We start from the raw sequence: 1,037,146 nt of genomic DNA, 5'->3' as shown, positions 1-1,037,146 counted from the left end.
CCATTTAATCTAACTTTGTAACCGAAAGGCGTGAACGCACGTTTATTGTTTGATGTTATTCAGTTCTCAGGGGTTTAATTGTGTCTTTAAATATCCAACAACAGATCAAATACTGGGCTAGGGTGAGTCCGACTTGGTTACGGAACGCATAATTTATATTTAGAAATTTTACCTGGCCTTGCCACCTAGGAATTTAATATTGTCCACCGACGCTAGCTTCGAAAATATGTGGGACGCCTATAGTGCGTGATTAACACAAAGTATTGCCGGGGCCAAAAACCGCTCCATAACTCACTCTTGTCATACCAACGTTGAACATAAATACAAGAGTTCAACCACTGACTGTTCAAATAATTTTCAGTATGAATTTACTCAAAAGTTTTCTCGCGCAAGTTGAAGGAACAATAAAAGTTTTATGAATTTAATGTTGGTTACCTAATTAAAAAATAAACGTGAAACCGGAAGCACGCCAAGTTTTTCATGTTTCTATATAGATTTTTTTGTGTATTTTTTCTCTCTCAAAAATGTAAAAATATCCGACAAGGACGAAGACAAAACACAGCTTCACGGAACAAATTAGCAAGTTATTTTTCCAAAGTTACCCCCTACCGTAAGCTAAGGAAATAATAGGGTCCATCCGGCGAAGGGCCACTTTCATGTTTTCATTATCCTTAGAGTATGAAAACATATGTCTCTCGTTTTCGTCTGTCTGCCGTCTGTGTAGATTTTTATTAAAACAGATAATCTGGGAAACTACCGGACCAATTCTTGTCATATTTCATATGGACATTAGAAATATCGCATAGATGATAAAACGCTAATCAAAATTTATCATTCCCACCAACAATGGAATGACGTCACCCTACTCGTACACTTGTGGTTTATGAATCCGTCTTGATTTTTTACCCTAGACGTCCAAATTTATGGAAAAAAATTGCTATCGGAAGCATGGTAGTTGTTACTAAAATTTTTGTGAATTTCCAGAATGTTGATTTTGAAATTTTACCACTAAAATCCATTAACAATGTTAACAGCCGAATTGCAGAAAATTTTAGTTAACAAATTTAGTAAAACTACTACAAACAACTGAAATAAAAAAATTATACTTAGTAGACTCAAGGAATTTTACTTGACTTTCCCTTATAAATTTTTGCAAAATTAAATTTTTGTAAAAATTATAAAAGAATGTAGATCAAGTTAGCTTTGAAATTTTATAAATTTTGCCGTCACGTTATGATGATTCACAACTTTGGCTTCACCTATCATAAATATAAATGATAACTTAAATTTCTTAGTATTTTTCAATGTGTGTTTCCCAATAAGTAGGCAACCAATAATTCAGGTAGAATGATAAATTAGTACCAACTTACAAATTGATATTCAATATTATACGTGTCCTAATTATCTTTTGATAAACACTGGCGTCCGATAACATTTGCGTCAACAGTTAAATTGAAACTGCTGACGTAAGCATCATAAGTAACCAGAGTACAAATTAAAAAAATCACCCGATATTTGGTAGTAGTTTAATTATTCTTACGTTCGATAGATTTTTTCGTTTATCCGTCGAGGGTAATAAAGTAGAAACTGGGGCTCGAGGTACCCAGTGTTGCTCAAAACCCATAACAGCTTAAATTCCATAACGGGATGTTTTCTCAATGTCTTAATACATGCCTAACTTCAACTGTTTATGTTTTACAATAAAAGGAAATGAAATTTGATTAATTTTGACAATTGAGCAAAACGGGATGAATATAGTTTTGGACGAAATGTTACCATAATAATTATTGCTCTATTATTATTAATTAGACGCAAGCGTGACATTTTCGAGACAATGGGGTGACCTATTTTTAATTTGTGCAAAAAAGGGCTGCACCAACACTCATGAATGTGCGTAAAATCCATGTAAAAAATACGACGGATTAGACAGTAAACAAATACAAACTAAACAAAACTACGGTAGATTCGTAGACTACAAGTACAGGAATATATTATTTCATAAAATTTAGACATTAGTTATGCAATATAATAAGCAGAGTGCATCAGATTGTTGGTGGGGATGATTAACTAAATTTTAGTTAGCGTTTTACCATCTACATGATCTATCTAATATAGATACAAAATTTGACAACATTCGATCCAGTAGTTTCAGAGATTTATCTGTCTTAACACAAATCCACACAGACGACAGAGTACAAACAGATGGAAATGGGAGACCACTTTTTCCGTACTCTAGGTCATCAAACGTCGAGAAAATATGACAGCAGCAAGTCGCCCTATAGACACAGGATTAATGTTACTTTGGAAATATCAAACTGGTTTATAGTCGTTAGTATATAGAAGATCCAAGATAAAGGAAGTCTCGTGACACAAAATTTTCGAATAAATAAAGGAAAATGAATCAGAAATAAAAAATATGGAATTGGAAGAAGTCTAGAATGCACAAATAAACGAGGCAGACTCCAACGAACGTTATTTTTTAGGTTAGTATATACAAAATATTTAAAAAAATAATACTCGACAAAGATGGCAATGTTACTTCAGTTGAACATCCTAAAGATTCTACAGGTTTTAAAGAATATAAAAGATGTAAAAGAAGTTTGAGAAAATCTGGGGATTTTGAGTATTCTGAAATTCTAGAAATTATTAGGCTTTCAGAAGGTGTTACGAATTTCAACATCAAGATTTTAAAAATTTTAGAATTTTATCAGTTATGGATAATTTTAGAGATGTTAGAGATTCTCCACATGCAAAAATTTTATAATGTTATTCTAGATATTTAAAACATCCTCAAAATTTATAGTTTTTTTAAGAACAAGAAATTTTAGAACTTTTAGAATCTTAAATGCCTTAAAATACTAAGCATTCTGACGAAGTTTTATATAAGGTATTTGAGGAAATTTTTATGGTCTGTTTTACGAGTATGGCATATTATTGTTATTAAAGACATTAATTGTGGAAAATCTAATAATTTCGTTACAGTTAACAGAACTTCTTTGTGAACATATCCCATGAAAATATTTTCTACAAAACAAAGAAACCGATTATAACTTCCAAAGCCAACTTATATTTTCTTGGAAACGATATCACATTGAAAGAACTTCTTAGAATTTTCAAAAATTTTTGATATTTCAAAGGTTCGGAAATTTTGAAGATTTTGCAAGACTGAAAATTTTCAAAAATTTGAGAGATTTTAGTCATTTTGGGCATTTCAGAGATTCTGGTTATTACGCAACTTTAGAAATTGAAGCAGTTCCAAAATTTTATATACAGGCTTGCTAAAAAGTATGGATACAGCTAACTATTTCCAGAACGGTTTATCAGAACTCATTGAAATTTGGTGTACAGCTAGAAGTAATTAAACTCTTCTGAAATATTTTTGAAATTTCCAACATTTCTTTTGGAGATACAAGACCAACTTGATTTTTTTTAAATGGCACGAGGGGTCAAATTTAATATTTTTGATCAAAGCATTTTTTTCTGCAATTTGCACTAAAAAATAAAAAAAATAACTCAATTTTAGTTTTTTAATAAAAAAAATCTAAAATTGAAAAATATTTCTTTTACAAAAGATGCTCAAAATGTTCTCCATTCTGGGCTTCCTGGCAATAATAATTTCGTTGAGCAAAGTTTTCCAAAGAATCAATTAAAGTATTAGCTAGTCTTATATCGTCACATCCAACCTTTATAATAAATAAATAAATAAATTTATTGTCCAACAGGCATTGTTGCCTATAATGGATACAAAAATTAAACATTAATACATGCGATAAATACATAGTAAATAAATATATACCTATAACGTAAAAGACTCTTCATCCGTTCAGTTTCAATTAAATGTAATTTAATATTTTTCTAAATTGTGTTGTTTTAATATCTTTTTTTTTACCTTTTAGTACAAATAAAGAAAGACATGTGTTGCATACTGTATGCAGAAAAATATGTTTTTTTTTTAATATCAAATTTGGTCCCTCATGCTATTTTAAAAAAATCACGTTGGCGTTATATCTCCATAACAAATATTGATGGAAATTTGAATAATATTTCAGAGGACGCAATTTAAATACTTTTACTCGTGTATCAAATTTCATTGAGTTCTGATAAACCGTTCCAGAAATATTTAACTGTATCCATACGTTTTAGCAACCCTGTATATAAAGAATCTAAAACTGCTAGAGATTTTGAAAATTCATAAACTTATGAAATTCAAGACTTTGTAAACTTTCAGATGTTACTCTAGAACTTCAACAACTTACAGAGATTTCAATATTTAAAATTTAAATTAAGTTCGTTTTCGGGATTTTGGACTAATTTATACATCAAACCAAAATATCAGAACTTAAATTGTATATCAACATTCACGAGAGTACAAACGTAAATATTAAAGATATTTGAAAATTTTTGAATTTTCATTGCTAGTAGGTTTTTTGAGTATTTTAACAATTTCAGATATTCTAGAATTTTGGGGATTCAGAAAGATATTAGAATCAGAATTTGTTTCTTTGGTACATGTTAGGTACGTATTTTCATTTCTGTTCCTTAAATAATAATGTATTCACGTATTCGTTTTTACCTTGATTTCTTCTTTTATGGCCTCATTATTGCACTGGTTTGTTTCTTGTTTTTGTCTAAACTGCAAATATATTAATATTTAAAAAAATTAAACCAAAACCAAGCGGACACTACTAATATACAAATTATGTCTACCAATAAAAATAAAAAATAACAAAAGAACTTCCGACGTATTTTGGGAAATTTGAAATATTTCACGTTAAAAAGTTTACTTTCAACAACTAAATGAAAATATTTATAATGAGTAATGAACTTGTAAACCCAAAGGTATCAAATAACAATAACTACTACTGAACATGATATCATACTTACTGAATAAAAATAATTCGTTTAAATAAGCACTTTATTTACAGCCCTAGAGTCGTATTTATCAGTTATTTCTCTAAAAACAACTTACGAAACCTTACAAAAAAAAAATATATTTTGTTGGATGTTTATGGAACACAAACATCTAGTAACAATAATCATTGTCAATTTACCTTTTTTTTATTTTGTCAGGAATTTTTTAATGAATTTTTAATCTACAGTTCCAAAATATTTACATAGGTCAAAGTTGTACCACAAAGGACCTGACCAAAAAATGATCCAAAATACAACTTCTAATTTATTCTACGAGATTTTTTTTATTTTGGGTCCATGCACACACGTGCTTTCTAGGTTAAATTATTATGGCTACACATTCTGTTCCATTTTATACAAGTCATGCTGGATCAATAAAACATATTTTTTGCAAGACTGTAAACATTTGATATGCGTCTTCTCAAGAAAACTCCCCCCAATGTATGCTCTTGTCGTTTTCAGAAGTCCTTAAAGATGTTTAAATAAATCTCTACATTTTTTATCATTGCATGACTGTAGCAGTTCTTGAAACGAATTCGTGCTGCACGTTATTTACTCGTTGTTTGTCGGCGAAAAAACCTGAGTTGAGGAGTATTAGTTTTAAGGTTACTGTCACTACTTAAGTGTCTTCAGTTCCACAGTAAAATATAGTTCGCTGTCACCGACTGAGTTAAAAATATTTAATTAAAATTAGTAGAACAGAGTGTTTATTATTTTGAGTTTCTAATTTGTGATCTCCCTCAATGCATTTATATTTCAAACACGAAAAAATTTAAAAAATAATGATAGGAAGTTTAAATACCACCAAATTAGAATATTCGGTTGAAATTTACTTTATTAAGTTAGTTGATCCAAAATAGAAAATATAACTGTTCAAAACACATCCAACCATTATTTTCCACGCGATCCTGAACCCCTACATTCATCACAAACGGTAACAAGATCAGACAAAAAAGACACCATGAAAAGTCACTCAGGAAAAATTTACCTAAGGAGAAAATCACTGAATTGTGGAGACTGAACACAGTTTTATTGAGCTTTTTTATTCTGAGAAAAATAGAGCTAAACCTTTATTTGTAAGTTTTTTTCTCTGTAAATTTGTAATCGTAAATCTTGGAGCTATCATGCATATACTGTTTCCAAAGAGGGGTGAATTTTGCTCTTAATTTGTTACAATTATTAAATTTGTTAAGAGTTTCAATTATCTATATTTTAAGGAGCTTAATTAAATTAGGATTTTATAAAATTTTCTTTAATGATTGTACAACTTCCACTCTTTCCAAATTAACTATTGTTTATTGTACTGTGTTTCCTCCTACCTGATTCATTATTTCCCAGTCGTCTTACAAAAAACATACTTTTGAATTTTTTACAACGTTTTTCTACCGTTTTTTGTAGCGTTCGACTACTGAAAAAATAATACCCTCTCGTCACGGTTTCCCTTCAATGTTTCACTCTCACGTCCTTTTGTTCAGTATTCAACCCTTTATCGACCTGTTTTTTTAATTCCAAGATATTAACAGTTTGAAAAACACGGTCGTGTAAAATGTTCAGCGTATTCGTTGTAATTCAGTTCGTCCTTATACTCAAACGTCATCAACATTTTTCGAGCTGAAATTAGAAATTGATTTTCCGGATCTTTGTTCATCACCGATTGCCGGTTTATCCCTCTTAAATACCACAAATCATTGTTTTATGGCAGCGTAAGAAAGACATTGATCCTTTATCGTCTCCGACGATTCTTCACAAAGTTCTTAACGGATAGCTCCTTCAAGAAAAACCAGTATTTAATCACCCTTCGATTGTTAGTTTTATCAAAAATGTGAAACGACCTCATTTGAAAATTGTTCGCAAAGTTTTTTTGAAAGTTTTTTTTTTGTAATAAAGACAACAAAACTTTCTAAAAGGCAATTCAAAAAATAGTATATTATTAGCCAAGGTTGCAGAGCCAAGCATTCTAGACCGAGCGCAAATTAGAACCCGAGACGCGCAGCGTCGAGGGCTCTGAAGCGCGAGGTCTAGAAGTGGCTTTGCAACCGTGGTTAATATACTATTTTTTTCACTAATAGAACCCATAAGACAATAAACTGAAAAAATAAACGTTCAATTTTTTGACGCAACATGATTTTGTTTTGATTTCTAATCAAACTTAATCTTAAATCTTCAACACAAAGAAAACCGTTTATACTTGTCGCTGAGTTAATCATTTTATCTTCTACCGTCGACCAACTACCGTGCGTATACTCAAGTAATGTTTGTAGCACACATTTGTTCATTTTTTAAGAAATAATCACATCAAACATTGCGTACATAACCTCAATTTTTCTTTTTGAACCGGTGGTCGCAAAAGTTGTATTTGCTACCTCTAAATGAGTCGACATTTGCATGGGTCATGGCTGCTAGTGAAAAAAATTATTTATGCATTACTCTCGCTGATAGTCGTATGGCACTTTCATGCACCACTCAGACACTCGCCCACGAGTTGTATTTGCGTTACTTATGCCATCAGTGAATTTTGGGACTTGAAAGATAAATAACCATTAATTTTTATGTGCTAATGGTAACAGTATGCATTTTCAACACTGATAATATTATCAGTCCATCAGTACAATTTAACATAAAAATATGTTACTAATAAAAACTACTGTTTACTTTGATTTTGTTACATCTGGGGAACAATGTAATTTTATGATGTTTACACAACGTTTTTTGTTATAATTCGGTTAAGTTAGCAAGAAAATTTCATATCTCAGGGCGATCGATATTTTATATTCGAGTTGTTGTTTAAACTTTCGCGTCTTAAATACAATTCAAATCTCGATTCTTTGAAAAATAAAAAAAAATGATTTTATTTGTGATAAGTAAATAGATAAGTAATACCGGCAACAGTGTAAGAAACTCAAACTCTTATGACATTATCTATTTTTTAGAATTCTTGTAGAGCTTGTTTTTCTAAATTCATTAACGTATCATACTTTAATCACCCATACCTAATTCCGCCGCTGCCTATGATTCGAACGCATTATGTTAATGGAAATTAATTCTTATAATTACTCGTGACTTGCTTCATTTCAAACATCATAATATTTGGCTTTTCCAAAACTGTTTGCAATTTACCCGTAAAGGAAAAATTAATAAACAACTTTTTTTCTTATAAAAAAAAACATGTGAACAAGCATGTGGTTTAGGAATTTTTTCCACATGATAAAAAGTCCGTTAAATACATTTATTATATGTACGCAAAATTAAAAAAAATACATTTGATTTTTTTTAAATGTCATGTATTTAATAACATTATTATATAATATTATCATGTACAATAGAAGCTGCACATTATTTTACTGCGCTATTTTCGCGCTAACGGAAATAGTAAGTATATGATTCCATTAGATAATAATATTATCTAGTTACATATTATGTACACTACATTCAGACATCTATTCATCTTGTTAACTGATATAAAGATCTCCTTGCTATTATTATATGGCTGCCTATAATGAGAACTTCAACATTCCGTTGATCCCTCTTCATTACTCCGGTTTCTATCATATCAGTTTAATACAGTTTCCAATCTTCCGATATACTAAGCACTAGTGTTTCATTAAAACTTCCAAGAATTTATTTTGAAAGTAACAATATTGCCTTCATATACAAAAGGGATCGAATGTCCCCTTGTCAGAAAATTAATTAGAAATTGAATAAGTTTTGCTTTGCATCAAGCTCAATTGTTGCTTATTTTGATCCTTCACATTTTAACTGTTCTTAAAAATATGTGACAGTAAATTTATTAATTCATTTTTTAGTTTCATTAATTTTTTTCTAAAATAGGATTTACTTTGCAAAGACCACAAGACCATCAGACGGAAACCGAAGACCTACTTTTTCATATTCTAGAACCTGTGACAGTTTATCATGTTCTTGAATAACTTTTTTTTTTGGTATTTTTCGTAAAGTTCTTTTAGCAATAGTGGCAATAATGTTTAAACAGGTTTGATCCCTCAGGTAAGATGGATAAAGTGTATAATAAACTACTCCATAAAATTTACACACGACCATTACAAAACCATAAATATTTACCACGCTATAAACAAAATAACATTAATCTACGCACAAAAAAACACGAAATGATACATAAAATGCAGTGCAAAGCTTCAATGACGCAAAGCCGTAACAAAATTGGAAATGACTGTAATGAAATAAACTGATAACTAGGGAGAGGCGGCTTTCGATATGACAGGACTAACGTGACGTATCATGCATAAACCATCCCCACAACTATAATTTCATTAACTACTCACACCTCTGCTATGCTATGGCTAAAGCTGAAATGGTAAAACGTAGGACGGTGCTTTAATTTTGTAGAACTGCATATTATTTTGTGTTTAAAATATTTGTACACTGACTTTACCTGACTTATTTTCACGTCAAAATGATGAGCAAAAAGCTACGTTTTTAAAGTTGACTCAGATAATCTGTAAATTGTTTACAGATTAATCCACGAAAATATAGGTTTACCACATCAGGCAGTCATTGACACAAAAATTGTTACAAGCATTTTAGCCAAATTGTAGCACTGTCTCCAGCATTAAATGTTTTCGTCTGGATGTTTCATAGACACTGTTTTTTTTTTTCAGCAGATTTTTGTTGACGGTTGGCGATCATTTGTAAATAATACTGACGCAGATGTTTTTATTTCTTAATATTGTTCTTTTATACATTGTATACTGGCTCCAGAGACCGAATTATTTAAAGCTGTTCGACTCTTCCGCCAAACACAAAAAACACAAACTGAATAAATAATTCTGAAAGATATTACTGAAGCACGAAGAATACTTGATCTTAGGCCGTGTTTTCACTAAATATTTATTTGTTAAATTTTGGAGATGAATTAACTTCCTGAAGGGAATGAATAAATAAATTTTAACGATGAATATTGTGTAATCAAATCAGTGCTTGCCAAATTTTGGAGAAGTCGTTGGCACAAACTACAAAACTAAACATGAAAGTAGAGTATGTGACGCTACATACTGATATGAAATGGTTTGAAATGACGTCACCATTTTTGTGGAAGGGTTATTTAATTAATCTATTATTATTATTTAAAATTGTTACACTTGCGTTATGTTGTTGTAAACTGGATGCAAAAATCTCTAAGATAACCCGTAATAAATCTACATGTAGAATCATTTTTCCTTGTATTTGTTTGTTTGGCACAATCTATTATCTTATTTTTATTTCATTGTCAATACCCTGCATTTAACACCCTCCTATGTACTCAAATATTCTGTCTAGGTAAACTACTAACGGTGGTTTTGCTTTGTTTACCGCCACCTTAGGGGATGGTCGGATCTCTGGTCAATGAACTGCGATACATTCACTCACCCCATTTTGCATTTAAACACCTTGACAGCCAGTGATACATGTTTCGCCGCTTTTGTTCAAAATCACAATTACTATTTAGTACAAAATAATATCAATTACTATAACAGTTATAGCTAGTTTACAAAAAGCTGAATACCTTAAATTTCTCAACTTAACATATTAACTAATATTTTACTTCATCCTCCTGCAGCTAGCGCAAGCTATAATATTAAAGATTTAAGTCACTCCACGAGTCTATTAGAATTTCAAAATTTGTATACAACTAATTATGTCATTTTATGAATTAATGAAGTGTCAGCTCAAATGAAAATAAACGCGTTCTATGAAAACTGAGCTGCATCAGCAGCAAGTGACAACCACTTAGATGCAATACTGCTTCATTTATTTTGTCTGGGTTATTTTCGTAGTTCTCTAATAAGTAGGTTATTATTTGTTTACTTGTAGTTAATTATTTTTATTATTATTACAAACGTTTATAATAAATAAAAATAATAAACATAATGCACCTATAAACTTGTAAATTTATAAAATATAAATCACATTCTTTTCAGCTATTCAAAGTTTTTTAAAATTTTAGTTTTTATTATACGTATCATATAATATATTAGAGAGAGGGCGCCACATATTTTATCATGGGCTGCAATTATTATTATGCTACAATTTTCTGTAGTCCAATAAGTTGAGAAAGAAAACTGTAGCCATAAATTTATAACTATTAAAGTTGCCTAGAAAAGATTAACTAATATCAGATAAAATAAGAACAACAGCAGAAACCGTATGTTTTAACTGTCGACTAAAGCACAAAAGAGAGACACTAAAGACGAAAGAAGAAAAAACTGAAATTGTAGTCTGAATTCATTAGAGTTTTAGGCAACAGATGGCGCTGCAGCATTTCTTTTACAACTTAAATCAATTAAAATAATTTACCACATTTTGTATGTTATCTATGGGTATTTATTGTAAAGAGTTCTGAATATTTTTTAAGGCTATTAAGTGAACTGACTTTCTTCGATCGCGCGCCATCTGTCAGGAATGTGATGACAAACAGAAATCTCTTTTACCTTGAGTCAATGACAGTTCCGTTGACAATTGACATTGTGCCATTGTACATTTGTGGTGTTTGAAAATCCGTAAGTTTGTGTAAAAGTTATTGCAGTATTTACGGATTATTGTGTTAAATTATATTGAAATAAATTATCTAAGACATCGATAAAAATGTCTGAAAAACCAAAATTAGATCTTGGCGTTCTTGAAGAGGATGATGAATTTGAAGAATTTCCCGTCGAAGGTAATTTGAGGTTAGGTCGATGAATTGCAACAAAATTTAATACCTTGTTTCAGACTGGACGGCAAAGGATAAAGATGAACAGGACATAAGTGTATGGGAAGACAACTGGGAAGATGATAATGTGGAAGACGACTTTAATAAACAATTAAGGTGAGTTTGGACAAACACTATTGAAAGGAAGAGTTGATAATGATTACTATTTACAGGGCCCAGCTCGAAAAACAGAAGGCGAAACCCGCACCAAAATAAAATTTACGTTTTGTGTTAGTAATTAGGAAATTAATGTAAGGAGAACAATAAACATTTTTTCATACATTCATTTTTATTGAAAAAATATCCTGAAGGTTAGAAAAAATCAGTATCATATCTTTCAGACTCAGTTCTGGAACCTACGGCGCAGGAAAGTAGTGCCTGAATACTTCGTTCTTCGCCGCTTCCATAAATATATCCATTAGCCTACAACAATTAAATGAACAAATTACAAATTTATTTGCTAAATAAATCTCACTTTGTCAATAGCGCTCTTCAAATTAAGTAAACTTTTTTCTGAATTCACATTCAACAAAACAAAGGAAACCAAACTGTAATCTTGAACTAATTCAACCAAAGAAGCATTGAGTTTCTTGTATTTATTAGTGAAAGGACCATCATCCAGCAGCTCTAGTAAGTAATCCAAATTTAAAACGTCGGTATAAAAGTCAATATTGAAGTCCAGCTTATCAGCGTTTTTCTTAAGTAGGTCAGCCTAAAAAATACATATTAATAATTGCAAAAACTGTCGCTAAATTTATGATTTACTTTGGTTAAAACGTTCACGTGAGGTAGCGCGATTTGCATCATTGTAGAAAGGCTTAAAAGTAAAGTAGAAATAAACTTGGCAGGATCTGAACAATAATGTGAATCCACCATGTGAACAGCGCACAAATGATACCCCAATTTTTCCAACTTCTCAAATATTTTTTTGATAGAACCGTGATGTGTGTAGAGTTCAACTTGACCAGGCATATCAAATATTAAGTAACTATTTTTGATCTGTACTAGTTTATTTAAAAGCCAGTCGAAGTTTTCCTCCAAGTACTCCATGCAGTACATCAATGCTCCATTGGGTCCTAATTTTAAAGTATCCATCACGTCTTCAACAGTAACCAACTTCATTATATCTATTGCAGGTTTATAATTCATATTTTCATTAGCCGGATCTAAATTAACCACTTCAACTTTCCTGTTTAACTTATCTTTGTAGAAATCATAGACTTTTCCACAATAAGTGGTCTTGCCTGACCCCGGTGGTCCAATAACCACTTGGCCAAAATAATTTTCAGCAACCTTAGTTCTTTTTGGGGCCAACATCTTTATCGCATGAGTAGTTTTTAATAGCTCTAGCAATACCAATTACTGTGTCCCGTTCGTAGCTCTTCAGACTTAAAAACACCAACAACTGCTTCTTGATGTTCAGCTCCTTTGTGAGAAATCGAGCTGCCGCCTCTCCGTAGATATTGTCTTTACCAAATAGTTGATGCACTGAATAGATTGGTTCCACTAAACAAATTCCGTTTTCTGTGTGATCTACTGCCACGCAGTATAAATCCGCTAGTTTTCCGAACTGGGTGGCAATAATCAAATTTTGGTTGGTGAAAGTTCCGATGACAAATTCTGTGTGGACTTCGTTGATGGTTGCTGCAAAGTTGAAAATGTTTGAGGTATTGTCGCTTAAAGACAATGAATTGATTAATGATGAGACGTCCATAGCGTCAGCACATAGTGACTTCGTAACTTCGTGTACTTTTCAGTGGTTTTGTGCTTACTATTTCGAAAAAGTGAGGTTAGATAATGAAATGAAAGGTTGCCATTTTATATAGCATCATTTCGGGGTGCATATGCAACGCACCATACACTGAAGCTGTGTCGTGGCGGTTATTTTATAAAGAAAATTATTTGTAGATATGTTTTGTATGTCTTGTTTATATTGTAACTACCATAAAAATATCGCAGAGGTAATTTAGTCCAGTGGCACTAATGTTTAAAGCTAATATCCGCAAAATCAAATATTTGTTTTAAATATTCAGCTCAACTTCACTGTTTTAGCGAGAAGGGGAGAGCCAAACTCTGAACATGAATATCCATACCCAATATCAACCTATTTTTCTAAAGAAATAAAAATGTTTAAACAAATTTACATTTATTATTTTTGTATACCTACATAGAGTTTGTCCATGTGATATACTATTAGCTTAAAGCTAAACACTTAACAGGTGAAGAAACTTAAAAACTCTCGACATAAAAAAAGAACCTTTAAAAAATCTGAAATCCCCACCTTGGAACTTATTTATACACCATCTTATCAGTTGATGATCTTAACATGGCTGAAGTATCTGATTAACATCAAACTAGCGAAGAATCCGGATTAAACCAACTTTCAAACAACTAAAGCCGCATTGAAATTGGTTCATCCATTTGGCAACACGGTGCCACAAACAGATACGCAGACAGACAAAGGTCCAAACTTACTATCAAATAACACAACTATTAAAAAAAAATATTTTTGTTAATAATTAATTGTAAGATGTTTATTATCATCGTCACTAGTAAAGTTTTATTACAAACGTTCAAAACATGCAAAAACAAGCAATAAATCTCTCAACAAAGAATGTTACAAAAAATACAAAAAAGAAAAAAAGATTGATGGCTTCATTATCAACCATGAAATCACGCCTGGAAACACTGACAATAATAATATGATATAAAAAGTAAGAACAAGAGATATATTAACATAAGGTAAGCACCTACTTTATGTTAATATATCTCTTGTTTTTAAATGTCTATCAAACAATAAATACTTTAATTAAATAGAATCAAACGAAAGAAACTGAACAGCTTAAGATTTTTAAATATGATAAAGTAGGTACTACAGGGTAGAAAATAAAAAAAAAACAGTGGGCTCATTTAAATAATCGAGCACTATTATTTTATTTACATAAAATAAAATATTTTAAGTTAATTTTGGACAGTAACAGAAAAACCACTAAAACTGAAGATGTCACACTCTAACAAAACTACATTCTTCAGTTTCCATTTGGATTTATACCAGGTCACTATTAATAACTGAAACAAATTTTTGTATTGGCAATTCTGAATGATTGGCATGCATGCCAGAATGTGTGTTCCCAGTTGTCAATTTTGACATGAACACGCCAAACAAACGTGTTGATTGGTTCAGACGGTAGCAGATATTTACTTGATGTCAAGTTTTATAGTACTGGAAACTGTAGTTGGCAGACCTATTTATGGATAAACACCTGCACAGGAGCGTGCGGAAGATGAGTCAAGCGAAACGGTACACTGAAAATCGGACCAGACCTTTTGAAGAATTATTTTATTAATGTTTTGTATACAAGTATCAATTTACTTATGCAACTAATGCTGTTTTGGTAATTTTTGGAATTTTCTGAAAATAGTGGAAAGTAAAAAGAAACTCTTGTAGTACTTACAAGTATGTTTATTAACAGGCAAAAGTTTCATCATCAGTATCACTGTCCTCATCATTTACATGAATAATTATTTCTGGGAAAGGCTTGTTGACTAAGAAACTGTCTTCAACATCAATAACACGCCTGATGCAGTTACTGCAAAGTATGGAGTCAATTTTCTAGTTTTTTTTGCGAATTGTTTCCACAACCGACGAACTTAATGAAGGTGTAATGTTGGACTTACGTAACCAGTGTTTCAGTTAACTCCAAACTAGTTCAATAGGATTTAGCACGCAATGATACGGAGGAAATAACACTGAGCAAGACCAGATATCAAACGAAACAACATTAAGGGTCAAGTGACATTCACTGTGCCTTTTATATGTAGGTATACCCAGATAAATAATAATACAATGGTATTCCGAAATTGCTTCGACCTTTTCTGCCTAGGCTGTGAGCCCTACTTTTACAACCGCTTCGCTTGACTCATCTCCATCTCGCTCCTGTGCAGGTGTTTATCCATAAGTAGTAGGGTAATAAACAATATTTGACAGAAATTGAATATGAATGCAATGATAAATCACAAGTAAAAACTCATCATGTCATTTGCTAAAACAAGACTTATGTCAGCAAGTACTAGCTCCGCCCACCCGCCCTTTATTTACTCAGAGAGCAGTACTTGCTAGTATTTATTAAGATAAGTCTTATTTTGGCAAATGATATATCCTCTGAGAAAATAGGGGCGGGTGGACGAAGTTAGTGCTTGCTCAGATAAGACTGATTTTGGCAAACGCCATACCCTCTGAGAAAATAGCGGGCGGGTGGGAGGGGCTAGTACTTGATAAGATAAGACTGATTTTGGATAGGATTAGTTCGGCAAAATTTTGAGATGTCATCAATTTTTTGGGAGAGGGTAACGAGTAAATTTTGCTTAACGATTTACCATGACTACGATAACCTTAAAAGATTTATAAGATTTCCGAGCAATCGGTTTTGCAGTTTCAAAGTTATTTTGAAAAATATTCTTATAAAGTTTTAAATTTTTTCTAAAAATTCTGGATGTCTAGGGTGAAAATTCGACACGGATTCACACACAACAAGTACAAGAGTATCTTATTTTATGCAATTAAAAAAGCTTTTAATTATAAATTTTGGAGATGACGTTATCAAATTGTTTCTGGGGATAATTAGCCAAATTTTGGTTAGTATTTAACCATCTACATGATATTTCTAACATTTGAGTACAATCGTCCAGTAGTTTCGGCCATTATGTGTCTAATAAAAATGGATACAGACAGACAGACAGGCAGACGGAAACGGGAGACCACTTTTTTCGTAATCTAGAGGTTATGACACGTCGGGAAAATATGAAATTGTAATACGGCCGATGGACTCGATTACTATACTTCCTTAGCTTACGCTCGGGAAGTAAATATCATTAATTTAACTAGTGATTGTTATTTTATTAAAAACCATTCACTCTTGACACAGGATGTTCAAATTAGCTAAAAAAATGAGACACGTAATTACAGAATTAAATTTAATTTAAGAACGTAACCGAAAAAGTTCAAATCATAGTAAAAATAAAAAATAAATGCTCTTAGGTATTTTATTTTTCATTTTAAACTGCGAAATTTCGGATGTGTGAAGATCAAATTTTAGAAACATTTTTATATGCAATTGACCTTTCCCATTTAAACGAATTATATCGTAAACAATAAACATATACATATATTTTGAACTTTGAGTTGCGACCTTGAACTTATATTTTGTTATCAAATATTATATTTATCATCCTTAAGTTTTTTTAGCGACAAAAATTTTAAATTGTTTTCAAGAATTTTTAAAACATTACTTAATACATTAATTTTTATTTTTCTTTATACTTTAAAATTGTGCTGCTCTTTTTTTGCAAGTTAACACATCAGCTACATACAGATTTGTCACCACGTACTTTAAACTGTTCATTAAAGCAAATTCACGATTTCATTTTATTTTCTTTAGTATTTATAAGTAATCTGGTATAAATTAAACAAGCAGATTAGTTAAATGTATCACCATTAATATGAGTCGAAAGAATTGTATTTAATAAGAAAAAAAAAAACGAAAACAAATGTTTGAAAAAAAATAAAAAATAACATTCTAATACAGTTTTGCAAAAACTGGATTTTCAAATTATATGTATAAAATTAATAATGGCGTACCACTGGACATAACTTTAGGATAAGGAAGTATGAAAAATTGTTAAAATAACTTTTATTAGTATTAAAAATTCAGGACGGGTTCATAAACCACAAATATGAATATAGGAATATGCTAATTTATAAAATTTAAAAGGAATTTACTATAAAACATTGAACTGACGTCATCAAATTGTTGGTGGGGATGACTAGACAATTTTTGGTTAACGTTTTGCGAAACGGGAGACCTACTTTTTCGTATTCTAGGGGTCGTGAAACATTGAGAATACTTGCAAATAGCCATTCGTTCGATGGACCCTATTACAATACTACTTTTTTATTTACACTCGGGAAGTAAAATTTGGGTAATGTTTCAGTCCATGAATACGGTTCTCGTTGGCACATCTGCGATTTAATCATTGTAATTTATGTTATGCTTTAACCTAACAGAAGTGTCATCGTCCCATAAAATTTTATTTTCATTTTAAATTGGATAATAATGTTTTCATCGTAATTTTTCTTTAAAATAACAGATGTGTCAACTTCCCATTAAGTTTTATTTTTGTTTTAAATTAAATAATAATCAATTTAATGAAATGCATAGCGAAACGTGAAAATATTAGACGTTCGAAATTTATGTTAAACCATCACAGTGATCATTAATAAAGTTGATTCCATGATTTTTTCCCTTCAATTGTTATTAGGTACATATTATCAATTCATCCTCATTCATTATTATCATTGGAGACACAAACTTCGAGTTGTTCGTCTTCTACATCATTATCTGAATCCTCTAATAAATAAAGTTCTTTGTAGCCTATTTCTTCTCAGTCCCTTTTACCTGTCTTTTTAGTCTCCTTGGTTTTTTATCGTCTGTAACTGTACCAAGTTGGAATCAAAAATGATCTCCTTTTAAAACCAGATGTTGCATTCAAATTAATACTAATCTTCTGACTTTCTTAACACGGTTCCTTGTACCAAAATTAAAACATTACGAAATCAAATTTCGCGTAAACGTTTTGCTTTTGTTATTTTGTTACCTGTCATTTCCGATTGTTGATTGACATTATAAGTAATTTCAGTCGTTATTTACAATAACAGTGATTTATGTTACAGCCGCCGAAAAGGAGGCATAACATCACGAACATGAACACGGCGCCAGACCGAAGGTCAAGCCATGTATGTTCCGAGTTATGCAATGTGCGTTTCGGCAAGATAACAGACAATGCTTTTTGTGGTACCTTTTAAATAATTCATTTGAACAACCATAAAGAATAATTTTACAATAATAAATTTACGCAACGCTATAATGTGGTATACCAACCAAATTCATCCCCTCCAAAAACCGATGACGTCAACCCAAAATTCCAGTAGCGTAAAAATGCATCCCTAGTTTGGTATAATGTTGTACGGTTCAACCAAACATGCATATGGAATTTTGTCAACACAATAACAGGGGGAAACTAATTACATATAATTATATACCAACTTCCTCCTATTAATTCCCCACAAAATCGGTCCTCTTTATGCTTAACTAATTTTAATTTTCCGTTGTCACCGCTGCGGTTTTCCTCAATCTAAAACACCCATCTTATCATGTGTACAATTAATTTCCACGACTAGATTTATAACTCCAAGATAACGAACACTACAAACTCGTGCTTGTCATAATACTCACACAAAGACGTCGCCGTTTCAAAGCGACATTTGCGCGCCATACTTCTGATGACGTAGTCACTGAACCAGGTTCGCTACATTCCAACGTACCCCGTCACGAAAAAACGACTCAGGTCGTACCATGGTCGTACGAAGGTACGTCGAATCAGGTAGAAATTACATCGTAAACCAACAAGTACAGTTCCATAAAGTGCTCGCTCCGTGAATTACGTGATGGTCGTGCTGTTGTTACAAGACTAACTAGCAATAAACGATAAAAAGTAAGTACTTCTAGAACTGTCTCATTAGTGCAATCAATAAAACGGAAACTTCTGCGGCATTGCTTAATTAGAAACTCGCTCAGTGTGATAAAAGTTGGATGCGTAACGAAAAGGTGCATCAAGGTTAGCTTGAGTCACTATTTAGTAGGGTTTAAGGACAGTGGCGTCGGGGTGGGTAGGGTGTTATTAAATGTTGTAGTACGAATTCCAAAAAACATACACTGTGTGAGCAAAAATTTCAAAAGTGTGCTAAATTTGTTTAACTGTCAATGAAACGTCAAAACAAAGCAGGAAGTCGTAAATACTCTTTAAACATATTTTATTTCTAAGTGTAACGACTTATTATATGTTTAGGATAATTATTAAAAATGATGGCTTTGTGGTAAACAATGATGAACTATGTTTTCATGTTTGGTTTCACAGCAATTATCACCCTATTTTGCGCTATACGATTTCACGTTCAAAGTCCACGAACGACTCTGTTACATTTTTTCTTGTGTAATCGAACAGAGGCATTGTTGAAGTACAAAATGTTTTCATTCCTTCCTCAACTCTTGTTACATTCCATTTTGAAGTTATTAGTTTCGAATTTTGTACACTAAGCGCTAGTTTTTAGACAGCAATCAATTAAAAATTAATGCCCTATTAAATGTTAAGTGGCGTTCGGATTTAACTTAACAACGCACCGGGACCCTGCTTATAAAAGCCTTGTTAACTTAATCTTGCGATTAACTGAACATGTGATTAAATTCTACAAATCCACCTCTCGAGATCAGGACATAACGCGCCATTATATAGGTGTAATTAGGCATTCATTTTTAATGTTCTTTGTATACAGCAGCCCATAACGTTATAAATTACTCTAATACAAACAGTATTATAATTTTTATCAATGAGGGTTACATGTAGTACTTGCACTTTGTCTTTGTAAAGAACACAAAACCGGTAATTGATTTTTGATAAAATGACTACATAATTAGTATCTACATAATAATGTTATGAAAAATGTGCTGATCATGGTGTTCCAACGCAACATAATAATTAAATCATTCCTTTAAAAGAACTGCATAGCAGATAAAGGATCTACATACAAAGAAAAAGTTTATTAAGGTACATCAAAAAATATCATAGCGCTTCCTGGTTGACCAGAAAAGGAAACGACTTCATCTCTTTAGTACTTCGATGTTGAACATTGCGTTGCTTTTTTTTCCAAAAAAAAAATAAAAACTTTCCTCGTTTCTGAAGTGCAAACAGTGCCGATAGATACGGGTTGTGTTTTAGAAACGCACAGAAATTTTCTCAGAACGTTATTTTTGTATCCACTAAAATTTTACGACGTGATTATAGGCGACTTAACAGTACAATAGCAGGGCTAGTCATTATTATAAAATGAGCTTTGCCTGTTAGCTTTAGGGATTGTAGTTAAAAATATTTATTTTGGATCTGAACCCTTCTTTTTCTACCTGGCCATCCTAAATCCTCCTTTTGTGTTCGCTTTCATTCTAATACTTCGGTACTTTTACCAGTTTCCATCACTCTTCAACCGAATTGTCTTTTCGCCTCAAATTTCTGAAATTTTCTCTTCTCGGCAAGCTCTCAAACCGAAAACATCAACTAAAATCTAACCACGAAAAAGTAAGTCCCACACATACCTGCTACTCTTACAATTATTTTTTTGTAGTGAAATACGAGTTTTAAATGTTTGATAGCAAACTGAGTTATACAATTTCAGTGGACACAAAAAGTATAGTATTTTTAGCAACTAATCTTGCACTAAATATTAATTTGATAATTTTTCGTTGTCAACTTTCTAGGAAAGATTAAGCAATACTAATGTTCTGAGTGTTTGTTACTGGATTATAAGGGTTGTCATTACCTACAGAAATTACATCTAGTACTAGGGGGTAAAAAGATAAGCAGATCTAGTAAGTATTTCATATAAATTTGTAAAAAAATAAAATAATTTCTCAACAAACTCCGACAGGCAACAACTGTTTATGGTATTAATTCTTTAAATTATATAGAAATTTTTCTGACCGCTGCGCGCAATTGTCCCTTGCTCTCAAGTAATTTATTCAATTAAGATTAATATCGTGCCCACATTTCAGAAAAGTGTGTTCTGTTGTTTTGAGATCAGTTGCAAAATATTGTACGAATATTAGTTTCTATTATAAGAGTGGGAGTAGACTTACATTACAAGCACAACAAGACAATCAAATTCTGAGATAATGTTAACAAATTTTTGAGGGACTACTTAATGATTAGTGGATACACGTAAAATTTCAAGTTGTAGTGTCGGAGATTATCTATTGAAGATATTTATTGCATATAGACGAGTAAACGGAAATTGGAAACCTGCATTTTCCTATTCTACGAGCTATAAAACTTAAAAAAAAACATATTAGCCTAATTTACTTTCCTCGACTATTATTCGGTAAGTAAAAAAGTGGTTGAAGGTAACTTAGAACTTCTCTCGTCGCTGAAATACATTTGATTGTTTTTATGGTAACCCGTATAAGTTAAAAAATAAATGATACTAGTTACAGTGTAAGAAAAAAAAGTGTAAGACGAAGATGGGATTCAAAACTACGCGGGTAGAGCTCAAGTTCAAGGCCTAAATTTGTGTACCACTCATGTGGCAAATATTGGACAAACTTTTTTGTAAATTAATTATAATAAAAAATTAAGGCGGATTCATAAACCACAAGTATAGCAGTATGTTATTTTTATAAAATTTAAACAATATGATGATATTGATGGTTATCATCAGACAAATTTTAGTTGGCTTTTCACTATATACACGATATTAATTAGCAATATATGGGTCTTCAATTGAAAAACGCATCAAGTTGGCCTTGATATTGTGTAAACATTGTTAAATATGTATGAAACGTTAACCATATTTTATCTGTTTATTCCCAGCAACAACATGATAACGTCACCTCAGAATTGTACGTAGTAAATGGGTTTTAAATTTTAAAAATAACGTACTCCTATACATGTGGTTTATGAATCTGTGTTGAGTTTTTACCCGAGACACCCAGATTTTTGTAAAAAAGATCAAAATTGTATAACAACATTTTGTAATTCAATTTTGAAACTGCTCTCAAATCTTGCAAACGTTTTAAAGTTACCGTAAGCATGATAATTTTTTAATGAAAATATATCTGTTTATAAGAAAAAAATTATGCCGAATTAACATGCAAAATACACTGACCGGCAAAAAAAACGGCCACCCTGAAAAATTTCGCAAAACTACTTTAAAAATTAATTATTAATTTAGCTAGTGATTGTTATTTTATTAAATAACCATTCACTATTGACACATTATGTATAAATTAGCAAAAAAAAGAAGACAAATAAAGGCTAAATTAAATTTAATTTCACAAAATAACAGAAACAGACCAAGTACGATATTTTCTTAAATAAAAGAATAAAGGAGGCTGTTGTTATAAACAGTGTTTTTCATCATTTGATTATAAGTTTGGCAATTAATAAACGTTTTTCCGCGAAAACAATGCCATTAATTCTAACAGACGTCTCTCAAATTGTTCTGTTTCTGTTATTTTGTTAAATTAAATTTAATTCTGCGTTTATTTGTCTTCTTTTTTTGCTAATTTATACATCATGTGTCAATAGTGAATGGTTCTTTAATAAAATAATAATTTTGAAAGTTTGGTTTTGCGAAATTTTTCAGGGTGGCCTGTTTTTTTGCCGGTCAGTATATAGTGAATAGCATTTCTATTTTTTAGAATACTTAACAAAATCTTCAACCAATTTTTTTAGTATAATTACAGCTTTTCTGTATCAAATCCCAATTATACGCAGCTTTATGAATTAATCAAACACATGCATTTTTCCCCACGTTTTCTTCTGTCAAAAATACAAGTACAACTTATGACTTTTTCAATCGAATACGTTGCATATAAAATTTGACAACATCGGACGACACAAACAGACGACAGAAAGCAGACGGAAACGGGGAGCTATTTTTTCACACTCTAGTGGTTACGAAATTTTGAGAAAACATGACTCGCAAACTAAGAAAGGCAGAAAATTTAGATTTGGTGTAACTTTCACTTTGATTTTAGAGTATACAAATAAAAATAATTAAACAGAGAAAGCAATATTAGTAACATTAGAAGTTGTATTTCTTTCAAATGGTTGAGTCGGAGGTTGTGTATGAGTATGAGGAGACTGTCTGTCTTTAAACTTGTACAAATTATTGTAATTCAAATGATCTAAAACAAGAGAATGCGTGCTTGCTGGTGAATGTTAGATTTTGTTGTCAGCGTCTTTATAGATAAATATGATTATCATAATGACACTTGAATTTTAACTCCAAGACACTGGAACTAAATTTCTTAGTGGAACTTCTAACTGCGTTACTTCCATTAAAAAGCAGGAAAAACAATGTCTTACAAGTCAAAATTGTTAATTGAGATGAAACGTCCATTGTCAAAGCTTCTAGTAACTATGTTTTTGTTATTTCTTTTATAGATGCGAATTCTTCTTTGCTTGCTGCTTGTCATCCCGGCAGTACTAACAGCCGCCACCCATACCAATTGCATTATTGGTTGCAAATGCGACGAAGACGTCATAATTGCAAGAAAACTGAAAATCCGAGAATGCGACAGTCCGCTTATTCTCACTAAGTCCACGCTTACTAGTGTTTCCAAGAAGATTACCGTGATCAGTTATAGGAATGTTGTTATCAAACGTATCGAAGGTGACGCATTTACTGGCTTTAACGAACTTGAATCAGTAATTATCCAAGATGCAAATATCGAGTCCATTGACCCTCGAGCGTTTGATTTACCCGAGTTGGGCACAATCACATTTACAAAAACCACGTTCGGTGAAAGCCCGAATTTGAACTCGACGTATTTGGAGGAATTGATATTCAACGACTGCAAATTATCGCGAGTGCCAAACTTGGATAACCTACCAGGGTTAAGTTTTCTGAGTCTAACTAACAACTTGATCCACACCATTGATGAAAGTACCTTCAGCAAAGCCGAGAACTTGGAAGAAATCAATTTAGCTAACAACAGTATCTCTGAGTTGTCGCCGAATCTATTCATCAATAATCCCGACTTCAATGTTCTCAATCTAGATTACAACCCTTTGAAATCGTTCGATTTTAATTTCGAGTCAGACTTAGAATTCTTGTCTTTGAGACACTGTAAGTTAACGACGTTCGATCGTCGCACTTCAGAAAATCTCAGTTTGCTTAGCTCTCTAGACTTAAGCGGAAACGAGATTTCTATTTTGCCACTCGACGCTTTTGAACCCATGAAGGATCTAAATAACTTGGATCTATCAAACAACAAATTGGTGGAACTGGACGATAACATTTTTTATGAGAACAGCAAACTCAATAGAATCATCATGGATAACAACCCGTTCCACCGCTTGCCACATTTCGAAACCAAAGAAAAAACCTTCCAAACGTACACATTTTCATGTAAGAACTGCAGTCTGAGGTCCGTCAAAGGTGTATTTGATAACATGAGAGGTCTCGTTACGCTCGACCTATCCTACAATAAACTCAAAGATATCGACGGAGTGTTCACCGAGATGTCGGGCATCAAGGAAATATTTTTGTCCCATAACAAAATTTCCAGTATTGGGGTAAATTCCTTTAGAAAGAAATCGGAACTTGAAACTTTAGATTTATCCAATAATCCACTGTTGCCTCTAGATCCTGTATTCTTCACGTCGTTGCCACTACTGAAGAAACTAAATGTTAGCGGTTCTGGTTTGAAATCATTGTGGGCTAACCACAATGCAATTCTTCCTTCCATGGAACAATTGTTTGTTGATCAAAATCGCTTGCCCGGAATTACTGTAAGTGACATGAAAGTACTTCCGAACTTGAAGCTGATTGATGTACACGGAAATCCACTTCGATGTACTCAGGATTTGTACGACCTAATACGATATTTAACGGAGAAGTCTATTGTTCCCCAGGACCCAACTGTTCGAACGCACGAAGAAACAAAATACGACACCACAATAATCTTTAGTCCGAAACGAAACTGGAAGTCTATCCTCCCGACTGGCTGTCCGTTCGAAGATGATCTTATCGGCAACAAATTGATTAACAAGGATGAAGAGGATTATGACGACGATGATGATGATGACGAAGAAGAAGATATTGATGGTGATGACTACACAGCGTATGACAAAGTGGAAGAGGATGAAAACGAGAGTTTTGAAGAGTCAGTAACCACCGCCCGTGGTTTTAATTTGACGAAGATGTCTTATATTTTGTCAATTTCGTCCGTTTTTATTTTAACAGCTCTTCTAGTTCTGTTTGTCGCCGTGATGGTGACCCTTATGATTTTGAAGAGAAATAAATCTTTCAACATGCATAACGGCAACCTTCCAAGAGTGAAGATACCGTTATGGCATACAGTGCAAGGTCATAAGAAGCATAGTGGATCTGTGTATCGACCGCTAACTGAAGAATTCTCTGGATCGCGTACCCCTATTATAAATCGATACGAATTTAAACAAATTCCACAAGTTCATAATTCACAATCACAATAAGTTAGTGATGTATTAGTGTGAAACTGTGTATCTGATTAATTATATTATTTACTTTTGTTGTTAATTTTATTGCGCTTACTGTTTTAATTGTACGTAGGTCTTCTGAGTCGTTAGTTGTACTTAATCAACTTATGCCATAAAAATCACATATAACACTCTCAGTGATATGTAGATAATGATAATAAACTTCTAGAAATGGGTATATTTCTCTTATTGCAAAAACCCATAATAAACAGTGTAGAGGAATTAAGAGGACACGAATCATATAAGTATAGATTACGCAGGTATGTTCTGCATCGTGAATTTAAAACAGTTTGTGAAGCTAATAAATTAAAATACAACGTTAAACTATTTGTAGAGATAAAAGTTTGTTAGCCTTTTATCTGTCTGATAACTTAACTATTTTTTTAAATGGAGAACTACGTTGTTGCCTGAGTATTTATTGTTTATTTGATTATTACTCAACCACAGTTTCCTGTTAACAGAGTTACTTGCATTTAATTGGAATAGTTTCACTGCAAAGAACTTACTAATAACTTATCAAGAAGTAATAATAAGTTCCCGAGCTATGCATCAATTTATGAAAACCATGACTGCAGCCATAAATTTGTTAAGTCTTCTTCTTAATTAGAATATCATTTGATAAATTTAAATATCGTGTTATTTAAAACTGAAGGTCCCACAATATTTTAATACACGGAATCGCAACCAGCAGGTAACGATAAAGGCAGAGATATATTTTTATCTCTCTTTTATACATTAACTTTGACAACCATTATTGGGAATACACAACTTGAGGTGCAATGATACAATATAATAAAAATAATTGCTTAACTTGATAAATTTTGACAAAATTTATTTACAAATAAAAAAAAGTTCAAGATGATAAATAGCCTTCGAAAAAGCGAATACAAATCCATATTTAAAGCTAAATGTGAATGTAAATAATGCATGTGGTTATTGGATTATATACTGATTCCTGGTATCATCATTATATCGTCGACTCTTTTAGCGGCTGCCTATTTTTGTTTTTGTTTTTTTTGCTTATAAGTGTACCTACTTCTTGCCAACTTTTCTTAATTCAATTTTTGCATAATTAATTAACAGTTCATGATCAATTTGTATCTTGACTGTTTAATTTTCAAATCATTCTTACTGTTCACTGGAACAGGAGCCTATGGGACTATCCGGAAATTGGGATTTTTCCAGAAGGTAAAATTTTAGCCTGATCATAGGACTCTGAGATTCTTTCAAATTACTTCAAAAATTAGACACATGGAGTCCTCGAGATTTTTTCTTATTGCTTCTTGCAAAAACAAAACAAAACAAGTCCCCGAGATTCCTTGAAACTAATTCAAAACCAAAACAAAAGAAGTCCCACAAATACTTCCAAATTACTTCAAAAACCAGATAGAAGAGGTCCACGAGATTCTTTAAAACTAATTCAAAAGCAAAAAAAGTGGTCTCCGAAGTTTTTCAAACTACTTCAAAACAAAACATAAGGGGTCTTCGAGATTATTTCAAATTATTTCAGAAACAAGGCAAGGGAACCACAAAATTCTTTCAAACTACTTCAAAAACAAGACACAAGTTGTCCCCAAGATCCTTTCAAATTACTTCAAAGACAAGACATTACAAGTAGGGACGGAGTCGACCATCTGGAAATGAAGCAAAATTTCGGTCTTTCAGGCGCCGGTCCAAATTTTTTCCGCGTTGGTTCATCAGGTTTGATCCGACCCTGACTCCGAGATTCTTTCTAATTACTTTAAAAACAAGGAATCTCGGAAATTCTTTCAAACTACTGTGGTAACCCAAACTTCCCGCCTTAAAAATTTGACCTTGAAACAGTTTGAAAGGCCCGCGAAAAATTTAAAAATTCAAAGTTTGGCCTTGGCTATGATCGTCTAACAAATAAGAACCTACGTTGTGTGTTTTTTTTTGTTTTTGAAAAATGGCGGGAAGACGTTCTTTCATACAAGTGCATACACTGTCGAGAGCGCAAGAAATAATAGACAAAAATTGTTTTGGAGGGGGGGAAACGGCACCACCCTCACAGGGGGAAAGACGCTGCGAAGAATTGACCAGTAAAGTGAATGACGCGCGAAATTTGAACTCAGTTCATAACACGAGACCCGTATTTCAGTTCCCCGTGTAATCCTTATGGGTGAAATCGAGGCGTCACTTTAACGCTTAAATTGTACCATTAAAGTAATTTTCTTATATATCCCACTACCTGTACCATTAAGACTGATATTTTTACTGTTGATCTTGATACCAAACATGAACGGAACCGGTAGTATTTAATAAATATTTAAATTCAACTTTTACCACTACATTTGCCTCGAACGTATGTCGTACAGTGGTTCATACTGCCATTGACTTCCCCCTCCACATAAATGGCTTTGATTTTCAGGTGCTACAGATACGGCTGTGAATTTAAAATAATACATAAAGGAGATCTCATATTTGCAAATGTTTTCCATCAATTGCCAAATTTTGATTTAAGAATCATCATCAATCCCAAGCTTTTTACTTTTCACACATTTTTGCTAGAAAAGGAAAAACTTAGCATTCCTGATTAAACCTTTCATGTACAAGTAAAAATCACTCTCATTTTAGTACGAATTGGGTCTGAAACACCCATTAAAAAAAAAAATCACAATTTAAAGAACAATTTATTTCAAAACAAAAAAAAAGTATTTTACAATAAAAAATTGCACTTCCTAATGCAAAATCTGATTCACTTTTGGTGAAAAACTGACCCACAAACTGTTTTCTTGATGGGCCATTAAAATAGTCCTCGGACACTAATAGTTCTTCGACACTGTGAAGTAGATTTTCTTCAGATCTTTCTAGTTCAGGGCCCAATAGCAAAAGCAGTGCTTCGCTCCTATCAGTTTGTCCTAAGCTTTCATGAAGTTGTACCTCAACATTAGCTGTTTTTAGGCTGACTTGGGGATTAAAAGAATTTTCAGAGACAACAGCTCGGACCTCAGCTGATTCACTTTTCTTCAGATGTACGTCTCAAGCACGCAAATTATTGGTCCACAATACATTATAACGTCCGTGTAGGGCAGGTGTAGCCATATGATGATATACAAATGCACCTCTTGGGGTTTCACATGTTGCCTCTCTTAAGGAATATCTATGCATAATAAAACAAAATACGTCATAATTTTACTTGACACAGAATTTATCAATATACATTAACTTACCATAATCTTCTCGCATTCTAGCTCGAATAAACTCTTCAAGCACATTTAATTCAGTATACCAATTGACTTTCGCTACATTATTTGACTGTAAAGAATTTTCTCCAACAAAAAAAAATGGCAATTGCCCCTATTGTTAACACATGTCTTTCTGTCATTATTAATAACAAATACAAAAAAAACCAGTCCACAGATACATACAACCCAATGTGAATCAATATCACAGAACTAATATATCATCCAAAAATTGTGATTATGATTGTTTGTTGTGAAAATACGAAATCAACTGTCATATTTTGGGGATTTTCACGATCTAAACGTCACTAGTACCGCAAAATATTCGCGTTCTTTTTCTTTCCCAAGTGTTTCTGGATTTTCCGTTTCACTCATGCGCAAGACGTTAGAAACGATGTACGTTACTTCGATGGATAGCGTTGTTTTTAATTTGCAATATATCTTTAACAGAAGCTTTTTATATAGTTAAACCTTTAGCAACAGGAAGATAATTGTACAGTCTTTATCGCTTGTAGCATGAACTAGTTAAGATTTCTACCTATGCGGCGTATTTTGTCTGTAAAATCAAGCTCCCATAAGAAACCCATAGTAGAATTTTTGAATTATGAACTGCCGCGCATTCTAAATTCTAACCTTACTTTACTGGTCAATTACCCCTCAGCGCAAAAACCCCCTTTGGTTTTATTCCCGGACGACATATTATTACATTTCAAACACCTTAAGATATGTGAAAGAAACACACAAGCGAATTGACTGAAAGAAAAACACTCGCGAATTGACTGAAAGAAAAGCACTCGCGAATTGACCGACATACACACACGAAAAACGAACAAACGGAAATTCTGTACATCTGTTTGGAATCAATGCAAATATTTGAATATCACAAATTTAGTAAAACAAAGCAAAAGCTGAATCAAGTAACTGGATGCAAATACACAAGTTATTACAGGCGTGTGGCGGCCGATCTCCTTTTCCTTTTTTTTTTTGTTACGGCAGTTAACAGGAGCACAAGAAAAGTACCCCTGGAGCGTTGTAGCATAAGCGGAGTCTGAGCTACCGGTCTGGAACTGTTCTCCCCCCGCGACGGTGATTCTATCTATCGCAAAGCCTACCCCACACGCATATCCCATGACGAACTTTGCCCTGCGGAACTAGGCCATTACGGTCGTCCAACCCGCAAAGATCTCGACTATTGGGCCAAATCGAGAAATTCACAACGTCGGCGGCCGCCCCCTGAATCTATCCAAACCTGTGGACTTGTACAGGTGGCGCGATAAATCTCGCCAGCTCGACTAGGAACCAAACCTCGCTTCTGCCACGTTTTCTGTGTCATTTAACCTCAATTCCATTTTAAAACATTTATCAATCTCTTATAACTCTGATGTTAACAACAACTGAACAAGTGTTAAAGTTTCAAAGAGCAATAAACAACATTTAAATTCGCCATACAATCTTGTGAAATCTTAAACAACAAATAATTCTTATGTGGGATTAAAGTTGGACATCAAATAATTTATATGATAGAAAACATTCATCAACAAAGTATTTACAAAACAAAACTTAGCAAGGATTTATGAGACGAAAGATCTGGTGTGAAATAAACTTGTACAAATAGAAATGTTATGTGAGGTTAGAACTGTAGAACATGAAATTTACGTTCAATTAAATTTATACAACAAATAAAATTACTGAGGTTAAAATTGTGAGATTAAAGAAATATTGTATGATGTGAAAATTTGCAGAGTTAACAAAATTTACATGAGATTAATTTTTGCCACACTTTATCAACGGTTCAAACAAAGAGTTTACATTATGCCAAATTATATCATGATCTAAATGATTGGTTACTTCAAAAATAATTTACTTTGAGAAGTTAAAATACTACGAACTGGTTACCCCAACAAAACACATAATAAACAAATACAAAAATATCCAATCATCGCTCCGAGGGAAAAAGCGTCTCGGTGATGTAAATATCCAAAATCGTTGCGAGGAAAAAGCGTCTCGGTAATGTAAATTTTCTGTAGCGTTGGGGGCATGCCTTAATTAATTAATCAATCTGGCGTTGCGAAACATGCCCCGATGAATTAATCGTGATAACGATGATAACCACCTAAGGGGAGAAAATATCATAACCCCCCGCCAGTCCGCAGTATAATGAACTTGTTTAACTGCCGTAAATGAACTATTAGCAATCTTGTGTGAAGAATTTAGAAGTGTTATAATGTAACACTTACGTATATGCATCCAGAGACCTATTCGTAATTAAACACAAGGTGTTTTTCCTGACTAAGTGAATTTCATGAAATCTTCTAGAAAATGGTTAATTTAAATAATCCTGATTGTTAAATTGTGTTTGCACTAGCTGACTATTAAGAAAAACTAGCTTGATTGGTGAATTTACAAACAAAGAAACAGATTCACAACACGTGTTCGCGTCCGACCGGAAGTCTGCAATTTTCGATTAAAAGGGCGCAAGAATTTACCGCGCGGGTTGGGGACAACTGTATCATTATGAAAAATACGTTTGATCGTCGTTAAACAAAGGCTTCCTCCCGTTTTATTAACTACCAAACCAACTAATTTAAACCTAGCGCTTACCACGTGGTCACACACACACAGCCACATTCGTAATGAATCTACCATGCGGTTTTTCTACCAACCCTCTAACTGAAATTACCCTAGCGCTACGTGCTGCCACCTACTCAAAGATCATGCAAACTAACTCCTAAGCGCTACGTGCATTAGACCATCCATGCATATTTGGTTGCCTATGTTTAAGGATTTCCTTTTTGTGATTGAACTCTTTTTTTTTTCAAATTAAAATTATTCAAATGTGATTTCGCGCCGTTGTCAATTAATTCAGCGCGAAAAGTTTGATTTAAATTCGGTCACCACACTACCTACGTCAAAAACAAAACAAGGGACCCCCAAGATTCTTTCAAACTACTTCAAAAACAAAACAAAAGAGGTTCCCGAGATTCCTTCAAAACAAAAAAGGTCCCCGAGATTCTTTCAAATTAGGTACTTCAAAAACTAGACACAAGAGGCCCCCAAGATTCTTTCGAATTACTTCAAAAACAAAACAAAAGATGTCCCCGAGATTCTTGAAAACTACCAAATACTAGGGGTCTCCAAGATTCTTTCATACAACATACTCCAAAAATCAAGCAAAAGTGGTCCCTGAGATTCTTTCAAATTGCTTCAGAACCAAAGCAAAAAGGATCCTCGTGATTCTTTGAAGCTATTGCAAAAACCAGACGCAAGAGGTTCCCGAGATTCTTTCAAATTACTTCAGAAACAAGACGAGAGAACCACAAGATTCTTTCAAACTACTTCAAAAACAAGACACAAGTTGTCCCTGATATTATTTCAAATTGCTTTAAAAAGAATTCACAAAAAGATCCCGTAGATTCTTTCAAATTGCTTCAAAGACAAGACGTTACGGGCAGGGACAGATTCGGCCATCTGGAAATCAGGAATTTTCCAGCGGAGTCAGTAGCCGTAATACCACAGAGCACTGGTGAACGAATCCAAATTTTATATACTGCCGGTTCCAATTTTTCCCACGCTGGTTCAGCAGGTCCGATCTACCCCTGTTCATATGACTCTTCTAAATTACTTCAAAAACTAGACATATGAAGTGCTTGAGACTCTTTCTTTCTAATTATGTATTTAATAAACAAAACAAAAAGGTCTCCGAGAATTCTTTCAAACTACTTCAAAAACAAAACACAAGTGGTCCCTGAGATTCTTTCAAACTACTTCAAAAACAAAACAAAAGGGGTTCCCGAGATTTTTTGAAACTACTTCAAAAACCTGACATTAGGGGTCCCCGTGATTCTTTCAAATTACTTCAAAATCAAATCAAAAGGTCTCCTCGTGATTTCTAAATTGTCCCCTCGTTGGAACACCGACTAACGACTGGCGATGACAATTAGCTTCATATTAGGATTTGGACTCGATTTTTTGAAGGTTAATATGAAATATACATATGTTGTTATAGCATCCACGTAATTCGTTTGTAAGTGAAAAATTATCAGACACAAAAATGCGATAATAGTCCTTGTTGGGACTTCTTAGGCGATCTGGCTTTTTAACATGGTACAGTCCTCATATTTTAGAATATCTTCAGTCCCTTAAAATTATTAAAATAGTTTTTGCATACGCACTATATGTATTGCCTTATTCGGAACGGTCAATGTTACAAGTGTTACTGGCATCCCTGCCGTTTAGTGAGAATTAGTTAAGTTGGCAATGACCAACATTAATGTACTGTGTATTTTGGTACTTGTAGAATGTTACACATGTTTAGTTATTAAAGTTATACTTACAACAAGCCTCTTTCTTATAACAAATGAAACATGGTGTCAGTGTGGGATTAATAATAATGGATTATTAGGAAAACGATCAGCCACCTAAACAAATACAACAGATGGATGTATCGTAAGTACAAGTTCCCAAATTGAGGTTAGGATAACCACGTGCAAATTCAAATACTGCAAATTCACAAAAATCCAAGTCATCTGAAGAAAGTAACAATAAATACTAACATGGCACAAGAAATGGGAATGTTTCGAAGGCCCCCAGAGTTGGATTTTTCAACAAACGTATCGTTCAAATGGGATTTATGGAAACAACAATTTGAACTTTTTCTAATGGCAATTTCGAAAGAGGACGAGACAGAAAAAAGGAAAATAGCGATCTTTCTCAACGTAGTAGGGGAAGAAGGAGTAAAAATTTACAATTCCTATAAATTAGGTGAGCAAGCAGACTTAACTCTCGCAATTGTTTTAAATAAGTTCGGAGACCATTGCAAACCGAGAAGAAATGTGATCTACGAGAGGTACTGTTTCCTGAAAATAAGACAAAAGGAAGGGCAGAGCTTTGATGCCTACGTAACTGAATTAAAAAATGCAGCGATGAAATGTGAGTATGGAAACCAACAAGACTCCATAATTAGAAATCAAATCATATTCAACGTAAGAGAAACACGTCTACAGGAACAACTAATTAACGAAAAAGATATTACGTTAGAGAAAACACTAGAAAAGTGCAGAAATGCCGAAATAAGTAAATTCCAAATCAACGAGTTTTCCAAGGGAAATCAGTATCCTATGGCAAATGTGTCAGCGATCAACAAGAAAAAACAACCAATGAAGCAGATGAAAACTGGGAAACCAACTACGAAAATAATTAATAACTGTAGAAATTGTGGACAAGTCAGTCACCCAGTAAACCAATGTCCAGCGTTCAATCAAAAATGTAGGAAATGTAAGAAACCGAACCACTTCGCCAAAGTATGCAGAAGTAAAACCAACAGCAACTATAGCGTCCATGAGGTGGAGAATGAGGAGGTTAATATGAGTAGTTTGCAAATTCTAAATATTAATATTGATGGAATCACTGCGGAAGAAAACACTTGGTACGAAGAAGTGGAAATTCAAGGTCAAAAATTAAATTGCAAAATTGACACTGGTGCTCAAGTATCAGTACTTCCGTATAATGACTTCAAATCACTGAACATGAAGAAGAAATTGCAGCCTACAAATGTCACACTAGTAGCGTATGGAAATAAAAACTTCAAAATTACTCCAGTTGGACAAGTAACACTGAAACTGAAAGTTGGAAATCAAATAGCAGAAGTTAATTTCGTCGTCGTTAACCCTAGTTCTGGTGCTATTCTTGGGTTACAAGATTGTCTAAAATTGCAATTAATTTCCAGATCAACCAAAGTAAATGAGCCACAGAAGTACATTCACGAGTTAACAATGGAAATGGTTACTGAAAAATACAAATCAATCTTCAATGGCATTGGAAAAATTCCAGGAACACATCACATCACTGTAAGCTCAGAAGTCAAGCCAGTAATTAATCCACCAAGACTGGTCCCTTTAAGTCTACATACAAGATTGAAAACAACTTTGGAAAAATTCAGCAAAGAAGGAATCGTCAGCAAAGTCAGCAAACCAACGAAATGGGTGAATAATTTGGTAATCATCGAGAAACCAAATGGTGAACTACGCCTGTGCCTTGATCCAAAAGATCTGAACACTGCAATTCAGAGGGAAATATATCAAATTCAAACACCGGAAACCATCATTGCACAACTAAGCAACAAAGAATATTTTTCCGTCTTCGACATGTGTCAAGGGTTTTGGCAAATTGTTTTGGATGAAGAAAGCTCCGAGTTATGTACGTTCAATACACTTTTTGGTCGATATAAATTCAATCGTCTTCCATTTGGTCTAAAATCCAGTCCAGAGGTATTCCAAAAGAAAAATGAAGAAATGTTTGGAGATATCCCAGGAGTACACGTGTACTTTGATGACATTATAATCTCAGATGGAAAGCAGAACCAAATTAAAGAAGAAACAAAAAATGATCAAGATCTAAAACAAATTTTACATTTTTATGAACATGGTTGGCCTAATAATGTTAAACAATATTCAAAGGTAGTTAAACATTTTTGGAAAATTAAACATGACATTACAGTTAATAATGGTATTATATATTTTAATGAACGAATTGTAGTTCCTCAATCGTTACAAAGTTATATGTTAAAAATTTTACACGAAACCCATCTAGGTATAGAAAAAACCAAAGCTAGAGCTAGAGAAGTATTGTATTGGTTAGGCATGTGTAAAGACATATATGAATATATATCAGGCTGTGAAATGTGTGAGAAGTTTAGTAGAAATCCGCAAAAGGAACCTCTTATGTCGTATGAATGTCCAACGCGACCATGGTTTCGAATTTCAGCTGATATAGCTTATTATGCTGGTAATGAGTATCTTGTTGTGATTGACTCATATAGTAAATGGATTGAATTGAAAAAGTTGAAATATAAAGATTCTCATGAGTTAATCAAGCATTTTAAAGAAATTTTTTCACGACAAGGTATTCCTGAAGTCCTTATTGCAGATAATATGCCATTTAACAGCTTTAATTTCAGAAATTTCGCGAATCAGTGGAATTTTAAAGTCATTACTACTAGCCCAAATTATCCGCAATCTAACGGACTAGCTGAGAAAGGTGTAGGAATAGTAAACAATTTGTTTCGAAAAAATACTGATATAGACTTAGCACTGTTAGAGTATAGGACAACACCAATTGTAAATTTAGGATTTTCACCAAGTCAGTTACTAAATAATAGACGTTTAAGATCAAAATTACCTGTCAATAACAAACTATTAAATACTGAAAACATAAACCCGAAATATGTACATGATAAATTAAAATCTAGTCAGATAAACCAAAAAAAGTACTATAATAGAAGTGCAAAAACATTGTCTTCATTTGAACCGGGTCAAAATGTGTATGTAAAGAATCATAACAATTGGGAAAAGGGAAAAGTAGAAGATAAGTACGACACACTGCGGTCTTATATTGTAAAAACTGAGCAAGGTCAAGTGTTTAGGAGAAATAGACGTCACCTTCGTGAATCGAAAAAGGAGTTTGTTCCGCGTGGTAATGTTGTCGATCCAATTTCTGATTCTGAAAATGAGACATGTACCCCTAGTATGAATAATTCGACCCCTTTTAAAACTGTGTCATCCCCAACAAAAATTAATAATGATGTAAATGTATGTTCAGGTAAGGAACCTGTAAGTCGACCTCACAGAAATAGAAATATGCCATCCAAATACAAAGATTACGAAGTGTACGGTGTTCCTTCAACCTTCAAATAGTTTTGTAATCTTAGTGAGGGGGGTGTTACAAGTGTTACTGGCATCCCTGCCGTTTAGTGAGAATTAGTTAAGTTGGCAATGACCAACATTAATGTACTGTGTATTTTGGTACTTGTAGAATGTTACACATGTTTAGTTATTAAAGTTATACTTACAACAAGCCTCTTTCTTATAACAAATGAAACAGTCAATAAATTTCTTTCTTCTGAATACCCACCCAGCAATTGGGACAGATCGATTCGAATCTCGCTCCATCTGTAGCTGAGCCAGGAAAGGAGACATATTCATGACTCGGATAATCCAGTAGTCAGAATAACCCGTCTTGCTTTACACACTTCCTTAAGCTATATTTCACTCTTCTTTCATACCGGTTGTTTGTCATAGCTTTGCTTTTGCTCACATTCTTTAATTCTCAGAATTTGCCATGTTTGTTTAATTTGTTAGTACTAAGTAGTTCAGGAAATTCTAAATGACACAGAGATACCGAGATTACTTTCATTTATAACTGTAGTAACTTTTTTTTACAGAAAGTGTTTTATGTTGTTGCGTTATAATTTCCCACGTGTTTCAAACACCGTAAGAAAAAAATAGCACAATAGGGAACTTCAAAGTTGCAGAAATCTAATCGTAGAAATAGTTGAAAAGGGAACTTTTTTATTCTATTCTCCAGTCTCGTATAGAGCAAAGACTTGTTTGTGAGCCAGGGTACAAAAATTTGTACTTGGTATAAAATAAGAGTAGGATTTCAAAATCGAGTCTAACTTGCCTCAGGGGACTGCGTATTTCGCTTTTTTTCGGCTTTCTTTGCTAATTTCTAGATGACAGTTGGTTTAGACCCAAGAAAATTAGGAGCGCTCTAGGATAATTACTTTTACGTGCACTCCAAATCTCTGGCTCTAATCTTAATCTATTTAATCTTTTATCACAGCATTTAGGTCAAGATGATTGTAAATCAAACTGTTGTAAACGCTGCGGCACTTTATTAAGTCTATACTACTAATACTAAAATAGTCGAGCAGACACAAATTATGAGGCGCTTAATTAACGTGTGAAAAATAAACTTACCATTCCTGTTGGTTAGAAGAACGTGTCTTAAAGTCGAACATACTTAGTTTCAGTAACATTTTGACACAAATGCAAACAGTCTTAGTGAAATTAATAAATATAGGAGTGATTATTTTAAAAAAGTCACAAAATTTTGTCCATTAGATATTTCTAATCGGAGTCTAGAAATTAGAAATGGGTTTCAAAAATTTTGGCATAAAAACAAAAATTAACTTTGACCACAAGACGCAATAATTATGTCGAAAATAATCACAATTAAAGCTAAACAGCATTTTATACGAGCTCTCACGTTCAGATGTTCATTTGTTCAATTTTTTTCAGAAAAATGTCAACTGACCAAAAAATTGCATTGTTGATCAACTATATGTATGCTGTCTAAGCCAAAATATTCCATTGTTAACGCTTTAGCAGTCGCTGAAACTTGAATAAATGAAGGTAGGAAATTTCACCTCTAATTACTTCATAATGAGGGCATTTTTCATAAAAATCCTTCCTGTCCATTCAACATTTCATATAACGCTGCGTCTAGCCTTCCGGTATCGACAAGTTCTGACGTCATCTGCAATGTATTTCGAAAGAACAGCCCCAGGGAGTTGCCGGAGTTACGCTGCACGTTTATGTAAGACCAAATACACTGTAGGGATACGAAATCTTGACAAACTGGGAGCCAATTACATAACCTGCAATCCTATAATCCAGAGCCACTCTTACGTGTTCGGTAATAACATAACCACCAGAAATGTGTAAAACCTATTTTTTTTTCAAGTTCATTGTGAGAATGCGGCGCCTTATTATTATTCCATTAGTCAGCAAATAATGTAAAGTGGTTTGTTTATAATTTCATGATAGCGAAATGGTCGGAGTTTTATTTATACACGGGACTTACCCAGGCCCTGTCACTGGGATCCACAGTTTTATGTCTCCTTGAAAGAACCGTAGATTGGCTACTTTTTTCATGACCGGAGCGAAGCTTGAACCCAGGTCAACGCAACGTCGATCGCTAAAACCATACTCGAGGCAGAGAAATATGCCACGAATCGTCCTCATTGGTTTTTTGGAGATTCTAAGGGACGTCTAAATTTTGAAAGTAAACTACAATCTTGTAAATTAAAAAAAAAAATAAATTATGCAAAAATATTCACGATTCCGATTAACGCTTATCAGTATTTGCTAAAGTGTTAGTATTACTGTTTATATTTTCCTTTAATCTGTGCAGCTTCGTAATCCAGGAAAACTCATTTTCTTGAACATGTAGTGTAGGTTGAACGTTTTAAAATTTTATTTGGTTTCCAAGGCAATTCCTTTTGTAACAAAAGTGATTTCTTTTGTAGTATAAATTTAATGAAAATGTCACTTTCTTGCTCCTCTTTAATATATCTCGGTTTTACATCTTGGTTCATTACGTAAGTAGTGTCTTTTTTCGTTTCTTTGGTTGTCTCGTTTCCTGGAATGCATGCAGTCATAAATAAAAAGCCGGGGTATTAAACAAGAAACGCAAATAGCTTACTTACCCATTAAAATAAAGAGCTCATTAAGCCTAATTTATTATTTATCAGTAAACGTTTTATCTTTGATCTATTGTTCATGTTGTGCTTTCGAAGCTTTTAAATAAAGTTCAAAGAAAATTCTTCAAAAGCGAAATCTATGATCAAGTTATCATTTTTGCATGAGAGGGAGGTCAAATAAATAGTCTTTTCATGACACAACGAATCATCCCGATCGCATCGTGCAAAATATATACAGGGCGAGTTACTAAACACACTCTCCTCGATATCTCTCTAAATCTCACTGATTATTAGAAAAAGGAAAAAAGTCGAAGACTAAAGTTGTACAGTTCTCTAAGAAGCACACACTAAAATTATTTTCAACTATACCGAGTGTTCTACACAGTTGAAATAAACACCCTGTATACAAACCGTTTACTAATGCGGCAAAAATACAGGGAGTTATTCTTTCGTATATACGGGTCGACAAAAGTAATATGAATTAATAAAGTAGGTATTATTTTGTCCGAAAATCATCCAAGGACAAAAAAATGTTAAAATAATCCAAGCAATAATTCCATGAATTTTTGCCACATGGTTGGGAAATACCCTGTATATTTACATGCTCTGAGTGACCTCCCAGGTTATTCCAATTTTCTTCATTCGCTTTTTGGTGGTATAAATACGTAAAATATGGTCTTAATATACAGAGTGCTTATAAAAAGTCCCTACAATTTTTAAATATCGATGTTTCAGTTTTTTAGCACATTATGTTTTTACTATTGCATCTTATTCTGTTTTTTGTTCCCTTTGTTTTTTGTTAACAACAAATGGAGCAAGTAGATGCAGTAATAAAATATAGGTCTTTGATTTGAAAGACTGAAACATCGATATTTGAAAATTGCGAGGTTTAATATATTTTTTATAAACAGTCTGTATATTAAAATCTGATTTAATTGATACCACTACAAAGCACGCTTATATCTCCATAAAATATCGCACCATAAATCTTAAAAATGATATAATTAGGATTTTTTGTTGTAAACCTTTGCATTGCTGAAAAAATCAATTAAATTGGAACAACGTGACATCACACTACAATTTCAAAAATAAGCGAATGAATGAGTTATCGAGGTGTGCTAAATCAAACAAAAACTTTTGCGAAATATGGTACTAATAAATTCTTAGTGTTCGAAAAAGAAAAATTTGTCTGAAGTTGTTTAGCAGAATTTTTCACGCCTCTGAAGCACAGTCAATAAAACAAGTTAATTTTTTTAGCTAAATTATAAAATTTGATTTCGAAAACTGTATTCTTGTCTTGCAATAACCCCATTTAGTTTTTAAAAAAAGGGGGTTATGTTATCAACGTTTTAGTAGCGACAGTTATTACCATTTTGAGTAGGTATAGGTGATTCCTACTAATTAGAACAGTACTATGATAATAGTAGAATTTTAGCAGAATGAGATAAGCTGTTTTTGATAATCAATAAAATATACTCAGTGACATGGAAATCAGAACACCCACTAATAAAATTTGAAGTGACTCAAAAACATAACGTTGTGCTGATGTCGGACCAAAATTTTTGAAAAATTCAGTTTGAAATGAAATTTCTTGAAAATTGTCATTTTTCATTTTATCAGTTCTGGAAAAATTATTGGAATTTTTGATGAAATAAAGCCTAAAGTTGTAATCTACAAGAACCAGGTGAAACCTATAAGAAAATGCCTTTGAGTAATTTCCGATTCGTGCTCGGAAAGCGCTGAAAAAATTCCACAGTGGAGGAGGGTATTGACAATTTGAGATTTTTGAAAAGTTGCTTAAAAATATTCAAAAAATTTTTGGGATATAAGTGTCGACAGCTTATTTGAAAAACAGAAAGTATTAATGCTCCCGGACTAAAATTTTCGAAAAATTTGGTTTGATAATGCATTTTTTTTGCCTCGAAAGTTGACAATTTTTCATTTGATTAATTCTGGTATAATTGCTGGAATTTTCGAAGAAATGGAAGCGAAAATAACTTCTACAAATCTAAATTCATAAAAAATGCCCTTGGCTAATTTTCGAAGTGTTCGAAGGACAAAAAATGTTGTTTTTTTATTTATTTTTTCGGTAGTGTCGGAGATTATCTTAATTATCGTAACAGGTACTAGCCCCGCCCACCCACCCTTTATTTTTGTAGAGTATGTCATTTGCTAAAATCAGTCTTATCTTGGCAAGCAAGTAGTACTGCGCATATGGCAGAAAAACTGATCGTTTACTTTTCTTACACTAATACACATGTATACAAAAAATTATTAAAATGTTCTTACTACTACTGGGTGTTCTGATTTCCATGTCACTTAGTATAAATTACTTCATTCTAAAATTTTTTGAAAGACTCTCTGTATACAATTCTAAAAAATATGAATGTAAAGTAGAGTCCATCAAAGAGTGAACCTTGACTTTACATAGTTTACAGCCCTGATCTTCTCTCCGATTGCTCACCTGAAAGGAACAAAGTTCTATGAACCAAATGTTTAGATGAAGACATTTTAAGTTATAATGGGCAACTCAAAAGCAAGCAGGCGTGGTAAATGATCACCATTGCAGTCCAGAGCAGTTTATTGGGGACTTCCTGTAAACACTTTTGGAAACAGAAAATCAGTGTTCACTATTTGGGGGCCTCTACTTTCCGAAGAAATAAAGAGGGTAAAGAAGCATATTATTTTTCATATTTGATTTAGGATGTATTTGGCGAAATTTTGAGACGACGTTATCACGTTTTTCTTGAGATTTAATAGACGAATTTTGGTTAGTTTTTCCTTGTGCAATATACATAAAATATTTTTAAAATTTCAAAACAGTCTGTTCGGTAGTTTGGGAGATGGGTTATAAAATCGTTAACAAACACAGACAGATGGATAGACGGAAACGGGGAACTACCTTCTCATAATTTACAAGCTATGAAACATTTAAAATTAACATAAATTAAAATATTTCTCTACCTTACGCAGAGAAACTAAAAATGTGCATATGTAAACTGCGGTGCAACTAATCTATTAATTGTCTCTAATCCATGTTGTAAATTTTTGTATTATATAAATTATCAACCCTTAGTAGAGTCACTTGTAATGACTGGGACTACTATACCTTATTATGAATGCTCAAAAAATCGTTAGATAAACACATTTTTAAATTTCTGGATAAAATACTTACAAATAAAATTACTCCACACGTTACATAGTACTTAACACATCGAGGTCAGTAACTTGGTACCTGCATACTGCATACCGCTGCAGTTTACATAGACCTTTTCTCGGTCCACAATACATCTTGTGTTATTAAAAAGTTCAATTACTGGGTAAACCCCCCCCCCTGTTATTCAATAATAAATAACACTGGTCAACAAAATTCAATTTTTTCTCTCTAACTTTGACATAATTGTAATGTTTTCGTTTAATTTGTCTCTGTGTTTGTAACAAAGGGCATAAACCTTACAACTTAGCTCAATTAAAAATAAAAATGCATGTTTGATGTTAAAAACAAAAAAGCAGGTAAAACAATTTAATTTTTGTATCTTTAACGGCAAAAAGTGATGTATTAATAAAAGAACAACCATAATTAAGAAAAAAACAACGATTGTAGTTTAAAAAACGAAAAAAACAAAAGAAACAGCTAAGACCGACGTTTTTTCGGTTGCCTCCTATAGATTTGATTGGAGCTCTCTCGCTTGATGGTCCCGCAGTATTCTGCGAGCATTTAGGTGTTCCATCGATCTTGGTAACGTTTTTGTATCCACAAAATGCCCAGATGGAAGCGTTCTCTATGTCCGTCACTCACGTCGTCATAATTTTTGGGGAAAAAATCAAGATGCGAATACATAAAATGCACTTTTAAGAATATGTTAATTTAAAATTTTTTATATGATGATAACATGTTTTTTATTTACTAAACGTAGTTTTATTATTGTTTCCCAAGAAGTTTGTAGCAATTTGATCACAAAAAAATACACCTTATAGAAAGTTTCCTATTACTTAATAGTACGATTTTTGTATTTTTCAAAGGATAATATTGAAGATTACTTTTAAATGAGAGCTAAGTTTGGGTTTAGCCGTTTATAATATCATTTAAAATTGTTAATTAAATAATAATTAGCTGCTATAATAAAAGTTAGAGCTTAGCTGTTGACCAGTGTAATTAAAACAAAAAGCAGATGACGGGGAAATTTAGAATAAAATTGTGCTCACGTCACGGGCCTCTCCCATTCGGTACGAACCCCACCCACTTTTCTCTAATGACTTAAGTATTCACGATTTATTACGTGCTAGGTGCGTCAGACGAAGACGTCTGATGGGCACGTGACGTCATGTTGACGAAAATTTTAAAACCATAATTATATTTTATCATTTTTTTGGCATTGTGAATTTAACGAAAACGTCTCTTTCTTGCCCCTTTTTAATAATAATTTCGCTTTATAACTTGATTTGTTATTAAGTGGTGTCTTTTTTTGATTATTTACCCATTAAAATAAAAAGCTCATTAGCCTTAGTTTAGCATTTATCAATAACCGTTTTACCTTTTATCTCCTGTCCATAAAACTAGTTTGTATGCATCTGTGCTTTCGGAGCTTTTTAAATAAAGTTCAAAGAAAATTCTTCAAAAGCCAAGTCTGTGATCAGGCTATTATTTTTCCATGACAGTGAGGTCAAAGAAATAACCTTTTTTCATTACACAAAGAATCATGTAGAATTCAAAGCCAACACTGCTTAGTCCATCCCATCGTGCAAAACATATCCATAAAAATAAACAAGAAGTGACGTCACTATTCCGGTTCAGTGATTTAAATAATAATAATTGCATGCTTTGAAAACCAATTGTGATTTATTAATCTGTCTGTACAGGTATGTCTGTTACACTTGCGTGTACGTATTCCCACAGCCATTTGCCTAATTGAAGGGAATTAATTACGCGGAGGGATGATGGCCATAAGGTAAACATTTTTTATGACCCTCCATTAATACTTATTGCAGCGAAATTGATAAAATTTCAGTAAAGCGGTCCAAAACGCTCCATTTCGGAAAGGAGAATTCAATCGATCCGGCGCTTGATGACGTCTTCGAGTGGTGGGGAGCGCCAGTGACGTCATGTCGTCTTCATACTAGTACAACTAAATGTCGAACAGATAGGGAGACGTCAATACCGCACTTTTCAAATCAGTGTATTTAGTTTAATGTGAGATTTTTTTTGTATGAGTTGGGATAACAAAATCAAAGGAAATGTTACAAAGTGCTCGGATCGTCTGCACTGCGGTGATACTGGGTATTATTCTAGTTGAATGTAAGTACGTGCGTAACAGCAACATTTAAATTAGTTGTCTATTAATATTATCGTTTTTTTTATCACTGGGTGTATTAAAATTGATTATGTAAGTCGGTGCTCACCGGTAGCACTTCCGTGCTTGACGCAACAAAATCGATTTAACCTAAAACTAATTCTGTTTTTATTATTGGAAATGGTCGATATTAAGGTAAGAATAATGAGGATTGATGACGGGACGAGGTGGAAAAGCGCTAGACCATTGGCTACTACCTTAAATTCCAAAATATTGAAGCTTAAAATAGAAGATCCCCTTCTTTCTTGACCTCCATAAGTCTCAAACAGGGTCTACATTTTCGTATTGACTTAGAAACTTGTTTTATCCTCACGGGAACCTTTTTCACTTGAACATTAAATTTAGAACATCAATCAAAGTGTGCCAACGACTGAAAAATTAAAAAAAAAAACTCATTGAGGTCAACTGGTTGTTACGTATTTATGATAACCCCCAGATTCGTCTTCATTAGATATAGATTCCTTACATGCTATCGATTCGCGTAAAAACCACCTTACTTATTCTTCCACACTATTTTCATAATTAGATTATGTTCCTAAATCGCGGCCTCGACGACAGCCAAAGGCACTTAAAATAATGGTATTAAAGCCGCAGACAATCAATAAGTATTAAAAGGTAATCAACCTAAGAAACTGTTAACAAACTACTCATAAAATAGAGCCCCTTCGATCAGAATGAAACTTCGCGTGCTCATCTGCTGTTCGTTTGCGACCTTAAAACTGATCTACCATGTCAGGTCCGACAATTAAATACAGCCTTGGTGAGTACCCATTGCGACACTGAACTCGTTAGGATATCGATGTTATGGTCAACTTTTTCATATGAATGCCTTCATACTTCTAAATTCGTGGCAGCATTTTAATTGGGATGAGTCAAATTAGGGCGCTTCAATCGATGAAAAATGACGAAACTAAGTAGAGCAGGAGGACATCTTTATATCTGGCAGGGTTCAACACCCTGTCCGGACTTTGTGGCGACGTTTTGGCGTCATATTAATCCCTAGTACGGAGGATGTTGATCATTGGATTTTCCAGAAGCTCCCATTCTCGCCGATGTGAATAAAGAGCACGTGCTGAGGCTTAGTGATGCATCTGATAAAAGTTACAAAAAAAATTAGTTTGATTTTTTGTATTAAAAAAAAAGAAAACTAAGTCGACTTTAGGGAGTGTCCTCAATGAAAGTACACCAAAAATGTTTTTTTATTGTCCTGGAAACAACAAAATCCAACAGTCCTACTCCGTTTGAACAATGACAGTTTGTTCCTTTCGTTAAGAATGGACCACAAAAATGATAATTTTTCTAAGTTTTGAAATGAAAAATAAAGGGGGTTTAGAGTCACCACAGGAAAGATTGTGAATAATGTGAAGGATATCCAGACGGAAGCAGACAATTTGTACAGTGTGTGATATCTCCGGTATGGCCAAGGACTGCTAAAACAGGTTAAGACAATATCACATTTCTTGAAAGAATACGGCCTCTATTTGCATTTATTAATATTTAGGAAATATATTTCTTTAATTGTCCAAACGACCTTTAAATGAATTACGTACGAATTTTGCGAATATTTTTGTTATATACGTACGTAATTGCAAACACGAAAAGTCTAATTTTTGTGTTTTAGGCAATGCGAGACATGGAATGGATCAGTTTGTGAAAGATAAATCCATCGAATGTTATGAATGTAATTCGGAATATGATCCTAGATGTGCCGATCCATTTGATCCTTATACTATAGGAAAAGTGAACTGTTCGATGAAAAGACCTTTAAATCATATTAAAGAGAAACCAACGCTTTGTAGAAAGACTATTCAAAAAGGTAAGTAGCGAGGTATTGATTTATTGTTTAGCTGGTAAATGTAAAATGAGCGCAGTTAAGAACCCTTCCTCGAGTTAATTTTGGTGGTTATTTTATCACTTGCAAGGTGTACAAATGCACACAAAAACTCAGTCAGTTTATTGATAATTTACTAATGGACCGAACTTTTCACGCCTCTGAAGCACATTCAATTAAACAATTCCAGTTTTCAAATAAACTATAAAATTTGATTCTGAAGAAGTTTATTTTTTTGTTATGGTAACCCTTATAAGTAAAAAAAAATGTGATCAAGTTATCAACTTTTTACTAGAAAGAAATATATCAATTTAGATAGGAAGAAAGAAATGACATATGTATGCCATTTTCAATTCAATCAATAAAATAAACGGAGTGACTATTCGTACACACAGTATGTACGAATAGTACAAGAGCTATTCATACACACTGTGTGTACGAATAACTACAGCGCTAATCATACATACAGTGTGTATGAATAGTACGCACGCTGTTCATGCTCACATACAGGTACGTCCACATACAATTGATACCAACACCTGTTCACACCATTTGTTTACTCTCTTTACTGTGAATATTCTGTAGTTTGATTACGTTGAATATTTTAATGATCATCGTCAAATGAATAGAAATTTTGTATATTGGTATCACTCAGTAATTAGGCGTACTAACACAAATCAAACAATTGTTTTAAAGATGTAAGGATAACCTCAAAGCTTTTGGCGCTACAACTTCAACTTACCTTCAAACTCCAGTTCAAATTTAATGATTTTAATGAGTGTTGCACATCTGTTCTAAAACAATATGGTATAGTTATGCTCTTACAAATCTGTGGCCACAAGCCACAAGTCGCAAAATAGATCTACAAGTGACAACGAAGAAAAAGCTGTATTACGTCAAATACAAGCAAAATCGTAACCCTGACAGGCATTAGAAATAAATCCAAAAGACTAAGTGGTAGGTACTTCTATGTATTAACATAAAAAACAAAACACAACAAAACAGTGCTAACAGACTTAACTTTTATTTTTTGTACAAAATATTTTTTTCAAAAAAAAACTTTTAAACAAAATAATGGAACTATTTTTAAGAAGATTATAAGAACTAAAAAAAGATTGTTTAATTAATAGAACATCTCCAAGTGTTCAGTATCATACTAAAGATTCTCGCTTTGACTGTAAACAGTACAAAACCTTTCGGTTTTCGCCTGATATTGACACATTTCTTATGACATCGAGACAGGTATGCCGCACAAAAAATATTTAGTACTGATCCCATCCGACATCTTGTTGCAAATTCTGCAGTGCAAGTTCTTGATTTTTTTATCTAAAAACGGAGTAGAGCGGAATAATCGGGTGCTGAAAAATCTTTTTGGACTAAAGATTCGAGTACATGCACTTCATTTAAAAAAAATTCTGATTTGATTAATTTTGGCCCAGTAGGTGAATGGGAAGTACTTAGTATATTTACTAGTGGATTCGTAAAATAAATCAATCCCTTCAAATATCAACTTCTTTTTTTCATAATTTGATTTTAAACTATATTTTTTGGAACCCCAAAAGTTTTGTTTTTTTCTTTTTACTCCTACAGCCGTTAACAAGTGACCTTTAGGGCGCCCACAACGAACCATTTTTGGAGGAAGTTTTGTTGCTTTTAATTCAAACAAAAGTTCTTCATTTAGGTTGGTTTTGGAGGATGGAACAATATTTATTTCTTTTTGCCAGAGAAGACTCGTTCATTTTTTGTAAAGAGGAACTAGATAAAATATCACATTTTTCACTTTGATTCTACGAGATGGTATTACTAGTAGATTTCTGTGCATAGATTTCATTGTTAGCAAATATTTTTGCATTCGTTAATTGAACAGCATTCCCTTGATTTTGGAACATTAGTTTTTCTATTCTTTCCTCATTTGTGTTTGTTGCAGTTTCTTGGTTTTCATTATCCTGATTATTTACATTGTGTACCACTGCATTTTTCATATTGGCATTTTCTGTTACTCCTAGTTTTTTGCTGTTATTGTTTATTTCTTCCAATGAATTACTTTGATTTTCAATCAAGTCTTCATGGTAAATAATCTGTTCTTTCACATTTTTTTCACTATGTGAATAACCATTTACCTCTGTGAAATTCATTTCAATTTCTTCAATATCTGCATTAAGCATTTCGTTTTGTTAGTGACTGCATTTTCAGATGAACTTGCCACTTCACATATAAGTACCTCTTTATTCATTTCGTAATAATTAAGAAGCAATTTGGCCTCTTCCATTTTTTGCTTATATTTTTCAGTCCCAAACTCGGATATAACAACGGCAAGTCTAGAACATAATTTTGCTGCTTCATATTTTTTTTTAGCACTAACAGCTGTAGGTGTTGGACATGCAAAATCCAATATTGTCACTTGTTGGCATGCATCATTTGCATACAGATTTTCAATATTGCTAGACGCTCTGTGATGACTTAAATAAACATTCTTCTTCCAACGATTAAGCATCAAATTTTCGTCATACGGATTCAAACCCAATTTTTCTCTTAAAGCCAAAATGTGGCAACATGGCAATAGCATTTAGTTAGAAAAACTGCAGTCACATTTGTCCATTTTTACTTTTATTTTGGGATTTGCATTTTTTTTAATATATATTCTTCGTGTTCGTTTAGTTCTAGATTTTCCTTAATTTTGTATCTTACCATAAAAGAAAATTGTTGCAGTAAATGTTTCCAAGCAAAAGGAGTAATTAAGCTATGATATTTCGTGAACTTTCTTTCTCTTTCAATTGGCAATGAAGATAACACCTTCTTGAAATCAGTGAAAAACTGCTCCAAAGAAGACATTGTTTCCAAATGTTAGGCAATGACGACGATATGCACAGACTCACTGCTCCTTTATGTCGTGTCAATTTCTTTCATAGTATGCCGTAATGTTGGGAAAATTGAAACTTATTAAATTCTAGTTCTATATACTCTTCGTCACTATGGCTGTATGTTATTCTCTGTATCAAATTCAGGCACTGTTCTCTATGAGCAGACGAAATCTTCATTTTATCCATAGTAATTTCCCTTCGAAACGTCTTTAGGGTCCTTCATGTCCTTTTCAGTGAAAGTAGTTTTTGTTGGCTCCCATTTGCATTTTCTTTTTTGAATAATTGTGTCACTTCGCCTAAAGTAATTTTGTCCTCATCCACCAACAAAAAAGAACACATAATGTCCAATTCCATCAACAGTAAGTACAACGGCATTCTCAGGTTATTGAGTTTGTAGGTGGCATCGCACATTAATATTTCCCGAAAGTACTTGAACATTTGTTTCATTGTCTTACTTTGATAGTAAATTGCTCTTAGAAGTCTTAGAATGAAAAAAAAAAACTACGGAGTTTTTGTCGCTATTTCGGAAAATTTTTACTGAGTTTCCTTCTTGAATAGGTTTCGGGAACTTTGAGTTTGTTTGTGTTTAATGGTGCTTTAGCAATTCACTTTATATTTCTAATGTCTCTCAGGGTTAGGATTTTGTTTGTTTTTGATTTAATATAGTTTTGTGCGTCTTTTGAATTGGCGTTCATTTGCATAACATGCACCATTTCTTCTTTGTCGCTTGGACCCAGTTTGCGATTTCTATCCATAAATTCGTAAGAGGATTCTTCTAGTCTGTGATTATGCTGATTGTTAATTTCTGTAATGCATAACTGATGATTATTATCGTTAATACTTATTTTTATCCTAGCTGGATCTTGCAACGTTTTGTGTCTTCTTTGGCCGCTTGATCTACTCTTAAAATTTTTCCCTCCTTTGGCGCATGCACAACCAATTTTATAATATAGCACCTCATTACTACAGTTAGCGGCCTTTTTCTTCCTTACTTCGGAAATTGTTGTACTACTTCTTTTGTAAAAATATATATAATTCATGTCTTCGTAATTTTTTAAAGTTAGCGCCCGCTCTTCGTAAGTTTCGAAAGTATTTCCGGCTGTTAACATATTGTAACTTTATTATCTTGTTATGGAAAAGATATGCTGTACTTGTAAAAATTATTAAACTTGATCTGGAATGTCTAGAGTTTGAAGGTACGTTGGGAACATTTGTGGCGGCAAAAGTTTGAAGTTATACTTATATCTGCAAAGCTATGATTGGAATTGTGTTAGTACGCGTTATTACTGAATAGTACTGATATACATACACATACCTTTTATCTATATGATGATGGTCACTAAATATTTAACGAAATCAAACTGAAAAATAGGCACAGTCAGAATCGTTTGTGTGTGGGTGTACAATTGTGTGTACGAATAGCGCTGTAGTTATTCATACACACAGTGCGTATGAATAGCTCTTGTACTATTCGTACAAACTGTGTGTACGAATAGTCACTCCGTAAAATAAATTGCTCTCATTTTTTAATTTTGAGATACAGTCTATAATCATTATTAAATTTTTGGAACGAAAAATAAATTATAATTAACGATTTAACGATAAAGTTTGTAAGAAATATTGGAGCAATTCGACGTTACCACATTTTTCGTGATAATGAATTGACAAATTTTTATGACCATTTTATCATATACATGACATTCTTAAAATTTATCTAAATCTCACAACAATCTGGAACCTTCGGAGATTATTTGCTTGATAAAGTCGCCAATACACGACAGAAAGAAACACGGAAATGGGAGACCTAATTTCTTATTATTTAGGAGCTATAAATCGTCAGAAAAACACGAAATTATCCATTTGTCAAATGCACTCTATCATAATAATTTCATAGTCTGAAAATAGACTTCACCTTAAATATAAGAAAAAAAAATTATCTAAGGTTATCTAAATAGAAATTACCTCGCCTAAGTACAGTCCAGCAATAAAATTCAATGTTGCGAAATTTTATTTATTTAATCATAATTATAACCAACTGTGTGGACTATTAAAGTACAGGTAAAGGAGGATGCTGTGCGTGTGTTTCAAGTGAGTATTTCATTAACAAAATTTTGTGACGACATTTTATCAAGGACACGTACATTATTTTGAATTGTAACATTGTAGCACTAATAATAATAGAACTGTGTATTTATATTCTCGGAAGAATCGGTTGACCCGTTCTGGATTTATAGAAAAAATCAATTTCCTAATTCATTTGTTTTGTGTCATTCTGCATAAGTAATATTATGAATGCTTCGATAAAACACCATAACATATTTATTTCAATATTTTGCGCATTTTAGGTAGGATTTATTCCGAAAATTTTGAGATAACGTCATACATTTTTTTGGGAGGCGGTAAACGGATAAATTTTGAATACGGATTTACCATGCTTACGACAACCGTAACATGTTACAAGATTTCAGAGTATTCGGTTTTGCGATTTCAAAGTTAAATTGTAAAATATGTTATACAATTGTGATTTTTTTCCAAAAATCTGCATGTGTACGATAATATCTCAAAACGTATTTATAAATTACACATACAGGAGTATGTTATTTTATAAAATTTATATAACATTTATTCGGCAAAATTCAAAGATGACGTCATATTTTTTGGGGAGGATTAAAAGCGATAAATTTTAATTAACTACTTATACAAAACTCACTTGACACATACCTTGTAAAACTTTTATGACTTAAGCGACTTAAGCCAAACTACCCTTATAATGGACCAGAACCGCAAGGATTATTACTGTTCATTTTTGCCATGTAAGGTGTATGTCAAGTGAGTTTTGTATACTATACCTAATATCACCTCAAAACGTTTGGAAGATTTCAGTGCATTGGGTTTTGAAATTTCAAAGTTAAATTGTAAAATGTTATAATCCAATTTTGACTTTTTTTTTCAAAAATCTGTATGCCTACGGTAAAAACTCGACATGGATTTATAAACTACGAGTGTAGGAGTATTTTATAAAATTAAATAATATATTTACTATTGTAAATTTTGGAGATCACGTTATCCCATTGAGTGGCGGCCATCATTAGACAATTTTACCATCTACACCATTGGGTCGTTTAATCAATTTAAGAGTAGGGCACAATAAAATATCTGAACATTTTGAAAAACCGGCAAAATGTTATAATGCAAATTATATACAGCGTGTTCAACAAGTACTGTTTGCATTGGGGAGAGAATTAATCAATTTTGAGAGAATTTTCTTGCCCTGCTATTGCCAAACCTGACTGAAATACTTGGCGCCATGTCATTTTTAAGCGCTCAATAAAGCTTGGTTATGACATTTTAAAATAATCATTGTGAGTTTTGACAACAGGAAGGAAGGTAGAATGACACGCTGAATTATACCTTGAGAGCGGTAAAAAAGCAATTAAGGTCAGCCATGGATTTTTGAAAGTTTGTCTTTATTGAATTTTCAGTTCAAGCTTTCAATGACTGACGAGAATAAAATTTTATGAAAGACAGATCAAAAATCCGTGGCAGCCTTTGATCGTGTTTATTATTGTTCTTTCGGTATATTGGTACATAATTAATTTAAAAACGGCTACCAAAAATTTGGCCTACAAAAATAAATACCTACTCTTTGTCAAGTATTATAGGTTATGGCCTAAAAAGTTTTAGTTGCATTTCCTTCGTCATATTTAATAGAGTTATACAAATTTGTTAACTAAGAAAAAGAAATCTATTACAAATAACTAATCGCGGTGATTTACAGATGGTATTGACAAAAATGTACCCACGTATAAATAAATTATATCTTCACGTTAGCATTAGAAATATGTATTTTAAAGTTATTGTTTGTAATTCGTAATAAATGTTTGGCAAGTTTTCGTAGTTATCTACACGATATTCCTAACATACATATAAAATTTGACAACAATCGATCTAGACCATTGATCTAATAAAGGAGTGGATGGAGCGTTGTATACGTTTCCATACGCGAGCGAGTGTAATCAACATAAGAAAGAAATAGCTAGAGTGGTTATGCATCAGTGGGGAAAGGACGGCTGACCACGTACCACGTGCTGGGTAGCAAGAAACGCTTCATTTGCACGGGAATTAATACGTTTTCTTACGAAATTGTTCAAACAATCAATTATAACAAACGTCTGTTAATGAAAACTATATTTGTACAGTTTACATTAAAATTATGTGTAATATGAAACAACAAAAATCATGTTAAGTGGTGGAGATAGTCTTTTAATAAAATGAAATGTATAGAGAATGTACAATATATTACGAATTTAGTTAGTATAATAATCTTCTACAAGTTAACTAATCTTGTAGTCTATGTTTATTGGTAATTTTGAAATTTTTAGGATAAAAATAATTAAACTTTCGATAAAAGTGACATGGTGCCTAATTAAATTAAACATATTAAATTGTGTGGAATTTCCTACTAAAATCTATTTTCTAAATCCACGTACAAATAACTAAAACAATAATCAATAGATATAAAATTCCCTCTTTTTGTAGCAAAAATCCGTTTTTTTTCGTAACTCGGAAGGTTTAGGGAATCTTAAATTATTTACGAAATCCTTCGTCTGTATATGTGATTATTACTTATGAAATGAAACAGGATTGCTTTCTTTGCACGTTCTATTCAATTATACGCACAACACGATTTCACGATGTTTAACAAATAGTCCAATAAAATACAATTTAAGAAGACTCTAGACATTTAAATAAGGTAACTTGAGCCTAAAAAACGTAAATTTGCAAAAATACACCTTCATACACCATGCGACAGCACGAAAGAAACCTCCAGAAACACAGTGCTCTGTAGTTTCGCATCAATGTTTTGCCACCCAGAGAGCCCTATCTCTGTCCCACTGTGTTGACAACGCGCGCCTCTCTCTAAGTTACTTCCATATAATATTATTTCTATGATCTAGACAGACAGACAGACAGATGGAAACGGGAAACCTACTTTTTCGTACTCTGGAGGTCATAAAACCCTATAACAATATTTTCTTAGCTTGCGCTCAGGAAGTAAAAATAGATATAATATCAGTCATAGTGTAACAAAAAAAGTGGTCCATGGGGCGATTGAACCCTCGACCTTCACATTATTAGTACGACGCTCAAACCACGGCACACTATTTTGAATTTTTATTACGAAAATCCGGGCGTAGAGCAAACAATCAAGGCGGATTTATAAACCACAAATACAGGGAGTATGTTGTTTTATAAAATTTAAATAGCATGCACCAAGGAATATTTTGTGATGTAATAAAATTGTGCGGGGAATCAAACAAACTTTGGTAAACGCGTACCTTCTGCCTGATATACCTAAAGTATCTATAAAGTTTGACAACATTCAGTCCAGTATTTTTGTAAATTATCTCCCACAGACGACGGACAGACGGAAGGGGAAGACCTATTATTTCAGGCTAGAGGTCATAAAATTGATCGATCCTATCATTTTTGTAGTTTAAGCTAGGTGAAGTACAAATTAAACTTTTTAGACGTAAATTCTGAATAAACGAAGCTAAAATTTAATGACTGTTTATTAATCTAAAAAAAATCTGTTCATAGCCAGGTAGGAAAAGCACCTTTTGTATATGAGAAACGTCAAAAAAAATAGAGTATATTACGAAAAATGAGCTTAATTTTTATGCAAAACACTTGTTCTAATGGTGATAAATTTATTAAAATTCCATAGTCTTTTTCCTGCAAATGTTTGTTTACAGGATAATCAAATTTTTATATTAACACTTGATAACCGATTAACCGCGATAAGTGATAACCACTTAAATCACTGCGGTGATTACATTACCAGAACAACAATTTTTATCTAAGTTTGTTATTTTTCCGAAACAAAATCAACTTGTTTGCGATTGATATGCTGTGATAATAAAATAATGCCAATTTTCCCTTGAATGAAATTTCTAAAATGTCGATAACCTCACCGGGAGCATGTGCATGCGTCACACCTTTTCATCAGAATTTACTTGTTTATTCTCTTTAGGCGAAAGGAAACCGGTTGGAAGTAGACTAAATATTGATATAATTTAACAATAACGCAAGCCTTCATTATTTCTCCGTTAAATACTAATTTACTTTTATCATTAAAAAAAAAAAATGAGACAGGGTATATTCAACTTGGTAGTTGTTATATCAATATTATAATAAACAATAATAATTCCGTAGCATTCGTCGCCAGAAAAAGATATTTCCATCAAACCGAACAGAGGAAAGAAATTTGAACTTTTTTATTAGAGGGTTACGGCAGATAATAATATTGACCTACTTTATGGATTTGGTTACTTTGAGATGATCACAGATAAAATTGTGAAAAGCACATTAGCACAGTATTCACTGTGTTGTCGTCTTCTCATACATTATTTGTGCCTGTTCAAATTATGAAAAATTAGGTTATTGAAAAAACTCTGGCATTTTTAACGCGGTATCGAATTATAATACACTAAATTGAGTTGTTGTTCTTAACGAATTTGATACGATATCTCTATGCACACAAACGATTGTTTGCCTAAATTAAAATAGCTTAATGTATTGGCAAACTTGCTAAATATAGTTATTACCTAATGAATTGTTTTGAGAACATCATATATCACGGAAAGATGATAGATGGATCTTTTACATTTACTTTTTTGATGCATATTATTATTTACTGGCATTATGTAATTTATTTATTATTTCTATAAATTAAATTTAAGCTATTATTCTGAAAGAAATAATAAAACACCGGGCTATCAGTTCCGGGAAGTTTTTATTTTGTCCTTGATGTTTTTTAATATTTTAATTTGTTTTTGAGTCTTAAATAATAATTAAGTAAAACTATAAAAGAACCTACAGGACAAGGTTTAGTGACAATCAGTGTATCGTTATAATTTAAAATAAAATAGAGGTGGGACCACTGCACAACTGACAGATCACAAAAGTGATTTGTAAGGTTATGTTTAAGCTGATTATGTCAAACTGAATACAGTAGTGCCACCTAAAGTTTGACAAGAAACAACAATTTTTAATTCGTTGTATTTTTGAGCAATATAAAATGTTAATTAAAAAATTTACACCACTATGGAATATAACAATAAGAGCTACGGTGAACATTATCTACGGCGTACAAACCATTTCAATTACTTCCTCTTTCGTTAATTAAAAACATGAATAAGCAAAACATGGAGTCTTTAGCTGAATGGTAACACAATACACAGGATTAAACAACTGTAGTTTTGAGTTTTAGCTGTAAATTAAATCGTAGCATTTTTGCGATACAAGTTATCTTATGAAAAATCAACACCGACACTTTATAAGCTACAAATGTAAATTTAATGGAAGAAACTCAGTATCAGATGCAATGAATGCACAAATTTAATGTACTGGACTTCCTGTCATTGACGATGTCCATATTGAACCAGTATTAATAACATTTTCAATGGATTCTTTGATCCTAAAATGATGGCGGTCTGTTTCTAACACCACCCTTTAAAGCTTTAACTTATTCGGTCCGGATCTGAATTTAGTGTGACACAAGCGGCGCCATATCTAAAGATAGCTTTATTGAAAATTATTGTACATACTATTTTGCACGTACATTTTTAGGAAGTGCTTGTGTGACGAACATACAAGTAAGTGATAATTAAAAACCACAGAATGTACTCGCACTGCGTGAAGTCTATTAGTTCTGGATGTTTTATGTATGTTGTCGGCATGATATGCGATCAAAATAGTTTTAAATAACGACTTTATTTTGTTCGGTGACATTAAAGGTTATGTAAATGCTTCTAAAACAATTCATATAAAAATTTAATGTTTTTGGTAAAATAAATTAATATTTAATAAATAATAAATAATTAATATTAAAATAAAAATCTATAGCCTTGAGAAATTGCCATATTGTGTTGAATTATTATAATTTGCAGAAATAAAGTCACCAGGTGTTTACTGCTATTGATTTAGTAGTAGCTGAGATAACATATTTCATATCCATCTACCGATAAATGTTTGTATGTACAAGAATTTGTGGCTGTTATGATTATAAATCATTATGTGTATCAAGCTAGCCTGGTGAAGAGGTACCCCAAGACTTGGTGTTAAGTCCTCTGTTATTTATTGTTTTGTTGTTATAAGAATGGAATTTTGAATAACATGTATAAAATTTTACACAAAAAAGAACATCGGAACTCACTTCACACTGTTTAATAATTAATGTGGCGCTAAAGTATTTCAAAAATAGCGCCACAATATTTTTATTACAACTTGCTACAATTAGCGTTTTCACTGTATATTATACTAAGATAAGAAATGGCTGCTGCATATTGTATGAACTAAGTAAATAGATGTAAATTATATGCGCCTTTCGGCCCACCAACACTAAGATAATATCAGCCGTTTGAATATTCAAGCAAAAGAGTAAGTTTCAACTAGGAAATGGGACTTTTTCCACTACCTAAATTAATAGTCAAACATTTCTAACACCAATGAACAAACCAGTAAACGAATGAAAATGCGCCCAATTTCCATACAAACACCAACAATACTTTGGTTTGCTTTTTCTAAAAATAATTTATGTATATGTATTACGTACATTTAAAAATTTGTAAAATGATTTATGCAGAACTTGCGTCCAATTCGATGCTAATTTTTTAAAGATAAGTGTGTTTTGTAGTATCAAAATAACGGTAGAAAAAATTTACATTTGAAATAAGAGGTTACTGTCGAATTTTGAGAATGACGTCATACATCTTGTGATGAACGATTGAAACAACAAATCTATCCATACATTAATTTAGAAAAATAGCTTCAGAGGTTAGTTTTGAGATGACGTCATGAATTTTCCGAATAGTCGAACAAAAAAATTTTGTAATGCTTAAATTAGTGTGGTATCTGTCCAAAATTGCAAAAAGTACCAAAAGGGCATGCCATGGTACACATTTCAAGTGACAACAAGACATATATTAGTTATTTTCTCTTTCGTCATTAACTACTATAATTGATTGTTGTAGAAATAATCACCATATGATCGTCTAATAGTAAAGAAGTATAAATGTTCTGTATAAAAACGTGTTGGAACATTTACCCTACATTCTTAAAATATTAATTTGTCCAAATGTCAAGAGACCACTAACTAGTATTTACATAAATGTCAACAGACACTACAGCGGTAGCGTTATTCCCCAATTTTGAGTAGCGTGTCGGTGAAACAATCAATACCTCAAAGCCAACATGGCACCTAAGCAGCACCTACACGTGCCAGTCACGTGCCATTAACATGTGCTCATTATACTTGTGCTAAAAGACACGACGAACTCTCATTAAGCTGAACTTTGCAACTTGTAACTAATCCAGGTTATTTTTCAGTTCAAGGTAACATCCGAGTAATCCGAGGATGTGGCTACATTCCGGACGATCGGGACGACAAGGAGTGTGTTATGAGAAGTGGGACACATGATGTTCATGTGACATACTGTTCCTGTAAACATAACCTTTGCAATACTGGAAATTTCCAGTCTAGTCCATCTAGGATAACTTTAGGAGCAAGTATTTTGGTAATAACGAGGTTAATCCAGATGGCATAACTGTAGAACGAATATTAAAAGGAACAAAATCATATTTTGTGAACACACCTTAAAGTAAATTATTTTGGTAAAGGTTACACGCACAACGTTCTGTTCCGAAATCGATGAGTTATTTTTGGTCTAAGATGTAAATAATGCAAAAGGTATCTAAGGTTGTCGACAAAATATGAAAACAACAATACGAGAGCCTATTCATTACCGGATCTAATTTACATCTTTTAGAGATAAGCGAAGTAACTATATTTTGGTTAGTAAAGGGATAAAAGGAGTCGAGATCCTTCCGAAGCTAAGCTTTTGTAGATATGATAAAGATTTTCATTATTACAGCTAAGCTGCAAATAAATTAGGAGGATGACATAATTACCTGTTAAGTGAACAGGTTTTGTCCATTACGTTAGTGTAACATAGTGTTAACTGTAAACTATATAACTCTGGGTAACTGTATAACTCTAAGAAAAAATAGAGACTGCCATTCGATTTGTGTTAATCAAGACGCTTCTCCAAAAGGCAATAATTTTCATCTTGAGCAAAACATTGGAGAGAATGTACTAATAACGGTAGCTACCTCTTAAATGATCAAACAAACATATCTAGGTAGTAGAAGAGGTTTTTTTGGAGAAGAGTCATTTGATAGGGTTAAAATGTGCAATTCAATATCGCAACGCTCTGCAAATGAAATTTCTGTTGAAAGTCACATGTATGTCGTACATTTCTACATGTTTTTTAATGAAAAAAGATGAAGAATGTGTTTAATATGCGTGAAACACTGCCAGTTTGGCCTGAAGTGCCATAATAGTCATCGCTTGTCCGCTAGGTTAAGTTAAAAAAAAGAAAGTCGTCTTATGAAATGTAATTTATTAGAATTGTTGACATTGCACTAGATCTATGAAATTGTAACTACGCTACAGTGTGTTGGAAGATTTATTTGTACAAGACTTCACTCTCTAACACGGGCTCATTCCTTCTACACCTGACACTTGCTGTTGATAAATAAATTTCCAATACACTTTATTATGCCTTTTGAAAAAAGAACGCTGTTTACTTATAATCATAAGTGTATTTTAGTGACGTATTATTTTACTAAGTACAAAAAAGACGGAATTTTATTAAATTGAATAATCTATTTATTATAAATGTATATAAAATTTGTTTCATAAATGACGAAATTTTAAAAATTATGCATGTTGTGAATAAAACATTTTTTCTCTCTATTTAACAGAAGGGATATTTTAAATATAAAAGATGTTAAATGTGTTTCTCGTGGAAACTGACTATACAGTGTATATAAGGATATAATATACAATAATTGGATCTATTTCGGGTCGTATTTTTTAAAGTATTTATTTTTATGTTGGAAAAATGCTGTGCACGCTGCTGTTTGTCATTGTACATGTTCTGTATGTCAAAATAGATTTCAAAATAAACATTGTTTCACTCACGAAATGTTTTCACATTATTTATTCACTGACCCCGGCGCCTCCACCAATACGTACCTTTGTTTCTTTACTCCAATCCGTGGTGGGAGAATAATGGTGTGGCGGATAGTTGTCGGAAATGCACATCTGTGCGCGCATGACGTCACGCTAGGAGCATAACAGGACAGAAATGTCGAAGAAAATACTCGTGAAAGCTGCCTGATTAAACCAATGAGTGCGGATAATGACGTTTGCTTTTCTCAGTCTGTGTTAAGAACTTTTTTGAAAAACATACCAGATGTTAATGAAACGTGTGAAGAAGAAAATACAATTTTACGTGCATTTGACAACTCTCAAATAGATGTGACTTCTGTTGATCAGAGAAATGACTCTAATTCAAAAATTTTGTCTTCTAATAACATTATTAGCTATGAAGGCTTAAAATATGTAGCAGGTTATATTGCACATAGGTTTAGGGATAAATATCAGAATTTGGGAGTTCAAACTCAACATTTATTCTTTGATCACACTGCACCGGATTGGCTGCAATTTATTTCAAAAGGGCATTTAATGTATCCAAGTTCTGATCTTCTTAAAGCAGCAACAACGATGGAAACTGAATTTCATATTTTCCATGGAGATTCCCTGAATAACGAAACTTTAATATTTAACAAATTAGCCAACAAAACAATTGAAAAAATACCAGATATAAATATTCCATATGAAGTCATTCTCTGTCTAGCTCGAACTAGAACTTACATACGACTGAAAGAGTTAAACAGAAAAGTCCATTTTATAAATAATCAGCGAAAATTAAACCGAAAAATGTCTAAATTTACAAACGCAAAAAAATAATGTAAAATGACTTTATGTTTAACATTTTAATAAGAACATTTTTACATAATAGTTGCCAGAATTTTTAATTTGTACCTTACTTTGTTTTAATGTATATATTTTTATGGGTATCTTATAATGAAACCATATATTAATATAAAATAGAAAAACAATAAATTTTACATTTAGTAGTTACAGTCATTCTACTTCACACAGTTTTATTCGCTTTTATGTAAGTTGTCAAATTTACATATCCATCTAATTGCGACTGCTCAGTTTGCAATGGATTAACACGGTCGTTTCAAGCAGGTCTTTTGTATCTTGTGATCAGCAAATGACAAAAAACAGTACATATTGTAGTCTATTAAAGTTATAAAATAAAGGATTTGCAGTAAAATATTGATATACGTTCTTTTTCATATTTTAAACAGGTACGCACCGTGGTTGCTTATGATTGTTTCTGCAGGGTTGCTCCGAATCTGACGTCACACGGCCGAGAAAGACAGAGCTAGTCATGCGCACCGCCACACCATTATACTCACACCACGCTCCAATCCATTCAATTATTGGCTAAAATTTTGTGGTTTGTATATGGTTCATAGTGATATATCGTTGTTTTTGTGAAATCTTACATACAAGGGGTGAGTTGTGTTATTCAGCTGTTTATAAAAGGTCATTTGGTTGTATAAACAATTTTCTCACCATTTAAGTGTGATTAATATAAGGTAACTTTTGTAATCATAAATTTGCTGGATGGATCATATTTAAACAGGTTGTCAATAATACATAAATGTATAAGACCAATGACAATTACTCAAGCAGTTGACTGAAGTTCTGTCACATATTTTGTAGTGAAGGCTAATTCGACATGGCATTAACTTCCAGTCTAAATTTAGGACGATTATGAATTTTACCATGGAAGGGAAATCGTTGCCTATTATTTGATAATTGCTTTGATTTAATAGCAGAAGTTGAATTCGTCCTAAATGTAATATTAGCTTTAGATTTGGATCTAGACTTAGATCTTAGATTTCTTTTATCGAAGGCTCTGCGTATACATACGTATGCACTTAAGGAGTAAGTTAAATAATTATATTGTTTGCTTTATATGAAGCAATTTTGAGGTTTAAATTTTATTTTGTCGATTGTACTTCATTCTTCTTCTTTTCAGTCAATGGCTAAATTTTATTTTTTTATAGAGCACATTGTTGTTATCTTCTTATTATTTGACTTTCGTATTTTTCATTGGGTGATTTTTAACTGTATCACCATATGTATTTTCCAACAATTTAAAGCATTGTTTATGCCAGTTTTTTCGGTTTTTCCATTTTTCAGTATTTTCATTTATGAGTCAAATGATATGACCCACTAGGTAGTTAATGCTGCTAATTATTGTACGACATATTTTAGACAAATAAAGTTGTGCAATCCGTCCAAATCTTTAAAATTTTGATAATAAAATAATGGTGTTTGAATAATCTGACGCGTGTTATAGCCAACAATACAATAATTGTCACTGTTATGTGTTGGCAACTGTGTTGTAGGTGTTGATTTGGACCATTTGATTGAACATTAAGCTTTAAATGCATCATTAATTTAATACGTCTACAATAGACGCCTCTCGACCTAAATCTGTAATTAGATATTTAGTGGGCTACATGTCATTTCAGTTGACTGGCATTTGTGCTTAAATGTGTGTGTCTGCACGGAATAGTCGGTAATGTGAGAAGAACAACAAGACCATAATGCCTAAACCGCAAAGCAGATGGCATTAAGTTTATTTGTGTGTGACAGCGAAATTTTCTGTTATAATTATAATTAAGATCCTCCATATGTATAAGACAATAGGAATTAAATTTGTCTAACCACTACTTTATATCGGGTGAGCTACATAATTCGTGATCGTAGTTGGCTATGTTTTAGAAAACGGATATCGGTATTTATTAAACTCTTGACGTATTTCTCTCTAGCTGACAAACAATTGTAGGTAAATGTTAAGACTTTGACAACTTAATGACTTTTTCACAGTCGTATCGAACAAGTGTAGATTGAAGTTAAAATAGTCTAAATAAAAGCCTGGTCAAAAGTGTTACGTCACCAGATTCTTTTTTTTCGCATGTCGTTTCTGAAATGAACTTTGAAAGCTGTGATTCATTTCATCAACTCATGTGAATTTATAACCTTTAAAATCAGTTTGACATCGAAATGACAACTATCTCGAACAGGATGACAAACACTACGACATACGGAAAAAAATACAATAAATTAGAAGGCAGATCAGATTTTTTATTAGACATCTGGAAATCAAGATGACAATCTGAATTTGTATCGATATGCGATTGATTTTGTATTGAATTTGACACAACGTAAAAGTGAGATTGTACGGGATTTATGTGAGACTAACTCGCATCCAAATTTTATATACCTACTTTTAAATTAAGTAAAATTTTGGTTTTTCAGACGCCGGTACCGGTGTGAATGTTCCTCGCGCTAGTGCAAATTACTTCAAAAATTAGACAAATTTCAAACTCGTTCCTCCAAAACAAAAAGGATTCACGAGATTTTTCAAATCATTTAAAAAACACAAGGGGTTCTCAAGATTCCTTCAAACTACGTCAAAAACTAGGCACAAGGGATCCCCGAGATTCTTTCAAACTACTTCAAAACTAGAACAAAATGGGTTCCCGAGATTCTTTCAAACTACTCCGAAAACCAAACACAAGAGATCCCCGAGATTCTTTCGAACAACTTCAAAAACCAAATGCGAGGGATCACCCAGATTCTTTCAAACTATTTCAAAAACCAAACCAAAGTGATCCCCGAAATTCTCAAACTACTTCAAAAACCAGGCACAAGGGGTTCCCGCTATTCTCTCAAACTACTTTAGAACCAAAACAAAAGTGATCTCCGGGATTCTTTCTAACTATTTAAAACAGCAGATACAAGGGGTCCTCGAGATTCTGTCGAACTACTTCAAAAACCAGACACAAGGAGTCCTCGAAATTCTTTGTGAAACTACTTCAAAAATAAAACAAATGGGGTCCCGAAATTCTTTCTAATTACTTCAAAGACAAAACACAAGGAGTCCCCGAGATTCTTTTAAACTACTTCAAAAATCAGACACACGGGTCCTCGAGTTAAATGATAAATGAAGTAAAATTTCGGCCCTTCAGGCGCCAGTCAAAAATTTTTCCCAAGCTGGTCCATCAGGTCCCATCCGTGCTTGGATCGCAACTTGATGAATAAATACAGCACTTCTAAAATGCTTATTTCTACTACTTTTAGTCAGAATTTTTGTGCTCAGTAATTTTAATTGAGAATATACGTCACAGTTTACAAATACAAAGAAAATTATTTTGGATAAATCAAATTACAACTTTTCCGAAACACATGAACATCCAGAAAAAAATTGAACTAAAATAGCAATTACAAAACAAGTTATCATTTGTTCTACATTTCGCTGAACTTGAAGTTATTTGAATTTGCGAGAGATGTAAGATTCTACAAATTTATCTGAACAATACCATTGAATTAAACAACAGAGCAACAAATTTGATATGTTTTAGTACTGTTTGAACCAAAGTGACTACCCGAGTTGTCTATGTGGTGTCACTAAACGTCGGTTTTGGATTTCTTGTTTACCGTACACACAAATACATTTGAGATTCTTTACAATAGATGATGATCATCGGGCAAGTTGGAGAATGAAGAAAGAAATTGCATGAAGTTCTTATATTTAATGTACTTCTAACGGTAAAATTGTTTCTTTATTTCATGCAATCTTTAAAAATTTTGCATTTTTATTTTATTCTTTCATTTGTGTATTTTATTAATGTTAAGGCCCCAATTTTTAACACATTATTATATGTCATTCTAGAATACTTTGGCCATGTTTTAGATGCTGTTTAAATAATTATATTTATATTATAACGATGTAAAATAAATGTTAATTTACAATATTCGATAAAAATTTACTTATTTGGACTGGATCGTTTTTTTTAAGTTATTGTTTACTTTTCATAACCTTTGTATTTGATATTCAAAATTTAATTTGAACATTGATTAGTTTTGAAAGGAAAGACTGAAAGTTATCATCAGTTAAATTAGTATCATTATGGGTTCGAAACGTGGAGGAATATTTCGTGCTTATTTTGTGGTATCAATTAGATGTTCTATGACTTGAATGTTGAATGTATTCTCGGATACTCCTCTCACAGTGGTGTGTGTACCAAAACCATGTTATCGTGCTTTCGAGCACAGTTAATAAGTAAGTTTATTATATCATACGGGGATTCGATTCACGGTGGAATCTTCATGAACTTAATTTGGTTTAACCAGTAACTTAAGTTCTTTTTTGTGTAAAATTTTTAATAAATGTGGCTTAATTAAATGTCGTTATTTTTTTTGTCATTTTAGTGCTTGCTTAATTACTATTCTAATTTCCAAGAATATTAGACTTAAAATGCACCCACCCTAGTCTAAAGGTGATAATTTTCCTCTCATTGTCATTGTTCACCTAAATGTTTATTCGCAATACCGGATTCCTCGAGCAGAAATCAGGCATCTTCTGTTTGTCTCCTTATGAGACCTCTAGATATCGCGTAAGTACCTATATCGGGGTGGTTTGTATGGAGCTATGGTAAATAGGTACGAAGAAACAGAAAGACGAGGTTTGTTTTTAACAGCCCTTGGATTAAATTATTAAAGATGTTCCCTCCATGTTTTTGCATTCTAATTACGCATTTGAACGCATACCGCCATTTTAAAACACAACAGCTCTATTTTGATGACGATCACAGTTCATAGTTACTTTTTAAAGTTTTCGCGGGTTTTTAAATTTTTGTACATATCTCAATTTTGGTGGGGTGTTTGGGATATCACAAAATCTACATATATTTGAATCAAACGTTTTTTAATACTTTACTTTTAATGTTGAAGGATAATAATAACAATAGGTTTAATAGCATACTATACCATACCATACGGAGTTTGGCTTAATTTGACGTAAATCACTGTTGACATAACCCTTAACTAATCACATTTTGTCGCTGAATATCGACAAATCAATTATGATAATATAAATACATGGATCTCTGCTGCACCTGGTTAATTTTGATACCGACAGGTGGATACAGAATGATATGAAATAAAATAAACGGAATATGAATATTTCTTTATAACTAGATTATTATATTCTTTCATAAGTATTTTATGTATCACTAGTCCTATTGGTCGAGTATATATAAGTTTTCAAGATGGCAGTGGTAGAGGGAAATTGGAGCAACAGGGTAGTCTTTGTTGGATGAATAGTTACTTGTTTCACATTTTTATCCAGGTAATGTTCTTTGGGAGGGTATGAAAGGAGATTGTTTTCAACGGATTTTTGTTAGTGGATAATTTAGTGCCCATTTTTGTTCAAAGTCTTCAGACATCCCTGACGAAAGATGTGAAGCAATTTTTTTCTTCGGTTACGACTATAGTTGTAAAATGAAAGCTTTACTATTTTATAACAAATATTGGTGAAGAAGGAAAACCAATAAAACTCTAAAATTAAGTAGGCATGTTTATTTTACAATCACAAAGTTTTATAAATATTGCTGTTCGTTAAGATTTAAAAAAATTTATACACAGTAGTAACAGTGTTTTCTAGAATAGAAAACGTCGTAAAATTCTATATGTACAAGTTGAGCTAATATCTATCATCCTTTATAACAGATCACTCATTCGTTCTACAAACTGATAAAAGACACAACTGACACAAATCATGCAAATGAAATTGGAAGATAACATAATCGACGGTTTAACTAAGTATACAAGTATACGAAAATATACACGTAAAAAAGAAATATACAAATATACACGTAATTACAAACGAGAAACTAAAAAAAATGAGCAAATATAATAAAGCAACATATTGCATACGTTTTAAGTACAAGGAATAGATAAATTGCACTTAACAATAAGCAAATGCAATATAGTACGGTACAAAATGTTAGTTAAGTTGGATGCGTCGTTGAATTCACTTAAAAATATACATTTGTTTATAGTTAATATACAAAAAATATCTTTGGTATACTTATCTAAAATTTCCATTCATAACAAATTTATTCCTTTCAATAGTTTTATCAACAATTTCATCTCTCGCCATTAAAAGCTGAGCTACTTCACAAGTTCTGCGAAATGATGGAAATAAATAAATTCTCCTAATAAGTAACAAAATCTGGAATGAAAGTAAAAAAAGAACACAGACATGTTTTACATATTATCTGGAAGCGCATAGATGATTAAATATTTTCTTCACACCGGCAGGTTTTACTTTTTCCAACAATAAAAATTGTCTAGACAACGAAATTTTGAAGTTAGCGTTAACACTGAATCGTAGAAATTTTGAAATGGATTTCAAGAATTGACATCTTAAAAATTGCGTCTGATCGACTCCTGATATGTACACTAATCTATATAATATGAAAACCTGTCTCAATATCCAAATACAAGTAATAAAAAATATCAGCTTTCCGTATTGCACGCATAATTGCATATTTTCCCGATTTCATTGCTTTTGATATCAATATGATATGTGTCTGTTCTCGTCGTCACTTGTATTTGCAGCTGGGGTGAGAGCCAGGTTCGTAGTATAAACTGTACGTTCTGATTAAGTTTTAATCAATAATTCGGTCAATTAATTTAATTGTCTAGATAATGTACATCAATTTCGGCGTAAAAATTCCTACCAAAAACGAGTAGTAGTGAAAAAAATTTCGATTGATACAGTATTCAGTCTTCTCTTTTACAATTGAAACTTAGTAACCACTAGAGTCCCGCGCACACTATACGTGCGTCGCCATAGTGCCTCTCTTTATCGTCGCCATATTGGAATTTGGAACTATATACTGACTCGTTGGCGAATTCGGCAGCCGCGTCACCTGCGGCACCGATCCGTTAGCACCGTTCGCAACCACTGTATTCGCTACATTAGCACTAGCAGTCATCATTGCACTAGAACTAGCTATCCGCGAGTTGTCCCTCGAGTACGGGGGCGGCGCGGGGGTGGCCGCGGGGTTGGCCGTGTTGGGCGTGGGCAGCCCCACGTTGGGGTTCCTCAGGTGGGGGTTCCCGTACGTGGCACTGAACCTCGGGTCTATGTAACCCATGCCCGGCAGACCCCCGTTGGGGATGCTCTGGGCCGCCCCCATGTGGATGTCGGACAGGTCGCTCAGGGGCAGGTTCTGGCTCGACACCGGGATCTGGTGCGACTGCAGCGAGTTGAGCTGAAGACGCGTCGACTGGAGGCTCTCCCGACCGGGGTCCAACGATGACGAAATGGGAGGCTGCATCATTGGGGGGTTGTAGTCGCGGGAGTAGTCGACGTATGGCACGTATCCGTTGTTGTTTTGGCCGTCCTACAAAACAACAAATGGTAACAATGGAACTCAAAAAGTTGATGTGTTTGTTACCTTTGGCGGGAAGCTGGGTTCGGTGTAATCAGCAGAGTACCTATAGATTTCTTGCCCTGAAACATTGACGGGGCCAGCTAAAGGTACACCGATTCGCGTTATAACAGACTCACTTCCTGTTTCGGATTCGGCCCCTGGAATATAATCCATATCACAATGTACGTTACTATTCGAAGATCCGGTCCTGAGATCGAGTTTCAAGTCGGAGATATTGGAACTACGGTCGGATTCTTTGCATTGCTTTTCTATAGTGTTTGCATCAGCTGGAAAGATGCAGATCAGTTAACTTTAGAAGCAGAGATTGGGTATCAGATGATTACAGGGACTGTCATAAGGAAGCCACTTGTGTCTAGTGCACTACTCAGTCCTGTACGTTTAACGAATTCAAAATCAATTCAAACGAAGGATCTTCACAACAATTTAACTAGTCATCCCATATCATTTATTGTAATACGGTATAACATTCAATGTTTAAGCTTTAGTTGGTCATTGATAATGTTCCACACGTAGTTAGATACTAATAATATTATTATTATTTAAAACAAGAACGTGTCACAGATCACAGTCATTTTCAAAATCAAACAAACTTAGTGACAAAGTAGATTCGCAACAATAGCCTACACTTCGTTCGTCAAAATTTTGGAGCTTTAACCACTACATTTAAGTGTCAAAATAGAATGTCACGTGCTATTAGCATGTTCGTAGTGTAAAAAAATGACAAAACTAAAAATATAAGGTTACAATATTTAAAGGTATTTCACACTTTGTGACAGTGGGATAACATTGATGTCCACGATTTTTTAGCCGCGATTATATGACAGTTGACTTTTTGTCTGCTGAATTGAAAATCCAGTTAATAATCTTTCTACAACCATAATCATCATAAGGTTTAAATTACCAGTTAACACACTCATAAAACAGAAACTAACAATGCCTCCTAATGAGTTGTAGGAGGAGGTAGTGCAAGATCGGATAGTCCCATTATTTCCTAGATTAAGGCAGTCGATGATACTTCAGTGTACTGGTCATTTGTGTCCCCTTAGAAATATATAGCGTGCCATTGTTGAAATTTCTAATCTAAGTAGGCAGGTAATATAGGCACGTATGTGTATGCGGGTGAATACGTTGAAAATTGGTCTTATCAACGACACGACTTTTTTCCCAAAATCTACCTAGATTAGAAATTTAAAGAATCGCACGTTACACAATTGTATATAAGTGTGAAAAAAAATGGCCGCTTGAAATATGTTTTAAGCATACTGAAGACAATTTTAAGCTTTACACACGTAATTTGTCAATATTATAGTCTGACTTTGCTTCTAAAATGTAGAACAACATGAAGTACCAAAAAGCCTTTTGACCCTACATCATTTAAGACAACGTCTTTATAAGTTTAATTAACAAAATATATTCTTCAAACCTACAGTGTAACAAATCCGTTAAAGGCCATGAAGAATTTTTTTGAATAATGGATCAAAGCATGCGCTACTGTATTATTAAAAAAAGAATGAACTAAGATTGACAGAAAATCTAAAAATGGTCAGCCTTAAGGCACATTTAGGTGTGAAATTAAATCCTGTCCCATCTCAAATACAACGGATGCACAATTGAAAAAATCGTCAAAGTGGCGTTGCTTTTTGATAGAAGAAAACGTACCGAAAACGCGTGTGTTTTCTTAATCCGTACTGTTGTGTACAATTGACATTTCCGCATTGTCAGTTGTCATCGATTAAATTTTGGGTTTTTTACAGACGTACTTCACAATGTTTATAAAAAACCAAGGCCAATTTGATTTTTCAATTGAACACCCGATACTTGTGTTCGATTTGTAGTTTTATTTTTCTGATTTCTCTTTCATAGTGTCCGAATTGTGTTTACAGGGAATTCTCTTCGCCTCTGAAGTACAACAAGTACCTAATGTAATAATTTCAGGAGATTACGTCAACTGTTTAGTGTGGATGACTATATATTATATATGAAACGCAACAAACTTAAATGAGCTACTTCTGAAATTTCAGAAATTAATTAATGTATTATTATTAATATTTTTACGAAATCGCACGATCAATTCTGAACAGTCAAAGAATAAGAAGTCATCAGTTTTTTCTGGGCATAGACATATTAAATTTGGTAGTACTCAAAAAGTATAACTATGACACATTCTTATAATTTATAAAAAAAATTAGGAAACTCGATTTTGAAATAACTGACAGAACAAATCTTTCGGAAAAGTAAAATATAATATTGGAACTATTTAAAATGTAACAATTTTTTCATTCGTTGTTCCGTTAATTTAAAGTTTCAAATCAAAACTTAATTTATTTATTTTTTTGTTTGATAGCTAGGTTTTATAGTTTACAGTTAAATAAGAACTGAAAATGGTAAAGATTAATTGACACATCTGAAAAATTCAGCGTAGGCAACTAAATTTCAGGTTGATAACCTCCCGATTTTTTTGTTGTTTGTTGTTTCCAGTGTAGAGTTGGAAAATTAAACACTTTAACCATATTGAGTATAATATCTCATTTTAACACGAAACTTGTGCCTTCCCTTCCTCATATATCTCGGATAATATAAAATATCTCAATTTTCCAACAAACTTTTTTTCATTTACATAACCGAATCGCTGCTACAATGAAACCCGCCCCGAGCGTTCGCCCGATTGCGATTTTCCAAAAGCAATAGTTGCGAGTTAGTTTAGATGACAAATTTGCAGAAAAAATTCAATTCAAACTGCGAAATATATTTGACGATACGTAAAAAAGTTATCTGTTTTTCAATAACATTTACTTTAAAGCTGGCGTGTCGGAAAATACGAAACAACGAATGCGATTCTAGCTATTACTTAAAACCGCGTGCAAGTTGTATTTGAAATGAAACTTTTCTAAAGTTAAGTTAAAAACGATTTAGCAGCGAATCGTTAGGAAATGGTCAAGAGAAGGTCAGCATGCATTTTTAACCGATTTTGCAGCGGTATTTTTACTTTTCCGTATAAATTAATTGACTAGGGAACGTGTAATTGAGCTGAAAGTTTAATTTGACGTTAAATTTCGTAATGTGAAGCTCCATTATTGAGGAGTTAGTTTTCCGACTACATACAAACTCCGGGTGAGATTCAGAAAAGTTTGTATTTTCACACTTCAGTTCAGTGAAAAATGAGTTTTTTTGCTCCGAATTTCGGTTAGGTCCCAACATTCAACATCACATAAATTCATTATGAAACAGTTCCTGCTACCATTTAAGTCGACGCATAACCAATACTCACTCTCTGGTGGCGGCTTCTTCTTGTTCTGCTTCTGACACAAGAAAACAACCAGAACCACGATAAATACAAGTATAACTAAAGCTGCGACGCCGACGATTATGATAAGTGATGGGACGCTCTCTGCAAGCAAAGACTCCATTACACAAAAACCCCACCAATAATCACATCCCATACTTTGCTGCATCAAATTTATCTCGACGACGTCGCTTCCATATGGATTACTGACGCTGCAATTATACATTCCAAAGTGTTTCTCCTGAGACTCCCTTATTACCAATGTAGATTTGATGCCCTCGGGCGATGGATCTTCCAGTATCGAGTAATCCTGGTCGCGTAGGTCGACTTCCCTACCGTTGAAGGTCCAAACGATGCGTTCCGGCGGCGGAATCGAGAAAATCGTGCACTCCACACGGACATTATCTCCTTCGATGCCGAACTGGGTCCGATGGCTGACTATAGACGGCGGGCCTTTGAGGTAAATTGTGGCGTCCGCGCCGATTTCCGGAAATCCGGGAACATGGGCCTTGCAAAAATACCTTCCGGCCGTCTCGTGATCGACCCGCAAAGTCAGATTGGGGCTGTTGTGGATGATTCGCTTGTGCTTCTCGTCGTACCACGATATCTCCGGAAAGGGATTACCATCGACGTCACAGGACAGGGTGACGCTGGCTCCAAGGTCGGCCTGGACGGAACGGGGCTTCGTCCGGAATTGCGGACCATCTGAAATTTATAAGCCGTGAGAATTTTGTTGCGGTGTGTGGAGGAAATTGTGCATGCTTGGTTACAAGCGAATGTATAAATTTATAGAAGTTTTATTGCGGTGACCAGGTTCGAAATGACTTGAAGCGGATGTCAAAGGAGAATGGATTAAAATTTGTGGATGCGATTTTGTCCTACATTTTTTTTTAAAGAAATTGCGTAATAGGACACTTGTTTGTCGTAGGAAATGGAAAGATCGCATGTAAATATTCTAGTGGAAGAGAAAACAAAGACTCGCAGTAAATGACTTGTTATTCTACTACCAGGAGTAAATAAAATGAAAATAAAACAGTGATTTAAAAATACTGAGCTTCGTCGACAGAGAGACGATAGTTATAACATTCAGTTAATTAAAACTCAAGATATTATTGAAATGGAAATGTACCATCAAAAGAATATCAGTAAGTAAATCGTTAATCCGTAAAATCATCAATTACAGAAACTCGGTAGAAGCTTAGGAGTCGTCAAACGTAGAACAGAGACATATATACACACGAATATTACCTCATTGTTTGTATATAGCTATGTAAGTACTCAACTTCCGATATTATCACTTTTTTAAGGCAAAGAGAAATTGGACTTTTTTACTGCACACATTTTGCGGAAACATTCCTTTTTCTTAAGGTTACAATTTAATTTACAGAATCCGGGATAGGTTTTTTTCTGTAAATTAAATTGTAGCTCTGAGTAAGAGGAAAGTTCTTTAGAAACGTCGACAATAAAGCACATAATAAAGAAAAAAATTCAATTTCGCTTTATCCGTAAACAGTGTAAAAAAAATAGGAACGTGAACAACACCTTGATTGTGAACTGATTTGATCACAGTCTAGAATTGTAGAAATGCTAACTCACACAAAATAGTCTTCGTCTTATCACGATTTTTGAACTTTTGTTTTTTTTACCCATTTTTAATAAACTTCTGAAAAACTCAATATACCAACCACTAACTAAAAATATATTTGAAATTGTCAGTATCGATAACATTTGTTTTTCTCAAGATGAACAAAATGGGTTATGTTAGGTATTATGAATGACTGCAATGTATTAAAAATTTGACTGTTGACGTGAGTAAATTATTTTGTTCCAAACAAGAAAGTTTAATTTAAATGTTAATCGTGTCAAAACTAAGCAGTTGTAGCTCCGGTAGTAAAGTAGAAATGTTTTGACAAGAACAGATCAATAAAACGTCGCAGTAGACATAAAAGCCTCCGGACAAGTCCATTTGCGAATTTAGGGGAAGGAAACTGTACTGGTGGTACCTCGTGGTTTAGTCTAACAGTAATCCCTGATCCACAGAAAATACAGTTCCTTACAAAGAAAATCACAATGACTTAAATCATTAAAATATTTACACCAATCCTCACAGTGCCAAAACTTTGCTTCATCAGATTAATTTGTTTGAATTTTGAATTTGGGGTTCAATTAATGATTTTATTTGGTTGTCTAGTAAGTATATTTCAAAACTCAAAACATTCGTTGTAAAGCAAATTTTCATAAACTACTAATAAAAAAATACAAAAATGTACTTACAACTAATATCTAAGGTCTCACTTTCTTCGCTTTTTCCAACCGCATTATGTACTTCGCATTTGACGATAGCATCGTGATATTTCCTGGTTGCATTGTGTATCACCATTTCGGTCGTGTAGCCTCCAACTGACGGCTCATCGTTCACGAACCACCTATAGGTGACGTCCGCAGGGTTGGCATCGGCGTGACACCCAAGGCTGACCTCCGCCCCTTCAGGAATCCGCCCGTTTGGGGAAGCTCCAGATAAAATAGAAACCGTCACCTTCGGTGCATACTTCACCTGCCAAAAAAAGATAAAGTTTACAGATGTTTTAATTCTCTGGACAAAGAATATAGTTACTAGAGCAGAAATTTAAAAAATCACACGGTATAATGTAAGAATAGAAAACTAGAAGATACAAGGAAGCGATAACTTGTCCTCTGCTTTTCTGTTTATTAGAATCTGAAATTTACATTTCAAGTTCGTTTAGAAATAAAAAATCTAGTTCAGCGTACTTTCCCTAGAAGCAGACACCCGGCCATATACATAATATCCATAAACGCGAAATATGTGAGTTCCTCCCGCCGCCACCTCCCACGGAAGCCCCATTTAAAAACCCCACCCATCCATCACCACACCAAGTTCGTAAACCCTACTGACCTCCAGCTTCAATTTAGCCGATCTGTGCGTCCTCTCCGCCGTGTTCTGGGCCTGGCAAGTGAACGTGGTGTTGTGGTGGTCTTTCCTGGGCGTCAGTTTCAATATCGACTTGGCGGTGAATCTCCTCCCGTCCGACAGTTCCTCCACGATATATTCAATTCCGTCTGTTAGGACGTTTCCCAGGCCATCAATCCACGTTATTTCCGCCGCCGGCTTGCCGCCGTGACTTATGCACTCCAGTTCTATTTCCCTGTCTTCCGTCGTGACCAGGTAATCCCCCTGCACGATCTTGGGCGGGTCGGGCGGCACGAGCACCGTCACCGTGGCGAAGTGGCTGCGAATGCCGGGCTGGCCCTGGGGACCGGGCGACACTTGGCATTGGTACTTGGCGTCGTCGTCCAACATCACAGGGTAGATGTCCAGGGAATAGTCGCCTAAACAAAATCAAAAACTACTTCAGACAATCGAATGGTAAAAGACTGACGGGGACGGGAATTGAATAAGCTTAATTTAGACAGGCTGAGAGAATTCCGATGGGGTACGGTGCTCGGGTTAATTTGGAAGTCGTTGCGAAGTTTCTAGACGGGCCAGTGGCGCAGCGGGCTGAAGGTTCGAGCTAAAAATCCCAGACTCTCTAGTTTTAATACTCGGGAGAACAGGCGGATTTGCGTAGAAGTTCGATGCAAAATCAATCGAACCGCGAAGTGAGGTGTGAAACGAACACGAAATAACGGAAAAGTTAAGACATTGTCAAACATAGTTAAAAATTTAAATGTATAAAACTGGCAATATCGTTACCCTAGTTGTCCAAAATTGGTTTAATTTGTATTATTTCATTAAGTTATTTATATAATACGTATATTATCAAAAATGGGGTTGCTACAGTTTGGAGACGACAGTAGCGACAGAATAATAATAATAATCATAATTATTATTGTCCTATCATTACTTGGTCTTAGTCGGGCCGGTCATTTCCGAATCAGTGGTGGGTCTTAAAATAATAAAATTTTTCACATAGATACTTTGAGAATAAAAAGCCTTATCAATGGGTCGTTTATGAATCTAGGAAAGGCAATGTAAAACTTGACGGGTTTAACAGAAAATTGTAGGTTGTCATGCATGTGACAACATTTTCAGGAGTTACGTATGCGATTGAACTTCGATTTTTGTCAATCCGGTGTATTTAACATTGTAAAATGTTGCTATTTAGTCGCGTTTGTGTTTTTGATTGTCCTCCACGTTAACGATGGTGACGTGTCGCTGTCCAGGGTAAATATGGCGCCGCGAGTGTCCCAATAAAAACGGTCCAAGTGATTGGCGCACCTACAACACGTAACGAGTTCATAAAAGGAGAGGCTTTATTACGGTCCTGCGAAAACGTTTTGTTCTACTGGGAATTCTAAAGGTTAATGCTTACCTACGTTTTAAGGGAAAGGTCTACAATTTTCTACAAATTGCTAAAAAGACACTGATATTAACTCTTTCCACTTCTTTTATGAGATACTGTTTTTTTACGGCCTCACGGATATTATGTTTTATCATTATTGGCCGGAGACACTAACACATTTTTATCTTTTGCAGAGAGAATCGTCGCCTATAAAAGATTCCCCCGTTGACCAATCAGACCCAAATGGTGTTTATTAAAATCCCCTGTTTAGACCAGCCTGCGTCGACCATTAAATCTGCACGTTTTCTTTTTACAGCCACCGCTGGAAGTGAACATGGCTATTAAGAAACTTTCAGAAATTTACCACAACTACGAGCTCTATCATACTGGCGGAGGAAGATGTAACACAAGTATAGGATATTTTCGATTCTCGCCCAGTCTTTAGCGGAACTTTACGATTTTTGTACAATAAGTAATGTTGCAATTGCACGCGTCATGACCAACTAGAGCAGAAATTTAAAAAATCACACCGTACTTTGCATCGGAAAATTCTGAAGCTTTCGAATGCAAGATCAATACTGCTGGTTTGATATTTATGATATGAATTTAAAACCATGGCCACCACATTCAAGTTAAAAATATCCCTACAAAAGTATTCGTTAAATTATTAATTGCATCACGAACTTGAATCTGACTGGCTTCGTTGAATTTGAATTCACCTGTAGTAACTACATAAGTTGTTAATATATTCCAAGTTCGATCTAAATTTGACTTTGGTATGAGCCCTTTGGTGGTCAAAGTCGACAGTGTGTTTTTTCTAGTTCTTGGGCGTGGTTGACTTTTTTGCTCACCAAGTTATCGCATTTTCCAAAGTCGCGAGAAATAATTTCAGTTTCGTGCAAAACTCCTAATTTAATTTTCATTCGTTTCTCCAGCGTGACAAGCGCCTCTTGAAGATACATGACATTTAAATAAGATACCGAACTCTGGCATCCCACACAAGAAAGTTGGGAATTTTTATGCACCAGATGGCGTCTCCTCCCCGAAGTTCTCTTTAAGAAACACTTCGCAGCAGATTCTCCAGATCGCCGTAGGTGTGCTAACTTTTCGTCCACAGTTCGTGATTTCGTTTGTGAGTAGTGTTTTCCATGAAAGGCGTTCCATGACGGCGATATTTCGTCCGCACCAACTTCGGTTACATATATCAAAGAGCCTGCGGGAAAAGGAAGCAACTATCGCGCTCCCGAAGGAGATATTACTTGAGTGTCCGGATCATACATACAGGGAACAACACGCCGGAGTCCTGCCTCGGCATAACCTATGACATAACAAGCAGCAGCGCTCCAGTAGACTGTCCTGTGCAGATAACGGCCCTTACGGACCACTCGGACAATTATGTCGTAAAAAATAACAGCACCATGGTCTTGGCGGGTCAAATGATCGTTGTTATCCCAATTTGCGCCGAATTTACGGCACAACTTGATGAGTATTGGAGAATGGCTACATCCACTAGCTGAATTATGACGGTCTGATCGCGTTATCTCACGAGTAACTATATTAAGCAGACCTTAGCAACTTTAATGGAGAAATTTTATTACGGCTTAAGTACACGCGAAGAATGTCGTTCATCTGTGTAAGTGCTCGAATAAGTTTAATGGCGAAAGTAAGGCACGTCGCGGGGCTATATCGCGATAAGCTAGAGGCGGGTAGACAGAGAGGGCTGAACCGAAAAATTTACAGTCGGGGCGATGATGTGAGGCATTGACCGGAGATAATAAACGAGTTATTAATGCCATGCGACCCTTGCCACCAAATAATAACACTTATTACCACACTAGCAGACATAACAGGGACCGGTCATCATTATATATACACACACAACTGCATTTGCCAAATATATCCAATTATAGATGCAAGAACACTCAAAAACAAAAATACGGTTTGGTTATTATGGTTTTACCGATGCGCTACTAACACGAGCGCTCTGCGGCTTTTCTGCTCCAAGAACCACGTTAAGCTTGCACTCGACCACATTTCAGCTATCTTTTTTCGGTATTATCCTTGGAAAAACGGGTTTTTAAAAGAAAACACGTCAAGCATTTACGGAGACAACAGATCGACAAGATCACAATTTTGATGTCATAAGTTTGAAAACAGTTACACAAAAATAAAATTATGTGTTTCACAGATATTAAGTGAACTTAGCACAGCTTATTATACAAAAAAAAAAATACATCATTCTTCAATCATAAAATACCTAGTATCAAGATCCTAATAAATGCGAATATTAAGTATATACAGTAATAACTAAGTAGAAGTCTAAGAAGATCTGATCATGTATTTGGGTTTTTCTGGTATTTTCCAGAGTAAATGTACATGAAAATTGGTTTGTTGCAGATTATAATATATAATGTCGATTGAGCATACAGTATTAAGTTATTGTTTTGTCTTGAAATAAAAAAAATAATTTAAAATTGTAGATAACATGTGAGCACAATAAATTTCCAAATATCACAACATGTCATAAATGGAAGCCTCAAAATCTCCACGAATCAAAACTCGCAAATTTCCTTGAAACAATCTCTTGTCGGAACCTCAAAGAAAAATGAACAGCCGGTATTTAATTAAAATTTATGTAAATCGATGCTTACTGCCAATATTTCCCTTCAAAAGTTGCAAGACCCTTGTGTCAAAGCGTATTTAGAAAAACATTCAAAAAATGTTATATGGGACAAAAATACGCTGAGAAAAAATTATGTACACAGAGACTATTTCTAGTATTAAAGAAATTGTATAAAACCAATTTATACATTTTGTAGTGGACGAAACTTCTGATGCTTGAGGGCGTTACCTTGCCAATCTAATAAATCCACTCTTTAGTAATAAGTAGTAACCAACGTGGTTTATACACCTGTTTCTTCATCGAACCGACATAATACAGTAGATAATCTATGTAAGTACAAGTTAGTCCGTGACCTGTTTAAGGTCGTTAACTGTAAACTTGCTTCCTACTTCATATACATACTTTACGAACTGTATTGCCCATACATTTTCAATGGGATTAAGATCAGGAGTTTTTGCAAGTCGTGGTAATAATTTTACATTTTCATTGTAGCCGTTTCTTGGACAGAAATCGATTTTACTATATCTTATTTCCGACAGAATAGGCGACTAGGCGTCCCTTACGATTTATAAGTTGAAAACAGTGGTGAAAACCGCTGTCCGAAATTTGCATAAATTTGCAGACATTGGTTTTAAAAGATTCGTAACGAAAATTTTCAGAACGTTATTAAAAAAGCTAGGTTAATTTACCTCCCTATAAAAATGTAGGCATACAAAATACTCAAAAATTATATCGTGATAATTTTTTGTGCCTCACCTTATATCTCAATGAGCACAACAAAAACAATGAATAAGATAAATACATAACAATTTAAAGTTAAAAAAATCAATAGAACAAAAATCTAGGAAGCTCATCAATACTAGGACTGCAGAACATGCCATTTAAAAAATAATCAATAATTCCAAATTAAAATGAAGCGAGTTTTTCCATGTGACATGTCAATTTTTAGGTTATTCTCGAGTGGATCGAGCTGGAAAGTTATTTTCCACTAGCTGTATTTTTTCGATTGAATTTTAAATACACTTAAAGACGAAACCTGCACTTGTGAAAGTGACTATGTTGTGTGTGCTACTTTAGACACAGCCACAACTCCAAATTGCTCCAAACCATATTTCAATACGACATATTTAACAAACAAGAAAATGAACAAATTGCTGGAAACTAAAACATCAAACCATTAATCGAAATTGAAGCATATTCGTTTCAGGGGAAACTCGGAGGAAAATTCAAGAGTCGCAGCTGTAAATGGAATTCAGGGTACGACACTTAGTGTGGGAATGAGCAACAAAGCAAGCGTATAAAAGCTATAAATAGAGAAAAACAATTACATTCCAGTAATTACAAAGTAAAACACGGAAGAAAATCTGAAGCTGCATTAATTATTAACGTCTCTATTTACATGAGGTTTGTGATGTTGTGTTCAATAAAAAATAAACAATCATGAAACATATAATCAAGAAAATATCGAGGTCTCTTATTAGTTACCTGCTCAAATAGCGAAAATAAAACCTTACGGTTGACTTATTCTGATTGTAGTTTTGTTCTGGTAGTGTAAAGGTGTGTGTATTTGTGCTATTGGCAGCTCTGTAGTGGTTTATTCAGTCTACGCACAAGTTTTGTCGACTTATTGTGAGAAATCACCAGAGAATATACCAATACGGGTTTAGCGCAGGCTGTTCATGCGACTTTCACGTGATTACTGCATCTACTTGGACGATTCAATAAAATCGAAAATTACAATATATGCAACACGTGGGTTAAAGTCTTATTATATTCCACTAGTTGCATAAATAACTATTAAGTCTTGCGTTGTTCACGAGCCGCCACAGTCGTTCATTGCGCCCGAACATTTTTCTACTTGCGAAAGTTCGTTCGCTAAATAAACAGCGTAATGGATGGAGGATTCTACAGGCGACCACAACTCGAAATTTGAAACTGCAACTCCCAACTTTAGTCTCATGAGGAATCACGATATTTTATCTGTATCGCGCAACCTACGTATATAAAATTTCAAGAGGGATTAAACTGTCCGCGTAACTTCATTAAACTGTCCTGCCAGTTCGTTGATTAAGTGGATGAACGTTGTACAAATTGAGTGTAGATTTACGCCGATATCTGTTTATACGTAAATGGCGTAATTTATACTTGAAGCTGGTGCATTTTTTATGGACTGGGGTGTTAGGCTTCGGCTTAAATCGCTCCTTGAGGGATGTTTCACTTCTTAATCTGGACTCCTAAAAAATTCAGAAGACGAAGTCAAGGTGTTTTAGTGACATTTAAACGGCACCCGCAGGTGTTATTATGGCGAAGTGTGCAAGTTTGGGAGACTAATTGTGATAGGGAATGGTGAGTGACTAAACAAGTAAATGGGTTCTTAAAATCAGGGTAGGTTGACATTTACGTTATGAGTTTGTAAAACACTAAGGACAATTGAAAGTTGTATTCAATTTGGGTTGCTAAGAAACGAAGTTGATAATTACCGAGTATGACCCAGAGAAGGTTGTAACAAATTACTATATTTGAATGGCTTCATTGATCGGAAAGCACGTAACTTCACTCGCACTTTTTTTGTTTACAGTGTACTTTATATTCGATTATGGAGCTTCTAATGGTTGGGTGGTGATTACCCAATTGTCGTGGGCTTTAAAATAATTCTTTCATGCTGCCATTCATTCAAAGGTCATACACCAAAATTTTGTTTTTTACAGGGACTACTCTACTCTAAAATATATTTAAAGCAGAAATCTCCTTTAAGTACTAATAACAAGGTTAAGTTCAAGTGTTTATGTTTATAGATCGAAAGAATGTCACGTAGAAGTTAGTTTAATTTGAATTTGTTTGTCCCCTTAAACAGAGGACTAAAATTGTTAATTAAGCCACAATCGGACAAAATAAAACACGATATCGGATATAAGGGTTTTCTACGTTAAAAAATCAAGGCGGATTCATAAACTACAAGTATAGAAAATGCAAATATGTTGATGACCATTGATTAAAAAACTTTCATGTCCGACATCATTTTTCTCTGTTCAACTAAGGCATCTAAATCTATAAAAATATAGAAGCTGTTGGACTACAAAAACTCAACAATGATGTGTACCATTCCGACGAAACACTTGTAAAATATCCCGAAATGACTTCAGTCAGACTCCGTGAAAAATATTTTGTATTTATTTTTACACTCTCGTAAAAACAAGCTTGTTTTTTTCTCCGGTTATAATTGTAAAAAAGTGTCATTTTTGGAAGCAACAATATAATTTGTTTTCTTATTATCAAAGTGAATTTTATATTTATAATAATGAGAGCACGTAAAAGGAGCCACTTGAAACGCCCCTGTTCGCGAAGTGTTCTCTGTCTATTTTGTCGTTAATAAAGGACTCGAATATTCTGAGCAGCAAGTGAAAAAATATGAGACATATTAATTTTCCTGAAGCAGGAGCAACACGGCGAGCTTTTGTCGCAAGCTTGATAAGATCCGACTTCATTAGTGGCTCTAACAATTCGTCCGAAATGTCCTCGAAGATTTTTTCCGCTCGAATGTGTCAGATGCCGTACTTTGCATTTATTAAAAGTTATGAAACTAGGTTTTTTTGAAGTTGGTAAAAAAGCGGCCTAAAAGGATTTTTTAAAACCAATTTAAAATTAATTGGAAAAGTCTGGGTTATATGAAAGATCGTAAGCTTTCTTGTGCTTAATTTATTAAGCTGCAGACGATATTACGCGAAGAAATGTTTCTTTGACATTAACCCGATTCGCGTTCGCGGAACTCCGGCGCCGTAAAGGAGCTTAGAGTAAGTGCAAAGCTGAGGAGACATGTATAATACTAGAAACAACTCATCATGTAGCTCTAAAAGCTCGGCTAAAAATACGCCCGGGATATGCACGGCGTAAATACATTTAGTTCCTTCCGTTTTGCATTGACAGAATATAAATGCGCCCCAACTGAGACGATTTTCCTCCCTAAAGCGCGACAAACAAAACTTTTCCGAGTAAATTCGTATCGAGAGTTCTAGGAAATTTCGAATGAAGGTGTCAATGCTTATGTATTTTAGTAATTAGACGGAACTGTTCTAATTAACGTCGCACGCGGCGACCGGTAAACTTTGGCAGTCTAATATTTGTTCTGGGAATTAACAACACGTGTCCAAACGCCCTTCAAATCACAACTTTCTCAAGTTTGTTGACTTCATTGCTGTATATAAATATGGACTCAAGGAAATTACTTGGAAGTTGAGAATCCTCGATGTTTAAGTAGGAGAGTGCGACGATTAATCCTCGGAAAAGGAGAAGGATAATCATCTAGAACGAAAAACTTACCTACGCGCAAGAAAACTACAAATTATTTTACGCAAACGCTCGAGTGGGAGAACTGACAGCTTTGCTCTTTCGGCGCTTTGGAAAAGTTGCCAAGTTTCCTCGGCTTCCGATAAATAAAGACTCGGGAAAAGCCCCAATATTTTCCTTTGTACATAAAAACGGGAAAACCTATTAACTCCGTCCAATCTGTTAATTATTCAATTAACGACACAACACACAGCTTTCTTTCACAAATTCCACAACTCCACTTTTAAACCCATTTAGCATTAGTAACAAAGCTCATTCAATTCAAGGTAAATCCCCTTTGTGTAATTTGTAACCACCTCCCCCGTTGGTAATCTCCCGTTTTCATCAATCAAAACTTTTTTGAAGTTGCTGTTAATAAAACGTCATTTCGAGCGAAATAAATGAAGATTGGATTAATTAGAAAGGCGGGGCAGAAAAATTTCACCACCTAATTGTACCCACAATTCAACCATCAGCAGATTTTTCTAGATAACGAGAATATAGATAGCACGTTTACCGCAGACATCCACAAAAGAAAAAGAAATACCAGAAGTTCATTCAACCAAAATGGTTCGATGGCAGATAAGCAAAATTGCAATTAAAATAAGCGGGGCTTTTTATCAATGCCATAAAGGCAGGAAGTACAACGCTGTTAAGATTTCTTAAAATTCCAACCTCGGTACTTGCAGTAAATGAAAAATACTCCTTCAGTTTATGATTCATTGGAGCGCGCAATTGTCCACGTACTCATTTTCGCGTTTCAGGTCGGTAATTTAGGACAGATTTCAAGACTGCCTCTCCTATAGAAACATAACTCATAAGGAAAAATTGAGTTTCATTTTTGATTGTAAATTTTTCTGTAATTTTTTTGCTTTCAATAATGATATAAAAAAAATTAAGCGATAAAACTTTATTCCATTGATAGCTATTTCACTCAACACGTCGATACAAAACTTTTCGTCCACTGAATGACTCAATGAATAAAACATGACTGAAAATGACGCCCACGTACTCCACATTTTTGAGATCATCCTTTTGATTACAAATCAATACTTAGTACCTAATTTGGAGGAATCTACTTTGTGCGTAATATCATATATTTCCGTCAATCAATAAACCAATGATTGATAACAATGATAAAAAAAACAATTTTTGGTCATTTTATCCAAATTAAAATATACTTAACCCGGCAGCTACAGTAACCGCGGTTGATGACATTCACTTGACAAATTTAAAAAACGACTGTTTTATCCAATTACCTCAATATCCAATTTTCTTTTTATTCTCTCTGTTGATGGCGATTAAAATGTAAATTATTTCAATTTTATTGTTGGCTTCTTTCAATTTTTCTATCAAGCCAAGTATGAGTAAATGTAATAAAATGTGGATTGCTTCTGGCTATAGTCACTGGGGAAATATTTTAATGTATTTCAACTGTATATAAATAACCTGAGCCATAATTTTGAGTCATTTGATAGATGATATAAAACGTATTGAAAATATTTATGTCAGTATAAATATTTATCAGTTGCATCACTTGTAATAGTGACGATCTAAGCGTTATTCATCTAATAAGTACATCGGATGAGCGTGTTTTATTGAGAGCCGGCCAGCAGTAAAAATTTCACGTGCTTTGTAAGGTATTAAAGACTCTATTTATTGCTTCAGTAATAATAATGGTTCAGTTCGGCGTGAAGTACAATTTTGTACATCTATATAATCTGAAGGCATCTGTAAAGACAAAATTTTCACTGAAAAAGAATTAATTAAATCATTTACAGTTTAAAGGAACAAAGGTTGACATATTTTAGAACCCTGCCTTACCCCACATGGTGGATTAAGTGGGAAACTAAACTTATACAAATTAATAGGAAAAAACAAATTTTAGTCAACGAATGTTGAAGAGACCGTACTTAGATTACATTCTTCTATGATAAACCGTAAATACAGCGTTTATAAATAACAATAATATTTAACTTTAACTGCAAATTTCTTTCACTACCCATCACAAACAAGCTGTGATGACTGACGTGTAACATCACTTTGGTAACCTGATTACAATTCATATTTCGAGAAGGCAGCAAAAATCAACACCCGTTTCATGTGCCAATCATCCATAGACAGCTGTGTATGTACACTAGATTCCTAAAATGTCAAAACACCACTCACTTTGCTAAAATTACACAAATAATATTTTTGGTATCACATCACGGTGAAGTGAGTCAAGGATTCAGGTTTTATTTATGTTAATCAGAAGGTTTACGAGGGCTGATTTCACAAAAAAAAAAGATATTTCGGAAGCGTAAAATGACAATTTAAATAGAGAAAATACGTGTTACAACTCTACAATTACATTATTAATAACTAAATCGTTTTGAAATTTTACTAAAATTTTGATAGTGATACTGATAAACCTGAGTTTGTTCATTGGTATGTAGGTTAAATGTTCCAAATTTTAGTGGGTCATAAATGAATAAAATTAATAAAGGTTAATTATTATTATTATTATTATTATTACGTGAGAAACCAGTCGAAAAACATTTCCAGTGTATTTTTTTAACGTTACAGAATATTTTCCAGGAATAAGTTTTTATAAAATATTTAATAATATTTTATAAATGTACATTGTTTCATCTCAACTGATCTGCAATTATCACTTTTAAACCACTATCAAAAGAGATTCTGCAAAATAATGCCGATTTTGGAAAGTTGCAAGAACTTTTATCATTTTTTTAAACACAAAATTGCCATTGCGTGTTATGCGATAATTGATTGAACTAAACCATCTGAGCATTTTGAAGAAATTTTAAATTTGAAATATTTCTCGAAAATTTGGCTTAATTGGTGATTCACAAAATCAAAACCTCACTCCTATATGAAACTAAATTCCGTAATTTAGGTCAGAATTTTACGAATACAAAATCTCAAGTTTAAATGTTACAATAATCTTCAGTTGAGGAATTTAGTTGTTTTCAAAGACAAAAATTTCCTAAATTCTGCGTTTTTATTTTCTTTACATCTATTTTCTTTTATTTTTACTTTCCAAGCGTAAGCTAAGGAGGCAGTGTAATAGGGTCCGTCCGACAAATGGCTACTTTCATGTTTTGTGGACGTTTCATGACCCCTACAGTACGAAACAAGTCTATCTATCAGTCTCTCATTTACCTATTGGTCATCTGTGTCGACATTTATTAAAATGGCATTAGGGGCACTTCTGAATCAAACTTGTTAAATTTAAAGGGTGTTAAATTGTAAATTTCCATAGTAACGAGTTAAATTCGTAAATCTAATTGGCTGTTTATTTTTTAACAACCTTTAAATTTTATTCTACCCAACCGATTGTTTTAAAATTGTATGTGTGTTACGAATATCGTTGAGAGTTATGGTGTTCTGAGGATTTGAGGAGTATGGTATTCTAAGGATTTGAGGATTGTTGTGTTCTGAGGATATGAGGATTATGGTGTTCTGAGGATTTGAGGATCATGGTGTTTTGAGGATTATGATGTTCTGAGGATTTGAGGATTCATGTGTTTTGAGGATTTGAGGATTATTGTGTTCCGAGGGTTTGAGGATTCTGGTGTTTTGAGGATCTAAGGATTATGGTATTCTGAGGATTTGAGGATTATTGTGTTCTGAGGATTTGAGGATTATGGTGTTCTGATGATTTGAGGATTATCGTGTTCTGAGGATTTGAGGATTATGGTGTTCTGAGGATTTGAGGATTCTGGTGTTTTGAGGATTTAAGGATTATGGTGTTCTAAGGATTCGAGGATTATTGTGTTCTGAGGATTTGAGGATTCTGGTGTTTTGAGAATTTGAGGATTATGGTGTTCTGAGGATTTGAGGATTATGGTGTTTTGAGGATTTGAGGATTATGGTGTTTTGAGGATATGAGGTGATGTAAAAGACTAATACAAATTTGTCTGATCATCTCCACTAACACTGTAATGACGTCACCTTTCTTAGTAAACGTTATTTCAGTTTGATAAAATAATATACCCCTGCATTTGTGCTTTATGAATCTACCTTCCTTTTGTTTATTATTAATATAATTTTTAGTGTTTAAATTGCGCGGTTCGAACCACGGCGGCGGTTCCAATTTTTTTATTGATCAAATCAAGAACGGTGCACCTCATTTTTTTAATAGTAGTATTACCCTGCACGAAATTAATCCGCCTGTTTCTGGAATGTTGATTGGAATATTTTACAATGGGAAAACTCACTAGAAATACAGACATAGCCTTGCGCTCTACCAATGAATTATAATTAATCCGTTTCCAAGGACAAGTGCACTTCGAACCAAATATAAACAAATTAACAGCGTGTGTTTTCGTAATATAATGCCTTCGAATCATAGGCAGTGGCTCTGTATGAGTGATTAAAGTATGATACATTAATGAATTCAGAAAACAAGCTCCACAAGAATCTCTACAAAAACATATAGCTAAAGGACATTTATAGGATGTCAATGATGTTATTTAGCTTCTTACACTGTTCCTGGTTCATAAAAGTTCGCAAAATATTTTTTTTTATTTTTCAAAGACGTGGGTTTCATTCAGGGGCGAGAGAAGTCTTGTAGAAATAACCTTCGACCCATTTTTTTTAGTTTCTTTTAAAAAGTATACAATGTATATAATCTTATCAGTTGTAGTGTCAGTTATTATGTAGTTGTTTTATAGGAAACTAACCTGCTTTATCAATATGTTTTTGGAGCATTGTTAATCAAGTTTCCGTTTCCTATCATTAGTGTAGAAGTGCGAACCGACTCCGCGCCAGACCAAATATAAACAAGTCAACAGAGTGTGTTTTCGTAACATAATGCGTTAGAATCAAAGGCAGTGGCGAAGTATAGGTGATTAAAATATGATACATAGGACACTATTTAAAAAGCGTTGACAATCCACGTCACTGGAATTGGCAATATTGCGGTAAGTCTTATGGCCTCTCAGGTTTTAATTGTAAATGCTATATTTCTTACACAGGTAGTAGTTTTGAAGTAATTCTGTTATGTACTGAGATAAAACAACTTGTCTATGAACTAAAAAATTTAGTGTCTTGAGAAATTGATTGTCAAGATTTTCATAAATGTTGAGAGAAAAGAGTAATAAGGAATTTAGATCTTTTGTATCGAAAAAGTTGTTGCTTTTCCGGTCAAGTGAAATTATTTTCAAAATTTGGGAACATGAAAAATTTTAAAAATAAAAAGAGCTCAAGACTGGGAGCGCTAAAATGAAGAAAGAATGTTTTTGAGGAACGGTCCATGGTGATAGGCGAAAAAAAAACAAGAGAAAGAAGAATAAGGCGGTTACGAAAAATGAGAAAAACATTAGACCAGCAGCTGTATTCGACAATGGAATAAAAACTGATTGTTACAGCAGGATATTAGGCGACTTCGGATGCTGGAAAACTCAAAAAGTAAAACAAGAGATTCATTCAGAAAGAATCTCTTGTTTTACTTTTGAAATTTTTTGTCGTCATTCTAACCGAAGGATGACAAAAAATATATATATGTAACTGGAAAAAATAAATGGAGACGTTGCAAAATGATTGTTGGGTATTATAAATGTCTGTATAAACAGTTGTACGTTTCTGGCTCAATCAAGTAACACGCCAATGGATTTAAACCGAGTTTTAACAAATGAAAAGGCATGCATTAAATTAATCATTGTATCACAACCTTGTCGTCAGTGAACTGTGTCTATCATATTTGATCTTAATAATCAAACCAATTTAAACAAAGCGGTCAATTATATTACAGTAACTACAATTTTATTACATTGGAATGCAGGAGATTGCAAAATAATTCTAAAATATTTGCAATTTTTTGGCATTTTTGATTAATATACTGGAAACTAATACTGTAGCGAAACAGAATTGACAGAGAGATTTGCCAGCAAATTGAAAAGATCTGATTAATTCTTTAAGCAAATAAAATTTATCCAACACGAAAATTCACAATTAAAGACACAAAACAATCTCTTCTCAAGGGGAGTACATGTTATGGGTTTAGTGTCCTACGTGTTTAATTGTAACGTACACGCTCCTAATAAACATGTTGACATAAAAATGTTAACTGATCTTGAAATAAATATTGACAATAACCCCGGTATCTTTTGCATCTAAATAAATATAAACTCTGACAATATTCCAACACGCTAAATGTCAATTGCAGCTGTCGATTAAATCACTACATTACCAAAGAGTCGGTAAAGCTAAGTTAAGATCTCGGTGATGATTTCGTGCGGCGAATAGGCCCGTTTTCTTTAAAAATGCATTCGATTTAGGCCCGTCCAGGATTAAAATAGATTACAGTGCGTTATGAGGGTGATTGATCGCCCAAAATGACTCTCGTTAACGTCAAAGCTTAAATTGGTGGGAAATTTATGTGGTGCTCACCTTCTTCATCGCTGCCAATCATGGAGTACCTCTCGAATCCACTGAGATTCCTGTGCGTGCCGAGCCCGAAATCGTCCTTGGTCCACTGCAGGATCCCGGTCTTGTCGATAACCCTGCAGGGCAGCGTCACCCGCGACCCGACGACGGCCGTTTGATCTTGGGGCTCCATCGCGAACTTTTGTTCGCGGATCTGCCCAGCCGCATTCACCAGACACAGACCGGCTATCCGCAGGAGAAGCAGCAGGAACTTGTGTGATGATGCCATCTTGATTGTCTTATTTTATCTCTGGAATGAAGGAAGGAGCCATTAACTTTGGAATTCTTTGAATCGTATTGTTGTTCTTACAATAGGTGGGAACTAAATGGGGAAAACATTATTTAATTCAGGTAGTGATTTAAGTTTTTGTCTTCGGGACTTTCATTACGCTGTTCCAGACAAAAAGAAATTTATTTCGGGCGGCAAATGAAACGCGGCTCTAATCGGAAACGTTTCCATTATGCTATTTTTGGACGAGTGTAGGGGAGACACGCTAAACAAAATGCTTGAGTAACTCACGACAATTTTCGAAACACGTAACCCTCAACTTAGCAATCTTATGAGATACACAAAAATCAATTTTTTTTTTGATAAAAATTTAAAAACACTTGTATAGTAAAAGTTACATTGTGTTTGGTTACATCTCACTCGAGATCAAATCTAATATAAGTAAATTCTTTTATTTGTGGTAACAATTTTGTCGTATTGAATAAGATTCTATACCCGTCAAGACATATTGGAAGCTTCGCCGCATGATCTGCCAGTTCAATTGGAGTGTGCAACAACTGCATCCTATAAGAATGGAAATTCTCCCAGCTAATGGTGGCTTTGAAGCTCCGTGAGGAATCCCCCGACACACAAGCTTCCATTGTCGCATTTAAGCTGTACATATTGCACGGTGCTAATTAAAATCGGTGAGCTTTCAAGGATCCCCTCGCCACGATCTAATCTTCTTAATCTTAGATCGGCTTTAAGGTGGCGGAAATAGACGCGTGTAGGGACGGAAACGGATATGCTAACGTCGCAACTAGACGCTGCAGGAACTCTATCTCGTGTAAACAAACGCTAAAAGCGTGCACGTGTCACTAATTGCCCAGATTACCGCTAATTGCCATGCGACAGTTTGTTGTTTTGTTAAACAGCGTCTACACAATATTCGCCAGTACCAACATTTTATCGTATAAATTAGATTTAAATAGATATTAAACGTCCTAAGACCTTAAATGGCTTTATAATTAAAGTCGGAGAGCTGAAAGAGCCAGGTCGTTCTGCAGCGTGACGTGTCATCAAGCTCGAAAAAAATTCGACGGGTAATTTGGTGTAATTAGTTGTGACTGTACAAATTCTGCCTGGGGAGTTGACGTGGTAAAAAGTCACTAGCCGGGAGGAACGGCAGAAATTAGCATAAAGGATCTAATATTCGGTCTAATTTAAGCGAGATAGTAATTACGACGGTCTATAATAAGTTGTTGCCCAACTTTTTTTTTAGTTTAAAGTAACTGTCAGCGATGTAAAAAAGTACTGACAGCTTGTACAACATAAATATGATGATTTATTGAGGACCACAGACCTATAGACCTTTTGAATCTATTACTTTTTGTGGAGAGTACAAAGGTTTAACAAAATTTTTAATTCCTGAATCATTCTTTTAAATAATGTAATTTGACTTAGCCATTAAAACAATTAAAATGATTACATAATATTTTAATATCGAGACTTTTAAACAAATTTTAATTAAAAATAAATCGAATTAATGATGGCGCGCAGGAAACAGCACCAAAAAACGTTAATAAACAGATAGAACAAAAAAAAAAGGATTTCAAATTTATGCAATGAGTTAATACGTTATAAATGTTTAAAATTCAGACTATTAGGTACAAAATCCACACAGGACTCAACTATTGTATCAGTGAATAGTGGCGACATCATCATCAGATTTTAGCCCGAGCTTACACAGAATCAGGAATTTTAAGATGCCCATTTCATAGTTAATTATCATGAAAACTCACACACAGAATAAACGCTTTTTCAAATGTTTTGCACCTAAAATTGGAAAGCCTGTTTATACTTCCTATATAAAAATTAAAAAATTTAGAACAACTGAGAAACGCTAATTACTGATAATTTGATGGAGCAAGGTTCCATTAATATTTCGACCATTGTTGAAATCCAAGAAGTCGAAACTTTTTTCTAGATTTCATAACCCCTAGAGTATGAACAAATGGAGCTCTAATTTCCGTGTCTGTCTGTCTGTCTGTCTGTCTGTCGTCTGCCTGTCTGTCATGTGTGTCGATTTTATTAGACCGATAACTGACCAATTGTTGTCAAATTTTATATACAGAGTACTCAAGAAATGGCGCAAACTCTACGCCACGTTGTTGGTTAAAGACTGTCTATTCAGTAGAGAAACAATAATTTAAAAAATCCCTGGGCCCGAATTCAGAAGACGCCATATTTTAAATCACAACTCTGTGTTCATTATTCAAAATAATTTTAGAGCTATGTGGACTTTATCCATCGATTTTTCATTTTATGATGTCACAAAAGAGTTAAAAATTCATCAAAATAAATGTGACAACAGTGGCTAATTTTTCAAAATTTTTACTCGATCTATCTATATTGATAATTTTTAATGATTTTTCTCCAACTGAGACTTGTGAGCTTAATAATGCACCATTGAGTTGGTGAGCTATTTTTTAGGAATATTCCGTCCTTGATAGAACACTAAGCAAATTTCGTTTAATCATCCCCACCCAACAATTTGATGACGTCACCGCAACATTTTGCTTAGTAAATGCCATCGAAATTTTATAAAGCAACAGACTCCTGTACTTTTGGATTATGAATCCATGATGCGTTTTTATATTAGGTATAAAACTACACTCTGACTGATATTACCTATATTTTTTAACTTATAGGAGAAGCTGGATTCGCAGTACTGCCCGTCAAGAACTTCTGATTAAATAACCTTGGACCATTATTTTTATTTTTAAAAAATAATAATGTTGTAATTAGTATTATAAAGTGGATATTGAAATAAATATAAAAAAGTTGCTGATTTAAAACATAACATAATTCGCGATCTATATCGAGTTTTTTTTTTAGGAATAATTACGGATTTAAATCATTCTTCTTTTTTATTTTCTTTTAAATTTTTTGAAAATATTTTCTTTTAATTTATTACTTTCCGAGCGTGAGCTTTTGTTTTCTCGACGTTTCATGACTCCTAGACCAGAAAAAAAGAAAAAATAGATCTCCTGTTTTTGTCTGTCTATCGTCTTTCGTCAGTGTCGATTTTATTAAAAAGATAATTCCCAAAATTGTTACTGACTGATTTGTTATCAAGTTTTATTTGTACTTTTGGGATACTGTGTAGATGGTAAAATAATAATTGATAACCAACATTTGTTAAATGCTATGTAAATTTGGCAAAATAACGTAGTTCTATACTTGTGGTTTATGAGTCCACCTGTAGTTATTTAACTTAAAAAATAAAAATAAAAAAATAAAATTGGTAAAATAAAAAAAAAACAGTTACCGATAACAAAAACAAACAACACATATTTATAGCAACATAAATGAAAATATGTAATTTCTCTTATTGTTGCAGAAATACGATTCAACCGTAACACCGGGTCGCCTAGTTCTGGTGAATGTGTGTTAAAAAACGTGGAAAATAAAAATTAAAGTAACTTCATAAAATATACATCGTTATCAAAAACACAATAAATGTAATTAATTAAAACTCGTAACTTTTGATTTTTCCTGACTATTTCACAACTACTGGATTGATTACCAAATTTTGAAGGCAGCCGAATATTTCTTGGTTTGCGCTTAAGTCTTATTTTTATTCAGGTTTATGTGGGGAGATATCATTATTATATTTTGTTAAAAAATGCAATAATTATTTCAGCAAATTTAAGTTTCAATATATTCTCAAAAAATCAAATGCTTAAATTCAGCTGTGTGTATAAATATTACTAGGTTGTACAATACGTCAAGATACATAATTCTTTTTGAAGCAGTAAATTGACCTTACTACATTCGTGTCGTATTAGTTGGAAAGAAAGAGATGGGTTTTCATTTCTATTATAATAAATGACAAAGGAAATTACATAATGGTCCTTTTTGAGAACAATATCCTGTTAATTAATTAGATATTCAAGGAATTATGGTCCAGCTACAGTTACATCTGTCACAGACCCGTAGCACATCAAATGTGGAATCCAATTTAAGAATGTACCGTTCCTTGAACGTTTGATTTTGCTAATTAATTGAAAATGGGTCCGCTGTGAGAATTCTTCCTTTTTTTTTTAAGAAGAAACCAAGGAGCCAGTTTTTGCTGCCGACCGGGAAATCTACTCGAAATAATTGCGCGTAAAATTTGGAGCGTCCAGCTTTCGCCTCAAGTCAGCTAATCACACTTATTTAATGGAGTTATTTCATTTGAATTATTAGAAAATAAGCGTTGTTCTTACAGGCGGTAGTTAATCATAGTTTTTTCTCCCTTCCAAATTGACACCAAATAATGAAACTTGATGAATCTGTGGAAGAGATTAGACTTTTATGGTGTGTGATCAAAATCCTAATAACAACCTTGGCTTTTAATAGTCGCCTAAAAACGCCGACCATGGATAATTCTCTTAATTCAGTTTTTGACCAGCCACACATCCAGTTCTCTCTCTGGTGCAGCCAGTGTCGGCGAGCCCCCGGTTTGTCAAAATCAATGTCTCGAAGTTCGATTCAACCAGTTCGAATCGCTTCAATTATGCAGCGGAGCGTTAAAGAATTTATTGAGGCTTGTTTTTACAAATCATTTTTCTTCTTTACCTTATCCATGACCGTTACGATTCCGATTCCGTTTCAGTTTTATAAACTTATTGAAATGTCTTCGGATTGGGAAAGAAAGTCGAAATTAAGCCAATTGCGTCTGTCTGAGCGGCACGTGACGTTATTAAGAAATAAATTGACAATTGTCATTGATGGATAGGTAATTGGAGCGGGCTCGTTTTGTCGCGAATTCCGAAAGAAGCTCCAATAAAACCAAAGTAGCGTTTTGGTAATAAATGCGGTTGTGTATTTGTTACACAATGAAAAATTTGCATATCCAACACAATTCACAAATTCAATAATGCCCTGATACCGGAAGGGAACTTGCTGATTCAATTAAAATGGATACACGACATCAGATTTTCACCGAAATGTATTTTTCCAGGGAGAGGACGCGGAAAGAGTCGGAATTAACAAATTCCCAAATTTGTTTACGATGGGAACCGAATTACGGCCACGACTTCTGGCTAATCTCATTTTAATTATTACAACTAAAATAACGTGTAATTTGGTTTAACTAAAATGGAGAATTTGGATTAATCGTTACATTTGTGGCATACGATTAAATTATTCACCGTAATAAATCATCCGGTGGTCGATAAATTTGTGGGGAGTTTGGACAACTTTTGAACTTGTGCAAACTAATTTATAATTAGCGCAGCTGCTGATAAAAGTGCATTTTATATGAGCTTTGGCATTAAGGATTAAGTCATTAGCGGGATTTACCGCGAGAAGTACGAGTTCGTATATTTTAAACGAGATGCAAATGTAGTGCAAGCCAGAATAAATAAGGCTTGAGATGCAAAGAGACTAAAAAGTATTACTTTCTGCGAGATAACATTATTACAGTTTTTTTACCACGATATGCCAACATCGGTGTTATTTTATGGCTTGAGGTTTCAACGACGCTCCAAAAATACAAAAATACAACTTTTAAGCGACCATGACGAGATTTAGTCCGGAAATAATCAGATGCAATGGGCACCAATTTCATAGAAGGACGTAACCGCATAGATACTTATTAACAAAGGTACAAAACCCTGTCTTTTAATTAAACTAGTTATATAGGTCACAATAAATACTCAACTGTGCACTACTGACACTTATTAGTTACTTTAGAGATAAACACGAACATCAGAAATATAGAAACTGGAAGATCTGATACTGTTAACACTGAAGGAAATTATAACAAGACGGAGAAAATTAACAGGTTCTACAGATTCCCTATTACTATTAAAGCACTAACGTTTTGCCTTTTATTAAAAATCGATTTTTCAATATTTTACACTATTATGCAGGTGTTCTAACATCCTCTTTTCTGAAGACTACCATATACTGTTGAAAACATTATTTAGCATAATCTAATGCAACTATCTTCAAGTATACAGGGTGTTTAAAGATTATACACATCTATCTTTTCATTCGTCGGATTATCAAAATCAAATAAGTTACCAAAAAAAAACTGCTGACCTAACCTGACCTGATCTTGAATATTAAGATGGTCAATTTTCAATCCAAATTGTGACACGCTGTATATTTTAAAAATTCTTCAATTAATTAATTTAAACAACCTAAGAAATGTAGAAATAATTTCAAATTTGTAAGTTAAAAGGGTCTTCATTTCAACGCGATTTTTAAATATTAATCTTTAATATTTTGTATATGATTCTATGGTGTAAAATTCTTCTCTTCATAGTTATATAATTACAACGCTAATTACCAAACTATTGCTGCTATTTATAGTTGCCCTCCCTAGCTTCCACTTTCAAAAGAAAGATCAAAACACCTCCGGCCTCAAATTCCTCAACAAAAAGTTACCTTAATTACACACCCGATACTCATCTTTTCAAAATAATTAATATCTCATTAGCACTTACACTGCTGCAGGCCCCATTCAACAGGAAATGCGCCTCCACCATTCAGTAACTAAGAACTCCAGTGGGAGTTTAACTACTGTTTTTATTTACTTTCATTCCCGTTAATTAGGAAGACGACGCGGAGGCGTTGTCGAGACGTCTCCCGATAAACTTATCAAAAGTGATCCGAGCCGGGGGGCGGTAGGTGGCTGCTATTCAACGGAATCAGCTACATATCCGTGGCGCAAAAGAAACATTGCGTCATCAACCACTGGAATCTTTAATTACGCGAAAATTCCACACCAATACTGTACAGTCAGCTGTGACTAATTAATCAGTTGTACAATTGAATTCCGCTTGTCTATTTAACAAACAGGAGAACATTCCTGCGGTGCCTAATCGAGATCTGTCCTCGCCATGATGAAATATTGTTCCAGGAGCGATCCCAGGTGAAGCGCCCGTAATAATGGAAGTCATTTATTAGGAATTGTTTACACTGTGAGGGAGAGGGGTGACACTACACCCAGGGCCGTGTCTAGGGGTAGCCGAGTCTGCATTGCAGACAGACCAGCCCTAGATCCCGTTTACGATAGATATCTGCTTCGTAGAAAGAAAAAGGGTTGCAGACAAAATTAGCCCCACATGAACACGAATAATTTAATTTTTTTTTAATTTCTCAGATATACTCAGGATTTTTTTTTTGCTGCTCTGTAACAAGAAAGGTATAAAATTGAGTATTTAAGGATGGGGCCCTTTTCTGGGCCCGGTACTGGCCCGCAATTCTTGGTCTACGTTAAGGGAGCTTCACCGTTTGAGTAATGTCCGACTCACCTGTCAGTTCATGAAGAATGAGTCGTTTGTTACGGAATATTAATCGATCATTGAATTTCCTCCCTTCTGCGTCACTAGATAAGTTTATTTTAGAATACTTCCGCTATCATGAAACAAACCCCCTTTATAAGAGTGTTTTCATAGTAAACATTTCATGACGTTTAACTGGATAAAAGTAAATTTCTAAATGAAACATAAACACGTGCCTGGATCCTTCCGCTCTTTCATTAAATTCGCTACTGTACCTTCGGTGCGGTTTATTCATTAAAAACTATGCAGTTGTTTTGTTAACAGACCCTTTCACTACCTGCTAAGCGCTCAACGTGAGATTTACAACGCAACAACAATATTATTCCACGATGTATCGTATAATCGTTTTTTGATGAATAATATATGAGCTCAAGTTGCCCAACATTTCTTTAGTTAATTAGAATTACACATTCTCACCTCATTTTCATACTGCCTAGAGTATGAAAAAGTAGGTCCACCGTTTCCGTCCGTCTATGGTTTGTTGGTGATTTTATTAGACAAATGATCTCCGAAACTACGAATTCGTACAGAAGCAAAGCTCGCCGCAGCCGAACAAAAATCATTCCACGTCTTTAAACCGACCCAGGGACAGAATCCAGAACCTGAGCTTTTTATCTGTCTCTTGGCCATTTTGTCTCAGTTTTGGTTTTAGCCGCTTCTTAAACTTGTCCTTCATTATCTCCCCTCGACACCCTTAATTTCTTGTAGCATCTGCGACGACTGTTGGGCAGGTCGTTATTTAATTCAATTTGTATCCAGCCGCGGCTTGTTTCCCATTGACACTGTTCTCAATTATTCCGTTTATAGTTGCAAGAAGTGGTGGGTATTCCAAACAAGCAGAGCTTTTAACGGATCATGAGGTTGCGACTGCATAATAACAAAACGTGGCCCAGATGGAAATTAGCAGTTTATGTTACACATAAGCCAATCTGCAGTTTCCTCCAGACATGCGGGAAACTGGTTTTTGTGTTTGAAACTTCGATACTTCAGTCGATGCTGAAAATGTGGTAAATAAGGTATTTGCATGCAAATCATTTCATAAAAATTCGATTTTTTTTTCGGAATGATTGTTGAAATAATAGGCTTGTGTGAGCATCAGAGGTTTACTGGGCTAAAACGAATTTTAGGAGAGCAATGTGGATTTTTTGATGCAAAATTATTCAAATTGCGTTTTTTTTGTACGTCAATTACGGAACAAAAATGACGTTGTTATCGATTCGGCCCACTGGAAAATGTTCTCTGCAAAATCAATTTACCGGTGCGGAGGGCGGTGCTCAGTAATGAAATTATTTAATCGCTCAAAGTCAAAAATAGTTTAGTTTTTTAAGTGTTTTTAATTCTATCAATTATTATTATGCATAACACTTTTACCGAAAGACATATTTAAAGTCACCTAAACTCAAAAATTACGAAAACATTCTCTATTACGTAAAAATGCTTTGCTGATGAGAAAAAAATATATCCAAGTCGATGCGGGGGCTGATTTTTGAAATATCCGAGTTCAAAGCTACATTCTTGGAAAATCTTAAAATTTGCCACTCTAGACAACCTTGAATGAAGAGAATTTTTTGGTATTTTTTGGACGACTTTCAGAAAAATCAAAATTATTCAAATAACTCTCAATTATTGAAAAAAACAGTTTTTCATAAAGTACGTGAAAAATTGTCAAAACATTCAGAGAGGTATATGTTGAAGAAATTAATTGAAAAACTAAGTTTGCTAATGGTTCCAAACGAAGATTAATTCCAGAAACTGAAAATCCCAAATTATTGATTATACATAAATAACACTTTTCCTGAAGGACATATTTAGCGTCCGTTCGGTGAAACGAAACTTAAAAATTACGAAAAACTTCTCTATTATGTAAAAATGCCATGTCGATGAGAAAAAAATACATCCAAGTCATTACGAGGGCCAAATTTGAAATATTTGAGTTCAAAGTCAAATTCTTGAAACATCTGAAAATTTGTCATATATCACTTTTACAGTCGGAATTGTCGAATTGATACTTTAGACAATGTAGAAATTGACTGAAGAGTATTTTTAGGTATTTTTTGGACGACTTTCAGAAAAATAAAAATTTCAAATAATCATTTTTGAAAAAAAAAACAGCTTAACGTTTTCTCTACCTTTTATGATCTCTAGACTCCCTAGAGTATAAAGAAATAAGTCTCCCGTTTCCGTCTGTCTGTCTGTCTACCTGTCTGCCGATTGTTGTCAAATTTTGCATTTAAATATATACATTAGGAATATCATGTAGATGGTAAAACGCTAACCAAAATTTGTTTAATCATCCCCACCAATAATGTGATGACGTCACTTCAAAATTGTACATAGTAAATGGGTTTTAAATTGTATAAAATAACATAGTGCTACACATGGCGTTTATAACTCCGTGTTGAGTTTTTACCCGAAAGGTCCAAATAAACAACATTTTACAATTTAATTTTGAAGCTGCAAAATCTACTGCTTTGAAATCTTCCAGATGTTAGTTATGATAAGCGTAATAAATTTTTAATCAAAATATATTTGCTTATATCCTCCAAAAAATTGATAACATCAACTCAAAATTTTGCCCAATAAAACCCATCAAAAATATGTCCAAAAGATGATGAGTCTATACTTGTGATTTATCATTAAATTCTACCCAAAATGTGCAAAATATAATGAGTTTTTACTTGCGATTTATCATTGAATTCATATTTTTTAGATTTGCTTTAAGAGGTGGCTCGAAAAATTAATTAATGAGTCAATTTATTTTATTCATTAAATCAGGAACCCCTCACTCTATTTTCCCAGAAAATTTTGGGAATACAATACTGTTATTTTTCAATTTCCATTTTAAACTAAATAAAATAAGACAGTGAAATAGACAAAGGAGGTGGGCGGGGCTAAATTTAGCTTTTTTCTAGCAAGCAGTAGCCCCGCCTGCCCACCCTTTCTTCGTTCCAGTGACTGCTCTTAATTTTGTTCAGTCCTATCTTAGCAAGTTTTAGCCCCACCCACCCACTCTTTTTTTTTCTTAGAGGATGTGTCATTTACCAAAATCAATCTCATCTTAACAAGTACTAGTAACGCCCACCCGCCCTCTATTTTCTTAGAGGGTATGTCGTTTGCCACAATCAGTCTTATCTTAGCAAATACTAGCCCCACCCACACACGGTCTTTTCATTCAAACAATTTCATCTCTCTTCAATTGAGATCCACCTTTCATTCGGACTAGATAAAATAAATCACTGAAATGGAGGCAGGGTGGGTGGGCGGGGTGAATTATATGTTCGTTCAATCAGTTTCATCTTAGCAAGTACTACACTGCACCAGTCCAAGTTGATATATGTGTCCTCGCAAAAATGTTGATGACATCATCACAAAATTGTGTAAAGAAAAAACTCAACTCGAAAATGCTGGATATGTTTCGTTATAATTCAGAAGCGAGGGAAGTCCTGTCGAAACAACTTTCGACCAATTTTTTTTCTATGACAGCTAGAAATTAATATAAAGAGGATATTAGCAGCCTCTAAAATGCTTTGAAACTCTTTCATAAATAACACCCCAGGAATTGCTAAGATATTTTTAAGAATTTTTGAAAAATATATCCGCATATTTTAAAAAAAAGATATTAGGGGTTCAAACATTCATCAAAACTCTTTCAAAACTAAAACAACTCCTCGAGATGTTCTCAAATTCCGACAATCGTTTCACATTCTTAAAAAAAAAGATATAAGACATTCCCAAAGTTCTTTTATACTGTTTCTAAATAAAACGCAAGGTCCCCAAGATCTTTTCAAATTCTTTCAAGACAAAACATGAGAAACTCCGAATATTTGTCATAGTCTTAAAAAGACACTAGGCGCCCCTAGCAATGTTTCAAATACCAAGGATACCGAAGTACTTTCAAATTTTAAAAGCAAAACACAAAACAATGTAAAAATTCTTTGAAACTTTTTCAAAAACACTCGGGACCTCTGAGGTTTTTTCAAATGCTTTCAAATGTAAAACACCAAGTTTCAAGTGTTTCAAGCGAGTCTTCCTAAAAAAAGAAATTGATGACGTCAGGACAAATATATCAATTTCGATGAGATAGCGCAATGGTAGTAACAAGAGCCCTACATTGCCAGAATTTGGGGATACTGAAGTAAGCCACTTTTGACTGAATCAATGAAATAAACTGTTTCATAAAATTAAAATCATAAAATTGGATTCAATATTTTGCACATTTTAGATAGAACTTATCCGGAAAAATTTTGAGAGATTAGAGAAATCAGTGGACAGACGACAGACGCCAGACAGACTGAAACAGGAGACCTACTTTTTCATACTGTAGGGATTATAAACATGGAATTAGTTATTCGTTAAATAGACCCAATTACAACACTTCTTTAACATCCATTCGAGAAAAAAAAGGACTATCAAAGATTCAAGTCTCACAAGGGGTATAAGAATGTTAAATAAACCAAAGTAGACCTATTCATGGTACCGTAGAATAACATGTTAAAAGTTCTGTCCCCCTTTTCCCATCCCTGTACGAACGTCTTGTTTTCCCCTTCGATTACCGGCATCCTCCTCCTCGACCTGTTCTCGCAAATTACTTATCGCAATCGATCCCGTACGGACTCATTGGGTTAACTAATCCATCCTAACCTCAAATATCATTACGTATACGCCACTATAATTACGTCAAATTAACTTAAGTGCGCCAGTGGGCTTCGTCAGCGCCACCAATGCAACCCATGAATAATTCCGCTAAATTTTAGATGAAATATGAGCCCAAATAATTAGAGTGGTGCTGACAAGGCCATTAAAAATCCCACGGCCGTTACAATATCAAATTTTTGACCGAACCCTTGAATGGAGTAATTTTAATTAAAACGTAACTGCCGTCCCGGCAAAGTGAAATAATTTGTAATCGACGTTATTACGAATTACGGAGCAGTAGGTATATATATTAGAGAGGGTCAAGATACGGACATGCCTCATGCATTTCCAATTGCAATAGTTTATAGAAAACCGTGAATCGTAGCCAACGAGCAAGAGACAGTAATCGAACTGTCTAGAACGGCCTGAATTAAAGATGGCCCGATAGAGCTATTCTCGTGCAGAATCCTAAACAGTATTGATTTGCAAAAGTAGCCTTACCAGCTCGGATTACCTGCCAAGCATACCCCATTGTTGACACAGGGCGAAATTGTTTGCAGGCCGCAGGATCGGAAGCCGTGAGCTTAAAGTATGAGCTGCGGAGTGGAGTGCGAAAGATCAAATTATTGGTAATAGAAGAGAATCATTTATCGTTACACTTACTAATACCGCCACCAAAATACCGGTTTTGGGGTAAAATTAGTGTTTACTCTCCTGCAATAATAACACTGTTCTTCCAACAACTCGCTATAAATTTGCAAAGGTAATTTAAAAAAACGTTGTTGGAAGGTCTAAAATTTGTAGTAGCTTTATAATGAGCTCTTCAAACAAATGCATTTACACACGGTGACAGATATTGCAGCGTCGCCCAACAAAGTGTTTTGCTAGTAAGGGTCACAGTCGCTTAACAACGGTGGCGTTAATGTCCGAGCTGTCGCGTGTCGGTATTCTCTCGCTGAATTTATTCTAAAATGGGTGCATAAGTACAAAGTTTAAATTGAACAGATATTGTTATTACTAATTATCGGCTCTATTGATTACACAAACTAAGCAACTTGTAGAGAAACTCCTTTAGGGCAATAATTGCATGTTTGTCCACTGTTGGTTGCAATCTGTTGTTTTTGATTTTCCGCACGTGTTTACAACATACATAATCATAATCGGTTTATTATTACATTGTTAGCTTCTATCAACTACCTTTACGGTTTTGTTAACTGTTAGGTTAATATAGGTGAGAAATAAAAGCATGGCTATTTTGAGGGACGTTTGGTTTAATGATTTTTGGCATTTCACAGGAGGTACAATACGATATGCAGGTTTCCCGTTTTGCTCTAATTTCTGGTAATTTATAGACAATCCAACTGTTCCCACCTCTGTGATTACACAGTAGACGTTAAAATATTTAGAAGCAAAGTGATTTCAGGGTTACAGAATAGTAAACTGTCTCCAAGTTGATGACGATAGTTTAAAACATTAATGTATGAATTAATTTACTTTGTCTGGAGTCTCAAACCACAACGTTTTCTTATATTGAACAAATCAAATTAATTTATTAAATTTGTCATCCATATTTCTACATTTATAAATACTTGTTACCTACAACATACCAAATTTTGTTGTAATTCTTATATTTTTTGAACGGGACTAATAATGTGCAAGGTGGGAATGAATCTAGCATGTTCTGTCCTCATGACTAAACAAATACACGGACACTTTTTGAAAAAATTGCATTTTTTAAAGTAATTTTCGATAATACAAAGTGAACAGTTTTTTTAGAACAGCATCTTTTGTAGGTACTGGAGTATTTATATTCATTTTTAAATTCTAAAAATTAAAATTGAGTATGGCGTACTTCTGATTTATAGTTTTCGAAATATTGTTAATACAGTTATTATAAAATTTAAAATAAAGATACCCAGTAAATTAAAAAAAAAATCTTTAAAAACCATGTATGAACTCTTTATTAATTAGTCAATGTTCCGCCACTGGTCTAATTCTAGTTGTCAGATGATGATGACCAGAGCGCGAACATCAACATTTGTACTGTAAACATCAAGGCCGGGAATTTACGTTGACGATTATTGTTCCGAAAATTTGCCTTAAAGCTTAGCTCCACCCTTGCAACAGATGTACAAGTATGGGAAAACAGAAGATCGCCTACAAACTACCCAATGATTCGATAAATGAAATAATACGCCTTCAGATAAACTCTCAGGTGGATCGTTCATGAAAAAGTGCGGAGTATATTTTTTAGAAATACCTGCCATCGTCAGATTTAATACTAACTTTTTGGGTCAGGTCATGTTAGGTTAGGTCAGGTTAGGTTAGGTCACAAAAAGTCACGTCACGTCACGTCACGTCACGTCAAGTTACAACCAATTTAAATAGATCTCGATGAATTCTTTATTTTATATACTCCGTGGTCTGTTGATTCAAAAGCTTTTGACAGATTAAAAAAACAGCACCACTCCTTTTTGTCACTCTCCATGTTCTTCTCTAAGAGAGAGGGGTATTAAGAATACTTCTTTCTTAACCCTTCTCTCTTTGCCTCCCACTCTTAACTAGTCTTGTTTGTCCTTCTCACTTAAGCTTTCTTTCTTAACTCTCCTCTCGTTGGCCCTCTCTCTTAACTTCTCTGTTTTAAACTTGTCCCTTTGCTGCTTTTTCTTTGCTCTTCCCACTTAACCCCCCCTTTCTTTGCCTCTCTCTCTTAACCCTCTTGTTTGCCCCTCTTTCTTTACCCCTGTCTTTTAACTTCACTCTCTTTGCTCCTATCTCCTAATTCCTGTCCTCTTGTCTCTTTCTTAACCCCTCCCTCTTAACCCGTCTTTCTTTCTTTTCCTAACTTATGTCTCTGCACCCTTCTTTTCTGCCTCTCTCTCTTAAGTTCTTTCCCTTTGCCCCTCGCTCTTAATTTCTCTTTTTTGCCCCTCTCTCTTGGTCCCTTTTCTCTCAACTATTCTCTCACTGGCCCTTTCTCTTAACCCATCTCTCTTTGCCTTTGTCTCTTTATTCCTCTTGTTTTTCCTTTTCACTAAGCTTTCTATCTTTGCCTCTCTCTTAACCCTCTTTCGTTGTCTCTCTTTTTCCCATTTCCTTTCTAACACCCGACTCTCTCTCTCCCTTTTTTCTCTTTTCTCAGTTGTGTAATTAAAAATCTATCCTTTTCTTGAATAGTTTTTTTTTAATTTGTCACCTATATATATATTTTTTCAATTATCTTAGAAAATCGCACATCTAACTATCAATATTACATGATGACATCTGTAGGTACTAAGGAAAAAGTACTTGTTTTTGGTTTGACAGGATTTTTACTTTCAACAAAATCGCTTCTTTGAAATGAGACATCAAAATAGTCGCTGAATAAATAGCTTATAGTAGAGTCCGGTAGACAGTGAATATTGACTTATATGTTTATTGAAAGCATTCGCTAAACTGCGCAGGATTATAATAGTCGGGTTTGCCTGTTTTAGGGTTGCTTGCTCGAAAATATAAAAGGATTTTGCGAATCGGACGTTTTTGACTAATAAAACAATACTGGACATAACGGTGTTTATGGAAAGAGATGTAGGTATAGAAAAATTCCAGGTTCTATTTCTACATATCGAGTGCCTCCCAAAAATTATTTTATCTTTCATTGTGCAAGAATAAACTGAAATAGTTTTTCCTGAATTTTAGTGTCTTTTTATTGCCGAATTCATAGAGCCTTTGTTCCTTGTAGACAAATTATCGTTACTATAGTCCTAAACGTTTTATTGAGAGCTTCTAATAAACGCTTTTCGAAAAAGAAAATCAATGTTCACGATTTCCAGGACTCCATTCTATAACAATGGCTAGACGAAGACCACGCAGCGTTTGATGTATTCTGAGGGTAAAAAATTTTGTATTATACTTATTTTGGCCTTGGTAATTTTTTTGAACTTTATAAAAATCATGAAAGGTAGAATTATTAGTACATATTATTACAAATAAGTATTATCCAATCATGAAAGTCTTAAAGCCTTGCATAACATGTGTTGGAACTCAGTTATAACCTAATTGTTATTTAATTTCACTAGTTGTTAAATAACCTCTGGAACAATAAACTAATTAATTATTTCTATTGAAGATGTTTATTTTCGCACAATGAAAGTGTTTTCTCACCATGTAATTTTTCGAAGTAGAACTTGTATTGAAATCTATGCTAAAATTTTTATTAAAAACCATTTGTTACCAAGTTTGCTTCTGCGGCCACACAAACTATACAATTTTTCTAGACCACAATCGTCTTTTCAATTGTTTATCGTTCACGAGAACATCAATTTCCGTTACGAGGCTTTGTGCAGTGTGCAGTGATGAGATTCCTGTGGTACCACTCTAAATTCAAAGCATAATAAAACACGACAAACAATACTTTGTAGATAACAGCTGTACGATACACAATCACCAGAAAATGAGGATAAATCAACCAAAAATAACCATTTAACTTGGTTGCTTTCCTTGATGAGCCGCCGCAGCGCCACAGGCCCAGATTTCCGAAGCGATTAGTAATTTATTTGGCGCGATGACACCCACAGCATCTCGGCTAAAGACGGGGCGTCGAAAACCCGGCTTTTGTTTAACGTATTGAAGGTCTTTGTGCAAACACCAGTTAATTACAGTCGACGCCACCACTGGACAGAGCTCAGGAGTGATCTATGCCTTACTTGTTGCTACTCCTGATCTGTGACGTTGAGTTATTGCATTTCGGGACTACTCGAGACTATAAATCCAGACTATTTTGCTTTATTTTAATTAGCACGAGTTTTTCTCAAGGATCGATTAAGTCTTACAGGATTAATCCGTCCATATGATTCATGAAGCGCTTTAAGTTTTTACTGCAGCTTAGGGATTAAAGGTTTATTACTCGAGTAATTGCAGGATAACTGAAGTAACAAGTTTTTACTAACGAGATTTTCCGGGGTGATCAAAGTGCGCCAGAACTGCATGCAGAGGGAAAATTTAATTAATCAACGTCGTCATGGAGCTGAAAGAACATGTAATTTTGTTTGTTTGCAGAAAAGTTTTTAACAAACACCTCTAATCAAGAGTAGTTTTGGTCGAATTAAATTTATGATAAAGCCTCAGACTGACGGGTAGCAAAAAAATACCTTTGCATAATCCACAAACAAAACAGACTTAAAACTTTCAAAAGCACGGAAAAATAAAAAGCTTCTCAGTTGGATTAATCGAGCAGGAACGTTCGGAAACTTAAGAAACTGGAATCAATATCATGAATTTGCAAACTTTTGCATACTACGTGCAGTAAGTATTTAAATAATTTGCATTTCCTTGGTAAGGTGGAAATAATTTAAAGGTAAAAGAAAACACTTTCTGAAGAGGACAGGTCTCTAGAGTGGACCGTATTTGTCTTTTTAACACATTTAACAGTAGCTTCAACAAAATATTTAATCATCGTACATGGAAGCTTCTATTTGAATTGCAAATAGATGTTACACACTGTAAGCTCTACGTGCCTTAATTTCGCGTATCTAACACATTATGGTGTCAGCAGTGGGAAATAAAAACAAAACAGTATTGTAAGCACTTTTTTCATTGCCACAAAACTAACGAAAGCTCAATTTCCCACTGTAGCATAATTAGCAAACATCGTAATCATTGTGCAAGTACTTTTTTAACCATTCTGCAAATATATTTTGTTCATCAGGCTTACCGCCCGCTCAATTATTTTTGGTGGATTTAACTTTTTGAAACAGAAAAGTGCTCTATTTTTAAGGCCACTAGCGTATCAGCGTAATAGGAGGAAGGGAAGTCCTCTGTATATTTATTTTACACCCCGGTTTATAAAATTTGTTATTTTTAGTTTTTATACATGTCTATTGTGTATGCAGACGTATCGCATTTTACGTCAGTCAAACAAACACAGGAATCAAAAGCTTTTATCGCCTTTCTGTGAAAAGTTTAATATTTACATTCCACATTCAACTACTCGGCTAGTTTTTAGTTACAGTCCACGAAGTGGCTATTTACATAATGGCAAGACGACGAAACAGCATCCAAACAAAACTTAAATAGTAAATATCTATAACGAATTAGTTTTAGTGTTGAAAAATCGCGGTCGCGTTTTGTAAAAATACTTAAAAAAAATATTAATCTTTAATTTAACCGGCGCAAACATGACAGTCTCTGTTTATTTTAGTTAAAATGATTTGCTGTTTATTTATACGTGTTTTTTGAATTTATGATAAACAAACCTCCCATGCTTATATAAATATGCAAATTTCGAAATTACAATAGAAACAAAAATTTCATCAGAAAAATTCAATTATTTTCTCATTTGTTCTCGCTCCGGGACAATTTCTCATTTCATGTAGAAAGGCATTTTATTTTCTGTAGCAATTTTTATAATGAGACGCAATTTTTTTTATAAAACTGTTCTTTTGTACTGTAGGAGAATCAATCTGCATAACTTTCATTGTAAACAAGACAGATAAAAAGGAAAACACAGCATACATCGACTCAATATTAGTTTTCATCGGTCGAAGCAAAACAAAAAATACGATTGAACTCTGAGAGCGGAAACTTTTATTTATTCATAATACAAGATTCAAATGCGGACGACCAGGTAGCTTGTCGCTAACAAAGAAAAACACGGTGCAGGCAACATACTGGGAAATTCAACTCGATTTTGTTCTTTTGCTCTCTTTCGGAATAGGAGATTTTTTAAATTGGCTGTCCTTACGAGGGACACTGTTCGCCGCGTGACACCCTCATATCAGATGCATACAAGAGTGCTGCATTTTTCTTGCGTTTGATCTATTATTCCTGGTCCCCAAGCAATCGCAAAAGTGGACAACGCTACAACCGCTTGTGAAAGCACTTTGATGTCAAAGCGTTTAACAGCAGTTTCACGCAACAGGAATGGACTAAATAATTTAGTTGCAAGAAATAAGTTGAACAAAACGGAGTTCTTTCGAATTTCTTCTGAGAATACTTTTTGTTTTTGTTGTCAATATGTATCTGAATAGTGCGTTCATAAATTTATTCTCATCATATCTACCTAACAGTTCTCCGAAGTTGAGAAAATACTTCAATATTTATATGTGAAAAGTTCTTCAAGTTTTCTAGACAAAAGCATATTAATACCCAGAACGCTGTTCATGTTCCTCTTTATACTATGTGCATAAATGAAACAAAATGAACTACTACTATGTATTATTCATACTTTATTGTCCAACAGAAAAGGAAAGCCACGATAGTAGACTAAATTAAAAATGAAAAAATTAAAAGGTAATAACAATTACTCATGATAACGCGTAAAGACTTGTTAGCACAGTTAGCTAAAGTAGAGTCTGCCAAATAGTGAACATTGACTTTCTGTTTCCAAAAGTGTTATCATAGGGTTTCCACCTCAACAAATTTCTCAGGATTATAACAACGATGATTAATAGAACTAGAAAGCAAGCAATCCGAGATGAGCTGAGGGTTGTAAATTATGATCCTAACCTAAATGGTTTACAGGTTTACAATAAACAGAAAGTCAATGTTCACTATTTGGAGGACTCTACTTTACATTATTAATAGGTGCGTTAAACGTTAACTATTTATAATATTCGACCAAAATTCCTGAACGACTTTTTCTCCAAACCATCAATTCAATGTGGAAAGTGTATTTTGCGAAAAAGTGAGACGAAGAAACATTTTCCTTATGTGCCTTTTTATCTTTCGATGCCGCGTTAGATCGCTAAGACAAAAAATTTTGCAATATATCTTGAGATCGTCAGAATAAGCAAGAACGGGACAATTGAAAGACACTCACTAAGTCATTTATGATTAGTATAAAGAGTAATGGTCTAAGGTTAGAACCCTGCGGAACGCCACAATTAGGAGTATTTAAATGAAGAAGGTCTAAAAGCATCATTAGAGTTATAATCATCTTATGCAAAATTTGCGTAAATCATGAATCTCAGTTTATATGAGATATTTATGTCAACAAGAGAAAAACGCATTTTCCGAAAAGAAAAAAAAATGGAATTATTTTCCATCAAAAATGGACAAACTCTTTTATTATTTAAGTTGAAAGATACTTACGCGTGCTATTTTACCTTAAATCACAAAGGATTATCTTTATTTAAGAGAAAAAAATTGTCCTTTTTAAATTTAAAAACGCCCAAAATTCGTCTCAAACTTATTTTTTGAAAATCACATGAAACTGTATCATCTTATGCTAAATTTTATGTAAATTAGGTACAGAAACTTGTTTTTGAGATATTTCTTGACATCTGAGGGACAAGTCAGTCAAAATATCGTTCAAATCTTCCCTTTATAAAAAAATATATAAGAAACAATTATTATTTAAATTTCCTGATGATTTTGCCCTTTTTTTATAAACCAAGAACGGCCTAATAATTTCTTCAACGAATTAAAGGGAAAATCTGAAAAATTTAGAACTTTTTCGCGTCTTATGAAAAATTCGCCATAAATCACAATTACGGATTTATTTTAAGATATATCTTCAACTGAGAGAAAAAAAAAACACGTTTGTTTAGAATTAAAAAACTCCTCATTATCGAAAAATGACAAAAATTGTATTTTTTTTAAATTGCTAATAGGGCCTTTTAATGTAGATATATTTTGAAATACGACAGAAAATGCATTTTTTGACGAGTCGAAGATATGTTCCAATTTTTAAAAAGAAAGATCTATTATTCTGAAAATTGTTCAAAAATACCACACCTCAGGTCTTAAAATGTTGCATAAGCTTATATCAGACATTCCTGTCACTGAGAGAGAAACACGCATTTTCTGAAAAACAGAAAAAAATTTGAAATTGTTTTCTATCAAAAATGGAGATTTTTTTTAAGTTGAAAAATACTCTGATATTTTACTTTAAATTACAAATATGGATTTATTTTGACATCATCTTTAACTAAGAGAAAAAAAATCACCTTTTCTAAAATACAAAAATTGCTCATAATTCGTCTCAAACAGAATTTTTTTAGTCGTGTGAAACTGGATCAACTTATGCCAAATTTGATGTAAATTACGAATAGAAACTTGTCTTTTGGATATATGAGGGAAAAGTCAGTCAAAATATCGTTCGAATTATCTCTTCATTCCATCATAAAAAAATATAACAAACGATTATTCTGAAAATTTTCCAAGATTTTCCGGTTTCATGCAAAATTTTTCATAAACCAAGAACATGGCCAACATTTCATTCAACTAAAACGGATAAAAGGTGTTCCGAAAAATTAAAAACTGCTCAAAACTTGTTCCAGCATTTTTTTTAGGTTGAAAGAGAAAGCTCGAGATTGTTCCTACCAGCAATACAACCTCATGTTTGAAGTATTTCTTCAACTAAACCAGAAAAAGATCTTCTGAAAAACTGAAAAGTTGCTCGAAATTTATTCCAAGAAAAGTAGAATTTGTTTGTAAGTTAATCTCCACATGTTTAGGTAGGTATGCAGTTTTTAGTTGAAATTTTAATGTATTTTTGAAGACTCGTCTGTGGTAGAATTTTCTTCTTGTGTGATTACCGTGAATTTGAAATTTTGTTTTGAAAAAAATCAAAAACAATCTTTCAAAATCAATGGCTGTTTTTGATCGTGTTTTTTTTGGGTAGTATTACTATTAGTTTCATTTCTGACCCAAGATGGAAACTTATAAGGTGAATTAGAAGAAACTTTTGGAACATTTTGATATGGAAGCATATTCAGAATGATCCACGACTAATAAAGAACCTCCCTGAATTCCAAGTAACCCAAAATACACAGTTTATAATTGTAAGAAAAGTATTGTTACGATGATCGGTGATTAAAATCGCCGTGGGTTAAACTCAACAATTGATTTCCTAGTAGCTCAAATTCACACGACAAACTATTATTATATTATGTACAAAATAATTCCGGCGCAACTTGACTGTACTCTCGTGGACTGAATTGACTGAATAATCCTCGTTCCCGAAGGTGGTCTCTATTTGAAGCCATACTTCCCTTCCAGAAGTTCCGCAGTCGAGGTCTTTCTGGATTGTCCATCGCGACTTCCGCTTCCAGGCTTTTCTTTGAACGCCGCCTGACTAGAACCCATAGGCGTCGTACCGGGGCGGGGTACAGACTTCTTTAGCAACAGTATTAAACTTAGTAACCTTAACACCCCGTCGCAGTTTTGACAAAAACCGCTTGAAATTTTCAAGATTAACGTCATCAAAACTGTATAGAAACGATCAATCGATTACAAGATATCTTCACAAAGTTGAGGAAAGTTGGATTGACGGCAAAAAGTTGACAGCAAGTGAAAAATGGAAAGAATCTTGCGGTACAAGAGCTGAGAAATAATGTTGATTATAATAATTGATATTGTGTTGTTGCGACTCGTTCGCAAACTTCATCCTCGTGAGTAATCGCCATCATTGCATGTTCGCTGAATAATACACCCTCATGACTCATTTTGGCGGCTTCGTCATTCACGAAACAATTAGCTGTTACATATAGCCAACAATTGATACGGGTTTTTCGTTCCCTTGGATCTAAATGCTAAGTGGAATCTTAGCAGGTCTGAAGTTGCTTTCCGCCAAGAAAAAATGTTCCGCTTCCACTACATCATGCTTTTTGCTAAGGAGGGTCAGAATAACAAGGGACTACAATATAAGAGGTCGTGGTCCTGCATACTCCACGTTTTTCCTGCAGCCCCTGCGATCAATGCACGTCGGTCTGGATTAAACTTGTACAAAAATAAACAAAAGAACAAAGAAAGTTTTAAGCTTTAACACAAAAGTTGGGTAAGAAGAGAGCGCCGTATCCCTCCTGCCTAAAAATTCCCGGTTATTTTTGTCCGAATTTATCAGAGGCCGCAGATATTTTCGCAAATTAATCATGATATCAGTCTTTCCAGTACATGCGGATGTGCGTGATGAATAAATCCGGTGAAATTTTTGCGTGACCAAAGTGCAAAGAGACAACGGCGCGACATTTTTGCCGTAACGACCACCGGCAACGATTCCATTTAAATGCGTTTGCGAATAAAAATTGTGAAATATCGCCGGCTGGCGTATTAACAATATTATTTATCGAACGTAACAGCCGCCGACTCCCTGGAGGTGGTAATAAAATTAAGGTTTATTATTAATAACTGCCACACAAAGCACGATAAGTAAGTAATAGAAAAGGCAGCCACGAGCTAAATAGATTGCTCTCCAACAATCCAGAAGACCCCTTTTAACTGATTGTGCAAGGATATTGGGAATACGGCCTTTATAATTAACTCGCTAAATACGATAGCGATAGGAGTATCAGGAGATGCAAACTTCATTGGAGACCACACCTCAAAAGCTTCTCCGATGGTCGCCGGAGCTTTCACTGCGGTTTCCTACTGTCAAGGACGGTATTATTAATGGCAGAGGTATATAGTACCCGGTTTATGCTAAATCGAGTAGGGACAGCTATCCAAACTTAATCGTCTAAAACAAAATACTTTGTTACAAATAGGTTTCAAAGCTATTCGCATGGCATCTATCCGAAAAATGAGAAATAGGTTTCACTCATATGTAATAACAATAATAATAAATGTTATCCAACAAGTGAATTGAACAAACGTCTAATAATAATAAATAAAAATTCGAATCATAATAATCCCAACTGAGAAATCGTATACACTGTGAAACAAATTTTTGTGACAACCAGCTTAGGAACCAGTTGTTTACATTTTTCTAAACTTGTGACACATAGACCAAAGAAATCCAAAGTGTTCACACTCGAAGAAATGGAGGGTTCTTAGATGATGTTGAACACAGGGATGCGTATTTGTCCAAAATTTCCAAAATTTGGCCAAATTTCGGACACGAAGACTCAAACTCAGAACATTTACCATCACCAATAACTAACTCTGTTCCTGCTATTGACTTTTTTCAGAAGTACAGAATATTACGGCCTGAAAGGATTTCACACAAACGGTCGTTTATCAATTACAAGAACAAAAAATGCACAGCACAACCTGTGGGAGTTAACACTTTTCAACAATTTCTAGGCCTTCAAAATCCAGAAGAATACATGGGTCATAGTTTTAGGCATTCGAGTACAACTCTACTAGTAGAGTCTGGGGCAGATTCAACAGTTGTAAAGAGACACGGTGGCTGGCGTTCGAATAGTGTTGTGGCAATATACATAGAGGATTCTAATAAATAATAAAATCGAAATTTCGGAAAGAATTATTATTTCAAACGCTTTGATTTTGCAATTTTGAAATCATGAACTCCTTATGAAGGTTACTATGGAGTTAATAAAGTCAATTTAAATTGTCAAAACGGAATAAAATAATAAAATAATAATAATTTGTCAAATATAACACTAATATCTATTAAAACAGTAAGTAGCACCTTCAAATTACACCCAAATTTCTAAAATGAAATAGAAGACCAAATTAAATTCACTTTTGAAACATAAATATTTTGGATTAAAACCGAATGAATGCCAACGTAATTCTAAAAAATTTCCATCACTTGTCCAAATAATGAACTCTTATATTTTACCAAAATATCTCACAAACTCTACCTCTTTTCAAAAACTTCATACAATTATCTATTGTGCAGCTTTAGCTTGTATACATACAAATACATAATAATTACTAACACCAATCAATCCTATTCTACTCCACAATGGGAAACAAGATTAAATTATAAAATTAATAATATTAGAAAACAACTAGGTCAACTCACACAATATCTTAGAAGAGTTAGAACACCACATATCACGGAAAATAATTTTCACCCAATTCATTACGATGAATACAAAACAATACTATTACAAATTAAAGGACATTTTATTACAGAAACTTAGCCTATACCAGGTGTCTGAAAAATGGCAGATTAAAAAAAAAATTTGATTATTTTTTGTAAAAGTTAGTCATCAGTAGTTGCTAAGATAAGACTGATTTTGGCTAATGAGAATTAAATACCCTCTAAGAAAAAACACGGTGGATGAGCGGGGCTAGTACCTGCAAAATAAGGCTGATTTTGGCAAATCCTCTAAGAAAAGAGAGGGCAGATGGGCGCGGCTAACCACTTGCTAAGAGTGATTTTGGCAAAAGATATATATACCCTCTAAGAAAAGAGGGCGGGTAGGGCTATACCTGTTAAGACTGATTTTGGAAAATGACATATTCTCTAAGAAAAAAGAGGGCGGGTGGGCGGGGCTAGCCACCTGCTAGGTTAAGAGTGATTTTGGCAAAAGACATACCCTCTAAGGAAACAGAGGGCGGGTACGGCTAATACCTGTTAGGACAGGTTTTGGCAAAAACATATTCTCTGAGAAAAGAGAGGGTGGGTGGGCGGGGCTAGGACCTGCTAAGATAAGAGTGATTTTGGCAAGACATACCCTGTAAGAAAAGAGAGGGCGGGTAAGGCTAGTACCTGTTAAGATTGATTTTGGCACATAACATATTCTCTAAGAAAAGTGAGGGTGGGTGGGCGGGGCTAGTACCTGCTAAGATAAGAGTGATTTTGGCAAGACATACCCTCTAAGAAAAGAGAGGGCGGAGAAGGCTAGTACCTGTTGAGACTGATTTTGGCAAATGACATATTCTCTAAGAAAAGAGACGGTGGGTGGTCGAGGCTAGTACCTCGTAAGATAAGAGTGATTTTGGCAAATGAGATACCCTCTAAGAAAAGAGAGGGCGGGTGGGCGGGTATAGCCACCTGCTAAGGTAAGACTGGTTTTAGCAAATGACGTATCCTCTAAGAAATTTAATTAAATTCTTATAAGAAAAGACATTAGAGGCTCTAAAGCACTTTCGAATTCTTTCCAAACAGGAATACCTAGAACCTTAAGATTGTTTTAAATTTTTCAAAAAAAAAACGGGGTCCAAAATTAACACAAATGCAAGTCAGGTCAGAAGAATTTTTCAAAAATAGAATACCAAAGTCCTCCAAAATTCTTTTAAATAATTTACAAAACAAATCTCCATGGGCTCCCAAAAATGTCAGAAGTAATTTTTTTATTATTTTTCCCAAACTCACCAATTGCGGTATAGCGAAAATCTTAAAAGATGCAAACAAACACATCACAGAAAAAAAATTAACAACGCAGTTTTTTAACAATGGAAAATTATTCTATCGAAATTTAACTAAGTAATACAAACAAAACTCAATTAATTTTAGACTTCCATGTTGCCACAACTTTGTGGTTAAAACTTTAATATCAAGAATTTGAATTTAATAAATCTGTTCAATGTATTCCTCACATATCCAACCAACTATCCACAGTTACATCAACGAACGATAATCAAATAACACTTGACGAATTCATGAGTGACATCAATAGAACACAAAGCTGGAGGTCACCAGGACCAGATAAAATACATCACTTTTGGATAAAAAAAAAATCAATTGTATACACAGTCATTTAATAAAACACTTAAACCAGGTCTTTTTTCGTCCATCCACATTTCCAATATTTTTATATCATGGTGTAACATATCGAAAACCCAAAAATGAAGACACAAAAAATCTATCAACACTGAAGAACAAAAGGATGTATTAAAGATTTCCTTTGCTTGCAAAGAATCATAGATTCCATCATCTGTGAACAAGCTAGGAAATAAAAGAGAAACATAGGTTCCATTTTTATTGATTATAAATTATAAGAAAGCTTTTGATTCATTTCCGCTTCCTGGTTATGCAAAATTCTGCAATTATAAAAAGTTGATCCTAAAATATATGCTCGTTTCAAATGTTCAATGGAATTTTGAAAAACCACCCTTCAAATAACCTTAAATGATCAAACAATTCAATCAGATCCAACAATGATCAGAAGAGGAATCTTTTAAGACGATTTCTTTAGTCAACTGTGTTTTTGTTTAGCAATAACCCCTTGCCGACACCTTGAACAGTTGCAATTATGATTTCAATATAATAATTAACATTAAACAGAAAGTAGACTAAATCACTAGCTATATATGGATGGTATAAAAATATAGTAGAAAAAACCAGTTGACAAATCTAATACAGCTAACAGAACAGTTTTCCGGTGACATTGGAATGAGTTCAAAAAAATCAAGTTTGGATGCAGAACCAGAAAGGTTTGTTTGCTATTCAGGACAAGTAATACATACCAAGAATTACTGAAAATATATAACTAAAGATCCAAATACAAGAAATGATACTAAATCTTCAGGTGTAGTCTCAAATAGTTTAGTTGCAAATTTGAAATATCTACACTTAAATGATTAGGAGTGTTGCCTGAATGCCGGTCATTTCCGGGCTAGTGGTGGTCTTAATAATAATAATCAACAACTACATTTATTTGCCAACAGGTATTAAGAACTAAAAACAAACTTAATCTTCACCAATTCTTGTACAAAAAAATTAGAAATTACGATTTTATCTAGTATCAGTAATCGAAACACCAGATTTTCTGTAAAGACCAATTGCTGTTAGTTTATAAAATTTAAACATTTTTACCACACAAAAGTTGGTGGTGACGTCATGAAATTGTTGACTTGCAAACCGAAATATTTTCCACGATGTTATTTATAAACAATAAAAATAACAGTGGCCCGAGATGTGTAGATCAAAAATAAAAAAAATGAGGAAAGAAAGAAAAAGCAAACAAAAGCCAATTGGAGACGAATCTAAATTTAGTGAAGCAAACAAAGAACGTATTTTTTTAATTTTTAATTTGTCTTGCTTTGTTTTTACTGTTTCATGAAAAGTTTGGAACAATCGAGATTTTTCGTTTGTGTTTTGCTTAAACTGAAAGTCTGCCACCGCAACAGGCTACATGGCATCAAATTAAAAGTTGGACGGGTATTAATTTAATTTAAATTTAACGAAGCTGCGACAATTCATTGTGTTATAATAGGACGTCAGGAGAGAATCCTTTTGACAGTTTATAACGCACGACGGCTTCAGACTTTATGTTTGTCATTTTCCATTGACAAACATCCGTCACAACCCCGAGTCAACCGGATGGAATCGTCGCTTTTTATCTCCCCGGATTTATTAACACTTTTCCGTGTTAAATCTAGTGTGGTCTAAAACGCAATTCGCTTCTTTTATACATTTCGTCTGGATCTGATGATAATCTATACATTTCTGTTTTTGTAGAGGCATCTGGTTGTTATTTGAACTTAATGGGCGGATATAAACGCCGCGCTGAGATAAACAAGTCGCCAAAAAGGGAATTAAATGCTGTCCAATTGGGGGATTTGTTACAAAGTCACAAAGCGATAAATCAAAAACCTTTTTAGGTAATAAAAAGTACGGAGGAAAACTATAACAGTCGGAATATTTCTCCTTTACAGTCAGGAAGGCAATTTTCGCGCGATTTATTGGAAGAACAACGTTCGAACGATTTCAGTGCCATTTTCACGTGTTATGTGCCACATTTTCATCGGTTCAGCTCCACAAATTCAATTCTTCCAGCATTAAAAAAATTACCAGCGACGCCCGCCCGACTTTTACCGTGAACTGTGGCGCGATGCTCACTGAAATGTCGCCGAATCTTTTTGTAAGACATTCACCTAATGCTCCCTTACTCTGGAACAGTATATCTCGGGCCCTTGGAGGGCTTCTTCGAGACGACACATGTCCAAATTGAGCCTCGGGGAACCATACCGGAAGTTCTGGTTTAGCCAAACCCCAAGAAGGGATTCTTGTTTTAATAGGTTATGCAGATAGGGCCTAATGTACCAGGTGGTAAACTAATTTTGTCTCAATTAGCATCTGCATTCCCTCCTCTGGCGAATACTGATCGTGTAAAGAATTTATTCTTTTAATTATTTTCAAGGCGACGGCCTGAAATTGGCCATAAATATTCACGAAATTTTAATTAAAGAAAAAACGCAAGGAAATAACTGAATTCCTCATCTGAAACGCCACAGTTGGAACTGCATACAATCCGACGTTGCTTATTCATAAAACGCCATTCGTAAGACTGTAAAAATAGTTTGTAAAACTACTTGAAACAAAAAACCTTTGTCGGTATTCTTTAACTCTGCGTTAAAGTATCAGAAGATGTTTAAAAATCAGTCAACTGTTTATTTGCTGTTTTTTTTTCCTTTTACTAGATGAATCGTTGCGAGCTTGGATTACAGACTATAACAGATTGAGCTAATACCTCATTAGAAAACCATGTTGGTTTAAAAAATGAATAAGAATAGGAAAAAAAGGTGTAATTAATGCAAATTGTGAATACAGAATTTCAACAAACAAAATGTTCTAAACCTATGCCAAACTATGATTGATGCTTGTAGTGGATACTTTTACAACGTTGACTTTCAATCGAGTTCTGTTATGAGTACAAATATGTGCTTAACTGAACAATGTGTTGACGTCTACTCCAATGTATTTACCTAGAAGTTTTGTTATGTACCTAATGTACTATTATAATCAGAAAACCATAAATTTTGGAACAATAGTAAGCAAGAAATAATCCCAGTTTCTACTAAAATCTGAAGTGTCGATATCGGTTAATATGCTGTACCGCGGTGTTTCTGAATTTAGGTTACAATAGAAACACTTCATTTACGTTCCATAGTTACAAACTTCCAGAAAGCATTGATTGGATAAGTGTTTCACTTGACGATTTATTGGCCTTTCAAGTTGATTGTGCAATTATTTTGGTTTTTACTCTTCTTGATACACCCAAGGGTACGTAACTCACTTTTGAGGTTTTAAAAAGGAAAGATTTGGGACCGTTTTCATGTTCTATCGATTCAGAAAAACGTTCAGATACTTGAATGTGAAGTCGCTGCCTCCCCGGGATCCGAAGCAGTTCCGACTAGCGAGGTATTGCCGCCAGGGAGGCCACAGGGTGACCTTGAGCTGGTTTTTATTTTTTTATTTCTGGAAGATCTTTTGTAGATAATTACTAAGGGGGAGATTCTCGAAACTCGATAAGGCCTTGCAAGGATCTGCAAATTCAAAACCATAGCAACATGTATTGTTGTTGCATTGTATTTGCAGTTTCGATAGCGATTTGCAACTTATCGGAGTTTCCAGAATCTCCCCCTTAGTTTTTTATATCTAGATTTGTAACTGGTGGAAATAAAAGCCGAATATACATATAATAATACACACAGCCACAGTACCCTTGGTTTCCACGTTCGTTCAGTTATATACAACACGCAGAGAATATTGCTGAAATATTTTTGTAAAGTAACTGTGATTAAAATTCAATGCGAATTCGCAAATTACAAGAAGTCGGTCATTACGCTGGTGGTGGGGATGATTAGACAAATTTTGGTTTTAGTTGATATTCTTAATATATAGGTATACATACAAAATTTGACAACAAACGGTCCAGTAGTTTCGGAGATTATCTGTCAAATAAAAATCAACACAGGACAGATAAACGGACAGGCACACGGACAGACGGACGGACGGACCGACAGACAGACAGACGGACAGACCGACAGACAGACGGACAGACGGACGGACCGACAGACAGACGGTCAGACAAACCGGTAGACAGACAGTGACAGACAGATGAAACGAGAGACCAAGAATGGAGGAATTGAAAAACTGAGAAATCAAGAAACTGAGAAACAAGAAATTGTGAAATCGGTGGATTCGCAATAAGCGAAAAATTTATAGTTGAGAACTCGAAAAATCGAAGTACCTAAAATCGAAAAATCGTAAACTCGAAAAATTCCAAAAATCTAAAATCATACAAAAAAAAAACGAAAAATTGAGCATTTGAAACATCAAAATGAAAATTCGAAAAATCGAGAAATCAAAAAATTCAGAATCAACAAATGGAGAAATTGAGAAATCAAGAAACTAATAAATCGAGAAATTGAAAGTTGAGAACTAAAAAAACTCGAAGTATCTAAAATCGAAAAGTCGAAAAATTCCAAAAATCTAAAATCATACAATAAAAAAATACGGAAAATTGAACATTTGAAAAATCGAAAATGCAGAATCAAAAAATGGAGAAAATGTGATCTCGAGAAACTAAAAAGTCGAGAACCCGAGAAATTGAGAATTCGAAAAATCGAAAACTTTACAATTACAAAAAGAAACTGATAATCTAGGAATCGAAAAATTGGAAAATGCAAAAAAATTCGAGAAATTGAGAAATGAGAACTCGAAAAATTGAGAAATTGAGAAATCGGGAAAACTATAAAGTTGAGAACATGAAAAATCGAAGTATCTAAACTTGAAAACTCGAAAAATTCCAAAAATCTAAAATCATACAATAAACAAACGAAAAATTGAGCATTTGAAAAATCAAAATGAAAATTCGAAAATGGAGAAATCAAAAAATGCAGATTCAAAAAACGGAAAAATTGACAACTCGAGAAACTAATAAATCGAGAACTCGAGAAATTGACAATTCGAAAAATGGAAAATGCAGAGTCAAAAAATGGAGAAATTGTGATCTCGAGAACTCGAGAAATTGAGAATTCGAAAAATCGAAAACTTTACAATTCGAAAAATCAGGAAACTGATAATATAAAAATCGAAAAATTAAAAAATGCAGAAAAATTTGGGAAACTTAGAAATTAGAACTCGAAAAATTGAGAAATTGAGAAATCGAGAAAATTACAAATCGAGAACTCGAAAAATCGAAATATCTAAAATCATACAATAAAAAAAAAAAACAAAAATTTAATCATTTGAAAAATCAAAATGAAAATTCGAATAATCGGGAAATCGAAAATACATAATCAAAAAATGGAGAAATTGAGAACTCGAAAAACTAATAAATCGAGAAATTGAAAGTTGAGAACTCGAAAAATCGAAGTATCTAAAATCGAAAAAAGGAAAATTCGAAAAATTCCAAAAATCTAAAATCATACAATAAAAAAAATAAAAATTGAGCATTTGAAAAATCAAAATCAAAATTCGAAAAATTGAGAAATCGAAAAATGCGGAATCAAAAAACGGAGAAATTGTGATCTCGAGAAACTAAGAAATCAAGAACTCGAGAAATTGAGAATTCGAAAAATTGAGAAACTGATAATACACTTATAGAAATCGAAAAATTGAAAAATGGAGAAAAATGTGAGAAACTGAGAAATTAGAATTCGAGAAATTGAGAAATTGAGAAATTGAGAAAATTAGAAACCGAGAATTCGAAAATTTGAAACAACAAAAACTGAAGAATGGAACAATCTAAAAAACGAAAAATTAAAAATTCGAAAAAATCGAAAATTCGAAAAAGCAAAAATTTTAAAAATCTAAAAATCGATTTACACATCGAGAAATTGGGAACGCGAAAAAATAAAAAAACTGAAAATTCAAAGAATCGAGAAATCGAAAAATCAAACAATTGAAAAACCGAAAAATTGAGAATTCGAAAAATAAAAAAATCAAACTGAAAATTCGAAAATCGAAAAATCAAGAAATTTAAAATCGCGCAGTCGAAAAATCGAAAAATGGAGAATCAAAACAAGTGTATAAGTAATTCTAAAAGCTATGACAAACGACAAGTATTGAGTCATAATATTTTGCATATTTCAGTACTTATCAAGATAAGACTGATTTTGCCACCCTCTAAGAAAATAACGGGTAGGTATATCATTTGGCAAAATTAGTCTTATCTTGACCCGCCCATTATCTTATCAAAGAGTCATATGCCAAAATCAGTCTTATTTTGGCAAGCACTAGCCCGCCCACTCGCCCTTAATTTTCTTAAGGGATGTTATTTGGCACTATCAGTCTTATCTTGGTAAGTACTTGCTAAGATAAGACTATTTTGGTAAGTGACGCACTTTTTAAGACACTAGAGGGTGGGTGGGCGGAGCTAGTATTGCATAAAATAAAACTGATTTTGACATTTTCGACCATTTTTCACGCATTTTCGAAAATTAGTTAAAACCATTGACTTGTAGATATCGACATCCAGAAGTCGTTTTGGCAAATGACGTACACTTTAACAAAATGGAGGGTGAGTGGGCGGGGCTAGAGCTTACTAAGATAAGACGGATTTTGGTAAATTAGCTACCCTCGTGAGAAAATTATAATAAAATTATATATATAATATTTTTATTAAACATTTGCGTGTGTCATGTCAGCGATTAGGGGTCGTCATAATAGGAATTTTTATCTATTTAAGCAAAATTTTAAGATGACGTCATCATTTTTTTTTTTTGGATTTTTGGATAAACGAATACATTTTGATTCACGATTTTTACCATGATTACGATAATCATATGCAAGATTTCAGAGCTTTCGGATCTGCAGTTTCAAAATTAAATTGTAGAATATTGTTACACAATAATGATTTTTTTCCAATAATCAGGATGTCCAAGGATTCAATTTCAAGTGCAGGAGTATCTTATTTTATAAATTTAAAAACAAATCCACTATTGTAAATTTTGGAGATGACGTCATCCCATTGATGGTGGGGATGAATAGCCAAAATTTGGTAAGCGTTTTACCATCTACACAACAATCCTAACATGCACACAAAATTTGACAATAATCAGTTCGCTAGTTTCGGAGATCATCTGTGTAATAAAAATCGACGCAAACAGACAGATGGAAACGGAAGACCACCTTTATCGTACTCTTAGCTTACGCTCAGGAACTAAAAACGAGTGTAAATTCATCGATGCAAAGCGAATGAAGCGTTTAAGCCGTTATTTTATTAATATCTATTGTTTATTTAATACCTATGTATTATTTAAAATTGCTAGATCGAAACTTTCAATTGACTCAGACTCTATAATTAACCGACCAGTTACTATCAAAGTTGGGTAGAAATCACAAAGTTTTGTTAGTTCAAACAGCTTCATTCTTCGTCCTTTTCTGTTCCTAAATATAGACGCGTTTGAAAACTCTATAAACATGAGAATTTAGAACCAAAAAATCACAATAGTCAGTTTCGATTTCTCTCAAAATTCCTTAATTGGATTTCGCCCCATTATTTAAACATAAAAGTCAAAGCTCCACCGTTAATCTCCGATATTCCACGACTTACTTCAAAATTTGTTACTTGAGTGATATCACTTCATTCTATTTATTCAAATGTGCAATTTAAATTCAACAGTGCAGTTTTAATGTCGAAGCTTTAAGATTAACGCTAAAGTTTCACGACTAATGTGCTGGATTTCAAATTAATTAAGAAACCCGGACTTTTTTACTGCGCTTTCGAAAACAGAGCTTTACGAATTATGGCTAACACGAGGTCAACGCAATTTAACATACAAAACATTACGTATTACTAATCCACATTCACTAATTTGCATAATATTAACCCTGTTTGTGTATTTGCAAAATTCATGTGCTTTTAGTGTTGTAGACTGTGCAAACAGAGTGCGATCGAAGGCTTTTGTTTTAAAATTCTGGGTTGCAGGTGTTTTAAATATAGTACCGATAATAATTTGCAAGCTTTGTGACATTTTGCTCTGTACGACTGTGATTTTTGAATAAAATTTTTGTGGAAATCCTGGATTTTAAACCATTCAGAAGCGACGACTTGCTTTAAAATGGAAATATGAACGTAATAAAACGAACAATTAATCAATTAAATGTAATTGTTTTAATTGACAAAACATCGTCAGTAAACAGTAAACCAAAAGGAGTGACATTTAATCATGAATCAAAACATTGCGTTCATGTTTGTTAAGGGTTTGTAAAGTCTGTTTGCATTTTATTGTTTGCCATTATTATTATTTTTTGTCTTTCACTCTTCACAACAACGGTTTTTAACAATAGTAATGACAACGATATCGTTAATAAATATTAAAAATACAAATGGACCTAAGTTTTAACTTATTGGACATTGGACTTGATGCTGATTTGCTACATTTATTGTTATTTAGAAATAATATTATGACGTTGCAACATTTCCGACTTCTGTCATTAAAACTTAAAAACAGTACCGAAAATTATCAACTATTGCAGATCGGCTGGGGACTTTTCAGTGTGTCGATTTGGCAACAGGAAAAAATTCGCCACTGCGCCAGCGCTGATATGTCAGCAGCGTTAAAATTCGGCGAAGGAGCGCTTTTTCCAGCAGGGTTGAAATTCAGGCCGGCAACAGTAGCGCGCTGGAGCCTTCCACCTCAGAATCAGAACGTTTTCGATCGTCTGGTACATGGTGTAATTAAATTCAGGAGGAAAACGTGAATAATTAAGGCGCCTGGAAAAAACCTCTTCTCAAAAGGTCTTAGCCGGTAAGAATGTCGGATAATGGTTTAAAATTTAATACACGGTAGTGAGCCGTTTGTTCAGGGGCGTACGTGTGACGGCTTAGCGGAGTCCCAAGGGGTAAACCGGAAATTGTGCGAGTTATTATGCGAAGCGGTTTACGCCCCCTCGCAGCGAAGGGTGAAACACGGCTATTGTTATATTGTCAGCACGCCATGACAGCAGATAGAAACGTCAGACACGGAATTCTGCATGTGTATTTTCGGTATCAATCGGCAGCTTTATAAAATTTAGATATGAAAAAATTTTTCGGTTTCTGCCCGACTTTATATTTTATTCATTCTCGCAGAAATGTCATTCCATTTTTATGGCGCCGTAAAGATGGCCAATTCGCTTTCTTGTTATCAATCGTTATTTTTGTCTAAACGTGACTTAAATACGAATCCGAAGGCAAAGGGTGGAATTATGTGAGCAGGAAAAGAACTAGAGTGCGGAGTAATCTCTCGGCTGTAGACAGTGACGGTTCCAATTTATAGAAAGCCGATGCATCATTCTTTTGCCACTTTATTTATCTTTAGATTTTCTCGTCAACTTCTTTTTAATTTCGACGCTCTAAAGTCGGAACGTGAATGCAAATATCGCACGGCGGACGAAAGAATAACCAGCGGCGTGTCAAAGCTCTAAAAGCACTAAACTCTTTACCGCTTGCGTAAAATTAAGCGAAGTACACACAACTTTTAAGACCGATGTTTAATGACAGCGCAAGGTTCGCAAAATAACTCAAATACACAGCGTATTACATCGGCACCATTACACGTGACGATAAAAATATACGAAAAAATACTGGAAGAGACATAAAAAGTGTTGAAAAAATAAACTGAATGACGTACAAACCGGTTTTAGAAACCAACCTACACTCGCAGGTGGGATCACAATTTTGTACTTATGTAAATATAAAGAAGTTGGTTTACTTAATATAAAGTAGAATAGGTTCCACCTTAAGCAAACATATACAGAAATCCGAAATGTATAATAACGCCTGCATTTTTTTTTATTTACGACTAATACCACAGGACAAACAGGAAATAATCTCAAGAAAAAACTTCACTATTTCGAGTGGAAAATGTTTGTAAAGGAGTAAAGACTGGCAATACATCCACATTAAAAGGAATCTGGCTATATTATACATATATTTCGTTCTAAACGTGACTTAAATACGAATCTGGAGGCAAAGCCTGGAACCAGGGTGAGGAGTAATTTCTTGGCTGTGAGGTTCCAATTTATAGAAAGCCGATGCATCATTCTCTCGCCACTTTATTTATCTTTAGATTTTCTCGTCAACTTGTTTTTAATTTCGCCGCTTTAAAGTTCGCGAAGGCGGAATGGGAATGGAAATTTCATCCGGGTGACGAAAAGAAAACCGCGAACGTGTCAAAGCAATAAAAACACTAAACTCTTTAGCGTTTCCGTAAAATTAAGCAAAGTATTCGTTACAAACTTAGTAAAATCAGTTTTTCAAATAAAATTAAAACCCTTCAGAAGTTCCAAAGTGTTTGAAACATTTCCCGGCGCTCATTAACATTTAGCCGGGTCCTATAATTGAATAAAAATGCCCTAATCAGAACAGACGCTCTTATAATCGTCGACGAAATCTCTAATTGAAAACATTATCACCTGTACAATCTCGGCAGGATCCCAACAAATCTATTTAAATTAAACCGAATTCATTCGAACATGTCCCGCTTAATTTCCAAATGGAGCGAAATTGGCGTCAAAAGCGAGAAGAAGAGCTTCCGTCGCATTTCCCTCAAGCTTCATAACAAAGCTTTCAGAAAAAGTAACAAACATCCTGCGTTGTTGAAAACGCGGAGGTTCGAATAAAAAAACCTTATAGAACGCGGAAACAACGCCAGCGTTAGTTGTGTAATGCTCTCAAATCGGTTTGCAACAGGGAATACCTCAAAGAATGTTCGATAACAAAGAGCACATGCATGCATCTGAAACGTTTCAAAACCTCATGTCTGATAGATTCATGGCTCATTGTGTGCAGGTATTCTCGTCTGGTAATGATGGAAATGTCAACGACTAGACCACTACCCTCTCGTATCGACGTTCCAGCAAATAACGCCGCCAAACTTGATATTTTCATGGAAGCTTTTCTAACTTACCTAAATAATTGCTTTATTTCAAAGCATTTCAGGCGAGCGGTGCAGAATCGTGGATGCAATTATGTTATCTGGAACAAAGACACTGCAATTAATTTTAATAACCGTAATGTCGTTGGAAATCAAACCAAAACTTTAAATGTCGTTTGTAATTAGGGCGCATCTCGGGTTTCATAAGAAATTGCGTCGCCACAAGGCTCCAAGATTTTTGACGCGATATACTTCCGGTTCTGAAATAGTGAATGAAAACTGACTATATCAATCGTGATGGGTTTATCCCCTATACTAGACAGTGTTATGAAAGCTTCAACGTACTAAAAGGAACTGCGCGCTTGAATGGAGTAATAAAACCCGAACCCAATACAAGTAGACATTTTGTACATAATTTGTTAGCAAATTAGAAAATTCATAGCAATAACTTTGCTTATTTTCTTATTTGTATGTAAATTTTAAACACTTGCTAGGGATATTAACTTCATAACACTCAGTCTTAAAATACAATATAGCGCCAGTTATGGTCTTAAGTTAAGAATCTGTTGAGTCATAAAAAAATAATGGTGAAAGTCGTAACAATTTTAGAATAATTGTGACAAATTAATAGCATTACGGTGCATTACACAAGAGGCTGAACGAATTATCGGGAAGATCTGTGTTATCCACGTGTTGTCCAAGGCAAAGAAAGAATTAAAAGATTATATTTGCTGAAAGTTCAATTCCATATTGATTTCACATTAATGCTTACTTTGAGGTGTATCATTAAACGACCTAATGCGATTCGGTATATTTTAAAACCCTGAATAACAAAACAAGGAACAATTTAATGTTTCGAAAAATGTACTATACAGATTTTTATTCAATAGAGGAATTTTTGCAGTTTAAAAAAGTACATATCTTGAGTCTGACATTTATCTGATTTTCCAGTATTAAAAAGGACGTCGTAAATGTACATTCAGGTCGATCATAATACATAACAAAAGTTCTAAAAATAAATAAAAAAAAGAATAAAGATATAGTTGTCGTTAAGTGGATTAAACGACGTCATGAAGTATTTTATTCCCGTTTTATAAAGTCGAACATCGTATTTATAGCGCTGACCTAATGATAAATTGAGTCATATTAATGGAGGTATGGCAACTGTTCACCAAGCTGAAAGTCGAGGTGAATAATATGCCGAGATCCAAACGAGTTTCACCAAATTTATTTTGCTGTAAAACAGATACAAAAGTTATGACGTTATTTTATGGTAATGTGATTCACTTTATCACGATACTATTATTTAAAGTAACAATTTTGATTTTTTTTTCAAAATCTGAATATCTAGGGTAAAAAATCAAGTCGGATTCATAAACCAAAAGTGCAGAAATATGTTGTTCTATAAAATTTAAGTAACAGTTACTATGCACAATTTTGAAGTGATCTTTTCAGGTTATTGGTGGAGATGATTAGAGAAATTTTGGTTGGTTTTTAGTGTTTCAACATCCACACGTTAATATATATTTTAGGGATTTATTTTATTTTGTCAGTAGAAAAAAATCGAAACTCTTCTAAAATATTCATAAAATACCAATCTTTTTTTTTTATTTCTGTTTGACGAAAGTCTAAGAACATCTGAACATCTATTTAGGTTTGTGTGGTATTTTTCTAAATAAATGTATCTGAAAATCTGTTTGTTACAGTTGATATTAGCCAGTTTGATTTGCCAAAAGTTTAACTAGGTATACGTCGACTGAGCATACAGTACTTCATACCTGATATTGCCAAGTAAAGAAGGGGGCAATAATTTCACAAAATATTCCTAATTCATTCATAACTAGACACTGAAAACGCCCTGTGGTAGTAAATTTTGTGAAAAATGCCCAAAGTGATAACAACTTTAATAAATTCATGGTTAAAAAATTATCCCCGAACTTATTTCAACTGACGAAAATGTTTTTTTACAAAGCATTTTTTTTACTTATTTTGCATATTTTTAAAAGGACAGTTTTATCTTGTTTTTCTTTTGAAATAATAAATTTTTAGGTTTATTTTTTACATAATACGTGAGCGCAAGTTCCAAATATCACAACATGTTTCAACAGAGCTTCATAAAAGGAAATGTCAAAATCTCAACGAATCAAAACTGTTGCAAATTTCCGTGAAACAATCCCTTACCGGAAATTTAAGGTAAAATGAACACCAAGTTTTTAATTCAGATTTATGTAACGCGATGCTTGGTTTCAAAACCTTTTTAGAAAAATATTGTAAAAATGTTATATCGGATGAAAGCATGATCAGAAAAAAATATGTACCAGATATTTACAATGAAACTATTTCTAGTATTAAAGAAATAGCAAAAAAACAATTTATATATCTTGCAGTGGAGGAAATTTCTGATGTTTGTGGGCGTTATACTGTCAATCTTCTGGTAGGTTCAATTTCTAGATTTAGCAACTTTTCGAGTTTTCAATTTTTAATTTTTCCATTTGCAATTTTTCGTTTCAGTTTCTCATTTTCTTTATTTTTACAATTTTCCAAAATTTTCAATGTTCCAATTTTAAATTTTTTTGTTTTTTCAATTTCACTTTTTTCAATTTTTCGTTTCGTCGGTTTTTCAATTTGCAATTTTTCAATTTTTCGTTTTTTTTTCTTTAATTTTACAATATCTCTTCGGGTTTTCATTTTTAAATTTTCCAGTTTTCCGATTTTCCAACTTTTGGACAATTTTTAGATTTTGAAGTTTTTCGATTTGAAATTTCACGAGTTTTCAATTTTTAATTTTGCAATTTTTAGATTTTCGGTTTTTCATTTCTTTAGTTTTTCGAGAAAAACGAGAAAGTACAAGTTATTCTACGTCACTTACTTAAGCCCCACCCACCCGCCTCGATCTCAATTGTGACGACTTTTTCAGAGGGGCGGAGTTTAATTGTAACATCAATATTTCTGTCGAAAATTCTACCCTTTTAAAAACATTTCATATGGTAATTTTTTGTAGAGAAATGAGGATTTTGCAAGTAAACTCCGCCTTTCAGCTCACAATGAATAAAGCATTCATCACAATTGACAAGGGGTGGGTGGGTGGGGCTTACATTTTGTCCATTTATTCTTAACATACGAAGTCTTCTTTTCCCAACAAGAAACTGGAAACATGTTTAACTTTCCTGTTGTTGAAAGAAAACTCTATATATATTTCTTCGTACTCTAGAGGTCATGAAAGGTCGAGAAAACGTAAAAGTAGAGGGTCGGCTGACGGACTCGATTACAATACTTCCTTCATTTACGCTCGGGAAGTAAAAACAGTCATTGAAAGTATCATCAAGTGAAAGAGGTAATTGATAAAAATGCTGGTTACAAGCTCCTAGAAAACATCTGTTTAATTTTAAATTGCGAATCACTAGATATTAATGTAGAAATACATTTGTTGATGTACAAACAAGTTTTTGTTCATACAAAATGTTACTGACAGATAGAAGATTTTACAACGAAAATTTGGAAAAACATTCGGTTGTTAATTGTAACTCAAAAAAAAGTGTAGTTTACAGGGTGTTTATGCTTTATGTGAAAATATGTTATAGGTAAAAATTTTATCATTGACATTTGTCGTATTAAATTCGCTCTTTATCCATTAAGCCAAGTTTCACTGATCTTTTCTATATCTTTTATAACTAAGTACATATATCTTTGTCTTTATTTCCCATTGCAATTTTTTTGTGATCCTGGAGTTTAGTGTTCCATTTAGTGCGTGCCCTGTGATTCTACAAACTTCTTTCGCTCTCAGTTCTCGCATTTACTTTCTTTAGATTTCCGGATTCACTCTTTCGCCTATTCCTCGGCTATGATCCACCGCTTTGGTTTTCTTGTGTCTTACATTTTTTATTGGCGCAGCCTCACCATTGCCAAAAGCATATTCTATATATTTATGTTCTTTTACTTTTTCTTTTCTTCTTTCTCCCCACATCAATTCCCTGCAATTCGCCCCTGCTTTGGTCGATATTTTTCATCTCGTACACCTTTTCCGGTTGCCGACAATTCCTTTCATTCCTTTTCGCTTCATTGCTACCATATTATTGGCAAAGGTCAGTGATCCTAAACCCCACAACATCAAAATTTCCTTCTCCCAAAGAAGTCAATAAGTGGCAATGTAATTTCAGATCACCAGAACAAAAGTTTTTACATTCCTTATGACGTGTCTCGCTGCATCCCTTTTAACGGAGACGTTCCTTGGGCCATTTGTGACGGAGTATTCCTGCTTTATGCGGCCGCACATCCAAGTTCTGGATGACGGGATCTTCGAAATGAAACTTTCGAGGGAAACTGCACTAAACTGTTTCAAGCGCAAATATGTCAGACATAAAATTTAGTGTCTGTGCTGTAAAATATGTCGGCATTATGAATAAACGCTCTGTTGATAACGACAAAGTGCACACAAAAGAACGTAAGTTGCCATTGAAATTTGAAAATCAATATAACACGGCTGATATACAACAAAAGTACCGGGTGATAAAAAGGAAGGCGACGTGTAGGGTGGATACTTAAATTTTTTTCGAGAAATTGCTGGCAATAAAGAATGAACGAAGAGTCCCTGAAAGAAAATAGCGGGAAATCTACTTTGACTTTGGTTAGTAAATATTCACTATAAATTGAATAAAAATGAACGGTCTGTCCTATCGGCCGCGCTAATGGGATTCCTTATTCGAGCGTTCTCTATTGATTTCTGCCTTGATAAATAAGTAAACCGGTTTTTGTACAATGTATCTGAATGTTTTCATTTACGGGCCGGCTTCGTCTTAATTAGTTATATCCAATCGAATTTGACATGGGAAACATGGGACGTTCCACAGACAGCACTGAGACGGTATCAATTATTTCGTATTGTAATAATAATTTCATTTCCAGACACCTTACACGGACAGCCTCGACCAGACCACCGTCACGGATCTGTGAAGCTAAACCTAAACGAAACACTCCCTACCCACTACTTTTGATGTTTTTCTACACGTATAAACGCTGTTTCATTTAAGCCAAGCTGCCATTTCGTCATAGGATCAAACGAATAAAATGAAACAAGAATGACGTCCAAAATTGGTTATATTTCATTTCGAGCGCACCCTACCGTTTTTCCGCGTCCCATATGAAATTCGCAATCAAAATTCATATTTTAAAACGGATCTATTGAATTATAATCCTCATAGCAACCCAATTTCGCAAAAGATGTGGCCGAATCAGTCAGACGTGAAACTGTGTGTACGCTCCGAAATGGATTAAACGCTTCAGTTTTTCAATGTAAGGTAAGTATAAAAAACAGTTATTGGAAACAGACGTAAAAAATCCACTTAGGAGCCGCTGCATGTCTTAGTTACTACAGTCGATGTTGTAATGGGTTTAATTTGCTGTTGACAGATGTAAAACCCATTGGGTGGGTGGTAATCGTCCAATATTCTTCCAGGAAAATTTATTGATTCAGTACTGTGTTAAACCGAGCTCGTTTTATAGTACAACGTCACAAATTTTGGATAATAAAACAGTAATCGATGACGTGAATCATTAAGTTGCGTATTATTATCGTCACTTTTTGTTTAATCGAACGCTTATTTAAATTAAGTTTATGGTTTCTTTTGCTTAACTGTATATTAATATAGGTACTTTTTTTTAATGACCTGACCTTTAATTGACTCTATTAGTGGGTGTGTTTCGTAAATAGCTGCGAACAGTTCTGGGACTAGGTGCTAATCGATGTTTTGATTAATGGTGTTAAAGGTCAATGGCGGTATCCGACAACTTGCTGGCGTCCAGAAAAGATCAAAGTGATAATGGGTGATTCCCTATACATTATAAATATACCACGTGTTTCTTTGTTTCTTTTATTTGATACAACCCCTGTATTTTTTTTCATTTTTATGTGAATAAATGACATGAGTGTCAATTTTTCAAGCTACTAGATTGTCATCAATAAATATGAATTTTTCGTCTATTTTATGGAATAACTTTTTAAGTATTGAATTTAGAATATTGGTTGTTTTTGACTTTTTAGAAAAAACCAATCTTTCCATTTATCAAAAACTATACCTCGTGTTCCATAAAAAATAACATTAATGTCATTTCCGGTTCTACCGGAAGTGATAATAAAAAGGTGAGGTTGCCTTCACATAGATCATTTAAAATGATACAAATTTGCTCAAAGAACTACAGATTTATCTTTAAGAACATAAAAGTTACAGGGGTTTTATCAAATAAAAGAAACACCCTGTATAGCGCTGAAAAGGCCCTAAGCCTCAGCAGCGCCTCACACACCATATCTTAAGAAAAACTGTTACCAACCAGCTTAAATAAATGTATTTTTGACTTGACTTTGACCCTGTATATATTTATAACTAAATTCTAATCAAATAAAATATTTAATGGACAGTCATTTTACTTTGCAAGCGTAAGTTAAGGAATGAAACGAGCGTGAAAAAGTAGGTTTTCCGTTTCCATCTGTCGCCTGTCTGTGGTCTGTTGGCGATTGCATTAAGCTAATAATCTCCGAAACTACTGGTTTGATTGTTGTGAAATTTTACGTGCTATGTAAAAATATCGTGTAGATGGTGAAGTGCTAACCAAAATTTGTCTGACTATTCACACAATTTCCTGACGTCATCTCAAAATTTTGCAAAGTACGTTCTATTTAAATTTTGTAAAATATAATATACTAAAATATCAAATCTGTGTCTACGAATCCGTCCTTATTTATTTTTTTGTTACACTACAACATCGATTAATTTGAAATCTTGCAAACATATTAAGTTATCGTAAACATGTTATGTTTATAGCCTCCAACAGCATGATGACGTCATCTCAAAATTTTGCTTCATAAATCCTATCTAAATTGTGCAAAATCTTAAAATCTAAATTTATAGTTCATGCATGCAGTCTCATTAATTGTTTATTAGAAATAGAAACAAGTTAAACATCAAAGTTGTATGGTAGTTTGAGGTCTACAATACAAAATTATTTTGACTATCGAAAATCTGGAAAAATTTTATTACGCTTTTGAGCAGTTGTAAGTCTTTTCTTCGATAAATAGATTAGGTCTCCATAAGGTTTGAAACATTTTTTTTTGACGATATGGTATCTCATTCAGCATACAAAACATCACTTATCTTGTAAATGAAATTTTGTTCTTCGTCAGAATTCGATGTTCGTATATTTTTGCCAAGTTGAAAGTGACAGTTCTGTGCGTGTGTGGCGCCACCTATATGAGCGTGAAAGTTTGGTGTATCAACTGGCTGTGTATGTTGACAGAAGGGACTGGTTTGGTTCCAGTCCGCACTATGGCGCCACTAGCGCGTGCGGTTAAACCGCACGTGTGTCATTGCCTTAAATTAATCGGTTTAGCGCTGATGTGTAGCCGACACGTAACCGACTACGGTGACTAATCGCGTCACGTGATTTATTATTGCACTGGCGTACGTAGTAGTATACAGCTTCATTAATGTATTATTAATCGTGATACGAAGTTAAATAATTTAGTTATAAATGTCGTTTGAATCGTGCATTAGCTGATACAGGTTTACGCTGAAAATTTTATGAATTGGGTGTAATTAATCATGATTTGGATGCTAAATGGGTTCGTTTTGGTCGTGCGTGATGGTTGTTCTGGCGCGCGCACCGTGCTTGCTGCGTTTGATGGATTTTTTGAGGAGCAGCCTGCGATATTAACCTTTCGACCTCAAAGAAATTTAATAATAACTTCAAGCCTTTGTTTTTGACATTCATTTTGCGCAAGACTCTGTAATGCTGCAACAATTCTGCCTGGTAAGCGGCATTTCTCGAGTAACGAATTACTTTCCTGCATAGTTTGGGGCAACATTTTAGAAGTCGTTTTAGAATTTAATTTTGAATTTGAGCGTTTCGTCAAGTGTAAACAGGAAGGATTTCATATCGAGTATAGCAAATGAACTGTGAGAATTGCATTGATTTCATTCTGCTCCGGCTCACAATCACCAGTCATCGTTTTCCAATTTTAATTTCCCGAAATGAATTTACATGCAATTTCATTCCGTTCTATCATCTGAGATACGTTCGCCCCCTGCAAATATGTTGATTGACTCTTCGATTGCAGGCAAATCTTTGGAAGGTATTAATTTGGAACAGAGCGATTTGATAGCAGTCTGAAAACGTTCCCTGGAAATCCTTCAGCCTTTTGAGGTTTGTAACGAATGATGGAATCCTGAACGAGGAACGACTCACGTTATAACTAATTCATTGCCATTTTGTGATTTGTATACGAATTTCAAATTCAAAAGGATTCTATTTCCTGAAATAAATTAAATCCTGGCCGGCGACAACTTTTGTGCTCGAAATTGCCATAGAACGAAAATTAACAATTTTAATTAACTTTGTGGATTAAATCCCGCGAAAGACGACATTAATCTGTTATTATTGCATTGACCGCTTTAACTTTAATATGTCGAAATGTGAGCTTTCGTACAAAAATCCCACGGAGACCACCATATTCCGACACCAATTTCGCTGTCTTCTCAGTCACGATACTCCAAACAGCCCTATCATTTTCCCTTTATTACCAATTGATTTGTCTAAGAATCTATTAGTTACAGACGGCATTTAATCCGACTCCACATAATAAAATGTCGGTTGTCGGAAAGTTCGTGAGTTCACGTAGCTGTGCGTACGATAATAGACCAATCTAACATTCAACTTCCATCTTGTACCAACTAACAAGATAACTATAATTTGTACAAGGTTTCGGAGCCAATAATCCGTGGCTTGTAATTTGAATTTTTAATATGCAACCACGACTTTTATCCTTGTCATACTCCGGCTTAATAGCCATGTTAACATCCGTTTTAATATTTCGTTTCTCCATTAAAAACGCGCACAAAAACAATACCCACGATAAACATCACGGCATTATCTCCGTTATGTGCCACACTTGTAATGATTGTAATACGAAGATATAATTAAACGGGCCTGTACAGAGGAGGTTCTTTTATTGTGTCGGCCACGTTGGATTAGCTACCGAACTGCCGGCTTATTGCGTAAACTCTTGGTCGTTACAAAAATAGCTTCATTGTGGAGTAAGCATACGAGCATTATTAAACACCTCCACTGTACAACCCCAGACTGCTAACGTCCGTTAACGACTGCCCTTTCGAAAGCCACTTTTCAAACAAAAAGGTCATCCCAAATTTTTACTCGCTTCCAAAGGGACTATTTGCGGTGCCATCAACACATAAAATTCAGCAGAACTCACAATACTTTCACAAATGCTAAGTACAAAATTGCTGTGGAATACCACACCTTGCTGATGAATTTGCTTGATTTAAATGCGTCATCAAATTGTTGGTGGGGGTGATCAACCAAATTTTGGTTAACGCTTTACCATCTACGTAATATTCCTAATATACATACAAAATTTAACAACAATCGGTCCAGCAATTAGGTACGTGTCGAATAAAAATCGACACAGACGACAGACAGACAGACAGACAGGAGGTACTAAATAAATTTAAAAATGCGAAGCCCTTCATATGTATTTCAGAATTCTGATAACCAAAGAACTTACTTCGAATTTATACTATAATATAAGTTGACGTGCGGCCAAACGTTCTAAAATCAACATCAATAAGACTTTACCTCCCAAATATTCGAGCAACTGATTATATATAATGATATGACTTAAAAAGACCTTTACAAGCCTATTACATTTAAAATATTCACACCTGCTTGAAAAGCATGTGCGTGACTTAATGAAATTTTGAGAAACAATCTAAACACAAAGGTTTTCTGAAGTGATAATTATACACATCAAGTTCAACTCGGATAAAGGTACACAACTAAAAAAATACATAACTAGGGGCGTGATCGTCTAATCTTTCCACACCAGACAAGTTTCGGCTGTTTTAATCAAAGCTTGATAATGATCCTCGACTTTATCCATGCTATAATTACTAACAGACTTAGATGTTCTTAGTAAGCGAAAAATAATAATACAGAAAAATTAAATTTTAGTTAAAAATGTCTATAATTCACGTTTACTTGCCAATTTTTAAGAAAGATTATAAAAAATGCACACATCGTGCTGAAAATAACCATAAAAACCAATTTCGTTTTAAAATAAAAGATGCTGCCCAACAATTCAATATCGATTTAAGTATGAAATATTCACTCATAAACTTACTTATGAAATATTAAATATCCGTTTATTCAATTCGATGAGATAATTTTATTTAATGAGGAAATTTCCGTGAGTTTCGTGCTGCAGTAAGTCATAGTTTTTCCCCGGAAAATCATTAATCATTGAAATGCACATAATTAAAAAATAATCTGAAACTTTTTAAAATACTTGATTTTGTAGGAGGAAAGTTGTCACTTGCATACCTAATTGTACGAGGAATTTTAATTTAAAATTTCTTGGGAGTTTGCAAAAAATTGAAAATATTACTGTTAAAAAGAGAAAAAACAGACGTTTTTTTATACTTTTGTATAAAATATAATTCAACGGGCAATGTGATATATATTACTAAGAATATATTTAATGCAGGTAAATCCCATTTGTGCTGAATGTGAGTCACCAGCTTTAAAATGTTATTCCATTATTTTGTATGATTTATTGCAACTGGTGGTCCCATACAGAACCACTTTATACAAAATGACAGGAGGAAAATTGTACACTGTTAACTTATTTAGCAAAAGTTTGACGTCCAGATATATTGATTTGAAATGTACCTACAATATTTAAAAACAGCAGCATAAACAATTAAGACAGTGGCTTTATAAAGTCGTAGACACGATTTTTTTTTCCGACTAAGCATCGGAAATGCCATGTGCTGTACAGGAACAGCAGGAAACAGACATCCCGCCTATTAATTAAATTTCAGGAATCCGACTCAGATGATTTTCACTCTTCTCTAAAATGTGTGAAAGATTATTTAACAATACGCCACAATGAAAATAATACACGTTGAGTTATAGACGTGAATATTTTCAAATTGATTTGAACATGATAAATACTCCATTAGTAACAATAATTTAATTAGTATTATATCAGTGGCATCTATTAATTAATTTGTATTATTAAAACGATATCAAATAGTAGTAATAAATACATAAATAGAAAATTGGTTTTAACATCAATAAGTACATGCATAATGTATGCTTTGATAAAATAATTTTCAACTTCACCGAATTTATGAAACGTATGGTGTTGAAGTGTCATTCAAAGGTACGGGAATGTGGGGTGAAATAAGTTTTAACCGAAAAAACACCAAAAAAAATTTAATAGAATTTAACTATTACTGCAAAATTTGTTTGAGTCTACTAAAAAAACTGCATTAATTTCAACATTAATCATTATTATTATTAAGTTTGAGGTTTCATTTTTCTGGTCAAATATACAACCACTTTTGTGTACCAATTTTGTTTCTTAGTAATTGACAACCAATCAGTCCATTAGTTTTGAAGATTATCTGATAATAATAAGTGACGACGGTGCAATGTTACAAATTATAAAAGCATCTGTGTTAAAACTCGTAAGAAATTTAACAATTTTTATATACGGGTGACTGACAAAAAACTTTTCAAAAACCTGTTGCTATTTTCTACCAGATTTGAATAAACGATACACCAAATAAAATCGTTCTGAAAACACTATAATATAAGTCCATTTGATTTAATAAAAAAAAATTCTTATGCACTCGTATTTTAAAAACCAATCTCTGCAAAAGTAAACAAACAAATATACAGTGCAATTAGAAAAAAAACAAAGCTGATTGTCTGTCAAAAGTAAACGTCATTTTTTTTTGTAGATCACTGAAGTATTTTTGAAACGATTTCATTTGGTTTTCGACCGAAAATAAGCAAAACAGAGCGTCAAAGATTTTTTTGTCAGTAACCCTGTATTATGTATAAATTTGGAGTTCGAGCTCAATATTTTTAGAATAATTATTATCTTGATAAAAAGAAAATTAAATGTCGGGATTTTTTTGAGCGCTACTGTATATATTTTTTTACGACAATAAATAAATAATAATAATTATTAAACAATAACTAAAAAAAATGTTTGAATAATATGATAAAACTGATACCTTTTTATAGTTTTGTACGACAAGGTAACAGAAAGCACAAAAATCAAGACCTCCTTTTTCAGATATGGCGGAGCTGAAAATTTTTTTAAATGGCCTTGCATCATTTAACAAAATGAAAATTTGTTGTACACTGTTGATCAAAACATCTTTGTGTATGAATATACCTTTTGTTTAAAAATAATTTTAAATTGTAGGCTTTAAATGGGTTGTATCGCTCTGCTAGACGGTTGAAACACCCTGTATATCTAAATTCCCCTACATATAAGCAAAAGAATTGTTGTTAATAAATGTAAAGTTTTAATTTTCGGCTAGAACTGTTTTAAGAAATACTCCTACTACATAGTCAAAAAAATGTAACTATATATTACATAATAAAAATAATATTTACTAATCAGAACTGTAAATAGATGTTAAAGCATACATATATGACGGACGATCAAAAAGTTTTTAGATTGGAATTGGCCATATTTGTCATGTTTTTGATTAAACTGCAAATGTCATGCATAACCTCATTTGTATATCAATAATTTGAATTTTGAACATTTGCATTTTAATCAAAGACATGAAAAATACTTCCATGGCCAACTCTAACCTAAAAACTTTTTGATCAGTTATAAATTCGATGCCTTAAAACTTAATATTATTTCATAAATAAGCTAAAAATAGTAATTACTGTTTACTAGACCTACACAATAGCCCGGGACAAAACCGCCCCGAGAAAATAGCTTCGACAAAATAGCCCAAGATCTAAATATTTCCATAAGTGAGCAAAAATATCACACACAAAAAATATACAGGGTCTCTCTTTTATTTGATACAACCCCAGTAATTGTTTTATTTTTAAAGATAAACCTGTAGTTCTATCACTTCCGGTAGAACTTTTTTTAATGGAACACAAGGTACATTTTTTCCTAAATGGAAAGATTGATTTATTTACTACAGAAAATCAAAATCAACCCATATTTTAAAATCAATAATAAAATAGTTATTTAGTAAAATATCTCAAAAATTTTCCATTTAATTCACAATATAATTGTATGTAATTTTATAAAAGTAAAATGGCAACACTCCACGCACCTAATGCGTGAATACCTCCGGCTTACTTTCTGATTTCTTAGTAACGATGGTGACTGAAAATAAAAAGTAAACCAACAAAAACATTTACAAATTATAAACAAAAACACAACCAACAAAAGAAAAATTCATTAAAGCATAACCAACTAAACACTAGAGAAGATGTTCAAAATTCCTGCCTTGGTCATACGTAAAAAATGCCTGCCTTGGTCATACGTAAGCTCGTAATGTTTCCAATTTTTAATCATATTTTGTAAAAGATAGTCATCAGTACTTGCTATGATAAAACTGAGTTTGGCTAACGTCATAACCTCTAAGAAAAGAGAGGGTGGGTGGGCGGGGCTAGTACCTGCTAAGATAAAACTGATTTTGGCAAATGACATGCCCTGCAAAAAAAGAGAGGGTGGGTGGGCGGGGCTAGTATCTACTAAGATAAGACTGATTTTGGCAAATGAGATACCTTCTAAGAAAAGAGAAGGCGGGTGGGCGGGGCTAGTACCTTCTAAAATAAGCCCCATTTTGGCAAATTGCATATTCTCTAAGAAAATAGAAGACGGGCAGGTGGGGACAGTATCTGCTAAGATACGACTGGTTTTAGCAAATATAATAATTAAATTATTATAAGAAAAGATACTAGGTTTACAAAAATTTACAGATTCGTAAAAAGTAAAGCACTAAAAGCCAAAAGATTTTTTCAAGTTCATCCAGCAACAAAACACCAGATTCCTTTGAATTTATCCGAAAATAAAACATCAGAGGACTGCGAACATTTTAAACGCAGAATTTTGAAAACTTTGACAATTTTTAATAGATCAAACTGCGTACTAGATTTTTGCTGATTTGTACCTTTTATCAAATTATTACAAAAACAACACAACAGTATTTTTGTACATTCTAACTGAAATGGTAATTAAACATGATCATGGGCGAGAGAAATATTAACTAAAAGTTTTATTACTAGTTATTCTAATAATGAATCTGTTGTTTAGTTCTTAAAGGTAGCAAAAGAACCAATTTTAAAATCATTATAACTCCACCAAAATGTGAGAAGGAATTGTTTTACTATTTTTCCAGACTCACCAGTACCAGAGAGTTAATCCGCCATTTTCCATACACCCGGTATATGCACTCTTCAATGGAAAATTTAAAAAACTTGAAAGTTTGAAACTTTTTATAAATGAAAAAGAATTCCCAGTTTTTTTATAGAAAAATATATATTGTATGCATAAAAGCATTTCTACTTAATTATTTCCTGACCTCACCTGACCCGACCTGACCTGACCTGACCTGAGCTGACCTGACCTGATTCGACCTGACCTGACCTCTCTATTCTGTCAAATAAACAAGTTTTAAACATTGCTGTGAATAAATAAAAATCTGACCTCCGCTGACCCGACCTGACTCGACCTGACCCAATCTAACCTGATCCGATCCGACTTTACCTGACCTGACCTGACCTGACCTGATGGAAATGACCTCTCTATTGTCTCAGATAAACAAGTTTCAAACATAAGTGAATAAATAAAAACCAAAAAGTACATTCTAAAACATTTGTACTTTTCCAAATAAAAATTAATATATATTCTTTTATTAAAACAAATTTATGCCGGGTTATTTTGTCGCTGGGCTATTTTTTGGGGGCTTTTTGACGGGTAATTTTGGTGGGTCACGGTTCTAAGTATCTTAATTTCTGCAACTTCTTGCTTTTCCTCAGTGTCGTAATGATAAATGATAAGTGATAAGTGATAAGAGATGGAAATCGCAATTGACAGTCTGTTATGAGACCCCCAATAGTTTCAATACTTCAAAGCAAACTTCATATCTTTACCCACCATGCTATTTCAAAATTTTCAGACATCTGTTCATATTAAGGAAGCGGCAGGTGGAAAGCTCATTTTATTTTAAATCAGAAATAGTTAACATCAAACACGATTAATATCAGAAGACATTAAATAAAAACTTTTCGTGATATAATCTCGATGATATCAAAACGAGAGTGAGTTGAAGCAAAATGAGCCCTGTTTCTAGGTTTAATTAGCTTCCGATTAATTGTGATCCACACTTCCAACCCACCCGATTTCATCTACTGGGGGACTTAGTTGATGTTATTTCGAAGGCATCTTCTCGTTTTTGACAATAATCCATCCCCAGATATATAGCCCCGTCGCAGAATTACCAAGTGACGCCTAATATCTCCATTTATTAGGGTCCCGGAAACGAAGTAAGGCCGTTTGACATTCCAGCAGGATCTCAGGGATACATTAAAGTACAACAGTAAGATCGGAATACGTCTCGTCCGTTCAGTGTTGCGCATTTACGGGGAATTTCGGCCAGGATTCGCTGTTCGTTTTCCAGCAGACATTTCAATCGGAATGGGGCTCGAGCTCATATATTCAGGTTAGGTTAGCTGCCCCTCTGATTTACTAGCTACAAAGCAGAGGTCTTCACTATATTTTCCAATGAACGGATTACGGATTGTATCGGACATGAACGGTCCATAATTTATCGTGTTTGTTCACTGATTCATTCGATGGGTGACAATTATCCGATACGCACCCATCATTTTTGCTCACCCGTTTGTTTGCCGGCGAAAGTCGGCTTTTTAATATCCAGGTTTAATATTAGTCGGGAAATTACACAAAGACAGGGTTAAATAAATAAGAAAGGCTTCATCGCCGCGTTCATGCCTCTAAAATCTCCTGCATTTTTCACAACGAGAAAATTAAATATTTGAAACCGACATTAATATTTCAATTATAATCTGAAAAAGGCCGTTCCATTAAGTTCTTTTATTAACTGTCGCGCATAATGAAAGGCTTGAAGAGTGTTTAATTTTTCAGGCAATGTCACTATAGAGTTCGAAGGAGATAATATCCACCTAACTTAACACCAAGAACTGACTTCACTAAGTTGAAAATAGTTTTCCAGTTTCAACCACACGCCGAACAGAGAAGTATTCCGTCATAGAAATACCGCCGTTTCTCGAGTTTTACTTATAGTTTGAAAGAGATAACTCTAGTCGGAGCCAATGACTTGCCACCGGAAGTAATCAGAACAATCCTAGAATTTCTAGAAACCCACGGAACTCAGATATAATTTGATTTTGTTTCAAAAGGAATTGAAATTTACTGGTTCCAGAAGTGAGGTGTCTTTGTAAAACTAGACTTTAATAAAATTCACTTGATACTTTATCCTCGCCGAGATACCTTCATCCAATATTAAGATTGCTTAACACTGAGAGAATCTTGATTACGAGCGAACCGGAATAACTGCCACAAACATATTTTTTTAAATTCAGAGAGACAATTATTTAGATGTGGTCTACATTTCGTAACAAGGTCGCACAAGCGTGTTCCACAAAACTTCTCTTTGAGAATAAATTACTTGAAGTTCTTTACACAACAGTGTTAGATTAGAAAGATCACAGATAGAACACGTGAGTTTCGTCAAATTTCACAAGGAATCAAGAAACTCTTTTGAGTCCCTCATTGAAAAAACCATCACAACAATGAAGTTGGCGAATGAAAACGGAATTGTTAATGCCGCTTTTGTTGTATTTTTTCTTTGGTCAAAGTTCGCTGATTGTAAATACAAGAGAAAAAGTTCGAGTATTTCAGGATTAGTTTCGCGACCGAGGTGATTTTTGTGCGAATTTGCTTTGCTAAGCTTGTTTTGAGCGTTCCAGGATGATTGGATCCGTTTAATTAGTTACTTTCAGGATTATTAACCAGGTCTATAAATTTCGTAAATGCCTCTAAATTAACGTAACGATGTACACAGGGGAATAAAGATCAGTATCATCAACAAAGTAATTTGTTCGGCGACTTAAAACTGACCAGATTTGAGAGTACGGTCCGAAAGTGGTAATTATCCTCCCTTATCTCACTAATTATAAAAAAGTACAAAGTAAATTCAAATCGTGATCCCGAGATCGACTTTTCCAGATAGCAAAAGCAATAGTGAACAAAGTAATTCGATCTAATCTGGTGGTATTTTCGAAACGTTCTCTTTGTCGCTGTTACTATTCACTGAATAACAATACAATCCAACAACAAATAGGGTTTCGCGTATAAAAATCGTGAAATAATGAATTTTGTGCTTTCTTTTTCTCTCAAAAGCAGCCTGCCAAACATAATCGACTAGATCGAATTGTTGTCATTAATTCTGTAGCCGACGAGAAAACAAATTAAACTAATTTTCTCTGTACAAATAACGACTGCAGTACGAAATGACGGTGCATGGCATTTTAACCGCTCCTTCTAATAACTGTTATTAAGTAAATTCGGAGCATCCCGAAAATTCCTTAAAATCACAGGTGCGGAATGAGGGCCCGGAATCATTAACGTCTCCCCAGAAAGGAAATTGTCGTTCGAAGGAACTGGTATCACGTTAATTGCAACTCCTTGCAATTGCATGCAACGAGATACTGCATTAATAATAACAAGTCTCATTTGAATAGCAAACGTCGAAGAAAGTTTCTGCAAGAAATCAGTTTATTCCAAAGTTTGCACGGTTTTCTTTGTCTCCTGAACGTTCGACCTTTAACACAACAGAAGATTCATCTTTAACAAAGCTGTCGCTTTCAGTAGATAATGCCGTTTTAGGTGAAAGGTAGACACAATAAATCTCGATTCAGATGTTTCTCAAACAATCCCCTAAATTAAACCATTCGAAAAGAAAAATCTCCGACAAATGGACGCTACTTCCACGAAAATGGATTATTCGGAAAGCGGATTAAGCCGATTTAATTCGAACGCCGCTTACATGAAGAAAATATGAAAGCATAGATCTGTTACTAGTTCTGTTAGGCTGTAATCAATAGTGGAGAAGCTTAAAGCAAACATCACAGTTTGAATTCGGGAAAGTGGTCAAATGGTGTTGGTCTCTTATTCATGATACATAAAAAGGGGTACTTTTGCTGCAGATGCCAAATAACACCAATAACATTCACAAACGTACTTCTACGTAAATGGACACATAATATGGCTGCTAATTGACAGCAACATCCATTAGGATATTACAGGACACAGTGTGCTAATTGAAAGCCGATTTCATCAAGTCCTTTGACAGAACAACTCAGCGAATGGAGTGGACAAGTTCATGTATTTTACCTCTGTTAAAACTTTTGATCGCAGGTGAACGCTTTTATGGAACGAATTTAGCTTATCAGATGGCGTCTAATAAGGAAACCTTTGATCCGTGGACAGCATCACAAGGATAACTTCAAAGAAACGCCCAATCAAGATACCAGCCCTTAATAACAGTTTTGTTTAAAACAATTACTCGGGCTGTATCGGCTTCAGAAAGTTATAATCTATTTTGAAATTTTCATTTTGTTACGACGCCTTATAACAAGTTTCTCCGATATGAGATTATTAAAGTTACTTTAGGAAAATCTTTTTCCTATATTTAATAAAAAGACGTCAAAAGTTTCCATCCGAAACTTTGTGAATCAGCTCCTGATTAATATAAACGTTGTATCTGAAAGCTTCAAAGTAAACAGCCGCATTATAATAAAGTTCAATCGCATTTTTTCCTTCGGGGACCGCGACTGGAATCCTGCAGGAAAACTTCATCGGCTGCAGGTGCCAGCTTTTCCCATTACCAATTTTTGTTTATCCACGCTTAAAACTTGCGTTCCTAATTATTCCACGTAGATTACATTCATCCCAGCTGAAGCAAACTCTAGGTGCTCGCACATTCGCTGAAACACACGATCAGTCATCCTGTTCCAGGATCTTCCAGGTTTGCATATTAACAACGCGTCGAAACGTGAAAATTACCTAACGATTTTATGAATAATGCAAGACGAACTGTTTCAATTATGCATTCATACAGTGATGCTAATATTTAGATATCTTTCGCGGATTCAGTGCTTGCCAGACACGCTCGTAATGAATGTAGACAATGTCTTATATTTCATCTGCTATAATGCACTTATTCCTTTGTCTCCCGGAACATAAACACCGCTGAAATTTATTTAATGTGGGGAGACATGATACATCGTCAACGCTGCATTTTTTAAATCCGGGAAGCAGAGTAACACGGAAATAAAGCGACTTCGAGGTTTAGTGGATGCCATTTTTGAGATACATACCTTCCACATCATGAAGAGTGAGGGAAGCCTGAAACAAGAGGAAAATATTTCAGTCATGTTACAAACACTAACACCTAGTTTAAAATATCCGTAAAAATTATACTGAGCTGCTCGAAATGGTTGTCATTTCGTAGTTCTTGGAAATTTCAAACTATCTTTTGCCGCAACATTTAACCATTCGTGTTTATATCAAAAATTCATACTCAAAAATTGTAAAAAATGCTTAAAATATGCGGATGGTCTCAACACGTCGCATGTTTTTTAAAAACACAGATTTCAATCATATTCAGATTTTCCATAAAATATGAGGACTGTAGGCGACAAACGTCGACCTTTTGAATGAATTATTGGCTTATGAATGAATAAAGAAATCAATACATTTTTTGGTTACCTAATTCGATTATACGAAAAGGTTCTATTTGATTAAAGTGAAAAATTAAATATGTGTGAACACACAAAAACCATATTATTTTACTGCACACTCTCACACTTTTCCATGGGGTCCTAAGACTGACTAAATTGTTCGACAAAAAGTAGATCCAATCGGTCGACAAAAAATAATGGGGGTCCTAAACAAGTTAAAATAGTCGACAGAAGATGAAGCCGGTTCTAAGACAGGTCAAAGGAGGTCAAACTGTCCTAGAAACGGCATCACTCACTTTTAGAACATTAATTAGTATAATTATTATTGTTGCACTAATTCGTTGCTACGAAAATAACGTAAAATCGCCGTCAAAATCACGTCGGTGCGTCTGTAGCTCCGGAAAATTCCGCGGCGGATTCCGGGCTTGTTAGCGAAACGCATCAAAGATGAAGGTTTAAGGGCTTAATTTTTGGAAGACAATTTAATCAGAGCCTATACATCAAGGGGTTAAGAACGAAAGAAAAGCGTCTCGAAAGTTAATATTTATTTATCCTTTGTCTTGTTTTAATTATTCAGCTGTAGGGGGCCGGACAGAGCCGGAATACTAAAACTAGAAAACGAACTGTCGCCGGTTTAAATTACAAATTTTGTTTGTTTAAAAGCATCAAGGGTACCGACGGAATGTAAAATTTCAGGAATCCCCAAGACACAAAAATAAATAACACCTCTGAGAGAACACACGAAACTTGGATGTTAAATTAATTCAAATATTTTTTTCAGTTAAATGTACGGAGTAATAACATAAAAGTTTATTATTATGATCGCTTCGACCCCCATTTTCGCAGGGGTTAGCGAGGAGTACTTGATGAAACTTTATAGAAGATGTAATTTCTGTCGTGGCATGTTGGGAATTTTTGTATTAATTTTCTACAGCGTCGAAGTCAGGAAAAAAACTAAAAGAGGTTACGAACTATTTCCGATAATTAAAATTAATCTAACGAAGTGGTGCAGTGGAAGCGTGCACTGAGGAAAATGATAGCACCGGAAAAACTTTCCGACTCCTCTTTATTTTAATCACCACTTGATTCCCAACTATCATAATGACAGTGTATTGGTAGCAGGTAGAATCCCGTGCCAGGGATCGAAACCCCTAATCTACTGACTCAGAAAAGACCCGACTAAATCTGCGTCTCAGAAAATGTGCAGCACGACATTAAAGTATCCCGTTTCATGCACCCATTCCCTTCACGCGATCTGTTTTCACGCTAGCGTGAAAATAACCTCCGTTCCGGATCCGATATAGTTCCAGATAAAAAATTCCAGGATTGCAGCAGATGTCATAGCAACAACCAGGATTAGGTCCTTACACAGAGAACTTGAAGAATTTCAGTATTTATACCCCAGTTCGCTCAAATAAACGAGCGAAGGACTGAATCGGAAAAATCGAATCATATTGTGATGGTACACAAATGTGAATTGGTCCGGATGTCCGGTAAAAATGTGATCTGAGTCGATTTGTCGCGGAACGGTCGTAGCTTAGGGAGGATTTGTGGGGCTTTACGTTGCATCCTGGCTGTTATTAATAACGAATTTATTTGTGTGGAGTTCATTGATGCGGCACGAATAAGTGACAGATTTTGTAGCAGCTTGTTGGGAATCATAAATTTCGAGTTTGGTGGGAAATCTGCCTAAATTCCAGCGTTTCGATAAATCAGTCGGCCTGATAGGAGGGTCAGCGTGGCTAATGCATAAACGTCGGGTATGTACAATACTAGCGATTATTTTATATTGAATTAATTCCGAGCGGGGAGAGTTTGACATTAATTCATATTTTATTCACTTTTTGCGCGGCCGCGCTTATATTTTAAATTTTAGAAAATGCTGCCTGACGTGAATAATATTCCGAGTGGAAATTTTATTTGATTTTCCTGGTTTTTCTCGTGTGTACTGAGGTGAAATTATAAGTCTTGTGTACGTGGAGTATTTAAATATTTAAGCTGGAAAAAGGAGCAACTTCAAACGAAATACGCGTTATTTTTCAGGTCGATAAACTTGTTTACGAACATAGACTACAACGGCAGCTACACATCCAGGATTTTTTAATTAAAATGGACCAAATGAGCAACTTTCAGTAATGGGTTTAATTTTAAGGTTATTATTTACACTGTCAATATTTTAGACGTTAATGGCTCTCCTTTATGTAACCTATTTTTTATCAATCGGACACATTGAAGCTGGAAACGTTTACCTACTCGTACTTACTTGAATCATTTTATAAGTACTTATCAGAAGTCGCTTCTCACAATTTTATGTTCATACAAGAGTGCTCATACAACAGTAAATGTAATTACAACTCAATCAGTAATTAGCTCGATGTACACTACAGCAAATGGAATAGGTAACTATGTTTAGAGGTTCCCAAATACAACTTACGCGTATCGATTTTGATGAATATGTAGTGCTACATGTTCACGTGGGCGAGGTAATTTTATTACACGATTTTTTTTTCTATGGAGAGTGGTGTTTTTCTTGTCATGATTTTTAGACAGGAAGATTTAATTTAGTGAACTGGTAACATAAAAATATTGATTAACCGCTTGTAGTTAGTGCTGTCTTACGGAGGTGGTAAAAAATACGAACTTGACTGTGCCCTTAATTGGTATTTACATGAATTAAAATATTTTTTAAATATTTCACTGCTTCTCAACCAAGAAACGACTTAAGTGGGAGTGACGAGATATTTTCAGAGTTACTATCTCCGGAGTCTATCAATCTTGAGAATTTATTTTGTTATTTTGTCACGAATGTCACTTAATTTGGCATGGAGAATATTTATATTGTCAGGCGAATAGTTAACAGACACCAATTAAATATATTCATGGTTGTGCTACTTCATATTTCAATATTTTTATGCAGCATTTGAGCAGCACATTGTTGAGGTGACGTCATTATAAGTTTGGTGGGAAGTTTTATCTCGATGATGATTTCGGAGCAATTATTTAGGTTGGTAGTTTCAAAGATAAAGTGTAAAATTTTGAGAACAAATTTTTGCAATGAATATACAAAAATATTTTGATAAACGACGATAATCTCGAAGCAAGTTTTTAGACCTTAGTGTGTTTTCTATTTTCCAGAACAAATTTTCAATTTTTTTGCCAAAAATCTACACGTCCAAATTAAAATTCCAGATTAATAAGCCACACGTATAGTATTATTTTCTAAAATTTAAACAGGATTTACTTAGCAAAAATTTACGATTGAGTTATCAAATTGTTATTGGGGCGGTACAAACGAATTTTGATTAGCGTTTAACCATCTACGTGACAGTCTTAAAGAAGACCCAAAATTCCACAGGAATCGCTCCAGTTGTTTTTAAGTAAGTTGACGTGTCTTACGGAATAGTCAGCAGATGGCCGAGAGCCAGACAGCAACGGAAGACCGACTTTTTCATATTCTAGAAGCTGCTTAAAGCAGATAATTGATCTTGATTTACATAAGTATAGCTACAATGATTTATTTAGTATACGGAAGAAGTGCACAATATCACTCAAGCTACTAGAGTTTTACCTCTTGAAGGAGTTTTCTAAAATAAGGTGATTTCCTAGAATTCCACAAGACTGAACTTGGGCTAACGCTACACACTTTTCAATCCAGTCGAGCTAATTTTCTTTGAAAAGAGCATTCATGGAGGATTCGTCCATCCCTTTTATAAAAGTGTAGTGAAAAAATACAGCGAACAGAATTTTCTACGGAAATTACTAAATTTTGCACATAACCTCGTACAACAACTACAGAGCCGCGGATTTGCTTAAAGCCTACACCTACCTCTCTGAAAACGAATTTCACGTCTATCGATTTCTTTTTAAATGACTACTTTAAAACCGCTTTTATTCCAACAGTAGCCAAACGAACCGAGCTTGTCATGCACCCCCTAATTGAGTTATTGTCTTGTGCAGTGTCATATTAATTCAGATATAACGGAATAAAGCCGTATCGACTTCACACGTAGTAGAGGAAACCGCCCCTTTGTGTCGTTTCCTTTCTTTCAGAGCCAAACACAGCAGCCCGAGTGAGAGGGCTTCATTCACGTACGTGTGTGAAATTGGTATAATGATTGTGACGCGAACATAATCGCAGCAGTAGCCCCACATTCATTCCACGATGGTGTCAGTGCCGGTGTTTACCGTTTATTACCAACTACAAAAGCAATCCGGGCTCCCTGCATTAATGATCATTTGTTATAGTGCTCAGAGCCTTATACATACAGGATGTCTAGCATAAAAATCCACGGGACACAACCCTAGAACCGGTCCAGCTATTGAAATTCTGTTAACGCTATTGTTTTTAAACACGACGCGTCTTGGCACCATACATATAGAACACTACAATATCTGGGGAGTTCATGTTCCAGCTACAACCAATGGCGTTTGGTCAATTTCAATATCGCAGTCCGTTTGCCAGTTATCCGACCCGCAATTTTATGTGAGCCACCCTGTACAAAGTAATGTCGTCAAGTTTTCACGGGAGTACTCGTAAAACGGGAATTACCCCAACTCACTTTACCCCATTTCGAATCTCGACAATTATCATAAACGCACTGACCTAAATAATCCGTTTTATTGGAGACGCCAGACCTGGAATTTTCACCAAGTATTTACGACCGTCAAATTTTGCACTCGACTCTTTAATTTATCGCTTTCAATCCAGGAAACGTAAAATAAATCCGAAAACCTAGGCGGTAAAATAAAAGTGGTTAAAAAGATGGCTATTAACCCATTCGTAGCCTATGTTCGCCGGCGAAATTGGGGGAAATGCAATATTTATTTGTGCAATTTTCCATTCGGAACGCGAACTTTACTACCCTCGGTGGATGTATTATGAGCTGGGCAATTTTCTAGTGGCGCATATGAGTACGGTGGGCTGCGAAACAAGAGACGAATGAAAAAGCCGGCTTTCCTCCTTCTACGTCCTTAGAAATTTATACGATGACCATAAAATGTATTAGTCGTCAGTTATAAAATATAACTTGGGGTTTATTAATGTCAGGGACGTAGATTTTCGAGTCCAGGAGGTGAGGCATAAACATTAATTTAAACACCTATAGTAGGAACGGGGGCGAAACGTTTATGGTTATGTTTGGGACAAAATTTTGTTGAACTACCCTTACGAATATAAACAGCAACTTGTAAAAATTTTGTGGGGCAGGGTAAAATTTCCATTAGATGAATGAACAAAGTTTGTTTAACAACGCAATCCTTGTTCGTGTTTTAACATAAATCTAAACATTTAATAAGTTGGTATGTAAATATATCCAAATCTGAGTTCAATGAAATAGTAAATACCTACGAGTCCGTACCACGAAAATAGATAACCATCACGACACACTATCGACTACTACATAATTAAACTACTACAATCGTAAGTTCAATATATGCGATGTAGTCAATATCTGGATTTTTACATTCTCAACAAAAAAATTTGGTTATAGAGTTTCGTAATAACCAGTTTCTTCTGACACAAATACTGTAGGTGATAATTCCTCCAAGCACACAGTCACTTCCTGACTATAATTTCGAAAAAAAAATTTTTTGATTAAATGACTCTCATATTTTCAGTATCCAGGATGCACAAAAACACTACCAACAAGCCATTTACCGTTCTCAAAGCTGACCTAAATCTTGACAATAACTGCACAAAAGCAATTTTCTTCTATCTTTGTTGAGTTATAAGACAGTAATTGACAAACGATCAAAGGAAGAAAAGCAAAATATTACAATGCACTGTTTTACGTAAAAATGATGGTCCCATTAACCTATCACTGGAAATTTACAGTTGTCCAATATCGCCGCGTGCTTTCAAAATGCAACGGTATTATAAACTTAAACGTATTGATAAAGCGACAGTTCGACTATATTCCTTATTTCGACAGGGCGGCAAAGTCAAAGTTCACTTTACTGAATAATTTCTATAAATCTAGGCAAATTCCATGAATCACAAATCGACAACTGAAAACTTCATGACTCGGCTGCAATTATTTTTGACTTACTCATTAGTATCCACATGTTATGCATTTAATCTGCAACTGCTGCACCTGAATCCATGTGGGAATAAAATCCCCTAATTATCTATAACCAAATGGCCGAGATCGCGCCTAATAAAGCAATAAATCCATACCGTGGGATTGAAATCCGTTACTTCAACTCGGTGCAAAAAGTCCCACAGAGAATATTAATAACACATCACAGAAGTGGCAATTAAGTGAAATGAACCAAGAAACAAGTTCAGTTAATGTATCCTTCTCGGTTGCGACATTTTTGTGACCTCTCATTTCCGCAATACGTAACTGTTCGAATAAAAACCGTTGTATAAAGGTGAATACAGTATAAAATTTCATTTTAAAAATTAAAATACACGACGAATTCGTCTGCTCAAAGCGGTGTAACAAAACTTTGTACACCAAAACGTGCTAAAATTGTGTATAACTTCAGTGTTCCTTACGATTGCAGGATTTTTTTTTACACTGGCGGAAATTTTTATTAAACCGTGTTTAACATTCTAATTCGTGTTTATTATATATTATTACGGCTACATACAGATACTAATCTCAAATATTAAATTATTAATACAAAGGCGGCTAGAAAATTAAAGGTATCCGTTTCTTTCTCTGTCTTTAGAAAAAATATAATAACACTTTTTCGACGGCCACTTGTTATCTATTCCCAGAGAGTAAGTTAACCTCCGTTCGATTTCGTTTGACGCAGTACCCTTTTTTCCGAAAGCTCAGCCTCTATCATTAAAACTTTAATAATTTTTATGACTTATTTATGTGGTTGTCGGTAGCCCACGTAAACAACATGATTGATTTCATTGTTTTATCATTTGGAGCTACCACATAGCATCACATTAAACCTGGAGAAAATTATTGAATGCCTTCTGGGTGTTTAAATTTACGACGTAGCCCGAAGGCACTAAAAAGTTTGCAACGGCAATAAATACTCAAGTTGAAAGTTTGCTGCACTAGTGTACAGTCGAAACGTTTTGAAAACTCGTCCGAAATAAAATATGTAAATTAAAAAGAACGACATAAAATCCGTCGGGTTCCGATGATCAAACAAACGAGACTAACTTGAAATGCCAAAAATATGATGAATAATTGAAGCACACGCCATAATGAAGAATCGATAAGCCGATGTAAACGGCTTCGAAATTCAGGCGGTGAATATTCATATTTTATAGAATATCGTCGATATAGCAATAGCAATCGTCCTGGCGTCAATAGAGCGCTTTCTTTCGAGCGTCTTCCTTGATTAGCTGCGAGGAAATCGTCGAGGAATTAACGATACGCATTAGAAGCAAAAACAGATAACGAGTCCTGCGAAAATTCCAGCTTCTTCTGCTGATCGCCTGCAATTATTAAATACCGTTCAATAGCAGCTATAAATTCTCCGTTAGAAAAAGCCCTCGGCTTCTGATGGCCTTTGTGTTTGCGCAGCTCGGGCACATTAATCCATCATTAACACACTACAACTCTGGTCCACAAATAGAATACATTCTTCATAAAGTTATTGTCTGTGGCCATTAAATACCTATTTGATTGAATGTCCACAAAGAGAAACTCGCTGTTATCCTTAATCGATTTTACAAAATCCGACTTTTTCGGAGAGCCCGTGTTTCCATTATTGTAATACCAATCACAAAGCAAAAAGTCCATCTGAAATTAGCTTTGTTTTTCGAACTACAATGGAACAGCTAAATCATTGCATTTCAAACAATATCGCCACTTGAAACTGAATGAGCTCTTCTGTCCGTTGTAACCTATTTGTTTTTTGGATAACATTCCTAGTTTCAGTGGCATTGTTTTTAAGAGGATCTATTGTTGCTCTGTCACGTTATACTACACCAGCGCTATATTATACACCACAATGACGGGACAAATTTCGATCGTTATGACACTAGTGTTAAAACTAATTAATTATTTAACATGTGGGAAACGATTGCTTATTAGGGTGAGGCGCGGAGGTTTTTAATTTAGTTGTATTTACATCCAAGCGCCTAGTAAGCAACAAAGAAAAAAGAGGCCAAGTAGATAATTCACAAAATTGTGAAAAACTCAGTTCCTAAAAGCTCTTTAATGTACTTTTTAATATTTATAGAGGAACCGTGACAATTGTGCTAAGTTGAGTTTTTAAAAGGACGTCTCTTGACTTTCTTAATCCCACTCGTCTAAAGCAAAACCCGTTGTATGTAAAAGCATCGCCAACTCATTGATTAATAGACGGAAATGCGCTGCACTTTACTGAAATGGACGGATTTTTAATATCAAAGCTACTTAATTTGCTTTTTTAGTTTGTTACAGTTCCATAGCAAAGATTTTAGTAATTGCATAATTTAAAACCGGAAGATGAACTTTCTGGAGGAGTATACTAAGAACTTTACCTACTTACTTACTACTACGTTACTACATTTAGTTTCGAAGATTCACACAGAATCATCATTTATTCAACAAAAATTGTACTTTTATATATTTTTTAACGTTTCTTGAGCCAAAACAAACAATATTATGCCGAATATTCTAAGTACATTGTAAAAAAATGCAACAACTTAGAAGAACATATTAGATGTCACATGTGAGAGGATATAATGGGGCTTCTATGCAAACCTTACGGAAAATTAACATGGAAAATCGTCAAAATTTAAGGAAAATTCAAAAATTTTGGGGTGAGTTTTTCGGTTTTCTTGCTCACTTCAGGCATCAGAGTAGTAGTAGTTATTTATGCGTGCACCAGCATAGCTCAGGTCAACTGACACCAAGTATCGATAGAATGTAGTGCCGCTTCTAGCTCAATTCAACTAAGGTCAAATTGGTCTAGAACCGGCACTACATAAATACTACCTCTCTGGTGTCTAAAGTGAGCCAGAAAACCTGAAAACTCATGCCTCAAAATATTCTGAATTTTTCTAAACTGCTCATGATTTCCCATGTTAATTTCCCATAAAATTGGCCTAAAACCCCCATCATATAACCTAAACTCAAGTAGTATAAAAATACAAAAAGTACAGTTGTAACACTATTAGTTTTTTCTTAAATTTCTGAAAGATTTCTAAGTTGACATTTTGATCATGTTTTGCCGTCCTGCGGTTTTCCGCAAGACGGTATTTCAAAAAGTACCTAACTGACGAAATTTAAAAAAGTATATCTCGTTGGTTATTGGTCCTTTCAACAAATAGTCAAAAACTCTCCAATTCGCATCTGTCTGATTTTCACAGAGGCCATTATATAAAATAAGGAGAGATTTTGATAACATTGGTCCCAAAAATGCCACAGTATCGTCATCTTGAAGATCTAGCAATTCCCAAAATCGCCTAGTTAAACTAAGACAATCGCTGTTGGAGAAAAATGTCCCCCAGATTTATTGATCTGAGAAGATCATTTTCACATCGTCGGTTTTTGCCCAGGTAACATCAGATAACACAGGATGATCAAAGAAAAGATAAAGATAAAGAGTGGTACAAAATGAAGACAAAAAAAATATTTGTGAGCGTCATTAACTCTATATTAGGGAAACTGTGGAACACATTTTTCAAAAAGCTCCGCTTGGTTCTTAAAATTTTTGAAGATACTCGATTGACTATAGTTTCTTAAGCGGGTGTTCAATTGAAAATGCCATCAAGTTGGTTTTGTTTTCTTGGTAGAAGAAAACATAGCGAAAACATATGTGTATAAATGGCATTTGACAGATTTGCCCAAAAGCGTTAATTTTGTTAGAGGAAAAGTGAGGTTACGTTATACCATTCCGCGTTGTCAATTGTCATGGATTAAATTTCACTTTCATTTCATACATTCTTCTTAATGTTTACAAAAAATCAGCGCCAACTTGACTTTTTCAACTGAATATCCGATTATCCGATATACCGGGTGTCTAGCCCCGACCATCCGCCCTCTCTTTTCTTAGAAGGTATTTCATTTGCCACAATCAGTCTTATCTTAGCAAGTACTAGCCCCGCCCACCCACCCTCTCTTTTCTTAGAGGGTATGTGATTTGCCAAAATCAGTTTTATCTTAGCAAGTACTGATGACTAACTTTTACAAAAAATGATCAAAATTTGAAAACGCCTTTTTCCACACAGAGGAACCGAATATTTGAAACTATGTAAATATACAAGGTGATCAAAAAATGACGGATAAGATCCATGATTAAGAAAGCTCTGAAAAAGCCGAAAAAAATTTTTAACCACCAAACTTTTGAAAATATCAAACTTCAAAGCTGAAGAATTAATCTAGTAATTCTGATTTGTTTTAATAAATTGCATAGACAGTTAACTGATTGGTTATTAATGTGTTGACATACAATTTCTATCCGAATTTTACAGTGCCAATTAAATCTACATTAAAAGATCAGAATTACGGAGTTAACTCTCCAACTTTGAAGTTTAATATTCTCAAAAAATTAGTTAAGGGTTTTTTAAACATTTTTTTCGAGCCTTTCAAAACCTTCTTAACAACGTACGAGCTTATCCGCCAATTTTTGATCACCCTGTATATATCTAAATTATTGCACTAGAGAGAGAGAAGCGATGTTACAGATTTTATTACTTCTCGTTTTGCAAGCTTTTGTTTGAAAATTTATTTCTATTAAAACTTTGATCATTTTCTTGTTAAAATTAGACTGTGTAGAATACAATGACTAGAAAACTTTTCACAATCAAAACCTTATCCAAGCGTTTGAATGTTTTGGCAAAAAGTTCGTTTTAAAAACTAGCAGTAATTTGAAAATCGAAAGGAATTTGAAATTTTTCAAAATCTAGGCAATTTTTTCAAAATTTTGGTAGTTTTCTGCCTTCTAAGAAAGTCTTCCAACGAAGTTTCTCTTAAATTTATTTGAGAATGACATTCATAATATAATTTCAGATACTCAGATTAGTACAAAAGTTAAGCAAGTGTTGAAAAGAATTTTTTTAGGCAAATTCACCAAATTTTCCTAGAAGAATACAAAGTGCCAAAATTCTCGAGATAGAACAACTAAATTAAAGCCACTTCACTGTCTGTTTAATATTAACAGTTAACAATTTAGAGGTTTGAAAAGAAATTAGAACAAGTGTCTTGTATTAACTTAGAAGTTTGTTAAACAGACCACAAGTAAACTTTTTAGAAATCTTCACGAAAACAGACGAACAACATAATTTGAAAATAAAACTGCATTTCAGATCATAGTAATTACGTTTTTAACCTACTGTGTTAATTTTTAAGTGTTTTGAATATAATAATTTATATTAAACGCAAAAAAGTCTATAATACCTCTTAAATAAACTAGTTCCCATAGAATATTAATATTCATTTTATATTAAAATGAACCGTTCATCGAAGTAAAAGGAAGTGCATTCCTCACCTTGACGATTTTTTTCCACATACTAACAATTATCTATGCCACACCTAAAAGTTACTCCTTTATAATAAATAACATTCCATCTACAACTGTTTTTTGTCAGTCCTTACACCATAAATTAAAGTCACAACAAAGTACTTCCAGGTAAAAATAGAACGTATCGATAAAACCTAACATCAAAACTAATACAAGTAAGAGGTGTGGTTTCTACATGCCATTAACTTATGCTTCAAACTATGCAACAGACATTACCCGGGAGAAAATAAACGAATTTTTCAGGGTAATGAAAGTGCATACAATGTAGCGAATCGAAATTAAAAATGGGATCGATAAAAGCTCTAAAAAAGTGGACAAAAAGTAATCATACTTTATTACACAAGCGACGATGTATGACAGCACAGTGACATAAACAAATTCTGTGTCTGCTGAAATCGGCAGGTGTTGCAGAATAGTACATTGCAACAAATTTTAGCTTATTAACTACGTGTCACTCAGGAGCTTGAAACACATAGAAAAAAAAATAGAGCTAAATCATGATAAATTAAGTGCTACAAGAAACAAATATTCAGTTTCATTTTGTCCCTATTTTTGTTAGTATGGTCACAAATTCTAATTGCGCGATGTAGCTCTTTCACATAGCCTGAAATTGTTGGAGTAACTTCATTTCATCAAACAATGAAATATACCATAATTACATGTTTCCTCTTTTGATCTCATTCTGCACTATTCTTGTTTTTATACTTTTTTGGTAAATTACCAAGTACCTTCGTTTTGAAGCAAATTTACCGCTGAAAAAACCGCCTCAAACGCTCTCGCCGCAAGCACCTAGTTAATTCTGAGAACTAGTTCAGCCGATTATCTACCAGATCTTGCCTGCTGCTAATAACAGTTTTAACCCTATTTTTTAATCTCTTATGCGAGAGTTTAAACTGTAAATCGTTACTTAGCAAGTCGTCATATTTAATATTTTAACATCCGAAAGGTGTGCTAAACTGAAGAATAATCATTTTGAGTCACGCAACCCTAATTTTTCGCGTTAATTTTTTTAAATGGTGGCGGTTAAAACAGTTTCTGCGAAAGTCTCGTCCCTCGTTGCAAAGTTAATAAACGTCTCGTGCAGTTGAAAATTGTGGAAAAGTGCAGGACAAAACGAAGAATCAGTTAATCAACAGTAAAAAATAATTACGAACATAAAGCAATTTTCAGTATCATCAAGACTGTTTATCGTTGTCATAAATACACGGAGTATGATCCATTAAATGCAACGTAATACGGAATAAACTAATTATTACTTAATCAAAAAATGTTATAAAGCTCCAAAGCTCGCAAAATTTTTAATATCAAGGGTCACGAGCCATTAATTTAAGGAATTAGGCGTCATTAATACTGTTTATGAGATTTATGAATAAATACTAAAATGTATCATAAAGGCAACAGTCGCTCGGCTTTAATATACTTTTTGTTTTGACGGCCTTCTTTTTTGGTGTCATTTTTATTGACCGCCGATGAATAAATCATCCCCCGAGATAATTGTATCTCATTTCGAAAATTAATGAGTACGGTTTGTATTTATCTTTTTGTATACACATATTGATCACCCCTTTTTTACCCAAACGGTGTGTGTAATTTTTCTTCCGGCGCTATAAAACGGATTAAAGTACTACGGAAAAAAATGACCGAAATAAGTAAACAGGTGTCGGTTTTAACGCTCCCAATACATTCGTTATTACTTATTTAAATTAAAAAAATTACGTTCCGTACAACGTGTTTTTTTGCTTTATAAAAACTGTATCGATCTGGGCGACTTTTTGCGACTAAGTTTCAGGGTGTGCGCAATTGCCCCATTGACAGCCCAGCAATTACAAGTGAAATATCCCAGGATTTCCGGTTCATAAGTAGAAATTAGGAACGTTTTGATATGAGTTATGGCCGTGAAGGTGTTGTAGCTTATTAAGGGTAGAACCTGCATTTGATATACATACATTTAACCGGGACTTGTAGGTATAGGAAGATCACCCAAGGGTGTAGGTTAGTTTAGGTCTGTTTCCAACTTGAGTGAAATTTTCAACTTTGATAATTGTGTAGAGAGGTCAACGCGATTAATCCTTCACATTACCTTTATCTGCATGTAGTGCCGTTTTAATGGAGTTTGTGTAAGGCACAAATCCTCTTAACCGCAAACATCGGAATCTGTGTTATTGCAGTTGCGGCAGTGTTGATGGGATAAAAAGTGGCCGGGAAGATAATGTTGAAAAATGGGACTGTTATATGCGGAATTAACCATCGCGTCTATTTTATGAAGGCAGGCTGATTTACACCAAAGACAGAGGTGAAAAACCCCGAAAACAGGGAAAAACAAATAGAAAGTTATTGGACAAAAAAAAGATCAATTACAGTTTTCAGGTCGTGATTGTCTCCGTGTGTAAATAAAAACATAAAACTCTTGTAAAAGCTTCGATTAAAGCAGTGTATATTAATGATTCCTCTAATTACATACATAGGCGCTTCAAAATATCGATCTTCAAAAAGCACCGATAACAGTCACAAGAACGAAACTGCTATTAGAACACCCATCAAGATTAATGACGATGTCCATAATTTTAATATTGTTTACATACAACACAGACACTGCATTAGTTATTTACCTCACAACGATTTTCTAAAAATTTGGACCTTACTAAACTTAAACTTGTGACACTGGTTTTGAACATTTATGGAAGCCCGTTTTTTTTATTCGGTGTTTTAGAGTCACATCAGAGGGCGTTAATTTAACTTCAAACTTGAAACTGGAACTTGCCAACATTCGATAGTTACTTTCATGGCTGCCAACTAAGGCTGTCAAAATAATTAAATTTATTTTGATGACTTTTTAAAATAAACTTTTCACAATATAAAAAAAAACTCATTATCACACCCGTTCTTTGTAAAAATTCGCCACAAGCGGATTTATCTCAGAAACGTTAAATGAATTCTTTTCTAAATCTAGAAAAGACTAGTGCTATTTAGTGTTAAACTATACACATTAATAAAGTTAATATATTTATCCCCACTATAGTCGACGACATGATCTCAGAAAATATTGAATGAACCTTTCTTGATAGATCTCCTTCTATAACATTTTTTATATTTATTGTTAAGAAGAATATATTAGAGAAAAAATTTCTGGAAGGACTGTGTTGTGATTGGTGATGCAATGTAAAGTAGAGTCCGCCAAATAGTGAACACTGACATATTCAAAAGTGCTTATTGGAAGTACCCAATAAACTATTTAGGATTGTAATGACCTACTTGATATCGGGAGACCTAGGAGGAGTACTATCGGGAATTCAAATTTTTAGAAGTGCTGATTTAGGAATTGTTAATTCTTCTTGAGCCATCGTGTTCTAAGATTCATTCTTGTTTTTTTCTTATTTTCTTTTCAAATTACGAAAACATATATAAACCGTATTAGGGGCTTCTTAAATAAAATTTAAATCAAAATACTTTGAACAGTGACTAGAATAAAATATTTTCATGAAACTAAAACCCCAATTTCCCGTATACGTCTGTTTATCTATCGTCTGTGCCGATTTTATTAGACAGGCAATCTCCGAAACTATTGGACTGACTATTATCGGGTTTAATTTATTACTAAAATTTATTTGAAAATTTGCATAGTAAATGCTATTTAAATTTTATGAAATAACTACCCCAAACTTGTGGTTTATGAATCTGCCCCGATTTATTTAATTTATTACTTAGAAATTATCAAAAAAATAAATTTGTAATATCAAATTTTTATAATTTTTCGAAGAAGCTGTATTTCTTAAAATTAAGTAATTAAAACTTCTTTTGACTTTTCAGGTTGTGTTATAATTCCAAATAATTGAAAAATTACAAAAAATATCTGCTTTGTTTTAAATGCGATTTTTTTCCAACCGTGGTATCTAATGTTAGCATTCACATGTACGTTCTTGTTCATCTATCAACTACCGAAAAAACTAAATCGTGAAAGTCAAAAAATTGATCCAAATTTATTTATAACGAACTTCTCTGGCACCCAAGTCAAATACATACTCAAACTAATCCAATCGACGAGGATAGGATTGGAACTCACAAGTCGCAAATATTGCACAAACATTTTTGTAATATAATCGCGATAAAAAATCGTGGCGGATCCATAAACCACAAGTTCAAAAATATGTTATTTTATAAAATTTTGATAGTATTTGCTAAGCAAAATCTTGACGTGACGTCATCAACATCAACAATCTAATCATCAACTTCGTGGGATCTTTTACCATATGTACACGATACTCCTAACATATATTTGAAATTTGACTACAATCGGTCCGGTAATTTCTTAGATTGTCTCACAAAATCAACACACTGCCGATGATAGACAGGCGGAAGGAAAATGGGAGACCTATTGTATCCTAGGGGTCATGAAATGTCTACAAAACATGAAAGCAATAATTCGCCTCTGTTACAATACTTCCTTGGTTCAACATTTTTTCATAATTCCAAAAATTTTGCGCATGAACTTATTGGGTCTCGAAAGTTGAAATATTTTCAAAAGAGACATCTACACGTCTTAAAAATTTCACGATTCGTCAAGTTTATTAATGTTGTCACTTGAACTGGGACACACTGTATATACCGTCGTCGTCAAAAATGAAGTAAGTTTGGTCTAAACAAAAATAACTTAATATTTGACATCGAAATTAAAAAAAAAAGTTCATAAATATAGAAATGGAGGCTTTCTCAGCTTCACTGATGTGAGTTTCAACAAACAATGAATGCAAATTCGTGAGAAGGAAATTAGCATTTTCATAAGTGACATTTATTATTCAAATATCTAACTGTGAATAAAGCAACTGAGGTTCCTAATTGCCCTTAAGCAGCAAGTGATGCTTCTGTGTTCAGACTTGCCACGTTCTTTGAATTTAAACAGAAAAACTTAAATATTAGATTTTACCATTACTTTTCATCTTAGAGCCGCTGGAGTGTTCAACGTCTCCATTTTTGTTATGAGGTGTCATTTTCAAGCTACTCACACACTAAAAAGACCCACGGGAGAATTTAAAACGTTACCACCTCAAAAATTCATGCATGCGTTTTACCTTCAATTTTTGGAGTTCACTATTTCAGGTAAATCTGCGACGTTAGCTAACCCACGTTTATGCATTGGACTGGTTTAATATTTACCGGATCTGTACCTGTATCACTTTAAAACGGGACGATTCCAAGAAATAATGATCAATACACGTGCCAAAAATAGTTATCAGGTTGACGGAAAGATTACACTATGACTATTGACATTTAGTCGTTATTTATAAAGCCGTATTCTCCCGACAAAAATAAAACTTGTAACGATTTTCCCGAGTGAAAATTTCCCCAACTGCTGCACGCAGTTAGGAATAGTCATTCATAAGGCAACCATAAAAACCACTATCGCGTAAAATTGCACCACACAATTAAGATTATTTCGAACCACGAGCTGCAGCCGGCTCTCGTAAAGCCACGGATTTACAGTTGTCTCGGTTACCCTGTTCCTTATGCCAACAACTCGGATTGCAGGCAACAATAATTGCGGCAATTTTTTTGTGTTTATAAAACTGTGACAGTGCGGTAACTAAAGAGCTTTAAATTATTTATTCTCTTTCAGCTCCTGTATCTGCGAGCGACCACATTTCAGAGCCCTTGTCGCTCATTCAGCAACAGCTTTAAATTAAGACCTTCCATTTTGCATATATTCTTTTCTTTTTATGATCACGTCCGGGTTCCTTTGTTAGCATTGTCGACTTGTGCAGTCTGCTTACGGAATAAGCTTCGCAATCGTGCCTTTGGCACATAAACGTTTGTCTTTTAGATCGGTCTTATCTGGTAAGAAAAACACTTTGCTGCATTATGAATGCGCAAAACCCTTTCCGTTTTTGTTTATTGGCGCGAAGTTCCGCAAGGACGACTCGTATTCCGTCTATTCCATATTAAACAGCCCGCGGCAAATACATGGAAGATAAAACCTATAAGCGACAATGAATTAGGTGGTAATTCCTCTAACATAATCAGAACCGCTTTTACGCTACCATGAAATGTAAATTAACCAAGAATTAACTGGAGGTACATCAGGTAACGCCAAAATTGCGGAATAATGGTAGCTAAGCGAGAGGCAGCGGTGTATAAAATTTCGCATATATTCGCTGGAACTTTGTATCAATGGTAAGAGAAGAACAATTAACTTTCAAAGTACCCGGAGGCATCGATTTCGGCGTCGTCTGTACTTCACAAAGCAGCAATGAGATCAGAAACTCCATTCCGTTTTGTGCGCCTCCGCACTTGCTGTTCTCTTCTTGTTGTTATTATTATTACTCTATGTATATAAAAGATGACTTAGCTATCCTTGTTGCACACAAGCTCACTTGCAACTCATTTTTCCCTTTGTGCCATTCATGATGGAAGAAATTCAGCACATATGAAAACTCCGTGTTCATAAATCCTATTATAGATACAGTTGAAGCTCCTTTTCCGAAAAAAATATTAAATGTAAAAGTTGCAAAGTTGAAAACATAGTTTGGTTCACTTCGGAAATAAATATATACGCGGAACACTCGGTCTGACACACGATTCTTCTAAATTATTCCAAACTTTGAAAGTTAATAATTTATGATATTTATAAACTATACAAGCAGAAATATCTACAAAGCGCATTCTGTTCACGATGTTTCGAGCATTTACTCAATTTGTATTACATTAACAACTTACGTAATTACCCAGCAAAGTTAATCAAATTAAAGTTCGTGATACAACTAACAATTTAACGAAAACTTTTAATAAACAGGTTTTTGGCTTGAATGTGATAATTCGATAACTAGATTGATGAATGAATTGGATCGCTAATTCAATTTTGCCAGATTGTCTAAAACAGATTTAATTATGCTGATTTTCAAAAAGTGAGATATAATAGTCATCCTGTATGAAAACACCAAATTTAAATGAAAAAGTGATTTTTGATTATGATGAAAAAAATTGAGGATGACATATTTTAAGTAATTGAAACTTTTATACAATAAAATAAAAATAGTACATAAATGTCAGGATATTTGTGATTTTCAGCTGGCTCCTGTGAAAACACTGTTGGTCTGAGAGAACTCATATTTTTCAAGTATTTAGTACTGAACTATCATTTTCCTGGAAAAAATAATTCTTGAAATGTGCAAAATTTTCGAAAATAGATCACTGAAATCGTTGCGTTATGGAAAAATTTTGTATAGTACAGAAACTTGATTAGTAGAGTTTATATATAATTTATAAAACATTTTTTTAATAGTAAATATTTTTAATTAAATGTTTACTGGCATAGGTAGTTTAAAAGATTTCTGAGTATTTGGTTTCCAGTTTCTACGCTAAATTGTAACATTTTGATTTTTTTATTAAAATATGGCAAAAAATCAAAGTGGATTCATTAATTACAAATACAGGAGTACTATAATTTTATAAATTTTAAATTAGTAATTATTATGCAAAATTTTAAGGTCGTCACATCAGTCATCATATTGTTGGCGGGGCTGATCAATTTTTGATCAACGTTTTACAATCTATGTGAATGTTACCCTCCTAAAATACTTGGATATAAAATTTGACAACAATCAATCCAGTACTTTTTGAGAAATATACACACAAATGACAAACGGAAACGGGAGATGAAATTTTTCTTTCTCTAGAGGTCCATAAAAAGTTGAGAAAATATGAAAGTAGCCATTCTACGGATGAATACTATTACTATACTTCCTTAGGTTACGCTTGGGACGTAGGTAAAAATGAATCAAAATTCAATAAATTACACATTACATCCGTATTTTCGTCTAAAAATAATTAAAAAATATTAGTAATAATAATAAACAAAATCAAGGTAGATTCATAAACCAACAGTACAAAGGATGTTATTTTGTAAAATTTAAATGATCTTTAATAAAAACATTTTGCGGAGACCTCATTAAATTGTTGATTGGGATGGGAGATGATTAAACAAATGTTGGTTAGCTCCTAATATACATATAAAATTTGACAACACGTCTAGTAGTTTCAGTTTATAATAAAATCGACACAGACGACAAAGGGCAGACAGATGGAAACGGAAGACCACTTTTTTTCGTGCTCTAGGGATCATGAAACGTCGAGAAAATACGAAAGTAACAATATTTCCCTCATTTGCACTCCGAAACGATAAATAAAAATCTGAAACTTTCTGGAAATATAATTCGTACGTTTATCTTTCACGCCAGAAATTCGTGTTTTATTATTTTCATCTCCTCGAGAGATATAATTTTTTTCTCAGAAAATATTAACCTTCAATACCTTTATACAGGATGATTTAGAAATTTCACACTTAACGGTACAATTAGACTTCCACACACCGAAAAAGACTAATTTTGACAGATAAATTAAACGGGAACTGTTGTCAGATTCATTCATTCATCAAGTTTTCTGTAACATCGTAAATGACGAAAACTGTAGATAAAGACAATAATAATAAATATATGCGAGAAAAATTAAAATTTGAGGGCCTATGTCTCGTACATTTGAGCCCAAGAATGTTTGAAATCATTTTTTCTTTGCTCAATAAATAGTCCGTAACAAGGTGAAACAGAGTTAGTGGGCCATTTTTGAATCACCTTGTATATTATATATTTCAAATATTTACAATCCCGTCTTCTTTTTTATGATAAACTTTATTTGTATTTATCGAAGAAGTTTTAGATTGTTTTTGTTATTTTGGACTTTTCACTGTTGTATTTTATGTTAATCCGAACTTAGAATAGTTGTGTTCACTTTTATATATCTTAATTACAAAAATAGAATCAAATTTTATTCAAACGTTGAAATGTCCAAAAGGTTATAAGCATTAACACGCAATGAGTGATGCAAACAGGGAAGAGCGGGGCACAACGGACAAAATTAATACATATTTTTGCGAATTTTTTTAAGGAATTGTGTAAGAGTAAGCTGATAAATATATAATAATTATCGAATGACAATTATATAAAACACGGAGTTCTTTAAGGTTCCATTTTGGGACCGGTTCGATTTTTAATTTACATAAATGATCTTCCCGAATTTAAAATAACTCTTTTTGCTGACGACACTGTGGTTGCAGGTTGACGAAAATAAGAAAAGCTGTAAATTAACAAAAAAATCTGGAATGTTTAAATGATGGAAAAGCTATGAGTATGATACCTACTTAAAATACGTAGGTATATATGGAATCATATAATTATATTAAGCATACTAAATTTTTAGGCATCTACCATTATAGATTACAAGAGACCCTATCTAATACGAAAAAATTATTTAGGTTAAACGTTGAACACAAAGGGTTCTATCAAACATAGGTTAACGGGGGTCATCAAACAAACTATCAGGATTTAAAGATATCACCACTACCAATCTTGTACATTTATCACTGTGTAAACCATGTCGTTCGAGAAATTACAGCATGCAAGGTATAATTCATATCATAAATATCAAACGAGAAGTACTGATTTTGCATTTGAAAGCTTCAGAATTGACGTATTAAATTTTACAATAAGCTGTTATAAAAGTTATGAAAGCTTCGTTTATCAAAATTTCAACAAGAATTTACGTTTTTCCCGCATTCAAGAAAATTTTTGAGAGATTTATATTGTACATTAAAACTTTTTCAGACCCAAGCAAGAGAACCGAAAAATGCAGAAGTCTTAGCCAAAAAGAATAAAAGCGTCCGTACAAACACCGTAAATCCGCATAAAAATGAACCAAAAATCAAGAACCAAGACTCCCTTGTAATCAATATTTTACGATTTTCTTCCAGGTTAATGGAGAGATAAGCAGGTAAAGTAAAAATTATTCAGCTCAAAGGCAATTTACTCTAATTAGTCTTATCAAGATTCGCACTTAATGGGACCGTGCGAATTAATAATCCCGTTTCGCAGCAAAGCGGTTGTTTCGAAAAATTAATAGCAGTTATGTGCAGTAGATGTGATAAACGTTAGCCACTTTCAAGACTGCGCCGAAGAGATATTCAAACTATTGTTTAACACGTCTGGGATGCATTCTGATGACAATAAAATAACTATTTAAAGATTTACAGTTTGTTTTACGTTCCGGCAGCCTATAAAAAATTTATTGGGGATAAAATAAAGGGAAAATTGCTTTTAACTATTTATATTTAGTAGATAGCGTTTTCAGCCATTCAACAAGATTGTTGTAAGGGAAGATAAAATCTGAATTTGTTCACAGATGCTTTTAGTTGATTGAAAATCGACGCAGAGTTGCAGCTAATGATATTTTTCGGACATGACTGATTGCTGATATTTACACTTATTTTAATAGCGGTGAATATTCAAGCGCAACTACGGACCAAAAAAGTGTAATGCGCTTGAACATTCCCGGCTTTAGATAATTTTGACACGTTACAGAATCAATAATCGCAAGTTGCGAATCCCATTTATTTGGAAAATTAATCCATAAACTGTCTTCAGTCGTAAGAATCAATCGATAAAGAATGGGAGTCATTGCGGTTACGAGAGTAGGTGTCGCACAGAGCTTGTTTATGCAACTGAGAGAGCAGCCTTGGTGTATAACTGGTTACATACTTATCTTCAGGCAGGCGCTTCCAAAGCTCAATTATTATATTTCTATAACAACTTGAAGTTCATGCCAAATATACAACGAGTATCAAAAGTACATTCTTAACTGCATTTACTTGCTACAGAGTGTTCGTCAGTGCAAAACTCCCTGAAAGTGGCTTAATTTAAGCACCTTATTTCAGACTTACAACTTATTAGATTATCGATGACCGGCTAAAGCTCTCACTGACATGCGAACCAAATAGTTTACGCCCAAAGAGACACATGAATGCAAACTACGATTCTAGGTTTCTTACTATGCAAATCCATATTTTGGCCCCGCTCAACTTATAAATATTTGAATACCGTGCACGGAGATTGTAAATCAGAGTCTTGGTTAAAACTTAAATATATTACATACACACCACCTAAAAATTTATTGGGCAGCAGGCCTGAATCTTAATGAGGCAATTAATGGCCTGAAAAATTAAAGATTCATACATGCACCCAAAAAAGGACTAATGAATTTGAAGATTCCAAACCCTCCAACAATTAAAAATAAAGTTCTTGCTTCACACAAGATTAAAACCGGCACTTGTGAAATGATGAATGGTTTGAAAGTATTAATATTTTAAGAGATTTGTCTCGCATTCTTGACGGGAAGGTTTGCAGGTCGGGACATTGTCGGAAATTTGTCGCTGATTAAACAGACATTTTCGTTGTGAAGAAGAAATTACTGGTTATGTTTCGTAAAAAGGTAAATGTCGGTATTTTTGTACGAACTTGATGGGTTAATAATAATATTTAATTATTTAGAACGAGGGTCAAGATCAATATTTCATGGGAATATATATTTGGAGAGACACTTTTTTTCACGACGAGTATCATTTTGTAATTAAGATTTTAGAGGAGATCGTTTGGGTATTCATAATGATTTATATTTTACAGTATCAAAATATACAAATTACTTTATCATAAAAAAGACTATTCTAAAATTTAAAATCTACGAGAACAGCGGCAGCAAAAAAAATATTAATAAATTAATAATGTCAAGCTAACATTTCGACGGGATAAATTATTAATGAATAGACAAGAAAATCTGTGCCTGTGGTTTTTTAAACTAGAAGTCGCTTCAATCAAACGCTCAATACTTTTTTAGACGAACGAAATTCAAAAGCACCTAACGGACCGTTTACGTTCAAAAAATTAATTTTCAATTCCTTAATTATAAAACAAAAAAAATACCTCCTCATTAAGCATCGAAAAATGAAAAGCTCGTAAAAACACCTCAAAGAGCCTCTTTTCTCATTTACTGAACAAGCAACTACTACTTTTCTTTACGAAAAAATCCTATAAAACTAATTCACAGGTAAGCGTCAGAAACCAACATTTCTTTGTTGAGAGTGTTCTTTGAGAAAAAAATTGTGGGTGTTTTTATACTGAGCTAAAATATCTTGATAATTTAAAAATGTATTAATTCGACCAAAGCAAAGTATGAAGATAATAACAACAAGAACAAGGTATTTTTTAATTTTTGGCATTTTTTGTGAGTAGACGATTTTTAGATACTATACTTTTTAATAAATAAGATCATATTTCATTTTTTATGGAAACAAATATAGCTATGCAAACTGTTAAATAATTTGTTAAATTTTCTAAAACTAGTGTAACTCGAATTTTTGAAAAATGAATTTTGGTATGTGGCACGTTTATTCTGCACCTTCATCATGGTCTGAAAGTCGTTTTTTATGTTGTATTAAAGGGGACACTAGATTCCTTTGACCGAATTTTGGCTTTCGGTTTACTAGAATTCTTGTTTAATTGATCGTAACTTGGATAAGAAAATGGAGGTTTTCGGTGATACGGTTTCTTGTTCGAGAAATAATTCCATATAAGCTCGTAAAATATAATCCTCATAATTACCCTAAGTGGGTAAATAACGAACTTTATCGAACAAAAAATCAACTACATAATTATAACAGAGCTCCAGATTTTAAGATTATTTTTGCTTTAAATTTTTGAGATCTCTTTGTCAAACGTTGGGTGAACACATATGTCTTAATATATTTCTAAACTTATCAACACTAACTTAAGCAACTAATTTTTTGTTGAAAATTATTCCTTCTTGTTTATTTATTATTATTCTCTAAGAGTAATAGTCCTGCTGAAATTATTTTTAATCAATAGGAAACGAGATGAAGATATTTTTTTACAGAATATTTTCCATCTGTTTAAACGAAATTACCAATATTAACTATAATTATATCAAAAATTTCTATAGCCTGATTTGCTAAATCATTCATTTGGCAGTGGTCGCCAGACTTTAATTTCTACAGATTTCATAAATATTTTCAGTCACAAATCATGATTATAAATAATTATTTATAGCACTAGATAATAAAATAAATTATTTCAAACACGATACTGCAAGTACGCATTGTACTTATTTATATTCTTTCTGGTGTTTCGCAAAGTATACATTCTAAATTATTTTTGTAGGTAGATGCATTAATTTCTTTAAATCACAATTAAATCAAAATTCAGCAACTCCATCCAGATACCTTAAAATATATTTTTTTGCCATAAGTTCAAACAGTAATTTTAATAACCAATTACACTTTTATTCTACGTGTTTCCGAAATTAGCTACAGGAGAAAATATTACTAGATTTTTAATAAAACCTTAAACATATCAGATTTTAATAAGCAACTACTAAACGTATTTGAGAACTTTCTCTAAATTAAAATGTGAACAATCTTTAACTTCCTTATAAGATTTGAAATGTATGTGTCACTAAAAAGACATATTAAAAAGATATTTTCGCAGATCAACACCGCATACATGGAATGTAATATAAAAATACAGCGACATTTCGCTAAGCCCGTTTATTTAATAAAAACAGGAATGAAAATATTCTCTGAAAAATGTTATAATTGAGTTTATTCAATTTAATCTTCTGAAGCAACCTGAAACGGTGTCCCAGGTCCTGATAATAACAGAATCAATATTGTGATTATGCCATACAACAAAGTGGGTGGATGATTCGTGAATAATTGATTGTTTTTCCCAACGACAAAATATCAGTTCCGACATCGGCAATCATCAGATATGAAAATAATTTTACTCCAATACCAAGAACAAATTGATTATTATCGATAGCGCCTTATCGTTGTCCTCGAATAACCCCATATTTTTCAAAAAGTTTTTGTAACTGCAAATATCCGTCATCAAGCTAAAGTGCTCGTTCCAACCACTACAATTTCATTTGATTCATTTCCGAGCTGCTTTTAAACAACGCCGGACTTTATGAAAGTTCCGCAAAAAATACAATTCCAGCCATTCGTCAGTGTCTTCATTAAATTTTGATGTAATTTTGGAAGTGCAGTGGTAACTAGTAAAACCATGCCGATTCTCAGAAGCGTCTAATTTTTAAACATGCTGAACTCGTTTTGTCCATAATCGCATTACGCCGGCTGAAGTTCGGTGTTTTATCAAATTTTCTTGACGGTTGGAGTAAAAACTGGGCCGTAGTCCATTACGGTGACCCTACGTGAATTGGGTTAATCTGTGGAAAACTGTTATTGTACCAAATTGTTTATTATTACGATTGTCCCGTTAGGTCAACGAGCTTTTGTCTTGCATTTTTCATGACCTGAGTTAATTTCTAGAGTGATGACTCGCTACACGTACATTTTACAAAATGCTATAAAAATTCCCTAAGTACGCGGTCCGAGAGCCATAATTTGCTCGAAATGCTTTTATTGATCATATAACTCGCTATGCTAAAACATTCAAAAAGTTTAGATATCATAAAGTCGGGGGAGAATGGGTACAGCCATTAAATGAAATATAGATATGCGCATAAATAAAAAAAGGGGAACATACTAACTTTGTTTTCGTATTTTGTGTATTTCGTTATCTCGTGGGAACATTACGTCATAATTTTCGCAGCTATTAAAGATAATCCGGGAATATTAAGCTAAAATAATTTCAGCGTTTGAGACACTAAAACCCCATTATGGCAATGACCCGTCAGCAACTTTCCCTCTGATCGTCGAAAAAACGCCAACACACGGACGTTATGTTTTAATTAAAAAAAAAAGAGAGGAGAAACAGTAAATCAGAAAAGAATAATATTTTTGCGCATATATGATTCGGGTCAGGTGCTTGCGGATCCCGCTGCTGAAGTTTGCTCAAAAAATAAACCATAGAACAAAAATGAATTTTGAACGGGCCTTAATACCGACGGCTGTTTGTTCAAATACTAAGAGAGAATTTTATTTATATATCGCTGCGCGAAATAAAGGTGGAGTGCTATCGAAAACGGATCATCGAGTTCACTCTGCGTCTCTTTTGTAAATTAAGAAGCAAATATTAGATGCTCTAACAATAACTCAAGTTATAGGGGCCTTAACTTAAAGCTCAGATTCAGACTTCGATCGAATTTAAAATCCACATTTTATATCCCCAATTCTGAGATACGCAAAAACTTCATCGCTTTTTTTTAAGTTTTATAAACCATCACGAGAACGATTTCCTCGCACAAGATGTCGACGTCAGAAGCTAAGTCGACGTTTCCAATTTGTTTGGGTGCATTTTTAAGAATTAAATGCCGGGAAACGTATCGGCTAAACTACTTTTTTTTTTAATTTGAATATTCAATATTTAACGGTATCAGTACAAAAGAATCGCTGAAATTCGATAGTTTGAAAGGGTAACTCATAAAAATTTGTTATCATAAATCAAATCAGACCTCGAACTATCACCGTGTTTTATATTTGTAGTCATACAAAAGTGGAATATCTGATAGTCTACAATAGCTTCGACACTAAATATCCGTTTACAGACAGTTTTATGAGTATTTAAAATTTGTTGCGATTTAAATTCAGCTTATTTTGTGGAATTTTTTTTAAATAATTGTTTTGGATTGTTCACACCGAAATTTGATTTAAACTTACTATTGTGCACTTCTCGATTTGTGAATGAAGCACCTTAAGTTTCAGTTTCAGCGCCAGCCCGTCACGTTTCTCACATAGCGCCTTCAGTTTTATCGAATCTGCATCACGATTGATCTATTAAGTCTCGTCGCTCCTTTCTGCCGCAGACTCCGGCAATAACGTCCTGATTTATCGAAGCACAAATAAAAGTCAGCGAGCTTTCTTCTAAAAATTTCATGTGATAATTTGCTATTCCTATTTTTATAGCTTTGGTGCGTGTCGCCGAGTTCCGATTGCATCAAGATTACACGGAGATAGTGTAAAAAGCTCCGGCGGAGGAAAACCGCAGCTTTAAAATTTTTCAGGCTGGGATTGGCGCGGCCGGAATCGTCCAGTTTCAGTATTGTTGGCAGCTTCCGCAGCTCGCGCCTAATTGACAAAAACAATCTCCGAAGGAAGCTCAACTCGACGTTCACGAATTTTTCAGTCACGAAACACTTTCAGCGTCGATAAGATTAAATGTCAGAGAATAATGATTTTCGGCGTGGAAGTGGCGCTACTTACGGAATTAAAAAAATCCCAAAGTGAGCAAATACTAAATGACACGGAAAAGCAGAGACTGACAGATATTGAAATAATCGAACACATAAATTTCAATACAGGTCACTGCAGGAGCCGCTGAAAAAGCTCGAAGTGTTTATTGTTGAGAAAACACGTTCAGTCGCCGGGAGTTTGGTGCCTGTTCTTTGTACACACAAATTTTATAAATCAATACGTGATTTTTAAAACCTCTTTCGAGATTTTTCTAGAGTTAAAACCGACAAATAATGACCCGGAAAAAATTTTAAGACGCATAAATAATTCTGAATACTTTAATTTTATTCGGATCATAAAGCGAGAAGTATTTTTATTTATTTATTGACCACAATGCTTGAAGCTTAAAGCTCCCACATAATCATCTGTCTTAACAGTGGTAATAAATGAAGTTACCATTTAAATTTAAAGGGATGAAAAATTTCTGCCAACAAAGTGACAGCTCCGTGCCATTGTTTTGGCGAAAAAGCTCACTAATCACAATTCCAAACAAATCAAACTTCATTCACGTTTTTAAAAGTGTTTTCGAAGCACAAATTTGCTTCAGCAGGTCTACATCAATGGGATTGTGAAAAAGGTTAACTACCAAAAAAACCCCGAATTTTGCGCACTGCCAGACTACACTGCTCGATTTGTCAAATATTCACACTCCGGTTTCAGTTTCAGCGAAAGCTCGTCGCGCTTCGCGTATTGACAATTCAATTTACCAAAACCGTATCGCGACTTAGCGGATTATTAAGACGCTGCCATAGATTTCAGCATTTCTGCTTTGCCCCAACAATCCCGTGCTTCTCCGGAAAAATGAGCTTTTGTGTAAAATTTGATGAAACTGGCGCTACTTACGGAAATAAAAAATCCAAATAGAACAAACACAAATTGACACAAAAAGGCACACAGAGTGACAGCACAATATCACAGTAATCGAACACACTAAACCAAATTTCAGCACAAGTCACTGCAGAATCCGCTGAAAAAGCTCCAAGTGTTTATAGTTGAAAGCACGTTTCAGGTCGCCGGGAAAGTGAAGTCCTGGACGTTTTGCATAAAGAGTTCGTGTGCATTGGAAACAGGCGAGTTAATTTGATACCGCGACACGAGATTTTTCAGCGCTGAAAATCGCGTGTTTCAGCGACGTGCACTCCACCACGGCTCGGCGCAGACTGGTTGTGCACCAGTCGAGAGTCAGCAGCGAACTGACGACTGGTTCCCTTCCAGGACAGGGTAGAGAGAGACGGCGAGACGCTAATCAATCATCGTAGAGAGAGAAGAGCGGAGCGGTGTACGTAATTATACGGGAATCAGAAACAACCTTCTTGTAGAGTCGGATCAAGTAGCGCTCTACACTGTTAGTGAGATTGTTGAGACTTGACAAAGGGTGAAACCTGGTTTAATTAGTATAATTAGTTTGACCCTATCTCTGGCTTTTTTACTCGCGGGGCTGCTGCGGTTCCGAACTCCATGCACCTGTGATGAATTGGGTCATCTACTGAAACTCCAGAAAGTGACGCGATACGATGGCTGTGAGCTCAAGCAGGGAAGGATAATTTGCAAAACTACTTCTACGGCGACTAATGACCAAGACGTGACGTAGTACTGAACCTGAACTGAAACGGTTTGCGCTGGTTTTTTAAGAGGATAAAATCACTTGTAACGGGTAAAGTTTGTTGTTTTGGTAAGTTTGACTGATCACTAAAAGAAAAACTGACCTGCAGGTTCTTTCTGAGTACAGATAACGGCTATCAAACCAGTGGCAGTTCTGTTTCTACTTTTATGTTGTGACAGGTGACTCAAGACTGCCCCAGGAGAAGGACACACCTACACGCCTTATTCTCTTTAAACGATTCAACGGTTAACGGTTCAGCAAGGACTAGAATGCAGGATCTCGTTTTGTTGTAATTTATTAATAATCCTTGCATGTGTAAGAATTTTGTAATTATCGCAATGAATCAACTGGTTCATTGCAAAAGTAACTTTCACCTGTAACAAAATTTCAATAAAATATCTTTCTTCTTTACAAATTAATGCTTTGTTGTTTACTGAAACATATTTACTAGATATAATTTTATAGAAATAAATAAAACAGTTCTGCAATCTCTGAAATAAATTGTATTTTAGAAGATAACCTGTCGACGTAAAGTGAAAAGCTGTCGATGTCGACTAAAATTTGTATAAAAATGTCTCGATTTAGTGTAAAGACAAGGAGTTTTCGAAGAGAAATAATAAAAAGCTTGCTTAAAAATTCACTACCACGATACGAAAATTTCAAAATAATCGGTTCTTTAATTTCGTCTGTTTGAATAACCAACAGACGTACGAATTACCGACAGACACACGAACGGAAATAAGTAAATTGCATTTTACATTCTACGACCTGTCAAACACTGAGAACACACGAAATTGGAACATCCGTCAAAGTGATCCATTTACTCCTGGGAATTAAGAAATAAATTTCCTTTGTTTGGAGTATTTCACGTAAAACTTATCTCGCCTACTTCTCCATTTAAGAATAGATAATTTTCAAATTCAACATATACTTGGAAATCTTAAAAATGGTTTTATAAAAATTTACCTGTAGCCTTACCAAAAAACTTCATAACGTCATCAACAAATCATAAATCGAATGTAACATCTATCCGTTCTTATTATCCCTACTAAATACTTGATAAAGTTATCACAAATTTTGTTAGGATAAACTCACTTAAAACATACATATAGCATGGTTCTTTACCTTCAGTTTAAAAATCCATACTTATTTTATTTTAACCCAAACGAGTTATCAAAAAAATAACGTAATGAAATTAATTTGATAATAACAAATGATGGTCGCTCTTTATTTTCTGTAAGTAATATTCCTGTTTTCTGTTTTCCCAAAACAGAAAGTCGATTTATAATCACAAATAATTTAATAATGAGCTTAAAATATTTTGTTGAGCTAATTTTAAATGTAAAAGATCTCTTTGTCACTCATATTTTTCCAAGATCAAAAACAAGATATTAAATTTAAATATTCCTAAGTTAATTTCAGCTTTCATGAAAAGTTTGTTAAAATAATTTCAACATTTATTTCTTTTTACTTAATAGAGTCCATCGGACGAATGACTACTTTCATGTTTTTTTTATGTTTCATGACCCCTAGAGTACGGAAAAATAAGTCACCCACTTTCGTCTGTCCACCATCTGTGTTAATTTTTATTAGGCAGAAAGTCTTCAAAACTACAGGACGGATTCTTGCCAAATTTTAAAGCTATAGACATTATCAATGTTGTGTAGATAGTAAAAGTCTAACCAAAATTTGCCTAATCGTCCGCACCAGCAATGTAATGATGGTAAGGAGGACTTAAATTTTATAAAATAACATAATATTGTACTTGTGGTTGCTGAATCCACCTTGAAGTTTTTCCAGAGGCATCCAAAAAAATCGAAATTGTACAAAAACCTTTAACACTTGTATAAGGGCAGCTCCCACAAGGGCATTCATCACCTCACGTTCGATTATCCCATGAGCTTTTTTATTTCTTACACTGTTACTGCTATTATCTATTTTTGTATTGATCAAATCAAAAACGGTACACATTAGTTTACACTGTACGTGTCGGAATTGACATGCGTCCTTACTGAAATGTTCGTCGGAATATTTTCAAATAGAAAAACTCACTAGGAATACAGGAACAGCGCAATCTTTCGTATTTTTTAAACAATTGTTAACCCGTTTCCTATCATGAGTGTAGAAATTCACTCCAGATCAAGTATACATAAGTTAACAGAATGTGTTTTGGTAACGCGTTCGAATCAAAGACAGTGGCGGAGTAGAGTGATTAAAGTACAATATACTAATGAATTCAGAAAAACAAACTCTCAAGGATCTCTAAAAAAATTAAAGGGTGTTAAAACACATTGATAGAATATCAATAAAAATATATGTACGTATGGGGTTTCGTTTACTTCCTTGCACTGGTACCTTTATTAACTGTATTTGTTTTAATGTAATAGAGGATATCGCAAATAATCTAAAAAATTAAACTTTATAATTTTTCAAAGAAGCAGGAATTCACTTCAGGAGCGAGGGAAATCTTTTTACTTCCCGAGAGCAACAATTTGATGATGTCATCTCAATGAGCCGTATTTTAAAAAGAGTTGAATGTTATACAAAAATAAACTCCTATACTTCCTATATGAATCCGCTTTCAGTTTTTTCGCTTAACGTTCAAATTGTCACAAAAACAATTGCACGGTATAATAACGTTATATTACCAACAGGAGATATATGAGCTCGTGGCTCCGTGACTCAGCGCCTTATTCGGCGAACCGGCGACATTGCGTCGTGGGTTCGAATGCGAACTTGCCCCTTTCCTTTTTTTTTCTTGTACTAGTAATGCGCTGTGACAACTTTTCTTTTGTGCTTAAATTAAGACTTCAGTTGATATTACCTAGTGCTGAAGGACATTTTATCTCGTTGTTATGTCTATGTGCTTTAAATATATTTACATTGTCTGTACGGCGCAGGGGCTGAGGGGGCCTTATTTATCTCGCTGGTTTTTACTTTACAGAGGTTATCACAAAACGAAAATCGTAAAATCAAATTTTATATATTTTTTAGAAAGCTGGATTTTCGGATTATACTTATAGCCCCCTACCAATTTTTTATTAATCAAATTAAGAACCTCGTTTTCTAGAGAATGTGAGAATACCCGCGTCTTTATTTAATTATGATCAAATAAGAATTAATTAATCATTTTAGCCCTCTGTTTTGAAGAAACAACTCATTGAAATCAAACAAATTTCTATGTGACATTCTTTTGATATATAAACATAAACAATCGAAGTTAAGTATCAAAAATTTTTCTTCATCTTCAACTCTATTGTAACTGCGCATTTTTAACAGACATCTTCCTTGATTATTTATAATAGCAAGATGGGTGTCCTATGAGTTATTCTATATTTTAAATTTACTAGACTGTTGCGATCTTGTTTACTAACCGAAAAATTATATAAATTTCCGATTAAGGACAACACTATTTATTTATCTATGTACCTTGCGGATGAAAAATTTGTAATGCTTGAAAAAGGTATCGTTATGGGACTAGTACGTGCATGCCTAGATGCACATGGACACAATTTTAAACTAATCTTGTACGTATTCTTGGTTAATTTTTGTTCGTATTGTTGTTTGCTTTCCATTTATTTTTCAGTAGACTTGTAATTAACAAAACTGACGAATTGCACTGCCACGATTACGTCGAGTGGCACAATTCCTTCTTCGACGAGCGGATCACACAGATAGCCGCAATTACACCCCACCGTGACAAGAAGATTGCCGAGCGACTGCAAATTGCGTGAAGTATCCGGATCCTGATGTTCATAAATTCCGATATTTGACTTGTACATATATATTATATAACAATAAATTTCACGCGCCCCAATGGGAATGTATCTGGCGTCCTGATAAAAATTTTTCCTTTGGATGTTGAAAACTTTACTAGTTTCGTGTTGTTTTGTGTAATTTCCAATTTGTAATGTTGATTGTAACCTACTGGAAAAAGTCCAAAAAAAATGTTTCCATCCATTAAAGTTTAAAATCCAACATATTCAGGCTAAAATCGACTCCTTGGACTATAAATACTTTCAATACATAGTTGGCAGGATTATCGGTTTTGGTACCAGGTGTTAGTAGTCCAACAACCTGTTGTAAAAATATCTTCCACATTTCATTGTCGACAACTGATCTGTTTGGAAACGTCTTTTACAACCAACCGCAATCAAATATATATTTTCAATTTTACAAAATTTAGCAATAAAAAAAACTTTTCTTCTCTCACAAAACCTGAGAAAATTGGTCTTTGTATATTTTCAGAATTTTGAGTAATTAAATTAAATTTATTACTATTTTGTAATAAAACGCTATCTTTCCCAAAAATGTCTAGAACAGTGTCTCTCAAATTAAAATAATAATAACATCAAGTTTTGAATCACATCTCAATCATTAAGGGACAAGTATGAATATCAAGCATTTTCAACAGTTAATGAAACAGAAAAAAATGTTCTTGATATCAAATCTTTTTGCGAATGGATGCACCTTTTTTATTAATTATTTTACTTATCAAATTAGATGTTTCTTCCCTATTTTAGCTGTCAACATCAATTTTCAATTCACTGTCAATATTAAGTCTGATTTGAATTTATAAAATCACTGACTTATTACGCTGCCGGATGTCTCTTTATGCAAATTTTAAATTATGCAATAAAGTGAACACTTGAAGCTCAAATATGGAAAAGACCTGTTTTAAAAATTTATATTTCACCTGTTTATCTGCACCTGATCTTGATTACAAGAATCCATAAAAAATGATTCTAGTCCTTGGTTATAATTGCGGTTTCTTCACACTTTTTAGGGTTTTAGCACTCTTTAAACATCTTGTAAGGAAAGCTTGTGTTAAATATTCTATTTTAGATATTAATTAGTATTAATAAATTCGTTTTTAATAAAATTAGTTTTTTTAATGAGACCTAATTTTTATTATTATGATTTTTTTATTGTTGACCAAAGATATTTTTTGTTTATTATAACAATGTAATAAAAACATATTTTAAAATGATGTAAACTGATGTAGGTAACGTTTTAGCGTTAAAAAACATTTTTTTTTATAAAAAAAGTAATCAACAATTTTATCAAAAATTGCTTTTCATTGCTAGTATAACGTAAAAACACTTTAAACTTTTTTGAAGTTATTTGCCAGTTTTTTCAAATTTTTTTAAATACGAGTGCCAGGCCTTGTAAAAAATTGATTTAAATTGACGTCCTGGCAGTTGCATAATAAAACACGTCACAGAAAATAAACACCTTTCCGCGAAAAAAGGTTTAGGTTCAATATTGTTATTTTATTATGTACACGACACTGATTCATATTGAAGTGTGACATCTGTTAAATATTTTTTAGCACAACTGAACAATTTGATTTTTAATTTAAATTAACAAAAATGTCAGGAGACGTGTTTTTCAGGCGCTTAATGTGACCTTTCATACCACAAAAGGCGGTAGGCGTGAATGCTTAAAATTTTGATGTAACCTTAAAAAAAATTACGAGAACGTTGTTTACTTGTTTTTTAGAACGAGTCCCAAAAGAATGTGGTTGCGTTACATTTTTCTGTTCGCGACCGCTGCAGAAAATTATAAATCAGACTCATCACTATTAATTAAATTCAAAAACAGGGAGTCCAGCGGCAGCAATTTGCCCTGAATCTATTTCCCTCACAATTCCCCAACAGAGCGCTTATAACTGTCCGTTTCGTTCTATAAACGTGACTTTTACTCATCATTAAAAACTCATTATTCAAATTCCGTAATTATATTTCAGGCATGGTTCACTTGGAAAAAAGTAAATAGTTGACGGGAACATCATAAACGTCGTTCACAAAAAAATTATGATTTTTCGAGATCGTTCTGGTGGTGAATATATTAATTTTTTCAACGACGGATCGAAGTTTTCAGTTAGAGCTTTAAACTTCAGGCAATTTTCAAACTTAATAACTGGAGCTAGTGTCACATTGCTTTACTTCTAGCCGTTAGCCGCCACTATGGGAGTTTGCAGCGGATGGATAAATTACGTTTTTGTGAATAAACTTTTATCCTAAGATAGGAACTGTTAGGTCTTATCTGCCTTTTATTTACGGAAACGTTCCGCTGCTATTACGTTTATACTTTTTTTTATCTCAGAAATCAAGCTCAGTTAATGTCGAAGGGTTACTGCGAAAGGATGGAGCATTAAGTGGTAATTTAAAAAAAAAGAACGAGTAGCTATAGGTGCGTTTCTTATAAAAAAAAAAAAACTAACTGTGTACATTAGTTGCGTTGCGTTATAATCTTCGGTGATTCAGAGCAACATCAAGCTGATACGGATTACGAAACAATTTTTAAATTTCGGTGTTAAAATAATGGTATCCAACATCATCATTATCAGCATTAATAGGAAAGCATTTTTTGCCCTAAGTTACATTGTTAATAAGTATAATTTAATTTCGACGACGATAAAGAGAGATTATTATAAATCATTTTCAGTAACAAGGACCCGCAGGGCTCAGCATTAATTAAAGTTTCAAATTTAAAGAGTGAGGATTTATTAACAATTTATTTTTTAATATAAAAATAATTCATTATGAAAATGTAGAACTCGTTATAAGACACGACTGCGCAAAACGACTCACTAGGACGTAGTTTTGATAGTGATCAAGTTCAGCAACTATAAATAATTTTTCAATAGCAAAGAAAACATCTGAATTAATTCATTTTTTAAATAATGGAAGCACTTTTATTACAGATATAATTTGTAGGCAGTCCACTTGAAAAAGAATCTAGTTTTCTGATCTTATCTGTCCTAAAAAATTACAAAATATATTTACTTGTTTGTTTTATTAATTACGACCATCGTAAAAAGTTTATGCTGTTAACTGCTTGGTGTAATTTGTCTTCAGCATAGCAACCACACTATAAAAAAGTATGTTGGAAGGACCAAAGAATTTATCAAATATTTAAAATTAAGTAATCATATTTTTCAGCACTCGTATCTCATCTGCATAACTAAGAAAAAAACAATGATTTGTCTTTTTTAATGAATTTGTCTATTATTGTGTAAATCTAAATAGTTTCAGTTCAAAAAACAAGACGCTAGGTAGTTAAAAAATTACCAAAATAGAATTGATCCGCAACGTTTACCCTGCAGCACACCTGAATGAAGAGGTAGTAATTACCGATGCGTACCTGTTGCATTTAAACTCTATTTCATGTAGTGTTGTAATTAGGAATCTATGACTTCCACGGTCGAAAGCTTGGCGAAATCGAATTATAATCAACTGCAGCGACTAACAAATAGCACATTTAAAAATTACTAACACTCCCGAAGATTAGATAATCTAAATTTACTGATATAAAAACCGTGCTGGTTACCGGAAATAATCTTAGGAGACTTCCATTGTAGTTGATTAGTGACAATAGAATCAAATAACTTAGGAACTGAAGCTTGATTGCAGACACTTCTTTTATCATCACTTTTATGACGCTGCGCCGATTTAAATGTGGAAAGAACTTAGCGAATTTTTATTATACCGAAGATACCACAGAAAGATACTCACAATAAAGTGGGGACAACCTACAATGTTTTTAAACTATACTGAGACATTCAACGAGTTGAATTATATCAAATTTTAATTTAATAAAAACACTTGAAAATCTGTTATTTACATCAATCTAGAGCGTCTTTTTTTAGTTTTACAACTAATAAAAAAAAAAATTAATCTAAAAACTAAAAAATCTAAGACTATGGTTTTATGAAACATAATCCAATTTTATATAAATTACAAGCCTTTTATGGAAGCTTGGTAATGGGTAAATGGTCATCAGTGCGGATTTGTTTTATTCTAGAACCAATTAACTGTAATTGATTTTCAACATGATGAAACTATTTTGTCTCCTTTGACGACCAAATGCCTAAATACAACCCTGAAATTTACGCAGGTTTCAAAATGATACGGGTCGTCTAAAGATTGTTTGATCATTGTTGGGCTAAATGACACTGACGAGACCATAAACAGGAATGACAACAAATCGAAACACAAAGGTGATTAAGAACTTTAAGTCACTAATAACAGCAATAACTGTGTAAGAAAAATCAGGATTTAGTTCAAAATTGACAAGATACCACAAAAGTTCTCACAAATATTTAATAGAGATGCAGGTGTAATGTAAACTCCTCTAATAATCACGTCTAAGTCATTGTAGTTAATGGATGTAAATGCCCTCACGGATTGAATGTAAAAAAGAACAGATGAATAAAAATCATGTTTATGGCCATCAGCACGCCACCCTACGAACTATACTACTAGAGGTAACGCTACGGTCAACACGAAATATTTTGTAACTATTTAAATTTAGTTCTTCATTAAAGATATTAACAAACAGTTAAATTTCGGAAATATCGAGAACAACTGATTTTTATGTTTTTTTTTTTCGTAAATGGCGACTCTGCTTTCTATTTATATATTTTTTTTAATTTATAGAAGTTATCACAAAAAAATATTATAATTTTTAAAGAAGCGGAATGTATCAAGGGCGAGGGAAGTTCTGTTTAAATAACCTTGGACCAATTTTCTAAAAATTCATACATATATCATTACTTTGCACCGTTGGACAATAAACTCATTAGACTCATTACTGATTTAATTTAATAATACTATTTTAAATTTTCTTGCATTTGTTAGGATCGAATTTACACCTAAAATTATTTCGTAATGAACAGCTCTATGTAAGTAGTTTAATGCCTGGTTTTGGCGAATTGTGAGTAGATCTTCTAGAATTATTCAGTTCATCCACAAAATCTGAGAACTTTGCTTCATTGGTGGAAAACGTTTTCAATAATTTAATAGACACTTATTTGCCCTACGGTGCGTCGAGTAAAAGTTTCACAAAAAATCTCTGATAAGAAGTGCGGCGAAAATTTTTTGTTACTTCTTGTTGTGAAACGGAATTAAATGCGCTCTGGCACAGTAACCTTGGTGAGTGTGTTGTTTGGTTGGAAAAGTGGTTTCTTCAGGTGATTTAATTTTGTTAAAAATTATTTATTTTTGTGCTAAAATAAAATGTGCCGTAAGGGATCTTTAGGGATCGGCGCGGAAGGAAAGGAAATCCGGATTTAAAGGGTAAATATTGCTATTATTACTGTAATTTATCCGTTTGTACAAAACATTTGTTGCAATTTAGGTCACAGATAATAATTCTTCAAATATGTATTTATTTTATGAAAAATCTGGCCTTAGCTGATTCTCGATTTTGTTTTCTTTATGGATACTTCTTTGTGATGATATTTAAATTTTGAATTATTTGATAATTTGTTGGTAAATACAATTAAAATAAATTTGATAAAAATAAAAAAAAAATTAAAAATTAACTTCGTTTTTAAAAAGCTATAATTTTTTCTTTACAATTTATTGCCAGATGGACTGTACATTTTTTATAAATTGTTTGTCATTAAAGTAAAATTTGTATTTATTAATAGCAGTTGTAAATCGAAACTTTACATGAATTATTATCATATACGTATTTTAAAATTACGTTTTTCTATGACGTTTCGGGATCCATTCCAATTTTGAGTGAATTTTGTAACAGCACTAAGTAGATATAACTGATTTTAACAATACATACAATTTTACTGTTTGAAGGCCTTTAAATTTCAAAATAGTTATTTGTATATCAAGGCCATAAAGAAGAACTTTTTCGGCCGATCTGAAGTTTGAGGACGAGACGCAGCCGAGGCCTACAAATCAAATGAGGCCAAAATAATAAAAATAAATTTTATAAATTTCTTTATTAACACTGGTTGTATCCCAGGGATGAAAAAAAATCGGTCGTTGAATAATGAATATATTAATCCATACCACATTATTTCACAATCAAAATTGGCCGATATAATTTTATCTTAATTAAAAGAAAAATCCTAAATTTCCACCTTGATTACTAGTGAAGTTATTAATTAGAAAAAAAGCTACATCAACTAACATTGATTTGAAAAATAATTCGTGTATACTGGGTGATTCACAGAAGAGCCATTCCTCGATATCCATTAAATATTGAAAATTAAAAAAAAGTCAGTCACTTAAATTATTTTCTACTATACTCAGTGTGTTGTTGTTGAAAGATTTTCAATAGAACACTCTGTATCTTTTAACACTGGCCTCTTCCTAAGCTTTAGAATCGTAGTCTATTTTTGAAATTCTGATGCGACGCTGCCACGTTCTTCCAATTTTCTTTAAATCTTTTATCAATGCAAAGGTTCAGAAAAAAATCGCAATAGGGTTATTTTTAAAACTGTGTTATATTTTGTAGAGGAATAAACGCCTACGCCCTTAATATTTCTCGATTTTATATCACAAATTTTCGATTTTCCATTTCCTTTATGTTTTCGATGTTTCTTTTAATTTTATCATTTTTCGTTTTTTCATTTCTTCAAATTCGTTCGTCGAATTTCCAATTTTATAATTTTTCAATTTTTGCAATTTTAGGATTTCTCAATTATCCTACTTCTTCCATTTTCAATATTTGGATTTTACAATATTTTTAATCTTTCGATTTTTCAATTTTTTCTTTCCTCAATTTTTCAAGTTTATGAATTTCGGTTTTTAGATTTTTCAAAGTTTCCATTTTATACTTTTTTCATTTTTGATGTTTCATTTTTACAATTTTGTAATTGTTCCATTTTTTTATTAGAAAAGTTAAAAATGTAAAAATAAAAAATGAAAAACAAAAAAATCTGAAAAAGCTTAAAAATCTAAAAAATGAATGAATCGAAAAATTGGAACGAATGAAATATGTATATGAATTGGAAAATCCAAAAATTGTAGAATCGAAAATTTATGGAATCCTCAAAATCGAAAAATTGAAATTTTTTAAAAATTATAATTATTACTAGCTGACCCGGCCACGCGTTGCTGTGGCTAAAGTTTTTGTTATATTACATTATAGTAAACAATCTAAGAGGAACAATAAGAGAACATCAGTCACGGAGTCCACTATGCTTTTTCACACAGATGGTATTTGTAAAAAAATATGGTGATCTCCTTATTTGACTTTCTACTACTATAACCCTTTAGTACAATGAAATTATTTACGAACAAAGACGAAAATGTTGATGTTGGTATACAAATTCACTGGATTGAGATTTGAAGGGGAAGTACGTTGAACACAATATTTCGTTCACTACAAAATAAATTTAATTAATTTTATAGCGTCAACAGCACGTGGTAATTATGCTGTTAAAATGTAGCTTATATGACACGTTCGTAGATTTACCATAGCAGCGCCATCTATTGATTACTTACTCAACCCAGTCGAAAGGTATCGACATCTGTTAGAATCATTTGGAGTTAAAAGATAATTGTGACTGTCAAATAATAACAGACACGTTCACTACAAAATAAATTTAATTAATTTTATAGCGTCAACAACACGTGGTAATTATGCTGTTAAAATGTAGCTTATATGACACGTTCGTAGATTTACCATAGCACCGCCATCTATTGATTACTTACTCAACCCAGTCGAAAGGTATCGACATCTGTTAGAATCATTTGGAGTTAACAGATAATTGTGACTGTCAAATAATAACAGACAAATAATTAGCAATAAATTAAAATTGCGACTATAATTTGAGATTTAAACTATCCTATCTCTCAAGTTGGATCGAACTGCACATGGTGTGCGAATTTTATTATAATCGGTTAAGTGGTTTAGGAGTCCATTGAGGACAAACATTGTGACACGAGATTTATATATATTAAGATTAGATACATATTGAAACGAACACTAGAAAATTTGCAAATCAAAAATTGAAGAAATGAATACATAATTGAAAAATCTGAAAATTGAAGAATAGAAAAATTGAAATCCGAAAAATTGCAAGTCGAAAAACTGAAAAATTTCACATTGAAAAAAAGAATAATTAGGAAATCAGAGCATTGAAAAACCCAATAATTTTAAAGATAAAAAATAAGAAACTGAAACAAAAAATTATAAATCGAAAAACTGAAGAAATGAACAACTCAAAAATCAAATAAATAATTGAAAAGTTAAAAATCAAAGTCATGAAACTGTAAATCGAAAGCTTGCAAAATTTAAAAATTGAGACTTCCAAAAGTTGGAAAAATGGAAAACTGAAAAGTTTAAAAATGAAGACTCGAAGAGGTGCGTATTGTCAAATTGAAGAAACAAAAAAATGAAATATTGAAAAATCGCAAATCGAAAAAGAAACGAAAAATTGGAAAAACAAACAGTTATAAAATTGAAACAATGAAGAATCGAATAATCGAAAAATTCAAAATTCGGAAAATTGAAAAACTGAAAAAGTTACAGATATTGATATTTTAATTTTTTCAAATAGAACACCTTGTTGCTGATAGTTTCCTCACTTTTTCACTTTTTTAAGAGACAGAAAGATAAGAAAAAATAGAAATTCTATTTGGAAAAACTGAAATATCGACATTTGGAAGTTGTTTAGTTTCAGATTTTTTATTGTACATACTGTATGATAAAGTTTTAATTTAATTGACACCACAGTAAAGCCCGCACCTCTGTTTATCGGTCTATGCAATATTGTAACACAGATTGCAAAATTAACCCTATTTTTTTGTGAACCCTGGCATGCTTAAGAAATTCAAAAGAATTGGAATAATATGGCAACGTTCCATAGGAATTTGAAAAATAATATATGGTTATAAATCCTACAACAAGGCCAATCTGAATATGTAACAATATATGGGAGTATTTTATATTACGTCTCATAAAAAGTTTTTTCTTTTAATATTCTTAAATATTGTGTATCTAAATCTAATTTTGTACTGTTGGTCTCCATCGTTTTTAACAATGAGTTTAAGAAAGTTAATTTTAATGGTGTTTGTTGCAGTGGGTTCGTATGCGAGGAAGAGGGGACTCGCTAGCAATAGCAGAAAAAGAAGCCATGAAGGTTAGAATTTTGTATTAGTCTTTATACAGTGGCCGATATTTTAAAGTTTTCATTAGTCTTTCTAAAGTTATTTTTAAACAAGTACACGATTTTTCTACCTTTGTGCTGGGTAATTCCGCCGGAAATTTCTGTTGGATATTTGTTGATTTTTAGATGTATTGCCATTTTATTTAGTTTTTAATATCAATGCTATAATTTTTGTACTACTTTTTTCTTATTTCCATATTTCCTCATTAACTATCACTTTTTAATTTTTGGTGCAGTTATAATAATAACAATAACAATAAACTTTATTCCAACAGACGTTAGTCTATGGTGAACATGATCATATAAATGCAATTTAATTTACTTAAATTAAACCTAAAATTTAAAATTCTAAAATCTAAAAATGCGGAACACTTATGTAATTTATTGTGTACATCGTGCTGGTATTTTTTTTAAACCTTCTAAAATACAGTATTCCAATTTTGACCTAACAAGACTATAATAAAGTTGTTTAATGTATAAAGTATTTTTATATTCTTTGTTATTTCTACAGATGAAACCAAGTGTTTTAATTGCTGAATTAGTAATATCAATGATGTAAGGAACAAATGATAAAGTAGAGTCTGCTATTATGCCTAGATCACGTTATTTAATTTCCTTTCTCTAGCAAAGTTCCATTAATATTGTAATAAAAATTAAATTTTCTGTCTTTTCTGGAAAACGTATTTTTTACATTTTTTCGTATTAAAACTTAATTTATTTTGCACACACCAACACATTAGCTTATCTACATTATCTTGCAATGTCAAACAGTCTTTACTCGTCTTTATTACCTTAGCTATTTTTAGGTCATCGGCATATATAAATACCCTAGAACTAATAACATCATTGACAAAAATAGTAAACAACAGCGGTCCCAGATTTGACCCTTGAGTAATACCGCTATTAACAGCAAAAAGTGTTGACATCATGAATTTCAGCAATTTGTTCGTGGAATTATATTGGTTTATATATTGCAAAAAATCTAGTAGCTTCTGAGTACTGAAAGGTTTGAGATTTATTTCGAAGTACCTACGTGGAATTGTTTTAGAATTTTTCGGAACTGACAAGCTGTATATTTGCAATTGTTGAAAGTCGTTGGCGTCCAGGTTCAAGAAAAAATAAAACGGTTCAGTATCAAAATATCGCACATTTGGCACTATTTCTCGCTATGTTACTTTCTTTCCGTGGGATTACCGCATAATTGTGGAGGTTAGTGTACCATGATTTGTGCTAAAATTAAAATGGCCGTAGTGAGTAATTCTCAGCTGATTACTCGCACATGTTAGAATTAAATATAGAAAAACCGACCAAAACTCGTGATTAAAGTTCATACTTTTATTTTTAGATTGTAGAGATGCCAGTTATTAATGCGACCGTATTATCGCACACTACGTATTCCTAGTGACTGAATTTATGTAATACTCTAATTGTGGCAATCACGCACGTACTTCTAAAAAATAGCCACCATCACGCTTGTCGTAAATTTTTCAAATAAACGTAACATTACACGGCCCAATAAAAGTCTGATTTTTTCCCTCGAATCTCTGGTCTGACATGAATCCCTAAAAGCGAAAGCTTTAAATATTCTCAACAGTCCATTTGAGTTTAAAAACATCTCCCTTGTCCACTTGAATAATCAAAGAAGCTCCTCAAATCTCTGCTCCCGATATTTTATTTCATTTTATTTAACAGAACGGATCCATACCTGGATTAAACTTTGATCTTCAAAAACAATCTCTTCCAGTTCACCGCTCAGGAGGGTATACGTTAAGAAGTAGAGATTTTATCTGTAATTGGCAAAGTTCGTAAAATATGCCGTAAATAAATTAAGGAGCCCCACTATCTCAGTTTCAAAGAGAAGTCACACTAATTAACCGGTTTATCGCGCACCCACGACGTTTCGACACCGACAGCGTCGTCTTCAAGGTCGGTAGCCCCGGCGGAGTGTCAGGCCGCTTTGATTTGACGTTTCAGAGCGTGACGCGGAGAAATGAAGCTTAAAAAGTATTTATTTAAATTATTTTTTCTGGTGCGCTTCGGCGCGATGCAAGTTTTCACAATGAGGGCCAAGTTTAACAATGGCTATTTTGGGCCCAGCTCACCTACCCGTAAAAACTGTTAAACGGAGTCGTTCCTGGCAGCGTTCGCGTTTTCCTCATTCTCATAGCGTACCAACCGTTTGGAAGAAGTAAGACAAAAAAATGCATAAATAATTAATTCGGCCACACATGGGAAACACTTGCGCTCCGCCATATTTCGTATTTTTTATTTGACAGAACCGTAGTGAACGCTTGAATAATGAAAGTGGGCATACCTGCCTGAAAAAAGGATTAATTATGCACATAATATTACAGTTTTCTTCGCTCGAAAGAAAAGGATTTTTGGCGCCTTTGCACCGGCTGGAAATGCGCGAGGTATCTAACCTGGGACATTAATAGCCGTTATTTATAGCATGGGACAGGTTCAGGTTTATAGTTCTTGTTCTGGTACAAGTGAAATGTAAAATTACTCGTTCGAATTGTTTCATAGACGTTTCCGTTTGATCGCTGGAACGAAACGGCGCCCTCTGATAATAATTAAGACCAGAAAAATGTGTAATGGTTAATTTGGATCGCTCGCCGCAATATATTTTTTAAACGACGTCATGGTGGGATCGTTTAGAAAGAAGCAGTTTTGTTCGAACGCCCCTTTCTGGGGTAAGCGTATTATTATGTCGTTAAAATTTGCATGAAAATTTTACTTACCTTCCGCTTATGAAACTGTTTGAGACCGCATCTGTAATGAACAAAACGAAAGCATTAACCACAGTTTAGTTGAAAATACGTACAAAAAATTACTACTTAACCACAAACCTCCCGCTAGTTTATGGGAGCATACTTTTACATGTTTTTATAACTATACCAGATTTACGTTTTTCGCGTTTTTTTTTTATCAAAAGCTTTTGTAATATGATCTAGGTATTAGACCTATATTTCATTCGCTATATAAAGAGAAATAAGATCTCTTAACGTAATCGAGAAACTTCGTGGCCACATGGTTAACTCAAAAATATACTATAAATTAACTTGAATGACTTAATTATTATTGTAGGACAAGACATAATAATCACTCCAGCAGTGTTATCAAATCACAATAACAAATTAATGTCTTTATTACATAGTAAAGGCTTTAACTCTCGTGAATTTACTAAGGATCATTTTCTTTCTTAGATAAATGTGAAATTAATGTCAACTGTTAAATCATGAAACAAAACATTCGTGCAATAAACCACAACTAAGAAAAAAAAGATTATCAGAATGTTGACTTTTGCCCAAATTATAAGTTTCGCTTTTTACACATCCGGGTACATAGAACATTACGAGGATGATTTGAGAGTATATCTCCACACAAAAACTAGCACATTTGTATCTTCCTGTTGTCGTGGTAAAGTGAAGTATAGACCTAACAGAAATCAGTGAGTTTTTACCCAAGTTTAAAACCAAATTATAATAAGGTGTTCAAAAAATATTAGTGTGCGACGACACTAAAATGAAACTATAACAAAAATTATATTTTCATTTCTGAGGCATAACTATTACATTAAGCATCTCAGGGTGTATTTTTCAAAACAGGATTTTTAATAGCGTCATAAACTTTGTGCGAGGATAAATATTTTAAACTCGATATGCACAAGGTGAGACGAACAGAAACATTATTGTTTTTGAAATATCAAAGAACCATAAAAAATCAATCATACACTTTTGTGACATCCTGTGAAAAAAGGTTTAAAAAACCTACTTTTTGACCTTCTTCTTGATCTATTAGTATCGCGTCTTCATTCTGTAATTTTTCTCAGTTGTTTGTTTTCTCCATCTGTCTTACCTACCTACCCATACCATCGTAATCTTCTTGCCTATTATTGTCGCCTGAGAACTTGAACAGAAATTGAAAAGTTCCCAAAACTAATAATGTTGAAAAAATGGAGAAATCGAAAACTTGAAAACTCGAGACATCTAAAAATCGGAGTCGAAAAATTTTTAAAATCGAAAAACCAAGTTGGCAAGAAAACCGCAAAATCCAAAAAGCCAGAAATCGAAAAATCTAAAATTTAAACCATTGAAAAATCAAAATATCGAAAAACTGAAAAATCGAGAAGTTTAAAAATTGAAAAGGCGAAAAATCGGAAAACTGAGAAACCGAAATAGGCCAAAATAAAAAAATTGAATGTGTTAGAAATTGAAAAATTGATAAATCAAGAAATTGAACAATCAAAAGCATTGGAATGTCACAATCTCGATAAATCGGGAAATCAAAAATTCAAAAATCAAAAAATTTTAAAAAAGAAAAATTGAAAAATTAAAAATTAAAGAATTCGGAAAATTAAAAATTGAAATATAGCAGAATCGAAAACTCGAGAAATCGCAAAATCCAGAATTTTAAAAAGTGAAAAGTTGAAAAACCGAGAAATATAAAAATTGGAAATTTTAAATGTTCTTTAAAAATCGAAAAACCAAGATGGCAAAAATCTAAAATTTAAAACATTGAAAAATTTAAAAATCGAAAAATCCAAACATCAAAAACTACAAATTAGGATACCTAAAATCTAGAAATCGAAAAACTGAAAAATCAAAAAATCGAGAAATTGAAACTACAATATCTAAAAATTTGAAAAATTGAAAGATCGGATAATTGAACAATCGAGACATCGAAACATTTGAAGTAAAAAGCAAAAAATCGAAAAACCGAGAAATCGAAAAATTGAAAACCTGAGACATCGAGAAATTGAAAAATCAATGGATCGAGAACTAGAGGAGTCGAAAAGTCGAGAAGTTGAAAAATTGAGAAACCGAAATAGGCCAAAATCGAAACATCGAAAAGTTAAAAATTGACGAATTGGTAAATCGAAGAATCTAAAATTTAAAACATTGAAAAATTAAAATATCGAAAAATTGAAAAATCGAGAAACCGAAACTCCAAAATTTGAAAAATTGAAAAATCGAAAAGCCGAAAAGTAAAAAATAGGGATGTACCGACTAGGGTTGGCTTTAATTATAATATCTTTTATTTTTTTGTCTTTGAGTTTTAATTTGCTTGATTATTAGTCGGATAAGCCGACTATTCGGCCGTTTTTCATCGTCGGCTGGCAGTCGGCGACTGGTCGGCTAAACAGCCGATCGGTCGGCTTTTTTTATTAAAATTAAAATAGTATATAAAACAATTAAACCCGGTTTACAGAACCTCAATTAAATATTTAATTGCGATTTAATTTTTAACACCGCGTTAAAGTACCATGTGACCGACTCTACGCCAATCAGACGTCGCTAATGGTCTTGTTAAATCCGCGATCAACTTAATCTCAGTTAAAATATTGTATAAACTGGCCCTAAATTGTGTTATTCTTTATTTTTGTACTGAGTTACTACAAAAAAAATTAAATGTTAAAATTATCCAAACAAATTTTAACACATTTTTTGGAAAACAAAGGAACTTTAGTTATTCCTTTTATTAAAAAAAAAACACAAATTTTTAAGGTAGTCAGAGAAATAGAAAAAAAACACACTCTCTGTCGCATTTATAAACCGGTTTTAGCAAAGCCGAACAGTCGGCTGACTACTCGGTTTTACTGGCCGAACAATCGGCTAGTCGGTTAGTCGGCCAGACCTACAGTCGGTACATCTCTAGTAAAAAATCAAAAAACCGAGAAATCGAAAAATCGAAACGTTGAAAAATTCAAAAACCAAGACATCAAAAAATGAAAGGATCAAGAAATAGAGGCGTCGAAAAATCGAGAAGTGGAAAAATTAAGAAATCGAAATAGGCCAAAATCGAAAAATCGAATAGTCAAAAATTGAAAAATTGATAAACCAGGAAATTGAACAATTAAAACCTCCAAATGTTCGAATCTCAATAAATCGGAACATCAAAAATTCGAAAAATTGAAAATTTAAAAATTCGGAAAATTGAAAAATTGAAACATAGATTTAAAAACTCAAGAAAACAAAAAATCCAGTATTTTACAAGTTGAAAAATTGAAAAATCAAAAATTTAAAGACGAAAATTTGAAAATTCAAAATGTACAAAATCGAGAAATCAAAAAATCCAGAAGTCAAAAAATCGAAAAGTCGAAGAATCGAAATACTGATAAATCCCAAAACGGAAATATCAAAAAATTGAAAAATTGAAGAAAAACTGAAAAATCGAAAAATTCTAACATCCTAGAATTGAGAAATTAAAAAAGTGAAAAATTTAGAAATCGGAAAATTGAAGAACTGACAATTTGGAAACGTCAAAATTGTGAAAATCTGAAAAATCAAAATATTTAAAAATAGTAAAACTGAAAAGAAGCCAAATTGAGAAATCGTAAAACCGAAACACCTGCAAATTGAGAAATCGAAAATAAAAAAAAAATGAGAAATCGAAAATTTGAGGATTGAAAAAATTGAAAAAGCACAAAACTGAAATACTGATTAATTGAGAAATCTAAAGTTGAAAAATCGAGAATTCGAAACGTCAAAAAAAATCCCAATATCGAGAATAAAAATTCAACGCGTATTCATAAACCACAAGTTTAAGACTATGCTACTTTTTAACATTTAAGTAAGATTTACTCGACCAACTTACAAAGATAACATCATTAATTCCTGGGGGGCATGAACGGACAAATTTTGACTAACGATTTAACATGCTTTCCAAAAATCTTAATGCTTAAGGTAAAAACTCAACACGGATTCATAAACCATAAACGGAGGATATAAAATTTAAATAATCACCATTAACCATTGTAAAATTTGGAGATTACTTCATTTCATTGTCGGGAGGAGAAGACCGATTTTGGTGAGCGTTTAGCCATTTGAAAGTTAATGCAATTTGAAATGTAAATTTTGTCATTCGGGAATATGTATTAAATCGTTAAGATGTTCACTTATTCATTGTAAAGTCCGACCAGATGGTCGAAACCGGTTAATTCCTTGTAGTGGATGTGCATTAGTCAGATCAGCTCTAACGAAAGTCGGCTTATAGATCAAATCGCTTAGATTCGATATTGGCCTGAGTGCGCTGTGGTCTGTAGATCAAACAAGTTCTCAGGCGACGCTATATTGTTCTCACTATGTCTTCTCTTTTGATGAAGTCTCTCATCGTTATTCTTCAGTCTCATTATTCCATTTGATGTTTATTTTCACAGTCAATGCTCTTTTTCAAGTACTTACAATTTTTAACTGCTTGAAACTTGAAGTGTTCTAGTTTGAATATCTTATTGCATGTTCGTCTTTGATTCTTAACTACTGGTAGATATTTTGTGTTTTCCACATTAATGACAAATCCTCTTTTGTTTGCTTCATCTACAATTACTATTAAGGTGTCCTCAATATTCTTGAATATTTTTTTGGGTGAGTAGCAGTTCTCATGTATTATGATAATTATTATTTTATTACTATTAAATTTTGAGCGACCCAAGATTTAAGTTTGCGGGATTTTTATTTACACCACTACCCCAAGATATTAATATTCAATTCAAAAGTTTTATACAGCGCAAAACATATTCAAGCCCAGATACACTTTTTGTCATTATTCACGTCACAAAAGTTAAATAAAATATATTTATTTTTTTATACATACATATAGACCTAATTAAATGAATAAATTATCTCCTGTAGGAAAACTTCGATGGTTCTGTGTAAAGGGTAGTTCTCCTGTGGAATCTTAAATTCATGTAAGTACACAATTTCATGTTTATATTATATCAATTAGTAAAACGCAAACAAGAAATTTCGAAAACAGTAAAGAACCCGAGATATAAAAAACTGTTTAGTTTGTACTTTTTTAGCCTTCTGTAATCGATGTTACGGCGTAGGTTTAAATTTTTAACATTATAAGAAAAAATTATTTCCAAAGTTTAACTTGTGACTGTTTTTAAAGTTGGATGTATAACTTATTCAGTTGTCCAAACCATGTACTCTAAGAATTTTTAAGCCAATAAAAAAATATAAAATTAGTCTAACTTTAATTAAAGGAACCATTTTTTTATTCCGAAGACGACAACTTCCTTGGCGAAACGAAAATTTCGGTGACGTATCTTTAACTAATGAGTTTCTATAAATACATAAACGTTAAACGTGTTGTCATAAAACAGCACACTCTTTTTTTGGGCACTTTTTGTTGATTAAATTTAGATCCTTCGCACCTCCATAAGCTGCTGGGTATCAAAAACTAATGAACCCGAGATTTATTTACCATTTTACCAATTAAACCTTCTTGAAGTATAGCCCACAAAAACTCATACAATACAAAGCTTTTTTTGTGGAGCTTATTTATAAAAAATACTTCAGTTATTAAAACTGTAACCCTAGTGCCAAACAACAAGAAACGAAAAGAATAGGTTGTACATAAACATCTGTAATTTTCTTTTTTTGCGATTTCAAGTGTATCTTGAAAATTATAGTACTGATACCAAAATTTGCCTTGAGAAAACTGATGACGTTTTTTCACATGTTTCACCCTGATTTTTTGTTTTATTATCTCTCCAGAAAGAAGTGTGTACATATAGATTTTCATTGATCCTCTCGGTCATTCAACTATATAACTAAATTAGCTGAAAACTGCATCCCAAGATTCATTTTCTATTTTTTAGAACTAAATCCACAGGATCATTAGGGAAAATTAATGTGCACGGAAATTTATTTCATCGATTTTCTAAATGGCTCATTTAATTTTCCTCTAAATCTGGGAACACACTGTGTTGTGATTAGACTTACATCGTAAATATAAAATTAGAATGTTTATCTTCTTCAACAAGCTGACGGTATCTCAACAACTTAGAAAATACATTTTCTGACATTTTCTTAAAATTTCCGTACGACATTAGAACGAGTGCAATTTGTAACAGAGACGGAGAAAAAAGTGTTAAAATATTCGTAATTTTAAATTCAAACGAGTTTTCATTTCGCCATATTGAGTTACGCTTGTCCTAAATTTAGTTATAAGTTAGTAAAGCGAGTTCAAACAGTGACGGTGTAATAAAAAACAAGAAATGTAGTTGCTATGTTCTATTAAAGCTGTGTAGAAAATTATAAATTAAAATTAGCACAGAGTGTCAAACACCAAAGAGATGTAGCTTTTTTTGTCCATTATATATTCTACATCTGTTCAGTTCGTCCATTTCCCAACGTAATTCGCACGTTTTTAATACTTTGATACTTTCCATTCATGCCTTAATTTCACTTTTTAGCTTTTAATTAAATTCTCGCCGTTAATAATAACTTTCGCTTGCTTCTTTTTTCTAATAATTTTAAATTACACTTATTTATAGTTCGTTTGGTAGTGCTTTAATGAAAGTTCCGTCAAACAAACGAGATTACCTAGGCTTTTGTCATCACGATTCTTATCATTAAAGCTATCTAATTAATTTAAGAAAAAAAACAAACAAAACAAACGTCTGCCTTTGCAATCGACCCACCGATGTGGATAATTAATTTTTGTCACGAGTCAAGGTGTGAAGACCCGCCCTAAAATCGTACCATCTCCAAAAAAGCCGCTTAATTAAAATTTCCAAAGTTTAAAAGTTGACACGGACAAATTAGTGCTGTCACCCGTGAAAGAGTAACCATCATTAAGTCATCTGACCCCGGTTAAAAATTTAAACAAATTCACACGCATAAGAATTGACACGGAACCTTGAAGAATAATTTACGTATCCGCGGTTTAGCAGTGTAGCTTTAAAAATCGAAGCAGGCGATAAAAAACAATGGATCTGGACCAATGGCGATGAGGAGCTGAGACAGGTGGCAGCCGCTTGCTAGATTCCTGTTCGGTGTTTATAATCACTGTACTGGACCAGACAGGTTATACTGAACTCGCCGCTTTATCACACAGGTGTATCCATTCGGGCTGGGCCAACTTGTTGCCTACAGTTTACCAGAAGGTAAAAATACTGCTTTTACAACGTCATGTTAATGGCAGGGTGGTCAACCTGATTTTCGGTGATCGCCAACCCGCATCACTGCACTCGTAGGGGAAACCGGCGACGATTATACACATGTCACTGCGTAGTAGAGCATGTCGGACACGAGCGTCTTTGAAATCCTAGATGACAAATGTATATGACGGTGTTTTATTTGCGGGAAATGGTATAACATCATTAGAAGATTAAGATGTATCTTTCCGCTAGGTGAATGAATTATTTATTTTAAATACCAGACTAATAAGAAAGGAGGAGCGGAAAGAGTCCATCAAGAAAATTAAATGGCTACTGTGAATCCAAAAAATACGGAAAAATCATTTATATCACCAGATCAAGGTTATTATGACAGTTCTACACACTATTTTTAATATATTTGAATGGATGAAATGTGCAGTTAGGTTTTAAGATGTATATTCATTTGTCACTTTGTTTTCTGCAGTTCGTGTTAAAACTCATTAACGACAAAAACAATCATAAAATTTTCATTTATTACATAAATAAAAATAAACGAGTTTAAAAAAAGATACATTTTTAAGCGATTAGTTTAATAAAAGTGACACTGTAGTTATAAATGGTGCTTACATTTAAAAAACTTTTACGGCATCAGCCGTTGGTGAAGTCACTCAGGAAATAACCAGTTTGGCTAAATACGTGGTGATGAAAAGGATTTAACATCCACATGTTTAATTTCTAAAGTAGACTACTTGTGTCCGATCGATTTATTTTACTTTCTAGGCGAAAGCTGATGGAGCTATCGTAGTATAATGTATATTTTCACAATGCACACAATACGGAAATGCAGGCTTCTGTTTACGTCTGCCTAATTGAAATTTTGAGGAAATAAACTGAAGAATTACCTCACCAATTAGGCCGAAACTAAGTGCTCTTGAAAAGTATAGACGGTAAAACTGTAATTAATATTTATTCATTTATTTCTTGTAGAAAACCGAGGATCAACCCAGACTTTTGTTAATTAACATTCACTTGAACTTTGCGTGCTATCATAGTGCACTTTTTTTATAAACTGTTTAGATTTTTTCAATTATACAGGGTGTTCTGTTTTTAAGGTGTAACACACTTGTTAGTTTTTTCAACTCAATGAAAAAAATTATAGTATTATTACCATTATTATTATTGTTATTAAAAAAGTGTAATCCCAATTTAATGGTCCATCAAAATCCGTTAAAAAATAGGGTACTAAGTTGAACTTTTCCATTCAAGCTAAAAACAATAGCATTTACCGAATTTCAATATCTTTATCCATTTTAAAGATATAAGGTCTTGGAGTTTTAGCTGGGACACCTATTAAAAAAAAAAGTTGTGCACCATGCCTCAAAAACAGAACACTCTGTGTAGTCGAAAATAATTTTATGCCACTCGAAGAACCCACAACTTTAATTTCTGAATTTTTTACTAATAATAATTAATACGATATCGAGAATCACGCTCCAAGTGGCTCACCCTATACAGGGTGTCTGGAAAATGACGGATTAACTCTTCAGTACATTATGTACGGGGGTTTAGGGAGCCCCAAAAAATAATAAAAAAATTCTTCATGATGTAGATTACAAAAAACCGTAATTTTATAGAAGTAAAATTGAACACTGCACCCTTCACCTAATGTGTGAATACCTCCGGCTTATTTTCTGATACCTTAGTAACGATGGTGACTGAAATCCACCTTTTATTTTTTTATGTATCCACCAACTAAACACTACAGAAGATGTCCAAAATTCCTGCCTTGTGCATTATAAGTAAGCTCGTAATGTTTCCAAATTTTGATCATTTTTTGTAAAGATTAGCTATCAGTACTTGCTAAGATAAAACTGATTTTGGCAATGACATACCCTGTAAGACAAGAGAAGGTGGGTGGGTGGGGCTAGTAGCTGCCAAGATAAGACTGATTTTGGAAAATGAGATACCCTTTAAGAGAAGAGAGGGTGGGTCCCTGCTAAGATAAAACTAATTTTGGCAAATGACATACTCACCAAGAAAAGAGAGGGTGGGTGGGCGGGGTACTAGTATTTGCTAAGGTAAGAGTGATTTTGGCAAATGAAATACCTTTCAATAAAAGAGAGGGTGGGTGGGCGGGGCTAGTACCTGCTAAGATAAGAGTGATTTTTGGCAAATGAGACACCCTTTAATAAAGGAGAGGGTGGGTGGGTGGGGCTAGTAGTTGCCAAGATAAGACTGATTTTGGAAAATGAGATACCCTTTAAGAGAAGAGAGGGTGGGTGGGCGGGGCTAGTATTTGCTAAGATAAGAGTGATTTTGTCAAATGACATACCCTTTAAGAAAAAAGAGGGTGGGTGGGCGGGGCTTGTACCTGCTAAGGTAAGAGTGATTTTGTCAAATGAGATACCCTTTAAGAGAAGAGAGGGTGGGTCCCTGCTAAGATAAAACTAATTTTGGCAAATGACATACTCACCAAGAAAAGAGAGGGTGGGTGGGAGGGGTACTAGTATTTGCTAAGGTAAGACTGATTTTAGCAAAAAAATTCCCAAAATAAACTCAAAAACAGGTCAAGTCAGAATTTTCTTAAAATAGAACACCAAAGTCCCCCAAACAATTTACAAAAAAATCTCCATGGGCTCTCAAAATAATATACCATGGGTACCCAACAGACTCCCGAATTAAAAAAAAACACTACGTTACTCAAGAGAGAAATTTTAACTAAAAGTTCTGAATGTGTTGTTTAGTTGTCAAACGCAGCAAAAGAACCAATTTTAAGAACATTATTAATTACTCCACCAAAATGTGAGAAGGATTTTTTTTACTATTTTTCCCAGAGTCACCAGTTGATTGTTAAGAGTGTAGCCGAGAGTTAATTGACCATTTTCCAGACACCCGGTATATTATAATATTAATAATTAAAAAATGATAGGATAGTTGTTATTTCGACAAAAATTCCCTCATACTTGAAATACATTCTCATAAATTTTGCTTATTTGACAGTTTATAAAATTTGATTTTGAGATTCTTTTTCAAAACCATAAAGTAAAAAAAATATGAATGAATTGATAAACCAAAAGTATAGACTCATAATGTTCCGCATATTTTGATGGGATGTATCGGGTAAAATTTGGATATGACGTCATCAAGTTGTGGGAAGGGAGGAGATCATGAGTGATTTACCATGGTTACGATAACCTTACAATGTTTGAGAAATTTAGAACCATTCAGTTTTCCATTTCCAAAATTAAATTGTAAAATCTTGTTATACAATTTTGATTTTTTTCCAAAAATCTGGATGCCTAGGATAACAATTCAATACGGATTCATAAAGCATATGTGGTGGAGTATGTTATTTTATTAATTTTAAATAATATTTATTCGGCAAAATTGTAATAACCTTAAAACGTTTGCAGGATTTCAGAGCATTCGGTTTTGCAATTTCATATATAAAGGCCGTGTGACACGATGCTAAATTTATGACAAATTTTTGTACGAAATTTAGTTCGAAAAAATGTAACTAAATTTACAACTAAACAATATATCTCCTGTATGCCACCTTACTAAATTCTCTTGTAAATTTACCATTCGCGCATGCGTAGTGAGTGAAAATTTTCGGGAATTTAAGAAATAGTGTTGGTAATGGTGATTGGTAAGATGCGTTTTTCAACATAACCTCTGTGACATAACCTACAATTTGTTTGTTTATTATTTACTTATTAATCATTTATAATGAATTGTGAGGAAATACTTGTTTATACAACTATTGCTGCTTCGAGTATTGTTCTAAGCTGCTATGCCAATAAAACAAATCGGAAAATTCAAAGAAGAAAACGACGTTCACTATGGAGCAGACCTTGGTTAACAAGGCGACAAGAAGGACGAGATATTTTAAACATGTTAAATACCGATTTGTTGCCAGAAGATCCAATTGCATATCAAAATTTTTTGAGATTAACGGGTGCTCAATTTGTGGGCAAAAGAACTGTTTGGTTATGTTGATTTCATCATGGCGTCGTACCGGTTGCGCCTTATCGTACTGCGCAGTTTTCGTAACAAATTTAGTCAGTATTTAGAACGTGTCCTAAATAATTTCTCACCAAAATTTGCACACAAATTTCGCATGTAAATTGTGTATGACACGGTACAATTTTTTGCACAAAATTTATCTCGCTAAAATTTGTCATAAATTTAGCATCGTGTCACACGGCCTTAAAATTATAAAATGTTATAAAATTTTGATTTTTCATTCCAAAAATCTGGCTGTCCACTCAATACGGATTCATAAACCACACATGTAGGAAGACATTGTTTTATTGTAAAATTCGGAAATGATGTCAACAAATTGTTGGTGGGGATGATGACAAATTTTGGTTAACATTTACATGCCATTCATAATACGGCTTTAACCACAATCGGTCCAGTAGTTTCGGAGATTATCTGTCTAATAAAAATCGATACAGACGACAGACAGACAAACATGAATGATGTTTCCTCGATGAACTCTACTACAATGCTTGCTTTTACAATTTTTCTTGAAAGTAACGTTTGAATATTGCATAGCTTTTAGGGTCGGTTTATTGTATATTTAGCTAGAATTGAAATCAGATGTGCCATTGAGATTCTGATTGGTTGAAATTGATCTCGTGATCTGTCAATTGCGTGATTAAAATTAAGTGCAAAGCGGGTCTGAAATCAATTATTAAATGTACGTGAAGAAAATTGACAGCAGCCCACAAAAATTTGAAATCGGACAATATACTTTGAAATGGACTTTTACGGTTGTTTGAAAAAATAGTTATGCTATTTCTTAATTTTTTGATAAAATTATGGTTTGAATTACATTGTATTATTTTTATTAAAACTAATATATTTTCGTTTGTTAAAATAGTTTATACAAGGCAACCCGATTTATCTCATTAATTTTTATTACATATCTTGAAAAGCTTTAATTTAATTTAATTTAATTTATTTAACTGACAAGCTTTCGAATGTAGAGTGATCCTGTAAGTGATTTTAGAAGTACATACATTTGTTTTAAATTCAAGAGTTTATCTCGACATCGAAGACACTGGAACTAATTGCTCTAAAGTTACTTAAACTGAACCTTCCGCAATTTTAAAGTACTACAAATAATTAAAAAAGCCCAATTTTTTAGATAAAAATACCTACATGAACAGGGCTCAAAACAGGGGTGGATTATTAAATCACATAGCAAAAATTTTGAAACGACGTCATCAGGTTTCTGGAAGGAATGAACCGATGATTTATAAAGTCCACGAGAAACTTAAAGCATGTGTAAAATTTTAGAGCGATCGATGTTATAATTTTTAAGCTAATTGTAAAACTTTGTTGCAAAGTTTTGAATTTTTTTCCAAAGTCTGCACGCACGGAAGCATTATAGTTTGCTATATTTTGTGGTCACGATTAACTAAAGATGGCGTTATCGAATTTTTGGTTGGATTATAAGTCAAATTTTGATTACTACAATGCAGCAACATAAAGTCCGAAAATGTGGAGAAAAATTAAATTACCCATCTAATTCCAATTATTTAAAAAAGGTTTCTTTTATAAATAAAGCTAAAAAGGTTGCAAAACAATGAGCAACGTATTGTAGACCTGGATTTGTACTAAAATAATTACTGTGAATTTTAACAGTTTAATTCAACAATTCATTCATCGCTAAGTGGGTGCAACTCCGCAAATAGTTAAATGGTAATGAAATTAAACAAATTAGTACTAATTTCAGTGAATGTCGAAAGAATTTCACTGAATTCCTGCAATTTTCACTAAAGGCAAAGCAGTTTCAAGAATTCCAGAATAAATATAATTTCAAAATAATTCCATAAAAGCATATAATTAAGCACATTCTGAAAAGTGCGAAGGAGTGAACTTTTTTAAAACTGCCTACGACATAATATTACGTATAGATTATTCCACGTATTACAGAACTGCCTTTATAATTACTAAAATATTTTATGTCTCTGCAAGCAGGTACCTTACTAATTTCGGTAAACGACGGATCTTGTAAGAATTTCGGTAAATTCTACGTAATTTCAATCCCAAGATTCTAAAAATTCTATTCAATGCCCAAAATAGCAACATATTTGTGATCTATGAACTCTAAACTTTTCAAGAATCAAAAACAAAACATTTTTAAATGAAATGAAGCTTTCGCACATGGAACCGCTGAAGCATGTAATATTCATGACTCGTGTAATGAATAAATTTCAATTTTAGAACATTTTTGGGAATTTTGATGAACAAGAGGCGTAGGTGTTCTCTCAAAAGCGGAAATTTGTGTGGAATGTTATTCATTTAATATATTTAAAAAATGTGAAGCTTTTTAAATAATATATGTGTGGGTCTTCTAACAAATATTTTTCGTTGAAATATTTTAAAAAACAAGTTATAATTATTTATATATGCTTTTTTCCACTTCATATATTTTGAAACAATACGTATGTACCTTTCCAGTGTGCGAGAGATACGTCAAAACGAATCTTAAGTTCAAATTGCCCCCGTAGAATATCGATTAAAGTTACAAAGACTCGAAAATCGCACAAAGAAGCGTATTTTCGACTGCGAAAAATACATCAACGAGCAAACCACACTACGTTCTTGCAAACTGTAAAAATGAACCATGCGGTCTCCCTTAATTCCGAACTACAGCGTAACGAACCCATGATTCCAAGAAAAAAAACCAAAAGGTAAACAAACTCGTAAAGTCGGTGGCGATGACGATGGAATTAAAAGATCAGCAAAAAAGTTAAGGGGTTAGCAATTTCGTTTTTCGATTGTGGCTCGTCTGATCGTGTCCAAGTTGTTCGCTTGATTCCCTTCGATTTGTTCCAATCATACAAACATAATGACGGCAAGTTTATGTGAGGAACTGGATAACGGCAGTTCAGTCATGCCGTTTTATGGCCAAAGTTGTTAATGCCAATGGGAATTAAAGGTTTCATTTGGAAGCAGGGTTTTTTAAAAATTATATGGCTTTTTTAACGTCCGTGTTGCAACTGTGGGGTAGACGTAATTATTATACTTCAGATTGACGGTTTTTTATGGAGCCACTTCGTTTTAACTTTTGAGCAGGTAGCTGCGCTCTGAGGCCGCAATAAAATATTGAAATAATGTTCGTAAAAGGGAGACGAGAGCAAAAAATGCGGGAGTACGTCATTTGCTTAGATGTGCTTTAAATTGTGGGTAGTGTTTACATACGAGGAGGATGTAAAAATTAGCGATTTTTTTTAAACGTTGTTTTTGAGGAATGTGACCTTTGCGAAACGGCCTTGGAAAAAGTCAAGCTGAAGCTTTTAAACAATGGAGTAATTTCAGAACGTTATATAATACCGAGTAATTAAGGAGAATACATAGTGAGCCCTCGCGGTGACGCCTACCAAATTGAACAAAATTGTCCCAATTTGCCAAATTTTCGAGTAAAAAACTTAATATTTCTCAGAAGAAACAAATTCTAGCACATTTGTTTATGGTCAAAAATAACTAGTCATCTGGGTAAAAGATTATTATCAGAACAGCGCTTATTATTATTTTATATTCTTTGTCGTAAAAATGGGTTATTTTCAAGCTAATTCAAATAAAATTCATTCAGACATTTTAATTAAAAGTTTTAACTACTAAATCTTGGCTTTAAAATGTTAGAAATTACTATTTATAACTGGGTCCTCAACTTAATGTCTTCATTGTAAATAATATTTGAAACTTAGGGTCTAAATTAGCCCTCAAAACATATCAAACAAATAACATGAATTTCTGCAGTAAACCACTTTGAACTTTCGTTGTGTTTAGAAGTTGATATAGATTATTTAGATTTATTCATAGCAATATAAAAATACGTAGTTAATGATCCGTACAGGTGCACTGATCAGAGTGTTTATCTTTTTACACTTATTACTTACTCACAACTTTCCAATAATAGTTCAATTAAATTCAAATATGCATTTCCTTTATTAAAGAGTGTTATGCTTTTCATGTTGTTATATGCGTTTAAAAACCAGTGTAAGTATACCTGTTTGCTTTCTTGTCAGAGTGAGTAAATAAAGCCACTTTCATATGAATGAAGCGTATGCATAAACATTCTGCCTTCACTTAGGGAGAGATCGAGATAGAAATACCTCTTTTATATGTAAATTTTTATGATAATATTATTTTTACTAAAAACCATTATCAAAAACTTCACATTGGTAAAATTGTTAATCGTACTGTTAAGAGCTTTTTAATATGTTTTTGTTTTCAAAACAATCTTCTACATAAAGAAAGAACACAGTTGATACAAACACATTATTCTAAGAAACCATAAACTGAGAACAGGAAGCAGATACCGCCGATGGTCACAATTTACAAATATTTCCGCTTGTTTAATAACTTTACCTAATTTTTTTAATAAAAAAAATATTTTTTGACATTTTTTAATTAAAAGAAAAACGAGATTTTCTTAATACAGCTTCTTTGTAAAATCATAAAATTAAAATTGCTGTATCGACTCCTAAAGTATAGATAAACCAGTAGAGTGTAAGAAAAAAAATCTAAGGTAAATCTTATACGGAAATTCTCTGGACCCTGGAATACAGTTAAACTAACTCCTTACCAGAATTTTCGTACACACTGCTAACAGAAAATTTAAAAAAGCTGGATGTTCAAGGTAAAAAATAAAGGCGTTATAGTGTGGGCACGTTAAACAAATATAATAAAACCTTTGTTATAATATAAAACAACACGAAATAAAATGGGCCTGTTAAATTTGACAAATCCGCTGAGGAAACCTGAGAGCGAAATTTAATTATGATGAGACGATAGGTAGATATCTGGAGATCCATTGAGACCACCTACGCAATAATGAAGCCTCATATTCATCATCGTGTACCTTTTTAGCCTTACGCAATTTATACGTTATATGGTAGGCATACCGTCCCAGCACACAGTTCCCACTACCTGGCAACGAATCAGTTGCAAATTTTTCGAAATTTTCCTTTTGAAATTCTCTTCAAAAACAAAATAAATAATAAAAAAACAGCAGAGGACCCAAGATTCACATTAAAAAAGGACACTTGGGGTTCCTAAGATTCCCCCATTTTTTTTAAATGTACCTGTATTAAAAACTTTTCTATGGTTTTAACACATTTTGTAATTATTTTTTAACTGAAATAAGACACCAAAGTTTCAAAAATATTCAAGATCCAAATTTATTCCTTCAACTGAATTTGAAATTTTGAACTTTTAACTATTAAACAACTTTTTCAATTGATACACAGCATTATTATTAGCATTTTAAGATTTATTGAAGTTTGAGGACTTCAAAAAGAAAATAAAAAATTATATAGCTTCATGAGATTTTGAAAATTCCTATCATTTTATTAAAGACTAAAAAAAGTTAGCCCCGCCCACCCACCCCCTCTCTATTTCAGGGAACAAATTGCTTTGTAGAAAAAAATCTGCATTTCATTTGCAGTAATTTCATTTTCTTAAACAGAATTATAAATTGTTCAAAATTTTGTCTTGAAAATCTTGTCAATTTTTTTCAAAAACAAAATACATCCTTTAAAAAAACAGCAGGGGCCCCAAGATTGCTTCACATTAAAAAAAAGGCGCTAGGGACCCTTGAGATTTTTTCGAACTCTTTCATAAACAAAACACAAAGGTCCCCAAGACTCACTCATTCTTAAAAAAAAATCATATATTAAAAAAAATTCTGGGGTTGGAACACATTTTGTAATTATTTTTCATTTTTAACTGAAAGAAGACACCAAAATTTCAAAGATATACAATATCTAAATTCATTCATAGCGTTGTTATTGGCATGTTAAAATTTATTGCAGTTTCAGGGCTTCAACGAGTAAAAAAAATGGTAACCTTCATGAGATTTTAAAATTGTCTATAATTTAGACATTTTGTAAAAGAAAATATATTTTTTATTTTGACACTTTTAAAAAAGTTGGTATGGCTAGATAAAATAATGTCCAAAAAAGCGGTTAAAAGTTCTGTGGACTTTGTTAGATTGTAATTCTGTTATTTTAAAAATATAAATTATTTTTCTTTACAAAGAATCGATTTATGAGAAATATTTCTTTTATGTGTTGTTCCTACATATTTTACAATTAGCTTCACAGCGACCAGTAAAACACGTCCTTTGATTGGCCTTGAATTTTTAGTAGTTTTTACGTCCCGAACGTAAGCTAACGTCTACTTTCATGTTTTCTGGACATTTCATGACCCCTAGAGAATTAAAAAATAGGTCGCCCGGTTCCGTCCGTCTGTCTGTGATTTTTGTTCTGCCGTCTATGTCCATATTTATTCTCCGAAACTACCGAACTGATAGTTGTAAAAGTATAGACGCTAATAAAACTCTATCTGATCATCCCCACCAACAATTTAATTATGTCACTTTAAAATTTTGCTCGGTAAATGCTACTTAAATTTTATACTTGTAGTTTATGAATCCGCATTACTTCAGGGGTGACGGAAGGTCTGTCTAATAATTCTTTCATTCTCCGTCAAGACGTTTTTTATAGATCGCGACTTATTGCTGTCCTGTCATAACTATAAAAAATATTTGCCAAATTAGATTTTCAAGTATTTTATGAAATTAAATAGAGATGAACCATTTTATTTAATTTTTTAAAAAACCATAGAAAATAACTTTTTGCGAATTATACATAATAATCATAATATAGGAACTTGTAAAGTTCAAAATAATTTATAAAAGCCTAATTACAGATAAAACGCTGATTGTATCAATATATCAAGTTTTGAATACTTTACAAACAACTCTAGTTTTGATCCTTTCAGCACCAATAGTGTTGATTCTGCTTCTCTGTTTAAATTGCGACAAGTATATTAATAAAGCACAAGTAACAAGCACTCAATTAAATTGTGTATATGTACATATGCAGTATGCATCAAGTTTAATATAGGTAGTAGTGATTTCAGATGTCGATATTACGTTGTATAAATGTTATGCCCTCTGATATATGACGGCAATTTGCACTTTCGTCCATTATCTTCTCTATTTCTCTTATCCATACTAAGGACAGGTAATTTTCATTATGTATACTTACGGTAACTAGAAATCTCATAAGGAAATTAAAATACGGAAATAATGAAGATACAATTTACCGTAATAGTTACTAAAATTTGAATTAATTTCCTTAACTGCGAGTTTTTGTTTAAAAAACTTGATCATAATAATTCTTGAAATTAATATTTTAGCAGTACAAATTTTTGCACCAAACATAAATCTTGTCGAAACTCTCGAAAATTAGTGACATTTAAATGTTAAATTTATGTTTTACAGTGTTGCTGGAAACCTCCACTGTCAGTCTCAGCAACAATGAGCAGCCGAGCACCGAAAGCTCATAGCTAAAAAAAGCTCAACTTCCGCTTAAAAATAGCCAAACTTTTTGAAACAGCAAAAATTTGCCATTTGAAATGCGATTTATAATGAAAATCGTTACTCTAATTACAATGCTTTTAATTGCACCCAGCTGCGAAAACATCATTCAAAATTCAAGGGATGTGTATAGGAGCAGATCTATAATGCAGCCACGGAAAAGCGTTTTCCGAAAATTTAAAAATAGTCACTCAACTAAAAATAGCTCCAATAAAATATGTACCACCGGTAATCAAATTTAGATGAGTCAGAGGGTGAGAGCATGACGAAACCATGAAGTATTAATCACATGTGAGTTGCGTGTTTACTGTACAAACCCTCAACTACGTACAAGTTTTTCCATTAACAGACACATTCAGCATAAACATTTTTATTACGGACGTTTCCTTTAATAATTCACCGCAAGTTATCGTCTACAGAGGTCTGGAGTCCGATTATTCGGTAAGCTGTTGTCGATTTTCTGGTAGGACGTGACAAACAGAAGCGAATGAATCTCCCAAGACGAGTGAAAAGTGAATGTAATGCGAGTCAACTTAATCAAATGAATGCTTAGCGTACCAGATTACCCGTCAACCAAACCCACTGAAATCCTGTACGAAGACCAAGAAACCTTATCAGGCGCAGAAAGTGAAGAGAAAAAACGACCATCCAGCAAATGGTAAAATTAAATTTTTACGGATGGGTCGCTCCAGCAGCATGAAATATAAAAATTGAGATAGCAAGTGGAAAAAATTATTTAAACATTAAAATTAGGAGCTCTGAAGTATATAATTAGCAGCATCTAATAGTGGTTTTATTGTAAGTAATTTTGTAGCCTGAAACATCTAATTACTTTAATTATACTCGATGGACAATTACACGGTAAAGTATCCAGAAAATTGCTCATTTTAAAGCATTCACTTCTAGCATAGGAGCTGTTATGAATTTTATGGGCCTGATACAAATTCTAATCAACATTATGACAAGGTGATGGCCTGTTTTTATTGTTAAGCTTGAGCTTAATAATTTCTTCATTTAGTGTAATCAGCCAGCGATTAAGTTTTTGTGGCTCCAAACACAAAATTAATTTTAATTCTGGCTCCACTCCATATCCTTTAATTAAAATTTTCACTTAACAAAAAATACAAGCATCTAATTCAATTACAGCCGAAAAAAACATTCAAGGTGGTCCTGCTTCGTTACAAGATGGTAAATACAGTAATTGTAAACTAATTAAAAATAATTTATAACTAATCTATTTTAGTTCGTCGTTACACGTTCTGACGTTCGTATTAATCGCTATTTTTTTATTGGAAAAATGTCGTATTATAAATCATGGAAAGGTGACTTTAATCCCCCAAGTATTTACTTTGTTATATGTAGAAGCTAATTAATAACAGTTCATTAGTACTCCCATTAGTTCAAATGTACACAAAAGCAGCCTTGCGTATAAATTAAGCTTAATTAATCGACCTATTTGGGTGCATAAATCTTCCAATTTTTCTCAGTGCGATCAAACATTTTCGTATAATACGCAATAAACAAGAAAAATGTGTAGTAATACAGGAACCTCCAATCTTCATATAGTCAATTAATTACACCTAATAGGTAGTTTACTTGAATGGGTTGTCTCTTCGAATTTTGATTAAGGAAATTGTCAAGGATTATCAATGACGAAACCGTTAACTAAATACTCACAGTTTAATAATTTATGCAAATTTATGTAAAAGATGTGAGATATTTTCGATGCTTCTTTACAACAAAAATGCCTCTAAATAAATAATTGGAATGTGGGCAGTCGAACCGCATCAATTATTGAATTAATAAACGACAAAATCGTGCCTTAGCTACTCAAGTGAGCGTTACTCCGTTGCTCCATTAGTTTTTTGCTCTTTCATCTGTTGCACTTGCCATTTCTTCAGCTCAGGCACACCTGAGATCGATAATAATTTATTTAATTAAATCTTAATTAATCCGCAAGGATGATTGATCTGAACTTCGTCTGCAGCGGGCTTTAAACTCATTTTATCTAAATAATAACGAGCCACCGGAAGTCCAAAATTGTTTTCATCGCTACTTCGAAGAAAAAATTTTAATGACGTATTTAATCGAGGTGTGTGGAGCACAATGCGTTCTTACGGTGCATAAAACGCTTTTCAACTGCAGTCCCTTTGGTGCAGTTTGCTTCAACAACACCTTCAATTGTTTTATGTTCAATATTCAACGTGTTTGGTGCGTGGTAATGCGACAAGGCAGTATTTTCTCCCAGCTAAAGGCCATTTGTGACTACAACATCTGCGGACGACCGCCTAGAGAGCGAAATTTCGAGGACGCCAAGGATGCCGTTCTTAATAGCCGAAACTGGTTGCGTGCTCTTGTAAAAAATTTGATGTATAATCGCGAGTTCTGCAAAATTAAAAATTCGGTTCAACACGTAGGAATCCGGCGCTATTACCACGTTAAAGTGTGACATTTTTGCAGTTGGGGAATTAAAGGGGCAATCGCAAGGTCGCTTCAAAGTATCGATAAGGCATAAATTGTGCCACACACGCGTGAACTTTTTATGATCAACCCAAAATGAGTTTGCGAAACATCTCAATTTACACGTGTTTTCCTTGCCTTAGAATTAAAATAAAGTGTATTGATTTGATGCTTCAATCTTTCCGCAGTTCGTGGGTTGAAACGTGAAAATATGGTGGTAGATTGCATTTTTCAGTTTCAGTTTTGCGGTTAAAGTTTTAAACTTTGTACTTTATTCCTTTCACAACAACATTTGTACTTGTTAGTTAACGTGCACGACATTTTAAAATATACAGTGCCACTATAGTCAACAGATTTAAATGTTTTTGGGTTCTGTTTAATATTCAAACTGTACTCGAAGAAAATTTCCAGCAACAGACCGCATATAAATAAATTGTAGTGTCTGAAAATTAAACTCATTTGCATTTTTTCACTTCGTATACTGTGGTTACACGGTAGCTCGGCACCTGTCATGTGCTCGGGAAAATGCTGAGTATTTACTGAAGAATTTTTAAATTGGTTTCGAAACTAGCGGCCTGAGATTGCTAATACTTTTAGAAAAAATTATCATATTTTATGATCGGAGCGATTAATTCATTAAGAAAATTGATTCTATTGGGATGAATTAATAACAAAACTCGTAAAATAGACCAGAGTTACTTACGGAGGTGAATGTATAAACACGTAGGTCTGTCACTTAAATAATGAAGGGTTTTTTTTTTGTTTGTATTATTTTACCGTTTTAACCAGTTTATACGTCTGTGGCGAAACAATAAATAATTAAAGACATACTACAACATTGACTGTGCTTTAGTGCTTTAGAGGCGAGGAGGGTTCAGTACAGATAACTCTAGGCATACTTTTTGTGTATAATATAATCTTATATACTTTTTTAATAAAGATTTTAATAATTTGAACCAGTGATGTCATTGTCTTGCTGGCGGGGATGGATAATTAAATGTTATTCTCTATTTGGGAATACTTAAATCAGTGTCGAGTTTTGCCAAAATTCGAAAGAAGTTCATTGTGTATGTTCTAGACAAATTATAAAATTTCGTTCTAAAAACATGTATGTCGGGTTAAAAATATCATATTAAACCATAGGAAATGGAGCATGTCACTACGATAATCTTAAAGCAGATCTAAATTTTCCAAATAATCAGTTCGTTAACTGCAGAGATTATCTGTTTAATAAAAACGTCAAAGGACAGATCAAAAAGACAGATAGACGGAAACGGGGACTAACATTCTAGGAACCGTGAAACGTTGAGAAAATATAAATAAGACGTTCGTCAAAGTGATCCTATTACAATCCCTCGCGTAATTTACCTTAGGGAACTAAAAATAAAATTTATAAATTTTACAAAAATAGAAAAATTTCGTCTTATTAGTTACATTTTTAAAATGTATTTTTCACTTAATTTATACATCAAATTTAAAAATACATAAAATGAAAAATAAACATGGAAAATCACGTGTTTTTTGCACGACTCACATAAAAAAAAACAATTTGAAAACGTTTGAGTAACTTTACGAAATTGATACATTTAAGTGATAACACTTCTTTTGCTTATTGTTATTATTATCATTATCATATTATATTTGAAAAAATAATTTAAAACAGTACAAAAAAATCAAGCAGTTATTTAAGTAAACACAAAACATAATCTGTATAAATTTTCGATTTCAGAGTCCACCAAAAATCGACATAGTTCACTATTTTCGATCTGTCTATATAATTTCCGAAAATACTGAACCGATTGTTGTCAAATTTTATCTGAATGTTAGCAATATCCTGTAGATGGTAAAAAATTAACCAAAATTTGTCTAATAGTTCCCAATAAAAATTTGATAACGTAAACTCCAATTTTTTCGTAGTAAACCGTATTTAAAATTTAGAAAATAACATACTCCTGCGTTTGTGTTTATAAATCCTCCGCGAAGAAATTTCTACCTAAAGAACGTTTGACCCATTTTTTGAAAGACGACATATTTTTGACATTCCTTTAAAGAAATATTATATGGTAATATTACGGTACAATTTGTCGATTTTGTCAATTAAAATAGGATGAAAATAAGTGGATTTTTTTGTCCCATTCGCATTTTTTTACACAAAACAAAGCAAACCTAAGATAACACTACTACATTCACTTTAATTTTTGTTTGACAATACCACCAAATAATAACTTATCAATAAAAGCCGAAGGTAATAGAGTCGCAAATAAAAATTTCTAATTTAATTTTTGTTGAATTGGCTCCATTTTTGGCCAGTAGTTAAAAAAAATTGGTTATTGTCTTAAAAACCTAAATTTTTTCCTAAATCATAATAACGTAAAACACACATAACCTGTTTCATTGCAGTTCTTTTGATTTTTATTAAAATTGTTACGCGGCCGTTGATATCTTATTAATTATTATCAGAGATCAAAAAAGGCAGAGATTAGAACTGTACGGCTTTTTGAGTAGCATTACATAAAAATTATTTTAAAATGTACAGAGTGTTTTGTTTCGCAACATAGCATACAACTTTTTTAAAAATAAAGTATCCTATATATTTTTACACTGTGTCGTTAGTCTTTTTCTAGGTTTTATAACTGTAGTTTATTTTTGAAATTTTTTAACGTTATTTTTAAGATCTGTGTTGCACAATTTTATGGAGAGATATACCTGTTTTGTTATGGTATCATTTAAATAAAATTTTAATATTTGGAAAAATTAAATTTTACAATTTTCAAATATCGAGATTTCAAATAAAAGAACCTGTATTTTATTATTGCCTCTTATTCTATTTTTTTCTCTTTCGATCATTGTCTTAGTGTCCCTTAAAAAAGTAAAACATCTTAATGACTCCCTAAACTTTAAATAATAATATAGAAAATAGTTAAGAAAAAGGAAAGAGAACAAAAACCAGAATAAGATACTAAAAAACTGAAATATCGATATTTGAACATTAATATAAATTATTTTTATAAACCCTGTGTATAATCAAAACCCAATTTTATTTAGACTACAATCAAGCGCTTATCTTAATTTATCTCTTCAGAAAATATTATAACTCAGATTTTAAATTAACCCTTAAAATATGCAAAAATTTGGCAAAGTCGCATCAAAATTTCGAAAATAAACAATGATCATAAAGCCTAAGAACATGCCAATAAGAATATATAAAAATATATAGGGTAATCTATCTGAAAAAACTAAGTTGTCATGCTTTATAAACCGAACGCTGTGTATAGTTGAAAATAATTTTAGTATATGGTCATTTAAGAACTGTACAGCCTTAGTCCTAGACTTTTTTCCGATTTCTAATAATATATTAATTATATACCGAGAAGTATCCGCTAACTGACTCACCCTGTATATCGTACATTAAGATTAGGTCACCTTAGAACAAAATAGGTGAAGTTAGGAGTATTGGGACATGAAGCAGTAATATTTAGTCATGATTTTTTACCAGTAACTTTTTTATAAAGCGGTTGTATTTAGATATATCCTCATACTTTTCATCTTTGTTTCTTATTTTGTGTATTATTTCATTCTTCTCTTCTCTCAAAACAGTTTACAGAACGTGTATTTGATCGAGCGAATTTTTTTGAACGATCTAGTCTCAGAAATAAATTTCGTTCTCATATTTCTTCAGGCCCCTTTAGTTTGTGCTGCTATATTGTTTTGTGCGAAACTATTTGGTTTATTCTAATTGTTGTTTTTTATTTCATCTCTCTTCTTTGTTATTTTGTTATTCCTTCGTACCTATATTTTAACTTCGTATGTTCCGTTAATTTCCCTTTTATTACTTATCTTTTTCAAACAACTTTTTATTTTTTAAACAGTTTTCTGTATTGATTTTGACTATATTTCTTTCGTTAGAATTTCCCTATTTCTCACTTTTATTCTTTCATTCTCGTTTCTTTCAACGATCTTTTCACAAAAGTCATTATTTTGATTTTTTTTTCAATTACAGTTTTTCTTTTCTTTGTAATTACTTAAACTTTGGTATGTTAAAAAATATTCTCGTTATTTATCTGGAAATTCTTTTTTTTTGTTTGATCTTAAGTTATTCTGTTACATATTTCTTTTATTCCATACTTCAAGTTTGTATTTTGTCTTGGAGTTTCCTAATTTTTGTTATTTGTCCTTTATAGAATGAAAACCATGTCGTAGTTCTTCCACCTGTCGTATGCTGGTGTTTTCATATATTTTTTTTTTAGTTTTGACACATTTTTGTCGTTTTGTTTTCCGTTGTTTTTCTATTATTTTAATTTATATGTGTATTACTAATAATATCTAATTGAAGTGCACGAACAATTTCACCTAAAAAATCAAATCATGTTTTAGCCAGAATTATTATAATTCTAAATGAGTTGCATTAACAGCAATTTATTCACGTAAAGTCGAGTGTTTCCCATACAACACAGCAGAGAAAGCCTTCATAAATGTCTGGATAAATTTAAACGAATTGTCCTTCTTTTACTAACAAAAAAGTAAGTAGAAACTAGTACAGGTAGTTTATAATCATAACTGCAGTGACATCCTGTACAAGCAAATTCCCAGCTTCATTTTTTAAAATATACAGACTCTTAAGCTCCCACGAATAAATTTGCAAAATACTTATTTCCTGCTTTCTACTAAATAACTGTTTTAATGTCGAATAAAATTAATTTTAGAAAAGATGGAAAGCAAAAAGGCAATCAACATCCACGACCAGATGCAACTTCGAGCTAGCTCCTTTTGGTTTTAAACTTTATACATTTTATGCGCTTTGAAAGTTGCAAACTCTGTTTTTGTTCGGTCTTTGTCGGAAACTGCAGCTAATCTGTTTGCAGTTTAGAAACATAAGTACTACACAAACGTTGCGAAAGCGTGTAGCTCTGAAATCGAGTATAATACAGTCGCGATCAAACCCAGAACTTTCCATGACACATAAACAGCAGTTTGCACCTGCCTCAGATCTCAAATAATTTACCAGCAAAGATAGCTGTCAAAAGGAGATTTGCTTCAGGCGGAAATAATCCTTATTGCCGACGAAATACGTCGGCCTTCTTGCACCTGCCTGCGTCCGCATTAAATCTGTGAGCCGGCCGACTCTCACCCTTATAGCCCTGCGCGTAAAAATCAAGCGCTATCACTGAGGTCCAATTTTACAAGATTTGACATACATTGTGGACCTAATGAACAAAGACAGCGATTGCCCATTTCCTGTATAAGCCGGTCCTCGATGGCGATGTTAAATGCTTTCTCCATAAGGGTTCTTTTAATATAAGCTCGAAAAAAAAGTCCGATTTGATTTACCTGCCTACGCGAACCACCTGTTCTTTGAGATTTCGTAAGTTTAAAACACATGTCGAGGCTTTGGCGTGTCGTAAAACTTGATGATGGAAATCGAATTCTGGCCGTCTATGAATTTAGGATTTTTCCTGGTGGAGGGTTTGATTTATTATTCACTTGCGACGTGCACAAATTAATTTTTGAGTCATCATTGTCGACCCCGGCTGGTGACTAACTAAAAATTAATTGAACGTTACCTCGGCTACCCTTAGTTTAAGGGTTACTGAAAGCGGTGAGTTTATTGCCAATAAACAGTCACTCCAGGTGAGCAGTTAGATTTATGGCTTTTAATCATATCATGAAAATTTCATTATTTACTACTTACTGCGAATCGGACAAGTACAGAGACACTGCAGCTCCAGAACCTATAGATTTTTGTGTTGTAATGATCTGCGTTTCTACATAATATACGTGTCCAAGAGTACAGTGGAAACGCTTCGAGAAGAACAAAAACATCAATAAACTTCGTAGTAGACGTCAAAGCGTCCGGACGTCACTTCTAACACCGTTATTTTCGAATTTTTCCAAAAATAAGCCACAGGGGTCCCCAATATTCTTTAAAACAAAACACTAGGGGTCTCGAAGGATCCTTTAATCTCTTTCATTGAAAAATAATACACCAGGTGCGCCAACATGATTTTATTCCTTCAAAATAAAGGACATTAAAAACCACAAGCTTATTTTAAATTCTTTTAAAAACAAAGCACTAGGAACCCTCAAGATTTCTTTAAATTCTTAAAAAAGACATTAGGGACCCAAAACCGTTTCAAAAACAATAGATGAGAGACCTCAATTTTTAATTTAAATCTGTTCAAAATAAAAGGCACTAGGAATCACACAATTTTTATTTTTTTTTAAGATAGAACATCAGGGGATTCCAAGATTCTTTCAAATTCGTTCTACAACAAAACACCAGAGGTTAAGATCAAGGTTCACTTAATCTCTTCAAAAACAACACACAGACGCCCCAACATTATTTTAAATTTTTTCAAAATAAAATGCACTAGACACCACAAGTTTCTTTCAAATTCTATCAGAAATAAAACATCAGAGGCATTCAAGATTCTTTTAAATTCTGATAAAAATATTTGGAGCCGCAAAAGATTTTGATTTTTTTTCAAAAACAAAGCACAGAGATTCCAAGTTTCTTTAACCCTGTTTCAAAAACAAAACACCAGGGGCCCCAACATTCTTTTAAATTCGTTAAAAATAAAAGAGACTACAGATCAAAAGATTCTATTAATTTTTTTTTTTTAATAAAACACACGGGACTCCTAAGATTTTTTCAAATTCGTTCTAGAACAAAACACCGAAGTGCCTCAAGATTCTTTTAATCTATTTTCTCTTAAAAACGGTACACCGGGGTTCCAAACAGTTTTTCAAATTCTGTACAGTTGGAACCACAAACTTTATTAAAGTTTTTCAAAAATAAAGCATTAGGGATCTTCAAGACTTTTTAAAAAATTTTTCAAAAAATAAATACTAGGGACACCTAGTTTCTTTAAATGCCCTTCAAAAACTAAAGATCATGAGCTTCTAACAGTTTTTTAAATTCGTTCGAAATAAAAAACGCTGCGATTCTATTAATTTTTTAAAAAAACAATATATGTTTTTTCAAAAATAATAAACCAGTGGCCCCAATATTATTTCAAATTCTTTAAAAAACAAAATATCAGGGATCCTCAAGATTCTTTTAAATTCTTATAAAAGACATTTTGGACCCCAAGATTTTTTAATTTTTTTTTTTTTCAAGAACAAAAGATCAGAGACCCCAACCTTCTTTTAAATTCGTTCAAAATACTAGAGATCACATCATTCAAAATTCTTTCAAATTCTCAAATAAGGGCATAAGGACCCATAGATTTTTTCATAAGTTTTCCAAATACCAGGGATTCCCAGGTTCTTTAAATCCCTTTCAAAAACAAAGATCAGGAGCCCCCAATACATTTTTCAATTCGTTCAAAATAAAAAACACTAGAGGTTACAAGATTCTATTAGTATTATTATTATTTTAATAAAACACAAGGGATTCCCAAGATTCTTTCAGATTTGGTCTACAACAAAACATTAGAACTTGAACTTCCAATGTATTTTTAATGATTTTTTTCAAAAATAATCAACCAGGAGTCCCAATAAAATTTTAAAATTCTTTCAAAAATAAAACATCAGGGATCTTCAAGATTCTTTTAAAGTATGATAAAAGACGTTTGGGATCCCAAGACTGCAAGTTTTTTCAAATACAAAACATCGGGAAATCCCAGTTTCTTTGAACATGTTTCAAAAACAAAAGCTCCGAGGCCCTCACGTTCTTTCAAATTCGTTTACTAGTGATCAGAGGCTTCTAACATTTTTTGTTTAACAAAACACCAGAGGCTCCCAAGATTCTTCCAGATTCCTTCCGTAACAAAACACTGGAATCCCTCAAGATTCTTTTAATCTATATCTCTCAAAAATGATACACCAGGGCCCCAAACATTATCTTAAATTCTTTCAACCCACATGCTTCATTCAAATTCTTTTAAAAATAAAACGTTCGGGCGTTCAAGATTCTTTTAAATTCTCAAATAAGGGTGTCAGAGACCCCCAGACTTTAAAACATTCAGATACTCACAGATTTTTTAAATCTTTTTCAAAAACAAGAAATCAGATGGACATCCTCAAGATTCTTTTAAATTCTCATACAATACATTTGGGACCCCAAGATTTTTTCAATTTTTTTCAGAAACAAAACGCCAAGGGCTCCCAGATTCTTTTAACCTTTTTCAACAACAAAAGATCAGGGGATCCACATTTTTTCAGATTTGTTTTACAGCAAAACACCGGAGTCCTCTAAGGTTCGTTTGATCTCTTTTTTTTAAAAAATAATGTACCAGAGGCCCCACCATTGTTTTAAATTCTTTAAAAATAAAAGACACTAGAGAGTACCAAAGGTCCTCAAGATTCGTTTAAGCTTTTCAAAAACAAAACACCAGGGACCACAAGAATCTTTTATATTTGTTCTGAAACAAAACACCCAGAACCTTTGAGGTTCTTTTAAATTCTTTCTAAAAAAAACACCAGCGGCCCTCAACATTCTTTCAGAAAACAATACGAGCTGTCCTGAGATTTTTTCAAATTATTTCAAAAGAGATTATCCGTCTAATAAAACCGCCAACAGACCACGATAGACGACAAATTATAGACAGACGGAAACGGGAGACTTGGTTTTTATACACTAGTAAGTATTACGAAACGTCGAGAAAACATTAAATTAGCCATTCGTCAATCAGGTGGACCCTGTTCCAATGTACAGATAATGAAGGTAATTTTGTAAACATGTCTCCAGAAGAATTATATACAAAAATGAGCAGTATAATAGAGACTTAGTTTGTAGTACGGTAATAACGTTTAATGAGGAAAAGCTCCTAAGAGCTTTGCAAAGTACAGACTCGTGGCATCTAGTTATAACCGTAATGTCCAATTATTGTGTATGTTGTTGAAGTGGAAAAATGTGATATTTTTTTCGTTTTAACTATCCTGGCTGAAATATATTGGAAATATGAATATGTTAAAAATTTGAGAATCTAATCCACATTGGATTCCTAGTAAATTCCCATTTACATTAATTTTGAGTATTTTTTTAATTCAAATTTTACATGTTATTAATATAAAAAGTTACTCAAAATACGAAGCAGGATAACAATGTAGTCTGTTGGTCCACTAAATTTATATGTATATATAATTTGATTTCTATACATCATATAAATAGATACGAGTAACACCGAACAGAATAAATATATCTTTAAGAGTGTTTAAGTTACCTATGAATTTTTCTGTGGCGATTTTGAGACAGATATTGAAAAATGAAAAATTTCAAACACATTTTTTAACAAACCTGTCGGCTACACGATATTTTTATAATCATATAAACGAATAAAATACAATTTACGCAAATTATACTTCATCAAAAATATGTTTTGTTTACTGACTTGTCCTGTACAGAAAAGGCAGCAAAAATAATCCTAATGAATTTTTCTTTGTACATCCATTATTTGAAAATAGCGTGGGCGCCAAAAAATTAAACTTTGCAAGTTGTCGGTGGCGTTACTTTAATATAACAAAATCAGAAGCAGCGAAATTGAAATTTTTTTCTTTGAACTCCAACTCGTGTAACCATGATGTGACGTTAAACAACGTTTCCCCCGGAATGGGGTTGGTCGTAATAAAAACATAATTACTTTACTGTTCAACAAAGAACGCTGAATGAAAATAGTAGATGACCCAGAAGATAAACACGTGTTAAAATGTCACCTTTAAATTTCCATTCGTCCAGCACCCCACTTACAACCATGTAATAAAAGCGTACACATTCGAAATAAAAATAATCGAGTTTAATCTGAATTTAATAACTAGTTCAGGGCTACCTTTCCATTTCAAGCAGCCCAGAAATTCGAGAGCTCGCCGATCCGATCAACACTTTATTCTTCTGCGGCATAAAGCAAAATACAAAACACTAATTAAAACTAAATAAGGTTCCGAATTAACCTCAAATTTACTCTATGAGCCAATTTAAATTAGGCCAGCTAGTGCAAATAAAAATGGGTTTTAATTGGTTTAATTATCTGATACAGGCTGGGTTTTCCAATCTGGGAGCAATTTGATTGGTTCGGTGTTTTAATTAAATTCGCTGTGCACTGTCTTCTTTTGAGGGGGTTTTCGCCTGAGGCAGTGGCGGCGCCACAACAGGTAGTTTCATCGGATTCTAAAAAATATCAACAACGAAATAATAGTTGTGATGTATCATATCTAACATATGCTGTCTGTTGAATGGGATGGTACCACCTAATGGTATAGCGGTGCGATGTCCACATATTATGCATTATTAAACAGCCGAAAACACTGCTTCTTTGAACAAGTTGCTTATTTGTATAATAGCTCTCAACATAGCTGTCAGTCACAATTTATAATATAAATGTTCGACAACTGACCCTTCACATTGTTGTACTGGACAGGATCTTCTTTCAACAATTTCCTGCTCATTGTGAGACAACAGCTTCAAATAGTCGAAAGTAACGCAGAACAGACAATTATTTGTGTGTAACGAGTGTAAAAACTGACTTATTTTGCTCGTGGTGTGACAACTGTTCACTGAAACCAAAGATCGTTTAGTTTTGCTTGAGTTCCTACAAGCTTTTGTGCTGAGGTTGCAAAATTTATTTGGAAATTGTAATTAATTAGTCTTTATTTGAATCGGAGCCAAGTTTTAGACGAAAAATACGTTTAATGTTTGGTATAAAAGAGAGTGCGAAGTTACAAAGTGAAACGAGAATCTTACAACATAAGCACAAAAAAAATAAGTATGCGTGTTATCGTATTATTTTGAAAAGTAGTAGCTCTCATGTGTACATTAATGTGGCATGTTCTTCAAATTATAATTTCCGGTTTACAACCTGTTTAATCCCATGTTCCACACTATTTCAATACCTAGTGACGATCCGAACGACCTCACGTTTACCATCACGCCAAAACTAATAATTTGTTGTAATATTTTATTAATAAAATATGGGTAAAGTAATTAATTACACAACAGTAAACAATTTACATACAAACACAAATGTTACCTCAAATTGTTGATAAACGTAATTGGTAGATAAGCGCCTCCGGGCTTTAATTTAAAGTTAATTTGTGATGAAAAGTACATAGGTTAATTTGGTGAAAGCTTAACTGGTTTTCGGGGTTTTTATAACACAGAGTATCGATTCCGAATGTTTTTGTATTTAACATTAATTCAGTGGCGGCTCGTCAGATGAGGCAAGTGAGGCGGCGCCTCACAGCATATGTCTTAAGAACAGATTGACTTTATAATTAAAAAAGAGTTTTCAATGCATTTTTAGTTACAAAAATATGTTGAAATGGTAAATCTGTATATGATTTTTTATTTTTTACGCTTCCTGCTGACATTTTCCGTTGAATACCGTACGATTTATGCCCCTCGTTATTTAACTGAAGCGGCCAGAACGTCGGTTCACTTGAACCAGCGAAGCCCAATCACAGACACGGATTTCCATGGCTCAGTTCCTATACTCCTATACATGCGTTCGCTCGGAACTGAGGCGATATCTTCGGTGCTTCTCGGCCAATTTCGGCGTACTCATTAAACCATTTTTCCATTTATTTTACAGAACGGTAGGGCTGCGGGGTGCGTGGGTAATTTGTATGAATGTGAATAAAAACCCACGTGTTGATGTTTCGTGTTTTTGTCTCTTTCATAGGTACAGGTGAGTGAAAAATGAATCCCGAGTACGACATCGTCATGTTGCTTCTTGAAACGCCGTTTTTACGGCGAACCGAGCTAGAACGTCGGCAAATTTTGCTAAATATCGACCAGTCAAAACTGTTAATTCATTTAACTTCCATTGATAAGCGACAGAATCGTCAGTACTCGCAAGTCTTTTAAATCAACTTGGTACCTACGAAACATATAAATGGCTCTGCCGTAATATTTACACAACATCCCGGGATAGGTATAACGATTTAAAGAATTTCATCCGAAGTGCAAAGTTACATGAAAGTTCCAAAGTACACATTAAAAATTTCATGGGCTTAAAACGTTTAAAAAAGAACTCAACAACTATTTCCGAATCCCTCCAAGAAAGTTTCAACAAAATTTTGACTTGCAAAAACATTGTTGATTCAATGTGTTATGGGTGTTATTATTAGTATTATTATTATTAGGACCTACCACTGACCCGGGAATGACCGGTATTCAGGCAAGACTTCTATCATTACAAACTAGTAAGACCAAGTAATATTACTATTATTGTCAAACTTCTATCATCGCCTCACCACATCAGACAGTCACGAGCCGCCACTGCATTAATTATATGTAAAAGTTGATGAAACGAAAGCAGGTTTTTAATTGTACAAATAGTGAAAATATTATACGTTTAATTAGTACGTAAATTGATAATTTGGAGCACGGGAATAACGGGGGTTACATACGAATTTATTTGTATAAATGTATTTTAACAAAAATTATGTTATTACTAATTCAGTAATGAAAATGCGTTCTGCTAACGACTTTCGTTTTTCGTTTTTTTTTTTTTTTTAATTTAAACAAAGTTCGTAATAACTGCCGTATTCAAATATATATTTTTTAACAATGTTCTGCAGTCTGTAATGTAATTAACACATTATTAATATTTTTTTTAACAAACTGTTTCTTGATAATATTGTTATTATTATTATGAAAAGTAAATTATTTCCGACCATAAAAGTGGAAACGAAAATTAATTTAATGCGTAAGCAAAGGAAACAAGCAAAGTGAACGGCTACTTTCATATTTCTTCGATATTTTATGACACACAACCGAATAAATCTTGTTTCTTAGATAAATTATAAAATTTCATTTTTACAATCTCAAATTAAAATTAAAGTGTATTGTTTAGTTACAAGTAAACAACTGACATTTTCTGAACAAAATTTTAAATAGGGACAAATACACCCGTATTTGATTTAATCAATAAAAAATAGTTCAGTAATTTTTTTGTGACATCCTGTATCAGCAATCTTAAAAAATTGATCGAAGATTATTTCGACAGGACTTCCCTCGCTTCTGAAGCACAGTCGTACAAAAAACCCTACATTGAATAATTTTAAAATATTTTTTTGCAAACTTTTATTTGTGACGACCTCTATATAATAAAACGAACAGAGATGACACTAGTTACAGTGTAAGAAACACTCTATAAATGTGTTTTAACACTCTATAATTAGAGCTGAATTCATTAATGTATCATACCTTAATCACCTATACTCCGCCACTGCCTTTGATTCGAACGCATAATGTTACGAAAATACACTTTGTGAACTTGTATCCTTAAATATGTTGCCAACCTGACAAAAAATCACAAACTCGGTATATTTCACATATTAGATAAAATTTATTTAGCAAAATTTTGAGATGATGTTAGGAGGTTTTTGGGAGGAGATGAACAGGTAAACTTTGATTAACCATTTTGCATCTTTACAATAACCTTAAGATATTGAGATATCGGAAGACTAGTTTTAGTTGTTATTGAATAATTTTGAAATTTTTCCCAGAAATCTAGTCCTCAAAGGTAAAAAACAAGGACAAATCAACAAACTTAAGTATGAAAGCGAATTATTTTATAAAAATATTCAAGGTTATGTTATACAGGGTGATTCAGAGCACTACTGTATAATTTTAACGGTGGTGCGGGATTTTTAAATTTGTTACATTATTAGAACTGCGTTCCATGACGGTTAATTTCATTAACAAAAAAAAAGCTTGATATCATGAAAAACACATGCTTTTCTTGATTGTTACAGCTGAGTTACCCTGGAAATGCCGCTATTATATATTTCTTTCGTAATATCTAAAGTTTAATTTTAACAAGGTGTTAGAATAAGAATTATTCTTCAACAATTACCCACGGTGGAAAGTAATTTTGATCATCCACAAAATTTTAGGATCCTCTGATGGCCATATTTTATAGAATGGACTATACTGTTGTTCGCATTATTTTCTTATTTTTTGACATAGAATTCGCCGTTAAAAGTATGCAGTAGTGCTCTGAATCACCCTTAATATAGGAGGTGATCGGGGATTACAAAAAAATGTACATTAAATTGACTTTGGAATTGGTAAATTTGGCCGTCAATCATAATTTAACTTTCCCAAGCTTTTTCGGAGGCTGTCTTTTTCAGATTCACAATTTTCCTCCGTCTTTGTCATTTTATTGTTATTAAAAAGTCTTTTTCAAGAATACGAGATAATTTATGTGTTAAGAGAATGATCGACTAACTGATTGTTGACTTATTGGAGGGTATTTCTAGCAGGATGAAGCCACAGCTCATACGAATGATGCAGAACATTTTTGATATACTAGCACATATATGTTATTTTTAGAATGTAGTAATCTACTTTATGAAATTAGGAAGCGGAAAGCTTTTTGTAATTTTGTAATTTCTTGTTGTGAAAAGATGGCTATGTATATTAAGAAAAAAAAGTCAAAATATAAGACCCGCCCACCGACCCTACCTCGATTCTGATGAAGTTTTTTTATTTGTCGTAAGCCAAGGGGCGGAGCTTAATTACAAAATCTTTATTTTTCTACGAGAAATGACCATTTTAAACATGTTTTAACTTTCTGAGAATAAAAAGATCTTCACAATTGAGATGGGTGGATGGGCGGGGTATATATTTTGCCATTTTTTTAAGTAATATATGTAGTATTCTTTGAACAACACTAAACTCAAAAACGTGATTTTAATTTCTCGTAAAGAAATAAGTATTTTGCAGTTAAGCTCCGCCCCCTTGGTTCACGGCGAATAAAAAAAACATCACAATTGAGACAGGGCGGGTGGGCGGGCTTACATTTTGTCTTTTCGTTTTAACATGTGTTGACTTCTTTTCACAACATGAAACTTAAAACATTTAAAATGGAAAATTTGTATAAGGAAATATCGATTTTGCAGTTTCTTGTTGTGGAAAGATGTCTATGTATATTAAGAAAGAGAAAGGCGAAATATAAGCCCCGCCCACCCACCCTACCTCGATACTGATGATTTTTTTTTATTCGTCGTAAGCCGAGGGGCGGAGCTTAATTGTAAAATCCTCATTTTTCTACGAGGAATGACCATTTTAAACATGTTTTAGGTTTCTAAGAATAAAAAAATGTGCACAATCGGGATGGGGTGGGTATATATTTTGCCTTTTTTTCTTAATGTACATAGTATTCTGTGAACAACACGATACTCAAAGACGTGATTGTAATTTCTCGTTAAGAAATAAGTATTTTGCAGTTAAGCTCCGCCCCCTTGGTTCATGGCGACTAAAAAAATCATCACAATTGAGATAGGGCGGGTGGGCGGGCTTACAATTTGTCTTTTCGTTTTAATATGTGTAGACTTCTTTTAACAACATGAAGCTTAAAACATTTAAAATGGAAAATTTGTATAAGGAATTATCGATTTTGCAATTTCTTGTTGTGAAAAGATGGCTAGGTATGTATATTAAGAAAGAGAAAAGCAAAATATAAGCTGTCTTTCGCATTATTGTGCTCGAGGAGATAACCTGAAAGTAGCCATTTGTCAAATGACCTATTTCCCTTAGCTTACGCCCGGAAATTAAACAGAGTGGTTAGTTCATTTTTATCTACTTCGTTAAAAACTGCTGCTAATTAATACGTCGTAATTTCATAGTAAAAACAATTTTAATTATCTTTCTAGAAATATTTCGGTCGCTATTTTGTAATTACAATAATATAAAACTAGTCTGTTACTTTTACTTTCCTCTCGAAAATAAAACTTCACTGAACCCTTGCTAGTTAAATTCGTCCCGAAATCCAATTCCCGTTAAAATATTCACCTCACATCTTTCGAGTTACTAATCCTACAAAGTGAAAATAACAATGTTTGAAGAACTGTTTTCTGGTGCTGTCTGTCATTCGTCCTGTTTCATTTGCACGACATCTTCCACATAGTTTCAATCCGAACGGCAAAAAGTGATCACCAGAAATAGATCGTGCAAATGCAGCGCTGCAGACAAAGCGACAACCCAGGCGTAAAAATGAAAACCTGCCATTCCGTATTACATCCATTCATAAGCTAAATAAAATCCGTCAACAATGAGTACATCCATCAGTTTTGCTAAACCAACCAGGCGTCAGATTGCTCGTTCATTATGATACATCTACCAGTACGTATGTTGTTAATCAACATACGTAACCCACACGCGAGTGGTGGCATGCAACATTGTCCTGCTGGTCTTTGAATTACGGCTTTTCCCATCATAATTACTATTTTAAGTAAAGCCTTGCTTGTGGCATGTCAGATTGTCAATGTTTCATTAATGGGTATCAAAGCAACCGCTCGTTTCTTTCAGCTCTTTCTCACACTGGCGTCTTCTTCGGCGCTTTTTTCCGACCGTTTTGTGGCCGGAGATAATAATTGTCGCTCAAACATTGTCGATAATGGGAATAACAGTTACGTTTAAGAACGACTGCAGGTTGTTATTAAACGGGAATTTCTTGCTACTTGGACCTTGCTGGTACACGCAACAAATTAACGAAATTTCTTTTACAGTTGCCAGCGTTCTGGCACGTTTAAATGCCAGAATGAAGTGACCCTTGAGGGATTTGTTATCGAAGTTCTAGATTTGGAGCTGAGTTGTTATCAGCACAACATTAACAGAATAGTAAATTCCACAATTCACGTAACTTTGTGGGGAAATTATATTATACAAAGTTAATTATAAGTCCGGTACCGTTCCCAAATTTCGAATAAGAGAAATGGACAAATTTGCGGTGTCACGTACATGCAGATGTCATTTCTTTGGTTATCTGAATAGCACTTTTTGCGACCTTTCTCTAACAAGCTCGTGCACAAGTTTTGGCGTCACATCATAATGAGCACTTTTCCGCACTTACGTTACAATAGATAGATAGCACCATCAATTTTTGCAAAACGTCATATTTACACTTTACACATGCTTATGTATGTTATACCTATCCAAATGAAGGTCAACAAGATAATAAAAACAATATTTAGCACAGATTAAAAATGATAACACTAGACACTTTCATTGATACAGACGTGGTTATAAATAACCACAAATAAGGTAAAGAAGAGTGTGAAAGAGGTTGTTAGACGAAAAATTAACATACCCAAAAAACATTTTTAGTTGTAGTCGTAGTTATCTACAGTTAGAACACTATTTTACAACGTAAAATTAAATTGCGCTTGAACTGTTGACGTACACATCATGGCCAACTAGAGCAGAAATTTAAAAAATCACACGGTACAAAGTGTTAAAAAAAGTGAAAGAAATTTAATTAATTGTTTTGTATTTCTATGTGATTGCATCCTGAAAATTTTGAAAATTTACGTTGCCCTCTGAAACTCGGTTAAATTAAAAAAATCTGTAGCGATTATTAATTTTCATTATTCTTTAGTTATCTACACCAAATTTCCCGCGTGCCGACGCATTTAAGAGTGCAATTTGTAAGTAATATTTAAACGTGAGGAAAGGAAATACACTTTTTTACTTTTTCAGATGTAGAGGATATAAGAGAAATATTATGTCTAAAACTGTTAAATCCTACAATAAAGAACTTAGAACTGCCCCTTGAAATGTAAACTTAAAACATGTCTAAAATTGTAAATTTTTGTAGTAATCAAAAAAATTTCCCGTTTAAAAAAGTTGTCTAAAAATTGTGAAAAAATTCAGGAACGTAGATCTCAACATGCTGATTGCAAAAATATGTATAGCGTGTTGATGGTAACGCAGCAATATTTTCGGAAAATTCGGTGTGAACTTCGAATTTTTAAAAATTGCGATATTTTAATGGACGATTTTGGAAGAACAGTTTAAGTTATCGAAGAAATGAAGCCAGAAGTGACATTTTTGAAAAAATCATCTAAAAACTAGAAAAAAAAACTCAGGGATATAGATCCCGACGTGTTGATTCCAAAAAGATAGCGTGTTTATGGTCACAGAGTAATATTTTTTTCGAATGTATCTATTGTTTAAGAATACTTAATTTCTTTTAAAAAAAAATAAGGTTTATTTCTTGAAGTTTGTTTTCAGCAGTGTATGAAGTTATTATTCAATTCCCTTTCAGATTTTTGGGAAATTCGCTGATCCAAACAAATCGCTAATCCGAACACACCTTTTTCCCAATTAATTAGGATTATCGAGGTTCTACTGTATTGTGCAACTATGCTCCGCCCTTCGGTCTAGCAACGAATGAAAAATTCATTACAATTGAGATCGGGGTGGGTGGGTGGGGCTTAATCTTTGTTTGTTGTTTTTTTAATATATAGAATTTTTCTTCAACAACAGGATAGTTAAACATGTTTTCACTTTTCTGTTGACAAACGAAGACTTCGTATATCAAGAAAAAAATGGACCAAATATAAACCCCGCCCACCCACCCATTCTCAATTGTGATGAATGCTTTATTCATCGTGCGCTGAAGGGCGGAATTTATCTGCAAACTCTTTATTTCTCTACAAGAAATTACCATATGAAATATGTTTTTAAAACGGTAGATTTTTTTAGAAAAATATTGATGTTACAATTAAACTCCGGCCTTCGGTCTAACAACGAATGAAAAATTCATCACAATTGAGATCGGGCGGGTGGGTGGGGCTTAATCTTTTTGTGTTTTTTTTTTATTTATATAGAATTTTCTTTCAACAACAGGATAGTTAAACATGTTTTCAGTTTCTTGTTGGCAGAAGAAGACTTCGTATATTACGAAAAAATGGACCAAATATAAGCCCCGCCCACCCACCCCTTCTCAATTGTGATGAATGCTTTATTCATCGTGAGCTGAAGGGCGGAGTTTAATTGCAAACTCCTCATTTCTCTACAAGAAATTACCATATGAAATATGTTTTTAAAAGGGTAAAATTTTTAGAGAAATATTGATGTTAGAAAATTTTATTTTTTACATTTTCAGAATTTTTATTACAAATTTAGTTTGTGTCGTAGAGGAAGATATCAGATATTGAGGAATGTAATTGAAATTTAAGTTTCTTGTTTGTATATTTTTTTAAACAGAATCATTTCAAAATCAACTCAAATTTCAATACTAAACCTCATTAGTAAAAGTTTTCAAATTTTTCTTAAGATTAATTAATTAATAAAGATTTATATCACAAAATAACGCATGTCCACTAAAAATCTGTACTACTTTAAATTATATATTCATGTGATTCGTAATCAAAAAATAATTATAAAAATCACATGGGTTGCTGTCTTTTTATTTCATTTTTGTATATCTAATAGCCGTATGTCAGTCGTCTTTCAAAATTATCAAAAATGGTGTCGCATGAACTTACTCTCCGAGAACGTGTGTATAAGTTTTACACAGAAAATATTGAACATGGAAAGATATTTATTTATAGATAAAACGACGTCGCTAGGTTTTGGGAAAGAGTAATAAACATTCTAACTGAGTCTTTTGGACCACTGAAGACAACTACGTTGTTTCAAAATGAATAGATTCATACTCGTAAATTATATTGCTACTGGGGCCCATTTGGCCATTTATGTGTTCTCTAAATTTCATAAATTCAAAGTACGAAAAGCCAATCACCCTTTCCGTGATATTGTTTATTGATGATTGTATTAAATAGATAATTTCCAAAACTACTGGATTGATTGTTATGAAATTCAAGACCTACTTTAGGAATTTCCTGTAGATGCTAAATTTTTTTAAGGAAAATCTTATTTAAATTGCAAATCTTTGACATACGAAGTTAGTAAATTCAAAAAAATAGACCCAGCGGTAGAATCTGCTGTGAAAATCGTTCGTTTCTACAAATATGTAATTATAAAATCTGGATGGAGCACAGGAGAGCAAGAGGTTAAACAAAATCAACAGCAAGTCTTATTTATAGGAAGGAACAATAAACAAAACCATTAAAATATACCAGTTAACTAGTGCCAACTGCAATAAAATTTTCATACATAAAATAATGGCAAAAAGGCGAAAACATTTCCACAGGCCAAATTGGACATTAAATTTTTATTTTTGGCTAATTGGACCGAATGTTTTTTCTACAAGCACAAATTGAAATTGGCAAATTTTTTGCTTATTTTGGAACTGGAGTTTGATATTTACAAAAATGTTGGACACAACAAAAACGTTTAATTACGAGGTACAATATAAAGAAAGATGTAAGTATATAAAAATGTATTCAAGGGCTTAATATTTAAGTGAAAAATATAGCTACTAATTTGTCCTGCGAAAATGTCCTTTTATTTACCGAGCGTAAACTACGGGAGTATTGCAATGGCTGTTTTCATGTTCATTTGTGGACGTTTTATGACCCCTAGTGTAGGAAATAATAGGTCTTCTGTTTTCGTCTCCCTATTTGCCGTCTGCCGTGTGTTCGCCGTCTGTGTGTTAGACAGATGATCTCTCAAACTACCGGACTGTTTGTTGTCCTATTTTGTTCTAATTTAAGTTTATCACTCCTACGATAGTTGTAGTCTATATTTTAAGTAGTCGGTTCAGTAGTTTAGAAAATTATTTGTGTAATGAATGTCCAAATGCAGTTTTATATTATTATTAGGATGCAGGAAATGTACATATTTACAACGGAAAAATGTTGTTACGTGAAATTTTTGGAATTTTTGGGTTGGGTATAAACAAAATTTGACTTTTCTATAAAAAAAAGTAAATCTGCATCGCTAAACTCATGTCATTTTACCAGTTTTTTTTTTGCACTGAATTTTAATCAATGAAACACTGAAATTGTTACTCGTATGTGAATTTTGTTGTTGTGGTTAACAATAATCAGTTTTAATAAAATTTTGTCTTCCTTGGGGGTGACTGTGTTTGATTCTTTTTTGTTTTGTTTGCCAAAGGTCCACTCACGCCTAAGGGCAACTGCTGCCTTTCCTACGTTGCTCGATCCCTAATAAATCAATATTTACAGGTATTTTATTTATGGTTCGGTTTGTTGGCGGACGCCAGTGAATGCTTTATGACAGTCTAACAATGTAAGTGTTATTAATGTAGAGGTTGCTGTCTATTTATAGATAGTATTGGCGTGTGCCAAGAAATCAAAATACACTTATTTAAGTACAACACTTGAAAATATCAGTTTCTTGGGGGTTGAGGAAAAGGAAAGTCTGCTATTGAGCGGACGTTAATAATAAATGAAAATAAACACTCCATATTTCCCACTTTTCACAACTCGTACTGATTGGGTTTTAAAACGAAGCGATACCCCGTATGGGTTCTTCTAACATATCGTTTTGATGATCAGACAAATTAGGGGTTATGAAACGTCGAGAAAATATAAAAGTAGCCAGTCGCCCGATGGATTCGATTACAATACTTCCTTAGTTTACGCCCGGGAAGTAGAAACAATATCTCCCTCTTACTAATCTATACATATAAAATTGTTTGTCCTGACTGACTGATTCATCAACGCAGAGCCTAAACTACTGCAGCTAGAAACATGAAATTTGGACAATAGTTTCCTTTTGTGATGTAAACACCCACTAAGAAAGGAACTTGGGAAATTCCACCCCTAAAAGGGCGAAAAGCGGTGGTAAAGTTTGTACAAGAAGACTATTTCCTAACCATTTCTGTTGTAAATATTTACGTGAAACTTGGTATTAATGCTTTTCAATACAAATAACGAAACACGTATTTCACCATTTTCCGAAATTCAACCCCTAAGGGGGTAAAAAGTGGTGGATAAGTTTGTACGGGAAAACTACTTCTGTTGCACATTTTCACGTGGAACTTGGTATTAATGCTCTTCAACACATATAATGACACACGTATTTCAGCATTTTCCGAGATTCAACCCCTAAGGGGGTAAAAAGTGGTAACTAATTGTGTATGGGAAAATATTTCTATTGTAAATTTTTGCTTGGAACTTGATATTAATGCTTTTCAACACAAACAATGTAACGCGTATTTCAGCTGTTTTTGAGATTCTACCCCTAAGAAGATCAAATGAGGTGACAAAGTTTATATGAGAAAAAATATTTGTATGGCGATATTTAGTTGAAATGTTGTTAACATTTGTTACTTGAAAATTGGTAATCATGTAAAATTGTTTGTCTTGACTGACTGATTTTAATTCTTTTTTGAAATTCATCCCCAACGGAATATAATTTGGGTGGAAATGAAATGAAAGGATGTAGCTGTAGCAAAAAATATCCTCGAATTCTCCTGAAAGAAACCCAAACAGGCGAAGACAGCTACCCTCAATACCGGCGAAGAGGTTCCGCGGATGGTGGATTCACGATTGAATTCCATGTTGTAACCCTATATAACAGATGGGTGGTACCGTACAATCCACTTTTATCTTGAACTTTTGCTGCTCACATCAACATAGAGTATTGTAACTCTCAAACTCCAACCAGGATTATTTGGTCTTGAAAATGACAATGATGAGGTCAAATTATATGAAAGTGGTCGATATATTAGCAGCTTTGAAACTGTCTGGAGAATCCTGACCCTTTCCTATACATGAACAATTTCCAGCGGTTTTTCATCTCACAGTGCACTTGAAAAATGGCCTGCTGTCTGTTTTAATCCTAACGACTTTAATAATGTAACTGAAAAGGTAAATAATTCACAGAAAACTACTTTTCTAGCATTTTTTGAGCTTTACAAAACGAATAATTTTGCAAAAATCCTTTTTTATGTTGAAGTCCCTTCATACTATGTGTGGAAAAGTACCAAATTTGAGAGACAAAAACGTGGAAAAAATGTTGATGGTTGGCCGGGAGTCAAAAGCGATCAAACTTTGGGCAGAGTGTACACCGTGCACCCTAATAACGCCGAATGTTTCTACCTTGGTCTTCCTCTTCAAGAAATGAGAGGGCCAACATCATTCTCGGATTTAAAAACTATTGATGGTGTCGCTTATCCCGCATATCACTCATCATGCAAAGCTTTGGATTTGTCAAGTTCAGTCAGAGTGTCAAGAGAGTGTTCATATTATATGTAAATGAAATGTACAAGTGTGTGATTTCCTTTAAAGACACGGTGCTGTCTTTAGGAAGACAATGTTTAAAGTATTATGGTTCGCCTCAGCCTGTAAAACGTGAAGAAGTCATACAAAACAGAGACTATCTCAGAGTGATTAGCTATGACATACTTTTATAGGCACAACGAAAGTTTATTAAATACAGAACAATATCAAATTTACAACCAAGTTTTAGATAGGTCAGGTAAATGTCTGTTTTTACATGGCTGCCTACAATATTAGCGACAAAACTATCCAAATATTTTAACTTTTTAAAGAAATATCCTTTAATTTAAAACATGACTTTTAATCAAATCGACAAAAGATAACCCAAATTACAAAATTCATGGGACCCTAACTCCAAACTTTCAGTCCTTATTTCACCCACTTAGGGGTAATTGATGCTTACATAACGAAAGGAACCTTCTGTCCAAATTTCGTGTTTCTAGCTCCAGTAGTTATGTTAATGACTCAGTCAGCCGAAGGACAAATACTTTTATATATTGTTATTAATGAAGACTTGCACAAACTTAAAAAGTAATAAAATTGAAATCAAAAAATAAATCAGCGGATCAAAAATAATCTGTCCTAATTGCGAAAACCACGCAAGCGGAGCTGCGGGTAACAGCTAGTTCCATATAATTTTCCTACACAGTAAGAGCTTATTTCATTTAATAATACAAAGACCTTTAAAAACAATGTCGTCTTTCAATTAAATATTAAGCGCCAAGATTCACCAAGAAAATGAATTCCCCAAGCTCCTTGATCACGTTTTTTTTTGTATTTCTGTACAATATTGTCACAGCAGCAATTGTGAAGTGTTTTAGTTAATAAAACCGTAAGACAAAAAAGTTTACATAACATCAACATTGAAAATTGAAATTGCGCTCCGTTAACACAGCATGTCTGTATTTTATTTTTATAAAGCTCTACATTTATAACAAGCAGAATTCACCTCTTGTGTGTTATGTCGAAGTCATACATTTAATAACTTTAGAGAAATTGAAATTTTAAAAAAGTTAATTAAGTTTTTGCCAGACTGCAATTTCATTTCTTTGTTTCTCAATCCGGCTAGTGCTACCATAAACCATAAATAATACTACTATTTAAGATTAGACAGGGCACAGAGCAGTCTTAAGTATTACTCTTATTCCTATGTCGTTTTTCCTCTTGATTATGTTTCCTAAGATTCCAGCCAACGATATCTTCACATGAAAAACTTTAGCTATATCTTCCTTTCATTTGCAGTTTGCTCTGTGTTAAGACCTTCCAAAAAATTTGGTGTTATATTTATTTACCCATTTCATTCATAGATAAAAATTTCACAGCGATATCAAAGATATCAAAGTTAGTACGTTTACCCCCCAACAAGTTAATGACGTCATCTCAAAAAATTTTTAATATCTCCTGGCAATAAATAAAATGGCAACTGATTTGGAAAAATAAATTCACATTTCGAAAGTGTTGCATACATGTTGCGATGTATTATACCGGAAACCACGACACAAGTGAATTCTGAATATAATTTGCATACTCATGTTAAACAACATTTGTAAATTAATTTCTCGCACAAAATCCTTGCTTTTTTGCATTCTAACTAGAATCTTAATAGAAAACCAACAACGTATTTCTCGTAATGTAACAGCAAATCAACTCGACTCCAACGGTCCTTTTACAGCCGGTAAAGTCGTCACCTTCTAAACTCTCGTAAATAGTATTTTCGTGTTTCCAACCCTATTCTCTCCATCTGACTCACATCTTCGTATCTATCATGCGAAATTATGGCAAGGGGGTTAACCCGCCTGGCTTTGCTTTGGCTATTTATAGATAGGACATGAAGTCGAGGGTTTAGGGCTAATTTTGCCCGTGATGAAAGGAGAAACGAGGGAGAAAGGAAGCGTCTGATGAATCATGCGCTTATTCCGGGGAGACTCCACGTGGTTCACCGGCGTCGAGACGCTTTTTCTGAATCTACACAAATATTTAAAGGGAAAGTTTCCTTTCATACAGATGTTGCTCTCATGCGACGAAACTTTGCCACTTATGGGTATAGAATGTGTACACTTTATAGGGATGCACAAAGCGTCGTGGAAAAAACATCTTCCGGGAGAATAGAAACAGATGCCGAACTATTGTTAGGGAAGGAAGCATTTTTAGAAATGAGACGAGTTGCGTTATTTTGTTAAATGAATCGACTATAGAAACATAATTGAACGTAAAGCTGGGAAGAATTCGCACGTTTTTCTACAAACCTTGGAATTGCTTTTACGTTTCAAAAACGCAGTCGGAATGTCTTTGCGGTCGTGTAACAATTAACTTGCACTTCGCTGCATTATTTAAAAGAGGGAAAAACGAGTTCACGGAAATTGGTTTTCAATGGAAATAATTAATAATGGAATGAATGCATGGATTGTAATGTAAATAGAAAATGTTGATTCTCACTTGCATTAAATTAATACCATAAGTAAAACATGATTAAAATTCGATTAAACAAAATTGGCCCTAAGGGGTTATACAGGCTGTTTTTGAAATACATGCCGTAATTATAACCACGGCATCACGTACCGTACTAATGTGGAAATATAGAAAAAACAAATTAAAAGGCCTACAAAGCTTGCACTTTTTGAATGTGGTATGGATGTAAGCCTTGTTTTTCTAATGTACGATGCACTGTAAATTGTGAAACTCCAACTTCAGCTGGAGCGAGTCGTCGCCTGAGAACTTGTTTGATCTACAGACCAGAGCGCACTCAGGCCAATATCGACTCTAAGCGATTTATCTATAAGCCGACTTTCGTTAGAACTAACCCAGTTGGACCATCTGTTCGGAATTTAAAACGAATAAGTGAACAAAGTTCTTGAACATCTTAACGATTTAATACACAATGTTCCCGAATGACGAAATTTACATTTCAAATTGTATTATCAAATGGTAAAACGCTCACCAAAATTTGTCACCAACAGTAAAATGACGTAATCTCCAAATTTTACAATAGTATATGTAATTTATGAATCCGTGTTGAGTTTTTAGCTTAGACGTCAAGATTTTTGGAAAAAATCAACAACATTTTACAATTTATAGTTATTGGAAGCATGTTAAATCCTTGGTCAAAATTTATCCGTCCATGCCCCCCAGGAATCATCTTACAATTTTGTCGAATAAATGTTATTTAAATGTTAAAAAGTAGCATAGTTCTGAACTTGTGGTTTATAAGTACGCTATTGAGATTTTTCGGCTTTTCGATTTCTCGATTTTTCAGCTTGAAATGTTCCAATTTTGCAATATTTCAATTTTGGGCTTTTTCAATTTTTCCATTTTTCAATTGTCAGATTCCCCGATTTTTTTATTTTCCGATTTCTCAATTTTCCGATGTTTCAATGATAGGATGTTTAAATTTTTGTCTTCTTCAATTTTTTTTCAAAGTTTGACATATCTAAATTTTTAGTTTTTCGATTTCGGCAGTACTTTTTTTTATTTTCCCATTTGTCGACTTCCCATAGTTTCGATTTTTTACTTCTTCAATTCTTCAATTTTTCGATTTTTCAGGTTTTTGATTTTTGAATTTTTGGATTTTTTTAGCTTACGATTTTTCGACTTTGCTTTTTTTAGTTTTTCGATTTTTCAATTTTCCAATTTTTGTATATTTCGATTCTTCGATTTTTGGACTCCCGGATTTTTTTAATTCTCGATTTTTTCCGTTTTGGATTTTCAGATTTTCGTTAAAGTTTAGATTTTTCAATTTTTCAACTTTTCGATGTTTTAATTTTTCAATTTTTAAAGTTCTAGGTTTTTCGATTTCGCGAGTTTTCAGTTCTGCTATGTATATTTCAATTTTTAAATTTTCCGTATTTTTAAATTTTCGATTTTTTAATTTTTTGATTTCTCGATTTATCGAATTCATATGTTCATTGTTCAATTTCTCGATTTATCAATTTTTAAAATTTTAACTTTTCTTCTCGGCTTTCGACTCCCCGATTTCTTGATCCCCTAATTTCTCGATTTCTCGATGTCCCAGTTTTTGAATTTTTCGATGTCTCGATTTTTGGATTTCTCGGGTTTCGATTTTTTATTTTTTGGCTTCAATTTTTCGATTTTCCAATTTTTCGATGTTTCGATTTTTAGTTATCGAGTAATTTTTCTTTTTTTAAATTCTAGAGTTTCGATTTTTCGATTGGTTTTTTCAGTTTTTCGATTTTTAAATTTCAGATTACCGAATTTTTATTTTTTAATTTTTTGATGTTTGGATTTAATAGTTCAATGTTTTAAATTTTAGATTTTTAGATTTCTCGATTTATTGATTTTTCAGTTCTTTAGTATTTCTATTTTTCAATTTTTCAAATTTTGACGTTGTTAAGTTTCCAGTTTTCGATTTCTCAATATTCCAATTTTTGGATATTTCTTTCAATTTTGGGATTTTTCCATGTTCCAATTCTTCGACTTTTCGATTTTTCGACTTCCGGATTTTTCGATTTTTTATTTTTTGGATTTTCAGTTTTTCGATTTTTAAGCTTTAGATTTTTCAATTTTTGGACTGTTTTATATTTCGATTTCTCAATTTATTTACTTTTCGATATTTTAATTTTTCAATTTTTAAAATTCTAGATTTTCCGATTTCTCCAGTTTTCACTTGTTCCATATTTGAATTTTTCAGTGTTCCGAATTCTTAAATTTAAAATTAAAATTTTTTTGGGATCTCGATTTATCAAAATTCGGATGTTTCGATGTTTTAATTGTTGAATCTCTCGATTTATCAGTTTTCTATTTTTAACTTTTCGATTTTTCGATTTTGACCTATTTCAGTTTCTCAATTTTTCGATTTTTCGGCTTCTCGACTTTTTGACTCCTCGATTTCTCGATCCTTTAATTTTTCGATTTCTCGGTGTCTCAGTTTTTGAAATTTTCGATGTTTCGATTTGAGGGTTTTTCGATTTTTTACTTTTCGGTTTTTCGATTTTTCAATATTTCGATTTTTGAATATCCGATTTTTCAATTTTCCAATTTTTTAAATTTTCGAGTGTTGATTTCTCGATTCGTTGTTTTTTTAGTTTTACGATTTCTAAATTTTAGATTTTCGAATTTTTATTTTTTTGATTTTTTGATGTTTGGATTTCCATTTTCAATTTTACAATATTTTAATTTTCCATGTTTTAAATTTTAGACATTTCGATTTTTCGGTTTTTCAGTTCTTCAATATTTTTTAATTTTTCAAATTTTAACATTTCTGAATTTTCAGTTTTCCGACTTCTCAATTAATCTATTTTTTGATTTTCCCATTATCGACTTCCCAAAGTTTCGATCATTCAGTTCTTCAGTTCTTAAATTTTTCGATTTTTCAGGTTTTGGATTTTTGAATTTTCCGATTTTTTAATTTTGCGATTTTTCGACTTTGTTTTTTTTGGCTTTTCGATTTCTCAATTTTTCAGTTTTTTCATTTTTTGGATTTTTTGGATATTTCGCTCTATTTTGTAAATTTTCAGTTTTTCGATTTTTCAATTCATCCTGTATTTTTCAATTTTTCGATTTTTCGAGTTCTGCATTTTTCGATTTCCCTATTTCCAGACTTTTTACTTTTCGGATTTTCAATTTTTCGGAATTTTTAAATTTCCGATTTTCCAATTTTTCGATATTTCAATTTTTCAATTGTCCGATTATTCAATTTCTCGATTTTTAATTTATTTTCAAGTTTGAATTTCTCGATTTTACAATTTTTGTTATTTGAATTTTTCAATGTTTTAAGTTCTCGATTTTTCGATTTCTCGATTTTTCAGTTCTTCAATATTTCTATTTTTAAATTTTTCGATTTTTTAATTTTGCCATCTTGGTTTTTCGATTTTTAAAGTTTTTCCACTTTTGGATTTTTAGTTTTCCTGATTTTTTACGTTTTTGATTTCTCAAATTTTTCGACATTCAGTTTTGGGAATTTTTCAATTTCTCGTTTTTTTAATTTTTCGATTTTTAAAATTTTTGTTTCTTGGACAATTCAGTTTTTAAATTTTTCGGTTTTTCTTTAACTGAGAGCTTATTGTCACGTTATTGCTAAAAGTTTCCCCAATGGTAATATCATACAATGTATGGAATATAAATAACTACCAAAATAGAAGACAATGCTTCTAAAACATAAAAATAACTGCACTTTTCCCCTTTTCTTTTTCTTGGTATTAAGCACAATTAAAGAATTATTTCTTACTTAAAGAAAAGAACAGTTGCATGTCAAAATCGAGTGTAACATGTGAGATGTGATGTTAAGTTTGTAAATAAAGCATCTAAATAATAACTAAGTATTTCCCGCAGAAATTCTGAACATTTAGAGTCGACATTGGCCTGAGCGCGCTCCGGTCTGTGGATTAAACAAGTTCTCAGGCGACGGAGTGCTGATCTCGGGCTCTCCTTCGACGCGTTCCAAAATTTGCTCTTCAGCTTGCAGTATTCTTTCCGTCCTATCACGGCCACGATCGTGAGTTTGAGGCTTGAAGGTACCATCTCGGAGATGCTGTACCAATGATATAAATGTTCGCGCACACAGAATCGCACGCTTCGCGAGAAAATCTGGCGTTTCCATCAGCCACACCATAAAACATTACCATGTCGACACGCCATGAATTGGAAAATTCATCATTGTCAAAGACGTCAACCGAACACACGACGGCAATCCCAGTCGTTATGTGCCATTCATTGAATAGTAGTTATGGTAGGTCAAGAAACACTACCAGTGGCGTGTATCACAATTTATATTTAATTTCAAATATTTTTTTCTAGACTTTGCTACCATTTAGGAATGTGAACTTCACACAGTGCAAGAAATCTTACTGTGAGCTATTTATCATTCTTTTTATTGTACACATTTCAAAATAATCTGTAAACCCTAAATTATTTTGATATTGAAGCTGTAATTTCGTGTCCATACTCTTAAAAACGACATAATACGTCAAGGCACTCTAATAAAGTCTTCCAAATAGTTTGATGAAGTCTACCTTACTATTTATTAGGAGAGGAATTATGGCCTATTATTCGGTGTTGCGGGAACAATAACGTGTATTACTGACACTTAGCAATATTCTAAGTTAGTATAATAATAATTTATCAGGTTTTTATACTTCTATATTAATTTGAGTGGGACATATTTAGCCACTTCTTATTTATTGCAGCTTTCATGTCTGCCGGACCGACTTCGCCGCCTTCCAAACCCAATACACCTCGTTTTAATGGAAACACGTCTTTTGGCCTAAGTTCTGCTGTCACCGGAACGTTGTTCACTTTTAAACTTGGCAGACATTAACAGGAAATCTGTTTTAGACAGAGCGGTGCCGTAAATTAAGTCCTTTTTTCCAAACTGGAATGACGTGCTGGGGTTTTTAAAATATGAATGAACCGAATGTCAGCATTGAAAGACTGGACTGGTTTAGCTCGTAAAAATGAAAAATACCCACCCGTTGCACGTTCACGATCTCTTATAGTCCACATTTCATTTGAAGTTAAATAAAGACAGAACTTCAGTCGCATGGCGGATTTTTTGCGAAACGAATTGTACACAGATTACAAGAACAAAAGATCGTGCGTCACTAGCGCCCGTTTTTGGAGTAATTAAGGGAGAATGTGGGGCCATCTATCATTTTTTGCACCATGCAGCAGGGAGTGTACTAATGTCCGGAGTTAGGTTGGTTTGATTTTTCTTTAAAACGCTGATTGATTTAGAGGCTTGAAAATGGCTCGTAAATTTTAGATTAATGGATAAATGAAGTTGTGTATTTATGATATGTTAATTGCGAACCAACATGAATAAACTGCAAAAAGTTCAAATATGCAGGTCGCATCCGCAATAGTTGCAATTTGAAATTGAAATATCGGCAGGATATTACATGATAATCAACCCCATTAGCAATTCTGGCCCGAAATAATTAAACTTTAATTATTTTCACAGATGAGTAGGCAGATGATTTTGAATATTAATACAGAAATGGCCTGCTTCAAATTCAGTGACGTCGATATTTCAATTTGAAATAATACGAAAGTCAAACTAGATCCAAATTAAATTTTAATCTTTGGGCGTAATTAATTATTATTTATGGTAAACTACGCATGAGTTTTACAGCGAGTATTTATTTGTTGTTGTTTCATCTGAAACGTGAGAAGAGAAAGTGTCCCTGTTACAAGTTAGTCTTTTAAAAAACCTCTATAACTGGTTAACTGCGGAAAAGGAAGGAGTCTACTGGTTTTGCTGCAAGTAGTTAAACTTTCAGGACGACTAAAAATTTATTGAATCAATTTTACTAAGAAGGATGCTGAACATATTTTCCTGTGAAATTGGCCTTTGGTGCTACTTGATTACGTTAAATGTGTAGTTAGCAAGTACAAGGTATCACGTAACAAGTAAACGAGTTTATAAGGAAATTTGAAATTAAGATTTCTTTGCTAAGAAGCTTATCCTTAGCAAAGTTAATCTTGCTAGTACTGCGTTAAGCGAGTTTGAGAGCTTTTACCTGAACTCTTGAGTATGTTTACTTTAGTGATACTGTACTTATTAAAAGTTCTTATAGATCACTATGTAGATAAAGGAGTATAGGAAAATGTAAAGCAAATGTTTATGAACATGATTTTAAACTTCCAAGGAAATTTTAAAATATTAAAACACTAACAAAGACAAAAGAGGAAAATGTATAACTGTCAATGCTTAATTAAAAGTTATCAAAAGAAAACACAAGATGTCAAAGGTACAAAAAGTGAGGGAATGTCTAGAATGGCTGTAAAATAAAATGAAAATCCGAAAACTTTATCAAAAATTTAAGTTACTTCTGTAAGATTAATAAGCTAAGAATAAACCAAAAAATTCGTCCACAGAACTTCGCTCAGCTCTGAAGTACAGCTCAACAAATCCCACCTCTTTGAAAAATTATAAAAATTGTTTGCGATTTTTATTTTCTGATAACCTCTATAAAGTAGTGGTGTAAATAATAATCCTACAGTTTTCTTGACTTGAAATCTTTAATTTTTATTTTTTCTTGTTTCTTCAGTTTTCCGAATCGCAATTTTTAGAATTTTGAAATTAAAATTTTTCAGTATTTCAATTTTCTAATATTCAAACATTTGGGTTTCTCGAATTTTCAATGTTTAATTTTTCAGTTTTTCAATTAGCAATTTTTGTTTTTGGATTTAATTTTTTTTTAATTTTTCGTTCCATCAGTGTTTCAATTTGCAATTTTTCAATTTAATTTTTTTTCTTGAGTTTATTATCTTTACTTGTTTTTTTTAATTACTCGATTTCAATTTTCCGATTTTATAGTTTGTTTATTCACTTTCAATTTTTGGTTTCTTCAATTTTTAGATTTTGCAATTTTTCGATTCTTTAATTTTTCATTTCTTCAAATTTGCAATCTGTAATTTTTCGTTTCGCTTTTTTTACAATTTTTCGATTTTTCAAAGTTCCGATTTTATAATTTTTTGTTTTTGGATTTAATTTTTTTTTAATTTTTCGTTCCATCAGTGTTTCAATTTGCAATTTTTCAATTTAATTTTTTTTCTTGAGTTTATTTTCTTTACCTGTTTTTTTTAATTACTCGATTTCAATTTTCCGATTTTTAATTTGTTGTTTTTTCACTTTTAATTTTTGGTTTCTTCAATATTTAGATTTTGGAATTTTTCGATTCCTTAATTTTCATTTCTTCAAATTTTTAATTTGCAATTTGTCGTTTCGGTTTTATATTTTCTTTATTTTTACAATTTTTGTATTTTTCAATGATAGGATTTTATAATTTTTTGTTTTTTCATTTTAAATTTTTTCAATTTTTCGTTTCTTCAATTTTTCGATTTGCAATTGATTTTTTAGTTTTCACTTTTTTTATTTCTTAAATTTTAGGACATGCAACTGTTCACTTTTTCGATTTTCCAGCTCTTGGATGTTTGAGTTTTTTAATCCTTAATTAATGAATTTTTCGATTTTTTAATTTCTTCAATTTTTCCATGGTAAATTTTTCGTTCCGGTTTTTTGTTTTCTTTGTTTTTCCAATTTTTAGATTTTTAACTGTTCTGATTTTATAATTTTTCTCTTTTCAATGTAAAATTTTTTAATTTGTCAGATTTACAATTTTTCATTATTTCGATTTTAAATTTTTCAATTTCTCGATTTTTCAGTTTTTTTCTTTATTTTTTGATCGGCAGTTTTTTATTTTCCACTTAAATATGTAATAATAATAATAATAATTTTCACCTTTTCAAATTTACGATTTTAGATTTTTCAGTTTTTCAATTATTGGATTTTAAAATTTTTTAATTTATCAGTTTCTCGATATTTAATTTTTTAAGTTTACGATTTTTCAGTTCTTACAGTGTTTTAATAACTGACGATTCTAAAATTTTTTGGTTTTCCAATTTTTCGCTTTCCCGTTTTTTCTTTTTTTTTTATTCATTAATTTTTTAGAATATTAGTTTTGCAATGTTCAATGTTTAGTCTCTTCAGTTTTTCAATTTGCATTTTATTATTTTCTTTATTTTTCCAATTTTTCGCTTTTACAGTTTTTCATTTTTTCGATTTTAGTTTTTTCAGTTTCTCGAGTTTTCAGTTTTTCGCTTCTTCGTTTTTTGATCTGCAATTTTTTATTTTCCATTTAAATATGTAATAATAATAACTTTCATCTTTTCAGTTTTACTGTTTTAGTATTTTTCCATTTCTCAATTATTCGATTTTAAAATTTTTTCATTTTTTCGATTTTTAATTTTTCAGTTTCTCAGTTCCTACAGTTTTTCGACAATTTTGACGATTCTATAATTTTTCGATTTCACAATTTTTGGGTTTTCCAATTTTTCACTTTGGCGTTTTTTTATTCATTAATTTTTTGGATCTCTAGTTTTTCGATTCTCAATATTTGGTGTCGGTTTTTTATTTTCTTTATTTTTAAAATTTTTCGGTTTTTCAATGTTCTGATTTTATAATTTTTCTCTTTTTCAATGTAAAATTTTTCAATTTTTGGATTTTTCAATTTTCTGGTTTTCAATTTTTCGATTTTTCAGTTTTTAATTTTTTCGATTTTAGATTTTTCAAATTCTCGATGTTTCAGTTCTTCGTTTCATCATTTTTTAATCTGCAGTTTTTTTCTTTTCACTTAAATTTTTAATATTAATTATAATTTTTTAAAATTTTCATCGTTATTCAGTTATGCTAATTTAGAATTTTCCATTTCTCAATTATTTTAATCTTTCAGTTTCTCGATTTTTAATTTTTCAATTTTACAATTTTTGGGTTTTCTAATTTTTCACTTTCGCGTTTTTTCTTTTTGTCCATTTTTCGATTCATTAATTTTTTAGATTTTTAGTTTTTCTATGTTTCAACTTTTAGTTTCTTCAATTCTTCGATTCGCAATTTTTCGATTTTCCACTTTTTCAATTTTGCAGTTTTTCGTTTTTTCAGTTTTTCGATTTTGCAATTTTTTTCCCATTTTTTAGGTTTTCGATTTTTAAGTTTTTGATTTTTCAACTTCCCGAATAAAAAAAAATGGTAACTTTTGAAAAATAAAAAATGAAAAAATGGAAAAGTATAAAATGAAAACCTTAAAAAAACGAAAAATTGGAAATCAAAAACTTGAAAAATTGAAGAAACGAAAAATACATTGTAAAATCGAAATATTGAAAATTATAGAAATCGGAACATCGAACAACTGGACATCTAAAAATTTAAAAATTAAAAAGTCGAAAAATCAAATATTGAAAATTTGAAAAATTGAATTAATGAAAAAATAAAGGGAATAAAAGAACGAAAAATTGTGGTATAAAATCGAGAAAATGAATATTAAAAAAGCGGGAATATGAAAAATAATAATGAAGAAAAATTGAAAAATTACAACTCGAAAAACTGAACAAACAAGTTGAGAAAGCAAAAAATGAAAAAAATTAAAGAAAATGAAAAAACGAGAAACTATGATATCAAAAAACTGCAGAGTCGAAGAAAAAGGTAATTAAAAAAACGATGAGTATATTAATAAACCACAAGTATACAGTCATATTTTGCATATTTCAAAGATGATTTATTAGGCAAAATTTTAAGATGACGTCATCAGTTTTTTGGGAGGGGACAAACGATAAATTTTGGTTAATGATTTACCACGGTTACGATAACCCTAAAACGTATGCAAGATTTCAGAGCATTCGGTTTTGCAGTTTCAAAGTTAAATTTCAGTGGAGATGATGAGGCAATTTTTGGCTGGCGTTTCACCATTTACAGCCCTACAATACATACAAACTTTGACAACAATCATTTTCAGAGATTATGTGCCTAATAAAAATTGATACACACGACACAGAGACAAACAGACAAACGGAAACGGGAGACCACTTTTTTCGTGCTGTAGGGGTCATGGGACGTGGAAAAACCATGAAAATGGCAATTCGCCAGAAGGACTCGATTACTATGACTTACTACTTAGATTACGCTCAGGAAGTAAAGCCAAAACAAAGCCAAGAATAAACCAAAAAAGTTGGTTAAGAGAGTAAAACTGGTTTTTATTAACTGTGTTTATAATTTTTTTTTTTTTTGATAATTTCCGGTTTAGTAATTCAAAAATCGAGAAAGACGAATTCTGCTCCTACGTTTACTTACTCTGGAAGTGATATTTATAGATTTGTCATTTTGTCTCGAACCCAGTCTTTAATTCCTGTCCCCACTGAACCCTCCGAAAATTTCTAGCAATTTCCATATCACGCCCTGGCACTAAAAATACCCGCAAGATTTTGTACTGACATTTTTATAAGTTCGTCAACCCTACATCCTGCATTCCCTCTAAGCCTAACACCTTTGGGGGATACGTGAAACCATCGCACGATCCCTTTATAGAAGGGATCACTTTGTATAATTGAGAATTATTATAATACTCGCGACTGAGGACAAGCTGAAAACGCTGCAAACTTGACGTATCCGATGATATTTTGCTTTGATCATGCTTTCTGCTTTGTTGAATAATTAATGCTATTTGTTTCTAAAAGCGAATACTTTTGATTAATTTGATCATTATGGCTGTTGCCACGCCGACGAACATTTTTTCTACACCCAGGAAATGTTTGACGCAACTTCCATTAAATTCCTTATTTTAATTTAAATTGCAGATAATATCGTTCTGTTGCAAAAGAATGCTTCTATTGTCGAGGAATTAATTATCCTTTAAAAGTGCTTAAAATTGCATGCAGTAAATTCTCTCCCAGTTCTTAATTCACCAACCAGCAACTTAAAACGGGACAATTCCGTATTGTACAGCAGAATATTTTAATCTTTTTATTTCCCATCAGCCGGATAAGCAATTGGGGCGGATTCGCTCAGCCGGGAGGAGGATTTTGTTAAAATTCCTAAATAGGGCTTAGGCTTTCTACGGGGAAATATTGTACTTCTAAACAGTTTTTCGCAACGAAAGTGATAACGAGATAAATTATTCTCGAAACATGATTAATATTCCGTAAAATATATAAATATGTTCGAATTTCTAAACTTTATTTCCCTCTCCTCGCACACGTGAAAAACTACCCAGACAGAAAATTTTCAATTCAGTGACTTATTCCCAGTCGGGGAAGTTAAAAATTGACCAGAAAGAGAAAACTTAACTCTTTTTGTAAAAATCTTGTTAGCTTTAAACCGAGCATAAACAAAAGTGTGTTTAAAAATGTAAGTAGGTCCTTATGGCGGGGACAAGTGTAAGGGCATGACCCAGTCGGTCCGGTCCCAATGGACGCATTGAAGCTGTCAACCCTCACCATTTCTAGCACGTGTCGTGTAATTCCGTAGCACTGACTTGTGAACACGGATATTGAAATGCCACTTAAACTTTATATCAAATTCACAAGTGATTCACGGAACCAATTTGTGCACTGTAAAGACATTTATTGATATAAATGTGCTTGATATTAGTTGTACACCATCTTCTTGCACCGCACGACACGTAGAAAGTACCAGTTTATCGATCTGAGAAATAATGCAGTGCTTTTGGTGGCCCGAGAAATTTTTGCAGGTATTATTAAATTATTTTGTGTAGAGGGTTGGTTTATGTGCATGTATTGCAGGTTGGGTGTTTAGTAAACGAAGACTTTTATATGGTATACATGGAATGTGGATCACGCGAAGCAGTCCGATCTTATTTCTTAAAATACACATTTATATGTCGCTTTTTAATGTCAACTAATATTTTTTTTTATGATTTTTGATAAAATATTCAGCTGTTTAATGGGGGCTATAAAAAGTTTCATACCTCACGTAAGAATATTTTTGAAAAATTATTGGATGATAAAATAAATACATTAAAAAATATCCAAGGCTGTTTATATCCTGCTTTTTCTCTCTTTCGGATGACGTTGTCAGAATTTTAATGGAGATAAATATATCAATATTTATAATACACTAGATTTATAGAAACAAAAATAGTCCTGGGTTCTGGAAAAATTAAACTTCAAATTTTAAAAATTAAGAAGATTCAATGTTTTCTTACTGAGTTTTGACATTCTCGATAAAAAATTCTATGGAGAAATAACGTTGCATTTTGAGGTACATTTTAGTTTTTATTCTGTAATCATTAATGAACGTTAGCTGATTTCATGGTAGAATTTGAAAACAGTTTATTTCGTAAATTTAAAGATAAATTGTACAATTTGAATATCAAATGTTGTTTGTCATGTCAGCCTGTAGATGTCAGTGGACATATTAGCCAAATTTTGAGATGCTAACGTCATCGAGTGAGTAGAAGGGAGGATGAATTCTGATTAGCGATGTATCATGTTAACGATAACTTTAAAGTGTGTCAAAATGTAAGACCAATTAATTTATACATTTTTTTTTCTAAAAACTGACTAAAAACTGAGATGAGGTTAATAATGTAATGTGATCAAAACGTTTTTAGATTAGAGTTGGCTATGGAAATATTTGTCATGTCTTTGATTAAAGCAAGTGTCATGCATAACCTCATTTGTTTTTCAATAATTTGGATTTTTGACATTTGCATTTTAATCAAAGACATGACAAATATTTCCATGCCCAACTCTAATCTAAAAACTTTTTCATCACTCGTTATATTAATAAATCGTAGGTAAATAAATCATATTACTTTGTAGGTGTTAAGTATGATTTATTTCGCAAAATTTTAAGACGTCAACACTTTGCAACGATATCTTTGCTGAGAATGAAAAGAACACAACAATCTGTCCAGTAGTTTCGGAGATTACTTGAGACGTGCTAAGCCAAGGCAGGAAAAATTTAGACCAGCGCCTGAAAGCCCTAAATTTTCCTTATGGCTATAGGCGCCTTCGAAAAAAGACCGATTTTCCTCTCTCTCTCTCTTTCGGAGACATCTTTTGTTTTCTATTTGAAGTAGGTTGAAAGAACGTTGGGAATTTCTTTTACCGGGTTTTCAAGTAGTTTGAAATAATCTTGGGACCACTTGTCTTGTTTATGAAATATTTGAAAGAGTCTCGGGGACCATTTTTGTTTTATTTTTGAGGTAGTTTGAAAGAATCTCGAAGATCAATTGTGCCTGGTTTTTGAAGTAATTTGAAGGAATTCGGGGATTCCCTTTGTTTTTATTTTTGAAGTAGTTTTGAACCCATGGTGGGGATCTCTTGTCTTATTTTTGAAGAAATTTGAAAGAACGTTGGGAATCCCTTGTGCCGGGTTGTCAAGTAGTTTGAAAGAATCTCCGGGAACCATTTTTTGTTTTTGTTTTTGAAGTATGTAGTTTGAAAGAATCTTGGGACCAGTTGTTTTGTTTATGAAATACTTGAAAGAGTCTCGGGGACCATTTTTGTTTTATTTTTGAGGTAGTTTGAAAGAATCTTGGAGACCAATTCTGCCTGGTTTTTGAAGTAATTTGAAGGATTTCGGGGATCTCTTTTGTTTTATTTTTGAAGTAGTTTTGAAAGCATGGTGGGGATCTCTTGTCTTATTTTTGAAGTAATTTGAAAAAAACTTGGAAAACCCTTGTTTTGTTTTTGAAGTAATTCGAAAGAATCTCCGAGATCCCTTGTGCTTGGTTTTTGAAACAGTTTGAAACAATTTCGGAGACACTTGTATTTTGTTTTTGAAGTAGGTTGAAAGAATCTCGGGAACCCTTTTTGCTTTGTTTTTGAAGTAATTTGAAAGAATCTGTTGAACCACTTGTGTCTGGTTTTTAAGTAGTTTGAAAGAATCTCGGGGAACATTTTTGTTTGTTTTTGAAGTATGTAGTTTGAAAGAATCCTGGGACCATTTATCGTGTTTTTGAAATAATCTGAAAAAGTCTATTACCACTTATGTTTTGTTTTTGAAGTAGTTTGGAAAAAATCCGAGACCCATTGTGCCTGGTTTTTATGAAGTAATTTGAAGGATCTCAAGGATCCCTTTTGTTTTGTTTTTGACGTAGTTTTGAAAATATCGTGGGAATTCCTTGTCTTATTTTTGAAAGTAATTTGAAAGAATATTGGAAATTCTCCGTCTTGTTTTTGAAGTAATTCGAAAGAAACTGCGGGACCCCTTGTGCCTGGTTTTTGAAACAGTTTGGAACAATTTCGGGGACACTTGTATTTTGTTTTTGAAGTAGTTTAAAAGACTCTCGGGGATCCCTCCTTGTGTCAGGCTTTTGAAGCAGTTTGAGGGATCTCGGCGATCCCTTTTGTTTTATTTTTTAAGTAATTTGAAGGAATCCTGGGATCCCTTGAGTTGTTGTTGAAGTCATTTAAATGAATATCGGGGATCCCTTGTGTCTTGTTTTTGAAGTAGTTTGAAAGAATTTCGAAGATCCTTGAGTTGTTTTTGAAGTAGTTTGAAAGAATCTTGGGAACGCCTTGTGCCTGGTTTTTAAGTAGGTTGAAAGATCCTCGGGGAAGTGTTTTGTTTTGTTTTTGAAGTATGCGACTCCTCATGTCGTTCAAGTAGTTTGAAAGAATTTCGGGGAACCCCTGCGTTTTGTTGCAAAAGGAGATTGAAAAAATCTTGGGAATCGCTTACCTTGTTTTTGAAGTAATTTGAGAGAATCCTGTGGAGCCTTTGTGTTTTGTTTTTGAAGTAGTTTTAAAGAATTTCGTATATCCATTTTTTTGTTTTTGTGACCTCGTTTGCAAGAATCTCGGGGGCATCTTGCGTTTTGTTTATGAAGTAGTTTGAAAAAATTTCAGAGATCTTTTTTCATGTTTTTAAAGTAATTAGAAACAATTTCGAGAATTACAAGTGCTTTGTTTTTGGACTATGTAATTTGAAAGAAAATTGGAGTCCCATAATCAGAGGCGGATTGAGACCTGCTGAACCAGCGTGGTAAAAATTTAGGCCGGGGTCTGAAAGGTCAAAATGTTACTTCATTTAAAAGTATATGAAATTTGGATTTGATTTTTACAACCCCTATTTTTCACTGAAACCAAAATATCACTGTTAATGATAAAACTAAACGTTTTCCAAAAAAAATTCAATTCAATAGAAATAAATAAAGTTAACAAAAATCGGGAATAAAACATCTGGAAAAGATAACGTTCAAATTACATTTTTTTTCTGACAATTTATTAATAACACCTACAAAGTAAAAATTTTCCTTCCTTGCGCTTTGGTGTATCACCGCTACTAGCAGCTCTAGAAAATTTCCGCTCGAACAATCATGAATCTAGTCATACGACTTTATTACAGTTTTTTAAAGCGGGTTTCTAATTTTTCTTTTTTAATTAAAATTTAGGAAAAGTGAGGTGAGCACACCTCAGAAAAAAAAAACTTTTGCAGTTTGTGTGAATGTATGGAGAATTCTTTTTAACTAGAAATTCATAATTTAGGGATTTAGTTTTCGCCACTGATTAACACAGGTTATCTGAATTTTGAAGATTTTTTTAAAACTGGTTTGTTACAATATGATGACCGAAATCTTTTCAGAATTACTGTAATTGTTTGACATTCTCTCAGGAATTCCTCGGAACTATTGGCATTTTTTGGAATTACTTGAAATTCCCTTCACTGAATTTCCCTCTAGGCTTGACATCATTACCCCCTGAAATATTTCTTTAATTAATATAATTTTTGGAATTACTGAAACTGCTTTTCTCGCACTATAATTTACATGGACTTACTGAAAACTTTTGAAGCCCGCACGAACTATTTTAAGATTACTAATGGGATTCTACTGTTTGAAATATGCTCTTTGTATAAATTATTACTATAAATATTTACTGAATTTGAAATAATTTTGCATTAGTGAAATTCATTTCGTAGAAGGATTAGTTAGCATTGACCGGAATTTTAAAAATTGGTGGAATTTTTTGGAACTTTAAGCCCACGTTCCTTCTTTTAAATTATTCTTTTCCAGGATGATCCTTGACCTTTCTCCACAGTTACATTAAATGGTCTTAATTATGTCGGAAATTAAACAGCCTACGATATTTAATATCTCAGAACTTGCTACGTCTTTGGTTTCTTAAAAGATTAAAGACGATCTTCGGTAGGTCCCATTCACTCTATCTCCTTTAGGTTTATTTCTCCGTTCTAGGGAAATTATTAACCTGACGCCGTTGATCCTTTAAAAACTACTTATACTAACGAGGTCATTGTTAAAGATATTCTTTGAAATAAAAGTGGCTCTGATTGTAAATACCGCTTTCGAACGGATTTAACCAAGACAGAGCTTGAACTCAACAATCCAGTAAGAAGTGAGTTTAATGACTTAAAGAAAACATTATTTCTAATGAGGAATTAAATATAAATGATTATAGTACGTTTAGTAGATATAGTTTTTTTTATTATTGAATTTGATTCAAAAATTCTTCTTTGTTTTCCTTTGAAAATCCCTATGGCGTGCTGCAAGGGACTGATCTCAGTCTTATTCGTTTTAACAGTATTGAACACATGGAAGACATTGTTTTTTCCGAGGATAACATAGGTGTGGATTTGTTTAGCTGAATAGATTTAATTAAACAGAAAAAAATCAATAGCGTTCAAAAACTCCGTAAACATTAATGTTAGCTAGGAAATTAAATTTTTAGTTTGAAATATGGGTCTGTTAATTTAATATTTGATACCTTGTTAGTTTAAATTTACAGTAGATTTAATTACGTTACTAATAAAATTATTTAACAACATACGCATATTAAAACCCAATTTTAGGAAAAATGCATACATTCTGAAATAATACAAATTTGCTTTTTTTGATCACAAAAAATATTGACAATTTGCTTGACTTGTCGAATACCTTTTAACTTAGTTTCAAATTTATTCCGCACATTTGGGACATGTTGTTTATAAAATTGTGATAAAACAGAGAAAGCCAAACATAAACTTGGATATAATAAGAATTTCACTTTGTTTTTGATACAAAACGAACACTTTTACCTGGAGGTGAATAACAAGACACAAGAATATTTTTAGCCGTTTTATTGTTACTCTGGAAGTCAACTATTTACCAAAATTTTTTTATTTCGATTTACAAGTGACTCTGTCTGCTCCATCTACACAAATCGAAAGGGTCCTCGAATATACAGAATTGTAAGCATGATAAGGTTAAATACAAAAAGAAATGTATCTCAGCAAATAAATAAGTTTATTATGCAATAAAACAGAATTATTGCTGATATTATTATCCACATTAATTCTGTTATGTCTTTAGATCTCTGTTACTTGTGGATCCCTTTGTGTAGCTTATTTTTAACTTAGACATAAGGCATGTTTCAGATTATTTAAAAATTCCTCTGTGCATAGTTTCTGAGAAGCATGGAACTGTTAGTGACGCAGTAAACATTCTAATTTTTTGTGTACATTAAATATTCTTAAACGCAGTTATATTATTATTACAAGAGCTGATGTCATTACCAAATTGTCACTTTGAATTATTAACGAATCTTGGATATCTGCGTGAAACACAAAATCCGAGTAAAATTTATGACGTGATGGTATCACGAATGTAAGATCTTTGGCGAAAATCGACAAATTGGTTTTATGCATCTGCGGCAGATTTACAAGATTTCGTGCTGTAGGTAGCTAACGCATCACATTAACGTAATACGTAATGTATATTCAGTTCGACATACTATATATATGCATAAAGACGAATAATTGAATAAGTAATGACATTACTCGCATTATTTTGTTGTAAGTGAAGTTAGTTAGAGTCGACCATCCGTTGTCGTAAGGTTCGCAATGTTAAAATATGTCGAGATCTGTTTGTTTCATGTTTTGTTTCTCCGTTCAGTTCCGTATTTTCCATGCAAATATTATACGATGAATAAAATAAATACGGTTTTCTCTTCGGGGATTTATGTCAGAGGTGATTAACAACGTCCTCCGATTTCACAAAGAAAATTTATGTTGCCGGCGGAAATATAGAATTCTGTATGTTTAAAACGTTCTGGACAGTTTTGCATATTTTTAATTAACGGTGCATCGCTGACAATCTAAATAACGTCGCCACATGCAACGCAAAAATTAAATTCATATAAGGCCGTTTTTGTTTCCAAATAAAATACGCTCAAGCTTAATTTCGTCGGTGTTCAGTTTGCGAGTCACAGAGATATGAAAGGAGATCGCTATAGCAATATCCGTGACTGAAAAGAATCAATAGCACTCAACCTTAGACTATTATTTGACAAAAGGAGGTAACGGCAAAGCGGGGATCAATATCGAACCATCACATAATTTATTTTGATATTGTATAAAAATATTTCTTTTGATATTCACATGCGGAATATTTTGTCGATGAAATCGGCGCTTGTTTTAGACATATAAAGGATTTGCGGGACGACGACCGAGGTTTTAAGCTCGGGTGTGGGTGAGAAAATACAAACTATTTTAATCTTGGATGCACTGAAATATTCACTATCATTTTCATACCAGCCGCTTTGAGCACAAAATTTATTAGATGAGACAGAATTACATTTGCTGCAGTGTGAAAATAAATGGATGTTTTGTCTTCGGACAAAATTAGCTGCCCAAGTCACAAAAAATAGAGAATCTATGTGTAAATCTATAGCGCTTTGTAACATAAGTCACTGATTCATAGACGCACAGAAAGAACAGAAAGGTGACGTAATTTAAAACTTCTAGTTTCTGTCTGTTTTGTAGAATCATGTTTCACGAAGAGCTTACATCAAATGTCATTTATTTTAATGTTAAATGCAGCTAAGCTGAAATAAAAACCTAGAAACAAGATTTGTTTAGAAACTTTCAGTTTGTCGTGAATGAAAGTTTCATTAAGTAACTTTTCAACTATGAGCTTACACAAGCATGTAACTTTCTTATCAGATTATTATTTTAGACTTTCAGCTTCTAGCATGAATTATTGTTGCCTATAACTACATGTTAAATTCTTGGAATAGGTCAGACAAGTTTTCGAAACAGTTCGTGATATTTATAATATAGATTACTGTAATCTCAATATTTTTGTTTTTTTTTTTTTTTTTAATTTTCTACCAGAAAACAGCATTTTCGTATTCTAAATACATTTATTAAATGAATTTTTACACTGTCACCAAAAATACAGTGGTTCCGATCACTTCGCGCCCGACATTTTTTTTATATGAATATTTCATAGCAGCTATGCATATTTTATTTAACAATCTTGCAGTATTATAATGTAAATGTTGAGGAATAAGTCCAAAATAATTTACTATTCGAAATAGATCTGTTAAAACATTCAGTATTAAAATAAATCTTTTACGTACTGAGTTCAGCATTAAGGGTACCTTGACTCACAGTAATATGATTTGCTCGCTGTGGTGGAAGGGATCATCTTTAAACTACTGCATTTTTAATTTAATCACATGGCGTTTTACAAATGTTTGGTCATGACTCGTGTAATCTGGATAATTTACATTTCTAATCTCTGGAGTGTAATGCCGTATCTGCAAAATACGAAATCCCTCTGGCGAAACTAACTTTTTTTTTAATAAGAGTTAATATCTGCAAGAAAAAAGGAAACATTCCAGTTGTAAGAGTTATTGATCTTAAACTGAGGTTTTTAGTTAGGGTAATACCAGGATATGGTATTTTTACACTTGTTTGATGTATTTTTTTCGTATTTGGCAAATTAGTATTATAGTGTCCATTTAATTACTGTTAACCATACTATTCCATTGCCTGAGAGTGTATGGTGTTTACGAAACATGCGGCAAAAATTCAGGGATATATTCCTTGGGTCCTAGATTATTTTTGTTGTTTAGATACAGGGCAGTGAGCACCCCCACATATAATAACGTGCTTATGGGTCTTTATTTTGATAAAATATTCTATGAAGTTATCAAAATTTATCCTCTCTTTTTCAATTGATAAAATGGAAAGATTGTTTAGTCGCGCTTAGCTCATTGTGGACCGATTTTATCAATTTCGATTTTGAAAAGCTTCTTTCACACGAAGCCCCCGAAATAGATGGTTAAAAAAAAATTAGACAAAGCGCTAGACTCGAAAGACACTCAGAATAGCCCCATTTTATGATAAATCTGAAAAGCTCCAATGTAGTCCACTGAATCGTTTCTTGGGAAGAAATGCTGACAGTTTCCAAGTGGCGCCTCATTTCCAAACTTCATCCTAGATTTTTGTCAGGTTTGGAACTATTCCATGAACATCTTTTTTTGATCCCGTTAGCAGTGGGATTTCTAAACTTACCGTTGCAATTGCTGTTCCCGTTAACGTTGCTTTTGGAGCTGATAATTTTCACTTCAATGTTTATGCCGTATGTTCAACTTTTGCCGTATTTAAAGAGGTTGTAGATGAAAAGTGGAGGATTTAAGTTGATTAATAAAAAATGTACCATTTTAGACATGTTTTAAGTTTCTTGTTGTCCAAATAAGTCTACACATACTAAGAAAAAAAAGCAAAATGTAGCCCCGCCCACCCGCCCTATCTTAATTGTGATGATTTTTTTTATTCCTCGTGAGCCAAGGGGACGGAGCTTAATTGCAAAATCCTTATTTCTCTGAGAAAAATTAAAAACATGTGTTGTTCAAAGAATACTATGTATTATATTAAAAAAAAATAAAGCCGAATATTTGGCCCCACCCATACCCGCTCCGATCTCAATTCTCAATTGTACTGAATTTTTCATTCGTTGTCAGATCGACGGGCGGGGCTTAATTGCAAGATCGATATTTGCCTACAAGAATTCACCATTTTAACCATCTTTTAAGTTTCTTGTTATGAAAAGACAAGTAGGTCAATTAAAAAAAAAAGGCAAAATATAAGCCCCGCCCACCCGCCCTATCTCAATTGTGATGATTTTTTTATAATCGTCGTGAGCCAAAGGAGCGGAATTTAAATGCAAAATTTTGATTATTTCTCTCTCTCTGCAAAAAATTACCATGTATGACATTTTTTTGAGTATCGTGTTATTCAAAGGATGCCATGTATATTAAGAAAAAATTAAAGCCAAAGATTAAGCTCCACTCATAACTGCCCTGATCTAAATAGTAATGAAGATTTTATATTTGGCAGACCTAGGGGCTTAATTGCAAAATCCATATTTTCTTACATAAATTTACCATTTTAAACGTGTTAAGTTTCTAAAAATAAAAAAAATCATCACAATGGAAAAGTGGTGGATCAAAGTGTTGCCATCGCTCGGTACTTGGCCAAAAAAGTCAAACTTGTCGGAGACAATGATTCGGAGAATTTCGAAATTGATGCAATTGTAGATAGAATCAACGACATGAGACAGAGTAAAACAATTTGGTGTTTAATTGGTCATGTTCTAAATTCTGTTTGTAGAAATAATTGCGGTATTTCTGGAAAAAGACAACGCAAAAAAAACCTCTTATTGAAGCAGTGAAAAAAGACACGTTTGGCTTTTATTTGCCCCGTTTAGAGGCCGAAATCCAAAAAAATAAAGGTTACCTACTATTGGGAAGGGTAAGATTTCAAAAATTGTCAAAATTTTTGAAGCATGAATATGTTTTTGTGTATAGCGGACCTGGGGTGATTTCTATTTTACTACTCTTTCTCGGGTGTTCGATGTGGTTACTGGAGAAGATGTGTTAGCTAGTTATCCAAATCTGAAAGGAGTGAGAGAAAAAGTAAATGCCCTACCGTCTATTGAAAAATGGAACGAAATTCGACCAAAAACTAATCATTGAAATGTATTTGTGCTGAACTAAATAAATGTAAGCGTATATATTAATACTATTAATGGTATTGCATTGCACCATTGCATCAAATTGACATACGTGTCCTTGCTAAAATCTTGATGAACTCATCAGAATATATGCTTCTTTACCTATACTTTAACAATCTTACTTAAATCATCACTAATAATTTAAATTTTGAAATTATAAACTTTTTAAAAAGCAATAAACATTATATTGTTACCATGAACGGGTGATTTAAAAACTGGCGTGGGTTAAACTCAACAATTTATTTCTTAATAACTCGAATTACACGACTGATTATTACACAGCGATTATATACAAAATAATTCCTGCGCAACTTGATTGTACTCTCGTAGACTCAAATGGTTCGAAAACGCTGCTTCGAGAGTTTTTAAAAAAAAAATGAAAATATCAAGCCGTTTGGGTATGATTCGTCACTAATGCAACTCTGCAGCTACCTTATTACTCGATAAAAAGATATCACTACGTAAATACTCTTAACACATAACAAATATGTGTATATAAATAATGCACAGCAATGCTACGACAGTTGCTTTTGAAGCTTTATCGTGAACACCTTCCATATTCTAATTTTTTCAAATGGCTCCACAGTATACTCTCCACTTACTTTGATATTCGAGGTCTAGCTGAAACGATTCGTTACCTTTTCAAATATGGCGAAATAGAATTTGAAGACGTTAGAATCAAACACGAAAACTGGCCTCCACTTAAAGACAGTAAGTCGATTTTTTTAAATTTCCAAGACACTAATTTTGAAATATTTAATAGGCACACCATTCGGTGTTCTCCCCATTTTGGAACACAATGGAAAAGTAGTAGGTCAAAGTATTTCCATCGCTCGATATTTGGGCAGAAAACTCAAACTTGCAGGCGAGAATGAGTGGGAGAATTTGGAAATTGATGCAGTTGTAGATACACTCAACGACATGAAATCAAGTAAAAACATTTTGAATTTTTATTGGAAGTGTAATTAATTCTGTTTGTAGAATTATCGCCAATATTTGCAGAAAAAGATGAAGCAAAGAAGAAAGTTCTTATTGAAGCAGCGAAGAAGGACACGATTGCTTTCTATTTACCGCGTCTAGAAGCCATAGTTAAAAAAAATAAAGGTTATTTCGCGCTGGGTCGGGTAAGATTATAAAAAACATCGAAAATTTTTAATTAGGTCTGTTTTTCTTTGTAGTTGACGTGGGCTGACTTTTACTTTGCTGCGGTTTCTCCGGCGTTTGATCTAGTCATTGGAGAAGATATTTTAGCTAGTTATCCAAATATGAAATCAGTGAGGGAAAAAGTAAATGCTTTGCCGGCTATCAAAAAATGGATTGAAGTTCGACCCAAGACTGATTTTTGAAAGTATTTGCAAATTACAGTTTAATAAACTGCTTTAATAGTAACTGAAATGTTGTGATATCGAGTACCTATGTTACACAATAACATATAAAATAAAAATTTTGCTAATTGATAAACAATTAACAAATACACAATATTATCAGCTTTTAATCGTTACCTTGAAACATTTATCTCAGTGATTACAGCACAAAGTACATTTTCAAATGGCACTGTTTCTACGAAAGAAACTAAATTTTTCTGGTAGTCTCGAATGTCGATTACTGTAATTTTTGGTCAAAAAAAATCCCTCAATGACTCAATATCTTGTTACAAAATTTTTACAGAAAACGGTGTGTGGGAGTACTCGATTCGAGCGGCTTGCGATGAATTCCGGGAAGAATTTCCGAACAACATCGTCTATTTTCATTTTTTCCAAGGATGAATCTATCCAAGCCGAATGAAAAAAATCATCACAACTGAGATAGGGCGGGTGGGTGTTTTTAGATTTAGTCTTTTATTTTAATATAATGTAGACTTCTTTTCAGAACATGAAATTTAAAACGTGTTTAAAATGGAAAATTTGTGTAAGGAAAATATCGTTTTCCAAATAGGCTCCGCTCCATAATTCCAAACCCCATATTTCCTTGCAAACCATTTTAACCATATTTTCAGTTTTTTATTATGAAAAGATGGTTATGTATATTAAGAAAAAAAAAGCAAAATATTAGGAAGTATTGTAATGAAGTCCGTAGGCCGACTCTCTACATTTACATTTTCTCGACCTTCTCGGTCTTTCCTTTCCGTCTGTTTGCCTGCCGTACCGATTTTTTTTTGTATGTTGTTGCAGAGTGATTCTTCTGTAAGTATTCTGTGGCTGTGGGAGTGAATTGTCGTTGTCATTGGTGCTTGTTACCCGGGGCGCACCACCCCCACCGCCCCACCTTTACGCCACCACTGATATAGGACGATAAACATTTTCAAAAAAAAAAAAAACAATACGTTATTAATTCGTGCTTATGTGAAGATTTTCTTCTCAGTGAGTCAAAATTTTTTCAAAATACGAGGTGTTTCTTATTTTATTGCATCACGTCGAATATCCAATGTGTCAAAATCTTCTTCATTTTTCTCTGGAAAAGTGTACACAAATATTTTCAGATGGACCAATAAATAAAAATCTAACTCATTCAAAGACAAAAACTCTTAAAATAATCCAATAATTGTAGAAATGTCTCAAATCGAAGCAAAACTGACAAACTTTTTTGGTCAGAAATGAGAGATAGCAAAAGCAATTTGCGTCGAAAAAACTGCCTTTACTGTATCTCAATGCTACATAAATTTTATAAAATAACATACTCGTATACTTGTCGTTAATGAATCTGCCTCGATTTTTCCCTATGCAGTCAGATTTTATCATTTTTCAAAGAAGCGAAATTCGTTGGACTTTACTTCAGGGGAACGGAAGTTCAAGCTTCTTTAATAGTATATTAAAGAACGAGTTTCATAAGGCAAATATTGAGGCACGAATCCAAGTTTAGAGAACGAGCGGCGAAGCCGCGAGTTATATAAAGGATGAGTGCCTCAATGGCCTTATGAACGAGTTATTTATACAATTTTTTCTACCGCACACGTTTTTTCCCAAAATTTAATTGAAATTTGCATTTTTTTTTAATCTGGGGAATTTTGTCGTGGTTGGTGATGGGTTGGTCTGACACTAACCACGAAATATTTGAGGTTCGAATTTTCACAAAAACAACTGTAATTCGAATCAATTCGAGTTTTTGTAATATAAAATTGGTTAAAATGTCTTGCGAAGAAGTTACGCGTCCGGAAACATGGGAAATTTTAAGTTTACATTTGCCACTGACATTCACCTGACATTTCTCGTCATGGCTACCAATCTTACCGATCTAAATTACACCAGATCTATTAAAGAACGCCTTTCCGCTATTAACGAACTGCTGTGACGTCATTTGCGTGCGTTAATAGCTCTATTAGAAAACCAAAAAACGTGGGCGGTAGAAAAAATTCATTTAAAAGCAAAACATAAGGGACCTCTAAGAGTTTTTCACAATAAAAAAAAAGTAGGCGCCGTTAAGTTTCTTTCAAACCCTTTCAAAAACAAAACGCTATAGTCTCCGGATTTTTTCAAATTTTTTCAGAAACAAAACACCAGGAGTTCCCAGAACACTGAACAATGATAACAGTATTGTATTCCCAAATTTTGGATTTCAGTAAAATAAATTGACTAATTCATTAATTTTTATGAGTCACCGTGTATAAAAGTTTTAAAAACTTTTAATGCAATGATAAACCACGAACATAGACTTATCACATTTTGTACATTTTGGATGGAATTTATTCGGCAAAATTTTGAGATGACGTCATCAATTTTTATCGTTCACGATAAGTTTAAGGCATCTGCAAGATTTCAAAGCATTCGGTTGTGGAGTTCCTGATTTAATCAATAAAATAAATTGATTCTTGTTGTATAAGTAATTCTATGAGTGCGCTATTAAACCACAAATATGCAGTCATAATATTTTGCATATTTCAGAGAGGATTTATTCGACAAAATTTTGGGATGACGTCATCAATTTTTAAGAGGGGAAAAATGAATAAATTTTGCTTAACGACTTACCATGATCACGATGACCTTAACATATTTACAACAGTGCTGAGCATTCGGTTTTGCAGTTTGAAAGTTAAACTGCAAAATATTGTTATACAGTTTTTAATTTTTTTCCAAAAATCTGGATGTTAAGTGTGAAAATTCGACCCGAATTCACACACCACAAGTACAGAAATATCTTATTTTATGACATCCCAGATTACAGACATCAGACAGACAGACAGACAGACAGATTGTGCAAAGAGAGACGGAAACGGGAGACCACTTTTTCCGTACTTTAAAAGTCACGACACGTCGAGAAAAATGGCAATTTGGCCGATAGACTCGATTACTATACTTCCTTAGCTTACGCTCGGGCTGTAAAAAGAAAGAAAACTTTTTCGGCCGATCTGAAGTTTGAGGTCGAGGCGTTGCCGAGTCCTACAAATCAGACGAGACCGAAAAAGTTCTCTTTGACCGAGGTACACACAACGTTTTTTAGGCAACTATACAGTATGATAATTGGTTTTGATGTGAGAATATCTGTTCTCTTTGTTGGAGGAAAAACCCTAGACATTTTATTTAAGAAAATGTTGGTCGAAAGCACAAACCCAAAAATGTGACACTTCATACAAGTGATTGGGGAGTAGATTTTAATGGACGCCTAAAAATTATATTATACGGATTTCATTTTCTAATGATCATTTAAGTTAACAATAAGTGTGAACTGCTAAAATACAGGTAAAGAAGCATGCTATTCTTACGATTTAAGTGACTTTTTCCTAATATAATTTTGTGATAACGTCTTAAATTTTTTATTATGAACAAATATACTAATAACAACATCACTGAGGTAAGAAGTTCCTGATTTAATCATTAAAATAAATTATTTCATCCATAAATTTTTTTGAGAGATTCTTTATAAGTAATTCTAAAAAAAGTAAATGCAGACATAATGCACAATAAAATTAGCAGATTTTAGACAGCATTTATCTAGTAAAATTTTCAAATGCTTTCAGAAAGTTAGATAAACAAAAAAAATTTGGTAAGCGATTTACCATATCTACGATAATCTGAAAGTTTCTGGAATATGTCAGGGCTGTCGGTTTTTTAATTTCTAAGTTAACATGACGTTTCAAGTAAAAAATCTAGACGGTTTAATAAACCACAAGTTTAGAACTATGTTATTTTAAAAAACTTAAGTAGGATGTTCTTCGCAAAAGTTCGAGATGACGTCATCAAATCATGGGTGGGGATAGGCAACCACATTCTGGTTCGCGTGTTACCATTTAAACCAAGCGTAGTGATTATAAAATTGACGATTCGGTTCGGCACTCCCTGATTTATTCTCCCTAAATTGGAAAAAAAAACTGTATGTTCTATACTACCTCAGTTTAATTTGTTTTTATTAATCTGTTGTTTTTTAGCATTTCGTTGTACATGATTTCGTCTACCAAATTCGTAATTTTTTGTTGTAGGATTCCACATCAATGTATGTTTTAATTATTCTCTTAATTAACGTAGGTACCAAAAAGCAATTTAGACCCGGGGTGGAAAGTCAAGTTGGTAGGCCGAAATAAAAAAAATAACGAATTCTGTTCATATTCGGCCTTATATCAATAACGAAAATGAAAACACCCCCAGCCGCCATATTTTATATGCAAAAAGTAAAAATCAAGATGGTAATTACGTCGGGCTTTAATTGATTATATTTTAATGTGTGAACCATGTCAGCTGTTAAAACCTGCCGTCAGATTTTAAAATTAATTAAAACTTCTGGCGTAATGTATAAATTTAGTAAAATATATTTTCCTAGATTCCACTTATTCACTTTTCCGAACGGTTTTAAAACTTTTTCACTTAAGATCGTAGTTAATGCAAGAAAACTTCGCAAATTTTCTAATTATAGTCGCTTCCGCGATGAATTTTTGCCGAATCATGACAGGTCGAAGCGACACCTTTTCGGTTGTCCTTAGCTTGTCTCGGCTTGTTCGAAAGGACTTCCCAAGAAAACTTTAATTAAATCTGAGCTTTTGTAGCTTTTTCTGCTAATTAAAATATTCAATTTTGTTTGTGAACACTTAAACGGCGAACTCAATTCATTATACAAGTTAATTTAAACGCGAAAGTGTTTCGCTGCCAATTCATGCTCAAGGCTCTACTCACGGTCTGTCCTTTTGGGCGAGTCACTAGTTCGTTGTCGTTCGTTCGAAGGTGTTGCAATTTAAACCCCACAGTTCACTCCAAAAATACGACCGAAAGGTAAAGGGGCCGAAAGTGATACCGGAACGCTTTATTTTTTAGTGTCCCCTTACCAAAAACAACGGGTGAACGACTTGGAAGTTTAAAATGTACTAACTAAAAATACATCCAGACACATTCAACTAAGGCTCGTTTAGAATCGCCATTACTGTTCGCTTTAAGCCCACGTATGTTTTGACTTTGATCAGGGGTTGCTAAAATTAGTTCCAATCGGCGTATCGAAGGTTTTTGAGTGAAATTTTCCGGTTTAAATTTAGAGCTGCGGAATTACTTGCAAGTTCACGGATTCTGCACCTAGTGGATCGTCTAGCGGGAGATTTCTGCATGTTTGAACGGACGATGCTTGCGCAATTTTCCATTGGCTGATTTCTTATTTGGTTTTTTGTTTGTTATTTTTTAGTATCCTCCAGGTTTACAAAGTAACTTTTCACTTTCTTAATTATCAACATTATTATAATGTAACAAAGTAGAAAGTTGAAAAACTTTTTTCTTCTTTGGAGACTCTAATCTCCACGGTGTAATTTATTTATAACAGCTAACGTCGTTCTAGAAACTAAAAGAAAATTTTCGCGAGAAAGTCCAGCAACTTTATTTTCTTTGGTCTCGTGTTTATAACTAATATTTATAAAATAATTATAAAAATTAATACAACTAATATTTTCGAATATTATATAAACATCTACGTCAAGATCTGAGTTGTCAGAACATGGAAACTGACCCAAAGCTCTAAAGAGTTTTTTAGTTCAAATTTGAGTTTTTTCTCGGTATTTAACCACACAAACTAGTTTTTTGGGATTTAGAACATTTAGAACATTTAGAAGAGTAACGTCAATATATTCTATTTTGTAGGGCGTCAATTTTTGTACGGGTGGTACAAGCAATTTATTGATATATATATATATAGGTACGTACAAGTCAATTATTGGGATTCATAAAGTCATGAATGTCAGGGTCCGGATGGAATAGCGCTAATTCACGCGATCTCTGTGGAATGATTGCGTTCGGGGCAGTCCTCTCGTCTCGGGTGGAGTGGAACTGCGACTCGCTACGCAATTCGCTCGTCGTAGAAGGGCTTATAAGTTGAAAAGAAGAAAAGAAGAATTAGTGATAACCAAGACCAAAGCTGTTAATAAATAGTAGAATATCCTGCCCTTGGAAAAAATTATAGTTAATATTACAGTAGTAATGAAGACGATTAAAATAATTTTCAAACTTGTTACAAATTATAAAAAAAAATAGAAAATTTATCAAAAACTTAGGAGCAAAAATAATTGAAAGTTGAATCATGTACCATTGAACGGAAGCGGACATGGAATTAATTATTCAGAGGGGACTTTTACACGATATTTGTAAACTATTGGAATTTCTAATTAAGTTTTAAATGTCATTCTTTTTGAAGCCTGATTTCGTGAACAGTTATTGACTTCTTTATCGCCAAATTTTGTGATTGTTATGGACAATGAAATACTATTCTAGGCAAGCCGATAAAGACCCAACAACGGCAACTCGTAAAGATAACAAAATTAAATGCATGAAATACAATAATATCGATATTTCAGAAGGGAAATTCACGAGAAATAATGTATTGACTATTGTCAGAGGATTAAATATTCCCCGAAATATGTTATATGTAGATAAATTGCCAATGACTGGGGACACAGATTAATTAAGACTGCCGCATGTGTATTTAATTCTTTATAGCAGGTATGGAGCGATCTAAAAATAAGAAAAAATCATAAAATACCAAGATTAAGCGATAAAGTCATTGATGTGATCAGACAAAGTCAAGGCTTGTGGAAGAACTGCATTCGACGTAATTGAAATTGAAAATTCTTATGCATCATCGGAGTTTCATTTGTTGTTTTATGAAATTTAATTAACATTTACTCTACAAAATTTTGAGATGACATCAAATTGTTAGTGGGGATGACTAGAAAACTTCTGGTTAGGGTTTTACAATCTACATGATATTCGTAACATACATGTAAAATTTTACAACAATTAGTCGAATAGTTTTGAAGATTTTCTGTCTGATAAAAGCGCCAACAGACCACTGACAGACAGAAACGGAGGACCTATTTTTTCATTCTCTAGGAGTCATAGAACACCAAATCATGAAAGTAGCCGTTCGCCGGATGGACCCTAGCTTACGCCCGGCAAGTAATAAAAATGTAGACGAAACACTGAATGTTACAAAAGTGAACGAAAAAAGTTTGATGCGATTTGAGAAAAAATTAGGACGAAAAATCTGCTCTCCGAAGAAGGGAAAGGAAGGAGAATCTGAAAAGCTTAATAAGAAAGACATTGGAGAAAGGAGAAGATACAGTAAGAGCTATCAAGAAGCCACATTAAAAGAATGGGAAATAATAGCGAAGTAAAAAATGTTACGGGCTAGATGAGTAGATGGAAGGGCCATATAATAAAAAACTTGAAAAACATGAGAATAAAGGAAGGGCGGAACCAAATTAACGACAAAAGAAAATGGAGAAGTATAGTGGAAACAGCCAAGAACTCCAATAGTCTATAAAAGGGAGCAAGAAGAGGAAAAATGTGGAGTAACTTTCCACAAAATATGAATCACTTTCAAACGGTTGCAATTTGTATAGGAATTCTCAAACGTAAATCCAGTTTGTCTTTTTGTTAATCATTTGGAGTAATTTTTTTCCCTTCAATAAGCTCCATTTTCAACGTAATTTTTAAAATTTCAATATTAGTTTTTTCATAGCTCGTCGCCTGAGAACTTGTTTGATCTACAGACCACAGCGCACTCAGGCCAATATCGACTCTAAGAGATTTATTTATAAGCCGACTTTCTTTAGAGCTGATATGATACACATCCACTATGAAGAACCAACCCATTTCGACCATCTGGTTGGATTTTACAACGGATAAGTGAACAAAGTTCTTGAACATCTTAACGATTTAATTGTATTATCAACCGTTCATCAAACTTGTCACCAACAATGAAATGACGTCATCTCCAAATTTTACCATTGTAGATGTAATTTAAATATTATAACATCCGTTAACGGTTTATGCATCGGTGTTGAGTTTTACCATGGACGTCAAGATTTTTCGAAAAAAATCAACAGTATTTTTCAAGTTATAGTTGTTGGAAGCATGTTAAATCGTTAGTCAAAATTTATCCTTTCATGTCCCCAAGGAACTGATGATGTTATCTTACAATTTTGTCGAATAAATGTTATTTAAATGTTAAAAAGCAGCATAGTCCTCAACTTGTAATTTATAAATACGCCATTGAGATTTTTCGGCTTTTCGATATCTGGATTTTTCAAATTCAATTTTCGGTTTTAAATTTTTTTCATTCTTCAAATTTTCGATTTCTCGATTTTTTTATTTTTCGATTTCCCAATTTTCCGATGTTTCAATGATACGATTTCTCAATTTTTGTCCTCTTCAATTTTACGGTTTTTAAATTTTTCAATTTTTCAAATTTTGGTGTTTCTAAATTTTCAGTTTTCCTACTTCTGATAAGATATTTTTTTTATTTTCCCCTTTCTCGACTTCCCAAAGTTTCGATTTTTCAGGTTTTTGATTTTGCAATTTTTCTATTTTTTAAGCATATGATTTCGAGTTTGCTTTTTAGTTTTTCGATTTCTCAATTTTACAATTTTTTAATTTCACAATTTTTTGGATATTCCTTTCAGCTTTGGGATTTTTCAATATTACGATTTTTTTATTTTTTTTTTATTTTTGGATTGTCTAACTTTAGATTTTTCAATTTTTCGACTGTTTTACATTTCGATTTCTCAATTTTTCAACTTCTAGGTTTTTCGATTCCTTGAGTTTTTAGTTTTTCTATATTTCGATTTTTCAATTTTTCGAATTTTTAAATTTTCGATTTCCCAATTTTTCTTTTTTAAAATGTTTACATTTTTCAATTTTTTATTTCTCGATTTATAGAATTCAAATTTTTCGATGTTTTGATTGTTCAATTTCTCAATTTATCAATTTTTAACTTTTCTTCTCGAATTTCGACGCCTCGATTTCTCGATCCTCTGATTTTTCAATTTCTCGATGTCTCAGTTTAAGAATTTTTCGATGTTTCTATTTTTGGATTATTCAGTTTTTCGATTTTTCATTTTTGGCTTTTTCAATTTTTGGATTCTTCAATTTTTCGACGCTTCAATTACTCAGTTATCCGATTTCTCAATTTTTCAATTTTTTAAATTCTGGAGTTTCGATTTCTCAATTTGTGGCTTTTTAGTTTTTTTGATTTTTAAATTTTAGATTTTCGAATTTTTATTTTTTGATTTTTTGATGTTTGGATTTCTCGATTTTTCAATTTTGCGATATTTCAATTGTTCAATGTTTTAAATTTAAGATTCTTTGATTTCTGGAATTTTTGATTATTCAGTTCTTCGGTATATCTATTTCTCAGTTTTTCAAATTTGACGTTGCTAAATTTTCAGTTTTCCGGTTTCTCAATGTATTTCTGATTTTCCCATTTCTCGACTTCTCAAAGTTTCGATTTTTCAGTTCTTCAATTCTTGGATTTTTCCACTTTGCTTTATTGGTTTTTCGATTTCTCATTTTTCTAATTTTTTGATTTCTCAATTTTGAATATTTATTTCAGTTCTTTTCGATCTCCGAATTTTTAAACTTCAGCTTTTTCAATTTTTCGACTTCTCGATGTCTCAGTTTAAGAATTTTTTAATGTTTCGATTTTTGGATTTCTCAGTTTTCCGATTTTTTACTTTTGAGCTTTTCAATTTTTGGATTTTCCAATTTTTCGATGTTTCGATTTTTCAGTTATCCGATTTTTTAATTTTTGAATTTTTTAAATTCTGGAGTTCCGATTTTTCGATTTGTCGATTTACTTATAGTTTTTCGATTTTTAAATTTTAGATTTTCGAATTTTTATTTTTTGATTTTTTGATTTTTCAATTTCTCGAATTTCTGATTTTTCAGTTCTTCAGTATTTCTATTTCTCAATTTTTCAAATTTTCCTAAATTTTCAATTTACCGATTTCTCAATTAATCTATTTACGATTTTCCCATTTCTCGACTTCTCAAAGTTTAGATTTTTCAGTTCTTCAATTCTTCGATTTTTCGAATTTGCTTTATTGGTTTTTAGATTTTTCAATTTTCCAATTTTTTGATTTCTCAATATTAGGATATTTCTTTCAGTTCTTTTCGATTTTTTTTTTTTGGATTTTCAGTTTTTCGTCTTTTAAACTTTAGCTTCTTCAATTTTTCGACTGTTTTATATTTCGATTTGTCAATTTTTCAACTTTTCGATATTTTAATTTTTCAGTTTTTAAATATTCCAGATTTTTCGATTTTTCGAGTTGTCAGATCTTCTACCTATATTTTAATTTTTAAAGTTTCTCAATTTAAAATTTTAGGTTTTAAAATTTTTTTAGATCTCGATTGATCGATATTCGAATGTGTCGACGTTTTAATTGTTCAATCTCTCGATTTATCAATTTTTTGATTTCTCGATCTTTGATTTTACGATTTCTCGATGTCTTAGTTTTTGAGTTTTTCGATGTTTCAATTTTTGGTTTGTCGGTTTTTCGATTTTTGGATGTTTCGATTTTTGAATTATCCAATTTTTCAAGTTTCCAATTTTTTAATTTTTCGAGTTTCGATTTCTCGATTTGATTCTTCAGTTTTTCGATTTCGAAGAGTTTCGAATTTTTATTTTTTTGGTTATTTGATTTTTGGATTTCTCCATTTTTCAATTTTACCATATTTTAATTTTTCAATGTTTTAAATTTTCGATTTTTCAATTTGTCAGTTCTTCAAGATTAGTTAATTTTTCAAATTTTGGCGTTTCTGAATGATCAGTTTTCCGATTTCTCAATTAATCTATTTTTTGATTTTCCATTTCTCGATTTCCCAAAGTTTCGATTTTTAAAGTTTTAAAGTTTGAATGTTTCGTTCAATTTTGTGATTTTTCAGTTTCTCGGTTCTTCAATTTTTCTTCTATTTTGTAATTTTTCGATATTTCACTTTTGGGATTTTTTAAGTAGTATTTCGACTTTTCGAGTTCTGGATTTTTCGATTTCTCGACTTTTTACTGTTTGGATTTTCAATTTTTTGTAACTTTGGATTTTTCAATTTTTTGACTGTTTTATATTTTTTTCGGTATTTTAACTTTTCAGGTTTTTTTTCGATTTTTCAGTTCTTGAATATTTCTATTTTTCAATTTTTCGATTTTTTTATTTTGCCATCCTGGTTTTTCGATTTTGTCCAACAAGAGGTAACATAATTTTGAGTTTCTCGTGAGTCACTGTTGTAACATAACAGAATTTCCGGAATGTACATCCTCTATGAAATTATGTTTATCTGATTTTTTCAATTGGTGAATAGTGAAAAACTGCATAACCCGGGTCTAATCTCTCGTTGGTCTATTTACATAAAGAAAGTTTATTTTGCATTTTTTAAATAAATATTGTTATTACCAACATCAGCTGACAAAATATAATGTTTGAACATTTTGTATAGCGACAATTTGACATATTTTTAGATCAAATTGAGGATGTGAGGCAAAAATAAACAAAAATCCCCCTCTTTCGCTCTAAAACGTCTATATTTTTAAGAGGCAATATAAAAAAAATTCCTTCATTTATATTCAATGCTTAATGGCGTCATTTTTCTTTGGAAACAACAAACAAGGAAGCCCACATTTGAGTCGCTGCTGAGCGTATAATATTCCAAGATGTACCGTAATATGCAGACTTTGGCTTAAACTTCGTTTTATTGTTACTGTCGCCGAGCACAATTTACGCTTAAATCCAAAACGATTTCTATTTCAGGATGTGCTCGTTGGCACCTAAACAATTTGAAAGAACCACAATAACTCAGCTTCGAAGTGAAATAAATTTGGCTGCAGTGACGGTTTATAACTTCCAGCACTGCAATATACTGGCAACTGTTACAGAATTTCCGCAGAATACTCATGTTTTCCAATGCACGAATGAAAATTGGAAAAAGACGAGTCATAAAAGTGACTATAAGTGAATTATGTTTTCTGCAGGAAACGAGTGCAGAACGTCGAACGTAATTGCTGCATTTAGGATCAAATAAGTGAATCATTTTCTGAGGAAAATTGTGTATGTGTGCAGAAATACAACGAATTGTCAGCGGTACGTAATTAAAATTTTAAGTTACGGTTTTCGATGGTTCGTGAGAACAGTTTTGGCCGGAATTGTAAAATGTGCAAGTTTAAACTGCAAACCCTTACGAAACTTTCGTACAAATTGATTTTACTACCATTGAAATTTTATGAGTTCGGGTTTAAAAACTCTGCTGCGACAATCGTAAAAATGAATAGGGTTATAAGCAGCAGTTTAACAACCGAGGAGAAAGAAAATGGTCAAAATACCTACAGAGTAGTAGGTAATAACCTAATTTGTTACACGAGTCTTATTAATTTAATTTAATTAGTTCGAAATCAAGCTCTACGACGACTGATGCTAGATAAATTTATCCAATAATCAGCTAAAGCGACTTTCCACTTTCTAAAATTTAGTCGCTTCATTATGAAAAGCTTTGTCTCATATAATTGGCTGTCTAAAAAAATTACCACACCTATTTGTTACATTTAACGGTTACATTTTTTATCGAGGCAGGAAATTGCAACTGGTGTCTCAAACTCTCAACAAATTGAAAAAAGCATCATCGTGTTGCTCTATTTTCACGCGTGTCCTCCGTGTTGTGGGATTTTTTTCATTCTCCTTTAAAAACTGGCGAGAAACAAGCTAAATAAATAAATCGTCGTGTCATCGGAACTGTGTTCACAGCAAATTTAAAAATTTTACACGCTAGAATAATCGTTAATGAAATTTAAAACTTGAAACGCTTTGACTACTTTGTAATAAATGTAAATTTATTTCAGTGCACATATTCAGCTGCAAAAGGGCCGGTTATGAATTATTTTTACACTCGATATTTCTGATTTAGTGGTGTTAAAACTTGGAAATGGCCTGTAGACCTCGTAGTATAAGTGCTATGAATAGGGTTTGATGTTGTCTATAAAACTGTTAATAATAAAAAATTGTCGCAGAAGTTCTTTGGCTGTGCACCAGGTTATACTTATTCTGCAGAGACGATGCAGAGGAAAGTTTGCTCGTTTATAATTCAGTATACTTGTTCGAAATTCTCAAGTACAAAATATGTTAATCGAAGTTTGTTCTTAGCATTTGCAACATTACAATTGTTTTGTTTGTTGGTCGTTATTGCTAGCATTTCAGATGATAAATATGTGTCGAGCAGATTTTTTTTATCTACATGTGTAAAATGCCTTCCATCTGAACCATTTATTGAACCATGCGGGTTTTTAACTAGTTGTATTATTAAAGGACCAAAATTATGGTGATAAAAATATGAATTTAAAAACATTTACAATACATACCGTCGTAACTGTAATTTAACCTTAATTCATTAACTCTCAATTTTATCTGGACTAGTGTTTTGTTTATCGATAATAATTCTTGAGTTTTTTTAATTTTAAAGGTATAATTAAAAAATTTTACGTAAAAAAAATTACAAATGTTGGATAATAATTTACTGAGGTATTAATTCTTTTAACAATTAAGAAACTTAAAACCGATTCCTCATTCCCAAGAGTTTCTGAACTGAAAAATGATACATTATAATAGACTTAAAACCGTTAAATTAAACAAACGCTCAGGGAATAAGATCTAGCTCAAAAAATTAAGCCATGGAAAGGAAAGTATTTCGTTGAGATTAAATTGCATGAAACTCTTCCACGCAGATAAACAAACAAATATTTTCCTCTTTGTCTGCATTCCTGAAATTATCTAATCTTTCCTAAAGTGGAAAGTAAAAAAAAGCAACCAATTGTAGTTCCATTTACGTTACATCAGTTGTTCGTAAAAAATTAAACGAAACTAATTTATAATTATTTTGAAACTAATAACTTTTACAATGAATCCCATTTTGGATTTGGATTTACCAGAGTCTATTACATTAATGGGGCTGATAATAATTTGTTTACAGAGAAAACATTTCTTGCTGACATGTCAGATCGTTGAAAATTGGTGTCGGTATTATTTACTACAATATAGTGTGATTACAAAAATCTGTTTTAAATATTTTTAAGATATATGTATTAAATTTCTTTGAAAATCAAAGTAAAAGCTTTTTTTATTCATAATGGAAAATTATGAATGAGTATAATATGAATATAGTGCATCCACGAAAATCGTGGTTTTATTATATTGGCTTTATCAAATTCTTCAGTCGCGAAGAAAGAACATCTTAACTTATATCTCTAAACAGATAAATTGGTCCTATTTAGGAGAAGCGTGCCGGCCAAACACAAGAGCCGCTATACCTGAGTTTGGGATCGTGTCATAAATCTGCACCTAATAAACTGAAGCATTCGCTGAAAAGTGTACCAGTGGAGTCAAATTTGTGAAACCACTATTTTCCTGGTTCGCCTATACCTAGATTTATCTCGAGTTCTGGAAAAACTGTTTAATTGTGAAGCTTTTTTCTTCTATAGTTTCAAAAACTCTAATTTAAGATAATTCATTTAGTCAAAAATTTTTTTCGAAATTTCTGTATTATATATAGATCTTCGTTGAATTTAAGTGTCTTGAAAATTTTGTAATTCTTACCAAATTTTGTAGTTACATGTACGTCTGTCTAAAAGTGCTAGAACTAGCTATTTATACCTATTAAACTGTGGAATGCTGTTGAATAAGATAATTATAATGATATTATTACTACTATTATTATTTTTTCATAGTTTTTCCCTTAAGTGTGTTAGGAAACGAATCAAATAATATTCTATTATTTTCATTCTTTTTAGGACTCGTCAGTGACCCGAAAATGGCCGGCATTCAGGCAAGTTTTTTATCGTTACGGGTACCAAATCAAGTAATACATATCATTCCTAGTCAGGTTGTTCACACAATAGAACGACTTTTAAAGCACTATTATTATTTTTATGTTATTATTTTATCAAATTTTTGTTTCCATTTAAACATGTCGAAAAAAGGGTGTCTCTTTTATTTGATACAACCCCTGTAACTTTTTTATTTTTAAGAAAAACCTATAGTTCTTTGAGCAAATTTGTATTATTTTAAAGGAACTATGTGATGGCAACCTCACATTTTTATTATAACTTCCGGTAGAACCGGAAATGACGTTAATTTTATTTTTTTTTATGGAACACTAGGTATATTTCTCCATAAATGGAAAGATTGATTTTTTGTAAAAAGTCATAAACAACTAATATTCTAAAATCATACTTAAAAAGTTATTCAATTAAATAGACGAAATATTCATATTTGTTAATGACAATCTAGTAGCTTGAAAAATTGACACTCACGTCATTTATTTACATAAGTGATCTTTTAAAATGATACAAAATTGCTCAAAGAGCTATATGTTTATCTTTAGAAATAAAAGAAATTTAGGGGTTGTATCAAATAAAAGAAACACGTGGTATACAGGATGAGTTAACAAGCGCGCGTTCCTCAATATCTCATTAATTAGCAGAAATAGGATATTATCGATTTTTTTTGCGGTAGAAAATTTGACAGAAAAAAATTATGTGTTTATAAAAGAGAAGAAGGATAAGAAAAGAATTAAATTATTACAAAATTAAACAAATTTTAGAAAATTAAAAATAAACTGGTTATAAAGAATAGAATTCTCGCATAGAAAAAAGTCTTAAATATGGTTATACAACATCCTTCGTTGTTGTTGCCTAATGAGAATATGTACGAATATACACTGTGTTCTTTAAAAAAAAAAACGAAATCGTATGCTATGTTTCAAAAACAAAACGCTCTGTATAATCGAAAATAATTTTAACGTATACCACCCAAAGAACCGAACACTTTTAGTCTGTGATTTTTCTTATGTACAAAAATTAATAAATATCGACTTATTATATACAGGATGAATCACTAAGAGCACGTTCCTCGTTGGCTCATTAATTTATTAGAAATAAAAAAAAAGTCTAAAACTAGAGCTGTAGTTTTATAAAGACCATATATTATTTTATATTTTGATTGGCCTCCTCTTAGGCTTTATAATCAGAGCTTATTTTCAAAATTCCGATGCGACGTTGGCAAGTGGAATTCCAATTTTCAGAATTTTTTTGTCAATAGAGGGATTCACAAAAAAAATCACAATAGGGTTATTTTTAAAATTTGGGTCACAATATTGTTTGGAGAGATAAAAAACCAAACCGAATTATGCGGTGTAAATAAAATTAGGTTTTAATATACAGAGCGTTTATATAAAAAAAATAATTACAAAGTTACAAATACAATTACAAAGTGTCAAATATTTCACTTTATACCGGGTGTCTGGAAAATGGATTAACTCTCCGCTACGCTCTTAACAATCAATTGGTGAATTTGGGAAAAATAGTAAAAAAAATCCCTCTCACAGTTTGGTGGAGTTATAATGATTTTAAAATTGTTAAAATATGATCTAACCAAGTACTAACCCGCCCACCCGCCCTCTATTTTCTTAGAGAATATGTCATTTGCCAAAATCAGTTTTATCTTTGCAGGTACTAGCCCCGCTCACCCTCCCTCTATTTTCTTAGAGAGATCTCATTTGCCAAAATCAATCTTATCCTAGCAGGTACTAGCTCCGCCCACCTACCCTCTCTTTTCGTAGAGGGCATGTCATTTGGCAAAATCAATTTTATCTTAGCAGCTACTAGCCCCACCCACCCGCCTTCTTTTTTCATATAAGGTATCTCATTTGCCAAAATCGTTTTTATTTTAGTAGGTACTAGCCCCGCCCACCCACCCTTCCTTTTCTTAGAGGTTATGTCATTTGCCACAATCAGTTTTATCTTAGCAACTAGTTTACAAAAAAAGATCAAAATTTGGATTTAATGGATTTTTCTTTTGTTGGTTTTGTTTTTGTTTGTAATTTATAAATGTCTTATTAATTGTTTTTTTTTTTTTGGTTTATTTACTAATGAAAAATAACAGCTTGTTTTATTAATAATAATGCACAAAAATTAATGACTACTCGTTGATATGGTTTTTGTTCTAAAAAAAAAAATAAAAGGTGAAAAAGAAAGTATTCACATATTAGGTTCGAGCAGTGTTGCCAATTGAAATTTCACTTTTATAAAATTAGGTTTTTGTGTAATCTACTACATAAGGATTTTTTTTGGGATAGAAACGCATGAAATTTGTGATAAGACGACATGAAAAATAAAAATAAGAATTCTCTTACTAACTCTAAATTCCTGTCGAAAGTATTTAACGTACTGAAGAGTTAATCCGCCATGTTCCAAACACTCGGTACATTTGAAAATTGTAAAATTTACTTTATAAACACCCTGTATATTAAAATTTTATTTAGCTGATACGATAACAAAACGCGTACCTATCTCTAATTATTAATTAATGAGATATTGAGGACCATGCGCTTTCTGGCTCATATATTTACACAGGATTTAAACTATGAAGGACTTTTGTATAAAATAATTAACACTTTTTTTCAGATTTAGGGGAATTTCAAACATAGTTGAAAAATTAAATTTTTGACAGTGCAAATGATTATATTTTGATGTTAGGACAGTTGTTGTCAGTCTCCTTTTTATTTTTACAGAACTAAATATATTGCTACAAGTTTATGATCTTAATTTTAAATTTAAATTTAATTAATTTCTACACCAACTCTACATATTGTCATTATTAATTATAAAAGTGGTGAAGTAGGAGACAAATATTTGGTTTTCCACATACTTGATCAAGTTAATGAACAAAAAACTTTCATCAAATACACAATTATAAAAAAAAACTGGATGGAGCAGTTTCAACAGTTCAACTAAGTAGTTCTATGATGAAATGGCACTAAATTTGGCATTATATCTGAAAGTTTTCACTTTAATATCAAGCCGAAAACGAAGAGTATTATCCAGGAAGTTATAAAAGTAATCTGGAACAAGTCTCAAAAATTTTGAACGAAAATGTTATGATGAATACTGTAACATTATATTTGGTGATGTTTAAAGTCACACTGTTTGTGTACCCTAGAAACTAATAATGTTATTTAGACATAACTTCCCTCGCACTTGCAGTCAAACATTCAAGTAAATTCAATGTCTTAGAAAAAAATGTTGAGGGGTATGGGATTCGAACTCACGCGCACAGAGCTCAAGTTTTGGTGACCTCAACTTCGGGGGTAAAATCAAGGAATGCTAGTGAAATATGTCCACAGTAATTAAAAAGTTGCTGAAATTCGACGGCCTAAATCACCCGGCCACGACCTACTTGTCTCGTACGTGCGCCAGACTCGGGTACGTGAAGCATTTTTGTGATTAAAAATCACGCTCGAGGAGTAAAAATGAACAGAAATGCTTGGAATTTGTGATAAGACGGCATAAAAACAAAAATACGAATTCTCTTACCAATTCTGAATTATTGCCAAAAGCCTGCTCCCTTAGCATCCGTTGCCATCATCTTATGTATTTGAATTGCCATACAAGTCACATTATTAAAATACAGTTAAAGGACTATGTCACATAAATTTCAAACAAGGTTTATTAGCAAAATTTTTGAGACGACGTCATCAGGCAGGCGATAGACAGGTGGAAGCAAGAGACGGACATTTTCGTATTTTACAAGCTGGAAATAGTGTAGAAAATATGAAATTAACTATTCGTTAAGTAAACTCTACTATTTACAACGTTTAGAAAGTAAAAAATAAAAAATTATATAACCCCTCAAATCGTGGTGATTTTGAAAAATCAATGAAATTTAATGCGCTGTCAGCAAACTTTTCATTGTGCCTGTCAATAATAATTGATAACTGCACTAGTGCATATTTGTCACTGCCATTTGTTTATCGTTATCAGTAACTAAAATGTAAATTTATTTGCTGCGCAACTGGATTAAATTTTTTCAAATAACTAGTTCAGGCAGTTGTATCTTGAGTATATTATAGCCACAATCACTCAGGTATTGTTGATTGGAATCGTTAATTAAATTAAGGTTGTTTTTTCCGACTATCGATCTGTTTTTGTAGTTTTTTAAGAACGAATAGGAACATTTAAATGTCTCTTTCAATATTTAACGTAATACCTTTTTCGAACGTTTTCAACAAATCACATTTAATTCCAGAGATGTGTTTTTTGCTTTATTACAGCACACCGTGTTTTTATCCGCACCGTATTCGGAGACATTTCAGAAGATTCTTCCATTGTTGAAGAATCCTGTTTTTGTGTAATATCAATAATTTGTCTGTTGAAAGAGGTCGTCGGCAATATTGTTATGGAAAATGTAATGGTTACGAGAAAGACGCAGCCATCAGAAAGAATACTAAAGCAAAATAACCATTAGTCGGATGCCGGATTCAAAGAACTAAAAAAGAACGTGTTATTAAAGTCCCAATAAACCTTTCTGAGTGTCTTCGTGCGAGAACCAACTTCTCAATCCGACCCCATGTACTTGTCAATTAGAAGTGAAAACGTGCTCTAGTGCACGTATGGCTCATGAAGAGGGCTTTTGTGTCGATTATAATTGCAAAGTCACAAGGCTGACTTGTAATTATAGGTATCTGGAATGTTTGTATTGTACGACTGCGTCCCAATTGAAAATAATAGCTCCAATATCTTGCTCCTACAGCTTTAAATGGATTCTCTAAAGCACCATTGTTGATCAATAGGAAATTGGTAGCTTTCAAATTAATTGCATCTACAGACAACTACATCTTGACTAAGTGGACAAAAATAAAAAATCGGGGACCGTATCATCAAAAATTAGTGATGCTGTTAAAAATTCACCGTTAGTTTTTATTATAGACGGTTGCAATTCAATTACTGCGAGCAAAGACCACTGCAATCTCATTGAGTGCACATGTTTGTTTTGGAAACAACAACAACAGGATGTTCAGAAAGTTTAGCGCGGGTTGTTTCCTTATCTAGTGCATGTGTGAATAATAAAGTTTCGCTTATTACACGTAGTTTGTTTATTTTTTGGAACCTACACTTCACCACCGCAAGCAGATGAACAAACAGAGAGTGACACAAGTACAAAAGAGACAGATGTTACAAAAATATTGTGGCCGATTGCTAATTTTGTTTGCTGAGTGAGAAATTTGCATTTTGAGTCGGAAATGATGAAGCGAAAGAATTGCTTAGTCATGGCTCTTACGGACAAAAAGTGTTTGATCACTTTAATCGAATTTTTGTTTTGAGGCAATGATGCTGTGTCAGAAACACACACGATGCAACTTTATACATTATTGATAGGGTAAAATTTCTAAAAGCTTTTGGCGAATTATTTATCAAACATTTCAAATAAAGACATTATTTTGTAAGTTTTACTTAAAATCCGATAAGAAGTTATTGTGTGTAAGTTATACGTATTTTATTACCTGCCGAAGCGTTTAAACTAAGATTAAACATGCCTGGATAAAGTTTCTTGGTTTAATATTCTATTAAAACGGCACTAGAAAACTTACTAGACCAACCGTTTCTCTAAGTAGTTAAACTAACAACCAAGTAATTGCAGTTTTATGATTATCGATTTATATAAAAAGATAAAAACTTAACCTCCAACTTTTCAACAGATTTATTTTTTATTTTGTATTGAGTGGCAGCCATTGAATTAAAAAAAAATGCGGTTGGTTAACTTATTCAGTATACGATGTTTTTCTAGAAATCTAATTTTTCGCAGATGTATGTATGTCTGTACAACAGAAGAAGCACCTTGAAAACACCGAACGTAACACAAAATTCTAACTTATTTTGTGGCAACGTTGGCATCATTAAGGCAACAGCAGTTAATTTTAATGCGTATTTCACCAAAGTATATAAAGTATATTCTAATTTTGTAACGTTTCTTTTGTAGGTATTTAAGATTATTTTACCCGTAGCTGGTGGCAGGAAATAAAAACCCGTTTATTGCTTAAAATTTTCCTCCGTTTAATTTCATTTCTCACCAGCCCCCCTAGAAATCCGTGTGTCCGGCTTTAGAATAACCCCGGTGTACCGTCCTCGAAGAGGGAGCTGGTGCCCGAGCACCGCCGCTCCCGACCGAAGGCGCAATCTCTCTGGTGGCGTCTACGTCGGCCAGAGGTGTTACTTTCTCAGCGGCACTAATCGACTCAAGGCTTGGCACCGAGGCACGCCACCCCCACACGTTAACTGCGAAATTCCGGACCGTCACCCTCCGTCCCTCGGAATTTCGACGCAACATCAATGAGACAGTAAAAAAAAGTGTACTACTTTTTTTTATTAATGGGAACTTATTTGAAAACTTTTTAAAATAGCCGTGATACATTATTTAATAAAAAATAAATATTTAGCCCTTATACCAATAAAATATTGAATTTACGCTAGGGAATTATTGTACTAGGGTTTACTTTGCAAAAAATGGCTATAGTGTTAGGGATTTGATTAGACGGACAGAGAAACTCTCACTAAAGTGATTGCTGTAAAATTAGGAACCAATTTTAAGAATCTTGTGTAAACCATCAAACGCTAATCGAATTTGTCTGATGGCCCCCGCCAAAAATTCTATGACCTCAACTGAAAGTTTTGCTACGAAATCCTATATAAATGCTCAAACTTGTATACCTGTGATTTCACCCTTATTTTTAAACTTATGACTGCAAGTTTTTGCAAAAAAATCGTAATAGTACAACAAAATTTTAAAATTTAACTTAGAAATAACAAAACTAATCCGTTTTGAAATTTTGCAGCCTATTTAATGCCATTGTGAACATGGTAAATCTGTTTATCTCTTAAAAAATTTGACGTCATCTCTGAATTTTTTTAATTAATCTTGAAATTTATAGTTTTGGTAAAAAAATAAAATTGTAATGGTGAATTTTACAATAACCTAACATTCTTGTCGATAGATTTAACTTTTTTTTTAATTTTAACAAGACACTGACCTTGATTAGAAAGTTATGAAAGGCGTCGTAAAAGTTTATTAAATAAATGTTTCAAAAAATAGGCTTCAAGACACAACGTTATTTGTCGTAATATGTTTCAGTTTTTACAATTTTTCTTAATACAGGATGATTAGAAAAATTAGTGAATGAACCAATTAAAATTTTTCCAGAATTCTGGGAGCACTATACTATTTTCTATTTAAATAAAAAAATTAAAATTGTAGAAATAACTTTCATAATCTGTCTATGAAACTTGAATTGTATGCGCCATCTAAACAACTTTGGACCAATTTTTATTTGAAAATGCAATTTTACAACGAAATTTAAATGTATCGGGTTTCAACTGAAAAAGTCATCAATTTTGGTGTTGCTTTTTTGATAGAAGAAAACGTGGCGAAAAACGCATGTGTTTTATTAATCCATATTGTTGTGTGTAACTGATATTTCATCGTTGTCACCTGTCATCGATTAAATTTTAACTTTATATTAGACATACTTCATAACGTTTATAAACAATTAAGGGTAACGCGAACTTGAACTTCTGTTGAACACCTCATTGTGAGAGAAAGGACCTTGAAAATTATCATCAGTTAAATTAATATCACAATGGACTAAAAATGGGAGGTGTATTTTATGCTTATTTTATTTTGCAAGAAGTGTCATTTTCTTACATCAGAATTATTTTATCACAATTTGAATGTGAACATTTGTTCTCGAATTATTATTTCCAATTTGACAGTATTTAATAACTTGTAATCTTGATGAACTCATTTTAATTTTATCATTAATTAGAAATAATGTTTAATTTAACCTCATGTAAATTCTTGTTCGAAACTGTTGATAAAATGTGGGAGAATTTAATTTTGCTTGTTTCCGTTCTTGTAATTATAATACTCATTTAGTTAACGTCAAAATTCGGGAGATTTTAACCCTAACCGAAATAAACGCACACTCAAATTCAAAACTATTTTCTCTTTGTCGTTTTCATGTGAATATTTATCTGCTATCCCTACTTTCCAGTCCTGGTGAATCAGGCTGTCTAGGATGGAAGTACACCTCAGGAATGCGACTGTCTAAAATCCATAGCGCGTGTTGTGGTTGTAGCAAGGGCGAACAGACGTTCTCGAGGAGACGCCCTTCGCGCCGCATCGCTATACGACTATTAATTTTTCGCTGTATTTTCAACATACAAAAAAAAAATAGTACAAGTGTTTCACATTTTAATTAAAGCACAATTTTGTCTGGAGTTAGTTTGTCTTGACAAACTTTTAATCATATATTTTAGTCTACAGAGACATATTATCTAAATCTAATAAAAAAGAGAAACTTTAACTCACCTCTAACACGGGATATCTGAGACAAAAAATATACATTATTTACACTATCTGCTACCACTATCAAGACATATATTTACAAATAATTAGTGTCACAGTTGGTTATCGTTTACCTAAAATCACTAGTTATCGTGTAACCAATTTGTCACTAAACATAGCTTTTTTAAATTTAAGTAATAAAAGGTACCGCTTGCGATATAAATATTTGGAATATTATATTAGTTACAAATCACACAAAAACTATGATCTCACAGCCATAAAAATGGTTATATAATAGCGCGTTTGCGCAAAACAGTTTCTTAAAAAGTTTTCCTTATGCTTACACTTATAATTTATAATTATAGTTTTAACTATAATTGTAACAGTTATGCTGACGGCTTAGGACCTTACATTGGCAAGCAGAACTGACTTTCTGTCACGTAAATTTTGCACAAGAATAATTTAGAAATTTTGACGACTTGTGGCAATGTAGAAGATGTTCAGAACTACTTAGTGCATCAGTTAATACAAAAGGAGTTTCTTTTTCAGTTGCGACATAATTAGAGTTCTAAATGACACTGATTGACATTGTAGAAAAATTCTATTGTTGTCAATATAAGATGTAACGATTATGAGTGTTATAATTATAAGACATAGTTATAAGCATAAGAAAAAATTTATAAGAAAAAGTTTTGCGCAAACACGCTAATTTAAAATACGTTTATAATAGGCGACATGTAGTTACAGACAGAATTTTAATTTATTAAAAAATATAAGCTTGTTTTCAAATTGTTACTATAACAACGCACATTGTACTTCCTTGGTTTGTTTAAAAATTTCAATGGCAATTCTAAACAACAAAATTGTGCTGAAAGATATTTATAAAAAAAATGTAATAACAGAGATCCTTAGAAACGTGGGATGAACAAAATAATTAAATCCTGAAACTTGAATGAATGTGGTCGTTCTTTAGAACTCTTGCAAGTAAATTGTTTCTTTTTTGTCAGTTGCTACAAACAGAACACGTTTAAATTACAAAGGAAACACGAATCTTTATTATTTCAGTATTTGGAGTGATTCACGTGAAAAAACCGACACCGCATTTACATAACTCACGAAAAAGATAATTGCTTAAAAAATTTAATTTCGCACACACATCAAAAGGTGTAACCTATAATGAGAATAACATAGAAATTATAGCATTTTAAAATAATCCAACAAATATATTCAGTTCGGACTTTGTAGTACATATAAATATGAAGACACATCTGTTTTCAAAGCTGTTATGTTGATTGCGTCCTGAATCCTTCGTATGTCGCTAAATTCTATTTGTGGTAATAATAATGTACACTGTCATCACGCAAGTAATTACAGGACATGACTTATTAAAGCCGCATGCAATTTTAATATAACTGGTCTTCAAAAATTACTACTAATTTAAACAAACATAATGAAGCTCTGGACCACAAACATCTCAGATGTGGCCAAAGATGCCCTTGGAGGCAAAATTTTCAGTAGTCGCGAACCCCAATTAAATTCGGTTCGCTCCTTTCGTGAAAAATTTTATTGTCTCATTAATCACGTAATATTTTAATAGGCGATTTTAATTAAGTAATTACCGGTTCTTTTCGGTACGCAGAAGAAAGAAATATTTAAAATCAAGCGTCAACCCAAAATAAATTACAATCAAAATTCCATTAACCGAGTAAACAAATTCTACGAAATGAAATTAAGTATAAATTGGATCAAAACCGAGAGATCTTAAAATCGGGACATTCGTTCCGCTTAATTAAAATGTATCGGTAGTTCTGTGGATTTATCGAAGAACCACGGCCCATTGCGGTGTTGTGTCTGCTTGCGAGACGACCTTATCAAGTTTAGATTTGATAACTTCCCTCCCCTGAAGCCATAAAGACATTAAAAAGCCGACAAAGTCCGCGTGAGATATGCCCCCTGTTTCTAACATCGCCGAGGGGCCCAGATTAGACTGGCTGAAAACATGAAAAAAATGTTTCCACTGGTAATCTATGAGCCTCAGCAGGTGTTTTTCACCACGAAGGTCCTCACACCCGCATAAAATACAGGCCGAGGCACTGTGAAATGGAACATTCGGGTCACTTTTGACACAAGATTTACTTTTCAAATTCGGATGTAAATCAAAATAATAAGCAGGTGTATGTACAATATGTAAAATAAGAATGGAATGGTACTGGTGGTTTTGTGTGAATATTCAAAACTGCGGCATGAGTGTGCTATTTTTGGAATGATTAATTACAGTGGGATTAATTAATTAGTTGTGATTGATTATACTTAACATCAATTAATTAGCAAATTAAGTGTAGCAGACAATTGCATGGGAGCAAGTGAAGGTGGCGTTCACGTGCAGTAATTATTTAAATTTAATTTGTTGTATTTATTAACTTGATTAATTTTTGCAGTGACACTTTTTTACGTTTCCCTCTTTCCCATCATAGACTTCTATATACTGAGACAATTAATAAATTTTAATAAGGCATAATTAATCGTTTGAATAATAATTGATTGCTGCCTCATTATCATTTAGATTTATAATCGAACTGTGACAACCCACAGTAACACATAAAAGAAACCATGTTCTAATAATCGTAGCATTTTGTGTGGTATGTTTTATTTTTTTATGGAATTGTGTGTTGTTTCATTTAGAGATTTTTCAACATTTAGTAGGCAAAGAAAATTAAATGAAAACTCGTATGCTCGAAGTAGTTTTTCAGTGGACTTTAAAAAAAATTCTGGAACCAATATTGAATTTTATTAATCTAAAGTTCACTAACAGAAATGTTTGGTATTCTGAAATTTTAAAATTGATTTGCTTGTTTATCCCACATATTACTTAAGTATCTTTGCTGGAACATTGAATGCTAACCGCATATTATTTCCATTCACGGCTGTACTTAAGCATTTTACCATCTACATGTTATTCTTAATATACGACAACACTCGGTCTAGTAGTTTCGAAGATTATCTGTCCAATAAAAATCGACAGAGACACCAGACAGACAAACAGCAGACAAAAGATAAAGAGACGATAAACAGATGAGAGCCGGACGAGCGCTAGATGGAAACGGGAGACCACTTTTTTCGTACTCTTGGCGTCATGAAACGTCGAGAAAACATGACAGTAGTTTACGCTTGCCCATACGCTCGTGAAATACAAAGCGAATGCGTGCAGCCTTATGTTAAGTTGTGCAAATTAGACTTGATGCGGAGAAATGACGGTCGTTACAAATTCAGTGGAAATTTAAATTACTGTTAAAGTAATTATTGCTTTTAAAATGACTCTATTATTAAATAGTTCTTTAAAAGTCTGTTATGGTGAATGCTAGTGGTAGTGATAATTTTCGGTAAAAATTGGTACATAATTTAAGATTTTATTTTTCGCCGTTTTTATAGATGTTTTCGGAAAAATAAAACTAATAAAACATTAGGTCACGCAACCCAAAATACACCCTTCAAGTTCAAGTTACGCAACACGTTTCACTGTTGTCGTAAGCGGTATGAGTAACTTGAGCAGAAATTTAAAAATCACCTGATATGTGTTAAAAAATGTGTTTTGAGATGCAGCGTTATTTTCGCTTTAGTAAGACGTTTTTGTTTTTTAGAACTGTTTGTTAAAATTCGGCATGCAAATTATATGTTACACAACTAAAAATTAATTGATGACGTTTTCAATATTTGGTCGGAAATGATCCTGCCTGGTGTATTTAAATCAAACACCCTCTAAATTTTTCAGCCAACTAAACCCTCCGCGCCCGCATCCTATCCCCACTACCGCGCTTCCCTCTCCACCGTTAGTCGAGTGGAAGGGGAGCCCGCATCGGGTATATATATCGCAGCTCGTCGCCACGTATTCAGTTTATCCTCTGCTTGCACGATAAAGACTTCCGAGATGTATACGATTTTGCCTTTCGTCCGCGCTGCTGAATCTGCCCTGCCAGATTTACCAGTAGAGCTCTGGGCCACCATTTTGAGGTAAGTCATATTTTTATTTTTGTTATTATATTTGTACTAATATTTTGTTTGTTACAGATGTTTGGACCCATCTTCGCTTTTGGCTGCCACCAGATCCAATGACCTATGGGAACGCGTCACCCAAGGAGATCCAGTCTTGAGGAAGACAATCAAGGACCAGCTGGCGTTGGAAAAGCGAAGACGACGGGAGGAGATGCTGAATCCCAAACTGTTGCTCTCCATTACCAGAGAAGGATCCGGAAGGCTGTTTGGATCCAACGGCAACAAAGTTGTTCGGAGACAGTCTTCACTTCAAGGACCAGTTAACATCCAAGGAAAGAGGAAACGTCGCCAGAATAAAGACGTTGGACCTCTTTGTAAAAAAATAATTCAGAGCAATGAACATTGTAAAATAATAAGATGTTAATAAAATTATTGTAAAATTTTTATTTATTTTATTTTAACTCAACGTATAATCAACTCAATTAGCTGCAAATAATTTTGCAAGGAATAGCGTAAAATCTTCAGTAGAATGGAAACTTAAGATCACTGAGCAAGAATAGAAGAATGAGGGACAGTTTTTATTAGAATTCTGTCTTTTAAAGAAAGAAAGTACACACAGAAGTATCACTTTCTTTACCTGGCTAATAAAAATCGACACAGACGACAGACAGAAGACAAAGGGGCGACAAACAAGTGACCGCTAGATGGAAATGGGAGACCACTTTTTTCGTACACTTGGCGTCATGAAACGTTGAGAAACCATGACAATAGCTTACGCATACGCTCGTGAAGTACAAAACGATTGCGTACAGTCTTATGTTAAGTTGTGCAAATTAGAGTTGATGCGGAGAAATGACGGTCGTTACAAATTCAGTGGAAATTTAAATTATTGCTTTTAAAATGACTCTACTATTAAAGAGTTCTTTAAAAGTCTGTTATGGTGAATGCTGGTAGTGTTAATTTGCATACAAGTATGTGTAAAAAAATTTTTCTTCAAATTTTAATTAACAATATACTGAAATGTTGGTTTCGTGTAAAAATAGGTACATAATTTAATATTTTATTTTTCGCCGTTTTTATAGATGTTTTCGGAAAAATAAAACCAATAAAACATTAGGTCACGCAAACCAAAATACATCCTTCAAGTTCAAGTTACACAACACGTTTCACTGTTGACGTAAGCGTCATGAGCAACTAGAGCAGAAATTTAAAAATCACCTGATATGTGTTAAAAATTGTGTTTTGAGATGCAGCGTTACTTTCGCTTTAGTAAAATGTTTTTGTTTTTTAGAACTGTTTGTTAAAATTTGACATGCAAATTATATGTTACGCAGTTAAAAATTTATTGATGACGTTTTCAATATTTTGGTCGGAAATGATCCTGACTGGTGTCTTTAAATCAAACACACCCTAAATTTTTCACTTTTGAATGCGCAAGAAAAAAATACATTAAAAAACGCAAGTCAATTAAAGCCACCGCGCCCGCACCCTATCCCCACTACCGCACTTCCCTCTCCACCGTTAGTCGAGTGGAAGGGGACCCCGTATCGGGTATATATACCGCAGCTCGTCGCCACCTATTCAGTTTATCCTCTGCTTGCACGATAAAGACTTCCGAGATGTATAGAATTTTGCCTTTCGTCTGCGCTGCTGAATCTGTCCTGCCAGATTTACCAGTAGAGCTCTGGGCCACCATTTTGAGGTAAGTCATATTTTTATTTTTGTTATTATATTTGTACTAATATTTTGTTCGTTTCAGATGTTTGGACCCATCTTCGCTTTTGGCTGCCACCAGATCCAATGATCTATGGGAACGCGTCACCCAAGGAGATCCAACCTTGAGGAAGACAATCAAGGACCATTTGGCGTTGGAAAAGCGAAGACGACGAGAGGAGATGCTGAATCCCAGACTGTTGCTCTCCGTAACCAGAGAAGGATCCGGAAGACTGTTTGGATCCAACGCCACCAAAGTTCTTCGGAAACAGTCTTCAGTTCAAAAACCAGTTAACATCCAAGGAAAGAGGAAACGTCGCCAGAATAAAGACGCCGGACCTCTTCGCAAAAAAATAATTCAAAGCAATGAACATTGTAAAATAATAAGATGTTAATAAAATTATTGTAAAATTTTTATTTATTTTATTTTAACTCAACGTATAATCAACTCAATTAGCTGCAAATAATTTTGCAAGGAATAGTGTAAAATCTTCAGTAGAATGGAAACTTAAGATCACTGAGCAAGAATAGAAGAATGAGGGACAGTTTTTATTAGAATTCTGTCTTTTAAAGAAAGAAAGTACACACAGAAGTATCACTTTCTTTACCTGGCTAATAAAAATCGACACAGACGACAGACAGAAGACAAAGGGGCGACAAACAGATGACCGCTAGATGGAAATGGGAGACCACTTTTTTCGTACACTTGGCGTCATGAAACGTTGAGAAACCATGACAATAGCTTACGCATACGCTCGTGAAGTACAAAACGATTGCGTACAGTCTTATGTTAAGTTGTGCTGATTAAAGTTGATGCGGAGAAATGACGGTCGTTACAAATTCAGTGGAAATTTAAATTATTGCTTTTAAAATGACTCTACTATTAAAGAGTTCTTTAAAAGTCTGTTATGGTGAATGCTGGTAGTGTTAATTTGCATACAAGTATGTGTAAAAAAAATTTTCTTGAAATTTTAATTAACAATATACTGAAATGTTGGTTTCGTGTAAAAATAGGTACATAATTTAATATTTTATTTTTCGCCGTTTTTATAGATGTTTTCGGAAAAATAAAACCAATAAAACATTAGGTCACGCAAACCAAAATACACCCTTCAAGTTCAAGTTGCACAACACGTTTCACTGTTGACGTAAGCGTCATGAGCAACTAGAGCAAAAATTTAAAAATCACCTGATATGTGTTAAAAACTGTGTTTTGAGATGCAGCGTTACTTTCGCTTTAGTAAAATGTTTTTGTTTGTTAGAACTGTTTGTTAAAATTTGACATGCAAATTATGTGTTACGCAGTTAAAAATTTATTGATGACGTTTTCAATATTTTGGTCGGAAATGATTCTGACTGGTGTCTTTAAATCAAACACCCTCTAAATTTCTCACTTTTGAATGCGCAAGAAAAAAATACATTAAAAAACGCAAGTCAATTAAAGCCACCGCGCCCGCACCCTATCCCCACTACCGCACTTCCCTCTCCACCGTTAGTCGAGTGGAAGGGGACCCCGTATCGGGTATATATACCGCAGCTCGTCGCCACCTATTCAGTTTATCCTCTGCTTGCACGATAAAGACTTCCGAGATGTATAGAATTTTGCCTTTCGTCTGCGCTGCTGAATCTGTCTTGCCAGATTTACCAGTAGAGCTCTGGGCCACCATCTTAAGGTAAGTCATATTTTTATTTTTGTTATTATATTTGTACTAATATTTTGTTTGTTTCAGATGCTTGGACCCATCTTCGCTTTTGGCTGCCGTCAGATCCAATGACCTGTGGGACCGCGTCACCCAAGGAGTTCCAGTCTTGAGGAGGACAATCAAGGATCAGCTGGCGTTGGAAAAGCAAAGACGACGAGAGGAGATGCTGAATCCCAGACTGTTGCTCTCCATAACCAGAGAAGGATCCGGAAGGCTGTTTGGATCCAACGGCAACAAAGTTGTTCGGAGACAGTCTTCAGTTCAGGGACCAGTTAACATCCAAAGAAAGAGGAAACGTCGCCAGAATAAAGACGTTGGACCTCTTTGTAAAAAAATAATTCAGAGCAATGAACATTGTAAAATAATAAGGTGTTGATAAAAACTGTTGTATAATTTTTGTTTATTTTATTTTATTAAAAAAATAATATCAAAATCTTCAGTAGAATGAAAACTTAAGATCGGTGAGTGAGAATAGAAGAATGAGGGACAGCATTTAATGACAATTCTGTCTCTTAAAGAAAGAAACACACAGAAGTTTTACTTTCCTTGACGATTTTTTTATGCATGGGATATACAATACATACAGTAGATTCTGCAAGGGGGTAAAAATTTTCACCACGTTATCGAGGAAATTTGTCTTTTCTCATCAGTAGTTATTTCATCACATAAAACTTGCAGGAACTTAATGTTTAATTTCTGTTCACGAGTCATCCATTTAGGTGTAGTGGATTATTTAGAATAATCTTTCCGTGTGTACTAAGCACTTTTTTTGAGGGTTTATCTTGGATTAAAATATTCGCTCTCGGCATATTAAATTTCAAATATTTAAGAATTCTCAACTTTGAAATAAATAGTCCAACCTTTTCAGTTTTACACTTAGAATAAACAAATGTAATTTACCCTCCACCTTAAAAACCCATTTGCTGAAAATATTCCCTTTGGTGTTTCCCACAGAGATGGCAATTTTCTTCCAGTGATTTAATTTCGTTTTTAAATAACATTCATTTTCGTACTAAGCCAATGGATATTTGTATAGTTTTAAAGTTCCTTATCATTTGGTGGAATATACATATATATATTTCCAAAGCAACATTTTTCAGCTGGAAAATTCTCAAAATGTATTTATTCTAGCGTTGACGAAGTTCCTAGTTGTCTCTTAAAAGAAAGTGTTTCAATATTCACAACACCATTTCTGCACATTCTCAACTTAGTTCTAAACATTTCAACAGACAGTTGGAAGAAATGACTTGTTGCATCCCATTCATAGACTTGGTCATTCGGCGCTCCACGGAGAGCAAATCTTGGACCTCTACTATTTTAATTATGTATCAGTGATACACTGAGAATTATAAGGTGTCAGAAGCGGTTTCTTTTTTGAGCATTAAAAAACCTTTAACTAGAGGGTTTGTTTGTATCGTCCGTTATATTCCTTGATCCCCAAAGTATAGTACAATATATTATATTAAACAAACTCTTCAATATTTCAACGTTTGATTACAAATAAATTATTGTTTCAACTATTGTGTTGAAAACTGATATAAGATGTTTAGATTTATGTACGGAAATATAAGGATTCATTAATGTTAAAACACTTAGGGCCGGTTTATAGTAGATGAATTAAACATTTAACTTGTATTAAAATTTAACATGCGATTAACCCGTCGAACTGACTATTTGATTGGTTGAATTTGACCCCGTGATCGATTAATTGCATGATTAAATTAATGGAGTGATTAAGTACCTCTGCAAATCGAGTCTTAATGTATTAGATTTTTTCGTAATCAGAACTTGTCTTGAATATGTTGCACTCATTTATATCTGTAATCTTATAGATAAATCTTATTTACCAAACTGAGAAAGAAAATTAAAAAAAAATTACTTTTAAACAGCTTTAAACATTTACGCTGGCATTTATCAATTTTCTCTTTCTGGGAGAAATCTTGTACTAAACACGAGAACGAATGTTATTCCTTAAGGATACTGAAGCTTTAAGTCACAGCATTAGATCACAAATGTGAAGTTTACGGAAAATTAATTATGACTGTTTGAATTAAATGTCGTGAAAATAAATGAGCTGTAGATATGAAGTTTCCAGTTTGATCGATAAGATTGCTCCTTCCTTTTATAGTGTACGTGGCTTTATCATGATTTTGAAGATGGCATCATTATGCAATTAATTTAATCGATATTGCACATGTTCGTCCAGCAAGTAGCTATCAATTTCTGATATTTATCGAACTCGCAAAATCACGACGTCGAACCTCAACAATGGTCAACCTAATCTAGATGTGTTCGGGTCATGATCGTGTCCAGAAGTGCATCAGATTTACACCACAAGATTCTAATAATTATATCTGAAAACAGTTCCAGTTTTTTTAAACAGCGTTTGTTTAATATTTTTCAGAAGACGATTGTTTGCCGGGATCAATTTTTCAGTAGTAAGCAAACAGCGAAATAAACATCCTAAGCTAACAAAAAGAATAAATATTTTCGCTCACTTTGCCCGCTATTCAGCATTTATAAAACGATTATTACCCTACTATAGATAAAAAACGTTCCGCAAGTAATTGTTGGCATTATTAACTTCGCTCCGTAGATCTTATGTTCAAGAATAAATCTTCATTAGTTGTCTGAATTACACGCTTGATTGATGGATTAGCATTCCGGCACGATCAATCAAAAGTTGAAAGTTGTCTATTCAAAACTTTGATTTCAGGTTAATTCGTCGATTTATTCATTAAGGAAACTTCTCAAAAAACGCGACTACCACATTCTTTCAGACTCAAACAAGTTTCATCCGTTGAAAAATGGATGAGGTAAAGTTTTTGGGTCAAGTGATCAGTGAAATTAATTATTCACGCAGATATGGATTCAGTTTAAATCGCGTAGGAGGTTATGTGTGTATTTTACTCATTTACCGCATGTTTAAAAAATAAAGCCGATATTTTCCTTGACATTTGGAAAGATGGGCTTTGTCGACATGGAGAACGAGGAACAATATATTCCACGTCAGAAATAAATGACGAAGTGTGAAAGTAATTAAAAATAGAGAAACCTAATGATTAGTTAAACGTTTTAAATTAAAAATAAACTTTAACAAATCGAGAAACCATACAAATTCCTAAAAATAAAGCGTCGCATTCATAATTCATCATAGCATTCGTTGGTAAAACGTAACAGAATTACAATGCACACGAAAATAGAACGATCGAGTTGATGATACTCAATTGCCTTCCATTTCAAAATAACCGATTCTAAGAAATAATAACATAGTCGACGGTAATAAAAATGTTACACGACAATAGCGAAAGTTGGAATTGTATAATTATATTTTTTGTACACATAGTACATGATAAACTAGAACACACCAATCCTATGTTTTCATAAGTAATAATACGGGCAACCAATGCAGAGGCACAGCATTGGTTTAAACTGTTCAAATGCGTCGTGACGTCATCAACTTTGTAAGAGGAACATATAATATTATTTTAAGGAGAAACCGGACATTGAAAAATGACCTATGACTTTTTTAAATTTTTGTTTACGTTAGTTTTTTTTCTTGGTGTTCTTTAGGTGATTGTTAGTTACTCAAAATAAGCACTTGGTTATTTACAACTATAAAAATTAAAGAGTAAAAAAGATGGCAGTAAATATATCGAGATGACAAAGCGTTTTAAAAAATCGTGTAATAATATTAAGAAAAGTCTCCACAAAAGCTTTTTGTGGAAGAGCGGATGTCTAAATTGAATTAAACACTTCCCGGAGAAATATTTTTCGTCACCTTTCGCCACACATCCATTCAATTACATCTCAATTAGAGAGAATCTCCGGCGGCTTCGTGCCACATTTCATCTAAATCCACGAATTTAAACGCCGATGACACACTTATCGCGGGCGGTTTGTTGACAAAATTCTGTTATTTACGATGATCCTGGGCACAAAATCCCAATAATCACCGAATTACAATAAGTGTGTACTTTGTGGCAGGAGCAAATTTATTGGGTCACATTATCGGTACATGTTTGCCGGAGCACGCACACAGCAAAAGATTATTACATTCCGGGGGCTTTCCTGCAGCATTGTCCCGGAGTGTATCTTATAAAAGCTCTGGTGCAAGCCGCCTCCAGGAATTTTTATACGCAAGGGTGTGTCCAATAAATTTCAGCGTAAATGTCAACTTCACGTGCAAATTTGTTGCAAGTATACTCGGTTTATTGGAGTTTATTGGCTTTTCCAGCTGGAACGATAAATCCAAACGGTGAATTTCACTTTTCAAACGGTTAAGTTAAAAGACCAAACTGATATAATACCCGGTACATAAATTTCTCCCTTTGGGAAAAAACCTTTTGTAATCAAATAATGAAAAGATAATTTCTTACGGTGCACGGTCAATGTATCAGCGATTTATCTCGTACTTTATATTTTTCCGGACTTAATTACCCTCGATTATGCTTTTGTCGCTGGAGTTTTTGTGGGGGCCATTAGAAATTCATATATTGTTACACCGAGGCCGCTGCGACAAAAAATTAATAGAAGACTAACAGGAAACCATAAACTAACATCACAGCGTATTATCTTCCAAAGAAACCCGATTTGATATCTTTTTTATTCCACATAAAATAATTTTACGTCCAACTTCACCGACAGCATGATAAATACGTTTAAACACGACTTTTAAATCGACAAATATAAACACGACAATGAAAGCTGATACTTCGTAGCGGCAATTAAGTTTACGTGCTGAAAAACGACATCTGTACCTCGGCGTTTGCCTTAGAAAAAGTTAACGAGGCGATCGTCCATGTTTCCAGAATCTGACTTTTTGTCTTCAAAGACAGCGGCTGCCTTTACCGAGAATATTCCACCTGAAAAAATCCGACGAGAACCTCTATAATTTCGCTCCACAAGCTGCTATTAAGTTATCAACAGAATTTTCAATTTCTAGGAATCGCACGAAAAAATCAATTTCGAAAAGTAAATGTGTCACCTCACACCCATTTCCTGTAGCCTTCATGTGTCTGTTATGCCGAGTTTGTTATTAATTTTTCAATTATCTGATCCGAAGAATTCCTCCGGGTGATTGAAAAGAGAAGGTTGGCCAACAAATGTCAGACATGGATCGATGCAAACGCGGTGTAATGTCGGTCGGCATTGTTCGAAAAAACCAGCGCAAAAGAATTTTTCGCGAAAAACGGTAGGGTGGCCTGGTTTAACTTTCTCGATACTGGAATGAGGCAATAAATTGGATGTCGAGACTTTAACGGATTTTTACGTTTTGCGATTCTCTAAGTTGTTTTTTTCATTTTTTAACATTTCTCTTTGATCAGTGGCCAGTTGTAATTAAATGAATAGATGTAAAAGCAGGGTGAAATTAAGTACAAAAATTCGGACATAATTATATACCTATCACTAGATAATAAGATATGGAGCATTTTTTACAAATTGCGTGTCACATGCGAGAGCTGTGCACTAAATTTTAACGCAAATGTATTTTCACACCTACGTCACCTAAAAAAAATCTCACACAATGTTGAAACCGTTTTAGCGATGATAATAATGCAGACAGAAAATAAGTAGTCGACAGGACTGTCTGCCTTTCTATTTATATCCCCAACTTCTACTTCCTCCATTCTTATTCTCCCTATCCACAAGACCAAAACGGGAAAAGTGGGGGATACAATCAAACTTTGAACAGTCTATTCTTGTTGTTAAAGATTGCTAAACTCTCAAAAATATCTAGAAATTTACAATTAATAAACTAACTTTCACTATAATTTTTAAGCAATTTTCAGCATCTTATCAAAAATATGTCAGGTTTTGTAGATTCTCGGTTTTGACCAGAAAAGTAAGATTTACTAACTTCTGTTGGAAAAGTGCGAAGTGTATTAGTGTTTTTTTTTAAACATATCAAAATTTCTTGTTATTTTTGATATTCTTTATCTTTCTGTCTAGTCTTTTAAGTTTAGTTCGTGATACAAAAAATTGATATCATTTAGAAAAAATGTTTATTGAAATTTCTATTTAGGTGAATAGATTTCCTCAAAATGTTATTTCAATGTGTTTTACCTAAAAATACTTTTTTTTTCAATTTAACTACAGTTGAAGAACTTTGGACTATCCATTTTTGTTTTTGTAGTTTACTGCAATCTAGACCTTTTGAAACTTGGGAATATTAAAGACCAGGAATAGATCTTAGAAATAAAAGTTAAGGGTGGCGTCTGGTTCGGTTTCGCCCAATACAAAATACATTGAAAACATCGTCGTAGTTTCCGGAATTAGATTTTTAAAATACTGAAATCTCCAACCAAGTCAGAATCTAAGTAAACCTGCATTCTGCTACCGCATCATAGCTCGTTTAATGCCGATTTCTCGTTTCAATAGATTTTGACTTTTCGCGAGTTATTTACCTCAGTCGTGGATTTTTTAATATTATAAATGGTATCAAAAGAAAGCTGACACTTTTCCCCAAGGGACCTCCTATCTCAGAATGCAAAAAACTTCAGCACTTCGTGAAAAAATGCATCAATGTGCCGGTTAAAATGTGATGTAAAAGTTGTTCAACTTTATAATTTTTTTTTTTGTAAAAACTGCATACTAGATATGAATATAAATATGGAGGTCCCCTGGACTGAAGTTTGTTAATTCGAAATATAATTTTTTTAAAGCGATATATCTCATATTTTTAAAATGCAACTCCGGAAACCGGGACGATGTTTTCAATGTATTTAGTATAGGGCTAAACCGAACCAGACGCCAGCCTTAAGAGACATTTGGTTCTGAGATGACAACGTTCTTTACGAAGAGTCAAAATTTTTCAAAGATTTTTTATTACGTTCTGTTAATGTAAGCTGAATCGACCTAATGGAAGAATCTTTTAAATTCTAGATTCTTAATTTTTGTTCATTTACAAAACATATATTTCTCTATAAAAAAAGAGAAACACTTGTAAGTAGAGTGGTGTTCTAAAAGCGAAATATGTACTATGTCTTCCGTTAGAAAGTTTATTTCTCTAGAAACCTGTGCAGATATGACCTCAATGGGTACTGCATACTATACAATATTAAATGATTATTCTAACACCCTATTATAGGCAACATTTTGGAAATTTGGGTAAGGAAGCTCAAAACATTACTTCTAGTCTATGCTAATTACTGATTGTTAAGTACAGTTTCTATAAATGATTATTGGGTCGCAGTTGGTCATGTAAACGTGTCGCCTCTCAGATTTAACTCTACAAAGATCCGTACTAAGTGCCCAAGGACGCATGACAAAGATCAAATATGGACCACACACATGTGTATAACTGGTTGCCTAAACACTTCAGATGTTTTTAAAAAACATAACACAGTCAATGTTGAAAATTTTCATTGTTCTGTTCAAGGCACTCTCTTTTTAATTTCAATAAAGGTTCTGTAACATCCTTTCGTCAATACTTTGACCTGTTGTTCAATTGTTTATTTCTGCTCAAGTCGTCTCAAATCATCAACAATTTCCTTAGATGAAGTCTTCCACGAGATTTCTCTTTGTTGATACTGCCAGTTCGAACAAATCTGTTGATTACATCTCTAATCGACAAAATAAACCATTTTCACAGTTTTCGTTTCCTAGCACAAAAATAAAATTTTCGTACGCAACCACCAAAAGTTCTGAAAATGACTGTTTTGTTGTTCGGAGCTTGGATCAACAAGAATTACTGTAATTCCCACTCGAAAAACATTAAAACAATAAAAACGACGACTTTAAATGACAGATTACAAATGACATTTGACGTTAATGTGACAAGTGAGAACTGTCATAATCATGCATAAACACGGGAATAATTTCAGCAAAGCGGGATTTTTGAAATCCATGGCCAACTACGCCCTTAGAATCATTTATAAAAGCCCTGTATTAGTAACCGCCAACAGGAATTCGGAAGTCACCGAAACCCAACATTTAAAATGACCCTTGATTGGTGAAATCTAAGTAAAGGTCAAGTAATTTTTTCTTTTAAAATTCCACCAACGTCGCAATTTCTTCCAATAGTATAGGGTTTTTATAAATGATTCTAAGGGCGTGGTTAAATATGGATTTAAAAAATCCCGGTTCGCTGAAATTATGCCTCATTATGACAGTTCTCACGTGTCATTAAGATCATTTGTAATCTGTCATTTAAAGTCATCGTTTTTATTATTTTAACGTTTTACAAGTGTGAATTACAGTAATTCTCGTTGATCCTAGCTCAACACAACAAAATAGTCGTTTTCAAAACTCTTACGAAAATTTCTGTTTTTGGGCTAGGAAGCGAAGACCGCGAAAATGGTTTCTATTCATCGTTATGTCTTATTATCTTATTATAAACAAGGATATCTGACCAAATACCGTGATTTGATAATTCAAGAAACCTCGTTGGGGGCTCACATTAGAGATGTAATCAACAGTTCAAAATCGTGAACATTTTTAGTATTTACTGTGATCTTTAACTACTATAAATTTGTTTAATGAATTAGTTTTAATTTTTAAGAAGATATATATTTTCGTGTATATATATTTAGTAAAGTTCAAAACTGAGAGGCGGCACGTTTCCATGACCTAGTTCGACCCTATAATCATTTATAGAAACCCTGTGTAGACAGCAATGTGGCTACGATATTTTGCCGGAAACCGAAAACAAAGTTACGTTAATTTTCATGTTTTGTATTTTCTGACGTTTGTAAACGTGATAGTGCCTTCTAGATTTCTTACTTTCAGATATGTGCTTTCATTAATCCAGATGTTGATACAAAAACGATTTATGACCAGGGATGTTTAAATTTTGAATTTTCTTGGTGTTTACGTAAAATTTTGTTTTGACTTGACAGATATGTCATCAGAGTTAGTAATTCTATCACTATCGTTGTACAAAAATTACCAGATGTAGATAGGGAATTTTATGTGGCCAACAGAGAGCACCAGGTGGCAGACTTTTAATAAAAAAAAACTACTTTACTTATTTCTTTATTGAATTTGAATTAATAAAAATGCAGGAGGGTACATCTTGCGAACGTCTGCTTTTCTCGACGTCTGATCTCTAGAATATGAAAAAATAGATCTTCCGTTTCCCGTCTGTCTATCTGTCGTCTGTCTGTGTTGATTTTATTAGACATTGTTGTCAAATGTTTAATGTATGAAGGAATATTTTGTGGATGGTAAAACGCTAACTAATCCTTACCTAAACATAACAAGTATTAAATACTATTTAAATTTTAGAAAATAATGTATTCTTCTACTTATGTTTTATGAATCCGCCCTGATTTTTTTATCGCAATTACTTTACAAACATGTTTGTGTAATATCTGCCTCGTATTTTACGTAATCGATATCTGGCTTAGGTACAAAACGTCGTGGCCCTTAGGCGTGTCATTTCATTTTTACTTCCCCCGCATGAGCTAAGAAAGTGTTGCAATTGAGTCCAGCGGGCAACTGGCTACTCTCATGTTTTCTTGAGGTTTTATGACCCCTAGAGTTCGAAAAAAGTGCTCTCCCGTTTCCGTCTGTCTGTCGTCTATGTTGATTTTTATTAAAAAGGTAATCTCCGGAACTATAGGAACGATTGTCATCAAATTTTATGTGTAGATGGTACCAAAATTTGATCACGTCTGTTCATTATATTGCGTAGTTAAGATTATATGAATTTTAAGAAATGATATACTCCTGAATTCGTGATTTATGAATCCTCCACGATTTTTTACACAATTACTAGCTGGAGAAAGTGCTTATTTCGGACTTGTACGCTGTACCATGTGGGTTCGAGTCCCAACCCTACCGAGTCTCTTTTAATTCAAATTTTATAATTTTTCGAAAAAATTGAATTTTTTCGATTGTATTTAATTGTAAAAGTTTCTTTTCTCTGTAATTTAACAATCCATGCCTGTTTTTGATTTATTTTGTAGGAGTTATAACAGCATTTATTGACAGAAATTTATTATTTGATCTGGGAAATAGGACTTGTTTGATTGTTTTTCAGAGGCGAGGAAAATCCTGTATTGTATTCTTGAAAACGTCAAAACTACTGGATTAATCTATATTTTTCTATTCTCATAATAACACCAACCAGATTATTTTTCACTTGAAAGATTTTCTCGAGATATTTTTTATTTCCTTCTTATTTTAGCAAGTAAATGACCCTTAAACATCTCCTTGGTTCGAAATTGCTCTTTTTTAAATGCAAACGAAATCAGATAGCCGGCAGTGTTTTCCCAACAATGTAACGACACTGCGAAATTTACGGCATGTACAGTAGGTTTTACGGTGGCTTTTTAATAGACACTGTAAAAGTTATTACGTTATTTTCAAAGGGTACTACATTAGTTTAAGAATGTGTAAATTTATGATCATACGCTATCAAAGTCAGACCATTGTTAGGGCACATAACGGTTACAAAGCGCCACGTTTTGCTCAAGCATTTCTATGAGATGGTCATAATTTTCCGAATATACCTAAGTGACTACACATAATTTTATTGATGATCGATCCTCCTCGAAGGTTACGATGTTATTTCTTGTCATAAACCGGAGGAGGTGGTGTAATAACGTTATCGGATAAAACACAAAATGCGACAAACATGTTTTTACAGCTTTTAAGCTGTTTGTTTACGTCAACATTGTACAGAAGAAAAGCCCTTTTGCGGTGACGGGTACCCATACTTGTATAGGTGTATTTTTCTATACAAGTTTCTATAGAGAAAAAAATAAAAAACGAGTTCTTGGTGGGTGTAGCCCGATTGAAGATAGTGTAATGACATCCAACGACATTTTTTTATGGCCGGAAGTACGAGGCGCGAAAAAATTTCATGCCAGATGTTTAAATGTATATATTATATTAAGAAGATCTGGAAACTTGTTTTACCAAATCCGTAAGCGAGTGCTAAACCAGATTCGCTAATTTCAATATTTAAATAACGTTCGGACGGGGAAATTGCAGAAACTGTTAAGGATAATCTTCACTAATCGTCATTAATTTCAGCTAGTCAAGATTAGGGCGCCAACCACCAAATAAAACGAACGTTCTCGTGCCCATAATGAATATTTAATAAAACTAAGACCGCCGAGATTTATTGGAACAGGAGGATGTGTGGCCTCATTACTGAACATATAAAGAAATTTATGTTAAAACCAATTGCCTACCAATGGGCTTTCGTCGTTAGACACATGAAAATAAATTTTCGGAATTATTAGAATAATGACATTTGATTATGAATGGGGCGCAAGGAAGAGATACATTTATCGTCGGTGTGGTCTGGGCGTTAAATAAGATTAGCGGCGGCATTATGTGCTTTCAAGAAGTCATTTCTTATTCAAACAAAAGGACTGTTTAAGAGATTACCGCCAAGTTGTTTCCGTTTTCTATTTTTGAGCTAAGTGCTCGGGTCAAAGTGGCTATAACAAGAAGAATTAAATCGTTTTGATATTTTCAATTACGGCTATATTTACAACGGACACGTGATCTGAGGTTAATTGCTTGGAGCAGTTCCACTCTTACCTTAAATGAGGTGAGTACATACTAGTCATTTAAATAAACAATCTCGTAACTGTACTTGAAGTGTTAATTAAACACTACCGGACAAAATACTTACGATAATACTCGAGTCTTTATCCACTTGTTTGAAGAAAAAATACAAATGTGAAAACAATCACCGCAGTGCGTGTCAGGAACTATTTCATTGAAAATAATTGCCGTAATGAATATTAATACGCAAATTTTGCATTTTAATGCGCTTTGTTGGCAGCAGAATATATAGGTACGGCTGTTCTATTGTAAAAAATCTTATGTACATGACCATATTTTATAACTTGGCATATTTTTCCTCATAACGGATTTCTGAATGGGGGATTATTTTAATGTTTCGGTGAGGGGTTACTTCACAATATGTACACAATGCGAGTTGGAGGAATTCGAAAATATAATATTTTTAACTCTTTCCGTTGTTTCCAAAATATTTTCACGATTTCCAAGGAATTTTTAGAGTTAATTATTTTTGAGTACCACCAGTGAGTACTAAGTTATAAAATGATTAAGGCTCGGATAATATGCAAAGTGCATATTTTTGCATATTCTGCATATTTAACTTTTTTTTCCCATTTATTGCATAGTTTAATGTTAAGTGCATTTTTATGCATGTTTGCTGCATTTTCCTGGTAATTGGAGAAAATCTTAATTTTAATACAATTTTAACACAGTTGGTTACTGGCAGTATGCAGGTAAATAAATACGGATTTTTTCTAGTAATGCGGACCGGTTTTAAGTTTAAGTCCAGATATGTATTATCTAAGTTATAAGTGTTGTAAGACGTGATAAAAATATAATATTAATGTGTAAAAAAAAATAATTTTCCTTGCATATTTTGGCTACATTTCTCGTATATTTTAGTAATTTTTTGCATATAATGCCAAATTTCTCTGCATATACATGCGCATATTTACATGTTTTTTTCTGCAATATAATTCCGAGCTTTATTAATAACAACTGTGCTCAGCTTGGCGTAATTTAAACCAAACCTTGAGAAATACAAGTCATTTAGTTACAGAAATTTCAACTGTTACTCCACGAGCTTAGTTGCCAACTGCACTCTCGGTACGAAAAATGACGCTGACCTCCTTTACAACATAAATATCTGTGAATTTTAGTATTTTTGTTTCTTTGGAAAAATCTGTCCAAGTCTCAAAAGGATTCATTTCCCACGACCCTCGGTCTGGAAGCATATTAATAATAACACGCAATTACTCGATCATCCCAAATGGGGTCTTCTTCCTGTCTCACCCATGTCTCAGACTTGTCATTACCCCCTGGCATAAACTAACGAGGTGGAATCGTTCGAAATGCGTTAAACTCCAGTAGTTCCACACTGAATTTAGAAGACCTTAACTTAATGCGTCTGCATACCTTGGACTGCTGCTGCCCATATGGCCGAAAGCGTCTGGAACGCGAGTTATTTTTATCTGTAAGTGTTTTTATTCATGTTTTTTGCTTTACATCTCATCACCCCTCGTTTCATATTACGATTTTTTATCAAGCTCTTTCACATCGGACAGCGGCTCTAAATCAGCTAATTGAAGATTTTTATGACCTAATTTAATACTTGGTATGGTTGAGTGCCAGGTAGAAGAGATAGTATCTCATAATGCATTCAAGTTTCATGCATTTGTTAATTTTCTACTTTTGATTTTATCACCCGTTGTCTATTAATGTCTTATAATATCGACTTGAGTGACAAGATCTGATTTATTGCGGTTCAATAGTTGTAAACAAGTCGGTGCCGTGTATAAAAAGTCTTTGTAGAAAATTATTCCAGCACGAAATTGTGTAACGAATATTAATATTCAAGCAGGGTGAGTAATTTACGAACTAAAATGATAATTCTTATCTTGCTACATCGTACGAACACGGTTTTACTGCAGTGCCGCAGCACCTTGAGTGTAGCAACAAAAAAGGCAAAATCTGGAAAAGTCAATTATTCCACAAAGGTACAAATGTGCGTGACTTGAGATATTTATTACCATTAAGACACTCCACAAAAAACGAACTTACAAAGGAAATGTATGTTTTGTAAGACAATTATATTTTATATTGCTTTATAAATGCACTGACCCGAAAAAGTATTACGTACGAACGTACTTATCTCGTTATTAAACTTCTTAGTGGGGCTTTAAACGTGCTTTAAAGCTGGATTTTATACTTTTGTCTGATGGAAATAAACGACTTAAATGAGAGGTTTTCTGCAGCGGGGTTTTAACATTGGTTTTAGTGTTTTTCCTATGCAGGCGTGATAATGTAACGTTGAAAGTTTGCCTTTCAAATAGCGACATTAGCGGATTAGTTTTTTAAGCACAAAATTACTACAAAATGTAGAAAAGATACCAGAACTTGTAACTTAATAAATCAATGTCGTCGCCCACACGGAATAAGAATATTTTATCCAAAAAAGTTATCAGAAGCGGTGACACTACTTCCGTCTAGAATAAAAAAAACAATTACAAAGTTTCAACTGTTGAAAACGATGTATCGATCGGTTTACAATGTTGTTATATCTTTTTGTAAGTTAATAGATCACCACCAACACTGACTTTCATTAAGAAAATCGAATTTGTTTCTTTCTTGAGCAGTTTGAAATTTAACTGTTACTTAACTTAGTAGTTGTTATTATTATAGTTTTCCGTCATGCAATACAAACAAGCTAGTAGAAGAACTAAAGACGTGCAAACTAGACTAGAACGTGAGTTTAATCCTACCAGTACAAAAAGGGAAACGTAAAAGAATGTTCTACTATAGAGGAATTACATACCCGGAAAACTTGTAGAAAGAATATATTACCGGAAAATTTAGAAGACACTTGGAGAAAAACTACTGGGCAAAGGAAAAGAAATACACATATGTTTTATCAATCTAAAGAAGGCTTTAGATAAAATAAAGAAGACCGATGTCTGGGACAGTTTAAGAAAGAAAGGAGTCAAGCTCTTTATAAAGGCGGTCTAAAGGAGATAAGAACACACAACGACGAATCCATTGAATTTACAACGAAAATAGGAGTAATACAAGGATGTGTACTTAGCCCACCAAGGGCATGAAAGTGGAATTGTGGAAGCTGAGGACCATAAAACTCCTAGAAATCTTATTTGTCGATGATGTGGTGATTGTGGCCGAAAAAGAGCTAGAAAAAATACACATGGAAATAAAAATAGATAAAACAAAAACGATGATAATGGCGGCGAAAGAGAAATTCCACAGAATGAACAAATAATCGTACAAGTCAAAAACTATAACTATCTGAAAACATCAGTGGAATATAATGGGAAAATCGACTATAAAATAACAGAGAGAATAGGAAAATTGGAAAGATTATACAATTAAACGTAGAGTATTGAATAGTAGTGTTCCTAGAAAAAAAGTAGAGATTTTGCAATTAAGCTCCACCCCCTTGGCTCACAACGAATGAAAAATTCATCACGATTGAGATCGAGACGGATAGGTGGGGCTTCTCTTCTGGTTTTCTTTTTTAATTAATACATTTAGCTTTTTTATATAACACGATTACTTAAGGACATATTTCACATGTGAATTTCTCATAGAAAAGTAAGGATTTTATAGTTGTTAAGCTCCGCCCCTCGGCTTACGACGAATAAAAAAATCATCAGAATTGAGATAAGGTGGGAGGGCGGAGCTTATATTTTGCCTTTTTTTTCTTAATATACATAGCCATCTTTTTCTTGTTGTGAAAACAAGTCTACACATATTAAAACAAAAAGGCAAAATCTAAGCCCGCCCACCCGCCCTATCTCTATTGTGATTATTTTTTTATTCGCCGTGAATCAAGGGGGCGAAGCTTAACTCCAAAATACTTATTTCTTGACAAGAAATTAAAAGCATGTTTTTGAGTATCGTGTTGTTCAAAGAATGCTAGCCATATTAATAAAAAAAGGCAAAATATAGACCCCCCCCCCCCCCCATCTCAATTGTGATGATTTTTTTATTCTTAGAAACTTAAATCTCGTTTAAAATGGTAAATTTTTGTAAGGAAATATGGATTTTGCAATTAGGCTCCGCCCCCAGGGTCTGACAACAATCTCGATTTTTTTTATGTTCAATTTCTCGACTTTTCAATTTACCAATTCGTTAGATTTTTTGTTTTTCAATCTTTCAATTTTTCCATTCATCAGATTTTTGATTTTTCGATTTTTCGCGTTCCTAAGTTTTGGAATTTTCGAATTTTCGATATCTCGATTGTTTCACTTTTAGAATAATCGATTTTTTGATTTTTCCATTTCTCGGTTTTCGGATTTTTCGTTTTTTCGGCGTTTCGAGTTTCGATTTTTCAATTTTTCGGTTTCCCAATTTTTCGCGAATCAGTTTAGGGATTGATTTCTTGAATTTTCGTATTCTTTGTTTCAGTTTTTCGGTTTTTTCATTTTTTGAATTTTTAAATTTTATATTTTTCGACTTTTCGTTTTTTGGATTTCTCGATTTCTAAATCTTTGGATATTCAAGTTTTAGGATTTTTCAGTTATTTTATGCTTCAATTTTTCGATATTTAAATTTTTAAATTTTTCCATTTTCCGATTGTTGGCGTTTCTAAGTTTTCGATTTTTCTATTTCTGGATCAATTGATTTTTAAACTTTTCGATTTATCATTTTTTTGATTTTTCGATGTTCGATTTCCCGGCCTCTCGTTTTCTCGGTTTTTCAGTACATTTTTCAATTCTTCAATTTTTCTGTTTTCGAATTTTTCAATTTTTGATTGCTCAGATTTTTGATTTGTTAATTTTTCCAATTTATAAATTTTAGAATATTCAATTTTTTTGATCTTTTAATGTCTCGATCTTTTTATTTTTCGACTTCTCGGTTTTAGATAATTCACTTTTTTAATTTTTGAAATTTTTGATTTTTCAGATTTCCGGCTTTTAAATTTTGAAAATTTTCAGTTTTTCAAGTTCCCAATCGGTGTTTGGATTTTTCAATTGTTCACTTATCCAATTTTTCGTTTTTTGTCTATTTTAATTTATTGATTTTTCGATCACTCGATTTCTCCATGTTCCAATTTCTCAATTTCTCATTGTTTCAATTTTTCGATTTTTCGCTTTTTCGGCGTTTCGAGTTTCGATTTTTCAATTCCCAATTTTTGGAGAATCAGTTTAGAGATTTTTCAATTTCTTCAATTTTGGTTTTTTGATTTTTTTTCGATTACTCGATTTCAAGATGTTGCAATTTTTCGATTTTTCAATGTTTCAATTTTTCAATTTCTTGGTTTTTCGATTTTCCAATTTTTTGATTTTTCCATTTCTTGATTTCTCGACTTTTCGATGTTCGATTTCTTGACTCCCGATTTCTCGATTTTTCAATTTTTCAATCCTTCAAGTTTTCGATTTCTAAGGTATTTAAAGTTTTTCTATTTTTAAATTTTCTATTTTTCAACTTTCGGTTCCTCAATTTTTCGATATTTCAGTTTTGTGATTTTTCAAAGTTCGATTTTCGATTTTTCAATTTATCAATTCTTTAATTTTGCTGTTTTCGAATTTTTGGATTCATCAGGTTTTTGAGTTTTCAATTTTTCGCGTTCCTAAGTTTTCGAATGTTCGACGAAAAAATGGCAAAATATAGATACATCGAAAAATAGGAAAATCGAAAAACTGAGAAATCGAAAAATCAAAAGATCAAGAAATCGTGGAGTCGAAAAGTCGATCAATTGAAAAACCGAAATAGGTCAAAATCGAAAAGTTAAAAACTGAACAATTTATAAATTGAGAAATTGACAATCAAAATATCGAAAAATCCAAATCTCGATAAATCGAGAAATCAAAAAACTTAAAAATTCGAAAAATTGAAAAATTGAGAGATTGAATGATCCAAAGAACGAGAAATCGAAAAGTGATGAAGTCGAAAAATCGAAAAATAGAGAAATCCACAAACAAAAAGTTAAAAGTTGAAAAATCAAAAAACGAAAAAATGGAAAAATGGAGAAACTGAGAAACCGAAATGGGCCAAAATAAAAAATTGAAAACCTGAACAATCAAATCTCGATAAACTAGGAATGAAAAATTAACAATTCGAAAAATTGAAAAACAACATCTAAAGCCAGGAAGTCGAAAAATAGAAAGATTAAGAAATATTGAAAAATTAAAATATGAAAAAATTTAAAAATCTAAAATTTAAAAATCCAAAAATTGAAAAGCGAAAATGTAAAAAGGTAGACACATCGAAAAACCCTGAAGTCAAACGTACTCGTAGAAAAGCCGAAGAATTGAAATATTGAAAAATCCTAAAACTGGAAAATCTAAAAACTGAAAAATCGAAGAATCAAAAAAGTGAAGGCGAAAAATAGAAACCTTAAAAAATCGAAAAATTGAAAAATCAAAAACCTAAAAAATCAAAAAATTAAAGAATTCAAGAACAGGAAAATCAAAACATCGATTAATTGAAAAATCGAAAAATTGAGAGTTTATAAAAGTCAAATTTGAAAAATTAAAAAATCGAAAATTTGACAAAATGACAATTGAAAAACAGAAAATCTAAAACCGGGAAGTGGAAAAACCAAAAGATTAAGAAATCGAAACACTTGAAAAATTCGAAAACTTGAAAATAACTTGTAAATTGTAAATAAATAAATAAAAATAATGCAATACTTGTTTTTACTCCCCAATCGTAAGCTAATGATATACTGTAATAGGGTCTTTATAGCATGGTAAAGTATAGCATGAACACTTATGTTTCACGACCACTTGTACAGCTCGTGGGCGTCTCTTCCTTCTGCCTTTCAGATTTTCATGCAAAGCTTGTTATTTCTATCTAGACTTTACGTTCGAAGATTATAGTCGCACTATATACATTCTATAGTTTTAAGTGTCAATAAATTGTTACTGAATAATGAATTTCTAGTTACAAACTTAAATAAAATTTCATTATACACCGGCTGTAAAAACCATAATGGCATTTCCCCCTTTTTTTTTAAATTTATCGATCGAGTTTTTAAAAGTAAAAAGATAAAAAAAAAATAAAAAGAAGTAAATATATCTTTAGGAAGTAGTTTACCTAATAATAAGGTCTATTTAATAATTTGACGATGACGTCATTAATTTTTGATACCAAAATTTCAGGTAAAATGCAAAAACTGTCCCGGAAATATTTGATGTCTCTACGTTTTACGACCTGTGCAATTGGAAAATGTCAATCTCCCATTTCCGTCTGTTTGTCGCCTGTCTGTCTGTTGTCGTTTTTATTAGGCATGCAATTTCCGATTGCTACACGACCAACCGCTGCATAATTATTTTAGAACTATCGTGTGTTTTCTTGTGTTTCCGTACCAATAATTTGAAGCCGTTATCTAAAAATTTTTCTAGTATATAATAATTAATTGCTATTTAAACTGTAAAATAACATATTTTCATCCTTGTGGTTTGTTAGTTCATCTTGATTAACCTAAACATCTACATTTTTAGAAAAAACTATTTATTAGCCCATCCATATTTTTAAATTTCGATAATTTAGTTTTGTTTAGATAGCACCAACATGGTTGGCGAAACGAGTCGACAATTTTTGTATTTTTGGGGTTATCGTTAGTGATTGAAAAAATACTCTTTTATGATAAGTGTTATATGTAGAGTGTGGATGAAAATAAATCACAGGTAAATATGAATCGGTTAAGGTGAGATTTCTGAGTTTAATCTAATATTTTTGTAAAAAAGACGTGTGGTTTGTCAGTTTTTGCGTGGGTTATGCCCCCTGAACATTTCAGATGACATTCGCGTAAAACATTTTAGGACGACGTCATAAAATATTTCTAAGACAAATTCTGGTTGGTGTTTTATCAACTGTGTCGTCAAAATGATCTCGGGCCAAATAAGCGTGGGAGGCAAAACAGGTTTGTGATAGAAAATCTGTTACCAGACAAACATCGATAAATTTTTATTTATTAGAAAACTTTTATGCTTGATTCTGAAATAAATTCCACATTAAAGAAGTAGTGAAGAAAGAATGAATGAAAAGCGAAACCTTTTAAACTGGCGGGATCGATGAGGTACCCTTGAGAATATTTTAATAATAAAAGTTGTTTTAATAAAACGATCTCCTCAGCCAACCTCAATTTTCCCTACAGAGTTTTGTATTTAACGTGGAAAACCGGAGGTCCCTCTTATCAGAATTTTTAAAAAATATTTATTTCTAAACTCGAGAGCTCCGTGTTCCAAAGGAAAGGGATAATGCAGCTCTTTGCTGTGAGTGGAATTAGTTTTTCGAAATTTCGGAGACTATCGATCTTATGACTAAGGCATGTTATTTTAAAATACAACTCTAATTCTACTTAACAGTTCTTTTTCTGTGTAAATATCAAGCCACAACGGCGCTTATGTGTTAATGATAATGATGATTTGTAGTCACAACCATAATACGATTTCGAACACTAAAAATGAAATGTTGACGTTAATAAACAAAGCGGCCTTACGACATGATTTAACGATATTCAAATTTAATTTTTTTGTCGAAATAAGAGGATTAAATCTCAGCCACTAAGAACTTTAAGTAAAAACCCTGTTATAGCCTCATCAGTCAATTTATTTTCAGTACATAAAGGAAAATGCTTGTACGATAATATTAATTAATAATAGCATTATGACATTGTTCATTAATTATTTCTTTGAAAATATATTTAATGCACTCCCTTTAAGGATTAGGCAGCTGAGGGAACGGATGTGGGTTAATGGGAGCATTCTCAGCGTGTATTTCGCAAAATAACTACTTCACATAAAGGAGTGAAAGCCAGCTAAAAGTCCTCATTACTGGCAAGACGCAATATAGGTTGCACCTGCCATTGTGGAATTTGACAAGATTTCGAATCAAGTTTTCACGACGACGTACTCGTCCATAAAAATCTAATCTCCCATACTGAATATAAATCAAACAATTACAAGCTGCAATAATCCATAAACGTCATCGCTTCCATTTTGAAAGTGATGAGCTGAAATTGATGAGGGATAATCCGTTTTCCACTTAAACTCTGATTATGCGATAAGGTGACACTTAGAAGTGCGTAGTGGCCGAGTGAAAAGGGTGATATCTGCTTAATTTGGAGCCAGCTGTTCTATAATCTTAATTATTTTCCCACCTTCTGCTGGATTACCCCTGAACGGCATCTGATTACACGATGAAAGGATATTTAACCGGCAATATGCAGTAATGTCGAGCACGCGAATTTTATTAATGCTTGGTGCACTTAATCGACCTGATAAAAGTCTGGCTGATAATTAAAGGTAAATTGTGTTTGTGTGTGCACCGATCGGTACTCATGTTCAACAACTCACTTAATTAAAAACGTTAACACGGCTGGGTGACTTTTATGAGGTGTTGTACATTGTGAGATGGACTTATCATGAGATCTGAATTAGTTGTTAATGTTTTATGAATTGTTTGATTAATTACTATATTACTTGGATATTGTTTGCTTAACCTTTTTGTGTGGATGATTATACCTGGAAACACGGTAGTGCTGTTAGAAGTTAATTAAATTTTTCGTTTTCTTGACTACTGGAAAGTGCTAACCGTAATCAAATGCGGGAGAGCATGAAATAAGTTATAATTATAGCGTATTCATGATAGCGAAAACTAAACAAGAAACCTTGGTACAGTGAAGTTGTGTTCATTGTAACACGTCAAGGTAATTTGACACTTTTTCTTTTAAATTTGACGCTGCAATCTATTTCTGGTTCTTCTACGAGATGTTATGGCCAAAACAACAATATATAATATTATTTACAGAAATGTTAAGAAACAGTATATATATCTATTCCTATTTTTAAATTATCTATATAATATTATATATATTATTTTTCAGGGAATAAACCTCAGGTTGACACTGCAGTAATACCTGACCTAGAGAACGTCAAGTGTTACGCATTTTTGTTTCAAACTTAAGGTGTTGTCACGATTGTAGGTTGTATTTTTATAATACTTAAGGGCACATTTTTCAGTTAGTTTTAATATCAATTTTATAACTTTTGAGAAGCGACATCAAATTTCTATTTGGAAAAACAAACAAATTCTAGCATTTAGTCATTGCTCCATAATCTCTGTCAAGACTGAATAATTCTGTTATTAATCTTACTGTTACGTATTTCCTTTTAGTATACTTTTTATTTTAACTTTTTAAATATGATCAAATATATTTATTCGCCAGTGTTTTTCGTTGGAGACAAAAGCTGATAGTGCTGACATTAGTAATTATCATAATAAGAGTTTATATTCGTCGAGTTAGAAGCAAAGGAATATAACTTCATTTTCTTTCTTTTTCAGGAGACAGAATAAGCTGATATTATCGTATGTTCATATATAGTCCCAGAGATATGGGACTTGGAAAACATAATTTAATTGTTTACAAATGGCCCTAAACACAAGAGCGAGTAATTACAACCAGTAAAGCAGAAATGTAGTTTTGGGTTTACAGTATCTGCTGAATTTGCTGCATCAGACTGATTCGTACATTTTCATTGAAATTTTAAATAAGGCAACTTTGTTTGAAATAATCTAGTGTATAGAATGACTTCAGCAGTAAGTTCAGGAAATGATGTAAAGAAAAGATAAACTTGCCTCTATTGTTAGCAAGCATGTAAGGATTAATAATGGCCATGATATGCAAGGTTGCAAATAGCGGAAATTCCACTAACATATGTATCTGTAATAAATAGTATGTCTTGCGAATTAAAAAAAAAATATGTAGATAAATTTGAAAATACAATAAGAAGTTCTCCTGTTGTTTAACTTCTTTTTTTAAATACTATACCTCTGCTTTCCGTGCTACTTGGTTTCACGTATTTGTATGGATTTTAAACTTGGGTTTTAAAAAGGACAGTTAAAATATATGAAAATTTTACAATTGCTGCTTTTCTCAGTCTGAACCGGAGCCAAGGCGAGGGATTAGGCTACTCCAGGTACCAATGTAATGAGAATTGAGCTTGGACTGGAGTTGATGATCTTTCGGTCGCTCGCGCTTGATTAGATAATGGCCATTTATGGCGCGTTTTCGGCGAACTGACATAAGCTGAAATCTGTTTTACTTACAAAACTCGGAGCACAACGACGATATACATGTATGCCTGTGTCCATGACTAACAGATCGCTAAATCATCCAATCAAACGCATGATGGAAACAGCTAATAGGGGGGCAGATTATTCAACATTTTTATTATTTGACTATAACAAAACTAAATTCAAATCCAGTATTAAGTGCACTTTAGATATGTATCTCTTGCAGTGCATCATTATAGAATTTTAGTATTTACGATTATGGATGTTCTATTAATTTTTAATTATTTAGGACAATTTTAGTGAATGGTTCCATATTTTTACTTCCAGAGTGTAAACGAAGGAAGTGTTATAATCGAGTCCATTGGACGAATGGCCACTTTTATGTTTTCTCGACGTTTCATGACCCCTACAGTACGAAAAAAGCAGACTTCTGTTTCCGTCTGTCTGTCTGTCTGTCTGGTGTCTGTGCCATTTTCATTAGACACGTAATCTCCGAAACTGCTGCTGGACCGATTGTTGTTTATGTACATTAGAAATATTATGTAGACGGGTAAATGCTAAGCAAAGTTTGGCTAATTGTCCTCACCAACAATTTGATAACTTCATTTCAATGATTGGTATTTTAAAAACATTTGAATGTTACACAAAAATATACTCATATTGTGCACGAATCCATTTTCTATTTTTTCTCTAAACGTTCAAATTTTCGCGAAAACATTTGCAACGTTTTATTCCCAACACTACTTTTTTATTGATTAATTTAAAAATGTGAGAATATTCACGTTTTTATTTAATTATGATCAAATAAGAATAATAATAATCCTATTCAAAACATTTTGTTCCATTGTGGGTTAATTAACAATTTTAGTCTTCTGTTTTGAAGCGGCAACTCATTCAAATTAAGCAAATTTCTATGTGACATTCTTTCGATGTATAAACATAGACAATTGAAGTTAAGCAGGTACGCTGATAATAATACACTCTTTTCCGTTGGTAATTTGCTTTGAATACATTTCATATTGTATGCATATCTGCGGATGGCATCTCCTTGTGGGTTCGAGGTGTCATTTACACCACTGGTTTTTACTATATGTATAAAGATTATCAGAAAACACAAATTTTTTATATTTTTTGTACTTCAAGGGAGAGAAGTTCTATCGAAGTAATCTTGGACCATTTTTTTATTTCTTTTGTTAGATTTATTTTGTATTTTTAAAACATTATTTTCATGATCTATAACTTAAATTAATTTAAAAACGGATTTGTCGGCAATTACTACTCATGTGAAAGAAAATAACATTTTGTCTGTCTATGAGGTATTTTGAGTTATCAAATTTTGTCTCAAAGGCTGTCCCAATTTATTACCTTACGCTTGAGTAATTAGAAACTGTATATGGGTGTGGTTACTTGCGCGCCACGGTTAGTTTGCCCCAAAAAGGTCATAGGACACTTACGAACAAATAATGGATTTTATGGGTTGTCGTTGGCTACAGGTACCTAGCTGATAAGTGATAAATGATAAGAATAATTTCTCAATAAACAGTTTAATTTTTTACAAGTTGAATCTATTGGCAAACAATTTAAGAGCAATAAAAATATCTGCCAATATACCAATATCCAGTTGCCGACATTACAAAAGTTAATTCACGGTGAATTTAGTCGTAGAAAAATTAAGATAAAATCTTTGTATTAGCTGCTTTATTAACAAAGTGTAGAAAATTATCCGGTGTTTAAAATGATGCGCACAGGATTCGCTAGAAAGAAAATTATTCACAATTCGGACAATTTCCCACTAATTGGCACCTCTGACTATGAAAAGCACAACTATTTATGGAATTAACTTTTCAAATTATATGGTAATTTTTTTGGCCCCTGTGCACAACTGTCCCTTATTTCTCCGGTAGTTTGCGCGCAACTGTCCAGCGGCACTAAGTTCACTTCCAAATTTTTCTGCCTGGAGTGTGCAACTGACCCATACTCCTGTATTATATTTCTGGTTTTCCGAATAAATCAGGATCTTAGTACGTACATTATACACTTTTGACGTTTTATTTGCGTTGCCAAAGATATCGTTTTAGTTATCTCGATAAAACCTTAAAAATTCATTGAAAATACAATCGAGTTTTGAATGATTTAGCAGATTGTCCAAAAAAGTTGTAAAAAGTTTCGTCAAGTATTATCCTCTTAAGGATACAACACATAATACATTGTACTTTCCAAAAACGTGATGATTTTTGGTGACTTAAATGTTATACGGTTAAACTAGCCATATACTAAATTGAATACAAGTTCTGAAGACTTCTTAAAAATGTTAATTCACTGTGGACTTCACCAGTTAATAAATCAATGATTCCCAGTTGTTCTCTGAAATCCATAGAATATCTCCCATTTTTGGGAAAATATGACTAAATCATTCTTTGTACACTGGACCTAAGAATGTAATACTGTCTTTTTGACTGAGTAGTTCCCGCTCTGTTAGCTATCTTTCCAAACCACAAAAAGGGTAATATGCCCAACCAGAGAATTTGGTTTCAAAAAGGTGGGGTACCCTCGCATTTTGGCGTGGAAGTGGGAGGGAACGACAACGGCCGTTTGAAATGATTTGAATTTGAAATAAAAATAATTTTTTATGTCAAAAAGTGTTATGTTAAAAAATAAAATAGACCTTTATCAACACTATGATGTACAGGGTGAGTAACTAAGCTCGCGGTCCTCGATATCTCATTAATTTTTGTTTTTAGAAAAAAAAAGTTGTGCGGTTTTTGGGGACTATACTCGAAAATTATTTTTAACTACACTAACACATTTGAACGCGTGACACTTTTTTTATGAAAACCTCCATATATTTTTATATATTCCCTTCATATTTGAAATTCCGAATACGATTTTGTCACGTTATTTCCATTTTGTTAAATTTTTTTTGGCAACGGAAGGATTCACAAAAAATTCGCAATTTGGTTATTTTTCAAAATATGTGTTACAATATTTTGCGAAAGGATAAATAAAGGTAGAAAAATTCGAAAACTTCACAATTTTCAAATATCGATATTTCAGTTTTTTCAAATAGAACATCCTGTATTTTATTACTGTACCCTGTACCTTATTCTATTTTTTGTTCTCATTCTTCTAATATTTCGATATGTTTCTTAAAAAAGTAAGAAAGTAAGTAGAAAGAGTACAATAAATAGAATAAGATGCAGTAATAAAATATAGGATGTTCTACTTAAATAACCTGAAATATCGATATTAGAAAAATGTAATAATTATTTTTTTATGAATGCTCTGTATAAGAAATATTAATTTTATTTAAACCACAACAAAGGGCATATTACTTTTATTTATCTGTGCACAACATATAAATTACAACACAGATTTTAAAAATCACGGCACTGCAATTGTTTTATATATAATAATTACTGGAAACATCGTCAACAATGTACACTAGCCGGCAAAAAAAACGGCCACCGGAAAATATTTTGCAAAACGACACACTTTAAAAATTGTATTTTAACTAATGATTTTTTTTAGCCAATTTGTACATTCTGTGTACAAATTGAATGGTTTTTTAAATAAAATAACAAGCACCAGTTAAATTAATAATAATTTTTAACGCGATTTTGTGAAATATGTATTTCAGGGTGGTCGGCTTTTTTGCCGGTCAGTATATTACATTTACAACGAATTTTTTTTCTTTTAGGGTGAGACTTTCTAAAGTGAGCTTTATTTTTGCTATAAATAAATGAACGATTTACCAGAAAAAGTTACAGACAGATTTACACGAAATTTTATATACCTACATAATTTCCTACTTTTGGAAATGAAGGTTGCTCAACAACTGTTAAGTATATCTTTCTTTGTTTTGTTAATTGGCATCAAAAAACAAACTTTAAGACAACTCAGTATAAAGGTTTCTTATGTAAATACGCTGATCGGAAATTTGTTTTTGGAAAGAATTTTTACAGGTACTGGGCAAATTTATGTTACTTTTTTATCGGTGAGACGCTGGTCGTATCGGGCCAGTTTTATGTTAATACCTACCAACGAAGGACTTACATTTTATTATTTTTTCTCCAAAAGGCAACGATTTGACTGCAGAACATTCAATTCAGCCGCACTAATAAAAACTGGTTACTTCCATCGCAGTAAAGTTTCCTTAAATGTGAGCCGTCTGTAAAAAATCTTGTTAATAGTGTTTTGACACCGTATCCTTCCCCATTAATGTAACTCTTATACAGGCAAAAACTTCTGAAAGTGTGGCTCCAGCCTGACTTTGACATTAAAAAATATTTAAAGACGTGTAAGCCTCTACCTTGCTGCTGACAATTAGTATTCACGTCACACTGTACACCATTGTATAGCTTGTTTAATGGATCCTCTGACATATTTATGCAAAATATTTATCGTCTTACAAATCTAAAGAGTTTACCGAAGTGTTCAGACTGGTCAAGGTGTGTTTGATATTTTATGGGTGAACTGCTCACTAAAATTCGGAACTGTATCTGCACTATTAAAAAACCATTTTTATTGTGTGATTGCGATTGCAAGTTTTGATAATTGGCGCTGAGTTAAAAGCCTGTCCAGTCGGCAAACCACGAGGGACTTTTTTAGTTTGGTGTTTTTATTAGAAGCTCGATATTCATTCGGCTGTCCGAAGTTATAAAAGTCTTTTTTCGTTTGTGCTCTCATCATGGAAACAGCGTTTATTACTGACCAGTGTCAATTCAACTTTTCGTATAGGGATAAATTATGCGCAAACAAAATTGGATTCTCTTGTGGAATTAAAGCTGACCAGCGTTTGAATTTCTTTATTACGTACATACAAAAAAAAAGATGGTTTACCGCACGGTAACAAGGATAATCAAACTCTGATCAGTTAAATCTGTCAAGTGTAAAAGTGAAATTGGTGCGGTGTATTCAGTGTAGTTTTCTCGGCGAGTTTGGACGTAACATTTTATTCACAAATAAATAAAAAATGTATAAAAGGACCGTATTCACTGTGGAGCCATAAAAACATATTTATTCATACAAAATGAGAAAAGTGAGTTATTATTTAAGGTTTATTCACAAGATACAGTGCGGCTGTTGGTGACCTGCTGGGTTCATCTATTTCTTTAAAGACGTTTTGATTGGAATTATATGAAAATAAGTGTTTTTTATAGGGAACTGTTAATTTTAATTAAATATGCTTTATTTACACAGCCACATGAGGTAACAGGTCTCAAAAACTATAAATAGGGTTTTTAACCGTTGTAATAATACATATAATTTGATTTTTAATAATCGCATTTTAATTTTAAATGATAAAAGATTCATTTCAATCCTTATTAAACAAGACTGTGGATAAAATTTGTTAGAAAGAAACGTCAATATTCTGTGTCAAGTTTGCTACCTTAGATATTCAGATTGTTTTAAATTATGTAAAAATTCCACTTTATTTTCTCTTCCAGAAAGACGGAATACACTTTTGCAAAAAACTTGACTCCTGCTTTATTTATTTATTTATTTTTTTGGTTAGTCTAATTAATAAAGCGGTTGTTGTTATTGTTTTAGGAATATAAAACGCTCTTTGAAATTGCATTTTAAATGAACCATTCTGCAGTTTGTTTTTTTGCTTTCCTAAAAAAACAATCGTTTTCATAACGTCAAAACAAACAATAACAGAAGTGATAATAATCAAACACCATTGACAACAATCGACTGACTATTCTTGACAACGGACCACCGTTAAGTTAGCTCATAATCTACCAATCTGATCTCATTAACCGCCCTATGTCTTTGTTCGTTCCCTTGCTTCTATTCAACTCAAAACAGCACCTTCAGTAACGACTCCATTGTGATTTTCCAGATTCAAGTTACTCTGTGCTTTTTTCAAATATAATAAAGTTCAGTTAATTCACGTTGTTTTTATTTTACGGTCTTTGAGTTAACTTGCTTGTAATTCTTTTTTTTTTAATTTTTGAAAAATTTCAAACGTAAAATAAATCCCAAAATAACCACCAACAAACATTTTGATAACGCTTCTACTAAAACCATATAATCATTCTTTCACGTGCTTACAGTCCTACATGAAGGGAGTGTAATAAACCAGAATGTTTTCCCCCTGGAATTTTACCGACTAAACATTCAGCACTCGCTGGTATGCAATTCTGGAAGTCATTTTTCATCTTGACAAACCAATAACGTTCTTTTACATTCGCTGTACTTCTGTCAACATTAAAGGGCCACAATAAGTTGCTAATGAATTCTCTACATTATCCTGCTATCAGATTTGTATTAACATTTCTAACAATTTTATCGCTTATTTTATTTTTTTCTTCAGCCATTTTTTCCCACTCATTTTTCTTTGAAGTAGCATTTTATTAATCACGTCTTTCAACCAACAAAATGTGTTTTTCTTCTGTACTCGCTGTCAAGACTTCGAACTTGTTTTCATCTGCTTTGTACATCGTGTTTTCAGGTTATTTAAAAGAAACTCTGGACAACTCATCGGTGTGATTTATTCAGGACGCTGGAAAATAATTAATTTCGTAACAAAATTCTTACAAAAATAATCCGCATTTTTTAATTTCAGAATATTCGTCTTGCAGGTTCTCAAAAATGTAAAACTCGACATAACTTAACGTTCATTTATCTTTTGACGATTATTGATTTTTTTGTCATTTGAAAACCTGAGGTTATATTTTTGGAGATTTTCAACCATTTCTTATTGTTTTGTCTTCTTAAATCTATTTTTACAAGAACGCTAAGTCCTGCATTAGCTTTGACAAGCTTGGCAAATTGCTATACAGAAACAGACGAATTTCTTTTACGTGAAAAGTGCCTTTAAAGTAGGACATTCTCGCGATATGAAGACATAATGTCTTTATTGTAGCACTTGAAATAAACCAATTTTACTGCCATTGTCTCACTTTGTACAATTCTTCATTTTATTTCTCTTTGATTTTATCAATGGATGCTTTTATTGGGTTTTTAAGAGATATTTATTACAGCATGATGGTTATCTGGAGTGTTCGGACTATTTGTGTGTGCTTCTCTGTAATAAAATGAAATCAGGTTATAAAGTGCAAATATTTTGTTTACTGCCAGCAATTAAATTGTTGCTAAATCATTTTTTAATAATTCATTCAACATGGTGATTTTGCTCCTTTGAAAATAAATTGTAGCTGTTATGTAATTTTCTCTTCTCTACGAACCATTTAGTGATTAAAATTAAAAATTTTTATTTGCCACTGCACTGTTCTGACTATATTAGATGTAAACTCCATATTAAAATTTTAACATGGCGATGATGATTAAAACTCACTTGCTAAAATTAATTTCATCTGTCTTGTAGTCCACTAGCGAAAGATATAGGTAATACAATAAATATTATTGCTATTTTATCTACATTTTAAGAATATCTCGCAGATGGTTGAACACCAACCCATTCTCTTGTTGATCCTCACCAAGAATGTGATGACGTCAACTCAGAATTTTGCTAAATAAAACTTACTGTAGTGTGCAGTTGTGATTTATAATCCAGTTTAACTTTTAACAATGCATGTGCACTTTTTTATAAAAAATCATAATTGTACCTACTGTGTCTTCTCAATTTTTTTTGTATCTGAATTATGTTTAAATTAATAGATTTTTTAGGCCCGAGGCGGAGCCAAGAGTTACAAAAATGTGTACACTACAAAATAAATTTACACTAATTTTTCAGAATACATTAATAAAAAGAGATCCTAAATAAATGCGAGACAAAGTCGACAGTTGTATATAATAATATTCATTGTAACTTCAGAGATTTGGTAAAAACAGTTAATATTAATATTTGTTACAACTTTTGGTTCCTCCTTGAACTACAACTTTCTGCTTCGCCTCGCACATTCCTAAAATGTGAATATTTTTCCCTAAAATAGTAATTTTTCTCTAGATCTGAAAAATATTTCTGAATCAATAAATAAGATAAGACTGATTTTAGCAAATGATAAGCTCTCTAAGAAAACAGAGGGTGGGTGGGCGGGCTTAGTATTTGCTAAGATCAGACTGAACAATATTAAGACTAGTCAGTAGAATGAAGAGGGAGTGAACTTTTTGACTTTTCAAGCATTTTCGAAAATTATCACAAGAGGTGTTATTATTGATTTTTAACTCTGAGTTGTTTTTAGTTGCATTCCTATCATTCTTTTGGAGTCCTTAAAATTAAATATGCCAATTTTTCGAATTTTCTAAATACAACTTTGCCGAAAGCTCTATATTTAACTGAGATTTTCCCGAGCACTTACAAAAATTACCAAAATATTTAGATTTAGATGCTATTTTTGATCTCAAGTTCCAGAATTTGTTTTCGGCTTTATTTTTCAAACTTCTGGGATTTTTTCAGAATCACCAAAATAAAATACGGTTATTTTTGTTTTTTTTTTTGAAAAAGTCAATTTGAAACCGAATATATCGAAATTCTTAATTCGGGACCATCAACAGCCTCAGTTTTTTCGTTTTATTTGGTTGCAATCTGTCTGAATTAATTTTTCTTTCATTTTTTAGACACTTTGCCAAAAGTTTGATTTTTCCGTAAACCCCCTTAAAATTTGAAAATTAATTAATTTAAGAAAAAGTTGAAAGTGGCATGGCCCACCCACCCCTATTTCGTTTTGATCACTCTGAAAGCAAGTTGGATTTTATATAGACAACGGGTGATTAAAAAGTTTTTAGATTAGAGATGGCCATGGAAATATGTCATGTCTTTGATTAAACTGCAAATGTCATGCATAATCTCCTTTGTATTTCAATAATTTGGATTTTTGACATTTGCATTTTAATCAAAGACGTAACAAATATTTCTATGGCCAACTCTAATCTAAAAACTTTTTGATCACTCGTTAATAGAATCTAGGATTACATTTTTTATGTATGTCAAGTAAAAAGGCAAAATATTTACCCCACCCACCCACCCCATCTCAATTGTGATGATTTTTTTTTATTCTTAGAAATTTAAAACACGTTTAAAATGGTAAATTTTTGTAAGCAAATAAGGATTTTACAATTAAGCTTCGCCCCTCAGCTCACGATGAATAAAAAAATCATCACAATTGAGATAGGGCGGGTGGGCGGGGCTTATATTTTACCTTATTTTTCTTAATATATGTAGCCATCTTTTCACAACAAGAAACTTAAAACATGGTTAAAATGGTACATTTTGGCAAGGAAATATGCATTTTGCAATTATGGGGCGGAGCCTAATTGCCAAATGCATATTTCCTTATACAAATTGTCCATTTTAAACATTTTTTAAGTTTCTTGTTATGAAAAGAAGTCTACACATATTACAACAAATAGGAAAAATGTAAGCCCGCCCACCCACCCTATCTCAATTCTGATGATTTTTTTTATTTGCCGAGAACCAAGGGGTGAAGCTTATCTGCAAAATTTACCGGTTTAACTTTTAAATTGAAAGTGATTTCATCGCCACCTACGTTTTAAAAGGTGGATCAGTGGCATCGCATCAAGGTGGTTCATGAGGGTTTTGCCCCATTCGAGTTTTAATTCGTTTTTTCTATATTTCCATATTACTACGGTACGTGATGCCGTGGTTATAATACTACACATATTTCGAAATCACCCTGTATATGCGCATGTTTCCTAAAACTGAGCATATGATCTGAAGTCATAGTCCCAGTATTTAATCAGACCCGAAGTAGAATCGGTGAATACTTTTGCAACTCTCGGCTTCGGTTCGAGTATTTTAACAAAATTCGCTTTAGGCTCACATTTGTTTGGAAATCTCGAGATTATCACATTTAATAAACATACAATTTTCTTAAAACAGTGTCTTCTCAATTTTTTTGTGTACATTTTATAAACCCGAGGCGGAGCCGAGAGTTACAAAAATGTGTATACTACAAAATGAAGTTAGACCAATTTTTTTGAATGGACTAAAAATAAGAGAATCTAAATAAATACGAGGCGAAGCGGAGAGATGTAAATAACAATGTTTACTGTAGTGTGAATATTTTTTACAACATTTGGTTCTGCCTGAAACCTTGACTCTCGGCTTCGCCCAGCATTTATTTGGGAACTTATACATTATTTCGGTTAGAAAACATATTTTTCTTTGAAACAGTCAATTTTTTATGTCTCTCGATTTGAAAAATATTTTTTAATCAATCAAATTTTGGAGTGTTAGGGGATAAAAAGATAGATTTTGATTAATGATTTACTAAATTTACAATACCTTTAACAAAGTTGCAAGATTTCAGAGGATTCGGTTTTGTAGTTAATTTGTAAAATCTTGTTATAAAATTTTGGGAAAATATAGAGTCAAAAACCAAGCCGAATTCATAAATCACAGGTACGACGCTACGTTATTTTATAAAATTTAAGTTGCATTTACCATGTAAAATTTCGAAGTCACTAAATTGTTGGTGGCGATGTTCAGATAATTTTGGTTAGCGTCGTGCCATATCTTACACGAGGACCCGGGTGGGTTAGGTAGCTTCGTGCATGCCTGCTACACCTTGGGTCGTGGGTTCGATTCCCGCCCAGCTCTGGGTGTTGTGTATGTCCCCCGTTCCCCTGTAATTGGGCCACCGGCCTGTAGGGGAACGTAATAAAATAAAATAAAAATAAAAAAATAAAATATTCCTAAAATTTGACAACAATCAGTCCAGTAGTTTTGGAGATTATCTGTCCAATAATACATGTCGACACAGACAACGGGCAAACGGAAACGGGAAGCTTATTTTTCCATTACAGTACTTACTCAGCTTATGCTCGTGGCCTTATTTAAAAATTTTCATACGCGCCATATTTAAAGATGAAAATCTGGAATTTTGCAAACACATTTTTAGTTACCTTCCTTCATACATTATTTTTAAATAAATTGTTCTTTCAATCCAAATTTGTTAACGGTTATTAGTTTTTTTTTTAATTATTGTTAAAATATATTTTAGAGCATTCAGTGTCGTAGTTTTTAAATTAAATTGTAAAATTTTGTTAATTTTTTTTCGCAAAAACCTGAATTTCGAAGGTGCAATATAAGGGCGGATTCATAAATCACAATTTTGGAAAATTCAAATCGTATATTTACTTTGCAAAATTTTGTGATCACGTCATTAGATTGTTGGTGGAAAGGATTAGACAAATTTTGGTTAGCATACCTATTCACAGAATTTTTCATTTTGTACTAGAAACTATGAAACTGCTCTGAAATTTTGTGATAATTTAAGCTTATCGTGGATGATCCATTGATCCCCTTCCAAAAAGTTGATACTCCACTTTAAAATTTTGTGAAATCAATCTTCTTTAAAATGTTCAGAATCGCATACTTCTGTACTTTATTAACACAAGTTATCTTAATTTTTTTACAACGAAACAATTTATTTTACTTTTTGTCATTTTTTTTTTAAATCCTGGGAATACCGTGCTACTGTACTCATCAAAATTGGTACATTTATTCGTGCTGAAAAGTTGATGTTGTCACAAAATTTTATGAAGGAAATTTTTGGCGTGCAGTTTAATAAGCTACTTTTTTTTTAACTTGTAATAGAAACATTTTATGAGTTATCGAAGAAGCTAGACTTGTTTGACTGTGTTTAAGGGACGAGGAATGTTAGGTTTAAATAATTGTAGGCCATATATTTATAGCCACTTCTATGAAACTCGGATAACTTAGTAGATGAATAAGGTGTTGGTCACTTGTGCGCCGCGGTTAGTTTATCCCATGTTGCAGATCTAATCCCCAAAAAGGTCATAGGACACTTCCTCCTGCATCATAGTTCCATGAGTTTCATAAACAAAATTATAAAACCAGAACATTGAAAAACCAAAAAAAATTTAAATCTTTTCAGTTAAATAAGTATATTCTCCCGAAAATACAAAATTACAAAAACAACTCAAGTTAGTGTTGACAATTTTTGTAATTTTGTATCTTCAAAGACGCCTTTAGACGTTTTATGTCCTGTTGTGTTGCCATATTTTCAAAAGCCTGGAAAGTCCCCTTTTCATCACGCAAAACGGTGTGTACAAGATTACTAACGTCAAATACCATTGAGCACCGATGAAACAAAAAGAATTCTTTCCAAAGCTTAGAGGGTTGCAAAAAACGTAGTCGTTAATTTCACAAGTTTGACATCAAAACGCAATGTTTCAAGTTTTGTTTTGCCGCGATTTTTACGTTCGTTGCTACTTGCAATTTTTCATTTCGAATGCACTGACATGCACTGCTTGCGGGTACAACATCTTACATTTCATAGAAATCTTTAATCTGACATACTTAATAAACGTCTGATGGTTCGTTCTAATAAATCAAATAAAATTCTTCCATGTATCGCGTGCATACGAAACCGTTTTTTTGTAATAGACCAAGGCATCGAGCAAATTGTACGTCGACCCACTGAAAACGTCATAGTGTTCTCAGACGGTAGACAATTAGTCTTTCGAAACAATGCAGCTGGAAATTTTCTGAACTTCATTTATGGAATTCATGAATAAGCACGACAGTTACTTAGTGTGCAGCCTATCGGACTGTCGTATCAAAGGACAACGCTTTGAGCAAGTACACTCCGGATTAATTAATCATAAGAAGTAGGCGGAAAAATTCATCGACATGATGTATTGTATTAACGGCAGCTCGGCAGTTTTTTCAGGCAGCAGATATGGAAATGGAATTCTTTGCGTTTCAATTTTGCACACCCACGCGGAGTGACATTAAAAAAATGTATAGCTACAATATACTCGTGCACCTAGCACATGCATGGAACGACACGTTTATTGCTTTCACAAATTTCAGCCACGTCATCTTCGAGTGGAGAATGTATTGACTGCAATAATTGTGAAGTGCAAGCGGTAGAGTAGACGGAACGAGTGGAAGAGTAGATGGATGTTCTAATTGCAGTGGTAGCAGTAACTATGGTAATAATCGTCTGGTGCTTGATTCTCACTGGAAATGGGTGAGCTTCACTAATCCGTGACAGTCGAATGGGCAAGTTGGTCTCCACTGCCTTCACTTTCACGGTTTTCGTAAAAACAAGCTGAGAAATTATGTTTTCGGGTGTGAAAACGACGGATATTTAAATAAAATATGTAAATGTGTAGTATTAAAAGTTTTGACATTGGTTGAACAGATACAGACTTTGCGTTCAACAAAGTAATTAACCTATTAATGAGCGTGTTATGTAAATAAATTTCACACTTAATTTGCTTGGAAACGCAGTGTTTAATGCGATGCTAGAAAACTAGAAATAAAATTGGCAGCAACGAAATAAATTATTACTGTTCGAACAATTAGCAGCGTCGCTCAAAATTTAGTACCTAAGGAAGAGGTCTAGTGCTTAACCAGCAGATGAGACAGTTGTTCTTAAATAAAAACTGTTATTGAAGTGGAACGATGAATTGAGACTGTCTTATAATCAAAGTCTCTTGATTTATTTGCCCTTGGATTTTATTATTGAAAAAGATTTAAATTTATTTTTGTTACTTTCATTTTTACTTCCTGAGTGTAAGATATGTGTGGACTGATAAATTATAGGCAAAGAAGTAGACTATGCGTATATTTCAAGTGAGTTTTCTATAGCGAAATTTTGTGATGACGTGAACATTTTAACAAGGACACATGCATGAATTTTGATAGGTGTAGTACTAATAATAATAATAATAATAGTATTGTATACTCAAATTTTTGGCAAAATGGGGCGGGCCGCTCTTGATTTGATCAATGAAATATATTGGTTTATCCATTAATTTTTTTTGAGTCACCGTGTGTAAATAATTTTAAAAAATTAGTCGAAAGTTGTTTCGACAGAACTTCCCTAGCACCTAAAGTACAATAAAAACATATCCAACATTTTCGATTTAAGTTTTTACCTTACACAATTTTTATTTTTGCAAGGACACGTATCTCAACGTGGATTGGTGCAGTGTAACACTAAAAAAAACAGTATTGCAATCCCAAGATTTTCTAGAAAATTGGAATGAGGCGTTCCTAATTTAACCAATAAAATAAATTGACTCATTCATTAATTTTTTTGTGTCTCCTATTTAAGCAAATCTGAAAATTATAAATGCAATGATAAATCACAAGTAAAAACTCATCATGTTTCCACATTTTGTGTAGAATTTATTCGGCAAAATTTTGAGATGACGTCATCAATTTTTTGGAGGGAATAAACAGATATATTTTGATTGACAATTAACTATGCTTATGATAACTATAAAACGTCAAAAAATTTCAAAATACTCAATTCTTGATTTATTCAATAAAATAAATTGACTGATTCATTAAATTTTTTTGTCATCCTGTATAATAAGCAAATCTAAAAAATATGAATACAATGATAAATTACAGATATAGGATTAGGTATTCAGGAATATTTTGAAGCGACCTCATCAATTTTTCAGGGGGCGAGCAAATACATTTTGATCAAAAATTCACCATGCTTATCTTATGATAAATTTAAAATATCCACAAAATTTCAAAGTATTCGGTTTTGCAGTTCCTGATTAAATCAATAAAATAAATTCACGCATTCATTAATTCACCCTGTATAAGTAAATCCAAAAAATATGAATCGAATGATAAATCACAAGTAAAAACTCATCATATTTTGCACATTTCAGTTAGGATTTATTCGTCAAAAGTTTAAGCTGACGACATCAATTTTTTGGAGGGGATAAGCAAATATATTTTGATTAAAAATGTATTATGTTTGTCTTAGCTTTAAAACATCTGTAAGATTTCAAAGTATTTGGTTTTGCAGATTCAAAATTAAATTGTAAAATGTTGTTTCAAAATTTTATTTATTTTTTTTTCAAAAATCTGGACGTTTCGATTAAAAACTCAACAGGGAGTCATAAATTACATATGTAAGACTATGTTAATTTACACAATTTAAAACGCATTTACTATGTACGATTTTGAAGTGACGTCATCACATTATTGTTGGGGATGAATAGCCATAGTTTCGTTAGCGTTTTACCATCTACATGATGTTCATAATAGAGATGTAACATTTGACAACAACCTGGCCAATAGTTTCAGAGATAATCTCTCCGGACAGACAGCAGACAGACGGGCAGACAGACGGACAGACAAACAGACAGATAGACGGGCAGACAAACAGACAGACGGACTCGATTACAATACTTCCTTCGCTTACGCTCGGAAAGTAAAAATTGATCGAAGGTTATTTCGACAGAATTTCCCTCCCTCTTGAATTCCAACATATCCCGTATATCTGAAAAATTTTTCAATTTTATTTTGCAACATTTTATTTATAAATATATCTTATATATACATTAAAAATAATACAGATAATAACAGTAACAGTATAAGAAATGACAGTTTTCGTCTCCACTCTTGCGGTCGCCACTTTCAGCCATATTTAAAATGTGGACATAGAGACCTGCAATATTTTACCGAACTGCTTATTCAAGGGAAAATAAACTTTCGGTGAATTTTCTAGAATAAATCTCAAATGAAAGAGTATATTAAACTCACTTGACTTGCACCTAGTAAAACTTTACAGCCCCATTAACGGACAATAACGGGCAATTGTCCTCTATATCCGTTAATTGGGCTGTAAATTTTACTAGCTACAAATCAACTGGGTTTACTATACAGAAACATCATCAAAGCAACCGATTTCCTCTAATTCAAGTCGGCCAATAAAGTTGCAAATATGCATTTTGGCACGAATTTGTCTTTCACTGGATAGTTTCTTAACAGACTCCGCCATGCTTTGGAAGAAAACATCAATAGGATGTTCTTGCTTTTTATTAACAAGAGCCGATAGTAATGCAGCTGTATTATCAGCATTTTTTTTTAATATTTCAGCTATAGTATCAGAAGCTTTTTTGCTAGTGGTTTTTCGTCTATCAAGTACTACTTGTGTTGGCTCAATAACACTTTCGGTGGCGGAGTGAGTGCTAGCTTCCATGATGTTTGTATTGAAGATCTCTGCAGTATCATTTTGACAATCATCTAGGTATTTTTCTTCATCTACATCTTCTGTTGACTGACTTTCATAGTGAATATTACCATTTTGTGACTCCGGTCTCCCAATATTTGTCAAAGTCCTAAAAAAATTATCCCCAATTTCACTTTCATTCATAATTATTTTTATTTTTACTTACTCCCTTTCGCAATCAACCTGATTTAGAAATACAAGGTGTTTCTCCAGGTACCATTTCCGTAATTTCTTTGCTCGGGAGGATCCTGTGAGCGGTTTTTTGTTTCTTTTGCGCCTCATGTACGTATCTCTGATATTTTTCCATCGGTTTTTACAATCTTCCACTAAAACAGGCGCAAGTATTTGATACATAACCTCAATCTTCTTTTTGAAACCTTGGTCGCAAAAGTTGAACTTTACTACCTCTAAACAAGTCGACAATGGCATGCTTCATAGCTACTTATGAAAAAAGTTTTACACTCACCTGGTTGTTTTAATAAAGCCGCAATTTCCATCCATACGTTCTCCCTAATGTTAAGGTCTTTATATTCAGGGTGTTTTGGATTATAAAGGCCTGAATGCTCTCGCACTAACTCGATTAATTGAGAATCATCCATTTTCGAAATATAACTAGTACACCTCTCACGACGGCTGATACGACTCAACTGCTCCACAAGGCAGTTGAGTCGTCCGACTCAAACCACCTGAGTAGAGTCGTCTCAGTCGTGCCGCTAGAGTCGCACCATAGCGGCGGCGCGGCTGTAGTCGCTTCAGTCGTCATATAGGAATTCCACCTTTAGCACGATATCAGATTATACTATCCTCAGAGATATTTGGCGTTTATGGCTTTGACGTTTAAAGTACTTTACAGCCGACCCTTCATAAAACTTAGTAAATGTAAACCATGCCACGTGCCAGGGACGGTCGAGACGCGAAGGACCGGACTCAGAGTAATTTTGTTTGTTAAAATTTTTAAAAATTATTGTCTTACATTAAATAGTGACAAATAAATAAAAAAAAATAATAACAGGCCATTTAATTAGTATTTTTGTAACAATTTATTTTTAAATACTTTTCGAAATATTGTAGCAAAAAATTTTGCCGGTGATCCCAAAAACATATATTTGTAAGTAGAAATGCGGTTTGTAGCAGAAGCTACAAAACACAGTGCCTTCTTGAAGAATAAATTCAGGAAAAGATTTAATCTATAAATTAATTTGAGTTATCTTCGACATATTGACACACGTGTACTGTTTTAAATGCTTTCAAAGCAAACTCAAGTTGAAAAGTAACAGGATAACGTCTCAAACATACTTTTAATACACTTAAATAACGGAATTTCCGAAAATAATAAGGGACCGGATTTAAGTCGTTAACCACTTCCAAGAAATACTTCTCAAACAATATAATCCTTAATGCTTGTACCTACCTGGCTTCGGAGCGAATTTGACACAATTATTAGAAGTGTTACACACTCGAAAATTTGAGAAACAATATAAAATAGATGCTATGGCGCGAGATCGTGGATTTAGGGTGATTAGACTTCCGCCGTACCATTGTATATTTAACCCCATCGAACTAATCTGGTCGCAAATGAAAAATAATATAAGAAGGAATAATACGGCACCAAAATTTAGTAGTGCAACAATTGACATAATTAGGGAAGAAGCTTCCAAAATAACTGCCGAAATGTGGGCCAATTGTGTACGACATTCCACAAAAGAAGAAGACCAGTACAGGGCACGGTTGATAACACCGTTAATTATTAATTTAGAAGAGTCGAGTGATGATGACAGTGACTATTTCGATCAATAAATAAGCAGTAGTAGTTAATAAGTAAATAGTTGTGCTGTAATAAAAAATGATTGAGTACAAAGTTACTTTGTTTTTACTTAAAATAAAAAACTCGAAAGGCGCAGTTGTCGGTAAATGCAAAACTCAGTCCTGCCCTGTGCTTTTACCAGAAAAGGTCTTTTCAGGTAGGTATCGGTGAGCGGGTTTAAGACATCCGGTTGTGACGGCCTATTGAATTATAATGGGAGTCAAATTGGTGTGAAGTCATAAACGCCAAATACGTTTGAGGATAGTATAACAGGTATGCCGGCGACAATGTAAAATGCGTGCAGAACGTGGCCGCGAAAACTAGTCGATGTGGGTATAGTAAGTACTTTATTTAGAAATGTATACTACACGTATTGTAATAACAACAACAATCGTATGTACTTCTTGACGAGCATGTGGATTTTCATCGGACCAAATTTGAATGTTGTGGCTGTTGAGAACGGCACTGCGCGTGAATCTTGCTTCATTCGTAAACAAAATGCACTTTAAAAAGTTAAGACGTTCACGACACTGGGGTAACAACCACTTGGAGTAATTTACACAACGGTGTGAAACTCCAACTTCAGCTGCAAGTCGGCGAGTGCTGATGTCGGGCTCTTCTTCGTCGCGTTCCAAAATTTGTTCTTCAGCTTGCAGTATTCTTTCTGTCCTATCACGGCCGCGATCGTGAGTTTGAGGTTGAAGGTACCATGATCTCGGAGTTGCTGAACCACTGATGCAAATGTTCGCGCACACCATTAAGGATTATCATATCGACACACTCTGAATTGCAAAAATTTACCATAAACCAACTCCCGTGAAATAATCTTATTGTAAGCTATTTCCCATTTTTTTTTCTTGCATATATTTCGAAATCACCGTGTATACTATATGGTATTACGCGCTCGTATATATGTTTCTGTCCTTGTTGCCCAGAGTGGCTAGCTTTCGCGACCATCTTTGAGCGTTCCGCTGAATCACCCTGGTACCTTTAGGCAAACATATACGACAATTTAAAATGAAAACTATTTGTTGTTCCTTTTTCAATCGATGGAATTATTTTGAGATAAGAGAAATTAGTCTTAAGTTTATTTATTCCCTTCCCTCGCCCTTGAAACGCAGTGCAACATATCCGCCTACGCTTGGGAACTGAAAAGGAGAATGTGGAACATAAAAATGCAGTTTTTGGTCATTTTAAACTAACCAAATTTTAAATCGAAAGGTATTTAAACTGCGGCAAAATATCATTAAAAAATAAACTACTCTACTTTCCCCTTCGATTGTTGCGGAAGATTAATATAATTGTCGGTCGTCTGAGAACCCTATGACATTTTCCACGGGTCCCACGTGCAATTTGCTTGATGCCCCGACTTATCCCGGCAAAAAATCGTTTTCGAATGCACGCGATATGTGAAAGAATTTAATTTAAAAAGAGCCGAAGCTAATTCCGCTTTCGTGGCTGTGATGATTTAATATTAGTCTGCTACATTGTTGTGGTATCAGCCATTTTCCGTATCCGTTATTTTAACACCCCTGCTGCAATATATCATAAAATATGAGCGATAGTGAGAGGAATAAAAATCAGGAAACAAGGAATCAGATTCATAAATTGCTACACTAATATAATAGCTGAGTCAGGGTAGACCAGAGCGTCCGGCTCACCCCATCTAGCTGCTGCATCTTTTAATTGTTTCATAATTCGTTTTTATGTGGCCCTTAGGGGTTAGAAATGTGTTCCGAGTCCGACCCAGAAAGCAACGATAAATTAATATTAATACGATTCCGCAATATAATATGCAGATGCTATCTCGTAATGCAATAAAGCGACTTATTTTATTTTGACTGTATATGTTTCGTTTTTTCTTAGTTAGTCGCTGGCCTCGTATTGTGTCGTAAATCTGAGTCGTGCACCCTCGAGGGTGAATATTTATCAGTTATCTTTTAGGATATTCGCAGCACTACTCTATGTATCTTATGAGTCGCTATCATTTACACTCTATTTTTAAGATCATCCGCTTGGGTTTGTGGTTTATCTCGTAAGTTGAGGGTGCATTGTTGCATAAGAAGGGCTCATTTTAAAGAAAAACCCTGCCTTTAATAGGCACGCGAAAAACTCCTGCCCTAACACGTCATTTCCCCCGTTTATTGCTACATTCTAAGAATGATTTATTGCTACTATACCGGGCTTGAATTCTTTGTAATCTTTATTGACTTTATTACTGCTAAATTATGTTACGTTTGGACTCAATGATCCATCATAATCATATTAATGAGTTGTACACTCCACGTGTGTAACGTTTTTTTTTTTTCAATAAACCAGCTACTCGCTATTACATTAGAGATTACCTAAAATTAGTTCACCTGAGGCTAAAGTATGAAGATAATAGATCGACAGTTAATTAAATTGAGATGTTTGTGCAGAAGTTCGTGCCTCACTTTTTAGGTGATCTGTTTGATTGCTAACTTTTGATTGTTAAATTTAGAGTTCCGCTCTGATTAACGCAGTCAAGTGGAATTATCATTAAGGATCAGAATTTATAATGAGTAATATTTTTTTTGTAAAAATTAAATTTGTTAGGAAAATTACCAAGACGGCGATCATCGTGAGATAAAAATTTAATTGTCGTACGTGTAGCAGAAGGTGATTTATGAGGTGTTTAATTTTGTTCTGGTAACTAATTCAGAAAAGTGGATATGTACCTGTAAAAAAAAGTTCACAAAGAAATATTAGTGACAGATAAATTACATTAAGTTTAGTAAATCTAAAATCCACTTCTTCGTTTAATATTTAGCATTATAAAGATAGCTGCTGCCAAAAGTTTCTATTTTTGCTCATATTGTGATGAATCGTGTAACTGCATTTTATTTTTGTAACCAGCCCCAAAATTTTAGCTTTTACTCTGTGAAATGTAAAATGCAAACACACAACGGAGATTACAAAAAGTGTAAATTGACTGAATTTTTCGCCTGGTTTTATTTGTACCTGATAAGAATTCGAATCAACTCGTCGAAATGTGCTTGTCACAATTTTTGGAAGATTTTTAGGCAAGTTTTAAAACAATCAACAGTCAAAAATTACCCCTCTCCCGTATGAATTTTTTACCGTTTTTATTTCCAAGCCGCACTTTTCAAAAATATTCGTCCGGACCCGTCAACACGTCATGTTTTGAATCAGCTCAATGAAATGTAATTTTCGGTTTAAAAAAACTCAATTTTTCCATATTCCAACGTTTTTTAAATCAAGCTCGTCGAAATGTGTTTCCCAGAATTGCAAGTTTCCAAAGATCGCAATTTTTCAATACCTCCCACTTTTTGATTTCTTTAAGTGCTTTCCAAGCTTTCGAGACTTTTAAAAAATATCATTTTCAAAACGAAATTTTCGAAACTCTTAGTTGGGGACCATCAACATGTTATACTTATTTTTCGAATCAGCGCCCCGAAAAGTATTTTAGATAATTTTTTAGGAATCTCAATTTTTCAATATGAATTTTGACTGTTTTTTTGAACACCTTTTGAAAATTATCTAAAGAGATTTTCTTGTAGATGTTATTTTTATCTTCATTTCTTCAAAAATTTCAACAATTTTTCCAGAATAGGTAAAATGATAACGTTCGAGGTATTTAAAATTCTCATTTTTGAACCAATAAACATGGTCTGGGACCATCAACACGTTATATTTTTCAAGTCAGCTCGTCGAAATGTGGTTCTTAAAACTATTGGAGAATTTTTAGGGAACTTCAAGAGTCGATAAACTGAAAAATAACAATTCTTCAATATTTAAAAAATAACATTCTTAAACCAGAATTTTTTTTTAAGACTTTTAGTCAACTTTTCAAAAATGTCAATTTTTTTGCATATATTTTTTGAGCATTCCTCGAACATTACCTAAAAAGACTTTCTTGTAGATTACAGACTTCTAGAGGTTATTTTCCGGGTTCATTTATTTGAAAATTACAATAGTTTTTCCAATCGTTCAAATGAAAAATGACTTTTCTCGAGATATTTAAAAATCCCGTTTTCAAACCAAATTTTTTGAAAATATTGGTCGAGGATCAGCAACACGTGATTTGAATTAGCTGGTCGAAATGAATTTCTCAGTATTTTTTGAGGATTTTTAGGCAACTTTTCAAAAATGTCAATTTTTCCATATTTTTGAGCACCCTTCGAAAATTATCTACCTAAAAAGATTTTCTTGTAGGTTTTGACTTGTAGAGGATACTTTCGGTTTCATTTTTTCGACAATTACCACAACTTCTTCAAAAGCAATAAAATAAAAAACGACAATTTTCGAGACAGTATTTAAAAATTTCTTTTTCAGATCGAATTTTTCGAAAATCTTGGTCTCGGACCAGTGCGTTGTTTTTCGAATCAGCTCTCGAAATGTAAATCCTAGAATTGTATATTAAAAAAAAAAACTCAATTTTTTTCAACAGTTTTCGATCTATCGAGACATATTTATTTAAAAAATTTCATTTTAAAACGAATTTTTCGAAACCCTTAGTCCGGAATCATCAACATGTTATATTTTTCGAATCAGCGCCCCGAAAAGTATTTCCCAAAAATTTGTTTAAGAGTTTTAGGTAATTTTTTAGGAATCTCATTTTTTTAATATGAATTCTTTGATTTTTTTTGAGCACCTTTCGAAAATTATCTAAAAATATTTTTTTGCAGATTTCGACTTGTAGAAGTTATGTTCGTCATCATTTCTACGAAAATCCCAACAATTTTTCCGGAATCGATAAAATGAAAAATGACGATGTTCAAGGTATTTAAAAAAAAATCACTTTTGAACCACGTTTTTCAAAAAACATGGCCCGGGACCATCAAGACGTTATTCTACTCCTTTGGAGGAGAATATTTAGATAACTTTTCAAAAATTTCAATTGATCAATACTCCCGTGTTTGAATTTTTTTGGCTATTTTTCCGGCCATTCGAAATATTAAAAAAAAGGCAAAATTTATTTCCCAGAGTTTTTTGAACATTTTTAGGCACCTTATTAAATATCGTTGTTTTTAGACACTTTCTTGTAGATTGCTATTTTTAGAAGTTATTTTCGGCTTGTTTTTTTCGGAAATTGCAACAATTTTTCAAGAAACGATTAATTGAAAATAACAATTCTTGAAATATTTAAAAATTTACATTTTCAAACCAGAATTTTTAAGATTTTTTGTCAACTTTTCAAAAATGTCCAGTTATTGCATATATTTTTGAGGATCATTCGAAAATTACGTAAAAAAATTGTCTTGTAGGTTTCGATTTCTAGTGGTTATTTTCCGACTTCATTTCTTCGAAAATTACAACACCTTTTTCAAAATCGATAAAATGAAAAATGACAATTTGGAAAATATTTAAAAAAGTCATTTTCAAATCAAATTTTTCGAAAATATTGGTCCAGAACCATCAATATGTTATGGTTTGAATCAGCTAGTCGAAATGTATTTCCCAGAATTTTTTGAGGATTTTTAGGTAACTTTTCATAAATATCAATTGTTCCACACACTTTTTGTGAAGAAGTTATAGAAGTTCTTTTCCAGCTTCATATCTTCAAAAGTTACAACAATTGCTTCAAGTCCAATAAAATAAAAAAATTACAGTTTTTCAAATATTTAAAACTTTGAATTTTTCAATACTCCGTATTAATTTTTTCACCCTTTTTGAGCACCCTTCGAAAATTATCTAAATGCGTTTTTTTTTTATTCTGACCTATAGAAGTTATTTTTAGCTTCATTTCTTTGAAAATTGCAACAATTTTTCCAGCATTAATAAAATGAAAAATGATAATTTTCGAGATATTTAAAAAAAAAAAAAATTAAACAAAACTTATTCCGGGACTATAAACGCAATATGTTTTTCTAATCAGTTCGTCCAAGTGTTTTTCCCAGCAAGATTTTTTTGCCAATTTGTGGATAACTTTTCAAAAATCTAATTTTTTCTATATCCCGGCAAACATTTTTTTGGCCGCTTTTCGAGCAACTTCGGAATTAAAGACATTTTTTTGTAAATTGCGACTTGTAGAAATTACTTTCGGCTTTACATTTTCAAAAATTCCAACAATTTTTCCAGAATCAATAAAATGAAAAATGACAATTTTCGAGATATTTAAAAAATTTCATTTTTAGACTAAATTTTTCAAAAATCTTGTCGAAACTCGTCAAAATATATTTATCAGAATTTTTGAGAATTTGTGGGTAACTTTTCAAAAATCCCAATTTTTCTAAACCCCCTCAATATCTGTTCTTCGAGCACCTACTAAAATTACTGAAAGACATTGTCTTGTAGATTTCTTCGAAAATTCCAATCATTTTTCAAGAATCGATAACATGAAAAAATATTTTGGATTACATGGACTTATTTCAATATTTCCCAACGTGACTAAACTAACAAATTACAGCTGAGATTTCAATAAATAAATAGATGGTGTCTGACAGGTATTCATAAATCTCATGGTTCAAAACTGATCACAAATCCTAGTTAAATTTCCTACAAGAAATGCTGCCTTAAATTTCTAGATTTTTGCAGGAAAAATCAAAATTTTATTAGTAAATTCGGAAATATAAACTCCTATATGAATAGGAAAATATCCTGATAGATCAAAAAATCACTAGCCAAAATTTTTCGGTCCGTCCCCATCAAAATTTTGATGACGTCGTAATTGTTTGCTCAGTAAATCCTACATAAAATATTACGCATATAGGTTTTATTAAAATATAGATGTTCTTTATCGTTGACAAAATAAATGTTCAAAATCAGTTTTCATAATTAAAAGACAAAACTGAATTGCTTTGATTGTGCTTCAGGTGTAAGCGGAGGTCCTTCTAAATAACGCTAGACTAGACGTTTTTTTAATACTATTTGAAGTATTTTGCAAAAATGGTGTTCTATTTATTTTAGTAATTTTCTTTTTATCAGACGAAAGCAAAAAAAAACAATAATAAATATGTTCCTTTTTAGCACATGTATTTGCCTGTACTGTGATTTTGGTATTGATTTCCTTGCCATAGTAAATCTAAAATCGCTTTAGAAATATTAGCCACATTAGGGAACGTCATTGTGTTTATGAACGTAAGACGGTTCATCAGACGTCATTAGCTCCTAGTTCTAATAATATCGAGTTAATTATAACCATTTTTTCATAAATAAAAAATCTGATAGGACTATCAAAAAGTCATTGGTCGCTGTTAACATATTCATAGTCACTGGAATAGATAATCCATATCTAATGTCATTAGAAAACTTTCTATACTCCTCATTACAAGGAAGATATGAGACAATCATTAAGCTCGCCTCCTCCAATTCCAGCCTCAGATGATCACTCAAGATAACAAAATATAACAAAACCCAATTAAAATGAATTTTTGTTTTTGACCCTAACGTCAGAATAAAGAAAAATTCAACTCGCACCAGTTAATGGCCCAGTTTTCTCGATATCGTCACAATCGATCTAGATCTTCCAGATAGATGGGTATGAGCACGGTCTTTAAATTTCATTTTAACTACGTTACCACATCGGCAGTCAAAATTAAAAGAATACTTCCATTTAATTATCTATTTAAAATTTTGTTACAATTCGATCACGAGCGCGATAAGTGCATTGTCCAACGTGAGTTACTGCCATAATTTAATTTCAGTACAACCCACAGTGATAACAATCACCAATTAACATCACCCATATGACGTAGAACCGAAGCAAGATTTGCATCCACCTCTAGGAACTATCGCTCGACAGATGAGATCAATTTGTTTCTTGTACTTTTTACGATGTCGCTTGGCGTCTAGAACCAGATATTTGATTGCACTGCAGCTCGACGTCAGGACGATAATTTTTAATTGTGAAACGCTGGAAACGATAACTTGTTAGAAGTAATCTCGATCAGGTTGGGTCGGTGTTTTCAAGACTGACCAGTTTATAACCGCATCCGCAACTTCTTGGCACTGTGAAGGCTTCTGGTCGCCAGACGAGGACAGAACTTGATTCCATTTATTATCTGTTGAGATGAAAGGAGACGAATGTTAATATCGGTGTCACCGGTTGTTGTCCTCTTTCGTTCAGTGCAGTTGAATTCATTACTCGCGGCATTAACAAAACGCAGTTATGTGTAACGTCCTGTTCAAATTGATTTCGCATTGGCTGAAGCTTAAATAAATGAGCTACCACCTAATTGACTACTGGAAGTCAGGCGAAAAGCGGGAAGTTGTATGGGCGCCAATCTGTATAGTAGGGCGTGGGCGGAAAAAGGTCTTTTAATTAAGTGTTTAGGTTTTTTTCCTGATTTTGACATTGTCTTGACGAACTAGACTAGGCGAATAAGAATATTTTATTTTGTAATCATGCATATTTATATGGTAATTAGTTTCCATGGATTGTTGCGTTAACTAGTAGTTCTGGCACAACAGGTGTGTCGATGTTTTAGGCATAGCAAATGTCATCAAGTGTGGAAGCTACTTGTGGTATAAATTAAGACTTAAAACTTAATATTTTATCATAAACTTGCGTCAACAATAGATTCATGTTCTTAGCGTGCTATTTTTAATGATCGTCTTGTCTTAACTTCACTAACTCAACTTGGTAAAATACAACACTGAACGATTTAAAACGGTTTTAGCATGAAATATGATACCATGATTCGCGTCTGTCATATCCTTAAAATTAGCACACTTCAGCAACATTTTTTGTAACTTACACGACATGAAGTTCACTGACTCAACATAATTACTGAAATATATTAAATTTGAAAATCATAGTTCTCTCTAAACTTAAAGTAACTTCAATTTCTGTATTTTTAAAACGTTGAAAGTGGTCGTTAAATCTAAATAAACACTGTGTGTATTTTCACACATAGGCGTAGAAGAGCTAATTAACTTATCATTAATTATTATATATAAACATAAATGATTATTATTCTTAAGTTAATATTGTGCCCTGTTCAAAAGTAAGTATTTAGTTAAAAATATTTAAGTTAGGTTAAATGATTAGATTACCTTAAATAGTAAATACAATCTCAAAGTAAGATCGCGTGTACCCATTTCGATTTCACAACTTTTCTTTTTGGTCAAAAACAAAATTTCAAAAATTGTCAACTCGTTTTTCCAACCACTTTGGCGTTATCTAAATTGATATTTTTTAGATAAAGCCAACGTGATTAGATGTTTATACCATGTTGACGTAGTGTTATGTGTAAAATTCTAAATCAGTAGTTTCAGTGATAAATGGCAAAATTTAATTATAAATTAGCTATTTTTCCAAAAGTTTAGATGCAGAAGGTTGAAAATAGGAGTAGATTAATAAGTCACAGACGAATACACATAATTTTGCACTCTTTAAATAGTATTTACCATGCAAAATTTTGAAGTGACGTCATCCGATTGTTGGCGAGGATGATAATACAAATTTTGGTTAACGTTTTACCATTTATACAATATTCTTAAAAGACCTACAAAATTTGACAACAATCGGTCCAGTAGTTTCGGCGGTTATCTGTCTAATAATTAATAAATATTGATAATAATAAATTCAATATTAGTATCCTTCCTATTTTTAAAAAACGGTGTAACAACCAGAAAATTTGCTTCTACAAATTTACTTTTTTTTACAATAACCCGTAAACGTATCTGTAAAAAAATTGGTCTAAAGAGTTTAGACAGTACTTCCCTCGCTGTCGGAAACGTGACGACTGCATATCTATTATGTTTTTTTTCGCAGTAGATTTCAAAGCATTCGGTTTTCCTGAGTAAATCAATAAAATAAATTTACGTATTCATTAATCCTTTTGGGTCACCCTGTATATGCAAATCCAAAAAATATGAATGGAATGATAAATCACAAGAAGAGGCTAATCATATTTTGTACATTTTAGATAGGATTTATTCAGCAAAATTTTGTGGTGACGTCATAATTTTTTTGGAGGGGATAACCAAATATATTTTGACTAAAAATTTATTATGCTCTTTATACCCTTAAAACATCTTCAAGATTTCAAAGCATTCGGTTTTGTAGTTCCTGAGTAAATCAGTAAATACATTTACGCATTCATTAATTTTTTTTGGGACATCCTGTATATGCTAATGAAAAAACATGAATGGAATGATAAATCACAAGTACAGGCTCATCATATTTTGTACATTTTAGATAGGATTTATTCGGCAAACTTTTGAGCTGACGTCATCAATTTTTTAGAGGGAATAAGTAAATATATTTTGACTAAAAATGTATCATGCTTATCGTAACTGTAAACCATCTGCAAGATTTCAAAGCATTCTGTTTTCCAGATTCAAAATTAAATTGCAAAATGTTGTTTAATAATTTTGATTTTTTTTCCAAAAATCTGGACAATTCGGGTAAAAACTCAATTCGGAGTCATAAACTACATGTTTAGGACTATGTTATTTTATACAATTTAAAGCCCGTTTACTATGTACTATTTTGAAGTGACGTCATTGCATTAGTGGTGGGGATGATTAGACAAATTTTGGTTAGCGTTTTTGTCATGTACATAATATTCCTAATATAAGTACAAAATTTCAAAACAATAAATCACATTTGAGGTAGAAATCGAGATATTTAAAATTTAAGTTTTGATTTTAGGTGAATATTTAATGTTTTCTCCTGAACAATTTTTTTTTGTTGTAGACAATACTCAGGACCACCAATATTTTCACCCAGCGTCAAATGTTTAATCAAGAAATTTAGAAATCGAAAAATCGAAAATTTAGAAACGTCAAAAATTGAAAATTCGTAAATTATAAAAATCTTTGAAAATTGAATAATCGAAAAGTTGAAATACCGCAATACTGAAATAGTGATAAATTGAGTAAGCGAAAAATTGAAAATCGAGAAATCGAAAAATTGAAAAATCGAAAAATTATTGATAAGTCAAAATCTTGAAAACTTGAAAAACTGAAAAATCGAGAAGTCTAAAAACAGAAAAATCGAGAAACCAAAAATTCGATTACTCAAGAAATTGAGAAATCGAAAATTTAAGAACGTCAAAAATTGAAAATTCGAAGATTTTAAGGATCTTTGAAAATTGAATAATCCAAAAATTGAAAAATCATAAAACTAGACCATCAGAAAATTGAGAAAACGAAAAATAAAAAATTGAGAAATCGAGAATTTGAAGAATCGAGAAATAGAAAAATCAAGAAATTGAATAATCGAAAAATTGAACTATCGCAATACAGAAATACTGAAAAACTGAGTAATCAAAAAATTGAAGAATCGAGAAATTGAAGAACCAAAAAATTGAAAAATTCCAAAACCGAAATATCGAAAAATTGAGAAATCGAAAATTTATAAACGTCAAAAATTGAAAATTCGTAAATTTTAAGAATATTTGAAAATTGAATAATCCAAAAATTGAAAAATTGTAAAACTGGACCCTCAGAAAATTAAGAAATCAAAATTGAATAAAAAAAGGAGAAATCGAAAATTTGAAAAATCGAGAAATTGAATGATCGAAAAATTGAAATATCGCAATACTGAAATAGTGACAAATTGAGTAAGCGAAAAACTGAAAATCGAGAAATCGAAAAATTGAAAAATCGAAAACCCCAAAAATCGAAAAATTATTGATAAGTCGAAATATTGAAAACTGGATAAACTGAAAAATCGAATAGTCTAAAAACAGAAAAATCGAAAAACCAAAAATTCGATTACTCAAGAAATTGAGAAATCGAAAATTTAAGAACGTCAGAAATTGAAAATTCGAAGATTTTAAGGATCTTTGAAAATTGAATAATCCAAAAATTGAAAAATCATAAAACTAGACCATCAGAAAATTGAGAAAACGAAAAATAAAAAATTGAGAAATCGAGAATTTGAAGAATCGAGAAATAGAAAAATCAAGAAATTGAATAATCGAAAAATTGAACTATCGCAATACAGAAATACTGAAAAACTGAGTAATCAAAAAATTGAAGAATCGAGAAATTGAAGAACCAAAAAATTGAAAAATTCCAAAACCGAAATATCGAAAAATTGAGAAATCGAAAATTTATAAACGTCAAAAATTGAAAATTTGTAAATTTTAAGAATATTTGAAAATTGAATAATCCAAAAATTGAAAAATTGTAAAACTGGACCCTCAGAAAATTAAGAAATCAAAATTGAATAAAAAAAGGAGAAATCGAAAATTTGAAAAATCGAGAAATTGAATGATCGAAAAATTGAAATATCGCAATACTGAAATAGTGACAAATTGAGTAAGCGAAAAACTGAAAATCGAGAAATCGAAAAATTGAAAAATCGAAAACCCCAAAAATCGAAAAATTATTGATAAGTCGAAATATTGAAAACTGGATAAACTGAAAAATCGAATAGTCTAAAAACAGAAAAATCGAAAAACCAAAAATTCGATTACTCAAGAAATTGAGAAATCGAAAATTTAAGAACGTCAGAAATTGAAAATTCGAAGATTTTAAGGATCTTTGAAAATTGAATAATCCAAAAATTGAAAAATCATAAAACTAGACCATCAGAAAATTGAGAAAACGAAAAATAAAAAATTGAGAAATCGAGAATTTGAAGAATCGAGAAATAGAAAAATCAAGAAATTGAATAATCGAAAAATTGAAATATGGCACCACAGAAATACTGAAAAACTGAGTAATCAAAAAATTGAAGAATCCCAAAACCGAAATATCGAAAAATTGAGAAATCGAATGTTGAAATAACAAAAAGTTGCTATATTCTTCCCAAAAAACTCGATGTCCAGGATAGAAGTTCAATATGGATTCATAAACCACACGTTCGGGACTATGTTATTTTTTAACATTTAATTTATTAGACGAAATTGTAACATAATATCATCAATTCTTGGAGTACGGGGAGAAGGACATAAACGGATAAATTTTGATTAACGATTTACCATGCCTCCGATAACCTTAAAACATCTCACGGAGGTAGAAGAGACCGGAGGGAGCGTACCGTATGCTAGCAATGTAACCATTCTGGCATCGTTCAAGACCCGGTCAGACACCGGTTATGATCTTATTTGAACAAACCGCCAATATTTGCCAGCCCGACGCAAACGCGCACCTACACTCAACAGCTGACAGGATTTGGATTTCCAGTGGCGTACTATCACGTAACACGTGCTGTTTATATGCAGTTGTTCGTTCTTGAGTTTGAATTTAGTTGTGCTGTTTTAGTTTTGGACGCGTTAGTGGTGTTTTTAATTTGAATAGACTTTGATAATAAATGAAGATCATAATAACTTTTAGAGACTTATATATAAGGTAGTCAACATAAAATATGTTGCCCCGCCACTGGTTATGACTGCTAAACACTTAGAGGGTGGAGCTTAGCACAGCGCGCATTTCAAGTAGGGTCATAAACGGTGCCTGAGTCTGTGTCACAAAATTCACGACACCTTCCCTCCGGTCTCTTCTACCTCCGTGAAACATCTGCAATTCATATCATTCGATTTTGCAAAGTTAAATTGTATAATGCTGTTATACAAATTTGATTTTTTCCCAAAAATCTGGACGCCTAAGTTTAAATTCAACACGGATTCATAAACCATAGATGGAAGAGCACTTTGTTTTATAAAATTTAAATAAAATTTACTACTGCAAAATTTGGAGACGACGTCATTCCATTGGTGGTGTGGATGAGTAGACAAATTAAATTTGATTTGGCGACGTTTTATTTGCGATAATCTCTACACATAAAAAAATATAAATAGCAGTTAAAAAAAAAGAAACGCCCATGAGGAAGAATCGAATGCTTAAAAAAGGTTTGTTATACAGTTTGGATTTTTTGTGGAGATCTCATAAACTACAAGTGTAGGAATATAATATGTAATGAAATTTAAATGGTCATCAGATTTTTAGCAGAGACGATTAGCCAAATTTTGGTTAGCATTTTGTCATCGACATACACGTTTGTATAAAATTTAAGACGATCCAAGTAATTTCGAAAATTATTCGCCTAATCGAAATCAACACAGACAGTCGACAGGCTTAAAACAGACGGACGACAGACGGAAACGGGAATCCTATTTTTTCAGTATCTATGAATATTTTGGCCAATTTTCGCCAATTATTCGAAATTTAACCAAAGATATGTTCTTATAGAGTTTGATTGTTTTTGAAATCAGCACGACGAAATTTATAACCCAGAATTATTTGACATTTTCATGAGAGGAGGCATGAAAATTTCGGGAAATTTTCTAAATTTAACTAAAGACATTTTTTTTTATAGATTTCGACCTCTACAAGTTAATTTCGGACTAATTTCTTCGATAACTCCTACCAGAATCGCCCATTGAAATATTAGAGTTTTGGGATTTAAAAAAATATATATTTTCGACCCGATGCTGTGTTTTTGGAATCAGGATGACGAAATTTATTATCCAAAATTTTTGGGATTTTTTTGCCAACACACTCTGCCAGTTACACAAAAACGGAGTCCTATTTGATCGTATTCTATGAGCCAGAAAACGTCCAAAAAACATGAAAACAGCCATTCGCCCGATAGATGGTATTACGATAGTTTCTCCCCTTTTGCTCGAGAAGAAAAAAATGTGAACTTCATTATTTTCTCCCGAAACCCTTCAATTGGTTTTACAGTTTCTAAGACAAATAGCAAAATTTAATTATAAAATTGATTATTTTTATTTATTCAACATTAGGTGAAAAATAGAGGTGGATTGATGAATCACAGGTGTAGCCGCATATAATTTTGTATCTTTTAAATATTACTTTTGAGATCACACCATCAAATTTATAAAATCGCCAATAGACAGACGTAGAGAAAATTCCAAATGGACCCTAGTTTACGCTCGGGTTGTAAAAATAATTAATTTTTAACTATATGACCAAAACTACAGGCTTTTTTCTCGTTGTTATCATTTCGTTGATGAAAATGTATAAAATATTTCAGTTTTAAAATTTTAGTTCGCGTTCTACGTTTAAGCTATATCGGAAATATATTATTTAAAAATTGCACGACATGCAACGAAATGAAAAATGTTGGATTGATTACATTTGCTGTGTCGAATACGTGAACTATTTATTACGGATAACGTTCAAGTTCAGTATTACTGAAGTTTCAGAATTGATCGATTGGTGTTGCTTTAGAAGTGGAATTTTGGAGTTCTTTGAAGAAAAGTGGTAAATATTCAGAATGTTTTTTGATTTAATTTAAAAATTTTATAACTTTTAGAGCAAAGCCAAATTAATTTAAAAAAACTACGGACAACCAATCAAGAGTAACAAACAGACATTTGAAAGAAACAAAAGACACAAACAAATAACTATTATCGGAAAACAATGGACGCCATTTCAAAACTATACTCTGGAAATGAGAGCTAAGTACATGTCGGAGAATACAATGCCAGAGAATCGTTTAGCGCCTAATGTGTAAAGCATTCAAGCTGAAGCAACTAAGAAAGTAGAAAAAAATATTTAATGCTTCTTTCAGATTACCATTCTGGGAAACCGCAATTGTTTCATAACAATGCGACATCCACATTGAACGTTTGAACGTCATTACAAACCTCAATTTATCGTCTGCCTATTTTGGATGAGTACTGGAAATTGGACGTACCCTTGTGCTGCTATTTTCCAATTTGCTTTGGTGATGCAAAGTATACTTTTGACAATACTAAGAGATTTAAGAGAAACTGAAATAGATTTGAAAGCAGAAAATTTAGTTTTTTTTTTGTTTAATTATTGTCTAAACCACAAAGTAGATTGAACACAAAATGGATGTCAAAATTACATTGTTTGATTAGACAGATAAAAATAAACACATAATAGATCCACGTGGACGATAAATTTTGAACTGTTGTCACCACTAGTGAATATAGCATATTTTTAGAAGAGTGGGTATTCTGTAGATGTACGGTTTTAACCATAAATAGCAAGAAAACAGATGGTGAAACATAAGCTTTTTTAAAATGAATGAACATCGATCGGGCTTTATTTTTAGCCATTTACTCTAATAAACACTAATGCGTTGAAATTCGGAGCTTTTTTATTTATATAAAAAAATTCTCACTGAATGGTATTAGCGAGTTAATCCACTATTTCGCGCACTTAATCCACGCTGCAAACAATTTTTTTGTGAATAATTTTACTTTACATATGACACAGATGAGGTGTGACAATTTTGAAGTATTAAAAACCCATCTGATTCGAGCACTAATGTGTGGAATTATGAGTGTCCCCTCGTGCATGAGTTATCACTAATCACACTACCGACCTAATAATTATTGTAGTGTGTTCTTTAGAATATAGTTTTTTTTCTACATTCAATTCATCAATGTACCAGAAAATTATAGCTTAAAATAGCTTCACACATTTTTTCCTACCGCATAGTTGGCATTTAAATTAGATCTGGTATCAAAGCATTGGAAACACATTGCCCAGCAACCATCTCCCTTGATTTATACAGATTCGAGTTACGTCGAGGCTATAATTTAACAAAGACAGTTAATTGTTAGGACACGACGTAATTAATCAAATATCGATGTTGATAGATTTTGATAGTTCGGCACCCAAGGGCATTGACGTTGTGAGTATCCGGCGGACGACAGTTTCATAAACTACAATTAAAATGTTTTGTTGAACTCTTTGTAGTGGTAGCAAGGATCTTTCTATTGTTTAGTGGTCTCAAACAAATGTCTGCAGCATATTTCATTTAATTATAGGTTTATAGGGGCCATCAAAGCGCACAAATACTTAATAAACGTCTGCATGCTTCATGCCTTTTATTCATTGACTTCTCTTATTGTGCATACACCATTTAGCTACTGGCAATTGGTAAACTGCTGTAATTATGAGGGGCAACTGGCAGGTGTCTGATTACATGAAAGTTATCTAGGAAAGGATTACGCAATTACGCCCACATTTTATATCTTGTGGAACAGTTGTGCCACCCCTTCTCACTATTACTGTTTTTCACAGCTGGTTGTGCTCAAACAATGAACTGGGATACAATCCAAAGTAGGAGGAAAAATTTCAGCCATAATCGATTGCATGATTAAGACGCTCGCTTATTTGGACCAGCGTGGTACTTTACGAGAATGGGGATCTAAACCATTGTCCTCATTCAAACGAGGCCTGCCGATCCTATCGCTATAAATAAAGTTTTCTCTAAAAGGCCTACGATCAAAATCTAGCTTCATTTTAGAAACTGAAAGCAGGGAAGAGCAGTATCCGTTGACGCAATTTCTAATAATCAAAATTTTCTCTATAAAAGTAAATAGAAAATTTCCATTAACGAATAATAACACGGAAGTTTGACTTGTTATTTATGAATTATAACACAAAGATATTAAACTAGTTGGAAGTTTTAATACGGTTTAATCTTTCCTGTTGAATAATATGTACTCACTTTCGTAAAACAGACATAATATTTACGTTGTTGCAAGGTTTCACGAATTCGGGTAAAACTGAAACAGGATTCAAATAATAGCTGTTGTTTTGCTCATTTACCTAGTAAATATGCAAAACCGTTCTTGGGTTATGTATATTTATGCAGGGACTAATAACACTGATCTGTAAATAACCTTCCCACAGAAGATTTTTTAATGGAATTTAGCCAATAGTAACTTTGCGACGAATATGTGCCATAGACAATTTCATTTGTTGTATTACTACTGTTGCTAAACACCCTGTATATTGTACATTATTGCTTTGTACCCTGTTATCACCAGTATCTTAACGCAAAAACTATTTCTAGCAAAGTACATGATTTCCAGTAGGTACGTTAGTATTTAATGTCATACAGGGTTTTTAGGTGAATGTTATACAGGGTCGCTAGAATATATGGAAAATTATCTTGTGAAGCAATTGTGCAAATCACCTGAAATTAGGTATAGGGGTACAAAAATGAGTGCTGTAATTATAGAGATTTTTTTTCTGAAAAGCACAATAAATTATTAAAAAAAAAGAAAGACGCCACAGAAAATCCCAAAACTTCAGTGTAACAATTAACGCTGAATTACAGAGTTAGTAGAAAATCAATTTAAACAATAATGAAAAAGGAAAAGTTTCATTAATACAAAATTCATTTGGTACAAGAGCTAAACGAAGATGATTTTGATCGTAGAGTTGAATTTACTGAAATTACTATGAACAGAATACAAGACAGAAATTTTATCAACAGGATTTTTTATTTACTAATCTACGTTTTGTTTAATTATTAATTTATTAAATTATTGTTTAATAATTTATTTTGCCATTTCAAACAGAAAGAAAACATGATTGTGCTATATGTGTAAAAATACATTAATTATATGGTGCAATTTAAAGAAAATCAAGTTGGCTTTGCATCTCGAAAACAAATGAAGCAAAAAACACTTTTTTGATGAATAATGAGAGTAAACTTCTTGTACCCCTATACCTAATTTCAGGTAAGTTGTACAAGTGGTTCTCAAGATATTTGACCGTTTCCATTTTACGATTCTAGCGACCCTATATATGTAAAATCAATAGTTCCGAAAGATTTGTTTCATATAAAATATAATTGATATACGAATTTTGCTCTTCCAGTTTTTCAAAATAAACAGAAAAAATGGAGCAATTTTCTTTTCGTTATTATATAAATTACAGACTAAGTATTGATTAATGCAGTGTTACGATAAACAGAACTTTCAAAATTAATACGGGTGATTTTAAAAGGTAAAAAATCTGAAAAGAAAATGCAACAAATTTAAGAATGCTACCTTATTATTAGCATTTCTTGCCGGCGACGAGTAGTCAATAATCATCACCATCACAATAAAGCGGCAAAATTCACAAGATTTTTAAGTCAACTGTATGCGAGATATTTTATAATAATTATCTTTTCTGTATTTTATTTCCATTTGCTAAACATTCATGTAAGTAATGAGACATGGAATTTTAATAACACAGAAATAAAAATTGAGCCATGCACTGGATTTTCAATGCTAGACCTCCTAAGTCTGGGTTCCCAATTGTAAAAAAATTGACGACTATCTGAAAATTTTGTCAAGTAAATCCTACCTAAAATGTGCAAAATATGATGAACTGTATTTGTGATTTATCACTCCTTTCATATTTTACAGAATTGCTGATACAGGTGACGCCAAAAATTATTAATAAATGAATCAATTTATTTTATTCATAAAATTAGGAACTGATTATCCCCTTCAAAAAATTGACATCTCAAAATTTTGTGGAAAATATGATGAGTCAATATTTGTGTTTTATCATTGCATTCATATTTTTTAGAGTTAGTTATACAGGTAACTCGAAAATATTAACGAATGAGTCAGTTTATTTTATTGATTAAACCAGGAACGGCTTACCCTATTTTCGCAAAAATTTGGGAATATAATACTTGTATTATTAGTCTTAATTTACATCTAACCAGCTTGCTATATGCATATGTCCTTGCAAAGATGTTGATGATGTCATCACATAATTTTATAAAGGAAAAACTCATTTGAGACATACGCACGTCACGCTTCTCTACATTCATGTTGATATTACATACATATCTTTATTTTAAATTTATAGGGGTTTTCATAAAAAAGTAGAATTCCCAATATCAAATTTAATAATTTTTGGGAAAAGTCGGATGTTTGATTGTACTTCAGGGGAGAAGGGAATTTCTACTGAAAGATTATTTTGTTACACGTGTTTTTTACGTCACATGCTGAAGTTAGTTTCTGCATAATTAACGATTGCTGACGGAATTTTAAAGCTGTTTTCTTGTCAAAAAATTTCTAGTTTGATATGTCACTGCTAATATTTGGCTATAGAATTTCTTTCAGAATTATAAAGTTTACAAGGACTGGTTTTTGTGTGGTGCGAAATATTTTAAATTTTATTTCCTATTCGGGTGTTTTCCCATGGTAGGTCCATTAGGTATGTGGACTAGCTGTACTAATTAACAATACTGCTAACAATTTTTCTATGATCTACAACATTTCGTTTAACCTTTTGACTTTTAGAACATGAATTTCCCGTTATTTTATTCTGTGTTATCCAGATGGATACTTTTAAATTTTTAATAAGTTCTCCAATGGAACGGGAAATACGTATATATTTCTGGACAAAAACTGCAGGTTATTTGATAAGTGAAATTTTTCTTTTTACCAATATCATTAATGTAAACACAGAACTGTTATAGTCCTAGTACGGACCCCTGAGCACACTCTATATAAATCATGAAGAAAAGTTCAAAAAACATGTAATAATACCTAGTAATTACTCTCGTCTCTTCATGTCAGATGTGACATTTTTTTAATGAGTCTTATGATAATGGACGAAAAAATGGACACAAGAGACGAAAAGATGACACAATAACCAGCAGAAATTAAAGAACAAATGAAGGACGTAGAAACAAATTTAGAAATTATGAAAAATCGAATGAATAAATTCGAAAATATATAAAAAATGACTAGTAAAACAAAACCCTAGAAGAAGTTTTCTGGAAGCTCTAGCAGAACAGCGAAGTGGAGCCATAGAGTTCAAATCGAGTCATATCACTCATATCTTGAGTACGGTGAGCACGCTACAGGAGAATTATTGTTCATTATTATCTCTGTACAGTTAGTACTTTGGTGTATTCAATAAATAAGTCGTTGAGTTTTACTCCCGCCAATTTAATTCCCGTAAATCGTAACACTATCATATATAGGGCTGGTACAAATATCTTCGTTAAGTCCACAAGTCGGATGATAATAATTAAGATCACAAGGAAAATATTTGCACTTTATTTTACTAGCCCAGAAATGGAAAATTCTGTTGTCCTGTGTAATATAAATATAATGTAAGTATATGTATATCACATGTATATCTCGAACTCACTGGAAGCTTTAAATGAAAGAAAACCATTAACAATTTTTTTGTGGTTTTTACATCAAAGTCATTATTGTTTATCCAAACCATTAATTACCTTAATAATGTTGCTTCATTTATACAAGAATGTACTTCCTCAAATAAAAGGAAATTTTTATTTCAAACTTAAGGTTTCCGTTGACTCTTTTATGAGATTTTGATTTATAACAAGCTTGTTAACTTAATAAAGTGTTAAAATTCAACAGATTTATTTTCCAAAATCATATTTTAAAGCGTCGCAAAAAATTAACAAGGTTTTCATTTTTAATTTGTTTCCACTAAACTGACCCTAATTGGTGCCAAAATACGTTCTACTACAAATATTCCTTAATCCATTTCATTTTTGCCACCATTTTAAAGAAATTTGTTCACTGTATGAAAGATTCTAGAACCATTATCTCTCAAATTAATCATTAATCACGAGAGCTGTATCAGGCAAACCCATTTAACACCTTGAACGGTGATATACAAATAACTGTAATTTATAAAAATGCAAAATTGCAGCATGAAATCCATGCAACGTATAATTTTTAAGCGAACTTTACAAATTTATTATACTAGACGTGGTATTATGCCAAGTTTAGCGCCGTTGCTTACGGCAATTTATGTGTTTGTAGAAGTTGCACGCCTTGGGTGAGGAAAAATGGGTGAAATTGCCTTCACACAGTCGCTAATAACAATAATAGCGAAATAGACCAAACACCGATAAGAACGTGAATTATTCACAAAAACTGCTAAAGGTTTGTTAAAAATCTATGATTATCGACATTATTCATTTTATAGAGTGCTGATATAGTTTTTTTGAAAAACTGTCTGACGGGTCAGTCAAAAATTAATGAATTTATCATGTCGAAATTATTTTCGGTTCGGTGGAGCGATCGAAGACTAATCAACGAAAATAGCAACTGTAAAGCAATTTAGAAAGTTACAGTATTAATTTTCAATTGAAGTGCCTATTGGTTTCAGTAACTACTTTATGAACATCGGTGTTTACTCTATTATTACGTATTTTAATTAGAATTCGAAATATTTGTAACACCAACTACCAAATCTGTTGTTTCATATTATTTGTTGATTTATCGATGAGCGAGCTTTTAGAATGGTAAAAATGTGGTGAGCTTACAAGATGTTCCTGCTTTATAGACGTGGCACAAAATCATATTTTGTGGGTTTTTAATAAGTGCAAGAAAAAAAATATTTTTTTATAAAACTCGTTTGAAAATTTTAAAAGACTGCCCAGGATCATTTAAATTTTTAGTATTATAAGATGCGAGTAATTTTAAACTTTATTACGGCACAAAATGAGATTTTGAGCAGTAAGTATCTCATACAAACAGAGTCAGTTCCTGGCTTGAGGATCCATTTAGGCCAAAAATCCAATTTTATTATATTACCGTCTGTTTCGTGTCAGATACAACAATAATGCTAAAAATTCGTTTAAAAATACCGAGATCTCGGCGCTTCATCCGAATTTTCTTTTCCAAGAACTTTGAAAAAAGACCAAAACGTATGCAACGCATTTCATGCCTGTATTTCATTCTTTATGGTCCGTAATCGATTGATCTGGCACGTTCTTCGATAAAAGCAACGAAACTTCGTGCTCCAACATTATCATATTTAATGGTTTGTGCACCAAAATGCAACAAGGTAGTTCATAAATTCACTCTTCAATTTTCAAGCTCAAAACCAACAAGTGTGTTTTGTTGAAAAAGAATACTTTTATGCACAGTAAATCGTTCAGGGTTTGCTTTTTCAGATTTTATGTTCGGCCATAAACGCTGAAAGTTACTTCGCGATATTATTTCAAGATTGTCAGCTACAGTGGCTGTTAACAAGGCAGAAAACAGGACCGCATCCGTCAGGTGTTCATCAGGAACAACTATCAAGGTCTCGCTTCCCCTTGCAGAAAGGGGAAGCAACCCTTGTCGACACGATCTGCCTTATAGAAGGAAATGCGAATAATCAGGTAGATGTAACTACTGTTTGTTATCTAAACAAGGTTGCAGCTAGTACGGCAAATAACAGTCAATATGTGCTAATGTAGTCATAATAAATCAAAGATTTTATCCATTTGCATGAGCAAAAAGTCATCATTGTGCAATAAACTAATGCGAATGGATTAAATAGCGAGATATCAAGGATCGTTTACTGTTATGCGCTGGTAGAACTGCACCTTGCACCGGAAAATAAACTCTACTGTTTAGAATCATTCTCGTTTTCAGTTAGAAACAAATAAATATTTCATGCCGCATTGTGCAACGCATAAATAATAAACATGATATTGCTATCGTAGTACTGAATAAAGTTGTCAGGACGATTTAAATTATTCTGTAATTGTTATTTTCCGTGCTACGGTCACAATTTTGCAATAAATGCAGCGTGCATTATTAATTTATGCTGGACGTGGTACTTCAACAAGTTTCTCATTTATGTCGTTCAGTTAAACTACTCACATGGTTATTGCAGCGGAACACGTCAGTTCTTACGATATGGGTTTTGGAGGAGATCCAGGAGAGTAATCATCTGAAACAGAAAGGATAATGAGGATATGAGAACGATGTGAACATTTTGCGGAGGTAATAAAAATTCTGGATTTAACTGATACTCGAATAAGCAAATTTTTCCTTTTCTTACATCAATTTGTTCTTTTCCGTTGTCGGAATTTAGCGATATCCAGGACGCATTTATTATTTCGGAGATATGGCAGAGAGTATATAGCATATTGTATATAAATTTGTGTAGAACAACGCATAAAAATATTTTTTGGTGATAATTTTGTGCACTTTTTTAGGTGCCTTAGTAGACCAAGGGCCGATTTCATAATCAAGTTAAAGGAGCTTTAAAATCAGAGGTGGACTTTGATCATGGAAACACATTGTTGAGACAATGGTTTAAAGCTCCCATTAGTTAAAGGTCTTTTATGTTTTGATTATGAAACTAGCCCTTACACATTTAATAATATTAATTATATTCGAGTCGAATTTATAATCTTTTTACTTTTCGAGCGTAGCTAAGGAAGTATTGTAATCGAGTCCATCGCGCGACTGGCTACTTTTATGTTGTCTCGAGGTTTTATAACCCCTATAGTACGAAAAAATACGTCTCCCGTTGCCGTCTATCTGTCTGTCTGCCGTCTGTCGGGATATTTATTAGATAGATACTCCGAAACCACTAGACGGATCATTGTAAAATTTTATATCTGCATTAGGATAATCGTGCAGATGGTAAAGTGCTAACCAAAATTTGGCTAATCATCTCCACCAATAACAGGATGACGTTATGTCTAAAATTTACATTAGCAAATGTTATTTAAATTTTATAAAATAAGATACTCCTGCATTTGTAGTATATGAATCCGTCTTGAATGTTTACCCTAGAGATCCAGATTTTGGAAAAAAAAATCAAAATTGTATAACAACATTCTCCAATTTAACTTTGAAACTGATGATAATCGTTAATCAAAATTTATTCGTTCCTCAATTTTCCGATTATCGTTTGATCGATACTTGAGTTTTGGGATTTATAAATTTTTCGATTCGTCAGATCTTTGATATTTTAATTTTTTGATTTTTCGACTCCTTGGTTTCGTTTTTCGAATTTTATTTACATTTCTCGTTTTTTAAAGTTTTCGGTGTTTATATTTTTCAATTTTTTAGTTTTATTAATTTTTCGCTTCTTCGATTTACTAAGATTTCATGTTTTCGATTACCTATTCAATTTTTCAGTTTTTCATTTTCTTAATTTTTCGATGTTTCGATTTTTTTTAATTTAAATTTTTCAGTTTTTCATATTTTAATTTTGGGCCGTTTCGGTTTTGGGCTATTTCAATTTCATGATTTTTACATTTTTGGATTTTTCAGTTTTTCGGGTTATCGATCGACGAATTTTTCGATATGAGTTTTGGGATTTGATAATTTTTTGAGTCTTCAATTTTTGGATATTTTAATTTCTTGATTTCTTAAATTTTAGATATTTCGATTTCTCGATTTCTCGTTTTTTGCTATTTATCAGTTTTTCGCTTTTTGAATTCTACATTTTTAGATTTTCAGATTTTTCGGTTACAAAATTTTCGATTTTTTAGTTCTATCAATTTTTAATTTTTCAGTTTTTCGATTTTTTAATTTAAATTTTTCAATTTTTCAAATTGTAACTTTTCGATTTAAGGGCATTTCGATTTTGGGCTATTTCAAATTACTGATTTTTACATTTTAATTCAAATTTCGGTTTATCGACTGTTCGATTTCCCGATATTTTGAGGTTTCGATTTTCCAATGTGTCAATTTTCCAATTGTTAGATGTTTCGATTTTTCGATTTTCCAGTTTTTTTAAGTTTCAATTTTTCAACTTTGCGACTTTTCGATTTTTCTACATTTCAGTTTTGGGATGTTTCATTCTCTCGACTTTTCAATTTTTCGCTTCTGCAATTTTTCGGTTTCTTTTAAATTTTGGAATTTTCGATTTGTTGTTTTTAGATTTTTCAGTTTTTAGATTTTTCAATTTTACGTTTATTTATGTTTTATCTTTTTCGATTTTTCAATTTTTCAATTTTTCAATTTTTTAATTTTTTAATTTTTTAATTTTTTAATTTTTCAAGTTTTCATTTTTTCGAATTTTCCATTTCTCGACTTCAATTTTGGGAATGTTTCCATTTCTGGATCCAATGTTTCCATATTTTCATTTTAGATTTTTCGGTTTGTCGCTTTCTAGACTTTTCGATTTCTCCACTTCTGGATCTTTTGATGTTTCGATTTCGCGATGTTTCAATTTTTCGATTTTTCGATTTTTCAACTTTTCTATTTGTCGACTTGTCGATTTTTTATTTGTTTCCTTTTCGATTTCTCGAATTTTCAATTTTCCCGTTCTTCCGTTTTTAGACTTTGTAATTATTTTACCTTTCGATATTTTGATTTCTCGAGTTATCAATTTTCGATACTCTAATTTTACATCTCCCTACTTTTCGAGTTTTCGATTTTTGATATTCCGAGTTTTCGATTTTTCAATTTTTACATTCTTTAACTTCTAGGGTTTTCAATTTTTTCACTTTTTGATTTCTCAAATTTTCAGTTCCATTCTTCAGTTTATTCAAGTTTTCTTTTAATTTATTTAATTTAATTTTTTTTTTTTTCGACTTTTCGATTTTAGAATTTTCGATTTTTCGACTTTTGATATTTCATTTTTTCTGTATATACTTCAGTTCTTAGATTTTTCGATATTCCTCGATTTTTGGAATTTTGATTTTCCGAATTTTCGATTTTTACATTTTTCAATTTTTAGAGTTTTCAATTTTCTCACATGTTGATTTCTCAAAGTTTCAATTCCATTCTTGAGTTTTTCAAGTTTTCCATTTTTTGACTTTTCGATTTTTCAACTTTTGATAGTGCGTCTTTCTATACTTCAATTCTTGTATTTTTCGAATTTTGATTTTTCTGTTTCTCGGTCTTGGATTTGTAGATTTTCGAGTTTTGGGTTTTCCGATTTTTCGAATATTCGTTTTTTCGAATATTTGATCCATGGAATTTTCGATTTTTCGATAGTCGAATTTTTAATTTGTTTCCTTTTCGATTTCTCGATTTTTCAATTTTCCTATTCTTCAGTTTTCAACTTTCCAATTATTATTATACTTTTTGATATTTTGATTTCTCGACTTACCGATTTTCGATACTCGAATTTTAATTCTCCCTACATTTCGATTTTTCAATTTTTGATTTTCTGAGGTTTGGATGTTTCAATTTTTACATTCTTTAGCTTTTAAGGTTTTCAATTTTTTCACTTTTCGATTTCTCAAATTTTCAGTTCAATTCTTCAGTTTATTCAAGTTTTCTATTCGTCGACTTTGCAATTTTATAATTTTTGATTTTTCGACTTTTGATATTGCGTTTTTTCTGTATATACTTCAATTCTTGGATTTTTCGATATTCCTCGATTTTCGAATTTTAATTTTTCGGTTTCTCGATTTTTGTTTTGTAGATTTTCGAGTTTTGGGTTTTCCGATTTCTCTAATTTTCGTTTTTTCGAATATTTGATTCATTGAATTTTCGATTTTTCGATGTTTGAATTTTTAATTTGTTTCTTTTCAATTTCTCAATTTTTCAGTTTTTCCATTTTTTAGTTTTTAGACTTTTTCAATTATTTTACTTTCCGAATTTTTGATTTCTCGAGTTTTCGATTTTCCATACTCGATTTTAAAACCTTTCCCCGTTTTGATTTTTTGATTTTGGATATTCCAAATTTTCGATTTTTCAATTTTTACATTCTTCAGTTTTTCGATCTTTCAATTTTATTACTTTCAGATTTTTTGATTTCTCGATTTTCCGTTCTTTGGATTTTTTATTTTTTGACTTTCCTAAGATTTTTCATGTTTTTGATTTTGGAACTATCGATATTTCGGAGTTGTTATTTACGCTATTGGTTGTTACTTTGGAAAAAACAAAAATCGCAAAATCATAGTTTATAACAAGTGGAATTTATTAAGCTTTACTTCAAGGGCGAGGAAAGTTGTGCCGAAATTAACCTCCTACCAATTTTTTCAAGTTGATTCAACATTCGACTGAAGTTTAAAAAACGAATCGAAAAATTAATTAATTATGAGCTAAAATGTGTTGATGTACATCTGATTCATAGAACCCTTGTTCTTTATAGGCAAAATTAAAGAGGAGCTCAGGGCTGTAAATTATCATTACTATAGTCCTAAACGGTTTATTGGTGGCTCTCAGTAAATAAAAGTCAATGTTGACTATTTGGCGGACTCAACTTTACAATTAATTCAATTTCAAAGAATGGTGTAATAAGGGTGAATTTTCTCTGATATTAACTGGATACCTTCATCACGTACTATGTTTACCACTTGTAGGTAAGTAAGACGTCATCATTTTTACTATGTGCTATCAGTCTATTTAAATTAACATTAATAATTTCTTAAACGCTATCCATGATCAGTTAATTATAAAAATGTAGCGTCATCCATTCCAAATTTGGTAAATTAATTGGAAAGTCAAGAGAAATTAGTTTACTCATGGGGTTATTGGTTACTTTAACGTCTGCATTAGTCCAGGTTGCACACGTATCATGAAAAAACATGAACCACCTAAACCTCATCTCTTACTCCCACAAAATTACTAAAATTCTGTTATTTAGATAAACAAACCTGCTTTAGGTGTGGGCGGAATACCAAAAAAATTCAATTTAGATTAATTGTTTTTCTCTCCAAATTCTTTATTATTTCTGCCTGCTAAGGAACCTGATTTGTTTTCACTGCTGTTTAACCTTCTATCAAAAACCACAAGAAAAATATATTTAAACAATATCTACATAGAAATTACACCTAATTATTATGGATCTGAATTTCAATGAAGCTTCGTATCTCGATCAAAATATTTTTGCTGTGGGTGGCTGCTTAATGGATGATGTTTTTGCATAACGTTGCGAAAGCAAGATTTTCCCTTAACAAGTCCTCGTTGAAAAAAAAACACGACTTTTATGAATATTAGAGACACACCCAATTTGTGCTTTCGACGACGGCGTGTTGATAAAGAATAATTAAATTATCCACAATCAAGCTTGATTTCTATCAACAAATCGTAAATGTTCCGCACGGCTTGATGATACACGGAACTAAAGCCCGCAGCGAAACAGGTCTACTTTTTAACGGCTGCTGCAGGAAACCTCTTCACGTCACAATTGTCATTAGCCTCATTCAGCAGAACCGAGAAAGAAGCACTCGTCGAGTGGTGGAAATTTAAGATTGTAAAGACCGTAATAATGGTCGAGATAAAAATGTAACTTGTAAGTGGATGACCACTTAAGTAATGCAGTATATAATTGACACACAGCCGGTCAAAACAGGAACGGAGAGCTCTAATGGACTCCATCAATTAAAGGTTTTTGTTGTTTGTTTGGGCCACTGCGTTGTGGTCATATCCTGCATTTAATTGTAACTCTTTCGCTGCCTTTATTATTTTATTTTTTATTTGTCGTTCATTAGTTTCTTTTGCGGAATAATTAGGCGTATTATATTCAATTTTCGGCCGTAGAGATAAGCCCGTTCGGAATTGCCATTAGCGATCGGTGAAAACATCAGATGTGTTTATTAATTTATGCTGAATATTATTTACAAAATATATTGATTTTATTTTTAAACAAGATTCAACGGACGATACTTCAATCAAGTCAATTTCCGTTACGAGGTTGGAACGCGTAGGAAAAAAGGCAAAACGTTGCAAGCGACAGAATGTAAACTGGATAACGAGAAAAAAATGAACTGATGCGTCCATCTTTTTGTGCTTCGAATTATTACTGAGTCATTAATGTTCTTAAGGCTAACAAAAACATTTTTAGGTTCGAATGTTTCAGATTACATAGTTGCATTTTCCATAGATAGTTGTTTGGACCGAAAACTCAACTATAAATGATAAATTTAATGGAGCTACGAACAAGAATTGTTCACAAAGCACCCCAACGTGATAAATTCGTGTTTTATAACATTTATCTTCGGAAATTGCATTTTAAATTGTCTCTGGTATGGCTATCCAAGAACAATAGTCGAGTATCAGTACATTAAAAAACGGTACACAATAAACTCCTTGACTGGTAATGAATAAATAGACACTACAGAAACATTACAACCATACAAAGGAAAATGAAAATCAATAAAATAACCGATTTCAAACAGAATAGTATATTACTATACTTGGTCGGTAAGTGCTTTATAACAAATTGGAACAAAGTGAGAGAAACGAAACCCGAAGGGTCGAGTTTTTTCTATTGTCGAAATTTTTTGTACGACCATTAAGGATGGGTAATCCTGTAATATATTTGGTTTACGGATTTTCATGAACAATAAAAATACGTTCTTGTAAAATCAAAGACAGTCATGAATAAATATCAAGACATTTGCAATATTTTTTTTCGATTTCAGTCAAAATGGATTTTTTTCAGAATTAGAAAAAAAAATTAATTTACAGACTCGTAACTCCCAAATGATTAAAGATCTCGACTTGCGGTTTACGTCATTCGTTTTCTTGAAATTTCGAAGAGAGGGAGGGTGATTTTTCAGCCGGACTCTATATCCGTGTGGACCTGAGACGTCAAGGAGTAGAATGGTGTTATTTTCCGATAAAGGAATTTGTGAAAAAATTAAAAAAAATTATGAAACTCCGTAGGTCAATTTTGAGCCCGACTTCATATTTTGTAAGTTCAAATGAGTAAATGATGAACATTTTTGAAATTTGTCCACTTAAATAAAGAATGTGGCTCAAGAGAAACTTTTTTCTGAGGCAAAAAATTCAGGAAAAAATGAAAGTCTAGAAAACTGCTCGAAACTGAGCTTGCAGATCAACTTTATGTATCAAAATCCATTTTTTCCAAGAGTTGTTGAACATTTCGCCAATTTTTCTAATTAACGGACTCATAGTCCTTAAATGATTAAAGCTCTGGTCCTCTGGTTTACGTCATCCGCTTTCTTGGAGTTTCTTAATAGCGTCAGAATGATTTTTCAGCCGGATTCTACATCCGGAGAGATCGAAGAAACCAATGGGTAGAATCATGTCATTTTACAATAAATGAGTTCCTGAAAAAATCCAAAATATACAAGGAGTTCCATACCTTAATTCTGAGCCCAAATTCATATTCTGTAGGATCAAATTAGTAAATGGTGAACCTTTTTCGAATCTGTTAACTCAAATAAAAAAATAGGAGTAGTGTGGCTCAAGAGAAACATTCTCTTGCGAACCAAAAATTCCAGGAAAGAATGAAACTCTAGTAAATTGCCTGAAATTGAGCTTCGGAGAACAACTTTACAGGGTGTTATTGAAAGGTACTAACAAAAAAATTGACAGTTCTTCGCGAAGTCTGAGAAGTCTGAAAAACGTATTTTGTGTTATCAAAATTATAAGGTGAAAATGAACCCTTATCCAACTTTTTTAGACGCTACTGAAGGATAATTAGGTAAAATTAATTTATTTTAGTAAACCCTAGCAACTGTAACAATAATAAAAAAATAAGAGACCCTTTTGTTGATATAGAAACGAAAGATGACCTTTTTATCAGAGGCGTACAACGAATTTAGACATAAATTTTAATAATTTTTATCTCTAAAAGGCGAAAATTTTTACCTGAAGTTTTTTTTAATTTTAGCACCCATACTTCGAAACCAATTGCCGATTTTATTTTGTACATACCTTTCAATAACACGCTATATAATTCAAAATCCACTTCTGTCATCAGTTGTGAAACATTTCATCGATTTTAATCTAAATTAGATCTTTTTCAGAATCTGAAAAATATTTTTCTATTTTGCGGGCTCATAGATCTTAAATGATTAAAAATTTGGACTTCTGATTTGCGTCATCGGCTTTGTTTATAACGCCACAATGATTTTTAGTCAGATTCCATATCTATATGAACCTGAGAATCCTATGAGTAGATTGGTGTTATTTTCAGATAATTGAATCCTTGCAAAAAATAAAAAAACAATTTTTTTAGGGAATTTTTGCCCCGATCTGACCTGACCTGAACTCATATTCTGTAGGTTCAAATGAATAAATAGTGCAAAGTTTAGGAATCTGTCTATACAAATAAAGAAATAGGAGTAATGTGACTCAAGAAAAACATTTTCGTTAGCCAAAAATTTCAGGAGAAAATCAACGCATCGAGAACTGCCTGAAATTGATATTGCAGATCAACTTTTCAGAATCCATTTGTTCCGCCAATTGTTGAACATACCGATTCTAGTTAAAAGGGGTTTTTTCAGAATTTTATATACGGGCTCATACCTCTTAAATGATTAAAAATCGGGGCTTCGGGCTTACGTCATCCACTCTCTTGGAATTTCTTAATAGCGACAGAATGATTTTTCAGACGGATTCGGATGGATCTGAGAAGCCGATGAGTAGAATTGTGTCATTTTCTAATAAATGAATTCCTGTAGAAATCCAAAATATTCAGAAAGCTCTCTAGGTTAAATCTGGGCCCGAATTCATATTCTGTAGATTCAAATTCCTAACTGGTGACCATTTTCGGAATATCTCTACTTAAACAAAAAAATAGGAGTAGTGTGGCTCAAGAGAACCATTTTTGTGAACCCAAAATTTCAGGAAAAAGATGGAAGCGTAGAAAATTGCCTGAAATTGAGTTTGTGGATCAACTTTGTTTGTATTTCAGAATCCATTTCTGCCATTAGTTGTGAAATATTTCGCCGATTTTAGTCGAAATTGGCGTTTTTTCAGAATCTGAAAAACTTTTTTCTAATTTACGGGCTCATAGTTCTTAGATGATTAAAGATCTGGAGTTCTGGTTTACGTCACTCGCTCTTTTGGAGTTTCTTAATAAGGTCAGAATGATTTTTTAATCGGATTCCATATCTGTATGGACCTGAGAAGCTAATGAGTAGGAATGATGTTATTTTCCTATAAATGAATTCCTGCAAAAAATCAGGAAGCTCGTTTTAGATCAATTGTGGAGCTGAGGTCATATTCTGTAGGTTCAAATTAGTAAATAGTGCAACGGTTTGGGATCTATCTATTCAAATAAAAAAATAGGAGTAATGTGGCTCAAAAGAAACATTTTACGAGCCAAAAGTTTCAGGAAAAGGTGAAAGTCTAGAAAATTGCCTGAAATTGAAGTTCTAGGCCAATTCTATATTTCAGAATCCATTTCTGCCATCAGTTGTTAAATAAGCTTTATTCCAGAATTTGAAAAACGTGTTTCTAATTTACGGATTCATAGCTCTTAGATTAGAGATCTGGACTTCTGCTTTACGTCTTGGAGTTTCTTAATAACGTCAGAATATCTTTTCAGCCGGCTTCCAATTCTGTAGGTTCAAATAAGAAAATGGTAGAACTTTTTGGTTTCTGCTTACTCAAATAAAGAAATGGGCCTAAGATGCGTAGGATGGTGTCATTTTCCGATAAATGAATTCCTTCAAAAAATCAAAAATATTAATAAGACTTTATAGGTTAGTTATGAGTTCGGATTTATATTCTGAGGGTTTAAATTAGTAAATAGTGCAACTTTTAGATTTCTGATAGTCAAATAAAGAAACAGGTGTGGCTCAAGGAAAATATTTTTGGAGTAAAAAATTTCAGGAAAAAATACTAAAGATCTCCCTGAAATTGAGTTTGTTCACCAAGTTCAGGTCTCAGAATTTATTTCTACCATCAATTGATGAACATTTCGCTGATTTGAGTTAAATGGGCTTTTTCCGGAATTTGAAAAAACATAAATATTTCAATATACGGGCTCATAGTTCTCAAATGATTAAATATCTGGAATTCTAGTTTACGTCATTCGCCTTCTCTGAGTTTTTTAATCGCGTCAAAAATTTTTTTCACCCGTGGGGATCTAGCAGGCTGATGCGTGGGATGATGTAATTGTTTTATATATGTATTATTTAAAAAAAAAAGCAAAAAAATCAGGGATTTCCATAGATAAATTCTCTGCTCGGATTCATGTTCTGTATCTAGAAATTAGTAAATGGTGCATATTTTTGGAATCCATGTACTCAAGAAAAAAAGTACGAGTGAGATAGCTCAAGACAAACATTGTTTCTAGTCAAAATTTTCAGGAAAAAATGGAAGTCTACAGATCTGTCTGAAATTGAGTTTTGTAGACCAACTTCATATTTCAGAATTCATTTCTGCTATCAGCTGTTGAACGTTTCGCCAATTTTAGTCGAAATTGCGTTTTTTCGGAAAATAGAAAGATTTTTCTAATTTACGGGGTTCATTGCTCTTTAATGATTTAAAATTTGGATTTCTTGTTTGCATGATTTGGTTCCTTGGGGGTTTTACTCACGTTAGCATCATGTTCCAATAAATGAATTTCTCGAAAAAATTCAAAAAAATTTGGTGCAATTTTTTTGGTTCCTGCCTACACAAATAAAGAAATCAGCAGAATGTGTCTCGAGAGACACATTTTTGCTAGCCAAAAATTTCAGCAAAAACTGAAAGTCTAGTGATCTGCCTAAAACTGAGTTTGTTACACCAATTTCCTATCTCCGAATTCATACCTGCCATCGTTACTGAACATTTCGTCAATTTCAGTCAAAATGGGGTTTTCCACAATTTGAAAAAACATGTTTCTAAGTTACGAATTCATAGCTCTCAAATGATTAAATATCTGGAATTCTGGTTTGTGTCACTCTGTGGGGCTCTGACAGGATGATGAGTGGGATGATGTCATTTTCCGATAAATAAATTAAAAAAAAAAATTCAAAAAATTAGGAATCTCCGTAGGTAAATTCTAAGAGTTGTTCTATAGGTTCAAATTAATAAATGGGGCAATTTTTTGGAACCTGTCAAAAAAAAGTAGGAGTGATGTAATTCAATTTCAGGAAAAAATGGAAGTCCAGAGATTTGCCTGAAATTGAGTTTGTAGATCTACGTTGTATATCTCAGAAGTATGGAGTTTTTTCCAGAGTTAGAAAAAAGATTTTTCCAATTTCAAACACATAGTTAATAATGATTAAAAATCTGGACTTCCTGTTTACGTCATCCGCTTTCTTGGAGACCTTAGAAAGGATGAGTGGAATGATGTCATTTTCCAACAAATGAACCCCTGCAAAAAAATCAAAAAATTTCAGGAAGCTCCGTAAGTCAACTTTGAGACCGGACTCATATTCTGTAGGTTCAAACTAGTAAATGGTGCAAATTTTCGGAATTTGCCCACTTAAATAGAGACATAGGAGTAACCTGACTCAAGGGAAATATTTTTGCCATCCAAAAATTTCAGAAAGAAGAAAGTCTAGGGATCTGCCTGAAATGGCGTTTTTTCAGAATTCTAAAAAACATGCTTCTAATTTACAGGTCATAGCTTTCAAATGATAAAAAATCTCGACTTTCGGTTTAGATCACTTCAGTCGGGTTCCAACTTCGTGTGGACCTAACAGGCCGATGAGTAGATTCTATTAGATTCCTAGCAAAAATAACAAACTCCGTAAGTTAATTCTGAGCCCCGTCATATTCTGTAGGTTCGAATAATAAGTCGACGGAGAAAAGTTTCGGAATCTGTCTACTCAAATAACGAAATAAAATTATGTGTCTCAAAAATAAATTTTTGCGAGCCAAAAATTTCAAGAAAAAATTAAAGTCTAGCGATCTGTCTGAAATTGAGTTCGAAGACTAATTTTATATTTCAGAACCTATTTCTACCAACAGTTGTTGAATATTTTGCCTATTTCAACCGAAATGGCGTTGTTTTCAGAATTTGAAAAAACGCAATTGCTCTAAAAAAACTTTCAAATTCCGGTTTATGGCATCGATTCCGGTAGTGATTTTTCAGGCAGATTCCGTATTTTTTTGGACTTGGGTAAATAGAACAGTGTCATTTTCCAATGAATGAATTAATGCAAAAAAAAAAACAGGAAGCTCAGTAGGTTTAGCTTGGTAAATGGGGCCAGGAATTAGAACTGGAATATATTTGAAATGTATCTTGGCTAAAGGAAGGAAAAAATTTTGGTTTTGCGATTATTAATTTAGAATTAATTGTCAGCAAAGAACTTTGTGCAGATCAAGGTTCTGGAAAAATTCTGATAAATATCAAAACAGATGTGTAGAGGCACTCAACCTATTATTCCAGACCACCAGCCCACAGCACACACTACATAATAATGGATTCACTGGTGATGTTTAGAGCTGAATACATTTGATGTGTTCAACTAATTATTTATTCTAATAAAAATCTATAACAGCAGCTGAGCCGCGCTTTATATAATCACTTGTTTATCTTACGTAATCAATTATATGAGGGTTATGTTTATAAGCCTGCATTTGCCTTTCTAATTGACCCGCTCAATTATTGAATGTGAATAGCCATAACAGATTGATGGGTTTCAAATTAAGCGCTTGTTGTAAAAATCACTGGCCTACAAAAATCGGTTGCATAATTGCTAATCAAAACTGTAAATGTCCTGAAAGCCAGACTTTAATATATTGGTCAAATGTCACCGCAAGATGAGAATTTAAAATTTAATCAAATCTGATCCATCATACCTATCAATGGCACCCAATTCCACATCCAAACCTGCAAATGAAACAACGTTTGGCAAGCGTTTCATGTTTTAATAATCTTCTGTGCAGAAGTGATGGAATATTGAAGTGGCTCGCCATCAGACATGCAATCGATAAGTTTGCATGTCAGGATCTTCGTAATAACAATAATTTAGCGGCTTGCTTTATTTAATCTCGACGTCTTATTTAGGGAGGGATTAGGCCTGATTTAAATTTTAAAACTGCCGCGTGTTCGATACAGATAATGGCTCGTTGCACAACTATTAAAACGATCGAAAATCCTAGACAAATCCCATTATGAATGACGCTGTGTTTCCGGCTGATCGCCTCGATGTTTTCTGGTTAAAAAATATGAGAGCATAGCTTTTACGACGCGTAGTCCAATTTGTGACCTTTCAAGCATCAATCAATATGTTCGACAAGGTAATTTGTTAATATAGTCCTACTGAGTTAGAGTGACTTCCCATGGTAGGTACTCTACGTGGTTTTCTAGAAGATGAGTGAATAATGATAGTAATAATGGATTTTCATCGGTCAAACGGTTTTTGCTTAATTTAAACAAATATGAAACAATTTAAATGAAAATTTACAAAAAGTGGCTTCATTTTTCATAATCGTGCCAAAGTATTAAAATTTACATTATAGCTATAAGCTCGCTACGTAGCATTTTATTGTGGAAAATCGTAAGACCACACTAGTGTACGAAATGGTATGAGGCGCTAGCGGAGTTCAAAGATTATCCAGAGAACCCTTAAAACTTTTCCCGAAGGAGTTATACTTTACCTTTTGCATTTTTAACATGTAGTGAATACATTTTACAACAATCGGCCCAGTACTTTCGGAGATTATTCCTCTAATAAAAATCCGTAACGATAGACAGACAGACAGACGGACAGATAGACGGAAACGGGAGACGTATTTCTTCGTACTCTAGGTGTTACGGACCTCCCATTTTTATTACGAATATATTACAATATAATCAATTAATGTTAAATTAATGTAAATCGAGTTCACAAGTTTCCACTGTTTGCATTCAGTGTTTGTATTCAATGACTGTATTTGTATTTGATATGTGACTGTTATCAGAGATCAAGTATTGTACTTTCTTTGTTTTCAAGACATATAAGTAGTAACAGCGACCCATTAGTGTGACCTTGAAAAACCGCTAGGATTTGAGCGACCTTGAAAAAACCGCTAGGATTTGAGACCCGCTAGTAATTAAGGACCGCTAGTAATTAGAGTTAATTAATGCATAATTAATTATCGATTAAATTCGATTTTAATTACGGGAATATGTTTAATAGGTGTGTTTAGGCCTTAATTAGATTCGGGAATTAATTTATTAGAGGGTTTAATCATTATCGTGAATATTAAATGAGATTTAATCGATGATTAATTACCCTTAATTAGTAGCGGTCCTTAAGTATTCGAGGTATGGTAAATCCTAGCGGGTCTCAAATCCAAGCGGGTCGTAATTCTTCGCTGGTCCATTGCTGGTCAAAATGCTAGCGCTTTCACCTTCCGAAATCCTAGCGGTCATAAATGCCGATACTTCCCTCGCTCAAGGGTTATTCGGGGTGCGTGTAAATCCAAGCGGTGTAAAATACTAGCGGGTTTAAAAGACTAGCGCTTTCACTTCTTAAATGATTATTCGGAACACCTATAAAGGGGCACAAGCTCGATACAATGGCAATTGCAATTTTGTATACTTTTTTAGAATGGGGAATTAATTATCAGAGGGTTTTAATGATTATCGTGAATATTAAATGAGATTTAATCGATAATTAATTACCCTTAATTAGTAGCGGTCCTTAAGTATTCGAGGTGTGGTAAATCCTAGCGGGTCTCAAATCCAAGCGGGTCATAAATCTTCGCTGGTCCATTGCTGGTCTAAATGCTAGCGCTTTCACCTTCTGAAATCCTAGCGGTACGCGAACGCGGCGGGAGGGCGGGTGGCGACGGGACGCGGGCGGCGGCGGGACGTGGGCGGCGGCGACGGGACGCGGGCGGCGGCGGCGGGATCCGGGCGAACGGCACGAGGGCGGCGGCGGGCGATGGCGGCGGCGACGCGACACATACACAAGTTTTATTTATTTATTTTGAAGCTAAATAAGAATTTATTATTAGATATATTATTATATTTTTATTATGCAAAAGTTGAAAATGTGTTTGAAATGATTCTACCTCCTGTTACATAGCACCAGCTGGTTTTCGTATATATGTAGACTGTGACATGTACCGGTGGAGTAAATCTAAAGCGCTGTTACCAGATCTATGGGTTTGAAGAACGCCCCCACACTGCAGGGTGGAAGCCTTGCTGAGGAGTTCGGCCGGATGTGTACAAACTTACTTTTGCCGCCCATCTATTATTTGGTAGGGTTTTATAACGAGAAAATGAACATTATTGGTATATATGTTAACTGGCAAACTTTTATTTATATCTCACATATTTCACTTGATTTTGGCATGCAACATTTTTTTTGTTGTATTAAGAAATACCTAGTTATTTAATTATGTTTGATACTAAAAAAATTTTTCAAATTTACAATACAGTTGGAATATGGTCATGCAATAGATTTTTGCAGCAAATGTAGATATTTTTATGTTTTGCGAAACATCATAATCTACTGGTATGAATTTTTAAATATTTTAAATGAAGACTTATGTGACGATTCAATACACGTACATACAATGTATGACATTAACATCGGGAATTTTTTTTTTAACAATAACACAACAACACAATAAGGTTCTCAGTAATATTCGTTCAATCATTTATTTCTTTTTGTTTTAATTTTAAAACTACGAGCAAAATATTTCAGTGTTTTAAAGTCCCACTAAATATTTTGCAAATTCGATTTCTTTAAAGTTAGTAGGTACAACAAGAACATTTTAACGACAATGTACCCATTTATTTCTATTTGGAAACAAATTCATTTTAGGGCAAAATGATTAAATTTACATTTTAAAGTTTTTGACATATTGATGAGTAGGTGTTGCATTAAAATAATTACAACCTTTGTCGGACAGACAGATAAAGAAGAGTAGCCATGATAAATAGAAAACAAATTATTCATTTACTTGTATCTTATAAGTATTCGAGACAAATAACTTGATAACCACATAAACAAAACTGATGAGTAGTCAAATTCAAAATAATCTCTGAACTTTAGTGGAATACAATAGAGCCACAAAAAAATGTATATTACTATTTCCAGCGTAATCGTCAGGTAGCTAGTAATTATTTGTTTTCTTTAGCATTTTTAGATATGCATTTTTCTTTTATGTTCATCAACTATTTTAACTTAGCTATGTATCTAATAAGACAGATACATACAACTGCAATTTGTTGCTTTGCAATTTGTAACATTTTCTTTTACTGTATGCTTCATTTTATACATATATTTTACTTGATATTTAGAGAAAAATAACAACATTTTTGTTACAGATTGTCTGATTCACATTCAACTTTCAAGAAAGAAATACATGTTTTATAAAAAACCAAATTAACAAAAACTAATTCTGCTATATAATAATAAGATTTGTTTGACCGTAATTTCAAAATTCATGGATATTTCGTGTTAAAAAAGAGCAATAAAAAAAAATGACAAATTTAAAAAACAATTAAATAATCTACATATAGACATTTGTAAACTATGTTTATTGCAATCATCAAGCAAATTTTTAATGAACTCTATATTACTTACTACATATTTTGTAGTAGAGAAAGTTTGTCTTTTTTATACAATTTGATTTAACGCGAGTATTAAAGGAAAGTTAACCAATACCAATATTTTGATTTTCGATCATTCGATGAATGAATGCAGTTAGGTCCGTCGCAGTGTGCGTGTATACATACTTGCAACATCCATAATATGTCCTTCGTCTCTGTTTACATCTTTCACTTCAAACATTTTTTACAGCGTTCGAAGTTCCGCTATGTTCGTTCACTAACGAATTTGGGGACAATTTTAATATATTATTTTGTTAGGGGCCCCTTAGACGTAAAAACAAGTTTGCTGTATTTGTATGTACCAACAAAATGGACATACAAAATAACTACAGCACTACATGTAGCAACAAATATGACTTAATAGTTTGAGTTAATTGTATGTGCTTAGATAAATCGTCCCTACACATAATAAAATGTTTGTATAAATTGTTCGTACAAACAGATTTTTTCAATCAAGTCAAAGTAATTTTATATACGAGTATGGTTGATCGTGATGTTATAGCTCAACATGGTTTCAGACTACATGTTACAATAAATCAGCATGTATGTTTGGACAAATCTGTTTGTGCATACGAAAAATTACGTCTAGTTTAGGATGTGCATCAAAAATTTGTGTTATTACTGCAGCAAAACATATTTACAATTTACAAAAATGCAAATGTCTTTGTACACTTTTTTGTTAAATTCGTAATTTTTTTTTTATTGATTTTTTTTTGACACAAAAATTGAAATCTGTTTCATGAATTTTGGAATTTGAGGCTCAAAAATCTTATTATTATATCGTAATTTCCTTAGAGTCAAAAATAAAGAAGAAACCCTGTTGGTTCAAATTTTATAAAACCATGTACCGTTATTTTATGCTTATAGATATATCACATAAAATTAATAAAAAGAAATATGTGTGTCGAACGAAACTTCCGGTAAAACAAATGCATGCTTAAACAATTTTATAAGCAAACAAAAAGTACAGTTTTATGTATGACCATGCATTGCCAAGTTAAAGATTAATATCTTTGAGATTAATGTCGAAAGCTGAATGATTATTTTAATTTTATTAAAAACTCTGTGTTTAGCGTCTGTTACGATTTCAAAATTTTCAAATTTCAGTTCTGAAGGAATTCTACAAACAACTTCAACTTGTACTAAGTTTTTTATGTATGCATTTAGTACTCATACACCTCTGAATGCTAAATCATTACTTTCGATATCGAAGGCGAATACGTCAAAACGTTTTACGTGGTTTTAGAGTAGTGAGTGGTGTTTTCTATGATTTGGCGCATTTTTGGTCGGAGGTGGAAACTACCAGAGATATGTAAAAGACAGATGCGGTTATAGCTTTCCCGATCTAGGGCCAACATCCATGATCTAAGAGTAGCAATACTTTGTGTCGCCTATCCTTTTCTATATCAGCACCAGTACTATAGATTGCCAAGTGTAGGCTACATCGATCACTCTCTAAAAGGTGGTTGTCTTGTTATTGGCCCGTTCTGATGGCGGCAATTATAAATAATCATAACCACCCACAGTCTGAGTGGTCTGACAGGGACCGGCACAAACACAAGAACGGCATCAACGACAAACGTTGCACCAACTGATTGGTTGCGCCGTACAGAGCGAGACCTTCAGATATCGGGTTACCATTATACGTGCTAGAGAAAAAGAGGGAGATATAAACGTACAGTGACATCTTGGCCCTAAACGTATGTCCACGACAACATTAAATATCTGTATCTAGTCTTTTACATATCTCTGGAAACTACCTAAACACAAGCACAAACACACGCAATAGTTCGACAAAATTTTCACCAGATGGTGCTGTTGTTTAATGCAATTTAAAGTCCCTAGATATATATCATAAAGTACCGCAATCATCCGCCGTTTTCTGGAAAAACTACCCACCAACTTTAAATTATTGCAATTATTTGAATGGTATCCAGTTTCAAAACAGTAAGAATCCAACTTGAAATTGTGGTCTACACCAGTGCCAATTGTATTTTGTAGAATATGAAGTTGACTTCAAATGATATAAATTGTAATTCAGATTAATCAGTTCTATTTCAGAAAGCATCACCTGAAATCCAGATTAACTAATTCTATTTCAGAAACGTCATCGTCAGTTGAAATTCAGATTGCATCAAATTTAATTAATGTACCTAATTGTTAGACATTCACATTGTCATTGGAACATATTACAAGAAATGATTTCTATCATGTTTCAATGCGTAATTATTTTTGATTTGCATTTATTACAACTGTGAATTTATGAAAAAATGAATTGAATTAAAATAAATAGTGCGGCTTTGGTATTGGAGAATATGACGGTGCGACATTAAACATTATGTAGAAAGTATTTTTTTTTATATAATTATATTTTTTTCTCACCACTTTGTAAACAAAATAATCTTGTACCGATTGCACTATTGCGTTTACATCCTAATATACAACAACCGGACATTTTTATAAAGCAGATAACCAATTTTTTAATGAGATTTATTCATGAAACTACCTAACAACTAACTAACCACGTCAAATTCTTTAACGATACCTGAGATTTTGCAGAGCAGCTGACATATCGATGCCATTTTTGGGCAAAAATCATATCATCTCTTTTCAATACATTGGTACAGTGCTGTTCTTTATGTAGATATCTAGGGCCTTTAATACAATTAATATACAGGCTGGTCCAAATGAAACGAAACAGACGGGACCGTGGGCGCTGTACATGCTTATGTGAAAAATGCTCGAACAGATCGATTTTTGACTCAAGGGGAATACTGATATCAGCGGTATCATGTCCATTTTTGGTCATCGAAAGCGTTGTCAGAAGTAAAAAAAAAACAACAACAAGGCAGCAACACTACACATCCTTTGCAATGCTGTATCTCGCGAACCAAGCAACAGCATTTAAAAATTCAAACGTTGTTAGAAAGGGAGTTAATAGAAAATTTTCACCAGATGGTGCTGTTGTTTAATGCAATTTATAGTACCTAGATATATATTATAAAGTACCGCAATCATCCACCAGTTTTTTGTGTTTTTATGTAAATTAAGGTCTTGCGAACAACATCAATTGAAATTTTAGAAACTATGTATCAGTTGTTAAATATTGCAGCGTTTTTGGCGGAGTATTAAATAAATAAATAACTAAATATATGTATTTATTTATTTACAGGATACCTATTGATGCAGAACTTTGTGTCTCGATCAGTTGACAATGCAATTTCATGTCTGTAGTTTTGTTTATCTCGGAAAACATAATTTACTTCACATAATATAATAATATAATACATATTATAAAGCAATAAAAAAAAACAACCTATTGACAATGAATTTTTTAAAAACAGCTGATGTGTGTTGCCGCATAAAAAGTAAAACAAAAGTAAAAACCAAGTTTTAGAAGATTTCATTTTAAAAACAAATCTAAACCAAATGCACTAAAATCATATCATATAAATTTTATATAGGATTTTATTGTTGCAGAAAGTTATACATTTTCCTCATAGTTTCCAATGCATTAAATATATTTACGTGTATCTTACAATTAGTCCAGTTGCTTACAACTTATGTTTGAAAAATTTTAAAATTGTGTTTAATATTACAAGACTTATTAGTAGGTTATACAAATAACATTTTACGGCATTCTCTCTTGAATCTATTAAATGATACACTAAAAAATTCTAGGTTCTTACAGTATTGGTTAGCAGGTAAAATCATACTGTTCACGGGAGAATCAAGGGCTTATTTCCTTCTATGATAACTGATAAGGTACAAAAACATATAAGGAGAGCGGACAATTCGAACGGGTACATTAAAATAAATCATTGATAATAAATCTGGCGTATCTACTAAACCATTTACTAATTTGAAGATAAACCACAATTTGTGATAAATTCTACGATTTGCTAAACTACTAATTGGTACATAACTAGCAACCAGATTAGTACTCTCTAAAATGTTTTATAAACCGAGTCCGAGACATTAAATATTTAAGAAAATTGTTTTACACAGCTTCAAAACGTTTGATGTGGGAAGAAAAAAAACGGTGACCAAATAAGAGTGTTGTATTCTAATAAGGATCTTACGAGAGAATTAAATAATAGGACTAAACACGTACATCACTGAAATCAGTAGACCACCTTTTGACACAACCTAACATTTTCCTGCCTTTAGAAATTATTGTATAATAGTGACAATGAAAACTTAACTTACCATCTAGTAAAACACCTAAATCATTCATTTCTTTGACTACAGACTGTCCAGTACCACATAAAATATAAGAACATGGAGATGAAGCAAATTTCCTGCTAAAACAAATAATACATTTACCTAAATTGAGTGACATATCATTAATTTTGCATCATTTTCAATTTTAATTATATCGGATTGTAGGACCGCAGTATCAGTAAGTGTGTGTATGCTCTTAAACAATTTTCGGTCATCTGCGTAGAGAAGCGTATCCGATGTAATATTCGAAGCAATATCGTTATGAAGATATTAAACAGAAGTGGGCCAATGACTGAACCTTGCGGAACACCTGAAGTAACTAGATAGTCATTTGAATTGACTCCATCTAAGTTTGTGTAAACAACATGAACATCTAAGTTATTTTCAAAGGCATCGAAAACATAATTAGCAAAAGTAAAAATATTGATTCAGGTTGATCGTTTTGAAAAAATCCATGCTGACATGGAGTTACCACTGTTTTAAATTTCTCAAAGATTTGAGAAGCTACAATGATTTCAAAATTTTTTGACGGAGTACACTGCAAACTTATAGGTCTATAGTTTTTTATTTGAACATTTAAACTTTAAATCCGATTTAAAAATAAGAATTATAAATGCTGATTTACAGAGAGTCGGAAACTTGCCGGGATTAATAGATCGATTATAGATTTACCGCATCCCTTAAACAAGATTGTGGGAGTCCATCAGGTCCTGAACAGTTTTTGTTTTCAAGGTTTTCTAGCGCACTGAAAACGAAGGAGCTCTCAATTACGATATTGAGAGGTTGATCCACAGGAAAGTTGATATAGTCAAAATTGATGTTCTTATTACTAGTAAATACTGAAAAAAATGTCTAGCAAAGCATTCTACGATTTTCTCAGCACCACACATTTCTCGTAAATGATATTTAGAGGCGACCGTAGGCGCTGTACTGGATTATGTGAAAAATGTTCGAATAGACCGATTTTTGACGTTACTTTTTCGTTCTTTTGTCTTCACCCAGGAACGAAGGGCGGCTATCAAGTCAAAAATCTTAAATGGTAATATAGGTCAAAAAGCATCTTGTTTGGAAGGCCTATTAACTCCCTTTCTAACAACGTTTGAATTTTTAAATGCTGTTGCTTGGTTCGCGAGATACAGCATTGCAAAGGATGTGTAGTGTTGCTGCCTTGTTGTTGTTTTTTTTTTACTTCTGACAACGCTTTCGATGACCAAAAATGGACATGATACCGCTGATATCAGTATTCCCCTTGAGTCAAAAATCGATCTGTTCGAGCATTTTTCACATAAGCATGTACAGCGCCCACGGTCCCGTCTGTTTCGTTTCATTTGGACCAGCCTGTATATTAATTGTATTAAAGGCCCTAGATATCTACATAAAGAACAGCACTGTACCAATGTATTGAAAAGAGATGATATGATTTTTGCCCAAAAATGGCATCGATATGTCAGCTGCTCTGCAAAATCTCAGGTATCGTTAAAGAATTTGACGTGGTTAGTTAGTTGTTAGGTAGTTTCATGAATAAATCTCATTAAAAAATTGGTTATCTGCTTTATAAAAATGTCCGGTTGTTGTATATTAGGATGTAAACGCAATAGTGCAATCGGTACAAGATTATTTTGTTTACAAAGTGGTGAGAAAAAAATATAATTATATAAAAAAAAATACTTTCTACATAATGTTTAATGTCGCACCGTCATATTCTCCAATACCAAAGCCGCACTATTTATTTTAATTCAATTCATTTTTTCATAAATTCACAGTTGTAATAAATGCAAATCAAAAATAATTACGCATTGAAACATGATAGAAATCATTTCTTGTAATATGTTCCAATGACAATGTGAATGTCTAACAATTAGGTACATTAATTAAATTTGATGCAATCTGAATTTCAACTGACGATGACGTTTCTGAAATAGAATTAGTTAATCTGGATTTCAGGTGATGCTTTCTGAAATAGAACTGATTAATCTGAATTACAATTTATATCATTTGAAGTCAACTTCATATTCTACAAAATACAATTGGCACTGGTGTAGACCACAATTTCAAGTTGGATTCTTACTGTTTTGAAACTGGATACCATTCAAATAATTGCAATAATTTAAAGTTGGTGGGTAGTTTTTCCAGAAAACGGCGGATGATTGCGGTACTTTATGATATATATCTAGGGACTTTAAATTGCATTAAACAACAGCACCATCTGGTGAAAATTTTGTCGAACTATTGCGTGTGTTTGTGCTTGTGTTTAGGTAGTTTCCAGAGATATGTAAAAGACTAGATACAGATATTTAATGTTGTCGTGGACATACGTTTAGGGCCAAGATGTCACTGTACGTTTATATCTCCCTCTTTTTCTCTAGCACGTATAATGGTAACCCGATATCTGAAGGTCTCGCTCTGTACGGCGCAACCAATCAGTTGGTGCAACGTTTGTCGTTGATGCCGTTCTTGTGTTTGTGCCGGTCCCTGTCAGACCACTCAGACTGTGGGTGGTTATGATTATTTATAATTGCCGCCATCAGAACGGGCCAATAACAAGACAACCACCTTTTAGAGAGTGATCGATGTAGCCTACACTTGGCAATCTATAGTACTGGTGCTGATATAGAAAAGGATAGGCGACACAAAGTATTGCTACTCTTAGATCATGGATGTTGGCCCTAGATCGGGAAAGCTATAACCGCATCTGTCTTTTACATATCTCTGGTAGTTTCCACCTCCGACCAAAAATGCGCCAAATCATAGAAAACACCACTCACTACTCTAAAACCACGTAAAACGTTTTGACGTATTCGCCTTCGATATCGAAAGTAATGATTTAGCATTCAGAGGTGTATGAGTACTAAATGCATACATAAAAAACTTAGTACAAGTTGAAGTTGTTTGTAGAATTCCTTCAGAACTGAAATTTGAAAATTTTGAAATCGTAACAGACGCTAAACACAGAGTTTTTAATAAAATTAAAATAATCATTCAGCTTTCGACATTAATCTCAAAGATATTAATCTTTAACTTGGCAATGCATGGTCATACATAAAACTGTACTTTTTGTTTGCTTATAAAATTGTTTAAGCATGCATTTGTTTTACCGGAAGTTTCGTTCGACACACATATTTCTTTTTATTAATTTTATGTGATATATCTATAAGCATAAAATAACGGTACATGGTTTTATAAAATTTGAACCAACAGGGTTTCTTCTTTATTTTTGACTCTAAGGAAATTACGATATAATAATAAGATTTTTGAGCCTCAAATTCCAAAATTCATGAAACAGATTTCAATTTTTGTGTCAAAAAAAAATCAATAAAAAAAAATTACGAATTTAACAAAAAAGTGTACAAAGACATTTGCATTTTTGTAAATTGTAAATATGTTTTGCTGCAGTAATAACACAAATTTTTGATGCACATCCTAAACTAGACGTAATTTTTCGTATGCACAAACAGATTTGTCCAAACATACATGCTGATTTATTGTAACATGTAGTCTGAAACCATGTTGAGCTATAACATCACGATCAACCATACTCGTATATAAAATTACTTTGACTTGATTGAAAAAATCTGTTTGTACGAACAATTTATACAAACATTTTATTATGTGTAGGGACGATTTATCTAAGCACATACAATTAACTCAAACTATTAAGTCATATTTGTTGCTACATGTAGTGCTGTAGTTATTTTGTATGTCCATTTTGTTGGTACATACAAATACAGCAAACTTGTTTTTACGTCTAAGGGGCCCCTAACAAAATAATATATTAAAATTGTCCCCAAATTCGTTAGTGAACGAACATAGCGGAACTTCGAACGCTGTAAAAAATGTTTGAAGTGAAAGATGTAAACAGAGACGAAGGACATATTATGGATGTTGCAAGTATGTATACACGCACACTGCGACGGACCTAACTGCATTCATTCATCGAATGATCGAAAATCAAAATATTGGTATTGGTTAACTTTCCTTTAATACTCGCGTTAAATCAAATTGTATAAAAAAGACAAACTTTCTCTACTACAAAATATGTAGTAAGTAATATAGAGTTCATTAAAAATTTGCTTGATGATTGCAATAAACATAGTTTACAAATGTCTATATGTAGATTATTTAATTGTTTTTTAAATTTGTCATTTTTTTTTATTGCTCTTTTTTAACACGAAATATCCATGAATTTTGAAATTACGGTCAAACAAATCTTATTATTATATAGCAGAATTAGTTTTTGTTAATTTGGTTTTTTATAAAACATGTATTTCTTTCTTGAAAGTTGAATGTGAATCAGACAATCTGTAACAAAAATGTTGTTATTTTTCTCTAAATATCAAGTAAAATATATGTATAAAATGAAGCATACAGTAAAAGAAAATGTTACAAATTGCAAAGCAACAAATTGCAGTTGTATGTATCTGTCTTATTAGATACATAGCTAAGTTAAAATAGTTGATGAACATAAAAGAAAAATGCATATCTAAAAATGCTAAAGAAAACAAATAATTACTAGCTACCTGACGATTACGCTGGAAATAGTAATATACATTTTTTTGTGGCTCTATTGTATTCCACTAAAGTTCAGAGATTATTTTGAATTTGACTACTCATCAGTTTTGTTTATGTGGTTATCAAGTTATTTGTCTCGAATACTTATAAGATACAAGTAAATGAATAATTTGTTTTCTATTTATCATGGCTACTCTTCTTTATCTGTCTGTCCGACAAAGGTTGTAATTATTTTAATGCAACACCTACTCATCAATATGTCAAAAACTTTAAAATGTAAATTTAATCATTTTGCCCTAAAATGAATTTGTTTCCAAATAGAAATAAATGGGTACATTGTCGTTAAAATGTTCTTGTTGTACCTACTAACTTTAAAGAAATCGAATTTGCAAAATATTTAGTGGGACTTTAAAACACTGAAATATTTTGCTCGTAGTTTTAAAATTAAAACAAAAAGAAATAAATGATTGAACGAATATTACTGAGAACCTTATTGTGTTGTTGTGTTATTGTTAAAAAAAAATTCCCGATGTTAATGTCATACATTGTATGTACGTGTATTGAATCGTCACATAAGTCTTCATTTAAAATATTTAAAAATTCATACCAGTAGATTATGATGTTTCGCAAAACATAAAAATATCTACATTTGCTGCAAAAATCTATTGCATGACCATATTCCAACTGTATTGTAAATTTGAAAAATTTTTTTAGTATCAAACATAATTAAATAACTAGGTATTTCTTAATACAACAAAAAAAATGTTGCATGCCAAAATCAAGTGAAATATGTGAGATATAAATAAAAGTTTGCCAGTTAACATATATACCAATAATGTTCATTTTCTCGTTATAAAACCCTACCAAATAATAGATGGGCGGCAAAAGTAAGTTTGTACACATCCGGCCGAACTCCTCAGCAAGGCTTCCACCCTGCAGTGTGGGGGCGTTCTTCAAACCCATAGATCTGGTAACAGCGCTTTAGATTTACTCCACCGGTACATGTCACAGTCTACATATATACGAAAACCAGCTGGTGCTATGTAACAGGAGGTAGAATCATTTCAAACACATTTTCAACTTTTGCATAATAAAAATATAATAATATATCTAATAATAAATTCTTATTTAGCTTCAAAATAAATAAATAAAACTTGTGTATGTGTCGCGTCGCCGCCGCCATCGCCCGCCGCCGCCCTCGTGCCGTTCGCCCGGATCCCGCCGCCGCCGCCCGCGTCCCGTCGCCGCCGCCCACGTCCCGCCGCCGCCCGCGTCCCGTCGCCACCCGCCCTCCCGCCGCGTTCGCGTACCGCTAGGATTTCAGAAGGTGAAAGCGCTAGCATTTAGACCAGCAATGGACCAGCGAAGATTTATGACCCGCTTGGATTTGAGACCCGCTAGGATTTACCACACCTCGAATACTTAAGGACCGCTACTAATTAAGGGTAATTAATTATCGATTAAATCTCATTTAATATTCACGATAATCATTAAAACCCTCTGATAATTAATTCCCCATTCTAAAAAAGTATACAAAATTGCAATTGCCATTGTATCGAGCTTGTGCCCCTTTATAGGTGTTCCGAATAATCATTTAAGAAGTGAAAGCGCTAGTCTTTTAAACCCGCTAGTATTTTACACCGCTTGGATTTACACGCACCCCGAATAACCCTTGAGCGAGGGAAGTATCGGCATTTATGACCGCTAGGATTTCGGAAGGTGAAAGCGCTAGCATTTTGACCAGCAATGGACCAGCGAAGAATTACGACCCGCTTGGATTTGAGACCCGCTAGGATTTACCATACCTCGAATACTTAAGGACCGCTACTAATTAAGGGTAATTAATCATCGATTAAATCTCATTTAATATTCACGATAATGATTAAACCCTCTAATAAATTAATTCCCGAATCTAATTAAGGCCTAAACACACCTATTAAACATATTCCCGTAATTAAAATCGAATTTAATCGATAATTAATTATGCATTAATTAACTCTAATTACTAGCGGTCCTTAATTACTAGCGGGTCTCAAATCCTAGCGGTTTTTTCAAGGTCGCTCAAATCCTAGCGGTTTTTCAAGGTCACACTAATGGGTCGCTGTTACTACTCATATAAATTGGTGATCAGTGTGAAGACATTCATTAATAGTTAATGTTAATTATTGTCGGTGTTGTTTGGTACGCCTGATCTTTGCGATCATAACTTGTCGACTCGTTCCTGAATAAAAGTAGTATTGGTGAAGAAGCTGTCTTAATTACTAAATTTTCCCTACGCGAATAAAAGTAACGTGGTGAATAAAAGTGTCTTCTAACAAATTGGAAGAACCCTTTGTTGTGATCGAGGTCCACAACAAGGGGTCACGAAATGTCGAGCAAACGTAAAAGACTCAGGCTTACGCTCAGGAAGTAAAAAGTACTTTCATCAAATTTTGAGAACGTCAGTGAGAAAGCTTAGTCGTCGATCTTTGTTACGAAAAACTTAATTTCTGTTTACAACACTAGTATTTCTTCAATCGATGTCTCGATCCTCTTAACTTAAACATGTTATTATGGCCGCAACACCGAAATTATAGACACTTTTCAAGAACATCGTTGTAATCTTGTTGGTCGAAAGTTGCTCACTTAAAAAATGTTCTAATAATTTTATTAAATATTGACGCAGAGGACAATAAAATGCATTTTGTATTCAACAAGATTTTATTGAATTCCTAAATTTAATAACTATTAAGAAAAAAAGTGGTCGAAAGCTATCTCGACAGAGCTTCCCTCGCATCTCCACAATTTACAATATGAACAATTTTTTAGACTTTCAATATTCACAACGAATAAAATCATTACAATTGAGATGGCGGGACGTAACAATCTTTTTACGACAATACTTATATGTATTTAAAACGTTTAAAATGGTAAATTTTTGTCGGGAAACACCGATTTTACAATTAAGTTCCGCCCCTCGGTCTGACAACGAATGAAAAATTCATCACAAATGAGATTGGGGCGGGTGGGTGGGGCTTATTTTTCGGATTTTTTTACCTTAACATATATAGTTTCCTTTCAGCAACATGTTATTTAAAAACATGTTTCACATAATAGTTTCTTGTAAAGGAATAAGCATTTTGCAATAAACTCCGCCCTTCGGCTCACAACGAATAAAAACGTTATCACAATTGAAATGAGGGCGTTTGGGCGGGGTTTGTATTTTGCCTTTTTTTTCTTAATATATGTACGTACTTTTCTTTTCACGACAATAAATTCAAAACATGGTTAGGCGAGTAAATTTGTAGAGAAGTGTATGGGATAAAATTTACCATTTTAAACATGTTTGTTATGGAAAAAACAATATATTTATATGAAGAAAAAGAAAAAAAAAAGCAAAACATAAGCCCCACCCATCTGTTTGGAGCTCAATCGTGAATTTTCCATTCGTCGTCAGACTGACTAAGTACAAAATCCATATTTCCTGTTTTAAACAGGTTTTAAATTTCTTAGTGCGAAAAGAAGACTACGAATATTAAGAAAAAAAAAAGGCAAAATATAAGCCCCGCCCACCCACCCTATCTCAATTGTGATGACTTTCTTTATTCATCGTGAGCCAAGAGGGTGGAGCTTAAAATCCTTATTTCTCTACAAGAAATTATCATGTAAAACATGTGTTTGAGTATCGTGCTGTTCAAAGAATACTATGTATATTAAGTAAAAAATAAAGCCAAATATTAAGCCCCATCCAAACCCATCTCCACAAAAAAAAAACTAATAAACCTTAATAAAGTCATGGATAAAAGTTTATCCTGAACTTATTTTAATTGACGAAAACGTTTTTTTGATAATATTTATTATAAAATTTGATTTTGCGATTTTCCTTCTGTGATAACAACGAAAAATTTGGAAAAACATCTGATTGATAATTATTACAAAAAAAAAAAATGGATAAAATTGAGCATATTTCAAACAAATTCAATATTGAGTTTGGTGGGAATGATTAGACAAAGTTACCGTCTACATGATATTCATAATACACATATAAAATTTGACAACAATCGGTCCAGTAGTTTCGGAGATTATCTGTCTAATAAAAATCCGGACAGACGGACGGACAGACGGACAGACAGACAGACAGACAGACAGACAGACGGACAGACAGACACCAGAAAATGTAAAAGTAGAGAGTCGGTGGACGGATTCGATTACAATACTTCCTTCGCTTACGCTCGGGAAATAAAAAGCAGTTTTTTGGTAATTTAATAATCTTAATGATTCTGATTATTCCGGAATGCTGTAATAGTACATTATGGAACTAGTGGATGAAGTTGAATTTCAACGGCGAGAGTGATTTTTTCACACGAGCGAGTGCAACGAGCGAGTGCGAAAAAGAAACTCGAGCCGTTGAAATTTCTTCATCCGCGAGTTGCATATACTATTTTTTCTAAGAAATTAGGAAATAAATGTTTGTTTATGGTAGGTATTTTATTTTTGAAATACATTAACTGTAATAGAACAATTTTCGGTATGTTAGCTCATAAAACTTTTTAGACTTTTCGGGTATCAGATTCGAAAATGCCGCATTGGCAGCATTCAAAATTTCTTCAGAAACTTCGTCAGTCTCACTCATGTTCATTGTTTTCACTTGTGTAAACTAGCAGTATTAAACGTCAAACACTAACGGGTCGTCCAGCCTAGGCGTCATGATTTTCGAAGCGCGCGAAGCGGACGGTGCGGTCGGTGCAGGCGATACGCGACACGTTTCGCTAGCTGCGAAACGCTCAGGCTGGACGACCCGTTAAAATCGTAGACGGCCGAGTATTTTTCCACTAGAGGGTGAAATGAAATTTCATCCACTGCCAGCGATGGGAAAATGACAAACTTCAACCTTAATGAGTAGAAAAACTAAATTATAGCACTTTAATTTCGCCACGAGAAAGCGAATGTAAATTAGGTTCTTTTTACTTCCCGAGTGTAAACTAAGGAAGTATAGTAATCGAGTCCATCGGACGAATGGCCACTTTTATATTTTCTCGACGTTTCATGACTCTTAGATCGCGCATGTTCGAATGTGACATGGGTTTCTTGTTTCTTACATGTTACTGCTATTATCTAGATTTTTCTATCGATCACCCAGTATTTTATTATTAGTGTCACACATGTGTCAGAATTGACACATGTGGCTTCTGTAAAATAATGTTGATCGAAATATTTTCAAGTAGGAAAACTCAATAGAAATACAGGCATATCCTGACGCTTTATCAAAGCATTCATATTTTTGGAGAAATTGTTAATCCGCTTTCTATCATGGATGAAGGAGAAGTGCACTTCAGACCAAATATAAACAAGTTAACAGAGTGTGTTTTCGTAAAATGATGCGTTCGAATCATAAACAGTGGCGGTGTATAGACGATGATCAAACGCAAAAAAGATTACAGGGTGTCAAAACACATTTATAGGATATCATTTAGCTTCTTGCGTTGTTACTAGCATTATCTGCATTTGCTTTAACTTACACAAAAAAACATTTGCAAAATCAATTTTTACTGTATTTTCTTTAGTACTTTATTTCTGGTGGCACTTCCACGATCAGGTTTACAATGTTCATAAGTAGATTTTTCCTTCGGATTTTTCATCGGCACCTGATTTGTTTCATGACCTTTTCAGTACGACACAATAAGTCTCCCGTTTCCGTTTGTATTGATTTTTATTAGATAAATATTCTTCGAAACTACCGGACTGAATGTTGTCAGCGTTACCCATAAATGCTCTTTAAGTCACAAGAAGGATAAAAACCCTTTTAACCAAGTTGCATAACAAAACAGTGTGATATTTAAAATTTTCTAAATTTATTGTGCACACTAGAAAATTTTGCGTACGACTTCAAAATTCGCTGAAAATTCAGTCTAAATAACGAAAAATATTGGTATTTGTGTAAGAGTATGAGGGCGATTTCGTTTTTGGGTTTATTTTTTTATTACCAAAGTAAGTTGTTTAACAAGTTACCTATTTTAAAATATACATATTTAACGAGAAAATAAATTTCAAGTGTGTGTTTACACATTTTAACAATATAATTATTTTAATGTGTTGTTGGTGGCATAACAGGTTTAATATCGCCGGATCGGTTGATGTCTCCAACAGTTTGAGATAAAAATGTGTTAAAAACACGTACTTAAAAATTTATTTTCTCGTTGAGTATGTATAAAATTTCGTAAAAGTGGTGAATAATCTCATAAAAAAGAGTTGTCCAAAAATTTAATTTCAGTTATCTGAATATACACCATTAATTTTTTTTATAAATAAACTTAACTACCTAAATAATTTAGTATATATTTAAAACAACTTTTAAAACTAATATGAACGTTACTCATTCCTAATTTTACTTTTTTAGTCTCAGTTGGAAGTCCAAGTTGGAATGGAAACGTTTACTTAGGTCGAATAAAATAATATTAAGACTGGAACAATTTTTTTTAGTTTCTGGGAAATCTATCTCCGTGTATTTTTTTAGGAATCCTAAAGTAAACCACGTCTTAGTGTTATTTCAATTTTAACTTCATCTTCCGGTGGTCTACCCTTCAGCTAGGTTATGTTTACATTAACATTTACCAGTTAACAAAATTCTCATAAAATGTGAATAATAATTTGACCTTTGGTAATGCCCGCAGTCTGAAATACTTAACCTATAGATTGCTTGTATTATGATAACGCAAATTGGGCGTTAAATTTCAAACATGGTTTACTTTATAATAAAAAAAAAAAATAGTTGTCTCACTATGCTTCAGTTTTTCCAGTAGAGTAAATTTGAATGTGTTCACAAAAGTGTATTGATTTTGTTAGAGTGGAAATACTATGAGAACAACACCACCGTCTGTTACATGCGTCACGTAAAGGAAGAGTAACAGACATGGTCGAAACTTGGTGGCCGGCAAATGGTAAACAGGGATGGATTTGATTTATTCTGTAACGAAATTACAGATGTGCAGAATATTAAGGTCGACAAAATCAAAAAAACTTTTTGTAACTATACAATAGTAGAAATATTGTTCTACAAGCTAGAAAACTAGTACCATCAGTGGCATACGTATCTTTATAATGTTTTTCTCACGCCAAATAAATATAATCTCGTGTGAAATTTGCATAAAAATTCGTTGTGTGTAGAATCGATCACAACTTCACTACCTGCACTATTAGGTTTCTACGAAATTCATTATGATAAATATAATTGACCACACAAAGTGTTTTGCAGAACTCATGCAGCGCTATTGGCACGAATTAGACATAAAAAAATGTTAATAACTATCAAGTCACCCATTTTCCTTCAAGAAAGAAAATTTTTACCTACAAAACCGCATTTCATTGTGCTTTTAATTACACCGGCCGCGGCTTTTCCAGCAACAAGAGTTCCAGCCGATCTAGTTTGTAACAGTACGATTCGATTTTATAAACGTAAGAAAGAGGAATAGCCTGCGATGGATGTGACAGTGTTCAGCGATTTCAGTTTCTTGGAAAACGAGAGGGAATATAATCTTGCTGGTGGGATTGAGAGCATTCACTTGAAGTGTTGACAGTCACAGATCGTGACGTCATTATAGGCGATCAATCTCCCGCTGATGCCTCTCTCTTGTCATTTGTAAAAACACTATACTCGGTGGCAACGTATAAGAAGTGATAACGTTTGGAGACAATTTTTTTCGTCGATGTCGATTAACGAGGATTTCCTCCACGTTCGTGTCAAATCCATGGCGCGTTTCAAAGCCGACAATCAGACTTTGAAGTCGTTAAATCGAAGCTACCACCTCTATTTTTTAGAGTGACAAATTATAGATTCTGCGAGAAGGAATTGGATTTCTTGATTTATTGTTAACTAGAAAAGTCGGGAGAGACGTTTTTAAAGGGGTGTGAAAATCCTTTATTTTAAACCAGTAGGAGAGCGAGCTTTTGTATACTCGTTGCTTCTAAAGCGGAATTTATGTTACAGGGGGTTCCGCATGGACTGCGTTAATTACTTTATTTGCTATTATATATTTTTCAGTTTAAACAAGTATTAGATGTTTGTTGCTAGTGGAGAACATTTTTTTTTGTTTTGGGAAGCCAAAGGTAAAAGCTCATTATATTATAAAATTTAAGGAGGATTTACTATGCAAAATTGTGAGGTGACGTCATCAATTTGTTGGTGGGGATAATTAGACAACTTTTGGTTTGTTTTATCATCTACACGATATTCCTAACATTCATCTACAATTTTCGGAGATTATCTGTCCAAAAAAATCAACAGAGAGCATAGAAAGGGGAGACCTATTTTTTCATAGCTTAGGGGTCATGAGTGTGATCGCTTAATATTTATTGAAAATTGCCACAATAATTTCAACCCTGTTAAAAATTATAATAAAATAGAAAAATATAATATGCTTATTGTTCGGGTTTCGGTTTTACCTACCAACCGCAACCCTTGTCAACAAGCGTCCCCAACTTTCTCTTTTACCTGCAATGTATCGCTTCCGATTTTAACAACTTTGTACATAGACTCCGAACCGTCAACAACAAGTAAATACAGTGTTACACAGCACATGTTTGTGTATCATTTATATCAATCTTTTTCGGTACGTATGTATGAATAACAATCATACATCCAACATTGGTCCTTCGAGCCGGATCTCTCCACATGTGTGATCCAGTGCTGTGAATTCAACAATAAAACGCGGTGGTGCCTGTATCGGGAGACGTGATCTACCGGCCATCGGAGTTCCCTACCGGACAGGAGAGCAGCGAATCCAGCCCATCCAGTCGTTTCATCCAAGGTTCCAAGTGACCTTATCACGTTTTTGGTAATTTTCGACGCCTGTATCGGGAGACGTGACCTACCGGCCATCGGAGTTCCTTACCGAGCAGGAGAGCAGCGAATTCAGCCCATCCAGTCAATTCACCCAGGCTCCAGGTGATCTTATTACGGTTTTGGCAATTTTCGACGCCTGCATCGGGAGACGGGATCCAGCCATTGGAAATTCCCAACCGGACAGGAGAGCAGCGAATCAGTCTAGCCGTCCCAGGTGCCAGAGGGCCTTATTGCGGTGAGTGGGTTCCAACTATTCCTTTTTTTTATCTATTTCCGGTCAAGCACGCATTCGACCGTAATTGTACGTCATTTTATTTAAATTTCATTGGCAAGTACCATTTACCTTGCCCGAACTGTACCAGTTTTACGTACTTCAACTAAGCGGTTTTTCAAATGGTTATGACGCGTTCGCAAACTTTCGATGCTCCACACATGGCAGGCGCGGAAGGTGACGACAATGCCGAAACATTTTCGGACTCAAATCCTACACCAGAGGATGCAGGAAATTTACAAATTTTACTCTTAAAAAGAGATCGCATTCACGACGAAATATCGCGTTTCAAGTTGTGGTTTGAAACAAACAATTACAGTACATCCGCTTCTCGACTAAGAGTAAGATTGCGCGATTTTGTACGTATTAAGGCTCAGTTTGACAAAATCCATTCTCAGATTGAAGCTCTTGATGACGCCACCCCCGATTTAGAACAAGCTACCACAAGACTTTATTTTGAAAACGCGTATTACGATTTATGTGCAGATGTCGAAGATGCTATTGAACAAAAACGCGTTAACACATCTTCACCTGCACCGCAAGGTAACGCACCTACGAGCACACCGTCACCATCGGTGCAGTCGCTCCCGATTGTTATTAAACCGTTTAGCGGAATTTATACTGAATGGCTACCTTTTTATAATACACTTAAAACACAAAAGGTGTCTACATTTACAGCGGCAGTAAATCGCAATAGTACACAATCCACTTGTTATTTTTGTAAAAAATCTCATTTAATTTACAACTGTGTTACCTTTTTAAAACTCAGTGTTTCGGAAAGAAGGTCTCAGGTAGATAGGTTGAAATTATGTCAAAATTGTCTCAAACCATCGCATCCGTCCGATAGCTGTAAATCTATGTCATGTAAATTATGCCAATTGAAACATAATACACTTTTACATAGTGACCAACCCTCCCATTCAAACGAAAACCAGCCCAGTACCAGTGGAGTTTATTGCTCATCCGCCCTTTTTCCACAAGCCGTTTTCTCTACAGCAATAATTCTAATAAAGGATTGTAAAAACAAATTTCAAAAATTCCGGGCTTTGTTAGACGTGGGTTCAGAATCGCATTTTATTACTGAAGCCGCCACTAACAAATTGGGTTTAAGTACACAAAATGCAAATGTGGTCGTAGCAGGTATTCAATGTTCAAATACGACCGCTAGACAAAAGGTTCAGGTACAGATCGAGTCGTTGCATTACTCATTTACAACAGCTTTAAATTGTCTGGTAATCCCAAAAATTTCGAAGAACATACCTGCCCGTACCTTTTCTAAAGATGAGCTGGACATACCTGAAGCGGTAAAACTTGCCGATCCTAATTTCAATTTGTCACAGCCAATCGATCTGTTAATCGGAGCTGGATTATTTTGGCAACTGTTATGTGTAGGTCAAATTCAAACGATAGGACATGGCTTAATATTACAAAAAACTTTATTAGGTTGGATTGTAGGAGGGCCATTGCATGGATGCCCCACCAGTAACACTCGTCAAAATCTACATTGCGCGATCAATAACGTCAATTTAGAAAACCAGGTTGAAAAGTTCTGGAAACTTGAAAGTTATTCAAACGATGATAAGCCGCTCACAGCTCTTGAAATACAACATGAGAACTATTTTATTAACAATGCCACTCAATTATCCAACGGACGATTTCAAGTCAGATTAACATTTAACGAATTTTTACCAAATTTGGGGAATCCGACAGAAATCGCGCTCAAACGGTTCAACACATTGGAACGAAAGTTCGCAAAAAATATCATGTTAAAAATAAATTATCACGATTTTATGAAAGAATACATTAATTTGGGTCATATGCGTTTACTAGGTCCATTGACAGAGCATAGAATCGAAAGTGAACCCTATTACCTCTTGCCTCACCACGCGGTTTTCAAAAATGACGGGGTCACTGATAAGATTCGCGTAGTATTTGACGGGTCAGCCAAACCATCATTCGGAAAAAGCATAAATGCTTGTCTGAGTACAGGGCCAAAAGTACAAAACGACATTTTTGATTTAATAATTCGATTTAGAACGTATAGGTTTGCCTTTACAGCGGACATTTGCAAGATGTACCGTCAAATTTTAATTCATCCCGAAGACAGACGATATCAAAGAATTTTGTGGCGGGATGATCCCACACAACCGATGCAAGTGTACGAACTTAATACGGTCACATACGGGATGTCGTCAGCTCCCTATGCTGCGATCAAATGTCTAAGATTATTGGCGGATCAAGTGGAATCAACATTTCCAAAAGCTGCCGAAATAATCAAAGACAATTTTTACGTCGACGATGTACTCTGCGGGAGTTCCACCGTAGGGGAAACAATGGAACTTCGTGACCAATTAACGCAAGTGCTTTCCCAAGGACGTTTCACTTTACCCAAATGGGCTTCCAATAATCCTAATATTGTACCACAAGAAACACCGAAAATGTCTGTTGTAAAATTTGACCAGGTGGACAATGAATCGAAAACCCTTGGTTTAGTGTGGGACACTCAAAAGGATGCGTTCAAATATTCAATCGACAATCTTTCAACTACGGGTAAAGTTTCTAAACGAAAAATTTTATCGGTCTCATCTAAACTTTACGATCCTTTAGGCTTACTAGGGCCAGTAACAGTTCTAGCTAAAATACTTTTGCAGGAAATATGGAATTTAAAACTTAGTTGGGATGAAACTGTGCCATTATCAATTTATTCCTCCTGGAAAAATTGGCTGAATGATTTAAAAATGGCGAATGAAATTACAATTCCTAGGTTCATATTTGAAACGGATGCCAGTGTCGAATTGCACTGTTTTTCTGACGCCTCCATTAAGGCGTATGGCGGAGCTATTTATGTACGTTGCATTAAGAAAAATGGTCAAGTTAATGTTAACTTACTTTGTGCAAAAAGTCGCGTTGCCCCCTTGAAGGCGACACCATTGCCCCGTCTTGAATTGTGTGCGGCTCTACTAGTATGTCAACTATGCGATGCGGTACTTAAAACAATAAAAGTTCCGATTCAAAATAAGTACTTCTGGACCGACTCTAAAATCGCGTTAGCGTGGATTTCATCCCCTTCTAGCTCACTGAAAACATTCGTAGCCAACAGAGTGGCTGAAATTCAAAATCTTAGCAGTATAGAAGAATGGCGGTACGTACCGTCTATTAGTAATCCTGCCGACATAATATCGCGAGGCACAACAGCCAACAAATTATTAAACAACGATTTTTGGTTCCACGGGCCTTCATTTCTTTCATACACAAACGAATTTTGGCCCATACAAGAACCGGTCAGCAAAGTAGATTTACCAGAACAAAAGCAGATTACCTCACTCTTAGTAAACACACTTCCTGAATGGGAATACTTAAAACAGTTTTCTGATTTTATTAAATTACAACGCTCAATAGCTTATCTAAATCGATTTGTAACTAATATCGGGAATAAAAATAATCAAAACTACGGGCCATTATCATGCTCAGAACTTGATCTAGCTTTAACAATCATTTTACGCCACATACAATCAACCGAATTTGACGAAGAAATAAGAACATTATCAAACAATTTGCCATTAAAACCGAGCAGTAAGCTTCTATGTTTGAATCCGTTTTTAGACAAAGACGGAATCTTAAGAGTAGGCGGACGCTTAAATTTGGCTACCACTATTTCAGATTATAAAAAACATCCATATTTGCTACCGAGAAACCATCATGTGACAATGTTAATCATTTCTCACATCCATTTAAGTCACTTACACGCGGGCCCCCAGGCCACGCTAGCGATATTACGGGAAAAATTTTGGGTCCTTACAGGTCGCAATGTGGTCAGAAAAATAATCCAAAAATGTATGCGCTGTTACAGACTAAAACCACAGCCATGTAGCGAACGAATGGGTAACTTACCGAGCTATAGAATAGAGCCCAGTAGACCATTTTCTAAAACGGGTTTAGATTATTGCGGCCCAATCAACATCAATTTAAATCGCGGTAGAGGAAGGCCAAAAATATCGAAAGCCTATATAGCAGTCTTCATATGCATGGCAACAAAAGCGGTGCATTTGGAACTCGTGTCAGACTGTACCACCGAAAGTTTCTTACAAGCTCTGAAAAGATTCGTTGGTCGACGAGGAAAACCCAACGACATCTTCTCTGACAACGGGACAACTTTCGTCGGCGCAAAAAATGAGATGCAACGACTTCTCAGTTCGCGGAATGACCGTAATTACATAATAAAATACTTGACAACTGAGCAGATCAATTTTCATTTTATTCCGCCTTCCGCGCCACATATGGGGGGTATCTGGGAAGCGGCAGTCAAATCTGCGAAAAATCAATTGAAACGCGTTATTGGTACAGCTTTGTTTAATTTCGAAGAAATGCAGACGTTACTAATCCAAGTTGAAGCATGCTTAAATTCGCGTCCGTTAACCCCTATATCCAATGACCCAAATGATCTGACTCCTTTAACCCCCGGCCACTTCCTCGTTGGAACCCCTCTAACTGCTGTTCCAGAGGACAACGTCACCACGCTCCCAACGAACCGGCTCTCCAGGTGGCAACAAGTCAGTCGCACTCAGCAGCAATTCTGGAAACGGTGGTCAGCAGAATATCTGGGCCAACTTCAAAATCGCCCAAAATGGACCAAGGCCAGCCACAACAACATAAAGGTGGACGATTTGGTGGTCATTAAGGAAGACCACACACCCCCGCTTGCATGGAAGATGGGACGCGTCACTACAGTTCATCCCGATCAAGATGGCCTCATTCGGGTAGTGACAGTGAAAACCGCGAATGGTATGACTAAACGACCAGTGGTTAAACTATGTCTGCTTCCGACCGAACCATAAACAAAGGTGTTTAAATCTATTTGTTTTTTGTATATATGTGTTTTATATTCCCTTTTGTCAAAATGCTGTATGCACCCATTATGTAAATAGGTACTTATTATGTAGTGATATTTGCAGTTTAAACTTATTGTCATGTTGAAAGTTAGTTCTTTCAAGGCGCCGGACCATGTTCGGGTTTCGGTTTTACCTACCAACCGCAACCCTTGTCAACAAGCGTCCCCAACTTTCTCTTTTACCTGCAATGTATCGCTTCCGATTTTAACAACTTTGTACATAGACTCCGAACCGTCAACAACAAGTAAATACAGTGTTACACAGCACATGTTTGTGTATCATTTATATCAATCTTTTTCGGTACGTATGTATGAATAACAATCATACATCCAACACTTATTAAATTGTACACATTCATTTTGAGGAAATAAAAATTTAGTTAGGTTATAGGTTATATATAACAGTAAAAAGCAAACTGATATTTTCGTGGAAAATTAAAGATTGAATAAGATAGCATAAAAGTAACATTAAAACCTACGCAATTTCACTGTTTTACTAATTAAATTATATTAATTAAAATTCGTCAAATTTTGTCATAATCTCGGAATTTGGCAGAGTAAATTCTTCAGATTAATTTTCACTGAAATAAATTCCCTTCCTTACAAGTACCGAGTTCCACACCGCTGTTTCCATTACTAACTAATGCACTTACGATTACTATCCTCCCAGGCTAATTTCTTGTAAACCCACCTAACAACAATCTTGAAGAATTTGCTAACTGTTAATCCTACATACGCAACTACAGCATCCTTCTCGCCGGCAACCCATCGGATAAATTCCTTCACGGCGAATTATGCAGAATATGAATTCGAAGTTTATCTTGACGAGATCAGGTTAAGAATTACAAACTCGACCTTCCGTAAAACAAACATTTCCGCATAACGGCAAGCTTTTTTTATTAAAATAAAGCCGGCGCCGAAGAAATGCCCACACGTCCTTGCAACAATATTTTCGTATCCTCAAGTGAAGTGGAAGAACTGTTTATCTTTAATGTCAGTACGCGTTGTCTTTAAACTCGAAGATATTGGCGGATAATGTTATAGAAATGGCCTGCAAGGACTCGACCTGACATACCTGCTATGGCCATTGAACTCGCACAGTGGCCGAAGGAATCGGTCACCTATTTGCGCTCTGCTCTACTGGTTTCATCACAATACGTGTCAACAAGTCCGTAAAGACGGCACTTGACAGTGTCAAATCGTCTGAGTGCAGCTTCCAACGTCTGTGAAATCTTCTTCAATTCTTTCACAATACTACACCTTGTGTTTATTATTCAGCAAGTGGTTTATGTATATGCAGGACTTACTCGAGCAGTTATTAATGCAGAGAAACGAACCTATCTACATAGTACACGTGGTAGTGGAGTTTTCGCGTTCATAGACGAAAAATATTACTTCAATTAATGATTAAGTACACGTTAACGAAGTTCAGAACGGTAATTGAAATAAAAAAAGGTTGCACAAACTTCGTGAAGAAATAAGTATTTATTACTTCAAGCTCGATTACAATATACTCTACTATTAGTTATATCGGTGCTCTAGTGCACTAAGAGTGCTGTGTGTGTCAAGAAGCGTATTGGAACGAGTCATAAATTATATTTTACGGAGTTTCTGAGCAACTACGACGTTTATGCGATGTATATGTCATGCTACCATTTAGTAATAGCACCATTGTACGACAGCGATTATTAGGAAGTGAGGTGTAGAACGAATAGTGCTCCTTTTCTGCTTGCGCTCCATGAAAAATAAGTAAAATATTCGTTGCACAATATTTTTAAATCACCTGTATTTTTTTGTTACTAATGGTCTAAACAGGTTGAAAAGTATTTCATTTTGGCGTGTATTAACACATTTTGAAACAAGTTTTAAATATGAATTTACAAGAGACTTGAAGGGTATATAAAGCGGTAGAATTATGTCTCGGGGCCAGTGTACATCAGAATTCTGCGAAACTAGCATATTTTTAAGGGAATTTACAACTTTCAGAAAGTCGTAGGAAATATCAGTGTTGCTAACCAGAAAAATTGGTGAACATGTTTACAGAGAACTCCTCTCCTCTCTGAAATATATCTGATACGGAGGCATGTCAAGGCGAGTTTTTAATAGTAATTTATTTAATAATTTGCTGGCATGACGTTGTCAACTTATGGGTGGTAACACGTATAATAATGGAAACATTAATCGTCTCTGAGATCAAATATAAAAAAATAAGTATAAAAATTTGTATTAAAGAAAACCTGTCTACCTTAAAGTACAGGTAGATTTTTTATTAGTTAATGTCGAGATCTAGATGTCAAAAGTCACTAAATTACCAAGATTTCGTGTCCAATTCAGGTTTATTCTTAGCGTATACAGTCTATCTCACCTGAATTTTGTTCTATAAATTTTGGAACGCTGTTACCGGATTCTCTGGAAGAACCGAATTCAAAAGAGTGAGTTCACGAATTCTGTATAATTCCCTTTACTCAGCTCAAAAATTAATTTAGTTCATAATCAACTAGGAACCATAATTTTTCCGAAATTTTCACATTTTCAAATATTCATTTTACCACACAGGAATCTTAGCAATGCTGAAATGTGGACTAAAATATGCACATCATCTACGTGGGTATTAAATAAAAAAAAATCATTCATGTTTGACAGAAGGTAATTATACCACGATAATCATAAAGTAAATATACGGGGACGATAAAAGTATTCTTAATGAAAATGTTTTATCTGCAACGTTATGTTTTAATTCCGTAGCATTTACATTCCACTCTACTCCAGCCAACTCCTTTGATTCATCTTTATCGTAACACAAGAATATTTTGATAGTGGCGATGTTGAACGTATATTTAGATAATTTAGCTGAAATTATGCCTCATTATGACAATTCTCACTTGTCATTATTTGTCATTTAGAGTCCTCGCTTTTATTGTTTTAACGTTTTTCAAGTGTGAAGTATGGTAATTCTCGTTGATATAAGCTCAAAACAACAAAACAGTCGTTTTCAAACTCTCGACGCTTGCGTACGAAAATTTTGTTTTTATTTTGTTATATCTTGTTACCGCAATGGGACATTCGTAAACGAAGAATGAGTGTATTCTGTAACCGCTTGTAAGCAAGAATATCAGGCCAAATATCGTGTTTTAATAATTCAGGAAACATCATTAGAGGCTCACATTAGAGATGTTATCAACAGATTTGTTCGAACTGGCGGTGTCAACAGAGGGAAATCTCCTGGAAGACCTTCAGTATCTGAGGAAGTTGTTGATGATTGAGAAGAGTTGAGCAGAATCCTCAAACATCTTTGACAAGATCCTCTCAACAGTCAGGACTTCCTGTTGCAGCATAAAATTGAACAATGGATATTCACGAAAGCAGTGGCCGCGTAAAGGAAAGCGGTGGGGGCGGTCCATCCCGGGTACCAAGCACCAAAGGGTGACAACGACAACTCACTCGCCCAGCCCTAGAATACTTACAGAAGATTCAGACAGACAGACGGAATCGGGAGACCCATTTCTTCGTACTCTAGGGGTCATGAAAGGTCGAGAAAATGTAAAAGTAGGGAATCGGCTGACGGGCGTCATTACAATACTTTATAACATTTTGCCTTTTTTTTCTTAATATACATAGCCATCTTTTCATAGCAAGAAACTCAAAACATGGTTAAAATGGTTTATGCAAGAAAATATGCGTTTTGCAATTATGAGGCGGAGCAAAATCGATATTTCCTTATACAAATTTTCCATTTAAACATGTTTTAAGTTTCATGTTGTGAAAAGAAGTCTACACATATTAAAACAAAAAGGCAAAATATAAGCCCACCCACCCGCCCTATCTCTATTGTGATTTTTTTTTCATTCGCTCTGAACCAAAGGAACTCAACTTAACTGCAAGATATTTATTTATTTTTTTTTTTTTTTCAAGAAATTAAGAACATGTTTTTGAGGATCGTGTTGTTCAAAGAATACTATGTATATTAAGAAAAAAAGGTAAAATATAAACACCGCCCACCCACCATATCTCAATTCCGATGATTTTTTTATTTTTTGATACTTAAAACACGTAAGAAAAAATGGATTTTGCAATTAGATTCCGCCCCTAGGTCTGCCAACGAATGAAAACTTCATTACTATTTAGAACAGGATAGTTGTCGGTGGCGCTTAATCTTTGGCTTTAATTTTTTCTTAATATACATAGCATCTTTTGAATTAACGATACTCAAAAAATGTCTCACATGGTAATTTCTTATAGAGCGAGAAGTAAGAAAAACCTTGCATTTAAATTCCGCTCCTTCGGCTCTCGATGATTATGAAAAAATCATCACAATTGAGATAGGGCGGGTGGGTGGGGCTTATATTTTGCCTTTCTTAATATATGTAGTCGTCTTTTCAGAACAAAAAACTTAAAAAATGTTTAAAATGGCAAATTCTTGTAGATAAATATCGATCTTGCGATTAAACCCCGCCCCTTGATCTGACAACGAATGAAAAATTCATCACAATTGAGAATTGAGATCGGGGCGGGTATGGGTGGGGCCTAATCTTCGGTTTTATTTTTTTCTTATATATACATAGTCATAGTATTCTTAAGTTCCATCCTCTTGGCTCACGATGAATAAAAAAAATCATTACAATCGAGATAGGGCGGGTGGGCGGGGATTTTGTCTGTTTTTTTTTAGTACCTATGTGTAGATTTATTTCGACAATAAGAAACTTAAACGATGTCTAACATGGTAAATTTTTGTAGTAATCAACTTAAATCTTCCACTTTTTTTCTACAACCCCTTTAAATACGGCAAAAATCCCACTGCTAACGTCATCAAAAAAGATGTTCATAGAATAGTTCCAAATCTGACAAAAATCTACGATGAATTTTCGGCAGAGGACATAATTTTGGAAATTTTACGACTGAGGCGCCACTTGGAAGCCGCCAACATTTCTTCCTAAGAAGCGGTTCAGTGGACTACATTGGAGCTTTTCAGATTCATCGTAAAATGGGCCTATTCTGAGTGTGTTCCGAGTCTAGCTTTTTGTCTAAGATTTTTTAACCATTTGTTTCGGTCGCTTCGTGTGGAAGAAGCTTTTCAAAATTGGAATTGATAAAATCGTGCTTAAACAATCTTTCCATTTTATCAATTGAAAAAGAGAGGAAAGTACATAATTTGATAGCATCATAGAATATTTTGCCAAAATAAAGACCAGTAAGGACGTTTAGTGTTTTTTTTATTATACGGGAGAGTGCTCAATAGAAAACCGTCTTGGGTGCCGAACCACGCTACGCCGCTACTGGACGTAAGGATGATGGTATATTTTTGACATTAAAAAGAAAGTGAACATGTGCCTTGAACAAAATGGGGAACACATTCAAAATTTCCTGTGATGTTTAACAGCAATAAATTTGTTTCTTTTTATTGTCCTGAATTCATTTTATGTTTTAATGAGGTATGAAGCATTTAGGCAACCAGTTATACAGATGCGTGTCGTATTGCGCATTTAATAAAGTGCAAACTTGGGAGGCGGCACGTTTTTATTACCTACTTCGACCCTATAATCATTTATAGAAACACTCAATTTTCTATTCTCTTCTGATGTTCTGCTTTTTCTATTGTTTTCACACCTAAATATGTCAATTTTTCACCAAAAATGATCGCTTCTTGTACGTATATTGTAAGGTTTTTTCTATTTCACACTGGGTGTTGTCCATCACAATATATTTTGTCCCTTCTTGGCTTATTTTTGGTCCTACTTGTCTTGTTTTGCCTCTTTGATTATGTTTTATATGTTTTTAATTTTTTTGTAAGTAGTGTTAAATCATCTGTAAAGACCATGCACTTCTGATCATTGCCAGATATTGTTATTTTTTTGTCTATAATTTGCTTATTCTTATTATTTGTCATAGCAAAACCAAAACGTTTTTTAAATTTTGGTTTAGCTTTTTAAGACTGATATAATTAAGAACCTTAATTTATAATATTTTAGAATCAAATTTCAAGAACGATAAAACACTCGCCGTACTTAAACTGGAATTAGTTTTTTCTTAATAAATTTTCAACAAAATTTTTTGCAGGATTAAACTATCAAATATACTATCTACGTTTATTTTAACACATGTTTATACCAATTGTGTTCATTTTTGCCTTAGCTAGAAATTATTTTCTTTTTGACAAAATAAACATTTAAGAATATACTTCTAAATAAGCACTCAATGTTCACTGTTGTCGCAAAACTGTACAAGCAGATCTCAAAAAGATGCTACCCGTTGCTGCAATTTACAATCACCTCTAATAAGTGTCTAAATTGCACACCTACCATTGCCGCATCTTCTCACTGCCACTCCCAACCTTGTAAAATCTTACATCGCGAAGTTCTTTTACAATCTCACCCTCTATTTATTATTTATCAAACCGTTTGCATACGCAAATGGCTTTCTTTAAACCAATCACGCCCACGAAATTGTTTCCAACTCGACCTCAAAGGAATAGGCTGCTGAAATAAATTTAAATTGGAAACAGAACAGAACAGTGTTTTTGAAGACTGTTATGTTGGCAACGAACATGAAATAAGTTTCTTGATTGGAGACGTTTCCTTAAATAAAAGGGGCTGCTGGCGCACCGGATGGATGGGTCTTGCTAAAGCACCTTATTCATCATCCCACATCGACGCAGTTTGAGTAAAGCTCACTTGGATTCACTTGTAATTTTACAAGTTGAGTGTCGTGCAGGATGTGCTTAACTGCACCAAAGATAGTCCGAAGTTGGTAAAGCGTGCCTTGACTGCACTTAATGGTGCATTGGACGTTTAGGTCAACTGCAGCTAGTTTAATAAAGTGACGTGGTGTGGCACTTAAATGCCGAGAAAATGTCGAACGGTGTAAGTGACAATGAGGAAAAAAGACAACGAGGACCTACATTACACAGACCTGGTGTATAGTTTTCGATAAGATTCTTTCTTACTTCAGAGTAAATGTTGTCGATTTAGAACGTTCATACTGCTTTCATTATATTCTTGTCGTTTATTAGAAAATGTACCATAAACCAACAAAAAGGTGATGCATAAGCACAGCTCTGATCCTCGGTTTACGTTGAAAATTTTCTATTTTCACCCCTAAATATGTGACTTCTTTTGAAAAATTGCCGTCTTGTACTGCAACGTTTTTTCTTTTTCAAATTGAACGTCGCCTGTTATGATATAGTGAGTGATTTCGAAATATATGCAATAATTGTAACTATAAAAGTAAAACCGATTTTTTGCTGGTTATCATTCGTTCATTCATGTGTTCATTCATAGTTAAAGGTCAATGCGAAAGATCGTTTTGAAGCTCTTCAATAGTTTCTGAACACTGTTGATTTCCATAAACTAACTGGTTCATCCAACCTCACAGAAGAAATCACACGGATTGAGATCGGGTGAACGCGGAGTTCAAGCTACTGGACCGTTCGTACCGACCCACTGATTAGGGAAATGGTTATTTAACCATTCGGTTCCTAGTCTAGAAAAATGTGGTGGTGCTCCATCATGCAAGTACCACATGAGAACTCGTTCACCTAGAGGCACTTCCACATCTAGATAGAGGCACTTCCACATCTAGCTGCTCTTCCAACACATTGTTTAAAAATTCGAGGTACTGTGCAGCCAGTCTGTTTGGTAAATCATAAGTTCTAACTAAACTGTCTTGTTCTTTTAATGTACGATGCACATATTTGGAAAACAACATGTATTTTGTTTTTTCTTAGTTTGTTGCTCATCTGAGTTGTCGTCTTCTTCTGTTTGTCGAGTTATTTTTCGTCCTCCTCGTTTTCATTTAGCATATTTTTTTCTGTTCTGATATATAGGTATTCACTATTCAGAATACGTGTGATATTTATTCTAAATCTCAAGGCTTTTTAATATCATTTTCGACGCGATCGTTTTAGTTGTCGATAAATTGTCATAATCTCATCCCGTTAAAGATACTCGTTTGAAACTTCTTTTCGATTAACCTCAGTTGATACTTGACTCAGTCTCCCATGATCCTCAAAGTTTAGATGACGCTCCTACAAAAAAACTCCACCAGAGATTCGCTATATTTAATGTAAAGCCGCATAGAGTTACCAACTTCCTTAATTACATGTTGAAATAGTTAACAAACCGAGCTTTGATTATACACCTACGAAGTAAATGATTGCAGTTACCCTTATAAAGTCGATGTATTTAACAAACTAATTTCCCTATCTAAATGGGTTCTCGGTCTTCTTGAATAATTTACTTGCCCTCTAAAAGTTGTAAAACTATCAATCAACTGCTTTTTCCACGTTTACAACCGAATAATTACCTGGACGCTCCATTTAAAAACTAAATAAGGTGATGATCAATTAAATAAAACTTTAACAGTTCACTTACGGAGTGCTCATGACGATGTTTCTAATTAACAGTATCTTTGATCCGTCGGAGTGGCATCGAATTTTTGATAAATTTTAAAACCGATTAGAAACCAATAAAGTGTGAAGGCTTAATTTGGTCGCTGAGATTTTATCAGTTACTTTATTGTTGCTATTAAAGTGTACGGGAATTTTGTGTTTCAAATACATGTGTCACTTGACGTGAATCCTTTTTATAGGATCAAGATTCGACAGGATTAGAACAGCTTAACATACCGACGAGTTCGGAACATCAAGTGTGAAAATAATCATTTTATAACGAGTCAATTTTTATGAAAGGCTAGAGTAAATTTCATTAAGCTAAGAGCGACCTGACGTTAAATAAAAATTATTGTTGGCGGCCTTCTAGAACTAGTTTTAAAATTTGTTTATCGGTTTGTTTCCGCGGTTTTTATGAGATGCCTCGAGATAAAGATTATTTATCGTTGATTTAATTTAATTTAAAGAAGTTCGAATTCTCCAACACTATAGCTTCATTACAAAGAAAACCTTTAATTGGAAAACAATGTTATCGGAATGTCGCCAACCTCATTAGACCTAGCCCCGTGCATATTTCAGATCCTATAAAAAATTCTTATCGATATCAGACTTCTTCCAGCAATGCAGTCGGTTCTTTAATTTTAAAATATTTTCGTAAATCGATTGGACAAAATATTTCAGATTAAATTTCATCGCATTTTGCCTACGTTTAAAAGCCACATTTTTATGTAAATCGACGTGCGATGTTTATGCAAATTAGGGCCATAATAGCTGATGCACATATTTATTCTAGAGAAATCATAACGGAAATTTTAAATTAACAACCCAGGGAAAAAATGGCTCAATCAGGGAGTGATGAAACAAAGTAAATTGTCAGCAGTGAGTGCGCTGTAGCGCTGTTTATGCAAATTTAATCTCAAAATAATATGAGTCGTTCTCATAAAAACTATGTTTAGTAATACATTAACAGTGGTTCAGAAATTAGAGAACATTATTTTTTGTTCGTCGCCCCCGTCCCATAAAGCTCACATTTCACAAAAGCTATGCCCTAAAATGGGTAGTGTTTGTGTCTCCCTAGCTATTTTTGATTTTAATTATTATGCAAATTATTATAGGTTATCTTAGAAACGTTCCTGGTATTCTGAAATTAGAGTCGTATTATGTTTAACCATATCGAGTACCCAGCCAATAAAACTGCAAAAATGCGATTTATAACGCTATTCTAGAATGATCTTACGTTCTGAACAACAATAAACGTTTGGGTCGACGTAGGTCATGAACACGTGCCGCCTCTCAGTTTTAGGCCTTACTAAATGCCCAAGGACACACGACAGATACCACACGCATCTGTATAACTGGTTGCCTAAATGCTTCATATCTTTTTAAAAATTAAAACTAATTTATTACAATAAAAACAAACAAATTTATTGCGGTTAAATATCACATTAAATGTTGAAAATGTTCACCATTTTGTATAAGGCACATGCTCACTCTCTTTTTAATTTCAAAAATGTTCTACTATTTTTCAAGAATCACCCACTAAAATATGGCAATTTTTATCAATCCATCATAGTGGTTTCCTAAGTTGTCAAAAGTGGAGCTATGTGGTTTCTTCACTTTTCTTTGTTAAGGCTAGTCGCTACGTTTTCTGCATGGGATTTTCAAAAGATTTTCAGAGTGTAGTGCCTCCACTGTTAGCAGGCTTGTGGTTGTGAAATTTTCGTGGTTATAATCGCAAGGGCAGTTTTGTTAGAAACACCTTAACATAATCTTTTTTTTAATTTCAGTGAAATTTAAAAAAAAATCTATATGTCTATTATTTATGGCAATTTTGGAACGCGGTTTTCAACACTGTTTTCACGTTACAAAACTGCACAAATCGCATCAGATATATCGCGTCAACTTTTCTTGTGGGAAATGAGGAGATACAGTAAAAAGAAGCTAGTGTTGTAGAAGCTGCTAGAGAATTCTTTTTACTGTGTCTCAGTTCCAACAAATAAGGTCGAAAATATATCTAATACGATTTCTAAAGTTTCGTACGCTGAAAACAGTGGTGGAAATAGCGTTCCAAAGTTTCCAGAAATAATTGAGTATTGATTTTTAAAAATCCGTGATGCAAAAATTTCAACAAAATTAAAAAATATGTGACAATAAACTACTTAAAAAAATGCCCGCCCCCTATATGTACAGTGAAAGTTGCTAGCGGATTAGTCGCAATGAACTCTTTCAGAATATTTGAAAACCGAAGAATTAAAAAATGTTGATGATGTTTTCATTTTTTAAAACCTCTAAAATATTGTCTATTGTTTCGTTCCACTTTGAGTTGGCAGTGTACAAATTGTGTAAGCAATACAAATTAGCGGCGATGTTGTCAGTTGTCAAAAATCTACCAATTTCTGAAGAAGTTGACACCGATTATAATAAAGTTTTTGTTATTGCGCTCCTATTTGTGTTAAAATTTGATTTTTATACTGGATGTCTGGAAAATGGCGCTGTAATTCTTCAGTACGTTATGTACAAGAGTTTCGGGAGTCTCAAAAAAATAATAAAAAAATTCTTTATAATAATAATCGGTTTACTTTCCAACAGGTGATATTCACACAATTACAGGAAATAACTAAAATCTATATACAGCGTGTTATTGAAGGGTATGTACAAAATAAAATCGGTAATTGGTCTCAAAGTATGGATGCTAAAATAAAAAAAAAGTTCAGGTAAAAGTGTTCTCCTTTTAAAGATAAAAATTATTAAAATTTATGTTCAAATTCGTTGTACGCCTCTGATAAAAAAGTCATCTTTCGTTTCTATAGCAACAAAAGGGTCTCTTATTTTTTTATTATTTTTACAGTTGCTAGGATTCACTAAAATAAATTAATTTTACTTATTTATCCTTCAGCAGCGTCTAAAAAGAGAGGTTAATTTTCTCCTTATAATTTTGATAACACAAAATAAGTTTTGCAGGCTTCTTAGACTTCGCAAACTGTCAATTTTGTTGTACGTACCTTTCAATAACACCCTGTAAGTGTAGGTATAAGTTTTTATGATGTAAATTACGAAAAAAACGTAGTTTTATAAAAGTGAAATTGACAACACTGCTTACTTTCTGCTTTCTAAGTGACAATGGTGACTGAAATCCACCTTTTATTTTTTTTTTTGGACAATAACCACAACAACTAGGGGGGTAGTAGCTGCTAAGATAAGACTGATTTTGGTAAATGAGATACCCTCTAAGAAAAGAGAGGGTGGGTGAGCGGGGCTAGTACCTACTAAGATAAGGGTGATTTTGACAAAGGACATATCCTCTAACAAAAGAGAGGGCGGGTGGGCGGGGTTAGTACCTGATAAAATAAGACCGATTTTGGCAAATCATATACCTCTAAGAAAAGAGAGGGTGGGTGGGCGGGGCTAGTACCTGCTAAGATAAAGGTGATTTTGACAAATGAGATACCCTCTAAGGACAGACAGGGCGGGTGGGCGGGGCTAGTATTTGCTAAAATAAGACCGATTTTGGCAAATCACATACCTCTAAGAAAAGAGAGGGTGGGTGGGCGGGGCTAGTACCTACTAAGATAAGGGTGATTTTGACAAAGGACATATCCTCTAACAAAAGAGATGATGGGTGGGCGGGATTAGTACCTGCTAAAATAAGACCGATTTTGGCAAATCACATACACTCTAAGAAAAGAGAGGATGTGTGGGCGGGGCTAGTACCTGCTAAGATAAGACTGATTTTGACAAATGAGATACCCTCTAAGGAAAGACAGGGCGGGTGGGCGGGGCTAGTATTTGCTAAAATAAGACCGATTTTGGCAAATCACATACCTCTAAGAAAAGAGAGGGAGGGTGGGCGGGGCTAAGATAAAACTGATTTTAGCAAATGACGTATCCTCTAAAAAAAAAGCACTTTCAAATCCTTTCAAAAAAACACGGGATCCCGAAATTAACTCAAAAACAGGTAAGGTAAGAGTTTTCCGAAAATAGAACACCAACGTCCCCCAACATTGTTTTAAATAATTTACAAAAAAATCCCCATGGGCTCCCAAAATAATGCACCATGGGTAGCCAAGAGTATCCCGAATTAAAAAAAAAAAACACTGGGGCACTCAAGACCTTTTCAAATTCCTCAAAATTAAAACACTGAAAACTCAAAACATTTTTTCAACTTCATCCAGCAACAAAACACCAGATTCCTTTAAATTTATCCGGAAATAAAACACCAGGGGACCTAAAATTAATTTGAGTATTTTTGATACGTCAAACATTTTTAACTGCTAACTCGATTTTTGCTGATTTGTACCTTCGCTTTATATCAGGCAAACGTGGTTGTCAAATGGAATTTTATGAAATTATTACAAAAACTACACAACCTTATCTTTGTACATTCTAACTGAAATGGTAATTAAAAGAAGAAGAATATTAACTAAAAGTTTTATTACTAAATATTGTGATAATGAATGTGTTGTTTAGTTGTTAAACGCCGCAAAAGAAGCAATTTTAAAATTATTATAACTCCACCAAAATGTGAGAAGGAATTTTTTTACTATTTTTCCCAGACTCGTCAATTGATTGTTAACAGCGTAGCGGATTTTCCAGACAGCCGGTATATTAAAATTTCATAGTAAATCGAACTATTTCTTGAATTTTCGTAATTTTAAAATTGGCTTTTTATCACGTCATATCTATATTTCAAAAACTGTTTAAAATTTTGCCTTAGTTTTTTAACTGTAATATAACCGGACAGCTTTTGTGTAAGTAGCAAAGGAAGATTTTTTTTGTAGAAATTTAAAACATTAGTAGAGTAAAAGTTACATTGTTAGAATCAGTAGTATTTAGCTATATTCCACTAAAAATATTAAGACAAAATTTTGAATAGTTTTTGAATTATGATGTCACAAAAAAAAAGCGCAATTTTAAAATTATGAATTCAAGAAGGAATTCGATCTACTATGAAATTTTATTACACAAAAATCAAATTTCAACTTCTTAAAAATTCGGAAGATTTTTGGTAACTGATAAGATCGCCCGCGAATTACGGGTTTTGTATGCTGCTAAGTCAAAGCGGACGAACAACGGATTTAACCTCGTCGTATCCCAGCAGATGAGGTTAAAAAAATTATATTGTTACAAAAATTTGAAATAAAAATATGTTGGACTGCGGAATTAATGTTACAAGTTGACACGTTTGGCCCACAGGTTGATCTGAAAAACGGATATTGAAATTAATGAAAATTCTGTAGTTTTTTGCCCTAGAACAGATCCAACTGCCAAAACTGTTACTGAATTTCTACCGGCACAAATAATAATCGATTTTAAATTTAAAATTAAATTACCGTGGATAACCTTATGGGAATTCTTCGAATATCCAACCTTAAAATAGTAATACAAAAATTAATTTTGAACGTAAATTCTAAACATTTTTTTCGTTCCATACACAAGCCACACTTTAAATTTAGTTGTTGGCGATGGTCAAAGTCTCCAAGCATATAGTAACTTTTTTCTTGTTTGTTCAACGGTTATATAATTATTTTAATTATTTTTAATCTTCTACATATTGTTGGAGTATGCTTGACAAGCGTATTAAGTCTCTAACAGTAAAACGTCTCAACAATATAGCAATACACCATTGAAGTGTGACGTCTATGAGCCAGCATTGGTTGTTGGGCGAATTGAGACCACTTAATAATTCTCTGGCAGATTCTACAGACGACAAAAAATTGTATCTTCATTACAACATATTCGTAAGATGAGATGAATTTTTTGAAAAATGTATTACGTATTTTGCAGCTATAAACGAATTTATCTATTTATGAAGCAGCCAAAATTACTGTACTGTTGTCGAATATCAATTTTAAATTACTTATTATAGCCCTATATTGCCTTAATCAAACAAATATATTTATCCAAATATGTCTTTTAATGCAAGCAGTATTGGTCACGCTTCAAAGGCGTGGAAAGTTGGCTGCCAATTTTTTTCCTATAATTGCTCCCATCACTTACTTCCAGCACAGTTGCAGCCGACCGAGATGAACAATAACCTGTAGAAAATAAAGAAAATAATTTAATAAACGGAAAATAACCGTTAGAAATACTAAACTCTGCTGTCACGTCCAGGAGCTTTGTACAACTGACATGAAACAGTATCGAGATTATGCAACAGTCGTGCCAACAGATTTATCTGTACCTGAGTTACAAGCAAAACAGTGTAAATGACGAAAAAGAAGTGGCAAAGGAAGACCGCCTTTTAGTACTCTGGATTGACAAATCAGTGCTTTGCCTAAAAAGGGCATCGCGACGCCGTTTGAATAACAAACGACGCCACAAGAAGCTGTGCCAACTCGTCGGCTCGCACCCGGAATTATGTAGTTTTGTGTAAAATAAATCCCGGGCTTGGATATTCCGGTATTCATAGAGATATTTTATGTTTACGCTAACGAACAGATTCTGGAAAGCGACCTTTTTGTTAGAATTTATAATCTAAGCTGGTTTTTTTCTGCGGCGGCTCTTCGTGCACACTTCATCGTCGAATAAAGAAGTAAAACTGCCATGAAATTTGTAATTAGCTTTAAAAACGTGCGGAGCGATCAGCGGGTTTTATTTGTTTTAGGCTATTATTCGGCGCTTTTTGCATACCGGGAAATTAACAACCACAGAAAAATGCACAAGGCTGCACAATTGCTAATTCAATTTGTCTAGAACTTTGTTGTTAGTATTTTTGGGGATTCATTTAAACGAGTCAAAATTTCAAAATTTACTACCTATTTGTTGCTAAGGTAGATTCATTAATGCACCATCCGTCTAATTGTTAATTCATGTATTTGCATAAAACACAAAGGAAGTACTAATAGTTTAATTGCCGTTTACAGTTGTACATATTCCTTATTTAGAACGTAATTCATTTTCAATTATCCCGGGTTGCCTCACCTGTGCGTGAATAATTTTACATACACACTAACCTCCGTAACCCCTATTTTTTTAAACAGGTTCGTTAAGGATTTATTATTAACCCATGCATCTGTTTAATACTGTTGCTAAAACCTGTCATTTCCTTTTACGTGTAAACACACATTCATGCAGCAAACACGTTACGTAGGAGATTGCACGGACGCTTAAACGCCAATTTTATGCAAAACCGTGAAGAAGAAAACTGTCTTTTTTGTAACGAAATAAATAAGAGCCCACATATTGTGCATTAACATATAAACCGTATAATTAGTATATGTTATGTAACAAAAGAAAAAGTTTTATGAGGAGACGAACAGTTAGGTATTTCTGGCGCCCGACAAAATTGGCTCTCCATAACCGTGTCGTATACAGTATGGTCGCAAAGAAAACTGAGCGAACAGAGTTTACTGATATTCACTAATAACAAATTTAAATAATAATGACAAAAATTACGACAACGCTAAATTTGCACTTACACATTTATCGAATGTACACAATGTACAGTGTGGATCTGAATTTAGATTTGCCATGAAAATTTGCATCTGATTAGCACTTGAAAATAATCACCTCAAATTTGACTCGAACCAATGGAAACACTTTAAAATATATTAAAATTTAGGTATTAGTAACAATTCGCTGCTTTAACACGTAACTTTACCTATGATGCCTTTTTGGCACTACATTGGGAGTCTAATGAAAATCATTGGGGTGGGTAATTATTTGTAAAATTTGAAATACTAACATGTCACTAAAATTGCCGAAAATTTGTTTTTCAATACGGAAAACTGATGTTCCATGAATATTTTTTCCAGGGGTTTTGATTAAAGCAAGTAACGGTAAAAATTCAAAATACAAACATGTACGTACTCGACAAATTTTGGAAAACTACTTCCTCACAGTTTACGTTTTGGACCCTATAATTAGGCAATCCTGAAACGTATTTTTTAGTCCTGTTTCGAGTTAGTGTTTTCTTCTCATTTTTTGTTACATTTTTTAATAGCTAGTTACTTCTATAGAATTTGGTGATCAAAGTTTCAACGTTTTGTATACCACTCAAATGTGGAGTTAGACAGGGTGGATTCTATCGCAACAAAAATTGATCTAAGGTTATTTAGACAGAACTTCCTTCACCCCTGAAGTACAATCGAACAAACCCAGCTTTTCCAAAAATTATAAAATTGGCTTTTGGGATTCTTTTTCTGATAAACTCTATAACTTAAAAAAATATAGATAATACCAACCACAGTATATTGCTGGCGAAAGAATCTTGGAAACCTGTGGTGTTTTGTTGTTGAAGAGTTTGAAAAAATGTTGGGGACCACTCATGTTTAGTTTTTGACAAAATATGAAAAAATCGATGAATTTGATGTTCTATTTGAACGAATTTGAGCCCCTGGTGTTTTATATTTTAAAGACTCTGAAAAAATTTCGGGGGGAGCCCTAGTAGTTTTTCTTTTTTTTGGAAGGTGAAATATTCTTGGGGGTTTAATTTTAATAATGTGAAACAGTCATAAAAGGTGATTTATTTTCGAAAAAATATGAAATAACCTAGGAAACTCTTGGTATTCTTTTTTTTAAGATTTTGAAAGAATCTGGAAAGTTCCTAGTGTTTTATTTTTAAGTTAATTTGAAAAAATCTTCAGAGCTTCTGGTGTTTTTATTTTTGCAAGATTTAGAAGAATCTTGGGGACGCCTAGTATTTTTTTTTAAGAATACCGAAGAATTTCAGGCCACCTGTTTTTTTGTAAGTCTGAAAAAATCTAGGGGAATACTAATGTTTTATTTTTAACAAAATATGAAAAAATCGATATTATTTTGATGTTTTCTTTGAAAGAATTTGAAACAGCCTTTGGTGTTTTATTTTTGGAAGAGGCTGGAAAAATTTCGGGGACATGTGATGTTTTTTTTTATTTGGAAGATTTTTAAAGAATCGGGGTGCCCAGTGTGTTTTTTTTAGTAATGTAATACACTTTTAGTACCTCTGATGATTTAGTTTTGGAAAAATATAAAAACAATCTAGGAGATTCTTGATGTTCTATTTTTTTGGAATCAGGGGGTTCCTGGTGTTTTATCTTTGAAAGATTTTGAAGAATCTTGAAGCCGCTCAGTATTATTTTTGTATGAATATGAAAGAATCTTGGCGGCCTGGTGGTATTCTGCTTTTGAAAGAGTTTGAAAGAATCTCGGGAATCTATTGTGTGTTTTCTAAGGAATGTAAGAATCTAGGAGATTCCTGGTCTTCTATTTTTGAAAGACTTAAAAGTTGTTTTTTAAGAGTTTGAAAGAATTTAGAGGACCACTATTGTTTTATTTTTTACTAAATATGAAAAAAATCTTGATGATTCTGATGTTATCTTTGAAAGAATTTGAAAAAGCCCCGGTATTTTATATTTTAAAGACCATTGAAAAATTTGGGAACTTCTGGTGCTTTTTTTTGGAAGCCGAGTGTGTCTTTTTTAAATAAGGTGAAACTGTCTTAGGAGTCCCTGGTATTTTATTTTACAAAATTATATAAAATAATGTAATGGATTCCTGGTGTTTTTTTTTTTCGAAGAATTTGAAAGAATCTCGAAAGTTCCAAGTGTTTTATTTTTAACAGAATTTGAAAAAAATCTCGAGAGGATCTGATGTTTTATTTTTGAAAGATTTAAAAAAATCTTTAAGTTGGCTGCTATATTTTTTAAGAATATGAAAAAATCTTGAGGACTTGTGGTGTTTTGTTCTTGAAAGAGTTCGAAAGAATGTAGGGGCTCTCTTGTATGGTTTCTTATGAATACGCAAGAATTTAGGAGATTTCGGTGTTCTATTTTTGAAAGATTTAAAACAATCTTGAAGCCACCTAGTATTTTTTTTTAAGAATATGAAAGAATCTTGGAGACCCGTGATGTTTTCTTGTTGAAAGAGTTTGAAAGAATCTTTGGGCTCCCTTGTCTGGTCTCTTAGGAATTTAAACGAATTTAGGAGATTCTAGTGTTTTGTTTTTTAAAAGAGTTAAGAGAATCTTCTTCTAGTGTTTCTTCTTTAAGAATATGAAAAGGATTTCGAGGCACCTGGGTTTTTTAAAGGGTTTCAAAAAATCGATTGTGAATAAAATTAATTACACATTTTTACTTCCCGGGCGTAAATTAAGGAAGCATTGTAAAAGGATTCATCCGGCGAATGGTTACTTTCATTTTTTGTCGACGTTTCAGGCCCCTAGAATATAAAATATAGGTTTTCCGTTTCCCTCTACCTGTCTGTCGTCTGTCTGCTATCAAAATGTGTCGATATTTGCCAGAGAAATAATATCTGAATCTGAAATTACCGGGGCGATAATTGCTAATTTTTATATGTATGTTAGGAATTTTGTATAGATGGTAAAACGCTAAACAAGATTTGTCTTTTTTAGCTTACAGGGGTTATAAAATAAATAAAATTTCGCAAAATCAAATTATATAATTTTTCGAATAAGCTGGATTTTTTGGATTATATGCACTTCAGCAAAAAGGGAAGTTCTGCCTAGATAATCTTGTATCAATATTTTTATTTAATTTTTAAGCAACATTTTTTGTCATCTGTTCCTCATTGTCTTTACATCGTTGCACATACATTAAATTCTGTTAATGATTGTCGTAGACGCTTTTATAAAATAAAAATTTTGATTTGATTTCGAGTTTGCGAAATTGCTTCATGAGTGGTCGATTTGTTGGAAAATATAAAAAATGTTGCAGAAAAAGCACTCGTCGATAAAGAACAGTTTTTCTGTTTTTAATTTATGTTCGTTTATTTATTCATCCAGAATAGTTTTGGTATTTTTGTATATTTATAAGTCCCGCAGAATTGAAAAAAGTGTTGACTTTTGTGTTATTCATTAAACGGTGTAGAATGTCATTCAAAACTAATTAACTCTTGCCTGCCAACAACTTCGGAAATAATTGAAAAGTTAAACTCTCATGCGCTTTTCCAAATAAAAGCAGCACGACACTAAACGCGGCAAAAACATTTACTCACCGCAACAAATTTGGTGCAGATCATACAAAATTGACACAAAAAAGCCGACAAAAATCATATAGACTAGTGAATAAATTTTTATCATTTCAGGACAGTTAATTATTTAATTTAACTTTTATTTTACATCATCAAATTTTAGAGTCAACATTTGAAACCGAACGACATTAAAAAATACTTAAAATCTAGATGAGCAGCAGATTTAAAATTTAGAAGCCATAATGATTATAATAAGCATTTTAATGAAAATCACTTTGTGTAATTTCGTTAATTGTTATCCCATAAAACTTGTTTAATTTGTTAAAAGTGAGCACTGTGGAAATTCAGACGAGATATTTTAAGTATTACACCTAAACACTCATTTCCAGAAAACTTATCTTGGGCAACAAGCAGAAAATAGAAGAAAAAGAAAAACACAAACATTCCTTACAGGTTCTATATCCAGAAGTTTGTGTCATAATTATCATAACTATTTTTTTTAGCTCGCTCCATTTGTATCAAATGTATCAAAACCTACACCTAAAGATATTGTAGCGTTGGTAATGTCACGATAAAAACGGAGACCCAATCATGTCATTCAGACTTTTTGTTTACACCGTTGCCGTGGAAACCACGCCTCTAGTCGCCGTATTTGGTTGGAATCGGGTCACATTTGAAAGTGACCGCCAACAGTAATTCAACTACGGGAGTTCATTTTCCTTTTACGCAAGTAAAATTGTTTGATTTTAAATAAAAATAATGAATTCACTTAAATATTTAATAAAAAATCGTCCTCTGTCTTACGACGATAAAATTGTACTGAAAACCAAAGGTATATGGACAAATACATTTTTACTTTTATTGAATGTATTTTTGTATTTATTTCCGTCACACAATTTCGTCTATTAATTCGTAATAATAGCCTGTTTTATAATTATGTTCCCCATTTCAAAACGTCACGAGCCGCCACTGCTAATAAGTGGAAAATGAAACTTTTAAACAGAGCCGCCTGTTGCCTTTGTCTTTACGCATAAAAACCCCATAACGTTTGTATCGTTATCTTACCACCACATCATCAACTTTTTCTCTCATTACAAGTAATCTCTCTCTCCGATGAACATATTTTATGCGTAATTTAGTCATCTTAAATGAGCTTATTTATCTCTGTGGCATTCCCATACTTCATTACGTCCACAAATTCCGACCTGTAAATGTCAGTTTTAAGACGGTTTAACGCATTAATTAAACCCATTTCGCATTCATCTAAGCAAAAACATCCGAGGTCGTTATTCCAGGTGGGGCAGAGAAAAAACGCGATACAAGCGAGATCTGGAATGAAAGCTCGCTATGTGGGTGTCACATTCTTAAGTCTTAACGGTAGTTAGAACACAAATACCGAATTTATAACAGTGCTCATGGTTATGTTTATGCAATGTAGATTAAAACGGCCCCTTGAAGGATATATGATTTTAAAGCGTTTAATCGTTTGATATATTATGTGCCAACCGTTTCACCAAGATAGTGATTTATAGTGAATTTTTGACCCAACTCACATCACATATGGTGTGAGGTGACGTGATTTAAAAGCGGCAAGAAGAAATATATTGGATTTTGCGAGCCATCAGCACCGCACCTTGCGGAATTAATTTGCGACCGACGAATAATGCAAAAATCTGGTGGCAAAAGGTCGGATTCTGACATGCGGGAGAATTATTAAATGCAATAAGTTGCAAGGATCTATTGAAATTGACTGTTATTAGTTTAATTTCTAAATTGTTATTTATAACTCACACTTGTTTTTGCTGTTGTAGAGTTGAAAAGGGCAACTGATAGAGATAGAGACAAAAGAAAATCTTGTAATAATGTTGCTCAGAAGAATTATTTTATAAAAGTTATCTTTTTGCTTCTAATACAAAATAACTACATATATACAAACTCAATTTGAAGCTTTTTGTATCGCCAGCTTTTGCTGATGTTCACAATCAAAAGCAACCATTCGGGATTTTATTTATTATTCAGCGGCCTTAAATAATGCAGGTTAATTGTTTATACAATTAAAATACAATTTATGGATTTTGAGCTGAACTCCACTCTCAGAAGTTTTTATTCGCAATAGCCGCCGGATTAATGATACAGTACTCGCTAAATTTATCTTAATGAGGGCAGTTTAATTATAGGCAAATATTCTTGTACTGAAAAAACTTGGCATAATAAATCAAATTTATTTCAACTTCGAAGAATAAACACTCCCTTTCTGGGAAAAAAAACGCGAAAAGACTTTTTTGCGGTTAGAAACTCAAAATAAATTTGTACTTTTTTGGTTAATGAAGCTCATTTTTATCAGTCATTTGTTTTTAATTATCCGAAAGTTCCTATAGTAAATAATTTGGCTTTGGTTCTTTTTCTATCATGGAAAAATTTATAAAGCAGTGAAGGACTCACTTTGGATGACAAAACGATAAAATAAAACACATATTTGCATTTTCATTTAAAGTTGATAGAAGTTGCTGCAGTAATAAAATACAGGGTGTTCCAGTTCAAAAAAAAATTGAGATAGGGATATTTGAAAATTGTAACATTTTTATTCACACTCTCTATAAAATTTGATTTAATTTATCTCACAACAATGCGCGCATTTTGTAGTTATAAAGTCTAGAAAGAGGTTAATGAAAATATACAAAAATTGGCCGAAGGTTGTTTCGACAGTTTTTATTCTTATATGTCTTATCATAATTAAATAAAGACGTGCATACTCTCACATTTTATGAAACATGGAGTAACTCTTTAATTTGATCAGAAAAAAGTGTGATGACGTCATCAACATAACGCTAGTCATAGCACAAAAGAAAAAAAACGTGAAAGTTTGGCTGGTCGGTTTTCTCCAAATGATTAACAGTTTCACGAAGCGTTATATCTGGCACTTTGCAAGTGTTGTTGCGAAAATTTACGTTTGGGGAAAACTTAAAGCCGAATCGTACACCACAAGTATAGGAGTAAATTGTTGAATAACTTTTAAATCATTTTAAAATAGAATTCTTTGAGTTGACGTCATCAATTGTTGGTAGGCATGACTAGCCAAATTTTTAGCGTTTAACCATCTACTTAATATTCCTAATATACATACAACATTTGACAACAATCGGTCCAGAGATCCGGAGATTACGTGTCTAATAAAAATCGACACAGACGCCAGACAGACAGACAGATAGGCAGACGGAAACGGGAGATCACCCTTTTCGTATTCTAGTGGTCCATAATACGTGGAGAAAACTTGAGTTTCTCGTCCGATGGCTCGACTACAATATTTCTTAGCTACTACGCTCGGTTGGTAAAAAACGATTAATCGAGAATTTGAGAAATCTAAAAATTGAAAATTTACTAAAGTTAAAAATCGAAAAATTGAACAATGGCAAAATTTAAAAATCCAAAAATTGAAGCGTCGAAAAATAAAAAATTGAATACGAAAAACTTGAGAATTCGAAAATTTTAAGAATCGAGAAATTGAAGAATCGAAAAATTGAAAAATCGCAACACTTAAATTTCGAAAAATTCAATAAAATTTATAAAAATTGAAGAATAAAAGAACTGAAAAATTCCAAAACTGTGCAGTTTTGACTTTTTCTCAAAAATCTCGACGTTTGGTATGAAAATTCGACACTAAAAGTTTAAGAGTTTCGTATCTATTTTAGTGTTAAAATATGGCATCTAGATATATCTCTTTCTTTAGATAATTTATATTATTTATACTTCTTAATTATACTGTGAATTACCTTTTTACATTTAGAACGTAAGCCAAAGAATTTCTGCAATAGGCTCCGTCTGAAAAATGGTTACTTCCAGGTTTTTTCGACATTTCATGATACCTAGTATACGAAAAAGTAGATCTCATGTTTCCGTCTACCTATCTGCCGTCTGTCGTCTGTCTGTGTCCAGTTTTATTAGGACAGATAATAATCTGCGAAACTTGTGGTTTATGAATCTGCTTTGATTTTTATAACAACTGTTTTTTTTGTGCAGTATTTTCTAAGTATTTTCGAGGAAATAGATATTCTTTTACCATAAGCTGTCTTCGACAATGACAAACACATAAACGAGACTAACAAGAAAACCTTACAAAATCCAAACAATTCCAATGTTCCAAGTTTTAAATGCTCTTAATTTGTATCCAGAAAACTGTAAAGAATTTGAAAAACTACTAGTAAAGCCTAAAAATAGAAAAATAGACTAAATCTTTTTTTGCACGTGTTTACTATATTCGGATACCTGTTTCGGCATTTTTATTTATAAGTGTCGTCATCAGACCTTCAAAAAAGTTTTTTATTATTTATATGTAACGGTTTTCTTTTTCTTATCAAATAATTTCTTATCTTCGAAAAGTTGAATAGCTTGAAGTTTTGGCGCGAAAGTAGCTTGAATTTGAATGTGTATACCGGATATTATTATTAGTGGTAGTGACATCTGAGTATATTTTAAGGTTGTGGAAAGATTTCATTTAGATTAACATTAGGGTTGGGGAATTTTGCTGAGCTCTGAAATATATTTTTGTTGTACGTAGAAGGTCAGTGATGTGGTTTTTGGATAAAGTGTGTAGGATTAAGGGTTCTGTTTCAAAGTTGTGTTTGGTTTTGATGATATGGTCCGCAGAGACTGAGTTTGTGTTGGTGTCTGGTGGATGTTTTTTTTTATGAGATTAAAGTGTTCTTTAGCTCTGATATTAATTGACCTAAGGGTTTTCCCTGTGTGTTTTTTATGCAGTGGCAATTGAGTGGGTAAATTCCGCTACATTATTTTTTGTTCGTTTTATAGATTTTTCGCGTAAATGTCTTTTTGGGGTTCTGTAAAGGTTAATTTTAGTGTTTTTACACCTATATTTAAAAAATGCGATATGTATTGTAAGAAATGTTATACATCACAAAGAAATTGTTTCTTTGAATTTCACATTGAAAAATAAAATCTGCAATCATAGAAATAATATTATATGGAAGTAACTTAGAGAGAGACGCGCGTTGTCAACACAGTGGGACAGAGATAGGGCTCTCTGGGTGGCAAAACATTGACGCGAAACTGCACAGTGCTGTGTTTCTAGAGGTTTCTTTCGTGCTGTCGCACGGTGTTTGAAGGTGTGCTTTGCAAATTTACGTTTTTTAGGCCCCAGTTACCTTATTTAAATGAGCACAATCTTCTTAAGTTGTATTTTATCCGACTATTTGTTAAACATGGTGAAATCGTATTGTGCGTATAATTGCATAGGACGTTTTTTTTTTTTTCAATTCTTTATTCATGTTAACAACACTACAGTGTTTTACATACGTCAATTTAGATATTTAAAAAACAAAATAGTAATAATAAATAAGAACAATAGATACACATACACATCTACAAATACACACTGTAAAGAAAACAGGTTGAAAAAGATAATTTACATTATCATGTCGCACATGAAGAATTCGTCAGTTGTGAAAAGCGCTTTTTTTAACAGATAGTTTTTAACTGTTAGTTTGAATTTATTATTAGGTAGGACTTTCACATATTGGGGAATTTTATTATAGAATTTTAAGGCTATGTAATTCGGACTATTTTGGGACTTTGTTAGCCTATAATATGGGGTACATAGCTCAGATTTGTTTCGTGTATTATAGAGGTGGATATCGCTATGTGTTTTGATGTCTTTCAAGCTGCCCCTGACATACATCAGACTCTCCAATATAAAAAGGCATGGAAGTGTAAGTATGTGATATTGCTGAAACGCTGTTCTACACTCTTCCCTGTAACCTAGCCCACTGATTATTCGGATTGCTTTCCTCTGCAGACCGAAAACCCTGTGACTGTTTGCAGCCATACCCCATAATAAGATGCCGTACGAAAAGATAGATTGACATAGTGAAAAATAAGCACAGCGCAGTACTCTACTTGATACTTTGTTCGCTAAGTTTCTTAAAATATGAATATTTTTTCTCAATTTATCACATGTATATTGTATATGTGCATCCCATTTTAAAGTTGGGTCTAAGTACATGCCTAAAAATTTTATTTCATTATTCTCAGAATTCCCTGTATCTCTCAAAGAGAATATGGTACTAACTGTCTTCTGAGCATTTAGCATTAGTTTATTAGCAGTGAACCAGTTTAATGCTTTCGATTGTATCTCGCACATTTCTTGCTTAGCTTCATTAAGATTGGTATCTTTACAATATATAGTTGTGTCGTCTGCAAATAATATATATTTTTCACGATTTGCAATGTCAGGGAGATCATTAACATAGATTAGGAATAGTAGAGGTCCTAAAACAGACCCCTGAGGTACTCCATTTTTTATTTCTCGCCTAGATGATAGTTCATTTTCGATTTTAACCGTCTGATGTCTATTGGTCAAGTAGCTAGATAGTAGTTTAATACTGTTTTCTGAAAAGTTATATTTCCTTATTTTCTTAAGCAGAATATCATGCGAGACACAATCGAAAGCTTTACTTAGGTCACAGAAGGTGGTACACATGAATTCCCGATTTTCAAATGTCTCTAGTATATTGTTTACTAAGCTTGAAATAGCGGTTATGGTATTCCGTGTTTTGCGAAACCCGTATTGAGACGAGCTAAACATATTATTTTCTTCCAGGTATTCTGTTATTTGTTTCGTCAGGCATTTCTCCATTACTTTTGAAAAGATTGGAAGTAGCGCAATGGGCCGATAGTTAGATACTTCGTTTGGGTTTCCTTTTTTTAAAAATTGGTACCACCAAGGCTTCCTTTAAGGTGTCAGGGAATATGTTTTCTTTAATAGAATGATTTATTAATTTTGTTAAGGGAATAACAATTATATTTAAGATATTTTTTACTAGTGGTGTGTTTAGCCCAAATATGTCATAGCTACTGCTATTTGGACGTGCAAAGAAAGCAATCCTGTTTCATTTTATAGGTAATAATCACATATACAGACGAAGGATTTATTTCGTAATTATAATTTAAAAATTTTGTTAGATTCCCTAAACATTCCGAGTTACGAAAAAAAAAATGGATTATTGCTACAAAAGGAGGGAATTTTATATCTATTGATTATTATTTTAGTTATTTGTACGTGGATTTAGAAAACAGATTTTACTAGAAAATTCACACAATTTAATGTGTTTAATTTAATTAGGCAGCCTGTCACTTTTATCGAAAGTTTAATTACTTTTATCCGAAAAATTTCAGATTTATCAATGAGCATACACTACAAGAATAGTTAACTTGTAGAAGATTATTGTATATATTAACTGAATTCGTAATGTATCGTACATTCTGCATACATTTCACTTTATTAAAAGACTATCTCCACTATTGCACCACTTAACATGATTTTTGTTATTTCACATTACGTATAATTTTAATGTAAATTGTAAAAATATAGTTTTCATTAATAAACGTTTGTTATAATTAATTGTTTGAACAAATTCGTAAGAAAACGTATTAATTCCCGTTCAAATGAAGCGTTTCTTGCCACCCAGCACGTGATACGTGGTCAGCCGTCCTTTCCCCACTGATGCATAACCGCTCTAGCTATTTCTTTCTTATGTTGATTACACTCGCTCGCGTATGGAAACGTATACAGGGCTCCATCCACTCCTTTATTAGATCAATGTCTGCAATATATTACTTTTCCTGCAGAAGAGTAATTTTAATTCATAATTGTTTTCTCAAAAATTATTCAAATTTCTCTTATAATAAAAATGCGTGATTTACAATGATTTCTGTTTTCTGTCTTCATATTTAGTTTCAATGTTCTACATTTGGAACGTTGCACTGAAACACAAGATTTTAACTCTTTTGCGACATTTTAAAATGATTTTTTTTTAAGTTACTATCTTAAAAAACTAAAAATGGTTTGCGTTGAAATTGTTTGTGTTTCATTAACATGTTTGATTGAATTCATTTCAAAAAAATGTTAGACGGATTTTTTTTGAAAAATGGGCCCTGAGGTGCACTGGTTTTTCTACTTCGGCAATATTCTTTTATTTTTCAGAATTGTTCACAAACAGTGTGACAGAAAACCTAATGTTTGAAACGATTTCTTTTACGATTATTTCAGCGAAGCTAATCTATTTCACTGAAACGTTGGGAACATAGTAACATAACGTTTAATGTTTCAGAATGTCATTAAATAAGTCTTTATTAAAAAAGACACCCTGGAATGCGGTAGATATTGCTTATGATTCGAAGATGATAAAAGTTAGATGACAATAAGTTTGACCAGTTTTTTATTATAGAAATTGACAACAAATTTTATGTATCACATGTATGTGAAAATTTGGGTAGAATGGCAATATTGAAAATTATTTAAGCTGGATTTCTGGATAATATTTCTAGAGGTTCTAAGCATTTGTTTAAATTTAAATTTAACCTAAAATCAAAATGAAACCACGTTTTTAAGACCTGGATATGTTGTGTAGTTAAAAGCGCTTTTATTTTATAGGTTGTAGATAAAATAAAATTTAAACGACTTTCATATTTTTCACTTTTCATTTGGGGTTAGAAACCACTACGGTGTTGAGCTATTTTGATAATGTTGATCAAAGAAAAATGTATGAACCGATTATTCCTTATTCTAGTGCAATCACTATTTTTTCATGTACAATTATATTTGCAAAATATTTAGCTTAATGTTGTGTTAGCAAATTCACCCAGGTTTCTGGTAGCTAAATATAACCTTGAAGTGGCACAAAATGAACAACCCACCTGCTTATTCTAAACACAGAGAATATTAGCATCTACATGCACCTTTCCTCCACAGTCATCAATCAAAAATAATTACCTAACATTCATTGTTGTGTTGATACCCTAAATCCATGCCTATTCCAAGGGTGTTTTTCTCTCACATGTGACGTAGCCGCTACATTACCGCAAAAATGCCACTAGCGATGCGGCAAAAGTTCCCAAAAATTATAACCATCCATCACACGATGTGTTGAATTCCTGCCATAAACCCGTGCGGTTTCATACAATAAGTTATAAATGGTTAAAACTTGCTCGCTTCGTTAATTAAACCGAAATTGTGAATATTTCCTAGCAGATCCTCATGCCTCCGTAATGGTAAGCGGGCACGCAACTAAACTTATAATTTGCGTTGGATATTATGATTTTAAGAACCCGACTACGAGCAATATCGGTCCAAGTTGCTCATCAAGCCATCCATATATTTGTTAAAAGTTAGCCCGTGGACCCGTATCATTATCGTTAGCCCTGTTATTCCATTATTTATTATAACCCCATTACGATATTCCTTTTGTACTACTTTATTATGTAATAAACTTCATATTACACGAATGCCCACTAAATTATTCATTCGTTTCGTGTGCTAGTTTGTACAATTAATTATTCACGGCGTGGTTCACTTTTTCTGCGACTGTGAGTCCGAATTATCCCGGTTTTAATTGCCATGGAAAAAAGTCGATGTTTTTATATTTGTTGCACCGAGGTTATGGACGTCTCCTAGCCTTAAATTAATAATATTGCTTAATGGTTCTTGGCTGTTTTGAAATGGAGATTAGTATACAAGATTTATAGCAACGTCTATTAAAATAAATAGACGTCCTGACATTAAAGCGCAGGTTCCTAATGCGAGAGTGTAACATATCGGATTACTTGGACGTTTGCATTATTTTTTAGTGAGCGGTATCCATTCTAATACCTACAATTAAAGAACATGAAAGATGGAAATAGTTTTGTAAGACAAACAACTGAATAGTCATATTTTATAAAATGCAATAAATCATATCCACCTGTTTCAAAAAATTACAAAATTTGATTTCGCCAATTTTATTTTTTTATGAGATGGAATTGAAATTTAATGTTTTTATCTCTTCAAAAAAGAGGAGAGGACAAATTTCATTAAGCTACAATATAGCAAAACTGGAGCAAGCTGTGCGTATATTTCAAGTGAGTTTTTCCATAAAAAAATGTGTGATGATGTCATCAATGCAGGAGAAACAAGAAACGAACAAGTTTGGCGTCGAACGTGTGATCCGCAGGTCCGCGTGCTCGTGTATAAGCCACAACTCCACGTACGTTTAGATCTTATGTTAGTGGTAAAACTCAAAGCGGATTCGTACAATAGAAATATTACAAGAGTATATTATCGCATAATATTTAAATCATTTTAATTTAGAATCATTTGAGATGACGTCATCAAATTGTTAGTGGGGATAATATTCTTAATACACCCACAAAATTTGACAACAATCGGTCCAGAAGTTTCGGAGATTATCTGTCTAATAAAAATCGACACAGGCAGACGGATAGATGAATAGACCGACAGACGAAAACGGAGCACCACTTTTTTCACCCTAAGGTTCATGGAACGGCGACAGAACATGAAACTGGCAAGTCGCCCTACGGCCTCGATTACTACACTTCCTTCGCTTACACTCGGAAAATATGCATACAAAAATAGCTGATTAAATTAAATGATAATTATATTGTTACTAAAATTTTTATAAGCAACTCTTTGTTAAATAATATAAATTTCCAGATGTATATGTCATTCATGATATCATTAACATCAGGTAAAATATGTATAGTGCTAGGCAAATATTTGTGAGCGGAATCCTTATTGATCCATTATCCCCGTCCTAGTTGTCATTAAGAATATATTTTATTATGAAATTACGTTTTCACAAAATTATTCCAATAAAATCAAAGGGGATTTTAGGAACTTTTTATTTCCTAACAGTAAACTAGTACATTTTTACAGCTTGAAGGATACGAAAATGTCGATTTTCCATTTTCGTCTCTCTCGTAGATATCTGTCGCTTGTCTACTCATCGTCTACTGGCACTTTTATTAGGTAAATAATTTTAGAATTTTATAATTTGGCTGTACACTTTTTAAAAATGATTGTAATACACCGAAAACTAACTTAATGATTACAAAGCGTCCTTTAAAGTATATACAGGGTGAGTTACTAAGCGCGCGTTCCTCTATATCTCGTTAATTATTAGAAATAGAAAAAAATGTCAAAGATCAACGTTGTACGATTTCTTGAGTACTATAGTCTAAACTTATTTCTAACTATACAGAGTTTTCCGTTTTTAAGGCATAACATAGAACTTAGGTTTTTTAAATGAAATACCCTATATATTTCTTTACCCATCGTAAGCCATAGGGCGGAGCTTAATTGTTTTTCTACGAGAAATTGCTATGTGAAACATGTTCTTGAGCAATCGTGTTGTTCAAAGCAAACTATGTATATGTATTAAGTAAAAAAGAAGGCTAAAAGATAACCCCCACCCATTCGTCTCGATCTCAATCTGGCTTTAATTTTTAATATACATAGAATTTTTTGAAGAACACAATGCGCAAAAACATGTCTTCATGGTAATTTCTTGTAGAGAAATAACGATTTTGCAATTAAGCTCCCCCCTCTTGGCTCACGACGAATAAAAAAATCATCACACTTGAGAGAGGGTGGGTGGGCGGGGTTTATATTTTGCCGTTTTCTTTCTTAATGTACGTAGTCATCTTTTCACAACAAAAATTTTAAACAGATGACCACGTATATTAAGAAAAAAAGACATAATATAAGCCCCACCCACCCATCTCAATAGTGATGATTTTTTTTATCCGTCGTAAGTCGTGGAGCGGAGCTTAATTGCAAAATCCTTGATTTTCTACGAGAAATTGCTATATGTAACATGTTCTTGAGTAATCGTGTTGTTCAAAGCAAACTATATGTATTAAGTAAAAAAGAAAGCCAAAAGATAACCACCACCCGTCCGTCTCCATCTCAATCTGGCTTTAATTTTTCATACATGTACATAATATTTTTTGAAGAACACAATGCTCAAAAACATGTCTTCATGGTAATTTGTTGTAAAGAAATAACGATTTTGCAATTAAGCTCCGCCCTCTTAGCTCACGACGAATAAAAAAATAATCACAATTTAGATAGGGTGGGTGGGCAGGGCTTATATTTTGCCTTTTTTTTTAATGTACGTAGTCATTTATTCACAACAAAAATTGAAAACATATTTTGCTTTTTTTATTAATATACGTAGTCGTTTTTCAGAATAAGAAACTTAAAACGTGTTTAAAATAATAAATTTTTCTAGATAAATATGGATTTTGCAATTAAGCCCCGCCCCTCGATCTGATAACGAATGAGAAATGCATCACACTTGAGAATTAAAATCGCGGCGGGTATGGGTGGAGCCTAATCTTTGGCTTTATTTTTCTTAACATAGGGACATAGTACTCTCTGAACAACACGATACTCAAAAACATGTTTTTAATTTCTCGTAGAGAAATAAGGATTTTGCAGTTAAAAAAGATCATCACAATTGAGATAGGGTGGGTGGACAGGGCTACATTCTGTCTTTTTTTCTTAATATCTGTGGAAGGGTTCACAAAAAAATTACAGAAGGGTTTTTTTTTTAAATAACTATGTGTTACAACATTTTGTAGAAAAGTATATAAAGAAAGACACGGGCTTTGTGTATAAATGAAACTAATTTTCATATAGAGAGTGTTTATGAACAATGTTTTAATTATTACAATTTGCAAAAATTGATTTCAGCTTTTTTTTTCGAATAGAACACCCTATACTGCGATTTTTACTCTTATAAGAGACACATCGACATATTAGAAGCATGAGAACAAAAAATAGAGTAAGATCCAGCAATGAAATATAGGGTGTTCCATTTGAAAAAAACTGAAATATCGATATTTGAGATTGTAAAGTTTTTGAGTTTTTTAGAAACACCGTGTATATTAAACTTTGATTTAATTTATGCCACAACAAAGCGCGTACCTTTAGTTATTGTTCCATAGATATTGTAAGACTCTTTACAGTTTATTTGAGAAACTACGTTTGCTTAAAATTTGTTTTAATTCACATTCCTAAGCGATAACAGGGCATTCACTGTTTTTACTTTAAATTCATGTTTTTTTTTTAATATACTAGAAACCACAAGTACAGGATTATTTCATAAAATTCAAATAACATTTATCGTGCAAAATATTGAGGTAATGTCATCAAATTGTTAGTAGGACTGGTTAAATAAATTTTGGTTAGCGTTTTACCATCTACACGATATTCCTAAAGTACACTATGTGTATACAAAATTTGACAACAATCAGTGCTGTAATTGTCTGTATAATAAAAATCGACATAGACGCCAGACGACAGCGAGACGATAGATAATCGAAGACAGGCGACAAGCGACAGACAGATTGAAACGAGGATCTATTTTTTTATATTCTAGGAATAATGAAACGTGGATAAAATCTGAAAAATATACAATAGTTTTTAGCTTTCGCTTGGGAAGGAGTAATTTACTTTAACGAAATCTGTATTTTTTTAATGAAAGAGTTCTATAAAGTCGTTATCAAACAAATAAAAAAAAAAACATTGAAAAAAACATTTGACCCTTCGGTGCTTATTCGTGGAATTTTTTATATAAATTATCTACCTGAAAGCTTTATATGACACAAAATTATTTCACAGTATAAAATTAAAAATCATCATATATAAAATTAAATGTGCTTTTAATGAAACACTTTTAGGTCACATGTAAATATATACCTCAGGGTAACAGACAGCTACTCCGAAATGAACTATAGAACAAGCACCAAACAGCATTACACCGCTCCCTAAAAACCTTTAAAAATAAATGATTGATGAGTCCTTTTTGTTTTGATTTAAATTTCAACGTCTCGGTTTTCTCCTAGTAGAATAAGACGTTTGGCGGAAGAATCAATTTTTCTTATTTCAGTAAGATCAACAAATATAAACGTAAGAGTTTTATGCAGACGATTGTTTTAAATGTAGTATTGCAGATACCTACTCTCTAAATAGAAATATGCAGAAAATCGAAAGAATCTAATCTTTCATTTTGTTTATCTAGAAAAAACAAACAAATCCACAGAAATCAAGTGTCAGTTGTCATAGTCAGCGCAAAACCCAAAACTTTTTGGATCCCTCTTTTATACGAACAAGTAAAAAATCCTATCCAGGACTCTCATTACAAGCACAGTATTATTTTTAGTTTATTATTTTTGTGTAGAAAAACCATCTAACTTATACATGCGAGTTTGCTAGTTACTGTTAATGTAATTTGTGGAATTCCGAAACGGATAACAGCGAACAGAAGAATAATTTATATTCTGTTCTGTGTTAATATAATACCCAACTTTTAATAAAACTAGCACACACTGTGTTTGTAGTATTCGAATTAAAAAGAAAATTTAAAACAAATCGGGATTGTTTGTCTAGAATTTGAAATATTAATGTTTCATTTTATTTGGATTTAAGACACCCCACTGCCAGGCCGCCGGAGATGCCGAAGTTTGATTCCAGTTAAATTTAATTTTACTGATAGAATGAGTTGTGGAATGATATGTAGAAATTGTGCTTCCGTGATAATATTGACAGTAGATATCAGGTGGCTTTAATCTGTCAGTTTAAAATTGGTTTCGGCTCTCGTTTGAGCACGTTAGAATTATGACAGCCTAATTCTGTACACAAGGTATGATGCGTGCACTGATGGAGACCTCCGAAACATTTTTAGAGCTGGATAAGCGAAAATCAATTACATTTCAAACTGTCGTATTATTTTACCATTTGAAAAACAATCCGTTCGCAAAGCACAGAAAACAATTTTAGCAAGTGCGATAAATCAAAATCGCACTTGTATTTTATGTGGAAACTTCACATCTTTTCGACACCTGTCAGAGAGATATCCATCTATCACCAACATACGTTTGGAACCGTCAATGCATACCAAATGCCTATACAACCGATCGCGCTAAAAGCTTTTCCTTTATTTGGACAGATTCGATTTTCATGTCCACATATTATTACAGCGCACATACACAATACAAACATGTTTTGTAGGTGCCCTCATAAAAATTTGTCAATACCTAAAATATTCATCGGGCGGCAATCAATTTCACTCACCGCCAGATATAAACGCATTAAGCGCGAATTAAAAATGATCGTGATTATCCAACTTTTTAAATTATTAAACGGTCATTGAATTAAATTATGCGGCGCCACTGGCAGTTATCTGGTACGTGCACAAAGTTAGAAACACGTCGTTCCTATTACCACATAAAAACACAAAAATCAAGGTGTTCTTCAAGGCGAGCGATTCAGTCCGACTTATTTGTACTCACAGAAGATACACATTTTTTGCTACTTCAACATCAGCTAGGGAAGTATTGTAATTGTTACGTTATATGTATTATTTTAACAATTAAGAAGAATAAGTTTTAATACGAAATTAAAATAAAAATTAATTTGATTTAGAGTTAATAGTTTCCTGATTGTTTATGTTTCACATTAGTCAGAAGTTATATTTTATCCTTGCTATACTTTCGACGCGATTTTAAATAATGAATTTTAATCCATTCTATACCGGGCAGAAGCACACTAAGGGCGAATTAAAAACGATCTCGATCATCCCAACTTTTAAATAATTAACCGTTGATTGAATTAAATTATGCGGCGCCACCAGAATCCATCTGATAAAGAATACAAGGCTCCAAATTTGTTCCTCTATCAGAAAATACAATCGTAGAAACTATAAGGCGAGCAATAACAGTAGCCCAACACCGTCAGTGTTAGTTTTATGGGGATTAAAATACCCGTAAGCGGAAATTAGAATATTAAATAAAAATAACTTCAGACTTCTCGGGAATGAAATTGGTTCATCCGCAATATCGTCGACTTTATTTATGTATGTTTTATGAATATCGAGGCAGTGAAAGTGCCACCAACAAGAGCTCTAATAAAAATTTCAGTAAAAAGCGCAAGAAAACACGCTTAAGAAAAGTTAAGAGCCACTTCTTACACCGTACAGAGTGGGACAACTCCGAGCTGTGTCGCACATTTTAACTAGAAACCTAGTTTGAACTGCAACACCAGGTAGTAAGTTTCAGTGTAAGCTCGCCTGAAATTGTATGGCATGGCACCTCTGGAAATTCTCTCGTTGGCTGCCAAAACTAACTCAGTATAATGGAATTTATTCACTTCGTTGAAAAAGAACTTTACATACGTAATGCGGTTTTGAGCTCGAATGGTCCGGTCTAAGTTAAATCAGAGCTAAACTGTTGATAATGTGGGAGAAGTTCGGCTGGCGTCAAATGTGTTCTACGTCTATTATTTCTTGAGGAAGTTATTTGCTGAATTGGATAATTTAGCAGATGGTTTCATGTTGAGAAAAATTTGTGCTTGGGGTCAAATATAAGGGTTAGACGTAATAAGCAACACGAAGCTACTCTCGACAGCGGCTTTATTCCATAACGAGTTGTTTATATGGAGGATATCTCAGGAGAATAAGTTTATCTGGTAAAAGTGTTTGCATTCATGATTGAACCAGGGCACAGTTTGTTTTGTGCAAAGAAAACTAATTTGTAAAAAGCGCCACCTTTGCAGCTGAAACACTGTCTGGAAATGTTGATTTAGGAGAAGATTTATTGAAAATCATTACATATTTTACATAAAACTGGGATGAAATAATGTGAAAAATTAATTTTAATTTCAGACCAACTGATAACACGCTAGAACTGTATGGGGAAAATAACAATGAAAATGGATCTATGCTGGAATAATAAATAATAACTAACAAAATGGCTTTTTTTAAATCTAAAAATTATACTGTTATAAAAGTTTGTTATTTCAATTGTAGTATTTTTGCAAGAATTTGGATTCCTAGGGCACAATGTCAAAACGGATTTATAAACTACAGGTACAGGAGTATGATATTTTATGCAATTTAAATAACATTTACTGTGCAAAATTTTGAGGTAACGTCATCAAATTGTTGGTGGGGATGATTAAATGTTGGTTAGAGTTTTACCATCTCCATAATATTCTTACAATACCTATACAATTTGACGACAATCAGTCCAGTAGTTTCAGAGATTATCTCTGGAATAAATATCGACATAGACGGCAAATAAACGACATATAGACACCAGACAGACGTCACCAAAAGACTCACTTTTTCGTACTCTATGGTCATGAAACTTTGAGAAAACATGAAAGTAGCCATTCGTCTGATGGACCTTACTACAATACTTTTTTAGCTTACACCCTGAAAGTTAAAACATAATTAGTTATTATCGAGTATGTTATATTATTCGACAAAAACCCAACTAAATTTGAAACAGCTGAAACAGAATCTCGCCCTTATAATGTAAAAGGGCTTGAAAAGAAAAGAACAAGACAAGTAAGAAGAAGAAGAAGCAAGCACTTCTGATATAAATAAATAAATAATCAGTAAGAACAGTGAAGATCGAAAAATATACATAATAACTAGAATGAAAGTAAGAAAATTTCTCACAGAACAGAAAACAGACTACTGAGATAGAAAATGCAGAGAAATTATTAGGTATCTGATGTAGACGCATGGAAGTTTAGAGAAGAACAAGAAAATCAATTTTCATTTCGTCTCCATTGCAAATGGGAGGAATATTTAAAAAAAACTACTGATCGAAGAAAGACTAAAATTTATGTACAAAGATACAGCACCTCATACTTTTTTTTGCATATTGTGGTGTCCTTGTTTGAATCATAATTTTGCACTGAGAGGAAAAAAACAACTCCGCAAAACCTCATATGAATAATTTGAATTTGAAAAATAAATTAAGAATGCCAGTCAGTAATTTAGGAAACAGTGTGTAGAGTGACCTTTCGTTAGTGAGGGTATTTGTTTTTAAGCAATAATGAATCCTACCTGGGTCCACAATCCCCCTCCAACAAGAGTAATTAGTTTTTCTAATCCGAAATATGTGAAATTTTGATGATGTCAACACGTTGTATTATTTCATGTTTGATTGCTTGCAAATTCGTAGTTCTTGTTACTATTTCTAAATTTTCTGGTTCTAATACATTACCAACCATAAAATTGTTGATATAAACCACTTGTCAGGGAATTCACACATTCAGGCTTCACTTTTTGTTTGTCACATTGTAATTAAAATTCTGGATGTTTTTACTTAAGTATTACATTATAACACATATAATGCATGAGGGAAGGGATCTTAAAATTTCCACCTGTCAAATTAATCTCCTCGTGGACTCGAAAAACGGGGAACTTTAATATTTTTTACAAGTTTTTCATAGTTTGTTTAAAGTCTAATTATTTTCTTGCAAGTTTAATACTATTTTTGCACCTTGAATTCGAACATTTATTCCAGAAGGCGCCGCTCTAGAAAGCAGCGTTTTCGAGACCAACTTCTCGTGATTTTAATCGTATTGAATATGTGTTTTGTATGTGATGTGGGGGTTTCGGTCTACGCGGTAATTGGTGACGCATTTTGATTAAAAATTTTGTTCATATGTCAAATTTTGGCGGGATGTTTGGGTTACCACAATATACCGATATTTTTAAGTAGATGATGGTACAGAGCTTCAGCAACGAGGTTACTAGCCCGAATTTTAGGGTCACAATTCCTAAGAGAAGGACACTAAGATTTCTCACATGAAGGGAAGTCAATATTATAGGATATTTTGGGTACCAATCTTTGAAATCAAAATGATTTCGGAAACAGGTGAGATTAAAAATGCATATTTGAAATATCCACACTTATTTTTAAAAAATGTGACTTTTGTTCTCACAAAAAAAATGAGGGAAGAAGGATTTTTACTTCTAGAGCGTAAGGAAAGTGTTGTCATCGACTCCATCGAGCGACTCGCTATTTTTATGCTTTCTCGACGTTTCGTGACCCCTAGAATATAAAAAAGTGCTGCGTCTGTGTCAGTTTTTTTTAGAGAGAAAATCTCCGAACTACTAGACCGATTGTTGTCAAATTTTGCATGTATAGATGATGTTTGCAGCATGATGTACATGATTTTCAGTTTTTAAATTTTTCAATTTTGAATTTTCCCATTTTTCGTGTTCGTTCGATATCCCAATTTTTCGATTTTCGACTTCTCGACTTATCGATCTTTTATTGTTTCGATTTCGCGTTTTTTCAATTTTTCGAATTGGATTATCTCTAGATTTCTCAGTTTTTCGATTATTCGAGTTTCCAATTTTTCGACGTTTCAGTTTGGGATTTATGTATTTATATTTTTCAATTTTTCAATTTTTCGCGTTTCTAAATTTTTGATTTTTTGATTTCTCAATTTTTCAATTAATCGATTTTTCATTTTTCCGATTTTTGATTTCTCAATTTTTCGATTTCTCTGTTTTGTGATTTTTCAATTTTGAGATTTTTCAAGATTTCAATTTTTAATTTTTTAGATTTTTAGACTTTCTGTTTTTTAATTTTTTACTTACCCAATTTTAAGAATTTTGCGAGCTTTTTCAACATTTCCATCTATTCGATATTTGAATTTTTGGATTTTTTAGATTTTTAAAATTCTTGATTTTTTAATTTTTCGGTTTTAAAATATTTTGACTTTCTCCTTCAAAAACGAAACATCACATAGTAAAAAAAAAAGACGCTAGGATCTCCTAAGATTCTGTAAAACTCTTTCCACGGATCCTGTAGATTTTTTAAAATTATTTTAAAAACAAGACACAAGAAGCCCCGAAGATTTTTTTTATATTAAAAAAAAAAATACAAAGTGCCTGCAAGACTTTATATTTTAAACGTAAAAAGCTTGTCTAAAGTTATATAGACAGTTTTTCCCTCGCCTCTGAAGTAAAAATATATTATTAGTACATACTTAACTTCAATTGATTATGTCTATACATCGAAAAATGCGACAATTAAGCACGCAGCAAATTGTCTAGTCAAAACAGAGGAATCGATTAAAATGATTAATTAAGCTACAATGCAGCAAAACATTCTAAATATTATTTTGGGTACGTCGATGTTATTATGACAATTTGTATTTTATCATTATTAAATATAGACGGGCGCAACATTACTCTATTTTAAAATTTTCGAGCGCCGGCATCCTCCACAAACCAGTGTTCGTATATTGATATAAAATGTGGTGATCTAAAAACGAGCAGGCGGAAAATCGAAAGAAAACCGTTAAATCGAAAACTGAAAAATTGAAACATCGAAAAACTGAAAAATTAATTCCGAAAAATTGAAAAATCGAAAAATCTAAAAACAAGAACGCAAAAAATCGAAAGACTGAGAAACAACAAAAATGTGAAAAACTTAAAAATTAAGAATTCGAAAAATTGAAAATTTTCAAAATCGAGCAATCAGATCATGAACAAATCGAAAAAAAATTTAAATATTCATTTTTGTTAAAAAATAATGGTTTGTATGGATGTGGCGGTTACTCGTTTAAACCCCATTAAGTCACTTTCAACTTAAGAAAAGTACTTTCTGAGTTGAAAATATTGTATTGTGTGATACTACAACACAGTTTCTACGTGAACAAGGTACTCTAATCAATTTCTGTAATCACGCAAGAAGACTTAAGTCCTTGGGTATTTTATTCTACCTGAGTGTTTGGGGAATTATGACAACCCGCAGAGAGAAGGCAGAGGAGCTTAATACCGCTCCCTGCTGGGTACCGACAATATTTTGGCATGCGATAGTACCTAAATATATAGTAAAACGGTAACCAAAATTTGACGACGTCACCTCAATAGATTGCATATTAAAATGGAAAAATCTATTAAAAAGTAATATGGCCAAGTAAAAACTGTATTAAGAGTGTGTAGGTAACAAAATTAATATTAGTTATCTGTTATGCTAATGAGGTTGATGAAACCCATATCAACTGCTTTAAATTCGATGCAAAGCTAAAATAATGTACATGAATTATTCATTACCGCCAACTTCGGCATTAAGAATAAATAAGAAAGTTAACAATTGCATTGCCATATAAGTTCATTAATTGATGGTCTTTTGCAAAAATAAGAAAAACCCATAACAACACTTAATGTTAACGTTTTAGGTGCATATGATAATTCTTTGTGGATTTAAAGCTGGTTGGTAGAAACCAGTTGCGTATACCCAGAGTTAAAACTGGACTGGACCTCGTAAAAAAAAACAAAAACTTAGGACTGGGTCACGACGAACTGTAGACTTCCCACATCGAAAAACTTTGCAGAACCCACCACAAACGACATCCATTAGCAGACTATAATTTAACTACTAATTAGCAAACACCATTGTCGAAAGATCAAAATTTTTACAAAACTAAATAATTTCATTACAGAAATCATTTTGTCGTTTAGTTTGTTAATTGCTATGAAAATGAGCAGAAGTAATTGATCCAGTGCTTGCGTAATTATTAATTACTCAATTGCAGGTCTGTAATCTCATTTTTATCGTCCGCTGTCCTTTATTTGCAAAGTTCTCGAACATTTGCAAATATTAATTCAGCAGAAAGGAATTAATTGAATTGCTATATCACAACATTAATTAGACTTTCATGTCCAAACATAAAGGAATAAAATTTATTACTCCAAGGTTGAATATTTCGCCATGTTATTCTCGCAGGAGATACCAAGTTTCCATCTCTGAATTAAAACCCAAATGAGCCTTGTTTGTTGGCGCCGTGTTACGTAACACTGGAAGTATAAAATACGTTTCTGTGCAACACTCTCTCCACATCTCCACAAAGAGTCTCGTTAGAACCACTATCACTATAACATTAGTAAATAATAAGTTTTCTCTTAACCTTATAAGGATAAATGAGCTGCAGGCTTTTTGTACTGACATTCATTTACGGAATAATAGTTACCATAACACAAACAATCATTAGATTACGCAACTTAAATTAGTCTTACCTTATTATTCACTTTCGATTTTACACCCACAGATCTTCGTTCAAAGGAAGCTAATTTGCAAGGCTTTCAGCGGCTTGAAAGTGATGGCATGTTACTTACCTGAAAGTAAAATTTTATGGTTAATTTATTACGTTATCACAACTGCCTAAAAATTTTAAATTCACGAAAAATTTATATGCGTTGGAGGTTCTAAGAAACATTTTCTTCGAAGGTCGCTTGCTGATATGCAAATTGAAAAATGCGCTGAAAATTACCAGAACTTTTAAGGTTTATTGTTTTCCAGGAGTCGACAAAAAGAATCTTAAGGTTAGGGAAATCTCTTCCATAAAATTTTTTAACTCTAATTAATTCAGCCTAATGAACATTCGTGTTTAGCTTCTAATTAACTTTGACTAATGATTTTTTTTTCTGTATCAACATTTGTTTCAATTACTGACTTCCTAACCTGAAGCGTTTTATTTCGTGAGTTTATAACTTTGACAATTAATTATGACTAATGCTAAATCTTTTTCGGAAGTTCCAAGAATTACACAAGAGAAATTTTAAAAACGAAGTGCCTGTTGCTCGTACGTTATTTCGGGAAGAACTGCTTCGAATAAATTATTTTAATGGTTTAGTGTAGAACATCCTCACCGATTTGTAATTTAAAATACTTACTAAATAGATGTAAAAATTGATGAAAAGTATGTGTCGGATACATCGTCAGTCCATAGTGCGCTCGCTAAGCCGTAAATTTTAAAAGTCATCGACTTTCACGGTTCCAGTGATAAATGGCACGATTTAAATAAATAAATAGTTAAATAAATGAGTATCGCGTCATTGTGTTTGAAAAAATGTAGGTGTTAAAAACCGCCGACATCCACAGAAGATAGGAAGAGTAGTTCGAAGTACATTTTTCAAAACTTTATTAAATCGTTTACAAATAGACGAAAACAGTTAAGTCAAACACAGCTTGTTTAAACCGAACCCGATCCAGGGGTCAAAGCAATAATTTTAACTAAACTCGAAGCAAAAACGATTTTTTATCTCCGGCAAGACAAGTAGAAATCGGGCGCCCATTTTTCATTACCGCAAGGGCAAATGTATTTTTGCCACTTTGATCATCGCTATTTGTTAATCTGTCACAAGAGCATGTAACGGTTTTTAATTTATCTTTAGATGAAAGGAATAATGCAGGTATTTTACTTCAAATAAAAAATGCACAAAGAGAATAATTAAATGCGGTCGATTGATACAGTGGAACCTGTCAAACCAAGGCCACACCAACCTTAATTCAGCTCGCTGTTCTATTTTTCTCAGTCCGTCTGGGTATGTAAACAGGTTGTGCATTACATCATCGTTTACGGTATCAATTTTTAGCTTTTCCAGAATTCCAAAAACCGTCGTTAATGGGACCAGTTTTAATCTGTTTTAAATAATGGTAATATTTGTGAGCTTGTAAATCGTTACTGGCCTCCAGAACGAAGAATAATGTCGGAAATTAATTAAAAAGAAATTAGTCGATTGATTTATACCGGGCTTTATTAACTTGCTTGCGTGTTGTAATGTGCTCGCCCTTTTCGAAAGAATCATTTCTACCGTACGTCAATCAAAATGATAGTCAGTAAGGCTGTTAAATTATTAGAGTGCGATAATTGTGATTGATAGTGAGAGATGTTTTATTTTTATAATCTGGCCTGTCAGTGTCAGGGTTTGTAGTGAGCAGACCTGACCAACCTGTTGCAGTGGACTTGAGATGTAGCCACTCTGTAGCGACGTACGAAGACAAAATTGAAGTTGTCGTTATCTGATTGGTGGAGATTCTTTGTTTATTTAAGACCAACACATTGCTTAACAAATAATAACAAGAAATCTTACAAAAATAAAGTTTATCACACACATTGATTGATTTTTTTGCCAAAATTTAGATGCCTAGGGTAAAAATTCAAAGCGCATTCATCAACCCCATTTACAGGAATATGTTATTCTATCAAATTTAAATAGCAATTATTCAAAAATTTAAAGTCGTTACATCAGTCATCACGTGGTTGGTGGGGGATGATCAAACAAATTATGGTCAACGTTCTATAGATACGATAGGAGTATCGATTTTAGGAGTAAAATACCTATAAAATCTGACAATAATAATCAGTCTAGTAATTTCAGTGAAATATCGATATAGATGACAGACGGGAACGGTTCCCTTGGGGTGATAAAAATTCGAGAAAACATGGAAGTACCCGTTCGACGGATGGACCCTATTAGAATACTTTCTCAGCTTAAAGTCAAAATACAAAATAGGCAGCACAACTTCTAGTCAACAATATTTTACATTCCAGAAGCTTTTAAACAGGTATGAAAACAGCTTTTAGGCAACAAAAATTTAGTAGAAAACTTTGCAAAAAACAGTCTACATTTCCGTTTTTTCATTTTTTGTGAAGATTAAATCGATATATTCAAAATTTACTGGTCGTACGGAAATAAATCAAAATTCGCTCAACCAAACGGAATAATGTGGCAAAAATGATGGTGGTCACACTTATTCGGTAGACATTCAAATAAATAATCGTTCTATGCCTAGAGTAACCGTGTTTATAAAAGCGTAAAATGATTAGAATAATAACTATCAATAAAAAAAGTTCACTAATTTTTCCGCCACGCTAAAAAACTGATACTTATTTATGCAGAACATCTTTCGCCTCTGAAGCATATCAACTACTCCCAAGCATAATTGAGTATTTTTTTATGAACATTTTTATTCGTTTTATGATTATATATTTTTTATGATGTCTTCCACGTTTTGACAAATAAAAAAAAGATATAGTTATACCTACTCATTTGGATCTGCATATCGTTCATGACTAATTTTTTTGACACATCTTGCATAAGCGCTAAAAAGTAAATTATTCAAATACAAGCAATCTCGCACTGAAAATACAAACATTTATGGAATATTTTTTTTTAAATTATGTAAAGATGACAAAGTTTCTCGAAGGAAGGGATAAATAAATTTTGATTAATACTTTACAATTTGTAATTTTATGTTGCATTGTGCAGTTTCTGAAATAAACTGTAAAATTTGTTTGCACGAGTATTTTTTAATGACATGTATATACAGGGTGATTTAGAGCACTACTGCAAAATTTTAATGGCATAGTACATGGTAAAAAATAAGTAAAATGTGCTAGTAAGCATAGTCATTTTAAAAAAATAGAGATGGTACAGAATTCTTTAATTTGCAAAATCATCAAAACTACGTTCTGCTATCGCTAATTTTATTACCAAAAAAATAGCTTACTGAGTTGCGTTGGACATTCCATTAGTATGTATTTCACTGGTAACGTCTAAAAATTAAACAAAACCAAGGCACTACAATAAGAATTGTTTTTTAATAATTAACCAGGGTAGAAAATGATTTTTAACATTCACAAAATTTTGAGACTGTTTGATGCCCTATTTTAAAAAATTTACCATTCTCCCATTATCACTATTTATTTTTTGCCATATTATTCGCCATTTAAATTAAAAAGTACTGCTCTGAATCAGCCTGTATATTGAGAGTGTCTCATCATTCTGCTGGTGGAAGATCAATCATTCCCTGTAAATTAGTTTGGCAGAATTTAAAATGATCTTCAAATGTGCAGGATGTTTTGTTTCAAAGTTACATTTCATAGCTGTATTATTATTATTTTTTTAATATATAACACATATATTTTTTTCAACAATTTTCAAAGAAAATGGATTTTTATATAAAAGGTAGCTGTGTTTGAAAATTCTCAATTTTATATACCTATTACGTTGTAAGACAAGATAATTAATAATAATTAATAATTTGTAAAAAATTCCAAACCTCCATTTTTAAAAATGTGGACCTGTGAATGTTAAAATATAACAATTTGTTAAGAGAAAAGCATATATGTTGACAACTATGTTTGAGATGATGGTTAAATAGATTAACATAGATAGATTAAAAACGGCGAAAAATTAGCCGGTGTTGTCAAATTTTCTTCTAACCGCTGATGCTCTTAATCTGAACGTACTAATAGACGAATTCGGTCGAAGTATAAACCTAAACAGTCGAAGTTAAGCATATATTGAGAAATTGAGAATGTCAACATTTTTTCCTGTTACTTATCTACTTTAAATATATTTCATATTTACAGGCGCGGGGGCTGCGGGGATGTTAATTATGCCAATTTATAGAGGTTAACAGTTATCACAAAACGAAAATCGTAAAATCTAATTTTATATTTTTTTAAAGAAGCGGAATTTGTCGGACTATAATTCAAGGCGAGAGAAGTTCTGTCAAAATAATCTTTAACAATTTTTGTACTAGCTTTGTTTTTCTTGATAGCGTTATCAAAATTCCAAAAACAACATCATTTTTTCAAAACGCCAATGTCACCGGCAAAACTGAAAATAATAGCAATAATAAACTCAAACAACACCTGTGTACAATACCATAGGGCCCCGATGGACCTCCATGTCCTCAACCCGACACGGAGTGAATGTCAAATTGAGGAAATTGTAAGGAATTTTTTAAAGATTTTTTCCCAAACTTAGACTTATGAACTTAACAATGTACCATTGAATTGGTGCGCCATTTTTTCAGCATCCTGTATACAGAGTGTTTATAAAAATGTTCTATTTATCTCAAGTTTCAAAAATATCGATATTTTAGCTTTTTCAAATAAAACACCCTGTATTTTAATATTGTATCTTATTTTATTTTTTATTCTCTTTCTTTTTTTGTGAGCATTTTCTATATTTAAAGTTGATAGTTGCTGAGATTTTTTACTTTTTTAAAGGACACATCACAGTAATAAAATCCAGGGTGTTCTATTTGAAATAACTGAAATATCGATATTTGAAAACTGTAAAGTGCTAGAATTTTTTATAAACTATATTAAAATTTGATTTAGTTAATACCATAACACAGCGCGTCGCTTTCTTTGCCCGTCCACAAAATATCACTTTAAGCCGACAAAATACTCTTTTCAAAGTATCTAACAGGCAGAAGAAAACAACAAACCAGAATTGTGTTATATGATATTGTATTATAATTTTTTACAAAACAGAAAACACCAAGCAAACATAAACTTAGACTTTGCCTACAAATGAATAAAATAAATGAAAACGTCCATCGTCCAAATACACGAACAACTTTATTGATCAGATTTCAAATAAAATTTACTTAATTTTGAAATGATGTCATCAGTTTTGTGGGAGGAATGATGAAACTAATTTTGATAATTTTTAGCCGGAAAACTAATATTTTCGCAATAATCTTAAGTTTTAAATTTTAAAAGAGCAGCTTAAATAAAATTTTTAGTCTCCTGTTTTCCATATTCTTCGAGATATAAGACCTTCCTTAAAATGAACATACACAATACTTCTCCCAGCTGTTATTTGGAACGCAAAAAAGCGTCGACATAAATTTCTAAATTTCGTGAATTAAAGAGATTAGCGATGAAGTTTAGAGATTAATGTTGAAGATTAAAAAAACACGGCTCTTTTACAGTTTCGTAACAACATTGCTAAGTAATTCCCCGTTTTGAAGAGAAATATAGTAGACGAGCTGGTTCTAAAATAATCGATACAGTGAATAACTTAGTACCTTAATTTTTTCATACAATTAGTATAGGTCAATCAATAAACAAAGCAGAATGTTAGTCATCTTCGGACAAAAATTGTTTCATAAGAATTTTTGAGATCACGTCATCGGCTTCCCAGTGAGACTGAATAAATAAATTTTAGTTAATGTTCGGTAATTCCCAAACCAGTGTTGGTGTGTTGCCAAAATTTCTACGAAACCCGTTACGTAACCTTTAAAAGAAGTTATAAAATGTGATGGTGCAACGATGCATTTGATTTCAAAACAACCCGTATGCTTACAGTTAAAATTAGGAACGGATTGTTAAACCAATCAAAGAAACGCCATATGCATGCCCCACATTTCAAATGGAATTTATTTAATAATATTTTGACAGGACATCAAAAATTTTTGCCTAGCATTTCCATCTTCGCCACACACTTTAAAATTTTTAAATTAAGTGCAGCTATTCAGTTATTGTTATTAAGTTCGTTTGCAGGATACACCGGACCACACATCCCACAAGAACTCCTTTGTCTTTTTCTTCATCGGTGTTTCTTGCCGATATTTCGGGAGGTTACGGATTTTAGTTACACACCATTTAGTGCACAGTTGACTGGTTATTTTGTGCGTTCGTTGTTTCTATCCGCGACCCAACAAGCTGGCCTGCGGCGTAACCGCATCCGGGCACATGTTTTTGCCGGAGCTCAATGCTCGACTGTCACCCTCTTGCTGCCGGTTCCTGCTAACACCGGCCACTCTGCAACCAGATCGTGTTATGCATGTGTGCAAAAATCAGAACGAGCTTACCGCAACCTGTATCAGAAAGTTTATTTTGTCGTGGTCTAGTCTGAAACTAGTTTTTGTTAGATGAGCTACTGCCAAGGCTGAAGCGGCAGCTCGTTCTTAATAATTTTGCTCTGTATGGTCATTTCCCAGAGAAGTGTTGGAATAGATCTCCGCCTTATTGGAAATGAATTCTCAGAGACATTAATTGAACTTTGGATGCATAGCACATATTTTCTTTTATATTAACGAACGTTAGTTCTTGAGATTGAAAATGATCTTATTTTTCAGTTGTAGCTTGCAGCACAGGTTATGCCGACTTAACATCGTCCAACAAGTTTTTTGCTCACTTCATGGTGTGTGAGATGTATATCTTCGGTTTTTTGCGAATTAAAAAAAATGGTCCAACTCATTCATCAGCGCAGTATAATAAAAAATTAATTAAGTATTGACTTAGAATGGTTTTCATTTTCAGATAACTTTTTTACAGATAATGTTTTAGACAGTTGTCTTTTTAAGACGTACCGGTAAAAGCTTTTTGTTAGCTTCAGAAGACCCGGATCTTTTGTTACAGTCGCAAAAATATGTATCGTCTGTTCGAAAAGAAAGTCCTGATCCGTAGCTGTATTATTTTCGATTGTGCGGTACGTCAAATGAACTCGTTTTAAATATGCTGCAAGATAATTTGAAAAAATAATTTTTAACGCCCTGTTTATTTTAAAATTTAATAGAGTTTTTATAGAACTTTTTGTTCTGAATTAAATGATGTATAATATTGTTAAATACTGTGAAAACGTTATGCTAAAAATTAATTTTTGAAAGCATTTTTTTAACCTTTATTAACGTACTTACGTAGGAGTACGTATTTAAATTTGAAAATAAATTTCTTCTGCACGAAAATAATCAATACAAAATTTATTGCAAATATTAAATTATAATTAATGACTGAAAATCTTAAAATATGGTACATCAATGAATTCAGAAAACAATCTCTACAAGGATCTCTAAGTATACAGGATGCCATTAAAAAAAAATATTGCCGGAAACAAAAACAAAAAAGCGTTAAAATTAATTGTTCAAAGCAGGTTATAGTGTATTTAATACGATTTAATTTGACGAATCATACAATGCTGTACGAAGACAAAACTACTTATATTAGTTCCCGATTAATAATTTTATATCATTCGGTAAAAGGGTTCAGGCATTTCCAATTTAATTTTTTTTTTTTAATCTTAAGCAGGCAAGGATCACAATTATGTAAAATCTTTTATGTATCGTGACAACAATAAATCTAAGGACCTTAAATCTGGGCTGCGAGGTGGCCATCAAGTAGGTCTCTATTACCGATTGAGTTTTCAAAATAAATATTTGTTAGCATTAAAAACTTGAGCCATTTTGTACATTAACAGTAGTAATGCAATTCTTGTGTCGTCTGCACATTCTGTTTTCATTAAACATGTAGCGATTCGATATATCTGTTTATTTAGATAATTTATATATTTTACAGTTAAAATTAATACAACACAGATTTAAGTGTTTCATATCATTATAATCGTAATTTAATAATCGACCAAAATCCGTTAAAAATATGTATGTTGGAATTTAAAAAGACATAGGTTGCGTCCCCCCTCCAAGTAAAAAATAATGGCGTCTACAGAGTTTCTCCATTTTTATCCACTTTCAAGTTTTAAAGCCGCTAAATTTTATCTGAGATACCTAGATATTGACTAAGTCTAGAAATTACAGTTAAAATAAAAACAGAAATTTTTTCGATATTAATTTCGCCGGCAGTAGTAAAACTAATTACTTCTGTGATTTTCATCTAAATTTTAGCTTTATATTTTAGATTGCATTCTTCTTGAATATGGAAATTACGATAATGCTTATAAGAAAACTTTTTTTTTTACTTTTATATGCACTTTTAAATATGTTTTTACTTCCCGAGCGAGACCTAAGGAAGTATTGTAATAGGGCCCATCAGGTGAATGGGTACTTTCATGTGTTATCGACGTTCCATAGCCCCTAGAACGCGAAATAGATGTTTTCGTCTGTCTATCTGCATTGAGGATTAGACACATGACTTTCGAAACTACTGGACCAATTGTTCTCCAATTTTATATGTACTTTAAGAATATCGTGTAGATGGTAAACCGCTCAACAAAATGTATCTAATCATCACCACCAACAATGCTGCGACATTGCCCCAAAATGTTGCACAGTAAATGTGATTTAAATTTTATAGAATAACGCAACTTTTACACTTGTAGTTTATGAATACATCTTTATTGTTGACTCTACGCATCTAGATTTTGGAAAAAAATCAAAACTGTATAACAACATTTTAGAATTTGACATTAAAACTGCAGAACCGATTGGCCTGAAATTTTACAATCGGCCCTAGAAAACACATAGTATCGTCACCGTAGAGCAAACCTGGCATAAACTTAACAAAAACAAAAATTACTAACACCATTTGACAGACCGTGAAATTTAAATGGCTTAAAGTTTCTAGTTTATGCACAAAATTTCGATTTTTAATTTGAATAAAATTAAAAAAATGTGTTGATTAGATATTTAATATTAATTAAATATAAAAGTTAATCAATAAAATCATATTTAGTAATTAATTTAATTTTAAATCAAACACAAAATTTGTTTATACATTTATTTACTTATTGAATAACCACTATATACACTTTTTTTGTGAAATTTTGCATCACTTGCGTTGATAGCAAAAAAATTCTGCTGATATACGTAAATACTGGTTTACAATTTTTTTGTAAATTCCAGTACACTGACATACAATTCTCCCAAGACCGAACCCTAATATTAAATTAAAACACTGTTGAACCACTAATACAACGATTTTAAACAAGAATAACGTGCACGTCACGACCACGTGGCAACCATTTACGTGCTGTCAACTCTCTGCTGACAAAATTTGGTTCCAAACCAGGGGAATTTTTTGCGTTACCAACTGCATTTGCTCCAATCGTACAACAATGGATGACGATACTATGTATTTCTAGGGGCTATAGGACTAAGTAAGTATGGTCAATCTTTAATGCAAATTTATGTTCATCCCCCCCTCCACTCCTCCACAAACTGAGGACATTATCCCAAAATTAGGCAATATAATTGATTGATTGATTCAAGTGTGACTCACCGCATTTTTCCGGAAATCTAGGAATACATTATTATTATTATTATTATTAGTATTACACTACACCCATCCAAATTACCATACGTGTCCTTGCCAATGTTGAAAATTCACTTGAAACGTACGCATAGCATGCTTTGTACGATTGCATTAATAGTTATAAAATTTTAAATATAAAATAAAGGTTGTTCTGAGGGACTTGTTTTTAATTTGAAACACATTTTTAGCTTAGTTGCTAATTCACAATATTATTCAATTTCATAATTTTCCAGGGGCGGCTGGTGGCAGGAGGCACAAAGACACGTGCCCCCCCAAAAATACAACATCTACAAACACAAACACACTGAATATAGCAAAATATTAATTTTCAAGATTTAAAAAATTATCCGGAAATGTGTGTCATTATTATCCAAACTAATTTTTTTAGATCGCTCCACTTGTATAAAATATATCAAAACTTAAAAAGAAGTTGTGTCTTGGATAATTATATGATATGTCATTGCTGATGAAGTGGCGCTAAAAGCGGATTTAGACGTTTTGTTTACACCGTTGCCATGGAAACCGTTCGTCTACTCGTGGTATTCAGCTGAAATCGGGTCCTGTTCCGACAGTGCCCACCAGCAGTAACTCAATTGCGGTTTCTAATTTTCTAAAGAATGGTCCTCTGTGTCACGACGGTAAAATTTTAGTGAAAATTTAGGGCGAGCCACCCCCGATTTATTCATAAAAAAGTTTTCATGGCAAAACGAAAGAGTTTCATAGATATTTTAATAGACGTAACACGTATGATAAATATTCGTGAATGTGAGTTTCGTCTATTAGTTGGTAATAACAACCTGTTTTATATCTTCACTGCGTTTCAAATAAAATGCACCACCTAGAAGGAGTAGGCGTAGAATGTTGAAATTTGGTGGAGAAGACTGTTGTATATAGACAAACATTTGTTTAAAATTTGAATTAAAAACTACAACTTGTTTAGATAATATACCGGGTGTTATTCGATTTTTATTAATTTGTAGATTATGTTTTAAAGACACTTGAGTAAGATTCTTTTGCAATTTGACTTGACTGTTTTTGGCAAATGACATATCTTCCAAGAAAATAGAGGGCGGGTGGACGGGGCTAGCATTTTGTTTTTGACACTTTTGACATTTTTGACCATTTTTCATTTTCGAAAATTAGCTAGACATTTTATTGTAGCTTTTGACAACCAGAAGTCGTTTTAGGCGTCGTTTCTTCGGAAATTTCTATCGTTTTTCCAAAATCGCCAGTTGAAATATATAAATTTTTACAGTTCCATTAGCAAATAGTATAGCAAAATATTTACGGTGAGCGCTTTTTTTTTACTTTTTTGACATCCTAGATTCTATTAGTTTCCACTTTCACTACATAGGAGAAAATAATTAGCCCCGCCCACCCACCCGGCCTTGATTTCAGTCATTAATTTTATCCGGTCTGACTGAAATGACTTATCTTATACTTAACAGAAACAAAATTAATCTTTAGAATACGAAGACTGGGGGTGGGCGGGGCTAATACTTGCTAAGATAAAACTGATTTTAGCACATGACATACCCTCTAACAAAACAGAGAGCGGGTGGGCGGGGCTAGTACTTGATAAGATAAGACTGTTTTTGGCAAATGACATATCTTTCAAGAAAATATAGGGCGGGTGGGCGGGGCTAGCATTTTGATTTTGACACTTTTCACTCCGTATATATTACGATTACTGGAAAAAATCGAAATTGGACAATAAAATTTTACAATTTATCTGAGAACGTACTGAAACAATTGCTTCGCAATTAAACACACGCTTTGAGGTTATTACACGCCTGACAAATCACTAACCAAAATTTGTCTATTCGTCCGCGGCAAAATTCTGAAGGCGTCATGCGTCACCTCAAAAGTGTGCTAAGCAAATCTTATTTAAAATTTGTAAAATAATACAGCTGTATATCTGTGATGTGTGCGATGATGTATTAATTCACCACATTTCTCGCCAAAGACTGCGGAATGAGAAGCAAAATATTTAACATCCATTGGGTCAATCTTTAGACGATTTCTTAAAATTTTAATTCGATATTTTCAACTAAAAAATGTTAACCAATACATTTTTGTGTGTTTGGCGCTGTGTCTTTTAAAGTGTTTTCCTCCCATTAATTCAGGAATTAATCATGATCTTTTACGGTAAGCTTTACGATAAAACTAAAAATTTACCAGAGATACCATGGTAATTTTCTTGACCTACCAAAGAAAAAATGTAAGTTCAATGTGCAAAATTTAATACCTGAAAATTCAGTTAATAATTCTGTTCTGAGTACGTTATCAGCTTTTTAAAGAAAAGAGTTAATATATTTTAATGAAGCTATATTTCGTAAAATTGCGTTTCTTTTTAGATTACGTCACCAATTTTCTAGGGGAGATACATAGATCAGTAAATACATATTTGCTAACTTTCTGTGATTCCTAAAGAGTCCTATTAAAATTTTTAAAAAGCTTGTTTGGTCTGAAATAAAGTGTAAGATTTGTTGATGTAAGCTTTATCACTTGCCGAAAAACTTGAAAAAAATTAAATACTTATTATTTAATTTTTCTTTGTGGAAAAAATAAAACGTTTCCTTCGTGTTTTAAACCTTTATCTCCCTTCTAAAAAATAGCCATTGTCCAGAAAAGTATACAGCTGTAGTATATAGTTTCTTAGATAAATTGTACCACTGGTTTGTACAAAAATAAGATGGAGAAGATATTGTTAGAAATATACGCTTTTGCTATATGTACTGTTGAAATGCATGTTCAATGCGCCTTTTAACAAAAGTTATAATAATTCACGATATTTTGTAACAAATTCTGGGACGAAAATAAAAAACAAATCAATTCCTTTACAGTGAGGAAAATTCAAATCTGAAAATTTAAAAACATTCGTTAAAATGACCGTACAACTGTATTTTCTTTATTTTTATTATATACATTCATCCTCGCATTTACCAGTTAAAAAACCTCTTCCCTTTATGCTGCACTGCCATGATTTGCGCTACTAGACAATTATGTAAAATTCGCACGCAATGTAAATTTCAAACGGAAAGATTAATATTCATTAATGCTAGTATAAATACATCATTGATTTACAGTGGCGTATTTAACGAAGTCGATACGACTGCTGGTGTTATTAGTACGTATCATACCTGACCCTGTCCCAACAATATTATTATTACCTGAAGTAATATTGGGTTAGGAGCAGTTAAATTGTGTATGTATTTGTGCAGCGTCGGAGAAAACGTAGGGACAGAATCTCGTTTAAATGGAGGAGGAGAAGAGGCACATGCTTCCGTTGGAAAGTTTCGATCTTGATTCAACAAGATCTTGTTAATTGACGGTTTCCTATTACATTATCAGGATGTATATGCGTGCAGTGTAGGTACATGCTATTAGCTGATAATAACAGGTTTTCGGAGCTAACTATATTATTGATAATACTCTTACGTTAGCAAACTGACAAATTTTTAGAAGGAGCTTATGTTCTCTCTTGTTAGACAGCTGACGTAGCAAAATTAGATTTCCGAGAAGATTTCCTCGTTGTGTGTTCGATATACTCGACTATTACTTGTGGTGTTGGCATGTTAATTAGTTATATTTTTCAAATGTATTGATTTATTACTAATTAATGCACAAAATGAGTAATATTATGATTATTATTTTGTTTATGACCGACAATAGTTATAAATAAGAGCAGGTTTTTTTACTAACGAATAATGAGGTATTTGTTCCAGTAGCGAATCTAATAAAGCGCCCGGTACCTACCATTAATTTAGCTAGTGTACAATAAATTAGAAACAGTTTGGTTGTTTCTAGATCAAGATCTAAGTTCGATTCTATATTAATAAAATGATTATTTATTTTTGTGTCACTGTGTGGTGATGTATGTGTTTCACAACGTGGTAACTCCATACGGAAACTAACCATTAAGATCTAAATCGAACCACATGTAAAACGATATGTATTTTAATTACTCATGCCACCATTTACTATTCTAATGATTTCAGTACTTGAACTGATGAAGACCATTAAATTTTTTGTATCAGCAGAATAGTTTAAGGCTTTAAGCAACGATCGGCTGTAATTTGAATCTACGACATCAAAACTGACAGGTAGGTTAATCTAACTATAGTGGTTTTTACCTTGTCTGTTACAGTTAATTGCAACCCATCATTCATTTATTGAGATAGACTAATTATCTCCTGTAGGAGAAGTCGTTATTAGTGGTGCATTTTTCTGTTTTCGAAGAAATTCTAGAGGTTGCTAGAAACGACGACCCAGCGTTTTAATTCCGACAGGTTTTTTCTCTGCATAGCTATCAAATGTGGTTAACACCAGTTAAGGAGTGTGGAGTTTTGCAGAAATCATGCACTGATTATTATTTGTAGAAACGTGTGAATTATGTGCATTATAAATAATGCAACAGATTTACCAATGTACTTGCACAACTACCAAATGCTTCTCCCAGTACAGCAATTATATTAAACATGTAGAACACTTAAATAACTTCAACAAAAGTAAGTTCTATTGTTATATATGTACATAAACAAATGATTCGGAAACTGTTCGTCTCAGGCAATGGACATAGTGCTTACAAGTTATTTACGTAATAAGTTGGGAAAGTGAGTTATTATATGACGAAACTTTCAGTTAAGTAACGATACTTTTCTAACTCGTCCAAATTTTCGGTGAGCCATTCCTAATTTAATCAATAAAATAAATTGTCTCATTAATTTTTTTTTTAGTCGTTCTACAAAAGCAATTCTAAATAAGTTGTCAGTCACAAAAACCATACGCATCGAAATATCAAAGAAAACAGTGGATTGTTAATGGCTCCTCTGCTATCGAAGACTGGATTTTTTAATACAAATACCTTACATTATTCTAAGAAACTATAATCCTAGAACAGGAAGCGAAGATGGGGACGGTCATAATTTACAATTGTTTCTGCTTGTTTCATAACTTGGTCAATTTTTTTAATGAGAAAAAATATTTTTCAATACGAAACATGCACCCAAGGTTATTTACATCCCCTGAAATACCGACCAACAAATTCAGCTTCGTCGAAAAATTGTAAAATTAAATAATATATTAGTATCAAGATTTAAACTCGACTAAAAACAATTCTCAAGCTGATTCCTTTTATGGTGATCTGTTTAAAGCATTCGATAGAGTGAATTGCAATATTTTGATATCATTTGTATACTCGAAAAAATAAATCTGGATGTTACTTGGATCGATTTTATTAGAGATCGCCTTGAATATATTAAATTCGGTAATTTTATGTTCAAACAAATCTTTGTTGCATCGGGTGTCCCGCAAGGGTCACATTGTGGTCCTTTATTATTTTCGCTTTTCATAAATGACATTCACAAGTAGTGCGGAATTCCAATATCCTTTTATTTGCGGACGACCATAAAATCTATGAAGATATACGACCTTGTGAAGACTGTGTCCTTCAAGAGTATATTGAACATGTCAATGTATGGTTTGATATTAATTTGATGCAGATTAACAAATACAACTGTTTTATTATACCTTTTCCCAGAAATACAACTCCAGTGGAATTTGATTATTCAATATTTGATCACAAAGTTTTGCGAGTTTCGATGATAAAGGATCATGGTCTGATGATGGACCAAAAACTAACATTTAATGATTCAGCTTGTTTAGTCTAACTAAATCATATAAAATCCTTGGATTGATTAATAGAAATCTAAAAGATTTTCCAATTGGTATGTTCAAATTGCTATTAGATCGATCAATATTAGACTATAACCCTACCATTTGGTCTTCTTCTTGCCAAATACATATAAAGACGCTGGAGGGGGTGTAAAATAAATTTTTGCGCATCTGTATATCTAACTACGCATTGGCGTCAGGGTTACCACTATAATTATGAAGAATAACCTGGGAAAGTATTGAAGTTGGATTGGTTGGAACTGAGAAGAACGAAAAATAATGTAATATTTTTGCATAAATTGATTTCAGGTAAAATATTTTGTCATTTACTTTTGGAGAAGTTTAAGATGACTGTATTTGGGGTGGATTTTGATAAAACAAACTATGTTTTTTTTGCCTGTCGCTTGACTACCAAGATTGGCAAATAAATACTATAATGATGAAGTGGATTTGTTTGGCATATGATAAAACTATTGAAGAGGCAAATGAAAAATATTCCCAGCTGTTGAGATTCATTCATTTAGTTTATTTTTTAATAATATTATTATCAGTTTTTTTTTAATAGCTCTTATGTCACAGTATTTTTTTGTTGGCACTCAGTGTTTAATCTCGAAAATAAAATGAATTGAAATTAATTGTTAAAGTACAGGCAAAGCAGTCATAAAACTCATAAAAAAAAGCTGGTTGCTATTCTGTATCTACATATCAGCTTTACTACGAACAATATTGAATAGTAAAAGTTATAATAATGACTAAAAAATCAAGGCAAATTCATAAACTACAAGTACATATGACTTGACTTGAGTTGACTTGACCTGACCTGACCTGACCTGACCTGACCTGACCTGACATACATCTAAACTTCAACAACAGTCGGTTCGTTAGTTTGTGAGACTTTCTGTCTAATAAAAATCGACATAGACGACAGACCGACGACGTATAAATTGAAACGCGAAACCTATTTTTTTCTACTTTTGGGAGTCATGAAATATCGAGAAAACATGAAAGTAGCCATTCGTCCGATAGGTTTGCACAATTTTGGGAAGTTTTGAGTAAAATAAACAGACACCTGTTTGGGGTTACCCAGACCCACAGAATATACAGGACATTCTCTACGCCGGAGTTCTGCGAATTTGTTGGTGGATGCTGTTGAAGATACAACGAATGTAAAATGGTGATAAAAATATAGGAAAGTAAACTTATAACTTCTAAAATTAGATAAAATACGACGCGCAAATTTTATCTAATCACATCAGGAAGTTTAGAATTGTTCGTGTTCTAAAATAATAGTGGGTTATTATAGGGGCGGCTGGTACCAAGGGGGACAAGGGCAAAGTTACAACGTCTACAAACACACTGAAATTGTTGATTTTAAATAAAAATAATGAATTCAGTTGATTATTTAATAAAAAATCGTTCTCTGTTTTACGACGATAAAATTGTAGTGAAAAATTTAGGGACAGCCACCCCCGATTTATTAATTAAAAAAGTGTTCATGGCGGAACGAGAGACTTTTATAAATATTTTAATAGACATAACACATATGATAAATTGTTGTGAAAAAAATTATAAATTGTTTTGTTTTGTGTGTCTTCTCAGTAGTGAGTTAATACTAGAGGTATGTGGACAAATACTTTTTTACTTTTATTGAATGTATTTTTGTATTTGTTTCCGTCACACAATTTCGTGATTGGCAATGACAGCCTGTTTCATAACTTCGCACTTAACTCATCAATCAAAATCTGTCCATTTGAGAAGGTTACGAGCCGCCACTGGGTTATTATCTGAGTCCATGAATATAATGTTTTATAATAGGAGTATTTAGTTTCTAAATGGAATTTCTTCTCAGTTAGTACTTGTTATGGCAAGACTCTCTAAGAAAATAGAAGGGTGTATCAGTTGCCAAAATCAGTCTTATCTTAATAAGTACTAGCCCCGCCCGCCCGCCCTTTATTTTCTTAGAGGGTATGCTATCAATCAAAGTCAGTCTTATCTTAGCAAGTACTAGTCCTGCCCACTCGCCCTCTGTTTTCTTATAGGGTATATCATTCGAAAAAGTCAGTCTTATATTAGTAAATACTAGCCCCACCTACCCGCTCTCAAGAAAATAGAGGACAGTTGAGCAGAGCTAGTATTTGCTAAGAAGAGACTGAATTTTCGCAAATAATATACCCTCTAAGAAAATAGAGGGCGGGTGGGCGGGGCTAGTATTTACTAAGATAATAAGAGAACTATTTATTTCAAACTATCTCCCAAACTAACTAAGTAGTTTGAAGTAAAATATAATCATATAATCACTAAAATTTTATGTGGTAAACCGATGTAACTTGAACCTAAATGACACTGTCCCAGTAACAGGTAGAATCCCGTGCTAGGGGAGTACTTTTAAAATTGCAGTTTGTCGTCAAACGTTTGAAACTCTTATCTATACTTATGTGGGTATTTTAATTTGTTTTATTTTTACGGTAAAGACTTCTCTTGAAATATGAATGATTATATATTAAATATTGTTTGAGAAATAAAATAATAATTGGATATTATTTTTGGCGAAAAAATTGGATTACACAAAAAAAAATATGTTTTGTTTCTCGGTTAGTAAAACGTTGGTAGAAAAAAATTTAAATTACGCAAAAAGCCAGTGGAATCTCAGGTAATGTTGCTTTATATTTCCTGTTTGGGTAAAATGTCGGACAATTTCAGCTAAAACCTCTGAATTTTTTACAAAAACATTTTTCTTTGTTTACATTCAGGGCATTGCTTTCTTCATCTCCTGCTTATCGCCTTTCTTTCATTAATTTTTGTTTTTAGCTCAAAATTGTACAAAAATTAATTAAAATACTGATATTTAGTTGATTTTTAAGAAGGTATAGCTTTTTTTTTCATTTTATTACTATAATTTTTTATTTCTAATTAATTTATTCAGCTCAATTCCCTCATTTTACAGTCGTCATTAACTTGATTATAGTGTCTTGCAACTCCTTATAATCACGTCATACAATATTAGTGGACATAAAAATAGCATTCTAAGTACTTTACTCTTTGATCTGTTCCAAAAACTATCGTTATTTACCGATTTAAAAAAATTAAATGTTTGTAACAAATAATGTAAAACCTTACACATAAACATAGCAGTTGAATTTAATTGAATCCGTTTTAATCGCAAAAACCAGGTCCCGATTATTTTTTTGCAACAATAAGAAACGAATAAAATACCAACTGCGTACGGAAATTTACCTCTAAAAATAACGCAAGCCAGGGTAACGAATTTAAAAATCATTAAGCGTGCGGTAAGTGAAAGTAAACAAAAAAGAACACAATGTAATCCATTTGGTTGCTTTACAATCGTTCAACAAAGAAACTGTTTTTTTTAATTTGCTCATTCAGGCACTCATCAGTCCCTCAACAAAAAATAGCATTGTAAAATTGACTGTTCAGGCGTTTTTCAGTCGAAAGAAAATACATCCCTCTAAATTTTTGTATTGAGTCTGTCGTACGAGCGCGGAATGTGAAATGATCGAGCTAAATTTAGTTTACCTTTTTTACATTTTTTAGAAATTATATTGCTGAAACACTTGTTAAATACATGAGACATTTCAAAGTCATAGTGTTTATGTGCTTGTTACAGAGTAGTAAAAAACGGTGCCCGCAGTCATAAATAATTAAAAATATAATGCGTACAGTATTTTTAAAGAATTTCCACGTTTACTATTATTAAAAAATATGTTATTATACGTACACACCAATTATTAAATACGTATCATTTTTGAGTTACGCAGTGACGTCTAATTGATCAAGTATACATTTTTTAGTTTTTTTTTTTTATAGTGACGCATCTTTCCTCGCCAAAATAGTTCAATGTCCAGACTCCTATAATAAATCCCCACCAACAGCTACAAACGTAATACAAAATTTATTAGCGAAGTGTTATATTTGTACACGTAATTTCCGGAGTAGCTAACGACATTATCGACGGAAGCTGTGTTGTTTCGAATCAAGTGTACAGCATGAGTGCAGTCTTATGAGTTGCATCTATTTATAAATTCAGTGTCGAGTGTACTTGGAAATCACTTGTATCGTTGCAACAAGCGACCTCATATCCTTGATATGGCCTCGGATAGTTTTTGTTTCAAGGACTGGAAAATATTCACAACATGTTGTTTCAGCACTTTTTCAGCGTTGTTCTAGGTTCCATGTTCAATGTTTGCTTTCCATCAGTTACTAATTAGCTTGTGTTATGTTAATTAAGTCCCTCTGTAGCTGTGTTTTAGCAAGGATAACTTTCTAATCAAAATTCAGAAAACGCACGCACATTCGTAGAGAAAACATCGTGTTCTATCGAAATTTCAGCAACCAAGTCGAAGCTGCATCTACATCGAAAAGAAAACGTCGAACTGTGCTAAAACAGTGAATTTGTGAACATTCATTGTAAATCTGGAGCAGTAGTATTATTGCTCAAAATCGAAGACGACCAAGTGTGCTTGCAAAAATAAAGCTTGAGTCAGCTTACAATAATCTGATTTATGGATGCAGATGAAAATCCCATGATGTTCCTACTCAATTGTGAAATAATAATAAATCAACTTGCAGGATGAAACTTACAGTTTATAATAAGAAGCTAACGCGTTACGGAATATGTTTATTTTTCCGGTATTTATTTTTGGAATGTGCATGTTTTTGGGAAAACTAAAATAAACTTACGCCACATTGTCATTCGTATCTAAATAATAAATAAATACAAATTTTGATAGCGTGCATACAACAGACTGTTTATCATAAATATAGTGAAACTATTTCAGCAATTCGTTGTTTTAAATTAGATTTTAACATACTGTGTGATGACGAAAACTGGCATTTTCAAGTTGGCACTCGCTTGCTAACGACGTAATTTGAGAATCGTTAAGCATCACGTTATCAGATATTTCCTAGCTATTTAAGCTGACTTAAAACAACTTAAGCGCTAATAGCTAGTTCTCAGACGGAAATAGAAAGAATGGAACCATAAAGACAGTGCTGACAAACGTGGAAGTCTTGGATAGAAAATGTTTCCTGCTATGCGTACGATAGTGAAACCAATTATAACTCAAAAGTTTTTGCATCCTCGACTGATAATAAGGTAAAAGCTCTACTTCTATTATTAGAAGAAAAGACTAAGAAGTAGAACTAAACACGGACATCAATACAAAGAAAACGTTCATTTCTTCAGTCAAGATTAATAAGGAGCTTCCTGGGACAACTAAAAGGATCGGTTGATTGAGAATATCCTGAATGTGCTATTAAATGCACAGAAGTTTTACTTCCTTTATGAGGCAAATTGTATGTTAATATATGTTTTAATTATAGAAATATGCGTGAGTTATTAAAAGTGGCACATTTTTCCACTGCAAGTGTAAATGAACTCCGAATATTTTGTGACCCTGTACTACTCGTGACCAAAAAGGCACTGCGGAATGTTTAAAAATTAATTGCCCAAATAACACAGTGAAAAAGAACGTAATACGTTTCAGTGAAATCCGGTTTTTTCGGTTTCCTGTTCTGCTGAATTTTACACCAAATTGCCAATACTCACGCTCAATAAATAAAAGCAGGTTGGGAAAACCAATAATTTTGATAAATGGCCGTTTGTAATTATTGTTAAATGACACTGTAATAAGTATCTTTTAAGAAAGACTTTTATGTGTACTTAATTGGTAATTTATGGGTTAAAACACTTCTGAAATTTTATAAATAATCACCTTGTATTTACCGTCCACAATGTGTAGATCTAATTTATGAGAAATCACGGCATGCCGAGTCGGGTCAAAAATGAACTTTTTTGTTGCTGGATGTAATTAATTGGTAATTAATTCTAATTACTGCTGCCGTCATTAATGGACACGAGCCTCGAAAGAGGAGGGATCAGTTATTCTAGCTTTAAACTAATGGTACGTATCTTATGGTACTTAAATTGATGGTAATTTTTCTTGGTGGGTTGAAACAGAGTTTTAATTACTGAAGTGATTAATCTATCGACGCTTACGGATGCATAAAATGATTATTTATTTATATATGTATTACAAATTATTTGGATCATCTTGTGAAGAAAACAGCATCACTAAAAATATTGAGATCAAATTTATAATTTTGGAGTATCAGCTTTCTTGTGATACCATTTATAAGCCCAAAAATTTTACAATAAAGTCGGAGATCCACCATTTTAGCAGCGTTGTGGTACAGGTTGACATCGGTTCTTGACGCTTCAGTACGTAGTGTGGCAACTCTCCACAAGAGGGCGCTGACTGGCATTCAAACAATTATTGGTAAAATATATTGATATCAGTATTTTCGGTTACAATCTCGTTTCATTGATTACATATGTTAAAGTTACTTAGACAGAACATTCATTGTTTTTAATTATCTGTTAAAAAACTAAAATCCCTGTAAAATCTCTCTCTTTTGAATTGCTTAATAATTCTTTGAAAAATCGTTGTCGAGTTTTTGGTGACGATCAATGAAAAAAAAATTGTCAGTGTTTTATGATCAGCCAGCGCCCACATACGTATTGTTAGTTACGTTGGTTCGATGAATTAAAATTGGCGTGGATAAAACTCAACAATTTATTTCTTAATAACTCGAACTACAGGACTAACTAGTACAGCGACTACGTACAAAAACAACTTATTGACTCTATTTAAATCCATATTTCGGCGATCGAGTTCTTTCTCGAATTGGGTATTCGCGACTTCCGCTTCCAGGCTTTTCGAGCACCGGCGCCGTTTCGAGACATTTTCTGGGCCCGTCGCGACATCCGCTTGCATCCGCGCGGCCGATGAGTCATACTATATACGAGAAGAAACGCGCACATACTAGACGACCCATAGGCGTCGTACCGGGGCGGCGTATGGGTTTATTTTGTAACAGTATGATTAAAAAAGAAGAAAGGAATCGACGACAAGTAGAAGAGCGTATTATTTTGCACATTTTGAATTCAACTTAGTCAGCAGAATTGTATAAAGTATACAGTGGATCCAGAAACTTAGGAAATTTTGCATGCCTACGCTTGTAGAGAAAGAAGCTGCTAAGCTCCACCACGCGGCTCACGATGAATAAAAAAAAATCACAACTGAGATGGAGCGGGTGGGTGGGGTGGACTTGTCCTTTGATTTTCTTTTCGTAATATATATAGTCTTCTTTCAACAACAAAATACGTAAAATATCAAATGGTGAATTTAGAGTGAAGTGCAGTAAAAATTATGTTTCTATATTGTATTGTAGAAAGAAAACTATAGGTATATTAAGAACAAGAAGGCAACGATTAAGCTACACCCACCCGCCCCCATCTCAGTTGTGATTAAATTTTTATTTCTCTAGAAGAAATTACCATGTGAAACATGTTTGAAGAATCGTGGTGTTGAAAGAGAATTATACACATTAAGAAAAAGAAGCGGATGATTAAGCCCCACCCACCCGCCCCTATCTGAATTGTGATGATTTTTTCATTTGTTGTCAGATCGAGGGGCGGAGTTTAATTGCAAAATCCACATTTGTCTACAAATATTAACATTTTAAACATGTTTTTAAGTTTCTTGTTGTGATAAGATGCATACGTGTGTTAAGAAAAAAAAAAAGCTAAATATAAGCACCGCCCACCCCGCCGCCACCTCAATTATGATGATTTTTTTATTCGTCGTTAATCAAGGGGACGGAGTTTAATTGCAAAAGTCTTATTTCTATACAAGAAATTGCCATGTGAAACATATTTTAAGTATCGTGTTGTTGAAAGGAAAATATATATAAATTAATAAAAAGAAGTCAATGATGAAGCCCCACCCACCTGCCCCAAACTCAATTATGATAAATTTTTCATTTGTTGTCCGAACGAAAGGAGGAGCATAATTGCAAATTCGACATTTCTCTACAAAAATTTACTATTTTAGCATCACTTGTAAAAAATGAGCTTTTCGCGAAGTTGCCTCAAACTTCACAAAAAATCTGGGAGATAGATCTAGGCGAGCTGAATCCAAAACTATGGCATGTTGATAGTCCTAGTCCAAGATTGCGGGCTATAATTGAAAATTTCCGGAAAAGCTCGGTGGCCAAAAATTATGAAAAAAATCGTGTTTATACAGGAACTATGCGTCGATCAAATAGAGTAATCTCAAGTTGCTACAACGAGTGGTTTTCGAAATATTCGGTTTCTAAATATATTTTCTTAATATCTCAAAAATTGTCTGGAATAGTTCGACATTCACCGACATTTTCAGTAATGTACCACCAAGGGACAGCGCCTCTCGGACATTTCGTCTGGACTTTCGTTAAGTGCTAAACTTAGTGACCAGACGCGGGTTTAAATTTCAAGGTTACTAGATAACTTTTTTCGAATATATGGGACAACCATTAAATTAGTGTTTAGATAAAATAAAATTATTTAATATATACCAGTATTACTATTTATCCGTAATTTGATAAGATTTTCTGAAACAAATACTTATTATTATTAATAATGACATTATTTTAACACCAGGGCTGACTGTGTTTTCTTATAATAATTAATTATTCTTAGAATAATTTTGAGCTAATTTTGATTTCATTAGGAATTATTTTTCTTCAGGAGAATATGTTTTAATACAACTTTGGATTGGGTGCAATATTCTGAGACAGACTAGCAATTCAACAAACTTCTTGATAAGTTTAGTACACCGTTAATAAACCTCTGTTGAAAAATATATCTCGAAGACGTGCTTGTGCTTCAGTAATATCTCATTATTTTTTAAAAGTTATACCACGGTAGATTAAAAAAAATATTTTACAACCATCAAGGCCTGTGATTTAATTTTTAATAATTCTTGAAGTGTTAGCAGTATGGAAAGCACACCGAGTTTATGGTCTATAAAATTTTTTTGTTTACGTAAAATAACTTTTCTCTTGAAATAGAGTTCGAGCTCACCAACATGCTAAAAAGTTATGAACAACACAAAAAAAAGAAAAATATTGTTAACATTTGTTTTTATATTTTAAATGAGGTTCCACGAACAGCTTTCCTAAAAGGATTTAATTAAAAATATGTACTTTGGATACTTCATTTCCTGTGAAACGGATATACATATTTTTTGAAATGAAGGCTGAGCTGTAACAAATGCAATGCACACCCACCATAATTATTTTGTTACATCAGTATCAAGTTATTAACATTAACGAGTACATTTCCGTATTCAGCGCTAGTGAGGGAGTGCTTCACGGCTCCCGTTTGGTACCGATGATCGTTCTACTTTTTATCTATAATATAATTTTGAAATAACTGTATTCATTAATTAAAACAATCTGTAAAAGTTACAAACAATTCTGTGTTCGGAAGCTTCAAAACGGCGCGTTATTCGGGAAGACAAACTTCTACATTTGTACACGTACACAAAAAATAAATCAATTTTTAAGTTCGGACCAGATGTGCAGGTAGTGGGGTCGGCGCTGTATGAAAAACGGCGTCCCTGAAATATGCACCGCCGCGTACGTCGGCGGCTTTAATTTACTTTATGCGCTCAAGATGGCAGCACCCTTTTAACAATGCCGTTAAGGCAACAACCCTCACTCCATTTACTATAAATTGCGGTGAACTATTAACCTCTGGTGGTGCAGGCAACAACTAACATTAGTATTTATTTGTTTGTAATCTCTCGCATACGGTGCGTGTTGCGCAAAAGAAGCCCTCTTCACGTTGGAGCACAGGGACGACCTGCTCGCTGCTTTATCAATTATTCCTTTCCCCGTGAAATTACTGGGGTTATCTCTTCGCGTTTCTTGTTTATCTAGCCGACTGTATTTATCTTGAAGCCCTTTGTTAGGCCTTCAGAGCTCTGCTTCTAACTACTCCGCACAAAAGATGTCGTTACGAGGAGAACCTTGTGTGAGGTGCATTTATTTTCATTAAATTAAGACATACCCGCGAAACGAGTTTTTCTTATGGAGATTTTTAGTTTTATTAGAAAATACGCGACGTGACTACGCGACTGGTATTTCCACTTCTTCACAATTTGTTGCAGTTGTCGGGTTCAAGCACACATGGACTTTCTTTGCATCGGAAAAAGCGCTGCAGGACTGGAATATTATAACTAATTACCGAACGAACGTTCGCACATAATATAATTATTGTAAGCGAAGTCTAGCAGTCGCTATTCTACTTAAGTCACTACCGCTCAATGTTCTATATATAGGACGACCAAAACTGTTTTTTTTAACAGATACATTAGGATTTTTTACACGCATACGAAAGAAAAGAATATAAAAAACATATCAAATATCAAAATATCATCAATTAATAATTTCTGAGTACTGCACTACAGAGAAGATGTCAGAAGAGAACTGAGTTCTCTTTTTTTTTTGATTTATTTACTCTTTTGTTGTAGTTAGTTATATGAATCGCAAAAAGTTTTTTTTTTTTGATGGAAGATATTTTTTAATTGCACGGTGTCTCACATTGACTGGTTTTTGCAATAGCGTCTATAAAGGCATGAGGCAGCAATCTTGATATAATTAAATTAAAATGTAATGAGACAGCGTTATGTAGCAGACGATAAAAAGTACGGCATGGTGGCCGTGCATTGTTTAAGTAGCTAATTTAAATATATATACAAAAAAAACACTCCCCATCTACTGTTGAAAAAACCACCTTCCTTTTTGATATAAACAGTAGAATATCATGTGGGTAGTTACCCCAATTTGATGAAAATATACACATTTTAATGAGGAATCAATGAACACATATTTCGTGGAAGCCGTTTTCTCAGAAGTTTCATGCTATTGATTTGCACTCTTGATTTTATAAATGATTAACAAGATCTGTTACAGGTTAGTGACTCAACAATAGCGATGATCGTATTTTATAATTAAATAATAATTAATACTGCCTTTGTGGCAAATTTTTCATTATGAACCAAAACCCACTGCAGACAGTTAAAGCTATAAGTTTAGTTTAATCCCAGTTGTATTAAGCGTATTGAGGAGTATCTCAAGTTTAAATCAATTCCGAATCGCTAAATTACCATAAAATTTTGAATGCCGAGTTAGGAAGTTTAACTAATCTAAAGTTGTAATCATGATCTCTCTCATTAAAAGTTTCACATAATTATTATCAGTTACGCAAGTTAAAATTAACAAGATTGTTAAATTCTAAACATTTTTCGAGCACCGTTTGTTATCGTTCTCTCTATGAACGGGGTAAATTCGCTATAAAGATAAAAACCGTTAACATTAATTTTTTTATTATTTTGATGTTGGCTGCTTATCGCAATGGGGGAGTAAATTGTCACGTTAAAACGTGAGTATGAAATTTACAAAAACGGGTTTCTAGTCTACTTTGGACACGCTCTAAGCCATAATTAGGTCGGCTGCCGCTCACAAAAAAGCAAAAAATAGGTGAAATCCAGTGCAGTTGAGGAGAGAAGTTCTCACGAAAATTTGCACACAGGTATATTTTTTACTTGGCTTTAAGAGCTATTAAACTATTAAACTTTTTTTAAAGGCTACTTGTTTTGTAAAATTGGTACCATGTTTCCTGCTAGGTCACATGTCATTCATAAACTGAACTAGAATTATGTCATTAGACAAGGTCAAAACTGCAGGCATCACACGCATAAATTCTTAATTAGTAGGAGTAATAATTATGACGTTTTTTTTTTTTGTTATGGGTAGTTGAGTAGTACAAAAATTGATGTAAGTTATTTAGACTTTTTTTACTGAAACAAAGAAAATATGTGCCCATGCAATCAATAAATTTAATTAACTTGTTCATTATTTTTTTAAACATTATACCGTACGTTCATTAATTATTTGGATCAGTGGAGGCTGTGGACGTTAAATTGACAGATTCTGATTTTTTTTAATACATTCAGCCGTGTTGGTGTTGAAGACGTCAAACTTTCGAATTTTTTGAAAATAAAAGTGCAAAATGGTTTTCTCTGTGGAACATAAAACATTCAGGATTGAGTCTTACTTCCGAAATGGAGTTGCCATTGAATTATAACAGAGGTGCTCTTTTACAAAAATTCCAACAAAACTTTCCAAACTTTAATTTTATCGTTGCTGATTTTTAGAAACACTGTGCAAGTATTTCGTGAAGGAGGTGGTGTCCACCACAAAAAAGACGACCAACACTGTGCACCAATGAAGTCATAGAAGATAGTGAAGAACGCATTCCGTGTGTGCATCCCATAAAATTGTACAAAAAAAACTTCATGCCTATCACGAACTTTTGCCGGCTGATTTTAATAGACGTATTGCCTACTCCAGATGGTTTCTTAAACATCTCAATGATGACAACTTGCTGGCTTTAACTTTTCAGTTGAAACTTGGTTTCATGTCTCCCGTACTGAGTTTCAATTTAAATCACAGTAATGAGATTTTGTTTTGTAGGTTATGTTACCTAACTCTCAAAATATGAGATGTTGGAGTGCTGAAAATCCACATGTCTTTCTTGTAACACCACTCGATCCTGTTAAAATTGGTGTATGGTGCGCAATGTCTCGCACACGTATCATTGGACCAAAATTTTTTGAGGAAACTGTAACACTACAAAGATATCGGAACAATAACCTAACTGCTTTTGATCAAGAGTTACAGGATGATGAATTCCAAAACAAAACGGATTTCTCTTCTTGACGGTACTACGGCACATACAATAGTAGACATGTGAATTTTTTACGTGAATTCGTTGAACAGTGATAAGTTTACATTCAGTTTCTGAATACTCCCCAAGGTCGCCAGATTTAACCCCTCTGAAGGACTTCTTGTTCGGTCAACTAAAAACACTATTTTTAGAACTCCCATTCACCCCACAGAAGAACTGAAAGACAGAATTACCAAAGAGTGTGCTCGCATTACTTCTGCTACACTGCAAAGTGTGTTTGATAACATGAAAAGACGTGTCAATTTATGTATATGGGAGAATGGATATCAACAGTTTCTTTACCTTCGTGCGCCTTTTAACCAAAGTATTATTCACAGATCTGAAGAAGTTATTTTTCTTTCACTAGTTTTTCTAATTTTCAACAAGCAAGATCTAACCTTCATTTGTAAATTGATTTATGTCAGAATGGAACCAACATAATGTCACAGTTGGCAACAAGTTGCGAAACCGATTTGCCCTCAAAAAGTAAATTTGGCTGATTTCGCAAAGAAACTGTGAAATGCTTGGGCCAGCAGAAGGAACTTCGAGAATGGCAAATCGAGAACAGTGAGTTACAGTTGGAGTTAGAGACTGGAAAGTGTTGTTGGGTGGACGAAGGTCGAGACTGTGACAGTGTGTGTCCCTCCAAGACTACCAAACACGAACGTAATGACTAAGTAAGTACCAACCCCATATAATTAGTTTTGTAATTAGTTTAGTAATCATAGAATAGGAGACAGATGTTTTTATTATAACACCCTCAATGGTCACAGGACGTGACATATATGGTGGAGGCGCCGGACAGGGCACAGGCACAGGGCACAGGGCACAGAGCACAGGGCTGTACCATGCGTGGTCTGGCTGCTGCGCCTCGTCTCGTTGCTATGCCTCTTCGGGCTGCTGTGTCGTGCCAGGTCTGGCTGCTGTGCCTGATCTGGCTGCTGTACCATGCCTTTTCTGGCTGCTGTGCATGGTCTTGCTGCTGTATCTCATCTGGTTGCTGTGCCTGATTTGGCTGCTGTGCCGTGCCTGGTCTGGCTGCTGTGCATAGTGTGGCCACTGTGCCTGGTCGGGCTGCTGTGCGGTGTCTGATCTGGCTGCTGTGCCGTGCCTGATCTGGCTGCTTCGCTGTGCCTGGTCTGGCTGCTGTGCATGATCAGGCGGCTGTGCCGCGCCTGGTCTGGCTGCTTTGTCTGGTCTGGCTGCTGTGCCGTACCAGGTCTGGCTTCCGTGCCTTTTCTGCTGCTGTGCCTATTCTGGCTGTTGTGCAGTGCCTTTTCTGGCTGCTGTGCTTATTCTAGCTGTTGTGCCGTGCCTGGTCTGACTGCTTTCTCGTGATTGGGCTGGCTGCTGTTCATGGTGTGGCCGCTGTGCCTGGTCGGGCTGCTCTGCCGTGCGTGATCTGGCTGCTGTGCCATACGGGGCCGTGTCATAAAACCCGACGGGTGGGAATGGCACGTTAAATGCAACAGAAAGGCTCCTCTAATGTACTTGGTAGGGCTGCTGTTCCATGCCTAGTGCTGCTTTGTCTGGTCTGGCTGCTATGCCTTGCTTGGCTGCTGTGGCGTGCCTCGTCTGACTGCTTTGTCTTGTTTGGCTGCTGTGGCCGTGCCTGATCTAGCTGCTGTGCATGGTATAGTTGCTGTGCCTCATCTGGCTGCTGTGCCTAGTTTGGCTGCTATGCCGTGCCTCGTCTGGCTTCTGTACTTGGTCGGGCTGCTGTTCCGTGTCTAGTGCTGCTTTGTCTGGTCTGGCTGCTGTGCTGTGATGTGCCTCGTCTGACTGCTTTGTCTGGTTTGGCTGCTGTGCCCGTGCCTGTTCTGGCTGTTGTGCCGTGCCTGGTCTTGCTGCTGTGCATGGTCTAGTTGCTGTGCGTCATCTGGCTGCTGTGCCTACTTTGACTGTTATGCAGTGCCTGGTCTGGCTGTTTTGTCTGGTCTGGCTGTTGTGCCGTGCCAGGTGTGGCTGCTGTGCCTGGTCTGGCTGCTGTGCTGTGCCTTTTCTGATTGCTGTGCCTGTTCTGGCTGTTGTGGCGTGCATGGTCTGGCTGCTGTGCCTGTCCTGCCTCTTCTTCCTATTCGACTGCCTGGTCAGCTGACTTGTCTATTTGGTCTGGCTGCTCCGCGTGGCCGGCTGGCCGGCTGCCTTGTCTGACTGCCCTGCCTAGTCGGGCTGCTCTGCCTGGTCTGACTGATTTTCCTTGCCGACTGCCTGGTCTGGCTGCTCTGCTTGGTCTGGTTACTCTTCCTGACTGGCTGGCCAGCTGCCTGTTCTGGTTGCGCTTCCTGGTCCGTCTGCTCTTCCTGCCCGGCTGTATGGCTGCCTGATCTGGCTGCTCTGTCTGTCCGCCTGGTCGGCTGTCTGGTTAAGCTGCTCTGACTGGCCGCCTGCCTGGTCTGGCTGCCTGCTTGGGCGACTGCCTGCTCTAGCTGCTCTGAGTGCTTTGGCAAGTAGGCAGGCAGGCCAGGCAGACGGGCGAATAAAGCAGACCAGGCAGGCAGACAGAGCGGTTAAAATGCGAAAACAGAACTAAAAATGTTAATCAAAACATGTGACTAAAGGAGTAGATAAAACAAAAATTGCCACAAAAAGAGCACAAAGTGAGAAAAAAAAACCTAACAATTCGCGCAATTCACCTAAAGTTGTTTCCAAAATAATTCATGTCTCTGAGAATATTTGGGAACGAATCGACAGACAGACAGACATACAGACAGACAGAAAAGATGGACCTATTTTTTCGTAATCTAGAGGTCAAGGAATGTCGAGAAAACATGAAAGCAGCCAGTCGCCCGATGGACTCGACAACAAATGTTCCTTAGCTTATCCTCGGAAAGTAAAAATTCCAAACTTGACCAACTTTCAGCCCATTTTAAACGGAAATGCTCATGCATTTTTTAAGGAAGTGTGGCAATGGTTTGCATTTTGAAATAAGCGCCCCTAAGAAAAGTGGCAACGTAGTGTGGCAATTTTCCACAAGAGGGTGCTAATTAATATTCAAACAGTCTTTGGCATCAGTACCTTCGGTTACAAAACCGTTTCACTGGTGCCGTTGTAATGCCGTTTTTTACAAATAACACAATAACAGTAACTTATTATTTTTTTAGAAAATTTGTAAAAATCACCTTTAGATTCTAAAGCGGCTCAAAAGAAAATACAAAAACTAATTTAGAGTATAGGAAATCAGGAATCCAAAATGGTGTATAAGTGTAGGAATGACTAATGTATGTTGTAACAAATATTTACAGTATCTGAGGAGAAAAACTAATTTGATGAAGAGCTCATGTAGGTAGATTTCATTCTAAAAACAAATGTAGTTTTTTTCAACGTTATCAAAGAGAGGACAATAGACGTGATGAAAATGTACAGAATTATGGAAAAAAGTGTGAAAACTTAAACAAGCACAGTAGCTGATGTGATGGAACTGTCTAATTGCAAACTGTGTGAAATATTACTGAACAAATCCAAACCGAATTCACCAAATTAATCATTTTTGTGCGTTTACTTGGATAATTTCTGTATTTTAGGGCTGCTAGATGGCCTTGTGACTAACCAATCAATTTAAATGTCTGCTTCATTAATGACAATTAAATAAAAATATATAAAAAAGAGTATTCCACTTTTTACTCCACCTAGCCTTCGAACCATTTCCAGATAATGGCTCAATAAAACGGACAATTTCCCAAACACGTGTGACGTAACAAAATGAAACGACGTATACTGATTAATCTTAAGTAAAACTGTAGGACGTCCTATTTTTAATATTCATCGTTACTTAATCATCTCTGTTTTCTTTTTTGCTCAACGTAGCAGCAAAACACGTAATGTTGTCTCGTATTCTCGAATACAATTTCTTGATTTGCCCAAAGCCGACAAGCTAATAACAACAAAAAATAAAAACTGTGGCTAACGGCTACCACCAACCTTTGTCCGCCAGCAGCCACGAAGACATTCTCAGCTGAGTCACGTTGTGCAATATCCTCATTAAAGCTCGCACAAAAAATAAGATTCTACCCATTGGCTCCAAATCTTTGCACCTGCTCCTTTCCCAATAAACAGACGTTTTATTGAGTGAACATTAGCGGAATTAATGCGTTAAGTGGGCATTTCCAGGTATGTACGGGAATACTAACACTAAGTTTTTATGGCAGCTTATCTTATTCAGAATCTATACATACCGTGGTGGCATGGCGCGAGTTATAACTTATAACTTACGTACACGAGATTGGTAATAGTTTAAAATGAATATTAATTAAATCGCATAAAAAATTTTATGCGCTGCTTGCATTGGTGACTTGCGACTAAAGTGTGTTGTCAAGGCTTGCGAGAATTGCTAGGAATGATAAAATCTCCTGCAAAAATAAATGCTTATAAAATCACGTGTCGCTCGAACTAGGGTACTAAAGTGTAATTAAATCACAGGAAATCACTTTAATCCAATTCTTGTTCCCAAAATCTTCTAATTAGTGATTCTCTAAAATACTGGTTATCTCGAAAATGGATGTCAACATAGTAAACACGCCTGTTTCTTTCTAATGATTGATCAACATGCAGCGATTTTACTCTTTTAATGGGAGCCGCCGGAGAGTACAAAGTTGAATTGCGTTAGTTACGACAATAATGAACAGGAAATACCAAACTCAATTTTCTAACAGCAGGAACATACTAACGACAGCATTCGTTGCTGATGAGGGCATGAAATTATGTTTTTTGGGTTTCCAAGCGGGGTGCAACGTTGAAAAGGTGATGCTGTAGGTAGCACTATCGTTAAATTAAAATATTTTATAAAATGATGACGCGTTAATGAATTTCTCCAACCGAATCAAAATAAAAAGAGTGAAATGCGCCAGTTTATATTCGAAGCTGTTAATTTGGATTAAGTAATCAAAATTAATTATTTTCTTATTAAAATTCATATTAAAAATATGGGAAATATTTGATTTATTTTCAGTAATGTATTTTTAATAGATCTTGTTAATAGTTGTAATCTGCCCTTGGAGACTATGAGTGGAGGAGAGGGAGGGGATCACGTGAAATAGATATTATATCTTCGTTTTTTATTATCAGCATAAATGTTGGTATTGCTTTTGTTAGGAAACGCTTCGATCTAACATAACTCCTTGATACCATAGTTAGAAAGCAAAAATAATTTTTAGGTCGTCTGATACATTGTTTTTTGTTTATAATTCGGGGATATGGGAAATTCGCCACAGCTTAGATAGTAATAGGAGTGTAATCTAATGAATTTACTTGTATAAATTTTGCAGCGACCTTTTTGTTAATATTTAACTAAACAGTCTAAGTTGATCCTAACTTGGGGATTTTTTTCGTTACAAAAAATTATTTTAAAATGTATTGCGTCATAAAAAAATTATAAAGCTCAGGTAAAAAATATTCAGGTAGACCTAAGTAAAGTTCACCAGAATAGAGCAAAAAAACGTCGTGGGATCATAAAAAACTTCAGTGGTTAATAAAAGGTTAAAACAACATCGTGTTATACTGTAATGGAATTATTTTTTGCTACAAGTAAACAAAAACTAACTGTTAATTTCGTTTGTTTGATTGTTTTGATTAATATTTCAACCAAATTTTTACTGTATATTTATAGATGTACGAAAATACAATTCATTCCAATGAAAACATGAAAATGAGGTGGGTCGCATGATTTTTAATTAGGATGAAAAAAATTGAGGGTGGTGTTTTAGGTAACAAGAAACTTCGTCATTTATTCTTTTAAATGCTTCAGAATTCTGAATTTTCAAACTCTCCTGTTATGGGGTGTAACTTTTTTTCTGTATTGAAATCAATATAATTTTATTTTACTGCATAAGAAGGGTGCTTTTAAGCACCAATGAACGGTGGGTTACTGAAACTTCGTTATAATTTGCCAATTTTGGTGACCTTCAGCTGCCTCCTATGCAAACATTATTGACATGAGTGAGTTGATTTTTTCCAGGCATTTAGTACTCATATAATAGAAAATGTAAGAAAGTTCTAAGTTCCTGGACTATATCTTTCTTAGAGAAAAAATTGCTTGAAATTTGTAAACTTTCAAAAATAACCTATTTTGGCACCTGAAATCATTATGTTGAGGAAGAAAATACAAATTTGAAACTTTCAGGAAATTCATTTTTCACGCCAGTAAGTCCGGCTCTATTATTTTCATGTCATTAAGAGATACTTTTTTTAAATGAGTGAAATTATTGAAAGTATTTATTATTGTATTTTGAATAAAAAGTACATACATACTATTGTAAATAATTCTTCCAAATTATAAATATATTTTTAAAAAATTACGTGTGTATATAGATAATATCACCAGTGTGTCATGGAACTTTTTTTAATATCTCCCGAGACTACATTTTAAAAAAGTTATATCTCTTGAGGCGAAAATAACAAAACAGGACTTACTGGTGTGAAGAGATAAAGGTAGGGACTACATTTCTTGAAAGTTTCAAATTAAGAGTAAAAAGTATACACATTTCAAGCAATTTTTTTCCAAGAAAATGATGGTCCAGGACCTTAAAACTTCCGATACATTTTATTTTGTTTCAGTACTAAAGTACTAAATGTCTGAAAAAATCAACTCTCTCAGATCAATTGTGTTGGCACACGAGCCAGCGAAAATCAGTAAAATCAAGAAATTATAACAAAGTTTCAGTAGTCCACCATGACTTGTTGAGATAAAGGACTTATATTAGTAAAATAAAATTACATATACCGGGTATCTGGAAAGTGGCGGATAACTTTCTTCTACACTCCTAAGGCCAGTCGCTACGTTTTCTGAGAGGAATTTTCGGTCTACTTTCAGAATGTCATTTATTCTATGCTCCCTATTTTTTTGGGGATCCCATTTGCCAAAATCAGTCTTACCTTAGCAGGAACTAGCCCCGCCCACCCACCCTTTCTTTTCTCAGAGGGTATGTCATTTGCCAAAATCAGCCTTATCTTAGCAAGTACTAGCTCCGCCCACCCACCCTCTCTTTTCTTAGAGGGTATCTCATTAGCCAAAATCAGTCTTATCTTACCAGCTACTAGCCCCGCCCACCCACCCTCTCTTTTTTCGAGTGTATGTCATTTGCCAAAATCAAGTTTTATCTTAGCTGAATACACTTAACAAATTTTTGTGACATTTCCAAAACTTTTAATTGTATGTCTTGACCGGCTTTTGCAAAAGCTTCAATTCCATATTATATAAATTTATATCTACACTCAATTCCTTTTAGTAGAATAGGCAACGTGTTATACCACGTGTTTCTTTTATTTGATACAACCCCCGTAATTTTTTATTTTAAAAAATAAACATATAGTTCTTTGACCAAATTTGTACCATTTTAAAAGATCACCTATGTGAATAAATGACATGACTGTCAATTTTTCAAGCTACTAGATTGTCATCAATTAATATGAATTTTTCTTCTATTTTATTTAATAATTTTTTAAGTATTGATTTTAGAAATATTGGTTGCCTTTGATTTTTAGAAAAAATCAGTCTATCCGTTTATGAAAAAATATACGAAGTGTTCCATAAATAAAAATTAAGTTGATGTCATTTCCGGTTCTACCGGAAGTGATAATATAAATGTGAAGTTGCCATCACATAGATCTTTTAAAATGATACATTTGCTCAAAGAATTGCAGGTTTATCTTTAAGAATAAAAAAGTTACAGGGGTTGTATCAAATAAAAGAAACACCCTGTAGAAAATTCAAGAATTCAACTATGGCTGTCGGAAGTGAAGCATCCAAAAAATAAATGACGACGGTTTTTCGTACTGGTTACCCAAAAGATCATCCTCCATTTTTTTCATCAAAATCAAAACCTATGGGGCCCATTTTTCTTATTCAAATTTGGTCTTTTCATACGGAACGACCCGATACTATTTAAAATAAATAATTCATAGTTATCGTATCTTTACAAAGGTGTCAATATTTACAATGTTTTATTCGTTATGCGGGTAAAACTTACGTTAAAGTATAAAACATTCGCGTCGAATTTGTAAGTGAATGCTCGTTCTCAGTTTTAATTAATTAATTAACTTCATATTTTATTATTATACTTAATCTTAAAATCTGCGTGCCTTCTATTTTGAATTTTTCTTTCACAAAGCCACTTTAGCATATTTGGAAGTTTATAGAAAGTCATAATTTAAATAACACCACGTTCTCATAATAAAAACACCTTTATTAAGAAGTGACATCGGACTCTCATAAATACGCTGTAATAATTTAATACAGAAAAATTCATGAGGAGACAATTTGGAAGGTTTTATATTTTTATAATTTTCAGACTTTCACTTCTTTGTTATTCTTTGTAAAGTTTGATGAAGAATATAGTGCGTTTACGACTTTCAGTTCATAAGCATTTTACAGCGAACCCCTCATAAAATTCAGTAAATAGAAGCAATAACGTTACAGCAACAGTTAGGTAGACCACGTGTTGTATTGAAATAATTTAGTTATTATTACTCTTACAACGGGAAAAGGTCTTTCGAGGCAAGCGGATTAATTACTTCCACTATGACGAACTCGTTAAAGTTAAGCAGCCATTAAGCCATAACTGCACTATAACTTTTGTACCAGCAAGGTATTAAATATATAGGAGTAATTAATACAAAGTGATAGCTCAGCCTTTTTTACATTTTTGATATACTACAAATCGTAAAGATACAAACAAAGCAGAAAAATTTAAATAATTTTAGTCCAATTTTAAAATATGAAGTTTTTTTTTTCACTTTGGCGATACCAAGTCATAACTGTAAATTGTGTTTCTAATGGAAGAATGGTACCTTTTTCCATAGTAAAAACTTTTTTGTAAGGTAATTCTGATTAAAAATCAAGGCGAATTCATAAACCACAAGTATAGGAGTATATTATTTTATAAAATTTAAATAATGTTTAAGGTATTAGACGAAAGTTTGGTCATATACATATTAAAAAAGATATTTGAATAGTCACGAAGTTGAACCTAGCCACTGTCTATACATATCCTCTCAAATGATTCATTGTACTACACATCACATTCTACAGGATAATTCCCATTAATTGTAATAGATTATGATTCAAACAGAGGTATCTACCGGAAAGCAGGTATCTGTTTCCGGGTCTGTCGATAATCGTTCCACTCGTCCATATTCACTTCATTAAATCGAGCACTATAAAATCAACCTAGTAATTCAATTAGATCCAGAGTACATTCCGCATAGCTGGAACTTCTATCTCATTTGGTCTCTTCCTTATCAATGGATAAGATTAAGTGTTCCCGGTTATCTAGCTAATTGAAAGTGGACTCGATACTGTTCTCCACACTTATCCAGCGTTATCGCATCCTCGAGCGTTCTCTTCGTCTCCAATAGGTCTTTTGTACGAAGGAATGGAAACACCCGTCCGATGCAAGGTATTTACATGGACTGCAGTGTGCGACGACCCTTGCCACTTTCAGATAATGCCCCAACATATCTCAAGAGATTCGCAGATCAACTACTTTGGGTATACGTTCCGCTCTAATGGCACCATTTATTTCCAAATTGATTACGTTTTACTACATTGTTAGCATTTCGTTCGAATACCGGCCTATCTTTTTTGGGCCAACGGGATAGGCACTTCTGGAATGAGGGAGAATTAATGTTACATTTCTAGGGGAGGTGGAGTAGAGGTTTCAAGAATGTTTATGCGTCACGTGACCAAAGGGTTCAGGTAACCAAACATACACTGTTAGCACTATTTAGAGAAAAATAAACTACAAAAATGCGGACTCCCGCAAGTTTTTTTTTTAACATCCCCAATTATAAAGGGTTATATGAACGAATATAAAGATGACATGAAACAAAATGAAATAAATGTACTGAAAGCAGATAACTAACGGGAAAACATTTATTGTGACATTATCAGTGCATGCTTAACTTCGACTGTTTATGTTTATACATCGAAAGAATTCGACTACTAAGCACGTACTGATGCCGGTTGAGCGAAACAAGCGACGATAGATGAAAAGTATGCATTTGCGTTAAAGAGAAATGAAATTTGATTGATTTTGTATCCTCAAAATAGAGAGAGAACTTATTATTATTGATTAAGCTACAATGGAGCAAAACGTTCTGAATATTATTTTGGCTAAGTAAAATAGAGTAGTGGAGAAGAATCGCCGCCCCCGAGAGAAAAACCGTACCACTGTCACCGGTTTTTTTTTTTGTGTCGTCACCGAAACAAGTCGAAACCGTGGTGCACGCGTCGTATACCGCCGTATCGTCTTCGAGCGATTGCCAGCTTCAGGGTCGCCGCCCCCAAGTGCAGGAGGAGCCCCTCCCAAAGGAAGTCGCCGCCCACGAGGAACGACCGTGCGGGACGTGTTATTGTTTTTCCTGTTTTGTTTTGCACTGTAGTCATTTAAGACTTAGCAGTAAGATTAAGTATTATCTTAGCCGTGTAGCTGGTGGCAGGGAGTAAACCCTATTTCTTATATATATATTTCTTGCCGTTTTATTTTATTTTCTCGTTTTCGCGGACGCTCACCACCTGAAATCCGTGTCTCCGGCTTGAGAGCAGCCCCGGCGTTCTCTCCCTCGGAAAGGGAGCTGGCGCCCGAGCGACCGCTGCTCTTGACCGAAGGCGAGTTGAAAGAAGTAGTAAAAAGAAAGAGTAGCGAGCGAAGTAGGACTGTAGATAAACGAAAATAAAACAAAATATATACATGAGGTGGACAAATAGGAACCATGAAAAAATAGCGGCTCTAGGATTTATTTCAGATAAATGAAAAAGTACAGATTTACAGAAGTTGAAAGAAATGTCTAATGGTAGGAGGAGAATGGCCCCTGAAGTACAGCCTAACAAATTTTGATTTTGCGAACTTTTATATGTATGTTATATAACTTCTATACATTAAAAAAATTTAATAGGTAAGCAATAATCACCCATACTCCGCCACTGACTATGATTGAAGCGCATTATGTTACGAAAACACATTAGTCTATATTTGGTCTGGAGTGACCATGATGGGAAACGGATTAACAATTGATCCAAAAATATGAATGGGTGGATAAAAGTAGAGGGTATAACCGCGTTAGTGAGTATTTCCACTTGAGAATGTTTCGATCAACATTAGTTCAGCAAGGACACGTCTGTCAATCCCACGTGCAATGTAATACTAATAATAAAACACTGAAGTGGGCTGTTCTTGAGATTTGATCAATAAACAAAATATAGAGGAGTAATAGATAAATAATAGCAATAATAACATAAAAAAACACCATCTACATGACATTTCTAAGATACATACAAATTTTGAAAACAACCGGTACAGTAATTTCGGAGATTATCTGTGTAATAAAAATGTATACAGACGGACAGACAGACAGACGAACGGACGGACGGACGAACAAACGTCAAGGAAACAGGAAACTTGTAAGTCATCCGTCACAAACCCAATTAGAGTCTTAACCAGCATAGCTGGTGGGACCCGGCGAAAGGGCAGACCAAGGATGAGATGGAAAAAGGAGGTGGAAGAAGATTTGAGAACATTAAAATAATGAATTGGAAGAGCAAGTGTCAACAAAGAAAAGAATGAGAGAGAGTGGTTAAACAAGCTATGGACCGACCTACTGGACCTGAAATGATACATAGGTGTTTTTATGACACACGTTATTTCACTATTATTAAATATATAGGTGGGCGCAACATTACTGTATTTTCAAATTTTTGAGAAAATGGGACCAATCGTTCTTGATTTGATAAATAAAAAAAAGTTGGAAATGCCGGATCGAGATCGAATTCGGTGCCTTTCAAGCGAAAAACGAGTGCTTGTACATACCACAATCAATATAAAATATAATAGTAATAAACAAAATCGAGGCGAATTCATAAATCAAAAGTACAGGAATCTGTGGTTTGCAATTTAAATAAAATTTACTATGAAAAATTTTTAAATGACGATATCACATAGTTGGTGGGGATAATTGGAAACATTTTGGTTAGCACTTCGTTATCTACACGATATTACTAAAATATATAAAATTGGCAAAATCGGTTTTGTAGTTTCGGAGAATAGTGGACTAATATTAAAAATCGACGACTATTATAATGCTACTTTCTTAGCTTACGCTGATCTTTGATTTTGATTTTTTGATGAAATACGAGTATACCCCGAATTAATGATAAAAGCCCCAAAAAAGAAAATTCACGAAACTTTTTAAATTATAAATCGGATCTGCATCATTTTAAATTTTGGCATTAATTTCAGAGAACGTAATTATTCAGAATCACATGCTTTCAGTTAACATTCGAACTTTTGTTCATTTGTAGCAATCAAAAACCGCAATTTTCTCACAAATAACAAAAATTTGTTCACTTACCAAAATTCTGGGAACACATTATTTTTATTCTGGGAAAAAGAGAGAAATTATAGAAACAACTTTAACAATTTTTGTGCAAATTTCTTTGTTATTATTTCACTTTTTTGTTAAATTAACTGACACTTTAGAACAGTTTTTTTTTCGTCGAAACTTAGGACACTTTCTTTTTGGAGCTAAAGTTTCTCAGGATATAAACAGATAGCTTTCAGCAAAATTGTGAACGTTGTGATAACAGGTTCCAGTGGCTTACAATTCACCGGTGAAAATCATGAATAATGAAAAATATGCAAAAATGTGTAAAACTGTTGAAAGTAAGTAATTTCAATCATGCGATATATTATTCAAAATATAAAAAAAGTGGAAGTGTGCCAAATATGCGAAAATGATATACGGCCCACGGCTTTTAATAATTTAAATTTTTGCCAAAAGGATTTGGTTGTCAAGTTAACAGTAATCAATATGCAAATTGCATATATACCGAACGCCAAGAATAACTAACTGCAGACTAACCACCATTGATGATATCCTAAATAAGCTGCTTTGCCTTTAACCGTTCGGGTGATCGGAGTAAATCAACCCAGATTAGCCTCAAATCAAACCGCGTTTAAGGACAATTGGAAACGGAACCTTGTCAGATATTTTTTGAATGGAAAAAATATTGGCCTACAATAATTAATTAATAGGGGAGCCGAATTTCGATAAGTATTTTTGCAAAACTGTAAAATCAAAAACGAAATTACATTTGTGCACCGTTGTAATCGATAAAGCCGTTAATTTATTAATAACCTTTGATCTTTATCTGAATTGTTTTACGTTTCATTGTTCACTTTGACCATGTTAAATATGTTTTTGGTTAATTTTGTGTCACATGAATTCCCGAAAAAAAAAATTCGGCACAAAACGGTTTCGGTATGTTCTATTTAAATAGTTCCTGCAGTTCTGTTTTTAATATTTCATTAAATCAGAAATAAAAATATACTCTAATTTGATGTTTTGTTATTATTGAACAAAAGCATTTGCTTGTACATTGTATGCATTTTGATTAATTTGAATTCGAATATTCGTTTTCATAAATTTTGGTTTACAAAATCTCGGTATAATTTTTTCAGAACTCGTAATTCGAAAGAAATTGCGTGATTAACCCGCTGTGAATTTACTTTCGTAAGGTATTTTTAACAATCTTTTTTTTTGAAGAATTTTTGTTCCAGTTGTTGATTAGAAAAAATGAAACCTCATAGTTTTCTAATAAAATTAAAGATGTGTTTTGCAAGATTTTCGGACAAGAATTTTATAAATTTCTTATTGCCTCACTTCGTTATTTGTTGCGTTAATGCCTGAGAAAATCTCCGTACATAAAAATATCATAAAGTAATTTAAGTAAATTTCCTCTGAATTTATGCGCACTTTATTTGGGCAGACACTATAATAACTCTTATTTTATTGTGTTGGTGACAGGAATGTGTTCCGTTTTGAAATGTTTTACTGCTACTAATGTCAAATTAATGTGTCTTTTTCTATGTTTGTGAATACATTAAAGTTTATATATCCAGTGCAAAAGCAACAATTAATTTAGTTTGAATGTGTGGGCATTAAAATTCGATAATTTTCATAAAATATATATTGGATGGGATAGCGTAAGTAGCGTATTACGTTAATGAATGGTGAAGTAAACTTTACTTAATTACTGAGTTTTTAGAAAAGGAAAAAAATATCTAAAGAAATTACGTTAAATTAACCACCTTAACCCACTAATTTAAAATTAATTAAATTAAAAGTCCAAATGCTTTATTTTCTTTTATTTAAATTAACTTAGCTTTTAATTAAAATTTTTTAATATGAGTAAAATTTAAAAAGGGTTAATTTAAAACGAAGTGATAAAATAAATATTAGCAGATTTGCTAATTCCTCAAATTTCGAACCACGCATTTGGTTTTGACTGACGTGTGTTTGTGTAGGTAAATTAACATTCAATGCACTTTAATTATTATTAGTGTGCATTATTACCAGGTTATATTTAATGCAAAGCTCATTTAATTTGTTAATCAAAAGCAGGGGAATAAAAGTTTACCATTCCATTTACGTTTATTTATAATATTATAAATTTCAAATTTGTACGAGCTTTGTGCTACAATTTCAATCCTGCAATTTCTTCACTATTGTGGGAACGAAAGCATCCTTAAACTGCTGTATCATTACAATGTTATTTTAATTCTTCTGGTAAGGTGTGCGAGTAAGAAATAAATCATCCTACTTGGCTCTGTCTTCAAGTGTCCATTCTGTGAGAATGTTCAACATAAACCATTAGCCGTAAGAAGTCCTTTTGAAAATAGATTGACTGAATAATACAACAATAAAAGTAACCGCATTGTGTAAATCTCGACCAGTTTAGAGAAACGAAAAATACCTGTTTAGTCATTAAAAGCATTAAAAAATAATTGTGCGTGAGACAGAATAGTTATTTAAATCAATTTCTTGGTTAAATATTTTTCTTGCGTTCCTTCACTTTATTCAGAAGTTAAATAGTACGAGCAATTAAGTTAAACGTTTTTAAATTGCTGAATCATTTTTCGGTGAAGTTTTTACCTCAGCGTTGGTATAATAGCAGGTATGTGGTTGTAATAAGAATAATATTCCACTTAAAGATTAATTCTGAAAATTTTTCACCTGCTATGACTAACCACGAAATTCACTTTGAACTAAATACCTTAACAAAATTATCGAAGATTGTGTAGAGGTGTTATCTATCTACAAACTTGCTGATAATGTTAAGTCTTATGTTCTTGCAACATTCTGGTGGTGAGGATAGTTTTCATCGGTTAGAAACTGGTTCAACTATAATCTCCTGAGGATTCCCTATCGCCCGTAATACCTTAGACAAGTTTAATAAGTTTTATTCGCTTTGAGAAAGCAAACAGATTTTTTGCAGCGACATCTTAAAACTACCGAACTCTCAAAACATACGAGCCAAACTTTTCATCCGTGTAAGATTGTGAAGGTTTCCGTATTGAATTTCGTATTACGCTTTTATTATGTTTTAATTAATTCGTACCTGGGCGGCACCGTCAAACTTAATAAGCTTTGTCAATGCATGAGTAGTTTTTTTCAGTAAACTGTAATTAATACTGGCTCAAAATTCTGTCATAATAAACTTTCTTGAAACGTGATATTATCGCCACGGGCCTAAGATACGAGTTCGCCGATCCACAAATACGAAACCGTCAAACGAATGATGCTTCGGCTGCTTTGAGTAAAATTGTACTGAAATAGAACATTTTTTTTTCGTAAATTATGTTTTATCGTCTTGTACATCCTTTTCTACACCCGACACAGGGAAGAAAAATTGTACAGTGCTTTTGTTAAAAAATATAGATAATACCAGTGTTAAGAAAAAAATACAAAATAGTGGCCCTTCAAAGGAACGAATCCGCGAACTATGCTAATCTGCCATTGCTCCGTGTTCTTCTTACATTGTTATAAAATGTTCTTGTATAATTTGAACTTTTTTGTGAAAATCTGGATGGGTAAAAAATCAAGGTGGATTCCTGAACTACAAGCGCAAGAGTGTTTTTTCGGATTTTTTCGGTCTTGACACGGACTCCCCGGATTCTCTCGAATTTTCTTGAATTTTTTCAGATTCGTTCGAAATTTTGTCGGTATTTTGGATTTTGTACATTTTTCTCGTTCTTACGATCCTCCGAGTTTTTTTAGTTCCTTGGTTTCTCTCGGATTCTCTCGAATTCTCTCGCATTCTTTCAGATTCTTCTAGATTTTCTCACAATATCTTCCAATCCACCCGAAATTTGGCCGGTTTTACTCATATTCTCTTGTATATTTATGGGTTCTTTTCGGATTTTTTCGCATTCTTTCGGATTCTCACGGATCTTTTCGGAATTTCTGGGATTCTCCAAAATGCGGTAATTTAGTTTTCGTTTCGCTTAGTTCCCTAGGTTCTCTCAAAATTTCTCTCATTCTCTCGGTTTCTTCCGAAATTCTTTCGCTTCTTTGAATTTTTGCGTTTTCTGCGTTGTCCCGATTCTTTGTATTTTTTGATTCCCTTGCGTTCCTTTTGTTCTTTCGGTTCCTGGGGTTCCCTAAATTTTTTTATTTGTCTTGTATTATCTCGGATTCTCTTGGAGTCTTTTGGAACCTGTGGGATTTTCTCTTATTCCTTCGGATTCTTTTGGATTTTCTATCTCAGACCCTTTCAGATTCTTCCGAACTCTCTCACAATCTCTAGGATTTTTTCGAATTCTGCCGTATTCTCCCGGATTCTTTCGCATTCTTTTCCATTTTCTGTGATCTTCTCGAAATTTGGTTGGATTTTCTGACATCCTACGTATTTTTTCAGATTCTTCCGGATTGTCTCGTATTCTCCCGGTTTCTTTCATATTCTCTCGGATCTTGGCGGGATGCTCTCATATATTCCCGGGTTCTTTTGGATTCTTGCTCTGTGATCCTCGGAATATTTAGAATTATTTTCGGATTCTCATGGATTCAATCGGCCAAATTCTATCGTATTCTCTCCGAATATTTCCAACTCTTCCGGATTTCTCGGATCCTCTTCGAATTTGGTTGGATTCTCTCATATTCTGTTGTATCCTTTGAGATTCTGTCGGATTTTTTTGTATTCGCCCGGATTTTCTTCGATTCTCTAGGTTTCTTCCTACCCTGTTGGAATTTGGTCGGATTTTATTGTACTACCTTGGTTTCTTTTGGATTCTTGCGGATTTTTTCCGAATTTATTGTGATTCTGTCATGTTCTCTCATATTCTTTCGGATTCTTTGCACATTCTTTGGGATATTATTGGAATCTCCCGAATTATTTTCAGATTCTCCAGGATGCTGAAATATGGTAATTTAATTTCTTAGATTTTCTAGGATTTTTCGAATTCATACGGATTCCCTTGAATTCTCTCGAATTTTCTGGAATTCGCCCAGATTCTTTCGAAATACTTTAAGTTTTCTGGATTTTTTGCGTTTTTACGTTCTTCTGATTCCTTCTATTTTTTTATTCGTTGTCTCTTTTTTGGGTTCCTTGGTAACTCCTGGATTTTCTTAGATTCTCTCGAATTTTTTCAGATTATTCCGGATTCTCTCACATTCTATCGGACTCTTTTGAATTCTTCAGGATCCTCCCAAACTCTCTATTGGCTCTTTCCTATTCGTTCGGTTTCTTTCGGATTTATTTGGATTCTCTTCGATCCGCCCGGAATTTCGCGGATTCTCTCGTATTCTCTCGTACTCTTTCTCTCACATTTCCTTAAATTCTTATGGATTCTTTCGGGTTCTCCCAGATTCTTTCCTAACCGCTCTGTATTCGGCCAAATTCTCTTGTATTCTATCGGATTCTTTCAGATTCTGTCTAATTCTCTGCAATCTTCCGGAAATTTGGCCAAATTCTTTCACATTAACTAGTATTTTTTCAGATTCTTGTCGTATTCTCTCGAATTATTTCGAATTCCTCCAGATTCCCTCCGATCCTATCGGAATTTGGTTGGATTCTTTCAGATTCTATGGGATTTCTGGTATTCTCTCGGATTCTTATGGATTCTTCCAGATTCTCTTGGATTTTCCCGGATTCTTTCGTATTCTCTTGGTTTATTTCGAAATCATCCGGATTCTCTTCACTGCTCTCGGAATTTGGCCGGATTCTCTAGTATTTTCCCGTACTCGTATTCGGTCGGATTTTCTTGGATTCTTTCACAGATTTTTTTCGGTTTTCTCTCATTCTCTTGGATTGTTATGGATTCCTCCCGATTCTTGGAGATTATTCTGAATTCTCTCCAATCCCTTCGAAATTTGGCCAAATTCTTTCACATTAACTCGTATTTTCTTGGATTCTCATGGCGTTCTCTCGGATTATTTCGAATTCTTGCTGATTCCCTTAGATCCTCTCGGAATTTGGTGGGATTCTCTCATATTCTGTTGTATTATTTCAGATTCTATCGAATTTTTTGTATTCTCTCGGATTCTTATGGATTCTTCCAGATTCTCTCGTACTCTCTTGGTTTATTCTAATTCATCCGGATTTCCTCCTATCCTCTCTGTAATTGGCCGAATTCTCTCGTGTTCTTTCGGATTTTTTCAGAATCTGCCGAATTCTCTGCAATTCACCCGAAATTTGGTCAAATTCTTTCACATTAACTAGTATTTTTTCGGATTCTTGTCGTATTCTCTCGAATTATTTCGGATTCTTCCCGATCCTGTAGAATATTTTGTATTTTCTGGGATTCTTATGGATTTTTTCACAGATTTTTTCTGTTTTCTGACGTTCTCTTGGGTTGTTATGGATTCCTCCGGATTCTTCTAGATTATTTCGAATTCTCTCCAATCCCTCCGAAATTTGGTCAAATTCTCTCACATTAATTCGCATTTTTTTTAATTCTCGTTGCATTCTCTCGTATTATTTTGGATTCTTGCTGATTCTTTTCGATCCTCTCAAAATTTGGTTGGATTCTCTCATATTATTTTGTTGTATTCTTTCAGATACTGTTGAATTTTTTTGTATTCTCTAGAATTCTTATAGATTCTTCCAAATTCTCTCGGTTTCTCTCGTATTCTCTTGGCTTATTCTAATTGATTCGGATTTTCTCCTATCCTCTCCGCATTTGACCGAATTCTCTCGTATTCTATGGGATTCTTGCTAATTCTGCCGAATTCTCTGCAATTAACCCGAAATTTGGTCAAAATCTTTCACATTAACTAATATTTTCTCGGATTCTTCACGATTTCTTCCGATCCTTTCGGAATTTGGTTAGATTCTTTCATATTTTATTCTATTCTTTCAGAGTCTGTCGAATTTTTTGTATTCTCTCGAATTCTTATGGATTTTTGCAGATTCTCTCGGATTTTCTCGGATTCTTTCGTATTATTATTGGGATTCTGTCGGATTTTCTTGGATTATTTCTTGGTGTGTTATGGATTCCTCCGAATTCTTCGAGATTATTCCAAATTCTCTCCAATCCCTCCGAAATTTGGTCAAATTCTCTCACATTAATTCGCATTTTTTTTAATTCTCGTTGCATTCTCTCGGACTATTTCGGATTCTTGCCGATTCCTTCCGATCCTCTCGGAATTTGGTTGGATTCTGGCATATTCTGCTGTATTCTATCAGATTCTGTCGAATTTTTTGTATTCTCTCGGATTCTTATGGATTCTTCTGGATTTTCTCGGATTCTCTTGGATTTTCTAGGTTTCTCTCGTATTCTTTCGTTTGTTCTAAGTCATCCAGATTCTCCTCGCTCCTCTTGAAATTTGGCCGGATTCTCTCATATTCTTCAGTACTATTTGGGATTTTGACGGATTTTCCCGGATTCTTTCACAAATTTTCTTGGTTTCTCTGAGATTCTCGTGGGTTATGGATTCCTCCGGATTCTTCTGGATTATTCCAAATGCTCTCCAATCCTCCCGAAATTTTTTCGTGTTTTGAGAGATTCTTCCCGATACTCTCCGATCTTTTCGAAATTTGGTTGATTTCTTTCATATTGTCGCGAATTCTTTCTGATTCTGTCGGAATTGATCGTATTTTCTCGATGTTATTTCATAAATTTTAAGCAGTATTTATCATGCAAAATTCTGAGGTCACGTTATTAAATTGTGATCAGACAAATTTTGGTTAGCGTTTTGCTATCTACACGATATTCCTAAAATGCATACAAAATTTGACAACAATCGGTCTGGTAGTTTGGGAAATTATTTGTTTAATAAATATCAACACAGATAACAAACGATAGTTCACTGCAAAAATCAGAATCTTTTTAATCAGGTAATACAATTCATGTGCAAGAGAAAATAAGTGAGTAATCAAACCAATTATTATTAAAACTCGAGTAAAAAAAATTAAAATTACTTATTATTGTTTTTGTTGAAGAGATTTCCGTTGTTTTGAAATTTTTCCTGAGAAATACACATTCTGTAAAACACAGAGAGAGCATTTTTGTAAACTTGTTGATGTATCGATAACGCTTTCCTCATGAGAAATCAGCACAAAGAGAATTTTCGCGTTTTTATTATGACAAGCAAGTAATCATCTACTCGTGAACCAACTTCTAAGAAACTTCCTCTCCTCTTTCAAACTACACATTTTTAATAAAAAAGAAAATGATTAAAAGTAAATGTGTAATATGCTCCATTTCGGTGGAAAAATACTTTTTAATTAAGTTGATCGAAACTTACCGAAGAGTTCCATTCATCGGAACATCAAAAACATCTTTGGCTTCAATAACAAATTTTCTCATACTTCCCTCGATTCGGCTGGCAAAAACAATTACTTATTGACAATGACATTAACTCGAACCTCTGACAAGTTGGCTAACGAGAATATTAAATTTTCTTTTTCCCCTTTTATTTGAAGAAGAATTCGTTCGCGACCTCTAAATTAACCGGAACGTCTGCAACATTTTTTCCCCTCAATTTACAAAGAGAATCCTAGTTGGTGGCGAAGTAAAGCGTCCATTCGAACGGAATTTGTATTCACGCCAGTTTGTAACATGATTTAACCCGTTTTTGTGAATAAATGGAACCATTTGTTGCAGTGGCCTGAAATGATTGCGGGTTGATGTGGATGTGAAGCTATGGTTCAAACAAGCCGCAACCTGGATAAAATATCTCTTCATATGTATGATCAACATAATATCCGCAGACAAATTAGTCCTTTGGAGAGAGTGCACGTTCTGTGATCCGTGTCACGGCTTATTATCCTTTAAGCGATTTAGGCAATAATTGACTTTCCGCAGATGTGAGGCACAAGTTTTTGGTCACTACACCGTGACAGATAGTTCCGTAATTATAACTCAAAGCTAACCTGAATATGTCGCTGAATTATTCAGTATTCGCTTTTTAATCGTTCGATCGGATTCTGGCGTAGAATTCAACGAATGGATGCTCGTTTATAGTGGGCGAAACATTTGTTTGCACTTTTAAATCAACTCGCCAAAAATCAATAACAAAAAAATAATTTAAAACAGTCCAAAAATGTTTAATATATCCTATATTAAAATAAAAAAATATGCCGTTATTAATAAATACACCACGTACATAGACGCGTATTATTTTACACAGGAATGAACAAGCGTATTGCAAATAAACAATGGCTCGATGTAGAATACAAGCAGACAATAAAAAAAAAGAAAATTTAATTACCCTATAGGACGTTACAAAGCTACTAAAAGCTAAGAAAATGAAATATCTCAAAAATTGTCGTTTGTTATTTTATAGATTCTGCAAAAAGTACTGGAATTTTCGGAGAAATGGAGCCATACAAGAAAATGTCAGGAAAATTTCAAAGGGTGCTTTAAAAACGGTAAAAATTTTATACCATAAATTTAATTGAAAAATTGAAATTTTTTGAAAAGTTGACAAAAATTCTCAAACATTTCTGGGCAATGTATTTCGACGAAATATTTTTTTAAAAATAACTTACTGATGGCCACGTACCAAAATTATTGAAAAACTGGGTATGAAAATGACATTTTTAAAGTATCTCGATAATTGTCATTTTTCCTTTTATCGATTCTAGAAACATTTTTGGAATTTTCGAAGAAATGAGGCCGAAAATAACTTTTTTCTACCGCTCACGTTTTTCGATTTTCCAATAGAGCTATTAAAGCACCCAAATTACGCCAAAGCGGTTCGTTAATAGCTGAAAATGATTCTGAAATAGATCTGGTGTAATATAGATCGGTAAGATTGGTAGTCATGACGAGAAATGTCAGGTGAATGTCAGTAGCAAATGTCAAATTAAAATTTCCCGTATTTCGGAAGGCGTAAGGACTTCACTAACTTCTTCACAAGACATTTTAACCAATTTTAACTTACAAAAACTCGAATTGATTCGAATTACAGTTGTTGTTCTGAAAATTCGGACTTCAAATATTTCATGGTTCGTGCATAGATATCTATCTGATTATAGTATACTATATAAGATATCTGTGGGTTCGTGTCAGACCAACCCAACACCAACCACGACAAAATTCCCCAGACTTAAAAAAACGCAAATTTTCATTAAACTTTGCGAAAAAACGTGCGCGGTAGAAAAAATAGTATAAATAACTCGTTCATAAGGCCATTGTGCCACTCATCTTTTATATAACTCGCGGCTTCGACGCTCGCTCATTCTATAAACTTGGATTCGTGCCTCAATATTTGCCTTATGAAACTCGTTCTTTAATATACTATTATGAGTCAACATCCACAAAAAATGACTTAAGGGGTGCTGGAAAAATGGTAAAAATTCATATCCGTAGATAATCGTGAATAATTAAATTTTTTAAAAGTTATTCCTTAAGAATGTGAGAAACGTATTTCAATGAGCTGATTCGAAAAACATAAATTATTGACGATCCGAGACCAAGATTTTCGAAAAATGCGGTTTAATAATGAATTTTTCCAATATTTTGAAGATTGTCATTAATTTTATCGCTTCTGGGAAAATTGTTAAAATTTAAAAAATGAAGCTGAAATTAACTTCTACAAGTCGAAATTCTCAAAAGAATGACCTTGGCTAATTTTCGAAATGTGCCAAAAAACAGTTAAAAATTCATATTCGTATATTTTGAACTGAAAAGTTATCTAAAAATCCTTAAAAAATCTGGGAAATATATTTCGACGAGCTGAATCGAAAAACATAATTTTTTGACGCTCCCAGTCAAGATTTTCGAAAAATTCGGTTTGATTATGAGATTTTTCAAATATTACGAAAATTGTCCTTATTAATTTTATCGATTCTGGGAAAATTCTTAAAATTTGCGAGGAATGAAGCTGCAAATAACGTCTACAAGTCGAAATTCACAAAAAGATGACATTGGCTAATTTCCGAAATGTGCCCAAAAACGGTCAAAAATTCATATTCGTATATATTGAATTGGAAATTTATCTAAAAATCCTTAAAAAAATTTGGGATAAACATTTCGACGAGCTGCTTCGAAAAACATAACTTCTTAACTGTCGTGGACTAATATTTTCGAAAAGTTCGGTTTGGAAATGAGATTATTCAAAAATTTCGAAAATTTTCTTTGTTAATTTTATTGTTTCTGAAAAAATTGTTAGAATTTTCGAAGAAATGAAGCCGAAAATAACTTCTACAAGTTAAAATCAATAATAAATTACTTTAGTTAATTTTCAAAGGGTGCTCGAAAAATAGTCAAAAATTCATATTCTTAGACGTTCATAATTAAAAATTTACCTAAAAATATGTATGTACTTAAAAAATTCTGCGAAGTACATTTTGACGAGCTGGTTCGAAAAACATAACTTGTTGACGTTACAAACCAAGATTTTCGAAAAATTAGGTTTCACAATGAGATTTTTCAAAAATTTTGAAAATTGTCATTGTCAATTTTATTGTTTCTGGGAAAGTTGTTGCAATTTTCGAAAAAATGAAGCCGAAAATAACTTTTACAACTTGAAATCCACAAAAAATGATGTTGGCTACGTAAGAAAAGTTTTTGAAAAGTTATCTAAAAATCCTTAAAAAATTCTAAGAAATACATCGGACGAGATGATTCGAATATTAACTTCTTGACGGTGGTGACCAAGATTTTCGCAAAATTCGTTTTGATAATGAGATTTTTCAAAAATTTTCAAAAATTGTCATTGTTAAGTTTGTGGAATCTGGGAAAATTGTTGGAATTTTCCAAGAAATTAAGCCGACAATAACTTCTACAAGTTGAAATCCAAAAAACGACTTTTACTAATTTTCGAAAGGTACTTGAAAAACGGTCAAAAATTCATATTCGTAATATATTGAATAATAAAATTTTTGAAAAGTTATCTAATAAAATACTTAAAAATTTCTAGGCAATGCACTTTGATGAGCTGATTCGAGAAATATAACTTGTTGATGCTTCCAAACCAAGATATTCGGAAAATTCGGTTTGATAATGAAATTTCTCAAATATTTCGAAAATTGTCAACATTAATTTTATCGATTCTGGGAAAATTGTTGGAATTTTTGAAGAAATGAATCCGAAAATATCTTTTACAAGTCAAAATCCAATATAATTGACTTTTGATAATTTTCGAAGAGTGCTGGAAAAACGGTAAAAAATTCATATTCGTAGTAGATATTGAATAATTAAATTTTAGAAAAGTTATCTAAAAATTCTTAAACATTTCTATTAAATACCTTTCGACGAGTTGATTCGAAAAACATAACTTGTTGGCGCTCCCAGACCAAGATTTTAGAAAACTTCAGTTTGAGGAGATTTTCCAAATATTTCGAAAATTGTCAGTATTAGTATTATCAATATTACCATTTCTGGGAAAATTGTTGGATAAATGATACAAGAGATCATAGGGGTAATGTGTACCATCGAATGGGGTGTATAGCCATTTTTATATAAACTGAAAACACTATCAAAGGCAGCCATGGATATTTGAAAGTTTGTCTTTGATCGTTGCATTTTCAACTCAAGTTTTCAAATTGACAGTATTCTGACATGATGAAAATTGTATCAAAAGATAAATTTTCAAAAATCCGTGGCTGTCTTTCATCATGTTTTTTATTGCTCACTCGATAATTGTACAAATTTTAAATGTAATTTACTTAGCAAACAAGCATCAAAATTTTGGCTAGTAACTCATCAGGCTGATCCTAAATTTCAAAGCAATCGTTTTAGGAAAACTGTAAAACGTTTTTGCACAATTTTGAAGTTTTTTTAAAACGTCTGAGCAATTGGTTGTGTATTTTTCAAGACCTATTTTCAAATTTTCTGTATTGTTTTTCTTCAACTTTAGACGTTTAAGGTAAAAAAGATTAATACATTATCCCTATACTACTAAACATTATTCTAAGGGATTTATGTATACATTTTATGACGTCATCAAATTTTTGGTGGGAATGAACAAGCAAATTTTCGTTACCATTTAACCGTGTATACCACAGACATAATGGAAAAATTGTTCAACGAGCCGAAGGCGAGTTGGATAATTCAACAAGTATGCTGCTCAATCTAGTATTAATACGCTACAGAAGGAAATATCCAGGGAATAAGTTGTTTGCATCTGTTTCGAAAATACAAGGATTTGCGTTCCAGTCAGACCAGTACAATCGATTCTTTGTTACCTACAAGGAAAGTAAATGTACGCACAGCCTGTTGAAGTGAATACAATTGGAGGAATTCCAAAGAAAATCGCTACTGCTTTAGGATTATCTGAACCAGCGAACTCTACAGGTCATTGTTTTCGGAGATTCTCAGCATCATTACTGGCAGATGCGACGGAAAATATGCATACTCTTAAAATGGGACATAAATCTAAAATAAGAAAATAATTGCTTCGTTAGCAATGGGTTACTGTGGGTTCAAAAAGTAATCAAAACTTCATTTGGAAATTTCGTCCTTTAATAAGAAAATCACTTGTTTCTTATGGATATTATAATCAATTACTTGATAAATTATGGTGATTCGTATTGAGGCAATCGGATTAAAACATTTGATTAGAGTAGTAAATAAAATGAAAAACTCGTGTTTATTTTTTTATTACAAACATTGATCAGACAACACCGACCTACACGTATTTGTGTTGTTTTCGTGGGTTTTCATTAGTATTTAGGGACATTTTAGTTTGTTTTATAGAGTACATCAATAGAGATTGGACTATTTTGTTTACTGTTTTAAAAGTTTCCAATATACCTGTGGAATGTACATAAAGGCATTTATCAACACAAAAAAATTGCTAAAAGTGAATACGAGGCCGGATTTAAACACAAACATACTATGTAATATTGTTTCAATTCAATGCTTTGCCCAAAATTTTGCAATGAAAATGGATACAATTGTAAATTTTGGCGACAAATAATGGTACTTTGGAGTGACTAGACTAAATGACATTTTATTGACTTTTAGTATCTCTTGTCTTATCAAACGCTTTTTATGACAACTAATATTTAAGATCTCGATGAAAATGTTAAATAAATGAATACATATGGGCACTTTCATGTAAAAAAAACATTTCAATATAAGTAAAAAATATAATTACAAAAAAATGTTCAAATACGTGTAATCAACTCTTAACGAAGGTTTTTCATCAAACACGATAAAATGGATTCATGTAATTTGCGCCACCTGTTGGAATTTGTTTAGTGTTTTTTCTCATGCTAAGGCTATTAAAATAAAATACACAGCTTTTTCATACTTGCAATCTGTTAAAAAAGCTGCGTCAATAAAAGCTTTATCAATTTATGGCTAGTCAACTCTTTTTATTACGTATAGTACTTTTTCACATCTTCTGGATTGAATTTATCCGTTGAAAAAACAACACGACGAGTACATAAGGGCACATTTTTTTCGATAATACTTTAATTTTGTAAACTAAATCAAAATATATACATTAGAAAATTTAGCGTCTTGAATTTTATTTTATTTTTCCTTGAGATACAACACGGATTACATATCCGAATAGTTTCAACAGAGTTCAGCAATTTCCCAGGGATCTGACTTAGGGCTTTTAGTCTTTGTAGATTAGATGCTCCTGACTTCTAACTTATAATATGCTGATTACATGAAAATTACCTATCAAGTCAATACACTAGATGATTGCTCTAGATTGCAAGATAATAAGCAATGTGGTACTAAAGTGGTGCTGCAAGGATAATTACAGTTTAAACAATAATAAGCGTGTTTTGTCATTTTTTAAGAAACCTGATACTATAATTTTTAGTAGAGTTGAAATTATGGCACGTTTTATTCAAGTGACAAAAATATGTTATTTTGTAAAAAATCTAAAGACAGCAAGAAATTTCACTCGGAATAAATAAAAATAAAATTTTGACAGTAATAGATCTGGAATGACAAAAATTAAATGACGAAACTGGCTTGTTACGCGCAGCAATTCTTGAAATTTAGAAAAATTATCTCAATTAAGTAATTTACGAGACTAGGCGATCATCCAGTTTTTAGGTCCTGTCCCGATCTTTTCAACAAATTAAATAAATTAGTGCTGATTAGATATGACCTTTAAAAATTTGTTGATTTGGAGGTGAGTGAACCAGAAACTAGACAACTATTACCGTTGGCTGTTGTGTCAAACAAATTACGAAACTCATTCATTTATTATGCAAAATTTAATTTTGTTTCATTCGTGTGTTTGGCTTTATAAACATAATTATTGAGTTAGTAAGTATAACAACTATTGTTTCGTGGTGAAACAAACAGAAATAGGCAGAAACACTACCGACTCGTTCTACAGCAATTCAACATACCGAGTTGATAAACTTGAAAAATACACAGTGGAAGTTCGAGCTCGTGTTTATAATACCTACTGTATTTTTACCGCCCATGTTGACCTAATAATAGCAAACGGTAGCGTCAAAAACTAGTCCTGTCAGTATTATGCCAAAATGGACATCGCTAATTACATTGGAATTTAGTGTAACGTATTAATGGCAAACATTAAAATCCAAAAGTTGTAAATAACGTTTCATTAAAAAATTAACTGCTTGTTAACGGTCCGCGTTTGATGTTCGTCACCAAACAGAATTTAAATAAATATCGAACTTCCCAATATGGTGAGACGGCGTGGAAACTGCATTTTACTCAAAACATTTCCCAATTTCCATATTTGATCTTCGTAAATATGGCACGGCAACTTTCAGAGAGCAAAAGTAAACAAACTATGCTTTACCTCCTCCATTGTTTGCATCGCTCAATCGATTGCAACTCTGTCAATATTAGAAAGCCGACTTCCACAGTCACTATTGTCCAATTTTACATTTCCACCATTGTTTTTCCAGCGTCTGTGTCAATCAATTTTCAATATGCTTCCATGCTGCATTTAAAGTGTGCAGGTCACGTTTTATTTAAGGCCAATGTTTGCCCAAAAGCTGGCTTTTGGGAAGTTTGCTCGTACATAATTCATCGCACCTCTTTAGATCCCGAAACAATGATAAAACTCACCAAGTACACTAAAATAATGAAGTAGAATTGCAATTTGCACCTCATTTCGAACAGTTTCGCCGCGAGAATTTTCCGTTTGTTCCGACAAGTAATAACAATACCGCGCAAAGCAGAATTGAAGTAAATGACACATAAATAATACAAAAAAGTCCTCAGAATAAATGGCAAAGGAGAATTGAAAATAATAGGAATAAGGGGAACGTTTTAAATGGAAAACTCAGCCAGGTGTTTTTCTCGGTCGGAACGTACCTACTTTGTATAACGGAAACTCTTTAAAGAAGTAAATTTGAAACTAAATTGGCATCAAATGTTTATTTCTATTCATGAGCCACGTACGGCCGCCGGGCTTACCCAATTATTGATCTTAAGGTTCGATCTTGAGAGCACCTTTTCACTCATAAATTCAATTTCGGGCTAAAAACTTTCGGTACTTTTAATTAAATCCCTCTCTGGAGATCCGATAATTTCTGTGGGCTAGAAAAGTGAGACTCGGTTAAAAACGTGGTGATAAACGAAACACCGGGGCTTTTATTTCGGGATATTACATTGCGATGGAGCATTTTATAAATATTGGTTTAGTTGTCGCTTATCCTTATTGAGTTTAAATGAAATATCCTATCGGAATCCACGCAGGATATCTAAAAAGAGTAAATATTGGATCCAATGAATCTCGCACGTTTATTGCGTTTTGTTGATAGATATCTTATGTGCAGGCTTCAACCGTATAATCATCCAATCTGACATTGTCGCTCTTAAACCATACCACATTAAAAGACTTTTCGTTTTTCATCATTCTTAAACCTCTTCTACAAGTAAATGAAATGGTTGTTTCCACCATTCTCCTCCTTCGTTAAAATTTAAGAAACTTAGGTGCAATAACAAGGCCCAGGGGCTAATCACTATATAATTCCATTGTACGTTCTACTTTTGGAACTGTTGATTTATTTTTTACAATTCTTGGAAGCGTTACCCGCCGTAATTTCTGCTTTGTTAGACATAAGTCCAATGATTTTGAATTCACTGGATCCATTTACTCTACAGCGGGAACTACGGTCTAAACGGGTTTCAACAACGTCTACTTTTTATGCTCTTAAGATCTGAAACGTCAAATCGTTAAACAATTTTCAAATGCCACACGTCAAGAATTATATAAAAACTCCGCTCGATTTAATATGATTTTCTCTGACAACTATTCTCAGTTTACATGTCAACATAGTAGCGATAACGAAGGTTGTGTTAAGTAACTTGATACCGTTTTTCAATCAAAATGAATCTGTTTATCTCCTCCCCTTCCCAAAATTTGATGACGTCATCTCAAAATTTTGCTGTGTAAAGTGACCCAAAAAATTAATGAATGAGAGAGGAGAAAATTCTATTTAAGACCAATTTTTTTCACCATGATCTGTACTTTACCTTAGAATTGATGTTTATTAAGTACAAGTTAAGTACCTAAATTGGTTGGAAAAGTATAAGCAATGTTTCATTCACATTTAAGCTAGGATGAAATAGTTGATCTTAGAAGTCATCGTTTCATTTGGCAATGCGAGTATTAATTAAGGACACATGTTAGTTTGAATGGTTCTGATATTAAATCCTGTCGATTTTATCTGAAGATTTTAATTTACATAATAATTATTTATATGATACAACTAGTTAGTACGACATAAAGACAAATGCTGAACTTCACGATTTCAACCTTTGTAGACAAACAAATCCGGTTCTAAAAACTGTTAAAAAAAAAGAGGAAATTTATGTCTATTTCTATGGACTTTTTCTTTCACTAAAATCATTTTAAACGATAAATATCAAAAACAAATTGCCAAAGCTGTGGTATCGGAAAGAAGCTATATTTATGTTTTGTTATTTAGTATTCGTACTTTCAAAATTTGAAACTTGCGGAAAAAGAATGCGTGAAATTCCAAGATTGTTGGGAAGAACTTAGGAAGCAATTTTTACGCGATTTGTTAAATGTCGCTAGATGTGGGACAACTTTTACTTTACTATAGCGTTGCGAATATAAAAAAAAAAAAAACAAAATGAATTGCAGCACCCAAAACTCGAATATTTGTACTAAACCTTGTCAAGAAAATGTCGACTTTATAAAGTTGATAGCTTTGTCACAAAGATCATTTGCTTCGAAGAGTGAAAAGAACTCAAGGAAGTTGTAAATTAAATTTGTCGTAACTTTCACGTTTCAGTATTGTGTTATGAAGTGTTTTTTTATAGTTCAAGAAGAAACTAAAAGTTAGCACAAGTAGTAGTTGGTGAAGTTTTCCACAATGTTCTAATGAAGTATTAAAATAGCATTTCAGACGAATTCAGCCACATAGTTAAAGTTGGTATTTGCTTTGATTGATTTTATTATTATTTAATTCAAATAATGTGTCGGATAATGTAAATAATTACAACTAGTGAAACATGATCTATGTTTCTGACGAATTATTATACATCAGATAGTTGTATAAGTTGTATTATAATTATAACAAGTTCCATTCGGCTGCTGTTATATTTCTCGACGTTTCATGACCCTTAGAGTACGAAAAAGTAGGTCTCCAGTTTTAGTCTATCTGCGTAGATGTTTATTACAGGGGTAATTCCGACTGATTGTTGTCAAATTTTGTATGCGTTTTAGAAATATCATGTAGAAAGTAGAGCTGAAACGCTGAAATTTGTATAGTCATCCCCATCAACAATAAGGTAACGTCGTCTCGAAAATTTAAATTTCATAAAATTGTGGTTCATAAATCCGTATTAGATCACCGAAATTTTTAGAAAAAAAATTCAAAATTTTATAACAACATTTTATAATTTAACTTTGAAATTGCCGAAACAAATGCTCCGAAATCTTATAAACGTTTTAAGGTTATAGAAGACATGATAAATCGTTAATCAAAATTTATACGTTTATGGTATCCCAAAAAAAAAGGAAAGCGTTATTTTGCCGACTAATTTTTTTTTTAATGTAAAATAACATACTCTTGCATGTGTGATTTATGAATTCGTATTGAGTTTTTAGTTTAAGTATCCAGACTTTACTAAAAAAATCTTCAGATTTTTACTTCCCGAGCGTAAGCAAAGGAAGTATTGTAATCGAGTCCGTCGGCCGACTCTCTACTTTTACGTTTTCTCGATCTTTCATGACCCCTAGAAGACGAAGAAATAGGTCTCCCATTTCCGTCTGTCTGTCCGTCTGTCCGTCTGTCCGTCCGTCTGTCTGTCCGTCTGCCGTCCCGGATTTTTATGAGACAGATAATCTCCGAAAGTACTCGACCGATTGTTGTAAAATTTTGTACTTATATTAAGAATATCATGTAGATGGTAAAACGCTAACCAAAATTTGTCTAATCATCCCCACCACTAATGCGATGACGTCACTTCAAAATTGTACATAGTAAATGGGTTTTCAATTGTATAAAATAACATAGTCCTACACATGTAGTTTACAACTCTGAATCGACTTTTCACCCGAAACGTCCAGATTTTTGGAAAAAAAATCAAAATTATAAAACAACATTTTGAAATTTAATTTTTAATCTGCTAACCAGAATGCTTTGAAATGTTGCAGATGTTTTAAGGCTATAAAGAGCATCATAAATCTTTAGTCAAAAAATATTTGCTTATCCCCTCCAAAAACTTGATGACGTCAGCTCAAAAGTTTGTGGAATAAATAATATCTAAAATGTACAAAATATGATGAGTCTGTACTTGTGATCTATCACTCGATTCATATTTTTTGGATTTGCATATACAGGGTGACTCAAAAAAATTAATGAATGCGTAAATATATTTTATTGATTTAATCAGGAACTACACAACCGAATGCTCTGAAATCTTGCAGATGTTTTAAGGTCATAAAGAGCATAATAAATGTTTAGTCAAAATATATTTGCTTATCCCCTCCAAAAACTTGATGACGTCAGCTCGAAAGTTTGCCGAATAAATCATATCTAAAATGTACAAAATATGATGAGCCTGTACTTGTCATTTATCACTCCATTCATATTTTTTGGATTTGCATATACAGAGTGACTCAAAAAAATTAATGAATGCGTAAATATATTTTATTGATTTAATCAGGAACTACAAAACGGAATGCTCTGACATCTTGCACATGTTTTAAGGTTATAAAGAGCATAATAAATGTTTAGTCAAAATATATTTGCTTATCCCCTCCAAAAACTTGATGACGTCAGCTCGAAAATTTGCCGAATAAATCATATCTAAAATGTACAAATATGATCAGTCTGTACTTGTGATCTATCACTCCATTCATATTTTTTGGATTTGCATATACAGGGTGATTCAAGAAAATAAATGAAAGCGTAAATTTATTTTACTGATTTACTCAGGAACTACAAAACCGAATGCTTCGAAATCTTGAAGATATTTTAAAATTATCATAAGCATGGTAATTTTTTGATCAAAACGTATTTGGTCGTCCCCCCTAAAAAATTTATGACGTCACCACAAAATTTTGCTGAATAAATCCTATCTAAAATGTACAAAATATGATGAGTCTCTTCTTGTGATTTATCATTCCATTCAAATTGTTTCGATTTGCATGTACAGGGTGACTCAAAAAAATTAATGAATGCGTAAATTTATTTTATTGATTTAATCAGGAACTACAAAACCGAATGCTTTGAAATCTTGCAGATGTTTTAAGGTTATAAAGAGCATAATAAATTTTTAGTCAAAACATATTTGGTTATCTTCTACAAAAAACTGATGACCTCAGCTCAAAAGTTTGCCGAATAAATCGTATCTAAAATGTACAAAATATGATGAGTCTGTACTTGTGATTTATCATTCCATTCATATTTTTGGATTTGCATATGCAGGGTGACTCAAAAAAATTAATGAAGGCGTGAATTTATTTTATCGATTTAATCAGGAATTACAAAACCGAATGCTTTGAAATCTTGGGAATATTTTAAAGTTATTATAAGCATGGTAAACTTTTGTTCAAAATGTATTTGTTCATCCCTCCTAAAAAAATTGATGACGTCACCCTTAAATTTTGCTGAATAAATCCTATCTAAAATGCAAAAAATATGATGAGTTTGTACTTGTGATTTATCATTCCATTCTAATTTTTTAGATTTTCTTAAGAGGTAGTTCAAAAAAATTAATGAAGTCAATTTATTTTATTGATTAAATTAAAGGCAACACTTATTATTAGTATTACACCCCAACCAACCCAATTTGGTAGACACAAAATTTGTTAAAGGAAAAACTCGGTTGAAACATAAGGGTAGCACGCTTATTTACATCGACTTTAACATTACAGACCTGCATTTGTTTTATGCGTTCACTTGGTTCCGCGAATGTGAAATAGACATGTTTATAATCAACCAATTGTGAATTTCACCGTCAAGAATTAAAATAAAACCCAATGTTTTATATAATAAGCGGAAGTCGAAGCAATAAAACCGATGGTCGTTTTGTTTACAGTTTCTCTGTTTGACTCTCACGTATGCTGTTACGCCTGTCATCTCAAATTAAGAATGTTTATACATACACGATTTTCAGTTGCCTCTGATACGTATTGTTTCGTTATTTTATTGATTATTACAAATCAATATTCAAAACGACCCAATTCATTTTCCCGAAAATTTGAGAATATAATAATTTTATTCTTAGTATTACACTACATCTATCCCAACTGATATATGTGTCCTTGCAAAAATGTTGATGACGTCATCGCAATTTTTTTTTTAAATTCCGACTACAAAAATGTAATGAGAAAAAAAACACAATAGGCATGCAGACGTCAAGTTTCCGACAGCGAGGGAAGTACTGTCTAAACTCTAGAGTTTTCTGGGAAAAAAACGAGTGTACATAATTAATTCTTAATTCTCGTCTCTGTATTACCTAGACAAAATTAATCAAATTTTCTTTTCTTTTAAAACAAATGCCGCCGCTGATATTTAGTATCTGAACGTACTTGTGTAGTAATCTCCCGCCCGTCTATATTTAATATTAGTAAAATTATCATAATAACAGCTATTCACACAAAATAATATTTGGCCCATTTTGCTCAATTTATTTCCAATATCTGGTTGACCGAGTTTCACTCGGCTCGTTTGGTAGTATTAGATCAGATTAGGACAGATAAATATGCGTATAGTATGCATTTTGAAGTACACGCGCTACTTAAAAATACACATTAAAAAAGAAATTCCATAAGCAGTCTTTGTTTTAAACACTGATAAGTGACATGTAGAGATTAAAGAACAGAAAACTGGAATTATTGTTTGACATCTCATTTGTTACCCAAGTTTTCTCTCTGTCGTTCATTTTTTTTCGTAGTTCTCTCTCTCGACTCTAGAAAAAGGTCACAACCACATTCTTACTGCCAGAAGAGTTTCGCCTCTGGTGTGGTTAACATATTGAGTTAACGTGCTCTTTTGTGTTATTCCTAATTTCTCAATCTCAACCCTGCTCCCGAAGATGCCATTTACGAAAGTGTGCGAAACGTTGAGCCCAAAAACTCAAATAACACGGTCCCATCCCCGAAAACGATCACATGTTGACACTGACCGTGGAACCTCTGAAATGAATGCTTGACAAAATAATCTCAATTCAACACACTTTCGTGTGCCTTTTATCCGCTCACTGTTTAGTTTTTGGTAAATTTTCTCACCTCAGGAGGTGAATTTCAACGTCCTCTATACAACGGAGTATGTTTCGGTACGTACAATTGAAGATAAAAAGGTACGTCAAACGTACTGTCAGACTGTCACCCAAACTTCTCATATAAAACAATCTCGTGTTCGTGTAGTGTCATCTGATGTTGCCTAGCAACAAATATAATTCACTGCCTGAAAATTGCTGAAAATGCATGAAGCTGTAATTTTCAGAAGTTAAAACTATGATCAATCGATTTCTTGACCCAAAAAACCCCTAACCTGTAAATTTCATCGAAATCGTTAGAGCCGTTTTCGAGAAACCCATTACATATATATATATATATATATATACAAACTTTGCTCGTTTAATAGTATTAGATTTTCTTTTTACACAAATGCATACTTTGATCTGCCATCGCTAATGTTGCTTATCAGTACAAGCTTAATAGTGCAATTCTGTCGAAGTATAAATATAAACAATCGAAGTTGAGCATGCAGAGAGAATATATTTTTCTCCTTATTGTCTTTTATAATCTTTGGAATAAGTTGTATTTGTTCGAATGTGCTTTAGGGACCAGGGAAGTTCTGTCTAAATAACCTTAGACCTTTTTTTTTATTTACACTTTTACAAACTGAATAAGAATAAAGCATGGAAATAACCAAACCAAGAAAGTTGTCTTAAACACTCGTTATAAACGATAAATATGTAATGGCAATTTAAAAGAACTGGTCGAAAGTAATTTCGACGGAACTTCCGTCGTCCCTGAAGTACAATATATCCAACTTTTTCAAAAAATTGTGAAATTTGATTTTGTGAATCTAATTTTTTTAATGCTAAAGTAAATGTAAAGGGTATATTTCAAATGAGTTTATCCTTTACAAAATTTTGTGATGACGTTATCAATATTTTTACAGTAATGTGAATCCCCAATTTTCGGAAAAATGAAGTGACCCGTCCCTGGTTTAATTAATGAAATATATTGACTCATTCATTAATTTTTTTGAGTTACCCGGGATAAGTAATTGTAAAAAATATAAATTCAATGATATTTTCAATGATATATTGCACATTTTACGTAGAATTTATTTGATAAAATTTTGAGATAGAGTCATCAGTTTTTTTGGGACGAGATAAACGAATAAATTTCTATTAACGATTTACCATCATTACGATAATCTTAAAACATTTGCAAAATTTCAGAACATTCGGTTTTGGAATTTTAAATTTAAATTGCAAAATGTTGGTATACAATTTTGATTTTTGAATTTTGGGCGTACATGATATTTCTAATGTACATACAAAACTTGACAGCAATCGGTCCAGTAGTTTCGGAGATTATCTGTCTAATAAAAATCCGGACACACGGCAGACAGACAGACAAACCACAGAGAGAGAGAGTGATAGACAGAAACGGGAGACATATTTTGTTGGTACTCTAGAAGTCATGAGAGGTCGAGAAAACATGAAAGTAGGGGGTCGGTTATACGCTCAGGAAGTAAAAATAAAATGTTTCAAAGTTGTATAAACAAAGAAATACCAAGAAAGTTCCCATAAAAATATGTGCTGTATCTTGACTTAACAGAAAAACACTAAACCACACAAAGCACAGGAAATTAAAAAGCAGTCTGTTGATAACACATAAAACAAATCATCGTAAAGGAACCTGTTTAAAAAAGGTAATTAGAACCCTAAACAAAAGGAAAATGTTTGGAATCGAGATAATCTAATTTAGTACATATAAAACAGGAAGTGACCCATATGTAGAAGCGACTAGTCAAAGTAAAGTGTAGAAATCGAGATTAATCATCTTATTAGACAGAACTTCCCTTACCCCTGGAGTACAAAGTAATCAGTTTTTTTATGAAAAAAATAGATAACACCAGTCACAGTCTAAGAAAAAAATCGGCCTATAAAGGGATTGAAACGTTTAAATCAATTAAGCTAATGAGCGTCTGGTCAACGTTCCTCTTACATTACTTGAAGAAAATGTTGTATATTTTTAATTTTTTTGCGAAAAGGTGGATACTTTGTTTAAAATTCAAAGCGGACTCATTAACCACAACTACAGGAGTATGTTATTTTATAAAATTTGAATAGCATTCACCATGCAGAATTTTCATCTGACGTGATCAAATTGTTTGTGAGGATGATTGGACAAATTTTGATGAACATTTTACCATCTACAATGTATTTCTAAAATTCCTATAAAATTTAACAATCAGTCTCGCCACCTCTAAATTTTAAAATGGTACGGAATTACTTTAATGTCTTTTCTATAATTGTTACTGGTACCTTGACTTTAGAAACTTTTGAAATATTCCATAATACAGTTTAGTGAAAGTCTATTAAAGAAGTTCAAACTAATGCCACTGTTTCACATTCAAAATTGTGGTTGCGAACTGAAACTGATCTCACATTTTCACTGATCAAAATGTCGGTAAACATTTGTCTTCGGGAAATTATTACTCTCAGTTTCAGTAATCACTTTGTAATTCACGTTTTCGGCACCCGATTCCTTTGAGTAATAAGAAGGGCGAAAGAAATGTATTAGAGTTGTCGAGGGCTGGAATCTGGAATGAGCCTATACCACAAAAATGAAAAATACTTAATTATGCAAAGGCTGCGCATGCAATTCCAGCAGTGAGTTATCTTTTTGTGTTTACTGAAGACAATGGTTACAAGAATCCATTGAATCTTCCACGTTTAGTGCCTTTACTTGTAACAAATCTTCCGTGCAACCGCCAACCATATAATCATCTAACTTGACATTGTCGCTCTTAAACTACACATAAACATTAAAAGCCCTTCCGTTTCCCATCATTACCAGACCTTTTCCACACGCAAGTCAAATGTATTGGTTTTCACTGCTTGAATCACTTAAATTATTCTATTTGCATTCTAGAACTGTCCATTAGGGCGACCATCACGACGTACACAATTTAATCATGTCCGATGCTCTACCAATGTAAAGGTCAAGACCTCCTAGTGAGTTATTCATGATCCAGAAGACAGTTCAATTGAAACCATTTACCACATAATGAACAATTTGTATGCATTTATGTTAATAGCCAGCGTAAAAGTAAACTCCATTTTCTGTAATTTCAAAACACACAAGCCGTCACAACGGTGTCTTTTTATTGGAACGATTAATTAAATGACACACTTGCGTATTTGCTACTTATTTTTACGCATTCATTAATATCAACAAATCGCTCTAGATAAGCTGCATTCCAGTGCATTTGTTATAATTTATTAACGAGAACCGTTAGTTTCGCATTCTTTCGATGTGACAAGGTTTTATTTTTCAGGAAGAATTACTATCGCCGGCATTCGTTCGGTCATTACTAAAAAAATATTAGCGGTGTCAACGTTTCCAGTTTGTGGGTTTTACAACATGTTTGATTTATTGTTAGGACTAATTGAATTTTTTAAAAGCCTTTGGAAATTGAAATTACTGAAATTCCATAAATGACTTTTCGTTAAATTATTTTGTAACTTTCCTATTCTAAATCGAGGATTGATATATTGTGCGAATTGGTATCTGGTTCTTTTAAATTATCTTTTATCTTCAAGTTTGTTACTGACATTTTTATAATAAAATATTCAACTGGGGAAAAGCAAAGAGGAGAATTTATTTAACACTAGTGAAGATTTCACAATGTGATAAAAGTTTAACATGGTAAAAATAAATTAAAAGTTGACGTAAATTATAAAACGCAAGGCAAATCTAAGCATGAAGTCTAATTAATGATTAAAGTTTAACAGGTTTGTGTCCGGCGTAGTTTCATGGTGAATGATTTTATCGTTGTCTGGTATACTTTATAGAACTAGTTTGCAAGAATGCTGTCAGTGCGATTTAATCAAAGTCATTCTGTTATGCTATTTATTGCTTTTGGTACTTTTCGACGCTTAGTATTGGTACCACAAGAAAAATTTATGTCGGAAATTCATCATTAGTACCTGTTTTAACAAATCCCAAAAAGTCAGACGAGATTTCGGAGTAAGTACTACAAGCCTAAAAAACTATTCCGTGCATTATTTTTCTGAGAAAATATTGTGTTTCAAAAATGTTTTACAAATATTAAGATGCTGGAATAATTTGTTTTTTCGATATTCTGCAGTTTCCAAATTAAGATTAATTTTATAATTAATTCTATTCTGATTAAGTTGATTTTAGGACATTTCATATGTCTTAATAAAAAGAGGAATGAACCTTTAAATAAAAAAAAATGAGATTTGTTGATTGTTCAGTTTTGTCTATTAAATTTTTGACAATCGTAGTGTATATATTGTAAAACTCCAAGAAAACCTCATTTGGACATTAGTAATCTCATAGAAATAATTCCGTTAGCTATTGCTCAGGAAGTCAAAATTTAAAATTTTCGAAACGAAATGAGTCAATGAAAGCTAGAATCTGCCATGAAAATAACCGATTTTTAAAATTAAAAGATGTAGTGATTTACTAAAATACTTTATGTGGTTGCCAACATAACAGAAACATATCTGCTATCTATATCTAATTAATAGTGATAAAGTATTGTCATCGAGCATATCGGGCGACTTGCTACTTTCATGTCTTCTCGACGCCATTATTTCGAAAATGCAAAAATACACTGATGTCGCGCCCGCCTATATTTAATAATAACAAAATAATAATTATCCTAATAACAGCTCGCCCAAAATTATATTATTTCTCTTCTCTATTTTGAGGACACAAAATCGATCAAATTTCATTTTCTTTTAACACAGATGCTTGTTATGGGGACGTGCTAACAGTCTACTTCTTACGAAGTATAAACATAAACAGTCGAAGTTACACAAGTACTGCGATGTTGAGAAAACATGTTTTGTCGTTATCACAATTAAAATGTCGCAAGGGTGAAATGTTGGATTGTATTTCGCCGACGAGGGAAGTTCTCTTAAAATAATCTTCGACTAATTTTTTAAACGTTAAATGACATAAATTATTTGAATATCTCGAAACTTATAACCAGTTAAAAATGAATTCCTTTCCAAGCCTAAGCTAAGGAAGTATTGTAATATGATCCATCTGTGGCTACTTTCATATCTTCTCGACGTTTCATGACCCCTACAGTGCGAAAAAATAGTGACAGACGTTATTATAGTTTGTTGTTTGTATTGTTGTTAAATTACAGCCGTATGTTTGAAATATCGTGTAGATTAAAACGTTAACCAAAATTTGGCTAATGATCCCCACCAATAATTTGATGACGTCAACTCAAAGTTTTGCAAGTAAATGCTACCTAAATTTTATAAAATAACATACTTGTGGGTTATGAGTTCTCCTTTTTTATATTAAAAATATACACATTTTTGCAAAAGAAATATAAATTCTGTAATAACATTTTACAACTTAAACAAATGCTTTTCACTTGTCATTTGGCTCAGTTTGTGAAATCGTACTAATAACGCGAAGTTCGCCGGTTCGAACCCCTCAATGACTACTTTTTACTTTCCGAGCGTAAGCTGGTACAGTATAATGTTATTATTATTATTATTATTATAGTAATCGAGTCCATTGGGCGAATTGCCACTTTCATATTTTCTCGACGTGTCATGACCTCCAGAGCACTAAAAAATTGCTCTCCCGATTCCGTTTGTCTGTCGGTCTGCTCGTGTCTATATCCATTTTTATTAGACACGTAATCTCCGAAACTATCAGAGTGATTATAGTCAAATTTCGTAGGTATATTAGTAATATCATGTATATGGTTAGCCACTAACTAAAATTTTCTAATTATCCCCACCAATGAAGTGATGACGTCAGCTTAAAATTGTACACAGTGTGTTTTCATTTGTATGAAATAACATAGTCCTACACGTGTAATTTATGAATCCGTGTCGAGTTTTTACCCATAACGTCCAGATTTTTGGAAAACAATTCAAAACTGCTCTGAAATTTTGTAAATATTTTAAGGTTGTCGCAATGGTAAATTATTAAGCAAAATTTATTCGTTGACCCTCTTCCAAAAAATTGATTTCATCTCAAAATTTTGCCGAATAAATCCTACCCACAATTGCAAAATATGATGAATCTATACTTGCGATTAATCATTGCATTAAAAGTTTTTAAATTGCTTATACAGGGTGATTTATAAAATTTAAGGAATGAGACAATTTATTTTATTGATTAAATCGGAAACGGGTCAATCCAATTTCCCGAAAATTTGGGAATACAATATTGTTATCATTAGTATTACACTGTACCTATCATATTACATACGTATCTTTATTTTAACTTATAAGAGTTTTCATAAAAAAAATTAAATTCGCATAACAGATTTTATAATTTTTCGAAAAAGCTGGATTTATTTTATTGTACTTCCGGGGCGAGGGAAGTTCTGTCGAAATAACTTTCGACCATCTTTTTTCTTATACCGTGATTAATAATATATATTTTTTATTTTAACTTAACAAGGATTATCATAAAATAAAACAAAATTTCGAAAAATCAAATTTTATAATTTTTCAAAGAAGCTGGATTTAGTGGACTTTACTTTAGAGGGGAGGGAAGTTCTGACTAAATAAATTTTAGACCAATTTTTTTAATCTGAACGTTTTATTCATAATCCAACACTTTACAATTATTACTATTTTCTAGGACATGGTGTAAATTAGCTTTATGATTTTTTTAAAATCTCTCTCATTTTTAAGTTAATTAAATCTTTAAAATAATATTTAATCTAATTTCAGAGGAAATACAAAAATATGATAAATTTTACACAGATTTATGGCGAATAGTGAATTATCCCAAAATATTTTGTTCTATGTCAGATGACCCAGTTTTGAAATAAATAATAAAATAGGTTTAATAATATATTTTTTTGATGTTCTCCATTACCATGATTAAAAGTAAAAAATATTAACAAAGTAGAAAGATTTTTTATGATTTTTGACCGAATGAAATAGCTTTGATTTACTGATTTTTGACGCACAATTTATGTGTACAAAATAAAACATTAACTTAGCAAACGTAGAAAAAATCAGTAAAGAAGCATATGAGATACAGTCCAAACTTCGTTTTGTAAGAAAATCAGTGCACGAAAGGTAAGATTATTAAATTACTAGTGAACGACTCCGTTACATTTATTAATAATAATTATAAAACATATATTTATTCGACAAGATTATGACGTCATTACTTTCGTAAGGGAATTAAATAGATGAATTTTGATTAGCATTTTACTAACATCATCTAAAATTTTAGACTTGATGAGTGGGGTAGTTCAGAGGCGTTAACAAAATGCCACAATTCGTTAAAGGTAAGCGTAAGACAGAAAATTAAGAAAATAAATACACAGAACTTTGCACGAGTAAACAACTCCATAGTGTAAGAGAAATGGAACATTAATATAAATATTAGTTAAACGCTGAAGCGTGTTGTTTAAACAAACACAACACGGACAGTCGGAAACGGGAGTACCGTAGAGGTCATGAAACGTCGAGAAAACAATTACAACATTACAATACTTCCTTAGCTTACGCTTAGGAAGTAAAAATGAAAGTCTGAAAATCATGTAGTTCAACCATTTTTACATTGTCACGCCCACACAGTCTATTCAAAAACTTAATGACCTGAAACGATGAAAAATTAAGGCCGGTATTTGCTGTTCACATGTTCCCGTCTGTTAACCCCATTTTCTCCTCGAACAGCTTTTGTTATAGTGCGAAGGCAGCCAACTTTAATATTAAATATTACAGTGAAAGTTTGAATAGTGTCCGGATATCCTCTACGTGGGCGATGAGCGAATTTACTTCATTTTCAGTGAAGCGAAATTTTCATACCTAGAACAGCGTTCAATAATCCTTTTTTGGAAGATTGCTAAACCTTTTTCTGGATTGAATACATTTAATAGGAAATGAAGTTCGACAGCATTCACATATTCTCGACGTTTCGGGATTTTTACATATCCGGAAATTTCAACATCCGAGATGTTCTTGCGTGTACAGAATGATATGGTTCATAATTCTATGGTGGCCGTCTTATCCCGCCAAAAGCCCATTTCGATAGCTTTTCCCGAATACAATAATGATAGTAATTACGGCACATTTATGTAACTGTTGATAACAGGAAATGCTAATTAAAACTATTAAAAAACTGGTTTGGGGCCACATTAGACTTGATTATTTAGCAATTAGTGAATTTATGGTTTAGACGCTACATCTAAAACGCCACTTTAAAAAACTTGAACCGGTGGGTGTTTTACACAGATATATTATTTAAAATGCCTTGGAAAAAACACAAAAGCACTCATAAAGCTCCAGTGTCCCGAGAGCCATCGACCCACTCAGGTCGCTTATGTATGCGGATGATGTCGAATTTAATTGCAAATACTATAAATTGGAAGCCATTTGCGCGACTTGTTTTTTTTTCTGTCATATTAAGCCGGAATTTGGTGGAATTTATCGCAATACGATACGCCCATAAATAGAAATTCAAGCACGTGATAATTTCTGATAATAATTTAAGTCACCTTGTGCTATAGGTGAATGCTTTTCGTATGATAATAGCGCTTTACTGTTTTCTACCTTACAGGTTTTGGCACCTCGGGGGCAATATTAGCTTGTTTAGAACAAAAAACTTAAAGATACCGTTGAACGGGAGAGAAGTATAATCATGTGTTTTGTTTTTATTTTATTGTGGCATAAGTGGAATCCCATAAGCTGAACGGATTACCTTGATTTAACATTTCTTATATTCGTTGAACAAAACTTATTATAGATCTATTATTAAAAGAACAACAAAGATTAAAATAACTTGTCTCCATAAACTTAAAACAAAAAACATAAATAAATTAAATAAGTATGCTTATAGAAGGAGAAATTAATGGGTAACAATAGTGGATGCGTCCAAAGTTTGCCCAGCTTAATTTTTTTTTTTTTGGAAAGTAGTTCTAAATAAATTTGAAAATTACTCTTGAAATATCTTGTTGAATCTCTTTTAAGAAAAAAAAAAAACTATGGATTTATTATTGCATTGCGTTAGCTAGAAGGAACAAAAACAAGTTAAGTTTTATTATTGAATGCCCGTAGAATTAAAGTCACTAGATCTACTATTACTTTTAGAAAGTACGGCAAACTGCCTGTGGTCGGAATTCGACAGAGAGGAACCTAACCTATGTGTTAAACAAAGATAGCGCGAGGCTAGTAATTTTCGCTATCTGTCAACGAAAGGTTGATGTGTTTACGATTTGAGGTTACGACAGACTGTACTAGAATTATTGAGTTAACGGACCGGAAAGAACACTATTCCAGTCCCAAAGTAACTCCAGCCCTATTCAACGAGAAAGTGTCACCGGTAACCAGCAAACAGTCGTGGAAGACGTGTTACCACCAAGGCAATTGACGGCCAAATGACAGTAACAGGATCGCCATACTGGAAGCAAAAAATACCTGCTGTCGAAAAGACGGAGCATAACAAGGACACAGATATATTTCTATTTCATAAAAGTTACTAATTGCCACACATTTCAAGATCGAGTCACATTACGTAGAATATTAATTTTAGAATCCACTGTTGCATGTAGTTCTTGCGGTTTGATTGATCTTACAAGAACGGACATTAATTTTTAAAATCTTTCTTGAAACAGCGCTTTATGCATTTCATACTATAATTTGTGCTTGCTTTGACCTTGTAAAATATTTAAAGGCTAAGAAGAAACAACACAGATTTTTTTGTAAATATGATGGATGAAATTGTGTTAAATAGGGTATTTCATTTCTGTTGGATGACTAGTTTATATTGACACTACTACGTGTAAAGAACTTGCAAAGTTTTTCAGTATCTCTGAAAATCAAGGCATTTTTATGTCTTTCCGAATGACTGTCAAGAATAACTTTATATCTGGTGAATGTACAATTTCAGTGTTTTATAATTTTCTCATTTCCCTGTGTCTGACCTTTGTGGTTTCTCTAATGACATTTTGACTAAATGCTTTATAATTTTAACTGTACTTAAAAATGTACGAATGTGTGCTAACCAAATTGTACATTTTCATCTTCTACAAAAATGTTTTTCAGGATTCAACCAACATTAATTTAAGAATTTATTTATTGAGAAAATCTGGAAAATCTGTCACTGAATTTTGCCGCTTCCATACGATCGTGGCAAAATTTATATAGGTACGACCTAAATTATTGGTTGCCTGTCTGTCAGACAGCAAACACTAAAGAAGTTTAAGGCAGTTAGATTGTGACAACATTTGTAATCGGCTCGGCCGAAAAAGGTTATGATTCATCACAACGAGGCGGCCAAATTCACGAAATTTCAAAGCTGCCTTGATGAACAAACATAAGATGTTAAACAGTTGTATGAACAAGTAAAATATGAAACTGTTAAATATGTTATCACGCTGTACAATATTGTATAAAAACGTGAACAGTTTTGAGCAATATTCTAAAGAAGATTTCACAAAAGTACATAAAATCAAATTCATACTGCGGAATTCTTATCATAGGTAATTAAGAAAATTCGACATTTTTGACTTATGCACTCAATGAAGTGAATCATTTATTTAAGTAATAATAGTAAAGGGCTTAACTTTGAACCATGCATTACCCCACAACAGTGGCGGCCCGTGACCTTTTGAGATGGGGGACACAATTTGATTGCTTAATTGAATATGCAGATATAAAACAGGCTGTTATTACCAATTACGAAATTGTGTGACAATATAATACATTTAATAAAAGTAAAAAAATATTTGTTCAGATATCTTTAGTTTTACTTGTATTTACAATTACTCGTATCATACGTATTATGTTTATTGAAATATTTATGAAAGTTTCGTTTCGCCATTAACATTTTTTTTTATTAATAAAGCGGGGGTGGCTCGCCCTAAATTTGCACTATAATTTTATCGTCGTAAAACAGCAGACTACGATTTTTTTTATTAAATATTTATCTGAATTCATTATTTTTATTTAAAATCAAACAATTTCACTCGCGCAGAATGAAAATGAACTCCCGTAGTTGAATTACTACTAGCGGTCACTGTTTCAATGTGATCAGATTCAGCCAAATACAACGGCTAGAGGCGTGGTTTCCATGGCAACGGTGTAAACAAAAACTCTAAATGAGTCATAACTGGGTCTCCGTTTTTATCGAGACGTTCCCAACGACATATCCAAGACACAATATCTTTAGATGTAAGTTTTGTTACATTTGATACAGTGGAGCGAGATAAAAAATGAGTTTTGATAATTATGACACAAACTTCCGGATAATTTTTTAAATATTGAAAATTACTATTTTGGTATTATTATGTCCAATATGGGAAGGGTTACTTCCTGCATAGTATTCAGGGCACTGTTTTTGACCATTAAATACCAAATCAAGCTACTTTTTACTTCTCGAGCTCAAATATTCGCTAATTTCATGTTTTCTCGACATTTCATTTCCACTGTATTTTATAATTTTTGTAATTATTTCTTTAATTATGTATAATTTTTTTTTCTTTTCTTTGAATTGTATCTTAAAATTTAATTGTAATATATTGTCCTGTCATTGGATAATAATCTGTTGGGCAATAAAGTCTTATTATTATTATTATTATTATTTCATGAGCTCTAGAATATGAAAAAATATGTCTCCCATTTCCGTCTATCCGGCGTCTGTGTTCATTTTTATTAGACGGATAATTTTCGATACTCTGTGACTGACTTGTAGGTATAATTTCGTGTAGATGGTAAAACGCTAACCAAAATTCGTCTAAAATTATCCCAACTAACAATATGGTGGCGTTAATTTAAAATTTTGCCTGGTAAATGCTATTTAAATCTTATAAAATAATATATCACTTGTGGTTTATGAATCCGCCTTGATTTTTATCACAACTACTCTACAAAAATGTCTGAATCTTTCAAAACACAAAAGTAATTAATTATTAGTGTCGTTTTGTATCAAAATACATACTGCAAGAATTTGTGCAAGTTATTTAGACAGGACTTCGCTTGCCCCGGAAGTACAATCGAACAAATGCATTTTTTTTGAAGGATGTGCGCATTATGCGATACGTATGTTTCAAGTGAGTTTTTCCATCACAAAATTTTGTGGTGACGTCATCAAGATTTAAGAAAGGACACAGATATCAGTTTGAATAGGAACAATGTAATCTTAATAAAAACAATACTGTATTCTGAAATTTTCGGGAAAATGGGGTTAACCGTTCTTGATTTGGTCAATAAAAATTTGGAAACACGGAGGACCGAAGTGGAACCCGGGACTTCATTTACATTTACAATGCGACCGTCCTACCCACAACGATATGAAGCACATTTGTGGAATTTCCTCTTATGTACATATATAAAGGAGAAGAATTAAACAATAAAAATAGTAATAATACCAAACAAAATCAAGGTAGACTCATAAACCACAAGTGCAGGACTGTTAGCGTTTTACCTTCTTCATTCTGCCCGATATTCCCACTATACATATAAAATTTGACAACAATCGGTCCAGTAGTTTCTGAGATTAGTTGCCTAATAAAAATAGACAGAGACGGAAACGGGACATCTACTTTTTCATACTTTAGAGGTCATGAGACAATGACAAAACATGAAAGTAGTCATACGCCAGATGGACTTTATTACAATACTTCTTTTGCTAACCCTTAAGAAGTAAAAATAGTTAGCTTTTAGTTATAGTGTTTGCGTTTCGTTAAGATTGTTTTATCTTTTGTAATTGTTTAAGCAGAATATTAAAAAGTACCCAATGAATGTTTGCTTTTTAAGTTTTCTTGGCCTTTCACAGCTTGCAGAATACGAAAATGCGGATTTCGCGTGTCCATTTCATATGAACACATTTTCAATAGAAAATCCCCAAAATTACTTTTGCAACGAAGAATGACCACACGCAAACAGAAAGTCATAAAATTCAGTATCCTTTGAATGAAGATTGTTTATGGTATATAAGATAAACAATAATAATAATAATAATAATAAAACTTGTTTATGTATGCCAATCGTAATGGTTGTTCATCAGTTCCTCACGTACAAATGAAAGCTCGGTCTAAATATCCTTAGATTTTGTTACTTCAACTTCATCTCGTTGACATTTTTTTTGTTTTCTTCGTACAGTATATAAATATAAGATTTAAGTGACAATATGTGTCAAGTTATTTATTAGAGAATATAATTCATGGATCACATGACCCCATTTCTTCCAATAGAATTTGTCCATGCCCTTAGTTACATGTCTATCACAGCGATAATAATTTTATTGCCTTATTGTGGTCTGTTGCTACCTAAATTTAAAAACTGTCAAATTTGACAAATTTTAGAATTTCATAATTTTTTTTGTCTATTATGGCTTGCCAACGTTAGGGCAAGCTCAAAACGACGAAATCAATTCTATTATCAAAAAATATGTTCATTTATTATATTCTCATGTTGAATATAACTCGTGATATGATTAATAATCGAAGATATGGCTCGTGAAACCGAAGCAGCACATTCAACTCGTGCTTCGCACTCGTTGAATCTGCAGCTCGGTTTCACTCGAAATATTATCGATAATAATCATATCACTTGTTATATTATAATTGAAAACTTCATTGATCAGTTCTCTTGCAACAAGTAATCAATTTACATGGCCACATAGTTACCAGCATTATTAATAACTATAATTTTTATTTGAGATGAAACAGTTTCTAGAAATGAAGTCTTGCATCATACTTCCAGGTACTATAAATGTGTACTTATACCCAACATAAATAAATCATCAAGAACACGTATACTGATACCACTGTGACTGAAATAATACCCGATAATATACGGCATGAACAATCCATTTCGCAAATTCCGACGCATAAATAGTTTCTAAGAAAAATAAAATTTTATTACCGCTATTATGATTGCCATAAATTGTAAAATCTCATTACTCACCTTGCGTTAATTTAATCCAACTGCATCTAATTACAACCGCGTTCTTTTACTATCCGGTTTATAAAATTTATTGATTAACAGTTAATGTGCATTAGCTCCACTTACTTTGTCTTTATTCTCATGTTGTCGATTTTTCTCCAACCGAGGAACCGAGCAACAAACTAAATCCGTAGATTAAAGCCCCGATAGTATCGATTAAAAATCAAGCTGTTAGTCTTTTTTGTAGTTACATTCAGTCGTTAAAGTAGAATATTTATTTTCTGAAAACGTTAAAATTACACCTGTGTTTTCAGCTTATCAGGATATCGAGTCGACATAAAACGGACAGAAAAAAATAGATCGTGTGAAAATGTGTTACTTTACCGAAACATGAATACATGATGTTATTGTTCGTTAATAGTTATTTTATTTGCATAATAGCATAATTAGTTAACTGGGTTTTCGTTTTGTCAGGCTTACACCGTTACGAATGCTGCTTTAGAATAGCAAGCAGATCTTTCGGGATGTTTCCCAATGCATAATGATTACGTAAAGGCAACTTCCATTGTAACTTCTCGAAAATAAATTAAAGGATGCAGCTTCGGTGCAACTTATCTAGTTTCTGCGTGCACCGTAATACATCGTAAATGAAGTAGTGATGTTTTATTATTCTTGTCTGGAAATATAATGAATATTCCGGCTATCGTTACCTCGGTGTTTGTCGACGTAGAAATTCGCAAATATGTATGTGTCAAAAACAAGCTTTTGCAGCTAAAAATATTCACACTTATTAATTTTTAATTTCTCCCTTATGGGTCTTTGACTAGAGAATATAACGAATCGAGTGTCCTTTTAAAAAATGTGACGAATAAAAGAAACATAAAATTAAAAATCCTGCTACTAAAACGTTGTGTAATCAGTCCTACATAGAAAAATAACCCCTTTTGATCTCTACGTTAAATTAATGTCATTTTCCCGGGCAAAGAACATACTCCTATAATAAATGTACACAGTTGCACACTCAGCTTATATTTAAAGTTATAATTAAGCGCCATTTTTCTCTGTTTATGAATAAAAATAAACCATTTTTCCGACGCTTAGAATGCATTAACCTTTACAGATTGATTACCGTGCAGGTGTTTCCGTGAAATCCGATTAATATATCTGTAGGCATTTTAATTGGACGTTTTGTCAATTTTTTTATTTATCGTTATTAAATACGAGGGGCAGATCCTGTATGTTCTAGTGATTGATACGATATTCTTTGCAAACAAACTGCTACATTTATTCGTCGACTAGGTACAAAGGCGTAAAGGTTGTCACTGAATAGCGTGCAAGTTTTATTTTTACAGGACGATTTTTCTTGTAAACGACGTGACAATTGCACGTAATGTTGTTTATCTCTCGTTGTACATGTCTTGCGAACAAAACTGATAAAGCATGGTAACTTTGTTTTGTCCGAAATGGTTGGACTTTGTCGTTTGCACAGTGAGCGCTTTTGTTAGTGAAGCATTACAGGGGATTAAACGAACGTAAAGTGAAACTAGGATTCGTTTTTGATTTTTTGGGGCGAATTTCGGGGATCAGCAAATTTACTTCTTTGAATGATAGTGTACGTAGGGTGCTTTCTTGATGACATTGTAAGCATTACGTAAATCGACAAGAATACTTTTGTGTCTGTGGCCATATAAATGACTTTTTGTTGTACAACGAATGGCATTCAAAATGCAACGCTAGACGACAGGGGAGTTTGTATTAGGCGGCATTTGTTACCCTAAATGCAACAGCAATTCTTCCTAAAAGATAATTACGGAACATGGGTCATAAAACCACCGTAAGTTGATATTAAAGAGAATTGATTATTTATGACAATAGACTTTTAACGCAGAATAATCATTTTCTGGATTCTTTTGAAACATTATAGGGGAGTTGAAACTTAGGTTAATATAAATCTATTAATTATATTTTGCAAGTATAGCTACACAAATTATATATTTAAGGAATTTAATATATATTTTTTGTTGTATCTTATTATTGGTTAAGAGGTGTTAATTTGTCCTGTAAATAGAATTATTCTGGTGGACAAATAAATGTTTATTTATTTATATATTTATTATCTACTTTTTATAAATATATTGTAATACTTTTTTTGGCAGAAGCTCATTTATTTTTCTTCTTTGTATGTTTACGCAACTCATTAGAATATTCACTAATAAACTGTTCGTTAAAGAAAGATGTATGAAGTAATTGTCGAAAGTTACTCTCGCACGCAAAATAATTGTCGGTACTCAGCAGAGAGGGATATTAGACTGCTCCGCCTCCTCACTGCGAGTTTCTATAATTCCTAACAATTTGATACAATACAGTGAATCAAAATTTCCTGGTATGATCAGAGAACATTTTCAATAAACTTTAAAAAATTAAATTACTTTTATGTTTTCTCGACGTTGCATGACCCCTACAGTACGGAAAAACTAGTTTCCCCCTTCCGTCTGTCTGACTGTCTGTATGTGTCTGGTGTCTGTATCTACTCATTTTTATTAGACACGTAATCTCAGAAATTGCTGAACCGACTGTTGTCAAATTTTGTATGCATATTAGAAATATCACGTAGATGGCTAAACGCTAACCAAAATTGTGCTAATAATCCTCACTAACAATTTGATGACGTCATTTCAAAGAATTCTATGTTTATATGGTTTAAATCTTGTACAACAATATAATCCTCTATTCATTTTTCCCCAACAGCCCAAAGTTTCGCAAAAACTGTGTATCATCTATGTTTATGACGTCATAACAAATTTTTTATTGATTAAATTAAAAATAAGTTACCCCACTGTCAGTGAAAAAGTGAGAATACGCCCGTTTTTATTTAATAAAAATTATAATAATAATAATAATATTCAGAACATTCTGTTCGACTGTGGCTGAACAAATTCCTACGTGGCATTCGTCCGATGTTTCAAGTACTTTTTTATACATCAGAACACTGCTGAGAGGCCATTTTTTCCCGTTGGTTATCTGCTTTAAGTATATTTTACATTGTTCGTACTTGTGCAATCTGCAGAATCCCTTGTAATTTGCGCCCCTACGGCGCTGGGGCTGCGGGGGTGTTATTTATGCCGCTGGTTTTTACTTTATAGAGGTTAAAACAAACATAGCAAAATCTAATTTTATAATTTTTTAGAGTAGCGAGGCATGTCTGTTGAAATAAATGTAGACCCATTTTTTTATACAGGGTGATTTCTGTTATTATTCAAATGGGTCATGTGTATTTCATTTAATTTTTTGGTATCAAAATGCTTAATTAATTAATAAAAATAAAAAAATAATAAATAAATTCAGGCTTATCCCAATAGTTATTTCGCAATTACTGCCAAACTAAATCTGTTATCAAAAGCAAACTTACTTAGAAAATGGTTTGAAAATATTAGAAAATACAGGAGTTGCACTTGAAAATATCTGAAAACTGACAGTTTTAAAACTAAATCATCTACATCAATTAGTCAGTTTACACCTTGTTCGATTTTTGCTTCCCGAGCGTAAGCGAAGGAAGTATTGTAATCGAGTCCGTCGACCGACTCTCTAGTTCTACGGTTTCTCGAACTTTCATGACACCTACAGTACAAAGAAATATGATGAATTTTTACGTTTAGTGAATGAGTCAATTTATTTTATTGATTAAACGGCTCACTCCATTTTGTCATAAAACTTTGCGATTACATTACTGTTCTTTTTCAATTTCAGTTTTGCACTAAATAAAATAAGTAAGTGGAATGGAGAAAGAAGGTGGGTGGGGCTAAATTTAGCTTCTTCGTTCCAGTGCCCGCCCACCCACCCTTTTTTTTTAGAAGATATGTCATTAACCAAAATCAATCTTATCCTAACAAGCACTAGCCCCGCCCACCCGCCCTCTATTTTCTTAGAGGGTATGTCGTTTGCCACAACCTTTATTTTAGCAAGTACTAGCTCCGCCCACACACGCTGTTCCCATTCTAACGATTTTATCTCTCTTCAATTGAGAATCACCATTCGGACCAGACAAAATAAATCACTGAAATGGAGGCAAGGTGGGTGAGCGGGGTCAATTTTATGTTCTTTTGTAAAGTGAGAATGGGGACTGATAGAAAGTAGGCTGTTAAAAAAAACGTTAATCGTATTTTTTTGTTATACTACTTATTTACCATAACATTTATTTATTATTTCTGAAGAAAAAAAAATAGAGAACGGGTGGGTGGGTGGGGCTAAGTTTAACTTATTCTTACAGAATCTTTTATAAACAAGCACTAGCCCCGCCCACCCACCCCCTCTTCATTCCAGTGATTACTCTTAATATTTTTCATTTACCAAAATTAATTTTATTTTAACAAATACTTACTAGTTATGCCCAACCGCCCTTTATTTTCTTAGGGGGTATGTAATTTGCCACAATCAGTCTTATCTTAGCAAGTACTACAATGCACCAATTCGAGTTCATATACGTGTCCCTGCAAAAATGTTGATGAGGTCATGACAAAATTGTGTAAAGTAAAACCTCAACTTGAAAATTCTGGATATGTTTCATTGTACTTTCGGTGCGAAGGAAGTTCTGTCGAAACAAGTTTCGATCAATTTTTATACGTATATTAATATTAAGGCTAAAAGTTTTGTGCAAAATTCCAAAATTACATCTTTAAAAATGGCCTCGTCCTAAACATGACCATATAATGAAAAGTGACCTTCAAAAAATATTGGTGTTTAGTACCATACTTTTTAGTGACTCTAAATTTGCAAAAAGTTAGTGTTCCATAAAAAAAATAAACTTTTGTATGTAATTTTAAAATGAAACACTTAGTAGGATGTTTCAACTAAAACTCCGCGACCTAATATGTTGAAATCGGATAGAAATATTTAAATTCTGTAGATGTCATTGTTTTTAGCTTGAAGGGGGAAGCGTAATTTAGGACAATGAAATATGAGGCATATATGGCATCGGCGTGGGGATTTTTTTTAACGAATTTTAAAAGGCCATTAAATTACTTAGATAGTTATTGCATTTTCAGTTGACAAAAAAAATAAAATTGATAGACAAAAAATTAAAGGTAAGTAAAATAAAGCATTTGCTCTTTATTTTCAACAAGATCTCAAAAGTAGCTATTTTATAAGGTCGAACTGTCGTAAAATAGTGTTAGTTCTTTATTTCACGAACTTTAATTTTTACTCTCCGATCGTAAGCTAAGGAAGTATTTATGTAGTAATCGAGTCTAGCGGGCGACTTGCCACTTTCGTGTTTTCTCGACGTTTCATGACCTTTAGGGTACGAAAACAGTGATTTCGCGTTTCCGTCCATCTGTCTGTCTATCTGTCTGTTAGTCTCTGTCGATTTTTATGAGACAGATAATCTTTGAAACTACTGAACTGATTATTGTCAAATTGTATGTGTATTTTAGACACATTGTAAAACGCTAACCACAATTTGACTAAACATCCCCACCAACGACCGCTGTCGTCATTTCGAAAATTTACAACACTAAATCTTATTTGAGTCCTCCATTTGTGATTTATGAATCTGTATCGAGTTTTTACTCTAGACATCCAGATTTCTGGAAAAAAATCAAAATTTCATATCAACATGTTGCAATTTAACTTTGAAACTGCAAAATCGAATGTTGTTAAATCTTGCTGCAAGCATGGTAAATATCTTTAATCATAATTTATTTGTTTATCTCCTCCCAAAAAATTGATGACGTAATCTCAAAATTTGACCGAAAACCTATATACAGAATATGCATAATATCATGAATTTGTACTTCTTGTTTACCAATATATTAATATTTTTTTTAAATTACTTATACAGAGTGACTCAAAAAAAATATTGAATGAGGCAATCTGTTTTACTGATTAAAATAAGAACGGCTCACCCCCTTTCCTGAAAATAATGTGTCTTTGCTTAAATGTTGCTGATGTCATCACAAAATTTGTTTTAGCCAAAAACTCACTTGAAACATATTCATAGCATGCTTCTGTAGCTGTACTTTGACAGTCCACACATATTTAATCGGAAACTTTGATTTTATAATTTTTCGAAGATTCTGTATTTCTTCGACCATATTCCAGGGTCGAGTGAATTTCTGTCTAAATAACTTTGGACTAATTTTTTTCTTCAGCAAAGCACATAAATTTTAGGCAACACTGGCTTCGATATTGAAATAGATCTTAAAATATTAACATTTATTCCCCTCTAGAAATCTGGTGACGTCACAACCAGAAACTCTTATTAACGAGATACGTATTTCAGTGTGGCGTTGCTTGGGGATTAGTAATATTATTTTTCATAACTGTATCAAACTATATCTCAAAAAATTAAGACATTTTTATAAGATCTGGGAACTTATAAACATACGATTGGTATTGTTGGGTGTACTCACATCGGCTGCCTACGCAAAATATAGTATATTCGAAAAAAACATGAAATAAAAAATAAATCTTATCTATTAACTTAATAAGAACAAATTTGAAATTATGAAACTTGTGACAACTTGAATTTTTTTTCATTAAGAACCTCTGCGCCAAGAATAAACATTTTGTTATTTTAAGAACCCAAAAAATGATAAAATGTCAGGGAAATGTGGTTAAGTTATCATCATACGAGTTTTTACAGACAGTTAAAAATTTGTGAACAGCATATAGAAGTTGTAGGTTTTAACGTTTATTTTAAAAGGGTAATTAAGTCGGTTTTAACGATGTTACGTTTGTAACTTTTATTGTTCGTGTCATTAAAACAATGTTTATGATGCATATCTTTGAAAATTGGTATTCCATGTATGAACGCGTTAAAATTATTCTTTTTGTCAATTTTTACTATAGATTGCTTAATAAAATACTTCGAGTATATTGCTGACACACTGTATAACCAACTCATTTAAATGTGTTGACGGAAATCAGAGCCGAGTCGGCGGACTGCGCTTTAAATCAAGCGGATCATCCGAGCTACCATTCCGCTCCACCGTTTGTCTTAAAAACAAACAGAAATCGCTTCTTTAAATCCAGGCTCTATCAGCAAATCCTCGAGCTGACATCCTTCCGTTACTCCTTTTTTAAAATCTCTCATTGTTTGTTGCAACAACACTCCAAAACCGTCCTTAATTCACTCTCCTGGCACAGATACGTCTCTAGGCGCGTTTTCCCGTGAAAAAAGACTAGGACTGCAATAAATAAAAACAATTTGACAGCAATCCTGCCAGAAACTTGATTCGAAGGCAAGCTTGTAGAACTTTACGTTCTGGTTATGGCCGGGCTAAATTGAAAATTGTACGCTTCTGGCTCCACATATCCAAAATCTTGTTGAATCAAATTAAGGAGGTAATGTTCAATTTAAAACTAACAGTAGATTCCGTGAGCCTTAATACAATAGAGTTATAACATGTAATTTCGGAGATCGTAATCTGGCAGCAGTGTGACTCTATCTCACATTACAACGATATTATTAGGAAGGTATGCCAGAAGCATCGTATTATTCAAATTAGTTATTTGAAATAACGCTATCGCTGAGTGCCAAATTACTTGTAAGACCCCACTCTTTAATTTTATGTGATGATATGCGGATATTCCACTCGAATTTCTGACACTAATACCACAGTTCTAATAGATGTAATAACAGATGATTCTGGAGCGAATATGGCTTTTAGAGCGTTCTCATACGGACAACATGGCATGGGAAGCTCGAACAAATCTTTAATTTTATTTAAATTCCGTTGTGGTTGCGTTACGTAACCTCGTGATATATTTTTTACACGATCGTAAAAATTATGATTGGTGGAATAAAGGAATTTTTACGCAGGTGCAACTCAGTTGGGCTAGCTTAGAAATTAATCTAACGGTTGGCCAACATGGTGTCCCACAACTCAAATAATAGTGCGTCAAAACGAATTCGCACTCGAATCTATCAGGAAGTAATAAGGCGATGTAGTATTCCACTTAATTGCCAACACAAGAAATGGTAATATGTATAATGTACAGGCTGCAGTTAATTTAAATCGTTGTTGGGGCTCTACAACTTAGATCATTTTGTTTGTTAATTACAACCATTCAGAGATACATTCACAAACTAGATGTAGGTAACCGTATTTATTTTTGAATAACAACACAAATTGTAGGCGATTATTAGACGCTTGATTTATAATCACGGGTACACTCCATCATTTATCTTCCACCACATGTTAAAAGATTTTAAATAGCCATTAGTATAGTTAGCGGCAAAATAATTGATATAAAAAATTAATATGGCTTGAAGGTAAGGATATTAATCAATAAAATATTCAAAGCTATACATAAAAAAAGGTAAAAGTATAGGGTACCGTCGATTTGCCGGGTCAACACATACTCTCGATGCTATAAGAAGTATTGCAGAAATTTAATAAATGTGTGAGAAAAATATGTAAATGAGCTGACGCTAGGAGATAAATTTTTTGCAATAGTTTAAATTTACATTAAATAAATTTTACCACGCAAACAACTGTGAAGAATCTTGACCTGGCGAAACGATATTACGTATTCCAAAGACATTTTTTAATATTCTGTCTGCACTTTTTGTTGCATCATTTGTAAAATTAATCGAATTTAATCTATCTGTGCTCATAAAATTTGAGAATTTGATATTTATAGAAAGCACGCAATGCGATGAAATCTCCTAATTTTTAACTTTTAGTTAAAGAAAAAGTATATGCATATTTCAAGTCAATTTTATTTAACGATGTTTTAAAAAACGTCATCACTTTTTTGGAGAGGACAAGTTGCAAATCTGGTTACTGTTTTATCAGCGTCGCTTAAAATGCGAGTAAAATTCAAAGTACTTGCTTCGGAAGCTTCGGAAATTATCTGTCTCATAAAATCGTCAACAAACGACAAATAGGCGGAACCGGAAAATTGGCGCTTTCCGATTCTACAAGTTCTGAAACACTAAGAAAACCTGAAATTAAACGTTAGTTGAAATGAACTTATTGCAATGATCGCTGTAGCTATCGCTTGGGGAATAAAATGTCAATATTTTACCGTCTGGACCTGAACATTAAAATTTATGCAATTTATACATTTTTGAGGATGGGTAAATCCACGAGAAAAACTATGTGGTTCTTTATACAACTGAGTGACGTCGGAACATCTGAACAACAAGATTTATAATTTAGCCAACAATTATTATTGGCTCGTCAAATTATAAAAATTGTCAAAAAATGGTCTATGGTTATTAAGATAGAACTTTATTGATAATATTTTACACATTTTAACCACGATTTATTCCTATATAATATCATCAGAACTATTCATATTGTTACGATTTACGGTTGTCCCTATTTAAATAGCCATGCGTTCTTCTGGAGAGTTCGCGATCGCCGCTTTCGAGGTTGTTCTGGAGTCCACCGTCGAGACTTTCGGCAAACCGCTTCTAAGCTCTCTTTTATTCGAACGCCGCCGTTACCGATGATCAGTCACCGGTCATCGTTGTACATACTAGAAACCCCATAGGCGTCTTACCGGGGCGGTGTATAGGTTTACTTCGTAACAATATATTCGATGAAATTAAAACGTTATCCGGAAATCATGTTGTCTAGGAAAATATCACAAGCGCAAACACCGACACACGAAGTTTCATGTTTGAGGGAGGATTAATGCATAAAACAAAAGGAATAACTAAATCTTTACTAGATTCTTAAAATTGTGACTATTAAAATCTCAAGTTTTACAATGGTTAAATAAGTCAAGGTTGTGTTTAATCAGTGTAAAACGTTTGCTTTTGGTCAGAATTCAAATTTTCATGCCTTTGGAATTTTTTTACCAATTCAATGCATGTCACCACATGCATTAATTGGTAAAATTTTGAGATGACGTCTTCATTTTTTGGGGTGGTGGGATAAACGGATAAATATCTATTTACCATGCTTACGTACTTACGACAACCTTAAAATGTTTGTAAGATTTCGAAACATTCGTGTTGTAGTTTTAAATTTTAAAGTGTTATACAATTGTGATTTTTTTCCAAAAATCTGGATTCCTAAGGTAAAAAATCAAGACGGATTCATAAATCACAAGTGTAGGAGTATGTTATCATGTCATCATATAACTAGTGGGGATGATTAGGCGCTCTGATGATTTCGGGATTATCTGTCTTATAAAAATCGAGGCAGAAGGCAAATGGCCACAGATGGCAGACAGACGGAAATGGCAGACCTATTTTTTCCTACTCTAGGGATCATAGACGTCGAGAAAACGTGAAAATAGACATTCGCCGGATGGACTCTATTCCAATGCTTCCTTAGCTAACGCTCGGGAAATAAAAATGGCTTGAATGTGACACTTCACAGGGTTTTACGGAAATTGAAATCTAGCCTTTCCTTAAAATGAAATGTGAATTTTCGTCTACTAGAGGGTTGCAACTGTATTTATCAATCACAAGTTTTTACAAAGCGTTGCTAAAATGAAAGAAACGGTCAAAAGTTTGAATTTTTTAACAGTTAGAAAAGGTACTAATAAGATCGTTATAAAGTAGAACACGAACATGGAGGTTTTCGATAACCTGTCTGTCTGTCTATTAGAAATTAGTAGCAAAATAAATTTATGACGAAGATGTTAAAAAAAATGCAGTCTTTCTTTCTAAGAAAACAATAACTTTTTTCAAAATCCACCCCCATTTTCAACTTGACGTAGATATTACCTATCTTAAACAATGTTTTTGAACTATAAAATTTTGTTACTATTTCAGGAATTATGTAACAGGTTTTTTGACATTTTTACGATGATAGAAACAGTTAACAATTGCTCTTAAAATATGAATTTTCCCATTTGAAAATGTCCCGATCAATATTTCAGCAAGAACACGTATGTCAGTTCCGACACGTGCAGTGTAATATTACCATTCTTGATTTGGTCAATATAAAAATATAGATAATAGCAGTAACAAAAAATCCTATGCTACAATCAGAAATTGGAATTTAGACAGTGTAAGTACATAATGAGCTGATGAATAGGATGCTTAGGGGAACACTTCAAGGCGATTTCATAACCCGCAAGTACAGGAGTATATTATTTTATAAGATTTAAAAATTATTTACTATGGAAAATTTTGTGAAGACGTCATCACATTGTTAAGGGGCATGATAGATACATTTTGACTGACATTCTATATAATTTTGGTCCGGTAGTTTCGGCGGTTATTCGTAATAACCGAAACAGAAAAACAGTCGACAGGCGACAGACAGATGGAAACAGGAAATATACTGTTCGTGCTCTAGGGGTCATCAAACACCTAGAAAACATGAAAATAGCCAATCACCGGATGGATCCTATTACAATGCTTCCTTAACTTACCGTCGGGTAGTAAAAATATGACATGGATTGTTAAACAACAACGAGAGAAATATGTTATTAAGCGCCATGTAAATGAAATAAATTAAAAAAAAATCAGATGACGTCAGCAGTTTTATGAAAGGGGTGGGCAGACAAATGTTGGTTTACCATTTATAAAATAATTTTAAGGTACATTTACAAATTTTAAATAATTAGTTCTGTTGTTTCTGAAATGATTTATCTAATAGGTGGTTGTTAATAGCTGTGAAATGTCGATTAAGTAGATATGAAATTAGACATTTGCCAACACGACTGTTTAATCATACACTAAGAGATAATTACTCCACAATTCGGTATAGAGACCACCGATAATATATTTCCGTTGGCACTTTGAAGTTTTCCTGGCTAATAACGTTGCAGTAATTATAATTATAGAAGTTTCCTAAAATTTTTTGCGCTCAGACACAATAAACCTAATTAAAATTATACAAAAAATACACAACTTAGCAAACCACCCAGAAGTTTGTTTGGCTGGATTTAATTTAGTTCATACATTTTGGAATGGTTTACATGTATTTTAATCTTGGAGTGATGGACTTGTAAACAAGAATATTGTGCAAACTTACCCAGTTCTTTAAAAGTTTATAAATTATAAACATAAATTAAGTAATAATAGACAGCCGGAAATGCAGATATAGGTCGTTACTAGATTTATTTATTAGATTGTTGTGTAACACAACTTTACTAATCCCTACGAATCGCTCAATAAAACACTCTATTTTTAGTACTTCCATTACACATACAGCGCGACTTGAAATGAATCCATTCATTAATTCTGAACACTGAGGAAAAGTAAAAACGGAAAAAATTACTGGTAACATGTTAAAAAAAACTAGTTTTTAATAAATATTGTCACGGTAGCTTCCTCCTACGATATCCTCGAACCACCCTACCGCTTTTAAGCTTATTACTCCACAATCAACTATGATTTAACCTGATTGATTTTTAAGTGGTAAATTTAAAATTATCCGCCAAAAGTCATATCCGCTGTAAACATTTTGTCCCCACGGCCGTTAATCCATTCAGTCAGTTTTGCAAGTTAAATTATAAAAAGTTTTCGTTCATTCTGAAATAGGAAGCTGTAAAAGCGTAAAAATCCGGCAAATATGTAGCAGCGTCCTGTTACACCGCCGGATACTCAACCGTTACTGCAGAATAACGAGTTTCTAACGATTATTACTTGCTCGATTTTCAGCCTAAACAACCTACACCATACCGGTTGCTCTACGAGGAACTAAAGACCATGTATGAAATTTATCAGAACGGCGCTCTGGCCATTAGAACTATACACTGTTTAATTGATTATCCCGGTTTACCTTTATTAAACTAACTGCCGTGTTGTGGCTGGAGTTCTTTGCAGTCTTGTTTTGTCGGAGTATGCATACGCGATGCTTTTAATTAAGTGGATGTGGATGCAGTTACTCTGTGAACTTTGTTCGCCAATATGAGATCTCATCAATAAAGGCAATTTCACCAAGAGCTACAAAAACCGCTGCTTCCGTTCTACTAACATAGAGGTTTTAGTTCCACTCGGCAAATAAATATTTCGAATGGAATTTAGGTATAAATAAATAATGGCGTGGGCTGGGAAATGAGAAACAGTCCTGCGGGTGCTGATTATTATTGATCATTTTTTTTGCCAACGCAAGATATATTAGACAGTTCCTGTGATTGGTACGTTTTGTATTTATCTAGACCTCTTTACTCTAAAAAACATTGGTTTCACTAATTTTGAAGAAATTTTTTGAAAAAACTTTCTTATCTGTTGTCATATTGCTGCGCACTGATAAGCAACGTGCAAAAACATGATAAGCGCCAGTCATGTATCAGTTGGTTGTCGTCGTGTGTTCGGTTAACGTATTCAACAATGGTGAATTTTCCCAATTCAGAGCGTGTCGACATGAGAATGCTTTATGGCGTGGCTGATGGAAACGCCAAGTTGAATGATGGAGCACCACCACATTTTGTTAGGCCAGTAATTGAATGGTTAATAACCATTTTTCTAACCGATCTCAATGTGTGTGATTTTTGTCTGTCGGGTTGGATGAAAGAGTTAGTTTATGGAAATCAACAGTCTCCAGAAACTATCGAAGAACTTCAACAACGAGTGGAACTCCCGGAGTTTTTTTACGGATCCGCGCAAACATGCTAGTCAAGGACAACACTTCCAACATTTATTGTAAAAAGGTAGTAGCAAGTACCAGGTTTGTTCTAATAAACAATGTGGAATCGTTATGGCAAGGAGCAAACATCCGTCGAAATAAAAAGTCTATTACCATGAATCATTGCCAAAAATCCGCCCTTCTCAGGACGGATTTGTTTCTACAACTAATAATCTTTCGCATTAACCTTTAACGAATACATGAATGATCAAATGATAACCAGCAAACAATTTTAATTGAGGCTGAGCGTGTTTACATCGTTTTTAAGCGAACGTAATGTCGTGGTTACAATTACTGCATATATTTTGAAATCACCCTGTATACAAAATCTGTAAACCCAGTTATTATTTTCAGCAGAAGCTCATTACTAAAATATTTCGCAGTTTAAAATGCAGTTAATGAATTTATCAGTTATTAATAGTTTGTTCGCTAAATTTAATTTAGGTATTGCCTGTTTTACGAATTTAATAACAACGACAGTATCAATTTTCCATTATGAAATAAACACGGCAGATCGATACCAAAATTAATTTTTAAAATAAATAATAAAGCTGTGTGCGCAAATACAATTTTGCGCTATTTGGACAAAATGACCCTCTGAAATAAGACCAAAAATCTACAGCAGATCGCTTTATTTTAAGCTTTTTCAGCTAAACAAATTTAATTAATGTTGCAGGAAATTACCAACTTTGAAAATTTTCATTATGATCTGATTTTAAATAAATCCACTATTCGAGTTCTAAAGTTGGTATAAACAACACGAAGTAAACCTCGTCAAAAACGATAGATATATCGATAAAGATTGTTGAAGGACAAAAAATGTCTCAGAATAGCTTTAGTAACTTTTTAAAAAATATTCCTGCATTCCGGTAGTACTTATTAAACGAACTAGATGGATCATTTGTGAGATAGTCGATAGAATGAAACGTAAACAATTAATAAAACAGCATATTTTCTCTTGGAGTGTATTTTTCGGTGTACATTTGCTAATCAGCTTCTTTGAAATGAGGTCGTTAACTTTATAAGGGAGGATTACAAATAAATTTTAGTTAATGTTCTGTAATTTGTAATCACTGTTAAGAGTCTTACGAAATTCAGAGAATCTGAGATAAGTTGTAAAATATGGCCGTAGGGTTAGATTATTATATATACTTCAGCCAAGAAAGTATGTGTTATGCTACTCGTTTCAAGTAAGATCTACATGACAATATTTTGGAATGGTGGCATACATTTTTTGCAAGGCCTGAAGATACAAATCTTAGCTGACGTTTTATCCAGTCTATGATAATTTTACAGCAGCCCAGAAATTTCAGAGGGATAGACAGATAAACGGGAAAATTACGCACCTCTATTTTGAATTATAGCGGTAATTAAAATGCTTAAATATTTAAAAAATTTCAAATATTCTGACAAAACATTTTGGTAAAGTTTCTTTATTAATTAATCTAATCTTGGTGTCATCTCTAGTTGAATGTGCTCCACAATACTTCCCTTAGCTACAGAGGGAAAAATAAATTCAGGAATATTTATATTTTTGCAATTTTTTTGTTGTTTGTAAGACATTTTTAGGGACTTTTTGGGCACAAAAATAATTTAACGGAACGTTAAACGAAAAAGTGTAGAATTTTCATGGTATAGTTTTGGAAATTTCATTCTACCCTATAAAATTTTATTAGCAATACCGAGACGGATAGTAATACAATAGCAAGAGATATTTACAACTTAAAGTTGTCGCGTGCCAGTAATTTCCAGATGGTAGAAAGAAGAATAATCCAGGTTCGGACAGGGCCCATTGTTCTCACGAACGAAAATGAATTATTTTATGAATATAACTACCTGCTAAATGTTCTCCGACAAATTCGGGTGAACTGGTGTGAGCCATAAATATTTCTTACCATTGTACTACTGTCCGTCTCGTTATCGTCAATAACATTTTATAGGGTAGAATAAAATTTCCAAAACTATACTTAAAAATCAGCAATAAATGCAAAGGAAAAAGACTGATAGCTAGACTTCGGTCGTTGTGAGGACAAAAGAGAACAAAATCGATTGATTGATACAAGAGACGTCGGAATCCTTTTCTGTATTTTTCGTTAAGAAATATAAATACAGTTTTTGAGAAAACAAAGCTGCACAACAATGTGTTTTAGAATTTTATATGTGGTGTTTCAGGTCAATTGACTAATTAAAATTGATTTCAAAATTTATCTGTTAGCAAAGCAAACTTTTGAAAAATGTATAGATATAAAGATGTAACAAAATTATTGGTTTAAGGTTATTTCGATAGAACCTCCTTCGCCCTTGAAGTGTAATCCGATAAATCCCGCTTCTTTAAAAAATTATAAAATTTGATTTTACAATATTTGTTTTGTGATAACCTCTATAAAGTAAAAACCACTAGTGCCCTAAGCCACGCGGACGCAATTTCAAGCCTGCACAAGTGTGCACAGTATGAAGTATTTTTAAATCAAATGTATATATTCTCAGTTTCTCATTACATACTTAACTTCAACTGTTTATGTTTATACTTTGAAAGAAAATGAAAGTTAATTGAGTTTGTCTCCTCAACGCTGAGAAGAGGACCAATTAATTCATTAAACACAGTCAGTTTTTTTTCACAAAAACACATACATTTGTAAAACAAAACTGTGGGATGACGAACAAATCTTGATTGACGATTTACTAAACATCCAATCACCTTAAAATATTTGTAAGATTTCACATCATTCGGTTTTTGCAATTTCAACGTTATATTTGTAAAACTTAGTCACACAATTTTGATTTTTTTCGCATAAATCTGGATGACAAGTGCAAAAACTTAACACGGATTCATAAACAACAAATGCAGAAGCATGTTATTAAAAAAAAAGAGTTTAGACAGTACTTCCCTCGCTGTCGGGAACGTGACGACTGCAAGCCTATTAAGTCTTTTTTCGTATAACATTTTTGTAATTCTTGATTTAATCAATAAAATTAATTAACTCCAGTTAATTTTTTTCAGACACCCTGTATAAGCAAATCTAAAAAAATTGAATGCAGTGTTAAATCACAAGTATAGACTCATCATTCTTTACACATTTAAGCATTTTTTTCAGCAAAATTTTGCGGTGGCGTCATCCAAATTTTTAAGGGGGATGAGCAAATACATTTTGATCAAAATTATACCATGATTATGATAAATTTAAAACATCTCCAAGATTTCAAAGCATTCGGTTTTGCAGATTCCAAATTGAATGTCAAAATGTTGTTTTCTAATTTTGATTTTTTTTCAAAAAATCTGGACGTTTCGGGTATAAACTCAATTCGGAGTCATAAACTACATGTGTAGGACTATGTTATTTTATACAATTGAAAGCCCATTTACTATGTACAATTTTAAACTGACGTCATCGCATTAGTGGTGGGGATGATCAGACAAATTTTGGTTAGCGTTTTACTATCTGCATGATATTCCTAATATAAATACAAAATTTCGCAACAATCGGTCCAATACTTTGCTTACGCTCGGGAAGTAAAAAATGGAGAAAATTAGGCAGAATTGTAAGAACACGTCATCATGTTTTGGAGAATTCATAAATGAATAAATTTTGATTAACGATTTATCATGCTTCCTATAACTTAAAAAGGTTTGCAAGATTTTAGAGATTCAGTTTTTCAATTTTTTTTCGTAAAACTCTGGATGTTTAGGGTAAAAACTTCTTGAATCGCACATGCAGGAGTATGTAATTCTATAAAATTCGGCAAAATTGTAAAATAACTTTATCATTTTTTAGGGAGAAATAAACAAAAAAAAAAATTAATGATTTACCATGCTTACAATAACCTTAAAAAGTTTACAATATAAGTTTCTTTTTTTCCAAAATTTCAATCACGGATTCATAAACCACACATGCAGGAGTGTATCTATTTTATAAAATTTCAATAATATTTACTAACGTAAATTTTGAAGATGACGTCATCCTATTGTTGGTGGAAACGATTAACCAAATTTTGATTGGCGTTTTACCATCTGCACGATATTCCTAACAGACATGTAAAATTTGACAGCAATCGTGCTAGTGTAGAAAAAAATGGTCGAATGTTATTTTGAGAGAACTTACCTCACCCCTGAAGTATAGTCCAACAAAAACAAATATACGCTATAAAATTTGATTTTGCGGTTTTTGTTTTGTGGTAATCTCTTTAAAATGAAAACCAGTGAAAAACCGAAAAAATGTACTTATCCTCAGTACATACTTCGACTGTTTATGTAAATACTTCGAAAGAATTCGACTATTAGCATGTCAAGATAATACGTATCAGAGGCGTTATGTTAAAAGAAAATGAAATTTCATTGATTTTGTGTTCTCAAAAGAGGAGAGGATTAATTTATTACGCTAGAGTATAACAAAAGAAATATTATTTTGGGTGAGGTTCTGTTATTGTGATTATTATTATTTTATTACTAAATATAGGCCGCTATGGCATTACTGTATTCTCACATTTTCGAGAAAATTGGGTGTACCGTTCTTGATTTGATCAATAAAATAAAAATAGAAACGCCTCTGGGATCCTTCATGTACATGAACAAAGCAGAACGTTTCCCTGTAAGTCCATTAATCAAGCTTACGTAACCACGCATTATGTAACTGAAGAACAAGTTGAGTAAACACGAAAGTAGCTATTCGCAGGATGGACCCTATTACAATACTTCTTCCTTAGCTTTACGCTCGGAAAGTAAAAATGGTTTAAAATTATTTAGGCTGAACTGTCTAATCCAATTTTTAGATAATTTTTAAGAGATAAAACCTCTGTATAACATATATAACATTAATAATAATAGTACTGTTTTGCCAGAATTTAAAAAATTATATAAGGAATTTTTTAATTCATGCACCAACTTATCAACTATTTTGCAAACAAAATTCTGAAAAATTAAACCGAAATAAAAAACAAGTCACTTTTTTACATTCATGTGAGATTTTCTTGGCAAAATTTTCAGATGAGATAATAGAATTTTTGAAAGAATGAACAAATAATTTTAATTAACGATTTATTAAATTCACGATACCCAAGATTAAAGCGTATGTAAAATTTTGGAGTTTAATAAGTTCTCCAATTTTTCTAATTAAATTACTTTGAAATTGGGTAGTTAAATTTTGAATTTTCTCATTTACACAAAGGCATATCTTGATAGGATTTACTAGGCAAAATTTTGAGATGGCGTCACCAAATTTTTGGTGGGAATGAACAAAGTTTGCAAGCTATCGTTTACATCATAAGATTAAAGTACACATAGAATTTCGCAGCAATTTGTTCGGAGTTTTAAATGTTACATGTATAACAAACAAACAGACAACAGACGACAGATAGACAGACAAAATGATAGAAACAGGAAATCTAATTTTTCATCTTCTGACAGCTATAACATATCGAGAAAACACTAGAATTTTTCATGTAAAATAGAATATTTTCCCGAATATCATCAGAACAACCAAGAATACTTCGAAAAATATAATTTAAGATAAATATTTCAACTGAGACATCTGTTAATCTGATTCTTGTTTATCAAGACTACAAAAGGGTACACCTAGGAGGATATATTTCCTACAAATGTCACAAGCATTCAGGTTACACTAATCAGAAATAAAAGGGACGTTAAATGTGAATAGTTTTAAAATGACGTCTCCAAAACACAACTTTCTCCTACAATTTCTTTATTATTCACCAAATTCTTCATATTAATGATGGCGTGAGTTAGTACTTTGGCGCTGACAAACCGATTATGTCTCATGACATCACTGCACAAAAGCGTCAAACTGAGCCTTTGTTACCCAAGAAATCAGGTCTTACAATGAATGTGTGTCGCTGGAGCAGAAATGGAAACTGGAGTTAATTGTTTAGTAACGATGTGATACATATCCTTTGTGGCCGGTGTGCAATAAATTTGCCATAAATATTGTGACTCCAGACTCCGGATTTATTGAATTGTCTATATCGTGCCGACGTACAAATTTATGGGAAATAAGAACAATACAAAGTACAGAAATCGTAAATCAGACCTTTCAAAGACAAGCTCAACAATATGTCAGGGTGAATAACTGCAAAGGTAAGTATGTCTGAATCTTGATATCTACGAGTACGGGAATGTAAGGACGAAAATAGTCGATAGTAGAAAGGTAATGTTGTTTTCATGTAAACAGAATGAAATATTGCTTTGTATTGCTCTTCATTTTTTTCTATTTCTTTCATGTGCCGGAGGTAGCGCTTGTTTATTCATTGGCACGTTTTTTGTGTTACTGTTCACTTTACCTTTGTTTTCGCATTTTCGCGGAAAGGCCAAAGGTGAAAATTAATGAAAACTTTTCGAATAAACATAACTTTATGAGTAAAGTTTTAGGTCGATATATTTGTCTAAGTCGGTGAAGAGTTCGCTCTATTGAAATAGTATAAAAGAAATTAGTGTTCTAGCTCCACATTAACGCACTAGCGTGAGCCTTAACGACCTATCGATTTAACAATGCGCTTAAAGCAAACAACCTGTCATTATATTTCCTATTTTGCTTTGACAATCAGCGTATTATGTTTAAGATAAAACTTTTTACGTTCTTTTGTCTTGCACTTGTTAGGTCTTTGCTTTTGTGAAGCTTTGTAAAAAGAAAACAATAGCTGCGCCTCTGAAATTCGGCTTTGTTAAAGAATAAACGGAAAAATAATTAAACATGAAAAAAGAGAAATAATTATTGTGATCCTTTAAGGAATGGATACAGGATAATTTGGAAATGGGCTGTTTCCTTGTGTTGGAGATTAAAAACCGGTCTTTCGGTACCGGCGGTTTTATTTCGCTTGTGCAAATATATAACCGTAATAATCCATGTTTATTTTTCATGAAAATCTGATTATACGCTCTGATCGATTTTAGCTGCGCAAATACGAATTGCGATTATAAATTACCTATAACATTTTTAATTAAGTTAGCAAAAATAATGGTTGGATAAATACGACGTTGTTTATGGAGACAATGAAAATTCAACCTATATTTGGTTCACTACAATGGGAAAGCACGTTTTTGATTTCGTTTTATCAGGTGAATCACTCATCCATTATGCCGCTGCTGAGAAATGTACGGTATTTTTAAATTAAAAAATATACACTAACTTAAATCTCATAAAAAGATTAATTGCCTTAAACAAAAGCTCAGGACATGGAAAGGCGTGCAAAGCCCGAAATTTATTTCAGTTCATTTCCACTCTTTAAATTTAAAGGAGAATAGGCGGTGTCGCCTCAAAGGAATTACCTTAAAACAATAGAACTTTACAATTATTATCTCAGCGAATTTAACAACGCAAATTTGCATTTGAAATTCCTGCACTTACAACGTGCATTGCCATAAAATATTAATAAAAATATTAACTTTAAGTGCTCATTATTCCCAGCATAAACTTTTCATGTGCATAAACCGGTACTTTCCATTTAATTCAACTTATTTTTATAAATCATTCCTCAGCGATTAATAAAAATAAAGTAAAATGAAATTACCAGCGTATTACGGTCGATACGACTCGACGATAATAAAGTAATGAAATTACGTCTGCAAGTATCTTTTATCTTTAGAAAACATTTTTATGTTTCTTTGTAGGTGCATTTGTCGTGATAAATCCGTTTATTTCCGCTCGGACTTGATAACTACAATAAGTTAAACAAAATTCTGGCTTAAATCTAAAATTCAATCCTGCCGAGGGATGCTATTTTAATTAAAATTCTTATCAAAGGTTAAGTTCGCATTTCCTATCTTTTGTAGTCAACGTTGTAATAAATAAGCCTTTTGTTGCATTATGACAAAAAGTAAAAGCGTAATATGGATTACCTGCAACGGAAGAGATAATGATCAAAGGTCTGCATAAATCAAAAGTTTTATTAATGTTGATCATTTCTTCGAGATGAAAATTATTTATAGCTGAAACTGCTGACGATAAAATAATTATGAAAGACGGAAACAATTTAGTCTTTTCGGTATTCAAGTTCTAAAAAAAATTAGTGAGCAAGAAGGTGAATGTAAAACATAAAAAATGGAGTAATTTCCTTTATGTTCAGAGTTTCCGCCTTTTTAGTAGAGTTCTAATACGTCTCGAGATTTCTCTATTGCTGCTTTGTTGAGAATATCACTCTGCAATTATTATTTATTATTTTATGTTTTATTTTCGTTTTTGTAGTTGTTAGCCACTTTTTCGTGTCGTAAACAACGTTATATACAGGGTGGCTCTAGAATCTATGGAAACGGTTAAATATCTTGAGAACCAATTGTAGCAACCTGAAATTTGTTATATAGGTACAAGAAATTGTGCTCTAATTACTCGTGAAACAATTTTTTTTTTGTTTCATTTGTTTTCGGGATGCAAGGCCAACTTGATTGATCGATATACGATTTCTCCGTAATAATTTTTAGGATAATGCATTATTTAAAAAAACGAATATCAAGAATGTGGGCGCAGCGAGCACGTTTAAATGTTAGGAGTATATTAAAAATTACGGAGAAGTTAAATTATCAATTAGCGAATTTCTTATTGTCTAAAAAGAGTGAATCATAAACTAGTTGTGATAAACGGTCCATAGATTTATTCTTATCATAAAACCCAAAAAAACTTTGCTGAGATTCTTTCCTACACACTTCCATGAGAACCAAGTCGAAAAAACAAGATTAAAATGCGAGCGCAGCGAGCACATTCATGTGTAATTTAAAAAAATATTCATTAATGCCCCTGAGAAGCTAAAATTATGAAGAAAAATTTTGTCGTTGTTTAAAAACGTGTGTTTAAATATTATATGTTCAAAAATTTTAGAGATCCTGCAAAAATGCTACGGATTTTAGAAGAACTAAAATCCCAAAAGGAATTTGAAAATCAAAGTCAACAAAAGAATCTCTTCTGGTAATTTTCGAAGGTGCTGTGATTCTAAACGAAGATTTTCGAAACATTCTCTATCAACAAAATATCCCAAAAATTGTCCTATATAATTTTGGTGATTTTCGAAAAGTGGTAGGAATTTTAGAAGTTGAAATTAATAAAAGCATACTTTTTAATAATCTCCCGTTCAAGATTTAGACTTTCGAAGTATTTTGTTGAAATTCAGATGTTTGAATTACCCCAAAATTTGTCTTGGTTCATTCATTTTGGAAGTTCTGGGATTATGGCAAAATTTTCGAAGAAATAAAACCCAAAAACATTTCTGGGAAACGAAATCAACAAAAGACTCACTGTTGGTCATTTCTGAATGTGTTATTCAAATTTTAAAATATTTCAAAAGTTATCTTATGTAATTTTGGTGATTCTAGCAAAATAAAAAGTATTTTCCAAGAAGTGAAGCTAAAAAAAATCTGGGAGTCCAAACCAATTAAAGATGCCAAAATTTGCCTTATTTTGGAGATTCTTCAAAAATTGTAGGAATTTTAGAAGAAATGAAACCTTAAAAAAAATCTGGAAGACAAAATCAAGAGAAGAATCTCTTTTGGTAATTTCTGAAGGTGCTGCGATCCTAAACCAAACTTTTCGAGAATGTTTTTTGGTAATTCAGAAGATTTTAGAAATATTCTGTTCAAATTCAACTTTTTTAAATGTGTCAAAATTTACCTTCTCTTTCATTTTTGAGATTCGGGAAAAATGGTAAGAATTTTTGAAAAGATAAAACCCAAAAAGGATTCTGGAAATCAAAATCAACTAAAGAATCTCTGTTGATAATTATTTTAATATGTTATGTTCCCAGAGCAAGATTTTCGAAATATTCTGTTTGGAATTTAAATTTTAAAATCTTTCAAAAGTTGCCTAACCTACATCATTTTGGTGATTCTGGCAAAATAAAAGACATTTTCGATGAAATGGGGCAGAACAAAAATTCTTGAAGTTAAAACCCGCAAAAGAATGCCTTTTGGTAATTTTTGATGGTATCATGGCCCCAAACCACGATTTTCGAAATATCCTGTTTCAATTTTTTTAAATATGCCAAAATTTGCCTTATTTTGGAGATTCTTCAAAAATGGTAAGAATTTTCGAAGAAATGAAACCTCAAAAAAATATGGAAATCAAAATCAAGAGAAGAATCTCTTCTAGTAATTTCCGAAGGTGCTGTGATCCTAAATCAAGATTTTCGAGAATGTCTTTTGGTAATTGCCAAATGCGCTATGGCTGCAGAAGATTTTCGAAATATTCGGTTCAAATTCAACTTTTTTAAATAAGCCAAAATTTTTCTTGTCATCCATTTTTGAGATTCAGGAAAAATGGTAAAAATTTTTGAAAAAATAAATCCCAAAACCGATTCTGGAAATCAAAATCAACTAAAGAATCGCTGTTGATAATTTTTTAATGTGTTATGTTCCCAAACCAAGATTTTAGAAATATTCTGTTTGGAATTCAAATTTTAAAATATTTTAAAAGTTGCCTTATATCATTTTGGTGATTCTGGAAAAATAAAAGACATTTTCAATGTAACGGAACAGAAAAAAAATCTGGAAGTTAAAACTCGCAAAAGAATGTCTTTTGGTAATTTCTGAAGGTGTCATAGCCCCAAACCACGATTTTCAAAATATTCTGTTTACATTTTTTTGAAATATGTCAAAATTTACCTTATTTTGCAGATTCTTCAAAAATGGTAAGAATTTTCGAAAAAATGAAACACCAAAAAATTCTGGAAATCAAAATCAAGAGAAGAATCTCTTTTGGTAATTTCCCAAGGTATTCTAATCCCAAACTAATATTTTCGAAATATCAACATCAAATTCAAATTTTAAAATATCCCAAAAATTGGTGTATGTATATCATTTTGGTGATTTTCGAAAAAAGGTAGGAATTTTGGAGAAATTAAGCTAAAAAAATATGGAAATCGAGACCAATAAAACAATGTCTTTGGTACTTTCCAAATGTGCTATGGTTCCAGAAGATTTTCGTAATATTCTGTTCAAATTCAATTATCCCAAAATTTACCTTGTTTCATTCAGTTTGGAAATTCTGGAAAAATGATGAGAATTGTCGAAAAGACAACCCAAAAACAATTATGGAAATTAAAATCAAAAAAGAATCTCTGTTGGTAACTTCTGACCATGCTATGTCCCCAGCCAGACCAAGATTTTCAAAATATTCTATTTGACATTAAAATTTTTAAATAAGTAGGTATTTCAAAAATTGCCGTGTATTATTTTAGTAATTCTTGAAAAATAGAAGGCATTTTCGAAGAAATGCAACCGAAAAAAATTTAATATTCTCCTTTAATATTGTGTGATTCCTTTTCTAGGTATAAAAAAAAAGAAACATTTTTCTGCCCTACGTTTAGAAAAATACCTAATTTGTTATGCAAATTTTAACGAAGATTAGGATCGCTGATTAAGTAAAATAATAAAATAAATGCAGATCTCAAAGAAAATCAGACTTTACGTAAAATTTATTTTCCCTAAAACTTGCCTAAAGCGCCTATTTTGGCATTTTTCGGACCTAAATCCTCGGTTGTTAACGTCTCTTTAAAGTCCAATTTTGGCTTTTTTTAGCTTAAAATCCGATTTTTAGTTACATGTACTTTGATGGAAAAGCAGTAGCTATATCAACCACAGGATGATATTTCAAAATCCACACCGTAAACATGTCATAAAACACATTATTTCTGCTTATCGCCGTCTTATATTCAACAACTTTCATCAGCAGAAAGCCACAGACACACGCATAATTATGAGATTATAAATCGTTATTCTCTAGACGCACCTTATAACGAGCCCATTAAATGTTAATTACGTTTCTTCAAGAATCGCAGCAACTATGGACATTAAAGAAGGCATATAAATACTGTGATTCAATTTAGTGAGCATCACAGCAGCGTAAAATTGATAAATGGGTTAAGCTGGATGTACTTGCATCCAAATAAGTAATTTCGCAAAACAACTTCCGGTAATCGCTTTTAAAAGCGTCGTAATGATATGTTCTCGTTGTTTTATCATAGCAGAGTGTTTGCAAATTTTAGACATCTGATGGAACACTGTGATGGTGGCCGATGATTAAACTGTTTTTGTTAAAGCTGGAATGGTTTTTGAATGAATGTCGGCACAAAGCGAGAAATAAAAGTATGGCAAGAAAATCGTTATTCATCAGTCATCAACTCCTCACCTGGGCACCACCATGGTATAGAACACTAATGTGGAATATATGAGACGCGCTACGTGCCCATTATAGTAACTACAAAGGAAACAATTTGCGAGTATGTAGTCGGTTAACTTTCTATACATATATGCAAGTTATTATAGACATGGATATTAGATACTAATTTTGCCCGAGAATTTGAATTATACAGAAAATTGAAATGGATTTTCTTGAGTAAACTTGTAGCGGGATTTTTAATAGGAATTTTAGACCTATGTAAGGAAAAAAATGTAATTTCGAAGGTTGCTTCAACATTTCGCTTCAAAGGGTGGTCAAATAAGCTTATGGTATTTAAAGGTGCTCTATTGTGTGGGCCATAAATTACACCTTACCGCCTCAGCTAATATTTTGGGTTGCCTAACTTACTAAAATTTGCCCCAAATGCATTGCAGTTTTTTTACAATAACTAAAAGAAGTAAAATTTTAGAAGAAAACGAAAAATGGCGCCTAAAGTAGACAAGATTCTCTATCACCTCGACATTTTTTAAACGCACACCGAGTTATAGTTTTCGCTAAAAATCAGCTCGGGTTTTACGCACTTTATTTTTTATTTTAAAAACTACTACGTTAAAATAGAAAACACTTCCTTAAACATTTTTATGTCATGAGCACGTACATGCATCGCCCTGCTCTTCAACTGTTAAAATGAAGGCGCAAAATGGGTCGGCATTTTGCCTTATTTTGGCATCTTTTAATGACTGTGTGGATGAGCCTTAATACTTGAAACTGGTTTGCATTGAGTGTGTGATCTTAACAGTGATTTTTTTTTGAGTTTTTAAATAAAGTTTGAAAGAAAACCCGTTTGTGTTTTTAGTTCAGCCTGAAGTTTGTTGGTCTTCTAAATAAAAACTGTTCATTTTCTGCGACTACCTGTCAAAGATTATGTGACAAAAAGCAATATTGACGCAAATAAGGTAAGACAATTTTTTTTAGTTTTCGGAGCTTTCAGTTCGAATGCGAACCGTAGCTGCAAGCATAAAAAGCGTATTTTCTTTTTTGAGTTGTTCCTTGTTGGGGAAAAAGTAAGTGCGCCACTCTCAAAGCTCTCCTTCATTACTCGTTAATCCAAACGTAAACTTTGCAAGACCAAAACAAGAATTGTCATCGTTAGGATTCATTTTTCTACACTTGCAACCTCGCCGTTTTGATCAGTTCTTCTTGAGCCGCTCTCTTTTATCTCGTGGCGCTTAATTAGTTCTGCCAATTATTTCTGCCGGTTTAATGGGTGATTCAAGTCTGCAAGTAAAGCTTATACAACGCACAACAGGAGGACGTAACTTTCCCTATAGCGGTATTACGTGAGCTACCGCCAGGATGTTGCACAATCTTACCTAGGACCAAAAATCAATTAAAATAATTAGAACAGAGCACCTCTCGTGTCATATTCCGGTACCGACGTGACACATTTGAACTTACACCATGGTAGGCAGTAAAATCGTGTTTGATTTATTAGTAAACCGTGCGCATTCTGCGGTTTGCTGAAATAGAAGGAAATATGAGGGTAGTTGTGGCTACATTTGTCAACGACAATTCATTTCTATTTTGGTGTGTGCGTGTGAGTGTGCTTTTGCTAATGTATATGTTACACACTGGGTCTAATTCTAAACATGGGAACATAAATGATGGTGACTTTTCAGTCTGGGTTCAATCGACGTCACAAATGCGTATAATCAGCGTTAAGTTAAGCATGTCTGAAAAAACGGTCGTTGCGTGGGCTTTAATGCTGTCGAAGCCTCGAAAGCTCTTAGAAACTTTAAGAATTATTTAGCATCTCGACGAATTAAAATTAAAAACTGCTTCAGATGAATATTTCATTGGTTTATGTTACAAACTTTCGGGTAGATTCAATTTTGGCTGTTGATTTTATTGCTTCAAAGGCAAAAAGAATACGGAAAAAATTTCGACGGTTTCCTGCCGGGAGACTTACGACTGTTATTAACGTTTCCCTTATTCCCGCATTTCTACATAAATTTTCGCTGCTTTCGTTACAAGTTAAGAACATATGGAGATGTAAATATGTTATAATTTGTGTAAGCTCGTAGTAAAGCAGGAGCTGATGAAAGTACGTAGTTAAACTACCTCGACATAAATTACAGTTAGGGCACCATATATTCCAAACTAGCAGACGTGATAAGTTTGTGCAATTAAATTTTTTGGACAAAAATGCAAGTAATAACTCTAACTAGTAGTGAACACGGTGAACTTTGTAATTAAAATAATTATTATTTATACTCCGCGGTAACACGTGTGTAAGTATTTTATGTGTTCTAAGGGACTGAAAGTTTCAACTTTTGATAAACTAGCGGAGTTAGGAACGTAAATGATGAAGTTCTGGCCTAAAAGGAAACGGGTTGAAGTTTTATTAACCTCTAAAACGTTGAGTGCGGGGTGCATCAAACTATACAGAACTAGAATAAAACAGAAACTGTTTATTATTCGCTTTTACGATCAGACGTATTTTATTGAAATCAACCAGTCTGTAAAAGCAACTGCTCTTCGGCATATAAATAGATTTATCGTTTGCGACGTGACTATCAATATCCGATATCATAAAGTGCGCTTTACACAACACACTTAACTGAAGAATGACGTTGGCGCGAGCTTAAGTACACGAGGAATGTTTGATCCACGATGAAAATGATAGTGATGATAAAATATAAATAATTCACTGTTCACTGTTTCACAATAATAGCAATGGTGTCGATGTGGAGATTGTAATTTTATTTCAGGTCCAAATGATGTTGTTACCATTTCGGTTATTGGTCAGCAGCTGTTGGTCGCAAAATATTTGCAGCATTAGTTAAATTCAGGTTATATGACTTTCAATTGTTACTGATACTTCCTATTTTGCTCGTTGATTTGTATTAATGAATGAAGTGTATTATTAATAACAAGGGTTTCTAATTATGATCCAAAATGCACATAGGGCGGAGAAATTTTGACTTGATCAAAACCTTAATTCCAAGAAATGTCAATGCAGTGTACACACTATAGGATAAGTTGACGTAATTCTAATGCCTGGACGGCGCCATTTGCGTTTATTTGCCATTAAACATGAGTTAACATACTTGCCAGGAATGATATTCTCAGGTATTTTCCTATTATTTTACATATAAGTCAACGACGTGTGCAAGAATTTTGCAGTCATCGACAATACTAAACTTAGAAATTATTGAAATTGTTTACGAAGAGTTGTTAATGTTTCTTATTTTTGAAATTTTTTTTCATTAATTATCGATTTATTTCTGAAATGTCATTACAATGCGTTAACATTTTTGTAAGACCATGTAGACGAAAGGTTTCAAATTTTTACCTAGTGAGTTATTTGGACAAAATCTTGAAAAATTTTGAGCATTTGCTATTGGTTTTTGAAGAAGAGTCATAACAGTGTTGGTTTTGTTGATGGATGCTGCTAGAGTCATATATAATGATCTCAATGACAAAACAGACTTTAACCTTAGATCATATAATAAATAGATACCACCATGCCGTGTTCTTTTCCTAGGAAAGCCTGTGACGACATCCTCCTGTCACACATCTCTCTCGTGCATGGAGGGATTACAATGAAGCTATCCTTGCCTGATCACTATTTGAATTTTGCGCGCCTAAATTTTAGGAAGTATGTCTGAACTAACTTCGTACGGAAGATGTTGATTTTATAAATAATTCACAGTAGATAACGAAAGAAATAGTAAATTATTGGGCAGCAATTGTGATCCTTTATGATTACATCACTTAAAATAGGATCTTTGTTCTAAATTCTAAAATTATTTTTTGTACAACAACTCGAAAGAGAGGTTAGAAGAAACATCTGTCAAAATCGATTTGTTGCGCTGGTGGGATACAAGGATGGAAGTGAAATAGACATATACAGATGAAATGCATATAACAAAGATGAAGATGTGGTGATCACACAAGGATAGCATTATACTACTCCCCTTGACGTAGAAAACGACAACAGATAGCTTCATGTCTAGTCACAGCCAGAGCTGTTCAAAGTACTCAAAAAAAGTACTTGAAGTACCAAGTACAAAGTACTACTTGAAATAGTGTTCAAGTAAAGTACCAAGTACTTACTTTCAGCAAGAGTATTTCAAGTATCAAGTACTTTTCAGATGTACTTGAAGTACAAGCCAAGTACATTACTTCAAGTACTTACGAGTACTTGAAGTACTGGAGGTATACTTCAAGTACTTACAAATACTTGAAGTACTGAAAATGCTTCAAGTACTTTCTAATTATTTGAAATATTGTAGAATTAAATAACTTTTCCTGTTTTTTTAAAAAAGCTTAATATATTTTAGAACTGAATTTTTTAATACTCAGAATTTAAGTATACAATAATACATATTTCGCCACATAAAAAATTGCATAAGCATCAACTTAAATGCAGAATGGTAGCTCACTTATTAATAATACTATGTTATTTATAAACAATATTCTTTTGAAATACTTTTACATCTTTCTGTTGACACAATGCCTTCGACAAAATTAACGTCTATTTCTAATTTAAAATTTAAAATAAAATACATGACGGCGTTGTCTATGTATGTTTACTATTAATTTATAACAAAAACATCGGCACTGTATGGTATTTTCTCAGGCTTCTGTTGCCTTTTTTTAATATTTTGAATTTTGGTTCACCACCAAAACGTTCTGATTTTTTAATAAAGTTGTGTTAAAAATATATGAATTTTATGAACCGGTTCCGTGTTTAAGTTTGTGGGTAGTTTATAGCACCCTTAATCATTACCCATTGTGAAAGTGCACAGGGCCGGATTTGTGAAACTGAAATTTTTCAGAAAAAAATTTTAAGAGCAGTGCGATACATATACATGCTCGTGACATAAAAATGTTTAAGACACTATGTTGCATTTTCAAAAAAAACGTATGAATTTTTTAAATAAAAAATAAAATGCCTAAAACGAGAGTCCATTTTCAGCGAAAACTATAACTCATATATCAAAGTGATCAAAGTAATTAGTCGTTTTTTACTTTTGCGGTTACCAAAAATGCTGAGAATTTTCTTGGAATGAATGCCCCATATTCCTGAATATATCTGTCTACCACTTACGTATTTACTATTCTAAAAATTATTAAATTAACCTAAATACTACAGTGACTAAATAGTAAACACTAATCACTACAATATTTGTCTGTGTAACTTTACACTGACAAATCACAAATAATGGGTTCGGAGGGCTGTTTCGTCCATTTATACAAAATTTTGTTCCTCTAATGCCACAATATTTTCCCGAATTTTTCTTTACATTTTCGATTGGCTTATTTTTTATTTGTACCTGAGAACCCAAAGAAGATGACATTAGTAACTCAATACTACAATGACTTCAGGGAATGCCTAACAACGGCTTTTGCGAAAATTCAGGTAAATATGTACTAAATTCATTATTGTTAAAATATTTCGTAGGGGTGTATTTATCTAGGCAATTATACTAACTAATCGCGAATTTCATTAACTTTGTATTTTTTTATAATGTGAATATGTATTTTGTTCCATTTCCGGAAGCGCCACTGACCCTTTTGGGTCTCTTTACCTGATATTGTAAATACAAATGTAAATTCAGTACTTCTGTAACCGTCCTGTATTTAAACATCGAAACCGAACGCTGTCTATTATTTCGTACACAACAAAACAAAGGTCCTTCGAGCAATATCAAAATACAATTCGGTACTCATCAAAACCATACAATCATGGTCGTATCAACTGGATTACAAAAAACATTGGTACTACGAGCCGAGTTTCACAAAACATATTTCATTTTGAACAATATTGGGTTTATGTAATAAGCGATGCAATGTAATACGTAAAGTTGTTGTACGGTAATAAATAAAATCCGCACAGGAAAGACAAATGACACTAATTAGTGTGACTTTTAAAATCATTGTTTTTCTGCATTACGTCTTTTTAAATTGTTGGTGTTCAAATAATTCATACAATTTAAAAGATTATTTGAAACTGTAATGTGAGAAAATATAAGTAGTAATAACCAACTAAGTTTATATGGCTGAACCATGTATAAACAAAAAAAGAAAATTTGGTAAAAAACGAGTGTCTAACATGATAAAGAAAATTAAACTGCAAAATATTTAACATAAAATTGTGTTTAAATTCTACGAGGAAGAGGCGAATATGAAAGTCTGTACCTGCCATCAGCTATTGCTATTATAATAAAAGGGATAATCCCCTGCCGAGTTCTCCGCCCTGACCAGGCTTCTTACTGACAAATACATGGCGGGGTTAAGAAACTAATGAAAGAATAAATATCTTTTTGAACGAGTACTGAATCATTTCTCAAATATTTTCAAATCCGACCTTGCACTTTAGCAGGTACGTCAACAAACCCGATTCCCTTTGGGGTACCGGGAAGGTACTGAAAAACTACCCGCAAAGTTAAGTTCTAGACCAAAATACAAAAAAGACAAAATTCATATATTCACAACTTTACATCGCTGAAAATTTTATACAGATCTCCGACACTTCTGCTGTCGTCATCCACTCTCAAATGACATATTTATGACATTAATTTTCTTACCTACCTATCTATCGGCATTATGCAAGTACCTATGAAATGTACGTCATATTGTGGATAAGATATCCACAATCACAGATCAAAATATAACCTCACAGGAAAAAAACACGATTTTACTATAAAAATACATCTAATCAAATAATTGAATTAATAACTTCAAGTATTTAACAGACCCTATTTTGAGATGTGAAAACTTCGTAAAATAGAGACTAAAGTATTTGAAATTTCCACTTTCATACTTCAAGTAATTCAAGAGTATTTAAAATACTGAGTGAAGTACTTGGAGCAAAGTACTTGGCAAAATCAAGTACTAAACTCAAGTACATTTTAGAAATACTCCAAGTACCAAGTACCAAGTACCTAAATATAAAAGTACTTCAAGTAAAGTACTTGAAGTACTTAAAGTACTTGAAGTATTACTTCAAGTACTTTTACTTGAAGTACTGAACAGCTCTGGTCACAGCTTTCAGTTTGAGTATTGGTATCTATTTATTATATGATCTAAGACTTTAACAGAGTAGTAATTACTGGTGAAACTAGCCTCAACTTTGATTCGTTAAGCATAAAGGAAGCGTTTAGTAGTATTTTAACTTTAAAGTCTTCTAGTAACTTAGGTCCTGATGGCACTCCGGTGCAATTTTTAATCTCATATGTGTTTAGTTTGGCTAAACTTATTTGTTATTTATTTAATTTATCCTTGGTTTTTCTGGAAAATTTTAGTAGATAATTACATACCTTCTATCTATACATACAGGGTTATTCAGCTAAGATGACCCATTTATGTTTTTAAGATAGGCAACCCAAAATACCGATTCCACCTGAAACTGGATTACAAAAAATGTTTCAAAATTAAATTGTATCAAAATTTGCCAAATGTAAAAACGTCAGTCAACGTCAGTGTCAGAAAAACGCCTATGCATTCAATAACGAGAAAACCGACAAGATCCTTAGTTATAGATGCGTTATGGAGAATGACACAAAAAGGCTGGGCGTACAGCTCAATTGTATGCCCGAAGATACCTGGCCGTGTGGCCCCAACACCCAAAATTTTCAAGAGGCTAGAAAATTCATTGCGTAAGAAAGTGGCCTGCTAACAAGAGGAAACGGAACCAGACTGCGACTAGCTTGGAAAATGAAGTATAACTTCTTGCACAAGTTAACGAGAATCCTCATATCGGAGTTATGGGACAAATTGCTATTGCTAGATAATAAATAATAGGAGTAAATAAATTCCATCCTAACCACTGTAAATATCTGTACCTGGAGCATGCGCTTCGATCCACAAACCAACCACAAAGATTGGATTTTTATAACTTTATAAGAAACCAAATGCAAATTAATCCCAATTTTATTGAGTGTGTTTTGTTCAGTGGTGAAGCCAAAGTCAGCAATTTATTACAGTTGCATGACAGTCTTAAATGTACTGAATGTGTTTCGTTCACCTACCAGGCAATAAAAAAACACAATTTGCCCACAAAAATCTCTTTTAGATTCGGTTTTCTCGTTATTATCGTAAGAATGCATAGGCATTCTTCTGACACTGACGTTTCTATACACTTATAAGCAAACTTTGATACAATTCAATTTTGAAACATTTTTTGTAATCCAGGCTCAAGTGGAATCGGTATTATGGGTTGCCTATTTTAAAAACACAAATGGGTCATTTTAGCTGAATAACCCTGTATACAAGTCTGGAAATCGAGGTCATTCACGGGACTCTGAGACTCTTTCAAATTACTTCAAAAACACGACAAGGGAGTCCTTAAGTTTCTTTCAAACTACTTCAAAAACAATACACAGAAATATCCCAGAGATTCTTTCAAATTACTTCAAAAACATCACGGATCGCAGGATTTCAGATTCTTTCAAAGTATTAAAAAAAAACACACACCAAGATGTCCCCGAAGTTATTTCAAACTACTTTAAAAACCAGACACAAGAAGTCCTAGAAATTCTTTCAAACTACTTCAAATACAAAATAAAAGGGGTTCCCGAAGTTCTTTCGAACTTCTTCAAAAACGATACACAGAAATATCCTCGAGATTCTTTCAAATTACTTCAAAGACATCATTGTCCACGGGACTTTGAGATTCTTTCAAACTACTTCAAAAGCAAAACACAAGGGATGGGTGGTAGTTACATCTGAAAATCGGGAATTTTCCAGAGCTGTCAGTAGCCATGTACATCAAAGTGCCACTGTCCGAATCCAAATTTTATATGTATGTATATACTTTTAAATGAAATAAAGTTTCGTCCTTTCAGGCGTCTGTCTAAATTTTTCCCGAGCTGGTTCACCAGGTCCCATCCGCTCCTAAAGGTCAGTATTCAGTCGATCTTACCTAAATTTCTTCATCAATTAATATCTAGAAAGCTAAAATTAGCATGTAAACACGTGATTGCTGATGCACAAGATGAAGCACCCGATACAGGGTTTCTACATATATATAAATGATTTATAGGGTCGCCATAGGTCATGTAAACGTGCCGCCTCTCCGATTTAACTGTACGGAGATCCGTACTAAGTGCCCAAGGACGCATGACAAGCATCACACATGTGTATAACTGGTTGCCTAAATGATTCACATCTTTTTAAAAAATAAAACTAATTCATTACGATAAAAAGAAACAAATTTATCGCGGTTAAACATCAGAGTAAATGTTGAAAATGTTCATCATTCTGTTCAACGCACATGTTCACTCTCTTTTTAATTTCAAAAATGTTCTGTAACATCCTTTCGTCAATACTTTGGACCCGTTGTTCAGTTGTTCAATTCTGCTTAAGTCGTCTCAAATCATCAACAATTGCCCCAGATGAAGTCTTCTACGAGATTTCTCTTTGATGATACTGCCAGTTTGAACAAATCTGTTGATTACACCTCTAGTGTGGGCCTTTAACGATCTTCGTTTACGAAGTCCCATTGCGATAACAAGACATAACGATGAAAATGTCTTGTTCAACAGAATAAGCCATTTTCACAGTCTTCGCTTCATAGCACAAAAAACAAAATTTTCGTACGCAACCACCAAGAGTCCTGAAAATGATGTTTTGAGTTTCGATCAACGAGAATTACTGTAAATCGCACTTGAAAAACATTAAAACAATAAAAACGACGACTTTACATGACAGGTTACAAATAACATAATCATGGGCATAATTTCAGCGAAGTGGGGTTTTTGAAATCCATGGCCAACTACGCCCTTAGAACCATTTATAAAAGACCTGTAGAATAAACACTAGGATCTTAATATACAAACTAAAAGCGATACATTTTGGGAGCATGGTAGTTAGTTGGATTAAAAGCTTTATGATGAAGGAATCCGAATTCATAAAGTTCAGAAATTACACTTCAGATCCAAATGATATTAAATCAGGAGTTTCTCAGAGATCCCACCTTGGACCATTCTTATTTAATTGCTTCATCAACGACTTTAACCTGTTCGTGCAATTTTAGAAACTACTCTTATTCGCAAATGACATGTAACTTTTTAGAAAGGTGTTTCCAAATGAAAGCAGTATCTCTTCCAAAGAGATTTAGACCACGTAGATGAGTGGAGTGATTTAAACTATAGATTAATAACATTCTAAAATGCGTATTTTGGTTAATAGATCATCAAAATTATTTTCATTTAGCTCACATAAACAAGGTAACATTATAAGATCCATTTTAAAATATGCTAGAATCATCTCTCCCCTATGTACCTACTTAATCTATATTAAAAATGTTGAAGACTTTTTCTTTTGGAAGTGGAAGTAGAGAGAAGATGATCAAATAAGAGCTACTTTGATAGTAGAGATCCTTAGAGAAATTAGAAGGTCAAAAATTGCGCTGTTTTTTTTTCTTTAGGCTTGTTAATAATGCCACTTGCTGTCCTGAATAGTAGTTATTTAGTTTCAACTGCCCTAAAAAAATACTAAGAAGCAATCCGACGATCTTCACTCAGTTGCACCTGGATTTTCGTCATCAATTGCCAGAATTACTCGGGAGACAAGTTCGTATTAACATTGAATTATTTAGTTTACACTTAGTAAGATTTAAGTCAAAATTGCAGCAAGTGCGTGGGATAATAATATGATAGTAAGTTTTGTTTCAATACTGATAATTAAAATTTTCAACATGTTTATGAATATTTTATATCAGAAGAATTGAATTTAAAATTCTGAAGGGACGTTTGTCCAGGCAAGCCTTCGGATAGATTGATAGATTTTGGGGGTTATAAACGGATAATGTTTTTTTTTTGAAAGGGATGGAACAGAAGATTCAGTACACTAAAGAAGCAATGATTTGGTACCTGGGAATCGAAAAATTGAACTTTTGAACACAAGACTAGTTTTAGGTTGACATGACACGACATTGACCCCATGTTGAGATTTTTGCATTTTGTGACTGAAATTTTTAAATGCGTTTGCTATTGGATAATTCGAGGGTTGTTTGGGCTTGAATACAGGGAATTGTGTCAAAAAAGTACCAACGAATTGGTGTTGGAAAGTTTTCAGTGAACAGAGAAGATCTCAGGCGACGAAGTCTACTTCTTCTTTAGTTGTGGGTAACTGTTCTAGCAATAAAGAAAAGCATGGAATTCTAAGCGGGTAAGAACTTGGACATCTGTCTTTAATTTTGAGAAATTTGGGATTGATATTAAGATCTTAACACGGGTACAAGAAAATCTGTGTTTGGAAAATTGAAGGGTTTTTTGAGAGATATCATCTACTGTAGAAGGGACGATCGTTATAAAACGGCTGCGTTCCCCTTAGAATTACACTTATGATCGCTGACGCAATTGCACCGAATGACGCAATTCCTTCCGCGAAGAGCGAATTGCGCGGAAAGCCTCAATTCACCCAACCCGTGACGAGAAGATCCCTATTATAATACCTTCTAAGCTCACCCTCAGGAAGCAAAAACCGACATTTTCGCAAAAAAAGATTCTAAATATTTGAAATTTTGACGTTTCAATTAAACAGTCATTCATCGTAATAGACAAACTTCAATAATGCTGCCATAAAGCCATAAGAACTGCAATATTTAGGATTTCTAGGAAAAGAAAAGTGCTTGGATTGCGGACCTGTTGAGCCCAAAATAAATTAAATGATAATCGATTTTTTCTGAAAAACGATCATTTCTTTTACTATTTTTATTATAATCAAAAACATCAGAAAGATCTTCATCCTAATATATCTATGTATTATAGAAATCCATTTTTGTTGCAGCCACAAAGCAATAAATTCACGTTATTTGCTTTTCTTGAAAAAATTATAAGAATCGCAAATTTAAAAACTGATTCATATCCAGTTATGCAACATTTTTTTAATCCCGGTTAGTCCATAAATTTAAAAGTGTTAGGATGCTAATGTACTTAAAAACTGTCATTTAGTTGTGTATAACATTATACATATAAGTGTTTCGTTGACAGACAGTAGTTTTTGATTTACAGAAAAACATTTTTTTTTCAGATGGTAAGCCACACCCAATCATTCTTTATTTTGTCTCCGCCCTTGAAGAAGTTTAAAAGTGACCTAGAACGAAATTTAAAAACAAAATTTCGTGATCCAAGACGAAATCGTGATTTCACGTTTAGTTTTTATTTTACCATTTGTGGAAGAAAATGTTGCTTCTATTTAAAACAGATATGGCACGATAATCGTTGTACAGCGCTTAGTCTAAGGAAAAGCAGGCAATAAAGATAAAGATAATTTGCTACCTTAAATTTTAAAACAAATCTAATATATGGTATGGTAGCAGATTTCAGCGCAAACTTTAATAAGAAATTCGTCGTTTTGTAAATTCATTGTGTGAATTACCACATGTAAGAACCTCGTATTATTAATCTCTGCTTACACTAGTGTTAAGAAGTATTCATAAGTTGCGTTGTGCAAAAACGTATTTTAAAACCTCGTCTTGTAAACTTGCAAAACATCTCCGTTAGAAGTGTTTCAAGAAGCCGTAAGCAAAGCCGTGATTTTTTCCGCACGAACAAAGTACAATTTCATACTCCTAGCACGAATATATTCTTGACCATCCTTCAAACGAAATGGCCAGAGATCTTCATGTTTACAGATAACTCTATTTATCTCGTAGGAATAAAAAAACAAAATCGTTAGTTTTCATATCAAATGTTTCACTGGCTTTGTCAGCCTAACAAAAGAGAATGTGTCTCCGAGGACTCAACAACTGAAATAAGTAGAAGCGGATTCGCCTACTTACTTGATTTAGAACTGAACTTTGTGTAAAGTTTACACAGAGTTATTCCAATTCGGAAGTACATCTTAAATTGTAATTACTTTGTGCATATTTAGTGGATACCGCGTGTTTTTAACGTCCTCTGGGAGGAAATGAATCAGTCCGGTGTCTTCGTATTTTACTTTGACTTTATTGGCTAGTTAATTTGCTCCAACCTCGATTTAAATCTCTGCTGAAACTTCACTAATAGGCAGAGGCTCGACACGCGAAATTCACTGATTCTCTCACTTTTTTATTTTTCCTTTTAAATTGTTTAAAAAGAATGCTTACCTTTTTCGGACGAGGGACTCCGGGCTGTGCGAATGCGGGTATCTGCGAACAATAAACTTTGCTAAGTGGGAATGTTCAAAGAAAACTTCTAATTTATACCAGCAATTATGCAGTCTTTACAAGCGTTAATAAACAAAAAAAGGAAAAATTCCGGCTGAAATTTATCGCGAGTTTTTTTCGTGAAATTAACTGGTTTAAGGAACCAGAAGTTGATTAAAAATTAATTTATTTTGGCGCTTTTGCCCATAAACCACAAGTTTTTTCTGTACGAGTCCAGCGTCCGACAAAATTTATTGTTAATTTATAGCCGTCTCTATTAAGTCGATAATTATTATTTTACAAGAAGCTGTGGTGGATTTTATTTATTTCGCTCATTTATTTAAAAAACCCGCAGCAGCACTGTTGGACCGCATCAGTCACAATGTTGTATTTAAATTTTAACGACCTGTCGCCAGTTAAAATGGTTGGAATTTTTGGAATATCGATCAGCATTATTTTGTTATTTATGTAGATGATGAACATTTCTGTTTTACGTTTAATTCGTGTTCATTGGTGGCTCATTTGTTTACATAATTATGTAATCTGTATTATCAGCAGGGGAGACTTTCAAGTCTCTTCTAGACAATAGATGCCACTAAGTTACAATGTTATAACATTAAAACGACTCCCCTGAAACCTTAAACTCTGATTAAAACGCTTACTCACAAATGTGTCGTCATAATCTAACAGTATAAAAAATAAAAGCTTGAAACAGAAGCATTCATCAGCGTAATTTCTCCCTTTAAAAATGAATCTGTTACTGAATCAATTAATATGCATTAAGAACAATGTCTAGATAACTTCCCCAGTCATTAGTGCCTCATTCTATTCTTGTCTAAAACAACAAAGAAAATTATTATTAATTGTACTGCATTGAAGAGTTCTTTTTCATTTACGTCGACAGCAGCATCGCGAGATATTTTTAATAATGGAACCTGCTTTAGACTGATCGAACTTATCTTACGGCATATTTGAGTCAAATGGTATCATTAAAAATAATTGTTGTACGGTTTTGTGCCTTTTGCTTTGATCTTTCTGTTGATAGCGCCTTTCCGAATTTGCAGACATCATACGATAAATAATTTCCAAAACACGCCTTCTAATGGGAAGCGGATGTAATCTTTTTAAGTCTTACCGATCACCAAAGGCAATGTTAAAATGAGGAATTGGCGGTTTGCTTAATGATTCGTTTTATTGCCTTTGATGCCGGAAAATAAAGTGCCTGTGTATAATGAAGTTACTGTGTGCTATGTGCTTGTTCAGCCTGCTAGACTTTCATTTTTATTCCATTTGATCCGGGCTGCTGCTGAAACAAACACTAAATATTTGAGTAACTCTGTACCGCATTAATTAACCGTAATGAGAGCTAACCGTATTTTTTAGTGTAATTATGTATTTAACACACTAACTCTTTTTTGAAAATTTTGTTGAAAGGTTTGTAAGTTTGTATGCAGTGTTTATGATGATGAAAAATAATCGGATTGGCACATTTTTGTTCTAACGGTTTTTTTTTTTAATTTTTATGGTGCTGTCCACCTTTCTGTCTGTATGTCTGTCTGTCTGTCTTTTAATATTCTAAAACAACAAAAATTAAACATCCTGATAGTGAAAGTACAGTGTTCATGACATAGACCCATTGACCTACTCTTCATGAACTAGGATCTTCACCGTTAAGTGATGGTACAATGTACCATCAGCATCGGTGGTTCAGTGGTAGAATGCTCGCCTGCCACGCGGGCGGCCCGGGTTCGATTCCCGGCCGATGCAACTTTTTTGGTCTTCTACTTTATATTTTTAAATTTACAGTCAACGTAATTGTATTATTCCTTTGGTGGTAATAAAGATATGTTAATGGGGCGTTGATGAAGGTGTAGCGAAAGTTATATACCCGCTGCTTTTTCCAAGGATAGAAAAAAATGTATAACTGAAAGCACTGAGTAATGTTCGGATGCGTGAGAGTCCCGCGGGAATCGTAAATACTTACTTTATAGTCCATCTAATGAATTAGAAGTATATGACTTTTAAAATAACGCCAAAATTATTATCATAATTAATTTTAGGCTGGAATTTAAATAAAGCGTCAAGGTGGATCCTTGAACTGAGCATCAGAGGGGTTTTGACTGGCTTTCAAATAAAGCAGAGAGGTTAATTTGAAAATTCGTCTAAGTTCGATCACAGCCTGATGGTACTAGTTTTTGAGCAAATAATAAAGTGTTAAATGAAAATGGTAGCTGCCTTGACAAAGATGATATACTTATTTAGTAGTTTTGATTACTCTGTTGTTTCTGCCACATATTGAGAGGTCAAAAATTGAATTATAAGTACGGTAAGGTAATATTTACTTTGCAAGTGTGTAACTGAAATTTACACTATTGTTATTTTCTGCCAATTTTCATTACTCAATAATTTAAATGTTACCTCGTTGTTTTGTGTGATTTCTGCCGGCTGCACTCATTGAGAACTGTTTAAATTCTGAATAATGTACTAAAATTGGAAATAGTAATTAAGCTGTTTAGCCTCAAAATATAACATGACGTGACGTAGCAGCTATATTGATGTGGAATGGGTTTTATGTTGCACAATTATTGCAAAAACTTGTTGGTGGCATCCTCTTAAGTGGTGGCTTTGTCGTCTTTGTACGATTTTGTGGTCACCAGCAGCTTCCGATGTAATTGATCTCTTTGGCAATTTCAGACTATTTTTTTCTTTTTTTCTAAATTTCAGAAATCGTTCTCATAGAGTGCGTTTCAACAGTCTAATTTAAAAATTAAGCGGCAAAACTAATTGAAACAATACGTGTACTATTAGTATGATTAAATAACCATTATTGAAAATTTAATTTGGAAATTTATAACATTTGTGTTTGATAAATATCACAAATACCTAATTAATGCATTTGAAATTATTTCAGCAGACACTTATGTTTGCCAAGAAGAGAATCAATATATTAATGAATAAATAGACATATTTACCTCATATTAAATGTACAGAAAAAGGTACAATCGGATATGGAATTATTATTTCCTAAACTTTGCTCCACTAAAAACAATTCCCAACAATCGATTTCTTGATTTGATTTTTACCAACCGATTTAAAAATCAGTCCTGCGATGGATCCTATACTTTCGCAAAAAAGTCAACTTACTCTAAGCTGTTGGATTATTATTCATTTGTCAACGAGTCCTTTACAAACAGAGCCAAAGTTGATTCTATTTGTGCCGCTTTTGCGAAACTGTTTGATCGAGTGGATCACAATATACTGATTCTGAAATTGCATAAACTTAGTTTAGATTGATCGGTTGACTTAATTTCTAATAGACTATGTTTACAGTCCGTTGAAAGTTACATCCGGGGTACCACAGAGTTCCTATTGTGGCCCAATTTTATTATTATTTTTTATAAATCGCTTAAGCCATTGGTCATGTTAAGATTCCTGTTGTCCAAAGAAAATACCATGTGAAAATGTACCTTTGATTCAACAACCTTGAGAGGTACTTTTGTATTGTCTGCAAAATTTGAGGAGAATTAGATCACTGGTTTTTGACTCCCGCATTTTTTTGTTGAGACATCTGTTTACGGGGCCATAAATTTCCATCGAGATTTACCTAGCAAAATTTTGAAATGACGTCATTAACGAAAGACTGAATAGATGAATTCTCATGATATTCTTAAAAACACATCCAAAATTTTGCAACAATCAGTTGAGAAAATTTTGAAGATTTATCTCTTACCGACATAAATGGGAAATATATTTATTTCGCAAAATTACCTTAAAAAATTGTAACGAAGCGAATTTTCGCGGGCCGAAAACCGTGACGCGTACCGCGAGAGCCGGGGGTAACTGGTGGCAGGGAATAAACCCGATTATTTATTGTAAAATATCTCTTGCCGTTTTATTTTAATTTCTTATTTTCGTTGGCGCTCACCACTTGATATCCGTGTCTCCGATTTTAGAGCAACCCCGGCGCTCCCTCCCCCGGAGGAAGTCGCTTGATAAGCTTAGATCGGCCAGACGTGTTTGTTATATCAGCGACACTAGTGGGCCCAAAGGTTGGCACCCAAGTACGCCGCCACCACACGTTATCGGCGAAATTCCGGACCGTCACTGTCCGTCACACCGGAATTTAACAAATTAGTTAAAAAAAATTGGTGAAAGGTGGTTTCGACAGAACTTCTCTCGCATCTGAAATACAATGAAATATATCCAGCATTTTCTAAAAACCGTAAAATTTTCTATTTTGTAGTCCCTAATGGATTCATTCATTAACATTTTTGAGTTCCTTGTATAAGAAAATCTAAAAAACATTAATGCAATGATAAATCACAAGTATATATTTTGCACGTTTAAGACAGGATATTTATTGGGCAAAATTTTTAGATGACGTGATACATTTTTTGGTGGGGACAAACAGATTCATTTTGACTAAAAATTTACTTCAAAACGTCTGCAAAATTTTTGTAGTTCCTTATTTAATCAATGAAATAAATTTACTCATTCATTAATTTTTTTTAGTCATCTGTATAAGCAAATCTAAAATTTATGAATTGAATTGAATCACAATTATAGACTCATCATATTTTACATATTTTAGATCGGATTTATTCGGGAAAATTTTGAAATGATGTCAACGGTTTTTTTTTGGGAGAATAAGCAAATATATTTTGATTAAAAATTTATCAAGCTGATAATAACTTTAAAACATCTGCAAAATTTTAAAGCAATCGATTTTGCAGATTCAAATTTAAATTGCAAACTGTTATATAAGTAATTTTGTTTTTTTTTTAATCTAGACGTTTCGGGTAAAAATTCAACACGGATTCATAAACTACACGTGTAGTACTATGTTATTTTATACGCTTCAAAACCCATTTACTATGTGCAATTTTGAGATGACGTCATCACATTATTGGTGGAGATGATTTGACATAGTTTGGTTAGCATTTTGTCATCTACATGATGCACATAAAATTTGACAATCGGTTCAGTAGTTTTGGGAAATTATCTGTCTAACAAAAATCGTCATGGCCGGCGGACAGACAGACAGGCAGATAGATAGATAGATAGACCGACAGACAGAGAGACGGAAACGGTAGACCCATTTTTTCGTAGTCTAGGGGTCACGAACTATCGAGGAAATTTGAAAACAACCGGTCGTCCGATGGACTCGATTACAATACTTCCTTAGCTTACGCTTGGGAAGTAAAAAGAAACAAATAAATACAATCATTAGTTAAACTATAATTTTTAAAGTGGTTTTGTGAAATATTTCAGGGTGGCCGTTTTTAGTCATTTTCATTGAAATCTCTTTTAATTTAAAGTTAAATAATTTGAATTATTAATTTATTTATTCGGCTAACCCTTTCGTGTTCACATTGAGTGCCAACCATACCTACTGACTATGTACAAGCAGCAATAAAAATACCATTTTTATAGACACACCAATATAATATAGCCATAATTTTGTTCATTTGCTTTTATAGTTTACCTTTTGTATCTCTCCCATAAATCCAACCGCCGAAATTTGTGTAGCGTAAGAAATCCACAATAAAACTGCATCTAAAGCACCCAACATATTTATTTTTATTATCTTTTAAGATGACAAAAAATTATCTCCAGCTAACAGCTAACATCACCCACGCTCCTCTCTTTTTTTAATTATCCTATCACGGAGTCGTTTCTCACAAGCTTACGAATTTAATGTTACATTAACCAGGATTTTACACGAAATTGCCAAAGCTCCTGAAATTAGACATTAATTGCTTTGGCTCAGATACCTTGAAAGTAAGTAGTTAGGTGTCTCCACGGCGCCGTAAAGACACTGACGGCAATGCCGTCTTTCCCCCACGTCTGCTCAACACGTAAAGTTAGCAAACTTGTGTTCTGCATTATAAGAGCTCATATGGGGCATATCATGGCAGGGTTGTCTCTTCCGCATTGCTCGATATGTGAGTCTCCAACTCGCGCAAACTTGGCTTTTTGTAATTACGTGGTAATTCTAATTGATAAATGCTCCAAACGGCTTACTTATCTAGTCTCGAGAGGTTACCTGTGTTAAGTTGCTATATCCTCACAATTTACTCCACTCATTATCCGCCATACTTAAACGACTGTCGAGCGACTTACTTTAATTACCGGAAAGTGAGGTTATGTTACCGTGATGAATAAGGTTGCAGGAACTGAAACCCGCCTTAACTCTGCTGCTATTTCAGGATAAAACAAATGAGTCGCCTAATTGATTTAACTCGCTTTTTTGCTGGGTTCAGCCAAATTAGCCCTCTTATTCAATTATCTCCAATTAGAAACAAATGTGAACAAGATCACAAGTAATTGTTGGTGTTCAATTTTTAAACGGACAGCAGTTGATCATAAGATCTCGCTCAGGTAATATTACACCATAAAATAAAGACAAATTAAATGTCTAATTGTTATTATAAAGAGGTGTGGAGGAAAGGTGGCATTGATCAGTGCTAATGGAAATTAAACATTTACATTTGAATTTAGGGTTAAGAGAAACGTAAAGAAAATCCCAAAGGTAACAGTCGCAGAGCTGATCTAAATTGTTTATTCGCAACGAACTAGTTTAGTCAAAGAATGTCTTACAATGAGACTCAATATCTCTCTTGCACTTATTATGCCATAAAGATATGTAATTACTAATTATATATTACCTGATGGTGTTAGTGGGAGTTAAAACCAAGGCATATCTAATTTAAATTGGCTTCAGATCAATGACCAATTTTGGTAAATAAAGCAAACTCAACACAGACACTGACTGATCACTTTGAAAATTGTGCGTTGAAAACGTTTATTTAGCGTTACTACCAGTTATATAAAGAAAGAGTATTTGGACGAGAAGACGTAGTACAATTACAGGTTTCATTGAGCAGTTTTATTTTTGCCTGTTATTTTATTTTCTGAATATTAGGTATGTAACATGCTCGGCTGTTTAGTGTTGCCGCAGTAATAGATGTTTTTTCGTGTTTTGAATAATGAGCTTTTGACAAACTTCTTACATAAATAATGACTCCGTTAAAGAAAATCAGTGCAAACCAAATAAGTAATTGTTCGGAAACGGTCATGTCTGTTTATTTTGGGTGTGCGTGACTCTGGTTGACATTTACTAATAATACACACAGAACTCACGAGGTTTTGGAGTTCTCACAAATTCAGTTTTCACCAATAAAATCTACGTAAAGCTTCTAAGTGTTAGATAATTTTATTTCATAACTAATTTTAATAGATTCATAGTTATAACTTTATAAGACTTATTACGTAATTTTTAGCAAGTGGTGAATTTATTTGGTTTATTTTTTTAGCATAGTTTTTTTTATGACAAACGTAATGAAAACAGCTACACGAAAGAAATATATATTTTATAATCGTTAAACACATATTTTGTAACTGAGACTTTCTGTGCATTTTACCAGAAGTACCAATTATATTCGAAATATGATTCAAGTTATCATTTTAAATAAATGATCGTGCATTGGAAAACACTGAGTATAAAGACTCCATATAAATCATAATGTTCGAAGTACATGCAATTATTAGTTATCAGTTTAATCATCAGATTCCATCAAGCTACATTTACGGGTCAATTTTTATTACAAAACGAATATTAAAATAAAATGCTCGCGCTAAAGTTACCATCAATCGAACCCAACCTACACTTTATTGTGCAGACCGGACTTACTCTGTCGAAGACTCATCAAACGCATGTTAAGGTAATTTATACTTAATACACTCTCGTTCCTGCCAAATCCATGTCAGAATAACAATAAACCCATTTCACGCTACTTAGGTTTAATAAAGATGTAAATTGTAGAGAATACCAACTCAACAGAAATTAGGCAACTAACTGGTTGCGATATGTTCTGAATAGCAGAAAATCTGGCAGGTGTAAATACATATCCACTATGTGGTGGAAGAATGAAGGGTAAAGAAAGGATGTAGGATTTCGTTTCACTTTAATTGTACTTATTATTTCTGTGTTATTAGTTATTAAAAATAATTTCAAAAACCTCGTAATTTTAAGTGTACCTTAAGGCCGGTGTCTGGGCGCCAATTTTAGCAGTTGATGAAAACATTACTGAAAATATCGATTGATCATATAAATTATTTAAATACTTATGATTTTAGTCCAATAGTGAACAGCTGCTAGAAACTGCATTTTAAGTTTACAAACCAATAGTTTCGGAGATTACGTGTATATATAATAAAAATGGACATAGACGACAGATAGACAGACAGACGGATGGAAACTGCAGATCACATTTTTAATCTAGGGGTCATGCAACGTCAAGAAAATATGAAATTGCAAGTAGCCCGATGGACTCGATCACTATACTTCCTTAGCTTATGCTTGAGAAGTACAAAATAAAAAGAACAAGTGAATACATAATATTATAAATAGAACTTTTTTAAGTCTTTGTAATTAAGGTATTAACTCTATGATCAAATAACTGTTATTGTTATTAACAATACTTTCATAAAGAATTATGATAGCATTTTTGTCTAATAAGTAAAATTTTTTAACCAAAAATTCTCAAATTTATTATTGTTCAAAATCTAACCAAGCTTAAAAAATGAAAACCTTCTGGACGAAAAGGACAAAAAGGACAAAAAAAGACGAAGAGGGATAATAAGGACGTAAAAGGACCAAACGAACGAAAAGGACGAAAAAGGATAATAAGGACAAAAAAGGACGAAAAGGACGAAAAGGACGAAACAGGACGAAACGGACGAATAAGGACGAAAAAGGGCGAAAAGGACGGAAAGGACGAAAAGTAGGACGAAAAGGACGGAAAAGGACGAAAAAAGATAATAAAGACGAAACGGACGAAAAGGGACGAAAAAGGGTGAAAAGGACGAAAAGGGCGAAAAAGGAAGCAAAAGGACGAAGAGGGATAATAAGGACGTAAAAGGACCAAACGAACGAAAAGGACGAAAATGGATAATAAGGACAAAAAAGGACGAAAAGGACGAAAAAGGACGAAACGGACGAATAAGGACGAAAAAGGGCGAAAGGGACGGAAAGGACGAAAAGTAGGACGAAAAGGACGAAAAAGGACGAAAAAGGATAATAAAGACGTAAAGGACGAAAGGAACGAAAAAGGAGGAAAAGGACGAAAAAGGACGAAAAGGACGACAAGGACGACAAGGACGAAAAGGACGACAAGGACGACAAGGACGAAAAGGACGACAAGGACGAAAAGGACGACAAGGACGAAAAGTAGGACGAAAAGGACGAAAAAGGATAATAAAGACGTAAAGGACGAAAGGAACGAAAAAGGAGGAAAAGGACGAAAAAGGACGAAAAGGACGACAAGGACGACAAGGACGAAAAGGACGACAAGGACGAAAAGGACGACAAGGACGAAAAGGACGAAAGAGGACGAAAAAAGACGAAAAGGGCGAAAACGGACGACAAAGGACGAAAAAGGACGAATAAGGACAAAAAAGGACGAAAAGGACGAAAAGGACCAAATGGAGCAACAGTACGAAAAGGACGAAAAGGACCAAAAGGACCAAAAGGAGCAAAGGGACCAAAAGGACCAAAAGGACGAAAAGGACGAAATGGACGAAAAGGACCAAAAGGAGCAAAGGGAACAAAAGGACCAAGAGGACGAAAAGGACGAAAAAGGACGGAAAGGACGAAAAAGGACTGAGAGGACGAAAAGAGACGAAAAAAGACAAAAAAGGATAATAAGGACGAAAAAGGACGAAAAGGACGGAAAAGGGCAAAAAAGGACGAAGAGGATGAAAAGGACGAAATGGACGAAACGGAGCGAAAGGACGAAAAGGACGAAAAAGGGTAATAAGGACGAAAAAGGACCAAAACGACGAAAAGACCAAAAGGACCAAATGGACGAAAAGGACCAAAAGGCCGAAAAGGACCAAAAGAACCAAAAAGATCAAAAGGACCAGAAAGATCAAAAGGATGAAAAGGACGACAAGGACGAGAAGGACGAAAAAGACGAAACGGACGAAAAGGGACAAAAAAGTGTGAAAAGGACGAAAAGGGCGAAAAAGGATAATAAGGACGTAAAAGGACCAAAAGAACGAAAAGGACGAAGAAGGACGAAAAAGGATAATAAGGACGTAAAAGGGCCAACAGAACGAAAAGGACGAAATAGGACGAAAAAGGATAATAAGGACAAAAAAGGACGAAAAGGACGAAAAGAACCAAATGGAGCAAAAGTACGAAAAGAACGAAAAGGACCAAAAGGAGCAAAGGGACCAAAAGGACCAAAAGGACGAAAATGACGAAATGGGCGAAAAGGACCAAAAAGACGAAAAGGACGAAACAGGACGAAAAAGGACGAAAAGGACGAAACAGGACAAAAAAAGGACGAAGAGGATGAAAAGGACGAAATGGACGAAACGGAGCAAAAGAACGAAAAGGACGAAAAATGGTAATAAGGACGAAAAAGGACCAAAAGGACGAAAGGACCAAAAGGACCAAATGGACGAAAAGGACCAAAAGGACCAAAAGGATCAAAAAGATCAAAAGGACGAAAACGACGACAAGGACCAGAAGGGCCAGAAGGACGAAAAAGACGAAACAGACGAAAAAGGACGAAAAAGGGCGAAAAGGACGAAAGAGGCGAAAAAGGACGAAAAAGAACGTAAAAGCACCAAAAGAACGACAAGGACGAAAAGGACGAAAAAGGCCGAAAAAGGATAATAAGGACGTAAAAGGACCAACAGAACGAAGAGGACGAAAAGGACGAAAAAGGACGAAACGGACGAAAAGGACGAAAAAGGACGAAACGGACGAAAAAGGGCGAAAAGGACGAAAAGAACGAAAAGGAGGATGAAAAGGACGAAAAAGGACGAAAAAGGACCAAAAGAACGACAAGGACGAAAAGGACGAAAAGGACGAATAGGACGAAAAGGACCAAATGGAGCAAAAGGAGCAAAAGGACCAAAAGGACGAAAAGGACGAAATGGACGAAAAGCACGAAATGGACGAAAAGGACCAAAAAGACGAAAAGGGCGAAAATGGACGAAAAAGGACGATAAAGGACCAGAAAGGACGAAAAGGACGAAAAAGGACGATAAAGGACGAAAAGGACGAAAAGGAAGAAAATGGACGAAAAAGGACGAAAAGGACGGGAAGGACGAAAAAGGACGAAAAGGACTGGAAGGACGAAAAGGATGAAAAAGGACGAAAAGGATGAAAAAGGCCCAAAAGGGATGAAAAGGACGAAGAGGACGAAAAGGACAAAAAGAACGAAGAGGACGAAAAAGGACGAAAAAGGACGAAAACAATAACAAGCATTAATCTATATTTACTATATTAATTTACAAAATTTCGAAAAGTTTACTAACAGTGCAAAAATTAAGACTACAAATTTTCTTTTGTTCGAAATTTTCATTGTTGAAACCCGAAGCTGATCATTACTAAGTCCTACTTCTGCATCCGAAAAATATTCTTCATGTTTTGATGGGAGCATTTTTAACAAATTGTTTATCTTTTTTTACATTAAAACGTATATTAACGTTTCCTAACAACGACGCACTTTGAAACCATCAAGACATAAAAACAAAATAAGAAAACTAAAATCCTGCTCCCGATTAAATATATCGATAAATGAGTTTAAATAATGTGTAAAAACTGTAAACATTTTTGTCTATTTGCGAGGGATTCATCAAGAAGTGGAGCTAAATCTGAATTTAAACACGGCATACCTTCAACATAATTTTTTAAATTTGACAAGGTGCATAATCCGACAATGTTTTTACGATTTTCGTTTTGAAATAACCGCTGTAAAGTAAAAACCAGCGACACCCATGCTGTATGGACAATGTAAAACATATTTAAAGCACTCAACTAACGGGATAAAATGTCCTTCAGCACTAGGTAATAGCAATCTGAAGCTCAAGTATTTATTTATTTTCGAAAGAATGTCATATAGAGATTAGTTCGATTTGAATGAGTTTGTCTTCTCAAAACAGAGGACTAAAATTATTAATTAAACTTGTAAATAAAGTCAAGTGGAGCCAAAATTAGCATCACATAGTGGCATAATGTAGCGTGACGTATCTTGCCTTTGTTCGTAAATCAAAAGAATAAATCATAAATCCGTATTATCATTCCGTCCAAGCAAACATGTTAAATAAATATATTCAAGTAAGTTTCACGCGAGCGTAGTTGACGAAAACTTATTTTTACCTGTATAATTTCTAAGTTTATTAAGCCCGATTCAAGGATTTAGATAAAACTCGTTCGTCCGTTCTTGTTTCTTCTTCATCCTAGTCGAAAGTAAATTTAATTAGAGATTAAAGTTTCATTTATTAAAGCAATTTGCAAATTCCGTAATTAGCTAATACAAGTTTGAAATTTTAATACGCGGCTAACAAACTTTTTCATTTGCCGCGTGCAACCCCTTCTCACACGCAACCTTTCGGATTTTCCGTCCTCCTGTTCATCAAAAACTTTCCCGGATACTTCGGCCCTCCCGGATATCGCGAACAAGAGTTGTTACATCTTTCATACGTTTGCATTTCGAATGACCGAAGGGAGAGAGTTTTAAAATGTCTTTAAGGTTGGCAAGAGAAGGAATCCCTCAGGAACCGCCATTAAGATATGCTTTTAGGTAACCCATTAGCATACGAACGAACTCACGTATTGCTGACGAGAGCTTTGCCGTCTCGAGGAAGCCTCTCCACGAGGTAGTCTTGAGTGGCCACTTTAGCGTCGGCATAACACGGCTCCAGTAATTAATTCCTTTGAGTTTTATCCATGGGCGTAGCGAATGAGTGCGAGGGCACTCATCGACTGCTTTGGTGAGGTTTAAATTTCGCACCAACCCTTCTCGTTTTATAATAGACAGCCACGTTTTGCGTTTACTGGGTTAAGTTACACACACAAGCAGCTACTGGGAGATCAAGCAGCAGAAAGGGTTACACCGCACTCGGGTGTTGGTATTTCATATGAAATGTAATAACACCACTTTGGCTGCTTTTCCGAAATTAAAGGGCACTTCACGGCGTCTGGTCTCTTGTCTAGTCTAATCAAGTGGGTCAGGTGAGGTTAAACACTGAAATTCGAGACTATTCCTACGTATTTCCTTCATGTGGTCCTAAAACTATCTAATGGAAAGTCAAAGGTGAATTAAGACTTGTTAGAGAGAATCTTAGAAACTACTAGACCAATTACTGTGGAATTGTATGTATGCTTTGAGACTACCACGTACATTGTAAAACGTTAGCTTGTCTGTTCATTTCCATAAAAATTCCTAATATCGTCCTATAGTCATAATTTTGCTAAATAAATCTCCCCATACATAAAAAAATTGTTCTGATATTGTTACACAGAACTTCCCTCGCTGAAGTATAATCAAACAAATCCAGTTTATAAAATTATGTAGGTAAGATAGTGTAAGAAAAAAGGGATTGAACCTTCCACCTCATGTTCCTAGGACGACACTCTAACCAACGGCTCCTCTCTATTCCTCTTATACTATTGTAAAATGCTTGTATACAAATTTAATTTTTTGCGAAAATCTGGACCCCTAGGGTAAAAAAAATCATAAACCACAAGTAGAGGAATATTTTATATTTTATAAAATTTAAATAATATGTTGGTGAGAATATGCCTAAAATATTTATGAAATTTTTGCGAGATTATCGGTCTAACAAAAATACAGGCGAAAACGGGAGACTTATTTTCCATTTTCTAGGAGCCATGAAATTTGAGAAAACATGAAATAGTTGTTCGACGGAATGACTCTTATTACTTAGTACTTTCTTAGCTTACGCTCGGGAAGTAAAAACTGTTCGTTTGCTTAAATAAGCAAGAAAAAGATATATTCGTTGTAGGAACTATCCAACAAAAAGGAAGAACAAAGAAAAAGAAACAGAAATGAGCTTTAGATTATATCTTGGGTTGCGAAGTACCTAATTCAATTTTGTAAACTTGAAAATCTGGATTTTTCGATTTTTCACATTGTTCTGCTGGGAAATTAAAGATTAATATAGGTATATGAGATTTGATGTATTTAACAATGACTCTACTAGTGCTATTTTTGACCATGTACAAATAATTCAGACTTTACCAATTTCAATCAAAAATGTTTTCGTTCTACTTTCATATTTTCGATATTTTTGTGGTATTTAAATTTTAAAATCTAACGAAGTAAGGGGGACTAGAGTATGTATATTTCTACCGGAGACATCTTAAAGAGTTACACGACAAATAATAATTAAATTATTATTAATAAATATTGATTTAAATTTCTCAAAAAAATTGCAATATAAACTTTGTCGTGCTGATTCCAAAATATGGCATATTTACGCTCTCCTGGCGAGATTTGAAAATATTCGGTTTGGAAAAATCCATATTTTTTTTTATCCAAAGAACTGTACTATTTCAGTGGGCTATTGAAGAAATTAGGTCTGAAACTAAGTTCTGGAGGTTGAAAATCTGTAACAAAATGTTTTTAGTTAAGTTTCGAAAATTTGAAATTTTCATTTAAGTGAAAAATTTTGCTTTTGAAAAATTTCCCAAAAATTCTAAAATATAGATTTCCTCGTGCGTATTCTAAAAACATGACATATTTAAGTTCCCAGAGCAACAATGAAGGCCAAACTAACGTCTAGAGTTTGAAATCTACAAGAAAATGTATTTAGTTCAATTCCGAAAAATGTCGAAAATTGTATTGCTGTGTGGTAAAAAATTTTACTTTTAAAAAGTTGTGAAAAAATTCCTAAAAAAAACTCAAAAAATTCTGGATTTCGTCGTGCGGATTTTGAAAACATGGCGTGTATGTGCTCCAAGGGCAAAATAAAAAATAGTCGGGGTGAACATATATTTTTTTTAAATCCAAAAAAAATTGCAGTAATCCAAGAGATGATTCTGGAAAAATAAAAGGAACTATCGAAGAAATGAGGCGGAAACGAACTTCTGGAGGTCAATATCAGTTTCGGAAATTCTCGAAAATTGGCAGAAATGTGGTGTGTTTATGCTCCCAGGGCAAGAATAAAGATATTCGGTTTGAAAATATACATATTTTTATAAATTAAAAATAATTGCAATATTTTAGTGGGCAATTCTAGAAAAATGCTAGGAGTTATTGAAGAAATGAGGACGAAACTAACTTGTGTGGAAATCAAGAAAATATCTAAGTCAAATGTTGAAAATTGTCGAAAATTGGCTGAAATTTTCATAGGGGGTGTGTACTGAAAAATTTTGCTTTTGAAAAAGTTCCTAAAAATCCCAAAACATTCTGGAATATAGATTTCGTTGGGCGAATTCTAAAAAGATGGCATGTTTATGTTCCCAGGGCCACATTAAAAATATTAGGTTTGAATTATGTTTTTTTAATCCATAAAATTGCAATAATCCAGTGAGCGATTCTGGAAAAATGGTAGAAACTATCGAAGAAATTATGTCAAAACTACCTTATAGAGGGTGATATCTGTCTATAACAAAGTGTCTTTAGTTAAGTTTCGAAAATTGTCGAAATTTGGCAGATTTTTGAGATGTGTATTGAAAAATTTTGCTTTTGAAAAGGTTGCCAAAATTCTGGAAAATAAATTTCATCATGCGAATTCTAAAAACATGGTGTATTTGTGCTCTCAGGGCAAGATCAAAAATTGTCGGTGTAAACATATATATTTTTTTAAAATCCAAAAAATTGCGATAATTTAGTGAGTGATTCTGGAAAAATGGTAGAACTATCGAAGAAATGAGGCCGAAACTAATTTCTGAAGGTCAATATCATGAGAAACTGTATTTGGTTAAGTTTCGAAATTTGGCCGTTTTCATGGAAAAATTGAAAGTGAGTTGAAAAATTTTGCTTCCGAAAAAGTTCCAAAAAATCCCCAAAAAATTCTCAGATATAGATTTCGTGGTGCGAATTCTAAAAACATGAAGTATTTATGCTCCCAGGGCAAGATTTAAAAATATTTAGTTTAAAATAATATTTTTTTAAGATCCAAAAAGTATAATATTTCAGTGGGCGATTCTGGAAAAGTGGCATGAGCAATTATCAAAGAAATGAGACCAAAACTAAGTTGTGGAGGTGGCTTTTGCAACACTTGTAGTTCAAAGTTAAAGAAATTAAAATGATAAATATTACATATGGCTACAATTATTAATCTAGCAACTATTTTGCTATATTACCAAGCCGGAGTAAACTTTACAACGATATTATAACTACGAGTATAATATAATAAGTAATACCTGATGATGGATATAATAGGTATAGTAGTTTTCCTTCTACACGTTCAACAAGTTCAACGAATAAATATTTTAGAAGTTTTATAAAATGAAATATATACAAGATATTAAAATTTAATTGAAAGAGGAGGAACTACGATATTACAGGCTTCACGAACAGTGCCTCATTACTTAGTAATTTCATGAATAAATCACGGAAAACTGAGTTCTGAAAAATTCACACATGGTCGATAATCCTATACCACGCCTTTAATTACGTTTTTCTGTCAGTCGTAATATTTTGGTGTAAAATGACATTTAGAGTGTAATTTTTGTTTTGTTTTTTTTTATCAGCTGGGTAAATTCAGATACACCAGAGTTGATATATTTTTTCTTAAATAAAGTCGCATTTTTTTCAGTAAGCGAGCTGCAATGTCCTATTTTTGCAAATGAAAGACTAAATTATAACAATTATTCCAAAAAATCAATAAAAAGGACCTGCTTAAGAAGTTTTGACAAATCGTAAATATTTGTATTATCGAATAATGTAACCAAACGCAATGCTAGGTATTATTTTAAATTGAAAAAGAAACTTTGTACAAAATAATGACATCAAACAAGCAATAAGAAACCAAGTCAGATAAAGGCAAGGTGATTTGATATTTAAATTTCCGTAGGAAAGAACTGTCATTCTAAATTTATGTGCTGCACGAAAAGCAATTTAAATAAACGGGTTAAAACAGTAGCAAAGAAATGTTTGCTATAAGCACACGAATTCCTTAAACCCCTTTTTTTCCTTAATTGAAATTTTAGTGACATTACTGATAAAGATTTAACATTAGGAAACAATTTGATACGGATCTTCTGAAAATAGGTCCCTGCTGAAACGAAATGAGAGCAGATAAGGCAAATGTCTTGAAATCTGGAAGGGTTTGTAAATAAGCTTGCTGATACTATCACCCAGCCACCTTAGATTCTATCTAAATACGTATAAGCAGGCCGTTCCATTGGGTTATTTCAGCAAATTGCTGAAAAACATTTATTTGTTTTTTCCTCTGAGACATCTCACTTAAGCAATCATAACAACGACCGGCTCAGATTGACCCCATAATTATTATTTGCAATTAGCTGCGACTGTTTATGGACCCTAAAGTTTTGGGGCGGGCAAACTCTTAACTAATACTAATTATCGGCAATTAAGGGGTAATTATATTAAGCCAGTGTTATTGTTTTAGTATGGGAAAACTGAATAGTTAGAACGGAAATGAGGACCCTTGCAAGGGATGTTTTCCTTCCTGTTTACTCTAATGGTTAATAAATTGTATACTGTGAAGTATGACTTAGAAAAGAGGATTCTTGGGTGAAACAGCGAAAACCGTATTAGTGGTGAAAGAAAATGCTAATATAGTAACTAGTAGTTCCACACATGGCTGGAGGACATGAAATCGAGGGCTAATTCGCAACAAGCAACTACAAAGAAATAATTACATACGCATGTTACAGAATTATTGGTTGCAATAACTAGATACGAGTAAATTGCTAATCGTCATTCGCATGTTCACTCTGAACATATCCCTTCGGGCTTTTATGGCAGGACGTCACGTTTTCCTCTTTATGTATAAAATATCAACCATTGATCTTCCGGTTGTAAAAAAACTGAAACGGTCAAATTTAAATAGAAATAGATTCTCGATTTAAGATTCTCGAGCCAAAAATTCAGTCACGTACATCCCCTTTGAATACTAGGCATAAAAGAAACATTTCCTTTTTAACTGCAAATTAAACCTACATTTGTTTTACGATGTTGTCTGATTCAATTATTTTCTTTTATGTAGCTCTCCATGTAATGTTTTTCAAATACCCTTTGAGCATAAAACACATTACGAGGATTTACAAAGACAGCCGAACCAGCAATTATTTTAACGTAAAAACCAAACAAACTGGAAAGATGTGTTGGATTTGCGTGGGTAGAGGAAGGTGAGCTTGACATCCACGTGAGAAATGCACTTTGTTGATTCATTAATTTGAGAAGCAATAAAAATTTTGTTTTCCTAGCTATAAATTTTATCGTCGGATACAAGCGGCAGATTTAGTGAGAAGAGTGGAAGCGATGCAATTACAAGGTTTCAAAATGTTTGCAGACGATGAAATTTTTCAACACGATATTCAAATCGAGAAGTTTACTGCACTTTTTAGCTCTTAAGGGGACTCGCTAGAGTGGTTATAAAAATGTGTTCCTTTTTTCTATGATAAAACTATATTAATAGAGATATATTATACATCAAACTGCAGCTTTTTTTGTTCTAAACCCCCGAAAACTGTTCAATCAACGAAAAAAAAAATGTGACAGAAATATCGTAAAAAGCACCATTATCTTCTGTTTTTCCTTTTTTTGTGTGTGTTAAGTATTTTAGAATCGCTTGAAAATGGCTACACTGACGAAATAACGTATTTTAAATGCCCCTGTCATATTAGTATTTATTAGTAGTACAATTTATTCAAATAATAATATCTTTATTCAAATCAAACTATAACGTAAATTCATTCAAAATACGTCGAACGATTTTAACAGGAAATCAGTGAAATCAACTTTTGGGAGGCGTTAAAATTTGTTCAACAGACCGAAAATTGGTATCATATTGTAGATAATCTTCTACTAGTTACAAATCCGAAACCACTTTCACGACATATATTGAAATAAGGTAAAATGTGATTCCAAAATTTTAAAAAATTTTCAAAAAAATAATTAAAATTGGTTACATCCACTGAAAATTGGTGTTAAATTGTAAGTATATTTCCGCCAATTGCAAATCCAAAGTTGACATGACATCTACTGAAACAAAAGTAAAATATGATTCCAAAATTTTCAAAATTTTTCAAAAAAATGGTTAAAATTGGCTTAATCCACTGCAAGTTGGTACCAAATTGTATATAATCTTCTGCCAGTTACAAACTATAATCGAAGACACGATATCTGGGTCAATAAATACGAAAAGTGAATTCAAAATTTTCAAAAATTTTCCAAAAAAATGATTAAAATTAGTTCGATCGACCGAAAATTGGTGTCAAATTCTAGATAATCTTCCGCCAGTTACAAATCTGAAGCCTCTTACGATATTTGTTCCAATAAACAAGAAAAGTGAATTTAAACTTTCCAAAAATTTTCCAAAAAAAATGGTTAAACTGGCTTCAATCGACCGAAAATTGGTGTCAAATTGTAGATAATCCTCCACCAGTGACAAATCCGAAACCATCTTCACGACATCTATTGAAATGAAGGTAAAATATGATTCCAAAGTTTTTAAAAATTTTGCAGATAAATGGTTAAAATCGGTTCCATCGACTATAACCTTCCGCCAGTTACAAGTCTGAGATCGCCATCAGGATATCTGTTCCAATAAACACGAAAAGTGAATTCAAAATTTCGAAAAAATTTCCAAAAAATATGCCTAAAATGGGTTCAATCGACCGAGAATTGGTGCCAAATTGTTGATAATTCTCCGCCAGTTACAACTCTGAAACCGCCGTCAGGGTATCGGTTCTAATAAACACGACAAGTGAATTCAAAATTTTCGAAAAATTTCCAAAAAAATGGCTAAAAGGGGTTCAATCGACTGAGAATTGGTGTCAAATGTTAGATAATCTTTAATCAGTTACAAATCTGAAATTCCCGTCTGAATATCTGTTTCAATAAATCCGAAAAGTGCATTCAAAATTTTAGAAAATTTTCCAAAAAAAAAAAGATTTAAATCGGTTCAATCCACTGAAAATTGGTGTCAAATTGTAGATACTCTTCCGCCAATTACAAATCTGAAATCGTCTTCACGACATCTATTCAAATAAAGTAAATTTGATTTCATAATTTCCTAAAATTTTTCAAAAAAGTGGTTAAGTAAAATTGACTCAATTCCACTAGAAATTGGATGTGAAAATTGTAGATAATCTTCGGTCAGTAACGATTCTGAAATCGCCGTAACGATATCTGTCCCAATAAGCACGAAAATGAATTCAAAATTTTCAAAAACTTAACCAAAAATGGTTAAAATTGGTTCAATCGACCGAAAATTTGTATCAAATTTTAGATAATCTTCCCCTAGTTACAAATCTGGAATCGCCGTCAGGGTATCTGTTGCAATATACAAGAAAAGTTAATTAAACATTTTCAAAAATTTTCCAAAAAAATGGTAAAAATTTATTTAATCGACCGAAAATTGGTATCAAATTGAGCACAATTTTACGCCAATTACAAATCCAAAATCGCCGTCACGATATCTGTTCCATTAAACAAGAAAAGTGAATTCAAAATTTCGAAAAAAAAAACATATTTTGATTAAAAATTTACCATTCCTGCAATATTAAGCCATTAACACTTTTTAAATTATTGAACAATCAAAAAATCAAAATAAGAATGAGAAACGATACTGCAAACAAAACTCAGGCGTCAGTCTGGCTGCAAGTCATAAATTACTGGAACGCCCAGAAGTGGCCAAGTTTGCATTTTGCAGAATCTCGAGATCAGATGAGTCAACAAACGATGAATCGCAGACGAAATTGTATTTTTGTAATAACCAAATAAAAACAAATAAATTTTATTTTCCATTACATTTAGGCCAGTTTTAAGTTTTTTCGCAAAATCTGGATGTTTAAGATAAGAACTCAACGTAAATTTATAAACTACAAGTGCCAAATACATTGTTATTTGATAAAATTTAAGTAACATTTATTCAACAAAATTTTGTGATGAGGTGAGACATTTTGAGAGAGGATAAAAGCATAAATTTTGATTAACCATGCTGATGATACCTTAAACCTTAAAACCTTTTCATGAATTCGGAGCATTCGGTTTTGCAGTCACACACATATGTGGAGAAAAACTAATATAATACATTATTAATATGAAATCAATGAAAAAAAACATGGAAACTAAAAAACAGCATAAAAAAACAGTAAAATAACTCAGAACCAGAAGTTTCGTCCTGGGTCATTTTCAAATTGTCTTTATTCGTCTAATTCGTTAGTTTTTTCTATTGCTTAGTGGATCAAGTTGATCTGTTAATAAAAAAATACAACTTCCCAACGGAAAGCTACCTGTAATAAATTTATTAAACCAAGATTCATTATTATTGTTAAAAAAATCACTCTACAGTTTGGTTTAAAATTTTATCCCACTTTCTTCTATTTAAGTGTTTAGGGATTATGAAGACCCGCAGCGATGAGGCGCAGATGGCTAATATTTTCGTGACAATCTTTTGCGTGCGAAAGTAACTTTCGGCAATTACTTGATAGATCTTTTTTAACAAATAGTTTATTAGTTAAAATTCTAATCAGTTGTCTGAATACAAACAAGAAAAATAAAAGAATTTCTGCCAACAAAGAGTGTAGAAATATATTTATAAAAAGTATATGTTCTTACTAATGGAAGAGCATTGAATTTTATTCACACTCTTAAAAAAAACAAAACAAATTGCAGTTGGAACGACACCTATTAACACGAGAAAAATATTAAATGTCTATTTTTTTCTTCAGAAAAATTTAATTAAGAATATTGTGTCCACCTACTCAATTTCAGTGCCGAGTTTGTTCGCACGGTCTATCATAGTAGACCATTTTTAGAGTTGCCTCATTTTTTGTTGAATACAGAAATTGACTTCATTCATGTGTCCTTTTTACATAATTCAGTACACAGAGCAATAATTTATATAATTTAATATTTAATTATTAATAAATAGATCTATGAATAAATAAATAAATAATATTCACATCAAGAAAAGATGACACAACAAAGATTCCTCGACAAGCTTGTGCACTGTAAATAGGACACACATTTATTTTACTTAACTGAAGATTCTCACAGCATTATTTACGATTTCAAAGTGAATTGCAAACGATAAAAGTTTTTATGTCTTGTAATCAGCGAAAACGTTGTTAAAAGTGCATCACCGTAGCCTTAAAGCCAAAAAACCAAATTACCAACAATGAAATAGACGATTTAGAAAACATTAGCTAAGAAAAATTAAAATGAAAGTGTTAAAAGTAGTCAATAGTTTTATTTTCTCTCCGAATCACAACTGAACTGAAATAATGATATCAGTGGGTTGATGTAAAGTAAATAACTCTAACACTTTTGCTAGAAACACGAAATGAAAACGAACTATCAATCTTTCGTGAAGCTGGTTGAACTTGGTAGTTGTTTTAGTGATAGATAAACTGAGATTCCAATAATTTTATGGAAATTCGTTCGGTAACAAAAACAGTATTTTATGTGAAAACAAACAGAGTTCTAAGTTCTAAACGTACGAGAACTGTTGTGTCTTTCTATTTTGTAATAGCGGCTAAGATATCTCGTGGTTACAGGCGGCGAACCTCAGATGGCCGTAGAATATTTCTGATCGTTTATAGCCGTCTCTATAAATAATTTATATTTCATAATGCCCTTTCAAAACTGAGCTCGACTTGTGAACTCCATTATCACCATTTTAAGGCACAGTCGAGTTAAATTTTAATAAATATAAGGCTGATATTTTATTCGCCATTTTGATACCCAAGGGTATTTTTTTGAATTGCAGATGATTCCAACCCTTCTAAGCTTTTAATATTAATTATCCGAACAGAATTTGACCTTTTTTAGCCGATAGCAATTTAAAATGAAATCATGTCTGTTAGATTTCCATTTTTTCAATTTAAAACTTAACTAGTACGTCGTGGCGGTAACGAACCGAAAAGCCAAAATCCGAATGTTTTGGTAAAAAGCCGGAGCATGCTAATCTTTATGGAGGATGCTCTCATTCATTAATTAATAGCGAGGGTAAATTAATTTTTTTACGGTTGCCCCGGAACAGTTTTTTAAGGGTTATTTTTTAATTGAAAAGTAAATAAAGGTGGAGTTTTATTAGTAAAGTCGTTATAAATGTTTGATTACTTACGCTCCACTGTGTTTTTTTACGATGAAATCTTTAGCAAATGAATTACGAAGTTGTTTAATTAAAAGGTGGGGTGGCGTTTTTCAGTCACCATAAATCTATCAACCCACAATAATTTTCCAGTGAATATTCCACGCGTTTTATTCTGAGCCAGCCATAATTAGCATTTTTGATATTTATCTCTAATTAGTGACATAATAACAAATTTCGCCGCACCTAAATCTCCATGAACAATTTGCGAGTTTCTTCGGATGAAGGGAACGCGTAATTACTTCTGAAAAAGTCGCCGGAATGTTGTTGGACGCCATCTTGTGATGGCGGCGTCAGAGTAAATCAATTTCATCGGTCAATAAAGACCTGCTACAACACTGCGAACTGTAGTAACACTTGAACGTTTAATAAAGTCTTGGATAGCTGTAACAATAACAACGGGACGTGCATACAACTTTATGTGTACTTTGTTATTTCCGATACCTCTTTCGCAGAGGAAGGGGTCGTAAAGGCCGCACTGTTTCAGAGGATCAAGCTGCGTTATAGATCCTCGATGCTGAAACGTTCTCTTTATCAGAACGTTGATTATTTATTTGGAAACCCTTTTGCTATCACGGAAGGGGATCTGCAAAGACGCTTCTCTTGTCTATAGAATCGTGAGCGCACAATGAAAAGCTTTAACAAAAATTGTTATCACGTTGTTTATGTTTATTACGCTTTGAAAATTAATGTAGGGAAAGATCTGTATCGGCGGAATAAAACTGACGTTCTTTAAAGTACAGCCGCTTTGATGAATATCATTAGGTTGTAAGCGGTGGGTGGAATTGATAATTTCAATTTGAGGTTTTGTTTGTATTTTTAGGATGGAAAAAACAACGTCAGGTTATATATTGTTTCAAAAAAGAAAGATAATATAAAAAAGAAAAGAGCTAAATTAATTTGTAAAGATGAATTCGGGTATATATGATAATAAGATTCCACAATAAAAGGGGAAATTCTGTTTTCAGAATGGCTTAACATAACCTCTCAGGAATACCAAAGATAATTTTGTTTCGATCCTTCAAATTGTATCAAGTCAGGAATGCCATTTTGTATCAATTTCACTAGTTAGAACACTTAAACCAATTTATTTAGAACCTATGCATGGTTCCAACATCTTTATCTCATGACACAGTTTCAAAACAAAAACAGAAAAATCTGTAACACTGTACTAATTCAGACATCAATAACAAACAATAAAATGACTGCATTAAAGTAGTTGATAGAAGACAACAGTTAATCATTGATTTCATCATCTGGAATGAGGCAAAAAGAAAACAGAAACATATACATTGTGTTCATAGGCTTAAGAAGTTTCGGTCTCACATTCAAGGGAGTTTTGAAAGCCAGTATTTCAAATCACAGAGAGAAGAGAAATTTTTTCTTATTCCGTTTTCGTCTTTTTTGTCAATTAACTTCCCTTTAACACTCTCATTTACTGCAGATATGATTTTGACATATCAACCACAAACTTGAAAATAGATTAAGTCACTACGAAGAATCAGTTTACGCCATTTCCTAATATAGTCGAGGTAACAATTCAATGCGTACACATCATTAATGACGTAGTTTCTTCACTAACAGTAAATTCAGCAATGCCTGGCAAAAATCAGCCTTTGTAGCTAACATTAAGTTAGTGTTTTGATACATTAGGTTGGTGCTATTGATAGTAAAACCGATGCTCCAGGTATCCATTAAATTGTTATAGAGAGTTAACGCTGACGAAAAATTTGTTCGTAAAATAAATGACAACTTCAGCCAAGAAAAAAGAAATTTACAGTTTGTTTTTTTTATAATCATGTATAACTTGATGAGGTATATTTCTAGTAATGCTTTACACTGTGTTCTGTTCATATTCGCGTAGGGTTATTTGTAGTAGATTTGATTAATGCAGTTGATGATTAAAATATATATTTATAATATTCAGGATTTCAGGATTTATATGCTTTTACATATGCAGAGTGCTAATAAATTATTTACATCTAGTAGGCCGTGAACACGATTGACCAAATTGCAGTGCATTTCTATTCCGCGACCGAACTGTGGTGCAAAATTCTGTAGCTAACTTATACCTTATAATCCCTCGTCGAACTGCGGTAAAATTCTTAGAGGTTCAGCTGTCTGAATTTAATTAGGTATCTAAGTGATGGACACAGTGATTTAATACTCAAAATTTTTAACAAAGAACTTAATAATAATTTAGTAAATAACATGAACATACCGTATCTTTTTGCCTAAACTAGCAAATTTCTAGCCGACGCATTTCACACAATTATATCCAAAAATTTAATTATTTTTATAAGTAGTCGAGAATTTTAGATTCTATGAGCATTTGTTTTTTAACACATCTTTTTTGGGTTTATCTAAAAATTTCACTGTATTTTTCAGTCAAAAAAGGATTTGGTTTTCCTCAAAATTTAAATTTATAGCACTAAATGATGCTCCTATCCTTCGAATTTATTCAATTGCTTTAAGAATAACACCAGAACCTCCTAAACCCCTACATTTCGAGCAAAATTTGCACCGCAGTTTGGATACGACTTCAATCTCTTGGCCAGATCGAAAATAGGCTTCGATTATAAATTTATGCTCTTCTACAGTCTACATTTACCGTATCTTTTGTGATTTAACAGATTTTCCGCATCCTTTGTGATTTAAAGCAGCAGAACGTTAAAATTTGATTCAAAGTTGGCCAATTAGTTTAATTAATTTAGCAAAAAGTCAAATGAAGCGGTACATCATCAATAAATGAATTTCATAGCCCATTACATGTAAATAAATTATTAGCACCATATGTAGATATATACCTACAGATGCAGAGTATACCTACTACAAAAATTTAAGGATGCCTCCCACCAGAAAAACTTCTATCACCCACAATCCGCCACTGTGTATGATTCGAACGCATGATGTTACGAAAACACTCTATTGAGTGTTGACGTGTTTATATTTGGTCTGGAGTGCGGGGAAATTGGGTAAACGGTCAAACAATTGCTCCAAAAGTAGGGATGCATTGATGAAGCATAACTCTGTGTCTGTTTTTAGTGAGTCTCTCTTTTGGAAAATAATCCGATCAATAGAATTCAGCAACGGTAGGTGCAATACTAATGAATTAATGATACAAAATTGGTTATTGTCAATGTCAATGTCAGAAAAATTGTAACCCATCTTACTTTAGTTTAAAAGTGATGATGCAGTTTGGATTTTTTTGTAGAAATTTGGATACCTAAAAGGTAAAAAATCAAGGCGGATTCAAAAACTACCACTAGGAGTGTGTTATTGTGTCGTCGAGAAAACATAAAAAGTAGCCATTCACTATTGCAATACTCTCAACTTACGCTCAGGAAGTACGAATTATATTATCTGTTGCTGCTCCCATTGTACAGACACAGACTAAAATAGTACTATATAAATAAGGGTTTTTGAAGAAAATAACATAAAATCAGTGTCGGATTGTAGCGCCAGGACACCGGGAATACCGAAATACTTCAGGGCCCCATATCTTACATTTCAGATATATAGGATGTTATAAATAAAAATGCAAAATTTTTAACAGACGCATAAAAAATACGTACATAAACATTAAATAAGAATATCTTTTTTGATAGCTTTGTTTTTCTTGATAGCGTCGTCAAAAGTTCCATAATCAACATATTTTTACTTCCCGAGCGTAAGCTAAGGAAGTATAGTAATCGAACCCATCGGGAGACTTGCCAGTTTCCTGTTTTCTTCCGTTTCGTGACCTTTAGAGTACGAAAAGAGTGTTGCCGTCTCTATGTCGTCTGTCTGTCGTCTGTCTGTCGTCTGTCTGTCTGTGTAGATGTTTGTTAGATAGATAATCTCTGAAACTACTGAACCAATTGTTGTCATATTTTGTGTGTATATTAAAAACATCACCACCAACATAATGACTTCATTTCAAAGATTGTTAAAATAAGATCCGTTTTAAGTTCTTTTCCCGAAATGTTCAAATGTTCTCAAAAAATTTAACACAGTATAATAACACTTTACCACTAACACAGGATGTAAATCTCAGTGGAGTGATGGCTTTTATATCGGCAAGCGGACCACGTTCGAGCCAATATTGGCCGTGTCTTTTTTCTTGCGCTATGGCTTATGTGTTGTTGTGGAAAAACTCACTTAAAACATACACGTAGCATACTCCTTTTTCGACCTGTTTTGCCCCACTGTAGTTTAATTAATAAAATATGTCGTCTCCTCTCTTTTGAGGAGACAAAAACAATCAAATTTCATTTCCTGTTAACGCGGATACTGTCATCGAAACACACCAAGAGTGAATTCTTTCGAAGTTTAATAAACATTCGAAATTACGCACGTAATGAAACACTGAGACAACAGGTTCTCCCGTTGGTTATTTATTTGAAACCTATTACATTTTATCCTCACTTATGCGGACTACGCTCTGTTGCAATTTATTTTGAAATGATTATATAGGCATAGGTTACAGATGGCTAAAAAATTAATGAATGAGTCGATTTATTTCATTTATTAAATCAGGAATGGGTCACTTCAATTTCCCCAAAATTTGGGAATACAACACTGTTATTATTAGTAATATAGGTACTGCACCTATCCAAAGTGGCATACGTGTCCTTGCAAAAATGTTGATGTCGTCACAAAATTTTCTAAAGGAAAACACTTATCATATTTTAATTTACAGGGGTTTTCATAAAAAAATAAGCGCAAAATAAAATTTTGTAATTTTTCCTTCCACCAATGTTTCAAGACGCCAATGTTGGTGGCGAAACTCAAAATAATAGTAATAATAAGGGTACCACTTTGTAAATTTCGCGGTGGATCGCCAAATCCCCAATCCGACACGGCATAAAATTTTGCTTTGTTATAAATTCCAGATAATGAAATTCTTATTAAACACGAGATATGAATATAACCGGTACTTCCTAAAAATGTTTCAAAGCAGAAACCACTCAGACAAAAAGCATTTATGATGGACATTGAGAATCTGTAGCTACAAAAAAAATCCGCACATTTTACGTTCAGATTAAAGAAATTAAAGTGATGCTGTGGATTCATAATATTTTCCACATTTTGGATAGAATTTACCCGGCAAAATTTTGAGAAGACGTCATCAACTCATTTTACATATTCTAGGGGTCATGAAACGTCGAGAAAACATGAAAGTAGTCATTCGCCGGATGGAATCTATTACAATACTTCTTTAACCTATCCTCGGGACGTAAAAAAAAGTTTAATAGTTTTTTTATGTATTTAGCACAACAGAGTAGAAAATAATATTCAAGCAACGTAGAAAATCCCACTGAATAGATTTTCTCGGGAAACAATGTTGCAGAATTGAAACTAGAAAATGTTCTGACAGAAATTGAAGCAGTTGATCGTAAATTATTGACTCCGTGGTTTTAATCAAAGACATGAGATTAATTTGGCTGCAGTTGTTGCTATTAAAAATATGTCATTTTGTCTGAAGATATTAGAAGGGATTATCGTCGTTAGCCACATAGAAGGTAAGAACCAACAACAGACGATTAATTCATTGATCAGTTTGCTAAAACAACCGAACAACTTTTTAGAAGTTTGACTCGTTAGAAAGAAATTGTCGTATTTTTAACGTTTTTAACTTTTCATAGACTACATGTTTGGCAATGTGAATATTCCTAATAAAAACGGAATTATGTGGACTAGAAATATCAGGTCCCTATCATCCCTAGTATCAGAGGTGTCTCTAGCTTTTATGTATTAGTGATTATTCGTTAGAATTTCTTGACACATTTGCTACTTTAACCTATTTTATGAAAATATGGCATAACACTTGTTAGTTTCTAATTAGCTCTACAATCCAAGGCAATTTAATGACGGTTTAAGAGAAAGTGTGCCCGTTTGCTAGCTGAAAGAAGAGTTAGATAGCATAGAACTCAAGTCTAATGTACAACATCTTACAACTTTTGAAGTTACATGGTCTGAGTTACTAATTGGGCCAAAAATCGCCTAAATTAGAAAGCGAATTGTCAAGAGAAGTAATAATTAGATCAAGACTTAACGAACTTTGTTTCGATCAGTCTTGTTGGCTGCAAAACCAGAGGATTTAAATGGCTATTGATGAGTAAGTACACCATCAATTGAAAATACCCATTATAAAAGCGTCGAAGATCTAAAGGACGTGGTATATCTGGAAAATTTAAATCTTCAAAGATGAAAGTATTAACGGAGTTCTAAATGTTTTTGTAATGTTAATGTACATGCAGGGACACTTCAGAAAAATCAGCAAGTCAAAGAAAAGGATTTCTTAGTTATTATTGTACCAAAATGAAGTTTGTTGGGATAATCCTCGTTATTTAAAAATATTATGGTGATTAATTTATTATTTTAGTTATTTAGCTTCAAGTGACTAGTATTAACCAAAAGTTTGTATTCCTTGAATTAATATTCATTTTTCCGTGATATATCCAACCAGCATGAAAGCGAAAACTTCGCACTTCTTTAATTAGACGTTGCGATTTCTCTTTGTCATTTAATCCGACTTCCTATGTCAACACGCTTTAACGCCGCAACACAAGTAATAAATTATTTGGAAAGTAATGTCTTCGCCTATTACAATTATCTGGTCTCCCAATGACGAGCGCGTGAGCTTTATTCGTGATGGGGGAACGCAAAATCCGATAGAGAAAGTTAATTCTTTAAGAGCTTCCGTTAAGAAATTATCTACAATCTCTCTGCCATAGTTAAGATTCTACGTCGAACCCAGACAGATTCATGTCCTGAAAAGTGTTTTTCGCGTGCTAAAGCCATTCGAAATTTAATTCGTTAATTCAAAGGTGAGAATTTTATTAAAACGTTACCTTCGCAGAAAAGAATGTTTTATTTTTATCATTCCACTCGGGCGCACGGAAGAAAGAAAATTAGGATTTTAATTTAATGGGTGAATCGATTCTAGTCTTAACTAAAGTCTAGAAAATACTTTTGTCTGTTCATAGCTAATCCCGGCGGAAGCGTCCCGATCGGCAATACGGCGTAATTTTGATCCGATTAAATATGAAATTGATTTAATTGGGGGAAAAATCAGCTCGAGTCGATGGCACTTTCCCCGAGCTCCCCTGGGACGCGGAAACGTGTAACACTGCGAAAATATTTGTCACATTTTCCTCCGTTTCCCCTGTTCTCTCTATACGAAAAAACACCTTTAAAACACATTTGAGCCAATTTGCTTTTTTGACAATCCCATCCGGATGGGGCATGTCGCTCCAGAAGCATTTGTTTTGAAAGATGACATAGCCTACGACTCTGTTTCAGCTCGAGCTTTACGTCTCAACTTTTCCAATTCATTTAACTTGGGAAATGGCTTGCTTAAATAAAACGGCATTCGCAAATATAGGTATGACAATCCATTCGTTACAACTGTTATTCACTTAAACAAATAAAAGAAATTCCTTTCGAAAACACAAATGGAGAGAACGCTTCCTGAAATCGAAAAAGTGCAAAACGAGTAAAGATTTTTGAACCGTCTTCAAAAGGATTTTTCATGTCGAATGCCGCGTCGCAATAGGATGTGGCGTTTCTGACATTCCTCTTGCCTGCTCCAGAATCCCTAAAATATGCGCCCCGAATACACGAGTGTATTTCGCAAATGAATATCTTTACAGCGACAACACCAGGAATTCATTACGAAAGAAGAGATTGTGCACTGTTACTGGCGTTATCTTGATGTTTGAACTAAAAACCGTAGCAGGACGACTAACTGAACGTTCGTTAAAATCGGATACACAGTTTCAAACAGAAATAATGATAGAGTGGGAGTTTGCATGCTGCTGCTTAAAAAACAAAAGTTGCTTTTAAACTATAAATACCAGAAATATGACTACCACCTATCGGTTCAACCTGCGTGAGCTTGAAAATTTCGTTTGTTTAAGTTTCATTTATACGATATTTTATGTAAAGTCTCTGTACAAATGTTTTACTTTACGTTGATGAATTTTACCACACGAGATGATATTTTCTATTTTACTTTACTAATGTTAAATACACAGCAAATCGTGCACTGTCAGATTCATGGGAATAGGGATGAACAAGTTTCAATATATTTCCTCCGTTACAACCCTTAACCCCCAGCTCTTACTGTTTTTAAACCGATTTAAGAAACTCGTAGATATGCGGATACAGATGAGGACAAAACAGATGACTTAAATTACACTGAGTTAGCTTGTGACGATTTGATGTCGATATGTTGATATTTTCTTTTAAGTAAATAGATAATCTAAAACTGTCCCAACGGACAGTCCAGTCTTACTTAACATTCCGTTGTATAATGTTTTATAAAGGTTACTTAAATTAATTTTTGCTTGGTTCCTAATACAGAAAATTAAAAGTTGTTCATTTACACTTTGTTACAGGTAAATTTTTAAATTTTAATAACAAATTCATTAATAAATTTTTAAATCTGGCTATCAAATTCGTAAAGAAAATCGTTTTCGTTGTCTCCTTGCTGATCATGTTTTAGTTCCCAATTCTCTTTTGAAATTATTCTACGTCTCTTTGTATCAATTAACTCACTTGCAACAACAAATGATGATTGGATTTGAGTCCTTCAACACAAACTAACAGGGCGATTATCTCCAACTTCTTCATGTTAAACCTTTGGGTCTCTCCACATCCGAAATATTTTCAGTACACAACTAAATACATCTCTTTTGTAAATTGTTGTTTTGTATCGAGAACTGCTTGTAATTTGAGGACGAATTTTTGCATGTTGAAGTACGAAAAATAGATTACAAGATTTCTTAACTTACAAATCGTTGTTAATGACGTTAATATTATTCTATGTCATGAAGAGAGTTCGGATACCGCGGAGTAATCCATAAGTGTGCGTTGCGTTGCAAACATCAATGCCAGGAGTTTATGTTGACAATTCTTGCTCTGAAACTTTGCGTGAAAGCTTACCGCCACCCTTGAAATAAATTTACAAATATAGGGATCAATTTTATGGTGAAATAAGTAAAAAGAAAAACAAAAAACGGTATGTGCATTTATATTAAAGTCTAATAATAAATTTATCCTAACACAGCTTTTTTTAAATAGTTTTAATGAACACGTTGACTGCGGCATTAAAATTGTATACTATCGTTCACTGCGGCGATACTTCTCCCCGGGGCATGTAATCGCCATTGTTTTCAGTGCGATCTATTTTCAAATGGTTTAATTTTTAGCCAAACATTAAAGTATTCCGTAAGCAGACTCTTCATTTAAAGCCTTAAAACACATTCTTGTGCAAATAAAAAAATTGGTTCGAAGTGATTTGACAGAACTTCCCTCGCTTTTGAATTACAGTCCAACAAATCCCGCTTCTTTAAAAATTTAATTTTGCGATTTTTGTTGTGTGATAACTTTTATAAAGTTAAAAATCAGTGGGGTAAATAACACCTAAGTAGCTCCCGCACCCCAGGGATGTAAATTCTAAGACGGCGCGGTTGGCACGAGTGCGGACAAAATGAAATATTTTTAAAACAGTAGGTAATGAACGGGAAAAATATATTCTCAATTTATCAGTGCGTGCTTAACTTCGACTGTTTACTTATACTTTGAAAGAGTTCGACTATTAGCACGCTCAGTTAACGAGTACCAGATGCGGCATTTGTGTTAAAAAAAAAGAAAACGTCTGTTTATAATCCCCTCATCGGGGACAAATTTTGATTAACGATTTACCATACATTCGATAACTTTAAATTATTCACAAGATTTCACAATATCCGGTAATTTCAAAGTGAAATTGTAAAATGTTATAAAATTTAGACTTTTTTTTACAAAAATCTGGATGCGCAGGGTAAAAATTCAAGATGGATTCAAAAACCACAGGCGCAGCAGTTGTTTATCTTATCACATTTAACTCGCATTTAATAAATTTTGGAGATGACGTCGTTCCAATGTTGGTGAGGATGATTAGACAAATTTTGGTTAGCGTTTTACCATCTACAGGATATTCTTGACATATATAAAATTTGGCAGCAATCGTGCCCTAATTTCGGAGATTATCTAATGAAAATGAACACAGACCGAAAGACGGACAGGCAGACACACAGAGAGGCAACAGACAGACGGGTTCGCGAGACCTACTTTTTCGTACTCTAGAAACCACGAAATGTCTAGAAAACATGAAAGTAGCCTTAACTAACGCTCAGGAAGTTAAACTATCAATGCTTAATTAAGTTAACATTTGATTCCTTAATTGTTTTTAAAAAACCAGCCCTTAGTGTAGCCATTTTACGGCAATAATTTTCTTCTCTTATTTTGTCATCGTCAAAAAATAGTCACAGTAACAAGTGTCTGATTTAGAACAAAATCAAGGCGGAACCAAAACATCAATGCGATAGGAAATTAGTTAAGTCATTACACCATAATCACTTAAGAGGAGTCCCTAACTTTGGCACATGGGATTTTAAACACATTTTGAGAATATAATACATATCTCCATTCTTCATTATTAAAAGACTTAAGTTTAACTCATCCTCCACTCAACCTCAACTCACTTAAGTTTGACAATTTTAAGAATGTCGACGCTTTGTTATTTTTGACAATTTTGAAATTGTCTCGCATTGTAGACGTTCCATTTTTAGAGTTTAGTCTAGAAGTATGCTTGACAGAGTTTTGCGAAGCTGTTTGAGTTCAGTTTTAATAATAAATCTCTAGATTAAAAAAAGCTCACCATTAGAATGAGAGCGTAGCGAGCACGTTTAGGTACCTGTAATTTTTCCAACTTTAGTATCCACAAACATTTTCAAGATTAACTTTTTTTTATTAGACAATAAAAATGAAGTCATTAATAAAATTTTAGGCTTGCTAAATGTGCTCGCTTGCAAATATTCAATGTGTTTCACTTTTTTAATTTTTTATTTTGAAATATTTGATGTGTTTGACATATCTGATATTTTCAGGTATATTTGACATACGATTCTTGACAATTATTTTACAAAATGTTTGACACTTGTAACCTTAAACTTTGACATTCTTACTTTGATCTTTTTTTAAATTTTTTTTTCTTCATATTCTTCATAACTATGACATGTTTGATGTTGTGAACATAAGTGACATTTGTGATTTTTTCTATGAATTATATTTCTGGCAGTCTGGATGTCTTTAGAGTAATTGACATCGTTCACATTTCTGCTATTTTTGCCACAGTCTGATCTTAGCAAGTACTACCCCCGCCCGCCCACCCTTTATTTTCTTAGAGCGTATGTCATTCGCCAAAATCTGTCTTATACCTATTAGCAAGTACTAGCCTCGCCCACCCGTCCTCTATTTTCTTAGGGGCCAATTCCAAGTTGGTGGCGCAAGTCACTGGTGCAGCGCAACTTTATAATGCTAATTTGGGTATCAAATGCTGGTTGCTAGGGGTGACGGAATCAACAAACGCAGTTTTGTCGAATTTTCCATTGAAATTTGCACCATGGAGTTGCGGCACCTCTAGTAGGCAGTGCAAGTTGGCGCAATTTATCTCGAAAAATTGCGCTTGTTTATTCCGTCACCCCTAGCAACCAGCATTTGATACCCAAATTAGCATTATAAAGTTGCGCTGCACCAGTGACTTGCGCCACCAACTTGGAATTGGCCCCTTAGAGGGTATGCCCTTCACCAAAATCAGTCTTATCGTAGCAGGTACTAGAACATGTTAAGATAAGACTGATTTAGGCAAGTGACCTATCCTCTAAAAAAAGAGAGGGTGGGCGGGCGGGGCTAGTAGCTACTAAGATAAGACTCATTTTGGCTAATGAAATATCCTCTAAGAAAAGAGAGGGTGGGTGGGCGGGGCTAGTACCCGGTAAGATAAGGCTGTTTTTGGCAGATGAGGCCACAGTTTTCAGCTTACAGAACTCTAGACACTATCCAACAAACAGTGTCGACTTTTATTGGAAATGAGATACAGTAAAGGGATTTTTTCAACAAAGCTAATCTTATTGTATTTCGAACAAAAAAAGACGATAAAGTTTCCATAGTGATGTCTATAGTTCTATAAGCTGAAAACAGTGGCTAAAACCGCGTTCCGTAATTTCCATAAATAACTGAAAAACTGATTTTTAAAAACATGTGATTGAAAATTTCTCCAAAATTTAATTTGATTATGGACCATTAGAAAAAGTATTGACCACCCCACACCAGAAAACATAGGATTTGCGTTAAGCAGAGTATCTACGACGGTTTGTATGTAAAAAACGGAAAGTCATGTAACTAGTGACAATTTGGCGCTAACTAAAATTTATCATTGCTAGCAGCAAATTAGTGACGACACTTCAAAATTTTCCATGTTAAGTGGTGTTTAAATTTTATAAAATGACATACTCATACTCATGTGGTACTTTTTTTTTTCTTACACGATAACTGATATCTATTTTTTTTCTGTAAAAGCTGGATTTGTTTGATTGTATTTCATTCAGAGACGAGCGAAGTTCTGTCTAATATGAGCCCAATATTTTAAGAATTTTTCCCTCTTCATCGTTACGTTCACTACATGTAGCATTTTTTCGTCTAATATAAAAACTATTCTTTGTGTATTGTGTCATAAATTGCTGACTTACTATTTTTATTATTTCAGATTGAGAAAGTCGGAAGCAAGGTGTTGCAAAAAGGTTCTCCAAAAAATCTATAATGGTGTAATGAACCAATTTTCATTCCCATAATAAGGCAATAAAATGTGATGCTATCTAAACCAACATTTATTTATGCGTTCTGCCTTTAGTTTATTTTCTAAATTAATTTAGTCATTACTAAAGTACATAATGATAATGAAGCGCGTTAAAAAAAAGTGAAAGCAAAATATTTGCAATAAAAGTAGTTTGATCAATGATTATCATTTTACACTTCCCTATTCTTATTTTAATAACTTAATTACAAAATATGGAACTTTAATGGCATAGCACTTATTTATTTGAATAATAAATATACTTTAAAGAAGCTCATTAATGACGCAATTTTAGGTGACAGAAACATTCACTTCTTTCGCAAGGAAACTGTTATGTAAACTGACTTTGCTACCTTTTTTCAGCATAAAGAACAAAAGAAAATCTGCGACTCGTCAACAAAAAACAGTAACTCATTAAACACAAATTAATGCCTTCAGAACATATGTAGATACAAGAAATAAATAACGCTCAAGACATGCATACATGGCGGTGAATGGGTGACTGCTAACTAAGAACAACAGGTATATTTTCTTGTCAAATATGTAATTATAAATCACTGTTATGGAACGCTCCAGTTTTACTGCCCCTGCTTGTGTGCAATTATTATGACATTATTTATTACGTACTAATTTGTAATCAATTAATACCCGGCCTTGATTAATAATTTGTATACCTAATTGCCTTAATGCTGAAGCCATAAATCAGTAAAAGACAGAGTGTCTATTTTGATCAGAATTTTTTCTGATTTGCCTAGAGTAAATTATTTAATTGAAACATAACTCATAAATGATGTTTTGTTTGCAGGACTTGTCATCCTTGCCACATCATTTACATTCGAAACTGCAAATCACGTTGGAAAAAACTTATTACCGCTCCGTCGGGTTTATTTTTCATCATAAGCTGAAAAGCATTAAATTACAATGATTGATAGACCGAAACAAATCGCCTGCTTTTCTTTGGTGGCGCTAACGTTTTAACTTTCTTTATTTTAGAGTACCATATATGGTTCGTGGGATTGTAGGTGTATTTCTAACAATTCAGATTTTTTCGAGAACAAAAGTCACAATTTTAGCGGAACGAGGAGTGATATTGAAGCGATGCTTTCTACAACGGTATAGGAAAATAACAGAAATAACGGCGCGACAAAACTAATCAAAACCGTAAATCTTCAACGACTAAAGAAATTCGCCACAAAATATATTACTTCCATATGTTTATGTTACAGAACGCACAGCGCTTCTGTTGAAGCTTAATATTTCATTTTTTTATATAAAATTTTAAATTCAAGAGGAAGTTAAAATTCACAATCTGGGACGTTTATATTTGCATTCGTAACACATGTCGTTAATTTGTTGTTATTATTAGACAGTTTTAATTATTTTGTCGTGAATTTAATCTTTTTTGGGGTAAAAAGTATCAATTCTGGCTACTCGTACAATATACAATTTTATGATGGAATTACAACGTAGATCAAAAAGCCAAAATATTGTGAAATTGAGGTGGTTAATGGTCATATTTTTTCTTATCTTGTTGTATTTTTTCATTTATATATTTCCTTCTTTTTGGAAAAAAATTGCTTCAGAGAAAATGTTACAATTTAATAATATTTGAAACTATTCTTCATAGTTTTGAAGAATTGTAACTACTAAACTTTACTATGTGTCATACAAACTTTTTTTGTTGATGGTTTCAATTTTGTCTAGTTTTCATGCGATTCTAGTCGAAATTGCTTTACAAAATTTATTATTATAGTTTAAACAATGATTATTATTTTTCAAATTACGTTCAAACCTAAATTTCATGAACAGAAAACTCAAATTAAGCACGAACAGACAATGTAAAAACTTAATTAAATTTTAATCTTAATTCCTCATCAGCACCACATGATCTGCATAAGACAAAACATAATTTCCACATAATGTCACATAGCTTAGTCCTTGTGTTAGCTGTTTTTTACTTAACCCTGCCAGTATTTAAATTTAAGTCGTTAAAATCAGAAGTTATCTTCGAATCAAAATGAATAATAATTTGTCTTAAATGGATTTTATACGTATTCTAATATTTCGTGATTCTATTAATTAATCATTTGTTTATTTTTTCCTCGTCCTTTTACCTTCTTGGTCGTCTTCATAAAAATATCCATCTACGTAAACACTTGAGAAGATGTTCAAAATTCCTGCCTTGTGCATATATGTATATAAATAAACTCGTAGTGTTCCCAAATTTTGATAATTTTTTGTAAAAGTTAATCATCAGTACTTGCTAAGATAAAACTGATTTTGGCAAATCACATACCCTCTAAGAAAAGAGAGGGTGGGTGGGCGGGGTTAGTATTTCCTAAGATAAAACTGATATTGGCTAATGTGATACCCTCTAAGAAAAGAGAGGGTGGGTGGGTGAGGCTAGTACCTTTTAGCAAACGACGTATCCTCTAAGAAATTAATAAATTATTATAAAAAAAGACACTAGAGGCTCCAAAGCACTTTCAAATTCTTTCCAAACAGGAATACCTAGAAATAATTTTGGAGGCTTTCACGGTCGGAATCCATATATGATCGTTTTCCGGGTTGGAACCGTGTTAATTGAGTTTTTGGGCTTTTTTCCACTCAATTAACACGATTCCAGCCTGGAAAACGATCATGTAGGAATACCTAGAACTTCAAAATTATTTTATATTTTTCAAAAAACAAACGGGGTCCCAAAATTAACTCAAAAATAGGTCAGGTCAGAATTTTTCAAAGATAGAACACCAAAGTTCTCCAAAATTGGTTTAAATAATTTACAAAAAAAATTTCCATGGGCTCTTAAAATAATACACCATGGCTACCTAAGAGTCTCTCGAATTAAAAAGAAAAACACCGCGGCACTCAAGACTTTCAAATTCGTAAAAAATAAAACACTAAAAGCTCAAAAGATTTTTTCAAGTTCATCCAGCAACAAAACACCAGACAAAACACCTAAATTTATCCGAAAATAAACCACGAGCAGACCTAAAATTAACTGCGAACATTTTGAACGTAGGGTTTTGAAATTTTTGACAAATTTTGATACGTCAAACATTTTTAATTGCTTACTCGATTTTTGCTGATTTGTACCTTGGTTTTATATCAGGCAAACATTGCTGTTAAAATGAAATTTTATCAAATTATTACAAAAATAACACAACCATATCTTTGTACATTCTAACTGGAATGGTAATTAAACATGGTCATGGGTGAGAGAAATATTAACTAAAAGTTTTATTATTAGTTATTGTGATAATGAATGTGTTGTTTAGTTATAGGACGTAGCAACTATTTTTTCCACACTCACCAGTTGATTGTTAAGAGCGTAGCGGGGAGTTACTCAGCCATTTTACAGACACCTGGTATAACTTTGACTACTTTTCAGATCCCCATTTTTTTATGCGATGAAGTTGAAAGCTTTTAAATCCCATAAGTTTTTCTATACAAAAGCACAAGTATGCTGAAAATTATTGATGAGAAAGCTTTGTGTAGGACATCGTATTTCTCCTCTTTTAATAAGAAATTTAATTCTGTAAAAAATAAATAGCGGTGATACATTAAAAAAAAATTATTATTGTGAATTTCAGATCAACCACCATGTGTCTTTCAAAATACTTTTTTAATTATAACTTTCAACGCGTTAAATAGCTTCTTCAATAATTCATGGAATGAGTAACGGTTGTACAAACAGAAGATCATTTTTTCGGAAAAAAATATCCTGGAAATATACTAGTGTTTTTTTGGCGTTAAATAAATCATAACTTAATCAAATATTCCAGGAAGCTCTAGTATACTAAAATTGGGCGATATTGTTTGCACAAAATTATCAGAGTATTTTGAAAATATTAGAAGACGAACAGAACAAATTACTAAGTAGTTGTGAAAAGGGGTTAAGAGTAATCGTGATCTCATCCATTGCAAATCAACTTGTGGATTAATTAAAATGTACACTTGTAAACATTTGGATAAATTTGATGTTCATTTTCCATAGATATTTAGGTAAAAGTTTCATGGGATCATGGGCAATAGTAAAACTAAATTCCATAAATCTGTATTCTGTATGGCTCTTTCAATATATCCATATATTCACATACAGGTAGAAAATAAAGGTCAATTCATAAACGACAAATATATGAGTATATTATTTTATTTCGGAGATTACCTATTTAATAAAATCGCCAATAGGCCACAGACAAACAAGCAGACAGACAGACAAACAGACAGACAAACAGACAGACAAACAGACTGACAGACAGACAGACGACAGACTTTTTATACCCTAGGAGTCATGAAACATTGAGAAGACAGAAAATAGCCGTTCGCTAGATGGATTCTACTATTTTCTGCTTCGGAAGTAAAAAGGAAAAGACAAATCAGATAGATTTATTTTAAAATACACCGTCCCTATACGTTTATCGTATTTAAAAATTCGCTGTGCCGCCATTTGTGAAGACGGAACTTGTTTCTAGGTAAGTTTTTTTATACCATAAAAAATTTGAGCACACTTCAAGCAATTTGACGTCAAAAGACAGCTCATTTAGAGATAATCTCGAAAATGTTATAAAATACAGACTGATGCCTTTGATAATGTGAGAAAACTGAAAATTCGCACATCGAGTCATCCTATGTAAATAAGTGAAACCACTCTTCAGATCTCCATTTTCTTTTATATGGTAAAGTTGAAAGTTTTCAAATACCATCACATTTTCTATAGAAAAATGCTAATACGTTGAAAATTGTTGATGGGAAAACTTTGTGTAAGATACCATTGTTCGCCCTTTCTAATAAGAAATTTTAAACTTCCAAAAATATATAGGGTGATATGTTTTTCCACCGTTGTTAAAATTTCTGTCTTTTAGACATAAAAATAAAGCTTCATTTTATCATATTAGAGTCTCATACGAATTTGCTTTCTCCACTAAAACAAATAACAATAAAGTTTACTTCAGTAGTATGCAATTTTTCCTCTGTGTATCGAATATTACATACCCTAATTGCATTAAAATAGTCTATTCTTGAACTGAAAGTTTAAAGGTAGCTCTATTATATGGGGTCAAAGTTCACTTTGCACAGAAATGTTATTTTTCTTGTCTGATCTAACAGCGTTGTTTCTACACGATAATTCAGAGCAAACTACATCTCTTTAACCAACCCGCATCCTAATTAGTAATAATTAGTAATTACAACGATCTCATTTGGGTAATTAGCTACCATGCTAAAAATATTTCGATTCACGTATTTATTTTTTTAATTATAAATCTCTGAAACTGTTTTTTTTTCTGCCTAACACAAAAAAGATTTCATCATACACGTTACAATGTAACACATTTGTAGCCTGAAGTTCTCATTTCACGTACATAATAATTACAGTGTGATTAGGACAACACAGTCACGTTCTGTTCCCAACCTATAACTGCTTATAATTTATCAATTTCTCATCTGTCATTAGCTTAGATAACTACAGAGGCATCGAGTTGTTAGCATGAAAGACTCTCAAGCTACCGGTAGTGTAATAGCCATAACTATACGCCTAAATATAGAGTGATCCACGAGTAATAGTGCCGATGCAACCCAAAATACATTTTCATTTTTAATCACTTTTAAAAACTTTTGAAGGTCGTTAGTTGAAAATTAAAATGTATTGGAGGATGGAAAAACTGATATGATTTTAATTTATAACGAGTCCAGAAATATCACTTCTTTGGATACTTGGCAGCAGATACGATTTTCAAAAGACTGGAAACTTGTTTTAGAATTAGTGGACAATTATTCACAAAGAACTTTTGCAAGAGGGTAATCTAATGCTTTACCCTTTTGCAGTTGTTCTTTCCTTTGGAAACTTCTGGATTACGTTCCCAACTCAGTCGAACTCATTATTATTCGTGAATCACCCTGTATACGTTGCATTTTCTCCATGTGTGCTCTATGTATGCAAACCGTGGCGTGTCTATAACTACAGTATCATAGACCCGAACTTTCTACGTGGGCTGGGACGTCCGAAACCCCACTGAAAAGTTGCAATCCTTGTAATTTGCTTGCATTCCGAAAAGGTTTTTGTCGGTCACGAACCCAGAGAAACACCTACACAAATGAAATTTACTTTTCCGCGTAAAGCAGCAAACTTTTTCCAGGCAACTCAATATTTGAAAAATTTGTGTTTCCATAAATCCAGCCTTCGTCACCCCATTCCTGCGTACGTCCCTGAGCCATTGCAGGGCTGTGTGCCGCGGCCGGATTGAGTGGATATTGATCGAGGCAGACCTTGGTTATCGCATACTTGGATCTAAACTCGCAGCTTACTGCCGCCAAAATGGATTTACGGTAGCCGTGGGATCGGCGGGCGACGTTGACGGCGGCGGCGGCGGCGGCGGCAACGGCGATTTTACAAGTTTCACCTCTTTTGTGCCGCAATTATAGCGCGGTTCATTTTCCGTCAAATCAACTTTACGCTGACAACGCTCGCTCTCGCTGCTAAAATGAGATTTTTACCGCAATAGCATTCCAAGGAATTAACGCACCAGCTCTTAATATATACAAGAGAGGGATGGAAGGCGCTCCACTCGAGATATATCCGGGTTTCGCCTTTCGGTTCTATAAAACGGTTTTTTAAACGACTCATTTACGTGTTCGCGACGTTTCTTTAGAGTGGCGAGAAAATTCGTTTTTTTGCTAAGTTGTTGTGGTGTTTATTTTGGTTTGACGGGCGGTGAAATATGCTCGGTCAAATAAAATTTACGGCTTTGAGGCGGGCATATGTCAAGAGAATTTTACTAGAGATTTGATTTTCGAGTTTATATGATTCGTTTTCAATATATATACTAAAAGTCAGACTAAAGAGTTTACTGACTGGTTCCCACGTCCTCTGAAGCGTGGACAATTATAATGCGTATCAGGGCGTATTTTTTCACAAAGATCCTCTGTTTGATAAGTCTTTTGAGAAAAAACCAAATCAATTTTTTTTCATAACGCTTTGGGTTATGAAATTCATCAACTTTTTGATGAAGCTTACATTAACTTTGATGTTTATGAAATAATACTAGGTCTAGAATTTGAAATTCCCTATTTAACATGTTAATTGTTTAGTTAATCAACATAAATTAACGCTTTTCCTTCTTCGTAGACTCAATTTATCGGCTGCCATTAAATAGTACTAATACGCGGCCCCGGCACGACGCCTATGGGTTCTAGTATGTATGGCGATGATGACTCATTGTCGGTGTCGCCGGCCGGAGAACAGCCTGGAAGCGGATACCGCGATGGGTGTTCCAGAACAAGGCTAGGGGCGATGACGGAGACCTTCGAGGACCGCGCGGCTGTTTAAATGGAGAATTACCGTCGGGAGCAGTTAGTGTAGTCCAAATAATGGGAGAAGTCTAGTCAAATTCATTCCAGTCGAGTCGAAATGATTCTGTACATAATCGCTGTATAATTAGCCGTGTAAATTGGAGGTACTGAGAAATAAAATTGTTGAGTTTGACCCACGCCGATTCTATTCACCGATCAACGTAACAATATTTTCCTTGGTAAATGATGAATTTTGAATGTTTCAGAGTTATTGTCGGCATGGGGTTAAAGGTAATGGTGAATGTACTTATTCGTTGCAGGCCTGCATGGAGGAATTTCCAGTTGAATTCCCAAATATTGCTATCGACTACATGTAATTTAAAAAACCTTGAACCGAACAATAAAACTCTTCGCAGAAACTGGTAGCCTTTTGCGAAAAGTAGGAAGTAGGGCACTCAAAAATCGAACACCTGAAGTTGTTGCTCATGCTTAAGAAATAATGGAAGAAACCCTAAAAACGTCAATTCGTCAATTACATCAGCAAATTATCCCTTCTGTTGGAACAACCTACTTCCATGCAAAGATTTTGAAGTCTAAGCTTACCGTATTACAGTAGTCCAAGAATTCAGACTAGTGGACTTTCACAAAGATTATAATTTTGCAATTGGTTTGTAAATATGACCAACAACAGAAAATTGGGGCAAAAAATAATCTTCAGTGTTGAAGCATGGTTTTATCCCAGTGTATTATACATAAACTCACAAAATATGAGAATTTGGAGTCATGAAATGCGACATGAATTTATTGAAGAACCGTTGTAGCCTGAAAAAATTGGTGTGTGGGCAGCAGTTACCCAAAGACGAATCATTGGACCAATATTCTTTCAAGGTAAACTATAAAAAAAAATATCTACAACGGTTTTTACTCTCTTTTTTATTAGGTACACCAAATGTTGCTAGATATCGGAATGAAATTTTAGAGCCCTTTGTCAACCAGTTACACGATGATGAATTGCAAAACGGATTTTTTCAACAAGATGGAACTCCGGTTCATTGTACAATGGACAACTTAAATTTTTTAAGAAAATACAGAACAAATTCATTGCCCACCTTGTTCCTGTGATCTGACAACTTGTGATTTTTGTGGCTTCATCTTAAGAACACAATTTTTAAAACGCCGCTTGCACATCTGGCGGACTTACAATAAAGAATTGAACAAAAATGCCTGGAGATTAAAATCAACTATGTTAGAAAATGTTTTCAGAAATTTTGAGAAGAGGGTTTTACAATGCGTGGAGTCAGAGGAGCAGCATTTTCAACATTTATTGTTATATCAAATCTGTTTTTAAATATAAATTGTAAAAAAATAGTCTTACTCTCCTCACTTACTACATTGGAAAAGCAAGGTTAGATTATATGATCGATGACAGCTGTCATCGATGATAAATTTGAATTTCAGCACAGACATACTTTAAAGCAAAAAAGAGAAATCACTCAGAGTAGGCATTGGTATTTCATTTGACACAAACGGCATGTCTATGCTTATAACATCCATTTGGCAGAAATATGTATAACCATGCTGTGATTGCATGTGACAGAAACGGTTTGTTTTAAAATGTAAGGTTATGTTTCTGCTAAATGGATGTTATAAGAATAGACATGCCGTTTCTGTCAAATAAAATTCCAACGTCTGCTTTAGTGATTTTTCAATTGAACATCCGTTATAATTCCACAACTAAGGTATATCAGTTAGTTTAACCTAAAACAAAGAACTGAAGTGTATTCTCTAGAACTGGCACAGGAGAGACTTTCCAGGCAGTTAAGCAAAAGCAGACAGCTACCGGGATATACTGCACTTAATACGGTCTCATAGAATAAATTACAAACTATATTTTCTATTAATACCAGTTCTTTGGCGACGATGTAATTATAATAATTATAAGCTTTTGCAAGGATATTTATTATATTTTTTCTTTAATCTTTAAACGGTGATAATTATATTACTTACAAAATGTACGTATAGGATATTTCTTGAAATTTATTATTACTATCTAATTGTCGAAAAATGGCAACGTGAGCACTGCATTTTTCTCTTAGTATCTCTATTTTTCCGTGCATTTCAAGTTCTGTAACATAAAAACAACACATTTTTTTGATGGTTTGAACACTAGATGATACAAAGTTTATGACTTAAGTAGGCTTAGCAGAAGGTTTTGCCACTGCATCTGGATCATTTTTTGACCCCTGCTTGTATTTTGCCTCTTTTTTAATATACATAGCCATCTTTTCACAACAAAAAACTTATAATATGGTTAACATATTACATTTTTGCAAGGCAATATGGATATTTCCTTATACAAATTTTCCATTTTAAACATTTTTTAAGTTTCATGTTGTGAAAAGAAGTCTACACATATTAAAACAAAAGGGCAAAATGTAAGCCCGCCCACCCGCTCTATCTCAATTGTAATGATTTTGTTTTATTCGCCGTGAACCAAGAGGGCGGAGCTTAACTGCAAAATACATATTTCTTTACAAGAAAATAAAAACAAGTTTTTGAGTATCGTGTTGTTTAAAGACTACTACGTATATTTAGAAAAAAGGTAAAATGTCAACCCCTCCCACCCACCTCATCTCAATTGGGATGATTTTTTTCTTCTTAGAAACTTAAAACAGGTTTAAAATGGTAAATTTTTGTAAGGAAATACGGATTTTTCAATTAGGCTCCGCCCGTAGGTCTGCTCTTAGATCAGGGCAGGTACGGGTGGAGGTTAATCTTTGGCTTTAATTTTTTCTTAATATATGTACATAGTATTCTTCGAATAACACGATACTCAAAAATATGTCTTACATGATACTTTCTTGTAGAGAAATAAGGATTTTGCAATTAAGTGCCGCCCGCTTGGCTTACGACGAATAAAAATATCATCAGAATTGAGATAGGGCAGGTGGGCGGGGTTTATATGTTGCCTTTGTTTTTCTTAATATACATAGCCATCTTTTTACAACGAGAAACTTAAAACATGGTTAAAATGGTACATTTTTGGAAGAAGATATGGATTTTGCAATTACGGGGCAGAGCCTAATTCCAAAATCGATATTTTCTTGTACAAATTTTCTATTTTAAACATGTTTTAAGTTTCATGTTGTGATAAAAAGTTTACACATATTAAAACAAAAAGGCAAATTGTAAGACCGCCGACCCACCCTATCTCAATTGTGATGAATGATGATATTTTGTATTCGCCGTGAACCAAGGGGGCAAAGCTTAACTGCAAAATACTTATTTCATTACAAGAAATTAAAAACAAGTTTTTGAGTATCGTGTTCTTCAAAGAATACTATGTATATCAAGAAAAAAGACAAAATATATATCCCCGCCCACCCACCCGATTTGGATATTAATTCCCAATTTTCCCGACTTAGTAGTATTAGTTTAATTACCGCATTAATTTTCTGACCTAGTATATTTTCCGCTTCTTTTCTTTTCATTCTATACTTCTTTTATTTTTTTTTATTATTTCCTTCAGATATAGAGGGGTATCCCAGACCTGACCCGATATGACCTGACCTGATCTGATCTGACCTGACCTAGCTTGACCTGACCTGACCTAGCTTGACCTGACCTGACCTAACATGACCTGATCTGACTTCTTCTAACCTGATTTGACCTGACCTGACTTGATCTGACCCGTTCAATTTTGTACAATTTGTTGTAAATTTAACAGTATTAGGTGTTATTCTGACAACAACTTTATTTCCAGCGATATACTTCATTTTTACTACTTTGTCCTTATGAGTAAACACAAATTTCTGTGTAAAGATGTTTACAAATACTATGAATATACTGCGCACTACCAGTGGTAGTTCCTAGTCTGTTAAATCGGGGACTGAAGTGTAAGTGTATTTGAATGACAATTTAATAAATACAAATAATCTTCTTGTTTTTTCATCATGAACTTATTTTCAATGTCGTATTTTCAACTCTCTCCTATAACTTATAACTTCGGCACAGCGTTGTAGTAACAAGAACGTTTGTAACTTTAACAATATACAGCATACGATTTTGTTTTAAATGTGGCGTCTTCAACCGAAAACACGTATAATATTGGTACGTTGGTGTAACTTTCCTGTGCTTCCTAGCGGTGAATTGCAATGCATTCACCAAGTAGTTAGTGGCACTACCAAATAGTTAAATCCCTGAATAGTGCAGTTTAGAATTTCATAAACTTAGTAGTTGCAAGTACAACAGTATAGTTCTGTGAAGTAGTTTATCCCGTTCTCTAATTGTTTATGATCCGTTAATATTTACGCTGTATTTAAGTTATCATTTTCGCCCGATTCGCTAAGGGCTTTAGTTATCGCAGCTTCTAATAAATGAAAATCCAAGCACATCCCTGACTTTATTTTCGTCTAAAATTGAAAGAAAATAAGCGGTAGCTGGCACGTCGCGCTGAATTCCTCTCTTGGATCCATTATGCTTCGCTTCCCTCCTGTATAAGGACCACACGGTTGAAGTAGGACAGTAGGTGAAAGCAACCAGGGGGAACTCAAAGAAAACGAAAAGCAGATTTACGGATCACTCGTCATTCCGCTTTTCTAACTGCTACAGAAAAACATCACGGCTCATATTTGTCGATTTTGCCAGATTTTCTCAGCCCCAAGGCGATATTTTCACGTCCGGAGATAAGTCCGGCTGGGGCAAAAATCTGCTCTTCTAATTATAGCTCACGTTTCACAAATCGAGACTAAGTTGACGCTTTACGTTTAATTGAATAAAATGCCTTTAATGCGTGTACATGCCCGGAGGCATCTAATGGGCTGAAATAATTGATGACATCCATCGGCTTTAAGCTCTTTTCGAAATAAACAAAAACGATGCTTGCCTTTTTATTAATTTAATTGCGAATTACGGGCAAAGGTAATCAACATTTTTCTATAATACAAATTTAAAGCTTCGGAATTCTTTAATAAAATATCTTTGATCCAGATAATTGAATTTCAAAAATGCGACTCTCGCTAATATTAAAAAATGCCAAAGCGCAAAGCGCGCCGACAGGGATAGCTAATTTCGGTCGGGAATAATTTTAAATGCCATTTGAATTTTTTATACTCCATAATTGCTATTTCCAATATTGCGAAGTGTGCTGGATATTTGGATATAGCTAAGGTGACACTCTTCACGAGAAAAAGCTTCAAGTTGAAAGTTTTTCACCAATTTTCAGACAATACACAAATCCCGATTCAACGCTTACGAGATGATATATTAATTAAAATTATGTTGGCAAAAAATACCTTTGTCGAACGAGGCTGAAACAAAAATGGTTCGATGAATTTTTTTTTCAAGCCGATCGTTTGATTTTGGATAGTTATAAAAAAGTTAAATCGTTTTTGTATTCTACTAAATTGCCACATTTTGTGTGGATATCTGGAATAATGAAATCGCTATAAAATAAAATCAATATAGTTTTAATATACCTAAAACGTAAAAAATTCTGTTTTTAGCTTTCATTCCACCAGGACTTCAATCATTGTGATTATACGGTATTATCGTATATCAAAACTGTCAATATCATAATTAGAATTGACATGTCCATTTGGGCCAGAGGTGCTTAATCAAATTAGCGTTATAGTCAGATGAGATAAGACATTCTCATTCCTAATTAACAAGCATTAGGAATGATGAAAAAATGGCTAATTTAAAGCGAAGTCAGCCAAATAAATCACCCAAGACTTATTACCCACAAAAAACATAATTTGAATTCAAGCAGGGTCGGTTTTGTTACAGTTTTTGCTGAACTGTGGGTCTTGCAGGATTCTCTATAACTTAATTTAACAAGGATTACTAGTAATCTCACAGCATTAATGCAATCAGTCGATAGAGCTCAGCCTCAACATTAACTTGAAAAATTTTAAAAATTACTGATATTTTCTTAAATTAAGGTAAGATTTTATAGGCTCAGAATTCTCCCGCATTGTCATAAACATGAAATAAAACCAGGCATCTTCCCAGCGGTTGAAAATTACCAATAAATTAGGGATTTACGATCGCGGCGTCGATTAGACAGACTTCCACCAGAAAGAGAGACCTTCTATCATAATTTATTAGCGCTCTACCTTTTTGAAAATAAAGTTATAAAACTGTAATTGCGCTGGACTACATGGCACAAGACCCTCTTCGATTAACAATGTGGGCGATCGGTAAAGTGCCGCAAGCAGTCGGAATCTTTTATTTAAGAAATAAAACATCTATGGTCGATTCCTAGTTCTGCCATTAGGGTGTCATAAAAGACAATGGTAGCGTTTCGGAGGTATAACCTGACTGTTCTCGCAAACGTATTGAATTAAAGACGTTTCGCATATCGATGGATCTTTTTATGATCGAAGGGTGAAAAACTGAAGCTGTCTTTTATACTGAGTAATTCCCATTCCGCTCAAATTGAGTTTATGTTCTTATTCGCTGAATTTTTCCCGAAGACTGCACATTTATTACGTTGTTGGCTTATTTTCCCCATTTAAATTGCAGTGGAACCGCAGGACGTGTCTCTTTTGTGGGTGCTCCGATTAAACATTAACGACCTCATTCAGACGAAATCAGAATCAAAAATTGGGGCGGCACACAAAAAGATTAACCAAATTATTTGAGCTACGTTCGGCGGTGAGGATTAAATTTTATTATACAGACTTACTTAGCTGGAAAAGTTACAATACATTGTGGAAAGACATGTCGTCGATCCATTTCGAAAAGAAGCCTTTTTGACGTTGCTCCTAGCAACATTGAAAAATGTGTTTTCGTTTAAATGCAATAATTACACCGCTAACGTACGTTTGTATATAAGCTTGTGCAATGCAATAAATCAGTGATTATTTGATATGAAAAATACAGCTGCAGAACAAATTTTGTGTGTGTGGTATGCAAAATATGTTTACCTCAATAGCAATGAGTACACATCACATGTGTAACTGTTTTGTATCACATACCTTTTAATTTTATAAGACCGTTGAAAGCTTACTGAGCTTTTAAAACATACGTCAGTTAAACGTTTTGAAATTTGAGTAATAGATGAAAGCAAATAACTTAATTTAGTTTACATTTAGTGTTACCGATATTTTCACATGGAAAACGATAGATCTGTCAGTTATAAACGTTCTAATTAACTTAAATGATTAATGAAGGTTTCTGGTGTCATGGAAGTTAACGTACAGATCAAAATTTCGAGTGACAGATATTTTCTGCTGACAGGAATTAAAATCATCCCAAATTAAAAATTTGAATCTTGTAGCACTTTCGGCGTTTAAATAATTCTTATTTACATTTATGACAACAGATATTTATAATTTTTTTTGCCAAAACTTGGATACCAGAGATAACTATACGAGTATGTTATTTTACAAAATTTAAATGGCATTTATAAAAAAATGGATGGACGTCATTAAATTGGTGCGATGATCAGGCAATTTTGGTTATCGTTTTACCAACTTCATGAGACTAGCATGCATTCAAATTTTACAACAATTGGTCCGATAGTTTCGGAGATTATTTGTCTAATAAAAATCGACACAGATAGACGATAGACAGACGGAAATGTGAAACCTACTTTTTCAAACTCTAGGGGTAATGAAGCGCTGAGAAAATCTGAAAGTAGCCATTCGTAGGAGAGACCATATTACAATACTTTCTTATTTACGGACAAAATATAGTTAGAGTTACATTAATGTAATGTTAAATTCTAAATTTAAGTGAACAAATTAATGCTATTTTTGAAATGGGGGTACACAATTTGGATGAATGTATTAAAACTACTACAGACTAATCAGTATGATGTAATGATGTAATGATAGAAATCTTGCCTGATTGCTGGTCATTTCTAGATCCGCTGTGGATCTTATTGAAAATAGTAATAACAGCACTTATGTTTCGTATAATGATCATAATAATATATTGCGAGTGCTGAGATTTTCATTATTGTTATTACCGCGGCGATCATTTCCACCAAAATTATATTAAACACAAACAATAAAAAAAAGACTTGACCTTGACAATGTAGAATGGGTAAAGTGACACTGGGTTGTCCTATTCTAGTTTAATGTATTTGTAATTATGAAGATGGAAAGACGAACCCTGGATTTTAGTTTGTTCTTCGTTCGAATTTTTAAGTATCCGTAAGGATACGTATATTAACTTTCTTCCTTAGCAGTTTAATTTCCAGCCCGTTTCGATTCCTGTCGTGTCGTTTACAAAATTTGTGAAAAGCAGGTACCCATATAGCACATTAATTGTTACGACTTTAACTTCTCTATCAACAGCTATTCCGAATATAAACAAAGATCCTAAAAGTAAAAGTTCTTTCGACAAAAAAATGTAATAAATATAGGAGTATTATCTTTCAAAATATGACCCAAAATGGATACCTACAATTTTTAAAAACTATGAGTATATTATTATTTTCCCAGTGTAGACGAAGTAGATTACGAAAAAAGTGGTCTCCCGTTTCAGTATGTCGTCTGTATCAATTTTTTTTACACAGATAATGTCCAAAACTACTAGACCGATTGTTGTCAAATTTTATATGTGTATCAGGGATATCATGTAGTATTATACATGATAAGACGCTAACCAAAATTTGGCTCATCATCCCCACCAAGACTTTGATGATGCCATCTCAAAAGATTCTATATGAATATGATTTAAATTGTTACACAATAAACAATAATGTACGCTTACACTAGTGGAGTACGAATCGATTTTGATTTTTTCCCCTAAACATCCAAATTTTGGCAAAAACAATCCAAATTGTGTGTGATTACAGTATAAGCGTCCGTCCATTTACGTCTACGTAGCAGTGTTGAGTTCATTTCCGCCTTCTAACATGGCATTCGAAACTCTAACTGTAGGCTTTTTTTGTCTTAAATTGAGACCCTTGTTATTCTATATATTTTTATTATATTGTGATTAAAGCAAGAATAGTTCACCGTATTTTTTATTGATCAAACGTCAAGAACGGTGCATCTCAGTGATTTATTATTAGCATTATACTGCACATGTCAGAACTGACATGCATATGCTTGCTGAAATAATAATGACCGGAGCATTTTTAGATGGGAAAATTCGCTAGAAATACAGGCATAATCTGACCCTTTATCAAAACATTCACATATTTGAAGCAATTGTTAATCCGTTTACCGTTTCCTAAGAACAAGTGCACTCCAGGGCAAACATAAACAAGTGTGTTTTCGTAACATAATGCGTTCGAAACATAGACAGTTGCGGAGTCTGAGTGATCAAAGTATGAATTCAGAAAAACAAGCTCTACAAGAATTCTAAAAAATATATACATATTGTGATTAAAAAAAAGTTGGTGCTGTAGACAAACATAAAAAAAATTGTAGGTTGTTAAAACATATTTATAGGTTACTAGCTTCTGCCCGCGTCTTCGTTCACGAAAATTTAGGTTTGTTACTATAGTTGTTTTCTCATGATTGTAGCAGTATACAGCCTACATATTTTAAACTTGGATCTTCTATCTAAGTATATATAAAAGAACACATAAAGTGGGATTGATAAACTTGCTGTTGACGTTGAAGTTCCCGTTGCAGTTGCTATTCCCACCGACATTGCTTTTAGAGCTCAAAATTGTAATTTATAAACTCCGTTGCCAAGTTACCGTAAATTTGATCTTCAACTTTTGTCGTATTTAAATGGGTTGTAGAAGAAAAATGGAGGATTTAAGTAGATTAGAAGGTGGAGCTAACTGCAAAATCCTTTTTTTTTCTACGAGAAATGAAAAACATGTTTTTGAGTCTCGTGGTCAAAGATAACTATGTACATTAAGAAAAAAATAAGGCCAAAGATTAGGCCCCACCCATACTCGCCCCGATCACAATTCTCAATTGTGATGCATTTTTCATTCGTTGTCAGATCGACGGGCGGGGCTTAATTGCAAGATCCATATTTGTCTACAATAATTTACCATTTTAAGCATGTTTTAAGGTTTTTGTTCTGAAAAGACGACCACGTATGTTAAGAAGAAACTCAAAATATAAGCCCCGCCCACCCGCCTTATCTCAATTGTGATGATTTTTTTTAATCGTCGAGAGCCAACGGAGCCGAATTTAATTGCAAAATCGTTATTATTTCTCTACAAGAAATTACCATGTATATTAAGAAAAAATTAAAGCCAAAGATTAATCCCCTACCCATACCTGCCCTGATCTAAATACTAATGAAGTTTTCATTTGTTGGTAGACCTAGGGACGGAGCCTAATTTCAAAATCCATATTTCATTACAAAAATTTAACATTTTTTTCACAACAAGAAACTTAAAACATGTTTAAAATAGAAAATTGTTAAAAGAAATATCGATCTTGCAATTAGCCCTATAATTTCAAAATCCATGTTTCCTTTGAAAAATGTACCATTTTCATCATGTTCTAAATTTCTTGTTGTGAAAAGATGGCTATGTATATTAAGAAAAAAAGGCAAAATATAAATAAATTAAATAAGACACTGGTTTGGCTGACATATGAAATTAAATTCGCTAAACTCATCTACATGTATACACAGGGTGAGTTACTAAAAAAGTCAAAGACCAAAGTTGCAGGGTTTTTTGAACACTGCACTCTAAAATTATATATTTTTGACTGTACAGAGTGTTCTGCTTTTAAGGTGTAACACACAACTCAGTTTTTTTTAATGAAACACTATATAACTTTAAATATTTTAATTTACCTCTTGTTAAGATTTGCAACCATAGCCATAGTTTACTTTTCACATTCCGATCCATTGCTGCTATGTCATTCTAATTTTCTTAAAATTTTTTGGCGATTTTTTGAAAAAATCGCAATAGGGTTATTTTTAAAGTCTGTCTTACAATATATTGTGGAGAGATAAATAAAGGTACGCGGTTTGTTGTGGCATCAATTAAATCAGATTTTGATATACTTATAAAAAAAACTAAAATTTTATCATTTTCAAATATCGACATTTTAGTTGTTTCAAATGGAACACTTGCATTTTATCTTTAAATATAGAAAATACTCAGCAAAAGAGAAAGAGAACAAAAAATAGAATAAGATGTAGTACTACAATATAGGGTGTTTTTTTTAAACTGTAATATGGATATTTGAAAATTGTAATAATATTTAATATGAAAATTTAATCTCATTTATAGCACAATAAAGCTCATACCTTTCTTCATCTCTCCACAAAATGCTGTAACACAAATTTAAAAACAACCTTGCTGTGTTTTTTTTGTGAACCTTTCCATTGTTACAGGATTTCCAGGAATTTGGAGTAACGTGGCAACGTCACTTAGTAATTTCAAAAATAAACTGTCGTTGTAAAGCCTAAGAAGAGGTGAATAAAAATATGTAAAAATATATAGGGTGTTTCATTTAAAAAACTAAGTTGTGTTACGTCTTAAAAACAAAACTCTGTACAGTCAAAAATAATTTTAGAGTAAAGTCCTCAAACAACTGTACAACTTTAATCTTTGAATTTTTTCTGTTTTGAATAATTAATGAGATATTGAGGAACGGGCGCATAGTGACACCCTGTATATATAACAGATTAAACTGACTGACAAACTAACTAAATATTATTCGCTAGGGGAGACCACTCATTTGTGAAATAACCTATCTTAGTAGTATTTTCTTTAAGTAAATGCGACTTCCCTACAATCTTTCATCCCCTATATTACCGCCTTAGGAGTACAATTCCAAAATCGCAGAAACGGATAAATGTTAATTTCTAACCATAAGCCCACATCTTAAATTTCATGTTTATTTGTTTCGAAAATTACGCCACTCACAAATTTTCATCCCTTATTTGTCCCCTTCAAGGGTGGAATTTCCAAAAACGCCGAAACAGGTAAGTGTTTAATTTTTAACCGGAAACTTCAACATTAAATTTCAAGATTTTAATTTAAAAATGTATTACGGAACGAACATTAAGACATTCATCCCCAATTTTACCCCCTTAGGGGAGGAATTTCCAAAAATATTTTCTTACGTTGTGAAGAGAACCTAATGCAAAATTTTGCAATTTGATTTAACGTATCCAAAAAAAAAAACAGTTCGCAAAATATATTTTTTTAATTTTTCAAAGAAGCGGGATTTGTTGAACTGTACTTAAGGGACCAGGGGAGTCCTCTCGAAATAACCTTAGACCAGTTTTTTTTTTTTACTGTTGAGGCATTAACCAAAGACCGTCAATTATGTGAAATTTTGGGAAACAACAGTATAGTCTAATGTTCAAAAGAACTAAAATAAAGAGTTGTAGCCAGTAATGGGTTAAAATAATTAAAGAGATTAAATTAAATTTCCTCTTGATAAATTGTTATGCGGTGGCTTTAATGTAAAGTTTGAAGTTCACATTTAAAAGCGGACTACCTGAAGAGTATTTAATGACTTTCTATCTTTAATCTGACACAGACTTGGACAACTCAATAGTGGAAAATGAGTCTTTTAGTACGTTTTAAATTCCTGATTTGGCCCTTATTTTTCCGCATAAGGGATATAAGTCAGAAAAAAACGAATTATAAAAGCACTTTGCATTTAAAGCGCATAAAGCAGAGACAATCCTCATTGGCAATTATTTCCGACTTAATTTTTTCTTTGTGCGCCATTTTACTTTACCTTGGCGTGCACTCGACGAAGTTCTCCAATGGAAATGGCGCATTTTACAAGCATTCGTAAATTCCGGAGCGTAAGTGTGTGACTAATTACTCTCTGTGTTCCTTCGCAAACTTTCGCAGTTATAAATCTTAAAGCTTTCAAGTGTACACGAGTATTCGATTTCAATGTAATACATTTTAGTTAGCGAGTTGGTGGTGGTCTAAAGTAGATATAAAACCATTCCGTGTATAAGAATTGTTCCAAAGACCCTGGGAAGATATAAAGGGAAAAAGATTTATGTTTGCTTAGCGAAAAGAGCAGCTCGGTTTTATCCCGAAATCGACAAAAATTAAATGGCCTTGCTATCATAACAGCAAATATATTAAATTTGTGTATGGAAGTGTTGTATTTGTTTCCTGCAGCCATTTATCTTGCGCTTAACCGCTCCTTGATTACAGTAAAAACTGAGATTGTGCCGTCCTTCCCGCTATTTGTTGCCTCGTTTTATTAGATAGTGTTTTTAGCGGATCGAGGTCTTTTTTAAATTATAAAGCAATTATGACAGCCTCTCCAGCCAGGTTCAGAAAAAAGGTGATTTATGGCGTTTGGCACCATCATTGGCCTTAACGCCAAAAAATTGCTCCCGGCCAAATACAAAGGACTCTTCTGAACGTAGCGAAACTAACTTCTTGTACACAATACCAACATGGCCACTTGAGCAAACTCCTGGACTCCCTGCAGCGAGCACGATAAGTTGACAGTTGACCGCTGCTTTTCTCTCAACTGTGAGAATGACTGTAATAGCATCTTTTATATTGCGTTTGTGACTGTAATGTTTTTCAGTTTTGCTGAAAGATACAGCTTTGATAAATGGTCTGTGTGCCAGCATTGTACAAACGACAATGAACTAACTTTGCATGGAAATTGTTTTTGCTTTATATGCCATAAAAGACTGAATCTACTTGTTCCCATTCTCTTTTCTCGCTTCAAGTAAATGAGAAAAAAGAATTCCGAGCGCTTATAAAATCGTCGCGTTACACAAACTCCGACATAATATGCAGACGGTGCTAATTAAGACTAATGTAACAAACTCTAATTTCGCACTAGTTTGTAGTTGTTGCCGAGATATGGAACTGCAAACTTTAGAATGGCGCGTTTTTGGGGACGTTTCCGGGTTTTTACTGCTTTTGTGCTTTTTCATGCTTAAATTATGCAATTACTCATGTTTAGATTAAAATATAACTTTTAAACTAATATAAATAACCGCTGCTTGAACACCATTAATTATGCAGAAAGTCACCGATTCATTAATTTTTTTTTTTTTTTGTAAATTTTTAGTGTTAAGTACTCTGCATTAACATGAAAAGTTTTAAACTAGAGATTATACTTATGTGAGATCTTTGACTACTACGGAAGTGTTGTACATAATATTATTTTAACGTAGCCTAATATTGATCTGTTTTCGCGGTTTTCACAACTCGCAAAATACCAGACAATGTTGTTATTTGTCTGGTGGAAATATTTTAAGCTGTACACCGTGTACAGTAAGCTTATCGCAAAATTGGTAAACACTAACCGAAATTTATAAAATTTATATATTCTTGATCTATTGCATCTTCTTCAACATGCTTAAAACTAGAGGTAAACGCCGTTGTCAATACTGTGTTATATTCAATCGAATTTAAGGACCATGAACAGCGGTCAAGCGGAATTATTTGCATTATTTCCAAGTAAGAACCTCCGAGTAATAAACGCAATGTGAGGTCGTGAATTATGTTGCTGGAAAGTGGGCTCTCCAACTTATGGAAGAAATGTTAAAAGAACAAGATGTAGAACGTCAAAAGGTATTGATGATATGGAGCAACTATACATATTGTAGATGTTGCTTATAATCAAAGGGCGAACACGTGGAGTAAACCATAAGCGGGCATGCCTTGCGCTGCAAACATTGAGACCGAGAGTTTACGTTGACGGTTTTTGTTCTAAAAATTTGCTTTAAAGCTTACCGCCACCCTTAAAAAAAATTATAATGGGGAAAACAAAGATCGCCTGCAAATAATCAAGTCAATAAATTAGTGAAGAGGTACCTAAAGCACGCCTATAGTATGTATTATGTTTTTATTTCGGAAAAATTGAAGTGAGGCGGCCAGGTAAATAATGTCAATGACTTCGCTTAATTATGTCGACTGATGCGCTGGATTTCCAATAAGTCATTAATTTACCGCACAACTAACGACAAAAAACTTGTAATTTTACTTCAACATGCTAAAGACAACCCATATAAGTATTAACTACTTATTACTTAATTACCATTTCGTGTCTTAAAAAATTATCACCTCATGTTTGACATGAAATGTGTTTTTTTTTGGAGTTATAGTGTATGGAGCCCTTGACACATCTTATCAAGTATCTTTAAATTTATCAATTTATTCCACAATTCACAAATTCCACTTCTGTTGATTTTCAAAATATGTAATTTTTATTTTACAACTCAAAATTTAATAAAATAGTTTACAGTTTTGCATTTTGTGCTACTTTAATCATATATCTTTTATCTATAGTTTAAAAATATATCCACTTATTCAATGACTAACTGTCTCGAAAAAAAAATAGTTTGAAATTTCAAATCTTACTTATCCAAACTCTGAAGAAATGTATTCAAATCCTCCAGAAAACTGATGATGTCATTTCAAAAAAGTTATCTGGGAAACTATAAGACTGAAGTTTAAGGACTACAATTTCAAATTATGTTTTTTTCTCATAATTTATCACCACAAATAATAAAACTATGACAAAGGCCTATTTAGTTGTTTACGATATACATACAGGGTGTTATTGAAAGGTACGTACAACAAAATGGACAGTTATTCGCGAAGTCTAAGAAGTCTGAAAAACTTATTTTGTGTTATCAAAATTATAAGGGGAAAATTAACCCTTACCTAACCTTTTTAAATGCTACTGAAGGAGAAGTAGGTAAAATTAATTTATTTTAGTAAATCCTAGCAACTGCAACAATAAAACTTTTGTCAAGACTAAATGTTGCTATAGAAACGAAAGATGATCCTTTTATCAGAGGCGTACAACGAATTTGGTCATAAATTTTAATAATTTTTATCTCTAAAAGGAGAATACTTTTACCTAAACTTCTTTTAACTTTTAGCACCCATACTTCGAGACCAATTGCCGATTTTATTTTGTACGTACCTTTCAATAACACGCTGTATAAACATTATCATAAACAAACAATTTCTTAAATGTTAATAGACCCTGAAATACGAGCAAACAAAAACATTTTTTATAAAAAAAAATATAGAAATATTAGTCACCGTGTAAGTAAAAAAAGGGCCATTATGGAATCGAACCTGTAACCTTCGAATTATTACCAACCTAACCAACTGAGCCAATGAGCGGCTGCTGAACATTCTCCAACGGCACACTATTAAGTTCATAAGTCGAAGGTCGAGAAATTCGATTAAAAATTTTTTATTTATGTTATACGTCAATTTGACCCTCACTGACATAAATAAAATATCGATTTAGATAGTTGGAAAGTTTTTTGAGATGCTATAAACTGAAGATCGATTTCAGGTATCCAACACTAAGAAGTGAATTAAAATATAGTGAAATATGGAGCAGAACATTTAGTTATTTCGATATAAGTTCCCTCACCTATTATAAAGCATTGGCGGCTCGTGAACTTTTGAGATGGGGGGGACACAATTTGATTAAATATGAAGATATAAAATGGGCTGTTGTTACCAGCTAATAGACTAAATTGTATAACGAAAATAAATATAAAAATACATTCAATAAAAGTAAAAAAGTATTCGTTCACATATACCTTTATTTTAACTGATTAAGTGACTATTGAGGAGATACACAAAACAAAGCAATTTATAATTTTTTTCACAACCGCACATCCACAAAAATTTATCATACCTGTTATGTCTATTGAAGCATCTATTTAAATCTCTCTTTTTACCATGAACACTTTTTTTATTAATAAATCGGAGGTGGCTTTCCCTAAATTTTATTTTTTATCAAACATTCAACTGAATTCATTATTTTTATTTAAAATCAAACAATTTCCTCCCGTAATTTAATTACTGCTAGCGGTCACTGTTTCAAATGTGACCCGATTCCAGGCAAATATAACGACTAGAGACGCGGTTTCCATGGCAACGGTGTAAACAACAAGTCTAAATGAGTAATGATTGAGTCTCCGTTTTTATCGAGACCTTACCAACGATATATATCCAAGACACAATATCCTTAGATGTAAGTTTTGATACATTTGATACGAATGCAGCGAGTTAAAAAAATTAATTTTGATAATTATGACACAAACTTTCGGATAATTTTTTAAATATTGAAAATTACTATTTTGCTATATATGCGTAGATGTATAAAAAGTAAAGGTAAAGGAGCATGCTATGCGTATATTACAACTGAGTTTTACCTAACAAAATTTCGTAATGACGTCATCAACATTTTATCAAGGATACATATAAGAATTTGAAAAAATGCAGAGTTAATACTAATAATAACAGTACTGTAAACTCACATTTTCTGGACAGTCTTGATTTGATAAAAAAACTCAATGTCCTAATTCGCTAACTGTTTTCTGCCAGCCTGCACTGTAAAAAATGCATGTAAGGATACATTATTTACAAAGTAATTTTACATATTTAGTTTATGTGATCTTACAGTACAGTGTAAATTAACTCAATGATAACAGTAAAATTACATATTCATGTACATTTCTCTCTAAACTGTAAAAATACATTAGCCACAAGAGTATAATTACAATATTAAAAGTACATTTACACATAATACTAATTTTACAAGTTATGCATGTAAAACTGCTCGTTTATCTAGGTGAAAACACATTTTTTATGAACAGAATTTTGGTTTTACCTTGATCATTTCTATTATTTTTACAAATAAAATAATGTACCTAAAGTTTTAGTTCAAGTGCTATGACAACTATTTATTGAAAACATAGAATTTTTTATAAACATCAGGATTGTAATTGTGAGTGTATAGAGTATGTATAATTTTCAAATAATAATTGTTTGTTAATGAGTAAAGTTATCACTTACTTTTCTGTGACTCATAAAATTAAAGTGATGGTAAAAAAACTGAACGCTTAATTGTTTGTAAAATATGAAATAATTTCTATAGAAATTTCAAAATTATAACTAGGTAAAGAAGTAAGCTTTGATTTGCTAATTTTTTTAATTATAAGTTTATATTTTTTGGTTGAAGTTAAGACATAAACAATTTTTTAAATGGATTTTTTTTTGCATTAAATAGATAAAGATGAACAGTAGCGTAAAATTTAAACATTGACAATATATCTAACAAAAAAACGAAAAATAAGAATTCCAATATATTATTGTTTAGCAACAGTTCGAATTGCGCGCTTTATAGTGCAATCGCATGCAATTCTCTCACTCTCCCACTGTTTCATTTTCCCTCGCATTTTCCCAATCTACACGTGGTGAGCAGAGCAGTTTTGTTTTGTTGTCGAACTTTTGATTTACCGCTCTATTATGTGGATTGACAGTATTTCTAGTGAGATAGTTCCTACAAGTTTGTGATTTAAATAGGGTGAAGCGGTGGGTTTGTTTTGCTGCGTAATTTCAACGGAGTTGACCGATAACCGGTAAGTACTTAACCTCTTCAAGTTTGCATGCAGTTTAAAACGTACAGGTGATTTTTGCAGTTCGTTTGATTCGAAGAAAGTTGAATTTAAATAATGATGAATTACGAGTGTTTGATGTGCCCTTATAAGACGTCGGCATTATTAAGTTACAACGGACATCAATATTTGCATCGTAACGAAAGAGTTTGCAGATTTAGATGTGTGTATGAAGGCTGTATTAATGAATTTGCTAAATACAACAATTTTAAGTCACACATTTTCCGCGCACACTCGCGTCAACAGGCGCGTGTTACAAATCAGCCTCATCCACGTTTTAAATGTAATGAAGAAATGTGCAGGTTTGAATGTATTGCCTTGAAAGACTTGTCATCTCACATGTATGAACATATTAGGTCAGGATGTGTTGTTAAATGTCCCCTCTTGAGTTGTAATAGTGTAGAAACGTTGTATAGAAAAATTCCTCAATTTAAATCTCACATATATCGTAAACATTCTTTGAAATCAAATGATGAACTTGTGATAAACAACGATCATGATAGTTTTCATGACTTCAATGTTCCTGCTGTTAATTTATCAGCTAGCCCATTTCGGGGAGACTGTAGTGAGATGGTTACATACAATAATATTCTGCAAGAAAATAATGAATGTAATTCTTACCTAATGTCATTAGCTTCTTTGTATTTGACACTACAAACGAAACATTTTTTAACAGATATTGGATTACAAACTATGATTGAGTCTCTATTAGATCTTAGTCAAATTTCAGCTGCATCCCTTGCTACAAACCTTTCTCAAATTGGTTTATCTTTACCGGAAAATTTTCTTCAAAATAATAACTTATTTGAAAAATTTCATAAAACAGGCAGTGGCCCCCTTAGAACTTCCTATTCTAGAAAACAGTTCTATAAAAGACATTTTAATTACATTGAGCCACTATGTTTAGAATTTAGGGACAATGACAGTTGGTCAAAAATCTATTACATACCAATTTTAGACACGATAAAATATTTAATGACAAATGATGCTGTTTATAAACATTGGTCACAAGATACAAACGAAATAAACAAAAAGTTGAATATTATTAGCGATATAGTGGACGGAAAAGTTTATCAAAGTAACCATTTTTTCACTGAAAATTCAAAAGCATTACGTCTCATATTGTATCAAGATGCTTTTGAGGTTTGCAACCCTTTGGGCTCTTCAAAAAAAATCCATAAGGTAATTGCCGTGTATATGGTATTAGCTAATATCCCTTCCTATTTGAGGTGTCAGGTTGATCATATACAGCTAGTAGCTTTAGGTTTGGAATCAGATATAATGAAATATGGATTTTCAAATATGTTTAGTGCTATAATTAAAGATATTAAAATTTTAGAAACTGAAGGAATAGTTATTAACACTGATACAAAGGAAACTGTTAAAGGTTCTTTAATTGCGATGACTGGCGATAATCTTGGAAGCCATCACATAGGAGGCTTTACATGTAATTTTTCTACAAGTGAATATTTTTGTCGCTATTGTCACATTACAAAAACCGAATTTGAAAATAACGTGTTAAAAATTTCCACAACTAGATCTAAATATTCCTATGACTTAGATGTTGATTTGACTCATTTAACGAATGAAACTTCCAGAGGAATTAAATTTAACTCAGTCTTAAATGAATTGCAACATTTTCATGTTTGTCAACCTGGTCTACCACCATGTGTAGGACATGACTTATTTGAAGGGGTCGTGCAATATGATCTTATGCTAGCAATTGATTATTTTGTTTCAAAAAAATTTTTTACTTACGAAACTCTCAACTGCCATTTACATGACTTTAAATTTATTAATGAATCCAAATTCGAAAAAATACCCAAAATTAAAAAAGGCGACAAATTACCAGGCAGTGCGAGTGAAAATATGCGGCTTTTGTTTATACCATTAGTTATTTATGACTTAGTTGATAGTTGGGACAAAGTATGGAGGCTTGTACTTATTTTACGCCAGATATGTAGTCTTGTAATGTCTTTTGAAATTTCAGTGAGCCAGGTGGCATACTTGAAATCATTAATTTTTGAGTATATCAGCTTGCGTCAACAACTATTTTCAAGTATTAATTTAAGGCCAAAGCATCACTTTATGCTTCACTATCCCCATTTGATCATTCAGTATGGTCCATTGCGTCACTTGTGGACGCTTCGTTTCGAATCTAAGCATAGATTTTTCAAAAATATTATACGTCATAGTACGAATTATAAAAATATTTTGCATTCGTTTTCTGAGAAGCATCAATTACTTCAAGCAGTACTTGCCTCAAAAAAAATCACATTCAGTGATAAAGTAATAGCCGATAATGTTACTACATACAATTGTAAAGATTATCCAGAACATCTGTCATCTGTTATTAGAGATAATTGTTTATTTGAACACCCTTTTATAACTAATAAAGTATTTTTTAGAGGCATCGAATACAAAGACGGAATGTGTATTTGCTATGGTTGTGATGTTCAATATGGACATTTTTCATTATGTGAAATAATGTATATGCTTGTTGATCAAGCATATTCAAATATTTACTTTGTTGGTAAAAAATTAGAAATTGTAGAAAATTTTGATAATGGCGCATTTGTTGTACAAAAAAGGTATGATGATACAGATTGCGCGTGTATTCATTATTCTAAAATAACACCTAAAGAAGCTTTGCTGCAGTTTGTAGCATCATCAGGTGATAAGTCTAAATTTTTTTGTTTTAAAACAAATCCTGCTATCCAGATGTAAAGACATTGTTTCTTTGCTATATTGGCTTATCTCTAGTTCTGTAGAAGTTTAAAAAAATTTACATACATACTTAGATCCAGTGTAAAGTAACGTTATGCGTACAACGTTATTATGAAATAATTTTTATTATAATACATGTTTTTATGATTAAATTTTAACTTCAAAATTTACCTTTATAAATTAAAATAACGTGTAACTGCATATTTCATGTTTGTTATTATATTGTTGTGAATAATAAAAAAAATACATAAGCTGCTGTTATTATTCCTAATTTTTGGTCTAAATTTTAGTAAACAAAAATGTTAGCGTTCAAAATTTGGAACGTATCACGAACCAAAAAGGTATTCGTGGCCATTGAAGAAGACGAGCAGATGTTATTAGTACTGGTAGCCAAAGGTAAGGGCAGTTATTCAAATAACTGTGTTTTGAAAATTCATTGTAGCCTCAGAAAAACTACAAATTGATGGAAGCACATTAGTGTTAGAAACAGATGGGACTGTAATAGATGACGAAACAGTGTTGAAAATGGTCGAAAAGGAAGTTTTAATTTTGCTGACAAAAGAGGAGTGCTGGGTGTCTGCTGATGTGGCACTGGCAAGTGCAAGTTTTATATCTCAGGCTTCTACTGTAACTATTAGCTCATCCTCATCCTCGTCGCATGAATTGAGTCCGTTTGAAACAGAAGAGAATAAAACGTGGGTTGACTTTGAAATTCCATGGCAATGCTTACCAAAATCAGTAATTCGGGAATGCGAAGAAGGCTTTAAAACAGGAGATTGCCGAAGCAAAGTTATCAACATGATTGTTGATAATGTCCGTGAATTTACCAAACATGCAGAAATAGATAAATTTCGTGCTATAGCAAAGCAAATTGTAGCAAAGTATCCGAAACAATTTGCGGACGTTGATGACGACGGTATCGTTATAGGAGATGGGAATCATACAATTTTGAAAAGATTGGTAGATCGTAATAATTACTTAAACCGACCTCACAAAAGATCACCGAATGCAACATATGTAACAGATATACCTTTAGGAAAAAGAAGAAAAATGTTGAGCAAAAAAGCAGGTAAATTCTAAATTTATCTATAACTATTGCGAAACTAAGAAACCATGTTTTATATTTAGTTCTTTGAACACAGCCACCATTTTACTGTGTTCTGTTTGTTACTTTTCTACATAATTTAACACCAACCAAAAAGATAATTACAAAGAGATTTCCATACTAATTTTCTTCTTTACTGCAATTGATCGTTTCATTTTCAATAAACATTTCTTTTCATCAAATAAGCCATTTGCATTAATTTTTAGAAAGAATAAGCGTAACATTCTGACAAGACGTTTCACCACACATTTATTAATGCTTTTTTAGGTTGTTCCAACTGGCAACCGGAAATCGAAACAAAATCTCCCGAATCACTGGAGGAAAAAAAGAATACACTTAATGCGTTGCACAATGCTTTTCTTAACAACGTCACGTTAGATTTAGAAACTACAACTCTTCTAAATGAGACATACAATATGCAACGTTTATTCCTGAATAAATGTGATGCTCCCACCATAGAAGAAATTGTTACAGAGTGGCCAGTTTTACTTACAACACCAGTTACCTTTTGGCATTTCGAGAAATTAACTTCTAAAAATATAAACGTATTGGAAGAGCAATTTACCCATAAAGCTCCCAAGATATTACAGCTTGGTCAACAAAATAAAATACAGGTAACATGTGAAAATTCCTACCTGCAATGTCTGGAAGTCATAGCCAAGTATTTTAATGAAGACTTGAAAATTTTGGTTGATGAGCAGGACAAGGTTTATACTTCAGTCATATATATATTTTTTTTTATATATTTCTCTTTTATTTTAGCGTAATCAAACAGTCACCTGCAACGAACCTTGCATTAGAACTAACCAAGAAGGTAGGTATAAACCTTGTGACAATTTTAAATGTTATATTGTTACTGTTTTAATTCTAGATGACGAAAACAGGTATTTCATTTATATTGAAAAGAAGAAAGTTGCAGAAAGTACTGATTTTATAACTGCCTTCAAACTAGTATTTTCGTTCTACTATAACTTGAATATGTGCTATCCTAAACAAATATCACATACACTACAGTTTGTACAAATGTATTTTTTTAAAATGTACCCAGAAATTGGCACCAAGAGCAAGAAAAAAACTATTACTAAAGTAGTATCTTTAATGAACAAATTGAAAAACATCTAGGATACTATAACATGCATGCGTCTAACTTAGTATCTATATTTGTGAAAATTGGTGGACTCCATATAACTATGTTAGCGTATTGTTCAATTGCAATTATGTTATCCTTTTTTTTTATTCTTCTGTATTTCGTTTTTATTTGTTTTGTTTATGTATATATTTTTATTATACATACATTTATACGTCGTATGTAGTTTCTATTTTGAGTTTCCTAGAACCTATATTAATTTATAAAGTTTCAGAAACAAAACGTAATTATACAGACTGGCTGTGGAAATGTACATATTTCAGATGTAAAAGTACAATCGTATTCTGTAAAAGTACAGGCATGTTCTGTAAAATTACAGTTGCAGATAGTTGCTTTACAAAACGTTTTGTAAAGTTACATTTATGTATAGTATTTTTACATTTATGATCTGTATTTTTACATTCACAAGATGTGCTAGTACACGAGTAATATGTAATATTTTATGAAGACAATGTATTTTTACACAGCACTGGATTTTTACACGGAAAAAAGTTGGTTACAAAGTTGCCTACTATTTTCCGTGTAATTTTACATATATTTTTTTTACAGTGTGTATAAGTAATACTAAAAAAATAGTAATAATAATTAAAAAGGATTTATACCGATTTTTTTTTTGAGTGGTATACGGATAAATTTCGATTACTTATCTTATTTTATAAAATTAAAAAAAAATCTGTTGTAAATTTTGTTGGTGGGCATGATTTGGTTAGCTTCATCCACATGATATTCCCAACATACACATAAAACTTGACAACAATCGACCCACTAATTTCGAAGATCATATATCTAATAAAAATTTATACAGACAAACAGACAGACAAACGCTATGGGAGACTAATTTTTCGTACTCTAGGTGTCATAAAACGTCGGATAAACCTGAAAGCAGTGATTCGTAGCATGAATCCTAAAAAAATACTTCCTCAGCTTACGATCAGGACTAAAAATTAAAATTTGGGATATAAGGATTTCTCAAATTAATTTTTCTTAACTCAACACTTTCTTGCTTAGGGTTAAAAGTTCAAGACGGATTCACAAACCACAAGTACAGGAGTATGTTATTTTAGAAGATTTAAATATTCTTTATCATAAAATTTTGGGGTGACATTATCAAATGGTTGGTGGAGGATGATCAGACAAATTGTAGTTAGCGTTTTACCATCTACACGATATTCCTAAAATATCTATAAAATTTTACAACTATTAGTCCAATAGTTTCGGAGATTATCTGTTAAATACTTTGCACAGTTGTAAAATGTTTGATAGAAATTTTTTATAGGTTAATTTGGTACTTCAACTTATTATGCGAGTCGGAAATGGCAGACTGACGAAACTGTATTCATTCCATAAAACATTTATTAAAAGTTTATACTTATTAGGTTAATAAAATTTTTGATGTGATACCATTATTCCACTACTTGGAAGTTTTAACTATTTACATCAGCTACTATGTTACTTTGGTATTTCTATTAGCGTAAACTTTGTACAGTTTCCCGGTACCCCAAGACCTTACAGAAAACTACGTACTTAAAAACAATCTTACAAAAGATCTGACTTCCACTGAAATAATTATTTATTTATTTATTTATTTATTTATGTATTTATTTATTTGCGACCAGGATTTGATTTTCTTTTTTTGCGCGTCTGGATAACCACGCTCGTATTGTTTAGTTTATTCTGGTAAGAATATTGAGGCAAAATCAATTATATCAATTATTAAAAGAAAAAAGGGCGTCAAATATTTGTACGTCAGAGCGCTAAATGTAGACCTAAAGTTATTTTCGAAACAGCTGATGAGGGCTAATTATTGTCGGACTCACCCTTTTAAACTAGAATACTTATTAATTATTTTCGCGTTTTCCAAGCCTCTTGTATTCGATTTCGAAGAAGTTTGCTAATACGACGATCTAGTAAAAGTAAAATATAGAAGATAAAGGCATTGATTTAACTACAAAATTTCCAGATTCAAAAACAAGAACAAAGAAAATATTCATTCTGACTGCTAACATATTTTAACAAAATAATTTGTAATTTCTTTGAAAATATTTTGCGCTATAATTTAAAAAAAAATATTTTCTTTATAAATATTTTATTAATTAGAAGAAAAGCAAATTTGCAGTTGAGATGATTAAAAAAATCCCTTAGATTAAAATCGTTTGTTTAGTTAATTTAACGAAGTGCTGAGTCTTTCGAAGCTCAGGCTTTCTTTTTCATTGGGATATTTGAAAATCCCCCCAACTGTTGATTCTTTCGAAAGTTTTACAAATATTGCTAATGCCACAAATGACAACTTTTGTTCATAAACGTCCAAAAATATAAGAAATTGCACTATTAAACTGGCGCGCGTTTACGACAAAAGAAATCTGGACTTTTGAGTTTTTGATAACAGTTATAATTTCTTATTTATTGTTTGTGGTAAAACCTTTCTGTAGAATTTCACACTCAAACACCCGCTTTCAAGTGCGGTTTTAAAATCAAGGGCCCACTTTTGCGGGCGGGTTGTTCTGAATAAGACTTGCTATTAAAAGCTCGTTAGCTGTGTTCCATCTACCAAATTTTTCAGACCTGCACTTCTTAAATGACAACGTATCGATTAAATGAATTTTAAAATATAAAAATTGTGAGTCCAAATCCGGTTTAGCATACCGCCCTCACAATTAATCTTAATTCCGGCTCTCTACATCCACCATTCTGTCGAGTATTTCTTAAGGTGAAAACGCGCCCTTGTAGTACAAACAGCTCAATATTTAAAATACAGCCGCTTGTTTTTGCGTTTCATGTTTGTTTTAGGGGACTCCTTGAGTGTATTTCCGGCGCGAATTTATGCGGAAAAAAGTCGCTGACAGCTCCAATAAACCGGACTTAAGCTTTTGCGACAATATTTTTGATGTTCCATAAAATACCGCAATACATATTCAAGCCGGCATACATAGCAGTTTAACAAAAAGGCAAAAGAAAGAAGCACTAAAGCTTATCTTAACGACATCGGAGGGGTGCGTGAAAGCTGCGACACTTTATACGACCGGCCGGCAGAATTATAAAATATGAATAAAGTGAAAATATTCCTTCAACGGCGAGAAAGAGATTCGCCAAAAGGCTTTTGTATCGGCTGTCGCCGCGGGCAGGATACACGCCGTCAAACAACTTTCACACTGTCGATGAGAGATTTTATGGTTTCAGGGTTAAAATCGATTGCTCAGGGAGAGAGAAGCGGCAGGAATTTTTTCAGGGCCACAAACACGCCGAAAATATCGAGCCTGTCACTGGCTGATTTTTATTAATCGTCGACTGCTCATCGCAACTAATGAACTTTGATTTGGGGATTTTTATTCTCGACGAGAAGGGAACCTATTATGGCAATATGACGTCTTTTACGGGAGAGATGAATCAGCAGATACATTTTTTATGGTTGAACTTATTAAAGCGCCTACAAAAGGCTTATATGCAAAAGCCTTGTCCTTTTGAACAACCGAGGGACGCGATAAAGGAGAATCCTTTGTGTGAATTTATTTTTCTTTGAATAATTAGACCAAGCCGTAAAGAATTTTATTGCGTTCTAAAATTACCAGAAGATGGCATTTTTTAAATTTCCATTTTAACTTCATTCTTTTCAAGTCACCCTTAAGGCAGAAATAACGAAGAAAATAAGAAACTTATCTAGTTTAATAATGAGTTTTCGACTTCTGGCTAGAAAATCTAAATACGAATATATAAAAGGCAATGTCCTGATTGATTGCAATTTCAAATTTGTACCGGATGTTCATTTTATACTGGAGATATCGTTTAAGGAGGGATTTTTCGAAATTCTTCCCCTAAGGAGGTGAAAAGTGGTGCTCAACTTTATATGGAAGAAATATTTTTATAATGCTATTCAACACATAATAAAACACGTATTTCAGATTTTTCGAGATTCACCTCTGAGAAAACGAAAAAGGGTGACAAACTTTGTATAAGAAAATAATAAAAATATTTTTATGGCGATAATTTTGTGCACTTGTTTAGAAGCTTTAAGAGACTATGAATTACATGTGTAATAATATTAAATACATTTGCGGCGAATTGATAACCCCCTTATTTCTAGAGCCTAAGCTAAGGAAGTACTGTAATCGAATCCATCGTGCTTTTATGTTTTGTTGAGCTTTTATGGCCCCTAGAGCCCGAGACAATATGTCTCCCTTTTCTGCCTACTTGTCTGCCGTCTGTCCGGATTTTTATTAGACAAGGTAATCTCCGAAACTACTTGACCGATCGTCGTAAGATACACGATAATGTAAATGGTAAAACGCTAACAAAAATTTGGCCAATAATCCCCACCAACAATACAAATTTACATTAGTGAATGTTTTTAAATTGTATAAAATAAGATACTTCTGCACATGCGGTTTCTGAATCGGTGTTCACTTTTTACCCTAGACATCCAAACAAGATTTGCCAATTTAATTTTGAAACTGCAAAAGCGAATGCTATGAAATCTTGAAAACGTTTTGAGGTTATCTATCGTAAGGATGGTACATAGTTCATAAAAATTTCTTTGTTCATCAATTTTTCGATTTTTCAATTTTTCGAATTTGTGTTTTGAGATTTATTAATTTTTCGGTTCTTCATTTTTTTGATATTTTAATTTTTTGATTTCTGATATTTTAAATTTTTTGATTTCTCTATTTCCCGTTTTTTTGATTTTCCAATTTTTCGATTTTTGAATATTTCGTTTTTTGAATTTTACATTTTTAGATTTTTAAATTTTTCGGTTTTTAAATTTTCGATTCTTCAGTTTTATCAATTTTTCGATTTCTCGAGTTATCGAGATTTTGATGTTTCGATTTTTCAATTTTTCGATATTCTTTTTAATTAAAATTTTTCAAATTTAAATTTTTCGATTTTGGTCTATTTCAATTTCTCGATTTTTAGACTTCTCGATTTAAAATTTTTCAACTCTCCGTTTTTTGATGTTTCAATTTCTCTATGTTTCAATTTTCCAACTGTTGTACAGGGTCATTATAAAATATTGTAGTCGAAGAAGGCCATGATTTTGGTGACATTTTGTGCCGCCTTTTTCAGTTTTGTGGAAAGGATTACACTAATATTGGAATTTTTATTTTTAGCGCCACATTAGTTGACATTAGCGGCTGCACTGTTTCAACGCTTCATCAAATTCTGTCAGATGTCAATAATTTTTTCGTTTGTACTGGTACGTTTTCCCTCACTTTGTGCGTTAATTGACTTGTCTTGTTTTCATTTTTGCTGTCTTCCCCTTTGTTAGAACTTTAATAAGTGTCTCAAAAAACAGTTTTTATCAAAACTACAGATCATTGTGGAATAATCTCAGGTAATGAACAGAGGGGAATAACTATGGTCAGTGTTACAAATGATTTTTTTAGTTCTTTGGCGCAATCATCATGCCTATTACCGTAATGGGGTGTTAAATGAGGATGGGGATGGAGTGTACTCTGTGGAGGCGTCTAAAAACGAGTATCTAGTGAAATGTTCTGTTGTCATTGATGAAGAATCTTTGAAGACGCTTTAGCGGCGAATTGTGGCCAGATTTAACAACACTGGTAGCGTTTCTAAGTGAAAACCGACGGGGAGACCTCAAGTTAGTGAAGACGTTGTTGAAGATTTAAGGATGAGAATGGAACAAAGTCCGAATAAAGCTTTGTCAAAAATCTTTACTGTCTGGAGTACCATACAGCCCATGTCAGAAAATCGTAAAAGAGAAGTTACATATGCGTCCATACAAGATTTTGTTGGTTCAGGAGCTGCAACCAGCTGATTTTCCTTGCCGCGTTGGGTATTGTAGTTGGTTTCAAGCTGATATGGACGATAACGGGATTCTCGATTTGTCGTTCTTTTCTGATGAAGCCTGGTTTCATCTGTTAGGCTATTATGTCAACTGACAGAACTTCAGAATTTGGTGTATAGAAAATACTCACGCTTTTGAAGAAACACCATCACACGCAATGAAGGTTGGTGTGTGGTTAGCTGTTTCCAGACGACGATTCATAGGCCTGATACTTTTTCAAGTAAATGAATGTGATCAATAAACAAAATTAGATGTAGAAAGTGTATGTAGGTACTGCAATAAAGTTTTTTATTTTCAGTAACTTTCATTTTTCTTTCGGTGTTAGTTGCATTCTCTTAATTTAAAACTTACTTCAACTTACTGTTTAGTAATAATTGTAATTTTACTATTAGGAAAGTTAAAAATCTTTATTAAACATTCTGTTGTTTCAAGAGATCTCATAATCATCTACAGAACTCTTAACGCTATGCTCCTGAAATTTTATTGGTTTCTTTTTTGTTATAGAAATTTTGAAAAATCTTGATATTAGGATGGCCATGTGGGCGTGTTTTGGGTAGAACCTCTTTGACATTCCTGTTAAGCAGATCTGGCATGTTTCAGATATCTAGAAACTGCAAAGCTGAAGGTAATGTTTGGACATAGCAGTTTTCACCTATTGTAGGGATGAAGATCAAGGCTTTCAGTTGTGTTTTTTCAAGAGAAAAGCACCGGTCACAAACCATGTCTCCATGTCTGCACCAATATTTTGACGATTCCTTACAATTAACAAACAGAACTTTCGCGGGATCACAACTTTGGCAAAATTATTTACTGCAAAAACTCATTAGGTACTCATAGTGTTCGTTAACTGAGATAAGACTTGCTCTGCCATTGTCCATTACGTGATTTTTCACAATTTTTACCTTCAGGGTACCTATAAAAATGTAATTTTTTAAATAATTACCGTGTTTATTGGTTTCGACAAACTTAACCTCACTTTTTGGATTTCATTATTTGAAAAATTATTGCTTCTTTGCAAAACAGACCAGATGATTTATTCTGTTCAACTCCAATCGACTTTCCAAGGTGTAATTCATGACAAAGCCCTTAAACGTTTTTCTGATATTTTACAATTTTTGAAACTGAAATGTATTGCAGTGGCGTTCACAAATGCTCGATAACACTGCAACCCTTAATGCTCTGGCCTGGCGTCTTTTCGTGTCTATTTAAAATGAAATTAAATCGCAAACCTGGCATGTCAATTTTTGACACATTTGATAGATTTGTTTCGACGTTCGTGACATTTCAAAAGAGTTGAAATCATTTTGGTGATTAGCGGCACGAGAAAAATTTCAATTGTTTTTCATAGGTGAGTTGACTACAGTATTTTATAATGACCCTGTATTTCGACACTTTGATGTTTCAATTTGTCGATGTTTCAGTTTTCCAATTGTTAGAAGTTTCAATTTCTCGATTTCTGGGTTTTCCGATATTTCAGCTTTTCGATTTTTGATTTTTCTGTTTCTTGATATTTCAAGTTTTCGATTTCCCATTCTACATTTCAGTTTGGGAATATGTACTTATTTCAATTTGTAGATTTTTCAATTCCAGATTTTTCGATTTCTCGTTTTTTTTAATTCGTCAGTTTTTCCATTTTTCAATTTCCCGTTTGTTTAAATTATACATTTTTCGATTTTATAATTTTTTAATTTTTTAATATCTGAATTTTTCGATTTTACGTATTTTCCATTTTTCGAATTCTCGATTTTTCAAATAATACTTAAAATTTATCGCTTTCCCGATTTTCCAGATCTTCGGTTTCTCAGCTGTACAACGCTTCGATTTTGAGAATTTTTCCATTTCTGGATTTTTAAATTTTTCGATTTTTCTGTTTCATTTTTCGATTTCTCGACTTATTTAGATTTCGAGATTTCGATATTTCGGTGTATCAATTTTTCAATTTTTAAAATTTTTCGTTTTTTTTTTTAATTTCGATTTTTCAATTTTTCAAATTTTTTAATTTTTCGACTTTGAGCTATTTTGCTTTTGGGCTATTACGATTTCTCGATTTTTCAATTTTTCGATCTTTCGTTGTTTCAATTTTCCATTTATTGTTTCTTCGATTTTTCGATATCTCGGTTTACCTACTTTTCTCGACTTCTGCATTTTTCAATTTTCCAATTTTTTGATGTTTCGATGTTTCAATTTTTGATTTCACAATTTTTTTGCATTTCAGTTATGAGATGCTTTAATTTCTTGATTTTTCAAATATTCGATTCTTCAATTTTCGATTTTAGATTTTTAGATTTCCCGATTTCTTGTTTTGTTGATTTTTTAATTTTTCGTTTTTTTATTATGCAACAGTCGATTTTTCGAATTTTCCATTTCTCGACTTCTCAGTTTTTTCAATATTCAAAATTTTTCGATTTTTTGATTTTTCAATTTTTGGGTATTTTAATTTGAGATTTTTCGGTTTGTAGATTTCTCTATTTCTCGATCTTTTGATGTTTGGGTTTCTGAATGTTGCGATTTTTCAATTTTCCGATGTTTTGATTTCTCGATTTCTCTGATTTTCGATTTTTCGATTTTCCGTCTTTTTCGGCTTCTCGATTTTTCAACTCTTGCTATTTCGTTTTTTCTATACTTCGATTTTTGGATTTTTGGATATTTCAGATTTTCGTTTTATCGATATTTGAATTTTCAACTTGTATTCTTTTCGATTTTCGATATTGGAATTTTCTTTAATTTCGATGTCTCGATTTCTCAATTTTTTCATTTTTAGGACTTTCGATTTTAGAATTTTCTATTTTAATTTCGATTGTAAAATTTTTGATTTTTCAACTTTTGCTATTTCGTTTTTTCTATACCTCGATTCTTGGATTTTTGGATATTTCGGATTTTCGTTGTATCGATATTTGAATTTTCGATTTATTTTCTTTTCGATTTTCGATTTTTGAATTTTTCAATTCTTCGATTGTTTAAATTTTAGATTTTTCAATTTTTCCATTGTTCAGTTTTTTGACTCTTCAATTTTTTTACTTTTCGATTTTCAATTTTTCCATTCTTCCGTTTTTCAAATACGTACATATTTGACTTTTCCATTTTTTGATTTTTCAACTTTTCGATTTTTGATTTGTCGAATTTTCGATTTTTTCTTCCGTTTTTCAATCTTCCAATTTTGTGTAATTTTCAATTTTTCGATATTCCAATTTTTCGTTTATGTGATTTTATTCATTTTCGTTTTTTCGAATGTTTGATTCACTGAATTTTCGTTTTTCGATATTCGAATTTACAATATCTTTGCTTCTCGATTTTTCAATTTTTAATTCCTCGATTTTTCAATTTCTACATTCTTCAGTTTTCAATCTTCCAATTTCGTTTACTTTCCGATTTTTTGATTTCTCAATTTCTTTCAATTTTCTATTTTTTGAGTTTCCGGCAGATTTTCCAAAGTTTTCGATTTCCAAACATTCAATTTTTCGATATTCCAATTTTTTGTTTTTGTGATTTTTCGAATGTTTGATTATTTGAATTTTCGTTTTTCGATATTCGAATTTATTTGCTTTTCGATTTCTATAATTTTCAATTTTTTAATTCTTCGATTTTTCGAATTTTTAATTTTTCAATTTTTCCATTGTTCAGTTTTTAGACTTTTCGATTTTTCGATATTCGAATTTTCAAATTTTTTTATTTTTCGGTTTTGAATTTTTCCATTTTTCGGTTCTTCCACTTTTCAATTAAGTATTTTACTCTTCGATTTTTGGATTCCTCGAATTTTCCATTTTTGATTGTTCGAATTTTCGTTTTTTCAATTTTTACATTCTTCTGTTTTCAGTCTTCCAATTTTGTGTACGTTTCGATTTTTTGATTTCTCGATTTCTTTCAATTTTCAGTTTTTTGACTTTTCGGTAGATTGAAAGTTTTCAATTTCCGAACTTTCAATTTTTGGATATTCCAATTTTTTGTTTTGTGATTTCTCGGTTTTCCGTTGTTTCATTTTTCGATTTTTCGGAGTAATAATTTATTCCACTGTTTTTTATTTTATAATGGTAAAAGTCAAAAGGGGCAAAACCAAATTTTAGAATTTTTCAAGTTGGGATTTATTGAACTTTGAGGAAAGTTCTGCCGAAATAATCTTCTACCAATTTTTTGCAGCTGATTAGACATTCACGTCCGAAAAGCAAGTATTTCAGAAGCGTACCAATTTTGCGTAAAAACATTCGTGTTAATAAAGCAGACAGTTTTTACAACTTTAATGAAATGGACTCTGAATTTCAGGTTAAACTGCGTAATTTCGCATACTACGCATAATGAGATAGAGTAACTTCAGAAAAAATATTTCTCCCAAATTAGATAATTAATAGTAATGAGAAGTAGTAATTAGTTTTGGTTTATAAAGGTCTAGAGTGACATTTTACCACACATATAACAATTACGACAAAGCCCTAGAAGCTGGTGGCGAAGTCCCCTGTCACTTGCATAATTAAATGGGTTGACAACATATTTTGGATGTCATGATTTATATAGTACTCCAGGTACTTCAACTCCGACTGCCAAGATTTATGGCGAAGCGTTGGTGATTTTCAATTTCACGAGCAGGTAGCTGAAACATGGTTAATCACGACTTTCAACACCTGATGCACTTGCATTAAAAGACGGCACGTCGAATTGGACTTTCAAAATGTTCCTGCTGTGCGGAATGATAAATAACTCACTTCTTTATAAACGTAATTTGTTGACTAGTTTTTACTGGATATTTTGACATTACAGACAGCTAATAGACGTTAAGCAGCTATTCTTTATTCATGATGCTGCCGGAAATAGGTTACACTATTAGCTCATACGGTGAAGTGCAACAGAATTTAATTACTTTGGATAAATGAGAGACATCAAGTTGAAATTCTCGCCTATGTGAAGTACATGGAGGAGGCGTCATGTATTATTGCTACAAATGATTTACTTTTTTAATAAAAGATTAAAGCGCGAAGGCCGGATGGGCACTGAATTTAGAATTCCGTTAATGCTAGCTCTACATCCGTTTGTAAAAGCTCCAAAATTATCAATTATTAATATAAATTTATCAAATGCGAGCTTCACGTTAAATTTAAGTCGTGCTTGATGGTCAGTCACGGCCTACATCGCACTTACACAAAGTTAGTTTACATAGGTAAATTTTATATTTTATGTAGCAACATTTAACATTTAAAAATCCAACGCGTTAAAGTTGAAAAAAAAATTAAGTTGATTATAGCAAAATTAGGAGTAGAAATTCAATATGACCTGTGTTATAGTCAGTTATTTAGGCATAGCAAGGACTAATGCAAGCCTGGAAGATAAAAAAAGCAAGAAATTTCAATAACCCCTTTTAGTTCTATAAATAGACGAACATCAAGAACTTTTGTTCATTACTTCCTTAAACTAAAGTAGTAACTTTTGCTAGTTATAAATACTGAAAACACATTCTTTGCATTTACTTTACAAATTAATTCCTGTTGTTGTACGCTTCTTGTTAATGAATAACCCATGATAGTTTCAGTAGATCGAAGACTAATATAACTGAGAACAATTTATATTAAGTTCATGTTTCCAGAAATTCCGCCGTCATTACAAATTTATTCGAAATTCTTGTTTGATGTCTAGTAAATATTTGAACTTGGATAAAGTTTCTCTCATCATATTGCACCTTTTCATTAGACAAATGGCTCTTCTTGAAAATGTCGTGCTTTTGTTCTAAATAATTTTACCTGTCGTAGCCATCTACTGCGAAATTAATTTGTATGCAGAATATGCAATGAAAACTATGAATAGATTTTAGTTTCAATAATAATAATAATAATAATAATAATAGTACTTCTAGTTTATTAACAATGCAAAGGATCAAAATCCATGTAAGGATAGAAAATAAAAAATTCGCAGGGAGTACAAACAATACAGAAAGAAGTCTTTATACAGACATACGAAATATAAAATTAGAAAAATTGGTCGAAAGTTGCTTCGACAGAACTTCCCTCGCTCCTGAAGTACAAACATATAGTTAAACATATCCAGCATTTTCGAGTTGAGTTTTTCCTTTACACAATTTTGGGTAGAATTTATTCGGCAGAATTTTGAGATGACTTCATCAATTTTTTGGGGGAATAAACAGATAGATTTTGATTAACAATTTAATATTCTTACAATAACTTTAAAACGACTGCAAGATTTCAAAGTATACATGTATTCAGTTTTGCAATTCTTGATTTATTCAATAATTCATTAATTTTTTTTGAGGTATCCTATATAAGCAAATCTAAAAAATGAGGTCGTTAATTTGATCAGTAAAACATTGGTCGAAGGCTATGAGTATAATCCGACAAATCCAGATCTTTAAAAAACTTATAAAATTTGATTTTACGCTTTCGTTTGATGATAGCCGCTGTAAAGTAAAAACCAAAGGCATAATTAACAGCCCTTGTCCTTCAGCACTAGGTAATAGTAATCTGACGCTCAAATGTGTAGAGTTCCCTCAAACATATAAGGCGTTTATGACTTCACACCAATTTGACTCCCATTATAATTCGATAGGCCGTGACAACCGGATGTCTTAAACCCGCTCACCGATACCTACCTGAAAAGACCTTTTCTGCTAAAAGCACAGGGTAGGACTGAGTTTTGCATTTACCGACAACTGCGCCTTTCGATTTTTTTATTTTAAGTAAAAACAAAGTAATTTTGTACTCAATCATTTTTATTACAGCAAATTAGTTAGAATTTTGACATACACAACTATTTATTTATTAACTACTACTGCTTATTTATTGATCGAAATAGTCACTGTCATCATCACTCGACTCTTCTAAATTAACAATTAACGGTTTTATCAACCGTGTCCTGTACTGGTCTTTTCCTGAATTTATTTTTCAAGAAGGCACTGTGTTTTGTAGCTTCTGCTACAAACCGCATTTCTATTTACAAATATATGTTTTCGGATCATCGGCAAAATTTTTTGCTACAATATTTCGAAAAGTATTTAAAAATAAATTGCTACAAAAATACTAATTAAATGGCCTATTATTATTAATTTTTATTTATTTGTCACTATTTAATGTAAGACAATAATTTAAAAAAAAATTATTTATATATGTATTTTTTATTAAAAAAATTAAGCTTGATAAACCTGTTTTTATAATTTGTAAATAAATTTAGTTGTTTCAATTTTAGAGGATATGCAACTGCATATCTCTGCATACATTAATAAAGTTACAGCATATTTGCATACATTTCATGCATATTACATGATCATATTTCTCAAAATTTTGCTGCATACTTTTCGCTCTCTAGTCATGTATTATTTTTAATATAACAGCAATATGAATGTACCCTCTAGATTTGAAACAAAGGACGGTGACATCGTCAAAATTATTTGATTTATCAAAAACTTAGTGGACCAGTTTTCTATGATTGCGATCGTTCTTATTAAAGATTTTATGTTTTTTGCTTTCAGGATCTTAATACATAATATTTTCAAATGTGCAGAATAATGATTAAATAATTAAGGTACGGAAGAAACGTTAAAAACAAAATTACTCTTAGTCCGGTCCTTCGCGTCTCGGCCGTCCCTGGCACGTGGCATGGTTTACATTTACTAAGCTTTATGAAGGGTCGGCTGTAAAGTACTTTAAACGTCAAAGCCATAAACGCCTTATAGGTTTGAGGAAACTATATTTATGTTTATGCATCGAAAGAATGTCACATAGAAATTAATTTGATTTGAATGAGTTTGTCTTCTCAAAACAGGATTAAAATTATTAATTAAACCGCAATCGAGCAAAATGTTCTCAATATTATGAAACGTCAAGAAAACATAAAAGTGGCAATTCATACGATGGACTCGATTACTATACATACTTCCTTAGCTTACACTCGGGAAGTAAAAAGCAGTTGAGAGAAATAATGTAAGCCTGAAATAATAAAATATATGGGAGAAAAAGGGACAGAACAATTAAACAAGCTAACGAATGGGGTAATACAAGAAATAAAGATACGAAACGAATCGAAGTCGGGGATAATATTATCGATGCATATATACATAATCGGGATAAAAGAGGTTCCAATAATTATTATAGGGGTATTAGATTATCAAGTATTCCCGGAAAAATTCTGACAAGAATAATGGAAACCAGAATAAGAGGGGGATTGAAACCAGTACAGAAGTCGCTCAATGTGGGTTTAGAAGGGGAAGAAGCACCTAAGTCCGAATAATTGTGATCAGGCAAGCCAGCGAAAAAAATAGAGAGATACATGTTTGATCGGATAAAAAGATAAGGCGTATGGAAAACCTTAGAAAAAAGACAAGTAGATAAAAGTATAAAAGAAATGTACAAGAAGAACACAAACATAGTCAGAATTAACAATAAAGAATCAAAAGAATTTAAAACAAAGAATGAATTAAGAAGCCAAAATAATCTCAGGGGGAAGAAAATGTATTAGGTACACAAAGATCCAAAGAAAAGTAATAGAACATGTTCAAAGTTACAAATATTTGGTAATAATTAGAATAATTACAAACCAACGGTAAGTAGTTAAGTAAGGGGCGTTCTAGGAATATTTGACCTCATTTGACCCGTCCGATTAGTCCCATCATTTTCTGTCGACAGATCATTGACCTGTCTTAGAACCCCCATCACGTTTAGGTGAGGATTCAACGTCAGGTTAATAATTTATCGACAAAAAGTAGGGGTGGCCTAGGACAGGTGAAATGAGGTCAAACTGTCTTAGAACTCCACTTTTTAACTACTCCCGATCGTGGCCGAAGTGAGCCGAGCTTGACTACCTACCGACCATATCCAAGATGCAAACCACTGTATTCTCTTAAATAAAGTACCCCTAACATCTGCCATTTTCGGACAAAACTAACCGCCAACTTTAAGATATTGCAATTTTGAATGCTGTCCAATTTAAAAACAGTAAGAATCCAACTTAAAATTGGGCTCTACACCATTTCCAATTGTATTTTAGAAAAGGTAAAGTTGACTTCAGATTATATAAAGTGTAATTCAGATTAATCAGTTCTATTTCGGAAAGCATCAACTGACATTCAGATTGCATCAAATGTAATTGATTGTTAGACATTCATAAAACAAAATAATCTTATAACCTTTGCACTATATTGCTTTTACATCCCAATATACAACAACCGGACATTTTTATAATCACGAAATCACCTAACAACTAATTAACTAGGTCGAATTCGTCGACGATACCAGACATTTTACAGTCAGCTGACATATCGCGGCCATTTTTGGGCAAAAATCGTCTAAATATATTGGTACAATGGTTTGTGGTATTTTATATATCTAGGGATCTTACCCTTAAACCAGATCCAGCGACACCTAGTGGCAGATTTTGGCGGCTCCTTCGCGCATCATTTTTTGCGCGTGACGTCACGCATCTTCACACCCTACTGCGGAAAAATAGATCAAAAAATAAATGAAAGAGTGAAGAAAGTGGGAATCATGTTTAACAAGAAGAGAACAACATTCCTAGGAAAAAAGGAAATTCGGAAAAAGTTAAAAATATAAATAGTAGTCAATGTAGTAAGACTAGCTTTAATGTACGATAGTGAAACATGGTCAACGACAGAAAAAATAAAAGCCATTTTAATGCAATTGGCATGATATTATAAAAAAAAATAGAAAATAAAACCAAGGTGGATAAAATAAAGAATGGGACATACCGACAGCATTCACAAATTAAATCGGTAAATGATAAAAAAAAAATATTAACTAAAAAAGTGTATGACTTGCGTATACCAGCAAGTACAAGAAAGGAAGACCAAGACGAAAATGGAAATAGTGTGAAAATTTAAAAAATGTGATTTGGAAAATTAAAAAATTTGATTTTGCGAACTTTTATTGCGAAGAAATGAGATAAGAGTGATTTTGGCAACTGACATATTCTCTAAGAAAATAGAAGGTGGGGTTAGTACCTGCTAAGAACATTTTCAACAGTAATTTGGCACGGTGGAATAGAAATATTAGAATTAGTGTTAAAAATGAGCTCGTTTAAAGTAGAACCAAATGGACAAAGCTACCTTTGACGAATTTTTCCCGGAAAAATTCTGTCTTCTATGGAATTTTATACACTTCTAAATCTAATTACTTTTGAAGTGGGACCTCAAAGGAACTAAAAAAATGTCATTTCAGAAAATATTTATTTTGTTGAAAGTAGCGTTAATCAAGCGAAAGAAGGTAAATTTTTCGTTCGTAATCGGACCTAAGGGCGGGGCTTATTTGGAAAATGCATACTTCTCTACAAAAATTCACGATTATACCATTTTAAACATGATTTCAGTTTCCTGTTGGGAAAAGAAGAGTACGCATATTAAAAAAAAAGGCAAATATAAGCCCCGCCCACCCACCCTCGTCTCAATTCTGATGATTTTTTCATTCGTTGTCAGATCGAGGGGCGGAGTGTAATTGCAAAATCCATATTTCTCTACAAAAATTTGGCAATTTGAACAAGTTAAGTTTTTTTGTTGTGAAATGAACACTACGAATATTAAGAAAAACAAGGCAAAATGCAAAAACTTGTTCAAAATGGTCAATTTTTGTATGGAAATACGGATTCTGCAATTATGCTCCTCCCCTCGGTCTGAAAACGAATAAAATATTCATCATAATTTAGATCGGGGAGGGTCTAGGTATCTAGGTGGGACTTAATCTTTGGCTTTCTTTTTTACTTAACACATATAGTTTCCTTGAATAACATACTTACTTAAGAACTTGTTTTACTGGTAATTTATTGTAGAAAAACAAAGATTTTGCAATTAAGTTCCCCCCCCCCCCGACTCACTCACGGCGAATAAAAAACATCATCACAATTGAGATAGGGTGGGTGGGTGGGGCTTGCATTTCGCCTTGTTTTTCTTAACATCGCAGTCTTCTTTTCACAACAAAAAACATAAAACTTGTTCAAAATGGTAAATTTTTGTAGGGAAATATGAATTGTTATTATGCTCCGCCCCTCGGTATGACAACGAATGAAAAAATTATCAGAATTAACATGAGGGTGGGTGGGCGGGCTTATATTTGCCTTTTTTTTACTTATTAGTGATTGTTATTCGAAAAAATCGTAAGGGAACTAAACGAGTCAAAAAATAAATCGAATTGCTGGAATGAAGTGTGAGATGGAATATATAAAACACTAATAAATAAATAGTTGTTTTCCAGCTGATTTCCTTTTCCTTTGACGATACTATGTCAACTGTTCTTAACGCCCTAGGGTATTATTTGGTCAATAACAAACCTCAAATCCATGCCCTTATAGACCAATAATCTTTTGTGGCTGAAAAAATCTCGGAGCCCTTGGTGTCTACTTTTGAAAGCATTCAAAACCATCTCGATTCTTTGATCGTCGAACCAGCTCCCAGAACGGGCACCAATAACAATCGAAGAAGTTAAATCATATCCTATAAATGTGTTTTGACACCCTAGAAATTTTTTTGTTTGTCTACGACATCTAACTTTTTTTTTAAGACACGATATATTTTTTAGAGTTTGTTTTTCTGAATTCATTAATGCATCACAGTTTAATCACCCATACTTCGACACTGTATATGATTTGAACGCATTATGTTACCAAAACACACTTGTTTATATTTCGTCTGGAGTGTCTTTGCTCTGTTCATGATAGGAAACAGATTAACAATTGCTCTAAAAACATTAATGCATTAACAAAGGGCAAGGCTCCGCCTGTATAGTGACCTTTGGCATTTAAAAATGTTTCTATAAACATTATTTCAACAAAGACACGTTTGCCAATTCCGACACGTGCAGTGTAATACTAATAATAAAACACTGGGTTGTACCGTTTTTGATATTTGATCAATAAAAATATCGATGATGACAGTAACAATGTAAGAAACAAAAAACCCCTTCTACATTCGAACGTGCGCGATTTTCGCACGATATCTACGCGATCAGTAAGGAATAACCTTACAGAAACTCCGCTTATATTGAGGTATATTTTCCGTTTTTTGCGAAAACTTAGATATCACGGGGAAAGTCTGAAGACGGATTCATAAACAACTACAGGAGAATGTTATTTAATAAAATTTATAACCTACTTTTTATGAAAAATTTTGAGAGAATGTTATCACATTGTTCTTAGGGATGATTAGGTTTGATAGTGATCACAGGCCTACGTTTTTAAATTTTGAAAAATTGTTTTCAGTTTGATAGCTGATTCTTATGTATTTTTGTGTGCTGAAATTAAATGAATGGAGTTGTCACAAAATTAATTGTGCAAACTCACACTACAGTTGCAAAAATGTATACCGAACTGAGCGATTTGTCTAGAACAAATGGTATCAACTTCTTGATGGCTGCTGATTTAAACAATTGAAAAAAAAAATTTATTATAGTCAAGGATCATTGGCTAACTAACACCAATAGATTGAACAAAAAACTAAACAAACTGTGAAAAAATCTTACGTGATGTAATTTTTTTTTTATATTTTTCTATGGAAAAATTCAGCACCACAAAATCTATTAAAATCACTAGAGCGATTCCCTACAATTTGACCATTGCAGGCTTGTAAGTATAATCGATTCGGTTTTTTCGAAGACGTCACACAGATGTATAGACAGACGGAAACGGGAAACCTATTTTTTTGTTCTCTTGAGGGTTATGAACCGTCGATAATGCCCAAAAGTAAGTTAATTAAGCTCAAGAAATAAACATATTTTGTGATTACGTTTCAAAAATGAATCTTGTACATGGCTTTTTGAATTGTTCGCTTTTAGAAATAACCGAACCAATTAAAAAATTGAAAAAACAGGATAATGTTTTAAAAACAGGCAATCCATTGAACGTAAAATAAAGCTAAATGCGGAAATATTGAAATAAAATCACTGTTTTTCATTGCATTTAGTCTTTAAAATCTGGTTTCTGTTTGAAATGGAACAAATATGATTTAAACGTACAAAGGGGCAGTAACGCAGAGAAAGTTGTTTAACTTTTTTTTTAATTTATATAATCTTTAAATTGTCAAAGGCGCAATTTTTTGGAAAATTATAAAATTTCTTTTAACTATTAACTATCGATTTTTGATTAAAAATAAGTTCTGGTCACTTTTTTCGATTCATTTTGTTTCCCTTATTCCAGTACAAAGAAATCTTATTAGCACAGTGAATGTTTCTATATGCCCTTTTTCAGGTAAAATGTATTCAAGCACAAATAATAGTTGTTAATATGAAAATCTGATCTGAAGTTATTTACAGAGAACTGCCCTCGCGATTGAGACACAGTCGAACAAGTCTAGTTTTTTAGACAAATCGTAAAAGTTGATTCTACAAGTTTTTTTAATTGTAACTCCAATACATTAAACAAAAAAAGGGAATCATTTTTAGAAAAGTAGATAAACCTTCTCTGAATAGTAGTCAATAAAATTAATTGATATCATTTATTAATTTTATTTAAGATCAGTATCTATCATGGAGTATCTTTTCAAAATTAAAAAAAAAATCTTCGTAAATTCTAAGGTAAACTGTAAAATTCGCTTTTAAACATTTTTTTTGCAATAACCCCTATGAGTATCATTCAAGGTGTAGATACATTATCAAAACACAAATAAAATATCTTGTTAGACTATAGGTACATTTTAGTTAGAATTTATTATCTACACGATATTCTAAATTCAGTCCGGTATGAAAGAAAAATCGTATCACGCAAATGAGCATAATTTTTATTTATTAAAGTAAGAGTTTTTGTTTTATGTTTTCCCCTGTTTTAAAACGTGTAATAAAAAACTTTCTCAATTAAAATATTTCAAAGTTATTCCGAAAATATACGCGTAAAAACTAAACGGACCTGTTGGAGCGTTTTTATAAATTTTCGGGTGTGAAGTTTTATCGATTTTAGTCCATGTTTTACACTCACGCTGCATTAGTAAATATATGTAGTAGACAGTTCTGCAGCAGTTAAACATTGAGCGTCTGGTGTTCTCTATTGTACGCTGTTTTTTTTATACAAATAAATCAAAAAAATATACACAATTTGCTAGTAATTTACTACACATTAGCAGAATATCGAACTTTCAATAATTAGTCCGCAACAAAAGTTGGAAAAGTTTCTTCAGTTTATCAGGATCAAGTTGCCGAACTTTGGCGTTTACGTTTCATTTGCTTAATATAGAGCATGATACTGTAACTAACGCTCGATGAATTCATTTGGGAACTACTAAATGATTGATGCAGGAGATAGGTTTAATTATCTAATTATTAATTGTATCTGTCAGAGTGATACTTGAATTGGATCGATCCCTTCCTTTGCCTCCGAAACACACATAATAAATTCCTCGCCAACGTTGCGGCATCCCTCAAAATTATGACCCTCATAATTCTAAATAAGCAAAGAAATGGCCGACCGCTCGTCCACCAGCTCGCAAGATGCCGACTTTTTGTATATTTCTTTCCAACAATTCTCTTTCTTCCTCCCAGCGCCCTAAAAGAAGCAAAAGGAGCAATGATATCGGAATACATTTATATTTTATGAAATAAGTTTGTATAGTTGTATGGGGATTCCGTTTCTTCGTAGAAATAAACTTGTTCAACTCGCATAATTTTATTCGAGACAAAGGCCGGGTCAATATGAAATTCACGTAAGGGAAATAAGTTCCAAATTGGATGCTGTGTCCGCATAGGCTTATCCTGAGCAGAGCAGGGAAAGCGGGCTGATTTTCTCCAAACCAGAAGCAGCGCGAAACACAAAGACGCATCCGAGCCCGCAAGTTTTACCTTTCAACGTTCATTTTGCCAATAACTCTCTTGGCTTTTTTAGGAGAGCCTGCTTTGGTTGCTCATAACGAGCCCAGATGCTGCCTTTTCGTGGTTTCCATAAAACAAAACTTAATTTCGGCTTGTCGTAATGTGGTGGCATTCCATGAAAGGACGCGAAAGATGACAAGATTCGCAAAAATAACAATAAACCGCACGAAATGAGTTTTTACTTTGGCAAAAAATTTTCGTTTCTTGATCGCATCCACGAAGCGGCAGAGCTTTAATGTTGCGAAAAGGTCGGTGATGATGTGGAAGTCGATAGTTAAAACGAGCTGAAACAGCTAGTGCTTTTATTTAATAGAAATTATAGGGTTGCGGTGTGTTGTTTTATTTATATTCGTCGTAGAATGGAGTATGTATACACCTGATGCGATGTCAAACAAGGCCACTACATCATGCTACATGTCTAACGACATGCGTGAGCTAAGAGTGACCTTGAACTGGCCAATTAGAGGCGAGTTTTTTTACAGATGTTAGACGTCGAAGTGTGAGCTGTGCCGGAAACGGTGAGAACCTTCAGTAGTTTTGATGTTTTTTTTTTAGATTTAAAATACTTCGAATTATTCTTTTTAAATTTATTAAATGTTATAATCAAATATAACAATTTTTGAACCCTAAATTTTTTATGAAAAAGTACATTACTAGACGTGTAATAAAGTTGGCTATGAGATGGAACAGCTACGTCTGGGAGGTGATAAACGAATACATTTGATTAACGATTTACCATGCTTATGATAACCTTAAAATGTTTTCAAAGATTCAGAGTATTCTGTTTTGCAGTTTCAAATTTAAATTGCAAAATCTTGTTACATGGTTTTGATTTTTTTTTTTTTCGTAAAATTTGCATGTTTAGGGTGAAAATTCAAGACAGATTCTTATTATAAAAATAAAAACAAACTTACTATTGTAAATTTTGGAGTTAACGTCATCAAATTGTTGGTAGGGATAACTAGTTGATTTTTGGTTGGCGTTTTACTATCTACATGATAGCCCTATTACATAAAAAAAAACTTTGACAACAATCGGTTCAGTAGTTTCCAAAATTACGCCAGGCAGACAGACAGACAGACGGGCGGGCGGAAACGAGGTACCCATTTTTTCATACTCTTGGAGTCATGAAAAGTCAAGAAAGCACAAAAATAGGGAGTCGGCCGATGCACTCGATTACAATATTTCTTTAGCTTACGTTCGGGAAGTAAAATTAACTTTGAACAAAATAATTGATAACCCCTCGTCATGCAAAGTAATATCTTTAAGATACATAAGAATTCGTATTAAAATGAATAAACATGTCCATGAATGTGTTGCTGCAGGCATCTCAAAAATAAATAAATAAACGTGAGGAAACATTAATGAAAATATCCTTAGTCATTTTTTGAGTTGTCGTGTCTTTGCTAATAAAATGTAAACATTCCGTGATAAGATGCTGAAATTATTTCGTCCATGATTCTACGAAGTGTACTTATGAATTAGAAATTATAGATATGTATCGCGTGAAATTAAGGCAAAACAAACGAAAAATAAAACTGTTTGATAAAATAGCCTTCGGCGCTTATTTTTTAGGAGAGTCCGATTTGGAATGAATATTTGACCTTTATAATCATATTCACACGCGCCAACATCCCAACGAGAACAATCCAAATAATCCCACTTTCGACACGTTTTAAACATTTTCCCGTTTTGATTCGTCACAACCATGTCCTTTTTTTAAAGTAATTTTGAACGATTTGGTTTGTGGTAGCGCCTAGGCGTATTTATGAGAGAATTGCATGTCGCTGGTAAAGAACAGGAAAGCACTTGGAACTCTCTACGTTTCCTGAAATTGCTAAATCTATGAAGAAAATGCACGGCCACTTGCATAAATTAGGATGGTAAGTTTATGCGGTGACGAAGGGAAAATAACAACTCTTTAAAACTAATTATTGACCATTCTGCGACCCCCATTACAATTTCTAATGCCTTTCCGTGCGGTCGCCCCCTATTAATAACCCTTGGTCTCCTTCATTTCACTATTCGATGTCTCTGGGAATAAATTTATAATATGAGAGAAGTGGCGGAATCCTGGGCCCTTGATGTTAGGAATCGATTCATAGCAAACAAAGCATGAAAATGGAAACAGTAAAGACGATAGGCATGTGCGCTAGGCCGTGGAATGTGTTTTCTTTTAGACTTCTTCGCAAATATAAATTATGAAGAAACCGAAATGTCCCAAGGGATGGCGTTTTGATGGGATGTTTCATACGGGTGGAAAGTGAGTTAGCATTTTTCACGTGCTAGATTTTGAAATTTTTATTTGTGACTTTAAACTGTTTAATCGTATTTGTTGGCATTTATTCTAACATTTAAATAAAATGAATTACCTAGATTTTGAGGGATGCCTAATTTCATGCTTTCTCCGTCGTTTCATAGCTTCTTTAATGTGAAAACGTAGATTTTCCTTTTCCGCCCGTATGTCTGTGATAATAATAGTAAGAATAATAGTGAATTTATTTCCAACAGACTCGTACCCAATTGCAGGAAACATGTACAATTAAACTGAACTGTGAATGAAATAACACTAAATCTAACTAAACTAAAAAAGAACTAGAAATTAGAACGCTACAACTATCTAAACTAGTTTCTGTACGCCATTACTTGAATGAAACTTTTCCTGGCAGGTGGATAAGACGAAGAGGAGCAGTTGAGTGACCAACTAGGTCACCCGATTTAATCCCACTTGACTTCAATATTCAACTGCTTCCATACTTTTTGGCGACCGTGTATAGTTTTAATAAGGCCCATTTGGTGAACGGTTAATTTATATTTTGTTTCTATTTTTTGAGAAAGATGTGCGAGTCGTCGGTAAATAAAAGTTTTTGACATACTTATTATAACGTCCACTATGTCATTTATAATAAAGTAACGAAAGCAACAGTGGTCCAAGATTGGAACCTTGGGGTATCCCAGATGAAGATGAATATGACCAAGAAATGCAATTTTTATATCTAGCAAACTGTTCTCTATAGAGCGAATAAGATTTGAGTAAATTAATAGCAGGTGTTAAAGACCATACACCATTTTAACTTGTTTAAAAGTACGAAATGATCAATCTGGTAGAAGGCTTTTCGGAAGTAAGTATATACAACACCTACCCGCCTTTTATTATTTATCAATGGCTTCTAACATGTCCCGACTAAAGTATTCCTGACAATTATATGGTCTTAAATACTTTGACGTTCTTCAATGCATTATATATATTTATTGCGAACACACTTGATGATATCAGTGTTGAACCAAGGTGGGTAGCTGTATTTACTACTTCGGTTTGTAATATTTTGGGAACAGACTTTTCAAAAATAATATAAACGCACTCATAAAATTTAGAACAAACTACGTTTACGTCACTGATCGTAGTCAAAAATGTTCAATCGATGTTAAGAGGTTGAGGAAAGTTTGCCTTTTTGAAGTTACAGGTTTTTATCTTTTTTTATTTAATTAAAATTTTGGAAGACTTGAAGAAAGGACTTTAACACAGAAATCTAGAGATGGATAGATGAATCATTTGGAACAAGTATAGGTTACATCTGTCAACCAAATGGTGGAATATATACCACAAAAATATATTAACTAAAAGAGTTGATAATTGATATTTTTATATCTACTAAAACTAAAACTTGGCAAGTCGTCAGTAATTTCAGATAGTACTCTAGTATCGGAGGTACATGTGCAAATACTGTCACAAAAATTCTTCACCCTTTAAGCAAAGTTCAAAAAATTTCGCTTCTTTGAAAAATAGAAAAAAATCATTTTGCGAACTGTTATTTGTTATAACATCTACACATTAAAATAAACAGAGAAAAGCAATAGCAATAACAGTGGAAGAAGCTAAAAAACTTAACAGAAGGTGAAACATTAGAATTTTTACGGCTTGAATTTGAGCAGTTATTGTTCTCGAAGTATGGTCACAGAGTTGCAGATCTCAACTCGTACATATTCAGCTAAAGATTTGATGACCTTAAATTGAGTTTTATTTCCACTGCGTATATTATAAACTACTTTCAAAGACACTGGTAGCCAAGAAAACAAATAAGAAATACAAGAGATAAGCTTATGAGCTGATTAAAGACATTTCCACCAGATGAATGAACGATTATAAATCCATAAATGTATGCTAAATGCTCTCCCGAAAAAAGATTACGTCAGAATTGGAAAATTTATCTAACATTCAGTCTTGCAGATGATACTTATATTAATTAAGTACAGTCCCATTAACTATGACAAATCTATACACGTCGTCGTGTTTTATTAATAAAAAAAGTTGACAAAGTTTTGCAATTTTTCTTACAATTAGAAACTACAAATTAATCGCTCTGAAATTTTGCACATATCTAGATTTATATGTTCATCCCTTCAAAAAATTTGATGACGTCATTTCAAAACTATGCAGAGTAGATCTCATTTGAAATGTGGAGAGTACTTAAACAGATGCGGTTTTTATCAAGTCATATATTTTAGTTACTTACATACTAGAATTTAACTCCCCGAGTGTCTATTTTTAAAATTTCCGAAACTTCCCTTTGAGAATTTTTTTTATTTAAAATCTAGGAAATACTGAAGACTAGAGTTTGATCATTTTAGAACATTCTAAGTTCTGATATTTAGAAGGAGGATATCTTTAGCTTTTTTTAAAAGCTTTAAATGATTAAATCACTATTACTGGATCTAAATGTCTAAATTTCCAAATTTATTTTTTTTCTCATTCTCAAAAAAGGGACAGATTAAAAAAATTAGAATTTCTGAACAAGAAATAATATAGTTTTTCAGTTTCATTTTTGTTTATGAATAGGGTTAAAACATTTAATTTCTGGTCTTAAATTCGCTTATAATTTTTTTCCTCAGAACTACTAATTTCGCTAATTTTGTAACATTACCTTGCATGTGAAGTTCAAAAATGTTGCGAAAATCAGTCGTATCTTAGGAAGTAGAAGCCCCGCCCACCCGCCCCTCTATTTTTAAAAAAATATATCATTTGCCAAACTCAGTCTTATCTTTACAAGTGCTAAAAAAAAAATCTATTTTGTAAAAAAAATTTGATCCTGGGACATCTCTAATTTCTAATTTTGGAATTTGTGATTATTTTTAACATTTATTCCAATGTGGTCCATACTGAAATATGTACAATGTTAAGATTTTTGCTCTGCAAAAATTGACATTTTTTATAATATTTTAAATGTTTCAAACTTTACCGATTTTAAATGTTAATAACTGCATTGTTTTTTTTAGATATTCAGTGGTATATATTTATTCTATTTTATGAAAAAACTGCATTTAATATTTAAAATTCTTTTTGGTAGTTTTGTATATTTTTGCACTCCAAGAAACCTAGAAACCACAAAATTAAAATTTTTAAAATTGAAATTCTAAAAGGAAGAAGAAAAGGGCTTAAGCGGCATAGCGTTTATTTTGAAAATAATGTAACTTTTTTTAAGAAAAAAATTAATTAAAATTTAAAAAATGATGAACAGTAGAATATGATCATTTCAGCAAATTGAAAGCTCAGATTTCAGATAACAAAGTCAAAGAATAGGGATAAAACATCTAATTTGTGGTTCTAAAATCGCTTATAACTTTTTTTTTCTCAGAACTACTTTTTTAAATTTGACGTATTTTTTCAGGTTATCACTTTTGATTTTCCCTTTTTATGTATGGTAATTTTATAAAATGTAAAAAATTACCTGCTAAAATAAGACCGACTTTGGTATTGACATACCCTCTAAAAAAAGAGAGGGTGGGTGGGCGGGGCTAGTACCTGATAAGATAAGAGAGATTTTGGCAAATGATATTCTCTAAGAAAAGAGAGGGTGGGTGGGAGGGGCTAGTACTTGGTAAGATAAGACTGATTTTGGCAAATGATATATCCTCCAAGAAAACAGAGGGCGGGTGGGCGGGGCTAGTATTTGCTAAGACAAGACTGAACAGTATTAAAAGTAGTCACTAGAATCAAGAAGGTATGGCTGAGCGGGCCTACTGCTTGCTTGTAAGACTCTGCAGAAAAGCTAGACCCAGCCCCCTATCTCTTTTTTCTATTTCAATGACATTTTTATTTATTGTAAAATATGGATTGAATTCTATTTTGAGAAACGGTAGAATCTAAGATTTAAAACAAAGTCATAAGTGGCCCCGCCCACCCACCCCATTCCATTTTGATCGTTCATTTTATTGGCTCTGAGACGGAAGTTGTACCTACAGCTATTGCTTGCTTATAAAAAATCCTGTAGGAGTTGATAATTTGATAGTTAACACAACCAGCAGTTTTGCAGTCGAACGAGGGAATCAAGGTAACAGAACAGTTGAGTTACCAAAGTGCCGACAATTCAATAACACAAATCTATCTATATCTTCCTGTATCAATTAATTCGTGTTGGGTTTTAGTAAAGTGAAGTTAAAAAATGTAAGTGTTTTTACTTGTAAATACCAGCCCCGTCCATGTTATCTTTACAAGTGCTAACCCCTTTTTATTTTCATAGAGGGTATATCATTTGCGAAAATCAGTCGTATCTCAGGAAGTATAAGCCCCGCCCACCCGCCCCTCTATTTTTTAGAGGATATATCAGTTGCCAAAGTCAGTCTTATCTTTCCAAGTGCTAAAAAAAAATTCTCTTTTGTAAATTAATTTTGAGTCTGAGAAAATTCTAATCTCTAATTTTGAAATTGGTGAAAATGTTAGCACTATTATTGTGTAGACCATACTGAAAAATGTATGTACAATGTTAAGATTGTACTTCAAAAGTTTACATTTTTTTAAATTTTATTAGTTTAGTGTAAAAGGTTCCAACTTTACCGATTTTTTGGGTTTTCAGTGTTATATACTTTGTCTGTTTTATAAATACCGTATTTAACTTTTATAAATTATTTCTAGAATAATGTATTTTTTTTTTGAAATCTAGAAATGAGAATAATAAATCAAAAACTAGAATTTGACCATTTTAGCAAACTGTAAGTTCACATCGGCCAATATAAAGTCTTTGAACATGTACCAAACATTTAATTTCTGGTTTAAAACTCGCTTATATTTTTTTTCCTCAGAACTATTTTTTTTTAATTTGACGTATTTTTAATTCCTAGAAGTTCAGGTTGCGATTTTTGGATTTTATCATTTTATGGTAACTTTGTAAAATGTAAAATTTTCACTTTTGTAAATTAATTTTGAGTCTGAGACACCTATAATCTTTAATTTTGGAATTTTGGACAAAACATTTAATTTCTGATTTTAACTTCTCTTACACATTTTTTCCTGAAGTCTATTTTTGTTGACGTATTTTTTTTATTTGACGTATTTTTTATGTCGACAAGTTGAGAATCGGATTTTTGCTTTTACCAATTTTTCTATCCAGTAACTTTGTAACGTTACACTGAATATGAAAAATTTTCATTTTTGGAAATAAATTTTGACACTGAGAACCTTACAGTCCCTAATTTTTGAAAAAAATTGTGAAATTTCGAATATTTATTCCTGGGTACTGTATACTGAAACATGCACACATTAAAGTTGTTCTGCTCCAAAAGTTTTTTTTTAATATTATTTTAAAAGTTAATACGTTCATCATATTTTTTTTTATTTCCATTGGTATTTGTTTTATGTTATAAAAAACGTTATTTAATTTTTAAAATGACCATGTATAAAATGCTAAAATCCAACAATCACACCCTGAATTTTTCGCAAATAAAATATACGTCAAATTTAAAAAAAGTAGTTCTGAGAAAAAAAATACTCCTATAAGCTAATTTAAAACCAGAAATTAAATGTTTTATCCCTATTCAAGATGTTTCGAAAAAATTTTGAGAACACACGAGTCTTGTTACTAGTGTTGCAGTACTCGTTAAAATTTACATAATTTTGACCTTATGTTGGGGGTGAGATTAGTTCACAGAAAATACACAGTGATTTTTTCAAAGATTTATCATACCAAAGTTTCTTAAATATTTATTTTACGACAGAATAGTTTTTATCCACCTACTCGGTTTTCTCAATCTGAGCTTCTAAAGCGTTTTATTTTGTCAGGTTTTCTGGAAACTTGTAAACAATTATAATGTGTATTGTTCTTAGTTAAACCTATAAACAATAGTGTTGATTGCCTTTCAATGTACATTCTATGTAGAAGTTTGGTATCACGTCACCCCAAAATTTTTTATAGCTTTTCCGAGAACTCATATCGCAAAATTCTCTCTTGTATCCACCAGGTTCGGATTGCAAATCCAGCACATAATAAGGCTGATCTTTTTTCTATTTCACTGCGAGCTCTGAAAATCTTTAATCAATCTCAAATTTAGTGGGCTTTGACATTAGTTTGTAAATTAATTATTATCTAAACTTCTGTAACTATATGTTTTGACTTCAAGTGAACACCTACACATGGACTTGAAGCAACTTTAATCTTTTTCTATCTGAGATCTGCAGTAATTTGTAGCTGCTGAAATGTTATTCTACTTCCTACCAGTCGCCTGGGGTTATTTGTTAACCTATAACTGACCTACTTACTAACTATCTAATAATAATATTAATAACAATATTTATTATTGTGATAACATCAAACCTTTCTAAAACGCTAGGTTGTACGTGCTCTATTTTAATTTTGTTAATTTAATTAGCAAGTTATTTATAGACGATTTTCAAATTCCTTAATTGTAGATGTAACGAGAAATTTTCATTATCAGCTGTTACTAGATAAACAGAGATTTTATGTCTGGTTGATAGCACAAAAATTTTACTCCTAAATACTAGTATTTTATGTTGGCATAAATAAATTTTGTAGAATCAAATTTCAATATTATTTGTACTCCAGGGGTGAGGGTATTTCTGTCTAAATAACTTAACATTTTTTTATTCTATGGAATTAGTTGTGCTTTAAAGAAAATCCACCGAAGCACACCTCCATTTCTAAAATTTCTGCTCATTAGACGACATTCATGAGTGGAAATTACCTGAAGCGAACTTGTCGATTAACGTGATTATTTTACACCAGAGACATGTATTACAGGACAGTGTAATTCAAATGTCATATAACTTTAGAATTTGCATAACCTGAACGATAACAAACAACTACAAATGCATATCAAGTACTCTGTCATGTTTGATGCACTTTCAACTTCCAGAAGAAAAACGAAACAGCGAGCTTTTATTTGAATGGTAGTATAATGCAGCTATAATTCGATTATTATTGTTGTGCCAGATACACTATAAAAGAGCTAAATCCCTTTTATGCTGCTTCCGATGAAGCATACAATTGAACATATTTCTTTGGTACCGCTTTGTAAGAAGAAAACTCGACAGAAGCAGACCAATAATGGACGAGTTATTGGTCACCAGGGACACTCCAGTTGTTTGTGATGAAGGAAGATAAAATATAGGCAATATAAAACATCACCGACCAACACTAAACTACGCACGTGATTTTTTACGCAATTATCCCCAACATCCACATATAATTGCCGCCATTTGTACTTCCTCCCACATTTAACGGTATAGGAATTTATTGGTTGCTGATTGATGTCCCAACAGGGGGAATTCTATACGTTTCGTGCGTATTTCTCGATATTAAATCTAGGATAAAATAAATTCTCTGCCGAGACGATGTGGAGAATATGGAACCGAACCCATTCCGCCGCAAAAAGGGGGAATTTTTTTCGCGATATTATATTTTCTGTCAACTAATTTATTGCCTATCTGTATTCAGGACGGATTCATCTAATTGATTTGCCTAAAAAAGATGTTATATTTGAATAGATAAGAAGATCGAATTAATCAAAGCTCTGCTAGATACATTTACATAGTTTATTTTTATTTTACGAACGAATGAGCCGATTTTTTATATGATAAATTATAACGGTTGGTGTATTCAGGACCTGTTATTTATTGAGAGAAATTGCACAATTTGTTATTTTGTATTAGCAATTTTGTTAACACGGGTAAGTTAACTAAGAGTCCCTTTCGAACTACATATTGGACATTATGTTGTATATACAGGGTGAGCTACTAAGCGCGCGGATATAGAGACAGGAACAAGTCAAAGACCAGAGTTGTGAAAACTATAATTCAAAATTATTTTTAACTATACAGAAAGTTTTGTTTTGTGTCACACAATTTAGTTTTTTCTAAATTCCAATTTTCTTGAAATTTTTTGGCAAAGGAAGGGTTCACAAAAAAAAATGCATCATAATCGTATCATGATGACTAAACAATTTTTGGCTAGCTTTTACACTTTCGTCTACAATATTTTAAACTCAAAAAGAGTAGATGTGAGAAAAATATTCTTTATAAATTTTAAAACATTCAATATCTCAATAAGCCTTTGTAACACTATCGTTATTCTAAACACTAGTAAATACTAAAAATTATTGAATCCAGTTTTTAGCCATTTGGGTTAAAATCTGTAAATTAAATTTAATAAAAAATGTTTAGTTTGACAAATATAACTTTAATTTTTTATTTGTAAACTGCATTTTTTACTTACTATTATTAGCATCTGAGCGGACTTGTCGGCACCAGCAAAATTTTTTTGCAGCTTTTATTTGAATAGCTACTTAATTGCGAACCTATTTTTGAATACAGACAGACCAGTCTAATTGATTTACTTTAAAAAAAGTTACCTTTGATCTGATAAGAGAAACAAATCAATCAAACCTGACAGTGCACTCAATCGCTAAATCTTTTTCATTACCGAAATTTCCATTTGCAAAAAATAAAAAACCCAAACCCAATTAAAGTTGCAGCAAAAGCTTATTCTTCGGCCACACTTCACACTTCCCGCGAAGATTGCAAAGACGATTACGGGAAGTTAGTGAGCAATTGCTCAACGGTTTTAATGGATCCCGAAGACATAAATGGATTATTTCAGATCGAGTTCCAGCAGCCACTCGTACAAATTTGACCACAACGAATGTGTACGATTAATTTGTACTAAATGTGTGGCAAATTCGTTATTCCTACATGTTCATTCCAATTGAGGTGGACAGAGAAATATGAGATTTGTAATGCGAGGCACGTGCGGTCGCTGCTGGACTTATTATTTAATTCAACTGATTCAATAATAACCCTTAATTTAGTGTAATCTGTTTAGCTCATCACATCCTACATGCAGCCACAGTTGGAATACGACACATATATCATTCAAAATTGCTTTTAAAACTGCTACTACATGCCCCGTTTTACGTGTTTGACAAATAATGAAACGTTTGTTTGAAAATCATTGCAATATCCCCAATTTCGGGGCATACGCCCAGTTGTTTGATTCGTATTATTCTGACAAACGTCAGATTGTCACAAAGGGAATAAATTTACCCTGATTGAATTATTTTGGTCAATCGAAATCAATTAAACACGTAAATCGACTTCTTTCCGAACGGAATTTTTCAAATTACTGCATATTTACGAAAATGCACATTTTATTAGCAGAAGTTTCCGCAGTACTTTTTGTTTTGTGTCAGATTTGAACATAATAGTGGAGCTTCAGGGAGGATAATTAGAAAAAAAGTGCTGATTGTGCCGCTGTGGGGCAGTAATTCTAACTATTCCTGGTGGATGTTTTAGTATTTTACTAGTTCGTTTAGCTTCTACCATGTCTATTAAAAGTTTATAGAGCTAATAGTTTTCTACGACGAATATGATATTTTTAAACTTGGTAACTTTAAACCAACTTGTCTCACATAAAAGAGAGCTGAAGTAACATTTAAAATTTGCATGGAAAACTTCAGTTTAAACACACATATGTATATATGTATGAAAACTTAAAATCCCTGTCCCATATTCTTCTAATCGATATATTACACTCTTGGAAACAAATTCGACAATATTATTTTTATAAATCATTAATTATTCTTTTAATGTATATTGTTTTTCTAAATTTTTCTTTCTGTCAGTGTTTTTTTAACATTCCGATCTTTCAGAATTTTCTAACAATGAATTGGTTCAAAGTTATTTTCAAACTAGAAATGAAATCGACGGTGCTTATACTTACTTAGTTCAAATTCTAGACATGCCTACAGAACGGATGCTTCTCTGTGGATAGCTTTGAAATGTACACTGAAATTTGAAGTAAGTGTTCAGAGTTCAGTTACCTTGGATATTTGACACATCCTTCATCCGCAAAAGTTGAATTTCTGCTTTGAAGCAAACATTTTTTAAGTATTCATTTACATGTAATTTCAAGATATTCTGTTTCAAAACGATTATTGTTTAAATGCAAAATTATAATCTCGTAACATAATGAAAGCGTTTTTCACATCATGTGTAACTCTACAATTTATTTACCAATATTTTGATATAACGTCATCATTTTTTGTAAAGAATGAAAACAAATCTTGAGCTTTAACCACGTCATGATAATCTGAAAATAAAACAGTTGGTTCGTTTCTTTGGAAGATTATTAGATGTAATGATAGATGATGGACAAATGATAGTGAGGATAAATAATTAGTTATATTAGTATTTAATTTTAATACGTGCAGTATAATACTACGTGTATATACAAAAGAAAATTTGGCGTTTTTGGGATAAGTGAATATCAGGAAACAGAAGCAGAATTATAAAATTTTGAAAATCTAAACGAAACGTCAAGAAAATATGGAATTCGTCAAATTAGAATTTTTCAATGATATTGTACACTCGAAAATTGTAATACACCTGAAAAAGTGTGTGAACATAAAATATTTTAAATATTTAGGGTAATTAATAATTACGAAGTATCTAATTATAATAACAAAAATTAAAATCAAAAATTTAGAACAAATTAGGAGCTTCAATTTTCATTAATATTATTGCTAAAGCTGGTACGATTACAGTTAATGTCGACATTTTTTACTATCTGCTTACATCAATTCTCCTCTTAATTTGATACTAGGCAATAAAAAATAAATTCTTCATCCGTACTACGATGAGAGGTCTTGACAGAACGTGAAATCTGCTTCCACCGTAAGTGAATATGAAAAATAAATGAAGGTGGTTGGTTATTTTTATTGCTGTATATCGAGCTGTTAACTTTTTTTCTTTGTGTTAGATATGGAAAATTCTCTGTGCACCGCTGATAATTCGCTAAAAAGTATTCATATGATTTAACTAAAACTTGCTTGTTTCATTTAGTGTTCGGTAATTAATGAAACGGTTTCCGTTTAAACAGTTAATTTAAAGGCATTATTTTTTTGGTCGATTTATATTTGTTAAATGAATATGAACAATTTTTGAGATAAGAAGGACTATACAGAGTATTAAATGAAATTGTGTTGAAGTAGAACTTTCGATATAGTATTCATAAAATTTACTTAAAAAATATGTGCAGCGGATATTCAAGCTGGGTTTATTCCAATTTTGTAAAAAAAGGTTCCGTTTTACTTCTCTAGAGTACGCTAATATGACATTGAATAAGTTCATCGGATGAATGGCTACTTTGCGAATGTTTTGCGAGGTTTCATGACCCCTATAGTATGAAAAAATAGGTATAATAGGTCTTCCTTTTACTTCTGTCTGCGGTCTGTGTCGATATTTTATTAAACAGATATTTGGTTCGATATTTGTTAAACTTTGTAGGTATGGTAGGAACACTGTGTAGACAGTAAAACGCTAACCAAAATTGACTGATATCCTATCTGTAATTGGAAGACGTCATCTCAAAATTTTATAAAATAACGAACTCCTCCACTTGTGGTTTATGAATCCACTTGATTTTTATTTTCCGAGCGTAGGTAAGCTAAGGAAGTATAGTAATCGAATCTATGTAATGATTTGACCCCTAGAGTACGAAAACAGTAATATCCCGTTTCCGTCTGTCTATCTCTCTATCTGGTGTCTGTATCCATTTCTATTAGACACGTAATCTCCGAAACTACTGGACCGATTCACGCCGAGTGTCGGGTGTCAAAAACGAAAATCGTTTACGGTTCGAATATCCGCATCTGTAGACTCTACCTTTATCAACGCATTCACATTTTGGAGCAATTGTTAATCCGTTTTCTGTCTTGGTCACTCCAGACGAAATATAACCAAGTGTGTTTTCGTAACATGATATACTCGAATGCGAAATAGCAGGGTATAGGTAATTCAAGTAATACATTAATGAATTCAGAAAAACCAAGCTCTACACAGATCTGAAAAAAATGTATAGATTATCATGAAAAAAAATTGAGGATCATAGACAAAAAAAAAACATAGAATGTCAAAACACGTTTAGAGGATGTCATTTGCTTTTTACACTATTGTGTTGTACTGTATTACTTATCTATTATATTTGTTTTAATGTTTAGAGGTTATCATAAATCAATGCTCGGAAAATATATTTTTTTTTATTTTCATAGTAACGGGATTTGTTGGGCTGTACTTCAGCTTTCGACCAATTTTTTTAAAAAGTAAGTTTTCTAATTTGTTACTACACTTAGTTAAATATTAAATAATTAGTTGGTCTTATATAGCCATATTTTTGGAAAATTTGAAATACTGGGGCTACAAAAGAAAACAAAAAAAAATAAGTATATTAAAAGCTGTGAAATGTTATTGATGACAGTTGTCTCAGATGGACAGTTTTTCCCACGTATCACAGCTTGATTATCTTCACAAATTTATCAATTTTAAACATTACTTTGTATTATTATACTTAAAATTTTAAAATCTAAAGATGAGTGAAGTTAATTACACCCAACTTTCCTCGCTCCTGAAGTACAATCGAACCAATATAGATTCTTCAAAAAACTTATCAAAATTAATTTTGAAAAATTTAATTGAAATAATGTAAAATGTTGTTACATGACACAGGGTTGATTACTTTACAAAAATCTGGATATATAGGGTAAAAAATCAACGAGGATTCATATACCACAAGCCTAGAGGAGTATATTATTTTATACAATTTAAATAAAATTTGCTAAGCGAAAATTTTGAGGTGACGTCATCAGTTTAGAGAACGGATTATATCCAATTTGCATATTCCATATTTTTTATTTTACTGAGCATATAGTATTTCATACCTGATATTGACAAATAAAAGTGGGGAGAAAAAGTTGATAAAATATTTCTAATTCATTCTAACTAGACACTGAAGTGTCAGTGGTAGTAAATTTTGTGAAGTGCTTTTTTAAAATTCACAATGCATATTTTTAAATACGAATGTTTTAACTTGTTTTTGTCTTGAAATAAAATATTTTTAATTTTATCTTTTTAGGTAACATGTAAGTGCAAGTTCCAAATATCACAACATCCCACGAATCAAAACTGTCGCAAATTTTCTTGAAATAATCTCTTGCAGGATCTTCAAAGAAAAATTAACAGGAAGTATTTAATTCAGATTTAAAAAGTTGCAAGACAATGTTATATCGGACGACAGGACACTGAGAAAAAAATTATATACTAGATATTTACAATGAAACTATTTCTAGTACTCCTATTGAAGAAACTGTAAAAAAATAATAAATACATTTTGTAGAAGACTTCTGATGTTTGCGGGCGTTATATTGCCAATCTGCTGGTAAGTTATTTAAGTTATAAAGGCTCTAGTGAATCTTATTTATTTGCATGCAAACAATTAGAAAAAAACAACTAAGATTGATTAATGAATCTTTCATGAATTTTTTTCATCCTGATGTTGTTCCAGTAGAGAAGAACTTAAACTTTTATACGCACGGATCAAATAGCGTTGCTAAGAAAATTAGACAACAGTTTCCAACAGTCAATTCCCAGTAGGTAATGTTAAAGGAATATTTGTAAAATGACCTTTGAGGATGCATACATGTAAAGGAAATTTGCCAAATATCCACTGTCACTTCAACCCGTTATTACCCGATGGAATTTTTTAAGCGGAACATTTGGAACAAGTGAAAAATTTCATTTTAGGATGTTCAAATGAGAACTGCAGTGCCAATCACGATGTCATCAAATTTTCAAAAAACATTTTTTGCTGAACGAATTAGCATTTATTAAAGCGAATTTTCATTTTATTTCAATGACGATTATAAAACTGGAAACAGAGTGGATGCCCTTAATTGAATCGGTGCAGTTAATTAAAAACATTCAAATCAATATAGTGAATATTTCAAGAAAAATAGGCGATTCTGTAAATAAAATTGTAAAAAGGGTAACTCGTAAAAATACTGGTTGGAACCACAAGATATTAATGTATAGAATTAGATCAGGACATTATTAGTGCGTTACAATACACACCAATTACGGACAGACGGAAATGGCGTACCTATTTTTTCCTCCTCTAGAAGCCATGAAATGTCGAGAAAACATAAAAGTAGTCATTCGTCCGATGAACCCTAAACACTTCCCTGTGTGGTGTCAAAGCTAGAAAAAATTAGCAAAAACTACATATAATTCACAAAAATGGAAAATTACCTATTCTGCCCACAAACATACTTACAACCAGAATAACATTGATAGAACCCATGTTTTTTAAAACCCCAATCTCACCGCTCGCATCTAAGCAAATTGTGGGCTTTCACATTAAACATTAACAATAGCAATTTCCGTCATTTGCAGAGCCATACATAATGAATTTGGTTTGCAGAGGATCCATCAAGTTTTTCTTTGGAACGGAAGAGTGTGTTTGAATATTTTTTATTGGATGCGTATAAAACCGATCCGTTTGCTCTCTCACTTCGATCAGGAGTATCAACAAAAACAGCAAGAGTTAAATTAACTATTATTAGCAAACAGTAGCTGCATCGATATGCTAATGGATTGCAGATATTACATTTGCATACTCACACTGAAGCGCTGTAATCATCTGTTGAATCGGGTATTTTTGTGGCAGAAGAAAAACCGTTATTAGCATCTCAATACATTATCTGGAGGTATAAATTAAACCGATGATTTGTTTTTTAAGGATACGTCTTACGCAGAAATCGGAGCTGAGTGAGACAAGTCCTTTTGTAATTGATTTTATTTTGGTTCTGTTTTTAAATTCAAGCTTAATGAATGTGAATTTTGCTGAAAACGTCGACTTGACGAATATCCAGCGATTTTTACTTTATTGTGTAATGGAACTCGAAGTGCATCTAATAAAAGTGAAGTAATAAATGTCCTTGTCTCGAATCTGTTGTCGCACTATAAATTCAAACGATTTTGAGACATTGTTTAGCTCATTCAACAAAACTTCATGAATGTTTATCACATTTAAAATCCATAAAACAACTACAATCTGACTGACATTTATTATCAATATTTTATACGTTTATTCAAGTACGAATCACAAATGCATTCCACGAACTCAATGAAAAATTAAATTACAATTTACTGTAATAGATCTATTGTCAATTCTCGTTCGTTCGTTTTGAATGTAAATGAGTAAACCAGGTTCCTTTGCGGCTAAATTATACCTGCTGCTGGATTGTAAGCTCATCGTCATTCACAAAAATTTTAATAAACCCTTGTAAATAAATCGCGGTAAATTGTCGATAATGACACATTGTAAAACTAAAACGGGTTCCCTTTATGTCTTTTTTTTTAGAGGCAAGCTAGAATTGCCGTTAGCTATAAAATTACAGCATTGCTTAGATAAATTTGCGTCAGCTTAGTCGGGAAAATTTATACTTTATATAGTGTATTCCACTTGATATGCACCGTTCTGCAAGTCTCAATCGTCCATCTAACTAAATGGAACAGGTTTCAACCATTGTAGATGTATCAAAATAGAGTACCACACACACCTAATAAGCTTTATCGAGATCTGAAATGGAGTGTCATTCACAATAATTTTAGGATCTACCATATCGGGAAGAATAGCTTCAATTACCACTTCGCTACGTTAAAGAGGTACCCACAATATTTTTAAAATTATGTTTTTATTGCAGATGTGTGTTGCCGATTAAAATGAAATTAAATTTCGTCGTGACTGGGCGATTTTGACATTTTGAATTCTTTCATCACTAATATGCACTCATGTGCTACTTGTTATTAATTATTCGCACTAAAAACATTTACAGTTAACGCTATCAATACTAAACGGATCAAATTTCAAGATTTTTTTAGATATGGTAATTACCACGTGTTGCCCCTTGTATCTGTAGCAGTTTCTCAACTTGTGGAAGTATTATCACATTTATTTGTTTGTTAGACAAACAGAAAATAAACGAAATAAAATTAAGGTTTGTATGATTTTATAATATGAGAACTTTATCATTTCAAACTTAAATACAAGAAATTGAATTGCAAGTAGAAAAAAAATCAGTATGTATGTATGAGACACAACGTTTGTTAATCAACTTAAAAAGGGTCAACTGAGAAGACTTCAAATACGACGTAAGCTAAATAAAGTTTTTTTTCTTAATTAAAGTGGGAACTGAAGTTTTTTCTCGTCTTTTGAAAACGCGTGGGTTGAATCAAATCATGTCGTTATGGAAACTAACAAAAATTATATAATTTACCTCATGTACATTTAATGAAATAAAACATTCATTTAATTATTATCTTTGTTTTAACCCCACATACATACAATTCCATTACCCAAACCTTGTTTAGAAAAGTTACATAATATTTTAGTTAATATTCCTGCGAAATTATGTTACAATAAAAGGAAATTTGTTTTTGCAAAACCGCGGAATCAAAATTTAAAGATATTTACGAAACGAAAAAAAAATTGATCGTAGGTTGTTTTGACAGAACTCGCCCACAAAATACGGTGTATCAAATCCAGCTGTTTCGAAAAATTAGAAGACTTGAATTTGGGAATTTATTTTTTTTTATGAAAACCCTTATAGGTAAGTTAAAATAAACATATGTATGTAATGTTCAAGAAAACGTAAAGAAGTTTGGTTCAAGTGAGTTTTTCCACTACAAATTTTTCTGATGACATCATCAACATTCTTGCAAGGACACGTACATTAATTTGGATGTAATGCCAATAACAACAGTACTGTATTCCCAAATTTTCGGGAAAATGGAGTGAGTCCTTCTTGAATCTTGACTGAATCAATAAATTAACGAAACAATTTCGATTTTCGATGTTGTAATTCACATTTGGATAATTATAACTTGTCTAGGTTTAGAAGAGGCAAACATTTCTCTAGAAGAGGCTCAGCAGAAAAAATATGAAAGTACCAAGTTATTCGATGGACTCGATTACTAAGAATAGTTAGCTTACACTCAATAAATAAAATGGTTTCTCAGCAATAATAGGAACTTGAAGTGTTTATGTTTATACATCGGAAGAATGTCACGTAGAAATTAGGTTAATCTGAATGAGTTTGTCGCTTCAAAACAGAAGACTAAATTTATTAATTAAGCCACAATCGAATATAATACTCTGTATATTATTATTATTATTCTTATTTAATAATTATTAAATAAAGAAGTGCGTATATTCCCATATTTTAGAGAAAATCGGGTGACTTGATCAATAAAAAATTAGAGAGTGATTAGAGGGGGTAGGGTGGTTAGACACATATATATTTTGTCTAACCACTGTCTCAGTCTGCAAGATCCACAGCATTCGATTTGGCAGATCCTGATTTAATCCATAAAATAAATTGACTCATTCATTAATTTTTTTGAGTCCCCTTGTATAAGCAATTTGATCTATACGCTACTCACCATATTTTCCACATTTGCGATAGGATTAGTTTGGAAAAATTTTGAGAACACGTCTTCAATTTTTTGGGGGGATAAACCGATCTTTTATTAAAAATTTACCGTCATCACACTGTTGGTGTTAGTGGTAAGGATTAGACAATATTTGGTTAGTGTTACTGCCTACATGATATTCATAGTATAAAATTTGACAACAATCGCTCCGGTAGTTTCGGAGATTATCTGTCTAACAAAAATCCACACAAACAGAGGACAGATAGACAGACGGAAACCGCAGACCTATTTTCTAGAAGTCTAGAGGTCATGATGCATCGGGAAAATATAAAAGTAATCAGTCGCCCAATGGATTTGACTACAACACTTCCTTAGCTTACGCTCAGGAAGTAAAAAATGTGTAATGATTTTTCTCAGTTCATGGAATACGAAAGTGTAGACTATATTTAGCTTCTAGGTATCTCTTATTGCTTAAGTAGTAACATTAAAATTTCGGGTATACATTTAATATCCAGAAGATTGTAAAATGTTAGTAAATATTTTCTTTCAAACCTTCTACAACTGAAGACATCATCACAGTAGTCTCACCTTCCTCGCGATATGTTATTTTATTTATATTCAGTATTACATAATATTTGTTCCATCAAGAAGTTGATGATGTCATCTTAAAAATTCATCAAATAGAGTTATTGTTTCTGAGATAATCAGTATAATAGTAGGTTTTCCCCTGAATTTTTTTGAATACAACAACTAGTGATGAAAAATTCTATGATGTACGTGTCGAAATAAATAAACTTATCCCCAGAAAAAGTGAGTGAATTGCGCAGAGAGCCAGAATTCAACGTAACCTGTGATGAGAGGACTATACCGAGCGGCTTAATTCCACCTGCCAATCGAAGTATTAAGTTCACATGAGGATTAATTCCTATCTTAGAATTGTACTTATATCTATATATATATTAATAAAGTTATTGTACAACCCCTACAAAATAAATTATGTTTACATAAAGCCAAACTAAGCAAATGTTTTGCTGTTTAGAAATTTAGAGAGAGTAATTTTTAAAATGTTTATTTTTCTTATATTTTTAACAAAGTTGAAAGGTCAGAATCAGTGGAAAACAAAATTTACATAAGTACATCCCACTCTGTGGCAGTGGTGTCTGTATTATAATTTTTTAAGAGATTTCATTTTTGTTAATTTCAATTTTCTAAAATATTTGAGGTTATAAAGGCAGAAAATAGTATTCAAAAATTATTAGGTATATCAACCGCATTGGCATTATTTAGACAAAACTAAACCAGTGAAATTTAGTTTTATAAAATCTTTAACACATAAAGTACGTATGTGATACTAAATGTTTTAGATATGAAGAACCGCCTTTTAAAACGTCTATGTAAAGTTTCAAACTAAAGTTTTCCGTCTAAAAATATGGACCAGAAAACTTCGTATAGAAAAGAGTTTCAGATTTTTTTTTAAAAACCGAAAGATGTCTAGAATTCTTTGAGTGGACTTTCCTCAATTCTTTTTTAGAAGGAATACCAAATTTAATTTTTCATTAAGTTATCAGCCCTTTAATGCAACAAAACAGTAATTTTGCTACCTACTGTGTAACAATCGTCATAACGGTACTACTTTTTCAAAATTACGCAAAAATTCGTTTCATTGATTGATCAGCAATACGATTCATAGGGCGAATGTTTACTTTCATGTAGTCTCGATTTTCATGACCCCTATGATACTAGAAAGTAGGTATTCCGTTTCGGTCTATCTGTTTATCTATCCCGTCAATTTTTTTACATTTGATAAAATAACATACGCCTATACTTGTTGTTTATGAATCCGCCTTGATTTTTACCCTAAACATAATTACTAACGTGAAGGTCGCTGGTTCGATTGACCCATGGATCACAATTTTAATAAATTCATAAAGTAAGAATTATAATAATAAGAGCAATTAACTCAAAGGAATATTGAGAACGTTTTCCTCTATTGTCGCTTAATTAATAATTTTAGTCGCCTCCTCTGTTTTGAGGAAACAGCTTGACACGTGCTTAGTAGTTGCATTCTTTCGATATATAAACATAAACAAACGAACTTAAGCATGTGCTGATAATACATTTTTCCCGTAGGTTATCTGCTTTAAATAAGTATATTTGATATTGTCGGTGCTTGTGCGGACTGTGCCCTGACAACATAAATAGTTGCTAACGTTATTTTCGTTTATAATATTAATAAACTAAAATCTGAAAACTTGATTTGTAATAAATATGTCATCATCGTTTTGGGGACACTTTTTAATAAACATTAATTTATTTATTTTTATTATTCCACGTTTTATTGTCATTACAGCATTGCTTTTATCCTGTAAAATTTCATTGAACCATTTTATAGAGGTCTTGAATTTCAGTAATTATCTCTATAAATAAAAATCCTGTGGGGAGAAGTAATCCTTGAAATATAGAACAATAATTTAAAAAATGACAATTTTACAATTTGGTCCTCATCAGAATAACTGCATCAAGCTCGTGTTGTTCGTGTCGTTATTATAAATTTCCCCTTTACTCTAAACATCTTTAGATCAGATACTCGATATAGCGTAAACTGAAAACTTTGATCTTCAAATATTCATAATATCTTAAGTCTTCATTATATTAGATACTCTCAACGAGCGCTCTTTCCCGCATCATAAAGTTGAGCTTACTAAAACGTCTTATAATATCATTTATCGTCACACACCATTCAAAACTGAAACTTTTTGACAATAATCATCTTCTGAAACTCAGCTTGAGCAGACTTTATTATTTAGTCCGCTTTATTTAATGAATCAAACTTTGAATGTGGAGACAAATTGAATGAAATCGGAGGACTCTTGTGGGTCTTTGTGTAGCAGCGATAATTATCTTTTAGCATGTATGCTATTTAAGTGGAGAAGTTCCGAATGGAGTGCTTTAGAAACTTTGGCTTACTTCCTGTTAAGTGCTTTTACTAAACAGTGGTCAAAATTCAACCAATTTGCCGTACATAATTTGAACTTGGCTCTGATTTAATAATTTGGTCGGACAAAACTTACGGACATCCCATTTGCACAGGGTCAGTTTATGTTAATTGCTTGGCGTCACGTTTGCAAAATAGTTCTATCTGTCCAACTGAGAGGAGGGACCGTTTGATATTGCAATAATCAAGAGTTGGTCAGAAATCAAAGGCTCGGGAATATATATTGAGTGGGCAATCAGACTCTGTATTAAAGGTGGGCAAATTTCACTGATTCCTATCTACATTCAAATTTTGCCAAACGTGATTTATTTCTGAGCATTACATTAAGAGATGGGTACACTGGAGCAGATAAAATCCCGCTCTCATTGGCAAGTTAGCTTCAAAATAGCGGAAATTGAATCTAATACCGACCATTATTCAGCATTCATCGACTTAGTTCGGGATCCAATAAGTTTCCACAATTTCACAAATACCTTGTTTTGACGAAGTTAATTAAATTATTTGTTTGAAAAAGGGATCTTCGAGCGTGGTCCGAACTACATTAATCTCTTATCGCGAAATTAAATATTCCGTAATAATATAAGCTATGTTGATCCTCTGAAGCGATTTTGGTGTAGATACCCTTTTAGCCATGCAATATATGAGTTTGTTGAAGTATAAGGCGCTGCCTGCGTGCAGCGGAGGGCTTCTAAGAACATCTCGTTACTTCGTGTAATTTAATTTTCAACAAGGCTTTATGTTTTAATCAATGTGAAATGGGATCTTCAGTTCGAGAATGGCTCAAGGTATTTTCCTGACGAGATAAAGACACGGCGCCATCGTTAAAGTAACTCGCAAGAATAACACGCCTAACTTGATATTTTACCACATTATAAGTTTGACATTTAATTTACTATACGATGTATTTTAGTATTTTATATACTAATAAAGTGGACGCTAATAGTAATCTAAGTTTTAACATATAGTGTTTTCAATATTGATTGTAATCGAGTCATCAATGTCATTATTGAGTTTTAATCTATTTGTCTTTCCTAATTTAGTACTGACATGACAAATGTAAATATAAAAGTGGTGAACATGAAGGTAGAGTTTCAAAACCCTGTTATCTGTGACGTTCGCCAGTGATGTTCACAAAGAAAATTCGGTGCTCCTATTCTGGATTTAAATAAATTCCAACTTGGTGTCAAACATAACGGGTGTTCATTTAAAAAAATCATCGACTTTGACACTTGGTAGAAAGAAACATTGCGTACATTTGAGAGTGGTTTGACATTTTTGACAAGCATAGAGCAAGAACTCTTACCAGTGGACTTTATGTCGTTTATGAATACGTATTGAGTTTTTACCCGAGACAGAGTTGTGAAAAAAAAAATCAAAATTGTATGACAACATTTTGCAATTTTACTTTGAAAATGCAAAACTGCAGGAGCTGAAATCTTGCAAACGTTTCAATGTTTTCATAAGCATTATAAATCGTTAATCAAAATCGTTTATCCCTTCCCAAAAAATTGATGACGTCTTTTCAAAATTTACCGAATAAATCTTATCTAAAGTGCAAAATATTATAACTCCATAATTGTGGTTTGTCAATGCATCGTAAATTTTGTAATTACATACAAAGGGTGAGTCAAAAAATTAATGGATGAGCCAATTTATTTTACTGATCAAATCAAGAACGACTCCATGTTCCTGAAAGTTTTACAACTTTTTAATAAAACCTGAACGCGCTCGCTGCGCTCTTGTTCTAAACGTTCTTTTTTAAAGTTTAGTCTCAGGTCTTAGCGAAGTTGTTTCGGGTCAATTATAATAATAAATTTCTACGTTCATGTCTGTCACACTTTGATAAGATTCTCTTTTTTGTAAACAGTAAATACATTTTATTTTTAAAAATTCAGCTTCTCAGTGACAACAGTGACTTATTTTTAATAAGACCTGCGCATGCTCGCTGCGCTCGCATATTAAGCGTCCTTTTTTTACAGTTTAGCATCACAGAAGTGATTAAAAAAGAATCTCAGCGAGCTGTCTAGGTTGTAATAATAAATCTCTAGTGATGTTACTTAAAAAAAAAAAAAAAAAAAAACGAGCGCAGCGAGCATGTTCCGGTTGCTGGGTCATTCCGACTTTGGTATTCACAAATATTTTCAAGATTCATTTTATTCAGACAGTAAAAAAGTCTGTCATTAATAATAATTTAGTTTCCCAAGAACATCGATGAACAATTTTGAATACTGTCTAAATGTGCTCACTGCACTCACATTCTGAATATTCTTTTTTAATTAATTTAACATTTACGAATGAACGGTCAGCAAGGCTACTTAATTTTTATTATAATAATACTCAAAATTTCCCTATTGTTCCGACAGAACTTCCATGGCACCTGAAGTACATTGAAAGATGTCCAACATTTTCGAAAAACTATAAAATTTGAAGTTTGAGATTTTTTTTTATGTGAATCCCATAAGTATAATTAAATGTATGTATGCTATATTAAAAAGTAAATGTAAAGAAGCATGCTACGCTATGTTTCAAATGAGTTTTTACTTTTGTGATGACGTCCTCAATTTTTTGGGGGGATTAAACAGATATATTTTAGTGAACAATTTACCATGCTTACAATAACTTTAAACCGTGTGCACGATTTCAAAGCATTCGGTTAGGCAGTTTCTGATTTAACCAATAAAATAAATTGACTCATTCATTAATTTTTTTGACTCATCCTGTATAAATAAATCTGAAAAGTATGAATGGGATGATAAATCACAAGTTTAGACTTATTATATTTTGCACACCTCAGATAGAATTTATTCGGCAAGATTTTGAGATGACCTCATTAATTTTCTAGGGGGAAATATGCAAGTATATTTTGATTAAAAATTTACCATGCTTATGATAACTTTAAACTTTAAAACATGCGCAAGATTTCAAAACATTTGCAGATTTAAAATTAAATTGTAAAATGTTGCAAAAATCTGGACGTTTTGAGTAAAAAATCAAGACGGATTCATAAACTACACGTCCTACACGTTGATATGTTACTTTATAAAATTTATTGGTGGGGATGATTAGACAAAGTTTGTTTAGCGTTTTATCTGCATGATATTCATAATACACGAATAAAATTTGACAATAATACGTCCAGTAGTTACGAAGATTATCTGTCTAACAAAAACCACTGTCACGGATTGCGGTGAGACAGACAGACAGACCAACAGACAGACAGGCAGACAGACCAACAGGCAGCTAGATAGACAGATTTTTTCGTACTCTCGCATTTTTAAATAACAACAAAGTTGTTCTTAATTTAGCTTCTCAAAGGCACCAGTAATAATTCTTTACATCACACCTTAACGCGCTCGCTGTGCTCGCATTTTAAATTTGTTTTTTCACCTTTATTCTCATAATAAGAGTTCTAGCCAAATTGTGTGGGTTGTATTGTAAGAATAAATCTCTAGATTTAAAAAAATACACTCCAAGATTAAGAACCCCGCGAGCACGTTCAGATTGCTAGAGTTTCCCCAACTTTAGCAGATAATCATAAATATTTTTAGGATTCACTTTTTTTAAAGAACAAAAAATTCTATTATTAATAATTTATATTTAGCTTCTTAGAGACACCAAGAAGTAATTTTTAGTAACACCTAAAAGTGCTCGCTGAGCTCGCGTTCTTACTATTCTTTTTTAAATGAATGGGGTATGATAAAAACGTTTACGAATTAATTGTCGGTGAGGCAACTTAGATCCGTTTTAATATACCTAATATTCCTATAGAGGTCGCTGTGAAGCTAAATTATTGTGAAAAAATCAACTTCGAGGGTGCAAGCGCAGTAAGCGGGTCTGATCTGACCGAACCTGACCGAACCTGACCTGGCTAGCCAACCTGAGAAGCATCAAGTCACCGCTCTGAGTGTGGGGGAAGTACTGTATTAATTCAACAAATTCTTGGGTAACTGGATCACAATTCAAAAAAATCACCCTGTATATAATGTAAGTACTTCATATTCCTGCTAATGTGAAATTGTTCGTCTGGTCTCTAGTATTATTGAAACCCCAAGAAATGGAAAATTTATCGATGTGTTGAACGAAAATGTAGAAGATTAAGTAACCATTGAGTTCTAAATAACATAATACGTTCATTTTCCTAATAGATGCAATGCAGTTTTGTTTGTTGTTATTGACGAAGTTTAGTTGTTAATTTATTACAAAATGTTCTTTGGAATAAATTGTACAAATGTTTTGATATTTTGTATTTCAGTCAAAGTTCGTGTTTATGTTTTGTATCCTTCAGGAGAGAATTAATCTAGTGAATTTTGTGATTTTGTGAGTAGGGCAACTACTAGCCATTAAGTGAAACATTATAAAATGTTCTATAGTATGTCTTTAAAACTTTTAAAACGCAGTACTTACAGTTAAGGACATATTGGGTGTGTTGATGAAATAGATGTTCTTTGAAAAAATAAAATATATTTAGAATATTATACAGTTCTTTAATTATAATTTTGCTTTCTACGCTACCGAAGTAAGGTGATCAAAATAACTTAATAAAAAAATGCATGTCAAAAACACCTTTCTTACAAAAATCGGATCATTTGATTGGCACCATATCGTTGAATGAACACGTTCGGAGTACTTTTAAAAATCCCTTTGTGTTGTTTTAAATAAGTAGCTTGAGGAAGAGACGCTTCAAATCCCACGAAGCTAGGATTTTCCTTTTTTGTTAATATACTATTCCGACTATTTCTCATACACAACCGGAACTACTAAAGGCAACAAATGAAGCTACTTCGAAACGGTTGTCAGTTAAATAAAAAAACTACGAAACGTACATCTAAAATTTATGGAATGGCAGGCAAAGAGAAAATCCAACTGCACTAATGGCACATTTTTAGGACGATTCCAGCAAACAAAACTATCGATTTTGTGGATGCAAAAATGCATGGTTAAAATAAAAATATAGATATTTAAATCTATTTTAATTTTTAAATTAAACAAGATTTTGTGTCTAGGAAGAGAGAGGTTTCAGAAAATTTTATGAATAATAGTCATTTCTATTTTTGGTATTGTCAACAGGTGTAAAATTTAATAAATGATGTTAATTGGTAACCCTAAAGTCGATCTAACAATTTAAAATACTAAATACATCCCCTTAAAAACAATTAAGTACTAAATTCCTTGAGTATAAAAAGTTGTTTGATGTTATTTCGTGAAACGAACACTGAAAAACACTTCAAGAATTAAATGAAGACAACATTGAGCAGAAAATGTTGCAAAGAAACCTCGCAAAAACTTTCAAGTATAAATATTTTTCCTGAGTGTGTTTTTTATAGTGATGCTGAGTTCCTGAGGTAAGCTCATCAAAATAATGTTTCGGAGTAAAAGGCTCGGGAGTTCATTTATTACCATCATTACAACAGAAATACAACTTTCTAGATCAGTTGAGAATTCGTATAATGTGCCTTTGCTGGGCGTTCGTAACTTAAGATATGGATATGACCCACATGGGGAGGAGTGAACGATACTTCACATACCACAATTGTCAAAGTGAATCGTTATTTATCTTTGAATAAAAAAATAAAAATTCAGAGTGAGTGTTACTTTAAAAAATATAATTGTTTAATAAAATTTTTCAAGTCCTCGTAAATTTCTAATGAAGTTAAGAATAACGCTATTAAAAGCTCATAATGGCACTTATGTCAAGTCATTAAAAAATTTACAACCACATGAGCATTTTATCTGCATATCACAGGGTTGCAATTTGTATTTTACCGTACACAGTACCTCTGAGTTTGTTCAAAATTTGAATACTTATGTATATATTTTTACGTGTCGAGTAAACACATAAAATTTTTACGATTCACCGTAAAATTACATATTTGGTTTGTAAACTGCAGTGCAAAGTGTGGAAGAATCTTGAGTACGCATAATATGAACAGTCAAAGTTTTTGAGATTTAAAGCATTTCCGGCAAAAGCGGCTTACGACATCTTTTATACAACACACACAAAATGCCGTTTCTGTTGTATTTGAAAACAAATAATTGGCTCAGGAAACTTTTAGGAAAGAAAATCTTTGTAATGGTGTACTTATCCTAACTAACTTAATAACTAATTCCAATCCTTGAAAGGATAATTCCGTAATCGATACTGCAAACAATCAATCACAAGTAGAACTGCCAAGGAGCTTCCACTGTCTGCTAGTTAACATGACAATGGTAAGGGCTCATTAAACTCAAGCATATGCTAAGCCAGCAGGCCTGAGTAAACATAGTTTGCTAAGACACTATCAAGGACTAGCCGTCCATTGTTTCCCTGCCTATATCATCCTCCGTGTTAATAATTCCCGGATATCCACGTGAAGTTTAATCACTTGACTTCTGTGTGCTGTATGTGATTCTGTGTGAAGTTAGGTTTCTTCACCTTCAGCTGCATTAATTCTGTGAAACGTTAATGTAGAAAGACGTTTTGATGTTGTCTATCACGGTCGTTTTATTGCATATCTAGTTCTAAAAAGTTTTCGAAGAAAGTTTAAAAGTTTGGACTTGGTTAATGGGTTTTAAGTTACAATTTCCGGTTTTTATACCGGAACGAATTACGGTAGCTATCACTCTGCTTCTCAAGTTTCTTAAATAATGTTAATAATGCATTTCTAGGAAAAGTAAAAGGACACAGAACAAAAATTATTTAATTTTTGTTTAGTTGCTTTTGCTCTCTATAGTGGCACTGTTATTTAATCATGGAATCAATTGATATAATATTTAATGTCTATTAATTTTTAATTTCCTTCCTGGCAGACTGACGCTAAACCTAATACTTCAAGTTTCCTTTGTAGAATACTAGACAAAATTGCTTTAGAAGATCAGATAATTGAAAGTATAAGATGAACGTTTTCTTTCAGATTTCTTTTCAGCTGTAACACCCTGTTTAAAATAAATTACAAAAATTTAAATCGGCGTAAGGAAAGGTAAAATGTGCTAAAACAGTGCTGGTGAAAAATTTTTGAGACAAATGTGGGCTATGGAGATATTTTTAAATACCTAGCAAGAAATGAAAAATATGTCGGTGAAAAGAAGAAACTTTTGTGGAAAACCCCCTGCTTTTTCTCTTGTGGTGTTGTCAATATATTTTCAGAACGTAGAATCTCTATTAGGCTTATTGTTATTAACTTTAAATAACACTTGTCCACAATTTTCTCTATATCACACAAGTGCAGTTTTTTTAAACAGTTTACCATTATCATTCTGTCTTGTTAAAATTTAGTGAAACTTTTCACGCATTTTTAAAAATCTATTTCTCAGTTTGTTATGGAAATTTCGAAATGCTGTTTTCGTCACTGTTTTCGTCTTACAAAACTCTATAAACTACAAACGAAATATAATCGACTTTTTTGTAGAAAATTATTTCTTATTTCGAACAAAAAAGCCGACAGTGTTTTCCCTGCGATTTATAGAAGTTTGCGTGACAAGAGCGATCCTGACGACAACGAAGATTTCCATTTCTAATGTGTTTGAACAAATTTTAGCATAAACTGATTGTTCTAAGTACATCTTAAACACAACGCAATATATAGCCTAAAATGTGTTCATCCACGTTTGATTCACAGAACCTTTGGTTCTTTCAGGCAAGTAATCGGAAAAAAGGTCCGGGCTGTAAATTATCATTACCATAATCCTAAGAGTTTTATTGAGTACTTTCAAAAAACACTCTTGGAAACAGAAAGTCAATTGTAATATCCTAGTTTCAATTAAAATTTCGCGCTGAAAAATAAGGGATCAACGCCGGGAAACAGAATTTGAAAAAATTAACTCTTTCTCTTCAGAATTAATTTTCACGTTTTAAAAAAATAGTTTTTTGATAATATTGTCTTAATAAATGATCAAAACTAAGGAAAAATGGACAAAAAATCTGCTTTTTGTCCGAAAATTTTGATGTGATTCCATTTTCACGTTTTAAAAAAATAGTTTTTTGATAATATTTTCTTAATAAATGATCAAAACTAAGGAAAAATGGACAAAAAATCTGCTTTTTGTCCGAAAATTTTGATGTGATTCCATTTGGATTCATTGAGACGGAGATGTTAGTTTGTTGCGAAACAAATTTTATATAAAAAAAAAAAAACACTTGTATTTAAACCAAAATGAACAAATTTCTCAACTTTCCACGCAGGATTATCTTTATTATTATCTATTAATCTTAAACGTCGATTCACTTTGGGAGAAGGACCTTAAAATTCAAATCAGTCAAATTAGTATTCTCGTGGACTCGAAAAATGAGATACATTTTCTTATAGGTTTAATATGTAGTTTATTTCAGATCAATTATTCTGTTGTAGGTTTAATAATATTTTTGCGAGTTGAATTCGAACATTTATTCTCGACGGCGCCGTTTTAAAACTTATTGAAATTTTGATTGTATGGAATCGGTTTTTTTTGTATGTTATGTAGAGTTGAAAATTATTGATGAAGTGTGGCTTAATTTAACATCATGTAAATCCTTGTTCGTTTAAATTCGTGATGGTGTGGAGTAGGTAATTAATTTAAGTAAGTAATTTTAATATTCATTTGGTCATCGTTATAAATTTGAGGGAAATACTGCTCTCGTTACAATATCCTCTGTAGCTCGCTTGCTGATTTGTCGACTATCATAATTTAAATTTACCGCCACAGGATCATACCTAAGTTGAATATTTACATCCAGTTGTTTTTATCCACATTTTCTATTTCTTTGTGTTTTTCTATGGATTTGGAACACTTAATTTGATTTCATTTTGTAAGCTAGACGGTTTTATAAAAATTGCTTTCTGCCGCTATAATGTTCTAAATTAGAGTTCTTCGCGCAGATTCTCAATCGCGTAGTTTATTTCCTGTGTGGTAGTGGTTTTGAAGCAGTTCTATTAATCAGTTGAGATAGAGATGAAACATTCTGTATACACACACCGAACTACATGCAGCCAATTTTTCCCGTTCGATTATCTCCAGAAAAGCGAATCTATCAGAGAACGAGCGGCCGGTAAGAAGAGCCCAGCTAGTGAACGAGCCTGGGTTTGATGTTTAGATAGATGGGTAAATCTCGGATTGATTAATAGCAGTAAGCAAACCTAAGCACTATCATACATAACTGCTAATAAGGAATTGCTAGCTACTCACCGTTAAAAGATGTTGATGAATTCGCTCCGGGAAACGCGCTCCTGAAACAACAACTCATTATTTAAAATTACCCTAACCGTTCGGTGTTTATGCTAAATAAAGACGACAAAATTAGGGTTTAATCGCCATCAAGAATTTCCGTTTTTTAAGGGCGTCTGCCATGCCATCGAGGGACTACGCGACTCCTGGGTAATCATTATTTAATCAACTGCGGCCGACGCAGTATAAACAAGTCCATCACAAATTTGATTGAATGTGGATATTGGGTAATAAAAATCACTCAAGATAAACACGAGGGTACGGTGCCCATTGATGAGGTAAATCACGGACATAAATGGGGCCACCGTCCCGCCCACGGTCGAACTTAACTTGGATGGCAGTCTGAACTGCCCATGCCCAATTAGGGTCATTTGTCTACTGACCGATAACAGAACGATAACATAGTGAAGCCTGTTTCTAAGTGTAGAACGATTTATTGGGTCCAATATTTACGGTCTTGTCATTTGGAGCCTTCTTAATACAGGTAGGTATATCGTACTGGGGGAGTTCGGCAATAAACAGCACTTCGGCTGCTGACATGCAACGCCGACCACTTAGTGATTAACTAATACTTAGTTAAGGTATTTTCAAGTTTGTTTTGTTTAAGATTGATTAGATCGTTTAAAGTACCTACTATAGTTGTCGGTTGTTTTAACACCGACGTGAATTAAAAAATGTAACTAATGACTTAGTAGTTTCGTGAATTGGACAGAGCTTTACTTAAGGATTCTCATCATGGACTTCAATTTGCTGCATCACGTCAGAGTTTTTAACTGAGAAAATAAGAAACTATGCTGTGTTATTACGGATGCTATTAAATCATTTTTCCAACAAAAATAAAAGTACAAGTATTTAACTAAAAGCTCTCCACGGGAATAAAAATCACGCCTTCTTTTATTAGGCTCTGAGTGGTGTAAATTTCACTATTTGACTTTTTCTACTGACTATTATCACTTTTCAGCATCCAGCAGCAGTTGTCATTATATTTATAATCAATGTTCATTGTATTATTTGCTATTGTGTTTATGTGGTATTGGGAAAGCCCCGTTGTTCTTTATCTGCTAATTTACAGTTTCCCAAATAATGTATTTAAATTATTCTCTTTACGCAAATAGATATAAAATGCGAAATTAAACACGACATAAAGTAAAAGTGTAGTAAATAAGGAAGCTAGACAACTTTATATCGCAAGAAATTTTGCAATATAATGAAAACTAAATGCGAGTTTGTAAAATGTATCTCGTAACAGCAACAAATTTGATTGTATGTTATCTTCATGAATGCTAAAATTCTTTAAATAAACACTTATTTAAATAATTTTTATTTCGTTCTTTAATCCAGAGTGATTTGCCGGGCCGAAGGCGAACCGGAGTTAACACGTCAGGTTAGTAAATGCCCGACCTAGATCAGAGTTGAAGTTTTCCGTGTTTACCATATCTTGAAATCCTAACAAACGAATTCAATTTCTTTTTGCAAATTTTGTCTGGTAAGAACAAGTGTTACGTTTGTTGAAAAGAGTAACATTAAAAAAGATTTTTTACTAAAAATGTTATATGTCAGAAGTTTTTATGTTTAAATATACCGGGTGTTACAGTTTGATTTTCGTTTGACATTTTTTAGAACTTAAATGATTTGGAAAACTACGTTTAGTCATACAAGAAATACTTATACCCATGCATTTTTAAGAAATGATAGCTACATAACTCCTAAGAGTACAAAAACATAGATCTCCCGTTTCTGTCTGTCTGTCTGCCGTCCGTCGGGATTTTTATTAGACAGATAATCTCCGAAACTACTGGAGGGATTATTATAAAATGTTGTATGTATAATAATAAAAATTTCATGTAGCTGGTACAACGCCAACTTCGTCTAATCATCCCCAATGTGATGACGTGACAAGATTGTACACAATAGATGGGTTTTAAATTGTATAAAATAACGTACTCCTGCACATGTAGTTCAAGAATCCGTGTTGAATTTTCAACCTAGACTTCCAGATTTTTGGAAAAAAATTCAAAATTGTGTAACAATCTGCAATTTAACTTTGAAAATGCAAAACCGAATGCTCTGAAAATCAGGACGGATGGGTGGGGTGGGGCTTCGCTGTTGGTTTTCTTTTTTAATTAATACATATAGTTTTCTTTGTATAACACGATCACTTAAGAACATATTTCACATGGTAATTTCTCGTAGAAAAATACGGATATTACAATTAAGCGCTGCCCTTCGGTTTACGAAGAATAAAAAAAATAATCAGATTGAGATAGGGAGGGTGGGTGTGGCTTATACTTTACCTGTTTTTTTTCTTAATATACATAGCCATCTTTTCACAATAAGAAACTTAAAACATGGTTAAAATAGTACATTTTTGCAAGGTAATATGGATTTTGCATTTATGGGGCGGGGCCTAATTGCAAAATCGATATTTCCTTATACAAATTTTTCGTTTTAAACATGTTTTAAGTTTCATGTTGTGAAAAGAAGTCTAGACATGTTAAAATGAAAAGGCAAAATATAAGCCCGCCCACCCGCCCTATCTCAATTGTGATGATTTTTTTTATTCGCCATGAACCAAGGGGGCGGAGCTTGACTGCAAAATACTTATTTTTTTACAAGAAACTAAAAACATCTTTTTGAGTATCGTCTTGTTTAAAGAATACTATGTACATTAAGAACAAAAAGGCAAAATATAAACCCCGCCCACCCACAATATCTCAATTGTGGTGATTTTTTATTCTTACAAACTTAAAACACGTTTAAAATCGTAAATTTTTGTAAGGAAATATGGATTTTGCAATTAGGCTCCGCCCCTAGGTCTGGCAACAAATGAAAACTTCATTATTATTTAGATCCGGGCAGGTATGGGTGGAGCTTAATCTTTGGTTTTAATTTTGTCCTAATATACATAGTATTCTTTGAATAACACGATGCTCAAAAACATGTCTTACATGGTAATTTCTTGTAGAGAAATAATAAGGATTTTGCAATTAAATTCCGTTCCTTTGGCTCCCGACGATTAAAAAAAAATCATCATAGTTAAGATAGGGCGGGTGGGCGGGGTTGATATTTTGTCTTTTTTATTAATATGCGTAGTCGTCTTTTCAGAACAAGAAACTTAAAACATGTTTAAGATGGTAAATTCTTCTAGACAAACATGAACCTTCCAGTTAAGCCCCACCCCTCGATCTGACAACGAATGAAAAATTCATCACAACTGAGAATTGAGATCTGGGCGGGTATGGGTGTGGCTTAATCTTTGTTCTCAAACATATGTTTTTCATTTCTCGTAGAGAAATAAGGATTTTGCAGTTAAGCTCAGTCTTCTTGGCTCATGTCGCATAAAAAAATCATCACAATTAAGACAGGGCGGGTGGGCGGGACTACATTTTACCTTTTCTTATTAATATGTATAGTGTTACGATTGACGGACGAATAATAAATCGGGTGTTGGTAAAACTCAAAAAAAAAATTTATTTCTTCAGGTCGAATTACAACACTATCTATTGCGACGAATATGTACAGAAATTATTCCGGCGCTCTCGACTGTCTTCACTGGATGAATGAATCCATTACCTACGGTCGCCTCTATTTAAACGCATAGTCTCTGATCGAGATCCTTCACGAACATCCATCGCGACTCCGCTTCGAGACTCCCCTGGACGCCGCTTCGAGACGCTCCAGACCTGTCTTTATGCGCCCGCCTCTCGGCCGTCAACAGCGATGATTCACCCATCAGCGCCGTGCGTACGTCCAGAAGGCTCTCGACCGCCATAGGCGTCGTACTGGGGCGGCGTAAGGGTGTATTTCGTAACACTGCCCCCCTCTTCAAATCCGATCGTCCCGATCGGAAGCGTCTTCGTTGTTTCCTTCGTACCGTTTTAGTCGATCGAGATGAACGATCTTCATCTTCGTCTTTGGTCCACGTTGGATCCGATAAACTACGTCATTTATTCTAGTGACGATAGTGTATGGACCTTCCCAGTCAGGAGCCAGTTTTGGGCAACGTCCCTTCTTCCGTCGGGGGTTATACAGCCACACTAAGTCATCTTCCTGGAATCCGCCACAGTTGGCCTTCACATCATAACGGGTCTTCATTCGGTCACTGGCAATCTTGATCCGGCCCCTCACTAGTTCATGCACGTTGACCAACTTCTCTTTCAGTTCGTCCACGTAGTCACGTACTTCCATTGGTTCTTCGGATGGCAATCCAAAGACTAGGTCACAGGGCAGCCGCAGTTCCTTCCCAAATACAACGTGAGCAGGTGTTTGGCCCGTGGTGTCGTGGATAGCTGCGCGGTAGGCCAGCAGGAATAGTGGAAGGCGCTGGTCCCAATCCCTTTGGTGCTCTTCTACCACTTTCGAAAGGTGTTGCTCCATAGTCCGATTGAACCTTTCCACCATGCCGTCGGACTGTGGGTGTAGTGGCGTTGTCCTTGTCTTACGTATTCCCAGTAGCTGCATCACTCTTTGGAAGACGTTGGATTCGAAATTGCGTCCCTGGTCTGAGTGAAGTTCCAAGGGGACGCCAAACCTACTGATCCAATTGTCAACCAGTACTTTCGCGACCGTGACGGCTTCCTGATTTGGAATGGCATAGGCATCTGGCCACTTGCTGAAGTAGTCGCTAGCCACCAGGATAAACTTGTTGCCGTCGTTTGTTACAGGGAACGGACCGGCCACATCGATGGCGATTCTTTCGAAAGGTGCCCCAACATTATATTTCTTCATCTTTCCCCTCGCCCTGGTATGAGGACCTTGGCTGGCCGCACACGTCGTACACTTGCGACACCAACTTTCGACATCGTCACGATAACCTACCCAATAAAACCTCTCCCGGATTTTCGACAAAGTTTTGTTCACTCCGAAGTGGGCTCCAGATGTTCCGGCATGAACTTCCTCTAAGACCTTGGAAACCTTTACCTTGGGGAGGACCAGCATCGTCTTAGAGGTACGCCCATCAGGACTCTCCCACTTTCGCTTCAAGAGCCCATTTTCCATGACCAAGGAATCCCATTGGGCCCATAACGCCTTCAAACTGGGGGATTGGTCGGACAATTCTGCCCAGCCGGGTCGTTCGACTCCTTCCTCCTTCCACTTTAGTATTGGGCCGATTATGTCGTCTCCTTCTTGCTCACGCTTTAACCGCGCCGTTGTCCATTCTTCATCTTGCTCAAAAATCGTCCGACGAACGGGCAGGTTCCCTTCTTCCGCGTCGATCCTGTCGCAGTGCTTGCACTCTCCACACGGACGTCTTGACAAAGCGTCAGCGTTGTTGTGTAGTCGACCCGCTCGGTGTTTGATCCTAAAGTGGTACTGCTGTAGTCTTTCCAGCCAACGCGCTACTTGGCCCTCGGGATTCTTTATCCGCAGTAGCCACGAGAGGGCAGCGTGGTCGGTCCTGATCAGAAACTCCTGTCCGTATAGATACTTGTGGAAGTGGTTGACGGCTTTGATAATGGCTAGTAGTTCCTTCCTTGTGGCACAGTAATTTCTCTCTGGTTTGGAATGTAATTTGCTAAAATATTCGATGACCCTTTCCTCCCCATCTTGTATCTGCGACAATACGGCCCCAATTCCCGAGTTACTCGCATCGGTATCGAGGACGAACATTCCTTTGTCCCTGGGGTAAGCCAAAATGGGGCTGGTGCACAAAGCCGTCTTCAGTCTCTTAAAGGCCATCTCACATGTACTGCTCCACTTGAAAGTCGCCTTCTGCTCCGTCAGTTGGTGTAACGGTGCTGCGATGTCGGCATACCCTTCCACAAATCGTCGGTAATATGTGCAGAGTCCCAAGAAGCTTCGTAGTTCATGCTTGTCTCTTGGTATGGGCCAATCCCGGATAGCAAGAACTTTCGTCGGGTTGGTTTCTATTCCTTTCTCCGACACGATATGGCCCAGGAATTCGACTCTTTTCTGGAAGAGCGAGCATTTCTTGGGATTTAGTTTCAAACGAGCCTTCTCCATTCGTTCTAGCACCTCCTCGAGATTCTTCAGATGGTCGTCAAACGTTTTGCCCATAATCATGACGTCGTCGAGGTATACCAGACAGGTCTTCCATGTCAATCCTTTCAGCACCATCTCCATCAGCCGCTCGAATGTTGCTGGCGCATTACATAATCCGAAGGGCATAACGGTGAAGTGATAGAGGCCACTTCCGGTGGAGAACGCAGTCTTTTCTTTGTCGTCCGGGTGCAAGCCTACTTGCCAGTAGCCACTCTTCAAGTCCAAGGTCGAAAACCACGCCGAGCCGGATAAGGTCGTCAAGGTATCGTCTATTCGAGGAAGGGGGTAACTGTCTTTCTTCGTGACGTCGTTCAGTTTCCTGTAATCGACGCAAAATCGGGTAGTCCCGTCCTTCTTGGTAACCAAGACTACTGGAGATGACCACGCGCTGTTGGATTCTTCAATTACCCCATCTCTCAACATGTTGTCCACGAGTCTTGTAGCTTCTTCTTGTTTGGCTAGGGGTAGTCTTCGAGGAGCCTGACGGATCGGTTGCGTGTCACCAGTGTTTATTCGGTGTTCTACGATGTTGGTCTTCCCGAATGGTTCCTCCTCTGAGGCGAAGACATTACGGTGCCTACGAATGAGTCCTTTGGCCAGTTTTCTCTCACGAGCAGACAGCTGGTCCCAGTTGACCTCCAAGCCTTTGGTATCCCCTTCCTTAGACTCATTCTCAACGTCTTCTTCCTCGCAGTTCAATACTCGGGCGACTGGCTCACACATTCCGATAATCTCCCCTTTTCTAATATTGACTGCATTGGGAAACACGTTTGCCACACGTAAGGGTATGTCACGATCGGTTTTGATTAGGGTGCTCGCGATCAGGAGCTTGTGGGTCGAGTCACTTGCCGGCTGCACCATCCCCAAACTGTATCCGGGGTTTTTCTCTACTCTGGCGGGAACGATGACTTCTGCATTACCATCTACCTTCGTTGTCTGACAGACCACTAGTCTGACCGTTGCAGCTTCCACATTCGGACGTCCCAGCACAAATTCTTCGGCTCCAAAACGCAGAATTTTCTGTTCTGGGTCGATCATTAAACCATACCGGCTGATTAGGTCCATACCCAGAATGAAATCGTCAGCGATTTCCGCCACCAGAACTTCATGCCTTATTCGGAGTCGACCGAGCTCTACATTCACCACCGCTGTACCCAGAACCGGTGTTGTTTCTCCTGTCACCGTCTTTACATTCGTGGCGGTATATACTGATTTAATTTGGCAATTTTGTAACCTGGATCTGCGTGCAAGGGACACTTCGGCTCCTGTGTCGATGATGATCTTCGATTCCCGTCCATTGATTTTTCCGCTGATTGTCGGACTGTCGGCGCTCCCCGCGATACTTCTAACCATTACAGTTGTTGGGGCTTCTCTTTTAGCAGCCAGTACGCGCCCCGAGATACCGACTGCCTTTAGTTTTCCTGCTCCTGATGTAGAGGAGGTCGCGGCTGCGATCTCCTCATCGGCGCTGGCGATCTAACACGGCAATCCCTCCTAACATGCCCTTGACGCCCACACCTGTAACATTCTAGGCGCCCTCCATGTTGTCTAGAACTGCCCGTCTTGATTTCGGCAATTATTTCGCGGGCGAGTTTCTCAAAGTTCTCGCTCATTTTGTCGAGACTCTCTTGAATAGGGTTTACTTCGCCCTCAACCCCGATGCCTCGTATCTTAACGTTGGAACGAGGTGAGCTGTTGTATGCGGCGTCCACTTCTAACGCTCGAATCAGCGCCTCGGATGGTTTCTTGAACCCGGAGATTTGCAGGACTCTTCTTACCTCACTATCTCTTACGCCGTTTACGAAGGTTTCTGCTGCCAGTCTGTCTTGGAAGTCTTGCGGAGCTTCAGGATAGGCGAGGTGTACCAAACGTTTAACATCAGCCGCAAACTCCTGAAGAGATTCACTACTCTTCTGAATCCTAGATTTAAGCTGCGCTACGAAAACTTGCCGGAGGTGTTCATCTCCAAATCTGAGTTCGAGGGCGGTCGTCAAAGCGGTATAGTCCTTCTGGTTCTCTTCTGATAATGTCTGTAGAATCTCCAGGGCCGCACCTCGTAGTGCTACTACCAAAGCGGTCGCTTTCTGTTGGTCATTCCAGCTATTCGACAAGGCCGCAGCTTCAAATTGCTTCTTATAAGTAGTCCACGACGTCTGCCCATCGAAAATAGGGGGTTGAACTCTCACCGGACTGAATTCTGCAGGGGTCGCAATTGTAGGTCGTGCTGTTTGCAACCTTTCTTCGAGCTCCTTGATCTTGTTTTCCATTTCATTTCTCACCTCGTCCACTTCATTTCGCACGACTTGGAGGATTTCGCTTCGGCTGTTCAAAAGTGTAGTTTGCATAGCTTTTAAATTTTCTTCCATTATTCTTTGATTTTCTTCCATTATTCTGCGATCTTCTTTTCTATTTTCTTCCATTATTCTTCGATCTTCTTTTCTACTTTCTTCCATTATTCTTTGATTTTCTTCCATTATTCTGCGATCTTCTTTTCTATTTTCTTCCATTATTCTTCGATCTTCTTTTCTACTTTCTTCCATTACTCTTTGATTTTCGCTCAACATTTTCATCATTTTTGTCAGTTGTTCCTCCATGTTGGCTGTTTGCGCTCTTGTGGTAGTCGGCATAAAATTTTCTTCTAGAAACTTCTAGAGCCTTGACAGATGTCAATTCTCGAAGCCAATGTCAGGTGATGAAAGTCTAATTCCGTTATTCCACTCTTACCGCGGGAGAGAATTTTCTCGAAAGTTCACTTTTTTCCGGTCTCCCCTAGTAGCACCAACCAAATTCGAATCCCGATTTATTTCACAATTAATCCCACTTCTGACACCAGTGTTACGATTGACGGACGAATAATAAATCGGGTGTTGGTAAAACTCAAAAAAAAAATTTATTTCTTCAGGTCGAATTACAACACTATCTATTGCGACGAATATGTACAGAAATTATTCCGGCGCTCTCGACTGTCTTCACTGGATGAATGAATCCATTACCTACGGTCGCCTCTATTTAAACGCATAGTCTCTGATCGAGATCCTTCACGAACATCCATCGCGACTCCGCTTCGAGACTCCCCTGGACGCCGCTTCGAGACGCTCCAGACCTGTCTTTATGCGCCCGCCTCTCGGCCGTCAACAGCGATGATTCACCCATCAGCGCCGTGCGTACGTCCAGAAGGCTCTCGACCGCCATAGGCGTCGTACTGGGGCGGCGTAAGGGTGTATTTCGTAACAATAGACTTCTACAACCTCTTTAGTACGGCAAAAGTTAATCATCAAAGTTACTATCAACGCCAACTTGTCAACGAGTTTATAATTGACAGTTTTCAGCTCTAAAAGCAACGTCAGCGGGAACAGCAACTGCAACGGGAACTTCAACGTCAACAGCATGTTTATAAATACCACTTAACTGTTAATTTAGAATTGTACATTTAGGGCTACTCAAGAAAATTAATGAACAAAGCGAATTATTTTATTGATCAAATCAAGGATCATCTATCCCATTTTCCCGAAAATTTGAGGATGTATTATTATTAGTATTATTATTATTAAACTGCACCTATGCAGTTTGATTGACGTATCCTTTCTGCAATGTTGCAATTAAATTTTCAAATTTTCGGCTAGGTTTGTTGAGGTGTACTCCAGGCTCGAGGGAAACTTAGTCTAACACTTTATTTTTTTAAACAAAGTTGTTTATTTACTTGACCTTATAAAATTTGTGTTCCACATGGTGACCGTTTAAATAAAACGTCTGCTCTAAAATTCCTTTGTGTTGTGAACTTTTGTGTTAAATTAAAGAGCGAAACGGTGCGTGATGAAGACGCTGCAAAAAAAGTTGTTGACGTTGTTTTCTTGGGCAGGTCAGCATTTAATATTCTAAAGTGTTTAAAAACTTTTGAGTGTGTGTAATTTATCTTCAACTAAACATCGTTCGTCTGTAAACAAAGGATCTAAAGCTGACTCCAAAGAAAAATCTAATCTACCTTCGCGAGCTACACAGCATTTTCTTGCTTGGTTCTAAGTTGTAAAAAGATTTTTTGTAACATTACATTTAATTTATAATTTCTTATATCAAACAAAATTAATTATTATAATAGACCCTGGGGTGTTTTTTAAAATCATGCTCGGAGTTTCATTTTGTGGAAATGTCTGGGCACGATTCTTTGTGTAAAGGTACAAAATAAAGCAATCGCGACTTAATATATTTGTACTCAAAAACACTTTTACAACGCGATTTCTGTCGAGTGTTTCTCGTGGTTGTACACAATAAATTTGAACGATTAGGTCCATTAAGTCAATTGTTTTGAAAAGTTTCACTACGAACTAATCGGCTGCGATGTGTCCCCGAAAACTGAAGTGTTACTAAAATTGAAAAAATAAAAAACAGATTACCAACCAACACGCAATAAAATTTCCTAAAAGCCGCCTGAACCGATCGATGGATTGGTAGCCGTTGGCAGTTATTGTTCATGGAACTAACAACTAGACAATATTGGAATTTGTTCATTACCCTTAAACAAATGTTGTATAGATTGACATTAGCTTTTTCAAAAATCATTCTGTAATTTCGGATACTTTTTAAAGACTATATAAATATAAAGCTACGCTATTCAAAATTTAACCAGTTTTCTCTTGTGGTTTTTCGTCATACAAGGTCTGTGTGAAAATTTTGTGCCTCGGTATTAAAATTCTCGCTATTTTCTACTTATCACTGTCAGACTGTATTTTAACCCGATTAGTAATATCACTCAGTTTACCAAAAATGAAACTTTCCCATTCGTCAGTACTATTAAAATATAGTTTCACACTTGTCTCCCAGAAGGAACCGTGTAATCCGGTTAAATCCCACTGAATAGGCATAGCAATGAATTATTCACAATCAATCAATGCAGAGTCGACATTTTTTAATTAGAATCTCAAGAACCGTGGGAGATAATCATCTAAATTGGAAAAAAATTGGAAATTTACCTACAAAGAATAAGGATCTGAAAAATCTTTGTTACCGTGCATAAAATATTCTTTAAAAATCAATACGTCTTAATAATTACTTCTCCACGGACCTCTTTTTTTATAAATGAGGTTATTTTTAGACTGGAGCAGGGATGCTTTGTTATTGACCGAATTTAAACCTTGTCAGCTTTCTGTTTACCCGATTTTTTTACTAAATATAAAGTAACGGATCATTATATTCACCCAGAGATACATATCCGCATATATAATGTAAGTAGCTCAAAAAACAGAATAACGAAATAAAATGGGAGTATCGTCTTCCTTTTTTTGAATAATATTTCCTCACAAAAGACAAGCTCAAGTAAATTATCCATTGTTTATGTAATAAATTTACGTGTACATGAATTATACATGTCGTTCGTTTAGGGAAAATGTAGGTTTTTGGAAAGCCAACATTCCTACTACATTATAAATTAACAGTTTCCTCGTTCGCATTGTACTTGAAGTCAGATTTCAACCCCAGCCGTACAAGTTACGAGAAACTCGAACTACATTATCCATTTAGACAGCCAATCCAACACATTTCAACTTGTTCACAAGCACTGTAAAAGTTCAGTTGAACGCCTTCAATTAATGTTTGCGGTTAATATTAAGCTTTGCGAATTAAATACTTGGTTTTTAGGAAGCCAATTTCTGAGAAACAAGCTCTTGAGTTTCGAGATGAATCTGGCTGATCAGGGATTACTTTGCTGTTCCATTTCGCCGAGTCTTGAGCTAAAACTCGTGTACACGAAAATTGCTACGTGGTTTTGTTGTTGTCACTTTATTGCTGAGCTGTTAGGTGGTTATGAATATAATTACATTTAATTATGAGTGATAGGTCGAAATGTCACTTTAACAAGGTAGTTTTTTTTTATATCTATGTATAAGAAAAACAGCTCCACGTCTTAGTATTCTTAGTTCAATTCTTTTGATGTCAATAACTTAATAGAACATTTACATTTGATGTAACAATTAAGGAAATACCTTCATTTGTTACATATTACTATGTTTATGTAATATGTTCAGGATGATTATTTTATATGTTCACACCTGGATAGTCCGAATAGGCAACACATTTTACTTTCCATAAACGACTTCGTTTTAAATTTTTATAAATAATAAATAACGTGTAGATGGCATGCGCCAAAACTGTGACAAATTAATTGTAACCGACAAATTGTGACAAATTAATTCTAACCGACAAATTATTTTCAACTTTTTCTAACAAACCGATACGCTTTTAAGTTTCGGAAATTGTACTGGAAATTTCGATGCTGTCGTTCGTCTACATGTCAGGTGATACAGTTCCTTCTAGCCAAGTATTCAGCGGACTCAAAAAAAAATAAGAGAAGTTCATCATTCCCATTAATTTACCATTAAAATTATATCAATAATCAATTAATCAAAAGACAGTAGAGATAAATTTTAATGTCTTGTATCGCGTCATCCCATTAAAAAAAAAATGTTTTTGTTATTTTAATTCACTCGGTCTCTCTGCAGGTGATTCAAAAATTGTGCACTAACTCAAAGGTACACTGTTAAGTTCACAAGTCTAAGTTCGAGAAGTATCAAATCAGAAAAATATTTCTGACGTCAATTTGACTTATATTTACAGTTAGAAAAAGAAAATATTGATTTAGAGAGACGATTAAAAAAGTAAAAAAATTGGCCAATCATTTTTTTTGACCGAGAACAATCTTTAAGGATTAATCGCCTAAATAGTACTAACAGACTATAAAGTTTCATTAGTATACAAAAATATGTATTAAGAAAAACAATACAGGATACAAACTGCAGTTATTAGAACTTCTTTCGGCCCTGGAATACATTCAAACAAATTCATTCAAAAAAAAAAAAAATAGATAATACCAGTCGTAGTGGACCCAAGAGGGGATCGAATTAGTGACCTTGGTGTAATTAGCACAAAGTTCCAGCTAACTGAGATAACTGGAAGTTGCATAGCATTCTTGGTGTATTATTGCAAAATGAAAATTTTTATTTTTTTGCAAAAATCTTGATGGAATAACTAAACACAAATGTAGAGAAATATGTTACTTTATAGAATTTAAATAACATTTACCATCCAAAATTTTGAAGTGACACCATCAAATTGTTGATGGGGATGGGCAGACAAATTTTGGTTAGCGTTTTACCATGTACATGATATTTGTAAAATACCTATAAAATTTGCTACAAGCAGCCCAGTAGTTTCGGTGATTATATGTCTAATAAACATCGACACATGATAGCCAGACGACAGACAATCGAGAAACAGACAAAAAACAGACGGAAACAGGTGATCTATTTTCTTCATTCTCTAGGAATCATGAAACGTCGAGAAAACATGAAAGTAGCCGTTCGAAAGACAGGAGAGTAAAAAATGTGTAATTTTTCATATAAACTAGACAAAATAATTAGAAATTCATATTCTAACCACTAAAAATATGCACAATTTAATTTTTCTGGTGTCACACCTGTGTAAAATAAATAAGCAAAATTAAATTAATTAGTAGGAGACACCGCAAATTTTGAAAACAATATACAAAACTGCCACAATATTGATGCTAACTTCATGAATATGCATGAAAGAAGATTGTTAACCAAAAAAATATCGGAGTATCAACCAAACTTTTCACGTTTGTTACAAAATTGTAGCCGATATGAAAATATTTTTTTACCCTAAAATACAGTCTTTGCGGACAAATCGTTGCTGTAATACCAAATAAGTCCGCAAAAACTTCGTTAGGTACGTGTTACAAACAACATTTTTAATTAAAGCTCCCAAAAATAGCAAATAATTAGTCCCCAAAAACTGTATTTTAGGCACTAGTCCCAAACAAACATGAATGATTATTTCGAAAGAATTGTAGTTTTTGGGTCCGTAAAATAGTTATTTTTGAGAGCGTATACTAAAAATTATATTTTCAGCATTGTTTGCAAAATTGTAGCTCATTTGAAAAATAATTTGAGATGTCGGTGCACTTTTGTCAAAATGTCTTTGTAATCAAACCATTTTGATTTAGATCAAATCTGACAACTCACTAAAAAGTTGTGAGAATAATCACTTTAAAAGATTTTAAACAACAAAATTTTAATTGCGGTACTCAAAAATTACAAAATAGAACATATTTTGCTTTCTTGAAAACTGGAAAGTCTATAAAAAGTATTTTTGTTGAAATTTTTTTTATTACAAATGTTATGTGTCAGAGGTTTTTATGTTTAAATATGCCGGGTGTTACAGTGTGATTTTCGTTTGATGTTTTCGGCATTTAAATGATTTGGGAACCTTACTCTCATGCAACAAATACTTCTAACCATGAACCTGTACCTGTAGTTCATGAATCCGTGTTGAGTTTTTAGCCTAGACATCCAGATGTTTGGAAAAAATCAATTGTAGTCCGACTATTTTGATTTGATCTAACAATTCACTAAAAAGTAACGAGAATATCCACTCTAAAAGATTTTACACAAAAAAATGTTACATTAATGATTTACTTAACCAGGTAGGTTTTTTATTTCTCATTATTAAAAATTTAGAAATAGCAACAGATTTCGATTTGCTTAAGTGAAAAATTGTATCATGTTTTATGACGACTGAATATTTACAAAGATTTTTTAGGAATTGTGTGGTAACGCTATTTGTCCACGAAATCTTTTCATTTTATAAAAAATTGAAAAAATCGTTTTGGAATTTTCTAATCACACAAACTCTAGAATCTGGAAGTTACCTACTATTATAATATATAATAATTGTGTATCATTTCCACCAACGATGTGATGACGTCATTTCAAAATTTTACGTAGTAAATGTTATTTAAATTTTATAAATATATTGTTACGAAATAAATCCATAGGCCGCCCCGGTACGACGCCTATGGGTCTTCTGATATGTATGTGTTTCTTCTAGTATCCAGTATGACTCATCGGCCGGGCGAAGCAGTGTTCGCTAAAGAAAAGCCGGGAAGCGGATGTCACCACAGGCCCAGAAAACCCTGGAAGCGGGGTTCTGTATCCATCGAGAGGCACGTACAGGTTAAAATAGGGGCTGGAATTATTTTGTACATAATCGCTGTTTAATAATAATCAGACGTGTAAATTTGAGTTATCGGGAAATAAATTGTTGAGTTTAACTCACGCCGATTTTATTCGCCAGATCAACGTAACAATATGAATCCCATTTGGATTTTGTTTATTATTATTATTATAATTTTCATTGATTAATCCTTCTACTTCCTTCGACGCAAAACGCGAACCTTAGTAAGCATGTCTAGTAAACTTATGGTACGGGCATTCGTCTTGTATCTGAATGGCTTCAGGTTCGACTTCGATCCGCCACTTCCAACTTTTTTTATTTATTAAATCAAGAACAATTCAACCCATTGTTTCGGAAATTCCAAAATACGATAATATTGCGCCTGCTTATATTTAACAATAATAAAATCTGCCATTTATTCTGGTCAACCAGCATCCGTACGTGATTAGTAGTGGAACTCTTTCAGTGTATAAACATAAATAATCGAAGTTAAGCGTGTACTAATAATATATTTACCCGTTTTCTCCCCACATTTTTTTATTTTAACCTATAGGGGTTATTATAAAACACAAATAAAATTCTCAAAATTAAATTTTATAATTTTTCCAAAATGCTGTATTGGTTTGACTATACAAAATCCTCATCTAAAATTTTATTTTTATTTTCTCTATTTTCTTTCATTAGTGAAATTTCGTGCAACACTATTTTTACGAATTATGACACACAGCTCCAGATTAGACAATATTAATGTTTATATCATTGAAATGAATTTATTGAGGAAGAAATACCAATAGTAGTTCAGAGGGCGAACATAATTTACACAGTATGGGGAAAAGCGATCTTAATAGGAATTGCACGGCTGACGTAACTTATTGAGAGTGTGATTGCATATAAATGGAATAGTTAACAGTTTCGATAAACCTTGATGTGGTTTTCAACAATTTAAGAAGTAACATTAATAATTTGAACCTGCTGGATTAGAAAGTGTTGTGCAGAATTGGATTTCGAAATTTTTTCATCCATGCAAATATTCCTAAAAATTTTTAATAAAATTGTATCTGACACATCAGATTTGACGAAAAAAGATGAAATGCAACAATGTTTGATTAAATCATGAAGCACATACCAAACACAATGCCGAAAGCTCCTGACAGTGGAACCAGTACACTTTCTTCCCTCTAATTTCGCAAGTGGACTCGTCGGAATGTTTTTAGGTCTACTGCGACATTTACTGATGTGTTATTTTCACAATTCCGCCCTATGATTTTATTAAAGATTGAAATATGGAGAATACTGTCGATAAATTTCAGGCTCGTGCATTTGATTTATTTTATCGTGGATATAACCTATGTATTCGACAAATTTTCTTATAATCAGTGAAAATTTTCTTTAATTATAACAAATAAAAATTTGTAACTTCTGCGATTTTCTTTGCTATGACTTTGACTGACATTAGGACTTCATTTACATTTTACTTTTAGAATTTGCGTAAATGAGTAATAAATTAGAGAACGCATAATCACAATTAATCACATTTTTACGAAACGAGCTAGTTAAAACAGGCAGCGCCCTTTTCGTGAATAGTAAAGTGAATAAAACATTTGATATTTGATGGATAAAGCTGGGATAGAAACTCATTTCCCGTGCAAGAGCGTTTTAATTAATGAAGCGCCGAAAATTTGTATAATAATAAAGTGATAATGAGACTTGGGTACACGTAAATAATAAATTTGTCAATAGGTATCAAAGGTAACTTTCATTTCTCACGTCTAGCTAATGAGAAATGGAGGCACTACAGAACACCTGATCAGGCACAACAATTAAATTACTTTTGTTGCAGAAACGTTCGGAAACCATTAAATATGTAGGGTCCCTAGCTTGCTCACGTCGAGAATCGATGTCTATACCCTTTCCATTAAAATGAGGGGTTGGTAGGTCAGCCGAAATATAGGTCAGAGAGCCAGTTAATTAAGATATGTGAATACGATTCGGACTGAAAAATAATGTATCTTTGGGCGTGCGTTGAGGCGGAATTAATGGGCGCTCCTTTGAAATTAATAAAATGTAAATTTCGCAGGATTTCGTAAGTGCCGAGTTTAAATCAACTCCACGATCAAATATTTACCGGCCCTTACGAATTTAATACGTTTCCGTTGACAAAAACCCGAAACAAATTAAAAATGTCTCTTTATTAATCACCACTGCGTAAAGTTATTCATTCAAATGTCTTGAAAGAAATCTGCGAAATCACTTCCACAGGCCTTCCCTTGGTCTCAAGCCTAGCCGAGCGTATTTTCAGCAATAATTTAACGTTTCTATAGACACCTGAGCCGCTTTGTGGTGGGGATAAATATATCATTTGTGGTCGCATAGTGTAACACTAAAAAGAATAACATATTCTGTAAATATAGGAAAATTGATATATGAATTCTATGAGATACATTATGTTTAAAAAAATTTTAAAAATGGTCGAAGGTTATTTTGATATAACTTTCTTTGCTCCTGAAGTACAGGACAATAAATCTACATTTTTCGAAAAGTGAGTCATTGTTGATTTAATCGATGCAATAAATTGCCTCATTCATTGTTTTTTTCAGTCACCCTATATAATTAATCCTAAAAAATATGAGTGCATTGATAAACTACAAGTATACAGTCGTAATATTTTGCATATTTCGGCAAAATTTTGAGATGACGTCATCAAAAATGGAAGAGGATAAACAAATAAATTTTGACTAAGGATTCACCATGATTATGATAACCATAAAACATTTACAGGATTTCAGAGCATTCGGTTTTTGCAGTTTCAAAGTTAAATTGCAAAATGTTGTTGAAGGTACAATTTAGATTTTTTTCCAAAAATCTGGATATTTAAAGTGAAAACTTATTTTATTTTATAAAATTAAAAACAAATTTACTATTGTAAATTAAAAAGAAGTAACAAAAAACTGAAAAATCGAAAAAGTTAAAAACCAAAAATTTAAATATTATAAATAAAAAAACAAAATATCTAAAACCGAAAGACCGAGAAAATAATAGATCCAAATTTAAAAATTGAGGAAATAAAAAATCGAGATATCAAAAAATCTAAAATCTAAAAACCAAAAAATTTAAATATCTCGAAAAATCGGGAAATCGAAACATCAGAAAATCGACAAATTGAAAAATCGAAAAATTGAGATAGTAAAAAATCGAAAAATTGAAGAACTGAATTATTACAAAATCCCAAAACTGAAATATTGAAAATTTGATAAAGTTAAAAATTGAAAGAGAAAAATCGAGAAATCGAAAAGTCGAAAAATCCAAAAATCGAATATTTAGAAAATTCAAAAGATCAAATACCTAAAAAATCGAAAAATTGGAGAACTGAACAACTGAAAAATTGAAAAGTTGAAAAATCGAGAATTGGGAAAATCAAAAATCGAAAGCTCTAAAAGTCGAAAACTCGCGAAATCGAAAAGTAGATAAATTGGATAATCGAAAATTTAAAAAAAAAAAATTTAATTTATCGAAAACTTGAGAAATCGAGAAAAATTGAAAATTGAAAAACCAAAAATCTAAAATTTAAAAAATCGAGAATGTAAAACATTGAAAAATCGAACAATTGAAGAACTGAAACATTGAAAAATCCCAAAATTGATATAGCGAAATATTGTCAAAATGAAAAATCGAAATACCAAATATTTAAAAAATTGAAAAAACTAGAAACCTGAAAAAATCGACAAAATGAAGAACTCAAAAACTGAAAAATCGGAAAATTGAAAGACCTAAAACTTGAAAAGTCAAGACAACGAGAAGATGAGAAATTTAAAAATCGAAAAATTAAGGAATCGTAAAATTTTAAAAACGTAAAACTGAAATATAGGGGATTTGAAATATCGAAAAATAAAAAAATCGACAAATCGAAAATTTGAAAAAGTGGGAAATTGATGAAACGAAAAGTTGAAAAATCCCAAAGAAAAACTGAAAAATAGAAAAAATTTGAAGAATCGAAGAAAAATTAAAAAATAAAAAATTTGAAAATCCCAAAAACTGAAACACGGACAAATTGAAAAATCTAAAGTACAAAAACCGAAAAATTTAATTAGTAAAAAATATAAAAATCGAAACGGAAAATCGAAAAATTGAATTATTGAAAAATCCCAGAACTGAAATATATAAATAATATAATGATAAATTTAAAAGCTGAAAAATTGAAAAATTGAAAAATCGAGAAATCGAAAATTCGTAAAATTGTCAAATCGGAAATACAAAAAACTGAAAATATTGAAAACCTGGAAAATCGGAAAATTGAGAAAGTAAAAAGTCGAAAAATCGAAACGAAAAGTCGAACAACTGAAGAATTGAAATATTGAAAAATCCCAAAACTGAAATATTGAGAAATCGAAAAATTAAAAAATTGAGAAATCGAAACGTCGAAATCGAACACGAAAATTTAGAAAAATGAAAAAACCAGAAACCTGAAAAAATCATAAATTGAAGAAATGAAAAACTGAAATTTTTCAGTTTGAGAAGTCAAAAGTCGAGAAATGGAAAAATCAAACATTGAAAAATGTAAAAGTCAAAAACTCTAGAAATCCAGAAGATGAGAAATCGAAAAATCGAAAATTTAGAAACGCCAAAAATTGAAAAAGTGTAAGACTGAGAAATTTAAAAACCGAAGAATTGAAGAATCTAAAAATTTAAAAAACGTAAAACTGAAGTATAGGAAATTTGAAATATCGAACAATAAAAAATCGGAAAATCGAAAATTAGAAAAATTAAAGAAAAATTGAAGAATCGAAGAAAAATTGAAAAATTAAAAAAATTGAAAAATCCCAAAAACTGAAACACGGACAAATTGAAAAAAGTATAAAAATCGAAAAATTGAAATAGTAAAGAATGTAAAAATCGAAATGAAAGATCGAAAAACTGAAGAATTGAATTATTGAAAAATTCCAAAACTGAAATATCAAAAAGTAGATATATTGAAAAAATGAAAAATTGAAAAATCGAGAAATCTAAAATTCGAAAAATTGTCGAATCGAAAAACCGAAACACTGCAAATATCAAAAACCTGAAGAATCTATAATTTAAAAAATCGAAAAATTGAGAAAGTAAAAAGTCGAAAAATCGAAACGAAAAATTGAACAATTAAAGAATTGAAATATTGAAAAGTCCCAAAACTGAAATATAGAAAAATTGAAAAATCGGGAAATCGAAAAGTCAAAAAATCGTCCAGTCGAAAAATCGAAACACCAATAATTTAGAAAATTGAAAAACCAGAAACTTGAAAAAATCGAAACATTGAAGAATTGATAAACTGAAAAAGTCGAAAAGTCGAGAAATGAAAAAATCAAACGTCAAAAAATCTCAAAGTCGAGAACTTGAGAAATCGAAATCAGAAATCGAAAAACCGAAAATTTAGAAACGCCAAAACGGAAAAAGTGTAAAACTGAGAAATTTAAAAATCGAAAAATCAAGGAATCTAAAAATTTTAAAATCGTAGAACTGAAATATCGGGAATTATAATTGCGGAAAATAAAAAAAAAGGGAAATCGAAAATTTTAAACATGGGATAATGCTTCCAAAAACCTTAAAATATTTCCAAGATTTCACAGCATTCGGTTTTTCAGTTTCAATGTTAAACTGTGGCTACACAATTTGAATTTTTTCTCAAAAATATGAATGTTTAAATTAAAAACTCAACGCAGATTCGTAAATTACACATGCACGCCATCATCCTATCATTAGTGGGAATGATTAACCAAATATTACACGATATTCCCAATACAGATATAGAATTTGACAGCAATCAGTTCAGTAGTAGTCTAGGGGTCATGAAACGTCCGGAAAACAAGAAACTAGCCAGTCGTCTAATGGAAGTACAAAAAATACAGAGGATTTGATGCATTTTTTAGACAACTGGCATAAAATTGTCGGAAGAACTAATCCATTAGTATTTAGTTAATTAACTAGTTGTGAATTCTTTGATTTTCATGATGAAAGAATTTTTCTTCTTCGACATTTGAACTTTGTAAATAAGTGACATGTTTATTACGGAGCTTTTAATTTTATGTTGTCACATCAATCTTGTGTACCTAATTAATAGAGTAAACACGTGTAACATGTAGCAGTTAATTACTGGTAACACAAACACGTTTTTAATGATCCTTGCTGTAATTTTGTTAAATATGTTAATAATACGCACAGGTAGTAATTAAATATAACAAATGCTTTTAACAAATAAATAAAAATATTCTAAATGTCCGTAATAAGGTGGTTGCAACAATTTCCATGAATAATTAGACGCTCCGTGCCAGCATTTTCAATTGTGCCAAACGGTGAAGTGTTTTAGATTGAAAATTGGCTACGTCTTTGTCCAGCTTCCGGTTTCAAAGAGTTTCTCTCAGTCGCCGGTGACTTTTCAGGAGTTTTCAGCAACTGTATCTACGTACATTACCCTACGTTACCCTTGGTAACAGCACGTCCTAGGTCCTTCGGGTCTGACACACTGTGGTCCTTAAGGAATACCGACGTTCAGGATGAAAGAATTTACAATTTACAGTCAGTGTGTATGTTTGGCAAATGACAATGAAGCTATCGAAAAAACGGACGAATTTTCTCCTATAACCTTTGCGTGAAGGATTTTATTCCATTCTTTGTGGGGCGGACGACGGCTTTAGTGCGCATTTTCGCTTGGGAAATGACAGCTCTTTTTAGTTACGTATGTGCAAAAAATGTAAACGTGAACATTTTCACCGGAAACAACTCAAAAAACCCAAATCCGGATGCGTGGTAAGCGTTAATCTGATGGCTACTTCAAAATTAAACAAGATGCTTTTCAGCCAGCATTATTTTTTAAAACGGGAAGGAAGTGGATGGTTTTTCGGTAGGAGATCGACGATTTTTATTGCGGGTGGTAACATTTATCACAGCCGCATACGCGGAGTGTTTAGCTGACAATTTTATTTAAATAGATGAAAAACCGTTAACTGGATTACCGGGAAGTTTGTTTTTCCAAATGTAATAAAGCCCTGAAAAACTACAAAGCAATAAAATTTATTTCTCCGCGAGCAACATTTTGAAAACACGCTCGATTATTGCCGCTGTAATTTATTTTATGTTGGAATTTTTTGTTTACAGTTGTGCATATACACAAGAGAAATAAAAATAATTGTAACGGGTTATTTACTTTGGAATAAATTTTTAACTGCTATTAGACAAATAATGCAATAATAAATAATAATATTGCGCACACTTTTTAGTGAAAATCGACAAATTATACAGGATGTAAAATTTTAAATAACTGCCCTCAAATAATTCTACTTTCTGCAGTGATTTGAGGACTAATAATAACTATTATTAGTATTGGAGTTTGGATTTTTATTAACAGTTAAGTTACAAAAAATCAGTCCTATGTTATAATATATATTATGATTATGATACTGTTAAACAAAAGAAAGGTGGATAGATAAAGCACAAGCATGAGATGATTAGATAAATTTTGATTTATCCAAAATTTTACAACAATGGGTATTTTCGGAGTATCTGTCTAACAAAAATCCGGACAGACGGCAGACAGACAAACAGACAGACAGACAGATAGAGAGAGAGACGGAAACGGAGGACCTATTGTTTCCTACTGCAGGCATCATGCAACGACAAACAGCACGCCTACATGAAAACATGAAAGTAGCCATTCATTGGTGGACCCTATTCAATTCTTCCATAGCTTATGCTCGGGAAGTAAAAAGTGACCCATGAAGAATCAAATCCGCGACGTTCACGTTATTATTAGCACGTTTTCTAACCAACTGAGCTAATGAGCGTTTGGTAACGTTTCTTTTATATGTATGATTGTACATTGTTTTAAAATTTTGATTTTTTTGGGAAAATAATAACGGAAAACTCAAGGCGAATTCATAAACCACAAATGCAGGCGTATGTAATTTGTCAAAATTTATAAGAATATACCAAGCAAAATTTTGGGGTGACGGTATTAAGAGGAGTCCTCACGTTTTGGGCTAATGGATTGTCAATACGTTTTCAGACTATAATATCTCGGGTTATTAACCAAGTTATTGTTATGAAATTTTAAATATAACATGTCCACATCTTCCAATATATAACGCTTTAAAGCTTTTAAAAAAAGTTTACTGTCATCTTTTTTTTTAATTTGGTGAAATTTTTACATCACGTATTTTTGAAGATCAAAATCTCAATTCATAATGGAAATTTTGGAAAGTAGTTTTCACCAATGTTTTCAGTTTATAAAACTATAAATGTCATGGAAAACATTGTCGACTATTTTCTCTCATCTCTCATATCTCATTCCCGACAAAAAAAGAGTCCACAATGTTTTCCATGAAATTCATAGTTTTATAAACTGAAAACAGTGGTGAAAACCGCGTTCTGAAATTTCCATTAACAATTGAGATTTTGATTTTTAAAGAAACATTACTTGAAAATTTAACCAAATTAAAAAAAAACGATGATAGTACAATGTTTTTTACAAAAACGGTTCCCGTGTTATATAGTGAAAGGTGTGAACATGTTATATTTAAAATTCCAAGCAGATATCAAATTTTACAACAATAGATTCAGTGGTTTCGGAATTTCTATAATACTTTTTTAGGGCTATTTTTTCATATTCTGGGAGTCATGAAACGCGAAGAAAACAAAAATAGCCTGATGGACCACAACAATATCTGGAGATTAAGCACGTCATAAATACATATTTTAGAGAAGATGAACTAGTATCCTAAAAGAAATAGGTCATTATAATATGTAGTTTCAAATAAATATAATACAAAACTTCAAAATTTTTCTACGATTATTTGGAAGACTTCCCTCGACATTGAGTACAATGAAAAAAATCTAGTTTCTTAGATAAATTAGAAACCTGGATTTTATGTGTAACTTCCAAAAAATTAAAAAAATTGCAATAATTCAGTGGACGATTCTAGAAAAAAGACGAAATGATACCGAAAGTAATTTTTGGAGGTCGAAATCGGCAAAAAAATCTCTAGTTAAGTTTAGAAAATTGCCGAAATCTTCATAAGGGGCTTGTGTATTGAAAATTTTGTTTTTGAAAAAGCTGCGAAAAAATTCCCAAAAAATTCTGAAATATAGATTTCGTCGTGCGGGTTCTAAAAACGATGCCTGTTTGTGCTCCCTGGGCAAGATTCAAAATATTCGGTTTGGTTAGATATTTTTTTTTAATTAGAAAAATTTCAATATTGCAGCGGGCGTTCTAGAAAAATGGCAGGAGTTATCGAAGAAATGGGGCCAAAACTAACTTCTAGAGGTCCAAATCTATAAGAAAATGTCCAGTTAAAAAATTTTGTTTCTGAGAATGTTGCCCAAAAATTTCCACACGATTCACAAAAAATTCACAAAAATCACAAAAAATTGTGAGATAGATTTCGTCGTGCTGATTCTAAAAACATGACGATAACCGCGAGTTAATTAACCGAAATTTTCATAGGGGAGATGCTGTGTATTGAAAAATTTTGCTTTTGAACATGTTGTCAAAAAATTCCTAAAAAATCCCAAAGAAGTACAGTGGCAACAAAAAATTTCTTGAGAAAGAGTTTGACAATTTTTTTGGATCACATGTATTAGCACTCCTAAAAAATATAAATGCACTGATAAACCACAGGTGTAGATTCACATAATATTTTCGACATTTTAAATATAAATTTGAATAGGATTTATCCCGCAAAATTTTGAGACGACTTCATCAAGTTTTTCGAAGGGATAAACAGACGTATTTTGATTAGCGATTTATCTTGCTTACGATATAACCTTAAAAAATTGTGGAAGATTTCAGAGCATTCGATTTTGCAATTTCTAAAAACACTGTTATACATTTTTTTTAAAGCTAGATGTCTAGGTTTAAAGGCTACCGACAGGTACAGAAGCATGTTATTTTATAAAATTTAAATAAGAGTTGCTTTGCAAAAATTTTGAGGTGACGTCATCATATTGCTGAGGATCAGACAAGCATTTTAGAGTGAACATGGTATTTCAAAAATTAATTTAAAATTTCACACCAAGCAATCCACTAGTTTTGAAAATTTGTCCTGACCTTTTAAATGGGGCACAATTTGATTGACGAGTTAAATATAAACAAATAAAACAAGCTGTTATTACCAATCAATAGACGAAATTATGTGATGGAAATAAATATAAAAATACATTCAATACAAGGCAAAAAATTATTGTCCACATACCTTTCATTTTAACTGATCATCATCAGAGAAGATACACAAAACAAAACAGTTTATTTTTTCACAACCGCACATCCACAAAAACTTACCATACGTGTTAGTCTATTAAAATATTTATGAAAGTCTCGCGTTTTGGCATGACCACATTTTTTTATTAATAAATCAGGGGTGCCTCTCCCTAAATTTTTCACTACAATTTTACCATCGTAAAACAGGACGATTTTTTATTAAATATTCAACTGAATTTATTATTTTTATTTAAAATCAAACAATTTCACTTCCGCAGAATGAAAATGAACTCCCGTAGTTGAATTAGTACTAGCGGTCACTGTATCACATATGACCCGATTCAAACCAAATGCAGCGACTAGAGGCCGTTTCCATGACAACGGTATAAACAAAAAATCTAAGTGAGTCATGATTGGATCTTCGTTTTTATTGAAACCTTACCAACGATACACTATCGTTACATGTAAGTTTTGATACATCTGATATAACTGAAGCGAGATAAAAAAGTTAGTTTCGATAATTATGATTATGACACAAACTTCCGGATAATTTTTTAGACATTGAAAAGTACAATTTTGCTATGTCCAGTGTGTTTGTAGACGTGGTAATTTGGGGTACAAGTACAAAATAGCTGGGGATAGAACCGCCCAGACAAAATAGCTTCGAACAAAATAGGAGCCGACAAAATAACTCCGTCAAAATAGCTCAAAAGTGAGCGAAAATATCACACAAAAAATATGTACGTGCATTCAATCATTTATTTTTTTTAATTTTCGTTTATCATTTTACAGCATGAAAGAAAAAAAAAATTAATGAAAAGGAATTCTTATCGAAAAACATGTCAATCTGCACAGGCTATGTAATTTCTGAATCAAAAGTGACGACTTTGAAAATGCGTAAAATGCAAACGACTGTTGGTTAATTCGTAGTTTCGTCTCTTTTAAAAAAGTACATTGTAAGCATAAAAATATTACTACCTAACTTGACCTGATCTGACCTGAGCTGAGCTGACCTGACTTCTCTATTGTCTCAAATAAACAAATTTTAAATATTTTTGTGAACAAATAATCATCAGAAAGTACATCGTTAAAATAGTTATATTTTATGAAACAAAAATTAATAACAATTTGGTTTTATATCTTAAAATTTCATACCGGACTATTTTGACGGCTGTTTTTATTTTATTGCTGGGCTATTTTGACCAGGTTATCTTGTCGTTGGGCTGTTTTGTCGGGTCACGAGTTCTATTACCTAATTTCATGACAGTTGTCATATATAAAATTATGTATCAACAATGGTTACCTCACGCAATTTGCCAAAAATGAGACCTTTAAATGCCAGAATTTGTAATAAATCATTTCAAATACACCATATGTTTCTGCTAACATTGTTAAATCTAGAAAGTATTAATAACCCCCTAATTAAATTCATTAAATAAATTTCACCCGGGACAAGTCATAAAATATTAATGACATATCGTTTATAAATTGATAAAGTACAGAAACTCACGTAAAATGTAATGAAAGATTTATGATTTTTTAATAATTTATGAATATATAATGATAGTTTCATGGAATTAAAAAGCTTTAACTGTTCGCGTTTCAGCACATATTATAATAATTATAGGTTTCTCTGCAATAAAACATTGAGCTCCGACGACAGATTTAAAATTAAAATGACGCTTATAGATTGAGAACAAAATAAGTGGCACACTGTTTCGTTGACGGATTATTAGAACTTCACAATGCTTTCACACGATAATTTTTAGATTCACCAACTGGGTGGTTTGTGTTCTTGTGTCTTGTCATAAATTCCTAAAGTATTTCGTCACGTATAACACTAAATAAAATAATGCAACTTATTATTAATTAAACGAAGGCAAAGCAGAGTTTTTGCAAGAATACGGACACCACATTCGCATGAAAGAATAGAGTTTTTTTTTTAATACACTTGTAACATTACTGCTCCCAGTGGGGCACAAAATCGCTAGATTATTATCAAGATAAAACCACCCTTGGAGTCCAAATGGGTCGATAACATGATTAAGACAATAAAAATTCTAGCAATCGTATAATGCCACAGTTAGCACTAGTGGAACTCACCCTTCCCAATTGCTGTGTAATGGGCATAAAAATAATAAAGTGTTTATGCACCACGCACATTGAATCGTAAACAGGATAAGTCTCTATTAAAACAAAACATCCCAGCCGTTATTACTAATTATCGATTAAAGCTCCTGGGGTACATTATTAATAACTTTGTGTTTGTATTTCTATGAAATTACGATTTCTGTAACTGATTAATGTTTGGATCGTACGGAATAACGTAATAATACATTTAAAAGCAACGAATTAATAGTCATTTCCTCATTAACAATTTAGTTCGGAGACAATTGCGGACAATTCTAGACCTCTTCTTGTTCCCATTGTCAGTTGACAATAGCGAGGCAATTATTAAATGATTCAGGAATTTCTGGAGCGGTGGCGTTCTTGTGTCGTTTTAAATTAGATTGGCGAAAGGGTTCTCCTATGCCTAATTTCAGAAGTGTTCTGTTTGTTTGCTTTGATGTTAGTTCTAATTCCAAACAAATATTACTCCTCATGAATATTTCATTGTGCCGAGCAGCTTGTCACATCTTAAAACAAAATACGCGTAGGTACGTTGGCAGTAATAAGTCGTTCATAAAATACGGGATAGTTTATTTATTACAAAGACACACCCGTGCAATTACACGAGTTAGCGCAGCATCCTAAAGCAGTGTTTTGCTTAAAGCCGAGTAGTTAGAGAATTTATTTGCTGTTATCGTGTGAAATTAGTTTGTTGGAGGCCAGATGGCGGATTTCCGGATACTGTGAAATGCGCCAGCTTTGGCGGAACACGTCTCACGTGGTGAAGCGCTTTTAGAATTGCAGTTGGTGATACACCCGCATTTACTGATATATTGACTACCATTTGCCCGAGACTGGGGTTCTTCGATTCTCGGGTTTGTTTTTTAAATAAATATAACGAATACTTCAAACATGGTTTCCATTCAGAGAAATTCGGTTTTTGTTTAGGATGAAACTGGGTAAAAGCGTTTCCTGAAGGGTGTTGGCTCAGGATAAAGACTGCATTCTGAATTAATTATCAACAGATTTAAAGCTTGACTTGACAGTTTCGGGTTTAATTTATTTTATGTGTGGGTCAGGGTCGTTATTTAAAAAACATGTTATTTTTACTGTATACCCAAAAAATATAATAATAAACTTTACCTTATATATTTTTATGTTTCTGCTAACGGCTCATGAAGTTTTTATAGTTTGGCATTACATTAAATGCTTGAATCTCTACATGAAACACAACTTTCAGAACTCTCCTCGCGTCAGAAGTAAAATCAAACAAATCCAGTTTTTAGAAGAAAAAATGGCCCATGAGGGGAACAAACCCGTAACCGTCCGAGCTAAAGGCTGACTGAACGTTCCTCTTAACTTATTATACAACGTTATTATAAAATTTTGATTTTGTTTGCAAAAATTTGGATGCAAGTGTACGAAAAAACTCAAGGCGGATTTATAAGCCACAAGTACAGGAGTACTTATGTCATTTTAGAAAATTTGTATGGCATTTACCATGCAAAATTTTGAGGTGACGTTAACAAATTGTTGGTATGGAAGATTGGACAAATTTTAGCTAACGGTTTACGATGCTCCTAAAATTTGACAACAATCAGTCCGTAAATCTCGGGGATCTATCTAACAAAAATCGCGACGAATGGTAGACAACAGACAGATGGAAATGGAAGATCTATTTTTTAATACTCTATGGGTCATGAAATCTTTTGAAAACGTGGAAGTAGTCGTTCAGCGGATGGACCCCGAAGTAAAACTTCCTAATTTCGGAAGACAGTCAATAGATATTACAGTGTATTTATCACTAAAACCTTGTGTAGTAATTTGTGATAAAGGCATACATATAACGGTCAGATCAGGTCAGGTCGGATTATATCGGATCAGGTGGGGTCAAATCAGGTCACGTCAGGTCAGACCAATTTTGATTAGTGTTTTATCATCTATAAGATAATCTTAAAGTACACCCAGCACACAGAGGACCAACGACAGTTGACAGCCAGACGACACACAACCAGTTTTGAAAATGAACTGAAATTCAATGTTTCCAGTCAATGCGAATATTTGAGAATCACAATTTTAAAACTCTATGAAAAAGAGAAAACTGAATTAAAGTAACTGGATACAATTACTCAAGTTGAGAGTCAGATGTTCCCCAAGATAGTAAAATTTTCGCAAAAAATAAATAAACAGTGGCGAGGTAAAGTATGATACATTAATGAATTGAGAAAAACAAGCTCTACAGGAATCTCTACAAACAGTATACCGGGTGTCTGGAAAATGGCGGATTAACTCTTCAGTACGTTATGTACGGGGGTTTCGGGAGTCCCAAAAAAAATAATAAAAAAATGCTTTATAGTATAGATTACGAAAGAAACGTAACTTTATAAAAGTAAAATTGGCAACACTGCACGCACCTAATGCGTGAATACCTCCGGCTTAATTTCTGATTTCTTAGTAACCATGGTGACTGAAATCCACCTTTTATTTTTTTAGGACAATAACCATAACAAGTAATACATGATCGTTTTCCGGGTTGGAACCGTGTAAATTGAATTTTTGGGTTCAATTTCCACGGTTTCAACCCGGAAAACGATCATGTATTGATTCTGACCGTGAAAGCCTACGAAATTATTAAAATAACAACCGTTATTAATAAAACGGGCTGTTATTTTTCATTAATAAATAAGCCAAAAAAAACATTTAATTTATTTATAAATTATAAACAAAAACAAAACCAACAAAAAAATCCATTAAAGTATAACTAAACACTAGAGAATATGTTCAAAATTGGTGCCTTGTGCATATAAGTAAGCTCCTAATGTTTCCAAATTTTGATCATTTTTTGTAAGAGTTAGTCATCAGTACTTCCTAAGATAAAACTGATTTTGAAAAATGACATACCCTCTAAGAAAAGAGAGACTGGGTGGGCGGGGGTAGTAAGACTGATTTTGACAAATGAGATACCATCTAAGAAAATAGAGGGCGGGTGGGCGGGGCTAGAACCTGCTAAAAGAAGATCTATTTTGGCAAACGACATACCCTTTAAGAACATTTAAGCAAAGAGAGTGCGAGTGGGTAAGGCTAGTACCTGTTAATATTGATTTTGGCAAATAACATACCCTCTAAGAAAAGAGAGGGTGGGCGGGTGGAACTAGTACCTGCTAAGATAAGATTGATTTTGACAAATAAGATACCCTCTAAGCAAAGAGAGGGTGGGTGGGCGGGGCTAGTACCTGCCAAGGTTATACTGATTTTGGCAAATGATATCCCTCTAAGAAATTAGAGGGCGGGTGGGCGGGGTTAGAATTTGCTAAAAGAAGATCAATTTTGGCAAATGACACACCCTTTAAGGCGGGTGGGTGGAGCTCAATACCTGTTAAGACTGATTTTGGCAAATGACATATTCTCTAAGAAAAGAAAGGGTGGGTGGGCGGGGCTAGTAGCTGCTAAGATAAGGGTGATTTTGGCAAATGAAATACCCTCTAAGAAAAGAGAGGGTGGGCGGGTGCGGTTAGTACCTTTTAAGATAAGACTGATTTTATCAAACGACGTATCCTCTAAAAAATGTAATTAAATTATTATAAACAAAGACACTAGAGGCTCTAAAGCACTACCAAATTTTTTCCAAACAGCAATACGTAGAACCTCAAGATTGTTTTAAATTTTTCAAAAAAACTCCCAAAATAATACACCATAAGAGTCTCCCGAAGTAAAAAAAAAGTACTGCGGCACTAAAGACTCTCAAATTCGTAAAAAATAAAACACTAAAAGCTAAAGTTCATCCAGCAACAAAACACCAGACACCTTTAAATTTATCAGAAAAAAAAAATAATAAAAGGGGACCCAAAATTAACTGCAAACATTTTAAAGGCAGGGTTTAGAAAACTTTGGCAATTTGTGATATCTACGTCAAACATTTTTAACTGCTTACTCGATTATTATGGATTTGTAGCTTCGCTTTATATTAGGCAAATACTGTTGTCAAATGGAATTATATCAAATTATTACCATATATTTGTGCATTCCGGATATGGTAATTAAACATGGTCATGAATGAGCGAGAGAAATATTAATTAAAAGTTTTATTACTAGTTATTGTAACAATGAATGTGTTCTTTAGTTGTTAAACGTAGCAAAAGAACCAATTTTAAAATCACTATAACACCACCAAAATGTGAGAAGGCATTTTTTTACTATTTTTTCTAGACTCACCAGTTGATTGTTCAGAACCTAGCGGAGAGTTAATCCGCCATTTTCCAGACACCCGGTATAGGATGTTATTAAAAATAAGTGGGTTGCCGTTAACAAACATAGGACAACTTATCTGTATTTATTTTAATTTATAAAAGTTATCAGAAATAAAAATTCGGAAATTCAATTTTTAAAATTTTTTAGCAAGCGATATTTGTCCGAGTGTACTTCAGGGACGAAGCAAATCCTGTCGAAATAACAATTTTTAGCATGACTTATACAGGGTTACTCACAAAAATTAATAAATGAGGCAATTTATTTTACTGAATATATTAAAGAACGATTCTCCCCATTTTCCCGACACTTTGAGAACACAGTACTGGCATCATTAGTATAACAGTGTATCTATTCAAACTGATATATGTGTCTTTCCAAAAATGTTGATGGTGTGTTATCATAAAACTTTGTAATTTAAAAACTCACTTGAAACAAACGCATGGCACGCTTCTTTACCTTTACTTTAACAATGTACATATACATGTCTTTATATTAACTTATAAGGGTTATCAAAAAAAAATAAAATAAAATTCGCGAAATTAAATGTTACAATTTTTCGAAAATCTGAATTTGTTGAATTGTACTTTTGGGGCGAGGAAAGTTCTGTCGAATAACCTTCGACAATTTTTTTTCAATCGAGTTCAAATTCCGTCTCTCTCGAATGGATAACGATGACTGAATAAGTATTAAAATTACTTAAGTTTCAACACCCTCAAGAATTTCAACGAACAAAGAATTTATATGATGCTAAATTATGCGTCAACTCGAAACCCCACATCACATACAAAAAAAAAGCATATTCAATACGATCAAAATCACAATCAGCTGGTCTTGGACACGCTCGGTGTACTTCGACAACTAACTTCTTCGAGAATAATTGTTCAAATTCAAGCCGTACGAAAACTATTAATCTTGTAAGAAAACATTAAACCCCTCTCGTTTTTCGAGTCCACGAGGGTTTTTTTTTCCCAAAGTGGGCAAACATTTAGATCCGTTTAGTGTGAGTGTGTGCTATAATGTAATAGGTACGTAAGCAAAACATCCAGAAACCTTAGTTATAATTGATACACGAAAGACTGAAGCCTGGAAAACTGAATTTCCTAACACGTGGTTTATATGAATAATTTCCAGGATGTTAAATTATACTAGAACTAGAAAAAGTTGAAAATCTTAACATAAATTGTCAATTCACAAACCATAAACACGTTTCCTAGCACATGTTGACAACCCTTAATTTTCACGATGTGATTACTTACACTCACATTTACTAAACAAGCAACAAGTGACGCATCAAAATCAAACCAAGTCTACTTCCCTATGCATTACCGTTACCAACGCCTCACCCAGTACCATGGTGGCATTCACTAATTCTTCAGACGGTCTACCACCCTAAGTGAAGATCTCTACACATGGCTGCCTATCTTTAACAATTTTCTTCATTTATTTTTCAAACTCAAATTACTCAAATGCGGTGTTGTTTTTGTTTCCTTGCAGCGAAATTTTAATTTACAGTGGGACACCACGTTAAATGGGAAGACATATTTTGTTTCTACAAACAAACTAGATTTTATTGGGGCAAATCAACGAAGTAGTACTTTAATCATTTATTTTTTTCTTTTTTCTAAATTTACTGTGCATCTGCTTTTGCTTTAATACATTAATTATATCTTCTGAGTAGTGAAGATTAGTCAGTTTTGCAATAATACTTAAAAAATTGTTACATTTTTACTATAATATTGATAACTATACAATTTTCTGAAATACAGTTTCCATTGGACACACGACGAAGCTGTAAAACGCCAAGGAACACCAGTAACTGTCAAGATGACTTGGAACAGTTCTGCCACCATTTACATACTTACATACATTTATTTCATTTAATTTTAGCAAGCATTTTAAATCTGCACTAACTACACTTCGGAATAGTTAAGTTGCGTCAGATCCGAAGCAAGTGATATTCAGGAAGTTTGATAAGTACATAAATAACGGTTATAGATTTTGGACCGTTCGAATTCAGTTTAAAACAATTTGGCGGCGTACGTGGAAGCTAGCCGGCTGAAAGATCCCCCATTGAAGACTATCATAAATCTGTCAAGCAACTTTGTACGCATCCCTTACGGAAGCCTGAAAGGGGGTATTAGTGGTTTTACGGCAGATTTGCATCCGCGAAGTTGGTAGCAATGCGTTTTCACGTCTCGGGGGATATCTGCGATGTTGGATACATGGCTGCCAAGCTCTTCGTGTGGATTTATATGCCGGAAACTTACATTAATTTTATATATATCAGTCGAAAGACTGCAGCAGAAGTAACTAAGGTATTTGCGTAATTAAAAAATTCGTTCGAGTTAGATATATGAGACGTCGTTTTACTTTTTGCCATCGTGGATGCGAGTTGCACAATTTTAGCTGGGTTAGCATAAATTAAAATTACGTATCGATTAATAGCTTAATCTTAATCGTTTCGTCAGTGGAACCCGCATCTGCGTATTCATTAACAAGTTCTAAGGAATAATCTCTCCTGGGGTGCTTAAATGCTTTAATCGCTGGCGAAAAAAATTTAATTGCGATTTGCATTTGAATCTCGCGCTCACCGGTGAGACGAAACACGTGATCTATGTTTTCAAATTTCGAACAAAACATTGTAGTAGTACCTAGTTAGATAGAGACATAGTGTTTGGATGAAAAGACGAGCCACAATTATTTTTATGAGAATAAAATAATAAATAAAACTAAATTAGAATTATTTGTTTACATGAAAACGTAAAACGCCCACCATATAAATCCAACTGAATATTCCTTCAGCGAATTGCGCGACTTTTGTGTTCAATGTCAATTTAATTACTCCTTTGATTAAGAGCGGCCAATTTTAATAAATTCGTTCCATGAAATCATTTCCTTTCCCTTGGGTCATCAAGTAAGTACGCAAAATTAATTAGGGTAGTGTAAATATCGTCTCAATTCCAACAATCGTCTTTCTTCTACGTTAATTTAAATATCTCGGGGTAATAAAGAACCAGAATTAAGCTATAAATATTTTCGCTGTCGAAACTCCGCTCAATAAATCTGCAGATAACTGAATTTGGAGTTCCTTATTTTAAAGCCGCCCGTGGATCACCAACAAACATATTTGTCACGTCAAAGCCGATGGATTCTACGTTGCGACACCCGACCAAAATAACTCTGACAATTAACGTATCATCTAATGACATACAGAGGAGAGTCTGTTGAATCCGGACGTACACTAATATGTTTGGAATTACGGCTTTTGAGGTCAACAATAAATGGCTGGCTTCCTCTCTAATTAGTCTTATTAATTTACATGCAAGTGTTTGATCTATTTTTGAGATCTTCGTTATGAGTATCGGATAGCGGCAGTGAAAAGTTCGTTTCCAACTTCGATCTTTTTTAAGTGATCTAATCGTTAAATAGAGTGGGACTAAATTAAGGCCTTTCTTAGAAATCCAATTACTTAGAAACAAAAAACTAAACAAAATAACACGAGGGTTGAAGTGATGCTGTTTTCACTTTATATCGATTAACCAGACACTGAAGACATACCATCGAAAAAATAAAATAAACTAAAATACGTAGCTCTGTTTCTTTCTCTAGAAAGACCATAGACCATGGTGGTCAAAATCCATCATAGCGAAGACTTCGAAAACTTTCTGCAAACAGTAATTGTAAATAATAGTAATTTCAAAATCCATCACCTCATCACGCCACCATCGAAGTGTGAACTCCGTTGTACATGCAAGCTCATAAACAAAGCGTTTTCACCTACGCAGGACTAATGGGACGATATAATTCCCAGTCTGGCGGAGTTCCATTTCCACCCCCCGTCGACGGCGTTCAACTACTGTAGCAGGTGAGTATAATTCCAGGGTCAAGCCTATTAGAGTGGTCGCTTGTCTGCGATTATAATTTATCTCTTACGATTTACAAAGCCTTTTATTCCACTAAAGGAATACAGATACATATGCAGGAAGGTGAGGTTATTAAATAGCGCTGGATTTAATGCATTTAATTAAATAGTCTGCCGCATTTGTTTCCTCAACAGTGCACATTATTCTGATTAATGCACTTAATTCGTCAGCTCAAAATAATTGTTGAAACGGTTTGAAGTGAAATAAACTAATTTTCAAATTTATCGCTTCGATTATGAACGACATTTGATTATCACTTTGGGGTTTAGCTAATTTGTGCAAAAACAGTATTCAGAGCTTAAATTATTTACAGTTGTGAACACTGCAGTGTGGAGTTTATGAAGAATAATCAAAAAGCGTTAAATTTAATAATCTGTCCAGTTTTACTCATATTTCTACCAAAAAAGTTAGATTCGGGCACCATTTTTTAACGCCGGCTTTTGTCTGGCTAACAAAATTTCAGGGGTTAAATTACATTTATGAAGATATTGAATTAGTAATCGACGTAAATTCCACTGATTAAGAGTAGCCTAAACATCGCCATAAAACATTTCATAAAATTTGCACGTGGAAAATTGTATCCTTTCGTGTTAGCAAGCGGGAAAAATAACGGTACAAAAAAGGTTAGTGAGATAAATCGATTCCCTGGCGGTATGAACAACGAATTCGTTATGGATAAACAACAGGCTTTGAGGTAAAGCGGCAAGTGCGTTCAGTCACGTTTACTAATGATGTAATCTGCAACAAAACAAAATTATATTCCTGGTTTTCAGCAGGTGGCGGGTGAATAATGGCGGTCTGCGTTTAGAGCCACGACGACGGAGCTGATGGCAGAGAAGTTAACGGAGGTGTTCGTCACAGGGCTCGAGAGTTGTTTATCACAACGACAAAATGCGATCCGCGTGTGTTGATCATACTGTTGTGGAGGAGTTAACGCAGCATCCCGACCAAAAGGATTCAAAAGCGTGGACCCGTCACGACGGATATGGGGAAATTTACGGCCCTAAAACCGACACTGGGGACTAAACTATACGCAGAAGTGGTATTATGAGCTGAATCTAGGTTGAGCTCAAAAATTTTAATTAAAAAAAAAATGTCGAAGTATATTTCGACAGAACCTCCCTCGCGCCTTAAGTATACGTTCTACAATTCCAGTTTCTTTCAAAAATTATAAAATTGGATGCATTAAGTAAAAACCAGTGGCATAAATAACACCCCTGTAGCACCTGCGCCGTGGGAGCGCAAATTCCAACGGGACGCCCAGGGCCCAAATAAAACTGTTTATTCAGAACCCCTTCTTTATCTATTATGAATAGGGGTTGGTTAGAAAATTAAATTTTTCTACTCATTAAGGTTGAAGTTTGTCATTTTCCCAACGCTGGCAGTGGATGAAATTTCATTTCACCCTCTAGTGGAAAAATACTCGGCCGTCTACGATTTTAACGGGTCGTCCAGCCTGAGCGTTTCGCAGCTAGCGAAACGTGTCGCGTATCGCCTGCACCGACCGCACCGTCCGCTTCGCGCGCTTCGAAAATCATGACGCCTAGGCTGGACGACCCGTTAGTGTTTGACGTTTAATACTGCTAGTTTACACAAGTGAAAACAATGAACATGAGTGAGACTGACGAAGTTTCTGAAGAAATTTTGAATGCTGCCAATGCGGCATTTTCGAATCTGATACAAGTGCAGTTATTGATACAGGAAGCAGCCAACTAAGTTTAAACAAAGATACAAGTTCAAATAATACTTACGATAAAAGTGTAAATATTATTGGTGATAATTGCACAAATTGTTCTATTACAGTTAATGTATTTCAAAAATAAAATACCTACCATAAACAAACATTTATTTCCTAATTTCTTAGAAAAAATAGTATATGCAACTCGCGGATGAAGAAATTTCAACGGCTCGAGTTTCTTTTTCGCACTCGCTCGTTGCACTCGCTCGTGTGAAAAAATCACTCTCGCCGTTGAAATTCAACTTCATCCACTAGTTCCATAATGTACTATTACACATTTTCAATAATTTAATGTTGATAAAGTAACCCACAAAATTTATAAAAAGCGCAGTAATTATTTTTGAAAAAAATGCAAAAACATGTCAAGCCTTTCATTTTATTCTCCATCTTTTGACATTTGTCAAAAAATTTTACGCCAAATTTGTAAAAGTTATGCCGTCATCAATATTCTTTTTAAAGGAGACGCTATAATTTTGATCACAATATTTGATAAAGCTTATTTTTTTTACATATGAAAATGTAGCTTGATGTAGAGGTTGCACAACAACAAAAAATGGAGAAAATAATGGCAAATGAAATGACCATGATATGAACATGAAACAAAATGAAATCCAAACAACTAAAAATTAAAACAAAAATCTGTCAAAGAGAACCGCTTTTGTCAGTTTCTTGATATTAATATATATTTAGTTTCCCACGGGCATAAGCAAATGCAGATATAAAGTTAAGTTGGTTTGATAAAAAGAAGAATATTTTTTGGCTGTTTTTAATCCGGTAGTTTGCGACTTGTAAACAAATATGTTTTTTGTTTGTCTATATTTCTGTCAAAGTCGCATAAGTGGCTTTGTTCACCGAAGTACAATTCGAAAGACCTCCAATATCTAGAAGCACAGTTAGTAGAACTGTTGCAAAATTTAATCAAACAGGAAACATGAGAGATGTTCCACGATGTGGAAATAAACGAGAACACCAAGTTGAATTTCTTGTTACCATTGTGAAGACAAGCACATGTAACAAGGACAGAAATGGCTTTACAAGAAAATGTTAGCCAGTCGTTTGTGGTAAAGTTTTTAAAAACAAAGAAACTACACCCAATAAAGTTCAACTCATCCATGAACTATCAGAAGATGATCCTGAGAGACGATTGGAATTTTGTGAATGCTTCATGAGACATTGTGATGACAGTCCCAATTTTTTAAATATATAGTATCATATTTTACATTTTACTTAAATGGTACCGTAAATCGACACAATTGTCGTTGGTGGGTTCGAAAACAACCATTGGGTTCAAGCGGCACACACCCAACGCCCCCAAAAAAATAGTGTTTGGATGGAAATAATAAACAGAAGATTCACTGGCCCTTACTTTTTTCATGGAAATTTAACACCAGATGGATATTTAGATCATCTGAGAACCACAGTGCTTCCGGATCTAATTGCTACGTTTCGTGATCCAGATAATCCATAAAATTTAGATCGCAGGATTTGGTTCCAACAGGATGGGGCACCACCACATTATGACGTGAATGTAAGGGTTTTTTTGGATAATCAATTTGATGGAAGGTGGATTGGAAGGCGTAGACCACCTAGGTCTGCGGATTTGACACCCCATGATTTTTTTTACGGGGACATTTAAAAAGTCGTGTTTAGATAAACAGATCCGATAATTCAGATGACTTGAAAGCACGAATTCGTCATGAACTGACTCGTATAAGTCCCCAGAGTATTGAAAATTGCGTCAGTCGAGTCTAGCATCGTCTGTGTTTTCTTAGATAGTGAATAGGAAACAGTTTGAACAATTTCTATTGCATAAATTTTTACTCCACCTTATTGTTCTGTTATTTTAATATTTATTATTAAACTCAAGTTAATTTTGTTTGTTATTAATATTCTCATTTTTTTTGTTATGCAACCCTTACATCAAACTACACTTTCATATGTAGAAAAATAAGTTTTATCAAATACCTAATGCAACCAAAATAATAGCGTCTAATTTAAAAAAATCATGGACGACGTCTTAACTTTTACAAATTTGACTTAAAATTTTTTTGATATATATATTTCGCTTTTTATGAATTTTGTGCATTACTTTATCATAACCCGGTATACCAATAAACATTGGGTTTTTGACTTATTTGTCGATAATTTTCAAATGTTTTCCATTATAATTTTCAATTCCTGCAGAGAACAGGTTTCCACTGCCAGTTAATTCCGGTGCTGTCATTACAATTCTCCGCTTTTGCGTAAAGAAGGCTGTGGTCATGACCAACTAGAGCAGAAATTTAAAAATCACACGGTATGATAAATTAATTTTCCACCTAATACCAAGTTTTATACGCAACATGACATGAATGATGAGGAAATTCTGACAGCCATTTGCCTATTTAACCCAAAAAAAGCCACTGGTCCAGACATAATTCTAGATTTTAATTAATGATTGTAAATCTGAAATTGTGCAAACGTCTTTTCATCTGAACATTTCTTTATCTAACTAGGTAGTACTGGCGCTGTGCTTCATTATTGCTTTTGTGTGCTTCCACGTACTACGATCCCGCAATAGTTCTTCAGTATCTGAGGGCTCTTCCTTCTACCAGTGAACTCTCACTGGAAATGTTGACCTTAAAATTGGCTACCTTACAGCCCTTAGAACAGCTCACAGAATACAAATCTCATCTTCGCTTCGTGTCCTTTGTCTGCGTTTTACTGCTTCCAAGGTTTGGGCCACAATGGTAGACCCTACTAAGACCTCCGTAAGAGATTGCATTTATCAAGCCGCAGCTGCGTGTCTTTACCACCCTTCGCTTCTATCTCAAGGCCACTTCGAGTTTAAGAGGGAAGGAAGATTACCTTGTCATTATTTTCTGGAATACATTAGGTAGGTGGATACAACAAACTCTACAAGCAGCGGGAATTGATATAAATATATACATATACAGCATATTCCATTCGTCATGCCAGCACTTCCGCCGCCGCTCGCAGAGGTACTGCCCTAAATACTATTCACTAGGCCGCAGGATGGACAACTACATCCAAAACTTTTGCTAGGTTTTACCAGCGACCTCTGGTCTCTGACACAACTTTTTCAGACTCCATTCTGCAGTACACCTTTTCATAGACATTATATAGGTAGTCTTATTAGTTTTTTCTGTATACGTATATATGTATATGCATACATACTTTTGCGCAACAACATTTCTTCAAACGTCTGCCTGATTAGATAAAGAAATGTTCACATGAGAAGACGTTTGCACAATTAAACAGGTCAAACGATTTAATGATGTTCGACCTTAACTGTGCTAGTCTTCTCATCTGAACATTCGGTCCCACCCACCCTAACGTGTATAACAGCCCGTCAAAATATAGTGGAACGCTCACTTTAAACTTAATGAAGCGCAGCGCCAACTAGAGTCTAAAATAGGAGGCGAGATCGCGGTTATTAAGAGGACGTGATCAGTTTAAAAATTTGTGCGTGGAAATAATATCGGCGGAGTACTACCTAGTTAGATTAAGAAATGTTCAGATGAGAAGACTAACACAATTGAGGTCAAACACCATAAAATCGTTTGATCTGTTTAATTATACGTCCTTTAAAAATAACTTTGTTTTGACGTTACTCTTCTGTACCTTTTCTGCTTACTGGGAGGCTAGAAAAGTTTGTTCTGTATTTACAAAGAGTAATCAGCCTGAAAAGAAGAAATATAGACTCACTTATATCGTGAGTAATTTTGGCATTATCTTTGAGTTTTGTACTGCATCACAGGATTTAAAGTTGTATTAAAAATCAAATCTGATGCAGTCAACATGTCAACTGTTACAAATTTAGTCACAGTGCAGATGAACGTTCTGTATAATAAGCCCCATTATAAGATATTTCTCCGATCATGTAAATCGTCAACTTTTAATTAATAAATTGGAAAGTTTTGGTTTACTTATAGATTTGATTATTCTTGTTGAGTCATATCCGCATGATCAACATCAATTTGTGCATTTAAACATACATCTGGAGTTTCATAGAGAACAGTGCTGGGTCCTCTACTTTGTTCTGGATAAATTAACGTCTGGCAAGAATGTTAAATTTTCCTTGTCTAATATTATGCGAATAATTTGAAAATGTATGAAATAATATTAGCTTGGAAAGACTGAGTAGAAATATGGGAGGGTGTTGACATTATACTAAGTCTATGGAAAGGAATAATATATATTTGAATGGGAATAAACGTTAGCTACTACGTTATTCCAGAAAAGTTTACGATATGTAATTTGACTATTTAATTAATGCAATTAATCTGAATCATTAAAGTACCTAGGAGTCATTTTTGGTTCCAACTTGATTTTTGTAGTCATGTTGACGCCATTGTTTCGTCCGCATAAAAAACTCTTGGAGTGTTTAATACCATTGCCATTTTAGAGAGTCAAAAATATTGCGATTTTTTTATAAGTCACTGGTTACATTCAAGCTAGAATACGCCAATGGTATGTGATCAGAGACAGCCATGAATTTTTGAAAACTTGTCTTTCATCATTCATTTCAAATTCTATCAAAGACAAATCTTCAAAAATCCATGGCCGTGTTTGATCATGTTTTCGTTGCTCTCTAGGGATAATGTACTGAAAAAGGTGTTAATTGTACAAAAGTTCAATTTTTCGTCAATATGGTGGTCTGGAGCATAAAATTTCTTCCCATTGCTGTCCATTAGCAGCCAACTTTATTGTTCTTATTATGCTTGTTTTTTTTTATTTCCCGAGTATAAGCTAATGAAGTATAGTAATTGGGTCCATGGAGCGAACGTTTTCTTGACGTTTCATGACCCCTCGAGTACGAAAAAGTAGGTCTGCCGTTTCCGTCTATCTGTCTGACGTCTGCCCTCTGTCGTCTGTAACTTGTGGTTTGCCGTATATCCATCGGTTGCACCGATTTTAAGTAGATGGATAATCTACGACACCACTGAACCGACTACTGTCAAATTTGAAATGTATATTAGGAATATTGTGCAGTATTGTAAAACACTAACCAAAGTTTCGGTAATCATCGCCACCAACAATTTGTTATAAAATAACGTACTCCTGTAGTTTATGAATCCACCTTGATTTTTTACCGTAGGCATTCAGATTTTCGCAAGAAAAATCTAACTTTCAACACCACATTTTATACCAGTATTAGAGCCCTGACGTGTGCTAAATTCATGCCGTAAAAATGTTGGATTACTAACGTTGGTTCGATAGACCAATGGTTTCTGACTGATACATGACGCCTAAAGTCTGTTTGTCTATCTGTCTGTCGGCCGTCTTCTCGCAAACTACTGAATACATTGTTGTCAAATTTAGTAATATGTTATGTTATGAATATCGTGTAGATGGTAAAACACTCACCAAAATTTGTCTAATTATCGCCACCACAGCGTGATGACATCCCCTTAAAATTTTATATATTAAACATAATTTAAATTTTATAAAATAATATACTCCCACAGCTGTGCTTTATGTGTCCGCTCTGATTTTGTTTAATATTATTATAATTTGTCTGATTTTTTTTTACCACAAAATTGAGGAAAAATACTCTGTAAAATTCAATATGTATTACTCTTGATCAGTTTTATTTGCTTTTGTAAAATAATATTTTCTTAGAGCTTTTCCTGCACTTCGTTTTTGTGTAAGTATGAAGTATCTATTTTTGGGACTCATAAAATTATTTCATTAATTATTATTTTCCGAAAAATTCGATCCAACATTTTACTATTTTCACCTTTCCATATTTTTGATTTATTTTCCACATTTTTTTTTCTTTATAGAGGTTATCACAAAAAAAAACTCGCAAAATCGAATTCGAAATAAGTAATTTTAGTCGCTTTCTCTGTTTTGAAGAGACAAAATTATTCAAATCATTCAGTTTGGTACGTGTTTAATCATCGCATTCTTTCGATATATAATATATAATAAACAATGGAAGTTAAGCATGTACTGATAATATATATTTTCCTGTTAGTTAATTGCTATAAATTTATTTTAGATTATCAGAACCTGTGCGGATTGTTGTATTTGGTCGGAAACGAGACAAATTCTATCTAAATAACTTTGGTCGAATTTTTTTTCTGTTTTACGTATCATTTCGTATTTTCTTTTTTCTGTATTCGTAATGAAGTGAATACGGCATAACTAAATACGCCAAGTTCTCAGATGCAACTTTAATTGATGACTAGCGTTCTAAACTCAAAGGATGCTTGCCTTTCAAAGTTAGTCGACCACAGTACGATGCATCGTTATCCACTTCAAAGTGGTATCCTTTCCTTTTGAAATATGTTTTTCGTTTAGAGTATTACCTAGTAGCGTTTTAACCTGCGCAAAATTTAAAAAATCGGCAGTTTTTCAGATCGGCCTTCCAGATAGGGGAAGGTTTACAGCATTTTGCGCCAGTTTTCAGCAATATAATATATATTGGCAATAAAGTGCTGCATCGGAATGTAATAAAATACTCTCTCGAACGCACTATGAATCATAAAATCACGACAGCTAAATCTAATAACACATCCAAAGTTGGTGTATCCAGCGGACAAATAAAAAATCCAATACTACCAATCAAAGCTAACGAGTATTTACTTCAACATGCTTCTCAAAGCACCATTCACCGAATTTCATCTTTCTTAACGAACGGCGACGTCTTTTGCGGAAAAAGAACGACTTTCTCGCGTCGCAGGGAAACTTTGAACATCTTTCTTCGAAATGCACTTGCGCTCCTGAAGGATGCTCCGAGTCGCCGAAATTTGCTCCTCCTTACACCACTATAAAGTCGCAGTAAGTAATAGACCCGGAATTACATGACTTTAGAACTTAGTTACATTGTTTCCGAACCTGGCGTTAAATTCGCCGCTGTAACAAACGGTGATACGCACTCGTAAAGAAACCGAGGAAAAATTTATACTGCGGACTTTTAAAAGATCTCTTCGAACGGGCTAAGCGCACCATAAAACAATCATTCCAAAAAATCAGTCAAATTTTAGTCAACGATTTATGATAACATTTAGGAGACTGAACCTAGTTAAAGCTTGGGAATCACTGGTTCTTAAATTTATTGAAAGTAAATTAGAGTAAATTTAGTAAATCAAGCAACGTTTCAAAGTTTGAAGAGGAGATCGATGATGGAATGTCAACAATGACGACTATAAAATAACAGTGTAAATTGGAAAATTCTCCCAAAGCATACGAGGGAATTACGTACGGTTTCAGTTTCTCGATTCATCCCGTCCATGCAAATATCTCCTAATATTATTTTGGCGTAATTCCGAACAAGCGCATTTGACACTTGTCGGGACTTACTTCAATTACGAGAAGAGCGCCAGCGTGTGTTCGAGTGCTGGGCCGCCAATAAAAATAATGAAAATCTCTATATAATCTGGTCTCGAGTGATGTTCGGTCGACAAGTTGGAAATCGAGATTTTTATTTGCCTCCATTTCGAGTTCTATTGTGCCAATCGCAATGTGACAGAGTAGTTTTTCGAGCAATCGAACATCTTCCCCGACCGACGTACGTTCAAATGTCAAGCAGTATTTGTCAGGAAAATATCGACTTTTTAAGAATATCAGAGCGGAAACGATAATCCCCAGAACCGTAGCCACCAAAAATGTGCACTTTGAAGAAGAAATTAATAACTGCTTCAAAGGAATATAGAATGTTTTTGATGTGGTGTATAGGTGGGCGTATGTGAAAAGAGAAACATATTGAAAGACAAATAAATATCAAGCTTAGAAATGTATTACGTTCCTCATTAAACTTGATAGTTCTTAAGGTTGTTTCTACGCGGAAGTCGACCAAAATTAGCGCCGTCTGACCTTCCATAAGAATCAGTGCTTACGAGAAAACTTAAGTACATATTGTTTCTTAATGATTTTGAAAGACGAAGTATTAAAATGTGTTGGTATCATGTTACTTTGTTTGTAATAACAATATAATGAATTAATATAAATAAATTTGTCAAAATATTGAATTAAATTAATTATTTTACGCCGAATTAATTTTTCCTTGCAATATTACAAAACACGCTTATAAGAATTAAAAAATAGTAATAATATAATATTTTTTTACGTAGTTACTTAGAGGTGCCATTTTAGCATTGATTTCTTTCATTTTCATTGTAGCAATTTTTAGTATTAAGGAAAGAAATTCAAGGTCAGTGGCTTTTGATGTCATATTTGGATGCTATTCAGCGTTGGTATGTTATTAAATTTTCTTCACAGCATATACAGTTTCACTTATAAAGGAATTGTAGCTCGTAAAACAGAAAATGAAGACATCTGTTCTCAAGATAATTAGTAATGGAGTGTAACTGTTTCATATGAAATCTTTTGTCTGCACTAAATTCACGTCTGAAGTTCATTTTAAGTTAACACCTAGTTTGTTTTTGTAGATTCAAGCAATATTACACGTGCGTGTGTTTAATTCAAAACGTGATAACTGATTCCAAATTAATTTAAAATTTGTAATCTAAAACTCGAATTCCTTCATCAAATTACATTATTGACACCTACTGAAAGTGAAACAAACTTGTTATAATTTACAAATATTTATTCCCATATACTACTGAATAAATAAAATGACCTATACATAACTTGGAATATTTAAAAAATATTTTATAAAACACACTATCTGTCTACCTATTCGTTCGTGAAAATTATATTTTGTGTAGACACACACTAAGTTTTTACCGCCGCGAAATACATACGCAGTATGTGTTTCCACTAAAACTGCGTCCACCACAATTTGACAACGTTGGCGCAACTCTCACGTACTATTTGACATGCGCAGTCACACCTTGAAAGACGTGTTTCATTCTAAAATCATTGGAACCATGCGATAGTCCCGACGAAAACTGCCATCTTGAAAGAGTTAAGAGGATAGATGTTGTTACGTTAATCGGCGAATAAAATCGGCGTGGGTAAAACTCAACGATTTATTTCTTAGGAACTCGAATTTACACGACTTATTACACAGCGATTATGTACAAAACAATTCCGGCTGGATTTGACTAGACTCTACTTCTCCCATTGTCTGGATATAACTCTGCCTGCACTTAATTATTCTACGAAGAAGACAAACAAAACGGAAAAATGGCAGATGCAATAGAAGTATTTGATCAATTTTTCAACAAAATTATGTTATTTTTCTCCTTAATTCTGCTAAAGCTGAATACAATGCTTCACTTAATTATTTAAAGTTGAAGTTTTCCTTACATAAACTAATTCAGTTAATAAGCCATTTAGAATTTATCCTCCGTCACCAATATTTAAGAACAGAAAATTAGAACGTGAGTAATCTAGTATTGCTAAATAGTATTTTTTTAATTGGTACTGTCGTATAGGCATTTTAATTATTATATACGTATATTCTTCTACTAAAAATATAATGTTTAATTAAGCGGAAAATAAAAATCAGAAGCAGAATCGTTACATTTACGTTTTGAGTTTTACGTCCATGTTCATTGCCGAAATAAAAGCGCTGAATAATAAAATATACACGGGACGCCCTAATGCGTGCTTGATAAACGGTGATAGTAATATCCGAAGGATGTAATAAAAAATGTTCGCTATAATTATATGAATTATAAGGATAAATAAGTTGATTTCTACTTTAAAACCATAATGTATTCTAATTATACAGAGTGTTCTGTTTTTAAGGCGTAACGAAGAACTTCGTTGTTTTTAATGAAACATCCTAATATATTTTTACATGTTTTAATCGGTTTCTTTTGATTTTTTCCAATTTTCTTGAAATTTTTTAGCAATGAAAGCCGAGAAAAATCGCAGTGGGGTTATTATTGCAATATTTTTTGATGAAACAAATAGAGGTACGCTGTCATGAAATTTCCATATATAGAGTGTTCATATATTTTTTTAATTATTACATTTTTCAAATATTGATATTTCAGTTTTTCAAATAGAACACCTATATTTTATTATTGCATCATATTCTATTTTTTTTGTCTCTTTCTTCCTTATTAAGTATGTTTAAAGTCGATACAACATATTAGAGGAATGAAAACAGAAATACAGTAAGATGCAGTAATAAAATACAGGATGTTCTATCTGAAAAATTGAAATGTCGATATTTGACCAATGTTAAGTTTTAGAATGAATTTTTTATAAACAATCTGTACATTAAAAGTTGATTTAATTGATACCACAAGAAAGCGGGTACCTTTGCTTATTCTTCCACAAATATTACACGACATACTTTGCAAATAACACTATCGCTTTTTTTTTAATAACGTGGCAACGTAGCAACAGAATTTCAAAAATAAATTATGGTTGTAAAGCCTAAAAAAATTAATTAAAATACCTAAAACTATATCGGGTGTTTCATTAAAAAAAATAAGTTGTGTGTTGCACCTTAAAAACAGAACACTCTGTGTAGTTAAAAAATTTATAGAGTATAGTCCTTAAAGAACCGTACAACTTTGGTCTGTAACTTTTTGCTGTATTTCTAATAATAAATGAGAAATCGAGTACCGCGCGCTTAGTGACACCGGTATATAGGGTGTCGCTAACAGCTGTTTACTGGATATCTCATTAAATATTGAAAATAAAAAAAGTTGGAGCATAATGTTCCACGGTTTTTTGAATATCATATATTAAACTTATTTTCAACTTGTTCTGATTTTGGGACATAATAGGCAACTTTTTTTTTTAACAGAACCTAAGCTTTAAAATCGTAGTTTACTTCTGAAACTTCGATGCGACGTTGCCACGTTATTCCATTTTTTTTTTATTTTTATTTAGCAATGCCGAGGTTCTGAAAAAAATCGGGAATAGCGTTATTTTAAAAATCTATGTCATAATTTATAAAAAATTCTAAAATATTACAATTTTCAAATACCAATATTTAAATTTTTTTAAATAGAACATCTTGAATTTTATTACCTCATCTTATTCTGTTTCCTTTTTTATTGAGTATTTTTACTTCCTGAGCGTCAGCTAAGCAAGTATAGTAATTGGGTCCATCGGACGAATGGCCACTTCTGTCTGTCTGTTTGTCTGGCTGTGTGTCCGTCTGTCTGGTGTCTATATCCATTTTAATTAGACACGTAATCTCCGAAACTGTTAGACCGATTGTTGTCAAATTTTGTATGTATATTAGAAATGTCATGTAGATGGTTAAATATTAACCAAAATTTTGCTACTCATCCCCACCAACAATTTGATGACGTCAATTCAAAGAATTCTATGTTTATTTGATTTAATTCTATATTTCTATGTGTATGGTGCATGAATCCGTTTTGAGTTTTTTCACTAACCGTCCAAATTTTCCCAAAAACATAGTGCACGGTATAATACCAGTTTACTACTAGCGTAGGACATCCCGATCGTGGCCTAGTCGGTAGGAGTACGGAATTCGGACCGTAGTTCAGTGCCAAACTTGCCATTTTGTTTTTTTGTTTTTTTGTTTTTTTTCTTTTTCTCTCGCTTGGTGTATTATCTATGTTGATGGCGTTGTAACAAATTTTTATTGGTGAAATTAAGAACGAATTAAGAACTCGAAAATGTGAGAATACGCACGTCTTTATATAGTAATGATAAAGTAAGAATTGTAATATTCATAATAATCGTAACAACATTTTGTTCGATTATAGTTTAATTAATAATTTTAGTCCTCTATTTTGAGAAGACAAACTCATTCAAATCAAGCTAATTTCCACGTAATATTCTTCCAATATATAACCACTCGAGCTTAACTAGTGCTGAAGGACATTTTATCCCGTTAGTTAAGTGCTTTAAATATATTTTACACTGTCCGTACGACGCAGGGGCTGCGGGGGTGTTGTTTATGCCGCTGGTTTTTACTTTACAGAGGTTATTTCAAAGCTAAAATCGTTAAATTTTATAATTTTTATAAAGAGCCAGATTTGTCGGATTATACTTCAACGGCGAGGGAAGTTCTGTCGAAATAGCCTTCGACCAATTTTTTAATTGAAAGATCTAAATTACATATATATCTTAAGAGTTTTCTAAAAAAAAAAAATCGAAAATTCATTAATATTTTTCAAGATTCATTAGTACCTGCATGAATTTTTGCAAACAGTAGTTTTAATTCCTTTAAATTACATCCAAACTAAATCTTCAGAAAAAAATCTGGATGTAAAGTTTACAGTCCAAATATGTAAATTATACAAAATTGTAAGTCAAATTTTCTAAATTAATGAATTAATACACTATGTTCAGAACATTTCTATCTCCAGATTGGATCTTAAATTTTACAATTTCCGTTAAAAATTTAATCCCTCTGAAGAAATAAATATGCATAAAAATAATAAAATAAATCCAATACTAAGTAATTATTAATTAACAGTAGTAATATCTATATGTATGCAGTTTTCATATTTTTGCATATCCTGTACGTTTCAAACTTCACCCCCGTAGAATACTTTAGTCAGCAAAAATACAACAGTCTCACGAAACACGTAGACACTATACTGTCTCCTTTAATAATAAATACCCTACTTATTTATCAATAATGGATGTAATACGGTAAAAGGAGATGGCATCTGATAATCTGATAAACGAAATATAATGTCATTTCTGTCGGAAAATACAGAGAGATGGCCAATGCAAGCCGCCTTCAAAGTTAGGAACGGAGTCCCTGCTGCGACAAAAACACACCTAAAACATGTTAGCGCAATCCTTTCCATTATTGTGACAGTAATTTTGTTAGAGCCCCAGAGAGCTATATATCATATTCACGGGTGCTACCGATGTGAAAATCTCTCTACACTCACCAGCTAGAACAAGTTAGGAACCAAAAAAGCCTATTGCTTCTGCGAACGTCAACAAGGGTAGTCACATTTCAAACCAATTATTTTTTCGTGACCTGGTATAGTCAGAAGGAGTGATTCAGTTTATAGATAAATCCTCACAAGTTCAAGGTAGTACGAAATATATGGATATGACTTAATCATTTTCATGGAAATTTATTTGTTAGAAGGCAGAATGACTTTATTATTTTGCGCTAGACGTACAAACAGCTTTTTTTGAGCTTTCATTTTATAAAGTGAATGCAGAGAAGTGTATTATTTCATCGCTTGTGCTAACAAATATAGGTGAACACAGAAAATACGTGTATTATGAAACACAAATAAGGGCAAAATTCATTCCGTTTCAACTCCTAAGTTGATAAACATGCAGTAGATAGATGCACCAATTTTTAAAAAGGGTGTGTATATATTTTCATGAAACGTCATTTCCTCTGCAGCAAGGAAAATTTATGCATGACTGCAGGCCCAGCTCAAAAGTGTGTACACCAATCAAGTTATGATTGTACCCCATCTAATCACGATTATGTTTGGCTAAAAGTAAATTTGCCACCATGGCATTGTGGAGTTTCACAGTGACAAGATTTAAGTTAAACAAAACTCTCAAATTAATTACCATAGCGGTGGTGTTGCTTAGAAAGTAGAACTCGCTTATGGTAGCCTGATATTAACATGTTAGAGCCAAGCGGTGGCGTCTGATTATAGTTCTTATTTGCCAAGATTTGCGAAAAGAAAACTAACGTTGGTATTACATTTTGTTCCAATTAAATGTACGCGTTGTGATGTCCTTGTTGTGATTTTGTGAATTTACATTATTTTTAAATATTTTCTTTTATCAACATATTTACACAGATTATCAACAGTTGAGTGTCTTGTTTTATCGCATATACGTATTTAGTTTGTTTAATGCACGAGGAGTTGAGTTGTAAATTCAATGCGAAACATTGTACAAATCTGCATTTCTAAAAGAAAAATGAAAGAAAACTGAAGTACGAATGTTTCAGTCAACATTTCAGATCCATAATGCAATGCATAGTTTACATTCGCCTTGAATAAATAAATAAGAATAGCAAGAACACTACGACAAATTAATCCATCTAAAAGTAATTTACGAGGCGTCATTATTCAGTTATTTTCTGTAATATTTAATCACGTGCTGCGGAGCTGCACTTTATTACATTCCACAAACCAACCTTGGCAAATTTCAGATTTCATATTTATTGTACGAAATTACCTTCAACAAGATGAAAAAGGCAAAGATTAAACTTGATTTCATTGCGCTACTGAAAGAACCTCACAAAACTCGGATAAGCTTCAATGATTTCAGATCATTAGCACATCATAATTGATAAAAAAACTGAATAAGGTAGACATTGAATGCAAACGATGGAAACCGAAATAGATAAAAAAGAAGGATAACGATTGCCGCAATTACGGCAGCCGCAATCATCAGTGTATGAACTAATTTCCAGCAATGTTTAGCAAATAACCTCGATAAAGAAATTTTCTCACTCTATATGAAGCCGTAATTACTTCATATTGGAATTGTGGTGCGCATAATGGAGATCCGAAATAAGCGAAGTGAGGATAATGTAAAACCACTTTTTCCATTAATCATGATAAAAAGGGGTGAAATTGTTTCATGAAGTTAGCAACGCTTGCACAATTTTCCGATCGTGGGGGAAACGAAGAGCAAAGCTGTTTATAAAAATTCTTATCAGAAGAAGGTCAGAACTGCAGAAAAATATAGGACAGATTTTTTTTAGTTAATTCTGGATCTGATAATCGGGCTTTATTTTATTACCACTCTGTGTATGGATCCGTAGTTCCTGGCGCAGGTGTGGGTGAATATGTCGGAAGCTAATTTCAATTTCGCGTCACCGGTCTTTGACGTGGAAAAGCAAGTGTTATAAGGATTAGAAATAAAAATAATTCAAATAGCGTCAGTTTTAGTTAAATAAATGATACCCTGAAAGTATTTTTATACCTGGATTTGACAGACTACTCCGGTGCAAATCATAATCAATAAAGATAGGGTTTTAAGCTAAAAGAAGCTAAAATGGGCAACAAAGACGGGGGATATGCGTCCGAAAAATGGCAAAATAGGCGCTTTAGGCAAGTTTTAGGAAAATAATCTTCATTAAAATTTGCATAACAAAATATAGTATATTATTAGCCAAGGTTGCAAAGCCAAGCATTCTAGACTGAGCGCAAATTAGAATCCGAGACGCGCAGCGTCGAGGGGTCAAAAGCGCGAGGTCTAGAAGTGGCTTTACAACCGTGGTTAATATACTATTCTTTTCATTAGCAGGCATGAAGCATGATTTTTTACTAGTAGAAACTGTAAAATGCAATAAATTGAAAAAATAAACCTTCAATTTTTGACGAAAAATGTTTAAGTTCACAAAAATTAACATCATAGTAGTCCCTGGTGAAGTGACGCTATTGTTGTTTGACATTTGAAAATTTTTAATGGTAGCAGCATTTTTCGAATTTTCGCAATAATGTCTGCAGAAAAAAACCTTACTGGAATGGAACAATGTACGCCTCCAGAACTAAGGGAGGCGGCCAAAAATCTGGAGGAAATGTTTATACCTGAAAACTCCAGAAGCGTTTATCTTAAAATGTATGCAGAGTATAAAGACTGGTGTGCAAAAAAAGCAGGTCACTGGAACGTCAGAAAATGTACTCTTAGTATATTTTGAAGAACAATCAAAGAAAAAGAAGCCGTCGACTTTATGGTCGGTGTATTCAATGCTACGGTCGACAATTTCATTAAAGGAAGACATCGACATCTCAAAATATTATAAATTGGTGGCTTTTATAAAGCGTCAAAATACAGCATACAAACCTAAAAAATCGAGTGTTTTTTCCAGGGCCGAAATCACAAAATTCTTGTTAGAAGCTCCTGATAATGATTTTTTATCAACAAAGGTACCATTTCCAATTGTAAATTGTTGCCTATGTTTTAAATTCTCTGTTATACAGGCGATTTTTATAACTGGATTAGCTGGGGCTTGTCGCACAGAAGAATTGTGCAACATGCACATGAAAGATATTACCATTCAAGATGACATTATCATAGTCAATATACCACATACCAAAAATGCCACGTCAAGAAATTTTGTCATCACTGAGCCTTTGTGGATCAAAATTCTTAAAAAATATTTTACCAACAGACCTAGTCCAGATATGCCAAAAGCTTTCATTGGTTTCCGAGGCGGTAAACCTGTAAAACAAAATATTGGGCACAATACAATTAGTAATACTTCCAATAAAATTGCAAAATTTTTGCAATTAGAACATCCGGAGCTACATACTGGCCATTCACTACGTAGGTCCTCCGCTACAATGTTAGCTGAATGTGGCGGAGATACTTTATCATTGAAGCGCCTTGGGGGCTGGAAATCCTCCGCTGTGGCGGAGGGTTATATTGAGGAATCAATTACAGATAAAAAAAAGAATTGCACAAATGGTGCAAGGAACATCCCACAAAGAACATTCAGATTTCACTGAATATGATCCTTCGATTCCGTCAAATTCTTCATGCCCAATTTCTAAAACTTCAGATGTTTGTAACACTACCATAAATATTCCTGTGGCAAACTTACCTAGCACCTCAATGAGTACAGATATAAATCAGTTGTCAAACACTTCCATTGGAGGAATTACCATGACTTGCCATAACTGTACCATTAATTACAATTTTAAATAATTGCCAATTTTTTCTTATGTTTAATAAAGTTCATTAAATAATTGTTCCGAGCGCAAATTAGAACCCGAGACGCGCAGCGTCGAGGGCTCTGAAGCGCGAGGTCTAGAAGTGGCTTTGTAACCGTGGTTAATATACTATTTTTTTCACTAGTAGGAACCATAAAACAATAAATTGAAAAAATAAACGTTCAATTTTTTGACGCAACATGATTTTGTTTTGATTTCTAATCAAACTTAATCTAAATCTTCAACACAAAGAAAACCGTTTATATTTGTCGCTGAGTTAATCATTTTATCTTCTACCGTCTACCAACTACCATGCGTATACTCAAGTAATGTTTGTAGCACACATTTGTTCATTTTTTAAGAAATAATCACATCAAACATTGCGTACATAACCTCAATTTTACTTTTTGAACCCGTGGTAGCAAAAGTTGAATTTGCTACCACTAAATGAGTAGACATTTGCATGCGTCCTGGCTGCTAGTGAAAAAAATATTTTTCTAAATTTTTGGCACAAAAATTTTCCCTTTTTTCTGTTAGGACATTTTTATACCTAGAGAAGGATCTGACGACATCACACGATATTAAAGGAGAATGTTTAAAATCAGAAATTTCACTGGGTTTCATTTTTAAATCTTTTTCAACATTTTCGCCTTGTAATACTTTGCTGACAAGTTTAAGCTCTTGGCACCTGGTATTTTTTTAATAAAATATCTTGCCGCTTTTTAAATGCCGCTTCACCTACTCTCCCAGGGGTATCTTCCAATCGTTTATACAGTTACGATAGAAACCCATACGCCGAATGGAAAACAAGATGGAAGATCGAATGAAAGCAATGGAAGATAGAATAGAAAACAAAATGAAGAAATTCGAAAAGGTAATGAGAAATGCAGCAACAACTAGTCCATGTAATGTGATGATTGATGAAGTCCCACAGAACAATTCATCCACCCACCTATGATGGTCAGACACTTTGGTAATAGCTTTGAGACACGCAGCGCTAGAGATATGTACTCCAAACTCTGTCTGAAGAAGATATAAACAGATATAGTGCCCTAACTGCTCCTCTAGAACTTCGATTTGTGGATAAACATCTGAGACAGGTTTTTGGGGCCAAGTGAAGACAAGAACCCAGAAAGTTTGAGAATCTTTTCAAGAATTGGAAGTAGATGTCAAGAGACTGCTACGTCACCACCAACTTTTCAAGAGAGGCTTGCGACGGAAACCTTCGTAAATGGCATTCGCGAAGGTGAAGTTAAGAAGGTCCTAAAACTATCAAGGTATCAGACATCATCTGAGGGCTTCATTCGTGCGCTGGAAGTAGAGGCGCCGTACAATTCTTCAAGAACCTACCACAAAGTCAGAGTGGCAGAACTAGAGATGGAAGAAAACGACGGAAAAAAGAAGGTATTGGAAAAACTGTCACAGCAAATGGATGCTATATCTCAAAGATTAGAGAACGATATGCCTCGTAAGAGAAGCCTAGATATATATAGGTGTGGAAGCCAGGGACATCTCAAATCCGATTGTTGTGCTCGATGACCAGCTTCGAGGTGATCTTCTGAAGAAGACAGGAAGTTTCATTATAGGCTAAGCAGAAGATAAGACAATAAGAGGCCGATAAACTTGTATGGAAAATACTGGATGACTGCGTTATAGAGGAATCAAAGAGTCCATGGTGTTCGCCTGTGCTAGTCACCAAAAAAGATGGCTCGACAAGATTCTGCGTAGACGACAGGACACTAAACCATGTAACCAAGAAGGACAGTTACCCGCTTCCAGGAATTGATGACACGCCCACGACATTATCAGACTCCGCCTGGTTGTCCACATTAGACCTAAAAAGCGGCCATTGGCAAGTTGATATTCATCCAGAAGATAAGAAAAAGACCGCTTTTTCTGCCGGGAGCGGCTTGTATATATTTACCGTAATGCCTTTTGGACTCTGTAACGCTACGGCTACTTTTGAGAGGCTGATGGAGATGGTATTACGAGGGCTAAGATGAAAAACATGTTTGGTTTATTTAGACGACATCATGGTAATGGGAAAGAAATTTGAGGAGCACTCGACCAACCTAGAAGAAGTATTTTGTCAAATGAAGGAGGCAAGCTTAAAGTTGAATTCGAAGAAATGCCTCCTCTTCCAAAAAGAAGTAGAATTTCTGGGGCATACTGTTTCGACAAACGGGATCAAGACTACCGGAACAAAGATCAGTGCAATTTCGCGATTGGCCAAGACCAAAAAATAAGCACGAAAACCGAAGTTTTTTGGGATTGTGCACCAACTACAGAAGGTTTTTCAACGGGTATGCTGATAGTGCTACTCCTCTGTACCGGTTGACGGATTTGAAGTCTCACTTTAATTGGTCTGCTGAATGTGAGGCAGCCTTCAAAAGATTGAATAATGCACTATGCTCTAGCACTATTCTGTCTTATCCTCAATCATAGGAAATGTTCATCTTGGACACAGACGCGAGCAACATCGGAATAGGTGCTGTATTGTCACACGTCCAGGACAACGTACTTTCAAAGCCCGAGAAGAACTACTGGGCTACGATTATCAGGGCTGTTGAACACTTCCGTAAGTATCTCTATGGACGCGAATGTTAGAACCGATCACGCAGCCCTCACATGGCTCCTTCAGATGAAGAATCCCGAAAGACAAGTGGCTAGATGGCCCGAACGACTCCAACAGTATCACTTCGAAATTCGACACAGGGCTGGTAAGCTTCACAATAATGGTTACCGCGACAAGATCGAGCAGCGTGAAACGTCGTTCTACTGCGGAAGGACAACAGTCGTAGAAGATGAAGAATGGACTACGGCCTAGCGTAGAAAACACAAGAGGAGTACGTGGATATCGACCATTGCTCAAATGGAAAGAAGATGGGGTGGAACGGCCAGGTTGGTCGGAAATATCAGACGAGTCACCTTCTTTGAAGGCGTTATGGGCTCAATGGGCCTCCCTGCGTGTTGAAAACGGATTGCTTAAGCGAGCTTGAGAGAGGAACCATGCAGTTGCTGGTTCCGGCCACCAGAATCAGGGAAGTACTTCGAGAGATGCACAATTGGGGTTCTGGTACTCATTTTGGAATCAACAAGACGCTTTCTAAAGTTGGGGCGAGATTTTACTGGGTCCCTTGCCGAGAAGACGTCGAGAGCTGTACGTAGTGCACGAGATGTACAACCTGTGCGGCGGTCAAAGGACCGTTGACGAGGGCTGATGCACCAATACAACGCAGGTCCTTTCCCGGTGACCGAGGACAGGAATAAGTACATAATGGTCGTCAGCGATTATTTCAGCAAATGGCCCGAAACTTATGCCATACCCAACCAAGAAGCCACGACGGTTGCAAAAATGCTGATTCACAATAATTGCGTCAGCGGGTTTGGGGTCCCAGTGGAAATATATGCAGACCAAGGCAGAAACTTCAAGTCAAACCTATTGCAGAGGCTTACTGAAAACACGGACTACGCCGTTGCACCCGCAGGCACATGGAATGGTAGAACGGTTGTAACGATTTTTAAATTTAAGCGCGCTCGCTGAGCAAGGTCGCGGAAGAGTGGGGTCGGTTTTTACGGGCGGCGAGAAAAAGAGGGGGTGAAGAGCGTTTTTTGAGCGAATTGAATTTCTGTGAAAAGCGAGATTTTGGCAAAATAAGGAACCAATAACAGCTAGGTTCTATCTACGGGTGCCGTCGATTCGTGGTTGGTTGCCGTCTCCGTCGTTGCTGTCCCATACCCGTCGATTCGTGGTTGGTTGCCGTCTCCGTCGTCACTGTCCCATATTCATCGATTGCTGTCTCCATCGTTGCTGTCTCATGCCATGGTAACATCTTCTAGGGGAACTTTGAACATAAGAGGATCGCCCCGTAGTGCTTCACCAGGAAAGAGCTTACGTAAATTTGCGGAAAGTAGCATGTAAGATCGTAGAGGTGGTACCATTTCGCGAAGGGCGTTTTTTAATAGAAAGTTACCAAAATTAGTCTGTTGTCCGTTCGTCCCCTTCCTTGTTGGGTTAACTACCCAGCTGGCGCCCAAAGGACCCCCCCAATATAAAAAAAGCTGGAGAACGTCAAAATCGCCACACGGTTTAATCGTACCATGGAAGAACATCTTTCGAAAGTGGTAGCTGAACATCAGAAAGATTGGGGTCGACATCATCCACTGTTTCTACTGGCTTATCGATCAGCTGTTCATGACAGACGGGTCAGACACCGGCACGCATAGTTTTCGGAAGAAAACTTCGTCTACCTTGTGACATCTTGTTCGGCGCTCTGAGTGAAAACCCAAAGAAGGTCATAGATTACGTCGATGACTTGAGGGAGAAGCTGCTGAGCGTTCACGAAACGGTGCGCCACAAGATACGGGTGGCGAGTGACAGAATGAAAACACTCTACGACTTTAAAGGTAACTCAGTAGGATTCCAAGCAGGGGATTTGGTATGGCTTTATAAACCCCGAAGAAGGAAAGGTCGTTGCCCAAAGTTGTCGCCAGACAGGGAAGGTCCATCTACTGTCGTGGCGAGAATCAACGATGTCGTTTATAGAATTCGACGAGGACCGAAGACGAAAATGAAGATTGTTCATTTAGACCGCCCCATGAAGTACAACAGTGACACCGTTGGCGTTTCTGATCGGGACGCCCCGGTATGGGTTCTAGTATGTGATGATGTTATCGTCTGTGATGGAGGCCGGGCGCTAAAGAAAAGCCTGGAAGCGGAAGTCGCGATGGGCATTCCAGAAAGACCTCGACAGTGGAACTTCTAGAAAGGAAGTATGGATTTAAATAGAGGCCACTTTCAGGAACGAGATGATTCAGTCAGCGAGTGAAGTATCCAGTGAATGAATTCAGTCAAGTTGTGCCGGAATTATTTTATATATAATCGCTGTGTAATTAATCGTGTAAATTTAGGTTACTAAGAAATAAATTGTTGCTCTACTATATCCACAAACTGACTTACGGTCAGCCTAGTTGTATTTGTTTTTAAGACGGTAAAATGGGTTTTTATATAAGCCGAATCATATTTGAGATTCTTTTGTTGCGTCGGCGGTGCATTTCGACACTGGAGTCAAATTCATTTAATTTAGAATTACACAACAAAGTTATGACTAGCAATATACGAACCTTTTTTGTTTGTCTGTTGAACTTCACTTTACGAAAACCCAGCACGAACTAATTGATATATGAAGAGAACTCGGAAAGAAAGTTGTAGGAGGGCTTGGTGTATTTAACACATCAAAGCTCTTCCTACAAAAGCAAGAGACAACTTGTGTTGGGGTCTGTAAATGAATACATTTTAATTATTTTAAAAGCCACCTACATACTCGGCTGTGCAATAAAATGTATCCTTGATGGTTTATTGAATTGTCGACATTTTGCTAGGGAAATTCCCCCGAACTTTTTACCCAAAACTCGGGTTGGATTATCTTTCTTTATAGAACCAGACCAGACCTTCACAAGAAACATGTGCTTGGGAATATAGAAAATTCGGATTTTAGAACAAAAAAAGTAAAACAGGTCGAAAAAATGCGAAAAAAGTACTCATGATCAAAAATCGGCAAATAAACAAAAACAAGTAGGGCTCAAATAAAAAAGATTTTCTCAAATACATATTTATACAGGTCGCTAGAATGTATGGAAACGTTTAAATATCTTGAGAACCACTTATATAAATCAACTGGAATTTCCATACATTCTAGCGACGTTGCATACAACACTTTTTGCCTACAACCAAAATGAAAAGGCATTTGCCCTAGAATCGGCTCTTTAAGAATTATAAATAAAAAAATCCAAATAACGTCAGTTTTACGTAAATAAATGATACCCTGAGAGTATTTTTATACCTAGATTTGACAGACTACTGTGACGCAAATCACAATTAGTTACCAGACTGTAAAACAAACAAAGAATCACTGGTTCCAATTTAGAATGAGAGTATAAAGCCACTATTGAACATCAATTAAACTCTTGTAAACGCTAGTCGATGAAATCTATTGTTCTGTGTCGGCACACATTAATCTCCTAATTAGCAGGTACGAAATTACGTGTACAGTTTGATTTAATCTAAATTTATATAATTAGCAAAATACCATTACGTACTGGAAAATTTGCCATACAGTCGCCCGTCACAAAAATTATTATAAATAACTGTGACAGTTTGTTAGTGTTGATAATAATCTGTTTTCGTGTAATGAAACCATAATATGCACCGTTTTATTTTGAGTGTGCACGTTCGTGCAATAATAATTTTTATTAAATGAAATTGGCAACTAGTCGCAGTGAGCTTATATTTATTAGTTGGTTCCCAATTGTGACATAGTCCTTCGGGATTTATGTTCTCATAGCGTCGACGTCGGCTTCCGTTAATGTGTAATAGCAGATGTTAATAAACACATCGACGAGTGATTTACTGCTCTGTCAATAATACATTAACACAGAATACATGGTATTTTTTGGGAATAATGGAGCGACGAGAACACTAAAACAAGTCCGTTGTCTTGTTATTACCGATTTTTTTCAGTTTTATGTGGACTGTCAGGTTTTGAAAACTTTCGACGGGGAAATTTAACTGACGGCCTGAAATTTTAAAAACACACGGGATTTTGCCTGTCACTCACACACTGTCACTTTACATTAAACTAAAATTAATTTTTAAAAAATTAGTAGAAGGTAATTTCGACAGAACTTCCTTCACCCTTCAAGTAAAAGTCAGTAAATCCCGCTTCTTTGAAAAATTATAAAATTTGATTTTGCGATTTTTGTGTATGTACTTTTATAAAGTAAAAACCAGTGGCGTAAAAAACAACTTTGAAAATTTAAAAACTACAAGTACAATAATATCTTCTTTTTATACAATTTTAATAACATTTACTAATGTAAATTTGCATTAGCATTATCTGTCTAATAAAAATCCTTGACAGCAGACAGACAGTCGCGCGATGTACTCTATTATAATGTTTCCTTAGCTTAGGCTCGCGACGTAAAAAAAGGAGTTAAAAATTTGAACCATAAATAACTAACCCTTTGTGAAAAAGTCGAATTTGTGATTTGTAGGAAGTTAATAAAATGTGTTTACTCGGAATAGTTTTGCCACATTGGGCGGATGTTTTCCAGGAAAAGTAAACAAAGTCGAAGAATGGAGTCACACAGGTAAACAGTTTTACCAATTTGTCTACTCGAGTACATTAGACAGATATAAACAGTTTTCCACGACATAAAAACCCATTAATAAAAGACAATATTGAAACAAGGGGACCATAATTGGTCTTGTCAAAACAATGTTAGCAAAAGTGTTTTTCATTGTAGCCATATCCGGTGTCCTCCGGGAATTTACCAGGATTCAAGTAGGATAAATGTTGATGTCCCGGGGGATCGCACTTGTATACTCGAGCAACTCAAAACACTCGCCAAGCTACTTGACTTTGGAGATTTGAGAAAACATGCTTAAAAATAGCAAGCACGTCTCTATCTTTGAAGATGAAACAGGCAACGATCAAATGCAAACGAGCGGAATCCTAAAAAGGAACGACCTTATACACGTTTTGACTTTTTGCAAAATACGGGAAATGTCGTGTTCGTGGGTTTCTTAAAACTAGCAGTTTATAGGTGTCAGAAGTTGCAAATTATCGATGCTTACATAAACTTTTATTACTGTCGCGTGCAAAAATTGGGTATAAAAGTGCAGCGTTATTGTGGGAGGATTTCTACATCACCTTTGACCTGGAAAGTTAAATGTTAAATCCGGTCACAAGTGAGGGTACCCACATGTACAAATACAGCAATTACGATTTCATTTAAACAACATATTAAGCCGTGACTTTTCACCTTTAGTTAATGGTCGTCTTTTGTAGGGGAAATAAAGCTGAAGTTATACCATTTCCCCCATTTTGTAAATAAATGGTGTTACATGAAATGTTAATCCGTGAGCAGTTAACCTACTACCTTTAAGTTCTGGTGATTCTTGTCAGATAAATTTGCCTTAACACATTCTGCTGCAGTGGCTGGAACACTGGTTTTAAAATGTAATGCAACGACTATTGTTAGACAAGTTGTATCTGCATTGCATTTCTTTAAAAAAATTACAATGCTGCTATCTACTTACTCGAAATAACCATTAAAAAAGCACAAACTCTTTAATTTTTTTAACAACCACTCACGAAATATTAGCAATTGTACAACTGTTGGATTAATAATTATTATTATTAAAAGTTGAACAGAAAAAATATCCATATTTTAGCGAATACTACAATTAAATTGCGTCGTACATCTGATTACTACGTAAAATCTCTAACTGAATTGAAAACAACAAAATACAACTTAGTAGAATGGACTTCAGTATCAAGTAAATTAAATAATTTGGTAATCTGTTACTTTGTTCCCCCTTAAAACTAATAATGTCGTTTGTATTTTAATAGGAGTAGCATATTTTCTTACTTCACTAAGGAAATATAGACAAAAGAGATTTTTTTAGTAATTTTCGGCAGTGGCAGAAAAAGATCAAAAATTTCACATTATTGAGAGTTATTAAAAAACTGAGCTTTTGGTGAAATTGCCTAATCATCAGCAGAACGAACATTTAAGGAAATACATTTTGACCAGCTGAATCGAAAAACATAAATGGTGATGATGGTCCGGGACATTACAGACGAACGTCGAAAATTCTGTAATACCTAATCATTTCATTTTTGTTAGGGATTGTTTTGGCCCAAATCCTGGAAAACTTTGTTTATCAGGTAAAATAGTCCGAAATCGATGAGGCGACAAAAATTTCAAAATATTCGGTCTCAAAGTCAGATTTATAAAATTTCTCAAAATTTGTCACATTTCGTTTTTGCGATTCTAGTAAAATGGTACAAATTTTCGCAGAAATGAACCCGAAAAGAAAGCTTCCCGGAGTCGAAATGAACAAAAGAAATTCCTCTGCTTGTTTACGCAGAAATAATTCGTTCGTCAGTTAAAATAATCCAAAATCGATATAGCAACAAAGTTTTCAAAATATTAGCGTTCACTTCATTTTGGCGATTCTAGAAAAACGGTACAAATTTTCAGGAAATGAACCCAAAAAAAGCTTCTAGAGGTCAAAATCGACAAAAGAAATTCCTTTCTCAATTTTCGACAATACTCGAAAGAAGGTCAAAAATGTCATACAAAAAAAATAAAAATTCAGGTTTTGGGAAAATATAGCGTGTTGATGATTCGGGAGTTACATTACAGACGAACGTCAAAAATTTCAGAGTAATCGTAACATTTTTGTCAAGGACCTTTTGGTTTAAATCTGGGACAACTGAGTGGCTAAAAATTATGAAAAAAATTTTGTTTACCCAGGCAAATTAATCCAAAATCGATACAGGGACAAAATCTTCAAAATATCCGCGTTCAAAGTCAGATTTTTTAAATTTCTCAAAATTTGTCAAACTTCATTTTGGAGATTCTAGGAAAATGGTACAAATCTTTGAAAAAATGAATCCAAAAAAAAATTCAGAGAAAAAACTCACAAAAGAAAGTCTTGTGGTAATTCTCGACGATACTCGGGAAACGGTCAAAAGCTCCACACATAAGAAAATAAAAAACTTAAGCTTTGGGGAAATTGAAAAACTGTAGGAAATATCGCTTGGCCAGCTGAATCAACAAACATGGCGTGTTGATGATCCGGGAGCTACCTTACAGACGAATGTGAAAAATCTCCGAGCAATGGTAGCATTTTTGTCAAGGACTGTTTGGTCCAAATCCGGGAAAACTGGATAGCTAAAAATTACGAAAAAATCTTGTTAAATTTTCAAAATATTTGCGTTCATTTCATTTTGACGATTCTAGAAACACTGTACAAATTTTTGAAGACAAAAACCCTAAAAAACGTGTAGAGGTCGAAATCAACAAAAGAATTCCTCTGCCAATTTTCAACGATACTCGGGCGAAGATAAAAAATGTTATACAAAAAAAAAAAAATCGACATTTTGAGGAAATTGCCTAAAAAGACAGAAAAAGCTCTAGGAAATATAGCTTGACCAGTTGAATCGAAAAATATAGCATGCTGATGATTCCGGACCTACATTACAGACGAACATCAAAAATCTTGGAGCAATCGTAGCATTCTTGAAAAATTTTTTGGTTCAAATCTGGAAAACAAGGTAGCTAAAAATTATCAAAAAAATCTTGTTTGCGCTGGTATGATACGTTTGTCAGTTAAAATAATCCAAAATCGATACGGGAACTAAGTTTTCAAAATATTCGGGTTCAAAGCGGTGTTTTTAAAATTACTCAAAATGGTACAAATTTTCGAAGACGTGAGCCCTCCATCCCAAAAAAAATTCTAGAGGTCGAAATCGACAAAATAAATTCTTTTGGTAATTTATACCTAAAAATTAAAAATTGAAGTTTCGAGGAAATTGCCTAAAAATCCTGAAAAAATTCTGGGAAATATAGTTCGCCTAGCTCAATCGAAAAACAGGATGTTTATGGTCCGAAACCTACATTACAGAGGAACGTCAAAAATCCCGTTTGAGCAGGAATAATAGGTTTATAGTGTAAAATGATCCAAAATCGCTGGGGCGACTAGGTTTGCGAAATATTCGGTTTAAAAGTCAAATTTTTTAAATGTCTCAAATTTTGACGCACATCATTTTAGTGATTCTAGAAAAATTGTAGAAATTTTCGAAAAAATTAAGCCCTAAAGACTTTTAGAAGTCGAGATCGACCAAAGAAATTCTTCTGACAATTTTCGACGACGCTTGGAAGTAAAAAATTTCATGGATATATAAAGAATAAACATTGAGCTTTGATGAAATCGGTTAAAAATTTGCAAAATATTCTCGGAAATATATTTTGACCAGCTGAATCGAAAAACTTGGTCCGGGAGCAAGGTTACAGATGAACTTTACTGGTTTCGATCAGCACATCGTTCATCTAAAACTGGATAAATTCGACATATCTTTCAAAACAATCATTGCATAAATGTCATTTTTTTTCCAAACAAATTTTAGGAATATCGTGTAGGTGGTAAAACCCTATTTAAAATCTGTCTAATCATCCCCACCAACAATTTGATGACGTCACCTTTTTATAAAATAACATCCTCCTGTACCTGTGATTTATGAATCGGCCTTAACTTTTTACCTTAGGCATACAGGCAAAAAAAAATCAAAATTGTATAATAATATTTCATAGTATTATAGGAAGAATGTTGAGAAACAGCTTAGCTGGGACAGTTAGGTAAGCGCTAATAACGCGATCCCTTCATGGGTCACTTTAGCCATAGTAATAGTAATTGTAGTAAAAATAAATTTACATAATAAAATTTGAACTATTTTTCTTTTTCAGTTCCGTTTACAAGGTACCACATTTGCGATCATTATTTAAAAAAAATGGAAAAAATTTTGTTTGAATTTTTTATGTCTATTAATAATACAAATTGAAAAACTAGGTTAGGTTTGTTTAGATTGAACCGTCCACACGCTTGAAGTACAATCAAATAAACAAGTACAATTTTCTATACAAATTATAAAATTTCTAGAGAAATAATAATAAATAAATAAAAATAAAAAAAAAGGTCGTTGCTTCACTCATTAATTTTTTAAAACACCTGCATAACAAAAATCTAATAACAGAATTGTGTAGTTTCCGACATTACCTACTAAATCGCCAATAGGTGACTTACAATAAACGAGAAACTCCAGACACGCGGAAACGGAAGACCTACTTTTTCCTGTTCTAGAAGGTGTGACATTACCCATTTACTTACACAGTTGTTTAGATTTTCGGAAAACTGGAAAGTGCGACCAAGGTTACGGGGTTATCAGAGTTATCAAAATCATTTCCTAGTTGTCCTCCAAAATTGACCGACTTGCCTTACTGAAGAGCCCACTGCTGACACCAATTAAGAGTTTCGAAACTATAAAATTTTACAAGGCATTAAACATTTTCAAAATCTAGGGGAAACTGACCCGAAATGAAATTAGTTGGTCGACTGGTGACGGTATTGTTTGATCATGTTTATTCAATATAGAAGCGACGGCGAAACTGATGCGTAATTAATTGGACTACTCTCCATAGCAAAAGCGAATCGAATCTATAGGTGGCAGTACTTTGTGAGATATTACACACGATACCAGTCAGCAGAAATAGCCGGAGAACATTTAATTGTCCCTCAATATTGACACTGGAGATTGCACCCTCGAACCAGGAATCAATAATGATTACACTTTGAAGCGAGGAGAATATTTCTCCCAATCGATCAACAATAAAACCAGAGAGTAATGAAATTTGGGGGCATTTGCGTCAAGGACCATGATTCGGTTTATTTTACTTTTCAGGCCGTAAATTATGAGTGTAATGATGAGTTTCTGCTGAATGATTTCGCCACAAACACTGATTTATGGCAGATCATTATCTGAACGGTGTATAACTAAGTAATAAAAAGAATCTACTCTCTGCGACTATTTATAGAGAGCGTTAGCACTGTATACATATTTGTAATTCTCTCTTTTAGATTTTTGGCGGTATATAAACTCTTCAGCGAAAATCGATTATATTATAGGTGTATTTATATTTCGGCAAAATAATGTAGATCGTCTTCGACAGGCCTCCCTCAAATGGATTTTCCTTCATTCCAATTTCAATATTTTCAATCTTCTTTATTCTAGAGCCCCGTAGCCGAACAAACGTTTCGTAATGGCACTTTGAAACCCTGACCGGCTCCAGAAGCTCCGGAGGCCCGGAGGCTGAATTAGAGGTTTCCGGACGTGAACGAACGCCGCATTCTTATCAGCCAATTAGGTGCTGCAACTTCAGACCGATAATAACTTGCCTGAAAATAAGGACGAGCGTTGCGAACCGAATTTATCTCCTTCTCGCCTCAGGATTAATCTTTAACAGTGGCCGCTCTTCAGCGGCACCGGACCGAGCTTTTGACACTCACGAGAAGGGTTTAATTGAGAAGTGATGTGCGGTGGCGAGACCTTTCCTCAAGTTTCGTCATTTATCTTTATACACTTAAGTAGCTACACAAACCCGGCGATTTTTTCCTAAACATCGTTTTACAAAGGCCATCCGGCTAATAAATTAACACGGACCGTTTTTAAGTAGCACCCTATAAATCACAATGCGAAATTTACGACTTCAGCACGTCGTCTTCACCCGTGTCGTTTCACATGATCAAATCTGCAATGGGATGTTGTGCTCCAAATTTACGATACGAATTCGAGGTTTGAGGAAGGATTTTGATCGTAAAATCGCTGAACTCACTTGTTACGTACTTCGCTAACTGAACTCTTGCTATTTACCGGCGTGTTATTAAATTATTGCGTTGAGAAATGAGGAAAGCAGTTCGCAATTACCTCGAGATCATAAATAATATATCTTACTCTAAAAAAGTTAACATTTATTTTTTACCAGTGCGGCTTCAGTTTCATCATAAAACCTCAAAGGTAGAAAGACGAACCTGAAACAAACGAGAAAATTAAGCAATATTTAACATGAAAGGCATAAGAAAAAGCACGAAAGCGTATAACTCAATTTCGACAATTTCATTCGTTGCTGTAAAATCTTCCGTCAAAAGAACCACAATAGTTTTTTAGGGACTAAAGATCGTCAAATATTTCCTTTACGACGAGAATGTAATTTGTACACTGATGATGAAATTACATGATAAATGAAAACTCTATTCAAAATGTTGTATATATTAGGTTAATATTTTGTAGACTTCAATTTTGGATTTACAGTTATAGTGATTTTTTTCCTGCAAAGAAAACACTGTAAAAAATTCCCTAAATTTGTTTCCTGTTATAAAGGGAAAACTGGAAGCGTATTATGTAGTAAATTTTCCCATTTGAAAATTTTCCAATCAACATTATTGCAGCAAGGACACGTATGTCAATTCCGATAAGTCATATTAATAATAAAACACTAGAAATGTTATCAATAAAAAAATATAGACAGCAGTAAAAGTCCAAAAAAATCCAATACCACATTCGAACGTGCGCGATCTTGGCGTTACATATAAGAAAGAGACCACTAGCCAAGCTAAGGAACAACCTCGTAGGAACTGCGCTTATATGTATAAGTGGTAAAGTGGTTGCTGTAAAATTTCGATTTTTTTGTAAAAATTTGGATGCTCGGGGAAAATCTAAAGGCGAAGTCATAAACAACAAGTACAAGAGCATGTTATTGTGTTTGGCAATTAATTTTCTATTCGGTCTTTTGATTGAAGCTCGAAGTTAAATTTTTAATTGTGATACGTCCCTGGTACAACGAGTTTTAAAAAAATTATAAAATCGGATATATTGCGATACAGGGATCTCTGTTTACACAAAAAATGTGCAACAACTGTCAGTTTAGTACTTTTATCGTATTAAAATTGTTAAAAATTATAATAAAATGCAAAAATCAACAAATTATGTATTTCGTAATTTCCCTTAATTTTTTCTTGTTGCTGCGATTTTTAGTTATATACCTATATCGAAAGAAACATTAAATTAGATTTGGAAAAGTGTTCTTCAAATATACATACTTATAAAAATTGGTTTAGGGGTATCTAGACAGAAATTTCCTCGCCCCTGAAGTCCAGTTCAACAAATCCAATTTCTTAAAAAATATATTAAATTTGATTTTGCGGAATCTATAAAAAACTGTAGATAATACTAGCCATAGCGTAAAAAAATGACCCATGAGGAGATCGAACTGGTCACCTCTGCTTTATCGTTTCGAAAATTCAAAACGGATTCATAAACTACAAGTACAAGAGTATTATTTTGTATGAAAGTTAAATGGTGTTTACCAAGCCAAATTTTGATGTGACGTCATCAAATTGTTTGTGAGGATGACTAAACAAATTTTGGATAGCATTTTACCATCCACGTGATATTTCTAGCATACGTATAAAATTTCACAACAATCGGTACGCTAGAGATTATCCGCAATAAAAAACAGACAGACGACCGACAACAGACAGAGGGAAACGCTACAGTTATCTTTTCCTATAGTAGGGGGTCATGAAATGTCGAGAAAAATATGAAAGTAGCCACTCGCCGGAAGGATTCTATTACCATTAAAAAACTCACCAAATTTATAAAAAAAAATGTGCCAAATATGTTCAATTTAAAAATTTGCTAAGAAATTGACTTTTGCTTGTGTTTTTATTTCTTCCCATTTTGACAAAACTGTGATGTTTATTATTCTTCTCAAAATTTTTCCTGTCCACTTTTGATTCTCATGAAAAATTTTGTCTTTTTCCATATTTCTCTCCCTCTTTCTTTTTTTTTGTATTCTTAACTTCACCCAACATAATCATTCACATTTTTACAAATTTCAAGAAACTAGCGACTTTTCCAAATCATATCAAAAGAATTCAAAAATTGGCATGATACTTCGAAAATTATTTTAAATCTTAATAGAAATCCATGTGTCTTAGAATAAATAGTGAAAGATGGTCGAATATCTAAAAGAAAAATTGAACAAGAATTTTTTAAACTATTTTTTCTTTGCTCGATAAACAGTTCCTAAAATGTGCCATAGACTTAGTGTGCTATTTTTAAATCACCATGTATATCTGACAATAATTTCCACGTTCGTAAGAAACAAAGAAAGATATTTTGATTGTTTACACAACATATGTCGGAATTTATATATTAAGAAAATTTTGTATACTTTTTTCTTCCTTTCTGCCTAATGAGCTATACATTCTTATACTTTTCGACAAAATCTTCTCTATAAGATATTTTTTATTATTGAAGTGTAAGCAAAGGAAATATAGGATCCATTTGACCAATACTTTTCTTTTCGACATTTCGTAGTTGCTAGAATATAAAAAAGTAGGCTTCCATTTCCATCTGTCGTCTATCGGTACAATACATCTTTAGTAATCATCCATAACTTACATCACACCAATCCTCCATGCCAAAGGTTGTCACATTCGTGACGTCATATATTTGCGATTAAATCTTTAATACGGCATTAAAGTACCACGTGACCGACTCACCGCCAATTAGACTATAAATTACAACATTGCCATTATTAGTCCTATTTATTGTTTAAAATCTGTTTGTGAAGTGTGAAACAAATAATTTAAATAATGAACTTAAACAAAACAAAAAATAACAAACTACGTACAAAACTTGACAACAATCGATCCAGTAGTTTCGGAGATTATCTGTCTAATAAAAATCCGGACAGACGGTAGACAGATAGGCAGACGGGCGAACGGAAACGGGAGAACCATTTTTTCATATACATGGAAAAATAGGAAAATAGCCAGTCGCCCATGGATTCAATTACAATATTTTCTTAGTTTCGGGAAGTCCAACAGCTAGTAATGAACTAATGAAGTAATGACTAATACGTGAAAAACGCCTACAGACAGTCAAAGTCGTGGATGTGATTATTTCGAGAAATGAAAGCATTTCATGGGTCACAGAATAGAGTTTGGCACTAATAATAGTCAGTTTGATACTGGACTTAGGGCGCAGAAGAGAGCCATTGTAGAAAATCTAAATAGAGGGTCAAAAGTTTTGTAAATGTAGGTTCAAAACTATTTCATAAATAAATGTTGTTAATTTTTTCCAGTTCTTTTTATTCTGGTAATGCGAGTGTAATCGAGTTTCCATTTTCTGTCATCGATGGAGAAGTGCGAACTGACGCTCCGCGCTAGACCAAATATCAACAAGTCAATAGAGTGTGTCTTCGCAGCAAAATACGTTCGAATCAAAGGCAGTGACGAAGTATGCGTCTTTATTGTGATACGTTATTCTGTACAGTAATGTACAAAAAAAAAACTTTGCAAAGGATCTTAACTTGGAAGGAAGATAATCAACGATGTTGCAAGAAAGTTCTAATATAAGCAGTTTAATTCAAAAACGAAGAAAAACAAAAATTTCCTTCTGTAGTTCTAAAAAACATCATTCCACAAAGTTGACTGGACAAGAATTTTATTTACCTTTGTAAATTGAGCCAGTACAAAATTAATCTACTAACAAGAATTCGTTCAAAAAGGAAAAGATGTTTGAAATTGTAGAACATGAAGAATTTTAAGGGATTATTAAAAAGGATTCCCTCTAATAAAGATAGCAATAATTGTGTAAACAATGATTACAAAAAATAAAAGTTACACTCAAATGAAGACACGCTGATTACGATGATGTTAAGAAATTTCTAAAAAAATTGAAAATCCGATGAAAATCAGAGGCAGGAAAATCCGGTTAATAAACGAAGAATTGATAAACTTATTGAATACGGTTTATATCTTAGTTGGATATTAGTTAATCGCTAAACAAGTTCAGTTTTTCATTTGAAGCTTCTGAATGAAAGATTAGGAACTTTTTTCACAACGATCTTCTTGTTTGTGGTAGAAGTGACAAGAGAAATAGAAAGTCCTACGATGTTGACTTCAGAGCGGAAACGCTCTAAGAAAGGACAGTGATTTAAATGGAGTTTGAAAGCGAAACTGCGTGGAAATGAACTTTCATATTTGTGTTTTAATAGAGTCGCAATTGTGGAAATTCATTTGACTTAGATTTGCGTTGCAAATAAAAATAGTTCAGGTTTTGCAGCTTAATGCCGAAGCTCAGTCTCGTTAACTGATATTGCCAGAGTGACATCTTGACATGGTCCAGAATTACCAACTGAAGTTTTATAAGTACATCCAACTCTACTACTTTACCTTTATTAGACCGCGCTGTACCAAAGTGAACAAATAAAAATAAAAAGTTATGTAAAGTTTAACTTTAGAGTCGAGCTCACTAACTAAGTTCTGATTTTTATTATTTATTCCTGGTGCTCTTTACTCTTCCCTTTTAAAGTTACTTTGACAACTCCATTAATGTGCTTTTATGGCTATTATGGCTTATCTTAGTTGATCTAATTTTTGTGTTTTTGTTTATATCTGTTATTTTATTAAAATAAATAACTAGATTTAAAATGCTCCAATAAATTTTCTAAAAGATGTCTATTAATATTTTGTGGAGTCTACAAAGTTGTTCAACATTTCTATAAACTTCGTCCCTTATGTTGTGACGCCAAAGAAAGAAGCATAACGATAGAAGGTCAAGTAATCTTCAGGCCCAGTTTATTAGTTTCCTATACCCACCGAAACTTGCTATAAGCTGAAAGTGGTTACGAAAAGCGCGTTCTTTTTGTTATTTCTTTACACCGCGAACCATCAAATAACGGAGTTCCTAACAAACACAAACTTTATATATACGCTCACATGCATCCCATTGATTTCTTTGGTATAAATTTTAATTCACGGTTGATTTAATATGTCGGTCTTTGCAGGCGTAATTATTTTCACTGATGCTAAGATCAAAGAGTTGGAAAACCTCAATTTGCGTTTCTAGACATGCTAAAAAGAAAAAAATTATCACTCCCCTTTTTCATTTTGTAACTCTTTTTGATCTTCCAACGTAATTTCCCGATATCTAAATAATCTAATTCCAACCTCTGACATTGTATTTAGGGTGAAGCCTTGGGTGTTTTAAAAAGTCAACACAAAAAAAAGTCAAAAGCTTTTGAAACTCTACAGTCAATATGCTCGTGCCTTTGATTCGGGCAGCAGTGTTTAAAGTTTTAAAAGAATTTTCATGACATTTCGAACGCATTTGAATGTTAAATTACAATAGGCGAGCGATGTCCTTTAATTTGAAATCAGAGCTTTGTACACCACTTCAGTTCTTGATGGAATATTTGAACGCCATTGACGACATTTTTCGAATAATTTTCATCTTTTGTAAAAGCTGACGCTAGTCATTGATGGTTCTAATTGGAATTGGCACAAAAACTCATTAGCATCGACCGATTCTTCTTGCTTTTTTTTCTGCTCGCCCATTAGAAACTCCGCACTGGGACGAAAAGAAGGATGCTCGCGAATAATCCGCACTTACTACCATGTTTGTAAAGCTGAAAATGACAGCGTAAGGCGACGTATGACAAGGGTTCAGAACATGTTAGCATGCCCTGCTGGACTCAGTCAAAGTGTTTAATAAATTTTCTTCAAGACTCTCCCCAGAGACTTGTCTTTCCGCAGCGTTTTAGCGGTTTCCTGATTTAACGCTGTCGGGAAGATTTTTATAACAATTACCAGAACAGCTACATCAATAGCTCCTCTTTTGGCCAATTTTGCATCGAATAGAAGATTTATTATAAAAAATTATCTAAACTTGTCATACAAAACTTTAAAACAATCTTTTATTAATTGTTTGTCAGAATAAACAAGCCAATTTTAATATAAATATGTGGTATAACACATCATGACCAGACTTCGGCATTGCGAAAGTTATGCTCATTGCCGTCCGATCGCGAGCGCTATTGCAGTCGTGGCCTACAACTTCGGGAATTCTTAATAACAATTACTACTTTTTCTAGGTTTTTCTCAGTTATACGAGTTCTCCTAGATGTTAAAAAGCTTTAAAAATTACAAATGACTGTTCGATATCACAATTTTCGTGATGATCTTGATCGGATAAATACTGAATTGCATTAAACGCCACTGAGGTTGAAACTGCACAGTCGGCCAACCAAATTATCGCTTGACGTCGAGCTGTCGTTTTTAATATTTGTCTGATTGATTCCCCATCACTTCGGCTGTGCCTAACTCTGATCATGACATAATCTATTCTATTTCAGGAAAATTAAATAGGTCGCTTTTGAAATAACAGCAAACAAATAGATGATTTCAATAAAATTTCAAGGTTCACTTTGTAAATATAAAATTTTTAATATTAAAACACATAAAGGAATAATTTTTTTATTGTTCTGCAGTCTCTGCAGATTAATAATTGTAAACAAAATTCAGTTCTAAGAAAAAGCAATTTTATGATGATGTCATCAGGTATTTAGTGGGGACAAATATATCAAGTTTGGTATGTCTGCTGCAGTACCAATAAAAACAGTGTTATTTCCTGGATTTTTGATAAAACTAAGTAAGCCGTTTTCAGTTTCAACAGTTTCAACTTGTTAATTTGAATGAAAATTAAATTAAAAGAAATTTGATTAAATTAGCTCTCCCTGAATAAGATGTCATTAATAATTTTTACAATACTAATAAAAAACTGGTTTTGTGTTTTAGACTCTCCTCGCCCCGGAAATACACTCAAACAAAATAATTGTTTACAAAAAAATAATAGGTACCGTAATACCAACCGCAATATAAGACAAAAAAAAAACGTACCTCACGACTTTTGATTAACTAAGCTGTGAAAAATCGATGCATCTGGCTTTTACATCCTTACATATATAACTACATAAATGTGCTTTTTTTTGCAAAAATGCGGATGCATATGGTAAAAATTCAAGGCGGATTCATAAACCACAAGTATAAGTAAGTGTTATTTTATAAATTCTAAATAGCATTTTTCCTGCATAATTCTGCACAATTTTGAGACCAACGTGTTCTTATCCAAGAACACGTGAAATATCAAAAAAATACCAAACTAGTCGACTATTCGTCGAAATAACGCTATTATAACACTTTTCTAGTTTCTTAAAAGTAAAAAATTTCGAGATCAGCTTTCCCAAAAGGATAAATAAGTAATAAAAGGAATAAGTTATTAATCCCAAGTGTAAGTGGTAAGTAACTTCTAGTAGATACTCCTGTCCTTAGTTTTAATGTATCATTAAAATTAAAAAGAAAAAAAACGAGAATATAATTTTCAAATTTTTTCCCAAGAAAAAAAAAAGGCTTTAGTTAGGCCAAAAAAGCAGTATCATATAAAGAATTTGACCTAGACGGTGAATCTGAACTTGTATTAAAATAGAAAAATGAGAATCTGATTAAAAAAAAAAGATCCAAAAAAAATACTAAAAGTGACTATATTCAAATCGAAACGGATCCTATCATATGGAAAATCCAATGGAGATTACAAATTTTATTTTATTTTTGCGATAACCTGTCGAAAAGATAGAAAAACGAACATCCAGTTAAAAAGGAAATATTCAAAAAAATGTCAAAATACAGAAAATTCAACGTAAATTATTAATATAAAATCCCTTTTAGGATAACTCTTTAAACAGTCTTGATAAACGAGAATATAATTTTCAAAACGTTTTCAAAAAAATGTAAAAATAGCTTTAATTAGGTGGAAAAAGCAAGGTCATAGAAACAACTCAACATAGATTATTATGAATGTGGAGCTTCTTTTAGGATTGACCTTCAAATAACCGAGACAAATGAGAATCTAACTGATAAAATTTTTCCGAAAAAAAAATTGAAGTTGAATCTACTAAGACGGAAAAAGGAACTATTATACCGAAAATAATCAAACGAAGTTGAAGTTCTTTTATCGATACCAAAAACAAGAGACTATTTCTTAAAAAAAAATACAAATTAAAAAAAAAGTTGAAGATATGTTTATTTTGGCAAAAAATTGACAAGGTATAGAAAATTCTACTAAAATAATGCAGATAGAGTTCTTTTTGGGATAAGTCTTCAAGTAATCGTGAAAAACGAGAATTTAGTTCTAAAAGTTTTTCAAAATTTCTAAAAATGGCATTATTTTTTTTTGTGGAGCTGAAAAGTGTCAAAATACAGAAAATTCGCCGTAAATTATTATCATTTTTAGCATAACTCTTCAAATAGCTTGATATCCGAGAATATGATTTTCAAAATGAAAATCTAAAAACAGTTTTGTTTGGGTGGAAAAAGCGAGGTCGTAGAAAAAAATTGGCGTAGATTATGAATCTGGTGTCTTTTTCAGGATCGATTTTCAAATATCCGAAACAAATTGAGAATCTAACTGATAAAATTATTCCAAAAAAAAAAAAAAATAAATTTGGCTCTATTTAAGATGGAAAAAGGAACTGCTAGATGGAAAATTCAATACAAATAACGAAGTTGAAGTTCTTTTATCGATAACAAAAATAAGAGCCAATTCCGAATCAAAGATTTAAATGTTGTTAAAAAATAAACAGCCAATCAGATTTACGAATTTAACTCGTTACTATGGAAATTTGCAATTTAACCAGTTTGATTCAGAATTGCCCCTGATTTTTTAAAAAATATATAAATTAAAAAAAAAGTTGAAGATAGGTTTATTTCAGGTTTATTTTGGTAAAAAATTGAGAAAATACAGAAAATTCTACTAAAATAGTCCAGATAGAGACCTTTTTGGCATAAGTCTTGAACCGTGAAAAACGTGAATTCTTTCCAAAGGTTTTTCAAAAAATTCTAAAAATGGCCTTATTTGGGTGTAAAAGCAGTATCATATATACTTATAAAGAATTAGATGTAGATTGTGAATCTAAAACCTTTTTAACATAGTTGAAATAACTCAAAAAAATGAGAATCTGAAAAAATGTTTCCAAAAAAAGACTAGAAGTGACTATATTCAAATCGAATAAGGGACTACCATATGGAAAATTCAATGAACATTCCAAATTAAATTTTATTTTTTTGATAATAATCTGAAAAATCAGAACCTAGTTAAAAAGAAAACATCAAAAAATGTTAAAAACACCTTTATTGTGGCAAAAATTTTTCAAAATAGAGAAAATTCGGCGTAAATTATGAATGTAAGCCTTTTAGGATAACTCTTCAAAGAGCCTTATTGGCTTTATTTAAGTGGGAAAAGCAAACTCATAGAAAAAATTGGACGTAGATTATGAATCTGAAACCTCCTTTAGGACAGACCTTCAAATAACTGAGAAAAATGAGAATTTAACTGACAAAATTTCAAACTGTCTCTACTAAGACGGAAAAAAAAACAAAATTCAGTGCAGATAACGAAGTTTGAAGTTCTTTTTTCGATAACAGAAATTAGAGTCTATTATCTATATATAAAAATAGAAATTGAACAAAAAGTTGTGTTTATCTTGGCAAATGGACAAAATATAGAAAACTCGACTAAAATTATGAATATAAAGTCCTTTTTTTGATAAGTCTTGAAGTAACTGTGAAAAAGGAAAATTTAGTTTAATAGAATTTAAAAAAAAATCTAAAAATGGCTTTATTTGGACGGAAAAAGCCGTATCAGAATTCGAGTTAGATTATGAATCTAAAGCTCTTTTTAGGACAGACCTTCAAGTAACAGAGAAAAATGAGAATTTAACACTAAAATTTTTTCTAAGGGAATACTAAATTGACTGTATTCAAATAGAAAAAGGGACTATCAGAAGGAAAATTCAGTGAAGATTCTAAAATCCTTATATAAATCTTAGAGATATTCAAACTAAATCCTATTTGAACAGAACATGAGTAGCTTTTAAAGGAAATCAAGGCTTTCAGCTACTTCTATTTAATCAGTGACAATCACCAGACAAATCGGTAGCTAAAAACTTAGACGTAGAAACGTAGAAACATGAAGACAAAAATTCGCCAAATGAGTTTACCATAAATATTTAGCTATAGAAATAAAAGAAAAATGATGAAATTTCGTACGGTGCGCTTCTTAGCAGGTGTCTTAGAATCACTTTGCTAAGATTTTCTTTAATCGGTTCGAGTTGATGCAAACACGCCTTTGATAAAGCGGTAATCAGCAGTCGCTAATCAGCTAATGGCATTGCATAATTACGAGCAGCGATATAAAAGGCGCACTACCGTAGTAATGATAATAAATTTGATCCATTAACAGTTTCTGGTCTACAAACTCCGGCAAACAAACTAATATAGCACCATCTATCTCTATTAATTCCACATCTTAGTTTGCGCGCTATCGACTCGTTGTGACTTGGAGTGACATAAGTTCCCTCGACTTTTATGGCACTGTAAAACATATCTGGAAAATTCATTATCCAGAGAGCTCTGTATCTACCCAGACATAATTCAGGACGGATACCAAGATGAAGAATTTATATACCGCCTTTGTAGTCGAAGGCACGAACGGAAGGAAATGTTGTCTTGTTGAAATGCGAAAATTATGCACATCGGAGAACTCAATATTTCACTGCTTATTCCACACTCATTTTGCAAAATGTCATTATTATTCGCCACAATTGCCTCCGGAACATTCACAGTTACCCGACATTATCGAATCGGAGGCACACTTGCTCCAGACATAAAACTCAAAATATGGCTGCTTGGAAAATCAAGAAATAGTTAAGATGTTCCCGGTGCCACTGCTTTCTCCTGTAATAAATGCGGAAATACCTTGAATCATATTAACGAAATTTTCTCGAGAAATATCCAAAGTATTTCAGTTAAGCTTTTATTGCTTGAAACATCAAACTAATTTCGAGAGGATTTTTTAATAACCAGAAAGGCTGTGCTCTTTCTGGGTCAACAACCTCTGTTAATATTAATCTTTGATTAACAACTGAAAGCATGAAATGCACTCAACCGCAAACTAAATCTACAGCGTTTGTAGTTATTTAAGTGCTTATATAGATTTAAGAATAAAGTATTAGACGAGAGTATGAAAGTTTCCCATTGAAGTTAAATATTAATTTATGGTGAGGATGAACAGACAAATTTTTGTTAGTGTTTTACAATCTACACGGTTCTCCTAAAGTCTATCTAAAATTTCACAGAAATCTGTTGAGTAATTTTGAACAGTGCAGACAGATAGATAGACAGAGAAGAAAAATCTACTTTTTTATATTTCAGGAACTATGAAACGTCGAGAAAACTTTAATTCGTCAAGTGGACTCTACTACACAATCCTAATCTAGCATAAGTTATTATTATTATTATTATTATTATTAATATTATTACCCAGCAGACTAAAGTCCAATTATAGGGTACCAAAGTGAAAAGATACAGTATCTGTACGTACACAAATGACTACCTACTTACTAATTAAATTAAAAATAAAATACAAATTACAAAAAGCAGTTTACAAATAATAACAAATGTACAACAATGATTATAAAATATCAAAATGAGTTTTACAAAGTTTTTCAAACTCGCTAAGTCTAAGATAAAAAATATCTATTTTTTTATCAACTTTACATATTTCATTGTAAGAAATACACATATTATATACAGGCGAGTGCAAATGTTGATTAGTATGTGGTGTTTTGTACGAAAAAGTTAATAAGTCTCTATTGGAAACTTGAGGAACAGTAAAATTTAATTGTTCTAACAATAGAGGGGAATATGTAATACCATTTACAATTTTATACAAATAGATAACACAAAAGTAATTACGTGTAACTTGCAAAGGACATAAGCCAAACTCATTTAAAAGTTCTTGATGCGGATAACCTTGAACAGGATAAGATTGGTGCGACACATAATAGAGAAATTTACAGAACTTACGCTGTACGTTTTCGAGGGACTTACTATGTTTATCGTAGAAAGGATTCCAAACAACGCAACAATAATTAAGCTTACTTAGAATAAGTGCCCTAAATAACGTCCTCAAACAATCAATGCTTTTAAAACCGAAGGTATTCCTCTTTATAAAACCTAACATGGAATAGGCATCTTTGCGAATCTTATTAATATGGGGAATGAATGACAACGTATTGTCCAGTATTATACCAAGGTCCCTGATTTCTTTACACTTTTTCAAAGGAGTATTACTTAGAGAATAATCAAAATCAATTGCATGTGCTTTACGACAAAAGGTTATCACGCTACATTTATCCTTATTAATTATTAGCTTATTAATTTTACACCACAGCTGGAATTTATTAACGTCTTCTTGTAGAATCAGACAATCGTTATAATTTTTGACTATTTTCAGAATTTTCAAATCATCAGCATAGAGAAAAACTTGACAAGAAAGGTTCTTCGTTACGTCATTCATGAAAATGTTGAATAAGACTGGACCAAGATTAGAGCCTTGAGTGACTCCGCTATTTGTAGTAAACAACCTAGATTTGTGGCCACTATACTCTACATATTGGGTCCTACCATACAATAATGATTTAAAAAGACCTAACAGACCGTTACACAGACCAAATTCAGAAAGCTTAGCGCTTAATATTTCATGATTAACAACATCAAAGGCCTTTGAAAGATCAGTATAGATAACGTCCACTTGATAGCGCTCATCTAAGGCAGTAGAAACTAACTGAATGTATTCACTCAGGTTTGAACAGGTAGATTTTCCATGCATAAAACCATGTTGGCAGCTAACCATTTGGGTGACAGAGTGACTGTACAAAATACTAGCTAAAATACTATCGAAGATTTTGGCAAAATTATTGATAATACAAATAGGACGATAATTAACGATATCTGCTTTACTACCGCATTTAAAAGTGGGAATAACTTTGGCTATTTTCCAGGGTTTCGGAAATGTGCTAGTTTCTACGATTAAATTATATAGATAACACAGAGGTATACATAAATAGTTAATACAGTCTTTGACTAGAAACGCAGGTATCTTATCTGGTCCTGATGTAAAATTCGCTTTTAACTTCTTTGCTACCTTTTTAATATCATCTATAGACACACGGAATTTATGTAGAACATTTGGTGCATCACAGACAGATGTATCACATGTAAGCGTATTGGAAATAGCACAGCCATGGTTATCACAGACAGTAGGTAACACATCACAAAAACCACTCGCACCATCATTGATGTTGGACATATATATACTACTAAACATGTCTGCAAATCCTTCAACAATATTATCTGGAGTCCCTAGTTCCACACCTCTGAAGGACATTTTTCCAGGTATTGTAGATACATTCTTTTTGGAGCTAATGAATGACCAGAACTTGTTAGGAGCATTATGAAGTTGGTTTTGAGCGTCACTAATAAATTTCTCGTATTCATGTTTAATTAAAGTCTTAATGTCTCTACGAATTTGATTATCAGAATAGTACTGAAGTTTAGTCTTTTTGTGTAACTTCCTATAACGATTTTTTTCCTCACTCATCTTAATCAGTCGACGAGAGTACCATTTCGGATATAAACGATTCTTCACAGATGTAAGGGGAATACATGAGTTAATGCACATCATTAATTCAGTATAAAGAAATTCACAAGCTTCATCCACATTCGAAATTTTGAAAAGATCGTCCCACGACTTGAAAGCAATCATAGTGTACAAGGTTATGAGGTCCCCTTTTCTAAAATTATAGTAATACTTTGATCTATCAGATATGAATGGTACATTATGTTCAGACACAGCTACACATAAATCAACAAGAATAGATGGATGATGAGTATCCTCTTCAACGAGGGGAAAATTCTGACGTGTGACAGTAAAAACTATGTCTTTGGAACATAAAATTAAATCTAAAAATCTACCATTTTTGTTCGGAATATTATTTATCTGCATAAGCTCATTGAAAATCATAAAGGTGTTTAGTAAATTCAAAGATCCTTGACTGGATGAAATATTTAACATGCGATTATATTCTCGAATATTAAAGTCACCAGCAATAACGGTTCTGTTGGAAAGATCAATCCTTTGTTCCAGATATTCAAATACCGCCTCATAAACATCCGATGATTTAGCAGGAGGAATGTAAATAGCAATGACATTGATAAAATTATTGTTGTATTCTAATTTAACACCAACAATATCAACAGATTCTACCGGAGAACGCAGATTCAAAACCCTTGAAGTAAAAGTAGATTTAACGGCGATAAGTACACCACGGCCCCTATAACCTCCATTACAACGATGTACATCATAAAAGTGACCAAAATATTCTTCAGATGCAACATCTTCACGTAGCCATGTTTCAGATAAGATTATAACGTCACTTTCAGAGGATAATGCATTTAAATAGAAAGTTTTAACTTTTGTATTGAGACCTCTAACATTTTGGACAGTAATTGACATATTTATAGTTTTTATTGGCTGCTGGGTTGGGAAAGGTTTTTTTGGACAATTTTAGGCATTCCATTTGAATATTTAAGGACAATATCATTTTCACCTTTAGCCTTACGACTTCTGAATTCCTTACGGATATTATATGTGTAATTCCTTTGTTTTATTGTAAGATCTCGATTCAGGTATATGTTATTTTCCACTTTGTAAGATTTTAGGACTTGTAGAACTTGATCGGCTGAAGGCAGTTGCAATTTAATGAGGCGAGGGCGATCCTTGTTAGGCTTTCCCAAACGACTGCATTTAACGATTGTAACATTTGGAGTTTTTTTCTTAATGATATCAATACATTTATCAACATCATCATTTGCACGTTCGGTACTTGTCTCTTTGCCGGATTCCGGTAAATTGTACACAATTATATTTACCGCTTTTTGTTGTCGCTCCATAATCTCGTTGATAATGTCGTCCTCAGACAGCGTTTTATCAATCGATGACACAGGTGATACTTCTTTTTCGATGTTAGCAATTTCATCCGATAAACGTTGAATTTGGTCTTTAAGTGATTTTACCAATTTTACTATATCACAATCTTCACAATAGAAAGGGATTTTACGTTGTTTTTGTCGTAGACATACCGGTAAAGGTTAGAATCGTAAATGATCATATCGGCTTCTAACAGCATCGGTGGTTCAGTGGTAGAATGCTCGCCTGCCACGCGGGCGGCCCGGGTTCGATTCCCGGCCGACGCAAACTTTTTTTGTTGAAACTTATCTTTATATCAGCAAACAATATTGAAAAGTATACAAATTTTAGACATGTTGGGTTGTATTTAAAATAATATTACTGTCTTTTAAATTTTAAATCATCGTCTACGTACCATTTCAGGTAAGGAACAAACTTTATTGGACAGTGCCGACGCATAAAATTAGAATCAAATTTACTTAATAAAATTTTAAGATAATTTCTTCAATATTTAAAGCGAAAAATATTCGTTAATGTGTACTTTAATCTTATATTATGTTTTACGATATAGAGGATAAGATTAAAGTACACTTAAAATTTCAAATAAATGGTTTCAGATCTAATAGATGAAATTTTAAAAATGCTTTACATTGATTAATTTTTTGAGTCAATATAAGCAATTCTAAAAAATATTAATGCAATGCCAAAGGCTCATCACATTTTCCACATTTTTAGATAGGATTTAGTTCGCAAAATTACGAGATGACGTCATCAATTTTTTGAGAGAAATAAACGGATATACAGGGTGTCTTTAAGAGTGCGGTGGTCGATAAGTCATTAATTCTTAGAGATACAACAAAAAGTCAAAGACCAAAGTTCTTTAACGATTCTTTAAAGATTATACTCTAAAATTATCTTTAATGTTTTGCTTTTAGGTGTAACACACAATTTAATTTTTTTACATATTCTCATTCACCTCCACGTTATTCCAATATTTTTTTGAAATAATTATTTTTAAGGTGTGTGTCACAAGATTTTGTAGAAGATAAACACAAGATAGATGCTTTGTTGTGGTATCAATTAAATCAAATTTTAATACACAGTATTATGAAAAATTTCTAAAAATTTACATCTTCAAATATCGATATTTCAGTTTTTTCAAATAGAACATCTGTATTTTACTACTGTATCTTATTCTATTTTTTGTTCTCATTCTTCTATTTTGTCGATGTGTCTTTTAACAAAGTAAAAATTGCAGTAACTATCAAATTTAAATATCGAAAAAACAAAAAAGAAAGAGAACAAAAAATAGAATAACATGTAGTATAGTAGCCTGCATAGATATGGTAGCCGTCCATAGAGTCGAAATTTGCGAATAAAAATAAAATAAAACCGGTTCAAACGGAGCCGACGGTGGCTTGCAGAGTCTGACGTCACTCTGGCACACGTTGCACAGAGACGTATTTAATATTAAATGTAATTTTTTCCGTTATGATATAATCTGTTTCATTTCTGAGCTGAATCTCATCAATAAAATCGAAGCTCTGTTCACTGTACACAAGTTGTGGTATGGTATATTCATCGTTGCGGAGGCAGGTGGAGCGAAAAACCAAGTCATCTTAGCAGCAAACACGCCTATAAACTAGTCCACGTGGACTGTTTGTTTCCTGTCATATTTTAGTTTGCTTGAACCAATTGTGTTGCACCAAACGGTTATTACACTTGTTGAAATAAATTTTCAAACTTCCATCTTTCTCTAGATCATCGGTTTCGTAGCTGTGTGACAAATCGTTTCTCGTAGATAGAAAATAGTAAGATTACAGTGACCCTAAGATTTTGTGCAAACAGCCTTAAATACACCCCTGTGTGATATGACGCGTGCCGTAGTGACAGAACTTGCAAGCCGTCGTCGGCTCCGTTTGAGCCGGTTTTATTTTATTTTTATTCGCAAATCTCGACTCTATGGACGGCTACAATATCTATGCAGGCTACTATAATAAAGTATAGATTATTCTATTTGTGAAAACTGAAATACCGATATACGAAAATTGTAATAATTAAAAATATTTTTTAGAACCACTCTGTATATAAAAATTACTTTCTGATTTTTTAGTAACGATGATGCCTGAAATCTACCTTTCATTTTTTTAGGACAATAACCACAACAACCAGTAGTCGTTATGCATTATTATTAATAAAAAAAGCTGTTATTTTTCATTAATATATAAACCAAAAAAAAAAAAACATTTAAGAAGACACTTATAAATCAAAAACACAAACAAAACCAACAAAAAAAAAATCCATTAAAGCATAAGTGCATAACCAACTAAACACTAGAGAAGCTGTTTAAAATTCCTGCCTTGTGCATATAAGTAAGCTCTTAGTGTTTCCAAATTTTGATATTTTTTTTGTAAAAGTTAGTCATCAGTACTTGCTACGATAAAACTGATTTTGGCAATGACATACCCTCTAAAAAAAGCGGATGGGTGGGCGGGGCTAGTAGGTGCCAAGATAAGACTGATTTTGGCAAATGAGGTACCCTCTAAGAAAAGTGAGGGTGGGTGGGCGGGGCTAGTACCTGATAAGATTAAACTGGCAAATTAATTGCAAAATGTTGTTATACTTTTTTCTCAAAAAATCTGAATGTCTCAGGTAAAAACGCTGCACAAAATTTGGTTAGCGTTTTATCATCTACATCTACCATAACTCACACACAAAATTTGACAACAATCGGTCTAGTAGTTTCGAAAATTATCTGTCTAATAAAAAACGACACAAACGACGGACAAACAGACAGACGAACATGGAAGAGATTTTTTCGTACTGTAGGGGTCATGACACGTCGAGAAAATATAAAAGTAGCCATTCGTCCGATGGACATTATTGTAATAAATATTACTGTACTTCCTTAGCTTACGCTCGGGAAGGTAATAAAAATAACACTGGTTCATTCATAAAAGAGATGAATAAGTGTGTTGTTCTTTTCAGTAATTAACACAATTAACATATTCAGTGTGTGAAGCCATCATTTTAAGAAAATATAAAACTATTAATTATATTGCATGTGTATTAATTATTATTTCTATTATTATTATTCTGAAAAAGGTAGAATTTAATCTCATTATAGAAAGTTTTCAAAAATGTTTGGTTTATTCAATGATCTGTAAAATTTAAATTTAGCAATGTTGAATTAAATTTTAAATAATATGTGTTTGGTCGGAACAATGATCAGATTTGAAACTTTGTTTTTGTTATTTTCTCCTTGGAATAAAGTTGTTTTTTTGCTTCATTGTGCTTTTAGCATTTTTAAGACTACTGCGTTCACCGACTAAAGACAAACAGTTTTGTTTTAAACAAAGTTCGTGAAATTTTCAGTATTAAGTAAGTGGGGAACGGCATAGGCAAAAATTTTAGTAAGCTTTCATACACCAATTGGTAATAAAGAACTTCATTTAAGTTACTGCCAACAGTGCCAACACGACGAAGCAACAGCGCATATCGCAGATCTAACTTACTTATTTAACTTATGCCTATTTAAAAGACTAATAAGTATTTAAAGAGAAATTTTATATGAATCTTTTTTGGTCACGTGGTGCGTTATAATTACTAACCACTAACTTAATTCTTAAAAGATTTAAGATTTATTTACCCAGCAGACCGAAGTCCAATTACAGGATAACAAAATACAAAACAACAATCTTGTATATACTTAAAAAGAATACCGATAAACATTAAAACATATTAAAATAGTCTTTACATAGCCTTCTAAATGCGCTAAGCTGAAAACGAAATAGATCTATGTCTTTGTTAAATTTACATAATTTGTTGTAACTAACACACATATTGTACATTGGCGAATGCAGATGTTGATTCGTATGTGGGGTGTTATAAGAGAAGGTCATCAAATTTCTACACAAAACATTGGGAACACTGAAGTTGAGCTGTTCTAACATATATGAGGACACTGTAATGCCGTGAACAATTTTATATAGGTAGATAATATTGGAAAATTCACGCCTAAGATGTAATGGACACAAACTAAATTCATCTAATAGTTCTTGTTGTGGATACCCTTGAATAGGATAAAAACCATGTGATATAAAATGTAGATATTTGCAAAATTTACGTTGTACCTTTTCCATGGAGTTCACATGAACATCATAAAAAGGATTCCATACTACACAACAATAGTTTAACTTGTTTACGATGTAAGCATTATAAAGTATTTTCAAACATTCAATATCTTTAAAACTAGTGGTGTTCCTTTTTATAAAGCCTAACATGGTATACGCGTCTTTACAGATTTTATTAATATGAGGAACGAATGACAGGGAACTATCTAAAGTTACGCCAAGGTCCTGAATTTGTTCACATTTGTTTAGTAACGTATTGTTTAGGTAATATTGAAAATTAATTTCATGAGTTTTACGAGAAAAGGTCATTACTTTACATTTACTTATGTTAATCTTAATTTTATTAGTTCTACAATACATCACAAAATTATTAATATCCTCTTGAAGCGCTAAAGAATCGAGGTGGTCTTTAATTATTCTTACAATCTTTAGGTCATCCGCGTACAAAAATACTTGGCTGGTGAAGGCTTTCGTAATATCATTGATAAAAATATTGAACAAAATAGGCCCAAGATTTGACCCTTGTGTTACTCCGCTAGTAGAAGAATACACCCTAGATTGATAGCCATTGTGTTCCACATACTGAGATCTTTCACTCAATATTGATTGAAAAAGAGATATCAAGCTGTTACATAAACCAACTTTTGAAAGCTTATTTATTAATATATTATGATCAACAGTGTCAAAGGCCTTAGAGAGATCTGTGTAAATAACATCTACCTGATGACGTTTATCTAGAGCATTGGAAACTAATTGGACAAATTCACTTAAATTGGTAGTAGTAGATTTCCCTTTGATAAAACCATGTTGCCTGTGTGTAATTTGGGATGTTACGTGGCTATACAAAATATTAGTTAAGATGCTGTCAAAAATTTTTGCAAAATTGCTAATGACAGATACTGGGCGATAGTTAGTGACATCTGACTTACTGCCCGACTTGAAAATTGGGATTACTTTAGCGATTTTCCATAATTTGGGAAAGGTACAGGTCTGAATAATTAAATTGTACAAATAGCAAAGAGGTTCGCAAAAACAATTAATACAGTCCTTAACAAGGAATGCCGGTATTTTATCCGGTCCCGAAGTAAAATTAGATTTTAACTTTTTCACAGCCTTCTTGATGTCAACCACAGATATATGAAATGTATGGAGCACATTTTGCATATCACAGTCAGATGTATCACAGTTTAGGTTATCCACAATGCCACAGCCATTATTATCACAGACAGAATCAAAAGTATCACAGATGGGATGACATGTCTTCGACGAATAGACACTGCTAAATAGATCTGCAAATCCTTCGACAATGCTGTATGGCGAAGACAATTCTTCAGCATCAAGAGTCATTTTGCCTGGAATTCTGGTTACATTTTTTTTTGTGTCAATAAATGACCAAAGCTTGTGCGGATCGTTGCGAAGACGATACTGTGCGTCACTCACAAATTTATCGTAATCTTTTTTGATATTAGACTTGATTTCTTTACGAATTTGATTAACCATATCGGAATAATATTGTAATTTAGTTTTTTTGTAGAGTTTCCTATATCGATTTTTCATTTCGATTAATTTAATCAGTTGCGGAGTATACCATTTTGGATAGGTGCGGTTTTTAATGGGTTTACAGGGCACAAAAGAGTCAACACACTTCATCAGATCATTATAGAAAAAATCCGTAGCTTCATCGACGTTCGATATTTTATAAAGATCTTCCCATGATTTAAAGGCTAATTCTGTATATAACGTAGTAAGATCATATTTTTTGTAGTTGTAATAGTATTTCGAATGTTGAGTGACAAAAGGTATATTACGCTCAAAATTAGACAGACTTACTAGCAACTCCAGAGATGGGTGATGGTCGTCTTCTTTAACAAGAGGATCAAGTTGTCGAGTGATTTCGAAAACTATATCTTCTGAACAGAGTACCAGATCTAAATATCTACCATTCTTATTGGGTATGTTGTTTATTTGATTCATTGCATTGAAGGCCATAAATGTATGTAACGCATTCACTGTTCCTTTACTGCACTTTAAAAGAAGAAATGTTAAAAAATATATAGAAACCGATAGGAGTGTGTATATAAGAAAACTTTGAACATTTTCAACTTTTTTTCTTATTTATACATATTAAATTTTTTGTAGATACAAATTGTTTAATGTTAGCTTAAATCAACAAATTAATGTGCTTTTTGCATGACGCTTAGAAAATAAAAAAATAGGTCTCCCATTTCTATCTATGTAAGGTCTGTATGTCGTCTGTATATGTATTATCTGCCGCCTATAGTCTATGTCGATATTTACTCGACAGATGATTCGCACTAACTGTTGTAAAATTTTAAAGATATTTTGCGAATATCATGTAGATGGTACAAAGTTAACTAAAATTTGTCTACTCATCATAGAATATTTGTGGTAAAAAAAATAAGTGTCAAGAGTAGCCTATGGATGTATAAATTGTGTCTTAAATTATTACTAAATTCCCCTAAAGTTAATAAACTGAAATCACAAAGTAGTTTTGGAACTCTATTTGTTAAACAACACCTTAAAATTATTCACATACACCTTAGCGATGAAAGCAAAACAGTGAAGGTTTCACTTCCGGCTATTTCCACCCGAATCAGTGTGTTATTTCAACAAGACGAGAAAACATCGCCTCTACCACCTAAACACAGGATTGGTTGCTTGGTCACCAATCTCTGTTCGCCGTTATTTGCAGCCAATTTATTTAACCTAAAAACGTACCCCAGGATATTTTTATATTTTAGCAAACAACCTTCTTTATTAGGAAAATATGTTCAAGGTAAAATTATCACTGCGACATTTTTGCCAACAATGGGCTCCGCAGAGCAGCGACATGCTCACGCAATCAAAAGCAAATAAAGGCAAAAATACGGTATGGAGTCTAAGCCAACGAATTAAAATTCGTAATCGATGGGTCATTAAAAGCAACAAGAAACTACACAACGGAACGGCCGTAAATATAGCAGGCTTTAGATAAAGCGAGTCCAAACACTAATCCGCCCCATTAGCCAATTGTTTGTTACAATTTGAGCATGCATTTTCTTCTCTTATAATTCTTTCTCCCTGAATTTACACCCGCCGGAATCGCATTTTTGGTGATAAATACGTGCCCAAAACACTAGCAACCACAATCCATTAAAGTATTTCACAGTTTTCACACTTATTTTAAGAGTATTAAGTACTTAACATTTAACAAAAAACCAGTGGTGGGTATTGATTCGTCTAGACGAACAAAGAACTTAGTACGCCACTCTGCCATAAAATACTCACTAGTGGGGTAACAGATTGTTAAAATTTTTTATGCCGCGTGCCTCCGCATTTAGGAACAAGTAGGCAACCGCGGTGTAATTTTAGTAAAAAATAGCGAAACTATAAAACCGGGTTAAATTAGCGGCCAAAATTCAAAAACCAAAAAAATAGCCCTATGGTTATGAAACAGAACCATGTTCTTGAGGTCAGTCTGTCTAGACACACAGAAGAAAAAGCCGACAAACAATAGCCACATGAAACTTCTCAATTAACTTAGTCGCGTCTTTTACACGCTTTATAATGTTCCCTGAAAGTCGCTATTTCAGGCTGGTTTAACTTTTTCGTAAATTTGGCTCTCGATAAAATGTATATTCAATCAACAGCTGAAAGTGTTCTCTCGTTTTTTCAGCAGTCAAACATCGTCACGTTCGGCTATGGGGAAAGCTAATAAGCGATTTAATTGATTAGCACGCTTAATTAGTCGCGATGTGGTGTGAACGTTAATAAACAGCCAGTAAAAAATACAGTCGCTTCAGGAGTTCCAGCAGTAATCGAATTATTGAGTGAAAATTGCCACAAGTACCCCAAATTATCCGGGAAAAATTGGTTTTGTTTGAACTGGGTCGATGTAATAAACTTTTCCTTCGACACTGGAAGATCTACATTTCTGCTAACAAGTGTGTAGCGTGTTGAATTCATAATGACAAATTATCCATCTGCTGTTATTTAATAAAACGAACTTGCGGAAAATTTGATATAGTGTGTGGGTTGTGAGGACAAAACGGGTTAATGTAATTTATCTACGTGCGTTGTCAGTTTTAAAAATTACCCAAATAAGCTTGTTTATTTTATTTTAATACCCATGGAAACATGTGTGTTGATTATTTGTCTAGCTGAATTTATTTAAAGTGAACAAATGTACCCAATCAGCCGATTTTTCCTTTTTTTTTTTCATTTTCTACATTGCGATATTTGTTAGGCAAATAAAAACATAGGTAATAATAATAAGTACTATACAACTTCGACATAGTCATATACTTGTGGTTTATGAATCCGCCTGAATTGTTTACCGATTGCGTTGAAATTTAGCATATGTTTTGAGGTTATGATAAACTTAATATATCGCAAAGCAAAATTTGTTTATCCGTTCTCAATAAAATTTTAATAATATAGACAACATGAGTGTAGTTTATTGGCGGTATTATTTAATTCTTGAGCTGCAATCGGAGAACAAACCAAAATTATGTAAAAATCCTCACTTAGAAAACTACTCTGGGCCACATTTAATTGTTGTTTAACTTTGAAACCACAGTCTCACATAGTTTTGTTGTACTTAAGTCCGGAAACGTTTCCGTATTCTATTTTTGGCCACTCAACTTCGGAACACTGTAGCCGCGCAATGTCATTGTGCTAGTTCGATGTTATTCGGAACTTCATCAACTTTGGCCACACATCTCACGAACCATTTTAATTTCATTAAAAGTTTGCCGAAGTAAATTTCATATTCCGTCCTCGACGGAATTTTGAAGATTATTAGCATCTGTGTTAATTTTTCAGGCAAATTATTCAACAAGCAATATGCAAATAGGTAGTAATTGTGCTTTCTCCCTTCTATAACTTCATTTGAAGACTCGACGGCTCGGCTCCGATTATTTCCATCCTGCTCCGGCTAATGTACCGGAAGGTAAGTGGCCGAGAGCGGCCCTAATAGAATAAGACGGCAAATGTTTCACACCAGTTTATTTCAGACGGTTAGCTGAATTAAAGTTATTATAGGAATTTTCGAATGAGTTCGAAAAAATTGATTTTTGGGAGGTAGCTCGTCCGCATGACCCGGAGCGAGTCTTTTATTTTTATTGGAAAGAAAAATCAATGCTGAGGCTTGGAGGTACTGTACATTTAAAGAAAAACAAAGAGAATCGGGCTCATCTATCGATTTTATCTGCAAGTTTTGCTGGTGGACGACCAAGAGTTTTCAGACACAAATAAAAAAATGCTAGCAGGGCGCACAGCGCGGTTATAAAAGTACACTAGTTTTAATATGACGGGGTTGGTTGTTGCACAGCATGGTTATGACATCACATCTTAAGTATGTTCGATCGATTTCTAGCTAGCTAGAGTTTTATGTTTTTGATATATTTAAGCAAAATTTTTAATGCAAAAATACGTACCTTCTTTGCCTACATCCATATACTTCTAGTCTTACATAACTGGGCGAGTAGGCTACTACAGAGATAAAGTATACATTTTCCTCTTGAAAATTATGTTTATTTCATTGCTATGATATCCATGATATGAAACTACAAACCAGAGGGAGTCGTAAATTCAGCACCCTGTATGTGAATTTACGGAGATACAAACTATATGAAATTGTTTGGTAATAGAGTCAAAGGTAAGTCCTTATTTTTCAATTGAATTTTAGAAAAGGCGACAAATTGTGTTTTTTATGTAAGTAGTTTCAAATTGAGTAAAGAGCAAGTAAAAATTTTCATATACATAAACCTGGCACGTTTTACAAATCTCACTGGAACCTACTTTTTGTATTACCTCGTACATGTTAGAAATTTGGCAGTCTGCATTATAATCTGCTAGAAACAGTTCTCAGGGTTGCTCGTTGCTTCCTCTGGGGAAAAGAGAGTAATGGAGAAACACGTTTGTGTTAGTAAATTCAGCATGTTTGTTAAATATTTGTACGTGTTACAACAAGTACTTATTCATTTATACGTTTCTATATTTGTGAGGGAAAATAACATTTAAGAAAAATTAAACACGTAATATTTTTTCTTGTAATCTAAACTTATTTAATAAAAATAATCCTGTTGAAGTATGTACATTAAGGCACACTTCTATTCATACCTCCATTAAAAACTTCAACAATTCATAAAATATTACAAAATTGAATACTTATTATAAAAACATTTTGTGTTTTTTTAGTTTTGTCAAACTCTTTTCCTTCCACTGAGTGGAAAACCAAATTAGAGACACATAACTGTGTTAAATTTCTCTTTAGCTGTACATAACGTAAAATTATAGGCACTAAAGGCATAAAAGTTGATCTGAAGTGATTTGGACAGAACTTCATTTCCGCTTAACATACAATGGAATTCGAAAATTTTTGAGGCGACATCATCAAATTTTTGTGGAGATGAATACATAAATTATCAGGCTGAATGCTAAATTTCAGAGCAATTGGATTAGTAGTTTTCAGGTTTCAATGGAAGGTTTTATTTTTTTTTTCAAAAAATTAGACATGCACGATTAAACAATGGTTACGCAGATAAATCTAAATATTAATACTAATACAGTTAGATCTAAATCACCAGGGTATACAATGTTATTTTAGTTTTTTCAAAAACAATCCACAATTGAACTAAAAAACAAATCGCTAAAATTCCGTAAGGTAACAAAACACGAGGTTAAATATTGGTTTAAATTAAAAAAAAGCACTAGGGACCACCAGATTGTTTCATTCCAATTTTTTCAAGATGAAAACATCAGCAGCTCTCGAGATTTTTTTAAATCCTTTCAAAAACGAAACATCAAAGACCCTCACTGTTCTCTTAACCTCTTTCAAATTTTTTCCCAAATCTACACCACAGGCCCAACATTTTTTAAAATTAATAATTAAAAAAAGATACCAAGATTTTTTCAACATGAAAAAACCAAGCCCTCAAGATTCTCTTAAATTCTTTCAAAAACAGAACACCAAAGACCTTCAAGGTTTATTTAATATCTTTCGAAAATAAAATATCAATTCTTTAAAAAAGACACTAGAGACCACAAGATTGCTTCATTCAAATTTTCTCAGAATTAAAACAGCAGGAACAGTCCAAATTCATTTAAATCCTTTCAAAAACGAAATCCTAAAGATTCTCAATGTTTTATTAATCTCTTTCGGAAACGTTACACCAAGGACTCTTAACATCCTGTCAATTCGCAGGACACTAAACACCACGGGCCGCCAACATTATTTCTAAAACGAATCCTCGGAGGACATTAAGGTTCTTCCTTCGAAAAAAAAACACCAGAGGCGTGAAATCCTTTTAAATTCTTAAGAAAAAAACACCAGGGAAAACACAATGCTTTTATTCAATTTTTTTCAAAATGAAAACAGCAATAAGGGACACTAAGATTCTTTTAGACCCTTTCAAAAACGAAACATTAATGAACCTCAAGGTTCTCTTAATCTCTAACACCACGGACACTCAAAGTCTTTTCAAATTGGTTATAAAACAAAACATCAGAGGCTCCCAAAAATCTTTCAAAAAGATTACACCATGGACCCAACATTCTTTTTTTTTTTCTTAATCTGAAATAAAGGACTTGGGGATTATTTTTGATCTCATATTAAGATGGTTTATTGCACATTAGTGAGATTGGTTCGTTACTATGATTAGGTACATCATTTGGTCAGCCTTATACACAAGATATATTAAAACTATGAGAAGAATCAGGATTTTTGTTACGTATATGTGTCTACAAAAAATACGCTTCTAAGTGAATCTAAATTTTGAATTGAAATTATTCTGTGTTAAATGTCTTACAAATGACCATATGATAAACACCCAAGCATAAAAGTTGGAAAGTGGATAAAACCGGACAGAAATTTATGTTATTTTTGGATTGATTGTTAATTAACCGTACTAATATAGACAGAAATTTATACTTATTACTAAAATTTTATCAAAAACAATTGCAACATGTAGTTCTTATTATTTTATTCTTTCTGTTCACACATACTAGCAATTACTTTCCATCTTTTTGTATTTTTAGAAAGATCTGTTTGTATTCTTTACTTTCTAATTGAAGTGATGAATTCAAATAAAATATTTTATGTTTCTGTTCAAGTCGTTATATGAGTATATGAAAAATATCATTTAATATCAGGTGATTTTTAAAATTTTTTCAAAAATTATTCATTTGAAGTTCATACCACCAAGACTTCAAATGTTCTAAAAATCATACAAAATCTTTGTTGACTCGCAGCCTCCAGACACAGGTTGTCCCTTGATTTCACATTTTCAAAACACTCGGACAAGAACCTCTGGTGTAGTTCGTTTACATTCTTCTGGAATTAGGGCTTTTAGTTGCAGGTTGTTTGGAGATGATATTTTTCAACGTCGGGAATGCAAAATAATCCATAGGTTGATGCGGTCAGTGTGGTAACTAATCGAACAATCGTCATAAAATTCCCTTAAGAAATTTAACGCCGTTGTGCTACATGAGCCGTTGCACCGTCATATGGAAAATAGTCCTGCTGTAAGTCCCCAGGAAGGCGTTGGTTAATGAATTCCAGCAACATATTATGGTATCGAGCAGTTATAATTGACTCTTCAAAAGAAAAGGGTTCATGCAATTCATGTGACCTGATAAATGAAACAAAGCTTCATCACTAAAGGAGGTTATATCAAGAAGAAGATTGTCCAACGTTTGATTAAACCAGTTGCAATATGTCACTTTCTACCAATAATTTAGTGGTTGGAGTTCTTAAAACATTTGCATGTTGTAGAGAAACAGCCCCAGGTCTTCTTAAAGATGTATGAGGGTTATCATCCATTACTTGCCTAACGTTATCCCGAGTCTCCGCAACGCTTCCTGTATCACGGGATAAATTAACACGCAACGCAGTGCATTTAGAGAACTTGTTTCTAATATAGCAACATCAGGAAATTCTTCACGATTAACTTTTTATGTCCATGGGTGAGCATTTTATACAGAACAAAATTCCTTTTTTAACGAAGTTGAAAAGTTCTCGAAAACTTTTGTTTAAGTCACAAACGACAATGTAGTCTTGAAAAAGACAGATTTTTGGTAAAAACCGAGAAAACTGATAGGACTAACGAAAATATACTTGTAAACAACTAAAATGGCAAAGAAGAAGTTCAAATTACGCAACACGTTTCACTACTGATGTAAGCATCATGAGTAACTAGAGCAAATATTTAAAAATCACGGGAGATAAATTACAATACAATATACCAGGTACAAATGTGAGGGTAACAATTCTTAAAAACAGAAGCTGGCATTATTTGTTGAACATTTCTTTATTCATCTCTATATCAAATCCCACAATAGCTATTAGTGCTAGGAAAAGGAGCACTTTCATGTTCACTCGAAAAGAATTGGTATAAAATGTGGTAATAAAATTCTAAATTGAATTCAGTTGCCCACCGCTAATAACTACTAGTGTGAAACAGAGTGGATAACCAGTGTAATGAATTAGCAGAATGTAATTTTTACGTTTATTAGTACCACATATTAGTGTAAAGAATGTTGTGTACTAACATTAACGCTTGAAAGTTAAAAACACTTAAAATGAAAACAGCGCAACAAATATAACCTCTGTAGACTCGTTTGAGTTTTAAAACATCATCGTAGTGCTACTTAAGTGTTGATTTAACCTGTGGGTTCGTAAACACGCGATTTTATTAAAGTTGAGGTAAATGTAGTTTCACTAGCACAACTTCAACTGCAACGTTTTTTATGACTTTGTAAACAGTACGGTTCCTTTTGGTTCGCAGAGAAATGTTAAACTGAGTCACAAACAGGCTCGTATTTATTTAATGTTTTCGAAAGTATCTTATAAAAAAGGCACAACAGTTTAAGGGTTTTTAAATTTGCAATACAAGCAGAAAATCTATCATTCGTAAAATGCGTTACAAAACACAGTCGATTTGGCAAGCTCCCCAGGCGTTCCCTTACGCACACGTAAACTCCTCTTTAATGTTCGAAGTTTAGAGCGATTTTAAATTTGAGGTGTCGTTTTTTGCGACTGTAAAAACTGATTTAAATTCTTGCGGTATCCGCCGACTTAACTTGACGTTTGGGTACCAGTGAGTATAGAAGATAGCGATTTTATGAACGGATTTATAAAGGATTACCCTAATCTGTATACACAGGAGTCGGAGATACGCTTTACCCTTCGGAATAATGCCCGGATTGTTACATAGTTTTAACCATTCTCGAATTCTGACATGAAACGAGTCGTCATAATGGTTACGATATGGGGATTAGGAGACACTTGTGTAGAGATTCACGTAGTGTTATCATATTCGAGTCCGACAGCATATTCTCTTTTTGGCGATTCAACTTTGGAAAACTGTAACCGCACGATGTCGTTGTGCTAGTTTGAGTAGGGTGTAATACGAGTTCTATGGTTCATCCCTTCGCCACTGAAGCGGAAATAATTTTTAAAAATTGCATTTTAATTTCGCGTTCATTTTAACGCGAAATTTCATTTCATGGATCTATGACGTGCTATTATTAAAGCTTGGCACTGTTTTTACCTTTACGGATATGCATTAAAGTAGGGTTTCCACTTTAATTTTAACGAAAATAATGAAACCTCGCTACAACGTAGACTGCATGAAAAAGTATTCATTTCTCAAAATATTTTCAGTTATTTTTACTTCCCGAGTATAACCTAGGGAAATATTTTAATAAACTCCTTTTGATGAATGGTTAGTTTCGTGTTTTCTCCTGTAGATGGTCAAACTCTAAGCAAAATTGATCTGGTCATCCCCATCAACAATTTTTTTTATAGAATAATATATGGTTTATTAGTTAGCTCTTAACTTTTTTTCTGGCCATTGCCTTATCGTCTTTCAAATTAACTGAATCAATTATGCATTTACTACAAACAAGTTGCCGATATATTTGCAATAAAATTATTTGTTAGTTTGCAATTTTACGTTATTTTAATAGGATTCGTTTGAAAAATGGCTAATTTCATGTCCTCCAGATGTTACAGTTTAGTGCCATTACTGTTTTTCTTTTTAAAGAATTTAAAAGAATCTTGACTCTACGGGTATTTTGTTTCTGAAAGAATTTGAAAAAGCCTTGGGGATTGCTTGTATTTTATTTTAGTTCGAATTTAAAAGAACCTGGGAGCCTCCTGGTGTATTGTTTCAGAATCAATTTGAAAAACCCTGGGAGTCCTGGTGTTTTATTTCAAAACCAATTTGAGTTGGATCCCAGTGGTTTGTTTTCGAAAAAGATTAAAAGAACGTTGAAGGTCTTTTTTTGAAACTATTTGGAAGAATTTCAAAAATTCGCAGCTTTCACTATCATTTTTTAAGAAATGAAAAAAATTTTTGGATCCTGGTGTACTGTTTTTAAAAGAGACTCAAAAAATATAGAAGGGCTCTGGTGTTATCATTTTGAAAAAAATTCAAAGAATCCTAGGATCCGTAGTACATTATTTCTAAAGAGTTTAAAAGAATGTTGGATCCAAAGTGTGTTACTTTTGAAAAATAATATTGGGGTTCTCTGGTGATTTGCTTTTGAAAGAATTTTGGGAGCCCCTGGTGTTTTGTTTTAGGACGAATTTGAAAGAATCTTGATGGTCCTTGGTTCCTTGGTTGTCTGTTTTCGAAAGAAATTAATAAAACCTTGAGGGTTTTTGGTGTTTTGTTTTTAAAAGGATTTAAGAGAATTTTCTGGGCTCTAAGACGAAGAATTTTGGGAGCCCGTGGTGTTTGATTTTATAACTAATTTCAAAGGATCTTGATGGTCCGTGGTGTTAGAGATTAAGAGAACCTTGAGCGTCTTTAGTGTTTCGTTTTTGAAAGGATTTAACACAATCTTAGTGCCTCTTGCTATTTTCATTTTGAAAAAAAAATAGTAAAAGTAACTTGTGGTCCTTGGGGTCCCTGGTGTTTTATTTCCGAAAGAACTTAAAAGAACTTAGGAGCCTCTGACAAATTGTTTTTGAAATAATTTTGGGAGCCCGTGGTGTTCAGTTTTATGACGAATTTAACCGGATGTTGAGCCTCCTTTTGTTTCCGAAAGAGATTAAAAAAACATTAAGGATCTTTGTTGTTTCGTTTTTGAAAGTATTTAAGAGAATCTGGAGTGGTCCTGGCGTTTTCATTTAAAAAAAAATTGATCGAAGGAATCTTGTGGTCCCTGATGTCTTTTTTTTAAGAATTGATATTTTATTTTCGAAAGAGATTAAATTTAACATGGACAGTTTTTGGTGTTTTGTTTTTGAAAGGAATTAAGAGAATCGTGGGAGCTCCTGTTTTTTCATACTGAAAAAAATTGAAAGAATCTTGGGGTCACTAGTACCTTCTTTAATCTTTTAAGGTTTTGTTCTTAATAGTGTAAATAAAGTCTTGATAATTAATTGTTCTATAGTGATATTTTGTAGTAGGTATGTCTCAAGAGTTAAATACATGAGATAGATTTGGAGGTTGAGCTGTCAGTTTTCATAATCTGATTTTAGTCGGTGATAAAACGTTCTGTTTATATTCTGTTTAATCTATGATAGTCAAGGTGTGAAATATGAAGGTGTTGATTCAGTTGTAATAATGCTTTTGCAAAATATTTCAGGAGTGTATACATTGACTCTCGACCTGTGTATAAAAACAATTCAATACTGCTTGCATATCGGAGGAAGATATCTTGGTAGCTATAAAAAAATTAAGCAATAAAACAGCTTCTGGAGTGAATCAACGCTGCTGAATATGGTTTTGAAGTCATCTACCTTTCCTGGTGTTTAAAAACCAGCAAGACTATGTCTACTACTAAAGAAAGGAGAACCATCGTTGGTAAATAATTGTAGACCTGTTTCTATAATTTCCAATTTTTCAAAAATTTCTGAAAGGATATTGTACAAGTAGAATTAAATCAAATTTAAAATTTCTAATCATCAGCACGGTTTCATGCGTATTCGCTCAACTATTACAAATCTTGCTATTTTTTGTCAAGACATCTCGGACAGTTTAGACCAATGCACCTAAGTGGACGTAGTAGTACGTAAGAAAACAGTAAGAAAACTGCGTTCGATATGATCTAAAGTCATTGCAGCAACAGTAAAGTGCCAGTTTTTATTTTTAATTAAAGAATCAGATGTCCAGAACAAAGACGCGGAAAACATTTTTCTAAACTTGCCGACAAGTTTTGATACTCAGTAGTTTCAACTGCAATTGACAGTTTCCTTTATCAAAACTTGAGACAGCAAACCTTTAAAATTAAGAAAAAACTTTAAATTAAGTTCAAGTTAAAAGGCACATCTGCACTATTTTTCAAATTACTTTACAACTGCTAAAATAGGGTGCACTGTAGTTAAAGGTTTCCGTACGTTTCGTTCCGGCCGTTTGATCCCCACTGTTTCGTTCTCAGCGTTTCGTATCCAACTCATTTTGTCCTTAATCTGTTTCGCATTTGGCTTGTTTCGTTCCGAAATCTACTAATTACTAAAAACAGTAATTCATGCTCTGATAATTATGTAAATATAAATATCTAAAATGTAAAATTTTTGTCGGCATCAGAACGGATCGGAAATAAAAGGGAATGAAGGGGAAGCAACTGAGCACTAAACGGCTGGAAATGAAACGACTGGAGACAAAGCGTACACAGGACGAAAGGACTGAGGATGGAACTTTAGTGCCGAAATTTTATCGGGTTGTCCTTTATGTAATAATCACCCAAAAATCAACATGTCCTATCTTAATCAAAAACACAGTTGCAATGTTTTAAATATGAAAAGATTTGGGGTAGTTTTTAATTCCACGTTTGTGATGTGTTTTAAGAATATCGTGCAGCTGGTAAAACGCCAACTAAAATTTATCTGATCATCCCCACCAAAAATATTGAAGACGTCATTTAAAGATTTTGCTAAGTAAATCCAATTTCAACAGTAGAACAGAAAATAAGAGTAAAGATTAACGTTATTGTAGTTCAATTTTTTAAAAATTAATAGCAAAAGAGATAATCGTATTCATTGCCAGTGGTCTCATAATGTTTGGATAGTAATTTCAAAATCATTATTATTTAAATTAATCATTATAATAAATACTGAGATATAATGCATAGGTAATGTGCGTGCAACATTATCATTCCATTCTAGTCCAAATAGAAAGCAGAAACTATATTCTCTTTTAAGTTTTTAATAAGGGACATATTTTAATATTTGAAACTTTTACATCCAGCGTGTTGTGCAGTATTTATATACTCCGTAATTAAAGTTTCCTTGTAATTACGTTCTATTTATCTTTACTACTTTGAAGTTATCGTACATCTGAGTGCCTTAAAGTTCCCAAAAACAAAACAAATAAATGTGGTCACAGCGCTTAATTACAACCGTAGTTTTACCTAAGTTGAACAGAGATTTCGTTTCGTCCCCGAACATGAACTTGCACAATGTGATTCGACAATGCATGCAAACTAAACGAATAAATTAGATGACCGTCGAGGCTTTGGGATGCACCAAGTGCTAAAGCGCTGTTCCACTTTTGGCTGTGTTAAGCGTATTGTCACTGATACAGTTGTTAATTTGCAGTTGTTAAACTCACAATTGTATTCTACCAACGGCAGTTTGGCTTCAGAAACATCTTCCTTGATTAATTTTGCAGTCCAAAGTTATGCTCAGGCGTTAATTCAAGCAGTAAATTTGCGTTGCATGTTTAACAAAACTGCTTTGTTGTAAGGGAACTTTATTAAATTTTTCCTTTGCGTCTTGACGTCAATCCCGAAGTTAACAAGTAGTCGGCGTAGTAAGCTTGCTGTCCGACGTAGAGCCCACTTAAAATTCCGGACACGGACCTGTCATTTTTCATGCACATGTGTCATTTTAAACGGCAGTTCTGTGACTATCCTTTGAAATTCTTTACACATAAAAGCTGTTGGTTCGCTTTATGTTAAAAGCGTTCGAAATTAGATTTTGTTATGATTATTGCGACGGTGGTAATACCACTCAATCTGGTCTCATGGGATCGAATTAGCCCTGAATGTTAAATCAATTTACGATTTTATTTTTAGATAAAGTCGGGTTTAGTTAATGGCTATCAAATTTGAATAACGCGGCGATACGTGCTTTAGTCCTGCTTCAGGACGAAGAAATTTCGATATTTATTTCTTTGTTAATTGGTTAGTGATTAAAATTATGTAAATAAATCGTGTGTAGAAAAAAAATGAATAATTTATTACTGGATAGAAGTGCTAATGCAGGTGTCAGTATTCTAAGATAAACTTGTCATTTAGCTATCGAATGGATTCTGCTTCACACTGAATTTATTAAACTAATTGCATACATTAACGTTTAATTGTACCTGTAGTTAATTAAAGCGATTGTTCAAATTTATTTCTGATTCATTCAGACGGTTGAATATACATTCTTTCCAACTACTGAAGCTTTAAATTACGTAACTTTTAATACAAAGTTCGAATGTTTTTGTGTAACATGATATTTGTTGTCATCCTAATAAAATCCATTCAACCTCATCCTATCACTTTTTAGTTAATTTTAATGTAAATTAATTTTTTTCTATTTGTAAGAACTTACCTACATCATTGTTTAACGTTAAAAATTTTCTTTGCAAGTAATGAGTTTTTGTTTTGTATAAACGTGAAGTTATCCCACGTCTCGCTTATAATTAAAAATCTCGAAAACACGAAGGTGAAAACCTGGTATTTCCGGGAACAACAGTGATGCGATTTTTGCTTGTAATATATTACTAATAAAAATCGAGCGAATCAAGTTTTTAATAGCAAACTCGAATTAATATATATATGAAGGTTTTAGAACACACAAAAACTTATAATTGCAATGTTAACATAAAATTAGCATCACTATTTTAAAACTGCGTTCTTTCCCATGCTATTCAGATAATGGCTTAGTTTTTGATTTTTTGTACCGCGCATAATTTTGTGTATCCAGTTTAAATTAAATTCGGATATTTATGCTAATTTTAATCAAATCAGTCCAATTTTATATTTTTAATAAAAAAACAAAAGGCTTTGTTAAGATTCCGTTCCTACATTTAAAAAAGGCAACAGTTGTCGTCTTTGTAGGCCAAGCCTTGTATCAGTAGTCAAATTTAAATTTTGTCGGAGAGCTTCGTGGTTGTTAACATACTTTACATTTTTCACAAATGTCATAAAAACTGGAACATAAAAACGTCAGTTAATAACAAAGTTGTTTCAAGACAAGAATGTCGCTTATGAATTTGTTGTTATAGGTAACGTTAGTTTCATCATCATTATCTCTCAAACAAGCATCTCAACTAAAATTACATATTCATAAAACATACAATTAAAATTAAACTGATTAATTTGATGAAAAAAATTCCTTTATAAACAATTTGTTATAACATTTTGACTGGTTATCGTGTAAATGCAACAAAATTATGATCAATTTCATCTAGTTGGTCAAATACGTATAAAATCGTTCTCTGATGTGATGCTACCAACGTTGTTAATGTTAATTAAATAATTTGTTGCAACGATTCGTGCTTCTAATTTGAGATTTTACTTGAATATAAACAGAAACTGCCAAAGGTTTGTTTATTTACTTCAGTTGACATTTGGCACTTTGAACCGCCCACATATAACGAAATATCGAACGAACAGTGTGACAAATGAAAGCAAAGTAACAAACAGAAGTAATTTTAACGTTCTGAAAATATGTTTTTTGATGAAGTACGTATACTCATTAAAACTGACTGGTGTTTAAATAACATTAATTATTATAATAATAAAGTGACTGTGGGTAGCACTGCTAGTTAAAGTTAGTATATTTTTTTCGGACCAAATTGAACGAATGGCTTAGATCGGAGTTTTAGTATTTGCAAGGATAGAATACAAGAATGCAGATTTTCAGTTTCTGTCTTCATAAATACTGAATCAACTAATTCTAAATTTTAGGTAGTAAAATGTTAACCAAAGAAAGACGTATTTTTTCGATCACAACGTGAAGTTACCGGCAAATTTATATTTATACTGTAGTCAAGAAAGATTCTAAGTGTAAGTTTATAGTAGCATACTTGAAAGTCTATCATAATTGGAATGCTAAACGTTTCCCTTTTACTGCTGTCGTTCCAATTGTGTTTTTTATTTGCAAATTGTACAAACAAATTGATTAAACTCATCGTTAGTTTGATGTATTTACAACTATTACCTAATCATTCAAAACTCAACTGTAAAACAGATTGATTTAGCATGTTGTTGTCGGAATATAATTAAATATAGATGATACATTTACATTGTAACTGACATGTTGACAACATCTCAAATGGAGAAACTACAAAATAAATATTTACACAGCTACAGTACAGGTAGTGATGTATAATGCCCGTTGATAGTTGTTTTGCAGAATTACTTATCAATATTTCAAAAGAAAATTCGAGAATGCTACTTGCTGTATTTAAATATTAAATTATATTTTCCCGATTTTCGTTGTTATCGCATCAATTTTTTCAAACCAAGTGAACATTAAAGTTTCTATTGTTGTGTGTACATATTCTTGAGCATCAATAAATAAGTGGGCTTTGGACTGTGAGGAAATTCCGCCACTTCACTGAAATTGTGTATGCGAACTATAATGCAAGAACGAACGATCTAAGATAACCCAGAAAACTTGCTATATTTGTTCGGATTCTATTTCTGATATTTTTCTGTATTTTGGTATGTGCATTTTGCGTCAGAATTGATAAATAAAAAGGTTTTTTTTAAACGAATTTAAAATCAACACATTTTTCACTCACAAGTTTTTGTGTGGTGGCGTATTATCGCAATGGAATCTTTGAAAATGGAACACGGTAATATTTAGTTCTTGCCTGCAAGAATGAAGGTCTAGTCAAGTTTCCAGAGTTTTAAGGCAACGATTCTTCTTTACAGAAATACATATACAGGAGACTAAACCGGTTTGCCAAGTTAGGAACAATACATAAAATCAAATTATCTGGACGACTTGGTGTGGAGGAAGAGACTGTTGAAAACGTGAGAGAAACAGTGGAAGAGGATCCATGATCATCTATGCAGAGATTATTCTTCAAATTAACGTTCTTACGTGCAACTGCGATTTCTGAATTCTGAATAGCACTTTTTGTCAATAATAATTAATTTTTTTGAAGTGCGCGAATTCACAGAGCAATTTTCAAAGTATATGGATAGTTAAGACTACTAAAATGAAGAAGCGGCAAAATATTTTTTTGTGGTAAAGACTAACGGACAGGTGTGTGGCACATTCAATAATCTAGTGTCTTTGTTAATTTAACTTCAAGGTTTTTTTTAAAGGACAAAGGTTGGAAGTCTAAAACCAAAAAGACACAGAAAGAGCATAAGAAGTAAGTAATGAAGAACCAATAAAATTAGTGCAAGAAATGCTGCTCTCCCCAGCTTAAAAAATCGAAATAAGTGAAAGTAGAAGCTTTAGAATTTCAAGTTGAAATAAATGTTCATAATTTTGGGGCAACGATTCGAGACGATTTACGAAGACCATAATTTGAAAAACGACGGAAATAAAGCTGAAAATATACAAAAGTGCTAAAGAAATTTTTGTATGTTTCAGAATTAAAAATCGTCGTGTTCTTTGCCGGAAAAATGATAAAATTGTTCTGGAACAACCAACAGAAACAGCAAAAATAAGAAATAAATTACTTGTTCAAGATGTGGAACTTGTTGTAAAACGAATTTTTCTTCTATCAACTACATCAACAATATATGGAAAATTAAAGTGTTGAATGAACGGCATGAAACGACTGCGAGTGAAATATACACAGATGTTTCATTAATGATGCAGTGATTTTTAGTTTGGTTATCTTATAACGTTTTAAATTTATGGAGCTATGGTCTTTGAGTATTGTATTTTTACTTCCCGAGCGTAATCTAAGGAAGTATATTAATCGAGTCCATCGGTCAAATTGCCACTTTCATATTTTCTCGACCTGTCATGACCTCTAGAGTACGAAGAAAGTGGTCTCCCGTTTCCGTCTGTCTATCTATCTGTCTGTCTGTCTGGTGTATGTATCCATTTTTATTACACACGTAATCTCCGAAACTTAAAACTTGCTTTAAAATCTTGCAGACGTTTTAAACTTATCATGAGCGTGGTAAATTTTTAATCAAAATATATCTGTTTATCCCCCCCTCAAAAAATGTATGACGTCATCTCAAAATTTTGCCGAATAAATTCCATAAAAAATGTACATAATGTGATAAGTCTTCTATACTTGTGGTTTGTGGTTTATCACTGCATTAAAAGTTTTTAAAATTTTTATACAGCGTGATTCATAAAAATTAATGAACTTGTCAATTTATTTTACTGAAATCGGGAACGGCTAACTCCATTTTCCCGAACATTTGGGAATACATTACTGTTATCATTAGTACAACACTGCATCTATCGAAAGTGATATATGTGTCTTTGCAAAAATGTTGATGACGTCATCACAAATTTTACTAAAGGAAAACTCACTTGAAACGTATATGCAGCATGCTTCTTTATATTTATTTTAACGTTACATACATGTCTTTACTTTAACATACACGGATTCTCATAAAAAATAAAATTCGCATAATGAAATTTTATAATTTTTCTAAAAGGCTCGTTTTTTTTTATTGTACTTCAGGAGCGAGGGAAATTCTATCGAAATAACCTTCGAACATTTTTTTATTTGTAGCCTGTATCTGGTAAAATTTTAGTCTTATCTTTTTCTACTTTTATAGTATTGTCTACTTGTAAACTTTTTGATTTCTAGTATTGTAGTCTTTTAACGTATTAATCTTAGTCTGGTAGTCTGGAAGTCTTCTTGTTATGAAGATGTGGTCTCGTAGACTCGAAGTCTTGTAGCCTTGTCGTTTTGGAGACAAGTGATAGTACAATTTGTTATTCTCCTAGTATTGTAGTCCTATAGGCTTACAGTCTTAAACACTTTTCGTCTTAGTCTGGTAGATTTGTATTGTTTAAGTGTGGTAGTCCCGTAGTGATTTTATCCTGTAGTACAATTGAAGACAGCAAAATTATACGAGAAGAATTATTTTGTAGTCCCAACAAAATAAAGCTACAGCTCAAACTGCACATGCAATTTTAAATTCTACAACGATTTTTTGAAGACAACAATAAGCGGCCAGCTCGACCACCAGACTTTAGTCCTTTCGATTTCTCTAGGTTTGAATAGCCGAAGGACTCAGTTTTTAAGAGTACATTGAACAATGTACAAGCGTTAATGGATGAAAGTACAAATTACTGCGTAAATGTAAACAAGGAATGCTTCGGAATAGTTTTACAAATAAAAGCAGATGAATGAGTATATCTTTGTAGCAAAATTGTGTTCATTTTCAAACCTTAGTGTGTCGCTGAAGATGAGAAAATTCTTAAATAAAAGGCAATGGTGCGAGGTGAATACTTTGAAGATATTCCGAATTTCAGAAACTACGAATTTTATACGTCTGTTAGGAATATCGTGTAGATAATAAAACGCTAACCAAAATTTCTTTAATCATTTCCACCAAGAATTTGATGGCAATTCCTAATCTTTTTATTAGTAAACGCCATTTAAATTTTACAAAAAAAAAGAGGCTTATTATGTTTCGAAATAATCTAATTTTTGGAGGCAGTTTTAATTTTCTTTTTACTTGCCGAGCGTAAACTAAAGAAGTATTATAATAGGCTACTTTCATGTTTTCTGGACTTTTCATGACTCTTATAGTACGAAACAATAGGTTTCCCGTTTCCGTCTGTCTATCTGTTGTCTCCATCCACCGTATGCGATTTTTATTAGGCAGATAATCTCCGAAAAAAAAAACGTTTAGTGTGTGGCAGGAATATCGTGCATGGTAAAACGCTAAAATTTGTATAATAATCGCCACGAACAATTTAATGATGTCATGTCAACATTTTTCTTGGTAAATAATTCACATCTACTTATGCTTTATGAATCCGCCTCGATTTTTAATCACAATTACTTACACAAAAATGTTTGTGCATAGTTGTCACGCTAATAACTTTAGACCAATTTTGTATCTACCTATTGTGCGCTTTTCTTTAATTGTGAAATATAAACTGCAACATCTCCTAATGAAGATCATTATTATTAGGTGTGCTGAATAAGTTTCGTATTCTAGAATTTATTTAAATTTGCTCTTTTTAAAATTTACATACTTAACTTATGATAATTATTAATTAGGTATTTGTAACAAATGGCACTTGCGAGGTAGAAAGTATTTTTTTTTTTAAATATGAATATTTTATAAAATTGTAAGTGATGCTCATTGACGTCCGATCGCCAGCGCTATTGCAGTCGTGGCCTACAACTTCGGAAATTGTTAATAACAATGACCACTTTTTCTAGGTTTTCTTCAGTTATACGAGTTCTCCTTGATGTTAAAATGCTTTAAAAATTAAAAATGACTGTTCGACATCACAATTTTCGTGAGGTTGAGATTGCACAGTCGGCCAACCAAATTTATCGCCTGACGTGGAGCCGTCGTTTTTCATATTTGTCTGATTGATTCCCCATCACTTCGGCTGTGCCTAACTCTGGTTATAACACTGAAAAAGGACCAAAATCTTTTAATAAAATTTCGTTATTCCGGAGAATTTTGAACGTCGTTTATTTCAATTCTTCACCAATAAAAGAATTTAAAGGCGTTTATGAAAGTAAGGTGTTCTTTTGTACTAATTCGAGAAATTAACAGTAAAAATGTATTATTATTCACATCGATCGATTTTAGAACAGCTGTATAGGCACAAGTTGGAGGTATATATAGTTCATATTCAGTAAACGATATGAGCTTCGATGAACTGTAACTATTGTAGCACAGATTCTATTCAGTAAAAGCGGTATATCACGGACGTTGTTATGTACAATTCTAACATCGAAGTCAATAATGTACTCAAACTGTATGAAACTCGTGCTGCTAAATCTTTAATCTAGAACATCACAGACAAACCACTAAAAATAAAAATCCATGTACAAAAATCACTTTACATTTTATTCGTACCGGAGTGTAACACATTATTCTCATTCTTTCCTGAACTCCCCTGGTATTTAAACCGTCCCCGTAGCATGGAGCGACACAGAGTTTCCCTATTTTCTCATAATAACTGAAAAAGACTGTAAGTCAAGAGAGGTTACTAAATAACAACGACAGTCTCCTGTGTTTGCAGTCGTTATACGTAACAAAGAATGTTTGTTATATTTAGCATGAGCCGGTAGAATGGTACACGAGCTCCTTCCAGCAGGAAGAATGACCTTCCATAATCCGGCAGACTTTCAAATTTAGTTAATAATTCATTACAAAGGGTTTATTGTGGTGTCTCAGGAGAAAACATTTCCGGAGTCCCTTGTACCAAAAGAATATTTCATATAACCGGCGGTGCAGATCCCGACAAGTTCAACACGACATAAATTTTCGCAAAATAAGACTGTGTATTTCGGTATTGACTATGCAGCGATTTTATTTGCAAAATAAACATTTATGCGGGGAGATAGTGAGCAAGTTGTATGGAAGCATTCCTCATGTTTGCGTGAAAGTTTAATGTCTGAAGGAGTAGCGGAATATTCGTGCAAACTGTAACGTGGAGATGGGTTACCATACAAAGCACCATTATATATAACCTATGTTTGGGTATATCTACGTGTCCCGCATTACCTGCATAGGTACAAGACCGAATATTTCACTTTGGTCGATGTTAATAATGCAGAACGCTGTTTCTCTTTTGTTATGTGGCCGCTTTTAGCGCGGCTTTCGAGGTATATATGGCTCAGCTCTTCCACCATTACCAGCTTCCACCAACCCTACTTTATAGTGTAAATTGGACCCTTATATGCTACAGATGCAATGTTAAAGTTGTGTAAACATCATTAAGTATGCGTCTGCTACTGTACACACGTTAGCGAATTGAATTTCCATTTGAGAAATTTAATACCGGGGAAGTTTATTCGGTTCTTATCGGTTTATATTCGCTTCAAACCTTTTATAAAGTGTCCAAAAAATCTAATGGAATTTCATTACGGAGGCGGCGGGGTCGCGCGTATTTAAAAAACAGGCACGACTCAAATTTTTACATTTATTTTCATAAAGTGCGGGAAGCTGTGTATGATTCGATTTTACGATTCCATTTTGCAGAACTCGAAACAGAACTTAACGGTTAATTACCTGAAATTAAATTAGCTAAAAAGTGCACGCTTTATTTCATGAAGTCGGAAGTCGTGTCTCATCAACTTTTAAAAAACGATCGGAAGATTTGCACAAACAGATTGTGTTTTATTTAAACAGTATTGACTGAAACGTCCTGAATTAAATATAAGCTTTTATAGGGACTAAAAAGTCACGGAAATGCTGGAACTCTGAACCAGGTTTCAGAGAAAAACTAGGTAAATATGTTATTTAACACATTGCTTTGAAGGCTATTTAAGCTAAAAGTTTGTGGCAATGAACAAAATTAGTGAGCCCTCAATAATATTCAGTTAGCTGGGTTAGTAGTGGACAGGTTTCATGACCCGACATTTGTGTGATCATCCCCACCTACACTGTAATGACGTCACTTTAAAATTTTGTTTAGTAAACGCTGCTTCAATTTTATAAAATAATATACTCCTATGTAGTAGGTTAATATAAATAATTTTGCAATTAATTTGTCCTGTAAATGGAATTATTCAAATCTTTATTTATTTATTATTTACTTGTTTATTTATTTATATTTAAATATTAAATTATGCAAATTGTTGCTCTGCGTACTAAATTATGTTAAAAAAGGAGACATCAATGAAGTAAATTTCTATACCCAATAATAAAATGCATATTTTTATAAATTAGGCAACTCTAAAAATGTTATGCTATTGTAGACTGCGCGAACAAATTCGTTGCTAAAGTGGACTAGTTAGACACAATATTACTGATTATTATTATTTTTTATCAACAAAAAATTAAATAAATATTTCATATTTTTCTCTTGTTATGTGTAGTTGTAACTGCAATTTGTTTTTTTAAGAATGTAAATAAAATTCAATGATTTTTCGCTGGTAGGTAAATATATTTTTTATAAACATATTTTTATACCTTTTATTACCAGAAATTTTTTATTTTTCTTCTTTGATAAAGAAGAAAGATCTATGAAGTACAATAAACTCACTATTTTCCGTTAATGGGGCTGTAGGTATGTACAAGTCAAGTGAGTTTATTATAATTGCCAAAAGTTTCTATCGCACGCAAAAGCAGAACTCCTAACAAGTTCTACTATAAAATACCAAATACCTTCCACCATTTCAACAGTTCACTTATCATCACCTTAACCTTGATATGTTTTTTGATAATTTTACGTGCAAGTCAATTAAATCTAATTAATTGAATTAAAATTCTTCGTCAAATAATATTTTTTAGATTATTTTTATTTAATTTTATTTCATTTCAAGGAAGTATTGTAATCGAGTCCATCAGCCGACTCTCTACTTTTGGATTTTCTCATGACCCTTAGAGGACGAAGAAATAGGTCTCCCGTTTCCGTCTGTCTGTCCGTCTGTCCGTCTGTCTGCCGTCCCGGATATTTTCGGTAATCTCCCAAAGTACTGGGCCGATTGTTGTCAAATTTCGTACTTATATTAGGTATATCATGTGGATGGTAAAACGCTAGCCAAAATTTGTCTAATCATCCCCACCACTAATGTGATGACGTCACTTCAAAATTGTACATAGTAATTGGGTTTTAAATTGTATCAAATAACATAGTCTTAGACCTGTAGTTTATGACTCCGAATTGAGATTTTACCCGAAACGTCCAGGTTTAAAAAAAAAATCAAAATTAGGAAACAACATTTTGACATTTAATTTGGAATCTACAAAACCGAATGCTTTGAATTCTTCTGGACGGTTTACAGTTATGATAAGCATGATAAAATTTTGATCACAATATATTTACTTATCTCTTCCAAAAAATTGATGACGTCAGCTTAAAAGTTTGCCAAATAAATCGTACCTAAAATGTACAAAATATGATGAGTCTGTACTTGTGATTCATCTTTCTATTCATAGTTTTTGGATTTGCATATACAGGGTGACTCAAAATAATTAATGAATGCGTCAATGTATTTTATTAATTAAATCAGAAACTACAAAACCAAATGCTTTGAAATTTTGAAGATGTTTTAAAATTATCATAGGCATATTAAATTTTTAGTCAAAATGTATTTGCTCCCCCCCCCTAAAAAATTGATGACGTCATCTCAAAATTTTTCTGAATAAATTCTATCTTAAATGTGTAAAATCTGATGAGTCTGTAGTTGTGATTTATGATATCATTCATATTTTTTGGATTTGCATATACAAGCTGACTCAAAAAAATTAAAGGATGCGTGAATGTATTCTACTAATTTAATCAGGAACTACAAAACCGAATGTTTTGAAATCTTGGAGATGTTTTAAAGTTATCATAGGCATATTAAATTTTTAGTCAAGATGTTTGCTCCTCCCCCCCTAAAAAATTGATGACGTCACCTCAAAATTTTGCCGAATAAATGCTATGTTAAATATACAAGAATAAAACATAATAGGCATGCAGTCGTCACGTTTCTAACAGCGAGGGAAGTACTATCTAAACTCTTTAGACCAATTTTTATTTATTGTGATGTTGCTAATGTACTTCTCTCAACTTATTGTTCTACCTGCTTATACATTATGTATATCTTTTGTGTTTCTGTTTGGACTTATTGTCTATTGGGAAGTAAACATTATTATTATTATTATTATTATTATATTATTAAGTACTGTCGGTATCCACCAGCCAGGGATTTCTCCGCCTCCTCGCTGCGGTTTTCCATAATCCCTTAACACTAGATAGAATAAAGACAAGGATCAAAATTTCCTCGTTAGATCACAGAAAATTTTAAATTTAAAACGAGAACTTTTTGAGATAATGTAAACCTAACGGCAGAGTGATTTATAACAATAATGAATTTTTACTTAGTGAATTTATTACGAGTAGAGTTCAGATGGGAAGTAATATTTTTTTTATTTACAGATCAGCTTGAGCCAGTAGGCAATTGAAAGAAACTGACAAATAATTTATGTTGCCTTTTTTTTTAATATACATAGCCATTTTTTCAGAACAAGAAACTTAGAACACGGTTAAAATGGTACAGTTTTGCAAGGAAATATGGATTTTGCAATTATGGCGCGGGGACTAGTAATTGCTAAATGGATATTTCCTTATACAAATTTTCCATTTTAAACATGTTTTAAATTTCATATTGTGAAGTCTACACATATTAAAACAAGAAGGCAAAATGTAATTTTTTCTTAATCCAGATACTAGGTATTCTTTGAATAACACGATACTCAAAAACGTGTCCTACATGGTAATTTCTTGTAGAGAAATAATAAGGATTATGCAATTAAATTCCGCTTCCGTGGCTCTCGACGATTAAAAAAAAAATCATCACAAGTGAGATAGGGCGGGTAGGCGGGGCTTATATTTTTGCCTTTTTTATTAATATACGTAGTCGTGTTTCCAGAACAAAAAATCGCCCCTCGATCTGACAACGAATGAAAAATTCATCACAATTTAGAATTGAGATCGGGGCGGGTATGTGTGGGGCCTAATCTTCGGCTTTATTTATTTCTTAAAATAAATAACAATAATAATATAGAATTTGAAAATGACACAGGACAAAACTTGGAAATTAACACAACGTTTGTGCAGTTTTTTAATTTGCTTGTTTTTCTTCATCGACTTCATATAATAAATAATGTACTACATATTAGTTCTTATCCAATATGTATCTGACCGCAAAACCGAATCTCCTTCGAAAAAATTAATAACCTCATTACAAAATTTTGCTGATTAAATAATATTTAAATTTCGTAGAATAACATATACCAGCACTTGTGGTTTATAAATCCGTGTTGAGTTCTTACCCTAAATATCCAGATTTTTGGAAAAAACTTAAAATTTTGTAACAATATGTATATTGCTGCAGTTGTGGTTTATGGGTTCGTGTTCAGTTTTTACCCTTGACAATAAGATTTTTGAAAAAAAAAATCTAAACTGTGTAGCAACATTTTACCATTTGACTTTGAAGTGCAAAACCGAATGCTCTGGAATCTTACATACATTTTAAGGTAATCTGAAACGTGGCAAATTGTTCATCAAAATTTTAATAATAAAAAAGATTCCAATGGTCTATAAAACATTTTTTTGACAGAGTATTCCTATGGACGTATGGCTTTTATTAAACACTTCCTTCCTAGAATCAGTAGTAAGCTTAGCTATGATTATGTAGTGTTATTACTAAAAACGCAAAATATATTAATAATTTTATAACTCCAGATCTACCAGTTTCTAACATAATAATCGACACAATAATATTCATTCCTCCGGGCGACTTGTATAAAATCGAATTCATAAATGAGAAAAATCAGCCAAAAACGTTCGTAATTATTGTTGGTCCTGCTTTATTGTCCTCAATGTCCGTAATTCCTTATTTCTGGGTCTTCAATACCGGCCATCACTACAACACTACTGGTATAAAGTTTTTATATGTTTGTCTTTTTTGATAATTTTAATATTTTTGACTAACACTTAATAGTACATAGCCTTGAGAAAGCACCAATAAAGGTAGCGGAACGTCGGCAAAACACTGAAAATATTAATAAAACCCGGCCCTGAAAACCCAAATAAATAAATAAACTAGTTAATAATTACTTTAGGGTAAGCTGTAAGGGTTCGGAAAAAGGTTTTTGCCTAGTTGTTTGATCCAGAAGTGTAAATATCTTCGCGCTCTTAGCCGCAAGACCATGAACTAAGCACTCAAACCGTGTTGAATTTAAACCCATTTTTTTCAATAATGGTTCATTTTCGTTAAAAACTCTGCTAAGGACATCACAAATTTTCCACTAATACTCCTCTTAAAATTATTCGACATATTTTATTTAATTTATGATTATGATATATTTTGTTTTTAATAAAGACATTATTATTTAAATAAAATGTACTACTAACAAATATTTAACATGACAGGGACCTTTACACCACGTTACTTTGTCAATTCGAGGATTTGCAAGCGATTCTATGATGTTTAACAGACAAAAAACTGGAAAAAACAGAAGACAATGGTACCTTATTACGATATTTCTCTGTCACATTTTTTTGGTTGGTTGAACTGTTTTGAGGGGCTTAGAACATGAAAAAAACTGTAGTTTTAGGTATAATATATCTATATTAATTTATTATATTAATATTAATTTATCATAGAAAAAAGGGAAAAAATTGCTCTAGAGATGAAATATTTCGAAACATAAATTGTATTAAACAAAATGTTAAAAAATTTATATAGTGATTTTAAAATAACAAATAGTTTAACAAACTTCTCAGTGGTCTCTCCAATAGTTTATGATACTATTCTAATTTAAATAATCACCATCAAACGATACACGGAAAATATCTAGGTAGACAGACAGACGACAGACAGACGAACGGAAATGGAAGATGCATTTTTTCTCTTTCATTAGGAGCCATGACGAGTTGAAAATAAAAAAATGGAAGTAAATTAGGTTCATACTTTCCACTCCATAGTTTTGATGTTTTAAGTGAAAATATTGGAAACCGATATCGCGATTAATTCGGTGGTAGCTCGAAAATAAATCCGCGTTTCTTTCATTTGTGTATTTTCGTTACCTGCTTTTGTGAATAAAAAGTATATACATAAAAATGAGCAACTCGATCACGTTTCATTCGGAAATGTGTATTTTAAAAACAGCGGTTCTGGTCGACGTTGTGTGAAAAAAGTCTTGTTTGATGCAAATTACGCAATACTTTTGGGGATAAATGTTGTTTATAATAATGTGGCATGCGTTCCGGGTTTTAATAAAGTATTAGCGGCGTGACATACACTGACAGTAACCGGGCTGGAATACAGGTGCAGTATTTGATTTACTTCTTTAATAACATAGCTGCCAGGTCAAACCGTAAATAATGCAGAACCGAGAAAACGCTCTATTTTCCTGCAGTGTTTGATGAGTTCGGCGATCCGAATCCTAACCAAGGGGCGACCCCAGATTTTCGCACATCCGACCCCTATTGGACATGACATGTGAAAGGATTGTTTCATTCTCTCTTATTTTGTTACCAACTCGCTAACTGATTTTCGAAACAATTAAGTAAAGTTCGCCAACTCAACTTCCTGGAAAGGAAATACCAATAAACAATTACTGCTTTGGGTCGATTTTGTTGTGGGGTGTGGGTTCGAAGGAAAATTGCTTTAAAACGTAAACGTACACTCAAAAGGAGGATTTTTTTGCCGTTAATTAGATCGGGTCCGTTTCATCTTCTAAGAAGTTAATTCGCTCCTGACACAATCTAATTAAAATATGTTTGTTGTTATCTTGTTTATGATTGTTTGTTCGTTTGACAGGGATTTGAAAGTTTGGACTGGTAAAGGGATTACCGCTAGGAACGATACAAGACTTTAACATGGACTCAAAGCCAATGCACAAAGCTTCTAAGCTCTGCTAATTATGATATATGGGAGACTCTCTTCTGCCGTATTCATAGCGAAATTACTAACCAATGGATTAAACAGAAATATACAACTTTGTTATTTACTACGTGCCGGGTTAATATCCGCGCTTTAGTTGCATTAATTAATTTGGGAAATGTAAGCGAAGTTAAATAAGCCATTATCGTCGCGCTAAATTCCCACATTTTCTCTGGTTTTAATTTCAGTCGAAGTCGATAACTTTTAAAATTCGAAAGCATTTATTACTCCACCACTAAATGCCTTCTACAACTCAAGTTAGTTTCGCTTGAATTGACCAAGTTTCTTTCTACTTGTCCTCTCAAACTTTTCCTCCAATTGATTTTTTTTCTTCGTTTTTCAACCAGAAATCCATCTCTGATTTCATCAAACTATGGCCATTCATTTGCACCTGTAACAAGTTTTTGACTTACGACTCGTGATAAAACTTACACTCGTTCCGCTCCAGGCGATTTTTCAAAATTTACTCCACATTTTACATCGAGGAAATAAACTCGGCGGAATCAAAAACAGGATCATTCTGATTGATAAGCGAAGCGCTGATTAAAACCGGCGGTAACTTGACTCGTTAAGCACCAAACTAAGTAATTTCATTTTGTAGAAAACATAAATCGTAGATCTGCAGCCCGCCAGCAACATTTAATTTAATCGAGTTAGCCAGTATTGTTACATAACAATGGAAGTGTAACATCAGATAAAGCTTGGCTTTATTCAGCTTTTTAACACACCTCAGAGTATATCCAGACTTGTATAAGTATTGAATTTTGCCAGCTTCCATTGATAAGTTTGAAAGCTGTTCTGAAATCCATTTAGTTGTATACAATACCTCTTTCAGGCTTTTCAGCGTTTTGACGTACTTCTGCAGTGTGCATCTCATTATTTTACAAAATACGTCAATCTAACTTTGTTTTGACTAGATGAAAACTGATTTTAATTCGATTTGATAGAATACAAGTCAGTCCTGTGTTAAAAGTTAATTTCGTTCATTAAAAACGTTGGCGACGTGAGGTTAAAAACTTCGAATAGATTTTTCAAGCAGAGAAGTTTGAAATTTGTAAAGAACTAGTGTAACAACACAAAATAAAATGATTTTAAAATGTAGAATATATATAATTTCTATCTGCATATTTTTTTTTCTATTTTTCTTGTTATTTTGGTTGCTTACATATTCTGCGTTCTGCAGTCTTCGCGTTTTATGTACATTAAATATCCGTCACATATTGCTAGATGTTAAAAAATAGGAGCAGTTTTTTCATTAGTAGCCATGAAACATGCAATTGTCGACTTGTTTAGAGGTAGTAAAGTTCAAGTTTTGCCACCAAGGTTCAAAAAAAGGATTGAGGTTATGTATGAAATACTTGATGTGATTATTTCTTAAAAAACGAATGAATGTGTGCTGCTAACATTACTTAAGTATACGCATGGTATTTGGTAGACGGTGTAAGATAAAATAATGATTACTTCAGCAACAAGTGTAAACGGTTTTCTTTGTGTTTATGTTTCATTAGGAATCAAAACATAATCATTTTGCGTCAAAAAATTGAAGGTATATTTTTTCAGTTTATTGTCTTAAGGTTTCTACTAGTGAAAAAATAGTATATTAATCACGGTTCTGGCTTCACCTCCCGCTTAGAGCCCTCGACGCTGCGCGTCTCAGGTTCTAACTTGCACTCGGTCTAGAATGCTTCGCTTCACAACCTTGGTTAATAATATAGGAGTACTATTTTATTACTTGTTTGTAGAAATATTTAAACTAGGGAACTGTGTTCTATTTTAATATACATCTGCTTTTGAAAGAATCAGAAAAACCTTGAACAACTCTGGTGTTTTGTTGAGTTTCAAAGAATGTTTGGGACTCTGAGTCACGTTTTACTTCCCCAGTGTATGTTTTTTCTATGTTTAAGACCCCCCAGAGTACGAAAAAGTAAGTCTGGCGTCTGACTGGCATCTGTTTGTGTCGGTTTTTATTGGACCGATATTTTTTGAAACTACTGGACTGATTGTGGGTTTTTTCAAACTGTGATCTTTATTACCTATATTTTTTTAATTTTTGGAGAATATCACAAAAAAATACAGTTTTATAATTTTTAAAGAAGTAAGATTTATTGGACTGTACTTTAGTGGCGCGGAAAGTTGTGTCTAAATAACTTTAGACCAATTTTGTATTATTAATATTGCACGTCTACTGCAATAATAAACGTTGATCGGATTCTCTAATGGGAAAAAGTTACTAAAAACAAACCTTGGACTTTATCAATGGATTCATACTTTTGGAGCAATTGTTTGATTGTTTATCCGATTTCCCCGCGGTCCGTGCCAGACCAAATTTAAACAAGTTAACACAATGTATTTTCGCAGTATGTACAATGCGTTCGAATCAAACGCAGTGGCGGAGTGTGAGTGATTTAAATATGATACACTAACGAATTCATAAAAACGAGATCTACAAGTATCTAAAAAAAGAAAAAAATTATATTTTTACTTCCCAAGCGTAAACTACTTTTCATATGTATGGATATTATGGTAATTAATTTTTCTTTCCAGGATGATGGAAGTATGTACTGTGGAAATAATCCTAGAGCAATTTTTTATATTTGCTTAAATGAGTTGTCTTAACAAAAAACTAAAATTTGAGAAATCAAAAAAAAATCCGTAAGTAAATTTGCCTCTTTATTTCCGGTTTCATGACTCTTAGAGTATGAAAAATAGGTCTCTCGTCTTTCTGTCTGGCCGAAACTCACATCTGAAGATCAAAAAATCCTTTCAGATAATTTTCGCAGGTGGTCAAAAATAGTCAAAATTTTCCAAGGCGGGAAATAGGCCACAAAAAAATTCAGGCTAAAATAAAATATGTGTTGCTGGCCCTTGGATAAGATTTTCGAAATAATCGGTTTGGAAATAAAAAATTTTTAAAATTCAAAAATTTGCCATAATTCATATAGCTAATTTTGGAAAAATGGTGGGAATTTTCGGAGAAATAAAACTAAAAATAACTTCGCACGTCCGAATCTACAGAAAAATCCTTTCAGGTAATTTTCGCAGGTGGTAAAAAAAGTTAACATTTTTTTAAGGGGAAGTATTGAAAAATTCAACTTTTGGAAAAATTGCTTAAAAATCCCCAAAAAATTCTGTGGTATAGAGCTCGATGAAAAATTTGGCGCGTTTATGCTGTCGGAGCAAAATTTTCGAAATATTCGGTTTGAAATTGAAATTTTTTGAAACTCCAAAAATTGCAAGATTTAAAAATTTTGGAAAATTGGTAAGAATTTTCCGAGAAATGAAACCGACAAACACTTCTGGAGGTCCGAGTCTACAAAAAAATCATTTAGGTAATTTTGGCAGGTGGTCAAAAAATAGCGAAAATTTTCCAAGTATTGAAAAATTAACTTTTGGAAAAATGGCCTAAATCCACAAAAAAAAATCTCGGATATAGATCTCAAAGTGTTAATTCCAAAAATATAGCGTGTTGATGGAGCCGGGGCAAGATTCTAGAAATATGCGATTCGAAAGTTAAATCTTTTTAAAATCCTGAAATTTACCTCATTTCGTAATGGTGATTTTCAAAAAATAATAAGAATTTTTGGAGAAATAAATGAAAATAACGTCCGAATGTAGAAAAAAATAATTTTTCGTAATTTTTGCAGGTGGTCAAAACATAGTCAACACGTTTCAAGTGGGAGTATTAAAAAATTCAACTTTTGGAAAAGTTGCTTAAAAATCTGCAAAAAATTGTGGAATATACATAGAGCTGGAAGAAAAATTTTCCACGTTTGTGGTCTTAGAGCAAGATTTTAGAAATATTCAGTTTAAAAGTAAAATTTTTTTAAACTCTTAAAATTGCCATATTTCAGATTAGCGATTTTGGAAAAATAGGAATTTTCCGAGAAATGAAAACGACAATCACTCCTGGAGGCAGGAATCTAAACTAAAATTCCAAAAAAAAGTTGAGGTATAGAAGTCAGCAAGCTGATTGGAAAGAAAGCGTGTTTATGCCCCCCTGGCAAGATTGACGATTGATATTGACGACTTTGAACAAAGGGTAAGAATTAAAATAAAACCAAAAATAACTTCTGGGCGTCGGAATTTACAAAAAATTCCCATCAGGTATTTTTCGAAAATAGCGAAATATTCGTGAAAAATTCTGGTATATAAATCTCCATGTGCTGATTAGAAAAATGTAGCGGGTTGATGGCCCTGAGGTAAGATTTTCGAAATATTCAGTCTGAAATTTAATTTTTTTAAGAATCCTAAAACTTACCGTATTTCGGATTGGCGATTTTGGAAGAATGATGGCATTTTCCCAGATATGAAAGCGAAAGCGGAGGTAGGAATCCACTAAAAAATTCTTTTGGGTAATTTTCGAAAGTGGTAATTTTTTTTTTCAATACGTACAAAAATTGCGCTTTTTTAAAATTTCATTAAGAAGCCATACAAAATTCTTGGATATAACAGTCGATATATAATTCGAAAACAGCGTGTTTATGGCTCCGGAGCAAGATTTTCAATTTGAAAGTCTTTTCTTTGTCCTAAAAATTGGCATAATCATATTGACGACTTTGGAAAAACGGTAAGTATTAAAATAAAACCAAAATTAATTTCTGGATGTCGAAGTCAACCAAAAAACCTCTTCAGGTAGTTTTCGAAAGTGGTTTTAAAGCAACTGAGCTTTCGAAAAACTTGCTTAAACATTCATAAAAAATTCTGATCTATTTCCACATAAAATTCCATAAATTTCCATGTGCTGTTTCGAAAAATATAGCAAGTTGACCTCGGGGCATAATTTTTGAAATATTCGGTTTCAAAGTAACATTTTTTAAAAATCCTATAACTTCCAATCTTTTGTATTGGCGATTTTGAAAAAATGGTGGGAATTTTTGCGGAGATGAAATCGAAAATAATTTTTGGCGGTAAAAATCTGCAGAAAAATTCTTTCGGGTAATTTTCGAAGGTGGTCAAAAATTTTGAAATAAAAAATTGCATTTTTGGAAAAATTTATTACAAATCTACAAAAAATTCTTGGGTACTGAAGTCGACGAGCTGATGCGATAAACAACGTGTTTATGGTCCCAATGCAAGATTTTCAAAAAATTCAGTTTGGACATGGAATTTTTAAAAAATCCGAAAAATTGCCATATTTAACATTGACGATTTTGGAAAAATGATAAACATTTTTAGAGAAATAAAACCAAAAATAACGTCTGGACCTCGAAATGTACCAAAAAAAAACCCTTCAGGTAGTTTCCAAAGGTAATCAAATACCGATAGTTTTTATCTCTACATATTATACAACAATTGATGACGTCACCTAAAAATTTTAAATGGTTTTGGTAAACTGTATTTAAAATTTATAAAACAACATGCACTCCCGTACTTGTGGTTTATGGATCGTCAAAAAAAAATCAAAATTGTGTAATAACACTTTACACCACGGAAATAAAAAGAACGTGCCGTAAGCGGTCGATCCTGAGATGATTAAGCACGTCCTAATAAGCAAAGGTTGCGGGTTCGAACTACTAATGTGCCACTTTTTTTTCTTACACTGTGACTGATATTATCTACTTTTTTTCTAAAAAAATTGGATTTGGGGCGAGGAAAGTTCAGTCTAATAATATTCTGCTGCGTTAGTAGACCTATAATAGAACAAGCAAATAAGTTAAGTCGTTAAGCTTCTACTTTCATGTTCAGAAAACTTTTCAAGTTATTAGAATTTAAGCAATTAAACCCAAAAGCGTGTCATCATGAAGTTTCGTTTTTTAGGTTTAATATATTTTTTCATACATCAATAAAGTAAATTGTTATAACCCTAATATAATAGTCCCATCATTATTTTACTGTTTTTATAGAGAAGATGTTGTATAGATAATAGAAAAACACATATGTTAAAAAAATTCTTTTATTTTCGTATCGACAACCCATCGTTAAACAACAACTCTAACAAAAAATAAATCATTTCGAACTCAATACGAGAGGTAACAAACCCCATTACGGTAACTGTTGCATCGATATTTACATTTCCCTGACACTTTCTGCGCACTTCCTAATATTCCGGATGCAATTTTAAACTTCGAAACCTTCACCTGTGTAATTTCTGTTTAAATAGACACATGTCCGTTCCAGAGACCTGAACCCAAATCCGCATTATGGGCGTTTCTCCTTTCCGAACAGACGTCAGAAAGTGTCAGGACTTTACCATACAGTCGACTGTAGCGACCAAAGCCGATAGCTTTGATAAATCAGCACAAACCTTTGGGACTGCCAGGATTTGCACCGCAGGACGAGCGCATTGCAGGAGTCTGCAGGAACCTGTACGGACACCTGAAACTTTTCTCTAATAAGCCCAAACAAAACGATTCGCTTATAAACCTTGCTCTAAAACAATGTAACACCAAACTTAGATTGTAGTTTAAGCCTCTAAAATTCATTTTAGACGTAATCTCGTAAGCTAACAGGCATTGTTTTCATAATGTTATATACAGAATTAACTTTCCCTAAAGCTAGATTAAAAATAAACCGCGGACGAAACTAATTAACCCGAGCCAAATTATATTATTTTAGAATTATTATGAACGTAGGTTTTAAATTTTGTCAACTGCGGAGGAGTTTTTCTTTGAAAAATTCTGGAAGATATAAGTTTCGTAATTCGGTTCTAATAGTTACACAAGTTTTCGGATGTTTCTAAACAAGAACGTGTTAATTATACGCAAATGTGTTGAGAGCTTTATTATCTTGCTAATTTCATACACTTCAGTTAGCTTGCTTCTCACAAAGTGTATGCTTGTCTCACGAGAAGTTCTTTTATGGAAGATACATACTTGATGATTTAATTTCTCAATACCATTAAGGTACTTAAAGTTTATTACGTTCAAGAAACGCGTTAACTAATAACTTGTGTTTGTGTTTACATGACTAGAGTTAGAACGTTGTGCTAGGGAAATTTAATTACGGAACATCCAGAGATTGCTCCAAGTAAGAAAAGAGTTTGAAGTTGCGTAGCGTAGAACGAACTTACCTTGCGCCTGACGCACAATTACTTCTTTAATTCTTTAATGTTTATTTATTGACGAATTGTCAGTGTGATATTTAACTTTTATAAATCGAAGCGAATTAATAAATCACAAGTACTGGAGTATGCTGTTTTATAAACCTTAAATAGGATTTACCATGCAAAATTTTGACGTGACATCATCAATTTTTTGGAGAAGATAAATGCAATCATAAATTATCTGCTTAATAAAAAAAAAGGCGGAAACGGGGGACTTATTTTTTCATATTCTAGGAACTATGAAAAAATCGAAGAAACATAAAATTGAATAGGTGCTAGTAATGGCTACAAGAACATGCTAAAAAGTGCAAAGAAATAAAACCTATAACAAAAGTGCAAAACTGAATGATATTCGAACAAAAACCTTATAAAACAATCAAACCACTGTACTAACCTGATAACTTTGTAACCCCACGTGCAAATATAAACCAAACATTTATGCTAACACCTAGAAACTTGGCACAACATAGTTTAGATGCATATAAGCACATCATCTCTGAGGTAAACATAACCGCTTTATTGTTTACACAATGCATGTAATTGCTTGAAAGTTCCTTTTAGAACAAACTAGCGACTAGACACCGTAATTTCTTGCATCGACTCGGTTTATGTCTGATCTAAAACCTTATCAGCTTTCATATATGCATAGCATTACCACTTCAATAGCACACAATGGTTCAATTTAGTTCGCACCACGATAATCGACCTACGTTTACATGCAAGCGACTCTAATTGCTCAAGGAAAAATTTGACAAAAGCTCAAAATACGACTGCGTGCCACAAATACTCTAACAATAGCTTTTCATGTTTCATTAGGTTTGGAGGTATGTGTTTATAAACACATCATCGTTTGCGTCTTTGTTATGAAGCAAGTTATGTGGGAAATTTCACGGAATTACAAGAGTTTTCTGCGAAAAAGTCACAAGTTGTGAGGTAATTTTGCTAGGCGAAAAGTTTGCTCGAGTTACGCCTCGGTAAGTTTACTAGTAGCTACTACTTTGTTTATTTTAAGAAAAATGTTTTATCATGGGGGATCAGTGGAGGTCAATGGTCTGAGTTTCGATCGTGTTTCCTACTCAAGGAAAATGTTGCCAGAAATAAAGTAACTAATCAAGAATGGCCATTTATGAAATTATACTTTACTCAACCTGTCGTAAGTTATTGTTGTTCCTTTTTTTTATTTTCCGTAGTTTAGAAGCAACATGTTGGAAACTGTTAAAACAATTTTAATTTGATAAGAATCACTTATTATACTATAAAAAAATTCGGGTTCATTAAAATGCACCTTCGTTTTCTCAAAATCACCGTAGAAGATTTTTCTGACTCGACGTTGAATCGCTGGAATTTTTAGCCCATTCTAGAGATCTTTTGTTTGACTTTACGAATCACCTTTCTCTCGGTTTTATTCTGAACGGTGGAGGACGAAATTTTTCAGCCTGAAATTGACGTAGTACACCTTTGTAATCCCATTTTAATTGAGCTAGTGTTCCAAAATAATCTTCTCTGGAAAAATATTTCACAGTTATTTCAGCGTCCAGTGAAAGCAGGCATGCCAGTTTTACTCTTATCGTTAAAAGAAAACAATAATAAAATACCGAAAGAAAGTTGAAAACATAATGAAAAATAATCGCGTGCTTTAGAAGTTATATCAAATATTGTGTTCAGTGGTTAAGTCCCTCTGTACAAAATTAAATTCGCAAATAAATGTTAGCATGTCAGTTAACAGTTGTCAATTTTGAAATGAGCGCGTCTAAAAACCAATTACAAGATCAGGTATGCCATCATAAAATTTTAAAAATGCTGCCAACCTGAAAAAAAATACGAACATTAATAGTCACTTGGTAGAAAGCATCGTTTGAGTCGCAAATCTAAGTGAACGCTTTTTTGTAACTGTAACAACTGTAAAAGCCAAGCGATAGCACGGCATGTTCAAGAAAAAAAATCTAGCTCTTAAATTTTTTATATGCTTCAGCTAAGAAAGCCTACAATCAATAGTAACACCTAAAAGTATGGAATGTTCACATATCTTAACAAAAGTTTCAGAATATTGATGTATACAAGAATCACATATCAGATTTGATTGTGGATGTCTGAATAACACACACAAAGATTTATCTAAATGGATAACTATCTGATCGTTAATAGTCTAGCTTCTAATTATTCTATATATTTTCTTAACTTGATTTGCTGTAGACGCTAGATCTTTACTGCTAATTAAAATATTCGTATTATCACAATACAAACGTACAATAATATTTTCGTTTGATAGACATACAATAAACAAAGTAGGAGCTAAAATCGATTCTTGAGGTACTCCACAAAAAAAAATATTTTCGAAATCGGAAGCTACATTATTTATTTCCGCTTGCGGTGTACGACCCAATAAATATGAAGTGAACCACTTAAGCCGAGTACCTCTGACACCATACCATCAACAGTAGACACAATTTCACAATTTCACGTAGAGTTTTCCCAGTTCTAATTCGGTTTTATGATAGTATCCGATTGTGTAAAAATTAACATCTTTAACAATAAATTACTACTCCCGGTGATGGGACAGTCATAAATAAGGATTCAAATATGCCGTTACCATACTGTATAATGGTTAAATCCTTATTTATGACTGACCCATCACCGGCAGTAGTAATCTATTGTTAAGGAAGTTAACTTTTACACATCATAAAACCGAATTAGAACTGGGGAAACTATATGAAACTAGATAGGGCCATTTCAACCCTTTTTGTTTTTCTATAATGCACTATATATCATCAGGAAACGCATTTTTGGCTTAAACAGACCATGTAACTATGATGCAGCTGAAACAAAAACAGTTGATTCCTAAAATTTTTCAAAGATTTTGACGTTTAGTCTACATTAAAAAAATCAGTAGAAGATTATTTCGACAGAAGTTCCTTCGCCCATAAAGCACAGTACAGCTATTTCGAAAAATTATAAGATTTGGTTTTGCGAATTTTATTTTTTTGTGATAACTGAAAACCCTTATAAGTGAAAATAAAGATATGTATGTATGTTTGTTTCAAGTAAGTATATTAATTTGGACAGGTGCAGTCTATTACTAATAATAACAGTACTGTATTCTTAAAATTTCGGGAAAATGTCGTGAATCTTAACTTAATCACTAAAATAACGAAACATTTAATCACGTCCCCCATGTACAGGTGCAACTGAACTGAAAGCATTTATAAGTACTCGTAATTTAAAACAAAAAACGATAAGGTTTATCGAGACTGTACACGTGAGAGTGAAACAGAAAAACTAAACTAAATTTTCAATTTCATTTATTATCACAATGCGATGGTCCAGATTTATTTATTGCTGCGACTTCTGCTTATTAAATTTTATTTTAACTTTCGATGTTGTAATTCACATTTGGTTAAAGCTAGGATAGGCAAAAATTTCTCTAGGGGAGGTTCAGCCTCCCTGACCTCCGCTGTCTGGGAGTCATAAATTGTCGAGAAAATATGAAAATACCAAGTCGCCCAATGGGCCCGATTACTATACTTCCTTAGCTTACGCTCAGTAAGTAAAAATGGCCTCTCAACACTAATAACAACTTGATGTGTTTATATTTATACATCAGAAAATGTCACGTAGAAATTAGTTTAATTTGAATGAGTTTGTCGCCTCAAAACAGAGGATGAACATAATTAATTAAGCCACAATCGAATAAAATGTTCTGAATATTATTATTATAATTATTATTTAATAATTATTAAATGAGACGTGCGTATTCTCACATTTTCGAGAAAATAAGGTGACTCGTTTTTAATTTGATCAATTAAAAATTAGACAATGATTAAGCACACCATTTTAATGAACATATTTTTACAAGAATAACGAATTTTTGAAAATATCTATTTTCTAACTTCAAATGTCTAACTTAAAACTGCAGATTTTCGGTTCTTGGTTTTTTCTCATTGTCTTCGAATCAATAATATTTGTTTTTATAATGCATAATATTGCACATGTAATAGACTAGTAAAGAAAATTATAAAGAAAAATTTAGAATTTAAAATTCCGTTCTATCCTATAAAAAAGAGTTCTAAGCTACAAACAGAAAAATATTTTAATTGGGATATTTCGATACCTATATAATTTCAAATTTCCTTGACGGTTCACTGCTTGTGTAATCAACAATATAATTTTTGTCTTTCCATCTGATTGTCTACAATGGTCTGGGTCAGCTTATTTTTTCGATTATCTCAAAAAACGGCTTCCTAATTTTCCTGAACTAATGCAGCTACACTAATATTGTCATTGTTTAGGCTGTTCATAGAGAGAAGAAATAAATCTTTATTGAAAAATATATTCCGAGACGAATACGGGATTCGCTGAAGATTCTAAAAAGCTTCGCAGATTTATGAAATGACACTGTTATTCAGATATTATTCAGTTAACAAATCATCACTCAGGATTTATCTAAGATAATGTCGATAACGCCAAACACTTACAAACTTGTTCGAAGTACAGAAGTTATAAACTCAAAAAAACAAACATGGTAACGAAGGATCAGTCTGATAAGTTTAATAACAAGCTTATGCTGAAAATTGATAGAAGTAAGTTTGTTGTTTGAGGTACAAAGAAAAAGAAATTTACAATCATGTCTGCCCTGAAGTTATTTTAAATGAAATGAGTGTTAATGTACCATGCAAAGGTCACGTGTTGTAAACATGAATAACGACGGCGTTGATTTTTAGTCTCTCAATTAAGGAAGGAAAATTTTGAAATTTAATTTACAGTCTTGAAATAAATAAATTTTTCGAAAATGAAAAATGAATTTTTAATGGGGAATTAAATGACTCATATTATCAAATTCAAATAAATCCTTAACCTTAAATATTTTTTTGCAAGCCATAAATAGTGCCTGTCTAAATGTTGTGGTTTAAAACGTGTTAATAATAATTATTCGAACATAATACATAAGTCCACGACCTCAGTCCTGATTAGAGCAAAACAATTTAATTTTGCATATCAGCGTCTATAAACTCCGGTAATCACATTTCTGGTAATTTCCCCCGATGTGATTACCATGACATTTTATGAACTTGACATTTTCCAGGTCATCCCGTTTGTGATACAGATTTCATTCCGTTGGAAAACATCCACATCAAATTTTCCTAATGGCAGATGTGGATTTTGCAGTTAACTAAGCTAATTGTTTAGGGCTTCGCTAATTGTCGCATTATCTTACTCCGAAAGCTCAAAAAGCCGACTTGAAACGCAATTAAACGACAAATACTTTGAGCAATAATTCCGCTGACGTCGATTATCTTTCGCTAACAAACTCCAGCAAAGCTGAAAGGTTAATCATCCGTCCGAAATGCAATTGTTCGGAACGTGAAAGTTGCAAGTGACGCGAGCTTTCGAAAGCTCTTGTCAACGAATGCGCCGTCACCTTGGCCACAGCCAGAGACGCAGCCTACACACACACATGCTTACGGTCCAAATTCCTTTGTTTCTGTTGTTCTCCAAGTGTTCTCACCCTAACAGCAAAGCAGCGCAACTGCATACAATTTCAAACCTTATTTCTGTTAAATATAGAGAGCTTTGCAAGCTCCTGGCGCATTGCGGTACCGTTCCGGCCTCGGCAGGAGCTGCAGCTTTCGTTTCAGGAACGGGCTTAGTTTCTCCTCGCCGATGATTACCGAACTGGTTCGATTTGCACGTGGCTCGTCTTAAAATATCAATGAAACGAACGGGATGTAAATAGTCTGTTATTGTCTACGTTTCGAGTAGTCGTTGTAGGGAATTACTACGCCATACAATTTTGCTTCACACTCCTTTACATTAGCGTAATTGCCTTTGTCACACTGTTCATTCTCCAGATGCATTCTTAACGAAATTTCATTTTTTCTGTCATAAACGTTATTTTTTATTGTGGAACTTTGTCAATTTATTGTGACACGGAAAGATGTCATGTCTAAGAACGATACAAAATAACGGGAAACAGAGCAGGAAAGTTTCTGTTGATTCGTATCTGTAGCGCTGTCTTTTTGTGGCAACAAATTCGATGAAATTTTTATTTATCTTGAAAGAAAAAATAAATACACTCTGGTTGATGTTCGTTCTGGTGGATACAAAAGTTATTTTAGCGTATTTTAAAATTATGTAATGTAGTCGAAATAATGGTTTTTATAAAAAAGCTGAAACAAAACATAACAACTGGATTTTAAAAATTAAGCAGGTTATTTATTCAACTGGACGGATATTAAAATTACATTCCAAATTAATGGAATCCATAATTCCAATACAATGTAAATAAAAAGAAATGCTGCTATTATTATTATTAGTTGGGGCACTGTGGAATTATTCCATTGTAACAATCAATATAGAACTTTCAATGACTATTATTTTTTGAAATAAAGCTATTTATACTCAAATATTGGTAGCTGAATTTACTGGATCGTAATAAAGTTTGGACTATGTTAGAAACGGAATATAAGCTTTTATAAGTTTTTGCTTTCCAAATCTGAGCTAGATAATAATGTCTATTTCACAAGTGGCTAATTTGAGGTTTGGCTGACGTCTTATAACTCCTAGACATGAAAGAGTTACTCTCCTTTTTGTGTCTTCTTCCCTATTCAAACAGCCAATGTCGTCTGAAAATTAAGTAAATAAATCGTATATAAAATGAGTAAAACAGTATGTCCCTATCTTTATCATTTAGTAAACCTTTATTTTTAATTTTACCTTGCACATTTTTCAGAAAAAATTCAAACTACACAATACAATATTTAAAATCACATCAAATATTCATCCCTACGAAAAATTTGATGAAGCCATCTCAAAAGTTCATAAAGAAAATTGGAATGCAAAATTTTTAATACACCCTTATTTTTTTTAATTGAAAAGTGAGACCTTTCATTTATTATGTAAGAGGTTTTAAGGGAGGCAGGGTTAGTTTATGTCTTATTTTTCTTTACTCGGAGAAGTTGATTACGTAAGATTTTATTGTTGTAAAATTATAAGACAAAAATATTAAGTAGTAAAGAGTATGTGAGTAAATAAAATTAATGGATTTACAGTAGTAATATTTAATTAATTTTATAAAAGCTTTTGTTATAATTTATGTCTAGTGCTATATGCTATATTATATAACCGCTTCTTTAGTCACGAGTTTATTTAAGCATGAGCGAAGCGAGTGTTTAAAGAACTAGTGTCTGGAGAGATTTATAAAGATGTTACATACTACGCATTTTATACAATTTCAAATTAAAACCATAATTATCGAAACAGCGTGAATATCATAAATTTTAAAAAGAAAAGGGCTTGTCTAGTTTAATTAAATTCTGCGTAGAACACATTTAGTGTCACACTGTCCGCATTATAACTGAAATATTTGTCCCTTCTAAAATTTTAGGATCTCGTCATATTGTTAAAAAAAAGATCTATGGTTATTTAGACAGAAAATCTCTCGCTATTGAACACATCCGGCTTTTTAAAAAAATGATAAAATTTAATTTTTATTTTTCTTATGATAACCGTCGTAAGTCACAATAAAGATATGTGTGTAGTGTTAAAATAAAGGTACAAAAGCATGCTATGCGTATGCTTCAAAGAAGGTTTCTTTCCCATTACAAAATTATGTGGTGACGTCATCAACATTTTAACACGGACACGTATATCAGTTTGAATAGGTGCAGTGTAATAATAATAATAATAATAATAACGGTATTGTATAAATAAATTTTCAATAAAATGGGATGAGCCAATAAATTTGGATTAACGATTTACTATGTGATAACTTTAAACTGATGTGTGCAAGATTTCCGAGCATTCGGTTTAGCAGTTTCAAAATTATATTGCAAAATGTTTTCCAAAATTCTAAATACTTATGGTAAAAAAATTAACATGGATTTGTAAACCACAAGTGCAGGAGTACCTACGTTATGCAGCCAGAAACGGGAGACCCACTTTTCCGTGCTCGAAGGGTTATAAAACGTCGAGAAATCCTAAAAGGGGCGATTCGTCGAATGGATCTAATTACAACAGCTTAGCTTAGGCTTACGAAATAAACATTTCACTTAAAACAAATATGTTCCTTTATTTCTAGTAATAATGCATCTTTATTTTTACTTTAACATAAGAGGTCATTATAAAGAAAATGAAATCTATAGCATCAGATTTCACTATTTATCTAAGAAACTGAACTACGCTCCAGAGGCGAGAAAAATTTTTTCTAATGATTTTCGACCATTGTATTTCCCAAATGTAAGATAAGGGAGTATTATAATAGTGTCCATCCGGCAAACAGCTACTTCCATATGTTCTCAACGTTTCATGGCCCCTAAAGTACGAAAAAATATATCTCCCATTTTCCTCTGTCTGTCGTCTGCCGTCCATGTTGATTTTTATTACACAACTAATAATCTCCGAAACTACATGACCGATTGTTGCCAAATTTTAGATGTGTGTTAAGAATATCGTATTGATGATAGATTTGTTTAGCCAAATCGCCACCAATAATAATTAGATGACGTAACCTTAAAACTTTTCATAGTAAATGTTTTTCAAATTAAAAAAAAAAATAAGATATTTCTGTACTTGTGAATGTGAATCCGGCTTAATATTTTTACCCTAGGCTTCCAGATTTTCGAACAAACTCCAGTTTGTATAAGTGGCTTTTTGGTTCGGCTGGAGAAGACCAGGTTATTAGTAATCATTATGACCGGTATTAAATTTTTTTTAAACGTCCTATAAAATAAATAAATTTCGGAAAATCTTACAATTTTTCAAAAAAAATAGAAGTAGTTTTCACTTATCTACGTAGATTGTCTAGAAAATATCCACAGTTTTTATTTGGTATTAAATGGATTTAAAATATTAGTTTTTATAAAAATTGTTCAAAATTTATATATCTATACATATATATAATTTTATATTTAAAATTAACGAATGTCAGCTAATCAAAATAAACACAGTGTACAGCTGGAGTGCCACTTCATGAAAAATATTTTACAAATTAGGGAACCTCCACCAGCAATAATTCCTTCTACTGATAATTACAGATTTTCATTTAACCTCCACGTATTTTTGACTTCTTGTCATTTTTGTTAATTCATCTGAATTTTACAATATCTCGCAGGGCTAACCTCGGTTTCTTCAGGATCGAAACCAAAACATGATTGTGAAAATGATAAAAAATAAGTAGCAATAGCTAGTCTTTAATAGCGCTTGAATTCTCTTTGCAGTCTCTTTAAAATCTCCAAATCAAAACCAAAACGATGTTCTTTGGCTAAATAGTGGTTATTCGGTGTTGTTTAATCTCCATTATGTAAAATAATAAAATTTCTTAGAACCTTGACATCTTTATCTGGTATATTGTAGCATTTTCTTCCAAAATAAAAGCTTTGTACTTATGTTTGGTGTTTAGTTCTTTTCACAGCATTATTAGGTAACGGTATGACTTTCTTGTTTTTTTGTCCTCAGTTTTTTCTCCAACCTCTCTGGTATATAAAGATAAGAAAATTTCATCAACAGTATTCTATATTTACTTTAGAATTTGTTTCATTCTATTCTCCTGCTATGATCCTTTCCATTAGAGTTTATCTACACCGTCATTTCTTGGTGGCTATTGTATTTTTCATCATATTTTGTAAATTTTAATGGCCTGTCTAGTAAACTTACAGCTCTTTTAAGGCCTTGTGGATGGTTTAATATATTCCAGACCACCGTCTTAATGATACCGTCTTCCTACCTTGCTAAATGAAATGTTTTGAAGGTAATTATTATATTCGCACTCTGATTCCTATAGAGCGCTGAGATATTATCGTCTGCACAATTTTTATGAATGCGAGAGTTCATTAATTATTTCTAATATAAAAATTGTATATAAAAATTATAATTCATCACATTAAACGGAGTTATAAAAATTTCCAATTAAATAAATTTTTCAAAACGTCGGTTTCCATTATCCGTATTGTATCTTACCCAAAAATTCATTGACAATTTACGCTTTATTAGTAAATTATTACATTGCGTTTTATGATAATACAAAAAATGTTGGGAGGTTTTATAGCTGCTCGTGTTTATATTTATTGAGAGTAAACGCCGACCTATTTACTCTTAAATAGAGCCTAGTTGTTTGATTTGTCATCAAAAATGGGATTAAATTCAGTTAAGCTCAATCTGAAATGTAAAATTCGATTAGAGTGATTTATATAAAATTTATTGACAAATGAAATATCTATTTGATATAATTTAAAATTTTATGCAGTGGTCAGGAGTGTTATTTTAGCCGCCATTGTAGCTCGCGCCAAAAAAATATATATTGGATACTCTTTAAAACAATGAATCTACAATTAATTAATTACCAACTTTTCCAGCAGATCAATATAAATAGAAATTTTTTGTTTTAGATAATTTTTGTAAAATACACATCAAACTGCCTAATCAATTACATATACTCTCACTCATTTGGACAGCAATACGCTTTGACATTTAGTACCAATTAAATAGCATTTGCTAAATTTAAAGCTCTTAACAAACTAATATAGAACCAGTTAAGTTACATTATGTCACCAACCGTTTATAATAATGGTGACACGATGATCACTGAGAGTTCAGTGTTCTTATTTGAGAGTACTCATTTATGTCTATAGTAATAACTAGTATAAGTAAGTGAAAGAATTGTTAACAAATACCAAAAAAGAAAACTCAAATATTACATTCACTTTTTTGTTCATACTGTTAAATGTATAAAAATTAACATGTTCTACTTTGATTTTTAACAATTTTAGAGCTTTTTATAATTATTCGATTCCTTGTTTGTGATTTACAATTATTTTACAGAATTAGTAAAGGCACTAGGTCGACCTAAATTGCACTGATCGAAAATTTATTTGAATTTGACAAGGTATTAATTTTGCTTGCTGTTGAAAATTTGGTGGATGCGCCGGGTTAAATTATAAACTTTGTGTTTTAGGGCAGGTACGAAAATAAACATTAGTTACACTAGAATTTCTAATATGAAATGAACATCTAAACACAATATGGGGGTAAATTTTAATTTTTAAGCTTTTTTGAAATTTCTGTTATCCATCGCCGCTCATCAAGTGTTAATTATGTATTTTCAATAGCCATTGTTTTACTAAATATTTAATACTGTGAAAACAGCGAGTTGCAAACTGTGTAGAATTAAGGGCTTCTCTTGTTTATGTAACGTAGGCGTGAGTTAATGTAACTTTGAGAAATATTTTTCAAGGAAAATTTGTAACAAACATCTGCATGAAAAATTTCAATTATAAGTTTTTTAACTGAGAGAAGCTTTTTAAATAAATTTATATTTAAATAATGGGCGTTCCGAAGCCTCGAAAGACTTTCCGCCTAATTAACGTATAAAATGGAATCTAATGAAAAGCCTTTACGGAAACATTTGAAGGAAAACGTATAATTAGAAATATATAAATAATTGTGTTAAGCTGAAATTGAATTAGATAAATTAAATTTTTAAAACGCCAATGAAAATTTGTCTAATCATCCCCACCTATACTTATAGTTTATGAATCCGCCTTGATTTTTACCTTAGGCCGAAAAAATCCAAATGTTATAGGAGCGTTGTATATTAATATAAGTGCTAATAACACACAATGAATATTAAAAAACGTGCATTTAAACCAATCAAAATTCTCTAGCTCTAGCAGGAAATATTCTTTAAACTTAAGTGGTGTTACTTAACCGTACTAACGCTTTTGTTCTTGTCACATAACGTATGATATAATGCTGTAAATCATATGATACTATGTAACAATGGTGCAAATTAAACCACGACACATATTGTAAAGCCTACAACTAGTTGAAATTTAATAATTCATAAATCAGACGCCTAATGATCATGTAATATGCTATTTGTCGAGTAAAAAACCGTAATATTCTTTTCCCTCGTTCCCAAAAATACGTTTGCATAGTTAACAATGAGTTTATCACCGATCTTGGTAATTAATAAAAATTCCCTAAAGTCTATAATTAATTATACAGCGAAATAATCAGTCAGTGTTGCTCAATTCCCCAGACGTACACCACACAACCGTTCCGCATAGAACTGCCCACACGAAACACGATTTCACGTGATAAATTTACCCTTAACCCAAAACATTCTTTGATGATGTATGACGTGACACTTTCGACTTTCAACAGCGTTAAATAAAAATAACTAATTCCTTTAATAACGAAAATGGAAATAATCCCAACTAAATTAATGACGAGTCTTTCCACCCCTGTCTGCACTAACAATGAAATCATGAGTTCGCATTGTGAATAAACTTATTGGGGACACTTGCTTGGCGCGAATAATGGGGCTATGAATTTAGTACTTAGTAAACCGTGAAGTCTCAATTAGTCGCCCAATTAGTTGTTTGTCCGACGTCGATTCTGTCAACTTTGAAATGCCCTGACGTCCGTCGTCTGAATCGATGATATACGGAGTGTCTCAGATCTTGTCTAACAAGCATTATCTTGATTATTAGTGAAGATACTTGGACACTTTCCAAACTTTACAAAAAAAAAATAACATAAAACATTGAAAGCCACAGCACTCAGATAACTAGGTTTACCGTTTTCTTCGTATACTGTTAAGAATGACGCTTTATAACCCGTCAACTTATCCCCTAATAAGCGATCTATTGCTTGTCAAATGAACGGGTGACACTCGGTATATCGCCCAAAAATTCAGACAATGGAAAACAATTGGTGCGCATTGTTTTGGTGTATTGATTGGTTTGTGTTTGAGAGAAGAGGAATTAAACGTTCTCATTGTATTTTCTCCTCATTGGGGGTTATTTCACGGATGAAATATTGCTTGCTTTAATTAGTAATTGAAGGTTGTCTGCTGCAAAACGAACAATCTTAATACCAGGTGAACCTGACTAATTTCATTTATAATGTAAAACGGGAAGTCGGCAATTTAAATAATTTATATACGTAAGGAGTTCGCCACGTCATAGGCGGTTCGGCTTCGAATTTTCAATTTTGTAAACGCGAGAAAAAACTTATTTAATTCCAAATTCTTTATTTTAAAGGAGAGGGTTTCATTTCAACTTGACGCTATTGATCTCGAATAATGTAAATTTGCGGAAAGGCGGATTCCCGTTCAAGAACTGGAAAAACGAAATTAAAAATAAGTAATAAATGGATGCTTTCAATATTTTCAGCTGGAAGTAAGTAAATCACGTTAGGGCCGAAATATTATGCTACGGAATAACAATGGGTGTCAAACTGCATAACGAATATAAATATATCGAAATTACGGTGTTCCCCTTCATGATTAAAATTAATTTGCTTGACGCCTATTACGTTTGTGAAAACACATATTTTAAACGCGCTATTAAATTTAAAATGGAAATTTATGAAAAAGTGTCTGCGTTTTAAATTAGAGGAGCCAATAAATTGCTCCAAATATATGTAGGTATATTTAATGGCTTTATAATTATGTGACATAGAATTAAAAAAGAGTAAAAATAAATAATACTCCTAATAAATAAATCTCTCCGAACAACACCTACTTCGCATAATTTTTAGATGACGTCATCACACTTTTGACGGAAAGGACAGACAGTTGTGAATATATGAAAAAAACTTGAATGAAACGTAAAAAAGTTGTATTTTCTTTTCTTTTCTTTTAACTAAAATGCTATAATTCTCTTTTCCGCCTATACAGCGAAACTTTGAAACCGCTTTTTTGTAATATGCATTTGAACCCCTATTACGCGATAATTCATTACGTGTATCCAACCGCATTTGCTGTGTGTCCATGCATAAATCATATTTTATTACCTGCAACTGCAAAACTAATTTAAATGAATCTGTATATTTTACCCATATCTGATATTATATTCTCGACTGCGACTTACTTCGACCACATTCGATTTATCCTGGAGCGATATATTTTAAAAGATAAACCGAATGGCTTAACCTAACCTTTTCAAACTGCTTTTTAGTAATCGTTCCATCAATTGGAAACAATTACACATAGCGAACGCAAACATAAATTGTACTTTAAACTCACTTAACCCTTTAATAAAACGTTGCAGGATTTATAAATTGTCATTCCCGGAAGAAAATACGATTTGAAATTGTGCAGTTATTCACAAACGTATGGGGTGCGTCAACGCGCTCCCCTCACTAATTACTTTCAAATTTTGTTTATGTCATTCGAGTGAATTCCCCTTATAACACTTCGCACCATTGTGGCGAAGAAATCTATCTAATATTGTTGTACGCATTTCCCTTGGCTTCAGCATCGGCGTTTATTGCGTAGGTTCGCTATTTCCATTTTAGCGAGTTTTACCTGTTAACTTTCAAATAAGAAATTTTCGTGGGGGTTCGACCTAAACATAATGGTAAATTTTAGACTGGGGTTCCTATATGAAGGGAAATTCATTTGAAAGAGGAATGTTTCTTGGATCAACTAAACTGTTTACATAAATCAAATTTAACTGTGCTCCTTGGAAGTACGATATTTTCGGAGCAAACTCGTATACAAGATGTCGAAACACCACAATAAAATTAAATCTCTGTTGGAACAGAATGCTTCAATCAGGTAAATATCGAGTGTTTATATTTTTATGACATAGTTTCGTAATTGTCGGATAAAATGTAGAATAATCCGAAATGTAAAAGAGTGACGTTTTGACGTTAATGTTTAGAATTTTGCTGTGCGGAAAGCTGTTAATGTATTTACGAACAAAATGGGGGCAATAAGATAATTTTGAGGAATGTTTAATTTCATGTTTTCTCGACGTTTCAAAGCTTACGGAATACGAAAATGTTGAGCTCCCATTTTCACCTGTCTGTCGGTCTGTCGGCTTGTTGTTGCTGGTAGACGCTGGAAATTTTATTAAGCAGGTATCTTTCCGATCTACTAAACTGTTACTACGAGAGTTTAAACATATCTTAAGAATATGGTATGTGGTAAAACGTTAACTAAAATTTGTTGTACATCTTTAAAAAAATTAGAAAACATACTTCAAAAATTCTGTTGCCTATTACCTTCTTGAAATTTATTTGTAGCATGTTTTAAATATGCATGTATCTACTTTTAACTTCTCTTACGGGTTATCACAAAAAATAACTTCTAAGAATAAATTGTACAGTTTGTTTCTGAATCTGCATAACGAATTTTTTTAAACTGAATGAATCATTGATGGGACGTTTACACAACATCCATTAAAATGTATTTATTCATCCCCAGTGGGATGTTGATGAAGTCATCCCAAAAATACATTAAATAAGCGTTACCCAGTTAAAAATATACTTCGGAATGCAGTGTTGTTGGTATTTTGGTGATATATTTTAATTCTTTAAAGTATTTGTGTATTTAAACCAAAAAACTGGGACCAGACTTATTTGTTATTACTAGTTTTTTGGATTGCGATGATTTTCGGAAAAAACTTTTATTTAGCTACAACAACTGCTGAAAATAACTAAATCTTCATTGAGTAGCAAACTGTTTCAAAATTACCAAGGTTGTTTCTTGTTGCATTGCATCTTTATCCGATTTCCCAAGTTTTCTGAATTTTCCAAAGGAGTAGTGACACTAATATTTCCAAGTGGCCCCATAAATAAAAATCCGAGGCATTTAAATTTTGGGGCTCGAGTAGTTTCACTTTATGTTTATCGCCCCGTGTTTACCGAATAAAACGTTTTTCAGAAAACCATTCGAGGACAAAAGCGTAAATTAAACTAAGGAATAGCCCCTTGACTTTTTTGTGTATGTTTGGTAAGCACCCTGTACGTTATTGTAAAATTAAAAACAACCAACACTCCAACTTCTTTCAAAATACAACTGGCAACGTTGCCAATCTTAGTTATAGTGATTGATTCTAGGGTCAACTCAACTCAAACAAAGGGATTGAGTCAAGGTCCGGATGGAATTGCGCTACTTCACACAACTGCAACTTCGTGGGGCAAGAATAAGTGCGTCGCTAGGGGCTGTCTTTTCGTCACAGGTGGAGAAGAATTGCGGCTCTCTGCGTGATCCGCTCGTCGTAGAAGGAATTGTTCACTCGGTGTGTTCGCGGCAGTGACAGCAAGTGCAATTCGTAAGGGCGTGACGCGGTATAACTGCAGCAGTGGCCATAAGTGCAATTCGTAAAGCCAAGCCAAGCGTAACATTCCGATCTATTGCTACCAGCACAGCCCTTTTATGGTAGTCATCCCTTCTTCCCTGGACCATTGTAAGGATGACAACCAATGAGACCGCGTTATGGTGGTCCGTTGGAATCGTCCTATCTTCGTACGGCAACGCCCTCGAGGGCGCACTAGGGGAGCGCCCCGGTATTAAGCGTATTTGCGGTATAGGGTGAGATAATTTGAGATTATGTTTAATTTCATTTTCACTGATAGTTTTTTTCCATTGTCAAACTGACAACCCATGACAAGAGACTCTCAAACTTTGGAATACAATGGTAAAATAACTGAACTATATATATGATGTATTTCCCGTACCAAACATGAAGTAGTGAATTGAAATATTGTCAAATATCTAAAAACTTTCCTTAACAACGTGTCATATAATACTCCATTTTTGAATCACTATGTATAATCAGTGTTTTTTATACTGAGTTCACCACATGGTGGATTATTGATTTTGGGAATAAATTATGGACCCAAAAATCGTATTTTATCGGTAATATTCAAACAAATATTACGATATTTTAACAAAAAATAGCTCTACCGTTGAATTTCTCTTGCTCCAAACAAATTCAGTTTTCTAGACGAACTATAAAATTTTCTCCTACCAGGTTTATATTTGTTATGGTAACCCATATAAATTAAAAGTTAATTTAGGGGTGAGTTATTTAAATACATCAAGTAAGAGAGCAGTCTTTTGTGAAGACATTATAAACTAACTATACAGTAGGAAAAAAATATCAATTTAAATCAGTATAATGAAATTAATAACAATAAGAGGGACAGTATTGCGGATAATTAGATAAGCGATTTTTTTCTTAATCAATGAAGTAAATAAACTGCTTCATTCACATCAGAACGTAAGAAAAAAAAGTGCCTTATAAGGGGATCGAACCCTCGACCTTGACGTTCTTTTCATGAAGATCTAACCAACTGAGCTAACGGGCCGTTGCTCAGCGTTCTGTTATATTATAGAAACTCAATGAGCAGAGTTATAATTTCGTAATAACAAAAGTTTTGATTAATCATTTACAAGACAGACAGACGACAGATAGACAGACGACAGACAGACAGACGACAGACAGACAGACAGACGACAGACAGACAGTTGACAGACAAGACAACAGACAGACGACAGACAGACAGAAGACAGACAGACGACAGACAGACAGAAGACAGACAGACGACAGACAGATGGAAACGGGAGACCTATTTTTCAGACTCCAGAGGTCATGAAACATCGAGAAAACATGAAAGTAGCCTTCGCCAGATGGACCCTATTACAACACGTCCTTGGTTTACACTCGGAAAGTAAAAGGGACATTTTAACTGCGCATTCCGATTTTTCACATAATAATATTAATAAAAAAAAATCATGTTCCGTCCGTTTTACACCATCTTTTTCAGATTGGGAATTTATTATATCCACACTAAGCATGAAGCAAATAGTGTCTATGACAAATTGTAAAATTTCTTATAGAGTTTTGATTTTTTTCCATAAACGTACACACTTTTCAAGTACGATTTATTTATTAAAATTTTGGTATAACGTTACCATATTTTTGGTGAGAATGATTAGACAAAATCGGTTAACCAATTAGCCTAAATACGATAGTACTAAAGTACATCTAAAATTTCACTACACCCTTTCAGTTAGTTTGGAAGATTGCTTGCTTCATAAAATCGTTAATAGACAAATGACAAACAGACGACGAAAACGGAAAATCTATTCTTTCACATTCTGGTAGCTATGAAATGTCTACGAACTAAGAATTGAGTTATTTGTTAAATGAATTTTATTACAATATTACCCCAGCTTACGATATAAAGTATGTAAAATTTTGTGAGTCACACATACATATAACATATAATTTGTACAGTCTCACGGGACATTTTGACTACATGCTATATGGGGTTTTTATAAATAATTCTAAGGACAGTTCCCACTAATTTGTCATTAATGTCATTTGTAACCTGTCATTTTTTTATTGTTGGAACGTTTTTCAAGTATAAGTTACAGTAATATTGCAATGAATTAGTTTAATTTTTTATTAATATATGAAAAATTTAGACAACCAGTTATACAGGTGCGTGTGACATTTGTCTAGAGTCTTTGGCTATTTAGTAAAATCCTATAAAGTGATAGGCGGCACGCTTCCATGGCCTACTTCAACCCTACAATCATTTATACAAACCCTGTATTACGTTTTATATAAAGAAATATTAATAACTGTTAACACCCTTAACATTATTTTGTTAAGAAAGAATGAAATAACCGAATTCTCCTGGGCGTATTACATGAATTATTTAGGTTCTATATTTTTCTATTAACGCTATACAGACACCGACAAAACAAAGAATTTTTTCTTTTTCGAAAAATAACAAACTCTATGAAAGCACAGGTCTCAGAAAATATTTACACGATTGTGGAACTACACAGAAGCAGGCAAATATAAATAAAGCTTGCCAGATGACGGAAAAATCAATACACCTGTCTGCTATGGCCAGGGAAATTACAGCAATTTAGGCAGAATATTTCAAGTCAAGTAGATATATATTTCCTTCGAAAACTAAATTAATTAAATAATTGTAATACCTCCCGCATAAAGAAAAATAACACAACAGAAATTTAATTAACATCATGTCATTTACAACTAGCACAAAATATGCACCGTCACGTTGGCCGAATGTACCGCGATGCAAATCTCAATTTGCTGAAAACAATAGCAACGACTAGATGCACTTTGTCAGCAATGAAAGAAACAAGTCAATTCATCGAGCGCAAATTTGATTCGCTGGTTGCGAAGATAACAGAAACCATCGAGTGTAAGACATAATGGAATTTAAATTACCGGGAATTATCACACATTTTTGTAAGCACGGTTGTGCTGGTGGAGGGGAAAACGTGCTTCTTACAGAAGCTAGTGCTGTTTTCAGTGGCGTAATGTAGGGTATTAGAATTTTTTCCGGTAGTTTCCATTGTGATTACCTATAACAATTTGCTGTTATGACAGCAGCAGCCTGTATTATTAAGACGTTATCGGCTTGCGAGCAGACGTGTGCCGGTGGAGAACATTTTGATGTGCATGATAACACGAATGTACCTACCTACATCTGCGAGCTCGAGCTCCCAACCCACGCTTTGCGGATGTGATCGAGGATATGATCATTTTATTATAAATTGTTCCATTGCATTTGCATTTTATATCTGCCTAGGAAGCGAGTTTTGCATCGACGACACTTTTTGATAGGCCGTTTAAAAAAAGGGGCCCTGAAATAATGGATGTACACCGGGAGGGCACCTATTAAATTAACTGCATGATACATTATTATGATTGTTTGGATTTTCGGAACCTAATTACTAGGGCGGAAGCAGCGTGCATTCGAACGTTGTACGTATTTTTTGAAAACATCCACTATGTTTGTATTATTACAACATTATTTATTAAACGATTTCTGCTGTTCCATTACCGTGAGAGATTTGTTGGGAAAATTTTGTTCTGGGTTATAGTTAGTTGAAAATTGTGTTTGTATTATTTCTATAAACAGGATTTTGATATTGGACGGCATTTGTTTGTTTATTGAAAAGTGGCAAGGGGTTGACACAGGGATGTTCAAATAATGTTATAATAATAATATTTATTAAATAAAGAAGACCAAATAATTGAATATTAAAATTAATTAACGTAATTAAATAACAATATTGAATCTATCCGGTAAATACTAAAAGGCAGTGGTGTATAATATGATACTGTCATCAATGCAGGGTGATTCACGAGTAATAATGAGCTTAATCAAACCGAGGATGTAATCCAAAATACATCTTCAGGGGTCATATAGATTAATTTTTTAATTTATCAAAAATGCTCGCCATTCAAGTTTTGACGTTTACCATCTTTTGAACGCCGTTGTTTGTCGGAAACTAAAATGTATTAAAACGATGAAAAAACTGATATGATTCAGAAAAACCACTTCCTTGACTGCTCGGTAGTATAGGGACGGTAAATAAAAGGGCGGTTTTCGAATTTGTGAACAAGAATTCTCATGTGAGCCAAGAAAACTCATTTGTGCACCAAATACTGAAAGGAAACAAATTTCACCCCTATCACAATCCACTCGTCCACGAATCAAAATTTACGGAACGAAGAATCAAAATTTAAAACAAATATGGGAGTGAAACAGGGGTGTGTGCTGAGTGCCCTCCGAAACTCTATGGTATTTGACGAAACAATAATAGAACAAATGCAAAGTTACAAACATTTGGATACAATAAAGAAAGCAACGGAAAAATAGACCAAGAAATGAAAAAAAACAGGAACAATGTTTAACAAGATGAGAACAACATTTTTAGAAAACAGAAAACACCGAAATAAGTAAGAATACAAATATGTACTAGAAAAAGTGGTAAAAGACAACTGCAAAAACGAAAGCCATCTTGATGCTCCTGACATGAGATTTTTAAAAAAAGAGGAAACAAAACCATTAGCGGTAATATAAGAAGTGAGACATACTGACGGAAATTATAAATTAAACCGATAAATGTTAAGATAGAAAGACAGCTAAGACCGTATGACAAATGACCGTTTAAGTAAAAAAGTGTATGAGTCGTATGTACCAAGAAAGAACAAGAAAGGAAGACCAAGATAAAAATGAAAAGATTGTGTTAAAGGAGCTAGGGAAACAGGAGTATAGTATCGGAATTAAGGCATGAAATTAAAAAGAAATGTGAAATCGATTTTATTGATTTAGTACTAGTCAGAACAATAATGTCCAAGGGATGTGAATTCCGTAAGAGTTAAAAGGGGGTAGAAATAGCACCGTATCACTTCCTCGTCGAGTTTAGAATGAGAATAGAAATGGAGAAATACATACTAAAGAAGATATTATCAACAGAAGAAATTATAAACTACAACACAAAACAACGCGATAAAATGCCAGGAGGAGTATGACCAGAGGTTCGTAGGAAAAATTGGCAGAAGATATAGAAACATTATGGGACAGCTTTAAAATTACGACAACTTAAGCAGCTTCAAAAGTATGTGCAAATAAAAAGAAACTAACCCTATGGTGGAACGAAAAAATCAAAAAGTTGGTGAAACAAGAAAAGGCGAGACTAAGCGAAAACGTTGAAAGAGTTTGGGACTACGATGCAACTTCAAGCACAGGCAAACTCCAAAATATTGCATATGACCCTCAAGAACTTGTGAAGAGATTAAAATAAAAAGGGAACATACAAGTTTATCAAGAATAAAGGCGGAAAACTTTAGTGAAAAATGGTAAGTCGACAGGAGAGGATGGAATTAACCCGGAGATGCTTTTAAGTATATAGGACAAGAAGGAAACAGGCGTTTTTACGAAAAATAGAGAAATGCAAATATAAAAAATATGCCAAATGACTGGAGACTTGTGACGATAGTACTAATATTTTTTTCGTCGATATCTGAAATGGGAATGTGGCGTACGTCAGCGCCGAGCCCTAGATTGACTAGTGCTGTTCAGACACGCTTGGCCGGTCTTGGCGATAAGGTCGCTGTTACGTCACAGTTGCGGCGCCTTCTACGGGTTGGTTTGCTCGGGCGCCAGCTCCCTGTCCGAAGAGAAAGCATCTCGAAGTACTCTAATCCAGAGGAACGGTTGTCCAGAGCGTCTCGTGGGCGACTGCACCAGAAATAAATAATACTCCGGTTAGTAGGGAACTTATGAGAAAAAACAGATACAGCCAAAAGAAAACAAGCACTGTCTCTGGCCTCCCTGGCGTAAATTCGGAAGATTTACGGGCGCTAAAATTTCGTAACCCTTAGAGAACTACCAAATATGGTCTAAATCGCTAGTACGTCTAAGTCATAAATCAAACATGAGATGGCATTAATGAGGCAGTCCACACCGATAAATTGTCACCTGAGACATAATAAATGGTCTAAACTCAGTCAGGACCTGAGCTGCTACTGGTCGTGCAGCTGCTGTGAATCGCCAAAAAGGAAAAGCGGTATATACTATTTAATTACAGACGCATTTCCCTACTAAGCATAGCAAGTAAGGTCTGTGAGAGAATTCTTGAGAAATAATAAGATACCAATTGGCAGAGAATATTCAAGAGAATCAATCTGGATTTCATCCAGAAAAAGGTACCCAAGACTGGATGTTTAGTCTGCAGCAGATCGGAGAGGAAGTACTGCTAGGAAAGGATCTATGCGATCTATGGTATATGCAAAAAGCTTTTGATACATTACCGACAAAATGAATATGGAGCTGCCTAGCAAAATATGAAATTACAAAGAGCCCCAGATGACTATCCAAGATCTATGTCTATAGAAATATGACAAACGTTGTTAAGACAAGTGGCAGAAAGTTCTTGGGTAAACTAGTATGGTTCCTTACGGGATATTACCAGTTTTATAAACATCTACATATAATAGGGGTAGTAACAGACCCAAAACAACTGAGCACATTCCTCGTGAGTGTCGAAAATTAGCCTCCTAAAGAAAATCCACACTAGGGGACATCTGGCGTGGTATGGCAAAAATTAGGAAGTTCCCATTAGGTACGAGATCCAAAAAGTTGACTAGCTTAACAAATAGAGGAACAAAAAACATCATGATTAACAGGGGGAGGCACAATGAGCGCAAAGATGAGGCCTAAGTGTCGGCTGGCTATTCAGCCTTCGTAATTAGAATCTAGATCCAGAATGTAGGGGAAACGAGGAATGTGCTATTAATAACTGACTGAAAAATGTAGTTAGACTATTCAGAATATTGAAAATATCTTTCTGCAAAAAAGAAACACAAAAGCAAAGATAAGGAAAACAGTATAGGTACTAACACTAATCCATGGGAACGAGTCCTACACCATGGGAGATGAAAGTGCTAAGGTGTATAGAGAGAGTGTATGGGAGTAATAAGGTCAGAAAATGCTAAAACGGAAAATGTTAATAGTATATTACATACCGAGGCAGAAAGTATTTCATTCTTGTCGAGAGAACTATAGTTTACCGAGAGGCACAGCCTCGAGGTGAACTAGTTCTCGAGACAGGAATGATACTTTCGCCGAGGTTTGTATACTATTTTATTCACAATCATTTAATTAAACAACCAACACTATAATAATAAAAACCTACCTCCATTATAGTTATTATGGCTTATTTCGGTAAAATATTAACACATAGTAGGCGCTGCACGAATGACGTTTTATTAAAAGTTAACAAGTGACAGCAAATTGCCAAAATTTAATTTTATATTTTTTAAAGAAATACTTACAAAATGTCTGTTAGTGAGATGGAATGTACCCCGCCAGAATTGCGGGAATCCGCACAACAAATTACGTTGAATCTCCTACCAGAAAAAAGTAAAGCACGCTAGGAAAAAGCGTACAAAAATTTCCGTGAGTGGTGCTTGGAAAAGGGGGCCCAAAACTTTACATCAGAAAGCGTCTTACTCGCGTACTTTGGCGACGCAACTAAATCGAAAAAGCCATCCACCATGTGGGCCCTTTACTCGATGTTAAAAAGCACAATTAGTTCTAAAAACAACATCGACATTTCAAAATATGCTAAATTAATAGCATATTTAAAAAAATTGGTCTAAAGAGTTTAGACAGTACTTCCCTCGCTGTCGGAAACGTGACGACTGCATGCCTATTATGTTTTTTTTTCGCAGTGGATTTCAAAGAATTCGGTTTTGTAGTTCCTGAGTAAATCAATAAAATAAATTTACGCATTCATTAATTTTTTTGAGTCACCCTTGTTACGAGCCAAACTCACAGCTCGTTGCCGGCCTGCTAGTGGAGAAGGGGTGAGTTCCTGCGGGTGCAAAGGGTCGGGTCGCTAGAGGTTCGCAAAGAAGAGAGAGCACACTGTTTTGTGTAGCGACGTCGCCAGGGCGCCACCAGTTTTTATTAAGACACAATTACAACAACAAAAAACCGGAAAAATATTTAACTATTGTAATTGCAAGCTGTTACTTAAAATATTTGATTACAATAAAACCTAAGGTCACTAATTAAAAAGAAAACAAGTAAGAGTGAGAAATAACTAAATAATTAAGCAAAAGAAAATGAGTAAGATATTAATGATAATGATTTAATGCGACTAACTGTTTACGATAAATACGAGCAATACGAACGATAGTTTAATTACGAAAGGCGACGAACTAATTAACGATAAATACGAGCGATACGAACGATGTTTACGAAGCGAACAAATTAGTTGGAGTCGTAACGAATAACGATTTGATTAATTATTTCGAGGGCTATGAGATAAACGAAGTAGGCCACACGCTCGGTAGTCCTAACGAACGTACGAAGGTATCACGTAGAGCGGAGCGTCACAGTCTTACCGGTTGTTATTACTAGGTTATGTGCGAGTGCTAGTTACGCCGAACTTCGAAACGTTTTGCGATACAATAAAGAAAAAGGTAAGGCGACTAATACTTAAACTTAATGAGAATGGAAGTACCATGGGCACCTGCCTCCTTCGATATCCACGACGAGATGTCGAAACACAGCGGCGTCGCAGCGAATTCCCAGTCGATGTCGAGTCGAGGTTTTTGGGTGACGGCCGGTCCAACCGATGGTAACTCTCCAGCGGTTCTGGGAGGGCTCACAACTGCCCACGACAGTCGGAATTCATAGAATTCGTTCTCCCACTCAAAACTGGCTCCAATTCTCGATCACGGGAATAACAAGATCAGCGACAAAACAAAAAAAAGCTGCAAGGAGAGCAAAGTCTGAGAAGATGTTCGAACTCAGTCAACCCCAAGGGTTCCACATGTCACATGCACTTGGTAAGTAGTAAAATATTATCGTTAACATGAAAATAACCATAACCTCTGTTCGAAGGGATGCCAGGGAAAAGCTAATCAAAAGATTTACCTGCGGATCGACTGCAGCTTCTCCGATTTTAGCGGGATGGTCTAGTGCTCTTAATCAACAAAAAATCCGACGAAGTCGTAGTGCTCGAACGCACTATTTCTTTTACAGCTCACAAATGCGCTCCCAGCGATAGCACCTTTTAGGGGACCCAACAGATCCGACGAATGCGATTCCAAACGTAACACCAAATAAAAGGTTGCTAAAACGAACTGCAAAAGAGGAAAGCACTAACCCCCAACACCATTCAACACGGAGTACCAAAGCAAAATGGATTCCCTTCCACCTGCGATGACGTGGCAAGGTAACGAAGCGAGAGTTCACGGAAGTTTGGCCCTCTAGTGGCAAACTTACGAAACGTCGAATTCCGACGAAAATCCCTAATCGATGTAACTAATGAGTGGATGCGATGGTTATTAACAAAAGAAAAAAAAAACAAACAAGGCTATCAAGATTCCAGAAATGACGAAGACTCTAGGGGACGCTCCACGGCGTTTGTTCCCACCTAGGTAAGCAAATGAAATTCGCGAACAAAAATAACAAACAGAACGAAAATCGAATTTCAGAGTGAAGCTCTGGGATGGCGCGATCCATCCAGTTCCTTATAGCAAGAACCAAGCTGAAACGATCCAGAAGACCGATCTACAAACAGCGAGGCTGAAACACTCATCTGAGCCCCTCCAAGCTCAGAATCATCGCGACAGTCTTGCGACTGGGGGAGTCAAAAGCTCGGGACGAACCCTCCACCAAAGTTGTCCTTCATTGCCACCGTGCCCAACCCAACCACCCATTGCACGAAATGACGAAACAAAAAAAAAACGAGTAAACAAAATGTAATCCGATCCGAGAATGCCAATAAAAAAACCGAAATAGCTACTGCGAATTTTCAATACGTAACACCCTGTATATGCAAATCCAAAAAAAATCAATGGAGTGATAAATCACAAGTACAGACTCATCATATTTTGTACAGTTTAGATAGGATTTATTCGGCAAACTTTCGAGCTGACGTCATCAATTTTTTGGAGGGGATAAGCAAATGTATTTTGACTAAACATTTATTATGCTCTTTATAACCTTAAAACATCTGCAAGATTTCAAAGCATTCGGTTTTGCAGTTCATGATTAAATCAAAAAAATAAATTTACGCATTCATTAATTTTTTTGAGTCACCCTGTATATGCAAATCCAAAAAATATGAATGGAGTGATAAATTACAAGTACAGACTCATCATATTTTTACAGTTTAGATAGGATTTATTCGGCAAACTTTCGAGCTGACGTCATTAATTTTTTGGAGGGGATAAGCAAATATATTTTGACTAAACATTTATTATGCTCTTTATAACCTTAAAACATCTGCAAGATTTCAAAGCATTCGGTTTTGTAGTTCCTGATTAAATCAATAAAATATATTTACGCATTCATTAATTTTTTTGAGTCACCCTGTATATGCAAATCCAAAAAATATGAATGGAGTGATAGATCACAAGTACAGACTCATCATATTTTGTACATTTTAGATATGATTTATTCCACAAACTTTTGAGCTGACGTCATCAAGTTTTTGGAGGGGATAAGCAAATATTTTTTGACTAAAGATTTATGATGCTCTTTATAGCCTTAAAACATCTGCAACATTTCAAAGCATTCTGGTTAGCAGATTAAAAATTAAATTTCAAAATGTTATTTTATAATTTTGATTTTTTTTCCAAAAATCTGGACGTTTCGGGTGAAAAGTCGATTCAGAGTTGTAAACTACATGTGTAGGACTATGTTATTTTATACAATTGAAAGCCCATTTACTATGTACAATTTTGAAGTGACGTCATCGCATTAGTGGTGGGGATGATTAGACAAATTTTGGTTAGCGTTTTACCATCTACATGATATTCTTAATATAAGTACAAAATTTCACAACAATCGGTCGAGTACTTTCGGAGATTATCTGTCTAATAAAATCCGGGACAACAGACGGACAGACGGACAGACGGACGGACAGACGGACGGACAGACAGACGGAAATGGGAGACCTATTTCTTCGTCTTCTAGGGGTCATGAAAGATCGAGAAAACGTAAAAGTAGAGAGTCGGCCGACGGACTCGATTACAATACTTCCTTTGCTTACGCTCGGGAAGTAAAAACAAAATGTAGGGTATCATCCCAGAAAATCCAGTATATTTACAAAACAAGATGTTGAAAACTTTTTGAAAAACGCTCCGTTTCAGTTTCTGCCACAGAAGGTATGGTTCATAGGTAGGTATGTATTTTTTGACTTGTATTACAGTTTTAAATATTCTAGGTTGCTTTGGTTATCGGATCTCAGGAACATGCCGCATTGACGAGTTATTTAAAATGAAAACCGATGATGTAGATCTACAAGACCAAAGAGTAATTATTGTGATTCCAAACACAAAAACGTATCAACCGAGATCATTTATTGTAACAGATATCGAATGGATAAACATTTTAAAAAGTTACGTTAATCTACGCAGGAATGTTGAGGGTAATCGATTCTTCTTACAGTTAAGGAATGGCAAATTGACAAAACAGCCATATGGTCACAACTCAGTTTCTCAATTTCCAAAAAAAATCGCAAGTTATTTAAAACTAAACAACATAAATACATACACTGGCCATGCTTTCCGGCGAACAGCAACAACATTGTTTGCAAATAGTGGCGGAGACATCCTTCAATTAAAAAAACCGGGAGGATGGAAATCGACTACGGTCGCCGAAAGTTATGTAAATTCTTCCTTAGATGGGCAACTAAGAATCGCAAATATGCTGTCCAAAAAGGGTTCTACCCAAGACTCTGCAAGTGTTCAAGAGGTGCCAAATGATTCTGTCCCTGGCCCATCGTCCAGTTCTCAGCAGTTCTATTTTTCAAAAGAAGACATGCATCAAGGCATTTCTTTTAATATCGAAGGGCATGACAATGCTACGTTTAATTTTTATTTTAATAACAAGTCTTAAATTTTGCTATACTTACTTATTTTTCTGTTGGTTGTGTTACATATAAATAAATAGTTCACTTTGTAAAGGAAAAATGTGTTATCTTTACCAGTCGCGTATTTATTTACGGGCTAATTTCAAGCCGGCCGTTGCGTTAATCGTAGCCACAGAATCGTAGTTGTCAAGGCTGTCAAAGTCTATGCACCATAGCCACAGCTCATGGCATCGTGCGAGAAAATAATATGCCTATAGTGTCATCTTAATTAATGTTATTTGCGTTAACTTTCTAACGGTTCAGAGGTCAGAAAAGTTGTATGTTACAGAGTGATTGTGAATAAAAGTTATATAATTAGTGAATAACACCTCGACACCTAACGATAACCGCGGAAGCGGATAAGTGAGTATTTACTATCACCACTCGAAAAAGTTAAATTGGAAATACGAAAACATTTATAGTTTAAATAGTCATCATAGAAGGGTGTGAGATTCCCTTCATATGGCCTTTTTTTAACAGATGGGCCAGGAGGGCCACGTGTTAAAAATCCCTGGCCTTCCAGAAATCATGCCTTTAGGATTTTTTGTGGAACATAGTTAAACAAATAGTTTACCAAACTCCAGTTAATAGGGTGCAACATTTGCAAAATAAAATAGTGTTACGAAATAAACCAATTCGCCGTCCCAGTACGACGCCAATGACTTTCCTAATATGGACGGTGATGACTGATGAGCGTTGGTAGCTCAGCATCACGGACGGCGGCGGAAACGGAAATCGCGATCGGCGCTCCAGAAGAACCTGGATCACGAAATATCTAGAAAGGAGCGGTGGCTGTTTAAATAGGGACCACCGCCAGGAACGACCAGTGGAGTCCCGTCATTAAGAAAAGTACCGTCTAGTCAAATCGATTCCAGTCGAGTTGGAACTATTTTGTACATAGTCGCTGTATAGGTAGTCGTGTAGTTTTGTGTTACAGTTTTTATTTTTAAAAATACATATAAATTGCAACGTCGTTTTTTGTAAAAAAACAAATTTTAAAAAGCAATATTTACTGAACAAAGGCTGAAATGATATTATCAAGTTTTTGAAAGGGATAAATACGTGAATTCTGATTACCAGTTTACCATAACCCTACTAACCTTAAAGAAAAATTTTAGAACAATCGATTCAGTGGTTTCATTGTGAAATTTTGTTCTACAATTTTGAATTATTTTCCATGAGATTTTTGAAAAAACTAAACAACTTCATTCTTCGCGAAATTCGGTTCAGAACATAATTTTTAAATATTTTTTAGTCTACTAAAAATCGATTTACTGTACATATTAGGACAATAAAAGGATAGGATATTTTAAGTAAATATAACATTCTGAAATGTATGTGTGTATTATTACTTATATAACAATTACATACATAATTAGTAACATCTTTTACCGGTGCACTGACTTAGTGAAGAAACAATTTTATTTGTAAAAAAACACAAATTTTATCAAAATCAAGTGGTTTACATGTGATAATTTATATCCAAAGAACCTCAACAGAATAAAATGTCTAAAGTTCATCCGTAATTCAGTGTCGCTGTAAGCCTTGACATAAAAATTGTGTAGTACAAATTTTAGCTGAAATTTTACATAAAATTCACTCGTATATAATTACTACGTCAGCGCTGCCTGTAACACGCCACATTCTAACCACGTACAACACCGCAAAATTTTATAAACTATTTAAACCAACATGATTTAATAACTTTATGAATAATTCCAATTCAATTGCAATATGTCATAATTTGTCCCGTTCCAAGATTAACAGCTACAACAAATTATTATTTTAAATTCGCCAGCATGTTGCGGTTTTGTTGTATCTCTGAAATTCTCGCAGCACACCAACAAAAGAAATGTCCCAGTCCCCTAATATTTTGCGAATCTTACTCTGTTTGTTTAAGATTTCCACACATATTCTTTTGAAAGGACTAACACAGTCAAGAGTTCGCAGGCTTTGTGAAAGCCCACTTTTCAATTTAAACGCAAATGAAGACGAAGAAATGTTTGCATTTTGCCTCAGTGTTCACACACACGACGCTGACTTTGCATCAGTTATCTCATTTTCGCTTAAAATATTACTTGAATGTATCGTAAGTTTTCGAAAAGTTGCATCTTTCATTGGGCCGTAAGGATTGGATGTCAACAAACGCTTGCTAAATAAAATTTATTTGCTCGGTTTTCGTCACATGAGAGTGGAATTGCATAATCGATAATGGCGATGTTTCTCCCCACATTATCAATTTAAAGCATGGATTTCATGTAAAACTAGCACCATTTCCTAGAAGTTTTTGAATTATTGATTCGGTAGTACATCGTGTTTACGATTCAATTATGGTAAACACAAGGGCGAGGTGATGTTATCATTACCTGTTTCAGCGGAGTTTACTTTAAAAATGGCCGCCTCATGGCTAATTTCCACACAAGCAAAACACTACGAAAGAAAATAGTGCAGCATAAAAATTACAAGAACCTGTGCCGCTTCGTTTCAAATAAACTGACACTAATAACTAGCTATCAAATGATGGGAGCCAAAGTAGAGCATAAATATAACAAGGCGCTCGATAGCTCCATGCGATTATTGTAATTTGCTGTAAGAGTTTTCGATTCGAACCGCTATTTTTTGTGGACAAGCTTGCGGTAAAATTACCGTGTGTAACGTTAAAACTTACTTAACTAGGTAAGCATGTTGCACATGCAAACTCAGAACAGAAGCATTAGATAATGGTCCGAGTAGTAGCCACTTGCTCGTTGGGGTTAAATTTGTGCACGCTAGTCTCATAAAGTAAACCGGGCTTCGACACTTACGACCCGAATTTGTATAATTTAAAAGTAATTGAATGTTTAGACGCTTTGCAGGCAATCGTGTTAACCACTTGCTACAGGTCTTGTAGCTCGTGAGGAGTTAAATAATGTAGAAGGTCTCGATATATCGACCAAAAAAAAAGTGTTAAAGAAAAATTTACAGAACGTGTTTTCTCAGTTGGATGTTTGTAAGTGGTACAAACTACACTTTATATGAGGAGTAACTTTTTTATTCGGGTAATGTAACGTACGATCAAAAGAAATCGTGGCGCTGGAGTCACCTGTCTTGCTCGGCTCCTGGTGTGCGTAGCAGACGATGAAAAAGACAGTTTGACGTCGGGCGTTAACTAGAGGACTTAATAATATATTGCTTTAACGACTACTTCATTTATTAAAGATTTTTGCAGACAGTTACCGTTTCCGTTGAAAAAGGAAAAAATCTAAATAAAGCAGCTCCTAGTCTGCATTAATCTAAAAGTCCTTGTTGCTCGTATGAGAAATTGTTCCACCTCAGTCCACATAAAGTATTGTACATTTATGTATTTTTATGTTTCAATATAAACATGTAGAGTATATATATTATATATTTTGTATCTAGCAGATTTTTAGATTTTTTTTATTTCTTGTGTAATAAACGATTGCTAAATGCATACCTTAAGAAATTGAACACAACGAAACCAACACTTTTTATACTTTAGCACGCAATTGATGTGAAACATTTATTTTTGTTTGTGTGCTTTACGTCCGGTTTCAAATACTCATCCTTGATAAGGAGATATCAATGAAACATAAATTTTACAAGTGGAATTCACGTATTATCGGATAAGTTTTACAACGCAATGTCTCCAGGGTTTGTAAAGTTACCGTCTTTGTCTTGTTTTATTTCAAAGCTAACGCATGAGCGATGCTGTCAGTAACACCGTAATAAATAAGAGAAATATCATTTTTTTTATTTCTGTTGAAGTTGGAAACAGAGATCTCTATTAAAATTTCAGTGTTGAGAAAAATGTTTCTCTTTTGTGAAAACTTCCACTTGAATTGCTTTATTTTTATACCCAATTTAGTCATTCTGTCGTCCGCAATGGCTTGATATATTTAGTCATACTCTTACAATAAACGTTTCAAATATTAAAAAGGTGGTCCGAAGTTGTTTTAGTTTTTTAGATAAATTATAAAAGTATATTAAAATTTTATTTTTTCATTTCTATCTGTTATTTCAACAGAATTTTGGTCGCCCCTGAAATGACGGGTATTTAATTCAAAAATCATGAAGCACCGTAGGTCAATTGTAAATTCAGATTCGTGAATAAGAGACTCAAATTAGTAAAGAGGCCAATTTTCAGGTAGTTGACATCTTAATTAACCAAAATAATTGGAAATGGTCAAAAACCAAAATTTTCGCAAACAAGATAGGGTGAAAAATAAAATGAAAAAATCAAACTCTTTCCATCTCCTTAAAACTGAGACTAAGAATTTCATTCTGCCATCAGTTGTTGCATATTAATTCGGTTTCATTAGAAATCACGTTTCAATTTTCATCTCAAAAAATATTATTAGAGTTCACCATTTCAAAACGGTTCAAAATACCAATTTCTCTCCTATACCATTGCATTTCCTGAAGTTTTTTTAACTTCACTCGTAATTTTCTGAGCTGGATGCGATAAGCGTTCGAGCTTGAGACACCGACAAAGACAACGATGTCATTTTTCTAAAGGTAACATGTCAATAAAAAAGATCACCGCAGTTCAGTTCTGACCTCAGATTCATTTTCAGGTGACTCGAATTAGTAGAGTAATTTTCATAAAGCGGAGATCCTGATTAACGGAAATAATTGGAAATGGTCAAAAATCAAAATTTTCGCAAGGAAGGAAAAAAGTGAAAAATTCTTCCGATCTGCTTAAAATTGAGTCTCAAGACTAATTTTGTATTACAGAGTTTTATTCTGCCATTAGTCAATCGAAATCGCGTCTCAATCATTTCAAAAAAAAAAAATTAGAGTATAGAGATATGGTTGAAGATACCGATTTCGAATTAAAAATTTACCATGCTTAGGATAACTTTAAAACGTTTGCAAAATTCCCAAAATCAATAACAGGCTACAAAATAGTCCACAAAACAGAAAGAAAAAAAAGATACTGGGGTGAAAAGGGAACGTGAGATAGGCAGCAATCACTTCTTAGTGGAAACAACAAATTACCAAAATTATATACTAATACTAAACTAAAGTAGCTAAACAAATATACAAAGAGGAGGCAAAAATACATAAATTAAGAGACACTGAAATAAGACAGAAGTATATAGGAAGGGTGGAAGAAAAAATCAATCAAAAAAAAAAGAAACACAAAGAAAACATACCCGTAGAACAAAAGTGGGAAGGAAGGAAAACGGGAGAGAAAGAGCAGACAATAAGGTGGACGAACAAACAAAAAATGAAATTAAAAAAAAATAAATTAGCATAAAGAGAAGCTGGGAAAATTTGAACAGATTTTAAAACAAGAGCGTAGAGAAAATACAAAACTGTTTTACAAAACACCCAAAGCGTAAAGGAACAAGAAATAAACACTGATGAATGGACTAAAAAATAAAAACGGAGAATTAACAGATTCGTTACAATTGTGCTTCGTCTTCTCATTTGAACACTCTTCTTTATTTAACAAGGTAGTAGTGCAACATACTCGTTTCCCGGCACAATTTTTAAAGTGATCTCATGCTTTCACCAATAATCTCATCTCCTGTTTGTAACCAGAGGTCATTCCAACCTGTCAATTCTCAATAATTGTAATTCAACGGGTTCAATACTTCCGTTTGGTAAGACACCTGTTTTTTATTTTATTACACTTTTCCGATTTGTTCTGTGGTATGACCCCCTCAACTGCACTGTTTTCGTGTTATAGTCACAAAACATAATACAACTCACTGACTGTTACTAAGATAACCACCGCTATAAATTCCGTGCCGGCGATTTACAGACAAAAAAATCTTAAGTGAATTTTAAGCAGAAAGTGGAGCCCAAACCCTAGACAGTTATTACTAGCGTTATTAATTTTGCAAAAAAAATATTTTAACGTATTCATAATATGCACGCAAAAATCATCTGGGACACGAATGCAAACTTGAAAGAACCTCAAGAAACTTTCCTTGTGAATTTTAAATCAAGATGAATGTGAATCATGATCTACGAACTGAAAAACCTATAATGTTATTCACACAGAATTTTCCTCGCCTTTACAATGTAAACGTTTTTTATGCCTAAGCTGTAATACAATACTTTCGAAATGACGTCACCTATTTAGTAGTAATAAATACATAAGTTTTGTTACGTACAAAATAACAATAAAAAGAGAGACAGGGTTTTTCCAGAATGTAATTAATTAATTTTTACTGGCATACTGTGTAGTTAAATCCATCCGATAATATCGACGTTTATTACAACTAATCTTAACTGCCATTGGACTTGTGGTTGTGGTAACTGATTTCATCAAAAATACTTATTTCTATAATAACACATGGAACACCCTCTGTATTACCAAAAACAGACGCACTTAAGGAACCCCTTTCTGTAATTCAATTTATGACAGACGTTCCTTGTTTTTTCGCCTCATTTACTGACTGTGTTAACTCCTCTTCGCTTATCCTCTAATTTGGCGGTTCGCCTCGAGGCTTACCTATGTATCGTTGTGGTCAAAACAAATCACCAACACATTAAAATAAAATGACAATAATTTGATTTTTCGTGTGATGAGTAGGTCGTTCCGGTCAAAGTAAAAATTTTTTTGTTCAAGTTTTTGGTAAACACGTTCCTATGAAACCCACAGGTAAAAAAAAAAAAAATAATGAATAAAACCTAAAATTCATTGACCACAAGGATATGTAATTTTATAAAATTCAAATAGCATTTGTCAAGCAAAATTTCAGATAATTTTTGAGACGGATTGCACAATTTAAAATTTTGATTTATGTAGCATAGCTAGCTAGCTGTAATAGGGTCATGTGAAGAAAGTTCCATGTAAATAGATTCTTTTAGCGCAACCCGTATGCGTAAAATTAAAAATAGAAGTGGCTCATTAAACGACACGTAAAGTAGCATGTCAGGCTGCACATTTCAGGCGAGATTTATTTAATAATATTTTCAGAACGCGTCGCGAATTTTTCTATTATCTTGGCAATAATTTTAAAATACACTTATTAAAATATCTAAATAACCGATACTATAATTTCTGAAATTGCGTAAAAAATCTTTGACAGACCAACAAACGGAATACGGACGGAAATGAGAAACTTGAATTTTTGTGTTCTGTGGCTTGGGCTACGTCAAGTAGATATGAAATTAAACAAAATAACTAGCGCGTGTTTGTCAAGTGAAATCTGGGTTGGCAGTCGTGGTTTGAATAAAACAAGTAATTGGCTAATGTGGAGCAAAATTTAATTTAACGGGCAAACGAGCCCGAATCCATTTCCACTATAAAAACAGTAAGAGATAAAGTTAAGCCAAACCGGGTTATAATATCGAGTTCCGTGTGGGTCTGTTCGAAAAAATCGCTTCATTTAAAAGTTAATAATAATTCGCAAAGTTTGTATTAATCTTCCTCGTAAAGAGTTTCTCCTGGTGGAATGTGCGGATTCCTGCTGGAAAGTTGCGCTTGTTTCAGCTCTGGAATTGGAAGTAATTTCCACCCCAAATGAAAAAATGTGTGTAAGTTACTTGGTCTGTACCCGCCAGCCTACCGATCGATGGAAAATAATCTAGAACAACTCAGAATGTTACGAGCAAAGTTCCTATTCGCACACCTCGACAAATTACCACCGGAATTGCCGCGGCTTGCCTCTTGAAAATTACAACGCACGTAGTATAGCTGCGTTTTCGCTCCCACGTAATTCCAACGCGACGCGGGTAAGACGAAGTCAATTACTGGTTTACAAGGGCATTGTGGATGGGATCGATCGAAAAAGGTACGCTTTTAATTTACCGAATTCTAATCACACAGCATGCCGCCGCCGACGCCGCCGCTGCCTCCTGGTTTGCGGCAGCTGCTCAAATCTGGAATGCTTCATACGCCCAAGTACACCATAATCCGTGCTGCATCATTAAAGGAGATGGCACGTCTTCTAGCTCCTGCCCTGCGATTTTCTGCTAAATGAGCTCACCTAATAGTTCCAAATCTCTGCACTTACATCTTGGCATGGTAATTAGCGGAATATCAAATATAACCACTTCGAAGAATATTTTTAAAAAATGCTTGTTTACAAAATGTCACAATTTCGAAGCCATCGAGTAGAATATTGTAGCAGAATAGGCGCAATACCGATGTGTCGTCGGCAGGATTGAAAGCTGCCAAAGTACAATAAAAACGGAGAAACGGCAATGTTAAATATCCCAAATTCTAAAACTCCCAATTCTGTTGCACCGGATCTAAAATGTCGAATCCCGTTTTCGAAATTATATAATCTTAAAGCCAAATTCTTTATTTCCAAATGTTATTATATCAAATCCTATTGCCTCAAATCCTGCAATTCCAAATCTTCGTAAATTTTGAATTACGATAACTAATCCTGGTGAGAATCCTCTTATTTCAAATTCTGATCCTACCGAAAACTGTAGAAGAAATAAATCGCAAAACGCTTCATGGTGACATTAAAATCAAACCGAAAGAAATTATTAAGTGAAGATAGTCAAATTAAAATAATAATGAAAAACCTAAAAACTCAATATTGGAGAGTAGCTAAAACTATAGGAAAAAGCAAAAGCAACTGGGTAGACGACAGAATACGAGTACTTACTTGAAAAAGAACGTAAAAATAAAAATACCAAAATATTCTACGAAAAACAAGAAAAGAATAGTATATTATTAGCCAAGGTTGCAGAGCCAAGCATTCTAGACCGAGCGCAAATTAGAACCCGAGACGCGCAGCGTCGAGGGCTCTAAGTGCGAGGTCTAGAAGTGGCTTTGCAACCGTGGTTAATATACAATTTTTTTCACTAGTAGAAACCATAAGACAATAAACTGAAAAATAAACGTTCAATTTTTTGACGCAACATGATTTTGTTTTGATTTCTAATCAAACTTGATCTAAATCTTCAACACAAAGAAAACCGTTTCTACTTGTCGCTGAGTTAATCATTTTATCTTCTACCGTCTACCAACTACCATGCGTATACTCAAGTAATGTTTGTAGCACACATTTGTTAATTTTTTAAGAAATAATCACATCAAACATTGCGTACATAACCTCAATTTTTATTTTTGAACCGGTGGTCGCAAAAGTTGAATTTGCTACCACTAAATGAGTCGACATTTGCATGCGTCCTGGCTGCTAGTGAAAAAAATAAAGTATATAAAGGCAAAACAAACGGAAGATAATCAAGGACCTGAAGGATATAAAGAAGTATGGACGGAATACTCCAAAGGCAAACTGCTGGAAAAGCACACAGTAAAGACAGAATAAATATGAAACCTACTAAATACGGAGGTGGAGATTTGCATGTAAGGCTACTTGTGCTGAGTAAAAAGGTTTGAGAAAAAAATACATGAGGAATGAAGTACAGAATAGATAATCGTGATCAATAAAAAAGGAACATAAAAATTATAGAAGATGACTGACGCTACAACGAATGCAACAAAGAAGATTGGAAAACTCATAGTCACATAAATTAAATTTGGGGATGTTTTTTGAAGACTTTAAATAGGCGTTCGACTCAATAGAACGATGGAACAAAATAGTACTAAGTAGTAGTATACACATTTGACGTAATAATAATGCCAAAACAAAGAAAAATAATTGAAAACATACATAATAAAAATATGGATAACAAACAAAAAAAGAAATAGGTCTAGAAATCAACAAATATAAGACAAAATTCTAAACACATGGTAAAATATTTGGAATAGGAAAGATCAAGATTAGAAGATGTATATTTGATGCAGTTGAAAAGTGCATGTATTTGGACACAATGTTCAAAACATGGAGGTTAAAGCATGTAAAAAATTGGCCGAAGGTTGTCTCGACAGAAATTCCTTCCCCTCTCAAGTACAATGCAACACATCCAGCTTCTCCGAAAAATGTTTGCATGACGTTATCAATTTTTTGGGAGAGGATAAACTATATAATAAATTTCGGTTAACGATTTACGATAATTACCCTTAAAACGTTTGCAAGATTTTACAGCATTCGGTTATGCAGTTTCCAAGATACATTACAAAATGTTATACATTACATATGATATTACTAAGATACATACAAAATTTGAAAATAATCAGTCCAGTAGTTTCGAAGACTATCTGTCTAATAAAAGTCTACACAGACGACAGACAAACAAACAGACCCCAGACAGACGGATTCGGGAGACCACTTTTGATTTTTTTTCGAAAATTTGGATGTCTAGGTGAAAACTTGGATTTCTAGGTGAAAATTTTGTTGAAAATTGGTCGAAAATTGGGTTACTTGGATATTTTTGAATGTTTCAAAGAACGATTCTGGAAAAACCAGTGGAGCTATGGAAGAACTGAAAGGGGATATGACTTCTGGGGGCCGAAATCTACAAGAAAATGCAGTTTGTGAAATTTCGAAAATTTTGTTGAATATTGGTCGAAAATTGGGGTATTTTGCATATTTTTGGATGTTTCAACGGACGATTCTGGAAAAACCATTTGAGTTATCGAAGAAATGAAAGCGGATATGACTTCTGAGGCCCGAAATCTACAAGAAAATGTATTTTGTAAAATTTCGAAAATTTTGTTGAAAATTGGTCGAAAATTGAGTCATTTTGCATATTTTTGAATGTTTCAAAGAACGGTTCTGGAAAAGCCAATAGAGTTATCGAAGAAATGAAAGCGGATATGACTTCTGCGGCCCGAAATCTACAAGAAACTGTAGTTTGTGAAATTTCGAAAATTTTGTTGAAAATTGGTCGAAAATTGGGTTATTTTGCATATTTTTGAATATTTCAAAGAACGATTCTGGAAAAGCCCATGGAGTTATCGAAGAAATGAAAGCGGATATGATTTCTGCGGCCCGAAATCTACAAGAAAATGTATTTAGTGAAATTTCGAAAATTTTGTTGAAAATTGGTCGAAAATTGGGCGGATTTTGCACATCGATGCGGATTCACACACCCCAAATGCAAGAGTATGTTATTTTACAAAAATATAAATAAAAATATTGTAAATTTTGGAGGTGAGATTTCATTTGAAAAAAAAGTGATTGCGGGGATGATTAGCCAACTCTTGGTTAGTATTTTACTATTCACATGACATTCCTAAGATACATACAAAATTTGAAAATAATTATTCCAGGAGTTTCTGAGATTACCTATCAATAAAAGTCGACACAGACGACAGACAGACAGACAGACGGAAACGGGAGACCACCTTTTTCGTACTTTGGAAAAATAAAAATCCAGCAAATAAAGTCTTTTATAACGACTGAAAATTAGTCGAAGGTTTTAGATTGAACCTTCCTCGCTCCTGGAGTACAACTCAACGATCTTTATATATTTGTAATAAATATATAAATATTTTGAATATTTATAAAATTTGATTTTGTGAATTCCTTGTATGATAACTTCTATAAGCTAAAATAAAATATGGGTAGTCAAGAACCATGCTATTACCTTTGGGGTAAGTTTTTCCATATCAAAATTTTATGATAACGTCATTAAGGACACTTGTATCAGTTTCAACAGATGCAGTGTAATTCTAATTATAGCTATAATATAACAGTATGCTCACATTTTCAAAATGGGGTAAATCGTTCTTCATTCGAAAAATAAAATAAATATCGTCATCACTAATTCGTCTTTTTATAACATTTATAAATAATAGGTATAATGCTGAATTTTTGTAACTTTTGTTAAATCCTAACGTAGAGAAAGTACTTATTATAGGATTAAAGATACAGAGACCAATATATTTCACTATTTAGATGTGTTCCATATATTAAAACTTCAATGTTCCTCGGGTTTACTATAAATATTATAGTTTAAATACTTTACTAGTACTTTTTTTTTATAGACGATATTTTAGGACTTTCTATATTTGTCATTCTTTAAATCATATCTATAAAAAAATACTTTTGTACACAATTTTAATTTCAAGTTTTCTTACATTTAATCATGTCATCAGTTTTTTTCTGTATTGCCCGTTTTTTCATTTTGTAAGATTTTTTTCTATATGGTCAAACGTTTCTTTGTTTTTTTTTCTTCTTATATGAACTGGTCAAAGCATACAATTTGATTTCACTTGTGTAAAAACAGATGAATTTGTTTGCACCCGATGTCTCACTGTTATTATCATTATTTCTTTGTGAATTTGAGATAATACCACAGAAGAAACAGGATAAACTTACGTATATCCAGCCAACCTTTTACTACTTAAAAATTTTTGGATCATATGGTAGTCGAGCTTTCGCTCCCCTCGCTAGATCCCTTACTAGATAGCAGGAAACGCCTTCACTGAATCGTTTAATCAATGGCAGATTTACTTTGATAATCTGCTGAAGCTATCTGTACCGGATTTAGATTCTATTCTCATGCTACAAATGATCAACTTTTTTTAAACAGTTGTAAGCGCAACAATCTGCAGTATCGGGCAAGTTCAAGAAAAAAGGATAAAAGTGCAACAGTTGTTTGAAAGTAGCGGCAAATTAGACTTTATTGTTTAAAACGGCATTTAAATGCTTTCCACGTTAATGCATTCAAATTAAAATTTTAAAACCCAGCAAATATTGTACATCCTATCTAATCGATTAATGGACGTCAGTGCTATTTTTGTTTAATCCGCAGGTTTTTGAACACGATGATTTAAAAACTCAATCATTTATGTGTATTCAAAAACAAAGAGACAACTGGAACATATGTGGGCTTCTGCTATATTATTTAAATGTGGCTTTCAAACTACCACAACTACAGGCATGGAGCACGAAGAATTCTATTTTCTATGCTAAATATATACCATGTCTGGGACTTTAGAATTCAACGAGGTAAATACATAAAAGGGTTCGACGCTTAAGGGCGGACTCCCAGGGTGCGGTGCGGTGTGTCTGTCCACGCACAGAACGCCCTGAAGCGACAGTGGAATAATGCACCACAAGCTGACACACTTCTAAACAATAGTAGACCACGTGCCGTCGTACGCACCACACCGTGGGAGTTGCAATTAAAAAAAAAAGGATAGCGAAGTTCAAAGAACTATTCTGAATGTTTGCTTATTATATTGTTTACATAAAATTATTTGGATTTATAACCATGCGGTTATTTAATGAAACTAATTCGACGTCAGATTCCACTTACCACAGAATTATCTTCACAGCATTTTAAGATGACGTCAGCAATTTTGTGGATGGTCTAAACAAACAGATAAATTTTACTTATCGTTGTTACCCATGACAATATAAAATATGGTATTTGTAAGCAGTTAATTTTAACATCGATAATTTACAGGTCAATTTAGTTCCCTGCTTGTTCATAATATTGAAATTATAATACACCTTTATATTTTAAACGATTAATCTACTTTATAATTTAATTTCCTCCAATACTGCTTTTGGGTTAATTTTATGGAATTAATATTTTGTTATTTTATTGAACAATTTATCCCTTCTATAAAATTATTTCTGTTTACCGATAAATCTTCGTAAAAGCCTTCTACCGTTCCGGGTCTTACATTTAAGTCGCACGCTTGCGAACTCGACGAAAAATAGTCATCCTCTAGTTCATTTATATCTCTGTCACCGCATTTTAGCAAATTAGGAAACGTACTCGGGAAAATTGCTAACAGTATCCACTTTTTTCGCTCCTGAACACCCCATAGAAACTTTAAAAAAATGTTTGCAGCGTCAAAATCGATATATCACAATTTATAAAATCGTAACAACATAAGCTCCAACTACATAAAGTAAAAACATTTGCGTAAAGGATTACCAACATAAAAATACAAAACACCATTTGATTTGTCTGTGACAACGAAACTAGGAGCTTTATGAATATGTTACTTTTTGTTGTATTATTTTCAGGTGAACGTTCAACTGCAGCTAGTGCACTGATCCCTCATGATTGAGCTTTTAACAAGTTTTTTTTTGTTTCAATATAAATAGTGAGCTTTCTTTGATGAATATTTTTTTTAAACAAAAAACAATGATACAATTAGTGCCAATTAATACTTTTTTCCCGATTTAAACCACCCCTCAATCAAGTTTGCATGATTAACTACAATAGCGACAAAAGCTCCCGGTATAAAGCAGGAACATAATTTTAATAAATATTCAGTTTTTGTCACGAATTATCCTCACAATGTCGATCATCAGAATGTTCTTCTGACGGTGAACCCTAAACCTAACTACCTATTCACGGAACAAATGATGGCAAATAGGTTTGGGAATTAGAGGGTTAAATCTTGTCACAAAAGCAATTAGAGCACATCGATACCAATCCCGCCTACCATATGTAAAATACCCTTGATTCAAAAACATTTTCTCGTCAAGTTGTTTTACAAAATTACATTTTAATAATTTAGGGAGTAATCAATAATGGTTCCAGATATGGTAGATGCGATCATTTGCGGTTGTACATATATTACCTAATTTCTCATTTCCAATAATTAGAGGAAGTTACATCAGCTAAGTGGATATATCTTATTCGATTAAATGAGGGAGAATCTAGCTCTGTGTAAGTTGGTAAAGCTTTGAGAAGGTTGCTGCTGCATGATTAATGAGTGAGTAGCGAAATTATAGAGCAACGAATAAATCTTTCGTAATTATTGTTTGGAATAAACGTCTGAATTTGTTGGAATAATACGAAAGGAATCTTGTTTTCTCTTTACAGTTAAATGCAGCACGTAGCACTAATGATTGTATAAACAAGATACAATGTTGGATACATCATTCATTAAAATATAACTAGGTATGTGTTTGTGATTTGGTCAGACGTAGCTGTCTGTAAAACATTAAAGAAAAATCTCTCATCTCTGCCAGAAAGTTGATGACGTCATCTCTGTATAAATTTTGCATTATTACATTTATTTCAGGTCAGATGTAACGACTGTTATTGCTGACGGTCTGTGTTAATAATGTTCCTAATAAGTGTACCTTCCTGAAAATACCCGCCATTATTCTAACCAGAGCAAATAATCGTAGCTACAAAAAATTCCCTTTTAGCGCTGTTTTAGTGTTATTAGTCTGGAGGGCCAAAATATGTACACGCTTTATATAAAGAATTATTTATCATTTTTTACGGTCTCACAAAAATTGGCTCATATAACAAATGGTTTGGGGATTTCGCTCCACGACGAAAAACACGAAAACGCCGTTATAACGGATTAAATATACACGTGAAATTAGATTTAATTCAGACAAAAACAGCACCGTTTCAATAAAAATCGACTAATTTCAGCATGGAAATATCGACTCTTGTACATTTAAAAATTAATCTTCCTCCTCCAATAAAAGTCGGGAAATCATTTAACGAACGTGTTCGAAGCTCGTTTTTTCGCTCAGCAAGAATTTGTTCGGGCGTACAGTGGGAATATTTGATGCATAATTTTTGCAAACGATTCATTTTAAATTAGAGAAAATAACTACATCGTTGTGGTTAATTTAACTTAATGGATAAAATAAATTCTTGCCTTTGTAATCTTACTGCCAGCTTTTTCTAGTAGAATTGCAGGACTTTTAATGTTATAAAATTGCATGTGTGAAATTAATTATTTGTTCGCAGCGAGGCAAAATCGCCTATGAGCTAAATTGCCCCGGACATCATTTGTCTCTCAGAACAGTGGTTAAACGGTAATTACAATCTTTAGTAACTGTAAATTAATTACTAGGTTTGCCAAAACTATTAAAGGTCGTGATGCTGAAATCTATCAATAGGAAGAACTAATTTTGATTTATCTCTTTCAAATGAAGATTTTATTGCATGTGACAATTGAAACATTTTCATCAGTCGTTTAACAATAACAACCTTCTATACAAAGCTTCACGGATGAGTAAACAGACGTTTGTTTAACCTGCTTATTGAATGTGGCCTGAAAAACGTGTTTAATTTGCTACAGAATGATGTAGTTTTCCAGTAAACGAAATGAATACCACATCAATTTTATTTTTTTTGTGACCTCAATGAAATGTCGGCATTTTCTGCTTTCTGTCAGTTGCTGAAAGGTATTTTTTTTTATTCTTGAATCTAAAATAACTTTCCCATAAAAAATGAAATATTTTAAGAAACGAGTGACAGTCATTTACGGTTTAGTTTTGCCAAGGTGTTGTAAAACCGTACCAAGTATGACATCTGGTATCTTTCTATTTCTATCTTCGTTCGACACACGGTATTTATGCAGGTAAAGTATAGCCGCACTTCTTAGCTTATAGGGACGGAAATTATACCCGCAAAAATACAGTGTGACGGAGGAAGACAGGAACACGAACATACAGTTTTACAACACCTATGTACCGATATGTACATGATATGAAATATAATATAATTATTGTTGAAAAAATTCTGTACCAAATCTTCTTTTCTGCAACCTTATATATTGGCAACGAATAGAAATATTGAAATTATAAACGCCATTGCTTTTAGCTTGAAGGGTGCGTCAATTTAATATACTACAAATATGACGTAGGTATACATGCGAGCCAATGTGTATTTATTTTAACATGTTTTGATAGATCTTTAAATTACGATTAGATGTTGATTTTATTATCAGTTCATAAAAAATAAAATTTTTAAATATAAAAAAAAGTTGAGTGAAATACTGGAGTATTTTACATACGACTAGCAAGATCTGTTTCAAAAATATTTTTTCCTAATTCATTAGGATTAAAATCTAGAATATGAGCCCGCGATTTGTTAAAACATGCACGTTGCCTAGCAACGGACCTCAATTAAAAGTTAATCGCGAATTAGCTGTAATTGGCTTTCTATAAACCGGGTCTTAATCTTCTAAAACACGCAAAGGTCGTAAATATGCTAAATCGTTTATGTATTACCACACAACGAAATCTAAGGGTGTTAAATCTGGACTGCGCGCTGGTCATGGAGCAGGGCCTTTATTGTAATCCAATTTTCAACATAAATATGTTTTAGAAGTAAAAAGTTGCTCGAAAGCTGTTTAGACAGAACTTCTCTCGCACCTAGAGACAAACATTCGAACAAATTCAGTGTCTTAGAAAAAAAAATCGACGAGGGGAGTGCAGAGCTCAAGTTACTAAAATTTAACGCCTTCAATTACCCACTTATCTCTTACGTGCCCGAGATATCACTTACGTGAAATACATACACATATATTGTTGTAAAGTAATTGCAATTAAAAAATCAAGGCGGGTTCATAAACAACAAATACAGAAGTATATTATTATATAAAATTTGAATAACATTTGGTATGAATATTTTGCAGCAAGGTGGTGAGGCTGATTAGACAAATTTTGATTAGTATTTTACCACCTAAATGATATTCCTAAAATACATATAACAGTTGACAAGAATCAATTTGGTAGTTTCGCAGAATATATCCGTTTAATAAAAGTCAATACAGACAGACAGACAGACAGACGGAAATGTGAGACCCATTTTTTCGTATTCTGGGTTATGTGACGTTGAGAAAGTAGCCATTAGTCGCATGGACCTTATTACAAGACGTCCTTAGCTCTTTTACTCGGGAAGTAAAAACTTTACTATTTTGGTCAGACAGGACTATAGAAAATTGAAAATCATTTTAGTGTAAGATTCTTGGCGTTAAAAGTCGAGAATAGTTTAATTCATTTCTACGGTACGTTATGGCAAATAAATATATATCTCCACTTAGATAATTTATACTATTTACACCTAAAACTAACACAGCACTTTATCAGTGTTTTTATAATTGTAATCGTAATTTAATGGTGTATCAAAATTCGGTAAAGAAGTTTACATTGCAATTAAAAAAAAAATAGATTTCCATAGCGACACTGCGGCCATAATATATGCGTCACATTTGCCATGTAGGCTAAATTAAACTTCCCCCTTCAAGCTAAACGCAGTGGTGCTTACAGAATTTCAATATTCAGCGCGTATATCACGTTAAGGTATTATCATTACAAGTAAATTCGGAGGTTGCCAAGTTCACTGGAAATGTATTACTGTTGGTTGCTTACAGATTTTATTTCACACAAACCCACAACTTACTAAAACTTCTCCTTTCTTCATGACAGCTCCATAATGCAGAAAAATTTCATTGCTTCCATCATAGTTAGTTGATGTCAACTGTGTTTGCAGTGTTAAAATTACGTCTTGATCAAAAATCCGAATACCCAAAAATAGTGTGGTTCTTCTGTGACAACAACATCTACCTGAAGGACGTTTGTAATGAAATGATGACGACTGCTTTGTCATTTGTCACTGTTTCTTTGAAACATATTATTAGTCTTACCTTTGGTATTGTTATGTATCGAAGCTACGGAAACACCATGCTTAATTCCAATGTCGAAAAAGATAAATTTCCTTCTTTAAACGATCTGTATTCAACCTGTGCCTTTAATGATCGCAGAATCTACTATTTATCGACAATTTGCAACACTACAGCACTGTACCAAACAGGTGGTCAGTTGCAAAAGTCAACAAGTTGAAAAAGTGAGGTTAGGTTGTACCATTTCCCACTGTCAGTTGTCATCGATTAAATTGTAAGGTTTATTGCAGACATACTTCCTAATGTTTACGAAAAGTCAATGCCATGTTGATGACTTTTTCAACATCTGATATCTTTGTTTCAGTTAGGAATTATTCTTGAGTTTGGGTTTCATTTTTTCAGAAGCAACAAATTTGTAAAACTAGATCAGTTATGAAGTTTACAAATGGCCAAATGTAGAGATTGTGTCAGGATTTGAAAGTGTTAAAATATTTTATTTGGCACATCACGAACGTTCTTGGATGTTGAGCTTAACATTATTAGTAATAATTTAAAAACTAAAAAACTGAATTTGTAAACATGGTTGATAATTTCAATGTTATATTTAATTCGTCAATATTATTTTATCTCTCAATATTATATAATTATATAAGATTTAAACAACTATCTAAAAATGTTAAACATTATTATTATTGTTATGATTCCAAAATCAAAATATATAAAAAAGCCTACTGTAACTATAAAAGATATTTTCTTATGTCATGAACAGAACCATTTGTGCAGGTTAAGCAAATTGTTTCAAAAGAATTTTCTCAAGCTTTTCATTAATTAAATCCGAAAAAGTAAAAACAAACGTTTTTTTTTTGTGCCAAAATTGGGAGCCTGTAGTGAAGAGAGTTCTTGAAATAATAACCAATGCTGAACGAGAAACTTAGAATTGTTTTAAAAATGCTGTTAACATATCTGCCAAAAAAATTTGAAGTTAAAAGATGGGTGTAAACGTACATTTCCCGCAGCACCATCATCGTTCAGATGATTTTCCCGAAAATTTGAGAAAAATTAAGAAAACACAGAAGAGTGGGAATCAATAGTAACAAGAATGAAGAAACCAAGAAAAGTGGAATACAAATAAGATGGCAAATTCAATCAGATGGAGAAAAGGGGTTCCGCAAACGACAATATGCAGTCGAAGAAGTCGGATGAAAAGAAACAAATTTGCCCTAAACCAAAAGAAATAAAAAATCCACAATTTCTTTTAGAAAGTTTTAATAAGTTAGCTGCAGTTTTACAAAAGTGTAGTTTGTAGTAACACTAACGGCATAAAATTATAGCGTTTTGTCTTAAAAGTCGTCACACAAAGCTCTATTGTTTAATTAGACTACTTAATCGTCACATTTTTATTTATGTTCGTGCATACCTGAGTTCTCGTAAGCTGAAAACAAATTACAAGTTGCCACAAAGTGAAAATTTTAATAAACTGTTCGGTCACGTCAAGAAATTGCCCTAATTAGCTTTAAAGCGACTGCAAAAAGACTATTTACTGAAGAGGGATTCAGTTTTTCAGACGAAAAAGCAGGATTTTCGTTTACAGCGTTTTTGATATTTTTATACCTTAGCTGTAACTCCTTGACCTACGCGAAATAAACTCATATAGGTATTTTCGTAAAATTAATACCAACAAAATTTGGAAACTCATGTACCAAACAATAATAATAATTATAATGAGTCACCCCAATTTTTGCATAGATGTGGCTCATACAATTAACTAAGTTTTGCTTACTTTGAGTCCTTTACAGAACAGTTATTTACCGTCAGAGTTCTTTAAATATTTATTAACTCTATCTTAGGCCGTAACTTTTTGTGGTCTCTGATCGTGCGTATGTGCGAAAATCATATCCCGGTTTATTAGGGCGCGAACTGGAGATTTGTCGGGACGCGATGCGGAAAAATAAGAACACAGAGAGAGGAAAACGGGCTTTGCATGCACGTAGGGCCATAAATTTACCTTGCAATAATCCGCAAAGTACGCCAAAACAATTCGGCGACACAGTCCTGCACACCGCAACGTTAAGCGCACAGAACGGCTTAAATTAAGCGAATTTCGTCTTTTGCACTTGCGGGAAGTTCGGAAGTTCGAGAATTGCTCAAAATGTTAATTGCAGCGAACTGGTGGATGGCACATTGCGAGCGGGTTGCGTGGCGGCATGCCGTCGGCGCCTCGTGCTGGGTCCGGAAAAACTGGAGGAAATCGCCCCGATTCGCCTCTTCGACGACGGTAAACTGGAGCTGGATTTATCCAGGGAAACCCGGCAAAAGTCGCGCTGGCGCACAGCCCCGACTTCGGCACGCCGTTCATTACCGCGATAATTGTGCGAGTTTTAGGGTTGATTGCGTTTTTCAGGAGCGGCGGAGTTTATTTTTTACGCCGGTGCCAAATTTAATAATGGCAGTAATAGTGGGAATAATCGGGAGGATGATGTCTACTTCGGGCGAAGATCGCCGCGATCTGGCGTGAATTTTTTAAATTTTACCGACGGCATTGTGGGTTTGGAGGAAGAAAGGGTGAGAGATCGTGGCATTGTTGACGGTGATGCCCAATGTGACCGTTTATAAATAATTGAAGAGTACTTAGGTGTTGTAAAATAGGCTGAAGACGGGTACGTGTTTGTTTCAAATTTCAATTTACTTTAATTGCGAGCGACTGGGTGTCAAGTAGTTAAATTAATTTATAATTTTCTCTTATCAATTACCGAGCCGACGGCTTTCATTCAGTCTTGATGTATATTTGATGCTGACTGCATCGTGTTTTAAGATTAGATAATTTTAACGCTGACAAAATAAACTGCGAAAATTCATCAGATAAATTTATTTCAATAGTTATTATTCAAAAATAAATTACAAAATATCTGCTTATATTCAATTCTCCAACACCACTAGTACTTTAACGAAATAGGTAAAATTCTCATGATGTTGTTACCAGTGAAACTTAACAAATTCAAAATCTGCATTTTTTTAAACGTCTTGAGATCCCAAAATTTTTGATAAAATTTTCACTTTCTGATCTAACATAAAAATAAGGAGAATAGTTAGTAATTGTCTAAGAACTTTAGGGAGTTTTAATTAGTTCAAAGCTAATATTAGAACCACAAATGTCAAAATGCACACTTTGTTGAGGCCAACTATGTTGGCAATAATCTTATCACTGGACTTTGCTGTTTTGAGGAATTTAGGTGCATGTCAATACTTAAACTGAAAGTTTTTTTGGTGAAATTTAAAACACGAGGTCAAGTCAGAGCAACTCAGGTCAAGTCAAGTCAGATCTGGTTAGGTCAGGTCAGGTCAGGTTAGATCAAGTCAGGTGGTAGGAAAGACGCGCATCGGTCTTAGTCTCTGCTCGACGAAGCCAAGCAACCAAATAACCAACTGGAAGGTAGAGGTTGACGACGAAAACTTTTGTGACCATAACAATATCGTGTTCGAACTCATTCCGACAAAAAAAAATGTAACGTACTGAAAATTGCAGAGCGATTATCGGGAAAACAAACGAATAGAGGCTGGAAAATGGAAAGAAAAAATATGAACACCTTTACATAAAACTTCAATAAGGAGTTGGAACAAAACAAAGAAGCAAAATATGAAAGTTTACCAAAAGGGATAATTTCTACCACAGCCAAAGCGGGAGATAAATCTTTCAAGAAAAAGAGACTATCGAAGGGATCAAAGACTCCAGTTTACTGGTGGAACGATGGAGTTGAAGACGCTCGAAAAAACTGTCTCAAACAAAGGCGAAAACTGATGAAGACCAATAAGAAAAAGGGTGTTTTTCAAGATGAGAAAGAACAAGAAAAAGAAAAATATAGAACGCTAAAAAAGACCCTAAAGAAGGAGATTCAAACAGCAAAAGCCAAAGCGTGGCAAACAACTTGCCACGTGTTAGACAACGACCCATGAGGAAAAGCCTACAAGATCGTCATGAACACGTTTAAACTGGCTCCAAGGACTCTTCTAGACGAGGAGACAACGGATAATCAAATACTCAAACTGTTTCCGAGAAGAAGCATCTCAACGCGGAGGATACCCACGGTAGATAGGAGGGAAGTACCTCTGTTCACTATGGAAGAACTTCAGCAGACGGTGAGAAAACTAAAAAAACAGAAAAGCGCCAGCACCGGACGGCACACACTTGAGATGTTGAAAGCAATCATCGAAGAACATCCAGAAGAAATCCTAGACGTTATGAATAAGTGCATAATAGATGGAAAATTTTCAAAGGAAAGTAGGCCGCTTAGTACTATTAGAAAAAGAAGACAGGGGAGACTGGGACGGAAGATCATACCGCCCGATCTGTTTGTTAGATGCGTGCGTAAGTATGATTAGGGACAGATTAGAGAAAAATATCTCGGAAAAGGGTGACCTACATGTACACCGATACCGATTTCGGAAAAAGAGATCGATTGTAGATGCAGTATGAACGGTGAAGGAAACTGTGAAAAAAATAAAGAAAACCTCCTATAGACATAGAAAGGTGGCGACAATGGTGGCACTAGACATCAAGAATGTATTTAACATAACCGATTGGAGCATAACCTTGGAAGAACCGAAAAAGAAAAACGTGCAACCACATTTGATTCGAATAATGAAAAGTTACCTAGAATGAGATGGATAGAAACAGAATATGAGGGTATGTTCCAAATGTCCTGCGGGGTACCGCAAGGCTCCGTTTTGGGGCCGACATTGTGGAACATATTCTACGATAAGTTGTTAAAAACAATGCCGTAGTTGATTGCGTTTGCCGAGGATTTGCCAATCGTAATCGTGGACAAGGAGGAGAAAGAATTAAAACATAAGACAGAAATGGCCTACAGAATGGTAAAATCTAAAGTAAAAGAACTACGTTTAGAGCTAGCGGAGCATAAAACACAGGCCGTGCTTCTACAGGACAGGCGCAAGATAAAAGTCATGACGCTAAATTTAGAGCAAGGTGGACCTCCGGTGAGGACAACTGAAGAGATCCGATACCTAAGGTTACAATCGACAAGGACATGAAAATGACAACGCATGTCAGAGACGTCACTAAGAGAACTGACAAGACGTTCAACAACCTAAAAAGTATAATGTCAAACATAGAAGTGCCAGGGTCGTCAGATAGAAAAATCATAGCTACGGTGGCACTTTCCACACTGCTGTATGGATGCTACAGAAGTCTCCTGAGCAAAACAAGTCGAAGAATAGCTATCATGATAACCAGTGGCTATCGTACAATCTCTATGAGCGCATTATTTGTTGCAGCCGGCATGATGTCGATAGATTTGAAAGTGCAGAAAAAATGCCAGGTGTACGAAAGGGGGAAAGATCACAGACAGGAAATTGAAAACAAAATATGTAAAGAATGGCAAAATAGATGGGATAAAGCAGAAGGCGAAACAGCAGGATGGACCAAAAAACTAATTCCAGATCTCCAGAAGTGGGTAAATAGGAAGTGTGGCGAGACGAAGAACTACTATGTGACACAGATGCTTTCGGGACACGGGAACTTTGCGAAACAGACACAGAGAATCGGCAAGAGCGAAACGAGCGAATGCTGGTACGAGTGTGAGGAAGACGATACAGCAGAGCACACACTTTTTGCGTGTGCAAAATGACGAAACAAGAAAACAACATTGGAAGAGCAAATGGGCAAAAAAATTGACGACAAGAATCTCGTGGAAACAATGCTGGAAAGCAAAGATAAGTGGACCGCAATAGAAAACTTCATGCGAGAGGTAATAGATGCTAAGGCCAAGTACTAGGGATGTACCGACTAGTGGCCGACCGGTCGGATAAGCCGACTATTCGGCCGTTTTTCATCGTCGGCTGCAGTCGGCGACTAGTCGGCTAAACAGCCGATCGGTCGGCTTTTTTTATTAAAATTAAAATAGTATATAAAACAATTAAACCCGGTTGACAGAACCTCAATTAAATATTTAATTGCGATTTAATTTTTAACCCCGCGTTAAAGTACCATGTGACCGACTTTACGCCAATCAGACGTCGCTAATGGCCTTGTTAAATGCGCGATTAACTTAATCTCAGTTGAAATATTCTATAAACTGGCCCTAAATTGTGTTATTCTTTATTTTTGTACTGAGTTACAAAAAAAATTAAATGTTAAAATTATCCAAACAAATTTAACACATTTTTTGGAAAACAAAGGAACTTTAGTTATTCCTTTTATTAAAATAGAACAAATCTTTAAGGTAGTCAGAGAAATATAAAAAAAACACTGTTTGTCGCATTTATAAACCGGTTTTAGCAAAGCCGAACAGTCGGCCGACTAGTCGGTTTTTACTGGCCGAACAATCGGCTAGTCGGTTAGTCGGCCAGACCTACAGTCGGTACATATCTACCAAGTACGTAAGAGACATCCGAGACAATTAAAAAAAAGATGAGGTCAGGTCAGGTCAGGTCAGGTCAAGTCACTTGCAAAGAAGAATCTCAGAAATGACAGAAAAAAAGCTAAAGAGGAGAAATGGAAGGAACTCAGCCAGAATATTGAACAGGACATATTTGGAGATGCCTACAAGATAATAAAGTCCCAAATGAAACTGGAGAAACGAATAGAGGTGTTTAAGGAACTATTTATGCCAAAGCAAAGTGAGACGAGGTGTAGGATAATCCTTGAAGAGATACAAGACTTCACCGAGGAAGAGATAATGCAGGTTTGCTGCAAACTAAAACCAGGGAAAGCACCCGGTATAGTGCGAGATTTGCAAAGGCCCTGAAAGAAGCAAATACATCCTTTTTGCCGAGAAATATATAAAACCGGCTCCTGAGACGAAACAATTTCCTCGAAAAATGGAAAACCGTCAGGTTAGTACTAATAGAAAAACCTAAGAAGTATGAAAAGGAAGAAAGCAAATGCAGACCAATATCTAATATTAAAAAGGCTGATGGAGGAGGTAGAAAAGAGCGGCGGCCTAAAAAGAAGAAAGACATCACTTTATCTTACCAACGTAATTAAATCATATTTCCAAGACAGGAAGATACAGACTGAAAGAGACACAGATATGGAAGTGGGTGGAAAGGTACCCCAGGGATCCGTACCTGAGCCAATTCTCTGGAACATTTTGTATAACGACGTCATGTAACTGGAAATTGGGGAAGGAGTAGAATTGATATCCTATGCGGATGACCTGACAATATTCATCACACCACGCAGAAGAAACCAGCTCATTGAGCTCCAGCTCACCTGGAAATAGCTCCAGAAAAGTCACGGGCCATGATTTTCGGTATGAGCCCAAAAATAAAAGTGGGGGCATCGATGTTTTATGGCGTACGTTGAAAGAATAGGGACAAGAGAGGATCGTAAATGTATGTACTATGATCTGTATGATGACGCAGAACATACTGTACTTAGATGTCAGAGATGGCACAGGCAAAGATATGAAATGGGGATGGGGATAGGGGTCCAGATTACCAAGGAAAACCAAGTTTCATGATAAAGGAGATCAGTACAAAAGAGGAGGACTAGAGAAGGCGAAGAACATTATTAATGATATCAAAATACAGGACTTACCCTGAAGTTATGTGCAAACGGTACAGGGGAAAGTCCGAGAAGAAGAGTAGGCAAGGGTTTAATTGGTAGGTGCGCCATAGATTGGCCCGAATCCAACACGCTCGGGCACCTTTTTAAACACCCCGAGTGTCTTTAGAAGATTTCCTGCCTCCTCTGAAATATATATAAAAAAAGGTAAAAAGTTCAGGTCAAGAGAAAGCGCATGTCTGAAGGTCCAGGAATCATACAGTTATTAGATATCCAGCCGACAATCCGTCTCTCAAAATTAAAAGCGAAGATAGATCAAACAGAGAAATTCAGTCCAATGTCTACAAAGACATCAAAGTGTAGAGGAGAAATGATGAAACTGAAAAATGATCTGAAAAAACTGAAGAAAAAACAGGAGACTATGGCCGTGGAAACTAGAGCAAACACAAAAATCCATACAAGAGCAACATGGAAGAGACTAATGCAGAACTGAAGATAGACCTAGATAAGGAAAAATTTCAAACCTATGAGGATCTTGCCAAAATATGTAACAAGAATTGGCACCGCAAATGCTTTGCAAATACGAAAGTCGAGCACTCTGATATATTACAGAGTAAGGCGATAACATCACGAAGGCCATATTTCATGGTTCCCAGTGTAGCGTTAAAATAATGAGAAGCAGTAAAGAATAGGACAAAGGAATCAGAAAAAAGGACGAAGCAGTACAAAATAGGCAAGAGGAATATGTACGCAAATGAACCCTGTACAGTATCAATCGTTAATTCTACTCAGTTACACAGTGATGAAATATGGTGCTGGTCCGAGCTTTATCTGCGACGAACTTGCAGAATATATGTATTTAGTACAGCGTCTACGTCTATGAATGACTTAGAGAAGAGAAACAGAAAAAAGAATAAACTTGTCATCACGGGCGACTTTAACCCAAAACACCACTATTGGAGCGAGAACAAAACAGATGAAAAGGGAGTGACAATGCTAGATTGGACGTATGCCTTGGACTTAAACATCCTTAACGACAGAAAGAAACCCACCTTGATAAACCACAATGGAATATCATACGTAGACGTGACTATCGGCTGTAATAAGACCAAACAGCCTGAGTGGCGACCACCAATTTATACTATTGAAAATGCCGAATAAAAAACCGAAGGACGGCAGATGGAAATTCAGGAGGACAAATCTGATAATCCTAAAAAAGTCTTCCAGAAAGAAATACGAAGTAGAGAAATTCATGGAAGACGAGATACTAGCGGTACGTAACAAGTTAAAAGATAGAAAGGCTCCAGGCCCTGACGGTCTACCACCTGAAGTAGTCAAATCGATAATTGGAAATAACGTCGATTACTTCGATGTCCTGTTTCACAACTTGATGCTGAAAAATTACTTTCCTGTCAGCGGGAAATGCGTAATATGGAAGGATGGGTTAAAAACTAAAAAATATAGATAAATCTAAGGGCAAAAAAGGATTGCGAATATTCTGAGCACACCAGTAGTGATGTCGTGGGACCTATTAGCGGAAGAGACAACCAGAAGAAGAAGAAATAGAGAAGAAAAATTTGAGGTACGAAAAAAGTATTCCCAAAATGACTGGAACGGTGGCAGTTAGGTAGTTGGATAGGAAAGTGGATAAAAATAAGAAAACTCTGAAATATTAGACTGTGGACCAACTACTACATGACCCAAATGCGAAAGAATCACGGGGAACTTTAGAGCTATCTAAAAAGTATTAAAAATGGGAAGCAGAAATCTGGATATACTACCAAGAAGACGCTGACAAGCGAAAACATGTTTTGTTCAATGCCATCAAAATAGTAATAGAGGAAATAATGAGAAAGACGATAATGCGGACGATAATGCAGACAGATGATAAATATAATAAAAGAAAATAATAGGGATAATGGAAAATATTATGAAGAAAAAAGAAGATAGGAGACGATTTGAATTAAAGGATAGAAGGAGAAGTTGAAGAAACAAGACGACTCTCCTCCGAAGTATGCCGTAAAAACCCCGAACAGCAAGAGTGGGGAATCCCACATATCGGGTGGTTCTAGGAGTACGGCCTCTCCCCTCAAAATAAAAAAAGCCAGGTAAAGTTAAATCAGGTCAGGTAAGATCACGTCAGGAATTATGTCAAGTCAGATTAAGTAGGGGTGTCACAAAGACCAGTTCTTGGTCCCATACTGTGGAATTTGTTGTATGAACAAGTACTAAGGTTAAAAGCGGACGATTTGGCTGTGGTTATAACGGGGAAAAGGAAAGAACAACTCAAGCAAAGAACAAAAAATGCTTTGACGCCGATTCACCACAAAATCGATCAGATGGATTTGAGAATGAACAAAGATAAAACAGATGCAATCATCATGATTGGAAGAAGAAAAATTAAAGTATTGCCTATCACAGTGATAGAAGACTTCAAATTTAAAACGAGCCAGGAATTTAAATACTTCCACTTTCTATTGAACAGACCTGAGGGTGACGACAAAGCAGACAGAAAGATCATGGTTATCATCAAGCTAATGTCAAATATTGGGGGCCCTAGAGAACTTCAGTTTACGCAAACTATGGTCATATCTATGACAACTGGAAAGTGGATTGAAAGATAAGACTTAGTTAAAATTAAAGATAAACAACGCTACCCGTAATCAAATTTGGGAAAGGTGCATGTTTGGTGTGTTAATTTTCCGGACGCTTAATAGCAAAATTCAGTTACGGATTGTACATATCCACAGGCAGTTCCAAAACTGCCACAGAAAGAATACGACGTCAAACAGTCTCATACTTTTAACTCTCTTGGTATACTAAAATCAAAGGATTTTACAAGTATGAGGTTGAGCAGATGTCAATGGAAATTGACAAGAACTGCCAATTGTTATCTGGACAAAGAGTGCAAAGCAGAGGAAGAATTGGACTTGCACTTTTTTAAAGAAAGTAAGGAATTTTTTATCGAGAAATCCAAAATTTTACTTCACAATACTCACAACTGTAATGTGTAATTTGACATTAGTGGTTTAATAATCTGCAGTATTTTTAACTTTATGTCTGACGTTTCTCTTTATGGCTCTCTAACACTTTTAATAATGAAATTTAACTGGGTTTTTTTTTAATTCAAGCGACCCAATCCTAGGAAAACTACCAGTGGAGAAACTCAAATTGAATGATCTAATCTCGGAAACATAGCGGTTATACACGGTTTTCGTTCCATACTAAAGAATTTTAAAATAACGTATTGGTAAATTATGGAACATAAATAAAAGTTTAACATAAAAGCTTCTCAGAAAATGGATTCATAGATTAAAATCAGGAGAGCGACATCATTACTTAAACTCAAATAAATTTTGACACGGAAATATACACTGCGAAAAATAATGGCTCATCCCTTTCAAACTTTTCGCAGTAAAAAGTGTTCTTAATTTAGATTTATTGTGTTCCACATTTTAAGTTCACGTAAATATACAATGGACTTTTCAGTTAAGAAATTCCGTTCATATCCTTGATCGCAAAAAAAGCTTTGGTAGTAATATTACTGCAATAATTTAATTTTCCTTAAACCCTATTAAAAATTTACCGATAAATCTTCATAAAGGTAAACTTAAGTAATTTTTTCGTATGTTATTATAGGATAAATTATACAGCAAGGTTTATTATGCCAAAAAATACTAAACTTTGAAAACTTGAGGATCTTTTCTTCAAAATAATGTGGTTGTTGAAGGAAATTAACACAACTACTGAATGGATTGTTATAGGAAACAAATCGTCCGATATATATCTTCATAGTCAAAAAATAGCACCAACTATTAATTACAAATCAAAGAAAAAATGACCTGGACTAGGTGAAATACTTTGTCACATTTTCAAAGCTCGTCCATTATTTCAACTCCTCTAAGTGTAATCATAGACAAGTCTTATAGACTGTCTGAAAGCTTCGAATGTGATTCCTGTACATAAACGAAGAGCACGTACTGACATAAATAACTATAGGCCCATTTCGATTACGTCGAAACCTGTTCCAACATATAAATCGTCTGTAATCAAAATCACAAAAATAGATATATCCAGCGCAAATTTTAGTGATGAAAATATTTTTTCACATCTCTCGAAAACCCTAAAGCAGCATACAAAAAATCAATTATAGATAATGCAAATCTATCTAGCTTAGTATTCGAAATTATCAGATTGATGGTGTCAATTATTTAGTATTAATAGTATTAAGTCATTTATCCATTGATGTATGTTTTGTTGTTATTGTATAAACACCGTAAATACAGCTCTAATTTACAAATTCTGTAACAAAATCTTAAAATGAATTCGTCTGATAAAGAGCATAATATTCATTATTCGTCTCTAAGTTTCACATGCCTTACAAATGCAAAAATTAATTTTTCTTTATGCCGTTATTATTTTTTCTAGGACCATTAGGAAACTGTCACTGTAGCAAATTACTGCGTAGTTTGTTCCTTAATTTTAATCCATATTTTACAATAGCAGACTTTACGTATAGCACAATGTATACATTCTTACGACAAATACTTATACATGTCTATATTCATTATATTTAAATGTTTTGTTCTAATATTTATACGTACATAAACTCGCCTTTGTGCCGACTCGAGGGTTCTACCCTGTCTCCGCCCCTGGCTGCGGCACGCCGTTCTTTACCGGGATAATTGTGCGAGTTTTAGGGCTGATTACGTTTTTCCTAGTTTGTAAGAGTTGGCGTAGTGATTATTTGGAGGATATTGCCTAATTTCGGGGGTTGCGCCCCGTGTGGCTGCTAATAACCGGTGCAATTGATTAAGGGTCGCTTTTTATCCAGCTTAAAACTTCTTTTCGCTGAATTTATGACTTTTAATAAGTACAAAAGTGATAAATTGCCCAAGGTTGGAAAGAAATTCCCGGCAAACGAATATTTTTTAAGAGGGTTTGTTTCCATATTTTCCGGACGTGAATCTTATTACGGACGCTAATAGTTACATTAAGCCATTTGTCATTATAAACTTGTGGATTTTGAGTTATTTATGCAGGACGATCGATTAGCTACCCTTCGCTCGACCCACAAACAAATTGAAGGAGATTAAAATGCTGCAAATGGAAGAACTTTTAGGGATTAATTGTTTTGCCCAAATCGATCCGATATCGGATATTTGCTGCGTTTAATTAGTTCAGTAAAGTCCTTTGCAGGTTAAATAAACTTTGATATGTGGATCGGGGCAATGTTTTTGACATCGTAAAACTGATTTTCATTTCTGTCATCTGGCAAGTTGCTATTTTCCGTGCACTTACATTCCAAGTTACTGTTGCGATTATGTTATGATCGTTGTTATAGTGATCTCGTAATGTCCAAATACCCGTCTTAGACGAATATTATCCCATTCATAGCGCCGCCGATTTAAATGTTTAATGTTCCCTTTTACTGTGGTAAAACTACTCACCCGACAGGGTTTATTACAAAGATTTATTTAAAAAAATGTTTTAATTCCCACTATCTTTTTTAATTTATTTTTTGTATGTCGAGATAATTAAGCGTTAAACGTTTAATTATCTGGACACTTCAATTTTATGAAGTTCGACCATGATTGTGTTAGTCTTCTCATCTGAACACTCTTTTTTATTTAATTAGGTAGTAGGGCAACGCACTGGTTTCCTCGCAAATATAGCCTCAACCTGTCAATTTTAATAAAGTTTAAAACAAATCTGCAACAATATTCGAAGTGAATCGAGATCCGGATGAGAAGAGTGGCGCAATCAAGGTCGAATGCCATAAAATCGTTTGATCTGTTTAATTGTGTCAAGTCTTCTCATGCGAACACTCTTCCTTTATTGACTAGGTAGATGTAATAATGTAGACAGAACCGATTACTAACGCATAAGGTTTCATCAAAAGTTTTATAAAATAAAGTTAGCTAAAAAATAAATGTGTAATGATCAAAAAAACTAAAATAGGGGAAACTTGGTCACCTGTATAAATATATCAGCTCCGCTATTGCTTCGTTTCCTAAAGTAGTTGAATAAACATTTCTTTTCGCTTTCAGTGAGTTCCAGTAATTACAATTTAAAATTAAAACTGTAAAAATTTTATCGACTCCGCAATAAAAAAAATTAATTAATAGCAGCTGCAATATAACGTTATTACTACGTATTCTAGTGAGTTTTTAGTTTTCATATCTAGACGAAGTTAACTTGACTTAATTAAACAGCGCATAAAATTTAAAAACCCTCTCAACATTTTAATTTCCGTTGAGTTAGTTTTTTTTTTTTAATATTGCAGTTACAACAAACATAACGTTTATTGTTTTTGCTATAAAGGCAGGAAAGCTAGTTTATTTGTACACGGTATTTAATTTCCTGCTAAATAGTAGTGTTTTTTTTTTTTTTAAAGCAACGTATCTCGAATGGTGGGTTCAAATTATAAAATCGCGAATATTACTAACATTAATATAATATAATTAGTCAGAAAATAACTGCCTCTGTACAAATATTACAGACCCTCGCTAAAAAATAATCATCAGATGTTTTCCAGCAGGAAAACGTTCCTTATAAAACATAGAAGTATTTCTAAATGTTTTAAGGCCTCGGCGCGACATCCCCCTTGCATTATTGAGACATGGATTTACTAACACTTAAAAAGCAATGTCGAAATCTTCCATGTGCGCCTCTTTCCCTGTCATACTACTGTCTCGACATCAGATCAAACATAATCCTACTCGAGAAAAATACTGTTGCACAGCTTTCAGAACGTATTGATCACATAAAAAATAAATCAAATGTAAATCTTCCCACACCGCCAGTCACATGCAATCACAACTTTAATCCACATTTCTGCAAGAAGCAGGACTGAAATTAACACACCTTTGAGTGTGAGTTTTGTTTGATTCCACGAGCCACAGGAGATTATCGAATAAACATTCCCCCATTATTACCAGCGTGCATTTTTTAAGTGGGGAAGATATGTATTCGGCGTCTTTCTGGTATTCCCAGAAGCTTCAAGCTTCCCAAGGTGGCACTTGGAAACCCTCGAGGTCGAGCCATGGCCCTTTCTCAAGCCTTCCTGACAGCTCTCCAGGGAAGATGTTGTTTTTGTCAGAGCTTCGAGAGCTTTTGCATCGATAAAGGATAAAACTCGTACAGTGACTGGCTTTAAACTTTTTGCACAAAGTACTCATTGCTTAGTTGCTAAGATAAAGAAAATTTATACTGAGAATTACCTCGAAGAACACCGCACAAACATTATCCAACATACAGAGGAACACTTGACATGTTTTGTCGAGTGAAGCAATCTGGGTCAAATCGATTTTAAGGATATTTACATATCACATATTAAGCATCGTGCACAGATTCGCCCTGGAGGGTTTGGTAAAGGCGAGCGAGCACGAAATCACGGTATTAAACGCAATCGTAAAAATTTAAATACAAAAATATCTTAAACGAAAAATGGAAAACATCTTTTCGGTTTAAAGTGAGGACTAATCGGTAAGAGACCCAGTTGTAACTCTTATTTTCAAAGTTATACTACAGTTATTGAAAAGAATTTTTGTACCTTAGTTCTTGGCTAAACTAAAATCCTGAAATTTCTTAGTTATAAAATCCCGTGGAAATCTTTCGGAGTTCGTCTTTCTAGATGTTATTTGAGTTGACCCTTCTTTAAAACAATATTAAATTTAGATTCTGTTTCAAAGCATGCAACACTTTATGTTCTGATTTGTTACTGTGAAAAATAAGCATGTGTGCAATTGTCAAGGCACAAAATCCATTGAATATATTTAATCCTTCTAGCACGACTAGCCTTGTTGCTGTTTAATTTCCGAATAAAATCCGCAGCCCCAGGGCACTTATAGTTTAACATGTTAAAGTTGTTTTTGCCAAGGTTTATTCAGTTTTCCCTTAAGTTGTGTTGACCATGGATTTTATTATGTAAATGATGTTATTTCAAACAACAATTTTTGTTCCTCGCTTGGAGCACAATAACTCATACAGTTTTTAATATCAAAGTACTAAACTGAAACAAGAAGGTCGGATAAAAGTGGTCTACAAACAAAATTACCCAGATATCTAAATTTGATGATTCACTTGCTTTAGCAAATTCGCCTCTGGTAACTACTGGTTTCATGCCTGGACATAAAGAAACATGGTTCTAAGGCAAGGTTAGCTTCCTACTTCGGACAAAATATCAATTTAGCTTACACAACCAGTAATAAAGTCTCGAGTACTAAATAGACCCGAACGATGAAGACGCATCAAAAATCAGAGGCGACATTTCAAATCGTTAGCATAAAAGGCCGATTTTACTATTAGAAGTGTTAAAAGATCAGAAACAAATATTATAAACAACATGGGACCCAGGGCGGATCCCTAAGGAATTCCACTAACATCCTCACTTTTACTTGGAAAGATTTGTTCGTGAGGCAGCTATAAAAGTATCAAGATCACCTTTAAACCCAGAATATTATGATGTGGAACCTTATCGAAGGCTGTTGCAAAATCGATATAGGGTAAATGTGTACAAGAGTGCAAATATGTATAAGAGTACACACTGATGATTTCTGCTTATTAGTGCCATCTGGGTAAGATGAAGTTATACCATTCAGAATTTAATGCTAAACCTGAGATAAAGGTGCAAAAGTGACCTGAATATAGTTTATAGTTTGGTCGTACTGACGATTTTATGTTCACACGTTGTATGGATGTAATTTTTACCGCTCATAGTTTTAGTTTTTTGTAAGGTACGTACCAGTTCTTTTATTTTACAGTAATAATTTTCCTTACCTGTAACTTTTAAGGTCTCGTTATACCCTAACAGTTTTATACTTTCTATCAATCAAAAGCTTTTAACTTTGAAAACATTAGGTTATGTACAAATGTACAAGAGTGCGCAGCGAGGTATTGTATAAGAGTGCGCATTGTTTGCAATACGTAGTCTAATAGCCTTGGAGATACATATATCATACGATAATGAATTATTTAACTCTACTACTTTGTACTGCTTCTCAAGTTGTGTGGTGGTGGTTATGGTGATGTTTTTTTTATTTTTTCTTCCTGAGCGTGTTGTAATCGAGTCCGTCGACCGACTCTCTATTTTTACGTTTTCTCGACTTTTCAAGACCACTAGAGTACGAAGAAATAGGTCTCCCGTTTTATGTGTAGTCTGTAGTCACTTATTCCCATTTATTTTCACCTTAGAAACAAATATTTTTTCATAAAATGTAATGCGCACTCATAAGCGTTCAAATGCGCACTCTTGTGCAATGAACTGTCTAAGAGTGCGCATTTACACATCTTGACAAAAATTGAAATTACTCTTAAAATATAGTGGTCTTGGGACGTACAATTAAATATATCTGATCTCTAAACATGTATATAACGAACCCATATCATAAAATTTGTCTATCCAAAAAAATTAAAATGTTGTTGACAGTTTTACACTAAGTGCGTACTCTTGTACACATTTACCCTACATATATCTTAAATTTCAGTCTATAATACCCTTTGTAGTTCTAAGTAAAGCCATATTGCTCAAGAGCAATAAAACTGTTTCGGAGAAAAACAATGTAAGTTGCTAGGCATAACGGATTCAATAATTTTACTTAAATTTATAATAGCTATTTATGTAACAAGTACATAAACCAGGTGTTTATTGACAAGCCGATTTTAGTAGACGAGGGAGCGTAGCGACCGAGTCGATAAAAAAGCGCGTCAATAAAGCCGGTTTATGTACGCGTTACATACAAGGCTTTATGTCTGATTGCAACAATTATTATAATTTAAAAAAATAAAAATTAAGGAAAACCAATTGCAAAATAAATTTCTAAAAATCTAGTCTGTTTGCTGTTTGCGTTTAAAGTTGAAAAATGCAAGCTAGTACATCGAACCAAGCAAAAAGTGAGATAACAGAGATTGCTAGGAGTGTTAAAGAGTCTTTACTATCATCAAAATCAAGACATTTATACGAAGAAACTTACAACCTTCATCGGAAGTGGTGCTCTAAAAAGAACGTCAAATCAACGTCGGAAGAGAGTATTTTGGCGTATTTCACTACAGAGCTTTCCTCGTATGAAAAGACATGGGGGCTGGCCTTCATCAACTGTAGCGGAGGGGTATATTGATGAAACTGCTAAAATTAACGTTGCGGAAAAAATCTTTCGGAAAAAGATGTTGCTGAAGATATGTTCATGTGGAAAAGCAGAAGCAGTAATAGAAGCAGAAGCAGTAATAGAAACAACCAGTGAAATGCGACAAGGAAAATATCCAATATACGTTTTCTGGTAGTAGTTATGTTGTAAATATTAAACATTGCCATCATGCCTAGATTATTTTAGTTAGTAAGTTTGATTGTATTCACGAAAACTTTAATAAAAACAAGTGTAGAATAAAGTTGTCTATATTGTACTAGTACCATAAAGTACCACATTACGGCCGCTAAATTATAAAATAAAGTAACGTTTATAGAGCAATCGGACATAAACTAATTATTGCTATGGCTGAAGACAGAATGAGAGAAAATATGTAACAACATCCTCTTTGAAAGTTGTGGAAAATATAGATTTAATGAAGAGAGTTATGAGAAATTATTTGCATCTTCCAGAGTGTAAAGTGATTGTGATTGGTCGAAGTTTATTTCGACAGAACTTTCCTCGCTCTTTATTTTGCGATTTTTGTTTCGTTACAACCCCTATAAAGTAAAAACCAGTGGAATAAATAGCAGCTCCGCAGCCCTTACGCCGTGGGGTCGCAGATTCCAAGGGGACGGGTTCCGCACAAGTCCGGATATTGTAAAATATATTTAAAGCAGATACTCGACGGGAAAAATGTCCTCTCAGTTATAATAACATGCTTAGTTTCTAATGTTTATGTTTATACTTACAAAGAACTCGACAATTAGCACGTTTAGATAGCAAGCATTAGCGGCGGCATGCATTTGTGTTAAAAGAAAATGAAATTTGATTGATTTTGTCTCCTTAAAACAGAGGAGTGGACTGATTAATTAATCAACCTACAATTTTTATTATTAAATATATGCGGACGCGACATTACTGTATACTTACATTTTCGAGAAAATGGGATCAACCGTTCTCAATTTGATAAAAAAAATACTATGGGCGCGAACCGCTGTCCTTTCATATACAAACCAACGCTGCCTACCCTCAGACCGTAAGGTTGATTTGCATTACTACCTATTAATTATGGGACTAAAGAACAAGAAGGTTTAAATAATAACAATAATTATAATAATAATAAACAAAAACAGGGCGCATTGTGTTTATTGAAAACAAAGTTTGAGGAGATGTCATCAGGTTCTTCTTGCAGATCATCGGACAAATTTTGGTTAACGTTTTCCCATCTACATGATATTCCTAATATGTGTAACTGTGTACATACAAAATTGAGAACAATCAGTAGTTTCGGAGATTATCTGCCTAATAAAATTTCGGATAGATGGCAGACACACAGACAGACAAACAGAGAGAAGTAGGGGATGTATTTTTCATGTTGTAGGGGTCATGAAACGTTTAGAAAACTTGAAAATAAATAATTAGAAATGTTAGAAGACAAAGCGGAATTGATAGAACAGACAAATCAATAAAAGAAACAACAGTATCATATCAGGCATAAATGAAAAAAATAACAGAGACGAAATTATCAGAAAGAAAAATACACAAGAAGACTAAGGAAAAAGAAATAAAGTTTGAATGTACGTTTAGTATAGAACATGTATATTAAAACATATATTTTATTATATTATAGGTACAAAATAAAGCATTTGTTGCTAATTTTAAATGCTGATAAACACGCTTTGCCGGCGAGATTTCGGCACGCCGTATCCAGGAATGCTCTATGTTTCGGCTTAGTACCCGCTTACGGTTTCATCGTTCTCTTTGTCTACTGCACTGTTTACGAGCGGAACGTATGTTGCGTCAGGTCCGCCGAGATCCTCCTTCGCCGTACCCAGAAATACGAATTTAGTTTTTAAAACGGTTAAAATTTAAGATAGCGAACAAAATTACAAAACAATAAGGGATTGGATTTGCTTCAGTGCTTACTATTTTTTTTATAACAATTGTTGATTTAATACATTTTCCTGTATATGATTCTGGATTCTGGATTCTTAATTATGGGGGCTGACCATACCCAGCCGGCACTTAGGCCTCGCATTTGGGCCCATTGTACCTTCCCCAAGTCCATATCAGGGTGTTTTCCCACTCCTCTACTCGTCAAGCCACCCAACTGCTTGAATGTACTTGAGTAATGCAGAGGGTGGAAACTCTCTGATTTTTGCCATACTAGGTCAGATGTCCCCTAGTATGGATTCCCTGTATATGAATAATAAACGAAAAAAATTACACTAAATTATCTAAAATTTTATTGTTCGTACATAACTCTGCTACAACATAAATGCGTTTTTTCTGTATTTTTAGCATTTAAGCGTTTTCAGATATTTCAGAAATGAATTTAATGTTTTAAATCATTTTAATTTTAATTCGATAATTATTATTCAATTAATGTATCTGACAATTTGCCATATACATTTTTAAAAAATTAAATGTAAATGAAAATAGTTAACAGTTGGTACTTTTGTTATTACATTTTTTTAACTGCATGTCATTACTTAATTATTATTATTTAGTAGTGGATGTCCAGGGTCGGCAAGCCGTAGCCGCCGGTCGATGCGGAACCCAGTAAAAATAATTTTTTCGGTGGTTTTCAATTAATGATAAGACAGAACAAGTAGAATTAAGGATTAATAGTATTTGGAATCAAACTGTAATTGTCAATTTCCTATAAAAAAATTATTTTAACAAGTCGAGGTCGAAACATTCGAGATGTTTTTGTATATTCTAGCACGTAAAATCTCAGTGGTTCACACAAAATAGACTCAAAATATTCGGCCGATCCGAAATTTTGAGCCACCAGCCGCCACTTATTTAAACCCATACTTCCTTTCTAGAAGTTCCGGAGTCGAGGTCTTTCTGGAATACCCATCGCGACTTCCGTTTCCAGGTTTTTCTTTAGAGAACGCCGCCCGGCCGCTGTCAGCGACGATCAGTCACCCATTATCCCCGTACATACTAGAAACCATAGGCGTCGTACCGGGCGGCGTATGGGTTTATTTCGTAACAATAATTTATTTGAGATGAAGTTAATCACCCATGAATGAAGTGTTTAGCGATACCCAATTGGCGTACTTTTTGATGCTAATACCTTAATTAAAGATTTATTCGTAATCAAATATTTAATCGGGCTTCGGTGAACCGGCTCTAAATATTATAAATATTATTAAACATTATTCGTACATTAATAATATACAATAGCACAAAATACAGAAGTGTTAATTTTCAACCATACAATAATGACTGAACCTAAACTACCTATCTCCTCTCCTGTTGCACTTCGTTCATCCACTCTATTTCCTTTCCATCTTCTCTCAATATGTCGCCTCGACTTTCCTCTTTTTCTTTTAGTTCTGACCTGACCTGAGTTGACTGACCTTATCTGATCTGACCTGACCCGACCTGACCTGACTTGACCTGGCCTGATCTGACATGACATGACCAAACTACTAAATCAAAGATTGTCTGAGTACTCCAAAACACACGTTGGAAACAAGAGAAGAACGATAATAAGACATGGAAAAAAATGGAATTACTAAAAAAGTTAAGACACGGGTTAAAATATCAATGAAAAAATCAAAAGCTGCGGTACAATGCCGGAGTAAGACAAGGAGATGCGCGATCAGCAACTCTATTTAATATAACATTAAAAGCTATAATCAAAGCGTAAAGTGGGACGTCCTACATCAATAAAGGAATACACAAGTAGACGATTTAGCAGTATTAGCGAGAGACAGAAAACCCTAGGAAAATAATACAATAGATCCAAATAGAAGTGAAGAAAAAGGGCCCAGTAATAAATGAAGGGAAAGCTAAATACATAAAAATAGAAAGAAATACTAAAAAATCCAATGAAATACAGAGATTGACCACAGAATACAAGACGTTCTGAAAAGTAAAATAATTAGCAGGAACACCAATTAAGAATATACAGAGTGGCTCAACGAACAGTACCGATGTATGGAGCCGAAGCGGTCAGCCTAATGAAGACGCAAGAAGAGAAGTTAAGAATATTTGAAAGAACGATTGTAAAACGGATCTATGTACCAAAGAAATTAAGAAAAGGACAATTTCGGAGAAGATATTCTGAAAGTCACACTCGAAGGATGGGAGAAAACAAGAAAGTGAAAATATCACCTTGTAGAGACCAAATATCACAAGAGGAAGAAGAAGACCAAAAACGAGGTGGGAAGACCAAGTATGTAATAGCAGACATAAATACATTGAATATATAGAGATGGAAGAAGAATTTTTATAAAACTTCGTGTAGATTTATATTAATACCATCCTGGACAAAGTTAAAAGCGACAGTTGATTAATCTAGTGTAGTCTTTTTGCGAATTTGCGATAAATCGTAATTAGTTAAATAATATTGGAAATAAATATGAAAATTATTTTTGTTCGATTTGCAGCAGATAACTCAAGTGAATTGTTCATGTTTTAGTTAGTTGTGCGTTAGTCACCCCTGATTCCACTCATTCGAACAAAGATAATCTCCCCCGACACATTCCATCAAAAAACTTACTCTTACATTAATTGAACGAAAGCCCCTAAAACTTTATTACTTCCTCCTTGCAATTTTCCTGCACTACCGAAAAGACGTCTACAAAAACCATATCTTGCAAGATTAATAAAAGCACGGCATCTAATCCTAATTTAAGCCCCATGAATATTAAAGATTTGTACTCCAGACAGATTCATTCCGCGCAGCCCAAACAATTCAACTCATGTCAAAAATTTTAAACGGGAAAGAAACTGAAGTTGCTCTGCTTTTTCATTATATTTTATTAAGGCAATAAACTTTAAGAAGCTAATTCTGCATCGTCAACAAGAAGGAAAATCACAAAAAAGGAAAAGAATGCGTGGCTACAATATTAGGGAAGGTCGAATTCGATTATGTCAGTCGACGAAGCCGTTATATTGTCAAAAGTTTTCGTTTATAGTCTGCAATCACTTTTATGCTTTATGAAAATGTTTTCTACATTATGTTCACAGACCAAAATGAAACTTTCTTTAATGTTAATTTCCTACGGTGTGTCAAAGCAGGTTCTCTTGTGTAGGGCGCACTGCCATTGTGAACGATCTATTAAGCTTAATTTGCCTGCAATGCAGGTGATGAAGCTGAGGCTGAGACTTGCATCGTTTATGATCGTGTAGCGGTTAATAGTGTTAAAACAATTAAGTCGAAAATAGTTTAAACCAGAAAATGCAAACACCACATAAGAGGTAAAATATTTTTAAGAATAACATGGAATAAGTTTTGTATAAATTTCTTGTCTCATTATTTCCTATACCACATATGTACATGAGTGTGATAACAACTAATTGGTTTATTACTTGACACTTATTACACCATATTGGCCTGTTTTGTAGTCGTGCTCATCAAACAACCAAGCTATTTGATCTTTCAAGCAATGAATTATTATTAGTAGCTCGATGGAAATGCTTGAACTAAATTAACCTTTTTGTAAGTTAAATATCAAATACGCATATAGAGTTTATAAGGTAGTAAATAACTGTATTCCTACAACTGAAAATTATAACTTAATAACAAGTAAGAGAGGCAAAGTTTATTCAATAAATTAGCAAGCACCATAAAGCAGTACATTTATCATGTAAACTCCAATACCACAGCTTTGTTTGCGTCTGTTGCTCATAATTAACAATCCTGCTTTCATATTTCTCTGAATAAATTATTAAATGTATTTATAAAATATGGAACCTCTTTATAAATAGAAGCCGTAGATCCGATTAGTCGTTGAATCATTAACCAATATTTTACCACATTACTCAAAATGATGAAATGTTATGGATAAATATTAATAAATAAAGCAGTTATAAAAACTCTAACCGTGTAACATTTTTCTCTCCTTATTTATTAAAATTGTCGAACTGTTGTTGTATTTCGCTTTAATGGTTGACTGTAGAATTGCACTAATCAATAAACTTAATATCTTAAAGTGCCTACGGGGATCAGTTACAGTCTTCCATTGTAAATCATGCAAAAGGTCCTAACGGTCTGATGGTAGAGATTACTCGTTCTTTTTTGTAGCTGTTTTGATGTACTTTTTTAAAAATGTATTGCTTTTTAAAGATAGGTGCATTCTTGACAAAACTTTTTACTTGCCTTGATGTTAAAGATTTCAGTAGGTACATTGTTTTAATAGTTTCGGAATTGTGTAATTTTTCACATAAAAAACAATCATGTAGAAAAATAAATTTTACTGAAGGAAGCATTGTAGGACGAATGTGTCTCTCGACGTTTGACACCTTGTAAATAAGGAATGTCGGTTTCCTGGTTTTGCCTGTCTGTCGTCTGCTTGTTGGAAATTTTATTGTTTTTATAGTTTGCAAGACTATAGAATCGATAAGTGTGAAATCTTAAGTACCTATACCTTAAGACTATTATGTAGATGGTTAAACGCTCACCAAAAATGGTTTGTTCTTCTCCACCAACAATTTTCTGACCTCATTTTAAAATTTAAATAGGTAAATTTTATTTAATTTTTACAAGACGATGTGCTTTCTATACTTGTAGTTTATTAATCCGTCTTTATTTTTTTACGTTCAGCGTCTAGATTTAAAATAAATCTACATCATGCAAAAAAATTTTTAAATTTATAAAAAAAACTTACTATTCTGTTTTATTTTGTGCCTCTCTACGTGTTGATCAACAACATTGTACTCACCAAATTTTTAGAAAGGAATTTCAACATTTGTGTCGAAATCTACATAAAGAAATAGTTTGAAATTTGCTAATAGGTTAATATTAATTTAATGGTTACAGAACAGCCATAAAAATATTTTTTTACGGTTTTAAATTGTATACTAAGAAGTTCATAAAGAAGATAGAGAATGGAGATGGGATAAAAGGGGACAGTAAAAGTAAAACTGAAACAGAAAATTGTTAATTCCCTTACAAAAATTAAGAGATAACAAAATCAAAAAATACTCTTGACAAAGAAAATAGACGTGAATATACAAAGGAAAATTAACAAAACAAACATATAGAACGTAAGAGAAATAAACGAAAACGCGGTAGAAATCGTCAAAAAAATAGAGAAAACAAAAACTGGAAAATTAGCTCTCACAGAAACAAAAAAGAAAGAGGAGAGAAGTATGGTGTTAAACTATGCAACCTTAGTAATATTCAGTGGAGTAGATATTAAAAAACGAACGAGGGGAGAAAGAAAAGCAATATAAGCAAGAAAAAAATAAAAATAATAATAAAAAGGAGATGATAAACCTAATAATAATAATCACAAAATGCTTCCAGAAGAAGATGCTAGAAATCAAGAGAAAAAATAATTTTGGGAAAAACCAAAAGAAATAATAGATCAATACAAAGGAAAGATATGTAATTATTATATCAGGTGATATTAATGCAAGTGTGGGCAATAAACCAGAAAGACGAAATAACGTGATAGGACAATACAAAAAAAAACATATAAATAAGAATAGAAAGATACTGTTGGAGTTTTACACAGAGAAAATAACATGGTAATTACTAACACCTTCAAGTTAAGCAAATATATAAAATAGCAACAGAACTAGCTAGCAAAAAAGAAAGATCAATAATAATATAAATCGAATCAAAGATGTTACAGTGAAAAGAGGATATGAGGGACTGAGTGAGATGACTTCCTATTAGAAACAACAATTTACCAAAAAACAATAATACAGCAACTAAAATAACGAAAGACGTATATAAAGAGAGAACAAAAATACATAAATTAAGAGATACTCAAATAATACAACAGTAGACAGAAAAACTGGATGAAAATCAAACAAAAAGAAATGGCATAAAGAAAACCTAGAACAAAAATGGAATTAAAGAGACACGTATCATGGAGTAGTTAAAAGAATAAGAAAGATAAAACAGACAGCATGGTAAAGGGAACAAATGAAAAATGAAATTGACAGGTGAAGAAACTGTGTGAGGCCTCAGGGAAGATATCACAGATACACTGAACAATATAGGAACATCATGGAAAGAAGTAATAAAGAGGGAAATGGACATAAGAGACTGGAGAAACTCAACCAAAACCTTGGACGTCTAACGTTACAAGAGAACATTCAATCAAATTTCAGGAACTAATATACGTTCGTCAAAAAAAAACCTAAAATTGCTAATAATAAGACTCAATAAATAAGGGAAAAAATAATTTTTTAAATTGAGCACGAGAGTTTCGCCTCTGGTATGGTTGATATACTGAGTTACCGTGTTTTTTTGCCTTCTTCTTAATTTCTCAACCTTGCCACTTACGAAAGCGTGCGAAATGTTGAGCTGAAAAACTCAATTAACACGGTCCCAACCCGGAAAACGATCATATATTAACTTGCTGTTTGTAGGTGTCTTTTTTATTTAATACAGGCCCTGTAATTTTATTATTTTTGAAGATAAGTCCTTTGTAAAAATAAAAAAATTACAGCGGTTGTATCATATAAAAAAACACCCTCTATATGTAGTTGACTTTTAAGTCCATTAAACTCTTTTGCCTCAGTAATTAGCCGTGTGAACATCGGAAGCTCTTTCTAAATACAACCCTGAAATCTACGCAGATTTAAAATCGGCTGACGTCGCGTGTAAAAGATCGACGAATATTCCTACCATTGTTGACCTAAATGATATTAACAGCGCCATAAAATTTTTTAGTAGAGTTTTTCATCAACAAGACTACCATCATCCGGGCAATAATATTAAGCCAAATTCACTTAATAAAAAAGCATTTTCGACTAACTTTTAATCTTTTTGTTTCCAAGTTGATTTGTCTTACATAAAGTATGCAGTCGAATTAAAGAGCAAACTGCAAAAAAATAAAAAAGCAAATAAATGCAAGGGAGAATTCTAGAAAGGAGTTGCCCGTGGCAGATTTTCCAAAGGCCGAATTCTCTAATCTGCAAAGACAACATACTTTCTCATAAAATGAATCTTTTTAATTTACGAAAATGAAACAGATTCTACTGTACCACAGCAACCGTGTAGCTTGAAGATAACGGTTAATATCTGCGGAGAGTACTTAATAAGCTTCATATTCCAAGGAAATATATATTTCTCTATCTCCAATCTGTCTTTTGTGTAAAAAGAACCTTCTTTATCAAGCTGGAAATGTGAGAGTTATAGGGGTCGCTTGAAATAAATGATACTTAAATTTCTTTAATAAAGATAATTCTCTGTATTTTTAGCTTTTAATTTCAGGCACGGCCCGTTGAGCATTATTATGCCTAAATTTGTTCCCCGTCAACGAAAAGTGCTGTTATGAACGCGAATGGGCTACACTTGTAAAATACCGCTCTGCGGATATTTTAGTTTACTTTGTCCTCAAGTTCCAGCAGGACACACTAAAACTAAGACGTGTTGGTATTAGAGCGCTTTAAAGTCACTGAAAATCTGGATGGCTAATGTAGCGAGGGACGAAAGGTGTTGGTTGGCCGTCGGCGACCAACTCGCTGGCTGGCTTAAAAGGGACCCAGATTAGAAGGGTTGCCAGAGAAGTAAACGTGAGAAATGTGATTTAACACGCATAAGATTATCACCCCTTAATGGAAACTTGCTGGAGTTTGCTCATTTTCCTGGACAGATTTTGCATAAATTTTTTAAACAACTGCACTGCGGTTCTGCAAACTGCACGTAAAGTGTTTTGTTGCTAAGGTTGGTAAAGTTAGCTTTGCATACGTTGTTTATCGAATGGACTAAGAACGGCAATGCTTGAACATTTAAATTGCTCGTAAGAGTAGAAAAGTCACTTTACGGTGCAACACACATAGTATATTTATGCGTCCGTTTCAAAAACAAGGGAAAATAAAAATGGTCGATTTTATAGATTCTTTATGTGATTTTTATCTGTCGCTCTAGGCACTTTAGTTTCTGTTTAATCGACTATATAACGTTTCCATTACGTATTCACTTTTTAAAACATTAAAATGTAAAAAAAGTCCATAAAACCAATACACAACGTTGGTTGTACTCCACTATACAGGGTAATTTGAAATTAAATATAAATTGTTAAACCACTGGTGATGTTTCTTAACCTACCATAACTACTATTCAATGAGTGGCACAGAGCGATTAGGATTAAGAACCAAAAAAGCTGCGCACTGATAAGCAACGTGCAAAAATACGATAAGGCCAGTCATGTATCCGTTTCACGGATTGTAATGCATCGTACATTAAAAAAACAAGGCTTATATCCATACCACGTTCAAAAAGTGCAAGCTTTGGAGCCCGCTTATTTTCGACGTCGTGTAATTTACTGCGAATTGTTGTCACAGCAATGTAAACTTAGTGTGAAACAACATTATGGAAAAAATAATTTTCAAAAAAACTACTCTATTATATTTTGGTATCTAAAAAAACAAAGTTCCATTTTAATTCATCGGCTACCATTCAAGTATTTTACACGATTCTATGCTAAATCGGCAAAACTACACTTTCAACCCCTGTCAGTTAAATACCAGTAATCACCTTTTCACTTTAATTAATTTCTGCATAATTTTCTTCACGCTGCTAACTGTACACGCGCACTAAATTAAAAAGAAACGCCTTTTCTGGGTACAAGGTTTATCTAAAATCTTACAAAATAATTTATAAACGATATAGTTCATATTTTATTATTTATTACTTTATCTACACAGATTCATCACTATAACTTTATTAAATAACATACTACTTGTAAAAATGAACAATGCCTTGGTGGCAGCAAGATATGATTGTAGTAGTTTAATGTAAGAAAATAACATGGTAAGTAACCTTCTCATTATATCAAGCACATGCTGCGGGGAAGATACTTCATATTATTATGAGAAAATTGTTTTAATTAAACGGAACTATTTACAACGAATCTAACAATAGAGTAGGTAGAATCCACTTGAAGCTTTATTACAGACAAAATTAACCGTTATAATTTCCCTGTCGATATTATACATAAATTTTGCACACTTTAAAGATAGAATTAGTCACAACTTTACTTTCACTTTGGTGACAAAAAAGAATTTCTTTATAATTTGAAAAGTACCTCGTTTCCAAAATACTGAAGACAAAATTTTAAAACTAGTAATATTATATCCAAAATTTATTTTTGTGTATATCTTTACATCATATTCTCTTTAGTGTCAGGGACTATATCTATGAGAGCTTTGGTAATTTAAAACTCCTTTAGCGTTGTAGCAACCCTTATCTCGAAAACGTCTCCGAATGCAGACATAACTACAAATAACAGAAATTACTTTAGAGTCTCCTCATTTCCTTTCAATTGCACCGTAGCTTTACCCATTTAATTAAAAACTAGTGATAGAGCTATCCTTGACACTGATAGCGTTACATTTAACAAAAACCCTCCCAAAGAAGGAGCAGAGACAGTGTGAACAAAGCCTTAGACAAACAAACTAGACGGGATTATAGCCGACAAAGTAAATTGATACTTCGTCTGAAATCAGTGACCATTCCTTTTATCTAGTAGACCAAAAGACTAGAATCCTGTAAAGCAGGCACTTAGGCGAGACGATCGAACTTCAGGATCAGGAGTCTGTTTGTCGCAGATCACTTCACTGGCTATTGAATTAGTTACATTTTGAGCGTGGAACACAGCGTTGTCGAATGTTACGCCATGTGTAAAAAATATATCCTACAACTCCGATATCCTGCTGGGAATTCTTCCGATATCCGGTTTAATGTAAGGGTGTTTGCTAACGTTTTTCTAAGGTGTTTTTCCTACTGTGATAATATTTTTTTCAGATGTGTAGGTGCAATAAGTTTACTATATTATCAACAATTCATTACGTTGGGCTAGCAAAAAGTACGTACTGCCGTGTTAGCCGGAATTAACCCTATTAGTTACAGTATATTCGTTCATATCGCCAGTATAATGTTCACATTTTGTAGCAACAATGGGCAAAATTTCGCACATGGAATTCACCGGGATTCAACAATTGCGATTGGAGCATTCCGGAAACGGATGCCTGGAGACTGGGACACAAATCCAGCGGCTGCATCGTTAACTGTTATTATTATTAGACGGGACGCTGGAAATGAATTACCAGTCATAAGATCCAATGGATAGTGGCTGCAGCCAAATCGAGTCCCGATGGTTCGATCGAATTGATTTGTGGTGGCAAGTAGCGTTTGTGGTCAGTGCGAAAACCGCTAATTATGCATCAGGGTAAATCGGATAAGAGACATGAGCTGCTGTTGCCAACTTCATTATTCACGTTTAGCCATGTAATGCAACTCTCTAGTCACTGTTTGTTATCTTTGATGAGTTGACATTATTGTTTCCTGTCGATAAATGATATGTGTGCATACATGGAGCTTAACACGAGTAACACAGATGCATTGTGTGCAGTGGAGGGTTTGGATGGTTCACTCCGGGAAGCATCATGTATTAGTGAATAAATTTAAGAAACTTGGATTTCTAAACTACTTTGCTGAATTGTATAACAAGAAACTGATTTGGTGTAAGGTTAATTGGTATATTTTGCTTTTCAAACTATAGCGAATTTCCCACCGGTTGAACATCAGAGAGGAATGTAATATTGTCTTCAAAAAAATTACCGTAATTTGAATGTTCATTTTGTTTTATATTAGATCGTAATTCTAAAGTAAATGCATTTTCATTTAAGTAGTAGACAAATGCATGAAAGTTGTATATAAATGTGTATCTGAAAAAATGCTTTTATTTGAGCCTACTTGTTTTTGCCTATTTGCCTATTTTTCATCACGAGTGCCTTTTTTTCATGTTTCTTGCGAGGGTCACGTTTAATATTTCCGATACTATAACAAAAAATAATCCAACTCGTGTTTTGGGTAAACGGGTCGAAGGAATTCCGTTAGTAAAAAGGCTACAATTCACTAAACTAAATCTATGTTTGTGCTTAAATCATCAAAGGACAAATTTTATTGCATAGCTAAGTATGTAAATAGTTTTTAAAATAATTACAACACGGATTTACAGACCCCGATAAGTTAAATAATGTAAAATTATAAAATAATTGTAGATCTCAAAGAAAACAAGGCACTGCGTGAAATTTATCTTTCCTAAAACGTGCTACTTTTCGGGCCTAAATCCCCAAAATAGACCCTAAAATGTGTTGCCTATTTTAGGGTCTATTTTGGCTTTTTTTTATCCTAAAATCCGCTCGTTAAGATCAGGTTAAGTTTGATTTGTTTATTTGTCGAAGTCAACGTCAATTAAAAGGTAGCTTCTCAACACGTAAATTATTATCTCACGGTTTTGAGAAAGACTTTCTAATCCTAATAACGCAACGAAACCAGAAAAGCGGTGAATTCGAGGTAACAAATTTCACAAAATCGCTGTGTATAAATTTCCTCGAGTTTACTTTACATATACGCTAGTGTAGGGAAAGAGAACAAGAGACCTGATACTGCTAATCCCAAAGTACGTCACAGCATTTTTGGAAAATAAATAATTAATGTTTGCCTATGACATTTATATTTTCCTGATAATAATAATTCGTATAAACTAATTACTACCTATATTTATCAGGGGCGGCTGGTGCCAGGGGGCAGAAGGGGACGTGCCCCCCAAAATTACAACGTCTACAAACAGACTGGATAGATCAAAATAGTAATTTTCAATATTTAAAAAATTATCCGAGAATTTGTGTCATAATTATCAACACTATTTTTTTTTAGCTCGCTCCACTTTTATAAAAAAGTGGATGTACTTTTTTATCAAAACGTACATCCACTTACATATGTTATTGCTGATGAATTGCTTATAAAAGCGGAGGTGGAGACCAAATCATGGGTGATTTAGACGTTTTGTTTACACCGTTGCCATGGAAACCGTGCGTCTAGTCGCGGTATTGGACTGGAATCGGTTCCTGTCCCGACAAATAATGAATTCGGTTGAGTATTCAATAAAAAATCGTCCTCTGTGTCACGACGGTAAAATTTTTGTGAAAAATTTAGGGAGAGCCACCCCCGATTTATTAATAAAAAAGTGTTCATGGCAAAACGAGAAACTTTCATACATATTTTAATAGACGTCACACGTATGATAAATATTCGTGAATGTGCAGTTGTGAAAAAAATTGTCTTGTTTTGTGTGCCTCCTCAGTAATGAGGTAAAACCAGCGCCCTGGTTTAATACTGGCGTGGATGATCTACGACACGAAGGTATGTAAACAAATACTTTTTTACCTTTATTGAATGTATTTTTGCATTTATTTCTGTCACACATTTCTGTCTGTTTTATATCTTCATATTTAATTCATGAATCAAAGTGTGTCCCCTCATTTCAAAAGGTCACGACCCGCCACTGATATTTATCATGCAAAAAGTGCGTAATGGAAAATTATAGTCTTATCCAGTGAAACCGTGGTGTATAGTCCATACATACTGCTTTGTTTAACGTTCGTCTCACCCATTATATAAATGTTATATCTTACGTAGTACATCAAAGACTTCTTTCTCTTTGTTTAAATTTTGTGCTGTCTGATGCGTTTCGAAGTCACTCGAACAAAAATTAATTTGCATTACAAGGAAACTTTAAACGGCCCTTAATATTCGAACAAAAGGCTTAATTATTTTTCAGAAAAAAACAAGTACTTGTTAATTCGTTATAATAAAGTAACTACTGTTCACTAAAACATTATTAAAAAATGAATCCAAAGTTATAGGCCAGAACTTTCCTCGCCCCGGAAATGCAACCATTTCCAAAGTCATATTAAAACGTATTTATCAGTATAACTGATTTATTAGTGATTTCTTGTAAGGATAACTATGGTTCTATGAATTTCAGATTACAGAAATCTGGTTAGATATAACGGAAATTATTAGAAGAACTATTTTATCACTGAATTGATCTGAAATGCAAGTAATACTTAGGTTCAAAACACATTTCTGCAGATAGTGTCACTAATTTTGACGAAAAGAACAAACACAGTTTTGTTGGATAATATTCTGTAAATACTAGTTAATGCCCTATTAAAATTTTGAAAGAAGTCCAGTTTCTTAGGTAAATTATAATTTATTTTTATAAATAAATGCCCCTTTAAATTCACTAGTGGATCCGCCCGAACGCTTTTATATCTACTGAGTCGTTTTACCGGTGTGCTGCATATTTTCAAAGTAAATCCACTTTAACTAATCGAAAAATTCATCGGTAAATTTACAACCAAACCCATCAAACAGAGCTTATCAAAAATAGCAAATAAACATGAAACTGAAAATAGTCGCTTTTGAAGAAGTCACTGCGCTAGTATTAATATCGAAAAGGCAAGACAACGAATCTCTTCTTGGGCTTTATAACCACAGTCTATTTTTTAAATTCCAATGTGACGTTGACACGTAATTCCAATTTTCTAGAAATTTGTTAACAGTGGAAGAAGGGTTAACAAAAAAAATCGCAGTATAAGGTTATCTTTAAAATCTGTGTTATAATATTTTGTGGTAAGATATAATCTCACTTTGTTGTTGTACAAATTGAGATTTAATGTACAGAGTGTTGATATAATTTTGCTTGTTTTCTGTTCTCTTTCTTTTTTGTTGAGTATTTTCTATCTTTCAAGTTGACAGTTATTGTAATTTTTTACTTTTGTGGGAGACATACCGACATTTTGAAAGAAAGAGAACAAACAGTAGAGTAAGATGCAATGATAAAATACAGAGTGCAACTCTAACTTTGAGATTTTTTTATAAACACTCTGTACATCAAAATTTGATTTAATTGATAACATCACAAAGTACGTACCTGTGTTTATTTCTCCATAAAATATTGCAACACAGATTTTAAAAACAACATCACTGTATTTTTTTGTGAACCCTTGGATTGTCAAAAAACGATTTATAAGGATGATTTTAAAACGAGGTACAAAAACGTAAAAAGTAAAGAAAAAACATATGTGATCAGAGAACGTGACGAAGGAACATAGAATCCCAGAAGAGGTACTACCTGAAGAACATATATTTGTAATTTGCTACATACAGTAAACTCACTTGACATACACCTTATAAAATTTTTATGACTTAAGCGGCTTAAGCCAAAGCACCCTCATAAGTCAAATTGGCTATTGTATCTGCTCAGTTCACAGCTCCATTATGGCAACAATGGACAGTAATAATCCTTGCGGTTCGGGTGCATAAAGCTTACAATACTAAGTTGACTTACAAGGGTAGTTTGGCTTAAGCCGCTTAAGTTACAATGTATGTGTATGTCAAGTGAGTTTACTGTACAAGCAGAACTTACAATGTGAAATTCAGTTCCTCAAAGAGCACTCAAAATCAAATTTAAAAACACAAACGTTCAAAAAGTCAACACGAATTAAAAAAGAATTTTTGGAAAACAATTTCAAACAATTGGTTTAGATTTCATCTGCAACAAAATGTTGATATCGAACAAATTCTTCATTATCACATATTCCATAAAAATGTCAGTCATATGAATCAATTTATAATATTAACTGTTGCAGGAATCCACTTCATTCAGCTCGAAGGTGTCAAGTTTGAAAGCACAATAACGCTTACAAATAATAATAATTATTATGAAATAAAAAAGAGTAAAAAGCAAATAAACAACCAATAAACTTAATTTACGTGTTTGGTATTATTATTCTATAAGATATCGAGGGCTCGTTGTGAGTTAATGCAAAAAATGACAATTGTATTGTAACGTTTCAATTTTGTTGAAGAGATAAACGTTCCAATTGTTTTGTTTCATCCCTTCTTTAAAAAAAAGGGTTGTTTTATTGGGGATGCAATATTTTACGTGCCGACATCTAAGACATCATGGTTGCCTATGGGGAGTGTCAAACGACGTCGTGGCACTGCTAATGCGCTGGTACTCCCACCCCGCGAAAAAGAATATTCGAGAGAGGATCGACCTGATAGGGGAAGAGAGAGGTTCTCGTGAGGCGTTTTGGCGAAGATCCTGAAGGAAGGAAGTGCTAGGACGTAGCCGAAGAGGAGGAAAGAAGTTTTCGAGAAGGTTTTGGCGAAGATCCTGGAAGAAGGAAGTGCTAAGACGTAGCCGAAGAGGAGAAAAGAAGTTTTCGAGAAGATTTTGGTGGAGTTGCTGAAGGAAGGAAGTGGAAGGACGAAGAGGAAGTACTCAAGATAGAGATTTTTATCGTTTTGTTCGAAGCAAGAGGTTTAGTTGAGCCGTTTTCGTATCGTCCACTACAGAAAAGAGGAATTTTATCGTTCGTTTTTTTATCACCGCACCCACGTGAAGAGTTCCTGGAAGAACCAAGCTTATCGTGATGCCGTTGCAGTGAGTAGCTTATTGTCGTCCCTGTTGTTCCCTTGAAGAGACCATATCGAACCGACGACTTTGATTTTCGCTGCTGTTCCTGCGGAGCCGCCGCTAACCTTGAAGTTTTTCTTCGGATCCAGAGGTCTGTGACGCCGCTGTTTCTTTATCAATCCCAATCCAGACGAAGAGGAGCTGCTGATAACTACGGTTACGAGCTAAGTCCACTCTAACGCCTTATAGTTCTAATTTTCCATTTAGTGGCCCGGTCACAGCTATCTTTATCGAAATTCTTGGAAGTTTTTTTGTATTTTAATTTATCATATCGCAAGATAGTTTGTACGAGGACACATGAATACATTTCATTTTCTGATATATTACGTTAATATATTTCAGTGATAGTCCCTTCTGGACGTTCATGGTAATTTTTTTTTAATATTAGATGAATTTCATTTAATCAACACTTGTCAATTTTATTATCCGTTGAATATATTTTTAGTTTTTTTTTTGTGTTTTCTTGTGGCTTGATTCTTCTCGACTGTTTACTCGACGTAGCGGAGTAAACTACCCCAACAGGAAGCTACGTGGCGCCCAATACAAAAAAAAAATAATAAGAACTCTCCGAACCGCGACCCGCCCCGGCTAAAGAGCTGCCGTTCGCTGTAAAACCCTCCGAAAGGGGGTTATACAAAATTGACGCACGAACGTGGGGCCCGAATGAGTTTTTTTGAGTTTCGGTGGGCAAGCTTAAGTCACCTAGAGAAGAACCAAACCACAAGGAATTTTATCGAGATATTTTTATCATTGGGTATTTACAATTTCGATTGCGCATAATAGGAAATAGGAGTGGCCGATATTTTCTGATATTTTTTTGTTTTCTTATACTTGTTTCATCGAGTTGTTTCCTTTGTTTCGACTTTTTGAATTATTTTCTTTGAATCATGGAGGGTGTGATGAAACCCATCCACCTATTAAAGGAGGAACTTAATTATGAATTAAGGATCCGTGGCATTGTATCGGAGAGGAAAGAGGCTAGTCAAAAGCGTAAAATTTTGCACCGCATGATGACGCAAGACGCGGATAGAGCCCTTACATTTATCGACCCTTTATATGCGTTCGAAACAGAAAGAATTGCGATCGACAGAACTCTCGAGTCAATTAAAAATAATGTAGATGAGTTTGAGGGCCCGAAATCGGATTCAGCTTTCTTACGTATTGTTTCTCGTCTCATTCATATAACTAATCGAGTACGGCGCATGCCTATTCCGGAAGAAAACCCGGAAGAAGTAGCAACTTTTAAAAATGAGTCCTTAGCCACGTGCGTAGAATTAGAAGCCATAGTATATGATAAGGTCGAAGGTCAGACCACTAATGAATTTGAATCGTCTTTCCTACGCCAAAGTAGTAATCCGCATGATCTCTTAGTTTCGGTCGCGAAGAGTGCGATCGCCCAAGCCCAATCTAGGAAGATAGACATACATAAATGGGGATTAAAATTCGATGGCACGCCGAGCCAGTTAAATGCATTTTTAGAGCGAGTAAAAGAATTAGCCGCCGCTCGAGGGGTCAGCGAAGAAAATGTATTTCTTTCCGCGGTAGACTTATTTAGCGGGCATGCTCTCCTATGGTATCGGTCGATAAAAAATACAGTAAAGTCGTGGGAGGATGTAGTCACTGCACTTCGACGAGATTTCTTACCTAGTAATTATGACGACAAGTTATGGGAGGAAATTAAAAGCCGTACACAAGGTCGAGGTGAGCCGATACATATCTACATTGCTATTATGGAGTCGCTTTTCGGTAGACTCTCGCGCCCGGCACTTGAAAAAACCAAAATTAAGATTGTTAAGCACAACCTATTGCCCCATTACGCGAGTCATCTCGCTTTAATAGAATTTGACTCTGTAGCGAACTTAGCTATCGTGTGTAGGAAGTTAGATGAAGCTTCGGCCCAACAAAAAAAATACCAACCACCACCTGGTCCATCTAAATTTTTAGAATCTGATCTCGCGTATATTGACACAGCGTCCAGTTCTTCTCCATCCGTGAGGGAAATATCTTCGTCTGTTCCAAAAACCCGGTCAAAATCAAATTTAGTTTGCTGGAACTGTCAGAAACCAAACCACACCTTTTCTGAGTGCAGATTAACGCGAAAACGATTTTGTTTCCGTTGTGGAAAACCTGGCTGCACCGTGAAATCTTGTACGGTCTGTTCAAAAAACTAACTCACGAGGCGTGCGGAGCTGGTCGCCATGCGTCTCCTTTCACACAAATCAAGGCCTATAACGTATCCATTTTATCTAATGAACTTAAAGCACAACCGTTAAAATACACTTCTTCCACAGAATGGGATTCATGGCTGCGTAAAGTCCATAATTTTTGTACGTCTCGTTCTGTTCCTCGCTCTCTTACGTGTAGTTCCGAGTCGTTGCCAAAAATAACGCCCGTTTTCGTCGAGAAACCTTGTGATAACAGACCTTATCTCGAAGTATTAATCTTTGATTTTCCCGTAGTAGCCCTTCTAGATAGTGGTGCTAATTCTTCAGTCTTGGGTAGTGAAGGCATTCATCTGTTGCACACCTTTAATGTCAATATTCGTCCAACTTCGCAAGCTGAAGTGACTGTCGCAGATGGTACAAAACAAAAAATAATTGGTAAAGTTGAGTTGACTATCAAATTAAATGGGCAATGTCGGTCTCTCCCTATATTGGTAGTACCTACCTTATGTCATTCATTAATATTAGGCAGTGATTTCTGTAAAGAATTTGGCTTGGTTGTCAATTTTTCTAATAATTCTTGGTGTATTAGTAATCAGAGTGTCCAGAAGATCAATACACAAACTATCTCTTCTCCTACCGGTAGTTCTAAGAGTTGGCGACATGGTTTGGAATCATTATCAAATCTGTCTAGTGACGAAAAGTTGCAAGTTGAACGAGTCCTTGAACAATATAAAGAATTATCGCCAGAAGGATGTCTTGGAAGAACCAACAAGATCACACACCATATTGATACCGGTGAAGCGAAACCTTTCCGCCAGAGACAATACCAAATGTCCCCGTTTATGTTGAAACATCTGAATCGCCTCCTTGACAACATGCTATCGCTTGGAGTAGTTGAACCATCCACCAGTAGTTGGTGCTCACCAGTGCTTCTCGTGAAAAAGAAATCAACCGGAGAATACCGATTTTGTTTCGATGGTCGTAAGTTAAATTCCGTCACTAAGTTCGATTCTTACCAACTCCCTAGAGTCGACCATATTTTGAATATGTTGCGTGACACCAAATATTTATCATCCATTGATCTAAAACATGCGTTCTGGCAAATCCCCCTAACTCCCGAATCCAAAGAAAAAACAGCATTTTCAGTACCTGGTCGTGGCCTCTTTCAATTTACTGTTCTACCTTTTGGACTTTCGAACTCTGCTCAGTGCCAACAAAGGCTAATGGATTATATTTTAGGTCCAGAACTTGAGCCGAAAGTCTTTGTTTATCTTGACGACGTGATAATAACAGCTTCATCTTTTGAGGAACACCTTGAACTTTTACAAGTAGTTCATGATCGTTTGCATTCCGCAGGACTCACGATTAACATAGAAAAATGTCAGTTTTTTCGCGCTTCTCTAAATTATCTTGGATTTATGATAGACGCTCAAGGACTAAGAACTAGTCCAGAAAAAATAGAAGCAATCGTTAACTATCCTAGACCACGAAATACAACAGAAATTAAACGTTTCATGGGTATGTGTTCATGGTATAGACGGTTTGTTCCATTATTTTCGTCTCTCATGGCACCCCTTAGCGATTTGATAAAACGCAAAGGCAAGAAGCAAGCCATTGAGCGGAATGACGCCGCAGAAGAAGCATTCCATAATACGAAAAATGCCCTCATTTCAGCACCCATTCTCACATCTCCAGATTTTTCTCGCCCTTTTGTGATACAGACAGATGCTAGTGAAACAGGTTTAGGTGGTGTGCTCACTCAAATTCAAGATGGTGACGAAAAAGTAATAGCGTTCGCCAGTAGGAGTCTGTCTCGCGCGGAGCGAAACTACAGTGTAACAGAAAGAGAATGTCTTGCCGTGATATGCGCCATTGACAAATTCAGGCCTTACATAGAGGGAACCCGTTTCAAGGTTATAACAGATCATTACTCTCTCCTTTGGTTGAACCGCATGAAAGAACCATCCGGCAAACTAGCTAGATGGGCAGTTAAATTGGCGCAGCACAACTTCGAATTGCTCCACCGGAAAGGGAAGCTTAACGTGGTTCCTGATGCTCTCTCGCGCGCCCATATCGTCCCTCCACCATTAGTACTGAATGTAGATCTTTTAGGTGTAGATCTGAAGGACCTAGATCCTTGGTACGTAGAGCTACGTCAGAAGGTACAAAGCGATCCTGATAATTTTCCCAGTTATGCCATTAAGGATAATTACCTTTATCATTATCGTCCCTTAGACTTACGAGTTCCACAAACCAATATATCGCCTTGGAAACTTGTTGTACCGTCATCATGCCGAAAAAAAATTCTCGAGGCCAGCCATAACGTCCCTACTTCCGGTCATCTTGGTTTTTATAAGACCGTCCACAAAGTTTCTGAGTCTTACTATTGGCCAAAAATGAGGCGCGACGTTTATCTTCATATTAAAAAGTGTCCAGTGTGTCCTTCGCAAAAGATGCCAAATTACCTTAGGTTGGGTTTGATGGGTGCCCAGAGAAAAATCAAATTTCCTTGGCAATGCGTTTCTATTGACATAATGGGCCCTTATACACGTTCTCGTAAAGGAAACTCCTATCTAATTGTTGCCACCGACTATTTCAGTAAATTTGTTTTGATAAGGCCAGCACGTCAAGTAACCGCGAAAACCGTGGTGGACTTTTTGGAAAACGAAATCTTTTTAATGTTTGGTGTCCCCCAATATTTGATTTGCGATAACGGTACACAGTTTACTAGTAAACTTTTTAAAGATCTAGCCGCACAGTACAAAATTCAAAATATCTGGTACAACGCCCGGTACCATCCGCAAGCAAATCCGGTAGAGCGCGTAAACAGAACTATCGGAACGGCAATAAGATGTTTTATTAAAGATTCTCAAAAAGATTGGGATCTGCAAATACCTCGTATCGGTCATGCTTTAAGAACAGCAATCCACGAAGTCACGGGTTACAGTCCTAATTTTCTCAACTTCGGTAGAAAAGTGCCTGTTTCTGGAGAATATTACGGTCATAAAGAAAATCCTAACGCAAATTTCGATCTCGACGTTGATGACGTAAAAACTTTTGCAGCTGAGCTTAACAAGTTACCGGACTTGTACCGAAAAGTCCAGGATAAACTGACGGCTAACTATAAAAAAAATGCTAGGATCTATAATTTGAGAAGGCGTCATCACCAATTTAAAGTCGGAGAGAAAGTTTGGAAGAGAAATTTTGTTCTTTCAAACGCCGCAAAAGATTTTACCGCTCATCTCGCTCCTAGGTACCTTCTATGTACGGTTCATAAGGTCCGGTCACCTTTAGTATATGACCTAAAATATGAAAACGGCACCGACGCTGGCGCCTGGCATGTCAGTCAGTTGAAACCTTATTTCCAGTCGGGTTCTGATATTTCGAACATGTAAATCTTTATGGGTGGAAAGGCTTAAGCAACCCAATAGATTTTCCGCCATTCTTACTATTTTTCGATATTTATTTCTTTCTTTGTTCATTTTTCATTTTTTTGTTATTCCCCCAACGTTCTCATACACAAGACGCATATCAATATTAGCCCGGTAGTAACAACATGAGACTTAAAATGAATTTGACCCTATCTGATTTTGACTTTCACTCGAATTTGACCCACACCGATTATGTCCCTTTTTAGTAAGGCGTCTGGTACGCGCAGATACCGTCCTTGTTACTGCCATAGCGTCATTATGCTAACAAAAATTGACACCTCGCGTTATCAATTTTTTGTTGGCGAGGGGTAGTGTAACGTTTCAATTTTGTTGAAGAGATAAACGTTCCAATTGTTTTGTTTCATCCCTTCTTTAAAAAAAAGGGTTGTTTTATTGGGGATGCAATATTTTACGTGCCGACATCTAAGACATCATGGTTGCCTATGGGGAGTGTCAAACGACGTCGTGGCACTGCTAATGCGCTGGTACTCCCACCCCGCGAAAAAGAATATTCGAGAGAGTATCGACCTGATAGGGGAAGAGAGAGGTTCTCGTGAGGCGTTTTGGCGAAAATCCTGGAAGAAGGAAGTGCTAGGACGTAGCCGAAGAGGAGAAAAGAAGTTTTCGAGAAGATTTTGGTGGAGTTGCTGAAGGAAGGAAGTGGAAGGACGAAGAGGAAGTACTCAAGATAGAGATTTTTATCGTTTTGTTCGAAGCAAGAGGTTTAGTTGAGCCGTTTTCGTATCGTCCACTACAGAAAAGAGGAATTTTATCGTTCGTTTTTTTATCACCGCACCCAAGTGAAGAGTTCCTGGAAGAACCAAGCTTATCGTGATGCCGTTGCAGTGAGTAGCTTATTGTCGTCCCTGTTGTTCCCTTGAAGAGACCATATCGAACCGACGACTTTGATTTTCGCTGCTGTTCCTGCGGAGCCGCCGCTAACCTTGAAGTTTTTCTTCGGATCCAGAGGTCTGTGACGCCGCTGTTTCTTTATCAATCCCAATCCAGACGAAGAGGAGCTGCTGATAACTACGGTTACGAGCTAAGTCCACTCTAACGCCTTATAGTTCTAATTTTCCATTTAGTGGCCCGGTCACAGCTATCTTTATCGAAATTCTTGGAAGTTTTTTTGTATTTTAATTTATCATATCGCAAGATAGTTTGTACGAGGACACATGAATACATTTCATTTTCTGATATATTACGTTAATATATTTCAGTGATAGTCCCTTCTGGACGTTCATGGTAATTTTTTTTTAATATTAGATGAATTTCATTTAATCAACACTTGTCAATTTTATTATCCGTTGAATATATTTTTAGTTTTTTTTTTTGTGTTTTCTTGTGGCTTGATTCTTCTCGACTGTTTACTCGACGTAGCGGAGTAAACTACCCCAACAGGAAGCTACGTGGCGCCCAATACAAAAAAAAAATAATAAGAACTCTCCGAACCGCGACCCGCCCCGGCTAAAGAGCTGCCGTTCGCTGTAAAACCCTCCGAAAGGGGGTTATAGTATACAGTATCTTATTTAATCCTAGTCGTCGGAATTTACGTGCAACAAACTTTGGGTCATGTTAATAATAATAAGTTTTCTATTAGGAATTTTAAATTCATTACTTCATTATTACTATTTAACGTTTGTTAAATATATATTGTGTAAGTCACATTTTCATCAAAAACTTATTTTTCTGGAAATTCCGTAATAATTATTTTGTTCGGTACGTTGTGTAATTGAACTAAATTTACAAAATACTATTTTATATTCTGCCAAATTTCATTTGAAAATCTCTGCTAGAAAACTTGCTATCATGTTCATGACCCAACGGTTTTAGCACGTAAATCCGCATGGCTACCGTTAAAAAAAATGCACTGTATATAAATATGTACTGAATTACACAATGACACGAACTAGGCCACTGCTAATTCAATAAACACAATAAAAAATAATTACGCGATATATAGGTATTGCCATAATGGAAAAATAGAAAATGATACCTTTAAATTCCAAAAATAACCGATGGACGCTTCTGCCGCAGCCAACCACAACAGAAACTTACTGCAAATACAGAGAAAATGGTTTAACAAATTGCTTAAAATGAATAAGTCTTCCAGCTTATTAATATTACAATCAAACCAAAAATTATGTATAAAAACCTACCCTCAGTTATGATGCCGTTTTTCCATCAATACACCAAAGGGCACTAGAAAACACAACGAACACAACACACGTTTTTCAGTTATCAACACAGAATTTAAGAAAATTTCGCGAAAACGAATTATTTAAAGGAAACAACGTGCACTATTTTCCCGATAACCGCTGCCTACAAACTCAGCCGGCTTAGATTTAATTGAACACAAAAAAATGATCAGCTAAGTTGCGGAACGTTGTGCAAAAAAAAACTCGAACAAAAAAGGCTCCCTTCTTCGATCGGAGGTTAAATAACTTAACTTTTATTTTGATATTAAAAATTTTATTTGGATGTCGAAAAGACGAAGCAATAATTAATACAGTGTGTGGGTATTTTATATTTTATTAAATTGTAGTATTTTAGGAAAATAAACCAAACCTTCCCACTAAAGTATAAACAAAGAATTACCTTTTTAGAGTTTTCATTTTTCAAATGTCAAGTAAAACAAGAAATAGGATAATTTTCCTAACTCGGTAGTTTAACAGTTTCTCTCCGTTTACAATTTTCTAATGTAACTATGCCGTTTTGGACAAATAATCTCTGTAATTCTAACTAAACTTTGTTCACTCATTTAACAATTGGTTTAAAGTGAATAAATATTTCATTACAAAATGTTGAAGTTTGACTGTCACTGGAGTGTTTAATTAAATCTAAATTTATCTACACAGACTGTGATTCGTTCCTGGAGTACAAATATCCCAATCCAGTTTCATAGATAAATTATTTTATTTTTATGATAATGACCGATGAAATCGCCACAAACAACAGGCAAATGAGAAACGGAAGACCCATTTTGTCATGCTGTAAGAGTTCTGAAACACCAAGCAAGCATGAAATTAGCTGTTCGCTGTATAGACTATTGCAACTTATGTTTAGAAGAGGACACCTGAAATAAGTTCAATGCGTTTAACACAGAAAAAAATTTAAAAAATGAAAACCGCTAGGTATAAAACTGTTAATTGCACTGTAGTGTGTAAAGTTGTGTAAATTTGCTCCATAAACTACATTCAGACAAAAACTAAAAAATTTCGTAAATATATCCAGTATCCAACACGTACCCATTTTGTGAAAAAAAGAGTAGGCGACTTCCCTTGCAGTTGCATAACAAACTAAGTTTAATTCTTCAAACTCCACCCTAACGAAGTAAGCTCGTTGTTTAGACTCGTTACCATTACAGTTTTAGTCGTCTCCTCTAAACGCGAACAAAGAGACCTAAATCACAGACAGGAAACAGTAAGAACAATATTTCAAATAATTAGGTTAAAAAAATAATGACTTTTTGCGGATTTTAAGGAATAGGGATTTGTTCAAGTATTTCGCTATTTAATATTACTTAAATAGGGAATACATCTCTGAAAAAAAGCACGAACTACAGTATTATCATTCCTATTGGTCAGAACACACATACAGAAATTAGAATCTTACAATTTTTTTCCATCTATTTCTTTGAATAAACAAACAATAAAAACTACAATCAAATATTGCGAGCATGTGTTTTGAGTAGAATAACAATAGTGGGACGGAATTTTCTTTCCGTGTCATAACAATAGATACTAAAAAAAGATCAATTTAGGCAATCATTTTTTGTTAAATTTGGGTTCCATGGAAAGAGGTTTTGTGCATTTGGTGGGGTATGCAATAAGACAGAGGCGCGAGTTTGGCCACACTATATTTTCTTACATTAAAGTGATTTTTTTAAGTCATGAATTGTTGGACGCATAACTCGCAAATAAGCATCCTTCACAACTAAAAATTAAAACAAACAAATAAAATATTATGTTGAATTGTTGCAGTAAACTGTTCGCATAAATAACTTATTTTATAGCTAGCTGGAAATGATTATAGTTTGACTTTAAGGGCGCTTATCTCTTGTAGGAGCAATAGAAACTGAAAATCGAAGTGGTTACGACGGAATTCTCGGAATCCTCGGTGCTTCTAATGTAATGTAATACGATATATGGATACATTTTTATCTGCATTAGTTCTGAACTAAACTGATACACTAACCACAGCTTGCGCTTACCACAAACCGATAAACTAAACCTGGAGGCCTTTTCTTCGGGTTATGATAACTATTACAATGAAATTTCATAATATGAACGTCGGAAATTAAACAACCATTCTTAATCGCAAAAATTGCAAGATATTACATTTATCTAGAATCTGAATGAAGTTTGATATAATATGTATATGAGGTGACGTCATCAGTTTTTAAGAATATATGAACGAATAAATTTTACCAGTTTCTGAGACAACGTGAAAAATGTGAACTAATGTGTGTTAAATTAGTTACCTACTTAAAATGTTTAACTATGAAATAGTAGGTAACGGAAAAATTACAACAAATTTAGGGTATTTTATTTTTTAGTGAAATTTGCAAAAATGACAGGAAACGTTTAACGTTGAATATAAAAAATAATCACAATTACAAAAAAATAGAAAAATATATATAAAGTTTGTGTACATAGAATTGCTTATCAAATGATATTATGTCGTCATTAATAATATTGAAAAATGATGGAGTTGGCACTATGGATTCAGCCTTCTGGCAGCCAAATGCAAAAATAACTGAAAGTTAATAAAATGCAGTTCGTATAAAATGCACTTGTGGAGCTTTGTTCTGTTCCCCTTCGAGCTTGTTTGCAACTAAGTCACTCCACTTTCACGACGTTAACTTTGCCCTCATTAAAAATTATAAGCACAGTCTCCATTTTCAATAGACCCGTTTTCCCAAAATTACATCATAACCGTATTTTTTGTGGAAATTCTTGGTGATAAATTACGACCGATTTATATTGGAACTGCTGCAGTTGAAAGCAACTTGGGTCATTTAATTGTTGCCATTAGCTCCTTAAATTTTATGTTTGTTTCTTTAAATGTAATCGTTAAGGCTTTATTGTGCAACGACCTGTTTACAAATTCACAATTTTATTGGATCAAAGTCGTTTTCATAAAATTCATCACAAAATGAAAGCTCCTCTATGCGAGAAGCTTGAAGTAATTTATTCAATTAGTGAATTATCTGGTTTAATACAGGAGAAGCGCGGATCAAGTGTCACGTAAAGTTTTAATTAGGAATTTGTTAGAAATATCAACACATAAACGTAATTCAAGTTTTACTCGACAAGGCGTAAAAATAAGGGCCTTTAGCAGAGTTTTGTTATTAAGAAGTTGTGACACTTGGAGGTAACTAGTCACCGAAAATTGTTGAGAATAGAATGAGATAAATTATATAAATTTGTGTCGCAGAATTAGTTTTAAATTCATTTTCTTTAAGTGTTAAAACGCTTGTGTTTTTTTATTCATGCATTTTAAGTCCTCCTTTAATGAAAAATTCTAGTTCCAACTTGAGATAAGAGTCTGACAGGATAACCAAGTTGTCTGCGTGAAGGAGGAAATTCAAGTTCACAGTCCGGAGGTGTCCATTCTTGTTCCTTTTTTCCTCTACACGGTATACAAATGAGTATCTTTTTAAACCCTCTCTCCTATTGCTGAATATTCAGATGGCTAATTTCTTTTTTTGCTCGCAATTTAGCTAAGGTATAATAATTAATTCGACGATTTTGCGTAAGGTAGAAATACTGTCCTTCCTCTGCCAGGCTCCCTTAAAAGCTTATTTGAATATAAGGTTCGCCCGTCACCTTTTTCAGAAGTTAAAACTAAAATAACTCTAAACTTTCAGGAGGTATTTAAAGGATTTCATTTAAATTCATTTAAAATGCTAATAAGCAGATCCGCTATGAATAAAAATCTTTCAAGTTCCGTCTCGTCTTCCACCTAAGCGATTGAAATCAAGCCCTAAAAATTCGTTGATGTTATAGAAACAGGCCTGAATAAGTTAACCATAAAAATGTATATTAAAACACTTGATCCCGAAAAATATCTGGAGAAGATGAAATAAATCGGTGCGATCCCATCCGGAATTTTCTATAAAATAGCGAACCGGTGCAGAAGTTGGTGGCAATAATCCGACCCATAAAACAACTTAAAGCTGGAAAACCATTAAAGGAATCAGCGATTATCTGTATCGATTTTACGTCTAATCTTATATTGGCTGACCTCAAGTTCGGTTTGTCCACTGCACAAGCCGTTAGGTTTCCATTACTTCGCTGAGATTGGGCTCTGATATTGCGAGTCTTTATCTGCAGAATCTAGGATTGCAAGGACATTTGAAACTAATTGCTCTACTAACCGATCGGAGTTGTCTTACCGGTGGGAAGGATATCTCTATCACGACACAAGCACCGATTACTCAAATTTTCTCAAGGATTTATTTGCATTTTTGACTGAAAAGCAGATAATTAGTGGAGTCACTAATACTGATTTTTGATTATTATAAATCAGACATTTCAAAAGTAATTGAACGTTTTTCCAGTTCAAACTTGCCATGACAAAAATTCGGATTGTCACTCTTCTCCCAACTTCATTCCTTGGAGTTTTTGCTATTTTCTACCTGTGTATCTTCAAATTTAAAGGGTAACATTATTAGGTTTTTATTACATTTACAAAAATTTTTCTAGTTACTTCTTCAATAATATTTAATATATTTTTTCAGGTTCCTTCACTCAATTAAGCAGTCTTCAGCTGAACCATTTGATTTACGAGATTGGCACTAGCTGTAACTTTATGATGGAATCTGATGCGTTTACATAACTTCCACTTGTTAAGGGAGAATGTGTCGTTATTGTGTTTTTGGATCTATGAACACGTTGACTGCCATGTGTGCTACAAAATTTTGTTTTTACTGCTCAAGTACAATAATTTTTGTGGCACACGTTAGAAGGCAGCGTCGTACACTGGATTTGTATACTGGAGTATATTGCAATGTTGCATGTGTTTCAAAATAACAATTTTTTTTTCGTATTTTTCAAAACAGAAAAATTGCCGTAGAGACTATAATTATGCATGCTAGCTTAACAGTCAACGTGTTAAAGGCATTTTACAGTATTGACGTTTCGTTAATGTCCAAAAAGCTTAATACACCAGTATTATGAAGTGTGGTTACGATATTATAAAATCCATTTAACAAGTAGACAGATGTTTGTTTAAATAAATCAGTACACATCGAACCTGTTGAACTGAAAAGAGAAACCACATTTGGATTCCCAATTTCCTTACTGAATATCAACGATCTACCTGAACATCATACTGAAAAAAAATTAAAATATTATCTAACTGAAGAAGTGTTCTACATCATGGATCAATTGTATCAGGAATCAATAGATTAAAATTAGTTGAGAAAGATAATTGAACGAGAAAACCTCCAGGTTTCAAATGATATTGTTTATCGTTCTAGAGAACTACCATTAAGCATACGTCACACTGTTATTTAAAAAAAAAAAACTTACACATACGCCTACTATAACTGGCTTCAAAATAACCTCAGCTACAGGATTTAACATTCTTTCTTCATTAAATTTACTTCGATTTATCTGGTTATGTAAATTCGCAGAATTTTAGAATCTTGTACTAAATCACTGAAAACCCATATATTGTTCTTGAAGAGGAGTTTATGGACTCAAGGTTCAGAGGACTGGAATAATTTTTACAACCATTTATACATCAAGTTGATAATGAAGATGAAAAATTTCGTTCAGGCGACTTCCAACAGAATAGAGCAACAGCGCACAGAGCATCTTGACTTGTTGAAAATATGAAAAAATAGTATGGAACTTATTCCAAAACATGACGTAAAAAGTGAGAGTACGTTTAGAAATAAAGGTTCTGCCGTTTTGTTAATACAATTTATTTTTTAATTCCCGAGCGTACCCAAGGAAGTATTGTAATCGAGTCCAATCGAGTCTGGGTATTTTCATATTTTCTTCGATGTGTCATTGTCATTACCCCAAGAGTATGAAAAAATGGGCCTCCTGTTTCTGCCCATCTATTTGTCTGTTTACCGTCTCTGGAAATTTTTATTGGACAGATAATCTCCGAAACAACTGGACCGATTGTTGCAAAATTTTGTATGCATGTTAGGAATATCATGTAGATGGTAAAATCCTAACCAAAATTTTTATCATCCCCACCATGAGACATCTAAATTTTAGAAAAAAATCGAAATTGTAGAGCAATTTTTATATCAGTATATGCGAAGTTCGTACAAGGTTATTCGTTTGGTTCACGTTCGGAGGCGAAAATTACGCAGGTTCAAATTTTATTTTTGCACTTTTAGTGCTGTTATTTATTATATTTTTTTAATCATCAAGTCTTTAGAGCGATACACTCCAATGTTTATTATTAGTATTTCACTGCACATGTTGGAATTGGCATACGTGTCTTTGTTGATAAGAGTATTTTTGAATGGGAAAACTGGGTCCGATCCTATCATGGGTTCACAATAAGGATACTCGAGAGTTAAATACAATGCCTTGGAATGGGAGACAGTAGCGAGGTCTGGGTGGTTAAAGTATGATACGTCAATGAATTCAAGAATTGAAGACAAGCTTTACAAAAATCACGACAAAATATAAAGCGTCTCATTAAAACATAAATAGGGTGTCGTAGAGTGGTAGACAAACAAAAAAAATCATAAAACGTAAATACTAATTTATATGATGTCATTAGCTTTTTATAAGTTTACTGGTATTAGTTATCTATATTTATTTTAATGTATAGACGTTGTTACAAATAAAAATTCGCAAAATAAAATTTTAAAATTAAAAAGTGGCGAGGGAAGTCCTGTCGAAATAACCTTCGATCAATTTTATATATATGGATAAACATTACACATTGTCAACTTAAATGGTTACTTTCAAGTTTTTTCGACCTTCCATAGCGTCCAGAATACGAAAAAGTAAGTGTCGCTTTTCTTCTGTCTGTCTATCTGTCTGTCTGTTGGTCTGTGTCGATTTTTGTTCACCAACAATAGAACGACGTCACCTCCAAATTTTACCTATTAAATGTTATTTGAATTTTATAGCACTTGCGGTTTTTGGAATTCGCGTTGAGTTTTTTCGTAGACATCCAGATTTTTGAAAAAAGAATACAAATTTGCAATACATTGAAAGCGGAAAACCGAATGATTGGTAATCACTAGAGAGCGGATTTCTAGGTTTAATGCTTTTTATGAAAAATGAAAGCACTTCAAAACTTTTTTATATCTGTAACTATGATACAATTTGGAGTCATTTGACACATTTTTTTTATGCTTATTTGTTTTTTTTTTCAATTTTATGCATATTAAAACTTATATGCTTATTTAATGCTTTTTTCGACGAATATGAATTTTAATGCATATTTTGTTCAAATGCCGGCCTTGTCGGGATGACAAATACTTGTTACTTAGCCGTATCGTATCGTATGCATTTTACCTGGACTTGACCATTGAAGTACACTTACTCAAGACCCTTTCTGTGAATAGGTTCCGGTCGTTTGGGTAAAAAATTTTATTATAGGATTGGAAAAATACTCCATAGATTTTATGACTTTAAATCCTTACTTCCGTTGATAATGAATTAAAGCTTTTAACCAGATGTTCTTTTTCGGCATTTTGCGGCAAGACCGTTGAAGATTTTCTAGAAAAAATTGGTCTAAAGAGTTTAGACAGTACTTCCCTCGCTGTCGGAAACTTGACGACTGCATGGCTATTGTGTTTTTTTCTCATTACATTTTTGTAGTGGGAATTTAAAAAAAAATGCGATGACGTCACCAACATTTTTGCAAGGACACGTATATCAGTTGGGATAGATGTTGTGTAATACTAAGAATAAAATTATTGTATTCCCAAATTTTCGGGAAAATGAATTGGGTCGTTTTGAATATTGATTTTTTATAATCAATAAAATAACGAAACAATTTACTCACGTATACGGCAACTGAAAATCGTTTATGTATAAACATTCTTAATTTAAGATGACAAGCGTAACAGCATACGTGAGAGTCAAACAAAGAAACTGTAAACAAAACGACCATCGGTTTTATTGCTTCGACTTCCGCTTATTATATAAAATATTGGGTTTTATTTTTATTTTTGACGGTGAAATTCACAATTGGTTGATTATAAACATGTCTATTCCACATTCGCGGAACCTATAGTCAGCGCATAAAACAAATGCACGTCTGTAATGTTAAAGTCGATGTAAATAAGCGTGCTACCCTTATGTTTCAACCGAGTTTTTACTTTAAAAAATTTTGTGTCTAGCAAATTGGGCTGGTCCAATGTAATACTAATAATAAGTGTTGCCTTTAATATAATTAATAAAATAAATTGACTTCATTAATTTTTCTGAGCCACCTCTTAAGAAAATCTAAAAAATATGAATGGAATGGTAAATCACAAGTACAAACTCATCATATTTTTTGCATTTTAGATAGGATTTATTCAGCAAAATTTAAGGGTGACGTCATCAATTTTTTTAGGAGGGATGAACAAATCCATTTTGAACAAAAGTTTACCATGCTTATAATAACTTTAAAATATCTTCAAGATTTCAAAGCATTCGGTTTTGTAATTCCTGATTAAATCGATAAAATAAATTCACGCATTCATTATTTTTTTTGAGTCACCCTGTATATGCAAATCCAAAAATTTGAATGGAATGATAAATCACAAGTACAGACTCATCATATTTTGTACATTTTAGATAGGATTTATTCAGCAAAATTTTGGGGTGACGTCATCAATTTTTTAGGGAGGATGAGCAAATACATTTTGATAAAAAATTTACCATGCTTATAATAACTTTAAAACATCTCCAAGATTTCAAAGCATTCGGTTCTGTAAATCCTGATTAAACCAATAAAATAAATTCATGCATTCATTAATTTTTTTGAGACACCCTGTATATGCAAATCCAAAAAATACGATTGGAACGATAAATCACAAGTACAGACTCATCATATTTTGTACATTTTACATAGGATTTATTCAGCAAAATTTTGGAGTGACGTCATCAATTTTTTAGGGGGGAAGAGCAAATACATTTTGATAAAAAATTTACCGTGCTTATGATAACTTTAAAACGTCTCCAAGATTTTAAAGCATTCGGTTCTGTAATTCCTGATTAAATCAATAAAATAAATTGACGCTTTCATTAATTTTTTTCAGTCACCCTGTATATACAAATCGAAAAAATATGAATGGAATGATAAATCACAAGTACACACTCATCATATTTTTCACATTTTAGATAGGATTTATTTACCAAATTTTAGCGTGACGTCATCAATTTTTTTAGGGGGGATGAGTAAATAAATTTTGATAAAAAATTTACCATGCTTATGATAACTTTAAAGTATCTCCAAGATTTCACAGCATTCGGTTCTGTAATTCCTGATTAAATCAATAAAATAAATTCACGCATTCATTAATTTTTTTGAGTCACCCTGTATATGCAAATCGAAAAAATTTGAATGGAATGATAAATGACAAGAAGAGACTCACCATATTTTGTACGTTTTAGATAGGATTTATTCAGCAAAATTTTGTGGTGACGTCATAATTTTTTTAGGAGGAGACGACCAAATACATTTTGATCAAAAATTTACCATGCTCATGATAATTTTAAAACATCTTCAAGATTTCAAAGCATTCGGTTTTGTAGTTCCTGAGTAAATCAGTAAAATAAATTTTGCGCATTCATTAATTTTTTTGAGTCACCCTGTATATGCAAATCCAAAAAATATGAATGGAGTGATATATCACAAGTACAGACGCATCATATTTTGTACATTTTTTGTAGGATTTATTCGGCAAACTTTTGAGCTGACGTCACCAAGTTTTTGGAGGGGATAACCAAATATATTTTGACTAAAGATTTATGAAGCTCTTTAGAGCCTTAAAACATCTGCAACATTTTAAAACATTCGGGTTAGCAGATTCAAAATTAAATTGCAAAATGTTGTTTAATGATTTTGATTTTTTTTCCAAAAATCTGGACGTTTCGGGTAAAAACTGAATTCGGAGTCGTAAACTACACGTGTAGGACTATGTTATTTTATACAATTTAAGACCCATTTACTATGTACAATTTTGAAGTTACGTCATCGCATTAGTGGTGAGGATGATTAGACAAATTTTGGTTAGCGTTTTACCATCTACATGATATTCCTAATATAAGTACAAAATTTCATAACAATCGGTCCAGTACTTTCGGAGATTATCTGTCTAATAAAAATACTGGACGGCAGACGGACAGACGGACAGACGGACAGACGGACGGAAATGGGAGACCTATTTCTTCGTCTTCTAGGGGTCATGAAAGATCGAGAAAACGTAAAAGTAGAGAGTCGACCGACGGACTCGATTACAATACTTCCTTTGCTTACGCTCGGGAAGTAAAAAGGATTATTATACCCAACTACCTACCTTAAAATTTTACTAATGGAAACTTTTAAGTAAATGAACCGTTTATTTCACAACCATCAGTCTATCGCATCTGTCGTAGTACAGTGTTATACGTGGTTCTCCCTTGTTACATGTTGAGTTCTTTTTGGTAATATGACTAATATTTTAAAAGAATGCCGAAAGTAAAATCGACGCCGGATGAGTGGATACGGGATTTTCCAGAATTAAAATTAGAAAACAACAAAATATTCTACAGAGCTTGTGTGAAAACCGTAAGCCCACTAATTTTTTTTTATCTATTTTCCTTGGTTAATCCTGTATATGTACCTTGTTTTAGATTCAAAGTGATAAAAAATATAACGTGACGCAACATGTCAGAACGACTCTTCATGTAGAAAGGAAGAAAATGTTTGAAGTTTCTAAAATTAAACAGCAGACGATACATGAATCTGTTGCATCTACTTCCACAAAAGATGAGCAGTTTCAGTTTAATTTCGGTATATGTAAAATGATGATCCAGTCCAAAATATGTACCTTTAAAAAAATTGGAGAAAGGCCCTCTTCAAGAATTCCTTGAAAAACACTGCAATCGACATATTCCGGTTGAAAGTAATCTCCGAAAAAATTATGTAGGCCCAGTGTTTCAGCAAATTTACAACGAAATTAAACATCGCATTGCAGATAATTATTTATGGTTCGCTGTCGATGAAACAACCGATAGTTGTGGAAGATACGTGGCAAGTTTAATTGTTGGAATCTTAAATGAAAATTTCCCTAGTAGAGGGTATGTAGTAAGTTTGAAAATGTTAGATAAAAATATTGTACCCCAATTTAATTCACTCTACTTGCATTGCCCACGGTTTAAACAGAGTGGCTGAAGGAATACGTTTGCAGTTTCCTACTGTTAATAAATTAGTGGCAAATGGTAAAAAGATTTTTGTTAAAGCCCCACTAAGAGTGCAACATTTTAAGGAAAAATTTCCAAACATACCATTGCCCCCAGAGCCGATTATAACGAGGTAGGCTACATGGTTACAGGCCACATTTTATTATGACAAATATATCAAAGAATTTGAGGAAGTAGTTACGGAGTTTAGCCAAGATTCTTCTCAATCGATTAAAGATTGCATAAATATTTTGGAAAACAAAGATTTGCGACAAGATCTAGCTTTTCTAAGAAGCAATTATCAATTCATATGTGAGGTAATAGAAAAGTTAGAAAAACCCAACATGTTGTTGGTAGATGCCATAAACTTAGTGAAAGAATTTAAACAACAAACAAACGCAGTAAGGGGTGATATTGGTACTAGAGTATCTCAAAAACTTGACGAAGTGTTAAATAAAAATGCAGGTTTCGGTGTTCTTTCCGACGTTGCTCGTGTTTTACAAGGCCTGAAGGTGGAAAATTTGGAGTTAGATTCAACATTAGTTGCAAAATTCAAATTTGCGCCAACAACGAGTGTGGATGTTGAACGCACATTCTCCAATTTTAAACACTTTTTAAATGATCGGCGAAAAAATTTTACAATGGACAACTTGGAACATATTACAATCATAAATTGTTTTAAAGAAAACTGAAATACGTGTGTAAAATATAAAGTCTAGGATTATTGTAATAATATTTTATCCAAAGTTCTAAGAAGTGTTCTTTGCTTTGTAATATGATTATGTTTTTAATGCTTTTTTGCTTAAAATAAAACTTTTCTAATGAAAGTGTTATGCTTATTTAATGTTTTTTTGCTTAAAATAAAACTTTTTTATTGAAAATGTTGTGCTTATTTAAGCGCTTAGTCGTAATTTTTTTGTGCTTATAAATCCGCTCTCTAGTAATCATGTAAAGGTTTTCAAGTAATCGTAAACATGGTAAATCGGTAACGAAACTTTATCTCTCCCTCCCCCAAATTGATGACGTCATCGCCAAATTTTGGCCAATTAATTCCATTTAAAATGGACAAAACATTATGGATATAAACCTAAGATAAAGTTTTACCATTTTCCAAAAAAGCGGACTTTGTTGTTCAGGGACGAGGGAATTTCTGTCGAAGTAACCATCCAGCAATTTTTTTATTTCGTCTGAATAAAATTGTCAGTTAGCAACTAAAAATATGATCCAACAAATTAAACACTTATCAACAACAAATAACTCATTCAATTCACCAATCCTGTGGACGTTATGATTCCAAAAATTGGACAAAATTGGAATCTAAATGACGAAAGGTTGGGTTTTCCATATTATCACAAATGCTGCAGTTTTATTCATTTGTCAAATTTTGGTTCAAAAATAACAGCATAATTTTCTGTTTTACGAGGGCCATATTGAACGAAGAATTAATTGCTATAAAAACAAAAATTAAGGTAGAACTTCACCTTCCTAAGATATCAAAAAAATAACGTAAAACGTTGCTCTTAATTGTAGTCTTATATGAACATTTGGAGGAGTGTGTTCGTCATATAAAAATCTTTTGAGAAGATTTTTTTTTGGAAATTTTACTCTAATTTTTTTTTTAAATAAAACATATAAATACGGGAATCATTTTTACAAGAAGATAATACAGTATTTTGATTTGTAGAGAATTTTACTGTGCATTGAGCAGAAAGTCTTCTTTCCTTTTAGGGTTATAACCAGAGTTAGGCACGGCCGAAGTGATGGGGAATCAATCAGACAAATATTAAAAACGACGGCGCGACGTCTGGCGATAAAATTGACTGGCCGACTGTGCTGTCTCAACCTCAGTAGCATTTGATGCAATTCAGGGTTTATCTGATCAAGACCATCAAGAAAATTGTGATGTTGCACAGTCATTTTCAATTTTTAAAGCATTTTAACATCTAGGAGAACTCGTATAACTTAGGAAAACGTAGATGAAGTAGTAATTGTTATTAAGAATTCTCGAAGTTGTAGGCCACGACTGCATTAGCGCTGGTGATCGGACGGCAATGACCATCAATGCCAAAGTTTTTAATATATAACCAAAAAACGAGAGAAATAAAATGCAAGATATTGGTAGAACCAGGCAACCAGTTATACAAACTGGACATGATCTACAACATCCCAGCAGGTCTACTCTAATCCGATAATATAATTAGTTGGGACCGGATAGTACCTGGTTCTTAAATCCTGGTAGATAAATAAAACCATATTGTTCATTTCACACACAGATATTACTAACTTTTTATCAATTGCTGCAGTATTTTGCTTCGATTTTATAATAAAAATAAGGAAAAATCCAAACGAAGTCATTTAGCAGAAATCCACAACTAAAAATCAAAGAAGAAACCTACCACAAGAAAGATGAAAAATTTGAAGTACATTTTGGAAACAAAACTTCCAGAAATTCCTATACAAACGAAATATCTAACTAAATTAATAAATCAAACAAACAAAAATATTGTTGGGTTACAGATAGACGATATTTCAGCAATTGTTATACATGGTAGCTATTATTTTACTACCACCTCCAGAAAGAGAAAAACAATTGACTTATAACAAAATTGTGTCATTTTTCTGTTGATATTAAATTTATAAATCTTTTTTTAAAATATCGGGAAGCGGTTCGTCTCGATTCCAGTGAGAATCAGTTATTTCTGGAAGCATTGCATTTAAATAAGATTTCTCTAGAACTGTTTCCATACATTTAGACCGATATTCGTCATACTTTTCTATTATGCAACATACTCCAAATCGATTTCTGTATAAAGTATAAAATAGCAACGTTGTCTTTGTGTAATATGCAGTTGATCCTGTACTTAGTACATGTATGAATTAAACTTTTTAATAAAATTTCACCATTTTCACTATCTGAAGCACAAAAAGTAATAAGATTATTCTGAATGGCTTCTTTTACTTTTTTATCACGTGCTTTATATGAACATTTTATTTCTATTATGGAGTCACTACCTAACAAACCATCAGGTGAAGCTCTCAAAAATTGCATGTATACTGTTCCAGTAACGAAATGGAATGTGTTCTTCCTGCGTTGTAGTCAAATTCTAAGGTCACGAGTAAACACTGTACAGAAGAGTACAGATCTACTTTTTCTTCATGAATGAGTCCTTATCCTCTTCGACCTATTCCTTCCATACCTTTGATATCTTCGTTTCCATAGTTTCCATTTTAAAGTTTTCACTTTATTATTTCTGCTTTCTTGGTGTGTCTCTGCGAATTTTCTTTCAGGGCGAAATTTCAGTTCAAATGGGACACCACAATTTGTCCAGGGGTTAACTAAATTTTGAATCTTCTTTTTACTGTCAGCGATTAACATGACGCCCACACATTAATTCAAGACTTATCTTGATTGCTTCTAGCTTTTATATACTACTAGCGGAACCCGGCAGACGTTGTCCTGCTTGTGTATATATTTACTTTGTATATATGTGGATATAAATGTATGGTCTGGAGCGCAGAATGCGTTGTAGAAAATTGAATAATAAGATAACTCATATTGATGCTATTAAATTTATTTTCATTAATATACACATTTTTGTATTAGTAATTCACGTGAATGAACAAAATTTTTGACTATTGTATTCGCTATATAACTGAAACAACGTGAACACATTTTAATCAATACTAACATCTATCGTAACGCTAGTGGGTAATAGTTATTTACATAATGAGTGAGGTAGGTAACATTTTGCAGATTGAGGTCCTAATTTGCCACCCGACGCGAAGCGCAGGATGGCATGGGACCGAAACCTGCAAAATGCCTAACGCACGAAAATTGTATTCAATTTTTTCCCCGACATTGAGTTTATTTTAAAAAATATTTCTTTTTAAAAATATTTTCCGAAATGAAGTGACAGTTTCGGGACTTGACGTTTACTAAAGGAATCTATAATACAGACAGCCACGAGATGGCGCCATGTGATTTTTTTTAAATAATTCATTTTTTCTCATTCAAAAGTTTTGATTGAACAAAACATGATGTAAAGTAGTGTTCTAGTATGTTTTCTTTTATTATTTAATACAGAACTTTTTTTATTAGAGCTTCTACAGGCTAATGCATATTGAGTTACTTTGGCACCCAAAGGCGGTAAAGCGATATTTGGTGCGTAAAGTCACTGTTACGCGGCATCTCAAACGTGTGTGAATATTTTGTTTACATGTCAGGAAGGGAAAAACAATATTTTTGGTTTTTCGATTTGGTGTATAGACGTACAGAGTTTTTGGAGTTCCTACTCTGGAGCAAGCAACATACAGCTGACAATGCGAAAAACATGGATTTCCTAAATTCAATCCGGCAACGCGCAGAGACTGCCCTTGGGCTTTGTTGATTGTCATCGCGAAAGCAAGACGCACAGGAAACTGTAGTCGTTTGAATGTAAAGGGCAAATCAGTAGGAAGCATTGGAATGCGCGGAATCAGTTTGATTTTTTGGGTGGCATTTTCAATAATCTCTAGTAATTCACTCTTTGTTATTACTGAGGATTGTAGGCAGTGAACATCACTAATTATTTTCTTTTGCGGTCAATACGATTTTTGTTGTAATACCAACGAAAACAATGTTGTCATTGGTGCCGCCATATATCTAATACTTGCTAACTCTCCAGAAGTAACATAGAAACGGTGTTAACGGACAAAGGGAGACGGAAGATATTGTTTTCTGTCTAGAAAAGTACCGAGGGTCTGTGCGCACGTACACAAAATAGAAGCGAACGTATGAAATGTCTAAACACATCTAGTCACGTTATCGACTAAAAATCAAGCAAGTACGAGTATATGAGCAGTACTGTTTGGTACTATAGAGAGACAAAGAGGTCCGATATATTGCTCTGCCGTTGTGTTTTCGGACTCTTTTGAGGCCTGATAGCAATATAGTAGTATTAGATATATGGGTGCCGCTGATTCTCTAAGTTCATAATACTTTAACAGAGAGGTTGATGTGCTGCAGTGCCATCTAGTGGCATGTTACAGCAAAATCGATAGCGCGAAAATATTCTCCATGATCAAATCCCAACGTATATCAATTTTCATGAGGATCGGTTGATTGGTACAGAAGTTGATGTGGTGCAGCGCCATCTAGTGGCGAGTTACAGCAAAATGGATAGGGCGAAAATATTCTCCATAGTCAAATGCCAACGTGTACCAATTTTTATGAGAATTGGTTGAACGGTGTAGAAGTTGATGTGCTATAGCGCCATCTAGTGGCTAGTTACAGCAAAGCGGATACCACAAAAACCTTCTCCATGAAAAACCACTTACATGTGCCAAATTTCATGGTGATCGGTCAAACGATTTCGGAGCCTATCGATCACAGATATATATACCAACATCCATTTTTATATATATAAGATAGATTACAAGCACTGTACTTAAACTTTCTCTTTGCGTTATACCTTTGTTCATCTAAAATTCTTTTGATCTTCTTCCTCCTATCTCTACTTTGCATTGGACCTCCTCATATGTCGTTTTGATTTTTCTAAGACCTAGGTCTCTCGGGAACATAAATTTTTTCTTACCATTTCTGTATTAGCCGGATATGTATAGTATCAAACGTTACTTTTAAGTCTGTTAAGTAGTTTTTCCCCCTTTTGTTTTTCTATTAATATTCTTATTATGTAGGTATAGGCAGAGATAACAGAGATATGACAGCTTTTGAATGCTCCATAAGAAATGCATGGGAGCGAAGTGAACACAGAATTTGACGTAAAGGACGGTTGGGGGCGCAACATTTGTGGTGGTAAACCTGATGTCCTAACATGTATGTTAAATGTTACTAAATATATTACTAGTAAAAATGACATAACGAACGAAAAACACGAACTCTGAGATAACCTCAATTAAATATGATGCGATAGTTTCAAATTATAAAAAAAAAGTCATGTTAACTGCATATGTATGTATGTATTTATCACAGTTACATACATTTTAACAAACAATATACTATTGGTAAGTACAGGAATAGTTCTATAAAAATAACATCGATAAGTAAACCGATGATTTTCTGCAGCTATAATTAATTATTAATCGATGGAACTGGCAAATGCTCTATAAATGGGACAAAATGATTAATTTCCTCTGTTTTTAGGTTGCTTCTGTAGTTCCCTATTATGGAATTTCAATGTATAACATATACGTAATCGCACAAATAATGACAAAAGTTAATCAAGGGGGAGATTACTACATGGATGCTATTAAGGCCAGCTGATTTTTAAGTTGTCTAGGAACTTGAAGCAAAAGTGTATTATGTTCAAATGAACTACTGAAGGCATTTTCTAATTGTTCAATGTAATATGCAAACTGTTCATACGAAACATTAAGATTGCCATAAGATAAAGTTTCAGAATTGTGGGCTTGGAAACGACAATAATGTATTCTCTAGAATTTCTGCCACATGCATTTGTATATTCACAGCATATCTGAGAAGAGTGTTTTAAGCATATGCATCCACTGAGTATCCACATATTTATCGTAAGATATTTTGTTCAGCTAAATCAAACTCTTTGTACTCTATCTTATTTTTAGGGCATTATGAGGTGGTTGGGAATTATTAATTATGGTGGGGATGTTGTACCTCTCACTTAAATTGGAGATATCTTCATTAGCAGATAAGAATTGTGGTGTGATCAGATGATTAAAACAGGACTTGCGTTTGTGGTGTATTTATTTTTTATGTTGTCGGTTCAGTAGATAAGGGAAGAGTGTTAAAGTCTGTGATTTTGAAAATGAAAAGACAGGTCGGTAGAGAACGGTGAAACGGTTGTGTCGAAAGGGTTCTTAGAAGGTACTCGAAATCTTCGAAGGATAAGAATTATTGGGAAGGGCGAACAAAAGATAGGTTTTACGACATGTAGGTGGACGAAGAGAAAGTTTCAGGGTGATAGTGGTTGGAAGTCAATAAATACAGACTATATACAAATATTACATGTTGCACAATTTTGTGGGATTTGTTAGCCCCCACAAAATGTTGCTAAATCAAAAGCACAATTACCAGTTGGGTTGTGCTGCATATATTTTATACAGAACAATAGCTTGTATTTGCTTATACTCTAATAAAGTGTGATGTAAATAACTGTTAATAATATGAGGACAAAAATAATTTTATTGACACCCGCACAGAACTAAAAGTGACTAAAGTCATCTTCGCAATGAAAAGGTAACATTCAATATTATAACTGTATTTGTACCCCTTAAAGTGTCGTCCTTGAATTTCAATGTCAGGTTGTAATAACAATCGTCTAATGGGCTAGAGGGTACTTTAATTATTATCCTCGCTATAAAATTGTACAGTTTGTGTTGTGTATGCACATTTTAGAGTTTTAAAGGATAAGAAAAGTTAAGACAAGCATTTTGAGTAATTTAATGTTTTTTTTTATCCATTTACTATTAATCAGAATGTAAAGATTACAAAAGCATCAACAAATGTTAGACATAATACAATCATTTTTCGAATAAACTTAATGATTGTAATTTTTTTAATCTTGTCTTTTTCCATTTATGAGGAACCTAGTATTTTTGGAAGAAAGATTAACCACTTTTGGTATATTCTTACGATTGGAAATATCCCTGGTAATCAAATAGCCGCGCTACGAAAGTTTCACTCAAATTTAAATAGCGCGCCCGAAAGTGACGGTTTGGGGCGCAGTACATAAGGACTATTGTCGCTTAATTTTGCGAGCTGTCATATCTCTATTATCTCTGGTATAGGTTTTGTTTGTTTATCTGTTCAGCCTAGGCGCCGCCTGTTTGTCTTTTATTTTCTGTTCAACAGATTCAGTATAAAAAGGAAAAGATTTAAAAATCATGCGAGTAGTACTGCATTCAAAGTTTGAATGGTATTATTTAATTTTTGATTTTTAATAACAGAAATAACAAAAGTGTGCTTTTGTATTAGGTCCGCAGCTATGTTTTCAGGAAAGTTGCAAATCGTCTAAAATCACACAACACTAAACTAACCTCAGATGTCTAGATCGTAAGACATCTGGAAATGTTTAATTACTTTGGCCAAAATATATGTGCCGGCCTTAATAAGTATAGGTATTTAGTTATATAAACAGATTGTGTTAAGTTCTAACAAGAACGGGATTAAATTACCTCTCGGAAAAGATGTGCGTGTAGGTCGGAGCCCCTAATCACAGTAATTGCCAAGGGCCAAGCTCCGGCACGGCTTTCCAACAGACTCACATGTTAAATATATTGGAACACACTCTTGGTTGATCCATTTTGGACTAAGCCTGTTTCAACAAAACAAGGTTGTTTGTAATAATAGACATATAGCCTGCGACAAAGGGGTTAACAATGTCAAAGTATTGTTTGATGTTGTGAAATCTGGTCGACTAGGAATATTTTACCAATAAAAAAGCTAACGTTGTAGTGGTGTAATCCAAAAAGGTTGATGTTCGTGTCAGAAATTAACATAGTGGTTTAATTTCAACGGCAATGTGGAAATTTTGAAAGAGCTGTAAAACGATTACATTGGGCTATTATTTTTTGGTGGGTGTGGAATTATGTTGTTCATTCTCCTAGAATTTGCAGTGTAAATACAGCGCCCCAGTAATAAATGCGTTTTACACTACTTTCGACTTTAAACGTAGACGACTATTTAAATATTTATACAAATGTAGGTGTTATTCTATCTAGTGTATTTAAGCAAAGTTTAATTAATACCACGCTGTTGCTTTCTATTTATGAAGAATAAAACAGTTCTTTGAAGCAATTAAAAGTTAGATTAGCTGCAGTAAAATGTGCAGAATGTGTAAGTTAAGTTCGAATAAATACAAAAGAAGTCGTTGTTCGGTTTAGAAGCGTATTTCTATGAATTCTCCGTTAGGAAGTTAAATTCCGAAACTTGTGCTAGAAAATAAGAGGAAACGAAATAATCCGTGAAATTAAATTACAAAAAAGAGATTTTCAATTACAGCTGTTTACGAACTCGGTTACAATTAAAAACAATTATTTTTAGATTCAGCTTGACAGTGTTCGTCCTACAGGCGGCTCAGATATAAAAACAACAGTCATTTGCATAAAACCGTACGAGGCGACGGCAAATTCTAATTTAGATTAAAACTTTATACAAGAACAATAGGGAATAAAGAAAACAAATAAAGCTTCCAGCAATTAGTCAGAGAGAACCTGTGCTGTTTAGATAAAAGTGTAAAGCTGGCCTCGGTTATAAACAGAAACCGGTAACCTTTATGAAAAAACTTTGATCAGTTTCTTCTTATCACGCTTACGGAAGGCATTGGTCGGCAATGCTCTTTGTTATAAATGCTATTTATTGGATCATAAGAAAAGATAATTTTACAGGTTGACTTAATTATTCCGAATGAAACGTAAAAATGTAGAAATACGGAAAAATTTTATCCAGTCGATGATACCGTTTACAAGTGGGGTGGGTAATCGTTTTTTATTACTTGTCACTTCATTTTTCTTTTAACAATACATAAATAAACATTCTTACTGTGTGACGAACACATGACCCAGGAGAGAGTCCAACCTGAAAACCGTAAATCAAATAAAAAACTCGGTCGTAGGTTACTTGGATAGAATTTCTCTGGACTGTTACAGTAAAGTAAAGAAGTATAACATCCAGTGTTCGAATATTATTTTAGGGGAGTCGCTACTAGTATGATAATTATTATTTTATTATTATTAAATATAGGTAGGCGCGACATTTCTGTATTCATACATTTTCGAAAAAATTAGGCGAACCGTTTTTGATTTGATCATAAAAAAATGAAAATGCTCGGAGACTGAGTTCGAAGCCGGATTTTCTATTTGAAAAGCAGACGCTCAATTACCTACTCCACGAGACTCGCTTGTGAAACTTCGTACTAAGGTTCAGAACGAATTAACAATAAACAAAATCAAGGTGGATCCATAAATCACAAGTACAAGAGTATATTATTTTATAAAATTTGAATAACTTCTACTGCGCAAAATGTTGGACTGACGATATAAAATTGTTGGTGAGGATGATAAGACAAATTTTGGTTAGGGTTTTACTATCTAGCTAATATTCCTAACATACATACAAAATTTGATAATAACAGACGACAAACAACATAGCAGACAGACAATCAGACAGGTAAACAGAAACAGGAGACCTAATTTTCATGCTCTAGGAGTCATGAAACGTCGAAAGAACACGAAAGTAGTCGGTCGCCCGTTAGACCCTATAACAATACGCTTTTGTCGGACGACCAGAAATTGACAGTCTTTGAATATAATTCTTCCAAAACCAGAAGAAACAGTGTAACGTTTCAATTTTGTTGAAGAGATAAACGTTCCAATTGTTTTGTTTCATCCCTTCTTAAAAAAAAAGGGGTTGTTTTATTGGGGATGCAATATTTTACGTGCCGACATCTAAGACATCATGGTTGCCTATGGGGAGTGTCAAACGACGTCGTGGCACTGCTAATGCGCTGGTACTCCCACCCCGCGAAAAAGAATATTCGAGAGGAGTATCGACCTGATAGGGGAAGAGAGAGGTTCTCGTGAGGCGTTTTGGCGAAGATCCTGAAAGAAGGAAGTGCTAGGACGTAGCCGAAGAGGAGAAAAGAAGTTTTCGAGAAGATTTTGGTGGAGTTGCTGAAGGAAGGAAGTGCTAGGACGTAGCCGAAGAGGAGAAAAGAAGTTTTCGAGAAGATTTTGGTGGAGTTTCTGAAGGAAGGAAGTGGAAGGACGAAGAGGAAGTACTCAAGATAGAGATTTTTATCGTTTTGTTCGAAGCAAGAGGTTTAGTTGAGCCGTTTTCGTATCGTCCACCACAGAAAAGAGGAATTTTATCGTTCGTTTTTTTATCACCGCACCCAAGTGAAGAGTTCCTGGAAGAACCAAGCTTATCGTGATGCCGTTGCAGTGAGTAGCTTATTGTCGTCCCTGTTGTTCCCTTGAAGAGACCATATCGAACCGACGACTTTGATTTTCGCTGTTGTTCCTGCGGAGCCGCCGCTAACCTTGAAGTTTTTCTTCGGATCCAGAGGTCTGTGACGCCGCTGTTTCTTTATCAATCCCAATCCAGACGAAGAGGAGCTGCTGATAACTACGGTTACGAGCTAAGTCCACTCTAACGCCTTATAGTTCTAATTTTCCATTTAGTCGCCCGGTCACAGCTATCTTTATCGAAATTCTTGGAAGTTTTTTTGTTTTTTAATTTATCATATCGCAAGATAGTTTGTACGAGGACGCATGAATACATTTCATTTTCTGCTATATTACTTTAATATATTTCAGTAATAGTCCCTTCTGGACGTTAATGGTACTTTTTTTTTGTGAAATATTAGAAGAATTTCATTTAATCAACACTTGTCAATTTTATTATCCGTTGAATATATTTTTAGTTTTTTTTTCCTGTGTTTTCTTGTGGCTTGATTCTTCTCGACTGTTTACTCGACGTAGCGGAGTAAACTACCCCAACAGGAAGCTACGTGGCGCCCAATACAAAAAAAATTAATAAGAACTCTCCGAACCACGACCCGCCCCGGCTAAAGAGCTGCCGTTCGCTGTAAAACCCTCCGAAAGAGGGTTATAACAGTCTGGCGCTACATTGGAAAATACCAAGGTAGAATAAGAATTAGTTTTTAGAATTAGAACTACAATTTTTTTATGGCAAAAATTACTTATTTGGACGTTCAGCTAGAATCAGTCAAAACTGTATCGGTAGTAGCATAAGTATTGAACATACACATAGTATTGAAGATGAACATTTTATGCATCAGAATTAGTAGCGCTGTCGAGTAGACGAAAGGTACTAAAACAGTCTTAGAGTTCTGTTTGATAAAAAGGAAGAAGAATTTAATTTCAAACAAAAATTAGACTTGAATCAACAAGTTCAAGAGATTTATAATTACGTAGAAAAAGTAAAGGAAGAACAAGTTACTGTAGACGTAACGGAATTTACCCTCATGAAATAAAATTTTAAAATAGATTGAGAATCAAAAACATGATCCAAGGTTATTTACATAGAACTTTCCTCGCCCCTAATGTACATTCGAACAAATAGAGCTTCGAAAATTTATAAAATTTCGTTTATTTTTTTATGATAATCTCTTTAAAATAAAAAAACTAAAAAAATATATGTGCAGACTATCAAAGTATAGGCAAAGAAGAATGCTACGCCTTTATTTCAAGTACGCTTTTCCATAACAAAATTTTGTGATGACCTCATCAATATTTTAGCAAGGCCACGTATATCAATTTGAATATGTTCCGTCTAATACTAATACCACAGTTCTTGATTTATTCAATAAAATAAATTCCCCCATTCATCTTTTTTTTGTCACCCTGTATAACCAATTCTAAAAAATATGAATGATTTGATAAACGATAAGAACATACTGGGATAAACGGATGAATTTTGATTAATGATTTACAAAAAACGTTAAGAGGATTTCAGACCACTCCGTTTTATTGCTTCAAAATTAAATTATAAAATATTGTTATAAAATTTTTAATTTTTTTCACTTAAAAAATCAAGACGAATTCATAAACTACACCTGTAGGAGTATGTTATTTTATAAAATTTAAGTAACATTTACTATAAAACATTTTGAGATGACGTCATCACATTGTTGGTGGGGATGTTTATAAAAAATTTGGTAAGCACGTTACTATCAAAAGTACAAGACATTCCTAACACACATCTAAAATTTGAGAACAATCGGTCCGGTAGTTTCGGAGATTATCTCTCCAATAAAATTCGACTTAGAAAGTGGCAGGCGGCAGACGATAGACGGTAGATAGACAGACGAAAACGGGCGGTCTATCTTGCATACTCTAGGAGTCATGAAACGTCGAAAAAACATTCACCGGATGAATACTTGCCGAGCTTACGCTTGGAAAGTAAGAAGTTGATAATAAGAAAGTTTTCATAAACGCTGAAACATTCAAATTTTGGAAATATTTAAAATTTGTTACAACATTTTTTTTCAAAATACTCCAAGTAGATAACGTAGCGCACATCCTATATTAAGAAATGGATTTTCTAGAAAATCGGTATGTAGAAATGACAGTCAGGAAGGATAATATTAAAACTGGGAGAATAAGAAGGAATTTGAGTTCAAAGCAGAAACTGATGTTGAAGGAAGAAATCAATCGACATAGGTTCGAGGCAATTCTCAAACATCCCATTTCAACATTAATCTCGGAGGCATAACAATTACACTCCCGTTTAAAACGCTCTAAGGAAGCTTTTTGGAAGAATTACAAAATTTGATTTTGCGAAAGAAAGCATGCTATGCATATGTTTCCACTGAAAAATTTTGGGATGACGTCATCACTATTTCAGTAGACACTCATTATATCAGTTTGGATTGGTGCAATGTAATATTTACTAATATAAACAGTACTGTATTTCCAATATTTTGGGAAAATAGGGCTAGCCGTTCTTGATTTGATCAATAAAAAACAATATTGCCACATCCATGAATTGTTTTGATGAGTGACCGTATATAAGCAATTCGAACTAAGATATCACTCACAACAACAATATACATCTAAAAATCAAAGACAACAGTGGATTCTTAACGATTTCTCTGCTATCCAGAGGTTCGAGGATCTGATTTTATTCCAAGAAACCATAAACTTAGAACAGAAAATGGTTAGGTCGGACAATAATTTACGATTGCCTAATTCTTTGATTGCAAGAAAATATTTGTTAGCATTTTTCAATAAAACTAAAAACTAGAACAAAAAAAGGCATGCTCAACATATGTGACAAATGAATTTTCCATAATAAAATTTTGTTATGACATCATCAAGTAACACTCTAACAAGGATACCAAGGATACTTATATTAATTTGAATAAGTGCAGTGTAATACTAATAATATTGATTTGGTTAAAAAGAAAAAAACTGGAGCCCGGCACTGTGTTTGATTCGAAGGCTGTCTGTGAAGTTGATGCGCTATCCCTTGATAGATAAAAAACCACAAGTATTGAAGTATATTGTTCCATAAAATTTGGATAAGTTTAATAAACAATATAATGAGTTAGCGTTTAAAATTTGAGGACAACCGGTTCAGTAGGTACTTCGGAGATTATCTGTATAATAAAAATCGACATAGACGACAGACAGATAGAAACAGAAGACTACTTTTTTGTACTTTAGGGGTCATGAAATGTCGAGAAAACATGAAAGTAACCAGTACAACAATATGTACTTCCTTTGCTTACGCTCGGGAAATAAAAGCAATTTTAAGATAAATGTCTACTTTTTTGTCATATAAGTACTTAAGAGCAGCTAGACTAGACGAAGAAATTAACGGGAATCGTAGATTAAAACAAACCGACGAAAGTTTAGGTTCAGCGACAGGAAAACTAGACAACAGACAAATGGAAAGAAGAAAATGGTAGATAGAAACAAGGAGACAACTAGTGGAATAAAAACAAACAAAAATATCATAAACAAACAGACAATAGTCACAAAGAGTGATTCCCATACAACGAAACCATAGCATGAAGAAAAAAGAAAAAGGACAGATAAAAAATATAGAAACTATGTTGTGATGGAAATAAAAGGTATAATTATTTATTTCGGATTTAAATTGAGCAACAATTTGGTACTAGCCGCAAAACACTTGCCAAATCATAAAGTATATTAGTGATGTCGGATCAAAAATATTCCAAAAACAAAATTGGAGGTTATAGGAACGATATTGTGCATGTCGATATTAAATGTGAATGACAGAAAGGGAAATGTGTGAAAATCAAAGAATTGCAATATTTAACAAGTGATCTAACGTTACTTAGACAGAACATCCTTCGCCCCATAAATATAATAGAACGAATCAAGTTTTGCCAAAAAAAAAACTATAAAATTTTATTTTATAAATTGCAATTTATTAAAAAAAAATGGATAATAATACCAGTCACCGTGTTAAAAAAAAAGTTCGCTTGTGGGCTTCGAATCTACACGGGCGACAATCCGCCGCTTAAGTTCCTAAGCCACGAATTGTGAAAAATAAGGCGAACTTATAAACCACGAATTCAGGAGTACCTATATTATTTTACAAAATTTTGAAAACTTTAGTGCGCAAAAGGATAAGGGGACTCATCAAATTGTTAGTGGAGATGATTAGACAAATTTTGATTGTCATTTTATACACGATATTCTTAAATCATGTCTAAAATTTGACAACAACATCGATCCAGTAGTTTCAGGGATTGTATATATGTATAATAAAAATTGACACAGGCAGACAGATACAGGGAACCTATTTTTTCGTACTCATGAGACGTGGAGAAATAACTATCAAAATAGGGATGTTTTATTAAACTGCACTATGCTGTGTGTTTCAAGTAAGATTATGTTCATAAATTTTGTGATGACTTCTTAACCTTCTAGTAAAGATTTATTATTTACAGTAGAATATTAATAATCACAGCACCACGCATCAAAAACTTCAGGAAAATTAAGGAAACCATTTTTCATTTCATCAGTAAAAAATATTTCATTCCCTAATTTTTGTAATATTCCTTTTGAAAACGAAACTTTGAGATGACGTCATCCAGTTTTTTGAAAGAATGAAGAGCCAAATTCTGATGAAGGTCAAGAAGTCAACGACAAAACGAGTCAGTTTTAAAGAGTAGTGTTTCCCTGATATCTAAAATGTGATCACAACATTCCATTTGCAGCTTTTATGTACATATTATTAATTTTGAAAAATGTACTCATCGATGACAATTTACAGATGCTACAATATTTGAGGCGTCAACAGAAGAATTAAATCAAAATGGCTCTTAAATTTTCTTGTTTTCTAGTTGCCTAACCCTGAGTTTTGTTGGCAAAGTGTATTCGTTAGTGCAATCAAAAATGCACTGCCCTAGAGTTTCATGGTGAACCGAAAAGTTGACATTTCTACAAACAACAAAAAGGGATCCAAACGAAATATACTCTAATACCCAGAAAGTAAGTTAGAGATCCTCCCTGAAATTCCATATTATTGAAAATACAAAGTTTAGTTCCCAGTAACATTTACTAAGTTGACAGACACACGTTGGTTAACGACGCCTACGCCCAATGCAGATAATAATACGAGAAGGAGGTATCTTTTGCTGACATTGTCTTGTCGTCTTACCGAATAACGTTTCATTTTTATTTTGGGTCTGATTTTCCTTTTTCTGTATCCTATTTGTCCGAACTGTTCGGAATATGAACTAATCCGATTTATGTAGGGCCTAATATATGTCGGATCTCTCCAGTTAGTTTATCTTTCCGTTTGTATGAGTTCCAATCCCATTTACCCTAAGGAAACGATACATTAAGATAACATCTGGTATGATTTAATGATGGCCATCGTTTAAATATGTGTAATCACTCGGTTATAAATGTTGGTAAAAATGTGTCGGCACCTTCAGCTCCTAATGCCTTTCATTAATGTAATTCACTTGCATAAGAAATCTGATCAATTACGCGTCACGATAAAAGCTCACCGGTTCCCAGCGAACCTACGCAGTTGATACACATTATTGACCATCACACAAAAAGTGATTTATTTTTACCAACAATCAGTGAAGCGAGCTTCATACCGCGAGTGCTCAATCGTCCGAAAGCATTTAACGTCCTCTAAGTACCTTCATTAATTTCTGTAAGAGGTTATTGAAATGTTTTTCCGTCAATAGATGAAAAATTGTAGTGTTTGTATTCGTTTTTATTCCGGACCCGCTGAAGGGAAAATCCGGTCTAAATCGTAAAATCTACTACCGTACATTTACTTTTATTCCTTTTTACTGGAATAAAAGCAATCCATATCTTTCACTTCCTTCTTTTAGTTGCTTGCAAACAGAGGACCGACGCATGCATCTGAGTGGCTTATTCAAATCAAAAGCTCCACTAGCAAATACGTACGTATGTACCTGAAACCAAAATAAAAGCTCTCCATGTTGCTTACTTCCGCACTTGTAACAAAAGCCGTGATTTTTTACCTACCGCTGGAGCTGTTTCGCCTAAAGCTTTCATCTTCTAATAGTCGCTGACGAACTAAACTCGTTCGAAAACAAGTATCGTCACATTGAAGGCAAAATAGAACACCGTAATTTATTGCCATTCATCTTACCGTGTAATATGCAATGACTGCACATTAATCAATTTTTTTGGGATTCTTTTTAAGGATATGACGGGAGACCACTCCGGTCGAGCATTTCTGATGGCTGATACTCATAATTATTTTTATCTAACCTTGTTCTAGTTTCTTGTATGAATTACGGTGCTCCATTTTTGTGCAGACTTTTGACTTGAAGAAAATTAATAACATTTTACAATAGACCACCGTCGGTAACAGACATTAATTAAGATAAATGCTGCCGTGCTGAGGCGTATTTATCTTTTAACGAATTAAATGAAACTTTTTCTTGTACGAAAACAATATGGTTTAGGTGTTTTTAAGATTAATCGATGCGCATTAACAACTTGTGAAAATGAATGATGCAGAACAAGTGAATATTTCGGGTGTTCTAGTTCCAATGTTCTCGGGATGTCTAATTTTTTTTTTAAATTTCGTTCTTAATCCACAGAATTTTCTTTCGTGCTGGAAAGGTGAATTTTTCCTGTGTGTATGTTATAATTAATGAAATTTAGACACGTGTTATAAAAACACCAGTAGTTGCATAACAATTTCTAGATTCATGCTTGTCGTAAATCACTCCATTAACGACGTTGTTAACAGCACTGACATGCCGACGACACGTTATATTGCTGCAGTGAAAATGATATCAACCGCAGGACGTCTGCAGGTAATTGTCTTGTCATTATTTTACTTGCACAGAGTTTAAATTTAAAAATAAAGCAATGCGCGTTGCTTGTTTAGCATGCAACGAGGCATACTATTTTTTGGCTGTCACGTTGCACTGGGAGTTATTGTTTAAACAAAATTTCCAGCGAACCTCATTTGTGGTGAAATAAACAAGTTGCGAAACTCTTTGTGCGACAAGATTAACGATAATGGTGAAATTCATGTTTCGTTCTTTTAATTTTAATTTTAGTGGGGTTACTTATAATGGGTTTAGGACAGTTTTAAATAAAGTTATATCTTTCCAACAACATTTCGTAGATTTTAGTACTTTGTGTCGATTTCTACTTATTGTGTCTAGCAAAATTTTTAACAAAATTTACGCAAAACTAAATGAATCGAATTTCCAAAAGAGCCGCCGCATATTACAGGCTTTACCTCGTCTTCGCAAAACAGCCAGCTATTACGAAACTGCGCGATTTGGACGAACGCAGGTCTCACACGAATAGAAATTTAACATCTGTTAAGACAAATGTCATGGGAAAAAACCTCAGCTTTAACTAGAAACCGTATATTCCGCTTTCATAAGGCAATTTTCCGCCTTTTTGTCAATACAAATTTTCAAATGTATGTCTTTCTAGCCTGTTGAAAGACTATTAATAATAATAATACTAATAAATCCTGTATTTCTCAAACAACGATATCTGGATGAGTACAAGAATTATCAGGAACAAAACAAGCAACATTTGTTTACGCCACACTCTATCAAGAATTTTAAACAAAAAAAATTAGATGATGTTAAACTATGCATTAACTCAGGTTTCTGATTCTTATTAAATGCGTTTCACAAAAAATGCTCTCATTTGAACTCTAGTGGTGAAATAAGAATCGCGATCCTACACGGTAAAAAAATAGAATTGTACCATACGTAAATGTAATAATTACCCATAAGTAGAGTCCGGAATTTATGAGATTTGCATATTGATGACTATTCATACTACAACTAAATGCTTTCGGATCTAGGTGAATTAGGTAAATAGGAATTGATTGACGCATATTAGATTTTGCATATTTTGCATATATCAAGATTTTTCACATAATTTGTATCTTTTGTATATTTTCCCATATTTTGACAATTTTTAGATTTCCAAAGCATAACGCGAACTTTTTATTGCAAATGTCGGCGTTTTTAACTTCTAAAGGTTGAAATCTACAAGACAAATGTCTTTGGTTAAATTTCGAAAATTGTCAAGACAATCGAAAATTTTAAAATAGGGTATTGAGAAATTGAGTTTTTGAAAAAGTTGCTTAAAATATCCCAAAAAATTCTGAGATATACATTTTGACATGCGAATTGGAAAAATGTAGCGTGTTTATGATACTGGAATGAGATTTTAAAAATATCTGGTTTGAAATTTAATTTTTTTTAATAATCCTAAAAGTTGCCACATTTAAGTTGGTGATTCTGAATAAATAGTGGAAGTTACATTTTCCAAAATCGGTCTTATTTTAAAAGGTACTAGCCCCACCCACCCATTCTCTCTTTGTTTAGAGGGTATGTCATTTGCCAAAATCAATCTTATCTTAGCAGCTATTTTTTCCTACTCGTTTTTTTTACAAATATTTGTTATTTAATTGTGTTTTTTTAATAAAATAAAGTTTTTAAAATATGGCACACAATTGTTTTAAATTAAACCTATTACACTACCAATTTCTTGTATGCTCAATAAAAAAAGTACAAAATGTGTGCATATTTTTTATAAAAATTTTGCATATTTTCGTAAAATTAAAACAAATTAACTTATTCTTTCTGCATATATATGCACAGATTTTGGCCAAATTTCGTACATAAAATTCCGCACTCTACCCATAAGCATTAAAGAAGTGATTTTCCCTTAATTTTGACCTAGAAATTAAGATAAAATGACTTCTTTGATATGGGTAATTATTACATTTTTTTTACAGTGTAGTTTAGCCACCTCCAGTTATGCAATAAATATTCTGAGACAACTTTTAAATTTTATTTTTAATTCTAAAAAAATATGAATCCATTAATATTTCAGATAGATATAATTTGGCATATTTATTCGGTAAAATTTAAGTTTCAACCGATAAATTTTGATTAACGATTTACCATGCTTACGATAACGGTTATTATATATCTAATCGAGAGAAACGGAAGACGGTGAACATACCATGAAAACATGAAAATACCCATTCGCCAGATGGATTCTATTACAATACTTCCTTTGTTTATGCTCGGGAAGTAAAGCAAAATAATTACATAGGTACATGACAATTAATTTTATAAATAAAAATATATACCTTAGAGTGTCTATTATTTTTTTTTGTAAAGAACTTTTTCTACTTTTAGGTGGCCTGCTTTAGGGCCCATTTTTAGATTTTTTACAGCCAAGAATCCGCTCTCAACTGATTAAATCAAAATGAATGGACAAAGATTATATCGTGGACCGAATAAATCCCCATATCACATAATACACAGTAAGCACATATTAAATACGGTTAAAATCAAATTCGAGAATAAATGTTCAAATTCAAGTCGTAAGATCTCCTGTTTTCGATGACACGATTATATTAATTTGACATAAAAACATTCGAATACTTTCTCTCAAAATGATATAAACGAACCGATATAGATCTCGGATTCGAAGTTATGAAATGTGGAATATGCAATAACTTAAATAAAAACATCCAGGACTATATAGACATCATTACTAAAACGAGTTAAAAACCTGAATAAGTGAATTGCCTGCCACGTGAATATTTTCATTATTGTAGTTAAGTTGTATTGGAAATTAAAAATGAAATTACAAGCAATAGTCCAAAAACAACACGTGTTGACGAATTCGCAATAGTTTCACAACATTTCAGATTAGGAAGTCGCTAATTAAGTGATCTTACGCTATTTACACTCTTCCAGGGAGACCGTGGTGTCGAATGCGATTTCCTTATATTTAAATAACTGCCCTGGTATAATTACAAACAATATTCTACGTACCAATTTTAATACGTGTTTACACTCACAACACCAAAACAAGAAGGGACCCACCAAAAATAGAAAATGAGCGACCTTTTTGGATTCTATCTGCACGATTTTACAAAATTCGGTAGAAGTACCAACCCAATGGTGCCTTTTTCGCTATTCTTCCCAAACGCAATAAAACATGGGTGGTTATGGAGTGATTTTCATATTTTTCAAATGCGGGACACCACAGTTTAGACATCAAAATAAATCCTCCACCCTACTGACAAAACAATTTCTAAAATTTTCTTCGGACATTAAACAAAATCAACCCATAGAGTTTTTAAAGGCGAATATAGTATATATTTTTATGTTTCCTATACCGCTTATCAGTGTTGAATTGGGCTTCCAAATAGGACAAATTGTATCAGTGTTTTGAGAATTTAAGATTATGGTCTTTCGAAGATATGACGATTTTGGTGTTTTGAGAATTTGAAGATTATGGGGTTTCAAGGATATGAGGATTGTGGTGTTTTGAGGATATGAGGATTATAATGTTTTAAGGATGAGGATTATGTTTTTTTGAGGATTTGAGGATTATGTTGTTTTGAAAATTCGAGGATAATGGTGTTTTAAGGATTTGAGGATTATGATGTTTTGAAGATTTGAGTTTAATGGTGTTTTGAGGATTTGAGTTTAATGATGTTTTGAGGATTTGAGGATTGTGGTGTTTTCAGAATTTGAGGATTCTGGTGTTTTGATGATTTGAGGATTATGGTTTATTGAAGATTATGGTGTTTTGAAAATTTGAGCATAATGGTGTTTTGGGGATTTGAGTTTAATGGTGTTTTGAGGATTTAAGGATTGTGGTGTTTTCAAGATTTGAGGATTATGGTGTTTTGAGGATTCGAGGATTATGGTTTCTTGAAGATTATGGTGTTTTGAGAATTTGAGTTCAATGGTGTTTTGAGGATTTGGGGAGTCCGGGTGTTTTGAGGATTTGAGGATTATGGTATTTTGAAAATAAAAAAAAATAAAAATTTCTTTGGACATTGAACAACATCAACCTAAGTACTCTTTTTTTTTCGTCGAAGTTTTCCTGACATTTGTGTTTTTGGTTCTCCAGTGACAAGACTTTACACACATATTTTTAAGGACTTGTCTTAAGAACATTTCGTCTCCAAATTCATCACACTTCCTCCAATACGTATCACTTATTTTATCACCTATTTCTTGTCTTAATGAACCGAAAATATAAACTGAAATAAAGATTAGTGTTGAATTCAGCTGTCATATAGAACAAATTGTATCAGTCATAATTTAAAAATTTCTAATAACGATCGATATTTATTGCAACATAAATTTTACGAAAATGCCATCAACATCAGCTGATTCGCACGAATTTGGGTAAAATTTAGTTACAATAGCTTGAAGTGTGGGAATCAACGAAAAAAAACCCGTTAACATATGACCTGAAATATTTGTCATCTATTCTTTCCCGGCTATAATTCAAACCAAGAATAAATTAATTGGCTAAATTTGTTGTTGTCAGGCAGGCTTTTGGTATAATAAAATGCGTCTTTCCAATTTTGTTGCAGTTTTTATGTAGGGACTTTCCAGATAGGTTTTAGATGATTTAACTGAACCAATGTGGTTTTCAAATCTGTAGACTGCGACTGCGGCATCCGTTTACCAGTGGTGCACATTTTTGGGCTAACATTTAGGGGTTCAAATCTGCAACTACACAGGGAACAATAAAATAAATGAGATTAAACGTAACCTGTGTGTCTATAGAACCTGTACTTTTTATGTATTTCATTATACACTAATTATTACCAGAACTGACTCTCATTTATTAAAAGCTGTAACGACTGATTGTTGATAAAAATTAGTGGTTTGCTCTGGAATCCTATACCTCAACAATTACCGCGCAATTTTGCAATTTTCAAAGGATTTATTTACAAATAACACACAACTGATAACGGTTAACAACAAACGTTGGCATTACAATCCCTGTAATCGGGTAGCGAAATAATAAACAACGGATTATCAAACAAATCTGCAAGTCCGAGAATGAGGTTTGCTTACCATGGTATCATGGGACGGACAATGGGTGTCAACTGAAACAAAAAAATGAAGCAACTTGTTGTGCATATTTTCAGAAAAAATGAAATGTACGAAAAAAGTTATTCATACAGGACATACGTTATCCAGTTGTACAAGATTTTTTGCATACTTTCACACGAGATTTGTTTGTTAAATAAATTACCTGGGTTGTACCATAAATCTCTGGCATCGTTGACTTCTCGCCACTCTGCCATTCTGCGCACATAATCCCATAAATTAGGTGCAGTTGAGAGGTGCCTACCTTTAGCATGGAGATCTCCCGTAATGCATCATCGTATGGGTACACGTTGGCGAAATTCTCGTTCCGGGAGCAGTCGGGACCTTTTAGAACCCGCCGTAATAAACTGACCATTTAAGCTGAATTGTGCCCTTCTAGCTTCTGGGTTTCCGTAACTGCGTTAAGGGTCGATGAATGAATGAACTCCGTATCATTAAATAACACCTGGTTAAGTTTGGATGTGGGAACCTTTACAGTAGTTAAATTTATTCCTCCGAGATTGCTTGGCTCGATAAATTTTTATTTATTCCCCGGCGTATTTTTTTTTTTTTTTTGAACGAACTTCAATCAGATATGAGATTTTATTGGAATATAATCGGACAGGTATTCAGAGAAGCAAGAGTGGAAGAACTTCCCGTTTTACTTTGATTTGCATAAAATTGTTGCTTGGCGGATTGGTGGAGCTTGAAAAATGTATTCTACTTTGTGCTTGCACGTAAATAAATGGTTGTTAAAGGAATTAAAAAGCATTTACTAAGTGAGGCAAGTCTGAGTTTAAAAACGACTTTTTTCTTTTCTGTTTTATAAAAGGTTGGTATTTTAAGCATTTAGAAGATTATATTTGCATGTTATTAACCGGCTAACTCCGGCACAAATTTCAAATCTGTTGCACCGTGAAAAATGATCTCGCACTCATAAAATTATTTTCGCAAAGCCAAATGATAAAAAACAACATAAAACTGTTAAAAGCGCTCAAAACACTTTACAACACAAAGTTCAAAGAGACGTTTGTAATTTTATTCCTAAAAGCTTGTCAGCTGCACATAGACTTTATTAAGTTTTCACTTAACTCATAACGGTTTTATTTGTTCTCTATCAGCGCCCAGAAGCTTTTAAATTTTGCCCGACGGACTTATCGGGCGGTTTTATTTTGCCAACACAACGACATCTCAACTCCCGGAAACAATTTCGTGGCGGTCCCATTTATCACAGAGGCCATATTTCAGGAAATCCAGTTTCTTATGGGTGTCCCAATTAATCCTAGCGTTATGAGGTATTAGTTAGTGCTTAATTCCCGGGAGATCGGCCCATAGCCTCAAGGATCTCAGCTTTGATATCCCCGCACATTCAAAGTCGTGTTACACACTTGTAAGCAATACTCCCGGCACTTGGCTACACTGTTACCAACAACGTTCTAACTGTTCTATTTGTACAAATCTCCGGCTAAGCTGCCGCTGCTGTTTGCCGAGATCGTTCAACAGCTTGAATCAATATGAACTACCAACTTGATTAGAATGTTACAAGTGACAACGAAGATGACAAGTCTATGTTTGAGTCCAGACGCTCGACACTTTCGAAGTAATAGATAATTGATCAAATAATTACTGATATACGAAGCAATCACAAAGGGAAGTTGAAAAACACAAACACATTACACACACCCACGACACCGAAAAAGTTTGACACAAGTGTAACGTTTTTACTCAAGTTCTTTTATATCGGTGAGAATGCCAACCTAAAATTTTGTCAGTGGTAGTAGTGCATGTAACTGTACTTCATAGCGTAATGAACAGGAAAATAAAAACATCTGGTAATTAAAACAACAAAAAAATTGAATGACATTATTTTAATAGTTTGTTTATATTTTCATAAAGATTTATTTGTAGAAACAATTTTCTATGTTTTCTTCTTAAGAAATAAACATTGTCTAAATAATTAAAAGAACAGAAGGAGGTATACAGTTACAATTTCACAAAACGGACAACACAATGTGATTATAAATAAATGAAGCACACATTTACGTACGTAACAAATTAATCAAATTCAGAGATTTGATAAAACACCTGTGTTTTCACTTTTAATAGGTAACGATCTCTACAATATTGCTCGTCTAGTATGTTGCCCATTCATTAAATAATTTTTTATTAAATTATTATAACTTGAAAGTTTGAAAGTCCATAATTTCGAAAAAAAAAATACCACTTTCTCCCAACATCTGAAACGTAAATTGTGTATACCAGTTCAAGTTATCAGACCAGGTCAGATCAGACTAAGGTCAAGTCAAGCAAGGTCAGGTCAGGCAGGTCAGGTCAGGTCAGGTCGGGTCAAGACAAAAGGAAATTGAATAGAATAAACAAAAAGGAAACGCTCATAGCAGAAAAGGAAAAGATTGAAATCAGGATGCAGTATCAGAATAGCAGGAAGAAACTGAAAAACAAAATTTTACATGCCAAAAAACAGAAGTGGAAGGAACTGTGTGACGATCTGGATAATGATGTCTGGGGTGATGCGTATAAGATAATTTGTGGCAAAATGAGAATATTTCCTAAAATTCAGTTGGACGACGAGAGCAAATACAATATCGCAAAAAAGCCGTTTCCTAATAAACCAACACAACAATGGAAGTACCCAGAATTAATTTTGAACGAAAGTGAAGATTTTAAGAAAGAAGAACTACATGAACCAAGTGACAGGCTAAAAAGTAACAAAGCTCCTGGATCCGACCAAATACCAGCAGAGGTGATAAAGGCAGTTATTAAGAATAGCGACGAGAAATGTTTAATATTAATGAACAACCTGCTGCGAGAAGGGACATTTCCCAGGCAGTGGAAAACAGCACACCTGGTCCTAGTAGAGAAGCCTAAGAAAAATGCTGATCAACCAATAACATACAGGCCACTGTGCATCCTAAATACCATGGGAAAACTACTGGAACAACTGTTATGTAGGCGTCTTACAAAGGATATAGAAAAGGAAGGAAATCTAGCAGACTTTCAATACGAATTTAGGAAAGGATACTCTACCGTACACGCCATGGACAGAGTTAAACAGATAGCGGTGGATGCCAATAGAGGAGCGTACCGGCACCGAGAGTTCTGCGCGCTGATAACTCTCGTCATTAAAAATGCATTCAACAGCGCCCCATGGGAAGGCATAATAGAAAGCACGAAGAAGTGGAACGTCACACCAGCACTACAACGGATGATTATGAGCTACTTGGAGGACCAAACCATCATAATCGGGGAAAAAACTATGGCTATGACATGCGGAGAACCGCAGGGATCAGTAATTGGCCCCTTGCTCTGGAATATATACTATGACCAGGTACTGAGGGTGGATATGCCAGAGGAGTTTACTCTTGTGGAGTATGCTGATGATCTTGCGATTGTTGTATGTGCGAAAACTGCTGAAAAACTGGAATAAATGGGAAATTTGGCTGTAAAACGGATCAAAGAGATACTTGAGACAAAAGAACTGGAATTAGTCCATGAAAAAACCGAGGCGGTGCTATTGGTCGCGAATCAAAATTAACATCGGGGGAGAGCAAATAGAAACGACAGACAGGCTAAAATATCTGGGAGTCCAATTTGATAAAAATATGCGTATGGTGGCCCACGTAGAAAACACTGCAAAGAAGACCCAAAAGTTAACCACAGCCCTGGAAAGAATAATGCCCAACCATGGAGGACCCGGAACAATGAAGAGGAGAATACAGATGATGGCAATAAATTCTATCATGCTGTATGTTGCACCCATATGCAAGAGGCTCTAAAGGTGGAGAAGTACAGGAAAATCTATATCCAGGTACAGAGGAGAGCGGCGCTCAGAATTACGAGAGCCTACAGAACCGCACCAACAGAGGCCATTCTAGTTCTTGCTGATACACCACCCATTGATCTACTAGTCCAGGAGAGAACGGAAGTCTATGATAAGGGAGCGGAACATAAAGTAGCTGCTAGACTCCGACTACTGAAGAAGTGGAACGATAGATGGTAACAATATCATGGATGGAGTAAAACCTTCGTCAGGGATGTCCGGAAATGGAATGCTAGGCGATGGGGTTATGTCGATTTCTATATCACTCAGGTCATGACAGCACACGGAGTGTTTGGAAAATACTTACAACGAATAGGGAAAAGGAATGGTGATGCCTGTTGGTACTGTGGAGACTCGGATACAGTCGAACACACGTTGTTCAACTGCCCTAAATGGGAAGTGGCAAGGAACAGAGCAGAACGAAAATGCGGGAATCCCATATCAAGCGAGAATATTTCAGAGTTAATACTCGGAAGTGAAGAAAAATGGAACATAATTATGGACTGGATCCGACAGGTAATGAGAACAAAGGAGCAAGATAAGTGAGAGCTGGAAAAAATAGAACGAAAATAATAATGCTAACAAAGGAATGCACAGTTCACTGAAGTAAGAAGCCAAACTCCTACTGGGCGCGTCCCCCGTGTGGCGGATAGGGGAAGCCGGCGGGTTACGGCGAAATAAAACAACCGTCGCGGATGAAACAGAGAAGCGGAGGAGACAACCTCCCAAGAAATAAAAAACATCCATGACGACCTACGCGATCACACGGAGACGACCTGGTTATAATCAGTCAGGTGGGCCGCTCTTGGTAAAAGCCCCTTTACCACGACAAGGTGGCGGTCCATCGAAGGGGGACTAACGTAAGGACATGGCACTGACTTGGAACATCAATTGACTGATGGATTGACGGAATAGACAATGGACACGAGAGAATACTGGAATATCTTCGGTGCCAAGTCGAACCTGAGAAAGTCACCAGTACCAAAAGAATGTAATAAACCCTTAGATAGAGGGAAAGATACCGGTAAGAGAGAAGTACTCAAGATGTGTCTTACTTCCCCTTCGGAAGAAGTAATCGATGGTAAGAGAAAAAGCAATAATAGGAAAAAAGAAGGAGAACAAGAAATGTCCTAGGGAAATAAATCGAAACAACAAAGAAATATTTTACTTTCACCAACTAGGCAAAGATCGATTAGTTGGTCACAAAATGTGAAAATTACTGTAGAGCATTTCGAAACCAAGTCAAGAGAGAAAGACAAAGGAACAGCAGGGACATATGAACCCATTAAAACTTTGGAAAAATTGAAAGCGAAAATCGAGGAAGTAGTCAAGTTTCGTGAAGGAAATCAAAATGTACATAAGTATATTAAGAGGGCAGCAAAAGAACTAAGTAGCCTTGCGGAAATCATAAAGGCCGAATTCCTACAGGAAAAGGCGTTGCGAACACAAGCGGAGGAGGACCTTAAGAACTATCGGGAAAAAGAGAAAAATAAGAAGGATCTCGTTTCTAACAAACGAGTTTGATCTCAATTCTACAGTCGTGGATACGTGAGGAATTTTTAAATGTCCAATATAAGGAGTGGACTGAAGGCAGCTTTAGTGTGACTAAAGTAGAAATTGGAAACATTAAATCGTGGGTGACCAGAAAATGGGGACAAGTAAGCCACCAAATGTGCCAATTCTTATCCGGACACGGATGTTTTATGAAGTATGTAGAGGCGAATGGAAAAGAGAATAAACGGTACATACACACTGTGATTCTGAAGATGATTCGGAGCATACTTACACTCTTTCATTGCCATAAATGGGATGACGAGAGAAATGACCTACAAGAGAAGCTTCATAGTAAGCTACAAGTGGAAAATTTCGTTGACAAAATGCTGGGTAGCGAAGAAAACTGGGAGATGGTAGAAAAATTTATAAGAAAAATAATAGCACAAAAAGAGAAGGACGAGAGAGAGGAAGAGCAAGAAGGTAGAAGATTCTAGATAAGCGGCCATAACTATTGATGTGAGGAACGCGTTTAATTCGGTGTCAAGACGGGACATAATAGAAGAACTCAAGAATAGGAAGGTGTCATCGTACATGATAAACTTGATTCAAAGCTACTTCACAAATCGGGAATTCGTAGCACAGTCGGGGAAATGGTACGACAGTAATGCGGGGGTTCCACAGGGGTCAGTGCTGGGGCCCATACTGTGGAACATCCTGTACGATGGCATCCTTAGAGTTAGGATGAAACTGGTACGCAGCTTATCGCCTTCGCGGACAATCTGGTTCTGGTTGCGGCAGGGAAAGAAGATGGGGTGCTGATGCGGAAGGCGAATCAGGCCCTCGAGGGGGTATGTGAATGGATGGAGGGGAAAAACCTACGAATAGCGGCCGAAAAAACAGAGGCGATCCTGCTAACGGGCAGAAAAAAACACAGGGATGTGTACTTCATAGTTGAAGGCACGAGGATCCATACGCAGGAAATCATTAAGTATTTAGGTATAACGTTGGATAAACATATGAGCTTTGGGAAGCACGTTGAAAAAACTGCTGCCAAAGCAACAAAGGCGGCAGGTGCCCTGGCAAGGATAATGCCGAGAGTAGGTGGTGCCGGAGAACCTGTAAGAAAGACCCTCGCCGCGGTGGCGGAATCGATTATGCTGTATGCCGCCCCAGTATGGGCGGAGGCGCTGGAGAAGAAAAAATACAGACAGGTTGCCGAAAGAGTGCAAAGGAAAATGGCTATAAGGATCTGCAGAGGGTACAGGACTATCTCGACGGCGGCCCTACAAGTGCTGGCTAGACAGATGCCCATAGACCTAGCCGCAAAAGAGAGGAAGCGGGCATATATAGGAGAGAAAAACAAAACGGAAGTAAGGGAGGAAACTCTGCAAATATGGCAGGAAAGATGGGAGAAGGAGGCCGCCACAGTCCAGTGGACGAGAAGGCTGATACGTGATATCAAAGCGTGGTACGGTAGAACCCACGGTGAAACTGACTACCAGCTGACGCAATTCTTGTCCGGACACGGCTGTTTTAAAGCATACACCTGTGCCATAGGAAAGGAGCTGAGTAGCGATTGTGAGTACTGTGGGGAATTGGACACTGCGGAGCATACCGTATTTAATTGCGTAAGATGGACGGCAGACAGGGACGGTGTGAATAGAAAAATAGGCAGGCGTATCGGACCGGAAAACGTGGTGGAATTAATGCTGGAGACGCCTGAGAATTGGCAGGCAATCCAAGCATATATTACAAAGACAATGGAGGCAAAGGAGGGCGAAGAAAGAGAGAGGCAGGGAAAGTAAGACGGGAAAGTAAGAAGGAAATGACGACCAACCGCCCCCCTGAAGTAATGCAAACGCGGTTCCGGGGGGGCCGGAGAACAGCTGGTCGAGAAAGGAGTTTTAGCCGGTAAAAGTCCGGCACTACCAGAGACGATCGAACCTAAGTCTCTGGTGCCCATGAGGGTTTCCCCTTTCACAGAAAAAAAAAAGAGTTCAGGTCTGGCCAGGCCCGGACACACCGTAACCGCGGCACATATTCAACAACCGCCGTTGAGCACGTAGGTGGTACGTCTGCGGGACCCTTAACCGGCCGGCCTGTGAGGAAACAACCTCTATAAAATAACCGACAGCGAAGTCGTTAAAACCTGTGGGGCACCGGGCGTACCCTACAGGTATAAATGCCTTCTCTCCAGCAAAGGACGACTGCTGGGACGTGACGGTACTAGGTCCCAAGCCCATCGTTAATGCATAGTAGACTACACATGGTCAGTAAGGCACAAAGATATGTGGCGGCACAATAGTAGTAGTCTAATGGTTAGGGCACCCGCCCGGCAAGCGGTAAATGTGCGGTTCGATTCCCACCGGTGGAGCAACATTTTTCTTCGCTTACCTACAGATATAATTCAATATCCGAGGAAAAACAAAAGAAAAGAAAAATAAGGACAAACTGGATACATAAAAACAAAAAGAGAGTCCAGAAGTTTTCACATTTATGAAAGCAATCAACATGGCAGTAAAGCTGTGCGGAGAAATGGAATAAGACATAAGGAAACGTATAATTCGCCGAACAAACTGAAAGAGATTAAGCAAGGAACAAGAAAAATATAAACGTATTAAACGAAGACATTGTTAGAAAATGGCTGGAAGCCCATAAGTGGGAAGAGGTGGTGACATATGAAGTTGAACAACAAACGGATAATACGGTTGTAAGCTCAGAAAAAACAAAAATAGAAGAGTTAATGGCAGAAAATGGGGCCCTTCAATCTCAAGTCGAAAAGTCAGAGCGTGAAAAGATAGGAACATCCCTGTCGGAGAGGGAGAAACAAAACAAAGTCTGGAAAAAGAATATGTATAAAAACACAAAATTGAAGGTTTGAAACTCAATGGCTACCAAAGATAGCGTGGTTAAAGTTGTGGTGGTGGAACCCAGTGATCCGAACATGGACCGGGGCATACAAAAGCTGTATCGATAAAAGTTATCAGAGCTGGTGGAAGTCGACACGGATTTTGAGGTGATAGAACAAGTAAGATCATAAAAGTCAAACACATGGTTCTGAAAAGGGACTGTGGGAGCAAATTTGGAAAATAAAAAAAGGAAGGGAAGGAGAGGAATGGATAGCTCTTCATACGATAAGTGGTATGTCACCCCTCAGATTTCAAAAAATGGTGGAAAGTATCTTTCACAAATCTGAAACGCAAATGTGTATATATGTATACAACCAAGCGAATCGACTAGGAGCTCTCAAGTAACGATGCACGGGAAGCTAGAAAACAAAGAACGTATGCAATTGTAGTAGAGGAAAAAGGAAAAGATTTTAATATGACAGTTGCAAACATTAAAACAACATTAATCCCAAATAAGGCAAAGAAGACCATACGAGGAGTTAGGATTCCCAAGGATGGAAAGGTACTTATTACGCTTGATAAATAAAAAGGAGCCCTGGAGGATATAAATGGTGCAATTGGTGCTATCAGAGGAGGTCAAGGTGAGGCATCTCGGTACATTTTTGGGAAAAACGGAAACGATACAGATTAGACATTAGAGGACTGGATACTGTCGCAATGAAGGAGGAAGTTATTGCCTCCCTCGAAACCAAACTAAGTCGTCGACGTTGTATAGATTTCAGGCTTGGCGAATTAAGACCAACCATACAAAATACACAGGCAGCGACATTAATGGTAAAACTGGACGATGCAGAAAAGATATTTCGGGATGGCAGATTTCGAGTGGGAATAGAATTCTGCTCGGTGGAGAAAAATATCACCATGAAAAAGTGTTACAGAAAAAAAGAAGAAAGGATCGACAAGAAAGGCATAGGAAAAAAAGAAAGTAAAGAAGTGAATGAGAAAAGAAAAAAAAGATGAAGAACAGAATATAGAAGCAAGGAGAAACCTTGATAGAGGTTTTAAACGGTTAAAAGTCCTGGCACTACCAGGAACGGTCGATCCTAAGTCCCTGGTGCCCATTAAGGTTTCTCCTTTCACAAAAAAAACGTAAGCGTAATTCTCCGCCAGGGAGGGGGTAAGATTGCATCCAGCACAATCCTAGGCTATGGTAACCAGCGCACGCGTGGAATTGTCTGGTCTTGTACTACTAGCGAAGCGCCCCCCATTTACCAGGTAATCTTAATACACACACCTTACATTTCAAAGTATTCTCAAAGATCATTTAATATCTAATAAAATCGCCAACACACTGACGGAAACCTGACCCTGTCATATTTATTACTTCCTTGAGCTTACACTCGACAATAAAAAGAAGTTATGATGATTTTAATTAATAATCATTCCAATCTATACACAAAAAAATCGTGAAATTAGACAAATTTTGCAACCTTGTTTATACATTTAACATGCACTGGTAATAAAGAGCAAAAAAAAACTTAAAAAACATCAGAAAACTCCTTTATTTTTTAACGCAAATTCCGGGCACCGCGCTTACATTTGTACGTATCTAAATGCAAACCATTACAGGTTTGAGTTATCTAACGCCGTTTTTGTGCAAATTCCAGCATTTCTTGACACTCATTCGAACGTATTTGCATTTGTAATCCTCAACTTGTTTATTTTGCAAAGCATCGAGCGATTTCTTAACCGTAAGACATAGATCTTAAGAGCTTAATCAGAGATTATCCGAGTGAAAAATGTTTATTATTTCGCCGTCATTACGGTTTCATTGAGGCAAAGGCAATGAAATTTTATTTTAGCAGTAAACAGAACAACGCTGCAGGCACATCGAGAAAAAAGAATGAATAATTTGCCAAGGAAATGCCAATTTCCCTTGTAAGCGCGGTAGATAAAGAATGAAATAAAACAGGTTAAACATTCTTTTGTATCATACAGATAATCATGTTTTATTGCAGGCTTGGATAATATACAGTGGTGTAACTTATGTCTGCTATTTGTAACTGTTGTTTTTGAGGAGACGACTAAGTAAAATAAGTGCAAGTTGTTGTTTAGTAAGAGGCACCACTTCACGAATTGTTCCGAGCTGCACAGTGTTTACGTTTACATCTTTGTTGCAGACTGTACCCTTTGAACCTATACATCGAGCGCAGAATTCTGTTCTTTTGTGTATTTATATAGCTAAAATAATAATCCGTGGCCACATTATTTAAAAGTGAAGGCAACTTTCATTACGAAGTTCCTAGTAAGTTCAGAGGTAGATTCTACACGAACGTAACAATGCATGAATAAAATAAAAAAATATTTTTATTCTATTTTAGAACCATAATCTTATTTATAAGCACCCAAATGCGGGCTTAAATTGGTCTTTTTAGCACAAATCTGTCAAAAATTGCTAAGCAACAATTGATTGTTCATTTACACTAATCAATTAATTATTCAAACACGCTTCGATATTCAAGGTTTTTCTTAAGTTGGAGAAATAATATTTTATCAAATCATTACCTGACCGACTTCAAATTCTTCTAAACTTTCGTTTGAATAAAGGTTTTCCGCTTCTTTAATTTACATTTTGAAAAACGAATTATCAAATAATCAACGTGGTATCCATAACAACATCAAAATAATAGCCAGCTATGTATTACAATTCGCATCGGCATAATTCACAGTCTTGCCGAAAATACTCAATATTTCGTTAAAAATTGTTTAGAAACTAAAATAGAATAAAACGTTCTATGTACCACGTGCATAATTGTCGATTGTGGCACTCGGGAAATTAAAAGCCCTCCTTCGTCGGGCTTTAAACATTCCCTCGTGCCACAATGTTCCTGATTATGCCCTTAATACATAAATAACTATTATCAATTATTATAATAATTGATAATTATCAATATCAGTATTCGCTAATAATACCATGTGAAAAAAATATGATTTTTTTTACTTGAAAGCCATTCAAATTTCGTGTAAATGCCATATAACTTTTATTAAATAACATACTGTACTTGTAGTTTATGAATTTACCTCGATTAAGAAATAAAAATGAAACAAAAAATAATAAGAATTATTAAGTCAGTTTTGGTGCTTGTCACATCTATTATTTGATGTCAATAGCTGATTCTGCACGAGTTGTAGTAAAAAGCAAACTGCTTAACAGCGTTAAATAAAGGTAACATTAAAGGACTTTAAAAGCGTCGTAAATGTTAGATCTAAGAAACTATAAACACATGTGAATGAATGTTCCGGAAATTTAATCCTCACTTTTCAGAAGTAAAACTTGACTGAAATTAGCTTTAAATTACCCATGATTGTTGCGCTCGTTGGTTAAATCAAAATCAGACAATAAATTTTCGCCAGGCACATAAATAGTTCTATTATCCTAGAAGCCAATTCCGACGCCTACAAGATGTTAATTAGTTGCTCACTCGTGTACGGTCCACTTTTTAGCTAATCTTAAACAATATAAATCAATAACTTTTTTGCTATTCCGTAGACAAGGATAAACACAGGCAAGTTAATTAGAATCGTGATGATTCATTGAGCCTCTTGTATCAGGCTGAATACATAACCTGTTCTTTAGTGGATCAGTTCAGTAGTCCCCGCTAATGCAACATGAAAATATAAGTTTATTCACCCATTAAACCTATTTGCATTTGAAAACCGCTGCAGGCAATACGAAGCAAAATTATCGTAGTACAATTTTCTCGCAACGACGTGTTCTCATTTGGTCCAAAAGACCCAATTAAATACAAATCAAGTTTTTCATAAAGCAAACACACTATTACAAATTAAGGCGTAAAAATTTACTATGTAAGATTAAATTAGATATGTGCATAATTTTTAACTGAGCCAGTCGTTAACACACATTCTAAGAAAATCTCGTTACTGACAGCATTTTAGCCGCACCTTCGAATGAAACATACAGCTAACTACGAATAACGATTTCTTCGAGGGTAAAAATAAAAGTGTGTTATCCAATTTCTGGTCTAGAATTAAAAGTAGTCTTTTGCGGTAATGTTAACAAATAAAATCTGCCTCTTTATCCATCATGCGATTGCGATAATGCATCGACTATGTGCACGCAAACCCTTCTGTTGACCTGACGTAGTGCCTTCAAGCGTTCTCAGAAGTTTTTAAACTAATGATTTGTGTCGCAATTATTCATTATTTTTTTAACAGTGGCATTTATTTTCTGTTGCTCTAAAGTGGCATTTATTTTCAGGTACCATGAACGAAATTCCTCTTTTAGTCAACGATTATATCGTAAATGCAGGTGTATGGATATAAATTACATCACATCGTCGTTTTTCCAAGTAATTTTTAAATTCATAAGAACGTGAGTGTACTTACCTCGATGACTGCGTGGAATAATTAACTGCAGATTCTTATAATTAAGAAAACGCTGCAGCGCATAGTACAACAAGCAAAAAAGTAGCTGTCTATTAAGTAGCGCGTATGTAGTTAATTAATTTATTTTTTATTCGAGACGTTCTTCACATTAATGGCGTGGTGCTGGAACATAAACTAAGTTTAGTGAGCACACAACTTGCAAATTACTTACTGAAAAAACCAAAGTATTAGTTTTTAAAGGGCAATAAAATTTTCAGGATTGTTTTTGCCAATAATGTATTTCCCAATAAGCTTTTTTCGTGCTAATTAAGATTAATTACTTATTCAAACTCCGGCGGATGTTACATTACGACCATTTTTACAGGCACTCCAAACCACAGGCAATATTGTTAACACCAATAAGAATAATCACTGAAACTGATATTGCTGTAGCAAACTTATTTCATTGGTTGTGTTCTTCAAAACGGGTTCCTCTTCACCTTAAACTTCAAATTTCTTCAAATTTTCGAAAGATTAATTTGAAAAAGTTGGTTTAAAATAGCGACACACTGACAAGCTACGTGCAAAGACACGATAAGGGCCGGTCATGTATCAGCTGGTTGCCGCATGTATTCGGTTAACGTTGTGGCGACACAATATTAAGTAGTAGTAAACGAAGAAAGATAAGCTCCTCCGTAGTGTAGTGGTAAGGGCACCTACCCGGCAAGCGATAAACGTGCGGTTCGATTCTCACCGGAGAAGCAACATTTTTCTTCGCTCACCTACAACGTCTTTCACAGTGGTAAATTTTTCCAATTCAGAGCGTGTCAACATGGTAATACTTAATGGTGTGGCTAATGGAAACGCCAGGTTGTGCGCGAACATTAACATCAGTACGGCATCTCCGAGATCATGGTACCTTCAAGTCTCAAACTCACAATCGTGGTTGTGATAGGACCGGAAAAAACACTGCAAGCTGAAGAACAAATTTTGGAACGCGTCAGAGAAGAACCTTTACAGCCTAGTTAGATAAAGAAAGAGTGTTTGGATGACAAGACGAGGCACAATTATAAAATAAGACAAAAAATATGTGTGAATTAATAAACCACACATATAGACCTACCATATTTGCACATTTTAAAAAGGAATTGCTGGCAAATTTTTCAGGCGATGTCATCAAAACGTTGATGGGAACGGATAGACAAATTCTGGCTAGCGATCTACTAGACTGATGACAAACACAAAGCATGTGCTAAGCTTTAGAACAGTTGATTTAGTGGTTTTTAGGATAATTTGATTGTACAATCTTGAAGATTTTCCCAAAAATCTGCAAATGCAGGGTTAAAAATATGGAAAAACCCAGGATAATTGTACATTTTAGATTGCAACTTTTGAAGATAACGTCGTCTAGTTTTTGGAGGGCATAAATAGTAAATGTTTATTCGTTTACGGTAACTCTAAAAGGTCTGCAAGATTTGCAAAAACTGGATTTTGTATCTTCTGGGATAAATTTACATACATATCTCAGCTAAATATTTAAATAAAATTTAGAGATGACATGATCAAATTGTTTGTGGAACGAGTAATAAGCAAATTTTAGTAAGCGTTTAACTTAGAAAAGAGGAGTAATTTTTAATACAGCGTAGTCCCGAAAAGTATACGACACTTGAACATCAATAAAAATGAGACACTTTATATCTAGCCAACCAGATTAACGAATTTAACTCGTTACTATGGAAATTTGCAATTTAACACCCTTTAAATTTAACAACTTTGATTCAGAATTGCCCCTTATATCGGTTATAAATGAAAAAATATTTGAAAAAACGATGAATTTTATTGGAAAAATAGAGTCTGAAAGGCGTTTATCTATAATAAATATCTAAATAAATGGGACTATCGCAATTCTAACTTTTATTATCTTTTAAATCAAACAGATTATTCGGTTAACTAAGCCTCAGCTTCTGAAATATTGTAATCGATGAAATATCGTAGATTTATATCTATATTAGTTTCGTTTTCTCTCTGAAGATAGTTACAAATTTCCATGTAGTGTTTGGATATTGAAGTTGTCGTCAGGACCTTCAGTGATTCTGATAATATATTGCTTCTCTCGTACTTGTGTAGTGTAATCATAATTATTACAATTATAGCTGCGCCGATCAGAATATTTTACGAGGCAGGAATAATAAACTGCGACTATAGGAAAACTTGTCCGTTGAATTGAAACAAAATCTGTCATCTAATTTCCAAGTGTACTGATTTTTCTAAAAAAAATAATGCTTATTTCATTTGTAAATTTATATACAAATTTCATTTTCCGCACATTTATCTAGAATCAAATGTACAGCGTTCACGCTTATGCTGCGACAAACTATAATCTGATCTACTTGTTTCCCACATGTCTAGTAAACCTCAAAGAACATATTGTTTACTTCTCATATCGAATATGCATATCTAGTCTGTGTGGAAAATATCAATCAAAGTCATTTCGAGAAAACTGAATATGTAAAGTCTGACGATGATGCAGTGGTCTCTGTCCAAGCCAATTAATATGCATCAAGTCTGGCCGGTTAGTAGACCAGACCAGTTTTAATAAATCACTTGAGTAGCGCTGATCAATAGACAAGTTTGTGTGTAATTACTCATGTCAAAAATATCTCCCGACAGAACCATAAGGTCATGAACTTGATAAGCACCTTTCAGCGAGCTTCTGAAAGTCATTACTGACTCATATGAATAGGATTTAATTGTCTCGAAAGGGGACTACCGATTAGCTATCTGATTAATCGCGTTTCTTAAGTTCATCAGCACATACCGAACACCGTTCTGAATATTCCAATAACGCTATAAAAAATATAATTTCCGTTATCAAAAACGAACACATGCTGAGCTGTTAAAGGCCATTATTGATGACCACATAGCAACTACTGTAAAACCGGGTATGTCCATAAAAATCTGTTTACGCGCTTCGGTTTCCCATATTTTATAATGAAATACCACGTTTCGATGTGACGCTCCGTATGATAAAAAAGTCATCGAAGATTTTAAAAGACACATATTTTTATGACTCTTTATCACAATTTTAATAACCGTGAAAGCGCTGGAGATTCCGAAGTGCATGGAACATTTCGGGCAGAAAAACTACAATTCGCATTATTTATTGCCTATTAGAGAAGAACTAATGGTCAAAAAACGTATTTTGCTGGTACATGTTGGCGCAACGCCAGGCCAAAACTGGACTATAAATAATGCAAGTGACACTTGAGGCATTGCCACCGTCAAGAACTGAGTTGTGAGGGAAGTTCAACCCTTTGACGACCTGACATTTGTCTGCTGTGGAACACCTCTGATATGTTTAATTAATGAAATAACTATTAATAAACGCAACCACTACAATTCGCAAATTTTGAATATTGTAGTTTCAGCTTTTAATTAAAATAAAGCGGTAAATTTTTTAGCCCGTCTAGCCCAGACTTATGAATATTAAAATTTTTGTACAACAGAAAAGCGTATCCAACAAGATAATTTGTTTATCTTGCTAATGCTTATACTGTAGAAATTACCTTCTACCGCATGCGACAATCTGAAATTTCATACATACTCAATTACTACGTTTTCATCATCTCTTGAGCTATTTTCTTGCTCAGTTTTGATTTTTTTTTAATGTAAGGTAAAAAAATTATGGATTAATACATCGTACGTGTAAGTGCAGAATGTCATTACTGTATAAAATTTAGTTAAGATTTATTTCTAGCAAGATTTTCAGATGACGTCATCAAATTGTTGGTGGGGATAAACCAAACAAAGTTTCACAGCACAGTTCCAGTAGACCGACAGACGACAGACTTATTTATGTTCACACGGTCGAAAAAAATAATCACAGTTTTAAACAAACCACAATTTTTAGCAAAAAAATGTAAACACTCTCACGCAAAGAGAATAACAACCCCATTTTATTACCCATTTTGCATGAATAGATCCAAAAATAACTGCGATTTTATAGAACAAACACAAAGGACAACATCAATCCTCGTATGCTTTATAAATCAGAAATTGTGGTTTTGTAATACAGCGAATCAAAACAGTTGTCAAATTTCCAATTTGTCTACACAAATGAACACAGGCAAGTACTAAAAAATTCGCTCAGATCATAGAAAGCAAATTACGTCGTGCCTTTGTGACAAGCAACGATTGACAAAGTGATGCTGATGATTGATTTCATGCTCAGGGGTGAAAGGGTTGCGACTCCATTAACCGTACAGGATGAAAACTTTATGCCTCGATATTTGCTTTGATCGGGTTTCGAATGATGTTTGCAGAAATTGGAAAAGTCGTAATTTTGCTATTTGAAGGTGAGCTGTGAGCAAACTATGTTCTTGCAGGTTTTGTAAAGTCGTTTGCTATAAGTTAGTGCAAGGATTAGTCGCTGGAAAATTATTCATTTTATTTGACTTATACCATCATATATGATGAAAGCGGTTTAAGTGCATAAACTAATATTACTTTCCAAATATAGAGTGTACGATTAATAAATTGCATACTATACTAATATTTGTTAAATGAAACGTGGCGTTGAGTTAAATTTATATGAGTACGGGCAAGTGAATTCATTTTTACCTAAATCAATGGTAGTTGCGGGTCTGTGAACTTCGGAAAAGCGTTGAGTAAATAATTCATGTACTATTTCTTGTGGATTTTCAAGATGTAAGTTACATTTCGACGTATCTATACGATTTAACTGTACAAAATTCAATCTTTTTTGTTACCGCTATTAGTTTTACATATAATGAGACCTTTTTTCACAGACTTAAGCATCTCCATTCAAGTTGGAAGCATTTTAAAAAATATTATATATATTCGGACAGAGATTTGATAGCAATTGGTTTTTCGATTCAAACCTTTTTATATTTATACAGGGTTTCTATAAATGATTATAAAGTCGAAGTAGGTCATGCAAACCTGCCGCCTCTCAGTTTTGAACTTTGCTAAATTCCTAAGGACTCACGACAAATACCATTCGTATCTGCATAACTGATTGCCTAAATGCATCATATCTTATTAAAAAATAAAACTAATTCATTAAACAAATTTATTGTGGTTAAACATGTTGAAAATGTTCACCACCTTGTTCAAGGCACATGTTCACTTTCTTTTTAATTATAAAAATGTCCTGGAATCCTTTCGTCAATGCTCATTGTTCAATTTCATGTTACAACAGGAACTCCTGACTGCTGAGGAAATTTTGTCAAAGATATTTGCAGATTCTGCTCAACTCGTCAGAAATCATCAACAACTTCCTCAGATACTGAAGGTCTTCCACGAAATTTCCCTTTGTCGACACTGCCAGTTCGAACAAATCTATTGATCTCATCTCTAATGTGCACCTCTAACGATGCTTCTTGAATTATCAAATCACGATATTTGGCCAGATATTCTTGCTTACAAGCGGTTGCAGAATGCACCCACTCTCCGTCTACGAATGTCCCATTGCGATAATAAAACATAACAATGAAAGTATCTTGTTCAACAGAATAAACCATTTTCACGGTCTTCGCTTCCTAGCACAAAAACAAAAATTTTCGTATCCACGCACCAAGACTATTGTTTTGAACTTGGATCAACGAGAATTACTGTAATTCAGACTTGAAAAACATTAAAACAATAAAAACGACGACTTTAAGTGACAGGTTAAAAATGACATTAATGAGTGAAAACTGTCATAACGAGGCATAACATTAAGACAAATAACAGAAAAATTAAGAAGTGAAGTCCAAACCTTCATGACACAAAAAAAATTGGAGTATTTTGTATTTGTGTGTTTTCTAAAATCATACGTAATCAAAAAAATAAAATTTCGATTTTTTGGGACCACTATTTTTTAAACGTTTGAGACCCAGTGTCCATCCACATAGACATTTTGTAACTCAAAAACCATCTTGAAAAAAAAAATGTTTTTCCATTTCTAGTAACTCTATTTTACACGAAAAATTCCATAAAACATTTTTAATTCGCAACTGAAGGGGTTAAAGAAACAAAATATCGAGAAATACTAAAGCAAAATTAAAGGAATCAGAAAAATTGGTCCAAGGTTATTTCGACAGAACTTCCCTCGCCCCTGAAGTACAAAAAAAACAAATCCAACTTTTTCGAAAAATTATAGAATTTGATTATGCAAATTTTATTTTTTTATGAGAACCCTTATAAGTTAAAATACAGATATGTATGTAACGTTAAAGTAAGTGTACGAAGCGTGCTGGGAGTACGTTCTAAATGAGTTTTCCCTTAACAAAATTTTGTGATTACGTCATACATTTTTTTGAGGGGGATAAACAGATATACTTGCTTATATGCTGCAAGATTTCAAAGCTTCGGTTGTGCAGTTCTTGATTTAATAAATAAAATAAATGGACCTTTCATTAATTTTTTGAGTTACCTTGTATAAGTAATTCTAAAAACTATGAGTGCGTAAACCACAAATGTACAGTCATAAAATATGGGTAGTTCAGAGAAGATTTATTGGGAAAAATTTTGAGATGACGTTATCAATTTTTTGGGAGGGGATAAACGAATATATTTTGTGTAACAATTTACCATGACTACGATAACGTTAAAATGTTTAGAAAATTTCAGAGCATTCGGTTTTCCAGTTTCAAAGTTATGTTGCAAAATATTGTTATGAATTTGTTTAAGTTTTGAAATTTTTCCAAAAATTCTGGGTGTCTAGGGTGAAAATTCGACACATATTCACACAGCACAAGTGGAGGAGTATCTTATTATATAAAAAACTATTATAAATTTTGGAGATGACGTCATCCTATTGGTGGTGGGGATGATTAGCGAAATTTTGGTCAGCGTTTAACCATCTAAAATACATACAAAATGTGAGAACAATCGGTCCCGAAGTTTCGGAGATTGCTTATCTAATAAAAATGGGTACAGACACCAGACAGACAGACAGACAGACAGCCGGAAACAGGAAACATTTTTTTCGCACTCTAGAAGTCATGACAACAAAATATTAAAGTGGCAGTTCGCCCACTGGACTCGATTACTATAAAGGTAGTTTACACTCAGGAAGTACAAAGTTAAAAATAGCTCCTTGAATGCAGCAGGTAGAGCTGGGAACTACAAAAATAACAAACAAAAATATAAAAAGAACGCTAAACGACAGAAATACAAAAAATAATCAAAGGGATGGAAGATAGTTGCAAAAGATATATAAATACAAAAAAAAAACAGAGATATACAAAGGAAAACGCAAAAATGTGAAAAAAGGACAATAATAATCTGGGATAAAGTTATGAAAGGAGATGACCCAAAATGAGAGAAAAACCCAAAAACTATTTTTCGAAACACAGTGCAAAGTTACAAGGATTTGAGGGCAATAATACAAAACAACGGAAAAATAGAAAAAAAAATGAAAGAGTTAAGAAAAAAAAGAGTACTTGTCCAGCTCAGATCGTTTAGTTTTATTAATATCTACAGCTTCTTTTATTCATACATATATACTATAATCTTGTTTCTACATTTCTGTCTTTCATTTATTTTCTGAATAATTTTTTCACATTCTAATACCGATATGGTTGTGGCTACAGGTTTTTGTTGATTTAGGAATTATCTTTAATAATTTTCAAGTTTTTCAGTTTGAATTGAACTTGTGATGGGTTTAAGGTCATTCATTTTAAAAACTCTCTGGATCAGGGTACAAGCAACAAGAGTAATAGACTCCTAAAACTATTTTGAGTAATTGGTGTTTGTTTTTTGCTGACATAAAATTTAGGTTCATTATATTATATATATTTTGACAGAAACTTCGACCTGTGGATTCCTGGAGACCTTAATGATATCCGAACAGAGTAAACAGGGCAAGATCTTCAAGAAAATGACAGAGGCCGCGTTATCCCTTAAGCAACCACTGGATAGTAAAAATTCGATAGGTTCCTGTCTGGTATAATATGTAACAGACATCGCAGAAGAATATTAAGGCTACGGTCCCAAGTGTCATACAGTATTCATTCAGAAATAAAAAGTACCATTTTCAACAAATTTTCTCAAAAACAAAATACTAATTTTGATATTTCTGAACTCGCATTGAGTGATAATAAATAAGTAAAGCACGGACCGTAAAGTTCACAGAAATTTAAATGAGGGCTTCACACAAAAAAGATTTTGTTTATTTTTGTATAACGTATATGTTTTGACATATTAATTTTAATGAAAGCTTTTTGAAGGCATTTATTGATGTGGTGAGAAAATCTGAGAACCTCATCCAATTATTATTAACACCAAATTTATTACTTTAAGTTCGAGTGGCAGTGAAGTGTCAAATATTCTAATTTTTTCTTCATAAGCTTCGACCAATGCAACTCTGTCATATTTATAACCAAAAACTATTAAGCATTAGACCACTTTTAGAGTTTTGTAAACAGGCTACACGTTTATCTAAATTAACGTTAAAATAAGTAATATTTTGTTACCTATTTGTTAAAGATATAAACCCTGAAATAAAATCTCTTCCCTCACTTTGATAATAATCACTAGAGAGCGGAAAATATGCAGCAAAATTTCGAGAAATATGATCATATGATATGCACCAAATTTATGCAAATATGCAGTAAATTTCTTAATATATGCAGAGATATGCAGTTGCATATGCTCCAAAAATAAAAAAAAAGCTTAATAAGCGAACTAAATGTATTTATAAAATTCAAAAACAGGTTTCCCGAGCTTACGTTTTATTACAAAAAATACATAAATTACATTGCAAAGTGTTTAATTACATCTCACTAACACATAAATCACGTTTTTAAAGATAATATTCTTATACTAAAACATAAATATAAACAGATCAAATTAAAAAATAGTAGTAATCCACTATTTAATTACTAATTTGGTAACAATTTATTTTTAGATATTTTTTTAAATATTCTAACAAAAAGTTTTTCTGGTGATTCTAAAGTAAATGTACTTGTAAATAGAAAAACTGCGTACTACGTCCACAAATGTAAAAATACTTACCGGTTTAGGGCAGGCGCGACAAAACACAGTTCGTTCTTGAAGAATAAGTTCAGGAAAAGGTTTAATCCATAAATTAATCTGAGTTATCTTCGACATATTGATACACATGTATCCCTTTAAATGCTTTCAATACAAACTTACGATGAAAAATAATAGTATAACGTCCCTTCGACCACCACTAATCTTACCATTAATACACTTAATTGACGAACAAAAATATTCGGAATGAACGGTATTTCCAAAAGTAATTATATAGGGCGCGAATTTACCTGGAAGGATGGCTTAACACTCAACCGTGTCTCCAAACTACCATCAAACCTAAATATTTTCTAGTTATTTGAAGCTCAGGACAATATTTGCAATATGATTCATAAAATTTCGTCTTTCTAGATAAATTCCGACAGAATGACAATTTTTTTTTTCAAATTAGCACAAAAATTGATAAAAATGCAAAATATGCACCCGTTTCGTGAAATATGCAGCAGAAGGCAAATATATGCAAATATGCAATTTTTTTATAGCTGTATTCATTTTTAATTAGCATGATTCGTTCACATATTAAATATCAAGACTTATATGCAAAAAATAACGGATATGCAAATTTCATAAAATCCGCTCTCTAATAATCACTTATGTTTATTAATTATTCTTTTCTCGCAATGGTATGCCTTCTGCACTTTCTCTATCTTGTACATTTTTCTATATCTTCTCGTGATGAACACCTATTTTTGTCAACTTTTTGTTTTAATCATCTCACGAACTATCTAAATTTTCTACATTTTCGCGGTATAGAACTAGTTATTTGTTGCACTAAACTAATATAAGGTTTCTATATTTAGAACTCTTACCTTTATAATATTTAATTGGTACCTTCAAGTATCCGTAATCGTATACAGAGTTCGTTATATCGAACTCCAAACTTGGTTAATAACTTTGTTTACCCCCTGCAATTCTACTTAAAACTTTACTCAGTTTTTGCACTCTCTCGTTGCTTCTTGAAATACAGTGTGTTTAAAACATTTATTTCATTCTCCTTATATATTCATAAATAGTTTTTGGGTTTTTCTCTCATGTGCTTCTGCACTTTTCAAAATTGTTTCCTTGCCATTTGTGATTATTTTCAATACGAGCTGTTTAGACATAAGAATGACAAATTTAGTTAGAAAAATCAGCCCTAAACAGATATGAACATTTTATTTGTTTTGGGCTAATGTCTCATTTTAGGGCTGATGGATCATGACATAAAAAAGATTCTATACAAATTACAACAATTGATTATTTCATGAAAAAAGTGTTACACGCGAAGCTCTCGTTACATTTTAATTCAGATTAATTAAGGTTTTCTTTATTCATAACTTGATAACTAGAACTAAATGGATTCGATAAAGTCGTAAAAAAGTAACTTCACTTTGTTAAATATCGCATAATGGATCAAATTAGAAAATAAACACAATTACCGATCGCCGATGCGTGATATGTTTACAGTGAGTGTATAATAAAATACGGGGTAAAAGTGGCAACATTAGAGATAATAGCGTTGTATGGTCTAGAGGATGGAACAGCACGAACAAATTGAGATTAGTCGTCATTACGTAAACTACAACTGAACTCCAACAGCGCAAAACAAACATGAAAATTCGAACTAGTGAGCACCCCAAATAAAATAACGCGAACCTTTAGGAATTTGTGTGCCTGCAATACCTGCGCTTATAGGGCAGGCGAACAGAGGCCGAAATCTACAACAATTTAGATTTAATCAACATATACTAGTAAAATATTTATGGGCGCAATTTATGTGAGCTTTGACGCTGACTAGAGGGCGAGCTTTTATTGAACTTGAACAAATCGAAGACGACAAGAGGGAATGTTGCGGTCGATTTTCGATGCTCAAAAGGGATTATAAGACGGAAATGTTCTGAATTTAATTAAATAACTTCCTTCTTCTGTCTGGACTTTGAAACAGTCAAGTTTGGGGTGGAGAACTTTATAAACGGTTACATTTTATAAACTTGATTAAATAAGTGGGCCTTGTTTCCTCTTAGCCTCTCTTATGTCAAACTTATCAAAGCAGAAAGTACTTAAAATAATCTAATTATACTCCGAAGGCGCAATGGATTATGCGGAAAATTCAATTCAGCCAAATAACAATGGGATTTTTCAAAGCTTCTCCATATTTCAGCAGGCCAAAATGGGCCGCAATCATCGCAATCAATGGAAAAACTTACTTCGCTGCCCTTTTAACCCCCGCACTTTGCCCACGCGTCACTCAAACGATTAATCGTCTTCGATTTGTTTTCCTTCACTGTTCACTGTTAAGCAAATAACGAACGCAAACACCACAAATAATTAATAAAATTTGTTCCCGAAATGTTATACAAGCGCTTCGTCGTGTTTATTGTCGTTGTCGTCTGTCGGCCTGTTTTCATAGTCTGTTGGCGCTGTCATAACCCATGATATTCATTTTCTCTTTGGACAACGACAGTTCGTGTGAATACGGTAAGGTAATGTAAAATACAACACCTCTTCACAACACGATACATTGACACAGTAATGCGTCGAAAAAAATTCAAAACGACCACATTAAACATCGTTCATCACACAGACGAAGCGTTAAAAACTAACCAAAACGGGACAAAACTCGACATAAATATCCGTACGATAGACGTTTCAAGTTTCGAAAAATGTAATGATAATCTTTTAATAATTTAAAATTCATATGCAACACATCTTCAATGAGCTATATAGTGGTTGAACTTCATGGTAATCGAAGTTCTTGATTGTTTGTTATACATATATTTTTAATAACAATATGTCCAGGTCATTTAATGATTTACTTTTGATGGCCGAGTGGCTTTGTATGGAGTCAGCTCAAAAGTCCTTCGAAAACTTTTGATGAAACATTCCCAATACCCGTTCTTGTAGATTCTGCTGTATTATTTATTCCCTATGCAGGGACTAGTCCTGAAGTAATTTAATTATGGATGTGTCAGTGACCCAGTTATCAAATTTTACGATTGTTTTAATTAAAAGACAAAGTTACAGTTGGATCATAAATTCCAAATTTACAGCTTTGTTAATACATTTAGTTATTTTGTTTTTTACTTTATTATCCAGGTGAAATAATGTTCCGGCTTACGTTTGTTAATAATAAATAAATAAATTTCCCTACTGCTTTTTTGGCGAAATTCATTGCTTAGATTTTTGTATCATACATGGATTTATGAGCCACCATTAGCGTTTTTTTTTTTCACCCAAACCGATTTTGTGCTTTAAGTAATACATTTTTAGTCCGAAGGGACCCATCTCCAGTCTATCCAACGTTTCATGACCGAATGTAAGCTGAACACTGAACAAACGTAATACCCGAGAGCAAAGGTGTCTGCACTTATCGCCTTACCCTAAAACCCACAGCAATGAAATAATTATTTTAATTTAACAATGGCTCTCATGGGTAAATTTAGGTTAATGTGCCCGCGTAAAATATTACTGAATGGAAATACTATGAATACGTTAACCTCGATGCCAATTAAGCACTTGGCGGCTAAAGTACAGTTGTAATATTGACAATGTGTTGCAATGACGGAAGATGGCTATTCCCGTTACAGCAAGATAAGGCTTGGAATAAATTGAATTCATGAAGGAGTTCTTGAGGTCGAATAGAACGAAGTTAAAAGTTTAACTGTTTCGACAAAGCAAATAAATGCCGCCAATCTAGCAACTAGTCTTTGGTTAGGACGAAGCAGGGGACGATAAAGGAGAAGCCGTATTAAACTATCATTCGTCTTAAGCCTCTGTAGGTTTGATTAAATCATACGCCACTTTGTCCACCTTTGTTTCACCCTCAGAAATTAGTCGAGCGTGAGGGCCACAAATTGTTGTCCAGCGCGGGGGTTGTTATTGATCTTGCCAATTAAATGACAAACTGCGTCAATACAATTAATCTTTCTTGTCGTCTTCCTAAACCCGAAATACACATAAAAAGTCGCTGCGCTAAGAAGAACATCTACAACAACCAAAAACAATAAAATATTTGTACATTTAGAAACAATAAAAAAAACAGAAGCGTTCAATGGGACGAATTAAAGGTTTATTCCAATAATTAAACTGTCAATATTCGTTTCTGGAAAGACCACATGACACCGTCGACATTTTTTTAATTAACTAACCATGTTTGTATTTACAAAAATACTAATTAAAATTGGTCTAACCTCGTTAATTAACTGTGGTAGGAGGAAAGTAAATTCTGACAATCGAGTATTACCAGTTTTCAGTTTATAAAGTTGCAGTTTTTAAACAGACCAAATCAAAGTGTTCTATAACAGGTGAGCAACATAATTCATGATAGCAATTGGCTGTGTTAACCTATTTCTCTCTGGCTGTCCAAAATTTTAATTTTAACGTCAAGACTTTAACAAATCAATAACTGTTTACACCATCGTATCGACTTAAAATTTTATTTCTAGCACCTCCTGCGATAACGAATTATGGTGCTCAAATCTTTTATAGTAAGCTATGAATAAAAAGCGACACCATTTTCGAACATTTTTTTAATCGTAAGTCGTAACACCGCCACCGAACATCTTGTCCGAATCCGAATAGAATTGTGCTAAATCACGCAATCTGCATCTTTACGCAGAGCGGATGAGTGAGTCGCTCGTCACGAGAGGAGTAGAATTGCGGCTCCCCGCGCAATTCGCTGCGTCCCGCGGAAATGACCGTAACTGCAATTCCTACGAAGAACGGTGAGCATTACGTAGTTCGTTGCCGGAAAGGCGACAGGATTACATAAGCCCTGTGAAACGCAACACTCCGATCTCTTGCAACGAGCGTAGCCCTTTTATGGTGGTCGTCCTTTCTATCCTGGACCAGGGTGGTCCGTTGGGGTCACCTCGCTTCGTACCCGTAACGCTCTCGAAAGGGTACTAGGGAGCATCCCGGTACTAACGTAATTATGCTACACAGCTTAGTAGCATAGTAGTAGTTCAAATACCCTATTTAAGTATTTTTATATATTCTGATTGACCTCCTGTTAAAATTTACAACCAGCTTATTTCTAAATTCCGATACGATAATTATTTCACTTTTCTTGAAACATTTTAGTAATGGGAGGAAAAATATTGGGTTTTAATATGCAGAATGTTTAAAAGAAAAATTAAACAAAGTATGACAATTTTCAAATTTTGATATTTATTTTTTTTATATTTTATTCGTGCATAGTGATATACTATGCTTATAATAACCTTCAAATGTTTCCAAAATTTCAAGGTATTAGGTTCTGTAGTTTCTCATTTAAATTGTAAAATGTTTTTATACAGTTTTGCTTATTTTTCCGAAAATCTGGATGACTACAGTAAAAAATGAAGGCAAATTCATAAACCACCACTACGAAGAATGCTATTTTATAAAATTTGAATATTATTTAATACACAAAATTTTGAGGTACCGTTGTAAATTGTTGGGTGATGGGTGACCAAACAAATTTTGGTTAGCGTTGTACTATCTACATGATATTCTTAAAATACATATAAAATTTGGATAATTTAGCAAATTATTTGACTAATAAATATCCACACGAACAGACACACAGACAGGCGACAGACGGAGGGAAGCAGGAAAACCTACTTTTTCGTACTCTAGGGGTCAAAAGTAGATATTATTAACAATACATGACGTCATTAATTTCTAGAGGTGATGAAGAACAAAGTTTTATTAGTATTTTATAATCTTTATGAGAACCTGAAAGAATACCTACAATTTGAATATAGTTTCAAAAATTGTGTACTAATTACCTATTATATAATATATTTTTAAGAGATGACAGACGATATACATTATAATACATAGAAGACAAACAAATAACAGTTTTTAAAATATCACCTTTACGTTATGCTCGTTGTGTTGATTTAAGTCTAAAATAATGAACCCAGAAATTATTACAAAAGTTGACTGTACGGTTGTTCTTTTTTTATTCTTAAAAATTAAAAGAAAAATAAAAGTGAATTATTATTAAACTGCGGGTAAAGAACCATGTTGTGCTAAACAGTTTTAGATTTAATGTGTAAAATTTTGCAAAATTTCAGCTCAGCTAGTTTAGTAAGATAAATTTTCAATTTTGGTTTGTATTTTTTTTCTTTTTTGTTTTAATAAGTAACAACTGTACAACCATATTATTTCATAATATTAAATGGAATTTACCTAACAAATTTGTGAGATGACGTCATCAAGCTTGAAGTGGAGGAACAAACAAATTTTGATTAGCCTTTAACCACCCACACGGTAGTCTTAAATTAATCTCCCCCATTCTACAGCAATCGGTGGAGTAGTTTCGCATAAATAAAATATTGTTACGAAAGAAACCCATACGCTGCCCCGGTACGACGTCCATGAGTTCTAGTATGTACGGCGATGATGACTCATCGTCGGTGACGGCGGCGTTCCCTGAAGAAAACCCTGGAAGCGGAAGTCGCGGTGGGCAATCCAGAAAAACCTCGACTGCGGAACTTCTAGAGGGGAAATATGGCTTTAAATAGAGCCTATCTTCGGGCACGATTATTATTCAATTTATTCAGTCAGCGAGGAGTCCAGTGAACGAATTCAATCAAGTTGCGCCGGAATTATTTTGTATATCACTGCAGTGCAATCAATCGTGTAAATTTGAGGTATTAAGAAATAAATTGTTGAGTTTTACCCACGCCGATTTTATTCACCGATCAACGTAACAATATAAAACTGAGCTAACGAAAGTAGAAATGTTGATACATTACGAAAATATACGTACATTAGTAAGACTTGTTCGGCTATTCTTTGTGCATTTTATTCTAAAACTTGCATAAAAGATTTATGTACAGATGATTTTTTCACTTTTTCGTCCTAGGTAATATCACAAACTAATAATATTTTATATTATACACTAGTTTTATATTATAAAAGATCATGTTAATGTTAACTGAACTCAAACAATTTCTTTATTTTCCATTTAGAAAGGACCATTTTGAACACAAAAATTTCATAACTTGGAAACAAAGTAGATACAAATACAAATTTTAAAATATTTTCAATCCAACTGATATTCCTCGGAGTTCAATATTGTCATGATGATCTCATAGGCTACTCCGCACTCAGATTTTTTTCTTTCATTTTGTACTGGATCTATTGATCATCCACAATAAAACGACACAATTTTTGTTTTAATGGAGATGGTATTTTGATATATTTATTTAACCTGAGGCTTCCCTTGTGCTTAACATCTTAGTCATTGATTTTCATATTTTTGTGTAAGCATGAATAATATAATACAGTAATTATTTTTGATGTATAGAAACAATAATATTTATTTAGAGATAGTAATAACATTTATTAAGCAATATTCACCAAAATCAACGATAATTTTCCTGTATTATGTGCAATAATAATTTATTATTGAATCGAAACATTAGTGTAAGTTTCATCACACGAAACTGGTTTCTAAATTCCCGCTTGCAAATTTATCTTGATAATGGATCACAAAATATTTCAGAACTTATTGTTATAGTACATTAAGTACTATATTTATTATATAGGTCCATCACCAAATTTTCCCCGAGAAATCAACTTCAATTTTTGTGTATAATTAACTAATCATATAGCATTATTAAACAATTAAACTTGTACTTTTATACAAAACAAATAAAACAAACTTTAGTTTTCTGGTGTAAATTATGGGACGAAAAAAGCTATACTTAAAAAATTTAAGTAATGTGTTGATCTTCAGTCCTCGTGAATTCTTATCTGATCATAAGGAACGAACTTCATATAGGATTAGTCAATAATTCGTTTTTTTCAGACTAAACGCTGAAAAGTCTAATTAATTAGTTATTATTACCCGAATCTTATCTAAACATGGTTCTTGTTTCTACGACTTGTTCTAAGCCCACTCATTTTGAGTATGACCTTAGATTAAGTTAAACACTAGTCCTAGATTAGTTTGTCCCAAACTAGTTAAAATGATCGTGCTGGTACTTTTGTTGGGTTTGAATGTGTTAGTAGATTTAATTATAGTTAAGACCGTATCATAACCACTACTGAAACCAAACTCTTATAAGTCAATAGTTCCCCGGTTGTGAAAAGTTACCTTTCGATTATTCGATCACTTCTAGCGTGATCCCGCCTGCAGCTAGTTAGTTACAATATTTCCTCTCCGGCATTATGACAGAGTTAATACAAATGTTGTTTGTTGAAACGGTTCATTACTGTTAATAGATAAGTCATGTCGATATCCATGCCCCATCACAACAGTTTGCTCGGGTCCTTTGTACGTTACTAATGGCTCAAAGGCCTAAATTACTACCTCCAATTAGTCGTCAAAATCATGTCTAGGGAGCTGCGTCTGCCCAATAATCTGGAGAGTATCATCAACATGAGATTTGTGGATCCGACGTCGAGCGCGATTATTGGAATTTGAACTGGATAGAAACACTCAATTATTCGATTGATGACGAGACACAATTGAATCCTTGATTAACGTCCTTATGTAGACGAGATATTATTCGGTGCCTAATTTTCTAACAAGAAGCTAAACGAAGATGTGGTACAGACACTAAGCTGGTACGGCTTCAGCTTACCTAATTAATTGGCTGATAGTAAATAAATTACTGAAGATGAGTGGGTAGTAAATTATGCAACGTCGGAGATACACCTACAAGTATCTTATAATGTGCTTAAACCTAATTATTATTTTTTTACCACCAGCTAAAATAGGTTTTGTTAACGGCGCTGCCGGTATCGTTATCCGTATCACACTGGCGTTGTTGAGATAATTGGATTGTTAATTGTAAAGGTAATGAGTTACTGTGATGGTATTAATGAAGCTTAAATTAATAGAAAAAACGAAGGCTTTGTATTCTTCGTTTGCGGGAATGTTAGATAAGCCATCGTGGGCGGAGAAGTGAAATATTATACCTACGAGAGATGTCTAATAGTTTAAATACCAGACCCTGTTAATTTAAAATGGAAATAAAAAAGAACAGTGCTACTGCATAAAGTCTGTTAGGTTGTTAACCTGGTAGTGAGCGAACTTTAACTTGTCTTAAAAATCCGTCGAAAACACAATTTATTTATTCTACTTTTTTTGGTGATTTTTAACGTTTTTTTTTTTTAAGTTCAGGAAAATATGTAGGTAAGCATTATTTTCGGTGAAATTATATTGTGAGTTTAGGAGTACAGAAATAATTTGTTTCTTTCAATCGAAAGGTAAAAGTTTTCTTTTCACACCTTTTTAATAAAAATTGTTGTTACCAAATTTAATATTGACTCGGTAGAGAAGATATAACAATGTTTTCCTTTTTTTATGATAAAATTATACCAATCTAGATGTATTATACATTAAAACGAACAATTACTGAAAAAAATGAGTTTCAACTCAACACGTTCTAAGTGGTTAGTTACGGATTTTGCCGCTAGGAGCACGAAGATATTTAAATTTACGGACAAGAACAGCCAGGGATAAACCTTTCAATAAGAAGGTCGGCCGTAATAACACCTGTAATAAATTTATTAAATAAAGATTCATTATTGTTAAAAAAATTGGTTTAAATATTATCTCAAAAAATGTTCGTTTCGAATTCAAAATTTTGTAACCATAAATGACACACAGCTTTATAACAGGTGATCAAAAAGTTTCCAGATTAGAGTTGGCCATGGAAGTATTTGTCATGTCTTTGATTAAAGTGTAAATGTCAGGCATAACCTCATTTGTATTTCAATAATTTGGATTTTTGGCATTTGTAATCAAAAACATGACAAATAAAATACTCTGAAAATCACCAAATAAAGTTCAAGTTTTGTACTTTGTATTTTTCATAGGCAAGGTTGGTCACGTACACTTCAAACCCTTTGTAGAAAAAAATATGTAGGAAGTTTTTAACTCATAAAATAAGAACACATTAAAATTTTAATGTAAATGTGAAACAGCTAACAAAAATCTGGAAAACTCTAAATAGAATCACTGTGGTAACGAAACTTTTCCCCGCTGCTTGAAAAAAATTATATTTCTGCTTTCACAAAATTAACACTTTGCCCTGCACAAAAAAAAATCATAAAACGTATTTTATCATAGAGAATAAAACTTTGCAACTCAGAGCTTTTATTTCCTACTGAAAATAACAATTTTTATCTGGGCTTTGTGGCAGTGTAATGTATTTATCAAATTCAAAGTGAATAATAAATGTAGTACTCCCAGCGATGCTGTCTACAATAACCACTATAATTAAAAGAAGGTAGAAGCGACAAAAGACGACATGAATCTCATTCATTCAAAACTTGAGTTCTGAGAAGTGACAGAAATCAAGCTGAGAAGGTTTAAAGCATATCAGAGCTTTAATTCTCTACCTTACAACATTTCGCTGGGTCGAAGTAAAACGTTTTTCTTTGTAATCTAATTACACGTACAACACACTACAACATCAAAAGTAGTATTCAAAGGAAGTAATTACAAGTTACCACCTGTATTTCGCGAAATCCTGTACTGCTGTAATATTGCCAGAAATTATACGGTGTAAGTAAAATAATCGGGACTGATTCACAACTTATTAATCGAAAAGCTTCATCAGCTTAGCTTATCTCACTTTCAGGTTTTTACTTGTCAGTTCCAATCATTCACTGGGATGAACTGTGTACAGATCTATACAATGCTTAACAACTAGTGATCCGCATTAAGTCCGGTAATATTCATCTTTTTGCTAATGCTAGTGTGCTCAAAATTTACATGACCAACCAAAACCACATTTTATAAAAAACGATTGATGCGGCTAAAAACGTTGCAAGGTTTATTTTTGTTTTAACGTCTTTTGTGTTTTATAAATAGAAGTTTATTCGGTTAAGTTGTTAACGGGTATTCTAATTAAAAAAAAATGAGATGAATATTCTCCGCCCTCTTTAAGTACGGTTTTCAGGAAGACAAAGCAAGCTTAACGCGTCGGTGTATTGTAAATTTAATAAATAAAGCTTGTTTAGTTGAATTTCGATTTTAATGAAAAATAATTAACAAATTTGAGGAGAAAATAAAGAGAATTAATTTATTAAAAAACAAAGATATGTGTATATTATATGTTAATGAGTGGTCATTAAATAAACAGTACTTTATTTAGAAAAATTAAAACAATATTTACAGAGTTTAGGATTGTTTCTGCATTTTGGATTGTTATCAGCTGATTGAATTATCTTATTTTAGTCCTATTGATTAGAAAGTTGTTTTGCAAAAAAATATAAAAACTGCTCGCAAGTTATTTCCCCAGAACTCCCTCGCTCCTGAAGTGCATTCCAACTTCTAACTACTTTTTTGAAAAAGTATAAAATTTGATTTTGCGAAATTTTACATTTCTGTGGAGTAAAAACACCACAGAAAACACTAGTCACAGGGTAAGATAAAAAAAGAAGGGTTCACCTTCTTAAAAAAGGATAGCCCCCGAGAAGGATTCACATTCTAAAAAAAAAAACAGTCGGGGCCCCGCAAGGTTCCACATTCTTTCTTCTTAGAAAAAAACAGCGCCTCCGAGAGGGTCTTATATTCTTAGAAAAGACACTTAGGGCTCGCCTTATTTAAAAAAAAAGACAGTTGGGACACCCGAGAAGGTTTTACATTAAAAAAAGAAACAGTCGAGAACACCGAAAAAGTTGTTCCTTCCTAAAAAAAAGACACCTGGGGCCACTGAGAAAGTTTTACATTCTTAAAAAAGACAGTTGGGGGCTCCCGAGAAAGTTTCAGGTTTTTAAAAAAAGGCAGTTGGATCCCTCCAAGAAGGTTTCATGTTCTTAAAATAAAAACAATTGGGGCCCCGACAAAGTTTCACCTTCTTTAAAAAAAAATACAGTTGGAACCCTTGAGAAGGTGTCACGTTCTTGAAAGACAATTGATGCCCCTGAGGTTTCACCTTCTTCTTGAAAAAAAGACAGTTTGAACCCTTGAATAGGTTTCACCTCTTTTAAAAAAAGGTAGGGTCCCTGAAAAGGTTTTACACTCTTAAAAACGACAGTTGTGGGCCCTCGAGAAGGTTTCAGGTTCTTAAAAAAGGCAGTCGGGTCCCCCAGAGAAGGTTTCATCTCCTTAAAAAAAAATAACTTTCTTAAAAAAAAGACAGTTGCGGCCCCCAGACGATTTTCACATTCTCTAAAAAAAGATATTTGGAATCACCGAGAAGGTTTTACATTCTTAAAAAAGACAGTTGTGGGCTGCCGAGAAGATTTCAAATTTTTACAAAAAAGCAGTTGGGTCTCCCGAGAAGGTTTCACCTTCTTTAAAAGAAAAACAGTTGGGACCCTGGAGAAGGTTTCACATTCTTGGAAAAAGACAGTTGATGCCCCTGAGGTTTCATCTTCTTTAAAAGAAGACAGTTAGAATCCCCGAGAAGGTTCAACATTTTTAAAAAAACAGTTAGGGCCCTTGTGAAGATTTTACCTTCTTAAAAAAAATATAAGCCCACCGAGAAGATTTCACATTCTTAAAAAAAAAAGACAGTTGGGCCCCCCAAAAGATTTTTACATTCTCTAAAAACAAGAGATTTTGGGGCCCCCGAGAAGGTTTTACATTCTTAAAAAAGACAGGTGTGAGCACCCGAGGGGGTTTCAGGTTCTTAAAAAAATGCAGTTGAGTACTCCCCAGAAACTTTCATATTTTTACATTCTCTAAAAAAACACATTCGGGGCCCACGAGAAGGTTTTACGTTGATTAAAAAGACAGTTGGGGGCCCCCGAGAAGGTTTCACATTCTTGAAAAAAGACAGTTTGAACCCTCGAATTTCACATTCTTAAAAAACAGTTCGGGCCCTCGAGAAAGTTTCACCTTCTAAAAAAAAAGATAGGGTCACCGAGAAGGGTTCACATTCTTAAAAAAAAAACGACACTTAGGGCTCCTGGAAAATTTTTACATTCTCTAAAAAAAAGACATTTGGGGCCCACGAGAAGGTTTTACGTTCTTAAAAAAGACAGTTGTGGACCCCCGAGAAGGTTTAAGATTCTTAAAAAAAAGCAGTGGGGTCCCCCCGAGAAGATTTCATCTTCTTTACAAAAAAGACAGTTGGGCCCTCCCAGAAAATTTTTACATTCTCTAAAAAAACACATTCGGGGCCCGCGAGAAGGTTTTACGTTGTTTAAAAAGACAGTTGGGGCCCCCGAGAAGGTTGAGATTATTAAAAAAAAAGATAGGACCGTTGAGCAGGTTTAACATTCTTGAAAAAATACAGTTTGAACCTTGGAATTTCACGTTATTAAAAAAACAGTTCGGGCCCCAGAGAAAGTTTCACCTTCTGACAAAAAAGATAGGGTCACCAAGAAAAGTTCACATTCTTAAAAAAAACGACACTTAGGCCTCCTAGAAAATTTTTACATTCTCTAAAAAAGACATTTGAGGCCCACGAGAAGGTTTTACGTTCTTGAAAAAAACTTTACCCCCCGACAAAGTTTAACATTGTTTAAAAAAAAATTATTTCGCCAGGAATCCCTTTGTCCTTGAAGTGTAATCCGACAAATTCCGGTTCTATTAAAATATTATATAAATATATATAAAATTTGCGATTTTCGTTTTGTGATAACCTCGATAAAATAAAAACTACTGGAGTGATTAACACCACACTCAGTTTTTCCAAAAAACACTCATAAGTTTGAAAAATATTGATTCAGAAAAATTTTAAAATGATAAACAAATTTTGATTAACAATTTATCATACTTGCAATAAGATATTTGTAAGATTTCATAGCATTCGGTTTTTGCCATTTCAAAGTTAAATTGTAAAATATTCTTTTTTTTTCAAAAAATCTGGATGTCAAGGTAGAAACATAACACGGATTCATAGATCACACACGCAGAAGCATGTTAATTATGAAATTTATAGAACATTATTTTATTGAAGAAATTTTAAGATGACGTCGTTAGGGGAGGCCATGCTTATGATAACCTTAAAAGGTTTGCAAGATTTCAGAACATTCACTTTTGCAGTTTCAAAGTTAAACTGCAAAATGTTGTTATAAAATTTTGATTATTTCCAAAAATCTAAATGCCTACGGTAAATACTGATTCTTAAACCACATGTGAAGGAGTATCTTGTTTTATAAAATTGAAATAACAATGTATTGTTGCTGGGGAGGTTTATCCAAATTTTGGTTAGCATTTTACCATTTACATGATATTCCTAATACACATATAAAATTCCAGTAGTTTCAGTTATTATCTGTCTTATTAAAATCGAACAGACGCAAGACAGACAGACGGAAACGGGGACCTATTTTTTTGTATTGTAGAGATCATGAAATGTCGAGAAAATACAGGAGTACGCAATCCTCCAATAGACTCGAATAAAAAACTTACATGAAATTGTAAATGATTTTACAAATTCTTGGAAAATGAATGATTTAATATTTAAGTTTTTAGATTTTCTACTTTCTATTTTGTCAGAACTGTGTTCTATAATTTTGGAAGTCAGATAAAATTTATAAATCAGAGCATTTTTTTGCTGTTATAAACAATTTCGTAATTTTAGACAAAATTTTAATTACTGTATATATTTCTGTTACAAAAATAACCTTAAACAAACACAGTCTAATATTTCTTGTTTCAAAAACATGAACAACTCTCAAGGAACAATGGATAATAAAACAAGAATTAGTTTTTCCCGCAGGCGCTACAGCTATTTTACCATTGCTTCTTATGGAGGACCAATCGACGCCATTTCTGGCTGATTTCAGCGTAGCAACGGCCTTAAACGGTCAAACTGAAATTAAAGAATTTCATACCGTTGACTCATTATATTTTTTGTTCCACTCGTATGCATTCTTGTGAGAGCCCAAACAAGCTTCTCTTGCAAAAAATTTGACGTTACGTCACCGGCATAGCGTTAAAAGGCAATTTTGTAACATAAATAATAAATTACCACCTGGCATAATCTGTGCTAACATGTTTCCGTGTAATTTATTAATACCTGCGACGAGACAAAGACTACGTTATGGGCATTGTGAGTTCGGCGTTCTTTTGATAACAATAATTTCCGGTGAATCGGCACTCTGTAATCTGTACTAAAAATCAGAAAGGATACATTATATCTGACACAACATGATATTATTATTCCTTTTACCAATAAGCACAACAGCAGTTCCCATACGCAACTAATAATTCATTGTTTGGTCAGATAAAGTGAATCGTTGGGAATACAATACTGCATCGCAGATCGGAGTAGCTTGTGGCTACCACTCCGACCATCAGGCAGACTATGGCCCCACACACCGTGCCTTGTTTTTCCACTGCCGCCGTGATCACACCTGCTACATGGGAATGCAGTCTCACTAGACCCACAGTTTTTTTACAACTCTCAACGAGTCGAAGAAAGTAAATTGTGAGCGTTATTTCGGTTTCGTAACACTTAACATTGTTCGGAGGTGCGTAATTGGAGATTGGCCATGGGCGCCCAAAAAATACAAAAAAAAAGTAAACATGAATGACGTTTTGGTAGCTTATTATTTTATATATTTTAAATAAGATTTACTTAGCAAACATTTGGGTTTGATTTAATCACATTTTGTTTAGTAGTTTACTATACACGATATTCTCACAAAAATCTAAAAGTTCAAAATCATCAGTCCAGTAGTTTTGGAGACCGATAAACGGTAGACATACAAGCGGACACTCAAGGTCTACTCTCTTACATAAAGCATTGAAGGAATAACAAATATGTTACGCTTGAAAAATTAAAATCAAATAAAAAAATTGATCGAAGGTTATTTCGACAGAACTTCCCTCATCTCTGGAATACAGTCCAACAAATTCCACTTCTTTTTTTGTTTTGTTCTGATATCCCCTATAAAATAAAAACCACAGCTCTTTTGACTTGAATTCATCAATTTTTCTTTTTTTTGTTTCTACAGTTTCTCGAGTTCTTGATTTTCAATTTTTCAATTTTTTGATTTGCTATTTTTCGTTCCGGTTTTTATTGTCTTTATTTTTACAATTTTTCGATTTTTCAATGTTCCGATTTTATAATTTTTTGTTTTTTCAATTTCAATTTTTTCAGTTTTGAGTGTCTTCATTTTTTCGACTTGCAACTTTTGAATTTTTCATTTTTTTTGTTTCTTCAATTTTACGATATGCAACTCTTCAACATTTCATCTTAAAATTTTGTTTCAACTTTTGATGTTTCATTTTTTCTATTTGCAATTTCACGAGTTCACAATTTTTAATTTTTCAATTTTTGGATTTTTCATCGCAGAATTTTTCTTTTTTTAATGTCAAAATTTTCAATTTTAGGGTTTTTCAATTTTTCGAGTTGCAAATTTTTGGTTTTAAATTTATCGTTTTTTCTGTTGTTTTTGAACTGCAGTTTTCAGTCGTGATTTTAAATTATGTAATTATAACTTTAATCGATTTTAATCTTTCAATTTTTCAATTTTTCAAATGCTTAGTCTCCAATTTTTAGATTTTTCAAAATTTTTATTTTATAGTTTTCGTTTTTTCATTTTCGATTTTTCAACTTTACGATGTCAGAATTTTTACATTTTTCCATTACTGGATTTTTAAACTTTTCCATTTATTCGATTTTTCAATTCTTCTGTCTATAATTTTTCGAATTTTAATTTTTCTCCTTCCTGATCTTTAATTTTTCAATTTTTAGATCTTTCACTGTTACAGTTTTTCGACTATAGAATTTTGACGATTCTATAAATTTTTTATTAGTTTTTCGTCTTTCCAATTATTCGTTTCATTTATTTTTATTTCTGATAACCACTATAAACTAAAAACTACTAGTCTAAATAATACTTCCGTAAATTTTTGATTTGATTTTTTAATAATTTCTTTTTTTTATTTCTTCGGTTTTTCGATTTGCAATTCTCCGAGTTTTGAAACTTAAATTTTTCAGTTTTTCAATACTCGAAATTTTGAATTTTTCAATTTTTAGATTTTGCAATTGTTCGATTTGAGTTTCTCGAGTTCTCAATTTTCAATTTTTCAATTTTTTTGTTTCGGTTCTTATTGTGTTTATTTTTCCAACTTTTCGATTATTTCAATGTTTCGATTTTATAACTATTTGATTTTTCAATTTCAATTTTTTTTAATTCTTCGTTTCTTCAATTTCTCGATTTGCAATTTTTCAATTTTTCATTTTTTTTGTTCCTTCAATCTTACTCTTCGAGATTTCATTTTAAAATTTCTCAGTTTTTCGATTTGGAATTTCACGAGTTCCCAATCTTTAATTTTCGATTTTTCAACTTTTAGATTTTTTAAATTTTCGTTTTTTCAGTTTTGGAGTTTTCGGTTTCTCGGTTTTTTAATTTTTTTTTTTAGTCGTGCAGTTTTTAGTCGTGATCTTAACTACCTAATTACAATTTTCACCAATTGTAATTTTTCGATTTTTCAATTTTTCACGTTCTTGATTTCCAATTTTTAGATTTTTCATAGTTTTCATTTTATACTTTGCATTTTTTCATTTTTGATTTTCTAATTTTACGATTTTACCATTTTTCCATTACTGGATTTTTCAATTTTTCTGTTTTTAATTTTTCGAAATTTAATTTTTTTCTGTCTCGATATTTAACTTTTCAATTTTTCGCTCTTACAGTGTTAGTTTTTCGCCATATTTGAAGATTCTATAATTTTTCGATTAGTCTTTCGTCTTTCTAATTTTTCGTTTCATTTCATTTCATTCAATTTTTAGTTTTTCTAGTTTGCTAGTTTTTCAGTGTTTCAATTTTTCGTTTTTTCAATTTTTCGATTTTTCAAATCAAAAAAATGGAAAAATCGCAAGATTGTAAAATTGAAAAACCAAAAATGAAAAACCGAAAAGTATAAAATCAAAACTTTGAAAAATCTAAAAATTGACAGTCAAGAACTTAAAAATCAGAAAACTGTATAAGTCGAAATCCAAAATTTGCTAAATTGAAAAATTTTAAAATTGGAAAACCGAAGATCTGAAAACTCAATGAAGGAAAAATTATAAAATCGAAAAAAAAAAAACTTGAAAAAATAAAGGAAATGAAAAAAACGAAAAGCTAATATAAAACCGAGAACAAGTAAATTAAAAAATCGGGAAAATGAAAAATAAAAATGAAGAACTTGTAAAACTGTAAAATCGAAAATGAAAAATTGGAACATCGAAAAGTCGCAAAATTTAAAAATTGCAAATCAAAAAATTGAAGAAACGAAAAATTGTAGTAGAAAAATTGAAAAAATGACAAATTATGAAACCGAAACATTGAAAAGTGGAAAAATTGAAAAAGGAAAGAATAAAAAAACGAAAAATTGCAATATCAAAAAATTGGTTGAAGAAAAATAAATCCAGATTTTCGAAAAATTGTAAGATTTGATTTTGCGAAGTTTATTTTTTTATGATAACCCTGATAAGTTTAAATAAAGATAAATATATCAGTAATGTTAACATAAATGCGTTTGTTTCAAATGAGTTTTTCCTTTACAAAATTTTGTGATAACGTCATCAAAATTTTTTCACAAAGACATGTATATCAATTTGAGCAGATGCAGTGTAATAATAATAACAATACTCAGTTCTGTTTTACCAAATTTTCAGAAAATTAGGATGAATTAATTAAATAAATTGCCTCATTCATTAATTTTTTTGAGCCACCCTACATTTTTTTCTAAAAACTGTGAGTGCAACCACAAGGACAGAACCATAATATTTTGCATATTTCAGAAAGGATTTATCAGGCAAAATTTTGCAAATGACGTCATGGATTTTTTTGGAGGGGATAAACGAACAAATTTTGATTAAGGATTTACCATCATTACCATAACCTCAAAACGTTTGTAAGATTTCAGATCATGTTTTGCACTTTCTAATTAATTTGCAAAATGTTATACAATTTTATTTTATAAAATTAAAAAATATATATTATTGTAATCTTTGGAGATGAGTTATCATTGGTGGTGAGGATGATTAGTCAAATTTTGGTTAGCGTTTAACCATCTACATGATATTCCTAATATACATATAAAATTTGACAACAATGGGTTCAGGCCAGTAGTTTCGGAGATTACGTGTCTAATAAAAATCGACACAGAAGACAGACAGACAGACAGACAGACAGACTAATTGACGGAAACGGTAAACCACATTTTTCGTACTTTGGAGGTCATGAAACGTCGAGAAAACAAGAAAGTAGTGCGTCGCCCGATGGACTCGATTTTCCTTAGCTTAAGCTGGGGAAGTAAAAAGACAAGCACATGAAAATAAATTACATAGATTTTAGTTGAGGCTGAAATTTCTCACTGTAATTTTTATTAAACACGCCTGAATTTCTAGGACACCTACGAAAACCATTTTGGCATCATTGCGTGTTGTGTCCCCATATGATACAATCGTTTCATGCTTAGGACTTGTAATTTTCAGCGATTGCTCCGTTTTTATTATGAGAGATGGGTTTATTTACGCATATGGCGCGCTAGAAATAAAACTTCGATAAAAACAACAGGCAGAACGGTTTTGTGAGCGAAAAACCGGCAATTTCTCACTCAATTTCGTTCGCAGTTTCCAGAAAACTCCTGTCATATTCCCTGATTAAAATCAGGTCTCCTGTTGATAAGAAATTTGTTTTTGTTAGAGCGTCTTCATTTTTCACCTCGATAAAATGTATTGCTTCATTTGTGGGAGATGTCTTTAAAATATTTTAATCTCGAAAGTGCTTTCCTGTGCTCCTATTTTCTGCAACAACAAATATGTATTCTTCGCGAAATTTCTCCCGATGAAAGCTCTGACGAGTTTGTTCTTCTAAATAAAAGCCGAACGAACTACACATTTCTCCTGACATTTTTGATCGACATGATTTATTGCAGTAAGGAACAAATCGATATTTTTATAGGTGGAAACGCTGGACCTGTCTGCAACTTCATCATTGTGTAACACGAAGCCAGTTCACTTTACATACTACACTTTGTACATGCATTGATGTCCAAAGCATCGGAAAATTGACGGAGAATACCGTTATTTTCAACACGTAAAGAAAGCCACTCCTGAAATCCAGCCGGGGAGCTTTGTTATATGCAGCACACAATACGTACATTTTTAAAATAGAGGTAATGAACGCTGGTCATTATAACGAACATTCATTACAATAAATTGACGACAACGCCACTTTTTGCTCTCTTTTCTAGACTGTTTACGTTATTGTTCAAATACGGGTTCCATTCGCTTCATTTAACGATATTAATCACAAAACGTAAATAAAATCAGTTGTACGTAATGTGTTATGGAATAAATCAAAAAATTTTCAATGTACGGATATCTGTAAACATTCACGTACTAAAAATAATTCATCAAATAGAATACGAGCATTTCAGAAAACAACAATTTATTACATCCAATAATGCAAATACTGTTGTATACATATAATGATAATGACAAGGTTCTTATGAGTGGCGTAAGACTGAAAAATAAGAATTTCAGTCAGAAATTGGTTTTCCAGCTTTTCTCAAATGAAAAACCATATTGTAGCAAGTTGCAGCTTTTATAAATTACCTGTAAGAAAGATTTGTCACCAACAAGTGCATTTCCGTCCACCTGTGGGAAATTCGTTTCAACTTTATTTTGAAATTAGTTTTGTAGAGTTGTTACGAAGCTCGATTGCAGCTAAGCTTTCCACACAACGTTTTAAACAGCGTAGCCACACTATTCAATAAAACTACTATGAAGTTGAGTAAGTTTTAAAGTTACACAATTAGGAACAAATAGTGTTTGTTGGTAGTCAACATCAGGGTTCTGAACTCAATTTTAAGGGATTTTCGTCAACGGTATTAAATTCGCAAAAGTGGCGTGCGAAAGTTTAAATTATTGTCGATTCACGTGAAATATAATTTTAGTTTTATTTTTTAACGAACAATGAATCTTTTAATGTTTATTTTACAAAATGACGAGTAAGTATGGTTAGTTTCCTATAAAACAAAACTAGACATAATAAATGAGAAACTAAAAAAACTCCCTCTCCCCTGTTTTTTGACTATATTTTTTTTGTGTTTATCTACGACACCAACTTTTTTAAGAACACACTATATATTTTTTTAGAGGCTCTTGTCTGTCTATGTTTCGAACGCATTATGTGACGAAAACACACTCTGTTACGTTGTTGTCAGGTATATGATCTGGAGTGCACTTGTTTTCGACCCATGATAGGAAATGGATTAATAATTGCTCCAAGAATATGAATGCATTAATAAAGGGCAATGCTATGCCTATATTTCTAGTGAGTTTTTCCGTTTGAAAATATTACGATTAACATTATTTCAACAAGGACGTCTTTATCAATTCCGGAACGTGTAGTGTAATACTAATAATAAAACTCTGAGATGTACCGTTCTTGAGATTTTATCAAAAAAGTATAGATAATAACAGTAACAGTGTAAGAAACAAAAAACCCCATGTCACATTCAAATGTGTACTATTTTTACGAAAGCAAATATTTTACGCGATAAGTTAACGAATATATACTAGTATTTGCTGTACAACTTCACTTTTTTGAGAAAATTTGGATACCTCGAGGAAAATCTCAAGGTGGATTCATTTACAAAATTTTAAATCCTACTTACGATGAAAAATTTTGAGGTGATGTTATTACATTATTTGTAGGGATGATTAGGCAAATTTTGGTTAGCGTTTTACCATCTACACGATCTTCCTAACATATATACAAAATTTGAAACAATTCGGAGATTATCTGTCTAATAGAAATCTGGACAGAGACAGATACACAGGTAGACGGACGGAATGTGTGTCGAATAAACATAAAAGTAGCCTGTCACCCGAAGGGCTGGATTAAAATACTTCTTTACCTTACTCTCGTGAGTTGTTCCTAGAAATATTTAAAGATGAATATACTGTGTGGTATTTTGTTTACAAACTCAAATATCAAAGTTAAAAATGAAATAAAAAAAAATTATAAAGCAATGTTATCAGTGTTTTTTTAATAGCAACAATATGAAAACCTATTCACGAGTATGTAATATTCAGTTTACAATATTTGAAAAAAAAAAAACAGTTTTTATCGGAAAAATACGAAATACAGCACATTTTGATTATAACGTTTAAATTTCAAAATTATTACAAACTATTTCGCACTATTCTAAAATTTGGACATTCTTCAGGCGTTTGAAATCTGTAGTTGAAAAAACTGATATCAGGAGGTTGTCATGGAAGGGTTACGACTAAACAAAAACATGAAAGTAGAAGTAAAAAATCGAAGCAAAATTTAATTTCTGTTTGGTACTACTCCGGATACTTGCTAATGCTTTTATAGTTGGTGACCTTCACACCGAAAGGTCAAAATAACGTCTGCAAGTAGAAACCAAAAAAAAATTCCTTGGGTAATTTTTGAATGTGCTCAAAATTTTCAAAAGGGGGCTAAAAATTCGCCATATAAATCTCAAAGAACTATTTGGAAAATCATCGATTTTTGAAACATATAATCAATTTCAAAATCAATTTTTGAAGAATCCCAAAAATTGACACATTTTATTTTGAAAATTTTGGAAAAATGGTTGGAATTTTCGAATAAATTAGCCGAAAATAATTTATATCTAAGTAATAAAACCTAAAATAACTTCTGAAAGTCGAATCAACATTAAATGTGTTTAGGTAATTTTCGAACGTACTCCGAATAAGTGTCAAAAATTCAATTAGATAGATAGATAGATAGATAGATAGATAGATAGTATATTTGTGTTAGAATACAAGTATTTACACACGTCAAAATAAAATTACATTCATCGTTACATTTTTCTTATAATAAAATAAAGAATTAATTTGTTATATGTATATATATAATACATAAATACATAAAACATAAAATAAAATTATCTACTTAAATATTAAATTAAATTAAATTACACAGCTTCTGCAACTAAATCACTAAAATTATTTCTTAAAAATTCATCACAATTGTAGAAAGTTTTTTCTACGAGATATTTTTTTATTTTATGTAAAAAGATTTTTGGTGGAAGTTTTTTAATTAATGTGGGAATAATATTATAATATTTAATAGCTAAATAATGCGTTCCATCTCTAGTTTTAGTCAACCTTAATGTATTATATGCAACCATCTCCGTTCTTGTATAATATTGATGACTTTCATTGAGTAACGGGAAGGATGTAAGATTAGTGACAATATATTCCAAACATTTATAAATAAATAAAGAGGGTAATGTGATAATATTCAGGGGAGAGGGAAGACGGGAAGAATAGAAAAAAAAACAGTATACACATCTCAACGAGCTGTTTCGAAACCATCTCCTGTTGATGGTGTCAGACTAACATTTTCTAAATATCCCAACAATTGGCGATTCTGGAAAAATGGTTGGAATTTTCGACTAGATGAAACCGAAGATAAATTCTGCAGAAGTCAAAAATTTTGTGAGGCGGGAACAGAGAGTGTACAGAAAAAAATCCGGGATATAAATCTGGATGAGTTGTTTTGAAAAGCGTAGCCTGTTGATGGTCCCAGGGCAAAATTTTCGAAATATGCGGTTTTAAAATTAAATTTTGAAAATATCCCAAAAATCGTTATACTTCATTTTGGTATTTTTCATGCGGGAAAAATGACTGGATTTTCGAATAAATGAAACCTGTGGTAGCTCAGCGGTTTATTGATAATAAGCAAACATAGCACAGGGCACCTGGACAGTGCGACCCTGGAGATGACGGCGTCGGCGATGCGGCACAGGGGACCTAGAGAGTGCGACCCTGGAGATGACGTCGTTGAAGCGGCGCAGGGGGACCGTAAAACAGTGCAGCCCTGGTGATGATATCGAAGCGGCGCAGGGGACCGTAAACAGTGCAGCCCTGGTGATGATCTCGAAGCAGCGCAGGGGACCGTAAAACAGTGCAGCCCTGGGGAAGATCTCGAAGCAGCGCAGGGGACCGTAAAACAGTGCAGCCCTGGTGAAGATCTCGAAGCGGCGCAGGGGACCGTAACACAGTGCAGCCCTGGAGATGACCAGAAGGGGACCGAGACAGTGCAACCCTTAAGGTGGAGATGGTGGAGTTCCATCTGTACGGTGCTCACCAGAAGGGGACCGAGACAGTGCAGCCCTTAAGGTGGAGATGGTGGAGTTCCATCTGCCTGAAAAGCGTCCGAGTTGCCCTTTTATAGGCAGGGTTGAGATGCGTGGGAGTACCTGCACAATGAAGTAGCTTCAGGTGGGGTGCGTTCCAGTGGGGGTGAGCTTGGTGGGGTTGATATCGGCGCTGCCGAGGACAGCGCCCTCGAGAGGGTACTAGCGGAGCGCTTTGAAAGCTCCGCTACAAACCGAAAATAAATCCTAGCAATCGAAATCAACAGCAAAGTCTGCTTGAGTAATTTTCGAAAGTGCTTGAAAAAAGATCCAATGTTTACCCTTTGCAACATTTTCGAAAATAGCTCAATTTTTCAAAACCCTTATGTAATTTTTTGACAATTGTTAATAATTTTATAAATGGTCAGCTTGACATCGAACTAATCAAGTTAAAATAACGTCTGCAAGCCGAAATCAGAAAACTGTTAAGTAATTTTTGAACGTGTTACAAAAAAATGTCAAACATTTAATTGGGGAAGGAAACCTGTTTGTGGTCCCAAACTAAGATTTTCGAAATATTCGGTTTAAACATCACGTTTTTAAAATATCCCCAAATTGGCCACATTTGAAGTTTCTGAGAAAATGGTTTGAAATTCCAAATAAATGAAGCCGAAAATAAATTCTGCAAATTGAAATCAACAAAGAGAAATCTTCTAAGCTAATCTTCGAAACTGCTCGGAAAATAATCAAATTTTTAGTCATTTTCAAAGCACATTCGAAAATTATCCAAAGATATTTTTGATTTCGACTTGCAAGTAAAATCACTAAGAGAAACAGGACATCGACATTTTCATATTATACTGGTTGTAAAACGCTAAGAAAACATGAAGGAAGTAATAGAAGAGACAGAAAGAAGAAAATCCGGAATTTCGACGCGCTGTTTCGAAAAGCATAACCTGTTGATGTTCCAAGGCCAAAACTTTAGAAACATTAATATTTTTTTTAATATTCAAAAAATGGCAATACTTAATTTTGACCATTCTCAACAAAATCGTTGGAATTTTAGAATAAATGAAGCCGAATCTTCTTAGGTAATTTTAAACATACCCAATTTTTACTTCCACAGCGTAAGCGAAGGAAGTATTGTAATCGAGTCCGGCGGCCGACTCTACTTTTACGTTTTCTCGACCTTTCATGGCCCCTAGAGTACGAAGAAATAGGTTTCCCTTTTCCGTCTGTCTACCTGTCTGTCCGTCTATCTGTCTGTGTGTCTGCCGTCACGCATTTTTATTAGACAGATAATCTCCGAAAGTACTGGGCCGATTATTGTCAAATTTTGTATTTATATTAGAAATATCATGTAGATGGTAAAACGCTAACCAAAATTTGCCCAATCATCCCCACCAACAACGTGATGACATCCCCGCAAAATTTTCTATATTTAATATATCTTAAATTTTATAAAATATTATACTTCCAATCCCAATGCTGGATATGTTTCATTGTACTTCAGGAGCGAAGGAAGTTCTGTCGAAGCAACTTTTACATGGGAATCAACAGTGGTACTCACTCGGTACTGTTGTTCAAAATAAAAAACATGGCAGTGATAAATAATTCAGGGTGAAGACAATGCTATCGTAGAACGATGGAACAAAGACAAGACGAAACCTTCGGAAGTAATAAAAACGACGCAAAAATGTGACTTACACGTACCACTTGGCCGAAAGTACCATTTTTCAGAGGACTTTGCATGTAACTAACTGGTTTGAATAATTCGGGAGTGCTTATAAGGTTTTTGGTTAAAGGGGGCGTTGTGGGTGAGGAGAGGGGCAAAATGTTATAAAAAGTACTAATTGTTTGTATTATATACAATAACACCAATAAATAAAAGCAAGGAATGTTATATACAACCACAAAGTACCTAAATGCAAGGGACGTTTTCAGTTACAAGTACGTTTCTCTTTGACAACGAATTCTTGCGCTACATGACCATTATTGGGGTGTACTATTATAGGGTTATTAACAGTGAATCCTGCACCTCTTACATCCAAATTTTTGTTAACTCCTACGTTTAGGATACGACCGTTTGAATTCACGAACCACTGCTGTTTTACAGAGTTTTCGTCCACTTTGGAAAGTAGTAAAGTTACGTTGTCTTCTGCTACATCCAGTGCTTTACTAAAATAAAAAGAAGGAAAATTATCCAAAATTTGAAATTTTAGCTAAGTGTATATTCACCCAGTGCTGTTATTTATGATAAAATACACTCCAGGTCTGCTGTGTTTGAATTGCCACAGTTGTGGAGTGTATCCATCGAAGTGCTGAAGACTTATTGTTGGGAAACTAGCGTCCACGACTAAATTCGAAGTAGTACTTCGTATAAGGTATAAGGAGTCGTCACTACAGGTACCACTGACATAAATGATGTTAGAAGAAATGAAAATAAGTACGTAGACTCTATTGGAAAACGTCACCTTTATTCAGTACCAAGCCATACAAACTATACGTACGAAATGAAAAGTGGTACCATTTTCGATGAAGTGCTTTAGCTCTATTTTGGAACTAAACTACGCACTGACGACAGTGGCGTGTATTTATATGATCGTGTTTTTTGTGATAAATTCTTTTATATCGTTAAGGAAATTTCTGCTCTTGTGTATGGAATTCCTCGATCTCAAAATGTTTTGGATTTGCGGACCTCTAATCTTAAAAAAATTCTATATTTATCACATATGACCTTAAAACCACTTTACAATCGCAAGCGGATTTATATGCAAGAAAGTTTAATTGGGTTACTGCTTATCTTGAAACGAGAAGAAAAAAGAGATTCTAGTCGGTAGTATTCGTAATTATAATAAATCAAGCTTGTATTTTGCAAAATTAATGATTACAATCAGAGTGAGCAACTTGGAAGAAGTACCTCGAATTAAGTACAGTCACCAAGGGAAGTACTTATGATAAATTTGAAGTTGGAGATTTATGAATCATTTTCCACATGTCTGTTTCTCTTTTACAATAAAATCCTGTACCATAATCGGGAGGTACTGTCAACGGATTAGCAGCAACGAACTTCCCACCTTTCACGTTCAATAACTTTCCAATATCTGCATTTACCAGACGATGATTGAAATGCAAGAATCACTGTTGGTTCCAAGTTCCGTTCCTCTTTCTAGCAAGTACATACGACCGTTAACTTCCTACATCAAGACCTTTCCTACAAAACCAAAAACTTTACCAATGTACTCGCGTGGGTTCGAATCTCATCCTCGTCTGTTTTTTTGTTCTCTAATATACTGAATATGTTTGAATGTTTGGTTTCATTCAGGTGTAAGAGAAGTTCTATTTAAATAACCTTAGCCCAATATTTTTACTTTGTCGAAGTAGTTTCAGAAATTCTCAATTTTTCAATAACCCCCTTATGAAAATTTTCATCTTTTTCTAAATACATTCAAAAATTACTGAAAGAGATTTTTTTATTGATATCGATTTGCCAGTAAAATCACTAACAGACGAACGACAAGCAGGAAGACGACAGGTAGACGGAAACAGTAGACCGACTTTTTCATATTATGCAGGGTATACACCTATAGACATGAAATTAGCCAGAATGTAAAAGATCAAATTAACATTTATTACTACTGTCGATTTACTAGTACCCCCTGCACTCGTTAATGTTTCTATAGTTGGTGACCTTGATATTTGAGTTTTTGTCCTAACGTTATTGCTTATACTTTTGAAGGAAAAGAACCCTAAAAGTGATCATGGTTGGCATTCGCTTTGATTGTTAAAAAACCCTGTGTTAAAGTTCATTTTTACTTCTAGTACCTAGTTTAAAGAATTGTATACCAATTGTCTATTTGCACATTGTAAAAAAAAATAGTAAATTTAATCGTTATAATAGTCAGTCAGATAATGTTCTATTCAACTTTTCAAAATAAAAATTGCTTAATATTTTCAGGGAACGAATTCCGTTTTAATTTTACCACGTTACGACTTCCGAGCCGTTAAATGATTTTATGGTACCATTTAACCCCTTGCCGCAAAGTTCACACGAACATTTCCTGCAACAATAACTACCCCGAATTAATTTTTCCTTAAATAGTTTCCAGCACCATGACTCATAATCGGTTCTTCTTTTTTAAATAGTTGCGTGATACTTTCACTTACTCCCCACGTATGTAAAATACGTTTACGACCCTCTAGCTACGCCACTATTACGTTTTATATTCTTTAAACACCACCTCTTTGTGTTTTTATCACAATAAATGAAGATTTATGGCCACGAAATTCGCCCGAACGTATGTGAAAAAGAAACTTTTAATTATATTTTCCCTCCCTACTTTAATTTCGGCTTGTTAGTAAGTATGGCAAATCTTAACCGTATCAAAATAAATTAGCGAACATGTCCGATAGCGAAAAAATTTTAAATTCAAGCGTCTAACCGTGTTCATTTCACAACGCGATGGCTATACCTTTCGGAATAACTGTTATTAAAGTGTCAAAGTGGTTTTAATAAGATACACAAAGCACAACATGCGAGCCCTTTACGACGCAAAACCACGCAACCTCCGGGATTTGCTTTCTCTTTCTGCCTTTAATCATCTTATTCTTGAAGTGCAATGCGACAAATGCAGAAAGCTTTGTCACGGAAATCACTTATTGTTGGAATAAGTAAGTACATCCTATACGCTTGAGCAACACAGGTAGGTGCAATATGACTGTGGTCAGAACAGAGAAAGCGCGATAAAAGGAGATAAAAGAAGTAGAACTTTTTCGAGGATAATGTGCTATTTTGATTTTAAAAACATGAAACGCGATGTTTTAAAAATGCATATTTTATGAGTATTGCGTTTCATATTATTGTGAACGAGTAGACACTACTGAGATAATTACGAACATAACTACTATTTGCTGTTTTCGTTTACTAAATTTGCATAGGTATAGAGACCGCTGATTTTATCTATGTTGTTTTAAGTTTTTTTCCCGTTCCATAGTTCACCCTGCGGTGGTCATTTTTGCTATAAATACGAATTTACCCATATCTCCAATCGTCTGCAGATTCAGTAAGAGATCAAGTCGAAAGCAAGACAAAAAAGCCATCGACAAAATTAAATGCAAATCGCAGGCTATCACGTCCAGATCAATGGGCGATACCATTCGAAAGAAGACGGATAATGGCGATTTATTTTTTATTTAGGGTTCTACGCACCAGCGTACATTCAGAATCCGATGTTCTACAAAAATTAAAATCATCAACGTAAATAGGCGTGAAAGGGTTTATAAATATTCAAGAGAGTATTATACAGTTTGATAAGAATAATTTATGCGCCCATTTCTACATATGCATAACGAGAAGGAGCTTTCCCACTTTTAGTGACACTAAATTACTTTATATAAATGCACAAATCAAAGAGAACACTAGTGAAATGCTGCTTACATGATTTAGAACTACTCAGCACACGACTGAGTAAATGCTTCTAAAATCACACGCAAACTAATAAATTTATGATATTTATTAACGAAGTTTTCCGATTTCAATTAAGTTAAAAAAACAACGCAGGTATATTTTACTTGCAAATGCACTTTGGATGACTAGGACAGAAAATAAAGAAAGATCTATTGAGTAACAAAGTTCAGAGAATTTTTTGCAACTACATTAATAACGGCGGAATGAAAATTGGAAAGAACGTAATGGAAAAATCATTATTTGGTTTTACAATGGAATATTGAGTCTGAAGCAAAGTTGTAAAATTTTCAGTCGTAATTTAAAATTGTTTCATAAAAATATTCATTTAACTTTGAAAACAGCTGCAGTCTACTTGTTAGCAACCAGCGGTAGAAATTTCCCACGGTCATATGTGTCATTTTGCATTTAAATTGAGCTTTTAAAACTTAGAAATTGCACAATTTTTGCAGTAGATACCGGAAGCTCTGGGTTAAGTCACGTTCTTGTAATAATTATTTCATCAAAACTTTGCACAACGAACAATTCTGCAGTGTGGCATCTGGGATAAAGCAATTATTATGTTTTTTGTGGTTAATCTAACTTAGCAGTTATGCTAAAATCTAAGTTTTCACTTTCAAATATTTCACATAGAGTTCACCTAACTAAAGATAGAACATGTAAATTATATTGTTATTGTACAAAAAAAGTGTAAATTAACACTGATAAAGTTGTATCGACTGTAAATTATCTTACATGAAATCGCCTAATTAATTAAAAATCTTACATCTCCAAAAACCAATAATTTTTAATTTTAACAACATTCTTGTCACAAAAAGAGCAGGTGCTGTTTTTTAATTTTACCAGAGTTCACGGCAACGTTTGATTTATTTGCCTCGAATTTTTTTTACAACTTGCTGATTATCCAAAACAGTTTCAGGTTTGGTTTGGTGAAATTAGTCTTAACATTAAAATTTTTATAACCTTAGTTAACAATTGGAATTCGTAAATTAAAACATCTCGTAAAAGTCGGGTCAAGTTGGAAATTTATTACTTTGTTTTAAAACTGATATACTGTTCTTCCACATTTAGCAATAAAAGGGTTGGCCTATCATGATTACTCATTAAAGATAAGTTGTTAATAATTACTGCGTATTTCAAGGCGCCCGAGTTTTAAAAATACTTTTCACACATTGTAAATTCATAAAGTTGTTTGAAATTTTTTTAATTAATTTTTCTTTATCTCTACGTTCCTCATTATTCTGATGTGTGTACCCATATTGAGCTTCTGGGCTATAATTAGTTTGCAGTACCTATATAAAAATACTAATTTATTGCTTTGTATTTTTAAAGCAAATTGTGAGTAAAGAATAGCAGACTACAGACTTATTAATTGAGTTAACAAATATTTTTGTAGTTTTTTTAAATACTGGACCAAACTGCTCACAACACATTTTATAAACAAAAATTGGTCTCATGTTGTTAGCTTGAACTTCCCTCGTCTCTGATAAATTTTTTGCGAAAATCTGGATCACTAGGGTAAAAACTCAACGCGGATTCATAAACTACAAATACAAGAATACATGTTTGTACAATTTAAATAGCGTTTACAGATGACCGACAGCCGATGAGCTAGGCATGCATTATAATAGGGTCCATTAGAAGATTAAGTAGTAGATTTCCCATTTTTGGTTGATTTTATTTAACAGTAATTACGGAAACTTTCGACTGATTAGGTCATTCGAAAATTCTACGACGATAGACAGATAACAGATAGACTGAGGGCAACGGTAGACCTGCTTTTTCATTCTCTTAGGATCGATCATGAGATGTGGAGAAAACATAAAAAGTAGCCATTCGGTAAATGGATCCTATTACAATACTTCCTTACTTTACGCTTTAATAATCCGAAGTTGTTTAGACAAAACTTTCGTCGTTCCTAATGTAATGTATAATCAAACAAACTGTATTCCCAAAATTTTATGAAAATGAAGTCAGCCATTTTTAAATTAATTTAGCAGGTAGTAACCCCGTTTTCGTACCCTAGCTTACAGTCGGATAGTGAAAAACATGTAAATTACTCTTAACTTGTTTACGTTAAAAAATAGTTGTAAATTAAATTATTTTAAAAAAATTGACTTGACAGCGTTACAAAAATTTGGGTAACTAAAGTGCCTAAAATAAAATAATCTCAGTACAAAATTAAAAAATTAAGGTCATTATTGCAATATGTTCTAGGATCGTTAACTCTCGTGTACAGATCAAAAGTAAAATAATTCTCAATTATTATTACTTGAAATTATAATAATATATTCGCCTGCAATGGTTTTAATCAACAAAGTTACAATAAAAACGCGTCGACTCAGTAAATTAAGTGAAAACTGGTACATGTATGGTTAACCCATTAAAACAAACACAACAACATTATTAATGTATAGAACCTATGCCAGGTTCTTTACGACCGACTATGGTTCATTATTGTAATAACGCAAAAACCAATCCGTGGTAATCGAAGATAAGACCGAGTATGATGAATTATTAAGCTCTGCTTTCTGGTTATTACAAGCAAGTGCTATTTATAGACGTCTGAATTAATGTAAGGCAATTATGAATTTTCCCCCTTTTCCTCCTTTTCCACGAATTCCTCCAGGTGGGTTATCGATCGCTTTTTTTACTACTTCCAAGTGTAAAATTATCTATTGAAAAATTCAAAGGCAGAGATCGGCGCAATTACGCATTCTGCTCACACATAACAGTCAGAAACTTTATTTCTGCGAGAGAATGGCGTGAATTTGTTCGGAAGTTTAGGAAGAAGATCTGAGAAATCAATTTTCTGATAAAAAATTACGCCTGATTATTGAAAGATAAACATTTGCGGTCAGTGTTTGTCCGGTCCAGAAAAATGTCGAATAGGCTCGAAGAATCTCACGGCGGAGCCAATTTCCGCAGGGTAGCTCCTGAAAAAGCAACAACAGAAAGGAAATTCTAAAGTTATTTTCAGCGTAAATAAAAAATCAAACGGAGACTCGAGATGATTGTTAAGATTTGGCCGCCAATAAGGCGAGGATGTGTGGCCACTGGACCAAAAGCTCCCTTCTCTGAATTACCATGCAGCCAGAGGCGCCGGCCCCAGTATTTTTATTTGGATTTCGTGTAAAACGAACAGGTGCTAATGCTAATGCAGTAAGTCTGATAGACGATGCCTTTTTTAGTACTTTCTCGTTTAGTTATTCAAATCTGACGGTTTCTGGAAAATCTGATGCGTGTAAATGTATTCCAAAAAATTTACGACGCCTCTGTTGCTCCGTAATTTAACAGGTGCATTTCATTTCGGAGCCTAAGGAAGGTTGCTCTCCTCTTATTTCATCGCCGAATAATCGACGTTTTTGTGTCGAAAGCGTCACGATCATTTACACTTGACCACACACTATGTCTAGTCGATTTTTTCGGAGACAAACTTTCTACGCTATCGACGCATTTCACCCTTTTTTAATAAACGAGAAGATTTATTATAACTCACATAAAAATTAGAAGAATGATTATCTAGTCGGCGCTAAATTTACAATCTAAATTTCTACCACTTGTGGATTTATGAAGGTAACATAGTTGTTAGTATATTCACTCCAGCTGACTTAGGTTAGTATGAAATGATGGTTTAATTAATTTAATAAACAAGCATATTAAAACATCATGTAAAGGATATTAACGTCAACGTTCATGCACCGATATTTGTTACACTTCAATTTATAATTATTAAGTAACTTTTTAAAATGACGTCATAAAATTTCAAGGGGAAATAATATGTCACTTTTAGTATGTACTGTACATTCTAATATTAATAATAATTAATAACTGTGTTTTCAAAACCAGTTTTTAAGATTACTTTCTGTTATGTAACGTCTTATAAGATTGTAAACTTTCACTGTATAAATTATTTATTTTTTGGGATGACGGAAAGGAGAGTTTTTTTTTTAATTCCAATTCTATTAAATTTGCAATATATTTTCGTGCCTTTATAAAATGCAGTTTAAAAACCCAACATTAGTTTTTGTTTTATTTAAGATTGAATTTTAGTAAACGATATTATTGAAAAATCTACGTTAAGTAATAAAATATTCTATATAGCTTTGCTAAGGAAAACAGTGTCATCCAAAAAGTATTAACATCGTAATGAATTGTACTGCTGAATTCAAAATACAATTGAAGATCGTCTATATTCGAGCATATATGACAATTGACAGGTTGGAGCATCTCTTGTGACAAATAGGAAATGAGATCGTTGTTCAGGAGTCACGATCACTTTAAAAATCTTGTGTAGAAACGAGTACGTAGCATTACTACCTAGTCAGGTAAAGAAATAGTGTTCGGATGAGAAGACTAGCACAAGCAAGATTCAACATTAATAATATATGCTCATCTTTCTTCTACATACTGTTTGAGTTTGCATATAACCTGTTTGTTTGTCACAAGACGGTTAACATGAACTTACTAAATCTACAGACATCTTTACGCCATCACTTATGACGAGACTCTATAGGTTAAAAGAGACCCAACTTCGAAAAAAGTTATATTCATTGCCTCAAGCAACGTAGAAACAACAGTTTTTGAAATAAAAATTGTATTGTTAAAAACAGGCTTCAGTATTTTCGTTTACGTCTGACGTCTGTGCAGATAGGTAATCTTCGAAACGACCGGACCAACTGCTGTCAAATATTATATGTATACATGTTAGGAATTTCATGTAGAAGGCACGACACTAACCAAAATTTGTGCAATCATCCACACCCACACTGTAAGGACATATCTTAGAATTTTGCTTAGAAAATGCTATTTCAATTTTATAAAAAATTATACTCCTGTACTGATGCTTTATGAATGCACCTTGTTTTTGTTTATTATTTTGTAAACCTTGATGAAAAGTCCACGGTTCGATTTCCGGCGGCGTTTCCAATTTTTTTTATCAATCAAGAATAGCACACACCATTTTTTATTACTACTATCACAATGCATGTATTGCAATTGACTGTCCTTCTTGAAATGCCGATCGGAATATTTTCTAATAGGAAAACTCACTAGAAACAGAGCAGAGCCTTGCGCTTTATCAATGCATTCATGTTTTTGCAGTAATTATTTGACCATTTACCCGATTTTCCCGAAACGTTTCGTATACTATACCATACTACCATTATTGGTGTTATTGCACCCCAATTCCTCGAGACTTTCAGTTGTAAGACTGCTATTATTATTAGTAGAGAGCGGATTTTATGAAATTTGCATATCCGTTATTTTTTGCATATAAGTCTTGATATTTAATATGTGAACGAATCATGCTAATTAAAAATGAATACAGCTATAAAAAAATTGCATATTTGCATATATTTGCCTTCTGCTGCATATTTCACTGAACGGGTGCATATTTTGCATTTTTATCAATTTTTGTGCTAATTAAAAAAAAAATGTCATTCTATCGGCATTTATCTAGAAAGACGAAATTTTATGAATCATATTACAAATATTGTCCTGAGCTTCAAATAACTAGAAAAGGTTTGGGTTTTATGGTAGTTTGGAGACACCACTGGGTGTTAAACCATCCTTCCAGGTAAATTCGCGCCCTAATTACTTTTGGAAATACCCTTCATTCCCAATATTTTTGTTCGTTAGTTAATGCCCGTTTGCACTAACGTTTAAGTCAGATACTTAAAATTTAAGAATTTCTTAAAACCAACAATGTGTTGCACCAACGTTTAAGTCTTTCTTAAAGGGTTCTATGAAATCTTTAATTTAAGCGCCCGATTACCTGAGGCTTAAATTTGTAAGCAATGCTTAACGAGACACAACGATACAACGCATGTGCGGTACCCATGGTAACAGAACAACACTTTATTTCTATTGGATAATAATTTTGGTGATTACATGAAATCGAAAATTTCCAATTTTAAAAATTATCAGTGCTCAAAAGTGTATCTGAAGTGTAAAATAAAGTCTTAGCAATTTAAAAATAAATATAAAGGAGGTATGTACCACAGTTACAATGTTTTGTTGTAAAGAATAACATGTTTTTTTCGTGTTCGTAAAAAGTGGAACATTTTTTATTAATTTTTGTTTATAAACGATACGTTTATTTCATGGCACTAGAAGCGTGTCATAGTGTTTCATTTTTTCACGCATTTAAATGAAAAAGTGTCGTAGCGTGTCATTTTTTAAAGGAAGACATTCGTGCGGCAAATTTTCCATCTCGTGAAAAAAATATACACTTTACGCACTAGTTGCATAAATAACTATTTTTCATATGAACAATAAAAAGCGCCAGAGGGGAGCGAGAAACTACAGTTATTTGAGGTACAACTGAACAAGAATAGGAAGAGAAAATATGGAATTATAGGTGCGAAAGCGAATTTTAGAGTTAGACATTGAAATAAAAAAGAAGCAGCAAAATAAATTTAAACGTAATAACATGGAAATGTAATAAAATATCAAATTAAAAAGTAATATAGCATAGATTTGTTAATATTATGAATTTCCCAAAAAAAAAGTTATAAAACTTCTTCTAAATTCATTTCCCGTCCCCCGGTTTTGAACAATATTGACCTGGTATTTGACTGTCTTCTAAGCCCATTTTTTATTAAACACCCAACCAACGTTAGAGAAAATAAATATCAGCACTATTCGAACTACACACGCACAAACTAACCTAAAATATTTGACGTTTCTATACAAACAAGCGTCAGTGTTGCCAATAGAAATGAAACGTTTACACAATTCCCCAACTAAGTATTACTTGGTTAAGTAGAGTCTAAGCGGCGACGGTGCAACAACTGTACAATTTAAGAAGTAGTTACTTTTAAGAATTGCTTAGCTAAGCAATGCTTACCGCTAACGTTGGTGCAAATGGGCATAAGTGTATTAATGGTACGTTTATTAGTGGTGATCGAAGGGACGTTATACAGTTATTATTTTTCATCGTGAGTTTATATTGAAAGCATTTAAAGGGATACAAGTGTATCAATATGTCGAAGATAACTCAAATTAATTTATGGATTAAACCTTTTCCTGAACTTATTCTTCAAGAACGAACTGTACTTTGTCGCGCCTGCCCTAAACCGGTAAGTATTTTTACATCTGTGGACGTAGTACGCAGTTTTTCTATTTACAAATACATTTACTTTAGAATAACCGGAAAAACTTTTTGTTAGAATATTTCGAAACATATCTAAAAATAAATTGTTACCAAAATAGTAATTAAATAGTGGTTTACTACTATTTTTTAATTTGATCTGTTTATATTTATTTTTTAGTACAAGAATATTATCCTTAAAAACGTGATTTATGTGTTAGTGAGATGTAATTAAACACTTTGCAATGTGATTTATGTATTTTTTGTAATAAAATGTAAGCTCGGGAAACCTGTTTTTGAATTTTATAAATAAATTTAGTTCGCTTATTAAGCTTTTTTTTTTATTTTTGGGGCATATGCAACTGCATATCTCTGCATATATTAAGAAAGTTACTGCATATTTGCATAAATTTGGTGCATATCATATGATCATATTTCTCAAAATTTTGCTGCATATTTTCCGCTCTCTAATTATTAGTAACTGCATAACATGCTTTTCAGCACCTCTCTCACATTTATTTAATCTGTCACTTAAATCAGCTGCTTACCCAAAGAGCTGGAAACTAGGAAAAGTAAGTCCAATATATAAATGTGGTGGTAAATCAGATGTAAAGAATTATAGACCTGTAGCCATAGTTCCAAATTTTGCTAAATTGTTTCAGTGTATTGTATATAAATATGTTAACTACCACTTGTCACAGTTGGTCTCTGATGCACAGCATGGTTATGTACAAGGTAGATCCACCTGCACAAATCTGTGTTCATTTACACAATATATCTCGCATCATCTTGATTTAAAACTACAAGTAGATGTAGTTTACACGGACTTGTCCAAGGCCTTCGACAAAGTGAATCACGATATTCTTTTAAGTAAACTTGGTTCGGTTGGCGTAAATGATAATTTGGTAAAGTTGTTTAAGAATATTTTAGTAAATCAAAAGCAATATGTGGAATACCTGGGTTTTAAGTCACCTTTATATGATTGTACAAGTGGTGTGTGTCAAGGGTCAAACTTGGGACCATTACTGTTTGTAATTTTTATAAATGATTTAAATACTCGTTTGAAGGTGGATAATGATTATCGTATATTTTTGTATGCAGATGATGTGAAAATTGTACGTGTTATAAGCACTAGGCGGAAAAATATCTTACGGATGCAATTCCCCAGTTGAAGCAAGATGTGTTTTACGGCGAGTAGCGGGGACGCTTTGATCTGGTCCACAAGGTCGTAGCCAGTGCGTCGCTAGGAGTGTTTTACAGCTTGTTAAAAAACTACTTCTATATTACTATATTATTTCAAATAAAAATACTCGATGCCCTTTTTAATTTTTCAAACACAGGACCACAGATTTGTGATCTTGTAATGTTATATTATGTTGATATAGTCCAAAAAAAAAATATATTTGTAATCAAACTATCGCCGCGACAGCACTGAATCGAGCGTATGAAACACAATTCCGCGCGTTGGTTATAAGACAAAACACTGATTGTTACTTGTTACAAAATATTGTTGAAGCATTTGTACTCTGGTGTAAGCAAAATAGATTACTGATTAATATAAGTAAATGTAAGGTTATGAGTTTTTCGAGAAAACCAAATACTGTATTGTTTAATTACATCATGAACGATTCACAACTAATTAGGGTTTACGAGCATACGGATTTAGGGGTAGTGTTTGATACGGCTCTTTCATTTGTCCCTCATATTAATTACATATGTAATAAGACCGCCAAAATGTTGGGATTTATAGTTAGAAACACCAAAGAATTTGTTAATATCGATTCTCTGTTAATGTTGTATACGGCTTATATTAGAAATTTTGTAAATATGTTTATTTCAAAATTCATGGCTGTTACCCTGTTAGGAACTTTTCGTATCAGGAATTACTTACGGAGTGTAATTTGGTACCACTACAAACTAGACGAGAATACATGTCTGTAATTTGTTTGTATAAGCTAATGCATGGTACCTTTCAAGATAGTAACCTATTGCGCCAAATTCAGTTGAATGTTCCTAGAACAAATATTAGGCATTTTCGAACATTTACGTATACTGTAGCTCATAATAATCAACATATGCATTCACCGTTACTGAATATGTGTAGAATTTACAATAATATTCAGTTCGCAGTTGATATATTTGGTGCTAGTCAGAAAGAATTTATACAACTTTGTAAATCTGTATTTTTTAATTAGTTATCTCTTTCAATTAGTTTATCTCCACTTATTTTTAGTTTAAAATTTATCTTGCACTAATTGTTTTCGTTGTAGTGTCCTATTGGGCAATGCCCGTTGGAAATAAATTACTATTATTATTATTATTATTATTATTAGTAGTAGTATGCTGTACCTATTGCAATTAAAACAAAACGTTACAATTACGTATGCACGGTGGCTATAAAACAACCGTTCATATTTTGGAACCTCCAAACATTTGCGTAAGATTTTGTCAATGCGGATGTAATTGAGTCTCAGTTTACTACCATCCGCGCCAGACCAAATGTAAATAAGTCAACAGAATGTGTTATTGTAACATGATTCTTTCGAATGAAATACCATGGCGGAGTATGGGTGATTAAAGTATGATATATTAATGAGTTCTGAAAAACATACTCTACAAAAATCTCCAAAAAAATACAACCATATTTTTCTTTCCGAAACCAGAATAAGCATGGATCCACTGCGCCATGCCACGAGGGAAGTAGTCTGTATCGACAGTGTAATGTGCAACATGTTTAAAGCGCTTAACTTCGATTGTTTATTTTTATACATCGGAAGAATCCGACGATTAAGCAAGCTGCCTGTTTGAGTGATTTTGGCTCCTTAAAATTATTAATTAATGGAGAAAATTGCTCATTAGAGAAAATGGGGTGAATTGGCTTCCTGATATGATCAATAAAAAAAACCATGGGGCCAATAACTCAATCGAACCAGCGACCTTTCCGTTAGTAAATCGACATTTTTAACACAAGTCAGTGACTATAAAATGTGATCATACAGTTTAGAGTTTTTTTATAATACATACTTGTAATAATAAAAATAATCGTGTTCAAAATCCCACCCAAAATGTTTTCAAACAGTCTATAGCTTCCAAAACATCAGAAACTATAACAAGAATGACAAGACCAATATTTGAATCTGAATTTTTATTTCTCGGGTATGAGCTAAAAAAGTATTGTAACATAGGATCTATCGGACGAATAGTTACTTTTATGTTTCTCCGAGATTACATGACTCCTAGGGTACGTAAAAATAAGTCTCCCGTTTCTGTCTATCTCTCTGTGTAGATGCTAAACAAAAGTTGGTTAATCATCCGCACCAACAATTTGATGACGTCCTCTCTTTTTTTTAGTAAACGTCACTTAAATTTTACAAAATAACATACTTCAATATTAGTGGTTTGTGAATCCGCTTTGATTTGTTGCCCTAGGCTTCCAGATTTTCGCAAAAAAATCCAAATTGCACTGACGTCTGGTAAACTCGGTAGTAGTGAGATAAAAATTTCGAATTCCTAACGCCAAGGTCGATTGACTCATATTTTTTTATTGATCAAAGCCAAACGAGTCACCCCATTTTCTCAAAAATTTGTGAATATAGTAATGCTGCGCATACCTGTATTTAATAATTATAATATCAGCTCTTAAATAAATGTAAAATTGCTCCATTATGTATTTAGAACAACTCTTACACCGTAAGAAGAGTGCTATTAAATTGGAAGCAAACAAACATCCCGCATAGTTAAAGTACGATTTATTAAACACTATGCCTGCGGTGACGTCATCAAATTCTTTAAGACCATGAATAAACAAATCTTATTTACCGTTTTCACATTTTTAAAAACTGGTCGAGAGGTTATTTCGACAGAATTTTCCTCGACCCTGAAGTAGAGCCCAACACATTCCACTTCTTAAAAAGATTAAAAAAAAAATGATTTCGCGATCTTTCATTTACGATAACCTCTATTCAAGAAATAAATACTTATAATGGATAGATAAGTAATACCAGTAACAGAGTAAAACGCTAAACGACATCCTATAAATGTGTTTTCATATCCTATACATTTTTTTGTTTATCTACAACAACTAAATTTTCTTTGAATAACACTTTATATATACTTTTTTTATTGTTGTACAGCTTCTTTTCTGAATTCATTAATGTATTATACTTTATTCATCCATGCTACTGTCTGATTCGAACGCATTATGTTACGAAAACATACTTGTCTATATTTGCTGTGGAGCGACCATAACAGGAAAAGGATTAAGGAGTTAGTTAGGGAGTTTGAGAATGTTTCGATCAACACTATTTCAGCAAGGGCACGTCCGTTAGTTTAGACTTGTGCAGTGGAATACTAATAATAAAACACAGAGGTGTAAAATATAACAGACAGTATCAATAATAGTATAGAAAAAAACAAAAAAACCCATGCGACATTCGAACGTATGCGAATTTCCCATTTACATGTTTGAAACCGAACAATTGACGTGATCACCATGCAATAACCTTACGAAAGCTCCGCTTATACTGTTGTAAAAGTTAATATAAAATTTGGATGTTTCGTAGTAAATCTGAAGACGCATTCATGAACAACAAGTACAGGAGTATATATTTTATTTCATAAAATTTAAATCCTACTCACAATGAAAAATCACATTGGCAGATTTTGGTTAGCGTTTTACCATGTAATGATATTTCTATAATCATACAAAATTTGAGGACAAGGTTATCTGTCTAATAAAAATCGACAGACAGATAGAAACGGGAGACCACTTTTTCGTAATCACGAAACGTCGAGAAAACAGTAAACTGGCAAGTCGCCCGATGGATTCGATTACTACACATTCTTATCTACCGCTCGGGAAATAAAAAAAGTGAAATTATAACGAACTAAAGTCATGTAAACTTCAGTTAAAATTTCATTTGCTACTGTTTTTATTTAATTAATAAATTTACAATAAATTATGAAAATATAACTTCTAAATATTTCTGAAACAATTGTGAAGTTTGTAGTTTCAATAATTTTTTCATTCAGTCTCTGACGAAATTTTTCCATATTATTAATTCGTAGTCAAAATATGTATTGCTTTTTTAAATAAGGCCCTAAAAACAAGACACAACGTGTTAAATCATTTGATCGAGGTGGATAATTTATATTTATAATTCCTTCACCAAAATATTGTGAAAGCACATTCAAACTGTGTTGTGTACAGTGAGTTGTTGCTCTATCTTGTTGAAAGTAGCCATTTTAATTTTTCATTAATCGTCGTGAAATTCGTTAACAAATGGTGTCAAAATGTTACCTAATATTTTTTGAGAATGAACTGGGGCTTTAATAAAAAAGTCTGGATTAATACATGATCTTGCTGTTGAGGTTAAGTATATCGGTACAATTTTACATTTAAAAAGCCACAAAATGAATCAAGCGATACACTTTAATTCTGAAAAGAAATGATTTTTTCAAACAAGAAGACGAAAGACAATAACATAAAAACGAAGAGGCACAAACAACTGAAATAGGAAAATCCAAACGATGTGACAGATGTCAATGGTGACTCTCATGGAGACAAGCAACTGTTAGACAGAGGTTTTATGATTATTCGTTATAATAACCATTACTTTTATCTACAAACGTATTTATACCAATATGCCTATTTTCATATCCACGTTTAAATCTAAAAAGTCAGACAAATATTGCAGCGTCTTTAATAATTTCACTGTCTCCAGGAAAAATGCATTGTTGTCCGCTGCTGCAGTGCGGATAATACGATTTGTAAATGTGCAATTACAACACTTGAAAACTCGTGATACTGTCAGAATGAAAGTGGTTACCACCCAGTCGGCGCTCTCAAATCTAAGGAACAATTTAAAGAAAAAAATCTAATTACAACAAATAGGATCCGAATCCACCAGTAAATACAAATCAGGCACAGTTTATCCATCCTATAATTACGGCTTCTAAACGCACAGATTTGTCCGACTGACGTTAGCAAGATCCAGCATTAATTCCCATCACAAAACGAAAGAAAACAATTTCAGCTTCTACATGCCGCTCCGCAAAAAACTGACCAAGCTAGTAATCAACACCAAAACTCGGATGAGATTATAATAGCATCAGGAGCAAATCAGTGGATATACCGGTGAAAATACTACTTCTGTTTCGCTTTAACCTCATTCGCGTGCAAGCTGCACTTTTATTTTTCGGTTGAAGATTATTAAGCGGCGTGATATTTCATTTAAAAAATTCGCAGACGCTCATATAAAGCACACCGTCGCGACGGCACGATTCATTAATTTCCAAGAGGAGTGTACACTTCCTTGACAGCTGTCACAACGGCTGTAAATATGTAAATACTTTTATTATGGAAATTTACTTTCATTATTCATTAAATTAATAAAAAAAACTTTGATGGAAAGCTCTTTGGGGTTGCACAAAAGTTGCATGCTGAAAGGACCGTAACTAAGGTTCCAAAGAAACTGGAGGTGTAGAAAGTATTTCATGAAAAATAGTAATTAAGTACTAACTCGAGACTCGAATAATGAAGTACGGGGTTGTTATAAATGATTCTAAGGGTATAGTTAGCCTTGAACAAAATGGCAAACATTTTCAATATTTATTGTGATGTTTAACCACAATAATTTTTTTATTGTTAATGTAAATTTTGTTTTTTAATAACATAAGATATGAAGCATTTAGGCAACCAGTTATACAGATGCGTGTGGTATTTATCGTGCATCTCTGGGCATGTAGTAAAATACAGATAAAGTGATAGGCGGCACGCTTCCATGAACTACTTCGACCCTGTAATCATTTATAGAAACTCTGTGTAACTCAAACGGCAGTAAAACTAGTATCCTGTAAAATTAATTAGGGGTAGCTTTTCATAAAACATAAAAATTCACATTGCATAGGCACAAATGTAATTAATACACCTGCATAAAGTTTGTTATGAAACCACGCTGATGCACACAGCATTAATTAAAATATCACTTTGCGGAAAATTGTATTTTGTTTGTTAAGTGTGTTTATTCACGAACGAGAAAATTATGATTACCCGAATAATTCCGCAAAAACTTTAAAATGCAAAACTGGAATTCCGTTGCCGCCCTGCTGCTAATTATTTTAATTTGAAAGATAAACATTTCTGGACAACAAGCGGAGTCGTAAGTGGTTATTAAACCACCGGCTGATAATATGAAACGCTTCATTTGAACAGGTTACGGCATTTACGGCATCTGTTTGGAAAGAGCTTTTCATTTACATTTGGAGTTAAGTTATGCAATAATTAACGTGGTCCAGCCACATGAAAGCATGACAACTCAGATGTGTATATACCTCGGACATTTTAGCACCAACCACATTTAATAATGAATGAACGTGTAGTAGATATAGTAATTAGAAACATTGCGATTTTCTGAAAGTATTTTAAATATGTAATTACTAATTAGTTACGTTTGTTAAAACTGTAGGTTAAATTACCAAGTGAGTTGACCTTGTTAAATGCAACCGAACGTTGAAATAATGGTTTTGTAGAGGCGGTATTTTGCACTTAAGTGTAAAATTACAACAAACTTTTCATTAAAATTTATGACAGTTTCACCTGCAGCTATAATTTCTTGCACTTTAAGAAACGCGTTGGATCGAGTCATTTTGGAAGATTTGTCATTAAGAGGAACCACGACTTCGCTGCAATCTGCTTAACGATAATTTAAAGCCGGCATTTGCAGCGGAGACGTTTCTGGGTGTTTAGCCTCAACATTTTAACACGACATTGTGCAGTAATATACTGCAAAACAAATTGGAATTCCACGTATTTCAAGAGACTACAACAGTTCGATGTTCGGAGCTTGTAGCTCAAATTAAAAAAAAAATGCCTTTAATTTCCAGTTGATTATCATCTCCTGAAAATTAACCACTTACTACATGAATTTTTACCTACTGAGAATAAGTTGAAAAAGTATTGTAAAAGTGCCACGTCCCAACTGCTAAAATACGGAAAAGTAGGTTTGCAGTTTCCGTTTGTCTGTATGTCTATCTGCTGGTGATTTTAATAGACAACTGATCTTGGTGTCTACTAAACATATTTCCACAACATTTTAGGTCCACTTGTAATGTGTTTATATTCTTACGATTTATCAATGCACTTTCATTTTTAACCTTACGGTTGTCAATTTTTCGAAAAAAAAAAATTCAAAATGATACAAAAAATTTAACAACTTATCTTCGAAACTACAAAATTGATTAATCTGAAACTTTGAACACATATCAATGTTATCCTTCATGTTTTCGCACTTTCCAAAGATTTCATCACATCATCTCAAAATTTTGCATCCGACAACTGGCTACACTAATATTTTCTCGACGTTTCATGATCCGTAGAGCAAGAAAAAATAGGTCTCCGTATCCGTTTGTCTGTCATCTGCCTGTCTATCGGGCTGTCTGTCATCTGACTGAGTTTATCTACATTTAATGAAATAATTAATATACTCCTCTACTTATGGTTTATGAATCAGCCTTGATTTTTATCACCAATATTTCACAAGGTTTTTTGTACAATATTTTCGTGGTTTATGTAGTCGATATCTTGCTTCTGCATAAAATGCTTCAGAATCGAGTGGGATTCTCGGACTCGTATACGAATCGTTATCGATTTTTTTTACTTTGTCGATATTTTTTTACTTTCATAAAAAATTTGAATTGCATTTAAGGGGCAGGGCAATTTCTATCTAGATAACTTTGAACCAAATTTTTTGTAATTATTGCTTATAAAGGTTGTTTAAAAAAAGATAATGATTTTAGCAATTTATTTTATTGACTAAAACAAAACTGGTTTATATAATTTTCTCGAAATTCTAAAAACTACAGTACCTACTTTTGTTATTATTGTTACCAAAAGATGTATTTTTGTTACAGCTATCTAAAACGCTGATGACATCATGACAGAATTTTAATAACTAGGATGTGTAGAAAATTTGATTTGTGAAAAAGGCGTCTAAAAATTCTCAAAAAATTCGGGAATATAGATCTTGACGTGCTGATTCCAAAAATGTAGGATGTTTATGGTCACGGACCAACATTTTCAAAATATTCCGAGTAAAATTTGGATTTTTTGAAATTTTTAAAATCTAGGATATTTCAATGGGCGATTCTGGAAAAATGTTTGGAGTTATCGAAGAAATGAGGCCGGAAGTCACTTCTGCGTAAGAATATGTTTAGATAAATTTCGAAAATCGTCGAAAATGGGTCGAAATTTGCATAAGGGGGGTATAATAGTGGAAGCTTTCATTTTTCAAAAAGTCGTCTAAAAATTCTCACCTGTCGTCTTTCTATCGTCTTTTATTAGGCAGATAATCTCTGCAACTATCGGACCGATTGTTGTCAAATTTGATACCTATGTTAGAAATATTTTGCAGATGGTTTTGTACCTACTCTAGAAGCCATGAAATGTCGAGGAAACATTAAATTAGCCATTCGCCGGATGGACTCTATTACAATGCTTCCTTAGCTTATGCCCTGGAAGTAAAACTTGGCTAAAGATAATTTGGACAGAACTTGCCTCGCTCCGAAAGTACAGTCCAACAAATTCAGTTGCTAACAAAAATTTTAAAATCTGATTCTGGGAAATTTTATTTATTTTATGAAAATCCTTATAAGTTAAAAAATAGATTAAGTCTAAAAAAAAGTGAGCCATGAGAAAGCACAACGCTCCTTCAACTGAGCTTAATGGCCACTGCTCTGCGTTCCTCTCAAACTGTTATGAAATGATATTACAAAACATATTTCTTGGGAAAATCGATATGCCTACGGTGCAAAATCAAAGCCGTTTCATAAACCGCAAATACAAAAGTGTGTTATTTTATAAAATTTAAATAGCAATTACCACTCAAAAGATTGAGGTAACGTTATCATATTTCATGGAAATAATCGGATAAATTTTGGTATGCATTTTACCATTTGCACGATATTTCTAAAACACATATAGCATTTAATAACAATCGATCAGGTTGTTTCGAAAATTATTATTTGCCTAATAAATATCGACATAGATGACAGGTACTCATAGGGGTCATGAAACATTGAGAAAACATGAAAGTAGCCATTCGCCTGTGGACCCTATCCATACTTCTTTTGCTTACCCTCGGAAAGTCATAGTATTGTTTTATTTTTGGAAAATTTTGAATGAGCCAATGGAAGTAATTGAATAATTCATTAATGTATAATCTTGTTTAATAAATATTCTAAAAATTAACAAGATAACATAGTAAACCACAAACAGAATTGCATTGCCAAGCATTGTATTGTTAAAACATTAATAATTCAATATTAATTTGTTGTTTTGTAACCATTAAAACAATGTTGCTATGAGAATTATGCCAAAATTTAAAAAAAAAATACTTCGGTAAGTATTAAGAAAATCTGTACTTTTTTATGATCACTTAATAGAATTTTGAAATAACGTCATCAAGTTTCTGGAGGGATGAAGGGATGAATTCTGATTAGTGAGTTAAAAAGTTCACGCTAACTTTAAAATATATTCAAAATTTCAATGTAATCAGTTTTGTAATTTCTGAATTAGATTATGTCAAATTTTGTCGTCAAATTTTGATCAAAAATAATGTGAAAAATGTGGGTAGATTAATAAATCGGAGGTACAGAAGCAATAGTACACAGTAAATAGGTTGTTTCGGAATTTATCTGAACAAATGGGGATCTAATTTTTCATATTCTAGAAGATATAAAACGTCGAGAAAACACGAAAGTTGTTTTTCGCCAAATGGAAAAAATTGGTCCACGGTTATTTAGACAGAACTTCCTTCGCCCCTGAAATAGACTCAGACAGACAGACGACAGACAGAAAAAAGACAGACGAAAGCACCTACTTTTTCGTTCTTTAGGAATCATGAAACGTCAAAACATTAAAGTAGTCTCGAGAAATAAAAAGAATTTTTATTCTTGTTAATTAAATCAGCTCGCTATAGAATAAATAAAATTCTTGGCAGTTTCCACATTACGGATGTTGCTGGCGACTTGTTTATTATACTTTCGACGAAAAAACATCGTTAACCGAAATAAAGCAGCGGTACACTCACAAAGCCGATTTTTTAATCGTTATTAATTTTGTAAATTAATGAATAAACCGAAACTTAATTTATTTGTTTTATGGATCATCAAACTGTCGATTTAGTGTTACAAAAGGGTGTTTTATTAAAAGGCATCCTGTTGACCAATTTCCTTGAAATTAACGTCGAACCATTAACTCTCAGTGAAACGATTTTAATTATGAGCTTTATGATGCGTTTGCAGAAAATATACGACTTAAAAACAGCCAACGACATTAATGTTCATCACTCCACGGCCGAACCGAGGGGTAATTTAGTTTAAGTAGAAGACTCAATAATTGATTTCATGATTATTAATCACGGGATGCTACATTGAAAGCTGCCATTAACAGCGGCCGCTTTATATTTTAGAAGCGATGACGTACAGCTGGCTAAGTTTTTAAAGCTCTTATTTAGGTCGAATCAAGCCGTGAACGGAATGATAAGGGGGCAAATTAGAGCGCCGCCAACAGCGGAAAACTAACAATAGTGCTGCATCTTGAAAACCAAATGTCGAGATCCTAATTCCCCAAATCTTGGGAAATGCACGTAGCCGACGATAAATTAACGTCAGTCAGAAAGGGCTCCTGTCGCGGTTGATTTTAACCTTTCAATAGGATGTTTGCTATAAAAAGCGTCAACAGCGACTAATGATCGAAACCCGAAACTCTTTTTACTTCGCGATGGAAAATTATGTGAGCCGTGCAACAAAAAGAAGAAAAATGCATAATAACCACTGACTCGGCAAAATTCGCTGCGCTGTCACAGATCTGGAATTCTGAAATTTACGAGGATCTACTAAAATGGTTTAATTGATCGGTTCGTGCAAAATTCGAAGTAAACTAGACTTGTACAGCTTACGGAATTCCTGTCTGGTCTTGATTGCTGTTGGTTTTGGGAAATATCACAAACTGATTAATGAGGAGGTTTAGGTTCGTATACACAACAGGACATCCGGAATTTTTGCAAAAATTACATTAACACGATCTGTTTAGTTCCATCATATTCTGTATACTAAAATTCACAATCTGAAAAAATGCGGGTTCTTGCAGGTAGGTAACTTATTTGACACTAGTTATATTGTTTATTTTATCACTCACGCTCACGAAAATTTTTGTTTGTTTCCATAGTTGTTTTCTCATAGACAATATCTTAAAAATTATGTAATACAAAGAGCAGGACTAAAGATGACTGTCACAGTCGAGGAAGAGAAAAAGGTGTACAAAGATAGGGTCGCTAAACTCATCTACATATATACAGAGTGAGTCACTAAAAAATCAAAGACCACAGTTGTACAGTTTTTTGAGGACTATACTCTAAATATATTTTTGACTGCACAGAGTGTTCTGTTTATAAGGCCTAACACAAAACTTAGGTTTTTTTTTAATGAAACACCCTATGTAATTTTACACATTTTAATTGACCTCTTCTTAGGCTTTATAACAACAATTTACTTTTGTAACTCCGATGGGACGTGACCCAATTTTGTTAAATTTTTTTAGCTTTTTAGTCAAAAATCACATTAACTGTCAACTTTAAATATAAAAAATAATTAACAAAAAAGAAAGAAACAAAAAATAGAAGAAGAAGCAGTACTAAAATACAGAGTGTTCTATTTGAAAATACTGAAACACTCTGTATATGAAAATTTAATATTATTTATACAGGTATACCACAACAGTTTATTTATCTCTCCAGGACCTACTGCGACTTTTTTGTGAACCCTTCCTTTCCTAAAAAAATTCAAGAAAATTGTGGCATCAACTAAATCAAATCTGAATATATAGAGTGTTTATAAAAAAAATCTAAAATTCTACAATTTGCGAATATGGATATTTCTGTTGTTTCAAAGGGAACAGCTGCATTTTATTACTGTATCTGACCATAATGTTTATCCTTATTCTCTTAATATGTCGATGTGTCTCTTAAAAAAATAAAAAATCGCAGTAACTAACAATTTTAATAATAGAAAATACGCATAAAAAAAGAGAACCAAAATAGAATGAGATGCAGTAAGAAAATATACGGCGTTCTATTTGAAAAAAGTGTAAAATAGTTATTTGAAAATTGTAATAATTAAAACATTTTTTATAAACACTGAAAAGGTAGTCTCATTTATATAACAATAAATCACGTATCTTACCTTATCTCTCCACAAAATGTTGTAACACAAATTTTAAAAATTGAGTGAAAGTTATTTCGACAGAACTTGCCTCGCTCCTGAAGTACAATAGGAAGAGGACATTTTTCGTACCCTAATAAGGGTATGAAACGTCGGAAAAATAAAATATATAAAGATATATAGGCTCTTTCATCTAAAAAAACTAAATTGTGTGTTACCCCTTAAAAACAGAACATTCTGTATAGCGAAAAATAATTTTAAAGTATAGTCCTTAAAGAATTGTAGAACTTTGATCTTTGACTTTTTTTTCTATTTCTAATAATTAATGAGATATTGAAGAACACGCACTTAGTGACTCACCCTGTATATATAAACAAGTAAACTGACTGACTAATTAACTAACTAAATATCCGCTAGAGAATGTTACTATGACTCGTCATTTATAAAACAAACTATCTTAGAGAAGTACTAAATATTTTTTTAAGTACCTTAAATGCGACTTCCATACAATCTTTAATCCCCCAGTGTACCTCGTTGAGGGTGCTATTTCCAAAAACGCAGGAACAAGTAAATGTTAATTTCTAACCATAAGCCTACATACTAAATTTCATGTTTATTTGTTTAGAAAATTACGCGACTTACAAATTTTCATCCCTTCAGGGGTGGAGTTTCCAGAAAGCAAAATAAGTGTTTAATTCCCAACCAAAAGCCCAAATTTTAAATTTCAAGCTTTTACTTTGAAAATATATGACGGAACAAACATTAAGATTTTCATCCCCTGATTTCGCCCTTTAGGGAAGTAATTTCCAAAAGTCATGCAAAATTTCAAGTTTCTAGACCCAGCGATTTGAGCTGTACGTTGATGCAGTCAGTCAGTTTACTCTTTTATATAGATTATTCCCTAACCTGTGGGAGTTTCGAAAAATTCGGCCATATTCCTTGTCTACGTTATAAAGGGAACCTCTGAGCAAAATTTCAGTTTTCTGGGTTCAAGAGTGAATTAGGACTTTTTTTCTTTTCACATGTAATGATATCCTTCAAACAGTGTTGCGTCCCCTGGTTTAGTGCGTCCTTATACGGACGCAGAATTACGAAGCAGTGTAAATCGATTTCTGAGACCCTAAAACGGGTAAAGCCAAATTTTCAGAAGGACGTGAAAATGAAGGTTTGATGAACAAAAGACGTATATAATTCAGTTAAGATGTATTCCAATGTAGGGGGCGCCGGGGAATTTTTAGTAGACACGAACAGTATATTTAAGTTTTTGTACAGGAAGCTCGGGAAATAAAAATCGAAGAAATTAAACGATCAGAAATTTGATGTTTGATTATTGGCTAGTGTGCCATAAAATTTTAGTGAACGCAAAAATAACTTTCATATTTACATTAAACATTTTTTTGGCGAAAACCTCTTCTAGTATCTGCATAGAAAATTACCCGTCTAGTTTTTTCAGCTTACGCCTTTACACCGTTCGTGAGGCATGAAGTGCGAATACGAGCTTCGTCGTAATTGCTGAAATATTCAGCAAACTATAAAAAATATCACTCGCGTCCCTTTTGACGAAATTACCCCGTGTTTCCCAGCTATAGCAGGAGGGTTTAAGAATGAAACAGCCTTAACGTAAATCCTCGCATCCAGACAACGTTCCAGTCTTCAAGGTGGATAAAGGAAGGCTGGAAGCGCCGTAGAACAGGGCTAAATAAATTAGCATGCTATTAAATTCGTATTAAATTCCTTAAATTCTTTCGGCACTAGGGTTAGTTTGGCTTGAACCCGCAAGACAAAGCTCTGCTGTCGGTCACAAAATCAACATGATATGAAATTTTTGTTCTTTCATCCGTGAAATACAAGACACAACCCCGTTCTTCCCTCACCTTCGATTTTCTCTTCTGATGCGCTACATAATATCCTATGCGAATGTTTGCCGAGGGTAATTTTGTTCTATCGAGGTAGACTGCAGATTTTTGCGAGAATGCAGACGATACTGCATTCATAGCACATGTCTCGCTGACTGCAGCACGATCCGCCGGCTCAATTAATTAGTCAAAAAGGTCTTGAGGAGAATTTCCTCTCGGAAGTTTTTTAGTGGCAATCGTGCGCCACTGCAGTGAGGTAATTATGTTTAAATGGCATAAGGAAAACGTCGATGCGATAATAATAACAACAGAATTCCTGCAATGCAGGACACGTACCAGCAGACAAGCCTGTCGACTGATGGAGCTCACGATATGTGCTTATTTCACACACATATACCACTAAAATTCACACATTCATCCGTAGCGCCCTCCGCGTTCTACGTGAACTTGTTATTATTCCATCATATAACTACGAATAAAATTACCATATTACAGAACTATTTTTATACCTTTCATTCAATTTTTAGGGAAATTAAATTTATAGAAATTTTATGCACGACGTGGCTCAGACAGAAACGTGAACAACAATTTAAATTATCCTTCTGTTGGTTCTAATTTTGTTTTTCCCGGAGAGCCAATTTATTTAATTTAGGTAGTAATCAATATTTTAGGAATTTCGACACACTTCTTGGCGCGTTAGTGCTATTGTTACAATAAAAACATTATTATAACTTCTATTATGGTCTTAATAAATAATATTCGTCATTAATACAGTTCGTAAAGAAGTTGATGAGTTGTGTAGTTTTATTTTATTTGAGAATTATACAATGAATGTATTAATTTTATGCTTATTATTGAGCCTTTTCATGAATAAAAGTGTAAACATTTTTTCTTTTATAATTAATAAGGAAATTGGTAATTATTTATTATTATTCCATCGTTTTAAATTAAATTATTAATGTATCGTTAAGACTGAATCGGTGAAATATCTGTAGTAAGATTACTTTTTACCACTGAAACTGAAACACATCATATTGTTAGGATGGACGGCTTTTAAAAATCGGCTTGGGTTAAACTCAACAATTTATATCTTAGTAACTCAAATTTACAAGATTAATCATTTCACATCGATTATGTACAAAATCATTCCGGCGCAACTTGATTGGATTATCCGACACTCGTTGGACTCGACTCGTTGACTAAATAATCGTTCCCGACGGTGGCCTCTATTTAAATCCATACATTTCTCTGGATGGATCGCGAACGCTGCTTCTAGGTTTTTCTGGACCCCACAATCTTAAATTCTTTTCGTTTATTTTTGTTTGTAAAACCGATCTGTATTTATTTAAGTTGTTTAGCCGTAAGTTTTATTATTTTAGCCGTGTAGCTGATGGCAGGGAATAAACCCTATTTATTGTGTAAAATATTTCTTGCCGTTTTATTTTATTATCTCGTTTTCGCGGGCGCTCACCACCTGAATTCCGTGTCTCCGGCTTTAGGGCAACCCCGGCGCTCCCTCCCCTGGAGAAGGAGCTGGCGCCCGAGCGACCGCTGCTCCTGACCGATGGCGCCACCCCCGGCGGCGCGAAGGTCGCCTCATAAGCTTAGGTCGGCCAGATGTGTTTGTTATATCAGCGACACTAGTGGCCCAAAGCTCAAGTTTTTATAAAAACGACGTAAACAGGATAAAAACACACAACAACGAATCGATTAAATTTTAACAAAAGTAGCACTAAAACAAGGATGTGTACTTAGTCTACTTTTGTTCTCAGTCGTTTTTGACGACGCTTTAGGAAAAGATAGAGGAAAAATCAAGAGTTTGAAAGTGGGATTCTGGGAGACGAAGACTATAAAACTCCTTGCCGACGATATGGTGATTATGGCCGAACCAGAAAAATATTTGCAACAAAATATAATCGAATACCAAAAAGAACTAGAAAAAATAAACCTGGAAATAAATATAGACAAAACAAAGACGATGATAATGACGGTGAAAGAGAAATGCCACAAAATAGAACTAAATGGACAAGGAATCAAACAAGTCAGAAGCTATAACTGTCTGGCAACATCAATAGAATACAATGGGAAAATCGACAAAGAAATACCAGAGATAAAAAGAAAAGTGGGAAGATTATACAACAGCCTCAAGAATTCATTCTTTGGGAAAAAGGAAATACCAAAAGAAAGAAGAGTACCAGTCGATGGTAACATCGAAAAGAGATTTTTAAGAAAAATCCAAGTAATCACCAGAAGAGATCGAATAAGAAACACAATAATAGTCGAAGAATTGAAGATAAAACCGATAGAAAAAGTGACAAAGAAAAAGAACTGAGCTGGCTAGGACATCTGCTTAGAATGAAAAAGGATAGAATAACTAAAGAAGAATTTGAGGCTAGAACATACAAAAAAACAAAGCTGGACGACTGCGAATAAGACGGAAGGAACAAGCGGTAGAACAATAAAAATAGAAATAATAGGGTAATAAATAATTGAAAAAGAATATAATTAAAAGTACAGTATAAGATAATTATACATTGTAATTTTTAAGTCCCACGCCAAAAAACTAGAAGTACTATCGATCAAATACATAAGTCATATTTTTGCTTGTATCCTTGCTGTCCTTAGGTTATTTTCTTTAAAACATGTTTTCTAGAATTTTCGCACAATGTCTCAAACTGATTCACAAATGTTGGGGAAATATTTTTGCTCAGATTTTTAGACTCTTCGGCAATTTTATTTATATTTGCAGGATTTACACAGTAGAAAATTATTATTCTACAACCAGTGTGAAAAGCTGCCATCTTCTATTTCCTGTTCCTTCCTTGGTGAAACGCTACGTTTTTCCGTATAAAAACTTAAAAATTTTCAGTCCAAGTCGGTGTTTTCTAAATTGACAGATAAGTAGTCCCCAGTTCTAAAAATCATTGAAATTACTATATTTTGTACATTTAAAATTTATTTTTTTTCTTCTAACCAGTCCGATTTTGATCTTCGAAAAGCATGTGCTGTATATGATTGTAAAATTTTGGATACTCTTTATTAACATCGAATTTTCGTTTCAATAATTTCGTACTCAACCTTAAGTTTTCTGAATCTGGAAAGACAATATTGACAATTCTTGACAAAGTCGTCTACCAGATTACTCCAAAAACACAATTCATTTTTGAGAAATTGAAAGTGGAGTCTTTAAAAATAGACATCGTCTGCATTTAACTGGAGAGTGTTTTTTTATTAAAACTGGCAGCAATTATAAGATATTGCGTTTCTAGCTGGCAATTACAAAAATATACATACATACTTCTGAAGATAAAGTTAAATTTGTTCTCATGGTTTTTTTGGTACATTTAAGTGGACAACTGAATGAACGACTAAATGGTTGCAAACATAAGTGATAATAATAAATTAAATTGTGGAAATGTTTTCAACAGCTACAACAAAAATGAGGGCTAATTTCAATCCGCATGACAAAATAGTTGCAATAACGTTGAAAGACGAAAGGCGAATGCTTGTCACAAAATTTGAAATAAAAAGTTAATAGTGATTCCAAATTCCAATTTAACAGTTTAGAAAAGTTTGTATACCCAGGACTTTTAGTATTTTCTAAGTTTTAAGTATTTTTAGTACAGACAATTATGTTTATGGTGTTTATTGTACAAAAAGGTGGATTTAAACGATACGTGCTTACTTCTATAATTCTACATGTCTTTCTAGATCCCGTTTAGCTGAAGAACCTATATTATTTATCTGACTAATTTCTCGATGTTTCCAAAAATTTAATTAAGGAACAAATTTGGTTGACAGTCATTCGTTATTAACAGCCACTAACACTATAATGCATACAATAAAATTTTAACATATATTTGTTTCGTTTTATATCGTAAATGTTTTTATCTTCCTATAAGACGAAAAGAAGCTACCATAAACTGTGCAATTACACTGAAACATCACATTCTATTTTATTCAGACAAAATTTATATCGTTGCGCTTTGAATGACAATATGACCATAAGGGAGAACGGCTGTGAATTATTATTCATTAATGTACGTTTTACGTCTGTCTATCCGATGAGAGTAAAAGAAATACCAGTTCCGTACACTCTTGTTTTTAATTAAAAAGCCATAAAATTTCCGTTATGTTAAGTATGCAGTTTAAAAGGTTTCCTATTTCTTTAATTGGCTGTAAAGAGTGCTACCTTTAATTAAATGTTTATTATTATTATGTTTATTGCATTTACAAGCTTCAAATTCGTTTCGTCGCGACATCTGTAACCTTTACAGGATCTTCAACAATTTGCTTTACTTACTTCGAGATTGTTGAGCGAAAGAATTAAATTGAAGGATGCACTTTGTTATCTGGACGTTCAATGACAATTTACCGGTAGCTAGTGGACCATTGTTGTCGTTTTCTGGACATTCTGACATTACAAAATTGAATTTTCGACTTTCAGTGGTTCTAAGCATGTACCAGAGACCTGGTATCTGATTCCACACATGCATCTCAGAGATCGAGCGAGATTAGATCGTCTTTTACGTTTTATTCCCGATCCTCACAATACAGCCGGCTTCCCCTAAATCCACGATTTAATTTCGCGAATACTTGCTGGAATTCCTCGCCTTGCTTAATTTCAATTATCATATTTGATTTGGTTTGCGGAATGTATCATTTGCAAAATTAATAATACCGGGACATCACAAAAGGAGAGAGAATTAGTCAAAGCTCCTAATTTAACACATTCGGCGAAAAGACGCTTTGGGGTTGATAACACGGCCATATTTCAACTGGCTCGAATAGACACCTTCGCACTTTTAAGGTCTGCCTTTTACATATGTCGGAGGAAGACAGAATTGTGTAAGATTGTAAATTATTTGAAAAGCTACGTCAGCTTCATAAGACTGTATAATCAAGCAAAGTTCTGAATGTACTCGCTAAACCACGTTTCCTCTTCCTATGTGCTGCCTGCTAGAACGGTGCTTGTAATTTCAGCAAGGAATTGTCCTCCAACAATGCACCAGTGATTTTGAGAAATTGTCGACACAACAACACATTCAATTGCTTTGCCCGCTGCACCTAGAACTTTTTCTTTATTTGCGCTATTTACCAAAGGACTTAGTGCTTTAATCGAGATACGGAAGCAATTTATAAGAGGGGCGTATTAATAAAGCTAATTTTAATACAAGTGTGTGCAGAACGTCGTGAATAAATTTGTTCCTGTAATTCAAATCTTTGATTATTATCAATCCTATTAAAGAACTGGATAAGTAAACCAAAAATCTTCCTGTTCGAAGAATTAAACTGTCCAAAATATCTCTCAAATGCTTAAGTCACTTACACCTGCTAATATGTATTTCATTTCTGTGTTTCTATTTTAATTCTTTGCTTAATAATTGAAATGTTCATAAACTCGTTAGCATTGTGAAAAATTCTTCATGTTATCAGCTTATTGTAAGTTTAATAATTTTATCCGATACTGAAAGCTCTTGCTACAATAAGTGAAGTTCTGACAGTTTGGTAGTCAGAGTTGAAATACTTACTGGAATATTCAAGCAACAATTTGATATCTAAACTTTTTCTGTAAACGCAAATCCTCAAGTTGAAATCAACGCTGCTTAGGACTTTTGGCCACCTAGCAGAAAATCAGTGAAAAAATTCCACAGAAGCTAATAGCTACTCTAATGGTTCCGTAATTTTCATATAACAATTCGTTTCGATTTATCATACGAGATTCAAGTTCTGAAGTTTAAAGCTCGTGTTTTAAACTCGAGATATTGCTTGAAAACAAACCATTTACATCTTAGTCAGTGGCTGCAGCACAAATTTCATGTTAGGAACTGGTGATTCCTCGTATGTACGTCAGACGGAGCTCTTCGGAACTTGTTCGTACAACAAATCCAACAAAAACATAACCTAGATTAATCTCACACAACTGGATCAGTTAGCAGATGTAGAAGGAAAAATTACTGCACTAAGTAAAATTACATCTGTTGTGCCATTAAACCCTGAAACATAAATAATAATAGTAATAATTAATTGATTCGAGAAATTATACAATTTATTGACAACTATGTTATTTCACAATACAAGGTGATTCCGAAATGTGTGCACTAAAAAAAATGGGGAATAGCTCACAATAAGATTTAATGCACTATGTAAAGTTCACGTTCCTAAGTGGTAGTAATGTCTACAAAAAATTATTTAAAACTAAATACAAATTGTTATACACCTCACCTACCATAACTACTATTCAGAACGACAACGATTAACAACAAAAAATCGACGCACTGATAAGCAACTTGCAAAAACACGATAAAGGCCAAACATGTATTAGTTGGTTGCCGCCGTGTGTTCGGTTAACGTCTTTAGCAATGGTGGATTTTTCTAATTCAGAGCGTGTCGACATAGTAATGTTTTATGGTGTGGCTGATAGAAACTCCAGGTTGGCCCGCGAATTGTGGATAGAGAATACAATAAGCTGAAGAACAAATTTTGGACAGTGACGAAGAAAAGCTCGACATCAGCCCTCGTTGCACAGTTTGTGGTCCATCGTACATTAAAAGAACAAGGTCCAGATTAACACCACGTTCAAAAAATGCAAGCTTTGGAGGTACATCAATGTTCTAAAAGTACTATCACTCTATAAAGCACTACATGCAAACAAGAAGCCTTTAAATTCACGAGAACTAACGGAAATGGAATACCTGGACTTTATATTCAATGAAATGTGAAGCACCAGGAAATATCAAATCAAATATCCATCACAATACTCCCATTAATTTTGACTTGCAAACTAAAAGCCCGCGAAAAATTCAAAACTTGGCTTTGGCTGCGATCGTCTAACAAAATGGAACCTATGTTGTGTGTGTGTGTGTGTGTGTTTTTTTTTTTGGCAGAATGCGTTCAGATGCAAGTGGTGGACCCTAAAGTTGGTAAAGTACCGCTAAATAAAACACAAAATATATGGAGGACACAAAATTATTTATTTCTCCACTGACAAAAAAATGGAAAAAAAAGCTGCCACTAAGTTGTGCCGGTTGAAGACACCTGTTAATGCTCAGCTACAAAAAAACTTGCCTAACCTTGAATGAAATCAAATTAAACGTTTTGAGTCAATGTAAATATTTGAATGTCACAAATTTAATAAAACAAAGAAAAATCTGAAATAAAGTAACTGGATGCAAATACACAAGTTATTACGGACGTGTGGCGGCAAATTTAAAATTATGACAGTCAACAGGAGAACAAAATTTTAATAAAAAAAACTATACAGCGGCAGCGGTACCAGAGCGCTATAAAAATGTGGTGATTGAACCATCTGAATTTCATTCTAGACCACAGCAAAATGCGAGCACGCTGTTACGGTCGTAAACTGTTGGGTCCCGGATATGAAGAAGTCGACAGCGTCACGTCAACCCAACCGCCCCTGACTTCCATCCTAGGCCTGCATCCTTTGTGCTCGACTAGAAACCGCACCCTTCGCTTCCGCCACGTGTTTCTGTGTTTTTTACCTCAATTATCTGAGATTAAGATTGGATATCAAACAATTATATGATGGAAGCATTAATCAACAAAATATTTGCAAAACAAAAAAACTGTGTAGACAAAAAAAAAATGCGTGAGGTTAGAAATTGCAGAGTATGAAAATTTAGGTTCAATTTAAAGTATACAACAAGGAAAATTACTGAAGTTAAAACTGCGAGATAGAGAAAAATCGCAATAGGTGAAAAGTTGCAAAGCTAACAAAATTACATGAGATTTTATGTCCATCCGAGTTTTTGGTTAATTTTTAAAAGTGAAGTTATTCAGCTGCATTGTGGGCCATTGTTTTACATTCCCCAAACAAACACAAAAAAACATACCAGGCAATCTGGAGGTTTAAAATGGCGTCGGACGTATCAAGAAATGCCTCAAAAATATGTCTCCCAAAAATGCGATAAATCCTGTCGCGATGTACAAATGATCTAAATCAAAGGAATAAAATGCAGGTCCCATATGATCCACAACGTTGTTAATTTGTTCAACGAAATTTTGCAGTTCTAACATTTGTTCGGTTTGAAAATACTCTTTCAGCATGGCCGCTGCCAGAAAAAAAAATTACCTGATGTTAAATTATGCCACACCTTATCAACGATGCAAACAAAGAATTTACATTATGTTAAATCGTGCCACACTTTATCAACGATTCAAACAAAGAATTTACATTATGTTAAATCGTGCCACACTTTATCAACGATTCAAACAAAGAATTTACATTATGTTAAATGATGCCTCAATCCAAGTGACTGGTTACTTAAAACAATTAGCTTTGAGTATTTATATCGTGAACTGTCCCCAGCTTATCCCAAACAAACACATCGTAAATAAACACAAAATTGCCAGAAAAGCTTCTCGGTGATGTAATTTTCCACGTTGCGAGAAAATATGTCTCGGTGACATAGCTTTCCACGTTGCCAGAAAAATATCTGGGTGATGTGATGATGAAATGATGATAATAACTGCCTAAGAGGAGACATTTTTTTAATCCCCCGTACCTCAATGCACGATATTATGAATTTTACCGCACTTTCGCGGTCCTTTTTCCGGAGTGGAGGAAATGCCGCAAATGAACTATTAGCAATCTTGTGTGAGGAATTAAGAAGTGTTACAATGTAACACTTGAATATAAGCATTCAGAAACCTTATTCATAATTTGGTAATCGAACAATGAGTCTTGACTAACTGAATTTCATGAAATCTCCTAGCAAGTGCTGTATCTGAACAAACTTATGAATGTTAAATTGTGTTAAAACCGGTTAACGATTAAAATCCTAACATGAACTGTGAATTTACAAACAATAAAACAAATTTACACCCTATGTTGGCGTCAGTTGAAAATTCACTTATTTCCGCTTGGAAAAACCGCAAGAATTAGCTATGCGTGTTGGGGAAACTGTGGCGTCGTCGTCGTTACGATTAATTTTCGTTAAACAAAGGCTCTCCCCTTTTTATTAAATTATTCAAATGCGATTTCGCGCCGCTGTTAATTTTTTTCAGCGCGAAATTTTAATTCAAATCCGATCACCACACTATATTTTATTTCAGTGCAATCTCTTTCCAGTATTGTTTATGTATAAATCCTATTTCTCTAAATGGAGGTTCAAGTTAATAAACAGAAGTTGAGGTATGTGTCTAAGTTTTTTAAATTATTTGTTATTAAAAGGGATACATGTTTCGGGGTCAACTGTCCTTGTTCTCAGCCTATGAATTAGAAATTAAGCAATAAAGGGAACTTGGTTAAATGTTATGCAAACTTACCGGAAAAACTAAAGTTATGTTTTAAAAATTGGTCGAAGGTTATTTCGGCAGAACTTCCCTCGTACAATAAAACGTATCCAGTTTTTTCGAAAAAATTATAAAATTTGATCTTGCGATAGATTTTAGAACTCCTATAAGTTAAAATAAAGATATATATGTTATGTTTAAAGTAAATGTAACGAATCGTGCTACGCGTATGTTTCAAATGAGTTTTTTCTTTACAAAGTTTTGTGATAACGTCATCAACAATTTTACAAGGACACGTATATCAATTTGGATAGGCGTAGTGTAATACTAATAATAACAATATTGTATGTCAAAATCTTTGGGAAAATCGAGGAGTCGTCCCTGATTTAATCAATAAAATAATTAGTATAATGATAATTCACTATTTTTTCACCCTGTATAAGCAATCCAAATGACAATTTCTTCCCTTATGCTGAAATAAAAAGGATTAAAATTGGAATCAACAGAACGAAATTGATGTAACTTGTATGTGTATGTATATATTTTTAAATTCGTAATAAAAAAAATACAAAGACAGTAATTAATTCTAACTTTATTTCATGTAATTTTGCTTGTAACATTTTCATAACACACAAAAACAAAACCTCATCAGCACAAGAACTGTGTTCATTAGTAAACTTACCTGCTCTTAGCCTACAACAGAAATTATATTTAAACAATTTTAAATTTTACGCAAGATCGAAAGACACCTATTACTGAACAGTATTCACTTTTACTTAATATATACATCACGAAATCTCGTTCATCAAAATTAAATCTTTAATATAAAAGTCATTGCCTTATTACATCCCGCCCTTTTCGCTTCAGAATAAATGAACTCTGCCATTGCCACTGAAATTTTGCTTTTATTATATTTTGTAATATAAGTCGACACTGCTACTCATACCTACATGCATACAACCCGATCATAATAATAAATAACAATCTCTACCAAGAACGCGGTCTAGTTTACATCTAGAGCTTGCAGCATGAAGAAGGAACTTTTACAATATCAAAGTTATATGGAATGCTGAAACCTGTGGAGGGTTTATAATTTATGTCTGCATTTTTATTTCATTTTATTGGAAACTCACACTACTCCACAGCTGGATCTGATATTTAAGTAGTTGTGTAGTTTACACACCGGAATTCACGAGATCACAAGGCATGACATGTAATGCAACCCCAGAGAGAACTTGCTAATGGAATAACCGCAGGGGAAGTGATTAGGGCTGAAATGGCTGCAGCATATGAGTATTCCTTGTGTTGTAAAAATGTTTGGCGCGCTGCAAAATGCTTTTAAAGTTAAGAAGAAAACTTTAATTACTTTGGTTATTCCGTACAAAAGTTTATGCTGTAGATACACGTAAACTGGTGTGAAAATATGTGTACGGAAAGCGGTGCTTTCACATATTTTTAATTTTTTTAAGATCTCGATAATATTTTTATAGAAAACGTTAAAAATGCAATCACACATCCTTGTAAAAAATAATAAACATATAAATGAATTTAATTTTGTTAATCTATCACTCAAGTTTCACTTAAATTTACAACAGAGTGTTAGAAAATTTCACCGATTCTCAAGGACCTGTTTGCTTATTTTTAAGCACGCTCACTACAAACGAAAACGAGACTTCCAACAAAGACTTCAAGTATGTTTACCTACACAGTTAGATTTCAAACCGTGATGGATTTAGTACAATAATGACATGAATATCATTGGATCGCTGTCCTGGGAACTCTGAAAAGCTTTCCATGTTTGTGACTGCTTTCCTACTTTAGAAGAAATTGTTCCGGTTATAACTATTTTACTAACAACCCGCTATGGAAGTTTTAATTGAAATATTTTAGTGCAGTGCTTTAACAACCCGCACACGCATGCAATCGTTCAAAAAATCATACTCCATAAAAACTGTTTCTTTAGATAGTTAGAGGGTAATTTACCCGTTTAGTGGCATTCTTAAGTAAATTAACAAGTAAACAGAACAGATTCCTACGTGCTCATTATTTTCCGCTTGCAGAACGAACGCCGACATATCGACGTTGTTTGTCCTGTAGGCATTAAATAAATTGGAGACACAATACGTGCACTGGCTGCAGTGTATATTAGTGCAGTTAGCACCGCAGTTTTCAACTAGCGGAAGCAGGATCGGCTTCAGACTTCGGTACGTCTTCAGACGAGGAAGAACATATTTAATACAATAATATATAAATAACAGTAACAGTACATTCCATTTCAGTGTGCTTTAAGAATGGCGCAGCTGCATTTTTCTTAAACTTTCTGATGACTTTCAAACAATATATTATATACACTGCCAGACAAAAAATTCCGGACACTTAAATATTTGTAATTTTAAGTTAATGTTTAGTGTCATAACTTTTTTTACTTTTTTTCTGTTTCCTAATGTTTTAGAATAAAGTTATGTTTTCTGTTAATGAATACATTAATCTTTTGCTTTTTGGAATATTTTTTGCAACAGTTGGACCAATTTTAGATAACTAATCACAAAAAATTCAAGTGTCCAGGTTTTTTTGTCTGCCAGTTTATTTTACGTATTTAACTTAGTACTAGATAGACTTTTCCACTTTTCACTAATTTCTATTTTTTCTAAATATTGAGTCTGCTTGACTTGAAAATTTTAATAACAAAATAATCGTAATCTTTTTCGAAAGAAATGTACGCTTTTAAAAGGAGAAAACTCATATTGTTGAAACAATTAAATAAACATAAATTACGCTGTAACCATGAGTCAGTCTAAGATGTGATAAACAATAACTTTCAAACCAATACTTCCAGTAAAAATTAATTTCTTATTCCTGTCCGTGTTCAGTTAATAACCTGTTTGTCGAATCCTCTTTTTCAGCTACACATTCCCTTACATACAGCATTTTTTCACATATTATCCAAAATTCCTTATTTTTATCCATATTCCCTAGTTTACACGTATTTATACCTTGTCTAATTATAACATATTTTTAGCTTTCCTACATGCCACCTTTAGTTTCCCATTTCTTGTGTCATATTTTTATTTTTATTTAATATTCTGTCCTATATCGTTTCTCACTTATTTTCTTTTTCATATCTATACCCGGACATTTTCCGATTGAGTCCCAAAGATTAACCAAAGTTATTTTTGAATTTGTTTTATTTTTTATCCCACTCATGTCCATATTTCAGCTCCATATGTCGTCATCTTCTTTCAGAAATCATTCGCTTCCTTATCTCTAAATCTTCTTCCATTATCCCGTGTACCTATTTATCTTTCTAGGTAGTTTCAACTTCTACTACCGTTTAAAAAGTATACGTCAATTCTTTCGATAACTGTATTTACAACTCTGTTTAGTCAGAACTTTTCTCGCCCCTTAAATACATGCAATCAAACAAATCCCCTTTTTTCGAAAAATAATAAAACATTATTTTGAAAAATTATATTTACATGTATTATGTAAGATAAGTAAAAAATAATGAAATGAAACAAATCCCAGTTAAAAAAACACTCAGTCAGGATGAAATTCGAACCCAGACGGGACAAGACTTAATTCCGTGAATCAATCATTAATCCCACAAAAATTTTGTAAAGTAATTGTAATAAAAATCAAGGCGATTTCATAACCCACAAGTAGAGGAGTACATTTATCATAAAATTTAGATGAGAGGACTTATTACAACTTATTCGTGGATGATTTGACAAACTTTCGTTGGCGTTTTATCATGCACAGAATATTCCTAACATATATGCACATAAAATTCATCTTTCTTATATTTATATCCAAAATCGACATCGGGTTTATTTGGCAACCGGCTACTTTCTTGTTTTCTTGACGTTTTATAACCCTTAGAGTATGAAAAAGTAGGTCTCCAGCTACCGTCTGTTGGTTGTCTATCTATCGTCGGTCGTCTGTGTTAATTTTTATTAGATTCTGCGAAACTACCGGATCGATTGTTGTCAAATTCTCTATGTATGTTAAGAATATCGCGTAGATGGTAAAACATTAACCAAAATTCAAAATTTGTCTAATCGTCGCCACCAATACTATTTAAATCTTATCAAAAAAAAACACATAGTCTTACACTTGCGGTTTATGAATCCTTCGTAAGTTTTTTTACATTACACTAATATACCTATACCACGTGCCTGATACAACCGCTGTAATTTTTTTCGTTTTAAAGATAAACATACAGTTCTTTGAGCAAATTTGTATAATTTTAAAAGATCACTTATGTGAATAAATGACATGAGTGTCATTTTTTCACGCTACTAGATTGTCATCAATAAATTTGAATTTTTCGTCTATTTTATTGAATGACTTTTTAAGTATGATTTTAGAATATTGGTTGCGTTTGTCATTTTTTCCATTTATGAAAAAAATACCCAGTGTTCTATAAAAAAAAATAAACTTGTCGTCATTTCCGGTTCCACCGGAAGTGCTAATAAAATATGAGGTTTCCATCACATAGATCTTTTAAAACGATACAAATTTGCTTAAATAACTACGGGTTTATCTTTAAGAATAAAAAAGTTACAGGGGTTGTATCATATAAAAAAAGACCCTGTATAAACCGTCCGTATACAAATGCCCGATGTTTAAATATCCGGCTCGTAGTGCGAAGGTGGCGGGTTTGATCCCCTTAGTTTTAGTTCCTACATTGTGACTATTATTATCCATACTTTTTTAACTTATAGGGTGATCATAAAAAAAAATAAAAATATACAAACACAAAATTTATAATTTTTCAAAGAAGCTTAGACTGTACTTCAGGAGCGAAGAAAGTTCTGTCTAAATAACTTTAAATCTTTTTTTACTTTATTTGATTAAAACTGTCAGTTTTCAAATGAATGTTCTCCAGTTTCTCGTTAAACACTAATTTTTTGGATAAATTAAAAAAAAATTCTACGAAAATGTTATTTCCGATAGCTGCGATACTATTATTGTTCAACTAGAAAATTGGTGTAAGGTTATTTAGACAGAACTTCTCTCGCTCCTTAAATATAGTCGAAGAAATCCAATTTTATCAAAACATTGTAAAATTTGATTGGAATTTTTTTTATTATGTTATGATAACCCCTGTATATAAAAAATATACATAATACACGTCACAGTGTACAGTCATAAAACGTCGAGAAAACATGAAAATAGCCATTCGTTCGATGGACCCTATTACAGCACCCTTGAGAAATAAAAATATCTCGTAGTAACATGAAATTCATTCTCTCGGACGACTTGGTTTACAATTTGTTTATCATTCGATCCGATTTCGGATTTACAACAGTACAGATATGGGAAGTATCATCTAGAAACATTTTCTAAAGCATTTATGTGTGATATCTTTACAAGAGAATAAAAATTGTATATTCTTTGATTACACTCTTGTAGTTTCTCCAAAGATTTCATTCTAGATATTCTTAATAAGCTAAAAAATTCTAAATATCTTGATCCAGCTAGTATTCTGAAGAGTTTCTCTGAGCCTCTATCTATTCAACTTATGATATTGATGAAATAGTCATTCAGATCAGGTTGTATTCCACAAAACTGTAAAACAGCAACTATAAACTCGTGAGTCTAACGTCATTTGTGTTGAAAATTATAGAATCCATCATTAACGATCAATTGGTCATACAATTAAATTTTTTTTGATCACCATCTGATTCCGCATAATCAACAACCCGGAAATTATATTCAAGCTAACATCCTCTGTTGTAAGTCTAAGCAAACTTTAGAATGTAGATTTAGACTGACTTCTGGGGGCCATATATTTTGATTTCGTCGCCTTTTACTTACTTTTACTAATTATCTGGACTGCTTCATTGTTAAATGATCGAATTTATCGAATTTAGGAAAACTGTTGATATTAGTAGGATACTTCAAGGTTGCATGCTTGATTCATTAGTTCCTGTACAGCTGATATTAAGAATGTTATAACATAGTCCAGGACTGATAGAGGACTGATCTCCGACAGGTCGATCGGAATTAGCTCATAAGTAGTATTTGCAGAATTGGTTAATGGCTACACAGAAAAAATAAAGAATATGCTACGCGAAATATTAGACAAACTATAAAAAATGGAAAAAAAGAACGACAGAAAAAACTGGAGGGGTTAATCAATGAAGTGCTAAAAATTAAAATCGAAAATAAACAATTAAGGGCGAAAAATACAACGTTGGAAATTCAACTGAAAGCACAAGAAGGAAGAATGGAAAATTTGGAAACAGAAATAAGAAACAAAAACATAGAATCCATGGAGTCGTTGAAACTCAAGAAGAAAGAAATGAAGATAAGAAAAACCAAGACAATTAATTGAACATAGAAAACAATGATCCCACACAAGATATATCAAATAAAGAGGGTATAAAGAGGGTATTAAAGGTGATAAAAAAAGGTACAATAAGTCAACGCTAGTTATCCAATGAAGAAGAGGAAGTATTCAAGAAAAAACTCCAAAAAATTCCTAAACTAGAACTGACTTCAAAAAACTTAAAAAAATTAGGAAAAAAGAGGCAGGAAATGAAACGATATGAACTTGGCGATGTTAAAAGACGATGAATTGGAAATAAACAAAGGACGCAAGGTAATAAACAATGAGTATAGAAGGTAATCCTATAGAAGAAGTACAAGAGTAGTGTTTAGTCACCAACTGTTTCCCTTAATGTGTCAACCGTATTAGGGGACATCCTTTAAAATTACGAAAAGAGAAAATTCATACTAGAGTGAGGCAAATTTATAATATTAAATAAAATCTTTCAAGATTGAAACTCTTTATCTATGTGGTGGCTGAATCTACCTCAGTATTTAATACTAAATATTTTCAAAAATCTTGTATATATGTCCACTTTTATATTTTTTGGAGTAGGAGAAATGAGCTTTTTCCACGTATTTAGAAACTATCCACATTCTCCATGGCTTCACAGTACATTCTGTTTAAATTCGTCAGTCAATCCGGAAACTAAATACGAAATAGATATCTAATTACACCGTTTCATGTTGTCTTCCTCACCGCCTAGAGCCGGTCCTGAGTACAAGTATCACTTGAGCGCCAGTTGGCAAAGGTCGAAAGAGAATCACGCTTGTTCTTGTAATAACGAGGTGGGTCGAAAGGTCGAAGATGGCACACGTGCCCGCACTAATGCGGTTGCACCTACTAATGAACTAGGATATACTGTATTACTACCATTCATGCTACATTAAATTATCGATGGTCACATTTGCACTTTACCAGACGTGAAAATTACACGCCCTCATTATTGCGGCTATTTGTTTATTTGGGGAGATATTGATGTAATATTGCAGGGTCGCGTTTACTACCCTCAAGGGGGAATTCGATGTTCGGTTTGGGGAACGAACGAGATGAAGCTATTGTAGTAATTTCCGATAGGTTTTAGCCGTTTTGTCACGTTTTCAAACAAACGGAAAGTATCTTTCCCACCTGGCGTTTATATCGCGATTGGATGTTAGCATAATGTGGAATTTGCTATTGTGCGGGGTAGTTTATAGAGCTTTTGCTATTCGTATTTGTGTAAATGTTGGAAAATTTAAATTGTTTCGAGATATGGATCGGTAAAGTGGAATAAAACGAAAGATATAACGTAACACGTTATTGTATTGGTATTATATTTTTTTACTTTGTAGTTAAGAAACAAAAGTCTCATCTTAACGTGACTTAGAATAACTAGGAGACTTGAGAAGACGTCATCAAAATCTGTGATTGATTAATTGATTAGTGTTCTATTACGCTGATAACACCTTCAAAGTAGCAAAATTTCAAAGGAATTGGTTCAGTAGTTTGTAAAATAAATTATGACAATTTGTTATAGGACTTTTAGTCCAGTCAAATTAGCAATCAACCTCGGAATGAGAGATAATAAGCTGAATTTTCGTATATACCTTCATTTTGGCGTTTTGAAAGTTGTGTCAAAAGTCTCATAAAATCTCGTGTCTGCGTCGTGAGTTATTCCAGGTCAGATGTCAAAAGAAACAGTTTTTCGCGATTATCTCGGTTTCTATTGCTCCAATGAAGTTAACATTTATTATCATAATTGTAGAGCACAAAATTTGGGACAAATTTTATTTGAAACATTTTTTGATGCGCTCAATTGTTTTTGAGATAGAGGGCGGTAAGAGCGCAGCGCTCATCCATACGTACTGTAATGCAAGATCAACCGTGAATATGTGTGAATAGCTTGAATTTTGAATAATTTGTATTATTTATCAATTAATATATTGTATTTAACAACATTTTACATATTTTCAATATATTCATTTAATAATACTTACCTACTTTGTGTAATTTAAAACTCTTTAAATGAAATACTTATTGTATATCTTAATTTATTGAAAGTAGATTTTAAGTAGAAAAATAATTAAGTACTTTATCTTTAAAACGTGTAAGTTTAGTAGATATATTAGATAATATATTATACTTGTTATACTATTATATATCTTAAAGTTATATTAATTTATTCAAAGTAAATTTTAAGAAAATAAAACGAGTTAATATATTTTAATTTTATCTTTATTCAGCAGCTGTACATTTCTTACGATTTTTTTTTTGATCTTGCACTACAGTACGTATGGATGAGCGCTGCGCACTCACCGCCCTCTATCTCAAAAACCATTGATCGCATCAAAAAATATTTCAAATAAAATTTGTCCCAAATTTTATGCTCTACAATTATTATAATAGACTTAACATCATTGGAGCAATAGAAACCGAGATAATAGCGAAAAACTCTTAATTTTGACTTTTGACCTTGAATAACTTACGATGCAGACACGAGATTTTATGAGACTTTTGAGACAACTTTTAGAATGCCAAAATTAAGGTATACAAAAAAATTCGGCTTATTATCTCTCATTCCGAGGTTGATCCCTTTTTTATGCTAAAGTGACTGGACTATTTGAATTATTTTCCAAAAACTTGCGGGTGTAAGGATAAAAATATGTTATAGTAAAATATATATATTATATGTTTTATAATATATATATATATATTATAAAACAACAACAAAGAGTTGGTTATGGGTTCTGTTGCAAACCATTCAACAGTTCCGCAGATTATGTGTCTCATAGAACCGCCAAGGAACAGAATAATTTGTCAGTTGTCTTGAACACAATACTGTGAAACTAAGATATTTAATGGAAAACAAGCTTATCTTATCTATATCTTATCTGTAACTCAAACCTGGCCCTCTACTGACATTTCCACTGTGGCGTTCGAAAAGTATTGACGTAAATTATTATCAGCTCTGTAATAATTCAAAATGTCTTTCAAAATAACCAAAAAGAGTAAGTACCTTTCGTTAAACTTTTCAGTTTTTTTGTGTCACAAGTAGTTAATGCCGTTTTTTTTTTCTCATTTCAGTTAAGAAATTCTTGCCTCGAGTAATACATCCAAAAGCCGTAAAACAAGATGCTCAATTTATCAGCATTATTGGTACCTGTGCGATTGTTTGCCTGCTAGTATTGCCGTTCTTTTTAAAGAGCCATACGACAGTTCTGGCTAAAACGCATTACAAACAAATAACTATTGCAGCTTGTACTACATAAATCACGCTACATCACACAAAAGAAAAATTATTTGGTCCATTATCAGTGAACCCGTCAAAATTAGTTGGCTTTAGGATACCGAAGACTGCGCAGTCATCGAGTGAAAAATCAGAGTGCGAATTTAATACAAATGTATTCAGAAAACCGTGTGATTTATGTTGTTATTAAATGTTATTCAATTTTATTCTGATTTTATTGACTTGCCCTCTTTCTTAGTAGATATTGTGTGAAACATCATGTTAAAAAAATAAATCAATATGCTAACAATTTTTATTTTAGAGCATATTTTATGATGCAACATTTCAAAGAATTGTTGTAATTTCTATAAATGTACGTAAAAGATAAATATTATTTTTTGGTATCTTTGAGTACCGTTTGCGTCAACAATGATGATTCATAAATTTAATTTAATTTAAATTCAACGGAAGCTTGCAATTCTCATGATATGAAAATCCAAATAAGAAAGCTTAATCTAATTACAAATTTCATTTCAAGAAACTTAAAAGATATTTATAATCAAAAAAATTATTTGGTGAAAAATGATAAAAGATGATAACGACTGTCATTAAAGACGGGATTGTAAATCAGACTTTAGGGTTGATAAAAAATAATTATTAAAAGGTTTTCAATTCAATTTCAACCCTCCACACACCAAATCTTGAGTTTTACTACTGAGGAACTTTTCGTCTGTTGAAAGCGTTGGATTATTGGGTGTTTTAAAATTTGATCTCTTAAGTGAACGAAACATTGAAATTTGAACTATAACTTTTGATCTGGTGATAAATGATAATAGACAGTTATCTTATCTACTATCTACTAGGTATTTAAACCTGACCATCAATATTCGCTAACATTTTCACGGTGAAGTTTGAAAAGTACTGACACAAAGTGCATTCGTAAATTGAAAGCCGTTGATAATTGTGTAATAGTTAAAAATGCCATCCCAACTGCGATTGAAAGTACCCAACAGTAAGTACCTGCTGTTGAACCTTTCAACTTTATTGTTTCACAGTTAGTTATTGTCATTTTTTTATAGTTAAGAAATACTGGGGTAAAGTAAGACATACAGCAGCCGAAAAACAAGACACCAAAGATGCTGCCTTTATTGTTGTCTGCGCTTCTGGTTGCCTGCTACTCATGTTGTTATTTTTAAAGGGACACGCTAATGTCGTCACCCAAACATATTTTAAGCAGAAAACGATTGTAGCCTGTACAACATAAATCAAGCCATATCACAGAAGAAAATTTTTTGGTTCTATATCAGTGAGAAATGTCAAAGGTAGTTGATGTCAGTTAGAGTACCGCAACTGCGTAATCATTAAATGAAGAAGTGCTAAGTTAAAATAAATGTATTCCGAAAAAGATGTGATTTATGTTGGTATTAAATATTTATTCCACTGTTTAAATGTTTTCTGATTCTTTGCCTTAACCCGCATTGTGTAAAACTCCCTGTTAATAAATAACTGTGGTAAAAATGTTTGATCTAGAATTCACTTGAGCAATAAAAATAGGATCCAAGACAGATATGGATTTTTGAAAGTCTGTCTTTGATCGTTCCATTTTCAACTCAAAAATCCATGCCTGTCTTTGAACTCTTTGATCGTGTTTTTAGTGATCTTTTGGTATAAGATTGCAAAACATTGCGTAATTTTTATAAATATACTCAAAAAATACGTGTAAGTTGTGACGTATCTTTGAGTACCCTGTATTTACTTCAGCGAAAAGTGATTATTAATAAAAAACAATTGGTTTAATTCAAAGAAAACGTTCAGTTCTGATGATATGAAAATCCAATCAAGAATTTGGTCTTTGGATACAATTATAATCACCAGTTCCCGATAACATTAATCTTTTCCCGCGTGAAAGCTGATTTAATCGGGATGGCTCTTAGCTATGTTTGATGATTCAGACATTTCAAGATCACCACGTCATAATCACAACTCGATTCGCTCGCGAGAAGGGGGGGGGGGGGGGGGAGAACGTGGACCGTCGCAACGCATCTTAACCAATTTCAGACTTTTTAAGGGTTATGTTTTTGTGTCGGGAGTATTAACACTTATTGTATTATCCAATAACTTGATATCATTGGCTTGCAAAATTAAATATGGTGTGTCTACAAAAATTGTTATTGATAGAAATAAATACAGGTCACTCTTAGGTACGTTCAAGGGAATGTTAAAAACATTATATGTTTTTGGCATTTCCTTAAAAGTACCTAATTTTTATGAAAATCCAGAATACGGATCCTTCAACTGTAAACGAACATCATATCTCTTAGCTTACGTATCGCACGCACTATCGCGTTAATACTATGGTATTTATACCGAGTGATCAAAAAGTTTTCAAATTACAGCTGGCCATGAAAATATTTGTCGTGTCCTGACAACAGTGCTCAACTAAGTACATAGTTTATTAAGAATAATTATCTTACCTATGTCTTAATCAGGTTTGCTAACAAATGGGTTAGTTTATCTATTTCGCTCAAATGAGGTTTGACAGACACTTTTTTAAGACAAATTAAAACAGACAGTTCACGGTGTGAAAAAATTGAATTTCTATTTTTATTAAACACAACTGTATCACTTAAAGGAATTATTTGGTTCAGTATCAGTCACGAATCTTTCTCGATTTCTCGACACAGTATAACGTTAATATTGTCTAGAAAATGCCAACGTTGCTGGTGAAACGCATCGACAATTTTTGTAATTTTGTATTTTGGGTGTTAGAGGAGTAATAAACTCTTAAAAGTCAAGTGGATTTTAGGATATAAATGATATAATATACAAATAAAGTGCAAACTTACTACAATAGTTTTCCGATAATGATGTAACTTTTGCGGCTATTTGTTGTTTGATTTTCCTGCTGCTTAGTTTTTACTCTAGAGTTCATTTTGTGATACAATATAACACAAGATTTTTATAATTCCTTCAAATGTGCTTAAAATTTACGTTTTAATTTTAACGTATCCTTGAGAATATTTGTTATACTATCCTCAAACATATTTGGCGTTTATGACTTCACACCAATTTGACTCCCATTATAATTCAATAGGCCGTCACAACCGGATGTCTTAAACCCGCTCACCGATACCTACCTGAAAAGACCTTTTCTGGTAAAAGCACAGGACAGGACTGAGTTTTGCATTTACCGACAACTGCGCCTTTCGAGTTTTTTATTTTAAGTAAAAACAAAGTAACTTTGTACTCAATCATTTTTTATTACAGCACAACTATTTACTTATTAACTACTACTGCTTATTTATTGATCGAAATAGTCACTGTCATCATCATTCGACTCTTCTAAATTAATAATTAACGGTGTTATCAACCGTGCCCTGTACTGGTCTTCTTCTTTTGTGGAATGTCGTACACAATTGGCCCACATTTCGGCAGTTATTTTGGAAGCTTCTTCCCTAATTATGTCAATTGTTGCACTACTAAATTTTGGTGCCGTATTATTCCTTCTTATATTATTTTTCATTTGCGACCAGATTAGTTCGATGGGGTTAAATATACAATGGTACGGCGGAAGTCTAATCACCCTAAATCCACGATCTCCCGCCATAGCATCTATTTTATATTATTTTTCGAGTGTGTAACACTTCTAATAATTGTGTCTTTGTGTAATTTTCTTCAAAGTATAAATCATGTTCTGTAAGGAAATTTTGAAATTTGAAAATTTTAACAAACAAAATTACTCTGAGTCCGGTCCTTCGCGTCTCGACCGTCCCTGGCACGCCGAAAAGGTCTTTTCAGGTAGGTATCGGTGAGTGGGTTTAAGACATCCGGTTGTGACGGCCTATTGAATTATAATGGGAGTCAAATTGGTGTGAAGTCATAAACGCCAAATATGTTTGAGGATAGTATACCAAAAAAACTTATGATTGATGACAAACTATAGATTGAATACAACGGAATTGTGCAGTTATGAAAATAAGAAAATACAAAAAAATGGTCTTTAGATATGATCATAATCATCAAGTATCCGCTAATAAAAATAAATCTTATCTATAGCTCATAAATGATTTTGCAAAGGTGAACATTTTATCCTAGTAACATCAAGTGTATATTAAATGTGGCTGTAGGTGAAAACCCAGAGATGATTTTACGCTGGAAATAGCGTTATAAGTACTCACTTTTTGTAGTGAATTGTCAATTTGTGCTTTAAAAAATGCAAAAATTACTTTGGTTAAAAGATTTAGGTACCATTTTCATTTGTCATTTTTGACAGCATAATTTTAATTTACCTTAATAATTCATTAATACCTTTATTTCAGTTTTTTCTTATTCAACTGTTAAATCTAGAATTACTCTTTATTCAAAAATTAAAGTACCACCACCTGTTGAATTAAGTTGGTACCAAATAAAACTTCTCTAGGGCTTATTTTTACACTGGCAGGTTGGTAGAACAAAAAAAATTAAATTTGAAATTTTATGATAAAAATGTCAAAACAAAACAAATAAAATCAACGTGTTTTGGATGAAAAGCATGATCATCTTAACCTCAATTTTTTTAACACCACATCTTGGCACTAAATATCTCTGGAGGCATTTGTCGGTTGAGTTTTCGTACTATGTTGCCAGTTGAGTGGTCCTTTAATTTCTGAACAGATAATAAGTTTAGTTCAAAATACTTTTTTCTTAGGTTGGCGGCGGGTCCTATCATATGACATTCTTTTCTTAAACATGTGCCTTGTTGCCAATGCTGTCATTAATTTGGCTAATTTACTCCTGTCACCAGTTATTATTACCTAAAATAAATTTCTAACAAATCACAATACTGCCAACTGAACTGTCAGATTTTCATAGAATTTGGAACAATCGTGAATGGTTGTCGTAGTATTAGAAAAACCGTAATGTCATTACATTTGTCTTTTAAAATATTTCTTTAAATATAAATAAAACAAACTGTAAAAACGAAAATCTAACGTACACAAAATGATGAAGAAAAATTGGTCTAAAGAGTTTAGCCAGTACTTCCCTCGCTGTTGGAAACGTGACGACTGCATGCCTATTGTGTTTTTTTTCGCAGTAGATTTCATATATTTTTTTTTGAGTTACCCGGTATATGCAAATTCAAAAAATATGAATGGAATGATAAATTACAAGTACAGACTCATCATATTTTGTATATTCTAGATAGGATTTATTCGGCAAACTTTTGAGCTGACGTCAACAAGTTTTTGGAGGGGATAACCAACTATATTCTGACTAAAGATTTATGATGCTCTTTATAACCTTAAAATATCTGCAAGATTTCAAAGCATTCGGTTTTGTAGTTCTTGATTAACTCAATAAAATATATTCACGCATTCATTAATTTTTTGGAGTCACCCTGTATATAGAAATCCAAAAAATATGAATGGAGTGATAGATCACAAGTACGGACTCATCATATTTTGTACATTTTAGATATGATTTATTCCACAAACTTTTGAGCTGACGTCATCAAGTTTTTGGAGGGGATAAGCAAATGTTTTTTGAGTAAAGATTTATGATGCTCTTTATAGCCTTAAAACATCTGCAAGATTTCAGAGCATTCGGTTTTGTAGTTCCTGATTAAATCAATAAAATATATTTACGCATTCATTAATTTTTTTGAGTCACCCTGTATATGCAAATCCAAAAAATATGAATGGAGTGATAGATCACAAGTACAGACTCATCATATTTTGTACATTTTAGATATGATTTATTCCACGAACTTTTAAGCTGACGTCATCAAGTTTTTGGAGGGGATAAGTAAATATTTTTTGACTAAAGATTTATGATGCTCTTTATAGCCTTAAAACATCTGCAACATTTCAAAGCATTCTGGTTAGCAGATTAAAAATTAAATTTCAAAATATTGTTTTATAATTTTGATTTTTTTTCCAAAAATCTGGACGTTTCGGGTGAAAAGTCGATTCAGAGTTGTAAACTACATGTGTAGGACTATGTTATTTTATACAATTGAAAACCCATTTACTATGTACAATTTTGAAGTGACGTCATCGCATTAGTGGTGGGGATGATTAGACAAATTTTGGTTAGCGTTTTACCATCTACATGATATTCTTAATATAAGTACAAAATTTCACAACAATCGGTCGAGTACTTTCGGAGATTATCTGTCTAATAAAAATCCGGGACAACAGACGGACAGACGGACAGACGGACGGACAGACGGACAGACGGACAGACGGACGGACAGACGGACAGACGGACAGACGGACAGACGGACAGACGGACAGACAGACGGAAATGGGAGACCTATTTCTTCGTCTTCTAGGGGTCATGAAAGATCGAGAAAACGTAAAAGTAGAGAGTCGACCGACGGACTCAATTACAATACTTCCTTTGCTTACGCTCGGGAAGTAAAAAGACCCGAAAGAAAAAAGAGGATAACGTTGAAAGCTGTTGTAAATCAGGCTTAAGTTTTATAAAAAAATATTGGTCACAAATTGTTTAAACAGAACTTATCTCGTCCTTGAAGCATCAAATTCTAACAAAATAATTAAAAATAACTGGGAATGTTGAGAATACAACATAAATTTCAAATAAGATTCACTTGAACAAACTTTATCATGACGTCATTAAATATTTGGTGAGGATGAGTAGATGAATTTTGAACATTGTTTCACAATCTACTTGCAGTCCAAAGATCTCACAATAATCAGTTCAGTAATTTCGGAAATTATCTCTCTAATAAAACTACCCCCAAACAGACCACAGCGGTCAGACAGAAGGAAACGGGAGACCGACAGTTTCGTATTCTACGAACTGAAGCGTCTAAAAAACATGAACTTAAACATTCGTCCAAGTAACATTTTTGACATTTTTATCCTCGTTTATTCAATTAAACTTTTAAAATCTAATTGATAAAACCGTAACGTAAAATAACGACAAAAATAAAAATCTTGCTAGAACTGCGTTCTTTTAAAAGTTGGTGCACTATAGTTTAATTAGTGTTTAGTGGGTCTATTTCTACATATAAATTATCCAAAAAAGAAACAAATATCACGCAAAAATACAATCAAACCAGAACACAAAATTTTCCCAATCTCCATTACGTAACAGTAAAATCTAAGTCGCTGATTACGTGATGACAATACCAGCAATTTACCAAGCCATTAGCTAATTGACTGCTGACTCTACTCCGTTCGGAACTGAGTGGTGGCGGCGTCATAATCCTGCCGGTAAGCATGCTGTATGAAAGAAGACTTTCAACCGCAGCAATCCCTGCTACCTGCACCCTCCAGCCTCCATGATAAGAATCGTCCTGTTTACCGTGCGTACGTACTAGCAATTCTCATTTGTACCGCTGCTGGTGGAAACACATAAGGGCTTAAAACGCAATCTGTTTACAAGTCACCCGTATATATTTCCCGTAAAGAACATCTCCATTTGTCAACATCAATATTATTAATATCTTCTTTGGCGAATCCAGAATGAGTATTTAATTATTAGGCTGTGTACTCTGCAATGCCGTAAGAGAATCCCCTAATTATACAGAATCCTGGGAATATTATTATTTACACAGGTTTCAGAAAGCAGCTCCAGATTTGAGTGATATAGTTTATCACCGTGCGAGAAATGGATTATAATGTCTTAATCCATTATCTTAATCATTCAAGACACACTCCGTCTGAAGATGACAGATACGATACGAGAAACCTTCAGGGAGAGCGAACTAAGCCCGCATTTATTTACTCAACGTGATAACTTACATTTTAACAGACACCCAACACTTACTTTGCATCATTTAATATATACAGTGTCCTAAGAAGATAACCGACGAAATTTTCTAATTTGCCTCGGATTAAGTCACGCCAGCTTTCACGGATTTCTCGTTTCATTTCAACCTTTAAGCCGTCAAAAGTCCTGTTTCGTGGAAATTTACTCTTATCTCATTTATTTTCTTCGTTACTTGGTTGGAATTTTTCATGAATGTAATAATTACTTTAATTATTTTTTTATGGGTATCATATTTTTTATAGTCAACTTAGGCGGAAAACACACCACTGCTGCTAAAATATAGGCTACAAGCTGCTGAATTAAAAGTGTTAATTATAAGTTTGGATTACAAAGTGGTATCTTTCTGATCTAATACTTGGTTCTTGCTTGTTTGGTTAAATTAGGTTTGAAACGATATCTGTAATCTGATAGAATTACGTTGCTTAGATAGTTGTTAAAATAATACCCCACATATGCGGGAATTAAGTATAAATACTTTGATTATCGTTTTTGATGTCTAGATATAGAACGTGATTAACTGGAGAAATCAACGAACAGAGTACAAATAATTCACAAAACAATATTCAGATATCAGTCACATGGCTTTTCGAAATGTCTAGACTTAGCCTTTCAACAATTAAACATGAATTCAATTTTTAAGAATTATCATAAACTTCATAAAATTGTCCTGGAGTGTCCCAAGAGTCGGAGGGCAATCACCGTAAACTATTGAAGAAAGTAGACATATTTAAAATTTGACAGCTGCACTATTTACAAGTTGGAAGTGGTGAATTTTGCCTTGCACTGAACAAGTTTTAAAATTATATTAACCGAATGATTAAGTTTGCAGGTTGTCAGTTTTCTCATGTTTTCTAATGAAAACCCTTGTATTTGAAGTTGACTCTAAGCTTTATTTTGGTACCAAGGTTGTTGAGGTTTATTAATACTTTCAAAATAGTGTTAGGATAAACCTTAACAGCTTTGATTTCAAATTAAAGCTTACTTAGAGATAAACTTGAAAAGATTTTAAAACACAGGTGTCCCATTAAAAAAAAATAAAGTTGGAAAACTCACAATTTTCAAATTAAGAAAAACGCAAGATTTCAGACTTCCATCTTTAAATCTGGCGAAGTTAACAATTTTTTGCAAATATTTGGCAAACTGTTGATTAAAAGTCCTTTATAACTGATATCATTTTTCATCTTTTAATTATAAAATTTGATTTTGTTAATTTCATCTCTTTTTACGTTAACCCCTTTAAATTAAAATTTATGGATTTCAAATGAGTTTTCCATTGCAAAATTTTATGGTGACTTCATCAATATTTTAGTAAAGACACATATCAATTTGGATAAGCGCAGTGTACTACGAAAATTTCGGGAAAGTAGGACGAACAGTTCTTGATTTGATCACTAAAATAAATTGCCTTATACATGAATTATTTTGCGTCACGCTATATAACCAATTCTGAATAACATATCAATCACAACAACAATACACATCGAACTCGCTGGATTGTTAATAGTTCTTCTGCTAGGAAGAAGTTCGAAGACCCGATTTCGGACTGACACAGATGCATGATTCTAAGAAACATAAACTCAGAACAACAGGACACGGAGACAGCGGACCATCACAATTTACAATTATTTCTGCTTATTTGATAACTCGCATAATTCTTTAAACGCAATCAATATTTCTTAACATTTTGAAAGTAAACTAAACACGAGATATTTTTCATATATACAAACAAAAAGATTGCTAGGCGTATGTTTTAAGTGAGTTTTTTCACATCAAGATTTTGTGATGACGTAATAAACATTTTAGAAAAGATACAGGTATCATTAAATACGAACAGTGTAATACTAATAATAATAATACTGTAGTCTTAAATGTTCGGGAAAATGGGTAGACCGTTTTTGGTTTAACTACAAAACGCGTTGCAACGGCCCTAAGCCTCAACAGCGCCCCCAAGTAAGTAAGTAACAAAGTGTAACCAATAGTTAGTTAGAATAAAAGTATTTTAAACTGAATCGAATTAATAAAAAAAAATTACTGGCGGAAATCGAATTTGGACCCTAGCCTTTTGTTTGCCAAGTTGATGGTCTTCCAACAAATCTGCAGAATTGACTTGTCCGAGTTCGTATTTATGTATCTAAAGAACAGGAAGGGTTAAACGATCAAAATTATAATAATAAAATAATAAACAAAGTCAACGTGGATTCATAAACCACAAATACAGAAGTAAGGCATTTTCGCATAAAATATAAATAACCTTCAATAAAAATTACTCACAGACACATTTTAGTTAGCGTTTTACCACCTACATGATATTCCAAACATACATATAAAATTTGACAAAAATCGATACCCTTAGTTTCGGAGATTATCTATTTAATAATCGGACAGTAAAAAGTGATTAAGAAAGACAGCAATTAAATGTGTCCGCTCTAGGGAATGAAACAATACGAAGAAAATACCAAGAAGAACAAAAAGAGAATGTAGACATCTAGAAGAAGAAGCAAACCTGAAGGAGAGATTGTTACAAACAGGAAACGTGTTAGGAACAGCTGCTAACATGAGAAAAAACAACAAAAAGAATAGTCTCAAATTATTTGGCGAAGTCTGACCAAGAATGCAAAAAGAAAATAGGGAATAGAACAGCATACAAAATAAAAATGTCACAGGCATGCATAAAGAAAGACAAAAAAGAACGGAGAACTGAGAAGAAAGGTTAAAAGGATGCATGTGGTGAAAAGAAAAAATACATCGAATAAAATCTGAGAAGAGAAAAAAATCACCGAAAAGGATACAAAAATTTCCAATAAAACATTTAAAAAAAATAGTAATGAATCCCAGACGAGCACAAGTAGTTAGATGATACTGTTTCTAGAACAGTTTGACCTTATTTGACCTGCCTTAGAAACGGTACCATTTTCTGTCGACAGGTCATTGACCTGTTTTAGAACCGGCATCATTTTTTATCGACCAATTTGGCATATCTTCTAGAAACGGCATTATTTTCTGACGACCATTTTGACCTATTTTAGGATCCCATGTAGCAAAATGTTACTTGTCACGGGACGCTCTCTGTGATAGTACTTTTGCTTGGAATGTTCAGATTTATAAATTACATAAAGATCTAAGACAGGCAAAAGCGACAGAGGATGTAAACTTTAGGATAAATAAGAAAAGTTATACAATGTTATAAAGGGGGCACACCACAAAAGAAGAAAGAATATAGAAGACTTAGAAGTAGAATGGGGAGAAAGGGAAGAGGTGAAATTTGGAACACTTATCACTGAAAATGGAGAAGAATATAAGAAAATAAATTTAAGACTGTAAAAAGAAACAGCAACAGAAGTTTTAAAAAACCTAATAAGATCTAAATTAGTCTCAAGAAAGGCAAAACTGCAAAACTGCATTCGCATGACTCAGACAGAAGAACAAAAATTAAAGATCTGATCAAAAAAACGAGTCAAGAACTCACATGCTGTCCAATATTACACAGGATCTCAAAGCGACAAGAATAAAATGGGTGGAATGCTTAGAAAGGATGACAGGTTTTTTTTATTGTGATTTAAAATTAAATTATAGTTAATCACTGTTATTATTTTATTAACTTAAGTAGTAATTATAATTTTTTTGTTGGAAATCTATAAACTTATTTAGTACTAACATACCTGTTTAATTTTTACTACGATATGAGAATAATTTAAATTAAATTTATGTTTACTGCAAAATAATGTTAAACTCGTATACCCGTAATATACCTATGTGTTATCGTTCGGATTCTGAATAACTTAACACGATTAAGATCTTAGCCTACAAAAACCACACTTCCAGCAATTTACATATATTAGTGTACAACACTAACGTAGTCAAAGACGAGATCTTCTTGTGCGTTGCATTGCCACGCTTATTTATTTATTAAATTATCTTATAGGCGTAAGAACTTTTGCTTGCTTTTTTTAACCAGCAAAATAGTTAACGCACATTAAAACAGACTTTTGTTTTTATCACGAATGAGGTTATTATTTACTGAGATAAAACAATTTAGCATTTAGTACGAAGATGCAAAAATAAATCAAGCTAATCAGGAAAAAATACGTAGCAAATAAATAAATTCGCCGAAAATAATTTATCTCAAGACATTTTTGTTTTATTATAAAATTCCTCACACATCTCATTCAGCCAGCATCGAAACCTTCGAACGAAAAACATTCTGCAGATATTTTCAATCTTCCACCACTGATGCCATGATTAATGATCGTAAAGAGTAAATTGAGATATATGATTGAAGATATGTGCGTTCGGGGTTATTGTTATGGGTACTTTTATGATAATACGGCCAGATAAAAGTGAAAAAACCATCAAAACGATGTGTTTACGCGGTTATACTTTTTATGGAGAAGGAGTCAGTTAAATCGTTGCTTTCTGTTGGAGTTCTATTAGCAGTTAAAGTCCAGCCGACATGTTTCAGAGATATCATCTTCATCTCGCACAAAACAACTCCAAATCAGCTTATCTAAATAGTTAAACGTTGTTTCTAACGACGCAAATTAACAGCTTTGGCGACTCTCGGTATTTCATATTTATCTCAACTCAAAGCTTAATACAAAAAATTCGTAAAAACAAGTACCTACCTATCCAAATGAAAGATAACACAAATAATTTCGAATTGAGTTGTGAAATAATAATAATCGAATAAGGGGAATTGCAGAATTTACAAAACATATTCTGTTGAAAACACAGTTGACATTACATTAATGATTTTTTTTAAATTCCTCATAGAAAAATAGAGTTAATTCTATTTGTATCAATGAATCTTCTACTTTTGATTTGTGTAATGCTGCTAAATTTTTCTAACTATGTACTGTGAATTAGGTGATCAGTTTAATTACCACGCTAGTGTGGTAAAATTAGATTACCGCAACCACTTTTACCACAAACAAGAATCTTATTTTGTTTAAGTTGTTTTTTAATTATGAATTATTATGAACGATTCTGAAATAAATAAAATCAATAACTATCGTCGATATTTAGCCGTTTTATTCATAAAATAAGAATGTACAAATTGAGAAATCAAATAATTCAAATTAATAATGTACACGTTATAATATCCCACCTCCTGACAGCAAACAAACACAAATTCCATGCGTGGGATCGTGTCATGTTAGAATACAACACCACGTGATAAATGGAGATAACGCCTTGGAGCATCAACATGACACAGAAAAGGATTTCATATGAGATACTTTGGTTAGAACCCGAGAAGAGTTCTTTCTGCACAAATATTTGTTGATACAACAGAAACACGACACTTCTTTCGAGTTACAGCAAATTCGTATTAAATCCAGAGGTATTTCAAAAGAATGCTGTTGATCTTCTATCAATTACCATTAAAATAAAATTAATGGCACAATCGTTAAACTAATGCTGTTTTAGTGTAATGTATTCCTCAGGGTCGGCACTTGTCCGAGAAGAATGTGCGAAATTTAGCTAATTAAATGTGAGGAATCTCAGTTAAAAATAAATAAACATTAACAGTGTACGGAAATATTTTGTCATATTTTTTTATTTTTGGTTTAAATTCTTTAAAAAATTAAAACTAAAATGGTACTAGTTTCATCTACTACAATTAAAAAACATTTAACGCATGAAGTAATTAGCGCTATCAACGTCTCGTAATTTATGAAGAGCCCAACTTTTAACTTTTTAGTACTAACATCGTGTACGCACGGTCATTAAAGAATTTAAAACTCATCAAGAAGACTTGTTTATCTTGTACGTATCTATTACGTACTAAACGCAGTACAAATGGCTTGATAACCTTTGGAGAAATGTAAAATACAAACACTGCATGAAGCTTGGCCTACAAGAACGGGTCTAAGAACTTTACTCTTGCTCCTACACCTGCCAACTTGATCTGCAGGGTATTCAACTTGATTTTCAACTGATTACTTCCTCCCCGGGAAGAATATATTGCTCTGAATAACAAATTTAATGATATCGGTTCATTTTTGCTTATCTTAATCACCGCAGCAACCTATTGTAAAAAAATATATCATCACTCTTAACAACAACCTGGATCATGTCAAAGCAAGCACAACGTCTTAATTAAGGTAATTTATTTAAAAATCATATACTTGCAAGAAAATTTTTAAACTAATAATTACAGGATGCCCTCTGGACACTCTGCCTAGTTAAAATTATGCCATACGCAGGCCACGAAAAATCATAACTCACTGAATGAAGTCTTCATCATGTCAGGTTTAATTATAAGTTACACTGCTCATGATTCCGAATGTAATTTAAATTTATCTTCGTGCAGTCGTAAAAAATGTGCTCTTACAAACAACACAAATTTATTCCTAAAAGGTGGAATGTCAACGTGAAAGAAGTACCTCACAGATTAGAATCTTAAAAAAAGCACATTAAAGAAGGAAACTTAACTAAAACCCCTTTTATGCTAATTGCGTGGTAATTGTCCATATGCCACTTACGTTGTAATCTGAAAGTATTCGTGAACGCAGTAAGGATATACATACAAAAACACTTCAGCACATAAAGATCCATTATGTACCCCACGAATCTAATAATAATCAGATCACGCCAACCCTTTCAATAATCAACTCGTAGGAGCACTGTGATAATTACTGTTCGTTATCTTTATGTTCTCGAAATTTAATGGAGTGGCAAAAACAAGCAAGACTAAAATGTTTAGTTGGAATTTATCAAATACTTTAATTTTTAATTTTCCTCGTCGTGAGTTTGTCAGCTTTACGTCTGTGTTAGAGTAATAATTTTCGTGTTAGCTGCGTGTGCACGCATGGGTTTTAGTAAAAAAAACTTCACTATCAAGATTTATCAACAACTCAACAATATTTCATTAATAATTATAACACGGCGATATTTACTTTAGACACTTTTCTCAATATATTGTGCTAGCGATTTCCATAAACGTGTTTATTTAGCGCGTAATTTCAAAATTGACGTTTTCGACACTCCACTATATCAAACCTAATTTACAAAATATGCACATTTAGGTTTTTTTTATTGTTATCACCAAGTGTTGATCACTTTCGTTGAATATTTTACATCCACTGACTAATAATTATACCACGATTACCATTTTTTAGATCGATTTAATTAATTGATACGAATCTAATTTTCTATAATTTTAGTGCCTCATGACTACAAAATTGGCGATTTTACCAGAAACATTTTAATTTACGGGAATACTTAAGTGTCAGGAGTGCTACCATCCGTATCATTACAGCATTTAGTGCTATGATTAGATTGTCCATTAAATCATCCGATAATTTTAATTTGACATATCTAGCACAATTAGAGTATACTAGACCCCGATTTCATCAAAAGCAGCCACTTTTATTAAAAGCTACCTGAAGAAAAGGGAAGGCAGCAATTTAATATTAAGAAAATTACAAAGCGTGGAGATGATTATGTTTTAATATTGCAGTTAATTTATTCCATCTTGGGTGGGTTTCACAGAGCATTACTTAAACTTCTAAAATCTCTATCATAAATTATCTCAGCTGTTTAGTCACGGTGGATTCGGCTTTGCCCAACACGAGAATCGAAATGTATCTTGAATTTTAAATGAAGGCTGTAAAAATACTAGGTCCTGAACAAATCAAAGAGTACGAGAAAATTGCTACCTTCATTAAAACTTGTTCTTATGATTGAATATTCATATGAAAGTGAGAATATCGATGGGAGAGAGAAATATAACGCAACTGGAACCGTAAATTTGTGGACGTGGAGATTTCTCATTATATATACCATTCTTGTTAACTGCAGGCTTAAATGTTATTTACAAACATATAAGTTTACAAAAGTAAAAAAAAAGCTTTTAACAAAAATATACATTCTCTGTAATGCTATTTTTAGCAGAAAGCTGGTTTTGCGTGTATGTATATTTAAAGAGGATATGATCCCAGGACGGACGAGATGTGTTTTAGATATATTTTCTTTAACTACTTAAAAAATAAAAAACGTATTTTTTCAGGATGCTTCACTAATTTCTGTTCATAAGAATAATTATTTCGAACGTACGCCGTTTGAGGAACTGCTAGTTTCATTTTCTCGACATTTGAAAACTTCCAAAAGATTAAAAAGTAGGTCTCTCGCTCTGATCTGTTTGTTGTCTGTTGAGTTTGTTTGTAAAACGTTAATCAAAATTTGCCTAATCATCCCCACCAACAATTTGAAACCGTCTCCTTCAATTTTGCATAGTGAACGCTATTTAAATTTTATAAAATAACATTCTCCTATACTTGTGGTTTATGAATGCATTTGATTTTTTACCATAGATATCCAGATTTTCGCAAAAAAAATTCAAATAAGGGAAACGTAGTCTGAACGGTCGCGTGGTTCAGTTAGAGAAGCGTGTACTAATAACGGTTCGATCTTCTGATGGAGCACTTTTTTCTTATATTGTGAGTAGTATTATTTATGTAGATGGGTTATCATAAAATACTTAAATAAAATTTAGAAAAATCTAAATTTATAACCCTTCAAAGTAACTGTTCTCTCTTCATTATTTTCGAATTGATATATTTGTTTTCTCATCTTTTTGATTTCGTCACAAGAACTTATTAAATAGGTACATTCAATATAACTACAGATTTTTTTTTCAAATATAGGGCACCCAGGTTTGTTTTGTTTTAAACATCAGCTTCGATGTTACTCGTGAACACACACAAACAGGATTAGAATCACTGCTGGTTTAATATGTATTTGTTTTGCATTATTCACATGTACGACGCGGATGAATAGATTGCGTATTTTACAGTACATGTTGTACTGTGATATCGCAACACGTAAAGCCAGTAAAATCATTACGCGAAGCTACGAAAAGCAAAAACAATCCTACGCTACAAATTCAAAGCTACATTTCCAGTAATAACTCCGCCTACGCAACGACAACCTGTAAAAATATAACATTTTCTTCGATTATTTTTGGGTATAAAATTTTACATTTACAAAATAACGTACACTCGCACAATTAAACTTTGCACCTCGGAGCTCGGCTCCAAAAATATGACAAATCCATAAATAAAATAGGTACTTAACGTCGTCAATTGCAGATAATCTTAATTGGAGACAATCAGCTAATGACGCCAGTGATGAATCATCGTCGTCAAAGCAGATGCTATTTGAAGATAATTTTTGGAAAATAGTAATAGATCACATTTTTTTGGACTACCAAAACACCATTTTTTATGGTTTAGGAAAGTTTCACTATAGTTAAGTCCTCAATATATTGGCACGGTTTGGTAGAAGATCCCTCGATAACTGCAACTTTTCAGACTGATATTTATTCACTCTTAATGTATTACAAACTAAACACTGGAATCAATGAAAAAGCTGCCTTGACCCATTAATTCTTAATTTCGCGTCTGAAGAACTGTGGGCTTGGCCAGTAAAAAACGTGATTATATAGTGCGATTTCCTGCTCTGTTAATCCATACAAATGTTCAGATGTCAACGTATCACCTCCAGACTAGGCAGTTCGTAGGTGTTGAACAGGTCTTTAATCATTATAGTTTTTTCAGTTAGAGTTTTGTTGGAAACGAATTTATCATATTAATATTATTTATTTATATACTAAAGTACTTAGCTTATTTCATGAACCAACTTTTCCTTAAATTCAAACCATGATAATTAACTATATGTCCAACTTTCTGTTTCCACTAGAAACTGCAATAAAGATTTATCATTTTGCACTCCTTTCTCTTCTGAGTTTTTACGTATTAAATTGGTGACTATGACCTCCGAAACAGAAGAAACAGATTACTTGGAAATTTGAAACCAGCTTTAAACATATCGTATATGTTACAAAATGTTAACAGAACTATGTCTCATATACCTTGTTCATGCTTGTTTTCAAAATTATTCCAATTATATATTTTTTCAATTATTTCAAGAAAGACTTATCTTAATGGCAACAAAATAACGTATGTACTTGAGGACTAAGGTAAGTACTACGTAAATAACCAATTCCTACGTAATCAGTAAAAGACATGTTTTAGCGTCACTTAAGAACCACTTGAGTAAACAATGTTTTCATTTTTCACAACTCATATCAGCAGAAAAAAAGACCAACCAGTTCATAATAATAAATTACAAATTTTAATTTTAATTATTTTAATTTGAACGAGCTTTAAATGTACTTGCTGAAAAGAAATGTGGCGCAGACCTCCCCTTTTAATCTTACTCGTGGATAAAATCTTTCCTTATTCACTTCTACAAGAATAATTATTTCTTTAACAAATTACTTTGTGGTTTTCCTAGAAACAATTACAGTTATAAAAATAGATTTCTATAAAAAGGTAGGTATTTTTGGAAATTCGTGCAACTACAAATTTATCTTATTAAACTTATTTCAATAATTTTATTTACCCCAAATTTTTCATAAAAGAATTTGTTCGAAATGACATCATCAATTGTTTGATGGAAATAAATGATTTGTGAATTTTATTTAGTTTTTATTACAACTTCTATAAGTTAAGATAAAGATTCGTGTAGACTGTTAATGTGTAGCCCTTGACGTGGTTATTTAAGGCAGATAACCCACGGGAAAAAATAAGTTATTAGTACATGATTAACTTCCATTAATTGTGCAATATATAAGTATGTACACATCCAAAGAATGCGACGATTAGGCACGTGGCAAACTGCCGGATTTGAATGATTTTGTCTACTCAAAACAAAGGGGCTCACTGTTAACTAAGTTAAAATTATGCAAAACGTTTTGAGCATTATTTTGAAAAAGTGGCTGTTGTTATAATTCCAATTTTTTTATTACTGAATATAGGCGGGCGCAACATTATTGTATTCTCAAATTTTCGAGAAAAATGTGGTGAAAAAAAAATTTGTGACCCATGAGTCATCAGTTATTCAACGTTTTTACTGAACGACCGGTGCTGTCATAGTAGTATAAAATGTGATGATGAAATTTGGAATCTGGACGTCCAGAATAACAAATCAGGGAGGATTCATAAACCACAAGTACAGGAGTATGTTTTTTTTTTTTGTAAAAATTTAAATTGCGTTTATTAAAAAACAAATGAGAGGACGTCATCAAATTATTGGTGAAGATAATTAGTCAAATTTTGGTTAGCAATTTACCATCAATATTGCTGACATACACATAAAATTTGACAACAATCGATCCGACAGTTTCGAGGATTATCTGTCTAATAAAAATCGACACAGATGGTGGACAGATGGCAGACGACATACAACAGCCGACAGACGGCGGACCGACAGACGGAAATGACAGAACTACTTTTTCGTACTTTAGTGGTTATGGAACATCGAGAAAACATGAAAGTGACCACTCATGCGATGGACCCTATTACAACAATTTGTTGGCTTACGTTCGAAAAGTAAAAATTGTTTCATGCATAAGTTTTCTGAAATGCCCTATATGCCCTATAGTAATGCATTTTAAACCGTCTTTTTTCTAGACTCCAAATTTTTGGGAAAAAAAATAAAATTGTGTAACAACATTTTGCAGTTCAATTTTGAAACTGCGAAATCGAATGCTCTGAAATCTTGCAAAGGTTTTCAGATTATCGTAAACATAGTAAATCATTAACCAAAATGTACCTTTTTCCCCTCCAAAAAATTGATTACAGCAAATTTTTCAGAATAAATACTATCTAAAACGTGCAAAATATGAGTGTTGTGGTGTATCATATTTTTTAGATAACTTACACAGAGTGACTCAAATAAATTAATAAATGAGGCTCACTTCATTTTCCCGAAAATTTGGAAATACAATGCAGCACTTACTCAAAGTGATATGAGTTCTTACAAAAATGTTAATGACGTGATCACAAAATTTTTTAGTGGAAACACTCACTTAAAACATATACACAGCACCCTTCTTTACTTTCACTTTAAAAATACATACATAACTTATATGGGTTATCATAAAAAAAGCAAAATTATATCTTATAATTTTTCCAAAAATCTGGTTTTGTAGTACTGTACTTTAGAAGCGAGGGAAGTTCTGTCTAAATAACCTTAGGCCACTTTTTTAGATACAGCTGACGCGATATGTAAACAACAAAACAACTGTGCAGTTGCAGGTAAGTCAGCTATGTAGTGAAATAAACGTGTGCTTGCAATTTATTTTCAACCCAGTGGGGCGAGTATTTTGTAAATGTTAGACGTCAACATACATCAACCATCTAAATTCAAATATATTTTTATCAAAACCGAGAGAAGCTTCATTCTTTACATTTTAATGATTTTCGTGTTTGTAATTACAATTTCAGTTTGTCTAGAGAGAGTTACAGCCACCCAAGCTGCTTGTAAAACTGTCCCACTTAAATTTTCATTAGAAATTAGGAATTAACTAAAAAGTGTTTGGTAACGAATCACAGTTGAAGTTATGTGTATACAAAATCACTAGCCGATTTGACCCAAAAAAAACATAGATATTGACTCTGTTCAAAAAGTCCTACCTACCCAGCTTCTTCGAAATACTATTAAATTTTATTTTACGAAATTTTATTTATTTTATGATAACCCCTACAGGTAAAAAAATTATAGATAATACTATTGATGTACTCTTCAACTGTTATAAATTGTTATTACATGATTTCATGTTTGCGGAAAATCTGGGTGCCTAGCTTAAAAATTCAAGGCGGATTCGTAAACCACAAATACAGGAGTATGTTGTTTTATAAAATTTAAGCCACATAATTGGTGGGGATGGTCAGACAAAATTTGGTTAGTGTTTCACTATCTACTCGATATTCCTAACGTGGATATAAAATTTGACAACAATCGGTCCGGTAACTTTGGAGATTATCTCCTTAATAAAAAAACACAGGCGACAGGTCATCAAACTCTAGAAAACATGAAAGCAGCTGTACGCTATTACAATACTCCTTGACATATTTAAAGTGTAATTTTATGTAACAGATTTTTTTAAGCCTGACTTCACCGATTGCTTTAATTCTAGAAACATAATTATTCTATTCACTCGTGTGTTAAAAATCAAATTAGTAAAAAAATTTTAGTAGACAGACAGGCGATCAAATCACGGATATCAAATAAACAAACCAACGAAAACAGGAAAAATGTAATTTTTATTCTTGGATCTGTCAAACCGTCGAACGCTTCGAAAAATATCTTCGTTTGGAGTTTTGCATTGCTGATTTAAAAACTATTTTTCTCATAAGAAAATGATGAAGTTGATAACCCCAAAACACACAGTTCCTTATATTTACATATACAGTTAATTACTAGGTCACAAAATATTTAAATAAGTGTTATTAGTAACACTAATGCCACTTAATGACTAAAAACAAAAGTCTCACCTCAAGGTTTAAATACGGTTTTAGTGAGTGCTCTTACGAAGTAAGCTGTTATTAAAGTAAATCTTAATCGCTCTCAATAAAAATGTTAAAGTACGAGAAAATGGGTCTCCCTTTTCCGTCCGTCTGTCTGTCTATCCAGATTTGAATTTAAAAGTTTAAACTAAAATTCGCAAAATCAAATTTTATAATTTTTTGTAAACGCTGAATATGTTTCATTGCACTTCAGAGTCGAGGAAAGTTCTGTCAAAACAATCTTCGATCAATTTTTTCTTCTTCTAGAATTACTAGTTTGTATTATCCAAGCTTAACGCTACAAAGCGTTAATAAACATTAAAACATTGCTAACGAAAATATGAAATTATTAAAATAATAAAATATTTATCCTATAAACCAAATAAATATTTTTGAAAATATTTGTTTCGTTTTCCCGATCCATACAAATGTCTGATGTCAGCCAATCGAACCGTGGTGGTTCGCAGGAGTTGATCAGATATTCAAATAATCCCTTCGGCCATTATTTTTCCTCCATTTAGAGTTCTGTTTCGAACGGGTTTATCGTAATTGATATAATCGGCAGCGCTAATCAATCTGATCTCGACTTAATGTGCCTACATTGTATCACCACGTAGGGAGGCATTGATTCAAGTTAACACGCAGGGCTCGGCGGGGCGTCCTACTATTACACACCTGCAGGGTCGATCTCCTGGAAAAATACCATTGTCGAGATAACCGAACTTCATTAATTCCAGCAAAATTCACACCACATCGCTCCATTTTATTCGGGACGTCGCAAATTCGACGCTTTTCCGCCACTCATTTGTGCGTTATTTATTCAAGGGGAAACTTCTGAAATTAATTCCACACGTTTAAATTAGAATTAGCCGCGCTGAAACGCCATCCGTCATTCGATTTTCTTGTAGCTGCCGCCATAAACATCACGATCCGTCGAATCGACTGAAATTATATGATTATTGACACCCCGCATTAGAGAAAATGACAGAGAACACGTTGAACAACGATTATCCATAAAACGGATTGGCACTCGACGTTCGTCTATTGTTGCTCAGCTAGGACGGCCAAATTATTCTTTGAATATTCATAAATCCTGATTGAATATTGGATTCCGTGCTTTCGTATGGAAATGGTAGCTTTACTACACGGCAAACCATGAAGTAGCAACAATTTTGTATTCAAGTTTTTATTGCTTTCAGACCGTTTTGTACGACAATAGTTTACGCTTCGGAGCGCATTACTTAATGGAAATGCGGAATAAAGAAAACGGAAGTGGAGTACAGCATATGCACATAATTTTTATTAAAATATAACATAGGTGTACTCCTTAAATTGCAGAAATTGGCCGACACGTCCCTGTTGGCACTCCTCCGGGATATACCTGAAAACCGTTAAAAAATTGTGGCTCCTTAGGGGGCTCCTAAAACTTCACATTGGAGGATATTTATATGGCGAAGTAATCTAAATCGTTAACAAGAAAAATTCCGCCCAATATAATGGTTTTCCCAATGTTTAGTTAAAATTCAGAAAATGTCTCTGAAACTTAGCTCACATAATAAAATTAAATGTTTTTTTTTCTCGTCTAACGTTTACCACTGGGTAAGGTTAATTCGACAGAACTTCCATCACCCCTGAAGTGCAGCCCCACAACTCCGGCTTCTTTAAATAATTAGAATTGTTTGCGAGTTTTGTTTTTTGGTGACGTATATAAAGTAAAAACCATTAACACGCCCGCAATTTTTTTGACTTGAATTTTCAATTCTTCAATTCTTCATTTTTTTGTTTCTTAAGTTTTTCGATTTGAGTTTCTCGAATTCAATGTTTAATTTTCCAATTTTTCGATTCTTTGATTTTTGATTTCTTCAAATTTTCGACTTGCAATTTTTCGTTTTGGTCTTTTCTTTGCTTCATTTTTACAATTTTTTGATTTTTCATTGCGCCAATTTTATGTTTCGTTTTTCAATTTCAATTAGCAATTCCAATTTTTTTCAATTTTTAGTTTCTTCAATTTTACTATATGTATGCAGCCTTCCGAGTTGTCATTTTTAAATTTTCCAATTTTTCGATTTTCCAACTTTTGAATAAGTAGTAAATTTTGCAGTTCCACGAGTTCTCAATTTTTCATATCTTCAATTTTTCGATTTTCAATTTTTGGTTTGTATTTTTTTTTTCTTAATCTTTTCAATTATTCGGTTTTTTTATGTTTCGATTTTATTTTTTTTTTTTTTCAATTTTTCGTTGCTTCAATTTTTCGAGTTGCGATTTTTCAAGTTTTCATTTTTCAATTTCTCGATTCTTTAATTTGCCATTCCTTAAAATTTTCGATTTGCAATTTTTGTTTCGGTTTTTCATTTTCCCCATTTTTAAAATTTTTCGAACTTTCGTTGTGCCGATTTTATAATTTTTTGTGTTTTTGTGTTTCAATTTTTTCAATTTTTGATTTCTGCAATTTTTTAATTTGAAAGTTTTCAATTTTTCATTTTTTTGTTTCTTCCATTTTATATACGCAGCTTTTCGAGTTTTCATTTTTAAATTGTTCCTTTTTCGATTCTCCAACTATGAATGTTTCAACTAGATTTTACAATGTCTCGATTTGCAGTTTCAAGAGTTTTCAATTTTTCATGTCTTCACTTTTTCGATTTGCAATTTTTCGTTTCGGTATCTTTTTTTCTTTATTTTTTCAATTTTTCGGTTTTTCAATGTTCTGATTTTATGTTTCGTGTTTTCAATATAAAATTTTTCAAGTTTTCGATTTGGAATTTTGCCAGTTTTCAATATATAATACAGACAATAATTAAAAAAAATCACTTTTTCAACTAATGGGTTTTAAAAGGTATTTATTTACCTGACCTTTCAATTTTTCGATTCTTCAATTTTTCAATTCTTCAATTTTTCATTTCAGTTTGTTATTTTCTTTAATTGTACACTTTCTCGATTTTTCAATGTACCCATTTTATAATTTTTTGTTTTTACAATTTAAATTTTTTTAGTTTTCGTTCCTCAAAATTTCCATTTGCAGTTTTTTGATTGTTCATCTTTTAGATTTTTTAATTTTTCGTTTCTTCAATTTTTAATTTGCAATTTTTATAGTTTTCATTTTAAATGTGTGATAAAGACAATTTTTAAAATTTTGAACTTTTTCAAATTTACGATTCTAGAATTTTTCGATTCATTAATTTCGATTTTTAAATTTCTGGATTTTTAATTTTTTGATGTTTCATTTTTTTGTTTCCACTTTCTCATTTTTGTAATTATGTATTCGTTTAATCAGTTTTTTCAGATTTTTTTAGTTCTTCTATTTTTCAATTTTTCGATTTTCCAACTTTTCGAATCCAAAAACTGAAAGATTTTCAAAATTGTAAATTGAAAAATCAAAAATGAGAACACGAAAGTGCATAAAATAAACACTTTAAAAAATGTAAATACTGGAAATCAAGAATTTTATAATTTGATGAAACGAAAATTTGAAAAACCGAAAGATTATAATATGAGAAACTTAAATCGAAAAAGTACAAAATCGAAAAAACTAAAGACTAAAAAAAAAATAAAAATCGAAATGTAGAAAATTAAAGAAATCGGAAAACTGGATTACAAGAATTCCAAAAATTGCAACATTGAAGAATTTAAAAATTGGAAAATCGAAAAACCTAAAACTGTGATATAAAATTGAGAAGGAAAACCAAAAATCACATTTAAAAAAAATGAGGAAATGAAAAATTTAAAAATCTAAAAATTAAAAATTGAGAAACTGAAAAATCGAAGAATGAAAAACTGTAATATCGAAAAATTGCGAATCGAAAAATTAAAGCAACGAAGAACTGAAAAATTTGAATGGCAAGAAATTAAAAAATTTGAAAATCAAACATGAAAGAGTATAAAATGAAAACCTGAAGAAATCTAAAAATTGGAAATCAAGCTCTTGAAAAATTGATGAAACGAAAAATTCAAAAATCGAAAGCTTAAATTTGGGGAAACTTAAAAATCGAAAAAGTAGAAAATCGAAAAATCAAAGTATGTATTGTAAAATCGAAATGTTGAAAATTAAAGAAATTGGAAAATTGGATTACTATAAATCCAAACATTACAAAATGGAAAAATTTTTTAAATTGGAAAATTGGGGAATTGAAAAATCAAAGATCAAACATTTGAAAAACCGAATAAACAACAAATTATAAAATCGAAAGAAACGTTGAAAAAATACAGGAAACGAAGAAACGAAAAAAAATTGTGATATAAAATCGAGAAAATGAAAATAAAAAATCAGAAAAATGAAAAATAAAAATGAAGAACTTAAAAATTAAGGAAACGAAAAATTCAAAAATTAAAAACTGAGAAACTGAAAATCGAAAAATTTGGAAGTCGAGAAATTGTGAAATTGAAAAATCAAAAATGAAAAAACGTAAGAGTATAAAATAAAAACTTTAAAAAATCTAAAGACTGAATCATAGACTTGAAAAACTGATGATACGAAAAATTCAGAAATCGAAAGAAACATTGAAAAAATAAAGGAAACGAAAAAACGAAAAGTTGTGATATAAAATCGAGAAAATGAAATTTAAAAAATCGAGAAAACGAAAAACAAAAATCAGGAAAGTGTAAAATTGAATTCTTGACAAAATTAAAACTGAAAAAGCGAAAAATTATGACATCAAAAAACTGTAAAATCGAAAAAAAAAGGAAAAACGAAAAATTGTGGCTATCCAAAAATTGTAAAATCGAAGAAAAAAAAAACTAAAAATTTTCATATCAAAAATTGTCGAAGGTAAATAAATTCCAGATTTTTCGAAAAATTGTTATATGTATTTGACTTTGCGAATTTTATTTTTTGTGGTGATTCTTGTGAGTTAAAATAAATTTATGTGCGTAATGTTAAAGTAAATGTATAAATTTGGGAGGGATAACGAGTAAATTTTCATTAGCGATTTACCAGTTTCAAAGTTAAATTGCAAAATGTGGCTTCACAATGCAAGTGCAGGAGTACAATCTATATGATATTCCTAGTATTTTTTTTTTTTCAAATTTTAACAACAATTGGTTCAACAATTTCGGAGATTATGACTAATAAAATTGAAAAAAACGACAGACCGACAGACAGACAGACGGAAACGGGAGATAACTTTTTTCGTACTCCAGAGCTCATGAAATGTCGAGAAAATATGAAAGTGGCAAATCGCCCGATGGACTCGACTGCTACTACTTCCTTAGCTTAGGCTCAAGAACTAAAAATATACGCCAAACTTAATTTCCCTGATGTTACAAAGTTCAAATAACGATCTCGTTTAATAACTTTTAATTACCTTATCTCAAGCGCTCTTTCTTCTGAATTACAAAACACTAACTGATTCTATTTCTATTTCATTTAAATATTTTTAATTTAATTTCATATTGTATTGACAGAACTTTCCTCACCCCTAAATAAAATCCATTGGTCTAAAAAAATATAGATAATACCAGTCACAGTGTAAGAAAAAATAAGGTAGCCCATGAGCGAATCCCCACGATGGGATCGGAGTCGCGACGTTTTAACCGACTGAGCTATGTAATTTGGATTTATGTTTTGCGAAAATCTGGATACCTGGGATAAAATATAACTACAGGAGTATGTTATTTTAAAAAATTTAAATAGCATTTGCCCTGCAAAATTTGAAGGTAAAGTCATCAAATTGTTGGTGAAGATAATTAGAAAACTTTTGGTTAGCGTTTCACCATCTACATCATAATCATAACACATAAAATTTTAGAGCAATAGTTTCAGAGATTATGTATCTAATAAAAATCTACACAGACGACAGACAGATGGAAACAGGAGACCTATTTTTTTGTATTTTATTTATCTAAGCAGTGTTGAAGTAAACAGCCATTGCTGCTTCTGTGCTGTTTCAAATAATTAGTATACTTAGTTTTTTCCGCAAAAACTGCTAGCTCGTACTTAATCTTAAACAAACACCACATGCGCCGACTAATACATATACACGAACTAATTCCATAAATGACGTGAACTCTAATTATGCCGGATCTCTCTAATGCAACTCATTGTGCCAACGATAGACGTATATCCAGAATGATGGATGTTGGCAAAGTTAGCACCACCTTATGACAAGAAATAAATTTGCTCACCGTCAATTAACGAACCAACGTTCTTTTACAATTAGGTATCAATTTGCTACAAGAAAAAATACACACCGGATAATACTTTCGCCTTTGTTGATCTGTTCATTTGGGAAAACATTCTTCATTTTAAGCGAAATTAAATGAAGTATACCAAGCGTTTGACGAAAATTAATAGTAAATTTCTTCATCTCGTTTAGAACATCATTTATTATTCGCCACGTATAAAACTTTATTTTGTTTATAATTGCAAACACGAATTTGCCTCGAAAACATTTTCGAGTAAATCCCTCCGCATTCGAAATCCGCATGGACGCGCAATCAATCACAATTTTTGACAACTACCTGGAGAGATCTTGAAATCAGTTATCATTTTATTCGACGCAGATGCTTTTCGTATAAGTTTAATATTTGTAATGGTCAGCCTCTACGCAGCTTAATCAAAATACAACCATTTATATCTCCGTTACGAAACCTTCTTTAGAAAGCAATTCTCGATATCAAAACAGGACATTTATTTTGGCCAGTCAACTGGGTTGACATATTTCAGACGCACTGAACATTCTAATTAAAAGTTAATCTCGATCAAACACAGGCTGTACGGGTCGATTTGATACGGTTGATATAAATCAAAATAATGAGTTCAGTTTAAATTCAAATTTATGAATCTGTTTTCGATTTCACTGCATAACAAAAATTATGCTGGGGGTGGTTCGCACCTGAAACGATAAAATAATATTTATTAATTGCTTTATTATTATCTAAAATGTTTTATTGATTCAAACGTGAACAACTGCATAAAGTATCGGCATGAAATAATTTATATCGTTCCATTTTAAAACTGTACACAACTGCGGAACATATTACAAACACAGAATTTGTCATAAACTATATTTCCCCTTCATATTTTAAAAGAGCTAGAAAATTACTAAAAACTAGTATAAAATTTCAACAAGCTTAACGTTGGAAAAAAAATAGCTCAGCGAAACTTGTTATTCATCTGCAAAAACCCGCCTTTTTGGTACCAGAAATATTAATTTCACATTACATAGTTTTACATAGATTAAAATGTCACGTTTTCAACTTCAAGCTCAAAAAATTCGCTATCATGTAAACCAGATGAGTAAACTTACTTTTTAGGACAGTTAAGCCTAAACCTCTAACAAGTACGAATAAGTGTAACTAACCAATTATTATACATTAACTTACTACACAACACCGTAGTTAAACATCAGCAAACATAACAACCCATTGATGAACTCGTCTCAGATTTCCCGCAAGTAACTAAAAAAGTAACATTTCTATCATTATATTAATTGCAAAATAAGGAAACACTATACATTCGTATAAATATAACTAAATAGCCAACAGAAATAGCACAATTACACGCACTCGAGACTTAAGTATAGTTTGCTAGAAGTGTGAAACAACTATAAACAATACCAAATAACAAGAACTAATCTAACTTAAATAGATTCATTGAAGGATTTCAGAACATTATAACGAGAAACGACTGCCACTTCCAGCAAAAGCAAAATATACGGTGGTTGGACACGTACTTGACCATTACAAAGTTTAAAGCCACTAACCTCTCCAGTGGTAATGGCGTGATTATAACGTCATTGAACGTGAGGTAGCGTAGCAGCTGGTTAAAGACATTATTGCTAGGAAAGCTTTTTGGATTTTAAAACCCATGTTTCTAATTTTATCGTAATTTCTGCCCTTTCACCTTTGAGGGTGGTTGAGTTTTGATCTATTTTCATATCTTGGGCAGCCTGGTTAATTGCACCCCCCTCTGTTTTCCCATATTTTTTCTGAATCTTCCTTTTTAATTTTTATTTATTTATTATTTTATTTTGTAGGTTCTCCCAGTATATGTCATTCTCTTGATCTTGTCTCTTTAAGATTTATTTTCTGTGAAACTCATTCTAAGAACCTCATTTCTATTGCATTAAATCATGTTGTATGTTTCTCTGGTAGGATCCATATATGGCTGCTATACATTATTGTTGGTCTTACTAATTTTTAAACTACTTCCTTTTTAATGATTTAAGTATTTTCTTCTTCACTTAAAATGTTGTATTGATCATATTAAATGAGTTTCCTGTTCTTCCCATCCTGTCATTAATTTCCATTTCTATTTTCCCGTGTTTTTCAGTTATGGAGTCTAAATAATTAAAACTTTCCACTTGTTCTATTTGTTTTCTTTGTAGTTTTATGTTAATTGTTTTGTTGTTTCTTGATACTAGCACGCTTTCTGTTTTCTGTAGTTGCAACTACGGCCATATCATCTGCAAACATTAGTTGGTCCAATTTAAAGCTTTCATCTTTTTCTTTTCAAACTCCTTATGTGTTTTCCCATGTATATGGGAAACATGATTCCAACAATCCATTAACTCCGTGTCTTTGTAGCCTTCGTTACCTTGTACAGAAGTTTCGAAGGTTGTATTAATCTTTCTATTTCCACATATTATAACATTGTTGGTGCTATGTTGTCAATTTCAGGTGCTTTTTCCAATTTTATGGTTTTGTATGGCGTCAAGGACATTGATCTTCTCCTATCTCCATGTTTCCATAATTTGGTCTTCGTCTATATTTCCGAACATTCGTTTTTAAATTCATCATATTATATTTGTTTTTGTCAAAGTCGTTTCAGAGCTTCATAAAATAATTTTTGGTTATCCCTATAGTTTTCTATCATCTTTAAACCAAATTTTATCAAAATTTTAGTTTTGTTTTCTTGATCGCCATCTTGGCATGAATCATTACAATACCATTGAACCAACATGTTAACAGTAACAACTTGGTATCTTTGTTTTAAATTCTCTCAAATTTTTGTTGTTGGTCCATATCATGTTTCACTTATTTATCTTTTTTCCTGTGTAGGATGCATATGAGTCCTACATTCCGTTAACGTGGTGTCTTCGTGGTCTTTATTAAGTTATTAAGGTTCTGTTACTCCTTCTAATTCCATCTCTTTTATCGTTTCTGGTGTTATGTTGTCAATTTTTGGGTGCTTTTTTCCCTTTTTATGGTTTTGTATGGAGTCAATGAGTTTTTGTTCTTGTATTGTTCCTATTTCTTGTAAATTATTTATCTTGTCATGTCCCCATCTTTCTATTATTTGATCTACTTCTATAATTATATTTCGGCCTTTTCCTCATAAATTCATCGTGTTGTATTCTTCTTTGTTTCTAAGTAGTTATCTTTATTTTAATTTTCGCGTTTCCTCCTTTACAATCCTTAACATGTTTCTATTACTGTTATACATGATTTTATAACTTCATCGGCCTTTTCATCTATATTTCATGGTCTTTATTATCTCGCTCAGTAGTTTTGAAGGTCCTATTATTATCTATGTTTTAATGTATTGATTGCGAAGAACGAAGATATAAGTATGTCCGAAAGAATTTAGCTTAGTGCATGAAAAAACACAAAAACACCAACAAAGTTAAAAGATTTAAGAAATGAGGAAGACACAGGAACAAAAGCAAAAGGAAAATTCTTTGCCCCAATCAAAAATTGTTCTCAAGAGTCAAAAACTTATCTATTGCGTCTTTCACACAGGAGGAAGAATAATTACTAGAAAAATGTTCGAAATTCACGAAGAAACTAACAATAATAAGGATTTAGAAATGCCATAGACACAGATCTTCCAATAGAGAGGATCAGTGATAATAAGAAAGCAAAAGCAGCTACAATAGAATGGACGGAAGCTATTGCTAAAACAGGATTACATAAAAAA

The 1,037,146-nt window shown here is 33.3% G+C and overlaps 13 protein-coding genes, 6 long non-coding RNA genes, 2 other non-coding genes and 1 pseudogene across 27 annotated transcripts; 15 read left to right on the top strand and 7 right to left on the bottom strand.

Annotated features, from left to right (window-relative positions):
* Positions 1–11,484: 11,484 nt before the first annotated feature.
* Sem1 (Suppressor of exocyst mutations 1) lies at positions 11,485–11,894 on the top strand (the record flags this gene model as incomplete). Its single annotated transcript, XM_064064258.1, has 3 exons — positions 11,485–11,581; positions 11,635–11,731; positions 11,788–11,894. Coding segments are annotated over 3 exons (237 nt in total), but the record flags the coding sequence as incomplete, so codon positions are not given.
* Positions 11,885–13,464, bottom strand: LOC135135235 (GPN-loop GTPase 2-like). The gene is made up of 3 exons (XM_064064257.1): positions 12,380–13,464; positions 12,090–12,326; positions 11,885–12,037 (listed from the first exon to the last, which is right to left on the bottom strand). Exons 1-3 carry the CDS (start codon positions 12,929–12,931, stop codon positions 11,927–11,929), a joined length of 900 nt encoding a protein of 299 aa, XP_063920327.1. The 5' UTR covers positions 12,932–13,464; the 3' UTR covers positions 11,885–11,926.
* A 5,527-nt stretch (positions 13,465–18,991) lies between these two features.
* Positions 18,992–25,776, top strand: LOC135135006 (leucine-rich repeats and immunoglobulin-like domains protein sma-10). Its single transcript, XM_064063936.1, has 2 exons — positions 18,992–19,165; positions 23,666–25,776. The coding sequence occupies exon 2, from the start codon at positions 23,666–23,668 to the stop codon at positions 25,718–25,720; it is 2,055 nt and encodes a 684-aa protein (XP_063920006.1). The 5' UTR covers positions 18,992–19,165; the 3' UTR covers positions 25,721–25,776.
* Positions 25,777–28,378: 2,602 nt separating this feature from the next.
* LOC135135016 (uncharacterized) lies at positions 28,379–30,298 on the bottom strand. The gene is made up of 2 exons (XR_010281421.1): positions 28,936–30,298; positions 28,379–28,865 (listed from the first exon to the last, which is right to left on the bottom strand). It is a non-coding gene; the product is annotated as an uncharacterized LOC135135016 (long non-coding RNA).
* A 2,987-nt stretch (positions 30,299–33,285) lies between these two features.
* LOC135135015 (uncharacterized protein K02A2.6-like) lies at positions 33,286–36,054 on the top strand. Its single transcript, XM_064063953.1, has 2 exons — positions 33,286–35,847; positions 35,903–36,054. The coding sequence occupies exons 1-2, from the start codon at positions 33,501–33,503 to the stop codon at positions 35,971–35,973; spliced, it is 2,418 nt and encodes an 805-aa protein (XP_063920023.1). The 5' UTR covers positions 33,286–33,500; the 3' UTR covers positions 35,974–36,054.
* An 8,014-nt stretch (positions 36,055–44,068) lies between these two features.
* Positions 44,069–60,302, top strand: LOC135135308 (uncharacterized). The gene is made up of 4 exons (XM_064064334.1): positions 44,069–44,157; positions 44,218–44,504; positions 46,181–46,375; positions 58,642–60,302. The coding sequence occupies exons 2-4, from the start codon at positions 44,444–44,446 to the stop codon at positions 58,857–58,859; spliced, it is 474 nt and encodes a 157-aa protein (XP_063920404.1). The 5' UTR covers positions 44,069–44,157; positions 44,218–44,443; the 3' UTR covers positions 58,860–60,302.
* Positions 60,303–66,671: 6,369 nt separating this feature from the next.
* On the bottom strand, positions 66,672–265,525 carry LOC135134978 (irregular chiasm C-roughest protein-like). Of its 5 annotated transcripts, XM_064063909.1 has the most exons (12): positions 265,355–265,525; positions 191,314–191,344; positions 146,177–146,204; positions 126,947–127,014; positions 89,486–89,771; positions 74,757–75,190; positions 74,117–74,396; positions 72,002–72,547; positions 71,828–71,947; positions 68,676–68,825; positions 68,563–68,618; positions 66,672–68,508 (listed from the first exon to the last, which is right to left on the bottom strand). In XM_064063909.1, the coding sequence occupies exons 5-12, from the start codon at positions 89,748–89,750 to the stop codon at positions 67,936–67,938; spliced, it is 2,424 nt and encodes an 807-aa protein (XP_063919979.1). In that variant the 5' UTR covers positions 89,751–89,771; positions 126,947–127,014; positions 146,177–146,204; positions 191,314–191,344; positions 265,355–265,525; the 3' UTR covers positions 66,672–67,935. The 5 variants fall into 5 exon arrangements, with proteins under 5 accessions (XP_063919979.1, XP_063919977.1, XP_063919978.1 ...); XM_064063907.1 differs by having other exon boundaries at positions 68,563–68,825; XM_064063908.1 differs by having other exon boundaries at positions 68,563–68,807.
* On the top strand, positions 259,831–260,650 carry LOC135135509 (glutathione S-transferase-like; annotated as a pseudogene).
* A 21,972-nt stretch (positions 265,526–287,497) lies between the features above and the next one.
* LOC135135657 (uncharacterized) lies at positions 287,498–288,076 on the top strand. The gene is made up of 2 exons (XM_064064783.1): positions 287,498–287,652; positions 287,710–288,076. The coding sequence occupies exons 1-2, from the start codon at positions 287,570–287,572 to the stop codon at positions 288,056–288,058; spliced, it is 432 nt and encodes a 143-aa protein (XP_063920853.1). The 5' UTR covers positions 287,498–287,569; the 3' UTR covers positions 288,059–288,076.
* A 1,169-nt stretch (positions 288,077–289,245) lies between these two features.
* On the top strand, positions 289,246–289,760 carry LOC135135692 (uncharacterized). The gene is made up of 2 exons (XM_064064833.1): positions 289,246–289,336; positions 289,394–289,760. Exons 1-2 carry the CDS (start codon positions 289,254–289,256, stop codon positions 289,740–289,742), a joined length of 432 nt encoding a protein of 143 aa, XP_063920903.1. The 5' UTR covers positions 289,246–289,253; the 3' UTR covers positions 289,743–289,760.
* Positions 289,761–290,929: 1,169 nt separating this feature from the next.
* LOC135135626 (uncharacterized) lies at positions 290,930–291,426 on the top strand. The gene is made up of 2 exons (XM_064064717.1): positions 290,930–291,020; positions 291,078–291,426. The coding sequence occupies exons 1-2, from the start codon at positions 290,938–290,940 to the stop codon at positions 291,424–291,426; spliced, it is 432 nt and encodes a 143-aa protein (XP_063920787.1). The 5' UTR covers positions 290,930–290,937.
* A 37,478-nt stretch (positions 291,427–328,904) lies between these two features.
* LOC135135631 (transcription factor Adf-1-like) lies at positions 328,905–330,117 on the bottom strand. Its single transcript, XM_064064723.1, has 3 exons — positions 329,982–330,117; positions 329,682–329,841; positions 328,905–329,624 (listed from the first exon to the last, which is right to left on the bottom strand). The coding sequence occupies exons 1-3, from the start codon at positions 330,112–330,114 to the stop codon at positions 329,162–329,164; spliced, it is 756 nt and encodes a 251-aa protein (XP_063920793.1). The 5' UTR covers positions 330,115–330,117; the 3' UTR covers positions 328,905–329,161.
* A 24,475-nt stretch (positions 330,118–354,592) lies between these two features.
* Positions 354,593–839,622, bottom strand: LOC135134987 (uncharacterized). The gene is made up of 4 exons (XR_010281417.1): positions 839,410–839,622; positions 668,601–668,641; positions 549,925–549,966; positions 354,593–354,656 (listed from the first exon to the last, which is right to left on the bottom strand). It is a non-coding gene; the product is annotated as an uncharacterized LOC135134987 (long non-coding RNA).
* Trnag-gcc (transfer RNA glycine (anticodon GCC)) lies at positions 551,660–551,730 on the top strand. The gene has a single exon. It is a non-coding gene; the product is annotated as a tRNA-Gly (tRNA).
* LOC135135296 (uncharacterized) lies at positions 611,078–616,408 on the top strand. 3 transcript variants are annotated; one of them, XM_064064320.1, is made up of 7 exons: positions 611,078–611,317; positions 611,378–611,655; positions 614,371–614,476; positions 614,523–615,149; positions 615,453–615,892; positions 615,948–615,999; positions 616,057–616,408. In XM_064064320.1, the coding sequence occupies exons 3-7, from the start codon at positions 614,380–614,382 to the stop codon at positions 616,305–616,307; spliced, it is 1,467 nt and encodes a 488-aa protein (XP_063920390.1). In that variant the 5' UTR covers positions 611,078–611,317; positions 611,378–611,655; positions 614,371–614,379; the 3' UTR covers positions 616,308–616,408. The 3 variants fall into 3 exon arrangements, with proteins under 3 accessions (XP_063920390.1, XP_063920391.1, XP_063920389.1); XM_064064321.1 differs by lacking the exon at positions 611,378–611,655; XM_064064319.1 differs by having other exon boundaries at positions 611,378–614,476.
* On the bottom strand, positions 621,976–622,577 carry LOC135135460 (uncharacterized). Its single transcript, XR_010281561.1, has 2 exons — positions 622,260–622,577; positions 621,976–622,207 (listed from the first exon to the last, which is right to left on the bottom strand). It is a non-coding gene; the product is annotated as an uncharacterized LOC135135460 (long non-coding RNA).
* Trnag-gcc (transfer RNA glycine (anticodon GCC)) lies at positions 750,755–750,825 on the top strand. The gene has a single exon. It is a non-coding gene; the product is annotated as a tRNA-Gly (tRNA).
* LOC135135258 (uncharacterized) lies at positions 816,017–816,903 on the top strand. Its single transcript, XR_010281477.1, has 3 exons — positions 816,017–816,161; positions 816,217–816,755; positions 816,813–816,903. It is a non-coding gene; the product is annotated as an uncharacterized LOC135135258 (long non-coding RNA).
* Positions 839,623–842,057: 2,435 nt separating the features above from the next.
* LOC135135625 (uncharacterized) lies at positions 842,058–843,046 on the top strand. The gene is made up of 4 exons (XM_064064716.1): positions 842,058–842,108; positions 842,184–842,428; positions 842,470–842,624; positions 842,694–843,046. Exons 1-4 carry the CDS (start codon positions 842,058–842,060, stop codon positions 843,044–843,046), a joined length of 804 nt encoding a protein of 267 aa, XP_063920786.1.
* A 118,572-nt stretch (positions 843,047–961,618) lies between these two features.
* On the bottom strand, positions 961,619–962,304 carry LOC135135486 (uncharacterized). Its single transcript, XM_064064551.1, has 3 exons — positions 962,248–962,304; positions 961,976–962,194; positions 961,619–961,915 (listed from the first exon to the last, which is right to left on the bottom strand). The coding sequence occupies exons 1-3, from the start codon at positions 962,265–962,267 to the stop codon at positions 961,678–961,680; spliced, it is 477 nt and encodes a 158-aa protein (XP_063920621.1). The 5' UTR covers positions 962,268–962,304; the 3' UTR covers positions 961,619–961,677.
* A 43,551-nt stretch (positions 962,305–1,005,855) lies between these two features.
* On the top strand, positions 1,005,856–1,006,389 carry LOC135135411 (uncharacterized). Its single transcript, XR_010281533.1, has 2 exons — positions 1,005,856–1,005,944; positions 1,006,021–1,006,389. It is a non-coding gene; the product is annotated as an uncharacterized LOC135135411 (long non-coding RNA).
* Positions 1,006,390–1,007,064: 675 nt separating this feature from the next.
* Positions 1,007,065–1,007,611, top strand: LOC135135425 (uncharacterized). The gene is made up of 2 exons (XR_010281539.1): positions 1,007,065–1,007,174; positions 1,007,242–1,007,611. It is a non-coding gene; the product is annotated as an uncharacterized LOC135135425 (long non-coding RNA).
* Positions 1,007,612–1,037,146: the final 29,535 nt, after the last annotated feature.

The sequence above is a fragment of the Zophobas morio genome, unplaced genomic scaffold, assembly GCF_036711695.1.
Source record: "Zophobas morio isolate AGI-343-1 ecotype UQ-CSIRO unplaced genomic scaffold, CSIRO_AGI_Zmor_V1 ptg000024l, whole genome shotgun sequence".
NCBI lineage: Eukaryota > Metazoa > Arthropoda > Insecta > Coleoptera > Tenebrionidae > Zophobas > Zophobas morio.
Note: the sequence above shows the minus strand (reverse complement) of the source record. Positions and strands in the feature narration are given on the sequence as shown.

Bases quoted from the DNA above. Each gene is read 5' to 3' on its own strand.
- LOC135135006 (XM_064063936.1), top strand. From the start codon at position 23,666: ATGCGAATTCTTCTTTGCTTGCTGCTTGTCATCCCGGCAGTACTAACA.
- LOC135135692 (XM_064064833.1), top strand. From the start codon at position 289,254: ATGTATAGAATTTTGCCTTTCGTCTGCGCTGCTGAATCTGTCCTGCCA. The intron at 289,337-289,393 runs GTAAGTCATATT...TGTTCGTTTCAG, and splicing joins CTCTGGGCCACCATTTTGAG to ATGTTTGGACCCATCTTCGC.
- LOC135135657 (XM_064064783.1), top strand. From the start codon at position 287,570: ATGTATACGATTTTGCCTTTCGTCCGCGCTGCTGAATCTGCCCTGCCA. The intron at 287,653-287,709 runs GTAAGTCATATT...TGTTTGTTACAG, and splicing joins CTCTGGGCCACCATTTTGAG to ATGTTTGGACCCATCTTCGC.
- LOC135135625 (XM_064064716.1), top strand. From the start codon at position 842,058: ATGAGATGGATAGAAACAGAATATGAGGGTATGTTCCAAATGTCCTGC. The intron at 842,429-842,469 runs GTTACAATCGAC...AACGCATGTCAG, and splicing joins GAAGAGATCCGATACCTAAG to AGACGTCACTAAGAGAACTG. The intron at 842,625-842,693 runs GTCGAAGAATAG...TATTTGTTGCAG, and splicing joins AAGTCTCCTGAGCAAAACAA to CCGGCATGATGTCGATAGAT.
- LOC135135308 (XM_064064334.1), top strand. From the start codon at position 44,444: ATGTTACAAAGTGCTCGGATCGTCTGCACTGCGGTGATACTGGGTATT. The intron at 44,505-46,180 runs GTAAGTACGTGC...TTTGTGTTTTAG, and splicing joins GGGTATTATTCTAGTTGAAT to GCAATGCGAGACATGGAATG. The intron at 46,376-58,641 runs GTAAGTAGCGAG...GTTATTTTTCAG, and splicing joins TAGAAAGACTATTCAAAAAG to TTCAAGGTAACATCCGAGTA.
- LOC135135015 (XM_064063953.1), top strand. From the start codon at position 33,501: ATGGCACAAGAAATGGGAATGTTTCGAAGGCCCCCAGAGTTGGATTTT. The intron at 35,848-35,902 runs GTATTCCTGAAG...CTTTAATTTCAG, and splicing joins AGAAATTTTTTCACGACAAG to AAATTTCGCGAATCAGTGGA.
- LOC135135486 (XM_064064551.1), bottom strand. From the start codon at position 962,267: ATGGTACCACTTTTCATTTC. The intron at 962,195-962,247 runs GTACGTATAGTT...GTTTTCCAATAG, and splicing joins ATGGTACCACTTTTCATTTC to AGTCTACGTACTTATTTTCA. The intron at 961,916-961,975 runs GTGAATATACAC...TTTTTATTTTAG, and splicing joins ATCATAAATAACAGCACTGG to TAAAGCACTGGATGTAGCAG.
- LOC135134978 (XM_064063905.1), bottom strand. From the start codon at position 89,750: ATGGCATCATCACACAAGTTCCTGCTGCTTCTCCTGCGGATAGCCGGT. The intron at 72,548-74,116 runs GTAAGTACATTT...TATAAATTTCAG, and splicing joins TGAGACCTTAGATATTAGTT to ATGGTCCGCAATTCCGGACG. The intron at 68,826-71,827 runs GTGAGTATTGGT...GCATCTTTCCAG, and splicing joins GAAGAAGCCGCCACCAGAGA to CTGATGCAAACACTATAGAA.
- LOC135135631 (XM_064064723.1), bottom strand. From the start codon at position 330,114: ATGGATGATTCTCAATTAATCGAGTTAGTGCGAGAGCATTCAGGCCTT. The intron at 329,842-329,981 runs GTGAGTGTAAAA...CGCCTGTTTTAG, and splicing joins GGCTTTATTAAAACAACCAG to TGGAAGATTGTAAAAACCGA. The intron at 329,625-329,681 runs GTAAGTAAAAAT...TAATTTTTTTAG, and splicing joins CAGGTTGATTGCGAAAGGGA to GACTTTGACAAATATTGGGA.
- LOC135135235 (XM_064064257.1), bottom strand. From the start codon at position 12,931: ATGTTGGCCCCAAAAAGAACTAAGGTTGCTGAAAATTATTTTGGCCAA. The intron at 12,327-12,379 runs GTAAATCATAAA...TGTATTTTTTAG, and splicing joins ACGTGAACGTTTTAACCAAA to GCTGACCTACTTAAGAAAAA. The intron at 12,038-12,089 runs GTGAGATTTATT...TAATTGTTGTAG, and splicing joins TGAAGAGCGCTATTGACAAA to GCTAATGGATATATTTATGG.
- LOC135135296 (XM_064064321.1), top strand. From the start codon at position 614,380: ATGTTAGCGTTCAAAATTTGGAACGTATCACGAACCAAAAAGGTATTC. The intron at 614,477-614,522 runs GTAAGGGCAGTT...AATTCATTGTAG, and splicing joins ATTAGTACTGGTAGCCAAAG to CCTCAGAAAAACTACAAATT. The intron at 615,893-615,947 runs GTTTATACTTCA...CTTTTATTTTAG, and splicing joins TGGTTGATGAGCAGGACAAG to CGTAATCAAACAGTCACCTG.
- LOC135135626 (XM_064064717.1), top strand. From the start codon at position 290,938: ATGTATAGAATTTTGCCTTTCGTCTGCGCTGCTGAATCTGTCTTGCCA. The intron at 291,021-291,077 runs GTAAGTCATATT...TGTTTGTTTCAG, and splicing joins CTCTGGGCCACCATCTTAAG to ATGCTTGGACCCATCTTCGC.